At 42.1% G+C, this 1032790-nt stretch overlaps 5 protein-coding genes across 5 annotated transcripts; 4 read left to right on the top strand and 1 right to left on the bottom strand.

Annotated features, from left to right (window-relative positions):
- Positions 1–64760: 64760 nt before the first annotated feature.
- On the top strand, positions 64761–649886 carry PTPRK (protein tyrosine phosphatase receptor type K). Its single transcript, XM_065401786.1, has 33 exons — positions 64761–64863; positions 189263–189385; positions 268672–268943; positions 350238–350319; positions 352250–352365; positions 374223–374397; positions 427535–427828; positions 539293–539595; positions 549424–549533; positions 550651–550852; positions 555484–555589; positions 568623–568896; positions 571926–571962; positions 605861–605999; positions 609347–609376; positions 614683–614843; positions 617303–617338; positions 619347–619358; positions 620812–620996; positions 622575–622662; positions 623973–624049; positions 627387–627423; positions 628923–629020; positions 629809–629925; positions 632699–632868; positions 634068–634203; positions 639174–639323; positions 639909–640082; positions 641901–642032; positions 642293–642418; positions 644254–644417; positions 645844–645979; positions 649833–649886. Exons 1-33 carry the CDS (start codon positions 64761–64763, stop codon positions 649884–649886), a joined length of 4419 nt encoding a protein of 1472 aa, XP_065257858.1.
- Positions 649887–677236: 27350 nt separating this feature from the next.
- On the top strand, positions 677237–795610 carry THEMIS (thymocyte selection associated). Its single transcript, XM_065401562.1, has 7 exons — positions 677237–677390; positions 694119–694277; positions 708895–709353; positions 713004–714049; positions 778007–778160; positions 785541–785678; positions 795591–795610. The coding sequence occupies exons 1-7, from the start codon at positions 677300–677302 to the stop codon at positions 795608–795610; spliced, it is 2067 nt and encodes a 688-aa protein (XP_065257634.1). The 5' UTR covers positions 677237–677299.
- A 7821-nt stretch (positions 795611–803431) lies between these two features.
- C3H6orf58 (chromosome 3 C6orf58 homolog) lies at positions 803432–829138 on the bottom strand. The gene is made up of 6 exons (XM_065401563.1): positions 828748–829138; positions 823408–823494; positions 819395–819579; positions 817198–817334; positions 811583–811821; positions 803432–803881 (listed from the first exon to the last, which is right to left on the bottom strand). Exons 1-6 carry the CDS (start codon positions 829136–829138, stop codon positions 803778–803780), a joined length of 1143 nt encoding a protein of 380 aa, XP_065257635.1. The 3' UTR covers positions 803432–803777.
- A 57517-nt stretch (positions 829139–886655) lies between these two features.
- On the top strand, positions 886656–922345 carry MTCL3 (MTCL family member 3). The gene is made up of 6 exons (XM_065401425.1): positions 886656–887492; positions 888183–888407; positions 891885–892043; positions 918079–918150; positions 919070–920245; positions 922235–922345. Exons 1-6 carry the CDS (start codon positions 886656–886658, stop codon positions 922343–922345), a joined length of 2580 nt encoding a protein of 859 aa, XP_065257497.1.
- An 18700-nt stretch (positions 922346–941045) lies between these two features.
- Positions 941046–953165, top strand: KIAA0408 (KIAA0408 ortholog). Its single transcript, XM_065401424.1, has 5 exons — positions 941046–941180; positions 943900–944238; positions 947390–947469; positions 949114–950470; positions 952992–953165. Exons 1-5 carry the CDS (start codon positions 941046–941048, stop codon positions 953163–953165), a joined length of 2085 nt encoding a protein of 694 aa, XP_065257496.1.
- The last annotated feature ends 79625 nt before the right edge of the window (positions 953166–1032790 follow it).

Here is a 1032790-nt window from a genome sequence, read left to right as displayed (position 1 = left end):
TAATACCTATTTTGAGCAAAACTAACATAGGTGAACTGGTCTGGTGTCCAGCTATGAGTTTGTCAGTTCTTTGCTAATGCCTGCAGCCTGGGCCAGAGCTGGCATCTGGCCTGCAGCGTCACAGCCCACATAACAGGCTAGAGTAGAGGAAAACCTGAAGAATTTTTTTCATAGTAAATAATTGTTGTATTCAGGTTAGTGAGTGATGTATTTTAAATGTCTATGATAGATACAATTACATTCTTATTAGTAGGGCTCCTTGTCTGTCATGGAGATCGGATTCTGTGACTTTCTGCGACCTCCGTGACTTCTGCAGGGGCCAGTGTGGCTGATCCCAGAGTCGCCCAAGCAGCTTGCTCCAGGGCCAGCTGCTCAGGTGGCCCCGGGGACAGCCACACCAGCCCTTGCTGGAGCAGCCCCGGGGACAGCCACACCAGCCGCTGCTCGGGCGGCCCCTGGCCGTGAATTTTTGTTTATTGCCCTTGACCTATCCAAAATAACCATGACTAAATCATAGCCTACTTATTAGCACTAAGCTTTGCCACTTAAATAAAGGGCCAAATCCTGACATCTTTAATCAGTCCTTACTCGGACAAAATTCCTTTCGACTTCAGAGGCAGTTTTGCCTGAGGGTACGTCTACACTACCCGCCGGATTGGCGTGTAGCGATCGATCTATCAGGGATTGATTTATTGCGTGTCGTGTGGACGCGATAAATCAATCCCCGATCACTCTCCCGTCGACTGCTGAACTCCAGCAGTGCGAGAGGCGGAAGCAAAGTCAATGGGGGATCCGCGGCCGAAGATCCAGCGCCGCGAGGATGCGAACTAAGTAATTTTAATTCAATCTAAGATACGCAACTTCAGCTACAAGAATAGCGTAGCTGAAGTCAACGTATCTTAGATCGATTCCCTCCCCCCCACCCCCAGTGTAGACCAGGCCCGAGTAAAAGATAAATAGGGACTTCAGGATTTAGTCCACTATTAACAGATAGATGAAATCTTCACCAGCTGGTCATTCATACTTCAAGCTCGAGCTATTCTTATTCTAGTCTCCTATCTCTCTGCATAAACAAAAAAGATGGAGTTTGAGCAATTTCTCCAGATTGTCTGTAACAATATTTTTCAGCAGTGTCAAGGGTCAAGTAAAAAAGAATGTATGAGATTTTCCAGCTTTAATTATTTTGTTTGTATCCATATCTTTATCGTGACATAGGAAACACCACATAATGTAAATCTCCATCTTGAAATTAAATCTACATTTCAATGTAAACTAATATTTGCCTGCCTAAAATACGTTATTACAAAAATAACATTGTTAATATTATTTTGATGCCAGGGTAAAAAAAGATTGTGTGTTGTTAAGAAAGTCAAATTTGCAATAACTTATGCAAATCAATAGCAAAATGTTTCTCATTTTAAAATTATAATGCTTCTTTAAAGGAGTTGGGGTAATGGAAGAGCTGAAGGAAGGGGAAGTAATTGGTGGGAAGGAGCTTGGAAGTGAACCTGGAAGGTTGTTGGGTGTGGGTGGAAGAAGTAAGGAACAGGTTTTTTTGAGGGGGAGGGATTGTTAGGGAGTTGGGGAGCCTCCCCCATGGAGACACTGGCTGACCCCTAGCCTCTCCCATTCAGTCAGACACATCTGCCCCTGTCCCCAAGTGTTCCTGCACCCCTCCTCCCACCCTTCCCCATGTGTCCCTGCACCCCCATTCAGACCCTCCTCCTCCCTAGTCCCCATGTGTCCCTGCACACTCTCCCCTCCCCATGCATCTTCTCTCCCCCCCAAAAAAAATCTGCAGGGGACATGAATTCTGCACATGCATAGTGGCACATAATTCCCCCAGGAATAACACTTGTAGAATATAAATTCCTCATCACCAATGTTATATTTGGAGCCAGCGGAGAAGCAGATAGACACAGACATAAAGGGATCTGATAGAAACACAGCTGTCTGCTATGCTGATGTTATTGTTCAGACAGCAAAATAAAGTGAGGCTTTGCACTGCGGAGGAAGGAGTGCCCAAACATTTGAAGGGACAGGGCATCACAGTACTAATTAAAGAAGAAACCTGTTCAAGTTGTATTCTCATACTTCACATAAATCTATGTACTTGATGAACAAGTGAGCTTATCACTGTCTCCCACTGCTGGTGGTTAATGAGGCAGCATTGGTAATCTGCCTTTTGCTTACACACACGCTGCACGTGCCATCCCCCAAGATGAACTCTCCAAGTCCAGCATTGACTGTCTCCTATGTTATGACAGGCTGTGATTCACCACTGCGGCACCTCCTGATGGCTGTCTTGGGAATTAGCTCTGCACCCTCTTCTAGTGGTGTCTCACCCACCATCACCTCTGCTTCTGGACCCATGTTGCCCCAAGGACTGCAGTGTACTCTTCAGGACACAGCCCTCCAGCTTTGTCACATTCAGTTCTCCCCCCTTCCAGGGGAACTGCAGTCAATTGTCCAACCACTTCCTTCAGTGGCAGCCACAGCCAATTGTCTGGCTACTTCCTCAGTGGCGAGGAAGGGGGGGACCCGGGTCCATCCACCCCTCCGGTCCCAGCCTAGGGACCCTGTAGATGGCAGCCACGTGCCATGTCCCCTCCAACCTCTCCATACTTTTCCCTGGGCCACTTCCCTGTGGCCCCCAGCACCTTCTTCACCCTTACCTCAGGGCTTCAGCCTGCCAGTCTTAGCAGCTAGCCAGGAGCTCTCTCTAACATCCATGGTCCCTGCTGGCAGCATTGCTCTGTCCAGGATGCTGGCATCTTTCCTCCTGCTAGGAGCCTGACCTTCCCTCCTCAAACTCCAGGCAACTACTGAACTCTGCTCTGCCCTGCAGCACTTCTTATATGAGCCTGCCAGGCCATGACTGGCTACTCCTCTCAGCCCCTTTCTAATTGGCTGCCTCTGGCGCAGCCTCCCTAGAGTTGCTTTTAACCCCTTTTCTGCCAGTGAGGGGCAGCACCCCATCACATATGTGCAGAATGCAACTGACACCTTTTTAGGAAAATCAACAAGGAAAATTCTGCTAGACAGATATTGTTATAAGACCTCACTGATTTAGTAAGAATTATGAGATACAGTAATATGGGCAGATGTAAGTTACCAGATCATGGATTCAGCATCAGGGAATATGTTTCAAATACTGCACAGGGTCCACATTTATATAGTCTATACATGTAAAGGAGATGCAAATATCATATTGTTCCATGGCAAGCACTATTTAACTAATTGGGCTTTTTTAAACCTAACTAAAGAATAGTCAACACAATTGCAAGTACACAGATCTAGTCACCAGTCACCATTCATTTCATTTTATATTAATTAATATTCCCTCCCTCATTTTTTGATCAGTCAGCTTCCATTATGACCATCTACCTCTTGGAGAGCATTTGTCATTTACACACCTTATGCAGCCATGTGTACTCATCACTGAATCTAGTATGTGTCCTCTACAAATAACTGGGCCAGATCCTCCTCAGCTGGAGGAAACTGGCATACATCCTTTGGATTCAATGGAGCTCTCCCGACTTACAACAGCTGAGGATCTGGGCCTCACTTTCTGTGTAAAATGGTATTTTAAAAACATATCAGAACATCTCGTTTAAAATGGTTTCAGTTCTTTTGACAATGTACTATCTTGATATTCCTTGAATGTCCAGTAAGTGGACTACACTCTTGTCCCCTTTAACAGTTGATTTTGTTAAATCTATTGCACTACCTGTGGAACTTGTTTCTGAACACCTCAAAAATAAGGCCTTTGAATTCCAAGTTCTGTTTTCATCATTTTTGAGAGAATATTGGGTTCTAAGCATCACTTATGTGTCTTTCCAAGAATACCTTTGCTAATATCACTGAAGTTTTTATCATGCTTCTTCAATTTTTGTGATATTGGGTTGGATTTTATTTTATCACATGAGAACAAGATTTCTTACGGCATTTAATCATGACAACTGGTTTCCATGAGTTAACTTCACCTCTTACCCAAACATCAATATGTACCAGAGGAGTGAAAGGCTTGATAGCTTGATTCTAATGTTACCTTTTAATTTATAATAAAAGAATACTCTTTATCTATCACAGTAAATCTACAGGTTCTAGTATCAACAAATATGATTTTAAAGGATGAAATATTCTAGTTCTTCTTGCCCTGAACTATTATTCTACTGAGATAAGTTCTTCCAATGGAAAATATTTCAAGTGCATTTAATCTATGCATGCATTCATACAGCATTGGAATGTCTATTGACGTACTTTAAATTTTTAGTTCCCAATTCAGCGAAGAGGTTAAGCATATGCTTAATTTTAAGCATATGCTTAACTACTATGCTGAATTAGGGACTAAACTTTAAGCATGTGCTTATGTCCACTCCTATTGAGCAATGCACTTAACCAAGTGGAACTTAAGCACATGTTTAACTGCTGTGCTGAACTGAGTCCTCACTACATATTAGGCCCAATCCAGCATTGATTGAAGTCAGTAGAAACACACCCATTGACGTTAGTAGCTGTTCGATCAGGCCTATTTAGCCTGTTGCTTTGTGAGTATTTGGGTGACTATGTAATCTGCATTCATTCATAGTTCCTTGACAATCCATGAAATTCCTTGTTGAGGTAGAAGGTACTGAGTATCTTCCAGTATCCCATATCATGCAAAATATATTGGTACATTGTGCTTCATTATTGTTTCATTTTGCAACTTTTTTCAATTACTAAGAAGCATCTTGCATCTGTGAGCGCCAAAACTTCTTAAAAGAATTAATAGTAGTAATGAATGCCACCCTGTCATGATTTGGGGAATCTGTACAATTCATGAATTCTGTTTAAGATTATGAACTCTTAGTATGTATCTTTACCAAACTGCAGACTCCATTTTTGGATGTGGGAGTTCTTTATGTTCCTTGTTGTCCTGTTACCTCCATGTTGGACTGCAATTCCAAAGGCTGGTGGCAAAGAGATAACAAAAGAGGGTCATTGGCTTAAGTGCTGGACCACTGAAATGTAGTTGCTCTAGACCATGAGTGATCAGCACAGCCCACGGGCCATACACAGCCCATCAGAGCATTTCTGTAGGCCCATGGCCTGCTTCAACACAATATACTAACGGTCAATTCATTAGCATTTTGTTGCCATATTTACATCATTTTAGTTTACATAAGTGTGTAAATAGACACACCTATCTCAATACATAGGAAACAAGCTGAACTTAAAATATAAATCAATATAGGTGACTTTATATCTTATTAAAATATGTAGAATCTGTTGGACCCACACAAGGTCGTGCTTAGATTGATGTGGCCCTCCTGTGCAATAAGGTTGGGCACCACTACTCTAGACAAAAGACTGCTCCCAACTAGATCAACTGGTTTCTCAAGAGAGAGACCACCTAGCAATGAAGTCACCTGGTAAGGGACTGAGATCACCTGGGGAGGGTGATCCAGGAGTCACCTGGCAGAGGAGACTGGAAGGTTATAAAGGACAGGTGTTGCTATATTTGTTCCTTCTTTCTTCAGCCATTATTCACTAGCTTAAGATGAGGGAAGCTGCTGCAGGAGACAGATGAGGCAGGGTGGAGGGGACCCTGCCTGCCTGAACACAGATGGTCCCCCAAAAAAGGGTGAGCTAGAATGAGGGGTAACATCTATAGGGTTTATTATTTTTCATATAGAGCTGTGTATTTCTCATGTGATTAAGTAGAGAGCAATAATGTGTTAGACTCTGCAAAGTGTCTGTGTCATATGGCATAACTACTATGTGGCCCCTAGGAGTGTTAAACTGTAACCCAGAATGCTCACACTTTGGGTAGGATTTTTGAGAGGGGGTGTTTAAGCTACAGGAGGGCATGTTCACACATGTGTAATAACAATTCCCAGGAGGGCATGTTAGAAGGTCTATACTTCAAGAGTGTGCCTAAGGACCCCAAGACTGTGGCAGACTCTGAAGGCTTAACACGCCCGGAGATCCAGAGGCTGGATTCCCATCAACCATCTGGTGACTTGCCAGTAGAGGGAGCTCAACCAGACCTGTGAGAGACATCCTCCTCAAATTCATAAAAATCATACTCCTGGGTGAATTCGGCACCACGGCGCAATGCAGAATTTTGCAGAAATTAATGTGCGTGCAGAATTTCCTTCCCCCCACAGAAATGGGCTGCAATGCTGCTAGCCACCACTAGGGGCTGCTGGACCCGGCACAGCCCAGCTTGCACATAGAAGACACTGCTGGGGGGAGGGGGAGGGAGCTAGAGGGTTCCTGACAGCTGCAGTTCCCAGCATGCCCTGAGGGAAGGAGAGGGCAGCATGCAGGAAACTCCATGCAAGCCTGGGACCGAGCATCAGGCTGTTTCTCCCTCTAGATCCCTGGGCTCTGGGGGAGGGAAGGACAGGGGTCTGGGAAAGGGGGGCCCCTGCAGCTGGGCTCTGGAGGAGGAGGGGGTGTGGGTATCTGGGAAAAGGGGGGCCCAACAGGTAGGCTCTGGGGGAGGGGTTGTGGGTGTCTGGCCCACTGGCTGGGCTCTGGGGGGGAAAGGGGACAGAAAAACAGGAACTGGATTGTCATAGGGGTTTCTTTAACTCTCTACTCCTGGGGGGAATTTTTTGTGTGTGTGTCTGTATTGTTACAGACATACTTGCTGACGGGTATTTTGAAACAAATTACCAAAATAATTGAAATTGGTGTGATTATGTAGTGTTATTTTGACAAAATTTGCAGAATTTTTAATTTTTTGGCACAGACTACTCCCGTGAGTAAAATCAGCTATCTACCACGGCCTGTTTGAAATAGGGTGATTAATCAGAGGTACCCTTGCTGAGACTTCCTGTAAAAGTTACAGGTACAGGACAGTACCATGTATGGCTGTTGGGAACATCCACAACCTTCAGATAACAGAAACCTCATGCATATTAATTAATTTATTATTGTTTGTAGCGTATGCTGTGTGAGATCCTTGGATGAAAGGTGACATAAAAAGAGCCTGGGTTTTTGTTATTAATGGGAAGCAGATTTTTTTGAGACACAAGCAAACTTCAGTTAAGCAGGATAAGCAGTTAAGCACAATTAACTCTGGCTCAGAACAATGGCAGTGACCTGTACTGCATCTAGAAACTCTGTCTTCTGTGCAGCAGTGACCAGCATTGGAATGTGTGTGTGTATATATAGTATCTATTCAATACAGTATATTTTCTCTGAGTGCGTACATGGCCAGATTAACACAGGGGCTTTAGGGGCTGTAGCCTAGGATTTCGGGTGTCCCCACAAAAATAAACCCACACAATTCAATGGTCACCAACCCGTTGATCATGATTGACTGGTCGATCCTGGAGCCTCTGCCAGTCGATCATGATCTCTGGGCTGCTAAAAGTCCAGTGGCACAGCAGGGCTCAGGCAGGCTGCCTGCATGCCCTGGCCCCACAATGCTCACCGGAAGCGACTGGGTGCTGGCACATCTCTGCGGCCCCTGGGGTGGAGGAGGTGGCTCCACATGCTGCCCCTGCCCCCAGCACCGTCCCCGCAGCTCCCGTTGGCCAGGACACGAGCAGCGCACGGAGACACGCTATCTCCCTCCCCCCAGGGGCACGCAGAGACGTGCCAGCAGCCGGCCGCTTTCGGGAGCTGCGTGGGGCCACGGGCATGTAGGCAGGCAGCCTGCCTGAGCCCTGCTGCACCGCTGGCTCGGAGCCACCTGTGGTAAGCGCCTCCTGGCCGGAGCCTCCACCTCGCACCCCCTCCTGCACCCCAACCCCCTGCCCCAGGTAAGAACCCCCTCCTGCACCCAAACTCCCTCCCAGACCCTGCACCCCCTCCTGCACCCCAAGCCCCTGCCCCAGCCTGGAGCCCCCTCCTGTACCCAAACTCCCTCCCAGAAAGAAACTAATATAACTGCTGTTCTAAGGTAAGAAGTAGGCTATTTTGAATTAACTTAACTATATTCTACATGTTTTAAGACTGAAATGTAACCACAGAACGGCTTTATGTTAATTAAAAGGCAAGTTTAGTATAGTCTCGATGCCATAATTGTGATAATTTTGTTTTAAATTAGGAAAAAGACTTGTATACTGGGGCCCCACAAAATCTAATAGCCCCGGGCACACAGGAGAGTTAATCCAGCCCTGAGTGTGTATACATATAAACATAAACACACACACACACACTTATTTTGGGACCCAGATTATGAACTCTTTAAAACAGGGAGTCTATGGGACTACTCATGGAGTCACTGTACATCAATGGGAATGGGAGATTCATAATCTGACCCTGTAATACCAAGAAGACTGAATTCTACATAACAATTTGCAATGTTCAGAATAGGTCATTTAGATTTCTTTAATCTGTCATTCTAATTACCCCTGGACTAAGGAGTTTTTCTATGTTCCACCTCTAAAAACTGTATTAATCAGTTTTCTTGGTATATGAACCATTCTTGCTTCCTCTTTACATTTGAGCAGTTTTTCTCTACAGATCATGTATTCCCATATTCTTTGTTTTTTTCTCATTTCAGGCTTCAGAAACCATGCTTTGGCTCAGAGTGTCTGTAGCATACACCCTTTTGCCAGAGGAATAATGGACCTTCACATCATATTTTATACTTTTAACATCATTCTTTGAATTTTTGTGGATGTAGCTGCACCTGGCATTTAAACAGACTGACTATGAATTTATGGTCTCTTCCAATACGAATTACAATTATTTTATTTTTTGTCCATAGAGAAATTAAGAGTTTTGAGCATGTGGATCTACAAACAAATATTTCCTTTTAATATTGCACATAGCTAACGAAGTTTGAAAAGAACTATCTAGAACTATATCTCACAGGTTACTAACTCTGAAGCATACTGTTTGTACTCATGAAGTATTCACTGGCAGATTAATAGTTCTGGGTTTCAGTATTAAAATACTGGTGTATCTAATATGAGGCAGAGATTTAAACTTTTAAAAAGAAGCAGCCTGTGCTTTTGTCCATGCCCATTCTATTTGCTCTTCTAGCAACTCCACTGAGGTTTATTTTCAGATGTTACCCTGGGACTAAACTATTTCAAACAATTGGTAAGGTTCATCCATTTTCTTGGAATGGAGAGAAACCAAAGGCCTGATAGGTCACCTTTTTTACCCACCAGAAAATGGCAGAATGTCCCATACTTTGAATTACGTGCTACCTTCAGTAGTAGTTCAGAAAGAAGAACTATGTGTCTGAAAAGCCCACAAATCCATTAAAGAGGGACAAAGGGCAACAACTCCATTGAACTCTTCCCCTGTGTTCCAAACACCACAGAGCAATTTCCATATGTCTGGGTCTCTGTGATAGAGTATACAAATGCCATAGTGGTCAACATGGGATTAATAAGCTATTTCAGGAAGTTGGGATAACTGGGCCTAAAAATTTACCCTAATTGGAAGGTCAGTTGTAAAAAGCTCAACTAACCCTGTCACACCTTGCCTGTGAGAGATGTCAGACTTGATGGAAGGAGCTTAAAAGGAGAGAACACTGCACAGTTGGAGGCAGACCAGACAGAAGAGCAGGCCTTCAGTCCTCAGGTCCTGGAGAAGGGTCTGGTGAAAGCAGAAGCTTCTTGAGTGGCTGCTGCCTGATAGTTCCCTCCCTGAACTATACCGTAGACTGGCCTGTGAGCTGGACTGAGGTCATGGCTTGCCAAGGGCTCTCTGAAGAAAGAGAGTCCTACAATGTCCAGGTGAGAGTTTATTTACGTTGGTTTCTTTTCCTTCATTGACGATCCTGGAAGGGGTGGATTCTGTCTCCTATGAACAACCCTGTGTGACAGATTTCCTGGTTGTTGTGGAGCAGAGGATGGGTGAGTACAAAGGCCCTGTCCCAGCCCTATGGGTGCCCTCAAAGAGGAACACAGTGACAATCTCTGTTGGAGAGAGGAAGGATTCTGGGGACAGTGCAGAAGATAGGGTGACCAGACAGCAAGTGTGAAAAATCAGGACGGGGTTGGAGGGTAATAGGTGCCTATATAAGACAAAGCCCCATATATTAGGAATGTCCCTATAAAATCGGGACATCTGGTCACCCTAGCAGGAGAGAAGTTGTGGAGGATCTACACTGTGAAGCATGGTCCCTGATGGAACAGTTGAGTTTTCAAGTAGAAATCCACTCAGGAATTACTGCTGGTTGAACCAGGCAGAAGTAGCTGTCCCTGCACAGTTGCAAACCTCACTTCCAAAAGGAGGATTTTGCAAAAGCTGCCACTGGGAACCACATGGCAGCTCAGGGGGCCAACTATGTAGATATTCTTGGCTCCTACTATTATCTAGAGATCTGAGATTATCTTGACAGAACTATGAATTCAGAGGTTGGAATCCATTACCTGCACCCCCATTATAACATTCTGAGAAAATGCCAGGAGTGTGAAAAAAAGCATTTCCTAGCTCCAATATAAGCTTTTCCTGATAGGCCCATTATATTGACCCTCCCCAGGTACTGAGCCTTGATGTGATGGGAAAGGTTGCATGCTGCAATGACCCTAAGAGCTATGCTGGTGATTGTAGAACTCCTGCCAGATCTACCCAAGCCAGACAGGTCAAAGGGGAGGAACCAGGCTAAAGGGAGTCCACCGGTACTCCTGGTAGGTGGTTGTGAGTCAGGCTAACAACTTCTCCATGTAAAAATGTTACAGAAACAACCCAGAGGCAAGATGAGTTTGTGACAGACTCGCAAATAGAAACATTAACTGTAGAGAAGCACAATCTGCTGAATGTAAGACAATATAGTACCTGGCAAACCAGCAAATCCAGCTGACACTATAATGATGGCGAATCAAAGCCACAAGAAAGTTTTTCATCTGAAATGGAGTATCTTCACAGGTAAGGTTAACATAAGAATTAGGTGTTGGACTGTTAGGTCACTTCGGACCACTGGTAAACTGATACAAGTTATTAAAAATTGAAAAATCTTTGGCGTAAATATACTTTTGATTGAGGTGAGGTGACCTGGATGAGAGAAAATATCATCAGAACACGATTGTTTATCTTCGGGAAGAGAGGATGACATAGGGGAGGCTTAGGATTAGTATTGAGCAAGGAAGCCACTAAAGCACTGAAGGCATGGGGACCTGTAAACTCAGGAATACTGACTGTTCACATTGTGACAAACCAGGCAAATGTCATAATTCAGCATTATGTGAAACAAATGATAGCACCAAATGGGTCAAAGACTGTTGCTATGAAAGACTGCAGAGTGTCCTTGTCAAGATCAATATATAAGACATTGTTATTCTCATGGGAGATTTAAATGCATAATACTGCATATGAACATATTATGGGCAGACATGGCATCCCAGGACACACTGACAATGGAGAATGTCATATTAAACTTTGTGACCTATGTAGTCTTGGCATCGGGGGCCCACTATTTCCACGGAAGGAGAGACAAACTGACACAGAGATCAAATGATGGCTGCACCCAGAAACAAGGGGCCCCGGGGTAACAGCGGCAGCCGGGGTTCCCCTCCAATGGTGATTTAAAGTGCCGGGGCTCCGCTGCAGTAGTGGCAGCTGGAGCCCCGGGCCCTTTAAATCACCCCCAGCGCTCCCAGCCGCCTCTGCAGCTGGTAGCTCCGGGGCTGGGGGTGATTTAAAGGGCCCGCGGCTCCCAGCTGCTGCCGCTTCCGGTTGAGGCCCCACCCCCTCCTAAGGACTCCGGAGTACCGGTAATTCCTTTAAGTTACTTTCACCCCTGGATGGAATACTCAAAAGGAGTTAGGCTCCTAACTTTTGAGCATTCCACTCTAAGGCTATAAAGCCAACTGACGAATAGTAAAGCACCAGGCTGTGATAAGATAGATACTGAAATGTTTAGATGTGTCCTAAAGACTAGAGAAGAGGGGTTACCCTCAAAAATCCCTAAAAGAGGCACCAGCTTATTTGTGATAACTGGAGAGGGGTGACACTTCTATCTGTACTTGGAAAAGTGTTTTACATTATCATTTTGCATAGGATAAAAACTGCTGTTGATAAAGTACTTGGGGAAGAACAGGCTGGATTTCAGTCTGGTAGGGTTGTGTTCAGACCAGATTTTCACCTTGACAAAACTTACTGCGAAATGCTTAGAATACCAGCAGAAAATGGTTTTCAATGTCCTTGATTTTACTAAAATGCTTGATAGCGTCCACAGAGAAGCCCTCTGGAAGATCCTGAGACACTATGGAATTCCAGCAAAGATTGTTAAATTAATAAAAGCTTTGTATGACGAGTCTGCATGCTACATGTTGTGTCAGGACATAAAGCAGAGACATAGAATGTTTTAAGATTGTTACTGGCATAAGAAAAGGTTGTCTACTACTTCCACTTCTCATTCCAAAATCCACAATAATACAGAAGAGAAGAGCACTGGTTGCTGCCAAGGACACTGGTATTGGTTGGGCGAGAGATGAGCTGCAAGACTTAGATTTTGCAGATTATATTGTTATATTGGATAACAACCTGGGTGAAATGAAGAGACTTTTTATAAGAATAAAAGTAGAAGCTGCCAAAGTGGGACATTGTATCAATATGAGGAAGGCCAAGACCATGGAGAAGGGTTTATGTGATAATGTGATTATGTGATAAGGGTCACCACTATCATGGAAAATGTGAATTTTGCCATTTAATTCAATGCCAAAAATCATGACCGTCACAGAAACAGTGAAGGCCACCATAGATGATCAGCATCAAGAGAAGATTGCATCAGAGTCTCTTTACTGGCAAAATGTTCTGAAAAGGCTCATTGCCATTGTGAGAATGCTTGCTACCCAAAACCTAGCACTGCGTGGCACTTCAGATCAGCTGTATGGGCCAAACAATGGAAACTTCCTCAAAATTGTGGAGCTGATGACTGAGTTTGATGCGGTACTCCAGGAGCATCTAAGAAGAGTCACCACCCAAGAAATATACACACACACTACCTTGGAAAAACAATTGAAAATGAGATCATACAGTTACTGGCAACAAAAGTCAAACAGAAGATTGTGGCAGATCTGAAGTCAGCAAGATATTACTCTGTTATTCTGGACTGCACACCTGACATCAGCCATACGGAACAAATGACTTTAATGGTGCATTTTGTAACAACAACAGAACCTAGTGAAAATGTCCCTGCAATGGTGACTGTCAGAGAGCATTTTGTAGAATTTATTGACATTGATGATACTACAGGAGCTAGTATGACAAATGTGCTTCTTCAAAAGCTGGAAGATACAGGAATTGCAATAGCTGACACGAGAGGTCAGGGCTACGATAATGGTGCCAACATGAGAGGAAAGAACCGAGGAGTGCAGACAGGGATCCGAGAGTTAAACCCTCAAGCTTTTTTTGTCCCGTGCAGTTCTCATTCATTGAACTTGGTGGTCAGTGATGCAGCATCAACTTCTAGTGAGGCTGCTGATTTTTTTAATGTAATTCAAAGCATCTATGTATTTTTCTCTGCATCAACTCATCGATGGCAAATTTGGAAGCAACATCTGGGAACATCCTCTCTGACACTGAAACCACTGAGTGCCACACGATGGGAAAGTCTAGTGGAGGTGATAAAGCCTATCAAACACCAAATTGGGAAGATAGATGATGCCATAGTTGCCATTATGGAGGATAATGCTATGACAGGAACTGTTCATGGGAGAACAGTGGCAGAGGGAAATGGAATCACCAGAAACTTACATAACTTCAAATTTCTATGTGGCTTAGGGTTGTGGCATGACATACTGTTGTAAGCAAGAGACTCAAGGTGTTGACCTTGATATATCTGGAGCAATGGAACAACTGGACAAAGCAAAGTCATACCTACAGTCTTACCGGTCAGATGAGGGATTTCAAAACGTTCTGAAGAGTGCACAGAAGTTGGCAGAGGAACTTCACACTGAAGCTATTTTCCCACCCATTCAAGAATACAAGAGTCACCAAAGAAGAAGACATTTTGATTAGGAGGCATGGGATAATCCCATAAGAGATCCCAAACAACAATTCAAAGTTGAATTTTTTAACCAGGTGCTAGATTGTGCAATACAGTCAGTTGAAGAACGTTTCATGCAACTCAAGGAACACAGCAGTATATTTGGGATGTTGTATGATATTCCAAAACTCCTCACTATACCTGAAGAAGACCTACACCAGCAATGCAGGGTACTAGAGACAGTGTTGACATATGATGACATGCGCGATATTGATGCGAGTGATTTAGGTGATGAACTGAAAGCCCTTTCAAGATACATTTCAGCAGGATCAACTCCAAAGGCTGTTCTGGAATATATGTGCACAAATAAGATGACCACCCTCTTTCCAAATGCTTTTGTTGCTCTGCGCATACTTCTAACACTTCCTGTAACTAGTGGAGAATGCAGTTGCCAGTGGAGAATGCAGCTTCTCCAAGCTGAAGTTAATAAAAACATATCTACGCTCCACAATGACACAGGAGAGGCTGGTCGGCCTTGCAACCATCTCAATAGAGCATGAGCTGGCCCAGACTGTGGACCTTCAGGAAGCAGTTCAAATCTTTGCAACCAAGAAGGCACGGAAAGCATCACTTTGATTATTCAAACAGATAAAAATGCCAGTGTTTACTATGCAGATAAGAAAAGTTACATTTGCTGTTCCAGCTTATGAAAGTTAAGTGTTACTTAAAATTTTGGAACAAGGCATTTTAAGTTGTTAGTTCTCCTTTATCGGGGTAGGTAGCAGAGCAATACCATGAGAGGAGTAGAACAGGAAGAAGGCAGAATTGAGACCTTGCAAAGTTTTGGCCCAAGCGAGGGGGCATGGGGGCATCATTTGAGCTCCCCGCCTCAGGTGCCAAAATGTTGTGAGCCGGCCCTGCCCAAGTCTCCCCAAAACCGTCTTCCCTGCAGCCTTCAGTCCCTCTCACTGGACTCTCAGAGAAGTTTTCAAGTTTGCTGCCTCCAAAGAGATGGAACATGCACACACCTGTTAGTTTGGTTGAGGATTTTACGATTCAGTTTGAAACATAGCACTGAGATGGTTGTGTAATACAAGATTAAGTTTATTAATAAAGAACATTTAAGTGATAATAAGTAAGAATAGAAGAGATAGGTCTGGTTACCAGTAAAACCAAACAAAACACGCTTCCTCGTGACTACAACTTAAATTTCAGCAAGTTACAATCTTTGTCTAAGCAGGTTTCTCATCTATAGTCAGTTTCTAGCTGCCCAGGCCAAGAAGATCCACTCTGCATGAACTCAAAAGGTACTGCTTTCCCTTTGTCCCCTAAGTGATGGATCCCCAAAGTCTTTCAGCAGTTCCTTATATCCTGAAAGTTTATCTTTATTTTCAAAGTCTTGGGGGGCTCAGCTTTCTGTGTCCACCAGGGAGTCAACTCCATGTTAATTTTTTCAGTCTCCTGTGATTCTACAATTTCTTCCTGAAATCCCCAGCACAAATGAATAGCCAATTGTTCTTGGCCACACCTGGCTTGATTTGTAACTGAGCCAAAAAGGTGTTGGCCATTCTCCTTTGTCTGGCAAAAACCTGTTTTGCCTCCTTGGTCTGTTTGCAGACTCCAAAACCTAATATCAGAGAGTATCTATAATTTCACATAGTGTCATTACATACAATTCACAGTGATATTAACGACCAGCCTGTTATTAGTTTTCAAATGATATATTACAAGACACCTTTTAGAAACCGGTGTGTGAGGTGTATTGAGCTGGTCAGGCCAGCTGAGTTTTACTGTTACATATCAGGGAGACCATTAGGCATTGGCATGTGCTTAAGGTCACAGTGTCTCTTCATAATTGACATTTCTCACAGCTGAATGAGGGCTTGTTTTGCAGTCTGCCACTAGGGAGGGTTCTTAACCCTTTCCTGCCTGTGTGATGTGGGGTTTGTAGACACCCATCACAGAACCTTTATAGTGATGGTTCTTCATATCCCATGTTCCCAACCAAAAAAAGAAAAAGAAAAAAAAAAAAGAAAAGAAAAGGCACCACCAAGTGGACACCGCTCAGGAGCTCAAGGGAAGAAGATTGAAACTCAATGCTAAACTTCCAGTATAGTTATGCTGCACTGGTGTACGCCCCATTTTAAGCTGGAGGTTGCATTAAAGTAATTACACTGGTGTTAAAATCCCCATTGTGTACAAGTCTTCTGGCCTGGAGTAGGTGAACTGCACAAAATAATGATTTAAGTAGACCTATCTGCTGCTTTTCTGAGATTCGTTTTCCAAGCTCCCTGCTGGATCTCTGGATTCCTTGAAAGCCTCCTGTTGCTAACCTGGTCCTGGGGAAAACCCTCAGTGGAATACATTTGACTCAGATAGGTAACCTAAATCTCTCCCTAGAGTGCATTTCCTAACTGTCTCCAAACAATAAGCCACAGTGTTACATGATTTTAACTCGAACATACACACTCAAAACCACACATATCCTTTCCTCCTCTGTCTGTCAGAGCTATAACCCAAAACTAATCACTTTGGCAAATTGCTTTACAGGAGGAATTGAACCTCCCTATTTTCTAAATTAACTCATGTTAATTAAAAGGAAATTCTTATTTCCTCTTTTATTTGACTGAGGGAAAAGTCCTTAGGCAAAATCTCTCTGGAAAAATGATCTTTTGTTTCATCACCTTCCTTCTATTGTTATTCACATTGAAATAGCAATGTCCTTCAATAATTTTCAATCCCAAAGCCCCTCTTTTAACTTCAAAAAAATCTCAGAGGAAAAGATTTGCTGCTCCCTCCCCATCTCTGCCATCCTAGCAAAATTCTGCATGTGACAGAAGGAAAACAAATTAAAGTTGCCTCACTAATTGCGACCATCCCCCAGGAGAGAAAAGGCCCCTGCCTTGACAGTCTAAGGAATACTCACTAAACTTTAGGGTGCAATTTGAGACTCTGTTGGCAATCTGAACATAGGTTCTCAGACAGACACAGTCATATCAATCGGTGGAGTAAACAGTTAAACTTCCTACAAGGTAGGCTCCCTAGAGGTGTAATGTAGTGAAGGATATAACTTGCAAGCTGTTTCAGTTCACTGGATATGTGCATATTAAATCACTCTAGTTACTGGAGACATAGGCTGATAGTGACACTTGGCAAATGTGAGATTCATTCTGGTCTTTGAGACTGACCTTTGTACTCAGGCTGTGGTGGTATCACTGTGCATGGAGATGTCAGGCAGACGTGTCTATGTTAAAATACTCCCATTTCTACTGTAATGAATCAGAGTGCTCAGGGGCATGTAAAGTGGAAAGTTCCATTCATAATAGCTCCTTCCATATGCTGGTGGCTTCTAGGTTGTATATCCAGCAGAAAACTTTGCTGTGGTCCTATTAAAGTTTAGGCATCACCAATTCTTAATCTTGTCTGTAACAAGCAATTTCAACAAACTTTACCCCATGAAGCTGAAGAATCAAAAACTCCTTTAAAAAAAAGTAATTAAAGCTTTTCATTTTTGTGCTTCCTGACAAGATGGTCGGAGATGGGATGGGTAAGGTGTGGGACTGAAAATACTTTCAACTATCTCACTACTGGTCACACAGGAAGTGAAGCAGTACAGGATCAAATGCTTAGTTCATTTCAACAGCTGTGTCTTGCCCTGTTTGGAATTAGAGGGATAAGGGCTACGCATAAGTATTTAGGGAAGCAATATAAGCTGTTGCGTCCAAGGTTTCCTACAAACATGGAAAAGACACCCCCATAAACCTTGTTCCCAGAACTGGGCAGGAATGCAGTTCAGTGGTTAGAGCAGGGGCAATGGAAGTCAGAATTACTGGCTTTTGCTCCTTCACTTTTCTGAAGCAAGTGGTCTTAGAAGCTAAAGCAGGGAAGAATAGAAACTTCTGGATTTAGCCTTTATATTGCATAAATATTAACTTTGAAGGAGGCTAGGACCCAGGTTCTCTCATAATAGCTGTAGCATGTTTTTGCTATCATTCTTCCCTGGGACGGTATAGAGAGGATGTGATGTGAAAAGCTTAGGCCCCTCTGTGCCCTATTCACTGTATACACTGATAATATAATGGATTTTTTTGTAAATCTCAAATCACTCACATCCTATTCTTTAGTAAGCCCCATGTGTTACAACCTTCTGTTTCCTCAAGCTACAGACAAATCCTATTAGAAGGAGTGGATTAAACTGGGCCTTGACAGATCTGTGCAATTCACAGATTGAAAGGGACAAATTTTCACATTATACTGAATAATGCTACACCATGATCACATTAAGGTTACATGATTTCAAAGCTTTCAGGTACAACAGTTTTCACACACACATGAAAACAGGTAAATTATGCAACTAAAAACTCAAACGGTTTTCCTTTTTGCTGTGAACAGCCATCTAAAGTATATGCAATAGAAAAAAGCACTCCAAATGCAGACTGTGTTAATGGGAATTGGTAGATAAATGGCAGCTACCCCAACAGACAGCAACAAATAAGGGCCTGATTTCATCCTCTGGCTCCATGCACTAAGGGGATCCTCCTCATATGGATTGGCCTCTACCCATATGGAATGTGGGGGGAGAGGGGTAGGTCTGAAACCTCCACAGAAGAATTCCACTCACCCTTCCCTTAGGCCGCATAGAGGATGAACATGGGAAAAGGGGAGTGTAGTGTATAGGATAGTATCCCTTTAAATATGTTGTGAGCCATCTAGTGGTGCTCACAGCGTTCTGTGCGTTAGTAGCTGTCAGAGCAGCAGTATTTATGAAGCTAGGCCTTGCATGTTTGTGTGATTTCTTCATCTTTTTGGTGTGAAAATTGAAAAAAGACATAATTGGTGACAAGGATGGGATCCTAATCCAAGAATACAGTGGAATACAAAATGACTGTAGAGGCCAGTTTAAAGTGAATCTAAAAGAAAACTGTGTCCTGCAGCTCTGGAAATGTAAGTAAATTGCTCATAAGAAGAAAAAAGGGATATCATAATTGCTGTATCAATGGAGACAGCAACTAAAGATGGCAGAGAACTGCAGCAGCAGCTGCATGTAATCTGAGCAACAAATAAACTGGAGAGTCAAACAGAAAACACACCATAATATCATGCAAAGACCATATGCTTTCATTGTGGGAAATAATAACCCAAGGTTTCTCAAACAGGGGTCGCCCCTTGTGTAGGGAAAGCCCCTGGCGGGCCGGGCCGGTTTGTTTACCTGCCCCGTCCGCAGGTCTGGCTGATTGCAGCTCCCACTGGCTGCGGATCGCTGCTCCGGGCCAATGGGGGCTGCTGGAAGCGGCGGCCAGTAAGTCCCTTGGCCCGCGCCGCTTCCAGCAGCTCCCATTGGCCCGGAGCAGCAATCCGCGGCCAGTGGGAGCCGCGATCGGCCGGACCTGCGGACGGGGCAGGTAAACAAACTTGCCCGGCCCGCCAGGGGCTTTCCCTACACAAGTGGCAACCCCTGTTTGAGAAACCCTGTAATAACCCAATGCAAATGGAAACCGAATGGAAACTCCACCAAAATGGGGCACACAGAAAATGTGTCACCCTCCCCCCAAATCATCACAACCATTACCTGTCATGGGGTGACTGGCCCTTGATGGTAAGATTGGGTCACTGCACTTGTGCCTGCTCAGCACACCTCTTAAGATAATTAATTAAGCCCAGAGCAAGGGCATTTGATTTGAATACCTTTCCTAGTACCTATTGTGGCTCCAGAAAAATGGTGAGCCTAAGCCTGCCCGTAACTAAAGGCCCTTCCCCTTAGCTGAGGCGAGAGGGGATAGTGAATCCAGGCCACAACTGAATACTAGGGACAACAAATGAAAAAACAAGGATGGGAGTGAAGGCCATAGGATGAAAATCAGGTAGCAGAAATGGGACACCAAGCAGAGAGCCCCCGGCAGTACCCAGTGCTCCTCAGAGTACCCTTCCAGTAAGGGAGCTTAATTGTGGTGATTAATCCCAGGTATAGCGAGGAAGGGGGCGGGAAATACATAAAGGGAGCTAGAAACTCAGTAAGAGGGACATTGCAGAGAAGGAAGGCCTCCCCTGTAGAGAGAGACTGACAGGGAGCTGGTCAGGCTGGAGGGGGAGAGTTCCAAAATAAGGAAGCTTGCTACAGGGCTAGAAAGGGACCAATTAGGAGCAAAATAGGTTCCTGTAGAAGGGAAGGCCTGAAGAGATGGTTTAGGGAATCTGGTGAGGTCCTGCTGGAAGAAGGGAGTAGGCTGATAAGACTGAGGAAATTGACCTTAGCTTATCCACAGTGCTGATTCTCCCTCACTTAAATTCAGCAGCAGTCTTTTCAACAAAAACCTGTGGCATATGAAGGGGAATCATTCCCCAGCACTGCCACCACGTCCTGATTTCCTTTAGGGTCAAGCCCCTCTTATGGAGGTACTTGCTCATGGGTCTGATTTCATTCTTCTCCATTTTTCAGATCTTTTGCACAGATCAAAAACTGGTTACTGATTTAAAAAAAAACCAACACTGAAATATCAGCAGTTTGAACTGTGAAATCTGTTGGGCCCTAGCATGTCATTGAATAGGTCAGGCTAGATTCTTTCTGAATGACTGCTACCTCTCAGAATAAGCTATCTCTCAGACCTAATTCGTATCATGTTATATATTTAGTGATAGTTGTGATAGTAATGCATTTGTAACTTTTCATATCCTTTTATTTTATAATATATAAATATATTAAAGGGGGAGGAGTATGCAGACTATAGGAAAGAGCAGTATCCCTTTAAATAGTTTGTGAGCACTTGGGTGGTGCTCACTGTTTTATGCTGCAAGACACCAGATAGAGCTGCAGTATGAATATAGCTAGCTCTTGCATTTTTGTGTAGCATGAGTAAGCATAGTTATTTTGGACCCAACTGTGCCTCTGTAGTTTCTTATTATTTGTGTTATGTACAAAGCAAAAAACTACAAGGAATAGTTAGGGAGGGGTGGATGTACTGGGTTGAGGGCAATGTGGGTGAATATGGTCTATCACCAGCCCTTTGGAGATTAGAGAGAAGTTATAGGCTATATTCATTTTGCTGCAGACCCTCCACCATGATGGTAAAACCCCTGTTGAAGGGGGCCCTGGGGATAACTGTGGCCAAGGGGGTCCTGAGAATGGAGAAGGATTGCTGCAAAGGATGGTCCTGTGGCCCTAGGGATCTCTGAGGTTCACAGGATTTGTAGCCAGATCCTTAGTTTCTTCTATGTGGGGAGGAACCTCCCCTCACTCCTAGTGGAAGATTGCAGAGGAGACTTGCTGGGGAGACCCTGCCATCTTTGTGTATTACCAGATAGAGGAACAATCTGGCCCTTGTATTGGGGTGGGAGAAGTTTGAATAGGTGACCATCAGCACAATTCATTTAAATACCTAACAGTAAATCCTTCCCCATATTTATCTCAATCCACAAAGAGTTTTCAAAATGGGATGAATAGTCACAGCTCTGTAGCTGCAATGTAAGTGTGCAACACCCACAGATAAAGTGGAATTACCCAAGGATGCAAAACAATCAGTATATGAAAATTAATAGCCTCCCACTGCTGTCAGTTAAGAATGAATCCCCAAAGGGGGAAGTAGATCATTTTGTTAGGTTCTTTTTGGTAGCCATTTGCTTCGCCATTGCATCAGTCTGGCACATATGTGCAAGGAAGCAAGTTACTATCTATCTTTGAATGGTATGCTAATTCTCAGCTATAATGTTGCATTAGTGTATTTTTACTGTATGTATTAATATCAGTGTATTTACAGTAACTATATATGCCTGCCAGCTGAGGTTCTGGCCTTCCGTGTTTACCCATATGGAAGTGTGTCATGGGCATGCATGCATACTCACTGTAAAAAGGTAAATAGATTACATTGATATGCAGTCTGTGGTTTCTGCGCTAGTGACAACAGAGCCTGGGAGGAAGAGAGGAGAGTGGTACTGAGATGCCTAAGCATCTAATTGCGGAAATCCACTCATTAGTACCAGCAGGAGCAGCAATGAGCTGATTTTTCATGTTGTTTTTTCCACTGCTTCACTTTTGATTTTTCAGCCCCTCGTGTATTTTTATAGAAGGAAAAAAATATAAATAACTCTCTATAAGTCAAGAGACAAAGCACAAATAGAATGTTAAAAGCAGGAACAGAAAGCTCAAACAAAGAGGCTTCCTTCAACGCTTGGCAGTGAGAAAATGTTTTGCAAGTATTTAGGAGTGGAAGGATTAGATTCTTATTAGTAGATGTTGGTGAACATGGATTTCACCGTACACAAACTGAAAAACGTTTACATCTAATGAAATTTACAGACAGGCAAAATAAGAAAAATGATGCTTGAGAACTTAGAGTTTGATTTAAGGATATTTATTAAACGTTTTAACGTGATGTTGAAAATTTGTATTGTAATGATTATAAAGCTTTATCTTTGTGAAACTCAATGTCTGCCATTAACTACTGGTAATTATTACCTGGCAGCTCCCCCAATAATTGTCTGCAACTGAAAATTTAAAATGATAAAAATTGAAAAAATGCTTTAAAACAAACTGATATTATGAGCTGAAATTATATTTTAAAAAAATGAATTCTGCCAAGCCTACAACTATTGCTGGCCCACCAAAGAAAAAGTCAGGAACATATGGTTCATGTGCCTAGAAGTGCTTTTTCTAAGCTATTTTTCTTCCTCAGGGCTGCAGCCACGAAAATGACTACTTGAGAAGTGCCTGGAACTATTCCAGTACATATCCTTTGCCATGAAGCCTACAAAAAAAAGTTAATAGTGATTTCAGCTGGTGTGCTGTGACCACTGCCTATCATGCCAGCCAGTATTGTCACATTTCCTTTTACTTCCGTCTGTTGTACCCACCTCTTGTCTCTCATATTATAGATTATAAACTCTTCGGGGCAGTAGTCCACTACCCTATTTGTACAGTGCCTAGGACATTGGTGCTCTGATCCATGACTGATAATCCTATCTTCTTGCTATTTTCCTAATGGCCTGAAGATATTAGCCCAAATTCACCCTGTGTGTAACTCCATTTAAAGTAAAGGGAAGGCACCAAAAGGGAGTTTGGCCTGCAGTGAATTTTGGCTAAAAAATACTCCAACTCCGTAGTGTCCGGACCTTGTGATCCAGCTCCCCAAAAAGGCACAATCCCCACAATAATAATGTGGGGAGTAAGCAAGAGAACCACATCTGTTACTTATTGGAAGAGGATACAGAGGCAGTGCCCCTCCAACTGGAGGTGTTTGTTACCTAATGCTGGCCAGTGTTTCATAAGCAGACAGAACAGACACATCCCTGAGTTTCCCAGTATTGCCAGTCCCAAGCACTCACAACTCATGAGATTTTTAAAAAGAGTTAAATTGTGTGTGTTTATTTGACTGGTGGTTTTCTGAGCCTCGAGAGTGCACAGGGGTCATGTTTTCAAGCTTTTCTCAGGAAAGCTAAAAACTTTTTTTTTTTTTTAAGATGAAAGCTGAGAATCTCACACTCACAACCAGGGCTGGCTTTAAGCCGATTCAGCCGATTCCCCGGAATGGGGCCCCGCAACGTCCAGGGCTGCTGGCGGAGAAAAAAAAAAAAAAAAAAAGCCGCATCCTGCTTCTCCCCCCCTCCCTCCAGCGCTTGCGCCGCCATACAGCTGATCAGCTGATCAGCAAGCCTGGGAGGGAGGGGGGAGGAGGAAGAATGCGCGTGCTTGGGGAAGAGGCGGGGGCCAGGGTGGGGATTTGGGGAGGGATGCAATGGGGCAGTGAGGGGGCGGGGCTGGGGCGGGGCCAGGGTGGGGATTTGGGGAGGCGCCCAATGGGGCAGGGAGGGGGCGGGACTGGGGGCGGGGCCAGGGTGGGGATTTGGGGAGGGATCCAATGGAGCAGGGAGGGGGCAGGGCTGGGGGCGGGGCCAGGGTGGGGATTTGGGGAGGGATCCAATGGGGCAGGGAGGGGGCGGAGTTGGGGCGGGGGGGGGGGGAGGTGAGACAATTTGCGTCCTGGCATGGGGCCCCTCACCTGCTAAAGCCGGCCCTGCTCACAACGGTCTAGGAGCTGGGGCTTTAAGAAAAAAGCACCAATATCAAAAGTACTTCCCGAGCTCAGGATCCTTCCTGTAGGAGGTGGGATGGGTGGGAGCTGTCTTGTGTTTGTCTAGGAACATTCACTCATCCAGTCAGCAAAATAGCAACTGAAGAGTAGGGCTGACTAGCGGACCACACTGCTGTTTTGTGAGAGCTTGTGAAGTTTAAAATTTGGGTTTTGTCCCAGTGCAGTATAAAAACCAATTGAATGTTGTTTCAGAAATAGAATTGTGTTGAAAAAAGTTGTTGTTTTTTAAAAATCTAAATATGATCTTTTCAGTTTGGGACTAGAGAAGTGGGTATGCACCCTGATGGTTTAGATATTGGCCTAGAATGAAAGAAACCAAAGTTCACTTCCCTGCTCTGCTTGAGTCAGTGGCATCTGGGATTTTAAAAAAAAAACATCACATCTGAAATCAGCTAGAGTAGAGAATTGAACCTGGATCTCCCACATCCCAGTTTAATGCCCATGTCACAAGGATATAGAATGTCTTCATGTTTCAATGAAATTCAGTTAAGTCAAAAATGCTCCAAGCAGCTCTACTGCAGAGCCATCATATTGGCTATTTGTGATGCTGACAGATGAGCTCAGGCCAGAGCCATAGGCCAATTCAGTTGTGTGTGAATATCAAAAGGAGTTAAATATATTAGTATATATTCAGGCCAATTCACTTGTGCTAATAGAGATCAAAGGCGATGTTGATTGCATTGTTTTCACCTATCTATATCCTGTTGTTTACTATTACATTACATTTATATTATGCATGCCTGGTAATTAAATAACCCTGTAAGAGTGTATTCAGGTGTTAGAACTTCATGAAAACTAATGGAATGTTACTTGTATTGCTTTCACTTATCTATTCTTATTATAATGTAATGGCAAGTGTATATCCCTGTAACAAAATAACTCATCAAATGCAAATGAAGAAGAGTGCTAAATTCAAAGCAATTGGCCATTGTGTGAGTAAAAACACTTATCAGATTGTTATCTGGAGAAGAAGCTATAAATACTGATTCAAAGGAAGATCCTTTATCTCTGAACTGTTTGGGTTCTAACAGGGCAGAATAACTGAACGAGAAGACAGAGATTCCCCAGAATTATTCTGGGTAGCCCTGGGAGAAACTTTTGTGAAACTGGCAGCCTGTTACATTACTGCTACTATTTGGAGTTACAAACTGTGATTTACCTGTTATTATATTTTACCTGCTTTAACCTCTTAATTACTTTCATTCTTTTTCTTAGCTAATAAACATATAGTTAGTTTACTATAGAATTGGGTGCCAGTGTTGTCTGGTGTAAGGTCCAGAGTACCAGTTGATCTAGGGTGAGTGACTGGCCCTTTGGAATTGGGAGTGACTTGCTGTGGTGTGATTTTAGGTTTAAATAAACTTTTATCACAAAGTTCAGTTTGTCTGGGGTACAAGATAGGTGGCAAGATAGGCTGGTAACTATCTGTGACTCTATGGTAAGACTGGTATAGTAATCCAGGTGTTCATATTTGTTACTGGCTTAGTGAAATCTAATTATAGAACATACCACCAGTTTGGGGGTGTCTGCCCTTGTTTTCTGACAGTCGTCCCTGAAATAGGCACTCACAGTGGTGAGCCACTCCAGACAGTGTGACCATGTCCCCAAACTACTCTATATGATACATTAATCCTCAGCATAAAACTACTATTCTGGAAAGAACCAAGACAGGTGTAACAAGCATGGTGCAGCTCACAGCTGAGCTATGTTGATGATCTACATCAGTTAATTTGCATAGCACTGATCTACACTATCAGTTTCTCACTTTCATGAGCATGAAAGCTCACTACCTGTTTTTTAAACAATAACCAGTACTTAGTGAAAATTATAGTGTCAAATTGCATGCATATTGCTTCTAGAGTTAAGAGATTAAAATTTGACTGATTATAGAAAAAACAAAAACATTAAAAATATACGTATCTAGCACAATGCCATTCTACAGAGCCGATGTTGCTGATACTGTACATCTATAATCTTACCAACATTCCATGTAGGTGTTCAGAAAACACAAGTGATCACTCTGAGACATATACCTTGATGAGCTCTGTTGTACACATACATTTTCCTTTTTCCAAAGAGAATTTCTCTTAGACAATTGTGATGGGAGCTGGACAGTCGTGCTGTATCCCCATAGGTGTTATTTAGTACTTTAAATAAGTACTAGCTGCAACTCAACATATGATACACTAGCTTTGGGTTCTATTTTTTTCCTCAAAACTATCTATTAAAGATGATTACTACTCTACATTTTCAGGCAAAAAAGAAAAACAAAACAGAAAATACTACAATAATGTAATGTATTTGGACTCAGTTAAAAACTTTGTCTTTTTAATATTCTGAACTTGGTGGGCTGATTCTCATTTACACAAATTTAGCTGTGTAAAAACAGCTGTAATTACACGTGATGCTTCATTTGTTTGTTTCCTGAAAATATAATGTATCAGCGAAAGGAAAAAAAATTAGAGAGAGAGAGGAAAAATTAGAGAGAAAAATGAGAGAGAGAGAGGGCTGGAACGTGGGTCTGCTACTCAATTAAGAGTGAAGAACTGAGAATGCAGGGCCAGATTCTGACTTACACTAAGGCCATTTGACACTGGTGGACTGGTGTAATGGATCTTGTGTGAATTACAATCCATTTAATAAATTTCCTAAATGGGCTACTGGTTAACCACAACTAAAATACTGGCTTCACTGCATTCTTTGTTAGCATTATACGATTCAATGCAAAAGAAATAGTAATACCCATATATTTATATGCTGTATATTGTAAACATAATCAAGAGCTACATTTTTATTTTTATTTTTATCTGAGGCACATATAAAAAGCCATTTCAATTTTAGTCCCTTTTTCAAGAAAAAACAAGACAACCCATAACCTTACCCATCTATGTCCTGTGGCAAATGTCTGAAGAAAGATTATCCTCAAACTGCACCCTAAAAAGTGAGAAAACTGATGACAAAGCTAAGAAAGACGTGAGTTGCGAGTTACAAAGGCAGAAGATGCTGCACGGAGAACTAGCAGAGGCGTCTCAGATGTCTTCAAGTGGTAGCCCTGCATAGAACACATTGCAGTCATCCAGTCTAGAGGTGAGAAGGGGCAAATTTCAATTGAATCTCTCTCCCTTGTTCTTTGTATGTCATTTTTCTTCTTAGATGTAAAGGATCTTTGAGGAAGAGACATGGCTTCACATATTCGTATAGTGTCTACCACTGGCTGGGTGCTACCATAATAAGATAATTAAGAATAATGGCTTACTGTTGTAAGCTGTTGTTGTGAGGTCTGAATTTAAAAGAGTAGCAACACTTCTCTAAATGCAGATATAAGAAAAGATGCTTCCGGCCAGTAATACTACTAGAGACTGTAGATTCAGGAGCATCACCAAAATATGAGCCCTTTGGCAAAATTGCAGATAACTCCTCAGTAATCATGGCAAGAACCATCACCACCAGGTCCTTCCCTGAAAACTCCCCCCTCCCACAATGTCCAGCTGTCCACTTGGGGTCTTGGCCTATTTGCTCTAACTCAGATCCCTGTCTTGTCCAGTCACTTGGAAAAGCACAGTCCAGAACTGCACCATCCTGCTCTGATGAGAAAGAGGCAGAGCTGTGTCTCATCTACTTACTAATGATGCTGCAACTGACTCACTATCTCCTGGGCAACTTCACAAACAGGAGGAGGTGACAAAAGAGAACCTTGTGGAACCCCACACAAGAGAGTACTAGTGTAATGAATCATCTCTGAGAACCATGAGTGCTCGTTAAGCCTGATGAGTTATCCCTCACTCTGAGTACCTGAGGCTCCATGTCAATCTACCAGGGCTCAGCCAATCCACAGGCCAAGGTCTAACCAGGAGACCCCAATGCCAGGGATATGGGCTCCCAATGAGAGCAGCTACTCCGGTCAACTCAATATCATTACCCCCTGGAAGTATCCCCCTCTGCCTAGTCATTCTGACAGACTGTGCCCGTGCCTGCTGCTACCCCAGTCCCAGACCCAGACCCAGACCCAGCTTGTGCTTACTCCTGCTCCAGCCTTGTTCCAACCCCATTCTTGATTCCTGCTCTGATCCCTGACTCCAGTCCAGCCTGACCACTAGACCTGACCACTGCTGTTCCAATCATCAGACATGACTGCTGCTGCTCAGTTTCTGAGGTAAAGAGCTAGGTAAAGACAAGTAGTTGCAAAACCACCTTCTGGGGTCAGTCAGAGAGGAAAGAATGGAGTACAGCTTCCATGTAGCTATCAACTGCAGCTAGAGGCTGCAGGCAAAAATAGATAAACCTTCAGCTAATGATATCAAAGACTGAAAAAAAAAATCTAAAGGATAAGCATGAACATTCCACCATTGTCCATAATTAGTGGGAGATAATCAACTGAACTAGTATAATCTCTGTGCCATTCCAAGACTTAAAGTCAGAGTGAAAAGGGATAAAGAACTCTAAGTACTCCTTATGACAACACGACTTTCTCCATAAAGGGAAAATTAGAAATAGGGCAACAGACTGCACAATTGTTATCTTGAAGAGATGGCTTCTTGAGTAAGAGCCTAACTACTGCTCATTTGAGGGATGCTAGCACTTTACCCTTTTCAGAGAGACAATTAACAAGCTCCTTCGTCAGGAGACCTTTTTAGCTTTTACAAACCACAAAGGGTGTAGGTTCAGCTGCAGGTTGCAGAAAGAAGTTTAAATTCTACCAGAGAAGCTGCCACATGTGTACATACCTGAATGTGCTCAAACTTGACCACAAAAAAATGGATGTGAAAAGTGTCTATTTCTGACCCAGATATCATAGTCTGGGAACCACTCAGAACATGAATATGATTACTAAGTAGATAATGCTTGGAAACCACCACATCTATGGCCAGGGACAAAAGTTTATTATAATGTTCTGCCATGACAATGACAAACTGGGCTCCCAGCCATAATAATAATAATACACCTCTACCCCGATATAACGCTGTCCTCGGGAGCCAAAAAAATCTTACTGCGTTATAGGTGAAATTGCATTATATCGAACTTGCTTTTATCCACTGGAGTGCGCAGCCCCCCCCCCAGAGCGCTGCTTTACCACATTATATCTGAATTTGTATTATATCAGGTCACGTTATATCAGGGTAGAGGTGTATATGGAGATATACCTATCTCATAGAACTGGAAGGGACCCTGAAAGGTCATTGAGTCCAGCCTCCTGCCTTCACTAGCAGGACCAAGTACTGATTTTGCCCCAGATCCCTAAGTGGCCCCCTCAAGGATTAAGCTTACAACCCTGAATTTAGCAGGCCAATGCTCAAACCACTGAGCTATCACATCCCTCCCCAAAATATTCTCTCTCAATCCTGAAATCCAGTTGGGTCCATCAGCCTCTGTGGGTGGACCACTTAACTAGATCCTCCACCCAAATGGAAGCAATGGTGAGCCCTGACTTCAAACTTTACCCAGGCCTAGGTGTAGAGAGAAAAATTGGCCAGGATGGGTTCCTGGTTGTTCTGGCAGATATATAAGATCACAAACCAACTCCTGAGAGTTCACATGGCATGGATATTGAAGTCATCCAGAATAATAAGCCAAGATGACACACACGCACCCTCCCCAAGGCTGGACAAACACTCAGTCAGGAATGCAGAGGTTCAATAGGGTGTCTGGCATATGCAAACTATTCTCAACTTTGCCCCACCTTGGTTCTCACACACAAGCACTCTCCAACTGTATGGTGTGGGTGGGTGTTTTTTTCCTTCTGAACTAGTAATCTCTTACATCTGAAATCATATGTGAGGCCTGGTCTACACTAGGAGCTTATATCGAATTTAGCGCCGTTACATCGAATTAACCCTGCACCCGTCCACACCAGGAAGCTACTTAGTTCGAAATAGAGCTCTTTTAAATTCGACTTCTGTAATCCTCGAAAACGAGAGGAGTAGCGCTAAATTCGAAATGGCAATATCGAATTAGGCTAGGTGTGGATGGAAATCGACGGTAATAGCTCCGGGAGCTATCCCACAGTGCACCACTCTGTTGACGCTCTGGACAGCAGTCTGAGCTCGGATGCTCTGACCAGCCACACAGGAAAAGCCCCGGGAAAATTTGAATTCCTTTTCCTGTCTGGCCACTTTGAATCTCATTTTCTGTTTGGACAGCGTGGAGAGCTCAGCAGCACTAGCAACGATGCAGAGCTCTCCAGCAGAGTTGGCCGTGCAATCTAATAGAAAGAGGGCCCCAGCATGGACTGATCGGGAGGTCTTGGATCTCATCGCTGTGTGGGGCGATGAGTCCGTGCTTTCAGAGCTGCGCTCCAAAAGAAGGAATGCAAAGATCTATGAGAAGATCTCTAAAGCCATGGCAGAGAGAGGATACAGCCGGGATGCAACGCAGTGCCGCGTGAAAATCAAGGAGCTGAGACAAGGCTACCAAAAAACCAAAGAGGCAAACCGATGCTCCGGATCCCAGCCCTACACATCACGTTTCTACGAGGCACTGCATTCCATCCTAGGTGCGGCCGCCACCACTACCCCACCAGTGACCGTGGACTCCGAGGATGGGATATTGTCCACGGCCGGTTCCTCCTCGGAAATGTTAGGTGACGGGGAAGATGAGGAAGGAGATGAGGAGGACGAGGCAGTCGACAGCGCTTGCACCACTGATTTCAACGACAGCCAGGAGCTCTTCATCACCCTTACCGAGATCCCCTACCAACCGTCCACAGCCCTTACCCCGGACACCGAATCGGGGGAAGGATCAAGCAGTGAGTGCTTTAAACATCTAAACATTTCATTTTAACATAAGTGGAATATTTATATTGTTAAGAATGGGCTTTTCAGTCACTCAGTTAAACATAGAAACTTTTATTAATAACAAAACAGGAATAATAACTATATCAGTAATTTGTTGTTCATGATTTAGTTGGCTTAGTAAACTTTTTTCTACTAACTATGTATAGAAAATCAAGTACTGTCCGGATATTCATGATTAGTCCACAACACGGCCCCTCCACTCTGTAGTCCGTTATGCTCAACTTAAAGGAAAAGGCGGTCAATGTGCCCGGGAATGGACAGACAGTCCTCCTGTGATAGCTCCGCATAGCTCTCCTGGAGGTACCGCTCCAGCATGCGCACGAGGTTCAACGGCAGGGCAATCTTGTTTGGTCCCCCGTGGTAGCACACGTTCCCACGCCATGAGTCCATGAGGTAGTCGGGGATCAGTGCGCGGCACAGCATGGCGGCATATGGCCCAGGCCTCTGCATGCATTCACGCAGCATCCTTCCCCTCTCGGTCTCCGAGATCCTCATGAGGGTTATGTCACACATGACGCCCTGCTTTAAATTAGGGAGGGGAATGTTAGTATTTGGACTGCTTTACAGCCACGCGGTGGAGGCGGCAGAGGGGCAGCATACAGGGATCTTTCCCGGGGACAGCCGCGAGGTGGTGGGACAGGGGCAGAGCTCATGCTTCCCTGATTGCTGCCAGCAGAGAGTGGCCTTGCATTCAGTGCGAAAGGAGCCCAGTGCTACTATTACATGTTTAAGCTGCCACAAGTCTACGGCTTACCATGTTTTCCCGCAGCAGAAGTAGAGGTGTCCTGCAACGCTTCTCTGATTGCAACTGCAGGACCCCAGACACATAAGGCGAGGGCCGAAAATTCGACCTTGTCCTGAGTGCGCATGTGAAAGGTGCAGTGCATGGTGTTGTTCACAGAGAAAGACTATGCTCTTTGTTAGCAACTTCATTTATCTGTCTCAGGAATTTACTCCCTTTTTCCCATTCCAACAGACACATCTGCGACTGTCTCCCAACCCAGCCTGGCATCACACTCCCAGAGGCTAGCGCAGATTAGAAGAAGGAAGAGAAAAACTCGTGAAGACATGTTTTATGAACTTATGGAGTGCTCACGAGAGCAGGCAGCCCAGACGACACAGTGGAGGGAGAACTTGTCACAAATGCACAGAGCAGTCATGGAACGGGAGGAGAGGTGGCGCCAGGAGGACCAGCAGGCTACTCAAACCCTGCTTGGACTAATGAGGGAGCAAACGGAGACGCTCCGGCGCCTAGTGGATGTTCTGCAAGACCGGAGGCAGGAGGACAGAGCACTGCTGCTGTCTATCTCTAACCGCCCTCCCCCGCCACCAAGTCCCACACCCCCCTCACCAAAAGTACAAAGAAGGAGGGGCGGCAAGGGCCGTTAAAACTGTCAGTCGGCCACTGCACACTGCTGCAGCAATGGAAGGCTCTCGTTCCAAAGTTTGAAAAGTCCTTTCCTACCCATCTCACACTAGCCCATGTCCAAGTTTCCTTCCCCCCCCCCCTTTTCATGTGCGGTTCGTAATAAAACATCGGTTTCTGTTAAGTACTGTTTCCGAGAGTGTCTTTTGGAGGGGATTCTGTCTGAAGGGGGGGAAGGGGTTTGTTACTTGGACAGGACAGTCACCTGTAGCAGGCTACAGAGGCAGGGGCAGGTCCAGCATCAGGACACATACACAGCACAGTCACCAGTTACCCTGGTCAGTCTGGGAGGCGGTTTTCTTGTTCTGGGGTGCGAGGGGGTTGATCTGTGACTTTGTGTCGGGGGAGGGCAGTTAGAGATCCTATGCCGCGGTCCTTATCCTGGATCACAGAGCCACGCAGCAGGGGATCTGTTACCCTCCGCCCCCTGCCAGAAAGTCACTTGGCCGACACATACATCCAGTCCCGCCCAGGACTGCTGGCAGGCTGCGTTGAAACAACCAATGCAGCACTGCGGAGCCTGTCATTCCCGGACTTTAGAAGCATCATTTGCATCAAAACAGTAAGCCCGCCCCCCGCCACAGTCTGCGTCCCCGGTTTAAAACATTCCCGCGAAAACAGTAAAAAAGAGAACCTTGTTCATTAACAGAACAGAACAGATTTTATTTGTTGGGAAGGTGGGGAAGGGGGTATGTAACTTGGAAGGATAGTCAACAGTAACTGGGTAAAGAAACGGGGGCAGGTTCAGCATCTGTGTCCACAAAGTAAAAAGTCACTGGAGACCCTGTTCAGTCAGGAACCTGGCTTTCAAAGCCTCCCTGATGCACAGTGCGTCCCGCTGTGATCTTCTAATCGCCCTGCTGTCTGGCTGGACGTAATCAGAAGCCAGGCTATTTGCCTCAACCTCCCACCCCGACATATAGGTCTCCCCCTTGCTCTCACACAAATTGTGGAGCACACAGCAAGCAGCTATCACAATGGGGATATTGGTCTCGCTGAGATCACAGCGAGTGAGTAGGCTTCTCCATCTGCCCTTGAGACGGCCAAAAGCACACTCCACCACCATTCTGCACTTGCTGAGCCGGTAGTTGAATAGTTCTTTCCCTGAGTCCAGTGCGCCAGTGTAGGGCTTCATGAGCCAGGGCATTAGCGGGTATGCAGGGTCCCCGAGGATGACTGTAGGCATCTCCACATCCCCAACAGTTACTTTGTGGTCCGGGAAGTAAATACCTTCCTGCAGCCGTCTACACAGACCAGAGTTCCTGAACACCCTAGCGTCATGAACCTTGCCAGGCCATCCAACGTAGATATTGGTAAAACGTCCCCGATGGTCCACCAGTGCTTGCAGCACCATGGAAAAGTAGCCCTTCCGGTTGATGTACTGGCTAGCCTGGTGGTCCGGTGCCAGGATAGGGATGTGAGTCCCATCTATAGCCCCACCGCAGTTTGGGAATCCCATCTCGGCAAAGCCATCTCTGATGAGCTCCACGTTTCCCAGGGTCACTACCTTAGATAGCAGTAGCTTGACGATTGCCCTGGCTACTTGCATAACAGCAACCCCCACGGTAGACTTGCCCACGCCAAACTGGTTAGCGACGGACCGGTAGCTGTCTGGCGTTGCGAGCTTCCAGAGGGCTATGGCCACTCGCTTCTGGACAGTCAGGGCTGCCCGCATCCGGGTGTCCTTTCGCTTCAGGGCAGGGGACAGCAACTCACACAGTTCGAGGAAAGTCCCCTTCCGCATGCGAAAGTTGCGCAGCCACTGGGATTCATCCCAGACCTGCAGCACTATGCGGTCCCACCATTCCGTGCTGGTTTCACGGGCCCAGAATCGCCGTTCAACAGTATCAACAAGACCCAGTGACAGCGAGATGTCCTGGGCGCTGGGTCTCATGTTCTCAGAGAGGTCGGAGCTAGTGTCCGACTTCATGCCGTCACGGTAGTGCCGTAGCCTCCTCTCATGATTGATCTGCAGCTGCCTCTGGTACAGGTGGAGGAGAAGCTGCGAGGCGTTGAGAACTGCCACAACTGCAGCGATGGTCGCAGCGGGATCCATGCTCGCACTGCTGTGGCGTCCGCGCTGTCAGTAATCAGAAAAGCGCGCGAACTGATTTCCCGCCGGCGCTTTCAGGGAGGGAGGGAGGGAGGGCTTGAGTGACGGACGGATGACGACAGGCGCCCAAAAGCACCCTCGACACATTTTTTTACCCAGAAGGCATTTGGGGCTCGACCCAGAATTCCAATGGGCAGGGGGGACTGCGGGAACTGTGGGATAGCTGCCCACAGTGCACCGCTTCCAATGTCGACGCTTGCCCCGTTAGTGTGGACTCACAAAGTCTCACAAAGTCGAATTACTGTCCTTAGTGTGGACACACACGTTCGACTTAGTAATATCGATTCCACATAGTCGAATTAACTAAAATCGAAGTACTCTCGTAGTGTAGACAAGGCCTAAGTGACATTGCAAGAGCACCTGTCTAACACTTAGATATTTTATTTCCTTACAGAATAGTTATTTTCCAAAAGTGGAATGTAAAACAAACAGTTATTATTAGGATCCATTTATTAGAGAGTCTTTATGCTGTGTTTTAAAACTCCTTTTAAAATGCGCTGCAATGCCCCTGTATTTGGAGAAAAAAATAAACACAAGCCTCACTTGAATAGGAAAATGTGCAGGGTTGTTGTAGCCATGTTGGTCCCACTATATTAGAGAGACAAGGTAATGTCTTTTATTGGACCAACTTCTGTTGGTGAGAGACAAACTTTCAAGCTTACACAGAGCTCTCCTTCAAATCTAGGGAAAGAAGATAGGAATAGGGAAGTGTTGGCAGATGTAGAATCTGAATATTCAGTAAATACTGAGCAGAAACAGTAAGTCTCTGTGTGGGTTTGTATGTGTGTGTTAATTATACTAATTAAAATTAGAACTTCCACCATTAAAGTTTTCTGCAGCTGTGTAGTGCTAGCTGCTATTGTTAGTGTACACAGAAAATACTCCAACAGAGGGCACTAAGAATTACTCATGAGCTGAACGCCCACACAGTCTTGTCACATTAGAAAGACTGCAGACAGCATAACTAATAAAGTTATTGTTCTCTTTTGAAAGAATAATAGCATGTTTGAAGAGAGCATATTAACCCTGTTGTAGAGTATTGATTGCATTTGGTAGTAAAGGAAATGAAACAACAAAGACAGTCTTTTAATTCTTACCATTTGCTCTTGCTAGTTTTAGTCTGTGCCAATTTACACCTATATCTGAGAACACTGAAAATGTATCACCCATAACCACAAAGACAGTGTTATTTTCATAGGCATTGTTTCAGCAGCTTGATGCTTTTAAGAAAGGATGTGTACTTTAACTTGAGGAAATAACTATGGACAAGAAAGAAATCCTCATCTGGAACTACCCTAAAGCCAATTTGTCTTTTCTTTTTTTAAAATAAATAAAAAAGGACAAGGACACACACACACACACACACACGTCAAGTCAATACACATGTCAGAAGATGTCAGGATGATTAGGTCTAGAGATTTTCAATTTAGAGCATGTTACAAGAAACATGATATAATTATTATTGCAATCTCCCAGGAAATACATTAATTCTATACCAGTGCAGTAGTAATGAGCAAAGTAGTGTATTCTGCAACCATTTTCAGATGTTTTTTACACACACATACACACACACAATGTAATACCTCTTTATAAAAAAAGAAAAGTTCCAAGAGAATGAAGCAAACATTTGGGACTGTTTTGAGATTTAACTTTTTAAAATGTTTAATAGGCTTCCCATTTATTCATCAGTATATAATGCAGTGGTGGTCAGGTTAAAATAACTAGATTCAGTTACTCACAACAAATTTATTAAAAGTTAACAAAAACAGTATAAAATAATACTTACTTTATGCTAGAGTGCAAATTTAAAGGCCAGAAGATGTTTAAATCAGCAGAGTGGTGACTGATGGACATTTCATACATCTGTTAGATATATATCAATATATAACAATCAAATAAAGTTTTTACTTTTAATGAACATCATTTGAAATCATCCCTCGTGCAGTGATCTAGTATATATAAACCCACTCACCTTTTCTTGAAATACTGCTTTTAAGAGTATGATTCCTTGTAGTTTTATTTCCATCCCTTTCTATAAGACTATCTGTAAAGACCTTTGGCATCTCATCAGCCAAACAGCAGATGGAGAAAGGCCTTCCTATGTGCTCTATCAAGGGAATTGCAAGTTTAGGTGGGGTTTTAATAGACATTGAGGATTTACTGACATGCCATAGATTGCATGCCTTCATTCTACCTATTATTTGTGCCTTTCTCTTTTAACAGAAGTGAAAACAATACAGCTTTTCTTTGTGTGTATCATACCAAACTCTGAATAACCTGACAAAGGAAAAATGAAGTATTTACACATCAGATGATAGTAATTAAATTCGTGTTTTAAATCTTTTGCTGAGCTGATAGAAAAGTTTACCAGCATCAAGAAAACTTCAGTATGCTAATGGCAATTTTATTAAATCATAAAATATATCTGTAAATGAGCACTGCTTTTCTGATAAAGATGGTCTTGAGAACCAAAGAATCTGCATATTTCAGCAAGGCATGTGAAATGCAAAGGATACCATAAGTAAGCTTCACTAGACCTGGTATCCAAATTGCAAGAGTTTCAGAAAATCAACATAGCTATTTCAGAAAGTCAGCATATTTATAGCTTCACTTACAGGTACTGCATACGAAATAGCAGACAAGGAGGTAGCAAAGATATTTCTCACACAGCCATAAAATAGATTCCCTAAAAGACTTTCCCAAATGGACTAGATATTCCTAATTATATAGAAGAGGCAGGAAGAGTTTTCCCATGGTTGCTGCAGATGAAGAGATGTCAGGGATGAAATCATTCTTTTGCCTGCATCCCCAAACTGGAAGGGTAGCCATTTTATAAAACTGTGTATCTGATCAGCTAGACACTGGGGGACAACTTTTCAAAGAATTAGTTGTCCACTTGTTGGAGGTCACTTTTCTGTGCTCCCAGAAAGCTGCCAAGTTTCTAAGGCAAGTTGAAAATTTGGCCTGTCAGGAGCATGTCCAGTGTTCAGGCATGCACAAGTGTCACGGGCACTATAACAAGGATAGCCACCTCCTTAGCACGCTCTTGTGCCAGAGGTTACTCTGCAGCACCAGGTCTCTGTTCCCCGCTCTTCAGGGCCCCTTTAGAACTGCATGTAGGCTTCTCTGGGTTAACACCATCTCTGCCTGGGGCTGGCTTAATAACAGAAACAGATCAAAACAGTCCTCAGGGTCCCAAAATAAAGCCCATTCCCACAGCACAAGAGTTCATACTTAGTGCTGGCATCTTCTGTCATCTTCTGTCAAAACCAGTCAGGGTTTCTAACAGGAGCCTCCTGCTCACTGGGCTCTGGCCTCTACATTACTCTGGCACCTGGGTCTTTTCCTACAGGAGCCTTTCTCACTCCCTGCAGTCTTGTGCATGCATATCTCTTCCCTTCTAGCTCTGCTCTCACTGAGCCGCTCTCCAACCCTTTATAACCGATGTGCCCCCTTCTTTCCCCTCTTTATAACCTATGTGCCCCCCCATTGGTCCTACTGGAAGCACCTGCTCTAGCAGGTGGATCTACTCTAATCACAGGGAGAGATCTTGAAAAGGGGCTTCAATATATCAGCCTAGTTCTAAGACAGGGATCGGCAACCTTTGGCACGCAGCCCACCAGGGTAAGCACCCTGGCGGGCCAGGCCGGTTTGTTTACCTGCCGCGTCCGCAGGTTCAGCCGATCGCGGCTCCCACTGGCTGCGGTTCGCCGTCCCAGGCCAATGGGGGCTGCGGGAAGCGGCGCGGGCCGAGGGATGTGCTGGTCGCCCTTCCCGCAGCCTGCATTGGCCTGGAGCGGCGAACCACGGCCAGTGGGAGCCACGATCAGCCGAACCTGTGGACGCGGCAGGTAAACAAACCGGCTCGGCCCATCAGGGTGCTTACCCTGGCGAGCCGCGTGCCAAAGGTTGCCGATCCCTGTTCTGAGATCTCTAACTCCCTGTCCCATGGCACTGCTAGTAATTTCTCCTGATTCATCCTCCCTGAGAACCTTTGGACTGGCTGTCAGGTTCTAGAGCCCTGCATGGAGGTACAGAATTAAGCTCTACCCTAGCAACCAGGCCAGGTGGATCTCAATAGCTCCAGCCCTGGAAGGTAAAAGATTGAGAGTCTCTCTACAGCAAAGATTATGTCTAGAAGATGCAAAAAAGTTTCAAGTTAGGGCAACTGAATTAGTTTAACATAAATGAAACATCCCCCCAATATCCATCTAGACATAATTTCACACTCGTTGTCTCTTGTCTTAGATTGTAAGCTCTTTGGGGCAGGCCAGGGACTACCCTTTTGTTCTGAGTTTGTACAGCACCGAGCACAATGAGGTCCTGGTCTATGATTGGGACTCCTCGGTACTACAGTACTATAAATAATAATATTAGCTGGTCATGATGTAGCTCCTTCTTAGGCTATAACATGGCCAGCTAACATCTGAGTGTTTGGAGGAGAAGTAGAAGGTTCCAATCGTGATTAACTTGGTTGAGGTAACTAAATTAATCCCACCCCACCCCCAGTGATGCTAGTGCTCTTTCTGGTGGGCCTCCCTCTGCATCTCCTTCCTGCCTTTTGTCTTTCATTTGCCACAGATAAAGTGTTTCCATTTTGTTCTTGACTCCCCAAACCCTGTATGATAACCTGATGCAGCCATCTAACCCTGTCTGCAGTCACCCTGCAACTCCCCACTGCCCCAATATGCAAGGGACGCTTTAGTGTCATCCCCCCAACCTTATCTGCTGCTTCATTTGAATGGGCTAGCCAAGTAACCAACAGAGGGGACCATGGAGACTTTCCCTAATCTACACCTCCTGGCTTGCACTTGCCAATATTTTCTGTGATCTAAATCCTCCTAAATTGGCCCTGTGCAAATCTGAAAATAAGCAATGGGTGACGAACCACCCTTTCACTACCCTGTTCATTAACACAGGCACATCAGGTGCCTCCAACCATTCCCCTTGAAAATTCTATGCAGACACATCTGCTTGCTCCCCAGATAGGTGTGCTTACTGAGATTTATAGTCATGCAAGCTTTTTAAAATCAGGCCCTAGATGTAGAGGGAAATAAGGAAAAAGGTACTTTTGCATGCTGCCAACATGAAAGGTGGCAGCATGCAAAAAAAGCAAAATATTTCAGTATCATTAATTTCACCAGGACATGAAGGCAGTCAAGTAAGTGCATTCATCCTCATGTATCATCAGATAATGTTTCTTCCACGATCCAAGAAATTTAAAATATATCCTTTTTTATTTTTTTTTATTTTATTTTATTTTTCAAATCAGGAATAGCCTTGAGGGACACTCAAGTTAGCTGGATGGCACAGAGGATTGGAAATGAGACACAAAGGCTTTGATCTGTAAATCACTGGATCAAATGCAGCTCAGGTCAGTATTAAATGAAAGTCACTGCACTCTGATGACTGTTCAATGGCTATGTGAAATGAGCTGATGCTCTCAGGTATCTACATCACAAAAACTACCTTCATGGTTGTGGGCAGTCTCTGCAAAGGCCACAGATTGAATGGCCATGGAAACTAAAATACCCTCCCACTCCCCAAACATTCCCACTAGCAATGCAGATGAGGGATGACACACATTGGTAGGGCAGTTTGTGGAAGCTTGCATTTTTACTGCCCATGTTGTATTTGTTCTGTGGATAAACAGAGGACTTCAGTCTCCCAGGGCTGTCAATCTGTCATCTTTCACACAGAGAGAGAACAGGTATTGTCTTATAAAAGAAAGAATGCTGCAAATAGAAACTCATCATAAATCAGGATTTATTTTTCTATATAAAAGAGTAAAAAGCAAACTTCATATTTGGAACTCTATTTCACTTCAGAAGTCATGAAGAAAGAACATAAAGTAAAACTCAGAAAGTTTGTTCTTAGAGACAGGAAAAAAGAAACATTTAGGTATCTGTATGGGATATGATTCATAGATTCATAGATTCTAGGACTGGAAGGGGTTGATGCAAGTTAAGTACACTAGTACAAGAAACAGTGAAATGATTCACAGAGCTGGGTGGCAGAGCACTGTGTGCCATCCATCAAATGCTCACTTCAAACTTCAAGACACCCTAGAACTTTGAACACAGCAGGATTAGGCGATCACAAACCACTTTGGAATCTGTGCACAATGCCGGGCACTCTATGTCCTTTATATCAACAGTGGTAAAAACCTTGCATGTGCTAAAATTAAATAAGTAAATGAGACTACCTGGAATTTATGACTGGATAGATAATTTTGTTTCTGTTGGGGTGTGTCTACACTGCGATTAAACACCTGTGGGTGGCCTGGATCAGCTGACTCGGACTCACGAGGCTCAGGCTGCGGGGCTGTAAAACTGTGGGTCGGGCTGGAGCCAGGGCTTTGGGACACTCCATACTTGTGAGGTCCCAGACCTTGGTCTCCAACCTGAACAGCTACATTGTAATTTTACAGCCCTACACCCCAAGCCCTGTGAGCCCAAGTCAGATGATACAGGCAACTCACAGGTGTTTAATCACAGTGTAGCCATACCCTAGGTCATAGCAATGACTCACTCTTTGTTTACAAGAAAGGGGTATTCCAACCTTGCCAAATAGATGTCAGTTGATATAAGCCAATCCAATAACATCTCTTTTCCAGCTGATGTACATTCAAATTTCATTTTAAATGGTTCATGACACAACTCCAATGGTTTACACACCACACACAACTTACAATAAAAACAAGCTTTAACCAAATTTTTAAAAAGTATGAAAAGTAGTTTCAGGTGTTACACCTGCCACTGAGTCCTCCTGCCATTTTTTTGTAGTTTTGCAATCACATTTTCCTGGTTTTTAAACATATTTTTCTCTCTCCTCTTTCTATGTAAGAGACCCCAAACAACAGGGGAAACTTGCTTGCAGTCCAATCGTAGGAACCCTCACTACCAGACTGTGACAGATATTGCAACCCTATTCAGTATCTTTGGGGACAATTATATTAAACGTATGAATGGCTTACGTATGATTGTGTTCTACTCCATGCAGGGAGGGTTACTACAGCTGCTCCAGAATGCGATTACCACTGGGACTGTAAACAATTGCAGAGAAGTTCCACGGTCCCTGCTGGCTGGCTTTTATATGCTTATTCAGACTGGGCTTTCCAGAGACCAAGAGACATTGGGATTTGGATATAAAAGGCTGAGTTTAAATACTACTCAAGACCTGCATTTTGATTCAGCAGACAGACAGGACCTTTGGTATTAGGTGGCTCCAACTCTGGAGGGTTGGAAAGGACATTGGCCTACCAGAGTCCCCATGTGGAAGATGGGTGACTCCTGGTATGTTTAGAAAACTTATGGGACTTTTTATTTGCTTTCTTTGTGATGCTTTTGTCCTTAATATAAACGTACTCTGAGAAAGAGCTGTGTGGTAACTTAGAACTGCTGGCAATACACTGTTCATAGCCATAGGAGAGAGAGCTCAGCACAGGGGCTGGCCTTTAGGCAGACTCAGGGCTGGCTCTACTGCTTTTGCCGCCCCAAGCAGCGTGCCGAATTGCGGCCGCGGACAGCGGGGGCAGTCCGTGTGCATTTAGGGCGGCACCCGCGTTTCCGCGGCGGCAGCAATTCGGCGGCAGCTCCTGTCTTCAGACTGACGACAGAAGCCGCCGAATTGCCGCTGCAGGCAGCTGAACATAGAAGCTGCTGCCAAATTGCCGCCACTGCGGAAACACGCGTGCCGCCCTAACGGCACACGGACTGCCCCCGCCATCCGCGGCGGCAATTTGGCACGCTGCTTGGGGCAGCAAAAACACACGGACTGCCGCCCCTTGCAGATTGCCGCCCCAAGCACCTGCTTGGAATGCTGGTGCCTGGAGCCGGCCCTGGGAAGAAGACTGGCTTGCTGGGGATATCACAGAGTAAGGCAGCGGACTTTGCAGCCTTAAAACTACTGTTCAGATGGGAGGGAGACAAGGGTCCCTGCCTAGAGACAGGTGATGGTTCAGTGTCAAATTAGGAGGGCGTATCTAGTGGGGGCCCAGAGAGGTGTCAGGTATTGGGTCTGGTACTATTTAATATTTTCATTAATGACATGGATAATGGAGGGGAAACTATGCTTATAAAATTTACAGATGACACCAAGGTAGGAGGGGTTGCTTGTACTTTGGAGGACAGGATCTGAATTCAAAATGACCTTGACAAATTGGAGAATTGGCCTATCAACAAGATGAAATTCAGTAAAGACAAATGAAAAGTACTACACTTAGGAAGTAAAAATCAAATGCACAACTCCAAACTGGAGAAGAACTGCGTATATGGTAGTGCTGCTGAAAAAGGAACTGGGGCAGGGGTGAGCAAACTTTTTGGCCCAAGGGCCACATCTGGGTGGAGAAATTGCATGCAGGGCCATGAATGTAGGGCTGGGGCAAGAGGTTGGGGTGCAGGAGAGAGTGCGAGGTGTGGGAGGGTGCAGTTTGCAGGAAGGGGCTCAGGGCAAGGGGTTGGGGTGCAGGAGGGGTGCAGAGTGCGGGAGAGGGCTCAGGGCAGGGGGTTGGGGTGCCGGATGCAGGAGGAGTTTGGGGTGCAGGCTCCGGCCTGGCGCTGCTTACCTGGAGTGGCTCTGGGGTGGCAGCGGCGCGCCGCGGGGCTAAGGCGGGCTCCCTGCCTGCCCTGGCCCTGCGCCACTCCCAGAAGCAGCCGGCACCATGCCCCTGTGGCCCCTGGGGGGGGGGCAGCAGATGGCTCTGCGCGCTGCCCTTGCCTGCAGGCACCGCCCCCGCAGCTCCCACTGGCCGGCAATGGAAAACCATGGACAATGGGAGCTTCGGGGGAGGTAGCCTGGGGATGTGGGGCCACAGGGACATGGGGCCAGCCACTTCTGGGAGTAGCGCGGGGCCAGTGCAGGCAGGGAGCCCGCCTTAGCCCCATGGCGCCACAGGGCTGGCAATCCCGTGGGCCGGATCCAAAGCCCTGATGGGTCGGATCTGGCCCACGGGCTGTAGTTTGCCCACCCCTGATCTGGGGATTACAGTGGATCACAAATTGAAAATAAGTCAACAATATGATGCAGTTGCTAAAAAGGCTATCATCATTCTGCGGTATATTAACAGGAGTGTCATATGTAAGACACAGGAGGTAACTGTCCTGGTTTCCCTGGCACTGGTGAGGCCTCAGCTGGAATACTGTGTCCAATTCTGTGCATCCTACTTTAGGAAAGATGTGGACAAATTGGAGAGAGTCCAGAGGTGAGCAACACAAATGAGAAAAGGTTTAGAAAACCTGATCTATGAGGACAGGTTAAAAAAAGTGGGCATGTTTAGTCTTAGGAAAAGAAGACTGAGGGGGCACCGGATAAGTCTTCCAATATATTAAAGACTGTTATAAGGGGACAGTGATCAATTGTTCGTCATGTCTGCTGGAAGTAGGACAAGAAGTAATAGGCTTAATCCTCAGCAAAAGAGATTTAGGTTAGATATTAGGAACTATAAGGAAAATAAGCTCTGGAATAGGCTTCCAAGGCAGGCTATGGAATCCCCATCACTGAAGGTTTTTAAATGCAGGTTAAACAAAAACCTGTCAGGGATGATCTATGTTTACTTGGTTTACTATGTTTACTATGCCTCAGTGCCAGGGGTTGCACTTGATGACTTCTCAAAATCCATTTGAGCACTACATTTCTATCATTCTATGGCTAAAGGTCTGAGAACTGACTGGACACTCCTGAAGTGGACCATGGAGGGAGAAACAGGTGCAGCTACCACTGAAACTGAGACATGGATCTAGTAAGGGCGACATGGATTTTGATGGTGATTATTCGTGGTTGTAAGTACTACGCCTGATAGTAAGTGTTACAGGATTGGGCCCTAGCTGATTATATAAGGGAAACCATGAAAATGACTAGACTAAGTGCTGTAAAATGCACAAAGTAAGCGGGTGGAAAAATAGAAGAAAAATATATTTCTCTCTAATCTTTCAGTTACAGTAATCTTGTGTGTTACTTGTGACAACAGAAGGTAAAAATTTCAGACACAGGGTGATTTTTAAGTTGACTGTATTCCCTTTTGAACAGAATATTTAGTGATTCAGAATTAACAGTTCTATTCATAAATGCCAGGCAATCACTTTTTATCTCATACCATGGCTAATTACTCCAGTAGGGGAGGGAAGCAGGGGTGGGGCTTTCCTTGTCAGCTACAAGCACAGATTTTATGTGAATCCATACCTTGTTTAAATAAGGCCTTTCCACTTACCCACATGCGGTTCAGAGGAATCCTAACCTTTTGTTTTTAGGAATTCCACATTTTCTGATAATCATGATCCTCCCTCCATAGTAAGCTAGTGGTTTCCTCAAAAGCTAACACCGATGCTGTTCCATTCTGATTTCTATGTATTCATCTTTTGCTCTATCCTGTATTGCGGTTTATATTATCCAGCAGACAATGGTCCAACGCTGCTCTCTTATGTTGCTGTGTATGTAATAATAACAATAATAAATTATGAATGGTAGCGTTTAGGGTCCCAGTTAGGAATCAGGACCCCATTGGGCGGGTACATCTACACTGCAGCTGGGCGGTGTGATTCCCAGCACAGGTTGGCAGACGCATGCTAGCTCTGATTGAACTAGCGTGCTAAAAATAGTAGTGTAGATTTTGCTGCATTGGGCTGTGGCTCGGGCTAGCTGCCCGATTCCAAGCCCACCTGACCTCCTGGGTCTGGGCTTGGGTGGCTAGCCCGAACCACTACCCATGCCACAACATCCACACTGCTGTTTTTAGCATGCTAGCTTGAGGAGACCTCGCACAAGTCTGTCAACCCATGCTGGGAATCACACCTCCCAGCTGCAATGTAGACAGACAATGTAGCGTGCCCCTGCCCTGAAGAGCTTGCACTCTATGTGTAGGAGAAGAGAGAACAGGAGGGATATGACAAACAGCCCGGGGGAGTCAGTTATCAGTCATACAGCAAGTGAAAACCACTTTCTCCCACATGCCATCAAAGTCTGCAAAGAAGGTGCACCTCTGTAATGCAGCTGAGGCACTGCAGTGTAGGGAACCAGAGCCATACGGGTCAATGTAGGCTGAAAGTAGGTAGGCAAACCTGCAGAAGTGTAAAGGTGTGCTCAGAATTAATTTACAGCACCAGGTAAGGATGATAATGTTACACTGTCTGTAACAGGTTAGGTGATGCCTACTCTGCCTGCTACAAGGAGCCTCCACTACCATAGTTGCTCTTGAACCAGCGCCTTCCATTCTGCAGCATACAGTGCTGTTCCCAAGTCCACCATTGTTGATTTTAAAATAAGTAATAATGTTTTAGGAGCAGTTTTCAGTATCAGATGGTGATAACTCTTGACTGACAGAAAAATTCCTTGAACATACCATCTTACTACAGTAAGGAAAAAAAATATCCAGAGTTCTTGAAATGCTATGTAAAGAAAACCCAAACCTGTCCTCTTACGCTTAATCCTACTTCCATTGAAGTCAAAAGAATTTTTAAGCCAATGGGGATATATTTTTAGACCTAGAGTATACAATAGTGACTGGTAAAACACGTTTTTCTAATAAAAGCTATCATTCCCTCTCTGCAAAAACAATAGAGTAAAATGCAAATTTCCTAAGGAATTCCACTGATTCCATTCTACAGGGATTTTGCTTTTCAACACTCTCCACTTGATTCTGGCTCTACTAAGGTCAACTCGGTCTTGAATAGTTTTCATCTTCCCTGTGCTATTTTCACCTTTATTGCTGAAATTGTGTGTCAGGTTATGCTCTAAAACATGGGAGATCTAGCAGTGTGGTGGATGGGAGGGACGGGACATTCCAGCTAAAAGACAGCATATACCTAGATTTTAGAAAACGTAAGTTTTAAATTTAGAAGTTAAAAAAAAACCTGATTGAATATTTTTAAACGTGACTCCAATATGCTGATGTATTGCAATTCAGAGTGAGTCACTTGACACCCAGCAAATACAAAGAAGACATAGTAATTTAACTGCCAGTAATCTTATAGGGTAGAAATTATAGGGTATTTTGGATGTCACACACACACACACCCTATTTTTGGAGTATTTGGGACCCTTTTCAATTTAATAGCCTATTTTTAAAAGGGTAATTGAGGAAAATATTTTAGCTCTTGAAAGACAAGAACGAAACCTTGCTCTTTAAGGCTGATATATGAAAGCCACACTGTACCTTGCAGTAAAAATATGTAGTGTTCAGGCAGTAATATTCTGAAGGCAACCAGAAAATCCTTGTTGGACCCAAGAGACAAAGTCCTTATGAGTTTGTAAAATTTATCTGTTAAGACTTTCCTGGACTGGAAGAGAAGTTTAGCAGTATCTTATAAAAGACTGCTCTGAGAGAGAGAGATTATCTGAAATGACATTAGCAATCACTATACAGGAAACCAGTAATGAGTTGTGAATCTGCTGAGTATATATTAATGTGACTTGAGTTAATTTCCCTCAGGGTTAAAATCTGCCTGGAATGATAGACAAGATGGCACCCATGAATTGTTAACAATCATTTCTTCAAAAATCCTTTTATAACTTTCAAAATTTCAGTTTGTATAAGAGGAAAAGGAAGAAATAGATAAACATATTCTACTTTCCCAGTGTTAGAATCCACTTAGCAGAACCAAAGAGAGATGGGGGCACTTTAACTTAAAGAGGGTTGGCCCTTTGTATCCATCCCTTATTGCAAAATAATGGATGGAAGATGGAGTCACACTTGGACCATGGGAACCCTCCTTTGTTAGGTCACGGCTGGCCAGCAGAACTGCTACAGAACACCAGTTTACAGACATGGGCCCCAATTTTGCTTTCAGCTTGTAGTCAGTGGGGTCGCACTGGTAAAATGGAGAGCATTGTGGCCTTTGTCATTAATCATGTTCTCATCCCTGGAGTATGGACTGGTGGGAGACTACAATTTTCATCCCCTGCTATCATTAAAATGTGTGAAAGTATGACTGAATCATACTGGCTCCTTGGGCCTCTTTTTTATTCAAATCAAGGCCGACCCTTGGTTAACAGAGAGAACCTTTAAATAGATAAATGTGCCAGAGTAATGGATAATGCTTTTTATAGTGTCGCTAACTCCAGCTTCTTTGTGCTCAGGGTTGTTTTCTTTAGATAATTTTATATTCAGGGAGGCTCTGCAGCTATCCTGAGATGTATCAATTTCCAATTAACCAGAGGTGGAAAGCTGAAAGAATTTGGATCTTATAAAGGAGGTTTTGAATCTGTCAATATAACTGTAACAATTATTTTAGGGAAAGTAATTACTCTCTCCAACCCAAATCTAGATTTTTTCATTTCACTAATAGACTTTTAAGTTATCTATATTGGACATTTATGCCTCTGTAAGCCAAACAAAGTTACTACCAATCCCAACATGCTTAAATGCAGGCAGTTCCTGTGTTACTTTTGATTCGTAAGTTTTAGGGTATGTCTACACTACGAAATTAGGTCGAATTAATAGAAGCCGGTTTTATAGAAATCGGTTGTATACAGCCGATTGTGTGTGTCCCCACATAAAATGCTCTAAGTGCTCTAGTCGGCGGACCGCGTCCACAGTACCGAGGCTAGCGTCGACTTCCGGAGCATTGCACTATGGGTAGCTATCCCACAGTTCCCGCAGTCTCCGCCGCCCATTGGAATTCTGGGTTGAGATCCCAATCCCCGAATGATGCAAAACAGTGTCGCGGGGGGTTCTGGGTACATGTCGTCAGGCCCCTCCCCCTCCGTCAGAGCAACGGCAGACAATAGATTCGCGCCTTTTTACCTGGGTTACCTGTGCTGACAACATACCATGGCAAGCATGGAGTCCGCTCAGCTCAGCTCACCGTCACCATATGTCATCTGGGTGCCGGCAGACGTGGGACTGCATTGCTACACAGCAGTAGCAGCTAACTGCCTTTTGGCGGTAGATGGTGCAGCATGACTGGTAGCCTTCATCGGCGACCTGGGTGCTGGCAGCCGTGGGGCTGGCAGCCGTAGGGCTGCATTGCACCAGCCTTTTGCCTTTTGGCAGTAGATGGTGTATTACGACTGGTAACCGTAGTCTTTTCCTATTACAAGTTGGATCATCGCACGTTAGCAGAGTCTTCCCTGAGCAGCAGATCGTGCAATAGGCCTGAAGGCCATCGTCATCATACAGGAAAAATGTGGCTATCAGTCTTAGTACACTAACTGCCAAGCGCCCAGTATTTGCTGCCAAGCACCCAGAAGATGCCGAGGGCTATCAGTCGTGCTGCACCGTCGTCTTAAGATGTAAAAAATAGATTTGTTCTGTATTCATTTGCTTCCCCCTCCCTCCGTCAAATCAACGGCCTGCTAAACCCAGGCTTTTGAGTTCAATCTTTGGGGGGGGCCATTCTGTGTGACAGTTGTTTGTGTTTCTCCCTGATGCACAGCCACCTTTGTTGATTTTAATTCCCTGTACCTGTACGCCATGTCATCACTCGCCCCTCCCTCCCTCCCTCCCTCCCTCCCCTGGTCCGTCAGATACTAGTTTCGCGCCTTTTTTCAGACCAGACGCCATAGCTAGCACTGGGATCATGGAGCCCGCTCAGATCACCGCGGCAATTATGAGCACTATGAACAGCACGCACATTGTCCTGGAGTATATGCAGAGCCAGAACATGCCAAAGCAAAACCAGGACCAGCCGAGGAGGCGATTGCAGCGCGGCGACGAGAGTGATGAGGAAATTGACATGGACATAGACCTCTCACAAGGCACAGGCCCCAGCAATGTGGAAATCATGGTGTTACTGGGGCAGGTTCATGCCGTGGAACGCCGATTCTGGGCCCAGGAAACAAGCACAGACTGGTGGGACCGCATCGTGCTGCAGGTGTGGGACGATTCCCAGTGGCTGCGAAACTTTCGCATGCGTAAGGGCACTTTCAAGGAACTTTGTGACTTGCTTTCCCCTGCCCTGAAGCGCCAGAATACCAGGATGAGAGCAGCCCTCACAGTTGAGAAGCGAGTGGCGATAGCCCTGTGGAAGCTTGCAACGCCAGACAGCTACCGGTCAGTCGGGAATCAATTTGGAGTGGGCAAATCTACTGTGGGGGCTGCTGTGATCCAAGTTGCCAGGGCAATGAAAGACCTGGTGATATCAAGGGTAGTGACTCTGGGAAACGTGCAGGCCATAGTGGATGGCTTTGCTGCAATGGGATTCCCAAACTGTGGTGGGGCGATAGACGGAACCCATATCCCTATCTTGTCACCGGAGCACCAAGCCACCGAGTACATAAACCGCAAGGGGTACTTTTCAATGCTGCTGCAAGCCCTGGTGGATCACAAGGGACGTTTCACCAACATCAACGTGGGATGGCCGGGAAAGGTACATGATGCTCGCGTCTTCAGGCACTCTGGTCTGTTTCGAAAGCTGGAGGAAGGGACTTTCTTCCCGGACCAGAAAATAACCATTGGGGATGTTGAAATGCCTATCGTGATCCTTGGGGACCCAGCCTACCCCCTAATGCCATGGCTCATGAAGCCGTACACAGGCAGCCTGGACAGGAGTCAGGACCTGTTCAACTACAGGCTGAGCAAGTGCCGAATGGTGGTGGAATGTGCATTTGGACGTTTAAAAGCACGCTGGCGCAGCTTACTGACTCGCTCAGACCTTAGCGAAAAGAATATCCCCATTGTTATTGCTGCTTGCTGTGCGCTCCACAATATCTGTGAGAGTAAGGGGGAGACATTTATGGCGGGGTGGGAGGTTGAGGCAAATCACCTGGCCGCTGATTACGCGCAGCCAGACACCAGGGCGGTTAGAGGAGCACAGCATGGCGCGGTGCGCATCAGAGAAGCTTTGAAAACGAGTTTTGTGACTGGCCAGGCTACGGTGTGAAACTTCTGTTTGTTTCTCCTTGATGAACCCTCTGCCACCCTCCCCCCCCCCGGTTCACTCTACTTCCCTGTAAGCCAACCACCCCACCCTCCCCTTCCCCCTTTGAGCACCGCTTGCAGAGGCAATAAAGTCATTGTTACTTCACATTTATGCATTCTTTATTAATTCATCACACAACTAGGGGGATAATTGCAAAGGTAGCCCGGGATGGGTGGGGGAGGAGGGAAGGAAAAAGACACACTGCAGTTTAAAACTTTAACTCTTATTGAAGGCCAGCCTTCTGATGCTAGGGCAATCATCTGGGGTGGAGTGACTGGGTGGCCGGAGGCCCCCCCACCGTGTTCTTGGGCGTCTGGGTGAGGAGGCTATGGAACTTGGGGAGGAGGGCTGTTGGTTACACAGGGGCTGTAGCGGCGGTCTCTGCTCCTGCTGCCTTTCCTGCAGCTCAACCATACGCTGGAGCATATCAGTTTGATGCTCCAGCAGCCGGAGCATCGACTCTTGCCTTCTGTCTGCAAGCTGACGCCACCTATCATTTTCAGCCCGCGATTCAGCATGCCACCTCTCCTCTCGTTCATATTGTGCTTTTCTGTAATCAGTCATTGACTGCCTCCACGCATTCTGCTGTGCTCTGTCAGCGTGGGAGGACATCTGTAGCTCTGTGAACATGTCATCACGCGTCCTACGTTTTCTCTTTCTAATCTTCACTAGCCTCTGTGAAGGAGAAACATTTGCAGCTGGTGGAGGAGAAGGGAGAGGAGGTTAAAAAAGACACATTTTAGAGAACAATGGGTACACTCTTTCACGTTAAATTTTGCTGTTCACATTACACAGCACATGTGCTTTTGTTACAAGGTCGCATTTTTCCTCTTATATTGAGGGCCTGCCGGTTTGGTGTGAGAGATCACTCACGCAGTGCCAGGCCACAGATTTCAGCTTGCAGGCAGCCATGGTAAGACACAGTCTTTTGGCTTTTTTTAACCTTCTTAACATGTGGGAATGGTTTCAAACAGTAGTGCTCTCATTTCCCATACCAAGCACCCGTTGGGTTGGCCATTTAAAATGGGTTTGCAATGTAAAAGGAGGGGCTGCGGTTTCAGGGTTAACATGCAGCACAAACCCAACTAACTCCCCTCCCCCACACACCCAATTCTCTGGGATGATCACTTCACCCCTCCCCCCCACCGCGTGGCTAACAGCGGGGAATATTTCTGTTCAGCAGAGCAGGAACGGGCACCTCTGAATGTCCCCTTAATAAAATTGCCCCATTTCAACCAGGTGACCGTGAATGATATCACTCTCCTGAGGATAACAAAGAGCGATAAGGAATGGATGTTGTCTGCATGCCAGCAAACACCGGGACCATACGCTGCCATGCTTTGTTATGCAATGATTCCAGACTACGTGCTACTGGCCTGGCGTGGTAAAGTGTCCTACCATGGCGGACGGGATAAGGCAGCCCTCCCCAGAAACCTTTTGCAAAGGCTTTGGGAGTACATCCAGGAGAGTTTTCTGGAGATGTCCCTGGAGGATTTCTGCTCCATCCCCATACACGTTAACAGACTTTTCCAGTAGCTGTACTGGCCGCGATTGCCAGGGCAAATTAATCATTAATCATTAAACACGCTTGCTTTTAAACCATGTGTAATATTTACAAAGGTACACTCACCAGAGGTCCCCTGTGTGCCCTCAGGGTCTGGGAGCACGCCTTGGGTGAGTTCGGGGGTTACTGGTTCCAGGTCCAGGGTGATAAACATATCCTGGCTGTTGGGGAAACCGGTTTCTCCGCTTCCTTGCTGCTGTGAGCTATCTACATTTTCTCCATCCTCATCTTCCTCGTACCCCGAACCCACTTCCCTGTGTGTTTCTCCAGTGAAGGAGTCATAGCACACGGTTGGGGTAGTGGTGGCTGCACCCCCTAGAATGGCATGCAGCTCCGCGTAGAAGCGGCATGTTTGCGGCTCTGCCCCGGACCTTCCGTTTGCTTCTCTGGCTTTGTGGTAGGCTTGCCTTAGCTCCTTAATTTTCACACGGCACTGCTGTGCGTCCCTGTTATGGCCTCTGTCCCCTTCATGGCCTTGGAGACCTTTTCTAATATTTTGCCATTTCGTTTACTGCTTCGGAGTTCAGCTAGCACTGATTCGTCTCCCCATATGGCGAGCAGATCCCGTACCTCCCGTTCTGTCCATGCTGGAGCTCTTTTGCGATCCTGGGACTCCATCACGGTTACCTGTGCTGATGAGCTCTGCGTGGTCACCTGTGCTCTCCACGCTGGGCAAACAGGAAATGAAATTCAAACGTTCGCGGGGCTTTTCCTGTCTACCTGGCCAGTGCATCTGAGTTGAGAGTGCTGTCCAGAGCGGTCACAATGAAGCAGTGTGGGATAGCTCCCGGAGGCCAATAACGTCGAATTCCGTCCACACTACCCCAATTCCGACCCCCTAAGGCCGATTTTATCGCTAATCCCCTCGTCGGAGGTGGAGTAAAGAAACCGGTTTAAAGGGCCCTTTAAGTCGAAAGAGAGGGCTTCGTCGTGTGAACGTGTCCAGGCTTAATTCGATTTAACGCGGCTAAAGTTGACCTAAACTCGTAGTGTAGACCAGGCCTCAGTTCACTTTAAGGTTTACATTAAATGGTCATCTTTTTGGAGAAAAGTTCAGCAAAATGTGGTGTTAAAGACCTAATAGTCATCTCCAGAATGCCATTTGCATTAAAGGAGGAAGGACTGACTTCTCAATTGATTGTACTACTAAATAATTCATTTGGCCCCCAAGGGTCCTTAACAAACTGATCACTGGATGTAGCACCACTGGACATAATAGCACTGTGAAAGGTCTTGAGGCTATGGACAACTTCGATGTCATTACTTTCCCTAGATAAATCACACCTTTCAAATGAATGTCTCAGGATTTTTTCTTAATAATGGGGCCAGGTTGTGACACAGACAAATGCATTTCTGATTTCTATTTAGTCTAAGATGTTGCTGCTGTGATCTTGGAGTCGTTTAGACTTTATATAAAAGAGCTGTGAGAAATATATAAAAGTGTTTGACATTTCAGATTGAGCAGTGCTCACAAACAGTCTACGTTTTGAATGTTCAAAAAAGAACTAAGTAAGTTAATGGAAGATAGGTCCATCAATTGCTATTTAGCCAGGATGGGCAGGGATGCAAAACCATGCTCTGAAGTGTCCCTAGCCTCTGTTTGCCATAAGGATCACTTCATGATTACCTGTTCTGTTCATTCCCTCTGGGGCACCTGGCATTGGCCACTGTCGGAAGGCAGGACGCTTGCTTAGATGGACCTTTGGTCTGACCCAGTATGGCCGTTTTTATGTTCTTCATTCCCCCATTGTGTAAAACATACAGAATCACTCCAATCCTGGTTCCACTGAAGTCAATGGCAATGGCAACCCCCTGACTGACTTCTATGGAGCCAGGATTTAAGTCTGGTCTTCCCAAACTCTAAAAGTGTTGACCTCTAGAATTCTCAGCTTGATGCATGGAATTTTAACTTCTTAAGTATAAAAATATCTAGCTTTTATAGAACACTTTTCATCAGTCGATTTCAAAGTGCTTCACAATCTTTAATGTGTTTATCCTCACAACACTCTCCACCCCACCCCCAGAGAGGTAGGGAAGTGCTATTATCCCCATTTTACAGATGTGAACTGAGACACAGAGAGACAACATGACTTGCCCAAGATCACTCAAGAAGCCTTTGGCAGAGCAGGGAATTGGACATGAGTCTCCCAAGTCCTACGCTGGTGCCCTAATCAGTACACCAGCCTTCTCCCCAATAATTAGATAACTATAATTGTTAATAAGAGTTGCACAGTGAGAGGTCAAATTCATATTATGACCCACCTGTTAGGTCACATTTACCCCTGTTTCAGCTCTGTCTTAAGTGAAGTTGTACCTGCTTACACAAATGATAAGTATGGGAGATGAGTTTAAAATCTCCTTAGAATGCTGTCTGTCTGAACCACAATATTCTAGGGCTTAGAGTTGGATGAACAGTGCAAAACAATTTCTGAGCATATTGATTTGATTTCCAGTGCATTCACTCCTTCCATGTTTATTTCTGAGTTCACTTTCTGCAAAGAATTCTTCACTTTCTTCTGGCATGAATTTTAAATTTGCATGTGCAGGTACTTGCAGAGAAATACATACACACTCATCTACTCAAGGAACAGTAACAATACCAACCAATCACAACTAACCAACACAGCTCAAACAGTGAATATCTAATATAAAATATTCAAAGACAACTTTTGTAATCAATCCATAGAATTTAAAAAATGTACACAAAAATACTTGAATAATTGTGAAGAATAAGTAAATTAAAAGCTATCATAGTTTGCATATGGATATTCTGTGAGCAGAGACAATGGCTACCTTTATAGAATAAATTATCCATTATTAAGTATTTACTCAGTTGAGAGATAAAAAGTCAATGGAGTGTGATTTTCAAAGCATACAGTGTTGGCTTAACTCTGCTCCCATTGAAGTCAATAGGATAAGAGTGCAGTCAACACTGAGTTCACTTGAAAATCCTACTCAGTATGACAAACAAAAGCGCTTGTAGTTTTGAGTTATACTAACCAAAGTAAGAATCACAAAGGTGAAGAGTTGATTACAGTAGGAGACTGGGAATCAGGACTCCTGAATTTTACTTCTGGGTCTGCCAATGACTCATTGTGTGACCTTCAGTCACTCACTTATTTTCTCTGTGCCAATGTTTACCAAGCTGTTGTGGAGTTTAATTAATTCATGTGTGTAAACTTCTTTGACATCCTCCACTGAAAGGTAGAAGAGAAGTGCAAAGTATGAGTGACCCAGGGACTTCTTGGTGCCAACTGACAGAGGGCTCAGAGGTGCATAGGGATTACCGGGATCCCCTGGGTCTGGTATCTACATACAAGTTTACCAAAGAGTGTCATGTAAGGTCTCTAGGGAAAGCCTGTGTCACACTGGTCCGTATAATCATTGTGAAATGTATTCATGGATAATATGTAAAGAGTTCTGCATATATACTGAAAATTATGTTCTGCAGACCTGTGACTTGGGGTTGGTCACCAAAAGGTATTAAACAAGGTTCTTTCAGGCAAGAGATGTTTTATCTATCAGTCTGGCTAGATGTAAATTGAGTATTGTATGGTCCACAAGGGACACCCATTTACAATCTGAGCCAAATGCTAATGAAGGGATTGTGAAATCTTCCAGAGAGGGAGTTTACAGAAAGACATAAACCAGCAGAAGGTAATCCTTCTTACAAATGAAGACAATAGATTTTTGGACTATAACTGTAGGAACAGAGCTACACTCCGCAATACTAGATTCTAGAATGCATGTTATAATTTTATTTTATATGCAACCCTTTGTTTCCAATACTTCCACCTACTGCTATTACTTGAATCTCTGATCTTTGTTAAATAACTTCTTGTTTTTACTATAAACATATCTAAGTGGTGTGTGTTGAGCAGCGGGATGATCCTGAGATAAAACTGGTAAACTGGTATGTACTATTCCTTTGGGAGTAGCAGATCTGTCAATTCTGTGAGTACCCAGTGGAACAAGGGCCGGCCACTCCAGAGGGATGCTTGAAGGAGTCAGGGGTTGGAGTGTACCTATTGTTAACTGGTAAAAAGAGAAAGGGACTTGAGAAGGCCTGGACGGTAGTGCTTGTGTTACCAGAGGCTGGGGCAGTTGGGGAACGGCTTCCTCACACTAAGGGGAGGTAGTAGTGAGATGTCTCACAACCCATGAAGGATACTCAATTGATGGCAACATTCACCCCCCTTCTTCCAGAATCTGTCTGGTGCCTTTACATAACTGTTTCAGTCAGCCACTTTCCCTTCATCCCCATTTGTCAGCCAGACAAGATTTGTCACTGTGTGGAGATATGGAAGAAACTAAATACTACCAAATCTGTATTAAATTAAATGTTTACAACGGAATTGAAATTTCCATTTTCATTAACACATGTTCCAAAACTGAATCTTTACCACTGAAAATTAAGCCAAGTTTTGTCCAAAATTTGAAAAATGGAAGTAAGGAAAAGCCTTAATAATCTGCACACTTTATATTAATTTGTTAACAGCATATTAGATCTGCATTAGGAGAGGAGTATTAGTTTTGCTGCCTACTGCTTATGCAGTATATCTTCTTAAATGTAATATTACAAAATGTTATGTACAGATCTATTGAACAGAGTTTTTCATTTATCACAAATACATACATCTACTTTGCTACCCACTTTTCTTCATGGATGAGTGGCCAGAACTCTGGATGTGTGTAATATATCTAATTATACAAGAATAAAATATAAATTACAATTTTAATTTGCCATTTCTTGCTTCATAGCATTTAGAACATTCAGCCCTTTCTCTTTGTCCGGACAACTACCACACCTCCTCCTCTTTGATATCCCAGACAATCACTTTCTAATCCATCCAAAATGCAACTGCTACCATGATCTTCCTGACAGACAAGCTATCTAGATCACTCTGTTATTTTAATCTCTCCAGTGGCTCCTTAGTCTTCATTGCTTCAAATTGAAATGTCTTATGCTTGCCTACAAAACCTTGCATAACTTTACCCTGCCTTACTTTTCTTTTGTTTTCTCTCATTTTATTGGCCCTTGCCCCTTCCATTCTACCAGTGATTCCAGCCTTGAGGCCATTTGTCCTTTTCTCCCACAAGCCTCTATGCACCCTTTTTCATACTGCATCCTACACAAGAAATGCCCTTCCTGAGCTTGTGCACAAGATGAGTGCATGCCTTCAACTGAGTATCCTGTGTGATTGTATTCTAGTTATCCTCATCAATCCTCACCCCATATGTTCCCTAGTTTTTGACAACCTTCCCTCTGTTATATCCAGAATTTTGGCTCTGATCCTGCAAATATATGGAACTAACTTTCCTAGATAGATTCATAGATTCCAAGGCCAGAAGGGACCATTCTGATCATCGAGTTTGAACTTCTGTATAGCACAGACCATAAAACTTGCTCAAAATATTTCCTAGGGCAGATCTTTTAGAAAAACATCCAATCTTGATTTTAAAATGGTCAGTATACACCACAATCCTTGGTAAATTGTTCCAATAGTTAATTACTCTGACTGTTAAAAAGTTATACCTTATAGCTAGATGGAATTTGTCTAGATTCAACTTCCAGCCATTGGATCATGTTTTACCCGTTTCTGCTAGACTGAAGAGACCATTAACAGATATGTGTTTCCCATGTAGTTACTTACAGACTGTAATCAAGTCACCCCTTCTCTTTTTCAAGCTAAGTAGATTGAGCTCTTTGAGGCTATCACTGTAAGGCATGTTATCTGATCCTTTAATCATTCTCGTGGCTCTTCTCTGAATCCTCTCCACCAGAACTGGACACCGTATTGCCTCAAATAACCTTTCCTCACCTACTCAAGATTCCCTTATTTATTCATCCAAGCATTGAATTAGCCCTTTTAGCCACAGTGTTATACTAGGTGCTCATGTTCAATTGATTATTCACCATGACCCCCCAAACCTTTTTCAGAGTCAGTAGAACTATTGACTTCAATAGGACTAATCATGTGGGTAAAGTTAATCATGTGCACAAGTATTTCCAAGATCAAACTTTCCATTTATAATCTCTTTGAGGAAGGGACTGTAGCTTTTTAAGTCTTCTATGAAGTACCCAGAACACTTTGGAGGCTATAAATTACTAAATACAATAACTAAGAGTATGCAAGAATAAGAGGTGTACAGGAAGTTACATGTGTAGCTAAGGTTACAGAAAAATTGCATTGTTATATTGTGTTTGAAAAATATTAATTAAACCCTGTGATAATCGATATGCACAAAGGAATATACTTGTATATGCAACCTTAAACTAGGCTATAATGACACAGGGGCCCTCAGGGCACATGTACCTGCCCCAGCGCACTTGTTATGGCTCTTAGGCCCTTTAAAACTGGGAGCTGTAGTTGCAGACAAATGACAAGGAGCAATCATGTGACATACAGGAAATCAGGTACAGTATAAGGATTCTTGCCTTAGGGGTAGGGGCAGAAGATAGAAGAAACCCAAGGTCAAAGAAGTTCTAGGTTCTCCATAATAGCCTGATAAGGCTACTAAGAGGGAAAGGTGTTTCTCCCTTCCTAGCTGATGGAATCTGAAAATACCTCAGATGGTTAATTAGCCTGTATTTTGAGTTTATTTGTTTCATAACTCTGGTTTGAAAATTAAGTCAGCATAGAGGAAAGGGTTTGGGGCTGAGTTGGGAATTTTATTCTACCTTCCTAGCCAGTGAATTTACACTGAATTTATGTGGGGACTTCTGGATTTTTGAGTGCTTAACCATGAAAAGTTAATGCTCTATTAATGTAGTTCTTTGTATGGAATTTCCTATGTTTAGAGGGTGGTGACAGGGTGGGTTAAAAGAAAAAGACTAAAGAAAACCCATAAAAGTTTCAGTTTCCAGGGCTTTGAAGCTCTGATGGCTTGCAAACAACTGCAAATAGCACTTATAAATTCCATAATTTAGAAGTATTTGGCAAGTCAGCACTGAAATGCCACTTAGCTAACATACCCTAGGAAGTCCGCATAAGGGAGCCCCTCTCTTGTTGGTGCCTTTCCCAATTGCTGAGCTTATAAAGTGCACCAGAGTGAGGCTCCTTCTGTAGAAGTCTGCCTGGAACTTGGATGGAGGAGCAGAGTTTGCAGGAAGGAAGGGTTTTAGAGACAGCATCAGGAAATCAGTCTGTATGGGTATGGCTTGAATGCTAGCTTCAGTTGCAGCATCTCTGTAAATAGTTGCCTGAAAAGAGCCGGTTTAGTTTTAGAAACAGGGAGTTCTCTGATGTTATTACCCAGCATGCAGTACAAAATACCCTCTGATGCTTCTTAGGAGCTGTGACATAGTGGCTAGGGGCTAGAAGCACACAGATCAAAGGCTCCTGGGAGCTGTTGGGGAAACATAATAGTTTAAACCAGATCACACTGAAAACTTTAGGTGGGAACTGGTTTAAAACCTAATGAAATGTAAGGAGTTTAATGTACCTATAGCTGTGTATACATGCCCCGTGCTTCACTTCTTAGCTGCTTTGTAAGGGGCAGATTCTGATACCCTTACTCACATTGAATAACACCTTAGCCCAGGGGAAGTCCCATTGACTAGCACCATGCAGGATTATGCTCTAAATTACACAAAAAAGTGTATTGTGCATTCTTGATCTGTGATGTCTAAATGGACCTTTCTCAATCAAATTAAAACCACTTTTTTCCAGACCAACACCATGCATTGCTCCTCTGTGAGGGCTATTTCCATGCTAAATTTCAATTCTCAGCCTTTTTGGTGGCAAAGCTGCTCAAAGATAAGTTGCAAGAATTTGGTTGATAATAGAAAAAGCGTATTTTTTTCATTTTCCTGTTTAAAAATTACTGCATCATTTTTGATCAAAGCTTCATAAAAGGAAAACAAACCAAACAAAAACCCTACCTTTTGGCAGAGAATGGAAACTTTCAGCCTGAAAGTTGCTTCAAAGAATCATGAGTAAGACAGAACAAGAGGCTTGTAATGGGAACCGTTACACAGCCCTCTCTATAATTGAACACACACACAGCCATTGACCCTCATGTAATGATAGGGGACCATGTGAAAGAGCTGCAAAGGCTTCCTTAGCCTTGAGGATGGATGAGCAGTCATAAGATGACTCCATTGCTGCTCAGGTGTAAAAATCCAGTTCCCAGTACCCAGCTGGAATAGTTGGGCACGTATACGGAAGCTCTAAATTGGCAGGCTTCATTTCACCCAGTTCATGGAGTAACAGTGGAGCTGTCCAGTGACAGCTACTCCAGCCTCAAGTTCAGGCAGCCTCTGCAGTCCTTCTGTACCCACTAATGTGCAGCAGCCCACTCCCAGCCCCACTCCCATCCTTCATCTGCCTCTACTTTGCTGCCAAAAACCCATTGTGTGAAGATGTGCAGGAAGTCCCTTCAGAGGGGACAGAGAGATTCTGAGCATTGCCACCTTTTCTCCAGCCTTTATAGCAGTCTGTTGTCAGCCATAGACCTTCCATGGAAAGAGTGAATTTCAAAAATTCTAGCTTGTGTCCTGGACGATAAACTAATTCACTTAGCTGAGATTTTTTGTCTAGGTCTCACTGAGATGTTCTTTTCAGAGTTCAAAATAAAACGAAGATCTTGCCTTGAGAATATTAGATTTTATCAAGAAAACTTGGATCGGTATAATGCTCTTTCTTCTTGAGTATCTCCATCAAAAGGCTCTTGAATGTAGCCTTGAAGGGCCAGATATTACAACAGCTCAGACCCCATTTAGGCACCTAAATGAAATGGAGGGAGATGAATGGAGGCGAGAGGGAAGGGTTGATGGGAGCTACTGTGTGCTGTGTACTTTTGAAAATCTGATCATAGTAGTTTGACACTTGAAAAAAATACCTTTGAACCTTCTTGGAATCCCTTCTACATCCCAGTGAGACAGCAGGTAGTTCTGAGTTAAAAAAATATTTTTGCTGTTGTCTGCATTGCAATAGGGCAACCATATTTTGCAAAAAATACCTATCAGCTGTTTAGCATCTTTGTTCAGACTATTATAGCGGCACCTGAATGGTGTGTATCCTAGATCTTTGACATTGAGAAAGTGGTTTTGGGCTTATGTGGAAATTTCTCACTTACCCTTCACTAGGTATTGTGGGACAAAATTCACTGACAGTCTATGTCAGCTTCCTGCAGTGAAGATACCCTCTAGCAAAAAATGTTTCTGGAGGGGGAATGCAGCAATACAAGTTATCTACAATGTCCTTTCTAGCCAGGACAACTGGGAGATGTGCAGATCCATCATATTCCTGTTGCAGCCTCCATTTGTGGGGCTTCTATGACACCCGTGGCAGAGATTAAAACTGCCCTCTCTGCCAAAACCCCCAGGGGGAAGTCAGCAGTGGAAATTCTGCCTTCCCTTAGCCAGAGGTGGATTCTCCCACAGGAATGGTGGCTAGGGTGACCGATGTCCCGATTTTATAGGGAGAGTCCCGATTTTTGGATCTTTTTCGTATATAGGCTCCTATTACCCCTCACCCCCTGTCCTGATTTTTCACACTTGCTGTCTGGTCACTCTAATGGTGGCCCTCACTAGTATAGAGGGTGGAATTTGCACTTCCTTGCATCAGCAGGTGGGTATGATCTAAGCGCATCTGATTTAGATGATAAAATAGGTAGAAATAAAAAGCCCCTCAATTAGAGAAATTTGCAAGTCAACTAAGTAGCTATGAATCCACAACCTGTCACTAAACAAAGACCTCCTGCTATACACACAGTCAATGACCAAACAAGTCAATGATAAACCAAGGTTCATACATATAGTAAAGTGCTTTTTTTCATAATCAGGAAAAATATTCTCCAAGTCCTGAGATAAAGAAATTCATCCTTTGTGAAAGGGGCTATTTTAAAAAAGTTTTCTTTAGTTTGGCTGTGTCACAGTTTCCTGAGTTTCCGATTGATTTAGTGGCACCCAACAGTGCAATGGAGGGGCTTTAATGAGAAATACGTAAAGGATGGGGAGATCCAGCAGAGTTCTGGAAGCATTTAAGCTTTTTCTAGTTTGGGGAGATTTATTTTGCACCCTAGTTGGAGACTATAATCATCTGGGATTAAAGATGGTGGGTTCCTCAGGGCTCCAACTGCAATGCAGAATCCCCCTCCAGGGGATTTTGGGGGAAAGTCATCTGAGAGTTTCTCTGCTGTTTTAGTTGACCTCAGGCTTACACTTGACATCTGGGCTCTTAGCTCAGAAGATTTTTTTAAAGAAGTGCAAGCTGTAAATTTAAATGTATAGTACTTTGCTCTTAATTCAAAGTAAAGGGCAGCAAACATTCACAGACATAGCAATGTAAAAGCAAGAATAACGAATCCATTCCCATCATACTACTAATGATCTCAAACCTGATATGTCAATGTCAGTATTTTTAAGTGTGCTTATTACACATTAAAAAAAATTCTCTCTGAGTCAACATGGATTTGAGCACCACAGACTCTCTGCTCATACCCTGGGGAAGGAAAGGCCATATACTTCATAGTTGCTCTATTCACTGGTGACCCCTCCACTCAATTAAGAAGCAGAATTCATTCTGAAGGAAGAAGGTCCATTTATTGCTCCATAACCTGAATAATGTTGGCTGTAATGAGAAGCCTTTGAGTGACTGGAAAGAGAGGAAATCAGAAGACTTCACCATTGGAAGATGTGAAAACTAGTTTGGATAAATCACTTGTAAATATACTGTACTTCAGGTATTCATTGGCAGTGGAATGGATTACAGGCCCCAATCGGGCAAGTGGATCTACAAAGGAGGACCCCTGTGCTAGTGTGGCAATACGAGATCTATCAGTATGGGTTCAGGGGTCTGCCACAGGGATCCAGCTGCAGGACTGGGGTCTAGATGACCTAATCAGTCTTTTCCCTTTATATATATATATATATTTATATATAATAAATATATACTAAATATATATATTTAAAAGTTATAATATATATATATATTTAAAAGTTATAATATATATATATATTTTTTCAGGGGTTTGTATATATACAAAAACCTGAATTGAAGATAATATTATGATTTAATTTAAATCAATACATTCAAAATTAGAGCTAACAAAGTGTCTTTGGTTCTCCTTGCTCAGAGGAACTGCAGTATATGTACCTAAAATCAGTAGATGGCCCATTGTTTCTGCAACACCTAGAATACCAGTGCAGTTAGATCAGGAGTTAATGCGTCACGCTCATATAACTCCGAATTTCTCTGGTTCTGTCAGTTTAAACAAAGACTCAATGTTCTTTGAAGCGCAGCTATTTGTATTCCATAGAAATACATTTGGATTGGTTTTCAATCACTCCACCCAAATAAAACATTTACCTGGGCACAATAATCTGATTCCTCTACACAGTAAAAGTCTTAAAAGCCAACACCTCCTTTTTAGAGAAAAGTCTTTGTGCTGGGTTTTCTGTGTATTTATTGAAAGCTAATACATTAGCCCTGATCCTGAGAAGACTTATCAAATGACCAGGGCCTAGATTTTAAATTACAGCTATACTGGTGTAGGTTAATTGTATTCCAATTCCCTTTCACAAATCCAGGGGTCAGGAAGAGCAGAAGAAATCTTGGCATTACCTCACACAGGACCTGTGAGAATATTTTATTTGATTTTTATTTACATGAGTTCACACCTATGTGTGCTTTGTATTCAAATAATGAGAAAATAATCTGCCATGTTGTGTTTCACCTGGTTTTGCTGTGAAACCATGAGTTTTGCAGGGTACAGAGGCAAACCTATCAACTGGCACAAGTTGGCTGGAAAGGGTTTTGAACCATAGTAAACCTTTTGATGAACCTGGGCTGAATTTTGAGCCTGTAACAAAACCTGTCTGTTTTCAGTGGTTTCAGGTTTTGTTGCAATCATTTCATAACATCCCTAATTATAACTTACTATGCAAGGAGGAAAACACTCTTCAGTAAGCAAGTTCACATTTAAAAATTGGGGGGAAATGTCATCTGGTGTAAATAAATGTGAACTCTGATGCCTTTACCTATCATGTCAAGTATTTTTAAGGGGCAAAACTCCCAAGGCATTCAGTGGTGCAGGAGGATCAGGATTTTACTGCATAGCATACATTAGGTCTGGATCTTGTAAACAGCCACATTCCTGCTCTGGCACAGTCTTGTTAAAGCCAATGGGACAACACGTGGGAGAAAGGATCAGGCCCCTATATAGTACATATGGCGATAATCGAGTAGATGGTTTATTCCAATGCCAATGCAGTTAAATAAGACTTAATGGCTACATGTGTTGCCAGAGAATGTGTGTTTATATACACCCCCATCCCAATGATACTGGCTCCAAAATGTGTCGAGCATTGCATCTGGGGGTTTCATTGAAATAATACCCTCCTCCCTCCAGTACAATATTTATATTTTAAAATAAGAGGAACTCCAGCCAAAGCAAATCACTGAGAGTGTGGAGTAAGTCTAACCCGTGGCTAGGATGATTCCGGTCTGCCAGTGCAGGGGCGAGTTTGTGATCCAGCCTCTTTCCCCTTTGTTCCCCTTGCTGGAGAAGAAACCAAACCGCGATCGCCCGAGACAGAAACGTTCCCCATCTCTCTCTCCTACTGAAACTGCACCCGCTGTCCGGGAGAGGAGGCTGCTACACGAGAGAGCCCGGGCCCCGGCGGCTCCAGCAGCAGCTGGTGTGCCAGTGGCCGCCCGCCAGGCTGCATGTCCGCGTGTCTGCAGCAGGAGGCGCTGGCGGGCCCCGCTCTGGCGGCGTCTGGGCTCCGGGCTGGAGTCCCACATTCCCCCTGCCCAGCGCTGGGAACCAGAGGGTTTGACGTGCGCGCGCGGCTCCTCCCTCCCCTCTCGCAGAGCGGCAGCAAAGTAACTCTGGAGTTACGGAGAGCAGCCGCTGCTGAGCGTGGAAGCGCCGGGCTGGTGCTGCCCTCGGGGTGGTTCGGGGGCGGGCCCGAGGGCCGCGGAGGAGGAGGCGGCTGCAGCTGGGTGGGGGGTTCCCGGCGAGCCCTGCCAGCGGAACGTGCCGCTCGGGGCCAGCCCGCCTCTCTTCCCCAAACTTCTCCAAACTCGCCATGGAGCCGGGAGCCGGAGCCGCCGCCTGGCTGCCGCTGTTCGTCTTGCTGGCCGGCCCCTCACCGGCCCAGCTCGGAACAGCCCGAGCCCAATTCGCGGCAGGTAAGTGGCCCCGCAGGGGGTGCCCTGGGGAAAGAGCCCCCGCTGCCCCTCGGCGCCCACCAGGTGCGGAGGCGCCGGCCACGGGTGCACTGTTGCGCTGGGGGGAGAGGGGGTGTGGTGTCCCGCTCCGGCCCGGGCTGCTTCCCCCGGGGGATCGGAGCAGTGGGAGGGGAGCTGGAGCTCAGGTAAGGAAGCGCCCCGGGCGGATAGTTGCCTTCAGCGTCCCGCTACGGGCTGGGAAGGCGGCTTCCCCTGGGCAGAGCTGGCGGCGGCGCCCGCCCGGCTGCGGCGCCCTGGAGGGGGCATTGTCTCGGGGTTCTCCCGCCGGAGCTGCGGGGCTCGTAGGGACTGGGCGTTCCAGCCCGGCTCGGTGCGGGACCGCTTGTGTTCGCCTCCAGCAGCTCCCTTCCTCCTGGGCGCGGGGGGCTCGCGCCCCCCCGAGCTCCGCACGGCGAGAAGGCAGGACCTGGGGGGCTCTCCGTGTCCAAGGGGATTTCACCGGCCTGCGCCTCCTTGCTGCGGTGCTTGGAGAGTGAGCGAGCGACGTGGGCATTTAAATGTCTCGTAAACTCTCTCCCTCTCCTTTAGCCAGTTTCCCAGGTAGCGTTTGTGCCGGAGCTGTTGCTGCTCCCTTTGTTCGTGGAACTTTCTCCTCTCCGGCCCCAGCGCTGGGGGAATATCCCCCTATGTTCTGGGCATTGGTGTAGTATAGTTTATTTCCGTTCGGGCTCGTTCTCTATACACAGCAGGGGATCTGGGACGTAAAACCAAATCAACCCGAAGTTTCCTGCGGTGGGGCTGGCCTCCCGGTTGTCTCCAAGAAGTGTGATTAGGAAAGGGTGGAAAAACCCAGCTGCAACTCTCAATTCTGGAACGCGAAGGGGTGGTGGCGGGTATTTGGCTGGGTTGTAACAATCCCAGTTCTAACATAGCTTTAACCCCCCACGCCCAGTCTTCCCCCGAAAGAGAGGGGGGGGGCTGCCAAAACACATTGGGCCATCGCAGTCTGATTTTTCTAAGCAAACAAGCTGCGCCCCGAATCAGGCTGATTTCTTCTTTCCCCTTACACTTGCGGTTGCCTATATGTGTTGGGACAACTTTCCGAAGCGCTGTTGGTTTCTGCTGTCTGCTCCTATGTGCGGTGGTAGCCCTCATAGTTTACCTGGTAAATAACAGGAGGGGTCCGGGTCCGGGCTCGTCTGCTAAACTAAGAACTTTCCTGGCCACGCTCCCACCTCCACATGTAACCACTTGAATGGTGACTTCCGCTCGGGGTGGGTTCGTTTGATTTTGCAGAAGAGGTAGTCAAAACGATGAGACCGTGGAAGAGTTCACATTTCAGAGGAGTGTATAGATTTTTGCTGTTCTTAGGATAACTGATGCAAGTTTACAATAACACCACAATGAAAACATGTGGGGATTGCCCAGTTTAAAAAACAAAGCAACACCAGAAGGGACGCGTGCAGGTGGGGGAACCCAACCCGGGAGAGAGAGGTGAATATTTAGGTGGCAGCACATGCACAGAATGAGGTTCGGTCAAGCAAAGATGATGAAATACAGCATACAGAATAAAAGAGGCTCTGACCATGTTAGACAAGGCGTGATATATGTGGAATGCAATTGCTGTGTTTAGTGTATGGTCAGATAGTAGTATTATAGTAAACGTGCTGCATGCATCTCTACTGTAGGATGGAAATCACATTTTGCGCTGGTTTCTTCATGTGAAGCATTACCTACGAGAACAGTACAGAAGATTCTTGTTTCATCTCCCCTTGTTCTCTGCCGCCCCCCCCCCCCAGTTGGGTGCATGAGTTTGAAAAGATGTTTGGGCCCTATCCTATTGGGACCTTAGTTTGTTGATTGAAAATTTGAACTAGAACATTGCTATGATTGAAAGTATATGTATTCATGAGAATATGAAATACTGTTGTCATTGCAGCTGAAGTGTAAAATTTTAATTGTAAGAGAAAGGTGTTATTCTGTTCTCCTGAATACATTTCTTCCTCTTTGTTAGAAGATTTGAACCTTGTAATTTTCTTTTAATCAAGAAAGATAAGGTGAAGATGGAAGTTCTGCTGACATGCGCAGCTTGTGTTCTATGTGACTGACTTGGAGGTGTATAATAATTTCATATATGCTTACAGAAATTGTTAGCAAAGGTAAACATTGATGTATTATGTGGTAAAGGTCTTCACTGGGGAAAAAAAAAGAGGAATACAAGATGTGCAGCACTTGTTTTCCTTACAGTTGATATTACAGGGCTGGCTAAAGTATTATGCTAAGGCAGAAAATACCTTTATGTATGCATCATACAATAGAAATTAGACTGATTTGGCTATGGCAATATGAAACGACACTGACTTGACAGTGTCATATCAATGTGCTCTCTCTCTCTCTCTCTCTCTCTCTCTCTCTCATATATATATATATATATATATCTTTCTACTTCAAGACCCTTGCTTTCACAAGCTTGTATATTTACATAGAAGTGTGGTCACTTGTGTGTCCTAGGCTCCCATTATATTTCATGTCTTAGAATGTGACATGAAACCCTTTTGGTATTTAACGGAGACCACAAAAAGTTGTCCATACCTTAGAATTTATAGTGAGTAGAAGAGAGTGTAGGATTCTGACAGTAGGTAAAGCCTGAGTGAGTTGAAGAACCGCATCTGGAGAAAGACATGGGATTAATTTATTTCATATACCGAGTATTTCAGTAGCTAATGCCTTCACTTTCTAGTGCTAAGCATAGGATGTGCTGATGTATTGTACTGATCAGAACTCCATCAATTAGAAGCCTGCTCAGTCAGACTCTTTTTAAAGGTTAGGAGAAAAATAGCATGTTTGACAACATCAGCTACAAAATATGGAAGTTTAAGATTTTATGTTTATGCATCATAATCAAGACACTTGTGGCTGAAAAGCCCTGTTAAATCACCGTGTCCATCCACCTGTCAGTGCAGGATTGTTCCTTACTGTGTATTTTCTGTATTTTCTTAGTCTAGTTTTGAATGTCCCAGTTTTAGTAAACCTATACACACTTATTCTCTTGCTATCACAAGCCCCTTAATTACTTCTTTTCTCTGAATTCTCTTCAGAATTCTGACATCTTTCTTGTACCAAAGGGTTCAAACGTATATGTAGTACACAAGGTGAGGGTGTACCCCTGCCATACAGACTTTCTCTCTAGCCCATGATGAGATGCCTCTGTCATGCAGCCAAAGACATATCCACTTAGCTGCTGACTAGCACCCCAAAGTTTTTAGCAGCATTACTGCTTTCTGAGTACATTCCTTTGACTGATTCCTGCTCCCCTCCCCATGTATTAGCCTGCCATTTTCAAGTTAAAGCTCATTCTAATTCCACTCCAGCTTCCTTTGTATTTGTATTCATACTCGCCGACTCATACGAATTTAAAACAATGTTACCATTCATCCTTTCTTCCTGATTATTAATAAAGATGTTGACTCAATTTGGGTCTGCTACCAATATCTGAAGTACCCCACTGACACCTCTACAACATATCAGTCAAAATGATATTTTCTTTTGTTTTATGAGTCCTTCACACAGTTTTCAATCTATGAACAGTGGCCAGATCCAAGACAGTTTAAGTTAATATTCAGGTTGGATTGTGTGATGTGCTATATTACAGGGCTGGCCAAACTGTGGCCCACAATCTTGTTAAAAGCAGCCCTCCTCCAAATGGGTTTTGTGATGTCTGCATTCCCTCCCTATGTATTCTACGGAAGCACAGGGAAAGGAGATGAGGCGGAGCAACTTAAAGAGAAATGCAGGGAAAATGAGAACAGCAAAGAAAAAAGAGCAAGATGGATTTTGAAAGGAAATAGCTACAGATGGAAATTTTCTCTGGTATATAATCCCCAGCCCCATCATACATAAAATGACACATGGTGGGTGTCTAATTTTTTTCTTTGCAATGGTGCGGGCAGAAGCATTTTTAACAATTCCTGTCCCTTAGTATGCTGTTTCTTTATGCTGCTGCTTCTTTCCATCCTTCTTCTTTTTAACGATGTAATGGGACATGGCCCTTCAACTTGGTATGTGCCTGTCACACTCTGGGCTAAAACATTCTGGCAGTGCCTGAAGTTCACAGAAGTCTAGCTATTTCATATACAGCACATTCTTCAATCTTGGATTTTTGCAGTTCAATAAGGAACTGATCAATTTTACAATTTGTTCATTATAAATAGATGCTGCTTAATGCTGTTAAATAGTAGAAGTTAGACTCTTTAAATTTTGAAAAAAACAAAGATTTACTGGCTTTCATCTAGCTTTAATAGCAATATTATAATTATATTACCTGAGGTGACATCCATTACAGCAGTTTATAATTTTATTTTATGTTAAATACAACACATTAGACTAAAATTCCTAGAGATTGATCAACCTTATGCCTAAAGCTCTGAAATTTAAAATTTTATCTCACAGAATATGTTTTTAAATAGGGACAATTAAAACAACTTAAATATAAGGTCCTTGTATTTTAAAAGGTCAAGACTTTGTAAAATATATTACAGATTTAAGGAATGATCTTGCAAACTTTACAAATTGGGACTCTCTGGATGAGCAAAGGCTAAATGTGTTAGGATTGCAGGATTAGGCCCTTGATTAACATGTTCATTAAAAGTTTAATAGAATTTCTTTCTCAAAGAAAGAACTTTACTATCTTCAAAATCTGATATAGTAGAGCAACAGAAGTGTTATTTCTTTTATAAGGAATTTATAATAATCTAAGAGCTAAACTTGATATAGGGAAACATACCAAAATCTTTAGCCAGACTTAGTAAAATGAAATTAATATTTCATTTTTATCTCATTGTGTAAAAGGTTTAGGCAGTTACTAAAATATTTTTTTAAAATATTAGATTAAGAATTAAAAAGGTTTTTGAAACAAGAGTGACCCCTCTAGTATTAAAGCAGCTAAAGTCTGGTTGGTATTTTCTTACAGATTATGTTCAAAGTTGTGTGTAGTATACAGTCAAATGTTATATATACACTGTATGTGTATATAACATTTTGAAGAAGATTAAGATTTAAAAAAAATATTTAAAAAACTGATAAACTGTTTAGGTGATGTTGTCATGGAATATATTTGCGTTCTCCTTTGTATGTTGGTATCTCTTGTATGTGTGGTTGTTAATCCAAGGCCCCAATCTTGCATAATTATTTGGAGTAGTGGGGCCAAAATTAATGGACAAACTATTACGATTGTGAGCTGTGGATTAAGTTCCTGAGTGTAGTTTGTGTTAGCCAGACATTAGTGATACTTACCGATTAGTTTCCATCTATTAAAACTTAAAAACTTAGATACCGTCTGAAATAATGGTGTTGCTTTACTATTCGTGGTGCATGCTTTTTTCATTAACGTAGGTCATATGAACTGCTGGATGGGCAGAAAATGAGGCATATAACATTAAAGAATAATTTTGGTTGTAAACCTTATAGCAGAAACTGTATTTCATTGATCAAGTGTAGAGCCCAAAACACATTCTTGCTACTCCTATGTTGTACATCGTGTTTGGTGGTGAGCAGGAGGGGAGAATTATTTTTTCTGTTATTGCACATGGAGTGTATATGACTTTGAAGAACTATTAAAATGCTGTTGAAATAATAACATAGAATAAGTAATTTATACAAATGCCTGAGAATAAAAAACATGTTGCAATTAGGATTGCCAATTTTGGTTGGACATATTCCTGGAGGTTTCATCACATGACACAATCTTAATTCCTGGAGATTCCAGGACAAACCTGGAGGGTTGTTAACACTAGCTGCAATGTTTCCTAAAATAATAGGCTCTTTATGCTTGCGCAGCAGCAATATTATGTTAGAAGCCAAAGTTTATAGTTCTAGTTAAACAATATCCACCCACCTCCCAGGTTGCTTGTTGAATATTTATTTAATCTTTTCTTTATATGGGTGCTGAGCAATTCAGTAGACTCTTAAAGTAATTTTTTTTGAATTGTGGAGGGTAAGGTCACAGTTGACCATTGTGAGGTTTGTTGACACACTTAAGGAGTTCCATTTACTTTGTTTAGCACTTGGCAGGTAGTTGTGCAATTCAGTTGCTTTTGTTTGTTCAGGATGGGGGTGGGTTGGGGAAATTGATGTAAAAGTTTAGGGCACTGACACCATGGATCGGTTTGTATCCGAAGGGACAGTGGTGTTTCTTTGTTTTGCCTTTTGTTCTTGAAATTAATTTCCACAAAAGTTCTAGGTGTGTTTTTTCTTAACAAATCTCTAAGTGTCTTTAAATGGTCCATTTGCTCTGCTGTGTCCATTTCCATAGCCAAATCTGTCTGAGAGTCAAGATTTTGTCTTACTTTCAACAATTCACCGGCAGTTCTAAAATACTGAATAGATTCAAAGATACTGGCTGACACAGACAAATAACTTGAATTTTCTTGTTTTCAAGAACCGCCTGTCTCCCACCTGGCAGCAGTACGCAGAGCTGAGAATACATTGAGGTTGTGGACACTACCCCTCAGCTCTCTTTGAATTTAATTGCAACCTCATATGACCCCCAGCTGTGTAATTCTGCCTTTGGTCCATGTGCAGGATTGGGACCATTATACTACATATTAAGGGTGAAATCCCTGTATTTTAAGAGTGAGATTCCTCATTTCAGTAACTTCTATCCGAAATGTAAAAGTTCTTTTAGTGAGAGTCTTGGTTTATTGGCTGTCATGTTTTTAAAACAAAACAAATACTTTCAACTTTCCAGAATCAGTGAGAGATTTTATCCAGCAAAACAAAGAAATAAACCCTCAATTTTTATAGACTCAAAAAGTACGTATCAAAACTTTTAACATTTTTTTTTCTGGGAACACACATTAGTTTTTACACTTAAAAACTGTTTTAAATCTCATCTGAGAAGGACAGAATATATTGATTTACAGCTGTTCTACATGCCTTGAGAGAGGTTTTTTTGGGGGGGTTGGTTGACATATTACCATGGCAATGCATATTGGCATTGGCATAGCCATAACCCTGTTTTGTCAGTGAAGTAATTGAGTAACATATTTATGGAATGATTATACTATTGAGCTTGGATCTAAGCTTGCTATCCTGTAAAGACTACATTCTTGGTAGTAAGTGGCTGCAGGATTGAGCCCTGAAATATGTGAATTTGTAAGCATGTGGTTTAATACTGGTACAATTCCCAGAAAATCATACAATTGCCTAGATTAATTGAAAAATGCAATATTTTCCCACTCTCCCAACTGTCTCACTTTGGGTACTTATGAATTATGCCTTTGTTTTAAAGCCAAATTTTCTCTCTTCTGTAATGTAATGGAGGCATATTCATGTTATTTTTACTGTACATTGAATACGATATTTACACTGACTGGTTGAGTTGTATGCTGTGTGTGTGTGTGTGTGTGTGTGTGTGTGTGTGTGTGAAATATAGATATAGATATCACACTCCCTTACTGTAATAACAAAGCAAAACCATACTGCTAGCTTTGAAGATAACTAACTGACAGAGAAAAATGCCATGACAAAACAAATTTGATTCTAATTAAAATAACTTCTAACAGTTTCTGATAAATTATGTCCTTTGTGGAGTGGAAACACTAAATTTTATAAATGTTGTAGCTTTTAATTATGATTATTGCTAAGTAGCATTTCTATGTATTATTTTTTCTGTAGTTTTTAATAGCTTGGCTTAAAATACCTATTGTCTTTAAGTGCTTACATCATCCTAAGGGTATGTGTATACAGAAGCTGGGAGTGTGCTAGCATGCTAAAAATGGCAGCGTGGCCACAGCGACTCAGGCTAGTCAGTTGAGCACAAACCTGAACGACCCTGTGGGTAAATACTCATGTGGCTAGCCCGTGCGCTGCCATCTATGCCACTGTAGTCACATTGCTATTTTTAGCATACTGGCTGAAGCAGAGCTAACATCTGTCTACCTGCACTAGGGAGCAAGCTCCCAGCTATTGTGTAGACATACCTTACAGTTGATAAGCACAAGTGCCTTAATACTTGAATGTTTCACTCAGTGGTTCCTGATATCCCATCAAGAGTGGCAAGTGAAAATTACAAAAACTGGGTCATTTTCATCCTGTATCTGTTGGTGGTAATAGAACAATTCTTCCACTTGTAACAGCTTGTCATTTGGTATCTTTCAGGCTTTGCATGGTGATTGTGGGATTAAAATCAGAACGGGAGACTAGATATATCTTTGCAATTCTTGAGGCTTCCTCCTGATACTGTCTCTGTGAGAGAGTACAGCTGAATTTCTTTCTCACCTTCTTATATAATGCAGGGGTAAGTGTGATTTTTAGCAGTGAGACAGCAGTCAGTACTTAGTAGAAGGGTAAGTCATCAGAACCTAGTAATGTAAAGTGTAGAAGGCAATTTTATATTTTGTACAATTGCTAACCTCCGATTTCCCTCTGAAAGCACAATTTCTGTATTTTCTCTATTTTCCTTCCTGTGGAGGAGGGCTTCTTCAGAGTGGCATGTTGAGAGATGAATATTACCTTGTTGTAAGTGACCTGCAAATAAATATATATAATAGGCTTCTGCCTCTTTACTGCTTGAGAGATGAAAAAGGCCTGAAAGATGTGGGTCTGTTTGTTCCCCTCTGCTTGTTTTTTTTTTTTTTTAACCTTTAGAAATACAAGGAATGACAACTTTGATCTTCCCAGGTTTTGTGGGAGGACTTCTGAAGGGCCTTGGAAGATAAATATTGTTAATTCTTGCACCTTAAGTGAAGGGAGAAGATGTTGAGTCATAGATGTCCTTTCTGTGAACTGTTAGTCACTGAAGTTAAGCAGGTATTAAATGGCAAAGAAATAAAAATAATTAATCCACAGTTAAGGTTGCTTGGTGATAGTTCATGCCCTTCCAGAACATGAAGTACAGCAAAACTCAAATTGATGAAAACCAGGAAATACAGAATTAAGGAACATGTCCTTGTAATGTTACCTCTGCCCCCCTAGAGCAGGCAATAAGCACTGGGAATTATCTGCATGTACTGCAGCTGCATTCAGGGTGTGAACTGGTGCTTATTGGATGGTGGAGGCAGTGGGTGGAACAGGTAGCTAAGAGATTTGTTTGTTCATTGAAGAGATGGGGATTAGCTTGAAGAGCCAGAGCTGTGCTTATGATATGAAGAGATCAGGGTTTGTGCCCAGTACGTGTCTGAGTAAAGGAAAGGGAGCATGTGTATCTTGACAAGCTATTGCAAAATTGTACAGGTTGTCTCAGTACCAAGGTATGGGGGTGGAGTGGGGGAGCTGTTTTTACCACCATAATTAGATCAGTAATGTCAGTAATGATGTAGGATATGAGAGAAGTCTCTGGGTTTAGTAATGTGTAAGAGAAAGTATAGGTTTAGATGGTATCCTGTGAGATAGTGTGAAGAGTTGTTAAATTTCCCAAACATGGTATTTTGTCATGAAAGTAGACTAGGGGCAGGTCTACAGTTAAAACGCTGCAGCAAAGATTCTACCTACACGGATGGGAGGGCTTCTCCCATCAGCACAGGTACTCCACATCCCCAAGAGGCAGTAACTATGTCGACGGAGAATTCTCTCATCAACCTTGTGCTGTCTACATTGGAAGTTAGATTGGTTTAACTACATTGCTCAGGGGTGTGAATTTTTAACACCCCTGAGTAACATAGTTATACATACCTAATTTCCTAGTGTACACCTGGCCTAAGTGGTTGAGTGTAGGGTAGGTTCAGGTTGCGTCTTTCCTTTACAGTGAAAATGCAGAGTGAAAGTATGGGTGTTTTGGAGCTCTCAGAGAGGGCAGAGTTAAGGTTGTGTGGGTGTGTACTTTAACCCTGTGTTTCTTGGTTTTCACAAATTTGAATGGTGCAGTTCTGGAAGGGCATGAACTATTGCTGGGCAACCTTAACTCTAGACTGTAGGTCTATTGTGAGCAAGGGCATGAAACAATGAGCAAAGCATTAATTTACAGGAGCCTTGTCAATATGTAAAAGATGTAGCTAGTTGAAAAGAAATAGGATAGTAAATGTGTGATAACTTGCAGCTGTGGTTTAGCATTTAATGCAGCATGTGAACAGCTCATGATCTAGATGGGAATTGGCTACAAATACTGGTAGACCAACTGTAAAGTGTGTGATGCGATGTATTAAGTGTAAGCATGTGTATAAACTGATTCATGATTATGTACATTGAATGTGTGGTACATCTATACCCACCCCCACACTTGAGTCTGATTAATTTATTGGAGCTTTGCTGTATGCCAAATAAAAAATCCTGAGTGACCAAATCTGGAGTTGAACTAAGTCAGGGGTTGGCAACGTTTGGCACGCAGCTTACCCTGGCGGGCCGGGCCAATTTATTTACTTGCTGACGCGTCAGGTTCGGCCGATCACGGCCCCCACTGGCCGCGGTTCGCCGTCCCGGGCCAATGGGGGCGGCGGGAAGCGGCGCGGGCGAGGGATGTGCTGGCCGCAGCTTCCCGCCACCCCTATTGGCCCGGGACGGCGAACCACGGCCAGTGGGGGCCGCAATCGGCCGAACCTGCTGTGTCAGCAGGTAAATAAATTGGCCCGGCCCGCCAGGGTGCTTACCCTGGCGAGCCGTGTGCCAAACGTTGCCGACCCCTGAACTAAGTTCTTGGGAAGCTGATGGGAAAGAGGTTAATGAACTTTTTTTGTCATTTTAATTTTATAGTTCTTTGAGCAGACAGAAAAATGGTGTTGGTACGAGGTGGTGGTCACTGAGGCAGTAGTAATTATCATGTACGTGTGCAGTTCAGACACTCCTGTGGTAAAGTAATACCTAGTTCTTACAGAGCCTTTTTCATCAGTAGATTTCAAGAAGAGAAACATCATTAGTTTCTCCATCTGTACAAAGAGAATAAGGCATAGAGAGGTGAACTGACTTGGCCAAAGTCATTCAGTGAGCTAGTGGCACAGCTGGAAATAGAGCTAGGTTTTCTGAGTTCCAGTCTACTGTTCTCTCTAGTAGGCCCACACAGTTGCTATGTGATTCCTAAGTGCTCTCCCTTCCTTTCCCCAGCCCCCCATCCTTTGTTACGGTGGTAAAAGTGGTCTTGCTTTGAAATATTTGGAGAATGTGGTTTCCAACAGCTTGTCAGAGAAATCTCAGGTCTGGTCTATGTATGTCCCAAGAACTTGGCAGTTTTATTACATGGTGGTTACGGTAACTTTAAGCATAGAATCGTAGAAATGTAGGATGGAAGGGACTTTGATAGGTCATCTAATCCAGTCCCACGAATTGGGGCAGGATTAAGTATTATCTAGACCATCCCTGACAGATGTTTGTCTACCCTGTTTTTAAAAATCTCCAGTGATGGAGATTACTAGGTAATTTGTTCCAGTGCTTAACAGCTTACCTCTAGGAAGTTTTTCCTTATGTCTAACCTAAATCTCTTTTGCTGCAATTTAAGCCCATTATTTCTTGTTTCGTCCTCAGTTTATAAGGAGGACAATTTATCACCCTCTTTATAACAACCTTTTACATCCTTGAAGACTGTTAACGTGTTCCTCCTCCGTCTTCTCTAGACTAAACAAACCCTTGTAGATCATGTTTTCTAGACCTTTAATCATTTTTGTTGCTTTCCTCAGGATTTTCTCCAATTTATCTGCAACTTTCCTGAGGTGTGGTGTCCAGAACAGTACCATCTATTGGTGCGTGAGCCTTGGAACTGCTTGGCAATTGCCTAACTGGAGAACCGAACTCTTCAGCTAATAATGAATTTTGGCTTCCCCCAAAGAAATAGTGGGTGGCATGCACTCTCTTGGGATAACTTGAGCATTTGAGACCCTGATGTGATTATCTCAGCCTGGGTGTGGTCTCTTCCTGTGAGCAAAAACAGTTGCGAAAACATGTCAACGTCAGGAAAAGCTGTTTCTTTCAGGAGGCTGTATCTTAGGAACCACTTAGTCAGATGGCTCCAAATTTGGATCACTAACCAAACCTCAGACCCTCTGTGACGTTATTGACATAAACTGGGACCATATTGATCATTGTTGCAACCAAGGTCCTGTAGTGGCACCCAAATCTTGTATAAAGGGGGTCAAAGGGGGTGTCTAAGACAAGATTATGGTTTACTGGTTATGATTATGCTGTCTATATGTGTGTATCAGTTTTGTAGTTGAAGTTATGAATATTGGCTCTATACTGTCTGTATGGCAAATTTATGCTATGCTTCTGGGTGACGTCCCAGACAAGCTGGGATTAGCTCTGCCTAGCCTGCTTGATGGCCCATTAAGGACCATCAGCTATACAATGGACCCATTGAGAGAAGGCAAATATGCCTTCAGACTCAGCAAAGTATGCAGGGACTGGCCCATGTGACTACAGGCTCCATTTTGCTGTAATTTTCCACAGTAAGAACAAAGAGGTGTTCTTACACCCGGAAAAGATTATATAAGGCTGATGCCTCATCTCCATTTTGTCTTCAATCCTGCTTCATACCTCTGGAGGAACTTTGCTACAAGCTGAAGCTTTGAACAAAGGACTGAGGACCCATCCCAGCGGGGGATGTATTCCAGAGACTTGATTTGAACCTGCAGTTTATTCTATCGCTGCTGCAAGCCTGAACCAAGAACTTTGCCATTACTGTATGTAATTGATTCCATTTAACCAATTCTAACTCTCATCTCTATCTTTTTCCTTTTATGAATAAACCTTTAGATTTTAGATTCTAAAGGATTGGCAACAGCGTGATTTGTGGGTAAGATCTGATTTGTATATTGACCTGGGTCTGGGGCTTGGTCCTTTGGGATCAGGAGAACCTTTTTCTTTTACTTGGGTATTGGTTTTCATAACCATTTGTCCCCCTAATGAGTGGCACTGGTGGTAATACTGGGAAACTAGAGTGTCTAAGGAGATTGCTTGTGAGACTTGCGGTTAGCCAGTGGGATGAGACCGAAGTCCTCTTAGTCTGGCTGGTTTGGTTTGCCTTAGAGGTGGAAAAAAACCCAGTCTTGGGCTGTAACTGTCCTGTTTGAGCAATTTGTCCTGAGTTGGCACTCTCAGTAGGGTTCCGCCAGAACCGCATTGTCACACCCTCATTGGGCACACCAAATGTTAAGGCAGTCTGGGCAAAAAGAAAGCTTAGAAAGCTGATCTTAACCTTAACTATAGCAGAATTCGTGCTCCACTGTAATACACAGTATGAGTGAAGCCCACTTCCCCTTTCCATTGCTCAGCTTTCTCTACCTTGGCTCCTATGATGAAGTCACTTCATTAATTCTCTAGTTTCTCTTAGGCTAGATGGGACCTGAATTTCTGATGTAAAAAATCAAGTCCAAGGGGAAAAAAATCCCTTTGAAAGGAAATCCTCCAAAATAAACCTGAACAAACCTTTCAGCCTTTCCTTATACAGTTTAAAGAAGCAAAAAGGCACAAGCCCAACTTTTTTTTTGCCCCCTGCTACAGATTACGTTATATTGGTAGTCCATCCTAAATTGTACCAGGAACTGAATTGGTGGTAATGCACAAAACTACAAACGAGGGCCTCAATGCTTATGTATATGAGTAGTTGGGGGTTGGCCATGAGGGTGGTGGGGTGGTGGTTCAGCTCAGTAGGACTACTTGTATTAAGTTATTCACTGGCAGGATCAGGACATAGCTATTTCCCCACTCAAACATCTTTCAATTTCTTTTTTAGTCTAAAAGATAAGTCTGTTTTCAAAGCAAGGAAGAACTGCTTTAGGCCTTGGCTACACTTGCAGCTGTACAGCGCTGTAAGGTAAACCTGTCTTCGTGCAGCTGAGTAGGGAAAGCGCTGCAGTCTGTCCACACTGACAGCTGCCAGCGCAGTGGTGTGGCCACACTTGTAACATTTGCAGCTGTGTTGGGAGCGGTGCCTTATGGGCAGCTATCCCAGCATTCATGTGGCTGCAACGTGCTTTTCAAAACGGGGTGGGGGGGTGGGGTGGATTGTGACAGGGAGTGTGGGGGGAGAGAGAGTGCTTTTTGGAGCATGTCATCTCTCTATTTTGCAAGTTCCGAACTCCCGGCCCCCTGCTCATTCATTCACTTACTCAAAGCAAGCTGCAATCTGTTTACTTTTCTCTGTGGTACGAGCTTTGAAACCGGCACTTCCGCATTCCTGCAGCCGGTCACAACAGTGGAGAGGATTGGCCACTTGACAAGGTGATTAGTACAGCGCTGCAAGCCGTTTACACTCACACCGGTGAGTCGTAGCCACTCCACTGCAGCTGTTATTCCTCTCGGAGATGTGGAGTACCTGCAGCGGTGTACCCAGGGAGATACAGCGCTGTAAGTGCCCTGCCAGTGTGGACGGGGAGTGAGTTACAGCGCTGGGGGAGGCTTTACAGCGCTGTAACTTGCAAGTGTAGCCAAGGCCTCAGTTGTGGATGAAAGCAAAGCTCTATTAATGGCATAACCATTGGATTGCTGAATGGGCTGAAACAAAGCTCAGTCTTGAAAGGGAACATAATTTCATTTGTTGAAATGACATAATTAGTCTGGTGCAATATAGGTAATCTAGGGTGAAGACAAAAGGGAAGGAGAATTCCTTTGGTTACAAGTTTACTATTTAAGCCCTGTATAAGACTTTGGCAATGGGTAGTATTTTTAGTATTGGTGGTGAAAGTCAAAAGCAATTTAAATCAATAAATATGTTCAGGCTGTTTAGCCTGTTTGTTTTTCTTTGGCAAAGATGTTGGTCTTGACCCTGCCAGCAGATAGGGGATCTTGGGGGACAACTACTGCACTGGTGGAGTGTAAAATAAACTTTATTAAGAAAATGCAAAAACAGGGAAAATTTAATAGTGAGGGGTATGGGGTTTGTTAAGGTAGACAATTGGGGAGGGGTTTCTTTTAGTAAATAGGATAGGGGGTTTCAATAGTGGGGTACAATACAGTTGGTAACCAATTAACACTGAAGTATAAATGTAACAGGTAGCTAACATTTTCTATGTAAAGGGTGTGTCACAGCAGCATATAACCAACTAACCAGTTATGGGTAAAATGTGTTAAATAACCAACAATTCTAGGTAAAAATGTGTCACAGTGGTGTAAATGTAAAATGTGAGGGGTGTTAGAGAGAAAAAGGGTAACCAATGGGGTTTTATGCTAGACTTCAGTAATACAATTGAGGTCTGGCAGCAGTAGGAGCAGGGTGAGCACGTGGGGGAAGGGATTGAGAGAGAGAGAGAGAGAGAGAGCAAGCAGACAGGCTGCAAGTTTAAACAGCAGAGAGATAATTATACAGAACACAGCAAAATCTTATCTATGATTTAACTTAACCAAGACTACACAAATTAGCAAGTAACAAAACACAATGCAACAATTCTTTAAGCCTAACTTAGAGTACAATGCAAGCAATTTTCTAAACCTAACTTAACCACAACTATGCAAAATGAAATTACAATTTATCTAGACTAAAGGCTAAATCTAACCTAATGGGTGCACCTTATACTAGGGGTAGTTCCAGAGGGCAGAGTGGTGTGTGCCCAGGATACAGCTTCAAGGGGGGGAGGGGTGTTTAACTAGTGGTGGCTGCAAGCAGGCTTATTTCTAGCAGCAAAGGCGCTGTGGAGCTAGAAGCAGATTACAGATACAGACCAAGGAGTTAGCTTGGGTCTGCCTGCTGGGGAAAGAGAGCCAGCAGCTAGAACAAGGGGAGTGTGCAAGAGGTTTTTCCTTACCAATCCCCAAAGCAGCAGCAGGAACAGCAGTTTCAGCATCAGAGGACGCAGAGAGGACTCGATTCGCTTACAATAATCAGGAGATCTCCAGGCACAAATTCGTTGTTCGTGGGAGGGGAGTTTAAAAACGGGGGTACACTCAAAAACAAACAAGAGCGGGGAGAGGGCCCCCCAAAGACCCCTAGCTGATCAGACCAGGTGGCAAAGCAAGGACCTTCTCCGGGGGTCTGATCAGAAAATGTCTGGTTTTAAGGGCAAACTCAGGCAGTTTCCCGCCAGTAACTTTGATTGGTTCCCCTTAATCCAGGGGAGAAGAGAAGGCAGGGAAAACTGCAGGTAGGCACAGGACATGTCTGGGCAAGTTCTGAGTCACAGGTATGACTCATATGCTCAGCTATGTGGCCACTTTAGGTCTTGCATACCTGGGCAGAGCACCCTACACCGAGCCGGGTCCGAACAAAGAAGCTAGACAAAGGAGCGAAAAAGCCCCCACCTCCCTGAGCAGAGCAATGGCTCCAGTCAGTCTGCACAAGCCATTTCCATGAGCAGGGCCAGGCTGTGACTTTGGTCAGTTCCATGGCCGGGGGGGCGGCCACTCAGCACAAACAGAAAGGAAGGGGAAAAAAAGAATCCAGCAGGGGGACAGCTGTAACAGACAGGTTTAAGCCTTTATGCTATCTTGCATGAGTGGGGGAGAAGAGCCCATGTACTTCTTAAAGAGTTGATTATTCTCTACCTTGAAACATTGCTTTGAAGTCCTCCTATATCCACTTGGGCTAAGGACTAGATGGGATTCTTTTCAGGGCCTGTTCACTGCTCTCCATGAGGTCATGCTTGAGTAGCTTGAGGTATGGACTGCTTTCATATTCACAGTCCCTCCAAATAATGAGTCAGACCCCACAACTGGTTTGTATGTCCTGTGGTTGCATAACAGCATTAGGCAGCTGGGTCAGTTTATACACTATTTAAACCACATTCAAGCATATGCACTTAACCATTTTTTTGGTATTCCACACTTCAGCTCTTTCCTCTATATCAGTGTGTTGCATTTCTGCGGCTATGTCTACACTACAGAGCTTACAGCGGCACAGCTGTACTGATGCAGCTGTGTCGCTGTAAGATCTCTCGTATAGCCACTCTATTCCGACAGGAAAGCTCTCCCGTTGACATAATTAAACCAGCCCCAAGGAGCAGCGGTAGCTATGTCTGTGGGCCTCTCCCACCGACATAGCACTATGCACACTACCACTTATGCCGGCATAATTTACGTTGCTCATGGGTGTGGTTTTTTCACACTCCTGAACATCATAAGTTTGCTGACATAAGTGGTAGTGTAGACATGGCCTAATTAAAGCTACATTTCTTCTGTTGGTTCATTTGCATTTCTCTCAGTTGTGGAATAAGGAATCGTGTTGAGTGATCAGTAAGTCTTTGGGGGTGATTATCACAGTATGCCCATTTAGAGTAGAGAGAGAGTGCCCACGTATTTCTTACAAGCATTCAAGTGGGTGTACGTTATCTGTAAATTGACAGAAACCTTGTATATTAAAATCTAGAGTTTGTGGCTTGTGGGCTACACGATGATCCTGTGAATCTGGAAGAATTGAATATATAATTATTAATAGCATTTGTGGACCTTAGAAATACTGACATAATCAGATAGATGGTTGTGCACAATAATAGTATCCAGATGCTAACTATAAACCTCTCACCACTGACTGCTGAGTACAGAAATGAAAACAATAAGTATTAGGTTTGTTTGTGTTTCAAAAGTCCATATTTCATGGAAAGTAAAATATGGCAAAATACTTTCTTACAAGTATACTGTCTTTCCTTCCCTTAGTTACTTACCCAAGAAAAGCATCCTAAGATAAACTGTGAAGGTCAGCATAATTCTGTGACAATAGAAGTTAATATGATTAGAAAAATCTTTAAAATGGAACAATGTGCATGATGCATTGAGTGGAGAAATCTGTGTTTGAGTATGAAGCAATCAGCTTCAGTACTGATGATTAAGAAGCTTTAGGCAATCAGGAATTGAGGAAAATACTACAACCCCTCCACCCTTGTTTTTATTAGCTTATATTGATGGTCCCTGGAGGATCCAGCAAGTAGTGAATAAAATTGGTAAATGTTTAGTTATTTTCTAGAAGAATATCCTGATTTGTGTTGAGGTTTTATGAGAGTGCTGGTGCTGATTACATAATAGATATTTAATTCATAGTTTTGGCTAAATAGAAATCTCCAGGCAACTACATGTATAAAGTTGTAATAAAGTAACACAACAAAATTGTAACATGGAAAAAAAGTCAAAGCATTATTTTGACTGAGTACTTTGAACCTTGGGGAAAAATAGGAATGTCTTATTTTGACTCATAAGGAAGGGTTGTTAAAGCATAACATAGAAAAAAGTTGGGGAACGGGAGAGGGTGTACAAAATACCTAGCACACTGGGGCCCCAAAACCTGTGTGTGTGTATATAAAATAATAATAATAATGCGTTTGTCACAGCAAGTCACTAATTATTATGCAAAATTCATGGAGTCAGGCTATTTTGAACAAAATATCTCATTTTTCAATAGAAATTATTTAAAACCATTTAAAATCCCAGTTCACTCTCCCCTATTCCTCCACACTGGGCATACATTGCCTTGTAAAATATCACTCAGCAGTGGACTAGCTGGGATTCACAACTCATGTAAAAGTAGCACTCTGGGTTATATTTATGGAAATAAAAGTGAAAGGGTTTGGAGAAGAGAGAATCTGGAATTATGAAGGGGAAGGAGGATGAGACTGAATCTTGAAAATGTGCTATAAAGGTCTTGAGGTAATCAATTGGGTTTTCGTCCGTAAAGCACCAGTGACTAATAAGACTAAGATATTAAAGGTGGACTGCAAAAGCAAAAACCAATGTAACTTACATTTGGGCCCGTTACTGCTCCTTTATGACATAAAAAGATGGTTGAGTACTTCTTTCCTGCTTATTTTTGATATATCAAATAGCTCGTCTCATATTACTGTGATTGTCATCTCACTCAGTGCTCTAGAGTCCAAGAAAAAAAAAAAAGACCCAGAATTTCTCAGTTATGAAAATATACCTTTTTTAGATGGTGGTGATGATTTTCTATGTGTGCATTTCAAAAGTACCTAATATCTCATTTAGGTGACTCTTATCTCTCTTTTTAGCAATATAAATTTTAAATGTTGGCTATAGATGTTAAATTGTAGATTTTTAGTTCATAAACAGGCCCAGCAGCTATTTGATGGATATATGTTTTATACTTGGTAAGATATACAAATACAATATTTTTTTCAGGTATCCCTGGAGTATTCCTATTTCCTCTAACATGTGGTTGGTAGTTTCCTGTAAATAATGGAGCAATTTGTTCTCAGACACAAAGTTTACTAATTTTGGCACATGGGAGGAAACATGAGATTCCTGTAATAGCAGAGGGGGAAAAAGTGCATATGAACAGTTAGTTAATTGTTACCCAATAGCCATTTTAAGAAAAAGACAAAAGGGTTACACTAGTCATAAACAGAGGTTTTTAGAGACAGGCTGAACTGCTGCAAAAGGTAGAGTGGCTTGGCAAATTGGTAATTACAAGGACCATGTGTCAGATGGAAATACATGATGTAATTACATGAACTATTAGTCTAGTGCATAGAGAACAAATTATGTAATGTGTAACTTTCATATTGTCATCTGCAGACTTAGGAGGACAGACCGCTGCAGGGCCTCTGTTGTTTGGAGCTTTTGTAAGCTACTACAGAGTGAAGACTGAAAAGTATTGTCTGTTTTCACTGTTGCTAACCAGAACTAGAGCTCGCCAAAACTTGGGATTTCCTGTTCATGAGAAATTTTGAAAAAAAAAAAGTTGGAAAAACACACACACACACTCTCTCTCACTCTCCCTCCCTTTCCAAAATTCAATATGTTCCTGGGATCTGGGCAGCTGTTCACTGAAATTGACAAGAATCATGTAAATTTTAGTCAGACGCTAGGAGGGTTACCCCAGCCTTGTGGGGTTGCCCTCATGGCATGGCTGTCCTGGAGCAATAGACCGTGGAAGCCCATCTCAAGACTTCTGGTCTCCCAGCTCCATGGCAAGGAACCTGAGAAAACTGGTTTGAGCTGTGGAGATGGGAGTTGAGTCCTGGATAGAACAGGGATTTCTAGGGCTTCAGGATCCCCAACAGCCTGCAAGAAACCAGAGAGGTTTCCACTGGAACCATGCCTTTGATTAGGTGACAGTTCATTGAACCTGAGATGCATCCTCAAAACATTTCAGGTTTGATGAATGGCATTTTCCAGTTAAACTTTCATTGGAATGGTCCCAACCAACTGCATTCAGAACTTTGTCAGTTTCACTACTCTCGATAATCAGGTCAGTTTTCTGTGATTTGGAAAATCTAGGAGTAACAGCCAAGGGGGGCACTGGAACAACTTACTGTGGAGGAAGATGCAAAAATCAAAGTCGGAGCAAAAGAAACGTTTTTCAGTAGCTAGAAAGCTGAGGGGAGGGGTAGAGTTGCTCCTAAATAGTGGGTGTCTCCATTTTCTTTATATCCATCTGTACCTGTTAGGTTTAGTCCTTTGGCTACTAGATGTCTGATAAAATTGTCCAGTTCAGGCTGGAGGTGAGAGGAGATACTAAGTTTAAAAAAAAAAAGTACTGTGTGTGGTATAGATTAGGGGGGTCTCTCATTCTGTAGTGAGGTCCTAGCTACCCTTCCAGTTAAAGATGTGAGCAAAAAGCTCACTGATGAGAAGCAAAAAGCAAATACATGCACTGAAGTTTCTATCCTCCATGCGTTCTTCCCACAATGAGTCAACCCTGTGGCCTTTGTGTGAATTGTACCACTGTCTCTCCCTGCCCATTGCAGATGCACATAAACTCTCTGCTGGGGGTTTCTCTCTTCCTCCCTTGGAGATTCTGTATCTTGGGGTTGGTGGTTGGGGAAGGAGGGTGTGTGGGTGTGGAGAAGTAGCCACTTCCCTGAATCATGTGCTGTAAGGTCAGCTGTGGTGGCAGCAGGGAGATGGAGGAAAGCTGGAATGAAGCTTCTCTCATCCCAGTGGTGGCAGGGACATGGGTAAAGAAGTCGGTGAAAGAAGAGGTCCCCTCATGCGGGGTTCCGCGGTGGTGACAATGGATGAGGGAGGCTGGAAAGGAGTGTCCTCTGAGCTGGGAGGCAGAAGGCAATCTGGTGCTGCCACCAATGGCTGCAGGGGCACAGCAAGGGGGGACAGCCCCCCTTATCCCATATTGGCCCTGACGGGATGAGGGCTAAATTTGATTGAGTGGCATTGCAACCTGCTGCACGGGGTTGCAATGCCACTCCAATTTGGGGCAGCCAGGTAGGTAATCTAGAGCCCTCTCCTTAGCAAAATTCTGGTTGTGCCCCGAGTGGTTGTACTTGAGAGCTCCTGCTTGGGAAAGAGGGAATCTGTTCCCTGTGTGGAATCAGACATGAGCTGTTGCCTCCTTCCATTTTGGCCCTAGGTCCCTGCTAGCCCCATTAGGCTGAAGCAGACAGACTGCTGTGGCCTGGACACCTTTGTTCATTTGAACAGGGACTGAGAGCCAAATCTGGATGATGAGTTTGTTTGACACCCCAGGAATAGAGAGAGGTTTTGTGGTGGTGAAGTGGGAGGGGAGAGAAAATGTATGGGATGAAATAGAGAATGTAGGGAAAATAAAGAAGAAATGAACACAAGACAATTCAGGAAAAGATGTGATATGATTATGATGGCTGAGGAGGAGAGGCTGTTCCAGATCCTTTAAAATTATTTGTTTGTTTATGCATATATTAAAAACACCTTGTAAATTACACAATTGCTATCTATGCAACTTTGTATTCCTGTTTGTCTTACTAACTGTCCCCATTTTAGTACTCCCTTCCTTCTCCACTCAGCTGTTTCCTCTTGATCTTATTTACGCTGTAAGCTCTTTGGAACAGGGACTGTATTTTGTATGTACAGGGCCCAGCACACTTGGGTCCTGATTAGGGCCGCTGTGTGCTTCCATAACAATCAATAATAATAATAGCATTGATCTGAAGGACAGTGATTCCCCAGCATCGCATCTCTGCCCACTTCACTCTCTGCAAAATCTTATTGAGAACAGAGGAGAAGGCTCCAGTAACTGAGACCAGATGGGACCAAGGCTAATTTTTGTATTTTTTCTTCCATATTAGCATATCTAAAATGGCCCCAAGTATTGTGAAAATTAAGTGAATTACAGTCTTTGATATATATCTCCTTACAACACGCCTTTGAGTTAGAAGCACTCTTATCCCCATTTTACAGATGGGAAACTGAGGCACAGAGAGGCTACATGACTTAGTCCTGCAGGAAGTCAGTGGCAGATCTGGGTTCAATTTCTTGCTCTCCCATGTCCCAAGCTAGCATACGAACTACTGAACCTTCCTCCCTTAATGAACAAGTAAAATAAAAGTCCATGTGAAATGGGGCTACGTAAAACTTAAATCCAGCATAGAAAGCTGATCCACATATATAAAGTGAGCATTATCAGAGACCGGGATAAATAGTGTCTGTGGTAATAAGACCTACCTGTACCATATCAAGTTTAAAAGAAATTTAAGGGGATGCAGACCAAGCCAGTAGTAATATATCAAACCTTTAAAAGGAGGAGGGAGGGGGAAGGAATTCAGTGAGGTAAATGTAGTTGTAGAGGAACACATTCAACTTGAAATAAGTGTATAAATAGCAGGAAATAAGAATTAAAACAAGAATTGGTTGGGGGAGTTGAGCCAAGGCATCTACAGAGATGTTCACCCCTATGGAGATTAATATCTCACTATATATGAAGACTGTGATCTGGAAATGAGATTCAAACAAGAATTGACCAGAAGAGGGGGATGAGCCATTGCATCTTCACAGAGGTGTCTGCCCCCATGGAGATTAATATCATATAGAATAGAGGAAATCTGATTTGGAAAGGAGATAAAGAAGCATTAACCAGAAGAGGGGATGATACTATAGCACTTGCATAGTAAACAGGCTTTACTTTCTTTCAAAGGCTACTACTGTCCCTTTTAAAAAATATCCCCTCAAGGTAATTAGGGCTTGTTACTTTTAGCATGATTAAAAACAAAACTAAAATTGATTGTTAATGTTGCAAGGCAAATTCTAAGTCCTTTTCTTAAGCAATGAAAGATCAATACCATTATTAAACAAATGTGTCAAACAATTTTATGCCTTCGTTTTATAAACATGTCTTGAAAGCATAGAGGTATTTCAGAAATTAGAATACCTGTGGGAAAAATTATGAGACTTTCTAAGTTCTCCATCCCCTGTAGAAAAAGCTCCAGAAACCTAAGTTCTGAATGTATTCGATCATATCTAAAATTTAAATGTTACATTGTACTTTTTCTAGAAAGATTACAAGGTTGCTCTGTATGCTTAGGCTTAATTTTGCTAAACTTTGTTCTACTCAGACATGTCACCCCTTGTACTTTGTCACACTGGGCATGTCTACACTGCAGTAAAAACCTGAGAATGGTCCATGCCAGCTGACTTGGGCTCGTGTGGCTCTGGCTGTGGAGCTGTTTAATTGCAATGTAGATGCCTGGGCTCAGGCTGGTGCCCAGGCTCTGGTACGCTGAAAGGTGGGAGGGTCCCAGAGCTCAGGCTGCAGCCCAAGACAGAATATCTACATCCCAATTAAACAGCCTGAGTCATCTGGCATGGGCCAGCCGCTGGTATCTAATTACAGTGTAGACATACCCACTGTTACTTAAAATGTTTCTTCCTTTCCCTTTAACACAGTGTTTCTCAAACTTGAGACGCCGCTTGTGTAGGGAAAGCCCCTGGCGGGCCGGGCCGGTTTGTTTACCTGCCCCGTCCGCAGGTCCGGCCGATCGCAGCTCCCACTGGCCGCAGTTTGCTGCTCCAGGCCAAAGGGAGCTGCTGGAAGCGGCGTGGGCCGAGGGACTTACTGGCCGATGCTTCCAGCAGCTCCCATTGGCCTGGAGCAGCGAACCGCGGCCAGTGGAAGCCGCAATCGGCCAAACCTGCGGACGTGGCAGGTAAACAAACCGGCCAGGCCCGACAGGCTTTCCCTACACATGCGGCGTCCCAAGTTTGGGAAACACTGCTTTAACTATCAGAGGGGTAGCCGTGTTAGTCTGAATCTGTAAAAAGCAACAGAGGGTCCTGTGGCACCTTTAAGACTAACAGAAGTATTGGGAGCATAAGCTTTCGTGGGTAAGAACCTCACTTCTTCAGATGCAAGTAATGGAGATCTCCAGAGGCAGGTATAAATCAGTGTGGAGATAACGAGGTTAGTTCAATCAGGGAGGGTGAGGTGCTCTGCTAGCAGTAGAGGTGTGAACACCAAGGGAGGAGAAACTGCTTCTGTAGTTGGATAGCCATTCACAGTCTTTGTTTAATCCTGATCTGATGGTGTCAAATTTGCAAATGAACTGGAGCTCAGCAGTTTCTCTTTGGAGTCTGGTCCTGAAGTTTTTTTGCTGTAAGATGGCTACCTTAACATCTGCTATTGTGTGGCCAGGGAGGTTAAAGTGTTCTCCTACAGGTTTTTGTATATTGCCATTCCTGATATCTGACTTGTGTCCATTTATCCTCTTGCGTAGTGACTGTCCAGTTTGGCCAATGTACATAGCAGAGGGGCATTGCTGGCACATGATGGCATATATAACATTGGTGGACGTGCAGGTGAATGAGCCGGTGATGTTGTAGCTGATCTGGTTAGGTCCTGTGATAGTGCTGCTGGTGTAGATATGTGGGCAGAGTTGGCATCGAGGTTTGTTGCATGGGTTGGTTCCTGAGTTAGAGTTGTTATGGTGCGGTGCGTGGTTGCTGGTGAGAATATGCTTAAGGTTGGCAGGTTGTCTGTGGGCGAGGACAGGCCTGCCTCCCAAGGTCTGTGAAAGTGAGGGGTCATTGTCCAGGATGGGTTGTAGATCACTGATGATGCGTTGGAGAGGTTTAAGCTGAGGGCTGTAGGTGATGGCCAGTGGAGTTCTGTTGGTTTCTTTTTTGGGCCTGTCTTGTAGCAGGAGGCTTCTGGGTACACGTCTGGCTCTGTTGATTTGTTCCTTTATTTCCTTGTGTGGGTATCGTAGTTTTGAGAATGCTTGGTGAAGATCTTGTAGGTGTTGGTCTCTATTTGTATCTCACTGAGGTACAACCGCATCTGCTCCAACCCCTCAGACAGAGACCAACACCTACAAGATCTTCACCAAGCATTCTCAAAACTACGATACCCACACAAGGAAATAAAGGAACAAATCAACAGAGCCAGACGTGTACCCAGAAGCCTCCTGCTACAAGACAGGCCCAAAAAAGAAACCAACAGAACTCCACTGGCCATCACCTACAGCCCTCAGCTTAAACCTCTCCAACGCATCATCAGTGATCTACAACCCATCCTGGACAATGACCCCTCACTTTCACAGACCTTGGGAGGCAGGCCTGTCCTCGCCCACAGACAACCTGCCAACCTTAAGCATATTCTCACCAGCAACCACGCACCGCACCATAACAACTCTAACTCAGGAACCAACCCATGCAACAAACCTCGATGCCAACTCTGCCCACATATCTACACCAGCAGCACTATCACAGGACCTAACCAGATCAGCTACAACATCACCGGCTCATTCACCTGCACGTCCACCAATGTTATATATGCCATCATGTGCCAGCAATGCCCCTCTGCTATGTACATTGGCCAAACTGGACAGTCACTACGCAAGAGGATAAATGGACACAAGTCAGATATCAGGAATGGCAATATACAAAAACCTGTAGGAGAACACTTTAACCTCCCTGGCCACACAATAGCAGATGTTAAGGTAGCCATCTTACAGCAAAAAAACTTCAGGACCAGACTCCAAAGAGAAACTGCTGAGCTCCAGTTCATTTGCAAATTTGACACCATCAGATCAGGATTAAACAAAGACTGTGAATGGCTATCCAACTACAGAAGCAGTTTCTCCTCCCTTGGTGTTCACACCTCTACTGCTAGCAGAGCACCTCACCCTCCCTGATTGAACTAACCTCGTTATCTCCACACTGATTTATACCTGCCTCTGGAGATCTCCATTACTTGCATCTGAAGAAGTGAGGTTCTTACCCACGAAAGCTTATGCTCCCAATACTTCTGTTAGTCTTAAAGGTGCCACAGGACCCTCTGTTGCTTTTTACAGATTCAGACTAACACGGCTACCCCTCTGATACTTGACACCATGCAAGGCACTGCATTTAGCCGTATGGAATGGAAATCTATCAACCTCATGAAGAAACTTGCACAAATACAGACAGATATCATCTTCCTTTCCAAATGCAAACGGATGGACATCATACCAAATGGACTGAAGGTGAAAAATCCATTGCTATCTACATACTGCACAGACCACAGTGAGAGATTATGCCATACACTATCAAAGAAACTGAGGAACCACCTGATCAGCATCCTATACAGCAAACAGATAAACATCAAGAAAGAGCTCTCCAACCTGGAGACTTTCATAAATAACCAACCCTCCACACAAATGGACTTTACTAAAATAAGACAGGAGATCTACATTACACACTTCACCTCTCTACAAAGGAAAAAGGACCGTAAGCTGTCTAAATCCTACCTGGCACATGGGGCCACAACAGGGGTACCCCTAACTCACCCAGCAATATCGTCAATTTATCCAGCTACACACTCAACCCAGCAGAGGAGTCTGTCCTATCTCGGGGACTCTCTTTTTGCCCCAGCACCCCCACGAACATGATACAGTTCTGCGGTGATCTGGAAGCCTACTTTCGCCGCCTCCGACTCAGAGAATACTTTCAAGATAACACTGAACAGCGCACTGATACACAGATACCCTCCCACCAACAACACAGGAAGAAGAACTCCACATGGACTCCTCCTGAGGGTCGAAATGACAGTCTGGACCTATACATAGAATGCTTCCGCCGACGTGCACAGGCAGAAATTGTGGAAAAACAACATCGCTTGCCTCATAACCTAAGTCGTGCAGAACGCAATGCCATCCACAGCCTCAGAAACCACCCTGACATTATCATCAAAGAGGCTGATAAAGGAGGTGCTGTTGTCATCATGAACAGGTCTGACTACCAGAAGGAGGCCGCCAGACAACTCTCCAATACCAAATTCTACAGGCCACTTTCCTCAGATCCCACTGAGGAATACACTAAGAAACTGCACCATCTACTCAGGACACTCCCTACACTAACACAGGAACAAATCAACATACCCTTAGAGCCCCGACCGGGGTTATTCTATCTACTACCCAAGATCCACAAACCTGGAAATCCTGGACGCCCCATCATCTCGGGCATTGGCACTCTCACTGAAGGACTGTCTGGATATGTGGACTCCCTACTCAGACCCTACGCCACCAGCACTCCCAGCTATCTCTGTGACACCACAGATTTCCTGAGAAAACTACAATGCATTGGTGACCTCCCAGAAAACACCATCCTAGCCACCATGGATGTAGAGGCTCTCTACACAAACATCCCACACACAGATGGAATACAAGCTGTCAGGAACAGTATCCCTGATGATGACACAGCACAACTTATTGCCGAGCTCTGTGACTTTATCCTCACGCACAATTATTTCAAATTTGGTGACAATATATACCTCCAGACCAGTGGCACCGCTATGGGCACCCGCATGGCCCCACAATATGCCAACATCTTTATGGCTGACCTGGAACAACGCTTCCTCAGCTCTCGTCCACTCACGCCCCTTCTCTACCTACGCTACATTGATGACATCTTCATCATCTGGACCCATGGGAAGGAGACCCTGGAAGAATTCCACCATGATTTCAACAGCTTCCACCCCACCATCAACCTCAGCCTGGACCAATCTACACGGGAGGTCCACTTCCTGGACACCACAGTACAAATAAGCAATGGCCACGTTAACACCACCCTATACCGAAAACCCACCGACCGCTATGCCTACCTTCATGCCTCCAGCTTCCACCCCGGACACACCACACGATCCATCGTTTACAGCCAATCACTGAGGTACAACCGCATCTGCTCCAACCCCTCAGACAGAGACCAACACCTACAAGATCTTCACCAAGCATTCTCAAAACTACGATACCCACACAAGGAAATAAAGGAACAAATCAACAGAGCCAGACGTGTACCCAGAAGCCTCCTGCTACAAGACAGGCCCAAAAAAGAAACCAACAGAACTCCACTGGCCATCACCTACAGCCCTCAGCTTAAACCTCTCCAACGCATCATCAGTGATCTACAACCCATCCTGGACAATGACCCCTCACTTTCACAGACCTTGGGAGGCAGGCCTGTCCTCGCCCACAGACAACCTGCCAACCTTAAGCATATTCTCACCAGCAACCACGCACCGCACCATAACAACTCTAACTCAGGAACCAACCCATGCAACAAACCTCGATGCCAACTCTGCCCACATATCTACACCAGCAGCACTATCACAGGACCTAACCAGATCAGCTACAACATCACCGGCTCATTCACCTGCACGTCCACCAATGTTATATATGCCATCATGTGCCAGCAATGCCCCTCTGCTATGTACATTGGCCAAACTGGACAGTCACTACGCAAGAGGATAAATGGACACAAGTCAGATATCAGGAATGGCAATATACAAAAACCTGTAGGAGAACACTTTAACCTCCCTGGCCACACAATAGCAGATGTTAAGGTAGCCATCTTACAGCAAAAAAACTTCAGGACCAGACTCCAAAGAGAAACTGCTGAGCTCCAGTTCATTTGCAAATTTGACACCATCAGATCAGGATTAAACAAAGACTGTGAATGGCTATCCAACTACAGAAGCAGTTTCTCCTCCCTTGGTGTTCACACCTCTACTGCTAGCAGAGCACCTCACCCTCCCTGATTGAACTAACCTCGTTATCTCCACACTGATTTATACCTGCCTCTGGAGATCTCCATTACTTGCATCTGAAGAAGTGAGGTTCTTACCCACGAAAGCTTATGCTCCCAATACTTCTGTTAGTCTTAAAGGTGCCACAGGACCCTCTGTTGCTTTTTACTGCTTTAACTGATTTGGAAATGTTCATTTGTCAACATTTGTTCTTTATTCTGCTCTTCTCAGTCTCTTATTTTTTTTGCACAAATACAGCCAAAAGTATTTTGACACCACTTCCTTCCCAAATCCAGTTTTGATCAAGTAAAATGTTACCCACTGGCTTAAAAAAAAAAAAAAAAAAAAGACAGTTTATTCAGAAGAAAAGGTTCCTCTGACAGCTCTCCTTGACTGTTCTCAGAGGATTGGCTTGCAGCCAAACTCGTACTCGAATTCTGAGCTCTCCGATTCACATTGTTTTATGTATGAGTCTTTGTGTGACACAAGTGCTAGCTGGGTGGTGACCTGTACATCTAGGCTGTGTCTGCAGTGTCATTTTTCTAAAAACTTCTGTCCTTGCTGCAGCATCAGTACTGCTCCACCTGTAGTAGTAACAGTGGGAGTGCTAATATATATATGGAACACTGGCATTTTTACCACCATATCCTCTAACCCTTCTAAGAACATGTCTAGATGACATGGTGGTAAAAATGCCTGTAACTATCCTTTAACAATACAGTGGGCTGGGAACTCTTTCCGCTGATTATTTTGAATTCTTGAGGCAGGTCTAGTGAGCCTTGTCTCTGGTTCTTGGGTTTCTCCTAGCTTCTCTCTCAACTGCAAATAAAGCATATTTTCATGTCAAGATAGATATCTCAGGGTAAAATCTTAGTGGAGATTTGGTATGGTACTTTTTGCCTCAACATAGCTAATTGATATAAGCTCCAAATGAGGGAGTATAGTGTTGACCTCAGTGAGCTATGCTGAAGTAGAAACTAGCTGTTGAAGTCAGAACTTTCATCTTAAGGAGGCTTGAATCCAAACTTTCCAGTTAAGGGGCTTGAATCCAAACTAACCCCTCTAAGGGGAACGATTCTTGATCCATGCAGACCTCTAACTAAACAATGTAGAAGTCCGTTAAATGATTCTTGCTGTCAGGGCTGGCCTCTACTGTCTTTAAAATTACCTTGAAAGTACCGAGTATCCAGAGAGGCCCTCCTAAATCTACTAAAGTGTTAATTCTAGTCTGGAGTGCAGGTGTTTCCTAAATCCTTGGGGTTAGTAAGGGGTTATACTAGAAGGAGGTAGAGCTTGCTTAGGATATTTTACTTATGTTCTACAATTCAGAGATAGCTATGTGAAGTGTGTGGATTTCATAAGGATGCTCTTTCAGAATATTAGTAAGAGTTTGTCTACACGGGGACACTCAGGATGTTAGGACTAATTAACTAAAAGTGTAAAGTTAAAGCACATTTAATCTCTGAGTGTATGCTCTCATTCAGAAGTCAAGTGGCCGTAGTTCACATTAGCTTAATGCCTCTTCAAAGGGGATTACTTAATTCATTTTAATTTTTCAGTGTCCACATGGAGATGAGCCCTGAGAGATGAAGTCTAGTTTCAGCCATTTCTGTGGCTGTATTTTCTCTGAGGTGATTATATGGAGACATCAACATGTAAACAAGTATATTGTATGGGGGAGAGCTAAGCTAAAGAATATACTTTTGCATGTGATAACTTAACTTGCATGTTATATTAAGACCAACTTTTGGAATTCTTCAGAAGAACAATTTCTTCGTCATTCTAATGGTATTTTCAGCATTAACTATTTAGCAGCAGATGATGAATAAAAGAAAATAAAAATGTTGCAGATGTATTCCAGAATATATTGTTTGGGTTACTCTGAACAAGGTCACCTCTATTTGTATTTTGTGGCCAAGGAATTTTTTACAGAATGCACTCTATGCTGCAGAACTGTGCCTCAGAATTGGAACTTTCATTTAACTTCTCTTCCAACCCCAAAAGCCCCCCCAACTGTTTCTAGTTGACGTTGTGAAAGAACTGTAAAAAAACCCACCAAAAAACACCAAAACAAAAACAAATTTAAGATACATAATGCAGTGATGTCTTCCTGAGTTTGTAGAAGCTTTGGCACAATAGTTCAACTGTCCTGTTCATTTGTTGTGATGTTAATCCTGAAACCTAACCATGACACCACTTTGAACAAATACTATCTTTCACTGCTGATCATTTTAACAGAAACATTCAGCTAATGTGCCCATTCAGCAATCCCAGAATGTACCAAAAGCTGCAACTGTTTCCTGCCCAGCAACCAAAGCCTCCAACTTTCCTCAAACAACATCAGTACAGTAATCTGCAGCATATTGACCACTGCAAGAGTAAGTGTGAAAGACTGACAATATCCTGTAATATACTGAACAAACGTATGGAATTAAGCTTTGTTGAGTTGCGTTAAGCCTTGTTGAATTAGGGTTAACAGCTTTGGAGGACATTGTTTTAAAAATACAGTTGTGTGGTGGTGGTGTGGACCTGGAGGTACTTTCTCTAGTAGGGAGAGGGATGCTAATAAAGTTTCTCTGTTATCAGCCTTAGAAGCCCCCTGGAGAGAGATGCACATACTGGTTCAAACTGGATTCTCCAGAGACCCATAGACAAAGGGAAAGATTTTTTTGGATTAAAAAAAAAACCTCTGAGTTTAGGCTGACTCAGCCTTCTTCCTGATCTGGCAAACAGGCAGGACCCTTGGTCCATGGAGGACCTCAGTCCATTGTGTGGGGTTGGAAGGGCTTGATCTACTGAGGCCTGATGGGACTGGGTACTAGTTCTGAGCTGAAGTTCTGATGAACTTGTAAGCGCAAGGAAGCCTTAGGATGGGGTGTTGAAAGACACTTTCTAGAGTCCGTGTGAGATTTGGGATGAACTCTGGTAGGCTTACTAGCATGCGTGCAGGTTCTTTTATTTAAATGTTTTCTCTGCAATGCTTTTCACTTTTAAGAATAAAGAAGGTTTGCCTGGAATACTACAGCCTCATGGGGAGGCACTGAGAAGTGGAAATTCCTTAAGATGTGTTGGTCACCCCAAGGGGATTTTTGCACTGTCCTTAAAAATGTGTAAGACACAGGCCATGTCAACAAGAGGAACACTTCATTGGCATAGGGGTGCTCCTAGTGTGGATGCAGCTATACTGGCAGCGCTGTGCTTTGTATGGTAAGCCCCTCCCGCCGCTCCAATGAAATAAACTATACCGATAAAAGCTCAGCCGTGCTGGTATAACTAAGGCCTGGTCTACACTTTGGGGGGGGAGGTGGGGGAATCGATCTAAGTTACACAACTTCAGCTATGTGAATAACCTAGCTGAAGTCAATGTACTTAGATCTACTTACCGCGGTGTCTTCACTATGGTGAGTCGACTGCTGCCGCTCCCCCGTCGACTCTGCCTGCGCCTGTCGCCGAGCTGGAGTACAGGAGTCGATGGGAGAGCGCTCAGGGATCGACTTATCGCGTCTAGTCTAGACTAGATCTGGCCGGTAGTGAAGACATACCCTAAGTCTTCACTAGGGACTTCCACTGGAATAGCTATGTCAGTCAGGGATCACAACTCACTGACTGGCACAGCTGTGACACCAGAAGTCCCTAGTGTGTGATATACTGCTCTGCAAGGGGAAGATTTTAATCAGCACCAGTCCTTTCTAATAAGGCCAATAAACTTAATATTTCATTTTGCTCTGTGCTTTGAATCCTTTTTCAAAATACTAGATCTATTATGTCTTGTAGATTAGAACACACGCACCTTTTTAAGCATTCTCTTGAACTGCTGGGAAAATGCTGTAACTTTAATTAGTGTTCCCTGCATTCTTTCATTTAATCTAATTCTGCAGATGCAGGCAACCTGTTCAGAAAATGTTTTGGCTAGTCCTGTAGTGGTTAGAGTAAACACTGTGGTTTCTAGTTTAAACTTCTCTTCACATTCCTAAGGAAGTCTCTCTCATTCTTGGTTTATTTAAAAAAAATATCCAACAAAAACCTTTCAAGACAAGCTTTCAAGCACAGTATTAAGACTTGCAACTCACTAGTGAAAACTGAATTGGTTAGCATAGTTCTAAGTTAATTCAGTTTAATTCACTGTAGTTTTGTGTATATGTATACAGTGTCGAGTACTTTTTGTTTGAATTGGTGTAGCAGCTGTACGTGCTGCCTGAATGAGACGATTAACGCTGCCGACAGTACAAGATGGAAGGAAAAACCTGAGGAGCAAATCATGTTTAAGTATGTAGCCAGTTGCAATATGATACCAATCTTTAAATTCCTAGAGCCAGATTAGTATGATTTGGTTTATTCTTGCAAACAGGGGCCTTGGGACTCTCTTCATTGTCAAGTGGTACATTGAATTCACAGTTCACTATTTAGCCTTATGTGTTATGTATATTACATACTTTCAGCTGAACACGGAGGGGAAAAACATCAGAAGTGTGAAGATGTGTTTTCAGGCAAAGTTGTGGTAAGAGGCTCTTAATGTGCTCAATGTGGTAATTTACAGAGCAGTTTGCTGCTGAATGGAAAAATTTAAAAACAAAATACTGTTTAGAAACAATCCTGGCTATATGTAATTATTTCCGTTTTATTACTGGGGACAGTAACAAAACAAGATACTGTTTAGGCTTCATATTCTTATTACTTGAAATTGTAATGCCTGTTTCATGTAAGTTTGTTGCTGTGGATATTATTGCGTATGAATTGGGGAAATAAGCACCAGAATCAGATCAACTTTTAAAAATAACCTTCCTTTATCTACACATAATCCCTGGTTCATGCAAAATGTCCATAGTAAAATGTGTTAGTGGATAAAATGCTTTCCACACGTTTCTATGGGAAAATAGATTGCTACGGTGTATATTATTTGTATTTAAAACATTTATTTTATATTCTGATTCTTGAGCCTTTTCCCCATCGCTTTTACTATTGAAAGCAAAAAACAAACTGGCACCTTACCTCAGAGTTTTGCTCACCAAGTGGGAGAGGGCAGGGAGCCTAAGCCACTGACTTGCACAGAATTTAAGCTTCCTTTAAAGTGTGTGAGGGGGGGCACTTCCATGCGTTTTGGTTGTGAACGTTCATGAATGTGAACTGAATATATGCTGGTGCAATACTGTCTTCCTAAGTCTGTATTGAGAGAGCCTCAGTGGTTCTGCTACTTGGCAAAGCTATGAGCAGCAGCAGTATGAAATAACTAACTCTGGTTAAAAGCAACAGAGGGTCCTGTGGCACCTTTAAGACTAACAGAAGTATTGGGAGCATAAGCTTTTGTGGGTAAGAACCTCACTTCTTCAGATGCAAGTAATGGAAATCTCCAGAGGCAGGTATAATTCACAGCTGCTCTTCAGAACCTCTTGGGCAAAAGTGACTTTTTTTTTTTTTTAATGGAGATCTACCTATCTCATAGAACTGGAAGGGACCCTGAAAGGTCATCAAGTCCAGCCCCCTGCCTTCACTAGCAGGACCAAGTAGTGATTTTGCCCCAGATCCCTAAGTGGCCCCCTCAAGGAGTGAACTCACAACCCTGGGTTTAACAGGCCAGTGCTCTAATCACTGAGCTATCCCTCCCCCCAAACATGCTTTTTGACCGTTTCAGTTTCATGCTGCTGTTGCTTGAGAATGCTGTAAGCAGCAGCAGGAGGCAGGCACTAGAGTTGTAGTTAGTGGGGAGGACCTTTCAAACAACAGCAGCTGTCGGTTAGGTAGGATAGCAGAGACCTTTCTCTCTTCCCTGCCTCTTTTCCCCACTCTGCCAGAGCAACTATGAGACTGGAGGACACCTTTGAAGCAGCCATGAGGCTGAAGACTGAAAGCTCCTTCTTGCTTTCTAGTAAGGGATGAGAGTGGAGTTGAATTTATTAGATTGCTGGTATCCAGAGGCAGATATGAAAGCCTGAGCTGATATGAAAGCAAGGTCCAGGGATAGTATCCATGTACAAATCCCAGCATTCTCCGCTCTTCTCTTTGTCTGGTGGAGGGGGACCACGCTTGTCTTAAAGGATTGATGCTGGAGACTAGTAGGTTTAGTGCTCTCAATTAGTAGAAGCCCATAGTAAATTTCTTCGTTTACCATCTCTTTATGCTTGATAAGATTTTGAATACTCATTTTAGATGTAATCCTATTTAACCTCATAACTCTAATAAATTTGTCATTTTAAAATGACTGTGTCCTCTGCCTGCCTACCAGATTGTTTTCCTAACACCATAAGATTAGGGTATGTATTCACTGCAGTGTTAGTTTGGGCCCTTACATGGGATTTGCCTCTAACAACCCCACTCCTGTTCACACACAAACTTCTCTGGCGGTGCTTACAATCTGGGCTAGCTGTTTCGTCAGGGACTGTAGCTAAAAACCCAGGTTCTGCTTTCAGCTGGGTTGGCAACTACCCACTTTGCAGTGGGGACACAGGCTAAACCACTTGAGTGATAGTTTTCCAGTTCCCCCCGTGTGCTCTGGACAGACACATTCTCTCGCGACTCACTGGGGAAGAAGCAAAGCACAAAGAACCACGGGATATGCCCCCAGAAGTCTTAGTGACACACATGGGTGAGTGAGGCACCCGAGGGGGGACACACTAACTAAAATGGGGCTGCTCACACCTGGCCTAGGCTGACCCAGTTGCCAGTCACCCAAGTTAATGCTGCAGGAGAAGGCATCCTAAACCCTGTGTTACACCCAGTGTGGCCTCTTTTTCACAGTTTATTGATGCCCCTTCTTAATTGGTCAGAAAGGTTGCCATTGAACAGTTTGAAGCTTTCTTATTGGACTAAGAACACTACAAATTCAGTGCTGCTGGCATTTTTTGGTCAATGAAATAAAAGGTCAGTGTCAGGAATTTGACTGCCCAATTTTAGATACTTTATTTAACTATAGTAAGGCAGTCTGTTAATTTTACTAGGAAATTTACTGGAAATCTTTTAATAAGGAGAGCATGGTGTAGTTATAATACCTGCCAAAATTTAAACCATGGAAGAAAATGTTCTTGTCACAGCATAAAGGATTATCTTCACTAGAGATTTTAACCTTGAATTGATTGTCAGGAACACCTTTCTAAAGGCTAGTCTGGACACTCCTCAAATGTCTGTTCCAGGATACAAACATTTGTATTTTACCCTAGGTCTGTATTGCCAGAAAAAAAAGTTTAGGGAATGTCTAGAATAGCCCTTATTAAGGAGATAATTGGCAATCAATGAACATGATATGGTAACTATACTGTGGCTATGTCTTCACTGCAAAAAGGGCGCATCTTTCAACACTGACATAGGCCTTGTGTTCGCTATGAAAAAAGGTGTGTTCCAAACTCAAGTTAGCTAATTTGAGGTAAAATCCTAGTGAAGACAAGAGTTTGTAGTAGGTTGAGATAAAAAATTCCGGGGGAGCGTAGGCTTTAACTCAACTGATAATTTATGTGAAAACTAGAGACTGCCTTGCCTTCATTAGGATTTTACCTCATGTTAGCTAACTCTAGTTTTTTTCATAGCGAAGACGAGTCTACAGCTTGTGTGTGTTAAAACTACAACTACCTTTCCTACACTAGGATTTTAGCGTGTGTGTTAACACATGTTGAAAACACTAAAAAGGGGTGTGTTTGTGTGTGAGAGAGAGAAAGTCTTTGGCTACATGTACACTATGAACTAGGGGTGCAAATACCCTGCTTGTGTACACATACTGAAGCTAGCTGTCATTGAGCTGGCAGGGGTATTAACAGCAGTATAGCTGCAGGGGCACAGGTAGTAGCAGCAGAGCGCCATGCAGAGCACAAACCCACCTGAAACCATCGGAACCTCTGCTGCCACTACCCATGCTGCTGTGGTTACACTGCTACTTATACTTGCGCCAGCTTAATGAAAGCTAACTCCAATATGTATACACAAGCAGGGTATTTGCACCGATAGCTCGTAGAGTAGATGTAGCCTTGCAGTGATCCTCCTGAATGCACAGAAATTGTTAGACAACTAGGGAGAGGGAGACAGTCTGTTACTGATGACATTATTTTTATGCTGAGAGACTTAGAAAGGGCAGGTTAAAAAAACAGTTAAATGAAATAATTTTATTTTTACAGAAGATAATTTCATGGGAGGCCTCTGACAACCTAAATACTTTGTAAAGGCTAACAGTGTGATTTCTATCTGGGAATTTAGGGCTAGTGTTTTTTTATAATAAATAATAGGTGCGTATAAATATGTTACCCATTCTTTGTATGTTATAAGCTGAACAGAAGAAAATACAGGTTAATATTTGTATAGACCACTGAAAGGGCCAGCTAATTGGAATCAATTTTCCTAATTACATGCTTCAGTTGTAATTATATGGATGGTATTTATTATTGGATGGCAATAAAGATGCAAATGATCAATGTTTATTATCTAATTATTATTCTTTTAATTGTGGCTCAGAGACTCTGTTGTCTGAATTCTTGGTCCTATAAATATTATATAGAGGCACAGACTGCTTTTTCTAATCATTCTTCAATTTTTATGGGTTTCATGTACATTGTGTTGCATAGATACAAACCAGATTACAATTACAGTACTTCTGAACAATTTGGTTTTTTTTTCTTGTGGGAGGAGAAAACGGGGTAGTGTTGGGTGATAAGGAGCCACAGTCTATTAGTTGTATAGTACAAAAAGTGGCTCTTTGTAACTGTTGTTTTATCGTTGACATTCTGTTTTATGCAAAGATTTGAAGCAGACAAACTATGCTAATTAAAGTCATTTTGATACTCCTATTAACAGAAATATTTGGAGAGGGAATGCTCCATATTGCCTTTTTGTGTTACCAGCAGTATCGTCCATTAGCATCCTACCATGATTGTGTTTACTAGAGCCATTAGGAAAAGCCATTCACCAGTGGCTGCTTTGGCCTTTAAAGTTTACTTTACAGAAGATTAGTCAGGAAATAGCTCTTTTCATATTCACTCCTGACCTTGGTATGCATGATAGTATATACTTTTGACAAGCTACCCATGGACAACAATAAAATCACTTTCACAGTCTTGTTTTTTCTGGCTTCATTCTTTTAAAATAATATCCTTTATCGTGTTGTGATTCGGAACTTGGCATATGAACCTATGCTTTGGGTTTCAAAGGATTTTTGTGCTTTAAACCACCACACCCCCAACACTCTGTAGAAAACTAGCTGATACTTTTTTGTGCCATTGGGGAAATTGGAGGTGGAGTATATCTAGTGGTATGAAAATCTTTTTATTGTGTTCCTTGTGGGGAGGGACATGAGGGTGGGTTTTTTTAAATTTAATTTAATTTTTTTTTTAATAAACTATAGCATCAGTACCGATGCATAGGTCTGGGTTTCAGATTGTAAATTCATGTGGGGAAGATGCAGAGCTATTTTGCTGATTCACCTTAGCAGCCAGGTCAGCCGGGTCTCTTGAGCTCCAACGTGGTGGTATGAGAGGGTTAGTGGCTCTCTGAGAAGAGAAGGTTATAAAGAAATAGAAATCTAGCTGAGAAAAGTTTTTGTTGTAAGTGCAATCTGGCTTTTGGGCTTTCCTTCTTTAGTTAGAAATAAAGGCAGACCCCAGGAAGGGGGGTGAGTTTTGGAAATTCCCTATTGTGTGTGTGATTTGGGAGGGCTACTGGTTGTGTGAGACATTTAAGGCCTCCTTTACATTGGGAAAATTGTGTTAACTAACACAATGCTAAATATGATTTTGCCCTTAGTTGTGTTTTTAAAACATATTAGCTGGCTGTGGTGAGAGTTAATCTTGTTCTTGCCTATTCTAGGTGCTAATTTAACCTGGGTGTGGTGTTCTGTCCCTTATAGTGGCACCAAGACCACTTAGAGAGCAATTAATGAGTCTGCTCCACAGCCCCAGCCAGGTGGCTTGTAGCTTATGCGGTAGAGGCTCATGCACTAAGCTCCAGAGGTCCCAGGTTTGTTGCCAACGACCGTGGTCTGTCGGCGTTACGCTAAGTTGTGGTCAACAATGTCGCTGTTAAAATGTATGGTCATACCATTAGAGACTCACCTTTAGAGAAGATGGGCTGTCTTCGCAAAAAGCTTATAACCAGTGAAAAGATGCTGCCAAAGGAGATAGGGAAGGGAATGGTGAAGTTTAGTGTGTGATAGTTTAAAGCAACAAAATATATTTTTTTTAATTGTTAAAAAATGCAGTTTCCTGACAGGGCATTCTTTAACCAGTATTTCCTCAATTCTTTTTACAAAATCACTTCTAGAACTACAACTCTAGATCTTCTAAAATTCTTCTTTTCTTTTCTTGGAGATCAAAATGACTCTGGATCTCCAGGATCCTTGATTTGAATATTGCCCAATGCCGTAGCACGTATATTTTAAAATCAAGGATGTTAGGCTATCTTGTCAGACCTCAGTTAGCCCTGGTCTACCCTGCGGAGGGGGAGGGAGGGTCGATCTAAGTTATGCAACTTCAGCTACGTGAATAACGTAGCTGAAGCCGACATACTTAGATCGACTTACTGTGGTGTCTTCACCGCAGTGAGTTGACTGCTGCCATTCCCCCGTCAACTCTGCCTGCGCCTCTCGCGGTGCTGGAGTACAGGAGTCGACGAGAGAGTCTTTGGGGGTCGATTTATCGCGTCTAGACTAGACGCGATAAATCAATCCCCGCTGGATCGATCGCTGCCCGCCGATCCGGTGGGTAATGAAGACATATCCTTAGACTCCTGCATCAGACTTTTCTGTTGAAGAAATTCTAGTTAGTCCTTGAGGATAGTGGTGGCTCAAGGGCTACAGACTGGGGCCCTAATGTGCCTCTTCTTAGTGTCTGGGAATGGAAATGTATCTGTCTTATTTACTGGAGTCTTTTATGATGCTCATGAATATGGTATATGAATGATTCAAAACATTAATCAATTTGACTTCATAACACCTTCTCTTCCCCCCCCCCACCTCCCCCCCCTATTTTACAGATGTGGAGTTGAGGCCCCGAGAGGTGATGTGATTTGTCCATGGTGTCACAGTAGTCCTGTGGCAAACACAGAAATAGAATTAAGATCTCCTCAGTCCAAGTCCAGTGCTTTTAAGCACAAACACCTCTTTCCTCTCAACAGGGTTTCAGTAGGCCTCACAAGAGGCAGCTGTCCTTTATTTTAATGGGCCAGTTGTACTTTTGTTTTGGCCTTGGTTTATAGGTTATTAATTTTTCTTCCTCTTCCCCTCCAGTTGCTTCTCATTCTCTCAATCACCCTTTGTAGCTGCTGGAGGGGGGCTGAGCTTCAAACTGCTCTATATTTGCTTTCTGTTCCTTGATCTGTCTTTTGGATGCCCTAGTTCACCCTTGTAACTTCTGCTGTTCTACAAGTAGCAGACTGAAATTTACAAGACTGTTAGGAATTTCTTGGCTACAGTGGCCTGTAACTTTTAGGTAGCAGCAGGGAATCTGATGAGATCCTATCAAATTTACTCTGCTGTTTCTCAGAAATCGGCGAGCAGCCAAGACATGGAGTGAGTCTAAATTGCATTGTTTGGCACAGATGCTACATTTACATGCTTAAACTGGCCAAAACAGTTAAAACAATTTGTGGGGATCCTCTTATTAATCATTTATATAGTATTGCACATGTAAATAGCACTTTTGTAAACAAAGAATAAGACACATTCCTTTGCCCTGAAGAGTTTACTATCTGAGGGACAAAACAGTGCATGGATCAGCAGTTATCTAAGGAGGGTGTGGAGAATGTAGGTGAGGAAAATGAGGTAGGAACTGCAGGTAACTAAGTATGTTAGAATTAATGGTTTTGTTTTCAGATGTCTTCAGTATTTTTAAATAAAGTGGTGTAGGGAAACTCTACTTCCCACTGTAATGGACTATGTAGTTAGAATTTCTGTTAGGAAGTAGCAATATGTGACTTATTGGGTCAAGATCCATTGTAATTTAAAGGCCAAACTGTATACATGCAGCATGGGAGATTAGATGAATTTAGGATCTTCTGCGCCAAAACATTTAAGCAAAAGGCTTTAAGCAAAAGGCTTTTTATCCTACGTTAGCTACTGGGGGACGACATAAGACAGTTTTAATTTTCGGGGCGGTGGGGGAGGAATGTGTGGGAAGCTGTTCTTCATGGAACAAAGTGGCATATTTTATGGGTCAACATTAAATTTCATAAATCCTCATTAAAAGCTGCAGTCAGCCGGGCAATGACTTATAAAGAACTATACACTTTTCAGTAGACCTCCAAAGAAATCTGTAACTTCTATTCACTTCTGATTGTGGATCTTTGCTTAGATTTTTTTCTAATAGTCCAAAGATAACTTGTTCAAAAATACACTTCAGTAAAATCAACTTCAAGGCTCTGGAATATCTATCATAAGAAAGCAGAAATTAGCTGTCTTTAGGCAGGAATGCAGAGTTGGGTTACCCATGCTATACATGTAAATACTTCTGTAGCACCCCTCTCCACCTGGTTACCTCCTTTAATGCCAATCCGCTTACAGGTTTTGATGGACAGGTCTGGGTTCTTTTGGATCCCGCCACCCACTCAGCAGGGTGTATCTTCTTTCTTTTTTTCCTATGAAATTATTTGGCGGTGCCTCCACCCCCCTCGCTCCTTTCTGGCAGGGTCACCAGCGCAGCTTGGGCGGAAAATTCTAACTAGAGAGTAATCCCCACTTACTTGCCAGATAGTTGGAGACTTCCAAGAAATAACACAAACACATAAAAATATATTCAACACAATAATTATATTAAACAGGAGACAAATACAACATAACAGGGTGAAACACTATTTTTAGGGTCACCGGTGCCCACACTGAAAATACCCGTGACTTGATGTAGCAAATGTAAAATTAGTATCCTTTTGGTACGCGTACTTTGCTGGGGCCCTTGATGACCTATAACCACAAAATTCTTCTCTGCAGTGGTTTAGCAGTGTGGCTGACTGGGTTCAGTACAGCCCAAAGGACTCACAAGTGGGAGGAGGTGATAAATCCCTCCACAGGTGTAATATGCAGCAGGTTATAAAATCCTCAAACCCTTACTCCCTGGCTTGAGGACACAGTTTGGGGAGTAGGGGGTCCCCAAAACAAATTCCCTGACTAACTAAAAGATGGTGCACTCTCAAACTCCATGAATGATCCTCAGGTTCGAAGATGACGCTGGACTCCTCAATCACTGCAGAGGGGCTGCTGTCTACTGGCAGGGATCCTCCTCAGGCAGGAATCAGGCTGTGTCGGTCCCAAGATTTCCCCTCACCACAAAGGGGTGCAGGGCTCAAGGTGTAGGTTATACAACTACACTAACATCCAAACTGTAGCCTCCTAGCCCAGCCTCCAGTCACACACACAGCAGGCAGCTTCCCTGGACTAGCAGACAGAGCAGAGCTGACCATGTGACTGGTCTCACCTAGGGAGCTGGAGGGCGAACTCAGCCTGGCTGGGGAAATTTCCCAGCAAATGCTACAAATTGGGAATCATCAGTGGGGAACGAAAACACCCAGCTGAGGGATCTGCTGTCAGGTCCCTAGAGGCCTGTTCTCAGGGGGAACCCTGCATGCAGGCCCGGAACTCATCAGCTCCCCACCCAGCCAGTCCTGCCCTTTTCCCGGCTGGCTCCAGACTGACTCCAAAATGGCTTCTCCCCTTTCCTGAACTCCCTGGGAGGGGCATCTTACTCCCTATTGGTTGCCGGGCAGACGCTGAGTTTGCCTTGGCTCCCCCTCCCTGAGCTGCCAGCAGACAGAGCTCCAGGAATCTAGGTAATCTCCTTGGGGGTTACACTTCTAACAAATAAAAGGTGGTGATACTTGATAAGACACTTATAAATATATCTTTTATATAAAGAGTTAAACAGTTAAAAGAAGTTATAAGCATGTTACAGACCTGCAGTATGTGTTATGGTGATGGTAAGTACATCAGAAAAAGGCATTATAGATGTTTATAAATCAAGATTACAAGCACCCTATTGGAATTAATAAAATATACAGATTGGTCACTTATTAAATCTATTAATCATTTATTACCTTTATAAAATATTTATAAAGATAACCTTAATATTAAGTGTGACCAAAAAGATGGCTTGGTGCATTATTTTTGTGCTACTCTTTCAGTCATCTGTTTACTCATGGTGTAGCCTGCAGAATAATCAAATTTTCTCTTGTCAGTGCATGTTGAAGCTTCTAAATGGTGATCACTTGTAGCTTTTCTTTATGATCAACTGGACTACTTCACAAAATGCTAAATGTATACCCAGACACTGATATGTTGCTCTCTACGGTAGAGTGTGAAATAGGGCAGAAAAATGTCCTGACTTAAAATCTGTTGCATCTTCTTCAAAATTGTATGCATACATGGACAGTAACTCTTGCTCTAAAGCAGAACCAGGTTTGTTTACACCAAGAGTAGCCACATCTGTCAATGGTGCCTGCCTGTTTGCCGAGAGAGAGAGAGAAAATCATTAAAAAGTGGAGGCAAGGAGGATTAAAAAAAAAAAAAAAAAGTAAGCAAAATTCACCGTGAGAAAACATTACTATTTATAGCCTTGCTTTCTCTAGAGGTTTGGGGAGAGTCTAGAAGTTCTTGAGTTTTGTCCTCTCCCCAAACCCCCATTTCATAGAATCATAGGACTAGAAGGGACCTCAAGAGGTCATCTAGTCCAGTCCCCTGCACTCATGGCAGGACAAAGTATTCTCTAGACCATCCCTGACAGTTATTTGTCTAACCTGCTCTTAAAAATCTCCAATGATAGATTACACAACCTCCGTAGGCAATTTATTCCAGTGCTTAACCACTCTGACAGGAAGTTTTTCCTAATGTCCAACCTAAACCCCCCTTGCTGCAATTTAAGTCCATTGCTTCTTGTCCTATCCTTAGAGGTTAAGAAGAAAAATTTTTCTCCCATTTCCTTTTAACAACTTTTATGTACTTGAAAACTATTATCATGTCCCCTCTCAGGCTTCTCTTTTCCAGACTCAACAAACCCAATTTTTTCGATCTTCATAGGTCATGTTTTCTAGACCTTTAATCATATTTGTTGCTCTTCTTTGGACTTGCTCCAATTTGTCCAGATCTTTCCTGAATTGTGGCGCCCAGAGCTGGACATAATACTCCAGTTGAGGCCTAATCAGCGTGGAGTAGAGCGGAAGAATTACTTCTTGTGTCTTATTTACAACACTCCTGCTAATACATCCCAGAATGATTTTTGTGCAACTGATTGTTCCTTCCTAAATGAAGTACTTTGCATTTGTCCTTATTGAATTTCATTGTATTTACTTCAGATCATTTCTCCAGTTTGTCTAGATCATTTTGAATTTTAATCCTATCCTCCAAAGCACTTGCAATCCCCTCCCAGCTTGGTATCGTCCGCAAGCTTTATACGAGTACTCTCTATGCCATTATCTAAATCATCTATGAAGATACTGAATAGAACCGGACACAGAACTGATCCCTGCGGGACCCCACTCGTTATGCCATTCCAGCATGAATGTGAACCACTGATAACTACTCTCTGGGAATGGTTTTCCAACCAGTTTTGCACCCACCTATATCTGAATAGTTCAGTCCCAAGCAGTAAAGCAAGCAGGCACTGGCTGTCCTCCTTGCCGTAGGGGAGCTGCTTGTGTAGACAGGCTGCTGAAACAAAGGCACATGCCCTGGTAACTAGACCAGTGAGAATATCGAGAAGGAAACCAAAGAATTTAGGTGACAGAGATGTGTATCCCTCCCCCTATTATGAGAAAACCATATTATATTCTCTGGGGGAGTCTTTTATGCTTCCTTCCCCTGCTGCTTTCTGTGCTCTGGACTTTGGGCTCAGCCCAAGAGCAGGCCAACTCGTTCCTTACAAGGCGCCATCCATGTTTGCCTCCTGTAGTCATCCCTACCTAAGTGCATTTGGTTTCGTGCTCTCATCTCCATCTGCCTGTTTTTATTTGTATGGGAAGAAAAAAAACTGGCAATAAGTTTGAATTTCACATTTTTTTTACCATTTTTGTGAAAACCGTTAAAATAATACAGCCTTAGTTGTGTGTGTGCTTAAATAGATCTGATTGTGGCCAGTAGGTGGCAGCAGAACACACACACACATGCGCGCGCGCTTCTTTGCTTTAACTTGTATCCCATGTCCTCTGCCCCCTCTGTTTCCACAAAATTCAGGACTGTAAAAGCTCTTTAATATTTACTTATCTTTCTGATTATAAATATTTCCCCTCTTGATTTGATTACTGAATGATTGCCATTCAAAATGCTCTGGAAAACTGTCATGATTTTTCAAACATGGTAGCAGCCCAAATTGTGAGAAGATGGTGTAAAATTTATATAGAATATTCTAATAATGTCCTCTTGCTACAAAGCATTAAACAGTTCTATGTGGAAATGCTGTTAAATGTAGTTTATATAATGTAGAGAGAAAGATAGTGACTTCAGTTAAGGTTAGGGTTACCATATCTGAACTTTCAAAAAAGAGGACACTCCATTGGGGGGGTAGCCCCGCCCCCAGCCACTCCCTCCCACTTCCCACCCCCTGACAGCCCCCCCATCAGCCCCCAGAACCCCCGACCCATCTAACCCTCCCTGTCCCTGACTGTCCCAACCCCTCTCCACACCCCTGCCCCCCTGACAGCCCCCCCAGAACCCCTGACCCATCTAACCCCCCCTGCTCCCTGTCCCTGACTGTCTCAACCCCTGTCCACACCCCTGCCCCCCTGACAGCCCCCCCAAACTCCCCACCTATCCAACCCCCCCGCTCCCTGTCCCCTGACTGCCTCCCTTCTCCAACTCCCCGGCCCCCTTACCCTGCCGCTCGGCTTAGAGCAGGTGTCTGGCTCCGCGCCCCAAGGAGCGCCCCGCCCCCCCGAGCGCTGCCGAGCAGCGTGCTGAGGCTGTGTAGGAGGGGGGAAATGGGGGAGGGGCCCTGCCCGCCGCTGCCAGCGCTGCCGCCGCGTTCCCTCACAGGCGCACAGCCCCGCCCCCCAGCACTGCCGGGCGGCGTGCTAAGGCTGCAGGGGATGGGGGGAGCCGGGAAGGGGCTTTGGCTGCCGAGGCCCCAATGCGAGAAGTGCTCGGCCGCCCTGTCAGCCGCTTTTCGCTCTTTAAATAGCCGACTGGGGGGGAAATCCCGGACATTTTTAGATTTTTAGAAATCCCCCCCTGGACGGCTATTTAAAGAGCGAAAATCCAGACATGTCCGGGGAAACCTGGATGTATGGTAGCCCTACTTAAGCTTGCATAAACATTTCCATTGTAACTTCCCCTTCTTCCTTGATTGCAACTTCACAAAACTTGAACCTTTTGGCCTTAAATTTTCTAGGCTTTGTCTCTTCCCAAAGATTAATAATTCTTAATGAAAGTTTGAGCAAAAATAGTTGAGCTGCTTTGAGTATGAGAAAATTTAGGGAAAATTATTCTTTACTTTTTATATTTTTTCTCAGTTTCAAAGTTGAAATAGTTCATAGAACAATAGACTCTCACGGTTGGAAGGGACCTAGAAGGAGGTCATCTAGTCCAACCCTTTGCTCAAAGCAGGACCAATCCCCAACTAAACCATCCCAGCCAGGGTTTTGTCAAGCTTGACCTCCCTAGGTACCCATTCCAGTGCTTCACCACCCTCCTAGTGAAAAAGTTTTTCCTAATATCCAACCTAAACCTCCCGCACTGCAACTTGAGACCATTACTCCTTGTTCTGTCAAGACCATTACTCCTTGTTCTGTTGTGTAGCTGAAGTTGTTGGGGGTTGCACATGCAACCTTAGCTTTGACATATCTTGATTATGCACTTAACTATGCACCTTAACATTTGCTTAACGTAGATTTTTTGCATTGAATTACATATACTTAGTCATTGTAATCACTTTAAGAAATATATATGCTAATGGAATAACTTAAGTACTCACATCTGTAGAAATAGTTGAACTGTTGAGTGGTGTCTACAGTGTAATTGTTGGGTCATGGGAAATGATTTTTTTTTTCTTTTTTTTTTAATACTAGTAATGACTTTGAGCAGAATCTCAAGTATAATCCATTTACCTTAGGTCCTTTTTCCCAGGACCATTAATAGTTTATTTGCACAAGAGCAGGGCAACTTGACACTGCAATTTTGCTAGTTTCTCTTTCCTCTCCATTTTGAAATTTGAGTTGGCCCAAAAAAGCCAGGCTTGAAAATCAATTTGCTGTATCTGTGATAGCTTAACACTTAACGCTTGCTGAAAGTTCTTTGTACAATCAGCTGTGGAATGTATTGCTACAGTTGAATGCAGGCTATTCTCAGACATGTTAAATACAATGTAATGGTCAGCACAGAAAAAAGGGGCTAGTTTTGCCTTGTTTATGGCCTGCATTCTGTTGATATTTTTGTAAAAGGTACTTTTATTTGAAGTGTAACATTCAGTGCTTCTGCCCAGAAATGTATTCTGTACTTATCTAGAATTAAAATCCTTTAAGATTGCAACTTGATCATGAGTTTATATTCTCTTTTATAACACTCTGTTTTAAACAAAAACAAGATTTAACATTGGAGTGTGGGGAGTTGGTTTAAAACAAACAAACTAATGGCATACATTTAAGGATGTTAGAGATTAGAAAGGTTTCAATCTGAATTTTTCTGTCTGTCACTTTTATTGTTTTTCTGCTGTGTGTAAGAAGAGTGAGTTATTGATACCTTGATATTTAATATAATATAACAATGCTGTCAGGTGCTCTACTTTCTAGGGATCTCACTGCTCTGAACTCAGTATGCATTTTCAGACAAAGAGAAAAGGAATGTAGAAAATACTTTGGCAAAAAGCAAGTAACAGATATACAAACAGATGTTTTGGAATGTTAAATTTTCCTCTTTCTGTAATTTACAATTCTATAATTGAATAGTAACCTTAAAACAAAGGTGAGACTCCTTTTATTCTTTATCAACTTAATTATTCTGTTCTTAAATTTGTTTCTAGTTATCTTTAATGCTCTATCATTTGTGTGTGTGCATGGAGCCCCACAACTTTTGCTTGAATATTATACAACACAACACTTTAAACTTAGCTGACCATTTTCCAGCATAAATTAAATATTCTCATTAAGATAAGTTCAGCCTCTGTCACTTGTAAAATGAGAGATTCTACACACCTCTCAGTAAAAATGATGAATGTCATTTGCAAGGAAACTGTTTCCTCTGTTTTTTCTCTTGTTAGATAAGTCCTTTTTATAGTACAAACATGTACTTTACACTTGTGCTATTGTAAATAAGCCTTTTGGTGTAAAATTGAATTGCGATAAGTAATATTACCATTCTCACTTTAATAGTTCACACCAGTTCAGATGGTGCCACCCTACCGAGAGCTGGAAATGGTACAACTTAATCTGTTGATGACATCAAAAAGGATTGATGGCTCACTGCAACTATTGTTTCTGCCGCCTGCGAGTGAAGGATCAGTTCTCTCGCTGGTGGCTAGTAAAGCAGATCTACGGAAAGGCTACATTTATCTCTGGTTTACAAAGTTTAGGATGTGGATCAAGAATTACTTCTATGTGCAGCTGCAACCGCAATGCACTTGTTACATTTAATCCTCACTGCCACATTAATTATGGGAGGTTTTACAGTTTGCGTGCCCACAAGTACTCTTTTCCCTGACCTTTTCTTGGGCTGCTGTGGGCAATCTGATGTTGCTGTACTTAAGATATTCTCTCCCTTCAATTACAAATATACAAGTTAAAGTAGCATACCCTTTCATACTGACCCATAGGGAGCTGAAACATTTATTAGCAGACCATTAACAAACTTGACCTTTCTGAATGCACTCCATGGTTTCCTGAAATTTTTAATTCAGTGTGTCTGCTTGTAGGCTGCTTATTTTGGAAAGTACCCTTAACAACAGTTTGGAATCTTCAAGCATTTAGTCATATACATTGTGGTTAAAACTTTGGGTGTTTAATTTAGCTAGGCATGGAAGCTGTTTGACTTCCATTTGTACAGTAATTGTAAATAGATGCAGCCTTTTGGAAAGGATGAAAAGTACAGTTGCAGCAGGAAATGTACCCTTCCACTAGGAAAACTAGTCTGAGAAGAACTAATATTGCTCCCTGTAGTAAAGGTTGCCATAATAATAGCTAGGTCTTGCATAGTGTTTTCCATCAGTAGATCTCACAGTGCTTTACAAAGGAGGTGTAGGCATCATTATCCCCATTTTACAGAATAAGAAGCTGAGTCCCAATCCAGTGCTCTATACACTGGGCTACACTGCCTCCCTTATAATTCTTATTATATCCCCTATTTTCAGTTGATTGTATCTTTCGGAATTTGACACCTTTTGCATGGGTTTTTGCTCAGCAATGATTTGTTTTGGAAGGTCTTAAATAAATTCAGCTATTTCTGTTTAGAAGATAAATAGAAACATTTTGAGTACTGTACTTCAAACAACAACAAATCCCCAAATTGCTATTTCTGAATGAAGAGCTCTGGTACAGGAGAGATTGGGAATAGAAAGCTGAAAGTTGCTAGGAAAATACTCTTTAAGGTGTCTGGTATAAATTTACTTTGATTTAGCAAGATACGAAAACTGCCATTTGCACATTAGTTCCTTTTTGGGACTTTTTTTGCACTTCCATTCATGTTCTGAGAAGTCTGTAGTATGCTACACCCATATTTATGACTTACTGTTTTAAAAAAGATGCTTATGGCCATGGGTCTTATCCAAAGCTCTTTTAAATCAATAGATTTGCAGGTCCAATATTTCATGGTCCATTCAGGTCTTGCAATGGGAGATTTCTTACCAGTAGAAGAGAAGATTCCTGGTTTTCCAAGGGGAGGGTTGTTGTAAGACTTGATTTTCCACTTGAAAGTTTCTGAAGTCTGGCTCTAAAGCTGATATTTATATTTATAAAAACATTTTTACCACACTATGATTTTCTCATATAGAAATATAGTGTCTATATTGGGACTCTTTATCTTTATGAAGAACTTCTCAGACTTTTTTTTATTCTGTCCACACAGAATTGTTCATCAAAGCTATATCAAGGTAAACTTCATTGTCTAAAGTTTAATCATTAAGGGATTAATGAAAGAGCCCTCTGGTCTGACTTATATTCTTTTCTTGATACTTTTTCTGCTGTGTGTTTTCGTGTCCTTGTTGTCATTGATGGTTTTGGGCATCTGTCTAGTTCTTGAGATGAATATGATGAAACTGTACATCAATATGAAGATATTTGCCTTCCTGCCTTTGGCTGAGGCTGTCATGCTCTTAAGAGGTGATTTTTCTGCTGTTCCGTGTGTTAGCAAGGCACTTAAATTCTGACGGACAGAGCTATAGAAAGCTGTCTAGCATAAATTTGAGACATAGGTTTGACTGCATGAGAGCACATTTCTAGGCCATTTAATTTGTCACACTGAACTTGCTGTAAAGCTTTTTATTTGAATCCATGGTGGCCAACCTAGCATTTATGTCAAATTTCATACAAACGTTATAGGGGATAGATAATGGGATACAGAACCTTTCACCTCGAGGACACACATTCACATCTGGTCCACGTTCAGTTGTTAACACGTGACCTCTGTTAGGCAGCTTATGTGAAATGAGATGACACAAAAATGCCACCACAATTAATACTAATTAACAATTTTGGTAACAGAGGCCAAGGAATGGACATGGTGGCTAAATTTCCTTCTTGCCTGTTAGGCAATCCCTTCACAAACAGGCAAACTAACAAAATGGAATGGGGCAGTTTGCGCTTCCATTTCCTATGTTGCCTTAGTATTAGAGGATAAATGGAAGACTCATAAGTGTTCTCAGTTGTCAGGCTAGCCATTGTGAACGTTAAATAAAATTTCAAAACAAATAAATGTTGCTACCACAAAACAATTAAAAACTGGGTTACGTTAGTGGCTAACACTGAATTCCAGTCTTGTAAAACTTTTATTGATTAAAACAGTAACTTTTGAATCCCAGGAAGTTTTCCATACACCAGGTCTACTGAATTATTAAAAACTGGATTTGGTTTCCCTATGGATTCTGTTTTTTGAAGATGCAAGAGGAGAAAACAAAATCAAACCCTTTTGCTATCCAAAAGCCCCCAGAAGAATAAGGAAATAATCTCCTATCTAGATACTTAGAGAGTGGAGAAGAACTTGCATTGGTTCATACACAGGAGGAAAAATCGTATAGCAACACTTCCCCTGCCCCCTCTCTGCCCCAGCACCCTGAACTGTTCTCTTTCCTAAAGCTCGTTTAACGAAGCTATAAAGAGTAGTAATTTATGGGCTAGGATCCAGATTGTGATCTTGGGTATATAAAATATAAATCCAGAGTAACTTAGTTGAAGTCAGTGAGATCAGAATCTACCCCTAGGTGTTTAAAAACACAGCAGTTCTCAGTTGCATTAATTTTTATACTTTTATTGAGCTCCTGTAGGGTATCAAAGGGCTTATTGAACCAAAACCTGTGTGCTCACAGGCCACAAGAGTAAAGACGCGGAGAAGGAATATTTTGGGTATGAGAGTAGTGGTTTTTAGAATTGTTAATATACTGATTATAGATTTAATAATATAGTTGAAATAAAACTCTGTTAATGGGATATTTTTGCCAGGCTATAATCTGACAAACAGTGACCCTCTGATATGAATAAATTGCCAACTGAATATTCCTTCTTTTGGACTTTGTCATGCTTAAACAGGAGAAGGCTAATTCAAATATAAATTCTGAACATTAGAGGCCTACATTAAAAAAGCTTTTAAAGTATATGGGGGGAGGGGGGAGAGGAATTGTGGTACCTGTAATCTGTCATGCAAGTGAAGATTACTTTTGAGCTGTTTTGGTGTCCACCAGGTGAATACGGGACGCATTTGTTAGACTAGTGGTGTGCAACATTTTCAAGGCCAGGGAGCTTCAATCAATATTTGAGGGCAGATTCTCTGTCCTATTTTGATTGTTTTGGACCATCCAGACAGCAGAGAGGGAGTGGAAATCATTTGCATTTTCCCAGTTAAGAATTCTTCCACTGTGGGTGAATTCCTGACAGGTATAGAACTGGCTTCTGTGCCTTCCTCCTTGCAACCTAAAGGATATGGGGTCCTCTTGGGGGTAGGGAAGGGGAGTGGGTGCAGTGGACTGTACCTTGGTTATCTCCAGCTAGCAGATGGTTCTTCTGGGGATTCAGGTTAGCTGGTACATGTTAGGGCAGCTTGGACTCTGCTATATCTGTACCACAGGCAGAGTACACAAGAAGCCAAAACTGGTGGTGGTTTCTTGGCTTCTTTTTTAACTCTCTTCTGGGCTGCCCTTGATGGCTGTGTAGGGGAAGGGAGCCATCTTTTGCTAAACACTCCCCTAGACTCAAGCAGAGCCAGTTGAGGTCATGTCCTGCTCTCTCTGCGACTTCAAAAGCCAGACCAAGGAAGTGAGCAGTGGAGCAGCCAGAGCTATACTCTCCTTCCTTTGTGATGTAGCGGACAGCCTGCAGAGGAGCAGCTGAAGCAGGAAAAGGACAGTAACCCCAACTCGCATCAGAGCTGTTCTTGGTGTTACAGGGGAGAAGCCATGCAAAGCTGTGCCCTCGATTACCTTCCCTTTGAAATGGGGTAGATTCAAAAATCAGAATCTGAGGACCCAGCTTCAGGAACACATTTTAAATTGTAATCAAATAAATTTTTCTTTTTCTTAACACACTTGCCTTTGAGGGCCACAGGCTGGACCTTGCTGTGTTAGGTAGTGATTAGAGCCAGGTGATAGAATTGAAAGTTGGTTGGAATGCTTTCAAAATGGGGGTGTGAGAGGAAGAAAGGGAGGTGGTGACAGCAGTAGGGGCATAAAATCACTTGCTCCTTTTTTGCTTTAAACAGCAGAAAGTTACCGGCAATTAGAAGTGAAACTGGGCTAGGGTGGGTGGAGGTATAGGGGGCGGTATTCTATTAACAACTGTGAAGGCAGAGACTAGTGTAAGCATTCGACATGTGTGAACAGAGTGCTCAGACATGGGATGCTCTTTGAGAATACAGTATAAAAGTTAGATATAAGTAGGGTAGGATTGTAGGAATATTAGATTGACAAGTATTTAGGAGTGACAAGTGTGCATTAGATATAAAAGTAAGGTAAGGCAGTAATGCAAGACCTACAGGCTAAGGCCTGCAAGGTTTCAGCTCAGCCACAGTAGGCCTCAGGCTTAAGGTGATTTGACATGAGTAGGTGATCCAGGAATGACCCTATGCCAGTAAGATTACTGTAAAGGATGTGCCAATAGGTGATGATCCGGGAAAATATATCACAGTGTACCCATCTAGACCTCAGTGTACCCATTCAGACTGCAGGACACCTGATTGTAACATCACAGAAAGTTCTGCTCTGGCTGGGTGTTACCATGGGAACATATGTACATAAATGTCCATGAGAAAAAGGGGAACTAACAGGACAACCTATGAAGAGCTGGGCACCCCAAGATTTATGTGGTGTGGAAGTATAGATGAGGAAAAATATGTTGGAATCCTCATGCATATGCATAAGGTGGTAGGGGGGTGGTAATAATAACAAGATAAAAGGGTTCCCTTGTATGGATAGGGTGGGAAGACCCCAGCAAGAACCATCCCTCTATTGATGACCACCTGTTGAGAGATTCACCAGAGACTCTAATATCTTTGGGTATGTGAGGATGAATACGGCGTTGGCTATTGCTTGGGCTCTCTCAGGTTGAGAAAATGGGTGTATGAGTGTAAAAAAATCTTGTTTGCATTATAACTGTGTTTGTGGTCACTGTGTTTGTTGTTAGTATGTTCCTAGAGCCTCCAAATTTAAGGGTGATTTCCACCTTATTGATCTTAAAACTGTAGCATCACAGGAGCTGGACTCACTGTAATTTACCACAGAACTATCAATTCATTCAATTAAATAAAGGCTACAGATGGTTTAAAAAAAAACTTTTCAAAAGACAGTAATGAAGCAAACTTGTCTACATTATATTTTATGTAATAGATGTGATGTTGCATTACAGAGTAATATGTTTTTGTAACAGTTGTCAGATTACTTTTTTCTCCAGATTTAACTGGAAAATGCTTCTGACAGTGTTTGCTGGTACTTTGGAATATCTGTACTCTGCTTAGCTGTCATTTTTATATGCTTTCTACTGACAGTTTACATTGTCATAGTAGTTACAGGCCACTTTTTTTTTCTACCTCCTTTTTCCTTTTGGCTGTTCCCAGCCAGGAACTGTTATTCAATTGACTCAAGTTTCCAAGTTGTTTTTGTTGGGATATATAAATTTGACTTGATTGCTTTACTAAAGGTCATATTTGTTTTTCAGCAGGTCTTTTAATACTCGAGATCATGGCATTGTTGCCTGTGGCAAAAGCTTAGAGAACATTTTTCAATGTAGAAAACTAACCCAGGAGAGGACCAAGAAATTGGATTTAATTTTTTCAATTCATAACCTTGTGTAACCTGTGTTCTTTCCACTTCCCTGAAAACCCACAATCCATTCTCTTGCACTTACGCTAAGAGAGTTTTTGCAGTTTTCCTGCCGTGAGTTAGGTTTATTCTCCTGTTAAAAGGTAGAAACTGGTACAAATATAAAGTTAATATTTTTGGCATCATAAAGTGGTTGCTTTTTGGGTGATATAATTTTAAATTCTGTAATGTTTGAAAGATGCTATAATGTTTTGGTTTATTAAGCAAGGTTTTTTGTTGTTGTTTTGTAAGATAACTATGTGAAACCGCTAATGAAGTGGTGATAGTAAGACACTAAAGTGAAAATTTGTTAAGGTGTCATGTTTCTCAAAAATGATTTACTACCACTCTACTTGCATCAGTTAAAATTTTACTTTATGTGCGGTATTCTTTTCAAAAGACTTATATTATTGTATATTTTCACACCATTGTAAGACTTGGATATTTTACAGACTTTCTGTGTAGTTGAAACAATGTATTTGTTCTTAGAGTTTAGGTTTTTCTTTTAATGTTTGTTTTAAATCCAACTGGACACTTCCTTTTAAAATAAAAATGCAAAAAACTGAAGCTGTTGTATCTGTAACAAGGGGCTTTTTTACCAAGGAGATTATTTAACAATGAATAGGTGTTTTACATTCCATGCATGTTTACTTAATCTGACTGTACAGCTTTGGCACAGATTTCAATGGAGTTATCTTCCAAGAAGTTTGACTCTGCTAGTGAGCTGTCTGGAAAAAGACTGCAGTATCCTGCTGTGGCTATATGTAATACATCTGTCATAAAAACATTGTGAATTACTTTCCTCCCAGATAATTTGCCATTTTTATATGCTACCCAGAAAGGAAAAATTATGATTCGGGTATAGGTAATTCTATTCCCAAACTAACAGAAAAACAGCAATAACATGTAGAGCTATATTGACTACTGGAGACTCACAGGAATCTTGTTGGTGGATGCCAGTATTTCTCTAGACTTGGCCTGCAGGAGGTAGGTAATAAGAAGAGGGGACAGAGAGTAGCTTTATTCATAAAAGGGAGAAATAGAAGATTAATGCTACATATGACAGAAGGCTCTTGATTAGGCTGTGGTGCGCAGGGTGCCTTTCTTAATCAATTTCTGTGTATCAGCCAGTCATAAATTTTGTGCTCTATACAAAACAAAAGTCAAAATTTGGGGTGTGCTTTAACTGGCAACAGCTTTTGGGGAAAAAGGCTGCCTAAGTTCATTTGTATCCATTTTTTATGACAGTATTCCTTGTTCCTTGCTATTCTTTAAGCTTCTTCATGTGCATCTTCTTGATGAGTTATGGTTAATTAATAAGATATCCATGGCTGATTTTATGAGTAGATAGGTGGTGTGTATGTGGAAGACCGGTTATGTTACAGGTATCTGACTCTCAAATTAATTGAAATGTCAATTGCCTGTCAAATGAAATGTTTTAATTAAATCTAAGATCTAAGTTCTGAAGCTCAATGTTATAATTGAAGTAACTGAAAATAAATAAAACTGATCAGTTTAATTTTCCCTACATTGTGCAGTGTGACTGTTTGGTAGTAACATTTATCCTCTTTCATGGAAGGATCATGTGGCAAATGTTTTCAGCTTTCAGCAGCAAAATAATTGACCTTTAAAATGGGAGCATTCTAATAATGTTTCTTGAAAATAAATAAAAACACATTTTAAAATAAATTCTGAGTAGCCTTTTTCATGTAGTCCAGGTTAGTGGATACATAATTAATCAAAGCTGTGACTTACTCCGGCCTTTCTGGGGGAAACTAGTGGGAGGGAAAGGAGAGGAACAGGCCAAATGACAGCTAACATCCATATCATCTTTCATTGAGATCATCCTCTGTAGAAAATAGTGTGTTGCTGGTTGGTACTTTTCCATTAGTTGAGATGGCAGACAGGCAGTTGTGCTGGTTTGCATTGAATCCTCAGTTTTGCTTTTTTGTCTCACTAGCAGGAAATATGACAATGTAGAATATTTGCTTCTACTCTCTAAAGTTGTGTGTGGCGCCTTCAGTATATCCCCTGACCTTAGTGGCCGGGAGCTTCTAAAGTTGAGGCTGAGCGACTCCCCTCTCTCAAATCCATTTCACTGAGCTGTGGCGATGTTATAGTTTGTTCTACACAGACTGGGCTTGTGTGCAACACTAATGAATAGTTAGATGCTGTCTTGGTGACACTGGCCATATGTATTAAGATTTAATCAATTTAGCATTTTCCCACTGCTAAATATGTACAGTCAGAATAAATTACTTGACCTTCTGTCTCTTTTCTGACAAGTAAAGGAATAATTATTAAAAAGTGTCCCCAAACCTCCCAAAATAAAACAAAAGGTGATTAAAGAATGAGGAGGAAAAGGTGTTTAATTTTCAAACGTCATTAGTTAGATGATATTGTAGTCCTGAAAGTATAAACCAAGGTTACAAAACCAAACTTCCTGGAGTTCTTGGGAGAGAATACACTGTAAAAGTTTAATAATTTTAAGCATGTTGGTTTTAAGGGGAGAGTGTGAAAGATATATACATTAAGATGTGTAGGCATTAGTACCACATGGTGAAGCTGAAGGGTGTGTGATTGGTTCAATTTTCCTGAAGAGGGGGACTTGCCTTCAAGAAATTTTGGGAACACAGCTTCAACACAAGTAGGGGGAATCTTTTGGCTTTCTGAGACTGGCTTCAACCTATAGACACATTTCAGGTGCTGCTCTATTTGGCTGCTGTTGATGGAACCAGCCTATTTCCTATGACAAGCGATGCCGACTTGCTTAAATTCCTCCTGCCCCACTCTTCTTTTTTTTTTTTTTTTTTAATAGTGTATGTGATTGATGTTTTTTATTGCTGATTCTGACAACTGGCATTATTCTTCTGAGGTGAGGTGGAGGGAAATTGTCAGATTGCGTAAATCTCTGTGGAGCCTGGCAGTGCAGTTACATTGGAGGAAGCAGGGAATACAAATAATGGGAAGCTGATTTTCCTGCCTTCTGCCCTGCCTATGTCTTTGAGAATCTAAAGAAGTGTGAGGACATGGGATTGTTAGGGAGTTAATGTGCTATGTCTTAATGCTACAGTACTGGGGCTAAACAGATGGTGTCATTAGCCAATTACAGCCCTTTTGATAGAAGAGACTTACATGCACTTGGAGGTAGCCTTTAATGGCAAAAAAAAGTGTGTCCAGTTATTTTTAATGTTTAAGCACAAGTGGAGGAGTAGAGGCATGAAAAGCAAACACTCTTCCTTCTCTTGGCTAATAGTGATTACATATCTTTGGAGTGACAGAAAGCATGGAGCTCACTTGCTTTTACTCCCCGCATGTGTGTTAGGAGGCTATCAGAGAATCTGGGCATCCTGCAAACATCCTTTAAGTCCGTGATCCTGTTAGTGTTTTTTTGTGTGTGTGTTTCTCACATTAATTTATTTTGAGCTTGGTTATGCCATTTTTTTTAAAATATATAAAATGTAGTTCACAAAAGTTAACAAGAAATATATAACTAAGCAAAGTAAAATAACTTGCTCTGGCCAAGTGCTCTACTTGGACTTAACATTTAAAAAAGAAAGCTTCTCTGAGTTAAGAAATAATTGAAAAAGAGGTGTGTGTGTGTGTGTGGGGGGGGGGGGGGGTGTGTGGAGACGGTCAGTCAGAGGTTTCATGCTTGGGAGAAAATCCAGTTACATCTTGATCAAGCCTTAGATCCCTTTCTCTTCCACGCTTAATAAATAATTTCACCTGACACTTTGTCTAATTATCAAAGTTGTTGGTTAAATATTTTTCCTTTTGCAGCCCATGTGCACCTACTTGATCTTTAATTGGTCTTTTCCATGAAATGTGATGTCACAATTCCATATGTATGACTTCATAGGACATTAAATGACAAGAAATTTGGTTGTAGTTGGAAGGTTGGGAGGAAAATATGTTCAAATACATCTTACAAAAGGCAAAGTGTAAGAGGGTGGGGAAAATTAGCATCAGAAGTAATTGCAGAAATTTGGTTAGTAAGCTTTTGTGATCACAGCAAGTCTCCAGACTCTGACATGGAATTTACTTATCCTTGCAGCTGGGGCGCAGGGGTACAACCAAGCAATTTCTGTCATCACTGTGACTTAGTTCTTGCCTCTGTGCAAGCCATTAGCTTGTTCTTTGTCCTGTCAGCAGAGGGTGACTGGCTTTCTTCATCCATTCCAGATCCTCTGCGAAGCCTCACAAAATAGCATTTTCCTCAAATAACTGCTTTCTATTCTTCTAAATGTTACCTGATTTATGTATTCCACATTTGTCCCTCTTACGCTGTTTTGCATTATTTTGTTTTGCTGTCTGTCTTGGGATCATATTCTTAAAGGATGGATAACTTTCAATAGATCATTCAAATTTTGCCTCAGAAGTGTCCACTAGAAGATTATTTTCTTGACTGTATTTGTTTTAAATTATTTGGCTAACTTCTGTGAATAATTTGGTCTGCAGCTGGCTTGGGCAGTTTACGAATTTCCAAACTTGTTGGATACATAATTCATATGGTATATTTCTGTCCCAGACTAGACAAATAATTCTTAAAATCAAGTTACCAGTGCGTATTCTTGTTAATATTCAAAATTTGCTTACTGTAACTATTCCCTTAGTATTTTAGAACTTGCTGCTTCTGTGGATGTTTCTGCAAGTAAACTTGTTTAATAAAATACTGACGCAAAGAAAACGTGAGGAGTTTGATCACTAAGCGAATGGCTCTTAGGAAAAATTACTTTGCAATATTCACGCAGCACTAGATCTGGGTGAGCTGGTAAAAAGAGGAAAGGTTTTTAATGCAAACTCTTGAAGTTCAAACTACAGACTACTCCTGTAAGTCTAGCGCTAGCTATCTGCTCGACATAAACTTTTGTCATGTTGATTATATTCTTTAGATAACAAGCTTCTGGGCAGTAATTGTTAAATTGCCAGGCACCCATATTGGCTTAATAAAACCTGCTCAGCAGACATGCCAAACCCGCAAAAAAAAAAGCAGAAATTGGGCTTGTTTTTGGCTTAATTGGCTTGCGAATTGCCTGTTGGCTAGTTTTTGGCTTGTTGCTTGTTTGGCTTGTAGCTTGTTGCTTCTTGCTTCTTTTTTTTGATCGGCTCCCGGCAAGCAGGGGCAAGGGGGATAAGGCTGGGGAGAGAGTCGGGTGCACAGCAGGCACACCACAGTCCCAAACTGCACACTGGGGGAGGAGGGGGGGATCTAGTCATATAGAGTATTGGGGTTCTTAGGGATTGGCTTGTTTTGGCCTTGTTTTGAAATGGGATTAGCTTGTTTTTTGGTTTATTGTGAAAGTAGGGGTGCTTATTTACCATGTGAAAGTTGGCGACTGTGCTGCTCAGTTATGACAGCACTTGCGGATAATGGAAGAAGATTATAAAGTTTATCACTTTCTGTACTGGCTTCATAAGTTCTTCAGAGGGGTATTAGTATTAAACAACATATCGGGGTGGGGAAATGCCAGTCAGTATAGTTGGAAGATTTTTTTTCCCTTTTACAAACATTTTCTCCTTTTTAATGTAGTGTAAAATCAGAAATGTCATAGATATTGCTCTCTTTTCCCCCCCTTTTATTATTGTCCCCTTATTTTGGAGGGTGGGAAATACATTAAATCTAAATTAGTCATAGATGCTTTTGAAAATTTCTCTCAAGTCGCATTTTAAAAGTGACTTAGGCCATGTCTACACTTACAAGCTTACAGCAGCACAGCTGTACGATACAGGTGTGCTGCTCTAAGAGCGCTCATTTTAGTTGCGTTATTCCAAGGGGAGAGGGCTCTCCTGTCGACGTAATAAAACCAGCTCAATGAGTGTCGGTAGCTATGTTGGTGGGTGAGTGTCTCCTGCTGACAGCGCTGTGCACACGAGCGCTTATGCCGGCAAAACTTATGTTGCTCGGGGTATGTTTCTTCACACCCCTGAGCGACAAAAGTTTTGCCCACATCGGCTATGTCTACACTAGCACTAGCACTTAAGTCTCCTAAATCTCATTGAAAGTCAATGGGACTTAAGTGCTTTTGAAAATGTTACTCAGTGCCTTTAAATAGGAAATCTGCAACCAGTGGGGAGAAGAATGCACATTTCAGTAGCTAAATTTCTCCTGGTAGGTAAGGGTTTACAAACCTGAAAATCATTTGATAAATGCATACTTATTTGCAGAAAGTACACCTAGAATATTCAAATTTAGTTTAATAACTTATTTCCTTTACTGGCCTAGGAAAGAGTGACAAGGACAGAGAGTTAGGTAGTTTTATTGGTAGTTTTAATGTTCTACTGAGTGTTCTAGGTTGAGAGTCACTGCATTAGTCAGACATTGCCATGACAAGCTGCTGTTAAGTCTGTAATGCTTTTGATGTTTGAGGGTATTATAATGAATTCCAATTAGGATATGTCCTTGTATTGGTCACCTCATTACAGATGTTCTGTTCTCACTGCTGAAATTGCACTTCTGTACACAAACTCAGAATGGAGGTTTATATGTTGATAAATATTAACCAGAGAAAAATGTGTTGGTGCCACTGCTTCAGTTATTAATCTCATTTTCCCGTGTTCCATTGAATTTGTAGTTAAATTTGAAATGAAGCTTTTATGAATTTGACCACGTAGAAACTGGGAATACCACTGCCTATCATGCTGGCCAATTCTATCTCTTTTTTTACTTGTACTCCCCCATCTGTCTGTATCCATCTGTCATCTCTTGTCTTACACGTAATTGTAAGCCCTTTGGGGCAGGGACCATCTTTACGTTCTGGTTTGTACACTACTTAGCACCAAGGGGCCCTGATCCAGGACTGAGGCTCCTAGGTGCTAACAATAATGCAAGTAATAATAACTGTCAGCTTGAGTATAATTTTTAAGTAAACTAATTGGGGGGGGGGGGACATTTTTAGTAATTCAAACTGATCTTCATTTAGACCTAATGGAAAAAACACTGGTACTTCTACTGCAACTGGTCTTGTCACATGAAGGTGTGTGTCCTGGGGACCTGTGCATGTTACCTAGTTTTCCTTTTTGCCCCATCTCCATGGATGGGCTGATTAAATGGTTGTTTCTGGAGAACTTTATTGCATATCATACATTTTCAATGCAAAATGGTCAGTCCCTGTCTGACTGACACTATGGAATAAACGTTTTTAAAAATGTGTTTGCCAGGGAAATCAGAACTGCTAGCTTGATGGCATGCCAGTAAAACTGCAAGGAATGTGCTGCTCACTCCTCTGTAATATGAGGGAACAATTCAGGGAAGAGCTGAATTGTCCATTTTAGCCCCCCGACAGCTACTAGAGTCCATTAGTTCATTAGAATATCTGTAATTTCTCTCACCTCCCTGAAGCCACCCCGGTAAACTGTTGGGAAATAATTAATCCCTTTTTTCTGGGCATTGTTGGAGGTTTTTTCCTTCCCTTCTTTGAACAGTAGGTAGGAAATCTGAAGTTGAAATCTAAACTTGAAGATATGTGGGAAGGGTAATAGACACTGGGAAAGAATATGAGCATTTGACTTTTGGTATAGAATGTAACCACTACATGTATACTGCAGCCTTTTTAGCAACAAGGGCCAATGTGTATAGAACAATAATCATGTTCCATGGAGAATCAGGAGAGTTGTTTGCCATTGCATTGCCAGCCAAAACTCTCTAAGGGCTTGTCTCTACTTACCAGGGGGTCGATGCATGGCGATTGATCCACTGGGGATCGATTTAGAAGGTCTAGTGAAGACCCGCTAAATCAACCACTGATCACGCTCCCATTGACTCTGGTACTCCACCGGAATGAGAAGCATAAGATAAGTTGATGGGAGAGTTTCTCCTTTCGACCCAGCGCGGTGTAGACACTGCAGTAAATCAACCTAAGGTATGTTGACTCCAGCTACATTATTCACGTAGCTGGAGTTGCATAACTTAGGTCGACTTAGCCCCATAGTGTAGACCTGCTGTAAGTGTGACTTTTACTCTGGGAAGCAACTCTGTAAGAATGGTAATGTGGGGTTCCATGATTGTGGTGTTGATTCCATGTCAGGTGTGCTCAGATTACAGGCGGTAAATGTTTTTTCTATTTGTCAGCCCTACACACTGAAGTTAGGATCTGCCAGTTGGGGTGGGATCTCACCTTTCATACACAACTTCTTCACCAGTAATTAGTGTTCTGCAGGCCAAAGTAGGTTCTCAGTTACACCTCTGCAGCCCCATTGTCTTTGCATTACATATGTACATGCACAATAACTTGAACTATAATATTTTGAATACCAGTTGGCATTAATGTTGTTCCATATATTTTCCAATGGAATTATGGTTCCTTATGTTTTTGTCACACAGTACAAAATGTTGCACTCTATTGGATTAATGATCTACTAAAGAGTTCAGATATGTTGACAAGACAGACCAGAATTAATCTGTAATTTTTGATTTGTTGTCTTTTTCAAACATTTATCTGAAATGAACTAGTTGTCTCTTGATTTTTAGTGCACAGCTTATAAGTGTCGGAGTGATTTTTTTTTTTTTTTTTTTTTTTTTTAAATTTGGTACAAAAGCCAGATAAAGCTGAAGTTTGACAGACATTGACAAAATCCAGGCAAACGTTCAGGGCTGACGCTCTGTCCTAAACTCACATTGTTCAGCTTTCCATCTCCCCCACACTCTGTACATGCATGATATGAATACAGAACCAAATGTCAGCTTTACATTAACAAATGTTAAGGTTGTGACACACACTTGAAAAAGGCCGGGCAATTACAAGTAATTTATTTTGTATTTAATTTAATATAACATGTCACGAGACTAGAGATGCTGAAGAGCAAATGAGGGCATGTCTGTTTTTATCTTTAAGTCATTTTATTAAAGAAAGGTATTGTAATATATGAATGAATAGACTGATGAGCTCCAGCTTGGCAACAAAATTTGAATGAACTATGGTTACATAATACACTTGGTTTTAATCACTGATTGACTTTAAAAGTGAGTGCAGGTTGTCTGTTTGGAATGGACAACTGAGTGTTTTCACTTTTTTTGATATATTTACCAATCACTGGTAAATATTTAGAGCTGCACACCACATACATGTGTTGTCTTCAAAGTCTGCTTTTTTAGAAAAATGTGGTTCTTTTTAATTCATTAGATTTCATTGTTGGCTTCTAAACAGTGATACAAAACCAAAGCTGCTCAGTGTTTTGGGGTTGTTTGTTTTGTTTCCGTTCAATCTGACTTCAGTCAAGATGAAGAACTAGTTCAAAAAGAAAAGATTTAGGAGTACTTAGAAATATACTATACAGAGCCAAAACTTCACAATGTTAGTTTTTAAAAAAATCTACACAAACAGTAAAACCAAAACAGTCCCATAAGAATGTCCCATGATTACTGAAGTCCGGAAGGTGGCACATCTTTCAAAGCTGGAAATTTTAGTGAGTCACCTGATGCTTCCAGACTATGGTATTCTCCGGTTACATGTGCTACTTTTGATGTTTAACCACACTTCCATTGCAAATAAATTAGCGTACTGTATTTCTTTAACAATGTGCTTGGCACTGTGTATGAACAGTGTGACGACCATTCCTGCCCCAAGTTGCTCACAGTCTAAAAGATTGACACACAAGAAAAAAAAAATGCAGTGAGAAGCCCAGTGGTTCATTTAATGTGGTGGTAGGGAATAATTTAAAATAAAAAAATTGGCTCATGTAAATGTTACTCATCTGTAATTTCCAGCCTTGTCAGGATTTTTCTATTTGACACTAGAATAAAATTAATGTCTTTCTGGTTTGATACATCTGAAAGCTTTGAGATTATGTATGGAAGTGAAATGTCTATGGCCCTCATCCTGCAACTGACTCGTTGTAGGCAGACTGCAGCCCAGGCTCCGTGCAGGTGTCCTCTGATACAACCCCTCATGTGGAAGCAGTTATACCAGTATATGGGTGGAAGGGGAATAAACTGCTGGTGCTAGGTACTTGTCTGGGGTATAACTGTGCCCACACTAGCATTTGTACTGCTTTAACTAGACAGGTAAAACAGTTATACCTCCTAACTGACATGGTTACATTGGGACAAAATCTAAGCATAGCCCAGGCCCTAGTTGCAGGTTTAGGGGCTTTTGAAAGGAAATGGAGAAGCTATAGTGAGTTCAGTGGTAAGTATCTGATCTTTGGACTTCGCAATCTCTTTTGCAGTGACAATTAAGGCTGACCTTTCATGACATGTATTCCTGCCATTTGCACTTAAAGGTGATCTTCAGAGGAAAAGTCAAGAATTTTGTGTGCTTTCTTTCACCATAATGCATACAGGATTATTGAATATTTTTATTTTCCTGATGTTTGTGAAGAATATCAGGTTACATCTACTTAGTTTTTTCTGGAGGACTCTGGTCAATTGTAGAACTAATGGGATTGTAATATCTCAAGAAACAAGAGTAAAACCTGATAGAAGCAAGGGAAGATCTAGACTATTTATTTAAAACTTTTTTGCTTTAACAGTGATTTAAATTTAGTTACATTCCTGATGAACAGTTGGGAAAAGTCCTCCTCTTGTCCAACTATCCAGTCCTTTAGGGTCTAAGAAGTCTTCTGGCAAAAGCAGGACAGACCAGGTATTTGACTGGCTTGCATGGTCATATGTTCAAATGGATGACATTTCTTGGTTTATCTGTAATGTGAATGCCACATCTGATCAATTACAAAATTTCAGGGAATACCCTTAGCATCAATGGGCAGGCAGACCGCTATTAATTTTTGTGAAAATTTTTGTGGAACCTGGAAGGAGAAAATGGGGGACACATGGCATCTGGTTAGCAGACCCAGCAGCTGTAATCAGATCTGCAGTTGTCTGTAGCTCACAGGAAGTTTGATGGATTGTGCCATTAACACCTTCTAGCATATCAGCACTTCCCATCTCATCTTTGTCCTTTGTCTCAATTGAGTTTAAAATATTGGCACTCTGACAAGAAATAAGGAGCAACTGGGGGAGGAAAGATGGGAATGGGGGAACATGGGGCGAATGGCACAGACCCCTGGCATGGCTAAAAGCCATTAACAGGAAGAACAGGCGTGGGGGAAATGTTCAATCAGCAGGGGGAGCCAGAGGGAGAAGAGAATGAAGGAGATTCAGTTTTTCCTCCCTCCCAGATTGCTGCCTCCACAAAGTCTGCTCCATGCTGTGGGGGAAAGGATGTCAGCCATCCGTCTGTCCCTTCAGTCTGGGGGGAAGAAAAGGTACTTTGGAGGGGTAATAAGAGACACAGAGCCCTGGCATTTTTGGGGGAGGGGATGGGGGATATTGGGGAATGAAGGGGCACACAGAGCTACTGGCATGGAGGAGGGTGCAGGAGGTGGGAAAGGGGGGGACACGAGTCCCTGGCTTGAGGGAAAGCGTAGGGTCACAGGGAGTCCGTGGAATAGAAGAGTATGGGAGAGTGGTAAACAAGGAGCTTCTGGGGCAGGGAATGGAAGGATGCATGGAGAGACCCTGATGTGTGCAGTGCACTCAGCCTACAGAAGCAACAAAGTATGTTCCTTTAGTTCTAAGTTGGTAAACGTACGTGTGTGTGTGTGTGTGAGAGAGAGAGAGAGAGAGAATGAGACTATCTCTATATAAAAGCAGAAAAGGTGCACAGAAAACTCTCTGTTTTCTCTACAAGTCATCTTTAAACATCCACGTGGGCAGCCATTAATGACTGGCAGGATGATGGAATCTACTTAGAGGTTGTTGATTAATATTGACTTGTAAATAGGTACTGGCTATGTTTGGAAATTTTAAAACATTCCAACAGCTTATGAGCTTAGTTTGGATGGGTGTAATTAACATCCATGTTTGGCTGCAAGGTAGGGGTTAGTATAACTGCTGTGCATATATTTACACTGAGAAGCCTATTTGAACCTTATTGCGTGTTCTTTTCTTAAAATCGTCTTTATCCTGCCCTGCTTGCAAAATCAAATACTTTCTCTCCATTCACTCTGATTCTCAGCCACAAATGGTTTTTTTATTCCTTTCAGTCTGTTAATCTTTCATATTAAAAGAAATGAGACACAGTAAGAGAGGTGTGGAGAAACACACCAGCGCCAACTGGAGTCCAATTAAACTCATCAAATCATGGCAGAATACTCGCTAACGGAACACTAATCCACACATAGACACTTCATTCAAAAGTCTCAGGACTTGAACAACAAAAGCACACTTCTGTTTGGAATTCTTAAAATTGTATAAACCAACCTCAGTGCCTTCTGGAGGCATGGCAGTAGTTCAGTCAAAATGAAACCTCTCCAGCTACTCAGCTGGAGGGAAAAAAATCATCATAGTAAGATGATGAGAACAAAACACATACTCCTTTTTAGAGCTTTTTCTCACAAAAGCTCCTCTTAGGGCTAGTCCTACTATGGCTTAAACTGTGCTAATAACAGCCATGCTGAAAGGCTATGAATAGCCCTCTGAGGATGTCTCTGGCGTAATTTCAGAGCACTGTTAAAACAATAACTAGGGGGAAAAAATCCCTAAATCCCACTAGCTAAAATTAAGCAAAGTTGATATTAATCATTCTTAAACCAATCTGAGAGCATGTCTACACTACAGCCCTAAGTCGAACTATGTCCGCTGTCAAATTATGTCCACATTACCCTCCTGTCCGTGATGCGGGTCCTCACCAGGAGTGTGTCCACCGATGGAAGAGGGGCAGTGTGGGGGCCTTTCTGCTCCCAGGCGGGAGCGGGGAGGGGCAGCCACCCAGGCTTCTTGCCTCCTTGAGTGGGGAGTCTCTGAGTAGCAGCCTGGCTGGGAGCCAGGGGCAGCCAGGCTGTAGCTGCCCGGCTCTCTTGTCAATTTTGCCCTAACTACACCAACAGAAGCTCTACGCCTCTCTTGAAAGTGGAGTTATGTCGGTGTAGAAGGGCACTTATCATCAGCAGGACAAGGCTATAGTGCAGGGATCTCAAACTCAAATCACCACGAGGGCCACATGAGGACTAGTACATTGGCCTGAGGGCCACATCACTGACACCTTTTCATATAAAGATACAAAAGCCCCCGCCCCCAGGCTTGTAAAAGTAGAAAATTATTTCTGAAATAATTCAGGGCTTTGAATGAATGGGTTCCTAAGCTGTGCACGTGTGATTGATGGCATGCATATATCCATCCTGTGCCTGCCATTTCAAGCGAGCGAGTTCGTTACCAGAAAAGGATACCACTCCATCATTATGCAGGACTTTGTAGTCCACTGTGGTATATTCAGACACCTACCAATGATGCTGTCATAAATATAAAAGGAAGGGTAACAACCTTCCTGTATACAGTACTATAAAATCCCTCCTGGCCAGAGGCACAAAATCCTTTTACCTGTAAAGGGTTAAGAAGCTCAGGTAACATGGCTGGCATCTGACCAAAAGGACCAATAAGGGGACAAGATACTTTCAAATCTGGGGAGGGGGGAAAAGGCTTTGTTTTTTCTGTTCTTTTCTGTTCTTTTCTGTCTGTTCTGTGTGGCTTTTGCCAGAGACAGATCAAGAAAGCAAGCAATCCATGTGGTCATATCAGCTGCCCTAATTGTGTGAAAGTGTATGCAAACATAAAACCACCTCACTCCTCAGATTTGTACAAATTATTAGTGTATTTGCTTTTTTACTGTCTCATTAGATCAGGGGTAGTGAAGCTGGTACTACTCGTGGTGTGGTGGTCTGTGGCACACTGACTGTCTCCCCGAGAAGTTGTTCTGCATTTTTTGTAATATATGGTAACATCAAGGTAATTCCAAGGGGCTCATGATTCCTAGGGGTTCACTTCTGTGGCCCATGACCTGGAATAGTCTCTCAAAAGTGTGGATGTGAAACTCCATGTCTTGCACCCCCAATCCCACGATCATGGCTGAGATATTCGACAGCAGCTCCTTGCCCTCCATCCTTTGCTTCTCCTCCAACTCGTGCTTTTCTCTGTGTACAGAGCACTCCTCATGCACCTCCATTATCAAGTCATCCCTGTTCCTCTGTTGCTTTGTCCTCAAATTCAGATTACTGTCACTGAGACTTGAGTACTTTCCTAGTTGCTGGGCCATCCCTTGATGAGTATGGCTATTGCACTTTTTGTCCCTGACAGAGGGGAAAAAAGTGATGAATGTCCTTGAGTTCAGACAGTTTTATTCTTTAGCTACACAGCTGCAAGTAAAATAACAGTTTTTGACTCAGAAGAATGCTATTCCCTTTGCTTACTCATTCTGTCATCAAACTTCTGCCTGAGAACTTATCTAAAGAAAAGAAATGGAAAGTAAAAATAACTCACCAACTATCATATAAAATATAAGATAATTAATATATATAAATTATTTATTTTGTGGGAGGCGGGCAGTTACTGGACAGCAATGGTGATTATGGTGCACCCTTTTCTGGCTGCTGCAACCAGATGTTGTGGTGCTTCAGAAATTGGACCAGACGGAAGGCCAGTTATGCTACTCCTAGGGGATGAGACCCTCCATTTACATCAAGGAAATCTTTGTGACAGGAATTGCAAGTTACAAGGGTGGCGATGGGTGGCTTGCCTTTCCAAGCAATCTCAGATACAACCTGGAACTTTTACTGAGTGAAAAATTCTATTTTATTAATGGTCCATTCCTGGACAGAGTATCAGTTGAGTAATAAGCCGGTTTCTGCATTAGTGGCAGGGAGTCTTAAAATGCAGGTGAATTGGGATGGCAGTGAGTGCCTTTACGCACTGTTTTATGGCAGTTCATATTTTGGCCAGAATATGGTCACAAACCTTTTATATTAATGCTTTCCATTTAAGAAAAAAAAAAAAAAACCCTGCTGATTGATTTGCTGTAAAGTGCCACTTTTCATTGTTATCTCTGCTTGTCTGGACATGTGAGTGGGGGTGGGGTTGGCAAGTGCAATGGTTCAGCATCTACCCCCAACTGAAGCAGCAGCTAGGCTAAGAACCCATCGAAATACTTTGTAATATCCTTCATGATAACAACAAAGATGGCAGCCTCCATCAATGTAGGACTATAGGCTCACATTAGGCCTGATTAAACTATGGTTTTAAATTTGATTTTGGATATTAGCATGAACAATAGGCACAAAGCATGTGACCGAAAAGAACGAACTCATGAGAAAGAAGGATTGATTGTGCTGTTGCTGCTTAGCGTATGTGCAACGTGCCTCAGGCAGTATGTGACCAGGATTCATCACGGAATTTGGTCCTCTGGTTGGATCATTAGCTTCCCCGACTTGGGCTTGGTACTGACGGGGAGTGCTAAGAAACTGTTAGTGACCCAATTCCAATGTTATCTTATTTAAGGTTTGGGAAATAAAGAAAACATGGTGAATTTGGCACCAGGTGCAGTAAATAATTGGTTAGAAATGCTTCGTCCAGTAGTTGGGGGAAAAATATGGCGAAGTGAGATAAGGGAAAAACCTTGAAGAGAGCAGAGTGCAGCCTTAAACTGCTTCAGGTGATGTTAGCTAAGGTCCAATAACCAGCACTGTCCTCACTTATTTGTTATAGTGTATTAATCTCTTCCCCCCCCCCCCCCGGGTTTGCTATGGGTTCTTTGTTAGAGCTTTTCCTAACCCCTCTGGAGTCATACCATGATGAGAAGGTGTCTTCTGGGCCTGATCCAGTTGTGAGTATTCAGCCAATGCTTATAACTAAGACTAAGATTTTGTCACGGTTATTTTTAGTAAAAGTCATGGACAGGTCGCAGGAAATAAACAAAAATTCACAGACTGCACCGGCTTACTTTCACTTCTGCGGAAGCCCGATACCTATCCCTGACTTTTATTAAAAGTACCCTTAGAGGGGGAAGGGTGGCAAACAGAGCAATGCTGAGGCTTGCAGCTGTTCCAGCCCCATCGCTGCTTCTGCGGCAGGGGCTGACTGCTACTGCTCCAGCCCTTGGAGGGCTGACCCAACCCCAGCTGTTGCTCTGGCAGCGCCGGGGATGGCTGCTGGTCAGCTGCTCCGGCTCTGCCCCAGAAGAAGTCACAGAGGTCTCGGAAAGTCATGGAATCCGTGACCTCTGTGACAGAATCGTAGTCTTATTTATAACTGTTTGTTTTGTTACTAGGCTCTAGAATGTAAACAGTTGCTGAGCCCTCTCCTGCTTCTTGGATGTGGAAAACCTCCACCACAATTGTGCTGTTTTTGGGATGTATTAGGGGAACAGCTCCTGTGAAGTGATGCTGAGCATGTATCCTAGATTAGGCTGTCCCCCTCTGACTCTTCCACTTTTTCCTTACCTTGCTGGCTTAGGTGTGCATTGGGTTGAGTCTTTGCAGACATCCAAGTTCTAGACCCATACCCATCCAGCTGTGTAGCTGAGTCCATGTTGAAATGGCAGTGTTTATGTGGTACTCAGAACATGGTCCGTTCCGTTGTAAAACAGACATATTGCATGAGAATCACTGGACTTTCTTCTTATTATTATTTCTGACTTTCTGGTAGCTCATCTTGAGCCCCCTTATCTTCTCCCTGCACTGTTGTCCAGTCCACTCCATCCCGTGATTGGCCAGCAGCTGTCGAGACACATACTTGATAGATCAATGTTCCATTATTTATATAGTGCAAAGAGGGTTTTTCTCTCTGCAGCCCAAAGCTGCAACAAGATTCTGGGGCCTTCGTACCAGAACATACTCTGCATGCTGATACACAGGCTTCTTTGGGGCCATTGTTATGCTGCTTCAGACACTGGAGATGTGTGAAGCCGGAGAAACTGCAAATGGTGTGGCTATAGGCCCTATGCAAGTGGATATGAAGCTATACCACTTCCAATCAGGGGTCTGAGTACAGGTGGATGGCAAGGTAATACACAGAAATGGGTGCCCAGTAGGCTTATGGGAAGGAACTGGAGGACCATGATATCTCAATTGTGGGTGCCCCTGGCTGTACATTTTCACTGCATTAATATTGCGTAGAAACCCCCAGTAAGCTAGCTCATGGCCTACCTTATAGCTCAGCACATGGAGGCTGCCTGGCCATTTGGATGTATATAAATGCATACCTTATTAAGGATAGAAAACTAGGGTTGAGCACAAGGTTAGCATGCAATGAAGCTAAGGCCATTGTTTAAAAGCCCTGTTCTCCACTCTCACTGCCTAATTAAGGGCATTATTCTTAACTAGTGTTTCGGTTTTTTTAGGATGATTTCATCCCATCAATGCTCTCTGGCCAACCCATACTGGAACAGTGTTCATAGAACCTCCTTTAGAAAGATGAAAGCCCAGTACAGACACATGACCATACCTGGGATGATAGGGCTGTTATGTAATAGCAAAGTTTTAACAGACCGGGGAGTATTTGTAGAGTTGCACTATAGTCCAGTCAGGCCACTAGCAAAACTTCTGGTCACTTTTGGTCCTGCGGATAGCTGAATGATTTAAATATAAATATAATATAGCTTGCATGGCCAGTACTGAAGTTTATGATAAAATAAGGCAGCTGTTAAAAATCTAATTTGAGGTTTTTGCCTTACTGTCTGTTTCCCTGGCTTATTTGCAGGCTGGGCCAGGTATTAAAGCTCTAAGTGCTCTAATGGGGGTAGTAGCCTAGGGCTCTTGAAGCATTGCTAATTTCAGACATTGTAATTTAGTTAAATGGAAACTTAACTGCGTTTAGATGGATGAGCTGCCAATTTTCTATTCCAGCCCAAACATGCCAACCACCCGTTATTTGTTGTCTGTGCTAAAACCTCCTTGCTGTTTAAGTTTGACAGTTTGCACATGATTGGCATGGTATTACTTTCCTCAGTAACAAGCGTTTTCTCTTTTTTATTGGAGCCTGTATAGCAGTGGTGGGCAACCTGCGGGCTGCAGGTTGCATGCGGCCCATCAGGGTAATCTGATTGTGGGCTGCGAGACGTTTTGCTGACATTGACTGTCTGCAGGCACGGCTCCTCCGCAGGGAACAGCGAACTGCCACTGGGAGCTGCGGGGGGCTGTGCCTGCGGATGGTCAACGTCAGAAAAATGTCTCATGGACCCACAATCAGATTACCCTGATGGGCTGCATGCACCCCACGGGCCTCAGGTTGCCCACCACTGCTGGATAGGAAATAGTACATGTGTATCTGATCATTTGGAGTTTCAGCAGTATGGGATTCACTCTCTTATTCACTATGGGTGAAACTCTCACAAATGTGGTGGGTCTACACAAAGTCCTCCATCATTTGACCTACATGGTGTGGCTGCATGAATGAGAGGGGAGAAGCTGTGGATAATTTAGTGTAGAGTGTACCACAGGGAATAGGCCAGAGAGAGGGACCACAAGAAGTGCCCCCTAAGTGGATCCAGCAGTCCTATCACCTACATAGAAGGATTTAGAGGAGCTTTGGCAACTATTTCAGACCATAAATTGGATTTGTGGCAATGGAAGGGGTTATTGAAACCTTGTGGCTTTTCTCTGGGTTGGCAGGAGTGTGCATGCATTCCATCTCCCAAATCAACACAGTTCTTTGCACAAAGCCTGAATAATCTGACTGTGTTTACACTATCTTTTCTTTTCAAGATTGCTGCTGGTGGAGCTCCAGTGATGGTAGCAATGTTGGGAGCATTGATGTAGACTGGGCAGTGTTGTCGTCACTACTGTGACATGTTTGTGAAAATGCTGGTGCCATGTTTGTTAGTGCTTGTCCCCCAATGAAGTTGCACAAGTGGTTGGGGGAATGCAAAGTAAAATGCTAGTGTAGATAATACCTGTAATGAGGCGGAGGCTGTGCGTGCGAGAGAGAGTGCTTCACTATTTAGAAATAGTTTCTTAAAATAGCCAGGATGTGAATAAGAGTAGCTTAGAAGGGATGATTACAAAATACCATTTATCTTTGTTTGGGAACCATAGCTTCCATTAAGTTTAATTACTTACTATACAGTGATAAATAGAGGGCAGCTTCAAAACAAAGATGCTTTCTAAATGAAGAAACATGGCATTTAAACATGTTTTTAAATGTTGAATAGTTTTTTTTTAATTTGTGATAGTAGTGTTTGAAATTAGCCTACTGCACAGTTTGTGCATTCATGACCAAACATTCCTTTAATTGATCTTACCTTCGATATTAATAATCAGGGATGGAAAAGTTTCCCTGTCACCTACTAGTGGATCAGGGGTGTGAAAAAACAAGTTTCACCGACAAAAGTGCTGGTGTGGACAGCGCTATATCGGCGGAAGACGCTCTCCCTCCAACATAGTTACCGCCACTTGTTGGGGGTGGTTTAATTATGCTGGCAGGAGAGCTCTCTCCCGCTAGCATAGAGCGGCTACATGGGAGACCTTACAGTGGCGCAGCTGCAGCAATACTGCTGTGCTGCTGTAAGGTCTCTAATGTAGACAAAGCCTAAGCTTGAGGGAATTAGCCTTGTGTGTTTTCGTGAGATGAATGAGCCCTTCAATGAAATTTTCTATTGAGAAGATCTTCTGTTGATCTTTCAGCGATTTGTTATAAATTCTAAAGGTATTTTTAAAGCTGTGAGTCTTGTAATAGTGATTAAAATAGTTTATCTTAGCCTTTTTATTGTTGGCTCTCCTCTGATCCAAATTAAAAAGAGAAAATCAATTAGCAACTTGTCTATACTTCAAAATTAGGTCAACTTAGTTTAGGTTAACCTACAGCCACTGCAGTAATTCAATTGGCTGTTGGTGTCCACACAGCCTTCCTTCTGCTGGTCGTGCGCATCTTCACCAGAGTGCTTGCATCGACTGAAGTGGGACATTGTGTGGCACTGACAGCCATGTGGGGCTCACACCTGGAGCCCCCTGCCCAACCTGGGGTGACAGCCCAAGCTGTAAGCCAGGCCCTGCTCAGTTTCACAGCAGGGAGCCTACCAGCAGTGAAATTGACATTCTTGTCAGTTTTCCAGCTGCCTCCATCCCAGAGCAATAGAGTGGGGCTCACAGCTGGAGTCATGAAACTGACAAGAATGTCAATTTCACTGCTGATAGGCTCCCTGCTGTGAAATTGAGCCCCACACTGGGCTCATAGGTTGGACTGTCACCCCAGGGTCACGGGGTGGGGGCTTCAGCTGTGAGCCCACCATCCAGTTGACAGCTGGGGTGGGGGGCAGCTGAGAGCCTTGCATGGGGTTCAGTTTCACAGCAGGGGGAGTCTACCAGCAGTGACATTGAGCCCTGTGCTGCTTCTCTCAGCTGGAAGCAGCCGTGAAATTGACAAGAATGACAGCCAGCAGCTGATGTGTAATGCAGTGTCTTCATGGACAGCACGTCACCTTAACTACACCAACATAAGCACAACGCCTCTCATGGAGGTAGAGTTACATCGGTGTAGAAGTCCACTTACTTTGGCGGAAGCAGCATTCTAGTGTAGACACTGACATAATTAGGTCAACATAAGCTGCCTTACGTCTACCTAAACTCTGTAGTGTAGACCAAGCCTAAGTTTCTGCTATCTCGTCACTTCCCTTATGGTGGCGGTGCAGGCAGGAATGTAGAATTTGCAAAGTGCAGTTTGCAGCACATAAGATCCACCTCTTTACTTCCCTCTTCTTGCCCCCCAACAACTTTGGCTTTGTTCTATAAGTATATAAAGTATATATTAAGTATATAAAGGTTTCCTTATAATTGGGCTGGACTGTTTCTTTACACAAAATGGCCTAGAAAAAGCTCATTCAGCAGCCTATCAAATGTTGAAAGTGAATCAGCATGGATAGCCCCTGCTATGTGGTAGATGGGGCTGCTTTTGGTATGATTCTGGCTCTTCCTGGCCCATGGGCTTAGGAACCATGGGACTCAAAATCTTCTTTCCCATGGTAACTAGGGATGGCCTTGTAAGAACTGTTACCTTGGCTACTGAATAGGTTTACTCTTTTGTAATTATTTTTAATCTATTTGAATCCTTTTTAATAGCTTCCTATTATAGGTACACGAGGTAGCACTTCTTCATAGCATTGTCAGTTGAGCCAATACAAAGAGAGAGAATCAGGCCCTTAGAGAAGATACTGTGCTCACTGAAGTCAGTGGAAAAGCAGGTCCTGGATAAACTTTCTTTGGGTACAGATAACTAAATTGCCGTATATACCCATTCATTAGCCCGTTCGTTTATAAGCCTACCCCCCAAGATGGTTAGGTAAAAATAGCAAAAACTGTATGACCCTTTCATAAGCTGACCCTATATTTCAGGGGTTGGCAAACTTTGGCTCCTGGCCCACTAGGGTAAGCCTCTAGCGGGCCTGGACATTTTGTTTACCTGGAGCGTTCACAGGCACGGAGCCCCTCAGCTCCCAGTGGCCACGGTTTGCCATTCCCAGCCAATGGGAGCTGTGGGAAGTGGCGCGCCACTGGCTGGGAACGGCGAACTGTGGCCACAAGGAGCTGAGGGGCTGCATGCCTGCAGATGCTCCAGGTAAACAAAACGACAATGTATTAGATATTCAATTCAATGATTCCATAGAGTTTAAAATCATCAAATTTTGGTGTAGACCATTTATAATCTGACCCCCGCTCTTCGATGCATCTCTTTTTTATCAAAAATATTCAGCTTATGAATGAGTATATACGGTAACTATGGCCTGCCAGTCAACTTTTTACACGTCAATTTTTTAGTAATTTTAAAAAAGAATTAAGAGTAACCCAGAAAAGGAAATGTAAGCCTAAACATGTCTTTAATGTAAAATATTTATCCACAAAAGCAAAGAAATTGATAGTTTATGGCAATCTAAATGGAGTTTCTATTAACTGGAAGAACTGTCTATGTGAAAGTCAGAGTGCATGAGACCATGGAAGAGGAATGATCTGTAAGTGTGAATTTTTACTAGCTGTTTTTTTCATCTTTATAAATTATATAAATCTGCCTCCATGTACAGTACAAAAATAATATTATATGCTTACGTATGTACATGTACCTGAACATCTGTTTAGAAGACTTAGTTAAATTTTTTTGAACACTGTTTACTATTTTGTCTGATATTCAAAATGCCCAGGAAGGAATTTAGAGACACAAAATAGGTGAGGTAATATCTTTTATTTGACCAACTTTGGTTGGTGAGAGTCGCAAGCTTTGGACCTACGTAGAGCTCTTGAGGTCTGTTTACATGCAGTTGCTAAGACAGTAAAAAATATTACCTCACCCACCTTGTCTCTCTGATATCGTGGGGCCAACACGTCTACAATAACATTGCAAACAGAAAGGAATTTGTGTGTTTGCTAGTCTGCAGAGTTCATCCTAAAATTTAGAAGGAACACTTTGAGTTTAGGTTGGCGTAATGTTGTTGTGGTACAGTCTGAATCTGTCTTCCGCTCCTTTTGTAAATTATATGTTTGGGGTGTGTGTATGTGGTTGTATATGATTAACAGTATATAATAAAATATACCTCAAAATACACAGCATATAAATGTTTTGTCTCTGTATTGACGCTGACTTGAATTTGAATGCTTTCTACAATAAAGCTTTTTTTATTTTCAATTAGCCATTAAGGTTACTGATCATTATTTAACAGATAGTGTATTAATGGACTTACCACCCTAATTACTGAAATTAGTGCCTTGCAAATGCAGTAGTCAATCAATGAATGAATTAGAGTGTTGGATCTTGAACTCTCTCTTCTCCCTCCCTCCTTCCTTAACTGCCTCAACAGTTTCAATAAATACACCACTGTTCTGAATCCTCCCTCTCAGGCAGAGAATGGACCTTTTCACTTTAATTGTGTGGTTCAGCCATACCTCTAATGCTGTGTTAGGGCCTGTCTCTGTTCTAAATGGTTCCAAGTCGTAAATTAAATATTTTGGCACCAAATTCAACTTTGTTGCTCAACTGTTCCCATTAACTGTTCCTTTCTGATGCTAATATTCATGGGAGAGCAGGAGCTCTGATTGGCACATTTTTAAATAAACATCCAATAGTTTGAGGCTTTGTCAACACTACGGAATTAAGTCAACTTAAGTTACATTGATGTACAGCCACTGCAGCAATTAAACTGCTGTTGCTATGTTCATGCTATGCTCCTTGTGTTGCTAGTGTGTGTCCATAGTAGCAGTGCTTTCATCGACGTAGAGAGCAGTGCACCGTGGATAGCTATCCCACTGTGCACCTTGCTACTATCTAGCGTGGGGTGTTTTGGGAAGGTTTTGCAATGCCTCCTGGGTACAAATGTATCATGAAGGCGTGGCTGGGAACATAGGTTCAGTGTCCCGTGATGCAGTTTTCTCCATTCCAAGGGCATCCTATTACGTTTTGCACCAATTTCAAAAGCTCCGCTAGCCTGCACATCTGCCATCTCTGTGAGAAGCATGGATCCTGCACTGCTCTTCAGTATTGCGCTGAGCGTTATGAACACAATGCATCTGATCCTGCAGTATTTCATGAGCAGCGAGTCTGATGATGATTCCTTGGTGGCTGCCTTGCTTTGCATAATGGAAAGAAACCATTCAAGATTGCTTTTGGCATTCACGGAGCAGCTGCACATGGTGGACTGCCGGTCTTGGGCCTGAGAAACAAGCACTGACTGGTGGAATCTCATCATTACGCGAGTATGGGATGACAAGCAGTGGCTGCAGAACTTTTGGATGAGCAAGGCCACATTCCTGTAACTGTGTGTGGTGTTCACCCCAGCCCTCTGGCGCAGTGACGTCAAAATGAGAGCTGCACTGACAGTGGAGAAGTAAGTGGCGATTGCTTTGTGGAAGCTGGCAATGCCAGATTGCGACTGATCAGTTTGGTAATCAATTTGGAATTGGTCGATCCATCTTAGGAGTTGCGGTAGTACAAGTGGGCAGGGCCATTAATGGTGTTCTGCTATGAAGACTGTGACTCTGGACAATGTATTGGAAATAGTGGCTGGTTTTGCAGCAGTGGGGTGATAGATGAAACACATCTCTCTCTCTTTTGGTGCCAGACCACTTTGCAATGGAGTACATCAACAGAAAGGGATACTTTTTAATGATGTTACAAGCACTTGTGGATCACTGGGGTTTTTACCGACATCAGTGTGGGCTGGTAAGGGAAGGTTCATGGCACATTGATCTTTAGGAACACAGGCCTGTATAGAAAGCTGTAAGCAGAGACTTCCTTTCTAGATGTAAGGATTGCCATTGGCGATGTTGAAATGCCAATAGTGATCCTGGGAGACCCTGCCTACCCCTTACTCCCATGACTAATGAAGCTGAATACTTGCCTCTCGACAGCATCAAGCAGCGCTTCAACCAGAGGCTCAACAAGTGCAGAATGACAGTTGAATGTACCTTTGGCTGTTTGAAGGGCCGCTGGCACTGTGTACTCAAGAGATTAGACCTCAGAGAAGACAATATCCCCATGGTCATAGCTGCCTGCTGTGTGCTTTATAATATCTGTGAAGCAAAGGGAGAGATGTTTCTGCAGGGGTGGAGCACGGAGGTGGATCAGCTATCTGCTGATTTTGAGCAGCCAGATATCAGGGCTATAAGAAGGGCTCAATGGGGGCTGAAGGGGACAAGGGGGATCGTCTGTTCAGCTCAGGGAGGCTTTGAAGGAGCATTTTAACAATGAGCCACAGTAATATGTGTTGCTGTAGTATGCTGTGCCAGGCTGTTTTTTTTTTTTTTTTGCACTGTCTATGAACCTGGTAATGAGTGGTGTGTGTGTGTGTGTGTGTGTGTGTGTGTGTGTGTGTGTGCTATAACAATGCAAATGCAACTGTTGATGTTATCTTTGAATGTTGGTCACAACCACCATATGTTAGAGACTAATAAAGATGAATTAAGTTTTCAAAAATAGACTTCTATTCCACACCCATGCAAACATACCTGTTTAAAGCAGAAATAAACTTCATATACACAGATAAAAGTATCTTTAAAGGAGAAGGAACAGGGAATTCACAAACACTCACACCCAGCTGAGAGAGGCTACACTGGTATATGTGCAGCTGTTGTGTGTGCTCTCCCGTGCGGGGGAGTGGCTGGGGTATCGCTGTGGCCCTGGAAGATATGTGGAATGTGGGGAAGAGCGTAGGGATGTCCTGGAATGCTGTTCTCTATGTGCTGCAAGGGGAGGGGAGCATGGCTGTGTTCAGTCTGAATTCCATCAGGGACTGCAGCATGTCTGTTCCCTAAGCAGCGCTGACATCTCTTGCTGCCCATTTCTCCTGTCCTCACTATCCCTCTGAATTTTGTCAGTGATAGTGACCCTCCAATCCCTCTGCTTGCAACCTGAAGCACCAGAGGCTAGCAGACATCCTGGAACATGTCTTCCCTTGACCTCCTCTTTCTCTTCCTTATCTGGCCGGGCTGCTCCGCTGGTGTGGATGGAGAGACCCTCAAGGGCACTTTTGCAGTTGCTAAAGAAACAATGGACAGAGGTACTACTGTGAGTGCATTCACTCCCCTTGATTTAAAAGCACAACATTCCACTTCCGCTTGGGATTCATAGAACATGGTGGCAGTCCTAGCCTTATGAGTTTGGCCCAGGAAAGAGGAGGTGAGTCAGGACAATAAGTTAGTGGGGGGGTAGCACTCGGGCATCAGTACAGGCGGATAGGGCAGTTGAACTGAATGCTGGCACCGTTTTCCAAAGGTGGTGGTGATTTTAGCTAATACCTCACTCATTAGGGACACTGAGGCTGAAAGGGAACAGCTACTGCACGTGTCTGGATGCAGAGCGGGTCCATATGCGGGTCCACAGTCTATGTGTTGCAATGGTGCCTGCTGAAGTAATTGCTGACTGGCATGGGAAAGTGTTTTACCTGGAGGGGAAGAATAAGGCAGCCCTCCCAGAAATCTTAGGCAGAGGATTGCAGACTACCTCCAGGAAAGTTTCCTAGAGATCTCTGTGGAGGATTCACAGGACATCCCGGTGCACATAAACTGTTCTGCAGAGCCTCCTCTGCCTCGCTGAACAGGGGAATGAGAAGCAACTAGCAACTGTGCCTCCAGAGGTTATCTCACTACCTCTTCTAGCCTAATTAAAAAAAAAAAAATATGAAAAGATGTGTCCCTGCTACGTTGAAGCAAACTGAGTACTTACCAGAGTGGTCCCCTCTCCTGCGTCAGGCTCGCCAGTGCTGTACTCCTGGTAATGGCTTGACTGCTCAGGAGTCAAAAACAGGTCCTGGCTCACCAGGCCACTGGATCCCCCAGTTGCCTGTCCCCCATATGGTTGTGTGGTGACAGGTAGGGTTAGGCACACCCATTTTTGAGGGCTTTATTTTGTACACCTTTGGGTATTTAATAATTTTTTTTTTTTTTTTTTAGCTTACTGACCTTTAACCCGGGGTAGCTAAAAGGATTCCATGGTTAATTTTGGAAGCGGGCTTACTTTCTATATTTTTGTTTTTATGGACTGTTGTTGAGTAATTTTAACAATAATTTTATTTAATAACAAATTAAGCTTAACCATGGTGGAAACATATTGCATTTATTTATATTTGTAGCTGTTAAATAAGGACCTTTTTTGTTCCTTTAAAAGATGTGTTAATACCTGATATTATTTAAAACATTTTGTGTTTAAGTGATGCTAAACTAAGAATTTGCATTTTAGTACATTTTATGGCCAAGGCAGTTTTATTTTTTACTTTTATTTGTTGTTTATATAGCAGCCAGGAGGTGGTGTTTTGCCACCGCCACATATTTTATGTTGCTTTTAGGTTTACCAGACCTATTTGTATTAAATTTGTAGTATTATTTGCCTCTTTTTTGCAGTTCTTCACCAAAAATGTTATGCTTATACAAAGCACACGAGATTTTTTTTTTATAGGGGAGAAGGCAACACGCCGCATTTATTGAGAATACAGCAGTTAGCATATGCTTTTTAGTTACACATACACACACCATAAACACTGCCCCACCAGTCAGTGTTATAGTTACCATCTGGATCAACCTAGTGCCCAGCTAGGTTGATCACCGTGTAGGGAGGAGCTGGGTTCCGTCGGTTGCGACACGATGCTCAGGGGAAGTCTTGGCAGGATGAACCCAAAATTTCATGGCAAGGCACCCTGTTTATATAGTGATTTTTCTTTATTGGGCTCAATGAGTTTTGCTTTGTTATGCTGTAATTAATTGTTGTTTGACGAGTGATTGTTGTTTAATTTTTTTTTATTATTTTTTATTATAGCTATTTTGTTTCCATTGATAGGTGCCTGTTTTATTTTTAGAGTCGTTAATTTGCCTTCCTCTGACATATCAATAGGAAAGTGTTGCAGCCTTGTGGTGCCCTTGTGTCTGTCTCTGGTTCTTTTCTTGTACATTTGGTTCATCGATGGCCTTTACGCTTATTTTTTAACACATACATTTTTTATTCACACACAAAACAGAATTAATTTACACAGAACATTTTGAACAGGAACATCAAATTGCAATGCAAAAGAAAGACAATCGTTGCATTCTTTTACTGATTTTAAAAAGCTAAACCTACAACAAATTGGTGACCCCCCAAGGTCTGTCACTGCCTTGAAATCAGTCCAGACACAGATTCTGGCTGATGTATTTCTACCAGTGGCCCATTAGGCCATTCCTTTTTTTTATTCAAAAAGGTGGCTGGCAGGATATGATCAAATCATACACCAATACATTTAATACATGCTACATTATTATTCTTTATTTTTTATTTTAAATTATATTAATACAAACATAAAATCCTACTACTACATATGCACCAGAGCGACTGTTTGACTCCCTTGCCGTCTGGTAGCTCTTCATAGCTCTTCTCCACCATGCCCCAAGTGATCTGGCCATAGATGTCGAAGTTCCTACAGCTGGATCAGAGCTGTGATTGTACAGCCTCTCCTCCCCAGAGACCGTGGAGATCCACCACCTGTGGTGTACTCGAGGCAGGAGCGTGTTTGCTGTGTGGAGCCGGCATGGTCAGCTGGGCAGTTGCAATGTTAGATCTCCATGACTAAGCAAAAGGGAAATGGAATTTCAAAAATCCCCAGGGCTTTAAAAGGGATGGGGTGTGCACCTGTGTATCTGGCTGCTGGACAGTGGAGTTCAAAAAGGTGACCAGAGCGGTCACAGTGGGGCATTGTGGGACACCTCCCAGAGGCAGGAGCGCCGCTAGCTTTTCTGCCGCCCTAGGCGGCGGAAGGTCCTGCCCCGAAATGCCGCCCCCCACAGAGGCGGCGGAAGGTCCCGCCGCCGAAATACCGCTGCGGTCGCCGCCCCCCAAATTGTAGTGTCCTAGGCGACCGCCTAGGTCACCTAATGGGTTGTGCCGGCCCTGCCCAGAGGCCATAAAGTAGACGTAAGCAATGCAGTGTCTACATTGACACCGTGTCTCCCTAACGATGTAGATCTAAGCACTACGCCTGTCGCCAAGGTGGATTTATTATGTCGGCATAGTGGGTGAGTTAAACAGCATCAGGAGGAACATTGTAGTGTACACCACTACACAGTCAGGTTCACGTAAGGCAGCTTACGTGTAGACCAGGCCTGAGGTCCCAGCTTCTGAACTGCTAGTCATGCTGTGTGTTGCAGATGTTGAGCATGTGTTGTGTGCTTGAATGCTTGGGGTGCATTGTTTATGCTGTCTTGGTTCTTACAGGATCCTATTTCTGGACTTGTCTGTATTTGTGCTGATGTAGCTGCACTAGTGCAAAACCCCTGAACTCGACATATTGCACTGCTTGAAACTCTGATACGCTGTGCCAGTTATTCGATTTTGCTGGTGTGCTGCATCTGTGTTGAGGTTTTTGCAGTCGTGCAGCTGTGTTGTTGGTATACTGTTGCAAAACCCCCAGGGTAGACAAGCCATTAGGTTCAAGGATTCTATTCTGGGCATTGACTTTTGCTTTTCTTCTAAACCCTTAAGACAAGGTGGGGAACCTGTGGCGCGCTGCTTCATTTAATCTGGCCTGCAGCAAGTCTCTGCGCCGTGGGCCAGGAGCCCCGAGCCTCGGCGCCCCTGCCCCCCACCCACAGGGCTGGAGCCACAAGCGCTGGCTCGCCCTGCTGTGGGGGAAAGCTGGGGTTGCCAGGCGTTAAAAGTCCAGTTGGCTCTGCGCAGCTCCCGGAACCGACTGGCATGTCCCTGCGACCCCTAGGAGCAGGGGCAATCAGGGAAGCTCTGCGCGCTGCCCCCGCCCCCAGTGCTGGCTCAACAAATCCCAATGGCTGGGAACCGCGGCCAATGGGAGCTGCAGGGGCGGTGCCTGTGGGCATGGGCAGTGCACACCGCGCAGAGCCCCCTGATCCCTCCCCCAGGAGCCGGACATGCTGGCCGCTTCCAGGAGCAGCGTGGAGCCAGGGCATGCAGGGAGCCTGCCTTAGCCCAGCTGCGCCATCAACTGGGAGCCACCTGAGGTAAGCACCGCCCGGTCGGAGCCCGAACCCCCTGTCCCAGGTAGGAAACCACCTCCCTCACCTTAACTCCCTCCCAGACTCCGCTCCCACACCCCAACCCCTGCCCCAGCCCTGAGCCCCCTTCTGCATCCCAAACCCCTCATTCGCAGCCCCACCCCAGAGCCTGCACTTCCCATCGGAGCCCTCACCCGCTCCTGCACCCCAACCCCATGCCCCAGCCCGGAGCCCTCTCCTGCACCCTGAACCCCTCATTTCTGGCCCCACCTCGGAGCCTAGGGGAAACACTGAGCCTCCGCACCTCCCTCCCCACCGGCGGGGCTTTGTGTGGCCAGCGATTGATTTTTTTTTTTTTTCTGTGGGTCAATGGGCCTTGATAGAAAAAAGGTTCCCCACCCTTCATTAAGATGTACTTTCACTTTCAGGCAGCTTTTTCCTTGTTAGCATCTCTGCTCGCTAACTGCCGGACCTTCTTTTTGGTGGCATCCACTGTTGCTGGGCTCTCAGGAGACCCTTCTTACCTACTATTAATTAATAGGCTTTGGGAGAAGGTGGATATAGACTTGCAAAATCTGTGGGTTTTTTTGTCCTCTTCACTTGAGCTCCCAGGACTCTTAAGGGGTGTGTCCTCATTAATTATCATGACCTTTCTAAAGCTCCATATTAGCTAGCCCTCCTTTCCCCGACTACATTTCTCCCTCTGATTGCCCTACCCAGCCTTGTTGACTAGAATGCCTTACTTTCTTCTACACAACTCCTCACAAGTTGTGTCATGAGGTCCTCATCTGCTCACTTTGATTTCATGGTAGTGAGTTCAACTGATTCATTGCTCTTCTGAGTCAACTGTTTGGCTGAAAAATCCCTCTCACTGCTTGAACTGAGTCACAAGAGAAGTGTACCTGCATGTTAAGTGGGATCATTCAGTGACTTGAGCGCTCTGTTTTTTAACTAACATGGTGGTTAAAATGCTGGAAGCTGCGAGGACCTTATCTACACTGGGGCTCCTATCACTGCAGCTGAACCACTGGATGCACTGGGAGTAGAGATGATCAAAAAAGCCTTGACTTCTCTCAAAATCCTTTCATGCCACTGTTAGCCAGCTGGTAGGGAGTACAAATTCTCCGTATTGAATAGCCTTGGAAGAAGGGTCCCAGCTGTGATGCAGAAGTAGCTTTAAAATAGTTCAGTAAGGCACTAAGATCCAGCCTTCAAAAAAATCCATTTTCTTCTGCTTTTCTGTGACTTGATCTAGATGTGCTGAATGACCTTTTAATGAGTCATACCTTTTGACTTAACCTGTGCTATTACCCTACTTCTCCCTTAGGCTAGTTTATCCTCAGTCTGGAACAACACAACTCTTTCAGCATAGCTATCAAACTAAACCAATTTCAAGATATACCAGTAGGGGTGTTGGGGCGCCACAAAAATATTGATAGATGGGAGAGCACACACATCCCTCAAGGCAAACACGTTTATCCTCGAATCACTTATAGTCTACTACTAGTGGGAAGGGTGCGGATGGAGACGGGGGGGCGGAGAGACCATTTTTAATGGGCTTTTCATCCTAAAGAGATGTTTTTTTTTTGTACTGGGCTTTGCTGTTGAGCCTTTAAATTTAGAGAATTTAAAAGTGGTAATTGGGGATTTTAAACTTTTGTCATAGAAAAAGCAAGCAAGCTGCTGTTTGAAAAGCAGACTGTAAAGACCACTTTGGTTTCAAACAAACAGCCCACCAACAAAATCTGAGTGTGTCTGCAGTATTTGGTGGCTCTTCCACATTCCCCGTCCATCCCAGTGAGCATGCTACATTGTACTTGGCCCAGAGGCCATTCCAACTTCTCAAACCTCCATCTCTCACCTGGCAGCACTGTGGTGTCATTAAGCTGATTTTAAGATGGGCATTTAGGTCTTTTATGTGCTTCGTGTACTAAATTCAGCTTTCACAGGAAACCATTGCCTCATTAAAGGAAAAACAATTAAGCCTGGGGCACTTACATGTAGTGTTTTGAGACATGGGCTGACAGTTTAGTGCTAGTAGGTCACGATCTCATATTCGATAACTAGTTTCAGCAGATACAGTGTTGGCAAGCTAATGTAGTCAGTTGGAATCCAATAAATAGAACAACAGTGAATGAAATAGCAGCAGAACAGCAAAAGGAGACAAGTTTGTCCTAGTTGATATTATTTGAGAACCTGTTTCAGTAACTGAGACATTGATCTCTCACAGAAATAGAGGTATGACTTTGTGGTTAGAAACCTTTACTGAATGTGCTTTATGGTGCAAGTAAAACGTCTATTAATGAATTGAAATTGAGAGTTGGCTACTGATGGGTAATGTCTCTGATGAAAGCCCCTAAGGCATCAAAGAAACTCTGGCACCTAATGAGTGAAAAATATCGTGTAACATGAAACACAACGTTAGAATAATAAGGAACAGATTTTTATGCATTTTTGCCATGAAGAGTGAATAGGAAAAGATGGTGGTTTTAGCTGTTATTGAAGTGAAGGATTGATAACAATGAGTAGAGCCAGAGGCAAAGGCAGGTGCAGTGTATACTTTTCTACCACAGCCCTGCCAACCTCTCTTGAGTCTGACCTGCGGTTTTGCATTCTGGACTGCTTAGTAATAGAGATAATCATCCATACCACAAAAATTCTCCGCAGTTTGGCAGGCATCTGCTATAGATTATACTACATTGAGACCATTTAGCTCTCTCATCTTTAGCTCAATTAGAATCCAGATCCTGCATTAGCTGTAACATGCCAGCTGTTCCCAACTTGAATAGTGCATGTTTTTAATTGAATTCTTTGTCAAATTAAATTTTCGTAATAATGCTGAATACTTGACTGCTTATGGCAGCTTGCGGTACATTCTTTGTGAATATAGCAAAGACGTTCATCTTCTTTGAATTGTATTTCACCTCCATGTTACCTTTATGGCCTTTTCATGGCTTAGTCTGAATACTTATCTGTGGGTCCGTGATTCATGCTGAATGTAGCACCCATATCTATAAAAGAATGTCAAGAGAGGGCTTGTTTAGCCAGGGATATAGATCAGCACTAGGTAGCAGCAGAAAATGTAGTTATTTGGAAAGCCTTATTCACAGCCTAAATCTGCTAATATACATAACTGTATAGACCAGTGGACTTTGGGTATCGATTTATGCACTTTTAAATTTTATTCTGATATAAATAACAAAAGAGTTTTAAATAGAAATATCCTCGTTGCTTTTCGATGTCCTTTCAGCCACACCTTGGCTAAGTGTTCCATGAGATTGAATCTGATTAACTGGTGCAGAAGTAGTCTCTGCCTTGTTTTTAAAGTACTTTGCTACCAGACTTGTCACGAGGCTTGTACTAACTGTACTTTGGGGAAAAGACTATATTGTCAGCCCTGCAGACTCCACTTTAATAACAGTTTCTTAGATGCTGCAACCCTACACATAATATTTAAGTAATGGCAGTAGAAACAGAAAAAGTTTTCAGAAATCATGGTGAAGTCCAAAAATTAAACACTTAAATTTTTGTCTGTAGCCAGCAGGGCATTATTAATCTTCTAATTGAGTTCTCCCATGTAAAGAACTGTCACTTCACTTAAACTTTCAATTTACAGGTTTTTTTAAAGGGGTTGGTGGGTAATTGTGCAAGAGGAGAAATTAGATTAACACATTTTTCAATATGTTACTTTTCAAAGCTTTCACAGTATGGGTTCTTTCTCTCTGTGCTTAGGTGAATCTTAAGCATGGTAGGAAAAATTTCTCCCTTTACCTCCAACCCCCAGCAAAATAACTTCAGATCCTTGGTGACTACATGGGCTTATTTTCTACTTCATTTTACCACCTCTCCCTTGCAGTGTGCCGATAAGGCAGGTTTCATTGACCTTTTACTGTTGCCAGCAAAAGGGAGCTCAGATAGCACTGTGATTCACTCTCTCTTCTCGCCAGGTGATTTAAATGATTTACCTTGCCTCCGGGGCTGTCTACATTGAGACTTTCCCAACTGGTTTTAAAACCGGCTAGAGCTGTAGTATGGTCCTGGTGGTAGGCAGTCTGACCTGTTTTCTACTGAAGAAACTGGTTCAGTAAAAATGGGTCAGGCAACCCTTAAGATGGCTAAAGCTGTGTTGTTAGTATGTTAGTTACCACTTTTAAATCCGATTAGAAAATTTCCCCTGGGTAGACAGGCTTTACTTGGAGTGCCCCACCTGCTGTGGAACAGTAGATTGAGAATCACCTTGAATCTATCTTTCAGGTACTCAGAGTTGCACACCTGGTATAGAGCATTTTCCAGAAATTGAGGGAGAAAACACGAACTCTGTGAGAGTTGAGAAGGCATTTCGGACGAGCAGGGGTGCTGGAAAATTTTTTATAGTGGGAATGCTGGTAATGGAAACCATGTATTTCGGTTATTACTATTTCAAGCCGCGGGAGGGGGTGCGGCAGCACTCCTAGTTCAAGCACCACTGGTAGCTAGTGGCTCAAATCCTTATTTTGAAGGGCCTCAGTCATAACTGGAAACTATCTCTGGCCACAATAAAATTATGTGAGCAGTAGCTGCACTGATTGGTACTGGTTTCATGGTTTCATTTCAGACCATTCAAAAGATGCCTTTTAGGTATCTGGATCAAAGCATCCATCCCCACATATCAACATCACTTACCAAGGGAACTCTTTGCTTATCAATATATTCTCTAGAACATTGTCTGCACTCCAGCTTTTAATAGAGTTGGTAATAACTGTTGCGGGGCATGGATAGCTCTGAACTAGGTTTGTGCCCCCACATGTGACTACTACTGTGTAGTGATCCTGGCATCCGAGTGCTTTACCCCAAGACTGTTTTACATGGTCATTTAACCTATTACAAAAAGATGGCTTTTTAATGTTGCAAATGGGAGCCCTGGGTTTTCCTGCCTTTTGGAATATGATTTGATTGTTCTTCAGGCACTGGCTTTTCATGGAAACTAGCTCTCCAGCTGAAACTGTACTTTGTTCTCTCAAAGAAGGCTTATGGCTCCTGTTAATTAGTTAACAGGATGTACAAATGGAAGTGGGACTGAGGCATGGTCTACACTCGGAAATTAGGTTGATAGCACTGTTGCAGAGGGCATGAAAAATCCATACCCCTGAGCGGCACAGTTAAACTAACCTAACCTGCTGTGTAGAAAGCGCTCGGTAGACAGGAGAATTCTCCCATCAACCTAGCTATTGCCTCTCTGGGAGATGGAGTACCTGTGCTGATAGCAGAAGCCCTCCTGTCTGTGTTGGTAGCGTCTTCACTGAAGCGCTACATCAGCACAGCTGCAGTATTTTAAATGTAGACATGTCCTTAGATCCTTCTCAACTGAAAGTGACGTGGCTTTTTCCAAATAAGTTTTTGAATAATAGGGGAAGTAGTAGTCAAACTAAGGCTATGTCTAGACTACCACTTATGGCGGTGTAACGTATGTTGCTCAGGGATGTGAATAAGGCCTTGTCTACACTGGCAAGTTTCTGCGCAGTAAAGCAGCTTTCTGCATTGTAACTCCTGAGGTGTACACACTGCCAAACACTTAGTGCGCAGAAACTGCGCAGTTGCAGCACTGTTTTTAAAAAAAAAAAAACCCATCCCGGCGAGTGGCGTAGAGCTTTCTGTGCTGGGGCTACAGTGGTGCCAGTGTAGACACCCTGGTCGATTACAGCACTGTGATTGGCCTCTGGGAAGTGTCCCTCAATGCCTGTTCTCACCTCTCTGGTCATCAGTTTGAGTTCTACTGCCCTGCCCTCTGGGTGAGCTCCACCCCTTAAATTTCTTGGGAATTTTGAAAGTCCCCTTTCTGTTTGCTCGGTGATGCATGCAGTGGTCTCAGTGTATCTTTCCAGTTGCCCATGCTTGCTCCACGCACCAGGTGATGCCTTGCTTGGAGCAATGCCGAGCTGCTGGACCTCATCAGCATTTGAGGAGAGGAGGCTGTCCAGTCCCAGCTGCACTTCAGCTGTAGAAATTATGATACCTATGGACAGATTTCACGATGCATGACAGAAAGGGGCCATGACCAGGACACACTGCAGTGCAGGGTCAAAGTGAAGGAGCTGTGGAGCGCCTACCACAAGGCGCAGGAAGCAAACTAGCACTCTGGTGCTGCGCCCATGAGCTGCCAGTTCTACAAAGAGCTGGACATGATACTCGGTGGTGATTCCACCTCCACTGCGAAGGCCACTGTGGATACTTCAGTGGCTCGTGTGCCAGTTGAGAGTGGGCCGAGCCAGGAGGAGGAAATCTTGGATGAGGATGTGGAGGGGGACTCAGAGGCAGAGGATGACTCGGAGGTCAGAGATGCATGCAGCCAGGAACTCTTCTCTACCCCAAAGGAGGCTAGCCAGTCACAGCTGTTGGAGCTTGGCGAAGCGCAAACAGGAGAGGAGACCCCTGGTAAGTGGCTTTGATTTGGGGAATTGCTGAAGCAAGTTGTTGAGGGCAGGAGGGTTGCAGAAAGCAGGCTTGTCTCTGTATGATGCGCGTACCACCACATGTCTAGTCTGAGCGGTGGAACAAGGTGTTGTTTGACTCCCTCACTTCATGGGCATCTGCCTCACAGATCTCCATGAAAATATCATGGAGATACTGGGCAATCTGCTGCCACAGGTTCTTTGGCAGAGCTGCTTTGTTTCTTGCCCCATTACGGGTAACTTTCCTGTGCCACTCTGCCATCATGGGGGGGACACCATTGCTGCACACAGGCGAGCCGCATAAGGGCCAGGGTGGAAGCCGCAATCTTGGAGAAGACTCTCCCTTTATTCCTTGCTGACCCTCAGCAGTGAGATATCTTCCATAATGAACACAACCTGTGAAAAGTGTGGGGACAGGTCCAGCTTCCCATAGAGGCATCGCTAATGGGCTTTTAAATGGCCAAAAGCACACTCAACAGTCATTCTGCACTTGCTTAGCCTGTTGTTGAACCGCTCCTTGCTGCTGTCAAGTTGCCTTGTGTATGGCTTCATAAGCCACAGCATTAAGGAGTAAGCGGGGTCTCCCAAGATCACAATGGGCATTTCGACTTCCCCTACGGTGATCTTCTGTTCCGGGAAGAAAGTCCCTGCTTGCAGCTTCCTGAACAGGCCAGTGTTCCAAAAGATGCGTGCGTCATGCACCTTTTCAGACCAGCCTCTGTTAATGTCCGTTAAATGCTCACGGTGATCCACAAGTGCCTGGAGAACTATAGAGAAATACCCCTTCTGATTAATGTACTCAGTGACTAGGTGGTCTGATGCCAAATTGGAATATGCATGCCATCTATTGCTCCTCCGCAGTTAGGGAAGCCCATTTGTGCAAAGCCATCCACAATGTCACGCACGTTGCCCAGAGTCATGGTCTTTCGGAGCAGGATGTGATTAATGGCTCTGCATACTTCCTTCAACACAAGTCCAACGGTCAACTTTCCCACTCCAAACTGGTTAGCGACCGATCGGTAGCAGTCTGGAGTAGCCAGCTTCCACAGTGCAATCACCACATGCTTCTCCAACGGCAGGGCAACTCTCATTCTCGTGTTCTTGCGCCACAGGGCTGGGGCGAGCTCATCACACAGTCCCACGAATGTGGCTTTCCTCATCCGAAAGTTCTGCAGCCACTGCCTGTCGTCCCAGACGTGCATCATGATGTGATCCCACCACTCGGTGCTTGTTTCCCAAGCCCAAAAGCGGCATTCCACTGTGGTCAGCACCTCCGCGAATGCCACAAGCAATCTTGCGTTGTAGCTACTACACGTGGCAAGATCAATGTCAAACTGCTCTTGCCTTTGTAGTTTAAGGAGTAACTCTGCTGCCACTCGTGATGTGTTAGTGAGAATGAGCAGCATATTGGTCAACTGTGCGGGATCCATTCCTGCAGACCGAAGAGGCAGAGCAGAATGCGCAGTACACAAACCATTGAAAGATGGCACCAAATGTGGATGGAAGCACAGGGATTGCTGGGATGCGAAGCAATGTATCACAGAGCATTGGGACAGGACTGAGGATGTCCCGCGACCCCGTCTGCCTTCCCACAACTCTTAGCGGCAGAAGAGGAAGAGATGCTCTGTGGGATAGCTGTCCAGAGTGCACCGCTCTGAATACCGCTGCAAGTGCCACAAGTGTGAACACGCTATTGCGCCGGCAGCTGACTGTGTGAACAAACAGCTGTTTCCCTTCAGTGCTCTCTGAGCAGCGCTGTAATTCTGCCAGTGTAGACATACCCTAAGCCACTCTCTGAGTGATGTAAGTTACACTGGCATAAGCGCCGGTGTGGACAGCGCTATGTCAGCAGGAGAACTCATTGGGGTGGATTAATTATGTTGAAGGGAGACATCTTTCCCGTCAGCATATAGCAGCTACATGAGAGATCTTACAGCAGCCCAGCTCCATTGGTACAGGCACGCCACTGTAAGCTCTCTAGTGTAGTCATAGCTTTAGAGTGCTTTATTCTGTTACCCCGATTCTGCCCTAAGAAGAAAACTTGAGCCATTTTTTCTATCACCTGAAAAACAGAACTCTGTATCAAAAGGCAAATTGTATATTAAATGAGTAAATATAATATAGTTTATTGTGTTTCTTCTTAGCCAGAAGGGGCTCTCTTAATTTGAAATGCTGGGATTCCAATTAGAGGAAAGAAAGCAAAATTGCTTTTAGAGTGATTGGGGTAGCAAAAATACTTACTGCTAAAAATTTTAGTACTAATGTTTTTAACATTTCCTGACAGGCTGTCACATTTAAGAGGAATGATGTTTGTTTAATCTAATTTAATGTGGAATCATGAGAAAGTAAAGACTGCAAAAAAGTGTGTATTTTACAGTTTGTATAGAATTTTAAACATTTTCTGTCAAATCTTAAATATAGAAATAAAGAAATCTTAAACTTCAACTCAGTCTTTTAAACTCAGGAACTTCTAACTGAAAAAACTGGGATACCTTACCAGTATTTTACTGTCATATTTGTGTTGAAGATTTGTTTGTAAGGTTTGGATTTATTATTTTTCAATACAAAAAAGAGAATATATACTATTGTTCTGGAGGGAAGAAATGTATGTTAGCTATTACTTTTTATATAGAAACAAACCAAACACAAGGTCATTTTTAACCTTACAGCTTTCACCATGTTTCCTTTACATTCTCATTTAAACTATAATTTTCTGGCTCTGTGGAGATTATAATCTTGTTTACTTTGTCTATTTGACAGGTCTTCAGCCACTAGCAACAAAATTGTGAACACCAACTCCATCCTTAATTCACTGTTAGGCTGCATCTACATTAGCCTTTCTCTGAAGAGGCTACTACCTTTCTGTAAATTGAAAATAATATTTACTTCATTGTGGTCCGGGGAATTTATATTGGTTGTGAAGCATGTTGCACTTATAACACTTTTGATCCCAAAATCTTCAAGTATGAATAATTACACTGATTCCTTACCTACAGCCAGGCATATAGTAATGGTTGTTTTAACTGCGCATATTATCATCCGTGGGCTGCTGTGGCAAGAAAAGGCCAGATGACCCAACCCTTCTAGACTTAGCAGATATCTTTTGTTATGTCTGACATCTACCAAGGTTGGGGAATAAAGTCCAATTCCAGATATGAGGTTTGGGTGTTCTACTTGGCTGAAAGTCCATTTGGAGTGGTGAATAACTTTGAACTGTGTGCAATAGTTGCTTTTATTACCTGAATGAAATCACTAAATCTGTGGTGTATTGCAATCTCATAAGAACAGAAGAATGGCCATACTGGGTCAGCCCAAAAGTGCATCCAGCCCAGTATCCTGTCTACCGACAGTGACCAATAGCAGGTGTCCCAAAGGGAGTGAACCAAACAGGTAATGATCAAGTGATCTCTCTCCTGCCATCCATCTCCACCCTCTGACAAACAGAGGCTAGGGACACCATTCCTTACCCATCCTGGCTAATAGCCATTAATGGACTTAAACTCCATGAATTTATCTACCCTAGTTCTCTTTTAAACCCTGTTATAGTCCTAGCCTTCACAACCTCCTCAGGCAAGGAGTTCCACAGGTTGACCTTGCACTGTGTGAAGAACTTCCTTTTATTTGTTTTAAACCTGCTGCCCATTAATTTCATTTGGTGGCCTCTAGTTCTTATATTATGGGAACAAGTAAATAACTTTATCTTATTCACTTTTTCCACACCACTCATGATTTTATATACCTCTATCATATCCCCCCTTAGTCTCCTCTTTTCCAAGCTGAAAAGTCCTAGCCTCTTTAATCTCTCTTCATATGGTACCAGTTCCAAACCCCTAATCATTTTAGTTGCCCTTCTCTGAACCTATTCGAATTCCAGTATATCTTTTTTGAGATGAGAAGATAATAGAAAACATAGCTGCATACTGAATGTGCCACAGACATTGAAATATTCCCTGCCATAGTCCATGAGAAATAGCAGCACTCTCCTCAATATTTTCCAATTTTCCATAATCTCTGCCTCTTCCGGTAAGCTTCTCTTACACTAAGCAACATGCAAGGGGATTTGTGTAGATGCTGGATATTGTAATGTAGTTGGAAGAGTTATTTGTTCATTCTTCTCTACCAATTACTCTATAATATTAGCTATGAATCAAACTGAAAAAATGTGTGTGAAGGGGTGTAATTCCTTTATCACGATCAAAGCTCCTATATCCTACATGGCAGATTGCATGTTATGTAGGAGGGATCCCTGAATTGTGGTAGAAACCCTTACATTATGCATAATGTTTCTCCAGTTCCGTACAGCATCTTATTTTGATAGTAAATTCAGTTTATTTTATACCGCCCCAAATTTTAATATGTTACAAGTTTTCATATTGACAATCAATTACAACACTGTAAAAATTGTCAAAAGAAAGATGAAGATTTCCATAGCTGGGGAGAGGGCAGTTTCTACTTTTGTCACCCAGGAAAGCGTGCAAAGTCCAGTTTGGGATTCTGGAAGGCATGCATCTTTTCATTCCCTCCTCCTTTTGGGCAAGGGAAAGGCAGGTTAAGTTTGATGTGAGTGGAGTTTGAACCCCTTATTCACCAATCCAGCAAACCTTGCCCCACTGTTTCCTGCCCCAGTAATTTCATGCTATTCTTCATGCCACATCTGCTACTATTATTACAATGGTTTCTTTGCTAGAAGGCTGAGCTGTTAAATAGATGATTGTATTGACATTTTATAGTATTAGGCTTCAACCTACATACCTAGGTTTTTTTATGTGGTGCCAGTTGTGTGGCATCTGAGCACACTGGACTTGATTTTTTTTATCATGTTAATAGCCCATAAGAGTAAAAATAGAACATGCTAAATATTTTTCTGCCTTATTGTTTTTACCATTTTAAAGCCGATTAGATACTTTTCTTTCCTCCGGCTGCATCTTTACTAGCAAACTTTTGCAGCTGTAATTCATCACTGGTGCAACTCCGACGTAGTGGCTGTGAACCGTTGTGATTAGACATTTTATGTTCTGGCACACCAGAAAAACTGGTTACTAGCAGCAGTGTCCTAACAAGTAGCTGTTTCAGCCGTCCAGAGTTCAGTGAGTCTTATGACATACCTTGGATTCAGGATGAACTTTGAGAAAAGCAAACTGGTTTCTTATGAACAATTATTCCACCTGAGAGACTTTTTTCCCTTCAGAAAACAAGGCATGGTGTACCAGTCCCTCAGCAGAGATTGTACAAATGAACGAGTCTAGAAAAGGATAGTGCTGATGCACTGAAGGATAATGACACAATTTATAAAGTTGATACTGTAGGCAGTACCTATACTAGTACAGTCCTAGCCATTACTGCACTCAGTACTAATATAATTGCCGTGGGACCTAAAGGTGAATGGAATGCTTTAAATGGTAGAGCTTGGGGAAATTTTCTGACATTGGGAATTCATACACTGGTGAGAATACAAACAGCCTTTTTTTTTTTTTTTTTTTTTTTTTTTTTTAAAGGCGTGTGTGGGGATTTGGGGGAGAAATTATATCACTGCAGGACCTCTGGGCAGTAATTTATACCTGATGCTGTCCTTTGGGATTGGAGTATAATTCTTGTTTTGCAGTCAACCCAAGATCCAAGCAAGAGAGGGCCACTGGACAAAATCATAGCAGTAGCTACTGGAGTGAATGACCACTGACCCCTGGCCATGTGACTGCCTTGTAACTTGTAAGTGACCAATGGGCATGTGGCTGAGGTCAAGAAATTTGTCTCATAGCAGCACTCCTGTGTGTGTCACTCTTATTGCATGCATCAGCTTTCTCTAACTCTAGCCTGTGAGATTTGGAATACTCCCATAGATCGATTTGATAACAAGAAACTCTAGAGATCCTTTATCTTTTGCACTAGGGTGCCCCCTCCTCCTTTGGGCCACAGATGCGTTCATCTTCTGAGAAGGAAGCATCATGTATACCTTATATTGAAAGTCCTTGGTACCAGTTCTTGTTGCATATCTTTCCCTTTCCGTTGCCCTCAGCTGGCCATGGAGATCTTTCTTTTTCCCTAGAGGTCAAAAACTCACCCCTCATCCCATGGTTCAGAGAGAGACCTTCTTTCGTAACGTCTTTCTGTTCTCTGGGTTCACTTCCTGATTCAAGAAATGGTCTTCCGACATAACCTAGGTTTGTCCAAAGTTGTCATTAGTACTTTGCTGAGTTTTTAAATCACTGATTTAAAGGATCCATTATAATATTTCTTCCTGGTAGTCTTGTTACCCACCAACACTGGGGTAACTTTGAGGGTTTTTTTGGTCTGTTGTTCAGATCCTCTTCCAGTGTGTGAATTGGTGTAGCTCCATTTAATAGTCCTGTGCCAATTCAAACCAATTGAGGATCTAGCCCTTTAAGTGTAAATTATTTTATGTTTAAGAAAGGAAAAAAATCAGGATTGGGAGCAAATCCAACCCCCCCGCCCCAAATTGACAACATACCACAATTTGTAATGCATGAATGATGTGATATCTCACTGGCAGAAAACTTAAGTCTCAAATAATCTTTTGCTCTGTGGTATTGTCGGTGAATTAGCTGTGTTTATGGACTTCAGAATAAATTATGTCATAAATAAAAGGTGAAATTTCTGTAAAAAAATAAAATACTGATAATGGTGGCATGCCATTCTCGGCCAACTTTAAAATATAAAGAGCCTCAAAAGGAGGAAATTGTTTTAGGAAGGTGGTGCCTTTGTTTCTAAAGGGAAGATAGCTCTGGGGGTTGGTACAGTGTCAAGCTGTGTTTTTTAAACTGTAAATCACAGTACAGGAAAATTAAAACCTTCAGTTACATCTAATGTCTCAAGTAAAATGTTCTGCCTTTAAAACTGGGATTGCAGATCTGGCTATACATGCAGCCCCATTAGTTTCCAGGTGCCAGGCGCAGTGGCATAAAGTGGTAAGCTGTTGTATGTTGCTTAGCAATGTACATGCATTTCTGTTTGCACAGACCAGTGAGTAGGAATCATGAGGTGTTAGCTAATATGGGCAAGGTGCTTTTACAAAGCCTGTCAGAAGAATAACTGGATCCAGACCTACTTAGTACTGGGAGAGTCATGAAACACAAAATCCAAGCTTTGAGTTAGTTTTAGTCTTCAGACTCATTCCCTGCTTGCCAGCTCAGCCACTACCAACCAGAACTCTTTTTTTCTTTCCATTCCCTCCATCCCCTTTTTTCCTCAGTGCCATAACATTTTGGGGGTGAACACAGTGGGCCAGATTCTCATCTACATTAAAGTCCTTTTATATCATCCTGGCAGTGTAAATTCACCCAAGTAAGTTACTTTAAGGGCCCCTTTACAGTGCCAGAGTGGTATAAAGATGCCACTTAGGGTACATGAAAGTCTAGCCCAGTGTTGTCTCAGCAACTGTTATTCCTTGCTTAATCGCTGAAGGGGTATCTCTGCATTGGGTGGCTGAAGATTTTCTTCCTGGCATGGTAGTTTTGCATTATATACCTGGTATTTTACATCACCCCATCCTGGCTTGCATAAAGAGATGGTGGTATTCTTCAGCACAATATGTGTTCTGCATTTGTATCAATGCTTACATTATTTAAAAATGTTTTTCTTGTTTTTTTTTTTTTTTTAAATGAATGCATCCTGGTTTGCCTTATTAATGGCACACATAAAAAACAAAGGAAATCAGGCCAGAAGATTTTTGGTTTTGAAAGTACCAGTGAAAGCATTCATTGACTAGGACATCACATCAGCCACTTACTGCAAATGTGTCTGGATGTTTGTTGAGAAGATCGCTGGTTGAGATCCCTCTCTCTTTAATCCTGTCAGTTTACAGAAGGATGCTGCTGCTGATGCAGATGTAGAGAAAAATGAAGCTTTGTTTGGAATCTGTGGAGGGAATTTAACACATAATCTATGTGGCATTTTCCATACACTATCCCAGTCTTAATAAATAAAATAAAAATTCACCCTGTTTTTTCCTTTGTCCCTTTCCAATCAGACCATGCTGTCTTCCTCTCCTCTCCCACCCACCCTCTCCCTTTCAGTGTTTTAAAGTGGCTGAAGTAAAAGAAAGAGAGGAACAAACAAAAACCCTGCTGCTCTAAAAATATGCATGTGCGGGGGGATAACCTAGTGTTCACCACCTCTTCCCTGCTGAAAAACTTTATTAAAAAGTTGTCATCCAATCTGGTTAGCCGTCTGCACTTCTGTCCCTCACACCAATATCTAAGCTAGTTTTTAATTCATGTTTTTACATCTTTCAACTAAAGATGAGTGATAAGAGAATTCTGAATACCTCAAGGAAGAAATGTATTAGGTTCTCTGAGTGGGGCACCTTGGCTTTTTACTCGTCTCAATTTTGTAGCTGACATTTTCCCTTTTAGAATTCTCTACGTCAGCCACAATGTTGAAGGCTCAAATCCTGAGGCAAAGCAACAGATTGCAATTCTGGACCAAAGACACTCTTCCCCTCAGCTGCTCGCTTCAGAATGATGGTGATAATTGTGCCTATAGTGTAAATGCAAAGAATAGTATTTCACCAAGTATATGGTTATTTGAGATCACACATGAGAGGTGTGCAGTTATGAGGTCTAAGGCCAAGTTCTTCCAGCAGTTACCTCAGATCATGTACACAGAGTGAGGTGATCCACTGGTTAGTTTTTTGTTGGATAGAAAGGGTTGGGCTTAATAGTTTAGAGCCACGTGGTGGTTATCCTACAGTTGTGAGATTGGCATCTTCTTTGGCTAATCAGAGTACTTTTCCGTTATTAACCCTTATGCTGAGAACTGCTGCTACAATTCCTGAGTGGTGGTGGTGGTCATTGACAGCAGTGAGGTTTTCATTATATGCTTGGTATTTTATATTTTATAGAAGTAGTTGAACTGGTATATTTGGCTGTATTTTTCCACTTTTTTGGAAAATCTGCTAAATCTATGCTTTTCATGAATAAGGAGTAGTAGATAACTTAAGTGTCCTGTGATATCTTCTAAAAGCTGCATTTCAGAATAACATGAACTGACCATTTCTTCAATTAAAACTTGAATAATTTACAGGATGTTTGTGAACTTAAATTCATATAACTAAAATGGAATCCTCCTTTGCTTACCTTCTAAAACTATAGTGCCGAATTCTTTGTTTCAGCTGCTTCACTTAAAAGCAGCAAAGAATACAAATGTTTCTATTTTGGGTGCGGTGATGTCATACAGTGTTTGGAGGGAAAAATACCGGAACCCTGAGCCAGCACTTGGCAAATACATATCTTTCCGGTTAACCTTAAAAATATTTTGTTAAAGAAAATATCCACAACTCCTCCTCCCCTTTTCCCCAAATTCTAGTGTTTGAAATGGTCTCTGAATAGGATATATTTCTGACTATAGTGGGGGGTTGTTGTGTTCTCTTGCATTTCTTACATTTTGTGTATTGTGTGTGATTGGAAATATATTTCTTAAACTGAGTTATGGGACTCATAAAAGTTAATTATGTTTATTGGCTGATCAAGCAGCATTGTAGTTTAAGACTACCAAAACTACTATTACAAAACATTTTGAAGAATTTGTTAGAATCATAATTTTCTGGAGGCGTTATCTTTCCCTTTTTGTTTTTTTCCTTTCACATGAATAATTGCGTCTTTCAAACAGAACAGGAGGGAGAGTTACATATCCCAAGTATGATTTGAAAATATTTACTCTGTTAAGAATATTGATAGAGGTATAATGGATAAGGGTGGGAATTCATTTCTAATGATACGCTAACAAATTCTCCAGCAGTTAGTTCCCTTTTAATATATTAAGCAGTTCTTGCTAATGTTACTAAAGTTAAGAATCCCTAACGTTTTGCACTATGCTTGAGTGTGGACTAAATGTAGCATAAGAGAGCAGTTGGAAAGTGATAGTTGGACTTCAGCATTTTTAAGCTAGACAGGCTTGGAGGGAGGCAGGAAGCAAAAAGGTGATTATAGCATTTCACATAATTGGGTTCTGTAGTTTACTAAAATAAACTTAAACTTCATGGTGGTCTTTATTTTAAAATGGCTTGTTTACACTGAAGACTGGCTACTGTATATATGCATGGTAATTAATTTCTAAAAATACACTTCTGTGTTACGCTGGTTGACTGTAATGCTTCACTGTAATGAACTTGATACACGTTGGCAAAACAGGATGAACTGGAATTTTACCCTTAATTTCAGTTTCATTTTACTTGTAATTTGAGGCTGAACTAATTTCTTATAGGTTTATTATTAGCAAATCTTTTCCCCATATTTTTGAAACCATATGATTTATTACGGTAGGAGAAGCTGGAAGAACAAAAACTGTCCCTTCCCAAAAGACTTAAAGATTTAAACAAACAGGAAGAGTGAAGTAGGAAAACCTAATGTTCACACACATTCTTAATGTATCATATCTGAGAGAGATTAATTTCTGTATAGATGTGTGCAGGGAAAATCAGTTCATTTTCAAAGGGAAGTTGCAACCAAAGTATGTAAAAAGAAAATATTTGCTTGGAATGTTGATTTTCCTGATGTTTTATGTGGTTTTTAAAATGGAGTGTGTGAGAAGGGGGTAGTGGTGGCAGGCAAAAGCAGTATTTTCAACCCCAGGCATTCAGAAGCCATGCGTCAGGCCACAAGAAATCATAAGACTATTGAATAATGCTGGGTTCTTTTTATGTGCCATCTGTGTATTGAGAGTTTTCAAGCCTTTAGGGTTCACATCTTGAAGCTTTTCTCCACAGCCATGAGGGCCAGGAGCTCTACTTCCATATTTTAAAATAACTGAGATTCTCATTTAATAACATCTCACCAGGAGATGGGGCTTAAAGAAAAATATAAAAAATCATGAGTTGACAACACAGGGGAAAAGCACTTGCACATCAAAGATTAGGTTTACTGATTAATCAGTGGACCTTGGTGACCAAGGATATCAGTTTAGCAGGATTAAAAAAGAACAGATATTAGTATGGATAATAAGAATATCAAGTAATATAATAGTAAATATTAAAAATTAAAAACGAGTTTTGGAAGGGATATAAAACCTCATGCTTTAGGGTATTAGCCAACCTCTACTGGGGAGTAGAAAGAGACTTCCCTGGTGGGGCACAGCATCCTATAACTGCCTAATGTGTCGCGCCTTCATCTGAAGGAGCTGGCATGTTGCACTGTCAAAGAGAGAATAGTGGACTGAATGGACCATTGGTTGTATTTTATATGGTAATTCCTATGTTCCTATGTAGTTTAAAAATATTTTGAGCCCCCTTAAAATGGCTGCAGTTTCATTGAGGCCCTTTCAGAACATTCATATCTGCTGTGCAGTTCTCTGTAGGAAATGATGCCTTAACTGATGAGTTAAGAGAGGAGACCAAAACTCATTTCCAGGGTGGTACAGAATCCTGAGATGTTGACTAGCACATCCATTGATGGCGAAGCCTAGGTTGGAATTTGGTTCTTTGCCAAAAGTTAGTGATAGTTCCTGCTCTAAGGAGTGAACAGGAAAGAGTGAACATAGGCCTTAAAAGGAGCTGTTTAAAACAAACAAAACTAAAGACAAGATTTTAAAAACATTAATGGTGACTCCTAATACATACTGCAAGTGGATGAAGCACATTTTTTTTATTTTTAGGGATAAGTGAAACTCATTCAATATTGCAGATACATTTGATGGTGTGGGGATTTTTTGGTTACTGTTTTATTTTGTAACACCTCCCCCCACATTTTTAAACTTGGAAAAAAGGGAGAATATTTTCCAAAAATAGTATTATCCTATCTTGCAGTTTGGTAATCAACCAGTGCCCAATCCTGCCAACATTTGTGCATATGAGTAACATTTCTTTGGTGAATTGAGTTAGTTACTCCCTTAGTCATCAACTGCCTAATAAGTAAATGTATTCCTTAGATTGGGTCCCTTATTGTTCAGAGAAGGAATTAAAATGTGTACTTTTATTATTTTGTCTTACTGTAATGCTTTGGAGCCCTTGTCATTGACCATGGGCCCCATTATGCTAGGCACTGTACAAACACAGAACAAAAAAGGCATTTTCTTCCGCAGAGAGCTTACAATCTAAGTATAAGACAACTGTATAGAGATCGAAGTATAAGAAACAACACATGGATACATATAAATGGGGAGTAGAAGGAAACAATGAGACAGTATTGGTCAGCATGATAGGCAGTGGTCTCAGCACACCAACAACCCTACAATTGTCAATTTTTTTTGTAGGCATCATGGTAAAGGATGGTTTAGAAGGAGGCAGCTTTGTAGATGTTTAGGCCCAAGCGTGAGGGACAGCATGGAAGAAAGCATGAAGGTGCTCTTTGAAAACTTAATAAGAATCATGGAGGCTGGTGTCAAAGGTAAATTAGAGGCAGGAGTTGATATTTCAGTACTGAATGAGAGTTGATAGGGCATGGGGATAAGCTGTGAAGGATGTTATAAGTGAAGACAAGCATGGAGTAGGAGGAGCTGGTGGAGGGATGCAAAGGGAGGGGTGACAGCGTCAAAGTGTTGGGCGAGGAAAATGATCTTTGCAACAGCATTCTGAATGGATATTAGCTGGGCAAGACTGCATTGTCAATGCCAGAGAAAAAGAAGTTCCAGTAAGCAAGATGCAAGATAATGTAAGCCTGGAGAGGAGTTTTAGCTGTGTGGATGGATAGGAATGGCCTATCATAGATGTTATGTGGAAAAATCTGCAAGATTAGACAGTCTGGATTTGAGAACCTGGAGGAGAGGTCAGAGTCTAAAATGCAGCCCAGGTTATGGCCCTGAATGACAGGCAGAATGGTGGTGATATCCACGTTGATCAAGAAAGGAATATACATTTAGACATGGGCAGTGTGTGAACCGCCCGCTGGGGAGGCTAGCCTCCAGCCCCGCCCTTTCTGCCCGGGACTACACTCCTTCTGCCCCCTGGAGCCCCACCTTCTGCCCCCTCCCCACCGCAGCCATCGGCCCAGTCCCGCAGCTAGCCCCGCTGCCCCAAAGGAGTGCAGCCCCAGCCGTGGAGCATTGGTGGGGCTGGAGCTGGAGGACTGGAGCCACACTCAGGGAGCGGTCACGACAGGGGGCAGGGTCATTCCTGGCTGTTCGGGGAGGCAGAGTCCCCCAGCCTATGTGACCTGCTGCCCATGCATTTAGAGCTCTGTTTTAGCCATGTTGAGCTTGAGCTGATGTCTAGACATCCATGAGAAGATCTCAGAGGCAAGCTGAGCTTTTAGTTTAGACAGAAGGAAACAAGTCTGGAGTGTAGGTAGATCTGTGAGCTGTCAGCATAGAGATGGCAGTTCAATTTGTGTTTGCTAGTACGATTACTCAGAGAGAAGGGGTGTAGAAGGAGAAGAGAAGAGAAGTGAACCAAGGACAGAGCCTTGTGGAACCCCCACAGAAAGGTGGCAGGACCTTCAGGGGGAGATGAAAAGGATCCTTTGAAGGACCATGCTGAAAGAGATTAGAGAGAGAGAGGAGGAGAATTGGGAAAGGACAGTCACTCAAGCAAAGGGAGGACAAGATTTCAAGAAGAGCATGGTTCACTGTTTCAGTGACCTGTTTTCAGTTCTTTACATCTTCCTTCTCACGCTTCTGAATTATGTGGTGCTTGTTGCCTGCTGATTTGGAAATACGCTGTAATTTGACATGAATGAACAAGGAAGCTGCCCCACCCTCGCAGCCCCTTTCACACCATTCTGTCACATATAGGATGACAAAAATTGAGCCTTTGGTCCCACTTGAAGGCTGCATGATTTTATTATATCCTGTGAATATCTTTTTGGTGCTTCAATGTGTCCGTTTAAAATCAGCACAAAGTTGTTATGCTTGCAACTTTATTGAGTCTGCATTATGTGTGTATTAAGTTATTAAATATTGATTTTATATTAAACATTTTTATAGTTTTTTGGTTTCTGATCTTTATGAAGCATTTCCCTGTTATATTGCTCCATATTGTATACCGTATTTTAGCCACAGAGTTGTATATTTAGGAAAACTAAGAGACTGGTTCTGTACTTTTAGACCACAGTACAGAACAATAAGAGATTCTCTGCCAATAAGGATTTTTTATATGTAGTGACAAGTAGTACAAGCTCCGGGGCACTTATTGTCCATTGAAATAATTTGCATTTATTCTATTAGGTGAATAAGATAAAAAAGTTTAATGTTTTTCTCTCTATCCCCGTCCTCCCAAGATATTTCATTCACCGGCTCAGATAAAACTAACCAACTTTTAGCTCATTCTTGGTCTTATGTATACTTCTAGCAAATAGCTTGCATTCTTCAAGGAACAGCATTCGCATCTCTCCTTCCCCCAACTCCCTTTTCCATTCCCTTTTTTAAGTAGTGGCAGACAGGAAAGAAAATATTATGGTTGCAAAAATAACCAAATCACAGCACAGTGTCAAGAGTATTTAAAGGTAGTCCTATAATATGTATGTGAACACTGGCTTACTGTGTAAATTCACTAGCTAGCATGAAAACATGCCTGAAGAACAACCTCAGAACCTTGTTATTTTTTTTAAAGGGTGTAGGGAATACAGGAGGTTTTAATTCTTCGCATTCCTAACAGTCAGCCATAGAGCAAGACTTGAAATGTGACATCCTTTTCAGAGGCTCACTTACCTCATGGTTGCAGGGTAGGTGCCAGGTTACTAAGCTGTAAAGTGCTGCTTGAAAGAAAAATACTATTATAGGTTTAAACAGTTGACTGTTGCTGCTGAGGAAAAATGTGGGGACAGGTTGCTGCTTCATGTCTGGTTCTTACACCAGGGTTGGAGGTGCATTATCAGTTGAGATCCAGACTGTGTAGGGGAGACAACTCCAGGGGCATGAGGACCTATGTATCACCCCTCCACCTGCCATCCATATGAGCTGTGAGAAATCTTCCAGGGAGAAGCCATCCCATAGACTGAAGCTGGCAGGAACAACTGCAGAAGCAGTGTCAGCCTGGACCCTTGGACGATGACAGTATCATCAGACTACTTTCTACAATGTTTTGTTTTGAACGTTCTTCCTTTCCCCTCTGCTGCTGGCAGCTTGCTTCTGCTACGCCTCTCTCCCCTCCCTCAGTCTCTTCCCTTCAACATCACTTGTCTTGCCTTCCTCCAGTCTTTCCTCCCTTATCCCTTTACTGGCATCTTTTTGCTGTTTGCCTAATGAATCCCTTCCTGTGTTCCCTTCTCTTCCACCTTTGCCCTATAGTATATTTAACATGAAGAATAAAATAGAATGCAAAATAACTAAGCCCAACCCAAACATGTGCAAACAAAAACAGGAAAGAAAAAATAAAACCTTATGGAACCAACATGATGGTCACAAACCATTGCTTTCCCCCCCACATGTTTCTGTGTTCTATCCCATCCTGTGTTTGCCTCATCTGTTTAAATTGTAAGCTCGATGGGGGAAGGATTTTCTTTTCTCTGTACTTTGCCTATCATGATATGGCCTCAGTCTTGGTTGCGGCCTGTAGGCAGTACCATCATAGGCACCAACTCCATGGGTGCTCCGGGGCTCAAGCACCCACAGAAAAAAAATAGAGGGTGCAATTGATAAATTCTGTGCTGCTCCCAGCATGCCCTTGGGGCAGGGAGTTTGTTTATAAACAGAGGCAGGGTCGGGTGATTAAGATAACAAAAGGCTTGTAATTACATTAAATTAAGGATTGTTAGATCATCCTGAAAGCATTGCCAGGCACTCCATTTAAAAGATAGGAAACAAAGGGTAGGAATAAATGGTCCATTTTCAGAATCTGGGATCTGGGGCAAAATCAGTACTTGGTCATGCTAGTGAAGGCAGGGGGCTGGACTCAATGACCTATCAGGGTCCCTTCCAGTTCTATGAGATAGGTATATCTCCATATATTATTATTAGAATGGAGAGAGGTAAATGGTGGTGTCCCCAAGGAGCTGTACTGGGACCAGTGCTGTTCAACATATTCATAAATGATCTGCAAAAAGGGGTAAACAGTGAGGTGGCAAAATTTGCAGATAATACAAAACTACTGAAGATAGTTAAGTCCAAAGCTGACTGCAGAGACTTGCAAAGGGATCTCACAAAATTGGGGTGACTAGGCAACAAAATGGCAGATGAAATTCAATGTTAAATGCAAAATAATGCACATGGCAAAATATAATCACAACTATACATACATAATGATGAAGTCTAAATTAACTGTTACCCGTCAAGAAAGAGATCTTGGAGTCATGGTCACTATGCTTCCAGAGTACTGCAAATTTATAAGAATCCTTCTCACTGTGCCTGTATCATCCTGAACTGCGGAATGCTCATTCTCCAGCTTCAAAATACTTAAAAATTATCTCCAGTCATCAGTGGGACAGACACAACTGAATAATGTAGCTGTCCTTAACATGCGTCAAGACCATACCAGGGAACTAGATGTAAATAAGATTGCTGACAGTTATCCAGAAAGCTACAGTGAGACATAATGTCTTTAAACTGGGACGTTAGTGAAGACTGCTTGTAGGTGATTGGAACGATTTTAATATACTGTAATTCATGATGATGTAATTATGTAGTTCATAAAAATGTAATAATTAAAATAAAGATACCAATGATAGACACATTCAATAACTAGAATATGAAAGAAGTGTATAAATATGCTGAAAATACCCTCCCCCCCCAAAACAGGCAGTCTCTCCCCTCCTCCCCAAAACACATCCCTCTTCAAAAGCACCCCCGGCAAAAACAAAAGTCAGTGTGTGTAAGTACCATAATACAAATAATTATTAATAATAAAGCAGTGTAATGAAAACTTGTGCAGTGCCTGGTCATATTCTGTCTAGTTTCACATTAGTAGCTTTCAGTATAAGCATGAATAGTCACTAGGTCATCTATTAAACTACTGCACAGCCAACCCTATCTTGACATTCTTTAGAGTTTCTCCGTTCAAGCAGGGGAGGGGTTAAACAGAACCTGAACCTAAATTAAAAACAGTGCTATTTCCAGTTTAGTATACATGTAATAGTGCTCCAATTTTAACTAGACTGCAAATTTTGAGAGAAACAAAAATAGAACAAAAATTGTACGTTTTAAATCCTCCCATTTTTATAACACCCTTGAGACACACAAAGTAACTTTTTGTCTAGTTCATGAATTACAGTAGAGCTGGGGGATTGCGGTTGTAAACCTGTTTATCGGAAAATACAGTAACAGCTTTTTATGCCAATTTGAAATAGTCTGGATGGGAAAGATCGGAAAGCTTGAGTTAAATCTCAGTACCATAGTCAATTTCTTGCAACACAATCTGACACTCTTCTCGCTAATTATTTGAAGTAAGAGGAACTGTTTGTCTCTCTGATGTCCTGGGTATAACATATACATGTTGTGTACTTATGTGCATAATTTATATAATTGACCCCTTTCATCCCTCCAATGTTTGAATGACATGGGACTTATGGGTGAACTGCAAAGCAGAAATGACAAGTTAATCACAACTTTTGTACTGAATGCTCTCATTAATTGGGCTGTGCAAGAGTTTCTGCACAGAAATTTTATCGACGAGTTCCTAAAATGCTTCCCCTAACACACACAATATTTTTGGTTTGTCCTAGTTCATTGAAGAATGGGATATCAATGCCAGAAGTGGTAGCATATGTGATAAATGGTATATTTAATATCACGTTAGAGGATACCTTTTGTGAACCAGTAAGTACCAAAGGGGAATGAGATGGCAGGGAGATGGAGGAGTAGTTTTAGAATGATTCTGTTTTCGTGCTCCCACAAACTGGTTAGTGTTGAAAGTCTCTGTAAAAAGTTGGGCTTTAACTCTTTTTATGCGTTTGCAGTTCACATTTAAATCAGATGCTCAAATGGGGTCTTGTTTGTTTATATGTTTGCGCTGCATGTTGACTTTGAAAGCACAGTTTGAAGCAAAATTCTTCCATCCAAGTGAATCATGTCAATGACTTTAAGAATACATAGCCCTATATTTTTTGTTTTGGAGAAAATAGCTATTTTAGTATTGGAAAAATGTGTATTTAAATAGGGAATGTTGTCTACAATGATTAGAGCAGGAGATTGGGAGTCAAGGTTCTAGTCCCACCTCTGATATTTACCTTGGGCTAACATGCATCTCAGTTTACGTCTCTGTAAAATTGGGGTGCTTGCCCGTCGGACAGGTGTGTTGAGATTTAATGAATGTTTGGAAAGCACTCTGATGAAAGGTGAAATATAAGAACAAAATATTCTTGTGTTACACCATTTACATTTTACTTTGATATTCTTAAATGAGTAGATTTACAGTGTGATTTATTTAGTCAGAAAGAAATCTTAATTTCTTGTGCTAAAATAAGAAACTAGTGCCTAACATTGACTATGGGTGGACGTGTACTTAATGCAAACTGCTCTCACTTTCACTGTGGCTGCCTGCTCCTCTTTTGTTTTGGAGACAATACATTGAAATTGTCGTGAACTGTTCTCTTGATGAGCTCAGCTTTTTATAAAATTAATACCCACTTTTTCTCTTACATTGGCTTTTGTGGCTCAGTGCTTTCCTGGTTCTCTTCCTCTCCTGCTGTCATTTCCTTACGTATTTCCTCCAGTGGCTCTTAATCATCTCATCTTCTTCCCCGAACTATTGGTGTCTCCTCAGGGTTCTGTTCTTGGCCCACAACTCTTCTCTCTCTGACCTTATCTCCTTTGGCTTCAAATATACCCCTTCTGCCAGTTATCCTAGCTTTCTACCACAGAACCCTCTCATTCCATCCATTTGCTTGCTTCTAGCTGCCATCTGACATCTCATCTTGGGTGTCTATTTACTATCTCAAACACAGTCTAACCAAAAGAGAACTTTTAATCTTTTTGAAAAAGATTCTCTCCTAGGCCCTTAATCTTGATGTATCTTTGACTCCTCTTTTAAAGGTTTAACACCAACTCAGTGAGCAGAAAACCTACACTGGGACTGGGATGACCAATCATACTTCATGAATAATGAACAGCATATAATGAATAGTTTGTTTACAGCCTATGGGCTGAAATTTGTTTGCATTAGCTATTCTGTGAACTAATGAATTCTTTCATAGAAATCTGTTTCAGTTTACGAATAATTTATTAATAGAAAAAAGGCTAAATTCTTTGGATAATTTATTGGCAATGAATAATTAAATTCAAGAAAAAGTAAGTTTCATGGGCATGGGTACAGATTTGCTAAAAGCCAGTGTGATCTTAGGATATGTCTACACAGCAAAGAAAAACCCTGGCTGGCTCCTGGGGCTGTTTAATTTCTGTGTAGACTTCCAGACCCAGGCTCTAGTCTACACAGCAATGAAACAGCCTGAGCCTTGTGACCCCAAGTCAGCTGGCATGGGCCAGCTATGGGGTTTTCTTTGCAGTGAAGACATAGCCTAAGGGTAGGTCTACACTGCCCTGCAGTTTGGACTGTGGGGTGTTGTAAATAGCAGTGCACAGCAGAATGCTGCTCTGTAACTCCCCCTTGTGGACTCTGCAGGTGTGAACTAAAAGATTCTGAGTTCATGGGAGGGATAGCTCAGTGGTTTGAGCATTGGCCTGCTAAACCCAGGGTTGTGAGTTCAATCCTTGAGGGGGCCATTTAGGGAGCTGGGGTAAAAATCTGTCTGGGGATTGGTCCTGCTTTGAGCAGGGGGTTGGAGTAGATGACCTCCTGAGGTCATTTCCAACCCTAATATTCTATGAAATCTATGTTAATGTAGTTCTGCTACACTTCTCCATAGTTGGAACTATGGGACTGTGTAGACAACTCCTTAAATAACTTTTTAAACAGCTCTGGAAATAGCCACTTTTGCATTCACTGGTGTTCAGTAGGAAATTTCCTCTTTCCCCTAAACAGTGGCAGTGAAGCCATTTTTCTCCAATGTAGGCAACCTTTCAAATGTCACCTGATACAGTGCTTTCTTGCTGAATCTGTGGACAGATCACTCCAGTGCTATCAGTTGTAGCATAAGTAGGATCAGGTAAATAATCCTAAAAAAATGGGGGCTGAATCAAAGGTAAGGAGCAGAGACCCAACCTCTCCACTTACACCTTCTTTTCCATCCCCACTGACAATGAGGAAGGGCAGTAGTGGAGATCTCCCAACAGTTAGGAGGCTTTTGGAGTCAGATGAGTGGGTAGCAATAGTTCCTCTCCTTTCCAGTAGCCATAAGGCAGGGGAGGGAAGGTGTATGGGTGGATCGGGAGTTCAAATATCTAAGGTATCAGATACCCAATATCCTGAGCAAGACTGATGTCTAGATATTAGTATTGGAAAAATGTGTATTCAAATAGGGAATGTTGTCTACAATGATTAGAGCAGGAGATTGAGAGTCAAGGTTCTAGTCCCACCTCTGATATTTACCTTGGGCTAACGTGTATCTCAGTTTACGTCTCTGTAAAATTGGGGTGTTTGCCCGTCGGACAGGTGTATTAAGATTTAATGAATCCTAGCACCCTCCCCTTCTCAGAAGTTGGGGTTGGGATGGAGGCTGCACTTCTTACCAGTCTTTATCCCCAATGCATTCTTATTGGCATCTGGTAAGTGTGATGTTGTTGACACGAACTGTGACCAAGAAATTGGAACAAAGGTCTGTAACTACGCGGGGGTGAGTGATTGCTGGACCCAGGCCATAAGCCACAACGTTGGTCTGAAAAGGATTGGGCCCAGACTAGGAAGGAGTCTAGTCTGTGAAAGAAGCTTATTGGGACATCTCTGAGGATGAAATTTACCTGTATTGAGTTTCCTACTGTATTCGGCTTAGACTTGCGTGTTTTGTTTTATTTTGCTTGGTAATTTACTTTGTTCTGTCTGTTATTACTTGGAACCACTTAAATCCTACTTTTTATACTTAATAAAATCACTTTTGCTTATTAATTAACCCAGAGTAAGTTATTAATACTTGGGGGAGCAAATAGCTGTGCATATCTCTCGATCAGTGTTATAGAGGGTGGACAATTTGAGTTTACCCTGTATAAGCTTTATGTAGAGTAAAAGAGGTTCATTTGGAGTTTGGATCCCATTGGGGTCTGGGTGCTAGAGACAGGAGCACTTGCAAAGCTGTTTTCAGTTAAGTCTGCAGCTTTGGGGATGTGGGTCAGACCCTGGGTCTGTGTTGCAGCAGATTAGCATATCTCGCTCAACAAGACAGGGTTCTGAAGGCCCAAACTGGCAGAGAAAACGGGCTCAGTACATCAGGTGACAGTCCCATGGGGATCTCTGTGAGCGAACCCGTCACAGTAAGTTTCAAGCCCTATCTTTCAATATGAACTTTTGATTATTAAAATTGCTTCTAATAAATAGAAGTGTGGTGCTTGAGTACATGAGAGATGGATGTGATTAGGCTTGAAATGAAAGATACATCAGAAATGTTGTCGTATCTAATTTTTAGTATTCTTGAGTAATTTAGTTTGCCATTCTGCTTGTATTTTCAGGTGAGGCCTGAAGTTAGTTATTGAGCTGATAAAGCAGAGAGAGATAAGAACATGTTATTAGAAGCAGGGAGACAAGATCAGACTAGAAGTTATAAACTTGTTTCTGCTTGGCTTTCAGTGCTATTAACTGAATAAGTTTTATTTTGTGTGCCATGTGAATTTTACTACCATGAAATAAATAGGTTGTTGCTGCAAAGAAGGGAAATTTTAGTAGTAGTTAGTGTGGCTATTTCTGGAATGAATGGAAACCTGTATCTTTCCCCAAGTGCTGTCATTTCATAATATTTTTGTTAATTAAACACTGTCCGTCACTACAACTTTAGACGCCTGAGGTTAATTTAGGTTATTTCGTGTATTTTTACTTGGTAGACTTTCTAATAAGTCATTAGATTTTTATGTTCAAATTGTGTTAATGGCAAATGGTAAATTCTAGTATTAGTAAATTTAGTAAATTACTAGTAATTAGTAAAAAAAAATAGTAAATAGTAAATTGTAATAATAGTAAATTCTAATTGGATAACTGCTTATTCTGCTTTGCTATCATTGTGTTGTAAAACACACTGGTAACAAGAAAAAAATTAAATGCCTTTAGAAGACTAAAACATCCTGTGTTACGAGGCTGCTGAGATATCTGTAGATTAATGTGGAATGTGGTGGCTTTAAAAGCAGACGCAGTTCCTGGATATATGACAAGTAGAAGGCCTGGCACATCACCTTTTATCCCCTGGGTGCTCCAAATCCATCAATCAGTGAGGGAGAAAAATTAAATTTTCACAAGATTTTTGTGTGTCATCCTGGAGCAATATAACTTTGTCCTGGGCTTTTATCATGAAGCCTGATGGATTTAAAGCTAGTCATTATGCTTTTAGAGTAGATGGTAGAGAAAAATAAAAACATGTTCTTGAATAAAAGAAGCAGATTGTTCCAAACAGTCTTATGGACTTGATGAGAAAGGTGTTTCATACCTGAAGTTATCTCCATACCCACCAGTCTCAGGGAAACATGATAAGCAAGAAATTGTGATGGACAAAGTTAACTTCTTGATGGCAGAACAACTGTTCTTCCATCCTTGTAGTACTTCATGTCTCTGTGATTTGCTATGTTTTAGGGATGAATCGGTGTGTTCAAAACAAGCTGTAAAAATGTATGCGAATATTTAAGACACTACAGGAAGTGCATGATGGGAGGGAAAGGGAATAAATATATCCTGGCATATTACCAGATATATAGGTAGACTCTTTGACCAGTGAGAAATGCAACAACCCCGTAGAAATTAATTGTCAAGATGTCTTTGTGACACTGCACCCCATATTCTTCACAGTAACAGTATTATGATATGTTTATAGCATAATTATGATGTATTTTATGAAAGATAAGTCATGTGAGGTGTCATTGGAAAGTTATAACTTGCTGAATATGATTATCCTGTTTGTATGCATGTATCATTTTTGTATCTGAAATCATGAATATTGACTATCTATACTTCAAATGTAGTTACACCTGGGTGATGTCCACTAGACAAGATGCTTTCAGTCTAGTGGGTGGGGAAGGGCCTATTCAGGGCAATGGGCCATTAGGAAAAACAATAGGCCTTAGGAGAAGCTTATCCCCCAGCTGTGAGCCTTCCTGAGAATGCTACACACAGCCTGTAAGAAATGACTGTGATGACTCTACAAGGACATGTGTCCAGGTCACATGCTGGACTCCATCTTGAAATGTCAGTATTTTTCCACAAACTAGTCCGGGAACCAAGCTTTGAAACAAAGGGTTCCTGCCATATGCTAAATCTATATAAATCAGGGAGTGACATCATCTGGGGTTCTTCACTCCCAACACAAGACAACTCCTGGAAACACCTGAGAAAAAAGATTGAACTGGGGAAGTGCTGGACCCAGGCTAAAGGGATTTCTAGCCTGTGTGTGAAAGACCTGGGGATTCCAAGCTGTAAAGCAAGTGCAGCTTTCCCCTTAAGAATCTGCAACCTGCTTGTATCATTTCTCAGAGTGAGAAATCACTGTTTGGCATCACTTATAATCACTTAAAATCTATCTTTTGTAGTTAATAAACTTGTTCTTGTTTTAATCTAAACCAGTGAGCTTTGACTGGAGTGCTTGGGGAAAATCTCTGCTTGGTTACAAGTGTGCATTGCTCTCTTCACATTGAGGGAGAGGTGGACCGGGTATTAAACCCATATACTAGCCAGACTTGAGCAGGGCAGGACGGTACTGCTCTGGGGTCCTACGCTGGGAAGCTGGTGGTCGGAGAAAGCTGCGTGTAACTGCAGCTGGGTGTGTTCCTACCTGTGTGAATGCTGGTGAAAGTGCAGGCTTGGAGGGCTTTGCAGCTTGTCACAGCAGCACAGTGTGAGAGGGAGCCCAGGCTGGTGGGTCAGAGGGTTCAGCGGTACCCCAGTTCCAGGTGGCACCCCAGGGGGAACCCACCACAGTCTTATTGCTGCTTTTGAAATGTATGTTTTAAAAATGGAAAAGATAAGGAATATGATGTTTGACATTGTTGATTCTGAGAACTTTCTCGCTGCTCATAGTTCTACAGCCATTTATTATAAAACTTTTCTACCACTGGTTTCTGCTATGAGGTTCTGTAAATCTGATGCCAAAGCAATGTACCTGTTGTGAATTCTGGCAAATATCTACTTTGTTACTACAGGGCGACTTGACAATAAGCGTTTCCTACAAGATATAAGTTATTCCACCTACGGGTGGGGTTTTTGTCTTTGGTTTGCTTTTACTAAATGTTATGGCATCAGACTGAATACAACCTAAGCAACACTTCTGCTTCATACATGACTTGGATTTAGAACCAATCAATGCTCTATTTAGAAAGATGGAAAAGAGCCATTCTGTTCCTTCAGAATACACAGGGTCTTGCGATGACACAAAATACATCAAAGTAAATGTATTTATCTCTTCAGCAAACAATTTTCCATATCTAATTTTATGTCCGTACGATAGTTTCACAAACTCTGGAACACCTGGTCGAAAAGGGACTCTGGTGGCTCCAGTCAGCACCGCCGACTGGAGCCACCAAAGGTCCGGTCGGTGGTGCTGCGGCGCTAAAGCAGGCTAGTTCCTATCTGTCGTGGCTCCGCGCTGTGCCCTGTAATTGGCCAGCAGGTCTGGCTCCTGGGGAGAGGGGGCACACGGGGCTCCGCGTGCTGCCCCCACCCCGAGCACCAGCTCTGCACTCCCATTGGCTGGATGGTGCCTGCGAGCGAGAGCAGCATGCGGCGCCTCCTGCCCCCCTCACCCAGCCTACTAGTTCTGGACCTGCTAGCTGCTTCCTGGGTGCATGCAATGCAGTGTCAGTACAGGCAGGCAGCCTGCCTTAGCCCTGCTGCGCTGCTGACTGAGAGCCACCTGAGGTAAGCCTGAGCCCCACCCCCCTGACCCAGCCCTGAGCCCTCCCAAACCTGGAGTCCCCTCCTGCACCCCAAACCTCTCATCCCTGGCCCCACCCTAGAGCCAGCACCCCCAGCCCAGAGTCCTCACCTCCTCCCACAACCCAACCTCCTGCCTCAACCCGCAGCCACATCCCACATTCCGAATCCATCGGCCCCACCTCCCAGCCTAGAGCCCGCACCCCCAGCTGGAGTCCTCACCCTCTGCCTCAACCTGCAGCCCCATCCCACATTCCGAATCCATCGGCCCCACCTCCCAGCCTGGAGCCCCCTGCTGTACCCCAAACCCCTCATACCCAGCCCCACCCTAGAGCCCGCACCCGAAGCCACTGCCCCAGCCCAGTGAAAGTGACTGAGGGTGGGGGAGAGCGAGCCACTGAGGGTGGGGGAAAGCGAGCCACCGAGGGAGGGGGAATGTAGTGAGTGAGGGCGGGGCCTCAGGGAAGGGGTGGGGCTAGGATGTTCAGTTTTCTGCAATTAGAAAGTTGGCAACCCTAGATTGCACAGGTCTAATTAAAGGTGTAAGTTGACCTCCTGAATTTATACTTGTGGTGATATGTAGGAATATAAAAACTCATGTGACTTTAAGATTCCAGGTTAAGTTAGCAGGTAGTTTATATTTTTATATATAAAATATATTACTTGGCACATTTGATCTGAAAATCATTAAGACCTTAAGTGAGAAACCCCACCATGCCCCTTTCAGTTACTTTTCAGTAGAGCCACACTTCAAAAGCATTTTATTGTTCAGAACATCCATACCTTACTTGTTCTATTTTGGAATAGTAAAACAAACGTGACAGCTTCAAAGGGAACTATTTCTCGATAGAGATGACTAACTCGAAGGTTTGAATAATTTGACTTGTACTCCATTTTGACTGGGGGTTCATTCTTGAACTTAGTTTTACTGTCATGAACTGACAGCAGACACATGCCCGTTAGATTAAACTGGAGTTCCATGCATGTACACAGTGTGGTATCACAAAATTTAATGAGTTCCTACTCAGCCAGATGAGAGGGAGGATCAAACCCTCTTTTTTACATTGAAATGGAAACTTTGGGGAAACCAAAATAACAGATCAATCCAAGATTGATATCTAAGCACTGGTAATGGAAAACTATCCTTTTGTGTCACATTTGTTTTGATTGTGCTTATAAAATGAGGTAGCTTCTACAAAAATGGCAGAATTATTACATTCCTATTTTCTTTTCTAGAAATGGTGCAATTATCTCAGAACTTTCTCATAGTCTGAAAACTGTTTGTATTAAATGCTCCAGCATCCTTTGTGGCAATGGGCAGTAAAAGTCCAATCTGGTTTTATATTTTTATTTACATAAAATATTTGTAGTTTGATACAATGGCTTATGTGGCTCTACTGTCTCTTTTTTTGAATATGGAACCAAGGCTTGGATATGTTAAAATGCATTTCTGTTCTTGAAGATGGGGAAAAAAAAAATCTTTCTTTTCTGAGAGCTATTTTCATAAATAGAAATGCCTTGCTTCTTTTCTGTCTGACCTATGGCAGAAGCAGTTGCTGATATAAACCAGTGGGTCTGAAGTGGGTGGAGTAGATTAGATGCTCTTGTGACACATGACAGCCTAGTGTTTCCACTTCTGTCATACAAGTGCCACCTTACTTCATTATAGTCTGTTTCCATGACAGCAACATCTTTCTCAATTTTTGTATGTTATCTATTGTCTTCCTCTTTTTCCATCTTCCATCAAGTAGTATGTCAAGGGCTTGTCTAGAAATAGTTTTTGACCTCTGTACAACATGCTTAAACCACTTCAGCCTTCTTTCTTGAATCATTGTTTCTACAGTCTGTTGGCCAGTCCTTTGCATCACGTCAGTGTAGGTGTCTGCTGGAGGGATAAAGTAACTAAGTATTCTCCGCTAGCATCTCTAATGGAATGCATTCAACATTCCTGTTGTGGGCTTCTAACATTTGCCAAGTTTCAGAAGCATATAAAAACATTGGTATCATAGTAACAGAGTATAACTTTATCTTGGTTCTTGAGTGAATCTTCATATTTTTCCAAATATTTCCTGGTCTCAGAAAAGCTCCACATGCCTTCCCAGTTCTTGCTTCCACCTCCTTATGGAATTGGTCATCAGCACTGATTGTGCCTCTAAGATACGCAGGCTCGTTAACCATGTAGTATTCTTCACTATCAAACAGATACGTGCCATCATTGCTGACTCCTCTTCAACGATCATGCCTTTCATTTTCTTTTGGCTGATCCTTAGTCCTACTTTGGCACCCTCATGTATAACATTGATAGTGGTCTTTTTCGTGGCATTGTCATGTGTGTCTGTAGCAAGGCGGTGTGGTTCCCCGCTGCCCCGGAGAGGGACGAGCCTCTCCGGACACCAAAGTGGGCGGCGCCAGCGAATCCTGCCCCCGCCCCCAGGGGACAAGGTGCAGGACAGGAAATATAAAAGCCCAACCCCAGAGCTCACTAGAAATACAGCCACTGGAGAGGCCAGACGCCTGCAGCCTAGCTCCCTATTGGGAGACCCTGGCAATCAGCGGCCGACCCGGAGACAGGCCTGACCTGCTGACACTGACTAGAGCCCGGAGGAGCTGCCAAGCTTATCCCTCGCCAGGTACCCTGAGGAGCCCATGGTGTTTGACCCCTCGGAGCACACCATCCGGACCCAGGTACCTCTAGAGGGGGAGTTAGGAAGTAGCCCGGGGGCAGCCAACTTTAGTCTGGCTGCAGCACTGCCAGAGCCTATGTCAGTGTTTTGCAGCCAGGATCCCCACTGACTCAGCAGCAGGCCTTCCTCTGCTGCTAGGATCCTGGGCTGGGATGCAGTGGAGTGGGTGGGCCTGTGTCGCCCCGCCACCCAACTTGTGGGTGGCAGTCTCCCCCTCTCCCAGGCCCTTCGGAGCCAAGAGTCTGGACTTGCTGTTTACCTGCCTTTGCTCAGCCCGTCTGAGGGCCTGAGCCATTGTCTCTTTGCTGCCCTGCCCTGACCCAGGGCCGGGCCTGCTCAATATACAACAGTTGCTCAGCTCCTGTCTGAGGACCTGAGCCTGTGACTCACTACTGCCCACCGACCGGGCGTGAATAACTGTTGTGTTTTGCCTCTACTGCTGTCATGGCGAGAGACTCCTGCGGCCAGGCTAATTCCCCGTTACAACTGAAAGGAAGTAGCAAGGCGGTGTGGTTCCCCGCTGCCCCGGAGAGGGACGAGCCCCGGCCAAACCCCTCTACAGTGTCGAACAGAAAAATGTCATTTGCAAAGTCAAGATCTTGAAGTTTTCCCTCTACTCCACATAACTCCTGTGTCTTCCTTTGACATTTCTCTTTGCATCACGTGGGGGGGAACGACACTTTTCTCTCATTGCGGGAAACACAAACTAACATGGAAGCCAAATGATGGAATTACTGAGAAACAGTTGGACTACATTTCCATAAGTAGACAGTGAAGAAGATTGCGGCTGGATACACAATCTTTTACAAGTGCTGACGTAGGAAGTGACCATTATCTTATCATTGGACAGTTAGCTTATATTATTAGTTTTATTCTAACAAGAAAAGAGAGATGGTATTTGATGTGAAGAAACTCACCCATGAATCCAGAGCTCATTTTAGAGATGTCACAACTTCTCACCAGACAACTTCACTTGGACCAAGAGGATCAAGGAACAAAGAGTGGTTACATACATGGAAATCGAGAAAAGAAGAGCCTTAAAAGAGAAGCAAGCTCAAGAGAGACAGTATGAAAGGCAATTCACGCTGCACTGGGAGTATGTAGAGAAAGACAAAGAAGCAAAGATGTTATTTTGGAAAGATAAGAGATAATGTCTTGACAAAAAAATGAGAGAACCTGAGAACTGTCTGTGAGAGGTGGCTTTAAGAACCTGTTTCAGGTGTGTAAGACAGTCATGAAACACATCAAGAAAGTTCAACAGAAACTTCATTACAATTTTTAAGGTTCTGATTTCTTTTTAACTATTAGTCTATCTTCCCTGTCTCTAAATCACTTTTATAGGAGATCTGCAAATTGGAGTATAAAACACCATTAAGTTTACTATAACTTGCTCAGTGTCCCAATAACATGGCTAAGATGGGCATTCTGCATAGTAGAGCTTAATTTATTTGTCTAAAGTTAAATGTAGGATAGCCACCTTTCCTTATACTTAAGGTTCCCCATTTTTTATAAATGAAAACAGGACATGCAATGAAGACAGCCTGAGCCAACAATTCTCTTTAAAAAGGAAAATAGTTGAGATCCAAATTCTAGTTTTTTAGCTAAAGTTTGTAATGAAAATGTTTACGTGACTTTTTTTCTTTAGCTTCAATGAGTAGTTGATTTGTTACGTTTCTGTGGGATGTAAATATTCCCCTGCAATGATTGCCTCTGAAACACTAATATCAGAGGGGTAGCCATGTTAATCTGTATCCACAAAAACAACGAGGAGTCCGGTGGCACCTTAAAGACTAACAGATTTATTTGGGCATAAGCTTTCGTGGGTAAAAAAACCCACTTATTCAGATGCATGGAGTGAAAATTACAGATACAGGCATAAATATATATTGGCACATGAAGAGAAGGGAGTTACCTTACAAGTGGAGAACCAATATTGAAGACCAATTCCATCAGGGTGGATGTGGTCCACTCCCAATAATTGATGAGGAGGTGTCAATACCAAGAGAGGGAAAATTGCTTTTGTAGTGAGCCAGCCACTCCCAGTCCCTATTAAAACCCAAATTGATGGTGTTACCCCAGGCAGATGGAAAGATGTTTTAAAAACCATGAAGAATGGTGCCCAGCTTCACATACTCTATTATTTCAGCCTAGGAATCCTTACTGGTTTCTAAAGTAATGGGCATAGTCTTAATTCATCATAGTAGCAACCAAGGTTAGCTTAGACCTTTCTGGTTGGGGGAGTAAGTGGTGCTCTCTTTTCCTCAGTCCCTCTGGTCATTTGGAATGCATCTCTGTCTTGGCTCATTATGCTCATTAAATATTTATATAACAGTAGTGCTCAGAGACCTTCATTAGGATTGGGACTCTCTTGTGCTATGTGCTATATGCTATGCAAACAGAAAAGTAGAGAGAGTCCCCATCTCAAATAATTTGCAGTCCGAGCCAGCTAGCATAAGTTGTCATTGCCGCTGTCTGTGCCTTGATCCCAGGTACCTTATTAGAAATCCAGTAAGTACACATTAATCTTAATAGAAATCCAGAACAGGCCTGGTTGGTAGATGTAGATGGTTCCGAGTACCAGTGCTGTGTCTCTCTGAAGTGCCTAGGACTTGAGTAGAGGCATTGGAACTAACACTCATAGTTCATCCCTGGCCTCAGTATGGGTGAGTTGATTCAGGCCCAGTGTAGTAATGAAGAGTGAATTGTGGCATATACCTCTGCAGCAAGGGAAGGAATGTGATAGACAGCTTTAGGTTATTGGAGATCAATAGGTGGTGGTGTACCCTGAACACACAGTTCTGTTCCTAATCCATGGAACCATAGTAGAGAACTGTCTGATCACACGACATTTGCTGTCCTGTTTGTTTTCAGCTGTTAAATCACATGAAAAAAAAAGTAGGAATATGTTAAATATTTCTACTTTTCTGTACAAGCAGTTGCTGTTACCACAAACGGGTGGAAAAGTGATTTGCATTACTGAATTGGAAGACAGTGGTCCACACTGTGGGGAAAGTTGAGAGCCCCATGCCTATAATACACTTTTCACTTATATCAGCAGTTGTGCTGGAATGGGTTTAAATGTATCAATATATCTGATCAATGACTATAAATAGTGTTCCACAACTGGGGGCTTCCTTGCCACCCTCCCCACTCCCTCAAGTACACCTTCTGTTATTTCATCACAATGTCTTAGACAGGTAGGTCTTTTAGTTGTTTCTATAGTTACTGTAATAGTGTGTAAGTGCTTGATTAATGAACAGAGAGGGGCAGATCTGTATTTGTAGGGTCTTGGCCATACTTCAGGTCATAGGAGGTGACCTGCAGGAATGGGAATAATTTTTACTTTACCTTATGGTGGTATCATAATGCATTATTGTATATGTGCATTTGACTTCTACTTTGCTTTACTCTGAAACATGTATTTGTCACTGTTAGACGCAGCATACCAGCTGAGACGGAGCTTTTCCCCTTTTGATATGGCAGCTCTTATATAAAGTGGATTTTGTATCAGGTTGATAATCCATTCGGATAGCTTTTCTTTCGTGTATATGATAAATGTGTACCTACTGGCTTTGCTGATGCTGCAGTGTTGTGCAAAAATGACAAGGTCTGTATTGTTTGTGTATTGAGACACTGGCTGTTGTTGCTAATCAGAATCCTGATACCTAAAATTAATAGCGGGTCTGAAGGACAGCAATTAAGATAATTCATCTTCCAAATGAGTCAATGTGATATCCATTGGTAGTTTAAATTTATATACCGAGGGCACGTAAACCATTAAAAAGGGTAATGGGTGCCCTCAAGGCATGTGTTTCAAAGCAGTATGTCATTTTGGTGCTGTGACAGTAGATAACTTCGCTTTAAGGGAAGCTGCTATTCATTTATCAATTAAATGTCTATGGAAATGTTCATGTTTGCTGTAGAACGATCACAGCAGTCTATTGGAAGTTAAATCAAAGGATAAGATTTGTGTTTTAAGACTTTATGGCATTATCATGAGAGATGCTAATTAGAAAGCTTTCTTGGCGGTAATAGGACACCGGAGAAGAACTTTAAAAGCTATTAATGTTTCTTTAGAGAGACAAGGTGGGTGACATAATATTTGTTATTGGACCAACTTTTGTTGGTGTGAGAGAGAAGTGTTCAAGCATACACAGAGCTCTTCTTCAGGTCCAGTAAAAGATATTACCTCACCCACTTTTCTCTCTCATATCCTGGGACTAACATGGCTACAACAACACTGCATACAATTAATGTTTCTTTGACACACACACACACACACACACACACACACACACACACACACACACACACACACACACACACACACACACACACACACACACACACACTTCTTCTTTTGTGTTTTGCCATCCCTGACAGTGACATAGGCATAACAATCAACTCGGTTTAGAATATCAAATGTTACTTTGTGTTTTTTGTTGCTGTGTTCATATTGTCAAAATGATGCATGAAATGCATAATATATATAAGGTTTCACTCAGATGGAAATGGAGCTGAATTCAGATTTGTGGACAAGGCAGTCCAACATGTCAGACAAGGAAATGAATTCCAATTTAGATTGCCAGTAGATGATGATCTCTTCTTACTGCATTTTATCTACCTCTTTGGTGCTGTCCATACTGGGAGAAACAGTATTTAGTAACTGTTGGCACAAGCAGAGTCCTAGCATGATTTTATTGACAGAGATATAGAAAGGGATTTTTGTCGGGGTTGGGGAGCGTCAAGTTGGCTAAACTGTGTGACAGACCAAAACTCCTCCGTTCACCACCTACTCTATTATGGTTTTATAACATGGGTCCAACACACAATTCTTAAAACTCCAGGAAGACTGTTGGCTCTTGTTAAAACAAACACTTGTGAACATGGTTGTCACTAGCATGGTGATGGTCCTAGTGTGGATAAGACTTATATCCAGGAAGAGGTGTGTGTATAGGAAGGTACTACATAACAAATACAACTAGCAGAGGTTTTTGTGTGGATAATATCTGCTACAAACCAACCAATGTCTTGAAATATATTTGTTGTTTGCAAGGAATTTTGACAAATAGTTTTGAGACTCTAGGTGTTTGCAAAGTACTCTCTTAAATGTGTCGTCATTCTCGTATGGCTCATCTACATTGTGTGGTATTGTTTCTACTCACTTGTTAGATGACTGAAACTTTTTAAACAAAAGCATAACAGGTAGAACAGCAGGAAGCCTGGCCTCCCGGGTAGGGATTGGTTGAAAGCTTTTTCTATCAAAACTGTTTTAAGTGGAAAATTGGATTTTGCCTAAACAAATATATTTTTGCTAAAAGTGTTTGCTTTCTATGGGAAAATCTTCACTTTTCATCAAACTCTCCAGCCAAAAATTTTCAGTGGTAGGCCAAAAACATTGGATTTTTCAGTTTTTCTGATGAAAAGTCAAGTTTCCTGCAGGAAGCACCACCCCCCTCCCAACTTTTTTTTTTTTTTTTCTTCCAACAAGCTCTACACCTAGACTATTTTTGTGTTGCAAATGCAGTGGTAGTCAGGGTGGTTTGCAATCGTCCTTTCTTTCTCCAGGAAAAACAAAAACAAAAAAACAAGCACATGGGAGGATGCCATTGAGATGGAATGGAAATGACACATTTTTCAGATAATCCTGAATTTACCATAAACGGAAACAGAGTTTTAAAGTCACAGCATCAGGTCCTGTTTTCAGTATTGTATCTGAAATACTTAACACAGACTCTGTGGCCTGTTAGAAATGGTCTCTAGTTTATTCTTTAACAGCAAGGATTTGTGTTTGCAGCAGTAAGAATTGTTAATCATACCAACGTACTGACTCACGCTATGTCTACACAGGGATAAACAACCCATGGCTGGCCTAGGTCAGCTGACTCAGGCTCACAGGGCTTGGTCTCGGGGGCTGAAAAATCGTTGTGTAGATGCTCGGGACCCTGGGAGGGTGGAGGGACCCAGAACTCAGGCTCCAGCCTGAGTCTATAAGGTACCACGGGACTCTTTGTTGCTGTTTACAGATCCAGACTAACACGGCTACCCCTCTGATACTTAACACCTACACAGTGATTTTTAGCCATGCAGCCTGAGTCAACTGACCTGGGCTAGCTGTGACTGTTTTATCCCTGTGTAGACATACCCTCAGAAGCCAATGAGGCAGATATGAGTTTGCCACTTAAATACCTCTAACTTATTTTCAACTGCCAGATACTTCTATAACCTTCTTCCTAGGTCCCTATGGCTTCTCCTAATGGATTATATGCTGCTTTTAGTATAAAGATGGTCATGCTCTGTGTTTACAGTCTCACTATTTCTTGGAGATAATCAAAGATTATCTGTTCTGATCTTGCCTCCCATTTTCAAAGCCAAGCAGCAAATCCAAGGATTGTTTACCCTGGATGGAGATAACAGCTGCTGCAGAGCTCCGTGCATGGCATCTGTTGTTCCTATTGTGAAAAATACCTCTCCTCCCCTGAAGTCCCTTTCATCCTCTACTCTCTTTCTTGTGACTCCATCCTTCATCTCTCCTCTCATATTCCTCTGTCTCTTCTTTCCTCCCCCACTCTCACCTTTTTCACCTTGATCTTCATAAGTGAAGGAGAAGATTTGAAAACCTGTTAAACAGGACCATTACCAAACAGTAGATTTTTATCATGCTGCAAACTTTGTTGTTTTAAAAAAAACCAACAACAACAACAACCCTTCCTTCCCCTCACAGTTCCTGTTGTTCTGGTGATGGGCACTGGAAAAAGATTTTAGATCCATTGTTTATGACCCTGAAAAAGAGCCTTCAATTTGTGTTGTGTTAGGCTGGGTTGGTTTAATAAAGTAAGAGTGTCAAATCCACTTTGAAGAAATCAAAATATTATTTCAATTCTCAGTGATTGTAATTATACTGTCAGAGTGCTTTCTCTTTCCTCTACTCTTTCCTTTCCCTCTGTGTGAGCTCTATCGATAAGTTTTATTCACTGTTTGGACTGCGTAGGCTGTCAGTGCATCAAGGAAGTTGTTGATTGCACCTTTACTGTTGTTAGCCTTGTTCATTGCTTTGTATTTTTTCTCCCTCTGTCTAGATAACATGTCACTTTTTATGCAAACACTGAATCAGGTTCTACTTTGACTTCAGTAGCTCAATCTGTGATTTCCTGCTCCTGTAGAATGAGCTGTTGGGGGAATTTGGCTGTGGGAAGCAGAGAAAATTTAAAGAGAATAACATTGATGGATGAGAGGCTTGAGATTTTTAGTTTTGCACATAAAAGCTTGTGAACTATGTCATAGGCTGTGTGGGTTCTGTGGCAGATGTGCCTAGAAGGAACACCTCTGTTTGAATTTAAAAGAATTTTTATTTTAAATAAATATAGAATTTGTAACTAATAAAACATTTGGTTTTTTCTTTCTTTCAGGGGGATGCACTTTTGATGATGGCCTGGGGCCCTGTGATTACCATCAAGACCTATATGACGATTTTGATTGGGTGCATGTCAGTGCTCAAGAGCCTCACTATTTGCCACCTGAGATGCCTCAAGGTGAGAGCCACAGTGGTGATGGTACAAGTTGAAGGGAAGGATTTGTGGCTTGTGTTTCTTTGTTGTTTTGAGAATTTTGAAGTTTCCTTAAAATGAGGTTACAGCCCTTGAACTTCCCTTAAAACTAGATAACACACAAGCCTGCTTTAGAAAAAAATAATAGGTAAATCTTCTAAGTGCTGGTCATGATTTTAGCTGGGTGGACTCCTAATTATTGTAATGAGCATTACACAGCCAGAACCTGTGGAAGCACTTTGGAAATATACCCCTTCAAATGTCAATAAATCTGTTTGTTCAGTCTTCAGTCTTCCTTTTAAATACACACAAGAACTTAACTAGCTTCTGCTAACTCTGTCCTATTTAAAAGAAGCATAACAAAATTTTACATTTTAAATGACATCTGATATATTTAGACTGAATCATTAGATAATATTAAAAGGCGAGAAAAAGATGCTTACAGAAAACTGACTGCTCATCTGGGGATAATCAGAAAGGTGATTTATGGAAATATTTCCATTGTTAATTACTATTGAGGACAGGTAATGAATAACTGAAGAGGTACAGCCTAGATGACCTTGCGTGCTCACCTTTGATGAACAGCTTAATCGGTGCTTCCCAGACAGGATGATATGCAAAGAAAATGAAAGCGTTTGAAATTCAACTACATTTTCCAATTAATAGGACATTTAAGTAATTAATCATGCAGAGGAGGAGAAAAGGTCATGGCCACTCTATTTGTAGCTAACATAGCTTCCATTTAGGCATGTGGGGAAGAGAAGGAACCTTGCCATTTACAAGCAACATAACCCTTTTACCATTTCTTCCCCCTTCATTTATTGCTTGTTGTGTGTTAATGGTGGTTAGAGAGTATATGTAATTTTTACTCCGGTAACTAGTGGCTAGCTAGGCATTTGCTGTTTCACCCTGCTGCTGCTAATATATGGGTGCATGTTACCGTGCCCATATCTTGTAAAATAGGCTCATGTGTTGAGCAGGTTTTATAGTTGATTTTAACAAAATGTGTGATGATAATGCATATAGGAAAGTAGATGTAAGTTCTTAAGACAGCATTCATTGCTGATGGTGTTTTTGTTAGTGTCCAAAGTAGTCCCAAAGAACAAGGCTTGAAGTTGGTTGCCTATTCTCAGGTTCATATTGTACGATTGCAAATATTTAGCCTTTTAAAATGGTGTGGAATTATATTGCTCATAATATGTGTTCATATGGCAGTTTAAATAGCTAGGTTTTGAAAGAGTCTGAATGACAAGATAGCTCTTGCTTCTCCCTAAATAACATGTCAGTGGTACAATTTTCAATCAGTTTGACTCTTTGCTCCCTAACCTGACACCTGATGTCTGTTCAGTTTCATGACAGACCAATTCACCCCACTGCATTCCCATTCTGTGGAGTATAGTTTCCTGTCCAAATGTCATATAAGCTTTAGAAGTATTTCTCTCCCCCCCTCCCCCACTTAAACATGTTTAAGCCCCCTTTATTTAATCAAAGATCAGGTCTTTGTACAATGAAGGGCGAGAGGTATATCACAAAACAGGGTGATCATACAAATGCAGGCAAGACTGAGTTATACAATGCGACAGTTTAGTATGTTAGGTGTTTAAAAAGCTACAGATAATTTTTGGGAATTAGTACCCAGTTTCAAATGCTGGCTCTCCAATAAGGTTACTTTGCAATTTGATCAGAAGGCATAAACTAGGATTAAGTGGTTCTGATTTTTAAAAGATCTACATCACACCGGAACTCCTACACTCAAACTGTTTCAAGTTTGAAATGGACTGGAACATTAGGATTAGGGTTTTACTGTGCAGTGGGACTTCTTATGATAGTCTTAAGGTATTTATAATTAAACTATTTCTCAACACCCAAGCCGCAGCCACGTTGTCACTGTCCTACGTTCATTGTTTTACATCTTTGTGGAATGTTTTAAATGTTGCATCTTTTTTAAAGACGAGAACTAAAAGTACCACAGAATATGTAATAGCAGATTGTTCATAAATATTGAGTGAGGCTAATGTGACTGAGCAACTTTCTTTCACCCCTGTGTCACCAGTTAAATGTGGCTCAGGTTTCTAGAAAATAGGTGACTGCCTTGATGCCTTTTTGACGCATGTAAAATGAGTGAGTTTGATTTTTTTCAGTAATGTTTTTAATGAATAGATGCCCCCATCACAAGAACTACCATCAAAATAAGCGAGTGTAACTAGATTAGGAGGGATTGGGGGTTTAGTTACTGAGTTGGGATAGCAAGAATATAGTGGTATGAAGAGTCAGAATTAAAGTAGAGTGAAGTAGACACTTCTTTGGTAAAGAGTGGGAAGTCAAATGCAAGTGTGGCAGGTGGAGTGGTGCAAGGAACAGAGAACTTATCTTCCAGCTGGCTGAAGTTGCTGTTCATAGGAGCAGCAGGAGGGTCTGGTTGAATAACATGGCTAAAAGAAGCTAACCCTCCCCTCATTGTATCCTTGTCCTGGATGAACAGCTAAGTGGGAAAGAGGGTGCTCTGCAAAACCAGTTTGCCTGGGCTACAGGTAGGAAGTACAGGGGAGATGGAAAGAGAGAAAATAAACTTAAGTTCAAATGATGGCTCCCACTCTATGAAGCTGTACCAGAGAGGTGGAGAAGTGGCTGTGGTTCTCACTGCATCTGGCTGTCATGCTTGTAAACACTAGCAGTATGAAAAATAGCCACTGAGTTCCAAGGGCTTCTTTATTTTCTCTCATGCTGTGGTCTCTGACCATCAGTGAGAGTGGGTGGTAGAAATGAGCAACTAACTGGTTTTTGAGTTTGGTGGCTTAACTGAAAAATCTGGAAAAACAAATTGTTTTGGATGTTTTGTTTTGTTTTTCTCACTGAAAGTTAAAACTGAAAGAATTTCAGGTTGTGGGTAGAAAAAAAAGTGGGTACAACAAACCATTGCTTTTGACTGTAAATGTTTTTTTTCCACATCTTTCATGTTATTTCCAGGTGTGTGTACTCTTGTTTTAAAAATAAATCTAAGGTTTGAAATCTTTTTGAAATGAAAGGTTGAAAAAGTCACAATGAAATGGTTTGGCTGTCTTGAAATCTTTTTTGGCCAAAACTATTCATTAAATTTGACCCCAATTTGCAAATATTTTTGATCGGCCAGAAGTTTCATTTTTCAGTGGATAAACGATTCATCCAAAAAAAATTTCATCCAGCTCTAGTGGGTGGATGAGCAGGAGATGCCAGCAGGGCGAGGAAAATGCCTTGCCCTTGTCAGCATTGCAGTAGCACCCTCCCAACAGTGGTTGAAACCACAGAGCACCCTGTCAGGCGTCCCTTGATGCTCTCTTCCAGCAGCCATCCAACTATGGAGAGATAAAATAATGAAGCAACAGGAGGAGAGAGGGCGCAAATAAAGTTAACCTTCTGCTACTTATGTTTGAAAAGCCCTGCTTTTCTATAGCTGTTCACATGCCATGGATCTCTCTTAAGGGTAATAACCAGCCCACTGCTCTGTACGGTGAAGGGGTTCAATGCAAGAAAGCTGTGCATGGGGAGTGCATGACAGAGCTCCGCACAGTAAGTGAGGTGCAAGGCTAGGAGCAGAGAATCCAGTGATGCTCCGATCCTCCCAAGCTCCCCAACTCTGTAGGGTATAATAAAGCTATAACCATTGGCTGAAGTACTCTTCATGGAGCTGCTCTGTGGGGTTGAGGGAAGGATACCTAATTTTTTATATCTTCACTAAATCCCACACATCTGCCCAATGCCTAGTCTTGGCTACTTTAGTGGGTGCTTGTTTAAGGCTTTAGCACCTGGCTACGTGAAAAAAGAATATTGCACATGCTTAGTGTGCAGTTTTAAGTCCTCCTAACTTTCTCAAAATAAAACATTTTTTGAAACTAAGCAAAGACCAAAATACTCAGTGAGAATTATCTCCAGGCCAAATCTCAACTTTTAAACTTCTACCGTTGTTTAAGGTGGTTCAGGTAGTGTGTGTGGGGGGGGGGGGGGGGGGTGGACAGGGTAAGAGGTATTTTTTTTCTTCTCTCCCATAATTCTAATGGCTGAAGAGATTTTAAGTCAAACTTTACAAAAAGCTCTCCACTGGACAGAAATCAAGCATGGAAAATTTCAGAGCCACAGGCAAATGTTTTGGAATGTTATGAGCATGTAAAAACAGGTAATAATGGAAAGTATTTTGCAACCTTAACTCTGGTATTTGCTACCATTACACCAGGTATAATAACCTCTTTTGAATGAGTAATGCAGTTTCAGACATGTTTTTCTATATTGATCTAGACTGCATTTTTCAAATTGTGATCAAAGGGAAAAGTCTATTATTTCAATTATGGGAAAATCATATATGCATAGGGTGACCAGATAGCAACTGTGAAAAAACGAGATGGGGGTGGGGGGTAATAGGCGCCTATATAAGAAAAAGTCCCAAAAAACGGGACTGTCCCTATACAAATGGGACATCTGGTCACCCTATATATGCAGCATATATAACATTTTATTAAATGTAAGGGGAATAGTTACAGGAGGTGGTCACCTGCAGTTTTAAATATTAGAACTTGTAAATTGATTGAGCTACAGTTTGCATGATAAGGAATCTGGACTTTATCATTAATATCAATGGAAACATTATCTAATATGATCAACATCCAGTTACCCCTTTCTGCTTGCAATCTGTATCCTTATGTAGGATAACTACTATTTGACTATCACACCTATAATATTGTAGTAGTTGAGCAAGAAAGCTGGTAATTGGCAAAAATATAGGCATACATAGAATTTAATTGTGGTACAGTCAAATGTGGGTTGTTGCTATGATTGCAAAGAGCAGTATACTTAAACAGTCTGGGCTGCATTTGAGTCATCAGGATTACTCCTTACAAAATGTAATGGGTTAGTGATATGCAGTATAAAGGTCTCCATTGCAGGTTTTACACAGCTCAAAATGTGGGTGAGATAATTTTGACAGTAAAGCATTGAGAACGTAAACATTTTTCAGTCCTGCCGGACGTCTGCATTTTTTGTGTAATGTCTTACTTTATTTGCATAAGTGCAGCTGCATGAAGTTGGGTTGAAAATGGGAATGGAATAAAGAGGGAGAATTCTGTGCATTGCAGGGGGCAAATTGTAAACTGACTTGTACTCATTTAAAATAGGGGAAGAAAGATGGGGTGCTCTTTTCCTTTGATCTACCTGCATGTCTTTTTATAGCTATTAAAGCAAATATTTTCTACTTGTCTATCTAGGTGAACTCTTAGGAACATTATATATATATATAATCACCATCAGCTGTATAATTAAAGTATACATTAGAAACGTTAAGAGCCATTAGTGGGAAGATGAAATCTGATTTCTGGATATAGAATATTCCCCTAGTCACTCCTAGGGGACAATTAGATACACCTTGTGCTCATTATGTCTTTTTTTTTTTTTTTTTTTTTGTATAATGCTTTATGAACAATGGTGCTCTTTTAGTAATATGATTGGGGACATATTCCATAGTGAGTTGGGGACTGGGGTGTGTTTCTGGCCATATTATAATATCTATTGGTGCATTTACCCTTACTCTAAAGAAGATAATTCATTTACCACATTTGTGTTACCCATTAAGAGCAGACACACTGAGAGGCAATGCAGGGTCAGTGAGTGAGAGCCTGTAATGGACTGCTCGAGGGGAACCACTTAATGAAGGCTGGTTTTTAATGTAAGGGCTATTCTCCCCCCCGGATACAAATGCTATCTGAAGAATGTCTAAATTGTAGTGGACAGGAATGGTATGGTGAGATGAGCATCTTCTTGTGCCTGGTCTTTCAGAAACAATGTGTCTGGTTTGGATATGTTCTAATGTTGTGGAATTAGTTTTCAAGAAACGTGGGGGAAAATGAGTCCTGAAATAAAGTATATTTTTAGAAAGAAGAAAGAGGCAAAGTACAGAAAGGATTTCAGGGACTATTCCAGCACCTTTTTTACATATGCCTTAAAATCAATATCTGATCCAGAGAAACAGTTTCTTCTTCCTGTGAAGAACACTGCAGAAATTAGTTATGACCTTGCACCGTCACCATAAATTAAAAAACAATGCCGCACCCTCCCGCTCCCAACCCAAAACATACATGGCTGATTCTGGTGCAGACCAGCCACTAGCTCCATGGTTAAAAGCTTCAGCACAAGTTGGTAAGAGTTGAAGATATGAATTACCAAACAGTGGAAAGGTCGCTTGTTTGACACGGATGTCTAAATTTCTGAACACTTTTCATTATCCATATAAATAATGCTTTCGTATTCAAACTGAACAAAATTCATCCTGGGTGGGGGGCCAGTTGCATGCCACTTACACCCTGCATTGGGGTGCCTAGAGGGCAGGCCACTGGTGTAAGGGTGTACCAGCTGTATCGCCCAGAATCAGTCTTTTCATAGGCCCACAGGAAGTGTATTCATGGAGATATGGGAGCAGAAGGGCCATGTGATCCTTGTGTACGTGAGCACACCTAACACAATTTGCAAGTAGCATGACGGGGCTATGGCTAAGATGCGGACCCAGGTGGGCAGGGGTGTAGATTTAATTTCTAGTCTCTCCTTTTACTTGCATAAAGTGCAGTTTTGTGGGGATTTATATAGGTGAAGCTTAATTTCAGCCGGCTGTGAATAAGATGTGTGGAAAGGTGAAGGGAAATGGCTCAAGTTGCTTCTCTGAAAAGTAGAAAAATATCAACCAAGAAATAGAAGTTCTGTGGAGAAAATTGAACATTTTACAGCTTTTGAAGAGGGGAGAGCATGCCAACAGCGTCATGAAATTCTAAGCCCTTCCTTAGAGACACTGATTGAGAAAAGATGTGCCAACATGCTCTTTGTACTACAGGAGAGCAGGATTTAAATGGAACACTCTAAAACTTTACCAGACATCTGAGCAATTGAGTGCTGTGTTCTTGCTATCATTTTGCTGCTAATGGGTTGAATTGGCCATTTAGGGGTAGGGGATCAGAGTAACTTTGTGAGAGAGTTTTATTTGCTGATCCATTTAGGTGAGAGATGCCATAGGGAAGACAGTAGCTTAAATCTAGAAGTTTTATTGTATGATATTTGTTTTGGTCTTTTAACTATTAAAGAGAGAACGAAACCCAGCAAATTCATGTGCTGGAGGGTTAAGAAATTTTGTTGTCTATTTTCTTCTCTTTCTTAATTGTCTATTGAAAGGAAAGGGGACATGCTTTTTGTAAACTACATTGGTGAATTTTTGGTTTCTTTACCACTTTCAGCCTCCCCACCTGCACCCTACTCCAAAAAGTAGCCCCAAACAAAACAATCTATGTATACATTCAAATATAAATATGTATATTTACATATTATGGTGTATGTAGTACCCAGTATCTGTGCTGATCATGTTAATACACGATAGCTTTGTGGAGCTAGGAGAATATCCTGTCAATAGTGGTCTTTGCTGAAGTGCAAAGGTGGCATGCTGCATTTATCCCTTGTTAACTTCAGGGGGGTTGATCAGGAAATATGTTTTGCTGGGCTTCTAAAATGATGGGCAGTTTTATGTTGTAACAGAATCATTAATGATTATCACATCTTTGTATTATTTGGTAGTGGCATGTTTAATAATAATCTGCTTTGTTAATACAGGAAATGAATGTCTATCAGATAAAATCCTAGGGCCCTACTAAACATATACTTATTCATCTATCATCAGGCTGGCTCAATACAGCTCATTCATCAACTTATTGTCCCATTCCTTGTAAATAAACAGCACCGAGTTTATAACTTGATATTTCAGATGCACAGTAGGATTGGGAAGGCAGCATAGCGTACTACCGCCATACTGAGTTTTAATGTGCTTAAGAATAATGAAGTGGGCTGATGTTATAGAAGGCCTTACAGATAATGTAGACTGAAATCAAATATCTTGCTTTGTGTGGAGTTTGAATAAATCTGATTTTTCTTGAAATGTGGATTTTGGAGTAGTAAATACCCTGAAGATTTTTAGTAATAGAAACAATGATGTCTCCAAATGGAATAATCTACTTGCTACTTTCACATCCAGTGAAACAACCAGATTATCCTCTCCCTAGAAAGTTGCAAGAAATAAAGCTAGCAGAAACTGTTAAAAGTGCTTGGATATTATTAGCAGAATTGCTGGCTCACCGTACTTTGCACTCAGAGCCAACTGCCAAGAGAGCTCAAACCTTTATGGATACAGAATGAAAGCTTAACTGCTTGTTTTTGTTGTTTCTTTTGGGGGGGAAGGTCATGGATATCCTTTAGTTGAGCAGCACCTTTGTGGTTGAGTATGGATTGCCAAGTAATTGATCTGGTATTGAAACTTTATTTTCTCCTGATGTTCATGCACAGACATATGTATTGCACTAGCATTGATTACATCTTAAATCGGTTAGGCTGGGAATTGGCTAAGACCTATTCAAACAAAGTAACAATAGAATCTGTGCAAAATGCAACTTTAAGTAGGTAGTCTCTTAAAAGCCACCCCCTCCCACCTCCTCTTCAAGTATCCCCAGTTTTGCTCCATCTTTTAATAGAAGATCTCCCCTGTTATTTCAGTTTCTTGGTTGGTAATTTAAGGTAGGGTTTGAAAAATCCACTTGCTGCAGGTAAAGAGTTCCAGTGCAGCAGGGTGAAAAATGACCAATCCTAGTCAATTTTCACTGTTGCTACTCAGACTCCTGACAGTAGCATTAAAACTATTGGCTCGGATTCAGTCTGCCACTGCTTGAGAATAGCTGTAAGTATCAGGAGAGACAGTCACGGGAGCAACTTGTTCAGGAACAGGATAGCGAAGGAATAAAGTAGTAGAATATGAGCCTTTGTGAGGTAGGCGGAACAACATGAATGCTTCTCCCCTAGAGTAATGGGGGCTTCAAGTTTATCAGATTCTGTACCTCATTGCCAAAGTCTGTTATGCAGGCTGGAATCCCCAGGGAAGGTTGAGGTAGAGCAGCTGGGTGAAATCTCAATGCTTTCCCAGCAGGCTGAGAATGGAGGTGAGTTTTTTACTAGGGTGTTGCTCCTGAACAAATAGGCTTTCACCATTTTGTATTCAGCATTGGCTAGTACGTTTTGTTCTCCTGACTCCTAGGTGGAAAAGTTAGAAAAGAGAAGTGCAGTATCTGAGTGAGTTTGGGAAAGAAAAGTGGAAGAAAATATAGGGGAGAAGAAGGAAAAGGGGAAACACATTGGAGACAACTTGCACCATGATTTCATACAGGAAAAGAGTGGCATGAAGCCAGGAATGCGAAGGAGCTATGTCACAGGGCGGGACTCACTGTCGCGGCGCCTCCTGCTGGTTGTCCAGGGAATTAGCGTTTCCAGCCTCCGGAGCGCCCTCTGCATGCCGGTGTCCCGCTTGCTGCTGGGCCTGAGTCCCTCCTGGACCCCGGTGCCCCTTTCAGGCTGGGGTGCTGCCCCCTGGCAGTACCCCCACAAATCTGGGTCTCCCCTCCCCAGGGAACCCCCAACCCCCTCTATCCCCACCTTGCCTCAGTCTATGGCCACTGCCAGTCATCAACTAGCCCCCGTTCACTGGGGCAGACTGCAGTGTAAATGCCACTCATCATAGGCAAGGGGGGTTTGGACCTGCTGCCTCTGTCTACTCTTGGGCTTTTCAGTACTTTTCTTTGGCCTTTAACAAGGCCTGCAGCCTGGGGGGTTTCTAGGCCAGAGCTCCCCAGCTCCTCTGGCCTTCCTCCAGCCCTGCTCCAGTCTCAGTACCCTGCTTAGCTCCTAGCAGCCAGGCCCATCCCTCTCCACATCTAGAGAGATAGTGTCTGTGCTCCTGGCCCACTGCCCTCTTATAAGGGCCAGCTGGGCCCTGATTGGGGCGTGGCCGCATCTGTGGCTGGTTCCCCAATCAGTCGAGGCTTGCTGCTTTTCCTAGCAGCAGCCCTCTTGCAGCCTCAGCCCTCTCCCAGGGCTGGTTTAAGCCTTTTAAGGTAGGAGTGGGTGACCACCCTCTACAAGCTATAACAAATATGAGAGATGTTAACTTACCCTTCTAAAATGCATTAACTATGACACTGCCAATCAACGTTCTGTTGAAATGTTGTGTGCAGTAGGAGTTCAAGATGTTGGTGTTACAAAGCTCCTCCTTGTTTGAGGACCTGGTTACCTGAGATTGTCCCCTCTCCCTGTGCTGAATTACCACTGTTGTTACAAGCTGCGATATTGAGTTGCCCCCCCCCCCCCCCGCTATATAGAGGAAGAAGCGCTGCGCAGGGTGTACTCTCACTTTAGAACCCGCTCCAGACGCAGGATTTGTTAAGCTACTAGTTGCACAGCCAATCCTGTTTCTCCACCACACCCCAGTCAAGGCTTTTGGAGAGGAGTTCGGATTTATTATTCTTATAGTAGACAACTGTTTTCTTTCAGTTACGGGGGAGTGTGGCCTTTGGTAGCATGGTGCAGCGCAAGTATGCCCCCTATAGCTAGCAAGCTTAGGCTCCAGGGTAGTAGTTTGTTAATTTTGCAAGCCTGGACTTAAGGTCATTTTCACTGAATATTCAATGAAAGTGAATTGCTAGTTATGAATATTTCATCTTCTGTGATTACAGTTTATAACCATAATCATGATATAAACTCCCCTAGAAGATGGGTGTATTTCTATACAACATGTTGGGTTGTGATCATATTGCAGTAGTGCCCAGGGCTCCCAAGGAGTATCTGAGCCTCACTGTGCTAATTGCTGTACAAATGGATAGGGTTACACACTGCATAATAACCCCCAAAACCAGCAGCCTATTTTAAGACAAGGTTCAAAAGAAGTGAGTGTAACAAACAGTAGATGGGTGGGTAGACAGAATAAAGAGGGTAAATTCTGTTTAATTTTTTAAAACCAGGAATCCCCTTAAAGTCAACAAAATCAAGGGGCAATGAGAGGAAATATTAAAATTAATGCATCTTGTACAATACAGTATCTGAAATTTTACTGTCTACTTAAATATTGATTTTTTTCAAGCTCTTTCCTTTTTGCTGTTCAGTGTGTAATTTATATTCCTTTGTTATGCTTTTGCTGCTTGTAGGTGCTGATGCAGCATCTACTGATTTTTTTTTAATGGTAAACATAGCTACTGTAATAAAGCTCTACAATTGTGCAGAACCACACTTTGATTAAACTGGTAACATTTAAAAATGAAGTAACTTTTTCTTTCATTGACTGTGGGCTAATGAAGCAAGTGTATTTGGAGACCGGTCAGATTTTAAACCCGTGTATTGTTATCCATTAGTGGTATAGAGATCTGTTAAAACTGCCGTTACTAAGCTAACTGTGTCTGTAGCGGAGTGTTGTCAGATCAGGAACATTCATTTAATCCTCATTTCCCTTGCCCTCTGAATTTTTCATTCCCCTTTCTCACCTCTGTAAACACAGAACATGTGAAAGGTGACCTCTTGCAGATGAGATCAGTGTGAACACCAGTAAGTAGGTAGGCTGTAAAAATGCCTGCCACTGCTTGGGGTTTTATTTGCCTGGCAGCAGGGTGATGTCATTGTGTAGCCAAGGAGTCAGCATGTTGATTTATGACTGAGTTGCAAGGGTATTGTAACTCTATTTGTAAAGCCTACTTGAAATGTTGGTTCTGGATCTTGGAGGGATCATAAACATGGGCATGCGGCTGCCATCTCTGACATAGCAGATCCCACAAGCTTGTCCCTCACAGCTTGGCAGAGTAACTCTTTGCTTGTAAAGGAGGTTAGCTGGTATTGCTCAGAATTGAAATAAGTGAGGAATGAGAGCCAATGGGAAAGGTCAGATGTTACTGATGTAATTCGGTATGAAGTTCTTAATTATAATGTACATGGTTTCTGTACAGATATAGTGTGTGTCTGAACTCTTAATGGTAAAATTCCATTTATTTAGGGAACAAGACAGATTTCCTGTCAGCCTGTCACTTGTGCAGATAGTGATTTTTATTGGTCTAAGAGTGATCATCTAGCATAGCTGCGGTGAATGGGAATAGTCAATGCTACAGATCTGTATCTAAGAGAAGAACCTTTGGGTATTGTTAATGTTTCAATGACAAGTAAGAAGTGCTGTTTATATAAAAAGGAAATTTTGGTCTTTTGATACTATAAGGATTTAAATTTTATTCTCATCCTGCCCATCTGTTCTCTTTCCCCGCCGCCCCGCTAGGTGTACTGGTTTTGTAGATCTGTTAGGTTCCATATTTACTGTATTTATCTGCACAAAACCCCATTGCCCCTATTTTACAAATTGTGCCTCAGTTCCCTGAGAGGCTAAGTGATTTGCTCAAAGTCACACAGAAAATACTTGGCAGAGCAGGGATTTGACCCCAGGCCTCCCATGTCCTAAGATACTGATTCAACCACTGTCCTTCCTCTCTCGAAAGTTTGTGTAAAATCTGATTCAGTGTATGTAAAAATAAAGGCTAAACCATAGAGAATATGGCCTGAGACGACAATTCCCCAAGTGAAGGGAATGAGCCTGGATAACATCCATGCTACAGGCACCCAAGATAGAACTATCTGTATCAGCCCCAAACAGAAAAATACGTATCTAGAACAAGTAACACCGGGCTTAGGCCTGGTTACAACAAACCTCATGTATTTCCACTGAGTCAATTACTTTCAAGAGCCATTGACGGATGAGAGCTATACTGAACCCTCATTGGTCAAAGAGATTTTCTCCCAAGTACTTCAGCTGTCAGTTGGAGGGATAAACACGTTTATCAGCAAATCTGCTATAACTGTGACTGATTTGCTATTCAGACCCAATCTTTATGAGCACAGTAGCCTGGCTGTGCCAAAGGAAAAATTGGAAAGTTAAGGATTTCCTGAACAAGTGATTGCCCCCCCTCCCAACCCGCGCTATTATATTTGTGTGAGGAATGAATCTAGGCATGCTTGATATATAAAGAGAATGAAAAATGAATCCATGGAACTTTCCAATCTCTAGTATCTTCCCTAGGAGCATCTATCAGCAAGAATGAGTATTAGTTGCATCCAAGTACTATCTAAAGTCCTGAATTAGGTAATCAGATGCTGCAGGAACAAGCTTTCATGCTCAGTGTCTCATACTTTATCTGTCAAGATGACATTTCTAGTTCCCCATAACTTTCTTCAAGAGGGTATTAGAGTCAGAGATCAATATTGTATGATGCACAATGAGAAGATGGGTCTGAGAAGTCTAAAATGTTTCCATTCCAAGAATACACTTACATTCCACGGGACTCAGGGACTAGCACTTGCTTCTATTCAATCCCATTGTATACTAAGAAGAAATGAAGGCACAACATGAGTGTTTGAGGGACAATCAAAATATACATTGTAAGGACAGAATAATTTAGGAAATCCACAGCGTTTTGCCTTTCAGTAAAGGGTTGATGATGATTAATGACACAGTGGCCAGGTAAAGACACCAAGATGCAAGCAGCAAGACAAACGTCTCCAATGAGTCTTGAAATCACAAAATGGATAGCAGCATCTTCTGCAGAGAGAGGTCTATGCACTGTTGGAGAAAGTGCAAAACAGAATAGCATGCTAAGCAGCTGTTTGGGCTACAGTCCATATATTCAACAAATATTATAAATACATCTTATCAGATTTGATGGCGGCAGCGTTTGGTATCAGGATCCTATAGTCCATGGCAAAGTGCAATTAAAAGTAAGGGCATTATTCCTTTCCTTATTCTTAAACTCCTGTAGTTTTGTCTTTTATGTGCATAATCCCAAGAGGTATTTGAGAGAGAGAGAGTTAGTTCTTGTACTGCTCAGAGGAAAGAATTTTTAAAGGTATCTGACAATTCTGATCCACCATGGAATCATGTTTTAAAACCACAGTACAGAAAAGTAGAGGATGGAATTTAGGTGAAAGCACTAACTAAAGCATTAACATGTAGATTATTAACCAGTTGTTGTAGTACTGGGTTTTTTACTGTTGTTTGACTTAAGTCCTTCTGATGAGCAGTTGAGGGGATGTTCGAGTTGCCTACTATAAATTGGATTGAACTGTTTCCAAGTCTCTTGAGAGAGAAAACCTACCCATGCGTACGCAACAGCCAGACATACTATATTATTTCAGAGAAAGTAAATGAAAAGTAAGGATAAACTTTTCTGTAACATTCTTACCTTCTCTTCAATGCTGGTTACTTCCTATGAATGAAGGCTCAGCGCACACCACACTCCAGGCGTGAAAAACTGTGCTAATGTCAGTTTCTTCTTTCCAGCCAAGTCCATGTCATCTGAGCTAACACTTCTGCCTCCCTGCCCCTCTTTGTGTGTACATGTCCAGTGGGGTCTGTGTTTTGGGACAAAATGACATAAATTTTAAGAGACCTTCCAGTAGTTTATAAACTTATTTAAAAAGCACAGGTATTCTGGAAATGAATGATAGCCTCAGGCCAGTGGCAAAATGCCCATATGTACATAGTTGATTGCTTTACATGCTTTTTGCATTAATGTTGTTAGTGACAGTGACTTGAAGCAAGCTCTTTGCAAGAAGCTGGTAGGTGGGCCCTTCTCCAGGCCTCACCCTGATTGACAGTGACAGCTGCTTTTTTTCCTTGAGAAGGGACCCAAGCCTGCACATAAATCATAAAATGGAGTGCTGGTGAGGTTCTGTTATAGTCCACCAAATCAGATGAGGGAATAGGATTAGCAGCTCCTTATCCTTTATCTATATGTAGCAAGAAAAATGGTCATTTTCAGATTTCAGTCTTGGGGTTGTGTGTTGGAATTCTCATGATGTCACTAGTAAAACATTTTTGGAGTTTCTAAAAACTATACATAACTTTGTAACACAAAGTATTCCAACAAAATTGAGGTAGTGTTGTATATTGGGCATCATTCTGATTGGTAAAGGTGAATTGATCACCGAACTAAAAATTGATGGTTGCATATGTGCAACTGCTTCTTGTGTGCAAGCTGAAATATAGTCCTGTCCAGTAACATATATGTATAGTACTTTTAAAAGGACAATTTCTCAAAGCTGCAAACAATCATAAGTTAAATTGAGTAGAAGAAAATATGGATGATTATGATTATTGGGAATTGTTAAAGAATGTTTTATTAGATGCCCCCTTCCAAAAGCAACAATTCCACAATCATAAAATAATCCTGTTTTTGTTTTAAGAAGGGAGGTGAAAGAATCTCTCTCTCTCTCTCTCTCTCTCTCTCTCTCTCTCTCTCTCTCTCTGAAAAATGGAGGAGTGATAGCAATGAGTATAAATCAGCTGTTAAGATATGCAGACAATTGATAAGGGAACCTAAAGGCATCAGTGAAAGATCTACAGACAGTAAGGTTATGGTTAGGCTTAGAAGGATTAGATTTGTATTGGTAAATGTTCAAAAACCTCAATTTCACCATACACATACAAACAAATGAAAAAATATTTCTATCAATAATAGGAATTTACAGATATGCAAGGTAAGAAAAATACTGATTGAGAACATTTTAGAGTTTGATGGAAGGCTATTTACTTTTTATGTTTTGGCGTATGAAGACAATTAGTATTTTTATTATAAAGCTTTAACTTTCTGCTTCTGTGTCTACTATAATTAACTAGTTATTGTCTGATCCCCCCATGACTTCCCACAACTGTGAAAATTTGAATAGATAAATTATGGGGTTTAAGCATTTTTTTTATTTTTCACAACTGTGAAAATTTAAATACATACAAATAAAATTCTTAAAAATAAACAGATATCATCTGTGGAAATTATATAAAATATATGAATTCTGCCAAGCCTAGTTATGGACAATAAGAAGGAATTCTTTAAATGTATCAGGAATAAACAAAATCCTATCAATAGTATAGGTTGATACTACACAAGGATGGCAACATTATCAATCAAGATGTAGAAACGGAAGAAGTATTCAATACATTTCTGTTATATATTCAGAAAAAAGCAGGATGATATATTCATATCTTTCTATTCAATACATAACTAGAGACCATATTAAATAGCAACTATTAAACATTTTTAAAGCTACAGGACTGGATAATTTGCACCCAAGAGTTTTAAAATAATTGGCTTAGTAGCTCTCTGAACCATTAATGTTGACTTTTAACGTAATTTTGACTTGAAGTTCCAGAGGACTGGGGAAAAGCTGAGCTTGTTGCCAGTATTTTAAAATGGTAAATGGGATGATCATGACCCAGGTAATTTTAGGCCTGTTAGCCTGATATCGATATTAGGCAAAATCATGGAAAGGCGGATATGGGACACAATCAGTAAAGAATTTTAAGATGGCATAATTAATACAAATTAGCATGGTTAATTAATGGCATAAATAATAGATGGCATAATTAATACCAATTAGCATGATTTTATCAAACAATCTTTATAATTTTTTGGTGAGATTACAGGTTTGGTTGATAAAGATAACTGTCCTGCAATAATATACTTAGACTTCTGTAAGGTATTTTACTGATGAGGCTTTGTCGTGTCTCTAAAAGTCGGGCAGTGTAAACGCTGTTTGTCAGCACTTTTGCCGACAAAATACTTCCACCCCCTATGAGTGGGGTTCGCGTTGTCGACAGGAGAGCGCTCCTGCCGACAGCGTGCTGTTTACACTGCCACTTGCCACGGCAAAACTTTTGTCTTTTGGGTGGGGCGGGGTTTAAGCACCTGTGAAAGACAGTCTGATTAATAAAAAAAAATAAGAGAGGAATTAGTACTATATAAAATCAGTGCTGCTCATATTAAATGGATTATAAATTTAAGTGACAGATGGAAAAAAAATTATCAATGGAAAATAGTCATCCAATGGGGATGTGTCTACTGGGGTCCTATAGGGATCTCTTTTTGACCCAGTGTTATTCACTATCTTTATCAATAACTTGGAAGAAAATATAAAGTTTTGAAGATGACACACAAATTGGTGGAGTGATAAATTAATGATGGGGATAGGTCAGTTATACAGACTGATCTTGTTTCCTGGGTAAAGTGGGCTCATTTGAGCATTGTGTATTTTAAAACAGCCAAATGCATGCTTGCACATTTAGGAACAAAGACTGTAGGTCACACTTATAAGCTGTGGAGCTGTATCCTGGATAGCAGTGATACTGACCTCTCAGTGTAATGCAGTATCTAAGATGGTGAATGTGATCAATATATACAAAATATCAATTAGGAATAGGGTTGTGATGATATCTCTGTGGCATCAGCGAGACCATTACTGGAATGCTGTGTTCTCTGTTAACCCTTCAGAAAGGGTGTTGAAAAATTGGAAAGGTTCAGGAAAGAGCCACAAGAATGATTACAGGACTGGAAAACTTACTTTACAGTGAGAGACTAAAGAATAATCTTTTCAGTTTATCCAAAAGAAGTTTGAGGTGACTTGATCGTAGCCTCCCTGGGAAACAGATTTCTGATAATAGACAGTTCTTTAATCTAACAGGGAAAAAAAAAAAAGAGCAAGATCCGGTGACTAGGAGGTGAAGTTAGACAAATGCAGTGTAGAAATAAGGCATCCATTTTTAATAGTGAGGGTAATTAACCATTAAAACAACTTGCCTATGAATGTGGTAGATCAGGGATCGGCAACCTTTGGCATGTGGCCCGCCAGGGTAATCTGGGCTGGTTTGTTTACCTGCCACGTCCGCGGGTTCGGCCAATCGCAGCTCCCACTGGCTGCAGTTCGCCGCTCCGGGCTAATGGGGACTGTGGGAAGCGGCGCGGGCCGAGGGATGTGCTGGCCGCTGCTTCCATGTGGTAGATTATCCATCACTTGCCATCTTTAAATCAAGCTGGATATCTTTCTAAAAGATGATATAGCTCAAACAGAAGTTATGGGCTTGAGTCAGAAATTACTGAGTGAACTTGATTGGCTTGTTATGCAGGAGATCAAATGAGATGATCATAATGGTCCCTTATGGTCTTATAATTTCTGCGCCCCTGGGGAAAGGATCTGTGTGTATTCCTTCTTGGAGAAAAGGAATTGACATGCTGACATATTTTACTCTGACTGTTCAGATACTTTTTCCTCCATAGTAAAATGTAGTTCAGTACATTTGTCTGTCAGTTTTCTAACACGTCTAATTAAAACTTATTTTTTATATCTTGTTTTGTAATAGGTAGTTTGTCCCTCATATTTATCCACGTCCACAGGCTCCATGGTTTTCTGGCAGATGCCATAAAATCAGTAATGGCAAAATTGAAGGCCCACGTTGTCTTCATGTTTTAGGAAGAAAGTAGATATGCAGAATACTAGGCAATGCTTTCTTGATTATTCTGAATCTTTTAAATTTGATATTCGTTCGGTATAATTTTAAATGTGTTTGCAAACATAAAATATCTGCGGTGGCGTGGCAATGATTGATGCAAGAAGCCTCTTCTGATCTACATTATTAAACACTGGGTAAAAGTGTCCACGTATTTGTCTTGAGAAGCCACAAAATGCAGGCAGTTGTGTAACAAAGGCACAGGGTGAAGACCTGGACTCACCTGTTTCAGACTAGTCTCTGGAATGACTTATTCCGTATCCATTTAGTAGGCTAATATGTTGTAATATGACTTAAAAATAAGTGTTCCAGTACTAGAAAATGTACAGTAAAGTATCTGTACATTTAAGACACCACTTGAAAGAGTTTGTATCTGATCACGTTTAAGCTAAGGATGGGTAGTTTAACAAGCTGTCTTAAGCAGCTACAGCAGTCCCACTAGCTGTGCCTGTCTCATCATTCTGGAAGCTCATGCATAAGTGTTTACGCAGTAAACATCTGTTTGTTTGCAGTATAGCTCCTCTGTAAGTCTCAACTTTTTCAAGACTTTTGGGGATAGGCAGAGGAACAGACAGACATTTTCATATTAGTGTGATTTACCTGCTGCTCTTATATGGGAAATACGAATTTTTTTTGGTGACCGGACCTTCTGGTTCAAAGGGGTTGTTTACATATCCTTCAGATAGTGCCACAAGTGTCAGTTGTCCTTTATAAGATGAATGAATTACTATATTATAATAGCTATAAAAATCGGTGGGTTTTTATTTTCTTCCATGGACAAATAAAGAAGTACTAGCTACCATTTCTTTGGGATTGGAACAATGCTTTTGCTTGTCCTGTGTTTAGTACATTGTGGGCACTACCAAAACAGATAATAAATGATATCATCCAAGCAGAACAAGAGGACAAGGCATCTTTGCTAAATGCATCATACTGACTTTTAAAGACAACAGAAGAGTCTTTCACGCTTTTTATTTTTGAGTCATATGTTAAACCTCACTGGATTGCTTTGATGCTTAAGTGACTTTTCTATTGCGAGAAACTCAAATGAATCTGACTGAAATGCAAGCATCTTTCACGTGCTTTAATAACTTTTCTTGACGTGGTAGTCTTGCTAAGTGACAATCTTTTATTTAAACATTTGGCTCCATCTCTTTGATCCTAAACTGAAATCCTAATCCTGCATTATGATTGCATTACTTCCATTTCCATAAGACTGTGATGTCATGAGTACAGAACTATGACTTCACTGCAATAATTAATAAGTGGAGATAATGCTGAAGAGAGAGTTCTTAATTTTGGCTAAACATGAGTAGTCAAATTGCATGGTTCAGGGATATCAAAAGTATGGCCAGCTTCATCTGGTCTGTGGACTTCCCATGGATCTTCCAGCTTGTTCACATGACTCCAGAGTCCATACTATGAGGGTGTGATTATGTATAGCTCCTCAGTGTGTTGTGCTCTAAGTTCCCCATGCAGAGCATGCTGGTGTGCATTGATGTAGTCCTGTTTCAAAGGAGGTGTTAAGGGTGTAACCCACTGGTGCACTCTACACATCACTCCGCTGTAGTCCAAACTCTGGGGTTATATAGACAAACCCAAAGATTCATGGGTAGTCTGTGGGCCAAAAGTGGCCCATGCCAAGAGTCAGGCCTTCTATATGAAATGAGTTTTACACCCCTGCTTGATACAGGGACTAGGAAGGAATTTTCCCAGCCCCTATACAGAACTGCATAATTGGGTAGGTACACTGTATTTGTGGTCCCTCCCCCCCCCCTCCCCAACTTCCCCTGCAATCTTTGATAGTAGTTACTGCTAAAGGCAGGGTACTGTACTTAAGGGTCAATGATTGGATCAGGTCTGGCAATGACAAATCTTGTGTTACTAAAATGCAGATATCTGCAACAATACTTATAGTAAAAGAAGTAAGAAAACAAGTAGGCTAAACTGCTTTTATTAATCTGCTTTTCCCAAGTTTGTGTGACGGAGGCTTTTAAACTAACTTTAGATTTAACAAAAAAAATAGCAAACAGAAAACCACACCTCTAGCTGCAAAGATTAGTAACCTGTTTTTGTTTTGTAAATGCTGTTTTGGTTGCCAGAATCTTGTGGAACCCAAACCTTTAATGTTTGGAAATGGAAAGCATAGAAAGTTAGTGCTCTACCTTGAAGACTTCTATAAAGGCTTTTTTGGAACCTGTCCCTACAAAATTTGTCTAAGGATATCATAGAACCATTATGGTAAAGGACAGATGTCCTTTTAATGAGGATGGTTAATTTTATTTATCAGGCTCACCTTTATTCATAGTTTTAACTAAGTATTATTATCCTTGTTAGGGATATGAACGCTATTATTGCATCTCCAAAATACTCTAAGGGCCATCCTTTTCTTCATTGTAAGTTTTCTTGTGGCTCTCTGGTGGTCTGCTCAACTTTTATTAGGAATGTGGGCGTTCTGATGGAGAAAATGGAAACTGACATAAGAGGGGAAAAAATAACTCAATATCTGGTGAAAACAATTAAAAAAAAAAAAGGGAAGTTGTTGGAGAAGAGTATGAAATTTATGACTCAGACAAATATTTTTATTTAGTGATAATTTTTGAGCAATATTTAAATGGATTTGAACACTTTTATGGATAACAGGAATATCGGGAGGAGTTATAATTGATGCTAAAATAATTTTTTTTGTAAGGGGATATTCAACCTCCATGCTTCAAGGATCAAGCCAATCTCTACCTGTTGGAGGTTAGGACAAGAATTTCATTGGGAAGATTATCCCACATCTGCCTACTTCAGGGTTGCTTGCATCTTCCTCTCACGCATCTGGTGTTGGGCCCTGTCAGAGACAGGACATTGGAGTTGATGGGCCATGCATCTGAACCAGTATGGCAATTTACATGTTCCTATGTAGTGGTGGTGTCAAACTCTTTTTCAGTTCTCTGTATACACAAAGACCTTTTTATATTTAATAAGTAAGATATTTTAATTACCTTTTGTTTGAGAGTGCCCCTCAAGTTTCTTTGAAAATGCAGTGTATGTGACATTGAATATTAGATTAAGAATTACACTAACTTAGATCTCTAAAGATAAAATGAAATGAGTGCTTTGTGTATTGGACCATGACATTTTGCATTTTTCCAGTACTGAAGGCAGTTGATGATAAACTGCTGTTCTCTCCCCGTTCCCTCCCAAGTATTAGAGCATGCATTTATTGCCAAACATTAACTAAAAGTTACTTCTAATTGATGATTTACTGCAACAAAGCCTTCATTCTGCAATGTGTCACCAGCCTATTAGTTTTCAGTAAAGATCTGAAAGCTGTATGTCTTAAAAAGCAAACTTTGATCAAAGATCTGAACTTGAAATACGGATAGTAATACTTCCTGTGTTCGAAGTTGATCGGAAAGAGAGGAATGGTTTTTGCGTATTCAAGAAGCAAGGGGATTTTAATATTTTTTTTTTTAAACCTAGCCTAATTTGCATGCTTTTTTAACTCCTGTGTGGTTGATTAAAATTTATAATAGGAAGAAAATTTTCATATAACAATGTTTGCCTTGAGTTTCCATGTTAATTACGGTGGTAGCTATCTTTAGCCTTATTTCCGTGGTAAGTATCTTTCTCTAATAAACCTTGATTTTTGTTCTCTACAGTTTAACAAAAACAACAGTATGCTTTAAATCTACTATATCTTTCTCAGCTCAAGGTCTTGTAGCATAAGGAGATCAAGGCTGCCTCAAATCACTGTAGTTCAGTTCTTGACATTAGTTTGTTTACTCGTTTCACTGGAAATCCTGTTCAAATGTAGCATACTGATACCCCTCCCTCCTTTTCCCCCCTAACTCCCCTCATGTGTTCTTAATGGAACAAAATGATGGACTAAGGAAGCTGAAGGTGATAGAATCACCAAGTGTTTTTCATAATATTTGCACAGCTTATCAACAAAATTAATGGCTCAAGTTTTAATCTTTTCTCAATTTGATTAGATGCCAGCCATTCACAGAATTCTTAATTGACCTTTGAAATATAAATCAAGGAGTTAGTTCACCAATTTAATTCCAGTGGAAAGCAGTCTTGAGGACCAAAGTAGGCTGGCATGCTGGAACACAAGTGTACATAAGGAATATATTAGCTGACCTACAGCTTGCAAGATTACTTTTCTCTCTTTACTGTGCATCCACAGTACTCTTCATCCACAGTAGGTCAGTAGGCTACCTGACACCTTCTTTATGTGTAAGAATTTACCAGCTGCTTTAAAAACAACTGAATAAGGAGAAGTCTGTTAATGTTGCTGTTGGGTTAACACTAGCAGGTGCAGCTGTTTTTTTGGCCTCATGACCTTGTCATGGCAACCGGGGATGGAAGCACTGAATGCTTCTCTGGACTGGGATTTTCATCTGGTAAAACCATTCCAAAGCTGGGCTCCATCTTCAATATTTATAGGTTAGTATTTCTTAGGCTTGTGGATTAAGAGAAAACTGTCTGGATTTAAGGGTGCAAAATCCTATTTTCCTAACACAGAGAGAGTTAGGAGTGTCGTGATGCTGGACAACCTACCAGGGTAGCAGACTGTCAGCTCCTTTTAATTTAAAAACAAAAACAAAATTAAACAAAAAACACCCATCAACTGTTAGAAATTTTTCACACACTCTAAAGAAATATTAATTTATAACTAAATGTTGCTTCAGTGTGTCTTGTACTTCATAATTGTTTTGGCCGTATTGTAGCTAACACTCCTTAACAGAATGAACACTTTCTTCAGAAAGACTTCTTCATGAGGTGCTTACTTACACATGTTCACTTAAATTCACAGATGCTACATAGAACTTTATGCTAGTCCTGTGTTCCTTTTGAGCTGGTCTGATGCTAGTTACTCATAGTAATTTTCCTAAAAACTTGAGTCTGCAAGCTCGCAGCTCGTTGAAACCTTCTTTTCCCATTTACCACAGTGATAAGGTGCCTTTTAAGGGCTGTCTATTCCTTTCTGGCTAGACCAAGACATAGGAGTCAGAATTCCTTTACCACACTGAATGTCATCCAGGTACTTCCTCAAATTGTTTGTGGATCCTACAAGGAGAGGCAGATGCTCCCCGCCCCACCATCTATATCTGTAATGGGAAGCAAGAGTCCAAGCAGAAAATATTCCATGACTTATTAAAGAAATGCTCCCACTCTGCCACCTTAGCCCTCAAGACTCATACCTTCCTTCTCCCAGCAGACGTGGTCACCATCATTCTCAATTAGTGCAATTTATGGGAAATAGGTTTTTCATGTCCATGTCATTTGGTACCTCATCTTCGTGACAGTACTAGCATGATTTTCCTGTTGGGTTTCTGCCCCAGACCTCATTAATTTACATACAATGTCTTAAGCACAACATGAATACCATTCTTGACAATTTTTTTATACGGTTACAGAAAGTTTTACAAATGGTAGAATTTAGATGTTAAATTGGAGGTTTGGGATGGGGAGATGGACTCCTCTTTCTTTGTGTGGGCATTTTCATTTTATTTTTTTAAAGATAATTGACAAGTAGTTCATTCCATATGTAATATGATGCAGGCTTTGAGACAAATATGTATTTGTGGGGTTGCAGAACCCAAGTGTAATTTTATTCTTGTGTTTTTAAAATCTAAGGTTTAAAGTCTTCCCGTGATGCATATGTCAAGTTTTATGTGTAAATCACAATGCAGCATACTGTGAATTGGCATGAGACAGTAGTCTGAAATCTTTAAACAGTTTATTAGGGAGTTGAGAAATTGATATTTTTTTCTTCCATCCACAAAAAAGAGAACATAATTAAAGTTGGCATGGTCCTGCATTCAGAAGAAGTATGGCACATCTGGCCGTTCATCTGAGGAAGATAGGTTTGCTTGGTTATGGGAGATGCCTACAGTTGCATCTGCCATCCTGACACAGCAGGAGTTTTAGCTAATGAGGTTGCCTAGCAAAGAATACATCAGGAAAAAGTCAGGGTTAAAAATAAGTGTGCATATGAAGAGAGAGGAAGAGAGCAACAGATTGTAAGGGATGTAGAGCTGTTCCAAGTTGTTATAGCAACTAACATTTTAGGCCCATAATTACGTAATGACAATGCTGCCAATGTAGTGTAAATCCTAAGTAGATTGCATTTGTTATATTGTCTTTGAGGCACATGAAAGTATATTAAAATATTCTCCAAAATAATCACTGTTTGAAATGCTATTCACATGATTATTTAGGATCCATTATTTTTATTTCTGAAGAATTACAATGTACTACAAGATCTATCTTAATGAAATAAATATAAACAAGAAAATAAAAATGTAGTACAGTGATTATGTTCAGATTTTGTACCAAAGCACGTTTTTTTGCATAGCAAAAATTACAGATATAAATCCTAGCTCTGTTTGTTCGCTCAGATACATTTAGTTGGGTTTTCTGATTACCTGAATTGATGATATTGTTCTTCAAAAATGTTTCCAAGCAAATAAAATCTTCTGAAAATTCAATTACATTGAAACAATAGCCATAAGACATAGTGTAGTTATTAGTGCTAATGGTGACAAAGGGCAAAGTGGGCAAACATTATTTGTATTTACTTTTGTTGGTGCTATCTCTTGAAGCCAAACATTTAGAATGATTTACAATGAGATGAATAGTTGTACCAGAAGCTCAGTATAAAATGTTTAGAGTATGCAAGACTTTTATAAGAAATTAAGAAGCTAGTTTTAAATAATGATATTTTTTTCAGTGGGGTTTAGTTTATTTGTTGTAGTACAGTATATCATTTGCAAGGCTTGGATTGAGCCAGTACCAATGTTTTAAGCAGTAAAAAGTAACTTTAAAACTCTACCTTTACTCTCCCTCAAATTTCCCATTTAATAATTTCTTCCAGCTAACAGACTCTATGATGCTGATGTCACAGACAGAACTGCTTGCAGTTTTCTGAAAGTGGATCTGCCATAGCAGGAAGGACAGGCAGTATGATGTAAGGACAGGCGGTATGATGTAGCGCTTGCCTGATGAAAATCTTATCAAATAGGAAGCATCTTGTTGCAGCTGTTCTGGGCAGATATTCCAGTCATCTGCAGGAAGGTGTTAGGACAGGGGTGGACAAAGTTTTTGGCCTGAGGGCCACATCGGGGTTGCGAAATGGTATGGAGGGCCGGGTAGGGAAGGCTGTGCCCTCCTCCCCCCAACAGCCAGCTCCCCGCCCCCTCCCACTTCCTGCCCCCTGACTAACCCCCTCAGAACACCCGACCCATCCAACCCCCCCGCTCCTTGTCCCCTGACTGCCCCCTCGTAGAATCATAGAATATCAGGGTTGGAAGGGACCTCAGGCGGTCATCTAGTCCAACCCCCTGCTCAAAGCAGGACCAATCCCCAACTAAATCATCCCAGCCAGGGCTTTGTCAAGCCTCACCTTAAAAACCTCTAAGGAAGGAGTTTCCACCACCTCCCTAGGTAACCCATTCCAGCGCTTCACCACCCTCCTAGTGAAAAAGTTTTTCCTAATATCCAACCTAAACCTCCCCCACTGAAACTTGAGACCGTTACTCCTTGTTCTGTCATCTGGTACCACTGAGAACAGTCTAGATCCATCCTCTTTGGAACCCCCTTTCAGGTAATTGAAAGCAGCTATCAAAACCCCCCTCATTCTTCTCTTCTGCAGACTAATCAATCCCAGTTCCCTCAGCTTCTCCTCATAAGTCATGTGCTCCAGCCCCCTAATCATTTTTGTTGCCCTCTGCTGGACTCTTTCCAATTTTTCCACATCTTTCTTGTAGTGTGGGGCCCAAAACTGGACACAGTACTCCAGATGAGGCCTCACCAATGTCGAATAGAGGGGAATGATCACGTCCCTCGATCTGCTGGCAATGCCCCCACTTATACAGCTCAAAATGCCGTTAGCCTTCTTGGCAACAAGGGCACACTGTTGACTCATATCCAGCTTCTCATCCACTGTAACTGCTAGGTCCTTTTCTGCAGAACTGCTGCCTAGCCATTCGGTTCCTAGTCTGTATCAGTGCATGGGATTCTTCCGTCCTAAGTGCAGGACTCTGCACTTGTCCTTGTTGAACCTCATCAGATTTCTTTTGGCCCAATCCTTGAATTTGTCTAGGTCCCGCTGTATCCTATCCCTACCCTCCAGCGTATCTACCACTCCTCCCAGTTTAGTGTCATCTGCAAACTTGCTGAGGGTGCAGTCCACGCCATCCTCCAGATCATTAATGAAGATATTGAACAAAACCGGCCCCAGGAGTGACCCTTGGGGCACTCCGCTTGATACTCGTTGCCAGCTAGATATGGAGCCATTGATCGCTACCCATTGAGCCCAACGATCTAGCCAGCTTTCTATCCACCTTATAGTCCATTCATCCAGCCCATACTTCTTTAACTTGCCAGCAAGAATACTATGGGAGACGGTATCAAAAGCTTTGCTAAAATCAAGGAATAACACATCCACTGCTTTCCCCTCATCCACAGATCCAGTTATTTCATCATAGAAGGCAATTAGGTTAGTCAGGCATGACTTTCCTTGGTGAATCCATGCTGACTGTTCCTGATCACTTTCCTCTAAGTGCTTCAAAATTGATTCCTTGAGGACCTGCTCCATGATTTTTCCAGGTACTGAGGTGAGGCTGACTGGCCTGTAGTTTCCCGGATCCTCCTCCTTCCCTTTTTTTAAAGATGGGCACTACATTAGCCTTTTTCCAGTCATCTGGGACCTCCCCCGATCGCCATGAGTTTTCAAAGTTAATGGCCAGTGGCTCTTCAATCACATCCGCCAACTCCTTTAGCACCCTCGGATGGAGCGCATCCAGCCCCATGGACTTGTGCTTGTCCAGCTTTTCTAAATAGTCCCGAACCACTTCTTTCTCCACAGAGGGCTAGTCACTTCCTCTGCATGCTGTGCTGCCAGGTGCAGTAGTCTGGGAGCTGACCTTGTTTGTGAAGACAGAGGCAAAAAAAGCATTGAGTACATTAGCTTTTTCCACATCCTCTGTCACTAGATTGCCTCCCTCATTCAGTAAGGGGCCCACATTTTCCTTGACTTTCTTCTTGTTGCTAACATATCTGAAGAAACCCTTCTTGTTACTTTTAACATCCCTTGCTAGCTGCAACTCCAAGTGTGATTTGGTCTTCCTGATTTCACTCCTGCATGCCTGAGCAATATTTTTATACTCCTCCCTGGTCATTTGTCCAAACTTCCACTTCTTGTAAGCTTCTTTTTTGCGTTTAAGATCAGCAAGGATTTCACTGTTAAGCCAAGCTGGTCGCCTGCCATATTTACTATTCTTTCTACACATCGGAATGGTTTGTTCCTGCAACCTCAATAAGGATTCTTTAAAATACAGCCAGCTCTCCTGGACTCCTTTCCCCCTCATGTTATTCTCCCAGGGGATCTTGCCCATCAGTTCCCTGAGGGAGTCAAAGTCTGCTTTTCTGAAGTCCAAGGTCCATATTCTGCTGCTCTCCTTTCTTCCTTGTGTCAGGATCCTGAACTCGACCATCTCATGGTCACTGCCTCCCAGGTTCCCATTCACTTTTGCTTCCCCTACTAATTCCTCCCGGTTTGTGAGCAGCAGGTCAAGAAGGGCTCTGCTCCTAGTTGGTTCCTCCAGCACTTGCACCAGGAAATTGTCCCCTACATTTTCCAAAAACTTCCTGGATTGTCTGTGCACCAATGTATTGCTCTCCCCGCAGATATCAGGGTGATTGAAGTCTCCCATGAGAACCAGGGCCTGTGATCTAGTAACTTCTGTTAGTTGCCGGAAGAAAGCCTCGTCCACCTCACCCCCCTGTTCTGGTGGTCTATAGCAGACTTCCACCACGACATCACCCTTATTGCTCACACTTCTAAACTTAATCCAGAAACTTTCAGGTTTTTCTGCAGTTTCATACCAGAGCTCTGAGCAGTCATACTGCTCTCTTACATACAATGCAACTCCCCTGCCTTTTCTGCCCTGCCTGTCCTTCCTGAAGAGTTTATATCCATCCATGACAGTACTTCAGTCATGTGAGTTATCCCACCAAGTCTCTGTTATTCCAATCACATCATAGTTCCTTGACTGTGCCAGGACTTCCAGTTCTCCCTGCTTGTTTCCCAGGCTTCTTACATTTGTGTACTGGCACTTAAGATAACTCGCTGATCGTCCCGTTTTCTCAGTATGAGACAGGAGTCATCCCCTCTTGCGCTCTCCTGCTCATGCTTCCTCCCGGTATCCCATTTCCCCACTTACTTCAGGGCTTTGGTCTCCTTCCCCCGATAAACCTAATTTAAAGCACTCCTCACTAGGTTAGCCAGCCTGCTTGCGAAGATTCTCTTACCTCTCTTCGTTAGGTGGAGCCCGTCTCTGCCTAGCACTCCTCCTTCTTGGAACACCATCCCATGATCAAAGAATCCAAAGCCTTCTCTCCGACACCACCTGCGTAGCCATTTGTTGACTTCCATGATTCGACGGTCTCTAGCCAGGCCTTTTCCTTCCACAGGGAGGATGGACGAGAACACCACTTGCGCCTCAAACTCCTTTATCCTTCTTCCCAGAGCCACGTAGTCTGCAGTGATCTGCTCAAGGTCATTCTTGGAAGTATCATTGGTGCCCACGTGGAGAAGCAGAAAGGGGTAGCGATCCGAGGACTTGATGAGTCTCGGCGGTCTCTCCGTCACATCGTGCTAGCTCCTGGCAAGCAGCAGACCTCTCAGTTTTCCCGGTCCGGGTGGCAGATGGATGACTCAGTCCCCCTGAGGAGGGAGTCCCTGACCACCACCACCACCCGCCTCCTTCTCTTGGGAGCGGTGGTCGTGGAACCCCCATCCCTAGGACAGTGCATCTCAGGCCTTCCAATCCGTGGAGTCTCCTTCTGCTCCCTTCCCTCAGATGTATCATCTAGTCCACTCTCCGCATTAGTACCTGTGGAGAGAACATGAAAACGGTTGCTCACCTGTATTTGCATTGCTGGTACATGGATGCTCCTCTTTCTTCTTCTGGAGGTCACATGCTGCCAAATTTCTTCACCGTTCTTCTATCCCCGCTGCGCAGCATGCTCTGATTCTTCAGAATGTTGTGCCTGTAGAAGCATATCCTGACATCTGTCCAGGAAATCTTCATTTTCTCTTATGCAATGCAGGGTCGATACTTGTTTCTCCAGATCTCGAACCTTCTCTTCCAATATGGAAACCAGCTTGCACTTTGTACAGACAAAGTCGCTTCTGTCCTGTGGACGAAAGACAAACGTCCTGTGCAGGTAACAACAGCTGAACGCTCAGCATCCATATTTCCTTCCTTCTCAGAGACTCCTCAGCTGTTGCAGTAAGTACTCAGAGAAGCCTGCAAGATGAAAGCCTCAGTGCACTCTCCCCAGGCAAACTCCCTCTGTTAGCCGCTCAGCTGGTTCGCTGCTGACTGCCTTTTTATAACAGTCAGGCCCACTCAAGGCCCACCTGGAACAAAGCACTCCCAATTCACACTTTTCAAACAATCAAGCACATGGTCAAACTGACAAACTGTTCCCGCAATAGACACTCAGATACTCACCAACACAGCCCCCCTAATGCAGCACTTAGCATACCTCCTCTCGGACAGATCCCAGGCAAACTCCCTCTGTTAGCCTCTGCTGCCTCCCGGGGATCCCTGCCCCTAACCGCCCCCACGGGACCCCGCCCCCTATTCACCCCCCCACTCCCTGTCCCCTGACCGCCCCCTCCCGGGACCCCCTTCCCCTAATCGCCACCCTGAGGCCCCACCCCCAGCCCCCTCTGCGAACATGGGCGGAGGACTCAGGAGGAGCAGGGGCAGCTGCAGAGAAGCGGTAGTTTCCCCTTCAAAGTGCCGCCTCTCTCTGGCCGGCTGCACGGCCGCCCGGTGCTCCTCCTGAGTTCTCCACCCGCATTCCCCATGCTCCCGCCATCTGCACCGCCCACCTGCTCCCCTGCCCCCGAAATGCAGCCCCTCCTCCCTGTGTGGTGTGTGCCGGTGCTGAGCTGTTGTTGGGGGGGCCCCATGCAAGGGCACCCTGTGTTCACTTGTAAATCTGCCCCAAGCCACGCCGCCCAGCCGGAGCCAGCCACGCTGCTGCGCTGCCAGCATGGCGAGCTGAGGCTGCGGGGGAGAAGGGGCAGCAGGGGAGGGGCTGGGCAGGACAGCCCTGCGGGCCGTAGTTTGCCCACCTCTGTGTTAGGAGGTTAAGGATACAAGCACCAGTGAGCCAAGGAGAATGAGCTCCTAAATATGTGGTTTTTGGAATTTACCTCTGAATCTTCTACAGGGCCTTTTTTTACCAAGTGTTTTAAGCCCATTATTGACAAGGAGACAGTGAGTGTGATCTTCAGCAGTCTGTCTGGAACAGAAACATTTCAGGACAGAGTATCAAATCTTTCAGTAGTATTCTTGGTGGTATGTTACTTAATAAAATCTGCAGGGGTTTCAGACTTGTCTTTGTATTCACTGTATGTCTGCAGACTCAGGGAAGAACACTGATCCTCTGTCACTCGAGGAAGTCCAAAAGACCACCTAAAAGTTATACATGCTGCCGGACCTGAGGGTATTCCCCATGAGCTGCTCAAAGGTGCCTTGGGAACCAGTGAGCATCAGCCTGCATTAACTGTTCTTAAAAGCATAGGCATCAGGCAAGAGTGGAAAGACATCATCACAGTGTCCTGTACAAGGGTAAAGGATCTTGCACTGAGGGTGGCAACTGCAGGCTGATCTCATTGTTATCAGTCCCTGGAAAGGGCTTTGCTCACATGTTGCTTGGTGGGGTGCAGCCACTCCTTAACAGTGTCATCCACAGTAATCCGTTTTACTCTTGGATGGTCAGCAATGGCTGCTGTCCTTACCATCCACCTTCTGGCTAAGTTCACTGAAAATTTAACTGCCTGTTTCGTGTGGCATATCTAGATATTAGCGCAGATTTTGATTTGATTGACAGGTCAGCACACTGGCTCACACTGAAAGGAGTCGGTGTTCCAGATATTCTGCTAAATCTGGTGCATGATCTTCACACCAGTACCGGTGTGAGTGTGCACATTGGTTCAATCTTTTACCACATTTCTACACAACCTCAGGTATGCAGCAGGAATTCATTCTCACCCTGGCACTATTTTGCTGAGCTATCAGCTGGATATTAGGACTTGTTGCTTCACGCATTGGAATCAAGGTTGTTCGAGAACTGTTTACCAACCAAAACCATGCCAATGCTGCTGCCTTGCTTGTGAAGAATTCAGGGAAGTCAGAGAATTTCAGAGCATCCCTCATAGTCTCCAAGTCACTGCCCACACTATGGGGTTGAACATCTCATGGCAGAAAACCCAAGTCCAGAACCTTGGATCTGGGCCACCAGAAAACCCTATGCAGGTAGGGTTGAGTACCATGGAGAGCTTTGACGAGTTCATTTACCTGGGCTACACAAGCAGAGTTCAAATAGTCGTAGCAAACTTCTTTGAATAGGTTTTGCTGGCTCCTGCATGAAGTCCATGTCTCACTTACGGACGCAAAAATGTCTTTGTGCTGAGACAAAGTTCAGGATCTATCAAATCTGTGTACTGCCTATATTACTGTACAGGTCAGAAACCTGGACCCTCTTACAGGAAGACTTGGAATAGCTAGAGGCATTCCATATGCACTGTCAGTGCCAAATCCTGAACATAAAGTGTTTTGACTTCTTGTGAAATGCCAGGCTTGCAGAGAACTGGCCTTCCTTCAATCACTCATTTTATTCAAAAGCAGCGTTGCATGTTCTTCAGCCAGGTCACCAAGATGGACAAACACCCCCCAGCACATTGTACTTTAAAACTCTCTATCCACCCCTGAAGGAGTGCATGCCCTGACCCTACCTGGTGCCACCTGCAGGGCCACCCCAGAGATTCACAGATTCGCAGAATTAAGCCAGATCTGGGAACTTCGCTACATCATGCCTAGTTTGATACTGTCTACAGTGTTCACTCTCACTGGCAGAACAGTTTCTGTACATTATGGGTGCTTGATGATGGTTTCTGTGAATAGAGATCCATAAATTACATTCAAGAGCGACTGAAGGTATGTTCAATTTTTTAACTTAGAAGATGATTTTTGCTCAAAGGACCTGATGGAACCTGGAGAAGGCTTCTCACTTTAACCCAATCATCCAGCAATTATTACATAGCTCATAAATGTAGTCTGTTTTTGGTTGTTACCCTCGTATCCCGAGCTTTTACCAATGTGTAACAGCTAAAAACTAAATTGATCATCTAGCCCTTTTTAGAAGTTTGGCTTCTTAGGTGTCTTATACAATACAATACAATACAATACAATACAATACAATACAATACAATACAATACCATCTAGTGTTCACACTGAATTTACTGGATCCTGATTAAAGTCACTAATCACTAGAGCTGGTTGGAACATTTTTGATGAAATGAAAGACTCAGTGTGAAATGAAACCAAATTTTGAAAATTTAACAGTTGCTAAGAAACTGAATTGTCATCTTCTGTGCAGCTCTGTTAACCACCCGCATGGCAGCTAGGGCCTTTCCCAGTCCCTTGCTTACCTGGGAGTTTGTTTTACCCTCTAACTGACAAGTTTTTCCTGAATGTGGAACGAGTCAAGCAGGTGTATTTAACTTTGACTTACATTTACTTGTTCAAATTACTCTGCATCTGTGCCTTTAAACATATTTAACATGGCATGCAAGGTTTGAGTGGAATAACTCCCTTGTAAAGTCAGTAAAATCGAAGCTGCTGAAACCCTTTGTGTAACTATTTTGCAAATGTAGGTTTAAAAGATGACTGGACTATATTATTCCATAGCTTGTGAGGGTTGCACTGATTTCACAGCAATAACTTTGTATTTTTGATGGAGCAAAGACAAGCCCTTATTTAGCATTCCTGTATTCAGACTGGTAGAGGTTATTTGGTTATTTTAAATGACAATCAAATTTGCCTGTTTTAAAGGAAAATTGCAGTGAAATATAAGAGGAACTCTAATCTAATTACAGAAGACCAAGTCATTGATTTTTAAATAATGTTTTAAAATGAAATAATTTAAATCAAAAAGGAAGCTGCTGTCTTGATAGCCTGATAGAATAGACTAGGACTGTGAATTCATGTCCCATAAGCAACTTAGTTTCTAAATCAGTGTTTTCCAAACAGTGGGTCCAGACCCACTGCTGGATCACAGGAAGGTTCTAGATGGGTCAAAGGGCCCTAGGCAAACATACACTTCTCTTGGCCTGCTGCAGAAGAGAGGTCCAAGGGTGGTGCGAGAGGGGTGTGACCTCAGAGCACTTCAGTGGCAGATGGCACATTATATTGTCATGATACTTTCCCAAAACATGGCGTGCAATATATCATTGGAAAACGAAGTCACTGATTATTCATATTCTTGTGTGATATATGTATGGTTAACCTACAAAGAATTTGACTGAAATGTGTTCATACCAGGCATGTCAAGGGAGTTGATGAAAAGGTTTTCTCCAGACAAAGGAAGGAGGCCAGCACCTCAAATCAGGTGTGACCAAATTCAGTGGGCTATCCATTCATATCTGAGGTTGCTTGAAGAGAGCATTTGCATTGTAAACATCAGTGCGGGAGGAACTACCATGGCATCTATACTTAGCAGTGGAAAGGAACTTAAGGTTACCCTTCAGAATAATATACTTCAAAGATTTACTGAACTATAAAGAAGGGGAGCGAACCTCTGAGATATCATTCCTCTGAAGAGACAAAGAAACCAAGCATTTTGAGCTCTGTGCTGGCTAGAGAATCTGGTCAGTCATGCTGGAAGAGAGACATAGTGAGAGATCCTCCTTTGAACAATAGACTCTAGTTTAGTCGTAGAAGCATGTTTTTTTACTTTAATTCTAACCCTTTCTAACTTAATTCCTTATGCTTTGTATCATGCCAACCTATGACTTTTTGTTTAATAAACTTGTTTTACTTTTACTATAGACCAATTCTGTGCTTTAATTAAATAGTGTTTGTTAATCCCAGTTAAGGTAATAAACTACGGGGTGCTCTCTCTTAAAGGGAGCAGCAAACTTAATAACTTCTGTAAGTGTTCTGTGAGAGGGCTGGATGCCACAGGGCAGACGGTTTTGGGGAAATTTGGGGATGGGAGAATGTTCGGGTCATCCTGCAAAGAGGAACTGGGTAGTGGAAGCCAGGGTGTAACCTGACCAGCATGCTTGTCTGCTGGCTGTTGGTGTCAAGGCTGAAAGCCACAGCAGCATAGTTTATAAGGCATCCAAAGCTGCAGGGCAGATGGTAACTCAACCCCTTACTGGTCTAAACCCCAAAGAGTCACAAGGGGGCTTGGGGAGCGAGTCTGCCCCACAGTCACCCTGCAGTGGTGGTTCCTGTGCTGTGAGGCTGGGCCTGTCTCCCTGCTTCATGACGGAGGGGCGGCTGGGCCAAATTTTAGTGAGTGACATTGCAACCTAGTGTGCCAGCTCACAATGCCCAGAGTGGGGAGCGGGGCCCAGCCCTGTGGGACAGGAGACACTGTTGCGGGGTAAGTGCGGGGCAGGTTTACTCTTCAACCCCCTCTGCCCAGGGGGTGGCTGCTCAACACTGGGCTGGGACTGGGGTTGTGGTGCTGGGGCCAACGGTGTATGTATGTGCAATGGTGGTTTGCCAAAAAAAAAGACAAAATGCAATTTGTGGGTTGCTTTAGTAAAAAGGGTGGGAACCACTGTTCCAAGTGATTTCTGGGCAAGCTATTTTTGTAATGTTTTGATTAAATTAAGGGTTACTTCTCTAACCATTAATTAGACTGGAAGTTTTTCTTTTCTAAATAGAGCCCTATTTTTTTTTTTTTTTTGCCTGTGTTTATACCCGCTGTGCTGTCCTGGTTCCACAAAGGGCTCCTAAAGCCAGAATAGCCGCCACAGGAGGATCACCTGAAAGCAGAAGAATCCTTTGTTATGCTGCCATTTTTAATAGCATCTACCTTGCTCTCCCTCTCTTCAGCTGGCATGAGGGCATGGTTGTGGGAGAGGAGTGTCATCTTGGCTTCCTAATACCCCAGCAATGCTAGCTGTTATAGAAAAGTGGCTCCCAAAGACCTGATATGCGTGTGCACGCTAGAAGCTAAGATTCCAGGTGCTTTGGCCAGATGGGAGACCGCCCACAATCTGGGGGAGGTGGTGAACTGACACTCCCTCTTCTTCCCCTCCCCACAAATACACAGGCCTCCCATGGCCGATTGGGGTGGGGGGGCAAGAGGGTAAGGAATACGAGGGGATTTGGGATTTTGGAGGTGAAGATGGGAAATCAGAGGGTGTAGTGAGGAAGGAGTTGAGGTTCTGGGAAGAAGTTGGAGGCTGAGGTGGTGAAGTGCAGTGAGGAGCTGGGTGAAGGATAGGGGGCAGAGGGGTTGGAGGCAGGATGATGAGCTGATAGCTCCCCAAAAGCACACTAAGTTCACCCTGAGATTGACAGCTTCATAGTTCCTTAGTGACACAGCAGTTGAAGGAGGTTGTCATGGAGGAGAGATTCTGAGGTATCTTGGGCCAGTTCCATGGAAGGCATTTAAGGTTAAGAGTCCCTGAATTTGATTTGGGCAGGTGTGGGGGATAGTAGGGTAGTAAACTGAGCACTGTGGTGATACGATGTTTGTGGCCGGTGTTGCTGAGAAGGTGGGTTGTTGCATTGTGCACTAATTGAAGCTGAAAGTACAGTGAGTTGCAAGGAGTGCTGCCACATACTGTTTGTTGGATGAGGCTCTCATGTCTGGAAATTTAAATATCGAACCATCTTTGATTTAGGAAAGTTTTGGAACAGCCAGAAAAAATTGACTGGCAAACTCTGTCTGTTCACACCATGAAATCTGAAACAGTCAACAGTACCTAAGCCCTCTGCACACTTCAAACAGGTTTTTTTTTTTTTTGCAGAATAAGCATGAGAAATTTAAACTGAAAGAAGATTTTTTTTTTTAACATAAATAAGGACCTGCAAATAGTTTAGAAAAGAAGTGCCTCTTCAGTCCTAACAATAGCACTGCACAGGCAATGCTAACAAAGAAAAAGATTGTTTTCCAACTTTTCGGAGTCTCTTTAAAAAATATGAAGTGAAAGAAAACCAATACGAATATCTTCCTTCAGCCTTGCTTCTGACCATCACTAAATATCTGTCCTGCACCACCTATTCTTGCACATGAACACTAGAAACGGAAACTTACAAGAAAGACGAAAAACAAAAAGAAGGCAATCTGTTTTCCTTGTTAATAAATCTTCTTTCTCAAGAGCAGTCTTTATTTCCCATGTTGCTTTTGTCTCTTGCTTCTACCCGTCTTTGTCTATTGTTATTACTTGATTTCTTATTAACTGGAGACTGTAAAATCCTCAGGTTAAGGAACTATTTTATATGTCTGGAAATAGCGATGTACATCCTTATTATATAAATAATAGTTTGGGCTGTTTTTAATATGGACATGAAGTAGAATCAAGAGTGCACTTTCTGTTATACTGTGCAACCTTTAGGGGCGGAGTTGAGTATAAAAACCTGGCATTCTCCCTCAAGTTGGTTCCTCAGTAATTTCCTAAGGCCCCAATCCTGCAAACACATATGTGAGTAGCCCCACTGAATTCAATAGGGCCATTCATGCATGTTTGCAGGAGCAAGATCTTAATATACATGGCTCCCTAACCAAACTAAATGATATGTTTACTAATCAGTTTGAAATCTTCATGTTAATTTAGAAAATAAAACTAGATTTTTATATAGTTTTTAACATTATATTTAAACATTTGAAAAACTTCAGCATATATCCTTTTTCTGTCACTTGCAGTAGTCTGGAGGAAATCTTAGGTTCATGTTAGAGACTAGTATTATTTACTTTTGCAAGTTATAATTTCACAGCTTCTTAGTTTAGTTATTTTTGAAAAGGCTCTATCCAATAATTAAATTAAGCTGTAATCAGTTCTTCTGTTAAATTCAAAGTACAAATCCCACAGCTGCAATTTTTGTTCTTGAAACTTGGTCAGTGAGGTGTCTCATGAAACTACAGTTGTAATCACAAGATATTTATTGAAAATACAAACTCTTAGATGTATTTAATAAGGACTTGAAACTTACCAGAGGGAGCCTCATACTTGAAAAACATTCTATGATTCACAGGCAGGGTCCTCTATCCATCATATTATCAGAGAAGGGAAATGGGCTGAATATTTACATCCAGTTTGTTGTGAAATGTACCTTTTCAGAGACGTTATTTGTTTGCTTCATTTAGGATTAATACGTGGGGCCCAATTCTGCTCTCTATTAACCTTGCGTTCCTAACAGAAGCTTTGTATTTCGAGTAGGCTGTATTAGAAAAGTGTGTGCAAACATTCTAAAGTTATGTCTGTACTTGTGGCAGCATGTTGGGTACAGACACTGCATGTCTCCCTAGTCCATGTGTGTATATAGCAGTTTAGACAATGAGGCACTGCTTAGGTGAGTAGAGTGCCCCATGTTTCTGACCCCCCAGAGTATGTACCCTTCACGGCTCTCTATACGCCCAAGCAGTGCCTCCCATGTCTATTTTCAGTAGTGGAGTGTCTAGCTGCTGGAATCTTTCCCTGCCACAGTGAAAGGTGCCGGCAGGAAGGAGGCAGCAAGGAAAGGTGCTGGCCGGAGCCTTCCCCCGCTGCCTCCTCCCTGCTGTACCCTTTCACTGCAGTGTGTAGCTATCCACTTCAGTGACAACTGTGGATGCATCCTGCCTTTCACTGTGGTGTGTAGCTACAGTGTAGTGCGTCTACTCTACATGCTGCCGAAAGCGTAGGCATAGACTGAGTTCTCCACTTAAATAGGATTTTGCCGCAGATGAAGGCTAATTCATATTACATAACCCATCGTAGTGACAATGTTATGGTACTCCTACATTATCTCCTCCAGTCAGATTCAGCATGAACCACTGGTTGGTTTGATTCTTTTCTGTGTGCTGTGTAACTAAGTTAAGGGTAGGCACAAGACAATCATGCATTTGTGAGAAAACTGCTTATGTAATTAGACTATTTTTTTTCTTAATTGCTGAAAATCATTTGGACAATTTAATAGGGGGGTTTAATATTACAGGGTCCTCTCAAGCTTATCTACTGTACTCAATCTCACTCATTATTAAATATTTATATTATCATAGTGCCTAGAGGTCCTGATCAGGATCAAAGTCCCATTCCACTATGCACTGTACAAATACATAAGAACATCCCTGCCCAGGACTGGATTAAGACGTAGGCACTATAAATCCATATTTAGGGCTCCAGCACCTGGAGTTATGCAATTACATTAAAAGTAAGCTTTTAGTTTAAAAAAAGTTTCCCTCAGAGGAAAGCATGGAAACACGAGGTGAGCATAATAGCTCCAATGGCTTCTCCCTGAGTCTACAGACCGTTTAGGTCTGAGAGGTTTGAACTGTACCATGCATTTCAATGACATAACACCAAGACCCACTGCTCTGACAGGCCCCACCAACACTGCCCCAGCAATGGACTGTGCACGTGGCAAGAAGAAAAAAGAGTGCAGAAGGCCCAGCCAACACATCTAAATAGATACCCCAACAGCCACTGTGCAACTACTTGGCCCTTCTTGCTGCCACCCCTGCCTTTCCTCTCCAGATTGGGGAAGGAGGTGGGAGCCCTGTTGCTTCTGAGGGGATGGAAACCACAGCTGTTGTTTGTGGGGAGTGAGGAAGTCCCAGGCTGCTTGCCCCTACTTCTCAGCAGCAGAAAGTCAGCCCCTGTCACTGCCACTCTTTGGGTTGTGATCATGTCACAGATTGGTACAACAGCACAGGGATAGAGCCACGGGGTGGAAACACATGGGCCCCAATGTCATGGTGTGCCTGCAGCACCAGATTGCCTTAATCTAGCCCTGTCACTGCCCTGATGAGTTCACAGTATAAGCCCTGCTCCAGCTATTCACTATGTATGGGGAGACCACTGACACTGGCACCCCACTAACTTGAATGGAGTTACACCCAGGTGCAGGAAATTGACAACATGTTGCACACTGCAGGATCAGGGCCTACAGGTAACCAAAGCGATTGCAGTTTTTTCTTTTTATATACATTTGCTACTTTTAAAAATTAGAAAGAAAACAAGTGACGGTTATTCCTGTCAGCCTCTCCATTTAGTCATCATTGACAGACTGATTTCTGATAGGCATCAGTATTTTTAGAACAAATCCTTAATGAGTTGCACTGCTCAGTTCTGTATTTCATTTGACAATGACAAATCAAAATCTTTTTTAATTTAACCTTGCATGCTGTTCTAGATATTTAATTCCTCCCTTTGCTTCCCTCTACCACCATTTTCACTTTTGGTACTGGCAAACACTCTCACAAATATTGAAAAAGGTATTTATTTATGAGTGTGACTCAAGCCCTGGTGTAGGTATCTCTCATGAAGCTCATGTCAGTTCAGAAACACTCTCCCTTTATTTTTTTGCCTTTATTTTCTTGAACAAGACTGTATTTTATCTTGAATACTATTTTACACTCAAGATAACCTGCAATTTAGTCTCTAAGGAAAGCCATATGGGAACCCAGATAAATATTGCCTAGATTGTAATTAGAAGATGCACATTTTCATCAGCAGTATACAGGCATATCCCAAGATTACCTCTTGCCCTTTAGAGTTTACATTATTTTATACGGTAAATAAAACCGCTCATGTTCCAGAAAAATCCAATGTGCACCTTCCAACTTCAGCACTATTTTACTACAAAAATGATAATTACAATCTCTGCTGAATTTAACTACTTGGTAAACTAACTCTGAGATTGATTAATGGTGATGTCACCGACTGACACTTGTTAGCTTGCTAATAGAGGACTTTACAGTATGCTTATGTATAGATTAATATCTAGGAACAAAGATCTCTACTTTCAGGAAGTCCTGAATGACAAAGGAGAGCATGCATGCAGAAAGGAATAAAGCCTGAATGTTGTACTCTCTTAGCTCTTTATACCTGAACAGTGAACCAGACACTCAAAGCTTTCTCGAATAATTGGTGCAAAGCAAAGCTCTCTCCCCTTCTGTGCTTTTGTACGCTTGCTTTTTCTTTCTCAATGTTTGGACAGCACCTTCTGGCTTTTAGTCACTTCTAGAGTGGTTTACTTACCTTTCTGAAGTTTGATGTCATTAAGTTTGATTTTGAGGGACCTGAATGTTGACGTTACTGGAAGAGTAAAATACTCTGGATTAAGAGGAAGTTGTTTGTTTTAGCAGTAAGACATTACAGGGTGGAATTCATTCATCAAGTAATAAATGCCTAAATTAGATTCTGAATTTTGAGGCCAAAAGCAGACAGTCTTCTTTCATTTGAGGTATGCATTAATGATCTCGTAAAATACGCCTTATGTCATGTCCTACTGATATTATAATCTGATCCTGTATTATTTTATTGATATAATATTGTCCTTAAAATTTTACTAACCAGTAATTAAAATGTATGGATTTGAGAATGGAAGGACTTACACGGGGCTCTTTTGGTTTTTTTATAATGTTTTTCATGTAAATATTGGCCTCTTCTCACTGTACATTTTACATAGCTTTGCAACATATTCATAAAGGATCTGGAAAAAGGGGTAAACAGTGAGGTGGCAAAATTGGCAGAGGATACAAAACTACTCAAGATAGTTAAGTCCCAGGCAGACTGCGAAGAGCTACAAAAGGATTTCACAAAACTGAGTGACTGGGCAACAAAATGGCAGATGAAATTCAATGTTGATAAATGCAAAGTAATGCACATTGGAAAACATAATCCCAAATATACATATAAAATGATGGGGTCTAAATTAGCTGTTACCATTCAAGAAAGAGATCTTGGAGTCATTGTGGATAGTTCTCTGAAAACATCCACTCAGTGTGCAGCGGCAGTCAAAAAAGCGAACAGAATGTTGGGAATCATTAAGAAAAGGGATAGATAATAAGACATCATAATTAATAATATTACCTCTATATGAATCCATGGTACACCCACGTCTTGAATACTGTGTGCAGGTGTGGTCACCGCATCTCAAAAAAGATATATTGGAATTGGAAAAGATTCATAAAATGGCAACAAAAACTATTAGGGGTATAGAATGGCTACCATATGAGGAGAGATTAATAAGACTTTTCATCTTGGAAAAGAGACTAGTAAGGGGGCAGATATGATAGAGGTCTATAAAATCATGACTGGTGTGGAGAAAATTAAATAAGGAAGTGTTATTTACTCCTGCTCATAACACAAGAACGAAGGTTCACCAAATGAAATTAATAGACAGCAGATTTAAAACAAACAAAAGAGAGTATTTTTCACACAACGCACAGTCAACCTGTGGAACTCTTTGCCAGAGGATGTTGTGAAGGTCAAGACTAATACAGGGTTCAAAAAAGAACTAGAAAAGTTCATGGAGGATAGGTCCATCAATGGCTATTAGCCAGGATAGGCAGGGATGGTGTTCCTAGCCTTTGTTTGCCAGAAGCTGGGAATGGGCAATGGGATGGATCACTTGATGATTACCTGTTCTGTTCATTCCCTCTGGGGCACCTGGCATTGGCCATAGTTGGAAGACAGGATACTGAGCTAGATGGACCTTTGGTTTGACCCAGTATGGCTGCTTTTATGTTCTAAAAAACCAAAGTATACGTAAGAGACACTTTCAAAAATTTCTTGATTAACCTAGTTGTGCCAGCACAGAGACAGATCTCACTCACAGGTCTAGAAAGTGAAGTCTGTCACCTGGAGGTCACCAGTTCAAAACCAGGACAGACTAGTGGTGACAGAAATCTGTCAACATAATCATTTGATGGACTGTGTGAAATCAGTGAGCCTCAATACAGTTATCCAGGACTAGTGTCTGCATCACAGAACTATCACCAAAATTGGCACCCTTTTCAATCTCAGCAGAGAGCCCATGGAGCGAGTGAGCAAAAAGATTGAACTGCCTCATTACTCATAAAAGTGCTCATTCATATCAGTGTGTTGTATGTAAGCAGATTAACATAGAGAAGGCTGCATTGACACTGACTGTTCTGGGTGCAGTTTGTGGATAAACAGAAGATTTAAGTTATCACCGCTGTCAGTAGTGTATCTGTATCATGAACAGTAAAGTACACTTTACAATCCTCTGGGCCCTCAAAGAGCAGGAGAAAAGATAAAACACTTTTAGGCAGTGGATTTAGTTTCCAAAGTAATTTCTCCTTCTCCCAGTGTTCCTGGACCAACCAAGAGTGGGCTAAGGATGAATGCCAAACAACAGAAATCTAATACAGACGCCCCCCCCGACTTACGCAATCGTTCCGTTCCGGAAAGCCTTGCTTAACTCGAATTTTGCGTAACTCGGAAACGTATACCCGTACGTTACGCAAATATTTCCGCAACTCGAAAATCCTGTTTCTGGCTTATGGAACTTTTTCCGTAAGTGCGAATTTGCATAAGTCAGGTCTTGTGTAACCCAGGGAGTGTCTGTATCCCCTAATAGGGAACGCTAAGAATGTGGTCTTCTAGAAGATTGATTTATGTTGTCTTTGCCTTCCCACCTCATGAAATGTTTTATTTTTTTCTCCAGATGCACAGAATACTACTAGCTTTAAGTAAAGTTTAGACATCAAAGAATTTGCAAGCATTGCATAAGAAATTGGTTGTTTAAGTAGAACACAGCATTTGTTATGTACATAGACTGCTGTGCTAGTTTGGTGGAATGCGGTTTGGGTGTTTTCTTCTGTACTATTTCCCTTCTCACCTTTATTATTTCCAGTTCTCTTATTGAATTTGTAGTCTGTTTGTTCAGGTTTGAGGGCATTGTAGGTTGCTCCAGTGGAGCAAAGCTGTTAATGTGTTATTGTAGGTTCATTTCAGTGGGATACAGTATGTAAGTTTGAGGTTGCTTTTTGAATTGTCAGGAGGAAATGAATTGTGATTAGGTGGTGTGTGGTCTCATTACTATGAAAAATTGACTGTCAACTTTACTTTCATTTCTAGCTATAAATTGGGGGAAAATGTCTGTCTTCCTTTCTTATTTGATGCAGTGTGGTTTTCTATCCTGGTAGACTTCTCTAAATATCTTGGCCATGGTGACCCATTCTTTAGAGAGGCAGAAGTTTTTCAATGAGTTTTTATGAGACAAGTACACAGGGATTCTCAGTTTGTTTTCCAAATGCCTTATTTTCTTATAAGGATTTGAGATTTGTAGGAAGTCAATGGGAAATAAGAGTATTCAAATACCACATACAATAAGCAGTGGAAAAAAGCAGAGAATAGTATGTTGACTAGTGAGTAGAATCTGTAGTAGAGAGTGGCTAGAACCAGTAAGAGATGGCAGGATGGAGCCAGCTAGTGGTACGGAAGCTGCAGCTGTATTCAAAAATAAATTGGAGGCATCCTGGTATTTATGCCCAGAGTGCATCATGCCTATGTTGCACATCGCCATTCACTCTGGGAAATCATGACTACCGCAGAGCTCCACAGTGCACTTTAAATGGCAGTACTTCATATCTAAAATGACTAGAGCCTTGCACAAATACAAAATTTGTATTTGCATCCGATCCGTGATGCACAAACATGGTCCGCGGATATAAAGCGGATATCCGCAGATTTGCAGGGCTCTAGATACAAAATTTGTATCCGCATCCATCCACGAACTGAGAACATGGTCCGTGGAAAGTCCGGTCGAAAAGGGGACCTGACGGTGTCCAAGTCAGATCTACTGATGGGACACCCAAAGTCTAGTTACTGCAGGCAGGGAGGCACCAGGTCATCACCTGCGCCAGCCCTTACTTAGCTGGGGCCACCTCCTACCTAGGTCAGGCTACTGCAGCTCCCAGCCCTGGCTCCCCAAGTGAGTCCCTTCCAACCGCAGGGGCAGGGCCTCAGGCGGAAGAGACTGGGGGGAGGGGAGCATTCTGGCACTGCTGCTGGAGTATCCGCTTTTTAAATATTACAAACTTGGCAACCCTAATCAGAGTGGAATTGTCGTCATATCCGTGTAATGCCCTACCCCTTCAAATAAATTATTAAATTCTTAAGCCCTACATTGGAAACAAGGATTTATTGGAACTTTTAATTTCCTGTCGAGAGAGATTTTTTTTTTTAATTAGTGGAGCGACTCTCAAGCAGATCCCAAATCATAGTTTAGCAACCACAAAGCCCTTGATCACTCAGAAGGCAGTAAATGTCCTGGCTGATCTTCTTGGGTTAAAGGAAAGAATTGTGGCAGAAATTAAAATTGGGTAATTTTCCCCTAGAACATGTGTCAGTAACTATAGTTGTGAGCTTTAAAATACTGTGGCCTAGAAAAATTAAATGTATATTATCAGATACCCGGTACATGGAATCATGCTGTCTATGCAGGGTAGTGTTGCAAAAACTATTAACTGCATAACCATATGTCATGGTTACTAGGTGAGCTGCCCTTTAGGGCCTGCTTTTGTCTTTCCCAAGTACACCTCTTTGGGGACAGGTTTCACTGCCTTCTCCCCCTCTCTTAATCTTCCCATTCTTTGACTGGATCTCTGGGTTGTAGCTCTCCGCTTGCCTAAACATGTTAATGTGACAGGCTCAAGTGGATTTAGCACCTGTTAGCTCTTTTCTTGCAGGGGCCTGTGAGAGCAGCTGATTAAAGTAACTCAAAACCAGCTTCTTCATAACAAAGCATTATTCATTCTTTAATCCAAAGCTACTGTGCTGGCTAGGTCTTTGTGTGTAGCATCTCCACAGACAGCCCCTAAAAGAAGGGAAGGGCACCTGACTGTGGGAGTAACCCTCAGAGAAAGGGGGGAGAGGGTGCTTCCTGCCTGGGGGTTGGGGAAAATGAAGAGTAATTTTGTATTCAGCAGCAGGAAGGGAACTGCCTCTGTCCCCTCCTCCAATAATGAACACATGTTCTGGTGTTGACTGAGCTTGTGCCTGTGCCATTATTTCAGGGAATCTGCCGGCTTGTGCTAACCTACCGAAAAGGAGATCACCTGGTTATGCAGCACCATGTAGCAATAGGTCAGAGGTAAAAACAATAAAGAAAACCTACAAGCATGACTCTTACCTAATCTTCTAGCCTCTCCTTGCTTATTTAAACCAGCCCTGCTTAGTCCAGACAGCCTTCAGCCTGGGGCTGGGGGGGGAAGACATACCTGCACTACCTGTCTTTTGCGGCCTACCATTTTTCCAGTTCAAATGTCTTCCTGATTTCCCCCAAGCCTTCCTCCTTGACTTCATGGCACATTTTCCAAATTGTTTTATTAAAGGTAAATGTTGTTTGAATAATTTCATAACCAGTTGTGCTGCTGCTTAATTCCTACTTTGCCACATGATTGAGCCACAGATGTGCTGCAGAGGTTGGCCAGCCTTGCCTCATGATTTAGGTCTAATGTACTGCACAGTGTAAGGGTGCTTGATTATTTAAAAGAAAATATCTCGCATATCTTCCCTATAATTATATTATTTTTATTCTGAACAAGTTTCTTTATGAATCTATAACTGAATTATGAAATAACTACCGAATACATTGTGAGAAATAAATGTGTTTTATTAGCAGTGTGGAACTTCATTATTTTCAGCTTCTCAAGGTACCCAGGCTTTTTATTTTCCTGTCAAGTGAAGCAGTATAACAGCTTAATTGTCCCACTGGACACCTCTGGTTTTATTTATTCATTTATTTACATTTGATACAATAAGGGGGGCATCAGGGATGGGGGGTGGAATTGAGGTTGCAAAGGCATAGTGACAGAGTAGCTTTTTGCAGTTGTTCTCGATAGAATCAATCTCTCTCTCTCTCTCTCTCCCATCTGCGACCATATGTTCAATTATCAACCACTATCTGAAGGACTTGATTCTTGAATAGAATAAGGCATGAGAACATTTGAGCAAGTCCATTTCTACTCTTGCCCGCCTCCGCTCTCAGTTAATTGAGGGCATGTCTACACTGCCCCGCAGTTCTGTCTATGGAGGTGTGAATAGCAGAGTGCACAAGTTTGCTTTGCTGTAACTCACCCGTGTGGACGCTGCAAGCTAAAAGACTCCTATGTCACATTTATATAGCTCTGTTTGAAGAGGGCTATGTTAATGTGAACTATGAACCTTTTAGCTTGTTCCTATGTGGGAGAGTTACAGCACAGCTCTTTGGTGCACACGCAGCATTGCTATTCGTGGCCCCAAGGTCTGAACTGTGTGATAGCGTGGATGTGCCCTAAATAAGAGACAAAAGAACTGCTTTAAATATCTGTGTTTTATAGTATCTTGTATTCTGATGAGAACATGTTGTCTCCAGAACTTGGCAAGGTTCTCCTTGTCTCTGTGCTGTCTGTTAGAGCCTCTGTATTTGCATAGACTGATGATGGACCTAAGGAATACTGAGGTCGAACTTTTCTATCCAGCAGTAGTTTCTCTTGCATTCTCGCCTTGCTCTTACGTTTCCTTACTATCTCCTCACATGGACAATAATGTGTGGTAGTGAATGAAGGATTACATATTCTACTTTTGGGCAGGCCCTTAAAAAATTAGCACGCACAGAAAAGTAGGCATTCACTTTCTATGTATAATGTGTTCTTCACTGTGTAGTGATTGCCATATATATGGGTATTTTTTTAGGGTGGAGAGTGTGTAACTGTATCAAAATTACTTATTTCAGATTTATGCTATATAAAATAAGAGCCCAAGTTGTAAGCTCTAGGCATAGTTTAAAAAAATACAACAATAAATAATCAAGCTGGGAGTTACTCCAATCCAGTATCCTGACCGCAGGAGAGACAAAAAGCCAACAGTTCTACCTCCCCTCCTCCCACCACCAACATACCTGTCACATGAGCCATCCTCACAATTCGGAACTAGTAGCTGAAAGCCTGTGCTGTTCCATGGGTGAAACCAGTAAAGTCAAAATGGCTGAGAACTCGAAAACTGGGTGGTAACAGACCGTGAAACCCAGTGGTGATTTAACCTGATGGCATTCTAAACAAGAGGAGCTTTCAGGCATGTGTGTAGCCATTTCCTTTGCTTCACTCTATATAATAGACTTCAGTGTGACACACAATGACAGTCCTGGAGTTTTATTATAGGTGACTCTCTTCTACAATTTCACTATGTGTGAATGCCAGGAACTTTTATGTGTGCTTGCTTATGTTTTATATGGAGGAAGTTCTTAACTGATTATATGGAAGCTTCTTTGCCTAGATTGGCTGAAAAAGAGATTTTCTAGTTGGCTCTTTACCAGGCTTTTGGCTATTTGGGTTGATAAGGAAGAAAGAGTCAATGAAACTATTTTTTAGAAACCACAGTGTCACGATAGAAGAGTTGTGCTTTGCAGTAAATTTATTTGTTTGATTTCCACCTCCTGGAGTTGCACCGTTTTTTTCAAAGATTAAGATTAAAGACTTTTTTGCTGCTATTCTTATCATTAAATTACCTTCATTTGTGAGACCCTTTTTTTTTTTTTTACCTCAGAGTGTCTGATTTGGACATTCAAAATATTTTTAAAGCACAATTAAGATTCATCAATGGTGTTTTACTCTTTTAATATTCCTTTGCAGTTTCTGAAAATTCTGACTGTGAAAGGGAAGGTTCGAGAGGTTAAAATTATCATCTTTTCGTTCATATAGTCATTGGTTCAGTGAGAACTGTATGCTCCCTTAGGAAGTACAAGTGCAGAAATAATTTTATTTCAAAGCTTGACTAAAATTTTTTAAAAAATGAAATACTTTGCCCATCTACAAGAAATCTCAAAGCACTTTGTCAACTTTAATGAATTTAGTCTCAACACCCTTCTTTGAGCTAGATGGTTGTATCTCTATTTTAGAGCTGGGGAGACGGAAGCCTGGAGATGAAATAACATGATCAAACAGAAGATCTGTTGCAGAGCTGAAATTAGAACCCTTGTCTAAGAGTCCTGTGCTTTAATTAGACACTCCTTCCTTTCTAATAGAAACCTAGAAGTAAAATTTTGAATTTGGGGTGTTAAGTGCAAATTAATCACCTCATCTTAAATCCAGATCAGGTGCCAGTCTGTCAAATGGCACTCTTTTTTTTTTTTTTTTAACAAGCTTGATTCCTCATTTTTTGTATTAATTAGATTGCATTATATAGGAGACCCAAGGGAGAGTGTCTTGGGGACAAACTCGCATACACTCTCATTATCTCATTGGTGTTGTGAGCATTTTTAATATTCAAAATAAAGAAAGAATTAAATAGCATTAACATGTATAGACTAGAACTATTAGGAGGGGAAAAAATGTTAACTTTAATCTCAAATTATAATTAGTATGAACATGTAGTGTCAAGGGGAAAAGATACCAGTTTTCAGAAACTCAAATGTTTTGAGTGAACAAAAACCATTAGTGATTGTGAACATCTTTAGTTTCTTCTAAGACAGTAGTGTTTGTTTATATGCAGCTGTTTCCCCTTGCAATACTTCCCATCATTGAATGCAGAGCACAATTATTTCTTTTAGTTTTAGTAACAAAAAATGCTAGTATTCTAGCATAATCTATTTGTATAATGGGCAGAGGCCTTTTCATCCATTTCAGAACTATTTCCCTGTAGAACAAGCATGGAGTATCAGAGTGTAAAACCAATTGAGCTACTAATATAGCTTCAAACTTGCATTTAGGAACTTGGGACATTGTAAATACTTCCAACATTTATTATTTGCAGATGTTCCTTGTATAATTTTTTTTTCTTTTGGCAGTCTAGTGCCATCAAGGCAGAATTTAAAACTCCCTGTGTTAGTCACCCACTAATTTCCCTTGAGATATTACAAACATTGTCCAGTCATTCTTACTAAATTGCTTTAGATTCTATTTCACAAATACGTCACTAGAGCCTTAGTTAAGTGGCTGATGGATTGACTAGTGGAGGGAGGGATAGGGATAGCTCAGTGGGTTGAGCATTGACCTGATAAACCCAGGGTTGTGGGTTCAATCCTTGAGGGGGCCATTTAGGGTCTGGGGCAAAAATCTGTCTGGGGATTGGTCCTGCTTTGAGCAGTGGGTTGGACTAGATGACCTCCTGAGGTCCTTTCTAACCCTGATATGAAGATGTTTAGTCATGAAGTTTTCCCTTTGGAATGATAAACTTATACAAAAAAAGGGCTAGTTCTTAAGAAACCAATGAAAGAACTAATCAGTTTTATTTAAAGATACAGTGAATGTGTTAAAACAGACGTGCTGCTGACTGTTACTCAGCTGGAAAGAGGGTGACTGCGGAGTGGGGCCCTAAGAGGGGGAAAGGCAATTTTGAGGAGGCAGGTATAACAGATGTTAATATTACAGGCAGCTTCAAAGTTTTCTTTTACTTACTGTATAGACAGATCTTGGAGAAATGCTTATTATTAATTGTGCAATCTTTCTTAGAAACTCTATTAAAAAGGGTTTGCTGTCTTACTCTCTCTCTGACTGAATCTTTTAAGTTTTCATTCAGCTTCTGATTGTAGGTTGTACACATGCTGGTCTTGTAACCCATGCTTCTGTCACTGTTCCTTGAAACACACTTTTTTGCCAGAAGAGTGGAGCAGCAGCTGTTCACTGACTTCAGCTAGTCTGGGGGTACGTCTTCACTACCCACCGGATCGGCGGGTAGTAATCGATCTATCGGGGATCGATTTATCGCGTCTCGTCTAGACGCGATAAATTGATCCCCGAACGCGCTCCCCGTCGACTCCGGAACTCCACCAGAGAGAGAGGCGGAAGCGGAGTCGATGGGCGGCCGTTGATCCCGCGCCGTGAGGACCCGAGGTAAATCGATCTAAGATAATCGTTATTCTCGTAGCTGAAGTTGCGTATCTTAGATCGATCCCTCCCCCATAGTGTAGACCAGCCCTAAGACTAGCAGGAGGGAAAAAAGTTCACAAACCCTTGGAGCATTCTCAGTAGGGCGTCTCCCAGGGTGGGGGCCCATTATACTCCCACGTAGTTTAAAAGGGAAAAAAAGGGGTGGGGGTGGGCTCCAAACTCTTCAGTTACTTCAAGCAGACCTGGGTTAGTATTTTTGTGGCATGGTGTGTAGTTGCTGGTGAGTATTTGCTTCAGGTTGGGGGGCTGTCTGTAAGCGAGGACTGGCCTGCCTCCCAAGGTCTATGAGAGTGAGGGATCATTTTCCAGGATAGGTTGTAGATCGTTGATGATGTGCTGGAGAGGTTTTAGGTGGGGGCTGTATGTGATGGCCAGTGGTGTTTTGTTATTTTCCTTGTTGGGCCTGTCCTGTAGTAGGTGACTTCTGGGTACCCGTCTCGCTCTGTCAATCTGTGGGTATTGTCATTTTAAGAATGCTTGATAAAGATCCTGTAGGTGTTTGTCTCTGTCTGAGGGGTTGGAGCAAATTCGGTTGTATTTTAGGGCTTGGCTGTAGACAATGGATCATGTGATGTGTCCTGGATGGAAGCTGGAGAGATGCAGGTAAGTATAGTGGTCAGTAGATTTCCGGTATAGGGTGGTGTTTATGTGACCATCACTTATTTGCACTGTAGTGTCCAGGAAGTGGATCTCTTGTGTGGACTGGTCCAGGCTGAGGTTGATAGTGGGTTGGAAATTGTTGAAATCCAGGTGGAATTTTTCAAGGGCCTCCTTCCTGTGGGTCCATATGATGAAGATGTCATCAATGTAGCACAAGTACAGGAGGGGCGCTGGCGGACGAGAGCCGAGGAAGCGTTGTTCTAGGTCAGCCATAAAAATGTTGGCATACTGTGGGGCCATTTGGTACCCATAGCAGTGCCGCTGACTTGAAGGTATAAGTTGTCCCCAAATCTAAAATGCTTGTGGGTGAGGACAAAGTCACAAAGCTCAGCCACCAGGTGTGCCGTGGCCTCATCAGGGATACTGTTCCTGACAGCTTGTAGTCCATCCTCGTGTGGAATATTGGTGTAAAGAGCTTCTACATCCAGGGTGGCCAGGATGGTGTTTTCAGGAAGATCACCAATGCATTGTAGTTTCCTCAGGAAGTCGGTGGTGTCTCAAAGATAGCTAGGAGTGCTGGTAGTGTAGGGTCTGAGGAGAGAGTCCAAATAGCCAGATAATCCTGCTGTATGAGTGCCAATGCCTGAGATGATGGGGCGTCCAGGGTTTCCAGGTTTATGGATCTTGGGTAGCAGATAGAATATCCATGGTTTGTTGGTTATGATTATGCTGTCTGTATGTGTGTATCATTTTTGTATTTGAAGTTATGAGTATTGGCTATGTACTTGTATCTCAATGTATTTGATTCTAAGTAGCCTCAGTGAAGCATTTGGTCAAAAACAGACTTCAAAGAGAAACTGCAGAACTAAAATTCATTTGCAAATTTAACACCGTTAATTTGGGCTTGAATAGGGACTGGGAGTGGCTGGCTCACTACAAAAACAACTTTCCCTCTTTTAGTATTGACACCTCCTCATCAGTTATTGGGAGTGGACCACATCCACCCTGATTGAATTAGCCCTGCCAACACTGGTTCTCCAGTTGTAAGGTAACTCCTTCCTCTTCATGTGTCAGTATAATAATGCTTGCATCTGTAATTTTCACTCCATACATCTGAAGAAGTGGGTTTTTTACCCACGAAAGCTTATGCCCAAATAAATTGGTTAGTCTTTAAGGTGCCACTGGAGTCCTCGTTGTTTTTGTGGATACAGACTAACACGGCTACCCCTCTGATACTTTTAAATGCAATCACAGGATACTATAGAAGATTTGCAGAGAAGTCCTCGGCTGTTACTAAACCTTTGACATCACACCTTGTGGGTAAAGTGCAAGGAGGAAAAAAAGGAATATCATGGTGTATGCAAAAGCTCTCAAGAACTAATGGATCAGTGGACTGACAGCTGACAGGAAGCCTTTGAAACTGTAAAATAACTGTTGTTAACTGTGCCCATCTTGGGGTTTGCCAGCTGGAAGCTCCCATGTATATATATTACATACAGATGTCAGCTTGACAGGATTAAGAGCAGCATTGTATCAAGAACAAGAAGAAAGGGTCAGAGTAATTGCATATGCCAGTCGATGATTGAGTGCAACTGAATGGAATTATTTCTGTGCATAAACTTGAGTTCCTATTGTTTATGTCTGAAAACATCCATGACTATTTGTATGGAGCAAAGTTTGAGGTTGTGACTGATGATGATCCTTTAACATATACTCTAACAACTCCAAAGTTGGATGCCAGTGGTTGTTGGCAGCATTAGTAATTTATGATTTCATCATCCGATACAAGTCAGGCAAACTGAATGGGGATACGGATGGTTTATCACCCAACCACATTACTTTAAATTTGAAGATGAGTGCATTTAAGCTTCAAGAGTGAGTTCAGAAATATTTATCCAGAGCCAAACTTGAGTCTGAGGACTGGGAACAACTGTCAGCAGCTACCTGCATTACCTTTGAAAAACAATCAGTACATATTAAGATACAGACATGTGGAGAAGATACCAATAAAGAGAGTTTTTTAATGACTGAATTGGTGCTGTGCTGGTTGAGTACAAATGCCCAGAGCTATGTCCAGGAAACTCCAGTATACCTGGACTTCGTGTTTGGAGATTAGAGAAAGCTAAGTCATCAGCAAGAATAATTCAAATGATGTAAGAAGGTAAAAGGCTTACGAGGGACAGGAATCTCCTGAGTTACATTTGCTAAGAATGTGGAATCAACATCACTTAGATCAGTGGCTCTGAACCTTTCCACATTACTGTGCCCCTTTTAGGAGTCTGATTTGCATGTGTACCCCAAGTTACACCTCACTTAAAATTGACTTTCTTACAAAATGGGACATATACATACAGAAGTGTCACAGCACACCATTACTGAAAAACTGCTTACATTCTCATTTTTATCATATAATTATAAAATAAATCAATTGGAATATTATTATACTTACATTTCATTGTATAGTATACAGAGCAGTATAAAGAAGTCATTATCTGTGTGAAATTTTACTACTGACTTTAATGGTTTTGATGTAGCCTGTTGTAAAAGTAGGCAAATATCTAGATGAGTTGATATGCTCCCTGAAAGACCTCTATGTACCCCCAGGAATACATGTACCCTGGTTGAGAAACACTTGACTTAGATGAAGAGGTGCTATATTGAAGAATGAGGTGAAGAGAAGTCATTATTAAGTTACTGCTCCCACATTCTCATTGATATCGTGCTACAAGGTATCTAGGATGAAGTTGGGCATATGGGCATAGAGCAAACTTTGGCATTAGCCGGAGACCGCTACTGTTAACCTAGAATTGCAGTTGATGTCCTTGGTAAATGGAGAACCTATGAGAGATAAATCAGAAGAAAAAGCTAGCACAGAAGAGGCAGCGCCTTTAGTGAATATTAAGATTTATTCACCACGGGCACTAATATGCAGAGATTTCTTAGTATTAGAACCTGGTGACTGTGATACAAGAAATATTTTGGTGGTGTCTGTTTATTTTACTGGGTATGCATATCCCACTAAAGATTAAACAGCCAAAACAGTTGCTAGTACTCTACGAGAAAACTTCCTCTGTCAGTATGGTTTTCTGATACATAGTGATCAAAGAGCACACTTTGAATTGGAGCTGATATCTGAGCTATTCACCCCGCTATGGGTAAAATGAAGAACTATGCCTTATCACTAAAGCTACATTTTAGTCCCGGGTATTTTTAGTAAAAGTCACGGACAGGTCACAGGCAGTAAATAAAAATTCATGGCCTGTGACCTGTCCATGACTTTTACTATATACCCCTGACTAAAACTTGGGGGCAGGGGCTGCCCGGGGGCACCATGGGTGCTGGGGAGGGCAGCCTGGCTGCTGGGGGGGGAGGAGGGGTAGGCGGCGGTGTGCAGCCCAGGACCCCCACTGGTGCTGGGGGTGTGTGTGCGGGTGGTGGGGCCGGCAGGCTCCCTACTTGGCTCTGCCCCTCCCCTCCCCTCCCCCCCCAGCAGCAGCAGAGTTTGTGTGTGGAAGGGGGCAGGGGGTTGGGGCACAGGACGGGGTAAGGCAGGCCCTGGGCGGTGCTTACCTAGGGTGCTCCCTGGAAGCGTCAACATCCCCCTCGCTTAGCTGCTAGACAGAGGCGTGGCCAGCTTCGCAGCTCCCATTGGCCGGGAACTGCGGCCAATGGCAGCTGCGGGGGCAGTGCCTGCAGGCAGAGGCAGTGTGCAGAGCTGCCTGGCCACATCTCTGCCTAGGACCTGAGTGAGGGGGATGTCGCTGCTTCTGGGAAGCCCCCCAGGTAAGCGCCGCTCAGAGCCCGTCTCACCCCAGCCTGTGCCCCAACCCCCTCCCACACACAAACTCTGCTGTGGGGGGTGGGGCGTGGTGGCCCGAGACTGCCCCAGCAGCGCAGGGGCTGCCTGAGCTGCCCCTGAGCCAGGCGCACAGGCTGCTGCAAAAGTCATGGAGGACACGGAAAGTCACAGAATCCGTGTCCTCCATGACAGACTCGCAGCCTTATTTATCACCTATGGAGAAACTTTGTAGAGCGATTCAATAGAATGCTGTTGAGCCTGTTAGGGTAGTTGGAGAATTTAAAAAACAAAACAAAACAAAAAAAAAAAACCTCAGTGGAGGAAGTATGTCAAACCATTGATTCATGCTTACAATTATGCCAGAAATGACAGAACTGGAGAGACTCCATATTTCTTAATGTTTGGCAGACAGCCATTATTGCCGATTGACTTGTGTTTTGGAATTAAGCTACAAGGCAAATCTGAAATAACTCATCAACAGTATGTGAAGGATCTTAAGAGAAAACTGAAGAATGCTGATGAGTTAGCAAGAAAAGAATCAGAGAAAAGTCAGAAAGCTAACAAGAGGAGATGGGACACGAAAGTTATGATTTCACAAATCTGAAGGTGACAGGGTCCTCGTTCACAATCTCAATTTAAGAGTGAATGTAAATTGGAGACAGATGGGATCCCCAGATACAAGTTTGTGATCCAACAACTGCAGGATGACCTTCGTGTTTACTTTGTGAAACCAGAAGATAGTATTGTACCTGAAGGAATACAACATTATGCTTTGAGGCCATATGGTTTTACTTCAATTACAGAAAAAGATGAGCTTCAACATCACAACAGTTCTGAAAGTAACTTATTGGGAGTCAGCTGGTACAACTCTCAAAGAGAAAATCTCTTAGGATTAGAGGAATCTAAAAAAACTTTTGGATTGAAACCTAAAGCATCAGAATTTACTCCTGAATATTCTGCTTTTTCATATGCAGTTGATACTTGGCAACCAGCTGCTGAAAGCACAGTATTAATGGACTCATGATGCTGTACCATATAAGCAAGGGAATGACTGTCCAGGTGTATCAGTAGAGTTCCCTTTGTACAATCAAGATCTAACTTACCATATATACCTAGTGAAGAATTGTCTGATGTTTCTGTTGAATTTCAAGTAAAAGAAGCAGATACAGAACTCTCATCAACTAAGAAAGTTGTAGCTGAGAATTTGCTCTGCAGGTTTACATATGCAAGTGAAATTTTCAGGAATATGTGCATAGCCTCTCATCACCATACCTATGATACAATATGGGTACAAATAACGGGTTTGTTAGCTTTACAACATTTAGAATATAGCTGACATGGTAGAAACTCACCTGGTTGGTGGACATTTCATAGGAACATCAGGGCTGACAGTGGTTCAGTGGGGAGAATGTAACCTATGCTTCTGTCACTGTTTCTTTAAATAACAGATTATTATTTGATTGCCAAAACAGTGGAGCAGCTTTCTACTGCCTCCAGTTAATTTGGGACTAGCAGGGGGAAAAAAGTTCACGAACCCTTGAATCATTCTTAGTAGGGCATCTCCAAGGGTGGGGCCATTTGCACTCCCAAGTGTTAAGGGGAAAAAAAAGGGTGAGGGGCACTAAACTCTTCAGTTTGCTCAGGCATAGCCAGAGGGAGACAGCGGTACTGGAGGGGAGGTGAAGATCTCTGCCCTGAGGGCTGATGCTCACAGGCCTGCTTTTACTAATTGCAAGAAGAGGTTAACCACAAGGAAAAGAATACCAGCCTATTCAAAGAACTGGGCACCTGCTGCTTGTTCAGTTCAGGATGGTGTGGTGATATAAATGCCAAATCAGCATTGCATGTTCTAAATGTATGGAATTCGTGAATTGTGTACCTTTTGGTATTGAAGAAATCCATTATGTTTGGTACTACTATTTTTGTTTTGTATAGTATGTGCTGTTTTCTGTAATGATAAGATTGTGCTTATATTTATGGGGAGTCTTAGTTAACCTTCAAATTGTCATTTTATAAGCGTCAAGAATTTTTTGGTAGCTTTACTACATTATGGTGTCTTTATTCCAAAGTAGAATAATTCAGGGTATGGGCATCCACAACTGTCCAAATATGCATATTTAGCATGTGTTGTTACCCACAGGCGAGAGTTCCGCTGTCGAACTGAACCCACTCACTATTCTGGCAGTAAAATGAAATTACAATGGTTACCTTGTAATCAAAGTTTAGTGTGTTACACAAGCAAAAAAACAACAACATTGTCTGGTCTCAGTTACAGGGGATTCTTCAGTTGGTTATTATATACGGAGCTCTGAAGGGGGGGACAAATAATCTGGTGGGGGCGGGGGTGTGTATGTCAAAATGCATCAGGTGATCTGTGGGAGAGGCTGATCCGGTTGCCATTACTAGCAAGGGCTAAGTGAAGCATTTTATAAATCTCAAATACTTTAATAAGATTCTTGAGAAATATAGGGAGTTTAATCTTTCCATAACTTCCCAAGAGATCCACTCAAAAAACCCTAATCTGCTATTTTCATATAGTCATAATTAGGAATTGAGTTTTTCTTTAACCCTTTGAGCCTGATGAGGAGTTTTAGCATTCATTTACTGTTGAGTCCCGTAGCTATCATCAAGAGAATAAGTAATTTAATTTCTGTTATCACTTTCAGTGTCTTAAGGTTATGGAAATAAGAGTGTGTTTCTTAGCCTGTTTTAATATTATTCCAGTTGGATTAGTTGATAGTGCCTTAAAGATACTCTAAATGCAAATGCTGTCTTTTATGCTATCTTCCTGTGTACCAGTTGAGGTCTAAATTCTATTTAGTATCCGAATAAATTCAAAATTGTTTTTTAGAATAGGTGGGATTTTTGTTAATGTGGTAAACAAATGTTTAACAAGTTTAAAATGATCTCTCAAGTTGTTTTTTTTCCTCTAAGGACATGTTGAAAAATGGTTGCTTCCAGCTAAAATTAGTTATTTGTTCATGAAGAATAAATTCTTTATGCAGAGAAAAATAGTGAATGAATGCATTACATTTCTTAAATTTATTTCAGAATTTGTCCAGTTTGGGTGCATAGTCTTTCTATTAAGAATGTTTTGGAACAGTCTAGTTTTGACTTCTAGAGTTAGACAATCCATATAAAATTGTGCATCTGGGTGTATACATAAATGTATGTATGGTGACAACAACTAGAGATAAGGTTTAAACATTTCCATTCTGAAAGGGTTTTTTTCAGTTGCTTATAACTTTGTCTAGTTTTCACCTTTTGGACTGAAATTCTTCAGCCCAGGTCTCCATGTGAGGGAAATGTGTAATTTATTTTGGTTTTGGAAACTTGAGCAAATAGGATTTTGCTTGTTTTGAAGAAGAAACTGTGTGCAAGGAAAATACTTCTGCCATTGTTTGTTTAAAAAACAACAACTCCAAAACAACAACAAAAAACCTCCCCCCACACAGACAACCTCCCTCCGTCCAAAAACAAACAAACAAACAAATATTTCAGTCTTTTTAGAATAGTTCTAATACCTACCAGTTAATGCATGGCGATAAAAAAAATAATCTTTAGATAAGATGAAGCCTGATGAAAATCTGTTTTGTTTTGGCAGAGAGTGGTTTAAAAATCACAGTGCTGACACACTGATACTTTTAATAACTAGAAGTTTTTTCAAAATATTTTTCTGTGTTGAAGGTTTTTACAGCCCTGTCTCATTCACAACATTGAGTCAATGCTCTGTACGAAAGACTAAAGAAGTCTGGCAAAGCCAGTTAAGCATTCTGTATTTAAAATCTTAAAAGGATAAATGCTTAATGAGGTTTTAAACCATTTAGTTGAATGGGAGGAGATAGTATCTGCATCATCCTAAGTGAGTGTATACGCCACCTTTTGTGAAAACCATACATAGCCTAGGGTCCTGTTGTATCCATTGCTGTCCAAGAGATCTCAGATCATCTTCTCTACTGAAGACCTTTCAGTGAACATCCACACATTTGTCATTGCCAGGATTCCTACTCTCTTGTAAGGACCACGCAGAATCTCCAATTGTTGCAGAAAGTATCTATTTCCTGAGTGGTACATGCACACAATAGCTGTGCTCAATTCTCTGTACTGGCCTCTTTTGAGTAAGATGCAATAATGAATTAGCATTGAGTGGTTGGGGGTGGGGGGTGATATAGTTAATTCTCTATCCCTCCCACCACAGTAATTAAGAGTTTCTAGGAATCTCTTGCTATTATTGGAAAGTTGGAATTCTCCATATCTGATGGCTGATTCTCAGTCAGGGGCTTGTGCCTTGGAAATTCTCTCCTTCTGGTTATTTGTCAGAGCCAGAGACTTCTGGTTATCTGTCAGAACACGTTGGCAATACACATCTATTTTTAGAGCTAATCTGGAGTTTGATGGAAAGCACAGTTTCTGAAAAATCGGGGAAGACGCTCACACAGCTTTGACCTTCCTGGGTCTGACCTCGGAGCATTCAGCATCCCCTTCCACACCGTGTGCTTCCTGCAGCGAGTCTGCCCAGGCGGGGCCCCTGCACCCCAACTCTGCAGTCAGCAGTGACTCTCAGCCAGCCGGTAAAACAGAAGGTTTATTAGTCGATAGGAACACTGCCTAGGGCAGAACTCGTTAGCACAGAAATCAGTGACTTTCAGCCAAGTCCATCTTGGGGGCAGGGGAGAACCAGAGCCAGGGCTCTGGTCCTCCCCCTGAGCCCCAGGCCAGCCAAGACTGACTCGCTTCTAGGTTTTTTTGTTTGTTTTTTTCCATCAGAAAACCCCCCCCGAAATGTTTTGTTTAGTGTTGGGTTGACCTGTATCAAAATGTTGGTTTGGCAAACTGAACCGAAGCCTTTCATTTCAGGTTAATTCATTAATCTGCGCCTATCCAAACTGTCTGGTGCCTTATTGGGTGCTGTATGCTACTGTTCCTCAGTAAGGGCTGGGCTCCCTGTCCGGACTACATCTGCTATGATGTGCGGCATGACTGTTCCTTATAAACACAGAACAAATACTTCTCTGTCTAGCAATACATCTTGAACAGATATTGACAGAAATGTTTTGATTAATTAAATAAAAATAAAGAATGTCAGGTATCCCCAAAAAGGCTCCTAAAACAGATTTAGATTGAAAAATCAGATGTATGGTCACGTTAACTGTGGAACTATGCAATAAATAGACTTTTTTTGTCCATTAGTTAATTGCAAAGAGGAAAACTCAGCCAAGATGTTTATAATGACAGATTACTCGGTCATGTGTTTAGGAAGTTTCCAAAATGTATTATTTATTCAATGCAGTCCTTTTAGAGATCTTCCCTGCCTTGGTAAAAATACAGAGGAGACCCAAGAAACTTTCCTGTACTCAAGGAATGAAGAGTAGGATCAGGCTTGGGGAAACCCTGAAATAGGAGATGTGTTATAAATGCTGTTTCAATCACATATTAGTTTATATTTTGATTTTTACACTTGTTGGAAAAAAATCTTATTTTTCTAGGAAACAGCAACAATTAAAAAAGTAACAATTTGTTTCGGTATTAGAAAATGGGGAAAAAGAAGCAGTAATATATTTAAATTTGTATGTACTAAAGTTCAGGAGGAATTGGATTTAATATACTTCTGAGTCTTACGAAATGGGTGGGTCTGCATCATTTTGTTTTCAAAAGAATGTACACAACTGCCACTCAAGTGTGTTTGTAGTATGTTGGAAGTAACTCAGGTTGCTACCATTATTTAAAGCAGTCTTCTCTTGGAAAAAGGTGATGAGAAAATGCATAGGCCTTGAAAGGTTGGCTGGATAAGTAGTAGTTTGAGAATCATTGACCTAAATATCTGTCGCTCTGTTTCTTTTCCACTGTCAGTGAGAAGCACTTGCAGAAACTGATTCAGTGTTTTCAATGCCAAATTCCATATTTCTTTCACTATAGTGATGTTACCTTTTGAGCCTTGGGAACAGTGTTGTGACAAATAATGGATGCTCAAAGCTACAATGTACAGAGCTCTCATCTTCTGTACAGTGGGTCTGCCTGCCTCAAAGGAGTGTCAGTTTCTTTTCTCTTTACATTCTAAAAAACAAAGATTCTGTGGGGGGGACCTATACAGAGGGATTTGATTTCAGTGGCCGAGACAGCCTTTTCTGTAAAGGAGGCGCTTGAGTTTTCTGGCCCTTTTCTCTATGGTCTGCTGGAAAAGGCTACACAAGGAAGTATGTTCTAAGACCAGTGTCTTTTGCATAGACACTTCAAGTTTCTGTCACAATGGTCAGTCACTGACCTTTTATTTTCATAGGTTTTGCAGTTTGTTGCAGGCTAGATATTTGCAAGGGTTTACCATAGCAAAAAGTTAGGGTGAAAGGCCCAGACTAAAGAAGCTAAAATAACACACCCTATCCAATCCCTCAGAATCAAGGTCAAGAAACTCAAAACAGGCATACGGAAAACTGGGCTTTAAACTTTCAATTTTTAAAGTTTTAGTTAAAAACATAACATAAGAACATAACGGCAATACTGGGTTAGACCAGTGGTCCATCTAGCCTAGTATCCTGTTTTACGACAGTGGCCGATGCCAGGTGCTTCAAAGGGAATGAACAGAACAGGCAATAGTCAAGTGATCCATCCCCTGTCGTCCACTCCTACCTTCTGGCAAAGAGAGGCTAGGGACATCCCTGTTGCATCCCTGCCCATCCTGGCTAATAGCCATTGATGGGACCTATCCTCCGTGAACTTCTTTCTTTTTTGAACCCTGTTATAGTTTTGGCTTTCACAATGGCAGTGAGTTCCACAGGTTGACTGTGCATTGTATGAAGAAGTACTTCATTGTGTTTGTTTTAAACCTGCTGCCTGTTCATTTTATCAGGTGACCCCTAGTTCTTATGTTATGTGCAGGAATAAATAACATAAATAAGCTAGGATGGGCAGGGATGGTGTCCCTAGCTTCTGTTTGCCAGAAGCTGGGAATGAGCGACAGGGGATGGATCACTTGATGATTACCTGTTCTGTTCATTCCCTCTGGGGCACCTGCCATTGGCGACTGTCGGAAGACAGGATACTGGGCTAGATGGACCTTTGGTCTGACCCAATATGGCCGTTCTTATGTTCACTTTCTTTTTCACTTTCTCCACGCCACTCAAGATTTTATAGACCTCTATCATATCCCCATATCCATAGCTGGTGGAAATAAGGGGAAAAGAAATTCTGTAGCTGCCGCAGCCAGTGGACTGAGAAATAGTTAGCAGGAGAGGCTCCTTTGTACCCTCTACCTTAGATGGCTCTAGGAAAGGAGATGTGCGTGCCTTCTAATTTTTTTTTACTATTAGTAAAAATTCTCTTAGCATGATTATGGACTGGGCAAGGCACGTGACACTCTTCATAGAATCATAGAAATGAAGGGCTGGAAGGGACCTTGTGAGGTCATTAGTCTAGCCCCCTGCAGTGAGGTAGGACCAAGTAAACCTAGATCATCCAGGGATTTGTCCATCTTGTTCTTAAAACTCTCCATGATGCAGATTCCACAGACTCCCTTGGAAAGCCTATTCCAGTGCTTAAGTATCCTTGAAGTTAGAAAGTTTTTCTTAATATCTAACCTAAATTTCCCTTGTGGCAGATTACGCCCATTACTTCTTGTTCTACTGTCAGTGGAAATGGAGATCAGTCGATCACCATCCTCTTTTTATAACAGCCTTTAACGTATTTGAAGACTCTTATCAGGTCCCCACTCAGACTTCTCTCTGAAGACTAAACATGCCCAGTTTTTTGACCTTTCCTCGTAGATCAGGTTTTCTAAACATTTTATCATGTTTGTTGCTCTCCTCTGGACGCTCTAATTTGTCCACTTTTTCCTAAAGTGTGGCACCTAGAATTGGAAACAGTGCTCCAGCTGAGGCCTCACCAGCACTGAGTAAAGGAGGACAGTTACTTCCTGTGCCTTACATATGACACTGCTGGTAATACACCCCAGAATTATTTTAACCTTTTTCACAATTGCATCTCATTGTTTAGTCATATTGGATTTGTGATTCATTATAACCCCCAAATCATTTTCAGCAATACTATTGCCTAGCCAGTTATTCCCCATTTTTTGTTTGTGCATTTGATTTTTCTTCCCCACGTGTAGTTCTTTGCACTTGTCTGCTCTGAATTTCATCTTATTGATTTCAACACAATTCTCTAATTTGTCAAGGTCATTTTTAATTCTAATCCTGTCTTTTAAAGTGCTTGCATCCCCTCCCAGCTTGGTGTCATCTGCAAATTGCATAAGCATTCTCGCCATTCCATTATCCATTTCATTAATGAAAATATTGAATAGTACTGGACCTAGGATAGACCCCTGTGGGATATGTCCTCCCAGTTTGACAGTGAACCAGTGACAACTACTTTTTGAGTACAGTCTTCATCCAGATATGCACCCACTTTATAGTATTTTCTGTAGACTGCATTTCCGTGGTTTGCATATGAGAATGCCACATAGGACTGTCAGAAGCCTCTCAAAAACCAAGATATATCATGTCTACTGCTTCCCCTCGATCCAGTAAGCCAGCAACCCTATCAAAGAAGGAAATTAGGTTGGCATGATTTGTTCTTGACAAATCTATTTTTCTTTTTTGTATAACTCTTTTGTAGGTGCTTACAAATTGATTGTTTAATGATTTGTTCCAGTATCTTTTCAGGTATCGCAGTTAGGCTGTGACTGGTCTGTAATTCACTGGGTACTCTTTATTCCGCCTTTTAAAGCAAGGTACTATAATGGCCCTTCTCTAGTCCTTTGGGACTTCACCCATACGCTATGAGGTCTCGAAGAGATTCATTAATGGTTTTGAGATTGTCTCATCTAGTTCCTTATCTGTGCTTGGGTGAAGTTGGTCAGGCCATGCCAACCTGAATACATCTAACTTATTTATATATTCTTTAGCCTGTTTTTTTCTCTATTCTGAATTGTGTTCCTTTCCTCTTGTTGTTAATATTAATTGCCTTAATTATCTGGTCACAATCTACCATTTTAGTGACGACTGAAGAAAAATAAGCAGTAAACACCTCAGCTTTCTTGGTGTTTTCTGTTACTCTCCTTCCTTGCTAAGTAGTGAACCTACACTTTACTTCACCTTTCTCTTGCTCCTAATGTATTTGTAGAACCTCTTTTTATTGCCTTCTATGTCCCTTGCTAGGCATAACTCATTTTGTGCCTTAGCCTTTCTGATTTGTCTGTCGATGCTTGTGCTGTTCTTTTGCATTTATCCTTAGCAATTTGTCCATGTTTCCACTTTTGTGTAGGATGCCTTTTTACATATTCAGATAATCAAATTGCTCCTGGTGGAGCAATGTTGGCCACTTACTATTCTTCCTGTCTTTTCTTCATTTTGGGATAAAGGCAAAACTGCAAACTAATATTGTCTCCTTAAGAAACGCCAGCTCTCCTGAACTCCTTTTTCCCTTAGTGTTTTTTCTCATGGGACCTTACCTACCCAGAATTTGTTAAAGTCTGCTTTTTTGAAGTCCATTTTCCTTATTCTGCTGCTGTCCCCTCCCTCCCCTCCTTAGAATCATGAAATCTATCATTTGATGATCACTTTTGACCGAATTGCTTTCCTCTTTCAGATTTGCAATCAATTCCTTCCTGTTAGTCAGAATCAAGTCTAAAATGACTGTTGTCCTGGTTACTTTCTCCACTTTCTGTAATAAGTTGTCCTGAATACATTCCAAGAATTTACTGGACATTTTGTTTTGCTGTATTAATTTTCCAACAGATGTCTGGGTAGTTAAATTCCCTCATTCCTACCACATTTTGTGTTTTGGATATTTGTTCTATCTCCTCCCCCTGATTTGATGGTCTATAGTAGATTCTCTCCATGTCCTCACCCCTGCTTCCCCCCCCCCTCCATTTAGCTTCTCTCAGACTTTCAACTGGTCTGCCCCCACCTCCTTCTGGACTTCAGAACAATTTTATATGTTGTTGATGCATAATGCAGAACCTCCTCTCTTTTTTTCCCCTGCCTAGCCTTTAGGAACAATCTATACACCTCCTGTCGTGAGATTTATCCACCCAGTGATGCTAATTAAGTTATAATTTAGCTTATGTACTAATACTTCTGGTTCTTCATGTTTATTCTCCATACTCCTTGCATTTGTGTGAAGACATGTAAGGTGTTGAGCAGATTTCCCCCACTGTTTTCTTTCTCGTTGCTCCTATGACCCTGTTGTAACTTTCCATTTCGCCCCCAACATCTAGCTCTCTGTTGAGGTCACTTTTTTATACCTACCCATGGGCTTTTGTTTCCTGCCCCCTTTGAACCTAGTTTAAAGCCCTCCCCACTCACCTGAGGCTGTCACCAGCTGGTTCTCCTTCCTCCTCTGGTGCTACTCTTGTTTTTTCTGGTTGGTTAGCACCCTCCATCCCAGATGTTTCCATGTGCATTCTGTTAATGAAGTCCTCTTGGTCCCGGACGCTGTGCAGATGAGCTACCTCCTTCTGCAGCTCTTACCTGCTCCAGGAAGGACTCCACCAGCAGATGCCTCTCACACCTGGTGGTTCCCTTCTGCCTGGCTATCATGGGTGGGAACATGCAGGCTGCATTCCCAGCAGGCCAAGACGGGGACCAGGGTAGAAGCCTCCTAGGTCAGAATGCCTGTTTAGCCAGGATCTCCACAGGTGCAGGCAGCAATGGTGTGGGTTCTTCCTTGTAGTGTACCTGCAAGTTAAGGGGTGGGAGGGAAAACAAAATCCATCTCCCTGCTGTCCTCTGCTGGTGAACTACGGTGGCTATCTCCCTTAATTTCCCAGCTGCCTATGTCTCACCAGCCACTGGGAGCCTGCATGCTCTTTAAAGCCTGGGTCCTAAATGCAGCCGGAATGGGTGACTCACCCCATCTCACTCAGCTTTCTTTAATCGCTGGCCTATCCAATCAGAAACTGCATTAATCTCACTTCAAAGAGCCCTGCTAGAAGTCAGGCACTAGCTTGCCTATCTGCTGAGCAACTTCCCCTAGCCAGTCAGCAACGAAGCCTAGATTTCAAATGCATCAAACCAGTAAACTAGCCAGAGTCCTACCAAACTTGATGACAAGTTCCTTGCCCCTCAAAATTAATCAGTAGCAAGATGGTAGAAGTGCCCCAGAGATACTCACCAGCTAGCAAACTGCCTTTGTCTTGCCAGCTTCAGTATTGATCTGCAAAGACAATATATTTGGAGAATTCAAAGTACTCACTAGTACCTCTCCTTTCCTTACTGTGTCAATGTACGGTACTTTGACTTTGCTTTGGAGCAGAGCTGTGGCATGATGGCTCAGCTGACCAATAGTTCATGTTTCTCTGAGATAAGACCTAAGTGGAGTATTCCATTCCACATCCAGTGTAGCTTAACTTTCTGATACATTATTTTAAATCTGTTTCTAAAACTCCCAGTTTTTATCTATTGTGAATGTAAAAGAAAAAAAACCTCTCAGTTCCTTCCCGCCATTCCTCCTCTCTCTGCTACCCCATTCTATGTCCTGTATCTTCTCTCTGCTGCCAGTTCAGACAGACATTTAGTCTTGTCTCAATTTTCATTTCAACTCTGAGAAATTGGAAGGGAACAGCACAGCTATGTTGAAATTGTTGGTTGTGGTATTCACTTTGATTTCCAGCAGCTTGTAAAGAAATTAAAACAAGGCAACCCTTAATGCTGTGAAGAAGGAATGGCACAGCAATTGAGAACAGGAGACAATCTTTCCTGTTCACACAAATTTCAGAGGCCCTTTGCATTATTTCCTGCAATATTAATCTTGTTAACACTGACTATTTTTAATGTTATAGAGGAGAAATCGCTAAATTTCAGGCATATTAAGATATAGGCGTGGTGATATAATGGTGCAGAGTATTTTGAAAATGAACCCACTAACCTATTTCTAAATGCTTTCTTTAAACTCACCAGTTGAGATGCTCCTTATCATTGATTTGGGCAAACCTTGTGTTTCCCATATCCTTATTAATGCAAATTATTTAAATCTGAATGGCAAAAACATGAAACTGAAGTTGTGGGAAATTATATTAATGTTAAAGAAATGAATCCAGCATTGTTTGTAACTTCCTGCATGGTTTTCTTTGGTTTATTTTCTCTTCAATAATGCAAGTGGCAGTGGGAGTTTACCATTTTGCAAGGGGAGATCAGTCACTTGCCACTGGGTAGTGTGGGAGCAGGTGTGGCAAAGCTATTTGTCCCAGCTAATGAGGATCGTTTTAAGGGCACTTGGATTTTTAATTTTTTAAAGGAAATTCCTCTTACAAGAAGAACTCTAATACAAAGTTACAGTTAAACATAAGCTGAGGATATTTTCTTTAAGGTTCCAACATCAATCTCAACTTTTTCATTTATGCAAACAGCATACATAACAATAGGGCCTTCTGCTATTTTACCTCTGCATTTGGCACTGGTGCTGCTGGAATACTTTGTCCAGTTCTCGTGTCCACAATTCAAGAAGGATGTTGATAAATTGGAGACAATTCAGAGAAGAGCCACAAGAATGATTAAAGGATTAAAAAACAGGCCTTATAATGATAGACTCCAGGAACTCAAACTATCTAGTTTAACAAACAGAAGGTTAAAGGGTGACTTGATTAGAGTGTATAAGTATCTATTTGGTGAACAAATATATAATAATGGGCTCTTCAAGCTAGCAGAGAAAGGTATAAGATGATCCCATGACTGGAAGTTGAAGCTAGACAAATTCAGACTAGATATAAGCTGTAAATCTTTAACAGAGAAGGTAATTAACCACTGGAATAGTTTACCAAGGGTGGGGGTGGATTCCCTATCACTGCCAATTTTTTAATCAAGTTTAGGTATTCTTCTAAAAGATATATTCTAGGAATTATTTTGGGGAAGTTCTATGGCCTTTGTTACACAGGAGGTCTGACAAGATGATCACAATGGTTCTTTCTGGCCTTGGAATCTATGAAGCATCTCCATCCCTACCCAATGTTTTTTTCCAATTAGCTGATTGCAGTATGGATCCAGTTTATTCCATGTATGTGGAGTGGGCTTCGAATGGGTAAATGCATAGGTGCCAACTCCGTGGGTGCTCCAGGACTCCAGAGCATCATTAGTGGGTGCTTAGTACCCACCGGCAGCCAGCCCCTTCCCCTCCCCCCCAGTACCTCCCATCCACCGGCATCCCCGCCGATCAACGCCTTTCTCTCCCTCCGAGTGCCTCCTGCTTGCTGTGATCAGCTGTTCCGTGGCATGCAGGAGGCACTGGGGTGAGGGGGAGGTGTGGTGATGGGGTGTGGTCGGGGGAGGGGGTGGAACTGGGCAGGAAGAGGCAGGGTGGAGTGGGGGTGGGGAGAGGAATGGCAAGGGTGGTGGTTTGGGGGAAGGGGTGGAGTGGGGGTGGGGCCTGGGGCAGAGCGAGGGTTGAGCACCCCCAAGGCAAGGAGTAAACCAGCGCCTGAAGGTAAATAATCAAGATTAAAAGAGCATGATCAAAACAGAATCAAAATTTTTCTGTATCTGAGGTTCCTAGAACTGAATTTCAAGTGAAGTCTCACCAAAGCTGCAGTGAGGGAATATTATTTCATTACTGCATAACTTGATGCCTCTTTGTATGCACCAGAGAATTGCATTGACCTTTTCGTTGCTGTATTGCATTGAGGGTGGTTATGTTATGGACCATTAATTGACTTATAAATTGGAGGGAGTACAGAGGCGAGCAGCAAAAATTATGGTGGTGTGGGATTGATTTGAGGGAAAATAAAAATTAAGTATGTATAACTAGGCAAAACAATGCTTTAAATATGATGGGGGGAGGGATATAACTGTGTACAAGTATTTAAGAGGATGTAAACACCAAGGATGAAGAGGAATGTGTAGAGATACACCAAGGCAATGTAGTGCAATAAAAGTCAGACTGAATACTACTAACATTTTCCTGACAGGGAGATGTGATGGGCTTTGCAGTAGTCCTACAGGACAAGTGATGACGGTCTCATCATTTGGGACTTACAAAAATGGCCTTTACTAACAAGAAAAAGATTCAGTTGGAAACAGTTCCTCACTGGCAGGGTATGAACAGATGACTTAATATATATTCTTCACCTCTCATTTCTGATAACCTCATGCAAAGATGGAATTAGCCACTATGAAATTCAGAGAACAAAAATGAACACACTCTTTAATGTTAACAGGGGCTGTCTTCGCTGCCAGGACGGGTGTCTCTTACAGCAAGATAGCTAATGTGGATTGGTTAAATGCACACCTTTTTTGACCGTGCAGACAAACATTTTATTAATGAAAACATTCAGCTGTCATTTATAGTTCTGCTAACTGTTGTGTTTATAACTATAGCTCTAAATTCTCGAGTTTGAAAATTGGCACTGCTTATTTTATGAGTCTTCTGGATTGATAGTCATATGACCTTGACCATACTTCGTATTTCTGTCAGTTGCAATAATAGTTTTTGTACTGCTTCTTGATTTCCTATCCTCTCATTACTCCTGTGTTTAACATAGGAGATAGGATTGGAAGGACTAGGTCAGTGTCCCCAGTCCCCTGGTATTGCAGGAAACGCCATCATATAATCCTGTTCATAAACGTATCAAATTCCATTTTAAGACAAGTTAGATTGTTTACAGCCATTATTCCAACTGGGAAGCTGTTCCAGAATCTTAATCTAATTTCCAGACTAAATTTATTATACCATTTTATACCCATTTTGTCTTGTGCCAATATTGTCCTTTACTTTGTATAGTTCTTCTCCCTTCCTGGTGTTCACTCTCCTCAGATGTATTTAGAGAGAGCAGTCACATCCTTTCTTAGCCTTCGTTTTGTTAGGCTTAACTAGCCAAGCAATTTTGTCTCCTCTTGTAAAATATGCTCTAATCAGTAGTCAATATTTGTGTAATCTGAGTTATTTAAAGTGATAATCTGAGGTATATCCTCTCTTCCCTTGCTTTACTAGTTTCACATGACTGCCAGTAATTATGGCCATTATTCATCGCCCAGTTTATTGGTAAGCAATGTTAACTGGTCCTGTTAAATGCGCCATTATTTTTTTATTAAAAGCAGTAATGAACTTAAATCTATTGACTTTGTAGTGCTAAACTACTGTGGGTTTAACTTTCAAAGTAAGGTGTGTACAACTGTGTATAGGAACAATTTATGTGCTTATGCAATTACCAATAGGTTATTTGCCCCTGCACAGCACCAGCTAGGTATCTTATTGGACCTGGGGACATGCAAATACCTGACTTATTCAGGTGCACTAATCTGCATGTGCAGTTTAATGTACATAACTTCGAAAATCTCATAACTTGTATGTAAACAGTATGTGGGAGGTGGGTGGGGAATGTTATGAATTGTTTATTACCTACTCAGCAAAGTCCACAGCTTAGATATATGATAAAAGAATGAAATGATGTGTTAATATTGTTAGTTTAAAATATTTTTTTTAAAAACTGCTACAGTTATCTTCTTTTCTAACCCAATTACAGTTAGTTTCACTTCATAACTGATGAAGCTTGTGAAATGTATATTTCTGCATAGGTGTGAAGTGCCCTGATTCTGCAAGCATGTAGGTGTGCACTTTACACACTTGGGTAGTCCTATTGACTTCTGGGTGTGTTTTGTTGTCTTCACTGAGGGCTGCCCATGCGGGTTAAGTTTAGGGTTGCCACCTTTCTAATTGCTGGTAACTGAACCCCTGAGGCCCTGCCCCTGCTCTGCCTCTTCCCCCCCCACGGCCTTGCCCCCCTCACTCACTCCTCTCCCCCCTCCCTCCCTGGATCGTCTCCACTCTATCTCTTCCCCCCAAGCTGGACTCTCTCTGCCTCGGGGCTGGGATGGGAGCTGATGCAGTATAACAAGGAGCCTGCCTGCAGGTAGAAGGCGACTCTGGCTGAGCAGGGGCTGGTGCAAGTTAATGACCCGGCGCCTTCCCTGACCCTGGGGTAGTCAGTCTTTTGGCCACTGACTTGACACCTTTTTGACTGGACTTTCCAGTTGAAAACCGGGCTCCAGGCAACCCTAGTAAAGTTAAGCACATACACGAGTGCTTGCAGGATTGGGGTCCTACAATTCATCTGCATCTGCCAATAGCGTGACCCTGGCCAGCCAATCATGTTCCAAGTTGGTGAATTAATGATTTGTTTATAACCACATTAAATGCATTTTAATAGACTTGTAATTATAAACCTTTTGTGTAGGACAACTAATATCTGTTGGCATTGTACAAAATAGTAGTCTCCATACAGAATAAACTCTTGGAATGTGGATTTATGTTATATATTGTTTTTTATAGACTCATAGACTCATAGACTTTAAGGTCAGAAGGGACCAATATGGTCATCTAGTCTGACCTCCCGCATGATGCAGGCCACAAAAGCTGACCCACCCACAACCGAATCTTCCAGCCTGCGACCCCTGCCCTATGCTGCGGAGGAAGGCGAAAAACCTCCAGGGCCTCTGCCAATCTACCCTGGAGGAAAATTCCTTCCCGACCCCAAATATGGCGATCAGCAGTACCCCGAGCATACAGGCAAGATTCTACAGCCGGACCCTCATTTTACCCGTGATGGCACGTTAATGCCTAATTGACTAAAACCACGTTATCCCTTCAAACCATTCCCTCCATAAATTTATCAAGCCTAATCTTGAAGCCAGAAATGTCTTTCGCCCCCACCGTTTCCCTCGGAAGGCTGTTCCAAAATTTCACCCCTCTGACGGTTAGAAACCTTCTTCTAATTTCAAGCCTAAACTTCCCCACTGCCAGTTTATATCCATTCGTTCTCGTGTCCACATTACTACTGAGCTGAAATAATTCCTCTCCCTCCTTGGTATTAATCCCTTTGATATATTTAAAGAGAGCAATCATATCCCCCCTCAGCCTTCTTTTGGTTAGGCTAAACAAACCGAGCTCCTCGAGTCTCCTTTCATAGGAAAGGTTTTCCATTCCTCGGATCATCCTAGTGGCCCTTCTCTGTACCCGTTCCAGTTTGAGTTCATCCTTTTTAAACATAGGAGACCAGAACTGCACACAGTACTCCAAATGAGGTCTCACCAGCGCCTTGTATAACGGAAGCAGCACCTCCCTGTCCCTACTAGAAATACCTCGCCTAACGCATCCCAAAATCGCATTAGCTTTTTTCACAGCCACGTCACATTGCCGACTCATAGTCATCCTGCAATCAACCAGGACTCCAAGGTCCTTCTCCTCCTCCGTCACTTCCAACCTATGCGTCCCTAACTTATAACTAAAATTCTTATTAGTCATCCCTAAATGCATCACCTTACACTTCTCACTATTAAATCTCATCCTATTATTTTTACTCCAATTTACAAGGTCATCCAAGTCTCCCTGCAGAATATCCCGATCCTTCTCCGAATTGGCAATACCTCCCAACTTTGTGTCATCCGCAAACTTTATCAGCCCACTCCTACATTCGGTTCCGAGGTCAGTAACGAATAGATTGAATAAAATCGGACCCAAAACCGAACCTTGAGGAACCCCACTGGTGACCTCCCTCCAACCCGACAGTTCACCTTTCAGTACTACCCGCTGCAGTCTCCCCTTTAACCAGTTCATTATCCACCTCTGGAATTTCATATCGATCCCCATCTTTTCCAATTTAACCAATAATTCCTCGTGCGGCACAGTATCAAACGCTTTACTAAAATCGAGGTAAATTAGATCCACCGCATTTCCTTTATCTAGAAGGTCTGTTACTTTCTCAAAGAAGGAGATCAAGTTGGTTTGGCACGATCTGCCTTTCGTAAACCCATGTTGTAATTTGTCCCAATTGCCATTCACCTCAAGGTCCTTAACTACTTTTTCCTTCAAAATTTTTTCCAAGACCTTGCATACTACAGAAGTTAAACTAACAGGTCTGTAGTTACCCGGGTCACTTTTTTTCCCCTTCTTAAAAATAGGAACCACATTAGCTATTTTCCAGTCCATCGGTACCACCCCCGAGTTTACAGATTTATTAAAAATTATCGCCAAGGGGCTTGCAATTTCTCGCGCCAGCTCCTTCAATATTCTAGGATGGAGATCATCCGGTCCGCCCGATTTAGTCCCATTTAGCTGGTCAAGTTTGGCTTCCACCTCTGATACTGTAATGTCAATCGCCCCTCCTTTATTCCCCTCTGTCCCGCTCCCTCTATTCCTAAGCCCTTCATTAGCCTTATTAAACACCGACGCAAAATATTCATTTAGATATTGTGCCATGCCTAGATTATCCTTAATCTCCACTCCATTTACATGCTTCAGCGGTCCCACTTCCTCTTTCTTTGTTTTCTTCCTATTTATATGGCTATAAAACCTCTTACTATTGGATTTAATTCCCCTCGCGAGGTCCAACTCTACACGGCTTTTGGCCTTTCTCACCGCATCCCTACATGCTCTGACCTCAATAAGGTAGGTTTCCTTGTCGATCTGCCCCCTTTTCCATTCTTTGTACGCTTTCTGTTTTTTCTTAATCGCCCCTTTGAGACGCCCGCTCATCCAGCTAGGTCTAATTCTCCTGCCCACTAACCGTTTCCCCTTTCTCGGGATACAGGCCTCGGACAGCTCGTGCAACTTCAGCTTGAAATAATCCCAGGCCTCATCTGCCTTTAGCTCTCTAAGTATGTTAGCCCAATCCACTTCCCTAAGTAGTTGCCTTAATTTATTAAAGTTGGCCTTTTTGAAATCGTAAACCTTAGTCACAGTTTTATTTCTGTTAATCCTTCCATTTAGTTTAAACCGAATTAGCTCATGGTCACTCGAGCCAAGGTTGTCCCCTACTACCATTTCCTCAACTAGGTCCTCACTACTCACCAGCACCAAATCTAAAATGGCATCCCCCCTCGTAGGTTCAGCTACTACTTGCTGAAGGAATTCATCTGCTAGCACGTCTAGGAACATCTGAGCCCTATTATTGTTACTAGCATTTGTTCCCCAATCTATGTCTGGGAAGTTAAAGTCCCCCATGATCACACAGCTCTTATTAGTTTTTACTTCCTTAAAAACATTAAATAGTTCTCTGTCCACATCCAGGCTGGATCCTGGCGGTCTATAGCATACCCCAAGCAGTATCTCAGGGGAGGCTCTAGTAGTTCTTTTACCCAGTGTAATCATTGCCCAGACAGACTCTGTCTTATCCATTCCATCACTTATTATTTCTTTACATTTTAGTTCATTATTCACATACAGTGCCACACCCCCACCTTTACCTTTTTTCCGGTCATTCCTAAACAGCACATACCCTTCGATACCTGTACTCCAGTCATGACTACAGTTCCACCATGTTTCGGTTATTCCTACGATATCAGGTTTTATTTCTTGGACCAGGAGCTCCAGTTCCTCCATTTTGTTACCTAGGCTTCTCGCATTGGTGTATAAACATCTTACCGTGTGCTGTCTATCCTTTCTCCCATTAGTTATGCACTTTGGTACGGACCCCCTAGTGTCCATCCGCCCCCTCCTTCTAATGTCCAATTCCCTACCCCTATCTATATCTGTGCTTATCTCTTCGCCCTCATTTTCAGTGTTGGAATCTGGCGTGGAGATCAACTGGACATCTCCCAACCGTCTCCCCCAAGTTCCTAGTTTAAAGCCCTTTTGATGAGATGAGCCAGCCTCCCTCCCAGAAGTCTATTTCCTTCCCTACTCAGGTGAAGTCCATCTTCATTTATGTTGCAACCCATTGCCTTAGATATTCCCCTAAGTTAATTTTTTAAGTTTAAGTGTTTAAGTTTAGCCTTGTCTTTTTAAGGTACTGTGTTTGTTTGTTTATTATTATATTTATATATGTGTGTGTCACCTTTACAATATAAGAATACTTAAAACAGATATCATCAGCAACATTTTTCAAAGATATAAATTTGATGAGGAGTTTACGTTGGCAAAGATTCCTGGTTTGAATTTCACTTTCCTTAGAGCGGTTTAGGAAGTGGCGGTTGGAGGGTTCTGCGTTCTCATGGGATAAAGTCTGTTTAAAAAGGGGGGAAATAAGTAGTTGGCAAAATGTTGAACAGATGCTTTGGCTTTGTGACAAATGGTTACAAGTGCTGTCTGGAGCATTTCATGTTGTGCTGGAGGACGAACATATGTAGATAAATGTATGCAAATTTGGTTTTAAGTACTGTTGAATGTTGAAAAATGAAGCTAAGAAGAGTACTATACAATATCTATATGCTGAAAGATTGTATGGCTTTGGAATTTACAAAGACTAACAGAGGGCTTCTTAATAATGACGAGGACAAACAGGCTAATATATTTTGGGTGTTTTATAGGGTTGTTGATGCATCGCAGTTAACTCACGCGATTAATTCAAAAAAATTAATCACACTATTAAACAATAGAACCCCAATTGAAATTTATTAAATATTTTGGATGTTTTTCTACATTTTCATATATATTGTATTTTGTGTAATTGAAATCAAAGTGAATGTTATTTTTGATCATCATTTTTACAGTGCAAATATTTGCAAACAAAAGAAAGTTTTTTTCAATTCACCTCATACAAGTACTGTAGTGCAATCTTTGTCATGAAAGTGCAGCTTACAAATGTAGGGTTTTTTTTTGTTACATAACTTAACTCAAAGACAAAACAACGTAAAACTTCAGAGCCTACAGGTCCACTCAGTCCTACTTCTTGTTCAGCCAATCGCTAAGACAAACAAGTTTGTTTACATTTACAGGAGATAATGCTTCCCTCTTCTTCTTTACAATGTCACCAGAAAGTGAGAACAGGCATTTGCATGGCACTTTTGTAGCTGGCATTGCAAGATATTTATGTGCCAGATATGCTAAACATTCGACAATAAACATTCATACTTTGGCCACCATTCCAGAGGACATGCTTCCATGCTGATGCCGCTCGTTAAAAAAAAAAATGTGTTAATTAAATTTGTGCCTGAACTCCTTGCGGGAGAATTATATGTCCCCTCTTCTGTTTTACCCACATTCGGCCATATATTTCATGTTATAGCAGTCTCGGATGATGACCCAGCACATGTTGTTCATTTTAAGAACACTTTCACTGCAGATTTGACAAAATGCAAGGTACCAATGTGAGATTTCTAAGGATAGCTACAGCACTCGACCCTAGGTTTAGGAATCTGAAGTGCCTTCCAAAATCTGAGAGGCATGAGATGTGGAGTATGCTTTCAGAAGTCTTAAAAGAGCAACACTTTGATGCAGAAACTACAGAACCTGAACCACCAAAAAAGAAAATCAACCTTCTGCTGGTGGTTGATAATGAAAATGAACATGTCTGTCTGTACTGCTTTGGATCATTATCGAGCAGAACCCATCATCAGCATGGATTCATGTCCCCTGGAATGGTGGTTGAAGCATGAAGGGATATATGAATCTTTAGAGCATCTGGCATGTAAATATCTTGCGATGCCGGCTACAACAGTGCCATGAGAATGACTGTTCTCACTTTCAGTTGACATAAACAAGAAGCGGGCAGCATTATGTCCTGCAAATGTAAACAAACTTGTTTGTCTGAGTGATTGGCTGAACAAGAAGTAGGACTGAGTGGACTTGCAGGCTCTAAAATTTTACATTGGTTTATTTTTGAATGCAGTTTTTTTTACATAATTCTACATTTGTAAGTTCAACTTTCCTCATAAAGAGATTGCACTACAGTACTTTCTTTTGTTTTTTTACAGTGCAAATACTTGTAATAAAAAATAAATATAAAGTGAGCAATGTACACTTTGTATTCTGTGTTGTAACTGAAATCAATTTATTTGAAAATGTAAAAAACATCCAAAATTATTTAAATACATGGTATTCTATTATTGTTTAACAGTGGAATTAATCGCACGATTAATCACAATTAATTATTTTAATCACACGATTAATCACAATTAATTATTTTAATCGCACGATTAATCGTGAGTAATTTTTTTAATTGCTTGACAGCCCTAGTTTTTTTATTACATGTACTATAACTACTTGTACCAAAGATGAGTTATGTATTACTTAGTTTGATACTTTTGCTTTTCAGTTCTTTTACCTTTATGCTGACTATTAAACAAACTACAGTTCTCTCCTAAGCTCAATTTGTTCCACTGGGTGTGTAAGTAAAGTCAGAAAAGGTTTGATCTGCTCCTATGCGGTAGCTTTCAGAATGCTTAATAAAACCTCCATTCTGGTGGGAAAATGGTGATGGTTTGCCCATCATTTAAAAATATTTGTAAAGTAAATGTAATTACGGAAGGCATTTTGTTAGCTGCAAGTTCATCCACTATAGTTGGTTGAAGGTGTCTTTGTGCTCGTGTTGTAGAACAGAATCTTAAATTATTTTTTGCACCAAAATTTCTTTCTTCTAATCCTAAATTAGCAAAAGAAATTGCAGGCCAAATGAGTAGTATTTATCACCAAAACTGTGACAATAAGTTATGTCAAACTGCACTAACCAGAAACCACAAAATGATTTCAACAGTATCTCTGAGCTAAAAGGTAGGTTCCAAATAGTCTTTTGAAGTTTACTCTAGAGCCAAGGGGCATAACAGCTGAATGTCAGTGAGTCCATTCGAGTAACAATGCACAATTGTCTATCAATTTTAAACCATAATTGCTGGAGATTTGTAATAATAATGAATCTAAATATACTAGTACCTTTCATTTCATTTTTAAAAATAGGCAGTAACAGTGAAGAAGCTGGCAATTAGCCAATGAAATCTTGTCAAGTTGTCTGTAAAGAGATCATAATGGCGGGTTCTACATGGGTAATCAAATATAAACTGAGCACTGAAGCTGTATCCAGTATACAACTTTTTTAAGAAAGGGGTTTTATTCCTAGATCAATTAACAAAATAATAATAATTAAACACTAGTAATATAGCTTTGTAAAAACTAATTTATTTGAATCTGTAAAACATTTGTTTTCTATTTTGTTAGAGAATAATTGTGCAGTGCGGAATTGCTATGCAAGTCAATGGAAAGTTTTATCAAACAAATGAGTCAAATGCTGATTTTTCTCTCTCATTTACACATAAACATTTCTATTTCCACTGATCAATAACTTATCAACCATTTCTTGTTCCTGTAGCTTGTGCATTTTCAAAAACCTCCACACAATGCCTCCTGGTGTATAGTGTAATTTATTTTGCTTATATCATACACCCCCACCCCACCGCTCCAAAGAGCTCTTTTGCTTACCAAAAATTGTCACAGTTGCTCCGCTAATTACTAACAATAGGCTCGATTTTGCAGCCCTTACTCTGTTAGCAAGAATTTAGTCACACAAGGAATGTGGCTCTGGGGCTCCTAGTGTGAATAAATGCTCACAAATGTGAGTAACGGTTGCATGGTCTAAATCAATATAAGGCCATTTTTCAGTGTCTTTGCTCTATAGCAATATATGTGTAGGAAAATTAAGCCATTTTATGTGGTTTAACAATATTTCATATTTATTCATATGCATTCAAAATGCATTTTAGTACAAACATTAAACCTTCAACCCTGAGAAAAATCAGTCCTGGAAAGTGCATGTTCTTTCCCCACAAAGCAACATAAATAGTTTTGGGAAGATGGCATGTATATTATTTCTACTCTGAAAAGATGCACCACCTCACTTTCCCTGTTTATATTTAGAGTCCTGTCTGCTTACTTCATTGACATGTTTTGCTACTTTTAATACCAGTCATTGTTAGCTCTTCTGAGCCAATAGGGCCCGGAGAGACTGAGCTAGTGTCTTTCTCTCTTGAGAATCATCAGAATAATTGGAGTTGCAATTGAGGGCCAAGTTCTGGTTGGTTGTGGCTTTGGAACCCCATTGCAGAGAAGTGTGTCACACAGGCGTAACAGGGAGTGTAATTTGGACTGCAAAACCTTTTTTCTGGTAATGTATGTAATCCCAGGTTGAGATACTGGGATATTAGTTACAAAAACCATATTTATACTTGTAAATTGAGCAACTTTTGACCTGGCAGTCCAGAGATGATATACACTTAGAACACCACAGTGCCATTTTTAGTTTCTTTAGAACAGAATGGCACCTTAACTTAACTGAGATCTGTAAAGCCTTTCATTCCAAAGGATCACAAAATACTTCAGAAACCATTATACAAACAGAATATATGGTTCACTTCACTCTCCACTGAAACACAGCCATCCCTGGCATGAAATGTAGCAGTTCTTAAACAGGCAAAAAGAGTGCTACCCAAAAGTATAAGATAGGAAGTAGAAAAAAGATGCCTGTATCCATTTGAAACTGCTGGGAGAATTCAACAAGAATGGCCCAGATCCACAAAGGGATTTAAGTGTTTAAGGCCCAGATTTAGTCTCCCAGATTTAGGATGGGATATTTTAATGTGGATTTCTCTCAGTATCTCCTGTTGAAGCCATTCCTCTTTGTGTTAATAATTACTCATTGGACAAGAGACCGTGAGAGTGACTCTGTAGCGCAGTGGTTAGGGAACTCACCTGAGAGGTGAGAAAGCCTGATTCAAATCCCTTCTCTTCATGAGGCAGAGGCAGGAATTTGACCTGGGATCTCCAACATCCCAGATGAGTACCATAACTACTGGGCTAAAAGTTATAAGGGAGACTGTCCCCCCACCCCAGTTGTTTTGTGTGCAGTTAGGCATGTGTTGCTGCCATTGTTGCACGAACTAGCTTAGGCACCTAAGGTGCCTGACTCCAGGAGAGTGTTCCCAGCTGTGGATTGCAAGCACAGATAGATACCACCCTATAGCCTGGAATTAGGCACCTGGTGCTTTTAGATAGGTAGACCTGGCTTACATAGCCCCCACCAAGTGTGCTGCCTTTAGTGGATTGCATTCCCAAGTGCCTCTCTTTTCCCATGTTTGTATAGACTGCCTAAGTGGCTAACTCAGTGGATTCCCCTGGGTGGCTAGCAGCCTAAATTCCTTTGAATCTGTTGCTACTCCTGTAGTCTCAATATTTTGTTTTGAATTGTATTTTAAATATGTTTGAACATTAGTACCTGCCCACCCATGTATTTTCTTTTCCTCTTTTTTAGAGTGAGCTGTTTTGAATCCCTGCATTTATGTATCTTCAACTCTTTCTCTTTTCAGGATCATGCATGATAGTGGATTCCTCAGACCATGATCCTGGAGAAAAGGCTCGACTTCAACTTCCTACGATGAAGGAAAATGACACTCACTGCATTGATTTCAGTTACCTTTTATATAGCAAGAGTGGAGCGAACCCTGGAACCTTGAACATTTTAGTTAGGGTGAACAAGGGACCTCTTGCTAATCCCATTTGGAATGTGACAGGCTCTACTGGCAGAGACTGGCTCCGAGCTGAGCTGGCTGTCAGCACCTTCTGGCCAAATGAATATCAGGTAAGCCTACAAGACATCCTCCTCTTATTGCCATGGTGTTAAATGTGCCAACATGTGGTGTTGTGGCATCCATGAGACCTGATGTATTTAAAGAGCTTTTCCATACAATTTTAAGTGTGTTCTCCCATTCAGTACAACACTCCTTTTGGGGTAAGGATTTTTCACATGAAGTTTAAATTCACAAGGAATCTGTTTTGTATGATGTCCAAAATCCTACATTAAAAGCATTCTATGAAACTTGAAAATCCAGTACTCAGAGGTTAGGAAATGTCAGAGTTAAGGTTGCCTGTGCATTCTTAACCCCCTCCCCCTTGTTCATATGCATTAAGATACAGTCTTTAATTACATGATCACAAACCATTTTTTCCCCCTATCGGAAGCCTGCCTCGTTCAATGCACAGGATGGATGGTGCTTGCTTAATGGGTAGCTGTTCAATATTTTCTCCTTATTTTTCAGTGTGGGCCGATGCCTTTTTTAGTGTGTACTATTCAAACCCTGCTGTGAAGACAGAATTACTAGTTTCGTCATGGGCTTTACTGTGGCTCTCGTCACTATACCATCTAAGCGTGTCCCAAACACTAATGAATTTATTTTCACAACATCCCTGTGAGATGAGATAGTATTACTATCCCCATTTGGGGGGGATAGTTGGGGAACTGAGGCAGAGGTTAAGATCAAAGTATCCATTCATTTTGGGTGCCCAATCTGAGACACCTAGGATCTGATTATTCAGACTTCTTACGAAGTGCTATAAAATGCTGTGTTTGAAGGACAGCTCCCATTGACTTCAGTAGCAGCTGTGAGTGCTCAGCACTTCTGCAAATCAGGCTCTAGGGTCTTAAGGCAGTCACCCAGAAAATGAGGAACACACAGTTAATGACCACCTGTGAAAAGTTTGGTTTAAGCGATTTGATTGGCATCACATAACTCTGTGGCAGAGGCAGGAATAGAATCCAGTTCTCCAGAATAGCTTTCAGTTGCAAATTTACCAGCAGTAAGGAGACATTGTCAAAACAGTTAGGCTTAACACCACTTTGAAAGTTGTTTCACCTTGTTGGTATTAAAGTAACTAGAAATGGGCTCTGTTGGATTAGTTTGAGAGAAGGCTGCCCTTCTGGTCACTTGAAGCTGTTGCTTCAGGCTATTCAGGGATATGGTGTGAAGAACAAAACTGATGTACACAAGGATACAGCCATGTGGTAAGGAGGAATTGTGTTAACTAGTTACATATGCTAAGAAGTGTCAAACAATCCGTGTCAGAGCTCTGCACAATACTCTAAGGGACTGATCCAAAGTCTATTCAAGTCAATGGGAGTTTTCTATGGATTTTAACAGGGTCTGTGTCAGACCCCAAAGGAGCTGTTCTGATTCATTGCATTAAGTGTCTATATGAAGGGTGGTGTGTTCAAAATTTTCTAAATATCAATTGTAGAATTTTGTATTGCTGCCCATCACCATAGTATCTGAGTGTCTTCTATGTAAAACCTGTAGCAATAAACGAGTCCCTAGTGGATTCTGAGGAGTTTCTGGCACTTCACTCATTTCAGGGTTAAAACTGTACTAGGAATAGGATTGTTGTTGATTTTATTTTTTTAAAGATTTTTATCAACTCCTCCCACCCCTTATTTTTTGATTGGGAGAGGTCTAGAGGTAGTGGTGTAGGAATTATGAGCACTGTGAGTGGAAAGACTTTTTCCAAAGAGGAAGGTTTTGCAGTATTTCCTAAATATGCTCAGACTAGATTCACCTTGATCGATACTTAAACAAGATATGAGTGTTCCATTATGCTTTAGCTCATCGGGTGCCAGTCACAGCCATACGTTTCTCTCTTATTGGTTTCTGTTTTTTAATACTGCTGTTTTACTTTCTCTCTTTTTTAAAGTTTAAAGGTATTTATACCACAAAATATGTTCAAATAACACGAGATTATTAACGCCATGAAAGAAAAGTTCAGATAGTTTGAGTTGTTTTGGAGGGGAGAGGGGTATTTCGCTAAGAGCCTTGATATTATTTAAAAGCAGGAATGATTTATTGGTAGTTTTTATAGCAGTGATCAAGTTTTTGTATACCGCTGTAGTCAGGCTTGGCAATGAGATTGGTGGTTGGGGGTTTATGCATTTACCATTGCCATTCTTCATTTATGTTATAACCTTCATATAACTTCTGTAAAATCCTGCATTCAGAAGGTCTCTCCCACTCCCAGCTCCCCAATGTAATATTAAAATAATGTAAAATACATTGTTGTTCAATTTTCTTATTTTTAAATTAAAAATAAGAAGTAGGTCTGTAGGCCTGCCGTGACCTATACATAAGCTGCACCTGGCCTGTAAATGCTGCCTTCCTGCGGTTCCTGGTTCAGTCAGTTGCACCAGTCTAATTTTATATAATTTCTTACTAAGAATGGAAAATGTATGACTGTGTGTTTTTTTTGTTTTTGAATAGAATTACTTTTTTCTGTCCTGTAAGAGCTTCCTTTGAGGTCTCGAGGTTAACAGCGCTCTTTCAAGAACACAGTTATTTACAGTGTTGGCTTTAACGTTGAGCTGTATTACAGAGCACAGTATGAATGCCTCTTCTGTTCAGTTGCATTCTGAGTGACAATGCTGCAGTTCACTAGCTCTGTAGGTTGCCTGTCCACCTCTTGTGAGTTCAGTAAGCAGTACAGGAAGAACCTACACATGTTTAAAACAAGATTGAAGGCAAACAATTTGTTTTGAGAATTGCATTGTCATAAACTAAACCTGGCTTGGTACAGATCCCCAAGCAAGGTCACCTTTTGTTAAAGATTATAAACTGGAAAATTTATATAATATGTGCACTTTTAATCCAAGCAAACCTGCATATCTGATTTTTTTTTTTTAATTTCTTTCCATTTACTTGAAAAAGTCAAGTAGAAGTCAATAGTAGGTAATACAGTGTATCAAAGGTGATGTGTATCAGTTGTTTAGATACCGAGACACATGTATAAACAAAATATATTCGCCATCTCTTAATGACACATACTATGTTTAAAACAAACTCAAGGGATGAACTGGAGAATTACAGGCCAGTAAACCTGGCATACCTGGTAAATTGATTGAAACGATAATTAATAGTAGAACAATAAAATACCTGGAAATCATGATAATATGGTCTGTTCAGCACAGTTTCTGCAAAAGGAAATTTTCTCTCTAATGTATTAGAATATTTTGAACATATTTAGTATTGGATAAAGAGAAACTGATTGACATAGTTGATTTAGATTTGACAAGGTCCTTCACAAAAGGCTACTAAATAAAGGAAGTAGTCATGAGGTAAGAGGCAAAATATTGTTGTGAATCAAAAATAGGCAAAGCGGTGTTCTTTGTTAATAAGACCAAATCCAAAGAACGGAGCAAGTTTGTATTTTATATAGTGTAAAGACTGTGTTGTAAGTGGACTGAGAAAGGAGTTTCCTTCCACTCCTTAGTATGTTGTTAAAAATCTCATCACTTACTTTTAATTGTTTAGCTGTGCTCTGTTGACCATCATATGCCTGTTGCAAAACTAGCAAAGAAGAAATGCTTAAATTCTGCAAAAGCTTTGCCAGAAATCAGTGTCCTCCATTGCATTCATATAGCAGAATGTAGCATTCTATGGCAAACCCCAAAATTCCAAGTGCTGAACTATATTAAAGCTATAGGGCACATAAGGTGAGTGAATAGGTTGCTGATAAAAAGCAAGATAAGAGGGCTCTGCTCCTGTTCTTTTGACACTCCTGTACCACATGCAGTAAGTGGTAATTTAGAAAAGAGTAGATGTATTTTTGTAAGAAATGTTGCACTCATTCCAAAGCATAGTTGCCATTGGCTAACTGCTCGCTGGGAAATGAAAGGGAAGCTGGCTGATCTTGCTGTGTTCCTGTGGGTGCTTTCAAGCAAGAGGGTCAGTAATTCTTCCACTGTAGGTTTTATACTCTAGGAAATTCCTGAAGTTATGTAATGATATGATTTATCTCTTCTGCTACTGGCAAGATATCTTCATTTTCCTGTTTAACATGGGGATGAACTCTCTAGGAGAATTGTTTGGTTAGAGAATCCTTTGGGATTGAAGGCCCATATTTGAATTCGGTACTCATTAGTTTTTGTTTAGTTTTGTTACTGTTGTAATGGAAAAAGGCCACCCTTGACTTGTCTAAAATCTATTTTAGGGAAAGGAATTTCTGAGGTTATATTGTTTAACTCACTCTGGAGTTTTGTGTCTTTCATTTTCCATATAGGTTACTATAAAGCAGGGGTTCTCAAACTGGGGGTCGTGAGGTTATTACATGGGAGGTCACGAGCTGTCAGCCTCCACCCCCAAACCCCGCTTTACCTCCAGCATTTATAATAGTGTTAAATACAAAAAAAGTGTTATAATGTATGAGGGGGGACGCACTCAGAGGTTTGCTGTGTGAAAGGGGTCACTAATGCAAAAGTTTGAGAAACACTGCTGTAAAGCATTAATTTATTCTAGTTAAGTTGGTTATTTCTGTCTAACTTTGTATGTGAGTCTAACAGTGTGTCTACACTGCAAAAACAAAAACACACACATGGCAGAGAGTCTCGGAATCCACATCTGCAGACTTGGGCTTGCACAACAGCACAAAACTTGCAGAATAGACATTCCCTTTTAGGCTAAAGTTTTGAAATCCGGTTGGGGGTTGGAGGATCTTGGAGCTCAAGCTCCAGCCTGAGTGGGAACATGTATATTATTTTTAATGCCATAGCACAAGCCCGAGTCTGTAGACCCGGGTTCTGAGACTCACTGCTGCAGGGGTGATGGGGATGGGGTTTCTTTCTTTCTTTCCTTCTTTCTTTCTTTCTTTCCTTCTTTCTTTGTCTTGCAAGTATAGACATACCCTAGGGGCTCTATACTGATTTCCCTTGATTTCTCCGCCCTTTGGTTGATGAGAATCATCCTCTCCTCAAGAGTCTCTCCTCCTTTGTGCTTCAAGCACTACCATTTTCTGTTTCTCCATCTCTCTTGCTGACCACAATTTCTGTTTAGTATTCACTCTTAGTTTTGTATTGACAACAAAGGGGAAGGAACACAGGCTTAAATCAGGAAAGAACAGGATAAAGAATATTTAGATGAGTTAGATGTAGTCGAGTCATCAGGGCCTAATGAAGTTCACCCTAGAGTAATTAAGGAACTTGTCAAAGCAATTTCTGATCCATTAACAGTTTTCTTTAAGAACTCATTGAGGTCCCAGAGGATTGGAAAAGGGCAAATATGGTATCTGTGTTTAAAAAGGGAGAAAAGTAGGACCTTGGTGAATTATAGACAAGTCAGCCTAACTTTGATACCCAGAAAGATACTGGAACAAATTATTAAACAATCAGTTTGTAAGCACCTTGTAGGTAATAACCAAACTAGGTAAATATGGGCCAGATTAAATGACTATATAAGGCTGGTGCAGAACTGGCTGAAAAACAGTACTCCAAGTAGTTGTCAGTGATTCACTGTCACAATGGGAGGATATATCAAGTGGTGATACTCAGGAGTCTGTCATGGGTCTGGTACTAATCAATATTTCCATTAATGAATTGGATGATGGAATGGAAAGTATGGTTACAAAAATTGTGTATGACACGAAGATTGGCGGGGTTGCAAGCACTTTGGAGGACAAGATAAGAATTCAAAATGACCTTGATAAACTGGTGAATTGGTCTGAAATCACTAAGATAAAATTAAATAAAGACAAGTATAAAGTCCTACACTTAAGAAGTTAAAAATCAAATAATACAAATACGAATTATGAATAACTGGATCTGATGGTTATAATAGATCACAAACTGAATGAGCTAACAACTTGCCTTATATTTAGATAAAGTAGATGCATTCAAGTAGGAAGAGCCTGATGAAATTCATCCTAAGGTACTTAAGGAACTAGCTGAAGCAATCTCAGAACCATTAGCAATTATGTTTGAGATCTCATGGAGGACTGGTGAAGCGTAGACATAGTACCTATCTTTTCAAAGGAGAATGATAGACCAGTCAACCTGTCTTTAATACCTATAAAGATACTGAAACAAACTATTAAACAATCAGTTAGTTTGTAAACACCTAGAGGATAACAGGTTCATTAGGAATAGCTAGCATGGATTTGTTAAGAACAAATCATGCCAAACAAGCCTAATTTTCTTGTTTGACCAGGGAGGCAGTAGACATGATATATCTTGATTTTGGTAAGGCTTTTGACATAAACCCACCTGACAGTCTCATAAGCAAACTAGGGAAATGTGGGCTAGATTAAGTTACTATAAGGTGGATGCACAACTTGTTGAGAGAGAGGGCTGAATTCAGCAAGATGAAATTCAATAAAGACAAGTGCAAAGTACTTCACTTAGGAAGTAAAAAAAATGCAAAACTACAAAAGTGGGAATAATTGGCTAGGTTGTAGTACTGCTGAAAAGAATCTGGGAGATTTATAGTGGATCACAAACTGAATATGAGTCAACAATGTGATGCAGTTGCAAAAAAGGCTAATATCAGGGATGTTTTAGCAGGAGTGTTTTTGGTAAGATAAGGAAGGTAATTGATCTTCTCTACTCAACATTGGTGAGGCCTCATTGGAGTACTGTGTCCAAATCTGGGAGCCACACTTTAGGAAAGATGTGGATAAACTGGAGAGAGTCCAGAGGAAAGCAACAAAACTAAGAAAAAAAAGTAGAAAATCAAACCTATGAGAAAAGGTTAAACAAAGTGAGCATGTTTAGTCTTGAGAAAAGAGGACCAAGGGCAGACCTGATAAGTCTTCAGATGTGTTAAGGACTGTTATAAAGAGAACTGTGATTAATTGTTCTCCATGTCCACTGAAGGTAGGACAAGAAGTAATGGGCTTAATCTTCGGTAAGGTAGATGAAGGTTAGATATCTTAAATTAGAAAATCTTTCCAATTAAAATGGTAGTTAAGCTCTGGAATAGGCTTCCAAGGGAGATTGTAGAATCCCCATCACTGAAGGTTTTTAAGTACAAGTTGTACAAGACCAACACTTGTCATGGAGAGCCTAGGTTTACCTGGTCCTGCTTCAGTGCAGGAGGCTGGTCTTGATGACTTCTTGACATCCCCCAGCCCTACATTTCTATGATTCTATATGATGCTGTTGTAAAAAAGGCAAATGTCATTCTAGGGTATATTAACCGGAGTGTCCTATGTATGACACAGGGAGTAACTGATCCACTCTACTTGGCAATGGTGAGGCCTCATCTGGATTACAGCATCCAGTTTTGGCAATCCACTTTAAGAAAGGGAGAGTTTGGAGAAAGTCTAGATGAGAGCAACAAAGATGATAAAAGGTTTGGAAAACCTGACCTATGAGGATATGTTGAAAGAAAGGGGCATTTCTAAAAAATAGGAAACAGTAACATACTAGCAGAAAGTGTGAGAGGTAAGAGAGAGAAATGGGATATTTTGTCCATGTCCTTGCTCTCTCTAACCACACTGGCAGTTAAGTTAAGCCACGCTGTTTCTGCCAACATGGCTTAATATAGACCACACAGAACCATTTTCCACGCCAAGTCCCTAATATTTTTTAATTATTATTTTTCAAACCCATCTAATTACTATTTGTTGGTCTCTCTTAGCAGGTCAGGCGACCAGTGTTTAAACCTTGTTAGCTGAACCCATGTTGAAACTTTGTCTAAAACTGGCTCAGTTAAGATGGTTTGATTGTAAGTGTAGAGAAGGCCTTAAAGCCAGCACTTGGATATCATGGTGCAGTTAGATACCTAGATAGATTGTTGCACATGTGAAGCACATTCTTGGGAAACTTTTAGGAAGGTTTCACTGAGGAACTGAAAGTTCCAATAACGCTGACCTGAGATGGTGATCAAGTGAAGTCTAATCAGTCAGAAGAAGTGCATTAATGAACGGGAGTCAGACTTGAGACAGGCTGGCAGGATACAGATGTAGCAGTTAGAGAGATGGGGAAAGATCTGAGGGTTTTTGACCTAAGTGAGAGAGGTTCCATGTAAGAAGAACATAGTTAAAGTTCAGTTAATTGAATATCAAAGTCAGTGAAAAATGTAGAATAAGGTATTAATCTGTCAAGAAATTCCCTGAACAGGTACCTTTTCTTTCCCCTTGCTAGTTCATTTAAATCTAGAGGTTACAACTCAGATATAGGCAGAATTCTCTTAAACCTTTTCTACATAACCCAGCTATTCCTGCTAAGAACATACATGATGAATAATAAGCAGTGTAGACACTGTTTTCATTTAAATAAAACATACTGCATTCCATTTTGAACTCCCTTATTTGCTTGTTAATCACTTGGTCTTTTGGCTAGTTTCCAATAAGCTTTCTGCAACAAACCCAATTTTTACATCATTTTGTAGCTGATGTGCAAGGTTTCCATCCTCATGTTTCAAATTAAGAAGGTTCTGAACAGAGGTTACTTCATAAATTCACCTTTAATGAGCCTTTTCCATGAAGTATTTTATCAATTTTGGGGGATCACAAATAAAGGTAGGACAGATTTCAGTCTTTTGTAATCCTATGAATGGCTAGGGATGAATCTGGTACTGACTGAAAGAAGGTGATTGTAATAGGTGTTAACCCATTAAAGCTGATTTCTTTAGTAATTGTAGTTAGAGATGGATATCTTTTCAAACCTTCAATAATTGGCACACCCATTAGTGTTTTTCTTTCAAGTGATTCATTTCCTAGTTCTCAAATTTGGCAAAATGCAAGTGAGGATTCTGTTGTGTTTCTAAAATATAGACTCATAGTCTTTAAGGTCAAAAGGGACCATCATGATCGTCTAGTCTGACCTCCTACACATTGCAGGCCACAGAATTTCACTCCTCTAATGATTAGAAACCTTCGCCTAATTTCAAGCCTAAACTTGTTGATGGCTGGTATATAGCCATTTGTTCTTGTGTCCACATTGGCGCTTAACATGAATAGCTCCTTTCCCTCCCTGGTATTTATCCCTCTGATATATTTGTAGATTTCAATCATATCTCCCCTAAGCCTTCTTTTGGTTAGGCTAAGCAAGCCAAGGTCTTTGAATCTCCTCTCATAAGGTAGGTTTTCCATTCCTCAGATCATTCTAGTAGCCCTTCTCTTTACCTGTTCCAGTTTGAATTCACCTTTTTTTAAACATGGGAGACCAGAATTGCCACAGTATTCCAGATGAGGTCTCACTGGTGTCTTGTATTATGGTACTAACACTTGCCTGTCTCTACTGGAAATACCTCCTCTGATGCATCCTAGGACTGCATTAGCCTTTTTCACGGCTACATTGGTGATCAACCAATACACCCAGGTCTTTTTCCTCCTCTGTCCCTTCCAACTGATAAGTCCCCAGCTTATAGCAAAAATTCTTGTCGTTAGTCCATAAATGCATGACCATGGACTTAGTACTATTAAATTTCATCCCATTTATATTACCCCAGTTTACAAGATCATCCAGATCTTCTTGTATGATATTCCGGTCCTACTCCGTATTGGCAATATCTTCCAACTTGGTGTCATCCATAAATTTTATTAGCGCACTCCACTTTTTGTGCCAAGGTCAGTAATAGAAATGTTAAATAATATTAAGTCCCAAGACCGATCCCTGAGGAACTCCATTAGTAACCTCCCACCAGCCTGACAATTCACCTTTCAGTATGCCCCGTTGTAGCCTCACCTTTAACCAGTTCCTTATCCACCTTTCAGTTCTCACATTAATCCCCATCTTCACCAATTTAACTAATAATTTCCTATGTGGAACTGTATCAAATGCCTTACTGAAATCCAGATAGATTAGGTCTACTGCATTTCCTTTGTCTAAAAAATCAGTTCTCTTCTCAAAGGGTCTAAGAAGGGGATCACGTTGGTCTGGCATGATCTACCTTTTGTAAAATCATGTTGTATTATATCCTTTGTTCCAAAACCTCGCGTGCAATTGAGGTCAAACTAACTGGCCTATAGTTTTCCAGATCACTTTGTTTCCCCTTTCTTAAAAATAGGAACTATATTAGCTATTCTCCATAGACTCATAGGGTACGACCCCCCAAGTTTACAGATTCATTAAACATGATTGGCAATGACTTATTTCCTTCCCTCTTCAAATGTACGCTATGAAAATGCTTGTGTTTCTTTTTTTTTTTCTTTACTGTTGAAGCTTTCATCAGATAAAAGCATATTTTCTCATCTTAGTACCTAAGGCAGTACTGTAACAATGATGAAACTTATGCAGTTTTGGAAACGTACTCAAATATGAACGCTTGCTTTCTTTTTAATATTGCCTAGCAGTGTCGCACTCTGGACACAACTTAGTAATCAAAATAATCATCTATTCTTCCATACAATTTATAGCAAGAGCTTCTCACAGGCTTCTCACAGAAAGTCATAAATAAACTTTCTTTGGCTCCTTTTCAAAGCCCAATACTAATGCCTTGTGATAAATGTTAACATAGATTAAATGTCTTTTTCTAATCTGAAGATTTTTATACTCCTGAAATACATACACACTTGCAGTTAATGGTGCTTATCCTATTTATCATGAAATGTTTACAAATTTGGGGAAGTATTAATTTTCCCTAAATTGAACAGAGATTAATTTCGAAAAGAGTAGTTACTTCTGATAATAATATAATGCCTTGCTTTTATATAGCGCTTTTCAGCAGTAGATCTCAAAGCACTTTACAAAGGAGGTCAGTATCATTATCCCCATTTGGCAGATGAGGAAACTGTGGCACAGAAAGGCAAAGTGACTTGCCCAAGCAGACCAGTGGCAGAGCCAGGATTAGAACCCAAGTCTCCTGAGTCCTAGTTCAGTGCTCTGTCCAGCAGGCCTCACTTCATATAGTTTTGACTATGATGAAATTGTATTTCTCATGTAAAAAAAATCCAATCTTCGTACTCTTGTTTGGTGGGTGTGCTAAGGCCTTCTGACTTTTCTTCATGGGGTTGTGACCCATGAATCCTTTGTGCCAACTGGCAAGGGATTTACAAGAATATCTTGCTTTTGGTATGTAGATTTTGGTTAACCAAAGTGTGTCATGTGAAGTCTTAAATAAAAGCCAGGGTCACACTGGTTAATATTCTTGTGAAATGTGTGTACTGATACTATGTAAGGAATTATGTATGTACACAGAAAATACATTCTTAGATTATCTGAAGAAGCAGGCTTCCTGTCGGACAAAAGATGTTCATTCGCCTGTTTCTCTGTTGACCTGTAGACGAAGCATTGTAAGATAATGGAGACACATTTACATACAAAATCAACAGAATGATATGAAGTCGTCAAAGGAGACACAACAGGGGAAGATAACCTTGTCTTGAGAGAAACTTCAAAGGGTTGCTGGTCTACCTTTGGGGAACAGAGAAGACACCCCTATCATCCTGCACCCAGGAAGTAAATGGACAGCATGTTTACGTTCATGAAAATGGGAGATCAACCAGTGCTGCAGAGGACATTTGGGGTGCAATAAACTTCTTCAGACAGGTGGTTAGCCAGATAAGTTTAGTCTTCAGAAAGCATGTTATGAGTTTGTTTTATGTAACCTTTTGCTTCCATTATTCATACTATCTCTTGAATCTTTGGCTTATAGTGAAAACAACAAGTTTATTATCCATCTTAATGCAGTGGTATTAAGAAAGGAGCTGATCCTCAGCTGAATCATACAAGCTGGTGTATACACTGTTCCATTGGGGACAGCAGACCTGACAGTTGTTCTGTGAGTGTACAGTGGAGAAGGGACTGGACATTACAGGGGAACACTTCAGAGGGACTCAGGGACTGGGGTGCAAAGTAAGGGCTAGCATTGCCCAGAGAGCTTGGGTTACTAACTGGCTCAATGAGTCAGGGAGCTGACACCCAGTTGAGCACCAGGAAGTCTCCCTCTCAGTGGAAGCAGGGAGATAACAAGGTGATTCACAGTCTTGGGTACCCTAAGAACCGTCACAGGGGTATTCTCAATTAGGTGGTCTATCCTCTCTCTCTTTCAAATTCCAGTAACTCTAGTGACATGGTAAAGTAGGCAAAGTATGCCAAAGTTAACACATCTAGTGCCCACATGTAGGAAAGGGTTCACAATGCTAATGTGGTACACAATATATCCAGTTTGTTTTACAATCCATCTCTCACATACTGTGAGGCTGTTTGTGCAATTTTTGTTTTCTCCCAAACTTGAGTTTTCTATCATGCTTATTATCTAGAAGTCTCACTGTTTCTCTCCTGCTTCCTCTGTTGAAAAGTGAGTTATTGCTAAGGAAAAAGAAAATGCAGAATCCCATTCATTGCTCTTTGAAGCTATAAAGAAAAAGCAGGGACTACAATAAACCTTCCATTTTATGTAGTGTCTTCCATGTAAAAGATGCCTGAAAACATTAGAGCTGCGTATCATTACAGAGATGACATCAGCTGGGGAGAGAAAAAGCTCGGAAGAAGAGAAGTTTTCAGTTGAGATATGAGATGACAATGGTCAAACGTGAGAAATTTAGGAAACTGTTTTGCATAGGGGCTGCAGAGGAGAAGACTCCTGCGCTAGCATTGTATGGAATGACAGAGAGACGACCAGTGCTAGATATATGGCAAGGGGAAAGGAGCAGGAAGAGAGGCTGAGTTGAAGAGCGATAGAGGGTTTTACAAATGAGGATGGTGATTTTTTGAACTGGTTTCTGAAATGAAAATGCCCAAAGTCTCACTTACACCATCAAATCTAATAGTGCTAAGAACCCTGGATGAACAACTGGAAATAGAAAAGTAATTCATTATTATTTATTGCAATATCATGGGAGGGACAAATGCAATGATTCATATACATAAAGTAAACTCTTACACAGAGTAAAATTTCAGTACATGGCATTCTTTGTCACTTGCAGATGCAATAAATTCACAGTCAGATCATAACCCTCTTGCACTGATAAGTAGTTACTTGCACAAGTGTTCCTACAGACTTCTATAGCACTACTCCTGAGAATAGTTGTTCATCAGTGTAAATAAGGAGGTTACAAGCTAGCCCTCAGAAAATTTGGATTTGCATGCTTTCATTTTAACTGCGACTATTACAGGACACTGCATGGTGAGTCAAGAAATCTCATCAATTTTTATTTAGTTCCTAAGGCACTGAGTTCCTGTGGGCATAAATTTGATTTCAAGCTTCGTGTTAAAAAAAAAATAAAAAATCTTTTTAAAAACTACAATGCATATGGGAACACTGCTTATGAGAGTCATTGCCTATGCTCGCCTATGTCTTTTACAAATGAAAACGTTAAAAATCATTTTAAAACAAAAGAAAAACATACCCACAGGGGGACTCTCTTCTCTTGCAAGTTAAATAAAAATGACATACCATAAATATCAGAGACAGTATGAAGACTAACTTTGTAAATTAATTCATTTGTAGAAGTATCAAATGATAAAGCTGGTCTCAATTATTAGTCCAGATTTTGTGATCATCTGCTGTAGGATATTTCCACATGTCTGTTTTGAGTAATAGATATTTCATTTTGTATTTGATACTTAAATTCTAAAAAAGAACCAGGAAAAGTAAGTGTCCAAAAGGGAAGGAGACTTTTTTACACACTAAATGCAGTCAAGAGTAGACTGTAACATTTCCATCCAGCAGTTATGATATTCGTGATAGTGCTCCAGCAGCTCTTGATGCAATACTGAAAACAGAAATGCAGTTAACTACCATTTTAAAACAATTTATTGTGAAGTCATATTAACTACTGCCTTTGGTGGCTGATAAGATTATGCTTAGTTTCTTAGCACTTACTACTTTTCTGTGTGATTTGAATTTCAGTGTGACCCACTCATCCATTCCATTACAAAGACTGACTTTTCTGCATTTTAGGCTGTATGCAGTGATTTGAACACAATTTTGGTTCGGGGGGGGGGGAACTGACAAAAAGTGACATTTAGTAGTTAGCCTGAAGTATCCTTTGTGGGGAGCTGAAGTATCAGTTCTGGGAACGCAGTGGAAAAGTGAAAGGATATAATTATCTTAAATGATTATAAGAGCCATGTTAGTTTTGCAACTAAGAGGCTGAAGCAATGATGAAACAAAAACTAGATGCCTGCCATACTTGTGGTTAGTATCTTTTTTTAAAATTCTTTTTGATAAGATGGTTACAGAATCAAGTTATGCTGCCATAAATAAGGCAAGCTGAAATACTGACAACAGAGATTGGTCACTAAGAATTATGTCCCCCACTGGCAGACCTTCCTGAGGATTTACAGTTAAACTAGATGTATGATGAGTTTGAAGATAAGACTAGTTTGAAACAAGTTGGGGCTTGATAATGGTGTGTTTTGTTTCCATAATATAAATAACTATTGTACTTTGCCACTTAAATTCCCTTAGGAAAATGTCACTATATTAGCATTTCTTCTGTGATGGTTTTAAATTACTTTAGCCTATTAGAAATACAAAATCATTTGTATTTTACATTAAACGGGGAAAGTATAATAATTCAATGTCAAATAACATTTTTGATTATAAACGAGAGTTGAAAAGAAAATATTGCTCAGCAGCTAAAAGCAGCAGACCTTGTGTAAATCGGTGCCCAGAAATGAAGGTGTGGCTTAAGTTGATGTCACCCTCACAAGCAGAGAAGGCCTTCCACTCCACTGAATGCTGAAAACTCCACTCCAAAAGTGAGATGAGGAAAGCAAATGACCTTAGTTTCTTTGCCTGTAAAAATAGCAGATCCTCAACGAGAAAGCGCATATGGACATGAGTTTCCTATCCTTCCAGGCCCATCATTGGAGAGGTAGAACAGGCCAGCCTGTGGATTGCTAAGTCAGTGCAGGACTTGGGGTGCCAAGCAACAATTTGCATTGTTTGTTCCTTACACCATAAAAGAAATAGCTTATGGGCTTTTTAAAGCCAGAGTGGCTACCGCCTAAGAAGAGACAAATCTGGCTAAACCTTAGTGAATTGCATAGTTAAAGTCAGCGGTTCTCAACCCATGGCTCGCAGGCCGCATGCGGCTCAATTAGCACACAGCTACAGCCCAGTTCAACTGTGTGCTAAAGGCTAGCCTGGGTAGCGGGGTCTGAGTTCACGGCTGCCTGGCGCCGTGGAGTCCAGGCTGCCCCACCACCCAGCACAGTGGGGTCGGGGCTGCCGGCCCGCCCTGCATGGTGAGGGTATGGGGTCAAGGCTCCGGCCCAGCCCCGCAGTGTCGGCGGTCCGGGGTCTGGGGCTGCCACTCAGCCCCTCACAAGCTCCAGGGCTGCCGCCCAGCATATGCAGCCCACAATGACAAAAAAAGGTGAGAACCACTGGTTTAAGTCTTTTTCCTTTCCTTTCACTCGGAATCCCTTTGAAGTCTTATGCTCTCTTGTTCTCCACAGGGTTCTGAATATCATCAGTGTGTCTGACCAGAGTCTACTAAATTATGGGCACGATCCATGGTCCATGAAATCAGTGAAAAGATTCTTATTAGAATAATAGAACCACATGGTTAGAAAGGACTGCAAGGGTCATCTAGTCTAACCCCCTGCCAAGATGCAGGATTTGTTGGGTCTAAACCATCCAAAACAGATGGCTATCCAGCCTTCTTTTGTAAATCTCCAGCGACGGAGCTTCCACTATCTCCCTAGGCATTCTGTTCCATTGTCCTACTATTGATTTCACTGGATTTTGAATGGGGTCCTCTGAGCAATAGCAAAGGCAGTGGCGCTAGCTCTCGATAGACTCAGGAAAACGTACTTTAGGGGCTAGAAACTTCATTTTTTTGGGTCAAAAGGTTAAGTTCTGCCGAAGTTTATGGCTTTAGCCCCAACCCTCGCCAGGGAATGTTTTTTCTAATGATCACTAGTAAGTAGATTTTTCAGGTCTTCAGGAGTACAAATAGTATAGGACTCGTACAGAAGGATCAGTCAGCCAATCAAGTAATAAACACTTCCGGTATTGTCAATCATACACATTAAAAAGTAATAAGTTGGGCACCTCAGAACTATGAAACTGACTTTAAAATATGAATTAAAAAATTGGGCTTTTTTATTTATCATGTAGTTTTTGAGTCTTAAGGGTTCACTTTTCAGGCTTTTATCTGCAACTTGTGGGTTTTAGAAACATACTTGTTATTTTATATGAAAGCTGAGAGTCTCATGTAATCACTTGACTTCAGGCGCTGGAGATTGAAGAGAAATACCGAATATCACAAGACTCTCAATAAAATCATGAGTTGGCAATGCTGCACAACTTTTTCTCAACCAGTTTCTCACCAGCGAGAAACAGTGAAATTAGTGCAAGAAGTTGTGTCATAGAAGTCTTTCATGTATGGTTGGGGTAGATAGTTAGAGAACAGTAAACTCACGATACATGGTTCTTTGGGATATAATAGCCGAAAGAGCTTAAATATATTCTGCTGGGGGATTACCAGACTTCATTTTTTTTTTTAAATAGAAGGATGCTCTTCGAGTCATTAACAAAAACTTCCACTTTTAAAAACTTTTAAAATTGCACCCCATTCAGCCACCAAACTTGTGTGCCTAGCATTGATAGTAACAGAGAAATTGGGCATAAGGATCATGGACTTCTCGATGGTAAAATGCTTTGTTCAGCACTTTTGCTTCTGAGGACTGTGTGCTTCCAGCTGCCTGAAGAATGTTTTAGAAGGATGTCTTACTTTTTAAAAACTTTTTCATGCAATTATATTTGTCTGTTGTTTTGTCCTTCCTTTTCTACCTTTCTCAGCCAGGGAAAGAGAAATCCTCTTGGGAAATCTCTTTTCAAATAGCAGCAGATTAGACAGTGTTTTTTAAAGTGTTTTCTCTTTTTCTGAGGTAAACTGTGAATAAGCCTGGGGCTGAAAATGAAGACCAAAAGCTTTTCTTCCTCCAAATGGGGATCTAACAGGAATCCTCGGTTGACTAGTGTGATTGCCCCCTTTTAGGAAAATAAGTGCTTCAAATACTCTAAATCTCTCCCCATTCCCTATTTCCCCCATGCACACTCTCCTTCCATCATTTTAGATTTGGGTGAGGGTGACTTTGTCAAACCAACAAGATTGTTACTCAGTGGAAGAAATAACTCAAATTTCAAAAAAAGTGCATTAATATTATTGTACCCAAAAAACCTTTCAAATAGTCAAGGTTCCAGAATAAAAAAATAACAATAATGATTAAAAAACCCATAAAACTATAGAAAGTAATAGCATAACTTAAATTATTCCCATTGGCGGTATTTATCGTATTATAAAGGGATTTTAGGGAGAAGATTTTTCACTTTTTTTTTTTTTTTTTTTTTTTTTGAAGTGGGGAGGGAATTTATATGGCTGTTTAAAAAAAAAATCTTACAGCCATGTTAAAATAACTTTTTAAATATTGTACCATTTATTTTTTTATCGAGATGATCAAAAGGGTGTGAAATTAGAAGTATACTAGGCAATAAATGTTGTATAGTGACTGTAGGGAGGTAGTGAGCTCAAGTGAACTGAGCTTGAGGCTCAAACCCTCTTGTCTGGAATCTTTCCAGACTCATTATTTGGCAGGCCACTGCCTTCTATGCAGGTTGTGAAGCTAACTCACTAGGGCTTTAGCTGAATTATTTTTCATGCAGCACTTTGGAGATGTAAAGCATCATTATAAAAGTCTGAAGGGAGTATGTTGCTTTCCAAATATTCTTTAGTAATCCTCCATGATCTCCGCTGGGTGCCTAGGAGAAACCCTCAGCAATACTTAGTCCTGCCTGGCAAGTCCTCTTCTCCCTCATTGTCATGTAGGATCTGAGGGTTCTGGTGTCTTCCTTTATTACATGTGACCTTTTTGCAAATCCCTACTTCTTGGTTTCTGTCTCAGCTGTGGCTCCACTGCAGAAAGCATCTTGTGGCCGCTCATTGTGTCCTCAGTGATGGATTAGAGCAGGAAATGTTAGATGCGACACTTCACTGGTTGTACCTGAATCCAGGCATAGTGAATGGAAACCCAAGTAGCACGTTTTCCTTGCTTTGCCCAGTGACAACTATCAATGCTTTTCAACTGTTAGGCTGAGCCAGGAGACATTTCCTATTCCTAGGGGAGGATTCAAATTCTGTCACATGGGGCTGTGACATGTTCTCCTGTTACTGTACTGACTACAGTGCAGCTATTGTCGTCTTTACTAGAAGGAAATCAGTGTCCTGCCAGCATGTAGTTAGCCTTGGAAAAGTTTTTAACAGAGGTTTCTATACTGAGGTGATCAACTTTCATTATCTCAGTCAAAATTATGGGGAAGTGTATAGTGCATTGTGCTGACAGTTCATGAGTTTATCTAAAAAATCTGAGCTTTTTGAATAGTTGTATTGTCCCTTGAAGGGAAACAAAGAACTTTTGCAAGTTATTCTTTTGAATTGAGCCAAAATTAAATTTTGATTGTGCTTCACAGACCTGCATTTGAAGGCTTGAAATTTCCATCCTGCAGGTTCTTAGCTGTTCAACTACATGAGAAATTAGGTTAATGCCCTGAGCTAGTAGAGGGTCACTTCTGTTTAAGGAATAAATAATTTACAAGCCAGGAAAACAGATCCGTTCATTCCAAATGATTTGCAGCAAACATATTAAATGACTTCTCAATGATGCTAACCTGTTCTGGGCAATCCCTATTTGTAAGACATTGGGGCCTGCTAAATTCTTCTTGCATTATCCAAGAGAGGGACAGTCAGATTTGATGATAACTTCTCAGACAGCTTGAGAGCACTTCTAAGCTTATACAGCTAAAAAGTGAGGAAAAGGAAGTGCTGATGGTATATCATACCCTCTTGGTGGCTAGGGTTACCAGATAGCAACTGTGAAAAAACAGGACAGGGGGTGGAGGGTAATAGGCGCCTATATAAGAAAAAGTCCCCAAAAACGGGACTGTCCCTTTAAAAATGGGACATCTGGTCACCCTACTGGTGGCTAGCTTTCAGCAACTCAGTTGCTCAGATCTGGGGTTCCAATTCGTGATCTGTTGGCTGTTGATGGTCTGCAGAGAGATGCCTGGACATATGGTGTTGGCTGTCCTCTTTGTGCTCCTTGAGGATGAACTACTGTAACATCCTTCTTTCTCTTCTTCCCTCTTCACTCAGCTTGACTGTTAGTCACAAGAACCTGAAAATTGATGTTAAAAAAAAATACAGCAATTGGGAAGTGATTAGTTATTTTCTAATTGCTTTTCACATGTGGAGTGGAGTGAGGATAATTTAAATACAGAAAAAATATTTAAAATGGGTTATTCCCCATGTGCAGAAACTTTCCTCTAAAAGATTTTAGTGGGACTTTAGTTTTATGTCCTTAAATTTGAGTTAAATCTACAGCAGTAGAGGAATTTGGCAAAGAAAAAGAATCTCTCAATTGGCTCTCTTTTCTATTCATCTTTCTTAAAGTGCACAAAGATGAAATGCTGCTTTTGAACATTTAGTCTTTTCTCTGATATTTTTTCCCTTGGCTTGGTGGATTTAAGGCATAGTTACTTGGCCATATTTTTTATAAGTGAATAGACTGCTTATGGGTACTATTGTTTCCCTCTTTTAATCTTGCAGATATAGCTAATCTAGCATTCTCAGTCATCAAGGAAATGATGAGGAAATAGTTGCAGTCTATACAAGCCTTCCTTGATTTGGGAGCTGTTTTACTTGTTAGCTCACTCAAATCCTGTACTGTGTTGTCCCTTTTTGTGTTGCTTGTTCTGCATGTTCTTGAGAAATTGTGCTAAAAGTCTCTCCACTTGTTAGTCAGAGGCATTGTGTGATTCTGAACTTGGATTTCCTTTAACTAGCTCTACCTCTTACAGAGATGCAAGTTATTTAGGGTACAAGCAGTATCTGGGTGGGACACCATGGAAACAGGGAATGAGTGAAGTTAGGCTGGAAGCAACTCAGCCATATGGAACAGAGGAATGGACCAATCTGAAGGAGAGAGAGAATAGACCCCCATATTGCAGCCTTTGCACACTGGCTGTTGCATGCAATTTTGGGAACTTGACAGACTTCCTGATTTGGGACAGGATACTCTGCAGCACTTGGGATCACCACCTTCAAGAGCAGATGCTCTGGGAAGGTGATCTCACGTGAGACAGATGTTTAGACGAGGATCATGCAGTGGAAGAGAGAGGATGAAAGCCCTTGGAGGCACAACACAATCCCTGAAGTACATGTAAGGTTACCACCTGGCCGACATTTGACCGGCATGGCTGTTTTTTTTATGGATTTACTAGTTGCCAGAAAAATAATGTAATCTGCTGTTGTTGTTTTTTTTTTTTATGTGGGTCTAGAGATTTGCATTATCATCACAATACACTGGTATGTCTAATGTTAGAAGTTCTTGTGTCCAGCTAAAGATGCTGGACACAAGAAAAAGTGTCCCACTTCCGCAGTTCAAGTGATAACAGATCAAAACTGGTGAAAATACAGCAGCTGTCTGACTGCCAACACATGTGTGTGAGAGAGGGTTTATCCAGTGATGAGCTGCCAGAATGTTAATAACCGGTTCCCTACTGGGTTTTCGGCGGCACTTCGGCAGCGGGTCCTTCAGTGCCGCTGAAGACCCAGAGCGAGTGAACGACCCGCCGCCGAAGAGCCGCCGCCGACCCGGTAGGGAACCGGTTATTAAGCGCCACCCGGTGAGTACAAGCCCCTAACTGACCCCCAGGGCCCCATCCCGTACCCAACTCGCCCCGCTCCCTGACCCCTGACAGCTCCAACCCCATCCACCAGCACCCCGACAGACCCCCGGAACTCCCATGCCTACCCAACCCTCCCCTCCCCACCCTGTTCCCTGTTCCCCGACCGCCCCCCCAGAACTCCGCTTCCTCCAACCGCTCCCTCCCCCTTATCCAACCCCTCCTCCCAGCCCTGGCCCGGCCCCCTTACCATGATGCTCAGGGCAGCGTGTATGGATGTTGCGCGGCTGCTGGAGCTCGCAGCCCCACCCCCTTACCACCTCTCAAAGCGTCAGGAGCTGCAGAGCTCCCCAGGAGTGGTCCAGAGCACTGGCACCAGGCTCTGTGAGAGGGGAGAAGGCGGGGGGCTGGGGAGCCTCCCCAGCCGGGAGCTCAGGCGGGCTGGACAGGACGGTTCCGCGGGCTGGAGTTTGCCCACCCCTTTAACAACCAGTTCTAAACTGGTTTCTAAATTTAACAACCGGTTCGCGCGAACCGGCTCCAGCTCACCACTGGGTTTATCACGCGAGAGTGAGGAGATGTGCGATGTTATCATTCTTATCGACATGTGTTATCTCTCTAGATACTATAAGTGACTGTTGAGGGGAGGACCTTGCGGATTTGCCTTGTGGTTGAAGGTTTGATTGCAGTGGGCTTGCTTTGTGGAGTGGGTTGGGTGCAATTTTTTTTGCATTTCAAAGATGATAACCCGAAGTACATTCCATGAGACAACAGCAAAGGTGAGCAGGTAGCCAATGTTTCATAACCATAGGGTGATTCATTTACTGTGGAAGACAGCATGAGGTGGTAAAGGAGTGATGCCCTGCACCAGGACAGCATTGCAAGGCATGTGTCAAGTTGAACTATTATAGCAGTGTGTGCAAGAGCAGAGGAAGGTCCCGGAAAGATTGTCAGACTTGTTCAAGAGGGGGCTGGCACATCACAGCAGTAATGACATCATGACTCTCTCCTTGAGTCTGAGAGCATATTAGGTTCAGGCTGTCAGGACAAGAAATGAACAAGAGACAGTACCAACTTCCCTGCATGCAACAATAGTAATAGTGAAATGACATGCAATTTCAGCTGGATAGCAGGGCCTCCTGCAGTGTGAATCCTTGGGGTGAATTAGACTCGAACAGACTCATTTACAGAAGTCAGGAGCACCCTAATAGTGTACAATGAGAGCATAACGCAGCCTGTAGGAAAATGTGATTTCATAGTAACTAAACTGGGGGGGGGAGGGGGGAAAGACAGCTGTTGTCAGTAGCTACCGGTGTGGTGCTCTGCTCTTGTTTGACGATAACAGTCGACTGCGTGTGTGTTCCCTCTGTGTGCTGCCCCGGCTCTGCGCAGATCGCTGATACAGCAAACCCCGAGAGAACCCCCAAAGACCACAGACTCTGGTAAGGTACGAAGGAACCCGAGCCAGGTTTATTGTCAAACGAAGCACAGTAATAGTTTCCCGTAGACTCTACAAGACATACTATGAATTTGTGCTCCCTGGCAATGGACCGGCTCAGTCAGTGGCGGGACTTTCCACTGCCCCCTAGGCGAGACAAAGATGCACACTCCGGGACCTACTTTTACACAGTTACAGGACAGATTACTCATCCCTACTGACGTATTGAGGTACAGTTCCTTGGCTCATTAGGATGCTGTCTCCCCCTTTGATCATGTTGTTTCAGACAAACAGATCTATCCATCATGCTGTCTTTTTGACCCTGTCTTTAAGATGCACCTGCCTGTTCCTTGTTATGTCTATGGAGTGTCCTTGTATTGGGCTGTCCAGGTGCCATCTTGGCACAAGTTCCTCTTATTAGCACTTATATGTGAATGCACCTGCTTCTAACAACCTTCTTCTCACCAACTTCTGTGAGTGAGGCCTGCCTCTGGCTCACAGCTCAGCTTTTGCTTAGCAATGCCTGGAAGTACTCTGGTTCAGGCTTCAGGCCTCAGACTGGGCCTCTGACACAAGAGTTTGTTTCAGGGCCTCATCTTACTACAACAGCACCAACTGAAGTTTGTGATGATGGATGGTAAGCACCACAGACCCCTCTTCAGGAATGTAACCATACAAGTCATGGATCTGATCGGGATGCAATGTCAGAATTTTAATAGCATGGGGAGTCGCATGGACAGTGGAGACCATTTTAAAAATTCATGGGGATGTTTTCAAAGGTGAATGGTTCCTTGAAGGCTGGAAGTGTGCTTACCATGAAGGAAAATTCCAGTGCCACTATGTAATTCAGTACACAAGTATCAGAGGGGTAGCCGTGTTAGTCTGGATCTGTAAAAAGCAACAAAGAGTCCTGTGGCACCTTAAAGACTAACAGATGTATTGGAGCATAAGCTTTCGTGGGTGAATGCCCACTTCATCAGATGCGTGTAATGGAAATTTCCAGAGGCAGGTATAAATATGCAGGCAAGAATCAGTCTGGAGATAACGATGTTAGTTCAATCAGGGAGGGTGAGGCCCTCTTCTAGCAGTTGAGGTGTGAACACCAAGGGAGGAGAAACTGCTTTTGTAGTTGGCTAGCCATTCACAGTCTTTGTTTAATCCTGATCTGATGGTGTCAAATTTGCAAATGAACTGAAGCTTAGCAGTTTCTCTTTGAAGTCTGGTCCTGCACATCCACCAATGTTATATACGCCATCATGTGCCAGCAATGCCCCTCTGCTATGTACATCGGCCAAACTGAACAGTCCCTACGTAAAAGGATAAATGGACACAAGTCAGAGATTAGGAATGGCAATATACAAAAACCTGTAGGAGAACACTTCAACCTCCCTGGCCACACAATAGCAGATGTAAAGGTAGCCATCTTACAGCAAAAAAACGTTTGGACCAGACTTCAAAGAGAAACTGCTGTCCAGAATTCTCTGTCCAGAAGTACTACCAGCCAGGAAAGCCACTAGAGAATCCGGCATGATGCATCCGAGAAAGGCTTGAGGGTAGCCCTTTTGTAGGAGTAGCCAGTTGCTTATGCCACAGAGCCCTGTCAAAGTCTGGAGAAGAGTATGCCCAAATAGAAAAAGAGCTGCTGGCTGTTGTTTTCGGAGTGGAGTGATTCCATCACTACGTCTATGGCCTCAGAGGTGGAGGAACAGAAAGACGGGCCTCAGGCAGGATTTTATTGTGAGCCCCTTTCCTCAATGTTACTGTTTAACATGAAGTGGTGTTGTAGCTGTGTCAGTCCCAGGGTATTAGAGAGACAAGGTGGGTAAGGGAATATCTTTTATTCTCACACGCCTTGTCTCACTCATTTATACACATCAAAACATGCCGATTCAACTGTTCTGTCACACCTAACAGTCTCTCCAAAATCCATCTCCCTCTCTGTGCCCCACATTCAGCCCTGTTCATCCACCACTCCACACCAGGGGTCCTGGGAGGGAGTTGCCATTGCAACCTGGAGTGCATGGACCAGGCACACCTGCCCCAGCAGCGGTGAAAGAACAGGCTTCCCTTGCCTCACACTGCAGCTGCTTGTCAGGCCGGGCTGCTGGGGGCTCATTTAGGCACTACAAGCCCCTGGATGCAGTTGCCAGTGGCAGGGACCAGCCTCTTTGCAGCTGGCTCCTTGCATCCTGGGACAGGACCATGAAAATCCTCTCCACCCTACCTAAATGGCGTTCCTGGCCCCTGTCTCCCCACTCTCTGCTGGCTTGAAGCTTTTTCTCCCCACCATTGAGAGCATGTATGTACCCAGCATCAGCAAGTTGGGAAGGAGGATCAGGATACAGACTCCATTAACATGCTGCACTGTCTCCCAGTGTCAACAATGAAGCTGGTGGAAGTCAAAAAGGCTATGGAAAAGGACATTTAATTACGGGCTAGTCAAGAGAGCAGAAGACAAAAGCCAAGTACTGGTAGGAGCAGAACCATATTTTTAAATTAAAGATGAGTGCTCTGTGTGTGTCATATGGAATCATATTTTGAGGACAGAACTGCTGTCCCTGCCTCACTTTGTATGGATGTCATGCAAAAAAATATATGCCTCACGCTCGGGCATTGGCAGCTGTCTTAGATGGGTTCAAAAGTGTGTTTGCTGGCGGGGAATGAATACACAACTCTGCTCCTTGATAAAAGGCTGTGAAACCTGCTGGTCATGTGATAACTACCAGGCGAAAGAGACTCTGTTACCATATGAACTGTCCACCGCAGGGGTGGCCAACCTGAGCCTGAGAAGGAGCCAGAATTTGCCAATGTACATTGCCAAAGAGCCACAGTAATACGTCAGCAGCACCCCCATCAGCTCCACCCTCCCGCTCCCAGCCCCTCCTGATCAGCTGTTTCGTGGTGTGCAGGAGGCTCTGGGGGGAGGGGAAGGAGCGGGGTCATGGCAGGCTCAGGGAAGGGGGGGAGTGGGGGCAGGGCTGGTGGCAGAGCCAGTGGTTGAGCAGTGAGCACTCCCCAGCACATTGGAAAGTTGGCGCCTGTAGCTCCAGCCCCGGAGTCGGTGCCTATACAAGGAGCCGCATATTAACTTCTGAAGAGCTGCATGTGGCTCCGGAGCCACAGGTTGGCCACCCCTGGTCCACCCAATCCTGGGAATAGATAAGAGTGGACTTATTTATCTTCAGTGAATAGCAGTACTTGATTATAGTGGACAACTATTCAAACTTTTGGGAGTTCAGTGCCCTGCCTGATACAACAAGCAAGTCAGTGATTGGCAAACTGAAGGCCCACATTGTGAGTAGGGCCGGCTCTGGCTTTTTGGCCGCCCCAAGCAAAAAAAAATAAAATAAAACGGGGCGGCCAGAACGGCAAAGCAAAACAAAAAAAACAAAACAAAAAAATCTGCGGCACGGGTGCAGGGGGACCAGCTTGGGGGGGGGGGGGGGGAGCGGGCGGGAGAGAAAGAGAAGGGGGCGGCCAGGGCTACAGCAGGGGCGCTGCCACGCGGCCCCTCCCGCTGCATCGCCGCCTGCCGCGAGGGCTCCGCTCCGGTCGGCGGGGAGGGAAGGAAGAGGACTGCCCTGCAGGGCGCTCTGGTTCTCCGCGCCGCCGCCCCCTACAGGGCGGCAGGAGCGGGGGAAAAAAAAAAAAGCGGCCGTGCCGCCCTAGGATTGGGCAGAATGCCACCTCGAACAATCTGCCGCCCCAAGCACCAGCTTGCTCAGCTGGTGCCTGGAGCCGGCCCTGATTGTGAGATGCAGCATTCCGGACATTGTATTCACCAACAATGGACCCCAATTTGCATCAGAAGAATTAAAGGAATTTGCACACACATGGGTGTTTGACCATCACACCTACTCCCCAGCACCCCCCCAGGGAATGGTAAGGTGGAATCAGCTATAAAAACAGTTAAGAGAAGGCTGTTTCTTCTGGTTCAGACCCCTTGTTAGCATTTTTGGAACACAGCGCAGATGCTGATGGGATGAAGGACCAAAACCCTGTTGCCAGTGAGGGGTGGAGACCAGTTGCAGCCAGAAGGATGGAGATATTGTCAAGAGAACATAGCTCACAGTTAAAGAAAGCAGGCACTAGACTGTCAGCCAAGGACTTACTGGCCCTCGAGACAAGCTTTTCTGTGAGGATGGAGCCATTAGAGCAGTGTTTCTCAACCTATTTACCATTGTGGGCTGCATATACAGTTCTCCATTTGTTATGTGGGCCACATCCATATAATATGTGTACTACCAGTATGGCCCAGAGGATGTCACATGGGCTGCAGCTGTGTGCCGACTGGGCCGCAAGCAGTCCGTAGGCCACAGGTTGAGAGGCACTGCATTAGAGGGACACCAGAGGGACTGGACAGAAGGAGTCAGTAGGGGTTCAGTTGCAGCCAGGTCATACGAGGGATAAGAGGGACAAGTGTTCAGCGGGAGTAGGAGGCACAAGCTAGCTGGCACGACATCCAGAGGGAGCCTATGAAGGTCATCATGGCATGGAAAAGCGCGGAACTATCTGGAGGCCAACCCCACAGGAAGGGAGGAGACACCACAGAGACAGAGTTTGCTAGACTCGGAGACAGCTGACAGGTTTGGTTGCCTGTTGAGCATCTCAAAGACTATGTAACCAGCTGAGTCTGTGGTAAAGAGGAGACTCCAACTCAGCTATGTGCTGGCAAAGAGATACGGGGGTTAGGGTGCCAAGTGTCTGGTTTTCGACCAGAACACCCAGTCAAAAAGGGACCCTGGCAGCTCAGATCAGTGCTGCGGGTCTAAGGCAGGCTAGACCCTACCTGTGCTGGCACCGCGCAGTGCCCCAAAAGTGGCCAGCACGTTTGGCCCCTCCCGGGGGGGGGGGGGGGGAAGGGGAGAATGGGTCTCCGCGCGCTGTCCCCGCCCCAAGCACTGGCTCTGCATTCCCATTGGCCAGGAACTGTGGCCATTGGGAGCTGAGGAGGGTGGTACCTGCAGGTGAGAGCAGCGCGTGGAGCCTCCTGGCCCCCCTGCCTAGGAGCCTGACATTCAGGCTGCTTCCAGGGCACAGCGCAGTGCCAGGACAGGCAGGGAGCCTGCCTTAGCCCCACTGTGCCGCTGACTGGGATCCGCCCGAAGTAACCCCTTACCCCAGCCCTGGAGCCATCTCCCACACGCTGAACTCCTCATTCCTGGCCCCACCTCAGAGCCTGCACCCCCAGCCGGAGCCCTCCCCCGCCACACACCCCAACTCCCTGCCCAAGCCCAGTGAAAGTAAGTGAGAGTGAGGGAGAGCGAGCCACTGAGGGAGAGGGAATCTAGTGAGTGGGGGCGAGGATATATCATGATCAGTGAAATTGGAGTCAGAGGCCTGTGTGCCCTCAAAGGACTATTACTGACAGGAGGCCGGGGAAATAGGGAATGTGGGGAGTTAGGTTAGAAACAACTCAGCCATGTGGGCGGAACAGTGCACAGCGTTTAACCAAATTCCAGTTGTTCAGCGTAACCTCAAATCACCTTCACTCTTTGCTAATGAAACAGGGGTGCCCCCTTATTTCCAGGCTTGAGTTATTTATGTGGCAGACTGCAGTGTGGAAGGGAGTCTAGCATTCCTCGAGTCATAACTTCCCCTTCTGTGCTGGTGGGTGGGCATGGTCAGACTGGCTAGAGTCTTGACTCTTCCCCCCCCCCCCCCCCCCCCCCCGTGTCAGCCAGCACAGATGATCTGCAGTCACAAGGGGAAAATGCCAGGGATGGGTCTGGTAGAGGTTACTTCTCCTTTTTGAACAAGAGGGAGGGGGCAGGGAACTGAGGACCATGTTGTGACTCAGTGTGCCTTTGGATCTGCTGCTTGGATAGCATAACTATGTGCTGCCCCTTATTCAGGGCTTGTGGTAAATAAACAAACGCAGTCTAGGCTTAATGAGGTCAAAAGTACTGTAAGACTGACTGCAAAGATCCATGCTCCCTCTCCCCTTTTAAAAATTGTTGGCCAGTAGCTATGAGCGTGTGGTGGTGATTGGTTAATACACTTAGGTTTCAGTGATTATTTTCTGAAAATGTAAATCTTAACACAGGATAGCTTTCTACCTTATGCAGTACCTGTTACTTCTCCACAGGTCAAGAATCTGATTTTAATAATAATCTGTCAAAGTTGCTAAGCTAAAGATAGTGTTGTCTAGAGTCAGTGCTTGTTTTGTGCCAGGGCTGAGTCCCGACACCTCTAGGCTTGGCAGTTCATAGCCCTGGGACCTCTGGGCTTGCTGCATCAGTTATGAATGTAAAAAAATTGCTTGAGCCCCAGCAATTTGCAAATTAAGCACTGTCTGTAACATTTAGTTTTGCTACAGTTTTTTCTTCAATGTTATGCAATGCATGAAAAATAGGAGTAAATTAATGTGTCAGACACTTCCTTGAAATTCCTCTTGAGTTACGATAAATACCAAGCAATTCACACTGAAAATAAATTTCTGCAAGTTGTTTGATATAGTTACATGAACATAAGTTAGCACCAGGCAAGTTGTCATTCAACATGAAAAGCACAAAACAAAAATCTCTGTCTGTGACTGGGCAGGGTCCTGTGGTAACACACAAATATCATGCTCCGGAACTGTGGGGGGGTTTTGGGTTGTTTTTTTTTAGAGAGCGAGAGGGTGTGTCTACACTGCAATTAAAAACCCTTGGCAGATGACTTGGGCTCATGGCACTGAGGCTAAGAAGCTGTTGAATTGCGAGTCTGGGCTCTAAGATCCTGCAAGGTGGGAGGGTTTGGCTGCAGCCAGAGCCTAAAGGTCTACACTGCAATTAGACAGCCAGCCCCCGCTTAGTGTGAGCCATGGGAGCCTGAGTCATCTGGCACGGGCCAGCTGTGGGTGTCTAATTGCAGTGTAGATATACCCAGAGAGGGAGAGAATGAACCCTGCAGGTACAACTAATTCCTTATGCAGAAAAGTTGTTTTGAGAGGTTAATGTCAGTGCATTTGATTGAGCAGTGCAAGCGGACAAAGTGAACTTCTGGTTCATGAAGAACTGCTAAGTCAGATGTACTTCTCTTTGAGTAACTTTGAATTCAGTTTGTGAATTTCATAAATGTTGATTTATTACTAACTTGCCCAAAGGATAATGTGTGGAATGGATAATGCATTGAAAATACCTCATCAACTACTTTTGGTTTTATATCTTATTTGATTAGGAAATCCTAGTGAGATAATATACTAATGCATGCCATGTTCTAGTTGTTTTACATAAGTTAAATTAACATTAAGCATTGCTTTAATACAGAAAACGTGTTCTGCTGTTTTTGTTACGAAGGAAAAGTGAACAAGGTACACAAATTCTTCCAGTTGCGCCTTTCATTGGACCATCAGTCAGGTTGCAATAATTTAAGGATACATCTACACAGAAGGAAAAGGAAAAAAAAAAAAAAAAGACCCGCGGCTGGCCCAGGTTAGTTAAGTCAAGCTATGGGGTTAAAAATTGCAGTGTAGATGTTAGGGCTCGGGCTGGAGCCTGCGCTCTGAGATCTGCCAGGAGAAAATGTCTCAAAGCCCAGTCTCCAACCTGAACCTGAAAGTCTACACTGCAATTTTTAACCCTGAGCCTGAGCCCTGCAAGCCCGAGTCAAGTGATTTGGGCTCTGAGACTCAGTGCTGAGGTTTTTTTTTTTTTAAAACGAAAAATTAAGTTGTAAGCTTATTTTTTATGTTGAACTAGCCTCACATTATCTACTTTTCACTTTCCTTATGTTATGCTAGCGTGTCAGAATTTACACAGGGGGATATCGCATGGAAATTGTTTTACAATCTTAACTACAGTGGGCACAGGATAGACTTACTATTATTTTGTGCTAAAGATTAAAAGTAAAGTGCTATAGACCACCAGACCAGGCGGATGAGGTAGACGAGGCTTTCTTTGGACAACTAACATGTTTCCAGATCACAGGCCCTGGTTCTCATGGGGGACTTCAGTCACCCTGACATCTGCTAGGGGAGCAGTGCACAGACAATCCAGGAAGTTTTTGGAGTGTGTTGGGGACAACTTCCTGGTGCAAGTGCTGGAGGAACCAACTAGGAGCCGTGCTTCTCTTGACCTGCTGCTCACAAACATGGATGAATTGGTAGGGGAAGTAGAAGAGGGTGGCAACCTGGGCAGCAGTGACCATGAGATAGTCGAGTTCAGGATCCTGACAAAAGGAAGAAAGGGGAGCATCTTTGACTCCCTCAGGGAACTGATGCGCAGGATCCCCTGGGAGGCTAATATGAGGGGGAAAGGAGTCCAGGAGAGCTGGCTGTATTTTAAAGAAGCCTTATTGAGGGTGCAGGAACAAACTATTCCAGTGTGCAGAAAGAATAGCAAATATGGCAGGCAACCAGCTTGGCTTAACAGAGAAATCTTCAGTGAGGTTAAACAGAAAAAGGAAGCTTACAAGAAGTGGAAACTTGGACAGATGACTAGGGAGGAGTATAAAAATATTGCTCGAGCAAGCCGGGGTGTAATCAGGAAGGCCAAAGCACAATTGGACTTGCAGCTAGCAAGGGATGTGAAGGGTAACAGGTATGTTAGCAACAAGAAGGTGGCCAGGGAAAGTGTGGGATCTTTACTGAATGGGGGAGGCAACCTAGTGAGAGATGATGTGGAAAAAGCTGAAGTACTCAATGCTTTTTTTGCTTCGGTCTTCACAGACAAGGTCAGCTCCCAGACTACTGCACCGGGCAGCACAGTATGGGGAGGAGGTGAGCAGCTCTCAGTGGTGAAAGAACAGGTTAAGGACTATTTAGAAAAGCTGGACATGCACAAGTCCATGGGGCTGGATGCAATGCATCTGAGGGTGCTGAGGGAATTTACGGATGTAATTGCAGAGCCATTGGCCATTATCTTTGAAAACTTGTGGTGATTGGGGAAGGTCCCGGACAATTGGAAAAAGACAAATAAAGTGCCCATCTTTAAAAAAGGGAAGAAGGAGAATCTGAGGAACTACAGACCAGTCAGTCTCGCCTCAGTCCCAGGAAAAGTCATGGAGCAGGTCCTCAAGGAATCCATTTCAAAGCACTTGGAGGAGAGGAAGGAGATCAGGAACAGTCAACATGGATTCACCAAGGGCAAGTCATGCCTGACGAACAGGATTGCCTTCTATGATGAGATAACTGGCTCTGTGACTATGGAGAAAGCGATGGACCGGATATATCTTGACTTTAGCAAAGCTTTTGATACAGTCTCCCACAATATTTTTGCTAGCAAGTTAAAGAAGTATGGATTGGATTAATGGACTGTAAGGTGAATAGAAAGCTGGCTAGATCATCAGGCTCATGGGTAGGAATCAACGGATCAATGTCTAGTTGGCAGCCAGTATCAAGCGGAGTGCCCAGGGGTCAGTTTTGTTAAACATCTTAATTAATGATCTGGATGATGAGATGGAGTGCACCCTCAGCAAGTTCATGGATGACACTAAGCTGGGGGGAGAGGTAGATATGCTGGAGGGTAGGGATAGGGTCCAGAGTGATCTAGACAAATTGGAGGATTGGGCCACAAGAAATCTGATGAGGTTCAACAAGGACAAGTGCAAAGTCCTGCCCTTAGGACGGAAGAATCCCATGCACTGCTACAGGCTGGGGACCGACTGGCTAAGCGGCAGTTCCGCAGAAAAGGACCTGGGGATTACAGTGGACGAGAAGCTGGACATTAGTCGACAGTGTGCCCTTGTTGCCAAGAAAGCTAACGGCATATTGGGCTGCATTAGAAGGAGCATTGTCAGCAGATCGAGGGAAGTGATTATTTCCCTCTATTCAGCACTGGTAAGGCCACACCTGGAGTATTGTGTCCAGTTTTGGGCCCCCCACTCCCAAATTGGAGAGAGTCCAGCGGAGGGCAATGGAAATGATTAGGGGGCTGGGGCACATGTCTTATGAGGAGAGGCTGAGGGAAGTGGGCTTATTTAGTAGTCTACAGAAAAGAAGAGTGAGGGGGGATTTGATAGCAGCCTTCAACTACCTGAAGGGGTGTGTGACGGATTCGGTCACAGAGATCCACTTGGGACTGTCACCTGACTTGCTGAAATTACCTCTAAGCCCGTCTTCCCTGCCAACTTGGGACTTCTAGAACCCTGCCTTATTGAGCCAGACATGCTAGCCTGCTGCAACACAGACCCGGGTCTGGTACACGCCCCCAAAGCTGCAGACTTAACTGAAAACAGCTTAATAGATTACCTGCCTCCACACCCAGACACCCAGCTCCCAATGGGATCCAAACCCCAAATTAATCCGTTTTATTCTGTATAAAGCTTACAGGGTAAACTCATAAATTGTCCGCCCTCTATAACATTGATCAAGAGATATGCACAGCTGTTTGCTCCCCCAAGTATTAATTACTTACTCTGGGTTAATTAATAAATGAAAGTGATTTTATTAAGTATAAAAAGTAGGATTTAACTGGTTCCAAGTAATAACAGACACAGCAAAGTAAGTTACCAAGTAAAATAAAGCAAAACCACGCAAGTCTAAGCCTAATACATTAAGAAACTGAATACAGGTAATATCTCACCCTCAGAGATGTCCCAATAAACTTCTTTCACAGACTAGACTCCTTCCTAGTCTGGGCCCAATCCTTTCCTCTGGTACAGTCCTTGTTAGTTCCAGCAGACATCTTAGGTGGGAAACAGGGGCTTTCTCATGACTGCAGCTCCCTTTGTTCTGCTCCACTCCCTTTTATAGCTTTGGCACAAGGCGGGGATTTTTTCTCTTTCTGGGTCCCCACTCATCTTTCTAAATGGAAAAAGTACCAGATTGAAGATGGATTTCATTATCAGGTGGCATGGTCACACATCCCTGTGAGACCTCATTCTTCATGACCCATGGGCTGGCCCACACATACACAGGAAGGCTTGCAGGTAAATAAACCATTTACAACCAGTTATCCTAGTCAATGGGAGCCATCAAGATTCTAAACCACAATTAATGGCCCACACTTTGCATAATTACAATAGGACCTCAGAGTTATACTTCATATTTCTAGCTTCAGATACAAGAATGATATATGCAGACCAATAGGATGAACACACTCAGATTATAAGCTTTGTAATACATTACAAGAGACCTTTTGCATAAAGCATATTCCAGTTCGTTATATTCACATTCATAAGCATATTTTCATAAAGCACATGGAGTGCAACGTCACAGGGGGTTCCAAAGAGGATGGAGCTAGGCTGTTCTCAGTGGTGGCAGATGACAGAACAAGGAACAATGGTCTCAAGTTGCAGTGGGGGAGATCTAGGTTGGATATTAGGAAAAACTATTTCACTAGAAGGGCAGTGAAACACTGGAATGGGTTACCTAGGTAGTTGGTGGAATCTCCATCCTTAGAGGTTTTTGAGGCCCAGCCTGACAAAGCTGTGAGCTGAGGCTGCGGGGGAGGGGGAACAGCAAGGGAGGGGCCGGGGTAGTCTCCTGGGGCAGGAGCTCAGGGGCCGGGCAGGAGGGTCCGTAGTTTGCCCACCTCTGCTGTGGGTAGATCAAGAATGGCAACTGAATGAAGTTAGAACACTTCCCCTTTTCAAGTCAAGAAAATCAGGATACCCTGCATTCTGAGCATATGTTCCACACCCATTATCAGAAAGAAGAAACAATATTGCTAATAGAAACATTAAAAACCTAGAGATTTCTTCCTCCCTGTGTAGGTGTGACACTTAATATTTATGAAAACTGTTTACATAGAAATTATAAAAAAATAAGTGAAAAATTAAAATAAGAGGGAAAAAATGGGGCCATTTCAAACCCAGTGAAACAGAAAAAGGTTCTGCGTGTATTTCCTCCTCCCCCAATGTTTTAACCAGCTCTAATAATTCCTGTATTACAGATGAGTAGATGACATATGCAGGCATTAATGATATGCAAGGTTACCTAGGAGGTCTGTGGCTAAGTTGGGAATTGAACATGCAGAAACTATTGGATGAATATTTTTCCAAACATTCCTTGTTGATTTGATTATAGAGTAATAATAAAAATAAAGTTTCAAGGAAAATGGTCCAGTGATTTAAAAGCTATTAATGTTGCATTACAATCTTTCTATACCAATTTAGATGGTACGACTATTTTGGTAAAGACAGTGGTACAGCTGTATTTAGATGAAAACATTACTTCATGTAATTGTTTTTATTTTTATTATGTTAGTTCCATTAATATAATTTAAATTTAGTGAATTTTCTTGGTAAGTTTGGCCTTACAGGAAGCCTTAATTACTTCTATAAATTTTTTATTTGGTTTTCTGATAAATATTACTGTTTTTAGTTGGGTTGCTTTTTATCTGTTGGTTTATGCTAGGGTTTTTACAGGTGTTTATTCATCGACTCAATGAAGATATTTAAGAGCTAATAAAAGTTTGTGGTGTAGAACTATAGAAGCTGCTTCACCTCAAAAAAAAGTTGTACCTTTAAAGTTTGCAATTAGGGGGAGGGATGGTTAAACCGGGTGCAAAACTGATGTCAGTTTCCTGCAGAAATATAATCTATATATTCTGGAGGAAAAGTTCTTAAACTCTGCATTTCTGTATATTGCAAGACTAAGAAAAACCACAAGAAACTTCCACAGACCCTATTTGCCTTACCAGGCCAATGTATTTCAGGAAGGGATTAACACCACTCTCAGGTATCCCAGGTAGAATATACACAAATCCTATGTCATGTAAAACTGCTTTTAGCCAAACTAAAAAATTACCTATTGTTTTAGTAATGGGTTCAAATGTGATACTGGTGTGTTTTACTCAGTTTTCTTTTCATTTTTATTCTTTGTTTTGTTAGCTACTGTACTATATTTTCTTTATGTGCTGTGAGGAAACAGCCAGTGGTTACATTAAATAGGCACTATTTAACCTCAGTTACCACACCACGCAGTAGTATCAGAAATACTTCAGTGTTTGCTTATTCTGTTTCAGATATCACTTTGTGGTAACTGAGGGCAAGTGTTGCCTATTTAAGGTTGACCATTGTGCTCTAATTTCCTCCTTTTGTGGTTCTTCTCTTACTGACTTAAAAAAAAAAGGCAAAAAACTTTCTGTTTTAGCTGCACCTCCACAATAAGGCTCCTCTTCTCTGCAATTCTACAAGGTTTGGATCTTGGCAATCTGCTTTTTTTCTGTCTCATCTTTCTCTGTAATCTTATCTTCAATGTTCAGATTCACTGGCTTTCTTAACAGTGTTCAGTGTTCTGATACATTTAATGGCTCTTAACTGAGTCTTGAGCTAAATTCTGGCTTTGACTCTGTTTCTGTAAAGAGGCTCCATCTTCTACAGTACCCTGATCTTTACACTGTATTTAAGACAGAATCTTAAACACAGTTTAAAGATGGTTGCAATGGAGTCAGTTTCAAATTAGTTAACTAGTGTGGACAAAGGTGAACAGTGTTCAAAATTCAAATTCTAATCTAGCAGATAACATGGTTTGGCTTGTCCTCTTGGTCAGCCACAGCATGCTAAAATCCATTTTTTGCTGTGAACAAGTTTAAACTGTGTTTAAGAATTTTTTTTCATTCTGGCTTGAAACTGAGATAGGCAGAGTGCTGCCCAATCTCCTTTTCCTCTCCTGCTGCCATATATCCCTCACAGAAAGTAGCATGTCAGAGCACTTGGTAACCTAGATCAATCATACCTGGATGCATCTGAGTAGTAAATTCCAACTGTGAACATCATCCTGCAGGGTTGAAGCAGGGCAGAAGCGTTCAATAAATATTTCAGTTCTGCATTTGGAAAAAAGCAGATGATGTGATGTGATGTCATGTCATATATGATAACGAAATCCTTTTTTCCCAATTATTAAACAGCAGTTACAAATGTTTGGCATTTTTAAATCAGTGAGTCTGGATAAATTGAATCTGAGGGTTTTTAAACAGCTGGCTGAGGTGCTTGCTGGACTATTAATGCTGATTTTCAATAACTCTTGGAACACTGGGGATGTTCCAGATGACTGGAAGAAAGCTTATGTTGTTCCAATGTTTTTAAAAGTGTGAACAGGTTGATTCTGATAATTATAGGCCTGTCAGCCTGATGGTGTTTCTGGGCAAGATAATGGAGCTTCTGATACAGGAGTTGATTAATAAAGAATTAAAGGAGGGTAATATAATTAATGCCAATTAACATGGCTTTATGGGTAATAGATCCTGTTAAATTACCTTAATTTTTTTATGAGTGAAACTGGGCTGGTCTGTCCCTTTAAGAGCAGCAGGGCCTCCTTTTCCTCTCCTTTTCTGCTCTTGTGCCGTATATTCCTCACAGAAGTCAGGTCACATAGATCTACTATCTGGATGCATCGCAGTGGTGAATTCTAACCATCAACATCATCCTTCAGGGCTTCGATACCACTGTTGATCTATGATGTGGCCCCTTTAAGGTTTGGGACCCAATGGTCTAAGAAAATGACAAAGGGGGATAAGGGGAGAGAGGAAGCAGTCCTGGAGGAATAATCTGTATTTGGGGAAAACCTGTGCTTCAGTTCCTTTAATATCCCAGGACCAGGAGTCTTTTAGAGAGGGTGGGGCAAGACTCCCCTGTCTCCCAGCAACCAAAAGCAGCTCTGGGAAAGTGGGCTCTATTACAGTGGTGTGGGAGTGTCACTATAGTTAAGGTTGCATTATGATATTTGTTTAAAGGTTGACCTTTCTAAACCCTCTAAAATGGACATGTTTAGACTCATAGACTTTAAGGTCAGAAGGGACCATCGTGATCATCTAGTCTGACCTCCTGCACAATGCAGGCCACAGAACCTCACCCACCCACTCCTGTAATAGACCCCTAACCTCTGGCTGAGTTACTGAAGTCCTCAAATCATAGTTTAAAAATGTAAGGTACAGATAATTCACCATTTACACCAGTTTAAACCTGCAAGTGACCCGTGACTCTTGCTGCAGAGGAAGGTGAAAAATCCCCAGGGTCTCAGCGAATTTGGGGGGAAATTCCTTCTTGACCCCAAATATGGTGATCAGTTAGTCCCTGAGCATGTGGGCAAGACCCACCAGTCCAGGCAGATACCTGGGAAAGAATTCTCTCTAGTAACATAGATCCCTCCCCATCTAGTGTCCCATCTCCAGCAGTTGGGGATTTTTGCTCCTGGCAGTGCCATGTGCCATCATAGGCAGTCCCATGTGCCATCATAGGCAGTCCCATCATGCTCTCCCCTCCATAATCTAAACTTAATTTAGTCTGGTTCCTTTGAAATTTGGTGTGCTCCTTTATTTAGCCTGAGTGAAGGATGTTCAGTACACTGATCAACTTTTACCAGGTCTGTGATTGATGGCTACCATTAAGACCTTCTAGCATAACTATATATATATATACACACAGAAAAGATAACACATAGCATGGAACAGAGAACATTATAGTTGGCTCATAAGATCCATGTGGTCTTTATTCAGACAATTGCTACCTAATCAACAGGTTTTGTACCAAAAACCTTTGAGGAGCTGGGAAGGCAACCATGCTAAACTAATACCGATTGTTGGTCACTGATTGGTGTATAATGCTGATCTATTGTCATATACTTAAGGTTTGTCTATACATGGAGTTATTCAAGAACAGCTATTCCTGAATTACTCCATGTGCAGAATAAGAATGCATTGTTCCTTTGTAGCTTAATTTTAGGTTAAGCTAAACAGAAACAAGGCACTCTTACTCCAGAATAAGTGTCCGCATGTGGAGTTATTCAAAAACCATAACTGAATAACTCAGGGCTCGTCTACACTGGCACTTTACAGCACTGCAACTTTTTCACTCAGGGGCGTGAAAAAACACCCCCTGAGCGCAGCAAGTTTCAGCACTGTAAAGTGCCAGTGTAGACAGTGCACCAGTGCTGGGAGCCGTGCTCCCAGTGCTGATAGCTATTCACCTCGTGGAGGTGGGTTTTTTTAGAGTGCTGTGCCGCAACCACACAACCAGCGACCAGCCGCAGCAGCACTTTAATGTTGCCAGTGAAGACGTGCCCTCGGTGTAGACAAGCCTTTAAACTTGCCTAACCGATTTAACATATGTGATTATCCTAGTAGTGTAAGCAGTTAAGAGGTTGACACAGATGATTAAAAAGCAAAAATATTTTATCTGCCCTTTAAAAAAAACACTTGGTAAAATTAGAGAGAGAATTATTGTTTGTTCTCTAAAAGTGAATCTAACTGCTCTGCTACTATACTTTCACATATTATGCTTTTTAACGAAGAATGTTAATGGTCTCATGTCTTTGCAGAAAATGTTCAATGTTAACAGTTCCAATCAAACATCAGAAGAAACCTCTCAATTGTATATATTTAGAAAACAGTAGAACATCAATCATTATTTGAAGTGATTTTTGTCCATTTGAAGATCAAATGCTTAATTCTGCTGATGCTATTATAAAGATGTTAAAAAGTATTTTAACAATATGGTGTAGAATAGCAATTTGTGAAACAATTCATGGAGAGTTATGAAAGCTGAACCACTTATTATCTTGACAGGAGTATCATGGATAACCTCCTTGCCTTCCCCCATTGCAGCACGTAGTGCTCATTGTAATGCACTTATTCCTCAGCTCTGACTCAGCTGTTTTTCTGTCTTTTGAACCACTGGACGGTTATCTGGATATGTGATTGAGATCAGAAGGCAGTACTTAAAAGATTAGCTCAAGATTGTCTTTAGACATACATTGATGGGCAGCAGAAAGTCTCTGGGGGGTATTTATTTACACCTCTAGACTTCTTTTTACCTAGAATTCTTAATAGTCATGCCCCCCCCCCAAAGTAAGTTCTCCCTTTTAGGAAGGGGCAGCCCTACTGTTTTGACTTCCATAGCAATTAAAGTGCAAAACATGTTGCTACTACTGTATTTCTAGAGTAGTTGTGACCTGCAACCATCATTAAGCCAAGCTATGTGGGACAGCTTTCCTCTAGAGATCATGGAGTGAGATGTGGATCCTTGTGGCACCCATATGTTTGTATTTTGGTTTGGTTTGGTTTTTTGGACTATAATGTAAGCAAATGGGTTTATACTGGCTTAGAGACCGTTTATTCTCGTCACGCTTAACTTTTTTCATTCAAGGGGAGGCTTGGTGTTGGGTTTAACAAAGCAGTAATAGGCAAGAGACAGAAGGAAGGGCTTGAAAAGGAGGATTCCTTTCTCTACCTTCTCCATAAATGGAGGTATCCCAGAAAGCATTTGAATTTTTCAGCTGGGGACACATCATTATCCTCACACTCATCCAGAATAATCAACAGAAAAGTTAGTGGTTAGGTGAAAGCTGGCAGAAGATGGGAGGGCCTTGTAGGGTGCGACAGATATGGCAATTTGCTTCAGAGTCCTTGGTTGCATGCAACTTGTGCAGTGATCTCTGGTAAGCTTATTAGCATGCATGTAGGTTCTTTCATTGTTTTTAATATTTTTTTTTCTGTAATGCTTTTACCTTAAGAGTTAATGTGCTTGCTTATAAAGAGCTGTGTAGTAACACGTGACTGCTGGCAGGTATGTTCAGAGCCTTCAAAGAGACAGCAAAGTGCAGACACTGGCCAGTTTAGGTAGTCTGGTTTGCTGGGGATATCACAGTGTAGGCAGGGAACTCTGTAGCCTGGAAAAACCCCAGGCAGGAGGCAGAGAGACATGGGTCTCTACCAAGAGGGGTGACAGCTGAAGAGACAGGAGCCTAGAGTGGATGCGGTTGGTGGACCACAAAGGGGGGATACAGGCGCTGTTGTGCTGAACTATGACACAGGCAAACTGGGAATTGCAGTTTTGGTTGGATGGAATAAAGTAGTTTTCTCTCACCCCAGTCAGGAACACTATAGCATTCATCTTGAGTAGATGGGAAAATTAGGCACACCTTGTTTTTTCATGTGGAATGTGGGTTGTTTTCCCCTCTCCCTCACTCATCTTTATGTGGGTGAGGCCAGAGTCTTCTCAGCCATAAGTAGAACACTTTCCTGAGTGATTGGCAGAGAAATAATATCACCAGCTCACAAATCCAAGCGTCAGATGACCAGTTGTGATTCTTAATGTGGCATTACACTGGAAATTTTAATTTCAGAGTGTAGGGATTTAATTTTCGTAGAATTATCTACTTAACCCCACGACTATGCTTGCATTATGTGCAAGCTGGAAAAAAAAAAAGCTGTACTTGTTCAGTGGAAAAGGTAAATATAATGGGTAAAACTAATACTTGAAGAAAGCACCTATTTTACTTGAAATCTGTGCACTCGAATTTACCAGCCCATTCCATAATATATTGCTTTATCTATCTTGTCCACCAATCCTAAATATGCACGCCTTTGTTAAAGTGCTCAAGAATTGAAGATAGAATTCCCAGTGGTTAGCTAATGACACTTGTTGAAAGCTAAGTTAATAATTTCCTATGGACCTAGGAAGCTATGGGTATTGTTTGACAGTGTTTTTGGAAGGATACAAAGAACAGCTTTTGGTTTTTTTAATGCAAATTCATTTCCTTTTAGTTTAACAACTGAAACATGGTTCAATGAGTATTGAAACCTAGAAATCAATTTGCTGTGGCCTGGTATGTACACTTTGTCTGGCAGTCCTCATATCAATGTTAGGGCACGGCTACGCTAGAGAGTTTACAACAGCGCAACTGCACTGTTGCAGCTGCGCCACTGTAAGCTCTCTAGTGTAGCTGCTCTAAGCCAATGGGAGAAAGCTCTCCTGTCGGCTTAACTACTTCAGCCCCGAGAGTAAGGTTGCCAGATGTCCAGTTTTTGACCAGAACGTCCTGTCGAAAAAGGACAGCACTGCTGATGGGGACGTTAAAAGTCTGGTTGGCAGCACAGTGGGGCTAAGGCAAGCTCTCTGCCTGCCATGGCTCCGCGCAGCTCCCAGAAGGGGCCAGCATGTCCATGCTGAAGGGGCAATCAGGGAAGGTCCGTGTGCTGCCCCTGCCCCCAGCGCCAGTTCCGCAGCTCCCGTTGGCCAGGAACCGCAGGCAATAGGAGCTGCGGGGGCAGTGCCTGCGGGCAGTACATATGGCTCAGAGCTGCCTGGCCGCACCTCCACCTAGGGGCCGGACATACCAACTGCTTCCGGGAGCAGTGTGGAGCCAGGGCTGGCAGGGAGCCACTTGAGTTAAGTGCTGCCCGGACGGAGCCTGCACCCCAGACCTCTGCACCCCCACCCACACCTCAACCCCCTGCCCCAGCGCAACCCCCTTCCGTACCCTCCCTCCCTCCCAGACCCCAATCCCCTGCCCCAGGTTGGAACCTGCTCCCGTACCCTAACTCCCTCCCAGATCCCGCACCCCAACCTCCCGCCCCAGCCCTGAGCCTCCTCCCGCACCCAAACTCTTTACCGGAGCATGGAGCATGCACCCCGCAGCACCTCCTGCACCCCAACCCCCTACCCCAGCCCTGAGCCCGCTCTTGCATTCCAAACCCCTTGGCCCCAGCCCGGAGCCCCCTCCTGCACCCCAAATACGTCATCCCTAGCCCCACCCCAGAGCCCACACTCCCAGCCCACACCCCTACCCTTCCACATCCTAACTTCCTGCCCCAGCCCAGAGCCCCCGCCCGCACCCCCAGCTGGATCCCTCACCCCCTCTCGCACTCAACCCCCTGCCCCAGCCTCGTGAAAGTGAGTGAGGGTGGAGGAGGGAGGTTGGCGGGAGTTAGTAGGGGGCGGGGCCTCAGAAGGAGTGGGATGGGGTGGGAGCAGGGGCGGGGCAAGAGTGTTTGTGCAATTAGAAAGTTGGCAACCCTACCCGCCTGCGACAGAAGCTATGTCGGTGGGAGAAGCTCTCCTGCCAACATAGCACTGTTCACACCAGCGCTTATGTCAGTGTGACATATGTCGCTCGGGGGGTGATTTATTCACCCCCCTGAGTGACATAAATTATTCAGACATAAGCTGAAGTGTAGACATAGCCTTAGTCATGGTTTTGTGCTAAATTGCTCTACTTCTATAGCTGCTCTATATTGAAATGAGTGATGTTTGTTTGATTGATTTTGCTTTCTGAAAAGTTCACTCGGGTTGTTGGTGTTAGCTGTGTCAACATAATGCCAATTTGCCTATATTGATGTAGAGAAAATAATTGCTGCTGTGTGGTTTGTTGCAGCAGAATGGTTTTAAAATGTGGTCTTAACTTTCTACTTGTATAAGCCACTGATCCACAAATTTTCAGAATGTGGAATTACTGTTATCTAGAGGATTCCTGAAAGCCCTGTTTGTCTTGTTTGCAAAGCTTTCCTGTCAGCTACCTTTTCATCATTTATTCTAATTTTTCTCTTTGATATAAACTTCCCAGACTACTAAATTAATCTCAGTAACAAAGGACAATAGTTGACCTTTGTTTCTGACTGGTATTGTAGCAGTGTTGGTTCCAGGATACTAGAGAGACAAGGTGGATGAGGTAATATCTTTTATTGGGCCAACTTCTGTTGGTGAAAGAGACAAGCTTTGTTTGTGAGTTCTTTTGAAAAATTGGTAGGATATCCAGAACTGGAAAACTAATAGTCTGCATCTCTAGCCAGCTTAGCTTTTAAACTTGAGGAACCGTGACTGTGATTTCTCAAAAGCTGGAAGTATTAGATGTACAGGTATAGGTCAGGAAAGCTGGTTTGGTCATTAATCAAGTAAATTGTTGAATCAGATTTTCAGATGTGCAGGATTCAAGAGGAGTTAGATGAGAGCACCTGAAATATTTATGTAAAATTCAACATTGCCTCTTTCTAAGAAGTCAGCAATCAATAAATGTTTTATTACCTGATTATTTGCTTTTAATGTGTGGTAACTTGGTGCTTTAAAAATACACAGGCCGAGAGATGACACCCCCCTTCCCCAAGCAGCTCTGTGAAATAGTCTGAGACAAATATAAAGATGAGAGTTGAAGGATGATTACATTATGAGAAATATTGGTCTCTAAAAGTGAACTACAGAGACTTTTAAAAAACAAAACAAAACTTGTTTGTAAGATTTCCCCCCCCAAAAAAAGAAAAAAAGAGCAGTCTTAAACCAAAAAAAGTATTGTTATTGTATTTTAGCAAAAATTGAAACTATAATTATCTCAGCTCTTGAAGAATCTGTACAGCCAACTTCTGGGTTTTGTATTGTGTAAACAACCGCCTCCACCAATATTTGCTGGAACTAGGAGTGCTGGGGTGCTGCTGCACCCCCTGCTTGAAGTAGTAATAACAACCCAAATACATGGTTCCCACATTCAGTACCCCCCTATAAAAATTGTTCCAGCACCACTGCCTCCACCCTTCACACTCTTCTGTTCCCCCCACCTGCCCCTTCCACACAAAAAAACAAAAGCAAAAAACAAAAACAAAAAACAACCCTTAAAGATGTGGTCAAATAGAATCTGGACTTTCCCTCTCAGCCAGATTTTCATATAGTTTTGAGCCTAGCTTTTATGCAGCTGCTGCAGCTCCATGCATAAATCTGGTACTCAAATACCTGGTTTTCTCATCAATTCCTGGTAAGTGCATGTGTGTTTGAAAATCATGCCTTTATTGTTTTTTAAATGAATGGTGTACTTGTCCTGACCAGTAGCTCATTCTTTTTAACCCTTTATCAGAGTGCAGACAAAGACTTAAATTAAATCTCCCCCCCCCTCCCCCAACTCAAAAATGGCTAAGCCAATTTTGTTGCAGCTTTTATCTTTTAGATGGAGGTTAACTATACAGAAATTGCAGCCCTACCGCCTTTCAAAAGTCTTTTGAGAATACTGAAAAAGTGGAAGTACTAGGTCAGGGTGATGATGTCAAGTCTATAGTTTAAACAATTTACATTTTGAGGGAGCTAATGTCACAACTGAGAATAGCTATGCTCTTTTTCCTCTTGGGAACTTCCAGCGAAATTAATAATTTTCAACCAAACTACCTTAAAATATCCTTGGATCTCTGATCATTGTGGCCTGTTATGATACTCTCTCTAGTGTATGGTATCTTTTACTTTAGATCTCAACTTCATTCATTTTAGTTGTAGCAACCACATCTCATAATCTTGAGGTGTTGAGGGTATTGTTACAAAGAGAATAAGGTACATTTAAGTGGGGCTTTTAAAATTAAAGTTAGGATACTTTGGATGGACCTAATTCTTTTTTTTTCAGTCTCCTGACACACTAACAATAATTACTTTTTTCATTTTGCTGAATCAATAGGTTCACTTCCGTTTTTTTTTTTTTTTTTTTTTTTACTTCAGATAACACAGTTTGTAAGAAGAAGTGAGAAATACAGGAGAGAGAAAACATATTAATTGCTGGAAAAAAATATTCCCATGGGATAGTTTCTAGATGTAGGCTCCAAGAACATTCTGTCCCTATACAAATTGCTAGCTCACTTTGTGAGTTGTGTTCAGAGGGCCAGCACATAGCCAGTCCCAGTACTACCAACCCCAAGCATTTAAAAATTAATGTCAGCCCCTCCCTCCAACTCATGAAATTGACTTAAAAATAAGGATGTATTAAAAATAACAAATCTCGGGTTATTCGTTTAGTTTTTGTTCGTTTGTTTTAGAGCCTTTAGGGTTCACATTTTCAAGCTTTTCTTTGCAACAACGTGGGTTAGAAACATTTTTAATTGAAGCTGAGATTCTCAGTATTGCTGACCCCAAGGCTAAAAACATCTCACACCAGACCCTCCAAAATCTGAGAGTTGAAGCAGGGTTTATGTGGTGCATCCATCTTGTGCTGTGCGCATGGTTGAAATCATTCTCTCTATACAGACTTGCCATTCTAAGTTTACCGCTTAGAAATGGCTATAAAGTATTTAAGCGACAAAGAGTCCTGTGGCACCTTATAGACTAACAGATATATTGGAGCATAAGCTTTCGTGAGTGAATACCCGCTTCGTCAGACGGATGACATTCACCCACTAAAGCTTATGCTCCAGTACATCTGTTAGTCTATAAGGTGCCACAGGACTCTTTGTCGCTTTTTACAGATCCAGACGAACACGGCTACCCCTCTGATACTTATAAAGTATTTAGCCATTTCATAGGATGGCTGGAAGAGAAGGGGTTTCAGAAATGGTCTGTTAATGCATGACAGGAGGGGGAGAGTTTATCTCTGAAAAAATAGTTTAACTGGATTTGAGTGGAACCATCTTTCTTTTTTCTTTAATATTATTGCTACCAAAATGTGCGGGGAAAAAACACTTTGTCATCATTGTATGTTGCCTTTGTTAACGTAGAGATTCCACTCATATAATTTTCTCCTCATAAGGAACAGAAGCTCTTAAAACTGGTGGCATCAGCAGCACTGTGATAACTGAACACTTGTTTTGCACCAAAATTCTACTTGTCCTGCCCCGATAGCGGATGATGATCTTATAATTTTCCCTCCGGCCATTTGCATTTTTCTTGTCTCCTTTCCCCAACTTTTGGGGCATTTAATATATTTTTTTGCTCTGGCTTTATTTAAATATTTATTTTTTATTTCAGTTTTACTAGTTTTCCTGTCTACTGTTAAATTTTGCATTATTCTGTAATTCATAGAATCATAGAATATCAGGGTTGGAAGGGACCTCAGGAGGTCATCTAGTCCAACCCCCTGCTCAAAGCAGGACCAATTCCCAACTAAATCATCCCAGCCAGGGCTTTGTCAAGCCGGGCCTTAAAAACCTCCAAGGAAGGAGACTCCACCACCTCCCTAGGTAACGCATTCCAGTGCTTCACCACCCTCCTAGTGAAATAGTGTTTCCTAATATCCAACCTAGACCTCCCCCACTGCAACTTGAGACCATTGCTCCTTGTTCTGTCATCTGCCACCATTGAGAACAGCCGAGTTCCATCCTCTTTGGAACCCCCCTTCAGGTAGTTGAAGGTTGCTATCAAATCCCCCCTCATTCTTCTCTTCTGGAGACTAAACAATCCCAGTTCCCTCAGCCTCTCCTCATAAGTCATGCGCTCCAGCCCCCTAATAATTTTTGTTGCCCTCCGCTGGACTCTTTCCAATTTTTCCACATCCTTCTTGTAGTGTGGGGCCCAAAACTGGACACAGTACTCCAGATGAGGCCTCACCAATGTCGAATAAAGGGGAACGATCACGTCCCTCGATCTGCTGGCAATGCCCCTACTTATACAGCCCAAAATGCCGTTAGCCTTCTTGGCAACAAGAGCACACTGTTGACTCATATCCAGCTTCTCGTCCACTGTGACCCCTAGGTCCTTTTCTGCAGAACTGCTACCTAGCCATTCGGTCCCTAGTCTGTAGCTGTGCATGGGATTCTTCCGTCCTAAGTGCAGGACTCTGCACTTGTCCTTGTTGAACCTCATCAGGTTTCTTTTGGCCCAATCCTCTAATTTGTCTAGGTCCCTCTGTATCCAATCCCTACCCTCTAGTGTATCTACCATGCCTCCTAGTTTAGTGTCATCGGCAAACTTGCTGAGAGTGCAGTCCACACCATCCTCCAGATCATTAATAAAGATATTAAAACAAAACCGGCCCCAGGACCGACACTTGGGGCACTCCGCTTGAAACCGGCTGCCAACTAGACATGGAGCCATTGATCACTACCCGTTGAGCCCGACGATCTAGCCAGCTTTCTATCCACCTTATGGTCCATTCATCCAGCCCATACTTCTTTAACTTGGCAGCAAGAATACTGTGGGAGACCGTATCAAAAGCTTTGCTAAAGTCAAGGAATAACACATCCACTGCTTTCCCCTCATCCACAGAGCCAGTTATCTCCTCATAGAAGGCAATTCTAGCAGCTGCTCCCCTCAGAGCATTGGTTGAACCATCATGGGAACATATCTAATAGCAGCAGCATCAATATGAGAAGCCTGAAACAAATCCTGCCCTAAGGCAACACTTGAACACAAAAGAACTTGTTTGGGGTGGGGGGTATGTGTGAAAAAAAAATCATCCTCAAAGAGCAAGAAATATGATTATGTTGTTTCTCTTAAACTCTGGCCTAGTCTACATTACAGAGTTAGGTAAACGTAAGCCAGCTCAGCGTCTACGTAACTATGCAAGTGTCTATGCTACAATGTTGCTCCCGCCAATGTAAGTCACCCACTACATCAACCTTTGCGAGAGGCATAATGCTTATCTCAATGTAGTTAGGGCGATGCATTGGCCGTGTAGACACTGCGTTACTCATTGCCTGTTGGCTGTCAGCCCTGAGTGGGGCTGACAGCTGGAGTCCAGCCCCTACCCTCCTCCCCTGACAGCACAAGCTGTCAGCCAGACACCTGGTCAACAGCTGTGGCTATCAGGGCAGGAGGTGGGGGGATGGGCTCGAGCTATGAGCTCGGGCTGGCAACACCAGGGCGGCGGGGAGGAGGGGAGGGAAGCTATGAGACTCAGCCCCGTCTGACAACTCGGAGTGTCAGTGCCAGGGCAGAGGGGAGGGGAGGCGCTGCAGCTGCGAGCCCCATTCCTGACTGACAGCTCAGGCTGCCATCTCTGGGGCAGAGGGGCTCCAGCTGTCAGTGCCCCACAGTGCCACACTTCAGTCATAGTTCAGTGGAAGCGCACCACTGACAGAGCAGAGTGTGGAAGTGAACCAATGCTTTAATTACTGCAGTGGCTGTACGTCGACTTAACTTAAGTCGACATAATTTTGTAGTGTAGACAAGCCCTCTGTGTGTGGGATGGAGATTAGAGAGAGTCCAAACTAATGTTTTATATAGCGCTTTCACTGTATGTGGTACGTTAGGTGAACTCTGGCAAAACACACGGCTCCTTGTACAGAAGACTAAAGGCACAGGCTGGTGTTTTAAAGTGCAATGCTATAACAAAGACATTACACCACAATTCTGGCTTCTAAGAGGCTGAGCTGGACTAGTGAGGAAGAGAAGGCGACACACCCAAGTAGTGGTCAGGCCCAGACTAAAGAATTTTGGGACCCTGGGCATGATGGAAATTGAGGGGCTCCCATCTTCATTAAAGTGTCCTGCTTCATACATCCCACTGCACACAGACCCTCAAATGCCCTTCCCAAACTACATATACCTCAACAACCCTCCTCCAGCCCCCACTTATCGTCACATACATCCTGCTCACTGTATATACCCCAACACGTCAGCCCCACCAGCTAACATCCCTCACTCACATACGCCAACCCTGCAGCCCCAACACCTCACCCCACAGTCCCCCCCCAGCACTCCCCACTTACCCTGTGGCCTATCAACAACTCACACCGGACCCTCACCCACTGTCCTTGGGACCTTCCTGGCCACTCACCAGTGCCAGCCTGACTCAGCGCTTTGTTCCCAACCCTGGCTAGGGTGGCTCACTCCCATCGCACTCACACAGTCCCATGCTGCTCAGGTTTGGCCTGGTCACTCCCCCACCGTGACAGATGGGTGACCAGGCCACATTTGAGTGACTGTAATGGTGATCTAGTGCAAGGGGGCACAGTGCCACTACGTTTTGTTTTTGTTTTTATGGTGGTCAGAGACCTCCCTGAGATGGGGGGCCCTGTGCAGGTGCAGTGAATGAACACTGGTTAATCCGGGTCCGGTGATGCTGACTGGAGACGTGCTTTTTTAAGAGAATTTTGTACAGCATAATGCCTCAGGGATGCTGGAGCAAGTATACTGGGCATTGGGACTTGGTTCACCTTAGAAGAAGTGTACCCAGTGCTCCCTCTTCAGCACGTGGATGGAACCCCCTAGTTCAGAACATCCCATGTGGGGCTGCTTATACTGCTAACAGGCTCCATCCCTCCTGAAATCCTTAATGAAATCATCTAATTTTTGGCTGCCCCTAGCACAGGTTCATTCCGGGGAAGGGGGTAGGGGTCAGGATGGTCGAGGTTTGCTATGCCTCTGCCCCGCTCTAACACACCTGTGATGGGTCAGTCATAATTTGACCCACACTGCCATAGTCATAGGCAAAAGCTTGACAGGATAGGTGGGGTATTTAGAGGTTTTTGAAAGAGGGATTAGAAATCTGGAATGGGCAAGAGAAGGAGAGGAAAGAAGGGCTGTCCCGATAATTGGGCTTGGGAAGTGGGTTATAGGACAAAGATGAAGGCAGGGGTGGAGTTATGGAGACTTTTGGAAGTGAGGAGAATCTTGAATTTAATGACGAATATAAGAAAATGGCAGTGCAAAAATCAAGGAGCAAGGTGGTCAGAGGAGCAAGAAGAGAATTTTGGGTGCTGGGTTTTGAGTGGACTGAAGTCTGCGCGAGGGAACAATGGAGATAGGGGGTCAGTAATCAGTGGAACAGTTCTATAGAAAGAGCATCCCAAGGAAGTAAGCCAGTTTGTTCCTCATGTGAGGCAGTGCTATTCTAGGGCCTGTTCTTTGACCAGTCATTGTCAACTGATGGCTGTTTGGTTTGTCTCTGTGAAACGGGTTTATATTTACTTTATTGATCTGTAGCATGCCTGTTGCCATAGCAGAGAGGAATTTATGTACAAAGCTAAAATACATAACTTAAACTACACACAATGGCATCAGAGCAAGATCTGCTACTGCCTACAGAAATGTTATCAGCTGTGATGTTTCATTCCTTAGCAAATGACAGACAAAACCAATAAAAGTTAACTGCAGTTATGTCTTGCATCATTCTCTGAAGCTTATTAGACTCAGACTTTGGGAGATTCGTTAGGGGAATAAAGTCTGGAGGCAATGGTCTTCAAAGGAGACCGCTGACCTTGCTCCTGGAAGATCCAGCCCCAGCAAGATCCAGCCCCAGCAAGAATTTCTGAACATTGCCACAAGGCAATAGATGGAGAGATTTTTGTCTGCAATAACCAGGTTCCAGACCATTTAATAGTAATATTGAGGGGGGCAGTTAAAGGGGCAGAGAAAGTTGGGAGACTAAGGAAAAAGCTTTCAAAAAGGAAAAGAAAAAGTTTTGTAACAAATTAAGAGGATAAAGGATTCCTTCTGGCAACAAGGGGAAACCTGGGGAATTCACTCTTCCACATAGAGGATATCAGAGTGGCTTCAGCACCAGCGAACAGTTAGAGGAAAGAGGAAAAACAAACCTTATCATATATGAATCCTAAAGTGCAAGTTACAGTAAGCAATATTTTTGGCCTAAATAGTAAGGAAAATTCTAGTCTACATTTTTTTACTGTACTCTATCTAATTCTTAGTAATTCAGAATATTCAAAAAATACAGATTAGTACTGTATATAAAGCAATATTTATTTTTATTATACTCATTGCTTCCTTTAAAACATTTTACTCACAGTCTTAACTTTTATTCACCATCAGTTGCTGAATATTTTTAGAAGATGGTGAAAAATGTAAATAAGGAAGAAGGAACGTCCTGAATTTCTTGTACCAATTTTGGGTTCTCATTTTTTGCTACTATGCTTTGACAAACTCAGTCTGTTTGTAGCAGACAGATGTCCACGTTACAAAACCATCACTTTCTTCACCACTGTTATTAACACACACATTAACTGTCCGAGTGGTGAGGATGGATTGGATATGGAGAATGGAGTGCTATTTGACTTTTGGAAGTAGCCCTTCCAGAATAGGATTGAAGGACATTGATAGAGTGGTTTGTGTTTTGTAGATAAAATAATGGACATTAGTCTTCAGGGCTAACAGTCTGGTAACCTTAATAAGCTTATTTGTATAGTGCTGTAGACATACATTGCATCACTTCAAGGTAAATATTGCCTAACAAAAAAGACCCTCCCTCAAAGAGCTTATAAACTTAAAGTATGACTCAGTAGACTACAAAACAAACAAAGGGTAGGATGTGGTCTTGATAAACAGAATGATTCACTGACAGTTTTTTTTTTTTAAAGTGTCTGTATTTCTGGTAACATTTGACTTGATGCATGGACAGTGTGTCTCTTAATAGAGTTTTCCTTTGTTTACATCGTTAGGCTTCAATTACATTTTTTCTTCCACAGGCACTTGCCATTATTTGTAGAGTTTAAATAGTTTCCTTTGTGATCACTACCATACAGGCCTATAAATCTGTACAGTTTTATGTGCAATAATTAATTAGTGTCCCTAGCTGACAAGTGCTGGTTTGGCTTCTTATAATTCAATGGTGTAAGTTACTTACTGGTGTGTTAAATCCATTTGACAATATTTCATATGCTGTTATTTTCCTTCATCTTAGTTTGTAAGACCCAGTAACTATTTAGACACTAACTGCCATGTTCCAGTTCAGTGCATTTGTGTCAATTTGAATGACTGTGTTAGAACTGGTGATGCTTGAACCTTGCAATTTCTGGTTCACAGGAAATTTTGGCACTTTGAAATTTGGCATTGCTCTGATTTCTACCAAAATTGAGGTTCTCTAAAAATGTCCTGTAAAGTGGAAATGCCAAAGGAAAAAAAAATGGGGATTTCCCCCCCCCCCCCAGAAACACCAACACATGGTGTTTTCAAAAGGAAAATTGCTCCTAAGGACCTTGGTTGCTGCTCAGTGTACTTGACATGATTCTTGTCAGTTTCACTGCTGCCTGCCACTGAATAACAATGGTGAAACTGACATTACACCCAGAGCAACTGACCTGACTTCCATTTCACACAGAGCTTCTGGACTCTTAGGGCAACTGGGACAGGGAGTCAGCTGACTTGGGAGTCTGGAAGCCCTGGGGCCCCTGGCCTTGGTGATGCTGCCATGGAGCTATAGACCTGGGAAGCGCTGAGAGCTCCGGCTCGAGACCGAATTCTCAGGGCTTCCAAGTTCCTTGGTGTGGAGCACAGAGCTGAGTCCTGGTTAGAGCCCAGTGCTCTCAGGGTTTCCAGACTGTGGCAGGAAGCCCTTCAGTTCCCAGCTCTGGGGCAGTCTGCACAGTGTGTCTGCTTCAGAGATGTGCACTCTGGAAGCCTTGCGGTCTCTGACCCCAGAACAGTCTCCATAGCAGGGCTGCTTCAGAGCCGTGGACCTTGAACGAGCCTCAGGTCCCCAGCAGCCTGCCTGGTGAATTGACAGGAAACCAGCCAGGTTTCAGGAAAGCATTTTGGGTTTGACAAATTAGCAATGCTGATTAGTTAGAACTATCCTGTGAGAACCTCTCATTCCCTCAACTGCAGTGAGATGTTTGTTTTTTGAAATATTAACCCAGAACATTTGTGCCTCAGAATTGATCTCTCCGTATAACAAGGTCTCTCGATAAGTGCATTGCTGTCTACTAATGTGTCATGTAAGGTAATGCAATTCTGTAGCAAATATATAAAATAATTCTATCTGCAGGTCAGAAAGAAGCTGAATGGTGGAGATTGGGGCTCCCTCTTGGATTGACAGTCTAAGTGAGTTGGGAGCAGTGCGGAGGCCATGGAAAGCTGCATGACCCTGGATCTAATAACCCTCTTATTCTCCAACCCCCATGCAAATTGTGACTTGTGCATATGTTCCCCACGACAGTGGGTAAAGCAGCAGGTGGCTTACAGAAAGTCTGTTCCTGTAGCAGCCACTTAGTTCAGCTGGCTGCAGTGGTAGTTCAAATGTACAAGGCTGGACTCATGCGGCAGCCTGCCAAACTGAGCTGCTCTGTTCCGCTGTGAAAGAACACCCAGCTCAGCCCTGTCTCAAGGAGCATGTGGCTGCTGGTGAACTGCGGGGAGGGAAGTGGGCTCCAAAAATTGGGGGGGAGGGGGAAAGTCAGGAAAAAAATAAGTAAAAGTACAAATAAATAAAAAAATATGAAAAACACAGAAAAGGAGAGAAAGAAGGCAGGGAATGGACAGAAAGAGTAAAGATGGTGGTGAACTTGGCAAGAATAGGTGTGAGGGGTCAAAGCTGCAGGAGGGTGTGCCAGTTTCAGTCCATTGCAATTGGCGGCTCCAAGAAAGCAGGCTGGGAATTATTCAGGTAGAAGCACAGGAGTGAGCTTGATCACTCTTATTTCAAGCCAACAGCTGATTAACTCCATGGTATGTGCAGAAGAAGAGGAGGATCATTTAAATTCTTTTGCGATTTGCTGTACCCTTACAAGTTGATTATACTTGGTAAATTGGTTTTGCTGTTTGCAGAGTGAAAACAGCTTGCCAAGAAGCTCACTACATTGCACAGCAGTAAGAAGTATTGTCTGTTCAGCTCTGTCTGCTTTCTCAAAGTTTATCTTTTTAAAGCGGATTAAACACTTATCTTGGAGATGTACCTGATTGCCAGACTTGTTACGGTCGCTTATTGAAATATAGAAAGGTGTATGGAACAATTTATTGATTCAGTAACACCATGTGTTTGTGGGTCAAAGAAATGGTTGGTTAGAACATAGGTGGTAACTAGATCTATACAGTTGCCCTTAAATAAAGATTATTTATTTTTTATCTGGCTATTAAACAAGGTATCCGTCTTTTAAAAATAACTTCATAGAGCTGAGGAAGCAAAGCCCTATCGCTTAGACCAGACAAAACATACAATATGTTGTAGGAAATAAAGCTACCGTGGCAGGAAGGAAGGCCAGCTGAAGTACTAGGCATTTCCTGTGTCTAGTGAAGAGAAAACGCATCGTCTCGTGGTTAGGAGATGAAATTTAGACCTTATTCAGCAAACCATCCCTAGTCAACAAAGCACTGAAGCATGTGTGCTTAACTTTAAACACTTAAGTCACATTGACTTTGATGGGATTTAAGCATATGCTTAAAGATGATAAGCATGTGATTTAAGTATTTTGCTGAATCATGGACTTGATATTGAGGACATCTTTCTGACTCTGTGATTTTGGACAAATCATTTATATACTGATCTCCCCCCCCCCCCCCCAATCTATATAATGAAGATACTTCCCAACCACACAAGTGTGCAATGAGGCAAAATTCATTAATGTAAAATTTATTGAGAGCCATGGAATGGAATGTGCTGTACAAATCCATAGTGTTAATGTCCATGATTCTATGATTATGAACTTCATAAGAAACTTAAGATTTGGTGTTTTGTTATGTAGTTACAGTATTTGAAACTGATTTCTCATGAACAAAACGGAGACATTTTAAGTAGAAGGGGCAGAAGGCTTTTAAAAATGTCTTAAGGGGACAGCATAGGGTACAAAATTTAGCTTATCTGTGTTTTTCTCCTAACCTAGTAGAAATTTAGAGACCTTTAAAGATGACTTCTGTCTTGACAGTGTCTCTTTTTAATGTACATTTTAACTTGATTTGATTAGAAATGAGGGTTAACATGGGAAATATAAAATTATTCTCTTAAAAATTAGTGTTGGCACCTACACTGTCTGCTCTCGAAGTGTCTGTCTTAATGATTAATTCTCAAATCACTTTTCCACAAGTCATTTACCATAATATGTGCAGTAAAAGTCACCACCTCTTTAGTTTGTCAGTGATTACTACTGTTAAATGCCCTTGCCATGCTTTATTGTTGAACCACATGTTAAATGGCCAAAAATATTTTTCAGAGTCTCTGGTCTTGTTGGTTAAACGGTGAAAAGGACAGCAAATAATTGCAGGAGGATTAAAGTGATAGCTGTGTGTAAATTCAGATTTATGTGACAAAGGATTTGTCTACACAGGGACATCCAGGAAAGGTAATCCAAATTAAATAAAGGTGTGAATTTGAAGTAGATTAGTTAAACCACATTAAACCCGCCGTTCAGAATTAAAGTGGCCTTAATTCAGTTTACTCCCAAACTGAATTAAACTAAATTAAACTAAACTAAATTAAGGCAACTTTAATTCTGGATAACAGCATTTGCACACGACTTTAATACAGTTTAACTAATCCATTTAAAAGTCACACCTTTAGTTAATTCGGATTAATTTTCCTGGATGTCCCCATGTACAGAAGCCCTAAGATTTTCTTTATTCAAGTTTCTTGTGTCTTTTAATTTTAAAGAGATTGTTGTGTATATATATCAATTGCCATAAAAGGCTTTGTTTTCAAGTGGTCATTTAGTTTCGCTCAGTGGATATAAAATTCAGTAAATTGGTCTGTGAGGACATGGTGTGGTTCTTATTATAAACTCAAAGCCATTAAAATGGTATTTTTACTGGATAAAAATAGCTGTCCTGTGTTCCCCTTTTTCTGTGTAACGTTCGACAGTGGAGTTGGAGATATTTACAGAAAACATATATTTCTGGAAATGCTACCTGCATTTGCAAGATTTTATCTGCATAAGTATGATGCAAACTAGAGGACACTAGCCAGATTTGGTCAAAACCTTCTACTTGCCCCAGCTACACCCCTGGTTACGAGTGTGCTTTGATTTTGGATACGTTTGAAATAATGATTTTCCACTCCCTGCCTTGTTTACAATACATGTGAGGTTTTCCTCAGTTGCCATTAATGTAAGATGTGCTTTCTTGAGGATGACCAGTGCCATCTATGCCTTCCTCACAGTTCCTAGTATACAGAGGCTGCAAATTCTGTTTCTACTGTTGCCAGTTGCATTGGGAATACTTTTAACAGCTGAAGTCACTTGGCAGATATCCTGTGCAGATGGCTGAGACTGCTGTATAAAGCATGCAATGTGCTTATATCAGTGCTCTCTACCAGAGTATGAGGGAAGGTTATCCATGCTCTTGATTGGATTACTATAATGGGTCTTTATAGGGCTATTCTTGAAGAAAATTTCAGCTGGCACAGTATAGCTGCAGCACACCTCTACTCCACTGCCCTCTGTGCACTTTACCAAAACAATTTCCTCTGGTGCTGCCACCGGTTTGGCTAACTGCAACTGGACCCGATTTGACCATGGCAATTAAAACTACTAACAGTAGATGAAAGCGTCTTATTCAGTCCTCTTCTGTCTTTGGACTTGGCGGTTAAGGCAGTGGTTGAAAATAAGATCACAATCTAAAAATAACTCCTCAGTGATGGGGGTTTTTAAAGTGCCTCTATGGGAATTCTGCTGGGGAAACCAAACATCTGGAATTGGTTGCTGCTCCTCCTCCCTTCATTAGATATAGGTAGCACTGTCTCCTTTACCAACTGCAGCAAACTTTCTCTCAGTTCAAGTCTCTACTTCATAGTGGCACAGGAAGCTTGCTCAACGTTTGCATCATCCTGCTGGTGGGGGAGGTTTTGAAGAGGTGTAGATGGTTGTACAAGGCCTTCAGATCAGGGATAATGACGTGGTTCTTTCTTCCCTTCCTGCAACCTTAACTCATCCCGTTCCCCAGAAAACAACCTTAGGTCAAGGCCATGCTCATTTGCTGATGCCAAAGCAAAGAGGTCTCTCCTCTTTGGAATGCAGCAGGTTTGAGATAAAGACCTGGAGAAGCATCCATTTCAGTTGGAGGAGCCAAGAGTCCCCAGTCCAGCTGGAGTTAACCCTTTGATCATCTCTATCCTGAACTTGACTTTTGAGGAAGATATTGGGAGATGGGGGTTTTGGAGGTGGTAATTCTGATGCAGTGGACAGAGGAGCTCCTGCTCTCCATAAAGGCAGTGTGTCTAACAGGCTGTCTCGACCTCCAGGAGTTTTACTTGAATTGTCAGTGTCAAGCAGCATCTTTTGGACAGACCCCGACAGTGAACATGTTTTGTGATACTGACAAATCCCAGATTCCCCCCCAGTTCTTAGTGCTGGTGCTAATGCAATTATTTACAGGGAGAAAGAGGCAAAAAGCTTTGCAGCAGATCCAATACTATTTGTGTCTAAGGGACCCAGTCAGAGCAGCTCATTCCATATTGATAGGCACCTATGCAGAAACTAAGCTTACAAAAGTAAGGCTTCAAAGAAGACAGGGGAGGTGAAGGTAGGGATCTGTTACAACCATCTTTTAATCATTGCACAGAACACGCACACTGTTGTTTTACAATTAGCATTTGGCAAACCTTTCAAAGTGTTCAGGATTGAGATTAAGTATATTGCAGCCAGTGAAGTGCACATTTTTCTGTTGCACAAACTACATTAAGTGCCCCGTAGTCAGTGCTTTTTGCAATTGGTGGTTTCCATTGCTTTTGTTCATTTACAGCAGTGGTGCCCAAACTTCTCCTGTCATGCCTCCCTTACCAGTAATAGAATCTGTACATGTCCCCCCTCCATTACTGCACAGTTGGCTCAGCAGAGGAGTTTGGGCTGAAGGTGGAGCTGTGGCTGGGGACAGAGCTGGGCTGCGGGCGGAGTGGAGCTTCGGCTGGAGGCAGAGCTAGGCTGGGTGGTGCTCTTTCCCTGCCCCTGCTCCTCCCCCCCGACTCCCCCATGTGCACAACGCTATGTTGGCAGGAGAGCTTCTCCCGCCAATATAGTTTCTCCTGCTTGCGGAGGTACTTTTATTATGCTGACAGTAGAGCTCTCTCCTGTCAGCATAGAGTCTTCACCAGACGCACTGCAGCCGCACAGCAGTATCGGTACATCTTCATTGCTGTATGTATAGACATGGCTTTAGAATTTTTTTATTCCCCCTCCAACTAAGTAGAACACTGACTTGACATCATCAGCAAATGACTCTCATTCGGTACTCACTGATAAATATGGGTTCAGTTAATTCACTTTCAAGGATTATAAACAGCAATTTAAGAAGCTCCTCAACTAAGCTGTGTTCATGTTTCTTTAATGCGTAACTGAAGTAGTGTGGTATTTGAGGGAACAGTGGTCATGAGGAGATATTTGAACACCTCTAGGTTGTGCAGAGAAGTGTTTAATTTCCTCACCCGGAGGTTATTGAATGTTAACTATGTGTTCCAGTCTCTTCCTTATTGCTCTCATGGAAATTCTTTGCTTCTTGGATGTGGAGCAAATGCACTTTTTCATGTTGAACAGTGAAATTTCTACAGTATCCCACCATAAATTCCAGCTGAGCTGTACAGTTCCTGTTAATAGCTAGAAATCAGGATGATCCTTCAATCCGAGCAATTAATTATACTAGAAATAATATACAGTCTTGAATTTATCTGCCCTTTCCCCACCTTTCAAGCTTCAGTATGTTTTGTAGAAGAAATTCTTGGAACAAGTGGAGAAAATATAGTTAAAGCTATCTAGTAGTACTTGACGTTTCATATTTTGCATTGTCAAAAATGATGGTAGTAATAGACTGTCAGTAGAAAAACAAAATATAAATACTGCTGAGCCAAATAATGAAAGCATTTTCTCTTAGTAGTGTGCATTGGATTTAAAAATTGAGGTATTCAACAACTTACAGTAAGGTAGTAAATAAAAGATAAACAGGAAGGAGGAAAAGAAAAATCATGGCTGCTAGTAAGGGATTGTTCTACATACCTTTCAAGCACACGAGGAATTACATCTCAGTTGCCTAGATATTCTGACATCCACTAAATTTATTGTTTAACAAATGTCTTGCATTTTTACACATCCAAAGACTTGTTTACAACACTGAGATGGATCACAGAGTTTTCTTTCGTTTGGTTTACATTTTCCTTATTCATCATTTACTTTTGTCAGTCCTGTGATGTTTGGCTTCGTTTTTGTGTGCAGAATTGATTAGACTTAAGCCAAGGATAGTAGGATGTGTCAAGGGACAAGATCACTTATTCAATATACCAAGTTGCACCAATCATTAAAACAGTAATTATGCAGAGAGGGTGGTGGGAATTGGAGGGTGAACACTGTGACTGGCCATGTCCTACATGCTGCATTCTGCGATCACTGTTAAAAAATGTGTATCAAGTCACCTTAGTTATTTCTTCTTCTAAACATTAAGGGAAGAACTATACCATCTCCAATACCATCATGTTGTATCTGTTGGCAAATACTGACTTTTAATGATGACCACTGAATATTAATGACCTGTTGGGATAAGTGTCAGTTTTGGTTACTGTAACAATTTTGTCCCCATCAGTACAGAAGATAGGAGTTGACTATCTGATAACTTAATAATTTAACCATCCTCACAGATCTCTAACCAGGATGAGCTAAGTTTAAGTAGTTTCAGCAAATGATGGTAGTAGAGAAATTATACAAACAAAAAAGGGCAGGTTTTGTGGTGGTATATTTATTTTAAAAATATTTAGTCTGGGAATAGTTTCTGTGTTTAAATCTCAGAAGTTGAGGTGTAAAATAAACATGGATAAAGAACTATGTCTACTGCTTAGGTTTACAATTGCAGATTGCTTTTCAGAAATAATAGTTTCGATATTTTTAGCTGACTGACTGATCCTCTGGACCACTATGCCATCATGAGATGTAGGGCTTAATCACACAATCTTTCTTTTCTTAAATGTTATAAGTATCCTTTAATATAATATATTTATAATAATGTACATGCATATAGTGTGTATCAATTACTTACTCTTCAGATTTATTCTGTTTATCCTCTGTATCATTAGCACAAATTAAATTTCTCTCTAACTTGCCTGAGTGATTAATGCAAAATTCAGCACTGTGTTTTAGCACAGAGTGGTTTGAAGGAAAAAAAAAAAGTGTGATGTGTGAATTTAGCAAATACGTTTACTAGTATCTAATCTCTAAAAATGTATGGATTCCTTATCAGCTTGGTTCAATTTGTGTGTCTTTGGCCCTAGCCTGAAACAAAATGGTGATTGCAACAGCAGGACTGACATACCTCATTAAGAGAATGATTACTGGTGCTATATAAAGAGTTATAGGATCTACTTGGAGCCCTTAATCCTGCAGTTGGTGAATGTAACTTAGATTTTTTGCAAACCTGAGCTGAGATTTGGGTTGATAACCAAATGTTTGCACAACTCTTCTCACAAGCATTTGCAGCTGCAAAAGGAGAGTGGGATTGTAGCAGATAGTCATTGAAGTAGTAGAAGTGAATACAGAGAGATCCTGGTTCTGAAGTTAAGTCTGGGGGAAACTAAATAGTGTTGCTGGCCAAAGTTTGCCCCATACCCCATTGACTTCAAGTGAAGGCAGAATTTCCCCCCTTGTATCCAACTATTGATAGTGTGGACAGAAAAAGTGGATGCTATTCACACCTGAATGGGGAGCAGAAACAAAAATTTGAAGGCTAAGGAAAGTGGCATTAATTGGGAAAGCTTTAGTGAAGAAACAAAAACAAAATACTGCGCTCCCGGCTCCAAACTGAAACACTAATACATAGTATATAACTAAGGGGAAATCTGGAAAACTTGAACAATTCACATTATAGGAACTCCTCACTTAAAGTCGTCCCGGTTAACGTTGTTTTGTTATTACGTTGCTGATCAATTAGGGAACGTGCTCGTTTAAAGTTGTGTAATGCTCCCTTGTAACGTCGTTTGGCAGCCGCCTGCTTTGTCTACTGCTTGCAGGAAGAGCAGCCCGTTTCAGCTAGCTGGTGGGGGCTTGGAACCAGGGTGGACCGGCAACTTCCCTATCAACTCCCCCTATCAGCTCCCCGCTCCCCTAAGTTCCCTGTGCAGCAGCTGCCTGCAGTTCAGCTGTCCCTCCCCCCCACTGCCATGCGCTGCTCCTGCCCTCTGCCTTGGAGCTGCTCCCCGAGACTCCTGCTTGCTGTGCGGGGGGGAGGGAAGGAAGAGGGGGGCTTATGTCAGGGTGTCCTCCTCCCCCCTGCTCCTGCACCCCACTTACCCCATCTTCCATAGAGCAGGGGGGACACAGCAGGGCTCAGGATGGAGGGCGCTTGCAGCAGCTGCGGTCTCAGCAAGCTGATCTAATTAACAAGACAGTGTACTTAAAGGGGAAATGAGCATCTCTCTCTGACACGCTCCATTCCTGCTGCCTTGTAGAGTGAGAGAGTTCACCCTTGAGGGCTCAGCCAATTGCTAGTTCATCATTTAGCAGTAAGGGAAATATCCCACCCTCTGACTCCTCCACCTCAACCAAGCTTCACAATCATCATCATTGTGTACCAGTATTAAATTACTCAGCCTACAGTATTAAATTGTTTGTTTAAAATTTATACTGTATGTATGTGTGTATGTATAAATAATATAGTCTTTCTTTTGTCTGGTGAAAAAAATTTCCCTGGAACCTAACCCCCTCATTTACATTAATTCTTATGGGGAAATTGGATTCGCTTAACATTGTTTTGCTTAAAGTCGCATTTTTCAGGAACATAACTACAATGTTAAGTGAGGAGTTCCTGTACTGTAATATGAGCCTAGTGTTTTCTGAAGTGTCCTGAGTTGAGACTACACTAATGTGTGCTCAGGAAGCAGAATACAACCTGTGTGATGTCTGAAGATTAGGTTGCCTACAATGTCATATGGCCCATCTGTGAGTGCTGTTAGCAAATATCTCCCGCTGCCAGAGATGGGACACTAGATAGGGAGGGCTCTGAATTGCTACAGAGAATTATTTCCCAGGTATCTAGGTCACATGCTTAGGATCTAACTGTTGGAATTTTCCAACAGATCAGATTGGCAGACACCTCTGGGAGGTTGGGGGGGGGGGGGGTTCACTTTCTTCTGCAGCATCAGGTATGGGTCACTTGCTGGTTTGAACTAGATAAATTGTGGATTTTCTGTAATGTGAAATTTTTAAATCAAGATCTGAGGACTTCAGTAACTCAGCTGGAGGTTATGGGAAGTCATGGAGGAAGGGGGGAGATTCCAGAGGACTGGAAAAGGGCAAATATAGTGCCAATCTATTAAAAGTGGAATAAGGCCAACCCAGGGAATTACAGACCAGTGAGCTTCACTTGAGTACCCAGAAAAATAATGGAGCAAATAATTAAGCAATCAATTTGCAAACACCTAGAAGATAATAAGGTGATAAGTAAGTCAGCATGGATTTGTCAAGAAGAAATCTGTCAAACGACCTGATAGTTTTCTTTGACAAGGTAACAAGCCTTGTGGTTGGGGGGAAACAGTAGACATGGTATATCTTGACTTTAGTAAGACTTTTGATACTTGCCTCGCAGGACCTTATCATAAACAAACTAGGGAAATACAATCTAGATGGAGCTACTATAAGGTGGATGCATAACTGGTTGGAAAACGGTTCCCAGACAGTAGTTATCAGTGATTCACAGTCAAGTTGGAAGGGCATATCGAGTGGGGTTCCACAGAGATCAGTTCTAGGTCCGGTTTTGTTCAGTATCTTCATCAATGATTAGATAACACTGGTCTACAATTTTTGAGAAGTCGTCTGCTTCAGAGATAAAATGTGCTATTTATTATGTATTTTGATGTGCTGAATTCAAATATGACAATTAAAACAACTGATTGGCTACTGTTTCTAAGATATTTATGTTTTTACATTTTATGTCTATGTATATTGTGTAGATAGTAGAGTTTTAATCATAAATTGTAAACCTAGGTCTTTTCATGTGTTTATGGTTGCTTTACATGATATTTCACCTGTCCTGTTTATGTAACACTTTAAAAATCAGCAAAAGGGTTATATAAATAACATTTATTATGAAACAAAAGGCAAAAAACTATTATGTACATAGTTTAGTCCTATTCAGTGTCTACTCGGCGCTTCTTGGCTTGTCTCTTGTATTCATTAAATGGAGCATCTCTTGTCACTGTCCAGCAATAGTCTGCAAGCATTGATGGGCTCCATTTGCCCTGATAGCGTTTCTCCATTGTTGCAATGTCCTGGTGAAATCGCTCGCCGTGCTTGTTGCTCACTGCTCCGCAGTTCGGTGGAAAAAAATCTAGATGAGAGTGCAAAAAATGTATCTTTAGTGACATGTTGCAACCAAGGCTTTTGTATGCCTTGAGGAGGTTTTCCACCAACAACCTGTAGTTGTCTGCCTTGTTGTTTCCAAGAAAATTTATTGCCACTAACTGGAAGGCTTTCCATGCGTCTTTTCCTTGCCACGCAGTACATGGTCAAATGCATCATCTCGAAGAAGTTCACGAATCTGAGGACCAACAAAGACACCTTCCTTTATCTTAGCTTCACTTAACCTTGGAAATTTTCCATGGAGGTACTTGAAAGTTGCTTGTGTTTTGTCAATGGCCTTGACGAAGTTCTTCATCAGACCCAGCTTGATGATGTAAGGGTGGTAACAAAATCTTCCTTGATTCAACAACGGGTGGATGCTGAACACTTTTCCTCCCAGGCTCCAATGACTGTGGGAGTGGCCAATCTTTCTTGATGTAGTGGGAATCTCTTGCACGACTATCCCATTCGCAGAGAAAACAGCAGTACTTTGTGTATCCAGTCTGCAGACCAAGCAAGAGAGCAACAACCTTCAAATCGCCACAAAGCTGCCACTGATCTTGGTCATAGTTTATGCACCTCAAAAGTTGTTTCATGTTGTCATAGGTTTCCTTCATATGGACTGCATGACCAACTGGAATTGATGGCAAAACATTGCCATTATGCAGTAAAACAGCTTTAAGACTCGTCTTCGATGAATCAATGAACAGTCTCCACTCATCTGGATCGTGAACGATGTTGAGGGCTGCCATCACACCATCGATGTTGTTGCAGGCTACAAGATCACCTTCCATGAAGAAGAATGGGACAAGATCCTTTTGACGGTCACGGAACATGGAAACCCTAACATCACCTGCCAGGAGATTCCATTGCTGTAGTCTGGAGCCCAACAGCTCTGCCTTACTCTTGGGTAGTTCCAAATCCCTGACAAGGTCATTCAGTTCACCTTGTGTTATGAGGTGTGGTTCAGAGGAGGAGGATGGGAGAAAATGTGGGTCCTGTGACATTGATGGTTCAGGACCAGAAGTTTCATCCTCTTCCTCTTCCTCGTCTGACTCAAGTGAGAATGATTCTGGTGCATCAGGAACCGGCAGTCCTTCTCCGTGGGGTACTGGGCGTATAGCTGATGGAATGTTTGGATAATGCACAGTCCACTTTTTCTTCTTTGACACACCTTTCCCAACTGGAGGCACCATGCAGAAGTAACAATTGCTGGTATGATCTGTTGGCTCTCTCCAAATCATTGGTACTGCAAAAGGCATAGATTTCCTTTTCCTGTTCAACCACTGGCGAAGATTTGTTGCACAAGTGTTGCAGCATATGTGTGGGGCCCACCTCTTGTCCTGATCTCCAGTTTTGCAGCCAAAATAAAGGTGATAGGCTTTCTTAACCATAGTGGTTATACTGCGCTTTTGTGATGCAAAAGTCACTTCACCACAAACATAGCAGAAGTTATCTGCACTGTTCACACAAGTACGAGGCATCTCTGCTCATTTTGGCTAAACAGAAATGTGTCCCTTTGCAAAATCCAACACTGACAAATAAGAGAGCACGACACTGTATGATTTCTAGAGCTGATATAGGGCAATTTGTTCAGCAGAGTGATGTAAGCTTCGTTATGATTGCATCATCCATGACTTCTAGGAATAACATGATGCAATTCATTGCATCATTCATTGTTTTGCCTAGAAAGCAAGTACTGTCCAAACCCAGTCATAGATTTATTCATAGATCCAGTCAAAGATGTATTTTAGTCATTTCTGGTTTAAATTGAGATCCCTTCCCTTTATAACTCACTTATCCTCCGCCATTCCCAAGTCAAGGGTCGTATATAGTGACCCAATAGCATATCTTGAAAACTAGAGCCAATCAACAATTTTAAGCATCATTTTCGTTCTCAGTGACCCAGAATTAGTAAAGTTTGACTACATTTATTTCAGAAGCATTTTGGCTGTAGAGCAGTGTAATGGCATAGAGAGCCATTTTGCGGATCATACCAAGTTGCAAGAGCTTTGGAGGATGGGATTAAAATTCAAAATCATCTTGACAAACTGGAGAAATGATCTGAAGTAAATAGGATGAAATTCAATAAGGACAAATGCAAAGTACTCCACTTAGGGAGGGACAATCAGTTGCACACACAAAATGGAAATGATTGCCTAGGAAAGAGTTCTGAAGGTCATAGTGGATCACAAGCTAAATATGAGTCAACAGTGTAACACTGTTGCAAAAAAGCAAACATCATTCTGGGATTTATTAGCAGGAGTGTTGTAAGCAAGACATGAGAAGTAATTCTTCCACTCTACTCTGCGCTGGTTAGGCCTCAACTGGAGTATTGTGTCCAATTCTGGATGCCATTTTTCAGGAAGGACGTGGACAAATTGGAAAAAGTCCAAAGAAGAGCAACAAAAATGGTTAAAGGTCTAGAAACATGACCTATGAGGGAAGATTGAAAAAAATGGGTTTGTTTAGTCTGGAAAAGAGAAGCCTGAGGGGGGACATACTTTTTCAAGTACATAAAAGGTTGTTACAAAGAGGAGGGAGAAAAATTGTTCTCCTTAACCTCTGAGAATAGGACAAGAAACAATGGGCTTAAAGTGCAGCAGGGGCAGTTTAAGTGGGACATTAGGAAAAACTTCCTACCTGTCAGAGTAATTAAGCACTGGAATAAATTGACCTGGGAGGTTGTGGAATCTCCATCATTGGAGATTTTTAAGAGCAGGTTAGACAAACACCTATCAGGGTGGTCTAGATAATACTTAGTCCTGCCATGAGTGCAGGGGACTGGATTCATTAGATAACCTCTTGAGGTCCCTTCCAGTCCTATGATTCTATGATTACAGGAGTGGGTGAGATTCTGCCCTGCAATATGCAGATCGTCCCTTCTGGCCTTAAAGTCTTTACATCTATGAGACTTTCTATCTGTTTTTATTTTATGCCTACTTGGAGACTCCTGTGATTTTACACATTTGATACTGGAAGTGGTAATTGAAGGGCCATGGGAGGGTTAGTGCTCACTGTATCTCACCTTGCTGTCTTTGCTCCGCCAGTGATACTAGCTTCACTATCCTCTTTTGTTTCCCAGCACCACTGCTCCTCTTTGTTTCCTTCTCTCATCCTTGTCTTTGGGATTTCTTCCATATAGCTGTCTAAATCTGTCCCAGGAACCAACCCTGTTTCTCGCCATTTTCTCCTGAAAACCCACTTTTTTTATGAGGCTCACCATGACTAGATTTATCACCCTCCCAATTTAAAAGCCAAACACAAGAACAAGCTGCAGATGTTGCCAACTCCTGTGACTTTATCATGAGTCTTGCAATACTTGGGGTATTTTTCTTAAAACCCTAGGTTCTGGAATGATGTGAATACATGAGAATCTGAGATTTCATTTAAAAAAACAGGAAAGTTCCTTGCCCTCATGAGTGTAGAGAAAAGCTGGTAAATGTGACCTACGTGCACCTTACGGACTCAAACACCTGATGATAAACTACATAATCCAAAATTGACTTAAATAAGGGGCTTTTTAAAAAAAACAATCTCATGATTTTTGGAGACCTACCTGTGACTCATGATTTTTTAACATTTGGGGTTGGCAGTACTGTGTTCCTCTAGGTCTCAACGTCTGTATATTTCATTTTTGTTGGTCTTGCATTCTATAAGCTCCTCATGTGAGAGACTTCCTTCTGCAGTGCTGAGCATGCAGCTGGCACTTAAAGAAACAATAAATAATGAGATTTATTTATTGGGGTTCCTATTTGATTGTACATAATGGTGTGACCTCTAGCAATATACATTTTCAAATTTAAAAAGGAGTTATACCTTGCTCCTGAGCTCTGTTCCTGGCTTTATTGGGGTTAGCCTATGCTTGCCAAAGAATGTTATGCTTTTTCATGGATATTAACTTTGTTTTTGAACTATCCAGTTCAACAGCAATGTACAGAATGTTTTCCTATACACACGTGATGTACAGGGGGAGTTTAGTCTGCTATATTCTTATCAGTGATAAAATAAGTGGTATAGCCCTGCTTCACAGTAGTAGTATTACCACAGTGCCTACGGGTCTGAGGCATGGACCATTGTAATAGACACTGTACAGACAAGACAAGCATGGATAGAGTCAACAACCATATAAATAGAAGAAAGGGAAAAGAGGGCAGGCAGGAGAGGGCTAAAAGCAGACGAGAAGTCATTGACGCTGATGAACTGGAATTCATGGGAAGGCTGACACAACAGTGTGTAAGGTGGTGGGGAGGCTGATGCGTTAGAGAGGGGGAATTCAGCAACAGAGAGATTAGAGACAGCACAGCTTGGTGAAGATCCAGTCAAGTGAACGGCCATTTTGGTGAATGGGAGTGTTGAACCAGATGGGAGGAGTTGGGTGGACAAAAGATGACAACAACAAAGAGGGCGAAAGGAGAGAAGAGTCTGATGTTTTACCATGTAGATCAACTGAAGAAGTTTTGAAGAAATAAAGCCACCCAGGACAGATGCTTGTCATCAGAAAGTTTATTATGACAGCTCATCACAAAAGAGCATTAAACACTCCAGATATCTCCTCCAGATGCCTCCGCTGCCAAGTGGCAAAAGATCTCTTCTACATTTGTTACCACAGGGCCACTAAATGCCATCCAATATTTTACAATTCATCAGCATTCATCACTTAAGCATAATTAGTGTTCACTATGACCCAAAACGCTGCTCGCTGCACATGGTTGATGGCTGTTCCACAAGTTTAGAGTGAGTGCGTGGGTGTGTATATAAAATAATATACGTGCAAGTTCATCCCTTCTTACTAAACATAGAATAACTGAAATGTGTAGACAGACTCCTTGCCTGTCATTTCAGATTGGTTTATAGACTTCACAAATATAGCAGCAACGGAAAAGGCCTATTTTACTGCAAAGAAAGAGGCAGGATTTGAATTTATTGGGGGTAAACCTTTTGAATGAATGACTTAAAAAACACAGATTATTGAAACATAACTTATTAATGGTTGTACTTGTAAATACATGAGAACCTCTTGAGAAATACCATAAAGGCGGTGTCTTCATTAAGAAAAAGGTGGATTTTTTTTTTTACCATGCTTTAGCTAATACGTGATAAGAAACCACCTTTTTTCTTAGTATGGACATGCCCAGAAGGGAACAAAGGTCCCCTCTAAGCTTTTGAAAGACATCATGTATGTCTGGTTGAACTTTGGATACAGGGTGGATCTCCAGTCTTGCGAAAAAATTTTCTCTGAACACTCACGGAGAATTGAAGAACAGAAGAAATAATTAACTGAACAGATGATAGCTTCTCATGCATAGAGAGAAACTTTGGAACGTACTTTTAAAGATGCTGTGACAGAATTATAAATACGTATTGTGTGTATGACTGTGTGCATAAAATGAGTCTACTTATTCTTTTGTGGTATTTGGTGATCTTTGTTTACAGTACAAGCCTGAGGTTTTGTGGATTTAGTTTAGTTTGAGAGACTATTTTGAGATGAGCCGTCATCACAATGTTGTATTAATAACTTCTATTTATATAACACCCATAACTGGACACAAAATGCAGTATCAAGAAAAACAAGAATTATTTTAAATTCTTTGTTCAGCTTGGACATTCTCTTTCTTAATCCTCCCCCCCCCCCTTTTTTTTTTTTGTCCTCATTAGCAGGAATAGAAGAATAATCTGCAAAGGGATAGGTTTTGCACCCTTTGAAAATTGGCAGACTCTACATTCCTAAGGCAGTGTTTCTCAACCTTTTTGATAGCAGGGACTGGCTTGCTGCCTTCCTAAACTGTGTCAGGGAGATCTCAGGGACCGGCGCTGGTCTACGGACCAGTCGTTAAGAATCACTGGCCTAGAGTATCAAAGCACAGAAAGTGCTTTGCTTCTAAAGCTGGTTGAAAAATGTTCGATAAAACTTTTCTCCGAAAAATGTCCTTTTGCTGAAAGGATGTTTTGCAGGCATTGATTGAGTTTGACACAAATGGTGTTAGGAAGTTTTCTCTCGTTCAGGATGTGGGGGGGAGGGGGAACCAATAGCCTGGTGGTTAGGCCACTCAGCTGGGACCCAGGTTCAAATGGCTGTTCCAAATCAGGCAGAGCCAGCCCTGATGAGGATACTTTATAAGCTAGAAGCGAATAGGGCTGGCTGGAAAACTACTATTCCATTTCATGAAAAAAAAAATTGAAGTTTTGACATTTGTTTTCATTCCAATGCACAATGAAATCCGATAGTCTGGTGGTTAGGACACTTCTCTCAATGGAGAGTGTGGATTTCAACCTGGGTCTCCAACATCCCCTGGGTGAGTGCTCAGCTACCAGGCCATTGGATATTCTGGAGTGGCACAATCTCTTCTTCACAAATTTTACATTGTGCATTGGAATGAAAATAAATTTCAAAAGTTGAATTTTTCTAACAAAACAGAATTATTTTCTGGCCAGTTGTATTCGATTCTAGTTTCTAAAATATCCTCTCTGCTGGCATTTTACATCTCAGTGAGTGCAGTTTTACTGGTTTCACTAACTGTCATTTACACCAAGACCCCTTTACATTACCGTAGTTGTGTAAAGAGAATTTAACATGGATCTAAATATATTTTACTCCCACTTCAAAGCCCCCTTTTACATTGTGTAGCAGTATATAGTGTTCCTAGTGTAAATGGTGATTCGTCCCAAAGTATTGAGAGTAATATAGAATTTTATGAGATCAACTGTGACAAAGATATAATCCCATCTATAGGCATGAGAAACACTTCAGTGCTTAATTCAATGTTTGTTTTACATGTACATTGTTACAGTTCAATGAAGGAATTTGTAAATATAGTTTTATATCCTATTATACTTGTGTTCCCTAGTAACTTGGTTTACAGTAATGGAAGGTGGCTGACCTTTGAGAGCAGAGATTGCGAATTAGCCCAATCAATTGTGTTCATTTTATGGTGGCATTTTGTCTACAGAAGGTTAGAGGTGAGAACACCCCTCTTGCTTATCTGTTTGGCATCGACATGAAATACAATCTATGAGGTGAAAGGTTGATATTTTATCTATGCAATCTTTTCCTGCCATTTGATAACCCTTCCATCAGAAAATGAGCTTTATAGTGGCATTAAAAATACATGCCTCAAATTAAAAGTAACTATGGTACTGTGCTTAGCCTTTAATTATATAACTTGAGCTGCTGAAGAATGATAATTGCTTGTTCCTTAATAGCTATTTTGTACAATTAGGTTCTGAAAATGTGGTGCATTTATCTTCTTGTTGTGAAACAGGAGAGTGATCAGATATAATCACACACAATAGTATGACTGGCATTGAACTATTCCTGTCTTTCTGGAGTTAGTATTAGTTCTCTGGTTGTCATGTTGACTGTATTTTTTTTTTTTTTTTTTATTCCTATGGAAAAAGGTGCCATCTTTTATGGAGCAGAATGGCAAATGTCATGGGCAACACCAAAGCTCATAAATAAACATTTTTAATGGCCAGCATCACCAAAACAATGGATTATAGGGTACTTTGAATGTTTTAGAGAATTTGTGGAGAAACAGAGAATTTTCACCTAAAGTTTAGCTTCTTGGAGTTATGTTAATAATTCTGTTTTTTAAAGAGTGATTTTGTCATTGTGGGAAGGTTGGGTCCGTAAGATTTCTCTCCTCCTTCATTTTGTTGTTTTCTTCCCCATCAGGCTGGTGAAATAGGAATTTGCTTTGCAGACTAAACTATGGGGTGCTGTGTGTGTGTGTGTGTGTGTGTGTGTGTGTGTGTTAGGGAAGGGTTAAAAAACACACACACAGGAGTTTAGCAGGGAGGGGAAGCTGGCCCTGTTTTCTTTTGGGAGAGCTGGTCCTTTTCCCTCCCTTAAGATCCTGTATTTCCTTCCTCTTAATTTTCTCCTCTTCCCCCATCAATACTGTGATCAGCATCACCTTGCTTGCCTCCTGCTGTCATGCCTACCTTTGTGAAATCAGTTGCTTGAACATATCCCGGTCTCCTAGGCTTTTCCCCGCAAATGCGCAGTAAGCCAAGAACTAGCAGACATTCTGAATTTCACAGTTTTTCTATTACTTTTTGATGACAAATGGTTAATTTCACATTGTCTCGACAAATTTTGATCATTAATATAAATACACAAGTCACTCCCTCTGCTTGACTATTTCAACACATTTAGGCCCGGAATCTCCCTTATGTTAGGACCATTTTTTGCATAGCTAACTATTTGGGGTTCCTCTGGTGGTGCAGAGGTGGCTCATATGTGACTCCTTATTTCCAAGTCTGGTATAGGGAATGTAGCTCAGTCTTTCTTCTTCCTGATCCGTAGATGCTGTAGTGCCATTAGCAGATGACATAATTTAGAGCAGCCAAAAGGGTGCTGTAAATTATGCCATAAGGCAGGCCTGATGAATAGATAGGGTTGGGGAAATGCAAAGGTAACTTAAAGCCATATGTTCACACACCTTTCCCACTGAGTTGTACTGTGCACTCCTCAGTTGCATCCCAGGATCGGGGCCTTTGAGTGAATGTTGTGTGTTAGGAGATGTTTCTCTTAATTAACCTTAGTGTTAGCAATGTTCTATACTCCACTGTAGATTAATGTGCCCCTTCAGAAGAGTCACCATTCATTCAAAATGCTCTGTGTCGTGTTTTGTGCCTTAACTGCTTTTTGAGGGAGTTGGGGCAATGTAAACTTTTGTTTCATTCAAGACTGATAAACTGAAATGGATCACAAATGTGAATGTGCAGATTTGTGGAGACAGAAGATTTATTGCAAAGAATCTGTTTTGCAACAGGAATAGGGCAGTATTCCAGTGAATAGTCTGAATGGGGAAAAGCAGCTGCGACAATGGCATAGGAAGTGGACTTTGTGAAGCACGTTATTTACTTACCTGCAGAGCAAGCAGGCTCTCCTGTTGTTATGGAGGTGGTTCTGTATCTTTGGATGGCTGTTTCAAATTGTATTTGCAAATCAGCAATTTTACACATTAATTATTTTGTCCAGCATGGACTAAAGAGAGTAATTTTATTTAAATTTGCTTATCTTTCACTCAGTTGTATAACATTAAACTTGGGTTGGTTGTTGTTCGTTTGTACAACTTGAACGCAGTATTGTAAGATTCAAGGTGAACCTTGCAATCTGCCTTGGCTCTCTTTTCCCCCCTTGTCTATTTCCTGGTTTTATATTCAGCACCCATTTCTTAGCCTCAGTAACACATCTGGAGTACTATTAAAAACTCGCATAAGGAATATTTGTCCAGTGAAACTCCTGGGAAAAATGAGAATTTTACTTACAAATAGAGACGACAAAATGTAGAAATGAATTGAAGGGGTGGAGGATGTAATATTTTAGCATAAATTGGGATTCTTCTTTAACTTGGTTAAAAGCTAAAACACCTAGTGTGTGGGTGTGTTGGATTGGTGAAAGCAGAAAGGTCTTAGTTATAAATAATTTCTTCAGTTGGTGGAGAAAATACACTGGAACCAAGCCTCACACTCCTTTGGGCTTAGCTCCCTCTGGCCTCTTTAAAAGGTTTGGCAGATACTACTGTGTCTGGATCTCTTCTGCAAATTTTCTTTCTATCACAATAAGAAGTAAAATGTTCAGTATTTATTCTTATTTTATGGGCGTTACTTGCTATCACTCCTATCTTTCACTTAGCCTCTAAATAAAAGTGTGAACATTTTTACTGCAGAAGGATCAAGCTGTTTTCAGCTTTGAATTGTTTTTGAATCTCAGCCTTTAGGCTCTCTCAACCTTAGACACACCCTGTGGCATGTCTAAGGTCTTGGGTACAGAGCCTTTACAACCCACTATTTCTTCTCCACCTTCTCCTTCAGTCAGTCAGTGCAGGTGGGCCTGTGTGAAAGCTTAAGATCTCCCACGTGGTGATTAACGACTAGAGAGCCAAATGCTGTTGTGACCATTTTGTGGCGGGATGCCTCATGCAAACCTTTTCAAAGGTGTGTAACCCTTTGCGATGATGGGTAGAGTGACTTCCTGGATCAGAGAAATAGGTGGTAGAACATGGAGCTCCTTTACTCTGTCCTATGGCAAGGGTTCTCAAATTTTTCATAGCATCTTTAGGGTTACCATCCGTCCGTATTTCCCCGGACATGTCCAGCTTTTGCATCTCTAAATAGCCGTCCGGGAGGAATTGGTAACAAGGTTAAAATGTCGGGGTTTTTTTTCTCCCTCGCCTCCCTCCCTCCCTTCCTTCCATGCAGAGTGCGGCTGCTGATCAGGCGGCTGGGCCGATTGAGCCGCTCCCATTGGCCTCCAGCAGCCAGAGCCCTCCCCTGCTCCCCCCTCCCTCTGTCTGCAGCCCTGTGTAACACACAAACCGACCCACCGGGCAGCGTGTTTTGCCTACATGTGGAGCCAGAATGGTAAGGGGAGTCCGGGGGGGGGGCGCAGTCAGGGAGCGGGGGACTGTTGGATGGGTCCCCGGCCTCCACCTGCCGTCCCCCCCCGTGGACCCCCCCCAGCCTGCCTCTCCCTTGTCTGCTTGTACTGCCAGAGCCAGCAGCATCTGCTGTCTGCTGCCCCCAGGTCCTAGCGTCCCCCATCCACTAATGGGAAGACAGGCTACCCTTACCCTGCCCCCTTCCACCCTAGCCCTGAACCTCTCCAACGCCCCAAACCCCTCATTCCCCAGCCCTCATCCCCCGCACCCTAATCCTCTGCCCCAGCCCTGAGCCCCCTCCTGCATCATGAACCCCTCATCCCCAGCCAGAGCCTTCATCCCCCCGCACCCTAATCCTCTGCTCCATCCCTGAGCCGCCTCCTGCATCATGAACTCCTCATCCTCAGACCCACAGCCCTCACCCCTGCATCCCCTCCTATCCCCAAACTCCCTCCCAAACCCCCCTCCCCCTTCCCACACAACCCCTCCTGCCCTCAAACTCCCTCCCAAAGCCTGCACCCCCTCCCTTTGCACCGCCTCCCACCCCCAAATTCCATCCCAGAGCCTGCACCCCTCACGCCCTCCTGCACACCTGCCCCAGCCCGGAGCCTGCACCCAGCACCCAAACTCTATCCCAGAGTCTGCACCCTGCACCCCTCCTGCACCCTAATCCCCAGCCCAGGACCTGCACCCCAGACCACCTCCCCCCACCCAACCCCCCCTCCCAGAGCCTTAGGCAGGTGGAGGGGGTGGGTTCTGGGCACCACCAAAATTTCTACAACCCTGCCACCCATGCGAGTGGATAAGGGTAGGGTCCTAGGGGGTCAGTTAGGGTGGGGGGTTCTCAGCAGGGGGCAGTCAGGGGACAAGAAGCAGGGAGGGTTGGGGTTCTGAGGGGGGCAGTCAGGGGGTGGGAAGTGGGAGGGAGTGGATGGGGTGGGGGCGGGGCTAGGGCGGGGCTTCCCCCCTACCCCCAGTGTCCTCTTTTTTGATTGTGGAAATATGGTAACCCTAAGCATCTTAATAGAGAGAACCTCATGAACCACCTCTTATTCACAATTGTATAACACCCCTGTGACTACTACAGCAGTTGCTCTCAGGTAAAAGTAATATTAGGAGTGTACTGAGTCTAGTTTTAGCTCTCTAATGCAGTGCAGTAGCTGATAGGAGGAGGAGGAGAGCCAGCTAGCCTCATGTGACCAGCGAGCTCTCTACAGACCATAGTTTGGGAACTACTATACTGAGAACATCGCTGGGATTCTCTGCCGCTACCCTGAGACCCCTGCCCTTCAATTTCATTGTTCTGTGATTCTTGCCAGAGTCACTTTTTAAGCCCTGTTTAGAGGTCAAGCAGCAGCATGGGTGTGTTCCTTTCTAGTGTGGAATCCCACAGGAGCATTTTTAAACCAGATCTGAAAAATGTAGTAGCTTCGTGATCCTGTGTCAGATTTCAACACCTGGTGGGAAGATTAAAGGGGTGTGCACTGGGTCTCCCTTGAGTGATTATGAGAAGATAGAAATATCTATTCATGTTTGCTCACCAGCTTTGATAACAATATTACTAACTTAAAAGGTAGCTTTTGAACTCTTCAATTTTTAAATCTCTGAAGATGTGAGATGTGAAAAGCGACAGAGAGGAGGGTGTTTCTTAACTAGCAGATTGTAAAGGGGCTAGATTTCAAAGTTTTCACCCAAGTGGTTGATTTACGGTACTGAAAATCCTCTAGGGCCCTGTCAGCAGAAAACCCTGCCTCACAGTATTAGTTAAGTATTCAAATGGAAGTAATTATGTTTTCATGGTTTCTAAATTAGCTCAGCAAAATTATCTGGAACTGTCACAAGGGAGATGCATTTTATTATGTCAACACATTTTTTACATATTCGGACAAAATTTGTTTAGACATCCCTCCCCACCCCTCTCATTTCAAACAGGTTTTCATTGCATTTCTTACTGGAAGTATTTCTCTCAACAGTGTATCATTTTTCAAGTGTTTACATTTACTTTTAGATGTAGGTTATTAATTAAAATCTTAATACCTGAAATCTGTAAACTGCTGAAACATCAGATTTAATTATATTAATTTTTTTTATGTGAGCAGAGTCTCTAACCTTTGTATTCTTGTCAGTACGGTTTGTCTTGCCGTTTATGGCCTTTTAGCTATGGGATGTTTGTTTTTCTAGAGAACAACCCTGTTTCTATGTATATTCTGACCTTAACCAGTTTTGTTTCCAGTACATCTGGAGCTGATCAAGTGTTCTTTTACAAATGTAGAATAAAAGAACAAACAGATCCCATCTTCCAACCAAACAAACCTCATGGATTTATTCATGGATGTATTGGGTTTACTTTAACTTTAAACTTTAAATATTTTTAAAAATCATTAACCTGTTCAGACTCATACAAACTGGTCACAACATTTCCAGGATCAAGTTATTTTAGAGACAAAAAGTCTCTCCCCTGCACCCATCCCCAACCTTTCTCTAAATTCCAGTTTTAACTAGAATTCTCCCTTCACTTAGTTTATTTAGCAATTAGTGTAAAAATGGTGCTGGAGCTGCAAATATTAGATCAGAATAGCCACCTTCAGGATTTCAGGTAATGGACCGGAGAGAAAACAGCATGAAAAGCAAAGTTAATTCCATTCCCAAGCTGAAGCACTGGATGGTTTTTATATTGTCATCTGTCATGACTATAATCCCTTCTGTATACAGTTCTTTAACTCAGTTCTCAGCATCAAGTATTGGAATTGACCTGTGCATGAGTTCAAGCTTTGGGCAATTAAGCTAGCAAGAATCCATTTTTGTATGTGTGTAGCTTGACAGAAAAGTTTCTCATGTTGAATGCTCTGGTGAAGTGGTAAGGCCAATTAGATCTTTGCCAGTCATGGAATCTGCGCTCAGAAATTTCTTTTTAGCTCTTGTTAATGATGCAAAGCAGAGCCTCAGGGGGAAAATAAGGTCAGTGAAAGGAAGACTTGTTGCTGTAACCAAATTTGTGTGTGTGTGTTAATATATACTACATACATATAGATGTTTATATATGATATTTTCATAAAGGAAAAACAAAACAAACAAACAAAACCCAGTTATTGTTCCTTAAGGGGAATCCTCCTTTAACATACCTTAACCCCACACATTACATTCCCCACCTTTTCTCCTGTACACTAAGTTCCATACACCTCAAACGTTTACTGTAACACAATGTACACACCTCATTACTCAGCATCACACTACGACACATGAAGTCTTAACTCTGAGCTTAGCAGTACATGAGTAGTAAGTATTTGCATACTGGGGAATGATGTGATGTGTATGTTGTATGTGATTTTTTTCCCCCAGGGGGATGATACTATGATGTCAGAGATAAGGGTTCATATTAAAGTGCTAGTCTCAGGTAGCTTGGTATTTCCTCTTTTCATGGTTTTATAGTAAGTTCCAATTTACAAGTCCTGCAGGGTAACAAGATATCAGACTTCTAACATGGGACACTTTTTTTTAATACAAAAAATAGCTGTCACTAGTCTAGGACTGCAGAATAACAGTTAGCTTGATTTTGACTAATTGTGGTTTAGCCTAGGCAAGATCCTACACTACAACTCAGCCAGCTAAATTGAGCTACAGGGCACTACCCTGCATCTACACTAGGAAGAAGTTTAGGTTGGGCTTAGATTGTGTTATGGTTACCCTGGAGATTTCTCTGGAGTAGGGTTTAAAGGTACTAGCTAATGTGTTCTAATTAACCTGTCCTAGAAATTCAAATGTAGACAAGACGGTTCGGACTTTAGCACATTCTAAATGGGCTGAGTTAAAGCCTAGGGGCGAGTCAGGAGTTCCAGCTTAAGTTGTGTTTCAGTTTGCACCGCCTTGTCTATGCTATTAGTGTTATTGTAGCCGTGTCAGTCCCATGATATTAGAGAGACAAGGTGGGTGAAATAATACCTTTTATGGGACCAACTTCTGTTGGTGAGAAAGACAACCTTTCAAGTTTACACTGAGCTCTTCAGGTCTGGGAAAAGTACTTAGAGAGTCACAGCTAAATACAAGGTGGAGCAGATTGTTTAGCATAACTTGTTGACACATATTTCAAGGGACCGCCGTTCATTGGAGGTGGTTTAATTTTGCCGATGGGAGAGCTCTCGGGAGAACTGATAAGGTGCTTTTCAGAATTGTTTTACTGTTAGTGATAACTACATTATGAGACATCAAATGAATCCTATATCTTTTTAATAAATTCATTATTGAAAGAGGAGAAGCTGTTGGAGAAGTATTGTTGAGCCAGTATGGGGTTTTGGTAACATGTAATGGGGAGAGTGAAGAATTAACGTGAAAGGAAATATACAAATTTCAGACTCTATTATAGTGATGAGCATCACAGTAATGAAAATGACAGGGAAAGATCCTCCCCCCCCCCCCCCAGCCCCTGCATACTTTTCCACCCACTTTTTTGTAATTAAGGTATGTATCCTTGTTATCTAAATGAGATTATCTGGTGGTATTTTATCCATGATTATGGGAGATTTCCACATAGGTATATCACATCAGCCAAACAGGAGAGGAAAGGTCTCTAAAACAATATTGAATGTGTGTCCACCTTGCCTCTGTGATGCCCCTTTGTAGCCCAGCAGGGCATGAGCTGCTCAGCTGCAGGTTTTCTCTGGTAGGTCGCTGTTCTTGTGAGGTCTGAGGGAGCGGTGCTCTGGCTCTCTGACTAAGGCACACTTCAGTCCTACTCCTTCCTGGGTGCTATGGTCCAAAAGAAATCAGGAATCGAAAACTATGACCCAAAACAGGGTTGTCTGATGAAACTTCAGTAAGATCCCACCCTTCTATTCGGGGCTTGTCTTCAAACAGTCCGTGCATCAGCTGATCCCTCAAGGTCTCATCATCTGCAGGGGCCAATCCAGCTGGCAAGCTACCTCAGTCTCTGAGCTGTACCCAGACTTCTCTCATGTCAGGAGAAGCGGCACTCAGTTCTCCCTCCTAGACAGTCCTGACCTGGGCTAGATCTCCTCCTTTTAACTCCTTTCCCCATGCCTGGCCCTTGCTGCAGGTATAGTGGGGTGGGGCCAGTTTGGGGCCACAGGTTGTCATTAACCCTTTTGTTGGCAGCATGGGGCCTATATGTCTCACTGCAGAATACTTTTTTTTTTTAAACCAGTGAATAACTTTCTTCAGTCTCCACTGTCTTATGCCATTTCAGACTCTTTCTGAACCATGCTCTGAAGATACAAGAAAGGAACTTGGGTTGGAAACTGCATCTATGCCAAGAACATGTGTGTTTGAAAACTTAGTCTTTTAAATTACAGTAAGGGAGAAACAGAGGAGTATTCACACACTCCAGCCCCAGTGTATGCAGTAATTAGCTCATCATGCATACAAATGCCTATGTATGCACACAGCTTGCTTATATTACATATGCAAAGCTATGTTAAAAGAATGTTAAGATTACAAAGTCAAGCAATAAAGTGTCAGGCATGGCTATACTAACTTTTCCAGGGGGGCACAGAATGCATGGCACGTCTCTTAATGAGCCACTATTCAATATTTTATTTTCTCCTCATTGTTCGATGTGTGGCCCCAGGCCTTATTATTGAACGCTATTTAAACCCTGCTCTAAAGACAGAATTATTAACTTTGTCATGGGCTTTTCTGACACTCATCATTGTGGCATCTGATTGCTTCATAAAGATTAATGATTTTATTTTCACAACACCCCTGTGAGATCGGAGATGGTAGTTTTCCCTATTTATAGATGGGGAACTGAGACACAGGGAGATTAAGATCAGAAGTGTCCACTAATTTTGGACAACCACTTTGAGACTCCTAGGATCTGAGTTTTCAGAGTACTTAGCATTGTAGAGCACTTCATTCCTATGTTCAAAGTAGAGCTCCCAGTGACTTCAGTTGCAGCTATGAGTGCTTATCCTCTGGGTCTCAAGTCAGGCATCTAGTTAATGAGGAACGCAATTAGTGGCCACCTGTGAATGGTTTGGTTTAAGTGCCTTGCCTAGCATCACATGGGATTCCGTGGCAGAGGCAGGGATAGAATGCAATTCTCCAGTGCAGCATTCAGCTGTCATAACTGGGAGACTGCACTTTCTTCTCTTGTGCAGTTCCCTTCCTCCTTCACTACACACCTTCCAACTTCTGTAACAAATGAAGCAAGGGTCCTACATACAGTGGACTCATTCATTACACAACTCTGATTATCCACAGATCACAGCCTATCCTGTGCACTGAATGAGACAGTTCTGTGAAAAATGTAGTATGTAATAAAAGATTGTGTTATAATGCATATGTACAAGGGCGCAGAATTAAGGCTGCACAGCCAACGTTGTTAAAGTTTTCTGGTTGCAAAGATAAGAGTTTTCTGTTACAAAAGTAATATTCTTTATCTCAGTGACAGTCCTGTTCTGTCTTTGCATGGCAGTTATATAGTAGGACTTATCCATTCCTAAATGGTAGGATTCTACCAGTATTATGACCTAAAAAGAGCATGAGTAAAATGTTTTATATTGGACTTCATGGTCATATTATCCTAAAACTTTTCAAAGTCCTGATAAAACTGCTTGGATACAGGGAGCTCTCAAACATGACTGTTTTTAAAGGATTGGGGCAGGGAGGGGGAGAGACACAAGCTTCCTGAAATTTCTTTTTGGCATTTTGAACTTCCAACTTTATTCATATTCAAGAAAGAGATTATTTCTCTCTTCCCTTTCCAGTGTTAAAGTCAGGCACTTATAATGTTATGAAATGAAAACACTACAAGAACCTTGGAGTTTGTGTATTGATACAGACACAGCGGTGAAATGGGGACAGATATATGCATGGAATTAAGCAACAGGCCAGAACGTTTATTAAACTTTAGCACACGGGAGGTCAACCATACTCTCCTATACCAGGCATTTAATTGGTTCCATTGCAGGGGTTACAGGGCTTTTTTACCATGGAACCTATAACTTGGGGTATCATAGAACCATAGGGTTAGAAGGGACCACAAGGGTCATCTAGCCATCAACCCCCTGCCAAGATGCAGGATTTGTCATGTCTAAACCATACAAGACAGATGGCTATCCAGCGTCCTTTTGAAAACCTCCAGTGAAGGAGCTTCCATGGCCTCCCTAGTCAGTCTGTCCCATTGTCCTACTGTTCTTACAATTAAATTAAATCAAATGTCCTAAATCTGCTATGCTGTAATTTGAACTCATTGCCTCTTGTGCTCCCTCTGTGGCAAGAGAGAACAAATTTTCTCCATCTCTTTTATAGCAGCCTTTCAGGTATTTGAAGATTATTATCATGTCCCCACCTCCCCCCTTAATTGCCTCTTTTCCAAAATAAACATACCCAGTTCATTCAGCCTTTGCTCATATGACTTGCATTCCATCCCTTTGATAATCTTTGTCACTTGCCTCTGGATCCTTTCCAGTTTCTCTACATCCTTTCTATACATTGATGACCAAAACTGGACACAGTATTTCAGCTGAGGCCTAACCACCGCTGAATAGAGTGGTTATATCACTTCCCGTGACTTGCATGTTATGCCTCCGTTAATGCAACCTAAAATTGCATTTGCTTTTTTTGCAGCATCACATTGTTGACTCAGGTTGAGCTTGTGATCCACCACAACTCCCAGATCCTTCTCAACAGTGCTGCTGCCAAGCCAGTTACCCCTATTCTGTATTTGTGCATTTGATTTTCTTCCCTAAATGTAGCATAGGATGACCAGATGTCCTGATTTTATAAGGACAGTCCCGATTTTTGGGCCTTTTTCTTATATAGGCTCCTATTACCCCCACCCTGTGTCCCGATTTGTCATACTTGCTGTCTGGTCATCCTAATGTAGCACCTTATATTTGTCTTTGTTGAATTTCATTTTGTTGTCTATAGCCCAGTTCTCCATTTTATCAAGATCCTTTTGAATTTTATCTCTATTGTCCAAAGTGTTTGCAACGCCCCCCCCCCCCCCAGCTTTGTGTCATTTGCCAAATGCATGCCTTTCCTTTGCTGCTCCTGTTGGTGGAGGGTGGAACAGGAAGTAGGAGCAGATGTGAAGTTGTGAAGAGGTGCCTTTATTACTCCCCCACATCACACTTTCCCTATTTCCTAGCAGGAGTGAAGAATGAAACTGACAATGATAATATCAAACTGCACCTACTCCTGTCAAAGCCACTGGGGAAATGCTACTTGCAACATCACAAGAACAATTTTCTTTTATGGAATTGTACTTCAGGGGGAGTTCAGGAATATGTGGGGAGTGTGACTCCAACTGGAATTTAAATTCCTGTTAATTAAGTTTATTACTTTTGTGTAAGGAGATGACTGACCCACCTTAAAATGGTACTTTCGGAGTCTAATCCTATGTATATAGTGCTGAAAATAAACTTTAGTCCAATGGAAACAGACTAACATTAATTACAAGTTAAGAAACATGTTTCTGTGTTGTATCCATAAGTAGCAAATCTAGAAGAAGTCAAATATACAAATGGTATGGAACTGTAGTACGTTAAGTAATAAATATTCCATTCAATCATGAAATCTTGTGGAAAGTTCAGCTTAAATGAAAAAGCAACGTGCCATATATCTGCACTCTCCACTGTGGATTCTGTAGAAATGAGTGTTGTAAACCTTTTTTTTCTTTCTTTTTGACAGGTAATATTTGAAGCCGAAGTCTCAGATGGGAGAAATGGCTACATTGCCATTGATGACATCCAGGTTCTGAGTTACCCTTGTGGTAAGTAGTGATTAAGGGCTGCATTTTTCTCTGTCTTTTCAGGATGTGCTCAATATCGGCTCAGACTGCTGAGTTTTCATTGCTTGATCATTGATGTCCTTTGTTCCTTCTGTAGAATTTCTATTACAGCTTACATGAATGAATATTGGGGTGGCACAGTAGTGATTTCACTAGGTAAAAATCTTTCTGTCTAGCAAAAATAAAGCATTGCATGAAAATAAAAGTGTAACTCTTCAGCGGTTGCCTTTTTAGTGATAGATTTGGACACTAAAATTGAAATTGAAATTAAAAATAAATATACTGGTTTGTGCTAATTTTAAATTGGTTAGCATATTTAAGTCTGAGGGCTGTTAGACAACTTAATAAGGGTATGAAACCTGAGTGAGAACTATATATCTTCTGGTTTCCAATTATTGTAGGCTATTAGGAGTAGGGACAGACTGTATGCATTTAAATGTACGTTTCACTCTCGCTCAGCTAATCCTGGAAAAAATCCTAGGCCAGTGGCGCAATAGCTCAGGAAACATTGGACCAATGCATGTGAGAAAAAATCATGTCTATGCAGTTCTCTCATTTGTTGCTACTTTTCTTGTTAATTCTGTCCCATTCTACTCTACCTGCTCCTGCCCAACCACAATAGCCCCTCAATCCCCTTCTTTGTTGTAGCATATCCCTGTGGCTGATAGCTTCACTACTTTCTCCACAGATATACAAGTTCCTGAAGCCAGTGCTCACTAAGAGATGCCAAATAATAAAGATGTGATTGCAAACTCAAATTCCCTTTATCCTCTTTCCCCACCTAAAAATGACTAAGGCTAAGAGCATTGCCCTACTCAGCCTAAGGAGCTATCGAGTCTCTTGCCTTTTTATATTTCAGCCAGCCCAGCTATAGGGACTCGCTTAAAAACAGATGCTTAAAAAAGAGCTCTGCTGGGTAAACAGGTGGTAAAAGAAAAAGGTAGTCAAATATAGTCTTGACAGCAGATTATCAACATGATACAGTATTTAAATAAACCCTGTCTGCTTAGTGATGCTTATCCCATTCTCTTTTCAAATTGCCTTTTTTTTTTTTTTTAAAAGAAAGCACGAACTGGTTATGTAGGTGAAAACATGTGAGAGAGCTATATAACGTGTATCCGTCAATTGTGACCATCAGTTTTCTTAGGCTCAATATTTCAATCAGGTGGTTTTGCCATTGAGTCTGTGCAGATGTATAAACTGTGTTCTATCAGCCATTGAAATGTTGCCATATTTAATGGCACAGAAAACATTTGTCTGCTGAGGAGGAAAGAACTCAAAATTACATTGCATTAGCTCTTAATACAGTATCATGAATACAACAAATTAAATCTCTCTTTCCCCCCCCCCCCCCCCAAAATGTTTTACTTGTTGTGGGGGATTACAGTATGTCAGGTGGAATACAATGGAAATTCACTGGAAGAATTTTTGTGATGTCTTTCTCACATTTCTGCATTTATTTTAATATATGGAGATCTACCTATCTCATAGAGCTGGAAGGGACCCTGAAAGGTCATTGAGTCCAGCCCCCTGCCTTTCCTAGCAGGACCAAGTACTGATTTTGCCCCAGATCCCTAAGTGGCCCCCTCAAGGATTGAACTCTCAACCCTGGGTTTAGCAGGCCAATGCTCAAACCACTGAGCTATCCCTCCCCCCATTTTCCTTTTGCTTTGATTTGTAAATTACTTTATTATAACTCATGTACAGCATACAGTAGTAGAGTCACTGGTGGAGAGGAGGAAAAAGAAAAAAATGCTTTTTTCTTGAATGAAGGTGAAACAAAAATCACTTTCTTTCATATGAGATTAGTTTTAGCCAAAGGTTGTCATAATATGTATCTTTTGGGAGAAAGTAAGGCTTTTTTTTTTTATTAGTGAGCACTGTTTGTAATTTTATTTTTCCACCTCCACAGATAAATCTCCACATTTCCTGAGGCTGGGGGATGTAGAGGTCAATGCAGGGCAGAATGCTACATTTCAATGCATTGCTACCGGGAGGGATGCAGTGAATAACAAGTTATGGCTGCAGGTAAGTCTAACTCATCCAAGTCTGTTTGAATAAAGAACAAATGTATTGTTGAAAATGAAATATTTTAATTCAATGTTTTTTCTTTTTAAATCTTGAGCATGTAGAATCTTTCCTATAAATCAAATTTGTGATTAATTTGATTACACAGAAAAACTAATCAGACTGGAAAGATATAGGAACAAATTATCAAACACTCAATTTGTAAGCACTTGGAGGATAACAGAGTGATAAGTAATAGCCAACATGAATTTCTCAAGAACAAATCATGCCAAACCAACCTAATTTCCTTTTTTGACAGAATTACTTCCCTACTGGAGAGCGGGGAAGCAGCAGATGATCTTGATTTTTAGTAAAACTTTTGACGCAAAACTAACTTTTAAGCAAAGTAGGGAAATGTGGTGTAGAGGAAACTACTACACCTCTACCTCGATATAACGCTGTCCTCGGGAGCCAAAAAATCTTACCATGTTATGGGTGAAACCGCGTTATATCGAACTTGCTTTGATCCACCGGAGTGCGCAGCCCCGCCCCCCCCGGAGCACTGCTTTACTGCGTTATATCCGAATTCATGTTATATCGGGTAGCGTTATATCGAGGTAGAGGTGTGGTTGAAAGACCATACTCATTGTAGCTATCAGTGGGTCACTGTCACACTGGGAGAATGGATCTAATGGGATCTCTCTGGCGTTTGCTCTGGGTCCAGCACCAGTCAATATTAATGACTTTGATAATGGAGTATAAAATCTGCAGGTGACCCCATGCTGGGAGGAGTTACAGGCACTTCGGAGACAGGATTATAATTCAAAATTAGTTTGGTAGATTGGAGAATTGGTCTGAAATCAGCAAGATGATGTCAATAAAGACAGGTGCAAAGTACTTCACTTAGGAAGGAAAATATCAAATGGAACAATACAAACTGGGGAATAGCTGGCTAGGTGGTAGTACTGCTGAAAAGGATGTGGGGGTTACAGTGGATCACAAATTGAATGAGCCAACAATATGATGCAGTTGAGAAAAAAGCAATTATTCTGGTGTGAATTAACAGGAGTATTGTATGTCAGACATAGGAGATAATTGTTCCATTCTACTCGACCCTGGTGAGGCCCCAGCTGGAGTATTGTGTGTGATTCTGGGTGCCACACTTGAAGTGGCCAAATTGGAGAGAGTCCAGAGGAGAGCAACAAAAATTATAAAAAGTTTGGAAACCCTGACCTACGAGGAAAGGTTTAAAAATGGGCATGTTTAATCGTGAGAAAAGAAGATCAATGGGGATAGAGGGAACCTGATAATATTCTTCAAATATGTTGAGGGCTGTTATAAAGAGGATGGTGATCTGTTGTTCTCTGTATCCACTGATGGTAGGACAAGAAGTAATCTGCTTAATCTGCAGCAAGGATTATTTAAATTAGATGTGAGGAAAGACTTTGTAACTATAAGGATAGTTAAGCATTGGAATAGTTTACCAAGGGAGGTGATAGACTTCCTGTCATTGGAGGTTTTTAAGAGCAGATTGGACAAACACCTGTCAGTGATGGTCTAGGTATACTTGGTCCTGCCTCAGTGCGGGGGGATAAGCTAGATGACCACCTGAGGTCTTCTCCAGCCCTGTGTTTCTATTATTCTATGCTAACGACTCCAAATTTTTAAAACTTGGATTAAAAAACATAAAAAGGTGCACTAGACAAATGGTTACTATGTAAGGTAACTATTAATGTATTCTCTCTACATGTAAATGTTTCTTTATCAAAACATGTAAGCAATAAATACCTATGGTTTGAAAGAAAAAGTTTAGTATCTAGTAAAACAGATGTGCTATATTTAGTACATGCTTAACAGAGAGCTGTCATAACTATGATGGATGATCCTATGAGAGAGAGAAATTACAAATTAATCCCTCGGGATGTGTGTTAAAAAGAGGGAATTTTTAAACTGACACTATAAAATTGCCATGCCTTTGAATGATAGTAGAAAGATTTGTATAAATATACAACTATATGTTCTAAAGTAAACAATGTCTAAAATCAGAATATTGTTTGCCCCTCACAAACCTATGAGAATTTTTTACTCATAGCTTAGAAAAAGGCAAGTTGTTAGGAAAGATCACACGGGCATAGACGGCTTCTTCAAGAATGGTTTCTCATTGCTTGATGTAGATGAAAGTTGAAGAACTAATAAAAACTTACCCCATTATTTCGGTGTGTATCTACAATGTGCCTAGTAACAGCGAGTTTGCAGTGTGCACTATCTTTAATTATTTTGAAAAATTGAAAATTGCTTCTTCAAGCAAAACCTTTTGATATTTAAAAAATCTGAACTTTCAAAAATACAATTTTAAAATCTAGAAAGTACCAAATGTAAAGTTGTATACTTTGTAGTAAGTCGGACACTGCCAAAATGAAACATAATCCATTTTTTTCCCAATCAGGGTCTGACTTCTAGCCCAAGTGAGAAAGGAGGTGACCATCTTTGGGTGTATATATAGCCATGAGATACATCTGAAGTCCAAAATAAAGACACAAGAAATTTTTCTTTTGGGTAGAATGTGAGAGAGACTGACTTCTAGATAAATAGGACACAAAAAATATTCCAAGAAAAGATAATCACAATGTGCTACAGTGTGAAAAATGAACACAGAACCAAAAGTGATTGCATTGCATTTCCCATTAGTAAGTCAGTGTAGTAAATAGATATCATATCACCAGGAATTATTTGTTTTGCAAGTCTTTCTGCTAAGTACAAACCATTATTTCAATTGAACAAATGTAAAATGTACTCATTGAGAGAGAGCAGTTCAATTTCTCAGCATTGTGTGTTTTATGTGCCCAATTTAGCAAAGTTAAATTACATTAACCTGGATTGTTTTATGAGAGATAAGGTTATAACAATGAGAGTATAAAGAAACAATGTAAAGCACCACTTTCAACACAGATAATTGCTCAACAAAGCCTGACAGTGAGAGCCAACTGGAATTTTTTCATACCACTCTGTCCTCCAAGTAAGATAACTTTGACTGATTATCCCTTATAACTTTTCTTTTCCCTGCAAGAAAGCCAGTTAGCAGCCAAAACTGCTTGGAAAACATTTGTTTTCTGTCTTCACACAGTTAATAGATTTTACTGGATAGATCACAGAAGTGGATACTTCCTTATCTTGTAAAATGCTAAGAATATCCTTTCATTTGTTGGCTGAGATTTTGGGACTAGAAGGATCTTTTGCCCTTCAAATAACTTTCTTTGCTAATGTTTATAAAGTGCTTTGCAACCTTGCTATAAAAATAGCTGTTTGATAGAAGTCACCTGAATTCTTCAAATGCAGATCTCTACTCGTATTTTACTTCTCTCTCTCTCTCGCCCTTTAAACTCTACTAGTTCTGTCACCATTTCCTCATTGCCCCATATGTTCCTTTCTCATCATTCAAGTCTTTGCTCTGTTTTCCCAGCATAGCCATGCTAATCATTAATTTTACCTGTCAGAATACTTTCTTCGGTGTTTGGAGAACATTGCTGGTTATCAATCCTGCTGTGCACAGTTTTGAGCAAACATCAAATTGACTCGTTTTCCTTGAAACTGATGTAAAGGTGAGTTATGGACCACATGGGGTATACAAGTGTGTGACTTGGAAAAGGCCCACGTATACCCTTTGTTCAAACTAGCAAACTCACTTTCTAAAGTTTCAATATGAAGAAGAAAACCACCAACAGATCAAATCAAATGCCTAAATAATTGTTTTTTAGGGCCTGGAGCAGAAGCATTCCAGGAATGCATCTTCTCTCATAGTAACAAGTGAAGAGAGATGCTTTAGTAGCATGCTATGTTAATAAATAAATAAATAAAAGGACCTTTTTTGTCATCATAGTTGAATGTGAAAAGATCTTCCCTTTTGAAAACTTAAAATAAGGCATTCTACATGAGATGTAATGATATGAAATGACATTTGGGAAGACTGGGGCTGTTCATGCCAGAAATGCTCTCTGACACAAGATCCTGTTTGGTTACATTGAAGCTATAGAGTAGTAGTTTTGCAGCCATGGGGTTATTTAAATAAAGTAATGGCTCTGTCTGTCTCTTCCAGTTCTTTGAGTATTTCTAAGTGAAGGATTAAAATAAAGAACTTTAAAAAGAAACTACAGAACCCCCTCTGCCCTTTCACTCTTTCCCATCTCCTTCAGTAAAATTAGGCAAATCATTTTTATTTATTTATTTTGTGGGATGGAGCTAGTGGTACTATCAGCAACAGTAGCACAAACAGCAATGATGTATTTTAGAAAGGCTTATTTTTCTAACTTCAGAAATCAGAGGTGTTAGAAATTGTGTATTATGTGTATGCCCACTATATATTTTTTCTTGCATATGTATATATGTGTGTATGTATGTATATATATATATATATAATTTTAAGTGTGTACACATTTGTATGAATATTTAAAACATGAGTATAGATAGTGTGTTCCAATACGCCAAATTTCTTATTATATGCATATATATAATGCTGTAAGATCCAAAGGCTTTTCACAGACTCAGATTTTTCTGAGCATTGGAGAAAGACGAATAAGGACTGATCTTGGACCTTTATTGGATTTCACGTCCTTTTTTTTTTTTAAATCAGATAGCATTTGTTTTTTCTTTTTTTCAATTTCACAGTCCCATTGGACTGAGGTTGGGAGAAACAGGATTTTGGCATTGAAAGATAAGTAATGCTGAGAACAAAAGTGCTTTGAAAGGTGCAGCTGCATTAATATAAAGCAGATAGATATCTGACTAGATCAGTGGTGCCCAAACTTTTCCTGTCGCACACCCTCCCTCCCCCACCAGTAATGGAATTTGTCTCTCCCCCCACTACTGCATGGTTGACCCCATATTTTGGGGACCCCTGGACTAGATAAAGAGCCTTAACTGGTTCAGTAACACATTATGAGAATATTGAATGTTAAATATGGGGATGAGAGAGAGAGAAACAGCTTTCAAAATTGCACCTCTTACTTCTGCAACAAGTGTGCAACACACAATTATTACAGTACCATGGCTATTCTTTTTATTTACAGAAATAAATACTTTAACTGGCGCATAATTATTAACAAATATAGTAGGAGAAGATCAAAGGTTTGTACATTTTTGTTTTAGTTGAGCATTCCAAAATACGGATGCTTGTATAAAGCTTTCTCACATATATCTGAATTCTTGAGATGTCTCTTCTCTGTCTACCTTTTCCCATCTCCCTTAAGATACTGTTGCAGGTAAAAATAATAGACATTCTGTCCTCCCCCCCTTCCCACCCACCCCCAAAGTTCCCACTGCAGGGCCTCACAGGTTTGCCAGATACTTATTTGGATTCAGTGGTAGCTGGGGCCACTGTAGCCACTAGAGTTTCTGGGCTCAGAGATGTGATCATTCAAAACTGAGATGGTAATTTAATACCCCAGCCTGGAGGCAGAAATGTTAGGAGAACTAGCACTAATGTTCAGGTTGGTTCATATTTTCTTGCTGAGCTTATTTCTAACTATGGTTACATACTGTAGGCCCTCTCCTAGTGTAATGTCAATAATCACGCACATAGGGTTGCCAGCCCTCCAGGATTGTCCAGGAGTCTCCAGGAATTAAAGATTAAACCTTTAATTAAAGATTATGTCATGGGATGAAACCTCCAGGAAGACAACTAACCAAAATTGGCAATCCTATCCACACTAAGATGTCTGTCTTTTTGTGAAAGTTAAGACCAGCACATGTTGAAATTCCTTTGTAGAAGGAGTCCAGAGGTGTACACATCTGTGTTTAATTTTATGCTTAATGCATATTAACCATGGAGAATCATGAAAAAAGTATGGCCAGTTGTCTACTCTGACACTACCCACTTCTGCTCTGGTGTCTGTGTATTTTTTTAATGTAATAAGTAAGTGACTTTCTTCCAGATGATTTTCTGTTTAATATTCTCTTTGCCTCACTCCTCTGTTCATCTTGAATTTTTGTATTTGTTATGTTAATTTGGAAGCCCCCTTGGGCAGAGACCTTTATTTTTGTATTGTATTTATTTATTTTTGGGTGTAAAGTACCATGCACACCAGTGGAGCTATGCTAATAAATAGCAAGCAAACCCAAGTGCTTAGCTGTGCAGTGTGCCTGTTCTTTGGACACTGCTAAATGTTAGGTATCCAAGAAAATAGGCAGAGTAAAGGCAATTATTGATTCAGAGAACATGCTAAATACTGATTTTGTAAAAAAAAAAAAAAAAAAAAAAAAAAGGAGAGAGAGAGAACTTATAAAAATGAGAATTTAAATGGTCAAAATAGAATTACACGTTTGTCCTCTTTCCCCCAGCATGGAGAAGTGTGGCTTGTGCATTAGATGCTTCAGTGTAGTACTAAGCAAGTACAGTGTAGAGGTGGACTGACTTCATATGACTAGTCAGAATGGATAGGAAGATGACACGTGCTTTGAATATTACGTATATTGTTTAGCACTTGTTCCATTAATCCAATAAGGATATCAGAGCAATAGGTTTGTAGGTGCTGGGTTTTATTTTTCTTTGCCAGAAGCAGGCTTCTTTTTGAGTTGGGAGCAATTGTGACTCCCATATGGCCAATCAGATTTTATAGTCTCTTATCAATGGCCAGTATAACTGGACACCTATGTGGAACAGAGAAAAGAGCCCTTTGCTGGAACATCTGTTAAACCATATGCCTTGGCTCCAGGTTCAGTTGGAGATAACTGAAACACTAATGAGTCCATCCATCATTGCTGAGCTTGGCATTAACACCTCATTGGCTTCGGCAGAGAGGCTCTTCTTAACTTTGCAGTTTGGTGTGTTTTGCCATGGTCCTGGGTGATACCATTTGCTTTGATGAATCTCAGATTAGAAGCGCTATTGCATGTGTTTAGAAGTTTAAAATGTGACTGGCAATCCTGTGCAGATTGCCATCAAAGCACTGGCAATTGGGCCAATCTGTCAGCAACAGCACGAGGTGCTGGCTAACTGCCTCCTCAGTTGGCTTGCCAAGCCTGGCAAGTCAGCGCATGGTTTCACCCTTGGAGAGTCTCATCAGCATTAATGCAGTGTGATACATCTCTTCTCTCAGCCAGAGGAAAATGTCATTCCTTGTGGAGTAACAGATAATTAAAGCAATTGCCTGAAAGTAATCTTTGCAGAAGTGAAATTAGAAAGCATTATGGAAAATGGAATGCAAATTGCTGTGAAAACTGCGGTATCATCAAGTGAGGGGCTAACTATGCAGTTGACCTGGCAAGGATCAAACAGCTGACCACATAATGTTATCCTTTTTGGAAAATGTATATACCATAACTCACAATGCTTTGTTTACCATCTCACTATCAGTTTTTGGTACCGTTGTTGCCACAGAACGTGGTTTGAAACAATCTTCACTTCCCACAGGGAATTTACCAATCTGACCCATCTTCTCTCTTCGATTGTCCTCCCCATCATGCTGCATATAAACACATCTTGGAAGATTCCTTTACAGAGCTCCACACCTCAGGCATATCCAGTAACATTGTAGTTTTAGCTGATTGGTCTGTCACCTGGAAGCAACATGCCACTGGCATGCAAGAAACCCAGAGCTGAGACGCACACTATACTTCTATAGCCTTTCTAATATAACTTTACATTTAAATTGGAGACAGCATTACATTTTAACAGATTTTACTTTGTTTAAATAGGGGTGTTTTGGGGGGGGGGGGCGGAGACTGAAAGATTTGCTATTGTGTACTTGAAATCATTTTTCTGCCCCCTGCAGAATGACTTTCCCGAGATAGGCTTCATATTTTATTTTAATACTGACCTATGGCACCCTGCGATCAGTGCGGGTTAAATTGGAATGGAATAAGCTTCCTATTGATGCTACAGAGCATCAGTTGGTGTGCCTAGTGTTTCATATGACCCTGGACTGATAGGTGTCCTAAAGAACATTCAGTATGTTGAGACACATGGGGGCAGCTGCTGATGCTCATTCCCTAAAACATGTGGCATTGTAGAACCACAACCTAGATTCTCTGCAGTTTTTATTTGACAGCCACTCATCAAGTTTGTTAATACTTCATTTTTTGTCTAATTTGTGAAGGGTTGTCTAACTCGTGAGGATGATACTTATCATTCTGAGGTGTTAAAGAAAAAATATTTTGAGTGAAAAAACAAAAACAAAAAAATGTCTAATGATGAACTTCAGAAGAGATCCTTGGGAGTGGTGTGTTCTCTGCAAAGGTTGCCATATGACTACTCGTAGCCCAGGGAAGCAACAGGCTTCTGCAGCTTACCAATACTATCCACCTGTTGCTATTACTGCTTAATAGATTTCATCATAGGTTTTTTTTATCTCCTTTTCCTTGAATGCAGATATTAATAGTTATGTGCTCAGCCAATAGGATGCCTCATTCAGCTTCTGACAATGATTTGTATCTGTCTTTATTTACCGTATTGATTGCTGTTATTCTTGGTACTGAGTGTTCTGCAAATTGCTTGAAAAGAAATTAATTCCTCTGTTATAAGACAGAGTAGCTTCATCTTCTTCCATCTCACGAATTCCTACTCTTCAGGCCATGTATCAGTGTTCAGATTGGCTTTCCTAGTAGAACAGGCAGCCCTGCCATAACTGTTTACTTTACCAGACAAGGTACACAACCTGATCTTAATTAGCGAAGGTTACTTTTCTGCTGGAAAACCGAGCTTCTGCCTTCCAGTCCATTCTTACTGTATTCCTTAGTGTACTGCTGTTACAGAAAATTACTTTTAAAGATTTCTTGCTGCTTTATCTTTTTCTCTTGTTAGAAAGTTAATTGACAAAAGTCCCTTTGATGTGGTTTTTCCACTACCACGAATCTTTTCTTGTCTTGAAAGCATTTAATGTCTCCTCTTGTTCTCTCGCACATTGGCACACGGTAGCCGGGTGAAACATGCTTCAGGGTGTTGCTGCTGCCCTTCAGACCCAATTCTGCAAATTAGCTGGCACTTGCAGTACATTCCACTTTTAAATATTACGTCATTCTTCAGCAGATGTCTCCTCCTACTGCAGACTTTGTGAAGAAAGTTTCTGTTCCAGTTTTCCTGATTGTTCGTGGTCCGCTCCTGGTTTTTCTCTATACATAGTAGTTTTTAATTTCTTAACTCACTTCTGTCAGATAGGAGACATGCCCATTCCCACCGGACTTAATATGCACACTGAAGTTTCCCATTCTACCTTTAGTCTCCCCAACTTTCCTTGTTATTGACCGCTCTTTTCCAGAGTAATGATGTTTCTGAAAGGGAAGTGAAAGAATATGTAAACACGGAAAGTAGCATTTATCTTTAAACATCTTGTTTCTGTTATCTGTGCTCTTAGCCTTTTCCCCTTATCTTTTGAGTTCTTCAGTTAAGGGGGGCTGATGAATGCTATATTCTGAAGAACTGTTCCACCAAGAGAAGCCTACTGATATCCCTAAACATGTTCATAAAGACTCGTTAGCATTTTTCATTTATTCTGTGCTGCCACACATTACTGACTCGTATACTACTGCTATATAGGAACATTAGCCACTGAAAATTCAGTATTAGTCTGTATTCATAATACCACATTTCATATTTTCTTACTAATCCCAGTCTGTTTCATGGTGTGTGGTTTTTAAAAATTCCTTGTGTCACTATACATTCTATCTTTGATGCTGCCTCTGTCATTTAAGCCTGAACAGAGCTCCCGCCCCCACCCAACATTTTAGTAGCCTGTCAGACAAATAGAGTAATTTCCCCCTGGATCCTTAGCTTGAATTTCTTAGTTATTTTACCTTTCAACTACACCGGATGCTATATTCCTCCTGGTTTGAACTTAGTTCTGCCTCACTTAACTAGGTCCTCTAATGTACAGTAGCTAACAGTCATTTAGTCTGCACTATAGTTCTTGCAGTTGTCATCTATGTAGGCGCTCCCTAGGGATGTCTTATTCCACCTAACATTGGACCACAACATATGCTCTGCTTGGGGATTCACTGTCAGATTCTCTGCTGATTATCATGCTCAGAGTCAGATCATTAACCATGTATAATGTGTTATGATCCCTTTTTCCACCTGCTGCCATTTTGTAGTTTCCTAGTAAATTGCCATAAGAATTGCTTTATTATAACTTTAAATTTTGCCTTGCATGCTTCCTGGTATGTGGTAACTTGAAGGGAGTCCTCAGGTTTTATGTGATTTAAACATATGTGAATTAGCCTGATTAAATCAAGATGTAGTTTATAGAAGCACACCCTTGTGAACTTCCTTACCTCATTGTCCTGTGGTCATGGTATATCCAATTCATCCCAAGTGCCCATTAGAAGAATATTTGAATGTCATTGTTAATTGATTGATGAGTAGACTCGAATTCTCCCTCGTTGAACCAGTCTGATCTATTGTATTGGCCAGCATAATGCCCAGCAAATTTATTTGCTTGAATGGCTAAAAACAAATCTGAGTTAAATCAGTGGGATTTAATAATCCTATATGTTTGACTTCTTTTAGAGAAATGTAAAGTCATCTTTTGCTGAACATAAGTGCTTTGAGATCTTGCTCAATTTTGATGTAAATTCTTTGTGCAAACTCTCTCTTCTCCCCCCCCCCAAAAAAAAACCAAAGCAAAACTTCAAAGTTTTAGGACCCCAACATATGCATTATAGCTTCTCTCACTCTAAGCAAGTGTGTGTGCCTTGCTTTCCTCACCACTTCAAGAGCCTCTGTCCCAGTGGATTCTATTAAATAATTCTGCATTCAGGAAGTGTAGTTTTCTCTCAAACACCTTTTTCTATTTTAGGGCACACATTGGTCCAGACACAGTAGCTTTAAAGTGGGCAGAGATAAGTGGGGAATTTCCCTGTGCAATGGAATTCTGCTGGTGGAGATGGATCTACTGAATCCTATACCATGCCTCCCAGCCCAGCCTCTGGCATAAGGAGGAGGGAGAGGCATTTTGGGGGCAGGGCATGGGCCAGAAAGGGAGGGGAGGGGTAATGACAGGGCAGAGTTCCACCATGTCCAATCCTCCTCTGGTGTACAATCCCAGAAGGACTTTAGGCCAGTGATGTAAGTGGTTGAGCCAGTGCCTGGTGACTCTGAATCAGGCAACCACAATTGGTTTCCTGTGGCCCACTCCCTTCGCCATAGCATCTGAGCCCCCTTCAGATGTAGTGGAGAATCAGAGTCATTAGCTTTATTCAACTTAGCTTTGTGGCCATGCTCTTGCTGAACTGTTTTGTTTATCGGGAAGCTGGGCCTTCCATTGGTTTGCTATAAATCTCTGTCCTTCTCCTGAAAGACCAGTTGTTTGAACTTTATGGGAGAAGGGCTATGTTATTGTGTGTGGGGGGGGGGAGGGTGTAATTAGAGAAGCAGGAGAAATTCTACAGAAACAGATAGAGAAGGAGCAAACAGACAGACAATGTGAACAAGCACAGTGTGCCCCTGAGAAAAGCCTAGAGGGGAGAGCTATTTGAAAGGGTTTGGAGCTATGAGCAAAGAAACTTCATCCTGTTTGGTTCCTCCTGTGTTTGGAGAGACAAGGACTTTGTACATTCTTTATCTGTATCAAAGGTACCTGACTCCATCATTAATTTCTCATCCTACAGGAAACACCTGGAGGGCCCAGAACTTTGGCCACTTAGGTCAAAAGTGGTAACACAAATATCTCCTTCACTTTATCAGTTGTGATCCAAACAATATTTAAATCAATTTTAAAGCAAAACATGTATGCTGAAAGCACTTATTTATGAGAGAGGATTTATTAAAAGCCTTGAAATTTCTGCTCACTAGTTGTTGTTTTTTTGAAGGGCAAGTAAAATGTTTTTTTCAGTATAGTTGGTTCCTTGTGGTGAGACAAGTGAATAGATTATGTGCAAGACTGATTAAAATCTATATGTAGATAGCTTTGCTAAAGTATAACAACAACAATATCCCACAGGCCCTTGTTGGATTGGGGCCTCATTGTCCTGAGCGCTGTACAAGCATACAATGTGAAAAGTTCCCTGTCCTGAAGAGCCTTACAGTCTATGTAGAAAAGACAAAATAGCGCTAGAAAGGCAACATATACGGAAAATGTTAAAAATACAAAACTAGTTAGTTGCATTTTTTCCTTTGAGGATTTTTTATTTCATTTCCCCGAAACCATCTGCTACAACCCTGGCCCCTCTCGCAAGCCAACCTTCCTTGTTATTGATGTTCAAAATGTTCTCCTTTCATCTTACCCCCACCCTCCAGCAGTTGTATCTTTTTCCAGAATGAACAGGGTCCTGAAAGTATTGGACTGTACTGTTTCCAGGTTCTTTAATCCTTTCTACCATAGAGGTGATGCTTCCAGAGGTGTGATCTTCAGCCACCCACCACTCACTGCTGCTACTGTAACCTCTGCAGAATTTCTTGCTCTCTGGGGATGGCCTGTCTTCTCAGAGGTGATAGGGGCTGCTGCCTGGTGGAGGAGGGCAATTATAAGAACAAAACGGCCATACAGGGTCAGACCAAAGGTCCGTCCAGCCCAGTATCCTGTCTTCCGACAGTGGCCAATGCCAGGGGCCCCAGAGGGAATGAACAGAACAGGTAATCATCAAGTGATCCATCCCCTGTCACTCATTCCCAGCTTCTGGCAAACAAAGGCTAGGGACATCATCCGTGCCTATCCTGGCTAAAGCCATTGATGGACATATCCTCCATGAATGTATCTAGTTCTTTTTTTGAACCCTGTTATAGTCTTGGCCTTCACAACACCCTCTGGCAAGGAGTTCCACAGGTTGACTGTGTGTTGTGTGAAAAAATACTTCCTTTTGCTTGTTTTAAACCTGCTGCCTATTAATTTCATTTGGGGGCCCCTAGTTCTTGTTATGAGAAGGAGTAAATAACACTTCCTTATTTACTTTCTCCACACCAGTCATGATTTTATAGACCTCTGTCATATCCCCCCTTAGTCATCTCTTTTCCAAGCTGAAAAGTCCCAGTCTTATTAATCTCTCCTCATACGGCAGCCGTTCCATACCCCTAATTGTTTTTGTTGCCCTTTTCGGAACCTTTTCCAAGCCCAATATATCTTTTTTTGAGATGGGGCGACCACAACTGCCCACAGTTTTCAAGATGTGGGTGTACCATGGATTTATAAAGAGGCAATATGATATTTTCTGTCTTATTATCTATCCCTTTCTTAATGATTCCCAACATTCTGTTTGCTTTTTTTGACTGCAGCTGCACATTGAGTGGATGTTTTCCGAGAACTATCCACAATGACTCCAAGATCTCTTTCTTGAGTGGCAACAGCTAATTTAGACCCCATCATTTTATATGTATTTTATGTGCTACTGGGGCAGAGATTGGAATCTAGGGAGAGCTGATAATGATTAGCAGTGTTTGGGCTGAAATTACCTACTTACATTTCAAGGATGTAAACATCAAGAAAGGAGTATAATTGTGCTGGATTGTCTAAACTGATATGACAGAATGATGGTATGAAACCGATAAAAGAAAATCTTAAACTGACTATCAGGACAAAAATTCCTGATATCCCTTGCCCATGTGGGAAAAACATAGAGTTTAAAGAAGTGCGAAGTTTTTTACAGAATTTTATCGAAAAATTATATACCTGCTATGAAATTCTATAAAATAACTATTAAATATTATCAGGAAAGAAGTTATTAAATTCTATAGGTTTATAGAGTATATAGCTATTAAATTCTATTAAATTCTATGCAGCTTATTGATGGGTGAGGTCCGTGGAAGTGTCTCCCAGTAGAAGTGAAAGGAGACTCATTGCATCAATGATTTCAAACGAGAAGGGACATAACTGTGCATTGGCATAGGTGGGCTTGATGGTATAGTTGGTTGTGATTTTTTTCATCTTTGATATCTATATAATATCAGCCAAGCTAAAATAAAATAATTTGTAGGCTACATTTATCATATACATGCCCTCGAGACATTCCATTTCAAATCCAGATTGGAACTTTCCCAAAATTTGGGGCTGTTTGGATGTAGGGTTTTGGTTTGGTTGCATGACATTGTTGTGGGTTGTCTTAAACCTCACTGAAACTTCATTTAAGATAGTTGTAAGAATCGACTAAGTTCCTTTATGGAACCAGGTTCCTGAAATAGTAAGGGCCTTTGTGATGATTTGGAAATCGGTTTGTACAATTTATGAATTCTGTGGGAGATTGTGAACTCTAGTATGTGTTTTTATCAGACTGCAAACTCCATTTTGAGTGTGAGGGCTTGTTGTGTTCCCAGTAGTCTCTTTACCTCCATGTTAGGCTGAAATTCCGAGGTGTAGTGGAGGGTCTATTGAAATACAAATATCCTATACAATGGACTGGTTCCCAACAAGAAGAATTTTACTGTATTTTCAGGGGAGAGGTTGCCTAGCAATAAGGGCACCTCTGGGGACTGACCAGGAGGTCACCTGACTAAGGATCTGATCTCTTCACTCTCTTCAGCCATTTTCACCTGCTCAAGATGACAGAAGCTGCTGCACAAGCCTTATGAGGCTGGGGGACCCTCCCTACCCAAGCACAGATGTCCCCAAAGGAATCCCAGAGCTAGAGTGAGGGGCATTGGATTCATGATGTTTGTTGTTTTCTACATGATCTGTACCTTCTGCGTATTTTTCATACTTAAGTAAGGCGCAATAACATCAGCGCTAAAGTCATGTTGAACGCTCTGCAATGCTATTCTGATGTTTTTTCTGAGAGCTGGAACAGTTTCCTGGTACTTTCTTTTTTAGAAGTTGCACCCCCAGACCCATCTGGCCTCCCCTCAGTGGTGGTGAAGCGGAACTGCCTCTATCCCCTGACTCTATTAGTGGCTTGATCTTTTAGTCGCTGCGGGAGGTGGGCCATGGCAGAGCAATAAGTGAGCAGCTGCTCTTGCCCAGCAGCTTCAGGAAGAAGGGACTGGCCAGCGGTGGCAGCTTGATGGAAGGCACTGCTGAGTTAAAGCCAGCTGCTGGTGGGATGTGGAGCACGGGGCGTACCATGCTTCAGCTCCTCTCCAGAGCTGCCAAGTACACACCTGCCCAGGGGGGAGAGGCAGGACCTAAACCGCTAGCTGCTCTGGCTGGCAGAGTGACTCAGAGGGTAGCCAGGGATATTAGGCTCCTGCTCCACTCATACAAGAAACAGAATGGGCTGCATCACTCTGAACTGCTGCTGTGCCGGTTTCCCAAGGCCAAGTCCTGGCGCTACTCCTGCTGCCTTCTGGGCACCTGCTGGTGCAAGATCTGCCTGAGCAATCTGGTACTTCTTATTTTACATGCTGTACTTACCACATGCCCCCTGAGAGGGTTAAACTGGAATCCAAAAGGCTCAAACCTTCAATGGGATTCTGGGAGAGGGGGGTGTTGTTTTTTTTTGAAAACTACAGGAGGTGTCTGAGTAGCCAGCCCTGAGCCCGGGTGCTAGGCACCTGGGCCACATGATCACAGCTCTCTGGAGGGGCAGCATTCCAAAAGTATGTCTACAGACTGCAAGACAGGGATAGTGCCTGGACACTGTTCAGTTTATGGAGGTTTAAAACTCCCGGGGATTCAATGGCACAGATATCTGGTGAGTTGCCAGCAGAAGGAGCCCAGACATATCTGTGACAGCCTCCAACCAAAACACAGGGACATGTGACCACCCAAAACAAAGGCACATGTCAGGCTGCTCAGGAATTTGAACTCTGTGAGCTGAGGGGCTTTGCTGAGTGTGGTTTTAGTGGCAGGGTGGGGGGTGAGAGAGAGAAGTCAGAAAAACACCAGAGAAGGCAGAAAGGAACACAGAAGAGGCACTGGGAACATGGACATGAGAAAAGCTAAAAGAGCTTTGGGGCTAATTGCTGACTGGAAAGGGGCTTGGAATGGAGAGTAAAGACGCTATCTCAGGCTATTGGAGTCCTGCTGTGTTGTAAGTAACAGGATTACATTTTTAAAAAAACCTGACTCCATCACCAGTGTCCCCTCCCAACTGGAACAACCCTCAAGACCCTGAATTTTTGGCTAAATGCTCAGGTCAAAAGGAATAGCAATACAAACTCCGCAGACACAGTTTGACTTCTCTCAGGAGAGGGAGAAGAGAAGAATTGGTATCCCGCCAGAGATTTTTGTGTTTTAGGCAGGATAGAGACTGTTGTCCAACTTAAAGGCAGATTAAAAGCGGTAGTGGTAAGGATGATTATATGCTTCCATTGACTCAAAGAAAAAGCATATGGCACATAAAATGGTTTAACTATCAAGATCTAGAAATGGTCCCAAAATTTATAGAACACTGACACAAGTGCCTGCAGCTCTGGAGTAGTTATCAAGTGCTTTAAGATAGTTGCATTTTTTTTAATCAGCTGCTTATGGCATGTTGTTCTTTGCTACATCCACCATTATTTTCAAAAAAGGAGAAAAATGCTAGCTTAGAGCATGCGGCATTACTACTTCTGACCCCTCTGAAGTGAGTGATCCAAGGTTATCAAATCAGACAGCAGAGGAGTAAAGGAATCAGGAAGAGTGCAGGGTGCAGCCAATCCTTATTAGCATAAATCCACACTAATTTTAAATTGAGTTTTTAAAACCTAATTGAGCAGAGTTTTCGAGCTCTGTTCAGAGTGAGTGACACATAAATTGAAACAATATAGCTACCATGAACCTTCTAATGAGCAGTGAGCACTGCTGCTTTTCTTTTTGCCCTTTTAAGAGCTCTGACATTAAAAAGAACAGTTCAATTAAGAGATCATTTCAAATCATTTGAACACTGTGACTGGTTAATGGTGTCCCAGTGCAAGATATATGCTAAGGTGAAGCCAGGGTATTTGCTTCAACTTTTATTTTCTAAGTGGGAGATCACTTTCTGGTTGCAGTGTTGAGTCCACTGGTGATTAAAATTATTTAAAAATATAGATAGATATACATGGGGATAGACTTTGCACACCTACTGGAAAAGCTGCATTCACTGCACTCATATTGAAGAAGAGTAACATTCAGAGAATTTTTCAACCTATCAAAATCCTCCTTCAATGAAATTTGAGCAAATTACACTTTTTAATTCTTTTAACTCCAATGTAATTCTAACTTTCATCCAGCCTGCCATTATCTTATGTTTCATTTACTGCAACATTCTCTTCTCTGGTCTCAATAAATGCAATTTTGCCCCTCTTGTATTCATTCAAAATGCTGTTCCAACGATCATTTTCCTAGCCCATTGCTTTGATCATGTCACCCGGCTCTTTGCATACCTCCACTGGCTCCTTCTTCTCTATCACCAAATGTAAGCTACTTGTCTTCACTTAGAAGGCCATTCACAGTCTGTCCGCACTGTCCTTATCTCTTATATGCTATAAAGATGTCAACTTCTGCCTCTGATCCGCCAGTGGTGCTGGCCTTCATAGTCCACTTGTTAAATTTTCAAACAAACACCTTCGTGCTTTCTCAGATGTTGCTCCTCATGCTTGGGAGGAGTTACCCATAACAGCAACAAAGTCACCACACTGTCCGCCTTCAAAACTCTCCTTAAAACTCTTTTGCTGTGATCCCTACAACAACCCGACAACAGTTAGGCTGCTGGTGTACTGGGACCGGAGCCTATCATGCTGACCAATATCGTCTTATTGTATCTTTGTGCTCCCCCAGGCTGTCTATAGCAGGGTTTCTCAAACTTTTTTTGCTGGGCCCCCCTTTGAAAATATTTCAGGCTGTGACACCCCCCACCCCAACAAAAGTGATAGAAAATTACTATAGTATTGCCATCCTTCTGCGCTGCTGCTGGCTGCTGCGTTGCCTTCAGAGCTGGGCGGCAGGAGAGTGGTGGCTGCTGACCAGGCTCCCAGCTTTGAAGGCAGCGCTGCCACCAGCAGCAGCACAGAAGTAAGGGTGGCAATACCATGCCTGTTGCAGGGCTATCCCCCTAACATTTGTTTCCTGGCATTTTTCCACCCCTTCCTCTCTCTCCCCCCCGACATTGCACTCTTGGCGGCTGCCCTGCTCTTCTTGTCCTGGTTACGGCTCAGATCTTGTGACCCCTCTACAATAGCCTTGCGATCTCCTTTTGGGTCTGGACCCCTAGTTTGAGAAACACTGGTCTATAGTCACCTGTTTTCTCTTATACCTAGATTGAAAGTTGTAGGGCAGGGACCGTGTTTGTGTGTTCAGTGCCCAGTACAATGTGGTCTTGGTCCTGTGTGCTCCTGCAATACAAACAATAATTAATAAATAATTGTTAGTAAAAAGTAGTAGTATACTTAAAAAAAAAAAAAAATCAGTAATGGAGGGTCTGTCAAGGGCTGCATAGTCTATGGCACTGTGCATACAACAGGAGCCTGTAGTTTTTAGGTTGCCTGAGCTTAAAGCTCAGGGGAACACTTTCAAAGATAATTTAAATGGGCACATTTTGAGTTGGGTGATTAGACTTTGTTAATACTGTTTGGGGCATCCTGCTTTAGAGATCTAAAGCACAGTGAAGGCCTAAAGGAACTGTATAAAGGAGACAGACACCAGCCATTCTCGAACCATTCTAAATCCTGAAGATAAGGGAGCGATAACTCATTAATGCAGTCAGCAAAGACAATTCTAGGTTTTGTTGTGAACAGTAAATAAAGTTGTTAAGCTAATTAAATTTCTGTGTATTGATAGTGAGGCAATTCCATAACTGTTTTAAAGTGCTTCATTATTCAATTTAAAATTAGGAGCCCAGTTAATTGTGTTTTTCTAGCATTGAGCATGCAGAGCAGCATTAATAAGGGAGTTGTAACATTTGGAGACTAATTTGTTTTACAGTACAGGCTATGTAAAGTTCTTCACTGTCAAGGAGAATGAGTTTGGAGCATTAGAATTTAAAAACATTGGAGTCAAAATGAAGGAAGTGCCTTAATGTAAGGAAATTCTACTTTTGAAGCAAAAAATGCATTGCATTTTTCAGAAACCTATATTTAGGGTTTTTTTAAAAAGGGGATTAATCAGTTGTATTCTGCAGTAAAATCCCTCTGCTGGAGAAATAAATAACATTCATGGAAAGGTAAAGAACACTTCTTAAAAGCATATTTTAACAAATGTTAAATCCTTTTATTTTTCCTCTTCTACTGCCATCCAACACTTCGCAGGAATAGACTCATTGAACTAGCTGAATTGCCTTGCAGTCTTCTGTAATACCGTATTTCAAAATTTCAGTCTTTTAGTCAACATAATCTACACTTTCGTCATCTTTAGTGTTTCTTAATAAGTGGCTGACAAGTTGTACGTGCTGGGAAAGAACATGATTTTCCTTCACCTTCCTTCTCCCTGGGCTGATGATCAGAACATAGATTGTAAGGAAGCTTCGACAAGTAGAAAGGAAGGAAACTGCAGTGTAGTTTATTTATTTTAGTTAATATAAAGTTTGGATCTGGCGACTTAAAAATAATTTATCATTGTGTAGACTATCAAAACGTTCATTTTAAGTCTGATTTAAACTGAGGAAATAAACAGCTAGAGAATCTCGCTTTCAAATGCAATGAGCTAGCTAAGAGGAGGAAAGAGATACGTATTGCATAGTGCTTTTACTGTAGCTTGAGTAGTAGTGGAACGTGAAGTCTTTAAGTGTGTAATAGCTGTTCGGTATTATAAGCGTTAGTAATACTGTTGATAGTTTGCATTTCAATGGTGCCTTCCATCTGTGGGTCTCTTTGAAAACATTAGCAAACTAAGCCTAACTTCACCTTTGTGAGGTAGGTATTCTCCACATTTTACAGATGGGAAAACTGAGTCACAAAGAACCTATGATGTACCAAAGGTCATCCAGTGAGTCAGCCACAGAATTGGCAATAGAATCCAGCTCTCCTTACACCCAGTCCTGTGCTCTTACCACGTGATACAATTTCAGATAACTATCATATAAGAAAGGGATATTTGAGAGTTGTGTTAATGTACGAGATGGTGGCTTTAAAAAGAGGCGGTATCTGAGTATATTTTTGTAGTATTTCAGATCAGAGTTTTCTCTTCTGCTGGAGATGCATTTTTTTCTGTTTCATTTGGCAATATTTCCTAGTTTTCTTCTGCAATCTGAGCCATGCCTGTGGGGGTAGTTGGAGGTTTCACAGTTGACTCAATGCCATCTCTGACATAACAGCAGAAAAGGAAATTAAATTGGTCTTCTCAATATAAACTTTTATCATGAAATAAAGGAGAGAGTCAGTCCAATAAAATTGCTGTTGATAAAGATGATGGAATGCTCTTCATACCGGAATTTTTTTGGATTGAGGGGAGCGGAAATCTGTCAGGAGTATATAAATGGTAGCTTTCAGACAAGGTTGTAATGGGGTGTGGGAAATGGTGCATTTTGACTGCTATAAGGCAGAAAAAACTAAGATTCATGTTTCAATGTGTTAATGGTTAAAAATGAATAGTTTTACAGTGAGTCTGAGGCAGCACTAACAGCTGGCTAATTTACAGCAGTATGTTTTTTCATTAGGAGAGGGCAGCTCTTTATAGAGAACCTAACCCCGTACTAAGACCATAAATGTTAGATGTAAAATGAAATGATCTAGTACATGCCAGTAGCCCAGAAAACATACATATGCAGCTTTGACTCATTTCCTTTCCCCCTTCTTCTTTTCTTTTCTTTTTTTTTTTTTTTTTTTGCCAGAGGCTCTAATTTTATTAAATTCCAATTTGCTGCCTTAATGGCCCAGCAATATTGCTTCGTGCTCAGAAATTCTGAGTTTAAGTTTTGGGTGGTATTTCTTATTCCTGGGGTTGATTGGTTAGTTGTACATTTCTACCTGAGGTGGCGATTTGATAGGAGTAGGCAATGCTGATGCAGGACAGATAATTGCCTCTGTTGATGAATGAGAAATGATGCTCACAGTTTCAGAAACAGCTGCATCCACTTGTACTAGGAGGGGGATGCTGTCTGTGGGAAAGAGATGGTAACATCTCTGCTGGAGCTAGAGCTAGTCAAATTTTTTTGAACTTTTGAGTTTTCAATGAAATTTAAAATTTAATTTTCATTGGGGGTGAGGAGATGGAACACAAACATTCACTTGAAAATTTTGCAGTTTTTTGTCACCCATGGAACTGATTTGAAATTTTTTTGATATTCAGAAATGGTGTTGAAGTTTTGACATGTTTCAAAAATTCAAAAATCGGTAAACATATTATGAAAAATTCCTGTTTTCCATTTTTTTTTTTTACAGCTTTTTTTCAACCAGCTCTAGTTGGAGGGTGATTGATGTCAGGCAGTGCAATTTCAGGAAGTGGGTGCTTGGTGCATAAGAACTAGCATAAAAGGGCAAAACCAGTATCCAGAAAGCTGTTGAAAATCCAGCAACTCTGTGCACAAGTTTTTGTATAACTTCTGTTTACAATGGACTGATAAATTGGTTTTAACTTTACAAAGTTTAGTAAGCTGTCCCAGTGATGCAACTCTCACAATGTGATGCTGCTACTTGGAAAGCTAGGATCTCCTGTGAAAAGTTCCCATTATTGAACAATGCAAGGTGGATGTGACGTGCTTGGCCTCTTGGGGTATGTCTACATTGCAATTAAAAATCTGTTCCAGCTGACTTGGGCTTGGGCTAAGGGACTGTTTAATTGCAATGTAGATGTTTGGGCTTGGGCTGGAGACCAGGCTCTAGGACCCTGCAAGGTAGGAGGGTCCCAGAGCTCAGGGATCCTTAATTCAAACCCTGCGAGCCTGCGTGAGCTGGCATGGGCCAACCATGGCTTTTTAACTGTAGTGTAGATATACCCTGGGAAGGGCGGAAGACTGAACGCTTCCCAACTCTAGAGGGGAAACTCTTTGCTAGACCTTTCCATCATGGAAAACTCAGCATGGCGAGATTGTGTTTGGATGTTTTAAAATATATTTGTTGGTACTTTTATGTCTTTGTCAAGAGGAAAAACACTCTTATAAGATATCTTTGCACTGTTTTCTCTTATTTATAGCGACGGAATGGAGAAGATATTCCAGTCGCCCAAACTAAAAATATCAATCACAGAAGATTTGCTGCTACCTTCAAGTTGCAAGAGGTGACAAAAACTGATCAGGATTTATATCGCTGTGTAACTCAGTCAGAGAGAGGCTCTGGAGTGTCCAATTTTGCTCAACTTATTGTGAGAGGTAAAGTTGCAAATGTTTTCATTTTATGAAATTAAATACTCTTAACATCAATGCATCATATTTACATTTTTATTTAGCCAACAGATAGCACAATAAAATTACAGAAATCCTCATAAAATAAAACTAATGAATGTGGCTGTATAGTTTTGACAGCCTCGTTTCTGACAAGTGCTTTCCATATAATGGGATTCTATAAAAAGTCCTAATAATGCAATGCTTGTAAAATACCATATTCCTTTCCACTATCTTCTAGATAATATTGGTTGAGATGAATACTGATTAACATTTAACAAATAATTTTACAGATATGAAAGTATCTACTGTAATAAGTTAATTTTTACTTCTTAATGTTTTGTGGGGTAGAGGAGAAGCAATGGTGTATTTGCTCAACCCCCATCCCAGAATACTTTAAATACTTTAAATGAATTTCAGTCCACTCAGAAGCATGGCAGCCTGCTGCAATGCAACCATGACTTATGCTTGGGGAGTGGGAGGGTTATGTTTTAATTAAGCTTGATGGCCCAGAAAGAAGGGATGTGAAAATTTTCTCTTTCAGTTGGCCTGTTGTGATCCTGTTTCCTGACTTCAGGTGACCTTGTTGGTTTACTTGCGCTTACCAAGTCTGGCAGTGGCTTAGAGTTTGTAATTTGGGGTGGTGGGGGATAAGGAGGCACTTGGTCTAGTCGTGAGAACACAGGACTGAGATTCAAGACTACTCGGTTCAGTTCCCAGCTTTGCAATTCACTTGCTATGTGGTCTGGGGCAAGTCATTTAACATTTCTGTGGCTATCTTTACTCAACTGTTCAATCACCTACTCACACATTTGCAGTGAGGCTTAATTAATATTTTTGTAATGTGCTTTGAGACTCCCAGGTGAAAGGTGATTGAGAAGTGCAAAGTATTATTATTACAAAAACCATCATTAATTGGGCCCTGCTACTTCCTTGCTGAACAGCCATCAGCTTTGGTAATGTTACCTGCTGTTTTGTACAGTAATTAGTCATATTGTTTCTTCTAGTGGATCACTATATAATTTCCTTTTTTAATGTGATAAAAGTAGTCCTGTGGCAACATGAAAACTTAATTTTTGATATAACTAAGAAACTAAAACATACGGACATTTGCCCAAGAAATGACTGATGTTTTTTAGTTCTTTCCAGTACAAGAAAATAGTAAAGTAAAATAGTTTTTAAAAAGTTTTGGAAAACTCAAGTTAAAATATTGAAGTCCAGAGTAAAACTCAGCTTTATGACCCAATCTTAGCTTGATGGTAAGTAGCAATCTAGTCAATACAGACATTTTATATATATAGATTCTATTATTTTAAAAGTTCCGGTTTTAAAAAAGTATATATTGCACTTTCTAGAGTTAGAAGCTGAAGAATGTTAGCTATTTTGTTCTATTTTAGTTAAATTTCTTTAATTGCTCTAACAGTTTTTCTACCAATGCATTGGTCTATTGGACATCAGAATAAAAAATGGGTGTATAGGATTTGTTGCTCACTGTTATATTTGAAAAACAATATACCGTAATATATTTTCTTGTTTGTCTGGATAACCACCAAATAAATCTTGTTAGCCAAAAACATACCCTTGGGGGTCAGCTACCCTGGTGTTAAAATTGTGCTGAAAATTAACCATAATGACAGGTCCTATATCTCAGTGGCACTTTAAAGCTGACATCCTGCTACATGGATACAAAAGACGGTAATTTTAAGGGAAATTTTTGGGCCACTGATATGAATTACCTTTAATAAGAGCTGGCATAGTATTGCCCATTGTCAAAGATGACCCAGGGGTAAGAGTTTATTAGTGCATTTCCTCCTAAACCGAAAGTGACAGGGCTTGCTTAGGGCCTTTTTGTTGCTGTTTGTAACAAATGAAAATTTCACTGTGGAATTCTTATGCTGAAGAGTATTGATCTGTGTTTTCTCACAGCCAGAGGGAAAAAAAATACGGTGAAACACAATTTACTTTGTCATGACTTTAGGATTGCTTCCAGATCATTCTGAGTAATGATAATGTCTTCAGCTTGTAGAAGCCAAACTTTATTGACAACACTGGTTATTAGCGAGCGAGAGATGAACAGCATCTGTTGCTCAGTGCATCAAAATTTTGGTGTGTGTGTATATACTGTATATGTGTGTAGAATACATACTTTAATATAGATGTGTAAACAAGGTGCAGTTTACTACTCAGCAAGGTATTTTAATATTGATAATGGAAATTCCAATTTTATAACTTATTCTATCCAAATCACCATCTGCAAATCAGCATCTAATTATTCTTACAAGGAAATTATCTCTAGACTTTATTACCAGATTTTTTTGGCACCACTTTCAAAGATCCTCTAAGAAATTCCTTGGCTGTTTCATTTCACTTTCATTAAGTTTTGTTTCACAAGAAAGACCAGTATAGTGTTTTCAATTCAATTACAACATTTTACCAGAGGTATTTCCAGTCAATAATTTAATGTTGAAACCTTTACTTTGAGTTGCGCTTCAGCTCTCAGCTCAGTAGCTGTGTTGTATTGATTTTAATTGGTTTCTGTGGCACAGCTGTCAGTCTTGTGTATTTTCCTTCTACAGGAGGTTGTGTACAGTTTCAGACAATAAAGTTACCTAACTGAAAATGTCCCCCAGTCCCATCTTCCACTTCCACTTTCATTTGTTCCCTGGTAAAATTGCCAATGCCCAGAAGACAATATGTAGCCTTGTGCAGATGCCTGTTTTGGGGGGGTTGAGTGTAATATGGGGTAGGAGAGGGGAGAGAGCTATGACATCTAAATGCTAGCTAGGGTGACCAGATGTCCCGATTTTATAAGGACAGTCCCGATTTTTGGGTCTTTTTCTTATATAGGCTCCTATTACCCCTCAACCCCTGTCCTGATTTTTCACATCTGTGGTCTGGTCACCATAATGCTAGCAACTGGGGAGGTTAGCTCCTTTCTTTCTCACTACAAAGCATATGGGTGAACACCGAGGCTGAAACATAGGCTTGCATTGTTCTGGTTTTCACAAATAATGCACCTGAGTATTATGGTTTCTCTAGAGTATTTCACATAGTATTTCTCGATTTGCTTTCATTTAAACTAGCTACATGTCATTCAGCAGGTTGAGTATGCAAAATTTCTGGTACATTATTAGATGTTGCAAGATAAACAGGATCCACAATATCCTTATTTCACACAATGGTTCTTGCACAGATTACTTTGAAGAAAATGTTGATTAGTGTGAATCTGCTAGTCATGGAAGAGAAAATTTATCAGGGGAATACATATGTCCAGCTGCAACTTTTTAAACTGATCTATAGATAGTTCCATCATTTGTCTGAAAGAGATTTGATGATTTTATTGAAACATTTTTAAGTGTAACTTTTACTGAAGTCCTATCCTTGGTCACAATTATGGAAGTTGTTTTTTTCTAATGGCAAGAGTTTAGTAGATTTTTTTCTTTTCTCTTCTCTGTTCTATCATCCCAAATTGAGATTACTATGTGAAGTCGAAATGAGTGGCTTACTTCTTGTTTCATAGCTGCAGCATGCAGTGATGTTAACCTCCCTAGCGCCCACAAGTTAGGGACATTACAAATATAGACTGCTTTCCTCAGGATGTTCGTTGTATTCCGACCACCTCAAAACCATGCTTTTAGAAGTCAGAACAAAGTGAATTCCTGTTTCATTGGTTTGTTTTTTCATATCAATAAAGATTTTTCCCCAGGCTTTTTGCATTTGATTAAGTTCTTCCATCAACTTGTTTCGGCTCATAAAGGGGACTTCCCCCCCATGTTACTAAAGGGGGAGTGATAAAGTGGTTTGAATATCTCTCTCTGAGTGAGCCTAGTGGATGTTTCTCTCAAGTGTGTGGATTTCTTCCCTATAGACTTGCAACTCAGGTGAATTAAAGAGGAGGTTTGGTCACTTATATAGCAGAATTTACTCCACAGTTGAGCTCAAAGGAATCCAGTTTCCTATTATTGTGGTGGATGATTTCTCTAGTGTCTTTCAGGCCTGATGTCTTCCTAAATAACTGTCTAGGAATAAATTCAGACAACCAGTGGTCAGCTACTAATAAATGTCTGACAGAACCCTAGAACTCAAGGGCACCATTGTGGGAGAGTGGGTCTGTGAGGCCCACCGAGTCTGGGCCTTGACTAACCTTTTGGTTGGGGAAAGTGTGTGTCACCCTTAGCCAAACTGATGTTTATGGAATGAACCCTTTTACATTTAAAGTAATTTTTTCCCCCAAAGGTTCACTGCACTATATAAGTTCATGCTAATTGGAATTGAAATGTGTATGTTGCCTTGTCGAACAATGTAGAACTTTTATTAATTTTCATTATAACATGGTTCCTTATGAGCAGGTACCACTATGTTTGTATCCAAAATTGGATCAATTTTTTTTTAAAGTTACCTTATTTCTAAGGCCACGGAACTAAGGCTTGTCCTGTAATTTTATGTATTGAATTGTTGGTGTTTAGAACAGCCATGGCTGAAGTAAGGGTGTCTGGATAATTTTGCCAGGAGGGGGATTGAATATATGCATTGGATTTTAGTCTCCAAAGGCAATATGTTTCAGATAAGATTCTATATGGAGAAATCTTTTAGTGGTGTGAAAACACTGTATTAGATTTCCCATTTGGGGCTGTGCTTATCTCCTAGGAACTGCACCATAATCTTTATTATGGTGAAAACAAGAGTCCAACTGTAAGATAGTTTTGTCTTTCTTACCTGAAATCCCTTTAGGGATTTTATCTAAGAAACCAGTAGTTAAGATGATGCCTCTGATGATGCTAACACAGCTTGATGATGGCACTGGCATCTGGAAAATACTTCTCCTGGGAATATTTTTCTTTTCTCACTAGAAGTGTCTGCATTTCTTCCATATAGGAAAGTTGTGGTATATTCAGATTCTCATTGGCAAGTTAACTAGTGCCCAGTTTATCTGGGGAATACATTAAATCTCTGAACATGTCATTCTTTGTGTCCTAATTCTTGCCACCTGGTCTATTTGTTAAGCACAGTGGTAAGTTTGAAAATATTCAATCTGATTTCATGAAGAGTACTAGGTGACAAATTGAGGAAAAGGCCTGAAGTGGCCTAAATGATGTTAATATACCCCCTGTTTGCAGTGGAATTAACTCCTTTAATACCAGATTGGTGCATAGAACTATGGTTCTGTTCCTCAGTGTTAAACTAGAAAAATCTCCAGCTGTCTGCTCCCACAATAACAGTTTATTATCTAACTAAATGAGAAGGGATGTGATTCAAAGATCTAAGTCCAGACACTTCAAGACATGGCTGTTTGCATCTAAAACCACAAACTACTCTGTATTTTACATCCTAGAGGACTGGAACAACACTTCAGATGGACAAATCAGCTTTTCTAGTGGATATCCAAATTCGCTGTCCAGGGGAGGTAGCATGGTTGAGTGCCTAGAGCATTGAAGTGGGACTTAGGAGAACTGATTAGTCATTGACCGACTGTATGATCTTGGGCAAGTCTGTTTGTTTGCCCTTCCATCTCTTTTCTCTCTTTTTTCTAGTTTGACTGTAAGCTCTTCAGGGCAGGGATTGTATCTTATGTGTATGTGCACTGCCTAGCAATGGGGTCTCAGTCTTAATTGGGGCCTCTAGCTGTTAGTATAGTAAATTATAAAGCCATACATTTCTGTAGAATTTAAGCTTAAGTCAGCAGTCAACTCTAGTGCATTTGCTGCCACTTACAGCTTCCTCCAAAGCAGCCACAGAGTGAGGTCAGCAAGAATCATGCCAGTTTTATTGGTGCTTTTCAGTTCCTGGTGAACTCCAGTGCAGTTGTTGAGTCACGCCAATTTCTCATTGTTGCTGCTTTTGGAATCAGGAGGAAGACCCAAAAATGGAGCCAAGGGGAAGGATACAATACCAGGGACTTCCCCTGTTCTCAATGTTCCAATTTGGAGGAAGGCTTTGGAGAGGGAGAAAGGAAGGAGAGAGGTATTTCTTTCAGCAGCCATAGAGGAGTTTTGGGGAGTGCTTTGCATTGTTACAGCCCTGGCTGAGTAAATCCTTGTGCACAGTCACCAGGTTGTTGTATTAGACTGAAACTTTAGATCCCACATGCTTTTTAGCTTCCTGAGTCTGAGCTGTTTCCAGACACTGTCTCCAACTCTGGTCCTTCAGGCATACACCTTGGATACAGACTTCAGACTGCTGGCATCCCTTCTTGGGATGTAGAGTCCTGTAGCTCAGTTGCCCGAGGCAGGGCTGGCCTTACCATGAGGCGAACTGAGGCGGCCGTCTCAGGTGCCAGACTGGGGCGGAGGGGGCGCCACTAGGACCCAGAGTGTAGAAAATTGTCTGCTGCTGGTGCATATGTATTCTCTCTGCTCTAGATGCACAGAGATGGTGGAGTGCTGTGCTGGAGGAAGGAGGGCACAAGAGACATAACAGGCAGGCAGGAGAAAAGGTGAGAGGCAATAACAGAAAGCAGCAGGAGCTGCAGGGAGAGAGAGGAGGAGGAGCCTCTTATGTACCTCTCTAGCACCCCCAGGAGCCTGGACTGATTAACACCAGTTTCTCAGGGAGCTTCCTGTTTCCTGCTGCTTCCCTGAACCCACATGAGGAGAACAGGCAGTCAACTGAAGTAGTAGGAGCCAGTTAGGCCCTTAAGACACTGATATCTTCCCTCACTCAGGCCCTGCTACCAGCCTCCTTATTTGTCCCCTTCAATTGAGTGTTGAGAGCCATATATAGTCTCTTTACTGGCAAAATGTTCTGAAAAGGCTTATTGCCATTGTGAGAATGCTTGCTACCCAAAACCTAGCACTGTGTGACACTTCAGATCAGGTGTGTGTGCCAAACAATGGAAACTTCCTTAAAATTGTGGCGCTGATGGCTGAGTTTGATGCTGTACTCCACCCAAAAAAATTTACATACACCACTACCTTGGAGAAACAATTGAAAATGAGATCATACAGTTACTGGCAACAAAAGTCAAACAGAAGATTGTGGCAGAGCTGAAGTCAGCAAGATATTACTCTGTTATTCTGGACTGCACACCTGACATCAGCCATACGGAACAAATGACTTTAATGGTGCGTTTTGTAACAACAATAGAACCTAGTGAAAATGTCCCTGCAATGGTAACTGTCAGAGAGCATTTTCTAGAATTTATTGACATTGATGATACTACAGGAGCTGGTATGACAATTGTGCTTCTTAAAAAGCTGGAAGATACGGGCAGCACAATATGGGGAGAAGGTGACCAGCCCTCTGTGGAGAAAGAAGTGGTTCGGGACTATTTAGAAAAACTGGACGTGCACAAGTCCATGGGGCCGGATGCGCTGCATCCGAGGGTGCTAAAGGAGTTGGCGGATGAGATTGCAGAGCCATTGGCCATTATTTTTGAAAACTCATGGCGATCGGGGGAGGTCCCGGATGACTGGAAAAAGGCTAATGTAGTGCCCATCTTTAAAGAAGGGAAGGAGGAGGATCCGGGGAACTACAGGCCAGTCAGCCTCACCTCAGTCCCTGGAAAAATCATGGAGCAGGTCCTCAAGGAATCAATTATGAAACACTTAGTGGAGAGGAAAGTGATCAGGAACAGTCAGCATGGATTCACCAAGGGGAAGTCGTGCCTGACTAACCTAATTGCCTTCTATGATGAGATAACTGGCTCTGTGGATGAGGGGAAAGCAGTGGATGTGTTATTCCTTGACTTTAGCAAAGCTTTTGATACGGTCTCCCACAGTATTCTTGCTGCCAAGTTAAAGAAGTATGGGCTGGATGAATGGACTGTAAGGTGGATAGAAAGCTGGCTAGATCATCGGGCTCAACGGGTAGTGATCAATGGCTCCATGTCTAGTTGGCAGCCAGTTTCAAGCGGAGTGCCCCAAGGGTCGGTCCTGGGGCCGGTTTTGTTTAATATCTTTATTAATGATCTGGAGGATGGTGTGGACTGCACTCTCAGCAAGTTTGCCGATGACACTAAACTAGGAGGCATGGTAGATACACTAGAGGGTAGGGATTGGATACAGAGGGACCTAGACAAATTAGAGGATTGAGCCAAAAGAAACCTGATGAGGTTCAACAAGGACAAGTGCAGAGTCCTGCACTTAGGATGGAAGAATCCCATGCACAGCTACAGACTAGGGACCGAATGGCTAGGTAGCAGTTCTGCAGAAAAGGACCTAGGGGTCACAGTGGACGAGAAGCTGGATATGAGTCAACAGTGTGCTCTTGTTGCCAAGAAGGCTAACGGCATTTTGGGCTGTATAAGTAGGGGCATTGCCAGCAGATCGAGGGACGTGATCGTTCCCCTTTATTCGACATTGGTGAGGCCTCATCTGGAGTACTGTGTCCAGTTTTGGGCCCCACACTACAAGAAGGATGTGGAAAAATTGGAAAGAGTCCAGCGGAGGGCAACAAAAATTATTAGGGGTCTGGAGCGCATGACTTATGAGGAGAGGCTGAGGGAACTGGGATTGTTTAGACTCCAGAAGAGAAGAATGAGGGGGGATTTGATAGCAGCCTTCAACTACCTGAAGGGGGGTTCCAAAGAGGATGGAACTCGGCTGTTCTCAATGGTGGCAGATGACAGAACAAGGAGCAATGGTCTCAAGTTGCAGTGGGGGAGGTCTAGGTTGGATATTAGGAAACACTATTTCACTAGGAGGGTGGTGAAGCACTGGAATGCGTTACCTAGGGAGGTGGTGGAGTCTCCTTCCTTGGAGGTTTTTAAGGCCCGGCTTGACAAAGCCCTGGCTGGGATGATTTAGTTGGGAATTGGTCCTGCTTTGAGCAGGGGGTTGGACTAGATGACCTCCTGAGGTCCCTTCCAACCCTGATATTCTATGATTCTAGTGAGGCTGCTGAATTTTGTAATGTAATTCAAAGCATCTATGTATTTTTCTCTGCATCAATGGCAAATTTGGAAGCAACATCTGGGAACATCCTCTCTGACACTGAAACCACTGAGTGCCACACGATGGGAAAGTCGAGTGGAGGCGATAAAGCCTATCAAACACCAAATTGGGAAGATAGATGATGCCATAGTTGCCATTATGGAGGATAATGCTATGACAGGAACTGTTCGTGGGAGAACAGTGGCAGAGGGAAATGGAACCACCAGAAACATACATAACTTCAAATTTCTGTGTGGCTTAGTGTTGTGGCATGACATACTGTTTGAAATAAATGTTGTAAACAAGAGACTCCAAGGTGTTGACCTTGATATATCTGGAGCAATGGAACAACTGGACAAACCAAAGTCATACCTACAGTCTTACCGGTCAGATGAGGGATTTCAAGACGTTCTGAAGAGTGCACAGAAGTTGGCAGAGGAACTTCACACTGAAGCTATTTTCCCACCCATTCAAGAATACAAGAGTCACCAAAGAAGACGACATTTTGATTACGGGGCATGGGATAATCCAATAAGAGAGCCCAAACAACAATTCAAAGTTGAATTCTTTAACCAGGTGCTAGATTGTGCAATACAGTCAGTTGAAGAATGTTTCATGCAGCTCTAGGAACACAGCAGTATATTTGGGATGTTGTATGATATTCTAAAACTCCTCGCTATACCTGAAGAAGACCTACACCAGCAATGCAGGGCACTACAGAATTGACACATGATGACATGTGTGATATTGATGCGAGTGATTTAGGTGATGAACTGAAAGCCCTTTCAAGATACATTTCAGCAGGATCAACTCCAAAGGCTGTTCTGGAATATATGTGCACAAATAAGATGACCACCCTCTTTCCAAATGCTTTTGTTGCTCTGCGCATACTTCTAACACTTCCTGTAACACTTGCCAGTGGAGAACGCAGCTTCTCCAAGCTGAAGTTAATAAAAACAAACTACACTCCACAATGACACAGGAGAGGCTAGTTGGCCTTGCAACCATCTCAATAGAGTATGAGCTGGCCCAGACTGTGGACCTTCAGGAAGCAGTTCAGATCTTTGCAACCAAGAAGGCATGGAAAGCACCACTTTGATTATTCAAACAGATAAAAATGCCAGTGTTTACTATGCAGACAAGAAAAGTTACATTTGCTGTTCAGGCGTTTGAAAGTTAAGTGTTACTTAAAATTTTTGAACAAGGCATTTTAAGTTGTTAGTTCTCCTTTATTGGGGTAGGTAGCAGAGCAGTACCATGAGAGGAGTAGAACAGGAAGAAGGCAGAATTTAGACCTTTCAAAGTTTTGGCCCAAGAGGGGGGAATGGGGGCATCATTTGAGCTCCCCGCCTCAGGTGCCAAAATCTTGTGGGCCAGCCCTGGCCCTAGGCACCAAGACCACTGGTGACCCCTTCTCTCCCAAGTCTCCCTGTAACTTAAGCCTTTGTGAGTACTTTGGATGATTGTTACTATACCGTTGGGGAGTTTGTGATATTTAAAGCAAATAACACAGAGGCTTTGCAAATGCACTTTTAAACACACTTTCTTAAAATATAGAAAACGAGAGAGAGAGAGAGAGAACTGTGGGAAAAGAGCACAAGAGATGTACAGATCTGTGGGAAATAATCTGCCTGAAACACCCTGCCTCAGTTTCCTCATGCTTCCTGGGAACCTTTTGGGCGGGAGTCCAGGACCTACATCTGCTATCCTGCTGATCAGTCTTCTCTTCTGGTTCTGGTCTGTCTTCGCTGTAAACAGTGTATCCTCTTTAAAAGCAGAGTTTAATACCTTGTCTCTTTCAGTCCTTCCCCTGGGTTTTTTCCATTCTCTAACCCTCTGTAGGATGTGGCTTCCAGCACTCAGCTTTGTTACAGTGGATGAGAGTCATTAAGAAGTCAATAAATAGTCTTTGGCTGATAGTTTCCATTGTCCTGCTATGGCAAGATCATCCAATAGCTGATAGTCCTTAATGTCTGTCCATTCAGGGACACTGATCAGGTACCAGACTCCTTCCCCTTAACACAAGAGAGCTGATGCAAGTATACAGTGAAAGATATAGAGTCATAGAAATGTAGGGCTGGAAGGAACCTCAGGAGGTCATCTAGTCCATCCCCCAACACTGAGGAAGAATCAAGTGAACCTACACCATACCTGAGAGGTGTTTGTCCAACTATGATAGTCTATACTATTATGTTCACCACTTTTACAAGACTATGGTAAATTTTGTACAAAGTATGCCTTGTGGGGTATCATTCAAAACATTATAATCTGCTGAACATTATTGTCCCAGTAAAATATGTGTATCAACATTGTATGTAAAGTTACAAAATTCTACTGTATAACATTATATATCCAAGGTTAAGAAAAGCTAGCCCAAACCAGTTTTTCAGAGACAAACACACACGGGCACCCCAGCCAGGGTGAATAGCTATCACCTATCACCTACTTAAGGAACCATTCTCCAGCAACGGGAAGGTGTAAACAAGAATTTTACATTTCATCACAGGGACGGTTCAAACCTCAGGTTGACAATGGACTATGTCACTATGACTCAGCAAGGATGTTTCTAGCACAAGAAATTGCATTATAAAGATGGGATGAAAGCACTTGACTTCACTCATCCTCCCGTCTCTCTGCTCATGAGATCTTCAGATATTCATTGGATACTGAACTAAGGGGGAGGGGTCCCAGGCTGATAGGAGACTCAGCCTGTGAAATTTACTGCAGAATATAGCATGGAAAACCTTTGCTTTGAATTCTGTCAATTTGTTAAGTTAGCCATTAGCTTGCATTTTATCTTTTTATTTCTTTTGTAACCAATCCTGACTTTTATGCGTCATTACTTGTAATCACTTAAAATCTGTCTTTCTGTGGTTAATTAACTAAACACACTGGTTAAGATAAAACAATAAGATAAGTTTGTGTGGGGAAACTCCATTTGGGATAACAAAGTTGGTGCATATCATTTTCCTTTGATAAATGACGGACTTTCTGTGAGCTTGTATTCTTCAGCAGGGTACTGAGCAGTATAAGAGACACATTTCTGGGACAAAGTCGGGGGCTAGAGAACCTGCTAGCGCTGCCCTGTATGTAATGAATGAATGGCCTGCAGAGCATTCATGTAACATAACTGGAAGCGATTTTGCATGCTAACGGCTGTGTGAACAGGCCAGGGGTGGATGTTATGGCAGCAAAGCAGTGTAAAAGGCATCCCAGGCTAGAGAATTAAGAGGACACAGCTTTTCAGAGGTCCAGACTGTACCCTGGGTAATGTCACACCAACTTGTTCTTAAAAACCTTCAAATGATGGGGATTCATCACCCTCCCATCATTAAAAGTATAAATATGCAGAGAGTTCATAAAATCAAACTCGAATTCATAAGTTCACCTAGATTGATGCTCAAACTGTCGCACTGATTTATTAGCAGCTGGAGGTACGGGTTGTTTTTTTTAACCAGGGCACTGCTGTTGTGCTGCTCTCTTCTTTGCCTTTGTTAATTATATTAGTTATACATACTTCCACTTAATATATTTAGTCCCTTTGCTAGCAGATATCTGATAAGTTTTCCAAGTCCTTGTCTAAGTCTGGGAGATCTTTGCCTTTCTTCAGAACACCATGGACCCCAGGCTTACCTCTGAGCATGCCAGTTCCTCACTCACAAAGGAAAGATGTACAGGTTCCACCGTAGTCAAGAAGTTTTCTTTATTTTCAAACCAGTGCTCCTTTTATGCCATTTCCTTCAAAGATTCCACCTGGAACAAGAGGGGTGCTTGGTAGACTGTGACATGAAGATATTTCCCCTCAAATGTGGAAATATTACCCTTTTAGCCTGTTTTTTTGGAAAAGGAGAAGTGTGAAGAGAATAATGTAGGCTGGAATTTTAAAAGGGCCGAAAGGGGAGTGAGGTGCCCAGTTCCCAGTGAAGATGCCTGGGAATTGGGTGCCTAGCTCCATTAGGTTTAAAAAAAAATCCCAGCCTTAGTGGTTTTAGACATAATCCTTGAAACACCTAGATGCCCTGGAACTGTAAGTCTGAATACTGGCCGGGTTCACTCCACTTTTCATTCTTTGAAGATGGGTACATTTACTTCCATGCCATTTGCTGCATGTCTGACTTTAAAGATCCTATGGTGCTTTCAGAAAAAAGAAGAGTCTGACAATAGTGTTGCTGGTAAAAATTCATCCTCACCCACCCAAAAACCTCTTCTATCTTCTATGGTGTGCTGTGCACCATAGTCTGGCTGCTCATTTCATCGCAGCAGTGGTTTCTTTTCAGTGGTGGTAGACAGTTGTAAATCACTTGGGATTCTTCCAGTGTAAAATGTTGTTCTGTTGTAATGCTGTTATGTGATTCATGTTTTACTGTGACAAGTGCAAGATGCAAAACACATTTTACTGTGCTCTCTTTGGAGCTGGCTTTGAGCTTTGAAAAAAAATCTAGATTAATATTCATATTAGGCCAAAGCTAATCTATATACTCCATGATGACATTTTCTTTCTTGCTTCACTCCCTTCCTCCCCTCCCACCTTTTCTGTGTGTGAACAGCTGGAAAGAGGAACTGACAAAAAAGGGTGTATTTCATGAATCCCTTGAAGCATTATCACATGTGGAGAGGATGGGCGAAGGACAGGGATTTGTCAGAGATGGAAGAGCCAGCACTGTAAGGTGTGTGTGTGGGGGAAAAGGATAAAGCTTTAAAGTATACTGCTACAGTTCAGTTTATAACTCCCTGCGGTGTACTTTATGCTTTCAGCATGAAGGGTTTGTCTCTGCCCAAAGAGTTGACATCACAACTCGACAAAAACAGTTAATGAAGAAATGAATAAGCAAAGTGATCACGCTTATGTTAGGGCCATGCTTGTTTAAAAAAAAAAAAAAAATCCATCCCCCTTCTATGCAGCACAGTAGGGTTAGTAACAGCCTCTTGCTTGACACCCTTACCCATCTAACTGTAATCCAATAGACTGACCTATGCCACCCCGACTCACAGACAAGGAGGGGAGAATGTTTAATCTCTGATGCCAAAGTGCTCCAGGATAATGCTGCAGCAGTTGGAAAACTACTGAAGGCTTTGGGTAGGGGATGCAGTCAACTTAAAAATCACATGTCTGCATGAGAATTTTTTTTTTTTTTTTTGCCTACAAAATATTACAATTACCGCTTAAAATTACTGGATCAGAAAGATTAATGAACCAAATAAATTTTTCTCTCTCTTTCTCACTGTGTATTTGAACATATTCTGTACACTTGGTTTCATTGTTTGCCTATTCAGTTAGTTTTACCTGTTTGAGTGCATTGTTCTCACAACAACAGGAGAGAGGGAGAAACACTATCATAAACAGGGAACTGCATTTGTAAAACCACAGAAATTAACTGGCAAGGCCCACAAGGTGGGTATTTTACATGAAACTACATTTAACTCTACTAGACTTCATGCAAGGGACATTGTCCCCTTATAGCAATGCTGCCCTATCTATTCTCCCTTCTGTGGTAGCCCCTTGTACAGTCTAGTTTGTCTGTATGCAGAAGGCGGCACCGGCAGCTTCTTTTCTCTCTCCTGCGTCTCTTAGCAGAGCCAGGAAGAGCACGTGGAGTGGCAGCCTCTCTGAATTCTCTAAATCCTCTGCCGCTCTGTGGAATCCATGGCAGAATCCTTTGCTCAGGGGCCTTTGGAAAATGGAGCAACCAGGAAACAAAAGGAAATAGAGCACAATAGAGTTAAAAAGACAGTGTAAAAGATGCAAGAGAACTTGAGTGTCAGAAAAAGGAAGAGAAAAATATAGAAAGAGAAATTGAAGGGAGAGAGATGGTGGTGATTACACAGGGCAGGTGTGTATTTGGAGAGGTGAAGAAAGGACAAATGCATTTAAGAATTTATTTTAAAGTAGCTAATAATGTCTTTAACCGAGCTGTTTATTGTTTACACCTAATATTGGCTAGGCACAGGTGTCAAAAAGACACAAGTGGACTACTTGGGATCTGGGAGCATGAGACAGTCCAAAAGAAGCCGTAGATTGAGAACCACGTTGGCAAAGAAAAGGCATATCCTGCAATTGAATGGTCAGACCCAACCTCTGCTGATGTCTGTGGAGGCTTCTACAACCCTCTTAACCTGTCCCAAAAGGAAAGGTTCAGGATTGTTTGGTAATTAGCCAGATTGTCAGTTTCCAACTATAGGTTTTTTCTTTATTTGAGCAAGAGTCTTATGACTTCTCATTTGAAGTCAGTCAGTGTCTCCTAAAGATGACCCACTATATCCACCAATAATAGGCCCAATCCTTCCACCCTTCTCCCATTAGTGTTCACCAACTATAAAAGCAGGGTCTATTTTGCAGGCCTTAGGCTGCAGCTCCCTCCCATCCATATATCGCATCCCATTCATATATCGCACTGGGCAAAACTCATCCAGAAGTCCACTTATGTGTAGGTGACTGCCTTTATGGACCCAGCTAAATTAGTCTGGATGTGAATTATTTTTGTCCACAAAGATGATGAAAAAAATCTTTACTGCAAGAAGCAGTGTTTTTTTTCTTCGGGTGCTTGCTCATGTCCATCCCACCCTCTCAGTTCCTTCATACCGCCCATGACTGTTTCCTGGAACAATCCTACTTGCTCTTGGAAGGCTTCTTTCCCAGTGGTTTGGACTCTTTTATAGTAGATTGTCTAGTTATTGTAGTTAGTGTATATAGTTCTTAGAGTTAGGGTGTATAGTAGTGTGAATAATTGTCCCTGTCGCCCCAGGGGCTGGGTATGCCCCAGTCACCGGGCTTCAAACCATGTGCCTCCTGCAGCAAGCCGATGTCAGTGAGTGACCCGCACTCTAGCTGTCTAAAGTGCCTCAAGGAAACTCGCGTTAAAGAGAAGTGCCAGATATTCAGGGGCTTCAGACCACACACTTAAAAAGACAGAGACATTCGTCTAAAGATCTTATTCATGGAGGCAGCCCTCAGACCAGTCTCAGAGCTGAGCCATTCGAAATTGGCGTTGAACACTTTGGCTTCTGAGCGAAGCACTTCACTGGCACCAGGCTCTTTCAAGGTGACTGGGGATAGAAGGGATCAAGGGGTAGTGAGCTCCGTCACGGCACTGACCGCTTCGGCACCATCCAGAGGAAAACCCTGTAGCAGTCTTCGACCCATCTTTGGTCACCAGTTCCCTGGCACCGCCTGGAGGGAGAAGCAGGTACTGTGCTGCCATGGTCTTTGAGGGAAGAATCCTCTTCAGAATCCAAGGGGGAATCCTTCGCTCCACCAAAGACATACTGGTAACCAGCCTCTGGTACGCACCAGACTTCGGTACCAGCCCCCCCGAACCGGCGCATGGCCACCAGGCCGCTGGCCAATGCAGTGGCAGTATTGGAACTTGTGGGTGTTTCATCCAGTACCAAGTCCCCCTTCCCAGCATTCCGACTTGATGGTGTCCGAGAAGCGAACCACTATTCCTTTCATCCGGATCAGGTCTGACATAACTCTGAGCCCACCTCCAGGAGAACTTCTGGGAAACTATATGTTGTAACAGATTCCAATATGTACCTCACTGCTGTGTTCTCTAGTTGTCTACAATCACCCAATTTAAGCCACATAACATGTACCCAGATACCCTGATTTTGGTTGCCTAATGACTGTTGGTAATTTAAAATGAAATCTATCACTTTCTCATCCAGCTTCATCAGGTGCTAACTTCAAAGTCGATTGTACTTGTAACAGTTGAACTGTTAGCATCATTAACATTGAATACCTGGTTTGAAATTCTGAAATATAATTATTATGATTAGCTGAATCTTTGTTTTGCTTTAGACTCTGAGGGATCCGATGCAAACTTCCCCTATCCTACCCAGTAAAAGAAATAGCACAAAAAGGTTGTGAGGTGGCAGGTAGCAATGTCCAGTAAAAAAAAAAAAAATAGAAAGAAAATCATATATGCTTGAGCTGTTGCTTTTAGGTTCACAACTCTCCCATTTGACTGGTATATTATTTATTCCAATCTGTATTTTAGGCAGTCAATACAAAACAAAAAATTGTTGACAAGTAGTGAAATTTTTTTCACTGGAATGAGGGATGCCTGCCAACACTTTCTTTTTCCCTAGTAGATTTCAGTTATCCTTCCAATCTCCTCTTTAAATATACTTTCATTTAAATAAATGGTTCACTTGAGAACTGCAGCTGAGAATATTCTGTTTCAGTCTGAATACCACTCAAAGCAGGGAGAAATTTTTAAAAAAATATTTACTTAAAGGTAGACAAAGGGCTCTTGCCAGCCATTATTTTCTTGCTGCAGAAAACAAAACAAATACACCACCAGGTTTGACATCTCTGTGTATTGTGTAGGGTTGTTAAAGTGTGCTGATAACTGGATTGGCTGATGCATGGTAATAATGAAAAGGAAGGCATTTGGAATTCAGCATAGATGGCAGAAAACGCAAGATGTCAGAGAAGCTATATATTAAAGAGAATTTGAATTGGAAACTGAATCCCAACCTGCCACTGGGGGCATTTTGATCATTTTGATTTATTAAACTTTTATAACTGCATTCAGATGAAGCTGAATTAAAACGCTTAGTCTTGGGTGGTTTATGGTACACAAGCCATCATGCTATTGAAGTCTTGCCATGAAGGTTGTTTTAATGATCAATGTAGACTTAATCTAAGTTTCCTTTTGAATGTAGAATACATCTGTGCTTGAAAATACATTTAATATAATAGTGTTGTAGTATTGAATCATGAAAAGTAACGTGCAGTCTAACAATCTCTGACATTCATTTCAGTTTGCATTTGAGCTACTTTACAATTAAATTGTAGCAGTGCAGTATGGGTACATGCAGTATATGTATAAAATTGGTGTGTGTGTGTGTATATACACACACCAATTTTATATTGATATATTTCCATGCATTTTTATATAGATATCATTCATAAAAAATAATATTTTATAACAATACTTCACTAAAAGGGTGATTTCCTAAAAGGTATCAGACTCCTGTATATTAGTGCTGTTTTTGATCATTTTTCTGCTTCAGCAACTACAGATAGTCTTTCTGAACACTGGCTGTGCAATAAAAAGAAATCAATTACTATTAGAGTGGCACTATGGGTTAAAGGCATTACAAGTTCACACTCAGTTTTGCAGCAGGGAGATGATACTTAGCTGTGAATTGGGAATGATGCAAAAGATGGATGAGACAGAGTTCAAGGAGCAGTAATGTGAGGGTCCAGTGCTATCATTCCAAGCTGTCTCAGCAACATGATGGATGGTTTGGTGGCAAGAAGCAATATTATTAGATGATGAAAGATTCATCTCCAGATCTTGATCCACTGCACACAGTCTACCTGTTGGTGCTGTAGTGGTGTAATGTTTGTGATTTGTTATGAGGAGCTAAATTACTGTACTTAAGCACCCAAACTGGTATGTAGAATTTAGCAATCCAGATTTTTGGCAGCTGCTAAAGAAACAAGTAGCATATCAAGCTCTCCTGCACATTGTAAATTTAATTACCTCATATTTATGCATAGTAGTTGTTGACAGGATCTTGTAAGCTATGCTAATATGGTAGGTAATTTGTTACCTCCAGAAATCACTTTCCATGTGCCTTTTGATCATTATCATGAAACATGATAAATGATCTAGCCTATGAGGTGTAAATGAAAATGAAATGGATAATTGGATTCTGTGTCTAAATTGTGGCTGGAATAGTTGTTGCAATTATAATTGAATTAATCTAGTTAAAAAATGTGCTTTGCAATGTATCAGTGACCTTTAATCATCTTGGCTGTGGTGGTGTTTGAGAATAATTTTAAAGTGACTGCAAAAACTTTACCTAGATTAGTTTGGATAAAAGTTCTTTTCCCCCCTTAATAGCCTCAAATATTTGATTGCTTAATAATTCAGAGATGTAAACACAACATGATTATCTCCTAGTGTAACTGGCAAAAAGAAGGGTATTAATGGGATTATACAGAAAACAGTGAGAAACATAGCCAGTGGGTTTTTGTGGTAAAGACTAAGAAAGCTTAGCTTCATGTAGAACAGAAAATATCTTCCTGCTGAGTTGGTGAGGTTAGCTACTGCTGGGTGAATGAGGATGTGCTGGTTTGCTGGAGAGATGTCTCTGAGACAGATAGGCAAGTGAGTCTAATATTCCTTAGAGGAAGTTGGAGGAGACTTAAGAGGGATGTTGTAAAGGAAACACTTTCATTTTTATTGTCACTTAATCCCCACACATTAATATGAATTTGTATTTCAGTAGTACCCAGGGTGCCCAATCAAAGAGGAAGGGATGGACTTGTGAGTAAGGCACTCAGTTGGGGCTGAAGTCTGGATACAGTTTTCAGCTCTGTCACAGACCTTGAGTATTTCTGCACCACAGTTGGGAGGTGTAATTCCCAGGTTAGGTAGACAGACATGCACTAGCTCCATAGGCGCCAATTCCGTGGGTGCTCCGAGGCTGGAGCACCCACGGGGAAAAAATTGTGGGTGGTCTGCACCCACCAGCAGCCAAGCTCTCCTCCCCTCCCCCCCAGCCCCAGCCCCGCCTCCACCTCCGCCTCCCCCCCCCCCCCCGGCGCCGCATCCCCGCTCCTCCACCTACCTCCCAGCGCTTCCTGCCAGGCCGCCGCCAAACAGCTGTTTGGCGGCGTAGCAAGCTCCGGGAGGGAGGGGGAGGAGCGGAAACATGGCTCGCTCAGGGGAGGAGGCGGGGAAGAGGCAGGGCTGGGGCGGGGATTTGGGGAAGGAGTTGGAATAGGGGCAGGGAGGGGGTGGGGACTTTGGGGAAGGGGTTGGAATGGGGGCGGGGCCTGGGGCATTGGGGAATCAAGCACCTACCGGCGGGAGAAGAAGTTGGCACCTATTACTAGCTCTGATTGAGCTTCCATGATGCCTAGGCTGTGTGGCCACAGCAGCATGGGCAGCATCTCAGGCTAGCTGCTTGAGGATGTACCTCAGATGGGTTTGTACTTGGACAGGTAGCCCGGCCTGTTTTTGGCATGCAAACTTGATCAGAGCTAGCATGTCTGTCTGTCTGAGTTGAGTTAGGAATTACACCTCCCAGCTGCTACGTAGACATACCTTTTGTGTGACCTTTAGCAAGTCGCTTAATCTGCCTCAGTTCCTCATCAGTAAAATGGGGATGCTGATATTTCCTTCTTCCCATTCCTTCCTTTCTTTCCCACTAGTCTCATCTACTTAGTTAATACATTCTTTGGAGTAGGGACTCCTCCTTACTCTGTTTCTGACATAGTGCCTAGCACACAGGGCTTCTGATCTCAGTTGGCCCCTCTGTGTGTTACAGTAATGCAAATATAATTTTGCTGAATGCTATACTAATACAGTAAGAGAAACTCCAATTACCATTGCCTCTCCCACTCGACTGCAATATGGCAGGCAAGCTTTCAGATGCTTGGGTGCAGAAATTCAAAAGCAGGAGCTGACTTTGCAGAATCTCCAAGCTTAGTTATCCCAGGTGCTCCAGGCCCAGGGGAAGCTTGGCATCAAGGACTGACTCCAAGAGAAACAACATGCAGGCAAGCCTTAAGTGCTTGAGGCGGAAATTCAGCAGCATGAACAGCAATTTTGAAAGCTTGCAAGCCAGAAATCCTTCGTATTATGTCTGCGCCCTCACCCCCCATGGTCTTCCTGAAGTGAAATAAGGTATGCAGTCGAAGCAGCTGGTGGGTTGGAGGGATAGGAAAAACCAGTGGTGCAGGACCTTTATCCACCACCCCTTTCACGGTATGCTGGACATACAGCAGCTGAGGACATTGCCCTGAAACCCAAGAGGTTTTCCCTTCTGGAGTAAGAATATTCAGAGAGCTGTGTGGACGTCCTGCTCAAATTTAAAAACTCCACAAATGTGGACATTTCAAGGAATTTGAAGTTCTCAGTCTTCATGGTACTCTTGAAAGGATGAGAATTGTATTTTGTCTCACAACTGAGGGATATACTGGAGCCCCTTCTAGATGGACTTAGACCCAGTCAAGAGCCCTAACTTCTTGAAGGTCCAAGTCTCAGTGTCAGGAGCCTTGATCTTCCACTTCTAGCCCTTTTTGCAGCAACTTTGCACTTCCCAGTTTCTCAAAGATAGGTGTCTATAGAGATGCTGTCAGGAGACTAGTAGAATGATAGGATATTTCAGGTGATCCCTGAACCTTCTTTTTTAATGTATGAAGGAGTCTTCTGTACTTTCTATCTAATGTTAGCAATTACATTGGCCAGGAGAGTTAGTAAATTCAAGGACCTTATTCATCTGGAATCCTTATGTGGGATTTTTTCCTCCCTAAGCTGATGCTCAGGTCTGCATCACAATTTTCTGTCCCCCAAAATTGTTTTTCACTTGAACCAATCTATTTACTTGCCTTTAATGGGTGCCTAGTCTTTCCACCATTAGGAGAAACCAGTGTGCACATTAAATGTTTACACAGAATTGTTCCTTGAAGAAAATCAGAACTAGTGTCAGGATCAGTTGTGCCCTCTAAGAAGGGGTGCAAGGCCTCCAGATTCACTATTTTTAGAGGTATAAATTCATAAGAACATAAGAATGGCCCTACTGGGTCAGACCAAAGGTCCATCTAGATCCCGTCTTCCAACAGTGCCCAGTGCCAGGGGCCCCAGAGGGAATGAACAGAACAGGTAATCATCAAGTGATCCATCCCCAGCTTCTGGCAAACAGAGACTAGGGACACAATTCCTGCCCATCCTGACTAATAGCCATTGATAGACCTATCCTCCATGAATTTATCTAGTTCTTTTTTTAACCCTGTTATGGTCTTGGCCTTCACAACATCCTCTGGCAAAGAGTTCCACAGGTTGACTGTGCATTGTGTGAAGAAATACTTCCTTTTATTTGTTTTAAACCTGCTGCCTATTAATTTCATTTGGTGATCCCTAGTTCTTGTGTTATGAGAAGTAGTAAACAACACTTCCTTATCTACTTCCTCTACACCAGTGATGATTTTATAGACCTCAATCATATCTCCCCTTAGCCATTTCTTTTCCAAGCCGAAAAGTCCCAGTCTTATTAATCTCTCCTCATACAGAAGCTGTTCCATACTCCTAATAATTTTTGTTGCCCTTTTCTGAACCTTTTCCAATTCCAATATAACTTTTTTGAGATGGGGCGACCACATCTGCCCACAGTATTCAAGATGTGGATGCACCACGGATTTATATAGAGGCAACATGATATTTTCTGTGCTATTTTCTATCCCCTTCTTAATTATTCCCAGCATTCTGTTCGCTTTTTTGACTGCCGCTGAACATTGAGTGGATGTTTTCAGAGAACTATCCACAATGACTCCAAGATCTCTTTCTTGAGTGGTAACCGCTAATTTAGACCCCATCATTTTATATGTATAGTTGGGATTATGCTTTCCAATGTGCATTGCTTTGCATTTATCAACATTAAATTTCATCTGCCATTTTGTTGCCCAGTCACCCAGTTTTGAGAGATCCCTTTGTAGCTCTTCACAGTCTGCCTGGGTCTTAACTATTTTTAGGAATTTTGAATCATCTGCAAATTTTACCACCTCACTGTTTACCCCTTTTTCCAGATCATTTATGAATATTTTGAATAGGATTGGTCCCAGAACAGACCCCATTTATACCTACCCTTTGTTTCCTATCTTTTAACCAGTTTCCAGTCCATGAGAGCATCTTCCCTCTTATCCCGTGGCAGCTTACTTTGCGTAAGAGCCTTCAGCAGTTAGTCACTCCTACAACTTGTTCATAAAGGACTGATCTCCTTCTGTGAGGTTTCACTCAGTCAGACATGTGGCCACTTCCTGTGAGAAAAGCACAGTGCTTTGTTCAAATAACTTTGCTGTATGGCTACCTGGTCTTCAGTGTAAGCTTTTATCAATCACTTTAAAATAGATGTGTTATCTTTGTCTGATATGGCTTTTGGACAAAGGCTCTGCAGATTTTCTCTTGGTTTTCCTTCATTAAAACTCTTCATATGGTAGAGGAAGGAAGAAGAAAAGAAAAAAGAAAAATATTCCTCCTATAAGAACTTTTTCCTTTTGTTTATTATTATTTTTTTTTAACGTTTTAGGATTCCCTCTTGTCTGTAGAGGTTGGTTTTACTGCTGACAACTTCCTGGTTGTATTGGATCATGGGCCATCAGATACCCATGAGGGAGAAAGGTAGAATTTATTACCCATCTGTAATTTTCCTTCCCTGAACTTTCCCTAGTGCTCTGTGAGACCCCCTTTCTCAGCATCACAAAATTTGCATTAACTTCCAGTTGGAGGACAGGTATCTCAATCTTTTCTTCTCTTATGGTGCCTTTCTACAGAGATGGAGAAATCTTGGGATTCCCTCATCCTAAAATTTTTAGCTGAAAATCTTCATTTCTATTTTTTCAATAATAAATGAAAAAGCAGTTAAAAATAAAATGTCCTTCCCAGAGATGGCTAATCTTTTGTAATGTGTATTACTCAGAATTTATATTTTGCCTTCTCAGCTTGGGCATTTCTCTGGAGAGTTAGAGAGGAAATCAGTTCTCTGTATAGCTCCAACAGTTGGCAGAACATTGTGAAGCTAGAGAGAGAGTGTGTATTTTTGTTTTTTTAAAGAGGAGCCTCCATGCTTGGAAGATGAGGAGGACTAATCCAGCTGCAATGGATCGACAGCGCATCAGGTGTTCATTCAGAGAAGAAAAAATTATGGATGTGCAAGTAAATTTTACCACTTATTGATAGATAGCTTTGCTTTTTTAGCCTGTCTTCTCTTTGTGAAGTAGAAAATCTCTACTGAGCATGTGCAAAGTGTGCTTTTCTCAAAGGCTTATTGGCCAAGTTTGAGTGCTTTTTCCCAGGGATGGCAAAAAGCACATCCCTGACACAGATGCTCTAAAGCATGGGGAGCAGTAGAGTTTTTCAAAGAAAAGGTCACCATATTTTCCGCAGCCTCATTTTTGGAAAAAGCTGATGTGTTTTGGCTGAAATTTTCCAGAAAATTTCATCCCAAACGATTAATTTTTGGCAAAGTTATAAGCAACTGAAAAAAGGGGGTGTCTTATAATGGGAAGTGTCTGGCAACCTGAACAATAGGTGGTGCTACCAATTATGCCTATAATATATTTGTCAGTATGTTGTGTTATTGGCTAGGTGACAACCAACTTACTGTAGGGCACTGTACTGAGTTATGCAACTGACAGCTTTCAAAATGGCATCTCTGTACAGAACTGAAGAAAAACTCTTCAGTCTCTGAAGGCTTACTTCAAAGCAAAAGTCATTGAGGAATTCTTATGCGAAGCTTTTCTTGTGGGTGATTGTGCTCTACTTAGTCATAGTGAAAGTGACCTACTGCTTATCCTTGACAGTTTCTCAGAGGCAACTAAAGCATTTGGACTCATCATCATCCTGGAAAGAACTCTACCCAACAAGCCTCATCAATTACTACCACTGCATCACCATTGATGGTGCAAAAGTAAAGAATGTCAATCACTTTATATGCCTTGGCAGTATCTTCTCAAGTGACAATTCCCCAAATCAAGAAATATCAAACAGAACACAAATGGCAAGCCAGTCTTTCTGAAGACTTCACCATAGAATACTCAATCAGCATACATGAGACTGTCAACAAAACTGATGATGTACCGTGCAGCAGTGATAGCATCCCTTTTATACAGGTGAAAAACATGGCCAGTTTACAAAAGCCACATCAAGCAACTTGAAAAAATTCACATGCACTGTCTTCACTCTATTCTGAAGTTCCACTGGCAAGACACAGTGTCCAAAATTAACATCTCTGAGAGAGCAAAATCAACCAGCATCAAGGCAAGGATTATCAAATATCAGCTTAGCTGGACAGGTCATGTTATCAGAATGGGGGGTGACAGACTCTTGAAAAAAGTCTTCTGTGGCGAGCTGAAACTCGGAGAGCACAGGAAGGGCAGTCAGAATAAACACTTCAAAGCAGAATTTCAACTTATGCAGCATAAATATTGATAACTTTGAAGACATGGCTAAGGACAGACCTGAATGCAGAACAACTATCAATAAAAGTTATAAACATTTTGAGAAAGACATGCAAAAAACTGATTTGAAAATGAGCAAAGTGTCATGCCAAGTCTTTGGTTGGAGCCTGTGTGACATCTGTTTACAACCTATAAAACCAGAAGGGGCAGGGGTGTGTGTGTGAGAGAGAGAGAGAGAGAGGGGGGAGGGGGTATGTGTGAACAACATAGGCAGACAAGGATAGAAAACCTAACATTTAAACTGCAAAGTAGAATCCCATTCAGTGTCATCACGAAGATAAGAAAGTTGCTGAAATATTCAGGCACCTTGAAGCATACCCCTATGCTTAATAGAGAAAAGAGAACTGGATATAACAAAAAGGTGATTATAAGAAAGGAATTTTAATAATATGGATGGGGGCATAGGTTTGACTAAAGTAAGAAATAATCTGAAGCTTTACCTGAAAACATGGGCCTTTTTATGAAGTTTGAAAAAAGATTCTTAACTTTTCTTCCCTGTTTTGCCCTCCAAAGTCTGTATGTAGTGAGGTCTTCCAGATATAGAAGGTACCACATAAACATTTGTTAGTGCATGTGAACAAAATGAACAAGGAAGTAATAGAGACCTCACAATGGTCTGTTCTTGACTAACGCTGTTTAAATACACATCCAGACATCAAGATGCTTTTTGAACCAAGCCTTATGGAGAATAGTCCAAAGGAGATTTTTTTACTTGCCTTCTCTTTGTTCATGTTGTCTATTTGTGTTAGATATATCTTCATGTATTCACCAGCTTCTAGCAGGATCTGTAGTGGCATGATGAGTGTTTGCCCTTAACATATTTTAAGTAATATGCCCAGCATCATGCTCCAGGAGATGGGATAGATTAGGTGTCGTTGGAAGGTGTGTCTCCCAGTCATCATTCCACCTGTGTGCCCTTCTCCAGTCTTCAGTGATCTCTCCGGTCCTCCAGGAGTTCTCAAAGATAATTGCTAACGGCTCTGAGATTGCTTCAGCTAGTTCCTTAAGTACCTTAGGATGAATTTCATTAGTCCCTGCCAACTTGAATAAATGTAATTTATCTAATATTCTTTAACCTGTGCTTTCCCTATTTTGGCTTGCATTCCTTCCCCCTGGTTGTCAATATTAATTGTGCTGCATATCAGGTCATCATTAACCTATTTAGTGAAGACTGAAGCAAAATAGGCATTAAGCACCTCTTCTTTCTTGATGTCATCAGTTATTAGCTCTCCTTCCCCACTAAGTAGAGGACCTACACTTTCCTTCATCTTTTTCTTGTTCCTAATGTATTTAAAGAACCTCTTCTTATTGCCTTATTCATATGACTCTTATTAGTTTCTCCACTCCTGCCTTTTAATCTTAGCACAAAACAGAGGCGATTCGATACTGTAATGATAGGCACCAATATAATAACCTGGACAGACAGCTCAATCATAGTATGCTAAACTGGTAAGGCAATTTTAAAACCCAACAAGGAGTACCTAAAGCAGGAGCAGCCAGACTTAACAGAGAGGAAGGGAGATGATTTAGAAAAGTTTTAAAGGGGAAAAGTCATTTGTTTCTCCTACAACCTAACCTCCAGACTCTCCCAGTTTCAAATACATACGCAATACAAAGTATAAAGACAATAAACTATAGGATATTTTTAATATACTAAGATCATGAGATAAATTGCGCAGTCAGGTATAGAAACGTGAAGTGCTTAGGCTAACTACAAAAACGTGGAAAGGAAATACACACTTGATAGTTGTCATGCCACAAACACTGAGCCTGGGGAAGCAGTAATGATTAGTGATTGATAAAACACTAAAACTTTCATCACAATACTTAACAACAGTGCAATAGTACAGAGTTGTATAGTGTTTTTCATACAAACTGAATCTCCAAACGCTTCACAGCTTTAGAGAATGGCGATATGCTGGAGTGGGGTGAAGAGAAATGAGATATGCATAAAATGAACTATCAAATTTAAGTTTAAATGTGTATTCTGACACTGATGAAGATAGTGATTCTCTGTTTGGGATATTAGCTAAGTTCATGTCATTTTTGTTTATATATAAAAATTACAGAAATAGAGACTTCGCAGTAGAGGGGTGAGTAGGTTCTGAAGAATTCAGTTATTTAATAAAATAGAGAAACTGGGTTTGCATTCAATGGAAGAAGGGACATTACTGGAGAATGTCATTAAGGTGTATATAATTCAAAGCATAGAGAGGATAGATATTACAAGGCAATTTGAGCTAGTGTCAAACTTAAGAGCAAAGAGTATGAACTTAAGCTAAGTAAGGGCCAGGCTACAGGCATTTTGATGGAATTTCTTTACACAGAGTTAATATATGGAGAAAATGATCAAAAGCAAAAATAGGAACATTTCATTTAATAATGTAAGAGAAGAGATAAGTACTTTAAGGAAAATATTTTGTGATGGTGCATCGAAAGACTGTAAGTTTAAATGAGCTTTCTGTCTGACTTCAATTTTTCCCCCTGTGTTGTTGAGAAAGAAATGATAAATAATTCAGGCCAAACAAAGTATAAACACCACAGGGTTAGAATACTTACCAGTGGGGAACCATGTACTCTGACTGTGAAACAAAGGCTGACAGCAGGGCAAAACATTTTGTCTTGGAAATAGGGTTTGTAGACAAGTGGCAATTTTAACTTCTCCTTTCAAAGTGTTTAGTAATTGTAATCCAGTAGCACTACTGGGGTTTATTGGGCAGAATTGTCCCACAGTGAAAAGAAGTGTCAAAGAGTTTATACAAGCCTATTGTACTTGATTGACTATATTTACCTTAGCTGTGTTTTTTATACACACTAAAGGCGGCGGGGGGGGGGGGGGTGTCTGTGTTTTGTATGTACTATGTATGTGTGACAGCTTGGTGATCTGTCCATGTACAACTTATGAATTCTGATTGATTTTATGAACTTTATGTATAATTCTAACCCTTAGTTGTAATGAAATAGATATTTGCTAACAGGGATCTGGGTATATATATCCCACAAACCCTGTCTGGAAGTAGCTGCAGAGCAATCAAGACTAGTTAACATTGAATGACACTTGCCCTGGTAGTGCAATGAATATGCTAGCAGCAGTTCTCAAACTTGTTTGCACCACAACATCCTTCTGACATCAAAAAATACTACTTGATCCTAGGTGGGGTGGGGGACAGGAGCCCGAGCCCCACTGCCCCAGGCTGAAGCCCTCATGCTTTGGCGTCAGCCCTGGGCAGTGGGGCTCGGGCTTTGGCTTCAGCCCCGGTCCTCAGCGACCCCATCTGAACCACAGCCTCTTCTGAGAACGGGTTGAAGACAGGGAGTCTGCATGCCAGGACTGAGCTTGAGAAGACAGAGAATCTGCGTGTGCGCGGCTCAGACTCACAGGGCTTAGAAGTACACAGGATCCAGTGATTGGTTCCAAAAACAGTATCCTGGTGAATGTGTAGCGGACGGAGCTCTACCAGGTCTGCAACAGTAATGTTTCTTCTTCGAGTGATTGCTCATGTGTATTCCACAATAGGTGTGCGCGCTTGCCACGTGCACCGGTATCGGAAGTTTTTCCCCTAGCAGTACCCGTAGGGGAGAGCCCCTAGCGACTCCTGGAGTGGCGCCTCCATGGCGCAGTATAAGGGGCACTGCGCACCCCCCACCCTCAGTTCCTTCTTGCCGCGAGTGAAGGTGCTTTGGAACTGCTCTGCTCCAGCTTTGCTGTAGCTCCTCCCCAGAACTCTTGTTCGTTCAGTGTATGGTACCTGTAGTTAGTTGGATTAGTTTAGTTTAGTTTAGTTTAGTGTGCCCGGGCCGGGGCATGCCCTGCACCCCAGGTTTTAAGTTGTGCAATACTTGTAGGCAACCTATGCCAGTGAGTGATCTGCATGCAGACTGTTTACGCTGTTTTGGGGAAACCCATCTCAGCGATCGCTGCAAGATTTGCAAGTCGTTTAAGCCTCAGACCAAGAGAGAGAGAGACATTAGGCTCCGGGCTATCCTGATGGAGTTGGCGTTGACTCCGACTCCGGCGCGTCGCTCCGAGTCGGCACCGCGGTGTCGGTGCGCGGTGACCCCTTGGCGCCATCTACTAGTCGGCACCGGTCCCCGTCCATGGGACACACCGAGAAGGCTAAGAAGAGGCCTTCTCCGCTATGGCACCGGAGTAAAACTGGCGCAGAGGCTGGACCCATGTTGGGCAGTCCTCAATCCCCATCGGCCTCTAGGCCACTGTCTCAAGTCGAGCAGAGTAGCCTGGCCCATTTGGAGCAGGCTTCCCCAGATGTCTGGATGTCCTCCATGCTGAAGGCCCTGCAGGCGGCCCGGGACGTTATGTCTATGCTGGTACCAGAGCACCGCCAACGTTGGCCCTGTGGTCTAGAGGCAAGCCGCCGCTGGGATCTCCGCAGTCTTGGCCGAGGGAATGTTCCTGATGCCGTTCGCCACTCAGCAACCGTTCTGTGCATAGTCCACATGGGTCGTCGACTCCCACCAGGTTGTCTGGCTGGGTTCCGTCTGACAGAGACTCAAGCCACCGCTCTGCCTTGAGGAGCGAACACCAACAGGACCGAGGCAGGTGACGCCGTAGGTCTTCATCTTGGAGGGGCTATCGTAGCCAGTCACGACACGAACATCGACGCCGTTCCCGTTTGTCGTCTTGCTCCAGGATCCCGACACGGCACTGCTCCCGCAGCCCTCGGCATCGATCGCCGTGGATTCGCCCGCCGGAGCCGATTGTCGAGCAGCTGTTACCGACTGTACCAGTCCTCCAGGTCGAGGTCGCGGTCTCGAGGTTGGCACCGCTCCCAGCGCTGCCGCTCCTAACAGTCCAGGGACAGCGGCAGGTCGTACATCAGCCCGGCCTCCCTTTGTAGCCGTCCATCGATGGGTCAGGCCAGCCAGGATGAACAGCCTGCTCCGTCGGTGCCACAGCAGGTGCCGTAGCACCAGGCCCTGTAGCTGGCACAATGGTACCAATGGGAACCGTGGCCCCCAACGCAGCCCCCGGTGGGGGCTCGCTCGGTGGCCGGAGCCTCAGAATGACTGTCGGCCTCCCTCTCCCGGCCTCCGAGGAAGGAGTCAGTGGGACTCTGCGCCGTGCCCGGAGACCGACCAGGTGGTGGATCCTCCAGTGCCGGTGGACACGTAATGTACTGCGCCTGCCTCCTCGCCCTCCCCTGATGAGGCAATTACGACCCCTCCTCCCTCCATCCCGCAGGAGGACTCTCAAGCCCACCAATAGCTATTGAAAAGGGTGGCATCATGCCTCAACCTTCAGGCAGAGGAGGTGGAGGAGCCCTCGGACTCCCAGTTTAACATCCCGTCCACCTCGGTACCAGGCAGGGTGGCCTTGCCTCTCCACGAAGGGGTAGCGAAAATTTCAAATGCCCTGTGGCAAAACCCGGCGTCACTGGCCCCCATCTCTAAGAGAGCGGAACGCAAGTATTTTGTGCTCACCAAGGGGCATGAATACCTACACACCCACCCACCTCAGCCTGGGTCCTCCAAGGGCAAACAGGCAGGGAAATAGCGGTTTTGATGGGATGCCCGGGGGCACCCTACCAGTTCTCATCAGGGATCCACCCACAATAAGGCTTCTCTTCTCCAACCAGTTGTGTGCTTTCCTCCTGGAGTGGTCGTGGCTGACCTAGGACCGATGGATCCTCAACACCATCTCCTGGGGTTACACCCTCCAGTTTACCTCCACCCCGTCCCTTCTGGGGGACCCCTCTCACGAGGCTGTGCTCGAGCAGGAGGTGGGGTGGCTCCTTGGCCTAGGAGCGGTGGATGTGGTGCCAGCGGAGTTCAAACGCATGGGGTACTACTCCCGCTATTTCCTTATCCCGAAGGCCAAAGGGGGGCTCAAGCCCATCCTGGACCTGCAAGGCCTGAACTAGTACATGGTGAAGCTCAAGTTCCGCATGGTCTCCATGGCCTCCATCATTCCCAACCTGGATCCAGGGGACTGGTACGCTGCCCTCGATCTGCAGGACGTGTACTGCCACATCCATATATTCGAGAGGCACAGACGCTTCCCCCGTTTCACAGTTGGGCAGAAACACTACCAATTCGCGGTCCTCCCGTTTGACCTGTCCACTGCCCCCAGGGTATTTACAAAGTGTATGTCGGTGGTGGCGGCCTACCTCAGGAGCCATGGAGTCCAGATCTTCCCCTATCTGGACGACTGGCTGGTCAAGGGCAGCTCCCGGTTGCAGGTGCGGGATCATGTGGCGCTCCTTCTGTTTATGTGGGGCACTTTGGGCCTGTTGGTAAATGACACCAAGTCTACGTTAGTCCTGTACAATGCATAGAGTTTATCGGGGCGGTCCTGGACACCACGTTGGCCAGAGCCTCCCTCCCACCGGACAGGTTCGAGACCCTGAAAGGGCTCATTGACACGGTAACAAGGTTTCCAGTGACAACAGCCACATCATGCCTCCAGCTCTTGGGTCATATGTCGGTGTGCACACATATGTGGTCCGCCACACTAGACTCAGGATGAGGCCCCTCCAGCTCTGGTTGGCCTCGGCGTTCTCCCAGGCCAGAGACAGGATGGACAAAGTCCTCACTGTGCCCGAACCGGTGATCGCCTCCCTACGATGGTGGTCCTCCTCCGGGAACATGCTCCATGGGGTCCCATTCAGAGGCAGGCCCCCGTCAATGGAACTGGTGTCCGATGCATCGGACCTGGGGTGGAGAGCCCATGTGGGGGACATTGAGACCCAAGGTCTGTGGTCTGCGCAGGATCTGGCCCTCCATATAAACATCAAGGAGCTCAGAGCGGTGTGGCTGGTGTGCATGGCCTTCCGCTCGCACCTGGAGGGCTGGGTGGTCAGGGTTCTCACGGACAAGGAAGCCTCAATGTTTTACATCAACAGGCAAGGCGGGGCCCGATCCTCTGCCAGGAAGCCCTCAGGCTGTGAGACTTCTGTATAGCCCACAACATTTGCCCTACAGGCCTACCACCTACCGGGCGCCCGGAACTGGTGGGCGGATGACTTGAGCAGGGACTTCCCCTCTCAGCACGAGTGCTCCCTTCACCCAGAGGTGGTGTACAGGCTTTTCCAAGAGTGGGGAACTCCCCAGGTGGACCTGTTTGCGACCCGGCAGAACCATTGCTGTCCCCGGTTCTGCTCCGGGGGGCGGGGCTGGGACGGGGCACTATCTCCGATGCCTTCCTCCTGACCTGGTTGGGCCGGTTTCTCTATGCCTTCCCCCCCATTCCCACTGATAGGCAAGGTCCTGGAAAAGATGAAGACGGACAGGGCCCAGGTCCGCCTGATTGCCCTGGCATGGCCCAGGCAGCATTGGTACGGGAGCCTCATGATCCTGGCAGTTGCCCCGCCGTGGCCATTGCTGTCCTGCCCGGACCTGCTTTCCCAGGACCAGGGCTCCACCCCAATCTAGCAGCACTCCACCTCAAGGGATGGCTGCTCAATGGTTAGGCCGGGAGGAGAGGATGTGCTCGGAAGGGGTTCAGCGCGTCCTCTTGGAAAGCAGACGACCCTCCACATGCCAGGCCTACTTAGCAAAGTGGTCTCGGTTCTCCTGATGGACGAATGAGCAGGACGTTTCCCCTGTGGCTGCCCCAATCTAGTTCATTTTGGACTACCTCCTTCACCTTAGAGCCCAGGGCCTGGTGCCCTCGTCCGTCAAGGTGCACTTGGTGGCCATATTGATCTTCCACCTGCTGGTGCAGGGCCACACGGTATTCTGCTATGCTATGACTGGCTGATTCCTTAAGGGGTTGGATCATCTCTTCCCGTATGTCAGGCCCCCAGTTCCACAGTGGGACCTGAACCTGGGGCTGGCCTGCCTCACGGGCCCCCCCGTTTGAGCCGCTAGCTACGTGCTCCTGGTTGCACCTCTCGTGGAAGGTAGCCTTCCTGGTGGCGATCACGTCGGCTAGGCGGGTCTCGGAACTCAGGGCCCTGACCTCCGAGCCCCTGTACGTGGTTTTCCATAAGGATAAGGTCCAGCGCCGCCCACATCATTCGTTCCTCCTGAAGGTGGTTTCTGTCTGCCACATGGGTCAGGACATTTTCCTGTTGGTCCTCTGCCCCAAGCCCCATGCGTCCAGTGAGGAGCACTGCCTCCGCATGCTGGATGTGGGACGGGCTCTGGCCCTTTACCTGGAGCGGACTAAGCCATTCAGAAAGTCCTTGCAGCTGTTCATTGCCTCGGCCGAACGCATGAAAGGTCAGCCGATCTCCACTCAGCGGCTCTCCAACTGGAACACATCATGCATCCGTACCTTTTTATGACCTGGCGGGAATCCCCCCGCCATCAATTGTGAGAGCACACTCGACTAGGGTGCAAGCCTCGGCGGCTGCCTATTTAGCCCATGTCCCCATCCAGGACATTTGTAGGGCTGCCACGTGGTCTTCAGTTCACACTTTCACCTCGCATTATGCGATCGTCTCCCAAACAAGGGAGGACGCCAGGTTTGGCAGGGCTGTGCTCCGTCCCAAGAATTTGTGAACTCCTACCCACCTCCAACAGATATAGCTTGGAATCACCTATTATGGAATACACATGAGCAATCACTCAAAGAAGAAAAGACAGTTTACCTTTTCCAAAACTGGTGTTCTTTGAGATGTGTTGCTCATGTCTATTCCACATCCTGCTCTCCTTCCCCTCTGTCGGAGTTGTCTGGCAAGAAGGAACTGAGGGTGGGGGCAGCGCGCAGCGCCCCTTATACCGCGCCATGGAGGCGCCACTCCAAGGGGCGCTAGGGGCGCTCCCCTACGGGTACTGCTCGGGGAAAAACTTCCGACACCGGTGCATGTGGCGAGCACGCACACCTATTGTGGAATAGACATGAGCAACACATCTTGAAGAACACCAGTTACGGAAAAGGTAACTGTCTTTTACAGACTTGTATTGTGCTACAGACATTTATTGTAGGAGTAATGGTCCATTATTAGGGTTTCCTATAATTTCTGATGTATAAAAATAACTTTTTAGCTTTTTTTGAAAGGCTCTTACCCTTCTTTGATTTGCAGCCGGACTTTGAAATTTGGCAGGAGGTCGGGGCGTGGGGAGATGCCTTCTGTTGCTTAGTTCTGATCTGGCAAAAATTATAAGCTCAGAAATCACAATTAGCAATGTGCCTTATGCACAGTAGAACTTGCTGGTGAAATTGCTCAACATTCTTTCTGCAGTGACCATGCTTTCGCCAGTCTTGTCTCTTTCAAATTTAAGCTTTTGGGAGTAACTTGCTATTTAACAGGTAGTACAATGTGGTTCTGATATTAATTGCAGGCTGGATGTACTACTGTAATATAAAAATATGTTCCTAGCATCTTGCTTCAAAATGCCATATAGAACTCAGCCCCCGGCAGGCCTCAGACAAAATGGCTGTGTGCACAGAGCACCTTAATGGTGGCACTGGTATTTGCTAACTTTTGAGTGCTTGACTTTGCAACCTTAACTTAAAACCAAACAGGTTTCTTATGTAATCTTTGAAGGTGGCAACCTCATTAATAGTGTATATTCTGTATTTGAAGAAGGAAAGAGTACCACCCAATTTCTGCCTTGGTAGTTTTTCCTCTCTTCAGTGCTTCTGTAGCTCTGGTTGATTTTGTTTGTTTACCGTTCTTGTGTCAGTACTGAAGGTTAGTCACTTAACTTTCAGTCTGCTAGCTCAGTCTTAAGGGCTGTTGATTTGCATTCTACTGAGGAATTAAAACAGGCATTGGAAGAATAATAAATGCTCACTTGCTCAGCTTTAATTATAGAAGTATTAATAAGGAGGGTGAGAGTTGCTTCAAATAAGGAATCCAAACATCCAAAGGAAATGAAAATTACTTCTCGTATAACCAATTCAGTTCTTAAATATAAGCATGTATGTGTATGTTGTTAAAACACTTGAATGGTGGAATTCACTTCACTTGCCTGAGACACACCAATCCAGGAGAATCATCATTGATATCGCCCCACATACTGGAAGTATGTCTTGGGTTTATTTTACTAATGTAAAATGTTAAAATCCCTGTCGTGAACAACATGAAATTTAAAAGCAAAAACAGTTATATCAGAATTAAATAGTACTAACCCTCCAGAGAGGCATGCAGAAGCACCCTACTTGGAAGGTCAATATTTATTTATATATTTTTTCCATGCATAGGCCCACCTTAGGCTCATGACATAATTAAATTTCACAAAAAATCTCAAATACAATAACTTGCTTTTCCCAGCAGATAAAATAACCCTCTCCTATCACATGAAAAAAACAACCTATTCATCCTTTATCTCCCTGAGAGTAAAATTTGGCCTTGTGTCGTATACCCTGAAAGTTAACAGGTCTGTGCTTTGGTATCCCAGGGGTGGGAGCCAAATTTCAAAGCTGTGCATCCCTCATAGAAATTACCCTGCCACAAGCATATTCTGTTCATATAAAGACAACTTCTGCTCAAGTGACTCCACTGATCTCATCTCGGTGCACTATGTTGTGGGGAGAGATGTAGTCTCTCAAATAACCAGGGCTCAAATTATATTTAAAAACGACACATTGAATTCCTTCTGGAAACTTTTGGGCAGCCAGTGCAGGTCCCAGGTCACGAGTGTAATGCACTTTTGGTGTGAAACTCCTCTTAGTGTAGAATGCCACAGTCTACTCATTAACTTCAGGCTCAGAGAGAAGTAGAGCCTAATGTAGAATGCTTTCTGTCAACAGAGGTGACAAAAATATGGAGAATTTTGCCAAGAACTGAACTGGAGAGAAAAAAAGTCACTCTTCTCAGCAGGTGCAAATGAAAAAAAAATGTTTTTGGCCACAGCTGCGATCTGAGCATCCAGCATCTAATAACACACATGAACAGTGCACCTGTGTATAAATTCCACCAGTGTCCCACACCAAAACTCCTCTCCTGTTGTTGGGAACTCCCAGAGCTGTGAAGGCTCTTTCTGTCCCCTAGCCAAGCCAAACTGACTCGAGAACAGACCAGACAGCGGGCAATGGTACTCTGTGGGGTTTGCAGAGAGGTAATGGCAGAAGGGGGATTCCTGCCTCATGTTGTGGTGAACATCCACTTGGTCCTTCTGCTGTCTGATCCATTTGAAGGTGATCGGCACAGGTGTCTAGGAATCAATCAGAAAAATATCTGGTTCCAGTGATGTCATGAGGTCCAAAACATGAAGTGCTTGTTGGCCGTTTTGATCCCTGCTACAATAGTTACTGATGCCCCAGGAGAAGGGTTTTTGTTTGTTTGTTTGTTTTACCCCCTAAGCCTATACAGTTGTGGCAAGAAGGGTGTTGGCGAGCCTGCCCCTCAGGACTGATGTACAGCTCTCCCCACTAACCTGCTGGTGCGGCAGCTCTGGCTGCTGTGGTTCTAGTTTCTGGAACTTGACAGTAAATTTCACTGTTCACTCTGAAACCTTGAATGGGAAAAAAAATCTTTTAAATGTATTAATATGTGTACTCTATACCATATACAAAACTCATTTCCCTGAACACGAGGGGGATAAACTCTTATTCCTGTATAACATTTATTGTTTCTTTCTTTTAAACTTTAAGAAAATAAAATTGTGTCTGACATTAAAGTCCAGATGAAGTAGTGGGGTTTTAAAACCTAGTTTGCTTCTGTCATTCCCTAAAAAGTTCCTCTAGGCTTTGGAACCCAGTAAAGCCCATCTGGCATTGAGTGGGTGGGCAGCTGCTTTTTCTTGTAATAGTTCATTCATTTCTGAAATATTTATTATTTTCTCTCCATTAATCACTCCATGGGAGATGCTCATGCAATCTGTTTTAAGGTTAACTCTTCCCTCCGTGATACTCGAGCAAGTTTATAAATTCATAGATTCCAAGGCCAAAAGCAACCATTGTGATCTTCTAGTCTGACCTGTGTAATGTCGGCCATAGAACTTCCCCAAAATAATTCCTGATTCAACTAGAGTATAAGTTCCCTCACTTCCTCGTCTCCGTGACTCAGCAGGTGGATGGGATGGAAAGTCAAGCATCTAAGGACTTCCCATATCTAAGCTTCTTATGCCATTTCAATAGGCTGCCTTCTCACTGGTAAGAAAAAGCTTAGATATTCGTAGTGAGATGTACAAAAGACACTGCAGATCATTTCTTGGAAAAAAATTATAGAAATGGAAATAAATTACTCCAATCCCTTGATTTCTGTGCCCATTGTGAGCAACCTGGAATTTAGTTGTTTTTTTCTGTACATATAAACCTTGAAACTGGAATTTGTGTGAAAATATTCATCCTTAGTCTCCAATTGTGTTGTGATTGGCATTTAAGATATTTGTGGTGTTCGTGCTTGATCCTGTTTAATCTTTCTAAATAATGGTACATCTGTAAACAGACTCATTCAGCCAGGTACTCATATTGTTTCCATAAAGTGTACATATATTTCAAATGTGTATCTGTACTCCTTTCATTATTAAATTTAGCATGACAATGTATTTGTCTTGGTGATCACCATTTGAAAACAAATATACGCACTTTATTGTTCATTGGAATAATAAGGCTAATTTATTCATAGATTCATTGATCCCAAGGCTAGAAGGGACCATTGTGATCATCTAGTCTGGCCTCCTGTATAAAACAGGACATGGAACTTCCCAAAGTAATTCCTAGAGCAGATCTTTTAGAAAAACATCCAATTTTGATTTAAAAATTGTCAGTGATGGAGAATCCATCACCACTCTTGGTAAATTGTTCCAATGGTTAATTACTCTCACTGTTAAACATTTACGCCTTATTTCTAGTCTGAATTTGTCTAGCTTCAGCTTCCAGACATTGGATTGCATTATACCTTTCTCTGCTAGACTGAAGAGCCCATTATTAAATATCTGTTCCCCATGTAGGTACATATAGACTATTATCAAGTCACCCCTTAACCTTCTCTTTGTCAAGCTAAATAGATTGAGCTTGTTTTCTAATTCTTTAATCATTGTTGTGGTTCTTCTCTGAACCCTCTCCAATTTGTCAACCTCTTTCTTGAATTGTGGACACCAAAACTAAATACAGATTTCCAGCACAGGTCACACTAGTGACAAATGTACAGGTAAAATAACTTCCCTATTCCTATTTGAGATCCCCCTGTTGATGCATCCCAGGATTGCATTAGTATGATCCAATGGCTGTAAATTGAGGTTAGATACATTCAGACTGGAAATAAGGCATAAATTGAGACTATTAGACTTCAGTGGGCTTGCAAGAGCCATTTACCATGCATCTTACTTCATACCACTCACACCTGCACCTTTGTAGACCAGTTGTATCATTTTGTTGTGTGACTAGAGAAGGGACCTATCTGAGATTATGCCTCTTCATCAGCTGCTTAAGAATTCAGCTCAGTCCACTCTTAATTCCAGACTGATGCCATCACCTCCATGGTTATTTCATTCCCTGGCACCATCTATGGAGCTGGATTCCTGAGAATGGTGGCATGCTATTATGTCACAGGTAGAAAGCTGGCTTCATATGTTTTCATAAACATTCAGGTACCTGTTTTTAGGTACCATCGTTTGTTGTTTCATATGACTGGGAAATTTTGTCAACACACATGAAATGATACCCATTTTTAATAGTTTGATTCTACAAGTGATCTGTAGCATGCACCATAAAAGTATAGAAAAATCATTATTATTCTGGAGTTAGCAACAGAAATATTCCAAGTTAATGTCTGGGGGACCGTATAAACCATGCAGATCTCACTCTGCTTGTTTTACTACATCACCCAGAACCCCTTTATTAAAACACTGTGCTTCCTTTCTTAACTGCTGCCCATCTGTTTACCAATATCTAAGGAAGCATTTCTAGATAGTGTACCTTAAAGATACTTAAGCACTTGTCACCCCCGGTATTCATTATATGGAAGTGTGTTAATGTTAGGTGTAGAGATTTGGAATCTGTTAAGAGTTCCTTACCCTTGGCTAATTGGAAACACACTTCGTCCGATGAAAATATTTTTTCCTACATATGTAAGAAAAAATAAAGAATTTCTATTCTATTTGCAGATAACAAACTGGAAGTAAAAGTGACTTTGTGGCATCAGTCCCTCCCCGAGCACCCTGTTCACTCAGCCATTCCATGACTTCCAATCCATCACTGCTGATGTCTTCTTGTCTGCTCTCAGCCTCTCCTCCTTGTCCTTTCTTCCATTGATATGGTTGTTGACTCTCTCCATGTTTCTCTCTCCTCCACCGTTGACTTGACTCCTTTTTATCCCTCTGTCCTATGCAATTCCTGTCCTGCCAACGCCCAGCACTGGCTCACAAATTCAACCTCTCCTCCTCCATTTCTGCCATTTCCCTACTAAACAACTCTACTTCTCCAATTTAATTGAATCCCATGCCTGCAATCCCAGACACCTTCATAACCTTTGACTCACTTCTCAAACTCTCCCCTTCTCCTATTTCCACTTCTCTGTCCACACAGATCTCGACAATTTTTTTCAAGAGAAAAATTGACAAAATATGGTGTGACCTTCCCCTTTCTCTCAGCTTGTCGCCCTCCTACCACAAACTCTCTTTCTCTCTCTCTCTCCTCCTCCATCACAGATGCAGAAGTGTCTCATCCACTGGCCCTAGTGACCCCATCCCATCTCCTAAACTCCCTCATGCCCACTCTCATCCTTTCCCTTACTCTACTCCGTAACCTCTCACTCTCCCCGACTTCCCCTCACAATGCAAACATGCTGTAGTCTCTCCCATCTTAAACAAAAAACAACAAAAAACCACCCTTTACGCCACTTGCCTCTCCTGCTACTACCCCATCCCCCTTTTCCCTTTATGTTCTAAGCTCATTGAATGTGCTGTTTACATTCATTAGTCCAGTTACATCCTAAACCCTCTCCAATTCAACTTCTGCTCTAGGCACTCCACTGAAACCACTCTCACCAAAATCTCTAATGATCTGTTCTTTGCCACATCTCAGAACCAGTACTCCATCCTCATCCTCTTTGACCTGTCAGCTGCCTTCAACATAATTGACCATGTTTGTCTTCTTGAAATCTGTCCTCCATTGTCTTCCACAACTGTCTCCTCTCCTGGTTTCTCCTCCTACCTCTCTAATCACCCCTTCAGTGTGTGTCCTTCTCACCCTCCCCCCCGCCTCCCCCCCCCCCACTCCAGTTTTCTGTGGGCATTCCACAGGGCTCTGTCCTCGGTCCCCTTCTCTTCTTCCATTACCTTCTCTTATTCGCAAACACAGATGCAACTACCACTTCTATGCTGACCCTCCCTGGTCTATCTCTGTACTTCAGACCTGTCTCCTTTTCAAACTAAAATCTTCACCTGTCTCTCTGACATTTCCTTGTGGACTTCTAGCTATTAGCTCAAGCTCAGCATGCCGAAACATGGCTTCCCCACAAGTCTTTCCCGCAACCTTCTTTCCTGATCACTATTGACAATACCACCATCATGCCTGTCACTCAGGCCCAAAGCCTGGGCATCATTCTTGACTTATGTCTAAATCTTGCTGATTCTTTCTACATAATATCTCTAAAATACCAACTTTCTTATTCATCCACTTAGCTAAAACTCTCGTCCAGGCTCGCATCTTGAATACTGTGACATCCTTTTTTCTGGCCATGACAAGTGCAATCTTGCCCTGCTTGTATCCTTTCAGAATGCTGCAGCAAAGATCATTCTCTGAGCCTGTCTCTTTTAGCATGTCACCCCCACTCTTTGCATTTCTCCGCTGGCTCCCTCTCTTGTAACATCAGAAATAAGCTACTTCACTGTCAGGGCCCTTCCAATCCCACCTTCTGTACTATCTCTCATTCAGTGTGCAAAGGTTGATTCCTGTCTCCAGTCAGACCATGATGCCAGCCTCCACTGCATGCGAATTAAATTTTCAAACAAGCACCTTCGTTCTTTCCTCCCATGCTGTCCCACACACTTGGGAGGAGCTTCCAGTAAACATCTGCAATGCCACTTCATTTTCTCCTTCAAATCGCCCCTTAAAACTGACCTTTGCCGTAATCCATACACAAGATGTGACATTTACGCTGCTAATATGCTGAGACCACAGCCTATCATGCTGACCATCATTGTCTTATTGTTTCCTTCTACTTCCCCATATGTCTGTGTCCATCTGTTGTCTCTTTGTCTTCTGCTTAGATTGTAAACTCTTTTGGGGCTGGAGACTGGCTTTTTGGTCTGTGTTTGTACAGCACCGAGCACAATGGAGTCCTGGTCCATGGCTGGGCTCCTAGGTGCTTCGATAATACAAATAATAAATAAATGCAAATTGAGGATGTTGGCATTGGGTTGAACTCAAGATTTAAAATTGAAACAAGTAATTCATCTGCATAGTTCCAGTGCACAAAACAAGTGTATAGTATCGGCTCTCTGTGAGCTGAGGGGTGAAAACATTCTGTAACTGTAAATCATGAGGCAAATCCTGCTGCTCTTTCATAGGCAGAACTCTGTCACTTCCACTGAAATGACAATCTAAGCAAGGTTCAAATTCAGAGGTGTGCCATGCCTCTTCAAATGCTGAGGGCTAAGTTCTTGTCACTGATCATGAATAAAACTATAATACAGCTGTGGAATCTTAATGCCTTATGCTTTGTCACCATCTGCATGGTTTAATGTTTCAAACAGGACACTGTATTTCTGCACCTACCCCTCCAGCTTTATTCCTCCTTTCCATTACAGGCAACTGGCGATTTGACAGCATGACTACTTGTGCAATGGTGTATAAAATGTACTATTCTCACTCACTCCATTGCACAAGCCATGCATTAGCGGATTCTAAATCATTTTTGGGAGGTGCCAGTTTTTGAAGAAGGGATTCGATTTTGTTCTTAACCTACAATGAATGTTCCTTTCTAGCAATAACCGAAAAGTTGAGATCTCGTGGGACTCACCGATGCATGTGGAGAATGAAGTAATTGTGATGAAAATTCTGAGTTAGCTTTACAACTGGTTCATTTACACTGAACAAAATCTTCATCTTTATATGTAGTGCAGCACATTATGGTCACCACATTTTCTTTCATGCAGACCAACTATTGTGTATTTTCATTGCTCTCTGAAGTAATGTCCTGTATAAATGTCTTTATAATACAATATATAATCTTTTTGATAAAACAAGCCATCCACTTCTAATTGATTACTATGGTGGCATGTACTGGTATCCTAAAATATCAGGAATGTGCCTGTGCTTACAAGATGTGGGGGAGAACATACTTCAGTTTTTAAGAAAATCTTGTTTATTTTCATATGTAAGCTGAGCATGAGCCTAATGTTGTTTTCAATTTCTGCTGAGAGTGCTGAAGCAACACATTGTTTCTTTTATTTAAGGGCAGATAATAAAATGATTGCAATGGTGTTTCAAATCAAGGTGAGTAAAATGCCATGATGATGCATAGGATATGAAATCACTATGCAGAAGTTAGCAGTTTCCACAGTGAAATAATAATTCTTATTTCAGCACTTTGGGCGGTCAGTAACTACTATGTCACAAAGATTAAACACTTTTATAGCTGCACAATCTTTTTTGTACTTCAGACATAAACTTGATATATTATGCAGGTACTTGAAAGTTTGAGCTAAACTGTGACATTCAGTATCAACATTAGCAGAGACCCTAAATTTAAAGCTGACGTTGCTGTGGCTAAATACAATGGGGTCATAATTATGCAAAGTGTCATAGACTGCTGTTCAGTTTGCCATTTCTGTTGTGTATGTTCATACTAACAGGATCTTTATACAACATTACTGAATTTTACCAAGTTTCAGAGTAGCAGCCGTGTTAGTCTGTATCCGCAAAAATAACAGGAGTACTTGTGGCACCTTAGAGACTTACAAATTTATTAGATCATAAGCTTTCGTGGGCTACAACCCACTTCTTCGGATGCATATAGAGTGAACCATATATTGAGGAGATATATATACACACACATACAGAGAGCATGAACAGGTGGGAGTTGTCTTACCAACTCTGAGAGGCCAATTAAGTAAGAGAAAAAAAACTTTTGAAGTGATAATCAAGATGGCTCAGTACAGACAGTTTGATAAGAAGCAAGTGTGAAAATACTTACAAGGGGAGATAGATTCAATGTTTGTAATGGCTCAGCCATTCCCAATCCCTATTTAGCCCTGAGTTGATTGTGTCTAGTTTGCATATCAATTCCAGCTCAGCAGTCTCTCCTTGGAGTCTGTTTTTGAAGTTTTTCTGTTTTAAGATAGCCACCCGCAGGTCTGCCAAAGAATGGCCAGACAGGTTAAAGTGTTCTCCCACTGGTTTTTGAGTATTATGATTCCTGATGTCAGATTTGTGTCCATTAATTCTTTTGCGTAGAGACTGTCCGGTTTGGCCAATGTACATGCCCCTCTGCCATGTAGAGGGGCATGTACATTGGCCAAACCGGAAACTCCTTACCAGGCCAGGAGAAGGAGGAACTGGCCAGCCAGGACCACCACTTATCACCAGAACCAAATGTGCAGGTGAGGTCTATTTTGTTGTTGTTGTTGTTGTTTTCCACTTTGTTTTCACTGTAATGATGCTGTTACTATAGCAATAGTTCTCCTTTGCTGGTACCGCCAAAGGTCTGAAAGTTCTTATGCCAGCCTGGCCCCCATATTCTGTTTGTGCCACCTTGTTGGGGTCAACTTACTTACTTTGCGTAGAGACTGTCCGGTTTGGCCAATGTACATGCCCCTCTGTCAGATTTGTGTCCATTAATTCTTTTGCGTAGAGACTGTCCGGTTTGGCCAATGTACATGCCCCTCTGCCATGTAGAGGGGCATGTACATTGGCCAAACCGGAAACTCCTTACCAGGCCAGGAGAAGGAGGAACTGGCCAGCCAGGACCACCACTTATCACCAGAACCAAATGTGCAGGTGAGGTCTATTTTGTTGTTGTTGTTGTTGTTTTCCACTTTGTTTTCACTGTAATGATGCTGTTACTATAGCAATAGTTCTCCTTTGCTGGTACCGCCAAAGGTCTGAAAGTTCTTATGCCAGCCTGGCCCCCATATTCTGTTTGTGCCACCTTGTTGGGGTCAACTTACTTAAGCTTCCATTTATTGATCACAGAAGCTAGGAAGCTGTGACAAAATGTCTGAATGCATATAGTTAAATCAAAGGAGGCGCTAAAGGAGGGATGTTAAGGAACTCAGGAAAGGTAAAACAATTACCAAAACAGCCTCTCCAGTACCCAACTTCAGTGGAGTTAAAACAACAATGGCTGAGCCATCAATTGGTGAGAGAATTTACCTAGCTGGCTTCATGGAGACCTAGGGTGCTTTAGTCTCCCAAGGCTAAGCTTGCGATCAAAAGACCCCGACCAGTTAAAAAGATGCCCTGGCAGAAAGGGAGTGAGCTGAGAGAGGCTGGCTAGGATGTGTCAGGGAAAAGGCTGACAAGTTTGGCTGAGACAAATGTAAACAAAAAAGCTGGCAAACATGCTATTCAAAATTACTTTAAAAATGTAGTAAGAAAAGACAGTCACATTGCTTAATTCTAAATCGTCTGTATTTATATAGTGGTGAGAGCAGTGTTAGAATGAAATCTCCATTCACAAATTAGGCATGGATTCCAACTGGACAGGGTATTCTAATGCTTGTCTTAGTATGTGTGATCATTCTGTTCAGTTACTATGGAAAAAGGTCAGCGCCAGAGTTAGGAGCTAATGTCATAAGTGTCCTCAACTTGACCAGGTCAGTGAGTTTATATTCCAGAAAATTTGACCATCTGTATTGATACTGTTTTATTTTTAAACTAGACATTGCATTTCTTGGGAGCTGAAGCATTCTGCTTATTTAATTTCCTAAACAACAAGCTCTCAGCCTAAAGCAATTCTGAAACTGCAGGCAATTTTGAAATAGGCGATCTTATTTCTAATTTACCATACAGTGTATACCTCTCTTGAAAAGTGAAAGGATTCATGTGTCTATCTCAGGTCAGATAACCACTATTGAAATCTAGTCTAGATTAAAGTGTCAGTTCAATTCTCTTAAATAATTTTAGACCTTGCTCCAAAAATATAGTATAGAATTTTGAAGTAGCTTCTTTATTAAGGTGACACAACCTAGAATTTCTTCCCAGACATCAGTTGGGTATACTTTCTTGTTCCTAATATGTGAAAGACTAAGGCTGCCTAATATGAAAAAGATAAGAGGAGAGGTCATGGTATAATAAAGGCCTGACATCCCTTTAGCTAGCCAATTTAAGGGAAGTGGTGTAATTTTTAAAGCATGAAAATATACACATTTATAAAAAAATAAAATATATATTCTTGATGAGTTTGTTGGAATGACTAGATGAAAATAATACTTAAAAGTGATAAACATTTGTTCAAGTAATTGATTTGAATATTAAAACATCAAAACAATAAGCAATGTAGCTTGCAGTGCTTTTGATGCCACGATAGCACAGGAACCTATTTTTTAATGGGAGGTTGAGTTACCTGCCCCAGGTAATATAGTGAGTCATTGACAGGATCCAGATTAGAATATGATTTCCAGGTCTGCTCCATTCATCCATCTCCCATAATAGTGAAGACAGGTATTTCTCTTCCAGGAAGGCTTCCTTTGGGCTTTTGCAACTATGTTGTAGTTTTAAAACTTGCAAAATCAATATAAAAATCTATCTGAAGTGTGTGTATGTGTGTGTGTCTGTTAGAAAGCAAACACAATATCAGCCTCTTCAAAAAAAAAAAAAAGTTTTAAAAACCAAGAATAAAGCCAATAATGAAATAGCTAGCAGTGTGATATATCCTTTGCTAGTCGTGTTAGCTTGGTGATTATCAGGTGGCTTACTATGCTGTATTGTATTCCACTAGCTGCAGTACCTTGTTTTGGAAAATTCTAGTTTTTGTTTCAGACAAGACTGCTTATTTTTAAGACAGCTATCCTAACTGCCCTTTTGTTAGTTCTGTCTTTCTGTATGTTTTGTAAGCTTTAGGTTCAATTTTGAAACAAGTTATAATTGATTACCCATGTAATATCATTTATTTCCAGTCACTGTATTTGATATGTCAGTGTGAAACTACCTTGCTTTACTGTGTGGATAAGAAACGCATTACTGAACATTCACTGGATGGGTTTTAATGTTTATGCTCTAAGTAATAACTAACATTGAATTATCAGGAATAATATGTTAGTAAAATGCTATTGGCTATTTTACCACAAGAATAAACAGTTGCTTTATTTTGGGAGGAGATTGAAAATGATTTTTACACATTGTTGGTTTAGAATTTACAAATGCCATGACATTTCAGAATAATATGCTATTGATCTATTAGTCTGTGTTTCACTTCAGAACATCTTACATTTTGTGCAATTTGAAGTACAATTGCACAAGTTTGGGCATCAAGCATTCGATGTAGTTATCAGGTGGCAAGAGTGGTTGAACGAGTAGTTGTGTCTCCTAAACAACCCCATCTTTGGGTACACTGTACCCCTGGCTCCTCCTGACACTTGGGAGAATGAGACCTTTAGGCAGAGCTGCATCGGTTTCTCTTTTAGCAGTTTAAAGCACGGCCAATGTGTGTTTCAAGCAGTTATGAAGCTAAAGATGAATTGCATTGCTCAGTACCAGTTAATTTTCTTCCATCACTGCAAAGCTTTCTAGACAAAAATGACATTGCTTGGAATATTGAATGAAATGTTTGCTATTAAGCATTAATATTTTATTCCATCCGTGGAACAAGAGCATTTAAAAACAAGTATTTTTGCTGAAAATTTTCATATGTTTTTAATGTCCTCCAAATTTTCCATTACTTAAGCCCAGAAGGGACCATTCGATCATCTAGTCTGACCTCCTGCATAACACAGGCCAATAAATTTCATTTATTTGCCCCTGTATTGAGCCCATTGTCTTGTCTGAATAAAGCACACCTTCCAGAAAGGCATCCAGCCTTGCTCTGAAGATATCAAGATATGGGGAATCCACCACTTCCCTTGGTAGCTTGTTTCAATGGTTAATCACTCTCACTGTTAAATGTTTGTGATTTAAGTCTAATCTGAATTTATCTGGCTTTAGCTTTTCAGCTATTGGCTCTTGTTATGCCCTTTTTCACTAGATTAAAGAGCCCTTTAGTATCTAACATTTTCTCCCTGGGGGAAGGTACATATACACCATAATCAAGTCATTTCTCAATCTTCTTTTTGATAAACTAAACATATTGAACTCTTCAAGTGTGTCTTTGTAAGGCATTTTCTCTAGCCTGCAAATCATTTATGTGGCTCTTTTCTGTACCTTCTCCAATTTTCCAACATTCTTTTTAAAAAAAATGTGGACACCAGAACTGTATGCAGGTGTCACGGTTTTGGGGTGCAATCCAGACTAGTGAGGGGTTATGTCACCGCCTGCCCTGTAATCCTGGGTGCCTTAAATACTCTGCTGCTCTGGCTCACAGCCCTGACACCAACAGCCAGCAGACAAACGCAGTATCCTAAGTGTCCGTGTGCTGTGCAGCCTTGGTTCAGCACTTCTGACCCCAGCAGTACATCTGTGCAGTTATCCTTATCAACCGTTGGATATCTTATGAAATCAGGTTTGTTTGACAAGATCTGTTTTCCATAAAACCATGCTGACTGGCATTAATTATACTCCCATCCTTTAATTCTTTATGAAGTGAATCCTACATAAGCTTTTCCATTATTTTATGTGGGATTGATATCCAGTTTACTGGCCTGTAATTATCTGAGTCATCCTGCATACCCTTTTTGAATATTGGCACAATATTCCATGTTTTGAATAATTTAAACATACCAGTGCTGCAGGTTGCAATGTTATCATATTATGAGTGTTAACCTAAGAGATGTTGCTTCAGAATTTTGGCGTTTATTGTTTGTGATAATGAGCATAGTTATTCAAATTGAAGAGTAAGTATTCACAGTTACAATACTGCCCAACCCTAAATGTTCAAAAATCATGTGATTGGTTTAAAAATAATGTGGTTTAAAAATATATGTTGAATTTCTTTTTATTTGCCTTTTTAGTTTTTGTACGTTTCAAATGCAGACAAGTCACATTTTCAATTTTTTTTTTTTTTCTGGAACTGAGGGCTAGACACTTGTTTTAAAGTAATGCTGAGCTTTTCATGTAATCACCTGACTGAAAGCTGGGGCTTTCAGTAAAATATTGAATACTGTAAGAATTGTGAGAAAATAAAAAAGTTGGCAACACTGTTAAATTTGGCAAATTGCTGCCACTAAAATAAATGTTACCTTAACCCTCCTCCTTCACCCAAAGTTTGGGCACATGTTCTGTCCTGGAAGGGAGACGTAGTGGTGTGGGTGGAGGTGTGCTACTGTATGTACATGTGGACTGTGTGTGTAGTATAGGTTAGTACATAAGTGGACTGGGTGAATTATATTGAATAATGCATTAGTAATGTTGTAATAGGTATATTTTACATGCTAGTACATAATGTTTTACTTTTATAATACCACTTATTATACTAAAATCATTAGTAATTTTCCTGGTTGCTTGTTTGCCCATTATATAGAATTAATTATTAACACACAATGTGTAACGTTAAGGATGTGACACAACCATTTAACAGCAAGAAAAATCAGTTAAAGTTGATGCTTTGTGCCTACTCTATTCAGTGGTGCCTGAATATCTCAGTGCATTTAATGCATAATGTCATTCAAATTCTGATTTGAACATACTGAATTACTAATAGGCAAAATGGAGATGTCATACTGATGAAATGTCAGTCTTAATTTGTGATTAACTTAGCTTTAGGCATTTTGAACTGGCCAAATACTGCAAAACTTTATGCATGAACATTCACATTTTAGAAGTTTGTGCTCCTTTTATGTTTTCTTTCTGCGGACATTCTAGCAGCCAAGTTCACTGGCAGGATTGTTCACCAAAATGGCTAAGTTTAAGCAATAGTGCACAATATTTGTGGAAAGCTTATCCTTAGTTCCTAAATGATAGTATTCACAGCTGATTGCTAGATTTGCACTCATCACAGAAGGGAATGAAATTACCAAGTGTGATCTATGTGAAAAGTTTGGAATTTGTTACAAATATCTACTCAGTGATCATATTGAAATAGCCCATGAACAATCCCTAGGTTGAAATATTTCTGCATAAAACATTGTATAAGTTTGAACACAAGACTAAAGCTAAATTCAATGAAAATATTGTTTGCTGTAAAAAGTTCATATCTCTCTGGTCATAAGAATGGCCATACTGGGTCAGACTAATGGTCCATTTAGCCCAGTATCCTGTCTCTGACAGTGTCCAATGTCAGTTGCTTCAGAGAGAATGAACAGAACAGGGCAATTTCAAGCGATCCATCCCATCATCCAGGCCCAACTTCTAGCAGTTGGAGGTTTAGGGACACCCAGAGCATGGGGTTGTGTCCCTGACCATCTTGGCTAATAGCCATTGGTGGATCTATCTTCCATGAACTTATTTAATTCTTTTTTGAACCCATTTATACTATTGGCCTTCACCACATCCCAAGGCAATGAGTTCCACAGGTTGACTGTGTGGTGTGTGAAGAAGTACCTGCTTTTGTTTGTTTTAAACCTGCTGCCTATTAATTTCATCATATGACCCCCTCGTTTTTGTGTTATGTGAAGGGGTAAATAACGCTTCCTTATTCACATTCTCCACAGCGTTCATGATTTTATAGACCTCTGTTATATCCACCCCTTAGTCATCTCTTTTCTAAGATGAACAGATTCAGACTTTTTAGCGTCTCATAGTATGGAAGCTGTTCTATACCCCTAATCATTTCCATTGCACTTCTCTCTTTCAAGTTCTAATATCTTTTTTGAGATGTGGCACCCAGGACTGCATATACTATCAGGGTGTGGGTGTACCATGGATTTGTATAGTGGCATTATGTTATTTTCTGTTTTATTATTTATTGCTTGCCTAATGGTTCCTAACATTCTGTTAGATTTTTTTTTGACTGCCACTGCACATTGAGCAGATGTTTTAAGGGAACTATCCACTATGGCTCCAATATCTCTTTCTTTACTGGTAACAGCTAATTTAGACCCCATCATTTTGTATGTTTAGTTGGGATTATTTTTTCCTGTGTGCATTACTTTGCAAAGTGGTTTCAGTTTTAAGTGCACTTAAATGTGTGCTTATGTCATTTGAATTTTTTTCGTAATCTCACAGATGTGACAAGTAATTATTAATTCTGCGATTATATCAATCACAAAATGAAAGTTCAAACTTTTTTTCCTCTTTAAGTTTTGTAGTAGTATTTATTTGTGACTAAATTCTTGTATGCTTCAAGACAGAGTGAACTTTTTTTGAGAGGGTAACTTTGGGGATCCCCTCTTGCTTATCATCTTCATTTCTTTCCATACCACACCTGAAACCAGGGCCGGCTCCAGGCACCAGGCAACCAAGCACATGCTTGGGGCGGCACCTGGTAAGGGGCGGCCAATCTTGGGGTGGCGGCGCGGCGCAGCATTCCGCGGGGGGGGGGGGGGGGCGCTCCGGCGGCGCGGTGCTCGGTGGGGGGGGGGCCTTCGGCGGGGGGGGCGGCATGGGGCGCGGCGCTCGGGGGGGGTTCTGGCGGCGCTCGGCAGGGGCGGGCTCCGGCGGCTCGGCGGGGCGCGGCGCTCGGGAGGGGGGGAAGGTTCCGGCGGCGCGGCACTCAGCGGGGGGGGCTCGGGGGGCGGCACTTTTTTTTGCTGCTTGGGGCAGCAAAAAAGTTAGAGCCGGCCCTGCCTGAAACCTTTACATTTGGACAAACTATCTTCCCAGCTCACTTGGAAAGAGTATTGCTCTGGACTACAAGACTAGAAAACCACATGCTCCCTTATCCTGCAGGATCACTGTAAGGTGTACTGATATATGCAGTGACTCCAACCTGAGAGCCCATTGATTGGGTAGTGTTGCATACATTTGATAATAGTGTAATAGAAGTGATATCACAATATCATAATGGCCTCAACACACCCACTAATTGTTAGTGTTATTTTTTCAAGTCATAACATTTTCAGGTTACTAGATCTGTAAAAGCAAATTATACAATTTGAAATTGTAATTGGAGAATATTTGATAGATCTGGTCCTAAAATAATGAACGAGAATCATTAATAGTAAGTTAATTGGGTAACATCAAAAAAGTTTATCTGGTATATTGGGATTGCATGGTTCAGTTGACTCTTAGTGTACTTTAGGGATTTTTGGTTGCACCATACCTCTGGATCTGAAAGAATATATATATGAAGAATATTAATACTGCTGCAGAACAATTACTTGTTCATTTGCTAACTGATTAAAATTCATGCATAATTTATTAGAACGGGAAGAGACTTTCTAAATAAGTCTTTGTCCTCAAGAGCTTAAAAACAAAATGCATATGCTAATGTAAGAATACACTTTACATCCAACATAAAAATTTAATATGCAATGGTATATTAGTTTCATTAATGCATAGTTTCACTTGTAATAATCATGCTGTTAATCAAAGTATATACTTCTAAACATAGCTTCATATTGTAGAGTTTCAGAACTCAGAGTTGGTGGTGTATCATCCTCAACAATGTTTATGTTGTTAGCTATAAGACTGACCTTAGAATTCATTAGTTTGCCATTTAATATGCTAGTTACACAGGAAATGAATTGCCTTCATTAAGCTATGCTACATTGCTGAGGTTTGATTCAGATAAAGAGGTTTATGCCAGAAAATCGGGGGGGGGGGGGGGAGAAGAAGAGAAATTTAGATGAATAATTAGTTCAGATACCTGAGAGTCCAGATTGTCCTGAACTAAACTGTGTAGAACTTGTGCACATCACTGAATCAGGCCTAGGTCTGTCACTGAGGATGAATGAAAAGAATTCCAGCTGTTCCCGTTCTGAGATATCATGGATTCATATGAGAGCACAGTTTTCAAATTGTGTAACATGAGATGAGTGCTTTGGTTGCAGGCCTTCTACGGACGCTCATGGGAAATCCCTCCCTGGCAAAATTTTGTAAATACTTGCTATTTGGGCAATCTGACCCCTTCTAAAAATGGCCAGTATGCACTTCCAGAAAAAAAATATCTAGTAGCTCCAGAGTAATGTCATCTCTGGTAGAGATGCAGAGGGACAAAGAAATCTCATCCTGAACTTCACCTCAAAGTGTTGATAGACTGTAACAAGGTGTTCTTGGAAGCAGTTGAGATCCTGTTCAGGTCATCATTGTTCTGAATAAGCACATGGTGATGATATATTGACTAACAATTTTTACATAGTCACTTTTCAAAGGTAGAACCACACTTTTAACTACTTCATTTTCTTAAAGGTGTTGTGTTTTCTTTTTGGGGGGTGGGGTTGAAGGATGGTAGAGGGCTGGGGTTAGATTTCTTTTGTATGCATTTCCCACCAGATGTCTCTACCTGTTTGGAGTTGCTGTTTTGGTTCTGCACTACTGCTGTGTGAAATCCCTGTGAGACTTGAATTTAGCATTGTTGCCTAATTAACTGAAACAAATTAGCTGAAATATGTGCCATCTGGAATGAAAATGAACCTTCCATGTTTATCAGTGGATTCATTTTATTGGAAAAATACACGTTGCTTTGATTATTTCTTAAAATAAATCACTCCCAGGCAATGTACTACTCCAGGCAGAAACTTCATAGATTTTCCCCCCTCACCTTTTCAGTCCCCTGTTGCTAACTTTCACTTTACAGCTTTGTTAAAACTATATTAAAGGGGGGTGGGGGTTGCATTGTGTACCCATTTCAGACATATGTATGCCAGGATAAGTTATTTGATTGAGGAACCATAAATAATTCCATATATTGTTGTTATAAATCTTTACATTGTCACCATCCAGTCAGTATTGCCCAGTTCTAAACATTCTGAATGGCTTTGATGTATTTCCATATTGTTCACCCTACACTGCATTTGGCAGGTTTGAAATGGACTGCAATGATTTTTTTGGAGATGCTCTCAAGGGGGCAGTGGAACGTGACACTGAAGCTATTACTGCAGGAATTGTTCATAGCTTCTCTCAATAAAATAAAATGAGTTGGTTTTGAAATTCAAAGTCCCAATTTTTTTGTCTTATAAAATACATGAATTATCATGAAGTGATTCACAATAGTTCAGGAAATGTTACCAGATAAGGATCTTATAAACCAGCACAGTCCTGGAGCAGGGGAATAAATAAATATAGCTTATTGACTTCAGTGGAGCTACACTGAATTATAACAACTGCGAATATAGCCTCCTGTTGTTAATGCTGTATTATTCTGGCTTTGCTTCCCAATTCTGGCATCTCTACAACTGCAGGATGACACTGCTTGTTGGGCGAGGCCTTTAGCTGTACATATATTAATAATATTGTGATCTTTTTAAGTTTGGTTTTATTCACTGTGTATTTTTGAATTTCTTACAGAACCACCTCGACCAATAGCACCCCCCCAGTTACTTGGTGTTGGGCCTACATATTTGCTGATTCAGCTGAATGCTAATTCCATAATTGGTGATGGGCCTATAATTCTGAAAGAAGTGGAGTATCGGATGACATCTGGGTCCTGGACAGAAACCCATGCTGTAAATGCACCAACTTATAAGCTATGGCACTTAGACCCAGACACTGAGTATGAGATTCGTGTCCTCCTTACCAGGCCAGGAGAAGGAGGAACTGGCCAGCCAGGACCACCACTTATCACCAGAACCAAATGTGCAGGTGAGGTCTATTTTGTTGTTGTTGTTGTTGTTTTCCACTTTGTTTTCACTGTAATGATGCTGTTACTATAGCAATAGTTCTCCTTTGCTGGTACCGCCAAAGGTCTGAAAGTTCTTATGCCAGCCTGGCCCCCATATTCTGTTTGTGCCACCTTGTTGGGGTCAACTTACTTAAGCTTCCATTTATTGATCACAGAAGCTAGGAAGCTGTGACAAAATGTCTGAATGCATATAGTTAAATCAAAGGAGGCGCTAAAGGAGGGATGTTAAGGAACTCAGGAAAGGTAAAACAATTACCAAAACAGCCTCTCCAGTACCCAACTTCAGTGGAGTTAAAACAACAATGGCTGAGCCATCAATTGGTGAGAGAATTTACCTAGCTGGCTTCATGGAGACCTAGGGTGCTTTAGTCTCCCAAGGCTAAGCTTGCGATCAAAAGACCCCGACCAGTTAAAAAGATGCCCTGGCAGAAAGGGAGTGAGCTGAGAGAGGCTGGCTAGGATGTGTCAGGGAAAAGGCTGACAAGTTTGGCTGAGACAAATGTAAACAAAAAAGCTGGCAAACATGCTATTCAAAATTACTTTAAAAATGTAGTAAGAAAAGACAGTCACATTGCTTAATTCTAAATCGTCTGTATTTATATAGTGGTGAGAGCAGTGTTAGAATGAAATCTCCATTCACAAATTAGGCATGGATTCCAACTGGACAGGGTATTCTAATGCTTGTCTTAGTATGTGTGATCATTCTGTTCAGTTACTATGGAAAAAGGTCAGCGCCAGAGTTAGGAGCTAATGTCATAAGTGTCCTCAACTTGACCAGGTCAGTGAGTTTATATTCCAGAAAATTTGACCATCTGTATTGATACTGTTTTATTTTTAAACTAGACATTGCATTTCTTGGGAGCTGAAGCATTCTGCTTATTTAATTCCCTAAACAACAAGCTCTCAGCCTAAAGCAATTCTGAAACTGCAGGCAATTTTGAAATAGGCGATCTTATTTCTAATTTACCATACAGTGTATACCTCTCTTGAAAAGTGAAAGGATTCATGTGTCTATCTCAGGTCAGATAACCACTATTGAAATCTAGTCTAGATTAAAGTGTCAGTTCAATTCTCTTAAATAATTTTAGACCTTGCTCCAAAAATATAGTATAGAATTTTGAAGTAGCTTCTTTATTAAGGTGACACAACCTAGAATTTCTTCCCAGACATCAGTTGGGTATACTTTCTTGTTCCTAATATGTGAAAGACTAAGGCTGCCTAATATGAAAAAGATAAGAGGAGAGGTCATGGTATAATAAAGGCCTGACATCCCTTTAGCTAGCCAATTTAAGGGAAGTGGTGTAATTTTTAAAGCATGAAAATATACACATTTATAAAAAAATAAAATATATATTCTTGATGAGTTTGTTGGAATGACTAGATGAAAATAATACTTAAAAGTGATAAACATTTGTTCAAGTAATTGATTTGAATATTAAAACATCAAAACAATAAGCAATGTAGCTTGCAGTGCTTTTGATGCCACGATAGCACAGGAACCTATTTTTTAATGGGAGGTTGAGTTACCTGCCCCAGGTAATATAGTGAGTCATTGACAGGATCCAGATTAGAATATGATTTCCAGGTCTGCTCCATTCATCCATCTCCCATAATAGTGAAGACAGGTATTTCTCTTCCAGGAAGGCTTCCTTTGGGCTTTTGCAACTATGTTGTAGTTTTAAAACTTGCAAAATCAATATAAAAATCTATCTGAAGTGTGTGTATGTGTGTGTGTCTGTTAGAAAGCAAACACAATATCAGCCTCTTCAAAAAAAAAAAAAAGTTTTAAAAACCAAGAATAAAGCCAATAATGAAATAGCTAGCAGTGTGATATATCCTTTGCTAGTCGTGTTAGCTTGGTGATTATCAGGTGGCTTACTATGCTGTATTGTATTCCACTAGCTGCAGTACCTTGTTTTGGAAAATTCTAGTTTTTGTTTCAGACAAGACTGCTTATTTTTAAGACAGCTATCCTAACTGCCCTTTTGTTAGTTCTGTCTTTCTGTATGTTTTGTAAGCTTTAGGTTCAATTTTGAAACAAGTTATAATTGATTACCCATGTAATATCATTTATTTCCAGTCACTGTATTTGATATGTCAGTGTGAAACTACCTTGCTTTACTGTGTGGATAAGAAACGCATTACTGAACATTCACTGGATGGGTTTTAATGTTTATGCTCTAAGTAATAACTAACATTGAATTATCAGGAATAATATGTTAGTAAAATGCTATTGGCTATTTTACCACAAGAATAAACAGTTGCTTTATTTTGGGAGGAGATTGAAAATGATTTTTACACATTGTTGGTTTAGAATTTACAAATGCCATGACATTTCAGAATAATATGCTATTGATCTATTAGTCTGTGTTTCACTTCAGAACATCTTACATTTTGTGCAATTTGAAGTACAATTGCACAAGTTTGGGCATCAAGCATTCGATGTAGTTATCAGGTGGCAAGAGTGGTTGAACGAGTAGTTGTGTCTCCTAAACAGTGAGTTAAAACAGTGACCAGTGATTTCTGGAGGATTTTTATAAGGTGCCAGACAAAATTAATTAAATTATTTGTGTAACTGGAATTTGATAGATGATTTTTCCTATGCTTAAATTTAGTGACTGTATTATACTGAAAATATAGATTTTTTTTGTTTGTTTGTTTTTTGTTTTTTTACCAGATCACATCCATATGTGGGCAATTAACGGTAATAATCAGCAGACAAATATATGATTCGACTGAGTATTTTTAAATAACTAGAATGAGAATATAAAACACACTAACCAGAACTTGATTTTCTTTTTAAAATTATACTTCCTGAGAGCACAGGTCCAGGCTTGTTTTGATTTTTAAGCAGGTTATAGCCATTTTGCTAGGAGCAGTAATATGCTCCAAGGTGTATTTGGTGAGAGAGGTAATTACATGCCTCTGGTGGCTGAGGGCACTTGTCCTCATCTCATTCCTCACAATGCACCTGAAGTGTGTGATTCCTGCAGTATAACAACACTGTATTATTGCTCACATAAGCATTTTAAAATAAAAGGAAGTGAGATGCTGTTTTAATAGGAAGCAATCCTAATACCTAACTGCGCAATAAGGCAAGGATGTCTTCCTGTGAGATTTTCCTTTTGAGGATATCATCTGGCATCAGAGCGTGTGTGCAATCTGTCTTTCCTGTGTTAGGCTGAAATAAAATATGCTGTATTTTAAAATTGTCCACTTAGCAATTGTACTTTAGAAATTGTTCTGTTACATTGGCTGCTGCTTCTGAATAACTGTTAACAGCTAAGCTTTCTCATTAACTGATATTTTAGTGGCAAAGAAGGTCAACAGTTCAGTCTGTCCAGAACTTAATATATCTACACAGTCAGTAGAGCTCCTACTTCACTGAAGTTCAGTGCGGTTTGTGATTTTCAGTAATACATGTAGATCTGTGGAGCAAAGGGAAAATGATCTGATTTTCATTCCAAACCCTTTAAGTAAACTTGTGTCAGTGGGTTTTTTATAAAGCAAGGAAAGGGATGAAGCTTTTCCCTTCTGGTTACAGCTTTATCGAAGCTGAAAATGGAACCATATGTATTGATTTTTTTACTATTGTCCAGTATAATTATCAATCACAGAGACTAATAATCAATGACAATCAGCCTTGAGTCACAAAAACTGTTTCAGATGTTTGTTAAACAGTGCAACGTTGACTTAAGGTTTGGCTTTAGTTAAAGGTTCAGGATCAGGGCTGTTTTTCATTCTGTTTTTCTGAATGTGGAGTATTTGTTTGTGATTTCCATGTTATTAATTTTGAAAACAGAATACAAAGAATACCAGGATGTTGCTGAAGTTCCCATCAGCAAAAAAGCACATAATGAGAATAAATAGCACAAAGAAAATAATCTAAAGTGTTTTTACATTTTCTTTTAAATCTTAAAATTAGGCTCCAGACATTAGTGCATTTGGGGGCCTAGCTCTTCATGGCCATCTAGATTAATATGCCATGCTAGTTATTTTTTTAAGTAATTGTATGCAATTTTCAAATAGAGCAGTAGGGCCACCAGAAATGTTTCAAAATCACTTGTGCTGAGGGCTGACTGGCTGCAAATAGTTACACTTCTCTTACTATTGATTGTCCTGTTGAAGACTATGGAGTGGGGCTGGAGATTTTTGGTAGCTAGAACTAATGAACCTGTCCAGGAGAATTTGGCATCTTGGTACTTCAGGGAGGTGGGCTTCTGAGAAGTGCTGGAGGCAAAATTGGGTACTTGTCAGAAGGACAACAGGAAAATTTGGCAACTGAAGGGTCAAGTTGAGGATACTCCTCCTTTATATTTGTATAATTCAAGAACTAGAGTTTTTTCCTTTATGGGTTGCTTACCCACTCTTCCAAAAAACTAATAAAATACAAGCAAAAGGCTAATTCGGAGTAATTTTAATCTGGTGGAATGTTTTAAAATTTTCTAAGGGTCCAGAGAGAGAATATTTACTGCTTTATCATAAATGCAATCTTAAGATTTCAAGCAAAATCTTTATCCTTTTCTTGGTGTACTGAAGAAATCTAATGTCAATAAATTAGAAGGCTTATAGTATATGAAAGAGGAACTGTAATACATTTTGAGCATTTTAGTGTTTGATTTGCCATTTCCAAATTTATATTGCTATTTACAGCGTAGAAACTTTTTATTAGACTAAAATGATAACGACGCAGTTGAAATTCTGTAATTGAATATATTGAATTTTTACATTTGTCATTGCAGAATGCCCATATTACACCAATATTTATAAGTGTCCGTTTGTTTTTACAAACTTCTTTATCACCTGTAACTCTTGTTTCTGGGCTTTTTGCTAGAGTGAATGTCAAACATTTAAGATCTCACTAACAGATATCAAACACCATGCGCTCCTGCTCCTTGCAAATTTACCAGTTGGTTGTGTTATGAAATCAGGATTTAATCAATTAAGAAGGATTAGGCAAAGGGTGCATCTTGCAGCTCTTTCTAAACATGGCTGGGTTTGCATTTAGTCATGTTTCCTTGGGACAGAATTCCAGAGTTGCATACTTACCATTGAGAAATCTCTTATTACCAACATCTACAAGCTTCATCCGTGGGATGTCCAGCTCTAGCATTCCAGATGATCAGCTGGCATATCAAACCAGTGCTCTGCACTGCTCTGGTTTCCAATTGATTGGCAGGTAAAATTCTATTAATTAACATATACATACTATATATGAAGTGCTAACTAGCCTAGGCACACAAATGGGAGGCCCATATGGAAGGCATATAGCACTGCAGAGTAGTCGCACAGCCATTCCACTCAGCTAGGTTCTTGTTAGATCATGCAAACTAAACCATGGTGTATGCTGGGAAATACTTAGCTGAAAGATCTTCAAGGAAAACTCCGCTGGTCATAGGAACATAGTGTTGACTCAGCGGGCAGCTTTCCTCCCTCGGAATCAGTATTAAACAGATGACAACTTGTCTTTACTTTCTGTGTTCATTGTTGAGTGTTATTGCATAGTCTTTCGAGATGTGGGTTGTCTCTTCGCTTATTGAAATCTTTCTCAATAAAATGTGTTAATGTACAAATTCCAGTGTAGGCAGTTGCATGCTGCTTGCCTGAATTTCCCTGCAGCTTCATTTGAATTAGATTAATTTTCTGTTCTTTTCATGGTTGGTTCTAGATTTTATGGGTCCCTACGTGAAGATACTTTATACTGTGCCCTGCCCTCCTCCCTCGCCATTTGAAAGGGGCTTGGAAAGGGAGGCCTACATAGAATCCACCTGCATAAGCTATCAGCTGCTTTTATCTGTCACCCAATGCCAACCCATCTCTAGCTGAAATATCCTCTTCCTCCTTGTTTCTAAGGTCCTTTGAACTTAAAGGGAGACAATATAATGAACTAATGCTTGGTATGATTGCAGGTGGCTGCTGGGCCAAGGGGTCATTGAAGACTTATTAAGGGACAGGACATCAGCACTGCAAAAAATAAATGTTAAAAAGACAAGGACTTCTTGATCAATTTGGTTAGCACTTTAAAAGCTAGCCAAGATGTGTCTACTAGCAGGTCCTGGAATCTCCCTTAAACAGCCACACCTCCTTCAGCCTTCCCTCCACACACACCCCTGTTGTTTTCTTCTGATCTTGTGTGCATGAAGTGCAGGGTCCCTAGATGCACAGTAGAAACCCTCCTGGGTACTTAGAAATGACTAAGATTGGTAAATAGAAGATGTAGAAACGTACATTTTCCTTTTTCTACATCTAACTTCTGTCCATGTGGGAATGGTGTGAATCTTGTCAGCCCTGTCATAAATTGGCAAAGCTTTGCCGACACCTGCTGGAGAATTATTGGGGGAAGGGATTAGTTCTGAGGTGCTGAACTCCCAAGGCAGAGCAGACTGGGGAATATTGAGCTTGGAAAGCCAAGGGTAGAGCCCCCATAGTGAGAGTCAGTACAGTTGCGAGAGAATGGAACCCCTAGCCAAGAGCATCCCTTCTAGACCTTGCTAGAATTTTGAGAGGGTGACCAAGAAGATAAGGGGGTGTGAAGGAAGAATAACCATGTGGGAAGATGGGGGCAGAGCCTGTCTCAGTGCTGTTTGGGTGGGGAGGGACTGAACAGGGGAAGATTACTTTATTTACAGCACCTAATATTTCCAACTCAGTGTGCTGCTCTTCTTCAGTCATGGAGCTGTGACAGGTATACATTGCTGGTCATTTCCTTACTCGAAGGGAGGCTTAGAACTAGTTGTGCATTAAAGGTCTGATCCAAAGCTGATTGAAGTCAATGGAAATATTTACATTAACTTCAGTGGGCTTTGGATCAAGCCTAAATTTCTGGTAGAGCTCTATTATTGGAAAAGAGCAACATAGCAGCAGCTGCAAGCTAGCAGCACAGGTAAGCTATGGATTGACACTCCCCTGCGTGCCGTGCCCCCTCTCCCCCCACACACTTACTTTTTGGTGTCCTTTGCCAGAGCAGAGTGTGCCAGCAACATTTAGACTTCAGTGGTTTATCAGAAGTGATGTAAGCACATTTCTGAGAGGAGCACTGTTTGTGGCATTAAAATGTACTCCAGTATATTAATCCAAAGCCCCTATTCCAGTTGTAAAAAAGTGGATGCAGGGAAATAATTCATATTGTACCACTTGAGAAAGCTGCCAGAGATGTGCCCAAGCCACGTAGTGCAGATCCTGATTTTAACTTCTCCAGATCCACACAGTTTTGGTGTGTGTCCATTTCAAGAGGAAATACCTGCAGGATGACATCTTGTTGGAAAAATGTGGCTCTCTTAAATTGACTGCCAGTTTTTACTGTTAAATCTTTTATGACTACCATCCATTACTTTGCTTGATACTTTAATTCAGTTTGCTTTCATAATTAGGGTCATTCAACATTTTAAGTGGTCAGTACCATGGTGATGGATGCACTATAAGTACCTACATAAAATAGAACTAGTTTATTTAAACATGCAGTTTTATAAAATTAGCTTTTGTTTAGCTTGTTTTTATCATTGCATAAAAATGAAAGGAGAAACTTTAATTCAAATATTTATAAACTACTGTCACTGCAGCCCTTACGCATAGTGTTTCAGAGATCAAGCATTTTGTTTTCTCATTCTTACTCAGTAACAGTTAGCAGAGCACCAGAGGGAAGGAAAAAGATTATAAGGTTCTGTGTGGGGGTGGAAAACAAGACAATGCAGAGGAAAGGGAAGTTTCTTACTCGGATCGGAGTTCCCATTCAGTCACTCATTCCTCTCCCTTCTTTATTTCTGTAAGAAATACTAGAGGAATACCCCTTGTTCCTGCCACTCAAATGGCAGTATGCCTCTGGATGAGACATGAGTGAGTTAGTCCCCTCCCATCCTCATATTGAAGGGGTGTGGGCAGGTCATCTGAAAAGCTCCCAACCCCCATTCCTGCTGACATTGTTTCTTATGGGTCATTTCTGCTGAAGTGGGGTATTTCTGTTTTTTGCACCTTTTTTCTCAGTCTAACATTGCTCTTTTCCCTGATTCAAACTTGGCCTTCCTCAGGCAGAATAAAATAAATGATACTTTCTCAATATTTTTATTTCTCAATAAATTTGTTTTGTATTTGGAGAAAAGGCTAGATGATATTCTCATCATACGATGATGAAATTCTTTCATAGACTCATAGACTTTAAGGTCAGAAGGGACCATTATGATCATCTAGTCTGACCTCCCGCATGATGCAGGCCACAAAATCTGACCCACCCACTCCTGGAATAATTCTCTCCCTTGACTCAGCTGTTGAAGTCCCCAAATCATGATTTAAAGACTTTAAGTCGCAGAGAATCCTCCAGCAAGCGACCCCTGCCCCATGCTGCGGAGGAAGGCGAAAAACCTCCAGGGCCTCTGCCAATCTACCCTGGAGGAAAATTCCTTCCCGACCCCAAATATGGCGATCAGCAGAACCCCGAGCATGCGGGCAAGATTCTCCAGCCAGACCCACATTGACCATTGATACTAATTACCAGCGATGGCACGTTATTGACTTATTGACTAAAATCACGTTATCCCATCAAACCATCCCCTCCATAAACTTATCAAGCTTAATCTTAAAGCCAGAGAGGTCTTTCGCCCCCACCGTTTCCCTCGGAAGGCTATTCCAGAACTTCACCCCTCTGACGGTTAGAAACCGTCATCTAATTTCAAGCCTAAACTTCCCGATGGCCAGTTTATATCCATTTGTTCTCGTGTCCACATTAGTACTAAGCTAAAATAATTCCTCTCCCTCCCTGGTATTTATCCCTCTGATATATTTAAAGAGAGCAATCATATCCCCCCTCAGCCTCCTTTTGGTTAGGGTAAACAAACCGAGCTCCTCGAGTCTCCTTTCATACGACAGGTTTTCCATTCCTCTGATCATCCTAATGGCCCTTCTCTGTACCCGTTCCAGTTTGAGTTCATCCTTTTTAAACATGGGAGACCAGAACTGCACACAGTACTCCAAATGAGGTCTCACCAGTGCCTTGTATAACGGAAGCAGCACCTCCTTATCCCTACTAGAAATACCTCGCCTAATGCATCCCAAGACCGCATTAGCTTTTTTCACGGCCACGTCACATTGCCGACTCATAGTCATCCTGCGATCAACCAGGACTCCGAGGTCCTTCTCCTCTTCCGTTACTTCCAACCGATGCGTCCCCAGCTTATAACTAAAATTCTTGTTAGTCATCCCTAAATGCATCACTTTCCATTCCAACAGTAACTAACAAAGATGTTAAAGAGCAGCTACTAAAGTTAGACATCTTTAAATAAGAAGGTTCTGATAACTTGTATCCAATAATTTTAAAAGAGCTGGCCACAAAGCTTTCTGGACCATTAATGTTGATTTTTAATAACTCCTGGAACTCTGGGGAAATTCTAGAAGCCTGGAAGAAAGCTAATGTTGTGTCAGTATTTAAAAGGGTAAATAGGATGACCCAGGTGAAGTCAGCCTGACTTTGATCCTGGGCTATATAATGGAATGGCTCATACAGAATGCAATTAATAAAAAGAGTAATATTATTAATGCCAATCAACATGAAATTCATACATTTATAAGGCCAGGAGACATTATTGTGATCCTCTAATCTAACCTCCTTTATAACACTGGAAAGAGGACGTCCCTGAATTAATTCCATTTGTAAATCAAGATGTTTTTCTAAAAGATTGCCAGTGATGAAGACTCCACTGCAACAGTTGGTAAGTTGTTCAAATGGTTACTTATAAAAATGGAAGTTGTCAAACAAACTTGATAAAAGGTTTTAATGAGTTTACAAGTTTGACTGATAAAGGTAGTATTGTTGATGTAATGTCCTTAGCTTTCTGTAAAACATTTGATTTGGTGCCACATTAGATTTTGATTAAGAAACTAGAATGATACATTTAATGTATGTCACGTTGATTTTGTATTAAAATCTGGTTAACTAATTGGTCTCAAAATGTAATTATAAAGAGGAAATAATCATTTAAAGGGTGTCTTTCTAGTAGGGTCAGTTCTTGGACCTACACGGTTTAATAGTTTTATTAATAATCTGTTATAAAACATAAAATAATCACTAATAAACTTTGCAGACATCACAAATACTGGGGGAGTGGTAAATAATGAAGAAGACAGGTCACTGATACAGAGTGATATGGATCACTTGTTAAAGCTGGGCACAAGCAAACAATATATGTTTCAAGATGGCCAAATGTAAGGTCATGCATCCAGGAACAAAGAATGTTACTCATACTTACAGAATTGGGAAACTCTATCCTGCGAAGCAATGACTCTGGAGAAAAATAACTTAGGGTTCATGGGGGATAATAGCTGAACATGAGCTCCCAGTGCGATGCTGTGACCAAAAGGGCTAATGCGATCCTGGGATGTATAAACAGGGGGCTCGTGAGTAGGAGTAGGGAGTTTATTACCTCTCTCTCTCTGTGTGTGTGTGTGTGTGTGTGTGTGTGTGTGTATATATATATATATATATATATATATATATATATATATATATATATATATATATATATATATATGCCATTGGTGCAACCACTGCTGGAATACCGTGTCCAGTTTACAAAGGGTTGCAATGGATTCTTCATCACTGGAAATTTTAAAATCAAGATTGGATATTTTTTTCTAAAAAAATATGCTCTAGTTCAACCACAACAATGGGAATTGAAGCAGTAATTAATTTAGGTAAGTACTGTGGCTTGTATTATGCAGGATGTTAAACTAGATGATTGCAATAGTCCCTTCTGGCCTCAAAAATCTATGAATTATTGTACCACTGAACTCATACTCTTAGGTTACATGATCCTTGAAGGTGTATGTGACCATGCGGCACTCACCCCTGCGGCGCCTCCTGCTGGTACCTTCTGGGAATTAGCTCTCCAGCTGTCAGACCACCCTCTGCAGGCTGGTGTCCTCCTTTTCCTGGCCCCCGTGTCCCTCCCGGACCTGGTACCTCTGGCACACCGGGGTACTGCCCCCTGGCAGTACACCCCTCAGGCTCTGGGTCTCCCCTCCCTGGGGAACCCCCACCCACTATCCCCGCCTCACCTCAGTCATAGGCTACTGCCAGTCACCAACTAGCCCCCTGCTCACTGGGGCAGACTGCAGTGTAAAAGCCACTCATCATAGGCAAGGGGGGTTTGGACCTGCTGCCTCTACCTACAGCAGAGCTGCCCCTCTGCAGCCATAGTACCCTCTAGTGGGCCCTTACTTCGGCCTGCAGCCTGGGGCTTTGCTGGGCTGGACCTCCCTGGCCCTTCTGGCACTGCTTCACCCTAGATACCCTCCTCAGCTTCCCAGGCAGCCTGGTCCCTCCCTCTCCAAAGGCTAGAGAGAGAGTGTGTCCCTCCTGGCCCATGGCCCACTTATAAGGGCCAGCTGGACCCTGATGCTGCTTCCCCAATCAGCCTGGGAGCTACTTACCCCAGCAACAGCCCTCTCCTGGGCTGTTTTAAGCCCCTCCGGGCCGGAGCGAGTGACCACCCCGCTACAGTGTGATTATCCAGTGAGTTCACAAAGGTATTAATTCAGGCCTCAGTCCTTTAGAGATTTATGCATGTGTTTAACTTTACACATTGTGATATCAATGGGATTACTCAAAGTACAGAGTTAAGCATGTCTGGAAGTTTGTGGGATTGGGGCCTGAATTCTTTGGATGTCTTTTACAAATTCAACCAATTAACTAATAATACCTCTTAGGGAAGGAAGCAAAACCCCTGGCCCTCTCCTTAATAATTTAAGCTTTGTAAAAGCCTCCCAAACTGGATTCTTGAAAGCCTGTCAGATTGGTTCTCAAAAAGAAAACCGTGTAGGATCACCCTGCATTTTAGTTCTCCATCCTGTAGAATCAAAGTTGACTCTTCATATGAGAGACCATTCTTAAGATGACAAAGATGAAATCATAGAGACTTTGGAGAAATTTTAAAATATTGAAAATATAAAACAATCTTCACCTCACTCTGTGAGGTAAATAAGTATTAGCCCCTTTGATTGGATAGAGAGCCTGTTTCTAATCAAGTGACTTTCCCAAAGGAACACATTGAGTCAGTGGTGGAGTTTGGGTTGACACTCATTTGTTCCTGGTTCCATGTCCCTAGTTCTGTCCTCTAGCCCAACCTACAGCTAAAAAGCATACAACTTCTATTGAATTTTTTTATTTGATATCGTTTGTGTAACTTGTTTCATTCAATATTGACTTTTGAAAGCAGTTCAATTTTCCATCCCATGTTATTAATTGCTGGAAGGTATTTTATTACTGTAGGAAATGACCTGTTTAATTATCCTTAGTACTTGAGAAGCTGAGTCTAACAATACCATAAACGCAAATTTTGTTGTTTAAATTGTATGGAATTGTGTATAACAGCAAGGGAAGGCCAGCGTTACATTGGTAAAGGATGTCACAAGACTTACTGCCAAATCAGACTGAAATATTACATAGAATGTGGCTCTCCAAGAGTAGAATGTGCTGCCCATGTGTTCACTTGCCAGTTTATAACTCATAGAATCATAGAATATCAGGGTTGGAAGGGACCTCAGAAGATCATCTAGTTCAACCCCGTGCTCAAAGCAGGACAAATCCCCAGACAGTTTTTTGTTTTTTGTTTTTAAACCCCAGTTCCCTAAATGGCCCCCTCAAGGATTAAACTCACAACCCTGGGTTTAGCAGGCCAATGCTCAAATCACTGAGCTATCCCTCCCCCCTCATAGTAGTTCATGGGGTTACAAATAAGTAAATATTCCAATTGCACCAAATCGCCTCAGAAAAATGTTCTTGTGATTAAGGCACTGGACTGGGACTCAGGAGATCTGAGTTCAGTTCCGGACTCTGCCATAGACTTCCTGTGTAACCTTGGCAAGTCACTTAATCTCTCTGTGCCTCAGTTACCATCTGTAAAATGGGAATAATACATCCTTTCTCCCGGCCTTTGTCTATCCTGTCCATTTCGGTTATAGGCTGTTCAGGGCAGGCAATGACTCTTACTTTGTACTTGTACTGTGCCTAATACAGTGGGACATGATGTTGGCGGTGACTCTGAATTTCTAGCACAATAAAAATAATAAATTGTTAATCATCAGAATTAGTGTAATAAAAGTCAAAGGAAGTACTAGAGAATGACCCATTGAATTGTCAGCAATATGTCTATGCAATGCTGTAATCTGAAACCAAGAAAAATGTGTATAGATAGGAATTATTTTCCTTGGCAGTAATTGGAAATGGTAGCAAGGAGGAGACTTGAAAGAAACATTTTGAAGGGGTTAGAATCATTCCTTTTTTTTTTTAGTGCTGTTTTACTGCGTGCATATTCAGAACATATATATTTTAGATTTACCCTATGCAACAAGAAAAAGAAAACACATGGAATAAATATTATTGTATAATCTAATCTGTATAACAGTAGTCCTTTCAATAATACTGTAAATATTATAATGTTACATTGACTTTTTTGCATTTTTTAATTATATTTTCTGAGTGCCCTCCCACACCTTTTTTTTAATGAGGGTAAAAGCCCCACCTTTCCCCATGAAATAATGACATTGGTCCTACACCGTTTTATATGATAATTCCCAGACTAAATAATTTAGCTCTAAATTTTAATAGCTTTTTTTAATAAATGATAATTTGTAGATTGAGTTTGTGTCAGTGATTAAGTGTTCAGACCTCCAAATCATCAGCTTGGAAGCAGAAGTTCTGCTCCTGTAAGGTAATTCATGGTAGGCTCTCAAATCAGTTTGTCTCTGGGATGGCTTAAGACAAACAGAATTCCTGCTTAGAACTTGAAAAGCCTAAGTTGCAAATAGTGATTGCTGTGTTGGCTCCAGCCAATATAAAGATCTTTTGAAAATAAGTAAAAGAAAAGTGTTAGTTTCAAAGACATGTTATTGAAGAGGAGACTTGCACAGTTCATACAGTTCATCCACACTAATGGTTTGCTATTAAAGCTCTTCTACTCTGCTTCTTAATAGTTAATGGAGATATCCTATCTCCTAGAGCTGGAAGGGACCTTAAAGGTCATCGAGTCCAGCCCCCTGCCTTCACTAGCAGGACCAAGTACTGATTTTGCCCCAGATCCCTAAGTGGCCCCCTCAAGGATTGAACTCACAACCCTGGGTTTAGCAGGCCAATGCTCAAACCACTAAGCTATCCCTCCCTCCCTCCCTTAACTCTGTTGTACACCATTATCTTTGCATGTAAATCATTTCATTCATTCTAAAGACCTGACTCTTGGGCAGACAGTGCTATATTGCAGCAGTCAGGTTAAGAAAGTGAGAAAATGTCATATGTTACGTTAATATAGAAACATTCATCCTGAAGAATTGGACTCTGAAGCTTTACACGCTTGTGTGTATGTGCGTGCGCATGTGTGCAAATAAACTTTTCCTACCACTGAAAAGCAGCCATTGTGCACTAGCACTACTATGTAAGGCCACAGTCCTGCACTGTGATTTGTGCACAGCGCTTTGTTCCTCCTGTGCACATCACGATGCAGGATCAGGCACTAAGTTTGTAAGAAATATAGTGAGCAATTAACTTGTTTTTCAATACGTTGTTTTGTCTTTCCCATTATGAGTTTGGTAAATAAGCTCTTTGTGTGTCACAGACATGTTTGGATTCATTTCTTCATCTTCTGTGTTCTGTTTTGTGCCCAGCCATGACATTTTCACTTGGACCATATTTAGTGGCTCAGAAATATAAAGCAGTAGCTTATGTATATGTACCACTGTCCCTCTACTGGATGGAGTCAAAGTGGCTCATATGTTTGATACTTACCTTTAGGGGACTGGTTTGTAAAGAGGATAAAAACTCATTTACTACTGATAGCTAATGGAAGAACTTCTCCTTTAACTCAGCTGGTACAGATTATTTGGGGGGGGGGGGGCTGAAGTTCCTGAGTTTTTCCCCTTTGCCCCCCTCCCCCCAGCCTATGTATGTAGATTATTTCATAATGGGGATAGGGGATAGTAGAAGAGATTTTAAGCACTATAACAAATATATTCTTGTACTTGGGTACTGCAGTGGATCTGCAAGGGGTCTTGTGACCTCAGTGTGAGTGTGGCTGGCTTGCATTTCTCCTGCCAGATATTCTGTGGGCCTTTCCCTTTGAGGTAGTGCTCCAGACCATGTGGTTGGAAGAAGATTAGTACCTCCAGGCTATGTGTAGAAGATAACTGATGTCATCCAAAGGAGTAGGGAGGTGTCATTGAAGTTCTTCAGTTTAAATTTTTAATAGAAGTTAATCTTGCACTTTGAATCTTAACCACTGAATCACTGAAATATTTTTCTTTAAAGGAAATAAAACTTCACATCTAAAACATTCATCAACAGTGTTCACTCGGATTGTTACAGAACAAAATTCCTGTGACACAAGTTTAATTTTAAGGTTTTAATTTTAGCAGAGTAAATGTCAGCTTCTCATGGATTGTAAGGCAAATATCTAGCTACAAACCATAATGTCCTCATTTTTAAAAAGTATTCTGAACTTAGGTGATATTTAAGGAGCCTGAAGAGAGAGATGACCTGGCAGTGTAACAAGACGCATCGCAAGTGACTGTCACAAAAGGAATGAGAACGAGACTGACATTTTCCATTACTGCCCAGTGCTAAGGTGCTAGCATTATCCCCTAAATAACCACATGCTCCAAGCAATAATCATGCACTGTCTTCTTCTGTACTAATATGAAAGTGGAATTCAATCTCTTTGACACATATTGCTTCAGCTTTTGGCTTGTCAGGTTGTTTCTGTGCTGGAACTCAGCTAATATATTGTGAATGGGTTCTGGTACAGTGATTGAAATGGGGAAGTAGTTACTCAGTTGTGTGAAGTAAGCTGCAGTGGTGTCTAAAATAGGCTGGATGAAGAGACTTCATTTTTGATTGCCTTTATTTTATTATTTATTAGAAACACACTAAATCTTCAACCCCTTGAAGTAACCTACTGTTTTGGAGTCTGTACTCCAGTAGGTGCTGAAAGTCATGAAATCTGCTGTTTCTGTAGTAATCCCCATTTTAGGGTAAAGAGGTAATCCTGTTTTCTCCTTCTCTCCAGCAGCGTGTGTGTGTGTGTGTTGTTTTTGCTCTCAGAATTTCATATTTTTTTAACTTTGCCCCAGTGGAAGAATATGTCTGCAATAGCCTAATGGTAGAGGGGCTCTGCACACAGCTGCATCAATCAAAATCTGCTTTTGGGGGGATATTGTTATGGTATTCTACATACTGATAAAATGCAGTTTGTAGTAAATTAGCTTTACTTCTGAGTGTGTTTTACTATATATTACTGTTGCAACTGAATTGTTAAATTTTCTTTATGAACAGGAAGAGGTAAACCTTAAATAATATAGTATTCATCTAAAAAACCCAGTATTCTTGTTACTGTCTGGCGTGAAATACCTAATTTAAAAAGTGATAATTAGTTGGTGCAATCCTAACCTACCGATTAAAGACAGAATGTGAGATCCTAACCACTTTTATTCTCTCTGAAGTGTGCATTTCAATATTTTGATGAGCATTAGAGTAGGTAGGAAAAATTTTGACAAAACATTTCTTAATCAGAAGTTGCTGACTTGTCAACATTGAAATGTTGTGCAGTGGCCATTTGATTTCAACAGAGGTCTGACTGAACCCAGGTAGGGTTCTGATGGAACCCTACCAGCCAGGCAGGTTTCCATTTGAAACCTACCTGGCTCCTCAGTAGCCCACCTGGTGAGCTGCTGGAAAGCCATTTAGTATACATTTCTTTCAACCAACAGTACCACTTTCTTTAGGCATTATGTAGGAGGAGATGAAGTTAACTACAAAGCTAATTTAGCTGATGATTTAGATTGATAGACCTTTGTGAGCATACCCATCACCTGTACTGGTGTAGTCACACCACAGACACCTAAAGCAAGTTAGGTGAATTTGGCTGTTTGTTAGGTGAATTTGGCATGTACAGCGCAGACTTCTTTAGGTGGAAGTCAGTGGCTGAGGAGGCAGTAAACTGTCACGGTAACATAGGTACAAACCTCACTGGAGCTATATATGCCAGCAAATTTTCTTGATTACTCTGTTCTATGTTTAATACAGTGCATTGTACAAGTACACTTGAGTGAGTATCTTTCATGTAAATTATTTTGGTGGGCTCTGGCATACAGTAGTAGACAGTACTACAAGATGTTACACATGTAAAAATTTTCTACAACTGTAGATAAAAATATTATTTGATAAATAGTGTCTGATTTAACGTGACTATTGCAAAGCATTCCCACAAAGGGGTAGAGTTTAGGTGGCACATACAATCATAACTCTGCCATTTCTTGACTTTTGAGTGCTAAACCACACAACTTTAATATTATTTTAGCTCAGCTTTTACGCATGTATTTTCCTAGAATGTTTTAAAAGAAACAAATGGAGAGTGTAGAGAATACAGTGGAGAATTATATATATTGCATGACTCTGCAATTTGTCACATGGCTATCACTATAAGTCTTAAATACATGCACTACACATTAAAAAAAAAAAAATGAAAAGATCATTATTAAAGTTGCAAAGTCAAGCTCTCAGAATTCAGAGAATGCCAGAATTAAGGCTGCCTTTGCAACCTTAATTTGGCTCCCTGGTGGATATGCATCGTGACAGTCTTTAATTATGTGATCACATTCAGTCCCAGGATGGATAGTGCTCACGAAATGAGCAGATATTCAATATTTTGTTTTGTCCTCATCATTAAATATGCCTTAGTTATTCCACATTGTTCAAACCCTGCTCTGAATGCAGAATTATTAACTTCCTCGTGGGCCTTTCTGTGGTGCTCATCACTATAGTATCTAAGTGTTTCACACACAATTAATATATTTTCACAACACTCGTGTGAAGCAAGCTGGTATTTTTATTCCTGTTTTAGAAATGAAGAGTTGAGAGCCATAGACCTGGCTTGATTCTTCAGAGAACTTAGCATTTTGTAACTTTTTTTATTTGTTCAAAGCATAGCTCTTATTGACTTCAGTTGCAGGCATGAATGCTCAGCACTTCTGCAAATGGCACCCCAGCTGACTCAAGTTGGACACTCAGAAAATGAGGAACACACACTTGAGCACCTGTGAAAAGTTGTGATTTGTGTGACTGGTCCAGTACTACATAGGAACTCTGGCAGAGGCAAGGATACATCCTCCAGCGTGGCTTTCAGCTGTCTAAACCACAACACTTTTCTTTTTCTGCAATCCCCTCCCTCTTTAACTACACATCTTTCAGCTTCTGCACCAAATGAGGCAGGCGTCCTACAAACAACAGCCTCATTTGCTGCACACCCCTTATTCATTGCCCGAGCACCATCGATTCTGTGCATTGAGTAAGCCAGGGATCCTGTAGAAAAAAAGTAATATTTTACCATGTAATTAAAGACTATACATATGCACAAGTGGGCTGAATTAAGGCTTGACAGGCAGCCTTAATTCTGGCATTTCCTAACCTTTCAGTGCCTGACTTTGCAACCTTAATGCTCCTTTAATGTGTGTGTGTGTGTGAGAGAGAGAGAGAGAGAGACACTGACTTCCTAGCTTTTATAAAAAGCAAATTAAAAAAACAGAAAGTTTATCATGTGCCACCATATGGATGCCAACATGGTTCATCAGCAGGGTTGGAACCTTTAGATGCACAGCACAGACCACTGCCACTTGAGCTAACAGAATAACTGATCCCAGTAGTAGGTTTTCATCCTCTTTGTGGAAGAGGAGGCATGCATTTTACCATTAGATTGACAGCAGAGACTCGGGAAGCCTAAATTCTGTTCCTGGCTCTGAAAGGAGTGTACTCAAGACCCTGCTTCTGTTTCCCCCAGGCACACTAACTTCCACCTTTGGCATCTCCATCCTGTCCTAGTCCCTTTCCTCCTTCATCCTCTCCCTGCTTGTCATCCTAGTCGTGGTCTTTCTCAATAAATATTACAGGGTTTATGTGCAAAGATAGTCAAACTTGTTGGTCTTTTATCTCTACTCATCTCCATCTTCTTTTTCTAGTCCAGCTACATCCCTTGCAAGTAACCTGGACTCCTTTTAATCTCTCTCTTCCTAGTCTTTAAAGCTGGCTGGCTGCTTCAAAGAGCCCCATGGTAGCAGTTGCAGCAGAGATATGTGGGTACTAAGTCTAAGACTGGGACTCAGGCAGCTGTTTGGAATGCGTCTACTACCCCTAAAATGCATGTATGGGACAAACCTGGACATGAGAGGAGGATAAAGGAGAGCTGCAGGCATAGGCACCAACTCCGTGGGTACTCTGAGGCTGGGGCATCCATGGAAAAAAATAGTGGTTCAGCTCCTCCCCGTCCCCGCCCATTTCTCCTGCCCGCCGGCAGGTCCCGCCGATCAGCTGCTACTCCTCCATCCCCGCTCCCGCCCACCACGATCAGCTGTTCAGCAGCATACAGGAGGTGCTGGGGGTGGTGGAAAAGGGGTGGGGGCGGAGGCTTGGGGGAAGGGGTGGAGTGGGGCCGGAGCCTGGAGCGCAGCAGTGGTTGAGCATGCCTTGGGAATTTGGCGCCTCCACACAAAGGAAAAAGGCTGAGAAGGGAGAGATTCTGTTACTATTGTGATGAGCATAGTATAAACTTTAATAGGCTAAGAATTTCCATAGAAATGTAGGACTGGAAGGGACCTCAGTAGGTCATCTAGTCCAGTCCCCTGCACTGAGGCAGGACTAAGTATTATCTAGACTAGTGGTTCTCAAACTTTTTTTTCCACGTACCACTTGAAAATTGCTGAGGGTCTCTACAGATAAAAGCACACAACTCATATATTAATATCATTAGTCTTACCTTTCTAACGTGATGGATGTGCCCTCTCTCCCTCGCCACGGCAGCCCCCGAGCTGGGGCTGGGATGGAGGGGGGTCTCTCCCTCTCTCCCACACTGCTGCAGCCCCCAAGCTGGGGCTGGGAAGGAGGGGTCTCTCTCCCACCACAGCAGCCCCCAAGCTGAGGCTGGGAAGGAGGACTGTCTCTCCCCGGCAGCCGCAGCTCTGGAGCTGGGGAAAGTCGCCTCTTTCTCTGGCCACCCAGCCCTGCACATCCCAAATTTCTCCCCACACTCTTTTCTCACCCCACTGCCCCCTCCCACCTATCCCCTATTCCCCCCAAGGCCACCCCCTCACCTTACATGTGCGTCTTCTCCAGGGTCCAGGCACCTAATTAATGGAGCCACGCTTGCATGGTTCCACTAATTAGGTGGGTGGCCGTTTATTCTCTCGTGTGTGGCTGCCCAGGTGTGCACCTTAGAGGGAACTATCGGTCCACGGACCACAGTTTGAGAACCTCTGATCTAGAACACCCCTGGCAGGTGTTTGTCTAACCCGTTCTTTAAAACCTCCAGTGAGGGAGATTCCAGTGGTTAACTACTCTGACAGTTAGGAAGTTTTTCCTAATGTGTAACCTAAATCTAATTTGCTGGAATTTAAGCCCATTACTACTTATCCTGTCCTCAGTGGTTAATGAGCACAATTTATCATTCTCCTCTTTATAACAATCTTTTACGTATTTGAAGATTGTTATCATGTCTCCCCTCAGTCTTCTCTTCTCCAGACTAAACAAGCCCAATTTTTTTTAATTTTTCCTCAGAGGTCATGTTTTCTAGACCTTTGATAATTTTTTGTTGCCTTCCTCTGGACTCTCTCATGTCCTTTTTCTTTCCTGAAGTGTGTTGCCCAGAACTGGACACAATATTCAAGTTACGGCCTTATCAGCATGGAGTAGAGTGGAATAATTACTACTTGTGTCTTGCTTACAATTCTCCTGCTAATACATCCCAGTATGATGGTCACTTTTTTGTTGTTGTTGTTGCAACAAAGATAGATCAGTGTTGAAAGCTTGTGATGAATGCATAGATTAAAAAGGTAGTAAAGATCTCCTTCTCTCACTTTACTACCAAGAAAGAATATACTATGTACAGTGGCTAACATGCATAGAAATAAGCAGATAGACAAATGAAACTAATATTTAAGTCTTTTAAAAAAATTTAATTTGTGCATTTTTATTCCTTGTTCTATACATGAGCTCTATAAACTACTTTTTCTAAAGCATATCCACAAAAAAACAAAGTAACCTGAAGTAAGAAAAATGCATAAAAATACAGACTGTGTATAATGGGTTTATATAATATGTAGGAGGCAGAGGTTGGAGGGTCTATCTCAATTTGAAGCTATTTTATGCCTTGAGTATTTTTCTTTCATTACTTTAGATAAATATGGTTTTCTGATCTTAAGAGCAATAATTTTGCACTTTTTAAACCTGAAAGTTTCTGCTGGTGACTAAGAGGCAAAGGCATCCAAAATGCTCTATGACATTTGAAAGAGAATTTTCACTTAAAAAGGCATAAAACATGCAAAAACGTGCAATTGCTTGTGTGTGCACGTTTTAGATCAGTATTCGGTGGCTGACAGTTTTTAGAAGACTTAAAAAGCATTACTTACAGCAGACTTTACCTCTATTTTATTTATTTAATAATCAGTCACTTTAAAAGAAGTAGCCATTCCAAATAACTGTTGTGCTTTATTGGAGTGCATTACTTTCAGTTTTCTGTAGGGAAGGCTAGCCAGGAGAGGGAATCCATCTGAGACACTTTTCTTTCTTGCTTTCTTTCTTTCCAAGACCAGCTTCTAGTGTATTCCTTCTGACTCAGGAAGGCTGGATTCAGTTCCCTCCAAAGTTAGTCAGTTACTAAATTCTGTGCCCATCACTCCCACTTCCACAACATCAGAGCATACAAGCAAGGACCAGTAAATGGAATGTATAACCTAAACTGCTTTTTTTTTTTTTTTTTAAGTCACCATTTAGCCTTGAGGTCTTCAAAATATTAAACCAATTGCTAGTGTTGAAAGTTTGTCACTGTGCTTTTCCCCTTAAGTTCATATTAGTCACGTTATCCATTATTAGGTATCCCTAGCCTCTGTTTGCCATAAGCTGGGAATGGGCGGGTGGGGATGGATCACTTGATGATTACCTGTTCTGTTCATTCCCTCTGAGGCACCTGGGATTGGCCACTGTTGGAAGACAGGATACTGGGCTAGATGGACCTTTGGTCTGACCCAGTATGGCTGTTCTTAGGTTATGTTCTTATGTACATAAAACCCGTAGCTGTGGAACTCCCTAGAATTTTGTGGGCATCTTGAAAACAGTTTATGCTTGTGGAGACCAGTGCTCCTGGGCTTCTGCTGATAGAATTAGGATGATTGCAAGCTCCTTTCCAGTTGTCTGTCAGAGTCTTCTGTTAAGCAACCATTGTAGCTTCTGATCAGAAGGGGTACAGGTAGCCTGGAGTAGCCTCCAGACTGAACAGGGAAATAAATTTGTAAATCCTGATTTGATACTGTTAAATATCTGCCTTTGGCATGTTACTTTGTCTTTCTGCGACTTCCCCCCACCCGCCCAAAAAAACCTGATAAAAATAAATTTAAAAAGGGGGATGATAATATTTAATTTCCTTACAGGGGTAAACCACTGTACACATATTAAAATTTACCAGAATACACACCTTATGCTCCAGTGGCTGGTGACCCTCAGGCCCCTGGCTTATTTGAAGGGTTGTCCTCCTTCCTTGGAACATTTCTTTAATTGTTAACCAATATACACAGATGGAGCAGATCTAACTAGCAGCAAGGTCAGCATTTGCTGGCAAATCCATCCCCCACCCTCTCACACAGACGATGCAAATATGGGACCGGGAGAAGTGGAGCATAGCAGTCCTCTGATGCAAGCGCTATCTGTTGGAGCTATTTCACTCTGTTCAGCTCCTCTCCTCCCTCATGGACTATTTAGTTAGAGCACATCCCAGAGTTTTCCAGTCACAGGTCAGACTGAAGGGCAGGAGGAAATGATTGCTGTTCTTCCTTCTCCCTTTCATGAGGGCACTGTGATGGGGATGCAGTCATGTTGCTGCCTACGCTGGTTCCCCAGTGCCAGTGGAGGGAGAGGGAGAGACTCCTAGGAAGTAGGGGAAGTGTTGAGAAACAAATAGGGATGGGCCTCAGAGTGGGCAGCTGAGATCCAATGGGTGGAGCTGGAGGAGCCAGGGGGTGGAAGCCTGGGAAGGAGCTGTGGCAGTGGGGAGACAAAGACCTCCAAAGTAGGGTTTGGAGTCTGAGACTGATGGAATGAACTGGGAATCTTTGCTGCTTCAGCTAAAAGGTTGTGCAGTACATATTCTGACAGACAGTATTGTGCCCTGTATCGACAAGATCAGGAACATTATGTCAGGAAATAGTGATCCTATGGGAATGATGTGTATCTGATTTTCCCAGCTGCCCTTCATCTTTTTCTGGAAGATTACAGGACCACTATGAGCTGTCTCTGAAGGAATCACTAGTAAAGCCCATGTTCAGAAATTAGTCACCTTCACATAGCAGTTAGTCAGAATAGGCAACACAGTGTGCTCTGTTATGTTCAAGGATGGGAAGAGATCCAGCTTTGCTAGGAAGCCTGTCTGTTAGATTAGAGTCATGGGGCGCTGCATCTCTTTCTCTTTCTCTTTCCTCCTCTTGCTTATGATTTGGTGTTTATCATTTACAGAGCTTGTTGGAAAATGGTAAATGTTTTTTGCAAAAAGTTTGGAAAGAAATGAAAATGTTTCTGCTTTTTGATGGAAAGCCAAGAAGTGTTTTAGTTTTCATGTGTTTTGTTGGAAAATAAGAATAAATAGAATTTTTTTTTTTTTAAAAGACCTCTTTTGGTTTAAAGAACAATTTGAACAATAATATTTGACCAGATCTCCTTTAATATTTCCATTGCACTTGCACCCAGTAGTCCCAATCAGTATTATACAAACAGAAATGGGGCAGCGACCCTGCCTCTGAGATTTTACAGTCTAGAAAAAAGAAAAAAAAAGACTGAACCTTCCATATTGGAAGTACAGTGTTAAGTACAATCTCTCCAGGATGAGGCTTCACAATGTGTCTGGGGTTGAATTCCAAAGTCATTCTCATTATGTACACATCCTGCTTCCTTCCTCTGTATCTCAACTCCCCAACATATCTCCATCCCCAACACTCTCTCCTCCCCTCACCCCCCACCTTCATCTCCCTTTGCAAGCCCCAACCAGCCATAGCTCTGTCAGTCCACTCCTCAGTTACCCATGTGTGTCTTGACCAGCTGATAGAAGTGTGGTACCATAAATCATCCCATATATCGGGTCACTGGATGTCAGTAACAACACAATTCACCAGATTGCTATATAGCTAAATTCCACTGCTGAACTGAAGGGTGGAAGATGAGGTAGCAGACATAACTATAGTCAGGCTCCCTGTGTATTGCTGCTTTGGTAACGTATCTTCCTCCAAGAAGGGTGTCATGAGCAGTAGGAGCACTTAAAGACCCCAGGAGTAAAAGGTAAGAGAATCTAAATGTGTCAAAGGCTATTGTTAATAGTGTTCAAACCTTCTTACAAGTGTCACATCTACTGTCTGAGAACCATGGGCAGGTCTTGCATCCAGGCACAGTATCTCTCCATTTGGCAGTTTGAATCATCAGTTCCTCAGACAATGGGCACCTACTGTGCTGTACAAGTATGGCACATATCTAGTTAACCCTGAAGAAGCCCTGATCAAAACATATAAGTTTGCTGCATGTTTCAGTAAAATTTTGGCTTTTCTTGCTACTTCATTTCCTATTATGTTGGACTATTTTCTCCACCTAAAGAAGGCAGGCTCATCTCTAGTCTCATTCACAGTTCACTTGGACAGCTACCTATGATATCACATGCCCATGTAGGTTCTCTTTTTATACTCTTTCATGTGAAATAATTTCTTAAAGGACTGTTCATGATTTTCAAGACTTTCAAGACTTGAAAAAGTGGTTAAATGGTGTTGGAGATGTGATTTTTGGGAGGGTGGTTGCTTTCTGCTCAGTGCTTTCTGAAAATCAGACCTTTTCAAGGACTTTCAAGTTAGGCACCCAAAATCACTAGTCACTTTTGAAAATCTTGGTGTTCTCTTCCTGTCTATGAAGACCACTTTTGTGGTAGTTATAATGCAGCCAGAAGAGTGAGAGCTAGCTAGCTCGGCTGGGTGATCTTCTTCTATATAACAATATTTCATTAGAGAGTCTTAGTCATTAAAACACTGTGGCCTCTGCTTCCCTCCCTCCACTTCCACAGCCCTTTAGGGATTATAGTGCCAGTTAATCTCCCAAGGAAGAAGTATGCAGAGAGAACTAGTTATCAAAGGAAACAGAGGTTACCAAAGTGTGGAATTGTCTCTTCAGATTGCTCTTCTCCGCCCTCTGTTTCTTTGGACTCCTCTGAGGAATCTTTGTACAAATGGAATGGACCTGTGAGAAGTGGGAACCATGGTTCTTTTTTGTATCATCAGGTCTTAATATTTAGTTGTAAGAGCTTGCTTATGCAGTACCATTGAACATTGCTTTCTGAAAGGTCCTGATTACTGTGTTGCCATGGGTGCTTGCATCCCAAAGTGTAGATGCATAAAGGCAGGATACTACATGTAATCTTACTTTTCCAAGAACCTGTTTTATGACTTTTTCCCCCTCCTACTGAGTGGTGTTTAGTGATCTCTTTGAAACCAAATTCCTCCTGTAGTGCACATCTAGTCACCTGTAGGGAAACCTGACCTTAAAGTGATGATGCAAGCAATGCAGAAATTGGATTCCTGGAAGGATTCTCTCTGCTGTTTGGGTTTTCATGAACAAAGATTTGTTACAAGCTTAATATTTCAATAGACAGGATGCAACTTTTTTAAAAATTGTTTGCAAATGTATTAATAGTCCCAGAGATTTGGCCACTCTAAGTACAAATTGTTGGACATACCTTTTCAGACTTTCTTGATTTGTAAATATCTGGCATAATACATAATGAAATACAATTATTTGATGAAGTTTACAAGCTTATTTAATCTGTTTTGTATTATACTTGCAAAACACATAAGCAAGATACCATTTTTTACGCTACCTTAACCTTCATATAACAGTCTTCCCTTGGAAAAAATTCTGTGAAAGTCTAATTTATGTTGACAAAAGCAATACAAGTGTCTCATAATAACAAAGGCTTGAATATGATACATAGGAAACAAATTTGTATTACACTTCTGTATAATTATGAAATGTTAACTCTAGTGACTTCTTATGACCAGCCATACTGCAGTACTTTGGGTTGTTTGTTTGTTTTTGTACTTCTGGAGTTGGTGTAGAAATTTAAGTTGTAAAGTTTATGTACTTTATAAAAAGGTTCACCAACAAATATGTTAATTGGCACTAAAATAATTTAGTTTTTATTTATTTAACTGTTGACTACACATAATTCTGTACTTATTTTGTTGTTGATGTAGCTTATGGTGTATCCACAGTAACTGCACCTCTCTACTTTGTATTTGCAAAGTGAATCACTGAAATCATCTTCTCCCTGCTGCACTGTCAGAGAGGTGAAAATTATTTTACAACATTACGTTGCTTAGCCTGATCTGCTCCAGGGTAAATATTCAAAACAAAACCACCTCCACTCAGTTTCATCTCAGGTTCCACTTTTACACTTATGCTACAGAATATCCCTTGTCATCTTCTCAGCTCTGCTGCCTTTCATCTAGCTTCTCTTGGCTTTATTAACTAGCTTTACAATCTTCATGAAGCTAGCTCTCAGTTTTATTAGGAAGGGAGAGGGTGGCTATGAGTGAAATATTTAGAAGATTTTCTCCTCAACTACCAGTCCTGTGTCCCTTATTTGTGGAAGGTATGACCATGCTTTTCAAAAAGCAGTATCTAGCAAAGAAAGAGACAGAAAATGGGGGAGGGGGGCGCCATGCTAATTTTCTTCTTGTTTTATGGCCATTTTCCTCTAGTATGGAAGGAAATGCTGTGGAAGTGTTTAACCACGTCACATGTTTTTCTCATCAGATATACATACCTGGGGTTTCACTGGCCACCTCCATGTTGTACCAGGATTTCAATTTCCAATTAAGTACCTAATACTGAAGCTGGAAATTGAAATCCATCTACAGTTGTAAGGTACAGTGAATCAGGAGAAGTCTGCAGCTCCATCTACTTCTTCATACCATGATGTGTTTCATGTCAATACCAGCAGCAATACTTACTTTCCCCCTTCCTCATGTGTTCAGTCTCTAGCCTCTGCTACATCTTCGCTGAGTCTCCCTGCCAATATATATGATTTACAATCATGTTTTTGTATTTTTTTGAAAAAATATTTTTTTCTTTGCTGCTGTCTGCGAAACAGGAACTGATAAACTTGACTATTCCGAGGAAACAAAGACACTATCTGTACCCAAGACAGACAAACTAAAAATAATTCAACGTGACTGGTGATTTTGGATGTCTCAATAGTATAAGTGTCCACCTGGAGATCCCTTAAAGAAGCCAGATTTTCAGAGGATGGGTTGCTCAGCATTTTTTGAAAATCAGGGCCTTTCAAGGAATTACAAGTTGGCCATCCAAAATCACTGGCTACTTTTGAAATGCTATTTAATCTATTTTTCTGACAGAAGTGTGATTTTTAAGTTAATGGTGCCCCTTAAGCATAAGTAGCATGCCTAAAAGTATCCACATTGTCCAGTTTGTTTTGCAAGTGAATAATCCCTTGTGATCTATCAGAAATGTGTCAATCAGTTCATGATGTTAAATGGTTATAGAAATCTGGGTAGAAATAGAGCTTTACAATTGGTGCTAGTAATGTCATGTCAAGCCTAGGTCAGTTATGCCTATCATGTCCACAGGTATGACTGTTTGGATATTGTTTTGGACACTTTATTTGGAAATTCCATTTAATAACATTAGGATACTTCAGGCAGCATAGTTCTTGGAGATGATTGTGTTTCCTTGGTGATGAGTTACAGAGCCTTTGGCTGGTGCCACAGAATATGGACTAAAATTGATAATAATCGCCCAGAAATGCATGGCCAACTCAACCTCACTGCCTACATTTGTTATGAATGCATAGGAAATTAAATATTTTAAGGAAATGTCAAAATAGACTACCATTATTGTTTCTTAAGAATTTTTATACTTTGCCTGATAGAAAAAGAATAATTCCAAATTTGTAAAGTGTCATCTTCTTTACTTTTCAAAGGATTTTGCTTCGATTCATTTATGAAAAGGGGTTGCCTACACTAGCTGCAATCTGAAAATATTTTAGGTCAGTTTGATTGCAAAAAATGGAAAAAGTACTGAAAATCCACATGTTGCCTTTCTAAATTAAACAGTTCAAGTAGTTCATGGAAAATCACAAATGAATAAACTATTCATAAGTAGTTTGTTTTTCCAAAAGTGCATGTTACTGCATAGTGTAATTTCCAGAGAAAACATGAACTGAGTCAAGGGTATAGAATACCATTAAACCTCTTTTAGTTCAAGAAGTTACTGATGTGGGTTGAACAAAGAGGGAACTGATTAAATTACTGTAAATGTGATAGAGGTAACTAATCAATCCCAGTAATTTCCTGTTAAAGATACTTGGCCTTTGAAAGATGAGGTTTACGTTTATTTTCCCAGAATGTGAAAGAGCCAAAACTCAAACACTCTTGGAAAGTCATATTTGCCTTTGTCAAAAACAGATCAATTATTATTAAGGATATAATTGAGTCATGGAGGTCACGGATTCCGTCACTTTACCAGACCTCCATGACTTCTTTGGCTTCAGCTGTCAGCAGCTGCAGCCCGGGCTGGGCGCCGCCGCCCCGCGGCTTCAGTTGCAGCTGGGACTGTGCGCCTGTGGCCGGAGCTGGGGCTGTGCAGCTGGAGCTGGGACTGTGTGCCTGCGGCTATAGCTGGAGCTGTGTGCCCCAACCCTGCAACTTCGTCTGGGGCCAGAACTGGGGCTGTGCATCCCTGCCCGTGACTGTGCCGGGACTCACGCTGTCAGTTCCCCTGCCCATTGCAGCGGGACTTTGGTTGTCATTCCCTCTCTTCTTCTCCTTCCCCCCCCCCCCCCCCGCCCTGATTATTTTTAGTAAAAGTCATAGGTCATGGAATCCCATGAATTGTTGTTTATTGTCCATGACCTGTCCCTGACTTTTACTAAAAATAACCTTGACAAAATCTTAACCTTAATTATTATCAATTGTCAGAAAAATATTATTAATAGAGAGAGTCAAATTAACTAAACTTTGCAGCTTTCCTTGCTTGATGCCTAGAGTTTCTGGCTTGAAGACAAGCAGTGAAAAATGAGGTTATGCACAAGCAAAAACATTCTCACACACTGTCTCTGGAGAAACTGAGGGTGCAGTTGAGGCTGCTGAGATTGTTTATAGCCAGTGAAGAAGAGACTTGTCATGTCTTGGTCCCATCTTAGCTCAGGGGGCTGGACTAGATGACTTTCAAAGTGACTTGCAGACATACATTTCTATGATTGTGTGCAACCCAAAGAGTTGGGCCATGGGTACCTCTGATTGCTGCATTTATCTTAGTGTTACATTATTGAGAGATGTCAAGGGTGCCTTAATGCTGGACTATGCGTCTTTTATATTTATGAATTGCATAAATGAATTACAAAATAATACTTATCTGTGAGAAAACTGAGGCATACAGAGATTATAAATGGGCATGAGCAGTAAAGCCAGAATTAGAACTCTGGAGTTCCTAGTTTACAGCTCCATGCTCAGTCCACTAAACTGTAAGTAGAAATAGTGATGATATCTCAAATGTAACCCAGCAGTTAAGATCTGTTGATGACAACTACTACTACTTTTCTTTTAAACTGGGTTTACTCCTGGGGGAATTCTATTCCATGGCGCACACACAGAATTCATGTCCCCCACAGATTCCACCCCCCCCCCCATAGATAATAGATTCTGCCGGGGAGGCGCTGCAATTATATCTTTAACCCACTAGGGGTTGCTGTAGCACCAGAAGAGTGGGAAGCTGGCTCAGGGCCAGAGCAGCCAGCCACAGATTGGGAGGGGGCAGTGGCTGCTTTCTTCAGAGCGCCCTGTTTGCAAGGCCAGGTGAGGAGGCATGGGATATGAGGGGGACATACAGAGTTGGGCACACAGGACTGCTGGAGGTCACATAGACTGGGTTTCAGAAGGGCTAGGTGGGGACAGACTGGGGCAGGGGTACAGGAGTTAGTGGGGTGACAACATTGAGGCATAAGCTTAATGGGTATAGGGGTGCAGGGCCACATGAGGATGGGGGGGCTGAGTGGGGGGCACAGGCACATATGGGTAGGAGGTGGGTGAGTGTGGGTGTAGGGAGACATGGAGATAGGGGGAGGGTGTACAGGGACATGGGGACAGGGGCAGAAATGCCTGACGGAATGGGAGAGGCTAGGGGTCAGCCAGGGTCTGCATGAGGGAGGCTCCCCAACAATCTGCCCGCCACCAGCCCTCTCCTCCCCCCAGTTTCATACTTCTCCCACCCACGCTCAACTTCCCTCCAGGCTTACTCCTAGGCTCCTTCCCAGCAATTATTTCCTTCTCCCGAGGCTCCTCTGTTACTCCTGACTCCCCCCAGCCTTTGCACTGCTTCTGAGAGGTGCCAGAAATATGTTTCTGTATTGTAGTTTAAATGAATTATTACTCAAAGTTCTGTATTAATATTCCTAGTTGGGAATCTAGTTGTCAAAAAACATTTCCTGAATCTTTTTTGTTGTCTGCATTTTTACAGACATACTAGCTGACAGGTATTTTGAAATAAATTACCAAAATAATTGAAACTGGTGTCATTTATATTGTGTTATTTTGACAAATAAAATATGCAGCATTTCACAGAATTTTAAAATGTGTACTAAATTTTTAAATTTTTTTGGCATAGAATTCCCCCAGGAGTAACTATGTTCTAATTTGTATGGTAATTCCAAAGTCCCATGCCTGTTTTTCAAGTTACAAAATGATCTTTTCAAACTGCAATAGATGTTAATAGAGTTGTTCTTTAGATCGTGTTTAGACATATCTAGAGGAAGGTAGAAAAATAGTGTACACTGTATTTAAAAAAGACTTTGGAAAATTCAAGGTATATGAATTATTTAAAGGGATGCATTTTTCTACATTTTGGACATCATGCCAGTTGGTAGGGATTTAGTCTGTAAACTATTGCCCAAATCTCGTCAACATTAATTGCTGCCTCCAATTTTTTTTACTGCTAATTTATAAACAATAAATGTAGAGTACTCAGAATTAACTGTGTATTTTCAGTCTTTATTACTTCCATTAATGTATCAAATTCAGGGTTGATCTGGCTTATTCTTGGACTGAACTTTATGCACCAGAGAGGACTCCAGTACGAATTTGTTTTAAACATGGTTGGATCCACCATAGCCACCACATTCTATATCTATTCCTTTTCCTGCCTGGCTCCACAAAAGCAAAACAGAAAATCCATAAACAGATGAAAATAAACCTTTTGGAACATACCTGGTTTTATGGTGTAATTCAAACTGTACATGTTAATCTTCTGCATGCTGGAGAAAAGCGGGGGGGGGGGGTTGTTTAACTTAGCATCGATTCCTTTCAAAGGTAACTGACATTTTTGTGTTTGGGTGTGGTATAAAACCTAAAGATGAAAACTAATGTCCTCCTTAGTGTTTATTGTGGCCCATTGACACTTACTGTTGTTTAACTACCCAATCTACTTCCCCTTCCCATTATTAATGTTAACCTTGTAAGCCCTAAACTATTTGGAAGTTAATGGTCTGTTGTACAAGTCTAACTGTTCATAGTGAAGGGATATTAAGGTATTTAATGCTGTTCCCTGTGTAACTAGATCTCAACTTATAGTCATAAATAACCACACAATTTCTTAGTTTAAATTAAATACATTTTTCTGTCTATGCAGTTCTCATATAAGGGGTAGTATTGTAATTTGAATCTGGTAAACATCTACATACATCTCTTACTTCCACTGAGATAGGAAATAACTGCAAGTTATCCGATTTTTCTTCTGAAAATTGAAATTTCAAAATTAACACATTAAAGCAGATAAATTCAAGAGCTTTGTTTTCTGTCAGAACTCACACATGCCCTTGTCAAGGCTCAGTGAATTTTACCTTGTTTTTGTTTTTTTAATTTTCTGTGTTAAATTTGAATTGAAGTTAATGTTACTGACAAGAGAGAAATAGAAGCAATTGGTTTGCACTAAACAAGTATGAATGGTTGTTAATGTGAATGACTTTCAGGCAGTGAATGTCAGAAAACAGTAGATTACTTTCTTTACCTCGGGCATTTTAAACCATCTTCTGTGGTAGGCCTGACATTTATTTTTTTCTCTTGAACACGAAAGCAAAGTAATTGGAGTCTGGTAATTTCGGCCCATGGCTGATGAAGATAAATCATAATGAGCTACTGGACTACACACTGACAACCCACATAGGTCTACTAGAACATGAACTCCAACTAATGCGTTATTCAAATTGTCTCCTTCTGATTCATATTCTAGAAGGACCCTGGAACTGTTAATTATGAAGCCAACTGCCATTCGTTATTTTGAAGACATTTCATGTACTAAACCAATTGCTTCAAACTGTGAAGCCTTGTCTCCAGAACATCACCACAGAACTACTATTCTGTCCTTCTATTGGGTCTGTGCAATTGCTTGGGCTTGACTCACTCATTTGACTTAATGAAACAAAATTTCAGTTTGTTGTTTCTGTTTCTCAATCTGAAACTAGCTGCTGCTCCTTTTGACTCAGGTTGATGTGGCTCCACCCCCTTGCTGTTGAAGCTAATTCAAACCTAGTTCAGCTTCTCCTCTCTTTAGCCTGTACTTTCTCTCTCGTGGCTGGTCACGAAGCCCAGGTTCTCCCTGTTCTTGTCTACACTCTTCAACTTTGCACTAGAGAACCTTGAATGGGGGGATAATCTCCCTCTCCTCTAGGTCCATAAGGTCTTTGGGTCAGGCAGTAAAATTTAGCCTTTGCCCCATTGCAAAGAATCCTGTAGGCAGATTAGGACTCATTTCTCTCTTCCTCAGGTGCACTCGTGAGTCATTAGGTAGGCCGACATCCTCTTGTTGCAAAAGCACTGAGGTGTTTTGTTCTACATGTCAGACCACTTCCTCTCCTCTCCCCCTCCCCTCACTTCAAGTCCTGGAGACAGTCCATTGCCATTTGTTGTCTCCAGGTTCACTGAGACTTATAGGAAGAGGATGATTGCTTTGTCGAGAAGGAAGCCCTCTCTCCTCGTTTAAGAGCAAGCCAAGGTGTATGTGTGAAGAGGTGGCAAAAACGCTAGATATGTTCAAAGAGGACTCCTGCAAGCAGAGGCTCCTAGGATGAGCCTGTTGGAAGAATTCCCTGTTCTGTTTCCTGTTCCACAAAGACATGAAAAAAATGATGAATGAGCCATGAGAGACACCTGCTGCCTGCACCACCCTTTCCAAGACATTTGGCTCCCCAGATACTGTTATTAAGACCTGGGGATCCCTCCCACATGTAGACTCAACAGACACCTCGTCAGAAAAGAAATTGGCTCTCCCAGTACAGGATGAAGTCATCCTGAAAGATTCCCTATGACAGAAAACCATAATTTCAGTTTCTAGAGGAATTATGGATGTTTCTCCCAAACCATTCCAGCTGGTTCTACAACGGCCGTCTGTTCCAAAGTATTGTTCATCTGGCTCCAAGCCCTGGATTCTCAGGCTTGTTTCATAAAAAAGAAAGCTGTAATTATCCAGGGTTGGTCAGTTAGGGTAGTTTCCAGAATTTAGGATACTGGAAAGACTTTGACCTACCAAACCTGTTACCGCACATCAGTATATTCCACTACTGGTGCAGGGATAAAGGCTAGAAACGTAGTTTTTACTGCATTTCTCAAATATTAGCTATTTCCCTAGGAATATTAGAAAGAAGGGCAGCTCACAAGACTTTGAGAGAGGACAAGACGCTTTACAGGAAAGCATCAGTTCAGTCCAGGTGCTGTCGATTGGTGATTACCTCCTAGTCACCAGATTCAAGAAAGTGGACACCAACTAATCTGTGGCCATTGGTCCATTACTATTCTCTTCATTGTTGCTTCACAGGCTCTGCTTCACAGAATTCCAGTTGTCTTAGATATCATTCACATAGTAGGGTGTGTGTGTGTCCTTTCCTTTTTGTCCTCCTTTAAGGAATGCCTGTGTCATTCATGTAGTGTTGTTAGGGCCATAAAATTCTATCTCCACTGAACCCAAGAGTTTCAAAAGTTGACTGCTTGGTTCAAGAGTGCCAAATAGCCATTTAGCTATGATGAAGAGAGATCCTATGTGCTTTCATTGAGGAAACGTACACTGTAGAAAGGCATCCTGTTCTAAGTTAAAGCTCACTGCATCAGAGGAGGTTCCACACAGACTTCTTTATTGTATAAGATCAGTCTGGTGGTTGAGTCAAATGTTTAACAGACATTATACAGTTGATATAATTTTTAAATGTATTGTCATAGCAGCCATAGTTTTATTACACCTTCCTCTTCCCTTATTTATTTGTTTTTTGTAGGGTTGCCAGGCATCCGATTTTTGACCGGAACGCCTGGTAAAAAAGGGACTCTGGTGGCTCCGGTCCGCATCGCTGACCAGACCATTAAAACTCCTGTCAACAGTGCAGCAGGGGCCCAGAGCTAAGGCAGGCTCCCTGCCTGCATGTCTCCGCGCAGCTTCTGGAAGTGGCCACCAGGTTCCGGCAGCCCCTAGGCACATGGGCGGCCTGGGAGGCTCCACACGCTGCCCCCGCCTTGAGTGCCAGCTCTGCAGCTCCCATTAGCCGGGAACCACAACGAATGGAAACTGTGAGGGCGGTGTCTGCAGGTGCGAGGGCAGTGTGTGGAGGCTCCCTGGCCACCCATGCACCTAGGGGCCACAGGGACCTGGCAGCCGCTTCCTGGGAGCTTCAGTAAGTGCCGCCAGGACTGTGCACAGTCTCCTACTCCCTACTCCCAACTCCCTGCCCCAGCCTGGAATCCCATCCTGTACCCCAACCCCTCATCCCTGGCCCCACCCCCAGTTGGAGCCCTCACCCCCCTTCCCCACCTTAACCCCCTGCCCCAACCCGGTGAAAGTGAATGAGGGTGGGGGACAGCAAGCAACGGAGGGAGGGGGGATGGAGCAAGTGGGGGCAGGGCCTTGGGGAAGGAGCAGGGCAGGGATGTTCAGTTTTGTGCAATTAGAAAGTTGGCAGCCCTACTTCTCAGTTCTATTCTGGATCTGTTCTGCTGTTCCGATATGTGTACTCCAGTTCAAGACAAGGGTTCTCCTCTAGAGGAGGAGGCAGAGCCGTCCCTAGGGTACGGCAAATCGGGGGGATGGCCCCAGGCCCCACACTTTTGGGGTCCCCATACTTCCTGAGGAGGTGGGCAGGGAGGTGAGGCGGGAGATGGGCTCTCCCTCCCCCCAGTGCCTGCTGCCCACCTGCAGGCCCTGCCAATCGGCACCTCCACCTCCCTCCGAGCGCCTACTGTCAATCAGCTATTTTGTGGCGTGGAAGTGCTGGAGAAGGGGGAGGAGCAAGGGTGCAGCGCGCTGAGGGGGAGGGGGCAGAACTAGGTGGGGTGGGGGCAGGAAGAGGAGGGGGCAGGGCCTTTGGGGAAGGGGTTCAGTGGGGGCGGGGCCTGGGCGGAGCTGGGGGGATCACCTCCCCTCCCCCGGCAGATAGAAACTCGACACCTATGTCCCGGGCCTGCACCCCTCTAAGAACGGCCCTGGGAGTTGGAGTTTGGTTTTACCTTGTAAATTTCCTTTCTGCTGAGCCCATCCAGGTAATGGTTATATTTCACGTTTTGCAGGTCATTTGGTTGATTAATTAGTATTTGAAGTTACAGAAGCTTTGAGTTCCATGAGCGAGCGAGTGAGTGCTGGATGCAGTGAGGAAGAGGCTGTGTTAGTAGGAGCAAGTTACCTAGCAATGGCTAGGGGGCACAGTTATTTGAACTGGAGCCAAGAGGAGCAGCAGCCCAGTTTTGGTCGTCTTTTCAGAAAGCAAATTTAAACACTTTGACCAAAAAAAATCTTGGTTTGCCTAATCATTGAATTCTTCATATTTTGTCATTCTATTATGCAGGAAAGAAATTTTGTCTGTGTGCAGAGAAATCCCATTTACATTGAAACTAAAATGTGAATATATCAACAAATGTTTTTTCATGGCACAAGTCACAATCTAGCTAGTTGTAGAATAGTTTTGAGACTATTCCTCAGTTGTTACTTTGAAAATATTTTATTATACACACACTTTCTGATAGTTCAGTTAAATAGTATCTACATATTATATAAGCAGGCACATTTTAGTGCAGGAAGATTAATGGTAGGCTCATATATGAAATCCCCTATTAATTATAATCAGCTAAGTACATTGATATTGTGACAGACCCAGACCAGTGGGGTACAGGAGTCTGGTAGAGGGCAAATATACTGGTCACTGGATGAGTAGTTTTCTGTTCCCTGAGTGACCAGAGAAGGGGCTGCACTAGAGTAATCAGGAACCTGCTAGAACCAGTTAAGGCAGGCAGGCTAATTGGGACACCTGGAGTCAATTAAGAAGAAGCTGCTAGAATCAATTAAGGCAGGCTAATCAGGGCACCTGGGTTTTAAAAAGGAGCTCACTTCAGTTTGTGGTGGGAGTGTGAGGAGCTGGGAGCAAGAGGCGCAAGGAGCTGAGAGTGAGAGGGTGTGCTGCTGGAGGACTGAGGAGCACAAGCGTTATCAGACACCAGGAGGAAGGTCCTGTGGTGAGAATAAAGAAGGTGTTTGGAGGAGGCCATGGGGAAGTAGCCCAGGGAGTTGTAGCTGTCATGCAGCTGTTACAGGAGGCACTATAGACAGCTGCAGTCCACAGGGCCCTGGGCTGGAACCCGGAGTAGAGGGCGGGCCCGGGTTCCCCCCAAACCTCCCAATTGACCTCTGTGGGTTCTTCCAGAGGGGAAGGTCTCTGGGCTGTTCCCCAACCCACATGGTGAATCTCTGCGGCAAGAAAATCCGCCAATAAGCACAGGACCCACCAAGATAGAGGAGGAACTTTGTCACAATATTTAAAAACAATATGATGATAAACAACAGAGCAAACAAAAAAGAGAAAGACGGGCAAAGGAATCTCTAAATGACGTGTAGTGAACAAGAGATGGGCTTTATGCCAATTAAATATATGGCAAATCTGCTTTTTTTTAAAAATGGTAAATACTGTATTATAGCCACTTTTTCCTCCTACAAATCCCAGTAGGCAGGGAGGTCACAATAGAACATTAAATAATGTAGTATTTGATGTTTACATGAGGTCTGCTACCTGCTTTAATAATAAAAAGGTTAATTAATTATCCAAGATTCATTTCTGGGAAACTAAGGCAAGCAGGAATTGAGAAAGTCAAATACTTACAATTTGGTTGGATATGTGTACAAGCTGGGGATTTCCCACATCCCTAATACCAATTAAGTTGTCGGTCTTTAAAGAGGGACTTATGATGAGACTGGTGAAAAACGAAAACCTGTATTAAAACAGATTACTCTGACTGGCCTTAATCTGCATTCCCTGTGCGGTTATTTCAAATTGTTGTGTGAATAAGAGTTTTCTCATATGTATCCTGGCCTTTCCTCATTTTTGAACCTAGCAATGGAGTAATAATCCTGTGGTTTGACTCCAGAGTCCATTGCCATGGAGATGATTGATACACCTCAGATTTCCCATTATGACTTTGCTGCAGGTTCAAGAAGGAGACTTGAATGGAACAGGAAACCTTGACTCAGTAGTGATAAGATATTTACTATTAAACAAGACATTTGGATAAGTTATACAAAGGTGAATGTTTTACAGTTTTAAGTTTAAAATACAATATTATGTACACATTTCCTCGGTGTGATAGGCAGCCATTAAAATATATACAGTCTATTCCAAATTATACTTTTCATACAAACTGTTAACAAATCTTCAAGGATAACTGAATTCACAGCCCTGTTTCCATGTCACCAGGATCCGAAGGGGGGGATTTCAACATTAATCTGCCTTTGTAAATTAATTTTTAAATAACTGCTTTGCTGAAGCTTAATATACTTGTTATAACAAGCAACCTGAGAGGTCTGCAAGTCAGCAAAGATATTAACCATTTAAGATATTAATAAACCTTTAAGGGTCCCATTAACACTGGACTTTTGACTAATGTTTGAAATCCTATTTAAATACAGTTCTATCTAACCCAGTATCAGACATTTTTGGCTGGTCATTGTAGATAGCTTAACTTGGCTTATAATGTGGCTTTCAGAAATAGTTTTAGAGCAGTTTGGCTCAGATTGCAATGACCAACAAATGCGCTGTGTCAGATTTTTGTTTGAAGTGTGCTCAGAAGACAAAACTCCAGCTGAATTGGGGAACAGAATTTCCAGTTACTTTGAAAAGGTGCTATTTTCACAAATGTTATCACAGTTGTTGTATTTCTTTAAATATAATTAGCCTATTAGAAAGATAAATGAAATAGGTTTTGCAGGTTGTAGTGAAATAAAACATTTTGCATAGAAACCCATGTAAAAGGAGTGAGAGTGATTTACACACACACACACACACACATCTCTAAAGATCTTGCATTCAGCTGAAAAATGGAATTTTCCCATAGATAGGGCAAGAATGTTTTTCCTCTTGCAAAGCTAAGTAGAACATGACAGGATTGGTGTGCTATATCGTTCAATGTCACTGTTCTGGGTTTGTTCATTTAATAAATGTTAAAACAGATAACTTGTAATAAAGATAGTTTTCACAGTCTTAACATGTAGTATTAAAACCAAGATTTGCTATAATGCCTTACAATGCCTCTCTCTAGTTTTGGATGTGGAAGCAAACTAATAAGAGACATATGTAGTTACAGTTCAGTTGAAGGTTGGTGATATCTGAATTGGGTTGGGTTTTATCTTCAGCTGGAAATAAGCCCTAAAAAAGAGAATTATTGATGTGTTGATATCTTATAGGACCTCTAGTAGTGAGAGTTTTGGTAAAGGCCTAGTTTAAAGGCCCGATTACGTGATAGAAGGTTTAAGTTATCAAAAGTGCAAGCACCTACATATAAATGTTGGGAGTCTTGAAAACTGTTTCCCTTGTGTAACACTGGTCTACAATTTTTGAGAAGTCGTCTGCTTCAGAGAAAAAATGTGCTATTTATTATGTATTTTGATGTGCTGAATTCAAATATGACAATTAAATCAACTGATTGGCTACTGTTTCTAAGATATTTAAGTTTTTACATTTTATGTCTATGTATATTGTGTAGATAGAGTTTTAATCATAAATTGTAAACCTAGGTCTTTTCATGTGTTTATGGTTGCTTTACATGATAATATTTCACCTGTCCTGTTTATGTAACACTTTAAAAATCAGCAAAAGGGTTATATAAATAAAATTTATTATGAAACAAAAGGCAAAACACTATTATGTACATAGTTTAGTCCTATTCAGTGTCTTCTCGGCGCTTCTTGGCTTGTCTCTTGTATTCATTAAATGGAGCATCTCTTGTCACTGTCCAGCAATAGTCTGCAAGCATTGATGGGCTCCATTTGCCCTGATAGCGTTTCTCCATTGTTGCAATGTCCTGGTGAAATCGCTCGCCGTGCTCGTCGCTCACTGCTCCGCAGTTCGGTGGAAAAAAATCTAGATGAGAGTGCAAAAAATGTATCTTTAGTGACATGTTGCAACCAAGGCTTTTGTATGCCTTGAGGAGGTTTTCCACCAACAACCTGTAGCTGTCTGCCTTGTTGTTTCCGAGAAAATTTATTGCCACTAACTGGAGGGCTTTCCATGCCGTCTTTTCCTTGCCATGCAGTGCATGGTCAAATGCATCATCTCGAAGAAGTTCATGAATCTGAGGACCAACAAAGACACCTTCCTTTATCTTAGCTTCACTTAACCTTGGAAATTTTCCAGGGAGGTACTTGAAAGCTGCTTGTGTTTTGTCAATGGCTTTGACAAAGTTCTTCATCAGACCCAGCTTGATGTGTAAGGGTGGTAACAAAATCTTCCTTGATTCAACAAGTGGTGGATGCTGAACACTTTTCCTCCCAGGCTCCAATGACTATCAGAGTGGCCAATCTTTCTTGATGTAGTGGGAATCTCTTGCACGACTATCCCATTCGCAGAGAAAACAGCAGTACTTTGTGTATCCAGTCTGCAGACCAAGCAAGAGAGCAACAACCTTCAAATCGCCACAAAGCTGCCACTGATGTTGGTCATAGTTTATGCACCTCAAAAGTTGTTTCATGTTGTCCTAGGTTTCCTTCATATGGACTGCATGACCAACTGGAATTGATGGCAAAACATTGCCATTATGCAGTAAAACAGCTTTAAGACTCGTCTTCGATGAATCAATGAACAGTCTCCACTCATCTGGATCGTGAATGATGTTGAGGGCTGCCATCACACCATCGATGTTGTTGCAGGCTACAAGCTCACCTTCCATGAAGAAGAATGGGACAAGATCCTTTTGACGGTCACGGAACATGGAAACCCTAACATCACCTGCCAGGAGATTCCACTGCTGTAGTCTGGAGCCCAACAGCTCTGCCTTACTCTTGGGTAGTTCCAAATCCCTGACAAGGTCATTCAGTTCACCTTGTGTTATGAGGTGTCATTCAGAGGAGGAGGATGGGAGAAAATGTGGGTCCTGTGACATTGATGGTTCAGGACCAGAAGTTTCATCCTCTTCCTCTTCCTCGTCTGACTCAAGTGAGAATGATTCTGGTGCATCAGGAACCGGCAGTCCTTCTCCGTGGGGTACTGGGCGTATAGCTGATGGAATGTTTGGAGAATGCACTGTCCACTTTTTCTTCTTTGACACACCTTTCCCAACTGGAGGCACCATGCAGAAGTAACAATTGCTGGTATGATCTGTTGGCTCTCTCCAAATCATTGGCACTGCAAAAGGCATAGATTTCCTTTTCCTGTTCAACCACTGGCGAAGATTTGTTGCACAAGTGTTGCAGCATATGTGTGGGGCCCACCTCTTGTCCTGATCTCCAATTTTGCAGCCAAAATAAAGGTGATAGGCTTTCTTAACCATAGTGGTTATACTGCGCTTTTGTGATGCAAAAGTCACTTCACCACAAACATAGCAAAAGTTATCTGCACTGTTCACACAAGTACGAGGCATCTCTGCTCACTTTGGCTAAACAGAAATGTGTCCCTTTGCAAAATCAAACACTGACAAATAAGAGAGCACGACACTGTATGATTTCTAGAGCTGATATAGGGCAATTTGTTCAGCAGAGTGATGTAAGCTTCATTATGATTGCATCATCCATGTCTTCTAGGAATAACATGATGCAATTCATATAATGTGTGACGCAATACCAGCTTCAGATTGCACCATTCATTGTTTTGCCTAAAAAGCAAGTACTGTCCAAACCCAGTCATAGATTTATTCATAGATCCAGTCAAAGATGTATTTTAGTCATTTCTGGTTTAAATTGAGATCCCTTCCCTTCATAACTCACTTATCCTCCACCATTCCCAAGTCAAGGGTCGTATATACTGACCCAATAGCATATCTTGAAAACTAGAGCCAATCAACAATTTTAAGCATCATTTTCGTTCTCAGTGACCCAGAATTAGTAAAGTTTGACTACATTTATTTCAGAAGCATTTTGGCTGTAGAGCAGTGTAATTAGTATTAAAAGTTTGCTCAATGTTAGTCAATACATATATGTTGGCCATAATATGTACCACATTAAAGGGATATTATGCGCACAGTATTAAAACAGTAAAACAAAATAAGACATTTTATGTATAAAAGTGTTGGGAAGTTGTTACCTGAATGTATTATGCACTCCCCACAATTCTCTTCACCCATGTCAAGTATCCCACAATGCTTTGCAAAGCTGAAGTCATCTTTGGCATTAGAAAATAGGAAGCCTGTCAAAGCCAAGATACATGAATGGTGTGTCCTAGCACAAGTTGTGATGTACCTCTGTGCCCAGCTGGTTTGGAATTAAGTATCCAATACAGAGCTAAGAGAAGTACAGAACAGCAAGTTAAGGAACTGCTATGAAGTGGTGGGTTGCAGTTTAATGACATGTAAGGAGTTTTTTGTAACTTGTAAAATAGTACTAAAAATACTACTAGCTGAAATGTGTATCTTTGAAGCAAACCTTCTGTAGAAAGTGAACAAGCTGCGAGGTAAGAATTGTTTCCTGAAGGATGGGGGTATGTATGTCTCCTTTTCTTATTATGCTGCTTTGTCTTTAAACAGTAAAATTGGCTAAGTATGGATATTTGGTCTCTTGAACATTTTTAAGTGCAAACCACGAGCATAGTCAAACAATTGGCTACACTTTTCAGTCACTAGATTGAATCTTTAAATTTTAATAACCTGTTAAGGTGAATTCTAGTCATAGATCAACTGTCTAGGGAACTGTCATCTGTGTTCACAAGTCTCTGCCTCTGAGCTCAACAGTTCCATATTTCCAATGGAACATATTGGTTATAGGAGGTTTTTGCTGATAAAGTGGTCTCTCAAATACCCTGCGCTGTCCCCATGCAAGTTTTTGAATATCAGAACTGAAATGTTGAACTTGACTTTTTATTCAGTGGAATGGGAAACCAGAGCAGTGAGAGAAATATCTGAGTAATAAGTTCATGGCAGCCTCTGTTACTGAGCCGCAGGCTGCTGCATTCTGAAATGACTGATGCTTTTTTAGGGTTGCCAGCTTCATTCCTAAGAAATGCCTATCCGGTGTTGTTTTCAAGATTTTTGTTCTCCTCCATATCCTTTTTGTTGGTGTATACACATATATCTTTTGCTACCCAGCAGAAATATTGCTTGTAAATAAAGGGTATAAAAAGAGAGAACCTAATTTGATGTGCCCTGAAGACATGCTATCCTATGTGAAAAAAGAGGGATATTGGAAAACTAGATTCTGTTCTGAAAAGTTAATACAAAAAAACTGGTGAAGGCATACCCAGCACTTTCAGGAGAGCTCTGTGACAGTGACTAATTTTCTCTTCTTCCAAGAAAGGGAGGATTGCCATGTGAAGTATTTGAGGCTCCTTCAGATTTTTCCTTGTTAATCACATTATTCTGCCAGTGAGGAGGACTGGAATAAACTCCTTTCAGAGCCAGTCATTAATGCTCTTTAATGTCCTGGTGAAAAGTGCTGTTCAGCTAAGTGAGATGATTCTTCCTTCTCCCAAAGCTCAGCATGTTATGTCTCAAGCACTTGCCTCATTTGCCTACACTGAGGAATAAGAGCCTTTGTTCTGAGTAACCAAACCAAAGTTTCTGCATAGAAAAACACAGCACTGCTGCTGGTTAGGTCAGAAGGCTAGAATGTGATATTGCCTATACTGTAGGAATATATTTATTTTGTTTATAATCCAACTGTAATCAGCCTGCATCTTCCCATATTTGATTAAGATGCCTAAAAAGTAAATGCACTGGAAACCAAATTTATGGCAGATTTCTAATAACATGAAAGTATACTATGTATTTAATAGTAATACTTGGCATTCCTATTGTACCTTTCATCCAGGGATGACAAGCTAGTTCGTAAATATTTGTGAGTTAAACCCAAAACTAGAACTGGTTGGAAAATGTAATTAAATTTTACTAAAACTTTGGATTTTTTTAATTGTTATAAAGAATCTATAACAATTGTTTGTAGTGTAACAAATGAATGAAACTGAGCATCATTTTGCTTGTCAAGCCCTACATTTGTGGTTCTGTTTTTGTCTGTACCAGTTGATGAGATCATTAGCACCTAAAGCAGCACTGTGAATACAGCTACTTCTGAGGCTTCAGTTAGTGAGCTCCTCAAATAGGGCCAGAGAAATGTGGCACCTCACAGGTAATGAAATGAGAATTGATTTTCAGATATTGTTATATGTGTTTCTAATTTTGAAATTTGCATAGACATTCCATTATCAATTTGAGTGTTTTTTCTAGTTATTTTTTAGTTGACCTTTAAAAGTGCCCTGTTTTGGGGTTTGTCTGGCTCTCCGTGTTACTTGAATGTAATTTTATTCATACTTAATATTCAAATCGTTATTTAAATGTTCTTTGGGGATTTTTAAGCTTGTAATGGTTGATCCAGAATTCTTTGACTTTCAGCAGGAACGCGGAAAAAAAACCCAACTTGACCCATACATGAGCTTTGATCAAAGGCAGGTCAGTTAAACAGACATGCACACTCTTCCAAGTAGAACATATTAGTTTTTGAGTTCTGCCAGAGGTCGTTCTTTTGGAGAGAGGGAAAGGACTGTGGGCTCTTTGTTTTTGTTGGCATTTAGACTGTGTTTTGTGAAACTGCATTGTGCTTGTTAGCATTTATCAAAACTAGCTTTAGCAACAGTAAGAATTAACATATTTTAGGATTGTAGATTTCTCTGCATTAATCAGTGTATTGTATTGGAATGCTGCTCCTGCCAATGGAGATCAGACATCAAAACAATCAATATACACTGTATTGTGGTACAAATTGCTGAAGAAATCATCAAAAGAAAATTACTTCCCTTATCAGATATTAAGGGTGCATTTTAAATGATTGTTTACCACAGTTATTCAAACAGGAACTTTAATGACAAATCTGGAATATTTTGGTTTAACTGCATTATGTTCATGCAGGGAGAAAAATCTGTAACTCCAACACCACCTGTAGTTTGCAATACTGTATAAGTACAGTAACTCCTCACTTAAAGTCGTCCCGGTTAAAGTTGTTTCGTTGTTACGTTGCTGATGAATTAGGGAACATGCTCGTTTAAAGTTGTGCAATGCTCCCTTCTAACGTCCTTTGGCAGCCGCCTGCTTTGTCCACTGCTTGCAGGAAGAGCAGCCTGTTGCAGCTAGCTGGTGGGGGCTTGGAACCGGGGTGGACCGGCAGCCCCCCTATCAGCTCCCCGCTCCCCAAAGTCCCCTGTGCAGCAGCTGCCAGCAGGCTAGCAATTGCAGCTATCCCTCCCCCCACTGCCATGTGCTGCTCCTGCCCTCTGCCTTGGAGCTGCTCCCCGAGCCTCCTGCTTGCTGTGCAGGGGGGCGCGGGGGGGGGGGGGGGGCGGCGCTAATGTCAGGGTGTCCCCCTCCCTCCTGCTCCTACACCTTGCTTACCCCTTCTTCTCCATATAAAGCAGGGTGGGGACACAGAGAGACAGAGAGAGCCTGGGGCATCTTCTGCTCTCTCAACTTCCTGATCCACTTAAAAAGACAATGCACTTAAGAGTGGGTCAGCTTACTTATAGAGGCAGTGTGCATCTCTCTCTCTCCCACACACAAGGTGTGAGTCTGTCTCTGTCTGCTATGCTGTCTCCCCTCCCCTCCATTCCTGCTGCCTTGTAGAATGTGAGGCTACATTAACAACAATGTGTTAACCCTTGAGTGCTCAGCCGAGTGCTAGCTGATCATTTAGCACAGGGGTTCTCAAACTGGGGGTGGGGAATCCTCAGGGGGTCACAAGGTTATTACATGGGGGGTCATGAGCGGTCAGCCCCCACCCCAGATCCTGCTTTGCCTCCAGCATTTATAATGGTGTTAAATATATAAAAAGTATTTTTAATTTATATGGGGGGGGGTCGCACTCAGAGGCTTGCTATGTGAAAGGGGTCACCAGTACAGCAACTCCTAGGTGTTAGCTCCACATGGAGAGGCAGTGGCAGACAGCTGGGAGCTGCAGGGGGGAGCTGCTACTTTAGCTCCGCGAGGAGAGGCAGCAGCAGTTCTCCCTGCAGCTCCCAGCTCTTTGCCATTGCCTCTTCCTCCAGCCGCAGCTCCCAGCTTGCCGGCTCCAGCAGCTGCCATGCAGGGAGGGGTCCTGAGGCACCATGTGACCGAGTGGGGCCAGCATAAGAACATCCATACTGGGTCAGACCAATGGTCCATCTACCCAGTATCTTCTCTTCTGACAGTGGCCAATGCCAGGTGCCCCAGAAGGAATGAACAGAACAGGTAATCATCTAGTGATCCATCCCCTGTCATCCACTCCTAGCTTCTGGCAAATGGGCTAGGGACACCATCCCTACCCATCCTGGCTCATAGCCATTGGTGGACCTCTCCTCCATGAATTTATCTAGTTCTTCTTTGAACCCTGTTATAGTCTTGACCTTCACAACATCCTCTGGTGAAGAGAGTTCCACAGGTTGACTGTATGTTATATGAAGAAATACTTCCTTTTACTTGTATTAAACCTGCTGCCTATTAATTTCATTTGGTGCCTCCTAGATCTTGTGTTATGAGAAGTAGTATATAACACTTCCTTATTTACTTTCTCCACACAAGTCATGACTTTATAGACCCCTATCATAGCCCCGCTTACTCGTCTCTTTTCCAAGTTGAAAAGTCCCAGTCTTATTAATCTCTCCTCATATGGAAGCCGTTCCATCCCCTTAATAATTTTTGTTGTCCTTTTCTGAACTTTTTCCAATTCCAATATATTTTTTTGAGATGGTGTGACCAGAACTGCAGGCAGTATTTAAGATGTGGGCGTACCATGGATTTATATAGAGGCAATATGATATTTTCTGTCTTATTAGCTATCCCTTTCCTAATGATCCCCAACATTCGGCTAGCTTTTTTGACCGCTGCACATTGAGTGGATGTTTTCAGAGAACTATCCACAATGTATCCAAGATCTTTCTTGAGTGGTAACAGCTAATTTAGACCCCAACATTTTATATGTATAGTTAGGATTACATTTTCCAATGTGCATTACTTTGCATTTATCAACATTGATTTTCATCTGTCATTTTGTTGCCCAGTCACCCAGTTTTGTGAGATCCCTTTGCAACTCTTCACAGTCTGCTTTGGACTTAACTATCTTGAGTAGCTTTGTATCTTCTGCAAATTCTACCACCTTACTATTTACCCCTTTTTCCAGATCATTTATGAATATGTTAAACAGTACTGGTCCCAGTACACACCCCTGGAGGACTCCACTATGTACCTCTCTCCATTCTGAAAACTGACCATTTATTCCTACCTTTTGTTGCCTATTTTTTAACCAATTACTGATCCATGAGAGGACTTTCCCTCTTATCCCGTTATTCCATGATAGCTTACTTTAAGAGTTTTTGGTGAGGGACCTTGTCAAAGGCTTTCTGAAAATCTAAATAGACTATATCCACTGGATCACCCTGCTCCACATGCTTCTTTACTCATTGACTGCTGAGGAAAGCTATGCAACTATGGATATTTGATATTATCAGTTACATCTTTTTAAGTAATAAGATTGCAGCTCAATTGTATTCTGAACAGGTGAGTCATCACTACTACCACATTCCCACCTGCAGCAATTTTTTTAAAGTAAATTTCTAACCATTGCTTGCATTGATTCAGCTCCATCTTTGGAGGGAAGGAACATTGTGTTCTCTTCCTGCTCAGATCATGGTAGATTATCCATCTGCTGTTAGGTGGACAACAAAACTATTACAAGAGGGACCAGATGAGTTCCCAATCACAGAAATATTTCAAATACAAGTGAACTTGGAGGTTTACTTTCATTGCCAGTAACGCTTAATCTAATACCAGGCTACAGAGATCTCTACAAAGGAATCCTGTCTTTTCGATAGTCTTCAAAACTGGTCTTGATTTGGTCAAAGGAAGTAGTGAAGCTTGAATAGAATTTCTTGGATATGATTGGACACAGTTTTGTGTAAACAACAGTGAGAATAGATACTGTGTATGCCTAGGGGGCGAGGGGCAGGGTAAACCTGTAGAAACTACAAATTTTGCATTCAGTAACAAATAACCATGTTTTTCTTATTAAAATCTACAGTGTTTTTAATGCTCAAAAAATAATGCTTGCCATTTCTTATTGCTTAATTATAGCCTGTTGAGTGATTTACAGTGCACACAACTAATTCTAGAAGACCATGAATTTTCAAAATATAATGGGGTCTCTATGGTGGTTTGATCCCTGAATTTTGTCAGAATGGTAGTGCTGTCTGTTTTCACTCCCTTTAATTTAACTTTGTACCATTATAAAAGAGGTTTTTTTTGCAGCCTGGCTTATATGGAAGATCTTCTTTTCATGTCAGATCATCTTCTTGTCTGAAACGTCTTAAAATAACAATTCCCCTTTCAACCAGCATAGCACCTTTTTAAATACCAATATAATTGTAAATCTGCCTGTGACTCAATTAGTTTCCAAGATGTGTTGATTATCTTCCTTTCTTTAACTTTATTGGGGTAATTCCTCCCCTCCCCAAGTTTGTTGAAATTTTGGCGGCATCGAAACTTCTTAATCCCTTCACTGTTGGATCTTTTTGAAACTTTCATTGTGGCATTTGAAGAGAATGCACAGTTGTATTCAGTGGAGTATCTGGATGGTCCCAGGTATGATTGATAGCACCAGGGTGCATGTGCATCAAGTGTATATTTAGTAACAATGAAGGCATCTTAGTCACATTTTTAAATGTTGAAGGGTGCTGCCCAGGGTTATGGCAGAGTGGAAAAAATGTCCATCATCATTTGTAGAAAGGCCTGTGACATTTTCAATATTAACATATTGAATTGTTCTCCAACTAGACAAGAAGGCATATCAGACAGGCTGTTTTCACTGGTGCTTCTTAGTTATGAAAGACTTGCATGGTCTTCACTTTTAAACAACAATTAGTCATTCTAAAAAATCCCATTTTAAAGTGGTACATATCAAAGAGATGTGGTATCTCTTTTGTACTGCTGATTTTTAAACATCTTTCTCTTCCCTAACTGATCTTTTTTACTTAACACTGAGCACTTTGATGTGACCTTGGTATTAAACTCCATGCTTTTGTTTTATGTGACAAAAGCCATGGGGTTAGGGTTGCCAACCCTGCAGGATTGTCCTGGAGTCTCCAGGAATTAAAGACGAATATTTAATTAAAGATTATGTCATGTGATGAAACCTCCAGGAATACGTCCATCCAAAATTGGCAACCCTACATAGGGTAAGATTTTTCAAAAGCACCATAAGCACATTACACCCCTCCACAGTTGATTGATTATTCTAGGAAAATAAATGGTGTTATCATTAAAGTCTCAGTCTTGCAAACATGCATGTGCACAACTTGACTCATTTCAATAGTCTCATTGTAGTCACTTCTATTCAGACAAGTAAAGTTAAGCACATAGATTCATAGATTCTAGGACTGGAAGGGACCTCGAGAGGTCGAGTCCAGTCCCCTGCCCTCATGGCAGGACCAAATACTGTCTAGACCATCCCTGATAGACATTTATCTAACCTACTCTTAAATATCTCCAGAGATGGAGATTCCACAACCTCCCTAGGCAATTTATTCCAGTGTTTAACCACCCTGACAGTTAGGAACTTTTTCCTAATGTCCAACCTAGACCTCCCTTGCTGCAGTTTAAGCCCATTGCTTCTTGTTCTATCCTTAGAGGCTAAGGTGAACAAGTTTTCTCCCTCCTCCTTATGACACCCTTTTAGATACCTGAAAACTGCTATCATGTCCCCTCTCAGTCTTCTCTTTTCCAAACTAAACAAACCCAATTCTTTCAGTCTTCCTTCATAGGTCATGTTCTCAAGACCTTTAATCATTCTTGTTGCTCTTCTCTGGACCCTCTCCAATTTCTCCACATCCTTCTTGAAATGCGGTGCCCAGAACTGGACACAATACTCCAGCTGAGGCCTGAGTAGAGCGGAAGAATGACTTCTCGTGTCTTGCTCACAACACACCTGTTAATACATCCCAGAATCATGTTTGCTTTTTTTGCAACAGCATCACACTGTTGACTCATATTTAGCTTGTGGTCCACTATAACCCCTAGATCCCTTTCTGCCGTACTCCTTCCTAGACAGTCTCTTCCCATTCTGTATGTGTGAAACTGATTTTTTCTTCCTAAGTGGAGCACTTTGCATTTGTCTTTGTTAAACTTCATCCTGTTTAACTCAGACCATTTCTCCAATTTGTCCAGATCATTTTGAATTATGACCCTGTCCTCCAAAGCAGTTGCAATCCCTCCCAGTTTGGTATCATCCGCAAACTTAATAAGCGTACTTTCTATGCCAATATCTAAGTCGTTAATGAAGATATTGAACAGAGCCAGTCCCAAAACAGACCCCTGCGGAACCCCACTCGTTATGCCTTTCCAGCAGGATTGGGAACCATTAATAACAACTCTCTGAATACAGTTATCCAGCCAGTTATGCACCCACCTTATAGTAGCCCCATCTAAATTGTATTTGCCTAGTTTATCGATAAGAATATCATGCGAGACCGTATCAAATGCCTTACTAAAGTCTAGGTATACCACATCCACAGCTTCTCCCTTATCCACAAGACTCGTTATCCTATCGAAGAAAGCTATCAGATTGGTTTGACACGATTTGTTCTTTATAAATCCATGCTGGCTGTTCCCTATCACCTTACCACCTTCCAAGTGTGTGCAGATGATTTCCTTAATTACTTGCTCCATTATCTTCCCTGGCACAGAAGTTAAACTAACTGGTCTGTAGTTTCCTGGGTTGTTTTTATTTCCCTTTTTATAGATGGGCACTATATTTGCCCTTTTCCAGTCTTCTGGAATCTCTCCCGTCTCCCATGATTTTCCAAAGATAATAGCTAGAGGCTCAGATACCTCCTCTATTAGCTCCTTGAGTATTCTAGGATGCATTTCATCAGGCCCTGGTGACTTGCAGGCATCTAACTTTTCTAAGTGATTTTTAACTTGTTCTTTTTTTATTTTATCTGCTAAACCTACCCCCTTCCCATTACCATTCACTATGTTAGGCATTCCTTCAGACTTCTCGGTGAAGACCGAAACAAAGAAGTCATTAAGCATCTCTGCCATTTCCAAGTTTCCTGTTACTGTTTCTCCCTCTTCACTAAGCAGTGGGCCTACCCTGTCTTTGGTCTTCCTCTTGCTTCTAATGTATTGATAAAAAGTCTTCTTGTTTCCCTTTATTCCTGTAGCTAGTTTGAGTTCATTTTGTGCCTTTGCCTTTCTAATCTTGCCCCTGCATTCCTGTGTTGTTTGCCTATATTCATCCTTTGTAATCTGTCCTAGTTTCCATTTTTTATATGACTCCTTTTTATTTTTTAGATCATGCAAGATCTCGTGGTTAAGCCAAGGTGGTCTTTTGCCACATTTTCTGTCTTTCCTAACCAGCGGAATAGCTTGCTTTTGGGCCCTTAATAGTGTCCTTTTGAAAAACTGCCAACTCTCCTCAGTTGTTTTTCCCCTCAGTCTTGATTCCCATGGGACCTTACCTATCAGCTCTCTGAGCTTACCAAAATCCGCCTTCCTGAAATCCATTGTCTCTATTTTGCTGTTCTCCCTTCTACCCTTCCTTAGAATTGCAAACTCTATGATTTCATGATCACTTTCACCCAAGCTGCCTTCTACTTTCAAATTCTCAACGAGTTCCTCCCTATTTGTTAAAATCAAGTCTGGAACAGCTTCCCCCCTAGTAGCTTTTTCAACCTTCTGAAATAAAAAGTTGCCTGCAATGGAGTCCAAGAATTTGTTGGATAGTCTGTGCCCCGCTGTGTTATTTTCCCAACATATATCCGGATAGTTGAAGTCCCCCATCACCACCAAATCTTGGGCTTTGGATGATTTTGTTAGTTGTTTAAAAAAAGCCTCATCCACCTCTTCCACCTGGTTAGGTGGCCTGTAGTAGACTCCTAGCATGACATCACCCTTGTTTTTTACCCCTTTTAGCCTAACCCAGAGACTCTCAACACTTCCATCTCCTATGTCCATCTCTACCTCAGTCCAAGTGTGTACATTTTTAATATATAAGGCAACACCTCCTCCCTTTTTCCCCTGTCTATCCTTCCTGAGCAAGCTGTATCCATCCACACCAACATTCCAATCATGTGTATTATCCCACCAAGTTTCAGTGATGCCAACAATGTCATAGTTGTATTTATTTATTAGCACTTCCAGTTCTTCCTGCTTATTACCCATACTTCTCGCATTTGTATATAGGCATCTAAGATACTGGTTTGATCTTTCCTCCCAGTTTTGTCCTGACCCTCCTTTCTCTCTGCCAATATAGCCCACACTCCGTCTCGTTTCCGACCCATCTCCCAGGTCTCCATGTTCCCCACTTACCTGCGGGCTTTGCTCACCTTACATGTGTAAGTGTTTACAGGATTGAGGCCTGAAGATGCCATAATCCATTTTGAGGATAATATAATAGGGACCAACAAATCGCTTATTTAAAAGGATAAAATTACATCTTTTTTATCCTCTCAGAATTGTTTGGGTTAAGAAAAATTGGGTAAAGAAGAAAAAGTAGATATAATGTTTTTGTATTTTCAAAAGATTTTTGATAAAGTCCCTGGCAAGATGGCTTTTAAGGGAAACTGGTACCCAAGGGTGAAAGGAAGCAAAGAGTAGAAATAAATGGCCAATTCTTAGCATGGCAAGAGGTTAATAGTGGGATGCCCCAGGGATCAGAACTAGAATTGGAATTGTTCAATATTGAATGACCTGGAAAATTGGATAAATGGTGATGTGGATAATTTTTGTGTCCTATTTCTTTTTCAAATTAGAAAAAATAAAATTAACTGTTTCAACTAAAGTCTTAATAATTTAGGCTGTTTTTAACAAAACCATTAAAAGTTTAAAGTGAAGCATTTTACACTGGAGACAGTTTCTTTAGCCCTGATCTGCCATCCTGCAGAAGACAAAAACCTTTAAAAAGAGCACTAAATGTAGTACTAAAGAGGAAGGGAAAAAAGTTAATAAGCAAGGTTATTAATTACTATAATGTGGTTGTTTTTTAGACTGAAAAGCAACACTGACTTTTGTTACTCTCCTTGGCAATCCTGACATTCCTGTCCAATCATGAGTGATAAATGATCTCATGGTAGTTAGTCCAGCAACAGTCTCACGCAGAAAGCAAAAAATTATCTAAAGTGATGAGTAATCAGTAACTTCTTCCATGTGGGAAGTGATCAGGACTTTGGAAAAAGTTCCTTTCTTTTCAGAATATTCTAACAGCTGAAACATTTGACTATGGGACCTGACCCCTATGGGAGAAACAGTGATAATGTACCTTTTATACTTGATCGTAAGCCGGTTCGTTTATAAGCCGACCCCCCCAAGATGGATAAGTAAAAATGGAAAATTTTTATAACCTGTTCATAAGCCGACCCTATAATTCAGAGGTTGGCAAACTTTGCCTCACGGGCCATCAGGATAAGTTGCTGGCGGGCCGAGATGGTTTGTTTACCTCGAGCATCCGCAGGCACAGAGGTAAACCTAAGTAAACAAAATGTCCCGGCGCGCCAGATGCTTACCCTGACAGGCCGGGACAGCAACTGGTGGGGAATTTTTTTTGGGGGGGGAGAAGCTGGGAGTCGGGAGTAACCCCTGTGATCACCCCCCACAAGACACCACCCCTAGCCCGGGACCCCCACACTCTCCCCATCCCATCCCCTCCCACTTTATCTGGGGAGGGCCAGGGGTGGATGTCTCTGGCCTGGCTGGAGCTGCTCTGGCAGGCTGGGCAGCACGGCTGCAGCCTGCTCTGGCGGACCAGACCAGGCGGCACGGCTGCAGCGTGTTCCAGCGGGCTGGGCCGGGCAGTGCAGCCACAGCCTGCTCTGGGGGGCGGGGCCGAGCGGCACAGCTGCAGCTGCTTCGGAGGCTGGCGGGAGAGCAGCATGGCCAGAAGCAGAGAGACTCTGGCCCCGCCTCTTCCCTTCTGTCTCTGCTGGCTGTGCTGCCTCTCCTTGCTCCCTCTGTTGGAGGGAGGGGCTGTGTCCCACCTCTCCTTTTCTATACCCGTTCATAAGCCGACCCCCTTCTCTGGTGCTTCCCTTTTTACTAAAAGAATTCGGCTTATGAACGAGTATATACGGTAGTTACTGTTCAGGCCTCCGCTGAGGTTTCCTCTTAGTCTCTCAGTTTCTCCAGTATCTGCTGTGGAATGAGAACTCAGTACAAAGATTTAGTGGCTGGAGGTAAGGGACTGGAACGCCATGTTTCCATTATCAATATTCATACAGTGTACTTGTCTGCAAGCCCTAAAAAGAGTGAAAAGTGGTTACCTATGAAAATATGACAATGAAACTAAAAATAAGAGAGAAATTACTTCATGTGTCTAACTTTGCATAATTGTACATTCACCTGTAGCTTCTTTTCTTCTGAAAACCAGTTGGTCAGTAACCAAAAGAGATTGTGTAGCTCACTGGTGGCTTTAAGATACCTCTTGAGTTTTGAGAGGCACCATGTCTAGGGGATAGAATACTAGCTAGCAGATGGAAACTCCTAAGTGGCTATGGAAATTAAACTTCTTTCTACTTCCCTATCCATGAAATGGACATAACATAAACTAATTAGTTAATGTTTGTATTATGCTTAAGTTGGTTGTAACAACAAAGTTAAAGTTGGATTAAAAATTTCCATTTAACAGAAGTTGCAAACCTTTATTTTGTAAAAATCTGGTAAGGGAGAAAAACAAAACATGTAGAGAATGTAAAATGTGAGTACAATTAGAATTTTTGATTAAAAGTGGGTTGATATAGATACTCCTGAGGCCATTCTGCACCAAAAAATAAAAATTCTGCGTACAATATTTTAAAATTCTGCAAATTTTATTTGTCAAAAAAATGTGGAGGCTCCAGCATGGCACTGGGGAGCACAGACCACTGGCTGCACAGAAGTGGGAGATAACTTTGCAGCTTCTCCCTGGGACACTGACTCAGCAGTGAGTCTGAACCCAACCCTGACATAGCGCAAGGACTGGGCCTTCCCCAGAAACACCCCAGGGCTTTGCCCCCCCGTGCCAGGAGCACCAGGTATGGGAAGGCAGGATCCAAGTGTGGAGGAGCTTAGTGTGGGGGCATCCAGGTGTGGGTCGAGAGGGTTCTGTATGGGGCAATCTGGGTGCGGGCTACTCAGTGGGGGATCTGGGTGCAGGGGGATCTTAATGCACGGGGGCTTGTTGGGGGGTTCTGGGTGCAACGGTAATGGAACTCTCTAGGGGGGGTCCAGATGAAAGTGGTTGGTGCTCTGGGGGGGGCAATAGAGTTTGGCGGGAGGTGTGGGTGGGAGCTCAGTGGGGGCGTCCAGATGCTGGGGGAGTGGGGCTCGGTGGGGTGGGGTCCAGGTGCAGGTGGCTTGTCGGGGTGGTCCAGGTGCAGAGGGAGTGGGGCTCATTGGGGGATTCTGAGTACAGCAGGGGCGAGGCTCGGCGGGAGGGTCTGTGTATGAGAGGGTCCGGGCGCACAGGGGTTGGGTAGATGGGGGAGCAGCTCCTCATACAGGGATTCCTCCCCCTGCAGCTGAGGAGCGATGGGCACTGGAAGCGGGGGAGGGAAGAGTTTGCAGAGCTTCCTGCAGATGGGGGAGAAATCTGGGGGTGGATCTGATTCAACCCCGGATGCCGTGCAGGGGAAGAGGAAGTACCGTCCTCCCCAGCCCAGCCGGGACTAGCAGCTGAGCCAAGTGCAGAATAGGAGCCACCACCCCAGTCCCACCCCCCTCCCCACAGTGATTTGCCTCTCTGCCAGCTGCCCTGGGCACCCAAAACATACTTCTGGGAAGGGTCACATGACCGCTCTTGTGGCTTCCCTTTGCTTCCCTGTCAGAAAGTCATTTTTCTGCGGGGAAACAAAGAAATCTGCAGGGGACATAAATTCTGCACATGGGGACAGAAAAACTGCCAACGTGGGTGATTTTTAAACACATTTTCTGTTTTTGAACTTTTTTTTGTTGAAGAATTTCGATTTTTAGGTCTGTAATTGAGTGTCCAGGGAGGTTGAAGTGTTCTCCGACTGGTTTTTGAATGTTATAATTCTTGACGTCTGATTTGTGTCCATTTTGTGCTCCTCTGCCATGTACATTGGCCAAACTGGACAGTCTCTACGCAGAAGAATAAATGAATAAAAAGTCGCAATTCTTCAACAAAAACACTTCAAAAACAGACTCCAACGAGAAACTGCAGAACTGGAATTAATTTGGAAACTGGACACCATTAAATTAGGCTTGAATAAAGACTGGGAGTGGATAGGTCATTACACAAACTAAAAACTATTTCCCCATGCTAATTTTTTACCCTACTGTTACTTACACCTTATCGTCAACTGTTTAAAATGGGCCTTCCTTATTATCACTACAAACGTTTTTTTCTCCTGCTGATAATAGCCCACCTTAATTGATTAGTTTCATTAGAGTTGGTATGGCAACCCCCATTTTTTCATGTTCTCTGTATATATATTTCTTCTTACTGTATTTTCCACTGCATGCATCTGATTAAGTGGGTTTTAGCCCACGGAAGCTTATGCCCAAATAAATTTGTTAGTCTCTAAGGTGCCACAAGTACTCCTCGTTCTTTTTGCTGATACAGACTAACACGGTTACCACTCTGAAACATTGCTTTTTGGTATCCATTTGGGATGGAATTAAAAGCCCTTTCAAGTGCTACAGTGTATTGTCTACCACATTTTAGGCAATATGAAGGTGAAAAGGAATGCAAGAGAAGATGTCTCCTGTAACTTCTGATTTCCATGCTTGTGTAGATGGGCTGTGGCCTGATGCAACCTTAAATGTCGCTAAACATAGTTTTTGTTTCTATCAATTCAGTATTTGAATTGTGTATGGGCCTTGAGGACAACCAGACTAGGCTTTCTTTATGCTGTACAAATGTATAGTAAATGTCACTTCAGTGCAATAAAAATAACAGGCACTATATTAGTTTTAAGTACTATTGTCATACCTATCAGGAGTTCTCATGAACATCCTATTAATTATTTAATTAGCTGTTACTTAATATCTTTAGAACATAAAAACTAGTCCATGGCATGCAAAAAAAAATTGTCTTATGCCCTCAGACATGTCTAAAATCCTGAAAATTTCTAGTTTTCACCTAGCAGACTAGATATTTCAGTCTTCCATCACATGAACCATTTGGTCAACTACTTTTTTAAGCAAGTGTTCAAATGGTTGGTTATTCTGAATTGTCAGATTACCGCAGACAATAATATCATTCACATTATGAATGCAAAATGTTGTTATGAAGAAACATTTGATTTAGAGTATTACCAATGTTTGTAACCAAAAATGTCTCTCTTATTTGGAGGGTGAAAGTTGGAAGTAATGTGAAGAATATGTGTTAAAACAAAATTACCTTTGAGTTGAAAACTTGAAAAGCAAATTTCAACACCAAGTGAATTTTCAGGATCCTTTAAAATATATCTAAAAGGTATACTTGATGATTTTGTATACAGAGTTAAAAATGGATTTAATATTATCCTTATATTTAAGAAAAGCAGAAGCTGTGCCCCCAAAAGATAACAAAGGACTGAGCTAAAATAAAATTACTTGCTAATTATAACAAAACAGGGAGAACGCTCCCACTTCAGCCCTCCAGTGTCTGTTTTTCAGGCGGTTCATTTGTATTGAAAAATGTTCCTGTTGGAAGCAATTACACGATGCTTGTAGATTTTGCAAATAAGATATGAAACTCCTTACTAGTGTACATTGCTCAACAGAAGAATATTAATGGATTAATTCTACATCTTGTCATTGCCTTGCAGATCATATTTGCAAATGCTGCAGTTAAGAGGCACTGGTTTTTTTTGTGTGCAGAATTTGTCCATATGTTGTAATCTCAAAAAACAAAGTAAACACAATACGGGGCTAATTTGCCTCTACTATTCCACCCACCCTATAGTTTCTACAGGAACCAGTTTCTCACTATTTCTCAGCAAAGATTTAAGCATATCATGCTGTAGTAAAGTCTTGTATAAGACAATTTACTTTTAAATGAAATATACTTTAGAATATTTGGTAATATCCTTTGAATTATTATAACCAAAATTCACTAACACTTGTCAAAATAAAGTCAATTTTATTGCATTATCCTTGGTTGGTGGTTTTTTTTGGGGGGGGGGTTCATTTGTTAACTTGTTCAGTTCCAAAATTCAGAAATTCACAGTAGGTGATCTTTAAAGGCTACAGCCTACGACAGAATTGTTGTGATGCTTTGGGATTCAACCCAGCTCAGTAAGGGGTTGTGTCACTGCCTGCCCTGTAACCATGGGTGCCTTTGTGCTGTGGAGCATTGGTGCAGAGCCCTGACACGAGCAGCATACTCACAGCACACTAGCTTCACCCTGGCTTCCACTGCCCAGCTGCTCTTTGTAGAGGGTGGGGTGGGACGGGACCTTCGAGCCCTGAGTTCTCCCCCCAAAATGGTCTTTCTCTGCAGAGCTTGGACCCTCTCACAGTAGGACACACAAAACTTATCAAATCTGCTGCTCCTTTAAAGAAAGAGAACATGGCAGTTTATTAACTGGGGTTTACAAACCCTCCACTTCAATCAAAGCACTGAGTTGGTTTTATGGTAAAAGTAAAACAAGTTATTAACAAAAGGTCATAGGATTAAGTGATACCAAGTATAAGGAATGAAGATAGAAAGGGTTACATGCAAACAAAAGTAAAATATGCTTCTAAGCCTAAAATCCAATTTAACAAACTACGGTCTCTTACTTAAAGAAGTGTTTCTCACCAAGTCTCTTTTCCAGCATGGCTGACACTTTCCTGCCAGGATCCTTCGCAGAGCTCAAAGTGCTCAGTTCCTTTGTCTCCTTAGGTGGTGGATGCTAAAATGGCTTTTTTCTCTCTTCTTGTATCATCCCAAAGTTCATTGACCCTGCTTCCAGAGGCAAGAAGGCTTTTGGGGGGGGCAGTTTTCATCCACCATTGAGATTAAATGGTCGTTTTTCCCCATTTGCTTTCCTGATGGCTTTGTTTACCTTACATGTAAATGTGCTTTCCTTTGTCATTGGTTATACCTTGTTAGAGTTACACTGGAGATACATTCAAGTAAGCAGAACCAGATTCCTTTGTCTGGAACAGGTGTGGCTTTAGGCATTGCTTGCCAAAAGCATTTTAAGAACATATTTCCAGCATGTATCTATAAAGTTCTTTGTGGGTTTACCATACATATGCCACTCAAGAATATTAATGATCAGTGAATTATTAATTTCCCAATGATATATTACATATCTTACAATCTATAAAAAGGGGATTAAGGACAACCCAGGGAATTACAGACTAGTTAACTTCAGGAGCGGGAAAGGTAATGGAGCAAATAATCAAGCAATCAGTTTCCAAACATCTAGAAGATAATCAGGTGATAATTAACAGTCAGCATGGATTTGTAAAGAAGAAATCATGTCAAACCAACCTAATAACTTTATTTGACAGGGTAACAAGCCTTGTGGATTGGGGGGAAGCAGTAGATGTGATATATCTTGACTTTAGTAAGGCTTTTGATGCTGGCTCGCATGACCCTCTCATAAACAAACTAGGGAAATACTACCTAGATGGAGCTATGATAAGGTGGGTGCATAACAGAGAGTAGTTATCAGTGGTTCACAGTCAAGATGGAAGGGCATAATGAGTGGGGTCCCACAGGGATCGGTCATGGGTCCGGTTCTGTTCAATATCTTCATAAATTATTTAGATAATGGCATAAAGAGTACACTTATAAAGTTTGCTGACAATACCAAGCTGGGAGGGGTGGCAAGTGCTTTGGAGGATAGAATTAAAATTCAAAATGATCTGGACAAACTGCAGAAACCGTCTGAAGTAAATAGGGTGAAATTCAATAAGGACAAATGCAAAGTACTCCACTTAGGAAGGAACAATCAGTTGCATACAAAATGGGAAATGACTGCCTAGGAAGGAGTTCTTCAGAAAGGGATCTGGAGGTCACCGTGGAACACAAGCTAAATATGAGTTAACAGTGTAACACTGTTGCAAAAAAAGCAAACATCATTCTGGGATACATCAGCAGGAATGTTGTAAGCAAGACATGAGAAGTACTTCTTCCACTCTACTCTGTGCTGATAAGGCCTGGAGCATTGTGTCTGGTTTTGGGCGCCACATTTCAGGAAAGATGTGGACAAATTGGAGAAAGTCTGGAGGAGAGGAACAAAAATGTTTAAAGGTCTAGAAAACATAAGCTATGATGGATTGAAAAAATTGGATTTGTTTAGTCTGGAGAAGAGAAAACTGAGTAAGGACATAACAGTTTTCAAGAACATATAAGGTTGTTACAAGTAGGAGGGAGGTAAATTGTTCTCATTAACCGCTGAGGATAGGACCAGAAGCAATGGACTTAAGTTGCAGCAAGGGAAGTTTAGGTTAGACGTTAGGGAAAATTTCCTAACTGTCACAATAGTTAAGCGCTGGAACAAATTGCGTAGGGAGGTTATGGAATCTCCGCATTGGAGGTTTTTGAGAACAATTAGACAAAGCCTGTCAGGAATGTTCTAGTTATTACTTAGTCCTGCCATAAGTGTGGGGGACTGGACTAGATGACCTATTGAGGTCCCTTCCAGCCCTACACTTCTATGATTCTATGCCACCTTTTATGTATATATGAGAACATTTTGCCCACTGGCATTGGAGTGCTTGTAAGGTCACAATGGTCAGTATTGCACTGAATGAAAGATCGATAAATGTTTAATCTAAAAGATCAAAGTGGAAAGGGCAAAGGGTGCTTGTGTTTCTCCTTATTCCTAGTCTTTGACATCCTTCCCGGTGTGTTTGAATCCAGTTTTGAGAGCAAGAAAATATAGACTCCTTCACAATTATGGTTTTTCTCCTAAAGTTCCTTTCCCCAAAAGGTACATTTTATGGATTTAAAATATAGGTTTTTATACCCCATCCAAAACTGGAGTGAGGATTATGTGGAAACATTTGTTCTTATCACATTCCTTTTTTTTTTTTTTTTTTAAGTGTACAAAGTGTGATCCCTCTTCTCATCCTATGTTAAAATAATTGTGTTTGGTTTTAGCTCCCAACATTTTCACTGCGTGTCTTCGATGTAATGAGTTTTCAGACGACAGAATATAAAACATAAACAATGTTTTTATGAATTCACATCCAGTTTTCTTAAAAAGCAGTTCATGCCATGCTTCCATTAGGATTTCATTCTGCGCTAACAGCCTGTTCTAGTCCATTTCACCCTGAAAATGGTGATATGACCCAAGACATTGGATGTCAATGTTGTGTAATATTGTAGATTTTGTTCAATAATGTATTTTAGGCATTTGAGTTCATTACAATTTAGTATATTCCCCCCCCTCCAAAAAAAATCTATTGCAAATGTACAAAGCATCTGTACTTGAGTATATATCAAATATATTTTTTTATATTTTTATAAAAACATATATTTTTAAATAAAAATTCTTCATTGATAAATACTATTATTGTCATGGGGAATGGCTGCTGTGAACATATGTAATGAAATATGCTTGGCTTTCACTGTACTGTTAACCTTTTATATGCTGTTGAAGTAACTTAATGAATCATGAAATGTTTGCATTTCTTACTCTGGACTCTGTATATCAGTGTATCCATTATCAAACTGCAACTACAGAAGCTCCCCGACTTACGAAAGCATTCCGTTCCAGAACGCCTTGCGTAAGTCGAATTTTGCGTAAGTTGGGAACGTATCTCCGACAATTACGCGCCCCCCCAAAAAATATAAAAAGCTTACGGAACTTTTTCCATTAATCCGGATTTCCGTAAGTCCGGTTTGTGTAACCTGGGGAGCGTCTGTACCTCCCACGACCAAAAATAAATACATGGAGACACTGAAACACTTCTTTGCTCAGATTTAAAACTGAATATCTGAGGTGTGTAAGTTAGTGGTTACTATGTTTAATCAATCCTTAGCTGGCTGTTTTGCATAGGCTTAGACTGGGGTACATATGGCCTTTTCTGGATCTAAACTCTGATTAATCGGGGCAGATTTTTATGGTGCAAAAAAATTAAATAAAATTGACAAGTTATCATATGTGCCACTTGGAAAGTGTACAGAATGACATTTTTTTCTTTCACTGAGGTAAGCAACCCTATCATCTGTATTAAAAAAAAAAACACACATTTTTCCTGCATTTTGAATCAAAATCATATATAAAGTATGAATTTAAACCTCAATTCTGAAGAAAGCCACTCTTTTGATACAAAAAGGAATAACTGATTTATCTTAGTGATGGCCCTGAAGATAAATGCTGTGCAAAAATCATTCAAATGTCTGATATTACTGTGGTTGGATAATATACCCCTCATAAAAGCAGGCTGGATGACTGCATCTTTTTCATGTTTGATTTTATTTTTGCTCAAGATTCAGAATTCTTATAATTTACACCTTTCAGTTTATTGCCTTCTAATATTTAAGATTCCCCTCACCCCCGGCTACTTTTTCTTACTCTAGCAAGTAAACAAAGTATTTAGTTTTGCTTTCTATTCTCTTAAAAAGTTAAAAGTATGTCATAAAACACATTCTATTTGGAACTAGAAGGCACATTTCTTGGAAATGTAGTATTTATATACTCTTGGAGATATTTATATTCATAACTTTGACTGGATTTTGTGCTTTGTTTTGCTTGCATGGGTGAAAGTAGTGATGGATTTGTTCACCCTAGATGATATTTATTCCTTTTACTTCATTACACATAATCCACCTGTGTTAGATCTTAAGGCCTATGTAGACTTTATACTCCACTAGAGAGCTTATCAGCTTCTCTGCAGGCTGCTCGATTTGAATTTTAAAATTGAAAATGAATGCATTTGTGTTGCTTTTTTGAACCCATATACAGAGCAACTCCTGAACTCTCCTGTTGATGTGATAACTGGAGAATGGAGAGCAAGCCTGTAGCTTGTTGTTTACAAAGGATGAAGGGTTTCTGATTCCATCCCTATCACCAGTTACTACTACTTATTTGTTTGGTTTTTGCTTTTCTGGGAAGGTTGGGGAACATTGGCAATGGCACAATCCCATACACGTGAAAGTGTGAAGCGAGAGAGAGGCAAGTACAAGGTGATACTTTTGTTTTAAGGTTAGATGCAGAGATTGGCCAAGCCAAATCCTGCAAAAGCCATCATCTTGGTATAGACCAAAGAATAAGTTAAACAGATAGTACTCTGCATCCATTTCAAGTAGCTGTTAAACAGGCTGTTAAACACCATTGACATTTCTCAAAGGTAACAGAATTTTTTATAAGTAGGGACAGTCTAATGGGGGCCCAAGGCCTTGGTAAGAGATGACAATTAGAGGATCAAGCCAAGATAAAATGCCTAGGTAAGTTGAAATGGTATTAATGCAACATAACCCAATCGAATTAATCAGTAATAAAGCACTTCAAGAAAGCTGTCTGCTTTAGACTATTAAAGTATGCAGGGGAGAAATTCTTGTGCTGATGCATTAACTGTTATGGGAAAGGAACAATTTTATTTTGTTCATTGTGCACCACATACATTTTCTCAGTGCAAAAGTTTTTTCCCTTTATCAAAACTATTTATGAAAAGATCAACTGAGTAAATTTCATAGATCACCTCTTATGAGAGATCTATTTGGAACAGAAGCTGCACAACTGTCTGGGTCACATAAGCAACCTGTGCTTTGCTCAGACCGTAGTGCACATTTTACACTGCCAACAGTACACGGAGCTACTTAGGAAGCAGGAAGCTCATATACATTTTAAATACAAATAAGCTCTTTTGCCTCCTGGGTGGTACTACTGGAGTATCCATACTTAATCTGTCACTCCCATGCCTGGTGAGTCAACACAGAAAATGTGCTGTTCAACCCCAGCAGAAGGGAAATAGGTGATCCCTAGTTGTTTTTTGAAAAGAAAACTAAAAATACCTATCAGTGTGCAGAGTGGGTTCCTGCCCTGATAGCTGCATAGAATAGGTGCTTGTATTCCTGGTGGCGACCTCCATGTCCACCTGAAAACTGTTATGGGCCCACCAATGATTAGGGATGTTATCCTTTCTCCCACTCCATTAAATGTGTGTGAAGTGAAAAAGAAATAAATCTGCCCCAAAAGGGCTCCTTGGCTGCTCCTGTCCCATAACAGAGCTGTCAGTCAGAGTTCTTTTTGGTGCATGGTGTATTTTAAAACTGTTCCTGAGCTAAGTGATTGTCAGTCAGAGAACACCATCTCTCCTGTCTGTTCCCCTAGCTTCACATTGAAGGAAGTATTTAGAACTTTTGTTGCATCTCTGTTGTCATTCTCAACACCCTGACTACAATCAGTGACAGTCAAGCTGGGCAGAGTCACAGACTCTGCTGGTGGGAATGGGGAAGGCTTGGTAAGTGTTATAAGGCAAAGTGAAGAATAGGAAAGGTTCTTTTGTGGCAGAGCTAGACAGGCCTATAGAGCTTTGGTGTACTGCTTCCGGTACTGGAGTGGCAGCAATTGGCTCCCCACAGGAGAGGGGTATCTCTTAATGTTCCCCAAGGAAGTGGGATTTGGGGGAGTAATTTGAAAACCACACTTTTGGAAGTGGGAAATGGATAAGGAATTTGCCATCTTTCGTGAAGGAATGCTAAGCAAGATAAAAGTCAGTGATGGTGTTGAAAAAGGAATGATATAGCTGAATGGGTAATCAATGAAAATCTCTAGTGATTGAGAGGAAGGATTTTCCAGCAGCTAGGGCTCTAGCCTAGGACTTGGGAGACAGGTTCAATTCTCTGCTCTGCTACAGACTCCCTATGTGACCATGGGTAAGTCACTTAGTGTCTTTATGCCTCAGTTCCTTATCTGTAAATTAGAGTAACAGCACTTCCTTACTTCACAGGGGTGTTTATGAAGATAAATACCTTTAAATTATAAAGTGCCTTTAATGTCTACTGATGGAAAATGCTATATAGGAGCTAGCTGCTGCTATTCTCTTTATTTTTATCTTTTCCATGCCTAGTACATTTCTCTGGGGGGAAGAAGCACAGCAGAGAGGGAGAAGGATTAGGAATTCAAAACTAACATAGTAACACCTTCTGTTTTTCCTTTTTCCCTTACCCTGAACTTTTTTTTTTCTGACAGTTTTTGTTAGAAATATTCTATCAAATGATATATAGTAAGGGATGAGGGTTAAATGTTAGATTCTTTGAGTAATATCCAACCCTTTTCTTTGAAAATTGATTCCTTTATGTAATATGCAGGTAGAGCTGATTGAATTTTATCAATGAAAAATTGCCTTTTTATATTTTAAAAATTGTATCTATCCAGTTTGTTTAACCATCTGAGAGCCCATAATGTTTGGGGTTTTTTCTGTTTGACAACTAAAGTTTTTGTGCATAACATTTTTAAAATGCATATTTTTCATTCTCAGTTTTTAGTTCTTCACAATAAATACTATTTTCCAAATAGCTTTAAATACATACAGGCTTGTGTGAGGCTGAAGGTAGTCACCATGATGGAGTGATATGATATGCTTGCTCTTCCATGGAATTTACACAACTCTTCTTACCCAATCCTGGGGAAATGCGGGGAAAAGAAGCAGTTTTCTTGAAAAATTTAAGTGTCCTTTAAATTAACACTACTAAGGTTTACAGATCCCAAATTCAACCTACTGTAGAAGTATTTTATTGTTGTTGTTTAAAAATTTGCGTGAATATGAACTACTATCCTACTTTCCCAAAACATTATTCAAACAACTTTTCCACTGTGTGACTCCAGTTGGTTTGCAGACACAGACGTGTGTGTGTGTATATATAGTGATCAAAGATGTCCTTCCTCTCTTGTGGTATGAAGTACATCTCAGGCAGTGAGTGATGTGAAGAAGTACAAAGCAGATTTGTCAAGTTTAGATCAACAGTGTCACCTTACACTTGGCTTCTTGCTAGTTTAGATCAGAAATTAAAATAAGAATACAATGTAGCTGTGTGTATCCTGAACCTTACTCACTGCATGGTACTGTGTGTCTCTTTCCCTACTGTGTTTGTGTTTGCAGGGAAGGGGATTGGCTGCATGTACTTAATTGAGTCTAGTACCATTTCAAGCTGGAACTTGTAGCCATCTTATTATGGATTGCCAGGAGTTAGCACCCTGGATGAAATAGATACTCCATAATTAAGAGATGTTAATACTGAAATCAGTCTGATTTTGCTGACGTTATTTCTTATAGCCCATGGGTGGTTGGCACCAATTTTTATTTTCAGTGCCTAAGGATTTGTAGATGGATTCAACAAAGTGAAGGAAGCTATTAGCCTGTTTTGCATTGATACTTTAAATAACAATTCCTCCCCTTCACTATCGCATAATTTTGTTGGTTGGGGAAAAGTCTTGTGGTGCAATTTGTCATGTTCTGCCACATTTATAGCTGATGATTATAATTTTGCATGTGTTCGGTACAGGCACAATTAGTGAGCTTTATACAGAGGAGAGACCTTTCTTGCTGAGCATTATGAAACTGCGTGTTTGACTGTCATAGATGCATTTAATTTGCATCATACTGATATTGTTTATAGTGGTGGATTAAACTGTTGCCTGTGTGTATGAAAAGGGGAAGCTGTCACATGGTGTTCGTATTTAGAGAACTAATATGTAGAACTTCATATTGCCAGAGGGATTTTAAAAAATTCTGTTAAGATTTGAGAGAAGGAAACGGGTGATGATGTAAGCTGGCCAAGGTGGTAGAACACATTCTTACTGGCATTCTTTTTTCAGTTCTTAGTTTTTGACCTCCATTAATAAGAAGAATGAGGGGGAAAATGTAGTATTTGCTTCTGAGCAATCCCAGTGCCTTGGGTTTCCCGTCCTTGCAAGTTATAGACCTACATCAGAAGATATTGGGCTTGCCAAGTAATCTCTATGCTTATTAATAAAAGGTTGGGCGTGACTTGCGTTGAAATGGATTTAATGAGACAAGAAGTGTGAAAGTTTTACTTTAAGATTGCAGGGGCAAAGAAACTACTCAAATACGAGGCCAAATTCTTTGCTGGTGTACCTTGGTGTGGTTCCACTGAAGTTAATCACATAGGCAAAGAATATGGCCCATCAGTGTCCTTCAGGTAAAATACTGAGCCTCTGATTTGATAACACTAAATATAGAAAAAATGAACTGAAACCAGTAGATCATAATTTGATAGGCCAATTTCAGGTGGTTGCTGATGATGATAATATTTATTCATTCTTTATATCACCATCATGCCTAGGAGCCCCAGCCGTGGACTGAAATGTCGTTTTGCTAGGTGCTCTACAAACACAAATCAACAAGATTGTGTTCCTTGAAAGTGAGGAAATGGAAGAATCAGAAACCTTTTATTTCCTCCCCTCCCCCCCCCCCCACCCCCACCCCACACACACAGATTTTATGAAGGTGTTACAGATAGGTAATTTTCACAGATTTGATTTTCTGGGGGTAGGAGCTGTGTCCTAAAAAATTAGTGACTCTTCATTTCTCTGTTCTTTTACTATCCTGTAAGTGGTGTCACTTAAGATTTTAGGCTGGGGTTTTCAAAGGAATATAAAGTCTTGTCTGCATGAGAGAGTTGAATTGGTTTAACTAAAATCCGTTAAAATGGTACTAAAATTGTTTGTTTTGGTTTGAATAACTTATTTCCACTTAGTTTAAGTGGGTAAGGAATCAGTTTAAGGTAAATCAATTTGAGCTGCTTTTTGACCAAAATACAAGTGTGTTTGCACTGGTTTAACTAAATTTGATTAAAAATATACCTTTAGCTAAACCAGTGTACATTAGTATGTTGACAGAGCCTAAGGGAGTTAGGTGCCCAATAGAGCTGGCTGAAATTTTTCCAAGTTGACCAAAACTATTTGCAAGTTTGTGTTGGATTTGCCCAATAATTTTGCCCAAACTGAAAAAGTTGAAACATTTTGTTTCAACCCCCCGAAATTTTGGCAGTTTCCAAGCATTTTGACACAAGAAAAGGGAAAGGGTTCACAAGACGACCAGAGGAGGTGAAGGTGCCTCCCTTGTAAACTGTACCCCAGTGATTAGGCCACTCACCTGGAATGTGGGAAACATGGGTTCAGTTTCCCCTTTGCCTGATGTGGGGGAAACTAATAAATAGTCATTGGGGCAGGAACTTCTTTCTCTCATCCTAGCTGAGTGCCCTAACTGCCAGGCTGTAGAGTCATTCTCATGTTCTTTTCCTGGCCAAATGACTGTCCATTGTCATTCATGAAGTCAAGGAATTAATGAAGCCCCATACCAGAATATCTGTAACTTTTCAATTTGCCAGAAATTTTCCAAAAATGTCATTTTGGAGTTGACCCAAAACAAGACTTTTTTACCCCATTTTTTTGGAATTGCCAGTGAACCAAAACATCCGTTTTTCACCCACTTGTAATGCCCAGCTAACATTGAAAGCCAGTGGAAGTTGGGTGCCTAACTAACATCTGTGCCTTTAAAAAATCTTCTCCATAATTAATATATGCTGGATCCAGCTCATAATGGAAAAGTGTGTATGTTTTATCTAAGAGCATGTTTGCTAAGGCAATTTGTAATACAACCTGGCTGTATTTAGTGGACTAAGAAAATGAGAAAAAGTATGTTAGTCTGTGCTATGTGTGAGTATATTAAGGTCATGGATTTTTCCTCCCCTTCCTTTAATGTATGTTAAAACACACAACAAAAAGTCTCACAGCCTTTGCGGTTGAGTTGTAAGGTAGGCCTGATGTAGTAATTTCTATTTTGTTAATTATCTTGCATTTAGTAACACAAACCATCCAGTATTCCCTTTTGTTTTAGGAGGAAGTGATAAATATGCAGCTCTTAAATAGTAAGCATTTGGATTCTATGGAATCATTGGAGCATCCCACTGTACCTGCTCCTAAAGAGCCATGTGTGTTAATGTGAAGGACTGAAGTTCCAGTGGACTTTACTTTCAAGTAATGACTTTAGTTGTGCTCCCTGAAAGAGATTGGTAATTATCTAGGTTTTGGAGTTGACTTTGTGATGATTGGTTTTTACATTGGCATATAATGCTTCTTATGGGGGGTGGGGTTGGGACTGGATCATGTGACTATCAATTTATCGTGGGGAGGGCTGTTAATAAAAAAAAAAAAAAAAACCCAAGAACTTGCAAGATTTATTTCCTGCTGATCAACTTTTCCTTTCATTAGAAAGAAAAGAACCTTTCTATACTGGGTTAATTACGTGTGTAGCTTTTTGACAAAGCCCTTCGTTTTCCATCACTGAAGACAGGATTTCACCAGCCCAAGATGTACTGGGGTCAGACAGCTTGATTTCTTGTAAATGTGTTATACCATATGTTAAAGAAAGGGAAAAACAACAGTTATTATAATGTATCTGTATGTAACACAGATTAAAATGCAGAATGTAAGTATGTGACAGTTAAAAAAGCAGGAGGGCGAGTGGTCAGGCTTCACCTCCCTCCATCCCTTAGGCCATCGTGTCACTTTTGCTGTTTCTTGCCACAGAATTATTTCAGAAATAATGTAACCGATATTTTCTGCTGGATCATTAGAACTCCCACGTGCAAAATAAAATGGCCATTTCCAAAACTTCTGTGATATCTTTGGCTCTGGAAACATGGAGATAAGAAATAGGAAATTGGTTGTTACAGTCTGACGAGCTGCAGATGTTGTTTGTATATATCTGTGAGGCCCCATATTGCGCAGAATTAAACTTGTACTGTAAATATCAACAAAGAGCTAAACTTTTCAGCTATTTCCACCCAGACTCTTAACCTATTGACTTGTAGCCAGCTGTGGACCAGCTTCATTTGATTTTAATTTATTGGCAGTGCAGTGACACTGAAAGTAAATCAGTGTTACAATTTACAGCTCTCCAGTTTCAAACACTAATCTTTACCGAAGTCACAGTATGCATTTTACAATATCTAAGACTTAAATATCAGTCTGGAGTTGCTCTTTCTATGGGCAAATATGGCTTTTTTTCCAAGTGCTGAACAGGGGAGTCTTTCAGTAATACAGTACATTTCAAATTATCTAAATAATGCATGTCTAGAGATGGGAGATGTGTGTTTTGCTGGTACCTTTTCGGAAACATGTTATCAAGTGCAATTCATGCATTCAGAAAAGAAATGCCATCAGGCAAAGCTGTGGTAGAGCAGTTGTGTTGATGGGCAACCAATTTACTAAGTTGTCCACCAGGCAGCAGTGTAGTTGTTTGAGATTTTTCTGGCATAATTTTCAAGAGTACTATGAAAACTAGTGTTATAAATGGTAGGCAGAGGGATGGACAACTGTAACTTGGGAAATTACTAATTTTCAAAACTGCATCGCTTCAAAATACCTTTAGCCTTGCCCTTTAATATTATAGTGTCTTTGCTATGCTTTTTATTGCTTTGTCTTAAATTACCAAGGTAGGATTTAACAGTGAAATGCTTTATAATTATTTGGCTGAAAAACTGTTTTTGACCTTTAAAAAAAGAATGCATGTGCATTAATGGGCCTAATTTATTTAAATATTTTATATACAAACTATTAGGCAGGATAATATTTTACTTTAGGGGAAAGATTAGAGAGAAAAAAACAGCTAATGACACAGTTTGCAACTTCTGAATCACATTATGAAACATTATCACAGCATTAGTTGCCTCTAATTTGACATTATTAAACAGATGTGGTGAGAATTCTTTTCATGTTTAAATGGTTAATTATACTTGTTTTTAAATTGGGGAAAAACAGACCCTTTAAAAGGCTCAGCCTGGATTTTTTCTTTAAATTATGAATAAAGTATTGTGCTGTGGCACCTAAAAAATGACATTGTACTCTGGGTGTCACATTTCCCCTTTTTGAGAGAAGTGGCTGTAAGATCTTCAGATAGAACTGCAGTGAGGTAGGGATACTGCTATCTGTTATAGACGGCAATTCTCAGAGAAGCTTTCAAAAGGAAAGCAGATAATTTCAGCAGGCTAATTAATTGACTGTGTGCATTTAGATGACCCTCCCCCACCCACCCACCCACCGAGCAAGATGCTGGCTGGAACATTCATAATGACACTCCATAATCTGCCGAGGTTCCCTATTGATCTTCATTAGGTCAGGTTTCCCTTCCAAACCCACCCCCAGTAGTTCATGTTTAGTCACCAAGGAAAGCAGTTTTTGTGTCTGGCACATCTCAGATTTGGAAAGTTGCCATAATTACAAATGTTAGCTTGTCTTCCATTGCTTGAAAGGATGCCAGAGTTTGAACTGCATTTAACTATACAAAGGCTTGTGAGATTACAGTCTTTTGCATAGTTATATCAGTTGTGGACTTCTGCTTTTATGGAGAATGGATTTTCCCCAAAGGGGGAGAGAGAGACCTTACTAATCACAATACTTCATAATTTGCACATGCAAAATAGCAGTCTCTCCCCACTTCTAAGCAAAGATTTAATTGCTGTAGCGAAGTGTGACATTACTTTAAGACTTTTACAAAATATGCTGCAGAATGTTTCCTGGTAGTCTGTGAAATATAAATAATTAAAACTAAACTACATTTGTCCAATAAAGAAAGTACATTTTCTGATGCATTATCCCCTGCTGTTTTATTGTCTTTGTTCACTTACTAATTTATAGACTTCACTAAAAAGCACTGGGTCTCTCCAATCATTAGCACAAATTAGTAAGGTTCTAATGCAGCCAGTTTCAACAAAAAGTGTAATGGATTTCTGTATGTAGATATGAAAGAAATTGATAACATAATGGCAATACTGCTATACTCTTAAAGTACTGCCTCCACTTGTCATTCAGAGTAGAAACAAGAACTTAGAAGAGTAAAATAATAAATGTCATTATTGTTTTCTGAAGCCTGATGATAAGCCATCCATATTCTCTAACTTAGGTGCTTCACCTTTATTTGTGTGTCTGTGTGTGTTGTGTACACCCTTAGGAATTCCCCACTTTCCCCTGATTTATGGGCAGAGATGATTTGGTGGGATTACTTTGGGGCAGTTCTACGCCTAAATTAGTGAGAGGGATGACCGTTGTAAATTACAAAATATTTTTCCCCTGGCCTATGCGTATTTTTTAAAATGTCCTTTGTAGCTCATGCTGCAGGAGACTAAGACAGAATTAGATCCTTTGTGATGTTAAAAAAAAAAAAAACCCATTATGCGAACCTCATTTATTGAAAATACTTGTATAATTTTAGATAATAGGTTTAATTTTAAAAATTGAAGTATTTTTCCTTTCCTGAAGGTCAGTACAGCTGGGTATGGACTGATGGTGCTGTGTCTCTCTTTTTTAAGCCTGAGAACAAACCCTGATTAAAAGTATCAAGTGATGAAATCCTCATTTGAGACTGAAGCACTTCTAACTTGTGCTGGAAGTCTTGTCTATTTATTGGCATCTTCGTTCGGTTAGAGCAGTTAATTAAAACAATATGGGCATCTTTTATCAAAATATGTTTTCAGAGCTGCATCTCAGAAACAGAGAATAAGTAAAAGGTTGTGGATAAATTACATACAGTGCAATTAATGGAGTATATTATATTCCATCATAAAGATATCTGAAGCTTTTGACCTAAGTATCAGTTTGATTTCGAATATTTGACCTAAGTAGCAATTTGATATTTGAAAAACTACATAGAGTTGGAGAAGATGTAGTGTATCAGGATTAAAACTTCATTGTTATAGCTTCCTGCAGTGCAGTAGTAGTGGATCTGTACATTAAGGATTGGTAAGATGCTTGCCTGAGGCCACATCTACACTGCAAGCTAGGGGCGTGATTCCCCTCTCATGTACAAATACTTGGGCTAACTCTCATTGAGCTAGTATAAGTATAAATATAGCCATGCACACATAGCAACAGTGGAGGCGAAGTTTAGCTGTGCCAAATACAGACCTGCTTGACACCGAGCTGCTGCCTGTGCTATCCTGGGCTACTCTGCTATTTTTAGCTTCTTAGCTCGAGCAGAGCTAGCATGTGTCAGTCTGCCCAAGCTGGGAAGCTTGCTCCCAGCTGCAGTGTAGATGTTCTCATAGAGGATAACAATCTACTGCTGCTTTCAGTTACTCCGTTAGCTCAAGTGGCAGAGGTAAATTTAGGGTGACCGGATACCAAGAGTGAAAAATTGGGACAGGGGGTGGGGGGAAATAGGTGCCTATATATGCAAAAGCCCCAAATATCGGGACTGTCCCTATAAAATTGGGACATCTGGTCACCCTAGGTAAAGTGATTCTAAAAATTCCAACCTTGATAACCTATGTGGGTATTAATATATCACTTGATGGAATTTCTGTTTTTCCTTGTGCTTTTTTTTAAAAATCTAGCAAAGTATTTTAAAAAAACCTTACATTAAAATAAAATAGCTGAGGATGCAAAGTCAAGTACTCAAAAGTTAGGAAATACGAGAATTAAGATTGCTTGTGTATGGATTGTAATACAGTTTTTAATTACATGATCACATATTATTTTTTTATAGGACTGGATCGTGTATACGCACAAGGGGGCCAAATTAAAGTTGCACAGGCAACCTTCCTGGCATTTCTTAACTTTTGTGTGCTAGACTTTGCAACCTTAATTTTCTATTAATGTAGTTTTTGCGTGTATAATATTATACAGCAGGGGTCGGCAACCTTTCAGAAGTGGTGTGCCGAGTCTTCATTTATTCACTCTAATTTAAGGTTTCACGTGCCAGTAATACATTTTAAGGTTTTTAGAAGGTCTCTTTCTATAAGTCTATAATATAAAACTAAACTATTGTTGTATGTAAAGTAAATAAGGTTTTTTAAATGTTTAAGAAGCTTCATTTAAAATTAAATTAAAATGCAGAGCCGCCCTGACCAGTGGCCAGGACCCAGGCAGTGTGAGCACCACTGAAAATCAGCTCACCTGCTGCCTTTGGCACGCGTGCCACAGGTTGCCTACCCCTGTTATATAGGTTATCATAGTGATGTGCCAGTATATGTTATGAAGATGAAAACACTACACATGTCTACTTTGTCTTATTGATGTAGGCACCATTACTTTTTTTATGAAAATAAAAAGTTGGGGATATAATTCTCTTCTCAATTGCATTAGTATCCAAGAGGAAAATGTAAGTAGATAATTTACCTAGGTGACCTTTAGATTTTACTGTCCCCAGTAATATAGAAAATTCCAGTAGTATGTGGTGAGGACAACTTGTGTGCTCTCAGCTTAGCCAGGTTTATGTACTTGTGTTCATATTTAACCAGGGTTCTTAGCTTTCCCCATGCCCACACTGACAATTGCCAGCTTCTTCACTAGCTGTTTTTCTGGGGCTTGCTTTTCCCTCCTCTTTGATTCAGTGCCCAGACAGTTACTTTTTCTTGTGCTCAGCTGTGTCTGAGCATTCAATTTCCTTCTCCGCAGAGCACCCATCAGTGCTTGTTCTCACCAAATCCAATTCAGATGGTCTTAAAGTGACATTTACTAGAGAGAGAGAAAAAACTGATATATTAAAAAAAGTTAAGCAAAATATGAACATTGCTAGAATGAAACACTCCGAAACATATAGCTAGGCCTGAAATCTTACTTCCTAAATATTGGGAATGTCAGATGAAAAACCTTTATAAATTAAACCTCCTTGAGTCTTAGTTCCAAGGTGAGGGATCAGTTCCAATCTGTCACTGAAAGCTCACCTCCTTCAGACCTGAACAACAGCTCTGTGTAAACTCGAAAGCTTGTCTCTTTTACCAACAGAAGTTGGTCCAATAAAAGATATTACCTCACCCACCCTCCCTTTATACTTTCATGTATTTACAAGGTGTCTTTCCCCAGGAAGTCTGTGTGTGGTGGAGACCCTCCGTATATATTCCCCTGGGATTTTGTGAGCGCGGGCATGTTGTAAATTACTTCATCCTTTAATTCAGACATCGATGCACAATTTACAGTTCTGAATATAAATTACAACATTGAGTGACATATTTGATTACATTAATCCAAATAAAACATGCAATTTCCTCCTAATTTGCGTGGAAGCATTATTTGCCCATTTTAAAGAACTCTGTGAATTTATTTAATTTATCCATACTCTACCCATCAGTATGGTATCTAAGGCCAGGTCTACACTACCGCGGTAGTTCGACAGCTGGCAATCGAAGTTCCGGGTTCGATTTATCGCGTCTGGTCTGGACGCGATAAATCGATCCCGGAAGCGCTCGCCGTCGACTGCGGTACTCCAGCTCGGCGAGAGGAGTACCGCGGAGTCGACGGGGAGCCTGCCTGCTGCGTGTGGACCGCGTCTGAACCGCGGTAATTTCGAACTAAGGTATGTCGACTTCAGCTACGTTATTCACGTAGCTGAAGTTGCGTACCTTAGTTCGAATTTGGGGGTTAGTGTAGACCAGGCCTAAGTGCCTGTGTAAGGGGCTAATTTCTTAATGAGAATACAAAAACCTGAAGCATACTAATAAGAGTCCATAGTATTTACCATTGTCAGCTTTTCTGCTTTCAAAGGGTATCCCCCAGACTTCATATTGTCTAATTACACATCTTCCTTCGGAGGAAGGTTAACATGAGAATGAATTCACCTGATGTCTGGATGGATGTGTGTTCTGACTGATTTGTTAGCCTAGTGTTTGTTGCTGATAAGAAACTCACTACAATTTTATAGCAAATTCAACTGATGTCAGCCAAGTTGCCAGCTGTCAGGATATATGCAGTGTGGGCCTGTTCCATATCCCACTGCAGTAAATGGAATGCCTTTCCTGTACTTCAGTAGGCTTTGGAGCAGGTACTGTGTAAGTATATAAATTGCAAAAATAGCAGAAAACTCCTCTTTTACATTTCAGAGTCCTCCTGGCTAGTATTAAACAAAATGGTGCTGGATTTCTTTAAATTCATTTTGTATTTGTCATTAAGAAAAGCTAACATTTACCTAATGTCTGGCCGCTGCCATCTCGCAAGACAGATATTAACATGTGTGTTATGTGTATGCCATGTCCCTTGTACTTCTGGGTCCATATCACTGCCAGGTTATATTACACACGCTGTCCTTCCCTACACCAAGTTCAAAGCATCAGTACAGCAGTTTGAACTTGAACACCAGCTGACTTCACTCCTGAGTTCTGGATTAATGTTTAAGCAGCAGGTTGTGGGGAAGCAGATATGAACTGTATGGAGTATTACAAGCTGGGAAGGTGGGGGGATGAGAGAGACACTTTCCTGTTCCCATCTTACAAGCTGACACCTCCCAGATATAAGAGAGCGCAATCCACCGCTATGCAGTTATATGAAATATGAAACTTCGACATGTATTCTTAGCTAGTATTTTAAATTTTAGTGTTACAATTAAATATAAAAAGACTATTTTAAGTGAAATTTCCATTAATTTTGTTGTATTTTTCCTCTTAAAAAAAAAAAAGAGAGAAGTGCCTTCTTTTAATTTTAACACACAAATATAATCACTTATGATTTGAAGTTCACATCTCGTTACAGTGAAAGGGATGAGATCAAGCTTTACGTGCTGCTATTGTTGTTTGCCTGGAGACAGATTTAGTGCAGGGTTACAGTTCAAACCAATGTACTGGTGGTATATTTATAAAGAAAAACAAGAAATTTTAACTTTTTTTTTTTTTAAAGTTTAAAATCTGCAGAACAGCAAAAACTGAAGAATACTTTTTTTTTTCTTTCTCTTCCCACCATTTTCTCCTGTCCTTGCTTCTAAAAGCAGTCCTAGAAGAATTTTGCTGTATTTCAGGGATACATTTTATTTTCTTTGTGCTAAATTTCCTCATAAATTCCCTGAAGCCTGTCATAGTAGACAGGACATAGTAGACATGCCCACTGACCAACTTCAGTCATTTCAAACTTCTTTACTTTTAGATTTTCCCTCCAAACTACTAGAGAGACTACTAATCATTAAGGAGCATTTGTGTCACATTTCAAACTTCAGCCATTTTTGCACATACTTATAAACATGTAAGTATCTGTCTATGAAATACACATGCATTAATCTTCAATTTAACATGGGAGCTGGTTGGGATGTGAAATTTTAACTCGGTGGGCAATACCAACATTTTGATATTTGTTTTCATTCTAAATCTGAAAGAAAAGTTGACATTTCTCAGACAAAAAATCTGATTTTTTTATTTGAAAATATCAAATAATTTTGTTATAATGCTGAAATATTATAATAAAATATTAAACCTGATATGTAATAACTATTATATAAAATATGATGTACTAATATTAACTATAATAGACAAGTTGAAATAAAATGTTTCAGCACTTTCCCTTTGAAAATTTGATTGTAATCAACACATTCCCACAAAATGTTTTGATTTCAATGAAACTGCATTTTCTGACAGAAAACTGTTCTGTTGAAAATTCAACAGCTCTCTCTCTCTCTCTCTCTCTCTCTCTCTCTCACACACACACACACACACACACACACACACACACACACACACACACACACACACATTCAGCTTGTGATAGATATTTTTGAACACTAGGTCCCTGATCGTGAAAATACTTATGTCCATTCTAAACTTTGTGCATGGAGTGATCCCGTTGCCTTCAGTGAAATTACTCACAGTGAGTAAAATTACACAACTGGATAAGTCATTGCAGAATGAGGGCCTAATTTAGAAAACAGCTCACAATATAAATTGCTATTTGTATACATGGTAATATAATTTGTAATATATAAATTTAGAATATTATAAAATTAGATAAAGGGTGAGGATTTAACTCTTTTTTATGTACAATATGTATAATGTTTGCAATATATCTGATGGACACTCAACCCTGTTCATTTTAGCAAAAGAGTAGCCCACGTATTTACATTTAATTATTGGCCTTATTCCATTTTTACCTCTGGCTCTTACCTGCTGAAATATGTGTGTTAAATTTGTTAAGCTGATGATTAACAATGAATGTAGCAATTGTTAATATACAGAAAATATTTCCAGTGCTACCGTATACTTATCATTTATTTTAAAAATTACATGATGGTGTGGCAGTGTTTAAAGTTTTTATTTCAGTATGCCTTTGGGAGCAAGCCTTTGATCCCATCCAGAAACCATCCCCCAACCGCTTAAGTAGCTAGATGACACCACTACATATTCATCTATTTATTGTGTGCACTAGAGTGGAGAGAAAGCTCTATGCAGTAGCTATAATTTGGCTTATAAAGTGTGTGTGTTGTACCAACTCAACTTTTTGCATGGTTTCCTTAATCAGTGAACTGTGGAATTGAGAACCATATTACCGCCCAGCTCTTCGGGCTGCTTTCTCCATAAGTCAGGTTTTCCTAAGTACACTCCTTCTGTATCCAACAACCTGGCAACCTACTTTCTTTTCTTCCCATATTTTCACCTCAGCTGTTCTTGTCTCTGACAAATTATACATTTTCGCATATTGTAACTTCCTATCTATCTGCATTACAGTTATCCACTGTTCAGTATGAGAAGCTGGTTACTGCAAACTGCCTTTTTATTTTGTGGAGCCACTGTGAAGTCCGGCCTTCTGTACAACCATGATATTTCCTTTTGGGACACACTGACTGCCTGTATGGAAGCATAGCATTTGCAGATGCTATTAAAAAGTTTGTAGATGTCAAATAAATGTATATGATTAAGTAAGTGATTCAAATAGCATAATTAACAGATGGCAGGAACAATTATATATTCGTATTTCTGGCCAACATTTGGTAGATATAATTACTGTACAGGTGTTAACTGCCCTTCTATCATGAAATGAGACATCTCTAAGCACCAGAGGTGCTCAGCAAAGAGACTGGTGCTTGTAAACTTGCGAGGAGGTTAACGGCTCTCCCTTTACATGTAAATTTGGAAAGCTAAATTTGGCTCTTGGGGTCTGATACCAAATTCTGAGGAAGTGAAACTAAGCAGAAGAGCAGGTGTTATGTAATCTCCACACTGATTGCTAGAAAAAACAGTGAACATTACAAGGTGTTCAAAATTCACTTGACATTTGAAAGGTACCGAGTCCAAATAGGCAGTCATTTAGGGAGGAAAAAGACAGCTGGCATGAAAAATTTCTTTGGCTTTGTCAAAATTATTTTTTTCCTGTGTAAAAGACTAAACTGCATGTTATTAGGCTTTGCGTACTAGTGCAGAACATGATATTTTGCGGGAAGAAAAGGAAGGATGTTAGAAAGGAGAATGAACAAGCAGGTCCTGGTTTTATAACTATCCTGTTTCTCTCTTGGTGTATTCAGTGATGATGTTCTAGGAATGAAAAGAATGGTTTTTAAGGGCTTTTCATTCAGAAGCTCGTGAAAATAGCAGAAAACATGAGAACAAAAGGTTTGACAACACAGAGATAAAACCTGCATTCATCTGTTCATAATTAAAAAAATAAAGTGTAAACACAGTGTTAAAAATTACATAATTAAAATCCCCAAAAGTCAGAAGCAAAAATAAAGATTCTTACAGCATCAACAGTTTGGCTGTGTTGCACATTCTTTGTTTTATGGTATGCATTGGACAGCCTAATCTGTATTCAACTACACATCTGACCAGAAAAACTGAAATAGAAAATACTACAAACTGCATGTATTGTTGTCACTTAAATACCACAGTAGTAAGTCTCATAGAACTACCATAGATGGAGGGATGTATACTACATATGAGTTAATGTTGACACTGGACCCTTATCTTTGATTTTTTTCTATTTTTGTGGCTTACATTACATAAGATTGCATTAATGGTGGGGGGGGGGGGTTTACATTTAATTTTCTTTTACATAAAGTGTTTATATTGAATTATTCATTGAAGACACATCAAAAGTTTAAGGAGATGACCTTGTAAATGGCATTAAATGTTTGCAATACCATTTATACCATTATGAATATACATTGAAAAATTTGTATTTAATAAATAATTTAGTCATTGTCAATCATTATAGCTAACTAGAGTCTATTGAAATACATTTGCAAGTTCACACTTGAGGTGCATGTTTAAAACATGCACTTCCACACTGCATTGCTGATTGTTGTGTGTATCTAACAGCCAATTTTCAGTTCTTTATTATTTGCAGCCAGCTTTATTCAGATTGGTTTGGGGACAAAATTGGCATTATCCACAAATGAAGTTTTCTATTTCAGCTGTTTGATTTGAGCAGAAGGGGTTGGGGGCTGAGGAGAGGAGCATGTGAATTCTTGGGTTGGTATAATAAAATTGAAATGGGTGAAACTATTTTTATAGTCTTTATGGTTACGGACACTAGCTTCTCACTACTGTAATACACAGAGGATAAATATTTGTGTAGTGTAAAACCATAAAAGCCTACCAAGCTTATGTAAATCTGAAAAGCCCGTGTAGTGTTCGGAACATTTTCTATAATAGTTCACACTCCATACTATGAGTTGTATGGATTACCTGGATACAGTAGATAACCCTGCACATCTCAGTAAATGCTTGAATATTGAGATGTATTACAGTGGATCATGCATAATCATTAAAATGTTTACCTCTTTCATGATTTTTCTTGTAGTAAAAATGTCATTTACATAATTCTTATTATGCAAAATCCCAGGAAAAGTGCAAAAGGTTAACAGTATCTAAAAGAAGCTGTCAAGATTATATGAGAATAGCTTTAACAGCCCCTTTGGCATATCAGATGTGAAGGCCTTTATTTAATAGTACTTTGTGAGCAGACTCTAGGAAGTGAAAATCAAACACAAAACAAACCCCAAATCAAAGTAATTATAGGGGTCTGCGTTTAATTTTCTTGCCTTTGTGGGTTTGTTACTCTCTCTAATTCAGTCTCTTTGTGTCCACATATTGCAGCAGCAGGTGTTTATCTCATTCCTTCAATCTCTGATCATGTGGTGGTGGGTTTTTTTTGTGTGTGTGTGTTTTAGAGTTTTTAAATATCTAAATACAAGTGGGTTAGTTGAAGATAGATAAATAAGCGTAGTGGTACTATTTTAACTGATTTTCCCCCCCAATATATTATGAAGAGCACAGAAATCCATCATATCAGCAAATAGATATTATATACAGAAATGGTTTAATTATGATAGTATATTCTACAAATGAAAGACTGCTTTGAACATACAAAATCAGACTTCTTTTTAAAAGCTTTGTCAAATGCTATTTTAGTTACTAACTTCGTATTCAAAATAAACAGAATTATTGACAATGAAAGTATTTTTTTCATAAAAAAGTACTGAGTGGGTGTCAGGTACACAAGATAAAGTAGAACTGAGGAAACATACAGAAGGTTTTTAGTTTCAGTAAGTGTATGTGTTTAATAACTTACATCAGTGATTTTATCAGGTCATTTTACTTGGTCCTTCTTTCCTCAAAGTTAGTTCCTGGAGCTTGTTGAATAATGACAAACAATTGTGTGAAAGATCTTGAAATTGTTTCCATTTCCCATGGTTTGAAATGGAATAATTTTTAGTTGGAAATTTTTAGCTAAATATTTTTTGACATTTCAGTGTTTTGTATTTTTGTGGTTTTCCCTTTCTCCCCCTTTTTCCTGTTTTTCCCCTGAGAGCAATAAAATGTTGTCCAGGGTTGTTCTTTTAACTTTATAGTTTTTCCTTTTGCTATTCTGTAACTTTTAGAAACGTCATCAAGGTTTGAAACGTTGCAGATTGGCAGTTTTACAGAGTTTCATTTTTCCTTTTGTCGCATTACAACTTCTCTAAAGGTGAGAAAGTTTTGAAAAGTTAGAGTGGCAAAAGGAAAGAAGAAAAATGAAAAATTGGGGCACAGGGTCGTCTCTAGTTTCACCATTCATTCTATTCATTTAGTGGCAAAAAGGAATAAAGAAAGGTGGAGAGGGGGAAACAAACATTCAAAATTTTGAAATTTTTCAGTTTAAAAAAATTCTGGAAAATTTTGAAAACACTGAAAACTTTTTTTCTGTTTTTAAAAATGATTATTTAACCTCAAAAAAGTATCAAATGACAAAATTAAAGATCAGCTGTAGTTCAACTATACTTGCTCCATTTTTCTCTTTTCTTCTCATCAATCATTTGTCAGTGGCTGATATTGAAGAGAGTGGTTTGTATGTAATATGAAGTTTAACATCCTGAGATGGGCTCGTAGACTGCTAATGAGTTAAGTTTCATCACCCACCCAAAACCAAATGGTATGCAATAGTGGCCCTTGCCAGACAGAGAAATAATTAAAATATATTTAGGTAACTCAAGATACTGTGTGATTTACCTCCAGTGACTTTTCCAAGTAAATAATGTTCCTAATAATTCAGCAATGAAGGGGTCTATTTGACCCAGTCAGAGTTAGCAAGCACTTATCTTTCTGGCAGGTACTTGTAAATACAGGACTGGAATTTCTTGCTTGTTATATGGACTCTGGTTACTCTGACAACTGTAATAGGTTTATACTTTTAGCAAACACAGCTGACATGCTATCCTGTTCTAGTTATTAGACATAGTAGGGAAATTGATTTCATTTATGGTTTTCTTGACTTTGCATATTTTAGATAGAAAACACTGAAATATATTATTAGTGAATGAGTGAAGGGTCTTGGATTCTCCCTTCTTTCCCACAGCTTTTCTATTTCTAAAGTTCTGAGCATGGGATGGGATGTTGCATATGAAGCAGAATACAAGTCAAATGAAAGAGATGTCAGCTTTTGTCTTTGGAAACTACGTAAGAACGAGCACACAAAATAAGACCACGTCTGTTACAAAATAGCAACCTGCCATCTGCCTGCTTGTTTTATTGGCTTGGTATGCCGAAATTAAAACTAGGCTACCACACATGGCAGCACAGAGAGGATACACAGCTTGTTTTAGTCCATTCAGAAGCAAAGCATTAGGGTATTAGTAATGATTGATTAATTGCTGCACTAGCCCAGTGACTGAATTAATTTTGCAGGCAGATTATTTAATGTATATTAGCAACAACTATGCTATACTATTTTTTAAAAGCTTTTATTTTATTTATGAAAAATTCCTTTTAGATCTCCATCAAAACATTCTGTACCTCTCACCCTCACCATTTTGCCAAAGTATTAATTTGTTCTGACAGTGTGATCGAAAAACGTAATTTCTGTGCTTCTCTTGAGCTAATATACTGAGCTGCCATGAAGATAGCACATGTCTGGAAGGAACTAGGTATGCAGTGATTGTATATGAAACCTGTGTTTTATATAGCTAATAGTTTATATAAAAAGTCCTTCAGAAAATGCTTTTCAGGAAATTTGATAACTGTGTGATGGGAGATAAAGCGCTGTCATTGGTTAGAAACTGATTAGCACTTGGGCGGTAAAGATGGAAATTAATAGCTGATTCTTGGAATAGCAAGAGGTTAATCGTGGAAGGAATCATTACTAGGTGTTCAATATACTAATTATGTAGAGGAAGAGGTGAATAAGAAGGTTGTCTAAATTTGGTAATTATTTTGTTTAGTAAAAACTAAGGACGTTTTGAGAAATTATAGAAGCCTCTAATGAAAGTCAGGTGCTTAATTAATATATTGACAGAAGAAATTAGAAATAGGCAAGGTAAAGCACAAAGAGTTCACTGGATTATAAACGAGCTGTAACCTATGCAGCAAATGAAGGTGACATTTTAGTGCTGGGGACCCTGGGTACGGGATGTTAGCACATGCTGAAGTCCATGCCGCCACATCTTCAGCATGACTGTTACCCGGACTAGTTAAATTAAAGGGTATGCACTACTAAAGGGTATATGCTACAACCACACCTTCATTTGCTGTGTAGAAATACACTCAGGATAAAGCTCTATGGAATCACCAATGGATGCAGTTCTCGAATGCAGTCAGAAGTGCAAATGAAGGTATTAGGCTGCCACTATTGTCATCCCAGAACATTTAGAAATCTTGACTTGGGCTTAAAAAAATCATGATTTTAAAAAACAGTCAACCATTTTTTGGTTCTTTTGACTTGTTTTTTAGTTTCCTGAGCCTTTAGGATACACTGGTGTCAGATTTTCCTGGGGACTTAGGAAAAACAACAATTATTGTGAGACTCTTAATTAATTGTGAGAGTAGACCATACTACAGAATGGTCTAAAAACTATGGGAAATGGGCCATAGTCAAAATGCAGACCATCTAAAAAGAGTGGGATAGAGAATGACTGTGGTGAGAGAGTTGGTTTAGGGTGATGGTTTATAACTGGAGTTGTATTATTACATTTTTAACAAGTTTTTTAAAATGAACAGTATAGCAAAAGCCTACTCAGCACTCATATTTACCTTTTGTTATAATAGGAGAATGAACAGGGATGGACTTTTGAATACTCTCACAGCGCATACATTACTGCCCTTCTGTCTAGACTTTTCTAGAAGTTGTTACAGTCAAGAATATTGATTTTCTTTAACCTCGTTGAGATCCAGTATAACTCTGGGATGTGTAGACTTGATCAGCAAACCAGTGAAGATTTATGTATATTATTGAGAAGAACACCTAGTCTTGGCAAAGAAATTACCATCTTTGTATCCTGATCCCAGACTGTTCTAATATCAGTGTTAAATTTGCTAGAGATTTTAGGATTCATTTTTAAAAGAGGTGGGAATTCAAGAAGGAATATTGCTTAGGGCATCCACCAACTTCACGTCTCTTTGTGCAATTGTAAAGGTGAAAATATTTGTTTTGCAGGCATACTGGGTTCTTGCTAGGATTTGTGGACTGTTTCCAGTGTACCAAGCATGTGTTTTGTAACAGCTTGCCTGCCAGTCCCTTTCTATTTGTATACAGAGTGAGAATGCCTTTTATCTTCTAAGACAAATCTTAGGTTGAAAAAAAGTTGTTAAAAATAAAAAAGCCATGTCCAAAATACTAGCTTGGTTAATGTGGTAAAGACATGTTGCATCTGAAATGGGGTGAAGACTCCATGCTTGAGCGTTAACAGCAACTGCCAACCCCCACCCAGTTTAGTATCAAGTTGGGGAGGGATTTTTGTGCTCCTATATCTCTATTGACCATCCCACACATATAGTTTAAAATGCAGGGAGTTTGCTTTTTTTTTTTTTTTTTTTTTTTTTTTTTTAAACACTTTGTTAACTAGCACTATGAACAAAAGAAGCATCTGTTTAACAGTTTGATTTTGATTACTCATTTGTAACAGGACAGAGGAGTATGAGGTGGCAATCCACTTGCATGTGCAGCATAGGTCTAAGACTATCCAAACCTAAAATACATTTTCTGTGTAGCCAGTTATTGGTGGAGAGCCGGGATTGCATTACTACTTTTATGGACTGCTTTTCTGAAATGCTAGTCTGATTATAGTCTCTTTCAAACTTTTTTCCACAATTTTGTCTCCTAAACACTTAGAAATCATTAGCAGTAGGGGGAGAACAAGGTGGGTGGGGCTGCCATAAACTAGTTGAAGAAAGAGAATTAACTTGTATCCCCAATATTTTAATTGCATGTTGATGCTTGTTCAGATATTTGTGTTGCTTGGTTTCGAAAACAAAAAAGAGAAACAAACAAAACTTCTAGTGAAATCCCAGTCATGGATTTTCTGATCAGAAACTGCAGAAGCATGTTAAATGGGCAAGGGGGTTAGCTTTCATAGAGGTGTCTTTATGTTTGGCCTGTGATGCTAATTCAAGTTGTCCTTGGGGAGGTTTGTGTGTCTTTCAGTAAGACACAAGTCTTTAAGAGAAAATTGCAGGATTGGTTTTTGCATTCAAGCATGACTTCCTTTTGGCGCATGTTTATATGGGAAGACAGCACAACTCATTCAGTTGACAATATGATCCACTTTTTTATTGAACTGATAATACAATATAATCCAGACATTTTTAAATTAATGCACATAAATCCAAGTTTAAATAGTGTTAAAGTTGGGAAGCAGGCAAGCAAGAACATTTGAAGATAAGGTTACTGTCCATCATTGAATCTGCCCTGTTTGACTTGAAAATTAAAGGGACCTAGTACTTCGATCATGCTCTAGTCTGATTACATTCCAGTACTTAGATTCAATAGGAACCAGTAGGAGGGGCATATTACTTTATTAATTTGCTTATGTTCAGTTTGTCAGAAATTTTATGTTGCCTATGGGCACTTTTTGTGGTGTTTCTGGATTTTTTTCTTTTTTCCTCTTGCGGTTTGAGATACTGTAGGGATTCTGAATATTAGTACTGGGTGGTCCTGTCGTCTACAGTGTACACATCTAGGAACAAGAAATACAGGCCATACCTACAAAAAGGGGGCTATAGCCTAGAAATTAGTGATTCTGAAAATAATTTAGAGGTCATCATAGACAAGCAATTGAACATATGTGTGATGCTGTGACAAAAAAGGCTAATGCAATCCTTGGATGTATAAAATGGGGTGTATGGAGGTGTTTTTACCTCTTTATCCAGCCTTGGTGAGAATGATAGTGAAATACTGTTCTGGTATACATATTTTTTTAAAAGAATGTTGAAAAACTGGAGAGGCTTCAGAAAAGACACACACATGCCTTACAGTGAGAGACTTAAAGCGATCGGTCTGTTTAGCGTATCAAAAAGAAGTTTGAAAGGTGACACTGCAGACTGAAAAAATTCCGGCCAGGAGGGAGAGAGATGCCCAAGGGAGATGACAAATGAGGAGCCAGAAGCTTAGAGTGGGTGCCCTTGGTGGACCATGAAGGGGAAATACAGGTGCAGTTACCTGCAATCTGTCATCTTTTGACTTTATTACCTCCACATCTCAAATGCCAAATGTTGATGGTTATAACCATGAATATAAGTTCCTGTAAACCCTTGGGAATTTACACCCGTTCAGGTCAATTCAAAGCTCTTTAGTTTGTAGGCCTGTCAGTTCAAATTCAGTTCTGAAGAACCTGTAGAACACTTGCACTTGAGAAAGTTATTTCATAATTGACAGGACTTTGTTATATGCAGGAAAGCTTTATGGATATCACAGTTCCATCAGTGCATTGTAATCTGACAGTCTAATTAAGATAGCTGGGCAAGGATAATATTTAATGTCAACCAAACATTTCAGATAAGTTTTATTTGTATATTGGTTTGTCGAAAGAAAATTTTCTGGTTTAGTGTTAGTGAAAATCTTCATAGTACAAAGGAAAATTAGCTTTGCATATATATACAGAATTAGCCAGGAGTATTTTAAAGAAGTGTCTTAATTTTCATTAGGTTTTTTTTAAGCTTTACCCTATATTTTATACGTACATTTTTCTTTAATTCTGTAGTGTGTGTGTTGTTTCTGATTGTAACTATTACAGACTTGGTTAAATCCCCCTAGAGGCCAGTCACCAATCTATTGTACTTGGATCCAGTCTTTGAATCCCATGTGCTTCCAAACCAATTGGGGTTGGGAAGAGTCTAGGCACTATCTCTAGGCCAGGAATTCTAAAGTATACTCTTGAATGCAGGCCTCCTGGCTGGCACCCTTCTTTGGGAGAGGGATTCCGTAGTCCAACTGCCCTGGGACCTAAAACATGTGCTGTGACATTCCAAGCTTCCCAGACAGTTGTGCATGCTCCTCTGGAGTTCCACCTGTTCTGGTTTATAGTTATCTCCTTGGGAAACAATAACTGGTAAAGTAAAGAACATAGTCACTGCACTGGAGTTTCTAAAACCACAGTAACTTTTACTCTCAAATGAAAAAGGGTTACAGATCTTTAGGAAAAACAACAAAAATCTATACACGTTCCCCGAGTCGATGTTCACCCCTTCTTGTGAATCCTTAGGCCCAGTCCATGTGTCAGGTGCGTAGGTCCCTCCTGTGTTCTGTATCCTACAATCCTTCTGTTGTCTGGTTGGCCAGTGTGAGAGAACAACCAAGCAAATTGACAGAATCTACCCTTAAAAAAATCATGTGACTAACTGACCAACTTCATAGCCCTGGTAAGGTGGTTAACTGGGAAGTTCTAGCTCCCATAGAGTTGAAACTGAGAAAACCAGCTTCCTTCATCCTGGCTGCTCGCTGTAGAAAATAACATTGTTCTTTGCTTAGGAAGACAATTACCGCTGATGACTCATGTATTAATTTCTTCAGGGAGGTTCCAGGATTCCATTAAGTTATCTTGGTCTTTTCTTTTGATGTCTCTAGGCAGTTACAGTTACATACTCAAAATGCAAGATGCAGTCTTCAAAGGGGTGGTTACAATGTCAGTGAAGGTCACAATTTGATACAGATTTGTATCAGTCTGCCCCAGAAACCTTAAATGCACACATTTGGTCTGATCACTAACGAAAAGAACATTTATGATTTATACTGTCATTGTGCCCAAAATGTGCTTAATGCTTTCCAGGGTAGAGAGGAATCTATTCCTTGTGGATTTTACAGTCTAAAAAGACAGACAGACAGACAAGGGGAGGCAGAAAGGATAAAAATATAAAAGCGGAGTGGTAATTATCACACATCTTGTCAGTTACGCATTTATTTGTATTTAAGTTGGGTGCACTAATTTCCTTTCCCCACTCTCCCGGCTCCATTCAACCACCTTGACTCCCTCCCACCCCCATAGCAACAGCTGACGTCAGTTCTAGCACCCTCACAGGCCTGCTACCCAAGATCTGACTACTTCCTTTTGCACACATGTGCAAGATTTATGAGGGAGGGATAGCTCAGTGGTTTGAGCATTGGCCTGCTAAACCCAGGGTTGTGAGTTCAATCCTTGAGGGGGCCACTTAGGGATCTGGGGCAAAATCAGTACTTGGTCCTGCTAGTGAAGGCAGGGGGCTGGACTCGATGACCTTTCAAGGTCCCTTCCAGTTCTAGGAGATAGGAAGATAAATAATAAATGACACCAATTTTTTGAAGGTGTTGCAGAGATGGGTCTTCAGACAAGAGGACATTTAGACAGTGGAGGGAGGGCAGTGGAGTTTGGAACCACAGTGGCTTTGCAAATCAGTTCAGAAAGGGCATTCCATGGATACGGGAGCAGTGTGGAAGAAAAGACAGAGAAGACTGTTTGTTTGTTTGTTTTTCTCACCACTGCTACATGTTCTGTTATTGCTTCATCAGGCTTTTAGGGTTGGTGCCCTAGGCTCCTGGTCCCCTACTTTAATCGTGAGTTTTCATTGTGGGCCAAGATGGTTGGTTGCGACTTCTATTTTGTTTTTATGTATTCGGGTGGTTCCAAAACCAAGCCGTAGGAGATAGTGGAGTTTGGAACCACAAAGCATGCAATCACAAGCCTCCCCTAATTCAGAGGATACTTGAAATGTAAATGAGAATTTCAGCTTTCACTTGAAGAGCAAAGTCAATTTCTAACTCTTTTAGAATTGAGAAGACATGAACAATTGAGAACAATGCTAACTGTTATTTATCGATCACTAAGCTTGAAAATTTGTAACTGTTTCCTAAATATTACATGTTTCAGAGTAGCAGCCGTGTTAGTCTGTATCCGCAAAAAGAACAGGAGTACCTTAGAGTACCTTAGAGATTTGTACCTTGTGGCACCTTAGAGACTAACAAATTTATTAGAGCATAAGCTTTCGTGGGCTACAACCCACTTCTTCGGATGCATATAGAGTGAAACATATATTGAGGAGATATATATACACACACATACAGAGAGCATGAACAGGTGGGAGTTGTCTTACCAACTCTGAGAGGCCAATTAAGTAAGAGAAAAAAAACTTTTGAAGTGATAATCAAGATGGCTCAGTACAGACAGTTTGATAAGAAGCAAGTGTGAAAATACTTACAAAGGGAGATAGATTCAATGTTTGTAATGGCTCAGCCATTCCCAGTCTTTATTTAATCCTGTGTTGATTGTGTCTAGTTTGCATATCAATTCCAGCTCAGCAGTCTCTCGTTGGAGTCTGTTTTTGAAGTTTTTCTGTTTTAAGATAGCCACCCGCAGGTCTGTCATAGAATGGCCAGACAGGTTAAAGTGTTCTCCCACTGGTTTTTGAGTATTATGATTCCTGATGTCAGATTTGTGTCCATTCATTCTTTTGCGTAGAGACTGTCCGGTTTGGCCAATGTACATGGCAGAGGGGCATTGCTGGCACATGATGGCATATATCACATTGGTAGATGTGCAGGTGAACGAGCCCCTGATGGTATGGCTGATGTGATTAGGCCCTATGATGATGTCACTTGAATAGATATGTGGACAGAGTTGGCATCGGGCTTTGTTACAAGGATAGGTTCCTGGGTCAGTGTTTTTGTTCAGTGATGTGTGGTTGCTGGTGAGTATTTGCTTTAGGTTGGGGGGTTGTCTGTAAGCGAGGACAGGTCTGTCTCCCAAGATCTGTGAGAGTAAAGGATCATCTTTCAGGATAGGTTGTAGATCTCTGATGATGCGCTGGAGAGGTTTTAGTTGGGGGCTGAAGGTGACAGCTAGTGGTGTTCTGTTATTTTCTTTGTTGGCCCTGTCTTGTAGGAGGTGACTTCTGGGTACTTGTCTGGCTCTGTCAATCTGTTTTTTCACTTCAGCAGGTGGGTATTGTAGTTTTAAGAATGCTTGATAGAGATCTTGTAGGTGCTTGTCTCTATCTGAGGGATTGGAGCAAATGCGGTTATATCTTAGAGCTTGGCTATAGACAATGGATCGTGTGGTGTGTCCTGGATGGAAGCTAGAGGCATGTAGGTAAGTGTAGTGGTCAGTAGGTTTCCGGTATAGGGTGGTATTTATGTGACACTGACCCAGGAACCTATCCTTGTAACAAAGCCCGATGCCAACTCTGTCCACATATCTATTCAAGTGACATCATCATAGGGCCTAATCACATCAGCCATACCATCAGGGGCTCGTTCACCTGCACATCTACCAATGTGATATATGCCATCATGTGCCAGCAATGCCCCTCTGCCATGTACATTGGCCAAACCGGACAGTCTCTATGCAAAAGAATTAATGGACACAAATCTGACATCAGGAATCATAATACTCAAAAACCAGTGGGAGAACACTTTAACCTGTCTGGCCATTCTATGACAGACCTGCGGGTGGCTATCTTAAAACAGAAAAACTTCAAAAACAGACTCCAACGAGAGACTGCTGAGCTGGAATTGATATGCAAACTAGACACAATCAACACAGGATTAAATAAAGACTGGGAATGGCTGAGCCATTACAAACATTGAATCTATCTCCCTTTGTAAGTATTTTCACACTTGCTTCTTATCAAACTGTCTGTACTGAGCCATCTTGATTATCACTTCAAAAGTTTTTTTTCTCTTACTTAATTGGCCTCTCAGAGTTGGTAAGACAACTCCCACCTGTTCATGCTCTCTGTATGTGTGTGTATATATATCTCCTCAATATATGTTTCACTCTATATGCATCCGAAGAAGTGGGTTGTAGCCCACGAAAGCTTATGCTCTAATAAATTTGTTAGTCTCTAAGGTGCCACAAGTACTCCTGTTCTTTTTGTAAATATTACATGTTATTCACCATCTTCTCATAGCCACCAGTTCTGGCTGTTGGAGAACCAGAGCCCTGGGTCCTTTGTTTTGGGAGGAAGCCCTCAGGTGAGTTCACAGCTGCAGGGGGTAGTGCCACTTGCCAACTCCAGTGATTTCATCAAGAGTCTTGTAGTCTTTGGTGTGTTTCTTAAAGTTCCAGTATCTGGGCACATATCATGTAAGTGAAATTCTCAACTTTCATTATAAAAAAAAAAAAAAAAAAAAGTTTCTAGGGGTATGCCTACACTACAAAGAAAAACACTTGTGCATCGAGTCTCAGAGCTTGGGTCAGTTACTTCAGCTCAGGCTGGAGGGCTAAAAAAAACAATGTTAGATATTCAGACTTGAGCAGGAACCTGGTCTCTGTAATGCACCCCCCTGTCAGGGGTTCAGAGCCCAGTCTCCAGCCCAAGCCCAAATGTCTACTCTGCAATTTTTAGCCCTGAAGCCTGAGCCCTGGGAACCTGAGTCAGTTGACCTGGGCACGGAGACCTGGTGCCGTGTGTTTTTCTTTGCAGTGTGGACATATCCTAAGTCTTCATGTTTTCCTCTCAACCATGACATAGTAAATATCCTAAAGGTTTAAAACCCAAGGCAAATAAAATAATCCAGTATTTATTATGTTTCAAAAATATTGTTAATTTTAAGACAGTCTCATGTGGGGGTTTTATGGCAGGGGGGGGGGGGCATGACCAATTGTTAACCCTTTGGGGTTGGCAATATACTACAACTGTTGATGGTAGTAGTTGGGCCAGTGAAAGCTCCCTGCTAGCTGGTTTAACTTTGTATGTCCATGTTTGAAAATATTGGCCTTAATTTCTCTCTCTCCTTCAGCTTCTCAGTGTAATGGGGGATGATGCTTACCTACATCAGAGGGTTTGTGATGATTAAATAGTTAATGTTTGTTAAGTCCTAGAGAGGTCCTAAAACTCACAAGAACACGCACGCAACCCTTTAAAGGCCCTGGATGTAGCAGCACCCTAGAACTACATTTAATTTGGAAAATTGTCCCTTGCAAAGCTTTTCTAAATGTTGACAAATATGGACCCCAATGCAAATGACTGGAACCACTTCTCTGGTAACAGGAGGGTAGGAAGGATGGGATCTAAAGATCACAATTTAATTATTCTTCACACACTTAAATACTGTTATTAAGAAATATTATTTTGTATTTATATTATGGAGACATCATAACATTTGAAAAACTGCCAAACTGTATAGTGAGATACCTGCCTTGAAGTGTTTACAGTTCAAGACAGACACAGGGTCTGCCATACTGGATCGGACCCATGGGCCACCTGGTTCCATATCCTGTTCCCAACAGTGGCCAGAATCAGATGTTTCAAAGGAAGGTGTAGGTAATACCAGAATAGGCAGATCTGCCCCTTCCCCCATAGAAAGTCTTGACCTAACCCCTAGTTGTTATAGATCAGCGTAAGTCCTGAAGCATGATATTTTATATCCATTCTAAACCCTCATATATGGCTTCCAAAACCTTCCAAGACAAAAAGCAACACAAAGGGTTAGGGAGAGGAATGAGACATATATTCGTTGAGGGGCTTTTTTAAATAGATATAATCTGTGTCCATAGCTGCTTGAATTACCATTGATTTGATTATGTCCTGTAGACTCTGTAGTAGAAGTGGACCTTGAAGAGGCAAAATTCATGGCTTTAGGAATCAGTAAAGGAAGACTTTCCATCCATGTGAGAAAGTGGGAAGATGGTTGTGGGGAAAATGGACAAATGAGGTACTGAGGCTGACATCTTTGGCAAAGTGGGCATGATGCACTAAGAGGCCAGAGTGGGCAAGTAGACAGGGGCAAAGCTGTGAAAGGTCAGTTACATTTGACATGTAAGCCAAGGAATAGTTTTACTAACGGTCCCCAAAATCTCAAGCCAGTCCTGTGCATAATTATATGATCATGGTGGACAGGAATCCTTTATAGTTCTGGGGATAGCAAAAAACTGCTTTGTATACCCATCCTAAAATGGTAAAGCTGCTTTAGGGTGGAGCTATCACAGACATATTAATGAAGACAAGTTCTGTTTGTTGTTGCTCTTGTGGCATAGGCAAAGCAATAGTCTGGTTAACTGTTACAGTTACCCATAACGTTTAGGAGCCAGGGGCTTAGGGTGAGGCTGGGGTTGTGCGTTTATGCACATTATGCCAGTCTGCAAAGGATTAATATTTAGAAGCAGAAAAAATATTAAAGAAAAAAGTGCTAGCTAAAAGTAACCTTGTAGAGTTTTGAAATCTTTCAGCAATAAGCATAAAGGAAGAACTGCTGCCCCTTTTATTCTTAAGCATTTACTATTTTCAATAGTAAATCTATTACGAGTGACGTGCTGGTGTCCAATGATTAATCCAGGGGTCGGCAACGTTCGGCACACGGCTCGCCAGGGTAAGCACCCTAGCGTGCCGGGCCAGTTTATTTACCTGCTGATGCGGCAGGTTCGGCCGATCGCGGCCCCCACTCACCGCGGTTCGCCGTCCCGGGCCAATGGGGGCGGCGGGAAGCCGCGGCCAGCACATCCCTCGGTCGGCGCCGCTTCTTGCCGCCCCCATTGGCCCGGGCCGGCGAACCGTGGCCAGTGGGGGCCGCGATCAGCCGAACCTGCCATGTCAGCAGGTAAATAAACTGGCCCGGCCCGCTAGGGTGCTTACCCTGGCGAGCCGCATGCCGAACGTTGCCGACCCCTGCATTAACCCATGCTTCCAAATTGTACTGCCTGAACCTATGTGGCCTTGACTTGACTAATTGGCTGCTTGCTTCTTTTGCATTCTGTTGTGATTTTATGATGACAGTGATTCAACATGTACAACACAGACATAAAAAAATAACAATAATGCTCCACTTACTCAACCAAGCATGACTGACACCATCCCAGATTACTACTACCATAGTGCTGGGCTGAATATCACATGAACAGTTGTTGTTATAACTGTGCAACCAAGACAAGTAGTAGTATAATATGACATTTTATTTTATTTTATTTTTTAAAGCAATATGGTGAGTTGCATTCACCACTTTGAGAGCCCCCTTCATTCAGGTGCAGTGCTATGTTCTCTTCAGTTCCAGCGCCCCCTGTAGGCTGTTAGCTGGCGTCTCTAATCTTTTGTGGCTTGGCCATCCAGCTGGGTCACACAGTCCAAACCCCTTCTGGGGTACAATAAACTCAAACAGAGGAAGTTCCTTTGTCCTTCAGGGTCAGTTACAAATAAACTGGTTTCTCACCCTTCTGGGGCTTAATCCCATCTCCAGAATTGAATCAGCAAGGTTCCTCCTGAAATCCTGCCACCGACTGTGACCAGCAATGGGCCCTGGCCTGGCTCCTTAGGCTCTGGCCCAGTTCCACTGGTTCTAGCCAAGAACTACCTTGCTAGAAACAGGTAGCCCCTTTTATTTTGGCCTACTGAGCCTTGATTGGCTGTTGCTGATCCCCAGCCCTTCTAGTTGCTGAAGGCTGCTCCCAGGGCACTTTTCAATGCAAGCCTGAGGTCTAATACTCACTGCTCTTTTCTTCTCAGAGAGCTATTTCCTGGGGCAAGGTGCAGCAGAAGAGGGCTGTAAGGCTTGGGTATACCCCATCCCAGGGAAAATAGGGTAAAATCATGGAGTGTAATTGGCAGTTTGAACAGTGCTGTCTAGAATAAGTAAGCACATAGTAAACAGTAGTGACTCCTGTTGCAATTAAAGAACTAATCCTTTAGGTCTGCATGTGAATGAAAACTAAGTTTGTTGTTTTTGCATTTAATGACACCATCTGTTCTATATTTCAGTTTAGAGCAAGATCAATTGTTCATGAATTAATCACATTTATACAAAACATCTCATTTTAAAATGAGAATAGCCAAGAATCAGCAGCAACTAAGGTTGTTTTCCTTACAGTGCTTCCAAAAATTTGCTGGGTTTACACCCCTTTTTTGCTGCATGTCTAACTGCTGATCTCACTTTATATCTGGTTATGCTAGCTGATTGACAATATTCTTCAGTCATATTTCAGTAGCATTTGTGTATCTCCGGATCGTGGCATAGAATAGAAATATTCAGAGTGTATTTGCAAAGAGAAAATTAAGTTTACATAATATATTACATTTTTTTGCATGGGGTGAGAGGTTTTTTATATTTTCTCAAGTTTCTACTTTGACAAAAAGCAATGAATTTGTGAAACACTGGCTGACTTAAAGGAAAAGTCTAATAATTTGTTATAATGTTTTAGACAGCTAAATATTTACTAGATAATTAATATAGTATGTTTTCCATAGCATCAGAGAAATCCCCTTTAGCATTTTCAATATCTCCATTCTGTCAATGGGACTTTTCTCTAAGAGGCCTGCTGTCTTCCCAGAAGGACCCCATTTCATGATGTAAATTGGGGGCTTATGGATTTGATCCTGGAAACCCTTTTTCAGTATGAGGAAAGCCATCTCAGATGAGCAGTAGTTTTGCAGAATCAGGTCCCAGTTCCCAAAAAGGTTTCTTCAACATTTCTGATCATATGCAATTGGAAATAAGAACCAATTCCATATGAACCGTGTCCAGTCTCAACCAGTCCAGTTCAAAATGCTTTTTGATAAACATTTTTTGTTAATCTCTAAATTTTAAAGATTTCTTTCACTTTCCCAAAAGTAATTCTGACCATGAAAATCAGCATTTTCAATCCGATTTTTTTTCCATAATGAATATTTTACCCAGCTTTACTTTTATCTCCTGTTACAGATAAGTATTATTCCCATTTTACTGAGACACAGAAAGGGTGGTGATTTATGTAAGGACACAGTGGGTATGTCCACATTGCAGCTGGGAGTGTGCCTCCCAGACCACATAGGCAGATTCACACTAACTCTGCTTGAGCCAGCATGCTAACAATAGCAGCGTGGATGTTGTGACACAGGACCTTCTGGGTCCAAACATAGGTGGGTAGCCTGAGCCACCACCAGTGCCATAACGTTCATGTTGCTATTTTTAGAATGCTAGCTTGAGCAGACCTAGTGAGAGTCTGGCTACCTTGTCTGGGAGGCGCACTCCTAACTATGCGTAAACATACCCAATACATCATTGGTAGTCACATCTAGAATCCAGGTCTGTTGATTCTCAGACCCATCTTCTAATTGCTCCCAGAAAGAGAAGCAACTTAGTTTTGTACTTTGTATACCAATAAATTTTGGACTTGAAAAAGCCAAAGCTAGCTTCTCTTTCTCCAACTAAAAACAAACCAACTAAAAACTATGAAAATAAACAGGTTTTTTTTTTTTCTTATTCTAAGTGCTGATCATATTCTGTGTTCCGGTAAGCTCTTTAGCAACATAATTAATTAACTTTTTTAACATTTTAATTTAAAAGGTTGCTGTCAAATGTAATATTTTGTGGTTCTTCAAGGTGGTTTGGGCATCTTTGGATATTTTTCTCCCTTCTTCGTTTGGCAAATATTGATCCATGCTTTCTCCTCAGTTGTGTTTTGAAAGGTGATGGCAGCAACTTTGCTGCTTTATTTATCAAGGACAAATTTTGTATGTAGTTTTGTCATGCCAAACAGGACCGGTTCTAGGGGTGGGTCATCTGAAACATTTTCTGCCTGGGCTGGCAAAACACCTAGGGCCATTCCCAATGCCAAATCATCTTAGTTAACTGCTGCTATGCAGCTAGCAATAAGAAATAGAAAGCTGTGCTTTTGTACGGTCTACAAAACTGCTGTGTTGTTCATTTATGTACCAACAAGGCTCATTGATGCAGCATATTACTTTTTGTATGTGTTTATTTAAATGATTTTAATAGAGTGTAGTAAATTTGGGCTTTAACTAGGTTGTCATAATTTTAAACATCTTTATTCTTAGAAGGAAAACTGAACTTCATTTAAATTTAAAAATTTGATTTAGATAAAACAATCTGATTTTTTTCATATTTTTTTAAAATCTATTTTTATTCAACCTACATCACATTATGACTTTAATGTAGGTCAAAATTCTTGATCTTGATAGTGGCCTGTTACCAGATGTTGTTTAACATATGTTGTTCATCTATAATTTAGATATAAGACTTATCCCAGCATCAGAGGAACTGAATTCCATGAGGAGAAGACTGAGATTTTCAGTAGGACAGAATAGCATAGAAGGATGATAAAGCACTTCATGTGCCCTGTCTATTTCTTATCTATTTGTATAATTCACATTCAGATACACTAGAAATTCACTAATAATGGAGTGAGACTTGTAGTGTTGGCAACATTCGCTATATTATCCTGAGTTCCATGATATGAAGCCACTTGTTTGTGAGGCTCTCTTGATAAAACACAGACAGCTCTGATATTTTGCCTGAGATGCCTGCAGTTTCCCTTTGTGGCCATTAGAGACTGCTCTAGCAGCTGCGTGCAGTGCCCAGCTCTCCCTATACTTTCCGCGGGTATGTCGGTACTGAAATCCAGAGATGTGATTGCAGCACATGGTATATCTGAACTAGCTTGGATTGACATACCTTGCTAAAAATATAAGTGAAGCCACAGCAGCATGAGCTAACAGCCTGAGTATGAACCCAGGTTCTGGGCAGGCTTCTTCTCAAGTGGCCAGCGCGTGCTGCTGCCCGTGCAGCTGCAGCTTAGCTGCTACCTTTAGTAAGCTTGCTTGATCAGAACTAGCTAGGTATACCTGTGTGTGCTGCAACCACATCCCAATTGCAATGTGGACATACCCTGAGCAGGGCAGAGCGATGGAGCTGGTGCTACACAATGCAGTTGCCCTCTCAGAATAACACAGCAGCGGCCTCATCGCCTCACCACAGTACAGAAAGGCGGAGTTAATGGATGTAGGAACTCAGACATAGCCACCTCCCCTGGAAGCTGGAGGAAGGGGATAGCGCCATGGTAATCAGGATCTGCTGGAGTCTGCTGTGGAAGATGGGAGAGCTGGGGTTGGGAAAGCTCTGGGCAGTGGAAGGGAGAAGCTGAGGTCTGCGTTTTTGCAGGTGCACATTTTGTATGCATTTAAAGTTGAATTTTAAACCTGTAAATGTCAAACACAAATTATAATTGGTGGCAAGGAGACATTGAAAAGTAGAAGGCAGAGCAAAACAACAGGACTGGGTCATCGTGTTCAGTTCCTGCTATTGCAGGAAATCCCATCATATAATCCCATTCATATGTTTATCCAGATCCATCTTAAAACTAGGTAGATTGTTTGCCCCCATCTATTGGAAGCCTGGCCCAGAGCCTTACTTAAAATTTATTCTTTTTTCTTTTTAAACTCTTGTGATTTTAGCCAATCTTGGGGAGGATGGAGGTGGGGACTCTTGGTTTTTGAGCTCTAGGGACTGGCAATACTGGACAAGGAAAATTGTTGAATTTTGCAAATTATATGCTTCCATTACCATTATGTGTTTAACTTCTTACTATTTGTTGTTCATGGTGTGTAATTGATCACCTAAGTTGTGTGGTGGTATTTCTGCTCTTTGATTGGAAGACTGAAACTTTTCTATACAGGAGAAAGAAATTCAGATTTCCAGAGGTCCATGAAGAACTCCTGTAGTAGGTCTTGCCACTACAGTAACTAAACAAGTTCACACCAATATTCACAAGATTTTAGCTTTCCACAAATATTCTTCAAAAAAATAGTTTCTGAGAATGTTCATTGGAAAGGCATCATGATTATGATCTAAGAAATTGGAAGTTCATATTCAACCGAATGTTGATGCAGGCTTTTTGTGTAGTATTCACCCAGCTGTACTAGTTACAGTTGTTAAAAATGTGGGTTCTTTTTAGAAAGGTGACTCTTGAATTCACTTTTAATATAGCCACAGATCTTGCATTTGTAAGTCAAGGGTTTTTTTTTTCTGTCTGTATTAATTTTGTAATTTACAAATGAATTTAGACAATTAATCCTTTCAAGATGCCTGTATTAATTACAGTCCTAGGCAGGTTTTTTTGGAGTTTTATAATGCTTTTGGTCACAATTTCACTATGTTTACTGTCGCAGCTTGATGCCTGTTGACATGCTGATTCATGTTTTATTATACCGGATAGGGCTTATTCATCTAGAGGAATGAGTTTAAAGAGGTCACACCTTATAATCATGCTGGCATTTCCACTCCTTGTAGGCTATATATCTCCTTTTAATTTAAACTCCAAAAAATGTACTGGGATTTCTGCAGCTAAACTGCAATCGATGGAATTTATTATCATGGGGTGTCTAATCTCTAAAGCTAATACAAGACTTCACAGCTATTGATTACATGTGAAGGATACACAAATTGTTAATCATCTATGGAGGCAGTAGAATAAACATACCATCAAAAGAAAAAGAACAAGTAATTGTCATCAGTGCTGTTATTTTTGTGTGTCTGTACTATATCTCTGAAACAAGGACAGTTACATTTTGCATGTGAAAAGAAGTGTACTAAAATATATTAAATATTCCCTCAGTGCTATTGAAACTACTGTAGTACAGCTTATCTGTGTACTAATTCAGATGTTTTCTCTGGGCCCTTTGGGTATGTGGTCAATAAGAAATTTGTAAGCTAACTCAATAAGTCAGTTACCTGAAGGAAAGGAGGAAGAAAGTGCTCATAGATTTTCATGCAGTCAAATTATAACCTTCATTTGAAACAAAATAAATCTATAGTGCTAGCATAAGATAAATACCATCATTTATTTGTTCTCTGTGCATTTTTCACACTTGGTATATATCAGTGGTTCTCAACCAGTGGTCCGGGGCCCCCTAGGGGGCCGCGAACAGGTCCCTGAAAGCGGAGCCAGTGTTAGATTCACTGGGGCCCAGGGCAGGAAGCCAAAGCCCCACCATGCGGGGCTGAAGCCCGGGGCCCTGAACCCTGCCACCTAGGGCTGAAGTTGAAGTCTGAGCAACTTAGCTATGCGGAGCCCCCTGTGGTGTGGGGCCCTGGGAATAGCCTTGCCTGCTACCCCGTAACACCGGCTCTGGCTTTTATATGCAGAAAAAAAGTTGTTGCGGCATAGCTGGGCCATTGAGTTTTTATAACATGTTGGGGGGCCATCAGAAAGAAAAACGTTGAGAACCTCTGGTATATATGAATATATACTGTGTATACTGTATAAATATGAATATACAGTATTTGTATTCATAGATATGCATATTCATATTTAGACACCCAAATAAGTGTCCAAATTTTCTTAAGTGCTGAGTGTGATGGATTTGGAGCTACAATGACTGTAATAATTTATGAATATGTTGGCCTGGTTATTGGGACGTTTACTGAGACTGTATTGTTTTAAATTACCAGGCCTGGTCTGGAATAGAGCCACCTATCAAAAGGCACATAAGTTGTTAAGAGACTATGCCAGAAATTATTCTTTGATGATTGTACTTCTATCTCATAGATTCCCAGACTGTGGGTTGCAACTCCAAATGAGGTCATGCCATCAGCAGATGGGGTCGCAGATACAAGGGGCAAGATGGTGCCGTCTGCCCGTGAGCCTTTTCATAATGTGACCTTGCATGCACCAGACATGCAAGGTCACACTGTGTGGAGACCTCCATTTTGTAGCTCGAAATGTAAGCCTCTTCGTGTGGCATTTGTGGAGCAAGTCCGGACACCGTGTGTGGTTGCCAATTTGGCCATTTGCACCATCTGGCTGTGCAAGCAACCAGCTGAGGGACTTGAATGCAGAAGATCCTTATCAGCCGGGCATCTTTTCTGATCGAGCTGGTAGGAGCTTGTGCTAGTCTTTTCTGAGATGGGACTCTGCAATGGCTTGTAAGATTCTTAAGGGAGGGCCCATATCTTCTTTTATACCACACCCTGAGTACCCTGTTGTCAGTCAAGGATAAAGAATCATTGTAAGTCACTGTGTCTGTGCTGCCCTAGTATCACCACATAGGGCCATCCTATGTCCTGGCCTCATTTGCTTAATAGTGAATTGCTCTTTCTGTTTTGTGATAAGAGGCAGAATGGACTCATTTTTATGCAGAGTGTCTGCTTCAACCTCCAGTAGTGAGTCTAGTGATGGAATTATGAACGCAAAACAAGAGTCCAAGAAATGTGCTCACAAATATGACAGAAAGATATAACTTTATACTGTACAATGTGGTATAATTTATTCACTCTCCCATCCTCAGTGCACACTTTTGATTCCTCTCTTGTCTTCTGATTTAGTTAAGAACTCACAAATATATATATATATATATATATATATAATGCTTTTTTTTTAAGCACACGTTTTCTGGCAAAAGAAAAATTGTATGCAAAGCGGGATCTGGATTCTGCTCTCATGCTAGTGTAAGTCAGAGAAACCTCATGGAAATCATTGGAGTTACTCCAGTTTTGCACTGACTTAAATAAGAGTAGAGTTTGGCCCAAGATATACAAATGTTTTTTAATTCAGGGTAGGCTTCATGGAAAAATTGCTGGGGAGCATGAATCAACACTCAGACATGGTCATGTGAAATAATATCTATTCCCTTTTAACAAGGGAAAATAAGTGACAGGTTTAAAATCTTAAAACTAGGGCTGTCAAACGATTTTAAAAATCGCAATTAATCACGAGATTTTTTTTTAAAGTGATTAATTGCAGTTTTAATCGCACTGTTAAATAATAGAATACCAATTTAAATTTATTATAAATATTTTGGATGTTTTTCTACATTTTCAAATATATTGATTTAAATTACAACACAGAATACAAAGTTTACAGTGTTCACTTTATATTATTATTTTTGATTACAAATACTTGCACTGTAAAAAAGATAAATAGTATTTTTCAATTCACCTCCTAGAAGTACTGTAGCTTAATCTCTTTATCATGAAAGTGAAATTTACACATGTAGATTTTTTTTTTTTTTACATAACTGCTCTCAAAATCAAAACAATTTAAAACTTTAGTTTAGAGCTTACAAGTCCACTCAGCTCTATTTCTTGTTCAGCCAATTGCTAAGACAAACGCTTACATTTACAGGAGATAATGCTCTCCACTTCTTATTTACAATGTCACCTGAAAGTGAGAACAGGCAAGTTCTGCTTGATAACGATCCAAAGTGGTGCGAACTGACGCACCTTTATTTTCATCATCTGAGTCAGAAGCCACCAGCAGAAGGTTAATTTTCTTTTTTTGTGATTTGAGTTCTATAGTTTCCACATCGGAATGTTGCTCTTTTAAGACTTCAGACAGCATGTTCCATACCTCGTCCCTCTCAGATTTTGGAAGGCCCTTCAGATTCTTAAAGCTTGGGTCGAGTGCTGTAGCTATCTTTAGAAATCTCATATTGATACCTTCTTTGCATTTTGTCAAATCTGCAGTGTTCTTAAATCAAACAACATATGCTGGGTTGTCATCTGAGACTGCCATACCACAAAATATATGGCAGAATGTGGATAAAACCACGGAGCAGGGGAGAGACAATTCTCCCCCAGGGAGTTCAGTCACAAATTTAATTAACTCATTATATTTTTAACAAGCATCATCAGCATGGAAGCATGTCCTCTAGAACGGTGGTCAAAGCATGAATGGGCATACGAATGTTTAGCATATCTGGCATGTAAATACCTTGCAACACCAGCTACATTTTTCACTTTCAGGTGATGATTAATTGACAGCCCTACTTAAAACTCAATAACTTGTCCTTGGAAAGTAGTACGTTTTTCTGTGTAATAGGAGGTCAAATAAGATTTCATGAAGTTTTAAACTCTAGGTATAAAAATAGGAGATGACATTATTATTACTTTTTTGAGTCTTAGTGAAGTAAGAGATTCCATATTTACTGTAGAGTATCTTAGTGTCTACTTTATTGACTTCTGACCTGCAGTGTTTGCCAGCTTAGGTTTAGTAGTACAACTGAATAGGCTCTATTTTTGCTGGCTAGTGCTCCAGCCATCTGAGTATGGAATTTCTGTCACTTTACCCGACCTCAATCAGAGCATATGCCAAGACGGAGCACCTGAGTTAGGACTTCTAGGTTTTATTCATGACTTAAATATGGGCTTCACCCCTAGTCTCATGAGGCATGTCCCAGCACGTGTGCTTGCTCTTTTTCTCAGACACACACACAGAGAGTCTGAATTGTACCATTCCTAAAGACTGCTACAAGCATCAGTAGTGCTGAACTGCACGTGCCAAATGAGGGTTCTAGTGGTGCACACTTTCTTACTGAGACTCTGTCTTTGGCATTTGATCTTCTTTAGACATTCATCATAGCTCTAACCTAGTGACTTTTTGGGAATGCTGCAAGATGAATGTATTTCTTTTAATTTGTGATTAGAGACAGTCAATTTCTCAATCACATTTCTGTCTACGTTTTTGTTTTGGTTTGTCTACTAATGTTATAAGTATGCTGAATCAAGGTAGGGAAGTAAAACTGTTTGATTTTTCCATTTACTTTTTACATTTGACAGCACTTTGTGTATCCTCTTGATCAGTCAGTCACACTTCTTGTCTCATGCACTAGAATAATGACATCATTCATGCCCTGCTCTGAAGTGGGGAGTTCAATTGCATGCTTGTCCCTTGGCTTGCTCTGCAAGAGGGTTTTTACAGGAGCAGAGCTGTAGGTTGAGATTGGACCAGGAGGTATTTTATTTTTCTGGGTCCCCTCACAAAACCAGGGAGCAACAGGTGCCATGGTGGCAGCTAGAATAAACCTCTTCTTTATTTCTGAGACCCCTTCATTCAGTGAGCTAATTTCAGTATTCAGCTAGGCTGCTGTTGGAAGGGCAGCTGTATACTATACTCCCTGGGACTCCTCAGCAGTTTCCAAGGAGAAGTTTAAAATTCAGGAGGCCTTACCTCAATGGTGCTACTGACAAAAGAATGGGCAGATGGGCAGATAGGTGGTGTTCAGAGGGAGAAGTAGGGAAGAGCCTAAGAAAATGTGGTTGTGTTGCTCTTGAGTCTATCCGCTGTCCTTTGCTGAAAAGACTATCAGCAAAAGAAGGGAAACCCATCACCTTTAAAAAAAGTAATTCTTCTTTTAAAATGTCAGATCACACTATTTTAAGGGGGCTCTATCGAAAAAAATTGACTTTTTTAAATTAGTCAATTAAAAATTGTGTTTGTGTTTTAAGAGTTTTGCTACAGTCTTGTTTTTGTATGTCACTGTCTTAGCAGCCATGGCAATAGGTGCTAAAAAAAAAATTAATAAAACTTGCAGCCCTCAGCACTGGTCTTGTCCCAAAAATGTGTGTATTTGTGTAATGTATCTAGCCCCATACCCAAAGTAGCAAGAGTCCTCCAGTTTCATACACACTCAGGGCTCTCCTCTTCCTGCGTTATCAGTCAAGTCAACCCAAGCCATCATTAGCTTAATAAGAGCTGTAATGAGTACAGTTAAAATCATTTTGGCATACCAAGTGATTATGCAACATGTTGCACTTCAGAGTGTAGAAATTTTAAGCTGGCTTTTGATTGTAATGTCACACAAACAGACATAAACATCTCAAGAAAAAAAAAAGGCATTGAATACCCTGTCACTCAAGGGGCCCAGTTCTTTTATCTGAGTTTACCTTTGCTATAAAATTTGCCTCGTTGTTTTCAATTTCACACAGACAAATGTGTGTTTTATCTTCTGGTCAGAAAACCCACTTTTGTTTTTTCAGATAAATTAAATTGAAATTGTGCATTGCAATCAACCTTTAGGATTTCTGATGAATGGCAGCAGTGGCAAAGCACTTGTCATGCTTCAGTATCCTTATTTTGTGTACATCTTTGAAAACAGCTTTTTTTTTTGGTTACAAGATTTGGGGCATTTTTCCCCTCTGATTGACTGCAGGATAATAAGTTTTATCATTAAAAATTGGTTCTGGGCAAATGCATGCTCTGCCCTTGTTTCTTTTGTAGCTGTGAAGGCTTTTGTTTTCACAACTGCCTCTGAATAAATTGAGATAATCTCTACAAAGAGGCATTGATATTGACCTGTCATATCACGTGTCGCTTATCAAGCGCTAAAGAAATTGAATTTCATTCTGTCTGTTCTCAAGCTACTTATTAAATCATCCTGCTATTGATAGGTGTCTGGGGGTCAACAGGTTTGGTCTCTTCCTGCCATCTATCCCTCTATTATTAACCTTTAGAGAATTACGAAAGTTGTTCTTTATTTTATCTTATAAAGTTGGGTTAAATCTCTTTGATCCATAAATTGTTGCACGTGAAGTCCCTGTGTGTAATTCTTTTATTTGGTACAGTTTTGGACATGGATTGAAGAGCCAGCTTAAATGTACAGACTTTTTCTCTCTCTCTCTCTCTCTCTGTGTGTGTGTGTGTGTGTGTGTGTGTGATTTGCTATTCCTGACTATGTTTAGCCTTTGAACTGGAGATCAATATTTGGTTTAAGTAAATTAGCCATTGACTGCAATTGTCAATTATTATAAAATATGCATTATTGTAGTATTGAAACAAATCTTAAAAATCTGCTGTTTTATCTGAGTGTATAGTCACACTGTTCCTATTATTTGGAATCATATTTCCATTCAGTTTGAAATAGGGAAGGTCATGATCTATTATTAATTTGTTACTGTAATATCCAGAGATCCTAAATGGCACCCTATGGTCCCGGGTGCTGTGCATGTATTGTAAGAGAGAGTCTCTACCTCTAAGATCTTACAGTCAAAGACAAGACACACCAAGTAGGAGTAACAAAGAAATGGAGGACATAGGCCAGGGTATAGGCCTGAGTTACTGAGAAAATGGGGGTCTTTCCAGTGTTGACCAAAAAAAATGGAGAAAGGAAGATGACCTGTTGATCTGACTAAGTTAATGGCAAGACATCCACATGGAAATGTCAGAAAGACAAGCAGAGATGCAGAATTAGAGGAAGAGGTAAGAAGTGAAGAGATGAATGTGTGAGTAATCAGCATAAATATCGTGGTTGAAGCCCTGTGGGCAGGTAAGATTGCCTAGAGATCAGTAAGATTTAGAGGGGCCAAGGATGGAGCCCTGTGCATCCCCCACCAATATAGGAGAGGTCAAGGAAGGTGAGGCCCTGAGGTTTAGCCAGGAAGAGATTATTAGAACTTTGAGAGCAGTTTCAGGGAAGTGATGAAAGGTCTAGGACAGAAATGGAGGAGAGAAACTCGATAGCAGAAAGAGATGAGGAATTCAGCTCGAATATTTTAGTTTTATCACTGAAAAAGTTGACAAAGTCCTGAGCCAAGATTAAGGTGGGGAAAAGTGAGGGAGAGGTTGATGATGGCATCAGAAGCAGTGAATAGACAGCTGGCATTACCAGCATGGGAATCAGAGTGGAGAAAGTAGTGCTGCTTGAGCAGGAAGATGGCAGAATAAATTTGTAGTGGAGGAAGTCCACATGATCATGGAACATTCTCCAGAGATGTTCAACAGCATGAGAGGAGGAGACGAAGCAGCACGTATTGAAGTTAAGCCAAAATTGAAGACAGACCTTGAGGTGGAAGAGAGAGTGTGCAGATAGAGGTTGAGTGGTAGCTGAGAAGTCATGTATGTTATTAGAGTGTAAGTTAGGGAAGGAATGGGTGGTGGAAAAGGGGGGGTGATATTGAAGGAGACAATGGTGATTAGAGGGTGTATTTTGTCCTTTTATGAAAGAAAAAAAAAGTTTGATGTGTCTAGGATTAGTGTAGTCTAAACTATTACATGGCCCCTGGCACCATGATATCTGAGCACCTACCTCTCCCCCAATCTGAATCTAGATTTAGTATTGAATCCAACTTCCCTCAACCCCTCACAGAACAGTTCCCTTCCACATATACACTCTGTTCTCCCTGATTTAAAAATAAAAATGAAATCCTTCACATCTCCTGTCACCGTAATGACCAAAGAGGGTATGCCATTGGCTAATCAAAATACTCAGATTTACTGTTCTTCCTGTCAGTTACCTTGGAAATCTTTCAAATGCCAAATGATTTTCTCTCCTCATACAGCATCTAATGAGCCACTTGAGCCCTTTGCCACTGCCCCACATGAAGAGTTGTCCCCTGTAAGAAATGCATTTAATTTATGTTTTTAGTTCTTTGGGAAAATGACTTTTGAGTAGAACCCCACGTTTTAATGTTAAAAAACAAGATTTAATGCCAAAAATCCCAAATAGTTAACTGCTTTATTTAAAGTATATTTTAAACTCAAAAACAAAAAAATTGAGTACTGTCCCTTGTTATAGCTTTACACCATAAACAGCAGCTTGAGCTTGCAAAGCAGTATAATGAACACCAAATTTGTACAAAGTTAAAAATAACAATTTTCCTGATACTTGAGAAACCTTCACTCCTTCACATCTGAAAATCCCATTTTGATTCTTGACAGTTCACAAGTCACCTAAAATGGCACTCTGTTAACTGTGATTTGTTCAGGTCCTTGTTAGGAAAATCTTGGATGCAAAATTCAGTATTCGACAAATAAGTATTGTAGGCCCTGATTCAACTAAGGCGCATGCTTTAATTTCCTTGCTAAATCGGGGCCTTAAAGAACATCTCTCTCTCTCTCTCTCTCTCTCTCTCTCTCTCTCTCTCTCTCTCATATTTTAAATCTGAAAGTTACAGTCAACTTGAGTTCATGGCCCCTAGATGTTTTCACCTAGGGGAAGAGTGTTCTCTGTGGAGGGAGGCCTGCTGAACAATTAAACTTTCTCCTCCCTTGGGGTAATAGACTCTCAAGTTTGTCCTTCAGAGCATGCTGCAAGATCTGTCTATTCGCTCAGATTTTTTCTAAAGGGAGAGGTTGAGTTGGAGATGAGGAAGGGGGGATGGGTATTGACATTGAGTGAATTGAAATTGTTTCACGTAAAGTTTTCTTTTAAAAATTTGAACTGTTCCTGTGCCTAAAGTTTGAGGATAGGTGTAACATGTGACTCAAGGGGATGAGTACATAAAGGTGGTGTTTTTCAAATTATTTGTCCTTAATTCTGCATAGATATTCAGTTAATATTTTTTTTTCTTTTAGCAAAATCTTTTCTAATCACCTTTAAAGAACTGACATTGAGGAGCAGGGGTAAAGTTATCTTTTTCATTGGGAATTAGTATTTGAAACCTAAGCTTGGTGCATGTGCCACTGCTATTGTTAGCCAGTGTTATTTAACACAGATGGGAGCCAGGTACATCTGAATTCTATTCCTGGCTCTGACAATAAATTGCCTTGTGGTCTTGAGCAAGTCACGTAACTTCTCTGTGTCTGTTTCCTCATTAGACAAATGGGAATAATAATACTTACCTATCTGACAGGGCCAGATGTTGAGAAGATTAATGTTTGTACAGTGCTTTGAAAATGGCAAGAGCTGTGAATTGTTGTTACTATTTTCGTTTCAGTTCATTGATTAAGAAATTAGGAGTGTTCTGGAAGGAGTCTTATTCCATTCATGTTAAGCAGGGGATACCACTTTGGTATAACCTAATATAACAGATGAGCAAGTTCTGGAGTGACATTCATACTCTTTAGACAAAGCAGTTCTAGCTGTGATTGGAAAGTTCAAGGGAGGGAAATTACAACCACCAAGGGATGAGATTAATAAATTGCTACACACCCCACCACACACTGGCTTGGACTGCTGTTCCTAAAAGGATACCTTTAACTGAGAAAATAACCATCAATTGGATTGAAAGTACAGGAGAATTAAGATAATGTTTTGGGGGAAAGTAAAGCTCTGAAGGACATCATGGCAGTGTGGGTGGGGGAGGGAGCTTCCTCTTCTTCTTATCTAAAATATTTTTTTTCGTAATGAGATGCAGCAAGTTTCCTGAAGCTTACTAAGCAATTCAATAGCTTTTTATCTGAGAAAAATAATTATTGGAAGATTACTTTCTACCAGGGCCTTACAGATGGAGAATTTGTGGTGCAGCAGTTTAAAACAATTGGACTTTACCTCTAGAGAGCCCTGTTGTGAATGTTTTTCAGAGGCAAGAGTAAAATTGTGTTTAAAGCATCATTTTAGCAGCAGTGGGACAGTTGGCAGAGTTTACCAAAGCTGTTGAGAGACTCTGTAGACTTTAATTACCACCTCAGTCATGCAGAATTGGTTAATCTCTGCCAAAGATAAGAGTGCCTGTGAGAAAGCTAGATCATGCTTGCTATCTTATTCCTCCTTTTTCGACAGGTGAATAAAGGATGCTTTTTAATATCTCCTCTGATACTGACACACATTTGTAAAATTTGCATAGAATTGTAAAATATTTTTTTCAAGATTAACAAAGCGTATTTTTTTTTTGTTTAAAAAATCCTATGTAACATAGTGTGAATGCATATTAAGGTTCTGACTTGGAGGAAACCAAATCAAAATTCAGTGCATTTCCCATCACCGGTTGGTCTAAGGCTCTGCTTGATTCTCAGAGATGCAAGGCTTGAATCTTCAGAACCAACTATCCTATATTATTATGTGCATATGCTCTTTTTAAATTAATTTAATACATGGAGCAGGTTAGAAATGTATGTTTTATAGCGCAGGATGGGTGCATGACTCGGGATAGGAAAAAGAAAAAGAAAATTGAGAACAGTGGGTTCATTTTTAGAAGAGAAAGTAATATATAAAACAAAACTTGTCTAATTACACAGACTTCCATTTATTTCTTTAGATTTCAAATTCTCAATCAGAGTGCATAGGGATGTTTTATTCAAGTCTAAAGGTTGTATGCAATATTGTGGTAGCCACGTGGGTCCCAGGATATTAGAGAGACAAGGTGGGTGAGGTAATATCTTTTATTGTACCAACTTCTGTTGAAAGAGACAAGCTTTTGAGCTTACATGGAGCTCTTCTTCGGGTCACCTGTAAACTCAAAAGCTTGTCTCTCTCACCAACAGAAGTTGATGTATAATATAAGATTATCTCACCCACCTTGTCTAAGTCTAAAATATATGGCTAAAAAAGTCTAAAAAGACTTGGTAATTTTTGTTTCCTTTTTATATTCTCCTAAAACATTGGAATATGGATTTTCTACACTCACTAAAGGGAAAAACTGATCCTGAACCATCCCATTCTGAGGTCTAGTCTACACCTAAAGTGTAGGTTAATTTAGCTGTGTTGCTCAGGGGCGTGAAAAATTCACACCCCCCTCCCCCCCCGAAAGACATAGTTAAGCTGACCTAAGCCCCAGTATAGACTGCCTTCTGTGGGAGTGCCTTTATTACAGCAATGGAAAAACCCCTTCCGCAGAGCTTATAGCATAAACGTATCCTGAGGAACTATCAAGTTACTGCCCTTCTTTTTTTTTGATAGATGAGCAGACAAGTAACACCCAGTGCTCACTTTCCAAAGGAAGCTTATGTCCCTCCATCATCCATCTGATCTCCATGCACCCATTAAATGATTTCTCTCAGTCCTAGTAGTTTTGTCACATTGGGCAACGTGTTCAGAAGGCCACTACCCAGGAAGTCTAATTTTTTTCTTTTACCATGAATTTGATAGTAACTCAAGGGTGGAAGAGAACAATTAAATTCAAGCTCATAGTGGATTTGAGAGGGAGGTGATGGGTTAATGTGAATATTAAGAAAACTAATGTGTGACTTTTAATCCATAACTGTGTGTGTGCAGAGAAAGAAAATTAAGTAGTTTGGTTGCAGTTGTCTTGTAAACTGCATGCTGAATAGAATATATTCCTTGAGACTCACACACATTTGGATAGGCCATCTGTGCTTTCTACAGAACATTTGCCTACTTGAGATTCTTGATTCATAAAGGAAAATTACACTGGACAGTCGCACCCCAAAAAGAAGAATATGTGTTTCATGTATGTGTATTCTCTCTTGTTGTTTTCACCTTGAATCAGCAAAGACACAAGGTTAAAGTGTACCCTAGAGCTTGCTTTATTTTCTTTGGCAAGCAAATATATATTAAGAGAGTAGAAACATCCCCTTGGTAAATTTCTAGTGCAGCTCTAGTGTATATATATTCATGGTCATGACTTTCATTGTGTAATCATTTTAATTAAGTTTGACTATAAAAGTTAGTCTTGCATGAGGGATGAATTCGCTGGAGAGACAATGATAGATTGATGGCAACCCAGCCAAGTATCCCATGTTCTGCTGTTACTTTCTAGCTGAGTGGAAGTTCATGTGCAGATAACAGTTGAGCTTGAGTGATGGTGCACTGATTACTAGCTCAGAGCTATGCACAGACAAAGCGTATTGGGTGGTGAAAGGAGGTAGAATATGATGTAAACATCCAAAAGTGTTTTTGTAATATTTCTTGGCTTTCTTGCTTGAATTAATAGCATCATTACCGAAATAATAAACGTTAATGAATATCTGCATCATTTTTGTAACTGCTAGTTTAGTACAGCAATTAGTGTAATTAGTATACAGCATAGCTTGGTGGCATGATAAATCATACCGCAGAGCATGTTGACTCTTCACCACTATGATATATTATCTAATTTACTCATTTAAAAAACGATAAAGGGGAAATAGGGGGAAGTTAGCAACAACAGCTGTGGTGGCCTTTTGGTCACTCTTCCTGAATTTGCCTTCTGTATTCTTAAATGCTTTGAATTGTTAGCACTGTTAATTAACATTTTATTTTTAATGTTGGTAAATCTTAATCACTGATTGAAACCTATGGAGAAGAGACAGAGCAGAAAGAAATGAAAATGTGTGGCATTTCACCTCAGGATGTGACTTCTTCCAGAGATGGGTTTGTACTTGCTGGGTATCTCTGGTGCTTTGACATTTCTAAGTGTATCACTTAACAAGTCAATGTGAATGTGGGAAATGTTAACAGTGTTACTTCATTATATTCTGTGTCTTCTAGAGCCCATGAGAACACCAAAAACTCTGAAGATTGCTGAGATCCAGGCCAGACACATTGCAGTGGATTGGGAGTCTCTGGGTTACAATATTACTCGATGTCACACTTTCAATGTAACTATTTGCTACCACTACTTCCGTGGTCACAATGAGAACAAAGCAGACTGCTTGGATATGGATCCCAAAGCACCTCAGCATGTGGTGAATCACCTGCCTCCTTACACAAATGTCAGCCTCAAAATGATCCTAACTAATCCTGAAGGGAGAAAGGAGAGTGAGGAGACCATTATTCAAACAGATGAAGATGGTATGCACAAAGGCTATTATAGACATGATATCTAATCTAAAGGAGCGGGAGGGAATGGTGTAGTAAGTTAAAATACGTTTCCTGATGAACAAAAGTCACAGTCTGTTACAGGGGTGGCCAAACTTACTGGTCCTCCAAGCCACATACGACAATCTTCAGAAGTCCGAGAGCTGGAGCACATCTGCCGGGCTCCAGGGCTTGAGGCTTCAGCTCTGCGACAGGCGCCTGACAGGACTCTGGGCTTCAGCCCCGCCCCTGCTGAAACCCTGAGCCCCAGAAGGAGCACCCCGCAGGGCTGAAGCTCTGTGACCCCACTCCCCGCTGGGCAGAAGGTCCTACCCCACCACCTCGCTGCAAGGCAAAGGTCCCAAGCTCTCTCCCACCCCCACCCTCCGAGTCTGGTAGATGGAGAATGGGGGGGTGGCATGGAGGGCTCCGCGAGCCTCACTTTAATGGTAAAAGAGACGCATGTAGCTCACGAGCCACATTTTGGCCACCCTTGGTCTATTAATTAGTTGTAAGAAGGTTAAATAGCCCCCAAAATTGGGGCTTTTCAAATATTTTAGTAGTCATTCTGGAAAACTAACTGAAATGGACCAACATTTAGCCCATGCCACTGTGCATAACTTTTATGTAGGATAAAAATGTTTCTTTAATTATGAAATATATTCATATAGGACACGAGGACCACTTGTGGTGTTAGTTAAGGACTTTTTTTTTAGAATATTCAATGGAGGAAATTTATTCTGTACATTTATATTTAAATATTCAGTTCAGCATTGTAAGATTCTACCTGAAATTCAAGATAGCTTCAATAGAATGTTACATGTTATATAGCACATATATTATCTATTAGCTGACTTTTTTAAACAGAGAAAAAGTAATTTTTTGAGACCTCCTTCTTAATCTGCCTGGTTTAAGTCCACTAGCAAGACAGCCTTACTTACATGAGGAGAAACAAAGGACAGAATTAGATGTTTATCAAGGTATTCAGTGATTGTCTGTTATGAATCTTAATTTGGAACTAAAATAGCATTAACTATAGTTCCTTAATTAGATGCAAACTATAGTATGGAAATAGAGCTGGCTTAGTTACCTTTAGCTGACTAACTGCCAATTCACATAATAGAGAAAGAAACAGTTTATCGTGTGTGTGTGTGTGTGTGTGTGTGTGTGTGTGTACACACGTACATGTAAGGACATAGATTAGGGCTGTCAATTAATCGCAATTTAACTCATGCGATTAACTCAAAAAAAATAATTGCGATTAAATAAATTAATCGTGATTAATTGCAGTTTTAATCGTACTGTTAAACAATAGAATGTCAATTGAAATTTATTAAACATTTTTGATATTTTTCTACATTTTCGTATATATATTGTATTCTGTGTTGTAATTGAAATCAGTGTATATTATTTTGATTACAAATATTTGCACTGTAAAAATGATAAACAAAAGAAATAGTATTTTTCAATTCACCTCATACAAGTACTGTAGTGCAGTCTCTTTTTCATGAAAGTGCATCTTACAACTGTAGATTTTTGTTGTTGTTACATAACTGCACTCAAAAACAAAACAATGTAAAACTTTAGAGCCTACAAGTCCACTCAGTCCTACTTCTTGTTCAGCCAATCGCTAAGACAAACAAGTTTATTTACATTTACAGGAGATAATGCTGCCCTCTTCTTATGTACAATGTCACCAGAAAGTGAGAACAGGCATTTGCCTGGCACTTTTGTAGCCGGCATTGCAAGGTATTTATGTACCAGATATGCTAAACATTCATATGCCCCTTCATGCTTTGGCTACCATACCAGAGGACATGCTTCCAGGCTGATGATGCTCGTTAAATAAATAATGCATTAATTAAATTTGTGACTGCACTCCCTGGGGGAGAATTGTATGTCCCCTGCTCTGTTTTACCCGCATTCTGTCATATATTTCATATTATAGCAGTCTCGAATGATGATCCAGCACATGTTGTTTATTTTAAGAACACTTTCACTACAGATTTGACAAAACACAAAGAAGGTACCAATGTGAGATTTCTAAAGATAGCTACAGCACTTGACCCAAGGTTTAAGAATCTGAAGTGCCTTCCAAAATCTGAGACGGACGAGGTGTGGAGCATGCTTCCAGAAGTCTTAAAAGAGCAACATTCCGATGCGGAAACTACAGAACCTTAACCACCAAAAAAGACCACCTGCTGTTGGTATCTGACTCAGATAATAAAAATTAACATGCATCAGTCCACGCTGCTTTGGATTGTTATCAAGCAGAACCTATCATCAGCATGGACGCATGTCCCCTGGAATGATGGTTGAAGCGTGAAGGGACATATGAATCTTTAGCGCATCTGGCACGTAAATATCTTGCGACACCGGCTACAACAGTGCCATGAGAATGCCTGTTCCCACTTTCAGGTGACGTTGTAAACAAGAAGCGGGCAACATTATCTCCTGCAAATGTAAATAAACTTTTTTGTGTGAGTGATTGGCTGAACAAGAAGTAGGACTGAGTGGACTTGCAGGCTCTAAAATTTTACATTTTTATTTTTGAATGCAGGAGTTGTGGAGAACCACAGAGATTGATATACAGGAATTTTTTGAGACATACAGAATTTTAATATTTTATGCAGATCAAATTTAGTGTTAAGTTTTCTGTAGGTGGTTAGAAATATAAACCGGAGGGAACTATTGATATGCCTACGTTTAATATAGGGATTTATGGTTGCTGTATTGCATGAGAATCAACAAAGCAATGATGCTATGCCCACATGAATTGAGTTTCGTTCTCTGTTGCTGAGTAGTTGCCTTTTCAAGATATCCTTTTATTCTCTTCTCATATCCTTTAGCCAGTTAGATTTGCAGAATTTGGCCAAAAAAAAACTATAACATGTACAAACCTCGCCTTGCATTTAACTTTTGGGTTATTGTTGGGAATATGGAGAATGAAGGCTTTTAGATCAAAAAAGATACTGAATCTTGTCACTCTGGTCAAATGATCCACTGGTGCTTGCCAAAACACTTGATTTTCTGAATCTTCCCACCTGTATATCAGTGACCTCGTTTATACTTGGAATTAGTGTTAACGTGAGTTCCCCTCTCCTTTACTGGGAGTAATATATATTCTTTGAAACCAATTATAAAGTCATTCCAACTTTATGTTAATGAAGTCAGAAACTGTAGCAGCACAGTTTTTCCATTTCTCTTCCTCCCAGTCTAACCCTGTACCTTGAGCCCAGTGTTGACTGTTCTTTGTATCAGATTTAGGAAGTGACTTTTAAAGTCATTTGGCTATGTGACAGGGTGGACTAGGTCCAGAAGCACCCTGCTGGAGGCCTCACGGCCCTGCCTCACCCCGCCCCAGAATAAGAGCAGAGGGAAGTCCTCCAGGCAGCCTAGAGTGGCTGCAGAGGAACAACCAATCAGAGGGGCTGATGGAGCAGCCAATCTGGGGCCAGAAGGGCCCTATATAAGACAAGCAGAATAGCAGAGAAGTCAGTTGCTTTGTGGAGCTCGAGGAGTGAACACTGGGTGACTCTCTGGTTGGAAGAACAGCGGTACCACGGACAGCTCACCGTGGAGAGCTCACTACAAACAGTACTGAAGCCCCACGGAAGGCTGCTGAAGAGCAGCAGGACCAGCGGAAGGCAGTGCAGGAAGGCTGAAGCCCAGCGGGACTGAGCACAGAACCTGGCCAGGCCAGCGAGGGTGCTGAGATGGGTCCTGCTGATCTGGCTGAAGATGAGCCCAGGGAGGCCTGCTGAAACACCACCATCTGCGGGTACCCAAATGGGCCTTGGCTGGGTGGTTGAACAAGGCAGTGCCTCTGAAAGAAGCCTTAGAGCCCCATACCAGGACCATGAGAAGAACTTGCACTGTATACCCCGGAAGGGGGTCAATGTATGTGGCTCGGCCGGAGGGCAGAGTTGCTGAAGACCTGCCGAGAGAACCATTGGCCAGAGGGGTGCTCGTGAGAGGTGGGTGCTACCCTGTGAAAAGAACTGTGTTTGCAGGCACTGCCAGCCAGAGAAAGGGGGCACTTGCGAGAGGCGGGTGCCAACCCCGTTACAGGATGTTATTTGCATCAATGTTCAAATTGAAAAGGATACTTCTACAGTGCCATGCCCGTCTTGTCTGTTCTCCCATTGTTTACCTCAGAAAGTACTTTGGAACTGTGTACTGGTAATAATTGTGTGGTGGGAGTTTGTTCTGTGATTCCCTGAGTGACCATTTTAAGTTTTTTCTCTCAAATCTTTTTCATTTTAATAAATTCCTCAGTTTTTCCATTTTTAGAATTTGTATTGGAAAATTAGGTGGAATATTTCTGTGGAGCTGGCTTAATTTCCAGATCATATTGTGTCTTGTAGTCTCCTATACCAGAAAGAGAGTTTGTCAAATCCTAATCTGTGTATTTACAATAGTAAATACTGTGAAAATTGTAAATACTGATGTTGGGTAACAGAGGTGGGTTTTTTTTTTTTTAATATACTGTTTTGAAACTTTACATCTTTTACATGTTTAATCAGCAATCATGTATATTGATTCTCCTTTTTTCTCTGTCTTTGTACATTCCCAGTTTCACTATGCTTCTTTTTTCCCTTCTTCCACTCCTTTTTTCTCTTCCTTCCTTCATCTTACCTACTCAGTTCTTTTCCTTTCTCCATATTCTTTTGTCCCTTTTTCCCCACCCCCATCTTATGGCTTTATAATCTTCTGTAGGCCTGCAGCCATAGTCTACATACACCAGAATAGTGGTTGTCAAACTTTTCTGTCCCATGAAAACTCCAGCATCCCATCGCATGAAGCTATGGACCCTCCTCCCATTTAGCTGTATGAGAAAGGCAGGGTTATTGTGATCCCCTGACATCTGTTCACAACCCCCATAGGTTTCAGTACTTGCAGGTCAAGAACCCATGTACAAGAACAAAAAGATCAGATACTTGAGTGAAGTTCGGATGCCATTTTCACAACCACAAAGCACTTTACTGCAAGTATTGTAAGTGGATATTTACCCCCGAGTAAATGTTATCAGTTTCTTGCTGGTACATATTACCATTTTTTGTACAACAAAGGAATTCTTCTTACACACACTATATAGAAATATAGGTACAGTTATAGTATTTCCATGCAGCCTTCACCATGGAGTGTATCCTTAATAATAATGAAAATATTCTGTTGACACTTTCATTATTATGTAGCAGGAAAACTGAAGCAATATGGAATCATTTTATAGTAGTTGATGTCCATTAAAACGTTCTAATAAAGCTGATGTAGTAAATGCCTTTCCTATAAAGTTAGTGCAGGACAATATTCAACTGACACTATTTGGGAATTACAATTTCTTTATAACTGTGACGTAATTTAATGCAAATTTAATGCTCTAAAATAATTATTCTGATGTCAGATCAATTGATTGTTATTTTTAAGTATAGTATTCTATAAAGTCTGCCATCTTATAAATATATAAAAGAATAAATTATCAGCTATGCACTATACAAGTATATAATTTCATGAAATGTCTTCTTGTGATATCCATAAATCATGAAAAGAGCTAGTGACATTTCCATCATAAATCCATGATGAAATTCCCTTTCAATTTATGGTATATTTATTATTTTTTATATTTTTAAATATAAGTTCAGAACTCTTTGTGCAAACAACTTGGGAGCCCTATCCATATTGGTATGAGACTATCTCCATTTCATTAGAAATTGACAAACCTTGTTTAAAATAAAATTGATTTACGCACATAAGAACAAGGGAATTCAGAATTAAGACTGAAGCTGTGGTCTAAGAATATGTATGTTACAAAATGCTGGGCCCCAAAAGAGGTTGAGGGGCCATTGCAAGGTCTTGGGAGGAGAAAAGGGAAGTCTGACAGAACCACAAACTCTCTTTTTGAGTCACCCAGGTGAATGCACTGGCTCAAAGATTAGATGTCAGCTCCAATTTTTCTGCCACTGCCAAAAGCTATTTGTAATTTTTAGTTCAAATATTTGGCCACTGATTTGGAGTCTTAACTGAGTCATGTAATTTTTAATATATATATATATATTGTGCTTTAATATAGTATTAATTATTAAAACAACTGAAAGGAGGAAAGAGACACCACTTGTGGAGGAGTATGGGAATTGACAAGATAGCTAAGAGTGTAACAAGGCACTGGGCTTTGGGGTATACACCCAGTGGGCCTGTTTTGGCTTTTGGGTCCTTTTGGTGGGAAATGTAGTCACCAAACAGACAAGGGGTTATCTGACCAGTTGTTATGTGACTGACTGCAGAAGCCTATATAAAGAAAGGCCTGGCTCAGCATTAGGAAGATGAGGTAAGATTCTGAGGGAAGTCTCTGCATGTGGACCTGTCAGGAGACCTTGGAAATGGCCAAAAAGAGCTATCTAGGAGTAAAGATGTGTCCTAGCCCTTACCAGTTTACAGAAAGTGAGAAAGGTAGGATTGCCAAGTGTCCAGTTTTTGACCGGAATGCCCAGTCGAAAAGGGACCCTGGCGGCTCCGGTCAGTACTGCCGACCGGGCTGTTAAAAGTCCAGTCAGTGACGCAGCAGGGGCCCGGGACTAAGGCAGACTCCCTGCCTGCCCTGGTTCCATGCAGCTCCCAGAAGCAGCCGCCAGGTCCCTGCAGCCCATAGGCGCATGGGCAGCCAGGGAGGCTCCGCATGCTGCCCCGCTCTGAGTACCGACTCCGCAGGTCGCATTGGGTGGGAACCACGACCAATGGGAACTGTGGGGGTGGTGCCTGCAGGCCCAAGGGCAGCGTGTGGAGCAGCCCATGCACCTAGTGGCCGCCAGAACCTGGCAGATGCTTCCTGGGAGCTGCGGTAAGCGCCTCTGGGACCCGCACCCCATCCCCCTGCCTGAGCCCAGAGCCCCTCCTGCACCCCAGAGCCCAAACCCCCAGCCAGAGCCCGCACCCCCTCCTGCACTCTGAACTCCTTGGCCCCAGCCCAGAGCCCCCTCCTACACCCCACACCCCCAGCCGGAGCCTGCACCCCCTCCCGAACTCCGGAGCCCTCTCCTGCACCCTGAATCCCTCAGCCCTGCCCCAGCCCAGAGCCCTCTCCTGCACCCTGAACCTCTCATTTCTGGCTCACCCAGAGCCTGCACCCCCAGCCCAGAGTTTCTACCCCCTGCACCCCAGCCCTCACCTGCACCCCAACCTCCTCATCCCCAGCCCCACCCCAGAGCCTACACCCTGAGCAGGAGCTCTCACCCCCCTCCTGCACCCCAATCCCCTGCCCCAGCCCGGTGAAAGTGAGTGAGGGTGGGGGAGAGCGAGTGACAGACGGAGGGAGGGAGCAGGGGGTGGGGCCTCGGAGAAGGGGCGGGGCAAGGGTGTTCGGTTTTGTGCAATTAGAAAGTTGACAACCCTAGAAATAGGCCTTTGTTGCCTGGTGTCCTGCGGTACGTTGACTCTTTTTACATAATATTTTTGTTAATAAAACTAGCTTTGAGGAAAGGGACATGGGGACTGGACTTGAGAATTCAGGCTTTATTTTGACTAACCTGGTTGGTGAATCTGCCCACTGGTTTACAGATACACTCCTCTTTAGAATCTCTTTGCTTTCAAATATCCCTCTCCTCACTTGCCAACCTTTGTTTCTAGGCACTTATTTTTTCCTCTACTTCCCTTCCCCCTCCCCCCAATTTATGTGTCTGGCATTCTCAGCAGCAGAGGTTTATAATCACAGTTTGAACTTTTGTTCCAATGCTTTTTTGGTGCCCGTGGAAAAAGAATCATGTAACTAACTAGGCTCATGTAGTGCCAGTCAGTTTAACATTATTGCTGCCAGCATTAAAGAATATTATAGTGCAGAAGCGCAAACTATGATCATGCAGTGTGTTCAGTCTGTGGGCTTCTCCCGCTGGGTGTTTAAAAAGAAATGTGGGAGGGTGCATGAAAACACAAGACTCCCGTAGTCCTGTGTCCAGTTTCACTCCTTTATGCAGCACAATCTCTTTAAAAATGAGACACAATAAATATTTTTTCAGGTTTCTTTGCAAACTGTGTGTGGACATGTGTTTACCCCTTCCGCCCCCATGCTATTTTTAAAACTGTTTTAGCAAAATATAAGCAAGTGTGTTTGGAATTCTCTAGCTACAGTCCCATACATTCTTATACACACATTCAGATGTAAAATGAAAGATATCACCTGGGTCAGACTACATGTAACACTATGCTTCATTGGAGAAGAGTAGCAGCCGAGCATTCCCATGAAAAATAGACTGATGCCTATGGCAGCATCCTTGAATGCCACAAACAGCACAGTGGGGCTGTCATGGCACATCAGCCTTTATCCACTACACAATCTGTGTCAGTACAGTGAAGCAAAACAGCAGTATATGCGTTTAGTTAACTTCTCCCAAGTCTTCAACTGACAGATGGATGAACAGTTCCTATGAAGTTGGGTTGGAGTCTCATCTGTTTACTTATGGGCTTCTCTGACTCCATGAATTTATTATTAATGTATCAAATTATGCTGCCTATCCCAGAGGTCAGCTCATCATTTATGTCTTCCATGTAGACTGAAATAAATCTTACTGTTGTGACAGGCCACTCTCTGTTCCTTGATTCTGCTAACACGGTGCATAGCACTTCCTTTGATCCAGTGATTTTTAATTTATTTTTGCCCCTTACAAAATTGCAGGATACTTTGAAAATAAATCTCCAGGAAATGTCATGTGTGAAGCTCATTGCATGTTGGATTAAGGGGGGAGGGAGGAGAAGGGAACTAATTAAAAAGGGAAGATAAATATATGCTTGGATATTTAAATCAAAACAAGTTGTTAAGTTGAGAGACTTTTTAAAAATAAAATCTTTCTTACATTCATTCTGCACTCCCCCCTTCCCACCAATCTTTCAAAACATTCATACTCAACTCCAGGCGAGCTGCTGATGGTTAAAAAGAACCATATGCACAAGGGGGTGTGAAAATCTTGTAAACTGAAAATGGGAGATAACTAAGTACTCAGACCTAGTACTGATGTGATTACTAGTTATTATGAATCATACTTCAGGTAATGGGCCCTAAAGAGACTCTTCAAACCTTATTATACCGGGGATGGGGAGACATTCCTTCACTGATTACATTGATATAAGAAACTTTGGTCATTCTAGCTTAGTTCAGATCAAAGCTTTGAAAAACTTTTTATTTGAAAGATTGAAGCAGGCAGTTCTCCCTCTACTGCAGCATTAACATTGTTGTCGTGGAAAGCGGTGGTGATGGTTGAACTGCTGTTTTTTAATTAAGATTTTTAGTTTTTAAAACAACAAAGTTAGAAGAGGGGTGACTGACACCAAAGTTTCCAAGCATTTCTATCTTTTAGTAGATGCCAGGAGGAGCAATATAACATGTACTTAATTATATGATTATGGGCCTTTGATTTGGAAGGCTGGTTTTGAGGCAGTCTTCAAAATCCTTCTGCTGAAGTGTAGTCCTGGTCTTGAGACAGGTTTATTATTAAAGTTATTGAGGTTCACTAAAGACTGAGACTGTGATGTGGTTTGGTTTTTTCACTGTTCGCTTTGCAAGACCAAATTAATTTACCTTGCATGACGCATATGAAACCATGTTTGGGGTGCGGTCTCGACTGGGTGCATTCCCTGCATACCTGGATAAGAGTACACCCTTTGATGTGTTTGTGCCTTTTTTCTGCAGTAAAAGGAATACTAATATTTAGGGATTGCATTAACTGCAGTCATTGATGGGGTACATCATCACCCGATGTTCAGTTTACTCCTCCCTCTCTCTCTCTCTCTCTCTCTCTCTAGAATTCCTACTTTTAAAAAATTCTGATTTATTTGCAGTGCCTGGCCCTGTACCTGCAAAATCACTAAAAGGGACCCCATTTGAAGACAAGATCTTCCTGAACTGGAAAGAACCTTTGGATCCAAATGGCATCATTACGCAGTATGAGGTAATAGAACATCTAGGAAGCTTAGGGTGATATTAGGGGCTTTGTCTCATATACACCACCACCACCCCCCAAAAAAGTGTCCCAATTTTTCATGCATGCTATTTGGTCACCCTAAGGAGGTTGGAGAGGGGAGAAATAATTACTAATGATTTTATGTGCTTATGGTTTGCAGAAAGATTCTGTTCAATTAGCTGTTACTCTGTTTCACAGAGTAATAGAATTATTGAGGTGACTAGAGTTTGTCACAATGCATAATAGTATTGGTTGGCCTGGTCAAGAAGCATTGCTGTGTGGCTATCACAAATGATGGAATCCATGAGTAAGTGAAACACTAATTTTAAATCTTGTAATATTAATATACAGCCTTCCAAAGCCGTGATTTAGTGGAGACCTCAGGAATCTCATTTGTGGAAAGAGAAGGTTACACACACAAATGTGAAGAGGATTATTAATGGTGAAATTGACTTATCTAACTTTGGCTACCCTCCCTTCAAGGAAGCCAGCACGCAAATTCTAGAATGATTCTTTTTTATGACTAGATGTTTGAGCCCTTGAAAAAAACATAAACCCACAGGGAACTTGGATGCAGACACTTTCAAAATGTGCAGACTCTGAGGAAGAGTCTATCTTTCTGTCTTTCTTTTTCTTTTTCTTTTTAAGTGGAGGAGGGAGGAATCTTAATGTGTACTAATTTGTTAGTTCATTAAAACATAAAAATATTTGAATTTCTAGTGTGTGCAGGCTCTGAACTATGCTAATGGAGTTCTTGACTGTATCATTGCTGGGTTTGAATATCCTAGCATGATTTTAGACAGTATTTTAATGTGACTGTTGGAAGAGGTAGAGTACCGAAGGTATGCTCCCTGCTAACTTATAGGTATTAAGAATGTAGGGAGATAGAAGAGGGAAGAGTATGTATAGTGGTAAAGAAGAGTGAAACAGATTGTATTTTAATACCTATCACTAAAATAACATTCAGCAAATACCATATTCTCAAGATGTCTACAGTCAGGTATCTGCATGCCATCTATCTCCTTTACAAATAAGAAAATAGATAAAATTCTGCCCATGTCTGCCAAAAGCTCTAACATAATTTTTAAAACAATCATTTTAACAGGTCAGCTATAGCAGTATAAGGTCATTTGATCCTGCTGTCCTAGTGGCGGGACCCCCACAGACTGTGTCAAAGGTCTGGAACAGTACGCACCATGTGTTTTCACATCTGCACCCTGGTACTACCTACCAATTCTTTATACGTGCCAGCACAGTCAAAGGGTTTGGACCAGCAACAGCAATCAATGTAACAACCAACATCTCAGGTAACCGAAAAAACAAAAGGCAATGTTTTTGTACAGTATGTTTCTGAGACTTTAAAAATAAGGCGAAAAACAAATGACCATGCACTCCACCCATTTAAAGCGGTTCAACTTTACTGGGAATGTTTTGGGATATATTCTCTAAATACTGCTACAAGTCCAAGGGTATGCAGGTGCATTAAAAGAAAATTATGCACCTATAATTTTCAAATGTTTTCAATATTTTAATTTTAAATATTGTGTTTTTCATCCAGGAATTTCAGAGTGCTTTGCAAACATTAAGTAATTAAATCTCTCAGTGATTTACGAGTTAAGTATTACACTGGTTTTACAGATCAGGGAAGTGAGGTGCAGAGAAATTACCCACAGGTGACACAATAATTTAATGGCAGAACAGGGAAGCAGAATCAAGGAATACTGGTGCTAATTGTCTTAAAAATCTCAGTGTAATGAAAACTAGAGAACTACAGAATAAAAATATAAACAATTTGATAGGGAAATACTGGTAGATGTAATTCTGTTACCCTTTAGTATTGTTCTCAAAGAATAAGGCTGCGGTTCATAGAGCTGGCAACTAGTAAAATTAGTCTCAAGTCAACCTTAGAGATTTAGTTGATTATATGGCATGCTAAGTTTAGAACTTTACAGACAATAGAAAGATAAGTCAGTTGAAAACCTAAAACAATGCTAAGCAGGTTATTTCCCTCAACTCTCTGTTGGGATTGCGCATCCTCCTGTTCAGTCTGGGGAGTAGATCACCAGGACAACACCCCTTCCTGTGGTTGCATACTATCCTTTGTCTCTTTCTGCGTCTGCAGCCCCTCTCTCATTCCATGAGCTGCTGCTGCCTGTCATGACTTCACCCTCCGGCCAGGTCACTCGACGTGTTTTCCTTTCCCAGAGTACCAAAGTATTCCTTCAGCCATCCTAGGCAGTCTGCCCATTCACTGCCTTGTAGTGCCACTCCTTCAGTGGCTGGCAGAGGAACCCGGGACCACCCTCTACTCCCAAGTTCCGGCTCAGGGATCCTGTAGCCAGCCGTCAAGGCCTATTCCCTTCTAGACCTTACTGCCTTCCCCAGAGCCTTGTCCTACATTCCTGGCTTTCCTGCTCTCTGGGTTTGCCAGACCAAACATACCTCCCTTCTCCCAGGGAGTGACTGCAGACTTTCTTGGCAGCCCCCTTCTGTTTCCCATTTCTTGTCTCCATAGTCCCAGCCCAGCTTGTTCCTCCTCAGCTGGGTGCCCTCACTCAGTCTGGGAATTACTTAGTCACCTAATTCCTCTTAGCTGTGGCCTGTTGGGTTAATTAGCCCACTTCTTAATTAACCCTTTCAGGGCAAGCATGGGGTGAACACATCATCACAGCCTCATTCTGCTATATTGATGTCTTGAAATGTTTCTAAAGCGGGGGGGGGGGGTCAAATTTTTCCAAATGTTACTTTAAATCTGCGTGAAGCCCTCCTCATGCACTGCCCTCATCACCCTGTTTCCAAACACACACAAACGAGAGTGGGTAGAGGCAGTTAAAAGCAGAGCTCCTTAATTATGTACCCTGTTACAGTTTAGAGGCTAGAATAGTCAGGATGGGGTTAAACTAATAGCAAAAGGGGAAGGTAAAAAGAGAGAGATTTGATTTTGTGCAGTGTTGATGATGTTGAGAACAAAATTAATCAAGAAACCAAAGGACATAAAGAGAAGAAATTCTTAAATTGCCTATACACTAGTGCTAGGAGCCTGGCTAACAAACAAGAAGAATTGGAATGGCTCATTTATGAGCATAAATTCAGTCTAGTTGGTATTATTGAAACCTGGTGGGTTGATTTGCACAACTGGAATGTTAAAATCAATGGCTATAACCTATTTAGGAAGAATTGAGTGGGCAAAAGGGGAAGGAGAGTGGCGCTCTGCCAAAAATGCCATTGTCTGTTTCAGAGTCACTGATAAGTCAGAAGAAAATGATCTTGAATGCTTATGGATCAATGTCTTAACAGATAAAGCAGAAGATGGGGGCACTAGTCAGTGTCCACTACAGACCTCCTTACGCATCTATCTATAATCTGTAGGGAGAAAAAATTGTGTGATCATGGGGGACTTCAATTGGAGTGACATATGCTGGAGGTCTCATGCTGCCAGTACTAAAATATCCTTGGATTTCTAAATATTATAGATGACAATTTTGTAACGCAAAAAGTGTTGCAGCCAACATGGGGGAATTCTATATTAGACCTTGTCTGAGCAGGTAAAGAGAAACTGATCATAGAACTAAAAGTTAATGGTAGCCTAAGTAAATGTCATCATGATTTGATCACATTTATAATGTGTAAACAGAATACAGTCCAGACCAATAATATATATACTTGGTACTTTAATACGGCCATTTCACAAAGCTGAAAACAATTATGAGCCAAATCAGTGGCTGATATAGGACTCAATTTATAATGAAATAAAGGAGGGTAATGTAACTAATGCAAACAAACATAGGTTTCTGGAAAACAGATCCTATCAAACTAACTTGATATCTTTTTTTCCTGAGATTACAAGTGTGGTTGATAAACGTAATAGCGTTGACTCAATATACTTGGACTTGTGTGAGGCATGTGACTTGGTACCACACGACATTTTGATTAAACAACTAGAACAATATAAAATTAACATTGCACACATTAAAAACTGGCTGAGGTATCTCAAAATGTAATTCTAAACAGGGAATTGTAATCAAGCAGGTTTGTTCCCAGTGGGGAACCCACAGGGATCAGTTCGTGCTTTTTTATCAATGACCTGGAAGAAAACAAACAAAAAAATCACCCCTAATAAAGTTTGCAGATGACACAAAAATTGGGGGATTGGTAAATAATGAAAAGGACAGATCACTCATCCAGAGCAATCCAGATGGCTTGGTAAACTGGGCTCAAGCAAACAATATGATTTTAATATGGCTAAATGTAAATGTATACATATGGGAACAAAGAATGTAGGTCATACTTAAAGGCTGAGGGAATCTACCCAGGGAAGCAGTGACTCTGAAAAAGATTTGGGAGTTGTGGTGGATAATCAACTGAACATGAGCTCCCAGTGTGATGCTGTGGCTGAAAAAGCCGATGTGATCCTGGGATGAATAAATGGGAACATCGAGTAGGAGTAAAGAGGTTATTTGACCTCTGTATTTGGCACTGGTGCGACCTCTGCTGGAATATTTTGTCTAGTTCTGGTGCCCACAATTTAAGAAGGATGTTGATAAATTGCAGAGGATTCAGAGAAGAGCCAGGAGACTGATTAAAGGATTAGGAAATAAGGCTTACGGTGACTTTATTATAGTCTTATAAATATCTACACGGGGAACAAATATTTAGCAATGGGCTCTTGAATCTGGCAAAAAAAGGTATGACATGATCCAATTGTTGGAAGTTAAAGCTAGACAAATTCAGACTGGAAATAAGGTGTGAATTTTTAATGGTGAGAGTAATTAATCAATGGAACAATTTACGCAGGATGGTGATGGATTTTCCACCACTGACAATGTTTACATGTAGCTTCATTTCAATTTTGAGCACTTTAATGGGCCCTGCAACCAGCTATTATCTTTTTATTTTCTAGTGAAGTATAATTCCCTTAGGAATGAACTTCCTTATTCGCCAGCTTCTGCTAATGCAGTATAAGTTCTGAGAATTAAATAAAGAATACATTTTTATTTCTTTTTAAAGTGGAGTAATTTGTCTGCTGTCCTCATTTCTCATACAACTCATCCATCCTTTTCTGTCCTCCTTCCCTTGCATTCCATTTCCCCACTTAGCCCTCCGTTTTCTTTCTTCCCACCCCCACCAACCTCCCAAATGGTCTGCCTGTAAGTTTTATTTTCACTTAAAAGTTTGAATTGAGAGTCTTAATCCAATTCAATGCAATGAAGTTAAGTCACTCCAGCCACTTTTCTAGTGTTGCTGAGTGCTTGGCTGGAAAAGGGAGGCAGACATTTCCCTTTAAAATGCCTCCTCAAAGAATACTCACAGGTGATACTTCAAAGGGAAACTACTGCCTCCCCTCCTTGCCCAGTGTGATCCTCGACAGTGCTACAGAAGTGGCAGAGCAGCTTTTAGCTTCACTAGGCTGATTTAGAAGCTGTATTTTATCACTCTCCCCAATCTAGTAGTGTACGTCTATTCTTCCGTGAAAGTAAACATGAAACTTGAAAGGATCCTAAAATAGTGGGGGCCAGAGTGAGAGATTATGGTGGCTGCTGGGGGCGGGGGTCTGAAGACAGGTGATTAAAAAGGTGGAAAGAGGAGGCTAAAGAGAGATTTACAGACTTTTTGTTCCTTTTTCGCAAAAGCCTGTAAACAACAACAAAAAAAGTACAAATGGAGGAAGAATACATATGTAGTCACCTTCTCCCATCATTTCCACCCCTTGTCTAACCTAATGGGATATGGGGATATTTACGGGGTTTTTTTTAACCGCTGGTGGGGTTCCAGATATGCAACAGTGGGTGCCTGGCTTCAAAATCATCAAAAAGACTCTAGCAGCCTGTGAAAATGTGACTTTGTGCAATTGTTGTGCAATTACAGAATCTAATGAAAATTCATAATGCTTTAGCTAATTTGATTCTTGGTGCTTCTTTTTTTCCTTAACATTAATCAGCTCCTACTTTACCGGACTATGAAGGAGTTGACGCATCTCTCAATGAAACTGCCACTACCATAACTGTACTGTTGAGACCAGCTCAAGCCAAAGGTGCTCCTATCAGGTATTTATTTAGAAACCAAACAAAGAGTTTCTGTAGTAGATTGCATGTTGCCTAGCAGCTAATAAAGCAATTCATTCCTAAGTGATATTCATTTGACGTTTATGTCAGGAGGTTTGTTTTTCTTGGTTAGACAAAGACTACAAATAGACGTATAGTTAATAAGAGTAAATTCTTCAGGGGGTTTTAGATACTCATTACCTGAATCATCAGCCTATCTGTTCTGTTTCAATTAGCCCACCCCCCCAGTTCAGAACCATTTCATTTCACTTCCTCTCTTGGTATCTGTGGAATACGAGGTTTGAAAGTATTTGTCAGAAAGCAAATTTGAAGATAGCACTACCTCTCCAGTATTTTAAATCAGCTATAATATAATTCATTTCATAGCTATGATTGGAAAATTGGAAGCTTGGAGGAAATAGGAGAATAATAGTGGTGAATATAAATTATTTGACTTTTTTTTTTCCCCCTTCCAGAAGTGCTTATTAGAAATCAACTTATAGCTATTAAATTTTATGTGGGGTGTCCCTTAATCATATTAAAATATTTCAGGTTATATTAACTTTGAGAGACCTTTTCCTATGTCCTCCCAGTTGAAAGATAATTTAATTCTGTTTGCAAAGATTAATCTACATCCTGTTTTAATTTCTCATTGTTAGTGGGAAATCCATGTTTGGTTTCTATTCGACAAAGACTTTTTTTTACCAATATTTTTGCTTGAATAGGACAGTACTTCGTCTGCATTAAGGTACAGAAAATGAGCTGTTTGTAAACAACAGTTTTATTCAGAGTAAAGCAGTCTTAAGAGTAGCTTGGTACTGTAGGATGAGTAGCTTAGAATATATTTGTGTTTAGATGTTCACATCTGTAGGATTGGTCACCATTTCAGTCTTTCAGATGCATAGTTGTACAGATAAACCAAATATGGACTAACCAGATTTCACTACTTATCACAGAGATGGAGAGTTTGTAATTCTAGAGCCTTGCTGTTGGTGTTGTTAATTTGATTATTGGCACAGGAGATAACTACTCAGATTCATTTCCTTTTTAGGATATTATATCCATAAATAAAACCATAAACCAGGGATAGTCAATAACTTTTTGTCAAGGTCCAAATTTCTTGGTCAAGGTCCAGACTCCAGAGAAAATAATTTAAAAAATAACAATAATGATGATGATGATAATAAGTAAATAAAAAGATTTGGGATCCATTCAAAAACATTTGGCAGTCTGGATTTGGCCCACAGTCCACCTGTTGACTGCCCTCCTATAAACCATTGAAACTTCTGGATAGCAACATGGTGTTCTTCAAGTGGTGGTCCCTATGTGTAGTCTACTGTGGGTATGCATGCGCTCCATGAGCCTGATGCTGGAGAATTCTTGCAAGCAACGTCTATTGTTCTGCACCTGCTCCCCTGCTCTCTTCTTGCTCTGCATTGAGAGTAGAAGGGTTGGCAAAGTATAGCTAGTGGCTAGTTAGATTCCCCACCCCAAGGAACTCCCGCCTGTCCCCGCTAATTCTTGGTCAGTGATGACCCCTGGCACTGCCTGTGCTGACTCGGGGAAGTATATATGTTTACCAGGTGCAGTATTTATCACCCCTTCCCTAGCTGTATCCAGCATGTGTTGTAATTCCAGCTTAAAAAGCATCTCATGGAAAAGGCTGAGGCTCCAGTCAGACCCAGGCTGGGGGAGACCCCTGTTACATTGTACAGAGTCATCAAGGAACGCGCCTCCCTAACATGAGGCCTGACGTAGGAGCAAGGGAGATTACACCAACAGGCCCTCCATCAAAGTTTCCTCAAGAAAGCAGGGAATGCGTTCAGAAGCACAAGAGCAGATTCTTCCTCTAAGTCCATTCGGAAGAGGACTGATCCCTCTGCCATCCTGTTCAAGTCTGGCAAGTCTTCACCCACAGCTCCCAAAGACTTCGAATATCCTAAGTCCCAGGGCCTCAATAAAAAGTCTCATAGCAGCAAAGTTTTGTATATACACACACGAGCCCTGAAGAGGAAATATAATAAACATCCCTACAAACCAAGGCCTATTCCTCAGCTATTTTAGCATCAGCAATCCTATAGAACCACCTTATAAATGACAGAGGGTGCAAAAGTCACAATACCCTGGACTTTCAATGTCAACCACATCAACCCAGCATCACCAATAGATACTTTTGACAAGATGCTCAGAAGTGGCAAACCATTATTGATGCCATTTCCACCGAAGCCTCACGTATCCTCTGGTGACCATCTAGCATTCTTTTCCCACAACTGGAGAGCAATAACAATGGACAAGTGGGTGGTGGACATCATACCTTCTTGCTATACTGTCAAGTTTTTCTCCGTACTTCCTTCCCCATCCCTCTTCATGGATCAATCTTCTGAGGAGATCCTTTTCTAGGAGAGCAGGAGCCTCATCACCGTCAAGGGAAAGGGTTATACTTGAAATATTTCCTAGTTTCCAAAAAGAAAGGAGAGTGGAGACCCATTCTTGACCTGCAACAACTCAACATTTTTATTCAAAAGCTAAAATTCCATATGGTTATGCTGGCATCATTAATACCATCTCTGGAAAAGGACACATGGTTCACAGCTCTCTATATGAAAGAGGTGTACTTTCATGTAACAATTCCCTCTACCCAAAGAAAATTCCTCAGGTTTATGGTGGGTCCCGACCACTATCAATATAGGGTTTTTCCATTCGGTCTGGCAACTGCACCTCTAGTCTTCACAAAAGTGTTCTAGTAGTAGCAGCACAGTTCAGACAGACTATTCACCATCTTCCCATATTTAGATGACCTGCTGCAGGGATGAAGTTGATGCTCTAAGCACGCCTGCCAGCCAGTCAGGAGGAACCAATGAAAATTTAAAGTGAAAAATGGAGTAGTGAACAGACAGTGAAAAACGGAGACAGTGAAATAAGAAGTGTGAAAGTGGGGATGTTGGGGAAAGGAAGTGTGTGTGTGTATGTATATAAATCATAAAGAATTACATTTGAAAAAATTATTCATGTTACAGGGAAAATGGTTTTCTAATAGTTTTGCAAACCCATGAACTAATTTAAGAGGTTCCTAGAACTGTGAACTCCAGTGGATCACCCATTCTGACTGAAGAAGCAACAAAGAGGTGAACAGTGGGGTTATATGATAAACAATGGGACTATATTTGGCAGCCCAGTTGACTCCCAACAAAAGAAAACTTCTAAGTTTACCACTTTTTACTTATATACTGAAATTATGCAGCTGTGGTATTTTTAAAGAAAAAAGTGTATAGTGTAGCAGGGAAGTCCAGAAACAAATAAAAAGGTAAATCAAATTAACAAACTCGCCATTGGTCAGACTGTGACATCCATCACTAGTGTTTCAGGATTTTTTTTCCTCACAGCTTCATCAGTCACATACCATCTTTATACCATGGTGACCCATGAAGATGATGCAGATGACATGTTTAGAATATTGATAGTTGAAGATAACTATTGGCCTGGTAAGGTATTGTATTGTGGTCTATTTTCCCCCCACGAGTTTTTGAAATGTAGCTTCTAAGGGAAGGCCAATAAAATAGATCCTTCGCCCTAGCAGGAAAGGTGTGTCCTTTCCTCAAAATAGCTGATGCAAAGGTCTGTCCATTACAAAGTTACTACCTGTACTTCCATACCCAGCACTACAACAAGATCAAAGAGTGGCCAGCTACATGTGTTTAACTGGAAGCACTTGGGACAAGCCACTGAATGTCATAGTGACCATGAGATTGAATGCTTGACATGTTCATATGACTGTACATACATTAATTCTTGCAAGACTCAGGTGGAGGGGGAAGAAAAATAAGTGTGTGTCATCATCTCATTTTGCCGTTGGGGAAACTGAGGAGTTTGTTCCTTACCCAGGGCAACAGAGGGAGTCAGAGGAATAACTGTGGTTAAATTCAGACCTTCTTGACTTCCTGTTTTCTTTATTATTATTCTTCATTTGCCCCCATTTCCTGTTTATTTTGAATACATACTGCAAAACACAACACTCACTGTGGAACATAACAGCATTCTAGAATACAGCCTATGATAAAGTGGTTTCCAGAGACTTGCCACTAAGTCCCCCCTTACTGGTACTATGATGTAGTATAGTATTTTATACACCCTGGTCAGGAAAGCCTTTGCTGTGGTGAACTACAGAATAACAAACAGTCCCTTGCATATAACTTGCATATGTTGATCTATAATATATATGAAAGCATTAAACTTAAACAACATATGCAGCTGAACATTTGATTAAAAATGAGATAAGGGACAGAACGTTGAATCCTTTATGAAGATTATTATTGACATTAAAAAGGAAAAATACCATCCCTGAAATTATTCATATTGCAATCAGTTATATATCACCAACATCTTAATACAGAAGATAAATGTAATACACTGAAAAAAGGGAGGAGGTGTTGCCTTATATATTAAAAATGTATACACTTAGACTGAGGTTGAGATAGAAATAAGAGACAGACTTGTTGAAAGTCTCTGCGTAAGGATAAAAGGGGTAAAAAACAAGGGTGATGTCATGGTAGGGGTCTCCTACAGACCACCAAACCAGGAAGAAGAGGTGGATGAGGCTTTTTTTAAACAACTAACAAAATCATCCAAAGCACAGGACTTGGTGGTGATGGGGGACTTCAACGACCCAGACATCTCTTGGGAAAATAATGATCTAAAACTCAAAAAGGAGTCCTACAAAAAGTGGAAACTCCATCACATTACAAAGGATGAATATAACCAAATAACACAAGTATGTAGAGACAAAATCAGAAAGGCCAAGGCAAGGCACAAAACGAGATCAAACTAGCTAGGGACATAAAAGGAAACAAGAAAACATTCTACAAATACATAAGACATAAGAGGGAGACCAAGGACAGAGTAGGCCCATTACTCAATGAGGGGGGGAAAGACAATAACAGAAAATGTGGAAATGGCAGAGGTGCTTAATTACTTCTTTGTTTCGGTTTTCACCAAGAAGGTGGTGGCTATTGGACGTCTACCATAGTGAATGCCAGTGAAAATGTGGTAGGATCAGAATCTAAAATAGGGAAAGAACAAGTCAAAAATTACTTAGACAAGTTAGATGTCTTCAAATCATCAGGGCCTGATGAAATGCATCCTAGAATACTCAAGGAGCTGACTGAGGAGATATCTGAGCCATTAGCAATTATCTTTGAAAAGTCATGGAAGGCGGGAGACATTCCAGAAGACTGGAAAAGGGCAAATATAGTGCCCATCTATATAAAGGGAAATAAGGACAACCGGGGAATTACAGACCAGTCAGCTTAACTTCTGTACCCGGAAAGATAATGGAGCAAATAATTAAGCAATCAGTTTGCAAACCTAGAAGATAATAAAGTGATAAATAACAGTCAGCATAGATTTGTCAAGAACAAATCATGTCAAACCAACTTGATAGCTTTCTTTGACAGGGTAACAAGCCTTGTAGATAGGGGAGAAGTGGTAGATGTGGTATATCTTGACTTTAGTAAGGCTTTTAATACTGTTTCGCATGACCTTCTCATAAACAAACTAGGGAAATGCAACCTAGATGGAGCTACTATAAGGTGGGTGCATAACTGGTTGGAAAATCGTTCCCAGATAGTAATCATCAGTGGTTCACAGTCATGCTGGAAGGTCATAACGAGTGGGGTCCCACAGGGATCGGTTCTGGGTCCAGTTCTGTTCAATATCTTCATCAATGATTTAGATAATGGCAGAGAGAGTACACTTATAAAGTTTGCGGACAGTACCAAGCTGGGAGGGGTTGAAAGTGCTTTGGAGGATAGGATTAAAATTCAAAATGATCTGGACAAACTGGAGAAATGGTCTGAAGTAAATAGGATGAAATTCAGTGAGGACAAATGCAAAGTACTCCACTTAGGAAGGAACAATTAGTTGCACACACACAAAATGGGAAATGACTGCCTAGGAAGGAGTACTGCGGAAAGGGCTCTGGGGGTCATAGTGGATCACAAGCTAAATATGAGTCAACAGTGTAACGCTGTTGCAAAAAAAGCAAACATCATTCTGGGATACATCAGCAGGAGCATTGTAAGCAAGACACGAAAAGTAATTCTTCCACTCTACTCCACGCTGATTAGGCCTCAACTGGAGTATTGTGTCCAGTTCTGGGTGCCATGTTTCAGGAAAGATGTGGACAAATTGGAGAAAGTCCAGAGAAGACCAACAAAAATGATTAAAGGTCTAGAAAACATGACTTATGAAGGAAGATTGAAAAAAATGGGTTTGTTTAGTCTAGAGAAGAGAAGACTGAGGGGAGACATAACAGTTTTCAAGTACATAAAAGGTTGTTACAAGGAGGAGGGAGAAAAATTGTTCTTCTTAACCTCTGAGGGTAGGATAAGAAGCAATGGGATTAAATTGCAACAAGGATGGTTTAGGTTGGACATTAGGAAAAACTTCCTAACTGTCAGAGTAGTTAAGCACTGGAATAAATTGCCTAGGGAGGTTGTGGAATCTCCATCATTGGGGATTTTTAAGAGCAGGTTGCACAAACACCTGTCAGGGATGGTCTAGATAATACTTAGTCTTGCCTTGAGTGCAGGGGACTGGACTAGATGACCTCTCGAGGTCCCTTCCAGCTCTATGATTTTATGTTAAATTGCATCAATACAGGCAAGATCAGCTGCCAGACTGCTGCACTGGGCAGCACAGTATGGGGAGGAAGTGAGCAGCCCTCAGTGGTGAAAGAACAGGTTAAGGACTATTTAGAAAGGCTGGATATGCACAAGTCCATGGGACCGGATGCAATGCATCCGAGGGTGCTGAGGGAGTTGGCTGATGTGATTGCAGAGCCATTGGCCGTTACCTTTGAAAACTCGTGGCGATCGGGGGAGGTCCCAGATGATTGGAAAAAGGCAAATATAAGTACCTACCTTTTAAAAAGGGAAGAAGGAGAATCTGGGGAGCTACAGACCAGTCAGCCTCACCTCAGTCCCCAGAAAAATCATGGAGCAGGTCCTCAAGGAATCCATTTCGAAGCACTTGGAGGAGTGGAAGGTGATCAAGAACAGTCCACATGGATTCACCAAAGGCAAGTCATGTCTGACCAACCTGATTGCCTTCTATGATGAGATAACTGGATCTGTGGATATGGGGAAAGCAGTGGATATGATATACCTTGACTTTAGCAAAACTTTTGATACGGTCTCCCACAGAGTCCTGCACTTAGGACGGAAGATTACCATGAACTGCTACAGGCTGGGGATCGACTGGCTATGAGTCATATCTCCTGGATATGAATCAGCAGTGTGCCCTTGTTGCCAAGAAGGCTAGCGGCATATTGGGCTGCATTAGTAGGAACATTGCCAGCAGATCGAGGGAAGTGATTATTTCCCTCTATTTGGCACTGGTGAGGCCACCTCTGGAGTATTGTGTCCAGTTTTTGGGTCCCCCACTACAGAAAGGATGTGGACGAATTGGAGAGAGTCCAGCGGAGGGCAACGAAAATTATTAGGGGGCTGGGGCACATGACTTATGAGGAGAGGCTGAGGGAAGTGGGCTTATTTAGTCTGCAGAAAAGAAGAGTGAGCGAAAGCTATCTTATGAAAGGAGACTCAAAGAGCTTGGCTTGTTTAGCCTAACCAAAAGAAGGCTGAGGGAAGATATGATTGCTCTCTATAAATATATCAGAGGGATAAATACCAGGGAGGGAGAGGAATTATTTAAGCTCAGTACCAATGTGGACACAAGAACAAATGGATATAAACTGGCCATCAGGAAGTTTAGACTTGAAATTAGACAAACGTTTCTAACCATCAGAGGAACTGCCTTCCAAGCGGAGCAGTGGGGGCAAAAGACATACCTGGCTTCAAGATTAAGCTTGATAAATTTATGGAGGGGATGGTATGATGGGATAGCCTAATTTTGACAATTAATTGATCTTTGACTATTAGCAGTAAATATGCCCGATGGGATGTTAGATGGGGTGGGATCTGAGTTATTACAGAGAATTCTCTGGGTGTCTGGCTGGTGAGACTTGCCCACATGCTCAGGGTTTTGCTGATCACCATATTTGGGGTCGGGAAGGAATTTTCCTCCAGGGGAGATTGGCAGAGGCCCTGTGGGTTTTTTGCCTTCCTCTGCAGCGTGGGGCACGGGTCACTTGCTGGAGGGTTCTCTGCACCGTGAAGTCTTTAAACCATGATTTGAAGACTTCAGTAGCTCAGACATAGGTTAGGGGGTTATTACAGGAGTGGGTGGGTGAGATTCTGTGGCCTGCGTTGTGCAGGAGGTCAGACTAGATGATCGTAATGATCCCTTCTGACCTTAAAGTCTATGACTCTTTGACTGAGGGGGGAATTGATAGCAGCCTTCAACTACCTGAAAGGGGGTTCCAAAGAGGATGGATCTAGGCTGTTCTCAGTGGTGGCAGATGACAGAACAAGGAGCAATGGCCTCAAATTGCAGTGAGGGAGGTTTAGGTTGGATATTAGGAAAAACTATTTCACTAGAAGGATGGTGAAGCACTGGAATGGGTTATTTAGGGAGGTGGTGGAATCTCTATACTTAGTGGTTTTTGAGGCCTGACTTGACAAAGCCCTGACTGGGATGATTTAGTTGGGGTTGGTCCTGCTTTGAGCAGAGGGTTGGACTAGATGACCTCCTGAGGTCTCTTCCAACCCTAATCTTTTATTATTTCAGTGAACTTTACTACCAGTTTTAGTGAAGCTTCACTCTGCTTACATTGACATTGATGTTCTGTTTCCACCATAAGCATATTTCACTGTCATAATGAGCATTACTAGGTAGATGTTAAAAGATGACTGCCCCTGCTGCACCCTACTTACGTGCTCTGACTGTGCAGGGTAAGAGCTAAACTCTAGGTTCCCAGCCTCAAAGAGGACAGTGCTGACTAGCTTATTGAGGAGTCTGCTGTTCATTTTTCTTACAAACCAGGCATCCATGGATGGTCCAGAAATAATTATATTTAATCACCTCTTTAATGTCCTCATTACTTCCAACCAATAGAGGCCCATTGTTTATAGTATACCTCCACTGATTCTGTAGTTATTTGCCTCTAAAAACACAGACAAAACTTCACTAAGATTAGGTTTTACTGTACTTCTGTCTCTGCCATAGCCCTCAGGAAACAGATGTTCCTTAATCCAACTCAAATCTACAGGTAGCTGTCAATCACTTCTTAAAACGCTACATGCTGTGGTAGTCACAGCTGTAATCATGACTATAATCATGTCTTGCTGGTCAATTGTTATCTCATAATCTCTAGTTTTCTTTATGGCCTCCAGAAGTTTTAAACCAACTGTAGACCAGAAATGCGAAAGGGGAGGGGACTGCATGATTCAGAATTCGTTACAAGACGTGTCGTTTTTCATCACCAAACTAGTGGCTCAGATCCAGTTAGTAGCAGTTAAAAGTGGTTACCTTTCAGTGGTCCATATTAAGTGATTTGTAGTCCCTTTCTGCAGGGCATCCTAAACACAGCCAATAAAACCGTGATATTACATCACACCTTCAAATTTTATGCCACATGTATTACAAATAATCTATTTCAGACACATGTTAGATATTTTTCAGGGATGTTTTTGTAATTGGAAATGTGTTTGTATCCCTCTGGCTGCTTTCATTACACCATGAGTCCAACAATATGGGCCACAGAGGGAAATAATAAGGCAGCAATTACAACTTAGGTTAGTAATGAGCCAGACTTCCAGTGGAACCTAGTAAGGGCCAAGGTTGTAACTTGACCTGTTTAGCACATATTAAAGGAATCATGTGCCTTGTCTACATTAGACCTTTAAAATGGGTTAGGTAGCACATGTTAAATCTGCGTCGAGATATGGCCCCAAGTATGGACAGTATTTATCCACACCTAGCTGAGGGTTGATTTTGGGCGGGGGGTTGAGGTCCACTGGCAGAGTGGCAGGCATTGAGCCCCTTAACTTGCTCCTTACTTACTTGTACGTACTGTGGCATTTTGGTTAATTAGGTCAGTTAGAGATAAGAAAAAGGGTCTCTATATGCCAAAGCTCAGCAGAAGAGCTACATTGCCCCCTTCTCTCAGGTCTCTCTCTCCGCTTATCTGCCCAGCTCTCATTGCCGACAATCTCAGAGCTTTTGGACACCAACAATCTACTCAGCACCATCTCTCTTTTTAGAACAGCTCAAATCCTGTTTAACCAGCACAGAGAGAGGGAGAATATTGTCCCTCATTACTTCCAAACTTCATTTCTTCTTCCTATTTATCTCTTTCTCTCATTTTCTTCTCCCTTTGTGTACTGGCTGCCAGCAAGATGAAGAGAATATGACTTGCATCCTACAGATTTCTTGAACTCCAGACACTGGCCCATGTAAGTGCCCTCTTAGGGTATGGGGCCTCACCTATATATTAATGAATATGCCAAAAAACTTAGTTGTGAAGCAGTTAGGGCTGCTGCTCAAACAACATGCTTGACTCAAACACTCAAAAGCAAGAACATGAAAAGTTAAGTCTCCTAACCATACATACCCTGTACTCTTCCACCCACTGGCCCACACTATGCTATTATTACAACCTCTTTACACCCCCAGACCAGACACTGCAATCTTATGGATCTTCTCCATACACCCCTTTACCAAACTCCTCTCCCTTAACAATATTATTTGTGGATGTTTGGTGTAGTGATGTGTGTTCTGGGATGGGATAGTTTTGGTAAAAGGGTGTGATATAAGGATGGCGTCTTAACGGTCCTGACTAGACTATTTAAATCTCCATATGCCTTTTGAGCTTTCAGTTTTGCATTCGGGCAACATTTCAAAAGGCTGTATGCACAAGCCTTTTAAAATTATTGACGAGAGGGATAAAAAAATCTGGAGTTGGAGAATGGAAATAACCAATTTTTTTCTTCATCTGCTAATTATGGCACATAAAACTCACTTTAGAGAAATAATGCTAGTTGTTTTTTTTTAACTATAAAAAATAATTACATAACCCCAAGCATCCCAACAGACCCTATGTACATGTTTCTGATCTTCCTTCTACAGTTTGTAGTTTTTAAGCTACAGTGGCCTGCAAAATCAGTTTTATAATACTCACTTTTGGGGGGTGGGGAGGAGGGGATTTTTAATTTACTAGAATTTGCAACTGATTTTCTGAAAAGTCAAGCCTGACTCAGATGACATGCTGCACATTTTGCGGTATATTTTGATCAAAAATATCAAAAGTATTGCCATGAATTAAATTGACACTGTTAAAGTTCAATTGGGTAATATGTATCTCTTCTACCTCACTCCTTCAGTCATATTTTTGACTAATAAAAAGAAAATATTCCTCTGAAAGTGAATAAACTCTTGACACCCTCACTCTAGAAGGACTGATATGAAACTATGTTAAAAACTCCACTTCTGAGCTGAATGACACAACAGTATATTCCAGGAGATAAGTTTCCTTGCAGTCACATGTGTGCTCATTGAGATGGAGGGAGGGATAGCTCAGTGGTTTGAGCATTGGCCTCTTAAACCCAGGGTTGTGAGTTCAGTCCTTGAGGGGGCCCACTTAGGGATCTGGGGCAAAATCAGTATTTGGTCCTGCTAGTGAAGGCAGGGGGCTGGACTCAATGACCTTTCAAGGTCCCTTCCAGTTCTAGGAGATAGGATATCTCCATTTATTTAATTTTAAAAAAAAGTCCTTCCACTCTCCCTGCTGGCTTTATTCATGTAAACTGGCAGGATATTGCAATTGACAAGTTTCCTGCTCTCCTGGCACTTCAGAGAGCAGAATACTTGTCAATTCCAGTCAGTTGGCAGCTCTCAAGAAAGGAGCTGCAGAGAATGTGAAGCAACAGAGTGACACTTCCAAAACTCTGGTCAGTTTCACTCCTCCTGTTTGGAAGGCTTTTAAGCAGAAATAAAACTGACAATCTTGTCAAGTTAATTCAACTGTTTCTGCTCTTGCCTACAATTGGATGAGCATTTTTCAAGCTCTGGGGTACAAGAAATCCTGCCCCCTCCCCCCTTTCCCATCGCTTTTTTTTTTTCCAGCATAAGAACTCACCTCTGTTCTTCCTTTTAAAAAATACATTCTGCTTCTGCAGAACATTAAATGCTGGTAATGAGTTGGTAACATACAGTGGTTATGTAGTTCCCCAACAGGGAAAGAAGATTTATAATTACCTGTTCTCTTTAGAGAAGGTGATTTTGAAAAGTGACCAAGCTTTGGACCATTTCAAGAAAGGTATTGGCAGGTTTGGGTTGAAGTTTTAATAGGCTGAATGCCATCTGCTTCAGCAATTTGTAACATTTTATCGTTGACAACTGCAGAAAAATGAGGCAGTCTATTTTGGTGGAGTGGACAGATTTCTGTCCATCTGTTCTTGTATTACAGCATGTCACTTGTATTTTAGATCTGCATAGCTCTGAGCCAAGATAGATGCCATAGCAAGGTCAAGAGGTGGAGAAGCCTGTCAGCACATTCAGTCTCTGATGATATGACAACTGCAAATTGGTGCTTCAGGCACAGCCTGGAGGCAGTCATTATGTTGGGCCTTGAAGCTGAGCTTTCTGTAATATCATTTCAAAGGAAAATGCTAACTTCAAATGCTTCAGAATATCAGACAAAGAGCTTAATCTATTACAATGTCTATGGTTAATGTCAGAGTCATTCAAGGGTTACTTAATAACAAAAAATTTCAGGGGTGAGGGATTTTTTGTTTTGTTTTGTTCCTTTTTGTCTTTAGAAAATATGTTGAAAGAAGCAGTATTGAAAGAGTAAGAAAAAATAAAATAATTGTATGTGTAAAATAAAATCAATGAATACCGTTTTTCTGCTCTAGGCTAGGGCTGAAAGTGGTTTATTTTAAAAAAAAATGCATAACAGTAGTGTAGCATTTGATGGCTGAGTTGCATAGCTTCAGCATAACTTTTGCAAGCTTTTGTTTCTCTTTTCCCATCCACTGTCTTTTTAAACTGACCACAGTGCCATTTGGCATTATGTTTTTGTGCAGTGTGAGATTTGAGAATCACAGATTACCTGATCATTTTTTCTCTCTTTAAAAAGTGCTTACCAGATTGTTGTTGAGGAGCTGCATCCACACCGAACAAAACGAGAAACAGGCACAATGGAGTGCTACCAAGTCCCAGTCACATACCAAAATGCTCTAAGCGGAAGCTCACCATATTACTTTGCTGCTGAATTGCCCCCTGGTAACCTTCCTGAACCAGCCCCTTTCACTGTCGGTGACAATAGAACATACCAGGGCTTTTGGAACCCACCGCTGGCTCCTCGGAAAGGCTACAATATCTATTTCCAAGCCATGAGCAGTGTTGAGAAAGTAAGTACCGACCATATTTTCCTGTTGGAAATAGCTCAGAAGGTATCTTTGGTGATGAATCTCAAAGTTCGATGTACTTTGTGTTGGTGATGGTGCTGTTTTAACCTTGCACTAGCTTCTATACTGTAACAGTATGGCTTTGAGCCATTCATATTTCACACTGCACCTGCTTCTTAGTAACTGTTACTAGCTGAGAATTTAATAAATCTCAGTAATAGTTTGAATGAAATAATTTCAGCTGTGTGATTCTGCCTCCTCCGTAAATAACATCCATTATTCTTCTCCTAACTCTCAATACTTACACACTTCAAAAGATTAGATTACTGCAGCATAAAGAGAACTTACTTTGCTCAGCAGGTTAATAAAATGATGAAAACTTTTCAGGATTCTGACACCAAACATCAACTAAAAAGTAAAAATCCACTGATTGTGAAGTAACCCCATGCCCATGGTATGTTTGTGAGCATCTTTATACACAACTCTGCTTTGAGTGCTTGACTACCGTGCAGTAGTTAAGGGCATGGCTTTGGATTGCTTTCATTGCCTCCTTCCTTTTTTCATTTTTGACACAGTTGTTGCGCACTGCTGCTGATTCTCTATGTATATTGAAAAGAACAAAATGACAGGAAGCTAAACTCTGAAGAGGGTTCCAGGTGTGAAAAACAACATGACTTTTCAAACCTCATGCTGTTGTCATTGAATGATTTTCTTTTGTAAACTGAAATATGGGTGTGGGGAACTGTGTTCAGCACAGTAACTTGAGGTATTTAAATATTCAATTTATGAATTACGTTTTAGATAAGTATAGTTCTATGGGAAATTGCTACATTCTGGGTATAGAGCCCCTATATCAGCTGTGCAGGGGGGTGAAGGGAAATTGCTGGGATACGCAGCTAGATTAAAGGCAAATGATCTTCACCAGATCCTTCTGAAAGAAATAGAAGCCATTTGTACCCTTCTATTTGGATTTCTGCTGTGGCTAATAATAAAGCAATCATGACTATTGACTAGATCTGCATTGAGCCTTTTGAATGAAGTCTCACCTATATCTATAATTATGAAAATTGCCCCTTCATCATATAAGGGTAGGAAAAAATGCAATATCTAATGAAATTGCACACTGGAGCTACTATGGAGCTGAAGGAATTTTCTGATGAGACAGACTTTTCTCTTGCTAGACTTAATCGAGGCAAACAACGGGAAAGAAAAGCTACCTGTCACACATTCATACACATTTCCCTCACCTTCTACATTAACCCACCTAACAGCTTTGTTGGCTTCCAACAACTAAACTAGGTTCTTGAGGAAATTGATATTTCGTACAGTATGTAGTGATTTAAAAATATAAACAGAACCAATACCAAAAAAAACCAAACCAGATCCATGTTTCAGTTTCTGTATTTTGACAGGTTATAACCAAAAAGTGAGAGAGAGACTTTTTTTTTTTTAATTGATCTTCAGTTTGAGAGAGGCTGTGTGTGTTTGTGAAATGGTCTTCTCTGGTATGATGTAAAAGCTTGGGACAGATTTGGACTCACAGTTTTCATTAGTTTTGTTTCCAGTTGCTGGTATCTCTCAGTTTTACCACAACATACATGGAATGCAATTGTACACTGTGACCCTGACCCTGCAAAATATTTCACCACGTGCTTAACTTTAAATCAGTGGGATTACTCAGATGCTTAAAATTAGGTGTGTGCAAAAGTGCTCTTCTGGGTTGGGGCCTACATTACACAATGGTTGCTGCAGAGAGTTTAAATGTCGATACATTAGCAATACCTAAGGAAGATGCTCCTTAGTTAAGGTTATATTGACATTTCCAATATCAACCAGTGGAGCTTTTATCTGAGCTGAAAAATGCCTCTTTATTGAAATATGTCATATACATTTTTAGCTCAGGACCTCTCTTTATTAATTTCTACCTCACAGATTTTCAAAGCAGTTGGCTTAGGCATTTTGAGTTAAATAATTCTTGTGTGTGCTTAAGTTTGTTTGTATTTATTTATTTACTTATTTGTGGGGTTTTGGGGGGTGGGAGAGGAGTCAAGAAAAGAAAGAAGGAATCCTGAAGGCAATGACATAGATCCCAGCAAAGAAATGCTGCTTTGGGTGAAAAAATACAGATCTTGTTGGATTAAAATGGATTTAATCATTGTCTACTTACTTGTTAAAACAGACCTAAATGGCTTTAAGGGGCCAGTTACAGCCCATCACACAAACTTATATAACTTTTTCTTGTTTCTGATATTAGCTTTAAAACATCATATTACACCTAAAGAGAGAGATTACACAAGAAGGCCAAGAAATTCAGTTAAGATTGAAACTGCCTCTTACCCAGTGTGCATAACCAATTCATTTCTCTGACTTTTGAGTGATCTCATGCATTGCATGAACCACCGGTGGAAAAAAATAAATACAATTTGTGTGTGTATGTAAATAAAATATGTGCAAAGTTCTTTTGTGGTAAAATACCTATAAATCTAGAGCAGGGATCCGCACCCTTTGGCACGCGGCCTGCCAGGAAAATCTGCTGGTGGGCCGGGACGGTTTGTTTACCTGCAGCGTCTGCAGGTTCGGCCAATCGCAGCTCCCACTGGCCATGGTTCACCGTTCCAGGCCAATGGGGGCTGCGGGAAGTGGCGCAGGCCAAGGGATGTGCTGGCCACCGCTTCCCGCAGCCCCCATTGGCCTGGAACGGTGAACCACGGCCAGTGGGAGCTGCGATCGGCCGAACTTGCGGATGCTGCAGGTAAAAAAAAAACCATCCCGGCCCGCCAGCGCATTTCCCTGATGGGCTGTGTGCCAAAGGTTGCTGATCCCTGATCTAGAGAGAGATTAGGAATTGGTTAACAATTTTACTGAGATTGCCCCCTCTGTAGAGACAAAATTCGTTTACTCCTCAGTCTCCACTAATATTCCTAGAGCGCTTCACCAGCGTATGCAATCTATAGTACTAATACTGTTTGTGAAGTGGGAGAAATTGAAATACGCAATTGACTGTATTTTCTTTAATTTTCCCTCCTCAACAGGAAACTAAAACTCAGTGTGTTCGAATAGCTACGAAAGGTAAGAGGTTTTTCCCCCTCCAAGAAAAAGGGCTATTTTGCTTGCTTCAGACTTAATTAAATATGGTATTTTTGTTATGCAGTATTTGTACTTGTGCCCAGTGATATTGGCAGCAAAATATTTTGACTCACCTGGATGTCCTAACGTGTAATCGGTTGCCACTTCTTATGTTTTGGTGTTTTGCCAGGAGAATACTGTTCCAGGAGTAAGCAGAATTTAGACAAAATAAGTAAAGCTCTTTTCAGTAGTTTGTATTCTCCAGGGTCTTGTCCTTGTGAACAGCTGGAGAACTGGAAGAAGCTAGTCAGCATGGACTCAAGAGTTGAAAGTACACTTGTTTAAATCTGTCTGTCATGCTGACAGGTACTGGAGAGCTGGGTGTGGTTTTTTTTATTCAAATTGAGAGATGCTAGGAAATATACATAAATAAGAGCTCAGTGACTTGTGGATAGTCATAGGGGAGGGTTGATTTGAAGAAGGCTTTAATTTTTTTAATATCAAGTGATAGCCAAGTATGAGATTGAGTTGAGAGCTGCCAGAGTCAATCATATTGACCCCACACATGGCAGCGTAATCATACGGTGCCCATTCAAGAAATTATTTCATCTTCAAATGAGGATTTAGAGTACATCTTATTAGTATCTCCTGCTCTGACTGTATTTATAACCACTCATTTCGGAGTTACTTGATTGTGTCAACAGCAGGGAGAGTGGTTTGCTAGATTCTAGCAGCGTAAACAATAAAGGATTCCGAATGCTGGAACAGAACTCCTTGAACTCCTAGTGCTACTCAATGTTGATAAATGCAAAGTAATGGACATTGGGAAAAAAATAATCCCAACTATACTTATAAAATGATGGGGTCTAAATTAACTGTTACCACTCAAGAAAGAGATCTTGGAGTCATTGTGGATAGTTCTCTGAAAACATCCACTCAGTGTGCAGCATCAGTCAAAAAGCGAATAGAATGTTGGGAATCCTTAAGAAAAGGATAAATGATAAGACAGAAAATACCATATTGCCTCTATATAAATTCATGGTACATCCACATCTTGAATACTGCGTGCAGATGTGGTCACCCCATCTCAAAAATTGTATACTGGAATTGGAAAAGGTTCAGAAAAGGGCAACAAAAATTATTAGGCTTATGGAATGGCTTCCGTATGAGGAGAGATTAATAAGCCTGGGACTTTTCAGCTTGGAAGAGAGACGACTAAGGGGGGATATGATAGAGGTCTGGTGTGGAGAAAGTAAATTAAAGAAGTGTTATTTCTTCCTTCGCATAACACAAGAACTAGGGGTCACCAAATGAAATTAATAGGCAGCAGGTTTAAAACAAACAAAAGGAAGTATTTCTTCGCACAGCGCACAGTCAATCTGTGGAACTCTTTGCCAGAGGATATTGTGAAGGCCAAGACTATAACAAGGTTCAAAAAAGAACTGGACAAATTCATGGAGGATAGGTCCATCAATGGCTATTAGCCAGGATGTCCAGGAATGGTGTCCCTACCCTCTGTTTGCCAGAAGCTGGGAATGAGAGACAGGGCATGGATCACTTGATGATTATCTGTTCTGTTCATTCCCTCTGGGGCACCTGGCATTGGCCACTGTCGGAAGACAGGATACTGGGCAAGAGAGACCTTTGAACTGACCCGGTATGGCTGTTCTTATGTACTTCTGTTGTGCTTATTTGCATCACACAGTGATGTACAACAGTAAATCAACTTTGGGTCTGAACAAATGGGCAGGTTCAATTTACAGTAGCATTTTTCCATCACTTCAATGATTGGTTCAGTTAAAAGCTGGTGGTGTGTTTACCTCTTATTATGTAGTATCCACAAAATGTTTTCTCCAGAACATAGAAAGGAACACGTACTTCTCAAGACAAATTAGTATAATATTTTCTTCAAATGAATTAAGATAATAAAAGTAGGGAAGTTAAATGATGAGCTAAGTCTTCTGCAAAAAAATAAATCAGTGTTAGCTTTCTTTTGTTTACCTTACAAAATTAAATGTTTGAACTGAAATAAATTATTAGCATGAACAAATATTTATGTATCAATATGCATATATTGCTGTGATTTAGGCATGGGGAGATCTTTAAAAGGTTCTGAAGTATCCTAGAAAATTTCAGGAAGTGTTAAAAGGGGTAAACAGTCTCTTTCGTAATATATCACTACGGCTGTTCTAACACAATGTGGAATTGACTCAGTTGGGGGATGGCGTAGGGGAAGTGACATGGAAGATTTACCATCCCCTATCAGTCGATCTCACAGCAACATGCACCAAAGCAAGATTCCCATCAGGTGGCTGCTTGTGTGACCTTGTCTCCTGTAATAAAAATCCAATGAGTGTGATAAAAATCACACTAGTATGATTATTGGCTGCATAACCATGGCTAAATCAAGTCCTCTTGGAGCACCAGTATTGCCAGCGATGTCAGCACTATACCCACTGAAAGTGCAACTAAAAGTAATATATTTTCCATCATTTTAAACTTCTCTCATGCTTTCTAGGGTAAAATCAATGATATAGTTAGAGGTCCTTGAGAGGAAAATACTTTCACACTTAAAATATCATAACATGTATTTATATTTTTTAAATTTGTTAATATATCAGACTGTCTGATATATTATATCAACATATGGGTGAATAACTTGGTTAATCTCTTTAGTTTGTTTTAGCTCATAGCCCCCAGAAATGCTTATTCAACTTTTCCAACTAGAGTATTTTCTTTCACTGAAATGAATATTCACAGGGAAATCAGAAGTGTTTCACAGTGCCCAGTATGTTGTAATAGAACCAGTGCATCCACTGTGAATTCAGTAAATTTGAACTAGATTTTGTTACAAAGGTTTGTGCAGCTCTTGGTGCTATCTCTTGTGACTTTAAGCAACCTGCAGGTAGCCAGTCAAATTGGGCCTTACTGTTGAACTTTGTGAAAAGGTTTTGTTTTTTTTAAATGACTTAAAAAAATCAATATAAAATCAAGGAACATTTCACCTACTTAAACTTCAGGGTTCAAAGCAATGTTTCTGAAATGCAGTGAATGCAATCCGTTGTTACCTAATTCAAAGGACTGGTTGAAACTAATCTTCCTGTTTTGCCTTATGGACTATGTGGTCTGTCAGTTTACAGCTGTACTTTACACACCGTTGTTTTACAATATAGAGATGGGAGAAATATGGCTTCGTAATGCTAGCTGTGTTGTACTCTGTTGTTTGAAGAAGTGCATATCCCTGAAAAATTTAATCTTTAATTAAACTTTCTTAGTGAAATTTATTCTAGTGACTAATTTTTTTGCTTGCCCATAATGTGATTCATATTAATATGTTGCATGCCGTGAATTTTGTTCAAAGGGTTTCCAGTGATGCACCATTCCTGTAACCATTGATTAAATCGTTTTCTGTATTGATAACAAACTAATAAGGGTCATTGAATTCAAATTGAAGTGTCTTCATTTTCCTATACTCAGAAAATATTTTGGACACATCATCTTACATTTCCTACATAACAAAATGAGGTGATTGGAGCATGAATTCCTCTACAAGATGTTGCCTAGTTGCCTCTAAAGCACCACACTACCTTTGGTATATCTTGAAAAAAATGTTAGGGTAAGATGAGAGAGTTATTTAGTGGTTGCAGTATTGAAATATGTAAGATGAACGTCTTGAATTACATGGGGACTCTGACATTGCTACCCTGACCCCCTCTTCTGTCTTCTTTAATCCCATTACACTCACAGCCTCAGCATGAGTTCTCCCCATGACCTCACTGCATGCGTTGTCAACCTCACTCACAAGGAAAAGAGTTCTCAGTCATAGTAGTTTTCAGTAGTTTCTGGGTAGTAATATACACACAATCTCCAATTTCGGTCTTACAACTCCCTACCAAGTCACTAACCAGAAAAAAAAAGACAGTCTTGTAACTTTCTTAGCTGCCATGTAAATTTTTCAGGATACGAGGGAATAGTTTTCTTGATTAGGAAAGTGGAAGAGAAAGAAGAATGTGTGTTACAATGTACATTTAATATCAGCAAGTTCTGCATGTAATTTGTAAAAGAGAATGAGCAAGTTACCAAAATTAATTTTGGGGGCAAAGTTCAACTGTTACACAGCACTGAACATACTTATCACTGTATAAATTATAAGGAATAAATGATACTTGAACCTGCTTAACCAAAATATTGACAAATGGATGAATAAAGGATGATTGATTGTACATACCTCAGCTGCAGAATCAGCCAAGCCCACTTAAAACTAAGTAGTATATTGTTACTGATCAGTCATATTTTGGATTTCCATACATTTTGATGTATGAATATGCAAAAATATGAAGTGAACTTTCACCAGCATGCTGTGTGATGGCATTTCATTTTACCGTTTTCAATAGTGTTGGCTGCAAAGGAAAGGAAACTAAATTAAAAGAGCCGGAGAAGAATGATACTTCAAATAATTTAGCATGTAAATAGACATTTAAGAAGACAAATGGGACAACTAACTGCCAATAGCCAGAAAATGGATGAGGAAATATGTTACAGATTGATTGTTAGTTATCAGGATGCCAAGTTTGACACTAATACTGGTATTTTGTCTAGCTTGTAAGTATTATAAAAATAGGGGAAAATCATAAAATTAAATGAGGATAAAGCAACTATGGCAAGAAATAAATAGTGTGTAAGTGGTGGGACTGATAGTCCAGTCCCAAGAATAAATACAGTTCAGCTTTCATTTTTTTAAATATGAACTCTAACCCCAAAAATATTGCTTTTCAATTTCAGTTTGTGTTGCTAGTAGAGGCAGCATTTGATCCCTTCATCTGTATGTGTGTTCACTTTGTGCAGATAGAAGAAAATGCCTTTTGAAATAATACATGCCTGGAAATAATTCAAAAATAACAGAAAATGACTTTTTAATCTGTTTTTAGAAATAAAGTCTGGGTGGAACATTTGAGCTCTAAGTGTGCATTTGGTCCACTGTGTCTAAAAGTTGTTATGCTGAATTAGTTCCCGCTGCAACTGGGTCTCGATCCAAAGGCCACTGAAGTCAGTGGGAGTCCTGCCACTGATTTCAGTGTGCTTTGGATCCTTAGAGGCTATAAATGTGAATACACTGCAGTTGTATCCTTAAAATTGTGACTGATGGTATTTCTGATCTTAAATAAAAATGTGTAGGACTTGAAACTCTTCCTGTAGCAGTAAATACAAGTACTGAGTTACTGACTGATTCTCAGATATATGAATCTTTCTGATATTGAAGCTACATGCATATATAATAGATTCTAAAGCCAGAAGGGACCATTGTGATCATCTAGTCTGACCTCCTTTATAACATAGGCCATAGAATTTCCCTGAATTAATTCCTGTTTGAACTAGAGCATATTTTTAAAAAATACAATCTTGATTTAAAAATTGCCTGTGATAGAGAATCCACCACAATTCTTGGTAAGTTGTTCCAATAGTCAGTTACCATGTCTGTTAAAAATTCATGCTTATTTGTAGTCTGAATTTGTCTTGTTTTAACTTCCAGCAATTGGATTTTGGAATACTTTTGACTGCTAGTTTGATTGTCTGCTAGATTATCAAATTATTGATCCCCATGTAGATACTTACAGACACTGATCAAGTTACCCTTCAGTCTTCTCCTTGGTTATGTTAAACAATATCAAGCTTCTTTAGTCTCTCACTGTAGGGCAGGTTTTCCAGTCTTTTAATCATTCTTGTGTCACAACATCCTACTTGAATTGTGGATACAATATTCCAGTAGTGGTGGCAGCAGTGCCAAATCCAGAAGTAATATAACCTCCCAACTTCTACTCAAGAACCCCCTATTTAAACATCCAGTTCTTCACACTGGCGTAGTTATTTTTACATCAATGCTCCTATAATGTTTGGGTGGGAGGCACCATCGCTACGTGTGTTTGAGGTTTATGCAATGTCTAATAGTAGAAAACATTCAAACATTCCCTAATGTCATTCAAAATGTTTGAGAACAAAAGGAGATCACCTTAAGCTTTGTCACTTCAAGCACTTTTGCATGACATTTTTAAACTCATGCAGGGGAAAGTTTTACTGAGCTGTTGAGCCATCCAGAGGAGGAAATGGAATTTCAGAATGCCACCATCTTGGATTTTCCCTGTTCACGTTTAAGATCATACCAGTAAACCATAACTAAAATTATTTTAACAGCAAGAAATATATGATCCACCTAGTTGAATGGACCAGTATGAAATAGCAGTAATTGTAATTAAAACAAGAGCCACTGTTCAGAAGCATTTTATGAGTTCCAGATGCAAGACCTGTAGTCCAGTCATGTCCATGTAAATGAGATTGGTATGAATATCCTGGGATCTACCAGTTTTCCAAATACTGATCTGAGTAAGGGATTTTTATTTCCTTGATCCCAGTAGCTGTGGAGTTCATTAAATGGCCTGGGCATCTGAACCCGTCTGATATGCATAAATAACACTACTTTATTCAAATTGGTTTCAGAGGGAATATTTGCCACACATTTAATTTTAGGAATGCTGATGGGCGAGCTGTGTTTGCCACTTATTCATTACATGCTGGTCTTCGCAACTCAAGGATTCCTTTTAGGAATGTCAACAGTAAACTCTAAATTACCTAATACCTTTGATACTTGAAGTATTCCCTGAGGTGAGCAATGTGAAATCAAATTATTCTGATTTATACATCATATAATCACAAGCAATGAAGAGCAAGAGCCAGAAATCACCTTGCATGGTACTGTGGTGAAGATTACACTCTGCATTAGATTTGTTCCTATCTCTAATCCCCTTTATAAAACTGTCCATCAACTGAAGATGAGCTGTTTAATGTTGCCAGAGAGCACTGAGTGCTTTGTGTTCTGGAATGGTTATAAGCAAAAGTAATTCCAGGTTTTTTGTCCCTTCTCCCAGTGTTCAGAAAATATGGGATTTATTATTGCATTTTTAAGCAGAACCCCCCATTTACTGCTTTTGGGTAAATCAGATTGCATTTTGAGTGAATCCAATAACTTTCTCAGGGAAATTTCATTTTAAACAAGATGCATAGTCAACTGCATCTTGCAGAGACACAAATTTCAATATTAAACTTGATTTGGTTTTGTACATATTAAACTTTTGAAGCACAAACCTAATGCTTGACTTCAATGCATTTTAAAAAAATCAACCCCTATACATTATGGATTACTGTATTTTGAGTCCAAATATCAATATTAGCTCTCCTTTATTTTCAAATGTTTTTTTGAAACAAATTGTTAGGCAGTGTTTCACATTTTCTATCTGCTTATAAACATTTTCACATTCTTAGGTGCTTTACCAGAACCAGAGAATAAGAATAAATAAAAGTAACACTACGGCACCATATTATGTTGTCCTGCACATTGACAATGGCCTACATAGGAGCTCTGGAGTTAAGAATAAATTTTTGGATTTTTTTTGCTACTCAGAGAAATGTAGCAACATTTTGGTAGTGTGTAATGGTTGGGTCCTGCAGGACTTTGTGATTGTAACACACGTGACTTTAACTGAGTGACTTATTTCTCTATTGCTTTAAGAGAAGCTACTTGCAATGGTGACTGTATAAGCAGTACGGGGAGAGGGGAGACAATGGAGATTTTGATGGTTGTAGGAAGGAAATGATCACTCTAGGATGAAGGTTTGATTAACTTTAGTTCTGGGTCTGGGCCCACCATGACAGGAAGGAAGCCACAGCTGCAAGGCTCAGAAATGTGCTAACCTTAAGTTGTTTAAAATACTATACCTATGACAGCAGAAATGAGGATTTTCTAGCATGGATCAGACTGGGCACTGAATGTGCTACTTCCATTGGGTTCAACAGAGGTGAATACAGAGTCATAAATGTAAGAATTTAGACATTACAAAAAGTACCAGAGCTTCCTCGCTTCAGACTTTTCAGTGTGATAGGTAGCATTTGATTCCGTTAATGTAGACATACTACTAAACTGATCTTTTGTTTCAGTATTGCCATTTGCTAGTACTTGTGAAAAGTGGTAAAAAAATAAAATGTCTGACATCATCTGTTCCCTCATCTTTCTTGTTTAATTCCCTTCCTTTACTCCCTCCCATTTTCTTTCAGCATTCCTTGCCTTTCTTTTTTTTTTTCTTACATCCCTACCCTCTTTGCACCCTTGTCCATATCTCACTTTCAAAATATGGTGTTTCAAAGTGCTGAGAGAGTTAAGGGAGACATAAACCACGAGTTACGGTTTGCCTAGAATACAGATTTTTCATTTGTATCCCTTAACATTGAGCAGTGACAGAAAAAACACATTATTAGCTACTTCATCTCTGACTATTTTCCAGTAATCTTTGACATAGGAATTTCCTACTGGTTAGGGCCACTATTGTGAAATGGCTGCCATTTGTCCCATTTTGAAAAAATGTCTATGATTAATTCCTTTGGCATTTTAAAAATATATTAGGTAGTTGTTTCATAAGGGTATATGCTGACCACAGCATTTAAATAATGTACACCTTTTATGTATGTTTGGTGTTTAATTGTTTGCCTGATTGATTACATTAGGAAACATTTAGGCCTGGTCTACACTACACTTAGGGGTGTAAGGCAGCTTTTGTCGACCTAATTCTGTACGTGTCTACACTACAGGTTTGCTCCCATGGATGTAAGTCCCCCGCTACACTGACCTAATAAGTCCACCTCCATGAGACGCGTAGCGCATAGGTTGGTGTAGGTAGGGCTAGGTAGGGCTATGCAATCTCTGTGTAGATACTGCATTACTTATATCGCATGTCAGCACCACGCGGAGCTCACAGTTGTGAGCCCCGCTGACAGGTATTGACATCCTGGGCTGTGGACTCTGTGTGGAGCCCTGCTACCAGGCAATCACAGCGCGGGCTGTAGGCTACACGCGGAGCTCACAGCTTCTGTCAGCACTCGGCACCAGGCTGTCAGCATCCAGCAGCGGGGCTCACAGTTTGGGCTGTCATTCCCCCACACTGCCCCACTTAAGTCGGTGAAGTGCTCCGGCAGAAGGAGGATAGTGTGGACATGAAAAGCCACAGTAGTTACTGCAGTGGCTGTACGTCGACCTCACATAGGTTGACTTAATTGTGTAGTGTAGACAAGGCCTCTGTTGAGCAAACCTCAGACTAAGCCTGTGTTTCATAATTCCTCAGTATTTGTGAAACCTGAATATTCTGCCTGTTTTAAAGTGAGCAGATTGCATTCCATGGGAGTTTAATGAACCCTAGAAACACTGGTAATTCAAGACATTGTTACCATTATTTTGTAGATATGAAGAGATTCTCTGTTTAGTTATCTAACTTAGTTCTTTAGAGTCTCTCACTTTCTGTCCTTGATAAAGTTCTAATACTGACTGGATTAGAATTTGACAGTTCTCCAAGATTTAGAAAGGCTGCTGGCTAGTTCCCCGTCTGTTTGCAGCTACTTGATCACCATGCTACCCAGGAGACAGAATTTCACATCTTAATCCTTCATAACTTTGCCTCCCCACTGCCACTGGAGAGTATTACCACTGTTTGCTAAATTTTGAAGTGCTTGTGAAATGTATTGGATTGAGAGCCCTGAATAAGGGAGTCCCCTCTCTACAAAACAGGTCAAGCACAGGCAGTGATGGTCCAGGCATCTCCACCCTACCAATGTGTCTCAACCCTCACCTGGAAGGATAATCTTTGTGTGTCACAGTTCAGTTCATTCTTCACTCTCTTTCTCGCTCTTCTGTGGAAATTGCCAGCATGGGTGCCCGTTGTAATCATTCATTGTTCTTATCGACTCTTGTCCGCTAGGAAATGCATCTGACAAGACCATATAACACCCATCAGATATTTAACTATCTGGGTTGGATCAAAATTGTGTCTCACAGCTGAAACAGAGACCTAGAAGTGAAAATCTTTTTTTGCTATTGCTAACATTCGAACTTTCAGTCCCTCACCATCCTGTGGTTGAAGATCATCAAAATGTAGGGCTGGAAGGGACCTCAAGAAAGCAACTAGTCCAGCCTCCTGCACTGAGTGTGGACCCAGGAAATCTAGATTATCTTAGAAAGGTGTTTGTCTAGCCAATTCTTGAAAACCTCCAAGGAAAGGGATTCTACAGCGTCCCTTAGACTATTCCAATGCTTAACTATCCTTATAATTAGTTTTTCCTAATATCTAATCTAACTCTTCCTTGCTGGAGATTAAGCCCATTACTTCTTGTCTACCTTCAGTGGACATGGAAGACTGTCACCAGGTTCTGCCCCGCTCTCCACAGTCGTCTTTTCTCAAGACTAAACATGCCCAGTATTTTCAATCATTCCTCATAGTTCAGGTTTTCTAAACCTTTTATCATTTTTGTAAAGTTTTTTTTTTTTTAAAGTGTGGCACCCTGAACTGGGCACAGTACTACAGCTGAGGCCTACCCAGTGCCAAGTAGAGTGGGACAGTTACCTCCTGTTACTTACATATCACCCTCCTGTTAAAGAAAATAATATTAGCAGATTTTTTGCAGCTGCATCGCATTGTTGATTCATATTCAATTTATGATCCAAATCCTTTTCTGCAGTACTAGTGCCTAGCTTCATCAGTGATTACCTATTTTGTATTTGTGCATTTGATTTTTCCTTCCTAAGTGTAGTACTTTGCATTTGTCATTATTGAATATCATCTTATTGATTTTAAACCAGTTCTCCAATTTCTCACAATTGTTTTGAATTCTAATCCTGTATTTCAAAATGCTAGCATCCCCTCCCAGCTTGGTGTCATTCACAGATTTTAGAAGCATACTTTCCACTCCATTATCCAAGGGTATGTCTACACTAAGAGAGTAGTTCGATTTTACTTAAATCGAATATGTGGAATCGATATTACAAAGTCGAACGTGTGTATCCACACTAAGGACAGTAATTCGACTTTGTGAGTCCACACTAACGGGGCAAGCGTCGACATTGGAAGCGGTGCACTGTGGGCAGCTATCCCACAGTTCCCGCAGTCCCCGCTGCCCATTGGAATTCTGGGTCGAGCCCCCAATGCCTTCTGGGGGAAAAAATGTGTCGAAGGTGGTTTTGGGTAACTGTCGTCATCCAACCGTCACTCCCGCCCTCCCTCCCTGAAAGCGCCGGCGGGAAATCAGTTCGCGCACTTTTCTGGTCAGTGACAGCGCGGACGCCACAGCACTGCGAGCATGGAGCCCGCTGCGACCATCGCTGCAGTTATGGCCGTTGTCAACACCTCTCACCTTATCATCCACCTTTCCCAGAGGCAGATGCTGAGAAATCGGGCGAGGAGGCTACGGCAGCGCGGTGAGGACCTGAAGTCTGAGAGTGGCACAGACCTGTCACAAAGCACGGGACCCCGCGCCGAGGACATCATGGTGGCAATGGGTCATGTTGATGTTGTGGAACGGCGATTCTGGGCCCGTGAAACAAGCACGGACTGGTGGGACCGCATAGTGCTGCAGGTCTGGGATGAATCCCAGTGGCTGCGAAACTTTCGCATGTGGAAGGGGACTTTCCTGGAACTTTGTGAGTTGCTGTCCCCTGCCCTGAAGCGCAAGGACACCCAGATGCGAGCAGCCCTGACTGTCCAGAAGCGAGTGGCCATAGCCCTCTGGAAGCTTGCAATGCCAGACAGCTACCGGTCAGTCGCGAACCACTTTGGCGTGGGCAAATCTACCATGGGGGTTGTTGTGATGCAAGTAGCCAACGCAATCGTTGAGCTACTGCTCTCAAAGGTAGTGACCCTGGGAAACGTGCAGGTCATCATAGATGACTTCGCCGCGATGGGATTCCCAAACTGCGGTGGGGCTATAGATGGAACTCACATCCCTATCCTGGGACCGGACCACCAGGCCAGCCAGTACATTAACCGAAAGGGCTACTTTTCAATGGTGCTGCAAGCACTGGTGGACCATAGGGGACGTTTTACAAACATCAACGTCGGATGGCCGGGCAAGGTTCATGACGCTCGTGTTTTCAGGAACTCTGGTCTGTTTAGACGGCTGCAGGAAGGTATTTACTTCCCGGACCACAAAATAACTCTTGGGGATGTGGAGATGCCTACAGTGATCCTCGGGGACCCAGCCTACCCGCTAATGCCCTGGCTCATGAAGCCCTATACAGGCGCCCTGGACAGTGAAAAAGAACTCTTCAACTACCGTCTGAGCAAATGCAGAATGGTGGTGGAGTGTGCTTTTGGACGTCTCAAGGGGAGATGGAGAAGCTTACTGACTCGCTGTGATCTCAACGAAACCAATATCCCCATTGTTATTGCAGCTTGCTGTGTGCTCCACAATCTCTGTGAGAGCAAGGGGGAGACCTTTATGGCGGGGTGGGAGGTTGAGGCAAATAGCCTGGCTGCTGATTACGCCCAGCCAGACAGCCGTGCGATTAGAAGAGCCCAGCGGGACGCGCTGTGCATCCGGGAGGCTTTGAAAGCTAGGTTCCTGAGTTAGCAGGGTAACCTGTGACTATTAAGTTTGTTTACAGAAAAGCTGAACCTGGCCCGTTTCTTTACCCAGTGAATGTTCACTATCCTCTCCAGTTACATACCCCGTTCACCCCCTTCCAACACACGTTTACAAATAAAATCACTTGAAATTTGTTAATGAACACCGTTTTCTTTATTACTGTTTTCGCGGTAAAGTGTTGAATCTGGGACGCAGACTGTGGTGGGGAGCGGGTGTAGTGTAGTGATGCAAAGGATGCTTCTAAACTCAAGGAATGACAGGCTCCGCACTGGTGGACTGGTTGTTTCAACGGAGCCTGCCACCCCTCCTGTTCGGGACTCTGTGTGTGGGGGCTATGTGACTTTGTGGCAGCGGAAGGACGGTTACAGATCCCCTGCTGCGTGGCTCTGTGATCCAGGATAAGGACCGCTGCATAAGATCTCTAACCGCCCTCCCCCGCCACAAAGTCACATAGACCCCCCACACACACAGAACATGAAAACCACCTCCCAGACTGACCAGGGTAACTAGTGACTGCAATGTGTGTGTGCCCTGCTGCTGAACCTGCCCCCGTGTCTGTACCCTGGTAAAGGTGACTGTCCTGTCCAATTACCAACCCCCTTCCCCCCCTTCAAACAGACTCTCCTGTAAAAGAACATGATGGAAACAGTAATTAACAGAAACGTATTTTTTATTAGCAACTACACATGAAACTGGGGGATGAAACTGGGACGGGGGCTTGGGTGAGGCGGGAAGGAAAGGACTTATCAAATTTTGGGGAATGAGAGCCTTCTGGTACTTGAGCAGTCTGCAGGGGTGGAGTGAGAGTTTTCATGGACTCTGCCGCCCCTCCTTCTTGGGACTTTGGGTGAGGGAGGTATGGGACACTTTGGCGGGGGAGGGCGGTTAGAGATAGACTGCAGCGGGGCTCTGTCCTCCTGCCTCCGGTCCTGCAGAACATCCACAAGGCGCCGGAGCGTGTCCGTTTGCTCCCTCATTAGTCCAAGCAGCGTTTGAGTCGCCTGCTGGTGTCTCTCTGGTTCTCTCCTCACTCTGACATGATCTTCTACCTCGGTGTTCGACAGCTCATTTAGGGCTAAAATCTTGTAAAGGGTCCTGAAGAATACAGGGGAAATGCACAGGCATTTGCACTTACACAGTGAGTACTATTATTGCAGCTGCATGTACATACTAAGTATTTGCTTACAAAAAATAATTAGCTGTCAACATTTGTGCACTGTCCGGAGGCCGGCCTGCCTTTCTTAAAGTCTGGCCTTTCATCTGTCCACTCAGTTTTCCCATTTTTAAAATGTGGCTAAAAGTATATTCTATGGGGATGAGTTGTAGAAAGCAGCATTTGTTATGCTAGAGGTAGACACACGGCGAAATGAGTCTGGAACAAAACCTCTAGAGATGCGCCCTCCAACATAGGGTTGAAAGGTGCTATCATAGAGATATTATAGATACCTCATCAGACAAAAGGAACTATACAAGAACTTTTGAAGTGTTAATGAGAGTGGCCCATTTCAGACAGTTGACAAGTAGCTGTGAGTAACAGTAGGGGGATATTAGTATTGGGGAAATTAGGTTTAGGTTTTGTAATGACCCAACCACTCCCAGTCTTTATTCAGGCCTAATCTGATGGTGTCCAGTTTGCAAATTAATTCCAGTTCCGCAGTTTCACGTTCGAGTTGTTTTTTGAAATTTTTATCACTTCAAAAGTTATTTTTCTTCCCTTGGTATCCTGCTGTTAATTGAATTGTCTCATTAGACTGACCTCACAATTGGTAAGGCAACTCACATCTTTTCATGTATTTATACCTGCTCCTGTATTTTCCGCTCCATGCATCTGATGAAGTGGGTTCTAGCCCACGAAAGCTTATACCCAAATAAATTTGTTAGTCTCTAAGGTGCTACAAGGACTCCTCGTTGTTTTTGCTGATACAAACTAACACAGCTACCACTCTGAGAGCTGCACAAGTTTGTAAGGGTGGTGGGTACAGGTTGAAACAAAGCACAAGGTGTTTGACCAGAAGAAGGTCTTCAAGCAGTTTGTGGCTAGAAAAGAGACGAGTAAATGACAATTTGTATGTTGAATTAAAAAACATTCTGACAAAGATAGTCATAGTGAATTAATTTTAATGGTGGGGATGAGTAAACCCAACCTAGAGAATGTCTTAAGATTGCTTTCATGAAGTTAGTATGATTAATGTAAATAATATTTTTTTCTTTCTCCTTTTAATGATCTCAGACCGTGCATGCACCTGCAGTTAAACTCAACCATGAGTAGAATCTGGATTACACACAACCTTGTGTATATTTCAGCCTTCATGGGTTTTTATCATAATACAAATGTATAAATCCTTAATGCTCTTAATGCCATCCATATGCTGTGCAAAAATCCTCAGAAATCTGTAAAAATGAAAATCAAGAAGATAGTTATGGGCTCAGAATGCTCAAAACAATCCTAAGCCATTCTAACAGCTAAAGATTTGTCAGCTGGATCCTAATACCCCTAAACCTCTAAAATAACAAATGCTGCCTTCTATAACTTCATCCCATTATATCTGGGCATCTTAAATCATTTTACTGGGGGGGGGGGGGGAGAGAGAGAAAGCTCTACTTCTAAATTGAAAGCATAACTGTAGCATCTGCGCTACTGCCCCAAGTGCTATCATTATGTCCCGCAATCAGGAGAGCTTTTCTTAGATTTATGCTTCTGGGCATATGGACAACTAGAAGTCTTTGGAGATACTAAGGTTCTCTCTCATTATCATCCTTTTCTACAGTCTTTTGCTAGGAATGCTACTAGATTTTCCCTTTTACAGCATGTGTTCATTTGATGTTTACTTTAAGCTATTTTAGAAAGTGATGATAGGCAATCAAGACTAGACATCATATAAAAATATAGAAATCCTGTCTCCAGGGGAATAATTTGATTACTCACAACAATCCAATACACACACATATATATATATATACACACACTGTATATGCCAGTAAAACAAGATCCTGATAGCTGAGTCCTCAGCCTATGCAAAGACAACAATACATGTCTCAAGTTTTGTCATACATGTTTTTTTGCAGATAGGATCCCTCTCACTGTTACGGTACCAGTCAAAGGCAAACTCTTCTCACCCTCCTCAGGCAAAAATTTCCTCCTCCTGTTTAAACCTAAGAGCTTTACAATGTATAGGTCATTACTAGTCTTGACACAACTGTGCCATTGGGAGTAAGGATTTCTGCTAGCTACTTTATCCTTTGTTGGCAGGCTTTTGTTAGGAAAGGATTGTTTTCTTCCTTTCATACCAGCCATTCACATCTCTGATTTTATATATTTTTTTCACATCCACTCAAAGTAAGCTAATGCACCAGCACAGCATTATAATGAATTTTCTGTTTGGTTAGATGAAACTTGGATTGTTATGACTAATCGAATTACTCCTCTGGAGACAGAATTTCTAAATAAAATGATGAGGTGAAGCGATTACAGTTGTAACCCTTCAGAGCATAAAAAGATGTTATGCTAATCCACTGTGAATGGGCCGAATTAAAAAGGAGAGGGGAAAAAAGAATGCATTGGAAAAAAGAGGGGATATGAAAAGACCACTGTCTCATTTATTCCTCATCCATTCAAGCTCTGTTGCTATAGTAAAAAGTAGTGGTAAACTGGGCTGTTTTACCTTTCATGTCTATCATTCAAATTGAGAGTTTTAACTGCCTGAATACAAACCCAGAGGGAATGAGAGAGAGTGGGTGTGGCAAAAAGAAGTGTATCTAAGAGGGAGAATAAGTATATGTATTCTTTAAAGCTGCTAAACTTGGTGCACCTTACCTCTAGAGTTTAAAACAATTGGCCTGTCATATAAAAGCAGCAGATGTACTGTAAGAGAGAAAACCAAAGCATTAAGATAACTAAAATTTAAACAAAAGCCAGCAGCAACAAAACGATGTTTTTACTACATGTATTTAAGGCCTTACTGTGAGAATCATGACACCTGGGTTATACTCCCATCTTTGTTGCAAACTTCTTGTGTGATCTTGGGTCGATCACCTAATGATTTTTGTGTTAAATGGGGATACCCTACTGCTGTACCTCAGATGTGTATTATGAGGCACAAGTTAACATTTATAGGGAGTTTTGAGATCTTCAGATGGAACGTGTTATGTTAGGGTAGAGTATAATTAATTACCACCCTCGTGGTAACTAGTTGAATACTGTGATGTCCTGTCCCTTTAAATGCTTGCACACTCTTCAGTCCAGGACAGGGGGCCGGCTCTAGGCACCAGCAAAACAAGCTGGTGCTTGGGGCGGCACATTTTTAGGGGCGGCATGGCCGGCGCCAGAATGCTGCCCCTAAAAATGTGCCCCGGCCGCCCTAGCTCACCTCCGCTGCTGCTGCCGCTCGCGCGCCGCTACCCGCCCTCCCTCCCAGGCTCTCAAGCCTGGGAGGGAGGGGGAGCAGCGGCGCGCGAATCAGCTGTTTCGCGCGCCGCGGCTGCTCGGGGTCTCCCCCTCCCTCCCAGGCTCTCAAACCTGGGAGGGAGGGAGGGGGAGATCCCGAGCGGCCGCGGCGCGCAAAACAGGCGTTTCGCGCGCCGCTGCTCCCCCTCGCTCCCAGGCTTGAGAGCCTGGGAGGGAGGGGGAGACTCCGAGTGGCCGCAGCGCGGGGGCCGCTTCTCCCCCTCCCTCCTAGGCTTGAGAGCCTGGGGGGAGGAGGCAGAGCTGGGGATTTGGGGAAGGGGCGGAGTTGAGGCGGGGGTGGGGTAATTAAAAAACGGGCGGGGGGGCGCGGCCAAAATTGTTTTTGCTTTGGGCGGCAAAAATCCTAGAGCCGGCCCTGGTCCAGGAGACATGAAGTCCAACAGGAGAGCAGAGAAATGGCAACTTTTCCAGGCAGTGTTGGTTTCCTTGCTATTTTCCCTTTTTCTGTTTTGCCCTTCTGTAGTTTCTCTTGCTTCTTTAAGTCCCATCCCATCTCCTCTTTAAACCCAAAACTTCTCTCCCCTCCCTCACCCTAAATCACTTCTCTCTCTCTCTCACACACACACTCTCTCTCTCTCTCTCACACACACACACACACACACACACACACACACACACACACACACACACACACACACACACACACACACACACACACACCTCTGAGGTGCTTTCTCTTTCTCTCCCTCACCTTGAGCTCCAAAGAAAAAATGAGGTGAGGATTCCTGGGGTAGCAGAAACAAGAGGACTTCAGTGGATGCTGGAAAAAGGTGCCATCTCCCCAAAACACGTGTGCACATTGTGGTCTCTGGGGTGTGCATTTTCATCCCATTCTCCCATTATTGGAGCATGTGTACATAGGAATCTGCTTTTGCCTGTTCTTTCATGCTTTCTCCGTGTCTCTTCCTAGTTACTCTTGTCAGGTATATTTAATCCTGCCTCAGCACATGGATGATGGACCTCTTGAGGTCCCTTCCAGACTTACATTTTCTATGATTCAGTGAAAACAGGGGGAAGAGCAGGCAGGAATAGGTGAAAGCCAGACAGGAGGTGGAAGTAAAGGCATGCTTTTTAACCTAGCAATGGCCACAACAGCATCTTCTAGCAATCTAGTAAGATGAACTGTAGCCAAGCACTCAGGGCCAGATTTTTAATGATAATGAAGCACATAAAGGTGCAGATAGGTGCATAGTGAGATTTTAAAAAAATGTCTAGGAGCTGAACTTCAATTGATTTTCAGTTCCTCAGTTCCCACAGCTTCAGTAATGTGTGGGATCTGAGTAGGATCATGGAAGATGGTGATGATATTTGAGACACACAAATTATTATGCAAAAAGAACAGGAGTACTTGTGGCACCTTAGAGACTAACAAATTTATTTGAGCATAAGCTTTCGTGGGCTACAACCCACTTCTTCGGATGCATATAGAGTGAAACATATATTGAGGAGATATATATACACACATACAGAGAGCATGAACAGGTGGGAGTTGTCTTACCAACTCTGAGGGGCCAATTAAGTAAGAGAAAAAAAACTTTTGAAGTGATAATCAAGATAGCTCAGTACAGACAGTTTGATAAGAAGCAAGTGTGAAAATACTTACAAGGGGAGATAGATTCAATGTTTGTAATGGCTCAGCCATTTCCTGGACACTACTGTGCTAATAAGCGATGGTCACATAAATACCACAGCACAGTAGTGTCCAGGAAATGGGTCCCATGGCCCCACAGTATGCCAACATTTTTATGGCTGACTTAGAACAACGCTTCCTTAGCTCTCGTCCCCTAACGCCCCTACTCTACTTGCGCTACATTGATGACATCTTCATCATCTGGACCCATGGAAAAGAAGCCCTTGAGGAATTCCACCGTGATTTCAATAATTTCCATCCCACCATCAACCTCAGCCTAGATCAATCCACACAAGCGGTCCATTTCCTGGACACTACTGTGCTAATAAGCGATGGTCACATAAATACCACCCTATACCGGAAACCTACTGTTTCACTCTATATGTTTCACTCTATATGCATCCGAAGAAGTGGGTTGTAGCCCACGAAAGCTTATGCTCTAATAAATTTGTTAGTCTCTAAGGTGCCACAAGTACTCCTGTTCTTTTTGCGGATACAGACTAACACGGCTGCTACTCTGAAACAAATTATTATGCTAGACGATAGGTAGGTCTTTAGGCACTGATGGAGAAGGCTTGCAACAATGTAAACAGGTTGCTAAAATTGGAAAGGATGTAATAGCTGGGTTGCATTCTGCAGTAGGAGACTGGGGGCTCTAACGATACCTTCACACACACTTTGGGGCAGAGAGATTGATGGAGTTTGAATTAGGGCATTTTATATATTATGGTGATAGGCAAAATTATTTTAAATGGAATGTCACATGGGAATGACTGACATGAAATATTTTGGGGAACCTTTTGATATAATTTTGGCACCAATATATGGAGATATACCTATCTCATAGAACTGGAAGGGACCCTGAAAGGTCATTGAGTCCAGCCCCCTGCCTTCACTAGCAGGACCAAGTACTGATTTTGCCGCAGATCCCTAAATGCCCCCCTCAAGGATTGAGCTCACAACCCTGGGTTTAGCAGGCTAATGCTCAAACCACTGAGCTATCCCTCCCCCTAAAGAATGCATTGGAAAAAAAGGGGGATATGAAAAGACCACTGTGTCATTTATTCCTCATCCAAATTTACTTTTAACTGAGACTCAAGATAAAATGTGTACCTAGGTTTCCAAAAATGAAAGGCTTGTATAGGTCAACCTCCGTCCACCATTTGTGCCTCCACATTACCTTTTTTTTTTTTTTTTTTTAATTAAACGTTTGTTCCCTCTACAGAAGAGGTCTGAGATAATAGAACGATTGTTTCTTAAATGCTTGGTGAATTAATAAGGACAGTGAAATTTGATAACTTATCCTTTACGTATTATATTCATTGTACTGTAAAAACAAATTAGTGTCATAAGTAAACTTAGCATGAAAAGTCAAGATTTACATTTTCGTTTCTTATTTTTCCCCCCTACATTCTAGCCATTGTTCTATTGATAAATTATTAGTCGTTTCGTACATCTAGGAAGTTTGTTTGTATTTGCATGTTTTTCTAATTTTGAAGCAATATATTTGAAATCTGCCTTATATGTTTTTATCTGTTCTGCAGGAACCAGATAGCATTTTTATTGAATCTGCCCTACAGTTATTTAACATAGCTAACTGACTTCTTTTCCCAGTCATTCCACCTTTCAAATTAATATATGGTGAGTTAGTGCTAGGTAAAGACTTCTGTTATTCATATTCAGTTGTCCTTCGTTTTCTTAAACATTTGATGTATGCATGCAGAGTCATAAAATCCCTTGCAGAGGCAATGAAATTCTAATCACGTATTTCTGACAGCATTCTAGTGCAACAAGAGTAGTAGTTGTGGTTGCAGTGGATTACCCCAAATTTTCTTTTAGGAATTATGGCTCTTCAATATTTAGTGGTCAGACAAAAAGAGAGTATCATATTTCTTATCCGTAATTAACAGATATAATTGCATTGCGTGGTTAATACATTGAGGTTTCTGTAGATGATAACGGGCAAATTTTTCAATTTTAGATGCCTAAAGTTTGGCCCCTGGTTTTCAGAGGTGCTATGAGTTCTCAGAACATCACATCTGAAAACATGAATATCTCAAAACATATTTTGGTTGGTAAATAAAGATGTAGAAGACTAACTTTAGGCATCCAAGTTTGAAAATTTTCTCCATATCTTTTAAGAAAAATGAATCTGATTCATTGTGTTATGTATGGTAGATAAGATATCCCCTGCTGATTGACTAAGCTGAAGCCAGTGATATTGCTTCATTGATTAAAGTCACACCATCAGGTTTTCTGCATGTATTCCTTTCCCTTTAAAGAGAAGAGAAAAGTCATATCTGGCTCTTTTCACAGAGCATGTCAGTGATGACTGCTCATAATGAAGCCTGACACTGTGGATTGTCCCTGTGTGTTTTCAACAGTAAATTACATGATAAATGAGGGCCAACTGAGCTGGGGCTCTACATGTTTTCTTGAGATCTGTGTCCCTGAAGAATTGAGTACATTTGTTCTCAATTTTAACTCTCTTAAAAACTTATGTTCAGTTTTTTGCAGAGATCAGTTTCTTGGTTCACTACAAAATATAAATATTTTTTACTACCTGATCAGTGAGGGCACTTGACATTCTCTCAATTTAGTGACTTTTCAATCATGTTTTAATCAGATCACAACTGGTGGAAACCCTAAGCCCAGATTTAAAAGCGTAAAAGCCATTTGAATAATCTGCTTTGTCAGGAACCCAACACATATCATAATACAATATTCGCATATTGTAGTTAGCTTCATTTATTTTGGCTGCCCTATGGGTTTGAAGCTTTTGTTAAATATATAATTTCCTCTTTTGATGTAGTTGTTTTTCCTCTCTGGGAGGCTGGTTGAAAAAGTAGCAGCCCACAGCCCTTTCCAGAACAGAGCAGCTGATTTCATCTTTGAAACAAAAACAACTAAATGCTCCACTACTATGAGCACATGCAGCCAAAGTGTCCACAGATCCACTCACAAACTCATATCTGTTACTTCTGCATTCTGCACAACACGAGCCTACTCATAGTACAATCCTGATTGTCTTGTGTTATAACAAGCCTTTGTGCAGTAAATACTAATTCATCTTTACCTTCTATTAACAACAATATCTTAAAGTTCTATCGTCACTGAGGCCTGGTTTACACTAGAAAATTGTCAGCTTAACTATATCTTTCAGGCATATGAAAAATCCACACCTCTGAGCAGCATAATTAAGCCAATTTAACCCCCAGTGTAGATGGTGCTAGGTTGAAGGAAGAATTCTTCTGTCAACTTAGCTATCACCTCTTGGGATGGTGGATTACCTTCAGCGACGGGAGAACCCCTCCCGGTGTAGGTAGATACTGCAGTGTTGAAACTGTGCCACTGCAGCATTTCAAGTGTAGACAGACCCTCAGACTGTCTATTGAATCTGTTCTCTATCACTGTAGTATTTGAGGACTTTCCAAATAATTGAAATAACAGTCACTCTATCTTTTTTTTTCATCAGTCTGTAGATAAAATAGCTCAATTAGTTTTTAGGATTTAGGTTTTAGAATATACCTTGGGGCAGTGGTTCTCAATCAGGGGTCCAGGGCCCCCTGGTGGGCCGCGAGCAGGTTTCAGGGGGTCCTCCAAGCATGGCTAGCGTTAGACTCGCTGGGACCCACGACAGAAAGCCAAAGCCCCACCATCTGGGGCTGAAGCCTGGGGCCCTGAGCCCAGCCACTTGGGGCTGAAGCCAAATCCTGAGCAACTTAACTTCATGGAGGGCCCTGTGGCATGGGGGCCCCAGGCAATTGCCCTGCTTGCTACCCCTTAACACTGGCCCAGACTTTTATATACAGAAAAACAGTTGTTGTGGCACAGGTGGGCCATGGAGTGTTTATAGCATGTTGAGGGGGTCTGAGAAAGAAAAAAGTTGAGAACCCCTGTCTTGGGGAAAGGGTGTATGTGTGAGAAAAAACATAAGAGAAAGTAAAGTCAGAGGATGAGTGTTGCAGTTCATTCAGAAAGTGGCTAGGTCCCTGGACATTCTTATTTCTTGCAATAGCTTAGGTCCAACCCCTGAGTTCTGCCTTCTCCTGTTGGTTGGCAGTTTCATTGGTTCAATGAAACCTAACTATCATGGGTGTTCGTGAGCATGGAGAGAGGCAATCTCTCAGCTGCCGTGGAATGTTTTGAATATCAAGACAGAGATTTTGAACTGGACTCTAATCAATAGGGAATCAGTGCAGAAGGGAGGACTGAAGTAATGTTTCATGGCAACCTTTGTTGCTAAGCAGACAGGCTATTGTGTTTTGCACGAGCTGGAGGTTTTCTTTAGGGCATGTGGTTTCATTCCTATATATAAATGGCAAGAAACAAGCATAAAGGTCACCATGACCAGATTTGTGTCTGATTAGACACCACTCAATCTTTCAGCCAGTCACAGATGTAAGTAGGTTGGGTTTTTTTTTAATTTGGGCATCTAATAGTCCTAAGGAGTGCAAAAAGACCCCAAGACTGTGGACCAATTTAACAATCTGACAGCAGATACTCTCAAGAGCAGAGGATGTTATAGAGGAAGAAAGTTCTTCAGAGCTGTTCCCTCCTCCTGCCAATACCTCCTCAGGCTTGCCTAGATTCACCTCTAGCCAGCTGCTCTTATTCCAGGTGCTTATTTTGGCTATGCTGTTGAGTTTGATATAAAGGAGATGTACAGCTGAGTGTCATTTGCTACCTGTGGTCAAGTCACAGCCTATGTTGTTTCACCAGCAGTGGGAGAGGACAAGGCCTTGAAGGACTCTACAAAAATGCTTACGGTTGTAGGTGGAGGAATAGATACCGATAGCAGAATTTTGAGTTGTCTCTGAGAGAGAGAGAGAGAAGACCTGAGCTATTTTAGAGTGTTTCCATTAACCCCTGCAATTTGTTGGAGACCGAAGAAGAGCATGGGCATCAGAAGTACCAAATCTTGCAGAAAAATTCTGAAGGATGTACTTGCCTTGTCAGGACAAAAGATGAGATGAGAAGGTCATTCATTAGAGCACAGTCAACTAAAAACATTAAAAAAATTAGGCCCCCAAAATCATGAGACGTTTAAAATATTAAATTGTGGATTCTTTGGATCTCTGAGTTTTTGAGCCTATAGGTTTGTTGTTGTCAAGCTTTTCTCTACAGCCATGAGGGTGAGAAATTTGAGGTTTTGAACGAAAGCCAAGATTCTCATGTAATCATATGAATCCTTGAGTTGAGCCTTTCAGAAAAACACCAAATATCACAAGACTCATGATAAAATCCCATGAGTTGGCAACACAGAGCAACAAATGCTTTGTCAGTACTATATCCTGTCTTGTAGCTGGACTGGGAAGGATCCAGGATACTGACAGCTGGTTTTGAAGACTGATTTTTGCTAGCTTCTTGTTTAGCTTGTTTAGGAGGTTAGGCACTGAGTGGCAATTACACGTCCCTGAGCCTAACATCAGCATGGGGGGCAAATTGGTAGAAACTATAATGAAGAACAGAATTATCAGACATATAGATGAACATTATTTGTTGGGGAAAAGTCAACACAGCTTTTGTAAAGGGAAATCATGCCTCACCAATCTACTAGAATTCTCTGAGGGTGTCATCAAGCATGTGGACAAAGGTGATCCAATTATGCTTGTATTTTCAGAAAGCCTTTGACAGGTCTGTCACCAAAGGCTCTTAAGGAAACTAAGTGGTCATGGGATAACAGGGAAGGTTGTGACTTGGATCAGTATTGGGTTAAAAGATAGGAAACAAAGGGTAGGAATAAATGGTCAGTTTTCACAATGGACAGAAATAAACAGTGGTGTCTCCCAAGGATCTGTACTGGAACCTCTGCTGTTCAGCTTATTCATTAATGATCTGGAAAAGGACTGAACAGTAAAGTGGCAAAGGTTGCAGGTGATAACATTATTTAAGATAGTTAAGTCCAAAGCTGATTGTGAAAAGTTACAGGGGGAATCTCACAAAACTGGGTTACTGGGCAACAAAATGGCAGATAAAATTCAGTGTTGATAAATTAAAATAAATGGACATTGGCAAAAATAATCTCAACTACACATATATAAAGAAGGGTTCTAAATTAGCTGTTGCAACTCAAGAAAGAGATCTTAGAGTTATCATGAACAGTACTCTGAAAACATCAGCTCAATGCACAGCAGCAGTCAGAATGGCTAACAGAATGTTAGGAACTATTAGGGAAAGGATAGAAAAGACAGAAAATACCATAGTGCCACTATATAAATCCATGGTGCGTCCACATCTTGAATACGGCATCCAGTTCTGGTCGCCTCATCTCAAAAAGTATATATTGGAATTGGAAAAGATTCAGAGAAGGGCAACAAAGATGATCAAGGGTATGGAACAGCTTCCATATGAGGAAAGACTAGAATGACTGGGACTGTTCAACTTAGAAAAGAGATGATTATGGGGGATATGATAGAGGTCTATAAAATCATGAATGGTATGGAAAAAAAGAATAGAAAAGTGTTACTTACCCTTTCCCACAATACAAAATTCAGGGTCACCTGATGAAATTTATAGGCAGCATGTTTAATACAAACAAGAGGAAATACTTTTTCTCACAACATACAACTAACCTGAGGAACTCAGTGCTGTGGAATGTTGTGATGGTCAAAAGTATATGTGGGTTCAAAAAAGAATAAGATAAGTTCATGGAGGATAGGTCCAACACTGGCTATCAGCCAAGCTGGTCAGGGATGTAACCCTGGGAAACCCTAAACCTCTGACTGATAGAAGCCTGAAGTGGAAGACAGGGGTGGAACTCTCCAAATTTGTTTTGTTCTGTACAATCCCTCTGAAGCTCCTGTACTTGCCAATGTTGGAGACAGGATACTGGGCTAGATGACCATTGGTCTGACCCAGTATGGCAGTTTTTATGTTCTTATGTTTGTATATGGTAAGTTGCATGATCTCTAGCACTAAGCAGTGTTTCCTTTAGGATTCATCTGGTGATTACGTATTTTAGGATTTCCCTCCTCAAAGGGTGAGTTGCTGACAATCTCCCTCAATAGGGAGATGTCCTAGGTATTTTCTATTCTTAAACCATCTAGGCAGGTCAGGAGTCAGAGTTTCATGTAGTGGCCCTGATTACTGTCAGTGGTTCCATGACAACTACTTGTTTGAATACTCTAAATTATTGGAAAGGAAGGCATTTATATTTCTCCTCCTCCTCTTGGCTTGTTTTTTGTGTCTCCTGAGTCCATCCAGGTGCAGGTAATCATGTTTGTTGCTGTGTTCCAGGGTTGAGAGGGGGCAGTCTGGATTTACAAAGCAATTTGCACTGCAAAAAAGTTCTTTTGGTTGTAACTTTTCAGTCTTTATGGCAGAAGAGAGGTTATCTGGCTTTACTTCCTTCCGTGAAATTACATAGCTCTATTACAAATTTGGAACACCGTGTTCAAGGTATTCCTTGCTGCCAGTAAATTCTTGCTTGTAATTTTTATAGGTGTTTAAATTGGTTGAAGTTATCCAATGAATATTACTTTCCGTAAAAATGGCAAAATGCAGCTGCATGCCTTTGACAGTAATAACATTTATTTTCTGTGTACTGTGTGCTCCTCTATATGAACAACAGAGATGATTAAAATGTATTTCTGTGGTAAAACAATTAAACATCTTGTATGGCATAATACATCATTTTCCTCTGAGGTGGAATGACACTGAAACAGTTTCTGTTGTGTATGTCATGTACGAAGTGTTGCTTTTGTAATAAAGAATGTGTCATCCCCTATTTTCAGGGGTTTGAATACCAACTGTCAGTGTTAGTTTTTGGGGTGATAAGTGATGTATAAGGCATTTCTAATGCCTGGGGGGGGGGGATTTTACACAATATTATTTTTTAAAAAATTGTGGCTGAATTGAAATTGTTAACATTCCCTTTTTATTTACAAGTGAATTTTTAAGATTGCTATTCCTTTAGTTAAACAGCTTTGTTTTTCAAATCACAGTCTGACAGGTGATTATTTCATAATGTGCTCTAATTGCCCAGATTTCTTTTCTGAAAGGTTAAAAGCATGGCTTTATTTCAAAAGGATTTACTGCACCCATTGTACATTTTTTCATCAGAAATGTCATAATAATTTGAACTTGTGGCCCTACAATCTAAGGGCAACATTAGCAATGACCTAGCTGACTGTAACAGTCTGTAGGGTCACTGATATGCAAACTGATGAGTTGTAGAAGCTTGAGACCTGATGGCTCATAATGGCTTCAAAAGACAATTATGTCTAACAACTTGCTTGTTAAGAAGCCCAGGATGAAACCATTGCAGGAGAGTCCATGTTTTGACTTGGGAGATAATAATATGGATGCTACAAAAGTGCATAATTCTATATTTACACAGTAGATCTTTAATTATTCCTTTCTGAGAGCTGTTCATTTACATTGTCGGTGCTCATCTTAATATAACTTTTTTTTTTTTTTTTTACTATTATCAAACCCTGCTTTCAGAAGCAGAATGTGAATTTGACTGGTGTAGTGCACATCTATAAAAGTGGGATTTGTATCACTCTTCGGGTCTGTACTAATGAATGAGCTCCACATAATTGCACTCAAGAACCTGTTATCTGAAAGTATGCTTTTAAAGCCACAAAAGCTATAGTGTGCCTGATTCTGCACACACTTTGCATACAGAATTTCCCTTATTTTCGATGGGAGTTCCACGTGGAGTTCTTAAACAAGAAAGAGCCCTGACATTATGAAACAAGTATCTAATGTTTCTATCCAGCTCTCACTATTTTTATCATGAGTCTCATAATATTTAGTGATTTTCTTAATACCTCAGCTTCTGAGTCCTGTGAATATGTGAATCTCCATTTTCTTTTTTTTTTTCTTTTTTCTTTTTAAATAAATAAGTCTCTTGCTCTTGTGGTTGGGGAGAAAAGATTGAAAATGTGACCTGAATGTATTCTAAATGCTCAATGAACAAAGGGCAAATAAAAAGAACCCCAAGGGTAATATATTTTTAATCTCATGATCTTTGGGGACCTGACTCACAAGTTTTGCTTGCTTGGGGTTGGCAATGTAGATCCATGGAACGCACTTCGACTGGATAAGCCCTACTGCAGTGTAAAATGTTACTCGTTGAAACCCTACTAGGCATGAGAATTCCCAAGCAAAGTGTAAATCTGGCAGTGCCTGGTGACATGTTAGTATCCAGAATGTCTCCAAGCCTTTTCACAGCATGCTGCTTTTGCCTAGTGACAAAAGGTTATATTAGGGTGCTCACACCTTCCTATACAGTATACTTTGTGCAATGGAATTGCAGAAACCTAACTCCACATTTAGCTGTTTTATTCAAAAACACTGTAGAGGCTGAACTGGAAGCTGACAGAGTCCCTCTAAGGCCTGGGGCGGGGAGGGGAGATGAGCTAAGTCGGTCTAAGTTACGCAACTTCAGCTACAAAAATAGTGTAGCTGAAGTCGATGTACTTAGAGCTACTTACCGCGGTGTCTTCACTGCGGTAGGTAGACTGCTGCTGCTCCCCCATCAACTCCGCCTACGCTTCTCGCTCCAGTGGAGTACCGGAGTCGACGGGAGAGCTCTCGGTGGTCGATTTATCGCGTCTTCACTAGACGCGATAAATGGACCCCGGTGGATCGATCGCTCTGCCGTAAGTGTAGTACAATATAAGGGAATTTCTAGGTAGGTCTCTCAGTCCCACTTAGTATGGTATGCCAGCTTGCTTGCATTAGTTTTAAATATATAATAATGCATCAAGCACAAATGTTGCTAGGGGCATGCACATCATTTCGAAAAAAAACCACAGTAATGGAAGGCCCAGCTGTTTCTCCGCATTCTCTGTGTATACAGATGTTGCTCTTTTTTTCATGGAAATGGCAATTAGCCATATCCATTGCACCACGCTTTTCTGGAGATCCACATGTGGGTAGGTAGGATGTGTGGGACCAGGGTTTGGTAATGAAGGCGCACACACAGACACACGCGCGCGCGCTAGCGGTAACTTGGCCAGACGCTGCATTAACATTTTAGTAAAGCCATCATTTAAAGAGGGCCTGGTCAGCAGCTGCTTGTCTGAAGAAGCCCCTGCAATGTTCTCCAGGGGACCTAGGAAACATTGTATATAGGCTGTCTCTACAGTGATGGCCCTTCAGCTATAGTGCAGTGTTGTCCAACCTTTTTGGCATGAGGGCTGAACATGCTGATTCAAAAAGGTCATGAGGGAGACTCCTTGGTGGGGAGCTCCCACAAATATAGAGCTAGCACTGCCAGCTTCCACATCTCCTTCCCTATAGTCCTTGAAAAGGAGTGTGAGTGGTCACAGCATGCTGCAGTTTAGCTTTCCCCAACTAGCATATGGTCCCTTGGAGACCAAAACCAGTTGGCACAATTTAGGGCATCACACAAGGTGCTGTAACCTAGGCTGTGATAAAGAATCAAGGAGCTATAGCTGTAGTTTCTCAGCTTCTCCTCATTCTCCTGTCCTGGGCTACCCTCAGTGGTTCCATGGGGGGAAAGGTTCATCGCTAGGCATTCCCCTAAGCTCAGGCAGAACCAATTGAAATCTACTCCTCTGGGCTCCCACAGACCCTGGGCCCTCCCCATAGTAACAGGAACTATTCAGACACATTAGTTTAAAAATCTCATGGCACAACTCAGGGATCACATTTTCAGTTCATTATCAAATACAAATTTTCTTCTTAATATGGTTACCCATAAGGCCCATGATTTAGAGCCTTGAGAGCCACAGTTTAGGCACCTGTGCTCTACAGGGAAGGTTATTAAGCCCATGTTGATTAAGTGAACAAAAACCCCTTCACCTTCCAGAAAGGCAAATAGTCTAACAATCTTTCATTCACCCAGGAAAGTCTTACAGAATACATGAGTCTTTCACGCAGTATATGTGCATACAGGAGTCTACTGATACCTATTGTGCAACTGGATTCCTTCAATCCCAGTACAACTTTGCTCAGGTGTTCTCAACAGACAGTTTCATCTGAAACTTTTTACAGTAGTCAGGTAAAAGGAATCTTTCTTTATTAATGAATTGTTAACGCTTTTTAAAATCTTCTTAATTGTATCATTAACATCACTCTGGAAAGTTAGTAACCAGAGAATAAAACTCAAATTGATAGAAAGCAGAATGATTTTTCTGGTCAGATGATTAAAACATAGAGCAAGTCACTCTGAAAAAGAACTGCTCATAAGAAAAATTTGCTTGTATTTCTCACAAAACCCCCACCCCCTGCCCATGATAGATTGACTCATTACCTGAGTTGCATGGAATACTAGTTCTCCGTGATGTTACCCAATATTGGCTGTTGAATCTAATCAGCCAAATTTTAGTTTTAATTAACAGTTTTATAATACAAGCATAAAATCATAATGTAAAACAGTTTTTCTTGATCAAATGCATCTGGACTTACTCATGGTACATAGTTACACTATTACTGAGTAACATGGTGAATACTCACAAAGTAATACAAATCAAAAATTAACATGTAAACAAGGCATAACATATACAGCAGCTTCAGTCAAACACAAGGCACAGTATATCCCACTTCACAGAGCAGGAACACCTATCATAAAATGCCATGAATGTTAGAGGGTAAAACACCAGGTTAAGAGGTTATATATACAATCTTGTACAAAATCTGTGGATTTAAAGCTGGCTTTTAGAAAGATGTCTATTCACTAATAGTATCATATAAACCACCTTGCAAATCCTACTTGCCTTTTCTACTTGAATAACTTTGTTTGACAGAGTAGAATATCATTATTATTTTTCCTATCACCATCTCCTTAGTAAGGGTAGGTGAGTAGATTTCATGCCTAGTCTCATAAATTTTCTGACGATTGTGCAAGGTTACATGTAAATACTGAGCTCCAGAAGGAAGGAGAATACAGATAAGAGATGTGCTATAACTGAATCTCATACACGGTGATATCATTGAATTATTATAGTATCCAGCGTACAGTTCCATTATGTAAATAGGTGTTGAATTTTGAGGTGATTTTGTTGAGTATGTAATAAAAATTAGTTTTTAAAAGAAGTTCAAAGTGACTACATTTATCAGAAATTTGAGGGAAAATGTCCTTCCTCTGCTATTGTCTGTAGAAGGAAAACTTGCCACCCTCACCAACCAGTCGGGATCTTTTTTTAAGAGAGGCTAATATCTAGTATATGGTCCCATTAGACAGTAGTCTTATTTCCTAGCATTATTAAAGTATAGAATGAGCATTATTGACCATTAGTTCAGATTCTTCAATGTAAAAACAAAGTAAATGAACATGCAACGGATACCTACCTAGGCCTTGGCAGTTGTTCTAAGGGCTTGTACGGAGTGCCACATTTTGAACAGTTACAAGGACCTGAGCTCTGATATTTCTCATGGAATATAGCCAATAAAACACTGTCACCTAAGCCAGGAAAACAGTTAAACTCCTGAAGCAATCTTTTCTTCACATTGCTTGAGAAACGTTTATTTGCTGAGTTCATACGGTGGCTTTTGAAAATGAGATAACTGCATGGCTCATGAGATACTTTTAATGAAACTTAAGTAACAAACTTGGCATAAGGGTTACTATAATAGAAGTTAATATAACTGAGCCCTTGTTCTTTCCTTCCAGTCACTCTCCTCTGCCTCCTTTCTAAGTCACCATGAAAACACCACCATCCCCCCCAGTGAATCAGGCCGATATTCTACCTATCATCTTTGATGCAGCTGTCTCTTTTGATGATCACATTCATGTCATGTCTAAACTTTTCTGCTTCTTCCTACACAAGAAGGCCTTTCCTCTCATTCCACCCAGCGAAAACTTTTGTCCAGGCCCTCGTCATTGTGCATCTTGACTACTAAAACTTCTTCCTACCTACGCATGACACAGGCTATCTTATCCCACTCCAATTGATGAGAAAAAAGCTGTTGTTATTAATCTCCTTTGCTTATTGCTCTGAATACATCTCCTCCCCCACTTCATGTCTCTCCACTGCTTCTCCCTTCTCCATTGCATCAATCACAAGACACTTCTCTTTACATTTAACACCGTACAGCTCTTAACCCTCCTTTGCCTTCTGACTCGAATACATTATCTAATACATCCAGTCTGCCAGAGGTGCCAGACTCCAGTGCCCATTGATCCAATTTTCCCTCAGTCACCTTTGTGCTTTCTCCCATGCCAACCCCTATGTCTAAGAGGAGCTCCCCCTTAAACTCCATTAAAACACTACATTATCCTCTTTCAAGTCCATCCGTAAAACTCATCCTTGTTATGGTGCCCATAAAAGACTCAACAATGGCTAGGCAGCTAGTGTGCTATGCTATTTATGCTAAATATGATTACTTTATTGGTATATTGTCACCCTGTTAGGGGTTGGGGATTTCGGGTAGGCTTCTGACAGCAACCTCCTGGTTTATTACTCCGGGTTATGTTGCCCAGCGGTGGGAGTCACTGGCCACATTGTCCAACAGTGGGAGTCAGTGGGAGTAAGGGTACCTGGGCCCTCCCTGCTCTACCAGGTTCAAACCCTGGGCCCAGTAAATAGTAGTTCAGAATGTGCGGCCTAGGGTGGCAGGTGCCCCTACGCCTGCTCCCTGGGCCACTTTCTACCCCGGCTTCTGTTCTTCTGTTGGCGTCACTGGTTCGCCCCTGGGTCCCTCCTGAAGTCCTTTCTGTCTGTGCTCCAGTGGGTCTTCCTCTCGCAGTCACCTCTTGTTGTCGTTTACCTCCGTGATTGAAAGGTCTGGAGCAGCTTGGCTGTGAGGCCTGGGCCTAGCCATGTGGGGCCTCCACGGCTTCTTGGCAGGAGCCTGCAACATACAACTGCTCCCCTGGTCCTTACTGAGCTGAGCTGCTCCATTTTGAGCTCTGCCTTGCTATGAGCATGCCCAGCAGGGGCGTCTTGGCCCAGATCTGCTCCTTAACCCTTTTCTTTACCAGTGTGGGGTTTGTACACCCTCTCTCACATCCCCATCCACTTCCCCATTTGCTTTGTCCACTTGTTGTGTCTCATCAGAGCTGTATGCCAAGACTGTAAGCTATTTGGCACCGATACTGTTGATCCTTGTTATATATGTTCAACTCTTAGCACCTTGATCCCTGATTGGAGCCTCTAGACACTAAACAATGCAAGCAATAATAATAATAGTATAAGCAGTGGACAATAAATGTATTCTTCTGTCTATCCAGCCATATTGTTTAATCTTGTTTGTGTATGTAAATATGTATATTTGTATATTAGAGAAACAAGGTGAGTGAGGTAATACCTTTTATTGGACCAACTTCTGTTGGTGAAAGAGATAAGCTTTTGAGCTTATGCAGAGCTCTTCTTCAGATGTGAGTATATGAAGCCCACTAGTGAGTCAGTGTTGCAGATCTCCCTCTATGCCAGTCTGCAGAGGATATGGGTCCAGGATGACAAAATGATGAGGGAGGGGGCACTGCGCTAACCTGGTCTTGGGATGTATGCTCTCCGTAAGCAAGAGGAAGGAAAACCTAGATAAGGGACTCAGAAGACCAGGGTTCAATTTTCTGTTCCACCACAGATTTCCTGTGTGACCTTGGACAAGCATTTAATCTCTCAGTTCCCCATCACTACTTCACAGGCATGTTTTGAGGATAAATACATTAAAAGTTTGTTAGGTGCTAAGATCCTGTGGCAATGGGGCCATATAAGATCGATAGGAAACTAGAACAGCATGAGGCATGGGGATGTAAATGAGGGAGGTCCCTAATATTGCAAAAATATAGCAATGGTTACATTGAAGTGTAGGAGATTATGAATTTCCATTTTTTTATTTGAAGGATCTAGTAATAAATAATTTAAATAATCTAGTAAACATTTATTTTGCTTTTTATTGTGCAAAATTTAGAGGACAAAGTTAAGTTTGGATAAGTGATGCAAAATGGGCAGTGTGAGTGGAGGATATGATAATGCAAATCATGATGGATCCTTCTAATATTCATTTTTAGGCACTATTTGGGGTGTTTTTTGGTGGGGGGAAATTGTTGTAAAGAAAGTAATATTGATTTTGGGTGTTAGCTGGAATCCATAAAAAACACATTTTCCCTCTGTTTTTTAATACTAGTGTGTGTTTTAAACTATATATATGCATTTGTATATCAGGTGAATACTATGAATTATTTATATATATATAATATATACACACACAATACAGCGTGTGTGATGTATCTGTAGAAGTTCACAGTATGTACATCACACATGCATGTGCATATATATATATAGACACACACACACAGAGTGTTTGTGCATGTGTTTGTGTACTGTATTAACAAAATGTAGAAACTGTCTTTAAAGAACTTTTAGCTCATGATAATTTTCCTGTCAGTGGTAATTATATGCTTTAAGTAACTTCTTTTTGGATTCATTTAGCAGCAGCAACAGAAGAACCAGAGGTGATTCCAGACCCAGCCAAGCAGACAGATCGAGTGGTGAAAATAGCAGGAATAAGTGCTGGAATTCTGGTATTCATCCTCCTCCTCCTAGTTGTCATATTAATTGTCAAAAAAAGGTAAGAATATTAAATTTTCCTGTCTCCTGTTTCTTCTATACTGAATAATCCAAGAATATTCTTTCACAGAGCATTTCAGGGAAAGACAGTTGTCAGGACCAGTAGCTGAATATGCTCAGCATTTGAGTGGATTCTTATTTCCTCTTATTAGTTATTAGAACACTGTTTTTATACTAAATTTTGAGATACTGTACATGTAAATAAAATGAGGATTGCTGTCATTTTGAGGTCTAGTAGCTTTACTTTTTTTGTTATTAATTTCTAAGTAGCTTTAATTTTCAAGTTGTAAAAGTATACAGGAGTGCATAAAAAAGATATCATTGAAATTCGTGGATTCTTATTTATTTATTTTACCTTCCATATTGTAAACTCTATAGAGATTTGTTTCCATATGAAGTCCTTATGAGTCCTTTGTTATAAATTATCTGACTTCTCTTGCAAAATGTTTTAAATATTTTTGATATATTTGGCTCCATTCTTGTAAATCTAGAAAATAATATAAAAAATCATATTACATCATTATAAAATTATCTAGTGAGTCTTTAGTGCATGAATTTTTCTTTTTAAGAAAGTATTAATCTGAATGAAATTCAGGTGGTTTTAATACTTTTCATAGCCAGAAAACAAGCAATAGTGCCATCTTCTGGAATTATAAAATAACAACTGCACAAAAGGCTAATTTCATTTCCAAGGTACTACAGTATACTACTTGTGCATTTTAATATGCTTAACTTTTCAGTACTTTCAACTCTTAACCTCGCATAAAATTTCTATAAATTCTTAGTCAGAACATCTTAACTATTATTACAAACAATGAGTCCCTCATTCCCTCTTTTTTCCTTACACCCAATCCTTTACCCCGATCCCTTTCAGGATGCACAAACCAGCATGTTCTGCTTAGAATGAGATCTTTTTCTTCCAGAGGTTTGTGCATTGCAGTTCCCCTCCCCCCCCCCTAGAATTCTTAACAAAGAATATATTTGTAAATGTTGCATATGTTAATCTGAAATGAAGTTTTCTATTACTTTTAAAAAGTAGAAAAACATTAAAATTGTGCCTAAGATCATACTATATGTTATAATTAATGGTTTCCATTAGATTTTTTTTTTTAATTTATTGCCTCTTTACAATTACCCCTGGAGATATATAACTTGGAGAAGAAACGTCTGCATTAGAAACATTAGGTATGCTTATAGTATTCTGTGTTAGTTAGCTACATATGTGATTTTCCAAATAGTGCTTTCACTTCTCTCTGTTGTCTACCTCTGTGGTTGAGAATTATATGCATATACAAAAGAGCAAGTCATAATATTTTAAAAAGACATAAATTCTTATTATTTTCTCTATTTACACAAATTGTGAAGAGCAATATATAGATTTTTTTCAACTTTCAGCAAGGAATTTTGCTTGATCTGTATTGCAAGATATATTGCTGGTACATATCTTTTCACCGTGCTCCCCTCATATTTGATATAAGATTGTATGTGACTAGCTCCCCATTATATATTGCCAATCACTTCCAAACGGGATTGGCTAATCTTGTGGGTAAGAACTGCATAAAACTTCAAGGGGCATGTGAAAACATTCATTAGCAGATGTGTTCATTCTTACATTCTGAGCCTTCCTGAACTCTTGCTTTCACTAGTTTTTGAATGAAGCTTTAATTCCTAATGTATTAAATTGCTTGATGAAGATAAATTAACAATGTCAGTAAAATGATACTTTAAAACTTTTCTCCCTGTATGAAACCCTGCAAGCAATAATATGTTAGAAGTTATACTTGATCATCTGTCTAAAAATGCATAATACATTAAAACTTCTGTAACATTCTGTATTCAAAATAGGTGGGAAAATTAACCTATTTAATGAATCTTTAATGTTTGGTAATTTTTCACAATGATAGTTTAATTGGTCGTCTGTTGAATATATAAAGATCATTCAGTTTTTTCCCCTCAGGAAAAGTGGACAATTTTTTAGATCAACCCTTAGTCAAGGTCACTTACAATAAATATATAAAACGTTAAGAGAATGGTATACACATACCTAAGTTAATTCAGTCCCTCTGGTGAATCAGGACAATTTGTATAATAAATCCATGAACAGATGGAACATCTCTTTCTCTCTCGCGCGCGCACACATACACACACTCTCTCTCGCACATGCAAACACACATTTCAGTTAGGTTTGGTGTGATTGAAAATTTGATAAATTACATATCAGCATACATATCCAGTGATTCCATAATGTAGTATCCCTTTTGATACCTGAGATTGATTATAGCTATTATATAAAAAAAATTAACAATACAATGAATTTACTCATTCCTATGGGTTTAATAAGTCTCATGTTAACATAGATCTCTAAATTTGATTAAATGTGGCTTTATCTTTTAATGAAGAAAAAAACCTGAGTGGTAAGCCGTTCTGTTCATGATTTCACAAATCTAAGAGATGGTTTATGCTTTGCCTGATCATTTTGTGCAAATTGCTTTACGTTCAACTGGATGAAACTCTATTGGCTCTTACACAGTTTTACAAAGTAATCAAACTAAGAAAAGGGATACTGCATCTTTCAAATAGCAATGCCAGTTTTTTTTAATTGTTGGACTATTAGCAAATGTACTTCATTTCCTTCCATTTGTTTACCTTCCATATTTTTAAATGCTTAGCATGCATACATCAACATTTCTGACTGTCAGATTTAAAAATATAAAATATATGTTTGCATTCAGCAAATGTGTGTGTATATATAGGTATCAGTATACACATACATCTGCTGTAAAATGTGTATTGTATATGGTATGAGTGTACACATATATGTACATACAGTATGTTTGCAAACATATATGTACACCTGTGTATCAGTAAAGACTTTAAAATGTCTTCATTAAATTTAGTGGTTTTCTGACCAAGTATATTAATACAATCTTTAGTTTTTGTAACTGAAAAGTAAAAAGCATATTTAGTGCACAGGCTTTGTACACAGCTATTCCATTTATCATGACATTTAGGTAGTAATTGATCATCATACTATGCTGAACTTCATGTTGAAAATACATAATCCATTTAATTTTCCATTTTTTGGCAGTAGATTAAATGTCAGCATGTAATTTTCTCAAGTGATCTCTCTCTAAAAACCAAATCATTTTTATATGCTAGTGTATTTTTTTAATTGCATGGCAAAGTAAAGCTAATCAGTGCATGAGCAAGTTGAAATGCTAACCGAAGAAACATGAATTTTTCAATTTTTTTTTAACACACATTTCTCTGCTTTGTTCAATGTGACGGAGTCACGCTTTTCATTCACCATTGCTTCTCTTTTTCCACTGTCTGTGATTTGCTTGCCAGGAGGAGCTACTATTCTTACTCCTACTATCTGTAAGTAGAAAATGGGTGACTTACTACTTTACATGTTTTAAAGATGCAGTATCCCTTTTTAAAAAAAGAAAAAATACAGTCTTTATAATTTTGCTAAATTTCAATTCTTGATACATTTCCTTGGTCTTAGGCGGTCTAAAGGTTCCCTTGTGGTTTTCCTATTTTACCTTGGTTTTTTTTTTAAAGGGATATTGTATTTATAACTGTATATTGAGATTTTTACTCTTTGCCTACCTTTTTTTCCATAATTATCATTTTAGTTAGTATAGTCACATTTTGATTTGCATTCTATATCAAACTTACACATCACACTACAAAATGTCTTGTGTAGTAGCTCTCGCATAGGGAACCATGGTTGTGAATCACTATTTTTTGTTTTTATTTAACACGAATAAGTCAATGTAGAGAAAGTACGTTTGCAGCTGATATTGCGTAACACCTGTAGTATGCAAATCAGATGTAAATTTCAAACATGTAAACAGGCTCTTGCATGCTGCCTGGAGGGCAGGATGTTTACAATGGTGGGAGCAACAATGGGAATTGTTTTTACAAAAATGTCTGTTGTATACAAGGTCTTTCTCTATTGCTCATTGGGCAATCTGCATACGCAAGCAAAAGTATTATTTTATACTGTATAGCAGAAACTTTGCTTCATTGTAGCAGAATTACATTTTTGTCTGTCAACCAAATGAATTTTTGTAAGATCTGTAATGATGTAGGCATTGATTGAGCAAAGTGCTTGAGCATGTGCTTAACTTTAAGGATGTGCATAAAGTCCCATTCATTTCAAAGGGACTAAAGCAGTGGTTTTCAAACTGTGGGTCACAACCCAGTACTAGGTCGCGGAATGGAAGGCATTGGGTCGTGGCGGCTCTGGTCAGCACCACCAACTGGGCCGTTAAAAGTCCCGTTGGTGATGCTGCCCGGCTAAGACAGGCTAGTCCCTACCTGTTTTAACACCGTGCTGCACCCCAGAAGCTGCCAGCAGCAGGTCCGGCTCCTAGGCATGGGGGCCTCGGGGCTCCGTGTGCTGCCCCTGCCCCAAGCACTGGCTCTGCAGTCCCATTGGCCGGTTCCCAGCTGGCGGGGGCGGTGCCTGTGGGCGGGAGCTGCTTGCACACCTCCACCTAGGAGCTGACATCCTGCTGGCCACTGCCAGAGCACAGTGCGGTCCGCAGTGCCAGGACAGGTGGGAAGCCTGCCTCTGCACCCCTGCTGTGCCACTGACTGGGACCCGCCAGAGGGAAGCCCACGCCCCAACCCCCAGCCCTGAGTCCTCCCCAAACTCGGAGCCTCTTCCTGCACCCCAAACTCCTCATCCCCGGCCCCACCCCAGAGCCTGCACCCAGAGCCCTGACCCCCTCCTGTACCCCAACCCCTGCCCCAGCCCAGAACCCCTCCCGCACTCCAAATCCCTCATCCCCAGCTGCGTTGGGTCGCGGGCATCAACAATTTTCTTCAACTGGATCGCGAGAAAAAAGTTTGAAAACCACTGGACTAAAGCATGTGCCTGATTATGGATGCCCCTCTACATTTTTGTTTAAACAGGTTATTTACTTGACTTCATTTAATAAACTGAAAAAGCTAAACAAGCTGTTGTAAACTAACACTGCCGTTCTCTACTTCATTGTGATGAATTGTAATTTCTTTGTTAAATAAGAATTGCTTCAGCCAAAGATAATTAACTGCATAGTTTCATACTATGATAGAGCACTTTTTCCCTCTTGGCACCCCCTGAAACACCCACCTGCCTTAGGTTTATGCACTTGGATCCTTTGATAGACAATGAGAAACATTTATGCTTCTGTCAGTCTCAAGTACTTGCATAATAAATTGCTTAACTGTCTGACTGGATGTGCCTTTAGAAAAGATTAGGCCTACAAGGAGTCAATAAATTGCAGTGCTAGAATACAATGGGCCTTTTTTGAGGAAGTTGACACAAAGCAGAAGAATTAGTAGTAAACTACTGTTATACATTAATAAGTTGTAAAGCTTTTCAGTGGCTGCTGATTTATGTAGCATAGCTAGCAAATTTTGTTACAAAGTGGTGCTTTAAAAGGGGGCTTAGTGTAGCTGAGAGATTAGACTTAACCTTTTTTGTTCCTTTCCAGAGGTGGCCTTTAAAACTAGGAGCCTTACAAATGGGAGGTTTAATGTCTGGAAAATATCTGAAAAACTTTGATACTAGAAAAGTAGAGTCTGAACTAGAAATGCCAGTTTCAGAAAAGCTTTGACAGAATTAGAGAGCAGTAATAAATTTGGAGCATTTTCAGTTCTGGGGCTTCTATTTTTACAAATTTAAAGGTTTGTTCAGCTGGAGTATTACATAAACAAACTTTGCTAATTACTCTAAAAATGCTTGCCTGGAGAAAACCTATATCATAAAGTGTTTTAAGGAGACACCAAAAATGTATTCTTCACTAATGGAATCATGTGAACTTGTTTATTTTTGGACATCAAAATTCTAAATTTTTGACCCCTCCGGCTTTAATTAAAGAATAATAGTCTGAGAAGATCTTCATGACTTCCTTAACAGACTGGTGGTGGTTAGGATGAAAGTATCAAGGAGAGGAAGGAGTTAGATCAATCTAAAAATTTTCCCTGCTTGATTATATGCGAGACCAGTTCTCAGGTCTGCTCTGCCATGTCTATCTTCAACACTTCTTGGTGGACCTTAAAAGCTGAATCAAGTTTGTGAAACCTGAGAAACAGACTTCAAAGGAATTAGTATTTAGTGGAGAGATAGCCCCACTTCCTATTTCTGGACAGCAGGGTATATCATACTTCCCTATTCTGGTCTGTCCTAAATCCTAGCACATACCTAGCTGATGGCATACATAACCTACAGTAGTGTTTTCCTCACTAACCTCTCCTGTGTAGCTGCAGAATATTGAAATTTTGCAGCCAACACTAGAAGGCTCTAACAGAAGTTTTATCCCATGAAATACAAGATAGATATGCAAATTGTAAAAGCATTTAACACTATAGTAATAACATTGCTTTTGGACAGAAAAAGATCATGAAATTAAACTGCTTTTAAAAAAAATTAGATTTTCAACATACAGTATTTGCTATGCTGATTACCTCTTTTCTATATGGTGCTTGTGGTTCATCCAAGAAGACCATGCTAAATGGTTATCTTAGCCATACTGCTTTGAGCTATAGTTGTTACTACAATAATAATTTTAAATATTTTATCATTGTGATGGGTTGGATCACAGAAACGCCCTTGGGAGCTGCCACCTGATGTGCCAAGACTACTTCTGCCCCTGCTTTCCCTCTGCCAGCCTGGGAATCCAGCACCCTGTTTTGCTGAGCCAGACACACCCGTCTGCTCCAACACAGACCCAGGGTCTGAACCAAGTGCCCAAAAGCTGCAGACTTAACTGAAAACAGCTTACAGAGGTGTGCTTGTCTCTAACATTCAGATGCCCAACTCCCAATGGGGTCTAAACCCAAATAAATCAGTTTTACCCTGTATAAAGCCTATGCAGGGTAAACTCAGAAATTGTTCGCCCTCTATAACACTGATAGAGAGATATGCACAGTTGTTTGCCTCCCCAGGTATTAATACATACTCTGAGTTAATTAATCAGTAAAAAGTGATTTTATTAAATACAGAAAGTAGGATTTAAGTGGTTCCAAGTAGTAATAGACAGAACAAAGTAAGTCACCAAGCAAAATAAAATAAAACACGCAAATCTATGTCTAATCAAACTGAATACAAATAATCTCACCCTTAGAGATGCTTCAGTACGTTTTTTCCTCAGACTGGACACCTTCCAGGCCTGGGCACAATTCTTTCCCCTGGTACAGCTCTTGTTCCAGCTCAGGTGATAGCTAGGGGATTCTTCATGATGGCTCCTCTTTTTGTTCTGTTCTACCCATTTATATATCTTTTGCATAAGGCGGGAATCCTTTGTCCCTCTCTGGGTTCCCACCCCCTCCTTCTCAATGGAAAGACACCAGGTTAAAGATGGATTCCAGTTCAGGTGACATGATCACATGTCACTGCAAGACTTCATTATCCACTTGCCAGTACACATGTATACAGGAAGACTTACAGGTAAAACAGAGCCATCTGCAGTCATTTGTCCTGGTTAATGGGAGTCATCAAGATTCCAAACCACCATTAATGGCCCACACTTTGCATAATTACAATAGGCCCTCAGAGTTATATTTCATATTTCTAGTCCCAGATACAAGAGTGGTACATTTATACAAATAGGATGATCACACTCAGTAGATTATAAGCTTTGTAATGCTACCTTACAAGAGACCTTTTGCAAGAAGCATATCCCAGTTACATTATATTCACTCATTAGCATATTTTTATAAAACCATATAGACTACAACATCACAATCATATTCATTAATATAATAAAATGTATGTAGATCATTCATAAAGACCTAAAGAACACTTTATGTAATAGCTTGCACATTTAAGACTTTAAATACAGTAGTCTTAAAATGACGACTATAACCTATTGGCTCTGACTTCAAAGGGCAATGAGTCACTTGCAGTGCTGCATTCATAAGGAGAGTTTCTTGAACTATTTCCTCAATGTGCAATTCATGTGCAGCGACTGTTAAATTTTGGTTTTAGCTATACAATTCAGGGTGCTAAGGCATATGTGTGTGATACATTCACAGTCTGTGGTTGCTCATTCAAAAAATCTAGTGTTCTCAAATTGCATAGAATACAGATTTTTCTGAACAAAAAAGTTAGCATCAGGAAAGATAAAGAAATCTCATACCATTTAGTATTGTGTATGTAAAGGGAAGGAGCAGCTCCTAACATGAAATGTACCATTAATCTGCTTTGGATAATTATGTTGTGTTGTTGGATTTCTTGGCTAATAAAGTAATCTCAGTGGTAAAATGATTTTTCCCTAATAGGAAGAACAGGGAAATGAATTATCCAGTTATAAAATCAAAATGTAGACTTAAATGGGGATGGTTGATAAAATTGCATGTACAGATGATACTTATTTATCATTTTAGTTAAAATATAACTACAACCTCTACTTTGTTTATATTAGTATAATTACTCTCTGGCAAAAAATTAATATCACTAGGTACGGAAATAAGAACTTGCATATTAAAGTATTTATGCAGCATAAATATTATATTCCCTTTTTCTCTCAAGGAGCAGGAAATATAATTGCAGCTATGCTTATTGGATCATCGGCCTTTGCTTGTTGCCACCAAGCCTCACTCACATGCACCGTTAATTACTATAGCAGGTGTTAATGTTTCATCAAATATTAAGGTGTTTTGGGGTTTTTTTTTTCTTGGCTGGGCAGCAAACTTGCTAAGAAACGCAAGGACGCCATGGGGAACACCAGACAAGAAATGACACACATGGTGAACGCGATGGATAGGAGTTACGCTGATCAGAGCACCCTTCATGCAGAGGATCCCCTCTCAATCACATTTATGGACTCTCATAACTTCAGCCCCAGATGTAAGTACAACAGTGCTAGATCCTATTGACTGTAGTTGTCTGTAAGAGAATAGGAAAGGCAGATTAGTGTGCTTTTCTGGTTTGTTGCGTATAGCACTGGTTCTCAGCCAGGGGTACGTGGAGGTCTTCCGGGGGGTACATCAGCTCATCTCGATATTTGCCTACTTTTACAACAGGCAAAAAGCACTAGTGAAGTCAGTGCAAACTAAAATTTCATGCAGACAATGACTTGTTTATATTGCTCTACACTGAAATGTAAGTACAATATTTAATATTCCATGGTAAGAATGAGAAAGTCAGCTTTTCAGTAATCCTGTGCTGTGACACTTTTGTATGTAAGCAAGTAGTTTTTAAGTGTTGTGAAAGTTGGGGTACACAAGACAGATCCGACTCCTGAAAGGGGTACAGTATTCTGGAAAGGTTGAGAACCACTGGCCTATAGGACCAATCTACAAATGTAGATTTCAGTGGGAGATAAGAGAAATAAAAGTGTTTAGAAAGGAATGCTTATGTATAATGAGTTGGGAGTATTTTTCCATAGGAGTGTGTCGTCATGTTTGATATACTTCCAACCAGTTATAGTTAGTACTGATTAGTACATCTTCTAGAGTTGATTCTGTGTTTTTTTATAGCACCTTTTTAAATTGCATTCCAAAATATTATTTTCCCATGCAAAGGCATTGTATACCAAATTATTAAGTAATGACTACTTTGCACAATGTCTGTAACCATAATCAATTAGCTCTTTTTTTTTTTTTTTTTTTTTTTTACATGAGCTGCAAATAAGTTTCTCCCTTTTGGAGGTGAGGAAGTTGCAACAGGGAACAACAATTCAACTTCCCATCCTTTTGTAAAATGCATGTTTGCTACATACTTATATTTCTGTGAAGACAGGAAAGGTTACTACTGAAATGTGTAGTTTTGAGGATCGACACCCCACCCCCAGACACACACTCCCTTACTATAGTACTTATAAGGTCATGACTCAGGAAGGCATTTAAGTCTCACTTAAGTCAATGTTGAGGATGTGATTAAGTGCTTTCCTGAATCACGGTCTATATCAGTACTTGCAAAAACTTCATGATTCATTTCAGAACTGAGTAGTAATTATAACAGTGATCTTTGATCTGTTGCATTATTGCTCTTTAATATTGTTGGGGAAAATTTAAAATGTAGGTGACAATGTCAAAAATTAGTTTTTAACTTTTCTGCACTTGGAGGCAGTTAGAACTCTGAGCAGAAACTCTCTTGGTGGTTTGGCAGCATTGTGTTATATTGTGATATAGGAAACAAAATTGGGGGGTAATCTTAGATCTCGCTGTTCAGGTCAGTCCAGCTCAATATGCGGTGGAGACCACATTCTTTAAGCATCTCCTATCCAATTTCAGTTTAATAGCAACCTAGCTTGCCACTTCTGTATGGAGTTAAGGTGCTATTACTAGTGGCTGTGTACAATTGTGGCTAGAGTTGGTCAGAATTTTGCCAGCGACTGCTAATTCGTCAGAATCTAAACAGAACTGAGGCAGGGCTCCTATGGCAACCTGCCTGCCAGGCAAATTTGGCAACCTGCCTGGTTTCCTGCCAGCTCTCTCACCCAGCTCCTCAGCAGCCAGTCTGGAAGCCCTGGGAATGCTGGCTTCCAGGGTCTGCAGCTTTGGAGCAGCCAACCAGGCAGATTGCCCCATGGCTCTGACTTTATTCCATTTTGCAAAAAAATTTGAATTTTTTTGTTCTCGTTCCAAATCAGAACAAAATCAGATTTTGAAATATCAAAATCCTCCATGAAATGGAATACATTTCTCCCAACAGCTCTAATCCGGGCCTGTAAAATCCTACCAATTTTAACTAAGGTATGATTACATCAGTATGTGCAGCGTTTCCTTGTTTTTTCCCTGTACTTACTATAGGAAATACCTTGAGTACTGCAAATAATGAGGCTATTAACTGTAAATATTTATTTAGTTTTCTAAGATAATTGGCAAGCTTTTAAGGAACACCCTTTGTTATTGGAATTGGGGTATTTGGGAAAATGTTGCACATTAAGGGATGGGTTGGGTTGAAAAGGAAAGGCATAGTTCTGTAAAAGTGAGCTATGATGTTACTGCTAATGAAGACTAGGAATAAAAGCTTGTTCAATTAAATGCATATGATATTTTATTGGACTTCATTGCAAATAAGAATCTCTTCTGCTTGTATCTTTATACTTAGGAACATCATTGCCTAATTTAATGCAGCTGAAGTTTATTTTGTTTTAGCTATTAATATAAATATACTGCACATAAGAGATACCTTTTCCCCTCTGTTATGTATGATGTCCAGTAAACTGGAAGTATACATTCTCTGTTTGCTGTAACAAAATTAATGGGAGTTTCACTGTGCATTTTATCATGTTGTTTTTCTTCTTAAAAATACACTAATTGAGGGTAATGTATTTCTTCATGAGCTTTGTTTTCCTGCAGTGCCCAATGATCCACTTGTGCCGACTGCTGTGTTAGGTGAGGACCTAGTCCTTCATCCTCTGTTCCTGCATGGATTTCATCTCCTTGCATGGTTTATAGCTCTGTCAACAAATACATTGTATGCAGTATTGAAGCTGCTTGTTTTAGATAATAGATAGCCAAGCTATTATCAGACAATGCAGGTATATTCAACTCTATACTCAGTTTATCAGCTCAGTTAAAGTTGAAATAAGTGTCAATGCAAAAAAACAAACAAACTTTAATTCTTGCATTTAAAATTACTCTGAGTGCTAAGTGAATAGGAGCAAAATGATAACAGTTGTAAAATGTTATAGGTATTCACCTCCCCATGGCACTAGGACTAATCCAGATGAATCGTTCTGTGAGGCTAGAACCTGGGGGGGAAAAAACAAAACAAAAATCTGTATTATGATTAGATAGCACCCCAAGCTCTATTTTCTAACTAAAGAATTGGGAGGAGGGGGAGATTAAATATCTAATATGCAGGAAAGATTAATAAAATCTTGATTTATGCTTTCCACCCTTTATGTAATTACGGTTTTCAAATGCCCCTGAGTGATAGGCAGTGGTGACTTTGGAGTTATTTCAAAAATTGAAGAGGTTTTGTTTTGTATTGTTTTATTATTTTATTTTATTTTATTTTATTTTACTCTATTTTTGGCTTTACAAACAATATTCATAGCGTTCATAGAATATCAGGGTTGGAAGGGACCTCAGGAGGTCATCTAGTCCAACCCCCTACTCAAAGCAGGACCAATCCCCAGACAGATTTTTGCCCCAGATCCCTAAGTGCCCCCCTCAAGGATTGAACTCACAACCCTGGGTTTAGCAGGCCAATGCTCAAACCACTTTGAGTACAGTCTGTGGAGGGCTTTGTGGTCTTTTTGGAGGGAAGTGGATGATATATAAACTATTTTTACAGCTGTCAGTAAGCGCGTAATGTATAAGGAAAAGGACAGCTGCAAAACCTATGTGGATGTGAATGAAAGCCAGGTAGGGCTAATTAATGACTATTCTGACGCCCTCATCCATGGTGATCAATCCCACTTGGAGAGAGGCCAAGAGAGAGATTTGTCCTTCCTGCCGCTTTCAATGAAATCTCCCCTCCCACAGATCCACAGTGACCTCCATCCCTGCCTGGCCTTCTAGCCTTAACTTTGTTTTTTAGAAAATGGTTTTAAAAACGCAGTGGAAAAATAAAATTTGTATCCTGTTTTCTGACTTGATATAATCTAATGAATGATATTAGAGTTCAGTCACTTACCATGGCTGCTTTACTACTAAAAAGTCAGCAAAATTAGACTTACTGATTGAGTGGTATTTAAAAATTGAACTTTCCCTATTGTGTTTCTTTGGGAGGCTTTTTTCTAATACGTATTATCTCAGGCTTTTACTATTCATGTAGGCCATGTCCAACTATATTTGCAATGACATTAGAACTACTGAAACTACTAATTCATGTAGGTGAAACAAATTTCTTGATAGCCAATGGTAAATCTGTTGAAACTATACTGTGACATATAACTGTGAAGAGCAAGCCCTAGGGGTTAATTGAAGGAGAGTTTAATAGTTTCTGTATGTATTCACATCTCAGCATACTTTTCATTTGTTTTTCACAGATGAGCAGTTTTTCATATGACCAGAACTATAGCAAATAAGTCTTATGTTAGCTAAAGGTTGTGTTAGGTTGTAGTGGTACTAGACATTTGAATGATTTTTTTAGTTTATTTTTAGCATGTTAGTGTCTCATTCCATTCTACATACATTATCTAATAGTAAGTTATTCTGATAATTTTGGTTTTCTTAGATCCATACCATTCCATTGGATTCATTGGGGAGCTCTACTTAAAAATCGATGGCGTGATATAGCCATTATATTTTAGAAACTATTTGAAATATTATAAAGCCTCATAACTTTTAATGCTATTTATCGTTTAGTCATTTTCTAATCTAATACAGACTTCAAATAAATTTCTTATGTTCTTGTTCACTCTTTGTTTTTTGCTGCTTCAATGGGTTAAAGTGCCTATTACTGGTAAGTATATTGGAAGAAACTAAAGAGAACTGCACATCAAGAGAATGTTTGAAATGTGTATGGTTTAATATATATAATACCACAGTAAAAGTGACTGGTACATGTCACTCAAGCTATTAGGTGGTTTAATGAGGCATAAATGTATTGAAATTAGCAACTCTTGTGTAACAGCTTACGGAGCGAGGTTACTTACTTTAAGATTGCATTTGATACAGCATTCAAATTTTGTGCACCTTTGGCAGAATTGTAGAGAATTTTTAAATGCAAGGCTCTCTGTCCAGACCTTGAAATGCTGGCTATATTGCTAGGGCTTTCTGGTTGGTTCTTTGGAAGGGACAAGAGTGGACTGATTGCAAAATAGCATGTATGGGTGTTGGATCTCTTATGGAATGACTTGGAATAATAAACCAGCTTTTGCCTAAGAAAACATGAAAACAGCAGCAACATACTTCGAGTGGCCAAGTAGCCAAAATCTGGTTTCTGTATTGCATTCTATCTTTCTAAATACTACCTGTAATTTTAATTGGAATTTTGAAAGTGGCATTCACCTTTACTTCCTGTGCTAACCAGTCAGTAGAATTGCTGTGTGCTATTAGCATTTCACAAAAGTCATTGACTCCTTGTCAATAGTGTAAGAAGTGATCCCTTTATGGAGTTTATACATCCGTTTAGGTTTGAGTAGTGCTTTGGAATCCTTCAGGAGGAGAGGATTGTTACATACTCATTTTATAAATAGTATTTCTTTCTTTACTTAAAATGGAGAGTGTCCAGCTGAAATCAGGGCACTTGACAACTCAGCTGTTCAGTTGAAGGATAGGTGGCACAATGATAGTATTAAAGTCTCCACTTCTGTATGTGTTGGTTCTTCATCCCAAATGGATTATGTAGGCTGAACCCTAATATGAAGATTTTTTTAATAACAAATGGTATAGCTGTAATCTATAATGTTTGGTGGGGGGGGGGGTTGTTTTTTAAACTGGGATCTGAACTCACTGATTCTGGATGTAGAACCATGGTGAGCTGGAAGCACAGAAGAGCTATCCTCATTATGTTGCTTATTTCATAGTTTTGTTGTCTTTATTACATAAGCTTGTTTCAGAAAAGTTTAAATTTTGGATAACAGTGAGAAAGTGAAGTTTTCTAAAAAGTGACCATTAAAAACTACCTTTGTAGCTTTTTAATGAAGTACCCTTAGACCTTCTGCTCTACAGGAAAGAGAATCTCAATCTTTTCAGTGTGTTTGCAATCAAATAAATAAATTTATTTAACACCCAGAGTGCGGTAGGTGCTTGCTTGCACACACAGAAATTTTGGGGGAAGGTGAAATGATGAGAAACTGTAAGTCTCTGTTTCAATAATAGGCTGAAAATTTTACTGTAGTTGATTCATTTCAAGTGTATACACTAGTGTTAGAATAAATGTTAGTTACTTCTCTGGGTTTTTGTAACCACAGATGAGAATCACAGTGCGACAGCCGAGTCCAGTCGCCTGCTGGATGTCCCTCGCTACCTTTGTGAAGGAACAGAGTCCCCTTACCAGACTGGACAGCTGCATCCGGCCATCAGAGTAGCTGATTTGCTGCAACATATTAACCTCATGAAGACATCTGATAGCTATGGTTTTAAAGAGGAATATGAGGTAGAACTTCAGTGATTTATTCATGAATTATTCTTATCAGAAAAACCCCTTGTGAGTACAGTATCTTGTTTGATATGAGGGCTCTTGGTTGCAGAGGGATTAAACTAATTGTAATGGGATGAAAGAAAATTTGACAGTGAGATATATTAGGTAGTGGGATAATCCCAGAGTGAGGTGGGGAGAGGAGTTCTATTATTTGAGACATTCCAAATGACAGTAGTCTGGACTAAGCACTAGACATGTCCAACAGTGAAAAATCCAGCACTGGTGGTGGAGGGTGGGTACAGATGGACAGATAGCTCTCCACCACCTCTGGCTTTGGATTCTCTGGGATGAATCTATGAGGTTAGAATGTCAGAAACAGTACATCCAGTAAAGTGTTACAGCCTAGTTTGCATAGAATTACAACTATATTTAAAATGATGTAACAGTTTCCACTTGCTTGGTAAACTGTGCTGATTACATTTAGAGCCCTCCCCCCACCACCTACTTATGAATTTAATAGGAGAACAAGACTTAATGCGGCTGCATAGCTGTTTTCATCATACCCCTGCCATTTTCCCCTCTTCACTTACATGCATTTCCCCTTTGTCAGTGTTTTCTTATACCGTGCTTCATTTTAGGGCTGTGCTTCCATAGTGCACAAAGAGCAGTGACTAGTTTAGTCCCTGATTTCTACTTCTGATGAATGGCCTCCTGCTTCATCTCTCCTTGCCCTAACGTGGGCCAATGGTGGAGAATGTGCTTTTAAGTTTGTTTCCATAGTGACTGTTCTGTTTCTGTGGCTGATCTCCCAGGTAGGGGCAGCACAACACCCAGAAAGGAAGCTATAGTGGCACATGCCTTCAGCAGTTAGATAGACGCATGGTATACAAGTTGTGGGCAATGGAAAAGAACACAGAGAAAAGTCTCATCTGCCATCGCTGAGATACCAACCTTTATTTTTCACCCTTCACAATATGGAGAGGAGTTGGAAAATGTTTTGCTAGTAGTTTTAAAGTTTTAGCTTTAAAATAAGAGCACAAACAGCAAGAGTTTTAGGAGGAGTCTTCATGATTGCTGTGTTCAGGAGTAATGCCTGCTCCACTCTAAGAAAAATTATGGAACAGGTAGTAGGTGTCTGAATATATTATGGTACATTATAAGAGGGGGAGGGTCAGTCTGTGTATATTTAATCTGGGATTCCTCTTCTTTTCCTTCCTCCCCACCTTGTGAAGACTGCTGAGCACTTGCCTGTCCATTTCCAGCCCTCCATCAAGCCTCCATCATACCTCCATCTATTTTGGGCCAGGAGGACTGGGTTTGAAATCCCTTTGGAAATCAGTCAGTGACTGATTTATTAGCCTGAGAGAGAGAGACTCCCACTTCCTATAGCTAAATTTCTACTTCTGCTATCAAGGAAGCTAGTGGGTGACAGATCAGATAATCAAAGCTGAGATTCTTTTATGATAAGAGAACTGTCAGGACATAATCATGCTATCCTAAAAAAGATGTCTTCGGCAATGTTGTTTTCAAAATTTACATAGGTTTTAATAAACTAATTTCCTTATCTATATATATATATATATATTTTAATAGAGTTTCTTTGAGGGACAGTCAGCATCTTGGGATGTCGCTAAAAAGGATCAAAACAGAACAAAGAACCGATATGGAAACATTATAGCATGTAAGTTCCTAGATGGCTTGCAGTCAGTGTTTGACTGTGCTGATATTAATTGTCATATGCTGCTGTATTTATTGAACAGCTTTTTAAAGTAAAAATAAAAAAATGCAGTGGCACATCTGCTTATAAAATCAAATGCTCATTATTGATCAGTGCAGAAATACAGTGCTATCTTCAGAGTTTGTGCCATTGTCAGATTCTTTCCCTTCAGGGCTAATGTGTGTTTAATTTTATGTTTGTACATAAAATGCATGTGGAGATTAAACATGTGAGAGTGACAGAGTAACAAAATCCCTTTGAATGTTACATTAATTGTAGTTTTGTGCAACTATAATTGTATTCCAGGTTAAAGTATATCAGACTGTCCACATGCTCTTTTTGTTGTTGTTGTTGTTCCTTGTAGCCACTGTGTCTGAACCCCAGTTGTGTAACATAGGTGTGTTTTACATTGATGGCTGGGAGCAGGGAGTCCTGACTCTCTCGAATCCTTAGACATAATGCTTTTGATAGCTTAGAGTATGTCTATACTTAAAATGCTACAGAGGCACAGCTGCACCACTATAGCGCTTCAGTGTACACACTACCCACTCCAATGGGAGGGCTTCTCTCTCGGTGGTGTAAGTAATCCACCTCCCTGAGAGGCTGTAGCTAGGTCAATGGAATAATTCTTCTGTCCACCTAGCACTCTCAATACTGGGGGTTAGGTCAGCTTAACTATGCCACTAAGGGGTGTAGACCAGGTCTTAGATTCAAACACAGGGTAAACATATTTGATTAACATTTTATATGGGAATTGTGTATGCAATAATAATGCCACTCATCACATTTAAATGATTGAAAGCATGTTGCTAATATGCACATTGCAGTTTTTTAAGGAGCTATATATGAAGTTACATGACGGTGGGAGCAAAGGACTCATAGTCAGGAATTTTTGGGTTTCTAGTTTACCATCTCTGCCACTAACTTGTTTTGTGACTTCGGGCAAATCACATAGATTCTTTGTCTCTATTTACCTTATGTATCATTGTGATACCTACTAACTACACAGGGGTAATGAAACTTATTAACCGTTGTGAAATGCTTTCAGACCCTCAGACAAAAGACCCCTCTCTGTGTAACTATAAGGTAATCCCTCCGTTTTAAAGATTTTAAATTGTCAAGCACTAATAGTTTCCTCAGAAGCCTTTCCAGTGCACTAGATCATTGTAATTTACTGTTGCCTGCCATTTATTTTATATTTATATTCAAGCCAGGTCTGAAGGAACTTCTATTACCTATTTTTGTTTTGTTTTTTTCTTATATTAAATTTACAGATGACCACTCCAGAGTGATTTTGCAACCTGTTGAGGATGATCCTTCTTCAGATTACATTAATGCAAACTATATAGATGTAAGTGGTTGCATGGATTTCTCCCTTTCACCTTGCTAGCTTCTGTGTGTGAAACTTTTTGCATGTTGTGCCTACAAAATTATTGAAAGCTTTTTTTTTTTTATTAAGAACAAAATGTACACTTTCCTTGTTCTACGTCCCAGTACTCACTGACATTGTTGTGCTTTCTTTCACATCTGACTTTGGTTTGGGCTGTAGATTTGGCTGTACAGGGATGTAAGTACCACTATATGTGAATAACAGCATCCTACTGTAAATATTTGCTATAGACATTGTTCTTAATTACTTTACTTTTCTGTTTTTATTACTAGATATCAATGCATGCTTCATTTAATTTATCTCATGTAATATCTGTTCTTTTTTCCCCCATTTTCTTTTGTGTAAATACTTTATGTATGTACCTGTGTTAAAGAGATCGCTTAGACTGTTAACATAGTTCTAGGTATTGTTACATAAACCAGATAAACTTCCTCTTTAAAAAAAGTTGCTGTTAACTTAAATTTTATTTTGGATGGTTTTGGTTACTAGCTTTTATTTTCCCCTCCCATTTTTATGTGAGAAGCTGGATAGTATGCTGTAAAGTAGTGGTTCTGAAAGTGTATCGAAGTGGTGTTTCTAATACATGGCTTGGAAAGGAGTTGGGGAGGATAGCCTTATTTATTTTCTGAAGGGCAACAGTCATCAAGCTGAATATGTAATTAATATTTGATCTTCAGGTGCCAATTGGATATTATACAGTATATACACAAACATATATATTTATATTATTTTAGAAATGTAGTGTAAGTTTCTTGATTTCTGCTGTACATCTTTTTTCAATTTTGAATTTCCACATTTTGTCAGGAGTTCAAAGGAACAGGAATCTTGAGAGATCTCTGCCATGTATATTGGTCCAGAAAATATAACCTTGTTTAACCGAAACCTTGAGAAAAAAGAGAGTGGGAGGACAAATAATATGGATGAATGAAAGACCTGTAAAAACAATATCACCCAGAGTATTTACTGGGTGTGTTTTAAAGGGCTGTTTTTTCTCAACTTCTTTTATATGTAGCACCACACTAACTCTTTTCCCTTCCAGTGGTGGCTTGTAAAACTTAAGACTCTCTAGGATATAAAGTTTCTGCTACACATATAGCACTGAATTTCTTATCTCTGCTACTGTGATGTGTAGGACCAGAGATATTTTGACAAAGGATTTCTACAAAATGTTTCCCCTGATTTGTGATAAATCCCATTTCTCAGAGGTATGTTATCCCATATAGACAAAAACACCATCTTATCATAACCAAGGAGGAAGACCACAAACTTACATTGGCTCTTTGCTGAAAATATTTCTTACTTGTTCCTGAAAACACGGTGTATAAAGAGAGTGTAGCACTGTGTTAAACTTGTGTAATTTGAAGTTGGGGCTGGGTATTAAAACCTCATGGGGGATTGGATTGACCTTCCTGGGGTGTTTTTTAAGAATACTGAGTAAGCCGGTCCATTCTAAAAACACAAATGCTGTTCAGAAGGATTTTTATGAGCTGCAAAGGAAGGTAATCAATCGTTGGCAAGGATGGTTAAACAGTTCTCAAAGAGAGAGTTCAAATTGCCTGGATATGTGGAAATCTGTCAGTTTAGTGGCAACAAGGGGATACAAGGAGTCTAAAGATCCATGATTCCTCTAATGAGTGTTTGACGCTGTTGGCTTAGTAAGACTATAACCCAGCAAATAGCTGGGGTTATTTCTCTCACATTCTCACAGAATATCACTTATACCACTTCCTCTCATACTAGCTCTACTAAATTTAGTTCCTTCCTACAACCCTGATCTTTCTACCTTATTACTAGCACTAGCCTGAATAAGTTTTTGATGAGTTAATTTAGTACAGGATCCATTCATCTTGAAGTTCACATGCTAATAATTGACAGTTGATAATGATGTGCAGACCAGCAAGCAATGGAACTTAGCCAGCTAGTTGGAAAGGTTCGGTTGTACAGGTTTGTTTCTGTATATGTGTGTGTGTATATACATGTGTGTGTATCATGTACAATATAATACACAGACACACACTCTGTATAATATTGAAAACATTTTGCAAAACATTCTGTTGTACCCGAATGCAGCAGGGCATTCATTCTACGCACACACACATTGTCCAGCTCTAACATTGGAATGTTCCGTTATTATTATGTATGGCTCTAATAGACATCTTTGTGCATTTGTAATTAAAATTATTTTGATAAGAAAATGAAAATTATATATTCGTTTCATTGCTTATGGCAACAAGGACTAATCATTTTTGGTAATGTGAAGGCAAAGACCATTTTCACTAAATTTAAAATAAGCCACCCGATGCACTCAGCAGAGAAAGGGGGTGTCAAAAAAGGACTAATTAATAACCCTAGTGACCTGACTAAGGTAATTTTTACTGTTACAGTACAAGTATGCTCAGGTCCGATGTTAATTTTTCCATTTTATTTGTTACCATTTGAACCTTTTCAGACTTGATAGATCTGTTTGTTATGAGCTATTCAGTGGCGGCTCTTGACTTTTTTGACAGGTGAGGCACAAATCACAAAATAGTTATTTCTACTCCTGGGGTAGAAATAAAGGTTACCTTATTTATAGTGAAGAAACAGTAGGCAGATTTGGGAGCTGGACCTGCCACCACTGCCACTGCTACCCAGCTTGCATGGGGTGGTGGGACATGAGGTAGGCTGTAGGGCTCAGCAGGAGCTTCTCTCACACACTCTGAGCTCACCCTGTGGGGGAGGAGGCTGGGGGAGGAGGTGAGGTCCCCGTGTGTGCAAGAAGCCAGAGGGCCTGTCCCCTGCAAACTCCCTGCTTCCTGAGCTTAACTGCTACAATCCTGCCGTGGCCTCACCAAGCAGTGGTTACCATAGCAACGCCTTTAAAAAGTGACTTGTGGACGTGGTAAATTGCCATGATAACATGGCAGCTTCCTGAGGCACAATTAGCTATACCAAGATTTGAACAGCACTATGTCCCTCAAACTTTCTGGTATTGCATTTCGCCACTGGAGAGAGAGAGTTGTGACATTTAAATCAAATAATAATTTGTCCTTAAATCTGTATATATTTATCATCTTTTTTAAAAAGAATATGCAAAATGTGTTTTGTACCTTTTGGGAATTCTTGATTAGGCTGTGCCTCACTTGCCTGGGCTGACGAAGCCGCCCCTGACCTATACACAGTTCTTAGCTACTAGTCTGTTCTGAAAAGGTTTTCTATAGCTAAACTGTCTTACAGTCCATTATGCCTTCGTTTTCCCCTCCCTAGCTTGTTCTGGTTTGTATTAAAGTACAGAAACCAACTTATTCTTCTGTTTTAGGGCTATCAAAGACCAAGTCACTACATTGCAACCCAAGGTAAGAATCTTCCAGAGCAATGTCACCCAGCAAACCTGCTCCATAACGATCAGTGGACTCTGCCCTTTTATGTACAATATAAAAATGGAACCAGAGTTGGTATGTAGTGTATAGTTTGCAGCAGCCACTGTTTATTCTTCTGTGCTGCAGCAATTTAATATAATTTGCCTACATGGAGCATGCATAAATTAAAACTTGCATTAATTTGTTGCACTAAATATTGAGTAACTCCTATTCCCCCTATTACTTTTTTCCCATACAAGTCTAGTCAATAGTTACTACAGTCATTAGCAATTTGAGTGTGAGTGGGGGAAGGGCACATGGGCTGAAAGAAAAGGGAAATTTCAGCATATCTTAGGTGTTTGTCTTCTCATAGTACTATATGTTACGAAGCTGTGTGGTATTGGTCCAAGACCACTATTGCTGGGGTAAATAATGACATAGTTACCACCATTGTAGCAGTTTTTTGACAAGCTGAGACCAAAGGGAGCTTTGACCAGTGAGGCTCTTAGCAGAGAGAAGTGAGGAAAGTCTTCCAAATTCAACACTCTGGAAGGAAAAGGACAGAATTGGAGGAGGCTTCCATTTTCTGTATAAATCAATCACTTCACTCAGATGAAGCTATGCAAGTTGTAGAAAAGTAAACAGGTTTGACTAAATTGTTTCCATTTCATAATATAGGGCCACATTTTAAAGACTGCCTCTAATTATGCATTTGCAACCAATTGCAGGAATAAATAATATGATTTTGTCAGGTAGCTACCCAATTATGGTCACAAATCAAGTAATTAGATGTCTAAATGTAATAATTTTTACTTGTAGTTGATTGTACCTGCAAAATTAGAGGCTAAATGGAAACCTGTTTAACAATTTGGCCCATAAGTTTTTGTCATATATAAGTCCAAAGTCCTTTTCTTTGGGCTCTAATGGAATCTATATATGCCTACCTACCTTTATCGATTATGTTTGCACCCGAACATTTAGTTGTGTTTTAACACATTAATTAATAAGGTTGTAAATTATTGTCCGTACAGGACACAAACATTTGTTGCCTATTATATTTAGACCTCGGCTACAGCCTACGATCAAACATAAGTAGAAGCAAGTGATTGTGTCCTCAATCAAATGTTTGTGTAGTGTCTACACTAGAATTTACAACCACATTAATTAACAAGTGTTAAAACAAAACTAAAAAATTATATCCACATATGGCTTCTATCGTATTGTCTGAGTAGCTACTACAGTGTATGAGCACTTACACTTTAATATCTTTCAAGTGGTAATTTGGTTAAATTGAGATGCTTCTGCCCCGATTATGAATAACATTATGGTTTAACAACGTCGTCAATATAATGCTGCAATTCTGTAGGGATTATTAGAGCCTTTCATATCTGAGCAAATAACTTTCTGCATATCAAATGCCTATGCTAAAAGATTTTGTTTTTAGTGTTCAGTCGGGTAGTAGTTTTATTACATAGTGTTAAATGTTTTTTTTCCAGGTCCAGTCCATGAAACAGTGTACGATTTTTGGAGAATGATATGGCAGGAACAGTCAGCTTGTGTTGTGATGGTTACAAATTTAGTTGAAGTTGGACGGGTAAGGAACTTTATTTTTAAAATGTTATATCCTAAGGATAGCCTCTCAAACTGCTGTTTATCATTGCTGAAGAAAATACAGAAAAGTCTTTTGAAAGACACCCTTAACTCTGGGGATGAAGGGGATAAGATAGTATTTTTCTGAGTTCATATGTCCTTGCAACTTCAAGTAGCATTATATAATATGGCTGCTTTATAAAGAAAAGACCCAACGAATCAGGCTGTTGCCATGTTATTTTCGTGAATAGGGAACAATGCTGAATCCATAATACAATATAGTGCATAAGAAACATTTGTATATTACTCTGTGCTCAGATGATCACAGCTAGCTGACTAGACAACAAGTGCACATCATCTTTAACAGCAGATAGAAATCAGCAGATTATTTTGCATTTTAGAATTAGCCAGTCTCTTGAGAATTACTTTAATAAAACACCGGAGATTGCTTTACAACGGCATAATTATTGAAATGGAAAACATCCCACAGCATTAATTAAAACCAGTGAAAAATATGTTTTCCTTACTAGAAAACTATAGAATTCAGATTCACTAATTCAGAAAGATAATTTGGCCTTTGTGGAGAGATGTGTAAATCAGCATAAACACTTAACACTAACATTATGAACAGCTTTCACAGTACTTGATTGGCAGTTGGTGCATCTGGTCCACAGTAGGGTTCATATGACTACATCATCATTTTGAAAATAATTGTGATATAAATTGTTAAGTTACTATTTGGCATGCTTTCACTTTCGTATGCTTTAAGGTGCCTTTTAATTTTGTTTTTAGGTCAAGTGCTATAAGTACTGGCCTGATGACACCGAAGTTTATGGGGACTTCAAAGTGACTTGTGTGGAAATGGAGCCACTTGCGGAGTACGTAGTAAGGACATTCACCCTTGAAAGGGTAAGCCCTTTGAAAGACATCAGAATATTGCTACTTTGCAGCTCAGTTTGTTAAACAGTGTCTTTCACATGTTCATGTACAATACCAAATCATTCTGCCTAATTAACAATTCCATAATGCAGAATTTATTTTACCATGGGAGGAATATGTTACATCATTGGTTCCCAATCATTCATATACCCATAGCTCTTGTACTTATAATTTGTTTTGACTGGTGTTGTACACTTCCCTTCCTGACCTTAAAAATGAGCCTGTTTGCTGGGCCCAAGTACATTGTTCTTAACAATCTTCCATTCACTGGGGCATGTCCTGACCCTTACAGGAGTTAATGTTGCTCCAATACCCTGACTTGTGCATTACTTAGGGTATATCTACAATACGAAATTAGGTCGATTTTATAGAAGTCAATTTTTAGAAATCAGTTTTATACAGTCAATTGTGTATGTCCCCATTAGTGCCTTATGTGCATTAAGTCGGTGGAGTGTGTCCTCACTACCGTGGCTAGCATCGACTTACGGAGCAGTGCACTGCAGGTAGCTATCCCACAGTTCCCGCAGTCTCCGCTGCCCATTGGAATTCTGGGTTAAGCTCCCAATGCCTGATGGGGCAAAAACATTGTCATGGGTGGTTTTGGGTACGTGTTGTCAGTCGCCCCTCCCTCCATGAATGCAACGACAGACAATCGTTTTGCACCTTTTTTCCTGGGTTACCAGGGCAGACGCCATACCATGGCAGCATCGCGTGGTCGCACCTACCCCAGCCTACCCCTTGCTCCCATGGCTCATGAAGCCTGGACAGTAGTAAGGAGCAGTTCAACTATAGGCTGAGCAAGTGCAGAATGGTGGTAGAATGTGCCTTTGGACGTTTAAAAGCTCACTGGTGCTGTTTGCTGACTAGGTCAGACCTCAGCGCAACCAACATTCCCATTGTTATTGCTGCTTGTTGTGTGCGCCATAATATCTGGGAAAGTAAGGGGGAGACGTTTATGGTGGGGTGGGATGTTGAAGCAAATTGCCTGGCGTCCGATTATGAGCAGCCTGACACCAGGGCGATTAGAAGAGCACAGCAAGGCGTGCTGCACATCAGAGAGGCTTTGAAAACCAGTTTCATGACAGGACAGGCTTTGGTGTGACAGTTGTGTGTGTTTCTCCTTGATGCAAACCCGCCCCCTTTGTTGATTTTGATTCCCTGTAAGCCAATCACTCTCCCCCCTTCGAAATAAAGTAACTATTGTTTTGAAACCATGCATTCTTTATTTATTTTAAAAAAAAAAAGAGAGAGAGAGATAACGGATAAGGTAGCCCGGGTGGGGTGGGGGAGGAGGGAAGGACAAAGACACATTGCTTATTGTAGCCACACTAAAAATCAAACTGTTTGAATAACAGCCTTCTGTTGCTTGGGCCATCCTCTGCAGTGGAGTGGCTGGGTGCCCGGAGCCTCTCTTCCCCACCCCCCACCCCCACCCCACATTCTTGGGCTTCTGGGTAAGAAGGCTATGGATCATGGGGAGGAGGGGAGGCGGTTATACAGTGGATGCAGCGGGGGTCTGTGCTCTTGTTGGCTTTCCTGCAGCTCCAACAGACACTTCATCATGTCCGTTTGCTCCCCCATTAGCCTCAGAATCGCGTCCTGCCTCCGCTCTTCGCGCTCACTTAATTCTTTCCTGGCCTCTGCCACTGAATGCCTCCATGCATTGAGCTGTGCCCTATCAGTGCAGGAGGACTGCATGTGCTCAGAAAACATGTCATCGCCAGTGGGTTTTTTCACCTTCTAATCTGCAGTAACCTCAGGGACTGAGGGGGAGCGTAGAAACATTCTACGCTGTACGATTCTGGGGGGACTTCATGGTCACCTGTGCTGCTGAGTGCTGCTGAGTTCACCACGCTGACCAAACAGGGAAATGAAATTCAAAAGTTCCCAGGACTTTTCCTGTGTACCTGGCTAGTGCATCGGAGTTCAAAGTGCTGTCCAGAGTGGTCACAATGGAGCACTCTGGGATAGCTCCTGAAGGCCAATACCGTCGATTTGCGTCTGCACTACCCCAAATTCGACCTAGCAAGGTCGATTTTAGCGCTACTCCCCTCGTCGGGGAGGAGTACAGAAGTCGATTTTAAGAGCCCTTTAGGTCGACAGAACAGGGTTGGTTCTGTGGACGCAGTCATTTTTAAATCGACCTAATGCGGCTAAATTCGACCTAACCCCGTAGTGTAGACCAGGGCTAAGAGTATGAACATAAACGAATATTAGGTAGCAAATACTAGCTGGTGTGGAACAGCTGTGGTCTTCTGGTATAACTGTTACACCTGTCTGCATGGGTTGGAGAATCATAATTTTATATATAGAAACATCAGTAAATGCTTTTTTGTGTTGACTCTAAAAACTATTAGAACAGTTGGTCTAGCATACTTTAATAGCAAATATAAGTATTATGTGTTTCAGATTTGCAGTACATTATCAAAATATCACACTATGGCACCATTATACTATATAAGCCTTATGGGATAAGATGCCAGTCAGTTTAGAATGGATTCTGCTCTTTTTATGTATATGTGATAAAGATGAACCAGCAATTTATTAATAGCCATGTTTATATTCCATTGTAAAATCAGTTTTCCTTAAAACATAGAATGCCATGTTCTTTGCTTAAATTAGTTTGAGAAGACAGTATGTAGATTCTAGCAGTGTTGTCATTGCTTGACTCAGAGAATATTTTGGGTGTTGAATATTTTGAGTTTAATAACCTCTTTCAAAATATTATTTTTGTCTTTGGCAGAGAGGTTACAATGAAATCCGTGAACTTAAACAGTTCCATTTCACAGGCTGGCCAGATCATGGAGTTCCTTACAATGCCACAGGCCTCCTTTCATTTATACGTCGAGTCAAATTGTCTAACCCTCCTAGTGCCGGGCCTATTGTTGTACATTGCAGGTGTGTAGAGAAGAGGTAGATGAATTTTCTACAACTTTATACGTGAGCTTGTATAGTGGTCTCTTGTGAAGTTGTGGAGTTTGTCTTTTTGTTGTTTAACTTTTGGGAATGAATTTGCTCTTTCAATGTCCTGTCCATCCTGGAAGCAGAACTAGGCTAGGTACAGCAATGTTTAAACATAGCTTGATTCTAGTACAATTTCCCCGATTGGTACGGATAGATATTTTTTCCTCAAAACTGTTAGCCAAACCTTGTTATAATGTAGGCTAACGTTTAACGTGCTCTATGGCAAAATTTTATGACAGAGTACTAGGATGGTATTTTGTTACAGCTATGTTGACATTTAAAATGTGCCTTTGTGAAATATAATTTTAAGTAGAATATTTAATTGAACATATGGCAACAAATAGATCCATCCAGTGAAGCAACATCCTGAAATGAGCCTGGATATTGGATAGAGTGGGAACAACTAAAGAGTGTTGTTTTCCATGTACGTTTTGCAAATTTTCCATTATGGGGCACAGTTCGTTGAAATATGATTTCTTGGCAAATCCATCAAATGTGTTAACTACATTCTGCACATAGAGTTAGCCAAGTTGTGCATGTTGCAGGAATTCACTTTTCAAATATCTATAATAGCTATTATATAATAGGTAAAAACCAGGAGAGACTCCCATACAATCCTGATATTGCACCAGAAGATTGTTAGCTGCCTAAACCAGAGTATGGGGAGAGTCTACATTTTACAGTCAAACTTTCTTACCTGAAATTGTCCCTTGGGAAAAAAAGGTCCCCCTTAGTCTCTCTGAATAAAGATAAGTCTCATATGTTTTGAAGTGATTCCATAAAGAGCATAGTCATCCTGAAGATCTCTGTTATCTAACAAGTCTGTTACTACAGTTTTGTTTCTGGACCATGAAGGAATGTTCTGAGATACTAAAAAGGAACCTCACTGATACTGTTTTTACATAACCTGAGATCTGTTGAAAAGTTCTTGCTTTTGAGTTGTATACATTTCATGTGTGTTTAAATGCTATTCTGAAGAATAAAGGGGGAAACTGGAGATTCTGTAATGGTTGGAAAGATATGTATGAGAACTTAGGTTAGTGTTCGAAGTGTGTACTTGTAAATGCCAAAGACAGTTTGCTAAATTTGTGAAGTAGATTTTCTGGATTGTGGGGAGTACTCTGAAATTATTTCCTAATTCTTTCCAGTGCTGGTGCTGGACGAACTGGCTGTTACATTGTGATTGACATCATGCTAGACATGGCAGAAAGAGAAGGTGTTGTGGACATCTACAATTGTGTCAAAGCCTTACGGTCACGTCGCATTAACATGGTACAAACAGAGGTATGATAGCTTATCTGCAATGGATCTAATGCTTTCCTAGCTGCATTAAGTCAGAATTTTATTTCTGTAATCAATACAGCAAAATCCTCTTCATCAGTCACCCATCCCGCCCTCCCCGCCAGCAGATGGCTATTTATCCACAGTAAGAGGAATTTCTGAATGAGAACAGTACTATGGAGCCAGGAGCACACAGCACAGAGGATATGCCAGCCCTTTGCCTGCTCCCAAACTGGAGCCCACCCAATCCAGAACAATAGAACCCAGTAGCTTCCACACACTCCAGCATCAGCACGGTCCAAACCACCTTCCAAGCGCTGGGCCTGCTGATAAAAGAGCAAAAGTCAACTCTTGTCCTGGCTCAGAGAATAGAATTTTTTGGGTGGTGCTTGACTCGACCCAACCCAGGGCCTTTCTGCCAGAGGCCTGATTCTGGACTATGTTAGACCTGATATCCAATGTTATGGTCCATCCAATTACGACAGCTCGGGTTTGCCTCAAGCTACTGGGGCACATGATGGCATGTATTTACGTGGTTCAGGGTGCAAGACTGTGCCTCAGACCCCTCCAGATGTGGCTAGCATCAGTATACTCCCTAAGCAGACACCACTTGAACTCCAGTACTCCCCTAGTCTTCGCCTCCCTGCACTGGTGGAAACACCCAAGATCGGTAATGATGGGGTTGCCCTTTATTACCTTTCAACCATCAGTAGTTTTAATCTCGGATGCGTCAGACCTAGGGAGCCCACATTAGGACACAGGGCCTCTGGTCCCAAGAAGAACTCTCCCTGCACATAAACCTCAGGGAGCTCAGGGCAGTACACTTAGCTTGCCAAGTGTTCCTTCCCCAGATCTCAGGTGATGTGGTGCAAGTCCTGATAGACAATACCACAGCCATGTTCTATATCAACAAGCAGGGAGGTGCCCGATCTTCAGCTCTTTGTCAGGAGGCTATCTGTCTGGGATTTCTGCACAAAGTACTCCATTCATCCCGAGGTGTCACCTCTCCCAGGAGCCTGGAATGTACTGGCAGATCACCTCAGCAGATCCCTTTCCTCTCACCATGAGTGGTCCCTTCACCTGGAGGTCACCAAGTTAATCTTCCACAGGCAGGGGCCTCCCCAGGTGGACCTGTTCATTACCAGACAGAACAGAAAATGCCATCAGTTTTGCTCGCTGTCTGGGCACAGCTCAGGCTCCCTCTCCAATGCTTTCCTGCTCCCATGGACAGAGCTCCGATTCTATGCCTTTCCTCCAATCCCTCTGGTTCACAACGTCCTCCTAAAAGTCAAACGAACAAGGCAAGAATCATTCTGACTGGTTTGGTGTGCTCCCGGATCTGTCAGTAGCAGCTGCACTCTCGCTCCCACTCAGCCCCTAATCTCACAAGACCACGGCAGGTTGCTTCACCCGAACCTCGCTTCCCTGCCCCTAACTGCATGGATGCTGCATGGCTGAACCCAGAAGAACAGGCTTGCTCAGAACAGGTCCAGCAGGTCTTGCTGTGTTGTAGAAAAGCATCCACCAGGGCTACCTACCTGGCCAAATGGAAGCGCTTCTCAACATTGCATCTCAATGAGCTCTCTCTCCATCTCGATCTTCCCTTCAGTCTATGTTGGACTACTTGCTCCACTTAAAGCAACAGGGCCTGATTCCTCTTGTCTATCAAGGTGCACTTAGCAGCCATCTCAGCTTTCCACCCACCAGTGAACAGCAGGTCAGTGTTCTCCCACGAGATGGCTGTATGTTTCTCAAAGGGCTGGAGAAGCTCTATCCTCAGGTCCGTGAGCCAATTCCCCCATGGGACTTAAACCTGGTTCTGTCAAAACCTTTTGACAAAAACTTTTGTCCTGAAGGAACAAAATGGACACCGTGTAGAGTCAAGCACATGGGTTTATTCCGCACAGCACTGGCGGAGTGTCACTTTGCTTATTATGCTCAGAGACACTTCCAAGCAATTGATTACAATAGATTATATAGGGTATTCATGGGTGGAGGGAAGCGATGGGGTGGGAGGTCCCGAGCCCCTGGATAGGTTCTAGCTGCAAGACAAGATAAGCACAATAAGCCAATAGTCTAAAAGATTACATAATGGCTCCGTCCATGGTTTCAGGTTAACATACAACATACTGTGTGCCGGGGGAGGGATAGCTCAGTGGTTTGAGCATTGGCCTGCTAAACCCAGCGTTGTGAGTTCAATCCTTGAAGAGGCCATTTAGGGATCGGGGGCAAAAATCTGTCTGGGGATTGGTCCTGCTTTGAGCAGCGGGTTGGACTAGATGACCTCCTGAGGTCCCTTCCAACCCTGATATTCTATGATTTTATAAGTTGAATCCTGATTTGGGGTCCATAGGAATGAGGTAGCTCTTCTTGTTGTCCAACAGGTACATTCCTGGGGGTTAAAGCAGAAAGACATTGAAAAGTACATGGCAATAGAAATAGTTTTCAGGGTGCCCCATTTTGTTCCTAAAAGCTAACGTTGGCATCTAGGGAGGGGATGCATCTGTGGAAGGGAGGATGTCATATCTCATACTGACATGATTGGGCCTCTCCATGAACTCTAGGCTGGTATGTAGGGAGGGTATTTGCTATCTCCTTCCTGCACTAAGGAGTGGACATTTTGAGACCCCTTCCAATGTTTCGTATGTCTGTAACTTCTGATAAGGACACCAATTACTGCTCCCCATCTGGAGTTCTGCTGACTATGCTTTATCTAATAAGAAGCAAGGTTGTCTCTGGTTTATTCAGCTTTTCTTAGGCAATATTATTCATTGTTAACTAGGCCTCCAGCTCAAACCAAGCTTTGGACTTTGGGCCTATGTGAAAAGTTGCTGACAGAGCCTGTGGTCAGGATTTTACAGACACAGCAAATGGATCATGGCCCTTCAGGTCCCCTCTTCAAGCCGCTAGCATCATGCCCCCTGTTGCAATCACCCTGGCTGGAAGGGTCTCTGAAATCAAGACCTTTACATCAGAACCGCCTCACATGGAGTTCTTCAAGGACAAGGTCCAGCCGTGCCCTGACCTGGCCTTCCTGCTACAATTTCATATCAGTCAGGCCAGCCAAGAGCCCAGGCCTCATCAGCAGAGTTCCTCTCACAGTTCCCAATCCAGGACATTTGCAGGGCCACAACCTAGTCATCAGCACAGACCTTCGCATCTCAGTACACCATCACCCAACAGGCCTGGGACAACGCTCGTTTTGGGAGAGCGGTGTTGCTGTCAGCGTGTCCATGATCTCTGAGCCCACCTCCTGGGGTACTGCTTGTGAGTCACCTAACATGGAATGGACATGAGCAAGCACTCAAAGAAGAAAAAATAGTTACTAACCTTTCTATAACTGTCGTTCTTCAAGGTGCGTTGCTCATGTCCGTGCCACGGCCCACCCTCCTGCCCCTCTGTCAGAGTTAAGGACAAGAAGCAACTGAGAGGGTGCAGAGCTGGCGGCACTCTTTAAACCAGCGCATAAGTGCACAGCACCAGCGAGTGCTAAAGCCGGCTTGACAGATACCACTAAGGGAAAAATCTCTGGCAGTGGTGCACAAATACACCTAACATGGAATGGACATGAGCAGCAAGACATCTCAAAGAACACAGAAAGGTTAGTAACCATTTTCTCTAATAACGAAGTAATATAAGCTACCATCATGAAGCGTTCACACCATTGAGTCACCACACAATCTTACTGTCATTCTCATGGTCCCTTCCACTTACTCTCCCAGTTGTTTGTTACCTCTTGTCTATCCTTGGATTTTAAATTCTTTGTGGGCAGAGACTGTTTCTGTTACAAACTCTCTGATGTGACTAACACACGGTGGGTGTTGCAGGCTTGCCGTCAGAAATTCTGGGGGGCCGGGACCGGGGCAGAAGTGACAAATCCGTCACTTCCAGGACCACGCGTGCTGGCCAATCATGCCGGCCCAGGGCATCCCCCAAAGCGTGGGGCCCAGAGCAGTTTCGCATGCCTAGGAGTCCCGCGGCCCGCCCAGGCGATTTAAAAGACAGAAGCCGCCGAATTGCTGCCGTGGGCAGCTGAACATAGAAGCTGCCGCTGAATTGCTGCCGCCACGGAAACGCGCGTGCCATCCTAATGGCACACGGACTGCCCCCACCGTCCAAGGCAGCAATTCGGCGCGCTGCTTGGGGCAGCAAAAACACATGGACTGCCGTCCCTTGCAGATTGCCGCCCCAAGCATCTGCTTGGAATACTGGTGCCTGGAGCCGGCCCTGGCCCCGGCTCCCAGCTGCCACGGCTGTTACTGTGGCCCCGGCAGCCGGGGGGCCCCGGGCCCTTTTAAATCGCCCGGGCGCCTGGGCAATTGCTTCCTTTGCCGTCCCCTGTCGACAGACCTGTGGTGTTGTATAATGTTTGACAAAAGATACTGTTGGAATAATAATGCAGCTGGCTGGGGGCTGCAGACTCACTGGACAGGCCAACAGAATCAGGAGGCAGCATTTCCTGTATTGGCGTAATGCTGAGTCTATTGCCTGCGCCAGTGCTAGGTATGAGACACTAGGTATACCAGTCCACACGCATATACGTAGCATGAAATATGCCACATAATTGCTAGGAGCAGGTAGTGCTTGAAGCATTGTATATGCTTTCTGTATGTATCACGGAACTGAAAGCTACTATTAAGGAAGCAAATAAGCAGAACCAGCATGAAACTGTCTCCCACACTGACCTATGCACCACAAAATCTCCTGAAAATTCCCCCATTAAGCAAATTAGTGTACTTATGCTCTTACTATTGCTGGACTTAAATTGGTTCTCAGGGAAACATACTGATTAACTGCATCCCAGTTAGGCAGATTGTACTGTACTTAAGGTGCTAAAGCAATATCCAATGGATTGATGGAAGCTGGTTTGAATAAGATTTATAGAGGGGGAAGATCTGCTTATCTTGAAGGAAAGTAAGATTTTATTTTGTTTTTAAATTGCTAGATTTTTCTTTTCTTTTCCTCTTTGGTAGGAGCAGTACATCTTTATTCATGATGCCATTCTGGAAGCTTGCTTATGTGGAGAAACTGCCATCCCTGTCTGTGAATTCAAAGCTGCATATTTTGATATGATTAGAATAGACTCTCAGACAAACTCTTCACATCTCAAAGATGAATTTCAGGTATTTACAATTACTGGTAGCTCTTCATAGAATAGCAACTTTTTTTGCCTCTAGGTACATATAATTTCTTTTAAGGAAAAAGACTTTCATATCAAATTCATAACCTTTGTCCCTTTCTTGTATTTAAGATAATATAGCACCCTTTTCTTTTATTATGTACTTTACAAGGTCACTCTTAAATATGAAATACCCTTCTTAGATTATAATTGCAATAGACTGCTGACTATAATGAACAGTACTGACCTTGAACTGGCAGGATGGGGGGGTTATTTTGCATTTTAAGCAAGTGAGACATAGTTCATATGTGTTTCACAAGATTCTCTTCTATTTTCTTCCCTTTTGGATTGCATGTTAGGGGGGATGCGCTTAGAGGATCCGTTCAGCAGTTCCTGATGTGTCTTCGTACCTGAGCTTTCATTCATTTAAACTGAAAAAATGTCAAGTTTCTCAAGCAGACACATGCTCTTGTTTGCTTGTGATTTTTCATGTTTCCCACATTGCAACATTTTAAATAAATGAATGAATTTCAAGAACACTGTATATAAGATGCACTATAACATGATATTGATTCCCTCTGCTGTTTAGACCCTGAATTCTGTGACCCCTCGGCTGCAAGCTGAAGATTGCAGCATAGCCTGCTTGCCAAGGAATCATGACAAGAATCGCTTCATGGATATGCTGCCACCTGACAGATGTCTGCCTTTCTTAATTACTATTGATGGGGAGAGCAGCAACTATATCAATGCTGCTCTTATGGATGTAAGAGACTATCTCCTTTGTCTACGTAATGTGCCATGAAAAGCTGTGTAATATGAGAGAGAACTCTTGCTGGTTAAAGAAAGGGTAATTTTTTCTTCCTGTAGTGTTCAGTAAAATGGTCTTAACAAAGAAGGGAGAGGGAAGTCTTGGCAACATTTTTAAAATCCACTAACTTTTGTTGTTCCTTTACAACATTAGATATCTCAGACGTCTCAGTGCTTCTGTGATCCTCTGGAAAGCTGGGAACTCCCCTTTTTAATAGTACACCTCTACCTCGATATAACGTGACCCGATATAACACGAATTCTGATATAACGCGGTAAAGCAGTGCTCTGGGGGGGCGGGGCTGCGCACTCCGGTGGATCAAAGTAAGTTCAGTTTACCCTGGTTTCACCTATAACGCGGTAAGATTTTTTGGCTCCCGAGGACAGCGTTATATCGAGGTAGAGGTGTATTGTATTAAATCTCCAATTTCCATTCCTCCATAGTCACAATATATACCATCTTCAAATCTGTCACTGGTCCAGAAATGAATACTGCTCATCTGAGCTTTGGGCTAACAATTTGTGGGTAGCAATTCCATATTTGTTGGGGGGAAAAGGAAGTCCTGCCAAGCCACCCTATCCCTTTCCATCTCAGCACCCATGCCCCCAAATGTGATCTGATGTAACAGTCCCACAATAGCTGGTATCCCTTGTGTTGTGTCTCCTCCTTCTGCTACTTGCAACCCATGTGTTGCCGGGACACCAGGAGCTGGAGGCTGCAGGGAGTAGATCCGAACACCCTGTTCTCAGCCTCCAGGAGGTTAGTCCCATTGAAGCCTTAGTTTGCACTGCTTTGTGCCTCCTCTCTGCTGCCAGCAGTCTATGTGCTACAGGGCCAGAAGTTCCCCAGTGGCAGCCGCATGGACTGCAGCCATCAGGAGATAGAGCAGCTCCAGTCCTATCAGGAGTATTCCAGTCGCAGTAGGAGGTAGTGCAGCCTGAGTACATCAGTAACTACACAGCTGTGTCCTTACCAGTGGGAATTAGTCCCTAATTACCAGCCTTCTCTGCCTTTAAAAATAACTGCCAGCCCCCCCACCCCCCCGACTATCATTCTTCCCAGATAGCAACGGTGCATGACAGTCACTTGCTGGTCTTCTGTTGACTCCTTCCACTAGTGACAACATTGCAATGCTCACAACCTGAGTCCAACCCCAACCAAGAGATGCAGGGAGGGGATGTAAAATGCCAAAAGACTTCTCCAATAAAACTATTTTAAAAAGTTTTTTTTAAACTTGAAAACTTTTTGATGTCAGCCCAAAGAGCGGTTTATAAAGAAAAGAAAATAGCTTTAAGCTCAGTTAGGGGAGGAAAGGAAATTGTGGTTATCGCACCATCATGGGACTCAAGGTCTAGGTCCAGTTCCTGGCTGAGTCACAGACTTCTTGTGTGAACTTGGTTAAATCAATCTTTCTGTGCCTCAGTATCCCCCTCTGTAAAATGGGGCTAATACATCTCTACTTTGTCTCCCAAGTATTCTAAGATAATCTGAAACCATGATGAATGCATGTAATATAAGCACCAGTTCAGCAAAATATGCAACAATGGGCTCAACTTTTAAGTGATTAATTTAAAGGGGATTTATGCATATGTGATCTGTTTTTTTTTTCCACTTTAAGATATCTGATTGTCTGAATAGTTGTTTTGGTTAAAATTGCTAGATTTTATTCCACTACATTGTTTTAGTTATGTTGCCAAGAGGCCCAGACTTTGCATAATCGTTATTCAGTGCTTTCTTTACTAATATTCCCCTACTCACTCCTTTTCTTTACAGAGCTACAGGCAACCAGCTGCTTTCATTGTCACACAACATCCTTTGCCAAACACTGTGAAAGATTTCTGGAGATTAGTGTATGACTATGGCTGTACCTCTCTTGTAATGTTAAATGAAGTTGATTTAGCACAGGTTAGTGTTTGTGTATGGGGGGTTTGTGAACAAATTAATGCATCAAGGTGGTTACGCTTTGTAATAGGGTGAATGTAATTACAGTGCAGTTTCATTGCAATTACAGTGTAATTACCCTGTGGCTTTGCTTTTCAATAACTAACTAGTATTAATTAACATATCTATTACTGTACTATAAAGTGTGTTACAATAATAATGAAATACTACAATATTCATGATGCAACTTAAATTTTAATTATACCCATTTTATTCTTGTTCAGGGCTGTCCACAGTATTGGCCTGAAGAAGGAATGCTGAGATATGGTCCTATTCAAGTGGAATGCATGTCTTGTTCAATGGATTGTGATGTAATAAACAGAATTTTCAGGATATGCAATCTAACAAGAGTAAGTATCATCATAATGATAACCGCTAACTGGGCTATTGTGGATTTGAGTATTACATAATACTAAATATACAATATTAATTCTCTTCAGACATTAAGCAGAACAGAATTAAACATTCAGTTCCTAAGATTTAACTATTTTTCTACAGCGGCCTATAATGGACACAAGCAGTATTTCATTTTATAACTGTCATATGAAATTGCATGTAAGCATATCCGAAGGACACTTGTGGTTATGTAATTAACACCTCGTGGGCCTTGTGGTGCAAGAACCACAAAACAAAGCAGAAGCATTATGACATTCTACTAAATATGTGTGAAAAGACTTAAAGTTATTCCGGTTTTGGAGGTTCTTGAGACACTGTGCCCTGACCTACATTTACTAACATGTTCTCTCCACCTCCAGTAATGGTGCAAGTCTTGATGCACTTTGCATCTTTTATCCATTACTGTCTCTGTCTTCTTTAATGTTGTCCTGCATTCTTTCAACACTCTCTCAAACCCTGCGTACCAGCCACTACCTTCTCCTTCAGATCTCCACTAGAAACTCATTTCTACTATGTTGCCTGCATGCAATGAGTTAAAGAAAAATTTGTGAGAACCAGTAGGTTAAGCTATTGTAACCATCCCCCACTTTATTACCCTCACTTGTTACATCTCATATTTAGAGATCAAGTTCGGACAACGTCTGTGAAGTACATAGCATATTTCTAATTTAACTCATAAATGATTATGATAATGGATATGGGGAAACGAAAGGGTGTTGCAAAGGCTCTTCTGTCAGGTTTTGATTTCCCAAGCTATTTTTCATAGATGGTTCAGAACTGGGTCATGTTTTATCCATACTCTATGCTTTAGTTGAAAGGAGTATTAAGCAAAATGTTTTCATCTCTCTTTTTAATTCTCCTTGTTGTGTCTGGGAAATTCAATACAGTGTAGAGATATTAATACATTTAATGATTATGTTGTAGTCCTTTTTTGTTTCTTATATTTTGTAGTTTCCTTGTTCCTGTCTCTTTCACTTGTTCCATCTCTTATTTTCATTCTCTCCATTTCTTTTGGCTTTTAATTTTTTGTTTCCTCTGTTTCTCTCCATTCTCCCTTTCCTGTGAACCTTTCTTTCTCTCTGCACCATCTCTTCCCCCCCCACGACCCCACATCTCTTTCCATCTTTGCCTGCCCCCGCTACATGAAACCAGAGTGAGTTATTTATTCTTTAGGGCAGCCAGGTACAGGAAACCTTTTTTGAAACATTCTAAGCCACCCCAAAACACTCTGTGTCTGAAACTCAGTTTAGGAAAGGCTCAGAGATCTGTCATCAGGATATGATGGGCTGGCAAAAGGAGCAGACTCCATTCAAGCAAAAAACATATTTGTACACCACCATCATTTGTTGTTGTTTTATAACTGGAAATACTTTGTCAGGATAAGTGCTCCTACAGAGCCACTGCATTTCTGTAAGGTCTACAGATTCAACAACGGGGTTTTTTATTGCTTATGTAGAGGTAGAATTTTTTTTTTAAAAAACTAGCTATTTAGAATCCAGAGAAATATCCCTGTTAGTTTATTTAGGAGTGGTTAAATTAGTGGCCCTATAAACTTTGATGTCCTAATTGCAACTACTCCAGAACATTTTCTTCTTAAACTTGTTCCATTGTGCCCTACTTCTGTAATTTCTTTATGCTATCTCTTTGTATGTATGCTCAGCACATACATGTAATGGAATTTGTGTGCAATATATACTCTGATTTAGTTTCACATTGTTTTATCTGTTTAGTTTTCATAAACTGATTATAAATGTGCCATGTTAATGTAAAGTGGTTTGGCTTCCATCAGCCACAGGAAGGCTATCTGATGGTGCAGCAATTCCAGTATTTGGGATGGACTTCTCACAGAGACATTCCAGGCTCCAAGAGATCATTTTTGAAGTTAATTCTTCAAGTTGAAAAATGGCAAGAGGAATGTGAAGAAGGGGAAGGCCGAACTATCATTCACTGTCTGTGAGTAATTTTGTTGTGGCCGACTGGGTATGTGGCAGCATCTCGGACTGTTTAGCATCCAATTCATTATTTTAAGTTCAATCCAGTGCCCCTGTTAATACATTCTATTGCATGTGTCCTATTTTGTTTTCTTTAATTTTGGCCCTGGTACTTGTCACCCACTTCGGACTGGGGCCTACATACTGTGGAGATGAGCACAATAGAAGTGGCCGGCTGGACAGATATGTGTTCTCTTTTGCTGGGGTTTTCTGGAATCCCAATTTTCTCCTTTTACACCTACTGGCAGTGTTTTCCAGGTGGCTATAAATGAGGGTCCACAAGTGACTTCTGATCCAATACTATTATACTATTGAGTAATCCAACAGGATGCTTCTTTGTACTAAGTGGCAAGAGATTACATATAATGAAGCTTTTCATTATATGTTATGCATATTTTGAATAGTGCTCTTCCAACAAGTTTATACATCACAGCTATTTTGTGTCATTCTGGACCAAGAATATGCATACCTGAAATCAGAGACATTTTTGTTACATCTATAGTAGTGCTAGTGAAAAATAATTAATGTACAGCATGTAGGCAGTACCTGCTTTTCTAGCACTGTCATTTAAAAAGAAGAGAGAAGAAAAAAACCCACTGACTCCCACCATATGTGTAACCAATTAAATGTCATCTTTAAAAGAGAGCTATTTTTAGGAAAAGGGGGAAAAGCGGTATATTTTATATTTTTTTACATTCCCTGAATGAAAAGTGACCGATCTGTTTTCTACCATATTTCAACTTAAAGCTTCAATTTTAGCAGTTGAATAAACTGCCCTCAAAAGGAGGTTTATAATTAAGTGTTCACAGATCTCTTTTGACTCTCAACTACAGCAAAATTCCAGAACGCCCATATGGTGTCCACAGACTCATATAGTTTGTTTACGTAATTTAAATGTATATTCAAGAAAAAAACACCTATCCTCGTTTCCAGGAACTTTTGGAAATAATATCAAAAAGTTACAAAAAAGATTAGCAGCATCTCTAAAAATCAAATCAACAGAACACTCCAGTAATATTCTGCCACTATTCTTATAGCTTGTGATGATTTAAAACAGTTCCCTCCAGAAACAAATGGAAAATGTTGCAGTTTATATTCATAACACTTGCTTTTAATTTCTCCTGCCCACTTAAGTTATGTTATAGCATAGCTAGGCTGCATAATGAGCTATATAGCACACCACAATTGATTCAAAACAGTATCAAGAGTGGCAGTGATGTCAGATGTTTCAAACCACATCACCTAGAGCTATGAGGGGATTGATAAAGGTCTGTCTCATCTAATGGGTCCCCCATCTTGTATTTTTACAAAATTAAAGGTGAGATATATGTGACAGGTATATTTGTACGTAACAGATGTATTAACTCTGTTGTTTTGCTTACATTCAGGAATGGTGGTGGTCGGAGTGGAATGTTTTGTGCTATAGGCATAGTTGTTGAAATGGTCAAAAGACAAAATGTGGTTGATGTTTTCCACGCAGTAAAGACGTTACGGAATAGTAAGCCAAACATGGTAGAAACCCCGGTAAGTTACAGCACATTGATTGGAATTCAGACAGCCAGTTAGCAAGAAGGATAATATACAGTGTGTATTGATATGGCTCACTTGGGAACACTCTCACCTGGGATGCAGGTTGTTCATCATTTCAGTGGTGTGACCAAAAGTACTAGATCATGAATCTTGTGCTCAAAAAACATAGTAATCCATCTACTAGAGCTAGGAGACCTGCAGGTATCACCCTAGTATAATTCTAACAGTGAATGTAATATTCTGAGCGGGTGTACTGTTGTGAATTGTTACATCCTGAGTTGGAAACCTATTGCACATAGAAGGACTACACATTGGATAGCATGGTATTGTGTGTTTTGGTAGGTCATTTCTCTCCTACCATATCGTCTGCTTTTCAAGGAAAATTTACAGAACAGTTAGGCCTTTTCTACACTACGGGGGGGGAGTTGGACCTGAGTTACGCAACTTCAGCTACGTGAATAATGTTGCTGAAGTCGACGTACTTAGATCTACTTACCACGGGGTCCACTACGCGGGGTTGACTACGCTATGTCAACAGGAGACGCTCTCCTGTCGACTCCCCTTGCGCTTCTCGTTCAGGTGGAGTACAGGAGTTTATGGGAGAGTGATCTGCGGTCAATTTAGCGGGTCTTCACTAGACCTGCTAAATCAGCCGCTGATGCATCTATCGCTGTGCCTCGATCCCCTGGTAAGTGTAGACAATCCCTTAGGGGGGTACACTATAATCTCTCAAGATCAACCTATGTTCTTAAAGTAACACTATAGCCTATTTTGCTCAGACAAACTATCTTAAAAGTTTACAAGCCAAGACAGTTCTTCTTAAGAGGAATAAACTGTGAAGTGGAAATATATTATATTTTGTAATTGCAATTGCTATTTCTGGGCCTTTGTGGTAATTTGTAACACTGCTTTCTGACAGAGCCAAAATGACACAGGAAAACTTTAATCTTAAAACATTTCTTTTAATAGATTAGGTTTTTTTATTGTAAACTTGCTTTAACAAACTATAACTCTAAAGAAAATGTTTTTTTTTAAATGTTAAATGCCTGATTTTGAAATGCAGTCTCTCGTTTTCTAGATGCAGCTTTACTCTTTTCTCTCCCTCCCCCCCCCCCCCCCCCCCCCCCCACACACACACACACACACACACACTTCCCACACTGGGTAATTTACCTGTTCATGTTCCACTCCTGCCTCCAAAATTGCAGACTGAGTGAAGGTCCTTTAGAAAAAATGAATCCTTAAACATTAAAGATTGTTCTTGTCATGGTTAAGTATGAAAGCAGGTTGGAGAATGGCTTGGAATTTTTGCCATTTGACTCTCTTGCTGACAGCAGTCAGTGTTGCAAATACCCAGACTCTTCAGACAGATGGTTGCCTCTAGCACTGAGCTCATATATGCCAATTGAAATTAAAAATGTTCATGGTTTATATACAGTGAAAATTGCTTCTGACCCTTCGAACTTACATATTGAACAAAATGGGTGTAGTTTGCCTTTCCTCATACATCCTTTTTTCCAGGTGTCAGAATTTACTAGGCTTCAGGTGTACGTGATACGATTTCCCTAATTATTGTTTGTTGCTGTCTGGAGTGGCTCACAACTGTGAGTGCCTACCTGAGGGCAGACTGTCAGAAAACAGAGCAGATACCCCAAGCTGATGGTGTGTTCTATAATTAGATTTCATCAAGCCAGTAACAAATGTGAACTTCTGGTTTACTATACCAGTTTTACCATGGAGTCACAGACAGTCCCATTAGACTCTCCAGCCTATCTTGCCACCCAGACAAACAGAACTTTGTGATAATGGTCACTCAAACCAAAAATCACACCACATCAGGTTTCTCCCAGTCCAAAGAGAGCAGTCACTTACCCCAGATCATTTGGTACTCCAGATCTTACACAAAAGACAATGCTGACAGCTAAATCTATAGTAAACTAACTAAAGATTTTTTAGCTGAGAAAAAAGAATGAGCGTTATTGAGAGGTTAAAGGAGGTACAATATATGTACAGGTGAATCACAGTTTGTAATTCCAAATGGTGGCAATGATGTAATAAACTACCAGTTTCCCAAAAGTCTTTCAGGGCTACCCAGAATAACTCTGGGGATCTGCACTATGCATCTGGTATACTTCCCTGAAAGAGTCCAAAGGATCTTTCTTTGCATTCATTCTTATAGCTTCTTCTCACAGAACACAAGCTAACAGAGTCTCTACCCACGTGACGCTGAGTGAGGAATGCACTTTGAGTCTCTGACCTCAGGTCATCACACACAATGGCCATTTGCTTTGGAACTAGCATCTTTTCTCATAAAGTCCTTCATTAGCATTCCACAAAACTTCTTTGATGTCTGATGAGTTATTTAGTTGCAGGCGTATTTACAATGTAAATGTTTGCTATTACACTATGACAGGACACAGATAAGTAAAAACAATGCATGTAACATCCCATTAGTTTTATGAAGTTTAAACACCAAATACACTCTTCTACAGTTAACAGTGTACTTTGATCTATACTAATACACACGTGAATTCACATGAGTACACTCTAGCATGACCTGGTCTGCCAGCGTCATAGTTGCTTCCATCTGCCAGTACCAAGTGGATTAAATGATAGCTAGAATGTTAACAGCTGTAAGAGGGAGGTTACTGAACGTATCTGGCCTACCTGTGGCCATCTTGCTAAAAGTACTATAGAGTCTATCCAGCACACTTTTGAGATGTAGTGCACAAAACTGGTGCACAGATTCCAGTTCATTGTTGAGAGTGAAAGCAGGTCAGATCACATGGAAAATTACTTGCTGAACTTAAGTGCTACTATAAAGAGAGTCCAATGTATATTGCGTACAATTCTGGTAAATTATCTGAAAACTTCTCTTTATTTTTTTAAAAGCCCCAAATCCATTGTAGTTTTAATCTGCAGTTACTGAATTTCTGTAGGTGTGTTTCTCTGTGGTGTGTATTGTGTGGGCTTTTATTCAGAGCTCTTGAACGACAGCAGCAGCAGCTGTTGAGTCGTTAGTAAAAAACAAACCAGGAAAACCAATGTAGCATTGTCATCTGCCCTACATTCAACAAGATCATCAGATAACAAAAGTAAGCAGCACAATAAAACCTTTTTAGATATCCCACCACTTCCTGCTAGTGGATTTTGCAACCTAAAGTAAATCATGAGACCAGGCTCGTTTCATTTAGCTTTAAAAGCTGGTAGAATTTAATCAACTTCTCTCTCTCTCTCTCTCTCTCTCTCTCTTTTCCCCCCCCCCTCAAATATTGACATTGAACAGCAACCTTGTTTAAAAATAAATATCAGTTTTCCTGGCTGCACTTGCTGATCTCCTCACTTAAATGCACCTTCTGATCTATTTGACATTACATTATTTATCACAATTTCTAACACTGTCTTGAGGCCTAATGCAGTTCAGTATCATAGCTCATTATTTCCTTGAATGATATTAAGATGCTATTGCTAGTTTACTGCTAAATACCATTTGACTTAGAAGAAGCAGCTGTCAGTTGTACAGGGACTGAAGTAGTTCACTAGAGAAACACTTTGTTAGAAAATGAAAACTACGAGTTTTATAACTAACTCAGAAGCGGAACAAATCACAGGGAAGCAAAGAGTTTATTGCCATGTGTGGCCAGTTCTTCCCTTCCACTGTGGTGGTTAGGCTGAGATTTGAAATCAGAGCTGACATCAGACATCTAATAATTTAAAAGAAAAATCATGTGAGAATGCTAGTATGGACTAAAATGGCACAGCAGTAGGCAGAGAATATAGTTGCTCATAGATATCCCTGCCCTTTAATATATTAGACAGTTTCTTTAATTTTCTCTCTCTTTTTCAGGAGCAATATCGTTTCTGCTATGATGTCGCTTTGGAGTACCTTGAATCATCTTAGTTGGAATGGATGTGACAAAGTGAACCAAGTATATGAAGCTCAGTAAACTGTTTTGACAACAGTTGTTCAACCTGTGAAGAGAGATTTTAGTGAGGGGGACTTTTAAAATTTAAATGCAAAAGTATTTTTCTTATGAAGTTGTGGATCTTAATAAAAGAACTCAGTCTGTTTCTATGCCTGTATACAGTATCAACATTTAATGTCACATAAATAAATTTAATGAAATCCAGAGTCAGAAGAAATTTGCTCAAATTAGGACTTTTCAGTGTTTGTATATACAGCCGTCTCTCAAATACAGTAGAGCCACCATCTGTTGCATGTATCAATATTTCCTATATGGTATTATTTTTCCTTTTCCTTTTTCTTTTGATAAATTGTTAAAGTAAAACAAAACTGTGCAGATTGATAGTAAAATTCATTCTTTATACGTTTCAAGTGTTGCAACTCTATATAACTGGCTTATTTTGTTTTAATGTGCAATGATGGCTGGATCACATAAAGTTCTTTATAGAGAAACTTCAACATAAGCCAAAGACTCAAGTGTAAATATGTCTATATGGAGAAAGCACATTGTATTTATTGTTTACTTGCATTCCTTTTTTGATGGCTGAAAAAACAATCATTTTTCTTGAAGAAAGCTTTTTTTGCTGAAATCAAGTGTAAACGATTTTTGTAGTTTATTTTTTGTATGTTGTAGTGTAAGTAGAAGACATACTTTTTATGCATAGATGAGGAAACATTGGTATAGTGATTTTGTTGTGTACATGCTTGTGAATTAAATCCATGTAAACAACTCGGTTATAGAAGGTCTTTAACTACAGGACCAAAATCAAAACATTTTGCTGAAAATGTATAGTTTTTCACAGTTGCATTAGTTAAATATTGATCGAAGGAATATATAAGGAAACCGCACACATTAAAATGGCCTTGCTTATGACTTGCACAATGTTGGAAGTAGTTTCTAAGCACCGTTACAATTTATGGGGAACAAATTATTCAACAATGCTTGAAGCACAGGTCAAGAGAAGAGGACAACATGTATCTTTTCAGAGTAAGAAGTGTTTATTTAGCAAATTGTAAAATTAAATGATGTTTATTTTGATGTTTACAGTCATGTAAGCTTTGGCCTCTGACAAAGCAAAATTTGAATAAATCAATGCCAGATTCTGGTTATGGTCTTGGTGTACAAAACAGCCATGTGTTTTTACTTAGTTCTTCATCCACAGTTAACAAATCTTGACATATTTTGCTAGCTAATATCATTCCAGTCTCCTGTTGTTTTTGGAATTGACAGAAAATGACAAGGTGCTTATAAATACTAATGTAAAGTAAGAGTGAATTAAACAACTTTTATAAAAAGATGTTGATTCCATATTATTGCTTATTTTGATAACATTTCATTTATTATCATTACTAAGAAATTGTTACGTTGCTGGAGTAGTGCAATGTCAGTGGATTCCAACAGATGTCCATATTTGCTTAAAGGAAGAAAGACACAGGGCATGCTCCCTCACCCTGGATTTATTTTAGCAAGCAGTCCCCACACACTCTTACGTAAGCCCATCACAGTGTACTTTATTTACAAGGTTGTATACAGCTTCAGGTCTCATCACCATACAGCTTTTCCGGAGTTTCATTGTACCCCCTAGGCACAGGGTGAGAACGTGGGAGGAGAGTTCTCACCTCTCTTAGATCTGGGGCTGCTTTGTCCTTCCAGCCCCTCCCCCTTCCTGTGTCTCCCACTTAACCATCCCCAGTTAGTGAGCTGAATCGCCTTGTTAACTGGTTAATCACCCAGCTCTAATCAATTATCTCCCAATTTGGGGACACTTACAAAGTGCAGAGTAGTGATCCAGCTCTAGGCTATTCCCACTCTCACACTCCGCCTACTGCGTTTTTGTTTGTTTCTTACCAGGGCCTTTTCTCTCCTCCCCTAGGCTCTGCCTTTCCTCTGGGGGCTGGCATCCCATCCCATGAGCAGTTTCTTTAAGATAACAGGAGTACTTGTGGCACCTTAGAGACTGCCACAAGTACTCCTGTTATTTTTGCGGATACAGACTAACACGGCTGCTACTCTGAAACCTTTCTTTAAGATGACTTTCTAAAATCACTGTAGGAGACTTCTCTATCTTCCACCCACAAAAGGTACATTCCGATGGAGGGGGTATCCACCACATCTCAGTTTTTGCATTTCTGTCTTCACATCATGGGCAATCTTTTGCAGCATCAGACTTCTCCCCTGCATTTGAAGTCTCCCCATCTACTATATTGTCCAGGTTACCCTGGATTGCAATACACTGTTGCTCTTGCTCTGGGTCTTTCAAGCCCTCAACCTTTTTGCCTTTCTCTCCCTCCTTTGTCCTTCCTTCCAGCCTTCCCTTTTCTGTCTCCCCTTTTAGCTGTCCCCAGGTGATGAGCTGAATCCCCTGGTTAACTTGTTAATCACCCAGTCCTACTCAATCATCTCCCAGTTTGGCCCATGTGAGGGTGCTTACAAACCACTTAATAGATTTTTTAAAAAATTTAAAGACTTTCCACCACAGTACATCCCATCCCATCCATCTGCTGTAGATCTCTCAACATGCAAGCACCTGCCCATAAAAATCCTGGAAAAACAGACAAGCTTTGCAGAAGATCACCAAATCTGAACTCTTGATGACCAAAGGGGAGGCCATATAATGTTTTGTGGGGCAAAAGCTGTGCCTGACTGAGAACCATATTTGTCACTTGCTGAACTGGAAAGCAAAATCTAATTTACATAGGATCAGATTGCAATGGCCTTCATCTGCAGGGGTGGCCCACAGACTACAGAATGCAAGTTCTAAAGCTCTGTGTTGATTTGCACAACATCCAGTTCCATCTTACTTCTTTCCTAACCAAAAATCCAGTGGTCAGTCATGCAATAGTGTAGTTACCATGAATGAGCAATTAGTTCACAGTGACATTTCCCATTGAAATTTAAATCTTTTGACGTGGACATGTAGTTTCTGTACACTCGTGCTGACTGGGTGGCCTTGCACATAACTGATGGGTGATAAAGACTCCTCAGAAATTTTCTACCAGGCCAAGGAAGAGTCCCTGTCGGGATGGCAATATCAGATGGGTGTTCCTCACTCATCAGAACTTCTTCCTGTACTAAAGATACAAATGTAATGGAGTCCTTAAGGCTACATATTCTGAATGAGGACCATAAAATGATGTGTAATGTCATGTCAGAACTGGCTACTGGAAGCAAATTCTGAGAGATGAATTTTCCATCAATGCACCAGCTCTTCCCCTTCCCCCCCTTCCTTTTCTTACCCAGTGGCAGCAACTGCCAACTTCACTTAGCAGCAGCACCAGCTCCTTCCTCCAAGACAGAAGCTGCTACATGGTCCCTTCCTTATCCCTGGACAAGACACAAGAAGAGAAGGGGGGGGGGGAGTATGCAGCAGCTGCCCCACAGGGAGCAGAACAAGTGCCTCAAGTAAACGAAGTGTACAAGTCCTGTGGCTGAGGGAGAGGATTCTCCTCTGCCCAGGGCACATAGAGGAGGACAGGCTTTTTTTACCTTGTGGCTGTGGAAGAGCTACCAGGACCAGCAGCACTATCTGTCAGCTTATGCCTACTAGCCATCCATGGAAATCAGGGCTCTCTCTCAGTACTGTCCTATCTGCTCCCACCTCTTGCCTCGGCATTAATAGTGACACAGACATTGGAAGGCAAGCTGTGAACTCCCTGGGTTCTGCTCTGCTCTGTTCCAGATATCCAAGCACAGCCCTCCCAGCCTACCTCTGTCAGGAAGTGAAGGCAGAATTGAGTTAAACTGCTAATAGAGATGTAAAGTACGAGAGAACCAGGGTGTGGCAATAAAGGATAATCAGTGGATTAGTGTGCTATCAGTCAGAGCTAAAATGGGTGCAGTTTCTGAGTTGGCTTAATATTGCACAATGAAAACAGACCCAAGAACAACAAAAGTAATTTTAGCTGGATGTAGTGCCAAAAGTTATTCTTTGGTCTAACATTGAAAAAGTGGTTGACCTCAATAGCCTCATCTCTAAATGCTTACAGAACAAGATTTGGCTGTTCCTTTGAAGGCTTCAGTAGATTTCCCATAAAGCAGTACCAAGGTCACTCACTATCTCCCAGTTTTGGTCTGAAACCCTTATCCTGAGCTTGTGTGAGCAGTCATCAGCATTTGTTACATTTGAGAGAAAGCATTCACATAACAGTGCTCCTGAGCTAATGATGTTTGCCCACAATATTTTATTAACAAACATGAAAATAAAAGCTACTGTAGGACTTCACTTAGCTGCTGTTACAAATGGCTTACTAATTTTCAAGCTATAAGTCCTAACACGACAAAGTGAGGGGCACAATACTAGGTAAGTACTTGAAGGGTTAAAATCCATGTGCATGTTATATAACAGCCTGGTATATGAATTTTCCCAGCTCTTTTTCAAGCCCAAAGTCCAAAGTTTGGTTAAGAGACCAGAGGCCTAGCTAATAGTAATTAGCTAAGAGAAAGCAAAATAAACAAGATAACATTGCCTTTGCTAAGATATGCTTGGTCAGTAGAAATGCCAGATGTTGAAGCAATAACTGAATAATTATGTTTCATCCAATGTTTCAAATTGAACAAAGGATCCCTGTTCCTATTGTGTTTCTCCTGAAGGAAAAACAGTCTTCCCACAAACCCAACCTTAAGTTTATAAAAAATTGGCACATGTCAGTATAATGATATGGCATCCTTCCACCTCTCTTCCAAGGGACCAATGCCCTGCCTTAAGACATAAAAAAGACAATCTGTATTACCATATCCTTTCACTGTTTCTTTGCTTTAACCCCTAGGAATGTACCTGTCGGACAATCAAAGAAGTTGCTCCGTTCCTATGGACCCCAAATCAGAATTCAACATATATATTTTATACTAATAACATTTTATCAAAGTATTAATTAAATGTTAACTTGCTAACTTGAGACCATGGGCGGAGACATTATGTAACCTTTTAACCATTGGCTATTGTGCTATCTTGTCTTGCTGCAAAACCTATCCCGGGGGTGTGGAACTGCCTACCCCGTCACCTTCCCCCACCCATGGAAAATCTATATATTCTATTGTAATCAATTGATTAACAGTGTCTCTGAGCCTGATAAGCCAGGTAACACTCCGCCAGCGCTGTGTGTAATAAACCCCTATGCTTTAACCTCTACACGGTGTGGATTTATGTCCTTCAGTACTGTTAGTACTAAACTCCACCAAAGTGAATTGAAATGTTAAATTAAAAGAAAGAGACAGCTTGAGAGACATTTTTGTTACAGAATCATTACAGGACTAGGCCACCTGGATTGACAAATGACTATACAAAGGCCTTTTACAGCCTGATTCTGCTGCTGTTTCAGAAGAAACCGTGAAATCCTGAAGTAAATGTGAAAGCTATTCTCATTCTCTACTGTACTTTCCAGTGGCATACAGAAAGGTCTGCATGGAGTTAAAATGATCTCAGTCTCACAAAGGAACCTACCTGCATGGTGGTTTATTGCTCATACTTTCCCTTTGTTAAATAGACAGAAGTCTAACCTTTGCAGATCCACAATAGTCAAGTATACCTGCGAAGATTTACTGATGTCTTTACTATCTCAAATTGAATGATCTGTTAATAACTGCTTCTGTACATTGGGGTTGAAATTTTCAAAGCCGGCTAAAGGATTTAGCCAGCAACTTCCATTAATTTCAATAGGATTTTGAGTGGCAAAATCAACTAGTCTGCTTTGAAGATCTCAAACTGTAGGGCCCTATTACTGGGACAAATTTAAATGAATAATATAAAATAAAAAATGTTTGATCTTTTAAAATTTGCTGGATATTGATCATATGGGTATGACCTGAGCGTGAGGGTGTGTGTATTTTGAAATAATCAGTCATCACTGACAAAAATGTTACTTTCATAGCAGGCTGTTTTCTCTGAGATTAATTACTTTCCCAGTACTGAGTTCTGGTACCCAGACTATGCAGGGATTGGCTTGTGCAGTGCGAAGCACATGAGATGTTACCTAATAATAATAATACATACTGCCTTTGTCTTGGCCAACCAAGAATGGATGTTTTACTGCCTTGTTGGGACAGGAAACTCAGTTTCAAAGGCCTTTTGTAAGCCTCTCTAACTTCTATCTTCCGTCTGGGTCAGAAAATAGTTTATCATTTGTGAAATTGGGACTAAATTTGAAACTCCATATGCTAAGAGATTTTTCACATCCCACCAAGTAAGCATAAAAAATGAAAACTATATAAAAATACTCTCCTGGATATAACAATACTGAGAACCAAAAAAGAATAATAATAATTTTTGCAAGCTTTGGAATACCTTACAACTTTTCAGTGGCATGCACAAAACAGCATCTGGCAAAGCACAGCACCTCCAGATTGTGATAATACATGCACGTTTTTATGCCAGGTGCAAAACTGTGTGAGCTTTTTCCATTCCATGATGGGTAGCTTGACTCTTTCTTCTGTGACTCTCATCATATAAAAAGCGATAACTAGAACAAGATTCAATTTGATTTTTGAACTTCTTGCCATGTTCCTAGCTTTTTAAAGAAGTCTTCAACTAAAGGAAGAAATTGTCCATTCGTATTACAGTGACCAAACTTTAAAAGTTCCTCCCGGTTCTACAGAGATTCCAGCAGTATTCCCCATTTTAAGTATAGGGAACATGTCTGAAATCTTAACTGTCTGTCTTGAGAGCATGAAAGTAAGTTACTTCGTTATAAGTGTAAAATTAAGAACTGCAGAAAAATTCTGAAAGAAAAGTTCTTTGTGTTAGAGATTGCAACTGTGCATATCAAGAACTGTGGGTTAAATCCTGGCCCCAGTGACTTCAAGGACAACAGTCCCGTTCAGTAATATCGGGATTTCACCCAGTATCTTTCAATTGGTTGCTAATCTACATATAAATACAATATATAAATAGATAAATCCATTGGCCCAGATGAGATGTACTTGGTGTAGGCCCCAGGGTTAGGAAGATGGCTCATAGGCACCTTTCTACTCCCCCTAGCCTGCGGTCAACCAGTTGCCAAAATGGACCCTACTGCAAATTAGGAGCTCAAAGGCCGCTTCTATATTTTCTGAAAATGTAATTCATTCTATAAATATGTGAGAGTCTGTGGTCAATGTGGAGCATATAGAAAACAAGAGATTTAGGAAGCTGTTGTGCCATTGGTATCAAAATCTTCCTTAGGGACATCACAATAACTGTGTTGCACTGAGTCACATCACTAAAGCCTAGACTGGTGCAGTTCAAACTATTAAACAATGGGTTGCTATTTAGTTTCACCTTTGAAAAGACTGAAGCTTCCATCTTAGCTTGTATTTTTAAAAAAAGGCAGTATTTGAACAGTAGTTCTCACAGGTCACTTCACTGACAAGCAGAAATAAATGGAGGATAGAAATACTAGGTACAGTTCATTGAAGGTTTCTCCTTCAGGGAAAAAGCCTTGTTCATTTAGTGAGGTGATCCTCTGTAATTGTGACTGTGAGAAAATAACGTTGTGGTTTTTGTCTGTGGCAGAGGTTTTTTATTTCTTTTCAACGTTCTCAAAAACTTTGCTGGCTTTGTTTCTACCCTAGTGTGCTGCAGAGTGCCTTCCTTTCACATACCCCTTGAAGCACCAGCTAAGCTTGATAAAGGCCTTTTTTGGTATGACATTCCTTTTAAAAAAATCACATTCACAGCCTACTACAATATGTGCATTCAAATACAAGTAAACTGCTGGTATGTAGATGACAGATAGCATATGTAGATATGGTAAAGGACAGGTGCTTGGGTCAAGTTTCAGGGAAGGTGACTGAGCATTTCTGGAGTGGAAAGAGGTGTAGGATTTGGTTATGCTTTTAGAGCAGGGATTTAAGAGCTTTGAGTCAGAGAAAGAGAATTAAATTTGGAAATAGCAAGTCACCTGGGATGAGTAGCAGCATGGGGAAAGGATCTACCATCCAGTGTGAGATGACCAGGGAAAGTCCTGGTGTTCTGGAGATCTTAGAAGACAAGCTGGAGATCAGGAAAAGATCTGGTCAAAGATGGGTGTGTGTGTAGGGGAAACTATGGTGTATCTGGAAGATGTAAATATAAAAGCTATTGTGCTGGATTCCCCAAGGAATGAGAAGCCAGTAATGGTTTCCAAGAAAGGGTGTGATGTGCTTATGTCTAGCTAAGGCCGAAAAGATGGTTCAGAGCAGGGATGGGCAAACTTTTTGGCTGAAGGGCCACATTGGGGAATAGAAATTGTATGGTGGGCCATGAATGCTCACAAAATTGGGGTTAGGGTGCATGAGGGGGAGCGGACTTTGAGGTGGGACTGGGGATGAGTTTGGGGTGTAGGAGGGTGCTCTGGGCTGGGACTGAGGGGTTCGGAGGGTGGGAGGGGGATCAGGGCAGGGGTGCGGGAAGGGGTGCAGGTTCTGGCTGGAGGTGTGGGCTCTGGGGTGGGGCTGGGGATGAGAGGTTTGGGGTGCAGGAGAGTGCTCTGGGCTGGGATCAAGGGAGTTGGAGAGTGGGAGGGGGATCAGAACTGGGGCAGGGGGTTGGGGCGTGGGGAGAGGCTCAGGGGGTGCAGGCTCCGCGCGGTGCTTACCTCAAGCAGCTCCCAGAAGCAGTGGCATGTCCCTTCTCTGGCTCCTACGTGGAGGTGCGGCCAGGGGGCTCTGCATGCTGCCCCATCCGCAGGCACCGCCCCTGCAGCTCCCATTGGAGTGCATAGTAGCTGGAGCAGGGCAGGCTGCGGCTTCCAGAAGCCATGTGGTGCGGCCCCCGACCCAGCGCCCCGACTGGAGCAGGGCCGAGCCACGTAGTGCAGCCCCGACCCAGTGGCCCGGCCGGAGCAATGGAGCGGGGCCGAGTCATGTGGTGCAGCTCGCAGGCCAGCTTAAAGCGGCTCGCGGGCCGTAGTTTGCCCACCCCTGGTTTAGAGAGTTGATGGTTAGGGAAAGGAAGAAAAGGAGAATTTACATGAGTAACAATAGCAACAAAGGAACAGTCTTAATGGTGTCTTGTGACGTCAGTGGGGGGGGGGGGATAGGCTAATTTACAGTTGAGTTTGAGATCAATTCATGACAGGGATGAATGCCACCTAATTCTGTTACATGTGAAGCAAAATTAATTGATGTCCAGGAGGTGCTCTGATAACACAGTGGTGGGGACCATATATATAGATTTGTGATTCTTGATCAAGGAGTGGGGAGGAGGAGAGTCAAGCTGAGGCTGAAGATGATAATAACTAGGATATTCATTTTCTGTGCTAGCAGTTGAGCATCTTAAAAGCAAAAAGTGAAAACTTACAGGTGAGTTTCTGACACCAGATCAGAATCCAACCTCCTAATCTTGATTTGGCTCCCTATGCTAGATTCTATCCTATTCTTATCCCAGATCCAAACACTGCCTCCTAGGCTAGACTTTAGTAGACTAAGAGAAGGAAAAATAAGATTGGGAATGATTATTAAGGTAGGTTTTTCCGTTTTGAAATTAAAAGTCAGTTCACTGTTTAAAAAAAATAAAAAAAAAAAAAATGCGCCCACCTACAACTTGGCGTATTTTTGGAGAATCTGACATGGATTTATGGTTTCCCCCAAGTTGGTATCTGTGCTTCACAGTCCAATGTCAGCCAAACAAACTGAAAACTGAATAGGTAGGCAGCACTGGGAAGAGAGAATAAAAACTGACAATTATGTTGAAGATATATACCAGGGATTGGCAACCTTTGGCATGCGGCCCGTCTGGGAAATCCACTGGCGGGACGGGACGGTTTATTTATCTGCAGCATCCACAGGTTCGGTCTATCGCAGCTCCCACTGGCCATGGTTCGCTGTTCCAGGCCAATGGGGGCTGCGGGAAGCGGCGTGGGCCGAGGGATGTGCTGGCCGCCGCTTCCTGCAGCCCCTATTCGCCTGGAACAGCGAACCATGGCCAGTGGGAGCTGTGATCGGCCGAACCTGTAGATGCTGCAGGTAATCAAACCGGCCCGGCCCGCCCCCGGATTTCCCTGATGGGCCGCATGCCAAAGGTTGCCAATCCCTGATGTATACTCTCAAATATATCTCTTCCAGATTTTCAGTCAGGCAACACATTTGTTTGATCATGGAAGGGCTCATGTCTGGGCACTGTGTCTTGGTCTAGTTCTCTTGTTGATTAACCTGAGTTTCTAAATCCGCTATCATTATTAGAGTTGGCAGAGTCCACAGGTGTTTAAGAAGGACAAATCCATTTAAAGACTGTGTTCAGGCTTGAATGCTTTTCAGAATAAGCCTTTTATAGGGCTGATCTGTATAATGGCTGCCGTTGTTAGAGTTGCTTTCGTATGTGGGAGCAAGATGAGAGCTGCACCCTTGTGGGTGTCATTTCTGAAACAAGGGTCTACCAAGATTGCACAGTAAATTCTACCCTGTTCTGGCAGTCATTTTCTGCATAGTAGTTGGGTCAAAGTTGAGCAGGCAGTTGCAGGGCCACTGTGTAGTGTGACTTCCATAGTGTATGTTATGTAACTTCTTTCGGCAAAAAGGATTTCATATGGCTGGCTCAAATTTAGGCTGGATTTTGGCAGGAGATGGGGTTAAAACTCCCTGTTCTCCAATCTTAGAGTGGTGCCCAAACTTTTCCTCGCATGCCCCCCCCTTACCTGTAATGGAATGTGTCTGCACCCCCCTGGACTCCCCCTGCCCCCATGTCCAGGAGTGGAGCCACGGCTGGGGTAGGGTTGCCAACTTTCTAATCACACAAAACTGAACACCCTAGCTCTGTCCTTTCCCCAAGGTCCCGCCCCCCTCTCACTACATTCCCACTCCCTCGGTGGTTCGCTCTCTCCCACCCAAACTCACTTTCACTGGGTGGGGCAGGGGGTTGGGGTGTAGGAGGGGGTGAGGGCTCTAACTGGGGGTGCAGGCTCTGGGGTTCAGGATGTGGGAGGGGGCTCTGGGCTGGGGTATGGAGTTGGGGTGCGGTAGGGGTGAGGGCTCTGGCTGGGGGTGCAGCTGAGGATGAGGGGTTTGGGGTGCAAGAGGGGGCATCAGGCTGGGGGGGGTCCAAGGGATTCAGAGTGCAGGAGGGGGTTGGGGTGAGGGCTCTGGGCTGGGTGTGTGGGCTCAGATGAGGCTGGGGATGAGGGGTTTGGGGTGCAGGAGGGGGCTCAGGACTGGGGCAGGGGGTTGGGGCTCGGGGTTGTGGTGTAGGCTTACCTCAGGCAGCTCCTGGTCAGTGGCACTGCAGGGCTAAGGCAAGCTCCCGGAAGCAGCCAGAAGTAGGTCCAGCTCCTAGGTGGGGGGAGGGGGTAAGGAGGCTCTGCGTGCTGCTGCTTGTCCGCAGGCACCACCCCCCCCAGCTCCCATGGGCTGTGGTTCCCGGCCAATGGGAGTGCGGAGCCAGTGCTCGGGGCGGGGGTAGCGCGCAGAGCCCCGGGGCCTCCCTGCCTAGGAGCTGGACCTTCTGGCCACTTCCAGGGTGCAGTGGGTGCCAGGACAGGTAGGGACTAGCCTGCCTTAACCCTGAAGCACCGCCGACCGGACTTTTAACGGCCCAGTCGGTGGTGCTGACCAGAGCAGCCAGGGTCCCTTTTCGACCTGGCATTCTGGTTGAAAACTGGACACCTGGTCACCCTAGGCTGGGGCCGGGAGCAGAGATGGGGGCCAGGAGCGGGGTCGTGACTGGGGGCTGGGAGCAGGGCTGGAGCGGAGCTGGAGGCAGAGCAAGACTGGGTGGTGCTCGCTCCCGGGGGCTGGCCCAGGCCCCACTGCATTCCCCCTCCCCGTCGCTCCTCTGCACCCCCACAGTTTGGGGACCACTGCATTATGCAATATCACATGGCATGTGTCAAGAGTAGCTTCCCTTATGTCTTAAAATTAGGATTGTGGCATCTGTGATGGGGTGTTCACCCCATAATTGCCCTGGAGGGGTTAATATAGGCAAGACAGGCCAATTAGTCATAGGCGGCAACTGGAGGGGAGCTAGGATGCAATGAGGCTTAATTGGGCATGAAGCTCACCTGGGTGGAAATAGGTGGGACTTCTATAAAGCCAAGCTGCTGGCAACAGAGGGCCTGCAGCGAGGAAGCCCGCAGCCTTACTCCCTGATCCAAGAGGGAAGAGTAGGAGCCTGTAATAGGAGTGTAAGAAACAGTCCAGGGAAGGAGCAGTAAGGGCTGGGAGAGTAAGACCTGAGCCGCTGGGTCCCACCCACAAAGCTCCTGATTGGGGGAGACATGCAGCCCGATTGATTGGCTGGTAAGCACTACTTAAGCCAGAAAGAGGCACAGGAAGTTGTCTCAGCAACTAGGTGAATCTCTGGCTGGCTGCTACTATGGACCCTGCCTACTTGCCTGACTCCTGAGCCCTGACTCCCAGCTGGTTCTTGCCCTCCTTATCCCAGACCCTCATCTGTTTGTGGTTCCTGCTGTTCTGCCTCGCTCCACATCCCTGCTCCTATGCACTACCCCGGCTCTCACTGCCCCCCCAGCCCCTGACTCTAACTGTTAGGCCTGACCACCCACATCCCCATCCTTCCACTTCCATCTAAACAGGGGCAGAGAATGGACCTAGGTATAAGCGACCATATGCTGGACTCAAAATATCACCCTCTGGCAGCGAGACATCTGGATTAATTTGTTGACATAATTCTCCTGTATATAATCATGTTTATAAATATTCCTTAAAGAGATGTGAAGAGTGCAGCAGACTATCATTTTTCAGACTGTAGCTAGCTATTCATATAGGGCCAGAACACACAGGGTGCTGAGTAGCCATGCTGAAGGTGGTTGAACAGCACACACAAGGCACTCAGCACCTTGAAGAATAGGGCCAAGGAAGAATTGGTTGAGGGCAGGGAGAAGTGTCCAAATGCTACACTGTATATATAAGGACATGTGCTAGGAACACATGGGGGAGTTGCCTAAGGGTCACAAATGTTCTCAGATGTCAAAGAAATGTAAATGCAACAAACTGAAAATGAGCTGAAGTGCTGGCGGAAGGACTTAAACTCTGAAGTTGGAGCCCCAGGATGTTTCCTTACAAACTGTTTAAAACCTCAGATTATTTAAATGTAGTTTGTGAAAAAGGATGAGCTGAAAGGGCTTGGGCTGGGTTCTAGCGGACGTCCCATATTTGTATGCTGTTCCCAACAAGAAATGGACACAATGCTTGTATGGTCGTATTGCTAATCACGATACCTGAGTGAATGCGATAGTTAGCCTCCGAAAAGCTGGTGAGGCAGGAAAGGCAACAAACAGTGAAGCATCTTCCCTGTATTTTAAACAGGAAATTACCAAAACATGTACTGCGGAAGTTGAAGCATATAACACAAATGGTTTGCATAAAAAAAGATCATTTTAGCCTGCCAAAGGAGAGAGTATCTGCATTGACTCACCTAACGAATGCTAAATCTGTCCCTCAGGTACAGGTTCATCAGCCAATAAAATTGGAGAAAGTATGTGCCTTCTAGTGGTCTCCTCCTTCAAGCTCCCCAGTTTGAATCTTCAGAGGCCAAAGGTTCCTTCTGCCCCACTAGGAAATATGCTGCATGCTAGTAGGCCGTGTGTCCCTAATTGTCCATCTGGCTGTTGAGCTCTACCGCAGAGCTAGCTGCAGGGCCCGATTCGAATACCCGGCGGCGGTCCAGGTCTTCGGCGGCACTTCGGCAGCGGGGGGTCCTTCACTCACTCCGGGACTTCTGCGGCACTGAAGGACCCCCCGCGCCGAAATGCCGCCAAAGACCCGGAGCGAGTGAAGGACCCCTCGCCGCCGAAGTGCCGCTGAAGACCCGGACCCCCACCGGGTGAGTACAAAAAATGAAAAAGGCGCTTAAGGCGCGGGGCCCAATTTCGGGGAATCAGAGGAATTGGCCTAAAGCCGGGCCTGGCTAGCTGTGGTTCAGTAGTTTTGTGAAAGGTACTGTTTAAATGTAGAATAACCATAGAAAGTCGTTCTTTGCCAATTGTAACCCATGGAGGGACATCTAAGGCACCCCTCCGTATTTCTCTAAACTTAGAATAGGAAATAATTGGTATATACAGTATGTGATATCCACTGGCAAATGTTAACTGTGACTCCTGCTATTGTTAGCAAAAATTCTGTGCACAGTGAAGGAGAGAACAAGGTCTTCTATAGCGAGGGGATAATTCTCTGCTTGATTTGGAGACTCTATAGTAGTCCAAGGGCAAACATCCATATAACAAGACCAAATGTTTGACTATGGGCCTGATTCAGAATTCCTTGTGCAACTAAAACTTCCTTTTTAGTTCAGTGGAAGTGTGATCAAAGCCTGATCCCAAACCAGATAACTAACAGTGTGATAAATAAAGTGGGGGAGGTAGCTCCCTTTGATGGACACCCAGCCAGCCAGTTAGTTGTAAGATCCCTCTTGGTAGCTGTTCTCTACTTGCTTTACCTGTAAAGGGTTAAAAAGTCCTCCCCCCCCCCCCCCCGGTAAAGAAAAAAAAAGTGGGCACCTGACCAAAAGAGCCAATGGGAAGGCTAGAACTTTTTAAAATGGGGAAAGAAACTTTCCTTTGTCTGTTGTTCTCTGGACTGCAGGAACATAGAGCAGCAATGCTATAAGCAGGAATGTGGTGTAAGGTTTGAACCAGGTATTAAAAAGTATCTTCCATACCTAGAAGGAATAATTTGGATAGGGAATGTTTAGTTAGACGCTATCAGGTTTATTTCTTATTTTGGGTTGTGGATCTTCTCTGTGCTAACCTCTGATGCTTTTGTTTGCTTGTAACCTTTAAGCTGAACCCCCAAGAAAGCTAGTTTGGGTGCTTAATTTTTGGAATTGCTCTTTTAAAATCTAGCAAAAGCCTAAGTTTCAGATGTATTTTCTTTCTTTTTGTTTTAATAACATTTACTTTTTTTTAAATAACAGAATTGGATTTTTGGTGTCCTAGGTGGTTTGTGCATATGTTGTTTGATTAGCTGATAGCCACAGCTAATCTCCTTTGTTTTCTTACTGAGCTCTTTCCCAGAGGGGGGGTGAAAGGGCTTGAGGGTACCCCACAGGGAAGAATTCCCAAGTGCTCCTTCCTGGGTTCAAGGTTTTTTTTTTGCTTTGGGTGGTGCAGCGTTACCAAGCCAAGCTTCAAAGAGAAGCTGTAACCTTGGGAGTTTAATACAAGCCTGGAGTGGCCAGTATTAATTTTTAAAATCCTGGCGGGCCCATACTTCCTGCACTCAGAGTTACAGAGTGGGGATTCAGTCTTGACAAACAGAAAGTAGGCAAAAATAAACATTGCTCATGACATACACAGCAGACCCAGAGTAAAACCTATACGTCAATAACTGTGATAGAGCTTAGGAAGTCCCACTAAGAACCCCTCAACCTCCAATATCATGTGGAATAAGGGATTTAGAATCACCCTTCTACCTCTATTCCTCCCCATCACTAGACATTTTGGTGGTTACCTGCCATTATCTCGCACCATCTGTCCCCATAAAATGAGCTTTGCACTGCTCTTTATTGCCAAATCTCAGTTTTCAGCAACTCTTTTAGACTTTTTCAAAGACCTTCATCCATGTTCAACTCTCCCCCACCCTACTGCAAATACATGATAATGAATTCCACCCGTTATTTAAACCTTTGTACTGCACCTTTCTATGAAAGAGTGGGGAAAATTTGCTCTGCAGCAGTGCAGTATCAGTGTCTTGCAGAAGATGGGAAATTACTACGATCAATTTAACCAACATGTTGAAAGTGTCAACAGCATTTTGTGTGGACCTTGATTCTTTAGATGAATACCCATTTTAAGTTTTGAAATGAAATGGTAGAAAGCTGCTTTTAGATTGAACTTTATACACACACTGGAAGAAATTGCAATTAGAAGCATTCTCCAGCTTTCAAAAGCCACTTCCTAACTCAGCTAATAAGATTTTGTGTGTGATGTACTGAACGTTTGGAGGAGTAATTTTTAATTATTTATTTTTAGTATGCCTGCTGATGCTAAAGAGTTGCATGTTTTTATAGGAATAGTTAAATGACCGATTATATTTCAGTTTAAATAAGCATGGACAAATGTAACAGAGTTCTACTGCTTTACAGAATTTATTTGCAATTCTGATTGTTTTCAGCTAACACATTGGACATTTACGATACATCAGTGGAGTAGATGACAAAAATAAAATCAAGGCAAATGTTATAAAAATAGATGCATTTGTTGAAATTTGCTTTTCTGTTTAGTCTAAATATTCCTCGCAATAGTGCTTACTTAAGAATGGGTTGTTGTTGTTTTCTCACTGTAACTTAGACATTAGAGAAGATGAGGAAAGTGACATGCAGCTTTCATTCTAGTTTCATTAAAGCTCTTTGCTGTCAAGGAAAGTCAAGCTGTTTTTGCTTCCCTTCTGTAGAAAATTGTCAGTTGATAGGCAAAACTTCAAGAATAATTAGAGAAAGTACATGTGTAAATCCCATTGGGAAAATCAATCTTTCACGAATATATTTAAATGAATTCAGTGTCCTTTCCTTTTAACAGGAACTAAGTGCAAACATTTATTTTGGATTTCTTTGATGGCACCCAAGATCCTATGTTGCCTCTTTAAAAATAAATTACAGAGTGCAACATTCAAGAAACCACAGAGGGGAGAGTGATATTTAAAATTAATTAAAAAACCCCTCCAACATGTCCCCAGCTGCACTGAAGATATGACACCGGTGACCAGACAGCAAATGTGAAAAATTGGGACAGAGGGTGATGGGTAATAGGAGCCTATATAAGAAAAAGACCCAAAAATCGGGACTGTCCCTATAAAATCGGGACATCTGGTCACCCTAGATAGGACACTTATTTCAAAACACTTTTTGTAATTTGAGGATAACTTAAGTAATATTTCTGCCCTACGTAAACCTTTAATGGACCTATACTCCTCTCTCAAACTTAGCAATGTCCTTCTTTTAGACAATTGTCTCTCCATAAGATTGGTGCATATAATTTATTCTACATTTGTGATTATGTACAAAGGGCAGAAGTGTAATCTGATGGTTAAGACACTTGTCTGGGACTCAAGAAATCTGGATTTAGTTTTTGGATCTGTCACAGACTTCCTGTGTGAAGATGGACAAGTTATAATTTCTCCTTGCTTCAGTTCCCAATATGTAAAATGGGAATAATACTTCCTCACTTCAAAGTGATGTTGAGGATAAAATCCATTAATGATTGTGAGGCGTTCAGATACTGCAGTGATGGAGGCTGTATAAATATCTAGATAGATTTTACAATATGATGTAATTCGAACTTGGTGAAATTTTTAGATAAAAAAATGCAGCTTCAGATAAATCAAAACACTTTGTGCTTTGGTCGATTTCAGCAAATTGTTTCAGTTGGAAATTTAAAAAAAATTAGGAAGTGGCATTTTGTTGACATTTTCAAAACACACAAAAAGGAGTAGGAGGTGGTAGTCCTTCTTATTCCCAACAGCCAAATGGAACAGCTTCCACGGGAGAGATTGCGAGACAGACCCAGCCCCTCCCAAAATAGCCAATGGCCTGGTGATTAGAGCACTCACTTGATGGTGGGGAGGGGAGAGTTGGGTTCAAGTTTCTGCCCCAGAGTGGGGACCTGGATCTCCGTTCATCACCTCCTCCAGTTAGTGAATGTCACCTAAGGGTACATCTGCACGGCAATAAAAGACCAGTGGCATGTCTGTGGCTGGCCAAATCTGCTGATGGGGCTGGTGAGGTTCAGGCTATAACATCGCAATGTAGATGGTTGAGCTCGGACTGGACTCCTTTCCTTGTGTTTGCGGGGGAGGGATAGCTCCTGCTAAACCCAGGGTTGTGAGTTCAATCCTTGAGGGGGCCATTTAGGGATCTTGGGCAAAAATCTGTCTGGGGATTGGTCCTGCTTTGAGTCCTGGTTGGACTAGATGACCTCCTGAGGTCCCTTCCAACCCTGATATTCTATGATCTACACTGCCAGGGTTAGCCCTGCAAGCCCAAGTCCCAGGCTCTGAGATTTGGTGCCAGGGGTGTTTTAGGTCAGTGTAGCAGTACCTTAAGTCCTGTTGGAAATCTAGCCTTTTGTTTCCAAATTTTTTACTTTTTATTTTTTTTTAAAAAAAGGTTTAAAATGAATTTTGCTTGACATGAAATGAATTTTTTTAATGTTCAATTCACCCAAAATTCCAAAAAGTTTTGGGTTGAGGTTGACCTGACTTTTTTTTTTTAATTGCCAGTGAACCAAACAATCAGTTAGTCGCACAGCTATAGATACAGTAAGAGTAGGCATTAATACTTTGCTCTGACACAGATGGAGGTCTGGGGGTTCAAATCCTGAATTAGTTTATCAAATGATGATAATATTTGGTGGGCTCATCTAATGCCTATTCTGCATAACTACTACTACTTGGCGGGATTGTCTTTGTGCTAGAAAGGCCCAGAAATACAATAATAAGTAAAACCGTATTTAGCATCTACATAACTTTATCTTCAAAGTACTCTGCAAATATTAATCAATCCTCACAATATGCTTGTGAAGGTAGGTAAGTATCAATACCCTTTTACAAATGGGGGAAACTTAGGTGGGGAGTTTAAGTGAGTTACCCGGACTACAGAGTCAGTGCAATAACAGGGATTAGAAATCAGGAATTTTTGGCTCATAGCCTACTTTTCAGATCACCCCCCTTTCTGCAGCAGGTGGGTTTAGGTTTGCATTGTGAGAACTGCCTGCACCACGTGGCACTCTAGCCTTTCAGTTTCATGCATGTCAAATTCATACACAATTCTAAAACTATATATAATCCCAGATCATATGTTATGAATTAGTGCACTAGAGATACACTTCATAGAAATTTCTGGTTCATGCGACGCCATCAACACGCATTAAAGAAACTGAAAAAGAGAGATTAACATTATTCACTAGATTAAAGTAAATTAAAATAGCAACATCAGCCACAGTGTATGGTGTTTTTTAGGAACCAATGACCAGAGAGAACTATTAACCCTCCCTTGTTGAGGACCCAGTCCAACTCCCATTAAACTCAGTGGACAGCCACTCGTTAATTTCAACAGGAGATGGATCAGTCCCTAAAACATAGGAAATGTTCTATATCTAGGTTGTTGTTGCTCCGTCAAAAATAGTTTACCAAAAATGTTACTAAGTTTTAAAGTATAATATATAAATATATGCCCTGGGGGGCGGACACTTGATTCTTGACTGTCCATTAGAGTCAAACATTGGCAACTAGTGCTCTGGGCTAAAGAACCATAGCTTGCAGACTTTCACCAAGTCCTGCTAAGCCATTTAGGTTTATTATTAAGCTAGTCTAAGCTCTCGCTGCTGAACCATAAGAAAATGTCAGTCAACTTCAAAATGTAGCTACTGAGAACATAACGGAAAATTCACATTATGGTCATGCTGCATCACTATTTCCATATATTTAAAGGTCAAGAGGAAACATTATGATCATCTAGTTTGACCTCCTGCATAAAACAGGCCATAATATTTCACCCAGCAACTTCTGCCTCAAGCCCAGCAACTTGTGGTGGACTTAGAAGGACATCCATTCTTGATCTAAAGACTTCAAGTGATGGGGAACCCACCCCATTCCTTGGTAAGTTCCAGTGGCTAGTTACCCTCACTTTAAAACTCATGTATATTATTTTAGTATGAATTTGTCTAGCTTTAGCTCCCATTGGATCTCACTGTGCCTTTGTCTGCTAGATAAAAAGGCCTCTACCGAACATTAAGGTGAGTGTCAGCGAGGTTTGATGTGGAAGTTGGAAGGAATATTAAAAACTATTTTCTTTCACATACTGAAACATGGCACATAATAACTTTCCCTAATATTTCAACTACATCTTATTAAAATAACATTAGAAGCAATTTACTTGTCTTGCAGCTGTTTGAGGAAAAGACTTGTTGATGACAAGTTAACTGAGCTAGTCTTGTATTTTACGGAAGTGATTTCGGTGCTTGTAAAAGGCGAGATGATGACAATACTGAAGAATTAATTCCCTCTATCTACAGTACAGGTGCAGCAATAAAACTAGCTTTCTCACACTGCCCCACTAGCATGACTTAGCCCCGGGCTGACAGCTCAGTCTTTGTACCCATTCAGTCCTTGCCTTTTTGGGCACTGCCAGCAAGGCACGGGTGCCAATTGTGAAGGTGTTTTTTGTGATGTGGACATATGTCCACTAAGTACTGGACTGAGACCATCAACTTATTTCACAAAGGACGCTGAAAAGACATTGTTAATTGACTTCCGACCTAGGCTGCATAGGACCACATTGGGTTCTGAATCAGTACTGATTCAGAGGAAAGTATCCCAACCACTAAGTCACCAACACCACTTCCTGGAAGTATGCTGGGTCCTTCTCTGGAGGTGTCTCATCAAAAACTGTAAAGTTCTACTTCAGCCGCTGAGATGATAGAATCATAGAGATTAGAAATATATCTATTAGGTCATCTATTCCATTTCCCACCTCCTCTTGTACAGATTTGTTACATGGTACCTTATAGTGCTTCACTTAGTCTGGGTTTAAATGTACCAAGTTGTTCACCTGTTCCCTGGGGAGATTATTTCATAGCCCAATACATTTGTGTCAGGAAGAACTTCCTAACATTGTCTGGATTTATTCTTTCTGACAGGTGGAGTTCCCAACTTGCTCTGAAAAGAATCTATATACACACTACATTGAATCCTAACTTACTGCTTTCATGAGGACTGATTTGATTGGTAACTCAAACATAAAAAACTAAAAACCATCAGCCTAAATTTCCTCCCCAATCTCGGCTGTTCCTAGATTATCCCTGCAGAGACCTCTGTGTCATGGATTATGGTTTTCTCTGCCCAAACACTTCCTCCATATCCCTTATATCTAGAGATAATAAACTCCTTCACCCCTTTCACATTGAGCATCTCCCTTCAGAATTCCAATGCCTGCTAATAGCATGGGGAGGAAAGACTTCTGACACCTGGTTACACACCTTATGCATATAACTCCTCTTCATCCTTGGTGCTGGAGAAATATAAACAATTGTACATGGTTATCGTTACAGCTGATTGGAAAATGTGTTGGAATTTTGGAATTGTTGGGAAATTCCAACCACTGTATGAGCTACTGGAAAAATGTTTGCAGAACAGTTTAATTGAAATTTTGAAAATTCCATTTTTTTGACCAGCTGTAGGTACCAGGTCTCTGTTGTCTCCTTAATCATTGCTCAGCTAATTTCTACATATTTAGATTTCTCAATCTTATCCTATAAGCCACTAGTTCCCAACCGTTTTCTGGAGTAGCCTGTCTTGTGATGGATTGATAAATGGGTGTATGACAGGGTCCACTCACTGCTAGGGGTGCCTCCTCCTGGCCGCTCGGGGATTAGCTGCTTCCAAATCAGAGGCCCCCTTCTGCTGCTCGCTGCACATCCTGCTGCTGCCTCTCTCTCTCTGTCTCTGCAATTCCAGGTGCTCCTTCTTCGCAACTTGGCCCTCTGACCAGGTCACTATGCATGTTTCCTCCTTCCAGCATATCAAAGTCTTTCCTCACCAGCGGTCTCAGGCAGTCTTCCTATTCACCGCCCCATGGTGTCACTTCCTCAGTGGCTGGCAGGGGAACCCTGGCCCACCCTCTATGCCAGGGTCCAGCTCAGGGATTCTCTAGTCAGCAGCCAAGGTCTGCTCCCTCCTGAACCTTGCTGCCTTTCTCGGAGCCTCTTCCATACCGTCTGGCTCTCCCCACTTCTCTGGGTTTGCTAGCCTCACAACTCCCTCCTTCCGGGGAGTAACCATGGGCTATTTGTCTCTTTAGCCCCCAAACACACTTCCCTTCTCCCAGGGAGTAGCTGCAGACTGCTTCCCTTCAGCCCCCTCTGCTATCAGCTTCCTGCCTTTAAAAAGCCAGCCCATCTTGTTCCTCTCAGCTAGGCTCCCTCATTCACTCAGGGGATTACTTAAGCCACTTGATCTCCCTCAGCTGTGGCCTGTCTGGTTAATTGGCCCCCTTCTTAGCCTGCATTAACCTCTTAAAGAAAAGTATGGGGTGAAGACCCCTGTCACAGGGTCTCCTCATTCTCCTTGTCTCCTTGAATTATATCCTCCACAAGTCGAGCTGCAGACAGAATGGCTACACAGGGACATACGCCCAACTTGAATTTTGTAGATTTATGCATTTTAGGTGAAATGTGTGCTGGTGCATAGGGCCTGCAGCATGGCCCCCTGTGGCATTGAAGCACTATGCCTGGCTGTAGGGGTTGAGTAAGCATGCAGGATGATCAGTATAGCCCGTGCATGCTGCGGAGGGGATCTCTGTGGTGGGTTCACATAGATTAGTGAAGAAGGCAGTGTTGGCAAGGAGCCCTGACAGTGGCCCTGTCACCCTGCACAACATTGGCATGGAGGCGCTGTGATCTCTATTCCATCACTAGGGAATGTCTGTGCTGCAGCCCGTCCTGGATTTGGAGGGAGGATTTTGCCTCTTTTCTCATAATCTACCTGTACTTCACCCAATTACTCCTTATTCTCAGCACTGGAGCCTGAATGAATAGCAAGGAGAGATTCCCTCAAGTCAATATTCTGCTAAGCAGAGGGTCTAAACCAGTGGTCCCCAAACTTTTTTGTCCATGTCCCTCCCCTTACCCAGTCCATGTCCTCCCAGGAGCTGCGGCTGGGCCCGGGCCTGTGGTTGGGCCAGGAACCAGGGGCTGAGGCCAGGAGCGGGGCTGTGGTTGGGGCCAGAACTGCAGCTGGGGGTGGAGTGGAGCTGGGAGCGGGGCAGAGTAGGGCTGGGTCGCACTCCCTCCATGCCCTCTGTGGGGGCTGGCCTGGGCCCTGCCACATTTCCTCCCCCCCCCCCCCCTCGAATGCCCGAATGTTCCTTGGTGCCCACAGTTTGGGGACCACTCGTCTAACCTGAAGAATCCTTCACCAGTAATTTGTGGTGATGAGACTAAAGAGTTGTTTGATGCACAGTTTGGAATGAGTGACTGTTTAGAGATGGCAAATGACTCTTTTCACATTGCACCACACAGCAAACTGAAAACAGTTCCCCTAGAGTTATAGAGAGTACAGAAAGGCACCTCTACTTTATCACGATATGTGCTAGTAAGACTAAAATTCCTGTGCTAATACATGAACTGTGGGTGGCATTGCTGATTTGGATGAGTGTAAACATATTTTTGTCATGGCAACTGACAGTTGTACAGTAAAAGCTTTGTTATCTGACATGTTGGGGGAATGGAGGGTGCTGGTTAATCAAAAATTCTGGTTAACATACCAATTGAATACCAATCTTCAAAGAATTAGAATACAATAAAATGAATCCAGTATAAAATAGTATACAGGTACTCACCAATCCAGTAGTGGTAATGCACTGCAGAGTGGTTGGTTTCTTGAAGCACTTAGGCATATACAGGTAACGTTTTCTACACAGTAGGTTATCTTATGACACTATCTATCACTATGGGCAGCGCATGGCGTATACCCAGGTCATTAAAAATACACTTAACACTAAAACTATACTGAACATAATTTAATCTTTGATGATTCAAAAGGCACTTCAGGGTCTTGCAGTGCCTCAGGGTCATCATTATCAACATTAATAATCACTGTAGACGGGGCGGCTCCAGGCACCAGCGCAGCAAGCGCGTGCCTGGGGCGGCAAGCCGCGGGGGGCGGCCTGCCGGTCGCTCTGAGGGCGGCAGGCAGGTGGCTTTTGGCAGCATGCCTGCGGGAGGTCCGCCAGTCCCACGGCTTCAGCGGCAATTCAGCGGCGGGGACGCCGATGGCACGGCACCGGCGGACCTCCCGCAGGTGCGCCGCCGAAAGCCGCCTGCCTGCTGTGCGTGGGGCGGCAAAAAACATAGAGCCGCCCCTGACTGTAGCTGTAGAAGGTGTAGGAGATTGGGCTGAATCTGTAATGACCCTATGACACACCCTGGAAGCTGCTTTTTTGAATAAATCCCTGATATCAGCTTGCTTACTTGTCTTCTGCCTCTTTTGCATAAAGGTAGAGTGCAGAGTGTGCAATTGCATAACCTCCCGGGCAGTATACTAGTCCTGGTTACTAGATTGAAGATTTGTATTGGGAGAATCAGAAATGCCGCTTAATAGAACTTTCCAGTTGATAAAGTGCCGGATAACACAGCTTTTACTGTATTTTGTTCCTGAGAGAAATGTACTTTATGCTTTATACATTTAGTTACTCAGGTTTAAATGACTTTTAAGCCATTTATAATTTTGCATAAATTGCTGTTAATTAGATATTCATCATGGCGCTGCATTCCAGAAAATCTGCTCTACCAATGTCAGATGAAACTAAAAGAAATTTAGATTAAAAAAAAAAAAAGTCAATTTAGTGATGGTCAAAGGTGATCCTAAAGAATGAAAGCTGCCATTTAGCCACAGACCTGGTACAGTATGGACAAGTGTGGGACTGTTGGAAAATGCTGCCGCAGCACCTCAGCTCTGACCTGGGTTGACCCCAACGAATTCAGCCAACAGCCACACTCATTCTGTCCTTAGGAGACTATTGAATTTTATGAGCTCAATCCTGCAAGGGGCTGAGCACTCTGGCCCCGATCCAGCAAAATGTATGCTTAATGTCTAAGCACACGGAAATTCCCATTGAACTTGTTGGGACTGCTCAAATGGAGGCAGCGTTGCCTAGTAGATAGAGCACTGGGCTGGGACTCTGGATACTTGGGTTCTTTTCCCAGCTTGGCAACTGGCCTCCAGTGTGACCTTAAGCAAGTCACTTCCCCTCCCTGTGCCTCAGTTCTCCATCTGTAAAATGGGGTAATGCTACCAACCTCCTTTGTAAAGGGCATTGAAATGGATGGATGAAAAAAGTGCCATATTAGAGCTTGGTATTATTATTAGAAATACATAGCAGGACTGGGACCAGACTGCTCAGCACCCTGTGAGGCAGAACCCTTTATTGTGTGTCTTTCTGACTGAACTGAAAGGTGATTGGGAATGCGCATTATTTTTTCCCCATGATTAATTATGTTTGCTTAATTTGTGTGTGTCCGTGTCTGTTGCTGGAAGGGAATGGGGGAAGAGGGTATTTTTATAAAGCTAGTAAATAATTGCCTGCATCTGTTTTCTAGGTAGGACAACAATAATAGCTGTCACTACTAGAACCAAAGTCCTATTTTTCATGCCTCTACCCTGCAGTGTTACCAGCTGCTAACGGTGATCTCTCCACCTGCTGCCTTGCTGCTCACAAAACCATCTGCTACATTCTGTAAAGCAACCCCTTACCCATCCCAGAATCAGATCCTCAGTGCCTGGTGTGGATACCCTATCCCTAAAACTGGCTCCCATGCCCCTGGGATTTGGGTACACGAGCTGTAAACATTTCCCATTTATAAGGGACAGCTCAGACACATTATACACATAAAAGGCAATTTTAAAACATGTCAGAAAAGCAAACAAATTAACCCCCATCCCCAGTATTAAAGCAGGTGGCAATCATGCTCATCATCTCATTACATAGTGCACCTGCACTTGCACCTGTATTTCCCCTGAGTGGTCCGGCAAGGGCACCCACTCTCAGGCATCCAGCTCCCTGCTGTTCTCTCTTGGCTGGAGACAAACATCTCTCCACCTTCTGACACGGGGGTACGTCCAGACTGTACAGTTCTCTGCTTTCACTGTGTATTTCCCAGCAAAGAGAGTCTGCCTAAGCACACTTGCTTGCTTTCTCTTCAAAGAGTGATAACGGAGTGATTAGATACAAGGTAAAAAGCATTAGATAAAACAACTGAAAACCAATTAAAGAACCTACACACAGCTAATAAACTTGCCAGACTCTCATCTGGGCTCTGGCAAGAGCAGGCTTTTAACACTCCTCACTAAGGCTGGATGGTGCTTACAAGTTCATCAGAACTTCAGCTCAGAACAAGTCCTCAGTCTTGTGGGGCCTCAGTAGACCCTGTCCTTCCAACCCTACCCTATGGACTGGGGCCCTCCATGGACCAGGGTCCTGTCCATTTGCTGGATCAGGAAGAAGGCCCTGAGTCAGCCTAAACTCAGGCTTTTTATTCAAAAGTCTTTTCTTTGTTTCTGGGTCTCTGGAGTATCCAGTTTGAACTAGTATATGCATATCTCTCCAAGGGGGCTTCTAAGGCTGATAATGGAGGACGTTTATTAGCATCCTCCTCCCAACCAGGGAAGGTACCTGCAGATCCACAACACACAATTGCATTTTTAAGAAGTGTACCCCAAAAGTGTTAATCCTAATTCAATAGGGTTTAATTTAATTTAGTAAAGTTTATCTTAATCCCATAAAGTTCATTCAGGATATTGTCAGTCTGTCACAATTAAAGTAGGTGGCAATTCCCTCCCCCGCCCATCTGCTTACACAGCTACCTTGCTGCTTTATCCTGACCTATATGGATACTTAGGGAAGAACCTATTGTCACTGCAGAGTGTGAAACAGTGTAGCAAGGAAGAGCCCTAATCCTACCATTGACTCTATGATTTTTATGGACTTTATGCCTTACCCTATGAGCAGTGCTGTTGAAATCAATGGCACTACTCACCGTTGTTACGAATAGCAGAGCCAAACCCATATATACGAACAATGGCCAAGATTTTCAAAAGTGACTAGTGATTTTGGGTGCCCAATTTGAGACTCCTTAAAACAGTCTGATTTTTCAGAAAGTGCTAGGCACCTACCCTCTGAAATCCGGACCTTTTAAAGGTATCTCAAGTGAGAGCCCCAAAGTCTCTAGTTGCTTTTGAAAATCTTGGCTATTCTGCATAACTAAATTCAATTGTCATGCACAGATCCAAAGAGGCCCATATTTTTGTCTGCACCTTCCTCACTACACCACAGGAACTCTCTAAAGGCAGCAAAAGCAAAAAAACAAAACAGTTTCATTTTATATCTCCAGAGAGAGTTTGTGGTTTCTGAAAAGAGCAAATGTAAAACTATATTTTGTGCTCCAAAAATAAATGTGATTTGTTTTTCCAGCTTCGGATATGTTTAACATTAAACAAAATCCTTTCCATGTGGATAGATGACTAGTTAGTGCCTCAAGGTACCAAACCAAATAACTCCCTGTTTTAGGTTGAGTTTTGCAGAAAGATCTCATCATTCCTATTAAATTTGGTACCAGCTGCAACCAACATAAGCAGCACTTCATTTAGCCTAAATTGTCACATGCCCAAGCACCAGGCAGTATAAACTTAGCAGTGTCAGTTGATACCCATTCTTGTGGTATTGCTCACCCTAGTCTTCCCTGCCCCCCACCCCTCGAGCTGCCAAAGTGGGAGGAAGTGGCTATCATAGTAAAGAAGAGAAGCGCCTCCCTCACCCTCTCCTCCCCACGCCTCCTCCAGCAACAGAAAGTTTCTGAGAGATGTCCCAGACTCTGTTCCTGTGAGTACCATGGGGAACGACCCAGGAGGTGCTGGCCTTTAGACACCAAATGCATGTGCTGCCTTGACACGGACCATGGCATCAAACCTGACAAAATTCATCCATTCCCTGGATCCGAGAACCCTCCCCAGGGTCCTCCAAATCCAGTCAGGCATCTACTTCCAAGGTAAGTTGCAGACTTTTCATGGTGGGGTTCATGGACTCTGTGCTGTTCCCTCACTCTAGAGAGAGGAGATGCTGGGGAATGGAGGGAGGATGGGGAAGGATGATAGCCGCTTGGACCTTTCTGGGAAAGGAGGCTCCCCTGTGAAAAGAGAAGTGAAGTTGTAGATGACTTTGGGAGGCTGGCTTGGTTAGGGGTACATTCAGTTACTTGTACGCATAGAGATGAGATGAGATTTGGAACAGGGCACTTAACCCTCCTCCACTCCTGGGCTGTTACTAAAAGTGCCATAAGTGCCAGGGTATACTTCATCCTGCCTCAGTGCAGGGGATTGAACCAGATGCCTTCTTGGGATCCCTTCCAGTCCTACATTTCTATGAGTGCTTAGCGCTAATATAAAGCCTGCAACCAAAGGATCTCAAGTCACTTCACAAAAGTTAATTGATTAAGCCTCACATCTCTCTTGTGAGGTAGGCAAGTAATAATACCCCTTTTTATGCATCAGAGCACTGAGGCAGGAGTGTGGTTGGTAGCCTTGAGGCAAGAAGGAGAAAACTCTTTCTACACAAACATTGTTCTGGACCTTAGATCCTTTAGATGGGCTATGATATGAATGGCTCATTGTGATTCTGACATTAACGTCACAGTGGCGATTTTTTTGCTGGGTTTTCCCCAAGAATTTGTACTAGATATTCATGTATCAGAGGGGTAGCCGTGTAAGTCTGGATCTGTAAAAAGCAACAAAGAGTCCTGTGGCACCTTATAGACTAACAGACGTATTGGAGCATAAGCTTTCCTAGGTGAATACCCACTTCGTCAGACGCATGGCATTCCTACTCTTGGGGCTTGTTACTCCACAAAATCCTGATGAAAGGATTGAACTAGCTCCAAAGGGCTTTTGCTGGAAGACAAAAGTCTCTACTGCATATTCTGCTTTCGTCGAGTGCATGGGACTCTCTTGGGGCTTGTCTACACTGGCAATGTTAAAGTGCTGCCGTGGCAGCGCTTTAATGTGACTTTTGTGTAGTTGTGGCACAGCGCTGGGCGCGAGCTCTCCCAGTGCTCTAAAAAAACCCATCTCCACGAGGGACTGTCCCTATAAAATCGGGACATCTGGTCACCTTACTTAAGTGGAGGAAAGTGAGTAGCGGCGGCATCTATGTAATTCACTGGAAAATTAGCATGGTTCCTGACTGGGCCTGCCCCTGGGGAAACCCACATGATGTGGGCCGAGGGCCATTCCATGAGGTTTTACCTTATGGACTTTCTAACCTCTTAGTCCCTCTGGGAGGAAAGTATTACAGCCTGAAATCACCACAGACACTGGGGAGCTGCAGAGAGTGGAAGCTGCTTCCATACAGATCCAGCGATCTCTGCACACAAGACTAGACTTACGGTGCTGCTCTCTTTCTGTGCTCATGAACTGTGCTCTCATATTACCCAGAACTCTCCTCTCCAACAGTAGTGCAGGCACAGAGTATAAGGAAATGCTGGGATTGGCAGCACTCGCTTACATGCAGATATCTCCTTCTTTTGGAAGAGATCATGGTGTAATAAGCAGATGCTCCTTGACTCCTCCTTCCCACAACCAGACCCATCTTCTGTAATTCCCGGGAGCCCCCAAACTCTGGTGCTCAGGCAAGGATGACACCACAGGCTTGGAGGAAAATGGGCACCCATATTATAATAATTGGACCTGATTCTGTAAAGTGCTCACCTTCCTCAACTCCTTTGACTATAATGGAAGTTCAGGGTGCTCTGCACATTTAAGGTTTGAATTCACTGAATCAAAAGATGGAAAAGACCCTCCTTGGTCATCTAATCTAGTTCCCTGCAAGTGCAGGATTAATTAGCTCCACTGCCCTTTTCTCTGTTCCTGGAGGTCTCGTCTGACCCTTTTTACTTTCAAATACTCCCCTCCATACTGCATAGTGGAAGAGAGCCCACGGCCCAGCATGTGTATCATGCCTTATGCTGCATTCTCTAAAGTGAGATCGCAGCCTTAAAGAGAGTCTGATATGTACCGGTTGTCATATTAGTAAGCACGAGTGTAGACCACTGTATACAGTGTGAATTTCCAAATGGACAACAGTTCTTTGGTTTCTCACTGGATTTTCCCCCCAGAAGTCTTCATGATCTCTCTTACTGCATCCAATTACACTCGTGATCACATGGGGTGTAGCAGCATGGCTACAGTGGTAGATTATGGATTTATTACTAATGTCATGAAGAACAAATTAGTGTGTACGTACAGAATTTAGTAGCTATGATCCTGTTGTGAAGGGGCAACAGGCAGCTGAGTCCTGTTCAGCTTAGCTTTTCTGCGGCCTTTCATTTACTGTATTGTGGTTTTGAGGGATTCTTAATACGTTATTCGTACTATACATAGAAAAAACTGATGGTCAGTAAAGGAGAGGATTCACTTAGGGCTTATCTACATGTACTGTGCTGCAGCTGTGCTTCAGTGAAGACACTGCTACGCTGACGGGACAGCTTCTATCCGCGTCGTTAATCCACCTCTGCGAGAGGCAGGAGCTATGTCAATGGGAGCAGCTACACCAGGGATTAGGTCGGTATAACTATGTTGATCTGGGGTGTGGGTTTTTCACACTCTTGAGCAACGTAATTATATCGATGTAAGTTTGTAGCGTAGACCTGGCCTCAAAGAACATGACAAGAAATCATGGGGATTATTTGAAATTCATCAACTGAGGAAAAAATAAACCTATGAAAGAGAGTTTACAGCAGAGAGGAAAAATATTTCCAGCGGTTGGGTTTGTGTCACAGCAGCGCCAGGTATATTGTCCAAAAAGAATGTAGGATTTTCTGATGCCATTTTGAACAGCTATGTAGAATGAGATAAGAAGTGAATAAGAATCGCTTAAATCCAGTCCTGAGGGGTGTGCTCAAAGCCGCAGCAAAGGAAGGGCCAGATTGTGGCCACGAAGCCTGCAGCTGCATTGTGGAGGGGGTAATCTGGAGACAACAGGGCTTGTTTCTCCACTGCCTTTGTGCCTTTTGGAGCAGTGGATACGAAGTGCTGCTGAATCAGAATTCTCCGCTCACTCACACTGGAGGTGGCCCTTTCCACACACTGCACCCAGCATGAAAGCACTGCACAATGTGAATCAACCCCAGTGTCCTTGAGGCAGACTCAATGCCCCTGGGAGTACAGAGAGAGCATAACTCTTACTCCATCCTCTGAGAGGATGAAGCATGTGCTGCTTGCATGGGGGAAGCCTGTTTTACTGGCTGTTGCAGAGATAGAGAGCAGGGCAAGGACTGGGAATGCATTTGTCTCTGGCCAGAAGCACAAGGGAAGAGGAAAGGCTCCCAGAGGCCTCTGCTTTGCACTCCCACATAATGCTGAGCACAATCTGGTCCTTAGGTTTTAGACACAATCTTGCCAGATGGATTTTTGTACAGGGCTGAGCATTGACAGTATGATCAGCCCTATACAAAACTTAACATGAAAACAGCCCTTGCCTCAAACAGCTTTAGAATCACCACAGTCATACTTAATAACAACCCTTTGATGTTACAAGTTGATTTTCATCCATCAAAATCAAGTATTTTACAAATGAGGGAAAAGTATCTTTATCTCCATTTTGGAGCTGGGAAAACGGAGGCAGTACCTGGATCACACAGCATACTTCAGTTCAGTGTTTGTACTATCATAAATTCACTGCCCTAGTCTTAACTTTCAGTGCTACAAACACTGGATAGTTGAACCACTGAAGAAAATGGGAAGGAAGGAGTAAGCCAATTATACTAGCGAGCTAGAGACTATTTAGACACAAATATCTTGGTAATCAACATGGATTAGAAAGGAACTACAGGACAGTCTGAAATACACGGCTGTTTAATAGTTCATTTTAATATGTTATTAAAACGATTGAACTACTGAAAGGCCATTGGAAACTGATTTGATTTATTGCATGTCTGTCTTTGAATATTTCAGTAAATATTGATGTTCTGTGAGCTATGATATGGCCATTGATTTTACTGATAGGATGGCAAGTTGGAGCTTTCACTTTTATGTTGAAAACATTATGTATGTTTTAATACTGGTATAATTATTTTATGGATAATTGAACTTAATTTTCTGTGGGCTTAATTTAACCAATGTCAGGGCAGTAAAATGTGTCAGACTTTTATCTTGAAAAATATAGAGTTGTCCAGGATGGCTCCTTCCTATTTGTGATACATGGGCCCAAAACGTGCTCCCCAGTGCACCCTTCATACACAATGATTCTTCAACAGTATATTGGCCTTCATCTTCCTCTAAGTAGGAGTGGGAATTTTGCAAGTTTCCTTCTAATTCTTCCATTTGGCTTTGGGCTGGATTTGCCCCCTTCTCCCTCCATACACATGTCAATGACGTGGGGTTTGGACTTCTCAAAACTGCGGATCTCGGGATTTGCCAGAGGAAAGGGACCACTTCATGGACACTACTTGACTTCTCACTGTGACTGGTCCCAGGAACAACAGGTCTACTGCATGATCATGGTGCCAGGGGCTCTCCTGATTATGGTTGCCCCCTGGAAATCTATGAGGCATACTTTATACAGCTTTGCCCTACATATTTGCAGTGGGAAGAGGAATCCTGAGGGCTGGAGGTCTCATTCCCACAGGCTTGGTTGGAACAGAATGGAGGGAGCACACCACAAATGTAATACTACAAGTTCCACAGTTCCCTACAGCTTGGAACTTCAAGTGTAGGTTCCCTCCACTCTTGGAAGTTGTGGGGAAATGAAGTGTCTTGTGGGAGTCCCCCACACAGATACCTCTCCCCTCCCCCCCCCCCCCCCCCCCCATGTGTGCACACATACAGAACTAATGCTCTTTGAGCAAGGTGCTATGTGGTTATGAGACTGCTCAGCGCTTTCAGGTTCAGGCTCTTTTTTAGCGGTGATCCAGAAGGTTACTCCATACCCTCTTAGCTATATCTAGGACCCCAGTACAAAGCAAGACACTTAAGTACCAGCCTAATTTTTTAAGCCTGTGAGTAGCTTCATTTTAAAGATCTTTCAGGTGATCCATAGAGCAATGCCCCCAAACAGGCATGGGCTCCTCACTCCTGCTGCCTCCCCTTCATCTCTGTATCTACATGCCTATTGGCTGCCTGTACATTTTCACTTTCAGTTTTGCTGCTGCTGTTCCTGGTAAACACCCTCTTCCAGAGCCTGTGGTGCTCATGAGCTCTTCCCAGAGCCCTGCATGAGCGTGATGCAACTGACCCTCAACAAAACAGGGAAACTGACTGCATAATGTTCTGTCAAATTCAAAAACAACAAATAAGCAAACTGACTCAATCAGCGGAGAACTTTTATTTAAAGTCTTATTTGCCTCTGTAATCTAGCAGGAGTTACTTGTAGCAAAAGTAGGTAGAAAATGATCAGATGGAAATGTTATTTTTCATGTAGATAGTAATCCTTTAAGGCAACATGGAGTGGACCAATCCTACTTGCTTTAAAAGCCAGATGAATCAATGCATATGAGTAGGGTTTGGCCATATATGTGATCAATAAAATGTGTGAATAAAATAAATAGGATGTCTATTCATAGCTATTAAAGAAATATTTTTGTTTTTTAAATATAACTCTAATTTAAACAAAGCCAGAAAAACAGTGATGAAAATTAATTAAGGTTGTATGATTTAAAGTGGTGGAGTGTGCATTTTTTAACAATGGCTTGAGCGTCTACTGAGTTGAATGCTCAGTTATATCTATGCCAAAAAAAAAAAAAATCCTTGCAAGTTTTCAACATAATGAAAGAAATTGCTGACATTTTCTGTACAATGTTTGCCCTGGCAAATTTGTCTCATTTGAGTACGTAGATAAATGCCAAATTTGTCAATGGAACCTGAGAGTTTCTCCTTTGAGAGTCCACTCCTGCAAGGCTCCGAGCACTCTCAACTCCTCTTGATTCAGCCTATGGGAGGAAAAAGGTTCCAGAGGAACAGCGGAGAATAACTATTCACTTAGCTGTGTGGATTTTCTGGTGTGATCTGTATTCAGAGGCTGCTTGTAAATTTTCTCTGCCTAACACTATAAACTCTGCTCTCCAGTGTTCAGGCAGATTTTAAAGCAAATTTTGTTTACAATAAGATTCTGCAAGTTAGTACTGAATGATAGTAACAGCTCGCATTTGTGGGTCAAATCTTGCCCACCTTGCTCATATCATTGTCTTCAATGGGAGGCTCATCCAAATAAGATGAGTAAGATTTGGATGAGCCTCCCATTGAAGGCAGCTCCCTTCAAAAAGTTGTGAGGAACAATACAATTTAAACTTTAGGGGCTAGAACCATCCCCTCTTGCAGGAGAACCCACATGAGGGGATCCTGGGGGCAGAAAATCTCTTGAAGGACCTCCACAGGGAGATCCTCTCTGCATCATTCTGTGAGTTGGGTTGGGGGTTGACCTCTTCATTCATGAAATAGGCCACAGGGATCAATCAGGTACTCTGCCAATCGCTAGGGTCATCAATACCAAGGCCCTGAATTTCTGAAGCTGCCCTGGTCTCCACTATCCCCAGCTCTTTGTCCCAGTCGGTGTGATTGACCCATATTGCCAGATCTCTCTCCTTCTCTGTCGATTCCAACTTCTGAGACCCCAGCTTGTAAAGCGGCAGGATACTGCAAAGCACTTTAGCACATGCTTAATTATAAGCATCAATGCAACTACTCAGAGGTTAATGGAGCTGCTTAAAGTGAAGCATATTTTTCTCTGTTGGATCAGGCCAGAGTGTTCAGTGCCTTGCAGGATCAAGCCCATAGTTAGGCACGGACCTTGCTGAATTGGGGCCATAGTCTCCTCTCTGGCCCAATAAAGATCACCAGAAAAAGGTAACAAAGCCTGACCTTTATTATCCTTTCCACAGAGTCTCACCCACCCATCCTATGAGTTCCAGGGGCAGCACTGATGCTTATAATTAAGCATGTGCTAAAGTGCTTTGCAGTATCCTGCCGCTTTATTAATGATCTTAGCACAAAAAGTAGGAGGGTGCTAATGAAATTTGCTGCTGATACAAAGTTGTCAGTACAGAGGATGATTGGAATATTATAGAGGAAGATATGGATGACCTTGAAGACTGGAGTGACAGAAATGGGATCAAATTCAATAGTACAATGTGCCAGGCCATGCACTTAGGCTCTAGTAATAAAAATTTTGGCTACAAGCTGGGGTCTCAGAAGTTGGAATCGACAGACAAGGAGAGAGATCTGGCAATATGGGTCAATCACAAGATGATGATGAGGTACCAATGTGATGCAGCCATGAAGAAGGCAAATACTCTCTATAAATATATTGGGGAAGAAAATACCCCAATAGGAGACGGAGGGTGCCGAGTTATTTAAGCTAAAGGACAATGTTGGCACAAGAAAAAATGGGGATGGAAATTAGAAGGGTTTCCACCCCGACCCAAATGTATACTGGGAGGATTTTTAACCTCCTTCCTCTGAAGCATCAGGAATGGTCACAGCTGAAGATGGACCATTGGATGGGGTGGGCCAAGGCTCTAAGGTGGCACAGAGCATTCTCTCTCTCAGGCGTTTGGCTGGCTGGTTCTTGCTCATATGCCCACTGATTACCATATGTGGGGGCAGGAAGGAATTTCCTCCCATGTCCGATTGACAGTGGTGTTGGGGTTTTTTGCCTTCTTCTGTGGGTGAGGATCACTTGCCAGGATTATCTGGGTACATCTCATTTAATCATTTGCCTGCCATAGTGGGGGCCTTGAGCATGGGTGTGCCTCCGTCCCTCCTGTTCTCTGCCTGTAGCACTTAATAGTCTATTCTCCTGTGGGCCGTAATACTTTGATTTCATTTTGGTTGCTGAATTTAGCATGCGGGTGCTGGGTGGTGTTGGTGGCCTGTGACATGCAGGAAGTCAGACTAGATGATCTAGTGGTCCCTTCTGGCCTTAAACTCTATGGCTCTATAAAGCACATGGGTAGTTCCATTAATTTTTAATAGGACTACCCTCATGCTTAAAGTTAGGCCTTGATTCACCAAGTCACTTCTGTGGATTCTCCCTTAGCCCACTCAGCCCTCCCCCTACACCATGCTGCCCATATGGTCCAGAGGAAGGGAATAGGAATATTGTCATGGGTGAATGGACTGCCCTTCTGCACAGTCTGTCCTGGAGGGGGTCTCCTCCTTTCTCAGAACTGGGGAGAGAAGCAATCTCATACAGATGTTTTTAAAAATCAAGAAGTGTTACAACGGCTGTGGCTAAAGTTCTGCAAACAGAGCTCTCACCACAGGCCAAGCGACATTACTGATAGGCAGTTGTGTAACTTTGTTGCAGAAATGCTGACTCTCAGAGGTAAAAATAACAAAAGGTCAAAAAGGTTGCATTTGGAGCTGTGGTTTTGATTGCTCTTTCCTATAACATGGGTGCAGTGTGCATCAAAGGCATGCTGCTGCATGCAAAGTTTAAGCCCTCCAAATAAATGAGAGACAGCAAAAAATGTCATCAATCCATCAGGAAAGGAATAAATCAGAAACCGCCAAAGTAATTTTTCGAGAATTCCATTATGATAGAAATGGCTTAAAGCACTTGGCATTTAAAATTTCGCTTTCTATGTAGAAACATAAATCTGCTTCTTTTGTTTTCTAATGGTTCGATGCTTGCAAAATCAGCCCCTCCTCAGCCAGGGTGGTTAATAGATGGGTGCCATGAATGTGTGAGGCCATTTTTACTAATAGAGCTCCCGTTGCAGGTTTGTTCAGACTAGCTGACGCAATGCAATCACTTATTAATAAGGCGCTTTAGAAAGGTCCTATCAAAGCACACAGTGTATTGCTTTGGGAGGAGGAAATGTGCTGCATGACAGATAGCATGACTGTAATGCACTGGAAGTGAAATTCACCACACAGGTGGATGCGCTGAGGGTCTCTGCAGCACCCCCTGAATGCAGTGGTGCTGGTTCCATGCCAGCTCTAGATAGTTGAAAACAAGCGTGGAGGTTAGGAGAGAGGTGAGGGCAAATAGCTAAGAAAGCCAAGATTAGCTCACATTGGGGGTTCGCAGAGTTTGCAGCTCCGGTTACAGCCTGGGGTGGGAGTAGAGGCTATGGAGGAGCTGCAGGGCTATTCTAGGCCTCGCTGGTTAGCTTGGGGATGAATTCCATCCCCTACCTATACTTCCCCACACAAAGATAGTTTACCTGGACTTAGTGGGACAGTGCAGAGGCTGAATTTCATACTGGACATGTGACTGAAAAAAGATTGTGCCTCTACTGGTGGAGATGTATGACTATGTTTACCTACTCGCTTAGACAGAAGTATAATACTGCTGAAAAAAAGTTTATAAGCCAAAATGAAAACCTTAAAATAGATTTCAAATTAGAACTTTTTGCTAAACCTTGTCAGCAGACAACCCCCATAAAGAATGGATTTTGTTTTACTGACACTGCATATAGATACTTTGTGCACTTTGCTCCTATAGAGCCTTTAGCAGCTTTAATGAAAACAGTGATTTGAGCTGACCATGTCATATCACAAGGCAGTCTATTGTCATTCTGGCTGACCAGGTATTCCAGAGAGAGGATCAGAGGCGGATTATGGATTGGTAGGGCCCTGGGCCAGAGCAAGTGGGCTCCTCCACACCTCTTCCGCCTGCACTCCTCCCCCAGCGCTTCCTGCATGCTGTGGAACAGCTGATCGCGGCGGACAGGAGGCACTGGGAGGGAGGGGGAGGAGTTGATCGGCAGGGCCGCTGGCGGGTGGGAGCGCTAGGGGGAGAGGGAGGAGCTAGCTGTTGGTAGGTGCTAAGCATCCACTAATTTTTTTCTGTGGGTGCTCCATGCCTATGGTTAGGTGGGTAGCTAGTGCACAACATAATAGTAGGGGAAAGGAAATTTGGGAAAGGACAGCAGGGAAAATCCCTATTCTTACAAAACATGCCAGGGAATCTTTAACATCTGTGCAAAAAAGCCAAGACCACCTCTCCTCTCCCACCCCAAACCTCGTTTCAAAGAGATCCCACACCACCAGCTGCATGGAATTCAGTTCATCAGTGGATGCTGTTTGGAGGAGAGAGGCTGAATTTGACCCTCTAGGGATGCCAGCCTATGGGTCCAGAGAGTCAATGTCTGATGTTCGGGCTAGCAGATCGCACTCAGTGCTGATCCTTGTAGGAGAAAGAACAAACAAACCAGAGATGTTTAGAAACCTGCTATCTACTTGACAGTATGGTCCAGTGGATATAGCCCTGAAGTGGGAATCAGGAAACCTGCGTTTTAGTCCCATGTCTGTTACAGACCTACTGGGTGACCTTGGGCAAGTCAGGTTACCTCTTTGTGTTTCAGTTTTTCTATTTGTAAAATGGGAGTAATGATAATGGCTTCCTTCATAAAGTGCTTTGAAGTGAATAGGTGAAAAAGGTGATGTAAGAACTAATTATTATTAATTGACTTAATTATGGACCTCATTCTGAGACACCATGTGTGCGCAGTTCCCATGGGAGTCAATGAACATTTCACTCTCAGAGCAGCTATGAAACTGGGTCCTAAGTTAGGAGGGAAAAAAGCAGAAATGCAACTTCAGTGGCTATAGTTCTTACTTATATTATAAAATATTGATCTCAATCATTCTGTCTCACTCCTCCGTGATGTGAAGGGTAACTTGATTCATCTCATGCATGCATTGTATTTATAATTTATATTGTTGTATTTGAGGGGAAAATAAACCTTACTGTACATATAATGAGAAGAAAATCAAATAAAAAATTATTGTAGGTTTTTTTCATAAGGGTACTATTTTAGGAGAGACAGAGAAAAAAGCTATTTAACTAGTTGTTTTGGTTGCTTTGATGTGATCACAGCAGCGGCTAATATGGATTGTCAAACCAGAGATGAGTTTATAAAAGGATATAAATGTAGTTTTTGTTGAACAAAGTAGCAATCCAAAAAGGTGGTTTCAAAGGCAACTAGTTCTTTAATTACAGCCTTCAGGGGCATTGTTTGATCACTGTAAATAGGCTGCCTTATTCTAGCTTTTGCTAAGATGGTTTTGCATTGTATTCTCTCCATCTTTCTTGAGTTGAAAAGAATCAGTCCTTAAGGTTAATTGACTTAAGTTTTCAGTGTATTTTATGCTTTCTTTGTGGTTAAACACAGAGAATTGGCATGCTGACAATGAGTAATGTACGAAATGTGACATTTTCCATTTTTTCCATGGGTACATAATATACTATATATGGGGTTCCATGGTGCATAGATAATCATCTTCAGCAAGGGTTTTCTGATTCACATAGCCACCCTGCAGGAACTCTGACAATAAAACTAATCCTGCTGGTATTAATGGGAACAGAATTTTTATTGTCTATTTGAAAACAACTTGGTTCTACTTCTCATCAACACATATATTTGGTAAAATTAGCTGGATGACAAATCACTAAGGTAACATTTTTCTTGCCTAAAATTTCACCCTTATTGTACTAGTCTAGGCAAATTGCCAGGCTAGGTCTAAAATCAGGATTTAGGCAATTTAACTTGAGACAAATATGTAATTATAATCCATACTATATAGTTGTGCCCAGAAATGTATTTATGCTTGCAAGGGTAATTTTTTTTGGGGGGGGGGTCTAAACAGTGCATATTGGGCCAAATTCTGATCTTTGCTACACTGTTGTAAATCCAGAGCAACTCCACTGAAATACAAGGATATTCAACAGAATTACTCTGGATTTACACCAATATAACTGAAATCAGAATCTGGCCCACAGCATCTTATTTGCTAACATCTCATTGTAGACTTTCACTCACAGCCATTTGTAAGGGTTACATTTTTTCACTTCAGCCATTTGCTTATTGTGCTGTAAGAGCCATGTCATGGTGGCAGCAGAATGAAAACATTGCCAAGAGATGGCTCACCTACAGAGGTGACCCGCTCTACAGCTGCATGTCTTGTGCTGAAGATCAGGTGTGTGGAAGAGTTGATGCCCTTAGTGTCTGGAGGGAGGATCAGGAGTAGCCAGGCATATCTTATATTTTTCACATATACATCGCAAACGTGTAATCTCTTCCTGAATTTTTATTTTAGATTAAGGGAAAATAAGAAAGAACAATAAAATGTACTCAGGTGAGAGCACAGTATGGATCGTTCTTTAACATGCTGCCTCTAATGGAACACAAAAGGGCATTTGCATCCAGGAGATATTCTCCTGCTAGAAATACAAGTGCTGTACATAACTACCATCATAATGCATAACTACATACCACTTTAAAGAATACAACACAAAATCTCCCTGCCACGTAGTCTAGAGAACTTTAGCAGTTGAGGGAAGCACTGAAGAGACACTTGGTCCTGGGACAAGGGTACAAGGATACATGGGGATGACGATCAGCAATAAAATGAAGAGTTGGGTTACGCTTTTAGAGAGCAGGAAGTTTATTTTTAAAAAATGCATCAATAAACCATCCTGCTACGGTGTGATGTGTTACTGTAAAGCATTTGGTTATTTCAGTCAAGCCACACACCAAAAAAAAAAAAAAAAAAAAAAGGTTATGAAGGCAACTGTAATGTCCATCTGGGGCTCCAGTTTTACCACACTGTGATATGGGATGCTCAGGCACTGGGGCCAAGCTGGAAACCTTCATTAAACAAACCAGTGGAGACCACCCACCTCATACAACTGGAGGGAAAAAATTGACAGATGAACCTCATTGTTTTAGGCATATTCCCTGTCCCAGTCATGAGAGTACCACTAAGTTGGGCCTTTCATTGGGTTATGCTTTTCGCACGCTTAGCTGAAAGAAAGCTTGCTAAGTAGAGAAGGAGAGAGAAGAAGAAATTAATAGCAATCAGGCTCAGTTTGTGAACAATTATGAAACAGAAGAAAAGGCTAAAAGCCAGATTCTCTTTCATGGTCTGGAACTGCAGGGTTGGGAACTGGCTAGATCTCTCAAGCGAGGCTTTCTGCCAGTGGGAATGGTAAATTAGGACCACAGCTAGCTAGGGTCATCTGTCATCCAGGCCTGGCATAGGGGATTTATTAGAGGGTTGTGGCTGGAGCACCACTACAGTCCAGCTATTCTCAGCTGGTAGTTGGTCTCTTGGGGGCTATTGCCAATTTACAGTTTGGAAAAGTGGGTGCAGCAGAGAATCTGGCCCTAAAGCTTCAATGAATAAAAAAGATACAATGAACAATGTGCTCCCTTTTACTAGCGCATTCATCATACACCTCTACCTCGATGTAACGCTGTCCTTGGGAGCCAAAAAATCTTACCGCGTTATAGGTGAAACCGCGTTATATCGAACTTGATTTGATCCACCGGAGTACGCAGCCCCCCCCCCCCCCCCCCGGAGCACTGCTTTACCGCGTTATATCTGAATTCGTGTTATATCGGGTTGCGTTATATCGAGGTAGAGGTGTAGATTCATTCTGGGGGAGAGGATCAGAGGCGGATTATGGATTAGTGGGGCCCCTCCCTACCCCTTCCGCCTGCAGTCCCCCCCCCATCCCCCAACACCCCAGCACTCCTGCTGGGGAAATGGGGTAAGGGCATTTGGGATTTACTTTTTCTGATAATAACATCACCACTTTTGATCTGTATACTGTGTATGAAGGGTGGTGAGGTTTTTTTCATCTGATAAGGAGGATTACCATTTTCACTGCTGTTTCATCTCACTCTCTCTAACATGTGCCTATGGAGCACAGCTAAAGCAAGGAGAGCTCTGACGCTTCCTCATGTGGTCATTGGAGCATCAGCCACTGTAACCCAGAGAGGCCCAGAAGGATGTATAGTAGTAGCTGTGTTAGTCAATGCGGTATTGCTAGGGGTGTAACGCAACAGCAAGCAGTGACAGGATTCAGTTTTGCCAATAAGAAAGACAAATTGTTCTTTTATAGTGAATCAGGGCAGTGACTTTCCTGGTCTTATATATTTAGGGCCAGATTAACTGAGCGTGGCTCAGGGAGGCATAAACTATACCACCTTGCGCCGGATTGTTGTTTGTGTTGCAATAGTTTCTAAGCCCATAACCATAGATGAGGACTCCATTGTGCTAAGCACTGTACAAACATGTAACAAAAAGACAGTCCCTGCCTGCAGAGTTTACAAGCTAAGTCGAACGGCCCTTTGCACTGCAGGGGGGAATTCACTGTGAGGAAGTCCTGGCAGTACTGCCATTCCCACCCTCGTTCAGTGCTGTGTGAATGAAAATGTACTTCCCTGTTCTACATAAAGAGAGAAAATACTGCTTCCCCCTGCTTCCCCTTGCAGTCCTGCACATGCCCCCTGCGGGGAAGTGTCTGAGGATTGCAATACTGTAATCACTGGAGAAATACAATATAGGAGCAACCTTGCCTTGCTGCCCCTGAAGGCACCCCAATAAGAGGAGGGTGTTACGGGAATAGAATGGTTTCTTTGGGTATGTTTTCACTGCAAAGTTCACCCAAGCTCTTACTCAGGTGTTACCCGTAAACCGTGTCCCATCCACACATAAAACCCTCTTGGCTGCGTTTGGTGGTGCTTTCATTCCAGGCTAGCTGGCATGGCTGGGGCTATAGGTAAGGCTAAAGCCTGCGTGAGGCTGTCACGCTGGCTGGTAACCCATGCACTCGACAGTGAGGATGCAGGCTGAAGTACACAAGTACTCTTTGTCCTCCAATGCCTTCCTCCAATTCTACACCACCACCCCCATATGCCCAGAAAGAAAAGACAGTTTCCCATATTTCACTGAGCAAGAACCATAGAATGGCTAAGCCTGCAGCAGCACAAAGAACCATGGGATATGCCCCCAGAAGTCCTAGTGACACACATGGGTGAGTGCAGCATCAGTGAAGACACAGTAACACAGGCAGGGCTTTGCTCACACCCAGGCCAGATCCTCATACCTAGTAGCCTATCACTCAAGTTAACTCTCCAGTGAAGAGACACCCTTCATGCCTTGAACCAAGATGCATGTAGATGGAGAAAGAGTTATTTCCTCTGCTCTCCCAATATGTGCTAAAGGATGTAGGGAGAGCTCTTTTTCTGGACTCTCCTCAGCTCCTGGAAATGATTTTGGGAGACAGCTCACCCTGCGGCCCTGCCTCAGTGGGCTTTCATATTCCCAGGGAGAAGTGTAGGGGAAGCTTTGTTTCTAAGGGAACGTTGAATATAGCCTTAATTATGGAGATGCTGCCACTTCTCCAGTGTATCTTATTTTAGCTTGCACTTTTTTCCTCTTAGGGCTCAATACTGCAATCACCTACTACCAAGTATAGTGCTTATTACCAAGAGGAGCCCCATAGGTTTTAAAGGGACTACTCATGGTAGTGCATGGTTTTGTCACTGAGTTCTTAAACTATGACACCTTGAGACTGCAGCCTATCTATGAGTTCACAACCAAACCCTGTACTGAGTAAGAGGTGTTTATTAGCCCAGGATATGGTTATGACTTGGATGCAGCCTTGAGTCACTATTAAGAGAATCAAGTATCAGAGGGGTAGCCGTGTTAGTCTGAATCTGTAAAAAGCAACAGAGGGTCCTGTGGCACCTTTAAGACTAAGGCCAGGTCTACACTACCGCGGTAGTTCGACAGCTGGCAATCGAAGTTCCGGGTTCGATTTATCGCGTCTGGTCTGGACGCGATAAATCGATCCCGGAAGCGCTCGCCGTCGACTGCGGTACTCCAGCTCGGCGAGAGGAGTACCGCGGAGTCGACGGGGAGCCTGCCTGCCGCGTGTGGACCGTGTCTGAACCGCGGTAAGTTCGAACTAAGGTATGTCGACTTCAGCTACGTTATTCACGTAGCTGAAGTTGCGTACCTTAGTTCGAATTTGCGGGTTAGTGTAGACCAGGCCTAACAGAAGTATTGGGAGCATAAGCTTTCGTGGGTAAGAACCTCACTTCTTCAGATGCAAGTCTTCAGATGCACATCTGAAGAAGTGAGGTTCTTACCCACGAAAGCTTATGCTCCCAATACTTCTGTTAGTCTTAAAGGTGCCACAGGACCCTCTGTTGCTTATTAAGAGAATGAGATTGCTGATAGGTAGTATTTTTGATATAGCTGTGAAGTTGAGATGGTCATTCCCTATGTGGTAGCCACTAGGTTGATGAGTTCTGCAGGCAGTGGTAAAAATCAGAGTACAGAGATTTGTGTCCTGCACAGCTATTGAAATTTACTGTACAATTGTGGGTCCAGATTGTACAATATTCCTACTCTCTGACTGGCTGAGACCATTCTATTTCAAAGTGAAAAGATTGAAGGGCTGATCTTTTTGGGCACTTTTCTCTTCATAATGGTACGTTGAAATGCTGTTGGGAACTACATGGAGTACATGCACAGATGCAACTGATCCAAAGTGCAGTGAAGTCAAAAGAAAGATTTCCCTTGACTTCAATAGTCTTTGCATCAGGCCCATGGAGAGGAAACTCCATTGTTTTTAATATTATGTATCCTATAGGAAATAATGGGATCCTATCCCATATAGCTTATTGTATATACCCTAAATTCCAATACGGTAAACTTTGATCTTAGATTGATTTTGATCTTTATGTGTGAAATAATACCCAAGGGGAAAAAAACTAGGTAGAAAACCTGACGGCAGGGTCTGTAATACTGAGAGGGAGAATGAAAACCAAGTAGCTGCGGAAGATCATGTAAATTTCACATAACTGGTTTAAATGGCTTTTAGTGTCTATGCAGAAGGAAATCTTCCAAGAAAAGCAATAGGGGTATTTTAAATCATGCTTAAAACTTGTGCACCATCTTTCTTTCCTTTTGTCTCTCCTAAGGCTCCATTTATGAAATGTTTGGAAATGAATGCTGCCTGCCAACCGGAGAATTGATTAAAATTACTGGGTTCAAAATTAATAAGATCATTGCAAGCATCTGCGAGAGTAATGAAGACAGCCAGTGCTCAGCCAGAATTGAATTGCCTCTGAATTTTCCAGGTACAGTATTTCATGAATATATGTTACTGAAGTTTTATAAACCCCATTATCACCTTTATCGGTTCTATTGTTTCATATGATGTTACATGACTACTGTCTGTTGGGGTACCCACTAGGACGCCAAAAAATACAGTCGTAATAGATGGCACTAGATAAAAGGAACTAATTTCTAAATTTTACCTTGCGTGACTCTCTCATGCCTGCATAAGAAATACTATTATTATTAAAAGTGGAGCTGGTAACATTGCTTATACCTAAGGTTGTCTACCAGAAGACTCATTATGATACTCTGTTTTCAGTTACTTATGACTCTGCCAGACTTCAACTGTTTGGGCTGAAATTTTCCATGCCAGGTGTCTTCTTCAGGCTAATATTTATTTATTTATTTTTAATGTCTGCAAAAATGGTTGAGCCATTTCTGAGAATGAGATTAGGGAAAAATACAGTGTTTTGCCACTGTTAAAAAAAAATTCTTACTACTGTTTGGCTGAGAAGTTCTGGTGTCTGTGCTTTGGATCAGGGACTTGAAATGTGGCAGGCGTGGCCCTTGCATCAGGGATGGATCTTGTGCTGCTTCTGTGGGGAAAAAACACCAACATTTGGCCAGCTCACACATGCTCAGAAGAGACTTGTTAGAGTTTGGCAGCTGCCAGGGCCGGCTCCAGCTTTTTTGCCGACCCAAGCGGTGAACCGGAAAAAAAAAGATAAAAGAAAAAAGATAAAGCCGATCGGCGGCAGCTCAATCGTGCCGCTTCATTCTTCGGTGGTAATTTGGCGGCGGGTCCTTTGCTCCCTCTCTTCCTCTTCGGTGACACTTCAGCGGCAGCTCAAAGAGGAAGAGAGGGACTGAGGGACCCGCTGCCGAATCGCCACCGAAGACCCGGATGTGCCGCCCCAAGCACCTGCTTCCTTCTCTGGTGCCTGGAGCCGGCCCTGGCAGCTGCATTTCCCAAAGAGTCCATCTGTCGTGACCATATTCCAGCCCTTCATAGCTCCTACATGCCCATCGGACCGCACACACTCCATCCCAGAGCTGCAGGAGCTCAGCAAAACTTTCTCTGCAATTGCTACTCCCAGTTGCTATGGGCCGTTCTGGTGCCAGGAACCAGAACTAGAGCAGAAGCGGTAGCAGCGGCTAGGAGTCCTGGGCCCTTTAAATCACCGCCAGAGCCCCGGCTGCCGCTGCTACCACAGGGGCTCCAGCAGCCGGGCTCAGGCGGCGATTTAAAGGGCCTGGGTCTCTGGCTGCTGCGGGGAGCCCCGGTAGGGTGACCAGATTAGCAGTATAAAATATCGGGACGAGGGGAAGCAAAAAAAAAAGGGGGGGGCGGAGCAAAAAAAAAGGGGGGGGCGGAGCAAAAAAAAAAAAAGAGTTTAAAAGGGGCCTGGGGCATTAGCAGGCCCTGCGCGCTGCCCTCCCCGCGGAGCCTCCCGCCCCCCCCGCGGAGCCTCCCGCCCCCCGGCCCGCCACGGGCATATGCGGGGCATGGTGGGTCCGGGCAGGGGCAGCGCGGAGCGGGCAGGAGCCGGGTGGGCGGCAGGGGCCGAATCCCCGCTGCTGCCAGGGAGCCCCGCGCCTCTCCCTCCCGCTCACGGCTGCGGCTCCTTCCCAGCGGGAAGGAGCAGCTGGACGCGCACCGCATGTGCCCGGGGCAGGCCGGGGGGTGCGTCCCGCTTGGAAGGAGCCGCAGCCGCGAGTGGGAGGGAGAGGCGCAGGGCTCCCCGGCAACAGCAGGGATTCGGCCCACGCCCCCACGCTCCCCACCCGGCCCCTGCCCGCTCCGCGCTGCCCCCGACCGGACCCACCGCGCTGCCCCGCGGGCTGCAGGGCTGGAGCAGCCTCCAGGCTGCGCTCCCGGCCCCGAGGGTGCAGCGGCCCGGGCAGGAGCCCTCTGGCATCTCCCTCCCTTGCCAGCTCCCCTTTGCCCGCCCGCCCGGTGCCCGGGTGCCGGAGCTGACTCACCAGCTCCAGGATCCAGGCACCGCCGCCATCCCCTCCCTCCAGGCTTGCCCCGCCATGCAGCTGCAAGCCTGGGAGGGAGGAGGAATGCTGCGTGGTTGGGGAAGAGGCGGGGCCAGGGCGGGGATTTGGGGAGGGAGCCAATGGGGGAAGGGGGGGGCGCGAGCGCCAGAGTGGATAGCAAAATTTCTTTTTTGTCCAGTGTCCCGACCAAACATTGGTCGGGACGCGGGACAAAGAAGCAAATATCGGGACAGTCCCAATAAAATCAGGACGTCTGGTCACCCTAAGCCCCAGACCCTTTAAATCAATGCCCAAGCCCCACTGCCGGAGCCCTGGGGTAGCTGCAGTGGCTGGGGGCTCTGGCGGCAATTTAAAGGGCCAGGGGCAGTAGCAGCGGCCGGAGCCCTGGGCCCTTTAAATTGCCACCCGAGCCCCACTACCAGAGCCCCTGGAGTAGTGGTGGCGGGGCTCCAGCAGTGATTTAAAGGGACCGGGGCTCCAGGTGCTGCTACCGCAGCAGAACCCCAGGCCCTTTAAATCTCCGCCTGAGCCCTGGGGTAGTGGCGGCAGCCGGGAGCACCCGGGGCTCCGTCAGCGATTTAAAGGGCCCAGGGCTCCACTGCGGTAGCAGCAGCCAGAGCCCCTGGCCCTTTAAATTGCCCCTGAGCCCTGGGGCTCCCAGCCACCTCTGCAGCTGGTGTAGCTCCAGTGGTGATTTAAAGGGCCCCGGGGCTCCCAGCCGCCGCTACTGCAGCTGGAGCCCCGGGCCTTTTAAATCTTGATTTAAAGGGCCCTGGGATGTAAAGGCCCCATCTCTTCCGGGTGAGGCCACACCCCTTCTGGTTGAGGCCCCGCCCCCTGCTCAGGACTCCGGTGTATTGGTAAATCCTTTAAATTACTTTCACCCCTGGGCAAGACTGATATCAGACAAGGAGACAGGGGAAGGGCACTGAGACACACTAGGCAAGTGGACTGGGAGACAGAGCTTGAAAATCTTGTGCTTTTTAAGTCAGTCTCATGCTTTTGGGGGTCTGACTTGAGTTTTAAATGAATAGGGTAGTCAGTACTGGCACTGGTTGAATTCAAGGAATCAAATTTACACTTAGGGTATGTCTACACTACGAGAGTAGTTCGATTTTAGTTAAATCGAATATGTGGAATCGATATTACAAAGTCGAACGTGTGTGTCCACACTAAGGACAGTAATTCGACTTTGTCAGTCCACACTAACGGGGCAAGCGTCGACATTGGAAGCGGTGCACTGTGGGCAGCTATCCCACAGTTCCCGCAGTCCCCGCTGCCCATTGGAATTCTGGGTCGAGCCGCCATTGCCTTCTGGGTAAAAAAATGTGTCGAGGGTGGTTTTGGGTAACTGTCGTCATCCAACCATCACTCCCGCCCTCCCTCCCTGAAAGCGCCGGCGGGAAATCAGTTCGCGCACTTTTCTGGTCAGTGACAGCGTGGACGCCACAGCACTGCGAGCATGGATCCCGCTGTGACCATCGCTGCAGTTGTGGCCGTTGTCAACGCATCGCAGCTCATCATCGACCTTTCACTGAGGCAGATAGAGAGAAATCAGGCGAGGAGGCTACGGCACCGGGGTGAGGACCTGAACTCCGAGAGTAGCACACGCCTGTCTGAAACCACGACACCCAGTGCCGAGGACATCACGGTGGCAATGGGTCTTGTGGATACTGTGGAACGGCGATTCTGGGCCCGTGAAACAAGCACGGACTGGTGGGACCGCATAGTGCTTCAGGTCTGGGATGAATCCCAGTGGCTGCGAAACTTTCGCATGCGGAAGGGGACTTTCCTCGAACTTTGTGAGTTGCTGTCCCCTGCCCTGAAGCGCAAGGACACCCGGATGCGAGCAGCCCTGACTGTCCAGAAGCGAGTGGCCATAGCCCTCTGGAAGCTTGCAACGCCGGACAGCTACCGGTCAGTCGCGAACCAGTTTGGCGTGGGCAAGTCTACCGTGGGGGTTGTTGTCATGCAAGTAGCCAAGGCAATCGTGAAGGTACTGCTGTCAAAGGTAGTGACCCTGGGAAACGCGCAGGCCATCATAGATGGCTTCGCCGCGATGGGATTCCCAAACTGCGGTGGGGCTATAGATGGGACTCACATCACTATCCTGGGACCGGACCACCAGGCCAGCCAGTACATCAACCGAAAGGGCTACTTTTCAATGGTGCTGCAAGCACTGGTGGACCATAAGGGACGTTTCACTAACATCAACGTTGGATGGCCGGGCAAGGTTCATGACGCTCGCGTGTTCAGGAACTCTGGTCTGTTTAGAAGGCTGCAGGAAGGTATTTACTTCCCGGACCACAAAATAACTCTTGGGGATGTGGAGATGCCTACAGTGATCCTCGGGGACCCAGCATACCCGCTAATGCCCTGGCTCATGAAGCCCTATACTGGCGCCCTGGACACAGAAAAAGAACTGTTCAACTACCGGCTCAGCAAGTGCAGAATGGTGGTGGAGTGTGCTTTTGGCCGTCTCAAGGGGAGATGGAGAAGCTTACTGACTCGCTGTGATCTCAGCGAAACCAATATCCCCATTGTTATTGCAGCTTGCTGTGTGCTCCACAATCTCTGTGAGAGCAAGGGGGAGACCTTTATGGTGGGGTGGGAGGTTGAGGCAAATCGCCTGGCTGCTGATTACTCCCAGCCAGACAGCCGGGAGATTAGAAGAGCCCAGCGGGACGCACTGTGCATCCGGGAGGCTTTGAAAGACAGTTTCCAGACTGAGCAGGGTCACCAGTGAATTTCAAGTTTGTGGACTCAGAACCTGAACTTGCCACCGTTTCTTTACCCAGTTACCGTTGACTATCCTCTCCAGTTACATACCCCCTTCACCCCCTTCCCAAAAAATAAAATCTGTTCTGTTTTGTTAATGAACACCGTTGTCTTTATTACTGTTTTCGCGGGAATGTTTTAAACCTGGGACGCAGACTGTGGCGGGGTGCGGGTTTAGTGTTGTGATGCAAATGATGCTTCTAAACTCCAGGAATGACGGGTTCCGCAGTGGTGGACTGGTTGTTTCAACAGAGCCTGCCAGCCCTCCTGGGCGGGACAGCGTGTATGTGTCGGCTATGTGACTGTCTGGCAGGGGGAGGAGGGTTACAGCTCCCCTGCTGCGGGGCTCTGTGATGCATTAGATCTGTAACTGCCCTCCCCCGCCACAAAGTCACAGAGCAAACCCCCCCCCCCACAGAACATGAAAACCACCTCCCAGATTGAACAGGGTCACTAGTCACTGCACTGGGTATGTGTCCTGATCCTGGACCTGACCCCGCCTCTGTACCCTGGTAAAGGTGACTGTCCTGTCCAATTACCATGCCCCTTCCCCTCGTTCAGACAGACTCTCCTCCAAAATAAAATCATGGAAACAGTAATTAACAGAAACGAATATTTTATTATGAACCAGACATGAAACGTGGGGGTTGAAACTTGCACGGGGGCTTCTGTGAGGTGTGTAGGAAAGGACTTTTAAAATGTTGGGGAATGAGAGCCTTCTAGTGCTAGAGCAGTCTGCAGGGGTTGACTGAAAGTTTTAACGGCCCTTGCCGCCCCTCCTTCTTTGTACTTTGGGTGAGGGGGGTGTGGGACTTGGTGGCGGGGGAGGGCGGTTAGAGATAGACTGCAGCGGGGCTCTGTCCTCCTGCCTCCGGTCTTGCAGAACATCCACAAGGCGCCGGAGCGTGTCCGTTTGCTCCCTCAGAAGTCCAAGCAGCTTTTCAGTAGCCTGCTGGTCCTCCTGACGCCACCTCTCCTCCTGTTCCATGACTGCTCGGTGCATTTGGGACAAGTTCTCCCTCCACTGTGTCTGCTGGGCTGCCTGGGCTCGGGAGCAGCTCATTAGTTCTGAGAACATGTCCTCCCGCGTCTTCTTCTTCCTCCTCCTAATCTGCGCTAGCCTCTGGGAGTGTGCTGACAGGCTGGGTTGGGAGACAGTCGCAGATGTGTCTGTGTGAATGGGAAAAATGGAGTGAATTCCTGAGACAGATAAATGAAGTTGTGTACAAAGAACCTAGTCTTTCTCTGTGAACAAGACCATGCACTGCACCTCTCACATGCGCACTCAGGACAAGGTCGAATTTTCGGCCATCGCCTTCAGTGCCTGGGGTCCTGCAGTGGTCTTGCAGTTATCTGAGAAGCGTGGCAGGACACCTGAACTTCTGTAGCGTGCAATCATGGTAAGCCGTAGACTTCTGGCTGCTTAAAACTGTACTAGTAGCACTGGCCTCCTTTCACATTGAAAGCAATGCCAGTCTCTGCTGCCAGCAATCAGGACAGCATGAACTATGCCCCTGTCCCACCCCCTCGCGGCTGTTCCAGGGAAAGATCCCTGTATGCTGCCCCTCTCCCTCCACCGCGTGGCTGTAAAGCAGTCCCAATACTAACATTCCCCTCCCTAATTCAAAGCAGGGCGTAATGAGCGACATCACCCTGCTGAGGATCTCGGAGTCCCAGAGGGAAAGGATGTTTCGAGAAAGCCTTCAGAAACCAGGGCCGTTTGCCGCTATGCTCTGCAGGGCAATGATACCAGAGTATCTGATGGTGTCGTGGCGCGGTAACGTGTCGTACCACGGAGGGCCCACTAAGATCACCCTACCCAGGAACCTGATGAACAGGCTGGAAATGTACCTTCATGAGACCTACGAGGAGTTCTCCTATGAGGATTTCGCCTCCATCCCCGGCCATATTGACCGGATTTTCGCGTAGGTGCACTGGGACTAAAGAGTGGAGCGTCTTGGGCAGCATAATCATGACTTAACGGACATTGTAAAAAATTTTTTAAATACTTGGGACTAAATTGTGAAGAGCCTAAGGCAGACAAATCATGAAAAACCCTTTGTTACTATTGTAAATATTCCAGTTTTTTTGCAGATAATTGTTTACATGTTTAAGCACTTTAATAAACAGCCATTGTTAATATTATAAATATTTCAGTTCTTGTAAAAATAAATGTTTAGATATTTAAAGCACTTACTGCTTGATCCTTCCCCTGATTCTGTCTCCGGGGTAAGGGATGGGGACGGTTGGTAGGGGATCTCGGTAAGGGTGATGAAGAGATCCTGGCTGTCGGGGAAATCAGCGGTGCCAGCGCTGTCGACTGCCTCGTCCTCCTCATCTCCTTCTTCATCTTCCCCGTCCGCTAACATGTCCGACGAGGAACCTGCCGCGGACAATATCCCATCCTCAGAGTCCACGGTCAGTGGTGGGGTAGTGGTGGCGGACGCACCTAGGATGGAATGCAGTGCCTCGTAGAAACGGGATGTGTGGGGATGGGATCCGGAGCGTCCGTTTGCCTCTTTGGTTTTTTGGTAGCCTTGTCTCAGCTCCTTGATTTTCACGCGGCACTGCGTTGCATCCCGGCTGTATCCTCTCTCTGCCATGGCTTTAGAGATCTTCTCGTAGATCTTTGCATTCCGTCTTTTGGAGCGCAGCTCTGAAAGCACGGACTCATCGCCCCACACAGCGATGAGATCCAAGACTTCCCGATCAGTCCATGCTGGGGCCCTCCTTCTATTAGATTGCACGGCCATCTCTGCTGGAGAGCTCTGCATCGTTGCCAGTGCTGCTGAGCTCGCCACGCTGTCCAAACAGGGAATGAGATTCAAACTGCCCAGACAGGAAAAGGAATTCAAATTTTCCCGGGGCTTTTCCTGTGTGGCTGATCAGAGCATCCGAGCTCGGACTGCTGTCCAGAGCATCAACAGAGTGGTGCACTGTGGGATAGCTCCCGGAGCTATTACCGTCGATTTCCATCCACACCTAGCCTAATTCGATATGGCCATTTCGAATTTAGCGCTACTCCTCTCGTTTTGGAGGAGTACAGAAGTCGAATTTAAGAGAGCTCTATGTCGAACTAAATAGCTTCGTGGTGTGGACGGGTGCAGGGTTAATTCGATGTAACGGCGCTAAATTCGACATAAAAGCCTAGTGTAGACCAGGCCTTAGTGTTAGAGAGTTGCACCCTTTTACACCAGAGCTGAATTTAATCCCAGGACTCTACTCCAGTCTTCAGGGAGATCTGAAAACTTGCTCAACCAGTCTATTTGAGAAAGGAACTCCGGTTCAGACAGGAAAGAAAATCAATTTCCATTGGAAACATAAATCCATTATGTTGAGCCTTGTGAGACTGAACTCATAGCTACTAACACCACTTTGCACGGTTACAGCCTAGGGGGTGATGGGTTGTGCTAAACTCAGCAATGTAGAAGGTAACAATGAAGCCTCTTGTTAGTCTAAGAGAGAAAACACATTATATACCTACATTTGGGATCTCTTCTGGTGTACATTGTACTGAAAGTTTGGTCATTAGTCTAATTTTTTTCTTATCTAAAGAAAGATTCTATTGTAAAACACCAAACAGTCCCACTCATGACAATTATTGTTTGACTATACAATTTTTCCTTTTCTAAAATTCTAGGCTGAATGAAATTACCTTAAATGCTCTTGACTTACTCTCCCTCACAGCACATAAAAGTCTATGCTGTATTTGAGTTACAATTCCTTTTTAAAACTCTATCGTTGGCTTATTTTGGAAGAAACATTATTTAGTTCACCAGAACTCTCGTGCTGTGTTTCTAGCATTCGTCTGGCTCCCCGTGGAAAAGAGCAAACTTTTTGTAATGCTCTTTTCAAGTGCCATTCATTGTGAATTATCATTTGCACCCAATGAGCCTCCTTATCCTCTCGCTTTGTGCTGATGTAAATGAGGAGCAACTCCATCCAAGTTAAGAGAATTAGACTGGTAAAAAATTGATGCATTTGAGAGATGAATCAGGCCCATTGGCTTTAAACAATTTTTGCTCTTTTTCTTTGTGAACATTTCTAGTGTTTGTCTGTAGAACTCCTTATTTCTTTTCCTGGAAAATCTGATTCCTGATAAAGGCCTAATCTGACCCTGGTATTAGCAAAAACTACTGAAAACATGAGTTCATATCTGTTATTTCATTTTATCCTCATTCTAATTTGTTCGTTCATGCTTCAGAGGATCAGTCTATTCTTTCTGTGCTCGCACACTGGACAAAAAAAATCTTATGCTGTTACGTTAGTCGCTTGAATAGCTACATCCAGCAAATATTTCTGAGCTGCTCTTTTCATCATGAACAACTTGGTAAAGGCTGACAGATTTCATGACACCTGAACTTGGTCCTACTGTTAATGTTTTCTTTGTGCTCTTTGGTCTGCATAAATATTTGTAGATTCTCTGACTGCTCACAAGACCTGTAATAGTTTCCTTTAATAATAATCATGATTAGCATTCTCACAAAAATAGGTTAGCATTGTTATCCCCCTTTTAGGTAAGGGGCAACTGAGGTACATAGAGATGTTATTTGCCAAACATAATACAGCATATCAATGGTAGAGTTGGGATTAGAATCCCCAAGTCTAATTCTGGTTTCACTTATAATAGAGAAATGCCGCTGAGATGTGTGGAGGGCCTTGACCAATAAATTTGCAAATACATTCTAAACTTGTACTTTCCATTGCTTGTAACTTTCTCTCAGCCCCAAAAGTTCCCTTCTGGGAAATGTACATGCCTTGATTTCTGCCAAAATGTGATTATATTTAGAAAGTCTAAGTGAAGTTGATCCAGCCATTTTTTATTACACGGATGGAAAAAAAATATCTTTTGACACTTTTTTGCACTCAGCCTCCATGTCTGAAGTTTAGAAACTTAACTTTGTCATATGTCTCTTTCTCATGAGGAATTGTTGATATGTTAAGTCTGAAAAACATCTGGATTGTAATTTATAATTATTGTAATAACGTTCTGGATAGCCATGGATAACAGATTTAAAAAAAAATCCTGGTAAAAAAAATGAACAAATATATTAGAGCAAGCAAAGCATTATGAGAAATCATCAGCGTGTACAACACCAGCTAGAGAAGGATTACTGCTGTTTTCATTCTTCACACCAGAATGATTTTTTAAATATTTACCTCTTATCTGTAGAGAGAGAAACATATGGAACTTTACATACTCATAAACACAAGCAGGTGGTTACTAGGTACATTTAATTCATGGGCATAATCAGTATAGGAGCAACATGCACAAGTCCACATGGTTCTTTAGCTGTCTGCTCGAGCATGCTGTTACCAAAATTAAAAAAAACATCAGAATGAAAGATAAAGATTTTTCGCCTTCCAACCCTGACAGAGCATGAACCCAAGGGGATAATCGGATCTTTAGTTTTGTATGATTAAAGTGTATTAATTACTGTTTCATATGAAACCTGCTTTCTGACATGAGGATATTCATCAGTTTCATGGTACCAAAACTGAATTCCAGATGGCTCATCAGTCCCAGGAAATTTAACATAGCACTAAGTTCAGTCTCAGATTGATAGAGGGGAAAGGGATCTCCTTATCTGTGGTGAATATCCTTTCCCACTCCCTGGCCTATAGATTACCAAGGAATTCCCAGCCAGAGATGACTTTTAATCCTAGTTCATAAAGATACTCCTGAAGAGCATAGCTTTTGCCTTTGGAATACAACATATTGAAATAGCTTGTATTTTTTCAACAACTTTTCATAGGAACGATATCCCTGTTCCCCTCAACCCCAACATTTTCAGGGGGATAATGCCCCTCTTGCTCCTGCAGCCTACTTGGCTGGAACATTGGCTGGATGATTGTGTTGTTTTTGTAAGTTACTCACTCATCAGGATCACATCCCTGCAAACACGATATTTTTTTGACATACTATATGGAGATCTGCTTACTTGTAACTTCTTTAAATGCATGTCAATGGTGCCATAAATTCTAGTGACCCTTATTAAACCCTTAGCTATGTCACATGGTACTGAAATTAAGGGTCAGACCTTTGAAACCCCTTTCTGCTGCTCAGACACTGCAAGGCAACTGGAAAGCTACCCTAATGAGCAACTGTGGATTCGCCTTACCTAGGGGAATCCCCCTCAAGCACAGCCCTTCCTTAATGTTAAAACCAAGGTTTAATCACTATTAACTGACCCAATGCTGAACCCCATTTTTCTTGGTCTGCACTGACAACTAAGTTGTGGTCAGCATTGTTAGCTAACTCAATTACTCACAACCATGTTCAAACATAGCCACGTTCTGTAGTGTACACAAGGTCCATATCTTAGCCACACCAACCATGCTGCTTAATCATGTTGGAATGAGGGCATTCTGGGAAAAACTGACAGCTTTCCCACAGCACTTCAGCCGTGGACAGAGTGCCCAGAGGAGATGTATACACAGAGGCACAGGAGGCAGTGAAATCTGGAATGTTTTAGTACACTGACAGCTGTGAAGACCTAGGATTCTAAAACCAGTTATACAGGCACTGTTAACGATTCCATCTCTACATTAAACCAGACAGCTCCTTACCATGCAGGTTTCTGGCAAGGACACACTTTTGTTAGTTACCATAGGTGCTACTGGAGTATTAATCATGTTGTATGTGGATACAATCCATGCTTAGAGCCAACCATGCTCCTAACTGGTTATAAACTCAGTTACAAGCTGTAGTGTACACAGGATCTTAGTGAAGCTCCCTTTAGAGTGAAAGGCAATAACTGCTATACACACATTGCAATGTGAAGATTGCAGTTTGTCATAGTGAAGCAATGATCACACTGAAGTGATTCTGTGACAGAAAGGACTTCACGTTTACACTAGATCTTTGGCTGAGCACACAAGGCTGTAATTGGCTCATTACGCCCACCTGGCTGTGTGAACTGACTGCATGCTAAGACTGACTTTGGAGAGTATCCACCTGGTGCTTTCAAGAGGATGGGCACAGAGATTGGGCGGGGGGGACAATAGCACCTCTTGTGTGGAAGGGAGGTGCAGAATCACTCAGGAGGTGGGGAACTCATGGAAATGCACTCCCCACTGTGCCAAGCTGCCTTGTCGGACTCCCTGTCCCTTCTTTTTCTCCATAGCTGGGACAGTGGGCATTTCATCTTAACCATGGGATTGAAATACCTCTTGTGTGGTCCCAACGGGAAGTGGGAAGACATGGGCTGGGGAAGGCTCGTGAGCTGAGCTTTTGGTCTGGTTGGTTGTGTTTTTTGTGGGGAGGAAAGAGCCTTGCTACCTTATTGGGGGAGGATGGCCTGATTCTGAGGGTGCACATTTGCTTGCAATTACCACTTAATTTGGACTGACGCATATTTTGCAGCCACAACCTATGTGTTTGCTTTTGAAAATTTGGCCTAGAATAACCTATTAAACTTAGTTATAGTTTCTGGGAAATTGGCCTTTTGCTATGGCTGGCCAAAAAAACCGCAGTATAACTATTATTTAAGTGTCTGTATGAGGCAATGTTATCACTGCTGAATCTTGTGAAAAGATAGCTTAATCACAGAGCTCAACGAAACCCCACTGTTCAGTTCTCTAAACTGTCCGTTTCATCTAGGAAAACACTCACAAATATATAAATGTACACGTTTTTCTTGCTGTATGGACTTCTAATAAGACAGCTCCCAAGGGCATGATTAACATGAATTAATAGTGCCCCTAGGGATTAGAGAAGCACATATGCAGTCTCTGCCTTGTAATACTTCAGAGTTGCAATTACCTCATGATAAACCATGCTGCTCTAGTGCCTAAATACTGGTGTCATCCATCTGGTGGCCTATACTATTAATCATGCTAAGGCACATTCTTCTCCCTTGCTTTTATAATCCAGTGGTGGGGTTGGTTGTTTTAATATAGATCAATATTTACTCTATAAATCACTGAACTGCGTGAAAAAGGATAATTAGTGTGAACATTTAGGACCAAATTCGTTTTTTGTATAAGTATGTGAAACTACACTAAGAACAATAGAGTTGCACGTGCTTACACCAGCTCTGGATTTGTCCCATAAGGCTTAGTTTTCATGATCAGGTGTGGGGGGGGGAGGCGGGGGCAATAAATCAATTTGCCTTTTTGGAGTAGCAAAGAAAATGATTATTATTATTTTATCCTGCATGTAAGAATTGGTGGAGGATGCTGGAACTAGAAGTGTCTTATCTGGGCTTGGGGAGTAAAAGTATTGCTTCTAAACTAAGAGAAGCATCATCTACTCTTCGTGCTGTCCATCCTTCAAGCTGGCATAGAGCATGGCAAGTTCAGCCACTGATAGTACAGTTCCTAAGGTGACATGAATGTCTTAGGATCTGTTCTCCGGACTTCCCATTTCCCATGGGGCCTCAGATGGGATTTGGAGGTTGCACCCCCCAACCAGTTCCACAAGGGCACAAATCCTGCTTCTAAGAGAGAACACTTCATCAGAAAGTCCACAAGGTTCTCTGTTTACGCCTCACTGTAGTGCCTGAGCATTTTAATTCTCTTTTTCACTTACTGCTGGTTTTATCATGGGAGGGTTTCTTTTGTTAACATGAAGATGTTGGTAAAAACTCTGATTTCCTATCTTAGAGGCATGTATCAAGTCTGTCACAATCCTCTGTGGTTTACACTCCAACTGTACCAGTAGCAACAGAGTGTGATAATATTTCAGTGATCAGCAAAGAAAAGAAAAAAACAGAGATGAAAGGAAATACTGTCATTGGATCAAATGTTGTGAAGAAAATTTTAGACCTTGCTCTACCTTGGAAACCTGCATGTGCTTAACTTTGAAGTCATTGACTGTGTAAAGTTAATCACATGTGTACATGCTGGAAGGGTTGGGGTCTTAGTGTAGTGATGGTCAGAAAAGTGACACTATAAAAATGTTTTTACTCAACATTGTTTTTTTTGTCTGTCACATCAGCTCACTTTACTGAAGGGGGGGGAAAGTGTTTACTCCTGCACGCTCTGCAAAACCAACATAGCTATTGTAGATGAAGCAGGATTCTATTCTACGTCATGAATCAACAAAACTTCAGCTAAATTCCACTTGCATAATCGTCATTCCAGGTGGAGATGCAAAAGCCTGAAAGAACACTTGGGCTATATAGCTATGTCACTAAATGACATCATCTCCTTTCAGTTTTGTTTGCTGCACCGTTTAATGTAGAAGAATCTCCTGTGTGTTGCAGTGGTAGTGCCATTTTGTATTTCACCTCAGCTATGCAACATTATAGAATGAGAGACTGTTTTCTCTCTCTCACACTTTCTCCCATTGAGACTTTATATTCATTCTTTCCTGTTTGTTGTTTTCCTTAATCTGAAATGAAAATAATTTAGATTGAAAAATACTTCTTTGTGCATTGAAAACCTAGCAGGATGCTGCTTGATTTTCACATCCGAGTTGATTTTGCAGGGTGGTCAGTTAGAAAAATTATCTTTCTCTGTATTTTGAACATATTTGCGATGAAAGCTGTTAAGAATTTAATTTACACATGCGCAAAGGGTCAACACAGGAACTATGCATCATTTAAGTCCCATTTAAACTCTAACATTCAGATTTAAGTGGGACTTAAGTGATGCACAGGTCTTGTGCTGGCTGGCCTTCTGCACAGGTTTGAATGTCATCCTCAGAGAATAAGTAGTGAAGCTTCATGATTCTGTTTTCATAGAGCCACTTTTCTGACAATACAACCACGCTTTAAATGATATTTTGTTTTGTTTTGATTTTGAGTTTTTTTATTGGCTCCATGGGTTCATGAACTAAAAGTTGATGTGACAGTGAATGCTTGCATATTTCCCAAGTGCCCTTGTATAATACAACATTCGTGTTCTTAGGTCTTTGTAAGATTGTGGCTGATAAAACTCCATATCTCAGCATTGAAGAAATCACAAGAAAGGTTTCTATTGGGCCAACGCGACTGGGCCATCCTTGCTTCTATTGCAACAAAGACATAAAATTGGCAAATTTCACCATCAAACAAGGTGAGCAGATCATGTTCAACTCCGTGGAAGAGGTCAACGGGACACTGACTGTGAACTGCGGAGTGGTAAGAGATAACCAGTCTCACTCCTTTACTTTGCCACTCTCACAAGAAGGAGAGTTCTATGAATGTGAAGATGACCATATTTACACCCTGAAAGAGATTGTTGAATGGAAAATCCCCAAAAGTAGAAACCGGATTGTGAAATTTACCAATATGTTACATACGTGGGACTCCTCTAATCCACTTCCTGAGAATTTTGATGGCTGTCTGATTCTAGCACCGATCTACGAAGTACAAGGAGTGATGAAATGTAAGTAAAAATCTAAGTTACTGAGCTGTACCTCTGTGCCTAGCAGCGTGTTCTAAACTGAATGCAAACTGCTCAAAATATCTGTTACAGACAGTGCTTGTTTTGGATAGGTAGAAGATGGGTATTCCATAACCATATTTGCTATTGCTGCTAGTTTAAAAATGGGGAAAGAAGGGGAAGAATTTTTCTCCTTCTTCCTTCATCTCTAATTCAAATACTGACTCCATATCTTTTTATTACAATCTGCTATTATCATTTTTACATGTACTCCTACTATTACATTATCTTTAGAGAGGAAACTTTTTTCCAAGCAGGTAGAGCATAGAACTAAGAGTTCTGGGTTCTATTCCCAGAAACTCTTATTGACTAACTGTGTTACCATGGGGCAGTCATTTAATGTATGGCTCTATTTAGCCATCTGTAAAATAGATATAAAGGTAAATATCTATGTCACAACAGTGTTAGGAGACTTAATTATAGTTTGTGAAGTGTGTGGAGATACTCTTGCACATGGTGCTATCTGAATACAAAGGTGGTATTATTATTATATTACAGAAGCCAACATAGGGCTTGTCTTCACTGCAACAATTAGCTCAAATTATTACACTTGAGTTACTCTGCCTGAGCTAGCCTAGCTTGAGTGAGAGCCAAGTGACTACACTGCAACTACCCAGAGTGATAGGATTAGCAGCTGATGAGATGTAACTTGAGCTTCTGCATCCCCACTACACTACTAGCTCCAGCATCAGCAGAAAGTGAGTTTCAACTCACTCCCCTGATGGGCCAGCTAGCTTGAGTTTAAAGTAGTGGCTCTCAACCAGGGGCGCACATACCCCTGGAGGCACGCAGAGGTCTTCCAGGGGGTACATCAACTCATCTAGATATTTTCCTAGTTTTATAACAGGTTACATAAAAAACACTAGCGAAGTCAGTACAAACTAAAAATTCATACAGACAAAATGAGAAAGTAAGCACTTTTTCAGTAATAGTGTGCTGTGACACTTTTGTATATATGTCTGATTTTGTAAGCAAGTAGTTTTTAAGTATGGTAAAACTTGGGGTACACAAGACAAATCAGATTCCTGAAAGGGGTACAGTAGTCTGGAAAGGTTGAGAGCCACTGGTTTAAAGCACCAAATAACTTGAGCTAGAGATTTTTGTGTGCATGCAGTGACCGGGTTAGGAACAAAACTTGAGTTCTATCCTGAGCTAACTAAAATAAAATTAAAAAAATTCACAGACTATTTTTTAAAACGCCCATGAAACAGGAAAGAATAAGTGAATCATTTCTTTAAGCACTTAAAAATTGTTGTGTGTGTATATGTACGCATGTATATAATTTTTGTTTGTAAAAAGGATTGATTTTGTTCACTGCAAGATAATGGAGAGTCAAGATTTTTCAGCTTTTCCTTGAAGAAAATTACATTTTTAGCCCCAGACACTGCAAGGGCTTATGCACACACTTGACTTTGTTACTTTGAGTGGACTAATCATAGCAGTAAAGTTGAGCACATGTGCAAGTATTTGCCAGATTGGTGCCTAATTTCCTGCAAGGTTTTTCTGCCTTATGCCTGTATCAGAGACAGCTCCATGAAAATGGAATCATATTAGTACACCTCTACCCCAATATAACGCTGTCGTCAGGAGCCAAAAAATCTTACCGCGTTATAGGTGAAACCGCGTTATATTGAACTTGCTTTGATCCACCGGAGTGCACAGCCTTCCCCCCCCTTCCCCCGGAGCACTGCTTTACCGCGTTATATTCGAATTTGTGTTATATCGGGTCGTGTTATATCGGGGTAGAGGTGTATGTCATTCAGCAGCATGTTTTGCAAAAAACCCTTTTACAATGGATATTTCTCTTGGCTAAAACAGAGGACAAGGAAAGAAGGATGGGCAGCAATTGTTTGTGCAAGACACAAAATTTGTTAAATGATTAATTGGAGATATTCCATCGAGTCCAATATCCAGCTAATAGGCTTAATGTGTATCTTCACATGCTAAAATACTCCATTTTTCAAAACTGTGGCTGGATTCAGTGGTTTGGGCCCCAATCCTGCAATCCACATAGCTGTATCCCAATGCCCACTTAGATCCAAATTGCAGGATCAAAACCCTAAGTAAAAATAGTTTAGTTTCCTAAAAAACTACCAGATGGTTGTGAGATAATGTGAAATATGCACTTGGCTCTCAACTCCACATCCTGATGTGTGCCTTACTTGTTTTTATTTGTATTCACATGTATGTTTTTCACAATGCATTCAATATGTAAACAACATTAAATGTCTCCTAAATGTTGATTTTAGAAATGAGTCACTCTGCACATGGTTAACTGTTTACTTGTGAACTGCAAAAAATGGATCCTCACTGTTCGTTAGAAAACAGTGAAGCTCTCTCTATAGATTTTAAATGAAGTAAGGCAAACTCGGTTCTCAATTAAAAGATCACTGATAAGAGGGTGGTTAATTACATTTTCAGAGGCTGTGGGCAGGAGCTATACATGTGTCCATTCCCCCCCGCCCCCAACAATAACTAGATTGATGTATGTAACTCCCTCTGCAGCTCACAGAAAATTTATCCATTTGTAGACTATTGTTTTAATTCTCACTAATCACCCTTAGTTTGGCAACATTTCTTCACCCTAGTCAAAATGTTTGGCTCCTGAAGATGATAATATGACGAGGGCAGAGTGTGCATACACATGCTGACCAGCTGTCATAAATTCTTATTATATAAAATGTACATTAAGTACTGAGTTTAATGAGTGAAGAATTAGTATATCATAACACATGAAGTATAAATGTAGGATCTGCTATGCAGCATGTGTATGTATGTACAATAAAAAACTTAATGAAGGAGGCCTTTAAATAATGTTCCTGTGTTAAATTACACCATCCTGAGAACTTGTTTATAATGAAAATAGCTAGGACCAAATTTTCAAATGACCCTTAATAGTATCCTCAATTTTGCACCTGTAATTACTAGCACATACAATTTTGCAAGTGCAATTATAAGACCATAGGAATTGCTGTACGGGATCAGATCATCTAGTGCAGTATCCTGTCTCTGACAGTGGCCAGTACTCGATGCTTCAGAGGAAGGAGCAAATAGTGGACAATTCTGGGATAAGCTAACCACGTACCCTGGAACATGAAGGTTTATATCTCTTCTTTTAAAAAAGCAGTATTGGTTTTTATAATAGTTAGTGTAATTGTAGATGTTTTCATTATCCATATTAACACCTTTTTTAATCCTGCTAGTTTTTGGCCTCAGTGACATCTTATGGCAATGAGTTCTGTTAGTTCATTATGCACTAAATTTATTCCTGTTCAATTGGTATTATTAGAGAAGGTAAACTGGGGCACTTTATTGAGCTTTTCTGTACATTTTGTTATTTTGTGTACCTCTATTGACTCATCTCATTTATCTCCTCTTCCATTAGATGTCTAACTGCCTAATTGCTCCTGCAAATGAAATAGACATTTTAAATTATAATATTTGCATTGATAATTGGTTTACACTGGCAAAATTGTGGACACAATTGTTGTACAACATCTTAGAGGGTTTTTTAAGTTGTCTCTTGGTGTGTGTCTATTTCATTACAACATCAGTGTGAAAACAAAAATTGACTTTTACCTTTTTCCTTTCAGTTCGAAGGGATATAGTTCATATCCTCTCTGATCTAGACATTGAAGTCATAGATGTAACAGACTCTTATGATATTAGCTGTTTCCTTCAGCCATTATCCATGGAAGATGTATTTGAAAGGACAAGCAAAGAATTTCCTATGGTTGCTGAGGTAATAGAAGGGCCCACAGGAAGACAGCAACCTTATAATTTATTATATCCTGGGAAAGAAATTGTCATTCACAAAAAGTACCAGGCAAAAAGAATCCTTGCATCTGAGATCAGAAGTGATTCCCATAAAAGACACTTTTTAATTCCTGCCAGCTACAAAGGAAAGTTCAAAAGAAGACCTCGGGAGTTTCTAACTGCCTATGACCTGGAGATAGCAAGAAGTGTCAAGGAGCAGCTTCATGTTGTAGCAACTAAAGCTTTTGATTCTCCCCATGCAGAATTGTTTTCTGTTTCTGTTGGAGACCAGTTTCTAGTTCAACAGCGCCAGACCGGAGAAATCATATATCAGGGAAGGAAGAAAGTGATAGATGTTTTGGCCTGTGAACAAATACTAAGTGAGGCCTATAAGGAAGTGCTTCTTCCTATGTATATGGAAGGTGGCTTTGTAGAAGTGATTCATGACAAGAGACAGTACCAGCTTTCAGAGCTTTGCAAAGAGTTCCGCTTGCCCTTTAATGTCAAAGTGTCTGTGAGGGATCTCTCCATTGAGGAGGATGTCTTGGCTGCTATGCCTGGACTGCAGCTTGAAGAAGAAATCACAGATTCTTACTTGCTAATCAGCAGTGCTGGCGAACCTGCGGACAGTTGGGAAATTCCTGTGTATCGTCTAAATATGTCTGTTCAGTTGCTCAGCAAATCTGTTGCTGAAACTGTATCCTCCCCAACTAGGACCATTGTGGAAGAGATCAGTGAAGAACAATATTACATGGTGAGGAGATTTGAAAACCAAGCCCTACACCCACCACCCAGACCTCCCAAAAAGCCAACAACACTGGAATCAAAACCTCTTCTTACTCTAGCAGAACGAAGTGTGTCGGATGCACCGCATGCTGTGAAGGTAGGACATTTCTTCTATTATATATCCTTTGGCATATGTTTGAGATATTTCACAATCTGCTTCCATTTTATGTTGGCTTGTGTTTTATGTTAAACTCATTTATCTTCATGCAGCGTTTGAGATGGCAGTGAACCCCACAGGATAGACAAATGAGCTGCTAGAACTTAACATCGAGGGCTGAATCCTCCGTTGGTGTAAATTGATCTGTTGAAGATCTGGCCCTAGAGCTTTGGAGTTGAATAATCCTTTGTTGCACTGGTGTATAAGTGAGGGGACAATTTGGGCTATTACAGCTAAATGCTTAAAAATGGGAAATACATGTTGATTCGATACATTAACAGAGAATTTGGTTCAGATAGAGATCACAGAATTTGTATTTGAAATTTACACATAGACATTCTACAGAGATATTTTTGTTCTGAATATTTTGCATTGTATCCAAATATTAAACAGATTTTTGAATGGAAAGTGTTGATTTTCATAAAGCTACTGAAGTTTCAATATTTCATCAAAGCAAAGAGCACATACAAAAGTGCCCATTATAGCTGGACAAGTACTGGAGTATTTTTAGTAGCAGTTAACCCATAACAATTGTGCTTGTCATTGGTTTTCTTCTATATGTTGAAAGAGCTATATATAGAAAAGTGACTTGATGAGGACTCAGCAGGGAAACAAGTACAGGGCTTGCTCAGACTATGTGTGTATCGCTAGTCACAGCTCCCATTCCCCTCTCACTTTCCTGTTCAAATACAAATCCACCAAAAGAAAAAAAAAGATTAATTTTACATTCATTATTAATGCAGTTGAGTCTCCTGAATGTGACTAGTTACATCTTGGTGACTATGATCCACTTGGAACGCAAGCAGGAATTGATGATTACATTTTTTTTTAAAATAAGGGCCTTATTGTGCCTTTTGTATCCACGTTTGGAGGGGAACATCTTTGCGCCTCTCCCCTCATGTGCTGAATGTTATTCACCTCTGTGGCAGCATTTTCTGTCTCTGTTCCTAGGACAGAGAGTTTTCCATGGGCCTGAGGATCCATGCAGAAGTAGCAAGCAGGCCCAGGGAGAAGTGGATGGGGGGAAGATACACATTGTTTTGATACCAGTCCTGTGGAATCCGTCAGATACAAGTATTAAATTAAGAAGCTATGCTGATTTCCTCTGTCTTCCCTCCAAGCTGGTGAAGCCCTTCACTGACCTTTTTTTGGGGGGGAGCGGCGGGGTCAAGGTTGAGGGGGAGCTCACAGCCAGCTGCTGGCGGGGGAGAATTCCTAATAGCAAGGACCCATTAAGCCATGCTGCCAGCTAGTGGGGACATATAGAAGGCATGGGTTCCAGAATTGGTAGAGAGGCCTGAGGCCTGTGTGATGTTGTGGTCTGAGGTACTGGATGGGAACCCAAGAACTCTTCCCGAGGTCTATTTCATAGGCAACTGAACCACCAGTCGGAAGGAGGCAGACTGCCCACTGGTACCAGTGGGTATGTGTGTGAGAACTATGAGCTGGTATCTGACTCTGGATTAGTATTGTGCAAAAGATGTTATTTTACTGCAGCTAGGAGGAGGCAGTTAGAATAACAGAGATACATTATAGTTCATTTGTACATTTGTGAGCGATTGCAACCGTAGACTTCAAATACTTGGATACAGAAACACATTTAAGCAAATGACATTTTTATAAATTAGAGTCAAAATGTTACCTCTATACAGATTTGTAAATTCTCTTTTCCTGGAAATGTGAAACAAGTAGCTATCCCTTATTCATAAGATTAAACCCCCAAGCTCTAATATAATAGATTTAGAGTCAAACAGAAAGTATTATCTCTCCATCCTGAACAGAGAGAGGATCTTTGAGAATACCTGGATCTGCTCTGATGTTTTCCTGCTTTTGCCCATGTGATGATTATAGTGGTGGTGGCAGGGGGGAGAGGCTACAATTTTCTTCTGAACATACCTGCTAAGTCTGAAGGTTCAGAAATTTGCCCAAATGATAAATGGTCTAATCTGCATATTTTATGACTGTGCATTGCCTCATTTGCATAAATGACTGCAAACATCCAAATGAGCAGAACATAAATCCAAGAAGGTTGATGCATGGAATGAACTTTAGGATCATAGGAATTGCCTTGCTCCTAGCTGGCTCTGGCATCTCCCCAGCTGATGTTCAACTAACTCTGGCATCTCCTGGAGGCTCTGCCCCTGGTTGCTCCTTGTCCTCATCTGGGTGAAAGGCTGTCTTTTGGTCAGTGGCCCTGGGGCTAGGTGCTGCTGCCTTGCAAGGGAGATCTGGTTGCTTCCTGCCATCAGCTGGTCATGGTCTGGTTGGGCTGATAGTCCCTAGCTGGGAATTCACTTTGATTGCTCCTTTACTCTTATTCCCTGGCAGGAGGGAAATGGAGGAGGCTCTAACTGCACCTGCCTGCTGCTTCCTGACTGGGGTGGAATCATAGAATCACAGAAATATAGGGATTGAAGGGACCTCGAGAGGTCCTCTAGTCCAGTGAAAAGAGAGGCTTACAAGAGGCCAAAATCTATAGCTATAGGAAAATACTCTATCGCTGGAAAACCATCCCTCCGCAATAGACATGGAATTATGTAATAAAATAAAAAAAAGGAAAAGAATGATAAAAATACAAGATATAGCAAATCAATATATCTGTGATAAGTGTGGACATTACTGTCAAATGTATATTGATGGCTCCAAAGAGGAAGCAACAGGTAGAGTGGGAACAGCTTTCTGTGTGCCTGCATTTGGACTCAAGAAAGCCAGAGGGCTAATTAACATTATCTCTGTCTTTATGGCTGAGCTAACACTAAGGCCTGGTCTACACTAGGAGGTTATGTCGAATTTAGCAGCGTTAAATCGAATTAACCCTGCACCCGTCCACACAACGAAGCTATTTAGTTCGACATAGAGGTCTCTTTAATTTGATTTCTGTACTCCTCCCCGACGAGGGGAGTAGCGCTAAATTCGACATGGCCATGTCGAATTAGGGTAGGTGTGGATGGAATTCGACGCTAATAGCTCCGGGAGCTATCCCACAGTGCACCACTCTGTTGACGCTCTGGACAGCAGTCCGAGCTCGGATGCTCTGACCAGCCACACAGGAAAAGCCCCGGGAAAATTTGAATTCCTTTTCCTGTCTGGGCAGTTTGAATCTCATTTCCTGTTTGGACATCGTGGCGAGCTCAGCAGCACTGGCAATGATGCAGAACTCTCCAGCAGAGGTGACCATGCAATCTCAGAATAGAAAGAGGGCCCCAGCATGGAGTGATCGGGAAGTCTTGGATCTGATCGCTGTGTGGGGTGATGAGTCTATGCTTTCGGAGCTGCGCTCCAAGAAACGGAATGCGAAGATCTACGAGAAGATCTCAAAAGCCATGACGGAGAGAGGATACAGCCGGGATTCAATGCAGTGCCGCGTGAAAATCAAGGACCTGAGACAAGGCTACCAGAAGACCAAAGAGTCAAACGGGCGCTCCGGATCCCAGCCCCAGACATGCCGTTTCTACGAGGCACTGCATTCAATTCTAGGCAGGGCCGGCTCCAGGCACCAGCCCACCAAGCTGGTGCTTGGGGCGGCACCTGGAGGGGGGCGGCGCGGTGCTCCGGCCCAAGAGCGGGGACGCGACTGGGCTCGCCGCCAGGGAGAGCGGAGCCCCGGCGGGGCTCGCCGCCCTCCTCCCGGTGCAGCCTCTGGCCGCCGGGGAGAGCGGAGCCCCGGCCGGGCTCGCCGCCTTCCCCCCGGCGCTGCCTCTGGCCGCTGGGGAGAGCGGAGCCCCGGTGGGGCTCTCCGCCCTCCCCCCGGCGCTCTGGCCGCCGGGGCTCCGCTCTCCCCGGCGGGGCTCGCCGCCCTCCCCTGCGGGGGGGGGGCGGGGAGGGGGCGGGAGGCTTTTTTGCCTGGGGCGGCAAAAAAGCCAGAGCCGGCCCTGATTCTAGGTGCGGCCGCCACCACTACCCCACCACTGACCGTGGACTCTGAGGATGGGATATTGTCGACGGCCGCTTCCTCGGAGATGTTAGCGGACGGGGAAGATGAGGAAGGAGATGAGGAGGACGAGGCAGTCGACAGCACTTACAACGCTGATTTCCCCGACAGCCAGGATCTCTTCATCACCCTGACGGAGATCCCCTACCAACCCTCCCCAGGCGTTAACCCGGACCCTGAATCAGGGGAAGGATCAGTCAGTAAGTGTTTTAAACATGTAAACATTTATTTTGAACAGAACAGGAATATTAACAATGGGTTTTTCATGATTAGTTTGCCCTAGGCGCTTAATGTTTTAGTACTTGGCAGTGCAACTACTGGAAAATAAGGTCTATATGTCCGGGGATAGAGCTGAAATCCTCATGGGACATCTCCAGGAAGCTCTCCTGGAGGTAATTGGAAAGCCTTTGCATGAGGTTCCTGGGGAGAGCGGCCTTATTGTGTCCTCCGTGGTAGTAAACTTTTCCGCGCCAGGCAATCATCAAGTACTCTGGGATCATTGCCTCGCAGAGCATGGTGGCATACGGCCCTGGTTTTTGCTGGCTTTCACGCAGCATGCGGTCTTTCTCTGTCTCAGAAATCCTCAGCAGAGTGATGTCGCTCATGGTGACCTGCTTTGAATTAGGTAGGGGAATGTTAGTATTGGGACTGCTTGCCTGTTCCTTTACATAACTGTAATCGGTGGTTTACAGCCATGCGGTGGAGGCGGGAGAGGGGCAGCATACAGGGATATTTCCCGGGGACAGCCGCGAGGGCGTGGGACAGGGGCAGAGTTCATGCTTGCCGGATTGCCGGCAGCAGGAACTGGCCAACGGTAGGAGCATTGCTTTGAACGTGAAAGGAGGGCACTGCTATAAATTAAGTTTTAAGCAGCCAAAAGTCTACGGCTTACCATGTCAGCCTGCTACCCGAATTCCGCTGTCCTGCCCCGCTTGTCTGATCTCCACTGCAAGACCCCAGGCAGTGAATGCGAAGGCCGAAAATTCGACCTTGTCCTGAGTGTGCATGTGATAGGTGCTGTGCATGGTCTTCTTCACAGAGAAAGACTATGTTCATTGTTCACAAAAATGTATCTTTGTGAGGAATTCACTCCCTTTTTCCCATCCCACAGCTGCGAATGTCTCCCGACCTACCCCGGCATCCCCCTCCCAGAGGCTGGCACAGATTAGGTGGAGAAAGAAAAGGACACGGGACGACATGTTCTCAGAACTTATGGGCTGCTCCCGAGCTGAGGCGGCCCAGCAGACCCAGTGGAGGGAGAACATGTCGCAATACCAGTGATCACACATTGAACGGGAGGAGAGGTGGCAGCAGGAAGACCAGCAGGCGACTCAAACGCTGCTTGCACTAATGAGGGAGCAAACGGACACGCTCCGGAGCCTTGTGGATGTTCTGCAGGACCGGAGGCAGGAGGACAGAGCCCCGCTGCAGTCTATCTCTAACTGCCCTCCCCCGCCACAAAGTCCCATACCCCCCTCACCCAAAGTCCCAAGAAGGAGGGGCGGCAGGGGCCGTGAAAACTGTCGCTCCACCCCTGCAGATTGCTCAAGTACCAGAAGGCTCTCATTCCCAAAAATTTGATAAGTCCTTTCCTTCCTGCCTCACCCAAGCCCCCGTCCCAGTTTCATCCCCTAACTGTGTAGTTGCTAATAAAAAGTACGTTTCTGTTAATTACTGTTTCCGTCATGTTCTTTTAGAGGAGAGTGTGTTTGAAGGGGGGGAGGGGGGTTGGTAATTGGAGAGGACAGTCACCTTTACCAGGGTACAGACACGGGGGCAGGTTCAGCAGAAGGTCACACACACATTGCAGTCACTAGGCACCATGGTCAGTCTGGGAGGTGGTTTTCATGTTCTGTGGGGGGGGGGGCGGCTATGTGACTTTGTGGCGGGGGAGGGCGGTTAGAGATCTTATGCAGCGGTCCTTAGCCTGGATCACAGAGCCACGCAGCAGGGGATCTGTAACCGTCCTCCCCCGCCACAAAGTCACATAGCCCCCACACACAGAGTCCCGAAAAGGAGGGGTGGCAGGCTCCGTTGAAACAACCAGTCCACCACTGCGGACCGCTCTAGGAGCAGGAGCCTGTCATTCCTCGAGTTTAGAAGCGTCCTTTCCATCACTACACCAGCTCCCCACCACAGTCTGCGTCCCAGTTTCAACACTTTACCGCAAAATCCGTAATAAAGAAAACGGTGTTAATTAACAACGTTCCATTTATTTTATTTTTAAACGTGTGTTGGAAGGGGGTGAACGGGGTATGTAACTGCAGAGGATAGTCAACATTAAGTGGGTAAAGAAACGGGGGCAGGTTCAGCTTCTCTTTAAACAAACTTAATAGCCACAGGTTACCCTGGTCACTGAGGAACCTAGCTTTCAAAGCCTCCCGGATGCACAGCGCGTCCCGCTGGGCTCTTCTAATCGCACGGCTGTCTGGCTGGGCGTAATCAGCAGCCAGGCTATTTGCCTCAACCTCCCACCCCGCCATAAAGGTCTCCCCCTTGCTCTCACAGAGATTGTGGCGCACACAGCAAGCTGCTATAACAATGGGGATATTGGTTTCGCTGAGATCACAGCGAGTCAGTAAGCTTCTCCATCTCCCCTTGAGACGTCCAAAAGCACACTCCACCACCATTCTGCACTTGCTCAGCCGGTAGTTGAAGAGTTCTTTTTCAGTGTCCAGGGCGCCTGTATTGGGCTTCATGAGCCAGGGCATTAGCGGGTAGGCTGGGTCCCCGAGGATCACTATAGGCATCTCCACATCCCCAAGAGTTATTTTGTGGTCCGGGAAGTAAATACCTTCCTGCAGCCATCTAAACAGACCAGAGTTCCTGAAAACACGAGCGTCATGAACCTTGCCCGGCCATCCGACGTTGATGTTTGTAAAACGTCCCCTATGGTCCACCAGTGCTTGCAGCACCATTGAAAAGTAGCCCTTTCGGTTAATGTACTGGCTGGCCTGGTGGTCCGGTCCCAGGAAAGGGATGTGAGTTTCATCTATAGCCCCACTGCAGTTTGGGAATCCCATCGCGGCGAAGCCATCTATAATGACCTGCACGTTTCCAAGGGTCACTACCTTTGACAGCAGTAGCTCAACGATTGCGTTGGCTACTTGCATCACAGCAACCCCCACGGTAGATTTGCCCACGCCAAAGTGGTTCGCGACTGACCGGTAGCTGTCTGGCGTTGCAAGCTTCCAGAGGGCTATGGCCACTCGCTTCTGGACAGTCAGGGCTGCTTGCATCCGGGTGTCCTTGCGCTTCAGGGCAGGGGACAGCAACTCACAAAGTTCCAGGAAAGTCCCCTTCCGCATGCGAAAGTTTCGCAGCCACTGTGATTCATCCCAGACCTGCAGCACTATGCGGTCCCACCAGTCCGTGCTTGTTTCCCGGGCCCAGAATCGCCGTTCCACAGCATCAACATGACCCATTGTCACCATGATGTTTATGGCGCGGGGTCCCGTGCTTTGTGAGAGGTCTGTGCCCCTCTCAGACTTAATGTCCTCACCGCGCTGCCGTAGCCTCCTCGCCCGATTTCTCAGCATCCGACTCTGAAAAAGGTGGATGATAAGGTGCGAGGTGTTGACAACGGCCATAACTGCAGCGATGGTCGCAGCGGGCTCCATGCTCGCAGTGCTGTGGCGTCCGCGCTGTCACTCACCAGAAAAGCGCGCGAAGTGATTGCCCGCCGGCGCTTTCAGGGAGGGAGGGCGGGAGTGACGGTTGAATGACGACAGTTACCCAAAACCACCCTCGACACATTTTTTCCCCCAGCAGGCATTGGGGGCTCGACCCATAATTCCAATGGGCAACGGGGACTGCGGGAACTGTGGGATAGCTGCCCACAGTGCACCGCTTCCAATGTCGACGCTTGCTCCATTAGTGTGGACTCACAAAGTCAAATTACTGTCCTTAGTGTGGATACACACGTTCGACTTTGTAATATCGGTTCCACAAAATCGATTTAAGTAAAATCGAACTACTCTCGTAGTGTAGACATACCCTAAGTTGGGCCTAGGATGTATGGCCAGCTGCCTTTCTGTCTGATTCCTTATCAGGATTGCAGGCACTATACAATGGCAAGTCTGACAGCAGAAATAGGGTGACCAGTAGAAAGTGTGAAAAATTGGGACGGGGTAGGAGATAATAGGCGCCTATATTAAAAAAAAAAAAAAAAGCCCCGAATATTGGGACTGTCTCTATAAAATCAGGACATCTGGTTACCCTAAGCAGAAATGATATACTTAATGAAATATTGCTGCTAACAAACAAATTGGTGCAATGTGATGTGACTGTAGTAATAGCATGGATCCTGGCACATTTAGGGATTGCTGGCAACGCATAGGCAAACACAGAGGCAAAAAATGCTATTGAGCATGAACAAGTTGACCTAGAGATCCCATTAAGCAAATTGAATTTACACACTTAATCAAAAATGAGATAAGGAAGGAATGGCAGGAACTTGTGGCCACCTGAAATGAAGGCGGGGGAATGGAGGGAATCTGTGAAGTATGCCCAATAGTTGAAAATGTTTATTTAATCCAAAGACCTGAGCGGAAGAGTGAAGTGGCTCTATTCAGAATTTTAACAGGTCATTGTGGATTAAATAGTAATCTATTTCTAACAAACAAATTTAAGGATGGATTTAAGGTCCGAGAAACAATAGATCATCTCTCATGTAAAGACTGTACCAGTAAAAGGAGATATTTATACGGAAAACTCAGAAACCTTGGAGTAATAAAATTTTCTTTGCAACACCTGTATAGAATGGAAGGAAAATGGGGCCCAATTAAAAAATGCTATTCTGCAATTTTTAATTGTCCTGGGAAAGGTGACAGACTTTGTCATAACCTGTCTATGAAATCCAATGGAGAGCAGTCATAGACTCAGGAAGTGAGCATGCTGTGCCACAGAACCGAAGGAGAAGGGGCCTGGCTGGGGCAGCTAGTGGAGAGAGGAGGCGGTGGCTGAGGATGGCGGAGAGAGAAGGCTGGCTGGCAGGCAGTTGAGGAGGCGGCAGGGTGGAGGACTACAGCTGGCCCCCAGCTGAAGTGAGGCTGAACATTGAACCTGACAATGGAGGTCGGTGGGGAAAAAGAGAAAATTGTCTTGGATTATGAAGGAGAAAAAGCAAGGGATGAGGGATGGTCTCAGATCAGGAAAAATTAAAAATATCAGGTTTGAAGAATAAGGAATTCATAGAAATGAAAGAAAAAAACAGGATAGAAGTCAGCATTTTATAATTGTCAGATCAGAGATAGAACATGTGAAAACAGAGGATGTTAACCCCCTGAAAATGGCAGAATGGATAAAGTGAAGTGTTAGTGTCATTCAAAGAGCTAAAAGAATTGCTGGGTGGCGATCTATTGATAGAGTGTACGCATAAAGAGCAAGCTGAAAAACTTCTAAAAACTGTAACCTTAGGGAAAATGAAAGTTACTTCTCAACGGCCTAAATTCCTGATTGAAGTAAGAAGGGTTATGTTTGAAATGCTACAAGGATTATCTGAGGATGATATCTAAAAGAGTATAGGTGAAGATAAAGTATTGTTTGATAAATGGCTACTTAATAAGAGAGGGGGGAAAAGGCCATCTACGACTGTACATATAACACTTAAAGGTAGCAAGTATCAGAGGGGTAGCCGTGTTAGTCTGGATCTGTAAAAAGCAACAGAGAGTCCTGTGGCACCTTTAAGACTAACAGATGTATTGGAGCATAAGCTTTCGTGGGTGAATGCCCACTTCGTCGGATGCATGTAATGGAAATTTCCAGGGGCAGGTATAAATATACTGGCAAGAATCAGTCTGGAGAGAACGAGGTTAGTTCAATCAGGGAGGGTGAGGTCCTCTGCTAGCAGTTGAAGTGTGAACACCAAGGGAGGAGAAACTGCTTCTGTAGTTGGCTAGCCATTCACAGTCTTTGTTTAATCCTGATCTGATGGTGTCAAATTTGCAATATATATTTGACAATATATACCTCCAGACCAGTGGCACCGCCATGGGCACCCACATGGCCCCACAATATGCCAACATTTTTATGGCTGACCTGGAACAATGCTTCCTCAGCTCTCGTCCACTCATGCCCCTCCTCTACCTACGCTACATTGACGACATCTTCATCATCTGGACCCATGGGAAGGAGACTCTGGAAGAATTCCACAACGATTTCAACAGCTTCCACCCCACCATCAACCTCAACCTGGACCAATCTACACAGGAGGTCCACTTCCTAGACACCACAGTACAAATAAGTGATGGCCACGTTAACACCACCCTATACCGAAAACCCACCGACTGCTATGCCTACCTTCATGCCTCCAGCTTCCACCCCGGACACACCACACGATCCATCGTCTACAGCCAAGCACTGAGGTACAACCACATCTGCTCCAACCCCTCAGACAGAGACCAACACCTACAAGATCTTCACCAAGCATTCTCAAAACTACGATACCCGCACAAGGAAATAAGGAAACAAATCAACAGAGCCAGACATGTACCCAGAAGCCTCCTGCTGCAAGACAAGCCCAAGAAAGAAACCAACAGAACTCCACTGGCCATCACCTACAGTCCTCAGCTTAAACCTCTCCAACGCATCATCAGTGATCTACAACCCATCCTGGACAATGATCCCTCTCTTTCACAGACATTGGGAGGCAGGCCAGTCCTCGCCCACAGACAACCTGCCAACCTTAAGCATATTCTCACCAGCAACCACACACCGCACCATAACAACTCTAACTCAGGAACCAATCCATGCAACAAACCTCGATGCCAACTCTGCCCACATATCTACACCAACAACACCATCACAGGACCTAACCAGATCAGCTACAACATCACCGGTTCATTCACCTGCACGTCCACCAATGTTATATATGCCATCATGTGCCAGCAATGCCCCTCTGCTATGTACATTGGCCAAACTGGACAGTCACTACGTAAAAGGATAAATGGACACAAGTCAGATATCAGGAATGGCAATACACAAAAACCTGTAGGAGAACACTTCAACCTCCCTGGCCACCCAATAGCAGATGTAAAGGTAGCCATCTTACAGCAAAAAAACTTCAGGACCAGACTCCAAAGAGAAACTGCTGAGCTTCAGTTCATTTGCAAATTTGACACCATCAGATCAGGATTAAACAAAGACTGTGAATGGCTAGCCAACTACAAACACAGTTTCTCCTCCCTTGGTGTTCACACCTCAACTGCTAGCAGAGGACCTCACCCTCCCTGATTGAACTAACCTCGTTATCTCCAGACTGATCCTTGCCAACATATTTACACCTGCCCCTGGAAATTTCCATTACATGCATCCGACGAAGTGGGCATTCACCCACGAAAGCTTATGCTCCAATACATCTGTTAGTCTTAAAGGTGCCACAGGACTCTCTGTTACTTAAAGGTAGGACACTTCCCAGTAGGATCCAAATGGATTATCAGTCTTTCGGGGTTAAACCATGTATTCCTACTCCCCGCACCTCTGGTGAGGTGCTTTAATTGTCAAACGTTTGGATGTATGCCAGCCATTTGTAAGGGAACAATGTGGTGCAGTAAGTGTGGAGGAAATAACTCCCATGACAAGTGAGTAGAAGGAACAGAACCTAAATGCAGCACTTGCAGGGGAAAGCACAATGCAGCAATAAAGGATGTGCAGCAGGAGAACAAGCTAGAGAAAAATGAAACCTGTTCACGAAGTATCTCATGCAGAGGCTATCAAAAGATACACGCTGCAGAAAATAGAAAAAAATACACAAGAAAAAAAGATGTTCAGGGGCAGCAGAACACATCTCTGATCAGGGAGGAGAATACGAGAGGAATGGGAGATGATGTATTGCTTGTAAGTAAAGAGAAGTTTATAGTGTTCATTACTGAAGTAATTAACTGCCCCTTGCAGATGGAGAAAAAACCTCAAAGGTTTGAAATCACAGCAAATGCAGCAGAAAAATATGTAAAGACAGACAACCTCTCAATAGACCGCATTAACAGGATTTTGACTGAAGGCAATAATATAGCTTAAATAACATGATCTTAATGATCCTTAGCTGGAATGTGCATGGTTTAATAGTGCATAGACAGGAATTTAAGAAAGCCATCTCTAAAATGGGGGGGAAAAGCCTAATGTAATATGTGTGCAAGAAAGACTGGTAATAAGTAAATTTGTGTTCAATCTACGGGGGTATGATATACTCTGGAGGGATCGAGAGGCTACCAAAGGAGGGGAGGATTTAGCTACGTCAAAATGGATGCGCAGAAACTATGTTCTGAATATAATGCTATTAAGATTCCCATGCAGAACAAAAACACTTATATACAGATATATAATTTTTATAATCCATGTAAAAAATTAGTTAATTTAGAACTAGAAAATTTATGTAATGTCAAAAGCCCTTTGATAATTTGCAGACACTTTAATAGTCATAATGTGCTATGGTGAAGTAAGAAAACTGACTGAAATGGTAAATGTTTAGAACAATTTATTGATATGCATAACGATAATATTGAACACAGGAGCACCTACTAGATTTAATTGATTGGATGGATCCTCTTCAGTTTTGGATCTGGGAATTGCAACAAATAAAATAAGCTAGTAAATGGGAAATGATTACTTCCTATACTTATTGGGTATCAAGGCTGAAGAAATGTCAAAAAACATGAAAAGAGTTCCGAACTGGAATTTTAAAAAGCTAATTGGGGCCCTTTCAAGATTAAGGATGATGAATATTTATGCAGTAGCTGTACAATTGACAATCTAGGAGAATTCTATAACAACGTAATAAAAAGAATTACAGCAGCAGCTGATCTGGCCATCTACAAAACACCAAATTTCCCCCGATTTAGAAATTCGGTTCCCTGGTGGAATTAGGATTGCAAATTAGCAATCAAGGAAAGAAATAAGGCATCCAAGCAAACAAACATATAGTGAATACTAAAGACTTAAAGAATTATAAAAGATGTAAGGTGGTGGCGCAAAGAATGATCAGAATGACAAAAAAAGAAAGTTGGAGAAATGTATGTTGTTACCTGAACCAAGGTTCAAGGTTTTCAGAAATATATAAGCAAATTCAAAGAATGACTGGAATTGGAAGTAAAAGTCTTAAACAATGAAGCAATGAAACGAAGGTCTCCAATTTACGAAAGGCAGGCCTTTTAGCAAAAGAATTCCAAAAGGTCAGTAGTGATATGAATCAAAGAAATAGGTTTTGTGAAAAAAATGGAGGTTTATTGAGGATTACTGTGAACTATTAAATGGCTGGAGAGAATATGCTGATGATGTGTTAAACAAAAGTTTTAGTATGCAGGAGCTTATTTTAGCCACTAGAAAAAGGAAAAATACAGCTCCAGATAAAGATAATATCAGGAAGGACAAGATTATGTCATGGAAGTAACGGAGTCTGTGATTTTTTAGAGACCTTTGTGACATTTTCTGCTTCAGCCCAGGGCGGCGGGCCCACAGCTGTCAGCCTATGAGCCAGAACGCTCAGTCACTGTCGGCAGTGGGGAGACCTCAGCGCTCTCAGTCACTGCGAGTGTTGGGGCCCCTGGAGCTCCCAGCTGCCGTGGCTTGGGTTGAGGCTTCAGTTGTCCCATCAGTCCCTCCTCCCCCATGATTTTTAGTAAAAGCCAGACAGGTCACAAGCGTCTGTGAATTTTTATTTATTGTCTGCGACTTGTGACTTTTACTAAAAATAACCGTGACAAAATCTTAACCTTAAATATAAGTAATGGAATGCATCAACCCTTGTCAGAAGGAAGTCTAAAGATTCTGTTGCAGTTATATAATGATATTTTGGGGAAAAGACAGCTGCCAGTAGAACGGAAACAAGCATTGGTAATACCAGTGAGGGAACCAGGCAAGATACATGCAAGGCCTGACACTTATAGGCCTATTGCCCTCACAACGTATGTGGGGAAGATCATGGAAAAAATGATAAATGTAAGACTTGTGGAATACTTGGAGAAAAATGATATTATAACTGATGTACTAAGTGGTTTCAGAAGAGAAAAATGCGCAGTTAACCATATAGTCAGATTACAAACAGAGGTACAAAAAAGCATATGGACAAAGAACTTCATGGTAAAAGTCTTCCTGGCCTCCTATATAAACTAGCCAAAGCTGGAATAAAAAGGAGAATGTTTTGGTGGATAAAGGACGTTTTAAGTGACAGAACCATACAAGTCATAGTGGGAACGTCAAAAACCTACAAGCTTACTCATGGAGCTCTGTGAGGGAGTATTATCAGCCCTACTTTGTTTTCCATTATTATAAATCACCCCCCAGAAAGTGTGCAGACATGAATAGATATTTTCCTTTTTGCAGATGGCTGTGCTACATGGACTAATCATAAAAGACTTCAAGGAGCTGTAGAAAAGACAAATGAGGCACACCGGACAATTTCCAAGCGGGGAAATTATTGGGGATTTAAATTCTCACTTGCAAAAACAAAAGGAATGCTTTTATCCAGGAAGAAAATTAAGCAATAACGGGAATTAATTCAGATAGTTCAAAAATTTATGTTCCTAGAGGTTGTGTTTAATTAAAAATAATTAACTGGGAAAGTGACATAGATAATATCATACAAAACTTATTTAAAAGTATAGCTGGAAAAAACTGGGGTGCAGATAACAAGATACTGATGATAATGTATAGAGCATTGGTAAGACCAGTTTTAGATTATGGATGCCAAGCTTTTGGTTCAGCCTCAAAAACAACTGTAAGAAACTTGGAACTGCTCCGCACCCAAGCTCTGCGATTGGCATGCGGCGCAATGATAACAACACCAGAGTGTGTGCTGCAAGTAGCCACTGGAGAAGCACGTATAAATCCAAGGATGAAGCTATTAGCTCTAAACCTTTGGGCAAAACTAAAAGGGGAACCTGAAAATAGAAGTACACAACAGATCTATGAGGATTGCTGGGAGCTTAGTAGACAAAACTATATAGCTTGCCACAGACTTCCTCATACTATCCGTGTTAAAAAAATGGATGGAGACACGTAAAAAAGAAAAATGGAGAGACCTAAACATTTTTAATCATGGGAAATCAAATTACAGCTGCAAATTATTCCCCCATTTGAGAATTTGGAATTGTATGTGGGGGGGAAAACTGAGAGAAGGAAAAACCCACACATTCTGAATGAAATTCCTGAATTTATTTATGAAAAATGGGGCCATCTTTGCCAAGTTTCTACAGAAGAATCAAAAGATGACAGCACAAGTAGAGTAGGAACAGCCTTCTGTGTTCCTAGTCTTGGAATGCAGAAATCTAAAATGCTATTAAATTATGTGACCATTCTGACAACTGAACTGATGGGGATAATGTTCGCACTAACATGGATAAGAGATGTGCAATGGGCTGCAGCTGTCATTTTATCCGATTCCTTGTCAAGCATAATGACAATCAGAACAGGGACTTCAGAAAGCAGAAATGACGTACAGTAATTGAAATAATGTTCCTAACTATGGAATTAAGCAGGTATCTGTGTTACAATACTGTGGATGCTATTGCATATTGGAATACCTGGAAGTGAGATGGCTGACAGCAGCAAAACACGCCCTAAAAAACGAAGGAGTGGATATTAAGATATTCTTAAGTAAACAAGGCTTTAAAAGTGTGGCCATGGAGGAGCTTCCAAAGGAATGGCAAGACCTACGGACTTGAAAGGATGAAGGTTCTGTGATGGGTCGGCAACCTTCGGCACATGGCTCATCAGGGTAATCTGCTGGCAGGCCGTGACACATTTTGTTTACATTGACTGTCCGCAGGCACGGCCCCCCGCAGCTCCCAGGGGCCGTGGTTCACCGTTCCCAGCCAATGGGAGCTGCACGAAGCAGTGCGGGCCGCAGGAATGTGCTGGCTGCCACTTCCCGCAGCTCCCATTGGCTGGGAACGGGATGAAGGAAGCATAGGCCAGAGGTCAGTAGCCAATAGCAACAGTAGCCACCATCGCCAATAGCAAGAAAACAGAAGCAATGTTTTTTTCTCTTCTGAATGGTTTTAGTTTTATGAAGGTGATGGCCTGACCCGCTCCTCCCCTTTGGAACTCTTCCTCAGGAGTTCCTTAGCAAATGAAAATGGGACACTCCCTTTTGAAATTATTGGCATAAGCCAATGGGTTTGATTAAGTTACCTTTGTGCAAGTAAAGAACCTACCAATTTTAGTAATTTCTTCCTCAGTTAATCCATTAATCCAAAGATATATACCCAGACAGGTCCAAATATTTCAAGACATTTGAAGAAGACATGATCAGCTCCTCTTAGTCACAGGTCAGTCCACAGACATCATCTCAACCATCCTATGGCCAGAGGGAGACAGCTACAACACTGCCCAGCATCACTCTCGCCATTACTTGAAGTCTATGGCTGTGAGTGGGTTGGGGACGTGTAGGCTACATCTCTATAAGTAGAATCCCCCTCGCTGTTTGTCTCTGGATGCAGCAAGAGAGAGGGGGAGCTCTAATGATACAAGTCTTGCATAGAATAGCTCTAACTTTAAAGAAACAGCCTAGATCATCTCCTCTCTAAGGCCTGGATCCAGCAAAGCATTTAGGCTTGTGTTGAATTGGGGACATTCCATTGGAAGTCAGGCATGTGTTACACTGTGGCCCATGATCAGTGCAGAGAGCAGCTAAAACCAAGAGCCTCCTGACCTTGATGGGAGACTGCACCATTCTGCAGGGAATGTCCTAATTTGAGCTGCTCTTCTCTCTGCTGATGCTGGGCTGGCAGCCTCACTGAAGAGCTTTCTGTCTGCATCCTGCTGAAGGGGTCCCTCCATTTGTACGTCAGGTGTTTGCTGATTCTTCAGAATGCAATTAAGTCATTTTATATGGCTCTGAATCTATAGTCATTTCAAAGCTGGTTGTTTTGTTCAGTCAGAGCAATATTGGATTAAAAGTCTCTTTTAAAAAAAGTTTCACTATGAATATGGCATTCTTCCTCTCTTCCTGTCCTACCCACCAAGTAGTGTTGCTGTGCTGGGCCAGTGATTCTTTTAAATATAGTATATTGAGATCAGATGCAAAACACTAAATAAAGGTAATATATTATTTAAGATACTAAAAGGTTTCGCTACTGTACACTCTAGAGCAGAATTTGTCTCACCATTAGAGGCATTTGCATTTCCCTTCTTCTACATGGTGATACTATCTAGCTAACTTCTTACACCATGAAAAAGATATGTAGAGGAGTCATGTCAAAATCGGAGTTTTTTCAGTCCTTTCAGATAGTTGCTTTTTGAAGCAAAGAGCATTATATGTGCCCCAGTACTGGAAAGTGATTGTGCATTGGACAGGAAAATTGTTGAACCAGCGTGATGGAGTATAACTGCAAAGGGCAAAGGGGAAGGTGTGTTATGTTGTTTCCTCTAAGGCAAAGTAAAGACTCTTAGGAGATATTTGTTGTGCCACAGCATCACTTCTGATTGATTGTGACATGGGGACCGATAAGTGCCAAAGAGAGAGATTCATAGTCTGAGTCCAGACTTTTATAGTATACAGTTATATCTCCTGGATTTATGGCTCATGATTCAAAGTCTGTGAATGCCATGGATCTCCTGTGATTGTCAGATGATCACTATCTGTAGTTATAAGAAAGAGCAACACATGACAAGTCATGCAGTTGTGTTATAATCATCTGCCTCGGGGGAATCAGAGAGAGAATTTCTCTATCATTTTCCTTATCAAATCACTTAAGGGTTGTGGGTAGATGTGATGTCACACTGTGACTTTAGCATTCTTTCTTGACTTGTTCCTTTATATCTTTCTTCTGTCAGTTTTCTCATTGAGCATGCTAATTGTTATCCATCTGAGAACATGGGCCAGTGTAGCAGTAGCACAGTGTTCTCCCAAGTGCAGATCAGAGTTTGAGACAAAAAGAAAACCTAAACACATCTTAACCTAAACACATCTAAATACAATGGGTTTTGTATATTTTATATATTTAATAAAGCAGGCTGACATGGTTTCCCAAAAGCAAGTAAATGAACCAGACAAAGATTTGAATGCACCCTTCACAATTAGGAGCACACACAGTGAATGTGACAAAACAAAAACGAAACCTAAACTTTTCACCTGGCTGATAAATCTAGAAGGGTGTATCGGGTGAGGCCTGTGTGGTCCAGGAAGGAAGAGGTTTAAGATTTTCTGAAGTTCCCTAATCCTGTTTATCTGCTACCTCTACTTAAACTGCCATCCATCCTGAGAGATTCAAAACTGCAGTGGCTCTTTTCTAACTTTCTTTCTGATTATAAGCATACAGAACCTAGAACAATGGGGTCCTGCTCCATGACTGGGGCTTCTCAGTGCTACAGTAATACAAAAAATAAATAAATAAATCAATAACAACAATAATAAATACTATACTTGGGAAACAGAAAAAGTATCATGTGACCTACTGTATGTTACCAATCACAATTTACACAGCTCAGGTTTTAAAGAGTGAGTATCAAATAGATTGAGAAAACTGTTAAGCATTGAGCAATAGTCTTTATTTAAAGAACAAAACAAAAAACTAACTCAACAAAAAATTAAGTAAATTCTAATAACGAGGCAATCACAACCTACACACAGACATCCAGTGCCTAATCCTGCCATGCTTACAACTTCATGGACAGTATGTGTGGAGCACAAGTGTCTCAAGAGGAGTAAAGTTGGCAGTATTGGGCTCTCAGTAAGCAGAAACAGGTTAAATCTACTGTTGACCTGTTTCAGCAAGGTACTATTGCATATGCCTAACTTGGGACTACTTATGTGCTTTAAGTTAGGTATGTCTTTAACTACCTTGCAGAATTTAGGATTGAGGAAGTTAGTCATGGCCAGTTATTTGCTCAACGCTAGAACTGAGGAAGAGAGAATGTAATTGTCCAAATTGGAATTTAGTTGAGTTACCAATAAGCATCAGGACATGATAGTTAACTATGATTCTATGCTAAAGACTATTATCGTCTTTCAGGAAGTTCTTGCAATGTTATGCTATTTCTTGATTTTTTTTTTAATGGTTTGCAGTATGTTTTGAATCACAAAATCTAAAAAAATGAAAAGAAAAGTGATCACTTCCATTTGGCTTTGCAGTTCTACGGATGGAACTACCAAAATTTGCCATTAACATATTCCTCGCATCTGTATTCACAGCAGAATGAAGACTTGTCTAGAATTAAATTGATAAAACATAAGCTGTATACTTAAGCAAATGATTTTCGTTGCAGCCCCTCCTTTTCTTCCACATAACCATTACTTTTTCTGCTTTCAGAGCTATTGCTCATGAATTTTGGGTCTCTATAAGGTAGGTTTAATAAAGATGTTTATGCTGTGCAGCAGGAAGCTAAACTTCCTAAATAAATATTAAAATAGAAAATGCATGCAGGGCTGATAGGAAGAAATAGGTAAGGCCAGACTTCAAGAATCAATAATTCGTTGATATTAGAAATAAGGGGAAATATACAATTCTTAAGTAGAAAAATATATGCCCATGAAAATATAGGATCTGAGTGAGTCCTGTTCCTCTCCTCTAACTTCCTGCTTGGAAAATCTACCAGCAGGCCTGCTGCCCCACAGAAGTCACCCCCACCTTTATGGATTCTCACTTTTTGTTTTGTTTTGTTTTGCACTCTCTCCCCATCTACCACTGTAGTAACCCAAAAATAAGTCCTACATAATGATAGGGAGGCAAGCAGCCTCAAGTCAGCAAGATGGCTGCTGCTTAGTCATGCACTAAAACTCCACTGCAGTAGTTTTTACATGTGCCAGTTTAATGAGTTTGAGAACCTGAAATCCCAGCTAACAAGTGTCTGGAAATCCTCAGATGTTTGTTATGAAAAGCACCTCTGAATAATTAAAGCTTCTTTGTGAGCTGCCAAAAGAAGCAGCAAATTGTGGAACTCACCATGTTGCCCTCATAAACAGAATGCAATGGGGAAAGATAGGGATGTGTCTGCCACAAAGGCAGACATTAGAGAATTGCCTGAAATGATATCAAGGAAATCTGAGACACAAATTCTACAGGGAATTCATAACAGATTAGAACTCATTGGTAGAGTGAATGAAATTCAGGCAGGCATAAATGAACATTTAGATATGCTAACTGATGTTAATACCAAGCTTTAGGTGGTAGAGAGAAAGCAAATTGGTTGATCTGGAGATAAAAATGGATGGCTTGGGGAGAGAAGAAGTATCAAGATTAAGAGGGTGTCAGAAGGAATAGAAACGGGAAACCATAGAAAAATATAGAACTCCCCAGGAAGGAAAAAGGAGCATCTGCACAAGTAGGGTCTGATTCGAAGTCACTGAAAGTCAATATGGCGGGAAAATAGAATTTGTCTCCCACAAAATGTCTTGAATTTATGGGGAAAAAAGTTGTCCCAAATCAGGACAAAAAGTAAAAAATAAATAAAAAGTTTTGTGACAGGAAAATTCCCAAACAATTCTGGTCTGAGAGAACGTAAACAAAAGATGTTGGCTTGCCCACCTCCCCGCGTTGCCTGACTCTGGCTGTCCAACTCCATGTGTAGGTGGCTTCCTGGGCTGCCTAACTGTCATTATTGTTGTCCTTGTCTGCATGGTAGTGCAGCTACATAATGATCTCAGGGTGAGCCGCACAGCTGGCTATGGAAACAGTGCAGGTTTCTGCAATATTGGGATGCCCAGCTCCCAGGTCTCCATGACTGGCTGGCTCCCCAGAGTGCCAGGCAGCCAGCTGCAATCAAGGCTTTAACCAGCTCCCCACTCCTTGGCTTGCTGGCTCCCTGGAGAACTGGGCTGCCTGGCTCCCCAGCTGGCAGACTTCCTGGCCAGCCGGCAGCCTGGGGAGTCTGGGAGTGGGGAGTCCTGGGAGTTGGGCATCCCAATTTTGAAGAAACTGCATTTTCAGTCAGAAAAACAATCACATGGAAAATTACTGACCAACTCTCATAGGGAGACTTTCCAGTGGCTTCAATGGGCTTTGGATCAGACCAACAGACAAGGCCTAACGCACACACTGTTTCCACAATCAGCTATGAGCGCTTGCCCTAAGGATGTGATTATTCAACTGTGCTACCGTGAGAACAAGGAGAACAGGAGAGTCCTTGGAGAACATACCCCAGTGGGAATATAGGGACAAACAATGTCTGTTTTTCAAGATCTGTCTTTGCTCATATTAAGAAAGAGATGGGAGCTAAGCAGAATCACTGCAGTGAAAAACCAGGGCAATATAAAAAAAATGCTGTGGCTTCCCACTGAAGTTCTGCCTTTTCCTTGAAAACTCAAGATTACACTATCAGAACCGTGACAGAGCATAAAAAGTCTCTAGAAGAGCTGTGATTATGTTTTGAGACTCGGGGCAAAGAGAACTGACATGAGAAGATCTCCATTAGTGCAGCAGCAGGTCAAGCTCAAGAGAACCCATAAACAGAATACAAGAGAGAGAATTTCCAGAGAGAATTTGTGGAGAGGAATAGGATAAGGATAATCAGGAGAGAGAAGATGCTGTCTGAGGAGCTAATCAAAGAGATTAAAGGTTTCAAAGACACTCATAGTTCTGAAGATTCCCATGTTTGCTTATTAGAAGCTTGTTAGTGCATGGGTACCTTGCGATCTAGAGTAAAAACTATGGGGATAATAAAATCAATATAGAAAGGTATATCCACTATCAGCTGGATAGGGTTTGGATGGATGAGGGAATCCACTACAGAAGAGTGGAGTATGATATTTTTAATGTCTATACATTGAAATTGCTTGTCCTTGGGCCATGGATGGACATATAGTTTATTCCCATTTTTGATACTGTAGAATGGTAGTTAAATAACTTACAGATAAAGGTATTTGGTGTTACTTTCTTCATTTTATTAGTACTGCTGTAGGATGTAAAATAATTCTGCTGATAAATATTTAAGATGCTTTTATCACTAATGTTGGGACTCAGGTAACAAAAAGTTGGAGTAGCTGGGGAAGCCTTTAGTTATATCTGTTGTGACTAGTCAGGAATAGCACCAATGGAGAATGAAAGGGAACGTCACGTGGATCCCAGTCTGGTTAAAATAGTCATAGGAAGTGGATGGGTGGTAACTCCACATGACAGAGAGAGATGGGTCCTTTATGAAAGATTGGCATGGCCACTGGAGGATGGAATTTAGAGGGGAGAGGAGACAAGGATTTCAAAGTGTGCAGATCAGTCACCATAAAACTGCCACTCAACATATTTGCTATGAAGTGGTAATTGTGTAATTGGATTAGCACTAAAGGAAGGAATAGGAATGACAATTTACTGCTTGACCAGATGGGGTGACAAAACGTGCTCTAGATAAATGCCAGTCATTGTTTTATTTTAAATGTTACAAGCTCAAATCATCTGAGCAAGTGAAGAATATTTACATTTGAACTTGAGCAAATGCATCCAGAAATTACTTTTTTTTAAAAGAAAGAACAGAACAGAAACTTGTTATAAAAATGAGCATGGTTTAGAAAAGGATGTTACTTGTTTAGTAAAACTGAAAAAAGGAGACTGGCTATATTTACATATACGTTGTTACCATTTAAGGAGTAACCTGAGAAGTCTCATTTAGAATAGTGACTCTGCGGAAGAGAAAGGATGGTCTTGTGGTTAATGAATGGGTCTGAAACTCGGGGGTCTCAATTCACCTCCCTGCTCTATCTTGTGATCTTGGGCAAGTCTCTTAATCTTCTTTTCCTGAGTTCCCTATCTCTGAAATGGGGGAAATAATGTATCCTTAATCCAAACTTTGGTCTGTCTTGCTATTTAGAGGGCCAGGCACTGTCTTAATATATGGGGGAGGGGGGAGAGATAGCTTAGTGGTTTGAGCATTGGCCTGCTAAACCCAGAGTTGAGAGTTCAATCCTTGAGGGGGCCATTTAGGGGTCTGGGGCAAAAATCTGTTTGGGGATGGGTCCTGCTTTGAGCAGGGGGTTGGACTAGATGACCTCTTGAGGTCCCTTCCAACCCTGATATTCTATGTTTACACAGCACCTAGCATACTACTATAATACAAATAGCAAGAATAAATAGTGGAATACCTGGCCACCACTAATTTTTAACCTCAGTTAAAAGCTTTCAGTTGAAAACTAATTTACAAATCAGATGCAAAGAGAAGGTGGCTATAAACTGGACATAGCCCAGTATAGCCAAAATCCCCAAGTGTGCAAATATCTGAAAAGAATGAAACGAGCATTGAGAGAGGTGTGAATGTGTCCCAGTTCACTTTACTAGGTGTTAACCTTGAAGCAGAAAACGATATTAATAAGCTTGATATATTGTTAAGCACTTTACTGTTGCTGTTATACCACTAACACTTTAGCTGATGTGCTTATCTGTGGTTACTGCAGAAGAGAAGTTAGGGCATGTCTACACTTGCCATTTAAAGCGGGAAAGGTCCCTTTTTTTGCACAAAAAACGTGGGAGTGTCTACACTTGCCAATGTCTTTTTGTGGTGAAACTCAGAAGTTTCACTGCAAAAAGAAAACCACCTCGACGAGAGGCATACAGCTCTTACTGGTGATGCTTTTGCGGTGATGTGCAGGTGAAGACACGTTCTTCCTGTTTACACAGCTTTTAGCCTCCTGAGGATATCCCACAGTGCCTAGCTGACCACTCTGGCCAACAGCTCTGCTGCCAGCTAAACAAACATCCACCCCTCCCCTTGTAAAGCCCCAGGAACTTTGAAACTCCTCTTCCTGTTTTCTTGGCAAGTGCTCATTTATCATCTGGGCAGGTGACAATAGCTGCTCCACAGAGCAAACGATCCCCTGCTTGGAGCCATGCCGAGCTACTGGAGCTGATCAGTGTTTGAGGAGAGGAGGCAGGATGCCCCTTGATCACCCTCGCCCCCTTCCCATCGTCAAAATGGAGAGAGCTGCACTGTAGGATAGCTGCCCTAGAGTGCATCGGCAATGGAAGTGCTGCTAATGTAAACACTCTCTGATGCCTGAGGAATTAAGTGAGTACACAAACGAGCACTTTACTTTCACCGGTTCCCTATCACAGGTGAAACTTACAGCACAAAAACTCTGCAAGTGTAGAAATAACCTAAGTCTGCAGAGGAGATAAGTGAGGGGGGATTTGATAGCAGCCTTCAACTACCTGAAGGGGGGTTCCAAAGAGGATGGAGCTCGGCTGTTCTCAGTTATAGCAGATGACAGAACAAGGAGCAATGGTCTCAAGTTGCAGTGGTGGAGGACTAGGTTGGATATTAAGAAACACTGTTTCACTAGGAGAGTGGTGAAGCACTGGAGTGGGTTACCTAAAGAGGTGGTGGAATCTACTTCCTTAGAGGTTTTTACAGCCTGGCTTGACAAAGCCCTGACTGGGATGATTTAGTTGGTGTTGGTCCTGCTTTGAGCAGGGGATTGGACTAGATGTCCTCCTGAGGTCTCTTCCAACCCTGATATTCTATGATTCTAGAGAGTGCTGTCCTATTTACAGCACAGTTGCCAGCTTTAATGTGGTAAATAAGCACCCTGACTTTCACAATAAGCCAAAAATCAAGCTAATCCCATTTCAAAACAAGGCCAAAACAAGCCAATCCCTAAGAACCCCAACACTCTATATGACTAGATCCCCCCGCGTGCAGTTTGGGACTGTGGTGGGCCCGCTTTGCACCCCTGACTCTCTCCAACCCTTGTCCCTTACCCCTGCTTGCGGGGAGCCGATCAAAAAAAAAAAAGCAACAAGCTACAAGTCAAAAACTAGCCAAGAAGCAACTCACAAGCCAATTAAGCCAAAAACAAGCCCAATTTCTGCGTTGTTTTTTGTGTGTGTGGATTTGGCATGTCTGATTTACATTACCATCAGCTAAATATTTGCTTCTTCATCTTGTAGCTTATAGGATCCTTCAGGTAGCTGTAAGTTTTTCTGGGTTACTGATAAAACTTCACAGATACTTTTCAGAACACCAGAGTAAATTTCCTCAGTTTGGCAGACTTCTTTTCAGATGATAGCATTGTAGTACAAGCTAGACATTAAAAATTTCAATGTACAATTTAGCCAGGGTCAGGAAAGGAAGTAAATGAAGAACTCTGTAGACAAGCATAGGGACTGCTGGCCATACATGTACTTCCTTTTTATTAACGTATCATCTTGGGATAAGGTCTTACAGCAGTTAATTAATGAGAGCAGGTCGAGACAACTTGATGATAAAAACTCGCTGATCGTTTTTGTTGGAGCCAACCGTAGCATTCGGATTGTATAGCAGTGGCACTCAGTCATAGCAACTCAGTGCATATTGCTTGCATTGGTGGACCTGCATCAGTGCACAAATGGTGGAAAAATGTCAGAAAATTCCCAGCATAGACCAGGCCTTTGGGGCTTGCACTAAAATATGGATAGAAGGGGGATTGCTGCGAGGGGGAAATTGAGAACCAATGGAGCAGGGAAATCAGAATCCATTTGTCCTTCCTCATATCCCCTTTTTGATATGGAAAAGAAGCAGTGGAATAGGGAGGTAGCACACATATAGGAAGGGAACAATGTACATTTTTGTTGTAAAAAAAACAAACAAGTTTTAAAAAACATAGTATATGACAATGATTTTTAATAAAATCGGTTTTCTTTACATGCGGGACTCCATTTTGTGACTTTCCAGCTCTCAATATCTTTGACCTAAAGGAAAATTCCACCTTTTTCTTAATCTCAAGATTCCTCAGCTTGAACCAAACATAAGGACACTGGCTTTTTTATTTAAGCTCCCATTGAAGCTAATAAAAAATATCTAAAGTTTACTTTTAAGCCTGGCAGTGCAGCTGCCACCTTATATTTCCCAAACTTTTGGGAGGCAGAATAGAGGTTCCCAAACTTTTTTTGCTGTGCCCCTCTTCAGAGAGTCATGTCCCAGACATGCTCCATTCTGAGCCCCTGGTCCATGGGAGCACAACAAGACCCTTACTGAGGAAGGGAGGGGCTGGAGAGCAAGCCCATCCAGGCCCTGTGAGGAGCGGAGGACCCGGGGGAGGTGGAAGGAGAGGGCTTCTATGTCCTGTGGTGTTGGGCCCTGGCCCAGGGGTTGAAAGTGAGCCTACCCTGTACTCACCCCAGGCAGCAGTGGCTCCTGTCTCACAGGGCTGGGCCCAGCTCTCTGCTCCAGGCATTGTGAGCTGGTGCATGAGGTTGCAGTGCTGCTCAGGTTTGGCCTGGCCACCCTTCCATCATCATGACAGAGGGGAGGTGAGAAGGGTGGCTAGGCCAAACCTGAGCAGCACTGCGAACCCGTGTGCCAGTCTTTTTTCATCCCCCTCCACCACCCCCCGTTTATTTTGTTTTTTAACATGGGGCTCAACCTAGCACCAGTCAGGTCCTCATGCTCCCCAGGATAAATTTGCTGCAACTCCTCCAGTTTGAAAAGCCTCTGTGGTAGACGCAATCTGTCCGTTGTCTGATCTGCTACCTGCGGTGTTCTAGCCATTACCCTTTCCTTCCCAGCTGTTCACATCCCACACATTTAACAGCCCCAGTTCCATCCAGGATAGAAGCATTTATTCCTGCTCCATTCCTTCACTGGCTTCTGGTATTCAAGTTTCAAGCAGCAAGGAGAGAAAGACACAGCAAATAGGAGAAAAATAGAAAGCAGCAGCAGTTTAAATGGAAGGGTGTAGCTGGTATCCACAGGAAATTCAGAAATGAAATCTCCCCATGAAATTTTGAAACCACTTCTGCCAAACTTGAAAGGTTGTGTGTGAATGGAAATCTTCCATTCATTTTTGGAGGGTAAGTTAAACCTCAGTTACGAATGCTCTAAGTTATTCAGTAACTGTATGCTAATGGCTGCAACTTGCTATTGTTGAGTCATAAGTGAAAAAGCATATAAAACATGGATTTGACATCCTGTTCATTTATAATAATATTTCCTGTCAATGGAAGCGCTCACTATAATTGGATCTTACTTAATGGATAGATGTTTAATTGACTGCTCAGATACAGAAAAATACTGGTATGAAAATGTCAACCTAAGTGCTGTTTCCAGGAAGCGAGCCTATGTTTAGTGTACCCGGACGTAGTCCTTGACTCTCTCTGTCACTTCTGGATGTAGCCACAATATCGTGGTAGTACCACCTGCATCCAGAGTCAGGGCTGAACAAGGGAAAGCAAGAAAAGGAGAGTAAGAACAATTCCTTATCAGTGGCGGTGGGGTTTCTTCATCCCCAGAATAGGCTGAGTGCCATATACGTAGAGAGAGAGAGAGCACGTGAGGACTATGAGGAAGACTGTGAAGGAAGAAAATAGAAATTGAAAGGGGTGAGGAGGAGCACAGGGGGAGTTAGAAAAGACAGCACTTCCTTAAAGGCCCAGAGGCAGGAGGATAAAATATTAAAACATTTGTAAAGGAACAGAAATTATTTTTCGAAACAGTGGAGATATTAGCATATAATGCTTCAAAATACGGATAAATCATAGTGGCCAAAATGGATAGGCCATTTAGAGAAGTTTTAAGATGAAAAAGAACTTGTCAGTAAAAATGGTGGGACCGAGTAAGTTGCCTCATCTATACCACAGGAGACCAGGCAAACAACAAACTGGTGACATCAGGCCTAAGTACAGCTTAGGAGAATAGGTATGAAACAGTCAAGAAACTGTTTTATGTATATATTCACTGTGGAACTTGAGCAGCCCCAATAATATATCAAAGGGGAACCTGGGGGCATAAATTTTGATTCAATGAGGTTCAACAATAAAGCTCAGAAAGAAACATAAAGCAGAAAACCTAAACAACTGAGAAGACTTTGAGGGCAAGTAACAATGGAGGGACATAAAAGGCCAGGCTCACAGTGGTAGCTGAGATGTGCCTGGTGCAGCTGAGGGAGGAGCTGATGTTATAAGACCTTTAGTGATCCCTCCAAGACTGGGTGATTTGTGTGCCAGTATGGTCTAACTGAGGGATGAACTAAGTTGTGCCAGCTGCTAACAACCCCACGGGCCATTACTATGGCCAGGGTGCAGGGACACCAGAGCCATATTATTTTTGTAGTAGCAGTGAATATTTATATTATGCCCAAAGGCCTTCCTGTAGCCATATGACTTTTAAGGGCCTAGGACCAGGACTTGTGTTAGTAAAAGACTAACTCCAAGAGGTTCAGATCACCTTAGTTGGCTCAAAGCTATTCATATCTTCATTAAAATAGTTGTTGAAAATGTTGTTCTTAACAGATAAAATGGTGAGAAGAAAAAGCATTCTGATGCAGAATAAGAATATATTTTCCTCTTGATCCATGCATGGTAGTTGACTCTAACATTCACGGGAGTTTCATGCTCACGGGTAGAATACACCTTTTGTTTTTACCTTTTGCTAAGGGCTAGCTGTGCATATATTTGACCCTTTCCCAGATGCATGTTGGGGGACGGGAATATAAGGAACTTTTGCTCACTTGCATGTCTCATAAAGAACAGGCATGCAAAAGGGAGCAGGCTGCATCATAAAGGGATTTAGCAGGATCACTGAGCCAGAATGCCTCCCCCATATCCCTCTGAGTCAATACAACTCTGCACCATCGCTTACTTTGGTTTGTGCCTAAGAGGTACAATCTAGCCCAGAGTGAGACCAGCCCTAAGTAAAGACAGATGAATGAGCACAGGGCTAGAAAATGGAGATGCTGTGAATATTAACTTGAGTAAAATTTTGAGTATTTGCTCTGTGGCCATTTTGAAAAGCTCTTTTTAAAAATTTGCATGAATGATTTGCTGATCAATTTCTGAACAGCAAACGAATGAATAAAAGCAAGATCTGTTCATAGTTAATTTGTGAACATTAAGGGGAATTTCTTTTGTTGATAAAGTATTGATAATCCGGTCAGAGAACGGAAACAATGCCATGTGACTTCAGCAACCAATCACATGGTATGAATAGTGACTGCCCAGAGCAACCAGTTTACACAACTGTTTGTGAAACAATTACAAATACCAACCAAAACTGTAAAATTAATGATGTGATTGAATAATGCATATACAGGGGGAAAGGCTAAACACATCTGCTAAAGTTATTCAAAACAAATAATTTGATCAAGGGCATTTGTTCTATGTGTGAAATTACCACTGCAATTAATGGGAGATCTGTGATGTAAAAGATGATATTTCTAAATATGTTTTCCTGATGGTAGAGGCTACAACAATAATAATAAATAATACATAGTAGCACTTGCACAGGGCTTTTCATCAGTAAATCTCAGAGCACTTTACAAAGGACATATCATTATCCCCATTCTACATTTGTGATATTTGTTAAGAATTGATATTATTTTATCAGTTTTAGGAGGTATAGACTGAACTCGTGTAAATCTTAGTTTCTCTCAAGCAGCTAAATAACTTTTTTTGTATTCACTGATTATGGTTACATATTTATTTACAACGTAGAGATTTTAAAAAATAACTTACTACAATGAACATATATGCTCATGACTTCCCATTAAGGGGAGCACTCAATTTATCTGAGAGAATGCATTATAAAACAGTGCATTTGTAATTTTCAAAATTCCCAAGTCAATCTGACCCTGCAGTGTATAAATGTGATTGCAGACAGAACTCAACTATAAGAATATGACAAAGGTCTTCAGCATTAATTTATGATTGCTACAAAAATGCATCGATTTTACCTATTTTGAAAAAGGTTTGTGCATTCCGTGCACTTACTAGCTAAAATCACTTGCCTGCAATTTTATGAAAACCTAGCACATTTTAAGTATAACCACAAATAAACTTCCACTCCAATATCAAAATGTTTGTCAGATAGACCCTGGTTTTTGTACTTGTTCTTGTTCAGTAGGCATTACAAAACTGTTTCCTTTCTGAAACCCGTACTCAGTTTTATTTGCTCAACATTTCCAGCCACTCAGTTGTGAATACATTTTGATTCCTGGACTCTGGTTTAGACTGGTGGTACACACACATTTGGGGAGGTACTGGATATATTTACTGGGACAAATTCAGACCTGGTGTAAGCAAGCACAACTCCATTTGCTCTATTTACTGGAGATGCACCTGCTTCTACCAGGTGTTAATTTGGCCCCTTGGTTTTAATACTGGAACATGCCATAGGCTTTATTTCAGTCGTGGTTTAGCATGTTTTTCAGTGACAGATGCTGTATTTACTGACAGGCACTGAATTCTATCTGCCTTTATTTCACAGTAGATCTGTGATTTCAGCCACTTGCATGTGAACATCTAGAGAGAAATTCACCCCCCTGTGTAGTGGGTCAGTATAAGGCATAAGCACCACTTAATTCCCATGTAGGCCTCAAAATGGGGCTTAGGGGATCTGTTCTCTTCTCCATGTACTCCCACTAAGGCTAACGGATGTTAACCATGAATACAGAAGTAAGTGTATTATACCCTTCACAGGACAGAACTGCAAAGCCTATACGATTTGTATTTTTTTAAATAAATAAATCCATTGGCAGTACAATTTCTTTCAAGATAAGAATTGGATGAAAGAATTCAAAGATCATATGGTTCTGCTGAATGCCTCAGAGCTCTTTACAGCACTGGGGTATAACTGAAAGCCACACCGATAGATGTTAAATCTGTTAAGCCGATCTTCATTTTCAGCTATCAATTTGCTATTGTAGTTCCTTTATAAATTGCTGCCATGAACTGAAAGTGGTGATGTGATGTGAGACTTATTTTTTTTTAAATGTGAAAAGGACTGACCTCGTGGAAGAAGTGGTGGTGCTATCTCTTGTCTAAGAACCCTCACTTAAAAACCAGATAATGTTTTCCTAGCAATGGAATCAAGGGAAAACTTTGTTTATATCATTGAAATCCATATTGAGTCTATTCTGCTCTCTGCACACATGCTTGCACACAGAGTTTATTAATATTAATGAGTAGTGTGCATTTTGAGAGAATAAACTCCATAGTATGGACTGTATATTTCTTATAAAAAGACAAATAACAAGGGGTTTCTGAAGCATGCAACTTCACTGCTGGTGAATATGTTGAATATCAACTTGAATTCAAAAATAGTTCCAGTGGCTTTTAATATATTTGTTGTGGCCAAAACAAAACAACAACAAAAAAACCACTTTAATTGTATCAGTTACACTGAGAAGAAATGTTTACTGGTTGCACCATTGCTATGGTTTTGATAAATCCATATTCAAACATTGTCTGAGAGACATACCAGGATGTCCATATAACTTCCATTTGGAATATTAAAGATTAATGGTTTTATCATAGTTTTACATTCTTTATCAACTCCCAAATTCTGACAACTGTCCTTGCTGCATTTTTCTCCTCATATACAGACCTGGTGTCAGCTCATGTGAAGGCCCGCGGCCTCACTGAACAATGACAAACATGTAGCTGGGAACCACTCTGGCTTACTTGTGGGTTAGCATAGTTAAAATAGATATTGGTGGTAAAAGAATGTGTTTAGACTTTATGGACTGTTTGTAAGATGCTGCATGTATTAATCCTACTTATAATATCTACAGCCCATGGTATAATGTTATATTGAGTGTTTGCATTGTAAACCTTTGTAATTGTACTACTCACCAAACAGGAAAAGAAGCATTAATTAAGGTAAAGTGCTTGTCCTGCACACAAGATGACCCCTTGAAGGCAAATGAGGCACTGTGTAGCTTCAATGGACAGATACCTTGTTGATTGTATTTCTCACTCCCTCCAGGTAGGGGAAACCTAGGCATGAACTCATCCCATCAGCTTGGAATGTGGATTGAAGGGGATAGGAAAATCCCCGTCAAGGGGAAACTTGATGTCTTTATGCTGTCTGGACTCTGAGGGGCAAAGATTCCTAAACATAAGCAGGAGATCATCATACTGCTTGGCATGGGTCAGCCCTAAAAGACATATACAGCTGCTTATTATATAAGCTTATACTATCTTTTTAAATCTAAGACTGTAACTCATTTGTGTGTGTATGTTTCCTGTTTTAACCTTATAAATAACTCTGATTTCTTTTCTTAGTTAACAAATCTTTAGTTAGTTTATTATGGGATTGGCTACAGGTGTTGTCTTTGGTTTGAGATCTGAGCACAAATGACCTGAGGTAACTGACTGGTCCTTTGGGACTGGACGTAACCTGAATATTGTTGTGATTTTTAATGTAAAATGACCATCTATCACATAGTCCAGCTTGCCCAGCTTGTCTGGATGGCAAGATAGAATGGAATGCCCAAGGGAACTATCTGTGACTCCATGGTAAGAGTGTTATAGTGCTTTAGGTGTTCACACTTGTTACTAGGTTAGCAAAATCTAATCATAGAACATACAAAAAGTGTGGGGTTTCTGCCCTGCTTTTTGACAGTCTGCCCTGAAGTTTGCACTCACAGTCATGAGCCATTCTGGACAGCGTGCCATACATCATTGCACAATTGGCTAGGGTTTCTTTCTTTCTCTTTCTCTTTTCTCTGAAGCATCTGGTATTGGATACTGTCAGAAACAGAATATTAAATATGACAGACCAAAGCTCTGATCTGGTATAAAAATCCTATGCTTCCCGTTTCTATGTGAATATTATATTTTCACAATTATACATGGCCATAGTCACTAGATGACACCATATGAGCATGTTGCTACATCGAACTGTTGTCACTTTTAAATTGTGGATAAAATAAATATTCCACAGCATAATTTCTCCCTGAATTTTTTTTACTTCAGTTTTTAATAGCCGGCACCTTGGTCAATAATCACACAGGTATTACATTAGTCAATGTATTAAAATAGTTTAGTTGTCATTTCATGGTACTTTCAGATCTTTTTTCCTTGACCTTTCTCTCTCTTCTGAAATAGGTTTGTGGGTAGATACCAATTCTAGAAGAACTTACAAAAAACTACACAGCACTGAAAAAAATGAAAGAAAATGGGTGCCTTTGTTCTTTATATCAATGCACCTGAAGTAGCTATGGCCTATAGATTGTAATACACTTGGATAAGAATAATTTTACCTTCTGGAAGACTTTTATTGCTATTAAATGCTGCGGTATCAGTCTAGAGTTTGTCAAGCTTTCATATAAGTGATAAGTTTAATTAACCTTATCAGAATTCCATAAGTTAAAATGCAAAAGTACCTCTAGATAAGCCTTTCTAAAGCACCTATCCCTATAGTAGTAGTATCTAAGCACTGTGGTTACATTTGGAAATAATGTATCATTAATATCCATGAATACAATGACTTCTCACTAATGATGGAAGAAAAGACTGATTATAGCATCATTTTAAGAAATAACGATAAGAATAGAACTAATTTGTAGATATGGATCAAGGAAGCTATATTTTGGTTTGCAAATTCTAAGGGAGTTCAGATCTGGGTCCATTTTATGTGAACCAACAAAGTTCTCTTACTCAGAGAAGTCAGTTAATTTTTCTATTGACTTCAGTGGGAGTTGAATAAATAAATATTTGCAGCTTTCAGTACAATGTTTTTTACAGCTACTGGGTAGATGTTAGTTAAATGCATTTCAACTAGAAGCTTGATATTAATTCACATGGGGGGAAAACATCATCTTGAATATTTCAAACACATTTTTTGGTGGGGAGAGATACCAAAGCCAGCAAAGGGTTTTTTGTTCCTTTTAGAATATGATTTACTTTTGAACAGTGTAATAATAATCACAGTACGTACCCATCCATATTTTTTGATAATAGGACAGACTAGACACTTAGCCCATGTATTAAAGTCTACAATGTATACTGCAATGTAAAGGCCTGGTTCAATAAACTGATTGATATAGACAGACACCAGAATGAATCAGTTTTGCATGAGCTTGATCTAAGTTCTTTAAACATGTTGTAAATAAACTGTTTTTCCCCAGCAAAGCCTATTCCATAAAACTACAGGAGGTAGGGATTGCTACTGACTTAATTTAGAGCAGCATGAGGCCTCTCATCAGTACAAGTGTTTTATTTTACTGTATATAATTTTCAAATGAATACTCGTCACAAGGTTTGTTTTTTGGTGACCTCAGTAAGGCGCTTCTTATGGGAGGAAATAATGCATCATTATTCTCTTCAAATAAACTGAATTACCAGTTTATAAAATCAAGGTAATTGGTTTTTACTTCCACAGCATTTAAAATGAACTCACTTAACTGCTTTAATGCACATTAGCAGGTAAAAGCACCATCCCTTCCAAAAGTTCTGGAGAAGAACAGGATTAGCAATATTACAGTGAAGCTCACCAGAGGTCCCCAGGATTGTGAGGTACCTCATTACGACCTTCCCTTAGCCTGAAGCTGTCTTGTCTGTGCCTGCTGTGGATCAGCTCCCTGAAACCAAGAGCCTCTGACAGCACAAGCACTGCCTTCCAGGTCTTGTGAAAGGCACACCCCAACCCTCAACTACTCGGAGCATTCCCTGCAGCGTCCAGCCCCTTATCCACTGAACATTCACAGAATTACCAGGTCGGCTGTTCCCAAAGGAACACACCATCTTGTAAGATTCATCTCTGGACCTGCACTTTGCTTAACACCACAGCACTTAGAAATATTTACAGTGAAAACAAGAATACATTTATTATCACAGATTCAAGTAAGAGTGAGTAAGAATTTTGGAAACAAATGGCTAGATGTAAAACAAAACAAAACCCCACACTTTCTACAGACTAAACTTAACTAACAGGTTAACCTTCTGTGTAAAGAAGTTTATCTCACCCAAAGTTCTTTGTAGCATTTTCAACCAGGGTTGGCTGAGACCCTGCTTTCACGAATGCAAATGATGTCAATTTATTCCCTAGGTGCAGGTAGGGTGACCAGATAGCAACTGTGAAAAATTGGGACAAGGCATAGGGACAATGAGGGGTAATAGGTAGCCTATATAAGACAAAGCCCCCAGTATCGGGATGGTCCTGATAATATTGGGATGTCTGGTCACCCTAAGTGCAGGATACCAGGGTGTCTTCTTTGCCTCTTAAAAATACCCCCAAAGTTCGTTGTCTGTTCTCTTAGACAAGATAACGTCTTGTGGCTTGTATTTTCCTGAGTGCTGCTTCCCTGCTGACTTCATATCTCTTTGTTAACACTTGACTTCATATGTAAATGGGCATCCATTGTATTAGCTTATGATGCTTAATTTACATCATGACAGAGAGATGCACATTTTTGACCTCCTGTCTGGAGAAAAGCCTGTTGTTCACCTTTGCTGGTGACTAACATCTTGATACAGACTTTAAAAACATATTTTCAGTATATATCCATAACTGCTTACCTAATATCTGTACATATATTTCACAACATTATTAATGACCTGTGTGATGCCAGCTTTCATTTGTGACCTCACATGGTATTCTTCGGTGAAGTAGAATGTACATACCAGAACCAGGATATATCTGTAATCCCACAGTACTCCCTTGTCAGTTGGCATTAATAGGTTGTTGGATCAGAATCACGTCACCTTTGCTGGACTTTAGACTCACCATTATAAAGTGAATGGCCCAAATGTAATCCCTCTGCTTGGTGGACTCATAGCTGGTTGCAATAACGCACAAGTGCTTTGGTTCCAGGGCACCCTTGGATGCACATATGTCATTCAGTCTTGTTGTGATATTGATGGTAGCATCTTGGATATGTCCTCTTTAAGGGTTTAGGGGCATTACTCCTATTGGCTGTAATTTGTACACTTCAAAATTTCTCAGAAATTTCTGCTACAGCAAAAATTAATTAATTTTGATGACTTTGCTGACACCGACGCTAGCAGCAGATTACACCCTGTTTATAGATGTGATAGGTAGAGAGCAGATAGATACCAATTATATGAGCACAATGTTTGTGCCTTCCCTCTGTTACTTGTTGCAAAGAAGGAGTTCTAGTCTCCATCAAGAGGTATAAGGGCTCAGAAGGGATGCTCTTTGTGATGATAACTAATAGAGACAGCAGAGGAAATGCTTTCTTTATATGGATGATCAAATTTTTCAAGAACACTTTCCACTGAGGCAGTGGTAGATGAAGAAGCCAAAACTGCAAGTACATTTTGTGGACACTCTGCAAGCCTGTATGGCTTGTCACCACGTACTCTCTGCCCAGGAATTGTGTAATTGATTGTACCATGGAAATCTTTTAGGACTATGAATAGTGTGGATATTGAATCAACAGAGGTGGTCTCAGAAGCAAGAGTTAAGTAAAAATAATCATATCTTATGATCTTCCACTGTTGAAAAACTTCTTCTCCCCCTGCCACCTCCTCCAGTTTTTGTTGGTTGCTAATGATTGCTCTGTTGAGACAGATCCTCAACTGGTATAAATTAGCACAATTCCACTGAAGTTAAAACAACTATGCTAATTTACACCAGCTGGGGATCTGGTTCAAGAAGTTTCATTTATATGTCAACTCTAAAGACTGGGATGTGCCATTTTTATTTGTGTGTAAAGCATGATGCACGCAAATGGTATGATTAAATAATCCCTACTAAGTAAATGCTTTGCTTGGTGCAGGGCCGGCTCCAGGCACCAGCTTAACAAGCAGGTGCTTGGGGCGGCCAAGGGAGAGGGGCGGCACCTGCGGCAATTCGGGGGCGGCAGGTCCCTCACTCCCTCTAGGAGCGAAGGACCTGCCGCTGAACTGCCACCACCGATCGCGGCTTTTTTTTTTTTTTTTTTTGCTTGGGGTGGCAGAAATGCTGGAGCCGGCCCTGGCTTGGTGGTCCATGAGGATCAAGGAAAGATTCCTCCTAGTATGAAAAGCCTTGTAGAAAACTAAGTATTAGGGTGTAAAAATGATAGTGGTGGGCCTCAGGGACTCAGCAGAGCATTGTGTGTTGTTCTTTTAAGCATACCATAGAAAGGCTCAAGCTTGTTTCCAGTATTCCCAGATAGCCTGTTCCACGGTCCATTTTTCTACCATGGCTCTGTGCTGATCAAACTGTTAGGCTTGCGGGAAAGGACTTCTAAAGAGACTAGGGGTGAAATTCTCACCTCTGCCATGGCCTGGTAACACCAGACAATAGTGTCTATATGGCATAAAGGGGCCCTTAAAGTCCCTGTTCCAGCCAGGTTTCTCCCAGGGTAGCTGTAGCACTCATATGTTATGATATATATGTTAGTATAAATGTAGACTGTTTTTGCTGTAAGAACAGGATGGAATGGCAGGGCTATATTTTCCTATGCCCTGTCCCTTTAAGGTTTGGAATTATACTGGAGGTCAGAATGGCAAAACTCTAGTGAGGCTGGTGTGTGGCAGCAGTATTGAGTGCCCCCAGAAGAATCTTCAGCAGTGGGGCTCGTGCAAGCTCTCTCTCAATCTCTCTCTCTGTTGGGTTCTGACAAAAGTTTTAACAAGATGCTCCAGTTTGAAAGAGCACGCTGCTCTGGAAGTGTAACAGAGGCATTGTGAGGCTGTCTTGCAAAGACCCCTTCGCAAGCTCAGGCATAGGGGCCATGCCAGGGACAGGAGGAGCATGTGAGGTGGGGCTACAGAATGCAGCACTGTGGAGATTTGGAGACAAAGCCGCAGTCCATAGGGAAGCCTGGGGAGGCTGCTGTAACTTAGACAGGCTCTCCAAGCCTGGCCATTCCATCCTCCAAAAGAGACCAGTGTTGGGAGGTTGCAAAGGTGGCTTAAAGCTACCAAAGCTTCCCTCCCCGTGGGCTGGGAGTTTGGTGGTGCACTGCACAGGACGCAGCACACAATTTCACCGGAGGTGGTTTGACACCATACTTGTAGAATCTTGTTCTGAAAACTAGATATATCATCACAGGTTTCAGAGTAGCAGCCGTGTTAGTCTGTATCCGCAAAAAGAACAGGAGTACTTGTGGCACCTTAGAGACTAACAAATTTATTAGAGCATAAGCTTTCGTGGGCTACAGCCCACTTCTTCGGATGCATATAGAGTGAAACATATTGAGGAGATATATATACACACATACAGAGAGCATGAACAGGTGGGAGTTGTCTTACCAACTCTGAGAGGCCAATTAAGTAAGTGAAAAAAACTTTTGAAGTGATAATCAAGATAGCTCAGTACAGATAAGTTTTTTTCACTTACTTAATTGGCCTCTCAGAGTTGGTAAGACAACTCCCACCTGTTCATGCTCTCTGTATGTGTGTATATATATCTCCTCAATATGTTTCACTCTATATGCATCCGAAGAAGTGGGCTGTAGCCCACGAAAGCTTATGCTCTAATAAATTTGTTAGTCTCTAAGGTGCCACAAGTACTCCTGTTCTTATATCATCACAGTTTCTGGGTAGATATTTTCAGGGTAGCACCAAAAACTAGGTGAGCAGGCTACTGTCTTTTTTTCAGCTCTCAACTATTTTTCAGAGGGTAAGTTCTGTTTATCTCCCCCAGTTTTCTCCGTTGCTGTTATCTACTTTAGGCTATGTCTACTTGACAGAGTTTGGTTGACAAAAGTTATGCCGCTTTAATTAAAGCGCTTTAATTAAACCCCTGTTGCATGTCCATACTATGCTCCTAGTGTTGGCGGAGTGTATCCACAATAGCAGCTCTTGTATTAACACAGAGAGCCGTGCACTGTGGGTAGCTATCCCACCATGCAACTGGCCACAGGGTGCTTTGGGAAGGGTTTGCAATGCCTCATGGGACAGGTACAGTGTCACATGATGCAGGTTTCTCAGTCGCATCATTTCATGGGCATCCTAGTAGATTGTCAGTCACTTTTCAACTGAAGTGTGGGGGAGAGTGTGTGACAGGGTGTGTGCTTGTGGGGGGAGAGAGAGACAGTGTGTGTGTTGGGAAAGTGTGTGTGTTGGGGGAGAGTGTGTTGGCATGCTGTCTCTTTAACTTTAGACAGCAGCTTGAGCAGTCTCCCCCTTTCCCCTCGCCAGCAGCAGCCTGCTCTGCCTGGCTGGCCGCCTGCTGGGGAGAGCAACATTTCACATTAATGGTTCTGATTCCCCACAGCCGCCTCAGCTGCTGCAAGTGGCATCATAGGCAGCGACTCCATGGGTACTCCAGGGCTGGTGCATCCATGGAAAAAAAATGAGTGGGTGCTTAGCACCCACTGGCAGCCAGCTCCTCCCCCTCCTTCCCCAGTGCCTGCCGCCCACCACGGATCAGCTGCTCAGCGGCGTGCAGGAGGTGCTAGGGGGGAGAGGGAGGAGTGGGGATGGGGTGTGCTTGGGGGAGAGGGTGGAACTGGGCGGGAAGAGGCAGGACGGGGGCGGAGTGGAGTGGGGGCAGGAAGAGGCGAGGTGGGGGCTTGGGGAAACGGGTGGAGTAGGGCAGGACCTGGGCCAGAGCAGGGGTTGAGCACCCCAGAAGCAAGGAGGAAGCTGGTGCCTGTGAGTGGCATCCTCTGCAGCTCTGAGAGCTCTCCCTGCTGAGGAATGTCAAGTTTCTTGGAGCTTTGAAAGGGGAGGGGCACATGCCTGCAGGGCAGCCAAATTCGAAACAGTGAGCAGAGTGGTCACAGCGGGCATTGTGGGATAGTCGGGGAGGTCAGTTATGTCGACATAACGAACGGCAGCGTCTGCACTGATGCTTTGTCGCTTTAATTTTGCCACAAAAAGCTCTATGCCTCTCTTCGAGGCTTTATTTTGATGGCAAAATAGCAGAGTTTTGCTGCCAAAAGTAACTTTGTAGTTTGTACACCTCTACAGTTTTGTTGGCAAAAGCTGCCTTTTGCTGACAAAACTGTGAAGTGTAGACAAGGCCTTAGTAAAGCTATCTTAGTAAAGTTGCCCTAACCTGGAGTCTGAGGTGGAATGATTTTGGCATACCCTGGACCTGGCTATGGTACCTCCTTAACATCTTGCTTCTGCTAATCTTACACATGGTGAGTTGTTCTTGGTCCCTATGAAATCAATTGAAGTCCCTGTGGCTACTATGTAAGTAAGTACTGCTCCCCATGAGAGAAGGTTGCAGAAGGAGGCTTATAGTGCACTGTGCACACATTGAGGAAGAGGCAATCCCTGCCCCCAAAGAGTTTACAATCTTTAAAAGAAAGAAAGAAAAAGTAGGGTATGTAATATAGCTGGTGTCACTGAAACTGAAAGCCCCTGTGGTCTGTAATGGCTGGCAAATGGAGAAGCTACGTTTTGATCATATTTTGATACAGTGTTTGCCATTAAATCTTGCTATCTACCAATAGTTACCTGCCTTAAAATTTAGCGCTATTTTGGATACTACATTGATTTCCTGTTTTAAGGAAATCGAAAACCTGTGGCATCTCAGACATCAGTATGTGGCAAATGTTGATTATTATAATGGAGTCCAGTGAATATGGAAAAACCTTCACTTAGGGTAGTGGTTCCCAAACTTGTTCCGCCGCTTGTGTAGGGAAAGCCCCTGGCCCGCGCCGCTTCCAGCAGCTCCCATTGGCCTGGAGCAGCGAACCGGGGCCAGTGGGAGCTGCGATCGGCTGAACCTGTGGACGCGGCAGGTAAACAACCCGGCCCGGCCCGGCAGGGGCTTTCCCTGAACAAGCGGTGGAACAAGTTTGGGACCCACTGACTTAGGGCCACCTGCCATTATGCAACTTCTTGTTTCAAGGGATTGATCACTTTTAAATATTCTCAAAGTTTCCAGTACAAATTTGTTCAACTAAATTGCCCTTCTGTTTGGTGTTTTTTTTTTTTTTTTTTTTTTTTTGCTGGTCCCTTTGGTGCTTAAGGCTTCACTCAACTGTAGATATAAAAATCAAAAGAGCACACTCTTCCTTACTGGCACAATGTATTTAATCAAATTAATTCACTGTATCTGTTTTAATATGTTCTAAAAGATCTAATTTTACCAGGACTGGAGACTTTCTGAATTACAGTTTGGTTTCTAGCTCAACAAATTGTGCTTGACTTAGAAAGTGTAGAGCATTCCTGCTTAAAAAATATGATTTTGCCTAGATGGATAGTCTAATCTCAAATTAAGGAAATTTGCCCATATCAGAGTCATAATGAATATATGATTTTATGTAGTTAATTCATAAACAGAAAGGAATAAGAGATGGACACTAGCTGCAAGGTTCAAGGTGGCAGCTGTTCAGATCTGGGATTTTGGTTTGGGATCATTCCTAGAATAAAAGATTGGAACATTTTGGAACAAGTTAATTTCTACAATGGAAAGCTGTAGTGCTAAAACATTGTACGGCCATTTATTATTATAGTAGTACCCAGAGTAGGGTTGCCAGGTGTCCAGTTTTCGACCGGAACACCCAGTCAAAAAGGGACCTTGGTGACTCCAGTCAGCAGTGCTGACTGGGTGTTAAAAGGCAGGTTCCCTGCTTGCCCTGGCTCCACGCAGCTCCTGGAAGTGGCTGGCATGTCCCTACATCTCCTAGGCACAGGGGCGGCCTGGGAGGCTCTGTGTGCTGCCCCTGCCCCAAGCACCGGCTCTGCAGCTCCCATTGGCTGGGAACCACAGCCAATGGGAGCTTTGGGAGCGGCACCTGTGGGTGGGGGCAGCGTGCGGAGCCACCTGGCCGTGCCTCCGCCTAGGAGCTGGACGTGCCGGCTGCTTCTTGGAGCTGCTGGAGGTAAATGCTGCCCGACCGAAGCCCGCGCCCCCCCCCTCCCCACCTTAGCCCGGTGAAAATGAGTGAGGGTGGGGGAGAGTGAGTGACGGAGGGTAGGGGATGGAGTGAGCGGGAAGCGGGGCATTGGAGAAAGGGGCGGGGTGGAGTAAGAATGTTCGGTTTTCTGCAGTCAGAAAGTTGGCAATCCTAACCCAGAGGCCCATCTAAGATCAGGGTCTCATTGTGCTAAGTGCTGTACAAACACCTAGTGAGAGACAGACCCTGCTCTGATGACTCCACAATCTAAATAGATGAGACAGAGACAGGAAAAGGAAACAGAGATCAAATGATTTGCCCAAGATCACTCAGCAGGTTAGTGGCTGCAACAGGATTAGAGCCCAGGTTCCATGGTCTCAAACTATGGCCAGGTCTACACTACAGAGTTAGGTCAACATAAGGAAGCTTACATTGACCTAGCTTTGTAAGTGTCTGCACCAAAATGTGGCTCCCACCAATGTAACTCACCCCCTACACCGACACAATAACTCCACCTCCCCGAGAGGCGTAACACTTAGATCGATGTAGTTAGGTCAACGCAGTGTCAGTGTAGACACTGAATTGCTTATGTTGACTGTTTCTGCTTTTCAGAAGCCATCCCACAGTGCCCCATTGACAGTTAAATCAGTGCAAGTGATTTTGGTGAGGACACGCATTGCCGACACAAGGAACGTAATGTGGACATGCAAAAGCGATTTAATTACTGTGGTGGCTATATGTCAATGTAACATAGGTCAACTTAATTTTGTAGTGTAGACTTGCCCTAAATGTCTGGACATGAATATTCCTCAGTCTTTGGGAAAGTTTAGATATGGATCCAAAATGCACAGCTTGTCCCTGTATCTGTCTAGAAAGTGAATCCATACCAGCTACAATATAGTTAAATCATGATGATTAATGAGTTGGATAAATTCTGCCTGTGGAAGTGTGCATATTGCATGAGGATGCAATATAAGCTTAGTAAAGCTGCTCAGATACAATAGTAACGAGCTCAGTGTCAGTGCCCAGGTAGATTAGGTGAGGAGCATTATGTTGAAATAATCTTGTGAAATATTGTTAGTTCAGTGAGTTGTTACTGCAAAATGAATTTGAAGTGGTTGGAGATCTTCACTGGAGAATTTCTTCAGTCTAGGGGGGAATTTCTACTGGTATAAAGCTGCTGGTGTGGCTCTCCCAGCTCCTACACTGGAAATCCCCCTCCTCAATATAGAGAGGAGACATGGTTTAGAAAGAGATGGGATGGAAAGATGGAGCTAGGATCAGCTGTGCCCAGTTCTCCTGTCATAACTATAAAGGGAAGGGTGACAGCTCTCCTGTGTACAGTGCTATGGAATCCCTCCTAGCCAGAGACTCCAAATCCTTTTACCTGTAAAGGGTTAAGAAGCTCGGGTAACCTGGCTGACACCTGACCCCAAGGACCAATAAGGGGACAAGATACTTTCAAATCTTGGGGGGGGGAAAGGCTTTTGTGTGTGTCCTTTGTTTAAGGGGTTGTTCGCTCTTGGGACTGAGAGGGACCAGACATCAATCCAGGTTCTCCCCATCTTTCTAAACAAGTCTCTCTTATTTCAAAATTGTAAGTAAAAGCCAGGCAAGGCGTCTTAGATTTACTTTGTTTTCTCAACTTGTAAATGTACCTTTTACTAAAGTGCTTATCTTGTTTGCTATACTTTGAACCTAAGACAGAGGGGATTCCTCTGAGCTCTTTAAGTTTGATTACCCTGTAAAGTTATTTTCCATACTGATTTTGCAGAGATGATTTTTACCTTTTGCTTTAATTAAAAGCCTTCTTTTTTAAAACCTGATTGATTTCTCCTTGTTTTAAGATCCAAAGGGGGTTTGGATCTGTATTCACCAGGAGTTGGTGAAAGGAAGGAGGGGGGAAGGGTCAATCTCTCCTTGTTTAAGATCCAAGCAGTTTGGATCTGTATTCACCAGGGAATTGGTGAAAGGTTTCTCAAGGCTTCCCAGGGAGGGAATCCATCGAGAATGGTGGCAGCGGGACCAGAGCTAAGCTGGTAGATAAGCTTAGCAGTTTTCATGCAGGCCCCTACATTTGTACCCTAAAGTTCAAAGTAGGGATACAGCCTTGACATGGTGGCACAGCGGTGGGATCGTTTTAAACCCAAAAGCCAGTAAGATTTTTTTTTCCTTCTAGCTGCTTGGAAAGCAGAGCTGAAGGTAGATGCATATCTTATCTCTCCTTGCCTGAAGGCAGAGGTGTTAAGTTTTTTTTAACAAGGTCCTTTGTTAAGAGAAGGGTTCAATTAATGAGCAAACGACTGGTAAAAGGTAATTTACAAGGTGAATTGTTTTTTTTTTTTTCTTTTTACATCCTCGGGAGTAGCTTGTTAGAAAGTCTCTGTTAACTCAGCAGCACTCAGCAGGAGCCTGAGCTAAGTACATCCCAGTTTCAGTCAACTGCAGAGGGGTGTGACCCAGCACAAGAAAACCAGGAAAATGACTACCAAAGAAGAAAAAGCTAAAGAGGAGGCCCACAAGAGAGCTATGGAGCTGAAAGAAAAAGAGATAGAGCTGAGAGACAGAGAAGAGAAAGCCAAAGAGGGGGCCCACAAGAGAGAGATGGAGCTGAGAGACAGAGAAGAGAAAGCCAAAGAGGAGGCCCACAAGAGAGAAATGGAGCTGGAAAAAGCCAAACAGGAGGCCCATAAAAGAGAGATGGAGCTGAGAGAAAGAGAAGAAAAAGCCAAACAGGAGGCCCATAAAAGAGAGATGGAGCTGAAAGAAAAAGAGATGGAACTGGAAGCAGCAAGGACTAGGCAGGGTGCATCAGACCATCCTAACAACTCCTCTCCAGGTACCACTTCCCATCCCAGGAAATTCCCCACCTACAAGGCAGGCGATGATACTGAGGCCTTCTTAGAAAATTTTGAAAGGGCCTGCCTTGGATACGACATCCCTCCAACCCAGTACATGGTAGAGCTGAGGCCGCAGCTCAGTGGACCCTTAGCAGAGGTGGCGGCTGAAATGCCTAAGGAACACATGAACAGTTATGAACTTTTTAAAAACAAGGCCAGAATCAGAATGGGGCTAACACCTGAGCATGCCCGTCGGCGGTTCAGAGCCCTAAGGTGGAAACCTGATGTGTCATTTACCCGACATGCCTACCACATTGGGAAAAATTGGGATGCCTGGATATCAGGAGCAAATGTTAAATCTACGGAAGAGTTGCCCTTCCTATTGCAAATGGAGCAGTTTTTAGAGGGTGTTCCTGAGGAAATAGAAAGGTACATCCTAGATGGGAAGCCCAAAACTGTAACCGAGGCGGGGGAGATTGGAGCCAAATGGGTGGAGGTGACAGAAAAGAAAAAAGCTAGTAGCAGTTGGAGCGAATATCAGAAGGGGCAAACCGAAACAAAACCTTATCACCGGGGACAACCCAAGGCCCCACCCACATCCCAAGGGAAACCCCAGACGCCTTCTCACCCCACCACACCAGTCTCCATCAACCAACATCGCCCCGGTGATACCTTAGCAGGGCGATGTTTCAAATGTAATGAACTGGGGCACATAAAGGCTCACTGCCCCAAGAACCCCAACCGATTACAGTTCATTACACCCCAATCACACCAAAGAACCCCAGACCCAGATGCCTCTCTCATACCCTCGGAGCGAAGGGAAACCTTGAGAGTGGGCGGAAAGAAGGTTATCGCTTGGAGGGACACTGGGGCACAAGTGTCAACTATCCACCAATCCCTAGTGGACCCCAAACTCATCAACCCTGAGGCTACAGTGACAATTCAACCCTTCGTGTCACAGTCTGTAACCTTGCCTACAGCCCAGTTGCATGTCCAGTACAAGGGCTGGTCAGGAATGTGGACTTTTGCAGTCTATGACAATTATCCCATTCCCATGCTGCTGGGGGAAGACTTGGCCAACCACGTGAAGCTAGCCAAGAGGGTGGGAATAGTCACCCGCAGCCAGGCTAAGCAAGCTTTCACCCCCATCCCTGTTCCTGAGCCGTCCACCAGGACCCCGTCTGTGTTACCAGAGACCCAAACAAAGGTGGTGGAACCAGATCCCCTGCCAACGACTGCAACAGCCGTAGTGGATCCAATCCCAGAGACCCAGCCAAAGCCAGTCCCAGAACCGGAACTGGCAACGCACCCAGCACCAGAACCATTGCCAGCACTGAGTCCAGCGCTTGCAAGCCCGTCTACAACTCCAATGCCAGAGGGCACCAGCGAGTCTGAACTGGTGGAAGCAGCAGATAACCCTACCCAAGAGGCTCAGCCAGAGCCTGAAATACCACATAGTGCACCAGCGGACAGCGGTTCACAGTCAATGGAAACAGCCCCAGCACCTGCATCGCTTCCAGAGGGACCAAGCCTCAGTCCACAGTCCAAGGAGGAACTGATGTCTCCAGCATCAAGGGAACAGTTCCAGGCCGAGCAGGAAGCAGATGACAGCCTTCAAAAAGCTTGGGCGGCGGCACGGAGCACCCCACCGCCTCTCAGCTCTTCTAACCGATCCCGGTTTGTTGTAGAAAAAGGACTATTATACAAGGAGACTCTTTCTGGTGGGCACCAGGAAGACTGGCATCCTCAAAGACAGTTGGTAGTTCCCACTAAGTATCGGGTAAAGCTCTTGAGCTTAGCCCATGATCATCCCAGTGGCCATTCTGGGGTGAACAGAACCAAAGACCGGTTGGGGAAGTCCTTCCACTGGGAGGGAATGGGCAAGGACGTTGCTAATTATGTCCGGTCTTGTGAGGTGTGCCAACGAGTGGGAAAGCCCCAAAATCAGGTTAAAGCCCCTCTCCAGCCACTACCCATAATTGAGGTCCCATTTCAGCGAGTAGCTGTGAATATTCTGGGTCCTTTCCCAAAGAAGACACCCAGAGGAAAGCAGTACGTACTGACTTTCATGGATTTTGCTACCCGATGGCCGGAAGCTGTACCCTTAAGCAACACCAAGGCTAAAAGTGTGTGCCAGGCATTAGCAGACATTTTTGCCAGGGTAGGGTGGCCCTCCGACATACTTACAGATTCGGGAACTAATTTCCTGGCAGGGAACATGAAAAACCTGTGGAAAGCTCATGGGGTGAATCACTTGGTTGCCACCCCTCATCACCATCAAACCAATGGTCTGGTGGAGAGGTTTAATGGAACTTTGGGGACCATGATACGTAAATTCGTAAATGAACACTCCAATGATTGGGACCTAGTGTTGCAGCAGTTGCTTTTTGCCTACAGGGCTGTACCACATCCCAGTTTAGGGTTTTCACCATTTGAACTTGTGTATGGCCGCGAGGTTAAGGGGCCATTACAGTTGGTGAAGCAGCAATGGGAGGGGTTTACGCCTTCTCCAGGAACTAACATTCTAGACTTTGTAAGCAACCTACAAAACACCCTCCGACACTCTTTAGCCCTTGCTAAAGAAAACCTAAAGGATGCTCAGGAAGAGCAAAAGGCCTGGTATGATAAACATTCCAGAGAACGGTCCTTCAAAGTAGGAGACCAAGTCATGGTCTTAAAGGCGCTCCAGGCCCATAAAATGGAAGCGTCGTGGGAAGGACCATTCACGGTCCAGGAGCGCCTAGGAGCTGTTAACTATCTCATAGCCTCCCCCACCTCCAACATAAAGCCTAAGGTATACCATGTTAATTCTCTTAAGCCCTTTTATTCTAGAGAATTAAACGTTTGCCAGTTTACAGCCCAGGAAACGGATGACGCGGAGTGGCCTGCAGGTGTCTACTATGAAGGAAAAAGGAATGGTGGCGTGGAAGAGGTGAACCTCTCCACGACCCTGGGACGTCTGCAGCGACAGCAGATAAAGGAGCTGTGCACAAGCTTTGCACCGATTTTCTCAGCCACTCCAGGACGGACCGAACGGGCATACCACTCCATTGACACAGGTAATGCTCACCCAATTAGAACCCCACCCTACCGGGAGTCACCTCATGCCCAAGCGGCTATACAAAGGGAGATCCAGGACATGCTACAGATGGGTATAATCCGCCCCTCTACCAGTGCATGGGCATCTCCAGTGGTTCTAGTTCCCAAACCAGATGGGGAAATACGCTTTTGCGTGGACTACCGTAAGCTAAATGCTGTAACTCGTCCTAACAACTATCCAATGCCACGCACAGATGAGCTATTGGAAAAACTGGGACATGCCCAATTCATCTCTACTTTAGACTTAACCAAAGGGTACTGGCAAGTACCACTAGATGAACCCGCTAAGGAAAGGTCAGCCTTCATCACCCAGGCAGGGGTGTATGAATTCAATGTACTCCCTTTCGGGTTGCGAAATGCACCCGCCACCTTCCAAAGACTTGTAGATGGTCTCCTAGCAGGATTGGGAGAATCTGCAGTTGCCTACCTCGATAATGTGGCCATTTTTTCTGATTCATGGACAGAACACCTGGAGCACCTGAAAAAAGTCTTCGAGCGCATCCGGCAGGCAGGACTAACTGTTAAGGCTAAAAAGTGTCAAATAGGCCAAAACAGAGTGACGTACCTGGGGCACCAGGTGGGTCAAGGAACTATAAATCCCCTACAGGCCAAAGTGGATGCTATCCAAAAGTGGCCGGTTCCAAAGTCAAAGAAACAGGTCCAATCCTTCTTAGGCTTGGCCGGATATTATAGGCGATTTGTACCACACTACAGCCAAATCGCCGCCCCGCTGACAGACCTAACCAGAAAGAAACAGCCAAATGCAGTTCAGTGGACTGATAAGTGTCAAAAGGCCTTTAACCAGCTTAAGGCAACACTCATGTCTGACCCTGTGCTAAGGGCCCCAGACTTTGACGAACCATTCCTAGTAACCACAGATGCTTCCGAGCGAGGCGTGGGAGCAGTTTTAATGCAGGAAGGACCAGATCAAGAATTCCATCCTGTCGTGTTTCTCAGCAAGAAACTGTCTGAGAGGGAAAGCCACTGGTCAATCAGCGAAAAGGAATGCTACGCCATTGTGTACGCGCTGGAAAAGCTACGCCCATATGTTTGGGGACGGCGCTTCCAACTACAAACAGACCATGCTGCGCTACAGTGGCTTCATACCGCCAAGGGAAATAACAAAAAACTTCTTCGGTGGAGTTTAGCTCTCCAAGATTTTGATTTTGAAATACAACACATTTCGGGAGCTTCTAACAAAGTGGCTGATGCACTCTCCCGGGAAAGTTTCCCAGAGTTAACTGGTTAACAATTGTTCTTGTAATGAAACATATTGTTAGTTTTTATATAATCAGTAGTATGTCTAAAGGTACATGTGTCTTATTAATTCTGTTTTCTCCTAAAGCTCCAGGAAGAAATCACAGCCAGTGTGGAACCGGACGTCCAACACTATCTGTGATTTGGGGGGCGTGTCATAACTATAAAGGGAAGGGTGACAGCTCTCCTGTGTACAGTGCTATGGAATCCCTCCTAGCCAGAGACTCCAAATCCTTTTACCTGTAAAGGGTTAAGAAGCTCGGGTAACCTGGCTGACACCTGACCCCAAGGACCAATAAGGGGACAAGATACTTTCAAATCTTGGGGGGGGGAAAGGCTTTTGTGTGTGTCCTTTGTTTAAGGGGTTGTTCGCTCTTGGGACTGAGAGGGACCAGACATCAATCCAGGTTCTCCCCATCTTTCTAAACAAGTCTCTCTTATTTCAAAATTGTAAGTAAAAGCCAGGCAAGGCGTCTTAGATTTACTTTGTTTTCTCAACTTGTAAATGTACCTTTTACTAAAGTGCTTATCTTGTTTGCTATACTTTGAACCTAAGACAGAGGGGATTCCTCTGAGCTCTTTAAGTTTGATTACCCTGTAAAGTTATTTTCCATACTGATTTTGCAGAGATGATTTTTACCTTTTGCTTTAATTAAAAGCCTTCTTTTTTAAAACCTGATTGATTTCTCCTTGTTTTAAGATCCAAAGGGGGTTTGGATCTGTATTCACCAGGAGTTGGTGAAAGGAAGGAGGGGGGAAGGGTCAATCTCTCCTTGTTTAAGATCCAAGCAGTTTGGATCTGTATTCACCAGGGAATTGGTGAAAGGTTTCTCAAGGCTTCCCAGGGAGGGAATCCATCGAGAATGGTGGCAGCGGGACCAGAGCTAAGCTGGTAGATAAGCTTAGCAGTTTTCATGCAGGCCCCTACATTTGTACCCTAAAGTTCAAAGTAGGGATACAGCCTTGACATCTCCTTCGGCATAAGGTCCCTGACACACCTTTCATCAGGTTGTGAGTTAAAACTGCCCCCCAAAAACTTTTAACTTGTACTACATCCATGTGGCTGAGACTCAGGGAGTTGCAACCAGACCCCTGATAGCAATCTTAGCTTAATGAATTTAGTGGGCAGCCAAAATGAATATGTTGATAAGGGAGGAATGTAGAGGTTGAGAGAGGGTGAAATTTAAAAAAAAAGTTGGAAATGGGAAAAGAAGCAGATGTGCTGGCAGCAGAACATCTGTCTCCTGATTCCAAATCCTGTGTCCTATTCACTGGATCATACTTTCTCTGTGAACAGTGGTGTAGACTGGCAGTTTTTTCTACCGGCAGCCAGAAGACTAGGCTCTGGTGGCGGGTATTTTCATAGCTCTAAATGACATACAATTGCTAATGAGGCTAAGAGCTGAACAACAGTGCCTAAGCATGTGGTCTGACTCCTGCCTCTGGAAATTACATGTCAAAATCAGATGAACTACAGGAACCTCTTGGGGGCTCCACTTTTACTCCAGTGTAGCTCTGTTGATTTCTGTGGAATTATACCAGCCTAAATCTGGAGTAATACAGCAGAAAATCAGGCCCTTGATTTTGTTCTTTGATATCTTCCAGTTAAATAGAGCAGTAGCCAGATAATGAGTAAAACAAAGCAGAAAGATATTGGGTGATCATAGAAAGTGCCAGTCAGATGCATTTCTAATAAAAGAAATGTAAAATATATGTATATGTATATACACACCCACATATCTTTTTTTGGTAATTGCCAGAATCTAAGAGAAGAAAAAAGTTGCTGTTTCCTGTCATATTTAATGCACTGTTTCAGTCTGGGTCTGGGTCTTTATTTTTATCATTGGCAAGATGAAAGCAGCTATTTGAAGCAAAGGGTGTGTAATGCTATGGAAGACAACTGAGTGTATTCATAAAATGTACTCAGCAGAGAGCCTATTGCAGTATCTTTCCTTTCTTCTGTGCTACTGCAGAGCTAAAAGTGATTGATAATAATCTTAGTTACTGTACAATTTGGCTATGATTTTATAGTTGCAGCCGTGGCATTGATCTACAGTTGAATGAGATAATGCTTGTATGCTCCCTTTCTAACCTGCCAAGAGCAATGTACTACTTGTATCTGTAGAGTCATATAAAATGAATACTTGCTTGAATCCAGATTTTAAGAGAGGTTTTATACAGTTATATTCCTACTCATTTCAAAGAACATACTTAATTTTGTAAGGAAATATGAGACATCTTAATCTAGGTGCACATTTTAATGCTGCAGCATCTACTTTTTCACCTGTTTAATGTTGCACAAAACTTTTGTTAAAATATGCAAAACTTTGGAAAGATGGCATTACTGATGTTGATGTGCTAATTCATGTGAGGAAATGTCTATGATACATTTTATAAAATAATACATCGTCAGTCAAATGGTCAGAAACATCAAAAGAAACAGTGGTTTGAAATACAAGATAGTTTCTTCCTGCTTCTTGTAGCGTGGATCAAAATTAATGCGATTCTAGCACAACTTGGAGTCAGGCGAGTTCAGTTTTGGGTTCAACAAACGTATTAAGATCTATACAAACCTTTCATGTACTTTTTTCCTGTCTAGATTAGAGAGGAACAGCAAAAAGAAGATTAGGTGAAAGGTTTGCCGGAAACCAGGAAATTTGATTGCTGGAGTTTTCTTACACAATCAACTAAACATGCAATTCTTGTTGCAAGAACAGTACAACTTGTCATTTTTCTCTGAGGTTTTTAGGTTTCTAGAAACCCCCAAACTCAATATGAAACCAGGGAGTTATGAAACCAGATAGACCACACCCACCAGAAAGGTTTGCTGAAACTTGTGAACACTGAAGCTGACTGGTTTCACCTAGCTCTACTTGAAAATGTGAGCTCTTACCCCACATTCGGTTGGATTCTCATTTACACTAAGGCCTCTTTACACCACTCTGTCACTGCCAAGGGGCCTTAAAATGGGATTCATTACTATTACAATCACATTAAGGTCCCTTTACACTGCCACAGTGGTGTAAAATGGCCTTAGTGTAAATAAGAATCAGGCCCATTATAAAAATGACCATGTGGATTGGGATCCCAGCTGGCATGATGGTAAAAAAAACAAACAAACAAACCTGAGTGGATAGGGAAATTCTCACGTGGGAAGAGGCATTGTGGGGAAGCTAGCAGTGCCTGAGCTATCGCTGTTCTGTGCACAAAGAAAGGACGTTGGTTTCCAAGGTTATCAGTCAAGCACCTGCCATTAGCACAATCTGGGGATTCAGATGACTCAGGGAGAAATAGCACAGATGTGGAGGCTTTCACCTCTAAATCACCGGTATGAATCTAGCCCAGGTCAGTAACATCTAAAACTCATTACTATTCCACTTGCTATCCGGTGACTTGTGTGAAATGAGTTAGTAATTTCAGTCCAATTCCTGGCAGACAAGGTATCTTCATCACAGAAACCATCATCACAGACCTATGGCACTTCTGGCAACCTTATTGGCAGTCCCAGTAGAGAAGACAATTACTGCAGGTGAGGCTGACCTGGGGTTATTATTTGTGTGTGTTATTAAGCAATGGCAGGGCACCCAGAGCATTTAGGTAGGTGCTTATGTGTTGTTTTGTACATATAAATAAATAAATGGGTAAATATGCCAGTGATTTAACAGTGAAAGGCTCTACATTCTACTTCCATTCTCCTAAGCCATATAATGAATGTTTTGAAGAAGCAAGTATAGAGGATACTGATTTTTTTAATTATTACTCATATTTGGTAGTGTCCACAAGCACTGACATCACTCGTGAGAAAACGCCGTTCCTGTCCAATCTAAGATTTTCACAGAGAGAAATGATCAGATTATGATTTCCAAATGCAAAATTCCAGGATTTGAGTATCTGATATATTATTTGGCTTTGCCAGTGTTACACTAATCTATGATGATGATGTTTAGTTAGTGCCAACACTGTGCTCTGCCCTGGAAAGCTTACAGTCTAAGGTCCTGATCTGGCCAGCTCTTACGCACATGCTATTGAGTAGTCCCATTGGCTTCCCACAATAGTAAAGAAAAGCACAAACACAACTGTTGGCACAGCTTAAGGCTCTGATCCTGCAAACACGCAGGCCTGTTTGTCCTAACCACATTGCTCAGTGCTGGGAAAAGTTTCATGCCCTGTGTGACACAGGTCAACCTAACCCCCACTGTAGACTCAGGTAGGTGGATAGAAGAATTCTTCCGTTGACCTAGCTACTGCCTCTTGGAGGGATGGATTACTAACATGGATGGAAAACCCTGTTCAGTTGATGTAGGAAACATCTACACTACAGCTCTATGGTGGTATCCACAGTAGCATGGCCACACCCTTATGCATGTGCGTTACTTTACTCACATGAGTTAGTCCTCTTGACTTGAGTGGGGATAATCACATATGGAGAGTTTAACACACAGATAAGTGGTTGCAAGGTCAGAGCCTGAAAGATAGACACAGAGAAGAAGGGATCCACAGGGAAATCCAGAGGTGGGGACAATTTAGAGGTTTTTTTTCTTTTCCACAATAATTTAAAAAACGAAACAAAACACCTGACTTCTAATGGGCATAGTGGAATGAAAATATCTATATACACATATATCTGTATGGGAAGGCAAATAAATGTAGAGATTCAATTGTTACAAAAAGAACAGTGTGTTGACTACGCTAGGAATATATTTTACTAATAAAATAACCCATTCCTCCCCCTTCTCCCCCCCCCCCCCCCGCCCTGCTGTTCCATTCCTCACTGTGGCCTGGAGAGCAGATGATTTTGAAAAACAAAGGGCCAGATTCTGAACTCCAGATAGGCTGGAGTAACTCCAGAATAACTCCCCTGACCTGTGGGAAATTACTGCAGATTTATAGTGGTGTACCTGAGATCAGAATCTGGTCTAAAGTATTTAATTCCTACCATTGTGATGTCCTGCTGTTTTACTGAGGCTGCTGTCTGCCACACACAGCACTTTCTGTCATTCAGTAAGAGGAAGCACAGTGTGTGCTCTGCAGCTGGACTTGCAGCTTAATGTTAGTAAGGACAGCACAGCGATAAGGACTTGAAAACAATTTATTTTTAAAATCTTGCTTCCCCTTCCTCCCCCCATGCCACAGCTAGGGGAAGTTGTATAGGATGTGTGAGTACTCTGGAGGAACCAGCACAAGGTGTGAAGAGGATGGAGTGTGGAGTAGATCTGAGAGGAAACAGCTGGAAGAGTGAGGGGCAGGCTGGGGGATCTGATCAGAGGTTCCAGCTCAGGAAGGCAGCAGCAAAAGGACTAGGCAGAGAAAGTAATCAGTTGTAGGGCTTAGGAGGCAGGAGCAGCTGGCTAAGGTTGTGGTATCAAAGTCACTTTCCCATGCACCAAACAGGAAGTTCACCTTCACTTTGGCTGAATTCAGTGGGAAATGTGCAGGCTCAGCACCGCTGGCAGTCAGTCAGTGTGATGTGCAGGGCCGGATTTACACCTTATGTGCTCGTAGGCACAGCATCTTCAGTGCCCCCCTGCCTAGAGCTGACCTTCGTGTTTTCCATAAAAAATGAAAGTTGGAACCCACGTTTAGCTTTTAGGCACCCCTGGAATGCTGGCGCCCCTAGGCACATGCCTACTGTGCCTAATTGGAAATCTGGCCCTGGTGATGTGGCAGAATGAGTACAGAGTTGGAAGCCAGGAACCCCCAAATTTGAATCCTGGCTGCCACTGACTCACTGTTGGAGGCCATGCAGATCAGACCGTTTCAGTTTACTGGGCATCTGTAAGATGAAGACCTAGTACTTACCCACTTAACTCCCAGGAGTGTTGTGAAGATTAATTGGTTTCAGTCTTACAGTGTGTTGAATATATGAAGTGCTATATAAATGCTAAGTACTCTGAAAAATCAGGTTAGCTGTCTCAAGATGAGTGCCTGATCATGATTAAAACAAATGTCGGTGGGTGCAGTTTGTGTTATGGTAAAGGCACGCCCAGGTTCATTCTCTGCTTTGCTGTGATGTTGCTACAGGATACAATGAGTATTTCTCCAAACTGCAGGAGATGTTTGAACAACTCAGTATTATTAAGCTATCCAATATATTTTTAAAGGATCCATTTGGATTTGTACAAATAATACCCGAAGTTTTAACCCTGACTGTCCTGAGCCTTTTAAATACAGTGTCATCACAACCCAGGTCACTCAGGGCTACCCTAGATTACTTTCTGTTCTGTTGTGACAAACATAAGGCCCAGGAAAAAATGGCAGGAGTTAGGAGCAGATGTCCCTTTTACCGCACTGCCAGCTATAGATTTTTTTACCCTATGGAGGCAGAGTTTCATTTCAAAAGGCGCCAAGTTCTACTCGGCACCATTTTGGAACAGACCCTGAAAACAGGGGTGCCATTCCCACTCGGAAGTGTAATGAAATGGTTAAATACATTCCTTGAGCAGTGAATGAGTGCAGAGACTGGGGTGCTGGAATTCTGATGCAAGCAATGGATTCTGTAGGAACATTGGAACTGTGCACACGTGCATGTTTTTTATTGATGCAACATATTTCATGACAAAAATCTGTTGAATATTTACCCAAGTGGTCCCCAAAATTTTTACGGTCCCTCCCCACCCCCCAGGAGCTGGGGCCGGGAGTAGGCTCACAGCTTGAGGGGTGGGGTGGGTGGGGGAGCTCGGACAGAGGCAAGGGGGCCAAAGCTGGGTCTGGGGCCGGAAATGGAGCCACAGCTGGGGGCCGAGGGTGGGGACAGGGATGCAGCCCGGCTGGGAGGCTGCAGCCTGGGATGGGGCTGGTGCTGATGCTGGGTCCGAGCCCAGGCCGGGTGTGGAGCCACAGCCAGGGGCCGAGGCTGGGGGCCGAGCTGGGAGCAGAACAGGGCTGGGTGGCGCTCCTTCCCTACTCCCCGTGGGGGCTGGCCAAGGCGTGCCCCACAGTTTGGGGACCTCTGATTTACCCTTCCTATGGAAATGATCTGTGAAGGGCAAAAGTGTTTAAATATGTACTTAAAACCTTTGTGAAATTTTACTGAAAAACCCTTATTGTGCATGAGCAATAGCCTCTTTTTAAAGGTTATTCTATTGGCTGGTTTCCTTCTTCCTCTCCCATTCCCCCATCCCTCCCCACCAAAATGTATTAGATCTTGGTCTGCTCAGTTTCCAGACATCAATTTTTCACTGTTCACCATTGCACCAAGTCACAGCTGTATCTGGTGAAGAACAACTCCTCCCTCCATTTCATTCATGTAGATAACTTCAACAATTGTTTTTATTAAGCGACAAAGAGTCCTGTGGCACCTTATAGACTAACAGACGTTAGTTGCTTTTTACAGATCCAGACTAACACGGCTACCCCTCTGACAATTGTTTTTATTGTGCTTTTGGGAGGGGAGGAAGGATTTGGGGCAGAAAAACATCTCTGTCAGGATGAGACCCTTTATGTCACGTTTTTGCCTGCGGTGAATTTTGCCGCCGAGTTATAAGCCCTTGAAATAAGAAGTTTAAAAAGGAAATGCTTAACCAGAGTTTTTTTGAATGCATCACATAAGACAGGGAAGAGAGCCATCTAGTGGCTTCTTAACATTCCTTCCTTCCTTCCTTCCTTCCTACGTTTCCCCTTTTGGTAAAGGTATTAGTTTGCTCTGTTCTTAAAGGAGTGCCTTTTTCCTGGGCTAGTTATTCTTTTTCAGACAACAAATGAGCATATTTACTCAAGTTCACTGATTTTTTTTTAACCCACCTTGTCCTGCTTATTGTGAGAAACTCTGAATGTTCAATACTCCTCTCAATTTCTCAAAGGGCTTGTCTCAGTTCCATTCACTTTTTTGGTTTTATTTTGTAGCAATGGGAATAACATTAATATTGTCTTCTGGGTCTGTTATGTTACTAGAAACAATTTGGAGTCAAGGTTATACCAGATCTACTGTTGCTGGTGGAAATTTATTGCTCTATTTATTTTTAACTCTAAGAAAATGCGTAGTGTTGTCTGTCCATAACCCATTATGACTTTGTATAGCATTCCATTTTTATTTCCTGCAACACTCCACTTGTCCTGGTCCTGGGCTTCTACTGAAAATAAGTGTGAAATTGATCATGGTTTTAGGGCCTGGGCGTGTGTGACAGTATGCTGTAACAGAGGTTAGAGGGAGAATTTGAACTCAAGTTGCCAGAGGTGAAAGCCCAGAACTTTAACCAAACGGGCCATCTAACTTTTGGAGTGAAGTATATCTGACAGTATATCATAACTTTGTTGCTGTCTCTCCAGACTCTCAGCTTTCTCCTTTTTAGGCCTATATTCAACTATAGTTTATATTTTCAGGGCCGGCTCCAGCTTTTCTGCCACCCCAAGTGGCAAAAAATAAATAAATAAATAGATAAATAAATAAAAGGACGAGTGGCGGCACTTCGGCGGCAGCTCAAACGCGCCGCTTCTTCGGCGGTGGGTCCTTCACTCCCTCTCCTCCTCTTCGGCGGCACTTCGGCAGCAGCTCAAAGAGGAAGAGAGGGAATGAAGGACCCGCCGCCGAATTCCCACCGAAGACCCGGACGGGCCGCCCCGATATCGGACGGAGTGCCGCCCCTTTGAATTGGCCGCCCAAGCACCTGCTTCCTTAGCTGGTGCCTGGAGCCAGCCCTGTATATTTTACAAGTTCTGCAGGCAAATAAGAACTCTGAAGTTCCACTCTTTTGTATGCTAATGAGGATCCTCTTTATTGTCCATGGCCTTTCTGAAGAATCTTTTAAGTAGCTTTGTTCCTTTTTCAGACTTCCCAATGAACTGTTGAAATAAAGGCTTGTTGTCATGTGTTGGAATTTGTGTGTTTGGGGAGACCATTAAAATTCTTTATTACAAAACCAGGGCCTCTTGTCAGTATCCATAACTGTAGATACACTCTGCCCTTGAAAAAATTATGTTAGCATGCAAGATAACTTGGCTTGCCGATGGATCATTCAAGAAGGCTGCCTTGGGATACGAGTCACAATCAGAAGGTAATTGTTTCTTTCCAAATGGAATAAATCAGTCCTGATCTTCTGCTGTTATATTTCAAGTTTCCTATGAGGTCTCACGGTTTCCAATTATGTTATCCCCTTTATTTGAATCTGTCCTTTTGCCAGGTGTCACTTTTAAACACTCCGTTCCCTTATTCCTTGGCACACAGTAGGCCAAATTTTGTTGTTTTGTGTACTGGTGTAAATCTGGAGCAATTCAGTTGAAACAAATGGAATTACTCCAAATTTGCAGCCCTGTCAATGGGATTAGAATTTGGTCTGCTGGATCAGTATGGTATTTTGATCTGATTCTGATATCACTTACGCTGGTTTTAACATTAGTGTGAGATCAGAATCAAGACCTATGGCTCTACACTATAGCTATAAGAGAAATGTGGTAGCTGGAGTGAAATGATCCCTGTATAGTTTAATTCCAGAAAGGGCTTTGAGGCATAGGCGTGCGCAGCCCATTTCATTAGGGTGTGCACCCAGGGAGCCCCACCGTGCCCTAGCCCCACCCCCATCCTGCCCCCATCCACTCCCTCCTACTTCCCGCCCCCTGACTGCCCCCTGTTCTGCCCCTCAGAACCCCCAACCCCCCCTGCTCCTTGTCCCCTGACTACCACCTCCTGGGACCCCTGCCCTTAACTGCCCCCCAGAACCCCTCCCCCTATCTAAGCCTCCCTGCTCCTTGTCCCCTGACTGCTCCCCTAGGACCCTACCCCCTACCTGTCCCCTGACTGCCCCGACCCTTATCCACATCCCTGCCCCTAGACAGACCCCCAGGACTGCCCGCCTATCCAACCGCTCCCCACCCCCTGACAGGCCCCCCCCAGAACTCCTGACCCATACAACCCCCTCTGCTCCCTGCCTCCCCTAACCCCTCTCCAACCCCTGCCTCCTGACAGCCCCCCCAGAACTCCTGACTCATCCAACCCCCCCAGCTCCTTGTCCCCTGACCACTGCTTCCAAAGACCCCCCCCCCGATTGCCCCCCCAGGACCTTCCTTGCTCCCTGTCCCCTGACTGCCCTGACCCCTATCCACCCCCTGCCCCCTGACAGACCGTGGGACTCCCATGCCGCCTCCAACCCCCCCTGCTCCCTGACTGCCCCCTCCAGAGACCCCCTGCCCCTAACCACCCCCCCCCCCGGGATCCCACCCCCTATCCAACCCACCCTGCTCCCTGTCCCCTGACTGCCCCCACCCCTTATCCAACCCCCCTCGCCCTGGACCCCTTACCATGAGATGAGGGTCCTAGCCTCCCTGCGGAGCCAAACACTGCCCCGCAGAAGCATGCAGCCCCAGCTCCACAGGTGGGATGGGAGACAGAGGGGCTCAGGCCAGCTCCACACAGAGTGGGGTCAGGGCTTCAGCCCTGCAACTTTTGCCACTAGGGTGGCTGGGGCTCCCGAGACAGGGACTTCAACCCCACATCTTCTGCCAGGGTCCAGGGCTTCTCCTCCCTGACCCAGTGCGGCTCCTCCGCCCCCCCCCCCCCCGTGCAGCTCCTGCCAGGGTCCGGGCTTCTCTCCCCTCCCCCCCAGTGCAGCTCCTGCTCGGGTCCGGGCTTCTCCTCCACCCCCACTCCCTCCCCCCACGTGGCTCCAGCCCCGTCTGGGGCTTCTCTTCCCCCACCCCTGCATGGCTCCTGGCGGTATCTGGAGCTTCTCCCACTGCACCCAGCCCTAGCCTAGCTGGGCTCCCTTGGGTCACCTGTTGTGGCCGGAGTGGAGCCTGGCTGGCAGGGAGCAGCCATGCATGTGGACGCCATGGCCACCAGCCCAAGAGGTGCGGGGCAGCTGTAGGCAAGCAGGGGCTGGCTGTGCTGCTGCTGATAGCCCCGCACTCCCGCCCACACCTAACCCTAAGGCTTTTTGTGTGTGTGTGTGTGTGTGTGTGTGTGTGTGAGACTCACTCGGCCCCTGCTGGAGCAGGGAGGCAGGAAGCAGTTGATTTGAGCCTGCCCGGCAAACAGCTGAGGAGGGGTGGGGGGAGGAGCAGCCTTCCCAGCCGGAGCTCAGGGCATTAGGGTGTGCCGGGGCACACCCGGCACATCCCGTGCGCACGCCTATGCTTTGAGGATTGTGAAAGGCCCTCTATAACAAAACAAAACCAAAAGATAACTCTTTATCTAAGTTAGACTGCTCTCTTCCTCTTTTTTTTTCTTTAAAAATACTTTGCTTTCAGTATTTAGGAAAGTTCAAAAGTGTAGGCTTACAGTCAGTCAGGTTTAGGCTTAGCTATGGGTACGCTGCTGTACTTATCTGTTGCAGAACCTTTCTTTGCTGCTAGTGTCAATAAACTGCTACTTCTGTTTGGAAAGAGTGAAGTGTCTGTGGATTTCAAAATAATTTCCCAGAATGTTATGGTATTGGTATGGGTTTACTACTGAAAAGGCTATCTGCAGCAATTAAGTGTTTTACAGATGGATATATAGTACTGCATATGCCAAAGCTAAGAAATATCTCTATAGTTTTAGCCTGAGTTTCCGAAGACAGTATAAATGCCACTCCAGGTCTTTAAAGATTGCAGTAAAAGGTTTATGATCTATATCTTATAGCATGTGTGACTCATAATAAATGTACTCCAAAGGTGTAGTGCCATGTCCAGCAGTGATTGCTCCAATAAATGGGTCTTCCTCTGCAATACAGTAATTTGTAACCACATAACAGCTTTACTTTCTGGCTGGAAAGGCCCAGTTTTTTCAAAATGTTTTATGCCACTACATCTTTCCCAACATTTCCAGAAAGCATGACAGTGGTGGGTTTCATATTTATTCCCACATTTTTATATGGCATCATAGGTTTTCTCCTTTTTATTCTGAGCCTTCTTGACATTGTTGAGACTTAAAATAAATGAATACATAAATAAATAATAAAAACAGTAGCTTATACTGGGTACAAATGGGAAAATTTCACAAACATTGCAATGCCTCCAATTACAGAATTCTTACCACACTGGTTTAGAGAGCATCCCCTACTTATTGTAGCCAATTTTTTTTATTTTTTTTACTTGTTTTCAGTGGTCACAGCTATTATTTTTGGAACCCTCTCTCTCGCTTAGTCTTTCAATATAAGAACACTTGGGTTATCTGCAGAGCCATTTTTCTGGGTGTCGTATAACTGTAGCTACAGATTCCAGTGAAGAACTGTGCTGTTTCAAGTGTGTGAGATTTATCAAGGGTCTACAATAGTTTTTGGTGATTTCTTTCAGAAGAGTCCAGGGGTGCTAGGCCTGGCATAATATTACTGCCCATCTCTGCTGATGGCAGCTTTGGGTGGAAATGGCCTAAATAGGAGAGGAAAGGTAGTCTTGTGGTCAAAGCACAGGCTGGAGTGAAGAAATCTTGGTTCTTTTCCCAGTTCTGCCACACACTTCCTGTGTGACACTGAAGTACTATAGTTTCCCCAAGTGTAAAATCAGGGTGGTAATATATGCCCACATCACAGGGATATCAATATGTTTTATTCATTACTGATTTTAAAGCACAATCATTGCTTTGCATTAAAGACAAAGCATTCATAATTTTATTTATTATTATTTATGCAATACTGTTCAGTAGAATAGTAAATGTTTCTGTATGGCTGGGTGCAGGGTAGGCGAGTGTGCACACGTACACTGTGGGCTAAGCTCAGTATGCAGTTGTCAGGCAAAATTTGCTTTGGTCACTTCTAGCCTCCTTTATTATTTCAATGTCTTATATTTCATGCATTACAGATAAGTTATGTGCAAATTTACAACTTCTGAAGAATGCTGCAGCCTCAGTTTGCACTAAAATGATGCATCCCCAGTACTTTGATCCTTGCATTAGCCCCCAATAACATTCTGTATTTTCTTTAATATAACACCTCTTACTTCCTGAGGCATTACGTAGTCCCAAGCTACCTTACCTTTATGGCTTTGCACCTTTTCTTCTAAAGGTTGAGTGGTAGTAGAGGTTTTTTGGGCAATTCTTAACTACTGAGGTAAAATTTTCTGGTCACAAGCTTTTAGTTGTTATAATGGTCAGATATGAAATTCCCTCTATTTACTGGTCTGTGATCCTTTTTAACAAATTGCCATGGTCCAAATCCTGAAGATTTTAACTCAGTCCTTCCTGTGGCAGAATGCTCACTGAAGACAACTGGCAATTCCTGGCTCCGTTGAAGTCCAATGGCAAAGCTCCCATTGGTTTCTGTAGAACCAAGAGTTCACCCAATTGGAATTCTTCTTCAGAGATGTCCGAGTAATACTGAATTAGAATGTCAGGATTTGACCCTAGATGTTTAGTGTAGTTATAAGGTGTACTTTTAAGTATTCCGTAAGTCTACTAAATTTGTATATTACAATTAGGGATGCTAGTGTGTTGCAGATTTCAATCTAAACTGAAGTGAAAATCTAATTTGTGTAACCTGGTTTATTCTTAAATGTCTGAGCTCTGTCAATTTTAATGTATTTGCAAAGTGCCTTGGGGAACCATTGCAAAGAAGTGACTCTAAAAGAGCGGTACAGTAGATTGACTGATAAGATTATTGCAAGTGTTAATCATATGCTTCAGAATTGTGGGATTTCCCCCTGCATAGCTATTTTTGATATCAAGACTTGTTTTCAGGTTATTTTGGACAACACAGAATAAAGACTATGAGTGTAACACATTGTGTTAATTACTAGGCTTAACGTATAAAAAAAGGAAATCTAAATAGAAAAGAATAAACGACAAAGATATTTTAAAAATATGTTGTTATTATTCCTGTTAGTTACATGGTATGTTTTCAAGATTTTCTTAATTTTGTAAACACTGAAGAAAAGATTGGTTAAAACTTATTTCTGTGCTGAAATGTCCCCAACCATCTGGGCTCTGAGGACAACCTGCGCATAAATTGATCTCCACTTATCTTTTTCCTTTATCATTCACCTTTAATGTAAACTATACATTTATGGAGGCTGTGACAAGTTTATTGAAAGTTTTGTACATTTCTGTTTTGAAATGTGTTAATTTTTGTCGTAGCTAAAATTTGGACATTTCTTAAAACTTTTATTAATATGGTCAGGACAGACTGGTGTCACATTGGTGATACATGTAGACCTGGTGCAATACAAAGGAGGAAAAAGAGATCTCATTTGTGAAGAAGGGGCCCATTGCTCCATTGTTTGCTGGTGCAAAATGGTAGAGCTCTGTTAACTTCACTGGAGCTATGCCACTATCCACTAGCAGAGAATATGGCTCAGTTATAACAGCGTATTTTTCACTGGTTTTTTTCTTCATTGCTGTTAAGAATTTCTTCTGACAATTCTGTCCTTTTTCTAATATGTTCAGCTGTATTTCTCTTTCCACAAATCCCTGAGGTCCTTGTGAATTTTACCACTGCTTCAAGCTTTGCTTGATATCATAGTTCTTTCACAATCACGAACTGCACGGTCCCTTCCAGTCCTAGAATCTATGAATAACATTGTACAAGTTGTACTACACAACCTTGTATAGAATCTTGTGATTCAGTGAACCCCTGCTGATATATCTTCTAGTGTTTATTTCAGAAAATACAAATATAGGTAAGCCCAAGAAAGTGTTAATTGGTTTTTATCTCTCATTATTTGCTCTGATATTACAATATTTTCATTGTTGTTTCAGTTAGGATTAATTTTACCCGTATGTATGGTACAAGGTTGATCTGATGCAGAACAGCTACACTTTTTGCACAAGTAGATAGATTTTGATCATTAGCTCTTATTCACTAGTTTGCATCTCAGCTGGATGTGCTGTTCTGTTTTGAATTGATTGGCATTTCAATTATACATATTTATACTTTATAAAATGGTGACTGTGGTTAGGCAGTACTCACATGCAATTACAATGTAAATACATTGCAGTTATGGTTTTGATAATATGAATAAGTTATCAAAACCATAACTGTAATGTATTTACACTATAATTGTATGTAAGTACTGCCTAACCATAGTCACCATTTTAGAAGTATAAATATATATAATTGAAATGCCAGACATGTGTGTGCGCGTTGTATTTGTCATGTACTGAATTAATTCAATGAGTTTTATTATAAGCAATACAGTAAGAGCAACTGACTAAAAAGAAAGATATTTGAAAAGAAACAGATAAGGAAATCTCTCACACACACACAAACACACACACACGAGAGAGAGAGAGAGAGCCTATGAAATATGTCTTAAAGGTAATTTTCTGTACCGAGAATATCTTCTCATTCTAGTCATGTTACTTTGTGGTATACATGCCTCCAAGGCTAGCATTGTAGTAAATGTTATTTATAACTTACTTTGACAAACAGTAGATTCATGTTCCAAATCCACAGAAATGACCTAAAGTATGACTGATGCTCTTCCTTGTCACATTTGTGAAAAGTATCTAGTTTGGACTAACAATGCATACAAGAAATCAATCACACTGTTCTATGTAATTTCAGAATCTCTATGTAGACACCACTAAGAAACTGTGCTCAGATCAAGCTACTGCTGTTTCAGAATTACAAGTTAGTTGTCAAAATGATTTAGTGCACTGGGAGAATGAGGACGACATGACTGGGACAGCTACATTACTGGACAGCAGTGTGATTAAAGGTCAGTTAAGCTTTATGATTTGAGTTATTAATATAACAGCGTTTAACCTCAGCCCTGATAAATGCTTGATGTGCAGATGTATTTTGCATGATTCAATTGGAACTTGTGGATCAGTCAAAGGAGACAAAATGTGAACCTCTCTTTTCTTCCTGAATAAATGCCATAAGGCAAACTCTCAGTAGCAGCATGGTATTAAACTCAGTTTGACACTGCAGCATGAATATTCAGTGGTTCTCAGGAGCAGGCCTGCGTGAAGAAGATGCTGCATTCATCTACAGTCAATCTTTTTAAAAGACTGATGATTCAGCCCTGTTGGCAAAGCTGAATGAGTGAGTTGTGTAAAAATATTAAGATGTCTCAATTCATATTTTTATATTTCTAAGAAAAAATTGAACTGAGAAAATTAATTGGCTTTTATTTATTTGTACTTTTTATGTACTGTGTGTTAGGATTTCCCATATATTTTCAACATCTGTTTTAGTGTTCTATTTTTTTTCAGAGCATGTTAAAGCTGAAAAGCTATATGACATGGGGCCTGATCCAAAACCTATGAAGTCAATGGAATAACTGTCATTGATTTCAGTGGGGTTTGGATCAGGCTCATGGCCCATCTGATGGGTCCACCCATCATCTCTATCCAATAATGGGACTTCCACATGTAGTGTGTTTGCAGGACTGGGCCCTGAATGTCTATCTGCATGCAATCAGTTGAGTAGTTTCTGCTAGTAATATAAAAACGTCCCCATAAAGCTTTTCTTTATTGCCTTGTCATTGAATGTGTGTGACTGCCAACTGTGAAATTCAGGACATTACTTTGAAAACCTTGCATACTGCAACTCCTCCAAAAATAACATAAACAGCTTTCATAACGAGGGATTCATTATTAATGCTCGGAAAGTAATTTGTTTGAGGGGAGAATTTCAAAGGCACAAGAGGCACCTAACTCCTGTTGAAGGATAATAGGAGTTTGTCACCTAACTCCTATTTGTGCTGTCACAGTCCAAGGCAGCTGCACCTCTATTCCCTCTTGAAAGTCCAGCAACGGCACCTGCTCTAGGCTTCCAGCTCCTCAGCCATCACCTCTCTTGGGTGAAGACCCACGTCTCTCTCCTTCCTGACTGGGGTATTTCCAGGCTGCACAGTTCCCTGCCTACACTGCGAATTCCTCAGCAAAGTCAGACTGCCTAAGCAGGCCTGCTTTGTCTTTTCAGAGGTATAAACAGTGTGACATTGCACTCTATATAATTTTATGAAAATATGCTAATGAGTTTAAATATAATGTAACCGGAATATGCTTCATGCAAAAGGTCTCTTGTAAGGTATCAGTACAAAGCTTATAATCTACAGAGTGTGATCATCCTATTTGTATAAATGTACCACTCTTGTATCTGAAACTAGAAATATGAAATATAACTCTGAGGGCCTATTGTAATTATGTAAAGTGTGGGCCATTAATGGTGGTTTGGAATCTTGATGACTCCCATTAACCAGGACAATTGTCTGCAGATGGCTCTGTTTTACCTGCAAGTCTCCCTGTATACGTGTGTGCTGGCAAGTGGGTAATGAAGTCTTACAGTGACGTGATCATGTCACCTGAACTGGAATCCATCTTTAACCTGGTGCTTTTCCATTGAGAAGGAGGGGGTGGGAAACCAGAGAGGGACAAAGGATTCCCACCTTATGCAAAAGATACATAAATGGGTGGAACAGAACAAAGGAGGCAGCCATCATGAGGAATCCCCTAGCTACCACCTGAGCTGGAACAAGGGCTGTACCAGGGGAAAGGATTGTGCCCAGACTAGGAAGGAGTCCAGTGTGTGAAAGAGACTTATTGAAACATCTCTCAGGGTGAGATTTTATGTATACTCAGTTGTATTACTGTAATAGGCTTAGACTTGCGTGTTCTATTTTATTTCATTTGGTAATTCACTTTGTTCTGTCTGTTTTTTGCACAACCTCTGTGAGAGCAAGAGAGAGAGCCTCATGGATGAATGGCAGCCAGAGGTAGACAGGCTTTCTGGACACTGCCAACAGCTAGCGGGACACAGGGTCAGGGATACATTGTGCTCCTAGTTTGAGGCCAGAGTGTCAATGTGGAAAATGCATATAACTTTGTGTAGGGATTGCATGATGCTTTGGGTAATTATTTTATGTTAATCTGTGTAGCAATTATGTTGTATCAAAATCTTGCTGATTCTTTCTTATCTATCCACCCAGCTAAAGCTTTCATTTATCATAGAATGTCAGGGTTGCAAGGGACCTCAAGAGGTCATCTAGTCCACCCCCCTGCTTAAAGCAGGACCAATCCCCAGACAGATTTTCGCCCTATATCCCTAAACGGCCCCCTCAAGGATTGAATTCACAACGCTGGCTTTAGCAGGCCAATGCTCAAACTACTGAGCTATCCTGCCCCTTGCTGAGAGTGCCTCATCTTGCATCTTCATGACTGCAACATCCTTCTCTCTAGCCTTGACAAATGTAGTCACACCCGGCTCAGATCCATTCAGAATGTTGCTGCAAAGATAATTTTCCTCGCCCGTCACACTGCCCCTGCCCCCTCTCTCTTTGATTTCCCTCCACTGGCTCCCCCTTCTCTATGGCATCAAACATAAGCTGCTTGTATTATGCTCAAGGCCCTTCAACTTCAGACCCACCCTACCTATCATCTCTCATTTGCTATCAAGTTGCTGATTCCCACCTCTGATAGGCCCATGATGCTAGCCTCCTCTGCCCACTTGTTAAACAAGCACCTTTGTGCTTTCTCCCATTCTGCCCCTCATGCTTGGGAGGAGCTCCTGTAAACGTCTGCAAAACTACCTCATTATCCACCTTCAAAAATTGCCTTTGCCATGATGCCTACAAACCACTGAACAACGGTTAGGCTGCTGGTGTGCTGAGATCTCTGCCTATCATGTGATTAATATCAACTGATTGTACTTCCCATCAGTCTGTATCTATGTGTTGCGTCTTGTCTTGTACTTAGGTTGTAAACTCCTTGGTGCAGGGGCCATCTTTTTGTTCTGTATTTGTACAGCGCCTAGCATAATGGGGCTCAAGAGTAATGCAAATACTAATGATGCTCTGTGTAGGGATTTCATGATGGTCTGGGCAAGGATTTTATGAATTGTTTTAGCAAAGAATAACGCAAGTCATACATTTAAAAAAAATCACCTTTATTGAACACACCCTGATGCAAAATGAAAACCAGGGCAAAATTTGCAAAAATTCATTATAGCGCCTCGTAATAGGCATTGTCAATCCAAACTCTCACAAAGCTATTGTTACTGTTCCCAACACTTTTCGAACCCTGCCAGTGTGCCTTTCCTATTTTGAGTCACCGGATTGGGTCCCAGGAGTGGCCCCTCTCTTTCATTTGTTTGATGAAACAAATGTGTCTTGTATAACTTGGCATTCTGGTGAGTGCTGTTAAGATAGGACTGGATCTCCTCTCCCCAGTAGGCAAGGAAGTCCAGGACCACAGCATGGGACCATGTGAAAGTGTGGGGCATGGCTCCTATGACTGGTGTGTGGTATACGACATCAGGTGTGTGTACTTACCAGAAGCTGGAATCGCAAAGAGATACAGCTGGCTGCATGACAGCATTTAAAGGAGGAGGTGACACCTTATCAAGGTGACCATGAAGCTGTAGAAAGCACACAGGTAAACAGACAGGCTGATCCAGCTGTACAAGCAGAGCAGTGTGGGAGAGCATGGGAGGACTGCCAGAGGTGGACCATTGTGAATTGAAATGGGAATGTGACCACACTTATTGTGTTGTGGGAAAACTCATCCTGCATGCCAGCAAACTCCAAGGTGGGTTCATTAAAGCAGGGAATGAGAAATAAAAACTTTTGTCTCTGAACACAAGGCAATTTTCCCTCAAAACACTCAAATGAACTCAAAACACCATGCAAATATAGTAAACTCCTAAGTAACTGAAGCAAAACATACATCTGATGTGGAGCATACCACCCTCTAAGTGAGACGTAGCTGAAGGGCACATCCCTAGGAAATACCAAGGTAAGAATGCAGTTTCCCAGCTAGAGTGATTCATCACTTCAGACAATGAGACACAACCATATGTGAATGGAGTAAACTTGTATTATGGAGGCTACATGCCACATATGGCAGATAATCTGAATTTACTGTGACAACATTTTTTAAGAAGATAGCAGGTTCTTTTTGTTCTTCAGGCCTTTTACTAACAGTCAGATCTAGATCTATCTGCACCCAGACTGTTAGTGATTATACTGTATTAACAGTTTGTTTACCTTTGGGGGGTTACTGGTGTAGCATGGACTGGGGGTGAATAACAGTTCACCTCGTGTATGCACAAATTTTGATCTGACACTAATAAATACAATCCAAAAGAAGGATTCCTAAAAGAGAAGGAAGGATGATCTCATGGCTTTGACGCTAAAATAGGAATCAAGAGACCTGGGTTTAATTCTTGGGTCTGCCACAGATTTCCTAGGTAATCTTGTGCAAATCACTTAATCTCTCTGGGGAAAAATATGTAAAGTGGGGGTAATAATGTTTCCTTTCTCCCACACTTTGGTGTGCCTTGTCCATTTAGATAGTCCCTGCCCTAAAAAGTATGCAATCTCTCAATGTGTCTGTAGAGGTCTTACCACAATGGGTCCTCGGTCTTGGTTGGGGGCCTCCAGATGCTACTGTAATACAATAGAATAATAGAAATGGAGGGGTAAAAAGTGTTATACCAATAGAATAAAAACCAGCAGGATCTTATTAAGAGGGATAAGCAAAGATGCCACATTTATTGTAAATATAATGATAAAGCAAAAGATAAAAGTAAACAACGTTGTTTGACTACTTATTCCTATCACTACTTATTCCTTATACACACACACACACACACACACACACACACATACATATATAGATAGATTCATTCACACAATCATTCATTCAAGTTCTGTATAGGTGTTATAATTACCAGCCTAGAAGTTGCTCATGCCAAGTTACTGGCCAGGTATCTTGGTCATGAGGATGGAGCCGAGTCTGTGTCAGATGCACCTGATGCTCCTGGAGGCTGGCAGCAGAACCAGGGACTCAGTCTTGAGAGTCCATTCTTATAGGATTTAATTCCTATGTTAGTCTATGGGAGCTGTTTCATCCTGCTGTTGCTGACTCAATCAGCAGATGGCACATTCCTGTCCAAAGTGGCACATTCCTGGTGGCTCCACACTGTCCAAAGTTTGTGTTTCTCATCCTTCCAGGTGATGGGGTGGATCCCAGTTTACCCTCCGGGGGTTTTCTGGTCATCCACTTGACACATTTTTCGGCCGATGGATATTCCCTTTCTAGGCTGGCACCTCCCTAACCATTCATGTATATCAAGCATTCATCAGCATACATTCCATATCTTAACCATATTTTAATTTACTGTCTCCACCACTTTCAGAGTGTGTGCTAATTCATTTGAGACTCCCGGCCCTTTAATCACAGAGGGTGGGGGTCTGTCCTAGGAGCCGTTGAATGAAGTGAAAGTCACTTAACGGCTTATAGTGTTTGTTTGCATTGTATCAATTACTTCAAGAACAAAGTCAGTTAACTTGTTTGTAAGTTTTACATAGTAGTAAAGTATCTTTCATAGGATAGATATAATCAATGGTTTCTACAGACTGTAGCTTACAAGTTTTAACAGAAGACCCAAGAGATTTTTGTACTTGGTGAAACTGTTGGATTTTAAAGTGTGAGGGACAAATTATGAGGGGGTCACTGTCACTTGGGGGAATCACTGTTAGTACCTTCTTTAATATCCCTACAAAAGGACCAAGACAAGTCCTGAAGTCCAGCTCCCTGTGCTGACGCAGGACCAAGTAAACCTAGACCATCCCTGACAGGGGTTTATGTAACCTTTGCTTAAACCTCCTGTGATGGGAATTCCTCAGCCTCCTTTGGAAGCCTATTCCAGAACTTAACGACCCTTCTAGTTAGTAAGATTTTCCTAAAATCTTACCTAATTGTCCCTTGCTGCAGATTAAGCTCATTATTACTTGTCCTATCTTCAATGGACATGGAGAACAATTGATCATCATCTTCTTTGTAACAGCCTTTAACATATTTGAAGACGTTATCAGGTCCTGCCTCAGTTGTGTTTTCTCAAGACTAAACTGCCCATTTTTTTAACCGCTCCTGATAGGTCAGATTTTCTAAATCTTGTATTGTTTTTCTTGCTCTCCTCTGGATTCTCTCTAATTTGTCTGTATCTTTCTTAAAGTGCGGCACCCAGAATTGGACACAGAATGATAGGCACCGACTCCAGGGGTGCTTCATTTTTTCGGTGGGTGCACCAACTCCAGCCCTGGAGCACCCACCGAAAAAATTTGGCAGATGCTTAGCACCCACTGGCAGCCAAACTCCCCTCCTCCTCCCAGCTCCTCCTGCCCACTGGGGGCAGGGGTGGAGTGGGGACAGGCCTGGGGTGGAGGGTGGGGTCAAGCATCCCCCGGGTAGAGAGGAAGTCGGCACCAATGTACAGTACTCCAGCTGAGGCCTCACCAGTGCCAAGCAGAGTGGGGCAATTTACATCTCATCTTACATACATTCCTGTTAATAAACCCCAGAATGATATGAGCCTTATTCGCAACTGCATCACATTGTCGAGTCATATTTAATTTGTGATCCACTATAACCCCCAGATCTTTTTCAGTAGTACTCCCACCTAGACAGATATTTTGTAGTTGTGCATTTGATTTTTCCTTCCTAGGTGCAGTACTTTGCACTTGTCTTTATTGAATTTCATCTTGTTGATTTTAGACCAATTCTCTAATTTGTCAAGGTCATTTTGAATTCTAACCCTGTCCTCCAAAGTGCGAGCGACCCCTCCCATTTTGGTGTCATCCACAAACTTTATGAGCATACCCTCTACTCCATTATCCAAGTCATTAGTGAAAATACTGAATAGTGCCAGACCTCACTAGATAGGCCCTCCGTGTTTTACAGTGAACCATTGATAGTAACCCTTTGAGTACGGTCTTTCAATCCGTTGTGCAGCCACCTTAAGTAATTTCATTAAGATCACATTTCATTAGTCTGCTTATGAAAATGTCATGTGGGACTATGTCAAAAACCTTACTAAAATCATGATATATCACATCTACAGCTTCCCCCCATCCACTCGGCCAGTAACTCTGTCAAAGAAGGAAATTCGATTGGTTTGGTATGATTTGTTCTTGACAAATAATATGACATGAAGAAGGAAGGAGAAGAGAAAAGAGGTGTTAAAGCAGTGAAAAAATGGTTAAAAACAAGGAGATAATTCTGAAGAATGGGGGTCATATAAATATGGTGATCAGCAGACTCCTGTGTCACCTCCTTACAGATATTTTATGGTTTTTTTATTTGTTATTTAGGTCCAATAAACAATATGCTTCTGGAGGAGAAGCACAGCTATGAATATGTTGATGAAAACGTAATTGAAAACATAAGGAAAAAATTCCAAGAAAGCACAGTTCAAAATAAAACGTATCCCCTGAAGAAGAAGAGGGAAGGTGAGTGTGTCATTCGATCACTTACGAATATAAACAAATGCGTGCCACTGTTTTCAGATCTAATGGCAGTCTTCACTCGTCATGAAATTGGGAGTTGTCTGTGAAAGTGTCAAAGTCTCTACAGTAGCATTTTCTGAAGAACAGGGGCAAAGCAGAGGAGACACCAGTAGTACAATTTATGACTCTCTGTCACTGTTTAGAATGACGCCTTTTTCAATAGACACCGGGTCATTCGAGCTGGGTGAAATTTTTCACAATAGTTTATTCACCAAAAAATGCAGTTTCAGTCAACCAAAAAGTATTTGCAAATTTGACACAGATGCACTGAAATAGTTTTGGACGAAAAAAGTTTGTCCAGTGGTGGTGCTGCTGCCCTTGCCTCCTTTAGAAGAGGATGCCCTGGGATATAGGGCAGTCTGGGTTGGGTGTCTGCACTGCAATAAGGGGTGTAATTTGCAGCTTGTGTAGATGTACTCACACTAGCTTTTAATTTAGCTAGCTTGCTAAAAATAGCAGTAAGGATGTGGCAGCATGAGCTAGCAATGCACGTATGTAGCGGGGGAGGGAGAATAGGGGCAGGCGGCCTTGTACAGCCTGCACTGAAGCCCATGCTGCCACATCCTCACTGATCTTTATAACAAGCTAGTTAGGGTACAGCTATGTCTGCACACGCTACAGATTGCAGCCCTGCCACAGTGCAGATGTGGCCATAACCCTCTCCGGTTGAAACTGTTCCAAATATTTGGTATAAAATATTTGAATAGTCATTAGCTCAGAGGAAGAGTATGCCACTGACCCTGTAGCTTAGTAGTCAGGGCACTCAGCCGGGAGGTGAGAGATCCAAGTTCAAGTCCCTGGGCTAATAACTATTTAATCACTTATACAAAGTGGAATAGCTTCAATGGAGAGATTGAGAGACCTGTCCCAGAATGTCCCCTAGCCCAGCAGTCAGGGCACTCTCCTGTGGTATAGGAGATCCAAATTCAAATCTCTTGTGCATATCAGGCAGAGGGGGGAATTGAACTCAGGTCTTCCCACAGCCCAGGTGAGTGTCCTAATCACTAAAGGTATGTCTACACAGCAGTTGAGAGGTATGGGATTCCAGACTAGGGTAGACAGACACATGCTAGCTCTGCTCAAGTTAGTGCACTAAAAATAGCAGTGTGGCTGTGGTGTCGGCTTAGGCTAGCCACCTGAGTGCGGTCCTGCCACATCCCCTGGTACATACTTGGACAGCTAGCCTGAGCAGCCCCCATGCTGCTATTTTTAGCACCCTGCATGGAGCAGAGCTAGCATGTGTCTGGCAACCCAAACTGGGAATCACATCTCCCAGCTTCTGAGCAGACATACGCTAAAGGGCTAATGGTTATAAGGCTCTTCCTCCATCAGCTGTTTTGTGACTCTAGCCCTTCATATGCTTTGCTTTTTATTTTAAAAATGCCCAAAGACACAAAGTTTCATTCAACCCAAAATGAAATTTTTGTCAACTCACAATTCGCTGAAATTTTCCAGCATTTTTGTTCCATTTTTCAGAACTGCCAGTGAAGCAAAAACCCAGTTATTCACTCTGCTCTATGTGTAATATATAACTAAGCTTTGTAAAAAGCGGTAAACTTTTAGGCCCTAATTTTAATTTACACTAAAGCTACTTTCTGCTACTCTGGCTGTGGGAAGGGGACTTAAAGCCAGAGTAAACAAGAATCAGGTTCTTACTGCTTAATAACCCCAAATTATCAATTCCAACTTAGCACAAATTGTACTTATATTGTTAAGTAGGGGTGGAGCTGGTGGAAAAGGTGACTGAGCTCCTCAGCTTTCCCACACTCTAATAACAACTCCTGCTTTTTCCCTCTCTAGGTTTCAATCTTAATCTCTCTTCCTGCCAAATCCCCCTCTTAACTCAGTGCAGGATCCAAAGACTAATTTTCAGTGAGGGTCCTAGGTAGTGAAATTTCTCCCACTGCAGCATGTCTGGGGAGGTGAACGGGATGCACTAGTAGATATTCTACTCCTCCCCATAGCTGATGTTTGTATGTTGCAGCTTGTATCAATTCCCATGTCTCAAGAGTGGTTTCCAGTCCTTTGCAGGCAGCACATGTGCTGCAGCTGTGGATCCTTGTCTTCCCCTCCCCACGCTTGTGGCCAGTGTTCACAGAAGCAAATCCTCTTCTCCCTCTATGCAGGCATTGTGGGGTCTGTAGCAACATATGTTCTCTTCCATCTCCAAACTTCATCGCAGCAATGCCTCCAGGGGGACCAGCAGCAGGGGTTCTGCAGCCTGCCTTCTCTTCCCTCTCATCAAAAGACCATTAACTGAGATGAGGCATTACTAATTCAGATAGGAGAGGCAGCTAGGCTTTATTCATGCTTTTCCCACCCCCCTTTCACCACCCAATACTACACCTGTCTTCCCCCTCCCCTGTCGCCTATGCCAGAAAGCAATGTTCCCCCCCCTGGAGCATTCGGAGCCAGTCAATCTGCAAGAGCACAGACGATCTGGAGTCTGCTGCATGCCCCTGTGCCTATGCCTCGGACCTATGTCCGGATCAACCGGACCCATGTCTCAGCTCTTTTCGGTCGTCAAAATCCCCGTCCGGGAGGAATTTACAAAAAGCAGGACATGTCCGGGAAAATAGGGAGGCATGGTAAGGGGACCGCCTCCTCCCTGGGCTCCAACTTTCCGGGGCCAGGCGGCGGCTGTTCGTTCTCCCCACCTGGGCAGCCGGACTCGGGAACAGCCGGACTCGGGAGCAGCCGCTGCTGCAGCTCCCACTGCCGCGGGGGGAGGAAGCGGCCAAGCATGTGGCGCTCGGCGGCTGCGGCTCTGGCGCCCGGGGCGTGAACCCCCTGAGCCCGGGCCTGCTGCGGGGACCCAGCTGGTGCAATCCTGTGGGCGGCCCCGGAGTGGGGGCAGCAGGCCCCAGCCCCCCCATCCCGCTCGGGTCCCGCAGGGGAACTAACGGGGCTGCCGATGCCTCCGCCCCGGGGCCGCCTGCGGGATTGCACCAGCTGGGAAGCAAGCCCAGACGCGACTGGCCAGGGGCTGGGCACAGTGTGCGCGCTGCTGGGTCCCCGCAACAGGTCCGGGCTCGGGGGGTTTGGGCCCGGGCGCCAGAGCCGCAGCCGCCGAGCGCCACGTGCTTGGCCGCTTCCTCCCCCCGCGGCAGTGGGAGCTGGAGCAGTGGCTGCTCCCGAGTCCGGCTGCCCAGGTGGGGAGAAGGAACAGCTGCTGCCTGGCCCCGCGGGCCACCCCCCTACTCTCCCTCCAGGTACCGCCCGACTGAGTCCTGCCTGCACTCGGGTCCAGGCCGGACTCACTCACCCGGGCCCCGCACTCCCCTGCGCCTCCCGGGCCTCCCTCTGCCGCCGTTTCCCCCCCCCCGCCTCTGGTCACCCTGGGGGCGGAGTCGGGGCGGGGACTTTGGGGAAGGGGTGGAGTTGGGGCGGGGCCGGGGCCCCGTGGAGTGTCCTCTTTTTGCAGGATTGAAATATGGTAACCCTATGCATGCCCAGCAGCCACAGCAGATCATGCCCAGAAGGGTGGGGGGGAAACAAGCAGCTGTCAGAAAGAAGGGGGAGAGACTGAGGACAACATTGTAGTCTACACTAGCCAGGGAATTATGCCCAGCTAGCCAGAACAGGGTCAGTAATGAACCTGGCTAACAGGGTTGTACTGTCATGTAGACAGGGCCTAACTGGACACTGTAAACAAGGGTTACACTGGAAAAGAAAAAATTTCCATTTGACTTCTTACCCATAGGTAACCAGGCAGAATGCAGCTTCAAGAGACAACATCTGCCTGAGGGCTTAGCCTCTAATTATGCCATTTACTGTTGAGGTGTCAGATCCTTCAAGCCTTTATCCACCTGCCCTTTAAACTCCCTGTCAACAGAGAAAAGGCTGCACTTTATTACTCCTCTTGTTTGAAGGCTTTAGCAAAACATGCAAGAAAAGACCTTTGCTGTCTCTGGGGAGATTGCTATCGGAGTCTTGGATTATGAAACAGTCCCATAAATGATCTTATTCAGCAGTTGAAGGAGCAACCACCCACTCTAAGATCATTAGATAGCCAAAGGACATGTTGATTTTCTTCCAATCTTTTGGTCTCCTTCTGACATTCAGAAATCCTCCATTTAAGGTTTATATTAAAAATTTCTGCCAAGATTCTCTGTGTGCACATTTGTGTGTGCATTGGGAAACGTGGATTCAATTTGTGCATGTAAATCCAACCTTTGGTGAGTACAAAAACAAACCTGGAAGACTTTTGGTGCGCCAGCGGGGACAGCTTAAGAGGCTGCTTTTGAAAAAGTCTCATAAAATCAGGTCAATGGGCCATTCAAAACATAGATGAATTTGCTGCTTTGGCCTTATTGAGAACATCTCTTATAAGCTTTTTAAGAGGAAAAGATTTACAAGAATCAATGGTCTCCTGCATTTCTGCCAAAGATTTAATTATCCGTCATATTGGTTAGACCACAGGCCTGCTTCCCATTAATTTATACCATTCATTAAATTCTTCCTTTCAATTGTTCAAACATATACAAACAATCAGACTGAAATTCATTGGTGCAAATTACATTATAACAAAATTGTTAGAAAATGTTTTAAGATATTAAAAATAAAAGCAAACCCCCATAATTATTTAACCCTTGTCTGAGCTTCAACCCTCAAAGAACGGATTTTAAATCAGTGTTTATAATCAGTTATTTAGTCGTGTATAGATACTCCAACCAAGATCAAAGCTCCATTGTACCAGGCACTATACCAACACATAGTAAGAACCAGTCCTTGCGCCAAAGAGCTTACAATCCAAACAGACAAGATAAAGAGTGAGAGGGGAAATGGAGGCAAAGATACTTGCCCAAGGTTGCTGGTAGATCTGGGAACAGAACCCAGGTCTTGTCACGCCCAGGCTACTGCACTGTTTACTAAACCACACTGCTTTTCTATCTTTTGTACTAATGTTGATAGATTTTCTCTGGGCTTTCATATCCTTTTGTTCTTACACAAAGCGAAATTAACTATTTATTTTGTTGCTTCACTGAACCTGGACCAGATGATAAAGGCCAAAATTTTCAAACTCAGGTACCTTAAACTCAGGCATCTAAAGCCATATTTAGGCATTCAGAACTCCTGCTTAAGTCACTGGGAGTTGTGGGTTCCTAGCATCTTTGAAAAATCCCATCACTTTCATTTAGATTCTTACATATGGATTTAGGTGCCTAGTGTTAGTCATCCAAGTTTGGAAACTTTTTCCATTTGGTATTTTCCCTGCTCTCTGATGGGACAACTGAAGCTTTTAAATGAGAGAATAATGAATGGTGAATGTAGGAGGAAAAATGAACAGGTAGTGATAGGGGTACTTGCATAGGAATTGGGAGATGCAGGTTCAGTTCTCTGGTCTGCCACAGGCTTCCTGTGTGAACTTGGCATGTTGCTTTACTTCTCTCTCAATTCCTCATCTGCTGCTTACAAACAGGGAAGAATTGGTAGGGGAAGTAGAAGTGGGTGGCAACCTGGGAGGCAGTGACGATGAGATGCTTGAGTTCAGGATCCTGACACAAGGAAGAAAGGAGAGCAGCAGAATACAGACCCTGGACTTCAGAAAAGCAGACATTGACTCTCTCAGGGAACTGATGGGCAGGATCCCCTGGGAGAATAACATGAGGGGGAAAGGAGTCCAGGAGAGCTGGCTGTATTTTAAAGAAGCTTTATTGAGGGCGCAGGAACAAACTATCCCAAAGTGCAGAAATAATAGCAAATATGGCAGGCGACCAGCTTGGCTTAACAGTGAAATCTTTGGTGAGTTTAAACTCAAAAAGGAAGCTTACAAGAAGTGAAAATTTGGACAGATGACTAGGGAGGAGTATAAAAACATTGTTAGAGCATGCATGGGGTGTAATCAGGAAGGCCAAGGCACAATTGGAATTGCAGTTAGCAAGGGATGTGAATGGTAACAAGAAGGGTTTCTACAGGTATGTTAGCAACAAGAAGGTGGTCAGGGAAAGTGTGGGACCCTTACTGAATGGGGGAAGAAACATAGTGACAGATGATGTGGAAAAAGCTGAAGTACTCAATGCTTTTTTTGCGTCGGTCTTCACAGACAAGGTCAGCTCCCAGACTGCTGCACTGGGCAGCACATTATGGGGAGGAGATGAACAGCCCTCAGTGATGAAAGAACAGGTTGAGGACTATTTAGAAAAGCTGGACATGCAGATGGGTCCATAGGTCCAGATCTAATGCATCCAAGGGTGCTGAGGGAGTTGGCTGATGTGATTGCAGAGCCACTGGCCATTATCTTTGAAAATTCATGGTGATCGGGGGAGGTCCCAGGCGATTGGAAAAAGGCAAATATAGTGCCCATATTTAATAAAGGGAAGAAAGAGAACCCAGGGAACTACAGGCCAGTCAGCCTCACTTCAGTCCCTGGCAAAATCATGGAGCAGGTCCTCACGGAATCCATTTTGAAGCTCTTGGAGGAGAGGAAGGTGATCAGGAACAGTCAACATGGATTCACCAAGGGCAAGTCATGCCTGACCAACCTGATTGCCTTCTATAATGAGGTAACTGGCTCTGTGGATATGGGGAAAGCGGGGGACGTGATATATTTTGACTTTAGCAAAGCTTTTGATACGGTCTCCCACAGTATTCTTGTATTCAAGTATTCTTGCAAGCAAGTTAAAAAAGTATGGATTGGATGAACGGACTATAAGGTGGATAGAAAGCTGGCTAGACTGTCGGGCTCAACGGGTAGGGATCAATGGCTCGATGTTTAGTTGGCAGCTGGTATCAAGCAGAGTGCCCCAGGGTTCAGTCCTGGGGCCGGTTTTGTTCAACACCTTTATTAATGATCTGGATGATGGGATGAATTGCACCCTCAGCAAGTTTGCAGATGACACTAAGCTGTGGGGAGAGGTAGATATGCTAGAGGGTAGAGATAGGGTCCAGAGTGACCTAGACAGATTGGAGGATTGGGCCAAAAGAAATCTGATGAGGTTCAACAAGGACAAGTGCAGAGTCCTGCAATTAGGAAAGAAGAATCCCATGCACCACTATAGGCTGGGGACCGACTGGCTAAACAGCAGTTCTGCAGAAAAGGACCTGGGGATTACAGTGGATGAGAAGTGTGCCCTTGTTGCCAAGAAGGCTAATGGCATATTGGACTGCATTAGTAGGAGCATTGCCAGCAGATCGAGGGAAGTGATTATTCCCCTCTATTTGGCACTGGTGAGGCCACACCTGGAGTATTGCATCCAGTTTTGGTCCCCCCACTACAGAAGGGATGTGGAAAAATTGGAGAGAGTCCAGAGGAGGGCAACAAAAATGATTAGGGGACTGGGGCACATGACTTACCAGGAGAGGCTGCGGGAACTGGGGTTATTTAGTCTGCAGAAGAGAAGAGTGAGGCGGGATTTGATAGCAGACTTCAACTACCTGAAGGGGGGGTTCCAAAGAAGATGGATCTAGGCTGTTCTCAGTGGTGGCAGATGACAGAACAAGAAGCAGTGGTCTCAAGTTGCAGTGCGGGAGGTCTAGGTTGGCTATTAGGAAACACTATTTTACTAGGAGGGTCGTGAAGCACTGGAATGAGTTACCTAGGGAGGTGGTGGAATCTCCATCCTTAGAGGTTTTTAAGGCCCAGCTTGACAAAGCCCTGGCTGGGTTGATTTAGTTGGGGTTGGTCCTGCTTTGAGCAGGGGATTGGACTAGATGACCTCCTGAGGTCTTTTCCAACCCTAATATTCTATGATTCTATGACAATGATAGTGTAGTCCTATTTCAGGGGTGTTGTGAGGACATATGTATTAAAGATTGTGGGTGTGACACTATGCACCACAGTATTCACACCCTACACACTGATGTAATAATCTTTGAACAAAATATGCCTTGTGAGGTATTATTTGAAAACTAATAACTCACTGATCATTAATATTATTGTGTAATATATGTACATAGTGGGTATTAAGAGTTATAAATCTATGCTGGAATTATAACTAAAGAGTGTGTAAAGCAGGTATGTCAGGAGGGAGTTGTTAAACAGGTCTATGTTAAACAAAGGAATGTGTTCACCTCAATTTACAAATAAGCAGTAAACAGACCATGAAGCTAACAAGGGATGGAGGTAAACCTTAGATTAACAAGTGTGGGAGAAGACAGAATGGCGTATACACCCAGCAGGAGAGAGAAGCTTGGTCTGGGTTTTATTTTTCAGAAGAATCCATATAAAAGGTTTACCAGTCTATAAAGATGACAGGGGGCAGGGGATGCTTGAACCAGCGATTAATATCATTGTAAAAAGTATATATCAATACTATTGGAAGAATTCTGAATACTCACACGTTTTAAAATGTGTGTCCAAACAACAGAAGGAACATTTCCCACCCAGACCGGAGGGGAAACAGATATCTACCTGTTTTCTATGTCAATTAAGCATGGTGGAATCAAAACAATGGAAGCCCCATTTACATACAGGGGGATGGGAAGCCCACAGGAAGGAAAGAACAGCATGAGGTCATCCTGCCTCTTGAAACAAGTTCATTGAACTTTGAAAGATAAAAGCAAGGGCAGAAGCCATATTTGGCATCCATCACAAGACAGACATGAGGAAACAGAGCTCTTGCAAGCTGAGAAAGATGAGTCTCCTTCAACCAAAGGGGGGTTGAAGTTTCTGGAACTGAATATAGGTGAGAAACTTGCTAAGGTAAAGATTTTGCACCTACGACGACAAGGGAAGCCTTGTACTTTTCTGGAAGGTCCTGACTGTGGGAAAGTCAGCCATGTTTGCAAAATAGAATAAGTGGTGAGAGAAACCAGCTTGAACAAAGCCTGTATCTTGCTAGATTAAGTTTTAGAATTTTAGAAGCATATTTTGGTTTGTTTTACTTGTAACTCTTTCTATCTTCATTCCTTATATGTGAACTCACTTAATCCTATGTATATTTTGTCAATAAATGTATTTCATTTTTACCATAAACCAACTCAGTGCTGTGTTTAAAGGGAACGGTGTGTTCACCCCAGTTAAGTTAAGCTGTGATGTGCTTTGTGTTTTTAGAGGAAAAAATAAATCATAATTTCTCTGAACGATCCAGGAGAGGGCCGGACAGTACAAAACATGCAGTTTGGGGAAATTCTGGAACTGGGAGTGTGTTGGTGTCACCCTGCAAGTAGTAACCAAGGCTGGTGGAAGCTTGAGTGGGGCTGTAGACAGGCTGCTGGGGTCAGAACTGTTGAACCAAGGCTGTCTGGCACACAGTCACTCAGGGTGTGACCTGCATGCTGGTAGGCTAGTCCTGAGCAGCCCAGGATGGGAGCTACACCAGCAAAGCATTGTGAGGCACCCCAGGCTATAAGACGGGTGGTGACACAACCCCTCACTGGTCTGGATTGCACCCTGGAACGTGACAGTGGGACACTCAGATACCATAGTAATGGGGTCATGTCTGGAAAATAAAAACAGATGGACAAAGAGGTGAAGTGACTCACATCATGCAACTGGTCAGTGGCAGAGCAGAGGATGGTGAAATCCTGGCCCTGTTGAAATCAACCAGGGTTTTGTCATTGACTTCAACAGAGCCAAGATTTCACCCAAGGTCTGTTGACTCCCACTCCTTTGCTTTAATCACCACCCCACACTGTTTGTAGTTCCCATTCTGCAAGAGCTGAATTTGCATTTTTCTTAGTTCAGTAGAAGCTACAGGGTTTTGTCTCCTCAGTGACTGATCTGCTCCCCATCTGTTTTAAGCTAAATATCATTCAGTTACTGTTGTTTGCTAACTCTTCATTGACACACAACTGTTCACACAGCACAGCACTCATGCACCCACATATTCATTCACTGCATCATTTTAAAACCAATATAAAAGACTTCTGTTTCAATTTCAGCTATTCATTTTCTTTTTTGTTTGTTTTCAGAAACCTCTAAAATGGAATAATACTGAAATTAATCCTAAATGACTGGAAAACTGCATATATTATGTAATTAGATCATCCACAACTACAATAACAGATGAATCATGAAAGAAACACCGTCTTCCTTCTGTCTCATGCATCCAAGGTTGCAATTCAACTACACCAAGCCCCTGAGAAACTAAACTACTTTCACAATCATAAATAAAAAGTCATGCACGCTAATGGTTCTCTTTGTAAATATGTATTCACAAATTCATATAATTATGCCAATTAGGATCCAGTTTTGCCTTCTCAGTGTACCCAAAACACCCATTGATTTCCTAGGCCACTGTAGGGCACTTGCTCCAGGCCAATTCCTTATTCTAAAGTGTCCTATAATTGGAAATGTTTTGGGGAGAGAGGCTAAAGTAATTCCTCATTTAGTTAAACAATTGCAAATGCTCCAGGTTGAGTTTCAGGTATGGTGTACTCAAAATTACCAAGGGTCAGATTCAGCCACCCTTTCTGGTGCTGTGTAGTATCTTACTGTGCAAGTAGTACCTTTGCTTCATAAGTAATCCCACTGAAATCAATGCAACTGCTCACAGAGTAAAATACTACCCAGTGGGACTAAGGGTGGCTGAACCTGGCACAAAGTAAATCAGAGTATTTTGGGTTAGATTGTATCCATACTGGGGATAGGAAGGGCTGATCTGGTGGGGTCTGAGTAGGAGCCACTAAGAATCATAGCCTCTTTGTTCAGGAAGAGATAGTTGCTCAGTCCGGGAGTAATTTGCGGAAAAGAGAACAAGGAAGCATGGGGAGGGGTGAGAGCAGGTGGAGTCATGTCTCCGTCCTCCCTGTGCATTGTGAGGAGGGAGCATACTGCACTTTTAAAAAGTTATGTAGCAAATTGCTCTCCCATCCACACCCAACCACAACTGTGTCAGTGCATCTTCACACAACCTTTCAATGGGCTGTTCCAAACAGGAGCCATTAGGTCTTGATTAATGCTCCACCTGTTAAAGAGCATAGCAGATTTTTCATATTTTTAAAAAAATTGCTTTAAAATGTTTTCCTTTTTAAAAATATTTTTGAAAAATGAAAAATAAGTGGTTAGACAGTTCCATGAGAGGTGAAGGGTTTCCTGGATGCAAAACCTACCTGACGAGCATCTGAGGTACATTCATTGGTGCCCTACCACTATCCTCCTTAGTATTGTGGAAATAGCAATTATGGTGGGTATTTCTGCTTATTTAGATGAGGATGCTTTTAAATCTAGCTGTGAATGTATGAGCTATGCTGATATGGGAAACATACATTCTGTACTCTCATATTACAAAGCAACGAAGCACCAAAAATGCCTACATCTTTTCTCTGTAAATATTTTTAAAGAAAAAATCCCTACGATATATAGTATACCCTGAATTGCTGATAGGAAATCCATGGAATAGTTAGTTACCTCTATGGTAAATTCATTTAGGATTTCTTTGCACTGTTTTACATTAATTTAATTAGGGTAAATCCTTTCCCTTACTATAACCATTGTCTAAATTAGTCCAATTACTAAACAGTACTTTGTATGCACATGTTTTTATGCAAGATTCAGCATATAAATAGTTAATGAGGGATAGTTTTGTATGTGTATCTATTGTATGTATGCACCCACCTTGTCTGTATATTGTATACATAGGATTAATTGGGTAATGTGGCCTGTGAATGTATTGATATGCCTCTTTGAATAGATTGCACAAAAAACAATATTTCTCTTTTTAGTAGGTGAAAACAGTCCAGCTTGTAACATTGGCAAACCCAGTCTTCTGCATAAATAAATGTAGTTCATGCTGTATTTTACTAGGTTATTGTGTGTATGATGTTGCCATTCAGTAGGTGGTTTAGCGATGATAAGGGATCTATTACTACCAAACTCTCCTTTAGCTCAAGTGGCAGAGGTCTGTGTTTTTGGAGCTACAAGGACGAATATAATAAAGCTCAAGCCTGTAAGTTGCTAAGTGCCTCCTATGAGGTGTTGTGTATGCTCAACTTATCATAGAATCAAGCTGTTATTGTGACAATCGTAGGTTTATTTCACAGCACACTAATATATATACTGTGGTCTCTTTTGTAAAAATGAAGTCTCTGTGGTATTAGCCCTTACTATAGCACAGGGGTTGGCAGCCTTTGGCACGCAGCCCATCAGGGTAATCTGCTGGCGGGCCGCGAGACATTTTGGCCTGGTCCACACTAACCCCCCACTTCGGACTAAGGTACGCAAATTCAGCTACGTTAATAACGTAGCTGAATTCGAAGTACCTTAGTCCGAACTTACCGCGGGTCCAGACGCGGCAGGCAGGCTCCCCCGTCGATGCCGCGTACTCCTCTCGCCGAGCTGGAGTACCGGCGTCGACGGTGAGCACTTCTGGGATTGATCCGGGATCGATTTATCACGTCTAGACAAGACGCGATAAATCGATCCCAGAAGATCGATTGCCTGCCGCCGAACCAGGAAGTAAGTGTAGACATACCCTTTGTTTAGATTGACCGTCTGCAGGCATGGCCCCCTGCAGCTCCAAGTGGCCGCGGTTTGCTGTTCCCAGCCAATGGGAGCTGCAGGAAGCGGCAGCCAGACATTAAATAATAAAATAGTTGCCTTGTAAATGATTGGCATAATCCCTCACACATATATGCTAGCTTAAAGGCTTAATTTATTTATTGTTAATGAGCATTTCCTTCCACTGCACTCTTATTAAGGGCTTATCCGCACATGGAGTTATTCAGAAACAGCCATTCCCGAATAACTCTACATGCAGACGCCTTTATTCAGGAATAGGAATGCCTTGGTCCTGTTTGGCTTAACCCAGAAAGTGCATTAAACAAAACAGGGGCAGGACAGCCTTATTTTGGAACAAGAGTGTCCGCACATAGAGTTATTATGTAGACAAGCCCCTAGTGAGACAGCATTTCCATGTGGATAATCAACATGCACACTTTCCATATGTTCTGCCTTTGTGCTTGGAGAAGATAAGAAAAACCTTTCTCCCAGCATTCTTCTTTAAACGCCAAAAAGCCTTTTGTTTAAATACAATGTGCTCCTTCTTTGGGTACGTCTTCACTTACATCCGGGTCCGGATGTAAGCAATCGATTTTCTGAGTTCGATTTATCGCGTCTGGTTAAGACGCGATAAATCGATCCCGGATCGATCCCGGAAGTGCCCCGGATCGATCCCGGAAGTGCTCGCCTTCGACGCTGGTACTCCAGCTCGGCGAGCGGAGTACGCAGCATCGACGGGGGAGCCTTCCTGCCGCGTCTGGACCGCGGTAACTTCGGACTAAGGTACTTCGAATTCAGCTACGTTATTAACGTAGCTGAATTTGCGTACCTTAGTCCGAAGTGGGGGGGTTAGTGTAGACCAGCCCTTTGTGTCAGACAAATCCTTATCTGCAACACTCTTGCCAAGGAGAGCTGCTGTTGATGCTTGTTATCCTCCACTTAATGCATTTGATGCTTTAGTTACCTCTTATGTCTGCCCAAGTGCTATTTTAAATTTTTGCTTTGATGCCGCTCTTTGCAAGTATCTGACAAGGTGTTAAATACTTGCAGTCTTCAAAGAGAAACCAAGTTTGCTTTCAAAGATTAGAAGTGGGGTGTAATGTTTGTTTGTTTGTGTGGGGAGGGGTGGGGGGGATTGCTGGGCTGCTGGCCTCTCTCCCAAAGCTCAGGAAGGACTAGCACCATGCCAAGAGTCTGTTCAGGCCCTTCCTTCAGGGTACGGTTTAATCTTTAAACACAAAATTCAACAACAAACACAAAGACAAGGCAGGTGCCCAGAAGCCCTTTGTTTCTCTCTTTACCCCACCCCCCTTCACTTCCAGGATCTGCCACAGAACAGGAGCCAAACTCCGTCCTGCAGCAACCCCTTCAGCTGAGCTTGTTCAGTCCGTTACAGGAATCCCCTGACCCCTTTCCCTCCACCAGGCCCAAACACCCATTCTTAAAGGGGTTCGGCCTAACAATAGGGCTGGTTGACTCCATGCGTCTTGGCCCTTAAAGTGGGTGACCATCCCATTACAGGAATACTTTTGTGTTTTCCAGTGATAGATTTGCCTATTTGGCTCTTCCCCCTTGGGTTTCATATCTTCTCTCTCTGTCTCCACAGGATACCCTTTCCTGTGTAGCCCTTACTTCCTCTGATGAAGAAAGATGAAAAGAGTTAAATCAATATGTGGAATATGGCCAAATGGTGACTCAGTCCCTGATCCTGCAAAGACTAACGCACATGTTTGTCTTTATGCCTGTGAGTTCACCTGGATGTGGGAATGTCTGCAGCTGCCAGTTCAGGCTTAGCCTCAGATAAGCAATAGAACTGGCCTTTGCTATTTTTGAAAGTCTTGAGAAACAAATTTTTGTGTCCTCCCTTTCACATAAACATATGTGATTCCCTCATAATCCCACAAAGGCTGATTAAAGGTTCTAGGAAGAGTTAGTGAGATGATTCTATGCAGTACACTATATTTAAATAACTGACTTCCTAATTGCTAATATCTAACCTAAATCTCCTTTGCCGCAGATTAAGACAATTACTTCTTGTTTTTCCTTCAGTAGACATGGAGAGCAATTGATCACAGTCTTCTTTATAACAGCCCTTAACATGTTTGAAGACTTTTGTAAGGTCCCACCTCAGTTTTCTTTTCTCAAGACTAAACATGCCCAGTTTTTTAACCTTTCCTCATAGCTCAGGTTTTCTAAACCTTTTATCATTTCTGTTGCTCTTTCCTAAAGTGTGGTGCCCAGAATTGGACACAGTACTCCACCTGAGGCCTCACCAGTGCTGACTAGAAAGGGACAATTAGCTCCTGTGTTTATTCAACACTCCTGTTAATACACCCCAGAATGATATTCACCTTTTTTGCAACTGCATCACATTGTTGACTCATATTTAATTTGTGATCCACTATACCTTCAAGCTTCTGTTCAACAGTACTACCACCCTGTCAGTCCCCATTTTATAATTGTGTATTTGATTTTTCCTTTCTAAGTGTAGTACTTTGCACTTGTCTTTATTGACTTTCACCTTGTTGATTTCAGACCAATTCATCAAGTTCGTTTTGAATTCTAATCCTGTCCTCCAAAGTGTTTGCAACCCCTCCCAGCTTGGTGTTTATAAATTTTATAAACATACTCTCCACTCCATTATCAAAGTCATTATTGAAAATATTGACTAGTAGAGGATCCAGAACTGACCCCTGCACGGGATCAGTAGATACACCCTCCTAGTTTGACAGCAAACCATTGATAACTACCGGGAGTGTGGTGTTTTAACCAGTTGTACACCCACCTTATTGTAATTTCATTTAGAAGACCTTTCCCTAGTTTGCTTAGGAGAGGTGAAATCCTGCTACTTGTTCCTTTCAGTTATGGTAATCATGTTACATCTATTTATATTTTCCAGTCTAATTTAGCAAGAAAAAGAGCTACATTTGAATGTAGCTTCTTTCTTTCTTTCTTTCTTTCTTTCTTTCTTTCTTTCTTCAGAAAATGAGGTTTGCTGAGTCTGATTCCAGAGGACAGCTTGTACAAGCTCCTTTCACCCCATCCCACAGCCTCCTTCTTCTCATCAGTCGGTATATACCCAAAAAAGTGATATTTGCTCTTTTTTTGCACTGTTGAGGATTGTTTGCAGAGGGAGCTGAGAAACAGTGTTAAAGATTTCCCACAACCACTGTGACTTCTGTCCTGCTGGAGGCCATGGATCAGGAATAGGACAGTTTTAAATATATATTTTAAGGGAAATACATTTTTAAATTAAACTTTATACTCAAAGTAAGCCATCTTTTGTCACAAACATGAACACCTAAAATCAGAAAATACTGTAGAAAGCTAAACCCAAAAAGCATAACAATGAGCCAAATTCTGAGGGCTGCCTGACTAGTCCTTACTCAGGCAAACCTCTTTGCCTTCAGTGAGAATTTCACCAGAGAAACCACAGACTAAAAAGGAAATAAAGATTTGACCCAGTAAGGATACCCTCTTCAAAGTAAGTCAGTGGGGCTTAATATGGATGCAGGGATCTATCTATATAGAACTCATTGCAGGATCGGGACCTAACTATTGTCAGTTCAAATTTGTGAGCACCCAACAATTATTTTTTGAAAAAGAGGAATTGTTCAACTCAACTTTGTTTTTCAAAGTGCTGAAATTGCTGATTGCCATTTAAAAATTATTAATTAATGTAATCAATGTATGTAAAGAAATGACTGGTTTTTTAAAATGTATTCTACAAATACATTCTAATTGCAATATGTAGTTATGCTCCTTGTTGATTTGTCTGGACATTTGTGTTGTCAGCTCTTCTTTTTCCCAAAGACTCCATGGGGTGTAGCTAATTTAAACACAGAAAAGGTCAAAATCTTGTTTTCAAACTTTTCTTGAACACAATTAGCTTAATATTTTAACAGCTGGAAGCTATAGTAATTACTTTTAGATTATACACAAAATCTGTTGAAGTATAATTACTCTGATCTATGAACCAGGTAATTAAGGTAAAAACTCCTTAGACATTTTCTTAGACCTCATTAACGCATTTCTTTTGAAAATGCTTGGATAATGACAGGACTCATTAAAGCACATTAAAAGTTTATCCATAAAATGACACTGAATAATTTAAATCTTTATCCTGGGACGTTAAAGGACAGAATAACATTGAACTGCTCAATGTACTGACAATTCTTTCTTGATTTCCAGTACAGATTTCATACAAATTTGGGGGGAAACTGGCCAATCAAACTGAGCAAGTGGCAAGGGTGAATCCTCACCCAGCTGCAACTGAGTCTGCAAGAGCTATTTTATAGTGGAAAAGGGCTGAAGCTGGGGTTAGGATCTCATCTGGTGTCTCCGGCAAAGATTTTGCCTTTTGTACATGAGTCAGGAGATGACGTTCCAGTCAGATGTCAGATGTTGACTATGGGTTGCTAGTGGGTTATCCATTCTATATGATTCTGGGCTTGATATATTACTCATCAATGTAGTTATGGCAAGACACACAATTACATTAGGAGCATTGAAAAAGCTTCAGAAAACATGGTGAGACATGTTTCTATTACATTATGTAGTATTTAGAAGGCAGGAGTGGTATAACAATATATTTTGTAGATTTTTAGACTTGAAATTAATGTCCTGAACATAATACCAAACAATCCTTTTTGCTTACTAACGAATGATGTGTTGAATAAAAGATAATCAAAGTGTGTTGCCTTTCATTTTTCATTATATAAAAACATCCGCATATTAGGAATTTTTTCAAAAAATTTTTAACAAAAAACCAGGCTCAGCTCGATCTCTAAGCTGCTCTGCAGGAAAGTCGCCCACAACTTTTTTGTTAGCTGTTGACATGGAGCTATTCAAAATGCAGGAACAGATTTTGCCCACTCAAATGGTACCAATGGGCTATTTTTTAGGGTTGAGCTCATGGATTAATAGGTAAAATAAATGAAATACTCAAAGTCCTTGTTGGTCCTCAAGCAGTAGCTGGATTATGCCAGAGAATAATATCAATGGGAGCTACAGCTGTCTGGCACCATTTAGGATTTGACTCCATGTTATGAACTGAGGTGTTTACATGATGCAATGCAGCAGATAGACGATTCATCTGATCCGTATGTAAATTGAAAAGGCTGGAAGTTTCAAACCTAATTGCTGCTGTCTTTTAAAATCTGGAATCTGCGGTAGCAGAGAAATACCAATTCAGTGCATCATCTTTGGATCACAGATTCAAAGAGCAGTTCTAGCTGATTGTCCTGAGACCATCAGAGACCAGACAAATTACATATTTAGCAAGACCATTGAATACAGAAAAAGAGACACAGTCAGACTGTAATTGGGCTTTATTTAATTTTTCATTAATTATACATTTGTTTATAATGCAAATTAACTGAGTTCTCATTTATAATTTTAGCAAGACATTTTAATTACATGCAAATGAGATAAATAAGGACTAATTAAGAAAATTAGGCATAATGATATTGATTCAATAGGAGAGAGAGGCACTAACATGGCTACTTAGGAAATCCTGCTTCAAGGAGTTAACGTGACCAGGTCACCCGATATACTGTGGGTTAAATAGTTGAATCAATCAGGCTCATGTTGGAACTGTTTTTAAGACACGAAGTGATATCAAAATAGCTCAGCTCAAATCATTATATATTCCCACTGGATCAAACTACCGGGCCTGTAACCAAGTTTTCAATGAGACTTCGGACCACTGCCCTTCCTGCTTCAGTAGACATAGCCATTCTCCACAGCAGCAGCAAGGTTCCACCTTGGAAAGAAACAAACAAACAAAAAATGCTACCGTAAAATCAATGCCACTACAAAAGAGTAGGCTGAGCTTTCCGGGGCAAGGAGGCCATCAGGTGCAAGACACCTCTGCTGAAACCTACTGCAAAAGTGTGAATAGTGGAAGGTAACATGTACAAAACAGAAGTGGGCCGCCTGCATAATAATCACTTAAAACTATATATGGAGACAGAAACTGGTCTGTCAAGTTAGGGTGTTGTGGTAGTGATAAACAACTGGGTAAGTTCTCTCATCACCCCGTGTCAAGAAAAGATGATCAAATATAGATGTTGACATCTTGTTTTGACAAATACGCATAGCTTCTGTGTTTAAGAGACAATGTGCTAGCAGTTATGATCACACACTTTTTAATTTTTCTTTTAAAATCCATCCAGGTTTTGCACCGCTGCCAAGCTGAGGCTTCAAAGAGTGATCAAGCCAACGGGGGGACACTAATGCTTCCATACAGACAATAGGTTATTCCAGCTGACAGTGTGTATGTTGGGGTTCAGAAACCATACACTAACACCAATATACAGAGCATTCATTCTTTCCTGCTGCCCTCTGTGAGAACAGGTGGAAAGGAGTGCTATAAAAAGGCAGCTCTCGGATACCACAGTGATGGGTATAGTATAAAAACCTAAATGGAACTGGTGCTCCTGAATGATGGCATCAAGCAGGAGCTAACGAATGGGGGTGGGGGGGGAGAGCTCTATAAATATAGCTTCCTGCTAGTTAGAGGAGACTAGAGGACAGTAGGGAACAGCTTAAACTAGGCACCTGGAAGACAGATGTTTACACCAGGTTGGAAAAGATGGTTATGGCTGAGAATGGCTGGGTTTTATTGCCTGTTTGCCTAAAACTCCTTGTACTTTGTTTCAAATCTCTACAACTTGTGGCAATAAAAATGTATCTAGCACAAGACGTTTATGTGGTGCTTCTTCACAAACATAGATTGAGACATGTCCCCTGCTCCAAAGAGCTTACGATCCAAGGGCCCAGTCCTGTGAGGTACCAAAACCCATCAAGTCCCATTGATGTCAGCCAGAGCAGAGGAGACTCAGTACCTCACAGGAAGTGCTCAACAGCCTGCTGAACCAGGGCTGAGAAATGACAAGACAAGACAAGAAGATATAGGACAAAAGTTCAGTTCAGAGAGGATGAAGACATGTTACTGGGACAGAGAACAAGCTCGATTTTGGGACAATGTCAATTTTAACTGAGAGTTCTGAAGGAGGAAGTAGGAGATGTGTCTAATCTCCCATTTGGGGGGAAGAAGACAAAGAGCTTCATCACCAGCTGTCGTCTAACATTATCCTACAATAGACTCTTCACAGTCAGGTTTCACACCCAGATAAAGCACTAGGATGATAGTAGACATGCTGATGCTCTCCTTTAGGTATGGATAATGGATAGGCACCCAGCCATGTATGGACACAGCTGAGTTTTCTGAGACACTTAATAGGATGGTGAGCTCTCCCTCTGATCTCTGGTGTCAAACAGATCGCCTGGTCTACACTACGACTTTAATTCGGATTTAGCTGCTTTAAATTGAATTAACGCTGGACCCGTCCACACAATGAAGCCATTTAATTCGAATTAAAGAGCCCTTTAATTCGATTTCTGTACTCCTCCTCGACGAGCGGAGTAGCGTCAAAATCGGTATTGTCAATCCGAATTAAGGTTAGTGTGGCCGCAATTCGATGTTATTGGCCTCCAGGAGCTATCCCACAGTGCACCATTGTGACCGCTCTGGACAGCAATTTGAACTCGGATGCGCTGGCCAGGTGGACAGGAAACGCCCCGGGAACATTTGAATTTCATTTCCTGTTTGGACAGCGTGGAGAGCACAGGTGACCACAGAGAGCTCATCAGCACAGGTAACTATGCAGGCTGATAATCGAAAAAGAGCACCAGCATGGACCGTACAGGAGGTACTGGATTTGATCGCTATATGGGGAGAGGATTCAGTGCTAGCAGAACTTCGTTCGAAAAGACAAAATGCCAAAACTTTTGAAAAAATTTCCAAGGGCATGATGGAGAGAGGCCACAATAGGGACTCAGATCAGTGCCGTGTGAAAGTCAAGGAGCTCAGACAAGCCTATCAAAAAGCAAAGGAGGCAAACGGTCGCTCCGGGTCAGAGCCGCGGACATGCCGCTTCTACACCGAGCTAAATGCATTTCTAGGGGGGGGCCGCCACCACTACCCCACCTCTGACTGTGGATTCCGAGATGGGGATAATCTCATCAGGTACACCTGATGATTCCGCGGAAGGGGAAGAGGAGGAGGAGGAGGACGAGCTGGCAGAGAGCACCCAGCTCTCCGTTCTCCCCAACAGCCAGGATCTGTTTCTCACCATGACTGAAGTACCCTCCCAAGCCTCCCAAGCCAGTAGCCAAGACCATGACCCCATGGAAGGGACCTCAGGTGAGTTTACCTTTTAAAATATAAAACATGGTTTAAAAGCAAGCATTTTTAATGATTAATTTGCCCTGAGCACTTGGGATGCATTCGCAGCCAGTACAGCTACTGGAAAAGTCTGTTAACATGTCTGGGGATGGAGCGGAAATCCTCCAGGGACATCTCCATGAAGCTCTCCTGGAGGTACTCCAAAAGCCTTGCCACAAGGTTTCTGGGCAGTGCAGCCTTATTCCGTCCTCCATGGTAGGACACTTGACCACGCCATGCTAGTAGCAAGTAATCTGGTATCATTGCATGACAAAGCCTGGCAGCGTATGGTCCCGGTGTTTGCTGACATTCAAGCAACATCCGTTCTTTATCTTGCTGTGTAATCCTCAGGAGAGTGATATCGCTTAGGGTAACCTGGTTGAAATACGGGAATTTAATTAAGGGGACAGAGGTGGCCGTTCCTACTGGGCTGTTTGCCTGTGGCTGAAAAGAAATCCTTCCCTGCATTTAGCCAAGTGCAAAGGGGGGGGGGGGAGGATTGGCCCAGAGCTTTTCGCGTTTTGCTAGCAGGGATCTTCCCTGATACCAGCCACGCGGTGGGGGGAGGGATAAAGCACTCATCCCAGAGAATTCATGGCGGGTTGGGGGGGGTGTTAGTTTGGTTCTTGCAGGGATCTTCCCTGATACCAGCCACGCGGTGGGGGGAGGGATAAAGCACTCATCCCAGAGAATTCATGGCGGGTTGGGGGTGGGGTTAGTTTGGTTCCTGCAGGGATCTTCCCTGATACCAGCCACGCGGTGGGGGGAGGGATAAAGCACTCATCCCAGAGAATTGGATGGTGGGGGGGTGTTAGCTTGTTTTCTGCTGCTGAAGGTTAACAGGAAAACTGCAGCACAACGGGCTTTGCTTGGTATGTGGGAAAGCAGGGCGCAGAAACCTAAAGACAGTGGCTTACCATGGCAGCATGCAAGCTGAATTCTGTTGCCCGGACCTGCGTCTGTGATCTCTAGCAGCAAAGCCACAGGCACTCAATATTAAGAGGCAAAATGCGACCTTGCACAGAAATCACATGTGCTATGTAATGTGAATAGTATTTGTCACCGTGAAAGAGTATAAGCATTGTTCTGAAAAATGTATCTTTTAAAAAAATTCTCTCCTTTTTTCACTCCCTCCAGCAGCTGCAAATGTTTCAAGCCTCCCTCCTCCTTCCCGAAGGCTATCCCAGATAAGGCGTCGGAAAAAGAAGACGCGAGACGAGATGTTTGCAGAAATCATGCAATCCACCAGGAGTGAAAGAGCTCATCTGAATGAGTGGAAGGACACGGTTTGCAAGTATAGGAAAGAAGCCAGTGAACGTGAGGACATGAGGGACCAACGTGAGGACATGAGGGACCAACGTGAGGACAGAAGGGACCAACGTGAGGAGAGGAGAGACGCTCGAGATGAGAGGTGGCGTCAGGAAGATCAGAGGAGGCAGGATGCAATGCTGGGGCTGCTGCGTGAGCAAACAGACATGCTCCGGCGTCTGGTGGAGCTTCAGGAACAGCTGCTGGAGAACAGAGTGCCGCTACAGCCCCTGTATAACCCCCCTACCTCCTCACCATGTTCCATAGCCTCCTCACCCAGACGTGTAAGAACACGGGGGGGGGGGGAAGGCTCCGTACACCCTCCCATTCCACCCCAGTGGACAGCCCAAGCAAAAGGCTGCCATTTTTTTAACCTTTTTTTTAGTGGGCTTTTCCTTCCCGCTGATCCTCCTCCCAAACCCCACTCAGGTTCTCTCCCTCTATTTATAATCAATTAATAAAGAATAAATGATTTTTAAACAATAGTGACTTTATTTCCTTTGAAAGCAAGCTGGGGGAAGGGGGAGGGTGGGTTCCTTACAGAGAATGAGTCAATAAAGGGGGCGGGTTTTCATGAAGGATAAACAAACAGAAATTTCACACTGTAGCCTGGCCAGTCATGAAACTGGTTTTCAAAGCTTCCCTAATGCGCAGCGCTTCCTGGTGTGCTCTTCTAATCGCCCTGGTGTCTGGCTGCGTGTAATCAGCAGCCAGGCGATTTGCCTCAGCCTTCCACCCTGCCATAAAGGTCTCCCCCTTGCTCTCACAGAGATTGTGGAGCACACAGCAAGCAGTAATAACAATGGGGATATTGGTTTGGCTGAGGTCTGAGCGAGTCAGTAAGGATCGCCAGCGACCTTTTAAATGGCCAAATGCACATTCTACCACCATTCTGCACTTGCTCAGCCTGTAGTTGAACAACTCCTGACTCCTGTCCAGGCTGCCTGTGTATGGCTTCATGAGCCATGGCATTAAGGGGTAGGCTAGGTCCCCAAGAATAACAATTCGCATTTCAACATCCCCAACGGTTATTTTCTGGTCCGGAAAGTAAGTCCCTTGCTGCAGCCGTTTAAACAGATTGGTGTTCCTGAAGACGCGAGTGTCATGAACCCTTCCCGGCCAGCCCACATGGATGTTGGTGAAACGTCCCTTGTGATCCACAAGTGCTTGCAGCACCATTGAAAAGTACCCCTTGCGGTTTATGTAGTGGGTACCCTGGTGCTCCGGTGCCAAGATAGGAATATGGGTTCCATCTATCGCCCCACCACAGTTAGGGAATCCCATTGCAGCAAAGCCATCCACTATGACCTGCACATTTCCCAGAGTCACTACCTTTCGTAGCAGCACCTCCGTGATTGCTTTGGCTACTTGCATCACAGCAGCCCCCACAGTAGATTTGCCCACTCCAAATTGATTACCGACTGACCGGTAGCTGTCTGGCGTTGCAAGCTTCCACAGGGCTATCGCCACTCGCTTCTCAACTGTGAGGGCTGCTCTCATCTTGGTATTCTGGCGCTTCAGGGCAGGGGAAAGCAAGTCACAAAGTTCCATGAAAGTGCCCTTACGCATGCGAAAGTTTCTCAGCCACTGGGAATCGTCCCACACCTGCAACACTATGCGGTCCCACCAGTCTGTGCTTGTTTCCCGGGCCCAGAATCGGCGTTCCAAGCCTATAACCTGGCCCATTAACATCATAATCTCCAAAGCACCGGGGCCCGCGGTCTGAGAGAATTCACGGTCCATGTCCATGTCCTCATCACGCTTGTCGCTGCGCTGCAGTCGCCACCTCCTCGCCTCTTTTTTCTGGTCCTGGGTAAGCATAAACTCCACAAGAACGCGCGAGGTGTTTACAATGTTCATGACTGCGTTCTGGAGCTGAGTGGGATCCATGCTTGCTGCGGTATGGAGTCTGCAGAGTTCACTCAGGAAAAAAGGCGCAAAATGGTTGTCTGCCGTTGCTTTCAGGGAGGGAGGGGGAGGCTGCACCCAGAACCACCTGCGACAATGTTTTTTCCCCCATCATGCACTGGGGTCTCAACCCAGAATTCCAAGGGGGGTGGAGACTGCGGGAACTATGGGATAGCTATGGAAAAGCTACCCACAATGCAACGCTCTGGAAATCGATGCTAGTACGGTAGCTTGGACGCACACCACCGAATTAATGTGCCTAGTGTGGCCGAATACATTCGAATTTATAAAATCGGTTTCCTAAATTCGAATTATATAAATTCGGATTAATCCCGTAGTGTAGACATACCCACAGAGAGTGGAGATCTGCCTCTAGAGCACCCATTTGCAGAGTGCCAAAAGGGTCAGACTTTTCCCCCATGTTATTCAATGCAACCATTCACCCAGTTGGGGATGCTGTGATCTTGAGCAGTATGAGTATACAGATACCACCCAACTCTGCATCTCTTTGAACAGGGCAGCTGCTCCATCACCTAGTTTCCCCGATGTCTGAAGTAGATAAGCACCTGGATGAAGAGTAGCTGGCTGAAGCTTAATCCAGATAACATGGAGATGACAGTGGTGGCAAGAGCATAAACGTTTGAATGACTATCCAAAAGCACATTTCCCTCAGTAGAATGTGTCAAGTCCTCTAATCAAGTGGCATGACAGACTCAGGGTCCTTCTGGACTGTTCAAACTCCTGGACACCCAAATGGCATCAGTGGCTAGAAATCCCCTACATCATCTTTGGCTGGCAAGGCACTTTCACCCCATCCTTGTCAGAGGTGGAGCTGGCCATAGTGATCTATACTGTGGTCAATTCCAGGCTTGCTTTCACTAAAACCTGGAGTTAAAAGTGAAGGCCAGCAACTTGCCACAGCCTGTCATCTAAGTTTTAGTGATGAGGAAACAACATTTCAGTGCTCCAGTCACTGCAGTGGCTCCAATCCCAACTCAGATGCAATTTAAAGTCCTAATCCTGGTTCTCAAACCACTCAGTGGGCCTCAAGTATTTCAGGGTAGATTGGCAGGTGTCCCTAGCTACAGAAGCCCTTTCCAAGCAGACATCAGACTGACCATGGCTGTCCTCATCTATACAATTAAACATAAGACTCGTTCCTATACAATAACTATTGTACAGATAGCCAATTGGTAAAACAAATTCTTACCAAGCATACACTAATGGCATTACAGGAGGAAGGACAGAGAAGACAGTCTTACTGAGAGACCATTGTTTTATGTAAATTTGTTTGTGCTGAAGTTCCATGAAGACTGGCACATCTAAAAGAAAGATCTCTATAGATAATCCAGCTCTCACATTTATTCAGTGCTCTTTGAATACAAGTTCTGTGGCCTTTCTGAAAGTTTCCTGTGAGAAGGCCTTTACACGAAGAAATCTTTCTTACAGCTCTCAAAGAAGCATCAGAATGACACAAGCACATACTGAATTCACAAATCAGAGAGCCTGTCACAGTAACAATTTTGACATGTGTTCTGTATTGTTGTACATGAATACTGTATGGGTTAAAGATTTCTTTCAGACTTATTATATAATATCCTTATTTTACAATATCACTATACTTATACTGTACTGTATTTTCACTTCAAGATGCTGACATCTTTTCCTAAATAAAGGAAACTAAATAAAGAGATTTAAGCAGTGTAACTGTAAATGAACTGGAACTGTAGGAGCTTGTAGTTCTAAACATTGCCATCAGATGATGCTGTATAACTTATTTTACAGCTTTCATGTTAACTTTAAAAAAGACTAGAATTTATATGACACCTTTGATAATTGGGAAAAAGCATGATGTCAGTTGCTTAGGTGTATGTACGCACACACACACACAATCATCACAATGCCTAATCAAAGTTGTCTCCACACACTCTGTTGGTTGACCCATTTACCTGTGATTTTTTTTACTATACAGATGATGGATAAGGTGTAATATATACACACTATATGGGTGGCTCTTACCTGTCAATTCATTTGTTTTGTGAAGAACACAAAATGCGAGCAAGACTTTGTTCTGCTCTGGACTGAAGTCACTAATGAATGGGGCTTGATCACGTTCAGAAAGCATCCGCGGTGGTAAGAAAGCCTGGAAATAGTTTGTGTTCTGTAGATCTGCAGAAAAATGTGTAGCTGCAATGAAATCCACAGCATTAGCCCAGTTCTCCCCAAAACTTGCTTCGGGGCCAGAGACATATTTTAAGCTGAAAGAAATAAAAACTCAAAGTTAACAGGTAAATTAATCCTACCCAGAGCTCTTTAATCTACCATTTATATTGCATTGCATCTAAAATGTAAGATGCCTTAATCCATAACTGACTTGTTGCTTTAAAGGACTGCGTTAGTGAGACCAGCAATATGTGAAAGGGGTAGCAGGGAGAGCTTAGTCCCAATATCACTGTGCCTTAAGGGCTCCCCTGGCGCTCCTGCCTCAGTTTCCCTGGCAGTGCTACCTTGGTGTGCAAGTGAGCTGTTTGAAGTGCCATTGTGGAGCCTTTCCAGCACTGATGCCCAAACTAGAATATGGCCATGCAAACTTTAAAGAGCAGTGACATCTGGTCTCAGTAGTCTACCAATGAGAATTCTTGATATGTGTGACTAGTGTCCCTCATACCACTGAGGCATTATGACTAATAGAACTGTAGAATGCAAATTAGCAGTAGAGGAAGGGTGATGATTGGCTGAGTTACCTGAAGTCACAGTGGCCCTACTTAAGAGTTACCTGAGCCTGCCTGTTACTATATAATAATAAAAATGAAGTTAATATCTTAACTACAACCAAATTTAAATGTAGCCTTTGAACAGGATTTCAGTTTAATTTTAAATATAAGGAAATTTTGAAGTGCCTGTATTATTTTCTTGATAAGATTATTTGGGACAAAGGAAAGACTGACACAGATGCTAAACTTCTTAAAGAACCACCCAGTTTTTAATTAATTCTGGCTCACAAACTAAGGAATAGATTTGCTTGTAAATTCTCAGAAAACCAGTGATGTACTCAGAGAATAAGCATTGCAAGTTTGGGGAGGATATGCTGTATATTTCATCCAAAAGAAATACATTGAATCCATACTTTACATGCAAAGTGGAACGCAGCCTTAATTATGGAGTCATGACCAGTGCCTCCATTATATAATTGTGTTTCTCTGATGGTTTGTACTAGGGCTGGCTGAAATTTTATCCTAGAATCATTTCTTTTTCAATAGAAAATGGCTTTTTGACTAAAACAAACATTTTTTGTAGAAAAGGTTTATTTTGGTTAAAATGTTCAGGCCTGTGATGGGCCCAAATCAGCTAATTAGGCTGCAAGCAAGGGAGCTTTAAGCTGGAGGCAGCTAGTTAGAAGCTCACACGCGAGTGACCGGTGGGGCTTCTACAAAAGCCAGGAGGCTGGCAACAGAAGGGGCTGGTGCAAAAGGCTGCAGTCACTCCCTGAGAGGAGGAAGAAGTGTTTGGAGGCTGCAGAGACCTGGAGGCTGCAGTTGCTCCCTGGGATGACGGAGCCATGAATCTGGCAGACCCAGAGAAGGAAGGGAGAACCAGAATGTTAGGAAAGGGTTCAGGGAAATGTAGCAAGGTATTGGGGAGAACAGACATTGACTGCGGACTAGCAGGTGGGCCAGGGTTCCCTAACGAGCCACCCGGGAAGGGGCATTGGTAGGGCAGTGCATCGGAAGACTCCTTGAGCCTGTTTTGGAGAAGAGACTTCCCACCAGAGAAGGGGAAACCACGCTAGTGACCTAGCCAGAGGGCTGAGTCAGAAAGGGGATGCAACAGCTCCTGGAGCAAAGGGGGGGGGGGGGCTGCAGACAGAGACCAAGGTGGAAGAACAGCATGCAACAGCTGGAAGGGGCATCGGCCTGACCAAGTTAATCCCCAGAACTGCCAGCAGCTGGCACGATCCAGTGGTGAGTAGAGCAAACCCGTCACAAGGCCTTTGGGCAAAAATCCAAAAATGTTGAGTGAGTTTGTTTACATTTTTCAAGAAACTGAAAATTTTCCATGGGAAATTTCAGAAAAAACACATATTTTTCAAATTTTCCTGCTCTAACGCCTATATATGATGGCAGAAAGATTAGGACTATGCATAGATGCAAGAATAATAATGTTCCAATGCTTGGTATTGTAAGGGAAGTGCTGCAGATTTCCTGCCAAGTTCACTCCCATATATGGTTGATAGCATTGGTGGTATCATTTATCTAATTTGGTTTTGAGTTAGTATCATGACCCAAACAACAGAGTGGGAGTAAGACTTGAATGGATACCTAAAATAATACTAAGAACAACAATTAGCTCTTATATAGCACTTTAATCTGTAGATCTCAAAGTACTTTACAAAGGCAGTCAGTACCATTATCCCCATTTAACAGTAGGGAAACTGAGGTACAGCGCAAACAAGGGGAAAGAGTAAATTAGAGTGTGCACAGGATGAAATGATGGTGAATATGGAGGCAGTAGATGAAAGTACTGGAGGAAGTCACTCATGAACTCTCTTTAGGAGACTAATCCAAAACTTACTGAAGTTAAGTCCTGTTGAAATCAGTGGACTCTGAATCAGGCCCATCTTCTTCTCATGTCCTTCCACTGAAGTCATAGGTTTTTCCAGTATTGGGCACATAATATGGCCTGGACTGTGGCCCTGGTGAGGTCTGGCAGGAGCTGGCAGACCAATAGACGTTCCATGGTCTGTGTTTTGCCTCAGTCACATGTGTCTGGGTCACTGGAGTAGCCCCATTTCCACATATTGACTTTTGAGCAGTCAACTCTTGTTCAGAGGTGATTTAAACATCTCCAGGTCAACGAACCCTACTCTGTGCCTGTGAGAAGGTGTCCAGCAATGTCAATGTGCATTTTGACATCCTTGATAAGTATTTCTAGTCATATGTGCTACATTTCCAGATGTGCGGCAGTCAGTGATTTTTTTTTAAGTAGTTCTGTTGCAGCAAAGAAGCTTTTCCATGATTTCAGGTGGCTCACTGCCACAGTATAGCCACATAACAGATGTCTGGTATAGTTGACCTGTTGTAATCATTCCGTTTTGTTTGTGACTGATCTCCTGATATCCAGTGGAGCAAGTCCAGCTAGCACATAAAGGCTGTTCACGTTTGTTGGTTTTAGACATCCTGTGATGTATGATCATCTGCCATTCAGAACAGGATCCAGCTTCTTTGCATGAGCTGATCTTTTCTACTCTGAATATGAGTATTTGGCTGTTGAATAGCGAAGTGCAAGTGCAGTGGCTCTTAGTGTTACTGGGTTGGCTCCCCATTTTGACTTTACAAGCTTCCTGAGTATGTTATTCTGTGTGCTAACTTTGCCTTTTATCTTCTCCATGTGTGTCTTGAAGGAGAGAGTGAGTTCTAGCATCACTCCTAGGTAGATAGTAGGCAAATTGTACCCCATTCCAGATGATGCTGAGTCATAGACTTTAAGGTCAGAAGGGACCATTATGATCGTCTAGTCTGACCTCCTGCACAACACAGGCCACAGAATTTCACCGACCCCTCCTGTAATAAACCTCTAACCTATGTCTGAGCAATTGAAGTCCTCAAATCATGGTTTAAAGACTTCAAGGTGCAGAGAATCCTCCAGCAAGTGACTACTGGCCTCATGGTACCAGCAATGGAAGAGACTCACCTGTGTTTTGGCTGGTTTGGTACACAATTGGTTCTTGGTGTAATAAACTGAGAGCCCAGACCTCGCCAATTTTAAAATAGCTTTAGATCTTGGCAAAATCCTTGGCTTGGGCAGTGACACATAGGTCATGGGCAGAGATACAACTTTTGTGCCGAGATGATTGATTGGTCATTCATGTAGATGTTGAAAAGTATTGGCAAGAGTCACATCCCCTGTGGTATGCCATTTTTCTGTTGCCATAATTCGTTCTGCTTCCTGCATAGTTTGATGTAAAAATGTCAGCTCTCTAAAAGAGATTGTATCAGTTGTTGGAGCTGGTGATCTTTTGTCATGTTCTATATTTTAGTATATTTTACTCAAGATACTTAAGTCAAAAGCAGACTGAGAAGAGTTACAAAGGAATCTCACAAAACAAGATGACTGGACAACAAAATGGCAGATGAAATTCAATGCTGATAAATGCGAAGTAGTGCACATAGGAAAACATGTTCGCTGAAAATATCCGCTCAATGTTCAGTGGCAGTCAAAAAAGCTAACAGAACGTTAGGAACTATTAGGAAAGGGATAGCTAATAAGACCGAAAATATAATAATGCCATTATATAAATCCATGGTATTCCCACACCTTAAATACTATGTGCAGTTCTTGACACCCCATCTCAAAAAAGATACATTAGAATTGGAAAAGGCACAGAGAAGGGCAACAAACATAATTAAGGGTATGGAACAGCTTCCGTATGAGGAGAGATTAAAAAGACAAGACTTTTCAGCTTGGAAAAGAGGGGACTAAAAGAGGATTTGATAGAGGTCTATAAAATCCTGAATGATGTGGAGAAAGTGAATAAGAAAGTGTTATTTCCTTCTTTGCATAACACAAGAACCAAAGGTCACCAATGAAATTATTAGGCAGCAGGTTTAAAACAAACAAAAAGGAAGTGCTACTTTACATAATACACAGTCAACCCATGGAATTCATTGCCAGGGGATGTTGTGAAGGCCAAAACTATAACAGGATGTAAAAAAGAATTAGATAAATTCATGGAGGGTAGGTCCATCAATGGCTATCAGCTAAGATTATCAGGGTTGCAACCCCATGCTCTGGGTGTCCCTAGCCTCTGATGAGAAGCTGGGAGTGGACGACAAGGGATGGATCAGTTAATGATTGCCTGTTCTGTTCATTCCCTCTAGTGCACCTTGCATTGGCAACTATTGGAAGATAGGATACTGGGTTAGATGGACCATTGGTTTGATGCAGTATGGCCAGTTGTGTAGTAAGGAATCTTCGGTGATTCTCCGTGTCATTTGCTGCTGATAGAGCCTGTTACCATACGCTTTTCAAAGCTTGCTCTGGGATTAGTTGCTTTTCAACAAGTGGTGATAGGTGGTTTAAGATGAAATGCTCATATAGTTTGTAGAGGTGGCATAGCAGTAGTTATAGGCCTTAAGTTTTTCAGCTCCATTTCATCCTTCCCTGGCTTACGGGGTGCCATGGCACATGCTCACCTCCAGACATTAGGGACTTTATATGTGGCTGAGCATGTGTTAAACAACTTGAATAACCAGATCTTTGTTGCTGGTCAGAAGTATTTGATTTGTTCTTTGTGAATGTCATCTACACCAGCGGCTTTACCATTCTCTAGGATGTTCATTCCTGTATACACTGCCCCAAAATGATAAATCTCCTGGTCTTCTTGCCACTTCAGCCATGTCTTAGGTTGTTTGGTGCCCTGCCATTTTCTAGAAGGAGTGTTCATGTTGCAGTCCCTGTCAGACTCTTTAAATATAAGAATCTTGCTGAACACGTACCACTACAATATAACTAAAGACTCAGGCGCATGATGAGCAAGCAAGAGTATATTAAACCTTGCAAATATGGTGCCTACTAATGGACATGGAACTGGGGAATTATTCCCTTTTGACCCTACTTTTGCGGCTTTCTCTTACCTGTTTCTGAACTTTGGAACTGCATAAGCAATGGATGCTACATGCGCTTCCCATAAGTAATGCAATGCTTCATCTTTTTCTATTGAGAAGGAAGATGCTGTGGGCCTTTCAGATTTCTGTTCAGTGGATAATAGATACTAAAGCAAAAGCAGAACATAAAAATATTACCAGCGGAGAATATTTAAAAAAAAAATGCATAATACTTAGTTACTTGAAAAACAATTATTTTGAAAAATATGTTTTGTTAACTGGGGAAAATTGCTTTTAAATAGTTAGAATGTGGTGATGTTGCATATCGATTATAGCTTAATATTTGACATAAGGGGGAAAAAGATGATTAATAGATTTACAGGGTCAAGTCATGACCCCATTAAAGTTAATGAGATTTTGTCATTGATTTTGATGGAGCCAGGTCAAATCTAGAAGACACAATTGGGGGCGAGGGGGAAGGGAGGGAGAAGGGGTACCATTCTGATAATCTAGTATGCTCTTCTGCATAATACATGACATAGAATTTCACCCAGTAACTTATGCATCAGGCCTACAACTGGATGACACACATTGTAATTTGCTCCTAAAGTGGTGCTTTTTCTGACTCTGAAATAGTTGGATTTGCAACCTGAAAGCATTCTGTAATTTAAAATTGCTTTTTAAATGGATACATTTCATCACAGTTCCACTCTCCTTTTTAAAATATCAGAAACTGCTGCTAGAGTTGGGAAAAAAGTTTAGACTGAATTCTTCTATAGTTTGCTGTACTTACAATGGGTGATTCGGCTGAGGATATCATTTCCAAGGGGAAGACAAGAAACAAACAAATCAACAATAAACAAAGGAGTTGGTACACATTGGATTACCTCTTACTGCTACAGTAAGTGGGCACTGATTTCTAAATTAAATTGTGCAGTGGCTTTAGTTGATTTTTTGGAATGTGGAGAGGTCCCAAGAAATGGTTAGGATATGTTTGTTGTTTTTTAAAAAAAACCCGCTTCCTGTAGGTTCCCAATGTTGCCAAAACTTGTGGAGCTGAACTGGTATTAGCAGTAGTGGGGAATTTTTTTATTAAAAAGTCTTATTATAAACAAGAGTTCTGTGTTTTGACATGGAATTTTCCATGCTACAATCCTTGTCTTCTGGGTCTTACTTGTGCAATCTTCAGGGCCGCCCAGAGGGCGGGGCAAGTGGGGCAATTTGCCCCAGGCCCTGGGCCCTGCAGGGGCCCCCACGAGAATATAGTATTCTATAGTATTGCAACTTTTTTTTATGGAAGGGGCCCCCGAAATTGCTTTGCCCCAGGCCCCCTGAATCCCCTGGGCGGCCCTGGCAATCTTTTACACACTTTCAAGTGCATTGATATAGATTTTCAGGAAGTCTGAAAGAAAGTTAGCTGTAAAATGTATCATGCCATCTGTCTTTTAGGTTAGGATTATAATTTTAGTTCTTTGATTATAATCTTCTCAACATATTATTTCAGATGAATAAACTTAAAATATCTGTAATGACTGATCCAATCATACCCTTCAGCTCTCTGGTTCATCTGTCTAGTTTACCAAGAGAACTTTTGTTTTAGACTTTGAGTCTCTGATGACTGGACATTATAATACTTGCATTTCTGGCTGTTCACAACAAATCTGAGAGGAAGTCTAACTAAAGGAATCATTATTGAAACTTGGGATGGAGAAGAAACTGTCACCTCTCTTTTAGGGAAAAGGTGTGAAGTGAGAGGGAGAGACTGTGTACGTGTGCAAAAGAAGGTCTTTCTGGGTGAAACTTTCAACAACTCTTTTGACACTCAAAGAAGCAAAGGGATCATATAAAAGTAGGATAAGGGCATTTCTCAAGGAGAATATTCTGTATCACATTTCTGTTCTTTGTAAAGCCATAGCACAGCTCCCAGATTACTAGTATAAGCATTAGCATAACAATCTCTTGAGTCAGACTCCAAAACATAGAATTACTTTAAGTGAAGAAATGAAGCTACAAACCTTAAAAATTCTGGATGACATACTCCTCTCTAACTAGTTTTACATCACAGTAACTCCATTGGCCTCACTTGGATTTCTCCTAACTGATGCTGGTACTAATGAGATGTGAATCAGGCCCTCTGATTCTTAAAAAACATTAATAATAACTTTTAAAAGCAATGTTCTGGTATCATCTGTCACAAACGATGAACAACAACAAAAAGATGATCTACCTCAAAATAAGCCTTCCATGCATCCATGACTTTTGGAATGTGGGAACGGCAGTCAGCAGCGCTGTAGCAGAAGTCTGCTCTTAGCTCTTCTGGTGGTAATATTTTTATCTCATGTTGCAACTGTCCAAAGAAACCAGCTTCCATGGCACCCAGAAATGGTATAATACTCAGGTAGTAATTCACAGCTATAACAACACATGAAAATAAAAAGAGATGACAGTTGCAAGTGAATGAAACATGCCTACCTAGAGAAAACAGTGAGATTCTGCTGCCTCTGCTAATGTTTAAAATCACCAGTCATTTACACATGACAGTCTGATTGTTGGTATGTCAATGGGAGTTGAAGGTGTTCAGTACTTAGCAACTTGAAAAATTAGGCCCTTAAATGTTACCATGTACAGGGCTTAAAAGTTTACCAGACACAAGCATGAGACTAAACTCATAAGTCGGTATGAAAATTAGCTCCATGGGCCTTATCCTGGTGAGAAGCCCAGCACCCATACCTAGCATCTAGGAAAGGAAACGGTGCTGACATTCTTATCAGGGTGCTGTCTATGGGGCTCTTTGCTTTGTAACAGTATATAGATTGTGGGTGCCTCCTGATTTTTAAGTCTCTGACCTCCATCTAGCTGCTGGAAGAAGGAGTTTTCTCTTTCTTCTCCCCACTCCCAGTCTCCTGGCATTCCTTTGCCCCCCAAACTCATTGAATTTTAGGTGCACAAGAAATTCAGGAATGGCCCCAAAATATGTTTCATTTATAAGTATATTGCTTGTCTTGGTGGCTCACTCTGAGGCAGGCTTTCAGAAATAACTAACCAGTGGTCGAAAGTAAATAGTGGTAACAGTAATTGTATTTCTGACTATTTACGTATGTTTGATGAGCCCAGATCTGGAAGTCTGTGGTGTATTTATACTGCATGCTTGGGGAAAAAGTGGCTGAAGATCATATAGCCTCTTTTTTTTCCTATGAAGACACATTTCCATGATATGAGAATGATGCTAGTTAAAATACAGTATGTAGTTGACTCTGCTCATGCCCTCAAGCTTTACACTCAATCAGAAGGATACCAAAGGTTTGACATTATGGCTCCTATTAGTGTGAGCAGTACTCCTTGTCTGACAATGCTCTATTACTCAGAAGGTGGGACTTACCATGATGATGGGCATGCTATAAAAACCTGAATGGAAGGAAGGTATGCATTACATACCTCTAATTACAAGTTACAGCCCTTATTTTAAACTCATATTTACCTTCATACACTTATAAGCCTGATATATATTTTTTCCATTTACATAGCCCCAAAAGTTTGCTTGGTGCTTCGGAAGTGTATTGAGATTGGAGCCAAGCACTGAAAAGTTTACAATCTAAGAAGGAGAAAAGGATGGGGATGGGGACAAATGCAACATATAAACAAAGTGATATAGTTGTTGTGTTTTACATGCATCTTGCTAGTTTAATCTTCAACACACGCCAATACTTGCACTGCTCCCTCTTATAGGAATAAGTTTATTTAATCATCTTTTCTGCAGATAGCAAAAAAAAGTCATATACTATGAGCTCTGTGTAGCAAATGTGCTGTACTATGTTGCTGAAGAGTGGTAGTGTAAGCACAGTTAAAAGTAAAGTGATGTTTCTATTTTGCTAAGGTTACATGATGACATCATGATACCTATTCAAACTGGTTATCCTAATGCAAGGTTTCTTGCACCTTCCTCTGTGGTGCTGGCCACTGTCAGAGAGAGGATGCTGGATTAGATGGTTTGATCCCGTATGGCAATTCCTATGTTTCTTTGTAAGTTTGAGCACCCACTGGTCATGTGATGTATATTTTTAGGGTCTGACTTGTTGCCAGACTCTTAATTACAGAAGTCTCCACAAGAAAATATTTGTATGGCATGGGAGTTTGCTAGGATGAGGTAGATCCAGGCAGCCTGCCAGCAGGTGGTGTGGAGCAGGAGGAGGGTCACATGACAGGAAAATATGAGCAGGGGAGATTCAGGAGTGAGGGACAGAAGTGGTGGAGGGGAAAGATTATTTTAAAGGAGATAGACTATCGGTTGAACATTAAAAGAAAGATTATAAAAACTTGAAGATTGAAGTTTTCTGTAGGAAAAAGCCTGCCCTATCTAAAAGAACAGGTTTTTTTTTAACAAACATTTATTCCATGTAAGTGTCTTTAAGCTCAAATATTCATGTTAAGCTGTAAAGCATTATTCTCGGTTTTTTTCTACCTGCCAGTTTCCTTTTTGAAAAAAGGCATAAGATAAAATTACAAAAGCACCTATGGCCCAGCTTTTTGAAGGTATTCAGGCATTACTCCACTCAGCATTGCATGGCTTAAGTGACCTAGGAGCCTAAGTCTCATATCAAAAGTGCCAAGCCCAGATCCCATTGCCTGTCAATGAGGCTTAGAATCTAAATCACTTAGATGTTTTTGAAAATCTTACCCAGGACATAAAATAGAAATTTCTCTAAAATCTCTGAACTAGTTCATTCATTTTTGGATATGGAAACAGAGAAAAGTATACTTTTTATGGTTCACTTTAGAATAGCTAAAGTTTCTGAATTGGCATGTGGGTAGCCCTCAGTGAGAAACAGGCCAGTAAGAAGTTAGTGATTTCTTTTAAAAAAAAAAAAAAAAAAAAAATTCCCCTTTCTTTGAGGAGTTAGGCTTCAGTAGAAAGACTAGAAATCCTGCCATGTAAGACCAGCTCTGGGGGAAAAAAACTGGCTATATTGTTTCAATGTGTGTTTTTGGAGCTTATCTCCATATGTCTATGAATTAAAAAGAGAGTGGAATAGCAAATTAAGACACTCAAATCCTCAGCTGGTAAAGAATGCATCCTTTGTTGTTCTGCAAACTCTGGTACAGCTTTTTTTTGGAAAACAGAAGACCTGTTACATAAGTTCCTGGAACTCATAAGCCTAAAGGAAAGGGCAATAAATCAACTGCCAGTATCAAGACTTAACAAGCCTGGATGTATGTAGAGCAGAGATTTCCAAACTGTGGGGTGCACCTCCTTGGGGGCCTGGAGAGAGGTGGGGTGGCAAGTGGCAGTGCCAGGCAGCTGGTGCCTGCCTTGCACAGCGGGACTTGGGGACGGAGTGCTACCTCCACCCCGACACCCTTTTGGGCCACTTAGCGTGTGGGCCAATGTTAACATCTGCCGCACCCGTGCCGATTTCCACTCCTGGCAGCCTCCATGCCCAGTGCTGGTTCCACCTCAGAGACCATCACACGCAACTTCCCCTGCCCTGGAATCCCAAAGTGGGAGGGGCTGGCGCAACCAAAAATTGTAATTCAAAGGCGGGGGGGGGGGGGGAGGGTGACTCAGCTCAAACTTTGAAAACTGCTGATATAGGAGCAATGCGTTTTCCTTTTCACATGAAAGTCTGGGCAGTGTTGTTCCTCCTACAGACCTGGTGGGTGAGCTGGTGGCTTTACACTTTTATCTCAGAAAAGGATTCATGTACTCTGAGGGGAGGAGATGACGATAAGAGCACAGGCTTGCTTCCCGTGGGATTAGCCTACTCCTGTTTCTCCTGTCCAGTTGGCCCCAGTGCAATCGTATTGACAACAATGGAGTTGGGAAGGTGCAAGTGAGGATAGAATTGCTCCACAGGATTTTTATTCTTTGTGCTGATGCACGAACCAGAAAGAACCCAGCTTGACTTTCACATCATTGACTAGCTGAGGTGCTGGCAGTTAAAATGAGCAAATTGGATCTGGGGTCATTGATAGATGCCAAATATGGAACCCCACGCTGCCATTTTTATTCACTTTTCAGAATACAGCCACACTTTAAGGTTGAGAATTTAAGTCTCCACAAGTTTCAGGGTTAAGAAGTCTTAATTTACTTGTGTTTATATATCGTTCTGTGAACTTTCACTGCACAGTCCTGTAACGCTGAAATTACTTTGAAGTGGCGTTCAAGTGGATGAGAGACTCTGAATTGCCTTCTAGGTCATTACTTATTTTCCAAATAAGAGTAAACTAATAACATGTACTTACAGGCCCACCAGCTTCGTACAGAGATGCACAGATGCTGTCCAGCGCCATGGCCGCAGGTGGTAACATTGGAAGGATCTGCTAGCCTGCCTGAATCAAAACAAAATAGAATGCCAGAAGCTGCTCACCTTATTCACAGGAGCAGTCCCATTGAAGCCTATGGGACTTCTTGCATAAGTAAAGCATTCAGGATTTGGCTCAGTGAAAGAAAATAGTTCATATAGTAGTTTAATTTCACAGTCAATGCCTCCTGTAGTGCATAAAAGATGCATTAGTAAATTGGTTTTTGCTACTACTGGCTGTAAATTTATTTGGAGAACTGCAAATATAGAACTGTCTGAAAGCTGGAAAACATAAAAATCCTCATTTATAATTTATAAATGCACAGTAATGCTAATTTGGCAACAGAAGCAAAACTGCTTATGTACCAGACACACCTAATGAACAGCACAGCATAAATATCTCACCCAGCTGCTCTGGGGAGGTTTGTACCCCTAAGTACAGAATGCCAGTGAATTGAGACTCCCAAACCATGGCCTGAACTCAGCAAAGCACAAAAGTGTGTACTCAGTATTAAGCATCTGAGTAATCCCACTCCTGTTCAGCCAAACTCTTCAACAAGTGCTTAATGTTAAACATGTTTACAGTCTCATGGTGATTCTTTGAAGGCATTTAAGCACATGTTTAACTTTAAGGATGTAATATAAGTATCCTCTTCCTGTTCGGCAACACATTTAAATCATGTGTTTAACATTAATTATGTGAGTAACCTCATTGTAATTCAGCATTTCACTTATACGCCTGTTAAAGCATGTGACATGAGTATTCTCATGCTTATTAAGCAAACTATTTACGCATGTGCTTTGGTGAATCAGGTCCTACAATACCTGCTATTACAGAGGTTCCCAAATGCTGGACAGCAGAGCATTTGGTATGTGGCGAATGAGCTGGATATGTTTCTGCCAGACAAATCACCTCTGTTTCTGCCAGATAAATCACATTAAATGAAATCTAAAATACATTAAATCCTTTTTGATTACTATTTTCTATATAAACAATTGCTGTACTTAAATAAATAAATAAATAAATAAATTAATGGAGATATCCCATCTCCTAGAACTGGAAGGGACCTTGAAAGGTCATCGAGTCCAGCCCCCTGCCTTCACTAGCAGGACCAAGTACTGATTTTGCCCCAGATCCCTAAGTGGCCCCCTCAAGGATTGAACTCACAACCCTGGGTTTAGCAGGCCAATGCTCAAACCACTGAGCTATCCCTCCCCCCTTGCCTAAGGGAAGATGTGCAATCATGAATGGTGAGATGTCCACAAGATAATCCCTCTGGTAAGATGTGATCCATACCATGAAAAAGTTTGGAGATCCTTCTACTACTATATTTACATATACTGTATTGTGCAATCAAAATGAAACAACTAGGAACTAGGGCTATCAATTAATCGCAGTTAACTCACGGGATTAACTCAAAAAAAGTAATCACGATTAAAAAAATTAATCACAATTAATCACAGTTTTAATTGCACTGTTAAACAATAGAATACCCATTGAAATTTATTAAATATTTTTGGATGTTTTTCTACATTTTCAAATATATTGATTTCAATTACAACACAGAATACAAAGTGTACACTGCTCACTTTATATTATTATTTATGATTTCAAATATTTGCACTGTAAAAATGATAAGCAAAAGAAATAGTATTTTTCATTTCCCCTCATACAAGTACTGTAGTGCAATCTCTTTATCATGAAAATGCAACTTACAAATTTAGATTTTTTTTTGTTACATAACTGCATTCAAAAACAAAACCATGTAAAACTTCAGAGCATACAAGTCCACTCAGTTCTACTTCTTGTTCAGCCAATCACTAAGACAAACAAGTTTGTTTACATTTACAAGTCTGTCTCATCTTACGCTGGGGTTACGTTCCACAGTCAGCGCCTAAAGCGAAAATCGCGTATAGTCAAAATTACATTGAGTATAATGGCGGGCGGAATCGCCCACAGTACAGAAACAGTATTTAAATTGTTATTTTTCTCTTTTTTTGTTTTGTTTTTGCCAACCGCGTAAAGCTGAAATCGCTCATGTTAAATGCGCCTAAGATGCGACAGACCAGTACAGAGATACTGCTGCCCACTTCTTATTTACAATGTCACCAGAAAGTGAGAACAGGCATTTGCATGGCACTTTTGTAGCCAGCATTGCAAGGTATTTACGTGCCAGATATGCTAAACATTCGTATGCTCCTTCATGCTTCAGCCACCATTCCAGCGGATACGCTTCCATGCTGATGACGCTCATTTAAAAAAAAAAGCATTAATTAGATTTGTGACTGAACTTCTTGGGAGAGAATTGTATGTCTCCTGCTCTGTTTTACCCACATTCTGCCATATAGTTCATGTTATAGCAGTCTCAGATGATGACTCAGCACATGTTGTTCATTTTAAGGACACTTTCGCTGCAGATTTGACAAAACGCAAAGGAGGTACCAATGTGAGATTTCTAAAGATAGCTACAGCACTCGACCCAAGGTCTAAGAATCTGAAGTGCCTTCCAAAATCTGAGAGGGATGAGGGGTGGAACATGCTTTCAGAGGTCTTAAAAAAGCAGCACTCTGATGCAGAAATTACAGAACCCAAACCACCAAAAAAGAAAATCAACCTTCTGCTGGTGGCATCTGACTCAGATGATGAAAATGAACATGGGTCGGTCCGCACTACTTTGGACCTTATCGAGCAGAACCTGTCATCAGCATGGATGCATGTCATCTGGTATGGCGGTTGAAACATGAAGGGACATATGAATCTTTAGCGCATCTGGCATGTAAATATCTTGCGATGACAGCTATAACAGTGCTGTGAGAACACCTGTTCTCACTTTCAGGTGACATTGTAAACAAGAAGCGGGCAGCATTATCTCCTGCAAATGTAAACAAACTTGTTTGTCTGAGTGATTGGCTGAGTGGCACTGAGTGGACTTGCAGGCTCTAAAGTTTTACATTATTTTATTTTTGAATGCAGTTATTTTTTGTACATAATTCTACATTTGTAAGTTCAACTTTCATGATAAAGAGATTGCACTACAGTACTTGCATTAGGTGAATTAAAAAATACTATTTCTTTTGTTTTTTACAGTGCAAATATTTGTAATAAAAATAAATATAAAGTGAGCACTGCACACTTTGTACTCCATGTTGTAATTGAAATCAATATATTTGAAAATGTAGAAAACATCCAAAAATATTTAAATAAATGGTACTCTATTATTGTTTAACAGTGAGATTAATTGTGATTAATTTATTTAATCATTTGACAGCCCTACTAGGAGCCTAATTTGAAACTGGTCAACGATATGGGTCAAATCTAAATCAAAATTGACAGTTGTTCAGCTTTTTTAAGTGAATTAAGTGCTTTAGAAAGATGATATAGCGACAGCCCTGGAGACTGTTGCTCAACTACATTTAGCTACAGTTTCATAGATTCACTAGTTACCGAAGCCTCCATAATAGTGCTGAAGATATTCATAGCACATTACAAAACAAAGCGATTAAAGATAGTGTCCCTGCCCTGATGAATTCATATTCTAAATTAAGACCAGAATAATGGGAGATTGCAGGGTCGATGCATGGGAGGTGTGCTGGTCATTAAAATTTTACTCTAGCTATTTTTGAGGAATTGCTGAATAACTTGTTAGAGAAGAAACCAGGAGACTGCTAAGAGTGTTGTGCGCTGATACCTAGGGTGTTATACTACTGCCCAATGTGAGGAGTTGAGCTCTGGCACTGCCCCTGAATGTCATCCCATTCTGGCTGACTGCCTGGACCGTCCTATAAGGGGCACTTTGGCTCCTACTCTCCCTTGTGCATCAGCAGTGGGGTGCTGATCCAGAGGGCACTTGCAGGGAGAGACCTCCCATGAAAATCTGGGAGCAGAGAGGAACAGCTAGGCAGAATTTGTTACAATAGATAACTGATGCTATCATGTTTAGCTAAAACTTTTTTCCAAACTTCCCCAATGGCACTGGGAAGATGCAAAAGCACTTCATTGTTTGAGTTAGGACCTTCTCCCAACACTGTGCAATGGAAGGCAGGGGATTTCAAAACAGGGTGATTTTTAAATGTTTACTTGAAAATTTACCAATGATTTTTTAGCTAGGAAATTTCCCAGAAAATGTAGTCTCCTGAATGGTAACACTGGTAAATTCAGTTGTTAACACATGAAATAGGGGGAATTAACACCACCTTTAAGTGGGAGGCTTCCCTTTATCCACAGAACAGTTACACTACAGTAAGTAGCAGGGCAAGATTACTCATAACATTCTTACTAATGTGCCTCATATCTGACCTGGAGAAACCTTTAGGGTACGTATACACTGCAAAATGAAGATGTGATTTTAGCATGGGTAGGCATATCTATGCTAACTTTAATCTTGCTAGCACCAGTAACAACAGCACTGTAGACATGGCAGCATGGGTTTCAGCATGAGCTAGCAACCCAAGTACGTACCCAGGTTCCCCAGCGGGCTAGTTTTAATCTGGTTAGCATAAGTATGCCTCCCTGTACCACATATATACTTTCACTTTGCAGTCTACTAAGACTGACAACAAGAATGACAAATCATTGAAAATAGTGATGTTGCTTGGCTTTTGTGGACTGGGCCCTCAGGTACTAGGCCTCGCTGACCTACACAAATATTTTCATGAATTTTTTCACAAATCTTTTTGTCAAAACTTTGACATTTCAAAAAATCTCTCACGCTTTTTAAGCTGGTAAAAAAGGGACAAGTTTTGAAAATATTTTCAAAAACAAATTCATAAAAAATTAAAATGTTTCAACCCATTCAAGGAATTATGCTGAAGCTACCAATGAAGATCTCATAAGCTACCAAATTAAAACAACAACAAAAACAATCAGTTAATATTTTAAAATCAGAGTTGCAATATCCAGTATAAAATTAGATGATCAGGAAATGCTTTTTAAAGCAGTGAATTAAGACACTAATCTATTAATTTTCTACCTCTATTTTTGGCCTAGTAGGATTTTTAAAAACCATACTTGGCTTCTGATTAACATTGTATGTGGCAATATCTTCCCATATCAGCAAGGCAACTTCAAGTCCCCGTATCTATTGCTCAACAGTGCAAGGACACTGCATTCATTTCAAAAGTTCCCTTCCAACCTAGCAACTAAACTCTCTTCTGGATAAAGCAAAATTCAGAATGTATGGGACTGTACTGGTTGCAAGTAAGAGACCATGAAAAAAACCAACCTGCACTTATCTATTAAATATTTAGTTATTTACAGCCCTTTTAAGGAGAGAGTTTGTACCTGTATGATATTGCCAGCCAAGCTGCAGAGGCAAGCCCCATAGGATATTGCCAACGTTATTTGATCCAGATGTGGTGAAATATTTAGCTGAATAGTTGAGCAAGATCTTATACACTCCCAGTCTCTCTAGATAGTTCCAGGCACTGATGGCGGTTTTGTTGCCATGTACTGGGAAATCCTCTATGCTTCCAGGAGCCTGATGCCACAGAGGAGGATAGACATCCTTTTTGAAGACATCCTCTTGGGTTAGTGCTACTACAGTTGCTGGACTGAGAGCAAGGGTGGTCAGTAGCACAAGGAGAAGAGAGTGCTGCCCCAGGAACACACGCATGTCAGGTAGGACCATCTTATACAGGTATCTGGGGCTTTCAGAGTAGGGATGAGCTTTCATCAGGGAAGGCAGGGGCAGGGATGGTGGCTCAGGCTACCTATACAGTCAGTCAGCATGGATCACCCTGCCCCTTTTTCCATGAAGCTGACGTGGCTCTGTCAGATTGGCATACCAAAAGTGATGCTCATACCTCTGCCGTTCCAATGCTGCCTTTGGGCAGAGATGGGGAGCTGAGGGATCTCTGGTGCAGTATCAGTGTGACTTGAACATGCAGTATCTGAGTGACTTGAACATGTTCAATAACAACAGAGGAAAGAAGCAGGAATAAATGAAGCTGCTGCCCTCTTACCATAACAATCTTCTCCTCCAACAAAATGGGGATAAAAATGGGGGGAGGAGAAAGGATTTTTAAAATGGAGGTGAGGGGACAAAAGGGAAAAAACAAGGGAGGGGATGGGAAGCTGAGAGACAATAACAAGGGCAGAGGGGCAAAAATGAGGGAGCAGTAGGGAGGGGAATTGTGCTCCTCCTTGGACAATGCAGTGCTGGGCTGTGAGTAAAACCGTAATAAAGCCCAATACCTAGACAACCTCTGTCAGGAAACTGAAAGTAACTTCCTGCTACCAATGTTCCCTCTAAAAATTTGTTGTTGTGAGCGGGCTACAAACTCTGCTGAGCGATACATTTTTGTCCTTGGGCAAGCTTATGCCTTTTTTTCAGTGAGGGGTATGTCGAGGGGGATTGTGTGGAGGGGAGGGGGTAAGTGTGTTGTGGTGGTGGTGGGGTCCTGTGAACCGCAGCTCTGGAGATGTGGAGTTCTGTGTTGAAACCATTACCAGTAGTTAATTCTGACAGGTAGCTGTTTCTGCTGGGCTGCACGGAGGAGGCGTGAGTGGCACGTTTCTGACCTGTGCAGTACACACAAGATTGCTGCCCAGCCAGGCAGTTTACAGGGAACATTGGTTGAAACTCATCTTTATTCGTGGCTCCAGCTATCCGTACATACTGGATCCCTGAACCTTGTTTATTTTTAGAACTTGAGCTTCTTTTTTAATTAATAGGGCTGGTATTTTCAAAGGAGGCTAAAGGAGTTGGGGCCAAGATCCTTAAAGGTATTTAAGTCCCTAACTCCCACTGATTTCAATAGGAGTTGGGTACCTAAATACCTTTGAGGATTCTGGCCAAGGTGCCAAAATCTCACTGAAACTCAATGCAATTTGGGTACCTAGCTCCCTTGGCCTTTTGAAAATCATAGCTTCAGTGTCCATTTTAACAACCACATAACTTCAGGACGAATGCAGCAGGCAATTAATCCTGACCTATTAGAGGGATATGGGGAAATAGGTATGGGGGCAGAGACAGCAGCTGGGCATGAGCTGAATCCCCTCCCAAAGGTCTGTATTTGGAGACTGTTGGTTGTAGTTCAAGATAAGAACGGTCATACTAGGTCGGACCAATAGTCCATCTAGACCAGTATCCTGTCTCTGGCAGTGGCCAGTGGCAGATGCTTCAGAAGGAATGAACAGAACAGGGCAATTTCGGGTGTTCCATCTCCTGTCATCCAGCGCCAGCTTCTGGCATTTGGAGGCTTAGGGACACCTGGAGCATGCAGTTGCATCTCTCTGACCATCTTGGCTAATAGCTATTGTGGAACCTATCCTCCATGGACTTTTTTGAACCCAGTTATACTTTTGGCCTTCAGAACATCCCATGGCAACAAGCTACACAGGATGACTGTGTGTTATGTGAAGAAGTACTTCCATTCATTTGTGTTAAACCTTCTGCCTATTCATTTCAATGGGCGACCCTAGTTTTTGTGGTATACGAAGGGGCTAATAACACTTTTTTTTCTATACCATTTATTATTTTATAGACCTCTATCATATCCCCACCTTAGTCATCTCTTTTCTAAAATGAATAATCCCAGTCTTTTTAACCTCTCCTCGTATGGAAGCTGTTCTATACGCCTAATCATTTTTGTTGCCCTTCTCTGCACCTTTCCCAATTCTAAATATCTTTTCTGAGATGGGGAGATCAGAACTGTATGCAGTATTCAATGTGTTGTGTACCATGGATTTATATAGTGGTATTATCATATTTTCTGTTTTATCTGTCTCTTTCTTCATGGTTCTGAACATTGTTAGCTTTTTTGAATGCTGCCGCATATTGAGAGAATGTTTTCAGAGAATTATCCACAATGACTCCAAGATCTTTCCTGAGATATCAGCCAATTTAGACCCCATCATTTTGTATGTATAGGTGAGATTATTTTTCCCCATGTGCATTACTTTGCATTTATCAACACTGAATTTCATCTGCCATTTTGTTGCCCAGTCACCCAGTTTTGTGAGATCCTTTTGTAACTTTTCACAGTCTGCTTTGGACTTAATTATCTTGAGTAATTTTATATCATCTGCAAATTTTGCCTCCTCATAGTTCACTCCCTCTTCTAGATCATTTATGAATATGTTGAACAGCATAGGTCCAAGTACAGAACCTTTGGGGACCCTGCTATTGACCTCTCTCCAGAGTGACAACTGACCATTTATTCCTACCCTTTGTTTCCTAAATTTTAACCTGCTACTGATCCAGGAGAGGACTTTTCCTCTTATCACATGTCTGCTTACTTTGCTTAAGAGTCTTTGAGTGACCCTGTCAAATACTTCCTTAAAGTCCAAGTACACGTTATCAACTAGATCATCCTTGTCCACATACTGGTTGACGCCCTCAAATAATTCTAATAGATTGGTGAGGCATGATTTCCCTTTACAAAAGCTGTGTTGACTTTCCCCCAACATAGTGTATTTATCTATGTTTCTGATAATTCTGTTCTGTACTATAGTTTCTCCCAATTTGCCTGGTACTGCAGTTAAGCTTAGCAACCTGTAATTGCCAGGATCTCCTCTATCGCCACTGATTTAAACAATAAGTTACATACCACAGTTAGTAGTTCTGCAATTTCTTGAGTTCCTTCAGAACTCTTGGGTGAATATCATCTGGTCCTAGTGACTTGTTACTGTTTAAAATTTATCAATTTGTTCCAAAACCTCCTTTATTGACACTATTAATCTGGGACAGTTGTTTTTACCCAAATGTTTTCTTTCTCACCGCTCTGTAGTAAGTAGTGCAACCATTGTGATGCAGGGAAACGTGGCTAATGAAGTGGGCAGGGCGGGGCAGGCAGGTTAGCTGGGGAGGAGAGCATGGAATGGATTTAGCTAGTCGCTCTTCAAGTTTTTTCTTGCCCTGCCTTATTATTCCTCATTTTTGTGTAATTCCCCTTTTGAAGTTAAATACTAGTGTGGTGAATTTCATTGGCACTTCCCCCTACAAAGATGTTACATTTAATTACATTTTAGTTGCTATTACTGAGTGGTTCAGTTATATTTACCTCTTAGACCTAATCCTGTCCTCCACTTTAGACTAAACCAAGAATTGCGTGCTCTCAGCCCCCGCACACTACCTCTCTTCAGTCAGTGGAAGCGCTTTGGTGCGAATGTGCACCACCAACAGAAGGAGGGTAGTGTGGACATCAGCCACTGCAGTAAATACTAACATAGGCCAATTTACGATTGTTGTGTAGATATGCCCTAAGTGTTTTAGCGTGGAATAATATGGATAAAAGTAGGCTTAGTGTTTATTGTGTGGGTGAGTTTTTGAGCGATTCTTGAATAAACTGCAATTAGGGTTAGATAGAGATTAATTAATATGTAAATAGCAAGGTGTAAAATAGCTCCCAATCTTCTACTCACTATAATCTGCTGGTAAGGAAAAGAAGTTTGGGGAGTCTAATTAAATACTTTGCTAAAGCCAGCGTGCTTTGGAGAGAGCAGCACATTAGCCAGGGCTTGGTTTTACCCAAATGTTTTCCTTCTCGCCACTCTGTAGTAAGTAGCACACCCACTGTGATGCAGGGAAACATGGCTAATGAAGTGGGCAGGGCGGGGGAGGCAGGTTAGCTGGGGAGGAGAGCATGCAATGGATTTTATTAACACTATTGAGCTGCTTGTCAATGATTTTGTGACTATACAAATTGGCGACTTCTTTCTCTGAATATCACTGTAATTGGCAGTGAAAATCACTAGATTTGTCACTGGTTGCTTTGACACTTATTTCCTCGCTAGGGAAACCAAAAAGGTCAGTAAATCTAGCAACAAAATCACTGAGTTGGCAACACGTTGGAATTTCCCAAACTTGGTCAGATCTGTTTTCCTTTCCTGTACTATAGAGCCCTCTACTGACTGGACGTTGAACTGGGGGAACACAGTGCCAATAGTGAGTCAACAGGTTCATTGCAGTACCTAGGGCTAACTATGGAGGCCATACAGATACTCTGGGTCGTACTATTTACACAGCGCCCTGTCTTCAGAATGGAACAGGTTGATGAGATCTGTACACCAGTGCTCTGTGCAGCTAGGTACACTGGTGCTCTGCATTCTGCACTAGCTCCCCATGCAATTCTGGATCCAATTTTAGAGCCTAGTTCTCTACTTCAAAGCTTTCAATGAGCTATGGCCTGGTTACTTTTCGCACCATACTGAGAATTCTATAATTAACAAAGATACAGTTGCTGACAGCATTCAGGATGATATTCTCATTTAGATGGGAGAAAAGTGTTTTTGGCAGAGTCTGCAGCTGTAGGAGCCATAACAGCTGTAGATCAGGATGAATTTGTGCTTTGTCTCTTTTAGAGCACAATGCAAGATGGCTCTTAGCACATGTTTTAATTCAGTTCCCAGACAAAACACTACGCTAAACTAGTGTTAAGACTGAGAGTAGATAAGAATCCTAGAATATCAGCGTTGGAAAGGGACCTCAGAAGGTCATCTAGTCCAACCCCCTGCTCAAAGCAGGACCAATCCCCAACTAAATCATCCCAGCCAGGGCTTTGTCAAGCCTGACCTTAAAAACCTCTAAGGAAGGAGATTCCACCCAGGGCCGGCTCTAGCTTTTTTGCTGCCCCAAGCAGCAAAAAAAAGCGCCGCCCCCGAGCCCCCCCCAGCCGAGCGCCGCGCCGCCCCCCGCCGAGCGCCGCCGGAACCCCCCCCCAGCCGAGCGCCGAGCCCCGCCGGAAGCCCCCCCAGCGCGAGTCCCGCGCCGCCCCCCCCGCCGAGCGCCGCGCCGCTGGAACCCACCCCCGCCCACTGCCGAGCGCTGCCGGAACCCCCCTTCCAGCGCCGCGCCCGCGCCGCCCCCCCCGCCGAGCGCCGCATGCCGGAGCACGCTCCCGCGGACTGCCGCGCGCCGGAGCCCGCCCCCCGTGCCGAGCGCCGCCGGAACCCCAGCGCGAGCCCCACGCTGCCCCCCCGCCGAGCGCCGCCGGAACCCCCCCCCAGCCGAGCGCCGAGCCCCGCCGGAAGCCCCCCCAGCGCGAGTCCCGGGCCGCCCCCCCCGCCGAGCGCCGCGCCGCTGGAACCCACCCCCGCCCACTGCCGAGCGCTGCCGGAACCCCCCTTCCAGCGCCGCGCCCGCGCCGTCCCCCCCGCCGAGCGCCGCATGCCGGAGCACGCTCCCGCGGACTGCCGCGCGCCGGAGCCCGCCCCCCCGTGCCGAGCGCCGCCGGAACCCCAGCGCGAGCCCCACGCTGCCCCCCCGCCGAGCGCCGCTGGAGCCCGCCCCCCCGGAGCCCGCCCCCGCCGAGCGCTGCCCCCCCCCCGCCGAGCGCCGCCGGAGCGCCCCCCCCCCATGGAATGCCGAGCCGCGCTCCTCCCGCCGCCCCTTACCAGGTGCCGCCCCAAGCACGTGCTTGGGTGCCTGGTGCCTGGAGCCGGCCCTGATTCCACCACCTCCCTAGGTATCCCGTTCCAGTGCTTCACCACCCTCCTAGTGAAATTTTGAGTAATTTAAGGGTTAAAAACATTACAAAATTGTTGTAATTATCGCAAAAACTAAACCTTTCAAGGCATCACATCTTTCTTCTTGCCATTTTCCATAACTCCCGTTCTCCAGTTGTATTGTCTTCATGAAGTTCCATGGTAGAGAGTTGTATACCTAAGTATGTTGCAATAGAAAACAGAGACAGTTGGGAGCAATCCATTATCTTTCTGTTTACATAAAGATGATCTCTTGACGTATATGTACAGAACCCTTCACTCCGCTGACTCATGTCAACCAAACGAAATACGGCATGCAAATTAGCTGGAGGTTAAGGGTGAGGATTGGTCGAATTATCTCTGATGACACCACTTAAAAAATGTCTTGAGCTTTTGACTTACCCTTGACTATAATGGGCCAGAGCCTCAGCTGTGTAATTCAGTGTTGCTCAACTGACTTCAGTGGAACTATGCTAATTTGCACTAGCTTAGGATCTGGCTCAACAGCAGTTGTGCCAAATCTCAAGGTTTTATCATGCATCTTGTGGTATTTTGTGTTTTTATTACAGCTCCAGCTGGAATGAGGTTATCATCTGAGAATGGCTTGTGGCTATGAAGAAAAGCTTAAACATGTGAGTCCTAAAGGTTCCAACATCAGAAAGCAAATAATAATAATAAAAAACAACCCCAAAGTGTTATTTTTGGGACTTGAGTCATGAGTTTAGCACTGTTGGGGTTGGCAATACTGCAAAAATCATTACTAACTTTGAAAGCTCACATATTCGTTAAGAGATGTAACAATCTGGAAAGTTTGAAGAGTCTCTATTATTCCATTATTAAGCTTATTTGAGCCATGAAAAGGTAAGATAATTACTGAATTTAAAAAAATGTTATTGTGAAATCTATTCTGGAAAAGTAAAGTCTTTCATCCAGAAAATCTGCTACAAAATTGAATTGTCCTCTGAAGAGTAATTGTGCCAAATTTGAAAACTAAGTTAAATAAACTGTGAAACAGTGGGATTTCAGTCCTGCTTTAGGTACAAATCTAAACTCGCCCTTAACTATGGAGTTGCTAGGAGCACCTCTATAATGATTTCTTCAGAGTTGCTGGTGACAATTTTATTTTCCCTTTGTTTCTCTTCTCTAATGATCCATTTTAATGTGACCTAACAAAGAGAGGGGCATCGAAGATGGTCATAATCAAGCAGTTTTTAATTACCATCTGCTACTGTTGCTAGTTTTAATTGATTTTGTTGCCTAGATTCCACTGTGAAGAAGCACTAGAAACATATTAGTTAGATATTATTTTTGTTTGCCTAGGGGTCTGCTGAAGATCCTTATTGGGTCCATGCAGTGAAACTGCCAGAAACTCTTGCTCTTCTACCATTTAAAAGGCACTAGAAAGTTACTTGATTTTTTTGTATCTGTTAGTCTCTTGTGAAATGGGGTATTATCCAGCTCCTTTACACCACACCATCATAAAGGGACCAGAAGCCTGATGAATCCTGCCTCCTGGGAATTCCCACAGTACAGGAACTATTTTCTGTAATGCTATTCAGGATGTCTCTTTAGAGAGCTGTGGGCAGCAGTCATAAATTGGGCAGTCCCTGCAGCTGTTCTCATGTTTAGGCCAGAGGTCATGCTGTCCATCAGACCAGGCCAGAATTTTGGAAACACAAAAGAGATGCACAGCCACTGTTGCCTTCCCCACCTTCTAATTTATGCCCCTCACAAGGTGCAGCTCAGAACTGCTGGGCTCAAAGTCTTGAGGGTCTGCTCCTCTGGATCCCTGCAGCGTTAGGAGTGTTGACTGCACATTAGCATTGTCTGCCCTTTTTGTTTTCCCTGTCCTTTACAAACTGTCATCCTTCTCTTTGTCTGTCTTGTTTAATTGGCTTCAGATTAAGCTTGATGAGGCTGTTAGTGGGAAAGAAGGTCTCTAACTGGAGGAGGGTGTGGCCATTGATAAAGAGTGTGCAGAGGATGGGATAGTGGTGACGATGAGCCAGATAGATGGAGCTGAGAACTTTATTATTCTGCCTCAGCAGCAAGCCCAATTTGTGATACAGTGCACTGGAGTATGTCCAACCTTTATCAGTATTGAATTAGAGCCATTAAGGCTGCTTTTAATTTACATAATTCTAAATAATTTAAAATGCCTTCCTTTCATTAGCTTTTTTAAAATAGTTATGATTAATATCACATGCTGCTGAAAAATTTGTCTCCTAAATTCCTTTGCTGACCTTGTGGAATCCGAATAAGAAGACACACGTCTGTTTAACCTGATCTCTGCATATGTTATTCCTCAACAAAAAGAAAACTGTTACTACAGTACTTTGACCTTCTGACATTTTGGAATTTTGTAATCTTCAACTGCTTTTTCTCAGAAAAACTACCATTGCAAAAGAGCAGTATTTAAACAGGCAAATCCCCTTAAATCTATTTTTTTCACATGAGAAAAACTGCTAATGCTTATTTTCTTTGAAAAAACTCTGAACATAGTTTCGGTTTTGTATACATAAGGTAATATAAACCAGTCTCCTGGATTACAGAATGACAGTGACACGAGCCTGGTGCTCCCCTACGAAAGAAATGGATGTTTAGCCCAAAATGTATTTATTGCGTGCTATAAGAAAAGTTTCCACCAGATTACACCCTTTGATAGTTATTTGCCACTTAGTATTTGTGGCTTTAGCCTTGCAAGTTATAGAAAAACAGTCTGTGTTCAACAAATAGAACATATCAGATGCTAGACATAAGCATGGTTTGTCCATGCAGAGTGCATTGTAGTGGTTTCACATCATAGACCATGCCCCTAAATTAGTCTCTTATTTACTCTCCAAGAACAGTTCAGAAAATTTTTGAATAATATTTGTTTTCAGTGAAAGAAAATGACCTACAAAGGATAATCCTGGAAATAAATGTCATATCCATTGGGGTGTAACTGAGGTAATGTGAGGAGTACAAGCTCACCAGAGAAAAAATAGGATGCTGCAAGGTAGAGTTAGGAGACAACTAAGATATTTCAGGGAAATAATGGATACAATGAGCATGATCTGCAAAGGGCAGAACCCCAGCACCAGGAATAAAAGTGTGTGTGTATATACAGTATATATAATTTTCATACATAATTACCATAATTGTGCAGGCAGATCAGGTATTTGCACCTACCAAATTCACCTTTTTCAAGTTGTTATCTGAAATGGCAAACAGCCCTTAAATTCTGCCCTTTAGAAAATAAGGCCCAGTGAACAGCACAATGGGCTCTAGATAAGCAAGCATACAAGTATGAAGGACAAGTTTGGATAGTAGAATAGTAGGCATATAGACTGCACTGCAGGGCATTGTTGCAGGCCTTTCAGTAGTAGTATTAAACTAAGAGGGTCAGCTGATGGTGGTAGACTTTGATTCTGTACTAGGTTCCACTTATGAGCCCCTGCAATCCTTCCTGGGCATCAGAATCTACTAATTCAGCAATACAATTGCTGACAACCTCAGCAGAAGGCATAATACTATCGTACACTTATCACCATTGGCAAGTTCCTCTGTGTCTGCCCTAACTCCTGTCAGCCTAGACACAAACATAAAATGTTAGCTGGTTTCCTGTGGTCCTATGGCCAAATTGAACCTTGAGAAGGTTTGTGAGTGCTGAGAGGGTACTGAAATGTTCTATAGCAGCCTACTGGTTTAGGCATGAAGATCTATCTTCACCTTTCTCGTAAGAAGCTATCTCACCATGCCAGATATTCAGCTCTATATTCGGAGTCTATTCCCCTAAACCAGAACTTCCATTCTCTAGTTGAGACTAATCCACTTTTACAGATCATCAGTTCCCTTTTTTGGAGCCTAATTCATCATGCCAGAAATTCAAGTGTCCTTTAGCAATCGAATCCTCATTTCCAGATGTTCAGCCTTCCCAATTTGTGCCTAATCCATATTTCTATCTTTTCAGCTATCCACTGGGACACCAGTTCATCTTGTTAAATTTTCATCTTCTCATTTGAAGCCAAACTCATATAGGCATGATGTTCAACTCCCTACTGGGCACTTAATCCGGGTTGCCAGCTGTTCAGGTCAGGTAACTTTTAACTGGGCCCATTGTGTAACTCAACCAACCAGCACCATTTTTCTGTAGCTAACTTGCAAGGTGAAACTGTATTGGTTGAAATAAATCAGTGGTTGAGAGAGACTGGATTTATATATCAAGATGTCCCATTGGTAAGTTATTTGGTCCTGAAAGGTTCTGTGCTTGTGTACTGGTTTGGGCATAAACCTAGACCTTCAGCTTCCAAATCAGAACCAAAGTTGGCATGCCAGCTCTTCAGCTTCACATCCAAAGCCTAATCCAACAGACCACATCTTTAGCATCTCATTAGAAGCCTAATCCACACTTCTAGATCTTCTACTTCACATTACGAACCTAGAATCTATCATACCAGATATTTACAACACCAGTAGGAGCCTTATCCATATTTACCGAACTTCAACTTCTCATATGGATCCTAATCCATATGTAGATCCTCAGTATTCTAGTTTGTGCCTGATTCACATTATTAGCTCCTTATTCAGAGTCTCATCCATATTTTTAGACCCTCTGTTCCCCATTGACAGCCTACTTCACCATGCCAGATCTTCAGCTCCACATTCTGAGCTGAATCAAAGGCTCTCTTTCAGAGCACAACTAATATCTTCAGCTCTTCAGACCCTTATTCAAAGCCTAATTCACCACCCCAGATCTTCAGCTCACGAGTAGGGACTAAATTCATATTTCCAGAACTTCAGATCCCCATTGTGAGTCTAATCCTTATTTCCAAATCTTCAGTTTCCTATTTAGAGCCAGATATCTAGGCAAGATCCTGAAGTGCCCACTGGAAGCCTAATCTACATTGCCAGATGTTCAGGTCAAGTTACTTTTAACTGGGGCTGTTGTAACATCAATGTATAGTCACAATTATTGTCTAGCTAATTTATCATGTGCAGTTGTATTGGTTGTAATAAGTCAGTGGATCAAGTCCTAACTTTAATAGGGCCTGAAAGGTTCCATGATTGCATGTTAGCACTGATCTCAAGCTACAACTTCAGAACCCTAATGACCCTACATCAACAGGTTTTTGTAGGAGAACACTTCAACCTTCCTGGCCACACAAATAGCAGATTTTAAAGTAGCCATCCTACAGCAAAAAAACTTCAAAACCAAACTTCAAAGAGAAACTGCTGAGCTTCAGTTCATTTGCAAATTTGACACCATCAACTCAGGATTAAACAAAGACTGTGAATGGCTAGCCAACTACAAAAGCAGTTCCTCCTCCCTTGGTGTTCACACCTCAACTGCTAGAAGAGGGCCTCACCCTCCCTGATTGACCTAACCTCGTTATCTCCAGACTGATTCTTGCCTGCATATTTATACCTGCCTCTGGAAATTTCCATTACATGCGTCTGACGAAGTGGGTATTCGCCCACAAAAGCTTATGCTCCAATACATCTGTTAGTCTATAAGGTGCCACAGGACTCTTTGTTGCCTTGTACCCAAGTGTCACAGGGGCTAATAGATTCTGTGGTCACATACTAGTCTGCACATCAAGCCAGATTTTCTGCTTCCTCATAGAGCCTATCTCAGCATGCCAGATCTTCTGCTCTACATTCAGAACCTATTTCCCCAGGTCAAATCTTCAGGTCCCCATTTGAAGACTAATTCATATTTCCAAATCTTCAACCTCTCACTCCGAGCCTAATCCACTAGCCCAGATCATCAGCTCCCTAGTAGGGCCTAAGCCATATTTCCAGATCTTCAGCGTCCCATTGGGCAATAAATCCATAGATAAGATTTTAATTCTCCGTTCGGAGCCTAATCTACATTGCCATATGTTCAGGTTAAGTTACTTATAACTGGGGTTATTGTGACTACATTGTAATTCAATCACCTATTGTTCTGCTTCTAATTTGCAAACTGATTTATTGCTTATAATTAATCTGTGGTTTGAGAAAGACTGGACTAATGTGTCAAAACTTCTTTTGGTGGGTTACTTAACCCCAATTTTCACAGTTCCTTAAAGCTTCTTTGGTCACATACTTTTCTGGGATCATCAACTGTTCATTCGGAGACTAATCCTCCATGCCAGATATTTAGGTCCCCATTAAGAATCAAAATCTCATCTCCTCACCTTCAACTCCCATTGGGATACCTAATCCAAAATGCCCGATCCTTACCTCCTGTTGACAATCTTATCTACATTTCCATATTTTCCACTACCAATCTAGAGGTGATACACCAGGCCTGATCTTCAAATCCCCAGTAAGACCCTAATTTACCAGACCAGATCCTCAACTCCGGGCCTAAACAAAGTATAATCCAATATTGCATGTCTTTAGCCCCACTTGTTCCTTTCAGTCTGGAGATGCTTATTGCTCTGCCTGGTTATATGCAAATAGAGTATTAGCTATCCATTATGAAATATATATATGCATACTTAGACACTAGATTAAGAAATTAACATGGGATCGCAAAATCTACAGGAAGGAACACGCAGCAGGAGGGTGTCTGGTTTATGAATAAAGATCAAAGGACTTTTTTTATATATCTGGGGTTGCTAAGGGACACGCTGGAATCTTTCACCAAGGAAGAAAGATGACAGTGGGGTTGTTTCATGAACAGCCAAGGCTGGCTATAATACACTGGAAGGATTTTGGTTGATCTTTTGCTGTTATGACAACGTCCTATTAGTTAAGTTGAGGCTGTAGTATTTGTGCTATGATTTTATTTTGTGTTACCCTTTGTTTCCGATATTTCTACTTGCTCTCATTTGAATCTCTGTTCTTTGATAAATAAACTTAGATTTTTTATAGAGAAAGCAAGTGTAAGTGCTGTGTGCTAAGAGAAGCTGTGTTCTATGGTGTAACTAGTAAGCTCTTGTGTACTGTTCCTTTGGGAACAGAGGATCTGGAATTCTGTGAATGTCCAGTAGAGCAGGGGCTGGATGCTACAGGAAATACTTGTAGGGCTCAGGGTTGGAATGTGCCTGTTGCTTACCTGCAGAGGGACGGCAGAGCCCACATGAGCTGAGAGAGGAGTGCTTGGGCTGCCAGTATCAGGGAGCTAACACACACCAGGCACAGACATGGCTTCCTCATGCTAAGGGCAGGTGGTAATGAGCTGCCTCACAACCCTGGGTACCCTGGGAAGCACCTGAGCCAGGTCAGAGTCCTGTGAGGCAGATGCCCCACTCCCCACACTCAGATGGCATTTGACATGGAGAGTGCTCCATCCCTTCCCCTTCAGTCCCCACCTCCTTTACCAAAGGCCGAGAGGCTTGAGCAACCTTGCCCTTGGCCACCACAGCCACCTCAGATGTTACAACCCTTTCCCCTTTTTTCATCCTTTGTCATCTGTGCCACCCTGACGCTTCTCCACTCCTATGCCAGGGTCAGCCTTCTGCCCTATCTTCCTCTCTCTCTGCTGTTGCAGCACTTTCTGCAGCTTCCTGCACCTAACCCCTATCATCTTTGTCCACGCGCCACTGACCACCTCTAGAATGGGAGCATTGTAGGCAAGTTCTTCCCCCTTTCCTCCAACAGCAACAGAGGGTTGTACCATCGCAGAAACACTTATTCCCCTTCCCTCCTCCTCACTCTTGTTCTCAGATGCCATAATCTGGCCTCCTACTGATTTCTGGAAGCAAACTGCCACCCCCATTTCTCTGCTTTCCTCTACCACAAGGGTAGGCAACCTATGGCACACGTGCCGAAGGTGGCACGCAAGCTGATTTTCAGTGACACACTGCCTGGGTTCTGGCCACCGGTCCGGGGGGCTCTGCATTTTAATTTAATTTTAAATGAAGCTTCTTAAACATTTTAAAAACCTTATTTACTTTACATACAACAATAGTTTAGTTATATATTATAGACTTATAGAAAGAGACCTTCTAAAAACGTTAAAATGTATTACTGGCACATGAAAACTTAAATCAGAGTGAATAAATTAAGACTCGGCACACCACTTCTGAAAGGTTGCCAACCCCTGCTGTACTACCATCCTTCCCACCTCCATGTGCTCCCTTGGTATGGATCTCTTGCCTATGTCCCTAGTTCCTCCATCATGCACATCTGGCGTAACATGGACACACTGCTAAGAGGCCCAGCTGCCCACAGCAGTACTGGATGGCATGACACCACAAAACGATCAGAAGCACCACACTTGTGACAGGTTCAGGTATGCCCCTCATAACTAACATACCGCCATTCTTCCGCTATCATGAAAGAGCTGGGTAAGTGCAGAATTCCCCCGTCTATATCCCCATTTGACTCAGGACTTTCTCTCCGGGACCCAACAGAATTGCCTGTCTACTTAGCCAGTCCATGATCAACTCATAGGGCACTAAATGGTTATGAAACATTATGATGACCTTCGTAATATCTGGTCTTATCAGGATAATTGTCACCACCTTCTGCCAGTCCCTTACCCCACACCCTTGCATATCCAGTCCAAAACCTTTCCATTAGCTCACGTGACTGGAAGCACAAGTAGATTTCCCTGGACCTGGGTAGCTTGCTCACAGCTGTGAGGTCCACTGAAGAGAACTGCAAACCCTAGCTTCTCTCAGCTGTCCCCATGCGGCATCTGAGCCATGCCGAGGCACAACCCTCACCTGACGAGCAGAAGCTGCACAGGCAACTACATAATTACAGAGCGAGCAGACTACTCTGCAGGCAGGCACTTGGGTGTGAGGGGCCAATTAACCCACCTGGGTACACCTGGAGGGTGGGCCAGACCTAATCAGAGATAAAGCCCAGCTGGGGAGTCCCCCGCCTTCCCAAAGAGCTGGGTGATCCCAGTTGGAGAGGGGAGACCTAATGGAAAGGAGGTGGGAGTTCCTGTTCCCTCAGAAGTAGTCTGTATAGAGTCTGAGAAGAGCAGACAGGCTTCTCTAAGGTCAAGCTGGAAGCTTGACTGGAAATAGGGGCCCTGAGGAGTGGTAGCCTGCCTGAAGCCCTGAGGGAGGTGAGAAATGTGCCAGCCCCTGGACACTGGGTTAATCAAGGTACAGAAGCCTGTGGTTAGACAGGAGGACAGTATAGAGCATCAGGGGCATGACTGTGATGAGGTGGCTGCCAGCTGAGCTCAGCCAGGCTGAAGATTTGATTTTGTGCACATTTCTGTTGGATTTTAGTAAAGGAATCTGGCCACTGAAGGGGCAAGACTTTGCAAAGTGATCTGGCTGGAAGGCCATGAAACACTTGTGACTGGAGTTGGCCAAAGAAGAGGTGGGGAAACCATTCAGCATAATTCATGAGATATTTTGGTGTTGCCAAATCTGTATATTTTGCCATTTTTATGGGGGGAGGAAAAAATTGCCCAACTGTTGTTTGGCAACGTTAAGCCCAAAGGGTGATGCTTGTGAGGCTAAATGTATTATGGATATGGCTGCTGAGCAGGTAATGCTAGTTTAATGTCTAGAGACCTGTGGTCTGAATCACCACACCCTCAGTAACATTTACTGTCAAAGGTTTTCCGTCTCATTTTCATGACATGCAGCATAGTTCACTTACCACAGGCAAATCTGTGTAAAGAATTCCCACATGAACCCTAAGTTTAAAAATAGAGAAACCATAATAGGCAAATTATATGCATCCGAAGAAGTGGGTTGTAGCCCACGAAAGCTTATGCTCTAATAAATTTGTTAGTCTCTAAGGTGCCACAAGTACTCCTGTTATTTTTGCATAATAGGCAAAGTCCTCATAGCATCTGAGTTGTGAAGAACGGTGTCTGCTATAGCAACATGATAATGAAATTTCAATATAGTGTCAAGCTTAGCTCACAAATTTTGAGACCAATATGAAACAAAACCTGGTTTTGAATTCAAAGAATATCTGTTCTGCATTGTTTGTTTTGTCCTTGACGATGTATATGCAGTCAGGTTATGGGTTGGCTTTATTTCAATTTTTCATTAATTATACATTCTGTGTGTGTGTGTGACAAATGAATATAAATGAAAATTCAGTTTTTAGTGAGGCATTTTAATTAGATGAAAAGATTCTGCTTATTTTTTCCTACTTAATCAATGGCAATTATTCATTAAGAAGAAGGCACACACATGACTCAGGAAATCCAACAACTCCAGGTTAACGGGCCCAGATCACTAGATAAAGCATGGGTAAAATGATTGTAGCTGATTCAAACTCCTGCTGAAATTGCTTTGTGTCATTAAAGTAGCTGGTGGTCAGAAATATATTCAAATAGCTGAAGCCGGCAAGTATTTTCACCTGGTCAAACTTGGTGTGCAAATTACTTTCATAGGATTAGGCCTATTGTCTTTCCTGCTTCAGCCATTTTCCATGATCCCCACAAAAATAAACCTTTTCTTCTAGAAAGGAGAATAAAGTTGTCATAATGTAATGCAAACAAAGAAAATTGGGCAAAGACAACTCCTGAGATCTCTACTGAAATATAGTAATATATTGCAAATAAAAGAAGATATGTATAAAGCCTGCTGTTAGCTTACTGGCTAATTCTAACAGTTGAGGAAAAGAGAATAACACTATTGTGATTTCTAGTTGGTATTCTGTGTTGAAACAGAAGCAGAACAGAATAGTTTGATTCTGTTTCTTCCACAGTGGCAGAAAAGGGGAAGGTGACTTTTCAGGAAAGCAGATTTCAGGACAAGGGTGGCAGAGTCTTCCCAAAAGTGGGGGAGCCAGGGCCCCCCTGCAGCCCTACCCCCGGCCAAGCTGGAAACGAGAACCCGGGGTGGGGTGCGGCCTGAAAGCAGCCCCCTGCCCATGTTCCTACCCCCCTGGGCCCTCTGCCCAGGGCAGGTGGAGGGACCCAGGCTCCCCACAGCTGCCCGGGCAGCTCTCTCCAATCTGGCTCTTGCTGTCGTGGGGGGGTGGGGGGGCTTGGAGCTGCAACCTGGCCATAATAAGAGCCACGCAGGCTCGGGGAGCTGTGGGGAGCCGCGGTGGACCCTCCACCAGCCCATGGTGCAGGGGACCTGCTGAGAGCAGCCCATGGCCTGTGTCCCTGCTCCCTGGAGCCCCCACCAGTGCAGGTGGTGTTGCCTGATTTTTAGGAGGTTAATATTATTAATTTGGATAATATGGGTTATAGGCTTGCCAATTAATCTGATTAGAAGATAATAAGGTTTTTGTCCCAGAAGCAGGCTACACAGAGTTTGCAAAGGACCCTTGGGGGTATGACAGGATGCTTACACTGAGACAAAGACTTTTATTGAGCTAAATGGAATTCTACTCAAATAGTAATTAAATGGTAAAATAACCAGAGTTACAAATGCAATACTATTATTCTAAAGATACATATGGTATTATATACTATAAAGCTTTTGATTAATATGCTCACACCCTTCCTTGATAACCTGGTGGTAGGAGACAAAGGACCAGCCTAACCTCTGGCCAGGGCCGGCTCCAGCATTTCTGCCGCCCCAAGCAAAAAAAAAAAAAAAAAGCTGCGATCGGCGGCGGCAGTTCAGCGGCAGGTCCTTCGCTCCTAGAGGGAGTAAGGGACCTGCCGCCCCCGAATTGCTGCAGGTGCCGCCCCTCTCCCTTGGCCGCTCCAAGCACCTGCTTGTAAAGCTGGTGCCTGGAGCCGGCCCTGCCTCTGGCATGCCACGAGAGTTCAGGTCTAGGTTCCTCAGTGCTTGAGTGGGAGGTGCAGAGCTTAGGAGAAGCTAGAGCTAAGAGCTATCAAAGCTAACTTAGAGTTTTACTTAACTGACTTAAAACTTAAAATTGAGACCTCCTAGACTAATAGACTAGTAAAACCACGAACTATGAACGAAGAAGCTTGGAGCTTAGAAAACTTGGAAAACAAACTCTGAAGCTCAGAAGCTTTGAAAACCTAGATGCTTCCTTGGCATAGTGGATCATCCCTCTTATAGGGCACAAGATTGAGCCCTCCTTCTTTGTCCAATCTTACTTTCCTTACCCACCAAAATGCTGGGTACACTCACTTCATAGGCTGGTATGTTTGTACATATTGATGACATACACACATTAATGATATTAGATTATTCTTACGTTTGTTATTTTTGTTCTCCCAGTTATCTCTTTTTTTTTTATCCTCCCCCCTTGTGGTGTACCTGTTTACAGAGGGTATGAACTTAGGAAAGTCCCCTATGCTTCAACACATTCTTTATTTATCTATGTTAAAGGTCGCAGCCATATATGGACCTTATACTTTAACTCATCACTATCTATCTGAGTGAAAGGTCCCAGACATATGTAGCTAACTTTGCCTTAGCTCAACATACAGGATATGGCCTGTAGGTCCCTTGCGTTACAGCCAAACTACTTTAATATAAACCTATTATAATAAAACAAATAATCAAACCCATAGGAAAAATAGAAACCTATACAAAAACATATATAGGCAAGCAAGAAGGCTAGCCCTATAGGCTACAGTGGAGGGTCCGTGCTGCGGCTCCCCGCAGCTGCCTGTGTGGCTCTTACCATGGCCAGACTCCAGCTCCAAGGCCCTTCCCCAGCTGAAGCTGGGTCAGGGAGAGCCACACGGGCAGCTGTGGGGAGCCAGCGTGGAGTCGTGGACCCTCTACATCCACCTACCCTGGGCCAGGTGGGGAGCCTGGGGGCAGGTACATGGGCCGGTGGCTGCTCTCAGCCCCCCCGCACCGTGGGCAGGTGGGGGGTGGGCGTGGCTCCTACAATTGCCAGGGCTCTATGCTGGCCTGGCCAGTGGGTAGGGTTTTGGGGGCGGGGAAGAGGAGGGGAAGTGGGCGGGGTCCAAAATGTGGGAGGGCCATGGCCCCCTGATCCTTCCAGTTCCAGCGCCACTCTTTCAGAATCTTGTTCAGAGTAAATGCTTGAAAAAAATTAGCGAACACTAACAGAGTTAAATCCAGATTCATGCATATTGTGTGGTTGTCATGCCACGTCGACTATGTTTTCTGGCCTCTGCCTGAAAAGTCAATGTGCGGTCTTGGCACTGCAGACCAAGAGAATGTGTGTACAATGCAGAGATATATTCAGTGAGTGGGAGATACTTGGAAAGTATGGCTGTTGAAAGAGACCCAGAGATGACAAGGAACACAAAGTAGGTATGATCTTGAAGTATCAATTTGAGCAGTTTATGGAGAGACATCATGTCACAGAGCAGAGAGGCAATAGTGCCTGGGTTTTTTAAACAAATGTGGTGTGACACTTTTTTTTTTGAAAAAGTGAGTCTGATAAATATTTCACATTAAGATAGACAAAGTCATTACCATGTTCCAGCTTCCATTTTATTTCTTTTTAGAATCTTCCTCATTCCCCAGTATTCTCAGTGGCACTAGGAACTCTGGTCAGGAAGTTTCATATATGCTGTAATTTCACATGCTCCATCTCAAATTTAACAAAACCAATATTACATGCAAAATGAGACAAGTGAGATACAGAGCCATGTATTGGCATTGATTTGTACATGGCACTTCCCCGCTCATATCCATGGGGATGGAGCAATGGCATGAAATCATCTAGAGTTGACAGCTATTCAACTGCATCTAAGACCCCTTGTATTATTCAGCACATTAGACCTAAATTGTGCAACAAGGCCCATTGATTTATGGGGCAGATCTGCATTGAATTGTGTAGATTATTTCCCAAGGTTCATTACTTATATGGTTTAACTGCTCTCCTAGCTTAGGGGCTGTGCAATCTGGGTTGAGGCAGAGGCAGAAGGATGTCAAGCTCTTTTTTAGGGGAGACCAGGGGCTCTTAGGAGGATGCAGCTGCTATCTAAAGCTGGAGTAAAGCATTTTGACATGGGTTCGGAGCAGGGCAGCTAAGGAGGTCCACAGGGCATGTACCTTCCTAACCCCTGCAGCAGCAGTGCTCAGCTCCCATGCAGTTAAGGAGCTTCAGGATGGTATCCATCTCCTTCCTCAGGTTCTTCTTGTTCCTTCACAAACTATGCTTCTGCCCCTCATGCTGCTGCATGCTTCCTGCTTGCCCACTACCTCAGCAAGCCACACAGACTCCTAAAAGAGAGAATGGACAGGCTCAGTAGCTGGGAGGTGGCAGGAAAATGGCAATTTTTGTGGATTTATGTAACATCCTAGAAAAAGGGGAAATATGTGGCCCCTTGTGCACTCACCTAAGCCGAGCAATGAGAACCTTTCTTTACTTCAGTAAAAATCAAAGGGAGGTGGGAAAGTTAAAAACAAACATGACCACTAGAAGCACAAGGTCTCTGATGACAACTGTGCTTACTCAGAATCACGAAACTGCCAACAACAAGGGTGAATACTGTGGGGAACTAGCTTTATAATCCATTTGCCCATGTTTATGGAGTTCCCTGCCAGAAGAAATTAGGGCTGGGAGTTAGTTGCTCAGTTTTCATTGACTTTCAATGGGATTCCCTTAGGATCAGCCTGGAATAATCACAAACCTTACTTATTACACGATAGAACTTAAGACCCAGTTTTCTGACTGGTAAGGATCTTCAGAAGGGCCATTTAGCTGAAGTGACTGTGCTGCCTTCTAGTTCGCATGTTAAGGAGTTAGTTGTTTTACCAAGAAGAGGAGGAAAACCTTTGCAGTCAAGAGGCATTTGTAAAAAGACAGGGTGGCTGTCACCACATGACCTCCCTTCCACTTCTCTGCCCTGTTGGTCTGAGTTGTTAGCTGAGGTGGTCCAACCGCACTTTTAGAGACATAATATGGCATCTACCAAGTCTGTTAAAATTAAATTCACTGTTAGGTGTAGCTGTATTAAATGATGGAGGAATAAGCTGGAGCAGGTTGCTATAATGGTGATTGTGATATGTGGAGATCTAGGTCTGAGTCCCCCCCATATGTGCTCTCAAAGGAAAGAGGTGCATGTGTACCTTGAGATTCCAGTCTGCATCATTTCAATACAGAATTGTGCCGGTTGTGTCAGTAGCAGGGCACTGGGGTCTTCTTGCCATGGATATTGTCGGTAGTGATGTGGGATATGAGAGCAGTTTGTGGCTATAATGATGGGTAAAGGAAAGTATAAGTGTAAGTGGTGGTCTATGAGTGAGTGTGAAAGGGTTGTTAAATTTAACAAGTGTGGTATTCTGTTGGGGAGTAGTCTTAGTGTTTGAGTGTAGGGCCAGGGCAGGTAGTGCTTGTCCATTACGGTGAAAAAGCACTGAAAGTGTGTGTGTTATGGTTATGTTGGGGGCAGAGTTAAGGTTGTGTGGGCATTTTATCTTAACTCTGTATTTCCTGGGTTTCACAAGTGTTGAGTGTCACTGAACTCAGCATTCTGGAAAGGCAGCAGCTGTCATTGGGCAACCTTGACTCTGTATTAATGAAGGTTTTTTTTGTCATTTAATTTTCTAGTTTTTTAAACAAAGAAAAATGTTGTTGTAGAAGTTAGTGGTCAGTTAGACAGATGTAGTTCTCACCTAGGTTTGCATTTGATTTTTCTACTGTGGCTAGGTAATAATCAACAGACCTAGCTTTTATATAAATGCTTTTCATTGGTAGATCTCAGGAGTATAGTACCCATCTCTCAAGTCAGTGTCAAAATGACCAAACCACGTACAATACTGGAATTGGAGATGGCCCTTATCTTAATACCTTACCCAGATCTGAACCCCCTCAAGCTTAGAAGTACTTAAAATCCAGATCCAAATGTTGTGGCTTGAGCTCATCTGCAATCAAACTTTGTAGCAATAAATTTGATATTCTGTGCTGCGTTTTTGCATACAAACAGTGTGTGGGATGACACAGCTGCTAAATGAATAGTATGCGCCTTTCTTAAAGTCCACAAACACACAGCTAGAAATAATGAACTTCGTAACAAAATATATTTGCCTGAAATGCCAGCCTTGAAGTGAAATGTGACGGAACTGTAGGATGCTGTTGTTCTCTACAAGACCACTAGATGATGCCATATAATTATATTACAACCTCTATATTGTATTTATTTCAATTTTAACTAGCAAAAAAAGATAGTAGACTAGAACCAAATTTGGTTTTAATACACTGACAAAACTGAAAATAAACCAAGTATTGTTAGTTGCTTGGGTTAAATGTGCATTTTTATCACAGACCTCATCTCTATCACAACTGACATTTGTAGGCAGACTAGAAGAGAGGCCAAGGATTCAAATGAGCATGAAAACCGAATCACCCTTGTCCTAAGGGAGCATTTACACTAGGAAACTGTAAACTTTTAGAGCAGGATTAGATGATATAGTGGTAAAACTATAGTGGTTTACACTACGGCTTATATTTTTGGTAGCATAAATGCAACAAAACATATACACTTAAAAAAACAAAACCCACACAAGGCCCTGGGGGCCTTGACTGCCACGGAACAGGGTTGAGGTATATTAGTGGGGCATTATGCAGAAACTTGCATTGCCTCTGCCCATGCTGTACCTATTCTGTGGCTAAAAAGAAGACTTTGACATGATTCTGATCTCATGCTGGTAATAGGAATAACTCCATTGATCTCAATGCAGTTACACAGGGATAAAACCAGTGTGAGTTCAGAATCAGGACTGTAAATCATAAGCACTAAGTGTATTTAAAAATTCAAAGAGAAGGCATGTATGGATTTTGGTACAGCAGTGCCCGGGCTCCCATCACCACGCTGCTACTATTTTGCATATCTTAATATACAACACTTCTGTACATTTTATATTTTCAAACCAGTTGCTTAGTAGCTCAGCAGAATAGGCAGTCGTCCTTGTAGCTAAGTAACACTTTGGGCCAGATCCTGGATTAATAGGACCAGTGTCTTTAACAGATCTCTGCTGATTTACACCAGCTGAGGACATGGCCCATGGTTTTAAGTCATTTTGGCTCTTGTAGAAACATGATACTACACAATTTGACTTGAATGTTGTAATTTTTATTAAGGCTACCCACATAAGACAGGCCTATTTGATTGTCAGGACTAGATATGGGCCACGGAAGGCCACTGGCTTTCTATGTGTTCCAGCTGATTTAATCTCATTTACACATTCTTATGTGAGTTACTGCATTTTCATTACTTTAGCCTTTATAAGGACATTCTTAAAGTGATAAACCTGGATATATTTGATGGCATAGAGAAAGGGGTTATTTGTCTGCAGGAGGCATCCACAGAGAAGAGAGGATTTGTGAGTGTTGCTAATCTATCTTTAAGTGGATTTGATATTGATTTAAGAAAGCACTTATATGATCATCACAGATCAGTAGCAAACCCCACCCCCTGCACAACACTGTTTTATACTTGAAATACAATTTATAAATATGAAAAATTGTATGTTGTGCTCATCACCTTTCAAACTCTGCTTCTTCTTCTCACTTTTGGATTCCCATGTTTTCTTTTGCCCTTCTCCGCATTGGGCTAGAGAGAGGCTTCCTTCCTTGCCACACTCCTTCCTGCTATACTGGATCTTCCATGACCTCCTGCTGCTCTGGAGGCCCCACTCTCTTCTCCTGGGAGTTATTTGCATAGATGAAAACTACAAAACAAAATGAGATCACAATTTCTGAGCAGGAAAGGGGTTTGTTATGTTTGAGAAAATACTTCTTTAAATGTATCTCACTCATGTCACAGTGAAAAAGATGTCATAGCAGTGCCACGTGTGCCCATGTATCTAATAAGATATCTGCCTCTATATTGATAACTATCACTCATTGCAGCTGCTACTTGTTTACCATCAGTGTCTAGGGAGAGAGAAAATGCATATGAAAAGCAAAAGGTAAAGGGCTGGATTTAGTAGTCTTCCAGTCCCTAGATACTCCGAGCAGACTGTCATTGTGACAAATATGTACGGCAGAGGAGAAGATGAAATATAATTGTGAGGAAATGCCTGTGGAGTATCTGCTGTTGTTGTGGAAGCATGTGGAAGAGGGGAGGGAAGAGTCCGTGGAAGTAAAGGTCACCCTCGGTATTAGAATACTGGGCTCTGTAACTGCTCAGCAGAGCAGAGACCTGCAGCTAAGAGCTCTGTTTTCTGTGGTATTAAATGTATGTATAGTAAGAATATAAGAATTTTACCGGTGAAAACAAAATTTCCATTCTTTAATAAGAACCCCAACGTACCCTCTTATAATGCGTTCATTTTCAGAGGTATTTCTCTATCTGATGTGTATTAAGTTCTTCCACAACACCCTTTTCCCCCCCTCCCCTGGTTTTTTAAACTCTAAGCAGATGAGCATCTACACATGTTTCATATGAGCGCCTTCAACTCCCATTAATGCCAGGGGAAATGGAGGGTGCCCAGCACCTTGCAGGGGGCACCCAGAAGTTCAGGCCCATGATATTCTATTCCATCCATTAGCTAAGAGTTGCTACACTGACTTTATTAGATTTCTCCAGTATGACCAACAAAATCCCTAACAATGTAATTCCCTATTTTATGAGGCTTTAAAGATGAGGCTGCTTAAATAACTTCTAGAGTTCCCACCTCTGAGAGCCCACAGCATTATTTTTGGTACATGCCTCAGCTGGATTGCATAGACCGTACTGAATTAAGTCCCATCTATATCCAGTAGCTGTTGCTTTATTACACTTCTAGAGATCTCAAACAAGGCTTAGAAAACACAGCATAAAGGCAATAAAAAAGAAACGTAATCAAAATCAGATTCACACATCAGTGCTCTTATCTCTAATGGCTCACAAAACATCTCTCAATGAGGGAGACTCATATTAGGATTCATCACTGCAGCAGTGGATGAATAGGAGGAGGCCATTTATTCCTGTTAGAGAGCCTCTGGAGTCAACAGAAGTCTGTAAATATAATTTTGTGCGTGTTTTATTGGTGGTGAATCTTTCAACAGCTTTAGACATTGAAAGGAGCAACAGTACATGTTAAAAGTAGGGTAAATCAACATAATTGGAAGAATGCATGACTTAATTAAATTTATGTAACATACCATCAGTTAGTGAAAGGTTCTGTACAAGTACAAAGTGTTATTTACTTTCATAGGACAAAATTCAGTCTCACATGTCTGCCCCACGGCCAAGTCAATATATGACACCCCCCACCTCCCTACCCCAGATAGCTCCCTGTAAGAAGAAAAATGTCATGGTGTTGCTGACACAAAAACATAAGGCTATTTTGGAATGGAAAACTGCAATTCATACATTTACATCTGTGGCAAGCAGTGGGGTGGGAATCAGGAGACCTGGGGTCCATCACCATTTGTCACATGGTGTTGTGGACTGGGGGCACATCATTTAATCTTTTTCTGTTCTTCAGTTAAAACAAGAGTAATAAGGTTGCTTAAGTGCTCAGTTCAGTTTCTAGTGGAGAGGTGTCCATGTCATGACACAGACCACAACTGATACCCTTGTTGACTGTCTCCAGATAGAGGCCAAGCCTGAATTAACCTGGAGACTGAACTCACTCCATTTCTACAGGTGTCCAGCAGGTCAGATTGGAAGCACATTATCAAGACAGTGGGGGTGAAACTGAACTGCCACCACCTGTCCAGTATCAGTTCTGTGTGTAAACAGGGGTATTCACTATCCAAAACTGTCAACAAAAATTAAAAAGAAATCTATCAGACAATAGACTTTATGCATATCAAGACTATAGACTCATAGATGTTAAGGCCAGAAGGGACCATTGTGTCATTTTGTTGTGATGGAATGCACCCCTGTATTCACACCCTACACACTATTGTAGTAATCTTTGTACAAGGCATGCCTTGTGGAGGTATCATTTGAAAACTCACAACATGTTGATCAGGAATATCATGGTAAAATGCATGTAGCAACATTATGTGTAAAGTTATGAACATAAGCTGAAATCATGACAGAAGTATGTTTCCCAGATAAGTCGGGGGAGTGGCTAAACTAGTTTCTCAAAGATAAAGGGCAAGTTGACACTACAGCTAGGTGTCAACAAAGCTGATGAGCCATCACCTAAAAAGTGGCCATTATTTGGGGAAAAAAGGGGACGGGGACAAAGATCAGTGTCTTAGCTAAGAAGCAGCATGAGGTCTCCTTCCTCCATCAGACCCCCTGACTCTTAGTTCTCAGCTGGAAATGCTTTTCAAAGAGGGACTTAAACGATAAAATGGAGGGGCAAACACCCCAAGACACTCTTCTCTCTCTCTCTCTCTCTCCCCTTACCATTCACTGCACCTGAGAAGGCAAAGGAATAAGGAATTAGCTGTTGGACTGCGGGGTGGAGGGCAGCCTGTCCTGAAGAGTTTGGTCTGAGCGCTGTTGGAAGCATGTGGTGAGAAACTGTATTTAAGTCTAATATAGTATATTTTGTTAAGGTAGGCACTAGAAAGCATTTTATCTTTATTTTCTTGTAACCATTTCTGACTTTTATGCCTCATTGCTTGTACTCATTTAAAATCTCTCTTTGTAAATTAATAAATTAATTTTATTATTTTATCTAATCCAGTGTGTTTGTTAAAGAATCTGGATAACTCCATTTAAGCTGGGAAGCTCGTGTATATTATTTCCTTAAATGGAATAATGGACGTAATATATTTGGACTGTCCAGGAGAGGGCTGCACAGTACAAGACATACATTTTGGGGGGGGAAATCCAGGACTAGGAGTATGTTGGGGTCACCCTGCAGTATAACTAAGGCTGGTGAGAGCCAGAGTGTAACCCAAGTGTGGCTGGCAGGCTGCAGTTACATACAGACATTGAAGGTGTGACTTGCATGCTGGAAGGTTGTTTGTGAGCAGCCCAGGTGAGAGCTACTTTAGGAAGGACTTGTAAGGCACCTAGGTTGCAGGGAAGGGGTGCCACAGCCCTCACTGGTCTAGATGGCACCTCGGTATGTCACACTAGTCTGACCTCCTGCACATTGTAGGTTACAGAACCTCACCCACCCACTCCTGTAAGAGGCCCATAATCTCTGGATGAGTTACTTGATTAAAGACTTCCAGTTACAGAGAATCCACCATTTACTCTAGTTCAAACCAGCAAGTGACCTGTGCCCCATGCTGCAGAGGAAAGTGAAAAAATTCCCAATGTCTCTGTCAATCTGACCTGGGGAAATTCTTCCCAACCACAAATATGGTGATCACTTAGACTCTGAACATGTGGGCAAGACCCACCAGTCAAACACCTGGGAAAGAATTATATGTATAACTCAGAGCCCTTCCCATCTAGTGTCCCATCTGCAGGCATTGGAGATATTTACTAATAGCAGTTATGGACTGGCCATATGCCATTGCAGGCAATTTCATCATACCTTCCTCTCCATAAACTTATCAAGTTCAGTCCTGAAACAAGTTAAGTTTTTTGCCCCCACTACTCTCTTTGGAAGGTTGTCCCAGAACTTTGTTCCTCTGATGGTTAGAAACCTTAATTTCAAGCCTAAACTTGTTGATGGCCAGTTTATATCTGAAGGGCCAAAACCCATTTGCTGTGGATGTAAAATCTTAATTACAGTTTCTGCTAAGAACTTTTCATATAGGCCCGGATGAAGACTAGCTAACAAAGAACAATACATAGCTAAGAGAAAGCTGGGGTAAACAGATAACCTTGTGTGTTTCAAGTCAGTGAGCAGAGTCAGCATAACTCCGAATGTAACTGGGCATTCTTATCGTGAGTTATAGACACATGAAGCGCTGAGAAAGGCCTCACGGTTACTCCTTAATGCAGGGAGGAGATAGTGGTACAATACCCCTCTGATCCCAGACAGAGTTCAGGGAGAGGTCTAATATAATTGACATAAGTTATGACACCCTCCCCTCACAGATGTATGCCAATCGTAGCCCACAGAAATGCAAGGGTAAATTTATAAACAATTGTTATTGTTAAATACTAATTACTACTTTTTTGCTTTAAATCTCCAGGAATGTACCTGTTGGTCAACCGGGAGAGCTGCTACCACAATCCCCTGGACCCCAAAATTAGGATTTAACCTATACACTTTAATAGACATAGTTTGGGGGTAATTACCTGTGTGTCAGCAATATGTTAATTTGGGCCATGGGCGGAACCATTATGTAATCTTTTAGACCATTGGCTTATTGTGCTTATCTTGTCTTGCTGCTAGAACCTATCCAGGGACTTGGGAAACCCATCCCCGTCGCTTCTCTCCACCCAATGAGCACCCTATATAATCTATTGTAATTAATTGTTCTGCAGTGTCTCTGAGCCTGATAAGTAAAGTGACACTCCGCCAGTGCTATGCGTAGTAAACTCCTGCGCTTGACTCTACACGATGTGGATTACTGTTCCTTCAGTATCCATTTGTTATTGTGCCAACCTTGTCTCTTAACTCCAATAACTCCTCTTCCTCCCTGTTATTTATCTCTCTGATGTATTTATAGAGGACAATCCTATGTCCCCTCAGCATTCATTGTCTTAGGCTAAACAAGCCAAACTCCTTAAGTATCCTCTCATAAGTAGGTTCTCCATTCCTCTGATCCTCCTCATAGCCCTTCTCTGTACTTGTTCCAATTTGAATTCACCTTTCTTAAACATGGGAGACCAGAATTGCACACAGTATTCCAGATGAGGTCTTGCCAGTGCCTTGTATAATAGTAATAACACTTCCCTATCTCTACTGGAAATACCTCACCTGATGCATTCTAGGATGGCATTAGCTTTTTTTCACAGCTGCATCATGTTGGTGGCTCATAGTCTTTCTGTGGTTGACTAATACATGCAGGTCTTTCTCCTCCTCTGTCTCTTCCAACTGATATGTCCCCAGCTTATAGCAAAAATTCTTGAGTTAGTCCCTAAGTGCATGAACTTGCACTTTGTACTATTAAGTTTCATGCATCCATTCTATTCTATTTCTATACTTCTACAGTGTCTAAAGTTGTAGTCAGGGCCCCTTGTACTCTGCAATGACCTAAATTCTGTGTTGATTCCTGAATCCTGTGGCTGCTAGTGGAGCAAAAGACATGGCATCTTCATATAGACTTTTAAAATTTATGTTAATTAATGAAATTTGAATAAGACAATAAATCCAGTCACCTTCACTTATTAATGTTAAATTAAATTTAATATTTCCCCCATATTTTCAGTTTCCTTTCCATTTGAATGACCCATTGCTATTAATGAGAAAATTTACCTTTTGGAACTATTGAAAACTCAGGAAGATAATACCAGTTTTTTTCACAACCAGAAGGGCTAGAAACATATTTTAAAAGGCTAAGATTCTGGGGTACCATTCTATGCCAAGGGCCATTCTAGAGCCACAGAACCACAAAATGCATAGGATCCTGGTTGTAATATTTATGCTATATGTTTATATACCCATGATGGGAATGGGAAATATGGACAGGACACATTTAAGGTGGTATGGGAACCTTGCCTTCAAATTACTTTATTTTTTAATATTAAGTGGGATTTATTTAAAGCTCTGGGCCCAGTTTTTTAAAGGTACTTAGTGTTTCTGTGCTCAGCGTTGTAACACCTAACTTATTTAGGAGTCCACATCTCATTTTAAAAAGTGATTTAGGTATTTGAGCCTAATTGTCATAGATTGGCAATGGGATTTTGGCTCCTATATCCCTTTTAAAAATGATATTGATGCTCCTAAATCAGTTAGGTATTGCAACGCTGAATGCAGCAATACCTAAATCCCTTTAAAAATCTTGGCTATAATGTTCTATTAAAATTTCTTTATTGGAAAAGCATTCTCCCCTTTAATAGAGTCCATTGTTAACAACTGTTTTTTGCTTGGGGATTATGAATGAACATCGTTGTACAAGCTACACAGCGCATTGATAAATGGAATATTTTCTTTCTTTATATATCATGCACAAATAGTATTGATTAGAAAAGTGTGTTGAAATTTATATTGTTTCTGAAGATTTATTTAGTAATTAAATTAAAATACATCAGTAATAAAATAATTTGTGAATAATCCTGGGCCACCTGAAAGCACTGATTCAAGGAAAATGACTAAAGTACCTTAGAAATCAGGGATGAAATCCTTGCCTCACTGAAGTCAATGGCAAAACTCCTTAAATTTCCAGGAGGTTGTGAAAAGGGAGAATCAAGTAATATTAGTCTTCAGTACTTCCCACAAGGTAGGATTTGAACAAGGCGTATGAGGGAGTCTCTGGAAAAAATGGGTCATGGTTTAGGGCAAGTGGAGTTGGAGGGCAGGGGGCAAGCACATGTGGACCTTTCTGGGATCTTGGACATTTTGTAACGGCTTCCTCTGTCAGTCCTGGGTGGAAACAGTTTGAAGTCCTCTGAGATATATACATCCCATTAATATATAACCAGTTATTCAGACGGAATTAGAAATATTTTGATTGACTCTTGCCAGGCCAGGTACCAAGTTAACCCAACACTTCAGGTTCCAAAGAGAGAAATGGGGGCTATTTGCTTAGTAGACTCCTCCTTCTCCATCATCCAAATGTATTATCTTAAGCTCCAGTCTTTCAGAACATCCTTGAATCAATACCCTATTCTAATCGAAGAAGGAGCATTTCAAGTCTATCATGTGATGATTTGGTCCCCCACTAGTGACAGCATCCGCTGTCCATGACTCAAGCTCCTGTATCTGCTCAGGATCAGCTGGAGACAGAATCTGTGGGTCAGATTCTGATTTTAGTTACACTGGCATAAATCCAACATTATTCCATTGGACCTGGTTCTAATCCCACCCATAACAGCTTTACACAAGAGTAAATATGTTGTGTTCAGTGGAATTACTCCAGATTTACACTGACTAGAATAATATTTGACTCGTATCTGATCTCTAGTGTAATTCTGTTAGATTCTGGGCAGTGCATAGGGGAGTCCGACTCCTCCTGGGGAGCGGGGGGCACAATTTCCATGGAGAACCTGCCCTGAAAGAGTTATGCTTGTACTCTTTTTGTTTATTACAGTCTTCAAATGTGAATGAATGCTTTAAAAAGGTAAAATATTTTGTTCCTCTAATTTTCCACACTCCTCCTTAAAAATGTCGCTTCCCTCTTCCTAGCCTCTCCCCCCTCCCCCATGAAATAACAATTAAATTGGAAGCGAGCTAACCACTATGCGGAAGAGAGGTTGGAACGGTTTGTTGAGGTGACGTGTGGTTGATGTATCCATAGAAACCAGGACTCCAGCCTCATTCACACAAAAAACGCTTCTGAGGCAGTCCAGAGAGAGAACAGAAGCCATTGTAGATGCAATAACAGATTCCATCAAAATTGCCTATAATTCAAAACCTTTTAAAGCAGTATCAATGTAAGAAGGGAGAAATATTTGGGGAAAACCAGTTTCTGAAGGTGCTGATTTCATATACAGCGGCTGAATCAGACAGTAGGCAAGTATTCTTAACCCTGAAAAATACCTACTCAGCTTGAAATGACCTAGTGGCAAACCAGCGCTCTTTATTTTATTATTTTGACATGTACCCGAACTTTAACTCCACAACAGCTGAAGGAGCTGTATATTAGATAACTTGCCTAGATACAATGCAACACCTAGATAGCACAATGAATGATATGCGCATTAGGAATATTGATGAACAGACAGCCTGATTCACCACTGCATTATTCCAATTTTTACATCAGTGTAAGTCCAGTGATTTCTAAGCACTGTACAAACACTAATAGATAAAATCTCAAGCTCTTGCTGTGGGAATGAAGAAATGCTGGGTATATGTATTTATATAGACACTGGTTACAATTTTCAAAAGCATCTAAATGACTTAGTACCCTAATTTTTGAAAGTGACATGGCTAGATTTGTAAAGGCATTTAGGAGTCTAAAGATGTAGATAGGCACTAATTCAAAAGTACTTAGAAGCATAAATAATTTTTGCAAATGATAGTTCGCCTCCTAAGTCACATAGGTTAAATTCACAAAAGGGGACTTAGGCATTGCAATGCTGACCCTAACTTTAGGGACCCTGCCTTCCCCCCACCCCTGGAAGCCACTTTAAGCACCCTGGCTCCTTATACAACACATAGGGGGAACTAGGCCTGGTCTACACTTAAAAATTAGCTCAACCTAGCTGCATCGCTCAGGTCTGTGAAAAATTTCACCCTCTGGGTGCCATAGTTAGGTTGATCTAGCCCCTACTTGTGGCTAGGCCAACAGAAAAATTCTTCTGCTGACCTAGGTACTGCCTTGTGGAAAATTAGATTAGCTACATTAACAGAAAATAACTCTTCCGTTGATGTGGGAACCATCTACACTGTGACATTACAGCACCATAGCTGTGCCACTGTAGCAGCTGTAGTGCAGACATAGACTTAGGCACCCTAAGAATAGGATTCACAAAAGCCAGCATGCTAACGAGATCCACCTAAACTATCCAGTAGGACATGTCAAGAGGGATGTGGCCTAATCCCTGCCCATCAACGGGATTTAGGCACCTATTTCTATTTAGGATTCACAACTGTGAAACCTTTCTGGAGTTAATCACCTAAGCCAGGTCAGCTCTTTATTGCAAAAAATGGTGGTGATGGGGCTGTTGCTGCTATACCCTCTAGCATAGTGGCATTCTGGGACAGACCCTGATTAGGCCATTTACACAAGATAAGCAGGGGAATTTCTAGTTTTATGAGTTTGCTGGGGCATGGGCACTGAGTAACTCAACAGTGACAGGACTTAGGCGGCTTTGAGCATGCCCACCAGCAGAAATGTACCATGGGGACTTTACCAGCAGAAACTTTGGTGCCAAGGAATGTAGGCACCTACAGCATTTTGAACTTCTAAATTTTGGACTTCGGTGCCTAATGGGGCGGTTAGGTGCCTAAATCCCTTTGTGGATGTAGCCCTTAGGTACTTCTGAAAACTTTATTCATTGATCTTGAAATACCAGTTGAACTGCATAAGTTATTGTTACAGAGGATAATGTCAGAAAGACAGACAACCATGGAGAAGATCAATCATCACAAAGAGGATGACCATTCAGAAGGAATTAATGAAAAACAAATGATATAGTTCCTGTCTGATCAATTAGGTGCATCCAATTATTAACAAAACAAGTTTCCCAACTATTAGTATAGTTGAAATTAAAATTAAATTAATATTAATGAAAAATAAGTAATAGATTAAAAAGTAAAAACAAGTCTCCCAGCCAAAGAGATGTAGACTATTTTATCAGCTGTTTAGTCACTTCCTTCTTTTAAATTTGATTGATAGAGTGGGCACACTCTGAGTACATCATTCCTGCTATGACCCAGGCTCTTCCACACCACCTTTGAGGTTGATTGACTCTAGGGGTGCATGAAGGGAGGGATCCTTAGTTTAGACTACATTCGAGTGCAAGTCACGGGAGGTGATAGTACCATTCTACCTGGTGCTTGTTAGGCCTCAGATGGAGTACTGTGTCCAATTTTGGTTGCCAATGTATGGAAAGGATCCAGAGGTGAGTGACAAAGATGATCAAAGGGATGGAATGCCAGCCATATGAGCAAAGGCTGAAGGAACTGGGTATGTTGAGTTTGGAAAAGAGGAGATTAAGGGGGGACATGATAGCGGTCTTCGGATACTTGAAAGGCTGCCATAAAAAAAGATGGAGAAAAGTTGTTCTCTTTTGCCACAAAGAACAGGACAAGAGGCAGTGGGTTCAAACTACAGCACAGCAGATTTAGATTAAATCTCAGGAAAAACTTCCTGACTGTAAGAACAGTAGGACAATGGAACTGACTGTGGAAGCTTCTTAACTGGATGCTTTCAAAAGGAGGCTGGATAGCCATCTGTCTTGGATAGTTTAGACACAACAAATCCTGCATCTTGGCAGGGGGTTGATGGCTAGATGACCCTTGCAGTTCCTTCTAACCCTGTGATTCTACCCTGAGTGCAGGGACCACAGCTGTCCCGAGCCTTGCCTGGGGAACGCATTGAATTAAAAGGCTCTTTGCAGCCTTCTTTTTTCTGCATGCAACTTTGCTAGGGGCAGGCACAATCTGGCCCTTAGTTTTCAGGGGCAAACCAGCACCCACAAGAGTAGACCCATTGACTACTGCTGAAATGAATGGGACTACTTGGGTAAGACAGAACTGCTACTCAAATAAGGGGTTTCACGATTGGACATCACCTTTATTTTTGTACATGGGATTTATAATCTCTTCCTGGAGTCAGCTATTTCAACATACGGGTAACATTTTTATTTCCATTTAACTACCAGGGACACTGTTTCCATTAGCTTTCAGTCAACATACTATATAAATGTGAGGATCTAATGTGCACTCTTCTCTTAGGGCTGGTTTATCCACAGAAACCTCACATTTTGGTCTCGTCATCCACAGAATTACTTACAACCTTACATTACCATTAGCTTTCTCATGTAATCAATGTGCCATAGGCACAAATATAACATCAAGACCAGTGGTTCTTGCAGAAATTTATGTATGATAGGCTTTTGGTAGGTTTGTAAAGGTGCTGCTGTGGCATAACTCCAATTTCTGAGACCCAAATGTGGAACAAAGAATCAGAAGAGCCACAATGACTATAATGGTACAGAAAGCTTTAAACAATGTGGGATTCATTTCCTCAGTGTAAATAACATTTTAAATTTCCCATTCATGAATCATTTATAATATAAATCGTTTTCGATAACAAAAGAGAGAATAGCAAGTCTGTGAGGGACAGAGATGAATGTGTGGATGGCTTAGCTTGTTTTAAGGCCTGCTCAGTACAAGCAACATTTTTAAAACGATGGATACATTTGATCACCATAGAAGAAAGGGACAGCAAACTTTCTGCAGTCCTCAGAATGAATGAAATGTCTAATAGCCAGAGTAGTGCTAACAGCATACTGTATTTTGCAAACTTTGTTAATCATTAGAAATAAATTCTGGTCAACAAAGTAAAAGATTAAATAATCTTCAATCATCTAATTTTATTCTCCACTGCCAGAGACAAAGATTTTTGTGTTTTTAAGGATACTTTTAATTTATAGATCACATTATTTCTTGTGAGGCTGGAAACACACAATAGATACTAGAATAAAAGGATTAAGCTTTACTTGACTAAGGGGATTATGTGTAATGTGCTGTAATACCTTAAATTCAAGCAGCAAGAAATAGCAAGACATTCATTATCTCTGGGCTGGAGCCACTGGGCTAGATCCTGGACCATGCAGTCCCTTTACGCCACACCAGGAAGCAGCTCTAACTAGCCAGCTGGTGATTCCCCCAACTTGGAAGAATCCCCAATGATATAAGCCTGGCATAGTGGACCCCAAGCTGTCACCACCCCCTGAACAGGGCTGAATGAAGACATAGGCAAATGAGGCACATGCCTAAGGCCCAAATGTGTGTGGGGGGAAGGGAGGGGGGGAATAGCAGGGGTAAAGTCATAGGCCATGGAAATGGGGTGGGGGGCAACCACCAGAAAAAAAATCTCAGTGGCTCTGCAACTCCTGTGCCAGGTTGCAATGCCTTACACTCAAATTTGGCCTGGCCATTCCTCTGTCATGATGGGGGGGAGGGCAAATTTGAGTGAGTGGTATTGTGATCCAGTATGCTGGGGGTCGCAGCATCACTCAGGTTTGGCCCAGCTGCTAGGGTTGCCACCTGGTCAGTTTTTCTACTAGGTTATTGGCGGCCAGTTTTGTAACAGTGCTGGTGGACGTGCAGCAATCCACCCACGGGGTCACACATTCTTCTGGGAGCGCTGCTGGCACGGCACTTGGGCCTGCTGTCACGTGCTAGGCCCTCAACGTGCTGATGTGGTGGCTGAGGCTCCTGCTCCTCTCAGCACTGGAGGCTGGAAACGGGATCAATGGACCTGAGGATCCCTAGCAGGAAAGTTAAGGAGTCAGGGGGCCAGGGAGGGGTAGGCAGGGGCTCCTGGGAGGGAATGGTAAGGGGGCTCCCATGAGGGCTGAGACTCCTGGGAGTGAGGGGTACAGGGGCTCATAGACCAGCGGGGTTTGGCTGCTGGGGGGCATAGACTCATGCCTCCCAACAGTGGGAGGGGGCACAATCTAAAGGAGATGAGACATAAGCGCCCCACATGTCTCTGCCCATGGGCTGCTGCGCTCTCCCCACCCCACAAGAGTTACCTGCGGGGGTGTACGTGGGGGGTGTCTCTGTCCTTCTCCTGCTATGCCTCCCTCCCCCACATGTTCGGCCACTCTCCATGGCAGCCGGGATCAGGCGGGGAGCGGAGGTGGTGGGATGGAGCCGCTTCTCACGCTGGCTGACGGTGGCTGCTTAGCTACCTGGGAAAGAGTCCAGCCGCCGCCTTCCCAGTTGGGTTCTCACAGGCAGCCACCGTGCTGCACAGAGCAGTGACCCAGAGTGACGGTCATGAGAAGTGTCTGGTTCCGCCCCCTCTGCTCCCCACCTGGGCCCAGCAGCTGGGGACAGGGGCTGAGCTTGCCAGGGGGCAGGCGCAGCAAGAGACGGACAGAGCCCCTCTCCCTGTGCTGACAGGTTGAGCAGAAATCTGGGGGGAAACTTGACCCCATATGCATCGTCTATGTGGTAGGGGGATGCCAGAGGGGGAAGAGGAGGGTCGAGCTGGTTGAGGGGAGAGGCCATAGCCAGTGGCCATTTTTTCTGTGCCCATTGATGGGGCTCAGTGTATGTTTGCCTATGGTCCAGTGACAGGTTAATCCAGTTCTGCTCCTGGACTCATCTAGCAGGATGCAAGGGAATGTCAGTGTGTGGGTGATGGGGAAGCGTAGCTGAGATGTGCTGTTCTCTGGCCAGTTAACAGCCCCCTGGGAGAGGCATCACAGCAACTCTCTAATACTGTAGATAATAATTTGGTCAAATGGGTGTGCCAAACTGTGACTATGAACTAATAAACAGTTTAGCGCTTCCAATGCATGTTTCTGCTCCACAACTCCTATGGGCCTAAAATGATATGTTACTTAATTGGAGAAACTGAGGTATTCCTATTGTTGCTCCGTTTGACCTGAGTGGCTAGTCAAAGTTTGGGGCCCTGTGGGTGTTCCAGCTGGGAGTAGAAATTGCTGATAGTCTGGTATTACTTTGATGCATTTTGTTTATTTACAGAGAATGTACAAAACCCTGTGTCTCTGAATGCAGAATGAATCAAATGGCAGGAAACAGCTTCTCTTGCTCCCAGCACCAACAGCACTCTTTTCAGCCTGCACCTCTGACCCAAAAACCTCTCCCCAGGTTTCTTCCAGGAACAGCCACCATGCTTTCAGCTGCTCCTTTAGGCTGTCTCTCTTTGTGGTCTACCTCCCTACAACACACACCTACCACAATATTCAGCAAAAGCTCCTGAGCAGGTTCACACATTCCTTTTCCCTTAAGTAGGGCTTATTTTGACAGTTAACTGAAGGATGAGCTCATACCTATCAACCTCAATCCCATAACAATGTTTCACCCAACTCATCACACGTTTTTCCAAACTCTTATTACCCACAAAGGGCTCTTCTGTTTTACTTACTATGATTTACTGCTGTGTAGTTCTCTTATGTGCATAAAACAAACAAACAGAAAAAGATTTTTGTTTTCTTAGTTTAAATGACAAAGGAGAACAATTAAGGAATTCATGTTTTCTTCACTTTTCCCCCCCAAATTACTGTCAGCCTTATAGGAGGGTTTAGAAATATGTTGGAAACTGCTTCAACTGGTGAGTTAAAGTCCTTAGAGTTGAATTTGCAGAGATTAGAGGAAGAGAACAAGATTTTTCTGGTATACTTGAACTGTGCTTTGTGCAGTTGACTGCAGGGAGAGGAGGAGGATAGGCTTTTGATTCTGGAGGCCTCAGGGCTTCTCTTACTTGTACCAGCTGGAGCAACCCTATAGAAATTGCCGAAATTGCCAGTGCAACACAGTATGCTCCAGCAACTTCTCCTCCTGACCTCAGCATGCCTGAACAAGGGGAATCCCTAGCTGCCTTTTTAAAATCAACTTTCAGTCCCATTTGGGCCTCCAGAACTGTACAGAGGAAATGGACGAGGGTCCTACATCAGGCCCAGAGTATTCTTGATTGAAGGTCCTCAACTCTAGAAGTTGCTTTTCCTGATGGCCTGATTTGGCTGATGTTTAGGGCATAGTGTGAGATGACTCATACTTTTGCCCAAGAGAAAGTGACTGTAGTATGAACTGAGGCACCCTGGTGGAGAAATGTGACACTTTTCTTCTCTTTCGTTCCTTTAAGATCTCCATCTGTATGGGGAAATTTTGGCAAACCAGTAAAGTGCCTGAAACCCCTATGTCTTATTGCTAAAAGCAGCCAAGTCAGCAGGCCGTAAAGTGGCCATGTAGCGAGCTCAGCTTGACCAAGGCAGGAGGGGAGGGGGTTTTTGGGTGCCACAGAAAGGGCAGCTTGACCCCGCGTCCTTCCTGATAAGAATTGTGTTGAAGTTGCTGATACATACATTTTAAAAGAGCAGGATGTGCCCCAGGAATGTCTATTGGGGCCTCAAGGCTGCAAACTCTGGAAAAACCCACACCTGGTTAATCAATAATCAGAAGGAACCTCTTGCTTGACCATTGAAATGGCTAGCTTAACAAGTTTTCTTTAAGGGACACGTTGTGTTACTAATGTATAAAATAAGGGGGAAGAGTTGGGGAGGACGGAACTCTTCAGGACTGGACTCTCCCTCTGGATGCATCTTGTGTTCCTCACCGGCAGATGGGCTGCCGCTGTGCCACTCAAGAGCCACACTCAGCTTTGGTAATTATTGAGGGTTGGGGGTGTTTTACTAACCTGTTGCGGACGTGTGTAAGTGCTTGGGGCTAAGTAAAGTTTAGCTTTAAGTGAAAGCACTCTTGTGTTGTCCTCTTTGTGCCAGCTATCTATCGGTCGGACGGCCATGTCTCCCCTGATTTATTTCCTGACACCATCTCGCATAGAGTAAAAGTTACCAAGAGCTTTGGGTTGAAAGAACCCTGGGTAACACATCCCCTGCGTAAATAAAATTCAAACTTACAGAAAAAGCAAATTGGACAAAGAAACATATCTTCATATGAGCAAACAACAGTGTGGGGAGGAGCAGGGGGATTCAAGGCAAAATTGAAAAGTAATTTAAAAAAAAGCAACAGCATGGTTGCAGGTTAACAATGTTGAATCAACAACGTATTGCTCTACATGAAAACAAATCTGAGGAGGAAGAATAAGAGAGAAATGAAGAAGATAGTGAGACACAGGAAGGAAAGGAAGGGAAAAAGAAGGCAAAGGCTAATTGAGAAGGGAGGTGAAGACTAAGGCTATGGCTCCACTACAGCAGCAGAGCTGCAGCGCTGTAGTATAGATGCTTCTGACATCAACTGAAGGGTTTTTTTCCATTGATATAGTTAATCCACCTCTCCAAGAGGTGGTAATTAGGTTGACGGAAAACTTCTTTTCACCTAGCTGCATCTACACTGCATGTTACATCAGTCTAACTACACTGTTAAGGGCTTGAAATTGTTCACAGCTTTCAGTGATGTAGCTAGGTCAATCTAATTTTTAAGTGAAGACCAGTTCTAAGTGAGGGTTCACTAGCTTTTTGATGAGAACCTACTGTGACGGGTTGGACCCCTCTTCCGGGGTGCCACCTGATGTGCTGGGGTCCCACTGAGCCTGCCCGTTCCACCAGCCTGGGCTCCCTCACCCTGTCCTGCTGCACACACACACACAGGAAGGGATGCACCCCACTGTAGAATTACAGAGTCTGCAATCAGCTGTGTGTGGGAAGATTCAGCTCAGGGAATTGCCCAGCACTCTGGTGCGCACAACCTCTGGAGTGTAAACCCAAAATTATATTGTCTTGTGCTGTATAGAGATCTATACCGTGTAAGCTCATGAAATTTGCCCCCTCCCCCAATATGGAGGAAGATATGCACAGCTTTCTGCCCCCCTCCAGTCATGAACTGCACAAACTGCATTTTGGAATTTAAAAAAAGAGTTTATTAACTACAAAAGGTAAATTTTAAGTGATTATAAGAGATAGCAAACAGATCAAAGCAGATTACTGAGCAAATAAAACAAAACACACAAACTAATCTTAATACACTAAGGAATACTGGCTACAAATAATAATTTCTCACGCTAAATGCTGTTTCAAGTAGGTTACAGAGTTTCTTGAAGGTAAACTTCACTGCTTGCAGCTTAAATCTCCAGGGATTCCTTTTACAGGCTGACCTGTCTCGCCTGGGCTCAGCCCATCCCTCCCCCAGCTTAGTTCCTTCGTTTCTTTTGGTGTTTTCAGCAGTCTTCCTTCTTGGATAGGGAGGCAGTGGACAAGAGCCCAGATTAACTCACTCCTTAGCCTTAAATAGGATTTGCATATGCTTTGTTTCCTAGTTTGATCCCCTTCCCGTGGAAAAGTACCAGCATTTCAAGATGGTATCCTGTACCAGGTAACATGATCACATGACCCTGCAGTGTCAAAGCAGCATCCCAGGAAACTTCTCAGGAAGGAGGGAGCTGAAGGGATAGCTCATGGTTTGAGCATTGGCCTGCTAAACCCAGGGTTGTGAGTTCAATCCTTGAGGGGGGCCATTTAGGGATCTGGGGTAAAAATCTTTCTGGGGGTTAGTCCTGCTTTGAGCAGCGGGTTGGACTAGATGACCTCCTGAGGTTCCTTCCAACCCTGATATTCTATGATTCGTAGCTTCAAAGTCCTATTGTCCTTCCTAATGGCCCATCCCAGCTGTTTGCATACTGTCTGGTGGGCGTTCCCCAGGTTAAAACACAGTTGTAATGATTACATAGTCAGTATGTCTAACTTCAAATACAGAAATGATACATGCATACAAATAGGATAATCATAGTCAGTACATCATAACCTTTCCAATGATACCTCACATGACCCATCTTGCACAAAACATCTTAGTTATGCCATATTCATACCATAAGCATATCTCTGAAGAATATGGAGCATAGGGTCACATCTACAATAAAAGTTAATCAAAAAGAGCTTTTATTAACATTTCTGGCACCTCCTTGGAGTGGGAGAACAAGTTAAGTTGTCTCTCCTAGACAGGGTGATTTTTTTTCTCCATTAGTAGGGTAGAAGCTAAATCTGATTTCCACTCTGAGGATGGCGTATGAGGGAGATGCGGAACTTTCCAATGTCTCAGTGAGACTATTTACACAAGACTAGTAAGAGCTATTAGGACGCGTTTTAGAGACAAGTATGGGATCATCCTCCTCAAAGCCAAGAATGCAGACTCTAACAGAAAGGATGATATGGCAGCTTAGTTCTTCTACATGAGGGCCAAGACTGTTAAGCTTAGTGCTATCCAGAAATCAGAATTTCCATTCTATGGTAAACGCCGAAATTTTGAAAAAAAATCCAAATATGAACAAAAAGTGGAAATTTCAAAATTTACTGTGGAATAAAAATTCCAAAAAATTTCAATTTAGAACTATTGAAATATTTTTTTCAATAATGTTGTTTTTTTTATTTTACCTTATCAAACCAAATCAATTCACCATCATTGAAACAACTTTTATATAAAAGTGTTAACTATAAAGTATATAATATATATATATATAATATTTTAATTTGCAATCAGTTCAAAACTAAATTAATCAAAATTATAAGGTAAAAATGAAATGTTATTACCTTATCAAAATGAAATGTTTCTACATTTTTTAACTGAAATGAGAAAGTTGAAATGAGAGAGACAACGTGGGTGAAGTAATATCTTTTATTGGACCAACTTCTATTGGTGAGAGAGATAAGCTTTTGAACTGTTGGATCAACTTCTGTTGGTGAGAGAAATACAAGCTTTCAAGCTTACACAGAATAGAATTTTGTCCAACAAAAGTTGGTCCAATAAAAGATATGATCTCAGCCACCTTGTCTCTCTAATATCCTGGGACCAACATGGCTACAACAACAAAGTTGAAATGATTAATTGAAAATGTTGTTGAAATGTACCTGTTCCCATGACCTATTCTGTTTTCAACAAAAGAGCATTTATCTGGTGCAGAATTGTTCTGTTGAACACTTTTCAATTAGCTGTAGCTGGCCCTCAAGGGGGGATATAAAGTGGCAGGACCAAACAATGTGTGATAGTGAGTGATATGAATGGCTATCACTTTGTAGATTCAACAAGGCTTATAATCAGATTTTTCTCTGACAGAATCTGTTCAGTATTTTGTTAGGTGCTAGATATAAGTTTAACAAGTTCATTTTACATTGTGCTGGATTTATTTCCAAACTTCATCGCCCAGAAATATTTCATGTTCGTCATTCCACATTGTTTAACGTGTTATTTTGTTGTTTGTTTTTTTGCCAACAAATTTGATGATGGGTAAATGTTTAAAGACCTAAATTATTAAATATAATAAATTCAAAAAGCAGTATTTCATCTTTCTCTATGTTTTTATGGAAAATGTGGCCAAATTCCTATTTTCTGGAAGTTCTGTAGTAAACAGTTCTGTCTCTTATTTATATAGTTATTTGATCCACATGGAACTCGCTAATTATTCTGGGGAATGTGTAGTAATATTATGGGTTTCTCTTTGCATCTTCATTGGCTCTGCCTGACAACCAGGCTAGTCAGAAAAGCAAATACACATTTCATTGTCTAGAGTAGACTGGGCTAATGCACTGCTTGCCAAACACATTTTAAGAACATAATTCTAGTATGTATCAATTATTCTTTATACACACCCTGTACATACATCATGCAAGAATATTAATGATCAATGCGTTATTAGTTTTCCAGTATTATGTGCCACCTTTTGGATATACACCTCTACCTCGATATAACGCTGTCCTCGGGAGCCAAAAAATCTTACCGTGTTATAGGTGAAACTGCGTTATATCGAACTTGCTTTGATCCACCGGAGTGCACAGGCCCACCCCCGCGGAGCGCTGCTTTACCGCGTTATATCCGAATTTGTGTTATATCGGGTCGCGTTATATCAGGGTAGAGGTGTATATCATGACAACAGTGTATTAGATGTAGTGACTATGTCAGGCCTGTCAGGAGTTACTGAAATAGAATAATGAACCACCTGTGGGTCTCTGTGTCACACCCACCTTATAGTAATTTCATCTAGACACATGTCCCTAGTTTTCATATGAGAATGTCATGTGGGACTGTCAAAAGTCTTATTAAAATCAAGATATATCACATTTACAGCTTCTCCCCTATCCCTAGGTAAATACCCCTGTCGAAGAAGGAAATAAAGTTGGTTTGGTATGGTTTGTTCTTGACAAATCCATATTAGCTATTCCTAATTACATTATTATCCTCCAATGTCCTACAAATTCATTGAAACCTGGAAAGATATTGGAACAAATTGTTAAACAAAGTTAGGCTGACTGGTCTATAAGGCCCCTGATCCTCTTTGTTCCACTTTTTAAAGATAGGTACTGTGTTTGCCCATCCCTCAACTCCTGGAGTTCTCAAAGATGATTCCTAGATTGCTTTGATAGCAGTTCCAAGATTGCTTTGATTGATATATGAAAGAAAATGTAGAATCAAATGAAGTAAAAATCTTAAATGAATCCAGATGTTCCACAGAATCTCTATGGATAGTAATTCCATGCTCTAATAAGAATATAACAGTAGGGATCTATTATCGACCACCTGCCCAGGACAGTGATAGTGATGATGAAATGCTAAGGGAGATTAGAGAGGCTATGAAAATAAAGAACTCAATAATAGTGGGGGATTTCAATTATCCCCATATTGATTGGGTACATGTCACCTCAGGACGAAATGCACAGACAAAATTTCTCAATACTTTAAATGACTGCTTCTTGGAGCAGCTGGTACAGGAACCCACAAGGAGAGAGGCAATTCTTGATTTAGTCCTGAGTGGAGCGCAGGATCTGGTCCAAGAGGTAACTATAACAGGACCGCTTGGAAATAGTGACCATAATATAATAACATTTAACATTCCTGTGGTGGGAAGAACACCTCACCAGCCCAACCCTGTGGCATTTAATTTCAGAAAGGGGAACTATGCAAAAATGAGGAGGTTAGTTAAAAAGAAATTAAAAGGTACAGTGACTAGAGTGAAATCCCTGCAAGCTGCATGGACACTTTTCAAAGACACCGTAATAGAGGCCCAACTTATATGTATACCCCAAATTAAAAAACACAGTAAAAGAACTAAAAAAGAGCCACCGTGGCTTAACAACCATGTAAAAGAAGCAGTGAGAGATAAAAAGGCATCTTTTAAAAAGTGGAAGTCAAATCCTAGTGAGGTAAATAGAAAGGAGCATAAACACTGCCAAATTAAGTGTAAAAATGTAATAAGAAAAACCAAAAAGGAGTTTGAAGAACAGCTAGCCAAAAACTCAAAAGGTCATAACAAAATGTTTTTTAAGTATATCCGAAGCAGGAAGCCTGCTAAAGAACTCAGTGGGGCCCCTGGATGATCGAGATACAAAAAGAGCACTTAAAGACGATAAAGTCATTGCGGAGAAACTAAATGAATTCTTTGCTTCAGTCTTCATGGCTGAGGATGTTAGGGAGATTCCCAAACCTGAGCCGTCCTTTATAGGTGACAAATCTGAGGAATTGTCACAGATTGAAGTGTCACTAGAGGAGGTTTTGGAATTAATTGATAAACTTAAAAGTAACAAGTCACTGAGATCAGATGGCATTCACCCAAGAGTTCTGAAAGAACTCAAATGTGAAATTGCAGAACTATTAACTATGGTTTGTAACCTGTCTTTTAAATGAGCTTCTGTACCCAATGACTGGAGAATAGCTAATGTAATGCCAATATTTAAAAAGCGCTCTAGAGGTGATCCCGGCAATTACAGACTGGTAAGTCTAACATCAGTACCGGGCAAATGAGTTGAAACGATAGTAAAGAATAAAATTGTCAGAGACATAGAAGAACATAATTTGTTGGGCAAAAGTCAACATGGTTTCTGTAAAGGGAAATCATGTCTTACTAATCTATTAAAGTTCTTTGAAGGGGTCAACAAACATGTGGACAAGGGGGATCCAGTGGACATAGTGTACTTAGATTTCCAGAAAGCCTTTGACAAGGTCTCTCACCAAAGGCTCTTATGTAAATTAAGTTGTCATGGCATAAGAGGGAAGATCCTTTCATGGATTGAGAACTGGTTAAAAGACAGGGAACAAAGGGCAGGAATAAATGGTAAATTTTCAGAATGGAGAGGGGTAACTAGTGGTGTTCCCCAAGGGTCAATCCTAGGACCAATCCTATTCAACTTATTCATAAATGATCTGGAGAAAGGGGTAAACAGTGAGATGGCAACGTTTGTAGACGATACTAAACTACTCAAGATAGTTAAGACCAAAGCAGACTGTGAAGAACTTCAAAAAGATCTCACAAAACTAAGTGATTGGGCAACAAAATGGCAAATGAAATTTAATGTGGATAAATGTAAAGTAATGCACATTGGAAAAAATAACCCCAACTATACATACAATATGATGGGGGCTAATTTAGCTACAACTAATCAGGAAAGAAATCTTGGAATCATCATGGATAGTTCTCTGAAGATGTCCACGCAGTGTGCAGCAGCAGTCAAAAAAGCAAACAGGATGTTAGGAATCATTAAAAAAGGGATAGAGAATAAGACAGAGAATATCTTATTGCCCTTATATAAATCCATGGTACACCCACATCTTGAATATTGCCCACAGATGTGGTCTTCTCATCCCAAAAAAGATATACTGGCATTAGAAAAGGTTCAGAGAAGGGCAACTAAAATGATTAGGGGTTTGGAATGGGTCCCATATGAGGAGAGATTTAGGAGGCTAGGACTTTTCAGCTTGGAAAAGAGGAGACAAAGGGGAGATATGGTAGAGGTATATAAAATCATGAGTGGTGTGGAGAAAGTGAATAAGGAAAAGTTATTTACTTGTTCCCATAGTATAAGAACTAGAGGCCACCAAATGAAAGTAATGGGCAGCAGGTTTAAAACAAATAAAAGGAAGTTCTTCTTCACACAGAGCACAATCAACCTGTGGAACTCCTTGCCTGAGGAGGGTGTGAAGGCTAGGACTATAACAGGGTTTAAAAGAGAACTAGATAAATTTATGGAGGTTAAGTCCATTAATGGCTATTAGCCAAGTTGGGTAAGGAATGGTGTCCCTAGTCTCTGTTTGTCAGAGGGTGGAGATGGATGGCAGGAGAGATCACTTGATCGTTACCTGTTAGGTTCACTCCCTCTGGGACACCTGGCACTGGCCACTGTCGGTAGACAGGATACTGGGCTGGATGGACCTTTGGTCTGACCCAGTATGGCCATTGCAAATATTCTAGGATGAATTCCATCAGTCCTGCTAAACTGAATACATCTAACTTATCTAAATATTCTTTAACCTGTTCTTTCCCTATTTTGACTTGCATTCTTTCCTCCATGCTGTTAATAGTAATTCTGTTGAGTATTTGTTCACCAGTAACCTTTTAATGAAGCCTGAAGAGAAACAGGCATTCTTGAAGCTTTCTTGAAGTCATCAGCTATTAACTCTCTTTCCAAACTAAGTAGAGGACCTACACTTTTGTTTCAGAGGGGTAGCCATGTTAGTCTGTATCCACAAAAACAATGAGGAGTCCGGTGGCACCTTAAAGACTAACAGATTTATTTGGGCATAAGCTTTCATGGGCAAAAACCCCACTTCTTCAGATGCATGGAGTGAAAATTTGTTTGTTTGTCTTTCTCTTGCTCCTAATATATTTAAAGAACCTCTTCTTATTGCCCTTGATGTCCCTTGCTAAGTATTACTCATTTTGTGCCTTAGCCTTTCTGATTTTGTCCCTACATACTTGTGCTATTCTTTTATACTCCTTCTTAGCAATTTGTCCATGTTTCTACTTTTTGTAGGATTCCTCTTTGATTTTCAGGTCATGAAAGAGCTCCTAATGGAACCATATTGGCCTCCTACTATTCTTCCTATCTTTCCTTCACATTGGGATAGTTTGCAGTTGTGCCTTTAATATTATCTCCTTGAGAAACTGCCAACTCTCCTGAACTCCTTTTCCCCTTAGATTTTCTTCTCATGAGACCTTACTAACCAGTTCTCTTGTAAGGTCTGAGGCTTTTTTCTAAAGCCATATTTGGAGAGCAGCAACCATGAGCCAAGAAGCAGAAAGTCACATCCTCACATTCCATCTAAATTACATTAAAATAATGTAATATCGGGCTGTTAAGAAGGTGATCAGGTGATAATAGTACCCACCATCACCAGATAAAGAAACAGATCTTAAGACGTTTAAAGAAAACTTTGATTGCATTCTGTCTGGCAAAAAATCACTTATCAACAGTTGTGATTGTGAAATCTATACTTTATTGTTTTGCCTTTATGGTCCCTACTTCTCTATTGTTTATCTGTATGGTTTCTGTCTGATTCTTTAATTGTTTCTGTCTCTTGCATAACTAATTTTGCAAGATTTAAATCAAGTAAGTTGGTGGGGTATGATTGGTTAAAGAATTGTTTTGCAATACGTTGGGATTGGTCAAAAAATTATTTTGTAATACTTTAATAAAATAATTGATTGATTAAGGTATAGTTAAGCAGGACTCAAGTTTCACTATATAAACAGGGGTCCAAAAGGAAGTTCTTTGGAACCAACTCCAGGACACAGCCCAAGATCAGAGCTGCCAGACCTCAATACCCTGCCAACTATATCGTTCAGAAGCTGGAGTCTTCAGATGACCTGATCCTGACTGGCCAGCAGGAAAAGTTCATCTGCCTTATTGGGAGTGGTGAGCATTGTATGCTTAGCATGTGGCTTCTGTTTTCATGATTGTTAATAAACAGAGATTAAGAATATTACTGTGTAAGGCTCTTTCACTGAACCCAGGACGGGAAAGGTGGGTGCCTAAATTAACAGGGTTACGCCTTGAGCCCATGGAAGAGTAAAGGTGTGTGCCCCAGAGTGCGCCAGTAACAGATTTGGGTTACGCCTTGAGCCCACAGAAGGGTAAAGGTGGGTGGCTAAAGTGTGTGGGTAACACTCTGAGTTCATTAAAGTCTGATTTTTTGAAGTCCATTGTCCTTATTCTGCTGCTCTCATTCCTTCCTTTCCTTAGAATCATAAAATGTATCCTGTCATGATCACTTTCACCCAAATTGCTTCCCACCTTCAGATTCGCTTCCAATTCCTCCCTCCCTGTATATTAGAATCAAGTCTAAAATGGCTGTTCCCCTGGTAACTTTCTCCACTTTCTGGAACAAAAAGTTGTTCCCAGTACATTCCAATAACTTATTAGAAATGTTGTGTTTTTCTGTATTACTTTTCCAACAGATGTCTGGATAGTTAAAGTCCCCCATTACAACCAGGTCTTGTATTTTGGATGTTTCTGTTATGTATTCTAGAAACGCCTCATCTACCTCCTCTTCCTGATTTGGTGGTCTATAGCAGACCCCTACCATGACCTCACTCCTATTTTCCCTCGTTTGTCTTTACTCAGAGACTCTCAGCTGGTCTGCCTCCTACTTCCTTCTGCATCTCAGAACAAGTGTATGTTTTCTTGATGTATAATGCAACATCTCCTCCCTTGTTACCTTGCCTGTCCTTCCTGAACAAGCTATATCCTTCTATATCAATATTCCAGTCCTGAGACTTATCCCACCAAGTCCCACCCATTGCAGAGAAACTAAATGAATTCTTTGCATGGTCTTCACTGTTGAGGATCATAGAATCATAGAATATCAGGGTTGGAAGGGACCTCAGGAGGTCATCTAGTCCAACCCCTTGCTCAAAGCAGGACCAATCCCCAACTAAATCATCCCAGCCAGGACTTTGTCAAGCCTGACCTTAAAAACCTCTAAGGAAGGCAATTCCACCACCTCCCTAGGTAACCCATTCCAGTGCTTCACCACCCTCCTAGTGAAAAAGTTTTTCCTAATATCCAACCTAAACCTCCCCCACTGAAACTTGAGACCATTACTCCTTGTGCTGTCATCTGGTACCACTGAGAACAGTCTAGATCCATCCTCTTTGGAACCCCCTTTCAGGTAGCTGAAAGCAGCTATAAAATCCCCCCTCATTCTTCTCTTCTGCAGACTAAACAATCCCAGTTCCCTCAGCCTCTCCTCATAAGTCATGTGCTCCAGCCCCCTAATCATTTTTGTTGCCCTCCGCTGGACTCTTTCCAATTTTTCCACATCCTTCTTGTAGTGTGGGGCCCAAAACTGGACACAGTACTCCAGATGAGGCCTCACCAATGTTGAATAGAGGGGAATGATCACATCCCTCAATCTGCTGGCAATGCCTCCACTTATACAGCCCAAAATGCCATTAGCCTTCTTGGCAACAACGGCACACTGTTGACTCATATCCAGCTTCTCGTCCATTGTAACCGCTAAGTCCTCTTCTGCAAAAGTGCTGCCTAGCCATTTGATCCCTAGTCTGTAGCAGTGCATGGGATTCTTCCTTCCTAAGTGCAGGACTTTGCACTTATCCTTGTTGAACCTCATCAGATTTCTTTTGGCCCAATCCTCGAATTTGTCTAGGTCCCTCTGTATCCTATACCCACCCTCCAGAGTATCTACCACTCCTCCCAGTTTAATGTCATCTGCAAACTTGCTGAGGGTACAGTCCACGCCATCCTCCAGATCATTAATGAAGATTTTGAACAAAACCAGCCCCAGGAGCGACCCTTGGGGCACTCCGCTTGATAAGGCTGCCAACTAGACATGGAGCCATTGATTACTACCCATTGAGCCCGATGATCTAGCCAGAATTCTATCCACCTTATAGTCCATTCATCCAGCCCATATTTCTTTAACTTACTGGCAAGAATACTGTGGGAGACCATATCAAAAGCTTTGCTAAAGTCAAGGAATAACACATCCACTGCTTTCCCTTCATCCACAGACCCAGTTATCTCATCATAGAAGGCAATTAGGTTAGTCAGGCATGATTTGCCCTTGGTGAATCCATGCTGACTGTTCCTGATCACTTTCCTCTCCTCTAAGTGCTTCAGAATTGTTTCCTTGAGGACCTGATCCATGATTTTTCCAGGGACTGAGGTGAGGCTGACTGGCCTGTAGTTCCCTGGATCCTTCTTCTTCCCTTTTTTAAACATGGGCACTACATTCGCCTTTTTCCAGTCATCCGGGAACTCCCCCGATTGCCATGAGTTTTCAAAGTTAATGGCCAATGGCTCTGCAATCACATCCGCCAACTCCTTTAGCACCCTCGGATGCAGTGCATCCAGCTCCATGGACTTGTGCTCGTCCAGCTTTTCTAAATTGTCCTGAACCACTTCTTTCTCCACAGAGGGCTGGTCACTTCCTCCGCATGCAGTGCTGCCCAGTGCAGTAGTCTGGGAGCTGACCTTGTTCGTGAAGACAGAGGCAAAAAAAGCATTGAGTACATTAGCTTTTTCCACATCCTCTGTCACTAGATTGCCTCCCTCATTCAGTAAGGGACCCACACTTTCATTGACTTTCTTCTTGTTGCTAACATACCTGAAGAAACGCTTCTTGTTACTCTTAACATCTCTTGCTGGCTGCAACTCCAAGTGTGATTTGGCCTTCCTGGTTTCACTCCTGCATGCCTGAGCAATATTTTTATACTCCTCCCTGGTCATTTGTCCAATTTTCCACTTCTTGTAATCTTCTTTTTTCTGTTTAAGATCAGCAAGGATTTCACTGTTAAGCCAAGCTGGTCACCTGCCATATTTACTATTCTTTCTACACACTGGGATGGTTTGTTCCTGCAATCTCAATAAGGATTCTTTAAAATACAGCCAGCTCTCCTGGACTCCTTTCCCCCTCATGTTATTCTCCCAGGGGATCCTGCCCATTAGTTCTCTGAGGGAGTCGAAGTCTGCTTTTCTGAAGTCCAGGGTCCATATTCTGCTGCTCTCCTTTCTTCCTTGTGTCAGGATCCTGAACTCGTTCATCTCATGATCACTGCCTCCCAGGTTCCCATCCACTTTTGCTTCCCCTACTAATTCTTCCCTGTTTGTGAGCAGCAGGTCAAGAAGAGCTCTGCCCCTAGTTGGTTCCTCCAGCACTTGCACCAGGAAATTGTCCCCTACACTTTCCAAAAACTTCCTGGATTGTCTGTGCACCGCTGTATTGCTCTCCCAGCAGATATCGGGGTGATTGAAGTCCCCCCATGAGAACCAGGGCTGTGATCTAGTAACTTCTGTTAGTTGCTGGAAGAAAGCCTCGTCCACCTCATCCCCCGGTCTGGTGGTCTATAGCAGACTCCCACCACGACAGCACCCTTGTTGCTCACACTTCTAAACTTAATCCAGAGGCTCTCAGGTTTTTCTGCAGTTTCATACTGGAGCTCTGAGCAGTCATACTGCTCTCCAGGGCCGGCGCAACCCATTAGGCGACGCGCTACAATTTGGGGGGTGGCGACCGCGGCGGTACTTTGGTGGCGGGACCTTCCGCCGCCTTTGTGGGGGGTGGCATTTCGGGGCGGGACCTTCCGCCGCCTAGGGTGGCAGAAAAGCTGGCGGCGCTCCTGCTGCTCTCTTACATACAATGCAACTCCCCCACCTTTTCTGCCCTGCCTGTCCTTCCTGAACAGTTTATATCCATACATGACAGTACTCCAGTCATGTGAGTTATCTCACCAAGTTTCTGTTATTCCAATCACATCATAATTTCTTGACTGTGCCAGGACTTCCAGTTCTCCCTGCTTGTTTCCCAGGCTTCTTGCATTTGTGTATTGGCACTTAAGATAAATCGCTGATTTCCTGCTTTCTCAGTATGAGGCAGGAGTCCTCCCCTCTTGCGCTCTCCTGCTCATGCTTCCTCCTAGTATCCGACTTCCCCACTTACCTCAGGGCTTTGGTCTCCTTCCCTTGGTGAACCTAGTTTAAAGCCCTCCTCACTAGGTTAGCCAGCCTGCTTGTGAAGATGCTCTTCCCTCTCTTCATTAGGTGGAGCCCGTCTCTACCTAGCACTCCTTCTTCTTGGAACACCATCCCATGGGCAAAGAATCCAAAGCCTTCTCTCCGACACCACTTGCGTAGCCATTCGTTGACTTCCACGATTCGACAGTCTCTAGCCGGGCCTTTTCCTTCAACAGGGAGGATGGACGAGAACACCACTTGTGTCTCAAACTTCTTTATCCTTCTTCCCAAAACCATGTAGTCTGCAGTGATCTGCTCAAGGTCATTCTTGGCAGTATCATTGGTGCCCATGTGGAGAAGCAGGAAAGAGTAGCAATTCGAGGGCTAGATGAGTCTTAGCAGTCTCTCCGTCACATCATGAATCCTAGCTTCTGGCAAGCAGCACACTTCTTGGTTTTCCCGGTTGGGACGGCAGATAGAGGACTCAGTCCCCCTGAGGAGGGAGTCCCCGACCACCACCACCCGCCTCCTTCTCTTGGGAGCGGTGGTTGTGTGAGGGAGATTCCCAAACCTGAGCCATTCTTTTTGGGTGACAGATCTGAGGAACTGTCCCAAATTGAGGTGTCATTAGAAGAGGTTTTGGAACAAATTGATAAACTAAACAGTAATAAGTCTCCAGGACCTGATGGTATTCACCCAAGAGTTCTGAAGGAAATCAAATGTGAAATTGCAGGACTACTAACTGTCATCTGTAACCTATCATTTAAATCAGCTTCTGTACCAAATGACTGGAGGATAGCTAATGTGACACCAATTTTTAAAAAGGGCTCCAGAGATGACCCTGGCAACTACCGGCCAGTAAGCCTCACTTCAGTACTGCGCAAATTGGTTGAAACTATCGTAAAGAACAAAATTGTCAGATACATAGATGAACATAATTTGTTGGGAAATAGTCAACATGGTTTTTGTAGAGGAAAATCATGCCTCACCAATCTACTAGAATTCTTTGAGGGGGTCAACAAGCATGCGGACAAAGGAGATCCAGTGGATATAGTGTATTTAGATTTTCAGAAAGCCTTTGACAAGGTCCCTCACCAAAGGCTCTTAAGCAAAATAAGCAGTCATGGGATGAGAGGGAAGGTTCTCTCATGGATTGGTAACTGGTTAAAAGATAGGAAACAAAGGGTAGGAATAAATGGTCAGTTTTCAGAATGGAGAGGGGTGAATAGTAGTGTCCCCCAGGGATCTGTACTGGGCCCAGTCCTATTTAACATATTCATAAATGATCTGGAAAAAGGGGTAAAAAGTGAGGTGGCAAAATTTGCAGATGATACAAAATTACTCAAGATAGTTAAGTCCCAGGCAGACTGCGAAGAGCTACAAAAGGATCTCATAAAACTGGGTGACTGGGCAACAAAATGGCAGATGAAATTTAATGTTGATAAATGCAAACTAATGCACATTGGAAAACATAATCCTAACCATACATATACAATCATGGGGTCTAAATTAGCTGTTACCACTCAAGAAAGAGATCTTGGAGTCATTGTGGATAGTTCTCTGAAATCATCACTCAATGTGCAGCAGCAGTCAAAAAAGCAAACAGAATGTTGGGAATCATCAAGAAAGGGATAGATAATCAGATAGAAAATATCATATTGCCTCTATATAAATGCATGGTACTCCCACACCTTGAATACTGCGTGCAGATGTGGCCACCCCATCTCAAAAAAGATATATTGGAATTGGAAAAGGTTCAGAAAAGGGCAACAAAAATGATTAGGGGTATAGAACGGCTTCCGTATGAGGAGAGATTAATAAGACTGGGATTTTTCAGCTTGGAAAAGAGGCGACAAAGGGGGGATATGATAGAGGTCTATAAAATCATGAGTGGTATAGAGAAAGTAAATAAGGAAGTGTTATTTACTACTTCTCATAATACAAGAACAAGGGGGCACCAAATGAAATTAATAGGTAGCAGGTTTAAAACAAACACAAGAAAGTATTTTTTCATGCAACACACTGTCAACCTCTGGAACTCCTTGCCAGAGGATGTTGTGAAGGCCAATACTATAACAGTGTTCAAAAGGGAGCTAGATAGATTCATGGAAGATAGGTCCATCAATGGCTATTAGCCAGGATGGGCAGGAATGGTATCCCCTAGCCTCTGTTTGCCAGAAGCTGGGATTGAGTGACAGGGCATGGATCATTTGATGATAACCTGTCTGTTCATTCCCTTTGGGGTACCTGCCATTGGCCACTGTCAGAGGACAGGATACTGGGCGTGATGGACCTTTGGTCTGACCCAGTATGGCAGTTCTTATGTTCGCTGATGCTAATTAAATAATAATTTAGCTTATGTACTAATGTTTCCAGTTCTTCTTGTTTATTCCCCATACTCCCTGCCTTTGTGTATAGACATCTAAAGTGTTGAGCGGATTCCCCCACTGATTTCCCTCTTGTTGCTCCTATGTCCCCATTGTAATCAAACTCAGAAGGAAGAAAAAGAGGTATTTTTATTGTTGTTTTTATTTATATATACTTGGGAGATACTCAGGGCTGGTCTACACTAACCCCCCCACTTCGGACTAAGGTACGCAAATTCAGCTACGTTAATAACGTAGCTGAATTCGAAGTACCTTAGTCCGACGTTACCGCGGTCCAGACGCGGCAGGAAGGCTCCCCCGTCGATGCTGCGTACTCCGCTCGCCGAGCTGGAGTACCAGCGTCGAAGGCGAGCACTTCCGGGATCGATCCGGGGCACTTCCGGGATCGATCCGGGATCGATTTATCGCGTCTTAACCAGACGCGATAAATCGAACTCAGAAAATCGATTGCTTACATCCGGACCCGGATGTAAGTGAAGACGTACCCTCAGATACAAAGTGATATGGGCCACATAATGCTTGGATATGTAGACAAATCTACATAATATACACAAGAATAAATAAATATTTGAATCATCTTTAGTAAATTAGAATGGCACTGTTTCTATTTTTACCAAATATGTTAGGACTTTGTCAATGAAATACTTTCTTTTTTATTCAAAGCGTACATTAATTAATTACATATGGAATTATCTCTAGCAGAGGAGAATAGTTTGGCAGTGTCTCTCTATCTTTACCAATTGCATTAGGAGTTTGCTAATGAAATGTAATTATGATTTTGCTATACTTGAAATGCAAATCAAGGAAATGAACAAAGGAAAATCCAGTTGTTGTCATCCTGCTGCTGCATCAGAAGGCGTCTGGCATCACTGTCTCCTCACGCTAGTCTTCCTTAAAAAGAAGAATAAATAATTGATCAGAATCTATTGTTTCCCTGGAATGAATTCTGAACGAAAATTGTCCACATCTACTGCAACCTAATCCTCCTGTTTGCCCTGTAATCCGATACTGCCATGTACAGCTAAGGAGAACTGCAACTGTGCCTCAAGGCCTGGGCGTGGTTCTTGTCGTTTAATGTCTTCTTTTCTTTTCTCTTCCCTTTGCTGCTTCCTCCCTCCCCCACCCTCTCTCCGAGGCCCAGTGAGGTCAGCTCACGAATATTGCTGCATTTCTCTGAGATACTCTGGCACAGCTTGGTACCTCGTGTGTGTATGCATTTTACCAGCCCGGCAGCAGACAAAGTGGCGGTGAGTAATGAGACTGCCTTACAGTAGAGCCATTGTTGGTGTTGGGTTTTTGTTTGTTTGTTTGTTTGTTGGGGTTTTTTCGTTGTTTTTTTTAAATAATGTTCAATACGATTAAAACTCAACACATTGTAAATCATTTAGGGTAACCCTGCGAAAACGCCCTCTTCCTTCTGCATCCTAAAATCGGGACAAAAGCCAGAAGCACCCGCAAGCTTTAATAAACACTTGCAATGTGTGCAGCACATTTAAACCTACTAGAATAAGAAGGACGTGATCTGTGCTGGGAGAGTGAACAAATTAAATGGAAGCCCCTTCTGAATTCTTGGCTGCTTCTGTCTCGGGGGATTTAGTTTCACACTGGCCGGTGAAAACTGTGAACCTCTCTCTGGTTTGCTGTTGGGGGTTGATTGTTTTCTTTTTTCTTTCTTTCTTTTTTTTCCGCCTTGGCAGCTGTTTCCAGCAGGAAAACCTGCAGAAAGGCAACCGCGTCCTGTCACCTCTTTTGACGCCACGTGATTTTGCCTCTAGCGTGCGGATTCTATTGCAGAGTTTGTGCAGATGGGGAATTCTTATTTGGAAATGGGTTTCGGTTGCATTAAAAAGATTCTTTAATTTGTATAGAAGCCTGCCGGTGCTGGAATTTGGGACACGAAGGATTCAAGTTATATTCCTGGCAGATCTTTGCTGAGCCTGATGACTTTGCTGCAGTGAAACTTCAGGAAGAAATCCAGGTAGCGTGTAGGGTTACAGATTTGTTGGTTTAATTTTTAGCAACACCTAAAAGTCATAGTAATGAATAAGATACTGAAATCAAGTTGATTCCACCCGTTTTCAGCGTCTATATATGCAGTTTTTGACTGCAAGAAAAAAGAGGCTTTTTCAATAAGAGAATTCTGAAAAAGAGCAGCTTAAAATTCTGTCTGCAATAGGCAACTGAAATGTAAAGAAACACATTTCATAAATTGTTTTTATAAAGTAATAGATTATAGCATCACTTCTGGCAATTAATATATTGGAACTTTCTGCCCAGTTATGTACTTCTGAACATTAATTTTCAATACTTCAACTAAAATCATTATTGTAGATGTCAATGCATGTAACAGTAATCAGTGCATGCCTGGCAATAAGCAGTGTCATAGCCTAGAGTATGTTCCAGAGTTATCTCATTGGTACTGAATATAGAATGACCTTGCCAAATTCAGGTTTCTCTCTTTACTGTTTAATGCTACAGCTAATTTTAGATAATTAGAAATTTACTGGGATCCCTAAGGTTTTTACTTTTGCATAAATTATCACTATAAATAAAAGTTGAATAAAGGCTATTAAATACATTTTGTTGATCACAGTGATCATTTTCAGATTATACTAAGAAATATCTTTGTAAGGTTGCACCCAATAAATACCCTTTATATAATCGATTGTGACCATGGAAACTATCACTTTTCTAATATGGAAAAAAGTTGCCAACTGAGAGTAATTTGGTAACCATAGCAACAGTCTGGGGTAGTCTAAATGTGTTCTCTGCTTCCTAGCCTTTTAAATATAAAGATGGGTAAAATTGGCCAGATAGACGTCTCATAATTAATAAATGTAATAATCACTGAGAAATCGGGGGGGGGGAGTAAACTTTCACATATGAATCTTAAGAACTAGTGATATAGTGCCCCCGGACAACAAATTAATTACAAATCTGGGTTCAGAGGTTAATTTAGTAATATGAATAACAATAACCTACACCATTGTTTAAGGGCGGGGCTAGTAACGACTCCTCTGTTTAGGTGGTCTAACCCTTCGTACTACTGGGAGATCCCCGTTAGAGCTAAAGGAACTTCTGGTTTTATTTTCACGTGGGTAACCCCAAGAGCATAAAATACTCCCTTCCCCTCCCCTCTTGCCAATGTCCTTTTTGACAGCTTGGTGAGTGCTTTCTAGCACCATAGAGCTACATTAGCATCTCTAGCTATACACACGGAACAACGGTGGACAAAGCAAGGAAGATGTGTACGAGACAAGTACCTCTTGCCATTCTTTACTGAAGGGAACCACGAGTTCTGACATCAGCAGAAAAAAATCTCCCCTAGAGACATAAAGGAGCCAGGGTCTGATCTCAGCTACACCAGAGTTACTCAAATGATTTCAACAAAGTTACTCCGAATTTATATGGGTGTAAAGGATACCATCCCAGACTGCGATGACTGCAAAGAACACCAATTTTTAACTTGCTAGGGACTGAAATCAAGTGCCCGAGTTTACAGCTGTGTGGAGTTGGTTTGGAACAAAGCGCTCAGCCTCTGGCCTCCAGGCGCCTTCCCTCTCCAGCAGCAACGCGGCCCCTAACGGATAGCTTGGAGGGAGCGGGCAGTATTTACATACACCCCGCGGGCTGAGCTCCCTCCCTAGCGCGGGGGCTGGGCGCGTGCTGCCCCGCGGGGCTCCGGGCCTGGGTTTCCATGCTAGCAAGCCCAGCTGCGGGTGTGCCGCGCTCAGTCCGGTGCGAGCACTGAGCGTGTGCGCCTCTCACTGCCCCCCGTTCCCTTCTCTGTGCAGCTCTTTCCCCAGCTCCCAGGGAGGAGGCGGAGGAGGATACCCCGGCTGCCGGACGCCAGTGAGGCTGCCCGGCGCTAGCAAGCAGCGATGAACCAGCCGCCTGCCGGGGGCGCTGCAGCTGCTTCCGAGCCTCGCCAGCATCCGGAGGGGAGCAGCAGCAGAAAGCAGCAGCAGCAGCGAGCGTCCTCTCCGGCAGGCCCCAGGGACAGCCGCCCCGCCGCCACCCCCCCGAGAGCCGCCGCGGCCGCCTCCAAAGGCAGCTGGGCGCGGCCGCCGCCAGGGCAGAGAGGCGGCCGGGGCAGGGGGGACAAGCCGCCGCCCGCGCTGCTGCGGGGCGCGGCGCTGCCGGGAGCTGTCCAGCCCGCGGCTGGTGCTGAAGCGCAGCCGCACGCGGCGGGGGCAGCCGCAGCCTCCCGGGCGCCGGAGCCGCCTCCCCCAGCCACGGAGCCAGCCGGCGAGGAGCCGCCGCCCGCGGGAGGAGGGGGAGGAGGAGCGGGCGAGCGGGAGGGGGCAGCCGCGCTGCAGCCGCCGCCCAGGAACTGGAGGGGCAAAGCGGGGCGGGCTCCGCAGAGGGGAGGTGGGGAGGCGGCCCCGGCCCCTCCATCTTCCTGTGGCGCAGGCAAGGGCCGGGCGGCGGGCGGCGGCGGGTGCTGGCGGGAGGGATGCCTGCAGACTGAGCTCATCCAGTTCCACCTGCGGCGGGGGCTGGCGGCCGCGGCCCAGATGCAAACCAAGGGCGGCAACCACAGCAGCGCCGCCGCCCCGGCCGAGGCGCCCCTGGCCTCCTCCCCCTCGCCCATGGCGGCGGCCGGGCCCGAGGGGCTGCAGCAGGGCGCTGGGGGCGGCGGGAGCCCGAGCCCGCCCCAGCAAGAGGAGCTGCAGGAGGAGATGGAGAGACTGCGGGAGGAGAACGAGACCCTCAAGGTGAGCGGGGGATGGGCGATGGGAGCGAGATTCCCCCTTTATTCCCCTAGGGAGGAGGAGGAGGTCGGCTACAAGGGTGTGAACCCCGCCTCGGGGCAGGTGGGGGTGGAAATGGGCAATGCCTGGCTTCTCCATCCCCCCGCCTCCTGGCAGATGGGGAGCTAGAAAGGGGCCTAGCACATGGCATCCACCCCCGGCAGAGGTGGAGGGTGGGGCTGGGAAGATTCCTCTGGGGAGATTTGTGAGCTGAGCTGGGAAGGGGCAAGGCCTGTCACCCACACCCTTCCTGGGGAGTGATGGGAGTGGGGGGAGTAGAAGGGGAGAGCTGTTTAGCCAACCCCTTCTGCTGCTTCACATCTGTGGGTGGGCAGAATGCTGCACAGCAGATACAAAGCATCATGGGCTAGATTTCTGCTTGTTTCCTATTTCTTCTGCTAGCTCATGAGAGGGAGGATTTATAATAATATCAGTATAATACTATACAAGGGCAATAATGTGTTTTAGTTCATAGTATCTCTTTTACTGCCCTCCATTTCTCCCATTTGTCTTATTTTTTAATGGGCATGGAGGGAGAAGACCTGTTTTCCAGCTCCGTTGTAGCCACATTTCCCTATGTTTTATCTGTGTATCTCTGATATTTATTTTCTTGGTTCATCTGTTTGTGTTCTCCTGTGCCTGACTGGGTGTCAGAATGAGATAGATGAGTTGAGGACTGAGATGGATGAGATGAGGGACAGTTTCTTCGAGGAGGATGCTTGTCAGCTGCAGGAAATGCGTCATGAACTGGAGAGAGCCAACAAGAATTGCCGAATCCTACAGTACCGGCTCCGCAAGGCTGAGCGCAAGAGGCTCCGCTATGCACAGACTGGGGAGATCGATGGAGAGCTCCTGCGCAGCATGGAGCAGGACCTCAAGGTACAGAAGCACCTAGTCTCAGTGTGTGGGTGGGTAGTTGAAGAAGGAGAGAACTGAGTGCTGAGGCAAAATGGTGCTCCCATATCCTAGTCTCTGACTCAGACATTCTGCTCCATACCAGTTTGAAACACACATCTTCTAGACTATGCAGGGAGCACAGGGTATAGGAGGCCAGACTTACCCTTTGGTTTGGGGGGCAGAATTTTAAGGGCCATGTTTTGGGCTTCAGACATGTCTTTTATTCAGTCTTTACTGAAGCCAATTCTTGTTGAAGTCATCAGGAATGTGAGTAATTGCCCTGAGTGATTACATTCGGACCTTTTTAGGTCATTACAAACAAAACAGCTTACACCCTATGGGCCAGTTTTTGTAACCCAATTGAATAGTCCCATTGACTCCAGTGGAACCATTAGAGTATTTACTTAGGCTTCAGTGAGATTATTTTTATGAGTAAGTTGTTCATAGGGTGAAATCATGCCTCCACTGAAGTCAATGGAAAAACTCCCATTGACTTCAGTGGGAGCCAGGATTTCAGCCATAGATCTTAAGGCCAGAAGGGACCATTACGATCATCTTATCTGACCTCTTGCATAATACAAGCCATAGAGTTTCACCAAGGGATTTCTGCCTCAAGTCCATAACTTCTGGCTGAGCTACAGCAAATATTTTAGAAAGAAAACCAATCACTTCAAGTGATGGAGGATCCACTAGATTCATAGGTAAGTTGTTCCAATGGTTAATTGCCCTCATTGTTAAATATTCATTGGGCCAAATTTGTGCCTTATTTCTCGTCTGTGTGCTTTATTTCTAGTCTGAATTTGTCTACCTTTAGTTTCTATTCACCACATCTTGTTATGCCTTTAACTGCTGAATTATATACCTCTACTGTTAGAAATCTTGTCACTGTACTTATCAACTGTGATCAAATCACGTATTAACCTTCTCTTTAATAAGCTAGATACATGCTTTAGTCACTGTAAGGCAGGTTTTACAGAACTCAAATAATTCTTGTAGCTCTTTTCTGAATCCTTGATACAATGATACAATGATAAAAACATCTTATTTCTACTGTAACTCAATATTCCCCTGCATATACATTAAAGGATCACATTTGCTGTCTTAGCCACTGCATTGCACGGCAAGCTTATGTTCAGCTGATTATCTACCATGCCCCCTAAGTCCTGTTCTGAGTTACTTCTTTCTAAAATAAAGTTCCTCATCCTACAAAGGTGACTTATATTCTAGATATTTGATCTTGCATTTAGCTATATTAAAATGCATGTTGGTCAAGTGAGCATAGCTTACCATGTGATCCAGATTGCTCCATAGAACTGACCTGCTCTTATTATTATTTGCCACTTCATCAATTTTTGTGTCATCTACAAACTTTACCAGCAATTGATTTTATGCTTTCTTCAGGATGTGTGACAAAGACATAGAATAGCACTGGGACAAAAACAGATCCCTGTAGGATCCCACTAGAAATGACCCCATTGGATGATGATTTTTAATCAGAATATTTTGCATGACTATGTCAAAAACCTTACAGAAGTCTAAATACGTTATGTCAGTATAGTTACCTTTGTCAGCCAAATAGGTAATCTTGTCAAAAAAGGCTATGAAGTGCTATTCAGCCTCAGGGTTGCAGAATCTAGGCCATATATCTGACTTTCCTGCCATGCCAGGGCTTAGAGGGCGGGTAAGGGATGCTACCTGTGGAATCCCCTATGTTGAAGGACTACCTAACTGATCAATTAAGCACAAAAGTGGGGGAAAGGAGGTCAGGATCTAGTCCTCTGACTTGATGTGATTTTCACCCTATCCTGTAGTCCCTTACCCTAGGATCTGCTAGGAATTCAGCAAAGATGGCCCCTCCCCTCCAAGGGGTGTGTGTGTGTGTGTGTGTAAGTAAGGGGTGGGACGTAGGGATGGGGAAGTCATTGAATGAATGCTGCAACCTATTGTATCAGTGCTTCACACACAGTTGTGTTTCCTGTCATGAAAGCATGAGAGGGGAGGGATAACTCAGTGGTTTGAGCATTGGTCTGCTAAACCCAGGGTTGTGAGTTCAGTCCTTGAGGGGGCCATTTAGGGAGTTGGGGATTGGTCTTCCTTTGAGCAGGGGGTTGGACTAGATGACCTCTTGAGGTCCCTTCCAACTCTGATATTCTATGATACTAGCTGCAACTGTTTTTGATAGATAAAATTCTTCTCCATTGCTTTCTATGCAATATTTTTTCTTTAGAGTTCTGTGTATGGGTGTGTACATGAAATATAACAGAGTATTAAAAACATGTAACAAATATTGTATTGGCCATAAAAAGATAGAACTCTGAGCTCAGACTTAGGTAATGCAAACACCAAAGAAGGATCAACTGTGTCTTCAATTTTTAAAGAAATTAACACGTCAGATCTTTCAAAATGATTGTATCGAAGTCATCATAGCTGTTGTTGTTTACCTAAATATTTGATATATGTTAATACTGTTTTAAAAGTGCCATAAAGTTATAATATAATGTTCTGTATGGCATAATTGTGATTTACATAAGTGAAAAAAGGGATTGGGTCCTGGTACATTTCCTTAAACCTTCCTCCTGTGTCTGTGCATTTCAAAATTGAAAACAAAAACCATGAATGCTTCTATGCACTTTAAAAATGTTATACTGAATTTTAGTGTTAGACACAGGTGTCTGGTCAAAAATTTAAGGCTTATCTTATTTTTAAAATTAAAGTAATTAGCAATAATAAAGACCAGATTGTGACCAACCTTGCATGCCTAAACAGGGGGGAGGAAGTGAGGAGCTGTCCCCTCGTTTGTGCTTCATATGGCTGGAGAGGGTAGACCTTGCTGTTAGTCAGTGCTTCCATGGGCATTAACTGTCTGAAAGGGACATGCTTGGGTGCAGTAGGAAAGGGAGCGGTGAGTGAAGGAGTTGGGAGAACTATCAATGCAGAATTCAGTCCCTTTCAGGTACAGTTTCCAAGGATGGTGGAGTTACTGCTTCATTGTGCACACCCGGGAGTCCAGAGATGGGGAGTACACCTCTACCCCTATATAACGCAACCCGATCTAACATGAATTCGGATATAACGCGGTAAAGCAGCACTCCGGTGGGGGGCGGGAGCTGTGCACTCTGGCGGATCAAAGCAAGTTCGATAAAACATGGTTTCACCTATAACGCGGTAAGATTTTTTGGCTCCCGAGGACAGCGTTATATTGGGGTAGAGGTGTATTTGTTTAGGGCCTAATCCAACTCCCACTGAAGTCAATGGAAAGAATCTCCTTTCCTAACTTCAATGAAAGTTAGGCTGAGTTCTTAGGTAGCCAGAATCCCACTGGTTGACTCTGGCTTCTGCACATCTTTTCTACACCCCTTCTACTGAAAAAAGTCATAAGTGGTAATTCAAACAGTACTGCAAAAATACATATTTTTCATGTATTTAATTATTTATTTTTGCAAACACCATTTCATTTAGGTTGCAAAAGATGTCTCAGTAAGACTTCATCATGAGTTAGAAAATGTGGAAGAAAAACGAGCTACAACAGAAGATGAAAATGAAAAGCTAAGACAGCAGCTTATAGAAGTTGAGATTACTAAACAGGCTCTACAGAATGAACTGGAAAAAGTGAAGGAGGTTAGTGTTATTTACTGGTGATGCTTCAAAATACGTGAACTGTTTTTATTTCAACCTGAAGTTCTGAAATTACCATTGCTGAAATAACTAATATTCCATATACTTGTTGCAGTTATATGGGAGTTCTGAGGGTGCAGAACTAAAGGTGGCAAATGGTCAGGTTGAATAGCTTGATTATTGAGAAGCTGTAAACAAATTGGAGAAATTAAATGGGCTGTAAATATCATTTCAAAGACATACATAACCAAACTGTTGTCTTGCTTTTTTCTGAAGCTGTGGGATTGTGGAGCTGTCATAGCTAAGCCGTGGGGCTCTGAGACATTCTGCCTATGCAAGGCAGATGCCTGAGGAATGCTATAGGGAGTTTTAGTATAAATGTGCTGAATGGTGTCCTGCACACCTGCTTTTGTAAACTGGAGTATGTGCTCCCCCAGCAACTGCTGTCAGATGCTAGCAGGCATGCAGAGAAGCTAGGTCCTGGCCATGTTCCCATCCTAGCTACATTCCCTTTGCGTTTTGGAATGCTAATGGGTGCACTAGCTGTCCTTTCAGCCTAGTGCTCAATGAAATGTTAGGTCTGTATTGTACCTGACTTGTTCACATGTGCTAGGCTGAAGAAAATGCTCTTTATCCTCTTCCCCAGCCCCTAGGTTCAAGAGCACCCCGATTTTTCTTAATAAAATAAACAGAAAAGTCTGCAACAGCAATACATAGCGCAGCAGATTGAAAGGTAACAAAGCAAGCATTAACAAGAAAAAGTGTGTGGATTAAAAATGAATATTCCAAACAGATTTAAGAAATAACTCACCATTTCAGTATATCCATTCAGTGAATGCCATTGGTTGCCATTTTAGTGAGACTTCCCAACTGAAAGTCCAGTTGCTAGTCTGATCTTGTTAGAGACTGAAGAAATGTATTTAAGTAGCTAAGAAAGGCAGGAGATTTTCAACGTTGTAGGGTAAGTTCTATTATTTTTAAAATTTGTTTTGTTTAATTTAACAGTGGTTTCATGTACACAATACCTATCTTTTCTTTGCAGGTGTTGATACACTTGTCAATAGAGAATAAAGTGGTGTCCATTGCCACACACCCACAAACTTCTTTCCATTGCTTTTCCAGCTAGTAACTGGTTTGCCAAGAACATGAAAATCAGAGCCTGCTCCATCTTCCATGCTTGAGACTCTCTTCCTCTTCTGGTTTTGTTCTGGTCTTCACTGTAAAACACCACTGCTCTCAGCTGCCAGACCCATCTGCTGTATGAGACTGTGTAGTTACCTTTAGTACTTGTTGCTAGACTCAGCCTTGCTCCAAACCTTCCCCAGTTCCAGTCCATTCAGACTCCCTGGGTTGCTGTTCAGGGTTCAGCCCTACTTCTGAGTCTTTTGCCCAGTCCAGTGCTGCAGGTTATGCCATTGTTAGCTTCTACCTCACAACCTGCTTCTTCTTGGTCTTTGAATTAAGCTCAAATGTGGTATCAGTTTAATATCTCATACATCATCTATTAGGGAGCTACATCTTGTACATGCAGGGGAATGAACTTGATAATTGGCCTTTGTCATCATTAGCTTCTATGATCTCCTCCTAACTCCTGGATCTATTTTGTATACACTTCTATCCCATGTCACTGAACCATGGATTTGCTCCTCATATCTTCCACTTCTCCCCGTATCTTGAGTATCTGTCGCTTCCCTTCTCTGGTCCAGCAAGGAGGATCCTTGGAACTCTAGGACGAAGGAGAAACCCAAGCTGGATTACAGGTTGTGCTGTTTTCCTTGGTAATAGCTTCAGGAGGTCAGAGCTCACTGATGATCCCTGTTATCACAGAATGGGGACACTGGGCCAGAGAGGAGAAATGGGGCACCCTTTGGAGACTGGGCTCCAGAAATCAGGGCCCTGGGTACAGACACTGGTCATGAGAGGCAAAGTTGTATCTCTATACTGAGTTGGGAGTGGAGAGCTGCACCCTAAGGACGGGGTAGGTGAATATTATCAGGCTGGAGCAGAAAAGTCAGGAGAGAGACTTGTACCTCAATATCAGGCTGCTGATTCTCATCCATTTGGAGAAGGAACCTGGAGTAGAGGATGCTGACCTTGGCTAGGATTTTCAGCACAGGATGGGGGATATAGAAGGATGGTTGAGGAGAAGCAGTTCAGACAGAGGAGAGGGATATTGAAGAAAAGTCTAATATTATGCATGTTGCAAGCCTTTTGCCAGTTGGAAGAGCAACGGAGGAAGCTAGGGACAGAGTACTGATTTCCCGTCTTGAAAACTTGAAGTTCAGCATCTGTGAAGAAACTATGGAAGTAATGTTAACATGAAACCACCATTAGAACAACCCAAATAATTCTGAAGTATAATAGAATTTACCTATACCAAATTTCTGTGTCTGCTGCCTCTCATATCTTCAGATGCTGATCTACATTTCTCATGTCTTCAGTGACATCATCAGACTGCCACAATGGTGGTTTCCTATTTCCTTGTGAATTATTTCTCTTTAGAACTCTAGTTCCACAATCTCTTCTCATCCTGAACAGCACTTACTCATTTGAGTAATCCCATCAAAATCAGTTGAACTTCTTTTCTGAATAAATTCTACTCAGTGTGAGTAGGAGGCCAGATTGTGTTAATCACTGAATTATTCACTGAAGTCAGTGGAGTTACTCTTGATTTACAACAGAGCAACTGTGATCTGAATGTGTCTCAGTAATTTGAATATCTTTTATATTGCATGTCACCAAATTTGCTGGAGAAATGCAAAATCCTAAATTCATGTGTTGGAAAAGTATTGAGCCTCTCTGTTCTTTAAAATGTATTGAAGTGTAACTTCTGTTGGGAGTTTGCTCTTTTTCTATGACAAACAGTGTGGAGACAGCAGAGATATGTGAAATGACACACAAGAAAGTGTTGTGGAAGCCTCCCATGCTATTTAGCATGCCCCAGCTCACCAAGCAGAGAGTGACCGGAGCCAAACATTTCATAGTAAAAATGCCAGGCCTTTAAGGCTGCTATTAAAGAAGATGGGTTGGCCATATTGCAAGCATGTGACATTAAAGGTACATGGGATGTGCAGAGATTGATCCAGAGATCTTCACTGGACATTTTTACACACAGAGACATGCACACATATGTGTGCACACACATGCACTTACACACTTAGTATCAGATTCCTCTTTGCATTTCGAACTGTTGAAAATAGAAGGAACCCTGGTGTGTTGCCTGATGAGTGGACATTAATGTTGCTCATGTCCGCAACAGCTTGCAATCAGTTTGACATCAGAATTTAGGGAGCTGTTTTGGGATAGCATGTGATAGAACTGTGTTTTCCACTGACTGCTCCCACCTGCAGCCTGATGATGCCCTATTTAATGCACCGTGCAGATTCTTTGCTTAGCAACCTTACCACTGCATATCTCCAGATGGAAGCAGGCCAGTTAAGCTGCAGTGCACAGTGCAGGTTTTTCATGTGCACAGTGGGGCTTCAGCCTTTCTTTGTAGCAAATTACTACTAATTGCTTATATCTGTGCCCCATTATTAATAATTATCATTAATAGTAATATTTTTATTGCAGGGAGCATATGATGCTAGATATACAGGTTCTGTAATTCATTTGGGTTCTCTAGCATATTTTTTAAGCACTTCAGTTCATCATTAGATATGCAACTTAATATTAAATATATATTAGAGGTAGGGCAGTTATCAAGGTCAGCAATTATATTATTATTTAAAGCTGACAAAGGCATAATAATAATGAGTAATTAATTACTTAGGGCTACATTTTGTAGGGTTACCATTCGTCCGGATTCCCCCGGACATGTCCGGCTTTTAGAGTTAAAAATAGCGTCCGGGGGGAATCTGTAAATGTCCGGACTTCCCTCCCATGCAGAGTGCGCGCGGCTGACAGGGCAGCCAGCCGGATGGTGCCACTTACATGGGGCTCCGACAGCCAGAGAGAGCCCCTCCTCCGCTTCCCCCTCCTCTCCCCTGCAGCTGAGAGCACTCCCTCCCTCCCTCGCAGATCACCAGCCGGCCGTTCGCACCGGCAGTCTGGAGCTCCACCCCCTGCTCCTCCTCCCCGGCACGCTGGTCTGAGCGGCAGGGTAAGGGGGTCAGGGGGTCGGAGAAGGGGCAGGGAGGTTCTGGAGGGGGCAGTCAAGAGACAGGGAGGGGGGGGTCGGGAGTTCGGGGGGGAGCTTTCTGGGGGTGGGGGTGTGGATAAGGTTTTGGGCAGTCAGGGTACAGGTAGAGGGTAGGGTCTCAGGAGGGGGCAGTTAGGGGACAAAGAACAGGGAGGCTTAAGTAGGGGGTGGGGTTCTGGAGGGCAGTTAAGAGCAGGGGTCCCAGGAGGGGGCAGTCAGGGGACAAGGAGCGGGGGGAGGGTTGGGAGTTCTGAGGGGGGCGGGAAGTGGGAGGGAATGGAAGGGGCAGGGGCGGGGCTAGGCAGGACAGGGGCGGGGCTAGGGTGGGGCTCCTCCCGTCCTCTTTTTTGCTTGCTGAAATATGGTAACCCTACATTTTGTGTAGCCTTTATGTAGTTTCTCAGAGGTGTAGTAGAAAGTAAGGATTCCCCCATCTTGTGCATCCACATTAGTGCCAAATTCAGTTGCAGCCAAGCACTTGGATGTATAGGTGTTGTGCCCTAGATGCTTCCTGTTGGGAGAAATAGAATAGGTATGGAGTAGGCTGGTGGCTGGGGGGAGAATGCTAAACCCCATAAATGGGTTTCAGAAATCACTTCTCCAGTGCAAAGGTGAAGCCCTGGGAGGCATTGTGCCTTTCTGAGGTGGAGTGGTGCAACTGTGGATCATCTTCTATTATGCACTGCATGAAAACAAAGTCTAGAGGCCATGTAGTTCAGTGGGTAGGGCCCTGGACTGGGAGTCAGAAAAGCTGGCTTCTGTTCCTGGTTTTGACACTGACCTTCTGGGTAAGGTTAGGCAAGTCACTTCACCTCTCTGTTTCCCCTCCAACCCTTGGTCTATTTAGGTTACAAAGTCTTTGGGAAGGAGATTATTTCTTATTATGTGTTTGTACAGTGCCTAGTACAATGGGGCCCTGGTCTAAGCTGAAGCCTTTAGATGCTAATGTAATAGAAATAGTATTAAATTAGCCCATAATATTTAGTACTTCATATGTTTGAATATATTAATTCATGTAAATATTAACTTATTAATGGAAATAATTATGGGTGAAATGGGATTACTCCATTCACATATTTGTACTATATGTGTTTCTGGTAATGATGTCTGTAGGTACGCTTGCTTAACATTTCCGGTTATAAGATCCTGTTTTCAGTTGCTTATAGTTTTGTCCAACTTTAATGGTTAGTGCTGACATTTTCCACACTGAGGGTCTTCATAAGGCTAAATGTTGTTATTAAATATTTGATGAAAATGGTTCATCTGTTTCTAAGAATGAAATTAAGGAAAAATATATTTTGCCATGTTAAAAAAATGTTCTACAACTGTTTAATTGACAAGGTCTGGCACCTTCATGCTTTGGAACAAGGACTTGAAATGTGGCCTTTGTCATCCCCTTGAAAATCCATCCAAATTTGGCCGAGGTATAAGCCACTGAAAAATTTCAGCTCACACATGCTCGGTAAAGATTTGTTAGAGTTTGGCAGCTAAATTCTCAGATGTTTCCATTCACAGTGAGTATGCTCCAATCCCTCACAGATCCTTTGTGTCAACTGGATTGTGCATACATCATCCGCATAGAGTGACTGAATGTGGTCCAGCCCAGGGTTCTAGGGCTGAGCAGAACTTTCCCTGTAATCATTCCTCTTGGCTGCTGGGGCTACTGTGGCACCAGAACTGGGAGCAGGGAGAGATTGTCTCTCCTGTGCTTTCAGTGTCTCCCCCTCCTTCCCCACCGGAGACAGGGGAATGGTGAGGCAGATTCAGACAGGGACAGGCTGATCCAGTTCTAGTCTCCATGCCCAGCAGTCCTAATCTCCCCCTTGGCGTTCCGCATCCAAGTCCCAGTTTCCCCTGCCCCTCCCCCAGTCTCTCCCTGGACACACCCAATCTCCTTGACAGACAGTATCTGTCTCCCTTCACAACTCCTTGTTCACAGTCTCCTTGCCCAACCAGTTCCAGATGTCCCCTTTTGACTCGTCATCTGATCTACTTCTTTCCTGTCTCCCAGTCCCCAGTTATCTCCCTGTTCCTCTCTGTCCTTGTTCTGCTCCCCCTGTTGTGCTGGCTCCGTCTCCCTCCCTGGACTCCTCATCCAGTCTGTCTCCCTGGCTTCTTGTCCCACTCTCCACCCTCCTTGCCTCATTGTACCAGTTCCTTTGTCCAGCCAGTCGCAGTTCTACCCCTGCACCTGAGGTCTTTGTCAGATTCACCTCCCTTGCCCCCATTTCCTCCTACTGGTCCCTAGTCTCAGGCTCCCCCGTTCCCTGCAGTTCCTAGTCTGACCTCAGTGTTCTCCACCCCAGCTGGCGCCCAGTCTCCTCTGCTCCCTGTTTATCTCACTAGCACCCAATCCCAGCTTCCCCTTCCCCCAGGTCACAGTCTCCTTGCTTAGTCAATACCAGTCTCCCCGTCTGTCTCCCAACCTCCCCTCTCCTGGGTCCCAGCCCCAGGCTCCTTGCCCAACATGTCCCAGTCTCCATCCCGGCTCCTAATCCCTGTCCTTCTTACAACTCCCAGTCACAGTTTCTTTTCCCTGCCCTTGCCACCAAGTCCCAGTCTCACCAGGCTCCTTTTCCCAGTCTACTCCCTTCCCTCCTATCTACTCCAGCTCTCATTCCCTCTGCATTCAAGTCAGGTGGCTTTCTCCCCCATGCTCCCTGTGTGCCAGCAGGCAAGTGTTACTGAGAGCACAGGGAAGAAATGTTCCCTGTTCTCAGTTCCGGTGCCTAGCCCCACTTTGATCTGGACCAGTCAACAGCAGCAAATACAGGGAAATTCAGGCTTTGTCCCTGTAACCATGCTGGGGGGATGGTTTATGTACAATCTGGACAGAATTAGGAGCCATGAGGGGATGGCACATGCTCAGCACACATGGGATCTTCAGAGATTTTAGCTGCTAAACTCTAAGAAGTTTCTACTGAGCGTGTGAGAACTGCAGTTTTTGAGAGCATTATTAGAATTTGGCCAAATTTGGGCAGATTTCCACAGGAACAGCTAAAAGGCACATTCCTGATACAAAGGCCCTCCCTGCAATATTTCAAATCCTTGCTCCCAAGCATGAATTAGATAAGTTCATGGAAGAGGCTGGGAATGAGCGACAGGGAATGGATCACTTGATGATTACCTGTTCTGTTCATTCCCTCTGGGGCACCTGGCATTGGCCACTGTTGGAAGACAGGATACTGGGCTAGATGGACCCGTGGTCTGACCCAGTATGGCCGTTCTTATGTTCTTATGAGTGTGCTGGACCTTCTCAAAGAAAAGGTTGCCAGAATTCTTTTATATTGGCAAAACAATGTATTTTTCCTAGCCTTATTATCAGAAATGGCTGAACTATCATGGCTGAAACTTTCAAAAAAAAAAAAAAATTCAGCCTAAAGCACACCACATAGCATGGAAAACTTCAGCATAAATAGTTTGTTTGGCAAAGATATAAGCAACTGAAACCAAGATCTAATCATTGGAGGTGTTGGTCAATCTCCTGTTGACTTCAGTGCACAAGGAATGTAACATCAGGCCTCTGGTGGCCATGCAGTGGCCAGTGTAATTGGTGGAGTGCAGGGCTTATGAGAGGGGGGAAAAGAGAGGACAATTGTACAAGGGCCCTGAGCTCAGGGGGGCCCCCAACATATCTCTAACTGGGGTGAAATGGGAGTAGGTCCCCAGCAAACAAATATTTCTGGATGGGCCTGGGTGGAGCTGATATGGAAAATTTTGTAACCTGCTCTGTGGTTACGTTCATTTTATTTTGTTTTAGAACTGTACTTCTCACAATTGTCTTTGGGAATATAGTCAATTTTTATAAACTGACCAGTTTATGTGGGAATATGTTCAATTGTGTAAATACTAACAACTTTAGGTCTGGTTCTGCCACCTTTGCTCATACCGAGTAGTATTTTTAACACTGCAGGTAGTCCCCCTGAAATGAACAGGAGTATGTACATAGTAAAGTACTGTTTAATGTGAGTCAAGCTGGCAGACTTGAACCAATAGTTAACAACTGTTAACTAAATACAACAGACCGCGCCCAAACAATAAACATTATGGGTTAGATTATGCCCTTGTTTGGCCTACCTGGATTTTGGGTCTAAGTCTTTTGGGGAGTGCAGCCTCCGCTCTCTAGCTGTTTACCACCCTGCAAGCAGGTGGGCAGGGAAGGGGAAAAGAGGGGCAGGGAATGGATGGGGACTTGGCCCTGCTCCTCTACTCACTGGCTAGAGTAGTTGGCCAGGCCCATGTTGGAACAAGTAAGCTGCACCTTTTCTGGAGTTCTAATAACTTACTTGTTCCTGGCACAAGATGGCAGCAGGGGAGGATTTGTGATTCTTTCAATCACAGTTTCTTCCTGGGTCTGCTCCAGGGACAGAGGGCTCAGTCTATCTCTATTCTATAGCAAAACATCTATCAATGATATCCCTACCTAGAGGATTTCAGTTATCAGGGCTCTCAGTCTGTCGCCTTTTATGAAAGCTTAATTAAAAATCATAATTAAGATATTTTATTTCCAAAAGTTTTGAGAAGCAAAATCAAATCCAGGATTTATTTAGCAAAATATTTCCAAAATACTCCCCAAACCTAGTGTTCTGTAAGCACTGTATACACAGACTGACAGACCCCTACCCCCCACTGACTTCCACTGGAGTCCCATATGTGCAGGGCTCACATGACTGGCCCCCCCAAATATTTTTCTTTTAAAAACAATGCTGAATATGGATGTTGCTCAAAGTCTGTGGGTGTGATTCTGACACCCTTGGTCACCGTAACTAATACCTTACTCTGTGAATATTCCCAATGATTTCACTATGATCTAGGTTATCAGAATTTGGCCCCATGTAGGTGCTTTAACGATGAGGAAACTGTGGTGTTGAAAAACAAGGTAATCCCCACAACAAAATATATTGTAGCTGTTCCCTTTAAGTCTTTTGAAAATGATGTTAATGATGTGTCACAAGCAGAAAAAAAATGTTTGAGAAGTATATACCAGTGTGATGCAAACTGAGTTTATCCAAGTGGAAACTGAACAGCCTGATGGTCATTAAAAATATGGGCTCCAAACCACTTGTAAAATAGTACTGGAATATTTTTTTCAGGCTCAAAATATGCCTTCCTACAAGGAGATTTTCATCAGAAAAATGTCTAACAGGACCTTTTCAGGGTGACCATGCTGCCCAAGTGCTGCTTAGTGTGTTGCTATCAAATTGTCCCCAAGTTTACAAGGAATTTATATTAGCAGTTTTGCCTGTTTATCAGAAAATAATACAAATTGGCAAATATAATGAAGATAATATAAGTAGGATACTTTTAAAACTGAGGGAAATGGTATACTTTAGAAGTAATTCTATCATCACCTATGATCACCAGAATAAAATTGCCCCAGTCCATTGCCTTATTAAAGGCTGCTAGCTGTTTGAACTTGAAGACATAGTAATATTGTACTGGCTTGCCTTTCTTTCCTTCCTAATGCCAGGATAATGTTCTGATTTTCTTTTTTTCTTTACTTGATATGGGCAGCCCCAGGTTTCCATGTGTAGTGGTGGTGGTTGTGGTTATTTATTTATTTATTTATTTTATGATAGTGCAGAGAAGTCCCAACTGAGTTCAGGGCCTCTTTATATTAGGCAACGTACAAAAGAAAGAGACAATACCTGTCCCAGAGAGCTTACAATCAAAATAGATAAAACAGACAAAGAGTGAAAAAAGGAAATATTATTATCCCCATTTTACATATGGGGAACTAAGGCACAGAGAGAGAGTAAGTGATTTGCGCAGTCACACTGAAAATATGTAGCAGAACAAGGCACTGAGCACATATGTCCTGCTTCCCAATTCAGTGCATTAAGCATAAGACCAACTTTCTTTTGAACCACTGTTCTCATCGCTAGAGTTTCTGACGTCCACTAGAATCATTGACTCAGTGATGAATTATATTGACCCAAGTGAGGTGGCAGAGAAGTAAATCTAATCCATTTCCTTTGTGTAGGAGTAGAGGCAGCAAAACTGGTATACACAGCTGTTTATATGGGTCATGAATGGTGCAGTGGTCTTTAGTGCAGTTTGACCCTGAGCATTGAGGGCTTCAAAGATTAAGACAAGGGGCTTTGAAATGACCCCAGAAGTTAAGTGGGAGCCAGTGAAGGATGAGGAGCATTGATGTCATGTGTTTTCAGCAGTTTTTCCTACTAGAGAGCTGGTCTGCTGTTTTCAGCACAAATTGGAGCTGTCATGTTGCCACTACCTTTAGGTCCAGGTACTGTGAGTCACAGTAGTCAAGTGTGGAGGCAATGAATGCATGCATCTTTGTTGCTAGGGCCTCCTCTTAAAGGAAGGATATGATTTCCTAGAAATCTGGAGGAAAAAGAGGATAGTTTATGCTATGGTTGCCACTTGAATATCCAGTAGTGATGTCCAGTATTAGTGATGACTCCATTAAGGCCCCGAGGCACTGTACTAGCTTAGCAAACAGAGGAAAATATATCTAGCTCCTTAAAGTGTATCCCTATTCCCACCAGCATCACTGCAGTCTTGCTTGGCTTCAGTTTGAACCAACTACCATGTGCTAATCTCTTGTAGGCATTGTGATAGCTTGTGACAGTGCTGAGCACATCTCCCCAGAAGGAGGTATAGAGCTATATAGGAGTCTCAGTTGCCCTTCTTGGATTCATTGGGGACCAGTTTTCAATCTTTCACTCCCAGTTCCATATTTGGGCACTCAAATTTTAGTCTAGTTGCCAACTTGACTGTTCAAATGAGAAATGTGGTGCTTTACTTTAAAAGCCCAGGTCAGAAAACGGGGCTACCCAGTTTAGCTAGTTCTACACCAGTTGTGTTACCTTTCTCATAGCTCATCTGATTTGAGTAATTTTTCACTGCTTAACTCTCCTCAGATAATATGACCTGAATTTTTTATCTCATCCCTGTTATCACTGTCATTTTTTGGTCATATTGATTGATTCAGTTTATTACATACCGTTGTGACCATTCTCTATGGGATTATGTAGAACCATCTCAAAGGACATTGCTTTGACACATTTTTATAGAACTGGTCTAGAGCCTCAAAGAAACAATGCAGAGAGGGCCAGATCCATCCCCTTCATGCTGCGGCAATGACACAAAGGGGCAGAGGGCTGCTGTAAGAAGGCCGCCAGGGATTCCCTTGACATAAGGGGGAATCTTTGCATGGCATACATTACACCACGGCTCCCCCCAACCCCAAACATAATGGTGTGTTGAGGGCCTGATGGTAGGGTGATCAGATGTCCTGATTTTATAGGGAGAGTCCCGATATTTGGGGCTTTGTCCTATATAGGTGCCTATTACCCCTCACACCCTATCCCGATTTTTCGCACTTACTGTCTGGTCACCCTGCCTGATGGGGGCATAATAGAAGTGGAGTCAGAGCACATTCTCTGTACATTTACCTTGCCTATTACCTTTATGAAGGGTTTACAGTCTAAATCCTTCATAAAGGGACCTGCTTTTTGTCATATGTCTGTATAGTGTGGGAACTCTAGGCATTACTGCAATATAAATAAATAATATTAGTAATAACCGTCCAGTGATTCTGAGCCAATGGAGCAGGCCCTGTATGGATTCCAGGGCACTCACTGGAGGATTATAGTTCGTTTAAAAATGTTTCGGTAATCTGGAAAAGTTAAATTCTGCACCAGTGTAATTTAATTTTTTTTTTCAAGTTTATCAAAAATTGCTCATTAACACGAAGACATTGTTTTACAGAATGAGTACACATTTCAAAATAGACTTTATTTTACTGAAAATCTCTTCAAGGCCATGACAAATAATAGTTAAAAACTGTTTACCCCTCAACCCGCTGTGTTCAACTCACTCCCTCAATGCACCCTGCCCCCCCGAATAAAAGCCTGGGAAAATAGATAGGGTTTGCAACCTGCTGCTGACAGTCAGAAAACTCAAGCTCTGTCAGATCAAAGGAGGAGTTGTAATGGCTTTCATGTAATTTATTGTATCCATGGCCACTGCTATCTTTAGGACTTCTTTCTCCTGGTCTCAAGTTCAACTCTTCAGTGAACACACATTGCTAGGCCAGATTCTCCAATGCTTCTAATAAGCATAGAGCGGCACAGAACAAGGGGCTAATAAACGATGTGCTAGGTCCCAAGTAAGAAGCTTTGAAGCTCCCTTTGTTTTGCACATGGAATTTGCCAGTGTATTTTTCAAGTATCCATTTGGGTGGGGTGTGGGGGTGTCAAAGCTACCAGCTTTCCTAGTCATACTCCTGCAAAGCACCACAACACTAGGTTGCTTGCCATTGCCCCATGCTGGAAAATAGGATATACTGTTATAGAGGTAAACTTTGTCCTGTGTTTCAGCAGTATCCTGCTAACAGTGCTAGGAATAAGAAGCATATCGCAATACGGATGTGTGCTGTGAGGCATGTCTTGGTCCTTCTGGGAGTATGTCTGTGCAATTTCAAATGCAAAATCAGGTGAAAGAAATTGTCAGGACCTCATTCAGTAATGCAGATGAGCAGCAGGCAGCTAATCCAAGTTCTGACCATTATTATATAAAGGAATTATTATGTTAACTGTATTACAGATCAACAACTTGCTCATTTGTAACTTCCTCAAAATTACCCCTTTTTAGGTTGCTAACCTCCATTAGTAAGTTACACAATGCTTGCAAAATGAGGTAAGCTGATTGAACCTAAGATAGCTGTACATACTCGTTCTCAATAAGCTATAGCCAAATGACACAGAACACTAGTGACATATGGTGGAATGTGCTAATCTAGCAAGGGTCTCCGGCTTTATGATCACAGTTTGAGTCTTTGGCTGGTGCAGAAATCATAGTCCTTTCTTTTGTAGTTGCTGAAAAAAAAATCTCCCTTTCAAAGGTGAGTTAACACCGTTTATAGGTTCTGTTGCACACAACTGATAATGTAATTTGCATTAATTTCCAATGCACTCAATAAAAACAAGAGTTTGTGAAGTATGATAAGGACATTGGTTATAATATTGGGGCTCTTTAGTTGGGATGTACTCTGAGGTCCACAACGTCAATGACTCATTTTGCACCTGTCAGAGAGTAGGCCTCTGTTCTGGAGGGGGAGTAGGTTATATCTGTTAGACAGAGATACTACAGAGGTCATTGTGGACACATTATCCAAGCCAACCTTCATCACAGCCAACATGTGCAGGTGGGTAGAAGTTGGTACCATCTTACCATTATGGCATTTTTCCTAATGCACTGAGCTTTTTGTAAAGTGGTCTGCAACCACAGTTACTGTTTTGTGTGAAGTAGCTATTTATGTGTGAATGTGCTAGGAATTAAAAATCAGCTTAAGCAAATATCTTACATGTAGCCTGACTGACTGACTGGCTCTTTCTTTCTTTCTTTCTTTCTTTCGGTGCAAGAGAGAATGGATAATACATGTGTCAATGGTGAATACTGCATGCAAAACAGCTTCTCTGGTTACGCTGTAGTGTAATATTGCATATAAGTAATTATACAGAATTATGCATACACCTCTGTAGTGATTCTGCATTCATTACTAGCATGATATCTGTATCTTCTAAGCAATTCGCCATTCACTTCTGATTTTATTTGTAAACTGTACTTGTGATACTGACTGCAGAACTACATGACACAGCCCACCTTTCTTCTTTTAGGGCATTGTGATTGAGTATGTGCAGTTGAATTATGTATTTGTAGTATATGTCATTGAACATTACATAGAGTCACTGGGGGTATGTCTACACAGCAAAGAAAAACCCGTGGTTGCCCGTGTCAGCTAACTCGGGCTCAGGCTGCAGGGTTGTTTCATTGCTGTGTAGAACTTTGGGCTGGAGCCTGAACTCTGGGACTCTCCCATCCTGCAGAATCCCAGGCTCCAGCCCAAGCCCAGGAGTCTACACAACGATGAAACAACCCCGCAGCCGAAGCCCCGTGAGCCTGAGTCAGCTGGCAAGGGCCAGACGTGGATTTTTCTTTGCTGTGTAGAAATACTGTGGGTTTGCATCAGTAATTGGTCAGACCTCTCCTCTGAATTCAGTGGAATCAACACTAGTTGGGGGTATGAAGCTGCAGGCAGGATTTTTGGTGTTTGTTCATTGCCAGCTGGAGGCTTGTTTTCCACTTGTCACAGTATTCACTGCATCAGGAGCCAGAAAACTCTGACATTTTCAGTGTCTTAGTAGATCCAGGTCCTTGTAACGTTCTGTAATCAGAGTGCCAAACGCTGCATCCATTGTTAAGAAGTAACAAAGTAAGTTTAGCCTATTGGACCAATTTTAAAAAAATAAATAAGTCTTTATTTCTGTGGAGATGCTTTTATATATTATGTGAAAAATTTCCCATCAGTAGTGATGGTAGCACATATGGAGGTATGGTAGAGAAACCTGTGGATAACCTTTCCATATTGCCTTATTTGATCATAATGGTATCATTGTATTAATGAATTTAGCTATTTCAACATTAAACCCAGTTTAGGATGATAAGTACATGTTATGGATGCTTGTTTAGGTCATAGATGAGTGCTTGCATTTAGACGATATTCGCTGTGCACCTGCTCCCATCACTGTTGCCTGTAACAGGGACAGGTGTGCATACATGTAGAGTGTGACTGATGATGACCATCATGGCAACCTAATTACCAGGAGCATATGGTGTTACAGGCTTGACTAAACCTTTTTAATTTTGACTGGTACTAGTAGTTTGGATTTCCAATGAAGTGATTTATTAGAGACAGTGCACTAGTGGCAATGTGCTAGGCTCTGTTTTGAACTTCTTCTTCTTTCGTATGGCTTGGGTAGGTAGCAGCAACTACAAATTTATATCTAAGTTTGATAGCCAGCACACTGCCTTCAGGCCCCCAGCAAAAGAACGAAGGGGACATTCAGCTGTGATGTGCTCTATGGTTTGTGCCTGGTGACCACAGTCACATACAGGTGTTTGCCTCATTTTCCATTTGAAGAGGGTTTGTCCACATCTCCCATGAGATGTCCTGATGCGATTCAATCTGCACCAGTCTTTCCGACATAAAACCCGGTGGTTTCTCAACAGGATCAATGATGAGCTGTTTGTTTTGAGCGGTCAAAGTGCTCCATGTGACTCTCCACTGAGCCTCAGCATCAAAGTTGGGTGTAAGGATCTTGATACGGTTCCATAGAGGGTTGCAGGATTTTCCCTGAGGGGTGAGAAACCCAAGTCCAGTGATGTGGCAGGCACATACCATTCATCAGACCAATGGGGAAATTTTTTTCTTGTTGGTTGACCACTAATGTGTTTTCCTTATAGTGCACCATCTACAGTGAGAAGTAGCAGTTGTATGGTGACCACATTAGGAGTGAAGTGACCAGTGATAGCTCATATGTTTTGTGCTAAGCTTTTTCTCTGGTTGTCTTGGTGCATCTGCTATCTTCTCGGCCGGCTATTGGATATCTGTGTACTTTTTTTACGCCGAAGGGGGAATTAATTAGCACAGGCAAGTTAAACATGATGTACTTTGCATCAGTATGCACATGCATGTGCATTCGCAGTGATCTGTAATTTATGTTGTGGTCAGAGTACTTATGAGTATTGTCTGCATACTGTGCTGCAGTCTCTACTGTGATGGAATTAACAAAGTTGCATGAACGCAAGCTGGTTCTCATCAGCAGGTGGTGAGCATTCAAACCTGGTCTATTGATGATTTTTGAAAAACTGAGTATACAAAAAAAGAATTTACAACAAGAGCCTGTAGAAGGGGTACAGATGGCATGCACTCTCTCAGACCTGACCACCTTTTGCTACAAACAACTCCGCTATGGAGCTTCTTCAACTCAACAAGTAAAATAACACGACTCCTATTTAGTGCACAGTACGTTATGGAGGATGCGATGCTTTGGTAGCAGCACAATTCTGAATCTTGTACAAGTATTTTGTTGGTTTCAGTTCTTACTCACAATTACCGGCTCGGATACGCTGTCTGTTTGGTGTCTCCCTAAGTGGGGCCCCAACCTATCAGTGTCATAGTGATACCAGTCTAGCTATTATGCAGCTATGTCACATATGCAGTAGCTATGTTGTTGGGAGAGTACCTGGGATCCCTCTCTCATTAGAATGGCTAGTCATAACTGTATACTGAACTGTAGAGCATCCGGAGACTTGGGAGCTGAAGCCATACAAGGGGAGGCACCAAAAATGCCTTTGCATCCTGGCCAGTAACTGTAAATAAGCCCAGAAAGCAATGGATATGCCATACAAGAACACTCCTACTAGTCCACAAAGTCTCCACAGTGAATTCCATTTTAGGAGTGACTCCTTTCTCTACATGGTACGCTTGGCAGTGCTACATAATCGGGAACTCGCTGTGGAGATTTGATGGAAATAGTGAGTTGGCAACGTATTCTGATATCAAACCCATCCTTTTGTTTCAAGTTTGAACACACTGCATTCCAAAGCCGTTATTTATTTATTTATTTAGCTGCAGTATCCAGGTTCTGCCAGGTGCCCTATTACATGTGTCTGTTCCTAATTTCACATTATAGTAGTGTACTGTATATAGACTTAGCCTGTACCATGTGTCTGCCTTTGAATACATTGTATCACTCTAAGGCAGATCATCAGTAATGTGGGAGAGAGAGATTTTGATGAGTGCTACTGCACTATTTTGCAAGTGATCTGCTTTTTCAGTGACCTTTGTGGCAATAGGTGAGAAGCCAGATGATTGCTTAGGGTATCTAGGTTAGCAGTGCATTACGAGTGATCAAGATCTCTACACTGAGCTGCCTATTGTCAAAATGAACTTTTCACATTCATAACTAGGGGAGCCCTTTACATGGTATATTATATTATCCTTAAGGCTGCTGAAAGTACCACTGCTAATATGCATCTGTTTTGCACCAGGCAGGAAGGTGAGGATCAGTATGACATCTTTTTGCACCTGACAGTACTTGGTTTTCCTGTACCATGCCCCCTGAACTCACTGTGCCACCAGCTGCCAACCTCTGTTTTCCACTGCAATGACTTTATTGGATAGTGGCAGGATTACACTGATGCAGCAGGACAAACTGCCTACTATGCTCTGAAGAGTCTGACGCACTGTCTTGATTAGCTTAAACATGTGGGGGAAATGGCACGTTACAAAACCAGCTTGTTTTATTCCCTTTTGTTATATGATGGAAAATATTCCTAGCTATTAGTTTTGTCAAACCAATCCCCCCAAAACCAAACACAGATAGCAGAGAAGACAGAGGAAGAAAAAGAAAAAGTCAGCCCCTCCTTAGGATCAGGCAACAGGTGGGTGGTGATTGTTGTCAATTCAGGAGAGAGATGGCTCTTTCCATAGGCAAGCAGTGTCCCCTTGTGGTTCCTCTGTGCGCAGTGCGGAAGGTTGAATCAAGAGGTGAGGCCCAATTCTTTCCAATTCCCACATGATAAGGAGTTCCCCTCTGTCCAGCTGGGACAGGATCTGGTGAGCAGGCAAGGATTCATATCCAGGCCTATCTAGGAGGTGCTGTTAGGCCTGAGAAGTACTGTGGCTTGAAGTTCAACAGACTATGCCTTCATTAGACTCCCAACTTCGAACAGAAAATAAAGAGAAGCAAATAACGGGAGCAAACAAAACTGATGAAAAGGCCCTCCTTCAAAGTCTCTCTATATTTCATATTTTTTCGGTTTGTGGAAAATTATCTAGATCCAATTGCCGGCATTGGAGGATTCAGCTCTACTGGCCTTCTTGTGCAGAGGTCTGCAGACAACTATAAGATCTATCTACAAATCTGCCTGATCTCCCATTGGCCCTGAACACGGTGGATCTCAGGCAGTTCCACTTTGTGTGCGTGTGTGCGCATTGTAGGAAGCCACGGAACACAGCTTCCTGGGGCTTCCTCTTTCCTATTATTAATTATTTATTTATGTATTATTTTATTTTATTTATTATTTTATTATGTATGTATTTGCGTCATGGTAGTGTCCAAAGGCCCCAATGTGGGCTGAGGCCTCTTAGTACTGTACAAATATAGCGCAGATGGTTCTTTTTGAGTTGCTGCAAGGTCGGTGGATCTATAACTACATAAATTCACCAACCAGCCACCTTGTGTAGTTTTGACAAAGCAGCATTGTGCATCTCTGAGGCTGTATTCATCCTACACAGTGGGTTTGATAGGCAGTATACAAACACAGGATATAAAGACAGTCTCTGTCCCACAGATCTTACACTTTTACATGTTAAGACAAGAGACAACAGGTAGATACGACAGACAGACTGGGGGAGCACAAGGAAACAAGTTTACCATAGTCTCTGTTCTACCAAGTGCCCTGAGCCAGGCATTTCAGTTCAAAGGAGTCACTGCACTCTGAGATTTGCCTGTGCACTCCAGGATTAGGGGACTGTGTTCGTGGTGACCTTCAACCTTAATCTGGTTCAGTTGAGTATGGCTAAATGTATCTTTCTTTGAATTTAATCACCAGTTCTTGATCAGTTGAAAGGTTTGGTGGTCAGTTACAAGGGGTATAGCCTCTCGAAGGAAAGAACACTTCGCTTTCACCACTGTGCTGAACTCTGCTTGAGCAGAAAGTGCATGGTCACAAGCAACAGAAATCAGAATTGGGTGTGCTGCATGGCCAGCACATGTACAGAGGCTGGTAAAGCTGACTTTCATGTCTCATTTCTCTGAGTTTTTGCATCAGTTTGTGAAAAAGCAGATAAAAATGCAAATGAAAGTATGCTAGGTGTTGGTGTACTATTTCATTTCGCACTAACGATAGAAATTTTTTTGCATGTCTACACTGCTATCTTTGCTTATTTTATGAGCAATGCTTTAGCTGTTTGTGTGACTGGCCCAAAACGTTTTGAAGGCTTTGTTAGCTAGATTGTAAATTTTGCTGTATATTTTCTCTTTTTGAAATTTTCTCAATTTAATCAACAGGTGACTATGATATTCAGATATGAATGAATGTGAAAACAATAAATAAAATAATTTAAAACAAAACACATGTAAAATATAAATAGCTGAAGAAACTCCGTGCCCCCTTCTTCTGAAGTGGGATATTGGCTTCAACTAGTTTAAATGACTACGTTGAGCTATTTATCTCTTCCTGGTTTAGGCCACCTGCATTCCATATCCTTCTCCAGTAATGAGTGTGACATATGCCATTTTTAATATTAAGAGGACACTGATAGGGCTGTTAGGGCTATAACTAGACCTAGCAACTTTCTGTTCAGTTCCTGGGTATGAATATTCACGTGCATTTCTTAATATTGCTCTGTGCTACCTCCCTGCTTCATTCTGGTGAGCAGGCAAGGTACTGAAATACACTGGACATTGCCCTTTGAGTAGGCTGGGCAGAACACTGGATTGGTAGGATATGTATGCTTATTCTCATCAGAGACAAAGCAAGTGCCCTGGGTGTGTTGCTGGCAGGTTGCCCAGCATGGTGATTGAGATAGTTTATTAGGAGTGTGGCCCTTGTCTTGGAAGGCTGATAAACTTTAGGAATGAAATGGACATTTTAAAACATATTATTTTGAGGGTAGAATGTATTTTCAGTCACCAGCCTGGAGAGGATCCATTCAGTTTCTAATACCTGTTCATTTGATTTTTTTAATGGCTGATAGTAAAGTGATTATTTCAATTCTCGTGTCTATTCAGGGTCAGATCCCAGGGCCTGGCAAGAAGTGCTCAGAGCAAGTCAGGAGTTGGGGGAAGAGTGCAAAGGTGACTTTAACCAACTTTGCATTTCCCTGAACTTGGGGCAACTCTGTGCGAGGCTGGTCAGTAAGTGCAAATTAGAGCAGCCTAGAGACCAGCATGGTACACAGATGCACCAATATCGGGGATTGCAAAGATGGCTTAAAGCCAGCTCTAACTTCCAGTGGCTCCAAGAAGTTATTACAACAGCCAAGGATCACTTAGGTGTAAGAGAGCTGCATTCCTTTTTCCCTGGCCATGACATCTGTGCTGGCTGAAGATGGGGGCAGGGATGAAGTGGGAACTGTTATGGCAGCCCTATGCCACCCACGGATCCCTCTCTGTTATGGTGGTTTCTCATGTGGTTGGCTTCAGCTGCTCAGCTCTGGTAAAGTGGTGAAGTTTTACCTGCATGTCTTCTAGACTTGCTCTGAGCAGGGTTACTCAACAGGCTGTAGAAATGCTAACAGCCAGTTTAGTGCTCCCACTGTTGCTAATTCTGGTGGAGCTGCTAATCGCTAGTGGGAGAGTTCCCTAAAATCCTCGGTGTAGTCACCATTTGGTAGACCATATCTCAGTCTTTTCCACTTCAGATACATAATTTGTTTCATCAGGTATTCCAGAAATATCCTTAATCAATTTTCATTATAAATCTGTCTGACAAACACATTTAAAAAATCAAAGTATACTAAATTGATCTTCATACTAAATCAATTATTTATGTAGTTTGTCATCTTTTTGGATCATAATTGTTAAATACAATGGTAGATTTTTTAAAATGATGTTAGTTTTGTGTAACAATCCCTGACTACGTTTTATCTAAAGTACACTTGAAAAATCTTGAGGGACATGTTAAAAAAAAAGTTCAACTGGTTTAATATTTTCATTAGCAATAAACATATTGTTAATTCCCTATTAGCAATAATATTTGTTGTTTTAGGGAAATATTTTGTTCTTGCTATAAGAATGCACAAAAATATTGAGAACAGTTTTCAAATTATTGAGGAAAAATATTTTTGAGCACAAAAATTACATTTCAGACCAATAATGTTAGAAACCAGCTTTGAAATATTGGTGCTAGGTCTGTTGCTGCAGTTGAGAAGCAGTTGGGGGTGTGATTTGGATGCTGCTGCATTGCATCTTGTGGTGATGTAATCCAGCCAAAGGAAAATAATGGAGATAAGTAGAGAAATATATCCTAAAGGAATTCATGTGCATAACTATTGTGGACAAATAGATTTTGCACATGACAATTCTGCACATGGAAGTGACAGAATCTATAATCTATCTTGTCAGGTGTTAGTGCACCAAAAGTGCATACATAGGGTATATACATAAAATCTTATATGTGCCAAATGGAGGTCATAGTCTGAAAATAAGGCTCCAAGCATCTCCATTTGTTATTTTTTTATTTGCCTTGCTCTTAAATGTATTTTTCCTTTTTTTATTTTGCCCTCCTGTATTTTCTCTCACTTCTTTCAATCCCAGCCCATCTCCTCTTTTACCCAAAACACTCTCTCTGCTTCCTGACCCTAAATCACGACTCTCTTTGTCACCGTGAGGTGCCTCCCCCAAGCTCTTTCTCTCCTTCCATTTGGGGCCCAAAGAAAGATAACGTGAGGAATCTGATTCCATGGAGAGGGAGGACATTTTTAGTTTGTCCAGTGTTTTTTATTCAGTCCCTAATTATTTTATGTTCAGTTTCCATTAAGTAAAATATCTGTTAGCAGCAGTAGATAATTTCACACATTGAAAATAGGATCTATGTTTTTTAAAAGTATGAAATATGAAAATAAAATGATGGCAGGTATGTGTAGACATTCTAAATTGCTATCTATCCCATTGAAATATCCTGTTGAATTTATTATTCAGGGACTGCAGGATATAGTGTTTGATAGTCAGTAGATGACATTCTCTCTTCAGCGTCTGTATTGGATCAATGCTCTGACATGTTGTTGGAGTGCACTGTGTTTTTTGAAGAGGTCAGCTTTGGATCACGCGATGATTGCCTGTTCTGTTCATTCTCTCTGGGGCACCTGGCAGTGGCCTCTGTCGGAAGACAGGATACTGGGCTAGATGGATCTTTGGTCTCACCCAGTATGGCCATTATTATGTTCTTATGTTCAGAGGAGTTATAAAACTGAGGTTTTGACCTCCTGGGTCATTAAATTGCCCATGGTACTTTTCACAGGAGAATGGGTGTTAACCCCAGTGTCCCACCCAAATTCCAATTGGGCACAATCTAACTACTCAAATCACTCCTCCAATTTTAATTGTATATGTGGTATTCTTTGTTGCTTTCTGCTATAAAATTATATAGTGTTGCTGTGTGCTGTTAAATAGCTGCTTCATTTCAGTAGAGGATGATATGAGCATTGGATATAGCTAAAATTTGAGACGAGCAGAATGAAAGGCAATATATAAAGGCAAGTTATTGTGGTTATTCAAATATTAGAATCCTGGCTACCAAAAATAACTTTAATGTTTGTTAAAAATGTGAGGCAAGAGTAAACATGTTTATAGCTTTTCTCAAACCTGGAAAAATTGGATGAGGGTTTTTTTTGGCCAGTTTTATTTGTTGTGAGAATATTTTCAGACAGCCCTTGTCTTTAATTAGAAGCTGGGGGGCCTAGTGGAGAAGTTGGAACTCAGCATTTCAGCCAGGGCCGGCTCTGGCTTTTTTACCGCCCCAGGCAGAAAAAGCTTAATTTATAAGCACCTAGAGCAGGGGTGGGCAAGCTTTTTGGCCCGAAGGCCACATCTGGGTGGGGAAATTGTATGCAGGGCCATGAATGTAGGGCTAGGGCAGGGAGTTCGGGTGCACGAGGGGGTGCAGAGTGCGGGTGGGGGTGCGGTGTTCAGGAAGGGGCTCAGGGCAAGGGGTTCGGGTGCAGGGTGCAGCAGGGGGCTCAGGGCAGGGCGTTGGGGTGCAGGAGGGGGTGCAGAGTGCAGAAGGGTGCTCAGGGCAGGGGATAGGGGTGCGGTGGGGGCTCAAAGCAGGGGGTTAGGGGGCTCAGGGCAGGGGGTTGGGGTGCGGGGTGCAGGAAGGGTTCGGGGTGCGGGCTCCATCCTGGCACCGCTTACCTTGAGCGGCTCTGGGGTGACAGTGGCGCGCAGCGGAGCTAAGGCAGCCGCCCTGGCCCCACGCCACTCCCGGAAGTGGCCAGCATGTTCGGCAGTGGCTTCTGTGGGTGGGGTGGCGTTCACCGTTCCCAGCCAATGGGAGCTGCAGGGGGCGGTACTTGCAGGCGAGGGCAGCACACAGAGTCCTCTGCCTCCCCCCCCCCCCCCACCCCAGGGGCCACATGGACGTGGTGCTGGCTACTTCCGGGAGCAGCGTGCGGCCAGGGCAGACAGGGAGCCTGCCTTAGCCTCGCTGTGCCATGGGTCTGGCAATCCCGCGGGCCGGACTGAAAGCCCAGACGGGCTGGATCTGGCCCGCAGGCTGTAGTTCGCCCTCCCCTGACCTATTGGAAAATAAGGAAAATCAACATGGATTTGTCAAGACAAAATCATATCAAACCAACCTAATATCCTTCTTTGAGAAGGTAACAAGCCTTGTGGATGGGGGAAGCAGTAGATGTGATATATCTTGACTTTAGTAAGGCTTTTGATACTGTCTCACATAACCTTCTCATGAACAAACTAGAGAAATATAGCCTTGATGAACCTACTGTAAGGTGGTGCACAACTGGTTGAAAAAGCATAGTCAGAGAGTAGTTATCAATGGTTCACACTCAAGCTGGAAAGGCATATTGAGTGGGGTTCTGCAGGGATCTGTCCTGTGTCTGGTTCTGTTCAATATCTTCATAAATGATTTAGATAATGGCATAGAGAGTATGCTTATAGAGTTTGTGGATGATACCAAGCTGGGAGGGATTGCAAGCACTTTGGAGGACAGGTTTAGAATTCTTGACAAACTGGAGAAATGATCTGAAATAAATAGGATGAAATTCAATAAGGACAAATGCAAAGTACTCCACTTAAGAAAGAACAATCAGTTGCACACATACAAAATGGGAAATGACTGCCTAGGAAGGAGTACTGCAGAAAAGGATCTGTGAGTTATAGTGGATCACAAACTAAATATGTGTCAATGTAACACTGTTGCAAAAAAAGCAAACATCATTCTGGGCTGTATTAGCTGGAGTGTTGTCAGCAAGACATGAGAAGTAATTCTTCCACTCTACTCAGCACTTAAAAGGCTCAATTGGAGTTCTGTGTCCAGTTCTGGGCACCACACTTCGCTAAAGATGTGGACAAATTGGGGAAAGTCCAAAGGAGAGCAACAAAAATGATTAAAGGTCTAGAAAATATGACTTACGAGGAAAGATTGAAAAAATTGTGTTTGTTTAGTCTGGAGAAGAGAAGATTGAAAGGGGACATGATAACAGTCTTCAAGCATGTAAAAGGTTGATTTAAAGATAAGTGTGATAAATTGTGCTCCTTAACCACTGAGGACAGGACAAAATGTAATGGCCTTAAATTGAAGCAAGGGAGATGTAGGTTAGACCTTCCTAACTGTAAAGGTAATTAAGCACTAGAACAAATTACCTAGTGAGATTGTGGAATCTCCGTCATTGGAGGTTTTTAAGAACAGGTTAGACAAATACCTGTCAGGTATGGTCTAGATCAGTGGTTCTCAACCAGGGATCCGGGGCTCCCTAGTGGGCCTCGGGCAGGTTTCAGGGGGTCCGCCAAACAGGGCCAGAATTAGACTTGCTGTGGCCCAGGGCAGAAAGGCCAAAGCCCCACCACCTGGGGCTGAAGCCCAGGGCCCTGAGCCCCACCACCCGGGGCTGAAGCTGAAGCCTGAGCAATGTAGCTTTGTGGGGGGCCCTGTAGCATGGGGCCCTAGGCAACTGCCCTGCTTGCTATCCACTAACGCTGGCCCTGGCTTTTATATGCAGAAAAGCAGTTGTGGCACTGGTGGGCCATGGAGTTTTTATTGCATGTTGGGGGAGGCTCAGAAAGAAAAAGGTTGAGAACCCCTGGTCTAGATAATACTTAGGCCATGTCTGCACTTCAGAATTAAGTTGACTTAACTTACCTTGGCATACAGCTGCTGCAGTAATTACATCACTTGTGCATGTCTACTTTACTCCTTGTGTCAGTGGTGTGCGTCCTCACCAGGAGTGCTTGTATGTATTGTACTGTCAGTGTGGGGCATTGTGGGATGGTTCCTGAAAGCCAGTAACTGTCGACATAAGCAATGCAGTGTCTACACTGATACTGCATCAACCTAACTACATCAACCTTGACTTTGCGTCGCTCATGGAGGTGGAGTTATTAAGTCTGCGTAGCGGGGCAGTTACATTGGTGGGAGCGAAATTTAAGTGTAGATACTTCCATAGTTAGGTTGATGTAAGCTGCCTTGCATCGACCTAACTCTGTAGTGTAGACCAGATCTTAGTTCTGCCTCAGTACAGGGGACTGGACTAGATGACCTATTGAGGTCCCTTCCAGGCCTACATTTCTATGATTCTCATATTTCAAAGCTTCCAGTTATCTAATCATATAGAAGAAACAGTATCATGTGACTTTCGTGACCCATCCTACTCTGTGAATAGTGAACCATTTGCAAATACTCTGCTACTTGAAAATTGGCCAGCTAGACAATTTGGTTAATACCTGTGACTAATTAATACTTTCACAGACATCAGGATTGGTTTGCAAACAAACAGTGAACAGAAAAGAGGACTAAGCCCATCAGATAATTGATTCATAACAAATTATTTCACCAGCTCTAGTGTTAAATTTTTTTTTTTAAATGAAAGCAGGGAGGCCTAATTTCCTGATCACTGGGAACTGCCTGTTTCTGATTCCTTCTTTGGCCTTGGGCAGAAGTCACTTAAGCTCCCTGGGTGAAATCCTGGCCCCATCGACTTTAATGGCAGAACTTCATTGACTTCAATGAAGCCAGGATGTCACCCCTGGCCTCAGTTTACCCATCTGTACAATATGAGTTATAATAAGTTTATTACCTACCTCATGGGGATGTTGTAAGTATTTATTTTTTGATGTCTGAATATTGAAAATGCAACCAAGAGTGGTTACTATTTTACGATACCTTGTATAGCATTTCTGTTATGCTATTTTAAGGTAGAGTTATTTCCCTTGTTTGTGATATTACAGGAATTAGAAGAAGCAGTCCAAATAATTGTATGTGATTTGGTATGTTTTAGAAAAGGGGACTGAATTAGATACATGATTAGTGACATGTTCAATGTATCTCACTTTTTTGTAGCTGTCGTTGAAAAGAAGAGGGAGCAAAGACTTGCAGAAATCAGAAAAAAAGTCACAGCAGACACCCACTGAGGTATGTTGAAGTAATAACAGCCCAGATCCTCCGCTTGAGGCTTCAGTGGAGCTACACCAATTTACATGAACTGAGGACCTGGCCCTTTGTTTTTGTTGTTAGTTTTGATGTTTAGTATTATATCATACTGCTGTATGGGATATAAGGATCTTGGGCCCAAATCTGCAGGCTTGACAACTGACCCAATCCTGCACTGAGAACAGTACAAGTGCATTGACTGCAGTAGGGCTCTGCATGGGCTCAGAAGTCCAATTTGTAGGATCCGGATGAAAGGCAAAACTCCCATTGAAGTCAACAAGAGTTTCATCTGAATCAGGACTCCAGGACTTGGCCCTTTGGGTGTGGACTTTGAGACTCCTTTATATATATGTTGTCTTATTTAACTGACTTTCAATTTTGGTTTTTCAGCCTTTTGGGTATGAAGCTTAGAAAGTATCCTCTCACTCTCTTTTCACTTTCCACACATCATGAGCCAATAAAATCTTAGTCTTTCATGAAAGGGTGCTGAAAATGTATAATTAATAATAATTATAGGAGATATTCCATCTCCTAGAACTGGAAGGGACCCTGAAAGGTCATCAAGTCCAGCCCCCTGCCTTCACTAGCAGGACCAAGTACTGATTTTGCCCCAGATCCCCAAGTGGCCCCTTCAAGGATTGAACTCACAACCCTGGATTTAGCAGGCCAATGCTCAAACCACTGAGCTATCCCTCCCCCCTAACAGTGCAGGCTTTCATAGCAAAGAAAGAAGGCTTTTTTGTCTTAATCTCATCTTCAGATGTAGAAAAATAATTGTTATAATCATATTTTAACTTCTGATGGCATAGTGCTTTTATTGTTAACCTTTTAATTTAAAGCTGTGTTTGATTTCAAGTGGTGCTCTCTTTATTGACATAAAATTATTTTCATTTTTTTTAAGGAGGACAACGAAGATCTGAAATGCCAGTTGCAGTTTGTTAAAGAAGAAGCTGCCCTTATGAGGAAAAAAATGGCTAAAATTGATAAGGAGAAAGACAGATTTGAACATGAGCTTCAAAAATATAGATCATTTTATGGGGATCTAGATAGTCCCTTACCAAAAGGTGAAGCTGGAGGACCACCTACCACAAGGGAAGCAGAACTCAAGCTTAGATTGAGATTAGTAGAGGAAGAAGCCAACATCCTTGGAAGGAAAATAGTAGAACTGGAAGTAGAAAATAGAGGACTGAAAGCAGAGCTTGATGATTTAAGAGGAGATGATTTCTCAGGAGCAGCAAATCCCCTCATGGGGGAACAGAGTGAATCTCTCTCAGAGTTACGGCAGCATTTGCAGCTAGTTGAAGATGAGACAGAATTGCTGAGGAGAAACTTGGCTGACCTGGAGGAACAAAACAAGCGCATCACAACAGAGCTAAACAAATACAAATACAAGTCTGGCACCCATGAGAGCTCGAGGCACCATGATAATGCCAAGACAGAAGCACTGCAAGAAGAGCTAAAAGCTGCCCGAATGCAAATCAATGAGCTCAGTGGCAAAGTCATGCAACTTCAGTATGAAAACAGAGTGTTAATGTCCAACATGCAGCGCTATGACTTGGCCTCTCACCTCGGGATCCGGGGCAGCCCCAGAGACAGTGATGCTGAAAGTGATGCAGGGAAAAAAGAAAGTGATGATGATTCCCGCCCTCCGCACCGCAAAAGGGAAGGTCCCATTGGAGGGGAAAGCGACTCTGAGGAGGTACGCAATATCCGGTGCCTGACTCCCACTAGGTCTTTTTATCCTACACCGACTGGGTGGCAGAAGAGCTTCACAGATCGGCAGCAGATGAAGGACATCCGCTCTGAAGCCGAGCGACTGGGCAAGACGATAGATCGCCTGATTTCTGATACAAGTACCATCATAACGGAGGCAAGAATTTATGTGGCCAATGGGGATCTGTTCGGACTCATGGATGAAGAAGATGATGGCAGTAGGATTCGGGAGCATGAGCTTCTTTATCGAATCAATGCACAGATGAAGGCATTTAGGAAAGAACTCCAGACTTTCATCGACAGACTAGAAGTTCCAAAGTCATCAGATGACCGAAGTGCAGATGAACCTTTGTCAGTGAGTCAGGTAGTTTTTTACTTATTACAGCCTAGAGGTAAAAAGACACTGCCAAATAGTTTAAGCCTTTAATTTTCTCTACAATGCATTAAAATTGTTATAATCTGATGAGCAAAGTCTCTGGTTTCTAAATATCTATGATTTAATTTTAAATCCCCCAGTCCATCACATGGGACTTGATCCTCCTAATGGAGTCAATGGGGCTACTCATGTGAGTAATGACTATTCACATAAGGAAGGGTTTGTAGAACTGGGCTCCTCAACATTAAAAAATAAATAAACAAAATACTGTAGATACTATTATTGTGGGAGACAGAACATTCTGGCTTTTCGGCAGTGTTTGCCAGAGTTCTTCTGACATCACCAATAATGTCAGTGCACAAATGTACTTTGGCCTGAGGGAGTGAAATGGAAGTGTAATCTGGGTGATGAGCAAAAACAAACTGTAGAATAGAATATAGCAAGTGCTTTAACAAATCAGATGGTTAATGAAGTATGGTATATTGCATCTAGAGTGACTCAAGCCTATGCTGCAGTGCAAGGAAAAGAAACAAAAAACAACAAAACTCCTCCATACTACATGCAGTGTTGTGCCAGGCTGAATTCAGGGAGATAATGCCTTCCTGACCCTTGTGAATATCATCTTATGCCCTGAAGAATAAGATTTAACTACCCTTATCTTAACATGAGTAACTTCAAATGTTGCTATTGGTCCTAAACTTCTCCAGACTTCGTAGTAAGTCTCATATTAGGTTATAATAACTTTGTACAGTACTTCTAGCCCTACAGTCAGAATTGTTGCCATGTGAAGCTGAAAGCTATTATTTCTTATTCATATGTTGACTAATTTGATTGTTTGTTCCCTTGTATCAGAAAGTCACAGACACAGTCAATTGCTATAAGAGCACTGCATAAAATCAAAGTGTGACAGGGTGCATTGCATCTTTTAACAAAAGGAAAAGACATTATACCATATTCTCATCCAGATTAGGGGCCCGATCTGGCATTTATAATCATAGAATCATAAAATTGTAGGGCTGGAAGGGACTTCAAAGAGTTAAGTCCAACCCCCTGCGCTAAGGCAGGACCAAGTAAACCTAGACCATTGCTGACAGGTGTTTGTCCAACCTGTTCTTTAAAAAATCCAATGACGGGGATTCCACAACCTCCCTTGGATGCCTATTCCAGAGTTTAACTACCCTTATAGTTAGAATTTTTTTCCTGATATCTAACCTAAATCTCCCTTGCTGCAGATTAAGCCTATTACTTCTCGTCCTACCATCAATGGACATGGATAATAATTGATCACGGTCCCCTTTATAACAGCCCTTAACATATTTAAAGTATGTTATCAGGTCCCTCCTCCCCCAGTCTTCTTTTCTCAAGACTAAACATGCCCAGTTTTTTTATCCTTTCCTCATAGGTCAGTTTCTAAACCTTTTATTGTTTATGTTGCTCTCCTCTGGACACTCTCCAGTTTGTCCACATCTTTCTGAAAGTGTGGCGCCAAGAACTAGTCACAGTACTTCAGCTGAAGCCTCACCAGTGCCGAGTAGAGTGAGACAAGTACTTCACGTGACTTACATCCAGCACTCCTGTTAATACACCCAAGAATGTTGTTAGCTTTATTCACAGCTGCATCCCACTGTTGACTTATATTCAATTTGTGATCCACTGTAAACCCCAGATCCTTTTCAACAGTTCTGCCATCTAGCCAATTGCTAGGTGGCAGATAATGGATAACTTAGTATTTTCTAAACAGTAATTAATAACTTAGTATTTTCTAAACAAACAAACAAATGCGGTATTTAAATCAGTAATTTTGGGGCATAGACCTGCAGGCATTCTGCATGCAGACCTTCCACTGAAGCCAATGGGAGATCAGCACATAGCACCTTTACAGGATTAGACCCTGCTTCACTGCTTATTCTGTTGAAATGTTGAGCTTTCCTTTTTATTAATTAACCGTTCTCTGTGTCTTTGTATTTACTTTCCCAGATGTTCCAGCCTATCATTTTACTTATTCTCATCCTTGTGTTGTTTTCATCCCTTTCTTACACAACAATATTTAAACTTGTCTTCCTTTTTACACTATTTTTTGTATTATAAACCTTTAATCATTTACTGTTCATTGTAGTATTATTTTCAGTTTGTTCATTTTGTCCACCCTCCAAGATAAGAAGTGCAAGAGATATAGTTTCTGTAGTAGCCACTGCTGTAAAAACACTGAAGACTACTTGTTTGCAAAAAAGAACAAAACAAAGTGAAACAAAAACAAAAAGCAAAACAAAACCTAAAAAAGCCACCCAGTTGAATAAGAATTCTCCTCACCAAGGTATTCCAGGTAAGCTAACAGAAAATAGTTTTTTTTAAATTTTGTCTTAAGAAAATTGTTTTATACTTTTATAATAAAAATGTTCTTGAGAAAATTGAGCCAATTTAGCTAGTATTCATTCATTTTTACTTATTAGAATTGATAGTCATTTTGTTTTCTTTATTTCAAAATATTTGTATTGCAATCCCAAGTGAACAGTAAAATTACCTCCAGTGTGTATGTTACAGTTGTTTTTCACTGCTTTTGTACATTTTGTGTGATGGTGGACCCATTTGATAGTGGTGTTTTTCACCACTGTGTGGTGTGGATTTGACGCTCAAATCCAAATGATAAGAACAGGAAGTTTGCATTTAGTCTGCCTCACATGTATGGCCTTCTCCTGGGCAGGAATGGACATCCACAGCTTCTGTTGACATTGCCGAGAGTTGTGGATGCTCAGCATCTTTGAGGATCAGGCCTATAGAGTGGACATTATATCCTATCCTGTTTGAGGCCCTTTAGTGGTGAATGGTAGGGAGGAGGTGTCAGAATTAGAATGGTGTGTAATAGGACAGTTTTGTGTGAAAACATAGATTGAGAGGTGGCACAGGGATAGAAAAACTGTGCAAAGTTCACCTGGTCTATCCCTCTGACCCCATATTGATCAGCTCACCAGCCTTATCCTGTCTGTCCATCCCTCTTGGCCACTGACCCTAATTTGCCTTCCTTCCTTACTGTAAGATCTGCTGGCTCACTCCACCCTGGCCTGACTTTTCACCTCCCCACATCTGGTTCCTGGCTCAAGGAGGAAGTCAGGAACTGGCAACCAGTGGAATTGAGTCAGACATGGAGAGCAAGCACATCCGGCAGGGGTAGAGCCCTCACTTGAAGAGTCCCATAAAGCTCAATCCTCTCCCCTGTATTATTCAACGTGGGACACTGGGACAGCTGGTGGGGACAATATGGTCTGAAGTGACACCAGTACTCAGATGACACCCATCTCTACATCTCCTTTATGTCAGATCTAAACAACACCATCTTCCAGCTTTCTCTGTGCTTAGCTAAATCAGCCCTTAGATAAACAACAACTGACTAAAACTGAGCTCCGGTAAGATGGAGGTGATGCTACTGGGAAGAGGGACATGCCTCGAAGAATTGGCCTTCTCTGTAATGTACCCCCTACTGAGGCATGTGCCCTCAGATTGTTAAATCAGTCTTCAACCCTGGAGTCTTTTGGACTCCTCACTGCTCATTGTGGCAAAAAGGCTACTTCTATCTGTGACCAGCCTGAAGGCTGCAGCCCACCCTTTTGGCCATGGTGGTCCATGCATTTCTGATTTTTAAGAGTGATCATAGCAACTAAGTATTATCTAGGAATGAAGCAACACATCCTGAAAAAGTGTCAACTAGTATAAAATGCAGCAGTCTTTCTGCTTAGCAACATAGGTTGCCATGGACCTATCACACCAGTGCTCTGTTATCTGCACTTGCTACTAAATAAATAAAGTTCAGGTCAGTGTCTCTGTCCTAGTATTGAAAACCCTCCTGGGGATTGGCCCCAGCTAATTGAAGGAATGCCTTTCAGTGTTAGAGACTCCACTTTCATAGGAGCTTGGACCTAACTTGTGGAATTCATTCCACAGGAGCTAAGAAAGTAGTAACTTCACAGAATTAAATGCAAACCTCATTTCTTTGATTGAGCTTTCTCTCAAAAAGCTCTTCTCCCATAACAACATAAATAAAACAAAACAAACAATCAAAACCCCCTAACTCTAATCAAGAAATGTAATCCTATCTTTTGTGAAGAAAGCAAAAGAAACTGTCTTTGTTATTTCATTTAAAATTATTGAGAGGTGTGCAGATGCGATGGTAATGAGCACCACATAAGGAGTAGACCCAGTTTCTCAGCCCTTGGAGGACCTGCCAGCATGTTGCTAGAAAAAGTGACCTTAATATGGTATTGCAACCCAAATCATCTCTCAATCTCCCTAGAGCAGTGGTTCTCAAAGCCGGTCTGCCGCTTGTTCAGGGAAAGCCCCTGGTGGGCCAGGCCGGTTTGTTTACCTTTCACGTTCGCAGGCTCGGCCGATCGCGGCTCCCACTGGCTGCAGTTTGCTGCTCCCCCCACTGTCCTGCCCAGTTCCACACATGGTCAGCCCCATTCTGCCCCCGCACTGTGGCCCCGCAGTCTTACTCCTTTCTCTCCCCCCCCCCACTGTGGCCCCAAGACCAGAGAAGCTCTGTCCCCTCCCCCCCACCATGGCCCTGGGCCACAGCGGGGAGTGAGAGCTCCCCCAGCCCTGAGGCCGTAGCAGGGAACTAGAGTTCCTCCAGTCCTGGGGCCATAGGCATAGTTTGACTGCTATATTTGGGGGGACAAAGCATGCCCATGCACGCACACATGCATGCTGAAGTCAGTCCCCGTGGTTCACTGGCTCTCTCCCTCTGCCTACAGTGGTACCTGGGCTGCAAGTGCTGGGGGGGACAGGACGGCGTAATGGGGGAGCCCCAGCTGCTGCTGGCAACCATTCTGGCACCGGCTGCTGCAGCGATGTCACTGTTCTGGCGCTGCTGCTGTTGCCTCCCTGCTGGGGCTGCTGCTGCCCAGAGCTGCTACATGCTGGGCTCCAGGTTCCCCCTAACCATTCCCATATCCCCTTCTCTTACTCATCCCCTCCCCCTTCCTCTCCCCTTCTCTTCTCACCCCATCTCCATTGCTCTGCCCCTCCCCCCCACTGTTGTAGAAGAAACAGGTGGGCACTAGGACCCAGGAGGCTGTGTCCAACTGCTGAGGCAGGACCCAGAGCACAGGGGAAAAGCTGCTCCGTCCTGCTCTGTCCGCTCCCTGCGAGCCAAAACATGCGGGGGGGCGGGATTTAGTATGGGAATGACAAAGCCCCTCCCACACCAGGCGAGCAGAGTCAGGGAGCAGGGTTGGGGCATGGGGGTGCCAATTTTTCCAGGGCCCCCAATTAGGGTTATCAGGCGTCTGTTTTTTGACCGGAATGCCCAGTCGAAAAGGGACCCTGGCAGCTCCAGTCAGCACCGCTGACCAAGGTCCGGTTGGCACGGGGCTGGCAGGCTCCCTACCTGGTTCTGTGTGGCTCCCAGAAGCAGTGACATGTCCCTCGGCTCCTAGGTATAGGCGCAGCCAGGGGGGCTCCATGCGCTGCCCCTGTCCTGAGCGCCGGCTCCGCAGCTCCCATTGGCTGTGAACCACGGCCAATGGGAGCTGCAGGGGCAGCGCTTGTGGGCGGAAGCAGTGCGCAGAGCCGCACCTCTGCCTAGGAGCCAAGGGACATGTTGCCATTTCCGGGAGTCCCCCAAGGTAAGCCACCCAGAGCCTGCACCCTGAACCCTCTCCTGTGCCCCAAACCCCTGCCCCATCCCTGAGACCCCTCCTGCACCCAAACTCCCTCCCAGAGCCCACACCCCAACCCCCTGCCCCTGCCTGGAGGCCCCTCCCACAGCCTGAGCCCCTCATTTCTGGCTCCACCCCAGAGCCTGCACCCCCAGGCCAGAGCCCATACCCCCTCCAACATCCCAACCCCCTGCCTCAGCCCAGAGCCACCTCCCATTCTCCAAACCCCTCGGCTCCACCCCCCAGGTCAGAGCCACCTCCTGCACCACAAACCCCTCATCCCTGGCCCACTCCAGAGTCCGCACCCCTGCCCCAGCTGGAGCCCCTTCCCACACCCTGAACCCCTCATTTCTGTCTCCACCCCAGAGCCCGCACCCCCAGATGGAGCCCTCACCCCCTCCCGCACCCCTGCCCCAGCCCTGTGAAAATGAGCGAGTGAGCGAGGGTGGGGGAGAGCGAGTGACAGAGGGAGGTGGGGATGGAGAGAGCGGGCGTGGGGCCTCGGAGAAGGGCCTAGGGGCAGAGGGAGGGGCAAGGGTGCTAAGCTTTGTGTGGTTAGAAAGTTGGCAATCCTACTCCCAATTGGCCAGGACCCCTTGGCACGGGCCCCGTCAGCCCAGTTACTAATCCTCCACTGCCTCCAGCCTCGCTGCTGTAGCACTGGCAGGAGGAGCTATCAGCTGCAGCCGCAGTGCTGGAGGAACTATCAGCCCCCGCTGTAGCGGTGGTGCTGGAGGGACTGGGTTAATTATAGCCAAAGGTTTGTTGTTATGAAGCGTGTTATAGCGAGGGTGTACTTTACCTACCGCATCCTCAGTGTAGACAGTGGTAGACCTCTCGGGGAGGTGGATTACCAGTGCTGATGGGAGAACCTCTCATGTTGGCGTAGGTAGTGCCTACACTGAAGTACTGCAGGGGCACAGCTGTGCCACTGTAGCCTTTTAAGTACAGACGCCCTAAGGAAATGTTCTTCATTGCTCACTAAATGCCATACTGGTGGAGGCTGAGTTAGCCCTAGCTGAATGAAAATGGGGTGTAGCTTACATTTTGTTCAAATGAGGCATAAGAAGGCGTGGAAGAGAACCTGTTTTATTAAAGTAAGCATTAATATTAGTCAACATGATTGTATAACATATGCTTAGATTTGATTAAAAATCTGGCTTTCATGTTAAAGATGGCTGCAGCATCATCATAATAACCTACCTCTATATACTAAATTTCACCTCAAAGGAAACCAATTCACTTTACAAATTTACATAGGAATCACTTCACCAACCATTGAAATGCAGGCACAGGTGTGGTAGAATGTTACAGCTGTTTTAGCACCAAAATACTTGCAAACACTACCACACATAGTGCTCATTGTCGTGAGTAGTCCCATCCAAGTAAATTGGACTATTTATGGTAGAAAGGGCTACACCCAATAGTAATCATTTGAAGGACTGGTTCTTTAAAAGTGCACAGAAATGCTACACTACAGTTAAGGCAGGAAGTGAAAATCAGCATCTATTTGAAGCTGCAGAAGGAATGTTGGTAGGAGAATGTAATTAACACAAATTTGAATTTGGGCAGAATGGTGGGATTAACGTCCTACTTTTGCAAAAAATGCCTTGAGATTTGACCACAAGGACCTCCTGTGCTTTATCTCTGTCTGAAAGACAGCTCCTCCTGCAGCACAGTGCCTCTGGGCATTCATTCAGTATTGCCTCAGAGGGAGGAGTCCCACTTACATAGGCCTAATTCTGATCCCACTTACAGTAGTGTAAATCAAATAGTGTAATGCCAATGAATTCATTTTGAGAATTGAATCAGGACCTGAATCATTAATGCTACTCCTGAAGCACTCTTGAGTTTTTCTCAAATGTCGCCTATTCTAGCACTGAGCAGATCTTACCCTACTTAACTAACTTGTGAAATAACAGCAAGATTACTAGGGCTGTCAATTAATCACAGTTAACACAAGCGATTAACACAAAACAAATTAACTAGATTTTTTAAAAGTTGTGATTAATCGTAGTTTTAATCACACTGCTAAAACAATAATAAATACCAATTTAAAGATATTATAAATAATTTTGGATGTTTTTTATATTTTCAAATATTTGATTTCAATTAAACAAGAATACAAAGGATACAGTGCTCACTTTATATTATTATTTTTGATTATATATATTTGCACTGTAAAAAAGATAAACAAAAGAAATAGTATTTTTCAATTCACCTAATACAAGTACTGTAGTACAATCTCATTATCATGAAAGTGCAACTTACAAATGTAGAATTCTTATTTTTTTACATAACTGCATTCAAAAATAAAACAATGTCAAACTTTAGCGCCTAAAAGTCCACTCAGTCCTACTTCTTGTTCAGCGAATCCCTAAAACAAATAAGTTTGTTTACATTTACAGGAGATAATGCTGCCAGCTTCTTAGTTACAATGTCACCTGTAAGTGAGAACAGATGTTCACATGGCACTGTTGTAGACGGCATTGCAAGGTATTTACGTGCCAGATATGCTAAATATTCATACGCTCCTTCCTACTTCGACCACCATTCTAGAGGGCATGCTTCCATGCTGATGATGGGCTCTGCTAGATAACGATCTATTACCCACACAAAATTCTCTGTTACTTGCACACTCTAGGGGCACCCACCTTTACCTCGTTCCTAGGGCTCAGGCGTAACCTTATACTCTAGGGCACCCACCCTTACCCTAGGGCTCAGGCGTAACCCTGTTAATTTAGGCACCCACCCTTACCCTTCTGTGGGCTCAGGTCGTAACCTTACACTCTGCAGGTTTGTGGGGTCTTTTACCAGTGAAAGAGCCTTACACAGTAATATCCTACTTAACCTCTATTTATTAACAATCACCAAAACAGAATGTACATGCTAAGCATACAATGCTCACCACTCACAATAAGGCAGATGAACTTTCCCCTGATGGCCAGTCAGGATCAGGTCATCTGGGGGACTCCAGCTGCTTCACGGTAGTTGGCAGGGTGTTGAGGTCTGGCAGCTCTGATCTCGGGGCTGTGTCCTGGAGTTGGTTCCCAAGAACTTCCTTTTGGACCCCAGTTTATATATTGAAACTTGAGTCCTGCTTAGCTGTACCTTAACCAATCATTTTACTAGAATATTACTAAATAATTCTCAAACCAATCTTAACATACTGTAAAACAATTCTTTAACCAATCATACCCCACCACCTTAATTGATTTACACCCAGCAAAAGTAATTATGTAACAAACAGAAACAATCAAAGAACCAGACAGAGACCCTACAGACAAACAATAGAGAAGTGGGGACCATAAAGACAAAACAATAAAGGAATGGGGATTTTACAACCACAGCTATTGATAAGTGATTGCTTGCCAGACAAAATGCTATCAAGTTTTCTTTAACCACCTTAAGATCTATTTCTTTATCTTGTGATGGTGGGTACTATTAGGACAGGATTGCTTTCTTAACAGCCCGATATTACATTGTTTTAATGTAATTTAGATGGAATGTGAGGATGTGTCTTTCTGCTTCTTGACTAATGGCTGCTACTCTCCTAATATGGCTGCAGACAAAGGCCTTAGGCCTTACAATATGGCTACAGGAAAAGGCCTTATCCTTACAGATCCAAAGCAGTGCGGACTGTTGCACGTTCATTTTCATCGTTTGAGTCAGGTGCCACCAACAGAAGGGTGATTTTTGGTGGTTTGGGTTCTGTAGTTTCCGCATCAGAGTGTTGCTCTTTTAAGACTTCTGACAGCATGTTCCACACCTCGTCCCTCTCAGATTTTGGAAGGCACTTCAGATTCTTAAACCTTGAGTCTAATGCTGTAGCTATCTTTAGAAATCTCACATTGGTACCTTCTTTGCCTGAACAAGAAGTAGGACTGAGTGCACCTGTAGGCACTAAAGTTTTACATTGTTTTGTTTTTGAATACGGTTATGTTAAAAATAATTCTACATTTGTAAGTTGCACTTTCACGATAAAGAACTTGCACTACAGTACTTGTATGAGGTGAATTGAAAAATACTATTTCTTTTATTTTTTTTACAGTGCAAATATTTGTAATAAAAATAATATAAAGTGAGCACTTTATAATAGAACACTTTGTATTCTGTGTTGTAATTGAAATCAATATATTTTAAAATGTAGAAAAACATCCAAAAATATTTATAATAAATTTAAATTGGTATTCTATTATTGTTTAACAGCGCCATTAAAACTGCGATTAATCACGACAATTTTTTTTAATCTTGTGGTTAATTGCGATTATTTTTTTAATCGTTTGACAGCCCTAAAGAGTACTGCCATGCGTGCAACATTATGGTAGCACTGTAAAAAATGAACATTTTAGGTCATTCTCTGACCTTCACAGATTTCCCATCAGGGCAGATTCTGAATGTATTTTTTCTTTGAATACAACCAGAGAAATTTAGTCAAATCTGTTTCCTTTTAAGATCCAGATGTGCATTCTTTTAAATAATAAATGCCTCTAAAATGTTTTCTAAATTGTTACTGCAAAGTAACTTACACATATGAAAATAAATGGTAGTTTGAAAGCTCTTGTTTAGGGACAAAGATATTTCTTTCATCTGAAAATATGTTTGCCTGAAGCTCCAGATTACAGATATAATAAGACATGGGTCTGCTGACATCTGTCACCAATGCTTTAGAATCAGAACTGGAAGAGAGCAGGTGACCGTATGAAGCAAAAATATACCCAGCAGTTGAATAATATAAAATTGCCAAAACCATAACTGTCTAAATATGCATGATAAAAAAAAATGAACTGCACATGAACTTCAAGCAGAGCCTTAGAATATAACATGTCATTTCTTCTAATCAGCCCAGAATATAATGGGCTAAGAGGGTGATTTTCAAAGGCAGAAATGTCAGGTAGGCACCTAACACCTACTAATGACTAACATTTCTGACATTCTTATTTTCTTTTAGGGGAAACAATATGCAAGACCAGGTTCTACCATTAGATATGCAGTGCTTATTGGTAAACTATGCTGTAATTTAGGAGAGTAAACAAGTTATAAATGTCTGCCATCAATTTCCAAGTTGCATGATGTAACTGTGACTCTGTTCCCCCAACTGTAAATTGTGGATAATATTTCCCTCCCTCACAGAGGTGTCAGTGAAACCAGAGGGGTTGCACAGAGTTTGTATTTTCCACCAAACCCCTTTTGCAGATGGAATTTAGTTACCAAGACTGCTGGTGTATAAAAAGTAATAGAATACAGGAATCTCTTTTGTAGCCATGTTGACTCTTGTGCTTACAGTAGTAAATCTTTATTCTTGTCACTAAGGGCTAGATCATGTCCAGAATAGGGGACAGTGAGGAGTAGGGTTGCCAACCCTCCAGCATTGGCCTGGAATCTCCAGGAATTAAAGATTAATCTTTAATAAAAGATTGTCATGTGATTAAATCTCCAGGAATATGTCCAACCAAAATTGGCAACCCTAGTGCAGAGCTTGAGGAGTCGCATAGCAGAAAACTTCTCTGAGCTCTCCAGCTTGTAATGGGAACATGCCTGCTATTTCATCCCTTTCTTGGGTGCAGTCTGCTAGCTGGGTGTCCCCATTCTGCTTTGCAGGCTGGTTGGAGGGAAGGCCATGGTGCTTTCTCTGCTTTCCCCCCAGGGACATGTTGTATGCCCCCAAGAGAATGGGAATTGATGAGTCCCTGCACTCCCCCAGCACAAGGGCTGCAATTTTGCCTGGCCTTTAAACAGGTTGCAGATGGGGTAAGGCTTCTTGTGCCCTCCCAATCACAGCATGCCCATGTAAGAGCCGGATAGACCCTGCCAGCGGGTGCCAGTCACACAGGGATCTTGTCTATCAAATAAGAAGATGCCATTTGAAAACAGACATTTTCAAGTAGAACCATCCTTTAAAAATAAAATGTAGGGCTCAAATTCTGCCCTCACTCAGGCACATACCCCACTTGACTTCAAGGGGAACTGCATCTGGTCATTGCAGAGGTGGGCTAGAAACTCAGCTCCTTTACAGTCCCATAAATTTTCATTTGAATCTTCTAACGCTCTTAACTGAATCCAAAGCAGCTACAATCCTTATACACCTCTTTCCGTGGTGCTCACAAGGCCTGGTTATGATCCAGTGCCCATTGAAGTAATTTGAAAGATTCCCACTGACTTCAGTGGGCCTTGGATCTGGCCTCCTACTGAGTAGCATCATATTATTCACAGGACTACCTCGGAAGCTCTTGCTCTGCTTTTAGTCAATCCTCACTCAGACTGAGGCAAATCTCAAGTTAATTAAAACTAATTAATTAAAACTCAGTAAAAACTGAGTTCAGGATTTGGCTGAGTCTGTATTTTAATATTTTGTTTCACAGTAGTAAAATTTAATTAAATACATTGGAATTATAGTCTATATTTAAGGAACTATAGGAGTAAAAATTCATAAGATCGTATTCTGCCCTCATTTACCCAGGTGCAACCTTGTTGACTCCATTGAAGCTGCAGTGTTGTGAGAGGAGGGTCTGATCCATAATCCCCGGTTAGGGGCTCAGTCCTGCTCCGCTTTACATAGACACAGCTATTGAGGACAGTTGGGTTGCCTGAGTGTAACTGAGGGCAAAAAGTAGCTCTGGGGTTTTAAAAAAGAAGGATTTCTAAATGAATGGGCTGAGGATTTTCCTCAGGGACTGTCTGTCCTTCAGTCATCTTTGTTCTTTTTTAAATGGCTTTTGAAACTTGTATAAACAGTCCGAGTCCCGTTGCATATCTTTCCCAGGGGCAGAATAAGCACCCAAATAATGTCTTCACTGGGACTTACTTGCTGACCATATAAGGAGAAAAAATGTATTTTCCCTGCAACCTACTTTGGTGTTTACTATAAAATGCACCCTGAGCTGAAACCCTTCTACTGTACATGTGTTTTAACATAGGCACATCTTGTCATTCCAAAGGGGGAAAGTGCTGAGTAAGCAAAGCGCTCCTGGCTCCTCACAGCAGTACCTAGGGCAGACTATGTTCTTGATCCCACAAGCAACTCCTATTGTCTAGAAGATGGCCAAATTCTACTCTTGAGGGCATGAACCTTGTTTCCATTCAAGGAAATGGGAATTGCATTCACATGCCTGATAGCAGATGCCCATCTGTCTTCTGTTCAGCACAGACAGAAGCTACCGCACACAGCTGGAGATTGGCCATCCACAGTATGAGTCAATGCAGGTGTGCAAATGGGTGAGGGCACAAAGAGTCTTAGCCCCCAACCTCAATCCTGAAGCAAGGGCCAATCTCAGTTGCAGTCCCTCAGCACAACTAAGCTACAGAACTACTACTGGCTAAAGAGGGAAATGGGGGCAGGAAAGAAACATGGCTCCATTCCCCTGATGCTTTTGCTGATGGCAAAGTTGTATGCATGCCCACCCCCCTTCCCCTCCCGCACACCTGGGTGCTCCTTGGGGTAGATGCCTGCCAGCGTTCCCCCTGAGATGATGTAGGTCCACACTATATCCAGCACAGACCAATACCAAGTGAGCATGGAATTTATAACCTACAGTGCAGTGCAACAGTACTATCCAATTAGACATGCAAATAAAAGGATTTGTCACAGTGGGCTAGACACTCTACCCTGCTCCACTCAGACCCCATGGAGAGCAGGGGAACAGTGGTTGTTCATTGGTTATAGCTCCTTGATTCTGTCCTGTCTAGCTCCAGCCTAAGCATTGCAGGGTAGCAGCTCAAACTTACTGTATTGGCGTAAGGTCCTTCCCTGATGTTATACCTGTGGAGGATTTTTTGTAGCAGAACTCAACTTAGTCACACCCCCTCTTTGCCCCAAGCCGATCTTGTATGTCTCCTCCATCCCCTTGTGCCAGGGTTGAGGGGTGCAGTTGTAAAAGGGGACAGCTCCACCATCTCTGCCAGGTTTCTGCCAGTGAAGAGCTCCCCTGTGCAGGGAGATTCTCTGCTGGCTATTTCTGGCCAGTTTCTGTGCTTCTAAGTGGTCCAAAAGTGGACTTAACGGACCAATATCCTTATAAAGTAGCAAAAATGTCCATGTATATTCTGAACAAGCCATTTTCAGCATTCTTAGAATACAAATAAAATAAGATTACACAATGACTAGTAATGTCTTATTACAGAAGTGATAATATAATTGAATGCAAAAAGTAAAGATTTTAGTATGGGGGGAGAGTGGGTGTTTTAGGGGAGTTGTGGATCATGAAAAGTTGCCCTGATAAACAAATGTTGTTTAGCTGCACAGCTCCTAAAGAACTTAAAATGTACCCTTCAAAATTGGGCGTGGAATGTAGAAAAGAATCCTTCTTTAAAACACAGAGTTGCCTTTAACTAATAAAAGAAATCTAAAATTGTCCATTGTCATAGCTTTAACGTTAACATTGGTTGCTTTGGCAAGCTTTAAATACTAGCTGCACTATAAAACCTAAAAATGTCCTGGACTTGAAGTTGTTTACACAAAATGTGAGCAGATATAAAGTTACAGAGCTGGGGAGGTGGCTTTAAAACCATCCTCCATGTACTGACGTCACATGGAACCCAGCTGCCGGGATGATGCCAGACAGAACTGTTTTTCAGTTTGCGAAACTGAAGTTGTGAAGTTAATCAAAGAGAGTTGCAAGCGCTGCTCTGATTGAAAAATTATCTCTTTCCTGGTTTCTTGTTTTCTTTAAGGATCAGGATTCACAGAACTGGAACTCTTTATCCCAGCTAGCTATGCATTTCACTGCTTTCACTACTACACTGAAAAATGGACTGAAAAACTTCTGAAGGATTGTTTACTTCAAAAAGGTAAGTTCTTTTCTTTTTTCTTTTAAAAATCACAGTGGTTTTTGAAGAGTTGTGGCCTTATTTGTGAAATAGAAAATAAAGTTAACAATACACATCATTAAGGCTGTAAACAGTTTGGCTAATGGATCTTGTAAACATCTGCCTCATTTTGATATTTGTATCTAGACCAATAATAGTTTAAAAGTGTGATGGTGGTTGTTTATTCTCAAGGAAAGGCTGTTCAGTGGTTCAGTCAGTGTTTCCAAACTATGGAATGATTTATTAAGACAGAGATGTTAACCCCATTTTTGCACATTCGATCTTTTGTTTTTTAAATAGTAGAGTGAGACTCTGAGAGTTTCTTATAGGTTTAATATAAAGTTTATAAAATCTATGATGCCAGCCACTTCTTTAAAAGAATAGAAATAGACCCATCCAGAAGCCAGCACCTTATCTTACTGTGAATTAATCACTCGTAAAACAGTGGAAGATCAGTTTACCTGAATAGCTGTGCACATCCACTCTAGGTAATCTCTGTTGAAAAATAACACCTCCTCTTCTGCTGTCACAGCAGATTATTTTTAGAAGTTGTCATACCCCAGCAGAGATTTAGTTCAAATTATTTTGCATTTTTTGATATGAACATAGAGGGGAGGTAGAGGGAAGAAAGAGTAACATTACAGACCAGGAACAGCATAAAACCTTTTTATTTGAGAGGAAAGAAGGGTACAGTGAAAGGAGAAATACAGCTGATGTCAACAAAATTGATTATTTGTTTAAAGTTGATTGCTGTAATGAGCTTTTGACCTTGTCTAGGGCGTGTGGAAAGTGCCAATACAGCCAAATTTCAGACACTGTACTGCTCCCCAAGGCAAACTAAAATCGTGGCTGTGTTGGGGTGATAGGACTTCACACGTGAAAGAAAAAAGTATTTTAATAAAAAGGAAGCAGTGGCTTTTTACATTCGTTTGTTATGCTTGAGCCATGTGGAATACCTGTGGGAACAGCCCAGTGTTTTATACAAACAGTGAGTATACTAGCAGTATTAGAGATTGGGATCTTATTCCTGGCTTCCATGGAGAAACAAGCAGAGAAAGAGACAAAGATAGGGACAGGAGTCAAAGTCCTCTAAGGAATTTAGCCACCATAGCAACAGCAGTAGCAGCATATGGTCACCCAGCCATCTGAGCAAACATCAGCAATCATGACCTTCACTATGGGTATGTCTACACTTACATTTTATAGCGCTCTAACTTGCTGTCTCAGGGATGTGAAAAATCACCCCCTGAGCGCAGCAAGTCTGAGCACTTTAAAGCGCCAGTGTAGACCGGCTCCGAGCGCTGGGAGAGCTCTCTCCCAGCGCTCGCGCGCGACCACACTCACACTTCAAAGCGCTGCTGCAGGAGCATTCCCGTGGCAGCGCTTTGAAGTTTCCAGTGTAGACATACCCTATGACTATTTGCATCTTAAGAGGAAATTTGAAGGGAGTAAGAAGTGATATGAACAGGAAAAGAAATCATGGATGAAAGAGAGAAGCACTTTTGAGGGAAGTTACAGTTACAAGTAAATAGCTGCAACTAACTTTTTCCAGGACTTGATTGCATTTTGATGGTCTCCATTCTATTTTTATAAATGGAATCTTGTATGAGGCAGATGTACATTTTGAAGATGGGAGTAATACCTGATAAGTAATCACTCTAAAAGTACATCAAGAGTCTTTTGACATGCTAAACTGCTTTGCAAATGTGTGCATGACTGGAGCACATTCAGTAAATATTAAGCTGCAATGTAGGCTTTCCGATTGGTTCCAGTAAGATTTACCATTTGCTTCTGATTGAATCACAGTTGTTATTCCTAATGTTGCACTGACAAAGGCTTGTGCAAACAGTAGGCAAAACGTGTCAAGTATCAGAGGGGTAGCCGTGTTAGTCTGAATCTGTAAAAAGCAACAGAGGGTCCTGTGGCACCTTTAAGACTAACAGAAGTTAGTTCTGTTAGTCTTAAAGGTGCCACAGGACCCTCTGTTGCTTTTTACAGTAGGCAAAACATATCTCAATCTGTCTCTAGTTTATGCCTTCACACTGTTCTTTGCTACATACATTTGAATCATTTCAGAGAAGTCAAATGAGTAAATAGATCAGTTTGGTTAATTCCGCTTAAGTTTCTTGAATAAGTTAAAAGAGTAAGTATAACAAAAGAGTGAATTACTGCTTTACCTCCCTTCCTCCATAAAAATACAACCTTTGTAGTAGTGAAATGAAAAAAATATTGATGTGGCTGTAGATGTTCCATGAATAGATGTTTCAAATGCAACAGATCTTCAGTGCATGGAATTCTTATATAATCAATTGTTTTTCATCAACATTTACTACAATCCCTGGTACTGAGCTAGAACCTTGGCCCTGGAGGGGGGACAGCTCCATAGACTGGCCGGCTTCAACATGAAGCCATGAGCCTATCTGAAACAACAAACTAACAGTGGACATATTTCATATTAAGAATGCTGAGTTGTCTTGGAGCAGCTCTGTTAGTGTCGGAGATCTTTATTTGTAAAGCTACCCTGAATGTTTCTAGGTAGATGAAAACAGAAGTGTTTTGCTGGATCTGAAATCTGTTTTGGAAGTGGTTCAAGCCATAGGTGCTGACTTTTAGTTTTCCCCAGGAGTGCGCCATCCCCACTCCGCCCCGAGGCCCTGCCCCCACCCCGCCCTCTCCCCCAAGGCCCCACCCTCGCTCCACCTCTTCCCGCCCCAACTCGATCCTCTTGAGGCCCTGCCCTCGCTCCACCTCTTCCTGCCCCTGCTCCACCCCCCTCCCTGAGCCACCAAACAGCTGTTTGGTGGCGCTGCCAATCAGCTGTTTGTCAGAGCCCCAATTAGCTGATCGGGGGAGCACCAAATAGCTGATCGGCAGCGCCACCGAACAACTGTGGCTGGTGGGTGCTGAGCTCCCACTATTTTTTTCCTGTGGGTGCTCCAGCACTCCGGAGCATCCAGGGAGTTGGCACCTATGGCTCAGGCAGAGCTAAAGAAGGAAGAGAAAAGAAGAACTGGTTAAAAGACAGGGAACAAAGGGTAGGAATTAATGGTAAATTCTCAGAATGGAGAGGGGTAACTAGTGGTGTTCCCCAAGGGTCAGTCCTAGGACCAATCCTATTCAACTTATTCATAAATGATCTGGAGAAAGGGGTAAAAAGTGAGGTGGCAAAGTTTGCAGATGATACTAAACTGCTCAAGATACAGGTCTGTCTCATCTTACGCTGGGGTTACGTTCCGCAGTCAGCGCCTAAAGCGAAAATCGCGTATAGTCAAAATTACATTGAGTGTAATGGCAGGCGGAATCACCCACACTACAGAAACAGTATTTAAATTGTTATTTTTCTCTTTTTGGGGGGGTTTTTGCCGACCGCGTAAAGCTGAAATCGCACATGTTAAATGTGCCTAAGATGCGACAGACCTGTAGTTAAGACCAAAGCAGACTGTGAAGAACTTCAAAAAGATCTCACAAAACTAAGTGATTGGGCAACAAAATGGCAAATGAAATTTAATGTGGATAAATGTAAAGTAATGCACATTGGAAAAAATAACCCCAACTATACATACAATATGATGGGGGCTAATTTAGCTACAACAAATCAGGAAAAAGATCTTGGAGTCATCGTGGATAGTTCTCTGAAGACGTCCACGCAGTGTGCAGAGGCGGTCAAAAAAGCAAACAGGATGTTAGGAATCATTAAAAAGGGGATAGAGAATAAGACGGATAATATATTATTGCCCTTATATAAATCGATGGTACGCCCACATCTTGAATACTGCGTACAGATGTGGTCTCCTCATCTCAAAAAAGATATACTGGCACTAGAAAAGGTTCAGAGAAGGGCAACTAAAATGATTAGGGGTTTGGAATGGGTCCCATATGAGGAGAGATTAAAGAGGCTAGGACTTTTCAGCTTGGAAAAGAGGAGACTAAGGGGGGATACGATAGAGGTATATAAAATCATGAGCGATGTGGAGAAAGTAGATAAGGAAAAGTTATTTACTTATTCCCATAATACAAGAACTAGGGGTCACCAAATGAAATTAATAGGCAGCAGGTTTAAAACAAATAAAAGGAAGTTCTTCACACAGCGCACAGTCAACTTGTGGAACTCCTTACCTGAGGAGGTTGTGAAGGCTAGGACTATAACAGCGTTTAAAAGAGAACTGGATAAATTCATGGAAGTTAAGTCCAGTAATGGCTATTAGCCAGGATGGGTAAGGAATGGCGTCCCTAGACTCTGTTTGTCAGAGGGTGGAGATGCCTGGCAGGAGAGAGATCACTTGATCATTACCTGTTAGGTTCACTCCCTCTGGGGCACCTGGTATTGGCCACTGTCAGTAGACAGGATACTGGGCTAGATGGACCTTTGGTCTGACCCAGTACGGCCGTTCTTATGTTCTTATGAAGAAGCTTTTGGCAGTCTCAGTGTTCCAATGACAGGTCTGAGTGGGAGCTTGAAAGAGCTGAGCTCAAGTGCCGCATTGCACAGGTAAATAACTCTATGGGATTACTGTGATCTTGAAAGGGAGTGACAGGGAGGTTCAATGAAGGGAGTTCCTGCCCTCTTAGGCCCCAATCCAACTTGCACTGAGTCAGAGGCATGACTGCCATTGGCTATGGTGGCAGTTGAATTAGGCCCTAAGTGCTGTCAGTTGAGATGCACTGTATCAGGACTTCATCTAATACACTGAGGCAAGTAACCTGTTGGTCCTCAGCTGAGCTCGCAGCTCACTTGTTAATGAAAGAAGCTGAATCTGAATTAGATGTCAACTTGTCAGCTGGCTGGAAAAAAAACAGACAGTGGTAAGCAGTGATCATGTAGCAGCCGCAGCTGAATCAGTCTGCTTTGCCCAGTAAAGGGGTGAGGAGAGCTTTGCATGAGGCACAAAAGGTAATTACAAAATTAGATGTAAACTAGTAATCACAAACATGTTCGATAAAGGGAATAGTTTTTGTGACCCGACAAATAACATTGACACAGCCTCTGATCACGAAACAATGCAATCTGCAAGCTTATTGTGAATGGATATGAATATCTACGTTCACCAGATTAACACAACAGTCGGATTTGAAACCCAAATTTAAGGAACACACACAACTGTGCATACAGTACATCATACCATGTCAGGCTACCAAACTGTCGCTTCCAAGAATGAATTAATGGGTGTTATTCTGACCTCATGCTGGTGTAAATCAGCAGCAAATCTGCTGATTTTTAATGAGCCACTGGTGTAAAAATTGAATGAGTGAGAATTGGGTCTATAAAATCTATCACCATTCAGTAAAAGGTTTCCCTCTACAAGTGTATCATAATATAACAATGCTACTTAGCACTTGTCCATCCATAGAACTCAGAGATTTTTACAGAGGGTGGTGGGGCTCATGTTTTGTATTTTTACAGAAGAGGAAATTGAGGTGCAGAGAGGTTAAATGATTTATGCAAGGTCTCACAATCAGTCAGAGTTGGGGATAGAGCCCTGTTCTACTGTCTTCCAGACCCATGCCATGGGACTAATATATTTATTTAGATTTGTAAAACCAAAATACATTAAGCTTTTGTATTGTGTCTGATGTATATGTAGTGCATAAAAGTTTTATGGTTTCCTCCCATAACTGCATGTTTTCTTTTGTGTAATTAAAAGTATACATATAACACTAATGTTTTTAAATGTGCCAGTGTAAAGTCTCAATTGTGCTGAGCAAACTTCCTATCTTTAGATTTCTAGTTGTCTTGTGAACAGTTCAGATATAGCACACAGACAGCATTCTTGGCCATTCTGCCTAAAGGACAGATCTTGGAAGGTTCCAAGGCCTTGAATTGCCATTCACTGCAATGGGAATTGAGGGTGCTCAGCATCTTGCAAGAGGCTCTCAGTATCTTGCAGGATCAAGTGCTGTTATAGCACTTCTGCTTCATCTAAAGGAGAGCAAGTCTGAATATTACCCATTTGTAGGACTATTCCCTATGTGTATGCTATTTCGGTACAGCATGTAGAATGACAGACTAAATTTGTTATGAGATATCACTTTTTTGGGGGGGGGGGAGGGAAGAAGGGGTTGGAACTCCTTTTTCTGTTGTGTATTCCAGTTTGTCCATACTTCTATTGTAGTGTATATGTTTATCATTATAATCCTGATATAGATAGCAAGCTTTGATACAATTGAAATTAATGGAATGGGCTGTCTGTTATATTTGTTTTTCTCTTCGCTTGAAGCTAGAATCAAAGACAAGAAAGACTTACTCTGATAAAATCAATCCCAGCTTCCAGGAAACATTCAGGAAAGAAGAGGAGCAGAAACACCTTTTAGTTGATACTCATAGTGCAGCAATGGACCTGCATAAACAACTGGAGAATACTGAGAGAAACTGGACCAAAGAGAAGATGGAACTGCTGGAGAGATTTGACAGTGAAAGGAAGGAGTGGGAAAATCAGTGGAAGGTCATGCAGAAGAAAATAGAAGAGGTACTTTGGATTTTTGAGTGTAAACAACACTGTAAAAATGAACATTTTTCTAAAGTCTTATCTGGTGGCCCAAGGCCACCTCATGGTTTTTCTCTCTGAACCATTTTCCAGTTCCGTGCCTGCCACTGTTTAATGGTTGATGGCAGGATTCAAGGTCTGAGCTGTGGGAGTATTTGAGATATTGTTAATTTTATAACCATGGATAGAGAGTAAGAACTTGAGATGTCACTTTGAAGCATTGGTCTTAGGTCAAATTTGCTGCAGTATTGCTGGCAGTATATACCATAGCCAGAGATTCTGGGCACAGTGTGCATCGTACATGCATTTTAAAAAGTAGCAGACATATCTGTATGGGGCTTAGGTCATTGGCTCTCAACCTTTCCAGACTACTGTATCTCTTGCAGGAGTCTGATTTGTCTTGTGTACCCCAAGTTGCACGTCACTTAAAAACAACTTGCTTACAAAATCAGACAAAAAATAGAAAAAAGTGTCACAGCACACTATTACTGAAAAATTGCTTACGTTCTCATTTTATCATATAATTATAAAATAAATCAATTGGAATATAAATATTGTACTTACATTTCAGTGTATAGAGTAGTATAAACAAGTCATTGTATGAAATAGTTCGTACTGACTTTGCTAGTGCTTTTTATGTAGTCTGTTGTAAAAGTAGGCAAATATCTAGATGAATGGATGTACCCCCTGGAAGACCTCTGCGTGCCCCCATGGGTATGCGTACCCCTTGTTAAGAACCACTGGCTTACGTGAATGCATGTTTATCAACAAAATTCTAATACAGGCATATTCTAAAATATACCTCTCTGGCTGGGATAAATTAGGCACTACTTTATTCGTTGACATCAAAGGGAATTCCATGAATCAAAGAATGAGTTGCTCAGGAAATGAGAAATTTATTCCTGCAAGGACCTGCTATATTTACTGACGACATTTATTAGAAGAAAGGATTAAAGTAAACAAAGGCTAGACACAAAGAATATTTACACCTGTTAGCGATCATTTACTTTCTATCAATTCTAATTCACTTCCTTTCAGGGATAGCGTAAGTAATTTATTTATTATTCTTTTACACCAAAGTTGTCATCTGAACAAAACCCTCTGCCACTTGCTAATGCACAAATTTATTCTAATATACACATGAAAATATTCTCACTTGCTTTTTGCAACCACTAGGAATGTAAGGAAGAGATTGTTCACATGAAAGGAAAATAATAAAATGGAAAAGGAAAATGGAGCCAAATGACTCACAGACATATGCTGTTCTCAGGCTACAATGTAACTCTGTGATGTCTGCCTCCTATGTTTCAGATGTAATTTCTATTTGATTTGAATATGATATTCTTCTCTACTTCCTGCCTTAAATGTTGTGATGTTGCTGTGATTTGTTAACTAGTTTCCTTGTTTTGCCACAGAAGTGACTACATTTCAGTGGTTAGTAACATGAGCCCTATATGTATATATATGCTGTTTGGGAAAGGAATCAGATTTCCTTTCTATCATTTACATCATCTAGATCAATGGAGCCCCAACCTGATTGGGACCTTTATATGCTACTGTAATATAAATAATAAATTATTATTACAATTAATAATCATCTGCCATTTTGTTAGTTGGCTCTATGGTGTTGGAGATGATGGGTCTAATTCTCAGTTACACTAAGGCCCTTTGACACAGCTCTTGCAGCGTAAAGGGACTTTAAAGTGAATGTAATTGTAATTTACACACACTGCCAGAGCAGCGTAAAGCAGCCATAGTGGGAGAATCAGGCCTGATAGCTTTTGAGTGAGATGTAATGACTGCTTGTGGTCATTAACAAGTCCACTTCGCTTTTCAACTGAAAATAGGAATGTGTAAACCTCAGTGTCCTAGCCAAATTCCCAACTCTAGTAATTGCATTCTACCTACCCGTATTTGCTATGCAGTTTCAAGCAGATGCAGTATTTTTCTTTTCTGCCTGTCTTAAATTGTGTTACAGACTGTGCTGTGCACTGTTAAAGAGCAGGTGTGTTTCAGCTCAGAAACGGCTGTATCCCTTGTCTACCTCACATGGGTGTTGTGAGAATTAATTAATGTTGGTAAGGAGCTTTGGGATCTTTGCATTCAAGGGACTGTAAATGGAAGCCTTTGTATTATAATTCCCCAAATTAGAATATGCCAGAACACCTGAGTTAACAATGCCTTTGCTTTTACTAGTGGAGGCAGAGGATCTCAGGACCTCATCAAAAAGACACCAGCACATTACCATCCAACACCATCCTGGAATTTTGATTCAGTATTGATTCATAGAGAGAGTTTCACTTGTTTAAGTCCAGCAGAATTTGCTGGAGCACATTGATGTTTCCTGGCAGTTTACCACCTAATTACTGACCCAGCTCAGAGGTGCTTAACTTGTGAGATCTTCTGGAACCCCATTCCATAGCTCTAAGCCATAGATTAAAATATAGCGAAGATTTGGGGAATTGTAACAAACCTTCTCCACACCTTGTGACAATAGAATGGCCCATTGGCCATTCCACTTAGGACTCAGCATCTCTTAGCTAAAAATACATATAAAATCTTTCAGCCCATAAGTGATTTTACTGAATGAAATGCTCAGGAGCTTTGTAACACAGTTAAAAACAGACAATAAATATGGTCCTTTATCCTACAAGCTCATAACTCTACTTTGATTAAATAGGGTGTTTTATTGCCTTTTCAGCTTTACCAGGAGGTAAAACTAAGGCGGGAGAGCAATATGAATGTCCGGGATAATAAGGCCATTCAAAGCAAGATGCTGCAGCTATCTGTATATTCCCCTACTTCAGAACGGAGTGACACAGCAGAACTGAACTGTCGACACAACTTGGCAAATGGCTGGATGGAAGAAAAGAGTTTGCTCAGTAAATCAGAACAAGAATGTAAAGAAACTAGAACTCAGAGGAAAAACAATGTTTTGTTAAGGAACAGTCTGGCCTGTGACAACCAGGAGAAATATGAAGACCTCAGCTTGAAAACTCCTAAGAAAGATACCAGTAGCTATGCTGGTGATCTCAATGCAGTAAGTACGACAGTAACAGTGTTTCAGCAAATGTGGGGAACATGATGAAATCCTTCTCTCTCTACCCAAAGTATATGTCCTCTGAGTCTCAGGCAGTGGCGTAGCCAGGTTCTAACAGGGGGAGCGAACACATAAAAAAAGGCACCACCCGACATATCAAATTACTAATTACATACTTTTAAATTCGTTATGCATATTTATTTGTACTTAAAATAAAAACACAAGAATGATCCAGCCATGGAAGGGTTTGCACAGCCGGCATTTCACAGGAGAACTTTAGATTATACTTAGATATACTTTAGATTCTAGAAAGTAAATCACAGAATACAGTAGTTTGTAATTGTCACCCCTCGCCCCCGGAGCAGAGCAGTGGCTCGGCTGTGGCAGAGTCATTCCCCGGGCTGCCACTGCTCGCGGAGAAAAGATGCCGCTGAAAAGAGACCACGAGGAAAAAACATCCCCCCCTTTTCCTTCCTTCTCCACCTCCTCCGCTGGCACCAGCTGGGCTTCAGAGCCACCAGGAGCTCTGCCCACCAGATTGTGGCTTTTGTACTGTTCTGTCGAGGTCTCCTTGGATGTCCTGATGTGAGAAAACTGAAAGCTTGGAAGCCGTGTTAACGTCCAAGTGACAGGTGCCTATTGTAGTGCTGCACGCTTGGTTTCCAGCCAATGGTTCCCTTATTTCTTGGTGGCATATTAATTATTATTAATAACAAGTCCAGTAGGGCCTAGAAGCCTCACATGAAGTCAGGCTGTGCTTGAAGCTGTACATATAGAGTACCAAAAGTTTACAGAGGGTGGACGAAAGGAAGTATCCCCATGATTTGGGGTATGTTTACACTGGAAAAGGGAGGTGTAATTTCTGGCTTGTGTAGACATACCCGTGCTAGCGCTGATCAAGCTAGTGTGCTAAAAATAGAAATGGAGCCACAGTGGTGCAAGGAGCTAGCCATCCTGAGTGTGATCCCACCTGAGACTCTTGATAAGCACTCAGGTGACTAGCCCATCCTGGTGCTCATGCCGTTACACTTCTATTTTTAGCACTCTAGTTTGATCCAAACTAGCACCAGTATGTCTCCTCCAGCTGGGCATGATGCCTCCAGCTCCAATGTAGACGTACCTACAGATGGAGAACAGAGGCACAGTCAGACTAAGTGACTTGTTCAAAGTCACCCAGGGAGTCATTGGCAGAGCTGGGAATTGAACGCATGTTTCCTGCTTCCTTACAGTTGGATTCCCGCTTCACCTGGAGGTCTCAGGACAGTAATAGGCTGATTAGGCCTCAGCTGGAGTATTGTGTCCAGTTCTGGGCACCACATTTCAGGAAGGATGTGGACAAATTGGAGAAAGTCCAGAGAAGAGCAACAAAAATGATTCAAGATCTAGAAAACATGAGCTATGAGGGAAGATTGAAAACATTGGGTTTGTGTAGACTGGAAAAGAGAAGACTGAGAGGGGACATGAGAACAGTTTTCAAGTACATAAAAGGTTGTTACAAGGAGAAGAGAGAAAAATTGTTCTTCTTAACCTCAGGATAGGACAAGAAGCAATGGGCTTACATTGCAGCAAGTGAGGTTTAGGTTGGATATTAGGAAAAAGTTCCTAACTGTCAGGGTGGGTAAGCACTGGAATAAATTGCCCAGGGAGGTTGTGGAATCATCGTCACTGGAGATTTTTAATAAAGGTTAGACAAACACCTGTCAGGGATGGTCTATATAATACTTTGTCCTGCCACGAGTGCAGGGGACTGGACTAGAAGGCCTCCTGAGGTCCCTTCCTGTCCTATGATTCTACTGTTGTAAATGTCCTGTGTCCCATGAGCATGAGCCATTAAAGAGCTGCATGTTAATGTAGTGCATTGTGATGGTGTCACATAATGACTGTGCCCCAGGACACACAATAGTGTCCTGCAGTGAGGCATCATCACAACTAAAGATGCAAACAATGCAACACAGTATCATGGTGCCCTGGCTATCATGCCAGCAGGATACCAGTACTTGCCATTGATGCACTTCATGCGTTGTGCTTTATAGAATACATCCGTACAGACAGAGAGACCATTCATCCCAGCCTGAAATTCAGCTGCTTCTGGGGTGGAACTTGGCAGCCAATTTGCACCACAACGGTGTGACAGAGGCGACAAAGTGAAAAAATGTCTCCTCCTGTCACAACTGCAAGGGCAAGATGGGTCAGTAGGATGCAATCGCCCACACTGGCCAGGACAGGAGGGTTAAGCAGTGAGGAAGTGGACTCTTTAGTGATCACACATGGTCAGGACGTTGGTTTTAAGCTTCCTCTGAGAGATGGTGGCACAGTGTTCCCTGAGCATCATGCTCAGGGGACACTGAGGATCATCATGCTGATTCAATACTGACTCTGAGGGAAGGTCTCGGCTTCCTGCATCACCAGCCCAGGAGCAAGAGCTCACCCAGGATGGTTCAGGAGGTGTTTGCCTTCCCCGCCGTGTGGCTGCCTCACTCTGCATGGAGCTGCTGGGGCCAGGGGCCAACGGGGCTGCTGCTCCTCAGCCCCCCCCCCCCCCCAGACCCCGCCGCGCTGCCGCCCCTTCCCCTCCCGGCAGAGCCCACCCCTGCCTGGGCAGCGTGCACCAAGCGAGGCTCGACTTAGCGAGCTGGGCAGCTGCGGGCAGGGGGGAGCCGCCTCCTCCTCCTCCCCAGGGAGCCAGGCAACCAGCCGACGCCGCCTGCAGCCCCGGAGCGAGCGAGCCGGGCTGGGGATGCAGGGGGGCGGTGCGGAGCCCAGAGCCAGCCAGCGGCCGCATGCAAAACCCAGCTCCGGACTCCAAGTCCGGAGCCCAGTGCTGGCTGCGCGGAAAGGCGCCGCTTTTAGAAAATGTGCTCAGGGGAAGCGGCTGCTTCCCCTGCACCCCCCTAGCTACGCTACTGGTCGCAGGATGCAACAACTTCCCAGCCAGGGAATGTTTCCCCTTTCCCCTCAGTTTGTTACTGTTGAGTATATAAACTTTTGTTAAATATACTAGTGGCATGCTATTTACCTTGGTCCATAACGTGGAGACCTTTCTGTGCTACTCCCTTCTGCACAGGACTCTCCTGTGTAAATCATCATTGGGTGTAAAACAATTCTGGAGATTATTGTTCATGCTAAGGTAACATTATTTATATTTGTAAAGGCTCTTAAAGAACTGGCGAAAGTTAGTGAAGAGTTATGCAGCTATCAAGAGGAAATTCGAAAGAAGCCCAACCACAGAAGGTAAAAACACATTTGGCCTATTTATGTTAGGGGAAGAAAGGCAACAATGGGCCTATTCCTGAGCCCATTCAAGTTAAAGGGAAATTTGTAATTGAATTGGTCAGGAGCTGGATAGGGCTCAGTGCTCAGTTTCTCAGTGCTCAGTGTAAGGAATCCCAGTGAAAACCAAAATATGTTTCAAACTCATATTTTAGTTGCAGAAAATTCAGTGTGCTTCCAAAATATATAAACTGATATCTGTATTTACATAGGGCTAGATTGTGCCTAGCCCTAACACAGTAGTGGAGTAAACAGGACGAAAGATTTCTGTCCCCACTCTGTGTCATGTTAGGGTTACCTAGATCTCAGCACTGGATACTGGAGGGACTGCAGGGGATTTGCACCAGATACTCCCTACAGGGAGCAAGGGGGCAGGGAGTGACTTCCCTCCCCCTCCCCCCCACTTTGCACGCACGCACACACACACACACACACACACACAAAAGAGGAGGTGGCTGGCCACGTCAGGGAGAAGTAAGCTACATACTGAAAAGAACAGTAGCAAATCATTTTTCCCCTCCACCAACACCCCATCCACTGCAAACATAGTGCCCTTGGGTTCCTCATGGGGAAATACTGCTAGGGACCGCTCCTTACACAAGGATGTACATAAAATGCACAGAGGGCTAGATTGTGCCCTTGGTGTGACAGGCTGTCTGGCAGGGGTTCGGTGGGGCCACATGGCAGCCGAGTACCCAAAAGGTTTAGGCTGATTCTGCCAGAATTCCTCCTTGGGGCTCCTGGGAAGCCCACACTTGTGTGGCAGCTACACCACTCTTGGAGAGGATGCATTGTGTTTCCCTCACTGTGCTCAGCAAACTCTGATGAGTACAGACCTGACCTCACCCTGTCATTTTCTAGGCAGCTAACACCTGTCGCCTTATAGGTATATACGCACATTGTGCCAGGCTCTTGCTGAGAGGTTCAGGAAGTACAGAGGGGCTCCTTGGAGTCTTCCCCCAGCACATCCATGCATGGGCAGCCCACAGTCTTTTCCACAGTGTATGATTACTTTAGCATCAATAACTGTGAAGGAAATGGTGTACACTTTGTGAATGTGTGCTGGAAAATGTGATTATTGCATGAACCATAAATGACACATTTGTGCTCTCACCTTGACTATTAAGACATTTGAACAAGCCAATGACTACATGCAGAGGCTCTCCTCACTCAAATACTCATGCCAACTCCCACTGAACTCAGTACAAATTAGAGGGCCCGTCCTCCTTCCTACAGTAAAACCTGTTAGAGGGGACCTAGGTGGGGGGATGGAGGGGAGGAATACACTGCAAGCTTCCCTTTGCTGAGGTTCCTTCAAACTCTTCCATCATAGGGTGGGACTTCTTCCCTGTGTACATAGCAGTGGAATTGCCCCCAAAATCTTTTCAAACAGCCAATCTTAAAGACCTTCTTCTGGGTGCCTGTGTACTGGGAGTGGGAAGCTGTGCTGGGGTTAACCCTTTGTTCCGCTTACAGGTCAGGCAGTGCTCTTGTGCTCTGTCACATGTATACGGGTTAAGCCTTCCCTTCCTTTTCCCAGGATGACTTCTTAGGACGAACATCCTCATCACTTGTCACTAAAAACACCTCTTCTTTTATGTACAGAATGAAGTCACTTCCTTTTCTGGAAGAATTTGAAGAAACCCAAAACACAGTTATTATGCCTGAGATGAACCGCATGTCCAGCAATGAACCACAAACTTCTTCCCTCACCTTTGAAACAGAAGGACAAAATAACAGGAAGAACTTGATGAGTGCCAATAGGGGTTTGAAAGATTTGCCTTGTAGCTCTCTTACTGGTGATAGAGGAAGAGACTTCATGCCCTGGCCAAAAAAAGAAGCCCCCCCAGTTCCTCCACGGAGCACTTCTCGACATCTGACAAGCTCACTTTCTGCAGCTGTACACGTCTCTGAAGTACCCGTAAAAGATTCAGGCAGCAGAAGCAACTGTCAGGTTCAGGAGGGTAGGAATGGAAGGAAATGTATTAATCCTTCTCTTGCAAAACAGAATGAAGCTCCAGTGGTACATGCAAATGAAGGGAAGTCTGTGAAAGGTGGTGCAGTGGTAACTGCTTCAGTACCTATAGCCAAAAAAGAGAGAGTCTCTGAGTGCAGTGTAGCGGCAGGTTTTTGTCACAACACATGGTCATGTGATGTGGGCAAGCTTGGAAAAGGTACTCAGAATGGAGCTTCCCCATTGTCTGCCCAGAAGAGCTGTTCAGATGGAAATATGGTGCAAACAGAGAATGTGCACAGGAGACATTGCCCTAAATCTCCTAATGTTCTACATTATGGTAATGACTCCTGTGACCCTGCAATGCTGCCAAAGAAGACCCAAAGAAATGAAATGTTGGCAGCAAAGATTGATGAATTTAACAGGACTGTATTTCATACAGATAAATGCAACAAATCTTTGCAAGAAAATCAGAAGCTTCAAACACCAACTGGAGATCATAAACACTGTGGCCCAGGGTGTGACTGTATGGTTAACAGAACAGAAACTGTAAATGCATCTTATGTTTCAAATCCCAGACTCTCTGCAGCAAAGAAACAGGATCCCTGCAATCCAACCAAAACTGCCAGAACAACAGGGCAACAAAAGCAAATAAATGGACTTCTAAGCACCAGTGGCTACCGGCATATGCTTCATGAGCATGATTGGAGACCAATTAATTTATCTGGTCGCCCGCGTTCAGCTGACTCAAGGTCAAACTATGGAGTTGTTGAAAAACTTTTGAAAAACTATGAAAAATCAACAGTGACTTCTTTGTATAATTCTAAATGCTGCAAAGATAAGTGGACACGGTCAGATTCTGAGTTCACAGATGGGAGTTGTGAGACATTGAGTCAGTATTTAGAAATGCTCCAGATAGAGCAAGGAAAGCAAGAGTTTCAGAGGAATTCAGCCAGGTGTGTTGGGAAGCAAGTCAAACAAGGCAAAGAGAGACAGAAGTTACCAGAGGTAAGATTTATACCCAACTTCAGAAACAAGCCACTTAAATGGGACTGTCCAAAATATCTGTTTGTGTAATATTAGACACTTTGGGTGTGATCCTTATCTCATTTACACCTGTGTGAATCAGGAGTGATTCCATGGAAGGTAATGGAGCTACATCAGTGAAATATAGGAGTCCTGTGGGACCAGATTCTGATCTCAGTTACACTGGTGTAAATCTAGAGTTTAACCTCAGTGTAGTTACTTGAGATTTGCACTGCTATAACTAACATCAGAATCTGGCCCATTCCCCCCTCCCCTCCCCATCCCTCCAATGACTCTTTTCAAAAACCTATTAAAAGGACTTTAACACAGCCTCCCATGGCAAAACCTACAGGGGCTGAGAGAGCAGTCTCCAGAATGATGGCTGTTGCTTGTCCCCTGAAGGTGCCTTGCTGGGGTTTCTATAAGTTTCCAGTAATGGAGCATTCTCACCCATTCTTCCAGCAGACTACTGGCTGGAAGCACGCAAAGGAAAGGATGTAGAGAAACTGGAAAGGATCCAGAGGTGAGCGACAAAGATGATAGAAGGGATGGAATGCCAACCATATGAGCAAAGACTGAAGGAACTGGGTATGCTGAATTTGGAAAAGAGGAGATTAAGGGGAGATATGATAGCGGTCTTCAGCTACTTTTGAAAAGCTGCCATCAAAAAGATGGAGAAAAGTTGCTCCCTTTTGCCCCGGAGGGCAGGACAAGAGGCAATGGGTTCAAACTACAGCACAGCAGATTTAGATTAAAGCTCAGGAAAAGCTTCCTAACTGTAAGAACAGTAGGACAATGGAACTGACTGGAGGTTGTGGAAGCTCCTTCACTGGCGGTTTTCAAAAGGAGGCTGGATAGAGCCATCTGTCTTGGATGGTTTAGACACAACAAATCCTGCATCTTGGCAGGGGGTTAGACTAGATGACCCTTGCTGTCCCTAGTAACTTCTATGATACCCTCATTAGCTCCTCACAGAAATGGGGTAGACTCACTTGGAGCTGTGAAACCCCATAGGGAAAAAAAGTATGTCAGATCGTCAACTGGTATAATTTAAATTGGCACAATTCCATTGACTTCAGTGGAGCCACATTGATTTTAACAGCTGAGAATTTGATCCTATAGATTTTCTTCTGACCAAGGTCTGAGCCTAACATAAGGGTGTTTTTGTTGGTTTGGGGTTTTTTGGGTCAGCTTCACCAGTGTGCAGCAGTTGGAACACTTTTCTAATAGTGGGGTGCTGAAAGCCAACCGCTTACCTCTGTCCAGAGCTGGGGCTGGGAGCAGGGCTGTGTCTTCGGGAGTGGGGGACCTGGGTAAAGGGGCTGAGCCTGGGGCCACAGCTGGGGGTGGGAGTAAGACCAGGAGCAGAGCCCCACGCATGGGGCTGGCAGCCAGGACCCCGGGGATGGTGGCAGCAGAGCCCCGGGCACAGGGCTGGCAGCTGGGACCCCGGAGTGGGGAAGACAGATAGAACCCCATGTAAAACTTGGGGGTGCTGCAAAAACCCCTGAACCCCTAGTTCCTGCGCCTGTGGTGTGCAGCTAGTTTTCAGTAGAAACAACTTTGTTCTACCATAGCCAAAAAAAAAAAAAAGGAGAAGCTTCTGATTTTTTTGCTCTGTGCAAATCTGATAGGAAATTTCCTCAGTGAATATTTGGAGCAAGAACAATGAGCCAGAGTTTGATTTTATTTTTACTGGCATAAATCCAGAGTAACTCTACTAAAGCCAATGGGCCTGACTCTCCGCTGTCTTGTTCCTAGTGTAGTCATTTATGCCTATGTAAAGTGGGTGTAAAATACTAACTAATCAGTCTGGCAGCATTTTAAACCCACCTGCACTCACTTTGCAAAGGTATAAAGAACCACACATGGCACAATGCACTGAAGAATCACATCTATGATAACTACTCTGTATTTACACCACTGAAACAAAGAACAGAATCTGGACTGTTGGCTTTCATGTGTTTGTGAAGCTCTGCACCTATGACACTATATTCATAAATAATCATTATTAACAATGTATGAAGTGCAAACATCTTCACGTAACAGTAATGGAAACACAGTCCTATATAATGAGCCTTGGCTGTTACAACAGGATCCATCAAACGACACCTGAAAGGTACATGGAATCCTGTTTCAGTGTATTGTTGTCTATTGAGTTATGTTTATGAACCAGCATAAAAGTTCATCCACATAAGTTCCAAAAATGAAAAAGTGCCTGCAGGATCAATTAATTTATGCTTTGCATATGGGTTAAAATCTTATATCTTCCCTTGTATCTAGCATCCATGTCAACATATCTCATGCTGCAACTAATGTAAGAATTCCTATATATAGAAGTGTCTGTTCTTTTGCATTCTATACATTGCTATGTAAATACATCCTCAGGTCCTTTTAATAGCCCAAGACCACCTGTTCTGAGGTATGCCACTTCATTCCTTTTACATTCCATGAACGACTGTGTTATAACTTGTTAAGGCAAGTAGTTTCATTTGTGTTCTAGATATCTGTGCCAGCTAAATGTTCAACTGGGAAAGGCTTCTCCCGGCCAGCGCGACCAGCAAATAGACGCTTACCTTCCAGGTGGGCATCCAGATCACCTTCAGCACCACCTGCTGTGAGAATGACCACACACAGTTATTCTCTCTCACCTCAGTCAGAGACGGCAGTAGTCTGAACTCAAGGATGAATTTGATGATGTTGTGAAATGTGAAAGCTCTGCGCCTCTTTATACCTGTGTGTTCTGTGATTGTGATAGCAACCAGTTCTACACTGTTGTATATCATCCAAGAGTAATCCTGTCACTTGACTTACTGGGCAAAGCATTTTCAATCTTAGATCATCATCGCAGTCTTCAGTGTTTTTATTGATGAAATAATTATACCCCTTGTTTTCTTTTTCTATCTCTTTCTTTCTTAAATGGCTCACAAAGAATTACTTCTGAATGACATCCTCCTTGGTTTGCCCATCTTTTGAGTTGATACAATGTATAGTTCTGTATATTCTGACTTTTCTGCAAACAGCAGAAAGTAAAGCTGTATGCATGATCATGTGTTTGTAGGTGCATGTGTTGGAATAGGAAGTATACAGGTATGTATTTAGAAGAGACAAACTCTGTGCTAGTGTTGACACTGAAATTACAACATATATGCCTATATATACTTTGTGTTTATTTAAAATTTTTGAAAATATAAAGTCCTGATGACATTTATATTTTGTACATCTTTTATATAGTTTCACAGGTGTAGTGAATACACTTTTTTGACTATAATTGCAGCGTCAAGGGCTTGCACAATATGTATCAGAAGCAGACTAGCTCAGTGGATTCCTCAGACATGCTTGATGGCATACTTGTTTGGTTTTTCAACCCTTATGATGCTAGGGTCAATATAGCTGGGCATATTTTTTCTGAATTAAAATACTATATGATTAGTACTATATTAGCCTTTTTCATCACCTGAGCTATTCCTAAAACGTTCCGCTGCCTTAAAATACTTTATACGTGCCATTTAATATAACCTACTGTAGGGAATTAACTCCTATAGTTTCAGCTATATTGTAATATACAGTTTATGGAGGAAGGAAAAGGATGGTAAGCATGGCAATTCTTTAAAATTTGTTTTCTTTAAACACTGTATTTAAAAGTATAGCTACATCAGAGAAATTTAACCTGTTTACTTTCAGTGAAAGCAGGAGAATAAGGAATGCTATGATTACCAAATGCTGTAGTCATGCTTTCTTACTTTGATACTGGATTTCATAGAGTGTAAGCCAACAGCTAACTTACTGCTCCCGTGAATGGTATAAGTGGCAGTCAGTTATGAAGTTTACTTGCATTCTGGCAACAGCCGACATACAGTACAGAAATATTGCCTCAAGAGCTGAAGGAGATATGATCATTGTGGTGCCAGGAATCCTAGACTGATGGTATTAGAAGTATGTTTTTGCCCTCATCTGTCTGTATATTATTGGCCGTTAGAATGCTGTGTGTGTAGGCTGGCTTATTCCCTTTCTACCGTTTGAATGAAATATTGACACTATTCAGCATTTTTGTTCAACTTGTTCAATAATGACAGTGTTCTCCATTCCAGAAATTCTGTACCCACCATAAAGTTGCCAGATGCATAGTGTAGCAGGGGTGATAAAAATTTTCCTTGAACAACCAGTTAAGATATTTTTTCAGTTAAGTTACTGATATTTACTGCCTACTTTTGATCATCAACTTGCTGAATAACATAGAAAGGAACAAAAACCTGCTGTATTCCCTGGTGTATGTAACTTTAATTAACAGAAAGTTATGGAGGTAAACTAATATGTCAAGGACAAGTCCATTTTGTCAACATCTTCTGAGTCCCTCTAGTGCATATACCTTGGTTTTGACATCTAGAGATCTCAGTAATTTGTGCACTATAAATACCCTAGAAGGCTAGCTGGACATATTGATTTTAGAAATATACAACTACAGCTGTTTAAAAATGAAGTTGTCTTTGCAGGAGTAAGCATGGCAGAGCCAGTTCCCAGCATTGTGATAACCACAGCTTAGCAGCTGTCTTAAGTAGCCTTAGTGATGTGACATATGCTCTTACTTGCTGTAGAAGGAAGGGGTACTAGCTGGCTTTCCAGTTTCCCCAATGTGAGCTAAGATTGAGAAGAGCTGCCATGCTGGAGCTTCTGAAGGGACAGAGCCTCCAGAACAAAGAAATCATAAATCTTCAGTGGGACATAACTTTTCTCCCACCCCTGATCTCACCAAATGAAGGGCTCCACTGCTTTTGTTTTGTGAGCCTATTGTCAAAATGACAGGTTGAATGTTATGTGTTGGTTAAAGTCTCTGTGTAGCTGTACACTCTTTTTATTTACTCTCTGAACCACTGTGAGATTCTCCATACTGCTCAGACTAGGAACATGACTATATTTTACTTTAGCCCCGAAATAAATCCAGTAGAGAGTCTGCAGAGTTCTAAAAGCCTAACTGGCAACAATTAAATAGAAACCCCTCAGGCACAGTGGAGTTAGCTGCCAACCCAAACACTTACCAGGTATTGAAAATATGTGAATGTCACTATGAATCCGTTGCCTCCCTTCTTTGATGCTCAGTTATTTGTATTGAACACAATCACAAAGGGATTGTGGCCTTGTCTACACATAAAAGTTGTATGAACGTAACAAAATCAGTTTGTACGCCAATTTGGTTAAATCAGTGTAAAACCTATGTATAGACCAGGCCTTCGTAATGTGAGAGAGACACCACCCCAGCCAACTTCCCTTGGCTGAAAGGACTGGTTGGCCTGATACAGAGCCCTTGGGCAGGGGGAGAAGGAATAAAAAGATAAATCTCCAAAGAAATGCTCATATATCCTTTTGCCTCTAGCTCATCATTCACCGTCTAGTTCTACTTAATGTTTTATCTTTGCTCTATAGTCTTAGTTATAGTCTTCTTATAAAGCGTACATTTTAAATGATGCTAAAGGAATGAAACCAATACTTCGCTTGTTCTCTGTGACCAATAGAATTAGTGTGTTGACCTTTACACATACGGTAGGGGGTGAATTGGCCATTATCAGAATAAATTGCCAAGCTGTGTAATCTAATTTTTCAATGTTCTTTTGAGCACCAGTTACTTTTTACTGCCCTTTGATTCTGTTCAGTATGTACACAGTTGTCTATTTAAGAATATGTTTCTGCTGAAACTGTAAATAGGGATCTTGTATCAAAATGGCCTCAATATTATTTTTGCAAAGTTTCACAGCATCCCAGCAGGCTGGCTAGCTACATCCCAATTTTAAGTTATGGACCAAGTATAAATTCCCTAGCATGCAAAAAGTATGCAATTTTCACAGTGTTGCTATGAAAAGAATTTCTTTGGCATTGGGGCCTGCAATATACAATTCTATCTAGTATACTATCATTATTCTTTCTTGGAGTAATCTGTAATATTCTCTTTGACTGTGTACGTCCTCTTTAAAATGAAAGGCAGAAGACATTTACTTTTATCTGCTAAATCTGAAAACCTTTTTTGCATCTGGCCTTTCCACCACTTCTTGATTCCCAGTGGATGTATGTTTTCTGTGTGGTTCCTTGCCAGTGGTCCATATGTATATGACATACTGTAGGATTTTCTGTTTGTACTGCACTCAAGATTTTCCCCCCAACACATTTTGTTCTTAAACCTGTTGATACTGTTGCCATCCATAAATATATTAGATCTTAATTTACTGTTTTGCATCATTTGAAATGCACTTTCTTCATCAACTGTTAATTTCATGTACTATATAAAACTTGTTACTCTTATAGTTTAAGGATGGTTAATCTGTTTCTGAGGTTGCTTTTTTTTCTTTTCTATTTATAAAGCATTTACATTAGCAGGAACATGTTCCTAATGTGCATTGTACAGTCAGCAGCTATGTGACTATGACATTTCATACTTATAGTGCCTTGATAGGATGTTACTCTGAAAAGTATTGTACTGGAACTTCCTTAGAGTAACACAAACTGAACCCATAATATGAACAAAGTCAAGTGTATGAATAAAAATCAGGAAGATAATAGAAGAATCAAATATCAAGGCGCTACACTTGGAGTAAATGTGTGGCTAGTTCTTTGCCGTTGTAGTGCCTGTAGCGTATCCTTTGAAATTTCCAGGAATATATTTTTTTCACCTGTGCTTTGTGGATACCAAATTCCAGTTTCCCTGCTTTATGTGCTTTATAGCAGCAGTTAATGCTAAAAAAATATGCATTTTTCCTGAGTGTTTATCAGCGTCTGTATGATTTCACATGTTAATCCTTCTAGTGTCATTGTTGTTTTACCAGCAGATATGCTATAGCACTCATGATTTGGACATTATGAAATGTATGACCTATAGTCTCAGGTCATCAAAGGTGTTTAGGTGCCTAACTCCCAAAGACATCAATGGGAGTTAGGTACTTAAATACCTTGGAGGATATGGGCCAAACACCTTTCATTCACACACAAATCCCAACACTTGCAGAGAGAGGAGCCCTGCAATACTGCTGTAATGTGGCTATCCCTGTAAGGGGTCAGCGCATTCGGCTGTTAACTGAAAGGATGGGTGTTTGAGCCCACCCAGGGATGCCATTGGGGAGGGATAGCTCAGTGGTTTGAACATTGGCCTGCTAAACCCAAGGTTGTGAGTTCAATCCTTGAGGGGGCCATTTAGGGATCTGGGGCAAAAATCTGTCTGGGGATTGGTCCTGCTTTGAGCAGGAGGTTGGACTAGATGACCTCCTGAGGTCCCTCCCAACCCTGGTATTCTATGATTGGTATTTCCCTCCAGCACACTATGGACTATGATGTAACTCCTCCCTCCACCCCCTGTTGATCATGCAAGTTGTGGGGGTTGGCTTCATGCAGCTTCACCCCCAATCCAGCGTGTCTTCTCCCATACAGGGAAAAAACTGAAGCTCATGTGCTCTGTTCTGTTAAGGACCTACTCCCAGGGACATGGGACAGCCCAAATGGGGCTGGGAGGAGGCAGGGCCTGTCATGGGAGGCAAAGCTGGCTTGCTGTGTGGGGGACACATGCTTTACTCTGTAAGGGCACATGCAGGGTGTGCTCTCCCCTTAAGTGCCTCCCAGAGGCCGTGGTGCTGGAACAATTTTTATAGTGGGGGTGCTGACGGCAGAAACCCTGTATTTGGGTTGTTATTACTACTGCACGTAAGGGTGTGTGGTAGCACACACACTCATAGTTCCAGCCCCTGTGCCAGGAGGTGCTGACTCCCCACCATCTCTAACTTGTGTCTACACCTTCATGGGGTAGTCTGACTCCACATAAGAGTAAGGGTGGGAAGAATCTAATAAAGGTTTTTCTTACAAAGTTGAAATGACAGAAAAATTACACAGGCCCGAATCAGTGGCCTGTATAGGAATTCAGCCAAGATGCGGTGTGTGTGCAGGGGTGGGAACTCCTGCACTTGCAGTAAGGTACCATGGGACTGAATGGTTTTCAGAGGTAATAGAACATGATCTTGGGGAAATCACCACGTTCAAATAGCGGCATCTGCCAGAGTGACAGGCCATATTTTAACTAATGATTTGGATAGGTACTTTGCAGGTACGTTGCAGCTTGCACTGGTGTTAAATTCCCTGCTATTTGCTAGGGAAAGGGAGAGTAAAAAGACAAGTGTGTAACTGTTACATAGTGGCTTAATGCATGTTACTAGGACTCCACATGAGGCTGAACTTCTGCAGCTTTCCTCTCCCTTCACTCATCCTGCATTCTCCTCAGTTCAGACTGGGTCTTGCTCTGTAGGTACTTAAACCTATCTTTCTTTGAGATGGAAGTGAGATCATTCTGCTTGTCACTTTGGAGTTTGGAAATGTCCTCATTGTTCTAGCCGAACCAATCCTGGTGTACCCTTTTCTTTGGCCCCAGCACTGATTTAACTATCAATAATCACATCTTTGTAGTTCCGTTTTTCTCTTGGGTTGCCAGAGATTGGTGGCTATGAAAAAAGCTTGTCATCAAGTGACTGCTGAAACTGCACATGATAGTTGATGTGTTTGAGCTAGGGCTGTCGATTAATCGCAGTTAATTCATGCAATTAACTCAAAAAAATTAATCGTGATTAAAAAACTTAATCGCACTGTTAAACAATAGAACCAATTGAAATTTATTAAATATTTTTTGATGTTTTTCTATATTTTCAAATATATCAATTTCAATTACAATGCTGAATACAAAGTGTAATCACTTTATATTATTCTTTATTACAAATATTTGCACTGTAGAAATGATAAAAGAAATAGTATTTTTCAGTTCACCTCATAAAAGTACTGTAGTGCAATCTCTTTATCATGAAAGTGCAACTTACAAATGTAGCTTTTTTTGTTACATAACTGCACTCAAAAACAAAACAATGTAAAACTTTAGAGCCTACAAGTCCACTCAGTCCTACTTCTTGTTCAGCCAATCGCTAAGAGAAACAAGTTTATGTACATTTACCGGAGATATTGCTGCCCACTTCTTAATTACAATATCACCTGAAAGTGAGAACAGGCGTTCACATGGCACTGTTGTAGCTGGCGTCGCAAGATATTTACGTGCCAGATGTGCTAAAGAGTCATATGCCTCTTCGTGCTTCAGCCATCATTCCAGAGTACATGCTGATGATGCTCGTTAAAAAAAATGTGCTAATTAAATTTGTGACTGAACACCTTGGGGGAGAATTGTATGTCTCCTGCTCTGTTTTACCTGCATTCTGCCATATATTTAATGTTATAGCAGTCTTGGATGATGACCCAGCACATGTTGTTCGTCTTAAGAACACTTTCACTGCAAATTTGACAAAATGCAAAGAAGAGTCCAATATGAAATTTCTAAAGATAGCTACAGGACTCAACCCAAGGTTTAAGAATCTGAAGTGCCTTCCAAAATCTGAGAGGGACGAGGTGTGGAGCATGCTTTCAGAAGTCTTAAAAGAGCAACACTGTGATGAAGAAACTACAGAATCCAAACAGCCAAAAAAGAAAATCAGCCTGCTGCTGGTGGCATCTGACTCAGATGATGAAAATTAACATGCGTCGGTCCGCCCTGCTTTGGACAGTTATTGAGCAGAAGCCATCATCAGTATGGATGCATGTCCCCTGGAATGGCAGTTGAAGCATGAAGGGACATATGAATCTTTAGAGCATCTGGCATGTAAATATCTTGCAACACTAGCTACAACAGTGCCATACAAATGCCTGTTCTCACTTTCAGGTGACATTGTACACAAGAAGCAGGCAGCATTGTCTTCTGCAAATGTAAACAAACTTGTTTGTCTGAGCGATTGGCTGAACAAGAAGTAGGACTGAGTGAATTTGTAGGCTCTAAAGTTTTACATTGTTTTGTTTTTGAATGCAGTTATATTTTGTACATAATTCTACATTTGTAAGTTCAACTTTCATGATAAAGAGATTGCACTGCAGTACTTGTATTAGGTGAATTGAAAAATACTATTTCTTTTGTTTTTTATAGTGCAAATATTTGTAATCAAATATAAATATAAAGTGAGCACTGTACACTTTGTATTCCGTGTTGTAATTGAAATCAATCTATTTAAAAATGTAGAAAACATCCAAAGATATTTAAATGGTATTCTATTAATGTTTAACAGTGCGATTAATTTTTTTAATCGCTTGACAGCCCCAGTTTGAGCTTTGCTATGTTGAAGGCTGTTCTGGTGAGCCTGGGGCACTTGCGTTTTGAGGGGTATCTGCAGGTTGAGCATTGCTCTTACCAATCTGTGGTCTGTCCAGCATTCTGTGTCATGCATGGCTCTGGTAATTCTGACATCGTGGATGTCTTGTTCGTCAGTGATAATATAGTCAATCAGGTGCCATTGTTTGGACCATGGGTGCATCCATGTCATTTTAAATTTATCATTTTGCCTAAATACAGTGTTAGTGATGAGCAGACGGTTCTGCACATTTACCCAAGAGGAGGAGTCCGTTGCTGTTCATCTTTCCCACTCCATGTCATCCTGTCACACCTCTCCAGTCACTGCTTTCTCTACCAACTCTAGCATTCAAGTTGCCCAGCAGGAGTTGTCATATGCAGGGGTTGATCTGAGGGTGGATTCCAGGTCAGAATAGAACTGCTCCTTCCTTTCCTCTGTACTGGTCAGTGTAGGCGCATAGGCACTGATGACAGTGACATGCCATAAAGGATTCAGGGGGAATCGAAGTTTCATGAGCCGTTCATTCAGGCCAACAAGGAGATCAGGAAGTTGTTTCAGGAAAGATGTTCTAATTGCAAATCCAACTCCATGTATCCTGTCTTCATCCTCTGCTTTTTTCTTTCCAAAAGAAAGTAGTCGCCTCCTAGCTCACTGATGGAACCTTCTCCGGCCAGTCGTGTCTTACTCAGTGCTGCAATATCAATATTGTAGTGGGCGAGTTCTCTGGAGACAAGAGCTATTCTTCTCTCAGGCTTTTGCGCATTGCCTCCATCCATAAGGGTGCGAACGTTCCATGCTTCTAGAATGTGTATAGTTTTTTGTAGGATGATCTGTCAGCCATGGTAGTCTGACCAGATGTTATGGGGCAGGCAATGTTTAGGGCACCTTTTCTAGCCCCTTCCTTAAAAAGGGTGAACACAACCAGCATTGAGGAAATGCTATTGAGAGCACAACTTAGGTGGACGCGACATGTCATCAGAGTAGAAGACCGCTGTCTCCCAAAACAGATCTTGTATGGGGAGCTGAGTCAGGGCAAAAGAAAGAAGAGTCATCCATCTAAGCGCTTTAAAGACATCCTGAAGAGCTGTGTCCAATGGGCTGGTATTAATCTCAAAGAACTTGAGCAAATGGCTCAGAACAGTACTCACTGGCGATCTCTGACAAGATCAGCATGTAACAGACTTGAGTCAGGTCCATGAAATCATCTCCAGGCTGCATCATCAAATATCATAGATATGGACTTCCCATGACCTCAATGCGGCCAACTCTGTGCATCAGGGTTTGGACTTCAGAGTCATATGCGTAGCCAGAGATGAGAATTGCAAAAATATCATTGTCGTTGTCAGCAATGGGCTACCAACATTAGGACTCCTCCCAGTGACTAACCACAGGTTGCTATTTTCTTTTTTAGCTCAAGTGGTAGAAGCCTGTGTTTTTTGTGCTCAAGACCCCAGGGTTAAATCCCGGCTTATGGCTGGTGTGTGTGTCAGTGCATGCGTATGTGCACACGCAGCCATGACTCATTACAAAACGGCACCCCAGGTGGGACATGAACTCCTGTGCACTTCATAACAATGGTCTCATGGTTTAGAGAAAGTTACATTGGTCCTATGAACAGTTAAAAGCCAGATATTCTTTTCCAAGAGATGCCATTCAGTATTAGCACATCTTTTTTTGTCTAGACTGTCCTGTTTAAATAGGAGAAATACTTTAGTAAGCCCTGGAGATGTAATGCTGGAGGCAGCACATTGATGCTGCATGATATATGAGAAAAGAATAGTTCAGTAATCCAACGTGCTGCCTCCCCCCAAGCATGCATCACACACACACGTCTGCAAGAAAGAGTCTAAATGTCAGTAATACACTACGGAGCCTGACAGGGCCAAGGTGATCATGGCTGGGTCACAACAGAAGGTGAATTGCTGTGTTCCCTGAATGTATTGACATCTTGCCTCATCTGTTTCATAACCTGGCTGTGAACAGAAGAAGCTGTCTGTGCTCCTGTTGATCAAGCAGTTGATTGTTAACAAGAAGAGAAGGGGGAAAAAATCTCAATTTTTTTCAAACAGGTTGTAATGTGACAAACTTTAAAATGATTCCATGATATGAATGTGCTAAAAACTGTAAGTCCTGTAGGTCTGAATCCTGCACTGAACTGCCTGTGGATAAATGCCTGTGCTGAGCTCTGCATTGACTTTCATTGGGATTCCACTCAGGCATATGGGTCTGCCCATGCAGAGCTCAGTGCTGGATTGAGGCCTTACTTTCTCACAAGATCTGTTGGGACATGCTGTCAAGAATCACAGACGGGGGCCTGCAAGTGTATTTCAGAAGCATTTTCCTAAACTATATGTTGCACTCAGAGCTGGCCATGTCCTTTGTCATGAAAATATGTTCACTTAGGGATATTTGCTTACACTGACAATCAAAGACAATGTATTCTAAAATAAAAATGACAACTCACAATCACAAGACAGACTCATAGGAGTCTAGAGTTGGTTTTACAAAAAAGAAGAAAAATGAACTTAGGGCCTGATCCAAAGGCCATTGAAGTCAGCGGGTTTCAATTAATTCACTTGGGGGCTTTGGATCAGGTCCTTAGTGCTGTCGAAAGGAGACCCAATGAACTTTTTGGGGGCTGAACCCCTCTATTTATCCACAGTATGTGTTTGTACCACATGGGCAGCAGCAGCACTAGATTCTTTGCCTTGCTCTGCCCCACATGCGCACCACTGTATCTCCACTAGGAATGCTGGGAAACTTTGTGGTTTTCCTTCACAGCAGTGGTTCTCAACCTTTGTAGACTACTGTACCCCTTTCAGGCATCTGATTTGTCTTGGGTACCCACAAGTTTCACCTCACTTAAGAACTACTTGCTTAAAAAATCAGACATAAAAATACAAAATTGTCACAGCACACTATTACTGAAAAATTGCTTACTTTCTCATTTTTACCATATTATTATAAAATAAATCAATTGGAATATAAATATTGTACTTACATTCAGTGTATAGAGTAGTATAAACAAGTCATTGTCTATATGAAATTTTAGTTTTTACCTACTTCGCTAGTGCTTTTTATATAGACTGTGGTAAAACTAGGCAAATATCTAGATGTGTTGATGTACCCCCTGGAAGAACTCTGTGTACCCCCAAGGGTATGCGTACCCTGGCTGAGAAACACTGTTTCACAGGGTTTCATGAAAATGTTTTTTTCGTGCCATTTTGAGTGTGTTTGAACCTTGTTCCCTCTACCATGAGTTTTGACTGTGAAGAGAGGTGAGTCACACTGCAAGATTTGGAGCCAGAGCTAAACTTTTCCAAATTCAGGGCGCTTGGTTGAAGAGTGTTGGTTCAGTCCACTACTACACCGGAGCCGACTGGAAAGATCACATTTACATTTAGAGAGCTGAACCTCTGCACAATTCGGAAGGAGCAGAGTGTTCAAATCCAGGACTCTAGCTCAGGCTCATCTCTAGTTTTGTTTTTGAACCCACCCAACACCTCAAAGGAAAACTCAAGTGAAACTGCCAAGTTTTCCCTACAGAAACTGAATTATACATGATTTTGAAGTAAAATTTAAAAAATTGACATCTGTTAATGAGTAATTTCATATGGTTAGGGTTCATTGCAACCATTTCACACCCCTGGCCTGACCTGCAAAGCTTAACTCCTAAAACAACATACATTTGCGGAAACATCCCGGGTAAGAACAGAATGAAAAAGAAGTGGCAGTACTCAGCCCAAGCTCCTCCTGCATTCTGGGTGTTTCTACTAAAATGGTGCACAGTGAAGTAGCTAACAGTGTTGACATTCCAGTGGTTATTGTTAGGCTTCAAAGTTAAGAATATATCACTCTGGATGGCAGCTAAAAGGGAAAGGCATTGTACTGAGGAGTGTTAGTGGAACCACTCAATAGGTCCTATTGAATTCCCAGCATTGCACCAAGTTCATAGTGGGAGGGGAGTGGCTCGTGGTTCTATATTGAAATGTGCTCTGTGGCACTAAGGAAATGCAACGTGGCACCCCCATAAATTGGCACCCAGGCGACTGCCCTGCTCACCTGCCCTAAGGCCAGTCCTGCAGAATCCACTGGGTCCAGAATCCCATTTTCTTGGAAAGGGAGATGGCTGGGTGAAGAGAGATTTTCCCCACTGTTTAAGTAACTTAAGGTTGCCTGAAGGTGAACAGTAGCTCCTTCCTTTTCTGCTGCAGTAAAGAAGCTAAAATTCAACCTCACCTCTATTGTTGTTGAATTTCTTCCTCTATGGGCTCTGTAACTCTTGGCAAAGAAGAAAAATATTAATTATGACGGGAACATTATCTAGTGTTGACTAATTGAGTATCACAGAAAGGCCAGCAGTAGCAGGACAGGAAGAAAGAAATACCATTCCTGAATTCCTCATTTATTTGGCAGAGATTTTGCATAGGGCTTAGTTTTCTTTGGCTGTAATATGGATAAAAACCATATTTGCTTTTTGCTTCCTGTTGGATAAATATGAGCAGAGTGTTCTTCCATTTCCATAATTTCTTAGACAGGCTTTGGATTGCAAAATTCTTGTCCTGTATCACATGAGTACTTAAGAGCATAAGAACGGCCATACTGGGTCAGAGCAAAGGTCCATCTAGCCCAGTATCCTGTCTTCCAACAGTGGCCAATGCCAGGTGCCCCAGAGGGAATGAACAGATCAAATAATCATCAAGTAATCCATCTCCCATCGCCCATTCCCAGCTTCTGTCAAAACCAAGACTAGGGACACCATTCCTGCCCATCCTGGCTAATAGCCACTGATGGACCTATCCTCCATGAATTTATCTAGTTCTATTTTGAACCCTGTTATAGTCTTGGCCTTCACAACATCCTCTGGCAAAGAGTTCCACAGGTTGACTGTGCGTTGTGTGAAGGAAGACTTCCTTTTGTTTGTTTTAAACCTGCTGCCTATTCATTTCATTTGGGGGCCCCTAGTTCTTGTCTTATGAGAAAGAGTAAATAACACTTTCTTATTTACTTTCTCCACAACAGTCATGATTTTATAGACCTCCATCATATCCCCCTTTAGTCGTCTCTTTTCCAAGCTGAAAAGTCCAATCTTATTAATCTCTCCTCATATGGAAGCTGTTCCATACCTATAATCATTTTTGTTGGCCTTTTCTGTACCTTTTCCAATTCCAATACATCATTTTTGAGATGAATCAACCACATGTACACACAGCATTCAAGATATGGGTGTACCATGGATTTATATAGAGGCATTACAATATTTTCTGTCTTATTAGCTCTCCCTTTCTTAATGATTCCCAACATTCTGTTCACGTTTTTGGCTGCCGCTGCACATTGAGTGGATGTTTTCAGAGAACTATCCACAATGACTCCAAGATTTCTTTCTTGAGTGGTAACAGCTAATTTAGACCCCATCATTTTATATGTATAGTTGGGATTATTACTTCTAAACTCTAGACTTCATTTTGAAGATGGAATAAATTACTGTTGTCCACAGCTGAGTCACACATTTAGAGCTAGAAAAGAGCACTGGATCGTTGAGTCAGTCTTCCCGCAAGGACAGGTTACAGAAAATAAATCAGATATTAGATCATAATGTTATGCCCTTACATATCATTTTTTATAATGTACAAATTATAACTATTTATGGTCTCCTCACTCCAATGAGGCAGGTAAGTATTGTTATTGCCATTTTTCATATGGAGAAACTGAGGCACGGAGAGATGAAGGGGTAGATTGTGCTATCCTTACAGCACTACTCAGGGAGTAAGGCACTATTCATTGCGAGCAAGGCTGAAAGAATCTGGCCTTTAGTGATCTGCCAAGGGTGGGTGTGTCAGAGCCCAGATTAGAATGCAGGAGATCCTAGAATCCTATGCCGTCAAATCTATCTAAGTTTTTATATCTTGCTTATCTCCATGGTATGCAAGTGCCTCAGACCTCTCTCTCTCTGTTACTATATATTAACATTACATTACATATTTAGAAAATATATATTGATGCTATACTTTATTTCAACCAAAGGAATAGATTAATAGATTCCAAGAGCAGAAGGGACCATTGTGATCATCTACTCTGTCCTTCTGTATAACACAAACCAGAGAACTTCCCCAAAATCATTCCTAGAGCAGATCTTTTAGAAAAAAAACATCCATCCTTCATTTAAAAATTGTTAGTGATGGAGAATCCACCACAACCCTTCATAAATTGTTCCAAGAGTGAATTACTCTCACCATTAAAAATATATGCCTTATTTCCAGCCTGAATTTGTCTAGCTTCAACTTGTTATACCTTTCTCTGCTAGTGTGAGGAGACCATTATTTAATATTTGTTCCCCGGGTTGGTATTTATAGGCTGTTATCAAGTCACCCCTCAACCTTCTGTGATTTAGCTAAATAGCTTGTGTACCTCTCAGTGGTTTGAGCATTGGCCTGCTAAACCCAGGGTTGTGAGTTCAATCCTTGAGGGGGCCACTTAGGGATCTGGGGCAAAATTAGTACTTGGTCCTGCTAGTGAAGGCAGGGGGCTGGACTCGATGACCTTTCAAGGTCCCTTCCAGTTCTAGGAGATAGGATATCTCCATTAATTTATTTACCTTGCATGTGTCATTCTTGTTGCTCTTCTCTGAACTCTCTCCAATTTATTGACGTCCTTCTTGAACTGGGGACACCAGAACTGGACATGGTACTTCAATATATTTTGGATCAGGTCCTATATGCTTAAGATTAGCTTTCTGCGAATATTCCTCTCAGTACATTTGTTTGTTAGAATATTGGCAGGAAGTATTCACAAAAGGGACATGAACAGAGGTGAAAAGAATGCAATTAATCATTTTGAACAAATGTTTATGAATAACCTTTTTACAAGATTTGCTCCACTCAAGTTCTGGTACTGGGAAAATGTTTAGGGTATCCCAAGTGCCAACTGATAGCCTCTAAAGCCTTTTAAAGTAATTTCCGATTAAAAGGCTATTAGGGTACAGATAGCAAAGATTATTAAATTGGTCACATTAGGAATATTGAATTCAAAGCTGAACAGTTCTGCATATGTCAGTAGGAGTTGACAGATTCCATGTGATAGGTTCCAGCTCTGCAATATTTTATTCTCCTGCCCTGATTCAGATCTTGGGTCCACACAACACATATGTAATTGTTTGTGAAAACTCTTCTCAGTTAAAAGCCCATCTTTAATCAAGTGCTTGGCAGCCACATTTACCACAATCAGATGTTCTAATGAAAGAAAAGAATTTGGAGATATTGCCAGCAGAGATCACGCATAAACAGCCTAAAAAGGAAGACAGGCTGAGGGCTAAAAATGTTTCTATCTTTTTTACTCTGTAAACACCCCCTTGCCCTTTCTTCCCCATTGACATTTCCTAACGCAAGAGAAAGCCAAATTGTATAGGGTAGCAGGGCCTGCATGAACTGGAATTAGACAAGGAAGCTAGTATTTGTATGAAATGTTGGATCAGTGACAAATGAGAATGACCTGATTATTCAAGCATGGTAAAATATAATGCCACACTGCGTCTTGTGATTTTGCCATGTGATCCATATACACTTTCTGGGCAGGCTGAAGGATCAAAAAATACAGCATTCCCCCTTTCCTCTTACTAAACTTGTTACAACTGTTTGGTGCTCTATGTGCAGTTATGTCCAAACTTTGCTAAGCCAAAAGCTACAGTAACAATTTGCTGGGACGTTGAGGCCTAAATCTGGTTATGGTCACCCCCATATTCATTATTACAGCTGGTCAGGTGATGAAACAGCTGTTTTGGATGAAACAGAAAATGCCAATTCATCGAAACCAAAGCTGTTTGCAGGAACATACCTGGTTCAAAGAAAGGTTTATTGAGAGAGGTCTCTGAGGTCCAGGGTGCAATTTCTGGTCAGAATCACAGACAGATACGCACCAGGCAGTTACAATACTCATGAGGGAGAGCCAAGTTCAAGTCCATGCTCCAAACCAGGAGCTTCAACCCAGGCCTCCTACATCCTAGGTGAGTGTGCTAACCACCACCAGACTGCTGGCTACTCTGGTTGGATATTTCTCTCTCTCTCTCTCTCTGTGTTTTGGTTTTTGGTTTTAGTTTTGGTTTTTTGGTCAAAAACTTGAAAAGGTTTGTGGTTTGTCCTAGTGCGTAATGGGAAAAATTTCCAAACACTTGAAAATAGTTGTGGAATAGGACATTGATTACCTGCAGAGCTCTATTCATTATAGATCTTTGTTGCAGAGACTACAGGTCAGAGCAAATGCAATGCTCCATTTTGATTGAGATGTGATATTGCATGCTGGCATTTGTAGTTTCTGAGGGCTGTGCCACCATGTTGAAGGCAAGGAGAGCCACAGACAACAGCTGAGAATTCTCTGGCCATATTTGGGTCCCATTTTCTTCACCCCTCTTCTAATGAGTATTCTGCGTCAGTGCCCTTTATTCCAGCTGTTCTAATGCGTTGATATCTAACATCAGCCACAATGTGGGAGAAGCTTGGTAAAGGATAGGAGAACACAGTACGAGTGGCCCTTGAAGAAATGCCTCAAAGAGAGAAAAAACTCTGTGCCTTCGGCCTATGATTCAGAGAACTGGGTTACACTTTATATGACAGAGACTGTCATTGGAATTCCCCCCACCAGAGACAGAAAATACTTAGGAACATAAGAATTTCCATACCAGTAGTCCATCAAGTCTAGTGGCCTGTCATTCGCAGGGGCCAGGAACATGTACTACAGAGGAAGGAACAAGAAAGATGGAAGTAGGAATTTATGGCATAACCTGACCCCAGGGAAAGTTCCTCTTAACTCTCTATCTTAGATACTTATACTGGCCCAGAACAGTTGTATCTGAACACCTCACAGTCTGTAATGGATTTATCTCCCAACACCCCTAAGAGGTAGGGAAGTGCTACTAGCCCCACTTCACAGTTGGGAAAATAGGCAAAGAGGTTCACACAGAATGTTTGTGGGGGAACAAAGAATTGAACCCAGCTCTTTGGCTCTTGCCTCATCCACTGGACCATCCGTCCTCTCTCCTAACCCTGCAAAACTAGAGGTTGGTTTGTGCCCGGAACCATGAGCATATATCTTGCTTCCAAAACTCATCTTTACTTGTAATATTTACTATTATAATGATGGATATTCTTGTTATCCATATAAATATCTGTCCCCCTTTTAATCTTACAGTTCTTGATCTCAACAGCATCATGTGGCAAAGCGTCCCACAGGGTAACTGTGCAACAAGTGAAAAAGTATTTTCTTTTATTGGTTTAACATGCCACATTTCAATTTCATTGAGTGGCCCCTTGCTCTTGTGTTTTGAGACAGAGTGAATAGAATTTGGCCCTATGCTATTTATTTATTTATATCAATGACCTGGAAGAAAACATAAAATTATCACTGATAAAGTATGCAAATGACACAAAAATTGGGGGAGTGCTAAATAATGAAGAGCACAGGTCACTGATAAAGAGCGATCTGGATCACTTGGTAAGTGGGTGTGTGATGGGGTGTTCACTCCACACCAGCTCTGAAAGGGTTAAGGAAGCTGAGAAAGGGCAAAATAGTGTGATAGACCACACATGAGGGGCTTAGTCTGGAGAAGCAACCCCTGATTAGAAGATGAAGCTCAACTGAGCAGGTGTGGGCTGGGCTAGTATAAAGCCAAGAAGCTAGCTACAGAAATGGTTGTTGTGAAGATCTCTGCAGTTGTTCTCTGTACATTAGAGAGGGAAGGAACCCAGGGAAAGACTAGGACCCTAGGGTAGGGTGCACCTAGAAGAGAGAAGGGTGGAGAAGAAAGCCTGTGAGAGGAAGGTTGGAGGAGAGAGCAACAAGGTTGGGGACTGAACAGACCTGACCTTGGCTGCATGTTGTAGAGTCCCTCGGCTGGAACTTGGAGCAGTGGGCTGGCCTGAATTCCCATATCAGCCACTGATGAAATGGTATTGCCTGGACAGTGGGTTCAGTGAGAAGCTGGAGGGAAACCACATAGTGACCCGGCCAGAAAAAGGAAGCTGCAGTTCCTGGAGTGAGAAAGAGGCAACAGAGTAAGATGGAAGACTGTAGTTGAGAGACTGAATGGAGAGGCATCAGACCAGGGAGAAAGCTACTCCCCAGAACAGCCAGGAGGAAGTGTCACCTGCAGTGAGTGAGTACCCTGTGTCAGGGTGCAAGCAAACGGTATGTGTTTTAGTATGGTTAAATCTAAATGTATAGATCTAGGAACAAAGAACACAGGCCATACTTACAGGCTGGGGAACTCTATCCTGGGAAGCAGGGACTCTGAAAAAGATTTGGAGTGCGGGCAGTGACTAATCAGGTGAAAATGAGTTTCCAAAGCAACACTGTGGCCAAAGAGCTAATGCAGTCCTTGGATGCATAAACATGGGTATCTGGAGTAGGAGTAGAGGTTATTTTATTTCTGTATTTGGCACTGTGACCACTACTAGACTATTGTGGCCAGTTCTGGTGTCAACAATTCAAGACTAACGACTAAAGGATTAGAAAATATGTATCAAAGTATAGGCTCAAAGAGCTCAATCAAGTTGGGGAAGTTCTATGGCCTGTATTATACTTGAGGTCAGACTAGATGATCACAATGGTCCCTTCTGGCCTTGGAATCTATGAATTTCCCGATCTACCTTCTCTGTCCCACTCATTATTATTTATTTTATATGCTTTTGTCACATCTCATCTCTAAGGTAAACAATCTTTTCAATTTCTCTTCACATGAGAGCTTTTCCATGCCTTTAATAATTCTCTGAATCCTCCCTAACTCTACTCTATCCTCTTTAAAATGGAGTGGCCAGAATAGAACTGAACAAGGTATTCCAGGGGGGTACATACCACTGATTTGTATAATAACATTATAATATATTCCATTTTATTTTCTATCCTAGTTTAATGCATCCTACCATTTTGTTTGCTCTTTTGACCGCTCTGCACATTGAGGCAGAGGTTTTCAATGAGCTATCCACAGTGATGCCCAGGTGTTTTCCCTGAGTTGATACTATTAATTTAAACCCATCATGGTGTATTAGCACTTGAAGACTCTCCACTATCCTACACATGACAAAAGAGATCAGATTTTCTATTAAATATGCAAAATAAAGGTAGAAAGAGAGGGGAGGAAGGGATTGTCCAACTTGTGAAATGGGATCAGAAAGGGTCAGCATCAGCTAATATCTAGAGTGCTCTGAGACTGTTAAACACTTTCACAATCTGAAAGGAAAGGTTCTACATATACCTTGTCTGGATATACATTTGCAGGGCAGTTGCAAGTATGATATGTACATAAGTGTGACAGACTGAAACCTTATATTCACCCTTTTTTTTTTTTTTTTTTCTTCTCAAGACTAGGATACATTTTGACCAAAGTATGCCTGGTGAGGTATCACTTGAAAACTCATAATTTGCTGATCATTATTGTTCTGGTAAAATGTGTGGCAACATTGTATGTAACGTTATAGTATTATACTGTATTATATTACTAAAGACAAGTTCTGAGTCTGGGGGAAGAGTCACAAACCAGTTCCCCAGAGACAAAAGGTTAACTGATTCCTCAGCTAGGTGTCAACAAAATCAAATGAACTATCACCTGATTAAGTGGCCATTCTGTGGCAGGAAAGAGCTGGAGGTTCCCATGCCCACACATTTTCTGTCTCCTGAATCCCAGCTGGAGATGATTCTCAAAGAAGAGGGGGGGAAAGTACAAAGAATGGGGAACAGATGCCCCCAAGTTATTCCTTCCTTTCTCTCTACCTACGGCAGCCACAACACCCAAGGAACAAAGAAACAGCTTTCAACTAAGGGAGGGATCCTGCTGCAACATGTAGTGAGAGAGACTTTTGCTTTGAATTCACTTAGCTTGTTAAGTTAGGTATTAGTTGCATTTTACCTTTTTATTTCTTTGTAACCAATTCTGACTTTTATGCCTCATTACTTGTAATCACTTAAAATCTATCTTTATGTAGCTAATAAAGCTGGTTTAAATAAAACAAATGTGTTTGGGGAAACTCCATTTGAGATAACAAGATTGGTGCATAGCATTTTCTGTTAATAAATGATGGACTTTATATGAGCGTGTGTTGTCCAGTAAAGGGCTGGGCAGTACAAAACACACATTTCTGGGGGGAAGTTTTGGGACTGGGAGTTTGCTGGTGTTGCCCTGCAGGGTTATTCATGGGTGGCTGGCTATAGCACTCATACAGTATAGCTGGGAGTAATTTACATGTTGGAGGCGTGTGTGAGCAGACCGGGAGTGGTTGCCCTGAGAGCAAAGCAGTGTAAAAGGTTCCCCAGTTGGAGAATGGAGGGGACACAGCTGTTCAACAATTCAGATTGTACCCAGGATAATGTCACAATAAGGCTCTAGCAACATCCATCAACAGTTAAGGGCAAGGACTGATGGAAAAACTGGGAAACACTTCTGAATCTACACCTGTGGCAGATTAGTAGAGATCTGTCATCTGCCAACTCCATTCTGTTTTGTGAACATTTGACTGTAAACTGTTCTCTGCTCTTCACTTTTGCATTGTATCCTCCAGCTTGTGCTGGGACACCCAGGAGATGTCAGGAGACACACACTAGCAGAGGGCCTAACAATGGGAAAGCCATCTAGAATGATCAATTCTCAACCTGGTGGACCAGAGGACTGTTTTTGATGTGGTCCCTGTTCTTGGATTTGTCCAGCTTGGGTAGCCCATACAGGAGTTTAAAACTCTTGCTGTTTGGGGCCTGGAATTTAAATTATAGCTTTCTTGAAGATTAGGTATTCACAATAGGACTCAAAAAGCATATATTAACAGAATTGATAGATCTATTGAACAAAAGATATTAGGCAGTCTAATATAGTTTTGTTGCTGTCCATCTCATTTCAACAGTACTTAATCATGTGATCAGCACCTGAGACCTTGTTAACAAGCCCTAGAGGTCTTGCAGAGCTAGTCAGCACTGCGGGATGGTTTCCTTGTTGTACAAGTCTCATTATAGCCTGCTTAGCTTTTATATTTTGTTTCTCTAGACATTCATTTAACAGGCAGCAAAATTACTCTAGCTATTCATTAATTATATAGTTAAAAAAACATTCACGTGAAAGGACACGGTCTTTTTTGCTTTAAATAAACGTTCATTTCATTTTGTATATCAGCAAGCAATGAGTGCTAATGAAAGGCTAAGAACCATATTATAAATTAAATGATACACTTCTTCCTAGAGCCTCATTCTGCTTCCATTAAAGTCCACAGGAGTATTGCTGAAGACTGGTAGAAGTAGCATCAAGCCCTGACACACAAGCAATAAAATATACATGGGGAAAAATAAACTGAAAGCTACACTTTAAAAAACAACCGTTTAAACAATTAGCCCTGTTCATAAGGGATGCAATGTGTCTTCAACTAATTTTAAATTGTTTTTGTTGAACAAGTGCTTGATACATTTCAATACAAAATAAAACAAAATGCAGTAAACAGCATCTAATTACTTAGGTCTTGATCCTGCGAGGCGCTGAGGACTGGGGCCCCCAGCTAGCAAAGCACTTAAGTATGTGTGTACATTTAAACATATGAGTGCTTTGCTGGATCGGATGAGAGGATTTAGCACCTGCAGGATTGAGCCCCAAGAAATGTAGTATAATTCAAAATGGTGGTTTTTAAAAAAAAAAATAAACTCCCATATTTGATATGATAGATTGTCAGAAAGACAGATATAAATCAATGATGCTACGCTGATTTACAGCATCTGAGAATCTAGCCCAATATATACACAATATATATATAGGGCAGTTAAATATTTTCTGCTATATCACAGTTAATAAATAGGAGTTGAGTATATTCAGCACTGCCCAGAAGCAGATCTTACAGACATGAACAATATACAGCAATAAAATGGATGGAGAGAGGGATGGTCTTGTTCTGATGCTGAAGGTTTTCATTCTGGGCAGAATTCGATGGAAACTATCCCTGTGGAAGACAAGGATCTGAAAATATAAAACTACAATATGTGTAACTAACACTTCCACCAATGCCAAAACATATGATCACGCCAAGAGGAATCTTGTATCCTGCTCCTCTTAATATTTTGTTTTCATAATTGTAAAACACTTTGAGGCAAAGTGAGATTAACTTTCTTCCAAATTAGCTCAGACTTGAGTTAAATTCAAGAGATCAACAATATCCCATTTTGGGATGACCAAGTAATAGCAGCTGTATTGAGTGTGTCAGGTGTGATCACCTCACATCCTCCTGGATTTACATAGTTACCTTGGTGATGTTGTTTCCATAGCTGTGGATGTTCTGTCCCCAGAGTACCTATGCAGGCATAGGTACTGCATCTGCAACCTAAGTTTATGGATCAAACATATTATGTGCCCTCATTTAATGGCAGTGATACTTTATAGTACCTGGCACTTATCTGGCATTTTAGATCTCTTAATACACTGTACAAGTGTAGATTAAAAGTTAATTAACATTAGTTAATGTAGAAATCTCCATTGTTTGACACTCAATCAAAGTGTAATGATTGCATAGCAATACGTAGCTTTCATAACTATGTAACTACTATTAAGAGTTCTCTGCAGCAAAAAGTGAAAGTTTCTGCTTCTCAGTGTGGCTGCAGTAGTACTTAAGTCTGATTGAAGAGCCAAAAATATATCTGAGCTGTGGAATTCAGGCTCTGGGTGTTGGCCACAGGGATTTGGAGCAATCAGATTTTTGAATTGCTCCGCTCCAGCACCAGGCAAAAACCTACTGGTCCGCGCTCCAGCTCCAGGCTCCGCTCCAAAGCCCTGGTTGACCACACCCTAGGCTAACATGGAACACCAAGCCACAACTCCCACATATATCCTGCACGCTCAGGCAGTCCCCTGGCTTATGATAGTTATAGTTTACTGCCTTGCTTGATCTACTTTTATCCATAGGCTAACAATGTCTAGGAGACAAATGACCTCTTGTGCTTTTATCTTTGATTCTACCTCACATCTTGTGCCCAGAATCCACCTGTGATGTTGGCAGACCAGGTGCCTGCTCATGCCAAGGTCCCTGCGCCTCACTGAACATTTACAAATGCATAGCTGGAAACCAGTCTTGCTTATCTGTGTGTTAACATTATCAAAATAGATTTTAGAGTTATAACAATATGTTTAGTGTTTATGGAACACTTGTAGGATACTGCATGTATTAATCCTACTTACAATATCAGTATCCCATGGAATAAGGTAATGGTTACATGTTTGCTGTGTAACTATAAAAATGTTTGTAAATTCCCCACAGTCAGGGGAGAAGCGTTACCAAGTGTGAAATATTAGTTTACCCCAAGAGGTGTTATCTCCATCAGGAAGGACTGTAGAATTCAAATGGGCTATTGTGGAACAAAGACTTTGTCAGTTGCTTCCCCTCCCACCACCCATGAAGAGGTTACTTGCAGGAGCATGCGTCCCATCATCTTGGATTCGGGGAGTGGGAGATTAAATATCCCTGACAGGGAGAAACTGGATCTTTTATGCAGTCTGGACTCTGAGGGGCAAAGATTCCTAAACATAAGCAAGAGATCCCCATGCTACTTGGCATGGGGTCAGCCCTAAAAGACACACAGAGCTGCTTATTATAGAACCTTATATTACCTTTTTAAATCCAAGACACTATCTCATTTGTGTGTGTGGTTCCTGGCTTAACCTTGTGTTTCCTGTCTTAACTCTCATTTCTTAGTACAACTGACCTGGGATAAGTGACTGGTCCTATGGGACTGGGAGTAACCTGAATCTAGTTGTGGCTTTGGTGTAAAGTAACCATCTATCATAGTCCAGCTTGCAAGATAGACTGGAATGCCCCAGAGGACTATCTGTGACTCCATGGTAAGACTGTTATAAGGCTTTAGGAGTTCACGCTTGTTACTGAGTTGGTGAAACCTAAGTATAGAACATACAATCAATTTAAGGTTTCAGAGTAGCAGCCGTGTTAGTCTGTATCCGCAAAAAGAACAGGAGTACTTGTGGCACCTTAGAGACTAACACATTTATTAGAGCATAAGCTTTCGTGGGCTACAGCCCACTTCTTCGGATAAGGTTTCTGTCCTGCTTTTTGATATTCTTCCCTGAGGTTGGCACTCTCGGTCATGAGTCAAGTGAGACAACATGATACTACCTTTCTTCTCTCTTTTCTTTTCTTTGTCTTTACCTTGTAGTAGACAAAGAAGTGAGGGCACAAGACTTGTCTTGGGATTTGCCACATTACTTCTTTTGTTTTCATGTACCATTAGTTGCCATAGCAACCATCTTATAGCTGGCCATGCTTTCCTGTAACATAAAATACATCCTGACTCTTTACTACAGTTGGTCAGAAAATGGATTTTCCGTCCTGCAAAATAAATTTTGAGATCTCAAAAAAGAGTTGTCCCAAATCACGAAACAGGCAATATTTTTTAAATTTTCACTAAATTAAATTCTTTAAAAAAATTCATTTGGGGTCAACTGAAACATTTAGTTTCAATTTTGACACTTTAATTTTTATTTTCAATATATAATCAACTAGATTTTGAAAGTTATTAAACAAAAATCAACATTTTTCATTCCAGAAGTGTTGAAATGGGAACTTTTTTGACATTTTTCTAATTTCAATAACAATATCAAATCTTATGTTGAAATCAATATGATTTTGCCAACAATTTTGATTTGGTCAAAATGACATTTTCTGACAGTAAACAGTCAACTAAAATTTTCCAACCAGCTCTACTCCCTGCTTCTCCCACCCCCAACAGGCAATTGCCAGAGCAATGTGGTCTTTAAGAACCACATACATAAATGGTGCTATGCAAATATGCCGAAATTACATAATCATAATAATCGTTCATACTCACTGAACTACAACTCGTGTTTCCAACTTGTAACTACCACTTCATGAAGGTGATTTTTTTTTTTTTATACATTTGAGCAAACTCCCTTAAGCTGTTTTGGAAGCAAAACAAAAAAATACACTCTTCCCTATGTTAAATAATTCTAGACACATTTCTGAAGAGGGATGCAGCAAAACCGGCTGTAGTTTGAAACAAGTTTGTGGGCATGGACCTCACTAAGGACTAGTGCCCTTGTTTGGCTTTGCTATAGCAAAGTGATGAGCATTTGAAAATTGCACACTGAGCATGTACTGCAGATTTCCTCAAGTCTTCAAGTGCATATTTAAAAATAGATGCATTAATTGCACTAGACAGATCGAGTGACTAGGTCACTGCACTGGGAATCAGGAGACCTGGGGTCTCATCACAGCTCTGCCACTGACCTATTGTACAACCTTGGGCAAATTACTTGACCTGTTGTGCGTCTGTTTCCCCTCCCACCTCTTGTCTATCTTGTCTTTTTCGAGTATAAACACTTCAGGGCAGAGGCTTTGAACACTGTTTAAAACAATTGGGTGCTGCTTTTTGCAGGGGTCTCTAGGTGCTACCATACAAATTAATAATGAGGCATGTATGTGCATGTAGTAGTGCAGCCACTTGGTTCAAAGACCTCAAACATCTCCTAGGGAAGCCAGCAAACCTTGTAAACTACACAAGGAACTTTGGAGACAGGCATCTACTTATTGTGCCATTCACTGTTGTTGCTGCAACGCCTGTGCACAAAGGCAGGCCTTTAAAAACAGTAGCCATTAGTATGAAATATTATTAAATAAATTTGATCCCTAACCGAAACATTGTTATGTATAGAGCTAGTTCTGAAATATAAAGACTCCTCTGTCAGATATAATAAATGTAATCAGAGACAGCCTGTTGATTAGCATGCATTACATTAGAAAGCATCCTTTTTATATCTATTTATAGGGTCTATATCATGTGACGGTCTATAAAGCTTTTCCAGCCCAGTTACACCACAGTGAACAAAGCACTAGAAACACATTCCAGTAAGTACACTAATGCCTGACTGTAAACAGCAGGGAGTAAAAACACTAATTAGGAAAGAGATTCCTTCAGGTATGCTAACTGAGCCTACGGGGTGACATAGGGTTTGCTGTGGTCAGTTATGTGGTTAGCTTTTCTGCGAGGTTTTTGCTCTTACTGTATGGTATATGAATTCATATTGACAAAGACATTTTTAGGGCAGACGGCCCTCAATGAGTCTCTTCTCCTTGCAGAAATGACTCTTTGCCAAGCTCAGCAGTTTTCCCTACAGCAACTTGATGAACCTGCAGTCACAAGGGAAATATTTCTGAAATATGATTGCAGCAGAAACAACAGACTTGTGCTTTGCCATATCTGTTACATATTTAACTCTAACTAGGAAATATGGAAACAAATATTGGTCATTGTGTATATAGTAACAGAATGCATAACAGCTAAGTACCTTTAGGCTAATGCAGTGTGACTATTGACCAATTCATGTCCTCTTAAGGTAATTTCCCTATGCCTCAATTCAAGTGCTATCGAGGGTTCCATTTTTAAAGCATCCTCAACTGGGGCAGATTGGTAGTCCAGTGGCAATGCTATGCCAGCAATTTAGATCCTGCATGGAGAGATTGTGAAGTTCAGTTCCTGAGCCTGGTAGAAGTTCACACCTCCAAGTGCATGAATCAGCCAGGGGTGCTGCCCTGGCAGTGTGCACAATACCTAAGGGGAAAGAGCAACTTGTAATCCTCTCTAGCAAATCCCTTTTGGGTACTGCTTAGAGTAGTTCTAATTGGCTCCAGAGGGAGAGCTAGAGCTACAGTTAGTATAATAGAGAGAAAGCCCTTTCTAGTGATGTTGGGAGAGTAAAGGGTTAAGGCCTCAGTTCAGCAAAGCACTTAAGCCCATGACTAGCTGTTTAAAGGGCTTGGCTGAACTGGAGTCAAATAGATGTCAGCAGAGCACTCAACCAAAACATTGTTGTTCCTTGCTGGATACAGTTTAGAAAACCCTTCACAGTTCCTAAGCTTAGATAAAGCTTTCTTCTTACCGTTCTGTCCTATAGCATAGCAGTGCCCTATTAAGCAGTTGGGACTCACCTTACAGGTGTCTACATTTGGTAAGAGGGGCTATGTAAGAGTATGGGGCAACTTATGATGATGATGATTGATTCTTAGTCACAATATCTTTCAGACGGATCTGAATTTATCAGATGATGAGTGGACAACAGCAGAGGATAAGCGACACTGAACGACAAGTAAAGTCACTTGCTAAAGAAATGAAACTTGCTCCAGGTTTTACGTCCTTCTGCCCAGTCGTGAAAGTATTTCTGGAGCACAGGGCTCTCTGTTGTGAGTAGCACTGGGAGGTTAGATGGGGGGGGGGGGAAGCAGCACGCCACTTGGTAGTAAATGTTTTCAGGATCAGGCCCTTCATTTGGCCGTTCATGGTGTTCTAGATTATGTTTATATGAAATATAGTTTGACATTTTGGGCCTGGTTCTCATTTACACTAAAACAGTCCTCTGACCATAAAAGGGCCATAAATTTGGCATAAATATACATCTACTTCAAGGCCTTTCTATACTGCCAGAGTTTAAATGAGAATTGGACTGTTGGTGTCAGTGTCCACAGGTGGTCAGTCACGTTTCTCAGCATGGCTTTGTCTGCTTGACAAACCTGATAGACTCCTTCTTTTCCAGTGTCCTCACTCATATTTGTGAGCAGGGCCAGTCCCTGATGTGCACTGTCTACGCGGTATGTTTAATGATCGTGTTGTGTTTTGAGCTTCTGGTTAAGATGGCTCCAGGGTGAAGGAAACAGATACATTCAGATGAAAGAATGCATGTCATTCCTGATTCACACAGAGAAATGGGATACACACAATAGGATTGCTTTCTATGGATGCTGGTGGGGGAGGGGTGAGAGCCAGTGTACACATTCCCACATCACACATACATTGCTTCTTATCAAGGGTTAGAGCACAGGCACTGCCCCTGTGTAGAGGGCAAGCATGGACTTGCCCTGCTCCAGGAAGAGCGCAAGGAAGGATTGTGCCTCAGGATAGCGCTCTCTACTCTGGCTAATTCACTTAACTCACTCTATGGGTTAATGTAGATGAGATGAGATGACACGGTCATACCTACTTCCGGCCTCATTTGAGGCAATATGCGCTAGTGAGGTACATCAAGGGAGCAGTTCCTGTCCTCTCCAATCTACAGGGACTGCAATTACTCCTGGTGTCATGGGCAATCTGGTCCCAAATAAGGACAGGGCAGGTTGGTGTTGAGCAGCAACAAGAATCTTCCATTGGATCCAAGCCTGCAGCAACTGGAGTCAATGACAAAACTTCTATTGGCTTTAGTGGGAGCATGATTGGGTCCTTGCTAGGCAGCAAACTCCTCTCTGGGCCCAAACTCATGGGGGGAAAAAGGGGGGGGGAATCTGTATTTGTTAGCAAGACAGGAGAACAGAACGTCTCCGTTTTACTAGTAACTCCGTGACACCCCAGCAAGCTGTCACGAGCACTAGCAGCATCCAGCAGTTGAGTAAAGGAAAAGATCACCCAGGAAGGCAGCCAAAGGGACAGACACAGTTCCAGATGCTGCCGCTGATATCAAGCGCATTCCAGCTGGCATATGAATCTCTGCAGCTGCCAGACATATCCCATGTGGAGCTAAGGGTGCCTTCCAACACTGGACCAGTGAAAGAGAAAAAAATCAATAGTGGCAGCAACGGGAGGAGGCATTGCCAAGTTAGGACAGAAATAACGTGTATGAGCCAATTTGCTTTGTAGTTTCTTTTCTTTGTAGATGAAGCTACATTATGCCTTCAAGAAAGGAAATCCGTATGTCCAAATGCCAGAGCAAGATGCTGGTCTCAATAGCACTGCTGTAAATCTGGATTCAACTCCATAGACCTCAGATGAGTTACTCTGGATTCATGCTGGTTTAACTGAGAGAAGAATTTGGCCCATGGTGGTAATCTCTGACAGTTGTAGCTTTACCAGGTGGGCAGTTAGTGAGAAGGAGGCTGTTTATTTAGATATTCACTTCAGACTAGACTAGAGAAGTAAGCAATAATCAGGAAGTACCTTTTATAGATCCCCTAATAATCTAGGATCCCAGACATCTGGGTCAGCCCAAAAGCTATGATTCACTGGAGCAAGTTGTGGTCTGCTTCACACTGCAACAATATAAGCTTCCACTTCTTAAATTATACACTCTTGTCTAAGTAAAGCAGTTTGAGAAAGCGTAAAGTCTATTTTTATCTTAACTAAAACCTTAGAGATATTTTGCAATGAATTTTAGTTAGAACACTTAAGATTTGTTCACTTCCGGTCAGTATAACATCAAGGAGTTTACCTTCACCTGTCAGGGGTGACTGTGATGTTGAAATAAAAGGCCCCTCTTCCCTGGGCAGAGCAGTTAGCCAAACTTTAAAGCCTTGCTGGGCTGCTTCTCTTAGGATGAGAAATCAGCTATATGAGTCAGGTATAATCTTGAATGTAATCTTTTTTTTATTTATAAAGAATGGACACACAGTCCTGTTTCCCTGAACAGGCTAGAAATAGGGTGACTATCCATCCCATTTTGGCCAGGACAGTCCCGGCCGTCCTGACTTTTTTGGCAAAACTCTGCATTTGTCCCGTTTGCTCTTGCTAACTGATGATCTGTTGGCAAGTGCAAATGGGACAAATGCAGTTTTGCCAAAAAAGTGGAGTGTGACCCCTAGCAGGGCATGGAGGAATGGGGGCGGGAGGGGGCAGGGCAGCAACGCCAGCCCTGTGCGGGAGGAAGGGCTTGGGAGAGGGGCTGGGCCAGCCCTGTGTGCAATGGGTAGAAGGAGCCTCAGGCTGGCCCCACATGAGAGGAGTGGGGGGCCTTTGGCCAGCTCCATGCGGTGTGCAAGTTTCCCTTTGGGAAAATATGGTCATCCTGGGTAGAAACAAACAGCAGGCAGCTTCCTTGCTCAGAAATCCCCAAGTCTGTCACTCCAATGAGGTCTGTGTCCCGCAAATCTTATCCCTCTACTTCCTCTCAGGACCACACTCAGAACTCCTCCAGCACACACAGCCTGCAACTGATATCCTAGTCCCTGTGCCTGCAATCAGGAAATCCCTCTGTCCACACAGCTTAGCGCTGACCTGCCATGTAGCCTATTGCCTTGGGGGCGGGGGAGGAGAGCACTTCCATTGTCTGCAGCTGCTTCTACTACATAATAGGGCTTCATGCTATTTCTGTTGAGCCAACAAGAGTTTGGCACACCCTGTGTCCCAGAAACATCTTCATGCCAGCTGGCAAGGGGGCACAGAAGAGATATACAGGGGTCACAAAGATCTCCTGTGCCTGGTATTCACAAGACACTCTTTTGGTGAACTAGAGTATAAAGTCTCTAATAATAGCCTGTGTCACACTGATCATCAGTATGAACTCAAAACACATGTAAGGATGTTGTGTAAGGAGTTAAGTATATACACTGAAAATCACATTCTTAAGGTCTGTGTCTAGGGACAGGTCACCAGGAAAGGTGAAAAACAAGCAAGAAATGTTTATCTGGCTGTTTACATGTAAATTAAGTATTGTATGGCTTACAATCGGCCTCCAGTCACCAGTCTGAACCAAATGCTGATGGATTGTGAATCTCTCTTCAAAGTTAGGTAAGAGGAAGAATTAAACAGTGGAGGGGTAGGGGAGGGGAGGAATGAGGACTCTTTCTTGTGGTGCATATGAAAGGTTTGTTCTGGTATATTTAGGGGATGAAGAAGACAACCTAGGAAGTAAATGGCCAGCAAGTTCTCTTCATGAAAGAGAGGTCTCCTCCAGGCTTGGTTGAAAATGCTGGCGAGAGCTTTGGGTGACACAAGCTTCTTTATATGGGAGGATAACTTGTTAGTTAAGTTTAGTCTTTATAACAGTGGTGGGCAACCTGCAGCCTGCACCGCTTCCCACAGCTCCCATTGGCCGGGAACGGTGAACCGCGGCCACGGAGAGCTGCGGGCGGCCGTGCAAATGTAAACAAACTGTCTGGCGGCCTGCCAGCGGATTACCCTGATGGGCCGCAGGTTGCCCACCACTGCTCTAGAAAGTGTTTATGATTTTTGTTTTATATGTAAACATTGGTTTCCAATGCTCTTACTCACTATCACTTGAATATCTATTGGGTTTTTTATTTTGTAACTTAGATATATTTATAGTGAAAAACAAGACTAATCTGCTGGTGTGTAGTGTTCCTTTGGGAACAGCAGGCCTGCTAATTCTGTGAGTGTTCCATAGGTAAGGGACTGGACACTACAGAGAACGCTTCAAGGACTCCGAGTTTGGTGTGTGTCTATCACTAACCTGTAAAGAGGATGAGGCCTGGAGGGCAGTGCTTGTCTTGCCAGTGGCAGGTGATTTGAGGGAGCTGACCCCTGACAGGCACAGACAAGACTTCCTCACACTAAGAGCAAGTGGTGGTGAGGGCCTCACAACCATGGGTACTCCTCGGGAGTGTTTCTCACCCAGTGGTTTTAATCTGTGATTGTCTTTGGATCCAAAACTCCTTAGTACCTTTCATCCTATCAATACATTTTCCAAGGATTAGCCTGATTCCTCTAAAAATAAATGTCAAAATATTGATTGAGAACTTTAGGATTTGTATTCCCAAATGGATCTACAGACAGCACCAGTGGAATAAATCCCAGATCTAAGCATGGCTCAAGGCTCTAGGGCTCAATTATTTAAGCTCCTAACTTCCACTGGTTCCAAAAACTCCTGTTGAGGATCCGGGCCTAAATATCTGTCTGCAACAGCAGATGTTGCACTTAATCCTGTGTACTTGTATCGGCTTTTGGACTTGTATATGCCTCTTATTTAAGGCTGCTCACCTCCATAGCCAGCTGCTAGGCACCACCAAACATAGCCCATCTCTGGCTCCACTCTTCTATCTTATGTTGTACATGTTTGTCTAATTGTTTGCAGTTTTTTCTGTATTGTGCTAAATGTTACTTTTCAACCTTTGTTTATGGGTTCCTATCTCTTTTTTGTTTGTTTGTTTGCTAGAAACATTTGTCTCATTTGCATTTGTACTTTTCCTAACTGAACACACAGTCCCCTTCCCCTTTATTACCATATTAACTTTGTTAGTGATCCTGTGCATAATGACAAGCTGCTTTCAGGGAATTCATAATGGATTGCAGTGGAAGGAAGGCAACAGATTGGCTGATGTTAAATTGCCAGTAATGAGAGGCACTGATCAAAATCTTTCCCCAAAACTCAAATGGACTCTGAGCCAACAGCTTTTAATAATGCTTTATAAATAAAAGAACTCTTGATATTTGAAAGTTTTTGATGAGTTTGTTTTTTCCATTATTTTCATTTTTCTGTCTGGTGCCTGAGGCTCTCTCTGCTTCTGCCCCTCAGGCATTTGTAAAAGGTCCATCACTTAGCATTTAGGCATCTAATGAGTAATTTCAACAAATGATTGCTTGTTTGTCTGTGAAGCAGCTATTCATTCTGATCCTTCTGGAATATGGAGGGTGCAGGTCTTCAGAGAGTGAAATCTCACGTCTGCATGTGCACGCACGCACACACACCCCGAGGGAGTGGAGGGAGACAGGCTTACTATTGGGGCAGGCCTTCCCAGAGCAATTCAGCGTATCAATTTTTGCTTTTTAGATTCAGTTTTTGAAAGCTGAAAACCTTAATACAAAAGTTTTCAGGTTTCAGCTTTTTGTCACAATAAACCTCCAAAATCTGTTATGGAAAATACATTTTCTGAGCAGCACCCCCTACTCTCCCGTGTCCTGCTTCTTTGCTCACCAAGCCTCATTCTGACTTGCAGGGCCATGTCTCCTGTGTGGAAAAGACTTGAGTAAGGCTAATGTGTGACTTTGGGAAGATCAATTCCCCACTCTGTGCACTAGATGTTACCTGATGTGAAAAGAAGATGACACTACCCACCTCACAGGGGTGTGCTGAGGATTAATTCATTAGTGTCTCTACAGCCCTTTGAGCTACTGAGATGGAAGGCACAATAGAAATACAAAGTACTATTATTATACTCACTACATTCCCTCAAAGCAGCCCATTTCAAAATGCTGCCAAAGAAAAGCCTGGCTGGATCAATGGTTGAATGGGATGCTCTGCCCTCTAGTGTTGGGCTAACAACTAAGAAGTTCAAAAAAGATTCCAGTGGGTGTGTAACATTTGCCATTCTTCCACATCTGATATTGGATCTGATGTATGTGTTGGAAGAGGCGACTTCCCCCAATCCAGCAGTATTGTTTTCATTATGAACTGCCTTCCAAGAACAACACTGCAGCTTGCTCTGCTTTGCGCCAGCTGGCTCTGAAAGCTTTTGCACAGTGCAATAGGAAGGTGGAAATAATACAAATATAAAAATGAGTAAATTTCATTTTGCTCCAGAGCTTCAGGATTTCAGTACTAGCAATTCTACTTATATCGCATTAGGGCCAAATGACCTCTACACAAACACAGTGCCACAAGTGTTGCGTGAGTGAGAGTTAGTGGTTAACACTATGGGACTGCAAATCACGTCCGCTGGGTTAGATTCCTGGTCATGCCACTGACTCAAAGAAACAGAGGCATTTGGACTGGTATAACAGGGGAAGGGGGAGCTGGATGAGTGACCAGGGAAAGGAACAGCCAGAGGAAAGGAACAAACAAGGGAGGATGGTGGTTGTTAGAATGGGGTTGAGCAGGGGGAAGGGAGAGAGTTGCAATGGCAGAGTGGGGGTGGGGTGTTGGGAAGGGAGCGAAAGAAAATGGGGCGTATGGAAGTGGAGAGAAGAGGAAAGGATTTGAGAAATGGATGGGAAGGAGGTCTGACCTAGGAAGGAAAAGGGTGTGGGGAGGAATAGGGAGAGAAAATTATTGGACTCAAGGGAAGGCTATTACAGATACGGAGAGGGAGGGAAATGGGTTGGGAAGGAAGAGAGAACGGGGGTCAGATGTCAAAAAATGGGAAAACAAACTCATTGAGGAAATTGCATCATAGGCTTAAAGATATTGGGGGGGGGTCAGATGGAAATGGATGGGCAGAAGAGAAACAGGGTTATAGATAGAGTAATGGGAGGAGAAGCATAGAGGATGAAGAAAGATGGGAGGGGGGAAGAGAAAATGGGAAAAACAGGAGAGGGGAAATGGAGGGAGAGAAAATGGAGAATTAAAGATAAAGTGGAGGATTAAAGAAAAGGGAATAAAGAATGAACCAGAAAGACCAAGGGAACACAGGCATCTTTACAACAGTTATATTCGATATTTATTCATATTCATTCCTGCCCATTTTTTACAGATGACTCTCAGGATATTAATTTTCTACTCTTAGCACGCCGGTGCTCTGTGACAATGAGCCCTGCTTGTAGGAAAGTTTCCTTTAATATGGAGCAAAATGCCCGCAAATTGGCATATTTCCTGGGAGACACCAGAGATATGAAGAAAGGAGAACAACAGATTCTTCTGTAAATACAATAATTATAACCACATGTCCATACACTAGTCAAAGGCATTTTTAAAAATATTCTAGTATTTGCCATTTTAACTGTCACTGGGGAGGGAAAGGAATTTATTATTGTAATGAACTGGATAGTGTGTATTTGTACCACTGGCCTCTACTGCATGGAATTACAACTGCTCGTTTGTGTCAGAGGCCTTATACTGCTAATATATTGAGATTTTTCTTTACTTCTTGTAGTGTACAGGTCTGTGCATCAAGGGCCTAATCCAAAGCCTGCTACTGAAGTCATTTTGGACTAAGCCCTGAGTTGGAGGATCTGATTTCTATCCTTGCCCACTGACATTCCAAGTGCCCATGCTATACAATGCACTGATAGCTACTAAGTTCTTAAGTGGTTGTGGGTTTATTACACTGTGCTATCAAAGTTAAAACCCCAAAAAGCAAATGTGATATAAAAATGTACATTGCAATGTATTACAGTGTTGGAAGCAAATTTGTTTTGTCACAAACTTAGTTACAAATACTTTTACTTTGTAGGCTGGGCCTGTGAGTCAGTTTGAATCAAAAATAACTGTTTTCAGTGCACCCTCTAGAAGAGCAAGCATAGGTTGAATGATTATGAATGCAATGGGCAGATACAGTGGATTAGAAATGACAGCTGACCAATCCAACAGGCCTGGTGGGGGTCTGCGAGTAGGAGAGAGCAGGGGCATATGTGAAACAACACATTGAAGGGATTCAGTTTGCAGACAATTACTGTGAGTCAGGGAGCCAGACAAGTTTAGGCATTTTCTAAATGAATGCTTAAGAGTCAAGTGGTGTATGTCCATTCTCGGTGTGCTCCACTGAGGTCCTGCAGTGGAGGATCATGTTGGCAGTGGATCTGGCTGAGAAATGTCAAATTTAGAACATTTCCAACAAAAAAACTGCACACATTGTTCATGAAAACATTTGTGGAAAATGTGTCCCTTTTTTCAACCAGCTGAAGTGTCAGCGCCTCTCCTTCACCACTCAGAGGAGCTGTCACCCACCCACTACCCTTGAGAACAAGGTCCTTCTCACCTCCTTAGCAACCCTGCTAACTGCCAGAATATCTCACCACTTCCTTCATCACACTGACAGCCTCATGCTCCCCAGCTATTTCTCCTCCGCCATCATTTCAGCCCCCTGGCACTGAGCTGCTCCATTTCATTTACTTCTCTGCCCCAGCCCAACCTGCCACTCCAACCTAACCAGAGGTGAAAGTAAGCCGGTAGGGGCCGGTACAGAGGATCGGTAAGAAAAGGAGACTGGCTGAGAGAGGGAGGTTTAAACTCAGCTGTTCCCTGCGCCCCCGGGGTTAGGAGCCCTTTCTGGCATCCTTGTTAATTTCACTCACAGTTGCTGGGGGGAGGGTGTGTGTGACCATGGCAGGGGCAGTTCTTTTCTGCCCCCGGGATGAGGGGATCTCCTATACACAAAAAATACAACCAAAATCAGGAACCATTTCCAAGTTCAAATCTATCCCATTCCCTCCCCAGCAGAGGATCATGGTTGTGATGTCCAAACTGCTTGCAGATCCTCTTTGAAATGTTACTGTTTAAAAAAAAACAACACAAAAAACATGGAGAACATGGTGGGAAGATGTGTCATGATGATCAGGGTTTATTTTGGGCAAAGCAATTTTGCTAAAGCAACTAAAGATTCACCGGGAAAGCAAATAGCCCCCATAGACAAAACCACAAAGGGATTGGAGGGGAAAACTGGATATTCAGGGAAATTATTGTGCCTCCTTTGAAAGAAATAGTAGTTTTCATTCCACCCTCTTTATATATTGATTTAAACACCTGAAATGTCCTTAGGACATAGGGCGCAATCTCAGATCTCTTTTTGTTTTGTCCTGCCTGCAGAGTGCAGAGGCTGAAATTGACAAAAGTTTCTCTAAATAACTTGTCTATTTCATGAAGGCTATTCCAGTTGTCCTTCATTCACCCCTGCCCTGCCTTCCTCTACTACTAGCCACCCACTGGTGTGCCCCCTGCACTCTTTTATGTGCCTGGAAGGGAGATTAAAAAATCCTTGATATCTGACTTGCTAGGAAATAGGGAGGATCTAGGGAAAGCGGGGCACTGGTGGTCATGGTGGAACGCAGTCCCTTGCCCCCCTGGCTCCCTCCCTGGCTGGCTGGCTATGGTTTTTGCCTTGGTTACTTACAGGGCCGGCTCCAGGCACCAGCCCACCAAGCTTGTGCTTGGGGCGGCACCTGGAGGGGGGCGGCGCGGCGCTCCGGCCGCCGGGGAGAGCGGGGCCACAGCCGGGCTCGCCGCCCTCCCCCCGGCGCTCTGGCCGCCCTCCCCCCCCTGCGCCCTCCCCCCGGCCGCCGGGGGGAGAGCGGCGAGCCCCTGCTGGGGCTCGCCGCCCTCTCGCCGCCCTGCCCCCTACGCTCTGGCCGCCGGGGGGAGAGCCGAGCCCCAGCCGGGGCTCGCTGCCCTCTCGCCGCCCTGCCCCCGGCGCTCTGGCCGCCCGGGGGAGAGCCGAGCCCCGGCCGGGGCTCGCCGCCCTGCCCCCGGCGCTCTGGCTGCCGGGGGGAGAGTGGAGCCCCCGCCGGGGCTCGCCGCCCTCCCCCCCAGCCGCCGGGGGGAGAGCCGAGCCCCCACCGGGGCTCGCCACCCTCCCCCCGGGGCTCCGGCCGCCCTCCCTCCCCCCCCCCCATGGGGGGGGGGGGGCGGCCGGAGGCTTTTTTGCCTGGGGCGGCAAAAAAGCCAGAGCCGGCCCTGGTTACTTACTCCTTGGCAGACCCAGCCCAGCGGCACCTGCTGGCTCTCTGCAGGCAGCAGCAGCCCACAGGGGCCGGTTGCTGGGGTCGCTGCGGGTCGGCGGCAGGCTGCAGCTACATTGTTTCTGACATATTCATACACATACATACTGTATGTATTACTATCCCGTGGGGAGGGCGCCGGTGCCCTTTTGAGGGGTGGGGGGACAGGGGAGACAGTATTTCTGCTGCTCACACCTCAGGAACTTCTGTAAGAGGCAAGGTCTGGCTGGGCACTGCCAGCGCATCTGTGGGCGCCCAGCTTTTGGGTTGCTGCTTAATGGTGTCCCCAGGAAAACTTCCAGCCTCAGCAGCTGCTGTTCTCTCTTCCAGGCTGTGGGAGGGAGCCGCCCGGGAGACAGGGGAGGAGACGGAGGTCTGGGGGCATGCGGCAGCAATAACACTTGCAGGGGGCAGGCTTCTGCGGATCCCCGAGCCCTTTAAATCCTGATTTAAACGTCCCGGGATTTAAAGGCCCCACCTCTTCCGGTAGAGGCCACGCCTCTTCCAGTTGAGGCCCCGCCCCCTCCGCAGGACTCTGGAGTACCGGTAAGTCCTTTAAGTTACTTTCACCCCTGAACCCACCTGCCTACTGTAAGTGAAGATGAGAGGACAGGCTGGGGAAAGAGGGAGTTCTGAAAAGGGGGGAGGCTGGAACAAGATGACACTTACCCTGTCTTCATTAAAGCCTTGACCTGCCTTACATCACAGTCACTAGAAGTCCTCCTTCCATTTCACCCCTTCCACAGGGCCAGGCAATCTCCCATCTGTAAATAAATTAGCTTGTTCCTAGGTGACATTCACCTGGAAATTAACTAGTTTTCAAAAGATTAAGGTTCCTATTTGGCTTCTCCCATTTCAAAAGTCTGAAAAAACTAAGGGAAATCAGAATAAAAGGCCCCCAATTTCCCCTGTTCCCTGCTGAGATATTGCCAGATTCTCAGAGAACACACTCTGTATATATCAGCAGTGCTGTAAGAAACTAATCACCATGGGGCAGCTTTGAATGTGAGTTTTACAAGTTCCCTAAATGCTATTTTAACATTGGTTTTAATCTTGAATATGCTTTAAAGCACTGAGTGTTTGATCTTCAAATGTTTAATTCATAATTTATCCTATTAATAGAGTGTGGGAAAGAAAGATCACATAAAAAGACAAATGTTTGTGGCAATTTCTATGGAGGATTGGTTCAGTTCTTCAGACACTGTCTACGGAAATACTCAGCTGAAATTCTATTGGAAAAATATTGCAAAGAAATAGAGAATAGCTCTGTGTGTGTGTGTGTGTGTGAGATACATAACAAAGAGATGACAAGCTTATCTGAGTGATTACATTGCAGAAAAAACTCCCAGTCATGGTACATCACAATTGATCCATAACCATTTTTCATAACCATTGTATTGAGGTTTTCCTAATGGCTACAAACAGGCATATTGCCAACACCACCAATCATACTTTAGGACTTTTGAGCATAGATTGTTTATGATGCCTGGAATGAATGAAGTCAACAGATGGTAACGTCAGCTGACTTGTACTACAAGACACAAATTGCTCAAAGGCACTTCTCCAGTGAATAGAGTTATACTGCTATGGAATTACTGTATGTTCAGTGTGTTGAAATGATAGCTCTAATAAGTACTAGCAAATTTTATAGATAATTACTCTTCAGTATTTAGAATGTTGTTTATTTTATGCTGCAGCTACTATATAGAGATTCAAATTTTAACGTCACCTCTGAACCTCATGTGCCTATTTTAAGAAATATATAAATAAATATGTATTGAAATATATGACATACGCTGTAGAAGAGAATATATACAATGAAAACATTCACCGAGGCAGTAGTTAGAATCCACTTTCCAAAAGGAAAGAGGTGCAGCTAGAATAATGCTAGCGTGAGGACCCTGGGATAAATATCATTGTAGAAAGGGTTTTATATTGTAAAATTCTGCATTTAGCAATCACTTGTAAATCTTGTCTGAATGTGTGTTCGTGGTTGTACTTGTATTGAGTGTACATTTGGTAATAGACGTAGCAAGTAGGCTAGTTGAAAATTTTCTCTCAGAACTTTTATTTGTGTGTTTGATTAAATGAACACTTCCATAGAAGTTGTCTGATTTCCTTGAAAAAAAGTTTAAATGGAAATCTGAAAACCTGAAAAACAAAATATTTTCAAGAGCTTTTTTTGGTTTAGGACTGACCTCTTTTTGATGTTTAGCCAAAATTTGTGACGGTAGGGGGAGGGTCCAATTTTTTGTTTTTCCAGCAGTTTTCAATAAGTTCTAGTACCAAGTATTGTGTAATTCAGGGCTGTGTGAATAACTGGGGGTTGTTTTTTTTTTCATCAACAGTTCCAAAAAACTGGTGGGGAGTGTGTCACTTTTGGTTGACCTGAAACATTTTTTAAAACCTATTTGGTGAACCAAAATGTCAGAAAAATTAGGTTTGGATTGAACTAAACATTTTGTTACACCTAAAATGAAATGTTTGCTTTTGATTTCAAGCTTTTTTTACATTTTTTTTTTTTTATAAAAAGGAAGGACATTTTGAAATAAAAAGTTGGCTTGAATTGAAAAATAAAAAGGTTTCACTCTGAAAATGTCAAAACAAAATGTTTTGATTTATTTTTCAGAATTTGGTTTTTTAATGAAATAATTCAGTGAATTTAACATGAATTTGCAAAATGTTTCAGCTGACCCAGAAAAAGTTTCAGTTTAAAAATTTTGCCCATTGAATGGAAGTGTAGGAACGGCGGCTACCTCTTTAAGAGGGTGAGGCACTTTTGCTGCTGATGAGAAACCCAACCTGCCTCCATCTCTAGCACTGGAAAGCTCCAGCCTGTAGGAAGCTCCGTTAAAAGAACGGTCAGAACTCAAGTAATAAAATTATCGTTCAAGGGCCAGATTTTCAAATGGTCTCAGCACCTCTCACCTCCCAATGTGAAATCTGTGAAAAAATCTCCATGAGAAACAAAATCTCTTCCTTGAAGGTGTGACGTTAAGCCACTTCCCAGCATATAAACTGTACTAAGTGAATTATAGCTGAGATAAAGGGACGAATGGGAAAAGAACGGTAACAGCACAGGAGCAAGGTTAACAAGAGGGGAGGGAGGAGGGAAGAACTTTATCCTTTGATCATGTCATCTGGGTATGTTTGGCTCCTTAGAATCACCTCTGTTTACTGACTCAGAAATAGCTTCGTTCACTTAATAACACTGACAAGGTTATTGGGCCTTAAAATTACCCCACCACAACATTTCATCCTGGTCTTCTGGATCTTTCCTTAACGATGTCAGCAATGTTAATAAACCATCTGGGCTACAGTGCTACATTAAAAATAAAGCTCGCCTGACTGTCTACTGACTGTAAATAAACCTGATTGTACTTGTGCTGTCTCCTATCCCCAGATCCTCACAGTGAAGCATGTGCATACACTCAGTCACGTGCACACACATGCACACACACATGCATACACACTTATTTACACACACATCCATGAACATGCAGATACTGTCTCCTCGCAGAGGCCCTGATGCTGACAGTGGATGTGTGCACATGTATGTACATGTGTACATGCGTGCACACTCGTGCACACAAGTAAAGAATGAAAGCCATATGGGATGATTCCCAGAGGTCCTGAGCACAAACAACACCCATTGACATCAGTAGGACTTCTGAGATTTCAGAACTTCTGAAAATCAGGGCAATAATGTGTTGCACTGAAAAATCAGTCAGCCTGGCAAAAGTAGCTCTCACCTGACCAACACCCACTTTCAGATTACATGGGCCTTCCATAGGCCTTTACTTCAGCTGATGCGTTCAGAATTTGAACCCACTCTGTACTGCAAAGACATGCATTTTCCTGCTCTGATGTATCTAGTCTGATTGTCACATATTTATTGATTATTTGTATTGGGCTGCTGTGGAATTTGCCTTATTTCAATACTTCTCATGCCCACTTATGCCGTTCTGCAGGCTTGCACTTCCAACTATCATATAACTTTTGTCATCACAAACTGACCTGGCTGTATGCCACAACTGCATCTTCTTTGCTTGTACACGTCACTGACTTGAATGGGGCTACCTATAAGTCACAAATGTGCTTAAGTGCTTTGCCGGATTGGGGCTTGGGTCTGCCATTGCCACATTCCCTCCGTCCCAAGCTTTTATTGCTCCTGTTTCTGCACAGGACATGAGAGCATTTGGCCCATAGCATACATGAGGCAGTTTGCACAGGAAATCACATGAAGCAGGCAAACTACACCTATAACACATAGACACTATGAAATTGTACCATGTTGGATCGTGGACCTGCAGTCTTTTAGCTGAATGTGGGCAGAACTTGGTGCAGTAGTAAGTTTGGACAAGAACAAATTGTTCATCATCATGTTAGCTAGCTGAAATTAAACCTTCAATGTTAGCAAGAGAACAAATAAAGCTAGAGAGGTCAGATGAATTTCACTCTCCTAGTTGCAAGCACACTGGTAAAACTGGCAAAAATGGTGGGGTGAAGCAGAAATTCTTATTGGGTTTCTTGTTGAATCACAACAAACTTTCATGGGTTAAAGAAATAAGAAGGGACAGTATAGCAAAAATATTTGGAGCTTGATATTACTGGCTTCCTTTCTTGGATTTTTATGGAACTGTGCGCATAAGTATGTTAACTGTCATCAACACGTTGGGATGTCTGAAACAGATGGCAACAATGTGACCCTAATCATTCCCAACCAAAGCTGATTGCAACACACATGGTCTTATATATTTCAAAAGTATGTTTGGATTCTATAATTCATCCATGGGAAAGAGGAGCATACAGCCTGAATGGATTAATCTCAGTTTTCAAAGGGAGAGCGTTCAGATTTTAGATTTATTTGACAATCTGAAAATCATTAACTTGGTGAAGATTTTTTTTCTGGATTCTAAATCTTTGTTTTTCTGTTTAAAAGCCCATCTTTAAATCATTTCTGAGAAGAAATTTTAAATGGCAAACAGCTTTTCAAGACCCACAAAATGTAATTGTGTGTGAGCTCTCTTTCTTGGTTCTGCAATATTTAATTAACCAATATTAGCCCCAGTGCTATGCTGACATCATTGGGTACATTGGTGTGCTGGGAAATAATAATAGTAATAGGTTTCTGGCTGCTGGAGGAATTATGGGATTTTGCAGGAGGGATTGTGGGAGAGTTAAGAATTTGACCTCTCCTCCTGCAATCCCTGGGAACATGTAAGGGGTGTGCAAAAATCATCTGCAATACTCCAGTTGGGAGTGGGATGCATGCCCAGAAGGCATTCCTGCTTAAACAATTGAATGGAGCATGAGTGTGAACCTGGGGCATAACTATATGTGTTTGCAATGACTGCTAACTAGCACACTGTAAGTACCATCAAGGTAATTCTGGAGTGTGGAGACACACTTTCATGCACAAACAAGGGGGTTGGATTGGGCATTACTTTTGTGTATGATGTACTAATGGTGGTGGTGGGGGGGGGGGTTTCTTGGTTACAATCTGTCCCTGCAAGCTGCACGATAACAGCTCAGAGTGCAGCAGCTGAAAGAGCAATAAATACATGCTAAGTTGTGGTCGTTCTTTAATTTCACTTCTGTCTCCTTTGCTTTTCCCCAAACCCTGTTCTGCTAGTTCACATACAGCAGCATGTGGCAGGGATGGAGGGGGTAGGGAAGTGGAGCAGCTGGAAGTAGAAGAGTTGAACAGGGGGAAAGTGTGTGTGTGTGTGTGTGTGTGTGTGGGTGATCAGAGGGAAAGTAGAACAGACATTAGGAATGGGAAGTAATCAGGAAATAAGGCGGGATGGGAAAGAAAAACGAGAAGCAGCCAGGAAATAGGATGAGGAAGGGGAGTGAAGATGAACCAAAGGATGGGAGAGAAGTAGTTAAAATTGGTGATGAAGAAGAGAAAACATAATACTTTGTAATTTCACAGTGACTGTCATCCGAGGATCTCAAAGCACTTTAGAGATATTAATGAATTAAGACTTATAACAACCCACGAGGAAGGTAAATATTATTATTCCCATATTACAGATAGGGAAATGGGTGCAGAGAGGCTAGGTGATTTATCCAAGGTCACACAGAAAGCCTGTGGCAGTGGTGAATACAATCCAGATTTCCTGAGTCCTAGTTCTGTCTCTTAACCACAGGAATACTGCCTCTGCTAGGGAATGAGGATGGGAGCTTGGGACTGTCCTGGGGAGTGGTTATCTCTTCTCTCTACTTCCCTCAGGGATGGGCAGATGAATTGTTGGTTGGTGAGTGGGGGGGAGGGAGAGCCAGAGTTGCGGGCATGGGTTGAGAGGAGAGAACATGGAAAAGGCCACAACTGATAGAATAGACTTCAAGTTTTGGGCCTCAAGGATCACACTCAAAGCTTATGGCAGTCACTGACTTCCATGGGCTTTGGATCAGTATCCCTAAAGGGGAATTAGAAACAGTGGAAAGAAAAAAACCCTTCAATTCTTTCTAAAAGTACATGACAGTGTTCTTTTAAAGGACTTTGCCCTCATAATACCAGGAGCTTGAAGTGCATGTGAAACTATTTCTCATTTTATTGCCCTTCTCTCATAGAGCCTTTGTCCTTGATTTTTGTATGCAGAGTTGAGAAGTTGTGATCTGAGTACAAAGGAGGCCAAGTGCAAAAAGAACAGCTGAACACATCAGTAAAATAAAAATAGACCAGGTAACAGCTTGGTCAGGTGCGGGGGGACACTGAAACCCTCCAGTCTTATTCCTCATACCTCTTAGTTCAGAAAATCGTAGACATTTGAGATGAGGGGGAAATACTTCTGTATATGCTGTCTTACAAACATCATGCAGTGAATAGGATACTGTTTCTTTAGAAATGTGTATTTAGTGAAAAAGGAGCCACTGCAGTAAATTGTGTGTTGGTAGAGATAATAAAGTTTTGTTCAGGTTTGTTTTCTTGAAAATATTATGATATAGATGTACAGGTCTGTCGCATCTTAGGCGCATTTAACATGCGCGATTTCAGCTTTATGCGGTCGGCAAAAACAAAAACAAAAAAGAGAAAAATAATTTAAATACTGTTTCTGTAGTGCGGGCGATTCCGCTCGCCATTACACTCAATGTAATTTTGACTATATGCGATTTTCGCTTTAGGCGCTGACTGCGGAACGTAACCCCAGCGTAAGATGAGACAGACCTGTACCAGTTATTTCCCTTGCACGCTTATAGCATATTAGAAAGAGAAAATACCAGTGAAGTCACTTACTCCATCCTGCTGGCAATGAGGTATATTCTATAGTGCTCTCCAGTGCTTTGGTTTTACATTTCAGGCCACTGAACTTCCACCATGTCCTTTACGAATTGAGACGAACTGACCCAGCTGCATCCAGATTTGGATCCGTATGTTGCAAAAGCTAGGATTCAGGGCAGGAATTTTTATCTGAATCCCAACAGCAGAGTGGATTTGAATTTGGCAACAGAATGAAAATGATGTAGTCCCTAGCAATTGTGCAAGGGCTTCTGGAACTTGTATTTCCAAGAGGCAGCAACTGTAATGATTCCTGCCCTGAGGAAGGGTGTAAAGGAGGGCAGAGTGAAAACAGGTATGTGTGTTAAGTAGGCTACCAGTTCCCAGAATCTCCCTATGTGATTTGACAGCCCTGGCCTGGACTAGAACCTCTTAAAGCAGCAGGCAGCTGGGACCACTGAATAGTTCTGGAGATAAGTGGTTTCACATTCACATGCCCAGCTTGATCTGTGTGCCCGGTCTTAGAAGATAAAAATGGTGAATGAGGGTGAGAGAGGGGCCTGAGTGGGGTCTTTTTCTGTTTCTGAATTCTAGAGGTGAAACTTGTCCTTTTCCAGGTTTTTAAATTGATTGTCGTTAAATCTGGAAGATGGATCTGGTGTTTCTGATCCCAATCCCCCAAAGTAACATTTTTAGATCAGAGTTCCAGGACGGGCTCTATTTGGGAGACTGTTCCATGGAATGACGGATCTGACTGTCAGGAAGTTTTTCTTAACTTTCAGCCTGAATTTCTCTTTTCTTAATTTCATCTCTTTATTCCTGGTTAAATTTTTAGCTGTGTTACATGTTGTTAGTATCACATTGTTGAAAAGAGAGAGCAGGGGATTTCCTTCTCCCACCTCCTGGATTACGCAGGAGGAAAGACAAACTTCCTTGAGCAGGAAGAACATGTCCCATCATGAATACAGCTCTGTTGCAGGTTAAGTACCAAAATCTGTCCCTAATCTTGCCATCCCAGCCAGTATGTACAATATTGCTTTGCTAGTCATGCAAAATTATAACAGAACTATCATTGCATACTTTTTAGAGATGGGAGTAATACACCTTGGAAAGAACAGGCAATGGGAATATGGTTAAAATGAGGATGGAAGGAAATGTGTGTGTGTGTGGGGCGGGGGGACGCTGATAAAATCAGGTTTCCATGTTAGATTGTTTTTCATTACACCTCCGGGAATATTGCTCTAGTTCACTCCTGCAGTCAACAGGAAGACTGTAAACATATTTGTTTGGGGCCTGGGAAAAATTATGGGGAAAAAAAGCCAAACAAGTATAGATTAGACCAAAACAGATATATTAGTGGGTTGCCCACTAACCACCTTTTTTGGCCTATGACAGTGGGCCACTTCACCTTGAATGGTCCCTATTTATGCTAAACTATCTTTTCGATCTTGTTTTTAGCTGTGACACTCCTGGTATCTTTCCCAGACCTGAAGAAGAGCTCTCTGTGGAGCTTGAAAGCTTGTCTCTCTCTCACAAATAGAAGTTGGTCCAATAAAAGATATTACCTCACCCACCTTGTCTCTCTAATATAGACCAGTGGCAGCTGACATTTAATTTGTCTAAAGAAAATGACCTTGAAGAAAAGAGTTATCTTGACAAGGGAGGTGTGATGGTGGCAGACCAGGTGCCAGCTCTTGCCAAGGCTTTAGGCCTCAGCCGAGCACTGGCAAATTCATTCCTGGAAACCAATCCAGCTCTCCTGTGTGTTAGTATGGTTAAGATGGGTATTGGAATTATAACAATATGTTTAGCCTTTGTGAAATGCTTGTAAGTTGCTACATGTATTAATCCTACTTATACGGTCTATATCTCATGCTATAAGATAACACGTAAGTGTTTGCTATATACCTGTAAAACATTTGTTCTGAACTATATAACTAGGGCCCTTCCAAATTCACGGTCCATTTTGGTCAATTTCACAGTCATAGGATTTTAAAAATCGTAAATTTCATGATTTCAGCTATTTAAAGCTAAAATTTCAGTGTTGTAAATTGTAGGGGTCCTGACCCACAATGGAGTTGTGAGAGGGAGGGTTGCAAGGTACTGCTACCCTTATTACTGCACTGCTGCTGCTGGCAGAGGTGCTGCCTTCAGATCTGGGCAGCTGGAAAGCAGAGCCACAGCCAGCAGCAGCGCAGAAGTAAGGTTGCACGGTATGGCATTGCCACCCTTACCTCTGTGCTGCTGCTGGCAGGGCGCTGCCTTCAGAGCTGGGCGCCTGGCCAACCGCCGCTGCTCTCCCGCTGCCCAGCTCTGAAGTCAGCGCAGAAGTAAAGGTGGCAATACCATGACCTCCCTTAAATAATCTTGTGACCCCCTGCAACTCCTTTTTGGGTCAGGACCCCCAATTTGAGAAACACTGGTTTCCCCCCTGAAATCTGTATCGTGTAGGGTAGAAGTACACACAAGACCAGATTTCACAGCAGGAGACCAGATTTCACGGTCCGTGACGCATTTTTCATGGTCGTGAATTTGGTAGGGCCCTATATATAACTCACCAAACAAGAAAAAACTTTGCCTACTGCTAAATGCTAAATCCTTATGAATGGTATTTTCTCTTGCCCATCAGGAAGGACTATCAAAACTAAATGGGCCATTGTGGGATGTCATATTACAAAGACTTTTGCACGTAGCCTTTGCAGGGGCAATTAGCAAAGGGCTTGTCCCATCAGCTTGAATTCTGGAAGAAGGAAATAAAGATAGCTGATATGAAAATTTTTCATCTCTTTGCTGTTTGGAGTCTCTCAGGGTTGGATCTAGGAAAGAGAAGCAGAGATCCCTTGGGTCAAACTGGGTTAGCCCTAAAAGACATTCAGTGCTGACAGATTGCTACAATTCTGACATTTTGGAACCATAGAGTGTAACTCATTTGTGTATACATGTTTGCCTGCTTTAACCTGTAAATAACTCTCTTATTTCTTTTTCCTAGTTAATATATCCTTAGTTGGTTTACTGTAGGATTGGCTACAAGTGTTGTCTTTGGTGTGAGATCTGAGGTACAAATTCACCTAGGATAAGTTACTGGTCCCTTGGGACTGGAAGCAACCTGAATCTTTTGTAATCTTTGCTGTGTGGCAACCAACTATCACCAAGTCCAGCTTGCCTAGGTGGCAAGAGAGAGTCTGGAATGCCCAAGGGGACTGTCTGTGACTCCATGGTAAGACTGTTATAATGCTTCAGCAGTTCACACTTGTTACTGGGTTGGTGAAATCTAGTTATAGAACATACCCCCAGTTTGGGGTCTCTGCCTTGCTTTTTTGACAGTCTGCCCTGAGACATGGCACAGAGGTTTGTGTGCTCTGCTGGGCAAATGTATAAAAACAGGCCTCACCTGTGGGCAGGGGACATGGGACTAGCTTGGAGGCGCTCTGGGAGTTTTACTGCGTGTCTGTGTTCCCTCACACCTGAAACTGCTCCTTTCTCCTCTTAATGGCTACGTCATCGTTTTCTTGGTAACATTTATATTACAATGGGCATTCCACAAAACAATCACATGCTCCATACTCACCTTAGCACTCTTCATGCCATATTTTACTCCCTTGCCCCATAATGCCAGCTGCCACCTCTGTCTGCCACACTAATTCGCTCCTCTAATATGCGGGGCTTTTCTATAGCATGCTGATACTACACTTTAAGGTTTCCTCATTCATTCATCCATCTCTAGCTCTGCCAAACCTAAACAACATTCAACAAATATCTAAAGACCCCTAAAGCAATCACAGAATATCTCTGCCGAAAGTCTCAGCTGGTATAAATTGGTGCATCTGCCTTGAAGTCGATGCCTTACACCAACTAAGGGATCTGGCCCCTTCTCTTTACCTGAGTGTGGGGCAGTGCCGAGGCTTTCCCCCATTTCCTCCCCCCCCCCATAAAGGATTTGATGGATGGGGGTAAGTCTGGGCACCACCCTCCCAGGATTCCCAACTCCCAGCAGTATGATGAAGGCCGTTTTCTCCTGGTCACCTGTATCTGACAATACCTGCTAGCCAGGTACATGGTGATCATACCTGAGATTTTCTGGCACTTTTACTTAGGTCTTGTTGGGGCCATTCTCTGTGTGATTTTCTCTCACTTAGGCCTGGTCCCCACTAACCCCCCACTTCGGACTAAGGTACGCAAATTCAGCTACGTTAATAACGTAGCTGAATTCGAAGTACCTTAGTCCGAACTTACCGCGGGTCCAGACGCGGCAGGGAGGCTCCCCCGTCGATGCCGCGTACTCCTCTCGCCGAGCTGGAGTACCGGCGTCGACGGCGAGCACTTCCAGGATCGATCCGGGATCGATTTATCGCGTCTAAACCAGACGCGATAAATCGATCCCAGAACATCGATTGCCTGCCGCCGGACCCTCCGGTAAGTGTAGACGTACCCTTAGGGATAAGATCACTCTGCAGCCTCTGCCTTCCCTCTACTGAAAGCTCAGCCAAGACAAAGACACAAAGTTTACAGATGTAACACCTCTATAGTAAATGACATCTGTACTTAAAATCAGATGATTTATCCAGTCAGACATCTGTGATTTGGTATTATACAGCACATGGATAAATGCCAAGTAGCATTAACCACTCAGAGTACAATAGCTCCCTGAAACAAATTGTCTAGGGTGGATTAGTAATATTATGACATACAGAAATATAAATACATCATATAAGGTGCACTGTCTCCCTCTAGGTATACCTAATAAGGCTGTAAATCCGTCAAGGAGTGATGGTGATATAACAAGCCATGATGCAATGTCCCAAGGACCCTTGAGTAGAATCTCTGTGTATTTTGGGGCTAACACTTGCTTTAAAAAATTCCATATCTTTAATTTATGTCTTCTGTTTTCCTCCCCTTCCTCTCTTGTCTCTTCCCCATCCTTTGTCTCCCTCACATATTTCTGATTCTTGACCATCTAAACGATAAACTTATTTAAATTCCAAAAAAGTACATAATAGGCTTCTTGGGATACCTTTTGTCATGTCAGTATGTATGAATAATAATGTTAGAAGCAGATGTTTTTACTGCGTTGAGTGCAGCCTTTTGCTGCAGAACTGAAAGACAGTCAGCTGGCACCAATTGTGTCCTAAGGCCAAAAACCATTTCATAACTCATATTTAAGGACTGATGGCTAAAAGTGAGGAGAGTCTTCATAGCCTTCCCGTGCTGAGCATAGGGCAAGCAGGTCAGTTTCTATGAACATGCAAGTATGCCCACAAATATCATTTTGTTCCCAGAACATACCCCCACTTGTGTCCATACATGACTTTGTATGCACTGAAACAGGCCAAAGACAAGCATTTGTTCTGATTGAATATTTGTCCCAGGACCTGATTCCTGTGCAACTATTGCTAATGCTATTGGTAACGGTCCTGAGATTTCTTTAATAGATTCATAGAGTTTAAGGCCAGAAGAGGCCTTTAGATCATCAAAACACAGGCCATTAAATTTCAGCCAGTTTCCTCAGTATTGAGCCCAATAAGTAGCGTTTGGCTAAAGCATATCTTCCAGTGTGGCATCGAGTCTTGATCTGAAGATATCAAGAAAAAGTCACTTGATAGTTTATTCCAATAGTTAATCACCCTCACTGTTAAAAAATGGGTGTTGTTATGCCTTTCTCTGCTAGATTAAAGATCCCTTTAGTATTCAGCATTTTCTCCTTATGAAGGTACATACACCCTATGATCAAGTCATCTCTTAATCTTTTTGGATGAGCTAAAAAGATTGAACTCCTTATGTCTCTCATTGTAAGGCATTTTTTCCAGTCTCAAATCATTTCTGTGACTCTTTTCTGCACTCACTCCAGTTTTTCAACATCCTTCTTAAAATGTGCACACCAGAACTGGACGCAGTATTGCAGTATTGGTCTCATCAATGTCATGTACAGAATCACCTCCGTATTCCTACTCACTACTCCGATGTTTACATCCAAGGATCACATTAGGTCTTTTTGACACAGTATCGCACTGTGCGATGGGAGCTCAATTGTTTGTCCACTGTGATTTCTAAATCCTTTTCAGAGTCACTGCTTTCCATTCTGTAGGCATGGCCTGCATTCCTTGTGCCTACATGTATAACTTTGTATTTGGCTGTATTAAAACTCAGCTTACCAAGTGATCCAGATCATTATTTACCACTCTGCTAATCTTTGTATTATCCTCAAATTTTATCAGTAGTGATTTTAATATTTTATTTCCAGATCATTGATGAAAATGTTGAACAGTGTTGGGCCTAGGACTGATCCCTGCAGGATCCTACTAGAAACCCGTCCATCCCCGATTCAGTGACTATTCCCCATTGAGCCACAACTTTTGAGATCTGTAAATTAGCCAATTCTTAATCCATTTAACGTATGCTTTATTTATATTGTATAGTGTTAATTTTCTAATCAGAATGTCGGGTGGTACTAAATCAAACGCCTTACAAAAGTCTAAGTATATTACAACTACACAGTTACCTTTATCAACCGAATTTATAATATCATGAAAGAATGAAAACAGGTTTATTTGACAAGACCTATTTTCCATAAAGCTATGTTTTCTGGCATTAATTATATTCCTGCCTTTTAATTCTTTATCAGTTGATCGTATATCAGCGAATCCATTATTTTGCCTGACATTGATGTCAGGTTAACCATCCTGTAGTTACCGGGGTCATGGTTCTTGCCCTTTCTGAATATTGGCACAACAGTAACACTCTTCCTGTCTTCTCGAATTTCCTCAGTATTACAAGATTTATTAAAAATTAACATTAGAAAGCCAAAGGTCTCCTTTGCCAACTCTTTTAGGAATCTTGGATGCAAGAAAACTTAGTCTCAAAAATACACCCTTTTGTGTGGTTAGATGGAGACATTTTTGTTTTACTAACACATACAGCAGCAGGTATATCCATACAGCAATCCATGACTTCAACCTACAGGGCAGAGAAATGTGGTACGTGTGTCAGATGTTGTTTGTGAAGTCCTAAAATGTAGCCCCTGGCATGCATCAACTTTAAAAACAAGGTGCACCCATAGCTGTAAATTGTTCCATTTTTAATTAGATATCGTCTTTGGTCCTCCTAGTATGGGAGATTCCTTGGCTGGCATCAAGGATGGGATGTCGAGGGTATGATGGGATGGGATGGGGTGAGAGGAGGAGGAATGTGCTTCAGCTGTTCTGATTGGTGGAGTGGCTAACTGAAGATTCTTACTCAGGGCCGGCTCCAGGGTTTTGGCTGCCCCAAGCAGCCAAAAAACCAACAACAACAACAAAAAAGCCACGATTGCGATCTGCGGTGGCACTTCGGCGGGAGGTCCTTCGCTCCGAGCGGGAGTGAGGGACCGTCCGCCGAATTGCCGCCGAATAGCTGGACCTGCTGCCCCTCTCTGGAGTGGCGGCCCCAAGCACCTGCTTGCCAAGCTGGTGCCTGGAGCCGGGCCTGTTCTTAGTGCAAGTTAGAGCAGCCCTGAGGCTGCTCTGACCAGTGCCAGGAGCTCCGCCCACAGCCCTCAGGATCATGGGGAGGGGAAGGTAGTAGAAAGCACTGCTCTGACAGGCCTGGGGATCCAGCCAACAGGTTACTCCTCTTTTTCAGACAGGGGAAGCCATAGCTGAATTTCTGCCTTAGTTTCATGAGGAAAGTGGTCAGATCTTTGAACAGCTTGTTTAATTGCCTCTGTTTCAGGATTCTGGTGGGGCTTTTGGGAGCCTTGTCCCGGTGTTGTGCCAAGCCATCTACCATCCTATATATCACTTCCAGCATGAACACTAAAGGGTGAAAGCTTCACATTCTCTTTTCATAAGTATTCTTGCAAGTAAAACTCCATCAGTTGAATGCTCTTGGAAAGTGAACCCTAAAGTGGCAGGAGCATGGTTGGAGTTAATCCATTTTTAAATTCAAGCAAATACTCATGGATATTTTTTGCAGTATTAACTCGACTCTAGTTACTTACTGAGATGAGAAACATTTCAGACTGTCTTGCCTATTTAGGCTCCAATAACCTATTCATTTCCTATCACCTTAAATTCAGTGCTGCTTATTTTTTCTGCCTGTGCATTCAAACCATTCTATCAGCATCTCATAGGAGTTTGGGAATGTATTGGGTTATTTCAAAGTAATTTGCTCACAACATTTCATTACTTTGACTGAATTGAACTGCTCAGCTATCCAAGAGCACCCAAATTAGTTTCATGCAAATACATATTTTTATCAAACCAACAACATAATAACAAAAGCATACACAGCATTTGCAGCTGATGGATTGCATGGTTGATATTCAAGCTACACTCTTATGCAGTCTTGGATTTGGCTTTTTAAAAAAGGAAATCATCACAGCATTAATATTTTACTGCTGAACTTTATGCTAGCACTCAGAAAAGCTTTCTTTACTAACCAAACCCTGTTACTGTTTTTTTTAAAATTATCTTGAAATTTGTGAGTCCAATGCTCATTTACACCAGGGCCCTTTACACTGCTACAGAGGTGTAAAGGGACATTAATTTAAATGAGAATCAGTCCCTATGAGACTGTGGAAACCTTTACTAAGATTTTGTCATTAGACCCCTATGTCACCCCTGTTCTGTCTCTTTACACTATGTGCCATTAAAATCAATGGAATAATTGTCAAAACTGGAGTTGTACAAAAACTTGGCACAAACCTACTTGGTTGTATGTATTGGCACAAACTCTAAACTCAGATCAGTTCTCAAAGAGTAAACCTATGCCTGGGCCTGTTTTTGAGTGAACTCAGGTAGATTTATGGTTTTGCATCAAAATCACACAAAAATTGTCAATTTTCCTCATCTCGATATAAAACTCTGTGAAACTTGAGAATTTGAATGACTTTTCCTTTGATCCAAACAAACCCTTATCTCAGTCTTTCCCTTCCTCCCCATTCCCATTTCTGGTAAAAGAATACACGGAGCAATAGCATCTTGATCTGACTGAATTTTAGCAAACAAAATGGTTGTGTAGGAATGCCCTAATGCAAGTAATCTGTTTCTCCTCTGTCATGGCATCTCCAGCAAAATCATGATTGTGATACCTGCAGCATCCATATTTTGAGATTCCTGAAAATGCAAATCCACTCATTACATATACAGATGTAGTGATCCTCAGCTACTATAAAATGCATGCATGTAGCACTGGAGGCAGAACACGGATGTTTAGAACATAAGAATGGCCATACTGGGTCAGACCAAAGGTCTAGCCCAGTATCCCGTCTTCCAACAATGGCCAATGCCAGGTGCCCCAGAGGGAATGAAGAGAATAGGTAATCATCAAGTGATCCATCCCCTGTCACCCATTCCCAACTTCTGGCAAGCAGAGGCTACGGTCAACATCCCTGCCCATCCTGGCTAAAAGCCATTGATGGACCTATCCTTCATGAATTTATCTAGTTCTTTTTTGAAACCTGTTATAGTCTTGGCCTTCACAACATTCTCTGGCAAAGAGTTCCACAGGTTGACTGTGCGTTGTGTGAAGAAAGACTTCCTTTTGTTTGTTTTAAATTTGCTGCCTACTAATTTCATTTGATGACCCCCAGTTCTTGTGTTATGAGGAGTAAATAACACTTCCTTATTTACTTTCTCCACACCCGTCATGATTTTATAGACCTCTATCATATCCCCCCTTAATCATCTCTTTTTCAAGCTGAAAAGTCCCAGTCTTTTTAATCTCTCCTCATACGGAAGCTGTTCCATATCCTCTAATCATTTTTGTTGCCCTTTTCTGTACCTTTTCCAATTCCAATATATCTTTTTTGAGATGGGGTGACCACATCTACATGAAGTATTCAAGATGTGGGCATACCATGGATTTATAATGAGGCAATATGATATTTTCTGTCTTATTATCTATCCCTTTCTTAATGATTCCCAACATTCTGCTAGATTTTTTGACTGCTGCTGCACATTGAGTGGATGTTTTCAGAGAACTATCCACAATGACTTCAATATCTCTTTCTTGAGTGGTAATAGCTAATTTAGACCCCATTATTTTATATGTATAGTTGGGATTATGTTTTCCAATGTGCATTATTTTGCATTTATCAACATTGAATTTCATCTACCATTTTGTTGCCCAGTCATCCAGTTTTGTGAGATCCCTTTGTAACTCTTCACAATCTGCTTTGGATTTAACTATCTTGTGTAGTTTTGTATCATCTGCAAATTTTGCCACCTCACTGTTTACCCCTTTTTCCAGATCATTTATGAATATGTTGTCAACGGTTTTCTGAAAATCCAAGTACACTATATCCACTGGATCACCCTTTTCCACATACTTGTTGACCCCCTCAAAGAATTTTAGTAGATTGGTGAGGCACAATTTCCCTTTGCAAAAATCATGTTGACTCTTCCCCAACAAATCATGTTCGTCCATGTGTCTGATAATTCTGTTCTTTACTATAATTTCAACCATTTTGCCCTTTACTGAAGTTAAGCTAACCAGCCTGTAATTGCCGGGATCACCTCTGAAGCCTTTTTTAAAACTTGGCATCACATTAGCTATCCTCCAGTCATCTGGTACAGAAGCTGATTTAAATGATAGGTTACATACCACAGTTAGTAGTCCTGCAGTTTCACATTTGAGTTCCTTCAGAACTCTTGGGTGAATGCCATCTGGTCCTGGTGACTTGTTACTGTTTAGTTTATCAATTTGTTCCAAAATTTCCTCTAAACACACCTCAATCTGGGACAGTTCCTCAGATTTGTCACCTAAAAAGAACGGTTCGGGGTTTGGGAATCTCCCTCACATCCTCAACCATGAAGACCGATGCAAAGAATTAATTTAGTTTCTCCACAATGGCTTATTGTCCTTGAGTGTTCCTTTAGCATCTTGATCATCCAATGGCCCCACTGGTTGTTTAGCAGGCTTCCTGTTTCTATAGTACTTAAAAAAAATGTTGCTATTATTTTTTGTCTTTGGCTAGATGTTCTTCAAAATTTTTTTTGGCCTTCCTAATTGTATTTTTACATTTGCCGGAGTTTATGTGCCTTTCTATTTTCCTCACTAGAATTTAACTTCCACTTTTTAAATGATGCCTTTTTGCCACTCACAGCTTCTTGTACTTTGTTGTTTAGCCACAGTGGCACTTTTTTGGTTCTCTTACTGTATTTTTAAATTTGGGGTATACATTTAAGTTGAGCCTCTTTTATGGTGTCTTTAAAAAGTTTCTGTGTAGCTTGCAGGGATTTCACTTTTGACTCTGTACCTTTTAATTTCTGATTAACTAACTTCCTCATTTTTGTGTAGTTTTCCTTTCTGAAATTAAATGCTACCGTGGTGGGCTGCTTGTATACTCTGGGGGTGGGTTTATATCAGCAAAGCTAAACTGGAGTTTGAAAATGGTGCAAGTTATTTTTTTACACCAATGGCAGAGTATCTACACTAGGGGGATGCCCTGGTGAAGCCTGTAAAAAGAAGCTCCATGGTGTAGCTATGGCAATGGCTAAAACCCCAATATGTACTAGCAAGCCCTAGGACTTGTGGCTCCAAAGTGGTGGTGCAGCAGGGTCTCCCCATTACCTGCTACAGAGTTCCCAGAGGCCATTTTGGTTTCCTGAGACACCTCACCTCCTCGTGCTCCCATTTAGTTCCATTCAGCCCCCAATGAGCATAGCAAATAACTGCTGCAATTTGTCCCTTAGGGTAGATGCACTCTTTTTAACATCCTATTATACCCAGTTCCCATGTCATTCATTTAAGTGGCTTCAGTGTGGCTCAGTTGGGGCTCTGACATTTGATACGCTGGCAATGAAATGAAGATAGAATGCCTGGCGGGAGTTTGTTCATCCTTCTAACTTGTGCCTGTAGTGACAATGGCTGCATTATTCATGGGTCATTACAGAGAGGCTGGAAAGATTAGGGAGATTGTGATTTCAAAGGAGCAGCAAGTGCTTTCAGTTTGCAATTTGGTGTAGTTCATTTTATGTGGTTACCCAAACACAATTCTGAAAAAGGCTTTTCTTGCCACTTTTTTTTCCTGTGGTGGCCTGACATCATAAATCGGTATCACACACAATTTTATTTCTCGGTATTTATCATCACTGTTTAATATCAGCGTCTCACATCATACCCTTTCTATATTTGTTTGAGCTTTTTTGGGTAGCTGATCAAAAAGGAAACAGACTTCCCGGACCAGGGAGGGAATGTTCTTGTATCATGTTGCAGCAGTTCTGTTTGGCAGCTCTGGTTCTTATTTCACTCCCAGCACTTCTCCAAGCCCCAGGAGTGGTATTCAGTGACACTTCGGTGACCCTGTCATATTAACGTGCAGCTGTCATGGTGGCATAATAGCCATCAGAGGTGGTACACAATAGACATACCAGTTATTTAACACTTTGCACTGAAAAGAGAAGCACTTACCTTCTCTTTAATGTCTTTGTGACACCTTTACCTAGCCAGAGTGATGCTCTGATGAGCTGGTGTCTCCCCACTATGCAGCTTTCACGCCATATTGTTAGCATGGCAGGGAATACGTCCCACCTTGTTTCCTCCCGTTTTAAGGAATAAGGCCCCAGAACCATGTCTGCTCCTAATAGTATGAAAAAGGCTTCAACAGCTCTTTGCAGTCTATTCCATAGGCTGCCCCCCAAGCCTCCTTGCAAGCTGACTCTAGTAGACCAAACCAGCACTTTTGTTTTTCACTCTTGGCCTTCCAAGGGAGAAGGGTAGCAGCTTCACATTTGATTTTCACGGTGACTGTATGGGAGGGAATCGAATATTCCCCTGTATAGGTACAGTGATAATAGTAACTGCTGACTTTTTGCTGAGCAAACTCTCTGCAATCTCTGCCGCTGAAGTTCTCCCACAGATCCTTTCCCACAGTGAGACTTTTTCACTCTTTCCTTGAATTCCCACACAGGCCTAGAATATCTGATTAATTCTTTGTTCAGATTCACCAGTATGCTTGCAGCCACTTGGCACTGCACCACCCACACACAGCAGCTATAAACCCTAGGCTTAGTGAACAGCTGCTTTCAGTTGCTGGAGGTCTCAAGTCCCAAACAGAATATGCCTGTAGAGACTGTGAGGCTTGGGTTTGGATGCCCTGGGGCATAGAGGAACATTGAGGGACCCGGGCCAGCCCCCATGGGAGGCAGGGAGGAAGCACCACTCAGCCCCACTCTGCCCTCAGCTCTGCTTCTGCCCAGCTCCCGGCCCTGACCACAGCTCCTCTCCCAGCTCCTGATATCAACCTGCTTGGCCCCCAGCTCCCAGCCACAGCTCCCAACTGTGGCTCCTGAGGGATGCAGATAGATTCAATTACTGGTGTGTGTGTGTGCGGGGGGGGGGGGGGGGACACTGCATTAGACAGCTTGGACGATTCTCAGCCTAAAATTACAAATAAATAGATTTTAAATATTTGAAACTAAGATTGTCCTTCATTTTCCAGCCAAAAGCACAGAATTCAGAGATCTGTGTTTCTCCAGCCATAATAGCAGTTACAGTGATCCCACCTTCTTAAACCGTTTTAGATTTTGAGTGAAATAATCAACAGAATCTTGAACTCAGATCTTGGCAGGTAAAAAGCCTTCAGTCTGTTTGTGAACATGAATATATCCGCATTGGAATGCTGGACATTACGCATGTTGGGCCCAATCCTTATGTACCCAAAATTCCCATTGACTTCTTTGCAAGATTTGGTTGCTCAAAGAATGCTTGATTTGGCCTCCTTGAATTAATTGTCAACTTCTTCAGAATTGATTTATAGTGCTTTGCCTATAAGTTACCAGGGTATCATATTGTGTCAAAATGTCATGTATGTGTAACTGCTGGGCATGGAGGTTAATCAAGAAACAGTAAATATTATACAAGTAAATTATGCAAGTGAATTCCTGAGACATTAAGGTCTTGATAATTCCAACCGTGGAAAGAACCATACACCTTCTTTCTGTCCCTTACCTGTGTCTATTAAATTCATTATTTTATTTCAATAAAGAGCGATGGTTTCCCTGAATTCCAGTTCTCATTCTAACAGTCAACAGCTAAACGGCATCTAATGTGCTTGTGCTGATTTCTAGGTTTTTTTTCCTTTCTCATCTTCTAAGAAGGCCATGTTGCCAGCTGTTGCCATTTTAACATGTCTTGTGATATTTGGTGTTTTCCATAAAACCCCAGCTCCTGCATTCATGTGATTAAAGTCAGACGTTCAGATTTCTTTTTTCTTTTTAAGTAATTTTCTAGCCCTTAGGGTTGCAGACAAAAACTTGAAAACATGTCCTCTAAAGGCTCAAGAACCAGAAGGCAAACACAAAGAAGCTGGCATTTATTATTTTAAGCCAATCTCATGATTTTTGAGGCCTCAGTCATGAGTTATGAATGTTTGGGGTTAGCAATGCTGAGAAGGTAAAGATTATTGTTACACAATATCATGATGGGCAGCGACAATCCGCTTTGTGGAACTGCAGGCATCGTGAATAATGTTACCAGTTACTAACATAGATTCCATATTGGTTTTGCAGAACACCAGAAAGGAGAATACAAAAGTTCCATCATGTGCACACCAGGGCTTCAATTCAGAAGCTATTTGTGGATATGGGTCTGGGCACTACCTCTCTCCTCTGAACCCACCTGAATTCTAGCAATGTTTGTTGTTCAGCCCTGTCCCAGGTATTGCTGCATAATGTCATCCTACTCAACACCAAATGCAAGACAAATCAAACTAGGAGTTAACTATGTGTCCGAAGTAACGGTGCATCAATAAAATACGATCGTGGTTGTTAACTTCAAATTTATACTTCTCCTCCTGCCCGAATATCTTTCTTTTACCTCCCAAGAACAGTCCTTTGGAAAAGTAAAGCACTGTTATAAGCACTAAGTGGAGTACATATTCTAGTTTGGCACTGTGAGCTTTACAGACATATTAGCTTCCTAATTATTATCTCCCCTCCCGCAAGGTGTTCCAAAACACCTGCATAATAGGTGTGCTGAGGGAAGGCTAATTTTAGAGCAAACTCATCTTAAAACTATCAGATACTTTTTGGATTGTCTCTACCACTCCCCTTCACCTGGAGACTCAAAGTAGCCGTTGCTGCATTATGTAAGTCTAGAGCACCTTTGTACCCCCAGGTTATTTAATGGGTTGGTCCCCTTTCCAGCATAGTGCATACTGGAAATAACTGGCCATGAACTAGTTTTTTGGGCACTGTTGGGACAATAGACAAGAAACATTCTCCCAAAACAGAAATAAAGGCCATTTAATGCATCTTCTATTGGATGGCATCTGAGATCACTCTGAATATGGACTGAGCTATCACCAGTCTGATGATTATACCCAGCCCAATCCAATTATGCTGACTTCATGCTTTGCTGTCCAGCTGCCTGACTATGACTGCAGGAGTGAATCAGGAACAGCTAACTAAAGCTCAGATTGGACAGGTGAGAGATACTATCCTGTATTACTGTTGACTGCAGAGAAATATCTGAAGATTCTCACTTGTTTGGTGGCTGCTTTATCTGTTGATGGGATTTGCCCTTGCCAATTTATGACAATGCTTACTGACTTAGGTTTCATTAAAAGTAACTCTATTCTCGTGCGCACACACACACATGCACTGAAATATTCAGAAGTACCTGCTTCTTCTCCTAGACTCACAATATGTTACAGTGATATGTGCCTTTTGGCCTCTAGGCTGGACTACTGTAATGTGCTCTATTTGGGATTGCCCTTGGAAAGCACTCATAAATTCATAGATTTTAAGGCCAGAAGGGACCACTAATTCATCTTGTCTGAGCTCCTGCATATTACCAGTCACAGAATTTCATCTAGATAGCACTGTATTGAGCCCAATAACTTGTGTTTGTTTGAAGCATATTTTCCAGAAACGTATCCAGACTTGCTCTGAAGACATCAAGAGATGGAGAATCCACTACATCCTTGGGAGTTTGTTCCAGTGGTTAATCACCCTCACTGTTAAAAACATATGCCTTATTTCTAAATTGAATTTGTTGGGCTTCAGCTTTCAGCCATAGGTTCTTGTTCTGATTTTCTCTGGTAGATTGAAGAATTTTTTATTGCCCCAATATTTTCTCCCCATGAAGATACTGATACACCATAATCAAGTCAAGTCACTTGTAGATTGTGGCTAGTGCCGAATGCAGCAGTGCAACTTTTCAAGGGATTTCACCCCATGAGAGCCAGTGCTGCCCAAGCTTCACCACCTGGACTGGCTGCCTGTGTGTTCAATGAGGCTTTTCAACTAGTATTTAAGCCTTAAGTAGTATAGAACTAGTCTGCCTGAGGAAATTCCTGTTATCCTAACTGTCCTGACAACTGAACTCAGTGGAAATCCCACAGTATAATCTGGAGAGAAGAGGATGGGAGGCAGAGCCTTTTCCATCAAGGGTCTGTATCTCTTGAAGTGTATAGCTTGAAGTAAACCTGTGACTTCTTTCCATGTAAGACTTTGTTGTTTCCCTCTTACAGTGTGTCTGTTTTGTGTGCACTGGCCTAGATTCTGGTGTATATCAGCATAGCTCCATGGGCTTCAGTTGTATCAATATACACCATCTGAGGGTATGGCCTAATGTTATATTTAACTTAGTGCATTTATTGCTGTATGGATACCTGGGTTTCCAGTTTCTTTATTTCCCCTTTGGACATATGTTTGGACTTGTTGCTGTATGTAATTTATGTTTCCGTTATGTTTTGTTAAGGCATTGATCAGACACTTTCAGGTGCCATACATTGACAATTTATTAATAATTATTATTGTTCTGCAAGAAATATTGAGCTGCCAGGCAATTCCTCCATTTTTAAAAAAAGTAACCAAATATTTATTATCACAATGGTTCAACTACTGGCAATAGTGGAATCTGAGGTTCTCTCTGTTTCTTGCCTAGCTAAAGTGCGGGCAGTCACACTGGTAGCTTCCCCACACTGTCTACAATTGCTGTAGAGATGTCTGTGAAGCTGAGGGGTAATGCAATCTCCATGCCAGATCAGATTTAGGCTGTGTCTAAGACCAGACTACATGGTGCATTTAGCAATGAATCATCTTGTTTATATGATCTGAGAGGCTCTGGCATTAAACTGAGCCTTCTCAACTCATTTTCCTTAGCACCGCAGGATGGCACATAAAGGACAATCAGTAACATTAACTAAGTGGCTGCTTTTTAAGTCTGTCTGTAACTAAATCTAAGATGATGCTTGAACACTGTAAGTCTGACTTTCACTTCTATCCTGGGGCTGGGCTAAATGGGACAGGGGACTCACCACTATCAAAATGTCTCACGCTCAGGAAGAAACATACAAAGGCACAGCTGGTCCACATTTGTTATATTTTTATCAGTGATCACATCCTATTGTGCCCTCTAGGCAGGTCAACATTTTGAGAAGAAATGTGACATGCTAGGTAGGTTCATTTTGGTTTTCTTACTTAACTGTCTTCTTAATTTCTGACCTAATTCAAATACCCATCCCAATGAGAAATTGGCATTGATAGATGATATTATTAAGCTGTAAAGGTTTGCTTAGGCACACAGATTCAGCCACTGCAAACCTTAGGATTCCTTTTATTGCCATGGATCCAAACTGATGATTCGTCAAAAACAGCTGGCAAAAGGATTGGAATATCTCATTTTGCCAGGCTGAAACAAGCACTGACTGCACACTACAGCAATCCACTTTCACCCTCCCACCCCTTCTTCTTCTTTTTTTTGCTCTTCTGACACTTACCTTCTGCCTTCACTACATAAACTTGCCATTATTATTAATGTTTCTTGCTCTTGTTCTTTCTTGGCTTTACTATATATGGAAAGAACAAAGAAGGAGCTCCTTGGGGAAAAAAAAGTTATTACTGTTCAGGGATGAAAAACTCACTGCTTCCACGTTGCAGCCTGAACAGTGCAGCTGTACTTCCCAGGCAAAGAGAGCTCAAGTGCAGGCATGTCATGTGAGCCATAAAATCTGCTAAAGCGTGGCAGGAGTTCAGAGAGACGGTTCTGAATGACTTGGACAAATGTTACAACAATAAAACTCCTCCATGAGCACATTCTGCTCATAGGCAACGGCTATGCAACAATTGTATGCTGATCTTCTGTGTGGTGGATCAATGCTAAAAGGAGCTGCTTATTCCAGAAATGATACAAGTCAGAGTACAGTATAGAAATGGCTTTGTAGCAAAAAGTCTTGGTGCTGCCCCTGGATACAAACAGCTGTAAGCGACAGATGCCTCTAAGCCACAAAGATTGGATGTGGAAATGAATCCCAAAGTACCCGGGGATGTGAATGAGCCCCTCCAAAACACATTGCCACACCATGGAACTCAAGTGGCAAAAACTGTCCATTAATATGTGAAAGAGATTGGCTTTGTGTTAGCTTAGGTTTCCCCCTTTAATATGTTTTCTCATTAAGAGTTCTTAAAACGCTGTTGTTTTTAAACTGCTATGTTTCTTTAACAGACCAGGAAAGAAGAAGATTTTGTTTGTAACCCTGGCTGGCGATATACCTGTATGGAGAACACCTGTAAACTCCATAAGCAATGGAATAAGTTGTCTGATGGAGGCGCTAGTGTAAAAAATAGTAATAATAGTTATTCCAGGCAGAAGTGAGCAGGAACGCCAGCTTCTACTTCAGCGAGGCTTAGTGAAACCTCCTTTTTGCAGCCTCTTTTGAACTTACAAGTGTATTTCTTACAGGTTTACTACCATGCAGAGTTGACACTTTTTGCAAATTTGTCACATGGCTCCTAATATTTCCTTTTGCTTTGCCTGAAAGCCCCAGCTTCTGCCGTCTAGCTGTCATGTGAGAATCTCAGCTTTCATTTTAAAAAATAAGTTTCTAGCCCTCATGGTTGCAGAGAAAAGCTTGAAAATAACCTGAGTATGACCTATGGGCTCAAAAACCAGAAGAGAAATAAAAAGTACTCAAGGTTTATTATGTCTAACATAATTTCATGATTTTTAAACCAATCTCCTGAATTGGGGGCCTGCCCCATGATTTTTGAACCATTGGGGCTGACAGTACTGTGCCAGCCAGGGTTATAAAACCTTCTTTTCTCCTAGTCCATTACAAAGCCTTAATTAAACATTACAGTTCAGCGTGACTGGGAACTTCAGCAACCTTTATTAAACACCATTCTAATCACCCTTCAAGGCCAGTGTGACAAGATAAAGGCACTGCAGCCTATAAAGGGTTAACAGGACCCAGCTGGTCTCATGGCTGCTTGGAGGCAGAGTATAAAAGGAAGGGGAAGCTGGCCCAAAGGGAGGCTAAGGGGTGGTTGGAGCAAGGAAAGCCTGTGGCGAAGCATTGCCTGGTGGTTTTTCAGTTGATTTGGTTTTGTTTTTTGTAGTTGTTTGGTGGATACTAAACAAGCCCTGGGGAAAGGGCCTTAAAAGTACTGAGGCTTGGAGCTTTATTTCCAGTTCCTGGCTGGCGAAACTGTCCACCGGCTTCCAGTCATGTAGCTACCTCGTGCTCATGGATAGGAGCCCTGCTAGTGGATGCTGATGTGAAATAGGCTGATTCATATTACCTCCCAGGTGCCCCATCCAGTCTCTGCCACTTTGTAGGCTCATTTGAGGTTCTTGGCCAAGCAGGATGTTCAGGCCATTGGTGTTCCAGACTCCGGGCAGATTTCTACCCCTAGGGGGCCACAGCCTAGCTTCCATCAGTGTAACCCAAGCTGTGTATCTGCACATGGTTTGGATTAAGATGCATTTAAGCGTGTTTTAGTTTGCAGTTTTCTTAAGGAAAATTTGATTAAGCTCCTATTCCTGCTTGAACAAGAAAAGAATGAGTTCAGCACAGCGTGACATGCCTGAGTAACAGAGCTGTATCAATGCAAATATATTCCATGAATATCTACTCCGATTTTAGTTATAACAATACCTCGCTCTTATATAGTGCTTTTCCTCAGTATATCTCAAAGCACTTTACAAAGGAGGTCAGTAGCATTAGCGCCATATTACAGAAGGAGAAAATAAGGCACATTTTAAATTAATTTGATTTAGCTGTGCTCTCCCCTTGGGGAAAAAACCCTTCTATTCACTCTCTGTGAACATTTGTGTATTCTAGTTTTATTGGTGTAAACATTATCAGAAGCTCAGGACCAGATCCTCAGCTGGTGTAAACTGGCATAGCTCCATTGGCTTCATGTGGATTTACACCAAACGAGGATCTGCCCCCCAAACTTCAAATTTGCAATCATAAGCACTGATGTCAGAATCCCTGGTATGCTCATGCAATCAAGCAGCAGAAACAACACTGTAATTTATCTGACCAACCACAATGAACCAACACAAGTTGGATAAAAAAGAAATATTTGTAGAGAAAACTTTGCCCAACCCCCCTCCATCAAATCTCTAAAATGATGAATAAATTAATGGAAATTGCAATCTGCTCACAGATTTTCCATGAGTAGAAAAATAAGTTAAATTAATTGGATGCATTATTCAGTGTGAATTATTTGTTCACCTCCGCAGAGTTGTAAGCTTGTGAAAATTGATTTCTCAGTTTGATAGTGTGAAATAAGTGTTACCTTAGAGTCAGAGAGACATTGCGAAGTGAGTCTGGATGCAGTTCTTAAATGACCCTGTTAAATTCTATTTTGTTTATGTATGTTTTGAAAATTTATGGCTAGATGTGTTAAAGCAACATGGTAATCTGCGCAAATATGTTTATGCTATATCTGTCTGCTGTGCTGTTAGCTGCTATCCCTAGGCTAGCAGTGTTTGGAGATGGAGTCCACGATAAAGTCCTGGGGAAGGCCATTCAAATGCAGAGCCAAAATCACCCTTGACATAAGTAAGAGCAACCCTCTGTGTGGCACCTGCTTATGCTAGGACTCACTTTGGCCCACAGTGTGAATTATTTAGCTGACACAGTAGTGATTTTGTGGCAGTGATAGGGAGGACCAACCAGTTACATATACCACAATTAGATTAAATATGCTTGGACTGTTATCAAACAGAATCAGAATGCCCAGAAAAACCTCACAGGTACAGGATCTAGTTATAATCCTGTTTACCTACTACACCTCTACCCCAATATAATGCGACCCGATAGAACACGAATTCAGATATAACGCGGTAAAGCAGTGCTCCGGGGGGGTGGGGCTGTGCACTGCGGCGGATCAAAGCAAGTTCGATATAACGCGGTTTAACCTATAACGCGGTAAGATTTTTTGGCTCCCGAGGACAGCGTTATATTGGGGTAGAGGTGTATTTCATCTTGGAGCATCTACCTCCAAAAGTTCCATTTGATTTTTGTAGCTCAGTCATCCATTTGTTATCCCTCACACAACAATGAGACACAGGACAGCAAGAGAAATAAAAGTATAATCTACTTATATATGAATGGCACTTACAGGAAAACAGGTTTGTTCTAGCTACAAAGGCCTTGGTTTTATATCACAGCTACCGCTACAGACACCGGAAGTTGTGACATCATAATCATAGTAACCAGTTTGGAAGTCACAGACCTATAGGATTATAATTTCATTTGAGGAACAAATTGCAGGACCAGATTAATTCCTAAACAAAAACATTTTAATGTTACTGAGTTTTAATATGAATAACCAGGATAATTAATAAACAATTTGTTTTCTCATTTAAAACCAACAACAGGGTAGGAAAATACAGCAAATCTTCCTACACTGATTTGTCTCTAAATAAAACCTTCTAGAAAGTATTTCCTGGGATGTCAGCAATTCTTTAATAGTATTAAAAACATTTTTTAACTCTATACCATAGGGACAGTTAAACCTATTCCTATTAACAGCTCCTTTTAATACTACAACATTTCCAAACACTGGGCTTCTACATAAAAACTACTGCATGATAAGCTTGGAGCCAGATCCTCAGCTGGTGTAAACTGGTGTCACTCCATTGAAGTCACAAAGAGAGGGCTACAACAGTCCATGGAGCTATGCCAATTTACGCCAAGTGAGGATCCGGCCTACTTCTTTTTAAAAAATGAAGCGACATGTATATCAAATTATATATACAGTATTGCCAACTTCAGGAGGTCAAAGATCATGAGATTTTTTTTAAAGTTGATATTGTGTTTTTTAGGTCAGTCTCTTGATTTCTGAACTCCCCGTACCCACTCTCCCAGATGTACTGGGTAAGGTGATTTTGACCCCTGCTGCAGGAGCTCTCACCCCCACATCTGCCCATCTCCTGCCCAGCAATGAATCCTGTCCCCCATCATTTCTGTCCCCACCCAACCCCCCTCAATTCAGCCCCCCATTGTAGGAGCTGGATTTTATAATGTACTATGAGAATTAATGTATGATTTGATCTCATCCTGTCAGCCACCCTTTTTGAATAGCAGAAAGGAATGACAGACCAGAACAATCCTTATGACTGATTATGGTCACCCTTTTGTTTTAGGATAAGTTATAATGTCTACTATGGTTTCCTATATGTATTACAATATAGGCACTCTAGTTAAATATACATTTCTTTGTTTTAAGGTTTTAGTAAGTAAGAGAAAGGATTCTCTATTGTGTCTATGTTAAGTAGATTAGAGGAACATTGAAGGCCTGGGTCTCAATGTAAATTGTCTTGGTTATTGATTGTAAAACTTAGCAAGGTTTAATTTGCAATGCCTTTTTGCTGGATATAAAATACTACTGTTTGTATTCTCAGTCTGTTTGTGTGAATGAGGAATGTATGCATCAGGAAAAGATAAGGTGTGAAGGCCATTGTTATAGCCAGAGTCAAGGAAGAAGGAGTGAAGAGACTTAAAGGACATCAAAGAATCATCAACGCGCATCCATCATAAAGGGCAGATTGATGACCCTGAGGTAAAGGCTGGCACCCCTAAGGACAATTGATTAAATCGGACAAAGGACAGGATGGCCCTCTCGGAGGTGTATTGGAATGTTTACACCAATTAAGAAGTAACCTGTCACAAACTGACACAGCAAAATCCATAGGCTTCAACAGAGAAAAAAACCTAGAAGAACAGGGTGCTTGGCCATGGGACTTTGGGTTTGTCTTGCCACACTCCAGGAGCATCGGATCGCGACTGATAGAGCCCCGCTCCCCTCTGCGACCAATCTGGCTGGCCACTAGATTGATCCAGACTCTGGACTGGTAACTATAAACATCACTGCAGGAGAGTGAGTGTGTGTGTGTGTGTGTGTCTGTCTGTCTGTCTGAAAAGCATATGCTAACTGTGGTATTCTCAATAAATGCTGTGTATTTACCTTCCTCTATAAAGATCCCGTGTGCTTTGTATGAGCATAACACCATCAATTCAGCCCCCCACCCCATCAACCCCCACCACCCTCAGTTCACACCCCCAGCACTCACCCCGTCTGCTCAGAACCCACCATCAATACAACTCCCTCCTCCCCCTGCATCAGCTCCCACCATACTCACTTCAGCTCCCCTGCAGCCCCCAGACTGTAGTTCAGCCCTCCCAGCCTCACCTCTGCTCCTGAGGGTTCTTCACCCTCTGCAGACCTGGAGGGGCTGCAGTGGGGTCCTCTCTCCCACTTCCAAGGCTGACAGCGAGAGCTCCGGCTGCCCCAGAGCTGGGGCTGACAGCGGGAATTCCAGCCAACTGGGACTGGCTGACAATGGGAGTCTCTACTCATGGCGGCCACGCAAGGATGGGCTCCGTGGTCAGCCCCAGGTAGCTCTGGCTCTTGCTCTCGCTGTCAGCCCCACGGTCAGCTGCATCTGAAAAAAAAAAATCCTGACATTTGAGAGTTCTATCGTGGATCATGAGTCAGGCTTCATTTTACTTAAAAATTGCATCTCTCGCGATTAATTCATGAGAGTTGGCATGTCTGTATACCAGAGGTCGGCAACCTTTCAGAAGTGGTGTGCCGAGTCTTCATTTATTCACTCTAATTTAAGGTTTTGCGTGCCAGTAATACATTTTAACGTTTTTAGAAGGTCTCGTTCTATAAGTCTATAATATATAACTAAACTATTGTTGTATGTAAAGTAAATAAGGTTTTTAAAATGTTTAAGAAGCTTCATTTAAAATTAAATTAAAATGCAGAGCCGCCCTGACCAGTGGTCAGGACCCGGGCAGTGTGAGTGCCACTGAAAATCAGCTTGCGTGCTGCCTTCGGCGCACGTGCCATAGGTTACCTACCCCTGCTGTATACAGTGAAAACATCTTGTTCAATTGTAGGGTCCAAAAAAAGAAGCTAACAATGTCACTTGGTTCATAACTGCCTGTTGAGATTGTTTCTTTTTTATAAAATTTGAACTATGGAGATAATAGAAACAAAATAACAGTGAGCAGAAAAGGAAGGAACATAGAACAACAAAGAGGTAGAAAAAGAAGGGGATATGTTAAGGGATTTTTCAGTTTTGTCACTGTTAGCGACCATCTCAGTATCACAGAATTTTTTCTTTTACCATTTCACATGGAATCTCTGAACACGGCAGGGGAGTAGCCTAGCACAATAAAGCTGTATGAAAATGTCTCAGTTCTTTAATGTAAACACTTTCCTGCTGCATCCCAAGCAACTAGTACTTTCATATAATTCAGTCATATGCCATCTAGTGACCTTTCTAGAAGTTACAACATATCATTTATTAAAAACGCCTACATTAGACATGTTGTAGCCATGTGGGTCCCCAGATATTAGAATGACGAGGTGGGTGAGGTAATACCTTTTATTGGACCAACTTCCCCTGGTGAGAGAGACAAGCATTTTGAGCTACACAGAGCTCTTCTTCAGGTCAGGGAAAGGCACTCAGAGTGTCACAGCTACATACAAGGTGGAACGGATTGTTTAACATAAGGTGAAGTGCCCATTCACACCTCTGTAGTCATCACACAAAAAATGAGGGCTAGAGGATTACAGATTGTTGTAATAAACTATAAATCCAATGTCTTTATTAAGCCCATGATTTTTTGTGTCTAACAAAGTTATGAATTTAAGCTCCTGTGGTCGTCTTTTGAAGGTGTTGACATTAGACATGAGAATATCTGAGATGTTCTTCTCTGCAACAGCTGATACAAAACTTTTTAAGGGTTCTGCTCAAAATTAGTCGTAGTAGATGAGATCCATATGCTAAAAGCTCTTATTGTAAAATACATTTTGTTTTTGTTCATGTGTTTTAATATTGTTCATGCAAATGCTATAGCACTGGTGGTGTTTTGTAGAGCTCCAGATCACTAAGGCCCCACACCTAAAATGAGCCTACCTCAGATGGACCCCCATTGAGGATTGGGACCTAAAACTTAACATACAGATAACTGTAATAACTGCTCTTTAAAAATATTTAATAAGCTACCAGGAAGGGAATAAGGAATGAAGGAAGGAAATTTAGCAGGCAGAAGGGCCCTGATTCTAAAAGCACTTAAGCATATGCTTAAATTCTACCAGAATCAATGGGACTATTTATGTGCAGAAGTGCTTTGCTGAATTAGGACCAAAGAGAGCAAGTGAGGATGGATAGGTGGTAGGAGCTTTATATAACTGTAGTCTGGAGCATCTGGATCTTCTGTCAATGCATGTGCACCCCTTAATAATTAATTGAGGCTCATGAAGATTTCAAAGGGAGAGCATTTCATACTCTATATTCCTGACACTGCAAACGCTTAAGTCTATGGGCTACGTTACTCACAAAAGTAGTCCTATTATCTTGAGTGGAGCTACTTGTAAGTAAAGTTACACACTTCATGAAGTGTTTGCTGGATCAGGGCTGTATTTTGTAACATGTTGTGTTTGTTCATTTTTACTAAGGTTATATAATTTCTATAAACATCTGGATCTGATATTAAAGGGTTCTCTATTGTAATGATGTTTTTTATATTTCCAGGGTAACTTATTTATTTTAAGTACCCTTTACCGTTAAATGACAGAACAATGTCTTTGGTGAGTTAAAAAACACAATTGAAAAAAGCTAACACATTTTGTATGTGTAATTTGGAAAAAAAAAATCAGACCAATCAAAAATAGCAAAAGAATCGACACATTGTTATTGATGCAGGAATGTCTGCAGTTATGATCTTATTTACTGGTTGGCCAGAATGCATAAAGAGGATCTGTACTTGCCCTAATTAATGGCCTATTTTCAGGGAGTGCTTTTAATTAAAAAGTGACATTTATGCTGTCAAGGCTCCTTCCCCACTCTGAACTTTAGGGTACAGATGTGGGGGCCTGAATGAAAACTTCTAAGCTTAACTACCAGCTTAGATCTGGTCTGCTGCCACCACTCCCAATGTGCTAATTCCCTTCCCTGGGTAGCCTTGAGAGACTCTTCACCAATTCCCTGGTGAATACAGATCCAAACCCCTTGGATCTTAAAACAAGGAGAAATTAACCATCCCCCCTCCTTTCTCCCACCAACTCCTGGTGGATCAAGATCCAACCCCCTTGGATCTAAAAACAAGGAAAAATCAATCAGGTTCTTAAAAAGAAGGCTTTTAATTAAAGAAAAAGGTAAAAATCATCTCTGTAAAATCAGGATGGAAAATAACTTTACAGGGTAATCAAACTTAAAGAGCCCAGAGGAACCCCCTGTAGCCTTAGGTTCAAAGTTACAGCAAACAAAGGTAAACACCCTAGTAAAGGTACATTTACAAGTTGATAAAACTAACATGCCTTGCCTGGCTGTACTTACAAGTTTGAAATATGAGAGACTTGTTCAGAAAGATTTGGAGAGCATGGATTGATGTCTGGTCCCTCTTAGTCCCAAGAGCGAACTCCCCCCAAAACAAAGAGCACAAACAAAAGCCTTCCCCCCACCAAGTTTTGAAAGTATCTTGTCCTCTTATTGGTCCTTTGGGTCAGATGTCAGCCAGGTTACCTGAACTTCTTAACCCTTTACAGGTAAAAGGATTTTGGTGTCTCTGGCCAGGAGGGATTATAGTATGGTACACATACTATAATCTGTTACCCTTCCCTTTATAGTTATGACATATGCAATGGAGCAAAGTGATGCATGATTTTATCACTTGGCCTATTTCTGTGTGGTTCTAATGCTCTTGAAGAAAAAGGTGGGGTGCACTTTTTTCTGAAAGTTTTGTAGAACACAGAAGGAGAAGTGAGGAAGGAGGAGTGAGATGCAAGAGACACAAACTTGGTGTGTATGTTTGTATGTATTTTAATGTGCTCAATATATTTCCATACAGAGTTGATGACAGTCAGGGTCATCCCTAGTGAACCGAATATGGTAATGTGACTGGAATCCAGAAATTCCTGAGATCTAATACGTCTTTAAATGTCATTCTAAATGGTGAACCTCATTGCGTGGGTGTATTTACAGTGGGCTCCTGCAGGGATTGGTTCTTTGCCCTATTTAACATTATGACTTGGAAAATATGAGATCATAGCTGAAAGTTTGCAGATGACATAGAAATTGAGGGAGTGGAAAATAATGAGGAGGAAAGGTCACTGAGAGCAATCTGGATTGCTTGGTAAACTGGGCACTATCAAACAATATGCATTTTAATATGGCTAAATGTAAATGTATACATCTAGAAACAAAGAATGTAGGCCATACTTACAGCATGGGGCCTCTATCCTGGGAAGCAGGGACTCCGAAAAAGATTTGAGAGTTGTGGGGGATAATCAGCTGAACATGAATTCCCAATATGACACTGTGGCCAAAAGGGCAAAAGGGATCCTGAGATGCATAAACAGGAATCCCAAATAGGAGTAGAGAGGTTATTTTACATCTGTATTTGGCACTTGTGCAGCCACTGCTGGAATACTGTATCCATTACCAGTGTCTACACTTCAAGAAGCATGTTGATAAATTGGACAGGGTTCAGAGAAGAGGCATGAGAATGATTAAAGGGTTAGAAAATATGCCAAATAGTGATAAATGCATATAACTCAGTCTATTTAGATTAATAAAGAGAAGGTTATGGGATGGCCTCATTAGTCTATCGGTATCTACATGAGGAGCAAATATTTAATAATGGGCTCTTCAATCTAGCAGAGAAAGGTGAAACACAATCCAATGACTGGAAGTTGAATCTAGACAAATTCAGACTGGAAATAAGGCATACGTTTTTGACAGTGAGCATAATTAACCATTGAAACAATTTACCAAGGACTGTGGTGGATTCTCCATCACTGACAATTTTTAAATCAAGATTGGATGTGTTTCTAAAAGATCTGCTCTAGGAATGATCTGGAGGAATTCCATGGCCTGTGTTATACAGGAGGTCAGACTAGATGATCACAGTGGTCCCTTCTGGTCTTGGAATCGCTGAAGTTAAGCCGGAATCTACCACTATCTTGTTATGTGAAATAGTGTTCTGCTATGAAAAGTGACTACAAGGAATAGCGTTACAAAGTTCCATGTGTTTTGTATTTCAACAATGTTCCTAACTGTCAGCCTTGCAAACTCCGCCTGGGATCTGAAAGTCGAGCTTTGTTCTTTCTGGCTGGTATGCCATCAGCAGTAATAATGGAGATGCTCAGGTGTAAGTGATGGTGAATTTGGCCCTGCAGTTGGAATTTAGTTAATTGAGATGATGACCTCACTCCCATAATTGTATTGGTTTTGCAGTGTGAAAAGGAGAAGATGGGAGTATTGCAATCAATGGGACTACTTGCATGAGTGAAGAGCTACACACACTAAGGTCAGACCCACATCCTTTACTACCCTATCTGATGATTTTATTGTTTTAGAGTCTCTCTTGTCATAATACAATGTACAGAAAATAGATACAAACCAGATAGAGTCCAAGGGACTCTAAACCTGAAATACATCAATATCTTAAATTCCAAAACCAGGAGTGCCATTAATTTCTATCCACGTTCCTCCATTCCTAATTCCATGGTCTGCCACCTAGTTCTGTACGTGACACAATAATACCAGGACCTACCAGACTACCACAGAGTATTGTTTATGAAGCAATGGTCAGGTTTGTGCTACTTACCCTAACTGCTGCTAGGTGGCAATATGCTACCTAGAAAACCATGAGATTTGCAGTTTTCAGTATCTCTTTGCTTAGGTGTAGCTCTCACTTTGCCATAGATCCTGTCCTATTTATTTATTCCCTTTCCCAAGGAGGGATTTGTTTCTCTTAGCAGGACCTACAGAAAGCCACATCCCACTCAGGAGATTTCTAAATTAGGATAACTGATTTCCAGAAACAGATGTAGAACTAAATGCTGTAGCCAAGTATATATTAACGGGGGGCGGAAGGGGGGGGGGGGGAGGAAATACCCTCAGAATGGAAGAGGAAAGACTCCCTTAAAACAAAGAAGGGGTCATAGGCCTACTGCTGCAGTATTTCCCTTTCTACTACCAGAATTAATAGGAATTAACCCTTTGGTTGTTGGAGGTTATTATAACTTGAGACTGGGCTATTTCATGATTCTACTGTTCTCTTTAAAATTTCCTAAGGGAATTCTATAGTGTTCTCACCAAACCTAACTGGTGCTTTTTAACAATATAAAGGCTTTTGGGGTATCTATTGAGATGAGAAAAAATTCTACCCAAAATGAATTAAAAATGCACATTTTCACTGAAGTCCCTTATTATTTGGCCATTTTGTGTCTCTTCTCCGCAACATCCATTCAAACTTTATACTACTAAAATCAACATTGAGGTAATATTCAATGCCAAAGTATCACCTACATATTTGTTTTAAAATCACCATATTTAATCAACAAGACCAATGTCAGGAATGTTTGTATTTGACACCTGGACTGAGAAACTGTGTTAAAAAATGTGAAGATAAAGTAGATGCAAATCTCCCACCACAACAAACACATTAACATTATAAGGAGAATGGGGAGTTGGGGGGGAGGAAATATTGGTAGTGTGTATTAGCATGGCTATAAAGGGCCTTTGGGAGAATTAGTTCACGTTTGCTGAACACTTTGAAAATGTAAAGTACTATATAAGAACTAAGTATATGTATTTTCATCTCCAATACACACACATCTGAATACAAAAGGATTAGATTGTCTCTTCACACTATGTGTAATTCACGTGATTTGAAGTGAATGGAGTAACACTGATATTAACATCAGAATGAGAATGAAACCCTAACATCCCAGTGGAGCAATATTGTAGTGACTAATGAACAGTTGTTTCACTTCTGGGCTGTGTTCTCCATGCTGAAATAAGTATCATATTCTGAGCTAGTTGCACTATTGTTCTGGAATGAAAGAGAGATTAACCCCTTTAATTAAATTGACTTTGTATTGAAATGTGTCTATATTTAGTAACCCAGATTGCTAGAGCTGCAAAAAGTATTTCCCATCTAAATGCTTATCAATCTGGGAATCTGGTAAATGTCTGCTCTTGCTGAAACGTTTTATTCTAGGCTGATTTTATAATGCCTGTGGGTATCTGTGTGCAGATACCATTATTGGGATTATATAGCCTGAGCAATATCAATTTCTCTTGTTGATGATCTTGCCACCTGTTTGTTTTATACATGTGTATACTTCTGTATTGCACTTTGAAAACTTTTGGGGGTTTAGAAGTATTTTTATTGAAAAAATACCTTTAGTCCTCTCCCCAGCAAACATGAACTGAGAAACAGAAACATCAAACAATTAGATCATTTAGATTTGCTATTAACTTCAATGCAGACAGGATTTCACCCCAAAAGTTATTTAAGAAAGCAATCACTATCATTATGCCAAATTAGATGTGCACAAGTCAGTGAGAAGATATGGGAGAGGGAGGTTTCATTAACGAGGCAGAAGGCTAATCTACACTGTGTTAGAACATGGTAACTAGCATTCAAGGCTTTGCCATATGGGCATGTTACAGGGCAGTAACTTTAGTTAGGGCTTGTCTACATTTAAAATGCAACAGTTGCACTGTGCTGCTGTAGTGCTTCACTGTAGACACTACCTATGCCAATGGGAGCGATTCTCCCGTTGCTGTAAGTAATCCACCTCCCGGAGAGATGATAGCTAGGTTGACAGAAGAATTCTTCTGTTAACCTAGTGCTGTCTACACAGGGACTTAGGTTGACTTAACTGCACGGTTCAAGGCTGTGGATTATTCACATCCCTGAGTGATGTAGTTATGCCGACCTAATTTTCTAGTGTAGACCAGGCCTTAGTTGCCTTGAAGTACCTTGCATCCACACACAACCTTTTTTTTTTTTTTTTTTTTTTAAAGCAAATTATTTGGCCTCTGGGGTTGCAGTATGTAATCCTCCTTGGAACAGGAGTAACTCAACTTTGCAGTGTGTTTGTTTGCTTTAAGGCTCATGTGGACCCATTCCAAATTATTTAGCTTCTGGCAGTCCTCCAACTACAATCTCTACAGTGCATTGCTTCAGACCTAGATCAACCTGTCTTTGTACCTGTGCATGCCCTCAACTTCTCTGGAATCATCTTAACTGGATGCCATCTCTCTGTTTCAATCCTGGCAAGCAGCCAGGAGCGTTACTTTTTGATATCAGGCACTAGTGAATTCACATACCCATTAGAGTAGCCATCCCCCAATCCCCCATACTTCCACATGGACCCCTTCAGAGATCCTGGACTTGACGGCTGTCTTTGGAGAGCTGCATGTTCAGTCCCAGCTGTCATCAGAATGCAAACATCTAAAAGTTGAAGTCAGAGCACACAAAGGAGAGGGATCACTCCTGAAGCTGGTCTCAGTGCCAAAACAAAGCAAACAAGCTCCGACACAAGTACCTGTGGAAAAGTGACCAGACCAGGGCCTCGGGTATTGCAAAAGTGCAGTCCAGGTAGTGGGAGCAAGTGATACTACCACCAAATCAAAGAATGATGTGGTAGATAGTTTTCCACAGAGCCCTGCAGACAGCATGGCCAGCAACCCAAACCCCTTTGACCCAATGTATGCTATGGGGCTCAACCAGAAGATTTCACAGGGCAGCCAAGAACAGTATGAACCAGGAGATTTGGAGATTATGCAAGAGTCCCAGCAGCCAGGCTCAAAATGCTGCAGAGGAGATCTGTATGTGTAAGTATTATGTGCTGGATTATATTACTACTGCATAGGGGAAATTAACCTACTTTTCTGGGTATAAGCTGTCCTCTGCCATGTTGGGCAGAGCCAAGGGTCTCTCTCCACCTTTTTCAGCATTTAACAAACCCCCAGTGTGCTCAAAATGGAATCTGTTTTATTTCTCTGTTATATCAAATCCCACAGTGTGATGGAATACACCCCTGTATTCACACCCTACACACTATTGTAGTAACCTTTGTACAAAATAGGCCTGGAGGAATCATTTGAAAACTAATAACTTGCTGGTCAATAATATCATGGTGAAATGTATGTAAAGTTATGAACATAAGCTGAAATGGTGACTGAAGTGCGTTTATCAGAAAAGTCTGGGAAGTGGGTAAACCTGTTTCTCAAAGACAAAGGACAAGTTGATGCCCCTAGCCAGGTGGCCTATCAACTTTGATGACATCACCTATCAAGTGGCCATTCTTTGGCATGGAAGGGGGGTAAGGCAAGCGACAAGGGAGGTCAGCATTTCTGAATGCACAGGTGAAAAGAAATAGCATGGAACTTCCTCTACCAGATTCCCTGTTTCTTTGCTCTCAGCTGCAGAGAACTTTATCTAGGGGTCACTCTCAGGAAAATGCATTTTAAAGGGGAGCCGGACCATAAAAGTGAGGGGCAAAAACACCCCAAGTTCTCTATCCATCTCTCTTTTTCACATAAGAGGCCAAAAGATGCAGCCATTGGACCTTGGGAACACATCCTGGCCTGAGAGTTTGGTCAGCAATGTTACTTGAAAATGTGGCAAGAGACTTCACCTTGAACCAAGTCTAATTGGTTAAGTTTAGAAAGCATTTTATCTTTATTTTTCCTGAAACTATTTATGACTTTAATGCCTTATACTTGTACTCACTTAAAACCTATCCCTTTGCAGTTAAATAAACTTGTTTTATTCTTTAATCAAAACTAATCCAGTGTTGGACTATGTGGGTAACTCCATCTGTGGTGGCAAACTATTGTATCTTAATCCCCTTAGAGGGGCAATGGACCTAGGAGAGGGCTGGACAGTGCAGAACATATGTATTTGGGGGGGGGGGGGGGAATTGGGACTGGGAGTGTGATGTGATCACCCTGCATGTGGTAACCAAGTCTGCTGGAAGTCAGAGAGTGACTGGAGTGTTTGCTAACAGGTTGCTGGCATCAGAATTGCTGGACCAGGGCTGTGGCTATACAGACACTCTTAGGCCTGGTCTACACTGAGGGGAGGAAATCAATCTAAGATACGCAACTTCAGCTACAAGAATAGCGTAGCTGAAGTCGACGTATCTTAGATCGACTTAGAATCACTTACTTCACGTCCTCGCGGCGCGGGATCGACGGCCGCCACTCCCCCGTCGACTTTGCTTCTGCCTCTCGCTGAGCTGGAGTTCAGCAGTCAGCGGGAGAGCGATCGGGGATCGATTTATCGCGTCTACACTACACGTGATAAATTGATCCCCGATAGATAGATAGATCGCTACCTGCCGATCCAGCGGGTAGTGTAGACGTAGTGTGACCTGCATGCCGTTTGGTTGTTTGTGAAGGGCCCAGGTTGGGGGCCATAGCAGCAGAGAATTGCGAGGCACCTCAGGTTGCAGGGCAGGTGGTGACAGAGCCCTTCACTGGTCTGGATTGCACCCTGGAATGTCATATACAGTCATTGGATATACTTGCCACCTCCATTCTTCCCGAGCCCAAATTGCTGCCTGCTCACTCTCCCTTCCTCAACCCCCTCTTCCATGGCCTTCCCCCCCTCACTCCAGATGTCAGCACCATGGGGATTAAAAAATCAAGTGTGCTGCATGGCAAATGTGTAGCAGCAGATACAGAAAGAGAAAAAGCAATAGGAAACAGAAAAGTTACCTTGTCTAATGGTTTCATTAATGCACTCAGTTTTTAGTACAGTTGAAATTTCATTAGGTAAATGGCCCAAATGAGGCTACAGAGATTTCAAGTGGCATAGAGATCTTAAGCTATTTGGGTTTAGAACAGTTACTGCAGAATTGTATTAATTTTGCAGTGAACTTTACGCTGATCTACAGCATAAAAGAGAACTTAAAGCAAAGATAGTGGTGTCTTTTTGGCACATGCACTGGAAGGCAAAGTGTCTTGGGACTGCCCACATAGCTAGTGATTCCTTTTCACTCCTGCACCAGCTGGGTGGACACCTTCCTGGTGAATAGCAGCACTGCATATCTTGCTGGCTTGCCCATTGCCTTTTTAAACAAGACCCCTCTGTCTCCTGGGGACTTGCTTTTGGGTAACAACATCCAATGAAAAGGCAGATTGCAGGGGGGCACATGCAATTACTAACCTGCAGACCGCTGCCTCCCACCCACCTAAACCAAGACAGCCACCCAAATGTCCATCCACTCTTAGCCCTCACCCATCTGAAACCAACATAGCTACCCAAACACACATCCTTTGCTGCAGGGACCCTATGCAAGGGGGAACTAATTTGGAAAACATCTTACCATTGCAAAGGGAGTCCCAGCATGTCATGAGAGTATGGGAATGGTACTCCAAAACAGCGGGAAAAGAAACATTATATCATTGTTGGCATGGAAACTGGTTTTGGGACAATAAGTACTTGTGCTTTTTCTGATTTCCCTTAGCAATTGTAATGCCACACCCCATGAGCAAAGAAGAGTCTGAAAGCTCTCCGATTAAACAATCAAAAGGCAAGTGAGGATATGTTCCAGGAGCTAGTGAACTCAACCCAAAAGACAGTCATTAAGGCAAACTTGTGGAGGGATGGTTTCCTGGAGCAGTCTCAAAGGACTGAAATGGAGTGCCTGGCTCTGGAAAGGAACATGATACAGACGACTCAGAAGCAAACAGCTGTGATAGAGCACGTTGTGTTACATTCTGATGTCCTGCAAATTGTAGAGAATACACCACACTGACTACCATTTCAGTAAGTCTAATGACAAGCTCTTCCCACAACAATCAGCCCTCCCGAAAATGAAGGAGAACCCTTTCAACTGTATCACCTGCAGGAGTTTGTGAGCTCTCCTTAAGATGGGTATGCCGTAGTTTCATTGGTTTTATGTTTGCTCCACATTCTTGTTTAATTGTTTTTGTTTTTATCCAAGAAAAAATGTGTTACCTATGTTTTTTGTTAACTCAGTACATTCATTTCGGTACAACTCTATGGAAATATGTCATCCAGGGTATGTCTACACTGCAAATAAAAACCTGTGGCTGGCCCATGCCAGCTGACTCGAGTCCGGCTGTGGGGCTGTTTCATTGCAGTGTAGACGTCTGGGCTCAAGCTGCAGCCTGAGCACTGGGACTCTCCCACCTTGCAGGGTACTAGACCCCAGTATTTGCAGGGTACTCCAGCCCAAGCCTGGAAGCCTACACTGCAATTAAACAGTCCCTTAGCCCAAGCCCCGTGAGCCCAAGTCAGCCGGCACAGGCCGGTTGCGAGTGTCTAATTGCAGTGTATTCATATCCTGAAATACCATAAATGACAACAAATTCCCCTCTCCCGCCGCAATTCCCCCAGCTGGGGGTGCTGGGCTCTGGGGTAGGACCGGGGATAATGGGTTTGGGATGCAGGAGTGGGCATCCTGAGACTGAGGGGTTTGGAGGGTGGGAGGGGGATCAGGGTTGGGGCAAGAGGTTGGGGTGGAGGGGCAGGGATGAGGGCTCCGGCTGGGGGTGCTGGCTCTGGGGATGTGGAGTTTGAGGTGCAAAAAGGTGCTCTGGGCTCGGATTGAGGGGTTCATACTTTGACAAACTTACCTTTGGTCCTGACAAAATACTGCAAGCATATTGAGTACCCCGCACACAATTCAGTGGGCGAGGGTGACATCACTGATGGAAAGTGGGTGTCCCGTATGTCCCAGGCATATTCTCACTAAGCAATTAAGGCTT

The sequence above is a fragment of the Emys orbicularis genome, chromosome 3, assembly GCF_028017835.1.
Source record: "Emys orbicularis isolate rEmyOrb1 chromosome 3, rEmyOrb1.hap1, whole genome shotgun sequence".
Taxonomy (NCBI): domain Eukaryota; kingdom Metazoa; phylum Chordata; order Testudines; family Emydidae; genus Emys; species Emys orbicularis.
Note: the sequence above shows the minus strand (reverse complement) of the source record. Positions and strands in the feature narration are given on the sequence as shown.

Excerpts from the sequence above, each read along its gene's own strand:
- PTPRK (XM_065401786.1), top strand. The coding sequence starts at position 64,761 with ATGGAGCCGGGAGCCGGAGCCGCCGCCTGGCTGCCGCTGTTCGTCTTG. Across the intron at positions 352,366-374,222 it reads ATAACAAGTTATGGCTGCAG|CGACGGAATGGAGAAGATAT; the intron begins GTAAGTCTAACT and ends TCTTATTTATAG. Across the intron at positions 627,424-628,922 it reads TCACTACATTGCAACCCAAG|GTCCAGTCCATGAAACAGTG; the intron begins GTAAGAATCTTC and ends TTTTTTTTCCAG.
- C3H6orf58 (XM_065401563.1), bottom strand. The coding sequence starts at position 829,138 with ATGAAAGCTCATCCCTACTCTGAAAGCCCCAGATACCTGTATAAGATG. Across the intron at positions 817,335-819,394 it reads CATGGAAGGCTTATTTTGAG|TATCTATTATCCACTGAACA; the intron begins GTAGATCATCTT and ends CTTTTGCTTTAG. Across the intron at positions 811,822-817,197 it reads GTTCCAAAGTTCAGAAACAG|CTTAAAATATGTCTCTGGCC; the intron begins GTAAGAGAAAGC and ends TATTTCTTTCAG.
- MTCL3 (XM_065401425.1), top strand. The coding sequence starts at position 886,656 with ATGAACCAGCCGCCTGCCGGGGGCGCTGCAGCTGCTTCCGAGCCTCGC. Across the intron at positions 892,044-918,078 it reads AACTGGAAAAAGTGAAGGAG|CTGTCGTTGAAAAGAAGAGG; the intron begins GTTAGTGTTATT and ends ACTTTTTTGTAG. Across the intron at positions 920,246-922,234 it reads AACCTTTGTCAGTGAGTCAG|ATGTTCCAGCCTATCATTTT; the intron begins GTAGTTTTTTAC and ends TTACTTTCCCAG.
- KIAA0408 (XM_065401424.1), top strand. The coding sequence starts at position 941,046 with ATGGACCTGCATAAACAACTGGAGAATACTGAGAGAAACTGGACCAAA. Across the intron at positions 944,239-947,389 it reads ATGCTGGTGATCTCAATGCA|GCTCTTAAAGAACTGGCGAA; the intron begins GTAAGTACGACA and ends ATATTTGTAAAG. Across the intron at positions 947,470-949,113 it reads AAGAAGCCCAACCACAGAAG|AATGAAGTCACTTCCTTTTC; the intron begins GTAAAAACACAT and ends TTTTATGTACAG.
- THEMIS (XM_065401562.1), top strand. The coding sequence starts at position 677,300 with ATGGCATCAAACCTGACAAAATTCATCCATTCCCTGGATCCGAGAACC. Across the intron at positions 694,278-708,894 it reads ATTGCCTCTGAATTTTCCAG|GTCTTTGTAAGATTGTGGCT; the intron begins GTACAGTATTTC and ends TCGTGTTCTTAG. Across the intron at positions 709,354-713,003 it reads AGTACAAGGAGTGATGAAAT|TTCGAAGGGATATAGTTCAT; the intron begins GTAAGTAAAAAT and ends TTTTCCTTTCAG.